We start from the raw sequence: 1,150,703 nt of genomic DNA on the forward strand, positions 1-1,150,703 counted from the left end.
AAATTTAATGAGCACTTACTGTGTGCTTAATATTGGCTACTGTTTATTTGTATTATCTCAATTTTCTGGGAAGAGGGCTTATTTATTATCTTCACTTTATGGAGGAAAAAAACTGAGGCTTAAGGGGGTAAAGTAATAAGCCCACGGTCCATTGGGACTGATGGGAGAAGCCTGGTCTGTCTGATTCTTAAGGTCCCACTTGGAACCATGTTAAATGTGGCCTTCCCTTGAGATACATGTGGCATTTGAGAGCCAGACCTATGCCATGTCGTGAATTAATTGAAATAGTCTTTAGATGTCCTCTGATGCTCTCCTCTTTCTCTCTGTACTCCAGGGTCCTAACCTCCCCTGGGACAGGCCCATTGCTTTCCTAGAGAAGCTTAGTGTAAAACACTTAACAATAAAAACAAAAAAGCTCTTTTAGGCGATCCCTTGTGGTGTAGTGGATTAAGGATTGGGCATTGTCCCCGCAGCAGCTTGGATCACTACTGTGGCGTGGGTTAGATCCCTGGCCCAGGAATTTCTACATGCCATGGGTGCGGCCAAAAAAAAAAAAAAAAAAAGGAAAAAGAAAAGCTATTTGACCTGTGCTTGTGATCCCTTGAAGTTAACATGATGTTTGCACCCAGGCTCTAATGTTACTAATCAGGTAAAGTGAACTTTTATTTTGGCTGCACTCAGGCCATGCAGAGGTTCCCAGACCAGGCATCAAACCTGCACCATAGCTGTGACCCAAGCCACAGCAGTGGCCATGCCAAATCCTGAACCGCTAGGCCACCAGGCAACTCCTACAGGGAATGTTTGATGTGTTGGGGCTGCTTTCTTAGGTTTGAACACAGGTCCTCTTATTCAATTCCAAAACGGTGTGCAGCTCTCATGTATGGTGATTAACCTTCTTGATTGCCTTAATTATGAGAGGACGACATAAGTTATAAAAAAATCTCAGGCAGGGAGTTCCCATTGTGGCGCAGTGTTTAGCGAATCCGACTGGGAACCATGAGGTTGTGGGTTCGATCCCTGGCCTTGCTCAGTGGGTTAAGGATCTGGCATTGCCGTGAGCTGTGGTGTAGGTTGCAGACGCGGCTTGGATCCCACGTTGCTGTGGCTCTGGTGTAGGCTGGCGGCTACAGCTCCTATTCGACCCCTAGCCTGGGAACCTCTGTATGCTGCAGCAGCGGCCCTAGAAAAGGCAAAAAGACAAAAAAAAAAAAAAAAAAAACCTCAGGCAGGAAAATGTATTTTTCTTAGTTTCCAGATTGACCATGATAGGGCAGCAGGAGCCTTCCTACTTAGGTGCTGGCCTTGTGTCTAAGAAAGTCATCCATAAGTTAACATTTGGTAGTCGCTTGGGGTGGATAGGTGAAAGATGACTATGAAATATGTTATTTTGGCATGAGCTCACGGGAGGCCTCAGAAAACAGGATGTGGTTGATGGTCTGCTAAACCTGCTTTGTGATGAGCTAGGTGAAACTAAGCAAGCCTCTTAACCTCTGTAGTCTCAGAACCTCGTCTGTAAAAGGTGAGGCGTGGGATTTGATGTGCTTCAAGTCTTTCTAAGCTCTAACCTTCTAGGTTTTTTTTTTTCTTTTTTAGGCTCCACACCTGAAGAGAGTAATCAAAAGTAGGGCATGCAATTTTAATCAAAGCCCCAAATTATTTCAGGACAGTGTTGTTATAATTAATATTCAAACGTTCTTAGAGATACTCAGATGAAAGCTCAAAAGGAAAGATGATCATGGCTTAGCACATTCAATGAGTAATTAATTGCAGACAGCTAACGCTCTTCCTCCCGCTGTCCTGCCCCTTCAGGGGCATAGGAGTAGGATGAGCTGTAAAAGTGACTCAGATTCTTCCTGGCACGCCTAAAACAGAGCCGAAGGAAATTTCTGATGTGATTTAGCATGCGTACTTTTCTATCCTTGTTAATTATTGTGAAATAGAATCTGCTTAGTCTCTAACAGTCCTTCTAACCTCATTTGTAATTCTGAGGGGTCTGATAACATCCTTTGTCAACAGTGTCAAATACATTTCGCAAATTTCATTTCACGGAGAAGCTCGTCGGTAGTACCCCATCTCTCTCCTGCTTCCTCGATTCTTTATTTATTGCGTCTGTATGATCTCACTTTTATGTGGATTCTAAAAAACCAGCAGCAAAAAACGGAACTCATAGAAACAGACGAGATTGGTGGTTATCGGGGGTGAGGGAAATGCATGAAGGGAGTCAAAAGGTTCTAACTTCCGGGTATAAGATAAATCAGTCCTAGAGTGGTAATGAACAGTATGGTGGCTGTACTTAATAATACTGTATTGTATATTTTAAAGTTGTAAAGAGGATAGATCTTCAAAGTTCTCATCTTTAAAAAATTGTAACTCTATGAGGTGGTGGATATTAACAAATTGTGGTCATTTACTGTGTATACATGTATCACATCATTCTGTTGTACACCTTAAACTAGGACAGTGGTATATGTTGGTTATATCTCAATAAAATCTGGGGGAAAAATTAGAGCAGATGTTGGCTTGGTCTGAAAACAAGCTTACCTAATTTTCTTTTTCCTTATGGGGATGCTGGACAATGATGATAAAAATTCACTTAGTCCCAGTGAAAGTTTAAAGTAGGGAAGCATCATCACGGTTCAATAGTCCAAAGTGGAAACTAGAATTAGAGGGGATTGGACTGGAAGAGGTCGTAGAAATTACTTGTTCATCTTTCCTTTCTTTTTACATAGGAGGGAACTAAGACCAGAGAAGGTAGGCGTTTGGTAGGGGTCACATGACAGGTTGTTAGAGCCAGAACTTGCAGAACCCCAGGATTCCTGACACCCAGGTTCATAATTCTCTTTCCTCACCATATTGCCTAGTTTTGAAGTAATTGGATGTAGAGAAGAAAAAAATGGAAAGCAGATAATTTGCAAACTCTTTAATCCTACTGAATTAGATGATTTTTGGGTGTGATTTTCCAAAACCATGAGGCTTCAAGGTCTGGTTTTGTGCACTCCCGTGTGTATAACATCTGAGTAATCTGATTATTAGTTTCAGGAGAAAAGATGTATGGAATTAATATTTTCTCCCTCATGAGAAGATAGTTGTGTTTTTGGATGGACTTAGAATCTATGTTTGATGTTGACATTAATATTAAATATAGTAATGCTTCTAATGATATATTTGTGGTGTGCGTGTGTGTGTATAAGTGAAAATAAAACCAAATGAATTATTAAGACAGGATGGAGGAGAGTCACAGCGTGAGACTGGCCAGATCAGTGTCAGGACTCTTGCATAAGCCAAGGGTGGCAGTGCCGGGTAGCAGCGCTGAGATAGATGCACTCCGGTTTTGACCTCGAGGAGCCTTTTCATGAAATGGGAAATGGCTTCCGTTATAGTCTGGTATGAACGACAGGACCACATCAAGAAGATTTCTTCTTCGTCACCATCCTTCTAACTTGGAGTGGATGGATGTGTTTTTGCAGTGGACCTGGTAGATTGGTGTCAGTCTGCACTAGCTAGAGAATACTCTATTTTTGTTCTTCAAGTCCTCCTGGGGAAATTTATAGGCAGACATTTCTCCGTCACAACCCAGGTGGTGGAGCCACTGCAAGGTAAACATAATCTCCCGGAATCTCCTCTCAAGGTAGATGGAGCCATTAGCAAAGATGGAGGGTTGAAGGAGTCAACCCTGTCTTGTATGCACGGTACCTGCCGTCACCTGGAATCCAGGGGTTCCAGATGTGTCTGACTTTCCAGTTTTACCACTCACTATCTGGATAGAAACACAGACAAGTTTGGTAACTCGTGTGAGCCTGACTTGCCCCTATGGCAGAGTTAGCATCAGGTGAAGTACCTGCATACCATACCTGTAAACCTGTCTAATAAATAACTGAGTTCGTAGAGAAGAAAGAACAGACTCTGTAGAGGATGGCCTTTCTTTTTTTTTCCCCCCGAAGTGGTATTGAAGTCTAAGGAAAGAGATTTATTGGAAAAGGGAAAATGCTAGAAAAAGTACTCAAGAACATGTGAAGGTTCACTTCTCAAGATCTGCAAAGAGTGGAGTTCCCGTCGTGGCGCAGTGGTTAACAAATCCGACTAGGAGCCATGAGGTTGCGGGTTCGGTCCCTGCCCTTGCTCAGTGGGTTAAGGATCTGGAGTTGCCGCGAGCTGTGGTGTAGGTTGCAGATGTGGCTCAGATCCCACGTTGCTGTGCCTGTGGTGTAGGCCGGTGGCTACAGCTCCGATTAGACCCCTAGCCTGGGAACCTCCATATGCCACGGGAGCGGCCCAAGAAATGGCAAACAAACAAACAGAAATGTACGAAAGTTAAGATATCTTCTAGATAACCACCACTGCTATTTTAATGACCATCTTTTCATGATTGTCTTTATATCTGATGTTCCGTATTGTGTAACTTTTTTCTCACAGTCTTTTTTCTCTCACCTTTCCTCCCAGCCATAACTGCTTTTAAAATAAAATAATACAGGGAGTGGAAACAAATCTGACTGGTATCCATGAAGACGCAGGTTCGATCCCTGGCCTCGCTCAGTGGGTTAAGGATCTGGCATTGCCGTGCGCTGTGATGTGGTTTGCAGATGCTGCTTGGATTCTACGTGGCTGTGGCTGTGGCTGTGGCGTAGGCTGGAGGCTACAGCTCCGATTGGACCCCTAGCCTGGGAACCTCCATGTGCCATGGATGTGGCCTTAAAAAGACAAATAAATACATAATACAAAAACAGGAAACCCATATTTACAACCTGCTGTGTACCATCTCTCTCTCCATGCTCATATAATCACATAGAAATATGAGGGCATAATGTATTTGGAGCTGTATTGTCTTATGAAAAATAAGAATCTTATCATCCTAGAGCTTAAAACCTCTTCTAACATGAGTGTAGAATCCTAGATTTGTATACATTTCCCTCTAATTTTTTTTTCTTTTTAAAAAAATTTTTTTGGAGTAGAGTTGATTTACAATAGTGAGTCAGTTTTGGGTGTACAGCAAAGTGAATCAGTTATACATATATCCATTCTTTTTTCCCATATAGGCCATCACAGAATATTGGGTAGATTTCCCTGTGTTATACGGTAGATCCTTGTTGCTTATTAATTTTATATATAGTAGTATGTCTACGTCAATCCCAACCTCCCATTTTTTCCCTCCCCCTAGCATTTCCCCCTTGGTAACTGTAAGTTTGGTTTCGAAATCTTTGAATCTGTTTCTGTTTTGTGTATAAGTTGTTTTGTATCATTTTTATTACTTAATTTTTATTACATTTATAGGTGTACCACAATCACCACAGCCAAATTTTATAGCATAATTTTTTTTTTTAACAGTTGCCTCACTTGAACCCAATTCAACAGCATTTTTCTTGGCCATAGATTCCAAGAGCATTCAATTTAATTTTCATGGAAACAATTCTTTTGGACCGCCTGTTTTATCAGTTTGAATAATATATAATGAAATTACTTAAGATAATAGGTCCAATTAGCCTGAATAGCTTCCTCATTCTTGGTAAACATATATAATTCAAATGGTGAGCGGAGAGTTCCCTGAGCCTGGACCGAACCCTCCAAGTTTCGGACATTCTGCTTCTACCAGTGGGTTTCACCCTGGACTGGGGGAACTTCTATTGTCCTACCATGATTGGTTTTGGCTGAAAAGATAGAGACCACACATGCTGTTCTGGTTTTCCCTCCGCCATCACTCCTGTGACATTATCAAGAGAAAAGGGAGATTCCTTTACATTTGTGGTTATGGTGAGAATGACCAAATTTATACTCTACTTACTAACTGTGCATACTTTAATACATGATGTTCTTTAAATAGTATATAATGGTCTGAGACCAGTAACCAATTTCTCTTCCCTTACATTTTAAGGATAAACCTTATTTGGTTTGTCATATGTTATAGTTCTGTTGAACCTCCTGCACATTATAATTTGCTAACAAGATGTCATCTTTCCTTGATATATGTCACTTATTGAATCAGAGTCCTTATGATTGAGGCTGAAGCTTTGGCTGTGGCAGGCGTGTCTCTTCTCTCTCTCGAAAGAGCTTGGAGCATTACTGTGATGTAGCTTCATGCTCATTTTTTTGTGGATTATCCAGTCTAGAAATTACAATTTCAAGTTCCCATTGTGGCTCAGGGGGTTAGGAACCTGACATAGGGTCTGTGAAGATGGCAGGTTCAATCCCTGGCCTTGCTCAGTGGGTTAAGGATCTGGCATTGCTGCAAGTTGTGATGTAGGTTGCATATGAACCTCGAATCTTGCATTTCTGTGGCTGTGGCCTAGGCTGGCAGCTGCAGCTCCAATTCGACCCAGAGCCTGGGAACTTCCATATGCTGCAGGCATGGCTTTAAAACAAAAAAAGAAATTACAATTAAAGTGGCAGGCCAGGGGTGCCAGTGTCTGGCACTGGGTATGAAAGAAAGTAGGCTGCTTGTTATCACAAGTCTGGCATGTCAGAAATCAATTTTGGGAGAATTAGGCTAAGTTGTGAGGGACAGGCTGGGGCACTGTCATCTCTAAGAAATCATCAGAAGGATGAATCAAAAATTCAAGTTTATTTTTTTTGGCTTATTTTTATTTATTTATTTTTTATATTTTCTAGGGCTGTACCTGAAGCATATGGAGGTTCCCAGGCTAGGGGTCTAATCAAAGCTATAGCTGCCAGCCTATGCCAGAGCCATAGCAACGTGGGACCCAAGCTGAGTCAGCGACCTACACCACGGCTCACGGCAACACCGGATCCTTAACCCACTGAGCAAAGCCAGGGATCAAACCCGCAACCTCATGGTTCCTAGTCGGATTCGTTAACCAGTGAGCCACAGCGAAAACTCCCGGAAATTCAAGTTTAGAATCCTGTGGGGGGACAGTCATGAACCCAGGCAGAGAAAACTATACAGTGAGAAGGTTAGATCTTTTTTAAATTTAATTTTTTTTTTGACCACACCTATGGCATGTGAAAGTTCGAGGACCAGGGATCTAATCTGAGCCATCGCAGTGACAATGCCAATCCTTAACCTGCTGAGTCAGCAGGAAACTCCAGAAGATCATTTTAATGAGTTCATGTGTTGGAATCTAAACATGAGGCCTCAGTAGTAGATCAAGTAGCAACAGAATAATGGCATTTGGTGCTTTTTTCATTCGGGGAACTTATGGCCTCGTAATGAATGACAGGGCATGGCAAGTTATACAGCATTGTTTAAAGAGCTTGTACTTTATACTCCTCTCACTAGTTATTCAGTGAGAGGAGTATATTCACCCATTTGATTGAAATCTTTAAAGGAGTAGAAAGCAAGAAACAGAAGTGAGAGGTGTGCGGATGTTCAGTGACTGTCCGCAGAGCTCAGCTGTTGAGTATTTATATGCTCAGTGGGGGTGAAGAGGAAGCAGCTGATGGCCGCTTGGCTCTACTCATTCTAGATGAACTGGTTTCTTCTCATTTATGATCCTGAATCATCCGTCTACAAAAGTAAGGGGAAAAAATAGATCCATTAACTCAGTACCCTGTAACAGATCATGGGGTAAATTTTTTTTTTTGTCTTTTTGCTATTTCTTGGGCTGCTCCTGTGGCATATGGAGGTTCCCAGGCTAGGGGTTGAATCGGAGCTGTAGCCACTGGCCTATGCCAGAGCCACAGCAACACGGGATCCGAGCCGCCTCTGCAACCTACACCACAACTCACGGCAACGCCGGATCGTCAACCCACTGAGCAAGGGCAGGGACCGAACCCGCAACCTCATGGTTCCTAGTCGGATTTGTTAACCACTGTGCCACAACGGGAACTCCCATGGGGTAAATATTAAAAGTACAAAAATTTCTGGCCTCCCTTAGTTTCAGTAAAATTAAGGTGATAGAAAATAGTAAATTTATTATCTCCTGCCAAATCATGAAAGTAGATGGATACTATTTTTTTTTTCACATGTAACAAAAATAACAGCTGTAAGATATACACAGAGAGAACTGCAGTAGGATTTTATTCTAATGCCGTGTACTTGCTATGCGCTGTTTGTAGGAAAGTGTCTTTGCTGTTTCAGGTATTAAGTTCTTGGTTACTTTTCCTCATAGTTACCTATTACCTTATTTTTATAAGGGAAACGTGGCAAATCTTGGGCCAATTTAAAAAGTGCTTTATTTTGAAGGATGAGAAGAATAAAAGTACCAGAATGTGTCTGGCTCATGTATTTTTAGGTCCTGCGACTATGGGATCATGTTTAAATGTAGTTGATTTTTCTGCCTATCTTATAAATACTTGAGCTTTTGATGGAGGATCTAGAATAAAGAAGCAGCTTGCCTGTAAAGTTACGGCTCCAGATTATTCTAAAGCAAACCAGAAATGTTGTGCCCTTTGAAGAAAATTTATGCGGAGCAAACGCCTTAGGGATCTGTGATTACAGGCATCTCTTACGGATCAAAGTCTGCTAGGAACCCCTCTACTGGGATATCTTTTGGAATAGGCTTATGAGCCACATTAAAACCTCTCTCACAGACAGTTCTTATGTGGTATTAGAATGTGTTTTATTGTAAAACCAGTTAACTAACTTTATAGTCACTCGTGAGCTGTAAGCTGTCCCTTGCAATTTAAGTGGTTCTGGTGGGGATGTCATTTGCAAGCAGTGCTTCTCTATTTTCTCTAATTAAGGAGCTCTTTGTGCTGTAATTTCATAATAAAAACACATGTCTTTTATAATTTTTTCCACTTATTTTTTTTACCCTCAGTTTTGTTTTCAGTTTCATCTTGGCACATTTTAAAACAGCTGGTCTCTTTAAAGTCATTGGTTTAAAAAGACTGTAGGTATGAGTACTCTATGGTGGCCCCCACCTTCAGCCCTGCAGCCATCAGAAAAAAAAAACCCAAAAAACTTCTAAATGTTCTTTGTTTCCATTTGCTTTTTTTTTTGTCTTTTGTCTTTTTTGTTGTTGTTGTTGTTGCTATTTCTTGGGCCGCTCCCGCAGCATATGGAGGTTCCCAGGCTAGGGGTCCAATCGGAGCTGTAGCCACCAGCCTACTCCAGAGCCACAGCAACGTGGGATCCGAGCCGCGTCTGCAACCTACACCACAGCTCACGGCAACGCTGGATCGTCAACCCACTGAGCAAGGGCAGGGACCGAACCCGCAACCTCATGGTTCCTAGTCGGATTCGTTAACCACTGCGCCACGACGGGAACTCCTCATTTGCTTTTTTTTTTAATTGTGGCAAAATATGCATAAGATAAAATTTTATCATTTTAACCGTTTTTACGTATACAATTCAGAGGCATTGAGTCCATTTGCTTTTTCACTGGGTAACAATTGGGATCTGGAGTCGTTCAGAAATGCACTTTTAGTAAGAATTCCAACACCACAAATGAGTTGATAAAACAAGAAAATGTGTATCTTCATTTAAAAGCTCTTCCAGGAGTTCCCGTCGTGGCGCAGTGGTTAACGAATCCGACTAGGAACCATGAGGTTGTGGGTTCGGTCCCTGCCCTTGCTCAGTGGGTGAACGATCTGGCGTTGCCGTGAGTTGTGGTGTAGGTTGCAGACGCAGCTCGGATCCTGTGTTGCTGTGCCTCTGGCGTAGGGCAGTGGCTACAGCTCCGATTGGACCCCTAGCCTGGGAACCTCCATATGCCGCGGGAGTGGCCCAAAGAAATAGCAAAAAGACAAAAAAACCCAAAAAACAAAAATAAATAAAAGCTCTTCCATTTTGATTGGCCTTCCTGAGAGGAGCATGTATCATAATTGACTATTCATTCATACATTGACTTAACCATTATTTAAGAATCTCCTGTCTGCTGGGCTTCCTAGTAAAAGACCAGAAGGAAGAAGTCCTATGCTCCAGTGATCTCAAGAAGACCTCTGTGTAGGGAGGCACAGAAGAAGACAATTGTAATGTATTGCGGAAATGCCTAGAATGGAGAAGATAGGAATGTACATAGAAACCCTAGCGGCAGGTTTGCTCAAGCTTCCCTAGCAAAGCAGGTTTTACTCTAACTTAAAGGATAAGTTTGCACTGACCTGCTGTGGAGGCCAAAGGACGGCAGGCCATTTACACTGAGGAAGCAGCAGGTACCAAGGTGTGGAGCCCGTGAGCCACCAGGGTGGTGGCTGACTAGTGTGTCTGAAAGAAGGTCCAGGTGAGGTTAGAGGGCTGATGGGGATGTCATGTTGGACCCTGATCAGCTGATATGCTGGTGTTTCCAAAGTCTTCGTTTGAGATGTTCTTAATTGGTATTTGAGCTGGGAGTGGGGGAGTGGCTTAGGGAGCCAAATCAGTTTTGGAAATACTCAGTGAAAACAGGGTTTTTTTATTTTCTGTTGTAGGACTTTTGAGAGTATCATTTTGCTATGTGAGTATTCTGGATCTTCCTAGGGTCAGAAATGGCGTGGCCTGTCTCCTACACTGACCATAGAACAACGAGCCCCTCCCTCACCCTTTGTTGGGAAATGTCGCTGCAGTCCTTGGGGACCCCTTAGAATATTCTTTAGACTGAGTCTGTTTTCACCCCACTTTCTCCATAAGGTTATGGATCCTTTATGTATTGAGCATTTCCAAACACTAGTGTCCAGAATCAGGGATCCTCAGATAGACTTAGTTATATATATATATATTTTTTTTGTCTTTTTTTGTCTTTTTGTTGTTGTTGTTGTTGCTATTTCTTGGGCCGCTCCCGCGGCATATGGAGGTTCCCAGGCTAGGGGTTGAATCAGAGCTGAAGCTGCTGGCCTACACCAGAGCCACAGCAACGCGGGATCCGAGCCGCGTCTGCAACCTACACCACAGCTCACGGCAACGCTGGATCGTTCACCCACTGAGCAAGGGCAGGGACCAAACCCGAAACCTCATGGCTCCTAGTCGGATTCGTTAACCACTGCGCCACGACGGGAACTCCCATATTTTTTAATGTGATTGAAATGTGCTTTGTGATTGTTGCGCAGACAAGGTGTATACCCATCATCCCAGAAAGTTCTCCTGTGCTCTTTTCAGATCCTGCTCCCTTATCCCCACTATTCTGACTTCTATCACCGTAGATTATTTTTGTCTGTTATTGAATTTTATTAAATGAAATACATGTATGGTTTGTGTCGGGCTTATTTGATCTCTGGCTTTTTTCTTTTTTATTAGTCAATGAATTTATTACATTTATAGTTGTACAATGATCATCACAACCCAATTTTATAGCATTTCCATCCCCAAACCTCAGCATATCCCCCCATCCCCCAACCTGTCATTTGGAAGCTGTAAGTTTTTCAAAGTCTGTGAGTCAGTTGCCTGTTCTGCAAAGAAGTTCCTTGTGTCCTTTAGATTCCACATGTAAGTGATAGCATTTGATTTTGGTGTCTCGCCATCTGACTGACTTCATTTAGCATGATAATTTCTAGGTCCCTCCATGTTTTTGCAAATGCCATTATTTCTTTCCTTTTAATAGATGAGTAATATTCCATTGCGTATGTGTACCACATCTTCATCCAATCATCTGTCGAAGGACATTTAGATTGTTTCCATGTCTGTTTTATATGGTGCTGCAATGAACATTGGAGTATGAGTGTCTTTTCTCTGGCTTTTTTCATAATACGATGCTTTTGAGATTCACCTGTATTGTTTCATGTATCAAAAGGTACTCCTTTTTTTTTTTTTTAACTGTTGATTGTATGGAAATATCATAAGTATGTCCATTTTTCTGTAAATGGGCATTTCAGGTTTTGACTGATACAATTTTTTTTTTTTTTTTGTCTTTTTCGGGCAGCATCCGCAGCACGTGGAGGTTCCCAGGCTAGGGGTCTAATTGGAGCTATAGCCGCTGGCCTACACCATGCCACAGCCACAGCAACGCCAGATCCTTAACCCACTGAGTGAGGCCAGGGATCAAACCCACAACCTCATGGTTCCTAGTCAGATTCATTTTCTGCTCACCACGACAGGAACTGAAATTAATATATTCCTAATAAATAGAAACTGACGTCTACGTCAGAATAGAACATGGTGGAGTTCCCGTCGTGGCGCAGTGGTTAACGAATCCGACTAGGAACCATGAGGTTGCGGGTTCGGTCCCTGCCCTTGCTCAGTGGGTTAGGGATCCAGCGTTGCCATGAGCTGTGGTGTAGGTTGCAGACAGGGCTCGGATCCTGCGTTGCTGTGGCTCTGGCGTAGGCCAGCAGCTTCAGCTCCGATTAGACCCCTAGCCTGGGAACCTCCATATGCCGCAGGAGCGGCTGAAGAAATGGAAAAAAAAGACAAAAAAAAAAGAAAGAAATAGAACATGGTAATCATCCTATAGTTATTAAATAAGTTGAAGTTGCAATTAAAACTTTTACACAAAGTGTACCGTTAGCCTAGCTTCATTATTGAATTCTACAAAACACTTAAGAGAAACCTACGCAAGAATTTTTTCAAACTCTTGAGACAGCAGAAAAGGATGGAAGACTCATTTTTTTGGCCATGCCCATGGCATGCAGAAGTTCCTGGGGCCAGAGATTGGACCTGAGCCACCAGTAGTGACAATACCGAATCCTTAACTCACTAAGCCACCAGAGAACTCCCCAACATTTTTTATTAGATCAGAATTACTTTGATATCAAATGCTGAAGTTATTACAAGAAATCGATAGGATAATTTCTTTGCTTTTCTTTGTAGAATGACCACCCAAACACATGTAATAATTTTCTACTGTGACTGTAATTGTACCGAATTTAGCGGCTTTAAACAGTATGGATTTCTTATCTTACAGTTCTGCAGGTTAGAAATCCGGTACAAGTCTCACTAGGTTAAAAATCAGTGTTAGGGAGTTCCCATCGTGGCGCAGTGGTCAACGAATCCGACTAGGAACCATGAGGTTGCGGGTTCAATCCCTGGTCTTGCTCAGTGGGTTAAGGATCTGGCGTTGCCGTGAGCTGTGGTGTAGGTCACAGACTTGGCTTGGATCCCGCATTGCTGTGGCTCTGGCGTAGGCTATTGGCTACAGCTCCGATTAGACCCCTAGCCTGGGAACCTCCACATGCCGAGGGTGTGGCCCTAGAAAAGGCAAAAAGACAAAATAAAAACAAAAACATCAGTGTTAGTGGCTACATTCCTTTCCAAAGCTCAGGAGGAGAAACTGTCCTTTCCTGCTTCTAGAGACTGTCAGCATTCCTTAGGGTTCGGCCCTCTTTCTTCTCCTTCAAGGCTGGCCAGCAGCAGCAGTCAAATCCTTATCCATTGCATCAATCTGACCTCCTCCTATGCTGCCTTCTTCTCCTTTTAAGGACCTTAGGACTCCTGTGGACCTACCTAGATAGTCAAAGATACTGACCCTATTTGAAAGTCAGCCAATTAGCAAGCCTAATTCCATCTGCAGCCTTTATTCTTTTGGCCATGTAATGTAACAGATTCACAGATTCCAAGGATTAGGATGTGGACCTCTTTAGGAGGAGGACATTCTTCTACCTACGACATCCTTGTCCGATTTATGACACTGGATGCAAAAGTCCTTAACAAAACTGGCAATATATGGAAAGGATAACGTTTAACAATCAAGTTGGGTTTACTCTAGACATATAACCTTGGCTTAATGTTTAAAAAAATTGTTTTAGAGTTCCCACTGTGGCACACCTGGCAGCTTCTCTGCAGGGTCAGGCCACAGCAGGTTTGGCACAGTGGGTTAAATGATCTGGCATTGCCACAGCCGTGGTATAGGTCACAGCTGCTGGCCCAGAGAACTCCATATGCCACAGGGCAGCCAAAAAAAGAAAAAAAAATCATTATAACAACTACAATAACACAAAAAAGGAGAAAAATTGTTTATATTGGATAAAACAACTCTATGATTAAAAATTTTTTTCACCCAGCAGGCTTCAAATGACTAACATGACCAAGTGTTAACAATGGGGTGGAGGCGGGGGGGACAGTAGGACCTTTGCTATATTGCTGAGAGAAGGAACAGGTAGAATGCCTTTGGAGAACTATTTGACGTTCCCAAGGTTGAAGATAGGCATGTCCGTGACCAACATTCCACTGCTGGGTATATGCTCAATTGAAACATGTTCACAAGTGAATCATGAGTCATATGTGAATGTTTATGGGCATTTTTTGTATGGGTAAAAATTGGAAACAGCCCTAACATCTATTTATAGCCGAGTGGATAAATTGTATTTGTTCATATAATGGAACATTATACAGCAATGAAAATGACTAATGGACATTTATTTGAACAATGTGGATGAGTCTTGGGAGCATAAGTTAGAAGCAAAAGAAAATGCCAGGCAATATATAGAAAACATATTGCATCTTTACATTCATACAAACTTCAGAAAAAAAGGTAAAACCGAAATAGTGTTTTAAGGCTGTGTGCTTAGGCTGAAATTCTACCAAAAACTCACAATGAATTGGTTACCATATAAGTTCAGAAAGTAGGGGGTGGTAATTGAGAAGAAAAGGGTGCAAGGTTTCTTGGGGGCTGGCAGTGTCCTATTTCTTAACTGCAGTCTTGATTACTTGAATGTTTGCATTGTGATAAACCACAGATGTAGAGATTTCTGTTTTGTATACTTCCTATTATATTTGCTTTGTCATAGGAACTGGGGTATTGAGTACACATTGTCAATTCATACTCTATGAAGTCAACTCTGAAACATTTTACTGACACCTTATTAGGGATCAGTGACATAGAAGGATGAAATTCTTCAAAGTTTGACGGACTTCCCAGTGTGGCTCAGTGGGTTAAGAACCTAACGTAGTTTCCCTGAGAATGCAGATTGGATCCCTGACATCCCTCGGTGGGTTAAAAAATCTGACGTTGCCGCAAGATGCAGCTGTAGGTCGCAGTTGTGGCTTGGATACGGTGTGGCTGTGGCTGTGGACTCAGCTGCAGCTCTGATTTGATCCTTAGCCTGGGAACTTCCATATGCTGCAGTGCAACCATAAAAAGAAAAAAAAAATGATTAACATGGTATCTTCTAGGCAGACCAATATGCCAAAAGATTGGTCAGCAAAAAAAAAAAAAAAAACAAGGGGTGATAGATGCATTAGGCTGGAGCTGTTCCCCTCAAAGGGGAGGTCTAGCTAACCATCATGGCTGGTTGGTAAGGCTCTTGGCCCCCCTGCATATCCTTTGAAGGAAAACTGCCATTTCCTATGCATCCGGCTGCTCCACTGGCTTTGCTCAAGCCTCTCCTCCCTCACTCCTTTAATCACTCTTTAGAATATTAATAGGATTATAAACTTGTCCCACTGGCATGGTCCTGCTGTCCTAAGAGCTGATCTGTCCTTTAGATTACTCTAGATCAGCAGACAGAAGACCGTTTGTTGCTGTCATTTTTTAAAGTCCTTTGAGGTGCCTTTCAGTCATCTCCATAGACTGACAGCATGGACACATGTATTAAGATGTTGAAGGGCTGCCCAGCAGAGATGGGTATCCAGCAGGGAGCCAGAATGCAAAACTGGCGTGTTAATTACAATGGGGAGAAATTGAGATTAGAAATCAAGGCCACACGTCGTCTCTGTAGAAGTGATTGTTTTTTAGAGTAGCATGGCTACAACATGGATTTGCTATCAGTGCTTTGAACTTTTAAAAATTATAATCTTAATGGATGGAAAAACAAATTTGCCATCTAAAACTTTTATAGTCGAGAATGGATTGTCCTTATAGAGTCACTCTGAGGTTTTTTGTTGGTTATAGATATTTTAAAACACTTTCCATTAGCACTGTCAGATGATAGTCTAAAATATTTCAGATTACTAAAAATCACTTGAGCCTTTAGGGAATTCAGAATTTGACTAGTGCTTTTGAGGGATTCTGCCTTGACTCTAGAGGGGCAAAAAGAAACAAATTATTATAAATGTTTAATTGTGGGTCTACTTTTGGCTCTCCCCTACCATTATTGTATCAAAATACTGCTAAAATGTAGATGTATTCAACATTGAATTTGAAATCTATATTCTCATTCACATTATTTTTTATTTTGCGAATCCCTCCATGCCGTTTTATTCTTGAGCAGTGCCAGAAAAATCCTTACATTATCAGTTTCTGGGTAATCACACATTCATTTTAGCTGTCATCTAGAGCAACATGAAATTCATTCTGTGTTCAATAAACTTTCAGGCATTTGGAGTTTTAGAAAATTTGAGCTATGAGAAACTTTAGTTTTGTCTTTCCCCAAATGGAAGAGTAATGCATTGACTTTTTTTTTTTTTAAGGGCCAAACTGTGGCATATGAATATGGAGGTTCCTTGGCTAGGGGTCAAATTGGAGCTGTAACCACTGGCCTACGCTATAGCCACAGCAACGCCAGATCCGAGCCACATCTTTGACTTAAGTCACAGCTCACGGCAATGCCAGATCCTTAACCCACTGAGCGAAGCCAGGGATCAACCTGTGTCCTTATGGATACTAGCCAGTTTTGTTTCCACTGAGCCATGACGGGAACTCCGGAAGAGTGATGCAATGAGATGATATTTTACCTAAAATCATGTTCCCAGGTGGTGGCAGCAGTTGGTATCAGAACCCCAGTCGCTACAAGAGAGGCTAGGCTGCTCTTACATTGAAGCCATTGTCACAGATGAAGGTGTTAGGCTTTAAATGTAAGGCAGACCTGCAGAATGGTTTTACTTTTCCCAGGTGTCAGCTGACATCTCGGTTGAGTATATCCAATCTTTGGATTCTTTGTCTGTAAAATGTAATATTATCTTGTATGGTAGTTGTAAGGATTAGATGAGATAATGCACATAAGTTATTTAGCTCAATGCCTGGTGTGGGATACACATTCACTAAATGTTTGCTGTTATTATGTATTCTTTTGGTTTTATTGAGATATAATTGACATATACTTTAGGGTCTACAGCATAATGGCTGCTATTATTATTTCAGAATGTTTTTGTCCTTTGGAGGACAAGTATCCCTATTTCCTTCCCTTTTTTCTATATGATATATTTTGGGATTTTTCGTACTATCCCAGTCATCTTTTCTAGATACACATTTTTCTTGAAATGTGGCATTAGAGCTTAAAATAAATAGTTTATTTAGCTCGGGGGCAGAGCATGGTGTGTGTTTCTTCAAGCTACCAGCAATGATTCTGAAGTATTTTAGAACAATGAAAAAATACAGCTGACTTGTAAAAATTCTCTATGGAATCACCTCCATTTACCAGTGTATGTTTTTCCTTTTTTTCCACTTGCATTTTTCTTCTTCTCTTCATAGTCTTCATAGAGGAAAGCAAACACATCATTCTATGGTGAAAAAAAAGGAAAGGGAAAAAAAAAAAGAGCTATATGAGCACTAATGTCCTGAGAAATGGAATAAAAAGAATCAAATAAAATTTTTAGATCTACTCATGAGTGACCATTAGCCATGATTTTGTATCTCTCTAATTTGGACAGGGTAATATCCAGATCTGTGTATCTCATTCCTTGGACACTGCCTTAGTGGCCATATTTTGTTTGATTAGTGATAAATCCTAAATATATTTTCTAATTATAGCTGTTTTAGATGAATGTGTGATATGGTTATTACATGAAAGTGGTGATTCCTTCTAAAACTTCTAGGTGAAACTTCATGTGAGGATAATGATTTTGTGTCGGTGTTAATTACACAGGATGTATGGGGTGGAGTGTAACTTCCATATCTTTCCAGTTGACTCCAGAATGTACTTTGACTTTGCCCCAGAAATTCATGATCCTCCTAATTTGATAAACTATGCACGTCATGTAAGGAGGCTGAGTGTCTCCTCAATCACTTTCTTCACTTAGGCATTGGTACTTTGTGCCCAGCCTTTCTAGGAAGCTGCATGTTCAGGGTAGAAAAGGAATTCACAGGTGGAAGGGCTGAGTCTGGACGTGATACTGGATACCATAATCCGGGTTCTTGTTCACGGCGGTTGGAGAATGAACACACAGGCAGCAAGCAGGCAAAGTATTAAAGAAAAGCAAATAGGAGTTCCCGTCGTGGTGCAGTGGTTAACGAATCCGACTAGGAACCATGAAGTTGCGGGTTCGGTCCCTGCCCTTGCTCAGTAGGTTAACGATCCGGCGTTGCCGTGAGCTGTGGTGTAGGTCGCAGAGGCAGCTCGGATCCCACGTTGCTGTGGCTCTGGTGTAGGCCGGCGGCTCCAGCTCCGATTCGACCCCTATCCTGGGAACCTCCATATGCCATGAGAGCGGCCCAAGAAATGGCAAAAAGACAAAAAAAAAAAAAAAAAAGCAAATAGCTCCCAGGACAGGCTGGGAGCGGGGAGAAGAGCCCCCCTTCTCTATTGTCCTTTAGAGTTTTTTATTCCTTAAAGATGGGGAGGAGGGAGGGGTACCAACATGGGATCCAGAAAGAGGTGGTTTTTCTCCCATTGGCCTTGTTCAATTACCTGTATCAATCCTTGTCTGATAGGGGTTTTAGGGTTGGAAATGTCCCCAGAGTTTTATGGGGTTTTTGTCCTTTTCTTTCCTTAGATGAAGTCACCCCTCTTCTCATTCCTTTTTTATCAGTCGAGGAGTGGGCTAGAGATTCGCATTTCCTACAGTAAACAAAGCCTGTGGGGAATGCGCATTTCCTAGAATAAAACAAGGCCTGTGGAGGTCTTACACCCTGGAGCCCTTAAGCCACAGATGTTAATCAATATCCATATCAAAGGAATGTAGGGGAGCCCATTATTAACCTGAGTTAATATTCTGTCTCAGAAGTAAGTCAGGGCCTCTAAGCAGCCTCGCTTGGAATACGTTTGCTCTGTAGTCCCACTGCTACGGGGTTCTATTCCCACTAGCCTGACCTTGAACTTCTTTAGGCGATGTGGATGAATATTCTTTATGCTTGTTGTGTCTTCATTCTTATTTTTAGGAGCGACACAATGGTAGTCCTTGGGACCTGGACTAATGGTTAGAGAGCAAGTTCCACGTCTGGCTACTTGACTGTGCAACATCTGCTAAGTTACCTGACCTTTCTGTTCTGTTCTTCTTTGAAACCAGGGCTGTTATACTTCTCTTAGAGGCTACCTAGCCTGGTCTTTAAAAATCTGCGCTGTGGAACAGAGTGCACAGGTGTGAGCTCCGCCAGTTTCCTCCCTTAAGAGATCTGTGTGATTTTAGGTAAATTATTTACCCTTGCATGATGGATAAGAGAGATTAGAGATACTGGTTATCTCATACTATTATGTGAAGATTAAGTACTTTACATATAATTAACTTAGAATGGTTGTGATACACAGCCCTCAAACACTAGCTATTCTTTCTAGTGGCTTGCCTCTCAGAAGAAGATGATGGCTGAGAAAGGGGCTCTGAGTACTGCAGCTCTTATTTGTTTATTTACTTATTTATTGGGTGCTCTTGTGGTATGTGGAAGTTGATGTAGCCAGGGATTGAACCCGTGCCACAGCAGCGACCCAGGGCTGCTGCAGTGACAATGCCCAATCCTTAACCCACAGCACCACAAGGGAACTCCCTGAAGCCCACTTTTTTTTTTTAATCTTATTACATTTATAGTTGTACAACGATCATCACAACCCAATTTTACAGCATTTCCATCCCAAGCCCCCAGCGCCTCCCCCCACCCCCCCATGAAGATCACTTTTATATTGGTGTCTGGTCAACTAGACTCCTCAAGTCAGCTCCTTGAGGCTGGGAGCTCAGCTGGATCTGTGCCACATGGCACCTGGTACCCTGATGGCCATGAAGAGAGGGATTTGTGGGTGTTTCTTAAAGGGACCAGAGAAAAATAGCCCACCCTCTTGTTTTCAAATATTTTTGCTAAAAGATTGAGTGTTTCAAATTTCAATGTATTTTTTTTCCTGACCCCCTGAAGTTGCTTTTATTAATGGCTCTCAATAGCACTCTCATACTCCCTTTCTCTGACTAATCATTGACACTCTGCCTGTCAAACTTATGAAGTATGTATTTGGCTCATCCCTGCTTAACTGGTGGAATATGAAGCTTCTGTGACTCTCCCCAGTGAGTTGTAGCTCTGTGCCCAAGCCCCAGCCCATCAGTATTTTCCGTAGAGTGTAAGGTTATTTGGTCAAACCATATGGTAGAGAAGAATGATGGAATAATGGAAAGAGCATGTACTGCTAATGAAGAAAAAAAAGCTGAGACAGTGGATTAACATTAAGTACCAGTGGAGAACATTAGATACCAGTTCCCTGGTGCTTGGGAAGATAACCGGTGTCACCCAAACTTGCTTTGCCAAGGATAGAGGATTGATTTGTTTCCCCTTGTCCTGGGTTCCCAAGCTGCCTTTGCTACCCAGGGAGGATTTTTGTCTTTTAGCCAGCAGGTGGCAACCAAATTAAAGCTAAAAGTTCACCTCATCATGATAACCGGTCAAAATATTGCCTCTTCATATTAATGCTCGATGGAAATGACAGGTGGATGGAATGCATTTGGCTCCGAAGTGGAGTCATTCCTCGAAAAGGCCTTTTTCATACCAGTCCCCAGATCTAGAAGAATCACTTTCTTAAGGCTGCTTTTGATCTGGGTACCAGAAACACTGCGGTCATACATCTTCTCAGAGGCCTGTCAGAGGAATCATCCAGATTTATGCAACATTGTGTGGGAAATAATGACCCTGTTCACTTGCTTTGGCAGTTTAAAAGGCAGAGCAAAGAGCAAAGTCATCAGTTGATAAAATAGCACGGTTATAAAAATTCTATTTCATTGTATATTTAATGCAGTTTTATGTGAATGTGTTTTGTTTTTTTTTTTTTGGGTTGCCCACTGTGAATTTGTGTGATTTTTTTAAACAAAGCACACCTTTGATTCAAAAGGTGTAAAAGGGTGGGATAGACCTCTTTGTAAATCCTGTCATTGCGTCATAGTTTTATTTTGTTTACCTATAAAGTGGGGGTAAAGTTGTCATCACATGTCCCGTAAGGACTGAAGTAGAAGATGGATGAAAAGCACTTAGTTTGGTGCATGGCACATGGTAAGTAATTGTAATCAATGGTACCATTTAGATGATTTATATCATTTATCACAGAATCCCTGGAGTTCCCGTCGTGGTGCAGTGGTTAACGAATCCAACTAGGAACCATGAGGTTGCGGGTTCGATCCCTGCCCTTGTTCAGTGGGTTAACGATCCGGCGTTGCCGTGAGCTGTGGTGTAGGTTGCAGATGCGGCTCGGATCCCGAGTTGCTGTGGCTCTGGCGTAGGCCGGCGACTATAGCTCCGATTCAACCCCTAGCCTGGGAACCTCTATATGCCACGGGAAGTGGCTCTAGAAAAGGCAAAAATAAATAAATAAATAATCACAAAATCCCTAAAGGTGGAAGGGATCTGACAGCCCCTGGAATCTAACTAACCCTTTCTCTGTCTGGTGCGGAAACTGAAGCACAGAAAAGGTACCTTGCATAACGTCACAGAGATCTTTAGCATTCACCTCAGTTCTGGAAACCAGCTCTCCTGAAGGCACTCTTCTTTTTAACACTGATCTCTGGGTTAGTCCTTGGCTCTGGCTGGAGATGGATGGTGGGAGTATAGCTCTGAGAATTAGTTCCTTCTTTTTTGGGGGACTGTGGGCAGGGGAGTGGGCATGGCAGATGCTGAGAAGACTGCCTTTGGAAGAGAGGTCACGGTCACAGCATTGTCACGTGATTACGTCCTTCTGATATCCTTTGAGATAAAGTCAAGTCTAAATAGTAAGAGAAGCCCCTCTTCCCAGCTTCCTCTTCCAAAGTCAGTCCCTGCTGTGCCCCTTTTCTCTCAACAGGAAGACCTCTGTCCTGGCCATTGTCCTTGGTATATATCTAGCATCCTAGCATCCTGTGATTGTCAGGAATGGCTCAGGGTCACCACCACCACCTGTGTTCCAGAAAAAAAGAGTTAGTGACACCTGCTGCTAAAGCTGCTATCCTGTGGCTCCCCTTAACGATTTGCAGTTTCCTATAAAAGGCCTTTCAAACAGTAGATGGGGTCATACATCTTCCCCCTTATTTAGCTTGCTGCTCACCTCTGTTAGCCTCTAGCATCTCTAGAGGTCAGGGGTTTTTGGACACTGTGCCTTGAATCAGTTGGTGACTGTGACCCTCATATGTGTGTAACCTGACAACTTGGGAAGTGTAATGCGTCACACAGTTAGGGAAGCTCATAGCATAACGTACCCTGGACTTGTCACATGGGGGCTGGAGGAAGCACAGAGGTCCCCACGTGCCCTGCAGCCCTTGGTTTTACAAGTCAGAAAACTCAGTAGGACTTCATTGGGCCATCACATCCCGAATGCCTGTAGCAGTTTCTCCTTCCTTTTTTAATGCCAGGCCCTGTACCTGGCAAAGATGATCCTTTGGGCATCTTAATTCTAGTTGGAAATGTTCAAAACCCAACCAAAATGGGAGTTCTTGTCATGGCTTAGCACTAACGAACCCTACTAGTATCCATGAGGATGCGGGTTTGATCCCTGGTCCTGCTCAGTGGTTTAGGATCCCACGTTGCTGTGGCTGTGGTGTAGGCCGGCAGATGCAGCTCCAGTTCATCCCCTAGCCTGGGAACCTCCATATGCCGCAGGTGTGACCCTAAAAAAAAAAAAACAGAAACAAGAAACACCAACCAAAACGTAAGTGATGGTGGTTCAGAGCTGGCAGCAAGGGGCTTAAGTACTCTCCTGGGCACTTGTACCTATTCTGTAGTGGACTTTTGACACTTCTTTTCCCATTTTCGGCTCTCTCTGACTCAGGTCTTTGTTAAGTGGATAGGGCTGAGATTGACCACATTTCCAGAAACTATTCATATGAAAAATCATACCAGGGAGTTCCTGTTGTGGCTCAGTGGTAAGGAACCCAACTGGTATACATGAGAATGTGGGTTCAATCCCCAGCCTTGCTCAGTGGGTTAAGTAAGGATCAGGCATTGCCATGAGCTGTGGTGTAGGTCATAGACCTGGCTTGGATGTGGCTGTGGCTGTGGCTGTGGTGTAGACCAGCAGCTGCAGCTCCGATTGGACTCCTAGCCTGGAAACTTCCATATGCTGCAATGCCTCCAAGTGCGGCCCTAAAAAGCAGCCCAAAAAAAAAAAAAAAATCACACGAGGACTGTAGGGGAGCAAGTAATAGAAAATCTGAAACCCTCGGGGATGTTGCAGATGTAAGTAGAAGAGAGATTTGGGTGGGTGGCATACAATTACCTTCCCAGAGATGCTCAACCCAAAGGGATTTCTGCCTCTGGTCCCTCTAGACCTGAGGAAAGGGTCCTGATTGTTGGACTGTTTCTAGGACAGATTCATGAGCAAAAATGCATAAGGGATGTTTCTGGCTCTGGAATAATTGGAAGTAGCGAAGTTAATAACATCTCTAATGTCTAGGATTTATAAAGCAAAGGTCTCCTAAAATTAGATGCTTGTAATTTATAATTAGGCTTAATTATAGTTGTTGATTAGCGATGCCAGTGGTGGTTGAACACTGTGCTGTGGGGAATTACAGACTTGGTGCTTTTTTCTTGAGGCATGTTTCCCCTGCCTTCTGATGCGCCGTAAGATAAAGACAGGCTGAGACTGTTGACCAATTAGTCAGTGCTAGCATGATAGTGATTCTGGTTTATTCAGGAAAGGGGAGGTAAAAGAACAGAATGAAAAATGATCCTTTTTCCTTCCTCTTTCAGAGCGCATAGTTGACAGTGCTTCCCACGTTCACAGTGGTAGAGGGTTGCGTTAACAATGACCAGTTCAGTAGGGGAGCTTCGTCTTACCAGAGGTTTCCAGCGTGTATCTTCTCAGCCAAAAAACTGTTCTTGCGAGGATCCACCTGATTTCTCTATTGTGCTTTTCTTGGGGTTTGTGCTGACCTCTCCACCTGCATCTGTGGGCAAGCAGGACTCTTTGGGCTTTTCCTTTGTCCTTGGCCAGATCAGTGGCTTGGACCTGGACACTTCTGCATATCCAGTCAAGAAACACTAGTGAGTGACTAAGTCCAGACATTATATTGAGAGTATAGAGATAGAATATCCTACCCTCAAGGATCATGTAATCCTGTAGAGGCCTCGTGTGTGTTATGTGAGAGAGAGAGAGGGTGTGTGTATAGGGGAGGGAGTTATCAGAAATAACTTAAGCATAACAGGATGAGAGGTAGTCTGGAGGGCCAGGCATAGTCTTTGGGAACATGTTATTGGTGAAATTATCACACGTTGAGGTGTCGTTCATACTTCAGTAATTCAGCTTTTCTTTAGACGGTCCAAGGGAGATCTAAGTTAATACTTAAGCCATCCTTGTGAGAAATAAAGGCTTTCACTTTTTAAAATGCTCCATCACCTACTTGTCTTAGTTCTGCACATTCAACTAAAATGCCCAAAAAAAGGAGTTCCCGTCATGGCTCAGTGGTTCACAAATCCAACTAGGAACCATGATGATTGCAGATTCGATCCCTGGCCTCACTCAGTGGGTTAAGGATCTGGCGTTGCCCTGAGCTGTGGTGTAGGTCGCAGACGTGGCTCGGATCCCATATTGCTGTGGCTGTGGTGTAGGCTGGATTAGACCCCTAGCCTGGGAACCTCCATGTACCACAGGTGCGGCCATAGAAAAGACGAAAAAATAAAATGAGACGCCCGAAGAAACAACCTCTGATCCCTCTTATAACGGGACAGGGTTCAGAGAGAGGAGGAAAGTAAGCAGGTGGGGCCAGTGCTTTGCTACAGAGCTGACTGTGGTCCAGGGGGCGTTTAGTTATTGGGACCAAGCATTATCTCAGTGTAAGAGTAAGTCACCTATGGAACAATCCTGTTGGGAACCTAGAATCTATATAACAAGATTCCAATGACTATATTATAAGCTAACACAAAGTCTGAGAAATATTAGTGGGTTAACTTTTCCCTTGAAAGAATCAGACTTGCTCACTGCAGAGAGTGTGTAGAATACTTGGGCGATTAAAATATGGGACCATGGTGTCTCTCTTGTCAAATGAAAATAAGGATGAGGGCATCTTGTCTGTTTAATTGAAAGGCATAATAGTGTTCAGAGGACTGTAGCTCTAGTACCGTGCTCAGCTGCTGGTGGTTTGTGCTCAGTGTTTCCTTTAATGACACAGCAATGCTCAAACTTGACACAACACAAATCCACTTGAGACGGGAGCTTCGAACTGCACCATAATATTCCTTTTGACAGACGGCCACGAACAGTATGCCATGGTAAAGAGATGATATGATTCAGTTAAAGGCAGGAGACATGGGTTCAAATGTGAGCCCTGCTGGTTCTGTCTCTTGTAAATTGCTTAATCTTTCTAACTAATCTTTGAGTTTCCTTATTTGTCAAATGGAGGCACAGAAATGAGGATTAACTGAGAAGAAGTAAAATAGCACAGAAGAGTAAATACATGCATTTTTTTTTTTTAAAGCTGGGGGAATCTAAAAAATTTGAGATTATTAGCTTTTTGTAAGTTCCTTATTTCTTCCTCATTTATTAATTTATTACCATCGGCTAACATAGTGCCTGACACTAGTAAGTGTGTGGCAAAAGTATTTGCAAAATGTGTTCATTGTGTGGCCAAGGAACACATTTTCATAGGAAAATAAACCAGTGAACTGACAATAATTGTGTCATATTTTAAGGCCAATCTAGTAACCCTCATATTAATTCAGGAAATGGATGGTTAAGAGAGAATCCCACAACTATCAAAAGATACTTAGACTTAAAAAAAGAGAAAGAAATCTTGCCATTTGCGACAACATGGATGGAATGGAGGCAGTATTATGCTTAGTGAAATAAGTTAGAGAAAGACAAATACTATATGTGATTATTTGTATGCAGAATCTAAAAAAACAAAACAAGGGCGTTCCCGTGGTGGCACAGCAGAAACCACGAGGTTGTAAGTTGTAATCACTGGCCTCGCTCAGTGGGTTAAGGGTCCGGCATTGCCATGAGCTGTGGTGTAGGTCACAGACATGGCTAGGATCTGGTGTTGCTGTGGTCGTGGTGTAGGCCAGCAGCTGTAGCTCCGATTAGACCCTTGGCCTGGGAACCTCCTTATGCCATGGGTATGGCCCTAAAAAGCAAAAAATAAGTAAATAAAATAAAAAAACCAAGCAAATATAACAAAACAGACATAAGCTCACAAATATAGAGGACGAAATAGTGGTTGCCAGAGGAGAGTGGGGATAGAGGGAGGGGTGAAATAGGTGAAGGGGATTAAGAGGAACAAACTGCTCGGTATAAAATAGATGGAGAGAGTTTCTTTTGTAGTGCAGCAGAAATGAATCTGACTAGTATCAGTGAGGACGTGGGTTCAATCCCTGGCCTTGCTAGGTGGGTTAAAGGATCCGGCATTACTGTGAGCTGCGGTGTAGGTTGCAGATGTGGCTCAAATCCCACATTGCTGTGGCTGTGGTGTGGGCCAGCAGCCACAGCCTGATTCGATTCCTACCTTGGGAACTTCCGTAGGCCATGAGTACAGCCTTAAAAAGGAAAAAAAAAAAAAAAAGATGGGGAGTTCTCTTATGGTTCATTGGGTTAAGAACTTGGTATTGTCACTCTTGTGGTTCTGATTACAGCTATGGTCCAGGTTCACACTGCATGCTGTAGGCATGGCCAAAAATTTAAAAAAAAAAAAATAGTTGAGTCACAATGATATAATGTACAGCACAGGAGATACAGGCAATGTTTTTTTTTTAATTTTTTTATTTTCCCACTGTACAGCAAGGGGGTCAGGTTATCCTTACATGTATACATTACAATTACATTTTTCCCCCAGCCTTTCTTCTGTTGCAACATGAGTATTTAGACAAAGTTCTCAATGCTATTCAGCAGGATCTCCTTGTAAATCTATTCTAAGTTGTGTCTGATAAGCCCAAGCTCCCGATCCCTCCCACTCCCTTCCCCTCCCATCAGGCAGCCACAAGTCTCTTCTCCAAGTCCATGATTTTCTTTTCTGTGGAGATGTTCATTTGTGCTGGATATTAGATTCCAGTTGTAAGTGATATCATATGGTATTTGTCTTTGTCTTTCTGGCTCATTTCACTCAGTATGAGATTCTCTAGCTCCATCCATGTTGCTGCAAATGGCATTATGTCATTCTTTTTGATGGCTGAGTAGTATTCCATTGTGAATATATACTACATCTTCCGAATCCAATCCTCTGTCGATGGACGTTTGGGTTGTTTCCATGTCCTGGCTATTGTTAATAGTGCTGCAATGAACATGCAGGTGCACGTGTCTCTTTTAAGTAGAGTTTTGTCCGGATAGATGCCCAAGAGTAGGATTGCGGGGTCATATGGAAGTTCTATGTATAGATTTCTAAGGTATCTCCAAACTGTTCTCCATAGTGGCTGTACCAGTTTACATTCCCACCAACAGTGTAGGAGGATTCCCTTTTCTCCACAGCCCCTCCAGCACTTGTTATTTGTGGATTTATTAATGATGGCCATTCTGACTGGTGTGAGGTGATATCTCATGGTAGTTTTGATTTGCATTTCTCTTATAACCAGCGATGTTGAGCATTTTTTCATGTGTTTGTTGGCCATCTGTATAGACAATGTTTTATAATAACTGGTGTATAATCTATAAAAATAGTGAATTGCTTTGCTGTATATCTGAAACAAATATAATATTGTGAGTTAACTATGCTTCCATTAGGAAAAGATAGCTAGGAATTTCCTTCTATTAATTCAAAGTTTGCTGTATCAATTTACAGGACAGGTAAGTGGCTTTGTTGTTAAGAAAGTAATGACTGTTTCCATCTGAGATCTCTCAGGCGACAATAAGTTCACTGGCTGGTATGAAACAGAAATCTGAAAGGAAGTAAGCCTCATCCTTGCCAAGTGACCCAGGGCATATCAGATGGTTTCTAGGACTTCCCTGGGGGTTCATGTGTACTCGTGGAGAACACGGAAACTTGTCCCAGCAGAGCTGGCTTAGTGACAGTGCTGAGCTGTGGGTCAACCAAGAGATGATCCCCAAAGTCCTTCCAGGAGCCCCCAAACCGAGCCAGGAATGTGACGGGTGTAGGTGGTGACATGCAAAGTCTGAAACACTCCAGGCTGGGACAGGTTCCAATTAAACCATGCCCCATTGCAGGACTTCTGTGCCATGGGCCTGAGCCTGAGTCTTCTTTTTAAAGATGACGAAGGACCCATAGATGACCAAATAAAGAAATCTACAGTAGGGTTTTTTTCATGTCGGAGATGGGAGCTTTGCATTTGAAATCAGTCAATATAACTACTTGGAGCGAAGGCACCTTTGTGTTTCCACGAGAAACTGCTGACTTGTTCCATCCCTGGAAGAGCTGACTACTCCATGCTCTGTGCTCCCTCTTAACCTTGCAGTCTTTGGTCCAGAGCACTAACTTGATGGCTTTTGTGGTTGTTAACATTGCTGTTTTCTGGTAACATGTTTAGTAACTCTTTGATAACATGGCCTTGAGCGTTGAGGCAGTGCTAAGCATATAGTAGTTAAGTGAATACGTAACTTACTGGCTGAATAAATGTGTCAGTATCATTTATTAAAGTTTGGAAATACTTGGCAGATCTTAAAGGAATCAAATTTGTGACTTTTTGGTGAAGGGAAAGAATTGGTTCTACTTGATCATTCTATTTGTGTGTTTATTCTAAGATGTATATTTGTTTCATTTGCAGTTGAACATCTCTGAAATTGTGATGCAGCTTACAGACTGGTAGTTTTCATAACATTATTGGCAGTATTTTTCTTTCCTGGTGCTTTGCAAAATAATGACTGATAGGTCTAAAAAGGGATATGTTTCTTTAGATTTGGTAAACTACAAAAATAATCTGTAGCCCATCTTAATAACGCATGTGCCGCCATATGTACAGGATAGAATTATGGGAAAATGGGAAAAGCATTTATATCAGAGGAATTTTATAGTCAATCCTGGGTCTGCCTTAAAAAAAATTCTAAACAATGACCTCACCCTGATCTTAATCTTTGAGTTTCAGTGTCCTCATCTGTACGATGAGACTATATGCATTATATGAATCTGCATATAATTAGGGATCTCCACTAAATAGATACTCCATGAGCTGGGAGTTTCTGTTGTGGCGCAGCAGAAATGAATCTGACTAGGAACCATGAGGTTGCGGGTTCAATCCCGGGCCTCACTCAGTGGGTTAAGGATCCAGCATTGCCGTGAGCTGTGGTGTAGGCTGGCAGCTGTAGCTGCAATTGGACCCCTAGCCTGGGAACCTCCATATGCTGTGGGTGCAGCCCTAAGAAGGCAAAAGACTAAATAAATAGTTAGATAGATAGATAAATATTCAATGAGCAGATTCATTGAATGCCTTTTCCTTATTTTCTTTCAATCACCTCCACCAGCTTATCAGTTGTACTTGAGAACAGCCCTGTCAGGTAAGAACATGGAACTTCCGTTTTCCTGGTTCAGAGACAGAGCCTTAGCAGCTGAAGTGGGTTGAAGGAAAGACCTCCGTAGGGCCTTTGGTTTCCCACTGTCCCCCAGGGCTCCCTTCGGGTCCATACAGGCAACTTCCACATAGGTGAGAGTTCAGCTTCTTTTTTGTTGATGAATTTCCCTAGGCCGCCTGGGTAACAGTTTTACACAGCACCTGAATAACAATATCACACACTACATCCTTTTTGGAGAGGATTTCACCTCTTGCCCTCATCCTGTAAACAAGGATGGGCCTCTATTTAAAGAAGAGGAAAAGGAAGAGGGAAAAGGATATTATATCACCTGGCCTCGCAATTTTCGAGGCAGATGTTTTCCTCATCTCATTGTTCACAGAAAATCGGTTCAAGGTGGTATCAACCAAATGTTCAAAAATACTGTGATTCATCCATAAGTTCACACTGTTCTTTTGTTGATAGGGCAAAACTATAAGGATAGATTGAAATTAAAGATCGGTCCTAAAACCTCAGGCCTTGGTACAAAACTGAAAGCAAGTTATCAGGACTGTACAATGAGAGACCAATGGGCTAATATCCAGGGGATGCTGGAGCTGCAGGCCTTAAAAATCCAGGATGGAGTCACTGGTCGTCACTGTGGTAATTGCTTTTGTATTTTCTCAGCTTGGTCTGAGAAATTTCAAGATCTTTTTTTAAGCCTCAGCATTTCTTTTTCTATTCGGTAATCACATATCTTTTTTCTTTTGTTTTAGGGCCACCCAAGGCTTATGGAAGTTCCCAGGCTAGAGGTCAAATTGGAGCTGTAGCTGCCAGCCTACACCACAGCCACATCAATGTTGGATCTGAGATGCATCTGCGACCTGCACCACAGCTCATGGCAACGCTGGATCCTTAACCCATTGAGTAAGACCAGAGATCAAACCCGCATCCTCATGTGTACTGGTCGGATTCATTTCCACTGTGCCACAACGGGAACTCCAGTAATCATGTTTTTTTAAGTAGGTTGCAAATGGATCAAATAACAAGGAAATTGACTTATTTTAGTAATAAAATGTCATCAAACCTAAATGAAAAGGAAATGAGTGCCTTCTGTTTGAAATTGCAGTTGGGTTTCTGAGTGAGCCTAGCCTGCTTCCAGACTCTACCAAGGGCTAGCTCTGTGATCTGGGGAAATGCCTGGATGCCTCCTAAAGCTTTAGTTCCTCTGTCTATAAGATGATAGATTGGGAGAAAATATTCCAAAGGGCATAGCAAGTACCTGGAACTTAAGAGTTGCTCAGAAAATTCACCTTTCCAATCTTTCTTCTTCTCTTTCTTTTTAATCCTTTTTTATTTTTATTTTTTATTTTTTTTAAGGCTTTACCTGTGGCATATGGAAGTTCCCAGGCTAGGGGTTGAATCAGAGCTTCAGCTGCTGGCCTACACCACAGCCACAGCAACATGAGATCTGAGCTAATTCTGTGACCTGCACCACAGCTCAGGGCAACACTGGATCCTTAACCCACTGAGTGAGTCCAGGGATCAAACCCACATCCTCATGGATGCTAGTTGGGTTCATACCCACTGCCACAACAGGAACTTGTGTAAATCCTTCAGTCTTAATCGAAAACTTCCATTGTTTGAAGCAGTTTGGAAGTTGAAGTGTTCTAAGCGCATGCCCACTGTGGAAGTTAAGCATCCTTGAGAAATGGGTAAGTGCTGTGACTTGTCTATGAGGCAGGAGCAAGACAGAAACCCTTTGGGCAGATAGTTCTCTTGGGGAGAGCTGGCTAGAGACCTAAAACTTGAAGTCGGAAAAAGTTTTCAACATTTTCCTCACCTAGCAGCTGTTACCTGGTATTTCATAACCACACATTTCCTGAGGCCTTCCTGCCCTGGGGACATGTCAGAGCTGTCCTCCAAACAACTTTGTTTAAACCATTCATATCTAATGTCTCGTCTCCATTCATCTAGGTTAGAAACCATAGGGTCATTTTGGACCCCTTCCATTCCCACTTACACCTGTCTGCCAGTTCCTAAAGATGCTGTTCCTGCAGGTCTGTGCACTGCCACTGCTGTCGGTGGCATGGCTTGGGAGAGAAGATGATCAGATAGGTCTGCCACTGTGTCATCTTACATCACCCCCCAAACCAACAAACTCTGCTGTCATGACCTAGGGCATCTCTCGTCTCCATCATTTTCCTCCTATCCATGCTATTTACAGCTACCATAATGTTCTTTCTTATAGTATAGTTGATTTTGATGCTGACTCTGTAATCTTTGATTACTCCCCACTGCCTATGGAATGTAGACTAGCTAGTTGCAAGGCGCTGAAAGTCCTTAAACATCTGGCATGAACTTACATATTTTTACGTTTAATCTTCTATCCTGTCTCCCTTTGCCCATTTGCATTCTTCACAGCACTTTGGCTGTGAACCCACCTTGACTTTGTATAAGCAATCATCCTGAACCTGTGCCTTCGCTTCTTTGGTCCTCTCTCCTTGTGAAAAGCCAGGCACTACCCACCCTAATTCAATATCTAGTGAGTTGTTATTATTTGAACTGAGTTTAAGAGTATTTCCTTTGATTGCACAATAATGTTTAATGCAGAAAGCTTGGGGGAAAATTACATATGCACATTTTAACTTTGTCCTCTTCCTTGAAACTTTAATAGATCTTGGAGTTATTTACCTCCTGGGCATTGTTCCCTTAGCATTTGGGTTATGCTTTTCCTTTATGTCTTTGTTTATTTTTACATTTACTATTACTCAATGCTTGATATTATAAATACATACACACTTGTCCATCCTAATTGAAAATGAACTGCTGGGGGCTGGGTGGTAGCTGACTCATTAATACCTCTCTTAGTTTATCTCTTTGAAGTGAGCCAGTGGCTATGCGGTGTAACTGCATGTGTCTTTAGTGAAACCATGGGCAACTAGAGAACCTTTTTTTTTTTTTTTTTTGGAGACAGGCCTGCTAGTCTTCCTCCAGTACCCCAGCAGACCATTGCTGGTGTCTAGTATCTGCTCTTGGGACGTTTGAGAAGTCTTTGTTGGGCTCATTTGTGCCTCTAGTTCACATCGAGGTGGTAGAACGTTTGCTGTGGTCTGAAACCTTTGGAAAAGGCTGTTTAAATGTTTGCTGGTGACTATCAAGTTTCCTTCTAATATATGAATGCTTATAATGGACTCTGTGGCCGTCTCTCTTGAAAGAAATCAAGTCCTAGAGGGCTCTGTCTTTGTCACTTTATTTGTTCCAAGTGATGTATTTACTTGGTCACCACAGTTTATTTTGATGATCTTTGCAAGTAGTACTTTAAGGGGCGGACTGGCGGTAAGAGAATTCAGGTACATGTCTCATTTTTCTTACCAAAAAATGTGGCTCTGCTGTCTTGATTTGAATTCTTGATAACTTACATGTGATATCAATTTCCCAGAACATCACAGAGTATGATTTAAACACAAAGACTTGGAAGGTTATATTCACCTTCTGGAAAAAAATTTTTTAAAGCCACTTCTGTTTAAGAGGGAAAGGCAATGTGATATGTGTGTTTGGAAACTGAAAGAATAATCTACCTTTGTCACACCAAGGTACTTTCTGCTTTTCTTCTGTTGTGTCAATTTGTGATAAAAGCAGTTCTTTATGAATAGATTTAGTGTACAGTGTAAAGTATTGGATGTATATATAAAATGTATTGTGACATGCTTGGAAGGGTAATAAATGGAAGAAATTTTATTATATTTAATGTTACTTATGAATCCTTACCTGCAGGAATGTGACATATCTAATATTAAAAATAATTTCATTATTGGGAAAGAAAAAATGTATATCTTACACACTTTTAAAGAAAAATACAAACATGAAATACAGTCAGCAGGAAGACAGGTTGATGATGGAAAATAATATAATTTTCTGCTTTATGTAATGGAATTCAATTCTTTTTCACTATTTGAATTATAGAGAATCTTATAGATTTTGGGGGGGTGGGGGATGGAAGAGAAATGTTAAAGATATTATTTAGCAGGAATGATTTGCAGGAACCAGATATCAGTTCTTATAACATTTGTTTTGTCTTTTTTGTCTTTTTAGGGCCATACCTGTGGCATATGGAGGTTCCCAGGCTAGGGGTCGAATCAGAGCTGTAGCCACCGGCCTACGCCACAGCCACAGCAATGCAGGATCCGAGCCATGTCTGTGACCTACACCACAGCTCATGGCAATGCCAGATCCTTAACCTACTGAGCGAGGTCAGGGATCGAACCCTCAACCTCATGGTTCCTAGCCAGATTCATTTGTGCTGCGCCAAGACGGGAATTCCTGTAAATGACATTTTGATTGAGCCCGGGACTATGTGTTGAGGCAGTCTCTGAACTTGAGCAGTTTATACTGCAGGAAAGTCCACCTTCTGGTGGCAGCATGTGGCATTTTCCTGCACTCTTGGAGTCTGGGCTTTGTAACCATCTGCCTGATAGCTTTTGCCTAACCTTTTGTTCCTTGGCAGCTGCTCTAATAAAAGAAGTAGTTTGGAGGAGGTATGGATAAGCTTTGGATGACCTCAACCCTGTGATTTGGGTCTTTTAAAAAATTTCAGAAAGCCAAGATCCTCATGGGTATAGCTGTGCTCTTTGAGCCTTTGTTTCCAGCCAGCTAGCCAAATTATTAAATAGAATGATGATGGCAAATAACTCTTCTAGATATTTTAAGAGCGTATTTCAGGAGCACGAACAGTTTGGGGCTAGGATATTATATGAGGAGAGCTTTCTCAGAGTGAGGTATGGGGCATTTAGGTGAAAATCCTTTACAGTAATGTCTAGAGCAATGGTTCTTCATCTTTTCTGGAGGCGTATTGAGAATTCTGGAGGCATGTGAACCCTGGTTCCAAAAGAAAAATAACAAATTTTTGGATATAATTTACTTACTTCATATGACATTTATTCTTTCACAGGAATAAATTTCCAGTGAATTAAGTAAATTATAACCAGTAAAGCAAATTCATTATACCCAATCAGGTCAGTATATTGTCCCATAATTATACAGAGACAGTATTTTGATGATTCTGCAGGGCCATTAAATGTAAAATAAATCAATATTTTTTTTGGGAAACAAAAGTCTTGTCTGTAAACTGATTAATAGGACCTTTTTTTTTTTTCCCCCAGTGAAATTATGCTTTTGTAATCTACTTCAGGACAAGACTTTTTGTATTGGTATAAAACGAGTCATTGTTCATAAGCAAAATACTGCCTTTCCAGAATGTACCTGCTTCCAGATACTCTTCACTCTTCCTTACTTGATGCTTCTAAATGCCAGGTGTTTGCAACACGGGTCCCATTGTATTCAGCAGTGAAGAGAAAACCAAATGAGAGTTTAGGGTCATGGCTTTTTCTTATTGTGGCTGATGTTCAGTTTAGGCTAGTTTTGACATGAGGTGGATTTGCCGTGAAGCTAAATCAAGGTAAAATCTTGCGAAGCCCCTTTTAAAACCCAGTGTTTAAGAAATTCTAAGCTTTAGGGTCCAAAAACCTAGATCTGCCTTTGCTTGATATTTAAAAAAAAAAAAAAAATTAATGAAAAGAAAAAGGGGAGTTGGAGCCATGGTGCAGTGGTTAAGAATCCACTGTAGCAGCTCAGGTCATTGTGAAGTTGTAGGTTCTATCCCCTGGCTCAGGAACTTCCACAGGCTGCAGAAGGCGGCCATTAAAAAATTAATTTTAAAAATTAATTTAAAAAAATTAAAAATTTAAGGGGAAAAAAAAAGGGAAAGTGATGTTTAGGAGTTGTCTGGTGGCCTAGTTGTTAAAGATCCAGCATTGTCACTGCTGTGATGCAGGTTCAATCCCTCACCTAGGAACTTCCACATGTTGCAGGTATGGCCAAAAAAAAAAAAAAAAGAGAGAGAGAGAGAGAAAGAAAAGGAATGTTTGCAATCATAATGGCCAGAGGACTTTTCTTTCATTTCTATCAGTGGAAACAATTTTAGGGGAGTTCCCTTCATGGCTCAGCAGTTAATGAACCCAACTAGGATCCATGAGGATGCAGGTTCAATCCCTGGCCTCGCTCAGTGGTTTAAGGATCTGGCATTGCTGTGGCTGTGGCGTAGGCTGGCGGCTACTGCTCCAAATTGACCCCTAGCCTGGGACCCTCCACATGCTGTGGATGCAGCCCTAAAAGAGCAAACAAACAAACAATTTGAGATATGATGGCATAACGATGATGCCATTTTACCGAAGTGTGTAGACTGTGCCACACCCTGCTACTAATTTCACATAAAAAAAAGTTTCAAAGTACCAGAAAAAAAGAATGTGATTGTTCCTGACCATTGGCCTCCACAGAATTGCGCTTACATCAATATTCCATTTGGTAAAACACTTTAGATTCGCCATAGATTATTTTACCTCATTAATTATTCATGTAGGCTTTTTCATAAAAGAGTCAGTTCCAGGACGGCTGTAACCTTTATAATGTTTAAGAGCTCAGGCTCAATGGTTCTATAAACCTAGGTTGACAAGTCGTGGTTCTGCCACCTCCTAGGTGGGGTGACCTCACATTCTTTATCTCTAAAGTGGGCAGAATTCTAACACTTATCTCTGAGTTTGTGGTGACAATTACATGAGACTACATGGGCCAGGTCTAGCAAAGAGCACACACTCAAACTTTGGGTATTGTTACTGATTGGTAGTAAGCTTTTAACTATAAGGTCTTTTCCAGATGTTTGCCAAGAAGCCTAAATTAGCCTCTGGCAAGAGCAGTTAGAAATCATTCCAGGCATGGCTAGTATGTTGTTGTCCCTGGAGGAATAGTTAAGAAAATAAACTTTGGAAATGATGCAGAAATGTGTAGAGCTGTCCAGAGAGAAGGAAAAGGCTTTTTCCTTGTTGCTCCAGAGATGGAATTAGTAATAATGAAGGGAATTTCCAAGGAAGTAGGTTTAGATTCTGTGTACGGAGTAGTTTTCAGTCACAGCTCCTCAGGACAGAATGGGCTTACTGGCAAACTCCCAGAATTACTCATATGAAAGCTTGATAAAACATCAGGTAGGAAATATTAGAACACTCCCTCTTCGTTAGTTAATGCTGCTATATGAATCTAGGCTTTGTCACCTATGTAAACTGTAACTTCACCGTTGATGATTCAGTTATTCAAGTTTTTGTTATTGGTTGTGGTTTTTTTTTTTTTTTTTGTCATTTTAGGACTGCACCCGAGGCATATGGAAGTTCCCAGGCTAGGGGTCGAGTTGGAGCTGTTGCCTCTGGCCTACACTACAGCTCACAGCAACACTGGATGCTTAACCCACTGAACAAGGCCAGGGATCAAACCTGCATCCTCGTGGATGCTAGTCAGATTCATTTCCTCTGAGCCAAGACAGGAACTCCTTGTTATGTTACTGTAAATTGAGTTTAACTTTGCCAGTTGGAAGGTCGGTTTTCACATTGCCCTGTGTCCTGATACAGGCTTCCAATCATGTTAGCGAGTTTGTTTGAATATACACATTCTCCTCAGCTAATTCCATTAAAGCGACAGACACACCTCGAGGGAAAAAATGTGACAAATGATGTTGGTTCTGTTGTCGTTTGGTACCCTGCAAATACAATTCCACACTACTACGTAGGCTCCTAAATTGAAATATGAAAACCAGTTAATAAACCATTCACTAGCAATGAAGCTCAGAATTATTTTTTCCCATTATTTCTGAACGTGGTCGCCAAATTATTTGAGATTGCAATACTATATCCACCCTGTTTATAACTGACTTGTGTATATAAATGACAGCTTCCTTTTTCCTTCCTGTGTCAGATATCTAGTACATCCCATTTGAAGGGAATGAATGAAATGAATGAATAAACTGTCTCGATGTTGTTAATTACTTCGTGAGATGTTTCATAACAGGAAGGTGTTTGGCATGCAGTCAAGAGCTTGGAATATGAACCTCTTCAAGGACATTTAAAGTCGTTGCAGAAGAGAGTAAAAATAATACTTTTTTTTTTTTCCATAAAATGCCTATGAGGAAGAAGGATGTGGTATGAGGGATGGATTAGCTAACTCTAATCCATCCCTCATACCATCCATCACTTTAGGGGTAAAACAGGAATAGCCTTTCAAGAGAGTATGTTGGTGGTAAGGTTTGTTTCTGTGATGGTTACAAGAAAATTCTGAGAACTGTTTTTCATCTACTTGAGCCTTTTGTTTCGTTTTTGGCTTTTTACAGCTGCACCTGTGGGATATGGAAGTTCCCAGGCTAGGAGTCGAATCTGAGCTATAGCTGCCACAGCCATAGCAATGCAGGATCTGAGTCACATCTGCAACTTACACCACAGCTCGTGGCAACACTGGATCCTTAACCCACTGAGCGAGGCCAAGGATTGAACCCGCAACCTCATGGTTACCAGTTGGATTTGGTTCTGCTGTGCCACAATGGGAACACCTACTTGAGCCTATTTTTTGAGGCTAAGTAGACCCGGGGCACAAGCCTACCAGCTGTCTCCCTGTGACAGGCAACATTCGTAGGCCAGTAAACACAGAGCTTATTAGGAGGAAAGGAGGAGTCCAGAGGATTTCCATGTACCTGAATGCTAAATTGGCAGGATTCAAATTTTATATAACACGCTATGTAAATCAGTGTGTACCACATTTGATTTTATGCCTCACAAAAAATTAAAAAGCGTGGCTACCGTGAACCCAAATATTATTGTGTGCTAGTAAAATGTATTTCATTTTGCATGTTGTCTCTTATGATTAAACAAGTGGAGAGAGTATAATTGGGCCAAGATATTTCTGTTAAAACTGGACAAAATCTCCCATTATCATAATTTATGAGAGCTGGCAGCACTCATGGCTGTCCATAGGCCTGTATGACCCTGACAGACTGAGGATGTAGCAAAGGAAGAAGGGAAAAATAGAAAAATAAAGAAGACAAAAAGGAGATCTAGGGAAGTAAGGTAAAGGCCGGAGTGATGGAGAGGAAAACAGAGAAGAAAAGGGTTTTTAAAAGATAGAGTGTATGTATGCAGTTCCTGTCGTGGCTCAGTGGTTAACAAATCCGACTAGGAAGCATAAGGTTGCGGGTTCAATCCCTGGCCTCACTCAGTGGGTTAAAGATCTGGCGTTGCCATGAGCTGTTGTGTAGGTTGCAGTCATGGCTCGGATCCAGTGTTGCCGTGGCTAGTGGTGTAGGCCCGCAGCTGTAGCTCCAATTCCACCCCTAGCCTGGGAACTTGCATGGCCCAGGGGTGTGGCCCTAAAAAGCAAAAATAAATACATAAATAAACTTATTTATGAGGAAGATGGTATAGATCATAAAAACTGCCACCAGCAAAAACCACTTCAATTCAGGCTATTAGGCATATTAAAGAAAGTAGAATTTTTTTTTAGAAGAGAAAGGACATAGACATCTCTTATACTTTTCATAACTTTTGCACTTTATTTCCTTACCTACTGGACAAGGAACAGCATGGTGGATAAAAAGAATGGAATTTAGCCTAGAATTCTGTTTGATTCTAGCTTCTGGCACAGAACAATTGTGTTATCTTACACAAGTTACTTAATCTGCCCCTCAGCCTCACTTTCCTGCAGGCGTACAACTTCTGTGTTGTAAGGGGGGTGTGTGCATGTGAGAGAGAGATAGGGAGGGAGGGATAGAAGAAAGGAAAGGAGAGGGAGAGAAGGGTGGACAGGGGAAAAAAGAGAGAATTCAACTGAATTGAATGAGAATACATGTAAAACAGAGACAAGCCTGGCATAGAGTATGCCCTCAACAAATAGTAAGTACTTTTTTGGGGTGGGGGGTGTCTTTTTTTAAACCTCCCCCCCACCCTCCGGCCCCTGCAGCATATGGAAATTCCCAGGCCAGGGGTCCACTGATCGAGGCCAGAGGTTGAACCCACATCAGAAACTCCTTTTTTTTTTTTTTTTGGTCATTTTTGGCCCCGCTGCATATGGAGCTCAGATCAGAGCCCCAGTTGTGACCTAAGCCACAGCTGCAGCAATGCAGGATCCCCAACCCACTGTGCTGGGCAAGGGATGGACCCCACATCCCAGGGCTCCCAAGAGGCTGTAGATCCTATTGTGCCACAGCAGGAGTTTCTGAAGGGTATTTTGTTAAAAGCAGAAGGTAAGGGAGTTCGCTTTGTGCTTCAGCGGTCTATGAACCAGACCAGTATCCATGAAGGTACAGTTTGATACCTGGTCTCTTTCAGTAGGTTAAGGATCCACATCGTGGTGAGCTCTGGCTTAGATTAGACCCCTAGCCTGAGAGCTTCCATGTACTGCAGGTATGGCTCTAAAAAGCAAAGGAAAAAAACCTGAAATAACCAAAACATGGCATTGGCTTTTTTTTTTTTTTTGGATCTTTTTGTCATTTCTTGGGCTGCTCCCACAGCATATGGAGGTTCCCAGGTTAGGGGTCTAATCAGAGCTGTAGCTGCCAGCCATAGCCACAGGCACAGCAACAGCAACGCGAGATCCGAGCTGCGTCTGCAACCTACACCACAGCTCACTGCATCGCAGTCCCCTTAACCCACACAGCAAGGCCAGGGACCGAACCCGCAACCTCATGGTTCTTAGTCGGATTCGTTCACACCACTGTGCCACAGCGGGAACTCTGGCATTGGCTTTTATGTGAATGAAAATGACATTCCAGGTACCCATCATTTTTATGAGGTCATTTTTAACGCAAGAAGTAGCCTTTCTTGTTACCTGAATCGCACAGTTTTGCCTTGCAGGTTCGTTGGGTGTTGCTATGGTTCATTTTAATCCCAGCTCAAGAAAAGTCCTTATTCAAGTGTTACATGAAGGTAGCAGAAATTATCAGATGGAAACAGGAATTTAGAAGGGGAAAAAAGGCTCTGCTGTAATTCATTGTTTCCTAATCTAGACGACTCGTGCCTACAGTGATGAGAAGTGGCTGCAACCTGGCAATTTAACCAGATCATAATAACTTGGGGTCGGGGCAGCAAGGACCCCCTCCCCCCGCCCCCGCCCCCAACTGACGCACTCTGGCTGGGATTGTCCTGGGCTGGGACACTGCTCTGAGTCACCGGTCTCCCCATTGGAGAGCCAGGCGCTGGGGAGGCCCCGCCCCTCCCGTGTGAATCGCTGGCCTTGCGGGGGAGGAGCTGGCTGATGCTAATGAGCGGAGTTGTTGGGCGAGCCAGGAACTTCATTCCCCTTCTCTGTGTCAGGATCGCAGAAATTATGCCCCTTCTCTCACCATGAGCTGGCTCTCCAGTTCTCAGGGGGTTGTGCTCACTGCCTACCACCCCAGCGGCAAGGACCAGGCCGTGGGGGGCAGCCATGGCAAGGGAGGGGAGGAAGCCGCCGCGAGGTAAGCCGGAGAGCAAAACAAAACCCTCTTACCTGCTCCGGGAAGAAAGTGACAGGGAAGTTGGTGTGTAGAGAGGAGTCGACATCCGCAGGTCTCAGGTCGCAGCTAACCTCATGCAGCAGCAGTAAGACTGGGGTGGGGTTTTCTGTACTTTGCATCTCACCTAGTCTGAAACTACCCCTACCCTGACTGGTGCTAAGGATAGGATAAGAAGGAACTGGGGCAATGGCTGTCAGGCTTCTTGCTCAGCAGGTGCCTTTGCAAATGCTGGAAGATCAAATAGCTGTATTTGAAACACTTCCTATGAGTTGGAATTCTTGAATGGGCTCAAGGCCCAGCCACTGGAACTGCTGCTTGGGAAGGGTGCCAGCAGGCAAGGGGGCCGTTCAGTGTACAATCTGTTGTTGTTAGAGAGTGTATTTTTTTCTCCTTCTTAACTGAAAGAAACCAAACTTCTTAGGCAGAAAGCCCAAGACACTGGCCTGTGGCAATATGTTTGTCAGTTCTTTGGTGTATGTGGATTTTTTTGTTGGTGGGGGGAGCTTGCAGAAATGTTTTGTCAGGAAGCAGGACTCTGCTGCCACAGTGACCTGTGGTTAATGTTAAATCACTTTATAGGCAGAGAAGGCGAATGTTCTATAGACCACTGAGGTGCAGAGTGCCTTTCTCTCTGTACTTTGTTCTGTTTTTTCCAATTTTTTTTTTTCCTTCTCCTTCCTTTCCTTAATGACCTTCTCACTAGCCAAACATTTTTACCCTTGTCTTAGATATAAATTGTAAATATTGGCCTAGAAGCTTGCAAAGAGCAAATGCTCACCTAATAGGGTTGAACACTAAATTAGTTATCAGTAAGCACATTTCCTCCTTGATGTTTAATGTGATAATAAAACCTTCTTTGTTCTTCTGTGACTTATGCTTATGCATTAAGCTGGAATAATGCCTTCTTTCATTTGTTTTAAAATCCCCAGATGTGGGGGAGGGAAATACAAGTCAAAGAAATGGCTGTAATACTCTTTAGGTTCCCAGGCTGACCAGAGTGTTTTCCTCACATAGCAACCACCATATGTATTCCATTTTATTAACTCATTATCAAAGATAAAAGGGATTTGCTGCTTGTACTTTGGATGTGTTGTCATTGTATTTTCTGTCATGTTAAGTATTTTCTGTGAGAGGTCATAGAGTCTTCTCCATTTTTCTGGAGAACACTATCTGGAGAGTAATCTTTCAGCAGTAAGCAGACCGCAATGCCAGTTGCTTCCTGTCCATAGTTTGGGCTCCCCAAGACAGAACTGCCAGAATTGTGCAAACTTAGCACATTCTCCAAAGACTTTACTCTGGGATGGCCTGGGGATCCAAGCTGAATTTTAGATCTTGATTGTTTAGAGTGAAAAGAACCTAAGGGACCTTGAGTCCTGACCTCTCATTTTTTCCCTTGAGATCTCAGACTCCAGGGATTAGGCCATTGCAAGGTTGGCTGTTCTAGGGTTTTGCCTGGGGCTGCATATCAAGGTCTGGAGACTTCCGGTAATGTTTGCAGTTTTGCAGCATGTTGTGGGTGGCCTATACTTGAGTGGGTTGAAGGAACAAAAGAGAGGAACTAATCATCCTCAATCTAGGCTAGAGCAGAATCCAGAGATACCAAGGTGGCAGGCAAGGTGGCCTACTCACATAGGGAGCCCCCTTCATGGGGCTGCAGCACCAGGTCTGTTCCCAAGTGCCTCTCCCACTGGCTGCCATATTGCCTGCCCATTCTGGCCCCAAATTCCCACCACTGAATTAGAATCCTAAGCTGGAAAGCTGGGAGTCATGGTTTAAGGGCTAGCAGGAAAGGCAGGGAGGGGAGAGGAGGGGCAGTCCTTACTGGCTTTTACCCTTAAGGTTGAAATTATTTTTCAGATAAGCTTAGTGTTTCTTTGGGAGGCACCTTCTTCAGCCTGGAAGGGTTGAGATATTTCAGTTGGAATGGGAAGGGGATGGGTGGAGGGAGGAGGGGTTTGAGACTGGAATGGGGTCAGGAGTGACCCCCCTAAACGTGAGAGGGGATGTGCACAGAGCTTTGGCTCTGGCCACATTGGTCAACTGGTACCTTGAGCGTTGGAAAGCTGCTCTGAGGCGCAGTGTTGATGGAGGATATTAACTTCAAAAGGCTCTTCAAAAGTCAAAACCAAAAGAACTCTTAAAAAGAGACAAAAATTAGACTCTATGTTCCTATCAACCTATTTAGCAGTTGTTGAAGGGACCACGGAAGTCTAATTTGGCTTATTGAAAGACTTTGTCTCTTCTAAATAATATGCACTTTAAAAAACATTGTTATTTTTTGTCTTTTTTGGGGGGGCCTCATGGATTCCTAGGCTAGGGGTAGAATTGGAGCTGAAGCTGCCAGCCACAGCAACGCTGGATTCGAGCTGCATCTGTGACCTATACCATGGCTCATGGCAACACTGGATCCTCAACCCACCGAGCAAGGCCAGGGATCGAACCCAGGTCCTCATGGGTACTAGTTGGGTTGTTAACCACCGAGCCATGATGAGAACTCCAATAATATGCACTTTGATGAACTACTTAAATATTCAGGAAGATGAACTTGTGTATATGACATTTGAAAAGTATAAAGGGTTGTATATGTGATTTAGGGTATTTATAGAAAGTGTTTGATTTTTAGCTCTAAGTTACCTAGTTCTTTTTTATTGTTGTTTTGGTCTTTGAGAAAGCTGGGATAATAAGGATTTAATACTTTTGTAAGTAATCTGTTGGTCTAAAATTCCCTCCATTCCATTCAATTATCTGTTTTTATCAGGACACATTCATTGGATGCCTGATTAAGGAATTCTTCCTACTCCTGGTTAGAGCCTCTCAAATATTTACAGAATTGTTTTCAATTTTTTGTTATATTTCTTTCTGAAAACATAAGGATTTGAAGAAATATGCTAACACTAGTTGTTCTGACTGACATGGACATAGTCAAATGTTTTCAGAGGAAACCACTTTTTATGAGGAGCTATATTTATAAGACTTTGTTTACTTGTTAATTTTCAAGTGCGTTTCTTAATGTTTACTTTTGCAAAGCAGTTTTACAAAGAATACTAGTCTAGTCTTATTCTCCCTTGGCTTTCCTGTCATTAAAAAAAAAAAAAGCTATTCTGTTTGCTTTCTATTGGTTTTTGCTAATATTTGATAAAAATTAATGTCAAATGATATTTTTCTATTGGACCTTTTTTGTTTTTGTTTTTTAGTTTGGGTTTTTTTTTTTTTTATTTTGACTGTGCCTGCGGCCTCATGTAGAAGTTCCCTGGCCAGGGATCAAACCTGCACCAACAGCAGTGACAACATGGCATCCTTAACCTGCTTAGCCACCAGGGAACTCCTCTTATTGGGCCTTTTAACTCTATTTATTGTATAAGATATTTTTATGTCTCCTGCAAATAAATGTGTGGCATTTATCATGTAAGACCTTGTTGTGTCGACCCCATTTGCCATTGGTGTTGGGCAAGGAGAACCTAGAGGCACTAGGTTATGGTGACATAAACCCTGAAGCTCTGGACTTGGGGGTCAGCCTGCCTGGGTTCATATCCTGATTCTCCCACTTATCAGCCATGTGTCCTTGGAGGGATTATTTAAACTTTCTACCCATAAATTTAACTTCATATTCATTTTCACTTTTTTGTAAGTACTAAGTGGAATGATCCATGTAAAGCCCTTTAGAATAGTGCCTGGTTTGTAGCCAGGTCTCTTTCTTTCTTTCTTTTTTTTTTTTGTCTTTTTGCCATTTCTTGGGCCGCTCCCGTGGCATATGGAGGTTCCCAGGCTAGGGGTCGAATCGGAGCTGTAGCTGCCGGCCTACACCAGAGCCACAGCAACACCGGATCTGAGCCACGTCTGCAACCTACACCACAGCTCCCGGCAACACCGGATCCTTAACCCACTGAGCGAGGCCAGGAATCAAACCTGCAACCTCGTGGTTTCTAGTCGGATTCGTTAACCACTGTGCCACGACGGGAACTCCGGCAGGTCTCTTTTTTGAGAAAGACTTGATACAGAAAACACTTGATACAGAAAAGGGAAGAATACTGAGGTTTGTGGCACCTTTCACAAAGCATTTTCAAGCTTTTCACAAAAGCATTTTCATTTTCATGTTGTTCGGAAACCTGGGCATGATCCATATGCTTAACTATAAATGGAGTAACTGAAAGTTAACCATCCTGGGAAAGTTTAGGTGTTGGAAGTTTAAAAGACCTTGGCCGTGTCCTTTTGATCCAGAGCAACATTTACAATTTAAACTGAGTGAGGGCCACTTACCACAGGCCTGCCTTGGGGCTTTGATGGGCCATGCTGAGGTCTGCAAACATTGACTTTTATGGCCAGTTGGAATGTGGGTGGGTCCTCTTTTGGCAACTAGACTAATTGCTGCCTCCACGCTTCTGTCCTTCTCCTTTAAAAACTACTGCAGCCCAGTGTGCCACATGGAAGAGGGCTGTCATCCTCTGATGTCTTTCTTGATGAGGCCAGAGTTTTTTTTTACATGAATTTACAGCATTTTAAAAGACCTATGGTGAATAGAGTGCTTTTCTTCTGAATTTGTGTGTTATCTGAAACTGTATCTGTTTTGGGTGAAGGAATGGCTAGTAAAGAGCTTTTATAATGTAGTTAAGTGATGAGTGAAGCAACGGTTTTCTTTTTCTTTTTCATACCCTTGGTGTTTAAGGCATGATTCCTCATTCGAATCTTGCAGGAGTTAGTGACCAACTGCATTTCTAAGCTGTCCACATGGATAATTGTTTTCTGGATTAATCTAGTTGTCCATATTATGGCACAGGAGTGTTTTCTAAAAACGATTTTCATTACGTGTGTCCTTTAGAAGCCCTATGCGTAAATTTTCTCTTGAATTGTTCAAAGACACACCCAAGTGTTCTAACTGGGCAAGTCTTACCTTTATTTAGAGTTATGTGATATTTGCCTTTTAACTGCCTTCATCTGTGAGGCCTACAATTTTTGTGGGCCTATTTAAAGTTCTCTTCATGGCAAAAAAAAAAAAAAAAAAAAAAGAGAGATAAAAAAGGGGAGTTCCCGTCGTGGCGCAGTGGTTAACGAATCCGACTAGGAACCATGAGGTTGCGGGTTCGGTCCCTGCCCTTGCTCAGTGGGTTAACGATCCGGCGTTGCCGTGAGCTATAGTGTAGGTTGCAGACGTGGCTCGGATCCTGCGTTGCTGTGGCTCTGGCATAGGCTGGTGGCTGCAGCTCCCATTAGACCCCTAGCCTGGGAACCTCCATATGCCGCGGGAGCGGCCCAAGAAATAGCAAAAAGACAAAAAAAAAAAAGTTCTCTTCATGGAACTTATATTGGATATATGCTTGCTTGCTTGTTTCCTTCTTTCGGTCCTTCCTTCTTTCCTTCTGTCTTTCTTTCCTTTCTTTCTTTGCCACACCGACAGCATGTGGAATTTCCCAGGCCAGGGATCGAACCCGCACCACAACAGTGACCGGAGCTGCTCCAGTGACCATGCTGGCTCCTTAACCCACTGTACCACACGAGAACTCCTATGCTTTTCAATTATAAGGGTTTATAAATTTTAAGAACCCTACTCCATCAAAAAAATAATAAAGTGCTGAAAACTTTTCTTATCTTCCATGGCACCCTTATGTCTTTCACTGTCCACCCTTGTCTCTCTTTTCTAAGTGTGGCTAGTGCTTATTGGAAGGTTTCTGGTTGCTTTTCTTGTGTTTAAGTTCTTAGTACTTGGGATGTTTTTGAGAGCATTGTAGCAAAACAAACTCCACCTAAATTGATGCATTTAACAATGAATGTGATGGCTTCTGGATTGTATGGCAGTTTGGCCTCAAGAGGTTTTAATAATTGGCTGACCAGAGTGAATTACTTTTTTTTCTCTTGGTTTAAAATTCCTTGTTACCTGCGCACCTGAGTATTGTTCACTGGTTAGAAACAGAACCCAGCATCCTAGAAGCCAAGGCTGCACCTGTGGGCCTGGTACCTTTCTCGCCTACATTTTCTTGATTGGAACTCTGCTCAGAGGTCCTCTCCTTGTCACTCTAGTGATGTCCCTGTGAGAGAGAGCTTGGAACAGCAGAAGCTGGAGGCCTTCAGGCTGTTGCTAGGGTCGGGGTGGAGGGTGAGGTGGGCGAGGTTAGCAGCCTGTCTCCATGCTGGGCTTGGAGAAGAAGGTGTGCTAAGGTAGATGGGACACCGCTCCTTTCCTGAACTGTCTCCTGTAGGTGAGACACTTCTGTCCTGACCCAAACCTTGCATTTCATACAAATGCTCTGGGATGAAACAGTGTGTTGTCAGAGTTGTAGTCAGCATTGGTTTTTTTAATGATTTTGTTTACATTTGATAAGAGCAGGTAGAAACTGAAAAGTCTCCTTATTTGAGCAGCACAGAGCCGTAAAGGAAAAGTAAGTTGTTGGGGATGGCTTAGGGCAGAGGAAGCAGAAGGGGTGATACCTAGATAATTCTGAAGACACTTTCTTGTAACTTCTGTTTTTGTTGCTGTGAGCCGGCCAACTTTAGCTTTTTTTTTTTTTTTTTTCCCAAGAAGCAAGCAGAAACCCTGGAGGTCTGTGTGGCCAGTTACTACAGGTGGAGTCTTTACTGAGGTTCACTAAGTATCTGAATTTTTGTGTTGGAAAAAATTTGTGAAAACATCGCCTCCTTTACACAATAAGTAGTTGCTTTTGCAAAGGACACTTGCGTCTTTAGGGAAAAAGAGACTTATTGCAGCATCTGGGTCATAAGGAAAAGACCATGTCCCTATCTTCCCTCAGGACTGGTCACATGCCATGTTACTTAATTTTCTGAGACTGGCCTTATAATCTCATCTTTTCAAGCTTGAGCTTGGCGCTTAATGGATATCCCAGCCTCGTTGCCTTCTGTCATCTTACATCTCAGAGCAAACCCACTGGTTTCAAATTTTTGAGAGGGGGGTCAGGTTTGCCTGTGAGCTGTCCTAGGCAGCTTATGATTTGACCATTTGGGGTCTTTTTAAAGAAACAAGAAGTTCCTGTTGTGGCTTAAACAGTTAAGGATCCATCATGGTGTCCATAAGGATACAGGTTCGATCCCTGGCCTTGCTCAGTGAGTTAAGGATCTGGTGTTGCCACAACGTGCAGTGTAGGTCACAGTTGTGGCCCGGATCTGGTGTTGCCATTGCTGTAGTGTAGGCCAGCAGCTGCAGCTCCAATTCCGCCCCTAGCCTGGGAACTTTTATATGCCACAGGTGCAGCCCTAAAAAGAAAAATAAATAAAGAAGTAGATTCTGCACACGGGCAGATTCCCTTTTAGGGGGTGTGGCATCTTTGCTAAACTGTTTAGAACTTTATGTGACTCCTCATGTATGAAATGAATGTAGTAATGCTCTGTGTGCTTTGCAAGGTTTATTATACAGATCAACTGTGTAGCTTTTGAGAGTATTCAAAAAACATGCACATGAGGAATATTAATTACTAAATCCTTTGCAACACAATATCTTTCCCCTGGACATTTCACTTAACCAGAATTGTCATACTGAACTTTATGGGTTAATTTTCACTTACTTTTTTTTTTTTGTCTTTTTGCCATTTCTTGGACTGCTCCCGCGGCATATGGAGGTTCCCAGGCTAGGGGTCCAATCGGAGCTGTAGCCGCCAGCCTATGCCAGAGCCACAGCAACTTGGGATCCCAGCTGTGTCTGTGACCTACACCACCACTCATGGCAACGCTGGATCTTTAACCCACTGAGCAAGGCCAGGGATTGAACCTGCAACCTGATGGTTCCTAGTCGGATTCGTTAACCACTGAGCCACAATGGGAACTCCCGTTCACTTAGTTCTTTTTGCTGTGTATTAAAATGTAATTTTTTTGAGGATGTACGTCTTCCCTTGTCTCTCTACCTAGATTTAGTAGCCAAGTGCTTGACTAGACAGGTAATAAAAGTTTGAATGAAAGAATGAGTGAGTGGACGTGAAAGAGAATAGGGTGTAGTGATTACGCAGGCACTTTGGAACCAGATTGTCTGGGTCAGAGTCCTGGTTCTGTCATTTAATAGTTGTATGACCTTGGAGAAATTATTTAATGTCATAGAGCCTCAGTTTTTTTCTTTTCTTTCTGCAGACTGGCCATAGTAATACCTAACTCAAGAGTTATTATGAGGAGTTCCTTGGTAGCTCAGTGGGTTAAGGATCTAGCATTGTCACTGCTTTGGCACAGGTTTGATCCCTGGCCTGGAAGCTTCCACTTGCAGACATGACAAAAAAAAAAAAAAAGTGCTTGACATAGAGCACAATGATTTTCTTTGATGCAGGAGAGTCAAAAATGGTTACCTATTGGTGAATTAATTTGGAAATACTGCCAACATTTTTGAAATTGATTTATAAGTGGTGTGGCAAAAGAGTGCTTTAATTTGTGTACGGTAGAACTTCTTAATTTGAAATATAATATATGTAGAAGTTTATGATATTTGTAACAATATTTCAGATTACATTAATTTTAATAACTACTAAGAATACCAAAAATGTCTCTTAAAAAGGACTTAAGGGGAGTTCCCTGGTGGCCTAGTGGGGAGAATTTGGCACTTTCACCACTGCAGCCTGAGTTTAGTCCCTGGTCTGGGAACTGAGATTCCCGCATTAAACCCTTGTGTGCTGTGGTCAGTAAATTAATTAATTAATTTTAAAAAAGGGGGCTTAAAAGTATCAAACCCTTGTTAGACCCAGTTGACTGTTTTTAAATCAGTTTTTGTAGTTTGGATAGATATAATTTCTAAATAATTTGTAACTTTTAATAAGATGGAAAATCATCTCTTGCAGAGTCAGGAAAAGTTATTTGCTCATGTTCCTTGAAGACCAAATTGACTTTAGGTTATTTGAATACTTGTAGGTAAAAATACTAGTATATCATCATAACTAAAGTATTTGAAGACAGAATAATTTGTATACCTCCCTCCCCCCAAATATATTTGTGTACTTTCTGAACGACTGTTGATCTTAGAACCAAGAAGTGATGTTTCATGGAGCAGAGCTAAGCTGATGGTCTGATATCCACCGCCCAGATCTGGCTGGGCCTGTTCACCCACCCAATTCCTGCAGAGCCCCAACCCCTTTCCCATTTAGTGCACACTTTTGAAGACTACACTGTTGATTTTTCTCTTTATCTGTGTTATACATAATACGTTTATTTTTTAAAAAAATATTTTTTAAATGTTTTTGTCTCTTTAGGGCTGCACCCATGGCATATGGAAGTTCCCAAGCTGGAGTCAAATGGGAACTGTAGCTGCTGGCCTGCACTGCAGGCTCAGCAACACCAAATCTGAACGTCGAAGCTCAAGGCACCACCTCACTGAGCGAGGCCAGGGATCGAACCCGCGTCCTCGTGGATACTAGTCACATTCTTTACGCATGAGCCACAATGGGAACTCATTTATTTTAAATGCCTGCTATGCACTGGGCCCTAGGCTAGGAAACTGTCCCCATAGCCAGTTCTCAGATCTCTCCTGTACCTACCTGACTTTCAGGTTGCTATAAACTCCTGCTTGGGAAAGGCTCTCTAGAGCAGGCTCTTTGGCTTCCACCTCTAAGAGACTGGGGACTCTTTTGGTGGGAGTAGATGGCGCTGGAGGAAGGAAGGAGATGGTGAACTGGAGGGAAGGGGGAGGCACATGCCAGTGAGTAATGCAGAAGCTATTTTCTGTGGGGAGGGAGGGGGGAATCCCATACCTGATAATTGAATTGCTTAGAGCTGTCAGTTCTCCAGTCATGCCCTTTTCTGGATTAACTAAGTTCTTCTCAAGTAGCCGGAAAACTCAAAACACCATAGATTTGTAGCATTGTTGCTATGGGAGAGTGTGTTCTGAGCTCCCAGCAATAGGTTTCGAAATACACTTTTCAAATTTAAATAAAATCTTCAAGTCAAAGATGACTCTTCTTTGTTGCCTCTTAGGGTCTTTGTGAATTGAGTTGCAAAAGGGATGTGTTTTGGCTGCCTTTAGTTCTGTCATACTCTAGTCCAATGTACTTCTGAGGGTACCTGGGGGCTCTGTGTGCCCTACTATGTCTTTCCTCAGCTCCTAAACATGTGCCTGTCTTCCGTGAGGGAGTATGCACTTCTATAAATGGGTTATTTATTTTGAAAGATTTAGGAACGTGGAAATTGATACTATGCTCTTATGACGAGTTGAATCAAATTAAAACTGAATAATGCAGTTAAAGTGGGAAATGCTTTAACATCATGCTGCTGTAAAACTGAAACAGTAGAAAAATATTGGGATTCACGCTAACAAGAATTTTTGAAGCTTGGGTGGTTTGGCTCTAGAGATCTGGTTTATCTCTGAATGCTCAGCGTCTGTCAGATACCATCTGTATTTTGAGGAAAATAGTAGGAATTATTTATTGTCAAGCAGCGTAAAATTGAAATCCTGTCTAGAAAGAGATTTAGGTAATTCAATAAGGCATTAGAAATACATAAATGTAGAATGTCTTGAAATTTTAATTATTAAAAGAACCTAATATGTATTTTAGTAAATAACTGTGAAGGTCTTTGCTGGGTGTGAATAATAAACAGAATAAAAAAGGTGTAAGAATTTCTTCTCTGAAGGAGCTTGCAGTATAATTCAGATGGATTCTGAAACAACTTTTTCAGTATCATATTTAGAAGCCATGGCATGGTGCTGTCTCTTGAGGTATAAAACTTAAGAAGAATTGAGAGTAAGATTTGGTTTGAGTACGAAAAGGTGACTTAACAACTGCAAGTCGAAAGGAACTTTAGCTATTTATAGGTAGTCTAGAAACATGTAATTCAATCAACTTATTCTATAATTAATGTTTTGACTAGGGTTACTAAGTGTGTGTCTTTTCATTTCTCTCTAGTCCAAATAACACTGTCAAAGCTATGGCCCATCATCTGATGGAAATAATTTAGGTCAAGGTAGAAAGAAATTTGTATGATGTCTTCCCCCCCCCCCCCCCGTAAATCATTGATGGTTAATTTTTAAAATTTGTTATTGAAAATGGGGATGTGAATGCTTTAGTATTTCCAGGGTAAAATTCTTTTGGATTATGGCAGTTTTGAATCATTCTGGATTATAGTATATTTACACAGTGTCATCCGACTGGACCTCTTTAGGGAATTGTGTAAGTGTATTAATCCTTTGCTTCCTATTTTTTCAGAGGAAGCTTTCTGTCCTTTGATTTAGTAGGGGCCTGGCAGGTTGTATAAGAAATAAGTGATGTGGAGGATTGAAAAGTGCAGGCCTCAGAAACATGTGGGTTTTGTTAGAAAATGTTAGCTAGAATTTTAAAAATACTGAGTGAGGCACCCCACCCCCCCAAATCCTGTCTGGAGGTTGAATCAGACCCAGGCATCCCATCTGGTGAAAGTCAAGGTAGTGGCTCACAGTTGTCTGTTGCTGTGTCACATATACCACCCCAAACCTCGGTGACTTAACAGTGTTCTGTCTTGATTCTGGATCACAATCAGGTTCTTTCTTGGGGTCCATCAAGCAAGAGGGGCTGAGGCATGGGGGATCCTCAGAGGCTTCTTCAGGCACAGGTTTGACACCTGGACTGGTAGGTCATCTTTCTTCTTGTGCAGCTTCTCTTCATGACTAGCTTGGACTTCATCTAATCATGGCCGTGTCCAAGGAGTTGGGCTTCCTGCGTTCTTGCTGGCTGACCCCAGAGTGAGCATTCTAAGAAGTCTAGGTGGAACCTGCCAGGCTTCTTAGGGCCTAGCGTCAGAAGTTACTCAGTGCCACTTGGCTAAATTTTTTTGGCCAATTAATCATAGCCCTGCTCAAATTCAAAAGCATGGAAAAAGAGGCTTCATCTCTCGGTGAGGGAATGGCTTACCTATCTTTGTCAGGAGGTCATCTTTGGCAATGAGCTACTCAGTTATCATTCCAGTCTCTCTGTATCTGGCCCCAGCTACCTTTTCTGCTCTTAGCATCAGCTGCTCTTAGAGATCTCTGTTCCCTGGAGCTTGACTTTAAAATCCTCCACCAGTACATACGCATCCTATGTGCATGTATCCCTCTGTCTTACTTTGTTGAGTTTATGTTGGAGAAATTTTTTCTGTTCATGAGGAACATAAATGCCTTAAGCATGGGCCTAATTTGTCTTTATCCCAAGTGCTAGATGGATTCAGTACCCTATATGTAATAGGAATTCAACTGTATTTGTGCATTGATTGATTGGAAGGGTTGGGTTTTATGTTTGCAGGACAATTTACTCTAGAGCCTTTTTTTTTTTTTCTTTCCACCAAAAAATATGCTTGATTCTCAAAAATGTCTGTTCACAAGTTTCTGAATTTGAATTGGGTTTAGCCACAAGTGAATTTGAATTTGGAAAGAACAGAGTCCTGAGAAATGAGATCTTCCTTCGAAAGAACATGTTTCCTCTGTTCGATGGCAGCAGAATTGCCAAAGGCCCTTGTTTGTTTACATCCAGTGATATTGACTCTAAGGGACTCTTGGACACAGATGTAGTGTTTTGGAGTACATAATATTTTTGAAATTACATAGTACATATGGAAAACATCCCAGAGGCTGTATAAAAATTAATTGCCAGTATTCGTGTTGCTTGCTTTTTCTACTCCCAGAACATTAGTTAAATTTAGCAGTCGTCCAATAATTCTTATCATTGTGCCTTAATGTTCCCAAATAGCATCACTGTAGGATTTCCTTTATTTCTTGTCTAGAAACATTGCTGTACTCTACCAGTTACTAAGTCTTTGCCACTTGCCACACTTCCTTCAAAGCGGAGTGACTAGGAGGATACCTTCTGAATTCTGGGGCAGGAGGAAGCATTTTTTTCCTTAAAGAAGGGAGATTCTTTTTAAAGCAGTACTTGAAGATTAGAATATGTACCTTATTTAAAAGTACTTTGTATCTCCAGCTTAGAGCTTCCACTGATCTTATTTTATTTTTATTATTTTTTTTGCTTTTTTGGGCTGCACCTGCAGCATATGGAGGTTCCCAGGCTAGGGGTTGAATAGGAGCTACAGCTGCTGGCCTACACCACAGCCACTCAGGACCCAAGCCGTGTCTGCAGCCTACACCACAGCTCACGGCAGTGCCAGGTCCCTGACCCACTGAGCAAGGCCAGGGATTGAACCCGCATTCTCATGGATACTTGTTTCTGCTGTGCCATAATGGAAACTCCCTACTACATAAATTTTTACTATCTTTCTATAGCAATAATGGTAATGTTTTATTTGTCCAATCACTTAATTCCTAAGACTTTAGGGTCATTTAAGGAATAGATATACACCAATTACTCCACCCTATCATATAGATCAGAAATCATATCATCTCCATTTTGCAGGCAAAGGGAAGAGACTAATCCCTTTTGAGCTTAGTTTGAAGCCTGAAGCTTGAAAGCCAAGGCCAGGCTATGTATCAAAAGCAAACTGTTCTGATAACTTTTTACATATTTCAGTAGAGATTAATACTTTGATAATCTGCTTGAAGCAAAATTCCCTCAATAAATAAGTGAAAGGGATAGATCTGTCTCCCAAATTGTGTATAGAATATCATTACTAGATGTTCCCTTAAAAAAGAATTTTGTGGTTTAATATTTTGGTTTAAACAAAGTTTATTGAAACACACCTTGTAGCATATAATACCATAGCTATCTATTATTATGAATTTCTAAAAAAACCCCAAAAACTGGTAGCAAGAAACATATGCTAAATATTCTAAATTTATTTGACATAGGAGTCCTGCACCCTTTTTTATATAAATTTTTTATTACTCAAATGAATTTTATTACATTTACAGTTGTACACCTTTTTTTTTTTTTTTAATAGAACACTTATTACCAGTATTTTAGGGAACACAATTTATAGAATGCCAAAATACTGCCCTTTCTTTATAAGTGAAAAAATGTCAAAAATTGTGTACTTTGGACTTAGTGACACATTTTGGGCTTTTTGCTATGGTGGTAATAGTTGTTAAATAATTAACAACTCTTAAAATAATAGCTAATAATAGTAATAATAATAGTAATGATAGTAATAGTTTTAAAAAATTACCCCTTTCTTTTGTGGCCACTGTCTGTTTCATCAATACAGGTAAGATCTCCCCTTGTTGAACATGTTTCCACAGTAAGAAGTTGGTTTTTTTTTTTCTTTTTAATACTGAAGACTTAACAGAATACACATCTTTTAATGTAACATTTCTTAGCTTCTGTTTTTATAGGGAAAATTTATATATATATATATGCCGCCAAACCCAATAATGACATTTGAAACCCAAATGTGAGGGAAATAACTCAAGTTCCATTTTTAGTATGATGTGGACGTCTTGAAAAACACCCAAAGTCAGCCCAGAGGATAGACATGCCATGCCCCTGCCTAGAAACAACACTTAATCTTATGAATGATTTGCTGTTCAGTAAATGGCATTTTAAGCATTTTACATTCAACATGGTAGTTGGTTAAATATGTATTGGAGTCGTGCCGTGTGTTTTGTTTTGGAAATGAGTGGAGGGGCTTGGGTAGTCATGTTATCTGTTCTATTTTCTATTTAAAAGGATAGGACAATGGCAGTGTTTTTTTTTTTTTTTCTTCTTCTTCTCGGGTAAGGATTGCTGCCACTAAATTAGGTTATTTGAACTTATTTCACCCTCATAACAACCCAGGCAGGTAGGTGATACTCTACCCAGTTTGTACAGGGAGAAATGGAGGCATGGCCTGGGCCAGGAGCTCACTCGAGGTCCTAGAGCTAAGCGGCTGGACTGGGATTTGAACCCAGGCCGTCTGCTGTCACCACTGTGCCCTTCATAGGAATGATTGGTTTCTAACTCTTGTCAACAGAATGTGGTTTCTAGAAGTATATGCAGAGCCATTTAAATGACAGCTGAATGTTCGATTGGTAGTTCTCGTGCGTGTTTATAAGAAAACTCTGCCCTCTTTGGTATTGAAAGACGATTATGCCAATCTGGATTCTAAGCAATTCACTGGTAGTAAAATAGGCACTTTGGGAGATAACCTTTCAAACCTCGAGATATCATTTACTGCAATGAAGTAGTAAATGGCTTTGCTAAATTCTGCCCTTTGAGCAAATAATTTTGTGTGGCCTTGAGGTGTCTCCTGGGATTTTGTGGTCAGCTATTCATGTAACTGGGGCAAATTGTATCACAGAGGAAAAGGAAAACAAATATTTATGGAGAGCTCTCTATGTGTAAAGCCCTTTAAAATGGAACTTGCTTAATCTTCATAAGGGGAAGAATTATTATCCACATCTTAAGAAAGAGAAAGCTCTTCTTGTATGTGGAATCACTGGTCTCAGATGGCATAGCTTGTATGTAGATCAATTCTGACATGAACCCTGATCATTTTCATGGGCCATTATTGTTTTTCTCCCTTCAAAGCATGTATATCTGAATGACAGGGTCTTAGTTCAAAGGAATGGTGTCTTCCGCGACAGGCCCTGATCTGGATCTTTCAGAGCTGCAGTCTGGGCAGGCCATGACCGTGGTGGGGGCTGCAGGGGCCATGGGGAAGTAAAGGCTCCTGTAGATAAAGTAGGAGTTCCTGCTATGGTGCAACAGGATCAGCAGTGTTTTGAAAGCACTGGGGACCGGTTCAATCCCTAGTCTGGCACAGTGGGTTAAGGATCTGGTGTTGCCACAGCTGCAGCTTCAGTTGTGACTGCAGCTCCGATCTGATCCCTGGCTCAGGAACTCCATATGCCACGGGGCAGCCAAAAAAAAAAAAGGAGAAGAGGAAGTGCCAGGCTGGGGCCTCTTTTGTCTTGCCATCACTAGCCATTTGCAAACTGGAAACTCTCTTCAAATGCATTGATCTCCCTGCACCAGTATGACACAGAACAAGATACCCTTTTAAAATACTGCCACTATTGCCGTCATCATTGTTGTGGCAGTGGTTGTAGTTTTCTTTTTTTTCTTTTTTGATTTTTAGGGCCGCACCCGCAGCACATGGAGATTCCCAGGCTAGGGGTCGAATCGGAGCTGTAGCTGCCGGCCTATGCCAGAGCCACAGCAACGCCAGATCCTTAACCCACTGAGCGAAGCCAGGGATTGAACTCGCATCCTCGTGGATCCTAGTCGGATTTGTTAACTGCTGAGCCACAACAGGAACTCCCAGCTGTAGTTTTCTCTAAAGTCTGAATAGTCAGATTTTCCTTAGTCCTAGAAAAATAGGACAATAGGACAGCCCTGAGGCTACATTGTCCCCAGGCTATCCCCAGCGATCTAGGTGGTCTCAACACCCTTTCTTTTTTTATTTTATTTTATTTTTTATTTATTTTTTGTCTTTTGTTGTTGTTGTTGTTGCTATTTCTTGGGCCGCTCCCACGGCATATGGAGGTTCCCAGGCTAGGGGTCGAATCGGAGCTGTAGCCACCAGCCTACGCCAGAGCCACAGCAACGCTGGATCCGAGCTGCGTCTGCAACCTACACCACAGCTCACGGGCAATGCCGGATCGTTAACCCACTGAGCAAGGGCAGGTATCAAACCCGCAACCTGATGGTTCCTAGTCGGATTCGTTAACCACTGCGCCACGACGGGAACTCCCTCAACACCCTTTTTGGTGCTTGGGAACGTTCCATGGAGATCCGAGTGAACCGTTGTCCTCTTTAGCTGTGAAAATGTGGAAAGGTTGCAGTTGCTAATGAACTGCTCTTTTTCACTTAGTAAAGTCGTCCAAACACTTTAGGGGGCTGCAAGGACATTAAAGCCTTGGCCCACCACAGACCTAAGAGTCTCAAAATAAAATGACCTATTTGGTGTTTCAAAAGCGCTTTTGATTAAATTACTGAAAATATTGAAGAAGGTGGTGAGTGACGGCTGGCTGACTGGACAGCATTTACTTACAACTATCTTCTAGCCATGGATATTTTTCATAGCGGAGAGATTTTCTCAGTTGCTAACTACTAACCAAGTGATCAGCTCACCGCAGCTCTTTCTGCAGCTTCTCCACTTTCAGGCAAAGTCATTTGAGACTTGTCAGAAAGCCAAAGATTGGGGAATACCTTATTCTTGGTCCTAAACCTAGACCTATTTTATAAATAGTCCCATTTCCAGGCCAAGCTGTCCCTGTGTGACATGTTCCCACAAATGTCCCACTGCCACAAACTGCTCGTCTTCGCAAAAATAGAATCCTGTGTCTGCTCAGTGAGTTCCTGCTTTCCTAGGATGCCGTCCCTGTGCCTCTCGACCACATGGGAAAGAGAGCAAACATCACCCAAAGAGATCCTTTTGCCTCCTAAGAGTCTCTGCCTTTGTGTGATACTTGACATTATGTCCTTTCTCTGTACCCAGGCAAATGGTTTGCATGCAGCAATTTTCCAAAGTGGCCAACTCTGTAGACCCAGAGTGGGGTGGGGGTGGGGGTGGTCAGGGAGAGGGTAGGGAAATATGAACCCAGGTGAGATAGAATAATCTTGAGAAAGGGGCCTTCCCAGGCAAGCCAAGCTCTGTGGACAAACTTAACTCTTGGGGAGAAGGCAGGCAGGGAGGGAGCGTGCATTTTGAAAAGAGTCATACAGGGAGTTCCCTTTGTGGCTCAGGGTATTAAGGATCTGGCGTTGCCAGGAGAGCTGTGGTGTAGGTCTCAGATGCAGCTCAGATCTCATGTGGCTGTGGCTGCGGCATAGGCCGGCAGCTGCAGTTCTGATTCGACCCCTAGCCTGGGAACCTCCATGTGCCACAAGTGTGGCCCTAAAAAAGCCCCCCCCCCCAAAGGTGTCAAACATTTCGCAGTGTAAAAAATAATCTATGAAGAAAGAGGCCCAGGCTGCCTTGCCCTTGCCTCAGGCCAGTGGGCCCAGAGGTCTCAGTCTAGGGAAGTAGGGGGGGGTCCCTGGACTTTCAGGGTCAGGAACAGAAAAGTAAGCCTAGGCCTGGGAGAGGAGGAGAGCAGTTACTAGAGGGACAGTTGCTCCTGTCACCTCCAGAGGTGCTGGCAGGGTCAGCACTGAGGCAGCCTGGGGGCAGACCTGAGGTCACGCTTGAGAGACCTGTGGCAATCGAGGTGGCATGAAGGAGCAGTCAAGAACTCAGAAGGCCACTGTGGGCTGACCAGAAGTGGGGGCATGAGGCTGGTGGGCATAGCAGGTACCAGGCTTTTAGTGGCTGGGAGGTGTATATATAGCCGCTCAGCAGCCTTTGGGGAAACTGTAAACAGACTGTGGGTCAGAGAAGCTTCCTGCAGTTAAATGGGTGGGATATACACCAGAGACCATTGTGCCGCTGTGGGATAGTTCACATCCCCTCAGGTGTGCTTCCCGGAAAGGTAGCTAGGGAAGCACCTGTTCAGGCATCCTTTTATTTCTTAATTGATAGTATAGAATTTTTTTTTTTTTTTAAATCCTCTTCTAAAATTTTGTTTCGTGAAACCTTGGCCAGTCAGTTTTAATGCTTGGAGAGAGGTGATCTATAAATTTCTGCCTGAAATCCTAATAATCCAAGCATCTCGAAGAAGTTATCCAAAGAGCGAATTTCATGAGAAAAAAACTAGCTTCCTGGGCCCAATATTAGAGTGGACAAAATGCATTGCGGGGTAGCTAGGTCTTCGCCTGGAGATGGCTGCAGCCAAGGGTCCACCTGACTCTGTCTCCCTGCCCCGGTCCCTGTCTGCTTGCTCTCTAAGTGGAGTTCCTCCAGCTTCTAAGGGCCTATGCTAATGTGGCCTCAGTCTGTATGGTTCTTTATCAAGGAGTGGTTCTGGGATAGTCTGAGCCTATTTGTGTTGCCAGTGATTATTTCTGGGTTGTTCACTCCCTTTTCTCTCTCGTACCTACTCACGGCTTCTTCCCCCATCTCATTTTTGTTAATGAACTAAATTAAGGCTTGAATCACCTGTTAAATTGCGAGGATTTTGTGCACTGCTATAGCATGCCTTGTGCTACTCACCCAAGAACAGCTTAAACTGAGCCCCGTAGATAAATGATCAAGATGCAATGCACTTGGTACCCTGTGGGGTTTTTTTGGGTGCCACTCTCCTCTTTTTTTCAGCCACTCATGGTGTTTGTATTGAAAACATGCCGATTGCATTGAAGCGAATTTACAGTTTCAGAGATTTTAAGGAAACATCCCGATATTGTGAATCACATGAGAGTGACTTGGTCCCTCATGAGTCTTCTAAACTGTGACATACATTTTTTAAGCTCATGAACTTAAAGTGTGCAATGTTGTCCTTCTTTTTCAGAGGGACACTAAAGGCTACAAATCTACACAATGCTGTGTTACTGAGATAGATCCTCTTCCCTCTGCATGAATATTTTTTAAGTGAATATTTATACTATTTAATATTTTATGTGGATTACATCTTGGATTAAAAAGTAAATAAAGACAATATTAACTGTTTGAAAGCCTTATCTATGGATTCTAAAATTGTACTCGTGACTAATGTAAACAATCAACTGTTACTTTACTCTCTGAATTTATCATCGTTTATTATATTTGGAACATGAGTCATTTTACACTTGGAGAATTTCGTACGTTGTATATATTGACAGATGTTTTGAGCCAAGTTGGTAAAATCTACCAGTTTTGCTCAATCCACATCAGATATTTATGAGTTTTCCATTTTAAGGATAGCATTTATAGGAATATATCTGGTAAGCATGTATTTAGTTCATCAGTGATTTTACTGCCTTTTTTTTTTTTTTCTTTTTAAAGCTGCACCCGAGGCATATGGAGGTCCCAGGCTAGGGGCCAAATCAGAGCTACAGCTGCCAGCCTGCACCTACGCCAGAGCCACAGCAACACAGGATCAGAGCCTCATCTGCGACCTACACCACAGCTCACAGCATCACTTGATCCTTAACCCACTGAGTAAAGCCAGGGATCAGATCTGCAACCACATGGTTCCTAGTCAGGATTCGTTTCCACTGCACCATGACAGGAACTCGAATTTTACTGCATTTTATTTATTTATTTTTTTTGTCTTTTTGCTATTTCTTGGGCCGCTCCCGGGGCATATGGAGGTTCCCAGGCTAGGGGTTGAATCGGAGCTGTAGCCACCAGCCTACACCACAGGCACAGCAACGAGGGATCCGAGCCGCATCTGCAACCTACACCACAGCTCACGGGCAACGCTGGATCGTTAACGCACTGAGCAAGGGCAGGGACTGAACCCTCAACCTCATGGTTCCTAGTCGGATTCGTTAACCACTGCTCCACGAAAGGAACTCCGAATTTTACTGCATTTTAATGGCATGTACCACTTTAGACATTGCACATATATGAAGATAATATTAGTACTTTTTATTGATTCATTTGGTTGATTTTTACTTATAATTTACGTATAAGTTGTTTCACATGCACACATACATATGGGTTTACATGGGCAGCAAATTTGTATTGATTTTGTGACTAATAAAACATCATTAATTGGACTGTTTAGCCAAAGCAATCATGGTTTCTTGTTATTAGTGTTAGAGCCATAATTTAAATTTACATAATTATTTAAAAAAAAAAGAAATTAACTAGCCCTCTTTTAAAATTAAATGACAAGTTGACCTGAATGGTCAAACCTCTTTGTAGTGTCAGAATTCAGAATGAAAATTTGAAGGCTGGGATGCTAAGAGGGAGGTAGAGAAAGAAATTGTTTTTCCAGGGATGCTGTTTTCTCAAATCCTCAAAAAACAAAAAATTGGGAAAAATGTATTTTTCCAAGTAACGAAAGAGAGCAATGGAAAGATGTCTGTCTGTATTTTGCCTTCACATGTGCAATGACTTTTGATGCTGTGCCAGGAGGACAGCTTCATGCAGAAGAATGTGTAAGTGAGTTATCATTCCTGTATCTTTCCTGAAATTACTCTGATCAAGTTTTCAAATGCAAACCCCAGAGCTGCCCACTTCTTCCTATGGGGACACACCCTTCTTCATCTGAGGGGAGTATCACTGCCTTTCACTGTCAGGCTTTTTCCTGGTCTTTCATGCTAGAGATGGATACGTTTGTTTCTGAGCCACTGACGAGGCTTCAGAAGCCTGGCTAGGGAGCCATCATTAGGGGCAACCACTTGATTCCTCTAGAAATTTAAAATCAGCCCCCTTGGTTCTGTGTGTTTAATAAACTCCAGACAAAAAAAGAGTAGCAACAAGTACATTTTTGGAGGTGGAAGAGTTACTTGGAATCTGCTTCCTCTTGGCCTTGTGACATTGAGATCCTCAAGGAGATAGAAAATAAGAGTGTTTTATATTGGACGATAGATGCAGCCTGCTTAGAATCGGTCTACTGAATCTCCCAAAGAAGGAACTGTTGCCACTGGTAGTGTCTCTGTTTGTTTTCATTAGCCAGTGTACACGCAGCTGTCAATGGTGAGATATCTTTAAAAGCAGGAACACTCAACAGTACGATGTTAACTCTTCTCTGAAGTTTGTCAAACAGGTACCGTGTTCTTTCCAGTGCTGGGTATACTGTGCTCTTCAGAAATAAGCCCCTGTAAGGAGTTTTGAAATTTCTCCTAAGGAGGATGAGCTGTGTCGCATGTTCACAGTCACTATAGGAAGTTACAGCCACTCTACTAGAGGTTCAAATAACCAGACAAACCCATAACCCTCCTGTGGATGTTTGCGGAGGAAGGACATCTTGCATTCAATTAAGGATCAGAGAGAGTTTCAAGTTTCATCTTGTTGGAGTGGTTGGGTAGGATTGAGCTTCAGAGGAAGAAGGTGAAAGGCATGCTGAGGAGAGGGAGGTTCCGATGGGGGTCCCTTCTGTGGGGATTCAAATTTGGCTCGAGGACAGGAGACTTGAGAGAGGAGGAAGGAAAGGAAGGGGAAGGTTGAGGCCAATTCGTGGGTAAGTTGTAAAGGTCAGCCCTGACTGCGGAGTTGGGATTTCTTTCACTCAGGGTCTGCTTGTGACTTGCCCACTTTTCAGAATACCCAACTGCTCCACCATGGACCCTTGGACCCCCTGCACTGGGATAGATGGAATAGGATGGCCTCATGGTGAAAGGAGGCATCTCAGGATTGTGAGAGAGCATGGTTTCATACCTTGGACCCATTACTTACTAGTTAATGTGACCTTGGGCAAGTTGCTAAACCTCTCTGTGCTTCAGTGGACAGGTCTGAGGACTAAGTGAGGTAAACCACATAAAGCATACAGGCCCCTTGCAAATAACCAACCAACCAAACAAAAAAGATGTGGTCCCTGATGAACCTCTTATGCCATCTGAGACGGTCTCTTCCCCCAGCTATCCTGTTAGGAGTATAGCTCATAATTAGTCTGAGAATGAGTCCAGAGAGAGAGAGACAGAGTGTGATGAGACGGGAAGGTGATCAACACAGGTAAGAGGTAGGTTAGAAGAAAGTGTGATCATTTTGGATGAACTTTAACGAATTCTCTGTAAGTTCCTTTCCTGTAGTTAAGTCTGCCTTCCTAAAACAAAGGTGCATGCCTACCTCCTTCCCATATTCAGGGAAGACAAGGAAAGCAGCATCCTCAGGCCAGGCTGTTGTGGTGGGCTTTCAGTCTGAGCTTGGTGTCCTGTTGAGTCCTTCTTGGTGCCTGAGGAAAGGAAAGAGGTAATGCATGGCTTATCAGCCCCAGACAGGCAGAAAACACTTTCTTGACCCTCGGGTGGGGTGGGAGTAGGGGGTAAGATTTCATCTACAAGCTCTGTCAGTAGGTCTTCAGACCCCTGGTATTTTCAGAATTGACAATTGCAGTGTCTATCCTTTGCAGTAACGTGGATGACTGGAAGCTGTGATTGTTGACACTTTCTCTGAGACCCATGAACCAGAGTTGCAAGTCTTGAGGGTGTGGTGTGTAGAAGCCAGGCTCTAACAAGAGCAGGGATTACCTGCCCCGCCAGCTGCAGCCTGTTCTTCCTGAAGTGATGAGACTGTGTGCTTACAAAGAAGAGTTTTTTAGGGAGACAATTTAGTGAAAGTTGACATGGTAATTCCCCTGACTTGTGAAAGAAATGTGAACCTGGAAAAAGCCAGAACTGTATATAAATACTTCTGTGGTTGCATTTCTGAGAATTTTGGATGCTCTTAGCCAATATTTTGCTGGAATATCCAGGTGTTTGGCTTTCTTAGTCTCCCAAAGAGGCTGAGCTTGGAGGACATTAGCTATCTGTGAGGACCCAAGGGAATTCTGGGTAAGTCTCTGGCACTTGTCAGCTTACCTAACAAGGAACCTTTAGCCTAGCATCTTATTGGTGGAGTGCTAGGTTAGAAGCTGCTGTCATTGGTCAGTTTTGGAGGTGGGGAGGGCTTTGTAGGGCTCTGTGAGAATCAGGCATAGAATGCTCAGGGAGCCTTGTGTGAATACCTGGGAAAAGACAAGCTCACTAGGAAATGAGCATCCAGCCTGCAGAGAGCAATTGCAAATGACAGCTTGGCTGAGGAAGACAGAACCAACCACTGTAGCGTGGTTTGGCTTTAGTAGGAGTTAGTATTTTGGTTTGTGCTGGCACTTTAGTACACAAATGGATGTTCCTGCTGGGAAAAGATTCTTTAGGGAGGTGACTTGAAGACGTGCTCGAGAGTTGGGTTTTGAGAGGCTTCATTGCTCTGCAGGAGAGCTAGTTATTGTAGCTTTATGTAAAATATATATTTATTTAATTTTCCTTTAGCAGCACAGACTTTTTTTTTTTTTTTTAAAATAGTGAGTCAACTTGTTTTTGATGTTGAAAATTGTTGCCAGCGTACGGGATTGTTGAGTAAAGAAGTTTCCTTGGTTTCCCAGAGATGGGCTTGAGCAGGGAAGAGCATGCGCAGTGAGGAGGAAGACAGCTAGACCTCTCTCTTACTTTACTCCTGGGATACAGTTATTTTTGAGGAACTCTAGTATAGAGTCTCTTAATCTTTGCATGTAGGCCAGGGAAGAATAGGAGGAAGTGGGAAAGAAAAAAAGCAACATTGTATTTTTGAATGACAAAACTGTATCAAATGATCAGGCACAGGATGGACACAGTTTTGGTTGCATTCTTGAAAGGGCTGAGCTTTTTCAACATCTCACTTTACTATGAAAATTAACTAATGGCTAACCTTCCCGCAGGCCCCTGTATTGGCACTGTCTTATGAGCTGTACAGTATCCTGTAGGTGAATGTTGATTCCTCTATAAATCATGATACCATGAGGGTGGGTATCATTTTGTCTGTCTTTTTGGATGGAGGAAACTGAGGCACTTAGCAGTTTAGAAACTTGCTTGAGAGGACACACTAGGAAAGAAGAAGCACAAGAGCTGGGTGCAAAATCGTGGCCATCTGATTTCCGGCCTTGGTTCTCTTAGTGACTGCCCTGTTTCCACTGTCTGTAGACTGAGTATGAGGGAGGAATAATGGCTCTTCTCTACTGGTGAAACTGTGTGCTGGATTTGCCCAGTGTGGATTTGCCCAGTGTACTTTGGAGCTACTCATTGCACTTTTTTTTTTTCTTTTTAGGGCGCACCCGGGGCATATGGAAGTTCTTAGGCTAAGGATCGAATTGGAACTACAGCTGCCGGCCTACACCACAGCCACAGCAACGTGGGATCTGAGCCGCATCTGTGACCTACATACACCACAGCTCATGGCAACTCGGGATCCTTAACCCGCTGAGCAAGGCTGGGGATCGCACCCGCATCCTCTTGGATACTAGTCAGATTCATTTCCCCTGTGCTGCTGTGGCAACTCCACATTGCCCTTCTTTATGACAGTAGAATGTCTTATTTAATACTAGAAAAATCTCAGGGCTGATATCTTCTATACATCTAAGAAGTGCTTTTTTTTTTTTATAGATCTTAGTGAAAAATTCCTTGGGATAGTTGTTATGGGCATTCGCAGGCTTTAGGTTAAATATTAGGCTGAAATTTCTTGGCTTTCGTGATTCGCCTTGGCTGAAGTAGGACCAGTCCGTGACACACTAAATGTGGAGGTCACCAGATGGTCCACGTTCCCTTCCATGGGTGTGTGCGTGATGGTTCGGAGTTGCCCCCGTGTGCTGAGATCTCCATGTTACTGGAAGCCGGTGGATGCATGTTGGGTATGTTGTCTGTGAGTCCATGAAACTTACAAACTAACACAACATGCTAACCTGATCAGTTAGGAAATTGCAAAAATGCTCCCAGCCAGATACCATTCTCATTAGAGGAAACTTGGAAAAACAAACCAGGGTGCAAAAAAAGGAAGGTCACTTGTACTGCTACTCCAGGGGTTGCCACTCTTGAAATGTACTTTGCTTCCATTTCTTTTTTTTCCCCTCTACATGCACATTCCTAGACATACTCGCTTAAAGCCACAGTTTGGGTCGTTAATGTGTTGTTATTCTCCCAGTTATATTTTAACCAAGGTGTAGAACACAGGATGTTTCACAGATGCATTTTTGCTGGAGAAACCACAGCTCTGTAACTATTTATAGTGTTTCTTAGCTATCTCATGCATCATTTCCTCTCCTACTTCCTCGCTGTCACTAGCAGTCCTGTTGCTGTCCTGTCTGCTCTCTCCTCGTGACATCTGACTCATCGCTGACATCTCTCTCCCCAGGCCTCTTCACAGAGCCTGTTACTGAGCTGGGTTACTTTTTTTTTTCTCCCCTTCCTGAAATTTCTCAGATCTGTAGTTTATTTTTCAACCGCTGAAATCCTGATCTACGTGTCAGCTGTCTCACAATGTCAGATGTGTTTTTCTGTTTTTTTTTTTTTTTTGGCTTTTTGTCCTTTTATGGCCACACCTGCAGCATATGGGGGTTCCCAGGCTAGGGGTCTAATCGGAGCTGTAGCCGCTGGCTGTCACAGAGCCACAGCAATGTAGGATCAGAGCCTCATCTTCGACCTACACCACACACAGCACATGGCAACGCTGGTCCCTTAACCCGCTGAGCAAGGTCAGGGATCGAAGTTGTGACCTCATGGTTCCTAGTCAGACTCGTTTCCGCTGCTCCATGGTGGGAACTCCATCAGATGTGTTTTTCTAGGCCTTGAGCTTCTTCTCTTTTCAATCTACATTTTAAAAAGTAATTTTTGTAGTTCCCATGGTGGCTCAGAAATGAATCTGACTAATATCCCTGAGGACGCAGGTTCGATCCCTGGCCTTGCTCAGTGGGTTAAGGATCCAGTGTTGCTGTGAGCTGTGGTGTAGGTCACAGACGTGGCTCGGATCTGGTGTTGCTGTGGCTGTGGTGTAGGCCAGCGGCTACAGCTCCGATTCGACCCCTAGCCTGGGAACCTCCACGTGCTGCGGGTGCAGGCCTAAAAAGACACACACACAAAAAGAAAAAGTCAATTTTCTCAGGAGTGTTTTCTCAGCATTCCCATCCTTAGCAAAGGATTACTTTCTGGTTGTCAGCATTCCCATCCTTAGCAAAGGATTACTTTCTGGTTTTCTCAGCATTCCCATCCTTAGCAAAGGATTATTTTCTGGTTGTCTGCATTGGTTTCAGATTCTCGATGGCTTCCTCCTTCACCTCCGTTTCCATGCCAGACAGAGGCAAACCTTGGGCCTTTGTTCCTTTGTGGTTGGCCCTGTGAAAATTGTGAAATAAGCAGAATTTGCCATCTCCAACCTCTATTGTCCATCATATTTTTGACCCACAAGGGTTTTTTCTTTCCTCCTATTTGTCATTTGGTATTCTTCTCGCTCCTTAATTCATACCTTAGTCAGATATGAAAGAATCTGATATTGGTGGTTGATAGTTGAATGAATGTGATTGATCACCTATTATGTGACCAAGTGTCTTTAATGAAATAAAGCTAGTGCAGATAGATAATAGTTTTTCATTTATAAAAATGCCCTTAGGTGGCTCATAAAAAGTGTGCCACTCTGTTATATACTTCCCACCACACGTTCAAAAAAAATTTTTTTTTCTAGTATGTAAGTCTAGGAAAAACTACTTCAAAACATAGCAGCTAAAAAAAGGAGAAGCAGAAAGGGGAGAGATAAGGAAATAGAACAGCTAGTAAGAGATAGTAATATTATCAAGCTTATGTCCTTTGATAAAAGTGCATTATTAAGAGTATGTTTTTCTTTGATAAAATGCATCATGGTGCAAATTTTTAGAAATGTTTTTTGCAAAATTAAAAAAAAAACATTTCCTTTGTGGAGTCCCTTCTTTCTTCTCAGCTACACGTGCACATTTATTGTATCCATCTTTGAATAATAACCATCCAAGCATTGAACCAAGCATTGTTTTCTGAATATCCTTGAATATCAACATCTAGTTAATGCCAGGCATGCTGTGTACAGTCAATAAATGATTTCTGATTATATGACAGTGTTTGGGGACAGGATAATCTTCCTTTGTACTTCCAGGCTTTGCGTGTATTTTTACCCAACAGAATGAAAGAATTACCCACAGAAAGTGGCTCCCAGGTGTTCACGAGGAGGTTTCATTTGTAACCTGTGTTGGTGGCAGCTGTGGGTTGATGCCTCTTGTGCTATTACTTGGCTTTAAGACCTCATCCTTGCTTTGGGGACTGGGCTGGAAAGAGCATCTAACCTGTGACCACATGAGATATGCTTCAGCGGCCACATCAGTATTCTGGCTTGACAAAGAGGAACTGCATGGGTTGTTATGTATTCCAGAGCTGAAGCTCTCTCTTCCGTGGCCCTGGTATGCCATTATACTCACAGACACCAGTTTCATCCTTTCCTTGGCTCAGCCGAAACTGGGGATGGGAGGAGAGGGGTGGAATGACGTTTATTCAGAAAGTATGATGGGCGTTGAGGCAGTGTCTGCTTTCACATTCTGCATCTTCGGTGACCCTTTCTTTTAAACATTCTCTGATTCTGTTAATCGCAATGCATTCCATCAGCACAATTGTTGCATTATAAGTTGAAATATGTTAAAATGGTTTCTATAAGAGAATATAGGTTTTTCATCGTAGTGAAAAGAGAGTGTAAGATAGTGGAGACGCAAGAACAGATGTCTTAAGTAGCTGCCTGAAATTTCTTCTCGTGCCTACCCACGAGCTTGCTCCTCATGCTCTTGGAGAAGAAGGTGAAATTCAGTATTTTATGTCTGGACTTTCCCATAGTGCTTGCCGTACATCAGACAACACTTGACTAATATCCTGTGGATTTTAGCCTATTCTTTTTATATTTTCTGTCGTGTAACTGTATTTTAAGCCAATGCGACAAAGAAATGAATTGTTTCATTCTGTTTATAAAAGCAAAAAACATTAATAGCACAAATAAAAAAGGAAATATAATTGTAACGGCATCATGGCATATGAGGTGGTGTTTTTATTCTTGTCTGAGAGGCTAAGGGTTGAGTTTGTATACCCGTGCAGATCTGGAGTGAGAAGAAAGTAGATGGAGGAATTATGGGGTCATGTTAAATTTTCCACATCAGGATGTTTGCGATTTTAGAGGACACCCTTATGTATTAACACTATTAAGAAAACACTTCTGAGTAAGAATTGTAGCTAAGGATGACTGCTTAAGGATTCTGGAAGAGCAGAAATTCTCCACATCTGGGCCACTGGAGGATGAGGCAAGTCAGGATTCTGGTCCGTCTCCCGGTTCTACTGAAATGGTTGGTCAGGAAAACAAAGGCTTGGCTTAACCTCCATTATTGCACGTGCTGAAGTGCAGAAAGCAGAATGGCTCCTGGGTAATTTGACCGGAAATCTTGTTTCTCTGTACCACTCTTTTTTGTCCACCCAATTTTGGCCTTAGACTTCTTAGCATCTCTAGTCAAGACTGACTTTTGTAATTACGGAAAAGTGACTGTATGCAGAGTGTCCCCGGAGTGGATGGCATGCCACTCTTCCTGTTCTAGAGACTAGCAAGGTTCGAGCTCCAGAGTACCACCAGGCCAGCCCATGGCCTCGCCCAGGTTCGCCTCTGGTCCCACAGACTCGTGAGAATTAGCCCTTGTAGGGCTGCCTTACTGAACGTTTGAGGATTCTTTCTTCCTACACTCAACATAGTGAAAAATCAAGCCAGGGTTCTGAAATGGGTAAGTGAAAGTTACAGGAGCTGTTCTGTAAGCATATTTGAGATGATGACTGAGGAGGCAGAGAAGAGAAAAAAAAACCTAACATTTCTTTCAATTTGTATGATGCTTTCTAACCTCATGTAGTTAAATTCTCACCATAAACATATGAATGTAGCAGAGGCGTAAACCATCTTGCATTTAGAGACCTGAGCAGAAGCAGGTAGACTCTTCAGGTATGTTTGGCACAGATCTGTAAATGCTCTGGTTTAGTCAACTTGGCTTTTTTCCCTAATGTCCTTTTTCATTCATTGGCTTTCTAGGTAGGTGTGGTAGTGCGATAATGGCTCCCAATGATTTAAGTTCCTAATCTCTGAAATCTTTGAATGTCGCCTTATTTAACAAAGGGTCTTGGAGTTCCCGTCGTGGCTCAGTGGTTAATGAATCCGACTAGGAACCATGAGGTTGCAGGTTTGATCCCTGGCCTTGCTCAGTGGGTTAAGGATCCGGCCGTTGCCGTGAGCTGTGGTGTAGGTCGAAGACGCGGCTTGGATCCCGCGTTGCTGTGGCTCTGGTGTAGACCGGTGGCTACAGCGCCAATTCAACCCCTAGCCTAGGAACTCCATATGCCGTGGGAGCGGCCCTAGAAATGGCAAAAAGACAGGAAAAAAAAAAAAAAAGGTCTTTTGAGATGCAATTAAGTTAAGGATCTTGAGATGGGAGATTATCCTGGATTATCCAGTTGAGTCCCAACTGCAGTCACAATGTCTTTATGAAAGACAGTGGGAGGTCTTACAAACATACAAGTGTGTGCGCACACACTCACACACGCAAATACTCCCACATGGCCTGTGAAAATGGAGGCAGAAATTAGAATCCTCGAGGCCACGAGCAAGGGATCCTTGTACCCAGTAGATGCAGGAAGAGGCGAGGAATGGATGCTTTGGCAGGAGTTTGTCTCCACTGACACCTTGGCACCTATGATCCTGATTTTGAATTTCTAACCTCTAGAATTATGAGAGTAAATTGCAGTTACTTTAAGCTGCTAAGTTTGTAATAATTAGCAATGGAACTAACACAGTAGGGAAAAGAAATAAAAATGAAATGGAAGCAACTCAGCACTATACCATCAAATTCATTTTTAGAAAGCACCTCCTCTTTATTACTTATGCATAATGTAGACTTGGAATGCAAGCCTGGTCTAACTTATTTTAATCCTGATCATCAGATGAACTTTCCAAAAGCAGTTCTCTAATTGTGTCATGCTTGTTTGTCTGTATTCCCAAGATGAATATAAATTTGTGGTTCTGTTTGGCTTGTTTATAATTGTTTCCACATTGCTTGGCACGTAGTAGGTTCTTAGTAAATATTTTCCAAATGAGTACATGCTTAAGTATGAGTATCTTTCTAACCAAGGCTCCAATTTGCTTTTCCAGCCTGCTTTTCCAGCTATATTTCTCCTTCCTTCCCTCGTGTGTGTGTGTGTGTGTGTGTGCGCGCGCGCGTGCGTGTGCATTCTTGTCAGGAAAATAAAAAGTTGGGGACATATAAACAATAACTACTGGAGTTCCCGTTGTGGCGCAGTGGTCAACGAATCTGACTAGGAACCATGAGGTTTCGGGTTTGATCCCTGGCCTTGCTCAGTGGGTTAAGGATCCTGCATCGCCATGAGCTGTGGTGTGGGTCCCAGACGCGGTTTGGATCCTGTGTTGCGGTGGCGTAGGCTGGCGGCTACAGCTCCGATTAGACCCCTAGCCTGGGAACCTCTATATGCTGCATGGGCGGCCCTAAGAAGAAAGACAAAAAAAAAAAAATGATAACTACTGTTTCTCTTAGGAATAATAACTGTCCAGATGACATATGGCCTTCGGATGGACATCGTGTAATATTAATTGGAATGTTTTGCTACTGCTTTAGGAGAAAGGCAATTTAGGATAAATCAAACATTTGTTAAGGATTTTTTTTTTTTTGCCTTTTTAGGGCCACACCTGCTGCACATGGAAGTTCCCAGGCTAGGGATGGAATCGGAGCTGTAGCTGGTGGCGTACACCACAGCCATAGCAACGCAGGATCCAAGCCTCGTCTGTGAGCTACGCCATAGCTCACGGCAATACTGGATCCTTTAATTCACTGAGCATGGCCAGGAATGGAACCCACATCCTCATGGGTACTTGTCGGATTTGTTCCCGCTGAGCCACAGTGGGGACTTGCTAAGGATTTATTTTAAAATGTGCTTTAAATTGTGTTTTTGGGGTCAGTATAGAAAAAACCCCAACGTATCTTATGCTTTCAGCATTCTGCAGAAGCAATGGATAGTCACAATAATATCCGCGAGGGACTATTTTTTCAAAGATAGGATGGTTTTAAACATTTTAAAGTAAAGATTGAAACAGAAAGTTTACAGTAAAACTACTGTAGTAAGTGTAAATTAAAATTAAAGAATTCCCGGAGTTCCCGTTGTGGCTCAGTGGTTAATGAATCTGACTGAGAACCATGAGGTTGCAGGTTTGATCCCTGGCCTTGCTCAGTGGGTTAAGGATCTGGTGTTGCTGTGAGCTGTGGTGTAGGTTGCAGACGCGGCTCTGGTGTAGGCTTGGCAGCTACAGCTCTGATTCGACCCCTAGCCTGGGAACCTCCATATGCCGCGGGTGTGGCCCTAGAAAAAGGCAAAAAGACAGAAACAAAACAAAACAAAAAAATTAAAGAATTCCCTTGGTGAATTCTGAAACACTTCCCATCATCCGAAAGTAGGTTTCTGCTTGTAAATTGCTGAATTTTGTACTGAGAACAATATCCTAAGATGATCGCATGAACTAGATGATTGATTGTTTCCTCAATTTTTATAGCAAAAAATTGTAAGCACTGAGAACTGTTTTAAAACAGTTAATGTATACACATAAATCTCACATCTGGATTTAAAGTTTTAATTTAAAAAAGTTTAAAATTCCAAAGCTCAGGCTACCCTTCAGGCTAATTAAATCTCAGTCCTAGGATGGTCTGAGACATTAGCAGTTGCTTTGTCTTTTTTTTTTTTTTTTTTAAAGCTCCCAGGTGATTCCATTGTGAAGACAGGTTTGAAAACCACTGTAATAAACAATTATCACACTAAAGATAAATTATAGTCTAATACAATCCGTTTTCACAGTGTTTCCCCAGGTGCCTTTTATAGTTGTTTTTGTTTTTAAACTATGATGTATTTGGTTGCAGTGTCTCTACAAAGGCAAGATGTTTTTGCCCCCTGTACTTGTAGCATGAGGAAATTCCTGGTCCAGGGATCAAACCCATGCTGTAGCAGTGACCCGAGCCACTGCAGTGACAACCAATGCCAGACCCTTAACCTGCTGAGCTATCAGGGAACTCCTAGGACAAGAATTTTTGTCCGTTCTGTTCACTGTATCCCCAGCGCCTAGAAGAGAGACTGGGCAGAGTAGGTGACTGAGAGATATTTGTAGGTTGCATGAGCTTAATCCATGGCTCCTGAGTTTGGCTGGGCATCCATTGAGTGTATGGGGTATGACTGAGCAATGTCTTTACCTGTATGATTTTGTTTGTGAAAATGTGTTACCCTAGATTTAGAAAAAGATGAGTGGAGAACCGCACCTTCTTAGACAATGGCACATTGGGGTTCAAATATGTGCAGAGATGCCAGATGGACTTTTGTTATGTAATTTGTGTATATATCGCTCAGAGACCCAAAAGGGCCTACCCATATTGAGTCCCTGGAGTTCACTGGGGCACAAGGTGAAAAAACACCCAGCTTAAAGGCTGCCCCTCCCACAAAGTGAGCTCACATTCTTTTTTTTTTTTTCTTTTTTTTATTCTTTCCATTTCTAGGGCTGCTCCCATGGCATATGGAAGTTCCCAGGCTAGGGGTCTAATCGGAGCTATAGCCACCGGCCTACGCTAGTGTCACAGCAACGCGGGATGTGAGCCGAGTCTGCAACCTACACCACAGCTCACGGCAACGCCGGATCCTTAACCCACTGAGCAAGGGCAGGGACCGAACCCGCAACCTCATGGTTCCTAGTCGGATTCGTTAACCACTTAACCACGACAGGAACTCCCAGAAGTAACTTTTTCTTTAAACCTGAGCTTTGGCACCAGGATCCTGACAGTCTCTTAATTTGTAGTTTTAGATCTGGCCTTGTGATTTACTTATTTAGGTTCAATGATGTAAAAATTACTGGTGTTATTATTGAGATAGGGCTCTTATAAAGAGGCCCACAAAGGGATCCCTATCCCTTCTGTCATGTGAAATTGCACCCAAAGGATGGCCGTCTAAACCCCAGACACCAATTCCAACAGCACATTGATTTCGTACTTCCTGGCTTCCGGCACTATGAAAAATAAATTTGTTGAATAAGATAAATAAATGAATAAAAAATAGTAAAAATAAAAATTAATGGTGTTACTGTCTCTGAATAACCTGTTTCCTTTTTTTTTGGGGGGGGGAATATATAAAGCAACTCTTCATCTGTTTTCAGATAAATCCCCGATTCTTAGATAATTTTAAAGGATAGTACTTTTACCTCGTAATTACAGATTCTTGTATATAGAGGACCTCGGGCATCATTTGATGTCTTTCTTTTACCCATGAGGAGATGGAGGTCAAGAGAGGTAAATCGGGAGTTCCTGTCGTGGCGCAGTGGTTAACGAATCCGACTAGGAACCATGAGGTTGCGGGTTCGGTCCCTGCCCTTGCTCAGTGGGTTAAGGATCCGGCGTTGCCGTGAGCTGTGGTGTAGGTTGCAGACGCGGCTCGGATCCCGCATTGCTGTGGCTCTGGCGTAGGCCGGTGGCTACAGCTCCGATTCAACCCCTAGCCTGGGAACCTCCATATGCCGCGGGAGCGGCCCAAGAAATAGCAACAACAACAACAACAACAACAAAAAAAAGACAAAAGAGACAAAAAAAAAAGGTAAATCAGCAGATAGCTAGTGATGGACACCATAGACGGATGTTTAATGGCTGTTGAGGGTTTCTCATATCCAGCTGCTGGGGGAAGGAACAGAGCCTGGAATTGCTGATGAACTTTGCTAAGTGCCTGCTGGGTACATTTTATTTTCCAGGCATTTGAAAGAGTATTATTGCAACCATCTAATATGGAAGTGTGGTATTTATATATGGAGGGGTGGGATGTTTTCATTCTGCCTTCACGAGGGACGGAGCAAGGCGTGTCTTTCAGCCTGAGCTCTCACTGTGGAGATGCTAAGGATATGAGAGCTCATAAACCATGCAATGTGCCTGTATGCACACCCCTTCCTAAGCAGTCAGTGGTTGATTTGGTGGTTTCATACACTTGTGAAAATTCAATAATTAATACCTTAACCTGTATTTAGTGGCTTAGTGATGTAAGTTCTAGTGTTGGTACTTGACCTGTTACCCCTTAAGTAGCTCTTGGGGGTGACTTAACTTTTATGGGTGGTCAGAAAGCAAGAGTACCCGTCCTTAGCACTTGCACCTGTAAGAAGACATTGCATTTGCCAGAGATGTGTTACTTTCCTGTCTACTGCTGGAACACTGGCCAGCTGGGCTGGGTCAGAAATGAGAAAGCTTGGCCACATCTGCTCTCCCCACCCTCTCCCACTTTTCTCACCATCTGCAGCCTCTTCTGGAACAGAGCCAGAAAAGAATCAGATTTGAGCGCTTGCTATCCGAGGTCAAGTGCCTGACCCTGACCCGTGATACTGACCAGGGTTTTGATGCTTTTCCACAGAAGAGCTGCCATTGCAAACAGTTCCTGGCCACTTATTGGTCAGTCCTTCCATGGGGTACAGTTGCTCCTCCTGTTGCGGGCAAGCACAGGCAGAGTGGGGTGGAGTAGGGTGATGTGAGGTGGCTATTGGTGGACGTTGGCATGAGAGTTGGTCTGGAACTGAAAGCTATTTGATTGGCAGCACAGGTGGGCAAGGGCCGGAGGGAAGGGAATGGACTATGTGTTGTCCAAGCAGTAAGGGGTGGGGAGAAGCAATTAAGTCTCTGTTTCTTATTCTTTCTGAAATACTTTCTCCTATCTCTCATGGCTTAGAACCAAGGCTGTTTCCTTGGTTATAGATTCATTTATGAGAAGTAGGACAAAGGGCAATGGCTGTGCTGTAAGATCTGCTCCAGAGAGAAATGCCAGTCTTTTTAGATGTCTGTGGAAGTACTTGTATGGATTTTCTAGACCAGACACTGGAATGCCCATGCTGCTCAAGCAGCCATTCTCATTGTAGGTAAGGAAAAATGAGTTGCAGGGGTATTGGATGGTTAGTGTCAAGCTGCACTAACTTGCATGTTGCCACTCAGCTGCTGCTTTTTTTTTTTTTGCCTTTTTACCTTTTCTTGAGCCGCTCCCTTGGCATATGGAGGTTCCCAGGCTAGGTGTCCAATCGGGGCTGTAGCCGCCAGCCTACACCAGAGCCACAGCAACACAGGATCCAAGCCACGTCTGCGACCTACACCACAGCTCCTGGCAAGGCCAGATCTTTAACCCACTGAGCAAGGCCAGGGATCGCAGGGATCGAACCCGCAACCTCATGGTTCCTGGTTGGATTCGTTAACCACTGCACCACGACGGGAACTCCCCACTCAGCTTCTTAATGAGAGGTTGTCAAGAGCAGGGTTTAGCCACCTGAGTGAGCTGAAGGTATCCAAATCCAGCTCTCCTACTTGTGGTGTAACCTTTCAAGTTACTTCATCCCTCCGTCCCTCTGTTTCTCAACTGACCAATCAGTAGAGAAGGTTGTGGTGAGGAGTAGATGCAAAAACACCTGTGCACATGTTTGAGTTCCTGGCCGATGGTGATGGCTCAGTAAGTGTGTTATTGGTATCATGGTTATTGTTGTTCCTTCTAGGCTATTTTACTCTCTGAATAGCAATTTTGTCAACATTGTAAAAATGAAAAGTAGAAGTGACACCTTATGAAAATAAAACTAAGGGACTATTTATAGATTCAGTTGGTCACACGTAATATGCGATAAGCTGATGTAAACAAAAGGGATTCATCAGTGAGCTTTTCAACAGTGCTTGTGTCGAGGGCCAACTATGCGCGCACGCGCTCGCGCGCGCGCACACACACACACATACATATATACATACACTTAAGAAGAAAAGATCTTCGTTTAGGTGTGTTACAGAAACATGTCACTGTATTTTTTGTCATTTCCTAGAACCATACAAATTTCTAACTTAAAGGTACTATGTTCACATTCTCTACTCCCGTGATTGTCAAGGAAGGAAGTAGGCCAGAGAGATGAGTGCCATATTCAAGATGACATAGTTGGCAACAGGCAGGCAGTCTCTGGCCTCTCTCCTTTAAGCTGTAGACATGTGTTACAGATCTTCATGTGTATTGCCTGCCTAGCTACCATCTCACACTAGTTTGCTTCAATATCGGATGGTCGTAATAACGAGAATTTTACTGAACAGTTTTCATGTAGATGAAAGCAGCTAATTGAATTTTTTAGACAGTATGTAAAATACTCCCATAAGGTGTATTTCCTTAATGATAGAGTAAAAGCTTGAGGCAGAGTTGGGGAGAAGCTAAAAACAGATCAGTGACTAAACCCTTTTTAGGAAGACGTGTGTGTGTGTGTGTGTGTGTGTGTGTGTGTGTGTGTGTGAGAGAGAGAGAGAGAGAGAGAGAGAGAGAGAGAGAAAGAGAGAGACAGAGAGAGCGAGAGAGAATTACTCTACTCTTTGGGTCTGTAGATGAAGAAAATGAAATCTGAGTCAGTATCTTTGAAACCTTTCCCTGTTTTGTCATTCAGTTCAGTGGCTTTGGAAGAATATCTCCTTTCCTTTTCCACATTTTGATTGTGTTTAAATAGAGTATAAAATAACTTCAAAGGAGAGAAGTTCTTCAAAGGATAGAAACACCAGATTTTCAAGGCTGGTGACGTGCATACGGTACAGTAATGTACACCCACAGGTGCGGAGTGAGTTGGTATCTGGATTTTGACTGGGGTCTTCTCTTCGGGTACCATTAAAAAGTAAGAGTCAATGATAACATTAGAGTCAGCTGATGGCGCCTTAATGTAAAAGAAGCAAAGAGTAAAAATAAGTTCTTAAAAAAATGGAAGTAAGCTAATCTGGTCACTTAAAACACTTACTAGCCAAATGTGGATTTTCTGCCTAAATGTTTGAGGACTGAGAAATTGCAAAGAGACAGACAGCATGAGCTTGAAGAGTGTGTGAATCATTGCTGACTAATTAACAATAGTTAGGCACGCAAGGCACGCTTGAGAAATTTGAAAAATGATTTCAGATTAAATATTGTGATTTTTAGTTACTCTATCCTTTCTATATAGTTATAAAATAGAAATGAAAGTCACTTGTAAAATAAACCTGCTTTGAAACTGAAATGCTATAAAACTTAAAAAGCTTCAGTTAAGGTGTTTATAAGGTGGCTCTTTTTAAGACATTTTGGCATGGCTGTGTTGTCCTGAAAAGCAAACTGAAGATGGTTATTGACTGAAAAAAACTGAAATGAACAAGGGAAATAGGAACTGGATATTTGCATTAATTTTCCATGTAGTATAAAAATATGTTGCAAATAAAACATTTGCATTTTTAAGTACTGAATGAGGGACAATATGAAGCATAGTAGAATTCTCCCTCTAGCATGTATCCAAAAGCATGTTTTTTAAGAAAAGCCTTTTTTTCTGAAAGGTATATATGAATATTATCAAATTGCTCACTGGGCAGGACAGGATAGCCCTGAATTGTACGTAACCAGTTTTATGACCAGAGATTGTTTCTTTGCTTGTGTGAATCTCAATTCCTTCACCTGTAAAATGATTTGGTTAGGTGATCCAAAGATTTCTTTTATTTCTGCAAATCTGTCATTATCGATACTTTGAGCGTTCGGAGATCAGCGTGGGCCAAGAGAGTGTGAAAGCTTTGCTGAGGATATTTGCAGGAACCAGATTTGGGAGGAGAGCTAAAACTTGGTACTTCAGAAAGAGAGCATTCCCCGTGGACGTTCAGCACGAGCAGAGACATTATAGCAAGGGACACCTTCAGAACTTGTTGCCTGATTATTATAAAAGCAGAGCCATTTACCCTCTAGGTGAATTGAATCAGGAATTGACTCAGCAGATTCGAAGCAGCCATTGAAAGACATTTTGAAGCATCTAGACAGAGCGATGTTGAAGAGAATTATATTGTAGCTGATGAATATGAAGTAACACAGGTCCTCTTAGTCACGGATGGATACACGCACCCTCCAGTGCAGTAAGGATTAAAGAAAAAGCTGACGGTGGTGCATTAAACCAAGACCTAACACACCTAGGGGTGATGCCGAGGGAGCTGTGTTGAAAGTTCTGAGAGGATGAGATGTGGGAAGGGCGGACCTGCCATGGTGGCTGGTTGGGAACCGGAAGGTCCCAAAGATGGTAAAGAGGTTGGTTTCGGTCCAAGACGCGCAGGGCGGCCGGGCGACTGAGTGTGTTCTTTGTGATGTGAGTTAATAAGGCTCCAGCTGTGACCATGGTAATGAGACTTGATGGGCCGTGGGGACAAATTGGCATCCAGGATTAGGGAAGAATGCAAGAGGTGTGGGGACAGAGTGACACAGATGTCTCAATTCTGAGGGCAGGGGTGAAAAATCTGAGCCAGGAGGAGGAGGGAAGGGAGGGGAGGGTGTGCCCACACAGTGCTTGCAGGTCTTGTTTCTGAAACCAGCTGTGTCATGGGCAGTTACCTGCTGGGAGTGTAATCACTTAACCTCTCAGGGCCCCTGTGTTCTCCAAGGCAACACGAGGGGGCACAGTTAGTTGAACTGGATCAGTACTTTGCGGTGGGGGCAGCATTGCCCTCTAGAGGGCGTTTCGGAAATGGGTGGGGGTGGTTTATGTTGGCTCATCGTTTGCGGGGGAGGTTCCAGTTGTGTTAGACATCCTACAATTTCTGGACGGTCCTGCCAAACAAAGAATTATCTGGTGTCCTTCATGCCTTTAGAATGACCCGGTTGGCATTCCTGAAGAATGGCGTATAGAAAAGTCTCATCTCTGCTTATCTTAACTCAAGGTTTTAATTCCGTGTTCCACCTGTCCCTGCCTTCTTTTCTGATCTTGTTTTTTCTCCAAATCTAAACCCACTCATCATAAGTAGCAATAAACAGTTGGCCACCTCCTTTTTTTTTTTTTTTTCTGTCTTTTTGCCATTTCTTGGGCCGCTTCCGCGGCACATGGAGGTTCCCAGGCTAGGGATCTAATCAGAGCTGTAGCTGCCAACCTACGCCAGAGCCACAGCAATGCGGGATCGGAGCCGCATCTGCGACCTACACCACAGATCACGGCAACGCCAGGTCCTTAACCCACTGAGCAAGGCAGGGATCAAACCCGCAACCTCTTGGTTCCTAGTTGGATTCATTAACCACCGAGCCACAACGGGAACTCCAACAGTTGACCACCTCCTATATCCTTTCATGTCTGAGCATTAATGCACTTATTGAAATACGTAATTTTAAAAATTATTTTCCTTTATTTCAATATTGTAAAGCTCAGAGGCATACACCCATGTCTTCATTAAAATCGTGTGGAGATAAATGTGAGAATTTCGCATCGGTATGGTAAAGGTGGAGATGATAAAACATGTATTATGTTAAGGGAAGACTGTTACAGTCAGACATGGCTTCACTAGTCATTCCCCGAGGGTTCCGACTCCTGCTATCTCTAAAATCCTACAGCTCCATTCGAAGAGGCAGATTTTCTTTACTGAGAAGTGTGTTAAACACTGACAGCTGGGAATCGGGTATAAATCAGCCGCTTCTTGTGCATCCAGGAAGACTTGAAAAGGTTGGGGTTTTTCTGGAGGGAAGGGACCTGATGGGTGCGGGGTATAGGGTTGGGGTGTGCAGGGCTGATGCGGGCAGCTGGGATGAAGGGGAGAAGGTTGTGTTGGTTCAGCAGTCGGCAGAGGGCACTAAAAAGGAGGAATCTGGACTTCACACTCATTTTTTTTTAGCTGCATCTGGCTGATCCTTCTTTTGATGGGAAGGAGATGGTGTAACAGGTTTTTCAAATTAGCCTACCAACCAATGTGTCCCATTCTTCTGGAAGAACATTTTGCTTTTAAATGATGACATGGGTGCCATCATTCATCCTTAGTGTGAGGGGCTTCTACCAGAATGCAAGAAAAGAGTTACCCCATGATAGTAGGCTTCACTGCTGCCACTTCCGTTTTTAATTGGAGACTCTATCTTCTGCTTGTAAGTGTGTATAATATATTAAAGATATTTAAAATATTAAAACTGCATGATTATAGACACCTACCATATGAGAAAGTGTGGTAGATGTCTATTCAACCATATGTTGAAATAATGAGACATCCCTTAAAATGTAATGTAGGATTTTTTTTAGGTTGACTCCTTTTTTTTTTTAGGTTGGCTTTAGACCAGAGAAAGTTTGAACTTGACATCCAACATTAATGCTAACTATGGGTACAAATGGAATTCTGAGGGGATAGTTTGGAGTCAGATTTCAGGGGGTTTTGAATAAAAATTTTCATTGGTTCAGTCTAGAAAAAGTTGCTTTATTATAGGGAGTTCCCATCATGGCTCAGCTGGTTAAGCCCAACATAGTGTCTGTGAAGATGTGGATTCAATCCCTGGCCTCGCTCAGTGGGTTAAGGATCGAGCATTGCTAAGAGCTGTGATATAGGTCTCAGGTGCAGCTCTGATCCCGAGTTGCTATGGTGTAGGCCGGCAGCTGCAGCTCTGATTTGACCCCTAGCCCAGGAACTTCCATATGCCACAGGTGTGGTCCTGAAAAGGAAAAAAAAAAAAAAAAGTCGCTTATTGTAAATATTATTGCTTGGGGGGAAAAGTTAGACAAAGTTTGAAAGGATAGGTAGATAGATGGATAAATAGATTGGTGTAAAATTAAGTGAAAAAAGAATTTTTTTTTTTTTTTTTGGTTTTCTAGGGCCACACTTGTGGCATATGGAAGTTCCCAGGCTAGGGGTGGAATCCTAGCTGCAGCTGCTGGGGCAGTGCCACAGCCACAGCAGTGTGGGATCTGAGCCCTGTCTGCAACTTACACCACAGCTCAAGGCAATGCCCTATCCTTAACCCACTGCGTGAGGCCAGGGATCGAAGCCTCGTCCTCATGGATACTACTAGTTGGATTGTTTCTGCTGCGCCACAGTGGGAACTCTGGAAACATCTGTTAATGTAACCACTCTCCGTGGTGTGTGATGGAGATTGAGGCACTAAAATTATGGCGAGATGTTGAATGCATTTAACATAACTTGCATTAAATTTGTTCACTCTAGAGTATTTAGTTCATATTGAAAAGCGCAGATAAAAAAAGCCCAATAAATTGTCTATAAAACCAGTGCCTGAAGATAGTTACGTTACCATTTAGGTGCATTATTTTAGTTGTTTCTTTTCTTTTTTTTTTCTTGTCTTTTTGCTATTTCTTGGGCCGCTCCCGCGGCATATGGAGGTTCCCAGGCTAGGGGTCCAATCGGAGCTGTAGCCACCGGCCTACGCCAGAGCCACAGCAACGCGGGATCCGAGCCACGTCTGCAACCTACACCACAGCTCACGGCAACGCCGGATCGTTAACCCACTGAGCAAGGGCAGGGACCGAACCCGCAACCTCATGGTTCCTAGTCAGATTCATTAACCACTGCGCCACGACGGGAACTCCAGTTGTTTCTTTTCTATTGCTCTTTAAAAAGTGCCTGTTAAGCAGGAATCATGAAGCCCTGTGGATGGAGCACTGAATTCCCAGAGGAGAGGAGGCTGGGACCTTGTTCCCCAGGAGCCCCACAGCTCGTACTGCAGCCCCTCCTGTGATTGCTTTATTTCTCTGGACTTGAGACCCTTGTGTTATTGTTGTTTTGAAAAATGATCCTCACGTATTGAGTGTCTGCTGTGTAGTGTTCACTCTGTATGTAAATTATTTCCAGTGCTCCAAATAGCCCTGGCAGGTAGGTATTATCTCATTTTACAGATAAGGAAAGTGATGTCCAAAGAGGTGCTTTGGCCGAGGCTCTGTGAGCAGTGAGGGACAGGGTTTTGGACTCCATAGCCTGCACTTGTCCCCACAAGGCTGAGATCTCAGGACAGGGATCCCATCAGAATGGAGGATGGCATCATTTGGTCAAGGTGGGCTTGGCAGACCAGTACTGCTGGGTGGGTTGGGTCCTTGATGAGAGAAGTGGGACAGGAGCTTGAGGTCAGATGGAGAGAAGAGCTGGGGCAGAACTCAGAGGGTCTTAAAGGGCCTAGGGACTGAATGAACCAGGCTGCTCCCTGTCCTGACTGATTTTTTTTTTTAATTATTTATTATTATTTTTTTCCCACTGTCCAGCAAGGGGGTCAGGTTATCCTTACATGTATACATTACAATTACATTTTTCCCCCAGCCTTTCTTCTGTTGCAACATGAGTATCTAGACAAAGTTCTCAATGCTATTCAGCAGGATCTCCTTGTAAATCTATTCTAAGTTGTGTCTGATAAGCCCAAGCTCCCGATCCCTCCCACTCCCTCTCCCTCCCATCAGGCCGCCACAAGTCTCTTCTCCAAGTCCATGATTTTCTTTTCTGTGGAGATGTTCATTTGTGCTGGATATTAGATTCCAGTTATAAGTGATATCATATGGTATTTGTCTTTGTCTTTCTGGCTCATTTCACTCAGTATGAGATTCTCTAGCTCCATCCATGTTGCTGCAAATGGCATTATGTCATTCTTTTTGATGGCTGAGTAGTATTCCATTGTGTATATATACCACCTCTTCCGAATCCAGTCCTCTGTCGATGGACATTTGGGTTGTTTCCATGTCTTGGCTATTGTGAATAGTGCTGCAATGAACATGCGGGTGCATGTGTCTCTTTTAAGTAGAGTTTTGTCCGGATAGATGCCCAAGAGTGGGATTGCGGGGTCATATGGAAGTTCTATGTATAGATTTCTAAGGTATCTCCAAACTGTTCTCCATAGTGGCTGTACCGGTTTACATTCCCACCAACAGTGTAGTGTCCTGACTGATTTTATGGTTTATAAGACTTAAGTGAGAATTTGGAGATGATGAGACCTGTTGAATTCGCAGAATGATTTTGGATATTTATGGGTGAATATTTGGATAAACTGGGTGGGGGCTAAAGGGTTAAAGATGCTGCTGCACTTATACGGCACCTGTGTTCCCCACTGCAGCAATAACCTTCTTCAACAAAAGTTGTTCTGAAATAAATGATGGCGGAAGGAGTTCCCACTGTGACCCAATGGGATCGGTGGTGTCTCTGCAGCGCCAGGACCCAGGTTCAATCCCCAGCCCAGCACAGTGGGTTGCCGCAGCTGCAGCGTAGGTTGCAATTGTGACTCGGATCTGATCCCTGACCTGGGAACTCCATATGCCATGGGGTAGCCCCAAAAGGAGAATAAATGAATGAATGAATAAATGCTGAAAGCAGTGGGTGGACATCATGTCCTGGTTTGGGAAGCATGATTCTGTTTCTGGTAGAAGACTTTGAATGAGGGAAGATGATTATGAGCAAGACTAAATGTACTTGTTGCATAGTGATAATTCCAAAAGGAAGGAAGGTAATGACAAGGGAACTTCAGATATCTGTGGTATCTGTAAGTTGCAGACTTGCTCCAATTCCCAGCCTTTGAAGTACATTGGAGAAGAGGGATAGGCTCTGTTTGAGCCTCTGTCCTCGTATTTTGTTTTTACTTCTTTTTGATAGATGTGCACATCCATCCATCTTGAAGTAAAGGGATACCACTGATGCTTTCGCGTGCTTTTCCATTGTTCTATTGTCTCACCACCTTCCTTGCCCTTCTTGTTTCCAGGTCTTTCACACACACATATTTCTGAATGCCTGCTAACCCTCCTCCTCCTGGCCAGGAGCCCAGGCACTCATTATCCCGCTCCTCACCTTGGCCTGGAGCCTACCGGGAACCACAGAGGTTCTTGTTGGTTTCTCTTTGCCCTTCTCATGTGTATTGTCTTCTGCTTGGCAGAGCTGCCAGGGAATAATACCCTGTACCGTGCTAGGCACTCTGGGTCTCAATAAATGTTTTCTAAAGGAGTTCATTACTCCTTGGGAGAAGAGAACCCTCCATGGGAGGACTTCCTCTTTAGGTATCTGTGGATCAAATATATACATGAGTTCCCTTGTGGTGAAGCAGGTTAAGGATCTGGTTTTGTCTTTGCAGTGGCTCAGGTGCACTGTGGCACAGGTTTGATCCCTAGCCTGGAAACTTCCACATGCAGCCAGGAGGACCAAAAAAAAAAAAACACAACCTTTTACTTTTCTGTAGACCTCGTTGATGCCTGGTTCAATATTTTAGTCTTTTTTTTTTGTCTTTTCTAGGGCCGCACCCACGGCATATGGAGATTCCCAGGCTAGGGGGTCTAATCGAAGCTGCAGCCGCTGGCCTTCACCACAGCCACAGCCACGCCAGATCTGAGCTGTGTCTGCGACCTACACCATAGCTCACGCAACGAAGGATCCTTAACCCACTCATCGAGGCCAGGGATTGAACCTGCAAGCTCATGCATGGTTCCTAGTCGGATTCGTTAACCACTGAGCCACCATGGGAACTCCTCACTGTTTTAGTCTTACAATGATTTTAAATTTAAAAGTGCTCCATGCAGAAAGCATTTGTTAAAGACATAGGGAACTTTTGACTTTTGGGTCAAAGAGGGGGTATAGTTCAATTCTCTTTGTCCCTGAACAGCATTAAGTGATGTCACAGCTCTGAAAATGTCACCATGATTTTTGAAAACCTTAAGCAATAGTGCCCACAGATGGGGATGTTATTCTATGGGGATGAGAAAAAAACCCAAAACCTGCTTTTTTTTTTTTTTCTTGGTAAAATTGGAGTAATGTGGGATTCCCCACTTTTCAGAGTAGGAAGATAGTGGTTTTTTTTCTATTTTTTTAAATCTCCTAAATGATTTTATACAATGGTTTTAATTTGTAAGCACCTCAATATTTTGTGAGATGTGTTGACACTGGTTTCTTTCCCCATTCTGTGTGGGGATTTTGAGTCTATTTTTCTTGACAAAGGAATATTTGCAGATGAATTAGGTGTTTAATCCTGAATTTAAAAACTCTGCTTCATCGCAGATTTAAAGGAAAAAGTGGTAGGTGTTGGCAAAGAAGAGAACACAGACTTCTAACAGGTGTGGGAGAAAAGGATGGTGTTCCCTGTCAACAAGGAATTATAACCTCATTTGTGGGTTGAGATACACAGACATGAAATGATTAGTGAACCAGGCAGTGTTATTTATGACCATATAGGCACTGGTTTTTAATCTCTACCCTGTGTATTCTCCAAAGGATTTGTGTCTATTTGTATAGGAGTCTGTATAGTCAGGGTGTAAATCAATTTATAATGAGGTGCCTGGTAAGAGAATTAGCGGGAGAAGGGAGGAAGCAGGCACTGCCTGGAGCAGGGAGCCTCCAGGATGGGGCTGATGCCTGGAGAGGGCAGGGGCCTTCCTGGGGAGGGAAGAATCTTGAGCAAAAAGCAGATGCTCCCAAGGGTATATATACATATAACATGAGTTTGGATTGTGCAGGTCCACTTATATGTGGATTTTTTTTTTCTTTAATATGTGGATTTTTTTCAGTAGTAAATGCTCCCTGATCTGCAGTGAGTTGAACATGAAGAAACAGAACTGTGGATGTGGAGAAAGTGCAGATATGGAGGGCCGATGAGAAGTGAGACACAGATTTTTGATTGCATAGCGGGTCCAAGGGTCGGCACCCCCAATCCCTGCAATTCAGGGATTAACTATAGTGTAATAGTGGCGTGGCTGGACACCTGTCATTCTTTGGGCTGCCTGGCATCTGAGCTTCTGTCTGGGTTGGGGAATTCCCTACTTTCTAAGCTTTCTGGAAGGCAGAGCTCTCCTCTCACTGAAAAGTTGAGCAATAAACTAGTACTCCATGCCTCGGTGCTGTGAACTGCAGTGTCCCAGGGCCAATCCACACCATGACTGGGGGCATAATTCCTGGCCGTTGGGCATTCTGGGAGCCCCCACCGGGTGTCTTTTCATAAAATTCTCTTCTACCTAGAGTTCATGTCTAATTCACAGTCAGAAGCCCTAATAGAAACACACACACACACATCCTTGGGCACTTGCCTTTGTGCCAGGAGAGTTCATGTGTTTTATGGACATTCAAGTCTTACCACAGCTCTGGGAGGAGATACTCTTGATCCCCAATTTACAGCTGAGAAACTTGAGACTCAGAGAGGTTGAGTAACTTGGCGAAAGTTGCACAGGCAACAGGCAGAGAGCTGGGAGGTGGTCCAGGCTTTTCAGACACAGAGACTGATTTTAACCTCTGTGCTCTTCCTCCTGCCCTCTGAAGAGAGCAGATCACAACCTTTCATTTCAATACTTTGTCATGAAAGGATTTTCCTCCAGAGTTGAGGAAGGATTTGGGTCTCTTACCTGAGTATCAAAAGTGGGATTTTTTTGAAAAAAAAATTTTTTATTAGAGTTGATTTACAGTGTGCTGTCAATTTCTGCTGTATGTACAGCAAAGTGACCCAGTTGTACATATATATACATTCTTTTTTTTCACATCCTCCTCCATCATGTTCCATCGCGAGTGATTAGATAGAGTTTGACAGGTGCAGATTGTCATGGTCAGAACATGGAATGAGAGGTGAGGTTTTCTCACCCTTGATCTGCTTTGCTTGGCGATGTTTCGTACTGATAGCAAGCTGGGCAGAAGCTCTTGAAGTCCACACATGTTTGGAGAAGGAAGATGGAGAGGAAAGAAGCTAATCACAAAGGCTCTGTCAGGAGTTCTGCTTGTCACATCATTGAGTTTTTACAACTCCTGGGTCTTTTGCCTGGAACAGCCTATACCCAAATATCTGCATGGCTAAACCTCCCTTGTCCCCCACTTCTTGCAGGTTTCTGTTCAGAGGTCTTAGAGAGATCTTCTCCTCCCATCTCTCATAATCTGCCCTCCTCTCCCTCATCCTCTTAACCCATTGAATTTATTCCATGTTTACATATTTCACCCAACAGATTATACATATTTTAATTTTCTGTCTCCTAACCACTAGAACATAAACTTCATGAGCACAGGTCTTTCTTTTGCTCACCGCCTCATCCTCAGTGCTTAGACGGTACCTGATACATGGTAGGTGCTCAATAAATCATTTTGAGGAAGTGAATGAATATGAGGAAACTGAGGCTCTGTGTTATATAACTTGTCTAAAATCTCCTGGAAAATGAGGGAACCAGGTATCAAATTCTAGTCTATGTGACTCCTAACGTTCTTCTTGTTCCCCCTTTGCTAATGACCCTCTGTCTGGGAAAATGCCTGTATTTGTGCATGATTGAGGAAAGAGCTCTTAAGATTTTTCAGTAGCAAAAAAATTCTTCAGTAGCCGGCCAGCTTTCCTGTTTTACAAATGAGGAAATGACCATGATCCATTGAGAATAGGTGACATGATCAAAGTAATTCCACTATTTCCTGATGGAGAAAGGACCAGCATCAAGAGACTCAATCTCCCAGTTCCTTCCTATCCACATCCTTCTGCATTCACTTTCTTCTTGATAAGGTTCGGTTTATTTTTTTATTTTAGTTTTTTTTAAATTTTTAATTTTTTTTTGTCTTTTTGCTATTTCTTGGGCCGCTCCCGCGGCATATGGAGGTTCCCAGGCTAGAGGTCGAATCGGAGCTGTAGCCACTAGCCTACGTCAGAGCCACAGCAACGTGGGATCCGAGCCGCGTCTGCAACCTACACCACAGCTCACGGCAACGCCGGATCCTTAACCACTGAGCAAGGGCGGGGACCGAACCCGCAACCTCATGGTTCCTAGTCGGATTCGTTAACCACTGCGCCACAACGGGAACTCCAGGTTCGGTTTATTTGATCCAGAATTCAGTTATCAGTCGCTGGTGATGGGTGTGAAACAATGGGTCGTTATTTTAATGCTGTAACGTTAGTGCAATAAAGCGGAGACCTCAGACCAGATGCCCAGGGACCAGCCGGTAGCATAAATCAAGTTGGATCGGTGGGAACCATGGCAAACTGGACGTATATCCCCTGTTCAGACGGGCAGGCACCTGCTGCCAGCCCAGAGAAACATGTTACCAGAAAAAAAGGTGGTAAACCTATCTTAGAATGTTTCAAACACCCTGCTGGCCAAACAAAACATTTCTGCCAGCCAGATCTAGCCAGCAGGCTCCCAGTTTGTGACTGCTGTAGTTTTAGTGTTAATAGCTCTTTTCTTTCCAAAGGAGTAAGTTTCAATAAGTGGGGCTTTGTGGGAGATTCTGTGAAGTGGTATCACTGGGGTTCATTGTTCTTTAGACTAGCCAAAGGATCAGTGGGTTGGGCTGTCAAAGTTCACAGAGGGAAAATAATTATCAACAGAGGAGTATTTATTGCCTGTCTTTATTACCCTGGTGATAAAGTTGAAGAGTAAAGTGTTTTATCTGTCATAATACCATCTGTGCTAATGGAAGGTCCTTGGTTATGCTGTTTACTGAGAATCAGGAAGTCTTCCTAGCGCTTTGGCACCGCTGTGGACTAGTACCTGCATGTCATTGGGCAAATACCTAGCTTTCTACTCTGCTGCGTTCATGTTTGAATAATTAAGGGCTGGACTTAAAGCCTCGGAAACAAAGGACGCACAGGACCCCCTGCAGGACTTGAACCCAGTGCTTTATCTTTGCCTCTAGAACAAACAGACAAACAGTGGCAAACCCAGGGTTGTCCCAGAGAAAGAGACAAGAGACGGGGACTGGATGGTTTGTATTTATCACTGATGTCTTTAAGCACATTGATAACAGAAGGGGATTTGCTGTGAAGCTCAGACAGGTTGAGAATGATGCGACTTAGTGACCTCTAGGGTCATTCCAGCTCTTAAACTCTATCATAGCTTGAACTACCCTTTCTGGGGACAGGTGTCAAAGGCTTCTACCCTGTAGAGCACATGGCCCAAGTTGCAGTCTGGCCTTCCTGGTCATTTGATTTACTTCTCTATGCCTCAGTTTCCCCATCCTTAAAATGGGGATAATAACGGCGACTACCCCAGAGGCTTGCTGTTGTGATCATGTTGCTGGCAAATCTTCAAATGCACCTTTTATTCTTATAATGGAGCAACTAGATAATGAAAATCAAATTTAATTAACATTTACATTTCAAATACAGCAGGAGAATTTCCCCCTTCTCCCAGCAGATTTAGGGCTTTTAAATTTCTTGGTAGGAAATGAGATGTGTTTGAATTAAAAGTTGGGACGGTTATTTGAACCTTGATGTGAGAGTGATGTGGGTGTGGGCTCTTGGAATTTGACTGGTACCAGCTGATTACAGCGCAGAGGTAAAAGGATCTTGGAGGAGCTGTAGGTCCTGCTGTAAACTAAAGAGCTAACTTTTGGATGCATGGCTGGGTAGCGGTCAGGGAACCCTTGCACGGTGAAACAGAAAGAAGCCTTGTGCACGTGGATTTGGTATCCATCCCAAGGGAGACCATCTATGCAGTTTGGCAGTGAAGGAAGGAGTTTTTTAGAGGAGAAGATGTGTTAGTCACTTTCATGTGCTAACGTGGCGGGCCTCTGCACTGGGAGAACAAAGACCCCTCTCCAGATCCATATTGGAGCATAATTTAAGGCAAGAGGGTGATAATAGACAAACTGCCTCCACTTCAAAAGGAGGGCTGTGGGATTACACTGAGTATTTGCTCCAAGGAGCCAAGAAGCAGGCGTTGTGCCCTGATGGCCCTTCGTAATCTGGTCCACTCTGGCTCCTGAAAGAGCAGCCTGTGCTCATCTGCTGCTCTTTGATCTTCTGCCATATTTATATTCATGTGCACTGTCCCCCACATAAAAGCACAGCTTGCTCTTCCCAGCTTTGCTTCTGTGACCTGCAGTCAAGCCAAATTTTACAAAGCCTCTCCTGTAGGGCTTTTACATGGAATGGTAATTATGCAGACAGGTTTTGAATCCTTTGGCAACTAGCGGGAAGCATTCAGAGGGCCTTCCGCCTTGGGCAGCAGCAGCCTCACGGGGCCTGAGAGGGACTCTCTTGGTTGCAGGCCTGGGCCTGCTGATCCTGTACGTGGCCACACACACCAGGCAGCGACGTCAGTGTCGCCTGGGAAACAGAGGACACAGAAGACGGCTGGGTGGTGGACTTGACACTAGCTCTAAACAGCTGTTGGATGCTGAACAAAACTTCAGAAAAGTTGTTTGCTGGGTGAGCTTGTGGGTTGCGGCGGTTGGGATGGGCCCAGGGTGGGGAATGTTACAGGCTTCATCCTGTTGCTAGGGAGTGTTTGGAGGCATCGGAGGAACCTCACCTTCCTGCGCAGCCAGTCTCAGCTGGACATCTCCCTAGCAGAGAGCATCTCATTGCCAAGCCCCCTCATTTTTCAGCTGAGGAGACTGGCCCATAGAGGGGACAGAGAGGCCCTGCCTGGTGCAAAGCCAGCCTAGCATCCAGGCCTTCTGATTCTCTCCCAGGTTCTGGTCACCTCTATCCCAGCAAGCAGTGGCCCTGTGGTTCGCTTCCAGGGAATTCTGCCTCCACACACATCAGATTTGTTTTCAACAAACGAATTTATTGTTCGGCATCTTAAGGAACATTCATGTTTATGTTAATCATAAACAGAAGTTCTTTGTGGCTTTAATGTGGATTCAGCTTTGTGGTTCTCCATTGTTATTAAAGCTTTTGCTTCCTTTTTCTCTTCCTCTTCTTCTTCTTGAAGGTTTGGTTTTTATTTAATGTACTTAATAAGAGAGAACCACTGTTTACCTTTATGATGATTATTTTATTTCCAAACAGACACCCTCCTTACCACACAGACAGTTTTATCTTGTTTAAAGGTCTTTGTTTTCTGGGTGTAATCTCTCTTTGACTCTCATCCTTTTAATTCTGGGATTAGCCTCCCTCCTAGTCCCTCATAGTCTTTCAGGAGCTCCTAATCTAGATTTTCAAATACTTCCAGCCCGGTTCTCTAATTTGAATGTGCATAGGAATTGCCTGAGAATCCCAGAAAAATGCAAATTGGGCTTTTCAAGGTCTGGGGTGGGGTCGGAGTTTCTGCCTTTCTGACAAGCTTGATGCCAGTGTTGCTAGTCCCAGGAATTTTTTTTTTTTTTTGCTTTTTAGGGCTGCACTCGCAGCATATGGAAGTTCCCAAGCTAAGGGTGGAATCGGAGCTACAACTGCAGGCCTACACTACAGCCACAGCAACAGGGAATCCAAGCCGTGTCTGTGACCTACATCGCAGCTCATAGCAACGCCAGATCGCTGATCCACTGAGCAAGGTCAGGGATCGAACCTACATCCTCATGGATGCTAGTCGGATTCGTTTCTGCTGAGCCACTGTGAGAACTCCTCCAGGGACCCACTTTATACACCAAGGGTCTCCTTGATTAAGGCATGGAGGTAGAGACAATGAGTCTTATATAAGGTGGGTGTGAACTATAGGTGTACAGTGTCACCCAAGGGTCGCTAATATATTTTATATTTAGCAGGTCCAAACTGACCTCATCACAGTTTCTGCCAAACCTGCGCTTTGTTCTGTATTCCCTGTCCCAGGTAGTGATGGCCACCTGCTTGCCTGTCCAGGAACAAACTGTGGCATCATCTTGGTTTCCTCTGTATCTTCCATTTACTTTAACTGGACGTCAAGGTCACTTGAGCCTACTTGAGCAAAGCTTCTCGACTTTGTCCTTCACTTCTGTTTCTATCAATACTTGCTGGATTCATTCCTTATCATCTCTTGTGCTAGGACATCATAGCTCCAGGCCGTTTCCGTATTTATTCCTCTTAAAAGGATGTTTTTTTTTCTTTTTCTTTTTTTTTTGTCTTTTTGCCATTTCTTGGGCCTCTCCCGTGGCATATGGAGGTTCCCAGGCTAGGGGTCGAATCAAAGCTGTAGCCACCGGCCTACGCCAGACCCACAGCAACGAGGGATCTGAGCCGAGTCTGTGACCCACACCACAGCTCACGGCAACGCCGGACCCTTAACCCACTGAGCAAGGGCAGGGACTGAACCCGCAACCTCATGGTTCCTAGTTGGATTCGTTAACCACTGCGCCACGACGGGAACTCCAAGGATGTTTCTTAAACACTCATTGGGAGTGACATTTGCTTGTTGTAAGACCTTCCCCTGTCACAGTCCAAGGTTTCCATATGACAAGCAAGGTCCAGCACACTTGCCTGTAGCCTTTATTCCCCCAAAGCCTGACACTGTTCTCCCTGCCCCCCCCCCCCCCCACTGGTTGCACCTCCCTGAAAGTCAGTGGCCTTGGTCTGTATCAATCCACTCATAGTTCCCCAAACTCAACGGTGTATCTTTGTTTCTGTGTCTTTGCTCTTATGGTTGCCACGGCCTTGAATGCCTTTCTCCTCATGTTCTACCTGACAGAATCCTACTCAGCCTTCAAGTTCTAGTTCGTATCACTCTTCGATGAAGTGGTGACCAAATCTCCTTCTTTGTGCTGGTGACATTTCTGATCTGTGTTCGGTAGCAGTTGCCACTTGCAATATTATTTGAAGCTCATCGCACAGATTTTTGTTGCCTACCAAGTTTTGTGCCCACTTTGTCTGAAGTACTCTTGCATTCATCGTTTTGCTTGGTGGGGAATAAAGTAGCTTTTCCCTAAATGTTGGCTGAGTCACTGAAAAGGCAAATGTTCTATAGATGAACAGTTTTACATGTTGGAAGTAGGGGATTCCATCATTTGTCCATATTGGGCTATCTGAGGAGGACCTGCCTACTGCCCCATCCATGCTGCAAGCTGTGCTGTCAGTACAGGAGCCCCCAGCCATGGATGGAGCACTTGAAATGTGGCTGGTCCAAACTGAGTTGTGGTACAAGCATAGGTTACAGGGTGTTTATATTGATTACATGTTGCAAGGAGCATAGTTTGGGTGTATCGGGTTAAAGGGTGCCATTAAAATTAATTGTACCTGTTTCTTTTTGCTTTTTCAATTCTGCCACTAGAAAATTTTGAATGACTGTTGGGGTTTGTCAATTAGACAGCGCTGTTGTAAAATAACAATATACGTCACATTCAGAACAACTCAGGAAGATTTCCTGCCACTCCCTCAATTGTACTTTTTAATATTCTATCGAGCGTTTAATGTTTAGGGTTAAGATTTCAATTATGAGTTACTGTTTTAAAAATAAAATCATTTATATGAAAATGCTACCATTGTTCAGTGTCTGAGCTTTAGTATCTTTTGAGATGATTCTTTTGATTCTTTCCGAGCTGCCAAACTAAATCTCAGGAACTTTACCGTATGTCACCTGTGTTAATAAAAACTCAGACTATTTTATGTATTTATGTATGTATATATTTACTATGATCTATGGAGTGATAAAAAAGGGAAAATGAGAACATTTTCCTTGTAATCCATGTCTTTAACCTTACTGCCTGCATAGTTTCTCGGTGCTTATGCTACCATCATTAAAACTTTCTGCTTAATTAATTTTTCTACGTTGAAAGCTTAAGATTCTATAAAAGTTTTTTTTTAAGGTCGAGATGCGTAAGACACTTAGAAAAATTTCTTGTAGTCATAAAATCCTTTTCCAGTAAATTCTTAAATGGAACTCCAAATAACTAATAAATCAAAGTAAAGCTTCTATTATTGAGGGGGTAGGTGGGGGAACCCAGAAAGGCCCCTTTCTTTAAAAAATGCATCACAAGGAGTTCCCCCACCATGGCTCGGTGGAAACAAATCTAATATCCATGAAGGATGCAGGTTCGATCCCTGGCCTCGCTCAGTGGGTTAAGGATCTGGCATTGCTGTGAGCTGTGGTGTAGGTTGCAGATGTGGCTCAAATCTGGCATTGCTGTAGCCGTGGTATAGGCCGGCTACAGCTCCGAATTGACCCCTGGCCTGGGAACCATATGCCATGGATGCAGTCCTAAAAAGACAAAAATAAAACTCTCTTGTCAACTTCCGTTAAAAAAAAAAATGCACCACTTAGGCAAAGTGACTGGCTAAATTAAGACTTTATATGTGAAAAATCAGTGTGAACAGATTCGAGTTACATAATTTTTAGAATTGGAAGCAACTCGAGGTATTATTACAGGGTGAGTTTTCTGTTATGCTCACACCGGGAACAGTAGAGCTGGAGATAAGCCAGCCTCTTCTGTCCTCCAATAGAATCTTCTTTTCTGTACCATCCAGTGATAATTACCTAAGAAGTGCTCTTTCTTGGGACATTAATATGGCCGAACAATGATGACAGTACCTGAGGTGGGGGTGAGAACCTGTTGGAGATAAATGAGGGCATATGTACCATGATTCAAGGAGCAGTAACCCCAAGTAAGGATGAGGTGAATGCCTCAGAGGTAGCCAATAAATGTCAGTCTCTCTTCCTTCTGTACTCACTCCATCGCTTCTTGCAATTCACTGATTAGGGTTTAAAATGGCACAATGAATTATGCAAAAGCTGTTTCTGCAGGAGGGGCTGTCTTGCAGCCTAATGCAGCACAGATGGAAAGATCCTCTTTTAATCATTGTTCTCACAACACTTGGAAGCTTTTTGAGGAATAAGCACTCAGAAGTGGAAGTGAATGGCCTTCAACAGTAAATGAATTCCTTCTGCAGAGAGGAACCGAAATGTATTTATGATGCAGATGGTTGCCCTGTGTTTGAATGCTCATCCTTGTCTTCAGAGATTCATGCTTAGAAGCAAAATGTCTCTTGAAATACTTGGGTTTTAGATGGTTCCGCTGGAGAAATTACTTCTGCCCAGACTGGCCCGACATGTATTATTATTATTTTTCTTGAGGAAAGGCGACGAGTATTTAAATGTCAGCTCACTCTGTTCATGAAAATATGCAAATTCCCTCTCTTTTTCTGATCCTTAGTTACTACTGAAGAGACCGAATTCGTTAGCATCCCCTTACTTTTATTAGCATAATATTAATGCAAATCATTAGCAAAGCTTTTTAAAAAAGAAAGCAGAACCGTCCAAGAAGAGCAATTCAGAGCAGTGTTTACTTCCTCCGTGAGGAAGAAGAAACATTTAGGATTAGGTTTCCAACTGGTATCTGTGCCAAGGACCACCCACCTGGGCCCAAGCAGGTATACCTTGGAGGTTTCATTTGCAGGGCAAGAACCAATCTGAAAAAGGCCCCTGAAGGGAAAATTTCAAAATAAGGTGATATGCAGCTACCTGTATCATGATTCAGATGCCATTAAGGATGTGTACTGTAGAGTGTATTTCTAAAACACTGCTTTTTAATATATAGGAGGAAAAAGGAAGTGAATGTTATTTGTTGGCCAATTCAAGGTATAATAAGGGACTGACTGAAAACTATGCCCAGCAAAAGGGTTAGTATAAAGAGGACACTGATTAATTCTTTATTTGCTTGGAGGAAATGGGCTTAAATTAGAGGGAAGTAAAGTTGAATGCAATAGCAGGAAGACATTGTTGGCTCTGGGGAGTGCTTTATTAAAATCAGAATGAGGTACAGCAAGAGCCTAGAATCACCCTTCTTAGCTCCTCTTACTGTGCTACAAACATTTCTTACACTTTCTGGCCTCCGTGTCTGCCTCTGTTTAACTGGAATGAGCATGGTAGCACCTGCTGTCTGTGCCAGGCATTTGCACAGAGCTGATGCAGCCCCAAATTGTTGTTTTCTTACGTGTTTTATCTCCTCTATTATCCCGTACCCTTTCGGGGATTGGAGGTGAGGCCCTGTGCTGCTTTGGACATCAACATGTATATTACGTTGCAATTAATGAGGAGCCAGTATTTGTTGAATGAATGTATGAATCACAGCTTAGTTATCTGTTTTTTATTACCAAGCAAGACCCAAGCTCTGTAGCAACAATCCACCGAAGCACTGAAGTGTTGACTGTGTTTCGGTTCCACTGTTCTTTCTAGGGTCCCCTTCATCACTAAAGATGGAAAATATGCTTTATTATATGGATTAATTTCATCACAATGATTTTTTTTAAAAACAAAATTGAGGAGTTCCCATTGTGGCTCGGTGAGTTAAGAACCTAACCTAATGTCTGTGAGGCGGGGGGTTCCATCCCTGGCCTCCATCAGTGGGTTAAGGACCTGAGTTGCTGCAAGCTATGGTGTAGGTTGCAGATGCAGCATCCAAGCTGGTGTTGCTGGGGCTGTGGCATCGGCTTGCAGTGGTAGCTCCAATTTGATGCCTAACCCAGGAATATCCATATGCCACAGGTGCTGCTCTAAAAAGAAAAATAAATAAAATTTAAATATAAAAAATTGACATTCCTGTAATGTTAGATAGGTTGGTTGCATTTGCTTAGAGTCACAAGTATTTCTAAAAACAGCTGTGGAGTTCCCGTCGTGGCTCAGTGGTTAACGAATCCGACTAGGAACCATGAGGTTGCGGGTTCGGTCCCTGCCCTTGCTCAGTGGGTTAACGATCTGGCGTTGCCATGAGCTGTGGTGTAGGTTGCAGACGCGGCTCGGATCCCGCATTGCTGTGGCTCTGGCATAGGCCTGTGGCTACAGCTCCGATTGGACCCCTAGCCTGGGAACCTCCATATGCCGCGGGAGCGGCCCAAGAAATAGCAAAAAATAAAATAAAAAAATAATAAAATAAAAAAAGTTCTATTAAAAATAATAAAAAATAAAAACAGCTGTGTTAGGAGTTCCTGCTGTCATGCAGCGGGTTAAGGATTTGGCGTTTGTCTCTGAAGTGGCTTGGGTTGGGAACTTCCATATGCTGTAGGTGTGGTTAAAAAAGAGCAAAAAAAAAAAAAAAACCTATGTATTTTAGTTTATCGAAGCAGCTTCAGGAAAGAACTGAAGTCCTTTATGAGGTGGGAACTCTTAGTAGTTGGCTTTCAAATACCTGAGTTGAAAAAGACAAAGAACAGGAAAATGTTTGTAAGTCTTGCATCTTCCCTATAGAGTGTCTGACAACCTAGGTCTTTCTGAAGGTTTATTACTTGGACAAAATAGTAAAGGAAGTTCATCTTCGATCCTTCCTGGCTACCAGGCCCTTGATGCTCTGCACAGATACCACCTTCTGCTCTGGGGACCCATGTCCTCTTAATCCTTTCAGCTACTCCTTTTAGAACTTAGTTCTGGTCTCCAGAGGCTCTGTTCTCCAATCTGTGGTCCATTGGCTAATCTCGTTTGCAGTGTTAGCCTCCTAAGACCACAGTTCATTCTTCCACCTCTCTTTCCTGGCAGGGTGGGACATGGGTAGCAGATCTGACGGGGATGTGAATTCCAGGAGCCTTGGCCCGGTGCAGAAAGCAGTGTTCAGGAAGGTCACCTTTGGTTAAGAAAGAGATTATCACTGTCTGCATGGTTTCTTTGTAGGGACTGGGTGGAAAGGAGAATCCATATATGGGAGAGCAGAAGAGAGCAAGAGGAAAGGCAGTGGAAGACTGGAGGTAGACATCCTCGAGCTGGACCTTGATTTAACATCAGCCTTTTACCTAGAGTGCCAGCAGCCTAGGCCGGGGGGTGGGGGGGGGAGTCTCTCAAGGACATTGGCTTCTTGGGAACTTCCTAACCAATTTCAGACTCCCCCCATGGAGTGGTATTTTGGAACCAGATGCTAAGTGGGAATATTGCTGCCCCATGTAAGTAACAGGTCAATGAGCTAGAGATTCAGAGGTTTCTTCTTTCTTTCCTTCTTTTTTGTCTTTTTGCCTTTTCTAGGGCCGCTTCCTTGGCCCATGGACGTTCCCAGGCTAGGGGTCCAATCGGAGCTGTAGCCGCCGGCCTACGCCAGAGCCATAGCAACGTGGGATCCCAGCTTCCTCTGCGACCTACACCACCACTCATGGCAATGCCGGATCTTTAACGCACTGAGCAAGGCCAGGGCTCGAACCCTCAACCTCATGGTTCCTAGTCGGATTCGTTAACCACTGAGCCACGATGGGAACTCCTCAGAGGCTTCTTAAGAGAACCAGGATGGAAATCAAACTAGGACAGGATGAGGAGTTCCCGGTGTGGCTCAGTGGGTTAAGAACCCCACAAATAGCCATGAGGATGTGGGTTCCATCCCTGGCCTTGCTCCATGGGGGATCTGACATTGCCACAAGCTGCAGTGTAGGTCGCAAACGTGGCTTAGATTCGACCCCTAGCCCAGGAATTTCCATAGGCTGCAAGTGCAGCCCTCGAAAGAAAAGAATAGAAAAGAAAAGAAAACAAACATAAACTCGGACAGGCTTATAAACTTCCAGTTTGGGGGATTTAATCCTCCCAGAATACGATTTACCTGTGGGTGGCATTTAGCAGAGCTCAGTATGTCGGTGACTGTGCTAGATGGTGTGGGAATGCTAAGGAGTAGCATTAGTTGTTTTCTTACCAATATTTTTTCTTTACCTTCTGCTTTTCTTCCCTGCATCCCCTGCAGCTTCCTGTAATTCCTTCCCCTAAAACCCTTGCCCCGCTCACTGGCCCCTGAGCTCTGTTCCTGTCCTCTGAACAGAGCTCGGTGGCTTTTGCTGAGAACACTTGTTTTTGTGGGATTTTTGTTTTATTTCAATTTTCCCTTCTAAGGTTAAACTTGAAATCTGCCCCCCCCCATCAATATTTTACCCATTGGAAATTGCCTTTCGTTTCCCGTGTTTTATTTTATAATTCATGTATCTTTGAGACAACTTGCATCCACACCTGTCTTGTATTGGTCAGCTCAGAAAAAAGCAGTCTTGGATAATCTCATTTTAAATGAGAAAAATTAGCCAGTAGCATTCACATCGTCTCCTTTGTGACTGACTTCCACATTTAGTGGAAACTGTTACAGATAAATCGTTTCCAAATTTGGGTAAATTATTTGAAAAGCTGGAAGTTATTCCCCCTCCCCCCCAGTCCCCTCAGGAGAGCTGACTTATGGCACCTGGCTTAGAAAACTACTTCCTGGCCTTCAGTATTTATCAGTGGAGCATTATAGTATTTGAAGGTCATTTGGAGCTATCCATAAAATTACACACTGCAGCCTAAGTGAAGCAGCTTTCTTTTTTCCTACCCAGGTATTTGCCACACTGTTGCTGCTATTTTAAATTGTTCTATTATTACTATTCACCAGGATTACATTGAAATGATGTAGAAGTGTGTATATCCTCTCTCTTTTTATTGTATGATATAAACACAGACATCCTTTCAGTTTTAGCATTTTCTTCTAGTGTCTGTCTATAGTATTCTTTTTTTTTGTCTTTTTGCCTTTTCTAGGGCCTCTCCCATGGCATATGGAGGTTCCCAGGCTAGTGGTTGAATCAGAGCTGTAGCCGCCGGCCTACACCACAGCCACTGCAACTCGGGATCTAAGCCACGTCTGCAACCTACACCACAGCTCCCGGCAACGCCAGATCCTTAACCCACTGAGCGAGGCCAGGGATTGAACCTTTGTCCACATGGATACTAGTCAGATTCGTTTTCAGCTGAGCCATGACGGGAACTCCAAGCATTTCCCTACCTTATTGTAACAATCTCAATGAACCAAAAAGAGATTAAGAATAATGTCTGCATCTCTTCCACAGTATGTGCCCATGTGTGTAGCTTGAGTTATTATCAAAAGTTTTTTTTTTAATCTGACTTTTCCTTGTGCCCACATTTTTATTAGCATAGGAAAATTGATGTTAATATGTATATAAAAGTCTTACAGAAGGGCAGGAGGTTGGCCCATAGAAATAAATAAAACCAGTGCTATATTCAACACTATTCCAATATGAAGTTTAAAAATATTAAGACTCATGGGTTCATGTTACATCAACAGATATTTTGTTAGTACCTCTGTGATGGCGGGCATCATGAATCTATAGCTACCTATTTTATGGGTTGGATGAGGATATTAGAAAATTGTAGCGTGTCGATCTAAAGTCAGTCAGCACCCAGAATGAGATTCCTGGCAGCTGTTAAACATCTACTCTGAATCCTCGATCCTCACTTATACTGTGAAGTCTTGTATGTGAAAGAATTGTGCATTGGTCAAAGTTTATCTGTTTGTGTTCATGTATTTTTAAGGCATGTTGGCGAACTGCAATGATGAGATTCTAAGCTAATAGAAGGCATGATAGGGGGCTTTTGAATGACAAGTTCAAGAATATTAGAGAAAACAGAAGACTTTGGGTCCTCATTAGTGAATCCTCTTCTTCATTTCACCCCAGAAAATGTGTTGAAAACTTGATGGATTTCTCAGGAAGAAAAGGGCACAGCTGAGACAAAAAAGACAAAACTTGGATTTGTTAAAAGCAATAAAATAAATGGGTAAAAGGTTGGTGACAATTTTGGATGCTAACAACTACCTTTGAAACCGCATGACTGTTGTGAAACAAGAACCAGGCATTAGATAATTGTCATGAGAAGCCAGACTCCCTCTCAGGAAAGAACAGCCTCCATTAGGAAGGAGCGAGTGGGCTTCCGGCAGATCCAGGAGGACTGTGCAGTCCAGGGAAGAGAGGGATCCCCGCAGGGGCTGTGGAGGTAGCCTCAAATCATTGATCCGATTCTATGGAAATGATTGAATGGAGGGTGAAGTGGGGGTGAGTGGGTCGTTGGCAGTTAGACAGGAAGTGAAATTCTTTGTGAGGAAGGACAGGTGAACCTCAGCAGGGCCTCAAGCGTGTCAGGGACAAGGCTGAAGCAGAAGTCATGACCCAGAGGCCCATGTGGGAGAGTTGTCTGGGTCACTGGTTCAGTGAGGAACTGGAAAATTCCACTCATACCTAGTGTTAGTGTCACTTAGAATCTGTCTCACGACAGGGCTTGAGTGGGTTGCCTGGACAGACATCTCCGATAAGGTGCCCAACATACAGTGGGCGTTCAACAAATATTTAGAAATTTGGTTCAGAGATTAAGTTGACAGGATGGAACCAGAGAATGTGGGCTTAACAAACCGTGTGCCGGAGCTTGTTTGTGACTTACTGTTATGACCATCTGATGTGACATTGGCTCCTTCTTTTGTATGTTTCTATTCCCTCATAAGGACGCCTACTTTCAAACTGAACACCCAAGAGTTACCAAAGCATAAAACAATTACCTTTTAGGGTTTCCTAATGACTGATTTCTTTATTATCTACTTTTCATGTCCCTATTTTATTCCTTTGTAGTTTTGTGCAATTAAATAAGAAACACCTTAGAAATTAAAAAGATATTATTTTAGAGGCAGCAGTAATTTCGTAATTAATAACTGAATAATTCACCAGAATCTGCTATGGCAAACAAATTGCTAAACCCAGGTACACCCAGATTGAGAGAGAGAGAGAGAGAAATAAAAAAAAATAAAACAAAACAATCCTACAATTTCTCACCCCAAGGAACATACAGTATAGGGGTAGAGACGTGAGTGTGAGTGCCACAGTGCAGGATGTGGTCAGGGCTGTGGGGTGACTGAAGAAGCGAGGAAATGTCTTTATTCCAGTCCCCCTATGGAGAAAGGGACCAGGATACAAAATAGAGTAATGACAACTGGGAAGCAGATCCAGCTGGAGCACCTGTGCTCACAATGCCAAGTAGCTGCTGGTGTTGAATCTCCAGGTGGCTGTCTGACTCATCAGGACAAGAAGAGGCAGGCCTTCTGGCCAAGAGATGGGTCAGGTGCCTCCAAGTGCTGGGGACAAATCCTAGTGACAGAGGATTGAATGGAGTGCTTGTGCAAACTCCATTGGATAGGCTCTGAACCAGTCATCCAAGATCTTGGTATTTTATGTCAAAGCCCACTGTACATCTTTTTACCCTTGTCTTGGAAAATATTTTTGACCTTTAAGATCCCTGGCTCCCCTTTGGCTCCCCTTGGTTGAGTCATCTCTCGGACTGAGGAAGAATAACTACCTTCTGAGGGAGGTTGGGGAAGCTCAGAGACCAAAGAGGATCTCACTTCTACTCAGAACCAGGGCTCAAAAATAGGAAAGACCTGTGTCTGATGGCCCATGTTAGCTCGTAATTTCCCCCTTTATGCACCCTATGTCTGAACCTAAAGGGAAGTTCATTTTCCAGACTCACCTTGGCTGCCTCATGACTCTCGCACCTGCCTTTCTGTCCTGTGCCTTTTCACCTTTCTTTTCTACTCTACCTGGTGGTGGTCGATGCCTGTACCCTATTCGTTTAGTGGTAGTTACATGCGAATGTGCCACAGTTTTCTATAAAAGTGATAAAGCCAAGTTTTCAAAGCTCTCTCAACAGTGTCACTAATGGGCTTCGCCTCTCAGTTTTGCCTGGGCCATGTTGTGTAAATAGAGCGTCATCAGTTCATTTGCTCATTGTTTGGCCGCCTGTCAAAACTGGGTGGACACTGACCCTGAAGACTACGCCAATGTGGTGTACAGATGTTAGGTGACTGTGATTTTTTTAAAAGAAAAAGAAAACTGAAAGAAATAATAAGTAAATTTTATTTTGCCCTCCCCACCATGAAAAGGGCAAAATATACAAAGAGTAAAAGTAAGTTTACCTGAAATGTGAAAATTAACATATTTTGAAAACGATAGTGATTGGGTTGGATAGGAGATGGGAGGAATCCTTTCCCTGGACTCGAAGGCCGCCTGGGCGTGAGAGCAGGCCAGTGTGGTATGGCTCTCCAATCAACTTCGTACCGCCTTTGGTCACTGTCAGTGTTCTTTCTTCTGGTGGCAGAGCTACTCCTAATAATTACTGCTTTCAGGGAAACAATAGTAGGCATTCAGTTCCTGGGGAAAAATGACTTGGGTCATTCACAGGCTGCAGCTTTTCATAGTCAATTCAAATTCAGTGTAGACTGATGGACAAGGCCATTACAGGGTATTAAGAGCTTCACCATCTCACTAGGGCAGTGATTACTTCTTTAATATCACTGACAAGAGGAGAAAATCTACACATCAGAAACACCCCCTCCCCACATCCTAGAGATAATATAGATGGAGGAGCAGAGTGAATTTTTAAAACATTTAAAAACATTTAAACTTCTTGAAAACAAAGCTTTTTTTTTTTCTTTTTTTCTTTTTATGGATATATCTGAAGTCATGCCCCAGCATGGCAAACCATGTTTGAGAAAATGCACTGGAAAAGATTTCTTTTTTTTTTTTTTTTTGTCTTTTTGCTATTTCCCTGGGCCGCTTCTGCGGCATGTGGAGGTTCCCAGGCTAGGGGTCTAATGGGAGCTGTAGCCACCGGCCTACGCCAGAGCCACAGCAATGCAGGATCCGAGCTGCGTCTGCAACCTACACCACAGCTGAAGGCAACGCCGGATGGTCAACCCACTGAGCAAGGGCAGGGACCGAACCCGCAACCTCATGGTTCCTAGTCGGATTCGTTAACCACTGCGCCACGACGGGAACTCCTGGAAAAGATTTCTCATGCATTTTAAAGAGGTATGCTTTGATTGCTAAATGTATTTTTCTCTGGATAAGTGCAGTGGTCATTTAAAAACGTTAATTGTAGACTGTGTCACAAGATCTCTTTGGGTTGTGCTATGTGCCAGTACAAGCTCACAAAGACTGGAGCATTGGACGTGAAAAAAGTAAATTCTGCCCTTTCTAGTCAATTTGGTATAATAAAATGGCCACTGAAGAAGAAACGAGGATACTGATCTTGGTTCCACCATCACTTTGTTGAGATTTTGAAGAAGATTGACCCCTGGGGTCTCTTTACCTCATCTAGAAAGTGAATGGGGTGGGCTTAAATCTCCAAGCTCCCATACCATTCTAAAAGTGACACTTCAATAAATATGGCTTCATCTAAAATATACTTGGTCATTATAGTTGATGATAAGTCATGATGTTAAGTCATAAATAACAACTTTTTTTGGTGCATTAAAAACCAAACCAAACCAAAATAACTTTATTTTCCTACATATCTCAATCCAGTCACTTCTTTTCCTATAGTGGAAATAAAAGTAGAATAAGGAGCATGAAAGAAAGGATACCTCTTTTAGAATCTTGTTTAAAAAAAAAATAAAAAAAACAACACTTAACCAAGCCCTAGCATCAAAGGACTTCAAGAAAGCAGACTTTGGGCCACAAAGATGCCTCTGCAAGGGCCAGAACTAGGAAAGACTGGACATGAAGTGTAGCAACATGACTCTTGATGGGGTGGGATACAAAAAGTAGAGGTTGGATCAGATAGTTGAATATGGATTCAAGGAAACATCCCAGTCCCAAATCAGGGCCTCAAGGTGGTTGTAGGAAGAGGTACAGATGACAGAGAAGCTTAAAGAAAATATACTTTTTCAAATACATTGGCCGAAAGAGGAAGCTTAGAGAGACTTTCTGCCCACCATACATGGTGGATAAAAGCAAGTGATGGAAGACATTGGCAAGGCAGGGTTTTTAAATGATGCTTTTATTCTTTGTCATTGTAGTCAGAATTGCATATGGATGTATCACTGGAGTAAGTCCCAGTTTGGATGAAAAGCTGTAAAACTAAACTGAAAAGAAGTAGGTCAAGAGTCACTAGGAGAGCATGTCTGTTTCTTTCAGTAAGGCTTTCTGGAGGGTTGCCCATGGAATTGCAGAGTGTTTTTTCAGATCCATTAGGTGTTTTTGAGAAATCCTGGAGCAGCAGTTATCAAAGTGTGGTTGTGGAACACCTGAGGCTCTCAGGGGTCTAGGAGCCCAGAACTATTTTCATAATCACACCAAGACGTTACTGGTCTTTTTCATTCTCATTCTCTCCTGAGAGTACAGCAGAGTCTCCCAGAAACTACGTGACTTAACATTACTGCAAAAGAGCAAATGTAGAGGCAAATGTGAGGATCTAGATGTCTTCTGTTAATAGATATTAAAGACAGTTTCAAAAATGTAAAACAATGCTATTTACCTCACTATTTTTGGGGGGGGGGATGGAAAATACAGGCCCTCTCCCTCCAAAAAAAGTTAAAATGTTTCTTCTTCTTATTAAGATGTTTCTTCTTATTAATTAGTGTTTAATTTTTTCAGCTTTAATATCTAATAGTGTGCACATCAGTGGCTATCATCAATCGCCGAAGTTCTCTGGCAGCCCTTGATTTTTTTTTTTTTTGAAAATGTTTAGTATGGGAGTTCCCGTCATGGTGCAGTGGTTAACGAATCCAACTAGGAACCATGAGGTTGTGGGTTTGATCCCTGCCCTTGCTCAGTGGGTTAAGGATCCAGCATTGCTGTGAACTGTGGTGTAGGTCGCAGACATGGTGCGGATCCCGCGTTGCTGTGGCTCTGGCATAGGCCAGTGGCTACAGCTCCGATTTGACCCCTAGCCTGGGACCCTCCATATGCTGCAGGAGCGGCCCAAGAAATGGCAAAAAGACAAAAAAAAAAAAAAAAAAGAATGGCTGTCCCTAGAGGTTAGGTCATTTCTCTGAACCTTAGAAGAGGGCAAAGGTGACCTTATTAAACTAGGGGAGTGGCAGTTATCTGTAGTTGGCAGTTATGGAGATGTTTGCTGCCGTCTTGGTTACCTCCCAGGCACTTCAGTAGGAATTCTCATTTGATAACTCACAGCAAACAAAGCAGTCAAGGCTATCAGCATTCCTTCCATTTCATAGATAGGAAAAAGTTAGAATCAGAGGAGTGATTTTCCAAGGACCATGGAGCTGGAATCATTTGGTACTTAGGGCTCCTAGTCCCACATGCTTCCCTGACACTTGGCTCACTGCCTTGGTGCTGGGGTGAATCGTTAGTGGAGTTCTTCCAGTGGTGGACCGCAGTCAGCATGGTGCTCGGGAAGCTCCACCTCCTTGTGAAGGGCCGCTTGTGTCAGATCAGTTTAATGTTCCCTGGGACACAATAAATAACAGCCATCACCAATATGCTCAACGTCATCATTACATTTTTTTTTTTTTTTCGGATGCTAGAGATAGATTTATTCAGATGGGATGCTTGTTGAGATGTAAGTGGGCAGGCAAGGAGGCTCTTTCCATCAGTACATTTGAAATTCACTGGCCAGGTGGAAGAACTACTACAGAAATAGAGGACAAAATAGACCTGGGGAAAACAAAGAGAACAGAGCGCCCCCCCCCCCTTTTTTTTTTCAACACGCCATAAGGACAATGCCAGTGAGATAACACACCATGAAGGTCCTTGTGGGTCTTAGGTTGAATATTTGCTGGCAGTGTTAGTACCCATGGGGAAAAAAAGCCCAAGGGCAAAAAGTGGAGAGAGCATGACCTGTGCAGCCAACGGGGAAGGAACTCATCTTAGAGCGCAGTGTCTGGTGCTGTGGTTAGAGTTGTAAAAAGCAAGAAGTGGGAGAGCTTTTGAAGACTGGTCATAGGATGTTTAGCACATAGGGTTCTGGATGGGGAGGGAGGAAGAACAAACATTAGAACCCTCACTTGCCAGAAAGTCAGTCATTGGCCGTTGCCCGTGGTACACACTGTGTGTTTCTTTGATTTCAGCACCATATGTTGGCTGGGATCTTTTGGAAATAAGAGACTATTTCTTCTCTGCACTTCATTATGTCTAGCAGATGTTGCTTTTATGTTTTTGAACCCAATTTGCAGAATGAACATGGTGTCATAAAACATGCTCCTAAAAACAGAAGCGAGGAAGCTGGCACACTGGCCTCTTACCAGGACAGTGTTAAGAAGTGCCAGACTTTTAACCACAGCCTATCTGGCCTGCAAAAGTGAGGATATTCTACAAAGACAAGCAGTGGCATGACATGTTTTTATTAATGTGAACTGTAATTAAAAAATGTGCAGTCACATTTTTAGAGAAAATACAGACTATGTGGCAGCTGTCTGAGGAGGGGACTCTTCACCGAATGGTTGCCTCCTTCCTACACTCCATCCCCTAATATTTAAAAAGAAATTGTTTTCTTGCAACATTTGCCAGTAATCAAAAAAAAAAAACAAACTTCCTTTCCATGACTCCGTATCTGCAGGTTATTACAGCAAGCCTATTCAGTTTTTAAATCTTATTAAAGTCAAAATATTGAGTGGATTCTTCAGCACCCAGCGATTAGATTTTCGTTTTATGCGTGTTTTGAAAGCAGGGTTTGATATAGAAGGTATATTTACGTAACAGTGCTATTGCTCAATGCCCTTGCATTTTTCTGCCCAGGCTATCTTAATGGAAATTTACTGGAAAATTCTTGCCAGAATAAACACAATTCCTTCAGGAGTGAAAGTCTTAATGTACTTTTCGTTCAACGGCACCTCTTTCCTGTGAACAGATAAACCAAATTATTTGGCATTAGTCATTACATTTAACACATACCACAGTTCTCATCATGCTCTCCCATGGGGTAAGGAGAATAGAAAATAGGCATAAGGAAGACAATCTTACTTTATAATGAGAGGTAACAAAAGCAAGGATAGGGCATCTGTATCGTTGACATGAAATCAACCAAAAATGAATCTGGCAGATACTCTATAAATTAGCTTTAGCTATCCTGGTAAAGCAGGATTAAGGGATATGAGCAGATGATCAGTTGAGCTACTCCTGATCAGAGAAATTTAAAAAATACTATCATTTACTTTTCATTTTTAAGAGAGAGAGCTTTCTCATTCACATTTTAACGTGAGAATCAGGAGTGTGAATCCTAAACTGAGAACACTGATGTATCCTGGCCAGTGGGTGGAAGAAGGGGACCAGGCCAAGAATGTGAACACTTGGGACTGGGAGGGAGGAAGTGTCTCTTGAATTAAGGGGTGGAAGAGGCAAAGGATGGGCAGTAGAGACCAGAGGAAAAAATTCACACACCATGTCTAGACTTCCTCCTGTTGGCCTCATCTTATCATCCACCCATCACCATCCCAGGGTTACTCCTGGAGGGAGATTATAGGGATTGTTCATTCATTCATGCAACCAGCATTAATAAATGTGTAATCAAGGCAGAGAGAACCATCTTTCAAGGGATAAAACTGGCCCTTTAGCATATTACAGTTAAGTAGTCAGTTATGTTGCATTTATTTGCAGCAGTGAGGATTAAATTATTTGACTTTTTCTAAGAAGTCAGTTGGAATTAAACTGCTGGGTAGGTTTGATCAGAGTTGAGTGACCTTCTTCCTTATGTAGTATTGAATCCTATTTTAAATTGTTATGGGAAAGGTCAGTTTAAATGTGAAAATGTTCACAGCTATGAAAATTTTGTTTGTTGCATTTTTTATTTTAAGTATGTGGAGTAAGTAAAACCAATCTAGCAAAGTATTACTTCCTAGTGTCCCCTTGGGAGATAAAAAAGCGGTTTGAAATTAGAATAACAAAACACTAGTTCACCAATTATTGTCCTCAAATGATATTTCTAAAAAATTATTGAATACAAAGGGGAAGAACCATAACTGAAAAATTTCCTTCTTTAAGTAATAAGGCTCCCTCCCATCGTAATATCAATAGGAATAAAATAATTCAATATTTCTATTTTATATGGTTTTTATTATTAGGTCTTTTAATTCAGTTTTAATAGAAGGTAGGCTATGGCTTATAAAGAAAAAGTATAGTTAACTTGAAATCATGAAGATACATTTATTCTTTTTTCACAGGTTATATTTAGCTAAATTTAAGAGGTAATTCCTAACTATTCAGAATTTCCAATTAATACATTTTTACCACATTTTAAAATATATACATATATAAGTAAAGATTGAAAATTACTTTCTAAAATAGAATGTAACAGCAAATTTAATATATCATCCTTCTACTTATGTTTCAGTTCCAAAAAATGAAATGAAAATTCAAATGGTTCCTCACTCATTGATTGCAGATATTTTCTATATAAGGTTTGGCTGAGTTTAGTAGATAGGTATCAGTGATAAATTTGAAATAGTATGTAAAATTCAATCACAGTTTTACTGACCTTTAATCAAGATTTAACCTTTTGCTTTCTGTGAACAAATTTTCAGGTTTAAAGGAGCCTTGGAGTACCCGTTGTGGCTCAGCAGGTTAAGAGCCCAACTAGTATTCATGAGAATGTCGGTTCAATCCCTGGCCTCACTCAGTCAGTTAAGGGTCCGGCATTGCTGCAAGATGTGGTGTAGGTCGCAGGTGTGGCCCAGACCTGGCATTGCTGCGGCTGTGGTGTAGGTTGGAAGCTGCAGCTCCTTCTGATTCAACCCCTGGACCACTGGCCTGGAAACTTCCATATGCCACAGGTGTGGCCCTTAAAAAAAAAAAAGCGAGCCTGAAAAATGACATGAAATGGAAAAATGCTTTATGCCATTACTCTTTGTTCTTTGCCATACTTTTCTGTAGGGAATAATATTGTTCATTCTACAAGCATATTATAATCAATAGCATCTCAAGATAAACAGTTTCAAAATACACATCTCTTTGGTTTTGTTAAGGAGAACTTAAGGAGTTTCTGAATTTCGCAGCTCCGTACTATGATATTTTAAAAATTGTGCTACTTCCTCATGTGCTAAAATGAATTGTGTTTTCTTTTGAATTTACAGTCGCAGATATGGCCAGTACACTATGAACCAGGAAACCACCAAAGTTACCGAAAGGCCTCCATTTGATCGATCGAGTTCCCAGGATTCTTTGGATGAACTCTCTATGGAAGACTATTGGATTGAACTAGAAAATATCAAGAAATCTAGTGAGAACAGACAAGATCAAGAGGTGGTGATTGTCAAAGAGCCTGATGGTAATAATGAAATTAATAAAACTTGATTTTTTGGCAAATGTATTGATGGGAAATGGCTATATGGAAAGCAAGAGGAGGGGGAGAAAATTAAAAATAGGAAGACCGGCAAAAGACGATGATGGTGGTTGCTTTTCATCTTGAAAATGATTTAATTGTGGCAGATTTATGGATGCAACTGCCAAATATAAGTGACATAAGTAAACTGACTTAGTTTTGGGTATGGCTGGAATCTTGTTGGATAAGCCTCCCGTATCATAGACTCTTAGGGTTAGACTTGGTCTTTGAAATCATCTAACCTCTCTAAATTCCTTCTGCAGTATCCTAGCCACATGGTCATTTGGCCTCTAGTGAGTGTAGATGCTGATGATGCTAGTGTTTTTCCATTGGTCAATCGGCTTGTGCTCTTTGTGTGCTCTTTATTTTGTTGATTTATAACCTGTTTGACTCTACCTCTGACACATTTGCTGTAGATCTGCCTTTTGGAAAAGCAGAACAAGCCTATTTCGTTTTGTCATGATAGCCTTTCAAATGCTTGAGAATAGTTATTTATTTTGTTGCTAGCCAAGTCACTTTTTTTCTAGAGGGAAGAAGAGTCACATGACCAATCCTCATTGTTGGTTTGCTGACCCGTCCTATCTTATTTTTGAAAGTATTATATTCCAGATGGGCTGCACTGCCAAGGTTTAAGGAGTATACATTTGGACACTGGAAGATGGCATTAGCATGGTTAGCCTCCATATTTACTTCTTTCTTGTATTTTTTAATCCATATTTTTCAAATTTATTTAATTGAATAATTGCTCTTATGCAAGGGTAACAATATATTTTCTTTATATATATGTTTTTTAAATAATTTTTTTTAATAGTTATTTCTCCAATGCAGTTTTTTTCCTACTGTAAAGCATGATGACCCCGTGATACATACATGTATCTTTTTGCGTTTGGTTCATAATTTCTCTCAAGTCTCTTTTCAGCCACATTTCTCCCAGTCTCTATTACTATACTTGATATTCTGGAAGAAAAACGTAAAACAACTTTTCTTCCTCCCTTAAATTTCATACTTTTTTTGGTTAATCTCTTAAATTCAAGTAGACCCTAGGTTTCTTGATACCCAACTCTGGCATCTATTTTATTAGCTTGCTTTCTATGCCTTGTGCCATCCATAAGTTTGGAAGTATGTCTTTGGTGTATAAGTTGATATAAATGCCAAAAAGGTAAGAGCCACAGTCAGTGCTTCAGGACTCACCAGTAGTGATCTCTTTTTCAACAGGAGACCTCTTTGTGTGTATTTTTTTTAATTGAAGTATAGTTGATTTATAATGTTGTGTTAATTTCTACTGTACAAAAAGCAATTCAGTTATACATACATATATTATGTATATTATATATATATATACACACATATTCTTTTTTTTTTAAATAACCTTTTCCATTATGGTTTATCATAGGACATTAAATATAATCCTCTTTGCTATACAATAGGACCATGTTTATAAACAGGCGATGTAATGACACTAAATGACTTAGCATCAAGTTGTTGAGTACCGAAATGTGCATAAATATTGTCCTTTGCTGTAACATTGCTTGGGGGGGGAAAAAGAAGCAACCAATAATACTTTAAAATGAAAAGTTGGAGATTTTTCATAATTTAACATTTCTTCGGTTTGTAAAAGAAAATTATAACCAGATCATTATTTTATTTGGATTCTCTTTCATTTTACTCTCATTCTTTCTCACTTGACCAATCCGGTGTGGTCTTGTTTGTGATAATTAATAGTATTCCTCAACTTTTCTGTCTTAGTGTTTTAAGATGGAAGCAAAATACCAGAGGCCTACCGAGTAAGGAGAAAACATTCTGCAGAAGAGAGCAGTCAAGGCTGATACATGGGCATATGTTACATTAGCCTTTTCATAATTCTCCAAGATTAAAATGGATTCATAGGTTATTATTCATGATGTGATAGTCAAGCATTGGGAATGTTCCTTCAAACCCATGTCTTCTCTTTGACTTTAAGTTGTTTGAATTTTACCTCTGCTTTTTAATGGAACAAGTGACTCTATATTGTAATCTTGTTTAGTTCTCTTATCATGACAATATCAGCTTTTTTTCTGGCCATTTGGTTTTGTACACTTAGGCTGAGTTGGACCTTAACAGCGTTAATAATAATGGCTGACATTTTAAGTCAGTAAACAGGTTTTGTTGCCTGGCATGCAGAGCGTCCAGCACTGCCTTATGTTACTTGAAGCCGGTTTTATTAATATTTGATTTCTGCCTTCATGGAATTTATATAGTGGAGAAGAATGGACAGCCAAACCAGTCAGTACCGCATCATGCAATATAGGCTATAAGAGAGCTCTGCACAGTTCTTTCCACGTAGCATTCTCACATTTGGTTATGAGGCAGCCAGGGCAGCTGTGCTTCACTTTACAGACAAGGAAACACAGTCAGCTTGAGGCTAAGTGACTTAGTCAAGGTGAGGTGGCCATCATGGTGCAGAAATGGGGTAAAGGGTTTTTGTGTCCCAAGTTCTTGGTCTTTCACTTGTGTAAGCTTTGAGCTTGGAGTGAACCTATAATCTTTTTCCATAATCTTTAGTAGACCTTACACAACATTTGCGTTACTGTTTATTTCCTTTCAGTGCTTTGAATTGATTTAGTTGCTTAGTTTCCTATAATAAGCTTTTTTTAAAAAAAAAAAAAACCTGAAAATAGTGTGCTTTCTAAAAAGTTGTAAAAAAAAATGAATCTGATGTGCTGACTAGGGGGATTAAAAAATTAATTTGAAATTGATGAATTTCTGAGGTCCAGATGCTCTTTACTTCTTTGCCACACTCCCTGTCAGCTACAGTTAGCAGAGAAAATAAGTCTTTCCATCAATTAGGGTTGGACTCTCGGGTAGGGCTGAATTTAAGCCAGGAAACTGGGCTTTAATGGCTATCCCCAGCATCGACTTCCTTCTATAACTTGATGGAAGTTATCTTTTCATTGCTTGCTCATCTCTGGGAAGGGAACAGTATTATCTTTCTCTAGTTAATCTGCAGGGAAGTTATAGAGGTTAATCACATGTGAAGTCATTTAAAAATTTTAATTGAGTATATATGAAATGGATCTAAAATTTGATATCTTTATGGTTGGCGTTTATGGCAGTTGTCCAAGTTTCAGATAATGATTCTTAGCCTTGTGGTTTGGTTGTGATAGAAGAGCTTCTGTAAGAGTTTTTAAACAGCTTAAAAAGGCTAAAAATTCTCATCTTTTGTCATTCAAATCCCATCTTTGTCTGCCTTCTTAGAGGGAGAATTGGAAGAAGAGTGGCTCAAGGAGGCGGGTTTGTCCAATCTCTTCGGAGAGGCTGCTGGAGATCCCCAAGAAAGCATGGTCTTTTTATCCACACTGACCCGGACCCAGGCAGCAGCCGTTCAGAAACGGGTAGAGACTGTCTCCCAGACCTTGAGGAAAAAAAACAAACAGTACCAGGTTCCTGACGTCAGAGACATATTTGCTCAACAGAGGGAATCCAAAGAAAAAGAGGTAGGTTTTCTTTATGAATAAAGCAAAGGAATAATTGCTTAGACTCAGTTGGACCCAGGACTGATCCAATTTAATTTGAATCCTTAAAAACATAATGAGCACTTATATGCAAGGCACTAAAGCTCCATGCTGTCAGTGATCAAGAGAGATTGGATCCCTGTCCTTCTGGAAGTTAGAGTCATGGGACAGAAATTAAGCATGTTAAAATTCTCTGTGACAAACCCTGTGTTAGGTGTCCGTGGTACCAACCCCCCAGGCCCTCTGACAGCTGATTGTTTCTTACAGAAAAGTCAGTCAGATGGAGGGAATTCTTCCTTCTCTAGTAACACTCGTAGGAAAATTTGCTTTTTTCTAGATTCACGTGGGGATGAATGGATGGGAGTAACTGCAGCTGGATTACAAAACAGGAACTCTGACACATGAAATAACTTCCCCCTTTTGTCGAGCTCTTAGCACAGTGCCTAGCATGTAGAAGAGTTGAGTAGATATTTGCCAAGATGATGAATTTATTAGTTGGACGCTCTTGAAAACCAGTGAGCAACTCTGGGACCGATGGCCACTGAGGAAAGCCTGGTCCAAGTAAGAGACCTCTATGGTCCGGCCAGTTGGTAGGTGATTTATTGCTTGTCCATGAAGACCTAAAGAGTTTGCATGAAATTTATTATCATTTGCTCCTTTGTCAAGAAAGTCTTGGAAGGTCCCATTGTGGCTTGGCAGTAACGAGCCCGACTAGTATCCATGACGATGTGGGTTCTATCCCTGGCCTTGTTTCTCGGGTTAAAGATCCAGCATTGCCTTGAGCTGTGGTGTATGTCACAGACATAGCTTGGGTCCCACATTGCTGTGGCTGTGGCATAGGCCAGCAGCTGTTGCTTCAATTCAGCCCCTGGCCAGAGAACTTCCATAGGCCGCAGGTGTGGCCCTAAAAAAAAAAAAAAAAAAAAAAAGTTGATTTACAGACTGGACTGTTCTCAGATGACTCTTGGAATAGCTCTGGCCTAGAAGGCCTAGAAGTTGAGGGCTTGGAATGAGAACAAACAGAAGGAATCTTGAATGATGATTGCAGTGATCTTAATAGCAATCATACTTCTTGCCACTATGACCAAACTCTTACTGTGTTGACTACCTTGCCATGCTTTATCTCATTTCATCCTTATCATTGTCTTGTGACTGAGGTTTTATCTTTTCCATTCTACAGCGGAGGTAGACTCCAAGAAACTTGCTCAATGGTCCTGTAGATAGTAGACCCAAATTTGTCTGACTTTAAATGCATGCTTTTAACCACTATGCATCCTGCTCTATGCAGGTTTCCATATATGATTGTGGTATTAAATAATGTCAGTGAATATATAAGGTTGTATTTATAAATAAAGGGTAACAAATTATATGATTCTTTTTTTAAAATGAGGGAATAAAAAAGCTTATATTTAAGGTATCTTTCTGTCATGTAGAGGGGTTTTTTTTTTTGCTTTTTGTAGACATTTCAGTCTTCCAAGAAATCCTTTATGGCTTCAGATTGCTACTCTATTTGCATGGTCAATTGTAGATTCAAACCCAGTCCATTTGACAGGTGTCTTGGGGGTCATTGCATTGCTTCAGGCAGGTCTCTTGCTGCTGTGAGGCAGTTAGGCACTTGCTTACTACCCAGTGGTTATTTGGGACGTCCACTGGGGTTGAAGGACTGCACTTGGTTTCCAGCTGTAGAAAAAGGAATAGCAAGGAAATAGACTATTATGCCATCTCCTTCCCTGAGGGAGTTAAGAGGAAGCACAAAGGGGGAGGGGGCAGAGAGCTAAGCCTCAGCAAACTATATACTGTGGGATTCCTGCCAGGCTCCAAGAGGATGTTGCTGCTCAATGCTAGAAGCAACATTGTTCAGCACATTCCTGGTAAGTTCTAAATACTGTGGTTTGAGTCCAAACTGATTGGTGGATTATATCATCTGATGGAGTCAATAAGAGAGAAATAGCACAAGTAACTTAAAAATAATGGTAACTTGCTTGTGCTGCATGCCTTTTATTGAAACACTGCCACCTATTAGAAATATGTCCCTCATCCTTAAAGCAAACATGGGCCAGCCATCTTGACTTGCAGTTCTTCTGTTCTCAAAGAAGAACAATAGGCACTTCCATATCCCCGGGTTCTGCACCTCTCCTCTGCCATTTTTTTTTTTTTTTTTTTTTGGTTAGGGACTGGAGCATCCTGCAGGTTTGGTGTCCTCAAGGGCAGGGTGTTGGGGGCAGGAGTTGTCCTGGAACCAATCTCGCACAGATCCTGAGAGATGACTGTCCATATCCAGCTCTTCCATTTTAAATGGAATCAACATAATACAGAAGCAATACCTCTGCACTGTCATCTTCAGTTGCTTAGGAAAACAATTCCAACCACAGGCTCCAAAATACGTGTTCACATGTAGGATCTGAATTACTCGCTGTATTCACTGTGCCATGGAGGGCTAGCCTTCTGCAGCCTCATGGGCAGAGTGAAGAAGATGGTATTGCTTTGCCTTGGGGGGTGGTTTGAAGAAGTGCCACGACTCTTCTTACCAGTTCCATGATTGGTAGTACCAGTTCCCATGATATACTGTCCTGGCTACGTCTAATCTCTTAAGTAGAGCACCTCTAGGGACCTGCCCCAGTGCTTTGCTAGGCTCTTCTTAGACGGCAGGTAGAGAAGTGGGGAGTCCTTCTCTGATAACACTGGAGTTGAAGTATGTGGTGAGGGGGCTACAAAGACTACCTTATTTTTTTGTAGCGATGAAAATCCAAGAGAATGAGTATATTATTTTTATTTGTTTATTTGATTACTACTATAATTAACTCTTCCATCCCCTTAAAAAATTATGATTTTTTTTTGAGTGTGGACATAACATTTAAGATCAACTCTCAACAATTCTCAAGTATATAATACAGTAAAATAACAGTGTTAATTGTCAGTTATAATCACCATCCTGTGCATTAGATCCTCAGACCTTATTTCTTTTATAGAAATAAGAGAAACTTATGGAGTTTGCACCCTTTGTCCAAAACTCTGGGAGTTTGTACCCTTTGTCCAAAACTCTTGTTTCACTCACCCCACCCCCACCCCCACCCCAGTTCCGGGCAAGCATCAGAGAATGAGTATTTTAAAAAGAATTCATTTAGGAGTTCCTGTTGTGGCTCAGCGGTAACAAACTCGACTGGTACCCACAAGGATGGGGGTTCAATCTCTGGCCTTGCTCGGTGGATTAAGTAAGGATCTGCTGTTTCCGTGAGCTGTGGTTTAAGTCACAGATTCAGCTTGGATCCTGAGTTGTTGTGGCTGTGGCATAGCCTGGCAGCTGCAGCTCCCATTTGACCCCTGGCCTGGGAAATTCCACTTGCTGCAGGTGTGGCCCTACAAAGCGAAACAAATGAAAAACATCATTCATTCAGACAGACCTCTGCGTGATTGATCTAGACTCCTCTTCCTGATCTCTGAAGTCCTCCTGAAGCTTACTTGGAAAAGAGGAAGTAGGGCTTGAACATGCTTAGGGCGGGGGGTGCCAGCTGCGTTTCACTGTGTCCATTAACTCTTGGAGGGCTGCATTCTTCTGGTGTCACTGCCCCAATCCCTGGAAAAAGGACTTCCTCTGACTATCTAAGCTCTTATTACCTGCTTGGTAATTTAGTTTTAAATTATCTCTCATTTATTACTGGTGTGTTTTGTTAAATTTTTTGAAGAATCTACCTTATTCCATGCATGTCAATTTGTAATTGTATTTTATAACAGTGTTGTTGAGATATCATTCCCCTACTATCCACTTCACCCGTTTGTAGTTGACAGTTCAGTGGTTTTTAGTGCAGTCACAGATGTGTGACCATCGCCACGATCCATGCCTATGAGCAGTCCTTCCTCTATTCCCTTACCTCTAGGCAACCTCTGTTCTACTTTCTGCTTCTGTGACTTGCCTCTTCTGAAGATTTCGTAGAAATGGAATCACACAGCATGTGGCCTTTGTTACTGGTTCCTTTCACCCCGTAGTATCAGGTTTTCAAGGCTCATCCATGTTGTAGCATGTATCTGTGCTTCATTTCATTGCTGAATAATATTCCACTGTGTGTAGAGCTCACATTTTGCTTATCTACCCATCAGTTAACGGATAACTTGCAGAGGTGTTGTCTTTTCCCTTCCAATAACCATGGTGGTTTTGAGGACAGAACACTGTTGATGCTGCTCATTTCCCCCCAAGGCTTAATATTGTGTCTTAAAGTGGTGGGGGATGATGATTGTTGAATGATTGCTTGTTGATGATAACCTTAGCCCCCCTCCCCTTTTTTTTCCTGTGATTGTTAGCATTCTAAGTATGTATCTTGTGCTCTAAAGGTTAGTAATAGAGTTATTTACAGTACTATTTCTCTGGTTGTGAGTTGGAGATGACTAAATGGCCCATTTTCTATCTTTAGGCTCCAGATGGCACTGAATCACAATCAGTCAGAACAGATGAAAACAAATACCCAGGGAAAGATGGTGAGTTGGACCTGTTCTCTTGTATTTTCTCATTTATTAGTGTAACAAACAGATAAGGCTTTTGAAAACATTCATCTTCAATTCTAGCAAGCAAATTCTATTAAAAAAATGCATAGAAAGTACCCAAGTAAATAATTACATGAGACGGTGCATCTAGTAGGCCTTTGATTTTTTTTTTGTCTTTTGTCTTTGTTGTTGTTGTTGCTATTTCTTGGGCCGCTCCCGCGGCATATGGAGGTTCCAGGCTAGGGGTTGAATCGGAGCTGTAGCCACCGGCCTACGCCAGAGCCACAGCAACGCGGGATCCGAGCCTCGTCTGCAATCTACACCACAGCTCACGGCAATGCCGGATCGTTAACCCACTGAGCAAGGGCAGGGACCGAACCTGCAACCTCATGGTTCCTAGTCAGATTCGTTAACCACTGCGCCACGACGGGAACTCCTGATTTTTTTTTTTTTTTTTTTTAAATACTTGTCCGTATCTGGTCTAACATCTCTGTACATAGACAGTTTCCTGAGTGTGTACCCTGTGCCAAGTCCTGTGCAGAGACATTTCCCTAATTTAATATAGTCAAGAGCGCCATGCAGTCCCATTTTACAGATGAGAGAACTACCTGAGGTTTAGAGAGGTGAAGTCACCTTCTCAAGTTACCACAAATCATACAGCTAATAAGGGGCGGGGAGGGGGCGGGGGGAGGCAGTGAATTTGGAACATTCTCAAATTATTAAGTTCTTAGTTCATAAATACATTTCAGAAAGTGTAGGAAAGCGTTTATAAAAAGTTAAGATTTGGGGGGGGGGGCAATTGATTAGAACTCTCCTTTCTATTCTTTTTTTCCGTATCTGTTATTTCAGAAGTGGATTTGAAATTCAAGGCATGGATGGGAATAGATACTAAGACATTACTAGTACTTATCACAAAAGAATTGATAACTATTTCGTGGATTTCGAAAAAGGAGAAATCTAAATTAAGGTCCTAGACTTAAAATTTAAAAACTTAATCCTGGAGTTCCTACCATGGCACAGTAGGTTAAGAATCTGACTCTAGCTGCTCAGGTCACTGTGGAGGTACGGGTTCAATCCCTGGCCGGATGCAGAGGGCTAAATGATCCAGTGCTGCTACAGCGGTAGTGTAGTTCGCAGCTGTGGCTTGGATTCAGTCCCTGTCCCAGGAACTTCCATATGCCGTAGGTATAGCCATAAAATAAAATATTTAATCCTTAATGTGTTGTTACTTAAAACAAAGGTAGGCTGGGGCTGCCTGAATCCTGCTTGGGGACTTGGCCTTTTCTTTTGTTTATGTTCTTAAGACCTGGCACCAGCAGTGTTCATGGCATTATTAGTGTTGTATTTGGATTGGAAGTAGCAGAAGGAGGAGTGTTAGGTAGATTGTGGAGGCCTGGAAAGTGTTCCCAACCTTCCTGTAAAAATCAGAGGTCAGTCGGGGAGTTCCCGTCGTGGCTCAGTGGTTAATGAATCCATGAGGTTGCGGGTTCGATCCCTGGCCTTGCTCAGTGGTTTAAGGATTCGGCGTTGCCGTGAGCTATGGTGTAGGTTGCAGACAAGGCTCGGATCCCGTGTTGCTGTGGCTCTGGTGTAGGCTGATGGCTACAGCTCCTATTAGACCCCTAGCCTGGGCACCTCCATATGTCACGGGAGCGGCCTAAGAAATGGCAAAAAGACAAAAAAATAAAAATAAAAAATAAAATAAAATAAATAAAAAATCAGAGGTCAGTCCAAAATTACTATATATGGGACATTTTGCATCTCAGCGCATCCGATATCTCTATTTTCCCTTCCATACTTTTCTCAGAACCTCTCCTGCACGCGTCTTAAAATATATTCACATACACGTATATGTATGTATATAAGTGTGTGCATGTGTCTATAGAGCAACACAAGTGTGTCTATTTATAAAAGCACTTGCTTTTCACTATTTTGTGGAGGTTTTTTTTTTAGTTGCATGTTTTCTATCAGAATGAAATGACTGGGTGTTTCTCCCAGTCTCTGTGCCAGCCCACGCTGAAGTGGCACGCAGACTGGAAGAGCCAGAGCTGGCTGGCTAGAGAGCTGGGTCCTCAAGAGAGACAGATGCACCTTTTGTGCCAATGTCAGTGTGCCTTGGGCTTGGGGGAGAGCAACTGGCAGTTGCTGAATGAGGACGGAGGAGGAAAACATTGTCCTTTCTTAGTGCTTTCCTCCTGTGCCAGAGATGGTGATGTGGGCTATACAAACACAAGTTCTGGAAGACAAGTTCATCATAGGCGTCTTTTTCCAACCTAGCTTGCGGCAGCGGAGTGGAATGTGACACAGTCGCTGCCTGATCTACATCTGCTTTGGCTGGAATGCTGTGAAATGGGCAGAGAGCCCCCAGTCAGAATAATAAAGAGTCTGCATAGCACCATCCAAGTCCCTGAGTATTTACTGCTGCACCTGTTCTGGGCAATGCCACGTACTTTCGCTAGCCAGTGAATTACCCAGTGTTAGGCAAACATGGAAAGATTCTGAATGAAATGCACGGAAAATATTGTGTGGAGCTCTTTCTGCTTGCAATCTGAAAGTGTGAGCAATGTGGTCTATTTTAAATATTTTTTTCCTATACTGGGGCTTTTATGTACATTCCAAGTTACTAATCCTAAATGAAAAATAATAAAATTTTAATATTGTGAGGGCTGTTGCCTTTCAAATTAATTTACTGCTGGCTTCATCAAATTAGACAACTCTATGTATATGAAAGGCCACTGTTTAATACATACATTTAGAAATATTAGTAATGGCGAAATAACTTTTAAAACTTTTGTATTGTAGGTATTTTCTTTTTGAGCTCCATGGAGGAAGGAAAATTATCCTTTAAAATAAAGATACGGTTTATTTTGGCCAATGGAAAAACTTTAAGGAGTTACGTAAAATATTTTTAACTCAGTGCTCTCACCCACTTCAAAAACCAGGGGGAAAATAAATTAAAATATATTACTACACTTTAGGATTTAAGAGCCAAAAGATTTATCTCAGCTTTCTCTGTTAACGTTTCTCTTTGAGAGTAGTAATTGATGCATAGCTACTTCTGTTCGCCAATTAACCATCTATTTCTTTTAGCGGTGCCCCTCTGTCACTCCTGAAACTGTTGTTCCTACTGTCTGCCTTAACTTGAGTTATCAATTGATCCCTCAGCCTTTTCTGTACTATGTTTTCATTTTTACCGTGTTTTAGAGGAAATTCATATGCTTTAAATGTATTCTAACTTAATTGGAATTTTTCTCCTCAGTTTTGAATTCGGCACAGAACATTGGTTTCCTGTGGTGTAACCGTGACACGGGGTGTTAAGGAGAAAAGGGGGTGGTTTTAACATTCTTGTCTATCAACACTCTGCTTCTGGAAAGGTAGCTTCTAATTTAAGAAAATGGCTAATCATTTTTTTCCTCTTAGAATGGTTTCCTGGGAAACCAACATACATATTCACAGTAAAACGTAAAATATTGTAAACCAGTGGGAAAATAAAACTGAAATTGTGCTTTGACATTTAATGTTTTAAAAACGAATTGGAGCAAGGTCTAGTTATGCCGATTTTTAAAAAAGTTACCACAGGCTGTTGGAGAAGCGTGGTGTGGCCTAGATGGCAGCAGATAAATACAGTCAAAGGTTTTACGTTTATTCTTACTTCTGGAATTGATATAGGTCAGTTTTTACTTACTTTCTTACCTGTGAGATGTGATGGGGCCCGCGATGTAATTTGCAAGGCCCAGTGCAAACCGAAAATGTAGGGCTTCTTGTTCCAATTTCACGATGGCCACAGCAGAGCAGTAAACCCAGCATGGGGGGCCCGCTAAGCACTACATTGGTCCTCTGCCCACGAAGCCCACCCTGTTTCCTGAATTGGAGTCAAAAAGACTAGATTTAGGTTTATTCTTATTTTCACTTGAGTCAAACAATTTTATTTTGTTTTTGAGTTAACTGACTATAAATATATAAAATATATAGAAGATTAAATATAGTTTCTGACGGCATCAGACTTTTAATAATATACGTAAGTACATGACATATTTATTAAATTTTAAAATTAACTTTACCTTCCATCCCCTTGTTCTGTTAGTATATCAGCATTTGAATGCAGTATGTAACTCTATGTAATCCAGAGCTACTCACCATGAATTAAAGGTCTGCAATGAGGAAATAATAGCAATCTTATCATTGATTCCAGGTTTTTTTTTTTTTTTCCTAATGTAAGTTGTATTAAAACCAAAAACTTATCAAAGAATCTAATTTATAAGTATTTCCTTCCAAGCTTAAAGCTGATATTTTCAAATGTTAATTTTTTTTCCTGAAGGATTAAGAACAAACCAACCAAAAAAAAAAAAAAGTTAAATTTATGAACTGTTGATGTAAGTATCTGGAACTTATTTGACTTAGATTTATAGTTTTAGGCACTGTTATAATTTTTTTAATAATCTGGTGCCAAACCTATTGGTTTTCTGTGCCAGGTACGTCTAGACTTGACTCCCACAGTGGACATTTTTTGGTGCTAACTTTGGTTTTGGAATTTTTGCTATGATAGGTAGATAACATTCCAGAAAGAACATGCAGGGAGTGGCAGAAGTCTTTTTCAGGAATCTGTTCCACTGTGAGGAAATTAAATGGTGTATCATAGTTCTAAGAGAGAGTAAAATTAACCTCCTTCTCTTCTCTTTTTTTGCTTTTATTTTTATTTTTATTTTTTGCTTTTAATCTCCTGGTATAAAATCAACAATTAAGTCTCCTAGATTTTTGTGTAGTTTTTCATTCAGATTTTGAGATCATCTAGCAATGTTTTGGAACTGGACATAGTCTAAAAATTGTGACCTCAGAGAAAGATCCCATAATTCAAGACTGACTTTCTAGTCACCACCCTCCCTCCTCTACCTCCCTTGCACCATTGGTAGGATTCCTTAACTATCCTTTTTACCATTAAAATAACTTAATTATTGCCCATAGTAAATCGTACTTTTCCTAAAGGTTTACCTAGTTGATGCATTAGAAGTTAAAAAAAAAAAAGAAAAAGAAATAACCAAAGCACATGTATTGAGTCTTGAGTCTTTTGTGTTTTTCCCAGGCCAGGCATCTAACCTAATTGTTGGTGAAAAGGAACTGTTCCCCGTGGGGCCTGAGGAGGCTCCTGCTTCTGAAACAGACATCAATCTGGAGGTGTCCTTTGCAGAGCAAGCTGTCAATCAGAAAGAAAACTCCAAGGAGAAGACCCAGAGGGGCAAAGGCGATGATGCCCCGTTACCTGTACGTAGTGCACTACTCAGATGTCATGAAACATCAGAGTAGATTTTTTCATCAGCTTTTTAGTTTGAAAATCTCAGACCCTTGGAAAAGTTGAAAGAAGAGAATCGCAAAACTTCATGTAGATCCATTCAACAGGCAACACTGCACAACCTTTACTTTCTGTCTTTCTACATCTGTCTGTGGGTAGGTTGTGCTATGGATGTACACTCACTTTTTTTTTTTTTTTGAAGCTTAAATAACCACATCTAAAACAAAACAGTTATAATGCTTAAGAAATTGAACGTGAAAACAATAATGATACTTCAGTGTGTGATCATATTAACATTTTCCCGGTTATCACAATATCGTCTTTTATAGCTTCTCTCTCACTCCCACTTGGGAGTCAAACAAAGGTCATGTGTTACATTTGATGTCCTGTCTTTTTGGCTTCGTGAATCTAGATCAGGTCCCCTTGTTTTGATTTAATTTTTTTTTGAAGAGTCCAAATCATATTTCTGATTTTGTCTGTTCTTGATGACTGGATTCAAGGTAAACACTTTTGGTCAGACTACTGCCTAGATGATGTTTATGTCCCCATTGCATCATCAAAAGAGAGGCTTGACGTCAGACAGCTCCTTTATAGGGGATGAAAGTATGCCTGCTTGGTTAAGGAGATAGTCACCAGATTTCCTACTGTAAAGATACCTTTTCCTGTGTACACTGAATAGTAATTGAGACCCTCGAGACTGTGTGAATATCCTATTTGTCAGCAGTAAACTCTCGCCCAGTGGTTTCACCGTGCAGTTTTATTCCTTGTCTGAAACAATGATTAAACCTAGTGTTTGAGAAATGGTAATTTTCTCATTCTGTTTTTCTTTCCATATTGATTGGCTGGCAGTCTTCTATGATAATTGCTTTCGCTCTCTTTTTCTGTTTTTGAATAGCGCTGTGGACTGATGGCTTCCTTTTTTCTTTGGGTGTTTTATAAATCATTGTCATTTTTCTTTGACGTTTAAATTTACTCACATTTGATGAAAGGGAGCCCTTCAAGCTGGTTCCTATGCCATTTTAACATATCCTTATTCTTTTACTTATTTGCTTTCTGGTGCAAGATGTTCCAGGCGCACCGTGTACTTTTCTCCCCTCAGACCAGGAAGAATCCATTTCTTCAAAAAGCTCGTATTTTTTTCAGTAGCGGATTGTGTTTGCAAACTGACCTCTCTGTCCTGAGTATTCTCATTGCTACTGAAAGTCTTATTTTTTTAAAAAAATCCACTTATTTATTTGATAGGATCTCACACATGCCAAAGCTAAAAAGCATAGCATAATGAACCTCCTAATACTCATCACCTAGCCCCAACACTCATTAACCTATGCTCACCTTGATATGAGATCTCAGTTCCCCGACCAGGGCCTCGAACTCACGTCGCAGTGGTGAAGGTGCCCAGTTCTAACCACTAGACCACCAGGGGAACTCCTCCTACCTTCTTGATTTTATTCATGTTGTGCCCACACTTAAATGACCTTCCCATTTCTACCCCTCTGTTCTTGTTTACCAAGGAAGCCTGAATCTATTCTTTGGGGTCTAGGTCAGTATCTAGTGTTACCATGAGATCTTTTCCTCTTGGTGAACTTACGTTAGCTAAAATTTATGAAATCATTCTTTAAACTATTAAGATGCCATGCTTTGATAATTATTGTCACTGTGTTTATTTATGCACATATGCATCTGCTCACCTATACAACCATTTATCTGTGTATCTTCTAGAAGGCATGGACATACTGTAAGCTTTCTACATGTCATCAGCCTGGCTGGTGAAGTAAACATTTCTACTCATTACTCTGAGGGGGGAGTCTAAGCAGATAAAACCATAAATTCCATCTCTCCTCCATACTCTCTTGCTTCTGTAAATAAGCACTAGGCTTTATATAATACATTGTTCTGTGTTGACCTCATTTTATGTTCATTTCCTATGGCATTGAGCTGTCTTTGTTAATTTTCTATGATCTCGCACAGTAGATTCAAATTTCTCCTTTTACATTTGGAGATCACATAACCTTTAATGTGTATTAGTTTGAAAATTTAGCTACTACTTACTGTATTTTGTGTACCCAAGATGTCTTAGAAAGTATGAGCTAGGTAACCGTGATTCCTCTTTTCATACAAAGAAACAGTTGGAGAGATTACATGGCATGCTAGGGCTTGGCTTCAGTGACTAAGCTTTTGAAGCCAGAATTTTTTCTGGAAGATGCATGTTGACGCTACTTGATGTGCCCTGAAGGTATATGTGCATCTAATTCAGGTGCAAGTTTACGTGTCTTTGTATTGGCGCTACTGACGACTTCTTCAGGATAACTTGGGATATTATATAGAGAAGATTCTAGTTTGTTGAGTCTATCATATGCAATAGAAATTTAATAGCATTCCTTTGCCTTGTCTTGGGAGACTAAGACCATGAAAGGTTTTATTTAGGAATTCTTCTGTAGCTTGAGATGATAACTATGGTAAAGCCTGTATTCTAGGTGCATGCCTTCATTTTAGTTCTTAGGTCTTTGTTCAGTGCCTTTTGGATTCTTACTGAGTTATGTTTAATTCAAATAAATTCATGTTTTATAGCAACGTAGCTTGTCTGTAACAATGCTCTGTGTACGCATACTCCAGAAATTTACATGGAGGCCCATGTCGAGACTTTCCTAGAGAATGGAACATCTCTGGTGGAAGCAGAAGGACAATAAAAGAAATGTTAGTTTAGGATAGAGTGAGGAGACTAAAAACCCGAGGCAGACACCCTTTTCTGTACAATACAAAAATAAGTGTGTAGGATCATGATCCTGAATTGCCCTGGAAAAGTTAAATGATGGTTACTGCTCTCTCTTTTAAAAAATCAAGAAAATTTCAAAACTGTACATGTGGAAGTTTTCCTCAAACCTCACTTATCTAGAAAAGTATTCGTTCTCTAGAATGACAATGAATGAAACACAGTCATAAAATCATGTTTTACACATGGGAAAATCTTAGATAGGAAATGAATTTGCTAGCAGATGATAAGAAGTCATCTGTGGAAATTGACCAGGGAAGAGTAGGTCTCCTGCTTTCTAAGCTGAAGCTAGAGTGACTTGATCAGTGAAAAAGTCAAGTCCATCATTACCGATTAAAGTATCTAAAGGGCCCCTCATATTTCAAGGTCTACACAAGAGGGTACAGCTCGGGAGAGCTACCTGATTAATTTATGGTAACACTTAGGAACCAGTGACCTGATATTTTTTAAAAAAATTTATTTCAGTCCTTTTCCTAAGCACATTTACCGAAAAGGTAAAGAGCTTTTCTCTTGCTAAAATTGCACTGCCATCTCTTAGCCAACGGATGGAACCATCCAGTCTATTAACTAAACAAAAACGACATGAAGCTTCATAAATATTTAAAGCCGCTGCTATGAATTAAACATTGGGATAAAGAACTAACTCCTTTCATTAGGCACAATGTTAAATAAATAAATAAAGCTCATGACATATTGCTGGGTAAATCAAATGTTTGAACTAATAATATTTCAGGTTTCTTTAAACATTTACTTCAGGTAATGCCTTAAATAATTATATTACGTGGATTTGGCTTATTAGACCAAAGGCAACTGATTTTAATGAAACCTTTAGGATTTTTTTTTTTTTTTTAAATAAGTGGTTGGTAAATAGGATTGGTTCAGCCCTTCAGAAAACAAAGCAATTAGCAGAATTCTGGGGCAGGGCATGAAGAAAATATGAAGAGTTTTATGTGATTTTAAAAGTGAAGCTCACTGCAAACCAAAGGAGGTTGGAGGAGCATCAGCCAGGGGTCTAGCACCTCACTGAGCTTGATTCTGGGTGTGGTATGTGTCTTCATTTACTGGGACAGGGCACCTGCAGTGTCTCAGGGCTGTGCTACAGTAGGATATAGAGGTGATGAACACACTTCCTGCGGAGTTCCCGTTGTGACTTAGCAGGTTACGAACCTTGCTAATATCCATGAAGACATGGGTTTGATCCCTGGTCCTGCTCAGTGCGTTAAGGGTCTGGCGTTGCCGTGAGCTGCGGTGTAGGTTGCAGACACAGCTCAGATCCGGCATTGCTGTGGCTGTGTCTATGGTGTAGCCTGGTAGCTGTAGCTCTGATTCAGCCCCTAGCCTGGGAACTTCCATAGGCCACCGATACGGCCCTTAAAAAAAAACAAAAAAAAACTCGGTTCCTGTCCTTGGGGGGTTCACAGCCTCACATCAATACTGATCAACCTAGATTCCTCCCTGCCCGCTTCAGGGGACAAGGAACATGGAGCAGAACAGAATGGTTACTGAATTGAGGACTTAGAAGATCTGAATTTGCATTCTTATGTCATTGTCCACGTGGGCATATTTTGTCTCCTAATGAGCCTCAGTCTCCCCACCTAGAATATGCTGTAATAGTTATCCTGTTGGGATTTTTGCAAAATAGAATGAGAGACATTTATCAAAGATGATACTACCATTTTTGTCTTACCCTTGCAGTAATATTTAAGAGAAAAGGAAAACCACGGTGTATGGTTCCACATTGTCAACCCTTAATGCACTGTACCGCTAACACTGGAAATTATCCTGGAAATTCACATGAGCTGCGTTAACAATGCTATCTATTGCTGTTCTTTTAATGTTCTCATAGGGAAAAATGTGTTACAGAAAGTTAAGAAAGATCTCATTTCTCCTATAGGAGACTCTCTTGAGACTGTAGCAAGTTCTATAGAAGAAGATTCTGTGGGAACTGTAGAAGATCCTCTCTTGGAGTTGAGTTTGCTTGAAAGGAATTTGCTGCTCAGTTGCCAAAAGTTGAAGGTTTTAGGTAATGTTCTAGGACAGTGATTTGCAAACATTTTGGTCTTATAACCCCTTAAGGCACTGAAAAATCATTGAGGACCTCAAAAAAAAGCTTTCCTGTTAACAGTCAGGAAGGGTGTTGGTGTCGAAGGAAATAACTACCACAGCTTCTAGTGCATTGATGGAACCTCAGATGCATGACTTTCTGGCCAAGAATCTGTGATTTCATATTGTTGGAGCATTCGCTGTCTCCCTGGGGATTGCAGCTCTCTGTGTTTGCGCTGACTGAACCCATAAGGAAGGCATACACAGCTTTCTGCAGAAGCCATGATTCCCTGGAAGATTTTGAGATGATGGAGAAGGCTGATACAAAGTGATTTTGGGGAGTTCCCGTCGTGGCTCAGTGGTTAACGAATCCGACTAGGAACCATGAGGTTGCGGGTTCGATCCCTGACCTTGCTCAGTGGGTTAAGGATCTGGCGTTGCCGTGAGCTGTGATGTAGGTCCCAGACGAGGCTCGGATCCCATGACGCTGTGGCTCTGGTGTAGGCCAGCAGCTACAGCTCTGATTAGACCCCTAGCCTGGGAACCTTCGTGTGCTGTGGGTGCAGCCCAAGAAATGGCAAAAAGACAAAACAAACAAACAAAAAAGACAACGTGATTTTGGAATGTAAAGAATTTCTTTGGATTGAGTTCTGTGAAAGTTTGTCACCGACCTGTGTTCTCGAGCTATGACACGTGAATAAGTAGACCAAGGAATAGTTTCTCTTGATAAATAATTAAAATACTGTGGGTATGTGTGTGCACACGCACATGTAGGGGGCTTTTCTTTGTGTTATATCTATGGATGTTTACCATGTTAGAATGGAGAAATTTAAAGCTATTTCTTAATCCATTTAAAATAATACTGTTTGGATGAACGTAAATAACATCTTAATGAAAATTAGCCCTATTCTCTAAAACAAATTGTTTAGAAGCATGCCATGGTTTTTACATTTTCGCAACTCTAATGTCTGACTTCAATCGATGTTAGTTGGAGTCTCATATCTACTTCTGCATTCCGTCTGTTGGCAGTGCCACACATCTAGTGAAACTCTGGAAACTCCACTGTACTTCATAAGAGAATGAGAGTGGAAAAGGCAAATAATGTCTTAGTATTAATTGAAAAGAGGTTTGGGTACCTCTCTGTTTCCCTGGACCACACTTTGAGGACTGCTATTTTAAGACATGTCTTTTGTAATAGTTTTTAGATGGAGTTCCTGTTATGGCTCAGTGGTTAACGAATCCAACTAGGAACCATGAGGTTGCAGGTTCGATCCCTGGCCTTGCTCAGTGGGTTAAGCATCTGGCGTTGCCATGAGCTGTGGTGTAGGTTGCAGGTGCGGCTCAGATCCCGCATTGCTGTGGCTCTGGCGTAGGCTGGTGGCTACAGCTCCGATTAGACCCCTAGCCTGGGAACCTCCATATGCCACGGGAGCGGCCCTAGAAAAGGCAAAAAAAAAAAAAGAAATAGTTTTTAGACCATGAAGTGTTAATGATTCGGTGCAAAGGTGAGCAAAATAAAAGGAATAAAAGGGAATCAGTTGAAAATTCTTGGCTATTAAAGTAGAAAATCAAGGGCAAACTCAAAGGGTATGTCCTTGATCATAAAATTTGTATCAAACTGTTGGAGAATGATACTTGTTTTTGTAATTGGTAACTACAATGGAACTGTCTGTCATTTGTAGTAAAAACGGTAGAGAAATCCATGTTCTTATTTTGTTTTTTTTTTTCTCCTTATTTTAATATATTTAATATTGAAAGAGGTCAAATAGGTAGAAGGTAGTTTATTGAGAAAGGCACAAAACAACAAAAAAGGCAAGCCATTGTTTGCCTATGGTAATATTATATCTAAGCTTGTTTGTTTATTCGGTGGTGAAAGTAATAATAGTAGCAGTAGTAGCACATGAAGTGCTTAGGAAGTGCCACACATTTAAACCTCACAATAGGAGTTCCTGCTGTGGCGCGAAGGGATCAGCAGTGTCTTGGGAGCCCTGGGGTACAGATTTGATCCCAGGCCCAAACCCACCGTTGCCACAACTGCGGCTTGGATCTGATCCCTGGCCTGGGACTATATGCCGTGTGGGCCAAAAATAAATAAGCCTCACAACAGCCCCTGCATTAGGTGGCCTTCTCCTTCCCTCTCACATCCCTTTAACTCTCCCTCGTCTCCTCCTCCCCCCTTTTATAGAAAGAATGGTTCAAGAATTGCCAGAAGTCACACACAGCTAGGGAGGCATCGTGCTCTTAGTCTCCCCTCCGCTTGTCCCCTCTCCCCAGTGCTGTACAGCCCTCTGGACCTGCCTTATTTGGATTTTTATGGCAATATTATTATATCGATAATAAAATACATTATTTTATTATAATAAAAGTATTATATTGATATTAAATATTATCAACATAAATTTATCAATATATAAAATTATAAAATATTTTATAAAATATATTGATAATAAAATATCATGTATTATCAGATACATATTATATACTATTATGTATATAATGCACATATGTATGTGACAATTAATAGTAATATAGATAAAGGGTACCTGACCCATTCTGAGCTCTCAGTAGGGGTTACTTCTCTCTTCCCATCTCCTCCCCTCTTCCTCCTCCTCCTCGTCCTGAAGATTTGTGTTGACTTTGAATCTTTCTTGGCTCTTAAAGGCCAGCTAACTTGAGGCTTTTTTCCACTTCAGTTTTACTGTCTCTTTTGTCCACTCGGCCCTGGTGTTCCTACTCCTCATACATGGTCTGGCTTCATCGCCTGTCACACTTCACGTATTGATTTCCTGCAGGGTTGAAATCATCATCAGGGCAGGATTGCTCTTCATCCTGACTGGAGAAATGCTTTCATAGCTTCCCCTGAGACCACTCAGTATAACTTCTTGCAATTTTGTCTTCTTTCATTTAAAAAAAGGCATCAGATACTGTAAGCCTTTAATACATTCATGCTGTTTATTTTAGAGTTTCAGGTTGCCAAAAGACAAGACAGGCACCACCAGGATTGGTGACCTGGCACCCCAGGACATGAAGAAAGTTTGCCATTTGGCCCTAATTGAGCTGACTGCCCTCTATGATGTGTTGGGTGTTGAGCTGAAACAACAGAAAGCTGTGAAAATCAAAACAAAAGGTAATTTTGAAATGAAAAACAGTGGAATTTACTCCTAAAGTAGTAAGAATGAGCTTGGCTTCTTAGAGGTATTTTTATGTGTCTGTGTGTTGGGGGGTGCCGGGGGGTGAGAAACACCCGCGAAATAAACCAACACTCGTGTACATCTAAATTGCAGATTCTAGAACATTCCCTTCAAAATTTTTGCAACTTAATAAGTATGTACTGTCTCCTAGATTATAGAAAATAAAGCATAATCAAATATTTAATTACCATAGAAGGAATTTTTTTTTTTTATAGGGCTGCACTGGCAGGATATAGGCATTTCTAGGCCAGGGGTTGAATTGGAGGAGCTACAGAAATGCCAGATCCGAGCCTTGTCTGCGACCTACACTGCAGCTCATGACAAGGTCCTTTCCTTAACTCACTGAGCCACAACAGGAACTCCCTACCATGGAAAGAAATTCTTTTATTTTATTTTTTTAATTTAATTTAATTTTATTTATTTTTTGTCTTTTTGCCATTTCTTGGGCTGCTCTCTCGGCATATGGAGGTTCCCAGGCTAGGCATCGAATCAGAGCCATAGCCACCGGCCTACACCAGAGCCACAGCAACTCGGGATCCGAGCCGCGTCTGTGACCTACACCACAGCTCACGGCAACGCTGGATTCCTAACCCACTAAGCAAGGCCAGGGATCGAACCTACAACCTCGTGGTTCCTAGTCGGATTTGTTAACCACTGAGCCACGACGGGAACTCCATGGAAAGAAATTCTGAGTCAAGTATTCTTAACTCAAATGCCCTCTCCTTTGAAAACTATATTTAAAAGCAATATTTGGTCCATATACTTATTTATTTCCAAAATTGGATCTTGAAAAATGACTTTAAGATGGTTGATCCTAATCAATACTTTAGCTTATCTATCTGATGGCAAATGTGGAGGACAGTTATAGTCTGTCCCTTTGTTCATTTATATTCTCCTTTAATTATTTTGAAAAAAATATTCTTCCCTCTATTAAGAAAATAATGAAATTGTGGCACATATTACTAAATTGTGCTTCCCGTGGGTATGTGTAGTTTTCTTCCCTTTGCAAGCAGTTTGTTTTACCCTTTATAAAGATCCACTTTATTTTTTATAATATAGTAGAGAATAGACACTTCCTCAGTTTTTGTTTTTCTAAGATTTTATTTGTCTGCAAATCCAGCTAATTTTCTATTGACAAAGCTTTATGGTTTAGGAATCTCTGACACCTCATTTAACTTTAAAGGTATCTCTTAAAGAGAAACCAAGAATGAGGATTTTTTAGTTGCTATGGTAACGTTAGCAAAGACAAGTATTCACCTGATTTAAGTTTAGAGGCAATTTCTCTGTAGGATTGAAGTGTACCTTCCCTTCAGGTCCTCTCTCCCATGCTGGGCCCCAGAAGACCTCATTCTGTGTTCCTTCCCTTTGAGTTGAGTATTTTAGCTTAAGACTTGGGATGGTGAATTTCTGAGTCAAACGATTCTTCTGGTTTTCCACAAGTCCATTGTGGATAATGAAGACTTCAGATGCTTTTTCAGAAGCTCATCCCAAAGTCTTCTCCAAATACAAAATAATTAGCTGTGACTCAGTGCTCAAGACTTTCTAAGTGGCTTAAAAAGGTCTTTTATTTATTTATTTTTTTAGAAAGTTTTTTTTAAAGAGCCCTTTATGTTTTAAAATTGTACCATAGCAGAGAGAGAAACATTAAGCCAGTCTCATTAAAAGTATCACTATTAATATAATAGACTTTCTTCCATCTTTTTTATATTTTGTATCTTATCTAAGATATGTATCTTATATACTAAGCTTTTGACATTCTCGAAGATTACATCTTTCTTGATTCCTAAACTAAAAGTTATTTGCTGGGTTACTGGCATCTTCCTGAATGTCATCTCTATCGAGGGTCACAGTTTCTGAGGTCTGTTTTCATATCACAAGATAACCCCCTTTCCATGTTCACAAATGACTTCTGTCTCCCCTCATGTGTGTTACACTTCCGTGCTCTCTTCACTCAGTGACGGGCATGGCATGGTGTAGGGGGTGCTGGGTGGAAGCTATGCTTACCCCAGACAGGAGGCATATGATTTTAATTTAGAAAAATGTGAATTACCTATCATTTCATCTAGAGTTATTCCCAAATATATAAAACTACAAATTTTAAATCCACAAAGTATCTACTATACGTTCTAAAGAAAAACATTGGTAGAACAAGCTCATAATGCCAGCTAATTTCTCAAAAAGCAAGTATCTGTATTTTGCTGTATTGTAGAATGTGGAACATCAAGTGTGGAAGAGAGGAGTGATATTTACTTTAAGCCAGAACTTTTTTTTTTTTTTTCCCTGGTCTTTTTAGGGCTGTACCTGGGGCATATGGAGGTTCAGCCTACGCCACAGCCACAGCAACGTAGGATCCAAGCCACATCTGCGACCTAACCACAGCTCACAGCAACTCCAGGTCCTTAACCCCCTGAGTGAGGCCAGGGATTGAACCTGGGTCCTCATGGATACTAGTCAGATTCGTAAGCAAGAACTTTTAATTTGATTACATTTAGTATTTTATTGCATGTGTTGTGCACTCCCCTAGCATTCTGTTTCTCTAATGTAACAGTTTATACTTTTCTAATTATTTTGGTGATTATTTGTAATCATTTAGTTCGTGTCTTTCCTTGCTAGATGGCTCTGTAAATAAGGGCCAGAATTTCCCAGCTAGGTTGTGTATTCCTAGTGGCTAGGCAGTGTCACTTACTTAGGTGCTCAATAAATCATTGTCTGATTCAATGACAGCATTAAGAATCTGATGCCTTAACAGTGTTGCATTACTATTTTATGGGTTGATGAAAGTGAAGACATTTTATTTTTTTGTTGCAGATTCTGGCCTTTTTTGTGTTCCATTGACGGTATTGTTAGAACAAGATCAGAAGAAAGTACCAGGAACTCGAATCCCTTTGATATTTCAAAAAGTAAGTTGGCCTGAATAGGTCAATATGGAGAGAACATACCTGAGCTAAGAGTGTGTCTTGTTTGCTTTTTTGTTTTTGTTTTTGTTTTTTTTGCATTCATACGATTATAATATAGTTTTCCAATTGATATGCTTTTTTATTTTATACTTTGATTTTTCTATTCAGGAAGGAAATTTCTTTCAAGGGCTCGTAATTTTTATTTCATGGTGATGCTTTCAGTGTTATTACTTGTAACTGTGATTACCTGGCATCATTTTCCTGTCTCATATTAGCTGGCTTTATATAATTGAGATTTCAGTTCTATAATACACGGGAGTGGGGACTGCTTATAAATTTCTAGGGAATTGAGTCCTTATGAATATTTCATGCCTGTATGTATTTCCCAAGCTTTCCTATTTACAGTGAGGATGTCCAATTTAATTTACTAGTGCCTACTTCGAAAGTAGGCAAAGAAAACCATAAAGGAGAATTAGAAAATGATTGCTAAACTGTGAAGTCACTTGTGTAGTCAACACTCAATTATTCATAAGAGGGTTATCTATGACAATATAAAAATCTCAGTCTAACCTCTGGGCCATCGTTGTTCAGAAACAGATGACGTTTGATAAGAGATAGGGAATGCCCATGACGAAGGCGGGTCAAGTCAGTCCCAGGCTATCCAAGATGCAGATTTTTGAGACAGTCTGGGCATGTCACAATTTCTGAAAATTCTATGGTGGCAAGAGTGGCAGTGGAAACTTTCACATTCGTTTGGCTCAGCAAACTCATTCAGTACTCAAGCTTAATCTTCTTGGCACTAATTCTTCCATTATTCCAAACCAGTCATTTACTGTCTTACCTACTAAGCTCTGATTTCTTCATTCCTCATAGTCACCACTGCATCCAAATCTTTGTCTCACTGTTTCTCCTGATGGACTTGGGTCAACACAGCTTGTCCTCCTCATCAGCCTCTGCCAGTCAGTGCCTGCAGAACCTGTATCTGTGTGGATAGTTGTCCACTGTGATGGACAGAGAGATGCTAACAAATGTAGGCCAAATATTCAAGTGTTTTGTTTTGTCTTGTTTTTGTTTTTGCTTTGTGGGGCCTCACCTGTGGCATATGGAAGTTCCCAGGCTAGGAAGTGAATTGGAGCTGCAGCTGCCAGCTCTGCCACAGCAACGCCAGATCCAAGCCACACCTGTGACCTATACAGCAGCTCACTGGATCCTCAACCAACTGAGCGGGGCCAGGGATCAAACCCGCATTCTCCTGTATACTAGTCGGAATCCTTACCGCTGAGCCATCACAGGAACTTCTCAAATATTCATGTTTTTTAAATGGCAGTGAAAGCCATGAGTTACTTACACAGATGGACAAGGGCAAGGATCTCAGCAGGATCCTTTCCATGTGTATCTGGGTTCTCCAGAGATACAGAACTATTAGGAGATTTAATCCCTTTCTATCCATCTACCTGTCTGTCTATCAAGAGACTTATTAAGATTCAGCTTATGGGATTATGGATGGGGTTGGACACGTCTGAATTACTACATAGAGCAGGTCAGCAGGCTGGAAACATGGGCGGTGGTTAATGTTTCAGTGTCAAGTCCATAATCTGCAGAGGAAACTACGGCAGGGTTTCTCTGTTGCAGTCTTGAGGCAGAATTGCTTCTTCTGTGGGGAACCTCAGTCTTTGCTTTAACAGACTTCAACTGACGAGCTGAGGCCTACCCACATTATGGGAAGTAGTTTGCTTTACTCACCGTCTGCTGATGGAATGTTCATCTCATCTAAAAAACACCTTCACAGCAACACCTAGACTGGTGTCTGACCGAACAACTGGCCACCAGAGCCCAGCTAGGTTGGCATGTCAGATTCACCCTCATATCAGCCAAGAGTAAGCTTTGGTTCCCACACAAGTCAGTGTTACATCCTGATCAGGCCCAGGGTTACGTCCAGCCCCTTGTCAGTTTCTCTTGAAATTGTTTTCGTATTTACTTAGTTATTTTACATTTTTGGTCTCTTTGACATTCTGGAGACTCAGACTGCCTACCAGTTTGAAATCACTGGATAAGAGCCTTAAAGTTTTTTAAGGCTCATATAAAAAATAAAAAAGGTATATAAAGAGTTTTGTATTAGATAACACACATCTGTTTGCCTTTCCTCTAGATTATAAACCCCAAAAAAAAAAAAAATCACAGTGGTCTGTCATAAAAAATACTTTTTGATTTACCAGCTGATGACTCAATTAGATATTCCCTCAATTTCGTAGAAAGGGAAGAATTGAAAACCACTGATGTGCAAAAATTTTTACTATCAATCTTTAGGGGATTATGTTTTCTCAGTTATTGAGAAATATACTGCAAAAGGGCTTTAACAAAGCTTATCTAATATCTGTAAATTGTATCTGTTTTTTTCCCCCACCTACAGGCACATCATTTAAATGATATTCTCAGAAAGGGTTGGAGAAATAGCAGTACTCTTTTTTTTTTTTTTTTTTTTTCCCACTGTACAGCAAGGGGGTCAGGTTATCCTTACATGTATACATTACAATTACATTTTCCCCCCACTCATTCTTCTGTTGCAACATGAGTATCTAGACAAAGTTCTCAATACTATTCAGCAGGATCTCCTTGTAAATCTATTCTAAGTTGTGTCTGATAAGCCCAAGCTCCCGATCCCTCCCACTCCCTCCCCCTCCCATCAGGCAGCCACAAGTCTCTTCTCCAAGTCCATGATTTTCTTTTCTGTGGAGATGTTCATTTGTGCTGGATATTAGATTCCAGTTATAAGTGATATCATATGGTATTTGTCTTTGTCTTTCTGGCTCATTTCACTCAGTATGAGATTCTCTAGCTCCATCCATGTTGCTGCAAATGGCATTATGTCATTCTTTTTTATGGCTGAGTAGTATTCCATTGTGTATATATACCACCTCTTCCGAATCCAGTCCTCTGTCAATGGACATTTGGGTTGTTTCCATGTCTTGGCTATTGTGAATAGTGCTGCAATGAACATGTGGGTGCACGTGTCTCTTTTAAGTAGAGTTTTGTCCGAATAGATGCCCAAGAGTGGGATAATAGCAGTACTCTTAATTTTTATCTATGGCAAAATTCTGAAAAATTAGCAAATCCTGTTTTCATTATCAAACTAATCAGCCAAATCAAAGACACTTTTATCCCAAATGTTTAGCTTCATATTCAATTGTTTAATTCATAAATTCATATAAGTATATAATATCTATTTTGGAAAAAGTTAGGAACATCACTGTTAAATTATACAATGTGTCTTGTAAGATAAGTTCCCAAAAGTAGCATGATTAAAATATATAGAAAGACAAATAAAATAAAAAAAAATATATAGAACACTGTAGTTATTCTCCATTTTTAGGTCTTGAAAATAAAAGAAAGCTGTATTTATTATTTATATTTTAACAATGGCAATACAATGTGGTAGCTAAAAATATGTTATTTGCAAAGTGAGGAATATGAGGAAACACATGACATTCCTTCAGACAATATATTGAATGCTAGTATTCAGCATTAGAGAATAATAAAAAGAATTCAACCAGCTATAATGGAAAAAATAAAAATCATTTAAAAAAAGAATTCAAATATAAGAATGCAGAAATTACTTTCAGTTATTTAGAAATCATCAATTTTTCCTGTTACTTAATACAAGCAAAAAATTCAAATACTGCTAAAAACTAATTTGGTCCAGCTACTAGCATACAATTTTATTTTTTATTATTAGAAAACTTTAGGAGTTCCTGCCATGGCGCAGTAGGATCCATGGCATCTTGAGGGACCTGGGATGCAGGTTTGATCCCTGGCCCATATGGTGGGTTAAGGATCTGATGTTGCAACAGCCAAGGCTTAGGTGGCAACTGCGGCTGGGAGCTGATCCCTGGCCCGGGAACTCCATAAGCCATGGGGCTGCCAAAAAAGAAAAAAAAAATGAAAGAAAACTTTAAACATTTTTTTATAAGATTAAACAAAACGAAAATTGCTTGTACACTGAATAAATGTTGCATGGTATTACTTGATAAATTTGGTTTAAAATACGTTATTGAATAACGTTCATCTAATCTATAAGAAAACATGTAAAGATTTTTTTTTTTCTGTGGGTTTTTGTCCAGTGTAACTTGAAAAATGTCTTGGAAATCATTCCACTTGAATTTTTTAAAATCATGTACTGCTTTAGTCAAAGATGCTTTTCTTTTCAGTTAATACTAAATCCTCAGCAGAATTTTGAGGCTGCTCTTTGCTTGATTCTTCTTACCTGAATGCCTCAAGATCAGTGCACTATTTGGCCATAATCCAAGAATAGAAGAGGTGGGGTCATTAAAGAAAAATTGCCCTCTCTGCCAGTGTGTATGTGGTACAGTATATCTGATTTCAGAACATCTAGATAAAGGTCAAAAGACTTCATTTATGATCCCATGCTTTCTTAACAGACACTTTTATGAGCAAGGAAAAAATAGTAAGCTTTATGTTGTTCATAGAGCCTTGGTAAATCATTAAAGGAGGTTACCCTGAAAAAAAAAAAAAAAATTTACATTCTTTTGGAACCCGGGAAGAGTTTTTTGCCTCAGGGTTCACAGAGACTGTTATAGTAAGTTTGGGGCCCAGTGAAGAGTAGGTCTGTCTTTCAGAAGCCTATTTTGAAAGGGGGGTGTGTGGATGGCTCATAAATGCCTTGTATTTAAACTGAGGACAAGGAAATTGATTTCCTTAATATAGCAAAGTAACCCCCTAAAAAGCCTTTTGTGTACAGCCCCAGGAATCCATATTCCAAGTTGAAAGTCTCTGCCAAGAAACCATCCACTTCTTTTATTGTCTTAGCTTCCAACATTATAACATTGTAATTTCTCCAACTGCCTATTCTTGGGGATTTCTCCCTATTTAGGCAGACACACACGCACACACACACATACACTTTGTTATTTTAATTCCCTATTTAGACAGACAGACAGACAGACACACACACACACACACACACTTTGTTATTTTAATGGCCTTCCGGAGATAGATCTATGTGTGTTCATTGGGCATTGGGTAAGACTTAGAAGCCCTATACAAGAACAGTTTTTTATTTTTTTAATTTTTATGTTTTTATTTTTTTTGTCTTTTTGCCATTTCTTGGGCCGCACCTGCAGCATGTGGAGGTTCCCAGGCTAGGGACCGAATCGGAGCTGTAGCCACCGGCCTACGCCAGAGCCACAGCAATGCAGGATCCGAGCCAAGTCTGCGACCTACACCACAGCTCACGGCAACTCCAGATCCTTAACCCACTGAGCAAGGCCAGGGATTGAACCCGCAACCTCATGGTTCCTAGTCGGACTCGCTAACCACTGAGCCATGACTGGAACTCCCAAGAACAGTTTTTTAAATTTAAGTTTGCCACCAAATGTTTAAAAGCCTAAACAGGAATATTTGCAAGCAGTTTTTTTTTTTTTTCTTCTTCATATCATAAATAATTCGTTCTTTGAACGAACTCAAAATGAGATGGAAATATGCAAATACTAGATTTTCATAAGATGTACTTGATCACAGAATGTATGTTTTTGGAAAAGCAGAGGAAATGCATGGTCTTGGTTGCTTTTAAAACAGTGTGCATGGGTCCATCTCTGTTTGGAATATTGCAGCTATTGTGTGAAATTATACCTTTTTTTAATTTTTTTTTTACTTTTTTTTACTTTTTTATTTTGAAATTATCCAGTTTTGTTATAAAAGACCTTTTCCTAAATTACAGCTGAAGTTTTGGGGTGTATTGGTTTAAAGGATGTATAGTGGTGGTGCAAGAACATTCAAAACTTCATAAAATTGTTTACGTGTCACTGTAATCAGTTTTCGTTTATCTACATGTGAACCAGATGTTAACTTTGGGATTGTACCTGTTAAGAACAGCAAAATAGAATGTTCTTCTTCTGTTTATACACAGCTGATTTCTCGAATTGAAGAGGGAGGTTTGGAAACCGAAGGCCTCTTAAGAATACCTGGTGCTGCGGTGAGAATCAAGGTAGGTTCTTGGTTCTCCTCATTGAAACTTTATGATTCAATTTCTCTACTGTGCAGATGTTAAATAGGGACAAAAGTAAATAAGCAAAAAGGCAAGAGTAGTTTTGTCCTTCTGATGAAAGCAAAGAGAACATGATGAGTCAAAATATTAAGGGGGGGGGTTAGTGACAGATTTAGCAGCATGGGTAGCAGCAAGTGAGGTTTTTGGAGGGGTTTGTTTAATATTTATTTATTTAGTCTTTTTAGGGCTGCACGCACGGCATATGGAGGTTCCGAGGCTAGGGGTCCAACCAGAGCTGTAGCCACAGGCGTACTCCACAGCCACAGCAATGCGGGATCCAAGCCAGGTCTTCTGTCCTACACCACAGCTCACGGCAACACCGGATCCTTGACCCACTGAGCGAGGCCAAGGATCAAACCCGTGTCCTCATGGTTGCTCATCAGGTTCCTTAACCGATGAGCCACGACAGGACCGCCTGTTCAATTTTTAAAGGCAGGATGATAAACTCCGTCAGATGAGCAGAGTAGACTTGAGGTTAGTCCCCATGCATTACTCGTCTCTGAGCTGGCAAAAGGAGACTGTCTCAGCCACTCTCCTGACTGGCAGAGTTCTTGGCTCACTGGGTCCAAGGGTATTCCCAGTGAGTCTGGCTTGGGAAGGAGGCAAGGGGACTCCCCAACTTCCCAGTTGGACAGCTCCCAACCCCCCCGCTGTGTATCCTTCCTCCGCTCCCCAGCCTCTGCTCTGGGGAATGATGCATGGTAAAAAAAGAGAATCCCCCTCCAGATGATGCATAACTCATATGCCTCCCCAGGGATTTGCATGTTACAGGGCCTCATTCTTGGAACTGTAGCTCTATGTGGAAATTTTATCTAGGAAAAAATTTTGCTTTAGCAGTCATTAGCAACCTCCTCTGCCCTCTGCTCCCAATTCAGCTCTAACTCTTAAGTAGGTACCACACGTTGCTCCCCACATCCAATGTTGTGTCTTCCTGAGTTTGTAAATCCAAGAGAGAATAGGATGGGGGAAGAGAGATTCCCTGGTTATTTCCTTCAGACCTGTTCTGTATGAGATCTTTAGTGCTGGGTCTGGTAGTAATGACTCTTGGTGTTTGTACGCTGTCCTCACCTGTGGCTGTGGCACTGCCAGGATTGAAATTACTTACTATTCATAGATTCCACGCTTTGCATCACCTGCTTATTTTGATAAGCTTCCTCAATTTAGGACGCTAGTTCCAACCTACTTGGCTCTTTCTACACAGTAATCTCAGTTTAATCAGATTCGGGTAACCTGTTATATACCCTGCTCACAAATTGCATTCAGCCTGTGTCCCCTGGATGAGCCGTCTGGTGCACAGAGGTCCCCAAAACTGCCTTGTTGGCTCTTATTAAGTTTGTTACGTTGCCACTGTCTCACTTTGACTTGCTGACACCTAAGCCAGTGTCACCACCAGTCATCAGGGACATGGTGTGTGGGGGTGGGGAGTTAGGTGCTGCTGAGTAGCACATGCTCTTGCAGAGAAAGGGTCCCTCAGACACATGAAACGTGACTTCATGATAACCCATCTCAGCAAGAATCTTGTCACTCAGGTCACGAGGCACAGCTCGTACTAGCGGGATGTGGTGGCCCCCCCACAGGAGTCGTAGACATGACTTGAGTACACAGCGTGGAGCTACTGCACATTTTAGCTTGACCCACTAGCTCGCAGAGGGCTGAGTTTAACTATATGTAATGTCTTCGAAGGTCAATTAAGTGGATTTAGCTGGCTCAACTCTTCAGCACAGCCTGTTGTCACAAACCGAATTATGCAGCAGCTGGTCCGTTATCAATAATTTAAAGATAATATGCCAAGTGTGGAGTTGTCTGTCTTCTCCCCTGCCCCACCACATTTCCTGGCCTCTTCTCTCTCCCTCTCCCCTTCCTTTCCTCATCTTTCCCTCTCCTTCCCTGTTTCCCTTTCTTCCTCTTCTTCAAGCCTTCTCTCCTTCCCTCCTCTCTCCCCTTTCCCTCCCCCTCACTTCTTTCCTCTTTCTCTCCTTTCACCTTTCTTTCCCTCACCCCCCATTTCTAGGTTCCCCTTCATGTATTTCACCCATTACAACAACAATTGGAATTCGAGGATGGAATTGTGTTGGGAAGAGAAAGCATGGTAGGACTCAGCATCGTGGCTCAGTAGTTTCCATGAGGAGGCAGGTTTGATCCCTGGCCTCGCTCAGTGAGTTAAGGATCCAGTGTTGCCATGAGCTGTGGTGTAGGTCAGTGGCTACAGCTCCGATTCGACCCTTAGCCTGGGAACCTCCATATGTTGCAGATGCAGCCCAAAAGAGAGAGAGAGACACACACACACAAAAAGGCATAATAAATTCACCTTATAGGAATAGCAAAGAACGTTCCTTGGGGAGAACAGTTTCAAATAATAGAAGAAAGTGACAGAACATTGGAAGGATTTCTAACATGATAGGATTTATGCCACAGTGAAAAAGTGTGTAGCAAATAGTAATTATGAAATTAAATTGATTTATTATTAATAATCTGTCTGGCAAATTTTGTAGAGTCCTTGAGGTAAATGAACTAGGTATTTCTAATTCCACAAGGATTCCAACTGTTTTTTGCAGCTGGCAGCAGGATGGCTGTGTCACTGACGGCCTGTGCACTTAAGACAGGTATATTGATATATTTTTGTGCCTCATTTGCTGTGGGATTTGGTTTGCCATTTCCCAGTGGTGACTAATCATACATGGCCTTCTGCTTAGCTCCAGGGATTGATTATGTATTTTGTTAGGTAATGTATATCGGAACATAATTTAAAACATAGGCTTTTTTTTTTTTTTTTCTTTTTTTAAGGGCTCCACCTGCAGCATATGGAAGCTCCCAGGCTAGGGGTCAAATTAGAGCTGCAGCTGCCAACCACAGCCATGCCAGATCTGGGCTGCATCTGTGACCTGTATACCACAGCTTGTGGCAACACCGGATCCTTAAACCCACTGTGTGAGACCATGAGTCAAACCCATGTCTTCATGGATACTAGTTGGGTTCTTAACCTACTGAGCCACATGGGAAGTCCCAAAACATATACTTGTTTTTTAATGATTTTTTTAAAGTTAGTGACAAATTATAGTGTCTAAGTAAAGCCCCCAAATGTAAAGGTTATTTTAACCATTTTTAAAAAAAATTTTCCCCTGGCTTTAATAACTCTGAGCTTAGGGTGACCTTATAGCTCATAGTCAGAACCATTTTTTGTTTCCACTTTTAAAAATTTTGTTGACGTGTAGTTGAGTTACAATGTTGTGATAGCTCCTGCTGTACAACAAAGCAATTCAGTTAAACACATACACATATCCATCCCTTTTCAAGTGCCTTTTCCATATAGGTTATCGCAGAATATTGGGGAGCGTTCCCTTTATATTTTAATCGATCTTTTCACTCAACCTTTACTGCTTAAGGTGTGTTGCATGTCCAGGAGAATGTCAGGTTTTGGAATCTTTTGGCCTTTGGTATCATCTTCTTTGGTGAAGTCCTCTGGGGATGGTGGGGGGGTATTTTTCTGAGTAAGGGAGAAAGTATTGGCCTCTGGTACTTCTGGATGTCTTTTCAAAAGAGTAGAATCTCATCAAGTGGAAAGTGTATCAGTCACAGCAGGAAAAAAAAATGCACTTACTGGGAGCTCACCTCCCTGCCCACCCCCACCCCCCTTCTGCCTTTCAGAATCTTTGCCAAGAACTAGAAGCAAAGTTTTATGAAGGGACTTTTAATTGGGAAAGTGTCAAGCAGCATGATGCCGCCAGCCTGCTGAAGCTCTTCATCCGGGAGCTGCCGCAGCCACTGCTCAGTGTAGAATACCTCAAAGCCTTTCAGGCTGTCCAGAGTGAGTGCCATCCCTCTTTGAAGCAGTCCTTGTGCCGGTGCCATCCATGTTAATTGTTTTAATGTCATTTTGTGTCACGAAGAATATAACCAGATGCATGTGGATAGACCTCCTGACTCACGGATGTCGGCGAGTGCTCAAATGTCACGTGATGTTTTCTTTTTTCCTTTATAGATACACACCTCTGAGTAAATAGATAGTAGTGGGTTCTCTTTGGGTACAAATGAACTGCATGCCCTTTAAGCAATGCAATAGATGTATTCTCATGTTAAATGAACCTGGAAACGTCACATTTCTTTTTAATAGAGTGAATCATACAAATATAAGTTCTCCCATACAGTTGGCTTGCCAAATGTTAAAAACAACACTTCCTGGAGAGTCTGTGGATTAACAGTTATTGCAAAAGCCCAAGGAGAAGTGGCAAAGTCTGTGATTATTTCTTGAAAAATTAACTTCTGATATTGTCGTGCAGAAACATAGAACAAATCAACAACAATGCTGTCTCATTGGCGGGGGACAGCACATTTCCTAAGTCTCACCATATTGTGGTCTTGGGCAGGCTCCAAATCAGTGTCTCCATGAGTTCTCCATTCCTTTCCAGTGAACATGGAGATCTTTTGAGGTTCATGTACTGGCATAGTTACCTCTTTGAGTCCTAGAGACCCTCAGAAAAGGAAAAACGTTGTCACCACATTCTAGTGACCAAACTGGACTTTATTATTTTTAATTTTATTTTTGCCTTTTAGGGCTGCACCCCTGGTGTATATGGAGGTTCCCAGGCTAGGTCTAATCGAAGCCACAGCCATAGCAACACAGGATCCTTAACCTACTGAGTGAGGCCAGGGATCGAACCGCAACCTCATGGTCACTAGTCGGATTTGTTTCCACTGCGCCACAATGAGAACTCCCAAAATGTACTTTAAATGCCAAATTGAGACCCTTTTGAGAGTAAAAGGGAAGAGCTGTGAATGATTATGCTGCGCTGTAGTGTCAACCAGAACTGTTCCAGGCTCTCCTTTTTTTTTTTTTTTAATAATTGACATACAATATTAGTATCAACTGTACAGTGTAATGATTCATTATTTGTACATATTGCAAAAAAATCATCATAATAATGTCTACTTAATATGTCACTACGCATAATTACAGAAAATTTTTTTATGAGAATTTTTTGTTTCTACTCTTAAACACTTACAAATAGGCAATACAATATTATTAACCCTAGTTGCCATGCTGTGCATTATTTCCCCAGGACTACTGATTTTGTCACTGGACATTTGTACCTTTTGAGTCCCCTCACCCATCTCCTCCTACCCCCAACCACCAGTCGCCAGTACCTGTGATAGTTCAGAGAGTTCCGCCAGTCTATTGTCTGTATCTATGAGCTGTTTTTTTTTTTTTTTTTTTTTAGATTCCACATATAAGTGAGATCATAGGGCTCATAGGTTATTTGTCTTTCTCTGTCTTAACCTTACATAGCATAATGCACTCAAGCTTCATCCATGTTGTTGAAAATGGCAAGATTTTCTTTTTTTCTTTTTGTCTTTTTAGGGCCGTACCTGCAGCATATGGAGGTTCCCAGTATAGGGGTCCAATCGGGGCCATAGCTGCCAGCCTCAACCACAGCCACAGCAACATGGTATCCGAGCCTCTTGTGCAGCCTACACCACAGCTCACGGCAACACTGGATCCTTAACCCACCGAGCAAGGCCAGGGATTAAACCTGCGTCCTTGTGGATGCTAGTCAGATTCATTAACCACTGAGCCACGATGGGAACTCCTAGATTTTCTTTTCTTTTTTTTTTTTTTTGTCCTTTTCTAGGCCATACCAACGGCACATGGAGGTTCCCAGGCTAGGGGTCTAGTCAGAGCTGTTGCCACCAGCCTACACCACAGCCACAGCAATGCCAGATCTGAGCCTCCTCTGCAACCTACACCACAGCTCATGGCAACGCCGGATCCTTAACCTGCTGAGCGAGGCTAGGGATTGAACCTGCAACCTTATGGTTTCTAGTTCGATTCGTTAACCACTGAGCCACGACAGGAACTCCCAGATTTTCATTTTTTTTTTTATAATAGCTGAATTTTATTCCATTATACACCAGGCTGTTCTTAAATCATGTCACATGGAGATGTTTCCCTTGGGTTATCTCCTATCATAACATTGCTGCAGAAATTGTAGGAGAGACATGACCGAAATTGTCTGTGTAAAGTACTTTTTCATGGTTAGGTTGTGCTACTTAACATACATACATACATATATATGTATTCCTTGGATATAGATTAAAAGACCAAGTTTATCCCTGTAAAACAAATGCCGGAAAGATTCCACATATCCATGAGTATTACTTGATGGGGTAGGGACCAATGAAAATGATCATAATGTCCTTCTTCAGCTTTTCATTGCAGATTGCTTTTCCCATTCATTCCAGAAACACTTATTGAACACCTGCTGTGTGTTCCAGGCTCTGTTTTACACATTCCTGTTGGAACTGGTGACCTCTCACATGTACACCATGTCATATGTTCACTCGCCATTAAAAGAAACAAACTTCACTGTTACAGATGCACCCTGACACTGCATCTTAGAAGGTCCAATCTTCTGTGTCTTTTCATGGAGAAGTAATGATCATGCAGAAGTTAAGATTATTTCCAAAGCACTCTTGTGTGTCTGCAAACATAAGGCCCCCCCATCATACGATCACAGTTGGTAGTAGGCATTCTGAGAGACAAAGCTCTCCAGCAACAGCTGCTTCTCCTGATCTCCCCCCAACACACTCTCAACAAGGCTTGCAGCTCAGTCATTCTGTCTTAGATTTCGCAGTGATGTTTATGCCAAATAACTTTTTTTTTTCTTTAACAAAACGAGAAAGAAAGTAAAAAGAAGTATTTGGTAAAGACGAGTGTTCAGATTTATTTAATCTGTCTGCAGATCTTCCAACCAAGAAGCAGCAGCTACAGGCCTTGAACCTTCTTGTCATCCTCCTGCCTGATGCAAACAGAGACACACTCAAGGTCAGCTGGATTCATTTATGTTAAATGTCCCTTGGAACTAAGCAGAGTAATTTTTCATTATTTGTTATGAAACAAAATGATGGTATTGTGGAAATATTAGTAGTTGTTTATAAAGAAAAGACCTGTTTTTAAGGAATGATGGTGAAAGTCTTTAACTCTTTATTAATTTATTAACTAGTCATGTTAATAGTATCATGGGGGGGTTGGTTTGTTTCTTTGGATATTTTTCAACTATAACATTTCTTTCTACCAAAATGGGTGATTGAGATTCATTCAGTTGTTAACAGAAGCATGGGTGCTTTTTGGTTTTTCCTTTCTTTCTATTTTTCTGCATTTTCCAAATTTTATTTAGTGAGCATGTATTAGGAAGGTAAAATATATATATATATATATTCAAATATAAAATCCTGGGAATTCCCATTGTGGCGCAGCAGAAATGAATCCGACTAGGGACCATGAGGTTGCAAGTTCCATCCCTAACCTTGCTCAGTGGGTTAAGGATCCACCATTGCTGTGAGCTGTGGTGTAGGTTGCAGACACGGCTCGGATCCTGTGTGGCTGTGGCGTAGGCCGGCAGCTGTAGCTCTGATTGAACCCCTAGCCTGGGAACCTCCATATGCTACAGGTGTGGCCCTAAAAAGCAAAAAACAAACAAACAAAAAACAAAAACACGAAAAAAAAAAAAATCCTGAGGCTCATCAAATATAACCCACTGTTGCCCATAGATGTTAGATTTTTTTTGTAGTTCCAAGCAGTAGAGTTTGAAATAAGTCACAGTGATAATTTTGAAGCATTTGATTAGTTAGCCAAAAGATAGACTAACTCAAATAAATTTTAGTTATTTCTCAAAGGGCCTACCCTGAATTTCTGATTTACATTCTCATTTCAAAGTGATTTGGTCTAATATTCACATGATTTAATGCTGCTGCTTGTATGTGTTGCCAAGGACTTTCATAATAATCAGTGGATTATTCCACATTGATTTTTCCTTAATGGCAAAAATTATAGAGTAGTTGGAAAAGGTTTGATTATAAACTTTTATGAAAGAAAAAAGAAAACTTTAAAAATACAATTTTTGGGAGGTCCTGCTGTGACACAGCAGGTTAAGGATCTGTTCTTGTCTCTGTGGCGGTGTGAGTTCAATGTCTGGCCCATAGCAGTGGGTTAAAGATCTGGCCCTGCCAAAGCTGGGGAGTGGGTCACAGCTGTGGCTCAGATTCGACCCCTGGCCTGAGAACTTCCATAGGCCATGGATGTGGCCGAAAAAGAAAAGAAAAAAAAAAAAGTAACTTTTGGCCATGCCCACAGCCTGTGAAAGTTCCCAGGCCAGGGATTGAAGCTGCATTCTCAAGCTGTTCTTGCAGTAATGATGGATCCTTAACCCACTGGGCCACAAGAGAACTCCTAGAAATATAACTTAGGGTATTTACCTTATGTTTTACTGTTGCCTTAAAAAAATTATTTTCCATACTGGTAAAGGTGAAACCCTTACCCATTTACCCCCTGTAGTTCTTTCTATTTAAAATGAAAAAATAAAAAAATCATTTGTCAAAAAAACAAAACCACCAGTTGGTAAATCTAGGAAATTTTTCTTCTGTACCTTATTAAGATTCCTTGAACTGAAACTAAATGAGTGAATTCCATGCCCATGCAATGAATGTTAATACTCAACTTTTCTGGATGAAGCAGTTGATGAGAACGGCTGGAGCGAAAACACTGCGTCGTGACAGGAGAACTTGCAGCGTTACTCCCATTACTAAGCCAGAAAATAATCTTTTGCTTCACTGATTGTCAAATGAGTAACTGAAAAGGCGGATTCAGTTTGATTCGCTTTGGTTTTGGAGACAGAGACCAACTCCAGAAAGGTTGCATAAAAACCTTGTGTGACCAGGGCTACTGTGTATGGGTGTGTAGAATGTGGCTAAGATAGGGACATGTGGTCCAGGGACTGATTTCTGGTCCATTCTCTGCCTGTTAGCCTTGTCTTTGACACAGGACATCCATGACCCAGAAAGAGGAATTTAATTTTTTTTTTTCCTTATTCACCTAAAGGTGCCCATCAGTATGATAACCCAGGCTAATAGAACTAATAAAACAATAATGTTTTAATCATCTATCTAAATGATCAGACCTGAGAGTGCCCATTGTGGCTAAGTGGATTATGAACCTCATCAGTGTCCTTGAGGGTGCCAATTTGATCCCTGGTCTCACTCAGTAGGTTAAGGATCTGACATTGCCGTGAGCTGTGGCTAGGCCAGCGGCAGGTGCAGGCCTAAAAAGCATTTAAAAAAAAAAAAAAAAAATCAGACCTAGGTTCCAGTTACCAGCACCTCATAGGCCCCTTTGCTTTCCTGCTGTGCTGCTGAAAACCCTTAGGTGTAAAATCCTAGTTTGTTAATGAATTCTACGAACAGTAAGGTGATTGAAAATAAGTCTAAATAGCTGTGAAAGTCACCACAATGACATGAAATAAATTTAGTAAGTTTAGATCAGCCAAAAAGAAAAAAAAATAAGGAATGGTCATTATAAGGTGGAACTTGAAAGACACATGATTTACTTTCTGCATTCAAATGTGTTCTGATAGTTGTGGGAGGGACTGCTAATCCCAATATGGTTACTGATGGGTGAGTTTGGTCTTCAATTCATTCTTGGATTTGCCTTTCAAGTCCCAAGCATATTCTTCTTCTTTTTTTTTAATCTGTTTAAAATTATATTTCTTGGAGTTCCCGTCGTGGCGCAGTGGTTAACGAATCCGACTAGGAACCATGAGGTTGCCGGTTCAATCCCTGGCCTTGCTCAGTGGGTTAAGGATCCGGTGTTGCCGTGAGCTGTGGTGTAGGTCGCAGACAAGGCTTGGATCTGGCGTTGCTGTGGCTCTGGCGTAGGCCCGTGGCTATGGCTCTGATTCGACCCCTAGCCTGGGAACCTCCATATGCCGTGGGAAGCGGCCCTAGGAAAGGCAAGAAAAAAAAATTATATTTCTTAAAAATTTTAAGTGATTTTAATTTCAGCATGTAAGGTTCCTGGGAGCACAGTCATATAAATAAGGTGGAAAATACTTTTTGGGGGGTAAAATATTGGAAAAATGCACACAAGTAATTTTCCTAATTTACTTAAGCTTTAGTAGCTTAATCAGCCAGCTCTGATGAAGGTTTCAAACAAGGTTTTTAATAATAGAAACATTGAAGCAAGTATACCATAGGTACAAGAGAATAAGCCATTTAAATTTAGTTCTCTAAAGGAGAAGGGAAACTTCATCACAAAGTAATTTCAGGAAGTTGAATGCAGACTTGCTCCATTTTTCCTGTCCTGGTGCCACTCCTTCAGTGGCCGTTTGGAGGGACAGGATCATGTGCATGTCTTGTGTAGACTATTTTTACAGCACATCTAACGAAGGGTTTGGAGGGACCGTGTGAAACACTGTGTCCCAGTTTAAATCTAAAGCAACAGGTGTCTTTGGGCAGGTTACTTGACCAGGAGTTTTTTCTTTTTTTAACACCTTGGATTATTGTGCATCTGGACCAGTGATCATACCTACCTTTGGCTTAGACTGTCTGTCTGTTTGTTTATTTATATATTTTAGGGCTGCACCCTTGGCACATGGAGGTTCCCAGGCCAGGGGTCCTATCAGAGCTATAGCCTCCGGCCTACACCACAGCCACACCAACACCAGATCTGGACCGCATCTACAACGTGCACCACAACTCACAGCAACGCCAGATCCTTAACACACTGAGCGAGGCCAGGGATCAAACCTGTGTGTTCATGGATGCTAGTGAGATTCGTTTCAACTGAGCCACGATGAGAACTCCCTGACTTAGTCTTTAACAAAGACTGATGTGAAGATATCAATGGCGAATCTATGTTAATATATATTGGCACGTGTTTAGCATTTTTGTGGTTTTAGGAAGTTCATTGTATACATTGTCTTGCTTCATCCCAGCAGGGTTGGGAGGTTAGTTTTCCCATTTTGTGAATTAGAAGGCTTTAAAGAGCAGGGATGCCAAAAGGTTTACCTCAAGATCACACCTGAGCTGTGGTGTGGGTCACAGACATGGCTTGGATCCCGGGTTGCTGTGGCTGTGGCATAGGCTGGCAGGTACAGCTCCGACTGGACCCCTAGCCTGTGTACCTCCATATGCCCTGGGTGCAGCCCGGAAAAAGAAAAAAAAAAGAAAAAAAAAGAAAAGGCAAAAAATACACATGGCTAATAAGTAACTGTGCTGGGACTGGGTTTTCAGAGAGTAGGTCCAGTGATACTAATATAACAATGGACTGATGATAGATACTTTTTCAAAAGGACTGTCCTTGATAAAGAGACGATACATCTGAAGATGAAGTTCTTTCAGCAGGGGCTAGGCTAACATTTTATTAGTTTCATATCCATACACACACATACCCAATCTAATACTCTGATAGTAGTATTTTGAATAACTTTATTGAATCATGCATACCACATTTAAGTGGTTTATTACCTAATCTCTGTAATTTATGCTTGTAAAGAAAGAGATACACTAGTCTGTGAATAATTATTCTGGTCTCTGGAACAAAATTAAATATTTTTTTCCAAACCTTACCAATTAATCTTTTGTCCTCATTTGAGGAGGTATTTTTTCTATATAACCTTATGCTTGGATTACAGTTTAACTTGCTGAGCACTGTACAGGAAATTAGATACATAAATCTCATTGTTAGATATTAAGGCTTCAGTTTGTTTCAAATTTGGGAGTCTGTGTGTCAGCTAAACTTGATTCAAGGTCAACCTGTTAGCACTGAAAGGAATCTTTCCCCCTGAAATCCTGTGAGAGATTTTTTTTTTCTTTTGTTTTTCCATTTTGTTGTAGTTTATTTGACCTTTTTCAAGTAGGGATTTTAGGCTCATTGTGAACACATGCTTCTTTTAATAGTTAAGAGCTCAGAAACAAAGCCAGGTGGACATGCACTTAAATTCCCTCTCCACCATTTGCTCACTGTCTAACCTCTGGTTAGTTACATGCCTTCTCTTAGATTTTGTTTTCTCATCTTTGAGATGGGGGTCCTTCCAGCATCTCCCTCCATTCAGGATTAAGTGAGATGATCTCTGCAATATGCTGAAAACAGTGGTTTGCCCATAGAAAGCATGGAATACCTGTGCAGTTATTGTTGTTACTCCTTTAGACCAAAGTTGATTCAAGAAAAGAGGAAAAAGAAGTTCACGTTGTGGCTCATTGGGTTTCGAACATGGCTAGTATCCATGAGGATGCAGGTTTGATCCCGGCCTCAATTGGTGGGTTAAGGATCCAGCGTTGCTGTAAGTGTGGTGTAGGTCGCAGATGCTGCCCGGATCCTGCGTTGGCTGTGGCTGCAGTGTAGGTCTGCAGCTGCAGCTCCAATTGGACCCCTAGCCTGGGAACTTTCATGTGCCATGGATGTGGCCCTAAAAGCTAAAAAGGGGAAAAAAAAAAAAAAAAGGCTAAAGAAGAGCATAAAGCGTTATGCGCCTGTGGCTTTTGTGGAAGGAGGCTCAGAGCAGCAGAGATGGGAAGTGGGTGTCATCAAACTGAGCATAAACTAGCCTGCTCTGATGAAAATTTTCTTTTCATTCATTCACTTAAAAACAAAAACAACAAAACAAACAAAAAAAACATGAACAACTCTTCTCTCTTTGTCTCTATTTATTTCCCCTCCTCCCTATCATAGTCCCTGTTCTTTTTTGGATTTCTTGTCAGCCAGCTCTTGAATCCCTTAGACCACATGCAACTGAAATTGAATGAGCCAGGAGTTCCTGTCGTGGTGTGGCAGAAACAAATCCAACTAGGAACCATGAGGTTACAGGTTCCATCCCTGGCCTCGTTCAGTGGGTTAAGGATCCGGTGTTGCCGTGAGCTGTGGTGTAGGTCACAGACAAGGCTCAGATCTGGCGTTGCTGTGGCTCTGGTGTAGGCCGGCAGCTACAATTCTGATTAGACCCCTAACCTGGGAACCTCCATGTGCCGCAGGTGCGGCCCTAGAAGGACAAAAGGCAGAAAGAAAGAAATTGAGCCTTTTCAAGGGATTTTAAAGAAAAAAAATTCTGAAGCTAAAAGTACAGAATTTCCTGAAGCAAGTGAATGATGGTTTCATATTTTAAACTATTTTTCAGAGCTCCGTGGCTCCAGTAGGCAGGTGACACTTCTTCATTCCCATCCCCATCAACCCAATGCATGTCCTCTGGCTTCCCTCCCCAGGGCCACAGTCTTTAGCAGAAACACAGCACCACCTCAGGGAATGTTCACCCACGGGGCAGCTTTGAGGATGAGGCCCACGAGATGGGGTGCGCCAACTGTGGTTAGGCATATCTTATTTTTTGAAATAAATAAAAGTCCCATGTGCTACCTCGCTTTAATCTCGTATCTTCTTGTACAACACACATTTTCAAAAAGTCATTTCTGTTTCAGGCTCTGCTTGAATTTCTCCAAAGAGTCGTCGACAATAGAGAGAAAAATAAGATGACAATCATGAATGTAGCCATGGTCATGGCCCCGAATCTCTTCATGTCCCACACATTGGGTTTGAAGTCCAGTGAGCAGCGAGAATTTGCAATGGCAGCTGGGATCGCTAATATCATGCACTTATTGATTAGGTATCAAAAACTTCTATGGACAGTAAGTAAATATTTTTCAAGCTCTGTGAATAAGTGAGGACATCTAGGTTCTGAAGTTGTCTTATTATTATAGTCTCTATAAAAAATTAACCTGTAATAGAAGTGATTTCAAGTGCGATTTCAGAAAAAAAATGTCTACTTTTTATTTTGTTTTTTTTTGCCTTTTCTAGGGCCGCACCTGCAGCATGTGGAGGTTCCCAGGCTTAGGGGTCCAATCGGAGCTGTAGGTGCCAGCCTACGCCAGAGCCACAGCAACATGGGATCCAAGCTTCATCTCGCAACCTACACCACAGCTCACGGCAACACCAGATCCTTAACCCACTGAGCAAGGCCAGGGATCGAACCTGCAACCTCATCGTTCCTAGTTGGATTCGTTAACCACTGAGCCACAACGGGGACTCCACATCTACTTTTTAAATCTCAGTTTTTAAATGCCAACATCTCACGATTTCAGTTTGATACATTCTGCAATATTTTATTTTTGCTAATGGAATTTCTGAGGGTCCTTTTTCCGCTGGATTATTGGTAGGTCCCTGTCAGCGCTTGATTATTGGTGAGTTTTCCTTTCTCTTTTGATAGGAGAGGCTAGCTGGTGGGTAGAAGGGGTCTGTAGGTTTAGCAGAGGCTAGCTTCTGAGGTGGTGGCCCCTAAAGCCAGCCACCTCAGGCAGTCTCCAGTCTTGGCAGAGAAGATGGCCGCCATGCCCTTGAACTTCACCAAGCTTCTCTTTGGCCCTTACACAGTGAGTGGTAAATTGCATCACCTGCAGGCTCTATACACGTGGTGAATGAGTGACACGATGCATTTTTCCCCCACAGATTTCAGGAATGACGTAGCCTTATCTGATAGACAAAGCCATTACTTCTCTCCAAACAGAAGAACTAAAAAAGATAATTATTTCCATCGTTTAAAAAGGGTGCCACTTCTTTTTCCTCTTCAAACTTGGTTTCGTTTCTCCCTAGATTCCCAAGTTTATTGTCAACCAAGTGAGGAAACAAAACACCGAAAATCACAGAAAAGATAAAAAAGCCATGAAGAAGTTGCTGAAGAAGATGGCTTATGACCGAGAAAAGTATGAAAAGCCAGATAAGAGCGTAAATGACGTAAGGACAACTTGAAGATACATGTATTTATACAGATGGCAGTATTGTTTTTAATATTAACAAACACAACCCGGAGTTTGAGGTGTTTTTGTAGGATGACTTTTATGCACTTACTAGGACCATTTATACTTTACTGGTTCTGTTTCTATGTCAAAAGCATCAATAATGGTAACTGTGCTTCTGCTAGTACTAGTGATCAGTCCTGAGAGTTGCAAGAGTCTTGGTGACTCAGCGTGTGAGCCTAGATAAGGAAGAAAGGAAAGTAACAAGATGGAAATGCCTCAACACACACCTGCACATACACACACAGTTGCCCAGGAAATGTATGGTGTTCAGTGAGTGAAGAGTCCCTTGTGACCTTTTTTTTCCTTCACTGTTTCTCATCTGTAAAATGGGGCGAAATCATTAACTCAGATAAACAAATAGGTGATTATTGGTGGTGGGCCTCCTAAGACTTCAGGAAGTCCTTCAAGGCTCTTCATCAGATCCTAAGAATGTGGAGTTATGTGGGAATACATCACATTAAAATGTTTCAAAAAAGGAATATCTAAATATTAATATTCATAAACTTCTGCAAGAGTATATTAAGAACCAGGTTTAAAATAGTGAATATACGTGAAAACACATTTAAAAGCAGCGAGTTATCAAAGCTCTAACTTAAGATCATGAAATGAAAGGGTTTCTATTGTTCTGTTTATGGTGAAGACACCCCTCCACCTCCAGCCTCACCATTGAAGTTTCTTAGTTACATGCTGACATCTTGTGGAATAACGTGGAAATGCAATTATCAGCCTTTGTCTGAATTTTCTGCTTTGGCCTACTTAGGGATCCAGTAATCAATCACACACAAAAATTTTCTCTTTTCTTTATTTATAGTCCTCACTCTTACAAAATAGCATTTGCTTGGCATTAGACTTTTTTTTTTCAATTTTCAGTTGTCTTTAAAGACGAAAATTTAATAAGTGGAAATTGTACATAGTGTTTATATTTTTTGAGAAATGGTATTGGTTAGAAAGGAATTTTGAGGTCTTATTTTTATTTGACTTAGAATGTTCTGTTACCTCTAACATCATTGTGAATATGTGAACATCTTGTTCTGTAGCCCTGCTTATTCACATTAACTTAGGTAACATTATAGCCTTGTCTTTTTTTTTTTTTTTTTAAGAGCTGCACCTGCCACATATGGAAGTTCCCAGGTCAGTGGTCGAATCAGAGATACAGTTGGTGGCCTATGCCACAGCCACAGTGATGCCAGTTCCAAGACTCATCTGTGACCTAAACTGCAGCTCGTGGCAACACCGGATACTTAACCCACAAAGCAAGGCCAGAGATCCAACCGGCATCCTCATGGATTCTAGTTGGGTTCATTTCCACTGAGCCACAATGGGAATTCTTCTAGCCTTGTCTTTTTAATAAGACAGTTATAATGTGATACTCTGAGGAACAGTATGTGTCTCAGAAAACAAAAGTTGTGCTGTACCTTTTTGATAATAAATCCTTAGAAAAAATGAAAATGTTACTTAGGGACACGGAATGTTTAAATAATTTTGTCATTTATAGAAAAACAGCATTAACTTGAGTTTCTTTAGTTTTAGTTTAGTTTCTGCTTTGGGTTACATAGAGGAGGGCTGGTTTGAGAATTATGTCTGTACTAGTTAGAAGCTGTATTGTTATTTTAAGGGTTGGGATTTATTTTAAGTTACTCGATTTATCTGTGCCTGTGGCATATGGTAGTTCCTGGGCCGGGGATAGAACCTACGCCACAGCAGTGACCCAAGCCGCTGCAGTGATCATACTGGATCCTTAAGCCACTGTGCCACCAGGGAACTCCCAAGGCTTGGAATTTAAACCTGGATCCAACTCTCGGTTTCATTAGCTGTCACTTACTCTGCTTCGTGCTTTTCTCTTCTGAGAAAGAAACATAGCGATTCTTCTGACCAACTGCTGCTAAGTGCCTCCTTGATGCCAAGGAGGTCTTCAGAGGGAGATGGGGCTGGTGCGCCCCCTCTCCCCTTTCCACCCAGGGAGCACGAGTGATGTAGGAGGGTTGAGCTCACAGGTGCTGGAGGAGTGTGATTGGAGCCTGACCGGGTGTCCCTGGTCACACAACAGGAAGTGGGCATCAGAGAGGCTTCACTGGAGAGCAGAGCCGAGATGTGAAAACCACAAAGGTGTTAGGCGGGCAGCACATTGAGAAGAAATGTCTCACTGCGGGAGGGAGCTTTCCCGTGGAGTGGTAGCCCATAGGTGAGCCTGGCCCTATGGCAGTCATTTGGCCTGTCGTTTTGGTGCTAGAATTTTTTTCAAGTTACTGTCATTTATTTTATGCCCAGGAAACAGTGACAGAGCAAGAAGGTAGAAGATAATGGCAAATATTATGGTTATGTGGTGAGTGAGTCACTCATCAGGTTTCTACATAGACTTCCAGCAGGGGCCAGAATTTTAACAGGAAAAGATTTCACAGAAAAGTCTGGACCTCCATCCTAACTTGACAGCTTGGAGGTGGGAGCCGCCTTGTGTCCTCTCCCACAGGGATAATGATTTCCTGTAGGGGTAACAATTGCCTGGATCCGAGTAGCGGCTGTTCCCTTTGGAGGGAACACAGCCATCTACATTGTGATAAGCTACCCCCTTCCCCATTCCGTCTTGCTGGTTTGTGTTTCGTGACTCTCCCTCCAAGTCATTGGAATGAAACTACAGAGTGTAAAACTGCCTGGGGAGTTCCTGTCCTGGCTCAGCAGAAACGAATCTGACTAGGATCCATGGTCTCGCTCCCTGGCCTCGCTCAGTGGGTTAAGGATCTGGTGTTGCCGTGAGCTGTGGTGTGGGTTGCAGGTGGGGCTCAGATTTGGCGTGGCTGTGGCTGTGGTGGAGGCCAGCGGCTACAGCTCCATTTCAACCCCTAGCCTAGGAACCTCCATGTGCCGTAGGTGCGGCCCTAAAAAGATAAAATAACAACAACAACAATAAAGACGGCCTGGGATGTTTTTTTTGTTAAACAGCTTTTGGAGGTGTGCCTGTCATGTGCTTGGCACTGTTCTAGGCACTTGAAATACATTATATGAACCAAATAGATAAAGATTGATGCTCTTGTGCTGCTTAATGTCTGAAAATAAGGGAAATGTAAGTAAGTACATAGCATGTTAGTATGGGGTAAATGTGCTAAAAATCATAAAAATAGCTGAGTAGCAAAAGGTAGATTGGGAGAGGGAGCCTCTTGCCATGTTAAGTTGGGTGGTCTGGGTAGCATGCACCTGAGCTACCATGTGCAAGAGAGCAGGGAAAGAGCCGGGCCTGTATCTTAGGAAGCACATGCCAGGCAGAGGAATAGTCTACACAAAAGCCTTAAGGCCAGAACTGGCCTGGGGTGTTTGAGGACTAGCAAGAAGTGACTGTGGTAGTTCCCGATGTGGCTAAGCGGTAATGAACTTGACTAGTATCCAAAGGTCGTAGATGGGCTCGGATCCAGTGTCGCTGAGGCTGTGGTGCAGGCCTGCAGCTGTATCTCCAAGTTGACCCCTAGCCCAGGAACTTCCATATCCCGCAGGTGCAGCCCTAAAAAAAATAAAATAAAAATAAAGAAGTGGTTGTGACTGGCGGGGACATAGTATGAAATGATGTCAGAGGGACCAGATGATGCAGGGCCTTGTAGGCCATTGTTGGAAATCTGGATCTGCCCCGGATGAAACAGGATCACTGTAGGGTTTTGAACAAATACTTGAAAATCTATATTTTAAAATGATCCCTTGGACTGTTGTGGATTGAAAACAAACTCTAGTCTAGGAAAGCAAGGATAGAAAAGGGGGGCCATTTAAGAGATTCATGTCATTATCCAAGTGACAGCCAAGAGTATTAACCCTGGAAATGAAGTGGTGAGATCCTGGATACTTTTTTTTTTTTGTCTTTTTGTCATTTCTTGGGCCGCTCCCACGGCATATGGAGATTCTCAGGCTAGGGGTCGAATCAGAACTGTAGCCTCCGGCTTACATCAGAGCCACAGCAACGCGGGATCCGAGCCGCATCTGTAACCTACACCACAGCTCATGGCGGATCGTTAACCCACTGAGCAAGGCCAGGGATCGAACCCGCAACCTCATGGTTCCTAGTCGGATTCATTAACCACTGAGCCACGACGGGAACTCCATTCCTGGATACTTTTTGAGGTGGGAGCCATTGTGATTATTTGATGTTAAAATGATATGAGTGGTAATGGGAAGAAAGGAGTCGAGAATGACTGAAAGGGTTTTGGTGTGGGAAACTGCAAGGATGGAACTGACACCTGGGTAGAGAAGATCACAATGTCAACTTGGGGCCTGTGAGTGTGAGATGTGTCCTGGATATCGAAGTGGGGATGACGGAGGGTGTTTGGAGGGAAAATTAGGTCCTTCTGGCCAGTGAGGTTGCATGGAGGGACAGAAGGAAGGCAGAAATGGGGCTCAGGGGGTGGGGGAGCCAGGCTTCTGTTCTATATATGGCAGGGAACTGCTGAAATTCGTGACTCCAGGAGTTACATGATTATATTTGCATTTTAGAACAGTTATTGTGATGGCAGGTGAAGGAAAATTGGAGGAGTATGAGAGGAGGTTAAGTAGGAGATGCTGGCTAATTTCATTGTTAGTGGCAGTATGTATATTGCTAGAATCCCTCTGGAGAGCGGTTGGCATCTGGCAAAGGCCTGAAAAGCATGCTATTCAATTGGACTCAAAAATTCTTTCAAAGGGCATGATGAGATAAGCATGCATATAGTTATTCATAAGTTCATTGTCTTTTTCTTTATACTGGCCTAAATCAGAAATGATCCAGGAGTTCCCATTGTGGCTCAGTGGGTTAAGGACCCGGCATTGCCGCAAGCTGTCGTGTAGTTTGCAGCTGCAGCTCTGATTCAACTCGATCCCTAGCCCTGGAACTTCCATATGCCACAGGTGCTGCTCTAAAACGAAAAGAAAAAGGAAAGAATCCAGAAGGATAGAGGTGATTAGTTGAATATGTTGTGGCATATCTTTGTAATGAAATAGCATGAAAATAGACAAGTATATGTATTGACATTGGAAGACATCTGTAATATGCTGAAGAGAGAAGTTACAAATCAGTGAATAGTATTGCTATATTTGTATGGAATACTAATTGTCACTATTTTGAAGGTTTACCAAAGGTCAGATATGCTGCTGAATATCTTCATAGCATCTTATTTAATATCTGTAATAGTTTACCTAAAGTTTATTATTAAGGGTCTTAGATATCAGGAAAATGAGGATCAGAAATCTTAGATAAGATTATCTGGATAGGAAGTGGTGGAGCTGGAGTTTGAAACGAAATCTGTATGACTTTAAATTCAGGTCTCTTTTCCATTATCCTCCCTTTCCCATAGAGCACAGAAAACCTCTGAGAAGGATAAATATGTATATATAATCTCCCCTATATATATCCCCAAATCCTGAGCTTATGTGTAGTAATACGATGAATATATATTACTGCCAATATAAGATATGTTTAATACACAGCTTTTATAAAGTCTTGGACTAACTGAGGCCCAGCAGTGGGAGTGGAAAGAAGTGTGAAACCAGAGAGAGTGAGCCTCACGGCCAGTGAGATGGGGAAGCTGAACAGATGTGAGGAATGTGGGAGAAGGAGGAATCTAGGATGACTCCCTCATTTTACTTTGGGTGCCTTTATCGTCAAGATAAAACATCCAACAGAAGGAACAGACTTCAGTGAGGGAGTCCGTTTTTAGCATTTGGGGTTGACCCGCCTGCATAAAAGTTGGCTGCATGGGCCTGAAACCCAGGGGGCGGCCAGGGCTGGGGACATGCGTTGGGGATCGGCACAGAGATGGTAGTTGCAGCCAGAGTGGTTCCCATTACACAAGTGGATATATGGGATAAGACAACAAAAAGGCAGAAATACCAATATTTATGTAGTGGGCCATGGAAGAGGAGCTGGTAGAAGACACCGAGAAATAATAGGAAGTAAATGAAAGTTGAAGATTATAGTGTCTTAGGCACCCCACCACCATCCCCTGCCCCAGAGTAAAGCAGTGGATCTTGGTCAAGTGTACAGAAAGGTCAAGGTTAGCACTGCATGAAGAGGTCCATTAGATTTTGCATTTGAAAGGTTAGCTGTGACTTTCTCTAAAGCCTTGTCAGTGTCTATTGATGGAAGAAACCATGATTGCCAGGGGTCGAAAAGTGAGAGACGAGATTATAGATCATGAAAATTCATCAAGGTAATATTTTTAAAGCCCTCTGTGTGGTATTAACACCAACTGTATATAATCAGGCATTCGTGTTATGAAGATATGCTTGACCGGGTCAATTATGGTTTGAACCAGGTAGTAAGGGACACACTCAATCTGCTTAATAACACCAATGTTTATAATGACTGTAGCATATTAATTGTTTGGTACAAATGTGAAGTTCTTAAGTACTAATGAGACTTATCTCTTAATTATAGCAGGAGGAAACACTTGGTGAAAAATAACATACTTACAGACCATTTAAAAATAACCATTTAGCCTTCACCGTGTAGTTGGAATTGATCATACACACACACACACACACACACACACACACACAATACATATATCACATACTACACCAAATACTAGAAGTCATGTTCCTTGATATAGCCCTAGTTTTGCCATGAACCAGATAGTAATGGCAAGTCATTTTCTCTCTGTGTGTCTCAGCTTCTTCTATAAAGGGAGTCCAAGACCAGATTAATGGTGTTTAACCAGAAGTAGGCAATAGGGGCCTCTATAGTATTATTTTTTCTTTTTGTCTTTCTAGGGTCACACCCGCAGCATACGGAGGTTCTCAGGCTAAGAGTCCAATCAGAGCTGTAGCTGCTGGCCTATGCCAGAGCCACAGCAACGCCAGATCCGAGCCACATCTGTGACCTACACCACAGCTCACAGCAACACTGGATCCTTAACCCACTGAGCAAGGCCAGGGATCAAACCCACAGCCTCATGGTTCCTAGTTGGATTTGTTTCCTCTGTGCCACAATGGGAACTCCTCTACAGAATTATTTTTGAAAAAAGAAAAAGTAAAAACAATTCACTCCTTAGACCCACTGAATCAGAATCTCTCAGAGCAAGACCTGGGTATGTGTATTATAAAAACTGTTAGGGTAAATTTTCCCCTATTTGGTGTATATGTGTTTGCACATATACTTACTTTTATTATGGACTTTTTCTAACATACTCAAAAATAGAATAGTATATGAACCCCTATCACCAACAATCGGACACATTTTTTTGATTTTGTTCCATCTTGTCCCCCACGCCTTTTCTTTGTTTTAGTCTTTTTAAGGAAGTTGCAGACCTTTCATCATTTCACCCATAATTACCTCAGATTGCATCTCTGCTTAACAGGGATCCAGGGCAGCTTTGATGAGCATCTGTTATGAATTGCTGGCTCATGGCAGGTTTCAAGTCCAGTGTGGACTTCATTCTGTGTGATTTTTCTTCTGTCATTTGAGCTTACATCTGAAAGCAAAGGGAAGCGTTCCATTTATGAGAAAGCAGGGGCACAGAGCGGGGCTCTGGGAGAGTCTGAAGTTAAGCTGAGCTGTTCACCACACCTGCTCTCACTGTAGAGGAACAAATGTTCTCTCTCCTAAGGTTAACTTCAGCCTCAGTGTTATCGCGGAATGATCTGCTGGTCGCACCTTAACTAGTTCTGGAGGAGCTTGAGCTTTAGAGAGCTTACCTGACTTACTAAGAGTTGCAAAATGATCTGGTCACATTTTAAGGTTAGGATGTTGGACGTGGAAAAGAAATCTGTTTCTCTCATCTTCTGACATTCTTCTCTAGAAGCATTGCAGAGTTGACAGCCGTGCTGAGGAGACTTTGGGTCGCTTGTGGCTGGGGTTGTATGTCTTTGGCCACAGCTCTGTTGAGAGTTCCATCTCTGGTTTCAGTTAACAGCTGTGACCCAGAGCACTGTTGCGGGTATTATTTCAAGCATCTTCTTTAGGTCTGAAAACAGTGTCTGGATCTGCTTGGGGAAAATCAAATTACAACATCAAGTACAAAATCTTGTTTCTTTTTCAGACATTCCCTTTTTTTTTTTTGTCTTAAAAATATTAAAAGAGAAAAATATCAGAATTTATTTCATTGTAAATTAAATGCTTATCAACTATGAAAGTTATTTCAGGCCTTCTTTAAGATTCTCTGAATCTGTGAGTTGGAAAAAGTTTAAGCATTTGGATAACAAGGGCCCAGTTATAATCAGAAATAGACAGTTCAAGATAGCAGAGAGTGATTGCTGTATCTCCACTTACAGTCAGACTACAGTGATGAATATGCCATTTTCGTTAAGATACCCTGCTAAAATGTCCTTGTTAATTTTCTAAAATATGTATTATATCTGGCCTTTATTTGAGAAAACCATATTTCCAATTTTCCCTTTTGAAGATAAAAGTTTTTTTAAGTAGAATTAAAAATGTCAGCTTCCCATTTAAAGCAGCTTTTTTCTTTTTCTTTCTTTTTAGGGCCACACCTGTGGCATGTGTAAGTTCCCAGGGTAGGGGTCGAATCAGATCTGCAGCTGCTGGCCTATACCTCAGCAATGCAAGATCTGAGCTGCATGTGTGACCTATACCACAGCTGATGGCAATGCTAGATCCTTTAACCCACTGAGCGAAGCCAGGGATCGAACTCGCATCTTCATGGATACTAGATGGGTACTTAACCCGCAGAAACACAACAGGAAGTTCTTAAATTTTTTTTTTTTTTGCCTTTTTGCCTTTTTCTGGGGCCACTCCCTCGGCATATGGAGGTTCCCAGGCTAGGGGTCTAATCGGAGCTGCAGCCACCAGCCTACACCAGAGCCACAGCAACGCAGGATCCAAGCCACATCTGTGACCTACACCACAGCTCATGGCAACGCCGGATCCTTAACCCACTGAGCAAGACCAAGGATTGAACCCGCAACCTCATGGTTCCTAGTCGGATTCGCTAACCACTGAGCCACGACGCGAACTCCCAAATTAGCTTTTGATTTAAAAAAAAAAAAAATTGTCTCTTCTAAAGGTCTGACATTAAATTTCTACTCTTGAGAGTGCAAAAACATGAGCAACACAGTGTTTATACCTTTTGAAAAAATACTGAAATTATTTTACCAAATATTAAGAAATCAAATCACATTAAATTACTTTAGTTCAATGTGTAAAACATGTGAGGACCATATGAGATCATTTTCTCTATTTTAATAATCTGCATGCATAAGCAATTAACATTTTCCAAGTTGTAAAATCTTTGTGACTAATTTTTCATGGCATAGTAGTCAGATACTGCTCTTCTCCAGTCTTGCTTGTACATCATAAAACTTCAGCTCCCAAGCACACCAAAAACAAACAAACAAACAAAAATTAAAAAGTAAGGGACAGAGTCAACAACTGTTAAAAAAAATGTGAAATAGGCTACAAAGATTATACTACTCACACAGTTATTATTATGGCTCAAGTTAAGAACAGACGTTTTGGCTTAATGATCAGTCATGTTGTGTCTATTCAAATCTTGGCAGCTCAGTGTAATTAGTGTACTAATAACTTTAGAATTGGATACAGCAAGATTCCGGGGCTCAGTAGTAGTTGTCATACACTATTTAAATGAGAGCTTTGACATCATTCATTGTTCATCACCGTTAGTAAACCTCATCTGGCCACTCATGTCAAGATATCCAGGGAATACCTTCCAGAAACAGCTTTTAAACTCTTATCTTTTTTTTTTTTTTTTTTTTTTGGTCTATTGAGGGCCTCACTCGTGGCATATGGAGTTTCCCAGGCTAGGGGTCTAATCGGAGCTAGCTGCCAGCCTACACCACAGCCACAGCAATGTCAGATCCTTAACCCACTGAGCAAGGCCAGGGATTGAACCCGAAACCTCGGGTTCCTAGTTGGATTCGTTTCTGCTGTGCCACAATGGGAACTCCTTAAACTCTTTAACCATTGCATTTGCCAAACTCATTTCTTCTCCAACAGGAAGGAGCAGGATAGATTCAAATCAAGTCAGACTCCAAATCTTTTTATTTTTTATTTTTATTTTTTTTGGCCGCACCCATGTCATGTGGAAATTTCCAGGCCAGGGATCAAACGTGCACAACAGCAGTGACCTGAGCCGCTATAGTGACAACACCAGATCCTTAACCTACTGTGCCACAAGGGAACTCCAGACTTTCATTTTATTGTTGTGAGAATTTGGATGGGATTATATTACCCCAGAAATAAATACTCTTGAGAAACTGTTCTCTCTCTCTCTCTCTCTCTCTCTCTCTCTCTCACACACACACACACACACACACACACACACACACACACTCATGCTTACATACTCTGAAGGAAAGGGCGTGGGCAATATTTAATTTCAAAACCATAAGGGGCATGTACTCATGGCACTCCCCATATACTGACAAAAGCCAAAATACAGCCATGTTCTGACATTTCACATACACATTAGAGCTCTCAAGTGCCCTCCAAAGCTGGTTCCCTTCCAAACCGACTCTCAGAGAGACACTGGATTCCTTCATCAGATGTGGTGCTGTTGGGTACAGCCCTTGACGCCACCCTGACCTCAGTGCTGTGTTTTACAAGGAAGCATGGCTGTACTCTCCAAATCATGATCTCTGAACTCTTTTAGAAAGTGTGGCCCATGGTCATCTTATCAGATGTCTTTAGCTGTTCCTGAGATGCTGTGGGGGAAAACTGGCTGCATCCCCAGCAGGTGCACGCTACTGTTGGTTACTCTCTGCAGGATGAGGTGACTGAATTATCCCTTTGGCATCTTCAATCCCTTTCTTCTGGTCTCTTTCCATTCCTATCTTTTCTTAGGAGCAAGGGAAATGCAGTGTACCATGTGCTAAATAGAGGCCTTCCTTCCTCCTTCCCTCCCTCCCTCCCTCCCTCTGTCCCTTCCTTTCTTCTTTCCTTCCTTCTCCTCCCTCTCTCTCTCCTTCCTTCATTCCTTCTTTCTTTCTTAAACGACTGCACTTGTAGCATATAGAAGTTCCCAGGTCAGAGATTGAATCCAAGCTGTGGCAATGCTGGTTCCTTTAACCCACTATGCTGGCCGGGCAATCCAACCTACGTCTCTGCAGTGACCCAAGCCACCCTCTGCAGTGACCCAAGCTGCTGCAGTTGTGTTTCTTTGCTATTTTAGGGCCGCACCCATGGCATTTGGAGGTTCCCAGGCTAAGGGCTGAATCGGAGCTGTAGCCGCTGGCCTATATACCACAGCCACAGCAATGCAGGATCCAAGCTGCATCTGCAGCCTACACCCCAGCTCAAGGCAACACCGGATCCTTAACCCAGTGGGCAAGGCCAGGGATCAAACCTGCATCCTCCTAGATCCTAGTCAAGTTTGTTAACCACTGGGCCATGAAGGGAACTCTTGCAGTTGGATTCTTAACCCACTGTGCCACAGTGGGAACTCTGGCAGCTTGTTTCTTTTAGACAGTATTCCTAAGAATGCTTTTTGCAATTAAAGAAAATACTCCTTGGTATAGTTCTTTTTTTTTTTTTTCTGTTACTAACATAGCATTTTTAGGGAGAAATATTTTTTTGAGTGACTCATTTAATCAGTAAGCATTGATAGATGGCTATAGACATAACTCAGATATGTGCCATGTAACTAGAATACAGATGTCATATATTAGGATCCCCATCCTAAAAAATTCAGTGGAAAGGGGACATTCCTTTTGACTCTGTAGTGTCAAAACCTTCCCATGGAGTGTTTCATGGGGTTTTTGAGGTATTTGAGCTGGGCCTTGAAAAACGGATAGATAGCAGGGGATATTTCAGAAGGAGAGGAGAACGTATGTAAAGAGAGGGAAGCCTGAGTGTTTGTAGCAAATTTTGACTGTCCTCTTTTATTCAAACCATGGACTGTGCCGCAAGGAATAGTTAGTTGGGGGAGAAAGGCAGGGAGCTGAGGGAGGTTGCCGTATTCCTGAATTCTCTATGGCAATTTAATTTTTCTGGATTATTTTGCTTCTCTATAACTCATTTATTGTGGAGCTTCTGTTTATAATACCTTAATGATATTTTCACTTTAAATGTCAGCATAGGCTTGCCTGCCCTCTTTGGTGTTTTAGGGTTAGATAAGGTATAATTATGGAAACAGTTTTTGTCACCATGACTTTCACGAAAGCAAGCTTCTATGTACAGGTATTTGGCACTATGACTTGAGCAGAATTTTTTAACTTTTAAATAGGCATAAAGAAGATTTCAGTCTGCCAATCTTTAACCTGCTGTTCCCTCCGTAATATAATAATGATAAGAGACTAACAGAATCCGAATACCCATATTTGTTTCCCTGAAAGGACAAGGTGAATTGCATTTTATGAACACAGATGCAGTGCTTCAAATGTTGCTATTAGTTTTCACTGCAGCATTCCAGTTGTCAGGTTACAGTTTTTCACCTCTTAATGAAGAAATAGTTGAGGCCAGGCCAGCAGACAGAATGGCCACAGCAGGGTATAAGCTAGAGATGAACCCCAACGGAGAAGTGCATGTGACATCGTCCCTGAGTAATATGATACTTAATTGGCTGAATAACTGCTTTGGAAAAAGGTAACAACACGACCACATGAAAGGCCCCATCCATTGTAAGAAGTAGCTCGTTTTTCGAAACGTTGCAAATGAAAATCAAATCTAGCGTAGAATCAAGGAAAAAGGCAAATTCGACCTGTAAGCTGGAGGTGAGGTAGAGGTCAGAGAGTTGATAAGGTATCAAGCCAAAACATGCCCAGAAATTGTAAATCCACAAACCAAGCCAAGGGTCCAGGCTGACTGGGGGAGATAGAGCAGGAGTTGAGGGGTCTGGGCACAGGTTGAGACCCCCACTTCCTTCAGGGGTTGAGAAGTCAGGCTGGGCTGCTGGGAATGAAACCTCTCACCAGGCAGGTTGGCGAGGGGGCAATCCCACATGCTTTGCCTTTGTCTGGGCTTGAGGAGGGCTTCCCTGAGGGGTCAGCTGAGGATGCAGGCTGTCCCTGCAGGTGGAACAGGTGTTTGCAGCCCTTGGGGAAAGAAGCCACTGTCTTACCCAGTCCTGTGCTCCCTTGACAATGCCATGCAGTATCACTTTGTTTCTTTGCTATTCCCACGCTACCTCTCACATGTTACTGAGAAGCCATCTCTTATCTTTTGAGGGCACCTATGTTTTTATGCAGCCTGATCTAAAACCATATTATTTTTGTTAAACATCAAAAAGAATCACATTAATTCCACCTGTGGAATATTCACACTTTGTTTTAAAAAGAAGGCCATGTACATTGAAAAATGACATTGTTAGCACAAAAATAATATTGGGTGACAAAGGACTTGTGTCTTATTCATTTGCTAGGTCAATGGCACAATGCTTTGTACTCAGTAGATGCTTAGTAGATTTTGGTTGAATTAAACAGTATTTTTGGTGTTTAAAGCATTATATTGAAGCATGTTGTGCATGTTGTTCATCAGTTTGTTCAAGACATAGGGTTATAAATAAAAAATTAGTATTTATTTTAGCAGAACCATTAGGGCTTAATTAAACCTAATATTTCGAATGCCATAGCTGATATTTTGCTATGACAGTCCTCAAAATCTTTCTTTGATAGCCTCCCAAATACATAAAATGTCCTTAACATCTGTGGGCAAAGGATTTAAAATGGGTCATCCCAAGTTCAAAGTGTGTGGTCACAGAGTAAGCTCATCAGCCATGTGAGGAGCAGATACCATGCAGATATAGTAGAGTATACTAACTTTTTTCTGTTTTTTGTGAAATTTTGTGACTACGCAGGGAGACCTTAAAAATGCATACATTGCAAAGCACACCAAGTAACTTCTTTCTGATTCAATTTCATAAATTGCTACGTGAAGAAGCACCCTCTAGTAGATAACACTCAGAAATCAGCACTTAATACGGCAGTAATGGTTATTGCTGTCATTCTTTACATCTTTAAAAATAATTAAGCATTGCTGCACAGGCTTTATAAAGTTCCCCTATCACCATTAAGAGGATATTTGAGGTTTGATGTAATTTAGCAAATTACATTATACAGTAGTTAAGGTTTTTATGTAGTGAAGTAAAATGCGTGGTAGTTAAGGACACTTACCATATAATGCATTGTACAGAGTTACATGTTCCAGCTGCTGCCAGCTTTGTTCCAGTGTCATTATTGCTTTGCAGGCTGACGTTCCTCAGGGAGTGATTCGAGTGCAAGCTCCCCATCTTTCGAAAGTTTCCATGGCAATACAGCTAACTGAAGAACTCAAAGCCAGTGATGTACTTGCCAGGTTTCTCAGCCAAGAAAGGTAGAGGCCTGTTTTGTTTTAATTATTTCATGGCATAACTCACTTGCATTTTCCCCCCTTCCCCTCCTCTCCTCCCTCCCTCCCCCCACCGCCGCCCCCCCCCCCTTTTCTTTTTTTAAACTATGGGTGGTGTGAAGGACATAAAAATTTTGCCTTCCCAGCAGAAAAGAAAAGCAGACCTAGCAATTAGACTATCAGAATGGGTTGAGTTCCCTGGGTGTAGTTTGTGTTCAGGTGGAGCCTGTCTTAAGCAGGATGTCTGTCGGAGCATTCCTTCACTGTGCCTGCAGTGGGCCCTGCACGTGAGGCCACTCTATCTTCTTTCCAGAATATGTTGATTGGAGGTGAATTACTGTGTGGAGGGTGTCAGGAAAATCGAGCATTAGAATTCAGAGGGACAAAAAAAAAAACAACAAAAAACAAAGATACAGTGTCTTCTGTGAAATAGAAAGAATACAAAGAAAAGCTTAAATTTTCAAAGAGGAGGACTCAAGAAATGGAGAGAGGACAGCTGGTCCCTGGAGCTTTGAAGTCACAAGGACAAAGCGCACCATCCACAATAGGGGAGATCAGCCTGCCTTCTGCTGTGGGGCTGCTGGGACAGGCGTGGTCCTTTAAAAGCTGTTGCTATCCCTTCAGTATGTTTCTGAGACATTTGACAGTATCTTTTCTTGCCTTTCAGAGGTTCAAACAGGGTATGGGTATATCAGTGTTTGCTTTCTTATTTTTAGTTAAAATTGTATTTTAATGCCCCCCCCCGTTTCTACTCCCCAAAAGAAACAAATCTAACTTTTTTTTTTTTTAAAGATAGAGACATCAGGGATGGTGGCACCTTAGCTTCTTAATACTCTGTTTTCGTCTCCCATAGAATTGAATCTCATTCTGACATTCACCATTTCTGCCAGAACTTCTCCAATGTTAATACCGAACCACATGTAGTTAATATGTCTCTGCTCTGAGGCCCTCTGCTAGATGTTGGAAGGGGTATAAAAAAGATTTTAAAGTCTCTTCCCTTGGGGTTTGGAAATTGGGAAAAGAGATGAGCCCGTGGAGTTAACAGATGGTGATGAAATAGACACTTAGTGGTAATTCTGGGCTTTGAATAAGCCGCTGTGCTCTGAAGGAAGTACCTTGATTACTTCTGTGTGTTTTTTGTTTGTTTGTTTTTGTCTTTTTTGTCTTTTAGGGCTGCACCGGCAACATATGGAGGTTCCCCAGCTAGAGGTCAAATTGATGCCGTAGCCACTGGCTTACACCAGAGCCACAGCAACACGGGATCTGAGCCACGTCTGCAACCTACACCATAGCTCATGGCAATGCCAGATCCTTAACCCACTGAGTGAGGCCAGGGATCAAACCCGAATCCTCATGGATGGTAGTCAGATTCGTTAACCACTGAGCCACAACGGGAACTCCCCGATTACTTCTGTTTTACTGATAAGAAGACTGAGACTTTGCAAGGGCATGCATTTCATAGCTGGTGGAGGGAGCTGACTTCTTCATCTGTGGTTTCCATCTCCAAAGAAAATCCTTTAACCCCTCTGCATACCAGCTAGAGGGTCCTGGGGGCCCAGCAGGGGGCTGGGGGCCATTGGAGCAGAGTGAGGGTAGATAGGCTGGGCTGCTTGGAATTTGGGGGGGATTTAGTCCTGGGAGCAATCAGAGTTTCTTGGGTGTCTGGTCCTGAAAAGGCATCTCCTCTTGAGCAGTCAGTCCACTTCCTCTCTACTTCCTGCTGTGACCAAGTAGATCCCTTGCCAGTTCTTCCCACTGCGGATGGCCTCCCATTCTCTCCCAGAGTGTGTATCCGAAGATCCGGCCAGACTTCAGATCTTAGCAGCTCTTCTAATAAGCTAGACGTGGGTTCGTTTCCACTATTTACCTGCAGGACCCAAGCACTTTCTGAACTTTCGTGTTCCTCTACTTGCCAGTAATACAAGGTGTGACCATGAATTTGTATGATATGTTCCATGGTGACTTTAATATTCAGGGTAGAATGAGATAATTCTGAGAAGGCCTATTCTTAGAAGAAAGCACAGTTTTGTGAGGGTTGCCCTTTGTATATTTGGATTTTCTGCTTTTGCTTTTATTAAGCATTTGCTACTTCCTAAAGTGGACTCCCTTATTCTACCTCCTCTCTTCTCCCCATCCTGCTCCTCCCAGAGGAAAGTCTGGTAAACTTCTCTGTTCATCTGCCTTTTCTCCCCTGAGTCCTCAGCCCGTTCCCTTATGCTTGAGAAGAGTGGGAGCAGATGATCCCACAATACCAGCTTTTCCTGTTTCATCTTAGGCTAGTTTTTAGAATCTCTGTTAATCTCAAGTTCCTTATTGTAGACGTGGACCTTACCTTATAGCCTGGTGATAATTAATTGGGAAAATGACCATGAAACTCACGGGACTATCTGTCTGGGCCATCTAATAAGTGAAATTCTCAATACATGTTTATATATATATATATATATATCTTCCACATTATCCCCTCCTTCTCCCATTTGCATTCCACTTATAAAGTGGGAAACCCTACTTTCCCCCATCCTTTTCCTCCCCTGCTTTCTTTACCAAAGCCAAGAACACACGAGTGATATATAATACATATACAATAGGTGACACTGTCATTCCCCAGTCTAAGATAATGGCTGCTGCCTTTTCTTTAATTAGGGATAGTTGATTCGTATTAAGTGGAAGCTTGTGTATACCAGGAAATTCAGTGCAGGTTTCTTTTTGTTTCTTTTTTTTTTTAAACAAGAGAACAAGTCCACTTTTTAAAATTTACTTTTCAATAAGTTGAAATCCTTGAAGGGTACAGCATCGCATGGATTCTGTGTCTAATGGCCTTGGCAGGAAGGTTGCTTTGGAGTTTGGCATGAACCGTGCCACTGTGGCCATGAGCAGGAGTTACCTTTCCCCAGATCACCCTGGTTTTGTTAGGTTTTCTCCGGGAGTCACTGTGTTATTCTTTGCTTTGTACACATAAGCCCATCTCTTGCCTAGATAAAATTCAGTTTCATCTCGGGCATAAACACCTTCAATTTGAAGAAGAGCTGTGTGCTCCCTCTGGTTCCAGAGACCTCACTTAGAACCAGCAAAAATGGCCTTAGACCACGACCTTCCAGACATGCTGGTTGTTTGTGAAGTCCTGTTCCCAGCAGGCCTCCGCAGGCTCCAAGATGGCTGGAAGAGCTCAGGTTTCTTTAAAGTGGAATAAGAACATAGATACTGGCGAAGCAATCTGAGAGCAATATATGACTGGATTTTTTGTCCCCTGGTCTCCCAAAACCATCCATTTGGTTTTCATAGAGTGACTCTTTCAATGGTCATAGTTTTATAGGGTCAGGTACTGTTTTAAAAATGAAAATAGACTTATTATTTAATTTCACAAATAAGCATACACCAGTCTGGGGACGGAGTGGGTGGTCTCTTGGTCCGGATGCAGCCCAGCAGGGCGGATCTTAAGTGCGAGGACACCCACAGCCCTGAGTGTTCAGTGTGCCACTGACAGAGGGGATGGGGTCGGGTAACCAGATGAGCCCTTATGTGGTGGGTTAGGAAAGGCTCTCCTGTTTCACATTTTTCTAATGGTCTGAAATTCAAAATTCTGACCTGGTTTTCTCTTCTCACTTCCAGAATCTGTGTTCTCAGGGTCTTCTATCAGTGGTTCACAAACCGTTCTGTGTACCAGACTTCATTGGACAGCATTTAAAAAGCAGATTCTTGGGCTTGATCTAGATGTTCTAAATCAGAGTTTGTAGAGCTCTGGATCTGATGTTTAGCAGATTTCCCAGGTGGTTTGTATACAGGGATTTTTGTAAACCCCTGTGTTTTATCAATTTTTTATCCTTTAAAGCCAATGTTCTGGAGAGTTTATTCTTTGAAGAGTATAAACCTGTACATGGATCCTATTTATCAAGTCTTCATCATGAGGGTTTGCTTCTATCTTGAGTGTATGTCTCTCCCGTGTTTGGACAGTCACCACAGGGAGGCTCGTGAACCACGTCCTATTCTTTATACTGTTAGAGCTGTCAGTGCAGCAAACCCGTGACAAATACCTGTTGCATAAATGCAGCGTGAAAACTAAGGTGAAAAAGTTTCTTCTTATAGTTTTATGAGGACCATTTTGGCCCCTATGCAATGTAGGTGACCATATTAATAATTTTATTGGTAGCTAAAATGTTGTGATTTTCTTTTTAACTTTACAAATTTAGATACTGGTTTTATTTCACCTTCAGATATTTGATTCCATTTGTTTACTTTAATTTACAGGTGTGACATTTTTATTACCTATTCAGCACATTTAACAGATGGGGAAATACAAATGTGTAGATAATTATAGTATGTCTAAGTTATGAATTTCCCATACAAGCTACAATTCCCCAAGCACATTAAAGTGATTTACTTGCAAGCTGTCTGATGATACAACTAATCTGTTCATTTTGTCCCTAGTAGTGGGGTTGCCCAGACTCTCAAGAATGGGGAAGTTTCTTTGTATGAAATTGGAGGAAATATCGGTAAGCATATTTTATCTTTGTATTCCATACACTGATTTGACATTGCCAGTGGTTACTATTTTTATCTTTGGTAGAGAAAGGTAAACTAGAAGTAAAATAGAGCGTGCTGTAGGACGTTCCCATTGTGGCTCAGCAATTTACGAACCTGACTAGTAACCATAAAAATGTGGGTTCGATCCCTGGCCTCACTTGGTGGGTTAAGGATCAGATCTTGCCATGAACTGTGGTGTAGGTTGAAGACGCGGCTCAGATCTGGTGTTGCTGTGGCTGTGGCATAGGCTGGCGGCTGCAGCTCTGATTTGACCACCTAACCTGGGAGCTTCCATATGCTGCAGGTGTCTCCCGAAAAAGCAAAATACATATAAATATGGCATGCTGTAGATAGTTGATAAATACTGTGGATTTTTTTTTTTTTTTTTTTTGGTGGTCTGTTCTGGCTGTCTTAGAGCTCCTTCTGTAGAAATGCCCACCTATGTGGAATCTGAGCTGAAGTCAAGTTCCCTAAAATAGAAATAACTTCTAAAATAGTTAATTAGGTTTTTAAAAATTTTCTTTTTTGCATGCTAGTGTTGCATCTTAATAAAGGAAGTAATTGAGTTTATTTGAGACCAAGATGACACTTTTATTATGGTACACTACTAGATATTTTTAGTGAAAGCAGAAGTTATTTTTTGCTGTTATTGATTGCCTACTGAATAATATACATATGCGTACATAAACGTATTGGTAACTTATGAAATTGAAATAGGATAAATGGATTAGACGGTGTCTCATATTCTATTTGCCTACTTGTAATTAGCAACGGGCCATACTCAACTCCTTATTAAAATTTAAACCAAACCTTTTCTCTTTTTTTGACCCTTAAAATGGTAACAGTGAAGTTGTCAACAAATAACTGAAACGGTATTGAGTTCGAAATAGTAATTGAAAATATTTTAAGGTTAAGTTTTGCAGAATTTTTTTTCTAGGACTTAAAAATGTCAGTAAATATTGGGAGTTGAATACAAGTGTGTGAAGTCTCCTTCTGAAAACTTTAATAAACCACAACTCCATTAGAAATCTGCATTGTTATCTCTATTAATAAAGGTCAAGGACTATACATGTGATTTTGCATTTTGCTATTAGATATTGGAAATTAAGCATGGTTCCTTTTTTAGGACAATTCAAACTGTTGCTTGCCACTGTTAGTAAAGGTGAGTAAGCTTTTAAGGAACCATTTAAAAGCCCATCACAGAAAGTATTTTCAGCTTCCTAAATTAATCTGAAACCTGACTACTCAGTTGACTTTTCCAATATTTGGCCAAGTCTTTTAATATTATGGGAGACAGGAAGAAAAAAAAAAAAAGAACTATTTGGAAGTGTAAGACTTCAGAGTTAAACTTGGTCTTGAATTTAAAATTGCATCCCTATCTCCCCACTGGGTTAAACTGATGCAACATCTCTTTAACAGGAGAACGCTGCCTTGATGACGACACTTATATGAAGGACTTATATCAGCTGAACCCAAATGCTGAGTGGGTTATAAAGTCCAAACCATCACAGAAGACTTAAATTGCAGATAACCACAAGGACTTCCATAGGAATACTTGCTGGGTCAAGAGTGTAAAAAAAGAAACGGCAGGACTCTTATTTTTCAAATGTACCCAACTATTGAATAGGGACACACTGAAGCCTTAAGAAGTTATAGATTTGTGCTGCTGCCAGTTATGTTAATTATTAAGATTATTATTAGAAAACAAATGTCTCTGGCGTGAGAAGGAAGAGGCTTAATTATTAAGCTTGTAGGCTATTTTCATATACTCTGTGAAATGTGTCCAGATGTGACACCAGGTTTGTATATGAAAATACACGGTCTCCCCTCTCACTTTTTTTTCTTTGAAAGTGATATATACAGTAATACATGCTTTTTCACCTTTCTCTTCTCCTGACATCTGCCTTCCCCCAGTGAGGTTGGCTTTGCAACCGAAAAGGTAACAAGTACCAGGTATGGCAAGTTGTGAAGACAGTTCATCTTCCAGGAGACCGAATTCAGCAGTGTTCCCATCACTGTCGAATGTGAACATTCATCTCTCTGAATCATTTGTTCAAACAATAGCATCCCACTTCTTCCTGCTGTATCACATGAAGTGATTTGCATTTTTTTTCAGTCCACCTGACATATGTGCACAGAACTGTATCCACTATCAAGAAAATAGAACTGTCAGAAACTGCCAATTATTACCGCACCATTTAAGACTTAGATACTCAGAATAAATAAGATAGTTCCACCTGGAATAACTGGATTATGGATAAGAAGAGAGCAAAAGCCAAATCACTTCATGCCTGCGGTAGCCTTCTGACTGAAATGTGAAACATTGTAGCTGGCTTTAGCTATTGTCATAGTAGCAGTATAAACACGCATAAGAGTATGATCCAGTAATTGTCGAGAATGTGTCCAACTGAAATAGAGGGATTTTTTTTTTTTTAAACTCATAAATAAGTCAGTAGGAAGCGTTATTCTTCTGGGTATGACACAGTCCTACAAACAAGCTTTTGTTTGTGTACTTCTTTAAATAACCAGAGCGCATTTATTAAAGTGCTATGGAGAGGACTATTCCCAGAGATTTTAAGGCGCAAACCATATTGCAACAAGAGATGAGCCCCCGTGCTGTAAATAAGAGGAAGGAAGTGAGAGAGAAATGTTCAATATTTTATGAGTTTAGAGTGTAGTAAATAAAAGGTGATGTAAATGAATGTTCCACAAACTGTGTTCATGATACTTTGAGTAGGACCTTAGGAAAAACTGCGCATTCTCAGAAGCTCTTGATGTCACTCTAATTAGGAGGGAAAAATGCTGCTAATGAGAACAGTCGCAAATTTCTCGCATATAATTACAAGAGCAGCCTGTGGATATGATCACTGAAGTAACTTTGTGGTGATTTGTGCCATTGCTTTTTATTTAAAATTTTTTTATAATTAAATGCATTAAAAAAAAAACTACCTTCTCTTGGAATCATTACTTTTCATCCTCTCCACTCACAAATGGGATAATAGACAATTTTTGTTTTTCTTGAAAGCCACTCTGTCACTGCTCCTGCTGCTCCTGTGTCAGTTTTAAAGTGGGAAGACGTGGGAGATAGAAATTTGTTTCCTTCCTTAGTTTTTTGCTTATGCAAATTTCTAATCTTTGGTTTTCCAGACACACTATATTCTATTTATGATTTGGACAGCATACATGAATTTCTCAGTAACATGTTTTATTAATGTTTTCATTTAATGAAAATAATTAACAATATAGAAGCAGAAATCAAGTGCTTAATACATTTTAGAGATGCCCAACTTAAATAAGATGAGTGAATATGATAACGTAGATAAGTGTCTTCCGAAAGCACCTGTCACTAACTTCACTTTGTTTACTACTTTCAGCAACGAGTGGGGGAGGGTACAAGAGGTTTTTGATGAAGAAAAAGTACCAGATCTCAGTAAATAAATGTGAAAACGCCATTTTATTTTGAGTTCTTCTTGGAAGTTATGGCCCATGTTCATTGACAATGAACAATATTGCATTTAAATAACCAAGAAAGTTTTCTGTCTATACGTCTAAGGAGAAATTTATTATTTTTTTAAATTATTTTTTTTTTTTGTCTTTTTAGGGCCACACCCCTGGCATGTGGAGGTTCCCAGGCCAGAGGTCGAATCAGAGCTGTAGCCGGCAGGCCCACACCACAGCCCCAACAATGCTGGATCCGAGCTGTGCTTATGACAATGCCAGATCCTTAACCCAAAATGAATTAATAAGTGAGCAAGGCCGGGGATCGAACCCACGCCTCATGGATGCTAGTCGGGTTCGTTAACCACTGATCCACGACAGGAACTCCATAAGGAGAAACTTAGTAGTGTAGATCCTCAAATATAAACAGTCTGGCATTTTTCCAAGTGCTTTTTCTATGATTTTTTTTTTTCCCTAGTGAATTTTAAATCTTAGGGTAAATTAGTTTTTATTTATTTGTATGTGAGGTAAAGTAAAAATAATACATATATTTTCTTTGCATCTCAAACATCCTAATTCCTAAAAAAAAAAAAAAGCTGGTATTTATAGAAAACTGGTTGCTCTGTTAATATTTTGGAAATGCCTTCTCTTTTCTGAAGGGGATTATTGTGATCCTTTATAGTTACGCAGTATTTCCTTACTGCTGCTATAGAATTCAGTGTAAACTCCTTGCTAGCACTCTTTAGGAAAAGTCTGTTCATTTTACTCACTTTGTGAGATTTTTTTTTTTATGACTGTCTTTTCCCACTTTTCAAGTTAGACTGGATTGTACTTTCAACCTCATTGTCTTGATTTCTCATCTATTGATCAGTAGGTGGCACTATTGGTCAGGAATTCCTTTGCAGCTAAACTGGGACGTTTTGAAAGTGAATCTTCTGAGTTCATAGCATGTGGTTAGGACTCAGTGTCATGCATCCGTAAGACAGGTAAGAGCATCTTGGATCTCCCACTTGGATCACTGTGAAAATTGTAAATAATAATTAATTTCAGAGTTTCTGTGTTGAGTCTATTAGTCTGGTTTTTTTTATCCTTAACTTGTTGAGTGAAGAGGGAGGAGGTTTTTCTGAGCCACGAAATGTTTTGGCAATGTCTATTTCAAGCAGAACATCCACAATAAGAGAAGACAGTGGACCAGGAAATTAAAAAGAGGGATGTCTGAGAGTATAAAAAGACCTCTATCCTTAGTGTATATGTGTTTTGTTTCTATATTCAACAAATATTTGCTGGGTACCTGCATGTATGTAGCAGACATTGTCTACCCTTGGGTACATCAGTGAGCAAAAGAGCTCTGCTCTCACTGAGCTTACACTCTAATGGAGAGAGACAAGTGAATAATCAACATGAAGTAATAAGTATAGTCAGCCTTCCATATCCAGAGGTCCATGGAATAAAAATATTTGAAAGACAATCTAGAAAGTTCCAAAAAGCATAACTTGAATTTGCTATGCTCTGGCAACTATTTACATAGCCTTTACATTGTATTAACAGTTACTTACCTAGCATTTACATTGCAGCGGGTATTATAAGGAATCTAGAGATGATTTAAAGCATATGGGGGGAGTTCCCACTGTGGCACAGTGGGTTAAGAACCTGACTGCAGCCACTCGGGTCGGTAGAGTGGCGTGGGGTTAAAGGATCAAGTGTTGGCGGCAGCTGTGGTGTAGGTTGCAGCTGCAGTTCATATCCAATCCCTAGATTGAGAACGTCCATGTGATGCAGGTGCAGCCATTAACAATAAAAATAAAAAGTGTATGGGAGGATGTGCATAGGTTATATGCAAAAACCGTACCATTTTTTCCCATATTTTAAAGGTTTACTAAAGTTTAGTTGACTTACAATGTTGTGGTAATTTATGCTGTGCAACAAAGTGATTCAGTTGTACATATACATATATTCATTCTTTTTCAGGTTCTTTTCCCGTGTAGATTCTCACTGAATATTGGGTAGAGTTCCCTGTGCTCTATAGCAGGTCCTTGTTGGCCAGTCATTCCGTGTGCCACAGTGAATACTGCACCATGTTACACAGGGCATCCATGGATTTTGATACCTGCTAGGGTCCTGGGGGAACCAATCCTCCAATGATACCAAAGGATGGCTGTAAGTAAAATTATATAGTATGTTGAAAGGATGTAAGCACAATGGAGACAGAAAAAAAGATGAGCAGGGTAAGTGTGACAAATAATGGAGGCATAGACTCAATCCAATAGTAAGCAGGGGCCTTGTTGAATATCTAAATCTGAGCAAAGGCTTGAAGGATGTGGATATCTGAAAGAAGAACCTTCCCGATAGGGAAAAAACAGAACAAAAGGGCCAAGGCAGAAACCTGTCTGCTTCCCAAGGTGAGCAAGGGTAGCGTCACGGCCAGAGTGCATTGAGAACCCGTGAAAGTCATGGATGAGGTCAGAGAGGTAACATGGGGGTAAGGCATGGAAACAAGACCATGGAGGGCCTTGTATGAGGGGAGCCATAATTTATTCAAATCAAAACATTTCTGAGAATTAAACAAGACACTGTTGATAAAGGCAATAGCTGTGGAGTGCTAAGTGTCAGATTCTGGATATAGTTTTGAAGGTAGAGCCTATAGGGTTTCTAGTATGAGAGAAAGAGAATGCATTTTTAATCGAAAAGAACCATAAGATTTTTTTACCTGAGAAATTGGAAGGATGGAGTTTCCAACAATAGAAATAGGGAAAGTGAGGGTACATCAGATGTTCTGAAGGTAGAGGGACTCAGGGCTTTGTTGTGGGTGCGTTGGATTTCAGGTGCCTATTGGACATCCAAGTGGCAATGTCAGATAGGCAGTTATCTGTGCAGAAGGTGAGGAGAGAAGTCTGGGCTAGAGTTCTTGGCTTGTAAATGGACTTGAACCAAGAGCTTGCATGAAGTCATCAAGGGAATGAGTATACACGTAGAAGAAAAATATCACCAAGAGCTGAGCCTTGGAGATGCCCAACATTAGAGGTGAGAAAAAGAAGGAAACAGGAAAAAGATGGAAGGGAAGTGACCACTGAGATAACCAAGAGATGTGATAGGCTAGCCGGATGAGCTGAAGACTAGGAATTGATTCCTGGATTTATCTATGTGGAGGTCATTGTTGACCTTGCTGTGAAGTCTAGGTAAAGTGGCAGGTAGGAAAGGTTATTTAAAGTGGGGCTGAGACAGAGCGGAAGAATCAAAGGCTCTATGAGTATGGACCACTCTTACAAGGAGTCTGCTACACAAGGAAACAAATGAGATACTAGCAAGCAGAAGAAGAGGTAGGAGGTGGTTGTAGTGTAGAGAGGGCCTCAAATGCTGGGCCAAATGGTTTGTGGAATTTTATGCAGTTAAATAATATTAGAGGTGACATGAGTATGGGAGCTAGCCTACCTGAGTTATAATGTGACCTAAGTAAGACAAGCATGCCCCATTTTCTACTTTGCGTCGTAAAAATAAAAGGGATGTTTACTTCTGAGACGCTTACTAGAATAAGTTAGTCCATATAAAAGGACTGAGCAGTGTATCTGTCTGATAGTAAGTATTCAATAAACTTAGATTTTTATTAGTGGTATTATGGTCAATATCATGATGAGTTGTCAATCTCATTCAGGGTATGGGTTCCAACACCATAAAAATTCTCCACCTGGAAATCCATGGCAGTAACTGTTCCTCAGGGTCAATGGGATGCAGTAAAGGGCAAAGAATCCTAGAATATCTTTTCCCTACTTCAAGCAAGGTAAGCTCAATTTTAAATATGATTTGTTTCACTTAAGCTGAGCAAACTGGCCTCAGGGACAGAGTTCTCTCCTGCATCTCAGACCAGGAGACCCAGGAAGAAAACAAGCTCTTACCTAGTTTATTTTCCATACTTGATACTGTTTTCACTCCTGGGTGCTCCCAGGCATCTGCAGTTGGTGTTCTGCTCCTGCAGACAGAGGTCCCACTTTATTGTGTTGTTTTTTTCTGGGTCTGTGATCTCAAATTCATACTTAATAAATATAGCAATAAGAATTTCCCTTCCGGAGTTCCCGTCGTGGTGCAGTGGAAAAAAATCTGACTAGGAGCCATGAGGTTTCGGGTTCGATCCCTGCCCTCGCTCAGTGGGTTAAGGATCTGGTGTAGCTGTGAGCTGTGGTGTAGGTCGCAGACACAGCTCGGATCTGCTGCGGCTGTGGCATAAGCCAGCAGCTGTAGCTCCAATTAGACCCCTAGCTGGGGAATCTCCATATGTTGCAGGTGTGGCCCTAAAAAGCAAAAAAAAAAAAAAAAAAAAATTTCCTTCCATTCCAACTGGCCTCTTATCTTAGAATCCAGATGTGGCATCTGGGTGTGAGTGTGTGTGTGTGTTTTCTTCACTTCTTGCTAAAAATATTGCATGGGGTAACTTGGCTCTGCTATGGAACATTGGAACTCCTCCTCCATATAATCATTTATTTTTTCCATATAATCATTTCTTAAGCACCCTAAGATGCCTTTGAAAGGTTCTATGAATTATTTTCATGTGTGTCTGTATACTATATAACAGAAGCAGATTGGTTGCAACTAAAGCCAACAGGCAATGGATTTGTCACAAGCAAGCTTTTTATCTTGAGATTTCAAGTCTTGATTTCTCAACGAAAGGAGCTCAGATAAGCTTCAGAGGTAGCAACCCCATTCTCTGCTGTCTTTACTCCTCTTTTGATGTTTGCCCCTCGTTGCACGGAGGTGGCTCAGTTCTGTCTCTTGTTGCATCTCCTGTAACCTTTACAAAATGATGGCTTTCATGTAATCTCTGCCTTAAATCACCTTCCCCTCCAGCCAGGGCCAAAGTGAACAAGGAGTTTCCCAGGGAGGGAAGTTCACAGAGAGTGGCCCAATTCTGAACAATGAGTTAAATTTTTCATTCTTGTACCGGACAGTAGGCTTGCTACCGATTTTTTTTTTTTTTAAAAGGAAGTGATTTAATCATTACGTATACCTTTTAAATGCTCATCTCAATGGGAGAAATCTTGGAGCATCTTAGCTTTGGTTGCTCATATCACTTAGTTTGTATTCAGCAATTCCGCTGAGAACCACAAGAATTCACTGTTAAGAGATTGTGCATCACTTTGGTCCAAGAATCTTGAAACACAGTCTAGGAACATGCCTTTATGTTAAGGAGAGGAAAGGAATTCACATTCTTTATTGTTAAGAAATTAGTAGGCATTACTAGATAATGCCTTAAAGCTTTACAGTGAGTTCATTAGAAGATGTTATGATAAGGAATACTTTAAAGCTTTAGAAAGAAACGTGGCTATCTGTTTCTTCCTGTTTGTTCTCCTCTCTTTTCCTTTCTAAACATTTTAGTGTTTGTTTTTGCTATGTCATGGTTTATATTGTGGAGATGTGAAAATCAGTCGTATGGTATGATGCATTTTCACAGGAGTTTATGTTTAAATTTGTGAGTAGCATTGATACAGGCTGGTGATAGGGAATGTATTCTCAGCATTTGGATCAGACTTGAGGGAGACAGAAGTGGGTGCAACTAATCATATATTTTTTTTGAGGGAGACAGAAGTGGGTGCAACAAACCATATGTTTTATTTGTGGATAAAATATGCTGGGAGCACAGAGAAAGGGCACCTTTAACTGGGTCATTGTTAATGGAGGTGGTGGCATTTAAGCTGGGAGCCCAGTTAGGGTGCCATAGACTAGACCAGACCTGAACGGATGAGATTCAGAATTAGGTCTATGTCAATGAAAAGTGAAAATGGGTTATGTTGATGTTGCACAGTTGGAGTCAGGAGGACTTGATGATTCCATGGGATGGGGAAGAGAGAGGTGTAAAGACCCTTAGGAGGAGGTGATTGTGATTTGCATTGCGTCCTAGAACAAGGGAAGTACTGGTTTGGGATGAAGGCATTGGGGCAGTGAGAGAGGTGTGTACTATGAGTGTGGAAGGGAGAGGAAATGAGGATATGTTAAGGTGTATGAAGAGCATAAACAGTTGGAAATGAGACATCTTTTAGGTACCACGTCTTTACGAGCTGCCTCGAGGTTAAAGCCATGGGAAGGTACAGCCCCAAGGGTGTAGGGCTGAAAGACGGCTAAGAACAACTTTGTGGTGTATCTTCCTCCACTTAAAGGATCATGAAGGAGGAGATGCCTTTGAAGGAGCCGTTCAAGCCACAGTAGTAGTGTCAGAAGAGGGAAATCCTTGACGTGAAGGAAGACGACGGGTCTAGCAAAGAGGAGATGACCAACAATTGTCAAATAATTGAGAGGAGGAGTAAACCAGATGAAGATGGAGTAGAGCTGAAGATTGGAGCTGACGTTTACAAGTTCAAGGCTGAACTGCCCGAGAGCAGGTGGTTTTGAGGTGATAAAAGCAGAAACCGATTACAGTAAGTCAAGATGTAAATAGGACTTGGAAGCTATGAATTTATTTTGGATTGTGGATGGGAGGAGGAAAAGGAAGACGTTTTATCAACTTTTTTTTCTTTAATATTTTGCAGAGGGGAAACTTGATCGTAAAATAGTTTTCACACGTAATTTTCTGGTATCTGATAGTTTCTGTATGTCTATATTTAGCCAGTTCAAGAGCTTCTTGGTCCCTGTTATCTAAAATATTACTCAAAGTAATAACTTTTGAAGAAATTTGTGCTAAAGGTTAAAAAAAAAAATTGCTTTAGGGCTCTTGGCCGTCCTTGAGAGTATAATTGATTTACAATGTGGTGTTAGTTTCTGCTATATAGCACAGTGTTTCAGTTATACATATACATTAGGGTTTCACAGAATATTGAGTTCCCTGTGGTATACAGCAGGCCCCTGTTGACCATCCAATCCATATGCAATAGGGTGCATATACCAATTCCAAACTTTCTATTTTTATTTCTTTATTTAATCCCACATGCTGGTGGCATGTGGACGTTCCTGGGCCAGGGACGGAACTCATGCCACAACCGCACCTTGAGCTGCTGCAGTGACAACGTGGGATCCTTAACCCACCTGTGCCACAAGGGAACTCCAAAGTGTCGTTGCTCTGCCCAGTACAATCTATAGCAAAACCTGAGGCATATATATTAGATAAATGGGCAAATACAATGCTGTGTAAGACAAGATTGAGGACCAACGTTTTGAGTTTTGTTTCCAAATTCTGATTATTGAGAGGTAAATAGCATGCATTGAAGCTCTCCGTAATTCTCTTCAAGTTTTCTTCATTTACAAACACTCTGACATGTTTACAAATTTTGTATGACCTTGCATATTTTAAACTAAAATTCCAAAAATTTCATCATAAATTTAAAGAATGGCCAAGGACAAACTGATAGTTCAAGATATTTCAAGTGGAATTTTAATACCGTAGTGAGTTGAAACCCTCTTATCTGTTTTAAAAAGTGCATGAAAGCTCTACATTAATGAATGGGGAGCAGGTTATATAGAGGTGGGGTGAGGAGTGGGCGACATTCCTTCTCTAGCAGGGAGTGAGCAGCCCAGGCTGGTCAAGGTGGGGGAAGCGGCATTACAATGAGACGTGGCCGGAGGCTTTGGGGTTTAATTCCTTGGAAGGGACTTGAAGCCTGTAACATTCTCCCCTCTTTTTCTCGAGGGCCAAGTCTTTGGCCCCTTTGAATACCCTCCTCATGTCTAAATATTTGTGGCATCTGGGAATCCAGATTATAAGGGAAAAGGGCCGAGGGCCACTCTAGCTGCTTCCTGGCGTTGTAGGGCTCTGGGTTCCCTCTGCCTGCTCTCTGTCAGGGCATTCCTGAAGAGGGAGGAGGTGTGGCTCCTTGGGGGGGCTTGTTCCAATATTGTCCTGATGTTGACTGATCAGTATCTCCATCAAATTATCAACACCATACCTAAAAGAGTAATATTTGTATCACCTATTTCCCCAGTGAGGAATCTTCTCCACCAGGTCAGTTGAGCGGCTGGGCCAGGATTCACAGTGACAGCAAAGCACATATCACTTATAGTTGCCAAAATGTTTCCAACCTGATCCAGGAGATAAAACCAAATGCTCTGGGGATGGGAGAGAGGGATTTATTGCATCACTTGGAAGGATAAGGAAGAGTCCTTATAAGATGGGTCAGTGGCAAGGCAAAGCTTGTCTTGCTCAGTACCTTTGGGCCCTGTAGCTCTGAAAATGAGTGAGCATTCATGACTACTTGCCATTCTGTGACTGTATGCATGAGGCTTAGCTGATAGGTCAACTGGAGTTAAATCAACAACATAGTTGTGATATTGTGATTTATGGTAAGAAATGCACATTTGGTCTTCATTCCATTTCTAGCACAGAGCTCCTAAAAACCTTGTAATGTCTTATTGCTGAGAGCCCTAAAGGTGTCTCTTGTTCTGTAAATGAGGTGACTTGGAAAGCAGCTGGTTGCCAGGGGAACCAATGACGTGATTAGAGGTTTGGGACTTTCAATCCCACCCCCAACCTCCAGGGAGGGAGGGGCTGAAGATTCAGTTATTTTATTTTTTTATTTTTAATTTTTTTGTCTTTTCAGTGCCGCCCTTGCAGTATATGGAGGTTCCCAAGCTAGGGGTCTAATCGGAGCTATAGCTTCAGGCCTACACCAGAGCCACAGCAACGCCAGAACTGAGCTGTGTCTGCGACCTAACACCACAGCTGATGGCAATGCCAGATCCTTAACCCGCTGAGCAAGGCCAAGGACCGAACCTGCAACCTCATGGTTCCTCGTCGGATTTGTTTCTGCTGTGCCATGATGGGAACTCCCTGAAGATTCAGTTTAATCACCAATGGCCAACCATTTTGTCAATCAAGCCCATTATCCTCCATAAAAAGCCAAAAGGCGGGATTTGGAAAGCTTCCGGGTTGATGAACCAGAAAGCTTTCCTGTGCCACTATGCCAGGTCCCGAACAATGTAGGGACAGAAGCTCCTTTGTTCAGGATCTCACCCTATGTGTCACTTCATCTGGCTGTTGGTTCGTATTATTTAATATCCTTTGTAATAGACAGGTAATCTAGCCAGTAAAATGCTTTCATGGTTTTCCTCTACAGGTTAATCAACCTGAAGGAGAGGATCTTGAGAACCTCTGATTCATGGCCAGTCGGTCAAAAGCAAGGGGAACAATCTGGACTTGGCTCTTGGCATCTGAAGTAGAGGTGAGTGGCTGTCTTGTAGGACTGAGCCCTTCAGTGTGGGATCTGATGCTGTCTCCTGGTAGGTAGTGTCAGAAGTAGGTTGAGTCGTAGGACACCCAGCGGGTGTTGGAGAACTGCATAGTGATATTGGAAAGCCAGCACATTGGAAGTGCAGTCAGAATAAGGATACTGATGATCTTTTTAAGACAATGACACTATGACTTCAAAACATCACAGTACCGGGTTTCTACAAGACATATGCAAATATCCACGCACGATCCCTGGTGAGGAACAACTGTACACCAGAGTCTGAAAATCCCCATCTTGATGTCCTCTTGTAAACTTTACCCTTTTAACAAACCATAGTGAAATGTACATTTTTTTTTTTTTCTTTTTAGGGCTACACCCCAGGCATATGGAAATTCCCAGGCTAGGGGTCAAGTTGGAGCTACAGCTGCTGGCCTACGACACAGCCACAGCAACGTGGGATCCAAGTTGCCTCTGGGACCTACACCACAGCTCATGGCAATGCTGGATCCTCAACCCACTGAGTTAGGCCAGGGATCGAACTCACATCCTCATGGATACTAGTTGGATTTGTTTCCGCTGAGCCACAACAGGAACTCCCTGAAATGTTATTTAAAATCTGTGAGTCTGGGCGTGAATTCTGAGCAGTCTCCAAACCTAGTCCCTGAAAGTTGTGCTTGATTTCTTTTCTGACAGGTAGGTCTATAGAAAAAGGCCATTCTACCCTCAGGAAAATCTTAAGAAAACCCAGAGGAAGGGTGTGGAAGAAATGGCAAACTGTCTAATGACGTTGCATCTTGGGCACAGAGGATAAAGAGAGGAGAAAGGCAGGCAGGACACACTTGAGGTGTGTTTGTGACTTGCTATATCTAACTGGACCAAAGGTGGACACTTGAGTTACGATGGACAGTTTTCCTGGAAATTAAGCATTTAGATGGAGCAATCCCTTGTTAGTCTCCACACCCAGTTGGGATTACGCTTGGGACACTCCGAATTTCCTTATTGCATCATTGGAGCTGAGCAGAGAATGGGAAGTATATCATCCGTAGGCAGTGGGGAGCCGTGGAAATAGTTTTTGAGAATGACACATAATCAATCATCTTAGCTGCCAGGGACATCTAATACTTCATAGTTCTGAAAATTGCTAAAATCACCATATGAAAGCCATTCCAAGGACCTGCGCTAAAGTACTTGACTGAGATGGAATCTCAGTACTTTTTTTCCTGTCCAACACCGCCTGAGTTCACAGGACATCCAGAGGGAAGAGTGACAGCCAGGGGACGCGTCTGTTTCCTTCCCTTCTGAAAAGGCTCAGTCATTTAAACACATCTTCATTTTCTCATTCTGAACCTAGACTCACCTCTTGGCTTTCGGAAAAGTACCTTTTTTCTTTCTTGACCACATGCAACTTAGAAACTCTGGCAGGCCAAACCCATCAGAAAGCCTGGCAAGAGGAGCTGTCTTCATCTTGAAAGTATCTGAGATTGTCTTCAGAATTTTATTTGTTGATAACAGAAGTCTTGCTATTTTTTATTTTTATTTATTTATTTGTCATTTTGTCTTTTCAGGGCCACACCTGCGGCATACGGAGGTTTCCAGGCTAGGGGTCTAATCGGAGCTATAGCTGCAGGCCTACGCCACAGGCACAGCAATGCCAGATCCAAACTGCGTCAGCGACCTACACCACAGCTCACGGCAACACTGGATCCTTATCCTCCTGAGGGAGGCCAGGGATCGAACCCTCAACTTCATGGTTCCTAGAGGGAAGTGTTTCTGCTGCGCCACAACGGGAACTCCAGGTGTCTTTTTAAGTGCTTCTTTTTCATACTCTGACAGTGCCCTCTGGAGAAGGCTGCAAACAGCTTCTTACCACCTTTCACGTAAAGGGGGTTAATGTGCCAATGCTTTCGCAGCGAAGGTAGCTGCAGCCTGCAGAGTATAGCCAGTGTGTTCATTTATTCTCCTGCTCCTTGTCTGCTTCTTGATTCCTGGTGAGAGTGAGCCTGGCACTCCGTGAGATGAGCTTCTCCTGGCGCAGCGTGGATGTCATTTTCTCTCCTCTTGGCTCCTGCCTGCTCTTAGCCTGCTCATTGCTCACACACTTCAGTCCTAGCTCCAGTAAAGATGCCTTGGTATTGATGCTGCCTTCCCTGAGTTGCTGTTTCCTTCTTTCCACACTGGCCTGTTTCTTGCATCCCTCACCTTTCAGGACCCTGTTTGCAATTGCTTGAGAGGTATTGGACTGATAAACATTTAAGAAAAAAAGCCTGCAATGATGAATAACATGAATGCTAACAGTAACAACCTTTTGAATACCTAATTTGTGCCATACACTGTTAGCATTTTGTAAATGTTTTCAGGTTAAATTCTGACTCATGTATGAGGTATTGCTATAATTATCTCAATTTTCAGAAAGAGGAGCTGAGACTCAGAGTTTAAATGACTTTCCTAATGGTAAATCTAGTAACAGAAGCAGGACTTGAACCCACTTGTCCTGCCCAAGCCTCTGCTTTTATAAGCCATGCTCTTAAAACCCATTGCTTGTTGGCACAAAGAAAAGCATTTCCGAGGACCCTCAAAATTGTTCATTTTCATAATATTTAGCCTTTGGCAGCAAAATTTCCAGTGGTGATTTTGTTTCTCCTTGTTTTATTGTTATTGAAATCTGGGATCCAAGTTCTAAGTTCATGGGAAGTATCCACAGACATGTTTTCTTTACCTAATCACGTAGTGCAGAGGCCAGCTTCTTATCCCAGTGTGATTATGTCAGTGTTTTGTTGGTTTTTAAATACCTTGCGTTCGATGTAATCGAAATCTTATTTCCTATTAAGCAGCATTTCTGTAGTTTTGTGTTAGGACTGGGTAGCTAAAAACCTGATTCCAGAGTTATGACGCCAGTAACCAGCATGGTTTATATGCTCCACACGGAGCATGTTCATTGCGTTATTCCAATAGCAAGGGGAGGCTGATGACACCTGGATCTTCACTTTGCAGAGAAGAAACTAAGCCTCAACAGCAAGCCACTGTCGCCTAGACTGCATCATCTTCCCCACTCATCTTTTCACATATCCTCTTGCTCTGCCATTTCTCCCCCCACACATTATTGCAAGAGTGGTATGTTTTAAAATCTGATCAGGCCAGTTCTCTAAGTGGTTTTGGGTTCTCCTTAGTCAAGTCGGAAATCCTTAATGTGGCCTGGGAGAATTTCCATGTTTCATCCCTGACCAGGTTCTCAACCTCATGTCTTCTTGCCTTTTTGCCCAAAACTGCTGTGACCCAATTCATCTCCAGTATGTGCCTATTTAAATAGAAAGCTGTATGTCTGTCTCCCAAGTTACTGAATAAAGCTTGATCTCAGAGTTCCCGTTGTAGTCCAGCAGAAACGAATCCAACTAGGAATCATGAGGTTGCGGATTCGATCCCTGGCCTCACTCAGTGGGTTAAGGATCCAACGTTGCCGTGAGCTGTGGTGTAGGTCACAGACGTGGCTTGGATCTGGCTTTGCTGTGGCTATGGCGCAGGCTGGCAGCTGTAGCTCCGATGAGATCCCTAGCCTGGGAACCTCCATATGCTGCAGGTGCGGCCCTGAAAAGCAAACAAACAAACAAACAAACCTAAAAACAAACATTATAAGTTAAAAAAAAAAAAAGGCTTGATTTCCTGTTGGCTTTCCCTTATTATGCCTGGCATACTGGCCAATAGAGTAGTTTCATTCATGTCTCTTCTGCGGTTGCCTAGTGATGCTGTGCTTCCCCTGCTCAACCCACAAAACTGTCTTCCACATGAGCTGGGCTGACTTACGGCCTGTGGAAGATGTTCACATCCTAATCTGCAGGACCTGTGAGTGTTAGCTTACATAGCAAGAAGGACTTTGCTGATGTGATTAAATTAAGGATCTTGAGATGGGAAGAGTTGAGTTGGCCTGATGCAATCACAAGGGTTGTTATGAGAGGAGGCAGGAGACTGAAGCAAGTTGTAGAACATGTGACAACCAACAGAAACAAGAATTTGGAGTAATGAGAGGAAGGGGCTCTGAGCCAAGAAAAGTAGGCAACCTCTACAAGCCGAAAAAGGCAAGGAAACAGATTCTCCCTGAAGGCTTCCAGAAAGAATAACCCCTGCTGATGCTTTGACTTTAGATTTCTGACTTCCAGAACTATTGTAGAATAAATGGGTGCTTTCTTGTGCTACTAAGTGTGTGGTAATTTGTCAAAGTAGCCATAGAAAACCACACAACCCAACCTTCGCAATTCTGTGTAACTAAGAGACTGAAATTATTCATTCAATGCCAGGCACTCTAGGTTATTGCCCTCACAGTCTTTGTATTCTAATAGGAGGAGGTGGAAAATAAGCAATAAGTACCATGCTGAAGTGATAAGTACTGTGTATTTAGAGGGGGGAAAAAGGAGGAGAGTTGCAATTTTAAATACGATGGTCAACGTGGTCCCTACTGAGAGCATGGATAATGTGGAGTTACTTAGGGAAGAGTGTTCCCCAGGCAGAAAGACAAACTAGTACAAAGATGGTGAGATGGAATGCACCTGGCATGTTCCTGGACTGATAAAAAAGCCAGTGTGGTTGAGGTGAACTAGAGCCAGAGGAGATGAGTAGGATGGCGAGGTCTGAGAGCTAATAGTGGAGCCAGTTCCTCTAAGGCTTGTCTTTGAATAATATGGGTTAATCTTGGAAGGTTTTGAACAGAGCCATAAGACACACTGTTGTAGGCCTTTATTTTATTTTGTTTTTGTTTTTTTGTCTTTTTGCCTTTTCTAGGGCCACTTCCCGAGGCATATGGAGGTTCCCAGGCTAGGGGTCCAATCAGAGCTATAGCCGTCGGCCTATACCACAGCCACAGCAATGCCAGATCTGAGCCGCATTTGTGACTTACATCACGGCTCATGGCAACACCGGATCCTTAACCCACTGAGCAAGGCCAGGGATTGAACCTGCAACCTCATCGTTCTTGGTTGGATTCGTTAACCACTGAGCCACGACGGGAACTCCAGTTGAAGGCTTTTAAAGGATCACTCTATGGTTGTTTTGAAAATAAATTCAGGAGTTCCCTCTGTGGTGCAACAGGATTGGTGGCATCTCTGGAGTGCTGGGACGCAGGTTCGATCCCTAACCCAGCGCAGTGGGTTAAGGATCTGGTGTTGGCGAAATTGTGGCTTAGGTTGCAACTGTAGCATGCATCTGACCGCTGGCCTGAGAACTGCATATGCCATGGGATGCCCAAAAAAGAAAAAAAGAAAAAAAAATTAATTTAGAGTGAGGGGGAGGAGGAGGGTAACAGGAATGAAAGTACATTAGTGAGAAGGCTGTTGCAGTAGCCTAGGCAAGACATATTATTGGCTCATACCAGTATGGTGGCTGTGGAACTGATAAGAAATGGTCAGATTCCGGATGTATTTTGAAAGCTGAGGTCAATGAGATTTCCTGACATAATGGATGTGGGAATGCAACTATGAGGTTTTCGGTCCAGTCAAAGGAATAGTTTATAACAAGGATGAGGAGGAGGAGTTCTCGTCGCAATGCAGCAGAAACGAATGCAAGAACCCTGAGGTTTCAGGTTCAATTCCTGGCCTTGCTCAGTGGGTTAAGGATCCAGCCTTGCCGTGAGCTGTGGTGTAGCTCACAGATGTGGCTCGGATCTGGCATTGCTGAGGCTGTGGCATAGGCCAGCAGGCAGCTGTGGCATGTCCTGCCTCCATCTCCTATGACTCTCTTTTGCTTCATCACTTAAAATGTCATCAGAGTTCTATGGTGCAGCAAGTTAAGGATCTGGCATTGTCACTGCAGTAGCTTCGGTCACTGCGGTGATGCAGGTTTGAACCCCTAGCCTGGGAAACTCCATATACCGCAAAGGCAGCCCTAAAAAAAAAAAAAAAAAAAAAAAGGGAAGGGGAAAACTCTTAGGTACAGCAGGATCGAGGGCAAAGATCCGGAGTTCAGTTTGGGGCCTGTTAATGTTGAGTCATGTTAGTCATCTAAGTGGAGGCGATAAGTGGCAGTTGGATCCTAAAATCTCCCCATCATGAGAGGTCTGGGCTGGAGATATTTGTCTGGGAGTTGACAACATGTAGATGACATTTTTTTTTTTAATTTTAAAAATTTATGTATTTTTTGTCTGTGCCTGCAACATGTGAGAGTTCCCCAGCTGGGGTTCAAACCTGCATCACTGCAGTGACCCGAGCTACTGCAGTGACAATGCCAGATCCTTAACCTGCTGCGCCACAGGAGAACGCTGTTGACATTTTAAGCGATGAAGTGAAAGAGAGTCATAGGAGATGGAGACAGGATAAGGGGGATATGCAGAGGCTTCTCTATGGAGAATAGAGTCTAAAAAATGAGGGGCGATTGGAGTTCTCTTGTGGTGCAGTGGGTTAAGGATCTGGCTTTGTCAGTGCAGTGGCTTGGGTGTGATCCCTGGCCCTGGGAAATTCTGCATGCTGCAGGCACGATCAAAAATTAAAATAAAAATTAAAGAGGGGGTGACTGGTAAGTGTGAATTAGACATGATTCAGATTGCAACATGTGTAGGAAAAAAGTATATATATCATCTTAGAAAATTAGTTGTCTGTTTTTACATAGAGGGAGCTAATAACTCTATGTGAAAGAAACGCATTTTACATAGAATCTTTTGGTCCTTCTGGTTAACTCTAACGAAATGCAATATAAAGGTCCACTGAAGTTGCAGCATTTGCATTTCTTTTATTATGCTTACAGCAGTGATATAATTTTCCAGAGTCTCATAAATCCCAGCTCGTTGTAATTGAAGATACCAATTCCTTAAGAAATGAAAAGTCAGTACGGCAACTTGAAACAGGATACTTTTATGGTCTGGGGAATGGCATTACTAAGTGTGCATTTTCTACGCTCCCTCCTCATCTGTCAGGTTGTGCTACTCTGCTCTTGTGCTAGTATTGGACGAGAGCACCATGTATTTGGCATTTTATATTTTATGAAAAAGTTTTCATATATACTCTCATTTATTCCTCACAGCAATCTCAGGAGGAAGATAACTCTCATTTATAGATGAGGAAACTTTGGCTCAAAGAGGCAAAGCAATTGATCCAAGGTCAGTAAGCACATTTGGACTTGACTCAAACTTAGAACCACCAGTTCTTTTCCAACTTCATTAGGATACATGAGAATCTTTAAAAAAATTTTTTTAATCAGTTCAAGGTAAGAAAGAGGGTAAAGGACATTTTCTGTGCTTGTTAAGAATGGGTTCCATTAAAAAGCTATCAACTTATCTCTTAACATTTTTTAAAGTTTGTACCATGTGAAGTCCTCAAGGAGAATTAAAACGCTACTATGTTAAAATGTATACATGTAAATGTAGCTTTTAATATAATGTAAATGCTGTACAGTGGAAAAAATAAATAAAAATAAATAAATACATTTAGAACTTTCTAGGAAAATACATTTAGAACTTTCTAGGAAAAAAAAAAAGCTAATATGTTAAGAATTCTTGGACACATTTTTTGAGTGTTGCTGAGGAGATATAATAGTACCAGAAGTGGGTGGTACCATTATTAATATAAATAAGTTGGCATGAGCATAGGTTTCCAATTTGATTTTTTGCTGCCATGAATGAGGAGTTTGACTTTATGAGGAACAAGTGTGGGACTAATTTAGAGTACTGGAAAAAAAAAGGGGGGGGGATCTTTAAGGAGCAACAGGACAGATAAAGCTAGATGGCTGGGAAGCCAGGATGTGGAAAACACTGAAGGAGGACTCCAGAAAGAGATGGAGATATGGAAATGATATTTATTTAGTCTTTTTGCCATTTCTTGGGCCGCTCCCATGGCATATGGAGGTTCCCAGGCTAGGGGTCCAATCGGAGCTGTAGCCACTGGCCTACACCAGAGCCACAACAACGCAGGATCCGAGCCCTGTCTGCAACTTACACCATAGCTCATGGCAACGCCGGATCCCTAACCCACTGAGCAAGGCCAGGGATGGAACCCGCAACCTCATGGTTTCTAGTCGGATTCGTTAACCACTGCGCCATGACGGGAACTCCAATTTATTTATTTTTTAACATTTATTTTTTAAAATTACTTAATGAATTTTATTACATTTATAGGTGTACAGCAATCATCACAACCAAATTTTACAGCATTTGCTGTCCAAACCCTCAGTGCATCTCCGCACCCCAAAACCTGTCTCATTTGGAAACCATAAGTTTTTCTTTTTTCTTTTTCTTTTCTTTCCTTTTTTTTTTTTTTTTTTTGTCCTTTTGCCATTTCCTGGGTGGCTCCCGTGGCACATGGAGGTTCCCAGGCTACGGGTCCAATCGGAGCTGCAGCTGCCAGCCTACGCCACAGCCACAGCAACGCAGGATCCGAGCCGCATCTGTGACCCACACCACAGCTCATGGCAACGCCTGATTGTCAACCCACTGAGCAAGGCCAGGGATTGAACCTGCAACCTCATGGTTCCCAGTCGGATTCGTTAATCACTGTGCCACGACGGGAACGCCCAAGTCTGTGAGTCAGTATTGGTTCTGCAAAGAAGTTCATTGTGTCCTTTTTTTAGATTCCACATGTAAGTTATAGCATTTGATGTTGGTGTCTCATTGTCTGACCGACTTCACTTAGCATGATAATTTCTAGGTCCCTCCATGTTACTGCAAATGCTGTTATTCCTTTCCTTTGAATGGATGAGTAATATTCCATTGCATATATGTACCATATCTTCTTCAGCCATTCCTCTGTTGATGGACATTTAGGTTGTTTCCATGTCTGGGTTATTGCAAATAGTGCTGCAGTGAATATTGGAGTACATGTATCTTTTTGAGTCATGGTTTTCTCTGGGTAGATGCCCAGGAGTGGGATTGCTGGATCAAATGGTAGTTCTATTTTTAGTTTTCTGAGGAATCTCCATACTGTTTTCCACAGTGGTTGCACCAATTTACATTCCCACCAGCAGTGTAATAGGGTTCCTTTTTCTTCACACCCTCTCCAGCACTTATTGTTTGTAGATGTTTTGATGATGGGCATTCTGGCTGGTGTAAGGTGGTACCTCATCATGGTTTTGATTTGCATTTCTCTAATAATCAGGGATGTTGAGCATCTTTCATGTGTTTTTTGGCCATGTGTATGTCTTCTCTGGAGAAGTGTCTGTTTAGATCTTCTGCCCATTTTTTGATGGGGTTGTTTGTTTTTTTGGTATTGAGCTGTAGGAGGTGTTTATAAATTTTGGAGTAGAAATGATGTTTATTAATAAGGTACACATACAAGTGGAGATGAAAAAATAAATCTCAAATGACAGCATCTGAGTTTATTTAGTTAGATGCTTCCATGTGAAAGAAACAAAATGTCAGAGAGTTTGGTGATGGCGTGAATTGGGAATAACCATTAAAGAGAACAATTTGAGGAATTCCTGTTGTGGCTCTTCGGAAACGAATCTGACTAGCATCCATGAGGACACAGGTTTGATTCCTGGCCTCACTCAGTGGGTTAAGGATCCTGCATGGCTGTGGCTATGGTGTAGGCCAGCAGCTACAGTTCTGATTCGACCCCTGGCTTGGGAACCTCCATATGCCGTGGGTGTGGCCCTAGAAAGACAAAAGGCAAAAATAAATAAAGAGAAGAATTTGACAGAAATGGCTGGTAGAGAGGGAATGTGCAGAAACTCAGCATTAAGATTGAGTGTTGTCTGCTTCCCTCCCTGTTCCCACCCCTCACATGTATAGAGTTATGAGCAAGGTATACATGTTTTTGGTGGATATCATCGGTTTAGTATAATCAGTATGCCCAACCTAAATAAAGTAGGATATTCCTGAAACAATTAAGAGGGCACTTCATAGCACTTACAGTCACCAAGGAGCCTACACCGATTTTGCTATTTTCCTAGGTGTATCCATGACTGAAAATAATGGAAAATTGCTCTTTCCTTTAAGTTACTCTGGAAGATAGTGGAAGAAGATAATGGTAGCAATCAAAATTTTCCTAAATATTTGTTCTATTATGAGAAATAGGAAGTCAAATCTCAAGAAGCTTTAGATCTATTAATTTGGGAGAACACTGACACAGAAATCAGAAGACAGCTTACTCTCGATTATTAGCTTGATGATGTTGACCAAGTTGTTGTCTTACTATTTTTTTTTTTAATCTGTAAAATGAGGCTAATAAGCCTATGTCAGTGAGTCAACCCATTCCAAAAACATCCCTTGGACAACCACTGTGTGCCAGGTCCTGTGCTAGCTTTGGGGGATGCAAAGCAGTCTCCAGGATTGAATGAATGATAGGATTGTTGTCAAGAGTAAGTAGGATTAATGAGATGCATGTAACAACACTGTGCACATTATAAGCCACTATATAAATATAAGAAACTATTATTTGTGTCAGTGAGTCTTCATTAAGCAATAAATGTGTTGTATTATGTATAGAACATAATGCTGAACCATTATGGGGGACCTTTGTTTCTAATTTTTCTTCCTGTTAAGTGTTTATATTTCTAAGCATAACTTTATTGAAAACAAAGACACTCTAAGAAGTAATTAGAGTTTCACACCCACGCCATGGCCTTTTATTCAGTAGTTTTCTCTCTTTTTCTATTATTTTGAAAATACCCAAGCTGAAGCCGAGAAACTTCCAGGAGAAAGTGCCAGGCAAGCCTCACAGCTACCACTTAACACAATGGCAGAAATTTTCACATGCAAAATGCAACTCTCGGTGTATTTTGAAGTAGAACAAATAAAAATTTTTGATGGGTTGGATACGAAGTGTGAGAGGTAAAAGATTCAAGAGTGGGTTCCAAAGATTCTGGCTTGAGAATGTGAAAGGATATATTTGCCATCATTTACGATGGGCAAAACTTCAGGGAGAGAAGATTGGAAATAGAGTAGTAGAGATGATATGTTTCACTTAGGTACAGTTATACTTGAGATGTCTTCCAAGAACTAATGTTCATTAGGTGGTTAAGTGACTGAACTTCAGGAGAGAGGTCTGTACACTTGAGCGTCCTCAGCATCAGCATCTTTGTCTGAGTATGAATTTAAAAGCTATGAGAGCCTTGGGATTGGCATATGCACGCTATTGTATTTGGAATGGATGGTCAGTGGGGACCTGCACGGGAAACTCTACTCAATATTCTGTGATAACCTATATGAGAAAAGAATCTGAAAAAGACTGGATGTGTGTGTATGAATAACTGAACCCTTTGTTGTACAGCAGAAATGAACACAGCATTTTAAATCAACCATACTTCAATAACACTTTAAAAAATGAAAAAAGTAAATAAAAGAGATGATAGCCCAAGGAGACCCAGAACACTCTAGCTTTTAAGAAATCAAGAAAAAGAAGAAAATGAAACCGGGAGGTAGGAGGGAAACCCAGAGGGTGATGTCCAAAGCCAAGTGAAAAGGTGTATGGGTAGGAGGGACCCACAACTGTTACCACTCTATCAGATGCAGCCTATCAAGTGTGGTTAACATGTAAGAGGAAGACTGACTGTTGGTCATTGAATTTAGCACCATGCATATCATTGGTGATCTTGGTGAGAGTGGATTTGATAGGCTAGCAGGGGAAAAGTAGGGTTGAAGAGAGTTCGGGGAGGAGAATTGGAGAAAATATGTGAAAACCCTTGCAGAGAGTTTTGTTTGTAAAGAAGAGCAGAAGTGCGGGGTAGTAGCTGATAGAAGTGGGGTCGAGGGAATGTTGTTTTTCTTTTGTATTTTAAACGTGGGAGACATAACAGAAATGATCCAGTAAAGGGGAAATTGATGTTGCTGGTAAGGGGAGACATATTCTCCATCCATGAGATGAGACGTGCTAAAAGTAAACAAGCCAATTAGACCGGGGTGGCCTTGGTCGCTTATGGAAGCAAACCGACTCCTAAGCCAGCGTCTACTCGTGTGAATGCTTCAAGGTTAAGCGGAACAACCAATTATAAACAGCCAACTGGGCTTTCCCATATAATGCAACTGTGTAAGCTATAGCCAATCAAATCATTTTCTTGTTTTGCTTCCTTGTCTTCTCCATGATCCTGTCAGGCGTGCTCCTAATGACTTCCAGTTTGGTGCTGCCTGAGTGGAGTCCATGTTCTGCTCAAATGAATGTCTAAAAAATCTTAACGTGCCTCAGTGTATCTTTAACAGAAGGAATGGGATGGAGTTCACAAAATGAGGAGCAGGCTTTTGAGAGGTTCGTGGTTGTGTATATGGTAGAAAAACAGGTGTTTCTCTGCAGTACTAGGAGGGACACCAGGGGATGGGTGCAGAAGCTGGAAACGATAGGTAGTGGTGGTGGGAATCTAGGAAGGTCTCTTCTGGATGCGTCCACTTTCTCAGTGAGGCAGGAATCAAGGAAATCAATTGAGAATGAGGATAATGAGGATAGGGAAGAAATCTTGGGGTTTAAGAAGTGAGTAGGTGTGAAAACGTGATTCACTGGAGTAGCGAGTAAATGGACTAGGAAAATGCAATGTGATCATGAGGCCCTATCAAGAGCCGGTCTCTGGTAAGATGACCAGCTGTTCCAGTGTGCCCTGGTCTCAGGGGATTTCTGGGACCTGGATTTCAATGCTAGAACTGGGGTAGTCCAGTCCTGGGCAAACCAGGATGGTTGGTCACACTAGTTCTTAGTCGTGAATGGAAAGAAGCTGATGTGGTGGTTTGTTTTTCTGCAGCCATCAACAGCTGGGTGACTGCAGGGTTAAATTAGGAAGAGAGAGAGAGACTAAGATTTCAACTATTCCATTGGTTTTTGCCAAAGAATACATCAAACAATATAATCCACCAATCGCACCACCAGATATACACCCAAAAGAATAGAAAGGAGAGTCTTGAAGAGATATTTGTGCATCTGTGTTCATAGTGGCATTATTCACCATAGCCAAAAGGCGGAAGCAACCCAAGTGTCCTTGGGCAGGTAAGTGGATTAAGAAAGTGTGGTACATACGTGCAATGGAATATTACTCAGCCCTAAAAAGGAAGGAAATTCTGACACATGCCACAGCATTGATGAGGACATTAAGTGAAATAAGCTAATCACAAAAGACAAGGCATTCCTGCTATGGCTCAGCAGGTTAAGAATCTGACTAGTATCTGAGAATGTGGGTTTGATCCCTGGCTTTACTCAGTGGGTTAAGGATCCAGCATTGCCACAAGCTGCAGAGTAGTTTGCAGATGCGGCTCAGATCTGGCATTGCTGTGGCTGTGGCATAGGTCTGAAGCTGCAGCTCCAATTTGACCCCTTGCCTGGGAAACTTCATTATACTGCAAGCGCATCTCTCTAAAAAAAGGAAAAAAATGAAAAAGGCAAATAAGATATGATTCTGCTTGTATGAGGTGGAATCTACAAGAGTCAAAGAATGCTAGAATAGTCAAATTTATAGAGACAAAGTAGAATGCTGTTTGCCAGGGGCTGGCCAAAGGAGGAGATGGGAAATAATTATTCACTAGGTACAGATACTAGGTCAGCTAAACCTGAGAACTGGGAAGTTGTGACAGGAGTGAGTAGATTTTTGAGAAAGCAGGAATAGAAACAAGCAGGCCTCAGGAGGGAAGTGCACCTTTGATCAGAGGCTGTGGTCTTGGTGTGGGTGTGCGGCTCTATGCTTCCGTGCTGGGGAAAAGGTCTGACTGAGAGGACAGGGGAACGGCTGCTTCTCGAAACTCTTCTTGGAAAGGGGGAAGGTTTAGATGAGCTAACTGAACAACTGTGTCCAAAGGGTCTTGTGGAAATGGAGTTTTGGGTGCAAAAAACAGGATGATTAACACCCATTCATTGGGAATTTGAGTCTAAAGAAGATGGTCCCCAGGGCCAAGAAGTAGGGGAATAACCAGTCTGAATTTTGTAAAGTGCATCTACAGGAGGAACCAGAGCAGAGCCATCTCTCTTTACCTTTCTCAGCTAACAGCTGCTTCCCGTTTTGTTCGCCGGTCTCAGGTAATAGCAGCGCCTCCTTCTAGGTCCCGGCCAAAATCCGAGTAATTTCCTTCTTGTCCCTTTTTGCCTTCAGTTGCCATCATCCCATCAGGGAGACTCTCACAGTCCCCTGTGACTCCAGGGGCACTTGTGTGTGTTCCGTAGAAACCACATACTTGGGAATTGTGTCAGGTGGGATTCTTGCACTCGGGGCCCCTGGGCAGGCAAGGCTACGGTGAGGTGCCTGAGGTGACCTGAAGGAGGGATCAAGAAGAAGATGACAGGCATATAAACGAAGCCTGTGTTTCCAAGCCCTGCCGAGGCTGAGCCTCAGCACAATGTCTATACGGACTTCAGGAGCTGGATTTTATGCCTTACTCTTAGGAAATGAATGCATTTCAGGTATACGAATGTAGCGCTGCTCCGGGTACAGCGTGCTTATGGAATAGAATCTGGCCCAGCATTTCCGCTATTCGCTAAGAATCCATTATTTCTTTCATATTTGATGCTCAGATTTTAATTTTTCAGAAGAATCGCTCTTTTTTAGCTGAGATTAAAGTTAACCTCCACCAGAGGAAATTGGAGCCTGTTTCTGTTGGGGCCATGAGGTGAAAGGTAAGTAGGAAAATCAGATCAAAGATTTAACTGATGCCGATTTCAGATCCTCCGACTTTAATGTCTAGTTTATCTGTAGGCTACTACACTAGACTAGAGTCTTACTGTGCATTTCTTTTATTTATAGTCATCACGGGAAGTCAATTTGTCACTACTCGTGTCATGCACTGGAAAATTATATAATGAACACTGATTTTCTGGGTTCCCTGGTGGAGATGGATTATGGTGTCAAAATGAGGCCACTGTGGCTGTAATACTGTCCAGCGCAATTCAGAAATTCCTGATTGACCTTCACATGATGAACACATTTTTGCTGCTTCTCAGCATGGTTTTCTGGGACTTTCACTAACTTGGCAATTTGCAATATTGATCAAGTCAGAGTTCTGTTGGAGTATCTGCAACAAAATATCAACTTGTGAATTTTTTAAAGGTCAAGGTACAGCTTTTACCACAGTATATTTTATGTAGAAATTACAGTGATTCTTCTTACACCCTCCCTCCCCCTTAGATGTGTCTAAGATAGGCAGAGATTTGGAGAAACTTAAGTTTAGAGGATTTAAGCCAGTGATCACCACATGCAAAGAACGGTCAGTGAGGGCAAAAGGGTATTGAGAGCGGGAGATGGTTGGGGGCAGAAAAGTCAAGGATGAAGCAGCTCTTCTTTATGAAAACACTGAGGGAGTTCCCGTCGTGGCGCAGTGGTTAACGAATCCGACTAGGAACCATGAGGTTGCGGGTTCGGTCCCTGCCCTTGCTCAGTGGGTTAACGATCCGGCGTTGCCGTGAGCTGTGGTGTAGGTTGCAGACTCGGCTCGGATCCCGCGTTGCTGTGGCTCTGGCGTAGGCCGGTGGCTACAGCTCCGATTCGACCCCTATCCTGGGAACCTCCATATGCCGCGGGAGCGGCCCAAGAAATAGCAACAACAACAACAAAAAGACAAAAAGACAAAAAAAAAAGAAAGAAAGAAAACACTGAGGACTTTTCTCTCTTCCTTCCCACTTCGGGGTTGTGTCAGAGATTGGTCCAGCAGGAGACAGAAAACACACCAAAAAATTGAATAGAGAAATTTTAACATAAAGGGGCTGCTCATTACCAGGGGCTTTGGGTAATGAGGCACTGGCTGATTCAAGCCACAAGAATGCTAACAAATGCAAGAGTAAGAGTTCCTGTCGTGGCGCAGTGGAAATGAATCTGACTAGCATCCATGAGGACACAGGTTTGATCCCTGGCCTTGCTCAGTGGGTTAAAGATCTGGCATTGCTGTGAGCTGTGGTGTAGGTCAGACACAGCTCAGATCTGGCTTGCTGTGGCTGTAGTGTAGGCTGGTGGCCACAGCTCTGATTTGACCCCTAACCTGGGAACCTCCATGTGTTGAGGGTGCAGCCCTAAAAAGAAAAACAAAAACAAATGCAAGAATAGCAGATACAGGAGAAGTCATCCCCCCTGGTGCTGAGGTTGGGATACCCCAGAGGAAGGTCATATCTCCCCATAGTGGAGATGCTGACTTTTCCAGAGAGGGCACCATCCTGAGTCACAGGTTATGCAAAGCTGGCTGGAAATCTCCCCTCTGGAGTGCTGGGGGAAGCTGTCCTTATTGAGATGCTGGGCCTCAGAACTCTGCAGGCTGTGGGGGACCTGGGATGCTCCTAATGGGGAGATGTTATGCCTACCAACACTTTATGGAAAAGTGCTGAACAGTGGCCCTCCCCTGAGACTCCTGGCGGTGGGGGGATGGTGTGCTGAGAAGCCAGCCTTACAGACTAATGGCTGAGACACACCGTCATGGACACCGAGCTGTGACTTCTGAAGGGAGTATGCTGGGGAAGCTGCTGCAGATAGGGGACACTTGCTACTGGCCTCTGGGCATTGCTGAAAGAAAAGCATATGCTGCAGGAGTCCAACAAGCTAAACACAGTGGACCAGGCAGAGAAACCTCTCTCTCTTCCAGCATGCCTCTCCCGACAGGGTCGAATGGCAATGGAGAAAAGATCTGCAAAATCCAGCTCTGCTGTTGCAGAGCATGGATGGAAAAGTGCATTTGGAGCCGAGAAGTAATAAATCGATAACTCACACTACGCTCTGGGTATCTCCCCACCACCTCTCGTTCCCTGAATGAGGGTGACCCCGTGCTCTTTGCTTTCTGGGGAAATTCTATTTAAACTAAAACATTTGCTACAAGGTGCCCTCTTATGTGCTTAAAGCCTACTAGGAGATTCAAGTCTCTTAATGAAGAAAAGACTTAGTGCGCAGCATAACATGCCTTGCACATAAAACAATTCCAGCTCTGTGCCAGGTGTCATTACTTTGGACAAGCCCTCACAACAATACCTAGAGATTGATCTGAGGCTCTGGTAGAGAACAGCAAGAAAGCAATTTAGAAAAGCAATAATAAAATGGATGGTGGCAGCCAAAGTCTATTCACAGGGAATTACCTTAAATATATTTGCCATTTTAGTTTTCTGGAGTGTTTCCTTTGTAATTACATGGAGGTCTCTAAGGAACTCTAGTTTCTTTATCAGCTCCTTCAAATTACATCTGTAGAAGACAAGGCAAATTGTTATTTAGGTCAGCATGGTTTTCGTATTTATTTTCTGCATATATTTCTTAACAACATGAAGGAAAAGGCACTTAGTCTTTACTCAGAAAAGCTGAATTGTAGTTTTTTTTTAATAGGATTCTAGGCAATTGAAATCAAATCAGAACCTATACTTCATTGACTTGAGGGAAGAGATTACTTTGGCAGATTTGGTGGATTTGCTGGTTGGTTATTTTCTAGGCTAAAGCTTCCCTCTGTTTGCGCCCTGTTCCTACACACTCGCAGACCCACAGGACAGGTCTACAGTACAGCGCTAGTAGCAACTGCCCTGATAAGAATGCCAAGACAGAGCTCAGCATTGCATAGTTCAGTGCCCAGAAAGGACAGCAGGGAGGCAGGCAGAGCTGGAGCTGACAGCTCCCCAGGAGTTGGGGTTGTCTGGTCTACCCACAATGACTGACTTGTCCACCCTCCTAGTTTTCACTACTGCTGAAGAGGATGAAGAAGATAATCCAGAATGAAGGCAGAAGCAGCAATTTCCTCTTTGTCTAGAAGGGAGTTTGGCAAGCATCTTTCAAACATGAAATAGGACCCAAAAGGGAGTTGTTCAAAATAATCAGCACATAGCAATGGACAAATTAGCACCTAAAAGCATGGTAAGTTTTATGCTGTATATATATATATATTATATATATATAATATATATAATAACATAATATTATTATATATTATATATATAATATTATATATATATATATATATATATATATAATAACAGCAACAAAAAAGCAGCAAGATGTAGGCAGCCAAAAAAAAAAAAAAAGAATCATGAGAATCATGGTGGTTTTGGAGTTCCCTGGTGGCTCAGCAGGTTAAGGATCCAGGAATTGTCACTGTTGTGGCTTGGGTTGCTGCTCTGGCACAGGCTCAGTCCCTGGGCCCAGAATTTTTGTGTGCTGTGGGTGCAGCCAAAAAAATAATAAAATGTTTAAAAAAGAATCAGATCCAGACAGTTTATAATAGTATAATTTTTCTGGATTTTGTGATGTTTGTGGTCCTGTCAGCATTTTTTAATCTGTAATGATTTTGCATTCTAAATATTCACTTTATTAAGAGACAGTGTAGATTAAACACCACCAGGAAACTTAAACAGATTTTCCTTATATAAGTGAATGAATATAAAATGAAAATAAAATGAAAGCTTGGGAGGGGGGAGGTTTTGGAGACATGGAAGGGACAGTAACGAGAGTGAAAATAACCGAAAGAGAAATTTGGTAGGTTTTATAGCCATTTTTCTTTAGGGCAATTTTATAAAGGGTAATACAATGGAATTTAGATACACACACAGGAAACGAAGTTTTGAGAAAAAAAGTCACTGAATAAAAAAATCAAGTCTTTAGCACCTATTTAGCTCTGCTCTAGGGATATAATTCATTTAATAGATACTGTTGTCTCAGATATCCAACTAGATGACGGTATCTCTCAAGAGCTTTTGAGAGATGAGTAATCTGATACTTTCTCTCTTATCACATCTTATTTTGCTGGGAATTAAGGGTGCTAAATTTTTTTTTTTTCTTTTTAGGGTTGTGCCTGCATCATATGGAAATTCCCTGGCTAGGAGTTGAATCAGAGCTGCCTCTGCCTGCCTACACCACAGCCACAGCAACACCAGATCTGACCCTTGTCTGTAACCTATAATGCAGCTCATGACAATGCCAGATGGTTAACCCACTGATAGAGGCCAGGGATAGAACCCAAATCTTCATGGATACTAGTTTGTTTCTTAACCTGCTAGGCCGCAACAGGAACTCCTAAGGCACTGATTTTTAAAAGCTCATTGTATGCAGGACTTTTATAATAATTCTTATTACTATTATTATTTGGCATGAAATGACAGGACTGCTTCAGGGACTAATAATAACTGAATTGCTTTGAAGATTGCTGAGTACAAACATTCCCGGGCTGGTAGTGACCAAGGCTCATTGCTATTGGACAGTTGTACCATAAACCACTGTAGTATTTATGTTCCCCTAGACTCAAGCCTGAAACAGGCAGAATTTTCTGCCTTAGGAAAGTCCTCTCTCTGATCTTCAACTCTTCTACAATAGGTTGCTTTCCCTAGCTACCTCTAATATTTGTTGTTTTGCTGAAGTCCTGCTGTGCTATCATTACATGTGCCATGAAACTTGATCACTTAGCAGAGTTGGTTATAGCATCCTCAGTACCAGGAGAGGATGCAGAATCAGAAATGTGTTGAATCAGCTTCTCCTACTACACAAGCTTCTCCCCCAAAGGGAGTTAGGCTCAATGGGAGCCTGTAATAATGCAGGCCACCAGGGTACTGCTTCATAAATTACTATTTCTTCATGGTAAACTTTCTCTTTGGTTGCAATTTCCGGGGCTGCTAGTGGGGACTGCATGCACTATCCAAAAAAGAGAGAAAGTGGGGCAATGATAGGGAAATAATAGAAGCAGGATCCAGAGCTTGAAATAGTTTTAGGACAGCATTGCTGGCTATAAAACATTGTCTACTGAGTGGAGTAATGTTAGATCTTTTATCCATCCATCCATCTGTTCACCCAGATGGCAGAATAGATAATCTAAAAAAACCCCTTGGACATTATAGAGGGAAAGTTGTAAGATTAAATGTAATTAAAAGATATATATATATATATAGAGAGAGAGAGAGAGAGAGATAGTGTGTATATATATATATATATAAGTAAGCTCTAAATTTAGATGTAAAAATTAATCATTCGGTTACAGGATGGAGTATCCCACTTTGAGCAATTGTGTGCATGTATAAATAGCAGGTGATCAAAAACTCAACATCACTCCAGTAACTGTGTGATCATGTAAACGGAATTAGAATCTCTATCTCAGTGGTTTAAAAGTCATGTTTTCCTTGATGACATTTGATTTACGTCAGGCCATTTGGTTCTGAAAACCACATTTAAGAGGACCATTGAATCCTCAAGCTGAAATTGGTCAGGAAGCTGTGGGAATGTGATATTGGAAGCTCCTGGTGGCCATCTTTCCAGTTTATGGAGTTCTTTTATGCAATATGACAGACTAAAGCTGGTAAATATAGAGATAGATATGGTTAGCCAGTATTTATTTTTCTTTAATTTTTATTTTTTGTCTTTTTAGGACCGCACCCAGGACATATGGAGGTTCCCAGGCTAGGGGTTGAATCCGAGCTGCATCTGCAACCTACACCACAGGCTCGCAGCAACTTCAGATCCTTAACCCATTGAGTGAGGCCGGGGATTGAACCCTCAACCTCATGGTTCAGAGTTGGAGTCATTTCCTCTGCGCCACAACGGGAACTCCCCAAAAGAAACCTTTTTAAAGAAACCTTTTAAATTTGTCAAGCTAGACAACAACAGACCAAAATATCTTCCTGTTCCTTCAGCTGAAAAAGATAGGTAATTATGGTCATAAAAGAATATGCAACCAAAAATGAAGGAAAAAATATATTATGGAGGTATTCTAGCAGTTAATATCCAAATCATATTTTTCTAGAGTTTGTTTGCAGTATTTCTTTTGTTTCCATTTATAATTTGTGTGATTTTTTTTTTATTCAAAAGAAATATTCAAGTGGAGCTGAAGCCACTGGCCTATGCTACAGTCCCAGCAACCGAGGATCTAAGCTGCATCTGCAACCTACACCACAGCTCACTGCATCGCAGCATCCTTAACCCACTGAGCAAGGCCAGGGATCAAACCTGTGTCCTCATGGATGCTAGTTGGGTTTGCTAACTGCTGAGCCATGACGGGCACTCCTCATGTCTAATTTTATATTCATACTTTGTATTCGTTTTTTAAAAAGACTTCCAGACTGTGTAAATTGCAGGTCCTGTAAACCTGGATCAGTCTGTGGAAGTATGAAAGATAGGTTGAGCTGTGGAAGATAAAACGAGAAATTCTAATTCAAATTAAGTAGGATTCAAATGGAGAGCATAGGAAAATTTGGAAGAGGCACTATATAAAGAGATGTGTTAGACAGGAGTTCCCTTACAGCTCAGTATGTTAAGGATCTGGAGTTGTCACTGCCATGGCTCTGGTTACAGCTATGGCACAGGTTCGATCCCTGGCCTGGGAACTTCCACATGTCTCAGGTGTGGCCATAAAAAAAAAAAGTTTCCTCAAATTGCAAGAAAAGTCGTCTTATATTAAAAAGTACATTAGGAGTTCCCGTCGTGGCGCAGTGGTTAACGAATCCTACTAGGAACCATGAGGTTGCGGGTTCGGTCCCTGCCCTTGCTCAGTGGGTTAACGATCCGGCGTTGCCCGTGAGCTGTGGTGTAGGTTGCAGACGCGGCTTGGATCCCGAGTTGCTGTGGCTCTGGCGTAGGCCGGTGGCTACAGCTCCGATTCGGCCCCTAGCATGGGAACCTCCATATGCTGCGGGAGCAGCCCAAGAAATAGCAACAACAACAACAACAACAACAAAAGACAAAAAAAAAAAAGTACATTAAATTCTGAACAAGTACGTCATGTGTTGTAGTGAAACTATAGAACAGTCTTAAAAACTATCAGAACAGCAAGAAAACTTACAAAGATGCCAGTCAGAATTAAAAAGACTTCCCATCAGTGATAATTGATTAAGGAGGACAATGAAATTGTATCTTCAAAGTGCTGAGGAAAATGATAACCTAGAATTCTATACCCCAAACTATCATCCATTATTGAGATGCAAACAAATGCATTTCTAGACATTTAAAACTTGAGGTTACGTTCACTGAGCTACTTAAATACTATTCATCAGCAAGAAAAACAAAAGAATCCAGAAGCAAGAAGTGAAAGCAACAAAGAAAGGGTAAACAAAAAAATTTTTAAACTGAAATATTTATTAAAAAACAAACAAACAAAAAACAACCCAAACAACAACAGAAAGACAGTAACAACCAATTTTGGGAAGTTTAAAAGCAAAGTGGAAATAAACCACTTTGCAAAAGAACCTATAAAGATGGAAATGAAGATGAAACATTCCAAGTTCTTTTAGACTTTTGTAAATCAAATTTAGACTTTGATTGTCTATTAACCTTAGAATTAACCTTAAATTTAAAAAAACTAAAATAAATTAGAAAATATAATTGAAAAACCAGTAGGAAATAAAAGAATTATTTATTCAACAGAATTCAGGAGGAAAAGATGTAAAATCAAAAACTGTGGGTCAGATCAGCAGAAGGCATTTTTTCTTTTTTAATTTACAAATGAGGCTTATTTAATTTACAAATAAATGATTTATCTAAAGGACATCTAAGTGGTGGAAACCAGATTCTGATCTTCTGCCTTATAGGTAGATTGCATTTCTTTCTCACTAAGGCTATATTGTGTCTCCTTCACTTCTGAGAATGCTCTCTGTAATATCTCTGACACATGGGTTATATTTGAATGGTTCCAACTGCTTCTTCAAAAGATTCTGTAATTTTTCCTCTTTATTTCTGCAAAAATACCTTAGTCCATGCCACCACTGTCTTTTTTGCTGGAATTGCTGCAGGATCTCCCTGCTTGACTCCCATGCCCCTCCAATTCTGTCCCAAGAGCTACAAACGAAATTCAATCATAGTGGTGGTACCATCTTACATTCCCACCAACAGTGCAGAAGGGTTCCCTTTTCTCCACACCCCCTCCAGCATTTGTTATTTGTGGACTTACTAATGATGGCCATTCTGATTGGTGTGAGGTGGTATCTCGTAGTAGTTTTGATTTGCATTTCTCTAATAATCAGGGATGTTGAGCATTTTTTCACGTGCTTATTGGCCATCTATATATTTTCCTTGGAGAAATGTCGATTCAGGTCTTTTGCCCATTTTTCAATTGGGTTGTTGGCTTTTTTGCTGTCGAGTTGTATAAATTGTATGTATATTTTAGAGATTAAGCCCTTGTCAGTTGCATCATTTGCAACTATTTCCTCCCATTCTGTAAGTTGTCTTTTTGTTTTCTTTTTAGTTTCTTTTGCTGTGCAAAAGCTTGTCAGTTTGATGAGGTCCCACTGGTTTATTTTTGCTTTTATTTCTGTTGCTTTGGGGTGCTGACCTGAGAAAACATTTATAAGGCTGATATCAGAGAATGTTTTGCCTATGTTCTCCTCCGGGAGTTCAGTGGTGTCTTGTCTTAATTTAAGTCTTTCAGCCATTTTGAATTTATTTTGGTGCATGGTGTGAGGGTGTGTTCTAGTTTAATTGATTTGCATGCAGCTGTCCAGGTTTCCCAGCAATACTTGCTGAAAAGACTGTCTTTTTCCCATTTTATGTTCTTGCCTCTTTTGTCAAAGATTAATTGACCAATAGATGTCTGGGTTTATTTGTGGGTTCTCTATTCTGTTCCATTAGTCTGTATGTCTGTTTTGGTATCAGTACCACACTGTTTTGATTACTGTGGCTTTGTAATATTGCCTGAAGTGTGGGAGAGTTATGCCTCCTGCTTAATTTTTGTTCCTCAGAATTGCTTTGGCAATTCTAGGTCTTTTGTGGTTCCATATAAATTTTTGGAGGTACCTTAGAAATCTATACATAGAACTACCACATGATCCAGCAATCCCACTCTTGGACAAAACTTTCTTTAAAAACGACACATGCACCTGCATGTTCGTTGCAGCACTATTCACGATAGCCGAGACATGGAAACAACCCAAATGTTCACTGACAGATGATTGGATTAGGAAGATGTGGTATATATACTCAATGGACTGCTACTCAGCCATAAAAAAGAACAAAATAATGCCATTTGCAGCAACATGGATGGAACTAGAGACTCTCATGATGAGTGACTCTCATGATGAGTGAAGTAAGTCAGAAAGAGAAAGACATGCCATATAATAGCACATATCTGGAATCTAATATATGGCACAAATGAAACTTTCCACAGAAAAGAAAATCATGGACTTAGAGAATAGACTTGTCGTTGCCAGGGGGGAGAAGGAAGGAGAGGGAGTGGGATGGATTGGGAGCTAGGCAGTTAATAGATGCAGACTGTAGCCTCTGGAATGGATTAGCAATGAGATCCTGCTGTGTAGCACTGGGACCTATGTCTAGTCACTTATGATGGAGCATGATAATGTGAGAAAAAAGAGTGTATATATGTATGTGTGACTGGGTCACCTTGCTATGCAGTAGAAAATTGACAGAATACTATAAACCAGCTGTAATGGAAAAAAAAATCGTCATAAAAAAAAAAGACCAGTCCCCCCCAAAAATTTTTTAAAAATTAAAAAAAAAAAATTCAATCAGACCCTATGTTTAAGTCTTTCAGCAACTTCTTGTTGTTAAATTGATACCCAATTTCATCTGTAACACTTTTTTTTCTTTTTTTCTTTTTGGTCTTTTTACCTTTTCTAGGGCCGCACCCACAGCATATAGAGGTTCCCAGGCTAAGAGTCTAATCAGAGCTGTAGCTGCCAACCTACGCCACAGCAACGCCAGATCCGAGCCACGTCTGCCACCTACACCACAGCTCACAGCAACACTGGATGCTTAATCCACTGAGCGAGGGCCAGGGATCAAACCCACAACCTCACGGTTCCTAGTTGGATTCATTAACCACTGAGCCACAATGGGAACTCCATCCTTATTTTACTTAATTATGTCCCCAAAGCACAAGATTAGTGACTCTGGCAATGCAGATTTACTAAAGCGGTAATGTGCTTCCTTTAGGTAAATAGGTGACATGTCAGCTTAATAAGGAAAGAAAAAAAAATCATATGCTGAAGTTGCTAAACTCTATAGAAAGAATGATTCCTCTATCCATGAAATGGTGATGAAGGTAAAAAATTTGGGTGGAAAAAGAATGGCAAACTTTTTATTTTCAATAGCCATGTCTATTGATCTTAACCTGGTATTCACCAAGATTTTTTTTTTTTTTTTTTGGCCGCTCCCATGGCATGTAGAACTTCCCTGGCCATGGACTGAACCCAAGCCACTGCAGTGACAACACCAGATCCTTAAGCCACTGTGCCACAAGAGAACTCTAAGATGTTTTAAATGAAAAAGTAACAGAGTAGAAAGGCAGAGAAAAGGGGAGAGATCAGAGTAAGAGAAAAGGGTTGAAGAGGCATTTACTAATTTTTCACACTATGAATATTACTACCTCATTTTAGAATTTATTGAAAAATCACTTCTGAGAATCAGTGTTTCATCTAGGAAACATAAACAGAGATCATTGCATGAGTTTTACAATTTTTATTCCATTTGACGGGGAAAACAATCTACTTTAGTTCAGTAGAGATGACTCTGGGTTCAGTGACCACTTGTATTTGTTCATAAAGTGTTTGCTGATAATGAGAACGAGGTCACTGGATTGCTATTCATTCCTGAGAGATGTTTTTATTTTGTATCGGTCTTATTGCTATGAGGAAAAGTAGCTTTATTAATCTTCCAGAAATATATTAGATTGAGTCAGTTATAGACCTTCCATTAAGAAAATTAGATTTTTTAAAAAATATTTGCAGCATGTGGACTGCAATAAACACAAACCAAGCATTTTGAGTAAACCTTTAAATTATGGTGCAATTTAGATTGATTTATTAGGCAGATGAGGTTTTTAGAAGCAGGGGGAGACAGAAGGATTTTAAAAACTCATTATCATTTAATCAATGACTAAACATTTTTTGGTTGTGATAAAACTTTCATTTTGAAACTTAGTTTAGAAATTATTTATCATCTGTCTTTTTGTAAGTATTCTATGAGACACCATATAATTCTTACAGTCTCTTTGGGAATACCAAAAAGGCTGTAGTTTCAATATGCCAGTTAATTTTTTTTCAATATTTGTTCCTGTTACATATTTTATCGAAATATGATACTTTCAATCATCAGATCACTTTCCGTAGGTCTAGGTTTCAGATCTCCCTATTTGGATTAATTTTCCTTCTCTGGAAATCTCTTAAGGCTAAGTTCAAGTCTGTGATATGATTTACAATAAGAAATATATATTTGGTCTTTGTCCATTTCTGGCACAGAGCTCCTTAAACCTTTGGAATTTCCCAAGCTGTGAGAACAATAAAAGTGTCTTTTATTGTGTTAAAGAAGTGACTTTTGGAAAGCACCTTGGTTTGGTGGCTGATTGCCTGGAAAAACAAGGAGATGATTAGAGGGTTGAAGCTTTCAGTCCCACCTACCAGCCTGGCCTCCCACCTCCAGGGTGGGGGGAAGCAATGAGGTGGGGTCAGTGGGCAATGGCCTTGATTTAATCAGTCATGACTATGTAATGAAGCCTCTTTAGAAACCTAAAATGTTGGAGTTCAGAGGGCTTCCAGGTTGGTGAACACTTGGGGAGAATGACGCAATCAGAAAGCATGGAAACTTCAAAGCTCTTACCCCATCCATACCTTGCCCTGTGCATCTCTTCCATTTGTCTGTTCCTGAGTTTTATTATAACAAACTGGTAATCCAGTAAGTAAAATATTTCCCTGAGTTCTGTGAGTTGCTCTAGCAAATTAATTGAACCCAAGGAGGAGATGGTTGGAACCATTCAGTCACAGTGACACCTGGACTTGTACTTGGCATTTGAAGGGGATAGTCTTGCCCAACTGAGCCTTTAACCTGTGGATCTGACACTACCTCTGGGTAGAGAGAGTTAAGTTAAATTGTAGGACATCCAGCTGGTGTCTGAGATTTGGTTGATGTTACGGGGAAAACCACCCCCAACAGGAACTGGGTGTTAAGTCAAAGTTGGTGATCAGAAGGTGATCAGAGTCAAAATTCCACCAGCGACTCAAAGCCTCCCCTTGAGGCCCCACAGAACCCCTACCGCCCTGAATTTCTATGCTAAATTTAGCAGTGACTTTTTCTTCTTTTATCTTGCTGCTATGCTGTGTGGAACAGTTCTGTGAATTTCTATGTGGTCAGTCTCCCTTTTCTTTGGGATCAAGTCTACCTCTCGGCCACTGGAGGGGGTTATACACAGCTGTATTTGTCCTACCTGATCTTCCCATGGCCGTACGGATTTGATCATAAAAGGTCAACATTGGGTTCATGCTCAGCCAATCATGCTTTCTGTTTAGGGAGTTTAGAATTTGGATCAAGAGCAGCTGGTCCCTCCCTGTGAGGTCCTTGAAAATGACTTTTGTAATCAGAAGCTGTCTATTTACAGGCAGAGTATCCCATCTGGAGAGAGGGAAGAAGGAAACAGTGACACAGTGGGAAGCAGAGATAGAGGCAAAATCGCTGCTGGGGAACCTGCTGGTTTTCAGTCCTTGATGGCACATGCTTCTGAGGGGTTAGGCTTCTGTTATTTCCTTGTATTCCACAGAAACTCCTGATACTCTCATTATATACATGCTTGTGTTCCTTGGCTGGTTTGATGATTTCACTTACACACTAAGGAAACCTGGATAAGATATATGCTTCTCATTCTCAACAGTGCCTGTATATTTTACGAGTTCACAGTATTTGTGGAAAGAAAGCACAGGAATAATCGCTTTTACCTCCCCTCTCAGTGAGAACACCTCCAGGCTCTCAATTACTACTTTCCAACTTAAACTTAATTCTGCAAGTCCCATTTTTAAAAAAGAATATAAGTGTAAGAAAAATAATAATCTAGGACTTTACTTTCAGAAAGCATTAAACCTAATAAGAATATTTTCCATTTAAGATGGACTTTTCCAGGACTTCCTGGCTGGGTGACTTTGGGCAATCCACGTAATTATTTTAAACCTCTCTCTTTTCATATCTAAAATGGGGGGTGATGACAGCTCTGCCATGAAAGGCTGTTCAGAGGATTAACTTGGAGGTTGAGTATGTTGTGCCTAGCACAGAGATGCTGTTGGCACATCTTCTAGAACTGAATCTTAGAAGTGAGAGAAAGTTCTGATAATTGGCTTTAATAGTAGAAAACTATCGTGCTACCCACAGTTGAAAAGACCAGAGTTATGACAGCCTTCAGATGAAGTTTTACACACTGAGGATATGATTGCTCTGCTCTGCTTTTTGCACCATCAGCCTCATCCTCGGATTCCATCCTCTGGTCCTTTGGCAGATCTGGGCTCTCCCCACTTAGTAGCAAATTGCATGCAACAGTCCCAACTGCCAGCCGTATGCTCACTATGCCTTAGCTCAGGAGGGAGGCGGATATTTTCAAATGGACCTAACAGAAAACTCATTGATGCTCGTTGGAGTTCTTATCATCCCTGTCAAGCAGGCACTAGAATGGATGGGGTTCATTGATGAATCAACCAGCACCTGTTTCTTCAATAGGGAAAGTGGGAAGGGTAGGTTCCCATAAGTAAGGGGGATAGATTTGAGGCAGATGTCTTCTACAACTCAATAAATTCAATAAAGGTATCTTTCTTTTACCTTTAGAAGGATGTAAAAACCCCTATACAAAAGGTATTGTCCCCAATCTTTTATTATCTATGAGCTCTTACAATTGTTGTATGACTTTTATGTCTCACTTCAGTTTTTAGAAGGGGTTCCTAAGAAATATTTTACTCTTAAGATATTTTATTCTTAATTGAAAGATTGATCTGAACAACTTCGTCTTTTTGTTTGGCCTTCCCCTGCCCCCTTTTGATTGCAGCTCTACTTTTCAGTCTTTTAAGGAAATGGGCTTTTTGCAATGTTTTAATTCAAAAAAGCAGCTCCTTTCATTTCAGTGTGCTGGGTCCTAATGTCTTCGGTTCCTGTTGGATTCCTGTTCAGTTATTCCTTCCAGAGATTTGTTCTCCCATGACTCTTCCTTTTTATTACCACATCTTTTCAGAGATGAACTTCTGGACATAACTGGCTCTCTTGGAATCTGGTAAAGTCGAAGCAATCACATCTGGGAAGCCATTTATTAAGCTATACTTTCTAATGTAATATTCTAATGTAGCTTAGGAATTCAATTTAATAGTAGACATTATGTTGGTTTAAACCAATATTTGGACTAGTACATAATTTTTACAAATTTGTTATTCTAATATCTCTGAAAAAAATCTATCTCCTTTTTTCCCATTTTATTTTCCCATTTTATTGTTTCTAGTAATCTCTACTTCAAAAATTTAAACTTAGAGCCTACAGAAATACATTTTACATGTACTTTACATTATGACCTAGCACACACACACACATATACATTTTACGAAACAATTCTTAGCTGTACAATGTGACTTGATATTGTTTGTTCTGTTCTGTTCTATTCCATTCCACTATATCCCATTCTACTTTATTATATAAGTTGTTCCTTTATAATTCCATAATTGTGACTTCATGATCCACTGATGTGTGTCAACAATGTAACTTGAAAAATTATTGTTAAGGCAGTACTACCTCATGAGTTTTCCAACCCCAGGGTTTTATGATTTTATTCAAAATAATTTTGTCTTCATAAAGACAAAATAGCAAATATTTCTATTTCCACTTAAAAGGGTACCACCCAAAATAAAATAATTACTAAATTTTTTTTGGTAATAACTACAGAGTTGAGAGCCCCCTGGAGCATATCAAGTGACAGTACATGCCAGTTAATGAAAGCCAGATAAAAAATAGCTCTGTTGTTTCGTGTTGGGCTGCATCCCAAAGGACTACAGGGCCTGTACTTGCCCAGCTTCAAGACCTAAGAGCGAGCCAGGAGTTAGTGAGAGAGACCTCCTGGTTTAATAGATAGGGGAGCTTATGCATCTGAACCACGATCCTGGAGCAACACCCTACTGTGTGTGGTGGAGTGTGGGCAGGACATGGTGGTAGTCTTTGCCCCCTGGGCTAAGGGGAGATTGCCAGTTATAGGCAGAATGACATCAGGTGGGCTCATTAGTTACTAGGGAAACCAGCAGAGCAGCACAGCTCTCACCTGACCCTTTGATAAGAACAGTCCGTAGCTGGGGCCTCGGGCAATTATGTAGGTCAGTCAGGTGAGTAGGGTGTAGGTGAAGCAGATACTGGTTGAGCGGGGGATGTACAGAGAGCAGGAGAATAGCCATCCTGAGTGGCCTGACCATAGAGTTTACCCAGAGCAATGCTGGGTACCTTGATGTTTTGACTATTATGAAGTTAATTTCTGCAAATTTGCCTCACTCGATGCATAATTTATATTCATCTAATAAAAATGTTTATATTATTATTAGAAACCAATTTATAAGTGAAAATGTTATTAAATTATATCTCATTTACTTTTTATTTATTGGGACTAAACTATTCACAATAACAATGTATTATTTTTGAGATGTGCCAGCATGAAGTAGTGTAAAATTTCCTCTCATCATAGGGAAATGAAAAAATATAAAACAATTGATATTTTAAAGCACAAAAATATAAGAATTACAATAACCAGATCATAGTTTTAATCCATTTTGATGCCATAACACCTTACTAAAATTTCATATTATTAGTGTACATTCTGTACACTGAGACAAAAGGAATTTTTCAATAAGTTTGCTTTTATATATTTATTATCTTATTATATTTACTAATTTGTTTTATTTTAAAATTCCACATACAAGTTATATAGTATTCATCTTTCTCTGACTTATTTCACTAAGCATAATACCCTACAAGTCCATCTATATTGTTGCAAATGGCAAAATTTCATTCTTTGTGGCTGAGTAATATTCCATTGTATAAATATACACACTACATTTTCTTTATCCATTCATCTCTTGATGGACACATAAGTTGCTTCCATATCTTGGCTATTGTAAATAATGCTGCTATAAACATTGGGGTGCATATTTCTTCAAATTAGTTTTTTTTTTTTTTTTCAGATATATGTCCAGGATGGAATTGCTAGGTTATATAGTAATTTTTTTTTTTTTTTTTTTTGGCCATGCCTGTAGCATGTGGAAATTCCCAGGCCAGGGATTGAACCTGTGCCAGAGTTTAATCAGAGCCATAGTAGTGAAAATGCCAGGTCCTTAACTTACTGAGCCATGAAGGAACCCTTATGGTAGTTCTCTTTTAGTTTTCTGAGAAACCTCCATACTGTTTTCCACAGTGGCTGCAACAATATACATTCCCACCAACAATGTGTGAGGGTTTCCTTTACTCCACATCCTTGCCAATGTTTGTATTTGTGGGTTTTGGTCTTTTTAGTGTCATACCCTTGGCATATGGAAGTTCTCAGGCTAGGGGTCAAATCAGAGCTACAGCTTCCAGCCTACACCACAGCCACAGCAACCCTGGATCAGAGCGACATCTGCAACCTACCCCACAGCTCACAGTAACACCAACCAAATCCTTAACCTGCTGAGCAAAGCCAGGGATCCAACTTAAGTCCTCATGGATCCTAGTTGGGTTCATTGCTGCTGAGCCACATCAGGAACACCTAGTTGTTTTTGTTTGTTTGTTTTTTTAATGCTGGCCATTCTGACAGATGTGAGAGGATATCTCATGGTTTTAATTTATATTTCTCTGATGATTTAATGATGTTGAGTATCTTTTCATGTATCTGTTGGCCATCTCTATGTCTTCATTGGAAAAATGTCCATTTGGATTGTGCATTTTTAATTGGCTTGTTTTTGTTATTGAGTTGTATGTGTTATTTATATGTTATAGATATTAACCCCTTATTGGTCATGTCATTTGCAAATATTTTCTCCCATTCAGTGGGTTGTCTTCTTGTTTTGTTGATAGTTTCCATTGCTATGCAGGAGCTTTTAAGTTTAATTGGCTTCTATTTGTTTATTTTTACTTTTATTTCCTTTGTTTAGGAGATACATTGTTATGACTATGTCAGAGCATTTCACATGTTTTCTTCTAGGAGTTTTATGGCTTTAGTTTTTACATTTAGGTCTTTAATCCACTTTGATTTCATTTTTGTGTATCATGTTAGAGAATGTTCTGATTTCATTCTTTCACATGTAACTGTCCAGTTTTCTCAGCAACAGTTATTGAAGACAGACTGTCTTTTTTTCATTGTGTATTCCTCCTTTGTCATAGATTAATTGCCCATATAAGTGTGGGTTTGTTTTTGGGCTCTCTATTCTGTTCCATTTGATCTATGTGTCCGTTTTTGTGTCAGTATCATACTGTTTTGACTACTATAGTTCTCAAGAACAGTCTGAAGCCTGGGAGCATGACACCTCCAGCTCTGTTCTTTCTTAAGATTGTTTTGGCTATTTGGGATCTTTTGTGTTTCTATACAAATTTTTAAAATATTTGTTCTTGTTCTGGGAAAAATGCCACCGATATTTTGATAGGGATTGTAGATTATGCTTTTACTTATATATTTGGAGTGAGCATCACATTTAAAATGAGGAAAGTCTCAACCTCTCTATTTTCCTCTTCCCCTTTCTCCCTTCCATTCTCCCTCCCTTCGTCCACCTCCATCTGTTTATATAGCAAAAGTTTAGCTGGCTTATCCTACATCTCTTGGAAGAACCCATGAACCATAATTTACTTATTAAATAAAATCCTTGATGGTTCTAACACTGGAATATACTCTATAGAGTTGCCAAAGCAAAATACAACTCAATGAGCTATGGTCACCTCAAATTTGTAGCACCTATTTGTTGAGTTTTGATTAGGGGCTCATACTCAATGTTGTGGTTGTTTCCTGTTCATCATGTCTTTGTTATGTGGGCTATCTTTCTATGTCAGCAGTGAACAGTCTCCAGTGCTGATAGTTCAGTTCTAGGGATGATTGCCCATCTCTCTGAAGGGCCCATGTGGGAACTTCTGGTGAGTTTTGTGTAATTTGCAGAGCTTGCATTTTAAGCCAGCCAATCCATAGCATACTCTCCAAATCTGGTGAAAGTCTATTCAGATATTTCTTTTGCGATATTTAACAGTCAATATCTTTGTTTTGTTTAAAATAACAAGCTCAATTAGAAAAGAGTATACAAATAAATTATATAAAATGATCTTAAATAATTTTTTTTTGTCTTTTTGCCTTTTCTAGGGCTGCTCCCGCGGCATATGGAGGTTCCCAGGCTAGGGGTCTAATTGGAGCTGTAGCCGCAAAATGATCTTAAATAATATTCTGATCTAAATTTTTTTACTTAAAATCATTGTTTTGCCTTGGGAATTAAAAGTAACAAAATAATTAAAAATTGTCCATTTTATTATGATTGTTATTTTTGAAGAGTTCAAATGAGTAAAACACTATTTTTCTGATGTATAATTACTATGTAGCTATTCCTAACCTTCCCAAGTATGTATAAAACAACCTCCTCTATATAAGTATGTTTTGAATATTCTTTTATTTTCAGTCTCAATTTTGTCTGTTTATTTACATTAGTGATAATATTCACTGTTCAAAATAATCATTTCTCTGATGTTCATGTAAATCTTCAGGGAACCTGAAATGTACTGATGCTTTAGATACGCATGTATGTATGCATGTATGTTTGCAGAAGGGCTCTGGGATAGCTTGTTAGGACTGCCATAGCCAAGTGCCACAGACTAGGTGGCTTAAATGACATATTATTTTTCTCACAATCCTAGAGGCCAAAAGTCTGAGTTCAAGATGTTGGGAGTGTTGGTTTTTCCTAGAAGCCTCTTTCCTTGGCTTTTAGATGACTGTCTTTCCTCTGGGCTTCATGTGGTCTCTTCTCTATTCCTGCCTGTGTCCTTATCTCTTCTTTTTTTTTGTCTTTTTTTTTTTTGTCTTTTTGCCATTTCTTGGGCCGCTCTCATGGCATATGGAGGTTCCCAGGCTAGGGGTCGAATCAGAGCTGTAGCTGCTGGCCTACACCAGAGCCACAGCAATGCGGGATCTGAGCTGCATCTGCAATCTACACCACAGCTCACGGCAACGCCGGATCCTTAACCTACTGAGCAAGGCCAGGGATCAAACCCGCAACCTCATGGTTCCTAGTCGGATTCCTTAACTACTAAGCCACTACAGGAACTCCTATCTCTTCTTTTCATAAGGATGTCAGTCATGTCAGCTTGTGGCCCACCCACCATTTGACTTCATTTTACCTTAATTCCCTCTTGAAAGGACTAATCTGCAAAAACTCATGTTTTAGGTACCAGGGATTAGAACTTCAACACATGAATTTTGAAGGGAGATAATTCATGCCACACCATTTGCACTTCAGTAGGGGGCAAATGGCATGTTCCCTTAGATAACAGGAAAAAAATGCTTCCATTACATCCCTGTGGGTCTGAGGTATCTACTAATCTCAGTCCAGCAAATGAGTACAGTATATATGTTGCTATCTTTCTCTTGACACAGATGAAAAAGTTTAAGACCAGATAAGAAAAGTTGCAATAAGTCATATCTTTTGCAAGTGGTAGCAGAAAAGAAGACTATATTCTGTACTTGTGAAGATTGGCTATACACAATTTTGTTTTCACATAAATGGTAGATACCACTTTTATACATAAAATAATTCAGTAAATAACTCAAGGGATTTTCAATTTGTCAAAGTAGTCTTTTTCTCTGTTATTAAGCAGAAAATCTAGAAGAGTTCTGTAGTTGGAGACAAAAGGCTGAATCAAAGAAGGGAGAAATAGTTGTTATGATTTTTAAAACCACTAATTGAAGCTTTAAGTGTCCTCCAGTGTTCGGGTGATTTGGGGCTGACGTCTGCTCTGTTCCTTATTTTCCTTTGCCGGCAGTGTTCACCATGGCAACTTAAATAAAACCCCCCTCACAAATGTTTTTCTTCTGAAGTGCAAAGCACCTTCTTAAAGAAGGCTGACAACCTGGTAGGAATGGTGTTTGCAAAATACCAGATGAAAAATAGTTTGCTTTCCTCATGGTTGCTGTAGGTGGCCAGGAAGTGAGGAAGTTCTTAAGGGGATAAAGGTGGGTGAAGGAAACATTTTGTCCTGTTTGGGAATAAAAATTAATTTATTTGGGGGGTAGAAAATTAGTTTTTTTTGTTGTTGTGGTTTGTTTGTTTTTTGCTGCATCTGTGGCATGTGCAACTTCTGGCCAGGGATCAAACCTAGGCCACAGCGGCAACACAGGCTGCTGCAGTGACAGTGCTGGATCCTCAACCTGCTGTGCCGCAAGAGAACTCCTGAAAATTATATTAGAGAAAATTTCCCCTTTCATAACATTGCCTTATTTCTCATCTCAGAATCTGGACAAGCTTTGCCATACAAATTCATGAGCCACTTTGGAATGTGGATTTTGTACAGGACAAATTTAGCTAGTACATGATTCTGCGAAAGCTGGTTGAGTACAGATCAATTTTCATGGGACTACTTTGGGAAACAACTCATATGGGACTTTGAGCACACATCAGATCTCTCTGGATGCTCCCCAGTCCTTCTCCATAGAATAGGGAGGCAGTAGAAGCCTAGCAAATCTCAGCCTTTGAATCACATCAGAATCAAGTGAAGATGTTTAGAAAATTCCAATGCTAGGGCCTTGACTCAGAGATTATAATTTAAGGGCTAGGTGATATTGAGATGGAAGATTTTTTTTTTTTCAAGTACCCAAGGCAATTTTATTTTTAAAAAATTTTATTATAGTTGATTTACAATGTTCTGTCAATTTCTGCCCTACAGAAAGTGACCCCGTTATACATATATATATATATATTTTTTCTCATATCTTCCTTCATGTTCCATCACAAGTGACTGAATATAGTTCCCTGTGCTATGCAGCAGGACCTCATTGCTTATCCATTCCAAATGCAATAGTTTGCATATACTAACCCAAACTTCCCAGTCCATTCCACTCCCTCCTCCTCCCCCTCAGCAACCACAATTTGTTCTCTATGTCCATGAGGTTGTTTCTGTTTTGTGGATAGGTTCATTTGTATCATATTTTAGATTCCAGATATGTGATATCATATAATATTTGTCTTTCTCTTTCTGACTTCACTTAGTATGAGAATCTCTAGTTCCATCCATGTTGCTGCAAATGGCATTATTTTGTTCTTTTTTATGGCTGGGTAGTATTCCATTGTATATCCACATCTTCTTAATCCATTCATCTGTCAATGGACATTTAAGTTGTTTCCATGTCTTGGCTATTGTGAACAGTGCTGCAGTGAACATGTGGGTGCGTGTGTCTTTTTCAAGGCAAGTTTTGTCCAGATATATGCCCAAGAGTGGGATTGCCGGATCATATGGTAGTTCTATGTACAGTTTTCTGAGGGACCTCCATACTGTTTTCCATAGTTGTGGTACCAATTTGCATTCCCACCAATGGTGTAGGAGGGTTCCTTTCTCTCCACACCCTCTCAAACATTTGTTATTTGTAGACTTATTAATGATAGCCATTCTGACCTGTGTCAGGTGGTATATCACTGCAGTTTTGATTTGGATTTCTCCAATAATTAGTGATATTGAGCACTTTTTCATGTGCCTGTTGGCCATCTGTATGTCTTCTTTGGAGAAATGTCCTTTAGGTCTTATGCCCATTTTTCAATTTGATTGTTTGGGTTGTTTTTTTTTTTTTTTTTTTTTTTTGCTGTTATTTATAAGTTATAAAGTACATAAGTTGTTTGTGTATTTTGGAGATTAAACCCTTATCGGTTGCATCATTTGCAACTATTTTCTCCCATTCCATAAGTTGTCTTTTTTTTTCTTTTTTTTTTTTTATGGTTTCCTTCACTTGCAAAAGCTTGTAAGTTTGATTAGTTCCCATTGGTCTATTTTTGTTTTTATTTCTATTGCTTTGGGAGACTGACCTAAGAAAACATTGTATGGTTGATGTCAGTGTGTTTTGCCTGATTTTCTTCTAGTTTTATGATGTCTTATGTTTAAGCCTTCAAGCTATTTTGAGTTTATTTTTGTGCATGGTGTGAGGGTGTGTTCTAGTTTCATTGATTTCCATGCAGCTGTCCAGCTTTCCCAGAATCACTTGCTGAAGAGACTGTCTTTTTCCCATTTTATATTCTTGCCTCCTTTGTTGAAGATTAATTGACTATAGGTGGCTGTGTTTATTTCTGGGTTCTCTATTCGGTTCCATTGGTCCGTATTGCTATTTTTGTACCAGTATCACACTGTCTTGATTACTGTATCTTTGTAATAGTGTCTGAAGTCTGAGAGTTATGCCTCCTGCTTGTTTTTTTTTTTTCCCCCTCAGGACTGCTTTGGCAATTCTGGGTTTTCTATGGTTCCATATGAATTTCTGGTTTGTTTGTTCTGTGAAAAATTTCATGGGTAATTTGATAGAGATTGCATTAAATCTGTACATTGCTTTGGGTAGTACGGCCATTTTAATGGTATTAATTCTTCCAATCCAGGAGCATGGAATGTCTTTCCATTTTTTGAATCCTCTTTAATTTCCTTGATTGATGTTTTATAGTTTTCAGCATGTAAATCTTTCACCTCCTTAGGTTTATTTCTAGGTGTTTAATTTTGGGGGGCGCAGTTTTAAAGGTATTGTATTTTTATATTCCTTTTCTGATATTTCATTGTTAGTATGCAGAAATGCAACCAATTTCTGAATGTTAATCTTGTATCCTGCTACTTTGCCGAATTTGTTGATGAGTTCGAGTAGTTTTTGTGTGGAGTCCTTAGGGTTTTTTATATATGGTATTATGTCATCTGTATGTAGTGACAATTTTACCTCTTCTCTTCCAATTTGGATACCTTTTAATTCTTTTGTTTTTCTGATTGCTGTGACTAGGACTTCCAATACGATGTTGAATAAAAGTGGTATGAGTGGGCATCCTTGTCTTGTTCCAGATTTTAGTGGGAAGGCATTAAGTTTTTCTCCATTGAGTATTATATTGGTTGTGGCTTTGTCATAAATGGCTTTATGTTAAGGTATGTTTCTTCTATACCCACTTTGTTTTTATTGTGAATGCATGTTGGATTTTGTCAAATGCTTTTTCTGCATCTACTGAGATGATCTGTAGTTTTTGACCTTTTTTTTTTGTTAGTGTGGTGTATGATGTTGGTTGATTTGCATATGTTGAACCGTCCTTGTGAACTTGGGATGAATCCCTCTTGGTCACGGTGTATGATCTTTTTTATATTTTGTTGGATTTGGTTGGCTAAAATTTTGTTGAGTATTTTTGTGTCTCTATTCCTCAAAGATATTGGCCTATAATTTTTCTTTTTTGGTAGTATCTTTGGTTTTGGTATTAGGCTGATGGTGGCTTCATGGAATGTCTTTAGGGGTGTTCCTCCTTCTTAAATCTTTTGGAAAAGTATAGGAAGGATGGGCGAAACCCAAGGCAATTTTAATGTCTAGTTAGGGCCAGGAATCACTATATTTATTGATCTTAAAGAGTCCTTCCCACTCTACTGTTCTAAGTCTCTTAGCTATAAGGTGACTTCAGCAGATCCTGACTCTGATAGAAGTGCCAAAGCCAATTAAGGATGTTTGCTTTCAAATTCATGTATCTTTTTTTTTTCCTCCCCCAAGATCCAGGAAGGAAAGTCATTTAGTCTAGCATCTTTATTCCTGTTTATCAACTCATTATCCACAATAAGCCCAAAAGTCATGTCAGTGATCAGTGAAGAGGTAATAGTTTCACTTTCAAAACACATTGGTTTTCAAAGAATTTTATTGCTTAAAAGTTGGTCAAAAGGCATTAATTTGAGTCAATATTATTATTTTTTTATGTGTGTGAGAATGGCCAAGACAAAGTTAACAGAAGATTCTCAAATGACTCCACAACTCTTTGTTGGCATAGTGGATAACTTTTCTTTTTACAGCAGTGGTCTTCAATTCTGACGGCACTTCAGGATTGCTTGGGAAGGCTTCGCTTTGTAGAAATCCTCCTGCTCAGGCTCTCAGAATCGCTGGACCAGGTACCAATTTTTTGAAAGCTTACCAGGTAATACCAAAATGGAGCCAGCCTGAGGATCACTTGCTCTAGAATGAAGTTGTGTGGACAAATTGTGTCAACTAACTAGCCAGTGATGAAATGCTGAAGTGTGTTAGCCATCTCTCTGATTAGAAACGGCACCTCTCTTTTCTCTGTGGATAACATTGTCAGAGCTGATTATTCTTCTTTTGCTAAAATTACCACTGTGAGAAAAATCTGTTCTTTTAAATGTTCAGCCTTATTAGACCACAACTATTTCTATTGAAGCTGGCAAATGAAACGTTTCCTTCTTAAGTTGATGAATAAAATCCAGGCCTGGGTTCTCAAGAACCCTTTGAAGATGATTGAAATCGTGGGTAAGAGGAGGACAAAATGCAGAATTTTTTTTTAGGAAATGAACTTTTTAGGTTAAATTGCAATCAAAAGGCCTCAAGGATGTGTGCCTTTTAAGTTTTTTGTTTTTTCTTGATAAGTAAAAAATGCATTTCAGCATGATTCCTCTCTGATTGATTGTATAGATTGTGATCATCACTGGAAACTTAAGGAGCCCAGAGCCTCAATACTGTAGTAGCAAATATCTGCTTAATTGTCATTCTGGAGCTTGGTTTTGGTGTTTCCCCAAAGCCTATAAATCATTATCAAACAAGAAAATCAAGTAATTAAGCTCTCTAGCCTGAATCTGATCTATACTCTCTACCTTCAGCATAAAAAGGTACTCATTCATATGACTAGTTAAACTCTCTAATAATGAACCTGGATCAGGGAAATGATTTGCTAATGCTTTCACAAATATAGGGAGTAAGGGAGCTGATTTTCTCCCAATCACATATGCCAAATCCACTCTTGTTTTTAGTGGCCTGGATAGAAAGCCAAAGCTGACATACATGGAAAAAGGATGATAAAAGAAGTATTAATAGGAGTTAGTAAAAAAAAAATGTTGCCTTCACAAATTACATCTGAACTCTTCTTGAGATGACTCCAGGGCACTGTTGTAAATTCAACAGTTTATGATCAAGTTGCCTTTTATCCTTAAAATCAGACAAAACAATTATTTAGAATGCAATAATAGGTTTAATATTCATGGACTTGAGAAAGAACGTGAATTAAATTCAGTCTGGGATCTGAATTAGCACCATCAAAATATGGAAAGAATTCAATATACATGCACAAATTAACTTTCATAACATACATAGGTAAAATATATTTTGTTTACTTGATATGTTTGTTTTAAAGGACCTTCTTGGAGCTGAACTTATTTTTATTAGTTGGCTGGGCATGATACTGGTTGAACGCCCCTTAGTTCCAGGGCCTTGGCAAAATTCACCTCCAGTGGCTTGCCTGTGCCTTTGGTGAGCCTCAGGAATCGAATGCAACCTCGGAAACGAATGTTGGTTGTCAGGCCAAACTGGTTGAGGCCATCTGAAAAAACAAGCAGAGGGCTCAGTTTTGAAACATAGCTACTATGTTAACACCACGTTTCAAAGTCAGCTGTTAGCTTAAGATGCAATTGGAAGGCTATTTTATGTATAGTTAGTGATTTTGTTCTTAGCTTTACTAAGTTAAACTCGTAGAGAAACATCAGCATTTTTATAGTTATGTATTATGAAATAGGGTGATATCACAATTATGCATGTGAAGACATCAAAGAATTTGGTTTGGAAGGAACAAGTTTACAGTTGTGACTTAAAAGTATTAAATTTTAGGAGTTCCTGCTGTGGTGCAACGGGTTAAGGATCTGGCATTGTTACAGCTGTGGCATGGGTTGCAGCTGCAGCTTGGATTCAGTCTCCGGCCCAGGAACTTTCATATGCTGTGGGTATGGCCAAAAAAAAGTATTAATTTTATTAAATGAACCAAAGTAAATGATAAAGTGCTTTAAGTACTGAATTAGGATGCCTTTCTTTTTTTTTTCTTTTTTTGCTTTTTAGCGCCATAACTGCAGCATAGGGAAGTTCCGAGGCTAGGGTCGAATCAGAGCTACAGCTGCCAGCCTAGGCCACATCCACAGCAAAATGGGATCTGAGCCGTGCCTGTGACCTACACCACAGCTCATGGCAATGCTGGATCCCCAACCCACTGAGCAAGGCCAGGGATGGAACCCACATCCTTGTGGATATTAGTTGGATTCGTTTCCACTGTGCCACATTGGGAACTCCTTTTATTGCTTTCTTATACTGTGAAAACAAATCCTAAAAGGTTAAGGTGGCTGTGAACTCACACAAAATCTTTCTCTTATTAAAGAGAGTCCCTTTTTTTAGCCAGCCTGCTAGGTGCTAATTAGGATCCCATGACATAGGTTGTGAATGGTACATTATTTCCTTCATGATACCTTGGAGTTCATCCTGACTGAGGCAAAGGTAGGTATTTTCAAAACTCAGAAGCAACTTGGAAAGAGGAGCTCAGAATTGGTCCCCATGACTTCTGTGTTTTCCTCCATCAACCACTGCTGAATATACATTGTGCTTGTTTTGTGAAGGAGAGGTGCTCTATATAAATGGGGACAAAAGTTTCTTTTGCCAAAATACTGAAAACCATTCCAGGAGTCTGTGTTATTACATTTTATTAAGAGGCACTTGGCTTATTTCTCATCAAGTTGGGTACTCTTGTTTATGGGCACTTTAGGTAACTCTCTGTGGTTTACATGCTATATTTAACGTGCTAGAGAGGGATTTTTGAATGCAGATTTATTGCTTGGGTTTCTTTGTAATATAAATATAAACCCTATAATAGCCTAAGGGGGAAATTAGTTATGTTTAACCCAATGATTTCCAGAACTTGAGGAAATAAGTCCCATAACATTTTATGATTCCTTCAGTATATTAATTTAAAAAAAAAAAACACAGAAAGAACAATTCTGGCCTGATTCCTGTTAAATGCCTCATATCTTTTATAAGTCAAATTCATTTCCTCCAGCCTGCATCTCCTCACGTATGAAATTTTGGAGGCTATCATGAAACATTCGGTCCCATGTGGTTTATATAAGTAAAATGCTCATTTTATACACTGGAAATGTCAGCTAAGGTGTTAGTTATTGGAGTCGATTCTAAAGCTAGGAAGCAAGTATACTTAGGCACACATTCTTGGATGTATTTATAGAACATAAATGTGTTCAAACCCACTCACACAACAGAGCAAGGAAATTCTTGCTGGGGTAAGCGACACTGACCTGGGAACCCTCCAACAAACACGGGGTCATTTGTATCTGCTGATGTCGATGCTGGGTTTGGGCTCTGGGCTTCCACCTGGTTCCCATCCACTGTCAGCTCAACGCGGTGTTTGATCTTTTTGGCCACGACTTTATGCCACTTCCCGTCACACAAATGCCCTGGGATCCCAGTGTCGTAGACAGCAGTGAACCGGCCGGCGCCATTGTCCACATGAAACATGAGCTAGAAAGTAGGGAATGGAACAACCACAGATGGTTTCATTAGAAGGGTACCGTGGGAGTTCACGTCGTAAAAATCATCAGGTGTCTAGGAAAGACACTGGCTGGAATAGTTTGAGATGAACATAAGCACGGCATGGTAAAATTTAAAAACCAAAAACGACAGAAATTAAAATACAAATTTAATGACCAGGCATCACAAATTATGCTCTTTGCTTTTAGACATTGTTGGGAACCATAGGCAAGATGTGTGAGGCTGATAATAAATAACTCTGCTTTCAGGAAAGGTGAAATACAGTTTGAGGCCAGGTGACCAAAAAAGGATGTAGTATATACACAGGGAAAATCCTACCACAGGTCTTTTTAGTGTGGGGTTCTTAGGAAGCTAGTTTACAAATTCATTTTAAAGGATGATTTTTTTTTTTAATCAAGCTTTTGATGTTTTCATTATATATATATTTCTTCCCTTCATGGAATCTATTTTATATACATGAGTGAGAGCTGCATAAATTATGTTGGGGGACACACTTCCTGTCACAGGTACCAAAGACTTTGAACCAGGAGGCCAGTTTAATTCTTAACAAAGGAGAACTTAGATTGAGAGTTCTTGTCTAAATGAGAAAAATCTGTTTTTAGTAATGTGGCAGGGTCCCTGAAACTTGAGATGATAGCATTCTTTTGAAGCTGATGGAGAAAAGAAACATATTGAAACATTAAAAGCAGTCAATCTGGCAAAACATTTGACAAGGCAAAAGAAAAGAAATGGGGGTTTATAAAAGATCAGAAGTGCAAGCAAATAGGTGGAAAGGTTGTAAACTATACAGTGATGTAAATATTGGTTATGATTTTACAATATTGGGTGGAGTTTGCAGTAATGGGATTTTGCATATAAAAAGAACTTGGTGAGAAATCCATATGCATTGTGATGGAACCTGATATCCTGACAAGTTGGTAGGAACCCTGGTGATAAGCAAGTGAAGAAGTGAAACTTACTCCAACAAGGCGCAGTGTTTTGAAAATCCGGCAAAATCTATAAACTGTTGCCTATTTGTTCCCCCTTTTTGTTTCTGTGCTCTTGGATCTTTTTGCTTGACTGCCTTTGAGGATGGGTGGAAGACTGAGAGGACAGAAGCAAGAGGCAAAGGAAAGCATATTTTAGGGGAATATGTGGTTTTTCTTCTTGGGAGGCAACATGTGAACAGAAACGTGAACAGAGCTGAAGTGTGAATCCTACTGAATAGCCACACAGGACACTTGTGAAATTTCTTGCTTTGCCTTCCTCTTTCTACCTGTCCCCTGTAGCTCAAAGTACATATAAACTGGTCATCTCACTGCAGGTTGCTGGTCAAAGGCAGGCAGAGACTAAAGAGATTTAGAATTAGATTATCCATTGTGAGCAAACGGACACAGTACTTTATTCTACTACTATAACTTTATAATAAAGGTGTTCTATTGTGAAATGGTATATGGATGCTTTTAAATCAAAATTGAGAAACCAATATGTCAGCTAGCCATCTTGGCCTCTGAGAGGTGCTTTATAAGAAGCAGAGACTGATTTTAGACAATTCAAGCCCTCTCTTTTTTCCCTCTACTGGAACCGATCGCTTCACAGACTGTGTATTCATAAAGAGGAGAATAAGAGTGTAGTTTTGGCAACACAGTAAGGGCTTCAGATGTAAAGTTACTTAGTCCATTATAAGTCAATACAGTTGGCTTCCTGCAGAACTGGCACATTTAAAGTTTACGCTGGTCTATGGAATAAGTGTGCTGAAACACACAAGAATTGAGGTAATCCAGAAGATAGGATGATACAATCTAGCATTCTCCCGACAAAGAATAGAGCAAGGCTTCCAAATAGAGCTTTCTACATGTAAACAACAATATTATGAAGAGATCAGAAATAATCAGACATCACATGCTCACCTTTTCATCAATCATTTCAATACCCATTCCATCCATTTTTTGACTGATGATTCCCAGAAGAACTCCAGTGGTTCTAGTTGTGCGGAATTCAAATTCTACAAGCAGGTCCAATCCCACTTTGAACCCATCAACTGTACAATGAAGATTTAAAAAAAACAGAATTTTGGAATTGTTAAATTTGTACAGTGCATTGGTTTTTACTAGCTTTCAATTCATGTGCTAGACAATTATAAGTTCCAGACTTTCATAAGACCTATGCTTCCACCACTGTATCATATAACAAACTTTACAGTTATTGCTTATTTTCTTGGGTGCCTGCCTTCGTAGAATATCAGTTCTTTGAGGGCAAGGTCTTTGCGTATCTTGCTTACCATTTTATTCGTGTGCTTACCAAAGTTTCTGGCACATAACAGAAGTTTAATATATATGGAATAGATGAAGGAATGAATACACACTAAGATTGGCTCAGAGAATCTCACAGCCAGGTATGGTTGTTAGAAGTCTTGCTGTTAGACAAGGTAAAGCATTTCAATGATTATTCAGTAAAATTTTATTGGGGCAGTCTAAATGGTACCACAATGATCTAAAAGAGCTCAAATATCCCCATTTTATTTATAGAGAAAGGAAATGCAAATGCAATTTTGAAGCATATTCTAAGACACTGACTTTTCTAGTTTCTTAAGTCTTTATAATAAATTTTCCATATTTAAGTCACTGGTTTACTTAATCTTTTTTTTTTTTGCTTTTTTTGCTTTTTAGGGCCGCACCCATGGCATATGGATGTTACCAGGCTGGGGTCCAGTCAAAGCTACAGCTGCCAGCCTATGCCACAGCCACAGCCACACAAGATCTGAGCTGCATCTACAACCTACCCCACAGGTCACAGCAACACCAGATCCTTAACCCCCTGAGCGAGGCCAGGGACTGAACCCATGTCCTCATGGATACTAGTCAGGTTCATTTCTGCTGAGCCACGATCGGAACTCCTCTCTGACAGTGTATCTTTTTTTTGGTCTTTTGTCTTTTTAGGGCTGCACCTGCAGCATGTGGAAGTTCCCAGGCTAGGGGTCTAATCGGAGCTGTTGTCGCCGGCCTACACCACAGCCACAGCAACGCCAGATCTGAGCTGCGTCTGTGACCTACGCCACAGCTCATGGCAATGCCAGATGCTTAACCCACTGAGCGAGGCAAGGTATCAAACCTGCATCCTCATGGATGCTAGTCAGGTTCATTTCCACTGAGCCACAATGGGAACTCCACGATAGTGTATTCTTGAAGGAAGAAATGACATCCTGTTCAGTTCTGGTTCCCATGTTAATGTCTACATACTAAGTGCTTGTTAATTTTTTTTGTAACAAATGTTTGTTCCTATGGTAACCACTAGACTGAATCTATCTTGAAGTATGTTAACATCATACTTTTTGTTATTCTGTACTGGTTATTTCATATTTTCCTTTCCAAATTGCACACTCACTGTCAGTGATGAGACCAGCACTGGAAATGTTCACTGGACTGGGGGAAGATACTTAAAGAAAGGCAGAAAAAGGGGGCCAATCATCATCACCACCAATAAGAAATGGGCACCAGTATGTGTGCAGTGTGTATGTGTGTGAGGAGAGAACATGAAATGGAGCTTTGCAAGGAACTGAAGAGAGGGAGGAAGAAAAATTCTCTCTCATCTCCAGAAAGGGAGACAGGGAAAACTGGAACATAGATACATTACATAATATAAACATATGAACCTTTTTGCAGAATTACATTTATTTTGCTATTACTGATAGCAATTCTAGCAATCGAAGAAACTCTCCAAATAGCCTTTAGCTTTATTTCTTCTATTCTTATCAGAATCAGATGCATTAATCATTAAAAGGCATTTTTATTCCTTCTCTAAGTTTTTATTTCTGATTTAAATAAAAGATACTAATTTAGGAGCCCAGGGACTTTTATTTTCCTATACAACCAAGACGTCCATATTTGGACTTACTTAATATTTTATAGGAAGGATATGGAAGCACCTCACCTGCTTTGGCAAAACCTGTTCCATCAAAATACGTCCCTTTCTGAGCATGTGCAAAACACGTTCCAACATGGTAGCTGGAGGTTGGCCGTTCAAGATCAGCAGGGGCTTCCGTCATCTGAAAATTCCTGATGCAGCCATCAATGCTATAGGTCACCTAAATAGTCATGTCAGAAGAAACACACATCAGATTTCAACAGAAGTTTGCCTTTTTGTAGATCTCGATCATTTGTAGGGTGTTCTAATCATCAGCCCATTGTCCTATGGCATCTCCAAGACTGCCTGGGTCAGCACGATCGCCCCAGGCTTCAGCACAAGCTTACAGAGAATCCTGTGTTGTGCTGCCCTTTGTTTTTCTTTTTTCTTTCTTTTTTTTTTTTTTGGCCACGTCTGCAGCATGTGGAAATTCCCTGGCCAGAGATCAAACCCACACCATGGCACTGGCCCAAGCTGCTGTGGTGACAATGCCAGATCCTTAACCTGTTGTACCATAAGAGCACTCCTGTGTTGTGTTTCTTAAGTCGAATGTATCTAGCCTGGAATATGACTGTTTTGATATTCTAAATACTGCACACTATGTCTTTAGTGGGACCACTGGATTGAAAGAGTTATGGGTCCCTATGAATATTGTAACTTTTTTTTTGTCTTTTTGGAGCCACACCCACGGCATATGGAGGTTCCCAGGCTAGGGTCGAATCAGAGCTGTAGCTGCCAGCCTATGCCACAGCCACGGCCACGCGGGATCTGAGCCACGTCTGTGACCTATGCCACAGCTCATAGCAAGCTGGGTCCTTAACCCACTGAGCAAGGCTAGGGATCAAACCTGCATCCTCATGGATACTAGTCGGGTTCATTAACTGCTGAGCCATGAGGGGAACTCCTGATACTGTAACTTTTAATTAGTCTCATGTTTCTATTTCATGTTTCTATTAATAGTTTATTAACCTTACTATATACACTTTTTTTCATAATCTATGTTCAAATTTTACTTGAAAAGATAATTAGGTTTGGTTCAGTGCTTCTTCCTTATGAAAATCTAATGAAACCAGTGGACACGTTCCTAAGAAAATGCACATACAGAAAACCTGAAAGTTTGCTTTGCATGAAACGGTCAAAGTTTAGGGACTTTGGAAATAAACCAATCATACTCTGCTTCATCATATTTCATCTGGTTTAAGGGACCCAAGTTAAACACTCCTGCCCCTCTCAGTTCAGAGATTCTCATTTTGATTGATCTAGATGGGTGGCATAACCAATAGCTATGAAAGGAAAGTAATGCTGATATCGGCAAGAGGAGCCAAATACCGAGAATTATAACCATAGTGAACACCTGCCATTGATGAAGAACAACGCTGCACCATCATGTTCGAATCTGAGCAGAGAAATGGGACACACCTGTGGGTAGCACATTTTCTAAAACCACTAATCCCTGTGTTTAACCCTTCTTAAGAATGCTTTCCAAAGCAAACCAGGACATGTGGTCTGACCAAAAATTATTGGGTGAATAATGATTTAGCAAATTTGTGAGGACCTTAAATTCTGAATCCAGTGTTGGACAGCTGTACTCTAGACACTGCATCTCTCACTATTTGCTAAATCTCTAGTCCTGAAACAACAGCATCAATACCATCATTATCATCTTCCTTGTTGTCTAGAGCTTGCTGTATACTTGGTACACTTCCAAGCATTTTAAATATATTACCTCATTTAATCTTTCCAGCAACCTTGTTTGCTTGGTGTTATTATTATCCCCCCCCCCTTTTTTTTACACAAAAGAGAGAACTTTGTCAAAGAAAAATTAAGTAACTTGCTCAAGATCACACAGCTAGTGAACAGTTCAGGAGGTATTCAAACCAAGGTGTACACTCAGTTTTGTAACCTTGCCTCTCAGAGTCAAATCTGTTTAGAAAAATTTTCATTTCTCAAAAAAGATGATTTCCTATTCATCTATACTTGGTCATGGGTCAAAGGTGACCTAATAATTCACTATATACATACATGACTCAGGCAGCTATTTAGGCCACAAAGAAACAAGTAAAATGCTTACTGGACCAATTCTTCGGGTGGTGTAGTTAATGGGTAGACCGCCAACATAAAGCATTCCCACCACATCCAGAATATCGGCTTTCTTGGGACTGATGGTTCTGTTGGAGGCACCATCTACATCAAGAATTCCTTCTTGCTTAATTCGCATAATCTTAATCTACCAAAAGAAGAGGACTCATTAATACCAATCATAGATAAATTTGAAATCCACCGTATATGATATAACAACTTTAAGGATATTCCTTCAGAAAAAGTGAAATAACTTACTAAGCACCTAATATGTGCTAAACCCATAATATAAGTGAAAATAAACCTATTTACTGAATATCTCCAAGTCTGTCTTTTGTATTGGTACCATCGCCTAAAGAGCATGAAATCTTCCTGGGCGAGTTTTAGGTTGAAGACTCTTCTATAGTTGCCAAGTGCGCATGTGTCAAGAGGTACGTTTGTTGTAAGGAGACTTGCAGATTGAGAGCCCTGTCGTGAACTAAGTGGGCTGCAAAATTCATGTCCAATTTAAAAAGTGCATTAGTTTGATTGAGCAAAGCCTGGCCTCCCCAGCACAGTTTCAGATATGGCACATCCCTACGCTGAATAGGCACTTCTGCAGCATTGAAGGAAGGGCAGTGCATCCAGGCTGCACTGCTGTTTCTTCTGCAGCTGATTAGTACAAAGTCAGGGAGAAAGATGGAGAACTGACTGGTGCTGAAATGACAGCGGTGGAATAAATTATCCTCTGGGGCACAGACAAATAACGGGTGTGAAGAGAACTTGAGCATAAAATCCTTGAGCCTGAATTTAGGAAAAGGAGCATGTAAGCCTGTGAAATGCTGGAGTACAATAATGGTTTAAAAATGAACCTACATCAGGATTAGAGTAATTTAAAGCCTTATTTTACACTTATCTATTCTGGTTTCAGAAACAATTTTTTAAAAAACCTTCAAGGATAAAATCCTTCTTTAATCTGGCTAGAGTATTTAAACTATCTTTCTTAATCCCAGCCTCATTGTGGCCCAACAATATGTCTTTTTCTCAAGTGTCATATTTATTATTCTATTAGGCAGAGATGAGAATAAACCTTAATATGAGCTCCTTCATAAAGACTTGTATTTGCTAGTCATAAGCTCCCTGGAAAATTTCTTTTTTTTTCCAGATAACAAATTGGTTGACTTGGCGGTTTTTATTACATTTTTTTCAGGTTCCTTGGCTCTCTGTACAATACAAGCCCAAGTATGTTAATATATCAGAATTCAATATCTAATAATATCTTACTCAAAAAAATTAAGCATTTAATTGGTCTACCTAGGGAAGCTTGCCTTAATAGGCTACCACAGGTGCAGAGACAAATTCTGAGTTTTCATTTTAATCAGGCAGTATATTATCTACTTGCAGGCATGCCAAAGAGGACAGTAAGCTGGCAAATGAGCCTTCTGTGCCCATAATAGTACCAGCTTCTGGGTATAAGGCCAACGTTTTAAAAGTTGTTCCAAATGACTGTGGGTGGAAATGACACCCTAGAGGCCTGTAAACACGACGTAGCAGATTCCCAGACTCTTGGCATGCTCAGGCTAGTGGGCTAGTGTCGGGTAGGACTGGGGATGGAGAACCTTTGAGCCCATTTTAGTGTTGCCAGCTTTTAAGTCTGTCAAATATTACTTCATAAAGGAGAGGTCATTTTAGCATCTCAAAAGGAGGAAAATACACTCTCAGAAGAAATACAATTCTTTTAAGTTGAATACATAGCGCTTTACAATGAACATGCTCCACTGTCTCATCATCATCATCATAATACTCAGAGTATTGAAAATGACTTGAATGGCCTGGCCCTAGTTTGTGGACAGATGTTGGGGAACCACAGCTGTAGAGCAATGTTAGAATCTTGTAGTACCGTGCTGAGGCACGTAAATGGTCAAATATAAACCTGCCCAGGTCTGATCACATTTTACTAGGTACACGGCACTTGCTTTATTTCTAGCCTTGGCCACATTCCAGCAGCACCAGAGTCAGTGTTGGCACTGGCAAAACAGTACAGGTGCCAGGGAGATGCCAATGGCTGCCACCCAGTAACGTCCTCGTAGAGTATTGCCGACATCCTGGAGACTATTACCTTGTGCCACTGGCCATCGTTGATTTTGGTGGGGATCATGGTGTTGGTGTCACCACTTCCTAAGTCATAACTGAAGTAGGGCAATCCATTTCTCAGCTGAACTGTGGCAAAATCAGCATGATTGATCCGAGCCATGTAAAACAGCAAGCCTGATTCAGCTTCGGTTCGCACTTCAAATTCAATGGTGAGACTGTGAGATAAAAGCATGCAAACTAAAACAGAAGAAGACGAGTGTTCTTATGCTAACACAGAGTGTCATCTGATCATGGATGCTGTTTCATAAAGGACAGCAAAACATTTTCCCAGAGGAGGACTTTCCAGGTCTGCTGATTTCCTAAACTGGGCTTCTCAGGCTCAGACAAATATAATTCTGTTCTCTACTGTACTCAGTGAATTTTTTAAAAAAGTTCACATTTATTAATGAATGTACTTTATTTAAAAAAATTTTTTTTTTGTCTTTTGTAGTTTTAGGGCCACACTCTCAGCAAGTGGAGGTTCCCAGGCTAGGGGTTGAATGGGAGCTACAGCTGCCAGCCTACACCGCAGCCACAGCAACACAGGATCTGAGCCACGTCTGCAACCTACACCACAGCTCATGGCAACACCGGATCCTTAACCCACTGAGTGAGGCCCGGGATTGAACCTGCGTCCTCATGGATGCTAGTCAGGTTCGTTGACCACTGAGCCACGACGTGAACTTCAACGAATGTAGTTTATTCAACGTGAATAAATACAAATACTTAGGACTCCACTTATTGGTTCTTATCTGATAACTCGGAACAATACATACCGGTTTTTAACTTTGGTGTCATCAAATGCAATTGCGATGTGACTGTTTCTCGAAAGCCCAAACTGTTTGCTCCCTATCAGGAGAGCTGGTTCTGTTTCTGCAGCACAAGGACCCTGTAACATACCAAGGAGAGAAGAGAAGAGGTTACAGACTCCATTCTTTAAAAATGTAATGCTGCTGCCTAATAGTTGCTTATATTTTAGTTTAATGTTCTCATATAATCTTAAGTTCCTTAGAAATAAAACCTGTCTCTTATTCATCTCTATTCACCTACATAGTAGGTACTTACTATTCAGTGCTCAGTGAATGTGAATCTGTTTTCTTACCGCACCCTTGAATTGCCAAAGCAATGTGCTCAAAAATATTCACTGATTAATTCATGTTTCATTATCCCTGAAGGAAAACCATTGTTTATATTTCTGAGAAAACTGGAATTTTCTTCTCAGTTTTACTTCACTCATGAAGAGTTATATTCTTAGAAGATTGAACAGGGAAAATGACAAGCTTGACACTGAGTTCTAAGAGTAGAAAAATGTGTTCCTTCTTGCCCTCCCCACTTCTCTCTCCCACTGTAGTACCTTTTCTTGAAAATTACTGGTGCTAGAAGGTTTCTGTGAACTTAGACTTTCAAGCTGGTGTATCTCAACTTGCAAGTCAGCCCATTCAGGCCCTCAGCCTGTTGCTAGGCAACCCAGCACACTTTTTAATATAACCCACCATTCACCATTTCAACAGCCACCATTCAAAGATCAACTTCCTAGGGTGCTTACAAGGAGAGCTCAGTGCAAGGCTAGCTTCAGAGGCATGCTACCTGAGCTTGATGCTCTGCTGTCACCATCCTGAAAGTCTTAACAATTCTTAAACAAGGTGCCCTGCATTTTCACTTGGCTCAGGGCCCGGCAAATGACAGAGCCAGTCCTGGCCGCGTGAACCTTCTTTGGCTACTGGAATCCTCAGCTCAATAGATAATCAAGGCTCTTCAAATGACCAAAGCCACAATTCCTTTCTCTGTTCTCTATTTTCACAAAATAGCTCCATGTACAGGCTGCTGAAGAGTCTTTTGGAACAAGAAGTACAGGAGAACATAAAAAAACAAACACTGCATGCTCTTAACTACACCACCGTTTTGAAAGATCTATAGTTAATTGCTCTGGATGGGCCTCTGCCCCAGTGCACACTGACTCAGCAGAGATTCTCAAAGAGCCCAAGGCAGGCTTTTGATGCAGCACGTTCTTCCCAAATAGTGCACCTTGGAGATGACTCATCAGTGCACAGGAGATTTTTACTTGATGAGGAAAAGCCATGCCCTCTTTTCTCTTGAGCTTGGTCAAATGGAGCACTCTGCCACAGCAGGTAAAAGGCTTTAACTCTTTGGAAATGCTTTAAAATTAGTCTTTATGGAAGTATTTCCCTTCTTGCTACCCCAGGCGATGGTCAGTTACAAAGAGCAGGCTGTGGCTGGAATTCACACAGCTCTGCAAAAACCCAGTGGGTAGAACAGGGATATGCTCTTTGTTCACCCAGATGAATAGGCCTCTCTTGGAGTCAACATGTGGCACCTTTCTTATTACACTGCCTGCGAAAAGAGCCCAAGTGGAAGGGCCTTGGTAGCTTAATGTCTCAGCCTGCAATGATGCTATTAGTAGAATTGGGATTCTTTATCAACCTCCCACAATATTTCCCGTAGAGAGAACCATCACCACAAACATACGTCATCTGCAGTCTTCCTCAGAAATCTTGACGAGAGCCCACCTACTGGGAGGCCATCAGGGGCTGAATTTAGCGAAAACACCTCTAAACACTCAGCTCTGAAAACTGAGGGACTGAAAAGGTCAGTGGAGGTGGAGCTATTAGGGAACTCAAATGGGTTGCCTAAAAGGAAACCACCAGCGGGTTATTTCCATGTTATCCCTACCTTGGTCTAGGGCTACATACAGATGTTAATATGAAATAACTTTTCTGATACAGTTTTTTAAATTATTGAAGCAGCTATTGTAAAGATTAGGTAGCAGTTCTTTGTTACGGAGAGCTTTTTTTTTTTTTTTTTTTTTTTTTTTTTTGTGGCTGTGCCCATGGTTCATGGAAGTTCCCGGGCCAGGGATCAAACCCAGGCCACATCAGTGACCTGAGCTGCTGCAGTGGTAATGCTGGCCCTTAACCCAAGGGAACTCCATGGAGAGTGTTTGTTTTTGTATGTTCTGGGCGTCGTGGCCTGAACTCCATGCTAACCTTGCCTGTTGGCAGGCTGGACAGGGCCAGATGATTTCCTGGTGGTCTTAAGCAGAGCACCTCTGCTACATGTTATCAGATTTTCCAGATGAAAAAGGCCCTGCTTACATTATTTCAGAAAAACCTTTGACTTTGTAAGGATCCTGTTAAGAAGCACTGCATAGCACACCCACTTGAAATCTAGGAAGAAGAGTGTTTCCTGGAAAGGCTCCTGCTTCACTTTTGCAACAGGTAAATTTGACAGGTCAGTGGAAACAGTGGCGAATAAAACAGTATTCTCAGATTGACCAGTGCGATAGACAAGAGTGAGAACAATGCATCATTCTATTAGGTAACCTCAAAGTACAACGCTGTTATCTAAGTTCATTGTTCATTATTCTTTAAGGACCTCGGAGTTGATGATGTTTCCTATCATCAATCTGCAATAGGATAAATATTATAGATACTGCTTAAATAAAATGTCCATCACCTTCCTTTATAAAATTGGCAGTCATGGGGGGTGGGATGGACTGGGAGTCTGGGATCAGCATGTGTGCCCTGTGGTATATGGAATGACTGGTCAATGGGGACCTGCTGTATACTGTATTGGGAACTCTACCCAATTACCCAATAGTCTGTGATGGTCTATATGTGAAGAGAACCTGAAAAAGAATGGATGTGAGTATATGAGTAAGTGAATCACTTTGTTATATAGCAGAAATTATCACAACATTGTAAATCAACCATACTTCAATAAAACTTTAAAAAGTGAAAAAAAAAAATGGAAGAGGACTGAGAAGTGCCAAGGTAAGAGGATTTTATGTGTATCTACTTTAGGATTTAAATGGGAAAATTCTCCAACAATCTAATCTGGCAATGTTTTTGGTGCAAGCCTAGATCACTCCTCTCACTGTTAAAGGGAGTCTGCTTTGCATCACTTTCCTGGGGGCAAGTCTGAAACCAGGCCTGACATTGCTTGCAAATTTGGCTCTGGGGCCTCCTGTTCCTTCTCTCTCACACCCTGTAGAGCAGGGAGCTGCTCACCCTGCCACTCAAGCATCTTTTTTTTTTCCCCTTCTAATAGCATTTTAAAGAGGGAACATGTGAGATGGAATAGAAAGTGTCCTGAGATTTACGCAAGAACAAAATGATCTTATTATTAAGGACATTTCCAACCCTACTTCCCATCAAAATCTAAGCTAAGAGGAAAGGTTTTCTAATGCGATAATTTAAAGGAAGCTTTAAAGAATGGTCGTTGAGAGGTGATTCTTTCTCCTCCAAGCCAGTGTGAGCTTGAGGGGAGGTGTCATCTTTATGGACGTGATATTTGGCCTGTGTTATTTTGGCAACACTGATCTCTGAAACGTGGTAAAACAACAGTAATACAAATACTGGGGGCTCATCAATCTCAGCACGTTACAATCCTGCCACCTTGTGGGAACTCTTTAAAGTACACCTGGGGGAAAATATGAAAGGACAGGATGTGCTTGCTTCTTATTTGTCTCTGCTTGGCAGGTGGTATGATGTATGCAGAGAATACTTGGGGGGGGGAGTCTAAATGTGATGGTGCGCCTGTTGGTGAGAGCAGGGATGTGGCTGGAGAGGATTCTGAGGGAGGCCACGCTTCCCACGGCCACGTTTAGGCAAGTGGACAGCACTGCAGATTAGTAATGGAGCTTAACATTTTCACCCTCATGCTGTCCCTCAGTTAAGTTCAGATCTGCATAAAGCAGTGGTCATTTCCCACTGCTGGTTGTTGGCTGACATTTGCATGTGAGTTATTGGATTCAGGATGGCATATGACTGGTGGATAAGCATCCCTTGACGTTAGATTGGTGCAGAGTAGAGACTTAAATTGCACTGATCAAAACTGGTATCTTTTTTCTTAAAAGCATCAGATGACGAAAGATATAAAAATTGCATCACATAGGAGTTCCCGTCGTGGCGCAGTGGTTAACGAATCTGACTAGGAACCATGAGGTTGCGGGTTCGATCCCTGCCCTCGCTCAGTGGGTTAAGGATCTGGTGTTGCCGTGAGCTGTGGTGTGGGTCGCAGACGCGGCTCAGATCCCGCGTTGCTGTGGCTCTGGTGTAGGCTGGCAGCTGTAGCTCCGATTGGACCCCTAGCCTGGAAACCTCCATATGCCGAGGGAGCGGCCCTAGAAAAGGCAAAAAGACAAAAAAAATTGCATCACTGGAATATAATCAGCAAAAATACTAATTTATGATGCTGTACACCTGAAAATAATATAATATTGGAAATCAACTCTACTTCAATTAAAAATTTTTTAAAAATCGCATCATTTTCTTCCTTCCTGTGTCAATAATCCTCTAACAAATGTGGGCTAAAATGATTATCTGTGAAGTTAGGTGCTTCTTTTTTCTTTTGGCTATGCCCACAGTATGCATAAGTTCCTGGATCAGAGATCAAACCTGTGCCACAGCAGTGACGATGCCAGGTCCTTAACCCACTGAGCCACCAGGGAACTCCCAGGTGCTTCTTTGTGATGCTCTACTTTCGGGATGAATACTAAGTGGAAGGTACTTTTTATGGCACTGATTTTAATGTTCTGAAGTATAAAACCCCTATTCAAGCTGTTTACTGAGCAAGTGAGTTATGTCAACTCTTTGCAATAAGCTCTTTTGGTAAGTAGTGGGCATTTACACTGCTAACGCCTGAAGAGTGATTCTTTGCAGTATGGAAAATGTATGTCCCCCCTTTAAATACACCTCAGTAGCCAATCGATTTATCCTTTGGCTAGATCGTACTTAGCTTTTAAAGCCATAGCATTAAAGCTGCTGGAGAAATAGCTTTCTTTTGCTCCACTACTATTTTTTTTCTCTGCTCACTTCTTTCCCCTTAATACTCCAAAAGTCTTGAACAGCACAAGGACTCTTCATGGCTATTTATTTGGCCATTAGTGTTCACATTTTAAACTTTGAAATTCAAAGTTCAACTTTCCAATAAACTTCAAGTCAAAAAAATGCAGCCAGCCCATTGTACCCAAATCCACACAGGTCATGCTGGTTGTAAAGGTTTAGTATACATGCCATATATATGTGCAGAGAACTTGCCACGCTTTGACAACTTTCTGTAATATTAGAAGTCCACACTCTATTCTTAATTGCTACCATCCTCCATGAGAAATCTCCACAATTATAATACGTAGAGATGTTTTATCCAGCTCTAAATGGGCTGAAGAAAGAGAGACGTATAAAGACAGACTACCATACTATCAAATGAGATGATATGCATAAAATATGTTCTCTGCTCTATGATGTTGTGGCATGTGTTAATAATAGGATTGACATAATCCATTTCATAGGGCAGGGCTTTCTCAAGATACTCTTAAATTGCCCTGGAGTGGAGTCAGCGCCGTCCCCAGGATGTGAGTTGCTAACAGGGAGGAGTATGACTGTGTCAAGAAGAAAACAAAGGGAACCCAAAATAAGCGAGGGTTCCTGTCAACCGTGCTGGAACTAATAGGGACACAGAGACAGGCAGTTCCACTTTAGAAACTAACATGTAGTAATTCTTAACTCAATTCTTAGCATTCTGAATTCTGATTTTAAAAAAGAAAACAGTGAGACTTGAAAATGATGGGAGACTTGAGGTAACCATAGCATGCTGGAGTTTGTTTAAAAATGGAATACTCCCCCGCCCCCACCCCCTTTCCTAGCACTTGCTCTCAACCTAAAATCGTGAAAGGTTAAACTAACCTTAGAAGAATGCTGGCATGTTACTGTGAGACAGGCATGGTGTTAGGTGCTTTGCAGATAATTTATAATTTTTTTTTTTTGTCTTTTTAGGGCTGCACCTGTGGCATATGGAAGTTCCTGGGCTGGGGCTTGAATCAGAGCCACAGCTGCTGGCTGACGCCACAGCCACAGCAATGCAGGATCTGAGCTGCATCTGCGATCTACACCACCGCTCATGGCCATGCCAATCCTTAACCCACTGAGCAAGTCCAGGGATGGAACCCATGTCCTCATGGGTACTAGGTGGGTTTGTTACCACTGAGCCATGACAGGAACTTCCAGATAATGTATAACTTATTCCATGACAATCCTCTTAGGTAGATATTATGCTCCTTGTTTTTCAGTGGATTCCTACATATAGAGAGGACAAGAAAGTTATTCAGTGACTCTTGAGTTGATAGAATAAAGGTAGGTGGGTGACGGCAGGATGGGCAGGTGGACCTGGATCATAGATCACTTGGATTAAAGCCCCACTTTGCTTCCTCAGTGACTCTCAAGGTGAAGAGTTGAGAGGGGCTCACTCACCATGTCCTTTTTCCCCAGTGGAGAAATCAGCTATATAACTGGATGTTGCGGAGGAATAAAGGTTGAAAACCACTGCATGTTATTTATCTTTTTACTAAGTTATGAAGATACAAGACATTTAAGCATATTTTTTGAAATGATGAAAATCATCTCTGGTCCCTATACATCTGCTGTTAGCATATGATGTCTTTCTTGGAAAGGTTTTTCTTAACATGTTTTTCTAGCTGTTGATATAGACAATGATTATGCAGTATATGTGTTTTTATATCCTGTTTTACTCACTTAACATAATGTCACAAGTATGTCATCATCATTTTATACGGCTTTGATGGCAAGATTTTTAGATACAATCACAGTATGGTGGCATATTAAAATTTGCATTTTATGGACCTGTTTTCACACTTCTAGGTACCACTAACCATTTCGCTTGGATGCATTTTAACACTGTCCCCTGTCAGGCTTCTAATTTCAGTCTTGGAATCCAGCAGGTTGTGTCTGCAGCCCACACTTGCTATTAATCCTGACTGACCTCCACACACATTTGTCACTCTGTTATTTATGTTAGGGTTTACTTTCTCAAACATGTCTCTCAGTTTCTCTGTCGTCCTCTTTCTCGCCCTCTCTCTGGCTAGCCATGATGATATCATATGCATCTTTCCATTTAGTAGACTCTTAATAAACTATTTATTATTATCAAGTAAGACGTCAAACCTCTAAGTAGCCTTTAGAAAGCCAACTCTTCTCTCCACACACAAAAAATGAAAATAAGAGAAAGAAATCAAACTAAAAGAGGAGATATGTATGGTCCCAGGATCTGAAACTCCAAAAACACAGTATGACCCCAAAGAGATGGAAAATTCTAAAAATATATAATTTGGATCATCTAGTTATAAGTATTTACAATGTGCAAGGGAAGGGGAAATAGCAGTTAGAATTTAGGTATCTGTTTTAGTGTCCACTAATGTGTGTAACTTCAGGCCAGTCTGTAAGTTCTAGGGCTTTCTTTTCTCATGGGGAAATTAAGACTCAGAATCTTCAAGGTATCATATAGTTCTAATGTTCTGCACATCCTTCTATACCAACTCATAGGACTGCTACTTAACCTCTCTTTTGCTTTTGTCTTGTCTACTAAGTGGAATGCTACTTTTGGGGGAAAAATCAAAACATACACTACTGTGAGAAAATGAAAGTGGAATTAGAACAGAAAGTTACAAGAAAACTTAAATGAGTTAAAAATCTCCAGTCTAGATGGGAAAGTGTTTTGTTTTCAGAAAAAGTGAAGAAAAAAAAAGTGATCTCCAGAAACCACAGAAAGATACGATTGAGAGCTCTTTTAAAACAAAGTTTGTTTTAGAAACACAACTTAAAAAAGAAAGGTGATCCCCGGGGAGTATCAGGGTTCCCCCTCCAATAAACCATAGCATTTGGACAAGGACTGGCCAAGGGACCTGAGTCAAGAGGCTCTCAAGTGACAGAAATGCCCTCAAGGTTTTTATTGACTGAATAGGATGCCTACTGATGAACTAATGATGTGATCCAATTGTTTAAAACACTAAAAATTCTTAGGAAGGTTAGTAGAATATGATGACAGACCAGTGGAAGGAGGGACTCTGCTGTTCCCCGAACTGGGCATTCCATTTTGAGTTGTATGGTCTATTCTAGGTGCCACCTTTTGAAAGGGATATTTGGAATGTAAGAATGTTATCAATGGAACTATGGGAATTAGAAATTAAGAATTAAGATGAATGCTTGAGATAATGGAATATTTTGCCTGGGGAAGGGAACACTTAGATATTTTCAAATGCTTAAAGAGATGTTAGAGAAGATATAAACGTCATATGTTTGGCTATAGAAACAATCATTACATGGAGGCTACAGGATGCAGTTTTATTTCATTATAACCAGTGGCTTTCTGAGCCTGCCTCATTCTAACACTGGAAAACCCTTGCCAATGGAATGGTCAAACCAAGGCTGCAAGTCCACGTCAAGTATCATATAAAGAGATTCATGTATTAAGATGGCAACTGGACCAGATAATCGCTAGGGCTTCTGCTAATTATAATTTATAATTCTAAGTTAGTTGTTAAGAATTTAGGATCTACTTTCCTATAGAATCCAAATAGCCATTTGGATCCAAGGTCTAAGAAGTTAATTTTTTTTTTAGGGCTGTACTCAGGCATATGGAGGTTCCCAGGCTAGGGGTCTAATCAGAGCTGTAGCTGCCAGCCTATGCCACAGGCACAGCAATGCAGGATCTGAGCCTACATTACAGCTCATGGCAACGCCGGGTCCTTGACCTGCTGAGTGAGGCCAGGCATGGAACCCTCAACCTCATGGTTCCTAGTCAGATTCATTTCCGCTATGTCATGATGGGAACTCCTAAAAAGTTACTCTAACCCACAAAGTTTTAAAGTCTTCAATTGAAGAAACTCACTTGGAGTTCCTTGGTGGCTCAGGGGGCTAAGGGATTCGGTGTTGTCACTGTTATGGCTCTGGTTACTGCTATAGTATGGGTTCAAAGCCTGGCCTGGAAACTTCCTCATGCTTCAGGTGCAGCCAAAAGAAAGAAAGAAAACACTTTCTTGAGTCTAGGGAACAGATATGAAGGATAAAAGTCCAGGGAACAGCATATGAGGGAGAAGGGAGGAAGAATCATTAACCTTCCCTTTGCACCTGGAAGTTCCCAGGCTAGGGGTTGAATTGAAGCTGCAGCTGCAGTATGCCATAGTCACAGCAACACCAGATCTGAGCCCCATCTGTGACCTGCTTTAGGCAATGCCAGATGCTTAACCCACTGAGTGAGGCCAGGGGTTGAATCTGCATCCTCATGGATACTGTGTTGGGTTCTTAACCCACTGAGCCACAGTGGGAACTCCTAACTTTCCCTTTACTGAGGGACATCAAGCATAAGGCCCGTTGTGATGTATTAAGGAAACATCTGAAAATCCATGTGGCAGATCTCAGTAATGTCTTAGGAGAAAATCAACTCGAACAGATCCCCACAGGACTGATGGCCTTTCCTTAGGTTGTGTGATCATAGGTATTTTCTTCCATGATCACAATATTTCCAAGTATATAAATAAGCACATATAAAACAATGAAGAGCTGTGGGAAGCCAACGAAATACATGAGCACCATCCAGCAGAGTACTGGATACACACTTGCTCCTTGGTAAATGCAGGGATTCCTCACAATATCTATGTGTGTGCACTTCTTACAATTTTCAAAGAACTACCACATACATTATCTCATTTGATTCTTCCTCTATGTGGAGGAAAGTATGCTTGGAATAAATGGCCAGTTTTCCTAAATGATGATTATTTGGCTTCTCATCTCATAAATATCTCTAGTGACAAGGAGCACACGGCTCTGCAGAACAACCAATTCCATCATGAAAACTAAGGCAGAGAACCAAATGTCCAAGAGTTTTCAAAATCGGCACTCAAGACAACATGTTCCACCCGTCCACTGGCCTGTATAAATCTGGTCCATGTGCTGTCAAGGGCATAGGGAGATTTTTGGTGGTGAGAATATAAATTGGCATAACCTTTGGAAAACGCAATGCAGATCTACATGTTGAGAACCTCAGGTATATTCTTTTTTTGGCTGCATGATTACCCACTTAAGACTCTATTTTTTTTGTGTGTGTGTGTCTTTTTTTGCCTTTTCTAGGGCCACTCCCGAGGCATGTGGAAGTTCCCAGGCTAGGGGTTGAATCGGAGCTATAGCTGCCGGCCTGCGCCAGAGCCACAGCAATGCGGGATCCGAGCCGCATCTCCCGACCTACACCACAGCTCATGGCAATGCCGGATCCTTAACCCACTGAGCAAGGGCAGGGATCGAACCTGCAACCTCATGGTTCCTAGTCGGATTTGTTAACCACTGCACCACGATGAGAACTCCAAGAATCTAATTTAAAATCATCAAAAACAATGATGTACAGAGGTGCTCATCAGAATTAGCTTCTAAAGGCGAAAAACTGGAAACACTCCAAATGGTCCTCAGTGAGGAAGACACAGAATACATTGTAAAGACAAAGTGCTGCAGTGATAAAGATTCAGATTGTATACTCAGACCTACTGGATCAAAATTCCTATCCTGCCATTTGCTGACTGTGTTGGGTGTATTCCTTAGGCTGTCTAATTCTCATTAACTCAGCTAAAGGTAGGATGACAGTACATAGGTATATATTTTGCACAGCTGCTAGGAAAACTACATATAATATTGAATGGAAATTGTTAAAAAGCAGTCATTATGATCATTACTATATAGTAATTATGCCATTTATTAAATGCTTAGAAAATATTAGGCATCTAACAAACAATTTATGTATATAGTTAACCGAGGTATAATTGACTTAAAATATCGTGTTAGTTTCAGGTACAGCACAGCGATTCATATACACATCTGTATCTGTATCTATTCTTTTTCAGATCCTTTTCCCTTATAGATTATTACATATTTTTTTTGTCTTTTTTTGTCTTTTCAGGGCTGCACCTGCAGTATATGGAGGTTCACTGGCTAGGGGTCTAATCAGAGCTGTAGCTGCCGGCCTACACCAGAGCCACAGCAACGCCAGATCCGAGCCTTGTCTGTGACCTACACCACAGCTCAGGGCAACACCAGATCCTTAACCCACGGAGCAGCCAGGGATCAAATCTGCAACCTCATGGTTCCTAGTCGGATTCATTTCTGCTGCTCCACGACAGGAACTCTTATTCTGAAATATTGAGTATCGTTCCCTGTGCTATACAGTAAGTCCTTGTTGGCTATCTTTTTTATATGTAGTAGTGCCTATATGTTAATTCTAACCTCTTAATTTATCCCTCCTTCAAAAGTTACTTTAAAAAAAATCCTCATAATGACTCTTTGACATATACATTATTAGTATATTCACTGCACAGATGAGGAAACTGAGGGGAAGAGATTAGCTAAGTAGCTTTCTCATTCGTACAGATGGTAGGTTAGAGTGCTGGGATTTGAACACAGCAGTCTCACTCTGGAAATCAGAGTCTAATCAAGGATATACTATCTCCCGTGTTATGAAATACTTTGTGTTTCTCCCTCACACGCACACATAGATGTAATCAGATTAGATGCACATATTTTCATGATGTTTAGAAACGGTTTTAATTATGTATTACCAGTTTTTAAAAACAGAATACTAAATTGTAGACATGATATGAGGTCTACTGAAAATAGACATGGTTGCCTCTCTGTGGTGCTATTATAGGTGGATTTTACTCTTGACTCTGTAGACACTTCTGTGCTGACTTTTCACCTAAAAACACATGCCATTTTATACACAGGAAAATGAAAGGAGAACAGACATGTAAATAAAAGTAATCCAAGGAAGCTGTAAAGAGAATAGGTTTTCCTAGACAGGTGACCCTTCCTCTGATTATAGCAGTAGATTATGCTAGATATCCTGAGTAACCTTCCTTCTGAAAACGATGATGAAAAACACAGGATTAAAACTAGAAAGCAGTGGAGTTCCCACGTGGCTCAGTGCATTAAGGATCGAGCACTGTCACTGCAGAGGCTGGGGTTGCTGCCATGGTGTGGGTTCGATCCCTGGCCCAAGAACTTCCACATGCCTCTGATGTGACCAAAGGAAAAAGAAAAAACCAGAAAGCAATAGGATATATCACTTACATGTGCCAGGACTGGGGTGGGTGGTACAGGGAAGGCTGGGGTGGGACCTGGCTCTGGCTGGACAATTGTTTCAGCTGGAACTACTCCATCTTCATCCTCAGGGGGTTTCTGATGGGCACAGCGACCGATGTCTGCATTTTTGAAGGACACGGGCTGTGCAAAGTCCATAGGGCTAAGGGAATAGAATGAAAATGAAATATTTTCTCTTATTCTTATTTTCACTGCCCTGTTTCCTTATGATCACATCAAATCTGCCCCTTCCCCTTTTAAAGATCATCAGTGCAATTAAAAATATCTAATTTAAAGATCCCCATTGTTTCCTCCCCCCATGGTTTTGGATCATGTATATGCAACAGTGATCCTCACAGCAAAAAAAAAAAAAAAAAAAAGGCAACAAAAAGATTCACTTACACAGAGTTTATAACAAGGTTCCAGATACAGCCTTCAAAAGAAGGAATATTTCTGAGTGGGGGAGGTTGGAATTCAGGTGGGGCTCCTCCAATGAAAAGCTTTTTAACTTCTATCGCCTGTTCTACTGTCAGATTTTGCATATGCCTTCTGTCTTCATCGACTTGAACAGTAAAGATGCTGATAAAACATTTAAAATAAACAAGTGAAAAACACAAAGTCCAAAACCACCAGAAGTCAAACTCTTTCCTGCCATCCCTCACCCCTCCTTCCTGTAGCTCTAAGGAAGCCAAATTTCACGTTAAGTCAACAATATTGTTTCCCAGGATCTTGTCCCTCTGCCTCGCTCGTTAACGCTCCCTGAGAGGTTACTGAAACAAGGCAACAGTGTAGCTGCAACATTAGGCTTGGTGTTGACAATGGTGGCCTTACACCAGAGCCTGAAGAGCGAAGGCTTCTGGACTGGGTAGTAGTGTCTAATCATATGAGCTCAGTGGGTTTAGCACAGCATGGGGCTACGTTTTGTCTGGCTCTTTATTTCTTGGTTTGTGCGAGCTATTATCTTCTTGCTAGGGGACAAACTGTACTCCTGAGAGCTTAGATTGCAGGAATCAACAGCAAACACTTACAGGACGTTTTAGAAAGAATGTAGCTGCTGGCTTGAATAGAAGAGGCAGGCCAGGACACTAAGCTAATTGTTCTTTGCAATGATTTTCCTGGGTGGCTGTTTCATTAATTTCCCTAATTTGCTTATGAGAGATAACACATGACTAATTGAGAACCTCATGCTACCTATTCACTCTGTAGATCCTGGGGCAAAGAATCAGGAGACAAAGAATTCCGATGATGAAAATGACCAAAGGCATTTTCTCTTTTGTTCTAGAAGCACTAAACTTTGGTCCCAATAGTCAGCATGGGGCTTAGTCAGAAGTGTTAGTCAACAGCCCCAGGATCATGAATGGATTACTGAAAACTTATTTCCCATCTGGGGAGAAAACCCAAGAACTTAGGTGGAAACGTGTTCTAAAAAAATGGCCTTTTATTTGATTTTATAAAGAAGGAAAACCACATGTAGAATTAGAAATAATAAACCAGGGCAAAGATGCTCTGAAATGGCACCGAACAAATGCCCCACTTTGGGACAATTTTAATGTAAGAGAGTGGAACAAAAAATAAGTATTGTTGTGACTCAACGTTATTGAGGAAGTATAGAGGGAGCAGGTTGGATTTAGTGTCAAAGGCAAAATAAGGGAAATAATATATTAATTTTCTTGCCAAACTCTGGAAGATTGTATTGGTACAATTCAGGAGTTCAATTTCATTACTAAGAATTTTGATGGTTTTATAAAACTTTTAGAAAACCACTCCTGGATATGAGTGACTCACTGAGAAGTACCCATCACACTTCTTCTTCTTCTTTTTTTTTCTTTTGCTTAAAGTAACTGAGGCCAGAGCAGATGGGCTCCATGATAGATATTTGCAACTAGCCTCTTATTTACACTTCCTGGGCAGGAGATGGATGGGCTTCAGGACATTTACCACCAGCCACCTATCTATACTTCAAGATAGAAATAACTACAGGCATAAGGCAAATAACTGGTACTCGTCTTCTGTGAACTGTTAAACAGTGGTAATGACACGATCAAAAGAGGGGCTGAGTTCCTGTCATGGCTCAGTGGAAACAAACCTGACCAGTATTCATGAGGATGCAGGTTGGATCCCTGGTCTTGCTCGGTGGGTTAAGGATCCGGTGTTGCCTTGAGCTGTAGTTTAGGTCACAGATGCGGCTCGGATCTGGTGTTGCTGTGGCTGTGGTGTAGGCCAGCAGCTGCAGCTCTGACTGGACCCCTAGCCCGGGAACCTCCATATGCCATGGGTGTGGTCCTAAAAAGACCAAAAAAAAAAAAAAAGAACAAAGAGGTCACATACTCTGCATCCTCAGGGTCAGGGAGACACCAACTACATAGGTGCAGAGAGACTCCTCTGGGTCAGAAAGGGAGGAGGCTCCAGGCCATAATAAGTCTAGATAACCTTCCCACCAGGCTTTGCTTTGGAATCCGACTTGGCCAAAAGATGCACATGCAGATCAGGGGAGGGCCCTGGGTCTGGTCAAGTGCAAAAGATAAAACAAGATAATTGGCTAGAGGAGATAAAGACCCAGAAGAACCCTCCTATATAAATGGTTTAAATCACCTCTCTGGGTGCTCCACCCTCAGTCCTTTGGGGGTGTATCTCTGCTTCATTTCTGTCTTAGATAAATGGACTAATTCTCTATGAGCTCTCCCACACGTTGTACTGTGTTTCTAATAAACTTTATTCTATTTTTACAGTTTTTGCCTCCTCGAAACATTCTTGCTTTCAACAGGGAGCAAGAATCAGGGCAATTCGGTGTTCAACCTCTAGCTAGTCTAGTGGCTAGGATTCCTGGTTTTCATCCAGGCTGTCCAGGTTCAATTCCTGGGCAGAGAATTAAGATTTCACTTTAAGCTGTCACCCACTGCTGTCTATCCAAAATCATGACCTCTTACTAATATGATATAGCAGGGTTCCTAAGGGTTTTAATGAAAGGTACAAGCCACTATTAAAGATTGTCCAGGCAGAGAAAATCTCTGGTTTTGATTAGAACTTTTAAAGATCCAGAGGCCCTCCTCTTTCTGATATAGACTCTCTAGTCTGGTTCTGCCCCAAGGTCCAAAACAATGGTCCTTTCCTACTAGTTCACACAGTGGAGATAAGAATGAATGCGAGTTTTCAGAAGGAACAGGGTGGAATTAAGTACTAGTTTGGAAGTTTACTAGCTGTGTGACCTTGGGGCAGTTATTTAATCTTGTTCAGTCTCATTTTACTCATTTGTAAAATGAGGATTAAAAACACCTACTTTGAACCACGGAAGATATTCACTAAGGCATTGCGCTGAGGCTGTATTTCTTAATAAGGGCATTGCTAGAAGACTAGAGCTGAATCCAGCTTGTATTTTATATCCTAGGAGCATCAAACCTAGGTCATTTACCTAGTTCTTTGTAAAGGGGATATTACCTACGTGTCCTATGTGATTCTGGTGTGTTTCTTTTTTTTTTTTAAAGTATTTATTAAAAAACTCTTACTGAGCTTTATGAGAATCACTACATTACTATTGGTATTGTGATAGGTTACCTGTATTTCCTTAAACTTTCGATAGTTGATTCTTTGAGTTTTACAATTAAATATTTTATTAATTACATTCTAATTCTTATTTGCATGGAATATTGATCTAAGATTTTATTTCAAACCACCACCAAATAAACCACATATGTAGTAAAAAAATTAAGAAAAGTGCCTTGATATTTACAATTTACATGAGAAACAACAATCTGAAAATTTCTGAATATATTTTGGATGATAAGAAAGAATTATTTGGATTGCAGAGTCCAAATCATGATCCCATTCTGGAAATTTCAAATTAGTCCTCAAATATCTAATCCAACTTTGTGGTCTTTGGCTTCATTTTGTACCTGTTTGAAGAATGCTTTTCCAGAGGAGAACACCTACTTGTATAGGTTTCTAGTCCAGCTCTTAGGGTTTAATGTTTTTGTTCAGAATTTGTTTTGTTTAGAATTCCTGGCCACTTAGGTGGACTCCAGGAAGAGGATCACAGGGCAGAACAGTTATAAGGCAGAGGTCACTGGAGTGCCAGGGAATTATCTACCAAAATGAAGGAAGTAAAATTTTTGTGCAGAGGAAGGGGTAGAAAAGGAGAGAGAATGAAGGAAGAGTGGTAAAGAGAGGCAGAGGGCGAGAGAAAAAGGCAAGAGTAATATTGAAAAGTCTGCCTCTCAATTAGGTAAAAATCTATTGATTTTATGAGGTGATACCAAAATTATCATTTTATCCAGGATTTTAAGAAATGACAATTGACATTAATAGTTTAAATAGGGTTGTAAGAAAGCAAATATTTTCACGTTAATAAGAGTGTCATAATCAAGATGAAGTAATACAAATCTTTGAGGTCACAAAAAGGGAAAGAATAAATAGCTGGCAAGCACAGATGGAGATGTTAAAGTCAGGTATATCCGGGTTTAAATCCCCTCTCTGTTATATATTAGCTATGTGATTTGGGGCAATTTAGTTAATACTTCCTCATCTGTGATGAAAGGATTTGAATACAGATCTCACATACATTTAGAACAACTCAAGGACATGATCTTTGTTGAGTATTTGAAACACAGCATGCCATGGAATTGATAAGAAACATTTGGGTGGATTCCTAGGGTCATTAATGATCTCTGGTTCATCAGTTAATTGAAGCTCTTGCTTAAAGGATAGGTGATGACTGTATTTTGACCTTACAGGGTTGAATGAGGCGTTAAGGTAGCAAATCAGTTCTTGCTTTGCCACAGAGTGCAGTGACAACACACTAATATGTCCAATACATTATCCTTTAATTAACAGCAAGTGGCAGAACTGTTTGTTTATATGGCCAATTAACTGAATGACCAGTTTTCAGTGATGTACTATATACACTGAGCTTAATCAAATAAAGGTTGGATTGATGGCCAACAGCTGTGAAGTTGGCATAATAAAATTCCCTTCTTGAAGAGACACCTGTTAAAAGGACACCTTAGCATAACATCATAATGCACCTGGGAATGTCCAAATCTTTTCTCTACAAAGAAACATACTTTGGATGATTTTTCAGTTGGCCATATTTCTCAAATCTGCATTTGCTTAACACAATTATTTAAAGTTTAAAGACTTTAAAAGTCTTTGCTATAAGGAGAAGGACAAAAATTTGGCAAAGGATCTGACCTCTAGTCTAGAAGACATGTAAACAAGTATTCTAGAGCATTCCCTAAGACGCAAATACAAAAATTCAGTTTGAACTTCTCTTCAGAGACCATGACTGCAATATGTGCCTACAAGATTAGTAAAAGTTCTTAGTTTGTCCAAATATTGATCCCTTATTTGTCTTAATCATAGTTTCTAAACATCTCAGTTAATAGGTGCCCTGCAAAAATGCTTAGTATCAGTTCAGTCCACAACCTAATGCTCCACACACACACAAAAAGAACCAAGGAAAGCTCCATGGCTTACTTAGAAGACAAGACATTCTCATTACTTATTTAAACAATTATGCACACAAGAGGATGATTAGAAAATCGAGGTCTTTAAGTACAGAATTGCATCTGCTGACTTGAACTTTTGCTACACATTCATACTCTTGTTGTATTTAAAAGTATTCTCTGTGTCTTGAGATCTCATCAAATTTGATTTCCAGCTCTCTTCTATGCCTTCAGTCTAATAAATGGATTGCTGGTTGGGAGGTCTGAAGTCTCCGGGCTTCCGTTTTCTTTTTCTCTAATTGTTCTTCTAATCTAATTACTTCTCTGAGTTGTCATACAACATTTTGATGATAAATACAAAGGACTTCCCCAATAAAGTCAGTATACAGTACTGTGGCCTTCTGAAGAAATGAGAAATCAAGCTTACAACACTAATAGACAATTCCTGGACTCAGGGCTGTGAAGCAAGTGCTCTGGTGGATGGGCAGAGAGGCAGCCTCCCAGCTCGGATGGCAAGATAGGGATCTTCTCTCCCTTCTCTCCCCCAGTCTGTACCCTCCCGAAGCCCTGCACACCTTGGCGGGGGCCAGGGATGAGGCATGCACAGAACAGTGCTCCGTAGGCTCTGCAGCTGCTTCCACACGCTGCATCTGTGACAGATTTCTAAGCAGCTGCCATAACTGCTTTGGAACCTGAATGCAACAGCAACTGCCAGGGGCTGCTGGCTCCCGCAGGGCTAGTCTGTGCATCTCGCTATTGCATCCTTTATTCGAGAAAGAGTAGTTGAGAGGTACAGAGAGAGATGTGTCTTATCTAGAGCTTCAGAACCAGCATTTGGTTTTTCCAAAGGCGGTGAAGAGACCCGCCCAGCATAAAAACGTTAAGAATCAAACCGGCAAGGGTCAAGGTAAATGAGGTTCCTGGAGTATGAAACACAAAGACGATGAAATTAAACCACTTGATAGTTTTGCAATGCACCCTATGTTCATGCACACAAAGGTCCGGTGAACGACCAAGGCGAGCAAAGGAGCTGGTGTTAGTTAGGACAGTACAGTCAGTCGCTAGAACTATTGTTACCCTCGAGTTCTCTCCACATGAACAGAATGTTCTCTCCCGTCATGAAACAGACTTGGCTCTGGTTTGACGACAATTTTCCTCATTGTTCGTGCCCCTGTGGAGAGATGTACTTCCAGACGGCCCTTGTTCAGGAATATCACGTAATAGGCCTGCAAGAGCAAATGGTTACTGAAGATTAAAGAGGGGTCTCATCTATGACTTAGCTTAGTTCCCAGACAAGAACTGCGGATTCATCCATTCTGAGATCTTACCTGAGAAGCTAAGACTCAATATTTTCTGAAATAGAGCATTTAAAGCAGCTGGAAATGGCTTTTTAATCATTTACCATTTTTGCTTGTTAGATGATGTGGAAAGTGGATACAATAATTTAGCAGTCTCTGGGAAGCAGATTTGTGATGCTGAAAGTAACAGCTGTGCTTGCATTGGGCTTCTAACTCACAAAAGCCATCAGGAAACGAAGGGTGTCAATAAAATCCCTCTCCCTTATTTTCAAAAGTGGATAGTGTGCTTCTGGAAATCAGGTCTGATTCCCAATTTCATAGCATTTTTTTTTTTTTTTTTTTTGGCCATGTCTGTGGCATGTGGAAGTTTCCTGGCCAGGGGTCCAACCCACACCACAGCAGCGACCCAAAGCCACAGCAGTGATAGCATTGGATCCTTAGCCTGCTGTGCCACATGAGAACTCCTCGTGGCATTTTCAGTGTTTAGATTTCAATTTGTTCTCTTGGCTGGTGGGATAATTTTGCTATCACTAACATGTAACTTGTCTCCCACATTTAGAAGGAAGGAAGACAATTTTTCATCCACAAACACAACTGCTTTCCTCTGGCCACTGTTACTATAGCAACCAGTATGCTCTTGAGATCAGATTATGAACCCCAGGGAGCCTGAAAGCAGTCCCTGATACCATGCATGCTTCCTCTCTTGGGGAGCATGGGGGCACCTGCTACAAGATGGTCACTTGGTCCTCCAGGAGTCACCTGAGGTGGCCGAGATGGCTTCAATCAAATGTCATAATGTTTCCAATAATTGACACAATCATCTATGCAGCTGTGTGTCCAACATAAAATGGCCAGAGGATCTGGATTACTGCTCGCCAACCATCCAAGGGGTAACTGCCAACTACTCACTCAGTTAAAATTTTTTTAACTGATTGATGCCTCAAATCCCTTTAGCAAAACATAATCACAAAACACCACAACTGGTAGCTTTGAAAAATAAAGTATGTCGACTCAACCAGTATTGAATTTATAAGACATGAACTAATTAACATTGGTTCCTCTCTCAGGTAGCACTGACTATGAGATTTTAAAAACCTGAAGAGTATTATCATTAAAATGTTAAAACATTAGCATGTTATTTATAATTTACTTTGTACTATAGTACTTAATATTTTCTCATTTTATTTTCATGGGAACATGTTTTATTTTAAGAACTATCCTGAAAGTTGATGATTCAAGTCTATTTATTTAGTTGTGATGAGGACAAATATGAAACTGATAGGTGGTGCTTAATTATTTGACTGTGACCTAGGAAACAAATATCCTTTAGTGGAAACACATTTCATAATGTGTGACCTGGTCCTCTTATAATTATCTTATCACTTACAACAATGAGAAAAAAACTTTATTTTTTAGTATTAAAAGATAACAGATTTAAAAGAATATATTTTATATTTATTCAATGCTTATTATGTGCAGTAATAATGGAGCTAAAATACCATTTTCCCTCTAACCTTCAAAACATACTTTTTGGTTTTTTTTCTTCCCAAAGAACTTCTTTTCTTCTCTAAGGTCAAAGGTTATCCTTTTACATTTTCTTCTAGATATTCATATTCCTGAGATAATGCAAGTTGCTCATGGTTATACATCTTTGCATTTTATTTGCCAATACAGTTGACTTAGAATAACATGGGCCACTAACCCTTCTTCCAGTTGGAAATTCGAGTATAATTATAGTGGCCTTCCCTATATGCAGCTTCTCCATACTGGATGGTGCATCCTCAGTTTCAACCAACCTCAGATCATGTAGCTCTGTCATATTTACTGCTGAATAAAACCTGACTGTAAGTGGACCTGTGCAGTTCAAACACATGTTGTTCAAGGGTCAATTGTATTTGTTTAGCCTTTATTTCTTGGCAGGAGAATAATATTATTAGATAACATTATCAATTACTAAATTATAAATGCTAACAGTGACTTTAAAAAACACAATCATAAATAACACAACCTGATTTACAAAGATGCATACATATTTATAAAGGACATACTAATAAAGCACTCTATGCTTTGGCCATGGCAGACCAGGTAGGTAATGCCTAAGAACTCTTTCACTGAGGAAAACTAAATGAAGTGGAAGAATGAGTATCTTTAAAAAGGTGACTGGAAGTATTGGAGGAATATCAATACAGTAAAGACCCATGATGCCTAGATCTGGACAACTAAGAGAGAGCTTTTAACAGAATCCAATGGCTGGGGGTATGAAAATTGAAGTTCACAACCCTACAAAGCAGACACTGTGTAGGTTTGATCTTAATGTCATTTTACTGTCACGGTTGTCCATGCTTGTATAAGTTGTGCTCTATTTGCCTGCTCCTGCCCAAGTCCATTTTCCGCCTTCTCTGAGTCCAGAGAGGTGGAGCAGGCTAGGCTCCAACAGACTGTACCACCCTCGCTAGTGAAAGGGGGAAACTGACCCTAAGGGAATCTAAATTTAAATTTAGGGGACCCCAGCTGGTTATCTACAGATCTGGCTAGGAAACTGGACTTAGAGATAAGAGAAAATTAGTACAATTTGAATATATTTTAAGTTTTCTCTATATATGCAAAACACATACGAAATATGGATGTAAACACAAGTGTGTCTGCACCTAGAACCGACCAACAGGAAAATCCCAGTGGAGATAATTGTTCCAAGATGATAATGGAAATAAATGATACAAATGAAAAAAAAATAATAACAATTTATGAGCCCTAAATGCCTCACCTGAGTCTCTTTATAAAATAACTGTTTGATATGAGCATTAGGGAAAACGCATTATTAACCAGGTGTGAGGGTACCTGTCCAGTCTGCCTTCGTTTTCTCCTAGGTGGTGCCGGTGTCCCTCCACTTCCCAAGAGAATGATCCCGGACTCATTCTTGGTGCTGAAGGACAGGTTGATTTCTGTTCCTACATCAATCGGCACAGGGGACAGCTCCACAAAACCAGGCTTGGGGAAGCTAACTGTGTAAACGTTCTTTGGGTAAAAGGAAAGAAAGCATTTGAAATAAAAAGTTAAATTAATTTGTCCATCTTGCTCATCCTTCTCAATGCACACCATGTCCCTATGAAATATGCTGTCATTTTAGAATGCATGACAACCCACAGTTACATGGAGAGCTGAAGAGCAACTGAGGAAATACTCTTTCCGGCTGTAAACTTGAATTTTCTGAGCAGTTTGGGTTAAGATAAAAATTCTGGCCTCTGCTTTTATTCTAGAACTTTTGATTTAAAATACAAAACATTATCATTAAGAGAGAACATTTTCTTTTGGTTTAAATCTCTCTTGCTAAGTCTCCCTTGAAAACACTCTCATTAATCCCTTGAGTGCCCTGTAATTGGTTGTGTTTTAGAGCTGAGTATGAGCCTGGTCTCTGTGTTTATGCTTCCTCAGATATGAGCCCAAGGTAAAGAGGTTCAGTGCTATCAAATGTATACATACATCCTGGAGGAATGCTTAAAAAAATCAGACAGAATCTAAATCTTAAAAATAAATACATCACATATTTCATAGCCCAGCTTTCTTCTCAAGATGAAAATAGTATCCTTGTCCTGGCTGATAACAGAATTAAAACAGTAACATTTTAGATGGTAACACAGTGCAAAAGGGAGAAAATCAAAATCACCCCCCCCCGCCCCGAAGCTGTGTAGAGGCACATGGCTTTTTACAATCTATTCATTCATGAAGGAATGCATTCATTCACTCATTTTATCTTTTACAACCTTGCCCTCTTCCTCTTTTCTCCCCTCTGTTATTTAAACTGAAGCACCGCAGGAATATGCATTTGTAATTTTTTCTCACTGCAAATGTGGGGAATATCTCTCTGTCCGTAAACACAGATCTCATCCTCACTTTTAATGGCAAGAGGTCATCCCATTGTATGAATGTGCTAGGATTTATTTAAGCAAGCTTATGTAGCTGGGCACTGAGAGTGCTTGAAGCACTCATTTTAATTACGTCCTGGATTGCTGGAGTGAAAACTAGGAGTCCTTTAATGCAGGACATTTCCTCCCCATGATGGTGTTTCAGGTCCAGTTAAAGGACATGGTGTTGTAAAAGGTATAAACTGTTTTCAATTCCAATTTTCAAACCATAGAGTTTTAGATAGTTCAAATCTAACTACTGCACAGGCTCTTCAGTACTGATCAAATGTAGAAATTTATGCTTTATATTTCGGTTGCAAATAATTCCTGGTTTTTGAAAAGTGCTCTTACAGAATCATCGTTTCCATGTATATAGGCCATTCATTTTCTAGAAAATTTTCCTCATGTATGTCTTTTGCATGTGGATGAGAATTAGGCTTTGGAAGATTAAAACTCTCGGTAACCATAAAAAAGAATGAAATAATGCTCTTTGCAGCAAATAATGCCATTTGCATCTCTGGATGGACCCAGAGATTATCACACTGAGTGAAGCAAGACAAAGACAAATATCATATGAGAACACTAACGTGAGGAATCTAATAAATTATACAAAAGAACTTATTCACAAAATAGAAACAGACACGAAGATTGTGAAACCAAACTAAGGTTACCAAAGGGGAAATGCTGGGAGGAGGGATGGACTGGGAGGTTGGGATTGGCATAGATACAATATCAATAGTTAACAAGGATCCACCATATAATAGCTCAGGGAAATTGATTCCATACTCTGTGATAGCCTATATGTAGAAAGAATCTGAAAAAGAATGACATATATGTTGATGTATGGCTGATGCACTTTGCTATACACCTGAAACAAACACAACATTATAAGTCACCTATACGCCAATAAAATTTATTAAAAGTAAAAATTAAAATAGTAAAAAAAAAAAACCTCAGTAAAACTTTAAGAGGTCAGAATAGATTTTTAGTGATCTATTTCTGTATATACTTCTTCTTTATTCCCAAGCTTCTCAGGGTGGATGTGTATGGCTAATTCCAAGTTGCAAACTGTAAATAGGCCTGATGAAGATGCTGAAAGTTCTGTTCCAACCTTTAAGCCTCTTGGCTCACTGGCGATTTAATTTTTCTTTTTCTCCAAATCTCTTCATTTCCCATTGCAATGCTTTAAAATAATTTTAACTGGAGGAAGCAGCTAAAATGAATAGTGTCATATCAGGGTAATTAAAAATTTGTAACTTTGATATATTTAATATTTTCTTTTTTCAACAAACTCATTGCTTTAAGAATTCCTCTGAAACTTTTATTCATATTTGCTGATGACTGTTGGCTCTTGATTCTAGATATTATAAGACAGCAGAGCTGTGACCTGTGCTTCTCTCTCCTATGGATCGGCCTCTCTGGAAAGTCAGTGCAGAACAGTCAAGTGGAATCAGGGGGCGGCTGTGCTGCTTTGGCAACAAAGAAAAGATCCTGTAGAGACCTGATAACAGGGGACTCCGCAGTCCTGTCAAAGCCAGGTCTTTATGGATGGTTTCTGCTATGTGCCATTTTCAAATACATGGAGGTTTGACTTCTAAGCTGTGGCCAAGATGCTATGAACCAACGATTATGATGTAAACTAATACTTGCTATTTGTGTGAACCTAACATATTCCAGAAAAAAAATTAAGGGCTGATAATAAAGCTATATAAAATACATGAAGATAACATAAACCTGAAATAGATGACAAAAAATGAGGGAAAGAGAAAAGTAAGTGTTGGAAAGGAAGAGAGAATCATAAAAAAGATTAAAAATACATGCTAGGAAGTGCTGTAGGGGTGGGCAAATGGTTCATAATTTTAGGTCTTTAGAATACCATTTTCCCAAGTTTAGTTGATCCTGGTAATTTATAAAAGTACTTCAATCTTGCGTCATCATTTCTGCATAGCTAAGATGAGGGTCCATAGGAATTTAAAATGTATTCACAAGGATGGGCCCCTGTAAGAGATTCAAACTAAGGAAGTGAAATCCGAAGTGAATTCGTTTAGGAAAGCATTAAGAAGAGACCAACCTCCAGCGAACATCCTTTGGTAACTCCCACATAATCAGGGCTGCTAAGTATATTATATGGAGTTCTTGAAATTTCAATATCTTTGAGGCAGCCAGAATATTTCTTCAAATTTACTTCTGGCCTGTTGAAAAGTTAAATGGAAAACAAAAGAAACATCATTAGGGCAATGGCAGGATAGTGTCTGAGACTACGGAATGCAGGCTGTATGGAGCAAGCAGATACAGAGGCAGGCCTATGTCTCTCCAACTGTGTACACGTGCACACATGTACCCAGCAAACTATGCTTCCATTATCTATAGGTTAGGTAAGTTGATATTAGCACCATCCTGCAGGAGGAGTTTTTATGTAGTTCTTCTTTTAAAAAATAATCTCACCTATTGCATTTAAAAACAAGGTCCAGGAATTAACTGACTTCTTATTAAATGTTCCATATGCATAATAAAATGTATTTCATTTTTTTCCAACCAAAGAGCAGACACTTGTATAGGAAAGCATAATCAAACTACCTATCAAAACAGTTAAATAAAATCTTGATGAAAATTGGAAAAAAATCTAGAAACATTTATTTCAAAAAGATAACATTTCTGTCACTAAGACTTTTTTTTGGGTGGGGGGGAAGTTGCTGAAGAAAAAGATAATGCCATATTTTTCTTTAAAGATTTTAAGTAAAACAAAACCTGAGAAATATTCTTTTGGATTACACAGCCTAAAAAAAGATACTTTAAATTTACAGATTGACTCCAAAGCCCTTATTCTGTATTGGAGCAGTAACAAAATAAAGCAACCCAAACCAAATGATGTACATTTAATTTTTCTAACAAGGTCAAAAATGGCTTCTATAACCAAATGACACTTTACTCTTTGTCCATTACTTCTTAAAAAGGGATAAACCTGCTAGCATACAGTAGGTGCTCAATAAATAAGCTAGCAGGATGTTAATGGTGATGACATCTCTTTCACTTTCTGTGAAGATGGAAATATTTTTTCTTCACTGTCCAAATCAGTAGTTACTAGCCATAGGTGGGTATCGGTACTTGAAAAGTAGCTTGTGCAAGTGAGAAACTGAATTTTTATTGTTATTTAATTTTCTTTAAATTAAAATTCAATAGCCACCGTGGCTAGTTAAATAGCCACGGTGGCTACCATACTGAATAGTGCAGGTCAACAGCAATAGAAAAAGTAAGACTTAATTTTTTTGGTATTAATAAGCGTCACTAAAAACTGTCCAATCAACACCAAGATATAATACTTATTTGCATAATGATTCTCCTCACTGTCCCACGATGGCAGGATTCCCTTTTTTGTCGTAATAAAAACCATAGGGCATGAGGACAAACAGGTAGGAAAGAAAAGTAAGACCTTGCTAATGTGTATCAGGTGATTTATGTCATGCTGTGGATTTGTTCTGCTTTTCTCTTTCTGGGACCGCTTTATTTCCTTTGATCATTACCACTTGTTCCCAAGGTCTCCCCCTTCTGTTTAGTCAGCTGGTTATTACCAAAAACATGCCAACTGGAGGGTGAGAATCTTGCTTATATTTATCATGTATAACATGAAGGAAATGGATGAACTTCATTCTCACTGTTCATTTGAGTCCATGTTTTCATTTAGAGGAAGACTGGTTTATCACAAGTTTTTCAGAGGTCTTATCGCTAAAATAAATCACTCCTACAAGTTATACAGTTCACTGTTTCAGGGAAATACAAAGAATCATTTCAAAACAATGATTTAGCAAGCTCGACATTATGAGAATCACAGGGGATAAGTAATCACATGTGGTGATCAGACTCCTAATGGTAACCACAGGCTGTTTCCTCTGTTTGCCTCAGAGGCAAAATCACAAAGCTACCCAGTGTCATTCCAGAGTTTTATTAGCATGTATTTTCACTGAAAGCCTAGACTTTGCTCTAAAAATTTCTTGGATCAGTTCAGCTTCATCATCTCCTTTCCGCAAATCGGGCACAGTCAGGTTCTGAACTACCAAAGCACTAGGCTATAGCTCTAGCCAGAGCATACCAATCTTGAATATCCCTAGGTTTGACCAGCCACTTACAGAGACCTGGCCTGCTGCTTACAACTTTCAGGCTAATGCCGCCTGTTTGCAAATAAGAATTAAAATGCTCCTGAGAAGCTAGGATGCCTGTCTACAAACTTCCTCATCATTAATGCAAACACTTGGTTTACCTATAGTATTTCGAGAGATTCCTTTTATCTGGCTCCACAGCTACATTCTAAACAAAAACAGCAATAAGGAAGCAGCTTTGCCAAGAGGTGCAAGGGCTGTGTAAACATTTGCATACTTGCAGGCTTGCAAAAAGCAACCAGGCAGTAATAAGCATTTGGGAGCACAGCAGACAGTATGGTACCAGAGATATCAAAGTCTGAGGTTCAACCCAACAGACCGTCTGGACTAGATCTGTGCCCATAAACCTGACCAGCTGCCCTTAGCATGTGTGCTCCTGCATGTGCGCACCAGGGGGCACTGTGCGTGGGCAGAGCAAATATGTCATCATGGTTGGTGAAACAAGTCAAAGAGCAGCCTAGTTGACGGTGGGCAAGCAGCAGCATTTTTGTAAGCAAAGGGAAGTATGCGAACTATCTCAGAATGCATTGCTTGCTCATGAAATGTACTATGAATAAAGCTGCATAGGTGTCACTTTGCTTCTGCATCACTGCTTTATCTAAGAAGCCACATTTATCCAACACGTGCACTTGAAGAAGGCATGCATAAATTTAAATTTTACCTTGCTTTCATACTAGGTTAAAGGGAAGAGAAAAAAAATGATTTACTTACAATTATGTTTTCATTTAGTAAACAATAAACTTTAATCATAAATCTTAAAAAAAGCATTTCACAGAGATCTATAAAGGAAAGGAATACAAAATACCAACAGAAAACAGACATAGACCCTTGATTGCAGTAAAAATAGAATCCAATGGTGACCATCTCCCACACTATACCCTTGGAAAATGTTATTTTAAAATTGAATTTAAAATAGTCATATTTATCAATCTTATGAATGGGAAAGTGCATAAATGTCGCTCCTCTGTGGTATTCATGAATAGCTAAGGAGAGCTTATTGCATCTTTGAACTTAATTTGAACTTAATATATATAAAAATAATTCACATTCACCACATCTCTTGTATTTTATCATATTAAGATCCTGTCTGCGGGCAAAAGTACAGCTAACTAAGAATGCATCATGGCTCCTTGATTAGTCACAAATATATGTCTAAAGATTGTTTTGAAATAATATGCCTTGCCATAGAAATACTATAATTATGAAATGCTGTACTGTGAAAGTAAAAATATACTGGTGATAAAGACTCATTAGGTATGCAGTCTACAAACTAATGTATAACCCCATCTCAATGAAGTTAACATATACACATTTGTAGATAATTCCTAAAAATCGCTTTATGGTAATCAAAACCACATCATCAAGAGAATAAATGAAACTACCTTTAGACAGATTTATTTTGGCCACATTTAATTTACTCATAGAGAACTTAATGACCTTGCAAAGTACATCTTAGACTTGAACGGCTTGCTGGATACCTAATATTTAAATAGTGCCTGGAACACAGTTAATGCTCCTCAAACACCTGCTGAATGAATCAACAGATTTTGGCGTAATAATTATGTCACTATTCAAACACATCTGACCTGCAAGGATTTTTCTGACCACTTTAAATCTATATTCCTAACCCAAATACATTATCATGTAGACAAACGCAGAGACACTTTATCTGCACCGTGAAGGGGTATCGACTTATACCCTTCATAGACTGGTAATTAGACAAGTGCCTGGCTTATGAGTTTAGGTACAGAGGGAAGAGCAAACCTCAGTCTGCATACTAGCTACCATAAAATAAGAGTGAAGTTCGACTGCTCATGCGAGAAATAGGAAAATAACTGACCACCACATTTTTCAGTTTTTCTGAGAGCCCTCTAATTATAAGGTGTCTTTCTAGAGTAGAAATAACTCGATAGGACGTCTGTAACCATCAAAAGCTAACAAACTAACAGACAAACAAAAAAATTAAAAGCATGGTGGTCTGTATTTATAGCAAACTCTTATGGCTTAGCAAAATCAATTTCATCCCATTCTAATTAGCTTCAATTAACATTTATTGAGCACCAAATACTCCATAACTTTCATTTGTTTTAAACTGCTTTACAACCAGTAGTAAATTATTGGAATACCACGTGAAATATTTTCTGACACTTTTTAGTTATTTGTATTTATTTTTGGAACTAACTAATCTATGAGCTACATATCTCTCTTCATCCTACTATCTAAAAAACATACATGAAATTAAAAAAAATATTAACAGGGGCACAAGGATAACGAATATCCCTTTAACATCCGGCATATGGGAAAGTTCCAATATACCATCATCACATTTGTGTTTAGCCATAAAACAGGGTATCCTGATACACTGACTAATTTTCAGAACACTAAGGAGTATCAGTGTGCCTTTATCCCCAGTGAATGTGCAAGGAGAATGGCAATTATAAGATCCACATTCAACTCTAGTTTCCACCTTTAATAACTTTGATAATTCTTTTCATCTGGTGACTATAAGGGAAACACTGATTCCTATACATCTCTTCAACAAAGATATCAAATCAATCTTTGGTGTTTAAAGCCTGGTGTTCGTCTAACACCATGATTTTTTTGATTAGGCTTTTCTGCAACCTGTGGCATTCTTGTTATAATTATCTTCAAAACTCCAGGGAGCAGACTGGCCATTTAATTAAAACGTAATCCTTAGGTTTAAATATATACTAAATTACCTCAAGTTCCTCAGAGTTGGCAGACCACCAAAGTATATCTTATCATCTGCTTTCAAGTCAAGACCGAAGTTATTTCCAGGAGATGTAGTTGCTATGGTCTCCTCTTGGTTAGTATCTATGTCGACAATGGATATGTTGGCTGTCAATCAAAGAAAGAGAAAGTTAAACATTTTATTTGAGCAGTATCCACCAATATCTATATCATCACTGTTACTTAATAACCAATGTAATTTAATTCTCAAATTAACATTGACTTTCTCAAGCACTTGTACTATATACGACTATTTAATAATTGCAGAAACAACATCAATGAAATACATTGTTAAACTATCTGCAAAGGAAGCATGAAAATTATAGTCTGAACACCAGCGAAGACAAACCAATCAAGTTAAAAGAAAGATTAGATCGAGAGCAGAGAACCAATTGACATAGTTTTCCATAATATAGATAAGAATTAGAAAAGAAAGACAACTAATGTTGATAACTATTGAATTAGAAATTAGATTATTAATTAGAAATATACAGAACATGTGGTTCCTTCTGTAAATTTCAGTATCCACAGAAGTCCTGGGATTTAGGCTCATGCACAAAGTGATGCAGGTGAAATGGTTGCACATGGAAGTGGAGAGAATGAGAATGTTTGGTTCTGCAAGATGATGGGATCCACATCCATTGTAAATTTTAGACGGGGGATGCTGAGTGTTTTAAGAGAGGAAGGTACAATCTTCATGCCTTACTGCTTTCCCCTTGGGTCTCTAAAGGTATTTCTAATGTTCTAAGGATAAGAATCCAGAAATAGAAAGGTAAAAGGAAAGAAGAGAGGCTCTTTGTTTAACCTGCTTTGTTCAGAGCAAATGGGAACCCTTTATCTCATTGATTTTACCCTCTTCATTCTTAAGAGTCAAGCTAGGCTCTTTCTGAATTATGTGCTTTCTCACCATAATATTTGCCTGAGCCCAGCCTTTAACTACTTCATATATTTTGGACCTTTGATGCATATTGAGGCATCGGTTCATTAACATGACAAATTTGACCTCTAAATCTTTGCCTGATATAGGATCTGAATTAGCAAGGGTCTAAAAATGGTCACTTTAACCAATGTAATATAAGGGCATTTTTAAATGTTTATTCTTTGGAGCACTAGTTTCCTGGATGTTCCTGAGTCAAATAAATATAACACTGGGTTAAGCAAAATTAAACATATATATTAATTTCATGGCTGCTCAAATCTTTCAACATGCTACTATGTAATGTATTGCTCCAGAAGAGGGACCTAGAGCAAAAAGTACTCCCCAAGTTTGTTTGACCTTGGAATATTACTATTTTCTCTCAAGTCATTATCTTTTGAAAAACAAAGAGAAATATCAAACTTGAAAATTCCATTGTGATCTGCAGTCCTTCCATTCCAAAAGGAAGTGTCTTTAATAACACCAAACATAATTGCCTTATAAAAAAATGACCAAAGTAAAACACCCAAACCTATTAACACCTCAAATCCTCAAAGCAGAATTTTGTAAAAATCAACAGCCAAAAACACCTCAAAAATACTCAATTAAGAAATATCCAGCAAGTTAAGATTTAAAATTTAATTACTTTCTAGCACATATTAATATTGCATACACCCATCTTTTTGGCCAGATTGGTGGGTAAAATTAAAAAAAATTATAAAACTGTTTTAAAAACTTCTTCATACATATTCCTTTTTATCTGATCAGCAAAGTTACCATATGAGGCTGTTGACTGGAACATGAAAATAGCCTTTCTTCTACAGAACTGGTGTGTATTTTAATGGTGTCTGTGAAAATGAGATTCTATCACAGGCAAGCCAGTGACTGAAGGTAGTTTTCCTCCTTATCCTTGAGTGAATATATGCATTCTTAGAAATCATTCTAAGAAAAACTGATTAAAGAGCAGGAAGGCAATTGAACTGAAACTCACTGGCCCTTGGGGGAGAGACATAGAATAACATATTTTCTACTGATTTAAAGGGAGGGCTGTACCCTGTCCTTCATGAGGGATAGCAATGAAGGGACTTCTGCTATAGAATGCTAACACTTGCTTTTCTTTCTTTCTTTCTTTCTTTCTTTCTTTCTTCCTTTCTTCCTTTCTTCCTTTCTTCCTTTCTTCCTTTCTTCCTTCTTCCTTCCTTCCTTCCTTCCTTCCTTCCTTCCTTCCTTCCTTCCTTCCTTCCTTCCTTCCTTCCTTCCTTCCTTCCTTTCTTTTGTCTTTCTGCCATCTCTTGGGCTGCTCTTGCGGCATATGGAGGTTCCCAGGCTAGGGGTTGAATCAGAGCTGTAGCTACCGGCCTACGCCAGAGCCACAGCAAATCAGGATCTGAGCCACGTCTGCGACCTACACCACAGCTCACGGCAATGCCAGATCCTTAACCCACTGAGCAAGAGCAGGGATTGAACACGCAACCTCATGGTTCCTAGTCGGATTCGTTAACCACTGCGCCACGACGGGAACTCCTGCTAACACTTGCTTTTATGTCTTGTCCTATTTCTACCTCTTACAGAAGAGCTACTAACATAACATTTTAGAGTTGATGAGTTCAGACACCATTTATGGGTAAGCAGGGAAATAAGAGACACAGAATAGGGGCTTAACCATTACTTTATAATCAATGCTGAGTTGCTATAAAGGAGTTGCTTTTACTTTGGTAATTCTTTTCTTTTAGTCCACTGAACCCTAAGTGATCATCTTGTGTCCATATCAATGCATTTAGGGGGAGAGGGCACACTCCCTTCTATTAGTGACCGTAGTTGTACTAACTCTTAGGGAAATGGGGATGCTGAAGGAGTGTATTTGAATTTCAAGGGATGGTGCTCTTACAAATCAGAGAATAACTCATGTAAAACAATGAATCTGGTATCTGAGAAGGAGCAATGGCCTTACTTGAATTCCTATCCCATGACTCCATGGATTCTGATCTTGCTGAAATCCAGTGACCTCCCTATAACCAAACCAGAGGTCCTTCCTAGTTCACATCTTTGCAGTATTAGGGGTTAAAATTTCCTTCTTTCTAGAATTTCCCTCTTTTGGCTTCCATAATGCCAACTTCTTCTTCTTCAGCTTCTCTTGCCTTTCCAACCTCATTCCCGCTCTCCTTCCCTGGGGAACTATTTCTTTGCACATTTGTGAAATGTTGACGTTCCTCAAAGTCCTTTCATTTGGCCACGTTTCAGGCTTCAGCTATCTGGGTAACCTCAAGTTTACATCCACTTACTAGACATATTGATATATTGACAATTCAGAAAAATATATACTTCATGACCTGATTTTTGCCTAAAAATCCATATTCAACAGGTAAGTCACTACACACTTTCCCAGTTGATATTCCAAATTAAAATGGTCATTTTTTTAATTCCCACATATGTATTATCTATTTTATTTCATGGCACTATGAACCCCCACCAATCTCCTAAATTTGAGAGTCACCTTTTCTCCTTACCCTTCCACATCTTATCAATCAACAGCCTAAGTTCATCTCCTAAATAACTCTAATCTCTGTTCTATTAAAAAAAAAAACCCCTGTTTTATCAAAGTAAAATTGACATAGTATAATTTTTCATGTTTCAGATGTATGATTTTGCAAGTTTTGAGATCTCTATACATCCTGAAACTATCACAATCAAGAAAATGAACATATCCATCAGCCCAAAAGTTTCCTTGTGCCTCTTTTTCGTGCTTCCTTCTTGCCCCTCCCTACAAAACCTAATCCACAAATATTCTCTATCTGCTTTCTGTGACTGTATGTTACTTTGTATTTTCTATATAACTTTATGTAAATGTACTTTTTTGTATGCCTTGTTTTACTGAGAAAAATGATTTTGTCATGAATCCATTTTGTGTGCATATTAATAGTTCATTATTATTATTTTTTGGTTGTACCCACAGCATATTGAAGATCCTAGACCAGGGACTGAATATGAGCCAATAGTGAGGGCTCCTATTTTTACTGCTAAATAGTATTCCATTGTGTGGAACAATCTGTATATCCGTTCACCTGTTGACAGAAGTTTGAGGGTTTTTTTTGTAATTATTTAAAAATTATTTGAGTATCACAAATAAAGGTATTATTAATCTTCTGGTGCAAGTCTCTATGGATATGTGTTTTCATGTGTCTTGGGTGAATACATAGGAGACATATGCTGGTTTATATGACAGGTCTATATTTAACCTTTTAAGAAACTGCCTACCTGTTTTCCAATGTGGCTGTACCATTTTATATCCTCGTCAGCAGTGTATAAGGGTTCCACTTGCCCCACTTCCTTGCTGGCCCTGGGTATGTTCAGCCTTTTTAACTTTAGATATTTTAGTCACTGTATAGTAGTATCACACTGTGGATTCATTTTGCACTGTGTCAAATCCCACTGAAACTCTTACTTCAAGCCATCATTCATCTTCTGCCTGAACAATTACCATACCTAATTGGTCACTCTGCCTCCAGTTTAATTTTGTGAAATCTACCTTTCTTATTTCTCTTTTCTCTGATTATTTTCTTCCAATTCCCTTTGTGGGGTCTTCCTTTGTTATACTGCTTCAATACTGCTGTTTGTTTTGCATCATCTTCTTTTAGATATTACTGTTTGGTTTTTCCTCATCCTTATTCAGCGACAACTCTTTAAAGCATGATGATGATCTGTAACTATCCATTTCTCCCATTAGAACTCTAATTCTTCCACTCATCCTCAGGTACACAGAACTAACTGCCTGTCACTTACACAGCTTCTCTAGGTTTCTAAAGATACTAAGAGTAGGGAGTTCCCACCATGGCACAGTGGGTTAAGAATGCAACTGTATATGTGTGAGTGGGTCACTTTGCTGTACAGGAGAAATGGACAGAACACTGTAAACCAACAATAATGGAAAAAATAAAAATCATTATTAAAAAAAAGATTAAAAAAAGAATCCAACTACAGTAACTCTGGTTGCTGTGGAGGCAAGGGTTCCATCTCCAGCCCAGCATGGTGGGTTGAAAGATCTGGAGTTGCCACAGCTTTGGTCTAGATAACAGCTGTGTCTCAGATTCAATCCCTGGCCTACAAACTTCCATATGCCTTGGGTATGGCTATTAAAAAAAAAAAAAAAAGGGAAGAAGAAGATACTAAGAGTACCTTTCATACAATATGTCCAAAATAGAACTCAGCATCTTTTCTAAAAAAGCTATGCTTTTTCCTGTATCCAATAGCTTCAAAAATGGCACTGACATATTCTTTGTTATTTTAAGAAAAAAAAAAAGGAAAAATTTTTGATTTCCTTTTAAAAAAACCAACTTAGTCTCCACATTGAGTATATCATAAAGTTCCTCAACTTAAAAATGCTTAATATTGGAGTCCCATTTATGGCTCAGTGGAAACGAATCCGACTAGGTTACGGGTTTGATCCCTGGCCTCGCTCAGTGGGTTAAGGATCCAGCATTGCTGTGAGCTGTGGTGTAGGTTGCGGATGAGGCTCAGATTCTGTGTTGCTGTGGCTCTGGCATAGGCCGGCAGCTAGAGCTCTGTTTAGACACCTAGCCTGGGAACCTCCATATGCTGTGGGTGTGGCCCTATAAAGACAAAAGACAAAAAATAAAATAAAATAAAATAAAATAAAATGCTTAATATCTTTCAACTCCATTCTTTCCTATCCATTCTCATATTTTCATTCTCCTAGCTCTTTCTGTGGCTTTCCTGAAGAGTGCAGTAGCATCTGAAATTGTCACCAATCTACCCTCCAGGGGGTTGCTAGAGAAACTTTACTAGAACACAATCTGATGGTGTCACACTCTTGATTAAAACGCTTAGCAGTTCCCTATAGCTTTCAGGAAGAGTTGAAACCGATTAGTTTAGCTCATAATGCCCTTTATTAATGGCTGTTATCTCTCTAGCCTCATCTGATAATTTTCTGCCAACATTCATCCTGGTAGCCTAGAGATTTTGCTGTAGTTACCAAAACATTTCCCAAAGTGTGTTCAGCAAAATGCTAGTGTGTCGTGGAAACATTACTGTGATCAAAGAAGTTTGGGAAATGTTGGATCAAACAGAGTTAAATATTCTTTTTAACGACTGTGCAGAGCCTCTAATAGGCAAATGTGCCCGTGCCTCTCTTACTTGGAAACAATGCATACAGGCAGCAGTATTCCAATTTATTATACAAATGCAAAACCAAGGAGTTACTCGGAGGCTGCCATGGAAAAGCAGTTGGAAAACCATGTAGGATGCTCTTTTATGCTCCCTGAGGCCTCAAAGATTTCACACAACATTGATACCTCTGAATTGCCCAAAGGTGATTTTCATCTACAGAACTCCTCAACTTGTACCTCAGGGTACTCCCCTGGGAGCTGACCTCTGGGTTTGACTTCAAAGCATCTCTGTTTTGAGATTCCTAGCCTGCTATACAAATCTCTACACGGCAATTAGCTTTCCACTCTCAAACCACTGATTGACTTACCTATCTCCCCCTTTAAACTACAAGGACTTATCATAGACTTCATTTAATCCTTGCATAGTACTTGCTATGTGCTTGACAGATATTTGTTAAATGCAGGAATGAAGGATGGTGCAAAGTTATACTTTCATTTCCATGGAATGTCACACTGGCATGTTCAAAATGAATTAGGTGTAATTATATAAAATAAGTATCAAAGTTTCATTTGCAGATACTGATAATACCATAGTACAGAGAATTAGGAGAATTATACTAAGATAACAGTAGCAGAATAGGCTTGGATTTCAGTCTTGGTGGTGAGATTTTATGTATATATGTTTGTGATCACATGTAAGTCTGAGACTAAATTTTCTTTTCTCTAAACCAGAACAAAATATCTGCTTACATGAGCAAATGAAATAATGTTTGTGAAAATGTTCTGAAATATCCTGGAACCACAAAAATGTTACATTGTTATCAATCAATTATTAACTGCACACACATAAATTTTTGGCATTTTCAAAAAGCACAGAAGAACTGGTAGCTGTGTACTATCATCTACAAATTCTACCTCCAAACGAAACACTGTGGCAAAATGGGAAGGAAAGGAAAACATACAACCTTTTCAAATCTACTACAGGATATAATTTTACAAGTTGTAAGACAGTTTTATGCTTTCAAATTAAGCTCTCAGTTTCAAAAGAAAATGACAGAGAACCATTTGGCTCTTCAATCAGTCATGTCTAACCTAAACCACCTATAACATAAGCCAAAGAAGTGACTGTATCAATTTTTCACAGGATTCATGAGTACCTAAAATGACGGACAGGGTCTTCCTCATGATTAGGTACATGGGAGCTTTGGATAGCATGACTGGGGCTCAGAGTGCATTATTACTGTAGAAACTCACCTTGTTTTTGAATTCTTGACAAGGTGAATGATTTCCATTTCCCATCATTATGGTTTTGATTGCTGACAACGGAAGCCATTCCTGAACCCAGATCATAGCTGACTTTTATGTGCCCATCAGTGAGCTCTACACTCATGAAATCTTTCTATGAAATATAATAAAAATATACCAGTGATTAGATACACAGAGAAATATGTGGGTATTCCCTCTCTTTGTGGGGTTTCGAATAGGGCTTTATGGCAAAACTACTGAATGTGTTGATGTGTAATTGAAACCCATTTTTGGAAATAGAATTGGTGTTACTCTTTTGTGAATGTTTATGGGTGTGATATTATGGTGTAAGTGGTCACAACCAAATCACTAGGTTGTATCCTTTTTAAGATAGGAGTAAAAAGTGGGTTTTTTGAAAACATATTAAGCCGACTAAAAAGTATGTTCCCTGAAAGAATTTACTAAGAAACACCGACCTGGAAAAAACAATGAGAATATTTAGAAACACTCTTTGACTTAGATCTCTAGAAGACTAAGGAAGTAGTTTTGCTGCTCCATGTTCCCACACTAGGGAACTCTTTAGCAGGTGCTTCTCTTAAAGAATTAAAAAGGAGTTATACTGAAAATAAGTAATTATTAAGTTGTAACTGTAATTAAAGTTACTGATGAAAATATATAAACACCATGTATTACCCACTCTTGGCTATTACACAGCCATCCCAGACTCCTTTGAACAATAATAAGTCAACAAAAAGTGATCACTGTATTGGAACCCTACCAAAAAAGAAGCAAAGACATTTTTAATCACGAAAGATCAGCATATTTTTACCAGGTCTCGTGTAGCAAGGTACATCAGGAGAGCACTTGAAGAAAATGTCCTGAACTTGAACATGACAGTGGAGATGTTTGGGAACCAGCGAATGGGGCGGCTGACCAGTGCATAGCCTTCTCCATCAAACTGAATAGTCCCCTCGCTATCTTCTACCTGAGGACTGAAAAGAGACATTTCATATGAAGCAGGCAATGTCTGTTTGGTCCATCAGTATTCAACACTAAGAACTGTTTTCTGGATTGTAAGCTGTTGTAAGGCAGAAACCATCCCATATATATTTTCTATCCTTACCCTTCTCTCCAACTCCATGGCAACCATCAGACCAAATAACCACCACCTCTCACTTGGACTTCATTAGGTGTTCAAAACTAGATCACTGATGTTTTAAATGTTTTTGATGAAGTGCTTGTGGTTATATTGGTGTTTAAGTGGTATGAACCGGTGGGGTTTTGGAATGGGTTGAGAATGCATTATTACATTTCCCAAATACATAATAACATAATAGAGAATAGGAGTTGGATGAAATGGGTGAAGGTGATCAAAAGGTACTAACTTAGAATTGTAGGAAAAAAAATAATGGAATATAGGTCCCTATTCTCTGAACTCTTCCTATCCAGTAGGTTTTTTCGGGCAGATTAGATTCAGACAGTAAGGATTCCTCTCTTTGTATGTTTGTTGATCTGTCTTCTTCACCAAAATGTAGGCTCTATGAAACCAAGTAAAGATTATGGGCCAGGCATTATGCCAGGCACACACTCAGCATCTAGTGTAGTACTGAGTTCATAGCAGAATCTGGTAAATATTTGTAGAATGAAGGGGATCTTACTAAAGCAAATTGTCTCACAAAGAATATATATTCAATCAATATTGGTTGAATAATTAATGAATATCTAAGTCTTGTAAATAAAACATTTAGAAAGATTTCTTTTTTCTCTTTTCTTTTTTTTGCTTTTTAGGGCCATACCTGTGGCATATGGAGGTTTCCAGGCTAGAAACTGGAGCTACAGCTGTAGGCCTATGCCACAGCCATAGCAACCTGAGATCTGAGCATCATCTGTGACCTAAACCTCAGCTCGTGGCAATGCCAGATCCCTGACCCACTGAGTGAGGCCAGGGATGGAACCTGTAATCTCATGGTTACTAGTTGGATTTGTTTACGCTGTGCCACAACTCCAGAAAGATTTCTTTTTCAAATGCAAATCTGTCATCTATCTATCTTATCTAACTGATGTCAACAGATTAAGTCTCAATTGTGGAGACATTTTTAAAGTTTAAATATCTGCATATTAATGTGTGTTTGAATCTTTGAAATTGGAGTGTGCCTTAGCTCAAGGGTAGAGAAGGGACATTGAGAAATATTACAGTAAAATAAAATAACAAGAGCCTAGAATATTATTTGCATTAAATCTTGGCTAATGAGAAAAAAAAATAGTGTGTAAATATTAAACGGCTTGTGGAGGAAGAAGTGTTACATGTTTTAGACAAGCTGGCTTTCTGTTTCTGAAAAAGAAATAAAACTCTGAAAATGAAAGGAAGGGAAAGAGTCTTATTTGTGTCTTTCACAGTCAGGTCTTTGTAATTTTAAGTTATAGCTAAATAGGTATAAGGTCAGATGAAGTCCTACTTTTTTATAAAGTTAACTTAAAATATGTTTTTGTCAATATTCATGAAAAGGGCTAACCAAAAGTTTGAAAAACTAAATTAGCCTATTAACAATATAGGTGGTAGTGAATAAATCAATTATTATTTGGCCTTCCTTCATCATTAAAACAAATACATTAATTTCTGTAGCATTACATTTGAGATAAGAAAATATATAGAATCTATTAAGAAGAAGTTCTGTGAGGTTCTGAAATACTAGGATTTTGCATTACACCTGCCATCCTGCCAATAACAATTCCAGAAAGAGTGGGTGGGAGGGGGGAGGAGTCGTGGTTGACAGTTTCCTGAATGCTTTGGCCCAATGCATTGTTACTTATAACTTGAAAATAAAAAAAATACAGCTCCACTAAATAATGTTCAGATAAGCACTGGAATAAAAAATAAGTCACATTTCACTTTTCTTGTACAAAAACTCTGCAATGTTAACATGCTGATGTTATGATCTTACTCTATTAATTTTCTTGACACATAATGGAAAAAAAGCAGAGTAGATGGCAGGTACCCTGGAATTGGATGTGGAATCTCACAAGTCACTTAACACTTCAAGTTTCAGTGTCTCCACTCCGAGATGAAAGGGTTAGGTCACTGAATGTTTTCTGAGGCCTATTCCAAGTCTATTCCTCTAGTAGATTCTTCTATTCAAGCAACAGGCACATGTGCAAGCAAGAATTTTGTATAAAAACAGCAAAATATACAGATAAAGATAAGCCTACTTCATTTAATTCATTAGCCAAAAGCCAATCTGGCTTCAAATTGGTGACATTGAAGTGGGGGGAAAAATGGATCTTTCCAGGTAAAGTATGTAGTATTTCAACACCTAACATTATACTAGAATTTTCCTATTCATTTTTGAATTTATTTTCCCAGGAAGAGTGTCTATTCTTTTATAATGAATAAATGCTAAGCTTCCTAATTTGTCTTTTGTGTTTCTCTTTTGAACCTTGATTTCTGGTTAAGTTAGTAGGGATTAATTATGCTGTTTGGAGTAGCCACGCTCTTCCATGTACAATTTGTTAACCTTGGAACTAGATGTACGTTAGAGATTAATATATTAATATTTCATCATTGTTTCAGTGTTCAGCTAAATACATTTTACCTGTAGCAGTTTTTCTTTCTTATTTTAATCTTAATGTGATTTTCACAAGTTTAAGAGAAATAAGGTACACTTCTTTTTTATAGCCCTGACAGATAACCCCTTCTAAAACATTACAAAAATTATATGCTTTCTGCTGACTAATGACTAAATGCAAATTTCTCAAACTGACATTTCGGGATCTTCTACAAAGTGTTATAAGTCTGTCTTGTGGCCTTGTCTCCTTCATCTCCCCCATATAGTCATTTCTGCTTTAAAAATGGAACCGTTAGTCTTATGCTAAAATGTAATATATGTTCTTCTATAAAGAAAACAAACGCACATAGGGAGCTCCAAAAAAATTATTCCTAAAAATACCAGGGCTTATGGAAGAATAGGGCTAGGGAAGGCCGCTCAAAACTTGTGGAACTTTGTAATCAGAACACTCAAAAAACAGTAACAATCTTTTTTTTTTTTGTCTTTTTAGGGCTGTGCCTGAGGTATATGGAAGTTCCCAGGCTAGGGGTCATATTGGAGCTGCAGCTGCTGGCCTATGCCATAGCCATAGCACCACCAGATCCGAAGCATATCTGCGACCTACACTGTAGCTCATGGCAATGTGGGATCCTCAACCCACTGAGCAGGGCCAGGGATTGAACCTGCATCCTCATGGATACTAGTCGGGTTTGTTACCACTGAGCCACAAGGGGAAACTCCCAATAGTAACTATTTTGATCAAAATATTAGTATAATTCAAACAGGTATGTTGAGAATTTTTAAAATAAGGAATTATTTTAGTAAATGTAGAACTTTAGCTTAAAAGGATTACCTGAAGGTAGGCAAGGAGCGTAAGGAAGGGTTGACAGTACTGAGTGACAGATGTGGTAAAAATGCACAATGATGGCAAAGGACCTGGCAATGAACACTTCTAAGAAGGCTTGGCCAAACCAAGGGCAAGTTTGTGGCTGAATGGACATAGCAGGCTGTCTCCTGGACCCAGTACTCTTGAGCTTGGTGTCTTCAGTTGCACTGGTTTACTTTGCATTCAGCTGCCTTTACTTGGTGATGCAAAACACTAATGTTCTGGGAAGAAGTGTGTATGGACCAATGAGACCTCTGCACCCTACTGACGTCATTCTCCCCTTCGCCAACCCTGAGTGAATTCACATTTATGAAGCACGTGTTATAGTTCAACAGACCTTGTGTAATAACAGATGCTCTGGCTTTCCAGCCTTCCTACCTGTGTTCTCACTAGTCCCTGGGACTAGAATGTTCCCCTTCTATCTGCTATGTCTCCCTCCTCTTTCAGACCCTTACTCCATGTCAAGGCCCACCTTTAAGTTACCTCCTCCATGAAGCAGATCCTGTGAATACAATTAGCATACTCTGAGTGTAACTTTTTAAGAGGATTTTTATTATTCCTTGCATTTTGACTATTTTAGTATCTGTCTTTTCTTCCTTTCTGGCTATAAGTTTCTTGATGGCTAGGATTGGGCTGTATTCATCTTCGTATCAGGAAGTGTGAATCTCTGTAACCTGAAAAATGCTATAGAAATTTATATATGCACACACACACACACACACATATATATACAAACGTAGGTGAATATGTATATAAATTTCTATATATTAAATGTGAATTCATATAATCTTATACACTAAAGGCATGAGATCTTTGCAGCATTGATAATTAGCAATGCTAGTCGTAACACATAGTATGAACTGCTGAGAGGATATTTAAATGCTTTAGCTGTTTAGTTGATAATAAGCTTATGAAAATCTTAGTTATAAATTTACCAAAAAAAAAAAACTTTAAGGAAAAGCTGCTGTTGATTTGTGAGTAGCTGAATACTAATATGGACGTCATTGTACTGAAAGAATTCTATGGACACCATTCTGTATTAGATTCTATTGAAAATTATTGAGGCGTTCCCATTGTGGCTCAGCAGAAATGAATGCGACTAGTATCCATGAGGATGCGGGTTCGATCCCTGGCCTCGCTCAGTGGGCTGAGGATCTGGTGTTGTAGTGAGCTGTGGTGTAGGTCAGAGACCTGGATTGTATCCCACATTGTTATGGCTGTGGTACAGGCCAGCAGCTGCAGTTACGATTTGACCCCTAGTCTGGGATCTTCCATATGCTATGGGTGCATCCTTAAAAAAAATAAAAAATATTGACAAAACCACTTGAAATTCTGAATGGATCAGGCTTTCAGACTGTCCTCAGTGCCATGCTGACAGGTCTATGATGATTTAAAAAGTAGAAAGTTGGAAGTTAAAACTGCTGGAGAAAGAATATTTTGGGCTACTTTAAGAAATGTTGAGAAGTAAGTGTAACGTATACTCTGCTACATTAATGGGGAATTTAGGTCCAGCAGTGTACATGTACCCTTCATATTGGAAACAAAAAATATAAACACCATAGTGCTTAATGATTTTAGAGTTGCTATGTGTGTGTATCAAGCTCCCAGGTATTTAATTTAAATTTTATTGCTTCAATTTAATGTAATTGAAATTGTTGTAGGTTCAGTTGATCAGTGAGCTTTAAGTTTTTATGCCGAGAAATCCTCTTCTTGTACCTAATTGTTTTATATCATCTATTCAGATAGATGATAGCATATCTAATATTCTATTCTATATATGTATTCTCTATAAATGCTTTATATGCTTGTTAAATATTTTTGAGTTCCTGCATTCTAACTTCTAACTTCTAATTAATGATGTTTACTGGGGAACTTTCTCCTGGCCTACCTTGGCCTCTACTTCTCCTTCTCTAGTTAATCAGAATCTTTAGGTCCCATGGGTTTCCACTTGAAACCCTTACAGGATGCAATGTGTCATCTGAAGAATACGGTAGGCGATAAAACCTGCCATACCTTCTACATTTGGCTGTAAACATCAGCAGAGTGAATACCAGTTCTGAGAGGCTTGAAGCTCTATCAGGTTAGGGGGAGTTTTCTTTAAGTAAAAATAAATTATGACTACAGAATAACCACAGACCCACAACACCTCTGGGACATAAAGGTAAGTTGGAGTGGAAAGAGACAGTAGTCTTAACTGATTGGGAATAAAATATCTTAGCTTTGAAAGTTTTACAATAACATATGACCACATCAAAGTACTGCTAGGGTCCTTCCTGGGGCCTTGGAAACTGCCTGCACAAATGTGGGAGGGGACTCGAAGTTTCTTCGCTCCCTGGGGAATCCACTTCTGAACACAATCATTTCAAACTTTTTACACATCATCCACATGATAACAGAACACTGCACAATAAAATCAGAGGTTTAGTGAGGTACAGGCCAGACAGACCCTGGCAGAGTCATCATCGCAACTAACCTGACAGTACATCCTTTGCAATCACCTTCTACTTCTCGGAAGTTCCACAACCCTATAGGTTTGCTGTCAAAGTACGTTTCTCCCATACAGCCAGTGAATGTAATCACACGCACAGCATCAGCCTTCTACAGAGAGAAACATATTTATTACAATTTAGGATTTCACTAAAAAAATCTTAAGAGTACCCATGAGAGTTATGAGCAGCAGAATCTGGAGTAGACATTATCCACACTTTGCAAAAATCTTGGTTGTGTCCATATCCATCTTTTAACCATATTACATCCTCACAGATCCTGGTTATTCTGGTGCTATACCAGTTTATCACTATTAGTAAATAAACACTCCCGAACTTCTGACTTTAGGTGAGCTGCTTATTCTCTTTTATATTCTATTTTTTGGGCTGTAACATGGGACTATTAGGAGAATTAACTAAGAACTTATTTTTGGTACCACATTCAGTGCTTGGCACAGAGAAGGTGTTAAATAAATATTAGTGCTCCTACACCTGGAAGAAGATTTCTTTCCAGAGATTATGAGAAAGGTTACACAGTAACTGCACAAAAAGGAAGAAAAACTGGCACGTGGATTGCCCTATATGATATGACAGAACCCAATTTTTCATCTCCTTTTCTACCAAGCAGGTGTCCACTGCAGGAGAAGGATGAGATGGAGTAAGTTTCTAAGAGAAGGGACCATGCTGTTGTAGTCTGCTGGTGTATACAGCACAAAGCCTGATGTTTAATAGGGGCATGCTAGACATTTGTTGAATGACAACCTTGGTGTCATTCTCACAGGGGAAAGTCTTAAGCTGAATAGATAGCATAGCCAAGCAGGAAGGGAATGATCCAATCCACTCTAGTGAATCTTGTGGTCATTTTTTTTTTGTCTTTTTGCCTTTTTCTAGGGCCGCTCCCACGGCATATGGAGGTTCCCAGGCTAGGGGTCGAATCGCAGCTGTAGCCACCGGCCTATGTCAGAGCCACAGCAATGCAGGATCTGAGCCGCGTCTGTGACCTACACCACAGCTCACGGCAACGCTGGATCCTTAACCCACTGAGCAAGGGCAGGGATGGAACCTGCAACCTCATGGTTCCTAGTTGGATTCGCTAACCACTGTGCCACGGCAGGAACCCCATCTTGTGGTCATTTAAACAACTGTTTCTTTTGACATATTACCGCTGTAGAACTTTAGAAACACTTTGCCAAAGCAACTCCACATTTACCTGAATGATCTGGAAGAAAAAAAGTGAATTGATATGTTTGGCTTTTCAAACAAATAGAAGAAAATGGGTACTACGTAGGTCAAAATTTGTAGTTATGATTTTAGGTTAAACTCAACACGTACATCTTCCTATGGCTACGATCAAGTGGGGCACTGATATGGAGAGCGAACGCTGTCAGATGGTGATATTTACAAGCCAGCAATAGTCCTTGGAATTCTGTCATTCGTGGAAGCTGCTCTTAATTTTCCAGAGGTTGATTATCTTACTTGTGGATTCTACTTGCTTTTTGCTTTTCCTTCTTGCATCATAAAAATGATTCTTGGGGTATTTTCCTCTGCCTTTTCATTAGCATGTGCTTTAGCTATTTGTTTTCAGTTTTTGGTTCATAGTCTGGTGTGTCAGGAGCCTTGAAACTCTTGGCCAAAATGATTAAGACTTTCTACAGATTTCATCTGCCTGTTTTTGGTTTTTATTTCTCCCTAAGACTAACATAAAAAAGTTTCTTTATGCCTAATGACATCTGAATAACAATAAGATTTAAGGTGCAATTGAAGGTGTGACTGCTGTATCTTAGGCATTTGTTTTAAATTTTATGCACATCTTCTCATGATTCATTGTGGTCCTAAAGCATGGTGATTATGAGTAGAGATTCCTGAGCCTGGTTATAAGTGTTCAAATTCCAGTTCCAAACACTAATTGCTGTGTGATCTTGATTAATTAACTTCTCTCTTACTTAGACTCTTTAACTATAAAAGGAGGAGGATACTAGCTATCTTTTGGGGCTGTTATGAAAATTAAGTGTTAATTCATGTAAATTATTTGGAATGTTACTTACCACATAGTTAAGGGCTCTATGTTATAAAAGTTTATTATTATATCCCACACTATGCAAGCAAGGTAGAAATTTTTATGTCTCTTTTCTGGTTTAGAAGACCGAAGCCCAAGGGGTTAAGTGAGTTGCCCAAGCTCATATTTTAGTAAGAGACAGAGCAAGAATTCAACCTGGATTTAATTTCAAAATTTATGTGTTTTTTTTTTTTAATTACTCAGTGCTACCCCTATATTTATCTTTCTGAGGAGGAGTTAAATTTGGTACTATGACTATATATTACCATGTACCATATATATTTATATGCAGCTCTAAGAAATGAGGATGACTTTAGTGTGTAGTTGTGGAATCCATTCCAATACTTTAGAGTCACATCTCATACACAAAGCAAATAAAACAAGCTCCCTTTATATGAAGGTTGAGTTCTCATAAATTTGGGGTCACCGTGGCTTTTCACATTTTCTGACTAATCTCATCGCAGAATGATTCTGACAAGCCCAGGATTATCCATTATATTTGGTTGTGCTCTCACATCTCACCCAAAGGTCTTTTTCCACCACCTAATTCCATTTAATCAACACGAACTTCTTTAAAATGCAGGCACTTGGCAATTTGAAATGCACAAGGACCTGTCACGAAGCAATTATGAATATTAAGTGCGTTGCTCGATAAGAATGAGAAGAGCAACTTGAAAACTTTAAAAATCTGATCATGATTTGGAGGCTTATGGCTCCTGTGATATTTCCCAAAGTATTCACAAATCTTTTAATTAGATATAAGTTTGAACTTTATAGCACTTCATATCAATAAATCATAAAGTGATTCAAAAATTAGGTATCTTTAAAAAACATTTCACTCTTGAGGCAACTAAAGTAAGAATATTGAAAAATTGATGGCACAGATTAGGGCAAAAAAAACCAAAACAAACAAACAAACAAGTGTTTACGTAAATACATATAGGTTTAAAAGGATTGTGTTTCCAGATTGGATATTCAAGGAAGAAAATTCTTACTCAAAATACATTGGTGTTTTCATAAAAACAAATTAAGTAAAAAGTAGCCAAGTTTTTGCAATGCTTTATTATGCCTGTTCCCAAAGTAATCATGCCAAGGATTATGCTCAGAGATGAAATAAACAGGATCAGGGAGAACACATTACCTTCAATTTTCCAGTCAAGCCACCCACAAAGAGCATTGCATTTGCGTCCACATCTAGAATAGTGTACCCCGGAGGTGATGCTGAATGGTATGTACTAGGCACCATACTGGCTTTGGGTCCATCCAGAGCTCTCACAGAAATAGTTCCATTTCTCCCAGTTCTTCCAGGGTACATATTGAAATGAAATGGAAGAAAATACAGAAAATGAAATGTGTATCCTATTTCTGATCACTTCAGATTGAAAAGGTCTAAGATGCAGACACTTGTTTTGGAATATTTAACTGATAGCTGGGTATTTAGCTTCAAACATTCCATATTCAATTAAGTTGCAAATCAAAACCTATTTTTTGATCTTTGCTGTGTGTTTACTGTCAGATTTAACCAGGACCAGAGGGCAATATACCCTGATTCTGAGTGTGTCCATTGATAGGAAATGACATAGCAGCAATTAGCTGATGGAATTGCTTTTGGTTAAATGGAAAGTCTTTTTCCTCTTGCTTTTACAAAACAATTTGCTATTTACTCACATGGACTATTTAACCAAGTTTGTATTACTTCATTTAGCATTTTATCTAATTTAATTCAGCAAGTGAACTCCAAATAAGTCACCCTTCTGCATTATAAGCTGCATAATTTCTCCTAAAATCCCTTATTGTATCTTGGATCCAAATTTGCTGAAGTAGTCTTCCTGGAATTATGCATCATTTATTGTTTGGCATACCATCTTAATGTGTAGAGTGTAACATCCACGCTTCAAAGTTGTGTATGCAAATTGTATAGAAGAAGTTCAGGTTTAGATTCAATTAATAGAATTCTGAAAGCTATTATTATTGTATTTCATTTTCTTTTTTTTAAGTGATTCGTTCCTATGAGTTGTTAAGTATGAAAATCTGATCGCTCTTCTGAGAAAAGCAGTCATAACAAAACCTTAATGTCCTATTTCTCTCCCTGCCGTCTCACTTTGGTAATCTTTTTATCTTTGAGGGTACAATACTAACTGAAATACATGGAAACCATAGAATGAATTTATCAAGTAAGGTTTCTCCTTTATCAGAATACATATCTTCTCATAAAAACTGTACTTTATAAATGTAAGTATTCTTAAACCCACTACATTACTTAATCCCTCTCCTACCATCACACATGCAGGCACATTTGATTTGTTGTACTCTCTCTCACACACACACTTTTACTGAAGATCTTACAAATGGAATGGAAGATATTTCTTCTCATTAAGTTTCTTTTAGATTTTTCTTATGAAAATATTAAACATATACAAACAGAATGAAACTATGAATCCATCACCTAGATTCAACAATCACCTGATCTTCAAGTCTTCTTTACCCATCTCTGATGACCTTCCTCTCTAGCCCTTGGTCTTTAACAAAACCTCTCAACTGCTGGCTGCTTTGGGTTTAGCAGGCAGTTGAGAATTAGAAAAAGAAGAAGAGAAAATAAGAGGAAAGTATTGAGGACAAGTCTGGGTTCTATAAGTAAACTATACACTATTAGAAGTTAATTGAATTAAACTTCAAAGGTAGAATTAGTCAATTTCCTCTTCCTTCCCATTTTTAGTAGTATAGACATATTATATTTTGCATATTATATATTCATGCCAGCATTTAGACACTGCTTCTGCCTTTAGCCAAGGTTGCTGTGTAGACTAAAAGAGAAGCTCTGCTCCAAAGGCAGGCACCAGCGGCACCTCTGGATTGTCCTGAATAAGGGTGAGTCTCAGTACTTCTTCTGTAAACAGAAAACAACTTAACCTCAAAGTTCCATTGGGATGACTAGATGAGTGGGCCAAAATGGACTAGTCATTCTGTTCAGTACCTTGAAGGTTTGTCAGTTCCTAACAGGTCCTCCAAAGACACCATTCATATACATTTATATTTATATGTAATATATGAAATATATATATATCTACATAGCTACCTTCTTGAAACAGAAATAAAAATTTCCTTATAAATTAGGAAACTACTTCAAAATTCTGCCAATTATCTTAAATTGCTATTGAGTTAGTTACCTTGATGCCTCAATACGGTACCAATATGAATCATCAATAGTCAAATCTGGATACTCTACACGTCCAACTCCGGATCCAACATCCCAAAGGAAGCTGACTTTGCCTTTGCGCATTTCTATAGCCAGAAAGTCAATCTAGAGCAGAGAAACACACGAACAATAGATATCAGACATAAAGCACCCTGAAAAGGAGGTCAGCAGTCTTTTCAATGGATGCCATCTACGGATATGTGAAATAATTAGAATTCATGATAAAAATTCCAAAATAATATGATCTATTATTGTCTATGATTAAATAATACTTTATTATTGTATCTTTAAGACAACACAAAATGTCCATACTGCTGAAGCAAATGTTGTAATTCACCCAATCTATTATTGTCTATGATTAAATAATACTTTATTATTGTATCTTTAAGACAACACAAAATGTCCATACTGCTGAAGCAAATGTTGTAATTCACCCAATTCAAGTCAGGTCTAACATTGAGACAGAAGCCTTTTCTCACACTGATGCTTGTGGTGGAGAGAAAAGCAAATATTTGGGTTCCGAATTCATTGTTTTCATGAAGAGCACTGATGTTTTTCAGAGGCCAGGTATGATTTTTCACCCAAGGTGACCCAGAATTTCTCCTCTGAATTCCAAGTATTGATTTATGTGATGAGTGGTCTGTTGAAAATCTTATTCATTTTGGAAGGTCTCCATGTATACAAAGTCAAATGGGTCAAATGAAAGGAATTAGAACTTTTGGGCTGAGCTCTTCTAGATATAATTCCTGCTACTTCAGTTTGAGTCATAAATTCAGCATGACTCAGAAGAGTTTTTATTGGTAAGAAATTAGTACACAATTTGCCATTTCATTTCACATGAAAGTTCACTGTAATTTCTTAGAGAAAATTTTTTTTTTCTAAAAGTTTTATTCCTATTAATCTTTCTTAAATAACTGGATCTGAAAATATAATTCAAAATAAACACTTGTATACTCACAAATGAAAGCAGAGGTGCCTAAATACTCTAATAAATTTTCATTTCATTTGCCTTCTAACTTAATTTGACATTTCAGAAAGTTGTGAGGTAAAATTCTGAGGTTTGCACCTCTGAAAGGCTACCTTGCCTATTTTGAGACCATGTTATTGGCTTCCATACATTTTTCACACTACCAGGATTAATCTTTGTCTATCCACATACACAGTAGGCCCAAGAAAAGCTCAACGTTAGACTTACAAATTTGGCACTTCCAAGATAAAAAAGGAGGTTGTCAGCAACAGCCGTCTTTACGTTGACAATGATATTATTGTAGCTTCCTTTCTTGATTTCTGGCTTGTATGTTCGAATGCAGTCACCCCCAGAAGACACAGATACTTTGATCTTTAAGAAAAATAAGGTACAAAGAGCCAAGACTAAATCTCTCAGAAAGTTTGAAGTAGCTCCCAAACAACCGTGAAGCCATCATCATCTCTTTCTTTGAAGTTATTTTTCCATCATCAAATAGTATCATTAAGTGTTCATATGCAGACATCATTATACTCAATAATGAGAGCACAGAAGAGTAGCCTTCCACCAGCATGTTGACAATGAGCTGTTCACAGTCCCACGTCTTGTTAGCACGCTACTATTTTTCGAAGCATGTAACTAACAAACTCTTACCTCATTCTCAAAAGGTGATTTTACATTAAGATAATTGTATAGATCTTCATTCAGGTTGTTAATGAAATTTTACAATATGCATTTCAGCAATTTTGGTATCACTTAAGGTAGGAAACCATTTTTCTTTTCATTTTCAAGAGGAATTTACCTACCCTCTCATGTTCTTCCAGTTGAAAGAGGCCAACTAGATTTTGTTCTAGGTGTTCTAACGAAAAGAATATTAATCACACCACTCAGAACATACATTTCAGAATAAATTATACCTTTTTATTAAGTTGCCAGGAAATGGAACAGAAATAATTTCCAGTGGCTATCATTACTAATGTATTTAACAGCTCCTTTTTCTCTTGACGAGTACTTTAAAAATTACTATAAATTGCTAAGAAAGGAATTACTATGTGAATAGAGCTGACACTGTTCATATCAATTTTTACTTACATTTACAGAGCCTTTCCTCAATTGCAAATAGCACTAGTTGATGATTTCATTTAATTTTCTTTAGTTCCTGTGAACCATCAAAGGGGAACTTTCAGGACAGCAATGTAGTTGCTTGGACTCAAAGAGAATCTGTCCATTTCTTTCTTTCTTTTCTTCCTTTTTTTTTTCTTTTGTCTTTTTGCCATTTCTTGGGCCACTCCTGCAGCATAGCACTCCTAGGCTAGGGGTCGAATCGGAGCTGTAGCCACCGGCCTACGTCAGAGCCACAGCAACACGGGATCCGAGCCGCGTCTGCAACCTACACCACAGCTCATGGCAACGCCGGATCCTTAACCCACTGAGCAAGGGCAGGGATGGAACCTGCAACCTCATGGTTCCTAGTTGGATTCGCTAACCACTGAGCCACAACGGGAACTCCGAGAATCTGTCCATTTCTCAGTGTTAGTGTGTTCACAGTAGGAGGCAGAGACAGGGGAAGATTAAAAAAACCTTCTCTTTCCTACTGATTCAAATATCTGGCTTCAGGAAGCCTCTTGGCCCTCACTAGGGGTGAACTTCCGTTTTCGCATTCCTTGTAGGCACTTTTCACACTTGGAAGAAAGCCAATTGGTATTACTGTTCTCCCCGTAATATCTGGAATATTCAGGTCACCCAAACTGTTGGTAACCAGTCGATAGCTACTAATCTCTCCATTTAAATACCTTATGTTTTGTATTCCAATTATAGGTATGTCTTTTATCTATCTTAAAAAACAGTAAATCAGAGCATAGTATTTATAAGTTTCTCTGGATGAAATCTCTGGCATATATATATTTCATAAGAGCAGAAAGATTTTTTGAAACAGACATCCTCTTAAGATATTTGTTTCCATCGATTATTGTTATTTCTAATGTGATCCTTTAGTTAAGACTTATAAGCAAAAAAAATCACTAACAAGTAGGTTTCTCACACATTATTTACCAATTCATCATCATGAACTCAATTAAACATTACTGAGGATCCCATTATGATATCTATTGCATTATTTCATCCAGTTAACTAGGTCATTCATTTAAAAAGAATATCACCTACTCAATTTCAGAGTCAATAAACCAAAAGGAATCTACTTTAAAATAAATGTCTTTAATTTCTTGGTCATATTGAGTATGTATTAGGGCCACATCCAGACACTCATGCCAGATTACAAATATATTTCTACATCAGGCATATGTAAGCTTCAATTAGTACAAAACCCATTTGAAAAAAAATTGGCTGCCTACATATTTCTAACATCTTAAAAAAAAAGGCACTTTGTTGTAACTTTCATTTCCAAAAGTAATTGAAAATTTCCTTAAAAGGCATGAGCAATGGTTGATTTTTTCCAGGCATCACTTAAAAAATTTTTTTATTAAAGTATAGTTGATTTACAATGTTGTGCCAATTTCTGCTGTAAGGCAAAGAGACTCAATTATATATATATATACACACACACACACATTTTATATAAATGCATGTATTTTCTTTTTAATATTCTTTTCCATCATGGTCTATCCCAGGAGATTGGATATAATTCCCTGTGCTATACAGTAGGATCTTGTTATCTGTACTTTCTAAATGTAACAGTTTGCATCTACTAACCCCAAATCCCCAGTCTATCCCTCTCCCTCCCCCTCCCCTTTGGCAACCACGAGTCTGTTCTCTATGTCTGTGGGTCTCTTTGTATTTTATAGATAGGTTCATTTGTGCCAAATTTTAGAGTCCATGTATAAGTGATGTCATATGGTATTTGTCTTTCTCTTTCTGACTAACTTCACTTGGTATGACAATTTCTAGCTGCATCCATGTTGCTGTGAATGACATTGTTTAGTTCCTTTTTAGGGCTAGGTAGTATTCCATTGTATATATCAAACATTACTTTTATATCTTTCTTTCATTTTGTATTTTGAGACAGACTTTATATATCTCCATGTCAGAATTTTATCTTTCTTCCTAGGGGGTTGGGGTGGGATGGATGAACACTCATAATTGATGTATATATATGGGCATATTTCTAGATTTCTTTATAATAAAGAAATAATAAAAGTTTCTATATTTCCCCACTTGATAACTAAGTCAGAAAATGTGGTTAAGTGTATGACTTCACCAGAGAATAGTGACTATTATTGTTTCTTCAAACTTAACATGGCAAAACACAGGAGTGATGCACCAATCTCTTCCTCCTGCTTGCCACTGCAACTGCTATAGTTGGGTCTCTTATTTAATTTGCTGCCTTCTTCCAGACTCATATTCAAACAGCACCACTGCGATTATATTACATTTCATGTTCAAGAACTTTCAGTTTCTCTTAGCCAATGAGGTTTATCTCAGGTACAACTGTGGCTGAAAGAAACTGCTTAACTTATCATTCAAGACATGAGAAGATCTGGCCTCTACTTACTTTTCTAGTTTAATGTTCGCTTTAACAATTGTCTTGGCAACCTAGACTGTTCTGTCATGAAATGATGCTGAAACTTCCTCTTCTCTCTGCTTTGGCTCAAGTCATTTTTCCCTTTCCTCAGAATATTCTCCTTCCTCACCCTCTCTTCTCATGTCCAGCACTATCCCACTCCAGGGCCTGGCTCAAATCCTTCACTTCAGGAAATCTTCCTGCCCCTATGAGAGGTGATCTTTCCTTCCAGAACTTAACAGCACTTCCTAGCACCCATGTAATGTAGCTTACATTCTTCATCTTCACTAATCTCTCTGTCATTTTTTTTAGGCTTCTCTTCAATTGGTCATGGGTTTCTTTCCAAGATTCACTCTGAACTTAAGGTCGTAACCTTCTTTAGAGGTAGCCAGAAAAGAACATACAGGGAAAAGAATATAGTGTCACTTGGGGGCATCATATTCTTGGCCATTTACTAAAAAAAAAATAGGTTGATAGATTAAGAAAGGTTATTTCTGCTCATTTTAGCTTCACAGATATTTAAAAATGGAATTTTTTAGAACTACCATAGGATCTAGCAATTCCACCCCTGAGTATATATCTGAAGAAAATGAAAACATTAATTTGAAAAGATACATGCACCCCAATGTTCATAGAGACATTATTTATAACAGCCAAGATATGTAAGCAACCTAAGCATAAAGAAGATCTAGTATATATGTTGGTGGAATGTCACTCAGCAATAAAAAGTTGAAGTTCTGCCATTTGCAACATCCTGGATGAACCTAGAGAATATTATGCTTAGTGAAATAAATCATACAAAGACAGATATTTTATGTTATCACTTACATGTGGAATCTAAAAACTAAAACAAATGAGTATATATAACAGATGCATACAACAAAAATAGAAAACAAACCAGTGGTTACCAGTGGGGAAGGAAAGAGAGAAGGACAAAGCAGGGGTAAGGGATTAAAAGATACAAACTCCTACATATAAAATAGATAAACTACAATAATACAGAAGAGGCAAATACAGCCATTATTTTGTAATAACTTTAAAACATTTTTAAACTTTTTCTTTCTTTTTTTTTTTTTTTTTGCCAACTTGCAGCATACAGAGCTCCTGGGCCAGGGATCATATCAGAGTCACAGTTGTGACCTCTTCCACAGCTGTGGCAATGCTGGAGGTTGAACCTGCATCCTAGGGCTCCACTGCACCAGGCTGGGGATTGATCCTGCATCCCAGCACTCCAGATTAGACTCAGCTGATACCATTGTGTCATAGCAGGAAGCCTTATAATAACTTTAAATGGAGTATAATCTACATAAATCTTGAATTACATTGTTGTAGGAGTTCCTTGGTGGTGTAGTAGGTTTTTGGTATGGCCAAAAAATGTTTTACACTTGAAACTAATATAATATTGTAAATCAACTATATTTCAATAAAAATAAAAAAATAAAAAATTTTAAATGGAATTTTGAGATGGAAGGCTTGAGTATCTAAAAAGATCTGAGTTTAAATCTGATGACTTGAAAACTATTCTTTTTTCTTTCTTTCTTTCTTTTTTGTCTTTTTTGTCTTTTTAGGGCCACACCTGGGAGGTTCCCAGGCTAGTGATCTAATCGGAGCTACAGTTGTCTGCCTACACCACTACCATAGCAATGCCAGATCTGAGCCGGTGCAACACTGGATCCTTAACCCAATGAGCAAGGCCAGGGATCAAATCTGCAACCTCATGGTTCCTAGTCAGATTCATTTCCACTAAGCCATGAGGGAACTCCAAAAACTATTATTTTTTCCACTCTATTTCTAAAACAATCATAAGATGACTTCGCTAGGCTAAAGTTTCATGTTGGCAATTACACAAATCTGTCCTGGTTCATTAAGATTCTACCTTCTTGAAAGTTCTGGCTCTATCTTTACAGTCTTCTCACTGGGTTAATATAATAAAGAGTAAGATTTCGAGACAAGTGAAGTGTTTCCTATTATTATTCCAAAAAAAATTGTAGAAACTGTAACCAAGATAACTCTTGGTTGCTTATACTCAGACAAAAGAATATATAGAGAATAATGGTTCCTCTTTGCCATTATGCCATACGACCTTGTTCATTCATTGCTTCTACAACCCCACTGGTTCACCTTTTTGGCTTTCATCAAGAACAAGACACATGCCTTTTTAGTATACAAAGTATACTAAAGTATACTATGTATACAAAGTAAGATTTCCAGTCTTGCAATTTGTATTAACTCTATTCAAACAATAATAGAACTTTAATTTCTAAAATAATATGTAATGATTATTCTTCTCAACAAACTTCTAACCTTCCATCCCACACTTCCTTCCACCTCAAAATAGCCTCGAATTAAAGGAAAAGAACCAGAGATCCTTCAACAGGATACACTGGGGCAGGTATTCCCTCTGGGAATAATACCTCAAGTTAACAACCATCTACTGATACTGCAAACAGAAAGCGCTTACGGAATTGGCTTGTTTCCGGGCTTGGTTTATCAATTCTTTTATCTCAGAGATGTTTTTCTTCAGGTTATCCTCAAGTTCCTTAATGGGTTTCAGCTTATCTATTAGTCGATCAGCTTCTTGTTCTAGATTTTTCACAGTGGCACCTGCATCTGCAACTGTATAGAACAAGATTAGCACGTATCACACATACAGACACACACACTGACATGCACGCATGTGCACACACAACAGACATGTACACACAGTAATGAAAATAGCAGTATGCTTTACTAAATAATTGAAAGGATTTTATCTTATCCCCAAGACAAAAGCAAGGCCATGACAGCTGAAGCAGTTCGTGATGGCGAATGGAAATATTTCAGTTGGGACTCAAGCAGGCCAGAGAAGGAGATGTTAGAGAAAGAGTGCCAGCATTTTGGCTTTGTGATTAAGGTAGAAATAAGCAGTGGAGACAGAGAACACGATGAACTTAATTCAATGCTAATTTCTGGCTTTAGCCAAAAAGCTAACCATTCTAGAATAGAATTTTTGCCATGAAATCAAAGAATTGGAAATGTCACCTAGTCTAAGGTAGAATCGTATTTGAATCAGGGTTCTCACACAAAATTGGTTTTCTTTTTCTCACTGACTTTCTCTGTACATCTTAAAGAGAAAAGCTATCCAAATGTCTCCCGAAAAGCAGTTCAATGTTGAACAACCCTTAGACTGAAGGCCTATGTTATACTTTAATTAAATCTTTCCTGCTGCATTTTATTTTCATTTTGATGAATAGTTGATTCTCCTGCTCTGCATATTGGTTTGAACCATATTAAACTGTCATTTTTTGCAGCTAAAATTTAAAGAATGTTGAATATTGACAATTTAAAAAGGGGTTTAATCCTAGAACAACTGAAGGTTTTCCAGCATTTGCTTTTCATAGGAAGGCAAATGACACATGGAAAATCAATTACACTGTTCTCTAGGATGATGGCAGTCTTATCCAAACCAGGTCATTTATTATCTGATTGAGCATGTGTTGTTCTGTTTTCTGTCATTGTGACCCAGATGAAAAAGTGAAACTGCTTAAGGTCCAAGGCTATCGGCCCCAGGGAACTACAAATGATCTGAGATTTCATCCTCAGGAAAGAATCAAAAGTACTTTAACAGAAGTATGTTATTTTATAACTAGATTTTAAAGTAGTTTGAACTCATGCTCATCCATATGAGTTATGTTGTTAGTGATGTTTAAAACGAACATAGGTCTATTATGAACTTCACCTGATAGAGTTGCTAAATCAATAACTGATTATTCTCTCCTGAAATGCAGGTTATTTGGGCGAAAGCTCTTGTTATATTATTGTATGGATATTCAACATAAATGCAGTTACCCCTTCATTTTGTACCCTTTAAATAAACAATTTGTCCATTTTCTCCCTTCTTTTAATTTCCCAATGTTACTCTGATATATTACAAGTGAGAAGTGAGAAAAAGTGACTGCATTTTTGATTCACGAGAACGAATAAAAGCGTTATGCAGGACTACTTAGGCTTACATAAGTAACGGATGCTTTCCTTCTAATGCTGCAAGAAATTTGCATCAAATGTTTTAAAACGGAACCTGGTGGTCCTCCCTCCCTTGCTTTTTAATTCCCCTCTATCTTCTGGAACAAGTCATATGGAAATCATCTTGAAAATTTGAAAAATAAATCACCTGTGATATTGTCTTGTGCTCTCTTGTGGGGCAGTTTTTGAAACGTCTCACTTTCTTCCACAATTTTTTGTATAGATTTTTAAATCAATTCTGAAGATAGATTTTGATAACAATGTTTTATGAGAAAATTATCTATTTCTTTTAGGCTTTAAAATTTATTAGCCTAGAGTTTTGCTAAGTCCTATCTAATGTGCTAAATTTCCTCCCTTATGTAGTTATATCTCCTTCAGAACTTTGTCTATTTGTGCTTTCTTTCTTTCTTTTTCTTCTTCTTCTTTTTTTTTTTTTGGACTGTGCCTGTGGCACGTGGAAGTTCCCTGGCCAGGGACTAAACTCGAGGCACAGCAGTGACAATGTTGGATCCTTAACTGCTAGGCCATTAGGGAACTCTCTGGGCTTTATTTTTCTTGAATAAGCCTGTCAACCATCTAACATTTTTTGTCTTTATATTTTAAAATATCCATTTCTTGCATTTATCACATTTATTATTTTCTGTCTTCTAATTCATTAACTTGTTCCCATTTTTTTTTCTTTTAGCTAACTTTATTTTGTCTAACTTACAGAACTGATTACCTTATTTATTTGATTTTTAGTAATGCAACTGTACTCATTTTCCGCTAAGGACAACCTTGGTCATATTTCTCAGGTTTTTATATGTTGGATTTTATTATTATCATTTTCTATTTTGTGGTTTTATTTTTTACCTGAAATTTAAACTATGAGATATTAAGAGAGAATATTTTTATATCCTAGTGATTGCTCATTTGTCAGGATCTAATTTTATTAATTTTATTTTATGATTCCCCAAATATAATTATCTTGAAGCTGAGAATAATTACTTGAAAGGAGGGGGAATTAAGCTTCAGGGAGGAAAAGCAACAACAACAGTGTAGATTTAATCTATTTTAATCCTGCTAGAAAGAAGTCACTTGGACTTCGTTGTCTGCATTTGTGTTATCAGAAGCATCATAATTTAGTTCAATCTGTGGAAGAATTCAATTTTCTACCTTTATGTGGATAGCATAGATATTTCACTAATTTTTCAAACACAATTGAAATATTTATGCCAAATACATTCACATACTAACTTTTTGTAAGGGAAGATTCCTTTTATATAGCTTGCATTAATATTATGACACTGGAAAGAATAGCTAGCCAATGTTTAATGCAATTCTAAAACATGGAAACATGCAAAGCTGAAGCTTTTTGCAATAGGCAAACAAGCACAAAAATTACTAAAAGGTATGCAAATGAACATATACATACTGATTTCTGCAGGTAATTTCATATGGAAGTAAAACAAAAAGACAAAGTTCATAAGAAAATATTTTTATAGATATTATGAAGTAGCAAGTAGCAACTATCAAAAAAACTTGTCACAAGTACTAATTATAAATTTACCCCATTTTTTTTTGATCTTTTTGCCTTTTCTGGGGCTGCTCCCTGCAGCATATGGAGGTTCCCAGGCTAGGGGTCTAATCGGAGCTGCAGCTGCCAGCCTATGTCAGAGCCACAGCAAGGTGGGATCTGAGCCGCATCTGCGACCTACACCACAGCCCAACGGCAATGTCAGATCCTTAACCCAATGAGCAAGGCCAGGGATCGACCCCACAACCTTATGGTTCCTAGTTGGACTTGTTAGCCACTGAGCCACAACGGGAACTCCAAATTCACCCCATTTTTAAGTCAAGCTAGTGTTATCAGGTAAAAAGTCCACGAAAAATGTCATTTAGCAGGCAACTGTTCATATGAAAAGGAGTTTTATTATAATCATCTAATAAGATAGAAACAGCCCTAGTTTAATCAGTGTTTATAGCTACTATTTCTTTTGAGAGATAATATAATGATAAAGTGAGGTAAATATTATAAAAAGGCCATTATCAGTTGAGAATCAATCTGAAAATGAATGAAAGGATATCTTAAGTTATAAAGCAAAAGTAAAGTAAAAGGGAGAGTGACATTTACTTTAAAACTTATTTTCATTCACTTTTTGGAAGGAAATATTGTGATTTTTGCATGCCTCTGAACCAGTTATTCTCATGTTACCTATGAACTACAGGGGGAAGCAAACTCTGGGCTGACATAAGAAAAAATTCAAAAACTAACCTCTCTTTTTCTTCCCTAAAGAAATGGCAAGGAGGGAAATCCTTCTTCCTAGCTGTGACATGCATGTTAGAGGTTTGTGTACTCTTCCTTAATCATGAAAGAGTCATGCTATCATATCTATTATTTCATCACATCATTAGCCTTTCTTTGATTTGAGGCGGGTGCTAAAAAAATCAGGCACCACGTCCTTGTCAAACAGCATCTGGATTATATAGCATATAGTGTCAATAACTATGTTTTTGTTCCCAATAAATTATTCTATATAAAGAGGCTTCATTTTTTGAGAGTGACAAGTGCCAAAAATTCAAGCAGCTCCTTTGGTGAAATCACAAACTAAGATATTGTCTCACTTCATATAGCAGAAAAAAATATTACAATCATAATGTTTACTAACTATACTTAATCATTTATCATTATATTCAGTTCTCTCACACTTAGTAAATCTTTATCAACTCAATATAGTTTAATGCAATGTCCTAAAGATCTGAAGAAATATTTTTCTTGATAAACTAGATAAATGCCTCAATATCCTGAAAATGTTAACTAACTAGAATCTAAATAATAAAATATCAATATTTTCTAATTTGAATGCATTTCAGGTTGGTACCATTTTAATATCCTGCACTAACAGGCCTGCTATTAATTGTGCTCCCTGATCTCTACGTTCCAGGTAATTTCACCATCTCTGAGTATATAACTCCCCAAGTACAACTGTATTTTCAATTACACTGAAGGATTACAAAGTATTTAGCATCCTTATATCAAATACCCTGCAGCTTTTGAGAATTCCTAGTTTCCTCTCAATTGGATGAGATCTGAATGAGATAAGCAGAGCTGGGAATCTTGGATTCTGGCTTGGAGCTGCAGGCACTTAATTCCTGAGGCTAGTCTGTGAAAGGAAGAGGGCAAACTAGAGGGCCCCTTCCTATTCTAACAGTTATGACTCTAGGATATTTTTATAGTGTGCAGAAATAAATGACATAATCAAAGTGAAAAAGGTCATCTTACTGTTCTTCGAAGGATCTTTTATCACGGCATTTGTTTTGGCTACGCTGTCTGCCAGTTGATTGTAATTTTTCTTCAGGCCATCAAGGTTCTGGTGGAGATCTTTAATCTGTGCCAGTACATCTTTAGCTGTGTCATTGGCTTGTCTTGCTTTGTCTTTAACGGCTTGCAGTTTAGCAGCTGTGTCTGTCGGCAGAGGATAGTATGAGAAACAAAACAAAGAGTCTGGAGTCAGTGGCTTAATCCATGCTTGTCAAAGCGAGGCTGTGCCTGGCTGACCTCAGGGACACAGGCACAAAGGGAAAGGCTGAACTTTGTCTCACTCGGTTACGGAAAATAAAGTACATCTTTAGCTAAATTAAATTTTCTCGGACCTTTGCTATGAATACCTGATTAGCTCTTAAAATAGCAAAGTGGTTATTCTAAATGTTCATTGTATCAGGGTATCTTGTGCTTTGCTGCTGATCATATGAAAGAGAGAAATTTATCCACAGGAATCACACAACTTGATCAAAAGTAGGTTTAAGATTTAATCTGCACTTCTGGGGGTGGGAGGATAGGGGTGGAGAATGAATGTATTTCAACTTTAGGATAGTGAGACTTTTTCAGGTACGTTAGACCATGTGTTTGTGTATTTATATTTGTTTTCATCATTGGAAATTGTCTATCCTTACTACTAAAGAGGTGACAGGAAAATATGGACAGTTACTTAGGTTTTTTTAACATTTAAAAAATAGGAGTTCCCGTCGTGGCGCAGTGGTTAACGAATCCGACTAAGAACCATGAGGTTGCGGGTTCGGTCCCTGCCCTTGCTCAGTGGGTTAATGATCCGGCGTTGCCGTGAGCTGTGGTGTAGGTTGTAGACGCGGCTCGGATCCTACGTTGCTGTGGCTCTGGCGTAGGCCAGTGGCTACAGCTCCGATTTGACCCCTAGCCTGGGAAACTCCATATGCCGCGGGAGCGGCCCAAAGAAATAGAAAAAAAAAAAAATTTAAAAAATAAACATACATTAAGATTTTAATATTTCCTGTTTTGTACAGATGTATGCATATATTTAGTTGACCATAATTTCTATAAAATACGTATATTATATATATATATGCTTTTATATTTGTGTGTATGTGTGTGTGTGTGTGTATATATATATGCCTACTAGTAAGTGTCGATTAGTAGTTAAGACCCCAGCCTCTGAAGTTAAACTGGGTGGTTCGCATCTCATATATGCCTCTTTTAACAATGGCCTTCAATATCCTGTGTCTAAGTCTGTTCCCTGTAAAGTGAAGATAATGATGCTATTCTCCTTGTAGGATTAGTGTGAGGATTACATACGCTTAACAATAGCAAATTGAAGCGGCACTCAATAAATGTGAGCAACCCTTGTTATTGCTATATCATGCTATAAAAAATATAAAAATAGTATCCCTAAAAGAATGGTGCTTTCAGAAACAAAGACTCAATATTAACTCCAAGAACTTGTAATAAGTAGAAAGATATTATGGACATGGTTCAAATTTTATTATCTCAGTGTTTTGAAAGCCGAAACATTTAAGAAACTGAACTTTGCCAAGAAAGATGTTCTGAAAGGCAGTTGGCTCTCACCTGTTACTACAGGTACTGTAATAAACTGTAATTTTGTGGTAGTGCATCAGTGTTTTAGAGACTACTGTCTGTATGATTTTATCCTTTCCCATCAATATAAGATTTCCTGGGCTGAAACATGGAAGAACAATAGAATAATAAGATGGCTACATTTTCCTTTTGTTGTAAGATATTCCTTTGGATGTCAGCTAAAGTAACAAATGATAGGAAATAACACAGTGTAAAGTATGATTTAGTTTCTTATTCTCACAAAGGAGTCATAAGAAAACCAGTATCTAATAGCCTGACAACAGTATAAACGCGGTGTTAGAAAAAACAGCAGAAGTTAGAACATTCTGTAAAAGTTCATATCAACTAGCACAGTTTGCAGTACCCTGCATGCTTACCATTTGGAATGGCTGATAACTTTTCCAAAGTGTCATTCAAAGCTCTCAGGAGATCCCTGTTTCTGTCACTGGCATTTTCTAATCTGGTTGTCAAGCCATTCAGATGGTCATTGTTTTCTGTGAATAGAAAACATGAAAGATGAAACAGTTTTAATCACCTCTGAGTTTATTATACCTGGATATACAATTTCAAGTTAATGAATTAATTTATTTTCAGCTGCACCTGCAGCATATGGGAGTTCTTGGGCCAGGGACCCAATCTGAGCCAGAACTGTTATCTATGCCACAGCTGCAGCAATGCCAGATCCTTAGCCTACTGTACTGGGCCGGAGATTGAACTGGTACCCTCCACAGAGACAAGCCAGATCATTAACCCACAGTGTCATAGTGGAAACTCCTCAGGTTAATTTAATATAAAGTTAATTAAATGAAAAAAACCTGATTTTATTGATATAATTTACTGGAACCTTCCATAAATATATTTCAATCAGAATATAAAATATGTGTTTATACAACCATTTGACACTTCAGTGTGTTCAACAATTACATTTTCTTCGTGATATCTGATCTTTATTTGACTTAATTTGATGGTTTTCTATGGAAAAAAAAGTTGAGAGAATTAGTCTTTTGTCTTTTGTTGTTGTTGTTGTTGTTGTTGCTATTTCTTGGGCCGCTCCCGCGGCATGAGGAGGTTCCCAGGCTAGGGGTTGAATCGGAGCTGTAGCCACCGGCCTACGCCAGAGCCACAGCAACACGGGATCCGAGCCGCGTCTGCAACCTACACCACAGCTCACGGCAACGCCGGATCGTTAACCCACTGAGCAAGGGCAGGGACCGAACCCGCCACCTCATGGTTCCTAGTCGGATTCGTTAACCACTGCGCCACGACGGGAACTCCAGAATTAGTCTTTTATTGCATTTGTAATGATGCCCTCTTGCCATCATTCCCATGAATGTCACATTTAAAAAAGTTTATTATCAAGATGGATCATTGAATTAATTTTTAAAAATCTCAGATATAATTGTTAAGTAGACTCTTCCAACTTTAGTAAACATCACTTATTAATTAATATTTATTAAACAAATAAAAATCAAAGAAATGGAAAGACAACTTCTAGCACATATCCGATAAACTGCCTTTTTTATAGAGAAGATAATATTTTACAAATTGCTGCAAGCAGGCTGTATATATCTTTTTTCCTTGCTACTTTAGCATGCTTTCTTTAACATTAAAATATATCATTACTAGCAATAATGTAATATCACTAGTGCAAATTTTAGAGCTTCTTTCCAGGAATGTTTACCATTGTCCACTTTAGGTAAGTCTGTACTGTAATAGTAGCCAAGCATTTTAGAATTTGGGTATAATGATATAAAGGGTAGAAGTTATTAAATCTTTTATGGGAAAGAAAATAGGGATCCAACAGCTGACATAAGAATGTAAGTTTAGAAATCTTGCTTAAATATGGATCAAACTGTAAATTTATCTCAAGACTGAATCTGTCTTCATTTATTAGTGAACAATGGAAATAAAAACATGAAAGATACAAAATTCTATGCTTCCTCAATACTTTCTATCTCTCCTAACTAGATAAAGTAGATGATTTCTTGAAGGTATTTAAAATAGTTTATTATGTTATAATATTCCCTTGGGAAATTCATGCTAATTGTTTAAATTCGCACCACCGAAATGCAAAATTTCAATAAAAGGCAGAATCTCCAAGTGAGGAGCACTGAGAAAGGGCTGGGAAAGAAGGGGTGCTCTCCTGGTCTGGGCTGGCCAACACTTAGTGACAGTAATGACAGGCAGTCACTACATATGCCACCTTTAGTGCTTTAATCCTCACAGTAACTTTTATAATGTATGTACTGTTACCACCTCCATTTAATGTATGAGGAAATGGAGGCTCAGAGAATTTAAGTAAGCTTCTTAAGGTTGCATGATTAGCAAATGACAGACTTGGGATTCCAATCCACACAGTCTAATTCCAGAAGTTATGCTCTTTAATTATTGCATTCGATGAGGGGATTGGTAGTCAAAGCGGCGATTAGCAGAACATTAGTAATGTTCTTCCCAACCCATTTACTCTATCCTTCCCCCTCTTTTCTGCCTCCCTTTTATTTTCTCCTTTGTTATCTTAAAAACATTGGAAGATACTGAGAAAAAGAATGTGTATATATATATGTATATATCTATATATGTATGACTGGGTCACTTTGCTGTATAGCAGAAATTGGTACAACACTACACATCAACTATACTTAAATCAAAAAAAATTGATCATAGTTAAAAAAACTTATGTGCCTCATAAGCTATATATATATATATATATGTATGTATGTATGTATGTATGTATGTATATATATATGTATATATAATCAAACCAGAATAATTTGTAGAGGATTAGTAATGTCTACCTGTAAAATGACAGGCAAATGTGTGCAGTGCTCCATATTTTTAAGGATAACCGGCAAGATATAAGAATATGTGGTTCAGGAGTTATATTGTGATGAAGCAAGTTAAGGATTTGGCTTTTTCACTGCAGCAGCTTGGGGTTGCTGCTGTGGCTGGCCTTTGATCCCTGGCCAAGGAACTTCCATGCACTGTGCCCATGTCTCACTGCCACTCCCCAAAAAAGAATAGGTGGTTCACAATACAATAAATAAAACAATGACCAAATGGAATAAAGTACCCAATAATTATAAAAATTTAAGAACTGTAAAGCAAAGGAACTGTGAGATATAATTTCTCACCTATCAGAGTGGAAGAAGTTAGACGTTTGATAATACCAAGTGTTTGCAAGAGTTGTGGAAGAAATACAATGGAATGCAATTTTTTAAAGAACAATTCAATATATTTATTACAATTTTAAATAGACGTGTATTTGGCCCAACTAGTCCACTGACAGAAATTTACCCTATGGATATACTTGTAAAAGTATATCAACTTATCTTTTAGAATATTCATTAGATTTTTAAAAAATTTTTGGTCTTTTTTTAGGGCCACACCTACAGAATATGGAGGTTCCCAGGCTAGGAGTCTAATCAGAGCTGTAGCCGCTGGCCTATACCACAGCCACAGCAACGCAGGATCAGAGCTGCGTCTGCGACCTACACCACAGCTCACAACAACCCTGGATCTGTAACCCACTCAGCAAGGCCAGGGATTGAACCTGCAACCTCATGGTTTCTAGTTGGATTCATTAACCACTGAGCCATGATGGAAACTCCAGAATATGCATTAGATTTTTATTTGTAATAGCAAAAAAAGAAAAATAGCAAAATGCTTAGTAATAGAGACTGTTTATATTAATATAACACATACAATGTTATCTAGGTATTCTTTAAAAAGACGAGCAAGTACAGATCTGAAAGAAAAAAAAGACCTTTAAGACCTCTCCATGGAAACATGCAAGGCACAGCATATATATGCTGACACACATACAAAAATTGGGGGCAGGGTGGGGTCTAGCAGTGGGTGGGGGCGGAAGAACATTCCAGAGAACCTTGGCAGTATTTTCAGCAGATAAAAACTAGGAATGGAACAAGTAAGGAAGTTGATGGCATGAAGCAGGTATATACTAAAATCGTTTATCTTATACCTGGTTGTGCTGGTTAAATTGACTTGTCTGTGCAAATATTTCTGCTTTTTTATTTGAAACAGTTACAAAAGCAACTTGAATTGGAGGAGTCTGTTATTTGCCAATAACAAGGCCCTTGTTTTCATCACTTTCCTGGTACCCAGAGTAGGCAGACCAGGGGAGCCTGCGTCTCACAGAATAGAGCCAGAACAGCCTTGATGTGATTGTGTGTTCACCCCTTACAGAAGGAGTGAATCTGGCTTCTTGGAGGAAGCGAATAAGCTCAGGGCAGTTTGGGGAAAAATCCTCAACTTTATTGGCCTTCATCTGGGAAGAACAGCAAAGGGAAGGGAAGATAGATGGAAGATTCTTAACTATCAGTGTTCTGGATGTGAAAAAGAGTCCTGAACATATTAATTAATGATCTACTCCATGTGATATCAGGTTTTATAGACAGATGAATTACACCAGAGTTATACTGAAGTAATATAAGCACATAATATTGTTACAGGCATCTGCTTTTAGGTTCCAAGCCAAAGGCCAAATATTGAAAAACAAAGCATAAAATATTCCAGCAAAGTATGCCTCTAAAACATCAGTATGTCCATTTCAGTCACTAAGATATTATTATTTTCAATTCTAGTTCTTCAAAATATACTTTCCAAGTAATTAGATTTTCTCCTCTGTCAATCACATTTCATCTTTCAATACTTCCGTTATTTTCACGGCACTAACACAAAATCTTTGACTAGGTTATTGAAAGAACTCTTTCTGAAATAAAGACAGTCTGATTATGACTGGGATATCTATATGAATTCCCTGAGACTAAAGGTTCTTCTTTTGATATTAACTTAGAAGTCTTCATCAATTAAGAAAATGGAATAGTACAAATTTCATTTCTTAGTTTCTTGATTGGATTTGATTTTTTAAATAATGCAACATTCAAAATGTCTGGCAAGCAAGATATTCATGTACAGTAAAAAAAAAAACCCCAAAACCCATTGATTTAAAGGGCATCACTTGTTTTATGCTATTTTATGAATTCTGATAGCAAATTCTGGCTGAACAATCAGGCCAACTATCTAGAAAAAAGATTGATCTGAAGAACATTGTTCCTGCCGTTCCTCAAGTTTCAAGGCAGTAATTTTGTTCCTCTGCTTTCTGTACGAAAAAATAAAGATGGAGGTATTTTGAGCCTGTTCTGATTTCTTTGTTTCAGCTCTTTGACTCTGTTTTCTTCTTAATTTATCCTTCCTTACACTCTATTTTTTTTCTGAAGTAGTTCTTGGAACTTCTCAAACTGCTTCAACTTTGTTGTCAGTCTAATTCTTTAGATGAAAAGAAGTTGTGCACAGAAAAGAATAAAAATTTGAAATGGAAAATTAACAAAATGATAGCCACGAAACCTATAAAAATAAGCACTCCTAGGCTGGTTTAAATGAAAAGACATGTGAGGCAGAAATATCTATAATCAAAAGGTAAGGGAGAATACACGTGGTCCAATTTCAACTGTAACATGGCCAAAGGAACAGAATTATTGGTAGTTAAAAAAAAAATTCAGGAGTCTCCTGGTGGCCTATAAGTTAAGGACTCGGTATTGTCACTGTCATGGCTTGGCTTACTGCTATGGTTCAATGAAATCATTATAGGACTTCAAGCTGGAAAATGTGGGTTCAAATATCATTTCTATCCATTTTAACATGTGTGAAATGAAGCCAGCAACTTCCTTCATATGACTGATATGAGAAATCAATTGAAAAATGTATGAGAAGGTATAGGATTTATTACAGGCCATTAGGTAAATGGTAAAATAATTCCCAATGGTTTGATAATTCACTTTGGTTTGATAATTTGCCCTGGTATGCTTGTCAGTTTTCAATAACGTTATTTATGATTCACCTTTTTCTTTGTTTTTTTGTTTTTGTCTTTTTGCCTTTTCTAGGGCCACTCCTGCGGCATATGGAGGTTCCCAGGCTAGGGGTCTAATCGGAGCTGTAGCCACTGGCCTACACCACAGCCACAGCAATGCGAGATCCTCAACCCACTGAGCAAGGCCAGGGATCGAACCCGCAACCTCATGGTTCCTAGCCGGATTCGTTAACCACTGAGCCATGACGGGAACTCCCCTTTTTCTTTATTTAAACCGCATTGTCCAGAACCTAAATTTATTTTCTTTTTATATTTTCTTAATACAAGCATATGGCCCCCATTTTCAACTAAGTATAGGAATGATGTTTTATAGACTTTAATGGGAATGTTTTATTTTTTAAAATGATTTTTATTTTTTCCATTATAGTTGACTGACAGTGTTCTGTCAACTTCTACTATACAGCAAAGTGACCCAGTCATATATATATATTTTTTTCTCACATTATCCTCCATCATCTTCCATCACGAGTGACTAGATATAGTTCCCTGTGCCATACAGCAGGATCTCATTGCTTATTCATTCCAAATGTAATAGTTTGCATCTATTAACCCCAAACTCCCAGTCCATCCCACTCCATGACTATTCATACTCATCTAGTTAAGTTCCTCAAATGCAATTTTTAAATTTCTTATTAATATCAACAGGGAACAAATATCTTGAAGAATCTTTCATTCACAAGAGTGAAGTCTGTAGAACTATTTTTAATTTTGAAGTGATCTAGTTAAATAGAATCTACATCAAATTGTCATCTAGATAACATTCTGCAAAGAAAATTTTCATGACCACATTTGTCTTATCATGAACTACCTGTACTTAATGTCACTTCCGATTTGCTCCTTTACCAAAAAAAATGGAGAAATACCCTCTTTTTAAGATTTCTTTGTAAAAAAATGTTACAACACTACGAATATGCTTCATCTTTTACTCTAGAGGCTCCTTCTGATTTAGAGAACAGATGAATCTCTGCATAACTTCTGTCTGTAATTCTGAAGCAGAAAGTTTGGAATATGCAAGGGCTCTGTATGAGGTCATGTGGAAACCTTGGTTTTTATCCTCCCCCCCCTCTTTTTTTTTTTTCCTTTTTACAGCCATACCTGTGGCATACAGAAGTTCCTGGGCTAGGGGTTGAATCTGAGGCAATGCTGGATACTTAACCCACTGAGCAAGGCCAGGAATTGAACCTGTGTCCTCATGGTGCTAGTCAGATTCATTAACCACTGAGCTATGACAGGAACTCCCAAAATTATTTTTTATCAACGGAATGGATTTTGTCTTTCAAATGCCTACCTACAGGAAGGCTGATTCTGGCAAATGGTAGTATGCAAATTCAAAAGGAGTGTATTTTTAATAATATAAAAATTCTTTAGACAAAATTTAACTCCTGTATCATACTTTGGTCTAAGATCATTGTAATATTCCTATTTTTTCTAATCTGAAATAATATCATAGACTTTTAATAGGTTAGTAATTGTAAGCGTATTTATTACATTCATGATCACAAAACTTGACTTCTGGAAGATTTCAGTATTGAAGAAAAGTATGGATTAATTTGATTAAAATTGATGTTTGGGATAATTCTGGCACTGTTCTGTGTGTTGGATAGCATCATATGTCATACAAGTCCCTGATTCCATATTCTTTGGTTTAGGAACAGATTTTTTTTTTTTTTTTGGCTGTGCATGTGGAAGTTCCTGGGCCAGGAATTGAACCAGCACCACTGCATTAACAGAACCACAGCAGTGTTAGCACTGGATCCTCAACCCACTGAACCACAAGGGAACTCCTGGGAAAAGATCTTTTTATTTTATTTCAGTGTCACCCATTTTACAGAAATGTTATCTATTTGTTCCTAAGAAAATAAATAATTTCGCTTATGTTGGACAAAGATGAAAAGTAGGGATAAGTTAAGAAATAAATAAAACTGAAAAGTTACCGTACATAAAATAAGGTATAAGACTGTAAAACCTTGCTATTTTCAGACTTCTAATATGCCATCCTCTGCCTCACTCCTTGCCCTGTACACATTCTATGAGGATCTCAGCTAGTTGTTTTATTAAGAAAATCTCTTGTCAATCTGCAAAGTCGTATTAATTTACCTGGTGGCATTAGTATATCTTCTAACTCTTTTGATCATCTATTTGTACCAAGCCCTAAAATCCATCAACAAAACGATTTTTATCTCCGTGCACATTTAGTCAATTCAATGTAAACACACACGAGGGCAAATTTACTTTTAACAAATGTATGTTCAAAAATTAAAAAGCAAAACAAATTGCTTCTGGCAAGTTCAGACCCCTTGAAGGCAAGGACAGCATAAAAATGGCAGGGAACAGCACTAAGTCATTCAAGACTAAAACTCATGAACTAACTGGATTGTACTGAATCGAACCAAGTAACAAATTAGAAATATGGAAGGTACACTGGCCTCACCATTTTTATTCCTTCTAACTCCAGGCACCATAGAGAGAAATGACTAAATCTCTATTTTAATAGCTGCTGTCAAGCATTTTGCTCTGTAGGGCCTATTTCAGCAGTTCCTGGTGGTAATATATGGCATTTCCCTGATTAACAGCCATTTTATAACTTCTGTAATTGGCCACAAATCAGGGGAATGTCATAATGTAGCAAGAAAACATTCCCATCTCCGTCAGAGCCTTGGCTTGGATTTCTAGAGGAATTATTACTTGAGTAGTTTGTGGGTTTTCATTACTTTAAATAATGTACTACCTGAAGTACAAAAAAAGACATTTAAACTAATGAATATTTTTGTCACCTAACCTTTTCTACCTTGCCTGTCCTGAGATTTCTTTGTCCTTTGGAAAAAATTTTCTAAAACTGGAGTTATTTTTTCATTTTTATAACACCAGTGTGTATGTGGGGAGATAAAGACAAAGGCAGAGCTGGGAGTAGGGTGAGGTGATTCAGGCATTCACCTAAGGTGTGCAATTTGAAGCAACGGCCAAAAAAAAAAAAAAAAAAATCTCAGTAATCAAGACAAACACATTTTAATGCAGTATTTAAAAAAAAAAATCAAAATTAGGAGTTTCCGTTGTGGCTTAGCAGAAATGAACCTGACTAATATCCATGAGCTTGCAGGTTCTATCCCTGTCCCTGGTCAGTGGGTTAGGATCTGGTTTTACCCTGAGCTATGGGTCACAGACAGGACTTGGATTCCATGTTGCTATGGCTGTGGTGTAGGCTGGCGGCTACAGCTCTGATTTGATTTCTAGCCTGGGAACTTCCATATGCTGCAGGGGAAGCCCTAAAAGGCAAAAGAAAAAAAAAAGAAAAGAAAAGTTGATATAAAAGATCAATGATGAGCAAAATATCAAAATTTTAAATAAAAACAAGGTCTACTTCTACACCTGCAAGCTCACCTCACTCACCTTCTCCTGATCCCAGCTCTGTGCAAGGGTTTTGGAGAGGAAGGAGTGACAGCAAATAATAAGATTAACTCAACATATCCAAAAGGAAAACAGGTTTCAACTCTATAATTACTCTTCAGGCTGTATAATAAGTGCAGTCTCCTGCACAGGAAGATATCTATATCTATATCTATATCTATGGCCATATTTCACCCGTGATATATAATCCAAAGCTTCCTACTATCCAAGTACCATCTATAATGGAGAGAGAATGTGTAATTCTACATCAGTCACTACTGGAGACCAAGGACTATTTGTTGAAAGCATGAGAAATAGAAATGATGATAAAACCTCTTCTTCTAAGGTTTGTAAAGACCAATACCATTCTTTTGTTTAAAAGATATGCTTAGGAGTTCCCATCATGGTGCAGTGGAAACAAATCCGACTAGGAAGCATGAAGTTGCAGGTCCGATCCCTGGCCTCGCTCAGTGGGTTAAGGATCCAGTGTTACCGTGGGCTGTGGTGTAGGTCGAAGATGCGGCTCAGATCTGGCATGGCTGTGGCATAGGCTGGCAGCTGTAGCTCTGATTGGACCTCAAGCCTGGGAACCTCCATATGCCATGGGGGTGGCCCTAAAAAGACAAAAGACAAAAATAAAAATAAAAAAAAATAAAAAACTTGCTTATTTCCTAAGTTGAAGTAGTCACTCTGATATACATGAGAAATACAAAGTTAAGGAAAAGACCCCGTGGTTGTCCTCAAGAAGACGGCAGCTGAGTCTGCGGCTGCAGTGCTTTGACAAGCCTATGAGATAGGGATCCCCAGAGAAGAGGCATGTAACTCAGAAGGGGTGCGGGGTTTCCTGGAGAAGATAACATTTGAGCTAAGCCTTGAAGGTCTGGTAGAAGGTAATTGGATGAAAAGAAAGAGAGATGGTGGGGAATTCCAAAGAGAAGAAATAACACTGTGAAACATGGAAGACTGGAATGTTTTCAGAGAACGTGAATATTTCAGAAAGGCTTTGGAGCTGGAGGCAAACCAGAAAATGGTGAGGAATCAGAATGAAGGTAGAAACAGGAGGCAACTAAATGAGAAACAAGAGATAATTGAATGAAATAATAAACTCGATAGCTTAGGTAGAGTGCAGTCACACTGACTAACACATTTTTAACACAAAGCCCATAATATATCAGGGTAGATATTTGACCCTTGAATTAGGAATAAAATGCATAAAAAGGTAATTAAAAGGTGTGAAAACTTTTCAAGACCTGTACCTCACTAAATTGAAAATTTCTCAAGGACATTTATACAACATCTGCCTGATTCATTCCTTTGTGACTATAATTTCTAAAGTCAAAAAAAGGTAAGGTGTGGTGCTCTATAACACTTATCATACTTTAATAAAAGTTACTATACTTTAGATACACGTGAAATGATGCTACAGAAATTAGGTTTAAAAATTATGCAGCTTTATGGAGTTCTCATCGTGGCGCAGCAGAAATGAATCAGACTAGGAACCATGAGGATGCGGGTTAGATCCCTAGCCTTACTCAGTGTGTTAAGGATCTGGCGTTGCTACCAGCTGTGGTGTAGGTTGCAGATACGGCTCGGATCTGGCATTACTGCAGCTGTGGTGTAGGCCTGTAGCTGTAGCTCCAATTAGACCCCTAGCCTGGGAACCTCCATATGCTGTGGGTGTGGCCTTAAAAAGACAAAAGACAAAAAAAAAATTATGCAGCTTTACCCAGTGCAAAATGAGATGCGATGACAAAAAACCCTAAAACTGGTGATAGTTTACTTGCACTAAATCCAGATAATAAAAATAATAACAGTCATGCTCCAACAGTTATACTTTTCCAATGAGATAAAATGTCCAATTACAACTGCAATTAACCCAAAAATAATAACAGAGAGAGGTCACACTAACCTTTTACATCATTTGCTAACTTCTTGGCTTCATTAAGGATCCCAAAGCTTTTCTGAAGTGAGCCTTTGGCACCTTCCTTTAATGAACCCTGAGGACCTGTTGACTGTGGACAGAAAAAGAAGTGTCACATATCTAAATCCAAATAATTATGGAATAGAGATATCTAGCAGGCAATTGGTATACAGAGTTTACCTTCAAAAAAGCATTCGGGGCTATGTATAGAGAATTATAAATTATCAGCACACATTCATGATTAATGTCAGGAGACTGTTTATTGGGAAATGAGAAGAAGGCCCGGATCAGAACCCTTAGGAATCCCAACATCTAGAGGCAAGTAGAGAAAGTGGAGCTCTCAAGGTGACTGAGATTAGAGAGGATAAAGAGAAAAATAGGAGAATATGATATTATGGAAATCAGGAGACAGGGAATTGTCTAAGAGTAAGACGACTGGCAATGTTGCAAGGTCATAACTGTCCAGTACTACCAAATGCAGTAGAATATTCAAGGAAATTAAGAACTAAACATATCATAGACTTTTTCCCTAAGCAAATCTCACTTGAGTTGTGGGGTAAGTGGGGGAATGTTTCCTGCCCCCTAGGCAGTGAAATGAGAAAGGACGCTGCTCCTTTTCTGAATGCATCTCAAAGTACTAGGGCAAAACAAAATCATCTAAATGACCACTTCTGAGTCATAATCATCTCTGAGAAAAGATTTATTTGTTGAGGATTGGATTAAAAGAGGGGACACAAAGATAATAGTATGGTATGGAAAAGCATCATTTAAACTGAATGATTAGTTAACTATATTAATAGTGTTTGCTCCCCAGGAATCATTACATAATACATTAAAACCAAAAGATAAATCAAATAGGATATTACCTGTAAATTTTAAATTGAAAAGTAATTCAGGGTACAAGAAGAGCTACAGAATGTTAAATACTTACTGTTGAAGTTATAAATCTGACTCAGGTTAGCCCAAACATAATATTCTTCAACTCCACTTCCAGTGCCTTAACATTTTTTTTTTTTTTACCACTCATATTATTTGAACAGTAAACTAGAGAGATTACAGAACTTGCCACTGTTATGGTAAGATTTATTTTAAGGTGTTATTCCAACAGCTTTCGCTAAATAATCTATTGCTCACAGATTGATTACACAACACTATGATATCTACAAAAAGACATAGTGGCAACATCTACATAAGCAAAAAGAGACCTAGTGCATTTATATCCGGCATTTGCAAAGAGAGTTCTCTGATAACCCTGGCAACTTATTCTATGGAAAATGGACACTCTCTTAACCTGAGAACACAGAAATTCTCAGTCCCACAGTTTCTGTGGAGAATTAGATACAGTAACATCACATAAGTGTCATCTATTTTGAAAAAAAAAAAAGGTAATAAGAGTGTCAATACAAATGACACAAATCAAATACACCTTACTCAAAAAAATAAGCCTCCATTACCCACTCAGGTTCTATATTTGTTCCAAATTTACATGCCATTCGTACTCCCTTGGTTACAGGCTTCTGCATCACAACAGATTAGAGAAAGGAAATTATAAAGAAAGAAGGATGAAGATTCTCTAAATAGGCACATGAAAATAGCAGACGTGACAGCTGACAATCTGTCTGACAAGGAGGAAAGAAAAAACCAGTAAGGAGAGTGAAGAGTTTTTAAAGCTCAGAAATCCAAATTGATTTGGATAAGGATGAAGTAGGTTTCAGCAGATGTCAATATTATTGTAGCAAAATAACTAATGTGATAACGATGATCTTAAGCCATCAAGATAACACAGGCCGTTCATAATACTAAATGCAATCAGACAAATAAGAAAGCAAGCAAGCACACATGGAAGCAAGCTTTCCCCATAGCCTTCAGGTGTGAATTTCTTTGTACAAAAACATAATCTGATGAGCATCAAACAACCAATGTTTAAAGGCTAATCTTGGATATACCAAGTGAGGCTTGGGGGTAAAAGAGGAAGATAGAGTTGACTTGCTGTGCATTAAGAAAATTAATGAAATGAGGTGAGAGAGAAAAGGAGGAGAAGGGCCAGATAACATGGAAGGAAGCTAGACTCTGAGCTATGGAAATTGTGGAGGGTCTAGGAACAGGGACGAGAATATTCTCTTTTTTTTCCTATTTTTTTTACACTTTTCAACAGTTTGAGGTGTAAATAAACTTTACATATTTAAAATTTACAATTTGATAGGTTTTGACATTTATACACCATGTCACACAATTAAGGTAGAGAATATACTCATCATTTCTTTTCAACCGCGCTCTTCCACTCCTCTGTCTTCCCCCATTGCCACACAAACACTGATCTGTTTTCCATCATTACTAGTTTGCATTTTATAGAATTTTATATAAAAATAAAATAATCCAGTATGTACTTTTTTTCTTTTGGTCTAGCTTCTCTCATTCAGAGTAATTATTTTGACATTTATCCACGTTGTGTGGGTATCAACATGTGATCCCTTTTTTATTTATGTGCATAGGCCCCAATCTATTTATTCATTTACCTCTTGATGGACATTTAGATTATTTCCAGCTTTGGCTATTTTAAATAGAGTTGCTATGAACATTTGCGTTCAATCTTTGCAGACACATAAGCTTCATTTCTCTTGGAGTGAACATCTATAAATGGAGTGGCTAGATTATGTGGTGGATGTGTTTACGTTTTAAGAAACTATCAGAGGTCCTGCTGTGGCTTAATGGTAACAAACCCAACTAGTATCCGTGAGGATGCGGGATCAATCCCTGGCCCTAGTCAGTGGGTTAAGGATCCGGGACTGCCGTGAGCTGCTTTATAGGTTACAGACGCAGCTCAGATCTGGCATTGCTATGGCTGTGGCATAAGCTGTCAGCTGCAGCTCAGATTTGAACCCTCCCTGGGAACCTCCATATTCCAAAAAGATGAAAAAAAAAAACAACCCTAAAAAACAACTATCAACATGTTTTCCAAATTATCAATACTGTTTTAAATTCCCATCAGCAGTGTGTGAGAGTTATATTTGCCTACATGCTTGTCTATACTTGATACAGTCTGTCTTTTAAACATTCGAAGAGGTGTGTACATTATTTTGGCTTTAATTTGCATTTTTCTTGTGACTTATAGTGTTGAGCATCTTTTCATGAGCTTATTTACCATCTTCTTTGTCTAAGTGTCTGTTCAAATCTTTGTTCCAATGTTTTACTGGGTTATTTGTTCTTACTGGGTTTTGAAAGATATTGATGCACAATATGAATATAAATCCTTCATTACACATGTAATTTACAAAGATATTATTTTAGTAAGTCTGTAGCTTGTTTTAATAAATGGTTGGATCTGATTTATTATAACTGTCAAGAAGTTTTGCATCTGTGTTCAGGAGGGACATTGGTCTATAATTTTCTCTTTTTTGTAATACCTTTGTCTGGTTTGTGTCCTTCTAATACTGGTCTCATGGAATGATGTGGGACATATTTTCTCCTCTTCCATTCTTGGAAGAATTTATTATTTCTTCCTTAAATGTTTGGTGGAATTCACCAGTGATGTCATTTGCAACTGAATTGTGTGTGTGCATATATGAAGGTTTTTAAATACAAATGTAATCCTTTAATGAATATAAGGCTATTCAAATTATTTATGAGTGAGTTTTGTAGTTTGTGATTTTCAAAGAATTTGCCTCTTTCATTCAAAATGCTGAATTTTTGGCATCAAGTTGCTCATAATTTTCTCTTATTATCCTTTACTGTTTATGGAAGTTGTGACGTCACCTCTTTCATTCCTGATGTTGGATACGGGTGACCTTCCTGAATTTTTCTGATGAGTCTGATTGGATGTTTATCAGCATAATGATCTTCCATTGGACCTTTGCATCCAGCAACATGCTGAATCCTGGCTGAAGTCCATCTGCTGATAAACTTTCCGGCTACTAATTTCCTATCTTGTATTTATGAATATCGCCTGCCTTTTGCTTCCAGGAATACTGTCTTTCCTGTTTTTTCAGGAAGCCAATGATTTCTTCCTGGATTCTTAGTCAACCACTCCTTGCTCAGATACAAGAAGATGGGTGGTATATATGGGGGTGTAGGGGATATAGTAGCAAGAAGGTAAGAAAAGACAGGAGGCAGAGAATTTTGATGTGTGGATGGGAGAACAAGTATTTTGGTTGCAAAGGACAGTAGATTTTATGAAAGGTAGTGTGAAGAAGTAAGGCTGTTGGTTGGTTGGAGTCAGTTTCTGGCAAGTTTGAATGTCAGACTAAGGAAACTAGACAATAAGCAATATGGAGACGCTGACAGTTTCATCAGAATCTTAGTCCAGGATGATGCAGAGCAGCTGTGAGAGGAAAAGGAGATATCAGTTGGCTATTGTAGTAGTATAAGCCAGAGAAAAGAGAGCTGTAAGTTTAGGCAGGGGTATTGGAAATGAGAAGTCTGGGTTCAAGAGATGTGAAGGAGTAAGACAGGTTTCAATGTTTCAAGAAGCACTCCAAAATACTAAAGTAAAAAGCTGATGGCATAAAATTGTCGTCTATAAGCAGTATACCAACAATCCAGGTTTAAAAGACAAGTCTCATATGATAACAGAATGGAAAATACTAACATGTTATGGATGAACAGAACTGTTTCAATTCACTGGAATTTGGAGAGTTACTTTCCCACCATTGCTTAGTAAGTCACTGAAGCACATCAACAATATCAGGACAGGTGATAAAGCAGCATTTTCCAAGCTAATTATACTTCATACATATTTATAAGCATCGCATCTGAGTTTCTGAGCTGTGTCTACAGCATATGTGAAATATAAATGAGCTTCTTAGAAATGCAAGATACTTTGTTTCTTGTGTTTTAGAGATTGAATTTTTATAAATAATAAGTAATCTCTGTGTTTATATATACACATGTGCATGTATGTATATATAAATTATAGAAAACTTTTTATTACATCACACAAAATAGGATCTTTATTACATGTATATTGCTGTATGTTTTATTCATTAATAATCATTTATAGAAAATGTGAGATAATTTAAAACATCATTAGAGAAGGAAAGCTACACGAAAACATAAAAATGATAGTCTATAAAGATTTAACAGAGGCTTGGCACCTAACTGGCTTTTAATACATGTTAGTTTTCTTCTTCCTACTATTTGTTAAATATTCATAGTGACTTATTAAGGCACCATGGCATTAATTAATAGATGAATGAATTGACAGATTTGCCCAATAAAAGTTTTTAGCTATCTCGAGCACCAGAATAAGCTCTGATTATTCAAAGATAGAAAGACTCTACCTTCTCTAACAGAACTTCAGTGGAGTGGAGAGACAAACCAAAAAAACCCTTTAAAAAAAAAAAACCCTTAAAAGAAAGTGATTACTTCCATAGTGGAGCATGGAAATATCTAGGTGTTCTATTGTCAGAGGAAATTCTCTTAGGGGAAGGAGATGTGAAGATGAGACCTGAAGTTAAATTTATCAGGATGATAAACCTGAACTGCATTGATTTATTTTTTAAATAAGTAAATTTAAAAGTTATTGTTTATATTACTTTATATATTATAGTTTTATTACTTTTCTAAATGTTCAGCTAACATTTTCTATTTCTTCTAAATTTTCTGAACTTACTGAAAAAGTTGGTGCTAAGGAGAGAAGCAGAATATTTTTTTTCTAAAGAAAGTACAAGCTGAAAATTCATCAGCATGTTTTATGACCTATTCCATTACTTCCTCTTTATGAAAGACTTTATTTTAGAAGACAAGTCTTAAGTCCAACACCTTAACCACTCGACCATTCTGGCACTGGGAATTATGTCTAGTCACTTGTGATGGAGCATGAGAATGTGAGAAAAAAGAATGTACACATGTATGTATAACTGGGTCACCATGCTGTAAAGCAGAAAATTGACAGAACACTGTAAACCAGCTATAATGGAAAAAAAAATAAAAATCATTATACAAATAAAAAATAAAAATAAAAATGTAATGCTTCCAGATATTTAAAAAAAAAAAAAAAGAAGACAAGTCCTGCACATTTCCAAAATGGATAGTGTGTCAAGATGGCATGTGACTTAGATGATTTTAAATTAAAAATCTTGTTAATCAAAAAAAAAAAAAACCCTTCAAACTGTGCAGGGATATATGTAAGGGCTGCAGTATGTTTATGTAAAATATATATCAGAAGAAATTTATATTTGGTATGTTAGACGTTAAAAATCAGGGAGAAATTTCTTACTATAATAAAATAAACTCTAGAAGAAATGGTGGAATCTAGTCCTATGTTCATTTTACAAGATATAACTTTTGAGAATATTGAAAAATGTTCAAGCGATTTTAATTGATATGTTAAGCTATAAATAGTCATGTAAAACTGACCCACTTGTACCAAAACTATTTGTACAGGTGAGATAAAAATATTATAAAAGTGAATATTTGCGGTTTGTGAGACTACATATATTTTATATTTTTTCCCTTTTGTTTGTTTGTATTTCCTGTATTTCTATAATGGACACGAGCTGCTTTTGTAATAATTAAAGAGATTATACACAACTTTAAAAAAGGAAATCACCGTGTATTGATTTTAAAGATGTTTTAATATAATCCATCTTTAAAAAATTTAGTATCTACAGGATACTAAAATGAAATTGTGAATAAAAAAATGATTGTGGAAACAACCCAAAGAAATGTCTTTGATCAGAAATGTGGTGAAAGTCTGTATTTCCTGGCACTGTATAATGTCCCCAGATGAAACAGGGGTTGCATGACTCTCTGGAGGACTGAAAGCAACTGAGCAGACAAAGGAGACCAAGGGATGAAATAGAAAATCTCCAGAATTACTCAAGAGGATTTAGCATTCATGACTGCGAATTTTCAGCTTGATGAGAACACCAAGAAAGACAATGGAGAGTGGATTTTAAAGTAAATAACTAATTGAGAATAGGTATCACCAATCACAACATGAGAGCCATTGCTCTGGTACCTCTGGGTGTCACTGGTTTGCTGCCACAAGGCAGGGACTGGACAAGCTGTTGAAGGGAGGATGTAAGGGTACCACAAGGGGTCTTGATTTTGGGTAAAGATAAGGGAGAAACATCTACGATTTAGGGACTATTCTCAGAGGGCTTATGGTTTCCTTTCCATTTAATGTTCAGAATCAAACTCAACATGGAAATTTCACTTCTTGATTATGCTTATTCTTATGTTTATTTTTATATTTATTCCTATAGGAGAAATTCCAAATACCAAGTCTGAGAGCATTGCTGTCTTGAATAAAATTAGTTTAAATGTATATTGCATTATAGCATCATCCCAAAGCATTTCTGTGTTGCTGACTGATGAAACAAATTCTTTGATTTAATTTTTAACATGCTATGCCCTGTTTTTTTTTCTTTTCTTTCTCTCTTTCTTTCAGGGCCACACCCATGGAAATATGGAAGTTCTCAGGCTAGGGGTCAAATTGGAGCTATAGCTGCTGACCTATGCCACAGCCACAGCAACATGGAATCTGAGCTGTGTCTAAACTACAGCTCACAGCCACGTTGGATCCTTAACCCACTGAATGAGGTCAGGGATGGAACCTAGATCCTCATGGATACTAGTTGGGTTCATGTAGCTGAGCCACAATGGGAACTCCTGCTTTGAATTTTTAAATACATCAAATGCTGTCATAACATAGAAGTTTGTTTCACTGCTTCCAATAGGTTTTTTAAAATTATTGACTCAAACAAGTGTATCATGTGCAAAGAAAATCACTGAAGTCACTGACTTTTTCATATTTGCTCTTGTGTGAATCACTCAGTTCTTAGATAAGTAGCTGAACTGCTGATGGAGGGAAAACACTGCTTACCAGTTTTATCAACAGATTCAATTGTCATACATATTATGGATTTTTCTATTTTTCCATTAATACTACCCTGGTATAAAATTTAAATTCTGATGATTATAGATATTAAAATAAGTCAAAATTACTGTTTGAATGACTTCTAAGTAATGGTTGACAGAATAAAATACAAGGTATGTGCAAGTTAAAGTTTAAAACTTGACTGACACTATATTTTATTGGGCCTTTTGAATGCAATGTGTATTCTGCTAATATTTGCACAGTCATTTATGTAGGAAATAAAAACTCAAAAATGACCTTGCACGTATTCTTTATGTATTTTGGTTCATCCAATTACACAAAGCAAATATTAAATGAGACATACTGAAGAGAAGATATGATCACATTTCTAAATAAATACTATTAGAAACACCTTAATGTTTAATCATACTATAGCACGATTCACAGAGTTTAACTATATGTCTTATTGACCAATAGCAGTGGTGTCAAAAGAGTCCGGCTACATAAGGACTCAAAAACGAATACAAAAGAAGAAATTATTAGCAATAATACTACTAATGTTAAAATAAATAATAGTAAAGAAAATAGTAATAATGTGGAAAGGAAAAAATTACAATAAAGGAAAAGAATAAATTATGTAGGTAAGTATTTTTATTAGCATGACAACTAAAAACTTAAATGATTATTGCTGGTTTGAGGACAAGCTGAATTCTACTTACCATTATTCCTACGTATTTCATAATGCTATTATAAAATTAAGTATAATAAATATGTAGTTTAAAAAAGATTTTAAAAAACTTGAAGAAAAAACTGAAAATGTGGATATGCTTAACACCTCATACCAACAAAGAGTTCCAAAACACTGACTGTAAGAGCCATAACCACATCAAAGAAGGGTAAGAAATTACTTTAAGTAACTGGGAACTGAGTACTAAACCAGATAAAAAATTAAGTTCTAAGTTTGGGGGATGGAATTTACTGCAGAGATTAAGCCAAGCAAGGGATCAGAAGAAATTGCACAGTGTTTCTTAAACAAAATGAAAATACAGCCCACAGAGTTGGAGGAAATATTTGCAAATGAAGCAACTGAAAAGGGGGTTAATCTCCAAAATACACAAACACCTCCTACAGCTCAATACAGAAAAAACAAACAACACAATAAAAAAACCGGCAGAAGATCTAAACAGACATTTCTCCAAAGAAGACATACAGATAGACCAAAAATCACATGAAGAGATGCTCACCATCGCTAATGATTAGAGAAAGGCAAATCAAAACTACAATGAGGTACCATCTCACATCGCTCAGAATGGCCATCATGAACAAATATACAATAATAAATGCTGGAGAGGAGTGGAGAAAAGGGAACCCTCCTTCACTGTTGGTGGGAATGTAAATTGGTACAACCACTATGGAAAACACTATGGAAAGAACTGCCATATGATCCAACAATCTCATTCCTGGTCATATATCCTTTAACCCACTGCACATGGCCAGGAACTGAACCTGTGCCTCTGCAGTGACCTGAGCCACTGCAGTTGGATTCTTAACCCGCTGTGCCACAGTGGGAACTCCTGTATTTCTTCATTTTATAACTGTTTTTTATTTATTCTTTTTAACATTTCAATAATTTTAAACATTTTTATATTTGCTTTCAGATTTTAGAATAACTTCAAGGTCATGTTACATACTTTACTTGCCTGCCCTCTTTCCTAGTATTTGTTTATTTTATTTTTTGTCTTTTTATGTAAGTTTCCAGGCTAGTGGTTGAATTGGAGCTGCACCTTGCAGCAACGCTGGACCCTTAACCCACTGAGTCACAATGGGAACTCCTTTCCTAAAGTTCATAGTGATATAAGTAGGTACTTTTCTGTATCCTTCCAGATGCTCTGAGGGTTGCAAGAGCCAAGGCCAGTTCCCCAACTCACCTCCATTAAATCTTTAGCTTGTAGTTTGGACTTTAACAGATAGGCTTGTGGTTTTAGCAACTTATGAGAGACATTTTTCACAGCTGGAGGCGAGAAAAGAAACAAAGCTCCTTGGCATGGCCCTGGGCTAGAAGGAGTTTTCATTGATGGAAGCAATTGTTTTGGTCTCATGGTTTTATATATTTTCAGTTAGTTAAGAAAAACCCCTTCTTTTGTAGTTTTAGGATGGTGTCTGTGACATCTTCTCTCCCTGCCTGGGCTTTAAAATCCCAGTCCCTAGACTGATGAGCTATATTTAGGGTTAGGGGTTAGGGGTTAGGGGTTAGCCTAGGTTACAGCCTATATTTATGTTATAAATTATATATGACTATATTTATGTTATAAATTCATTGAGTCGCAAAGGTACTGGCTCTAGAGTGTGCCATTCTCTTTTACCCTCATTTTATTTTTAGATTTCCTTTTGCTTCTTCTTATAAAATAAAGTATGTGTTAAATTTTGGGAGTTAGAATTTATTTAGCATTTCTGTGAATTTCTAACATCAGGATAGATATGAATTAATTCAGGCTACCATGTTGTCATGGCTTCCTGACTTTTTCTTTCTAGAATCCTTATTTTCTATCAGGGTTTTTATTCCCACTGATTTGTCACATAAGAGTAAATTTTTAAAAATCCAATTTATTCCATAGACTCTTGACCCTAAAGCAAGAAAAATCTCCTTTTGAAGTTTTCATGGATTTTTACTCTCCTCATATTAAGGAATCAACTGTGGGAAGTCATTTACAACAGTAGTTCATGTATTTATTAAGATCAGGCATCTAAGGCCTTAAGCTTAATTTTAGGTATATTTTCCTTCTGTATAATATCATTTTTTTTCTAGACTTTCCTCCCATCTCTTTAGTTCATCTAAAGCCTACATATTACTAACACAACACTGCCCTTTACCAACTATCCCATTAGTATTGTTTCTATGAGAACAGGTATTATTTACAAACTGTCCTCATTTTGTTCTGTATTTTATATTATTTTTCCCCTAGATGTGCCTAGGAAAAATCATGCCTAAGATATGTAGATTCATGGCCCCCAGAAATAATGGGTAATTGTAGTTAGGGACAAAAACTGAATTTGGAGAATCAAGAGGAAGGCCATACTGGAGTTGAAAGCCTACATAAATTCTTCTCAGTTTCTACTGCTGATTCTTAGTGAAGATTAGACTAAACACGCAGACTGAGACTAATTGAGAAAGAAGATCCTAGAGAGAGAGAGAGAGAGAGAGAGCGCACGCGCGAGCGTGCGTGCGCAAAAGAGAGAGAGAGGGGGAAAGTTTCAGACAATAACCATGACTGTGGTATAAAGAAGAGGGTACAGAAGCAAAGGAAAACTTCAGGTGCCATGGGAAGTGAAAAAGTGATTCTTTTTTATTTAATATAAGGTACCTAGGGGAAGGTGAGGACTGCCTAGGTTTTCTACGCTGAAATATATATCACAGAACACATTCCATTCACTTCCCAAAAGGGAAAGAGAGAGAGGAAGCAAAGAAAGAAAGGAGGCAACATTTCAGAATAGGGGGAGATTGTGTGATTCCTGCTGTGTGATGAGTCCTCATGGTCTTAAAGAACCAGAAGTACAGAATCCACTCTACATTACCTTTCTTTTCTTTGGTTGGTGTTTGCTATTTGGATATATTAGTTCCAGGTGCACAGGGTCCAAGAACATCTCAGTGAAAAAGGGCAGAGGATCTTATCTCCCAGTTCCACTGAAGCTGTGCCTATAAAAGGCCCAGCAGCATGTGACATCTATTTTTTAATCTACCTCTAATATCTGACCCGGGTGATAACATAGGTTTCAAGTTCACCTGTGATCTGGGAAAATTTTTTAAAGGTTTAACTTTCTGCTGTTTTAGAGTCTGAGGACTTTTTATAGCATTAAAACAATTATGATTAGGAAAAAAAACCCTACTAGATCTTCACATTCTATTTTCTAAACAGTGACATCTTCCCTTTCTCCTTTTCCTTGTACCTACCAACGAAGGTACTAAATGAGATGCTATCTTGGAGATTATGTGTAGGGAAAACAATCTTTTATACCAATAATTCCATAATAGTATTTTTCCCACCCACGACTAACAGAAAATAGTGTTTTTTTTTCCATAATGTCTGCACTTCTAAAATTATATTTCCTTTTGATATTTAAATAAATTTTATGTGTAAGATAAGAGGCTGTTACTCTTTATGCAGGAACTATACTTCAAAATTTAATTGTTTATAAGCTCTACCTACTTATTATTTAATTAAAATAAAGGATCAAGTTTCTTCTCACTGATATTTTCCTTCCAATTCCATTGTTGATTTATGTGTGCATTATAAATAGGTAGACTTAAGCAGATTTTAAAAACTGAAGTGGCTTTCAAAATGCTGTCAATTATGCTTTGAGATTATTCTACTATTCATTTGTTTCTTCTCCTATGGTATTTTCAATGCTTTTTTTTCTTCTCATATTATCTCAAGTCCATTTTCTTCACAGTAGTAATTGGTTGTTTTATTGCTTGTCTAACATGTCTTTTATCTCCTCGTATAAATTCCTGCTTTGTTTCTTTGTCCTTTGTTTCTAATTCATTGAAAACATTCTTCCTTCTTTGTAGGACCAGACTCAAACAACTCTTTCATACATAAATAATAAACTTAATCTTACTGCTCTGTGTTTTATCTATAGCTCCAGCAATAATACCAGCTCTTACAATTATGGAATGCTAGTACTATCTAGGTAATTGCTCAACTTAATGGCAAATATATTTCGTTTCCAGTACAATAGAACTATATTATAATGACTTATTAAAATTAAAGCTTTATTTATTCTGTTCATGAAACACAGTCCAACAAACTTTCTGGCCAAATCAATCTCCTGTGTTTTGCTGGTAGCCATTTAATAAATTCGTGATTCTCTTTAGCATTTATTTTGTAATTTTTCAAACATTTAATTATTTTTACATGGTTTATAGAAAGTGAGAAGGGAAAACAACAAAGGAACATGCTGTAATGCATTAAAACTTGTTCTAGTTTTATGTTTGAGGTTGACTAGTCTATCATGTATAAGCGTCATTATTGAAGAAAAGGGAATATTTCATGTTGGCATGAGAACAAGAGTCTCCTAAGTGTTAAGTGATGGTATTAAATTTTGGTGAAAATAACTGGCTCTCTTACAAAGAACGTTAGAAGTTTATAAAAATGAAGCAATGACAATAGTGAGATTTTTAGTGGTACAAAATAAATAGGCATGAAAAATGTCAGTTGGAATGATATTCATCCATTGTCAGGAGTGCCTTCTATTTGTCAGGCACTGTGCTAGATGTTGCAGATGGTCATCAAATAAAACATAAGTCAGATAAAACTGGTAAACTTAAAGATTAGGATCTTCAAGTAGATTTAAAAATGGTTCATTTTGAAAAGATAACCGAACATAGGGAAGTTTCTGTAATAACCGGGTCATGATTTTGAATAAGAAATAAACAGAACATATGGTATTATTAAAGCTCATTCCAGAGATACCAAAACAATAGTATTTGCTGATGGAATATGATGTTTTCACTATCATCATAAAAAATCCCTCTAAGAGTGTGGCAAATATCTCTAAAATCCCTGAGACCCAAGAAAGTATTTGAGCTCGGTACTAAAGCAAAGATAAGAAATATTCATCTGTTTATTTCTCCAATGTCCACTATTCATGCATATTCACAGTCAAATATTCAATCAAGTTTTTTTTTCTCCTAAAATTCTGATGTATTTGGGAGATTCCATGTGGAGCCAAAGGCATAAATGAATGTTCTAAATATTTTAACTCACCATGTGCTTCCTATGAAATGAAATTTGACCTAAAATGGTATTACCGACATTTATCATATAACTTGTTTACAAAATGTTGCTCTCTATATAAAGGATAAAGATTTGAAGATACTCAGATAATGTGCTACACTTAGAATCCCCAAACTCGAAAATATTAATTGCAAATTTATTTTGAACAGTGATAGCAGCTAAAAGTAGCTCTGAAGAGGTAAACATTCCAATTGATAAAAATAGTATAAATAGTTTAGAAGTATATGATCTGGTAGGTTTTGTAAAATGTGCATCTTATAATCAAAACTTTACATAGAATTAATTTATATGTGTCTATAAGCAATGGTGTTAACTTCCAAGGCACTTATTTACTGAAGACATTTGTCCAAATAGTGATAAATTTCCCTGTTTCAAGTCTTAAGTTTGACTGTTTTTCCTTTGTGAGTTGGTGACACAAATCTTTTTGGTATAATTTAAATTGTGATAATTTAAAGACCCTTATCAATAGTGAGTGGTAAGTAGTGGGTGCTGAGAAAAGAGTTCTGCTATGATTACTGCACAATGAAATTTTATTTTGGATAAAATTTAGGACCCTGACTCAAGAGTATATATATGTAGATCTGGGTCATTTTGCTATACAGCAGGAATTGGCACATTTCAAATCAACTATGCTTTAATTAAAAAAAAAAAAAAGTAGGAGTTCCCGTCATGGCGCAGTGGTTAACAAATCCAACTACGAACCATGAGGTTGCGGGTTCAGTCCCTGCCCTTGCTCAGTGGGTTAATGATCTGGCATTGCCGTGAGCTGTGGTGTAGGTTACAGACGCGGCTCGGATCCCGCGTTGCTGTGGCTCTGGCGTAGGCCGGTGGCTACAGCTCCGATTCAACCCCTAGCCTGGGAACCTCCATATGCCGCAGGAGCGGCCCAAGAAATAGCAACAACAACAACAACAACAACAAAAAGACAAAAGACAAAAAAAAAGTAAAAACCAAAACATTTAAAAGGAACCTTTGAAAATAAGCCAAAACAAATATTCTAATTTATTAGAATTTTCCAGAGCTTATTTAAACTAGCGAAATTTAATTTTAGGTACTTATTCAAACAGATTGACTTCCATTCTCAGTATATAACACTATTTGTTTCTTACCAGTTCTGTGGCTTCATGTGCAAGAACTTTGGCTTCTTTGGCAGTTTTCTCAGCTTCATCAATATAGTCCTTAATATTGCTGTAAGCTTTGAAGGCTGCAGTGGCATTGAAGGAGATGTTTTTAGCCTCCTCAAGTATTCTGTTGGGATTAACCAAAAAAGAAGATCAGAGCAGTTGGTACTCAAATGAGGAACATCTCACAACAAATATGGCTTCTACATGATTTACGGCCAATATAATTATGATAATTCCAAATCATAGTGTGATATCTATTAAATGTACTATGTTGTAGTTTTCAGGGTTTTTAAAAAATTCTCTTTTTTTGGCCATGCCTGTGGCATGTGTAAGTTCCCTGGCCAGGGGTCAAACTTGCCCCACAGCAGTGACAATGCCAGATCCTTAACCTGCTGTGCCCCGGTAGAACTTCTATTGTAGTTTTCAGTTTAAATTCATAATCTTAAATCACCGAGCTATGAAACACTACCAACATATTTTTAAGTACCCATAGCATCCTCCAGAAGTTTCTGCAACCATGAGCACCATGCAAATACGAGCAGTGAGTTGACTGTTTACATGACTGTGAAACATGGTACAAGTTTCAGAGCACTTGTTCTACATTATTAGAATGAACTTCACAAAATCTCTTTGGAATAGGCGCATTTCTCAGATGAGGACAAATGAATCTCAGATGGTTATTTAGCTCGTCTCAGATCATATGACGACATGTCGCCGTTGAAGGCCTTGGGGCCTGCATCTGCTGACTTCTAGTTTACTGCTCTGTATACAACTTTTCATGCTAAATTAGCAACATGTTAAAAAGGCTGTAAAACTGGTACAAAATGAATTGTGTATGAGTTTTTCTCAAGGTCTTTAAACATTAATATTTCCCTTTGTATCAAGACTATTAAGTAATTGAAACAGAACGTTACACACAGAGTTTAGTAAATACAGATTTACTTAGGAAAATCCTTCTTGGGGCTAAAACACCTATATTGTTCTGAAAATCCCCAACTTGTATGGGACACACACCAGTTACACATGGAAACTGTTTACTAGTCAAATGCACCTCACCCCTTTGACCCTCCCTTATCGACCATATAAGAGCCCCCACTATGGTGAGCTGTTATTTCACAGGGCAAATGTAGTGTCTCCCTGGAGTTTGAAAGAGAAAAATAAAAAGACTTAAAGGCTACAGATGGAGCCACATTTTCAAAAGCCACCCTTTTAACAATAAATAGTTTTGATTTCATTAAAAATATAAAACTGAAATTTGGAGCAGAATGTGTGTTTATACATTATTATTTAAAATGCTAATAAGGCAACTGCTGTGCTCTCTAATAAAGAACAGAAAATATTTTTTCTAAGTGTAGCCTAAGGCAATGTTCACTCCCCACCATGCCATATTTGAATCCACTTTTAACTCAGACTTTTGATGCCTCTCCAGTAGAGCTTTGCCCAGACCCTTCTAATTAGGCTCTTCGGCAGAAAGGCCATGTAGCTCGTATGTTCATAATTATAAAAATCAAGATTTGAAAGCAATTCTCTACCATTTCTGTTAGTCAAAACTTTTGGACAAGTGTCAAGACACACAGACATTTTCAACAACAAACGACATACCCGTCAAGTACAGCAGATGAATCATTTAACTGAGCTGCATGGCTCTCAGCCTGGGACACCTTCTCAGCAAGCTTCCTGTCCTTTATTTCTTGGGAGAGGTCATCTATTTTATCTTGCAGATCCTCAGACATGGTTGGCAATTTAGTTTGAATGTCTTCCACGTACTGATATGCAGAGAAAAGAAAGTATTTTTGAGTAAGTGAATCTAAGCCTCCTCTCATTCCCTAATTTCTCTTAGAGATATAATTACACGTGCTTAGGTTTTTATGAAACTTCAAATTTACTAACCTAGCAAAAAAATTGTAGAGAATAAAAGCTGTTACTTAATGAAGAGTTTAGGAAACATCGGAAGCTAATTTATACCAAGAAAAACCTAACTATCTTTTTAAAAAATGCTACTTTGTAGGTATGAATGCATAAACGAGTCATTAGGATGTGTCAGACCATTTGTGTTTCCATTCCCATGTAAGACCATATATCAGTATCCACTGCATCAGACAGTACGTTAAAAGTCTATTTGTAGTTTTTCATTTCTCTTTTAGCTAGTGGTATATGAATATTGAAGCAGATTGTAAATGCTGCCCTAAGAACAAGAAATGCCCTTCGTCAATATGAAGAAAAAAATATATAGGATTTCCTGTCGTGGCTCAGCAGAAACGAATCTGACTAGTATCCATGAGGACGTAGGTTCAATCCCTGGCCTCACTGAGTCAGTTAAGGATCTGGTGTTGTCATGAGCTGGAGTGTAGGTCATAGACACAGCCCAGATCCTGCATTGCTGTGGCTGTGTTGTAGGCTGATGGCTACAGCTCTGATTTAGCCTTAGCCTGTGAACCTCAAAATGCCATGGGTGTGGCCTTAAAAAGCAAAACAAACAAATAAACAAACACTCCAAAAAACAAGTTGGTGTGATGTGTGAGTACTCGCACCAGATATTCATGTCTCCTCAGAGAATACTGTGAAGTTTTAATTGTTACCAATAGGTGGGTATGGTCACAAGAGAATAATGCAGACAGTTTTATGCTTACAAGAAAAAGAATAGTATTGGCTTATAATACTGAGATTTCTCACTGGTTCCCATCTATGAGAACCTGTGTCACTATTACCTTTTTTTCTTTTTTTTGTCTTTTTAGCTATTTCTTGGGCCACTCCCGCGGCATATGGAGGTTCCCAGGCTAGGGGTTGAATCGGAGCTGTAGCCACAGGCCTACACCAGAGCCACAGCACCGCAGGATCCGAGCCGCGTCTGCAACCTACACCACAGCTCACGGCAACGCCAGATCGTTAACCCACTGAGCAAGGGCAGGGACCGAACCCGCAACCTCATGGTTCCTAGTCGGGATTTGTTAACCACTGCGCCACGACGGGAACTCTGTCACTATTACCTTTTAACTAAAGGTTTTATCAAATACTCACGTCTATGACAGAGTTGATTTCATCTGCAAGACGGTTGGCTTCCTCAAGTATGTCGTTGCCTTCTTTTAAAGTGTTTTCAGTTTGTCGTTTGCTGCTCTCGATTGCCTCTTTCTTTTGCTGTAGAATGAACATCAAGATACCTTTTGGAGAAACATCAAGATACCCTTTGGAGAAAACTTTATCCAGCCCTGTCCTGAGCTGTCTGAGTAGGGCTTTGCAAACAAGATACATCACATTGACCATGAGACCAGATGAGAATGATATAAACTATGCAGTCAGCCCTCCAAGAGTTAGTTTATTTAAATACCTCTACAGGTACTTTTTTTCCCCTCCTATTGTGAGAAAGTCATGCAAGAGAAGAAAAGTCATGTGATGGAAGTTGAGCAATTAAAAAACATTTTTTTAAAGCAAGACAGACATCCATTTTTAATTGACATGTAAGTGCTGAATATGTTTTCCTCAACATGTGGTAGTACACCAAATCACATTGGAACTAGACATTAAAATCCAGACTCTATGTCCAAATGAATATTTTGTGAGCATAAATGTAAGCAGATTTATTCTCTGAGAGTTCTGTAAAATTTGGAAGAAGTAGGATTTTAAAGGGAACTCAAGGAAAGTACTTTACAAAGAAAAAAAAAAAGAGAGAGAGAATATCACATGGAAGAATAAACTTAATGGACTATTCCATAAAAGAGAACAGACCTCTAATTTTTCTTTGAAAATGATAGCTTGTCTCAAAACCACGTAAAACTCATTCCGAGTCTAGAAGAGTAAAATCAACGAGAAAGAAATAGCACTATTTCTCCATTTGGAGCATAATTTTGCGTTTTTTCAACTTCTGACTCCTTCTAATCACCCTTTTTACCTGTGAATTCAACTGCATCATTTACAATTTTAAGCCTCTGCTGTTTATGCTTTTTATGTAAATAATAATGCTGGTTTATATAGTCATTTAGATCTCACGATGTGCCAGGTAGTTTATAAATCTTTCTCATTTAATTCTACACTAACTCTATGGGTCCTGTGTTTATCACCTTTCAAATGACTAGAAAATGGAACAAGCTAAGTGATTTCCCCCAGGTCACAGAGTACAATGTAAACACTTGAATCCAAGTCTACCTAATGATGAGCTTGGGTCTTGAACTTTAAAAGCACTGACTCTCCAACTGTGGAAATCACATTTCTTACTTGCACTGGGCTAATTCCACATTCTATTTTCCCTGTCTCCTCACCAACCACTTCAATTTGCTGCCAGTTCACACATCTTGTTCTTGCCTCTGAGCCTTTGCAGTTGCAGTTCCCTCCAGCCCTACGCCCTTCCCCAGTTCCTCATTTTGTTTTCTCCTCACTTAGCCTCACATGAAAGGCTCAGTTCCTTATACTCAAAATATGGCCCATGGGCCGGCAGCATTGGCGTCACCTGGAAGCTTGTAAGACATGCACTAACTCAGTGCCTCTTTTTTTTTTTTGTAACCTACTAACTCAGAATCTGCATTTAACAAGAACCTCAAGTGGTTGATGTATACAGTCAAATATGAGGAAAATTGTCTTAGAACAAAATCTGGCACACAGTAAACACTATAGAATTGTTAATTATTATATTTATTTTCTTTACCATAGCATTCATTTGTCTGAATTATATTTTATACACTGGCCATAAACTGCAGAAATTCCATAAGCTGCAGAAATTCAGATAATACTATTTTTGGGAGGTAGAGCTTGAACCACCTTGATGGCTTTTTCTAAAAAGTTGCTAAAAGCACAGGTTATTTTATGAAAATCAGTGACACCAATTCATCACAAGATGCATACTTAGGGAGGAGAGAAAATGTATAACCCTTGAATGGTACCTTGCTGATGAAGAATACTATTGAATTCATCGTGCAATATACTGAGAACATGTCACTTATTATGTATATTAGCCCATGCTCCAGACTTTATGGCCATATTATATACTTATTTATTGCTTTAGTGACTATTTTCTCACTATAACATAAATTCCATAAAAACTGTCTTTGTATCACTCTACCTCCAGTATCTAGAAGAGTTTCCTCAATAAAATCTTGAATAAATAAACGAAATTAGATTCTATCCCTGGGATTTCCACTATTGACTCTTAGCTCATTCAACTACTCCATCCCTGGCTAATTAGAAGAAATTTCATTTTCTTCTCATGGACAACAAATAGTAGCAGTAGTCCTGATGTTCCTGATTACAAGTCATATCTTATTTCCCAAGGGCCTAACATTCTTTTACATAACTGTCGATTTTAGCCCTTAGCTTTTGTTTGAACTGATTTAAAGTTTACGGACATTCAAGTATCTTTTTTTCAACATGGCTTGCTTGTGTTTGTGAATCAAGGTAACTTAAAATGCTGTTATCAATTAGAGGGAGAATATTCCTGTATATTAGGTGAAGAGCTACATTCATTTTGGAATCTTTATAAAAGCTCTATTTGAGTCCCTTTAGGGAACCAATTGTCATGCAAAGATCAAAATGTATTTTTTTATTATAGGGAAGCAGAAACGATACAGGGATTAAGGATATTTCGGTGGTGGCAAATTTCAGACTAGACACTGATGAAATCTAGCTTTGAACCAAAGAAAGATGAAGATGTGGTGCTCCTAAATATAGATAAAAAATATTTATATAACACTTATTTGTGCATGCTTTATGGTACTTTATTCATTGAAAAAAAACCCAAACATGTCTGTTCTTTGTGCCAGACACTGTTCTTGGCCCTGGGGATAGAGCAGGCAAGAGACATGTTTTCATGGCTTGTCTGGAGGGAAAGTGAATGAGTAAATTAACGGAATATATATATAAATTTTTTTTTGGTCTTTTTTTTTGTCTTTTGAGGGCCACGGCATATAGAGGTTCCTAGGCTAGGGGTCCAATTGGAGTTGTAGCCGCTGGCCTATGCCAGAGCCACTGCAACATGGGATCTGAGGCACGTCTGTGTACCACGCTCATGGCAATGCCAGGTCCTTAACTCAGGGAGTGAGGCCAGAGATAGAACCTGCATCCTCATGGATGCTAGTCAGGTTCACTAACCACTGAGCCACGATAGGAACTCCATATATTTTTAAGTAATAATGAGTGCTAAAAAAAATAAATAGAGGGATAGAGAAGGATGTAGGATATAAAACACTCAAGACAGGAAAGGCTTGACAAACAAAAAGGGGGCTCACATATAGAGAGAATTATTTTCCAAGTGTATATCACTAGCATAATTGTTGGCAGTGATTCTCTCTGGACATCAAAGTTGTTATAGTTCTAATTTTAACTTCTTTTTTTTTTTTTGTCTTTTTGCTATTTCTTTGGGCCACTCCTGCGGCATATGGAGGTTCCCAGGCTAGGGGTCTAATCGGAGCTGTAGCCACCGGCCTACACCAGAGCCACAGCAACATGGGATCCGAGCCGCATCTGCAATCTACACCACACCTCATGGCAACGCCGGATCGTTAACCCACTGAGCAAGGGCAGGGACCGAACCCGCAACCTCATGGTTCCTAGTCGGATTCGTTAACCACTGCGCCACGACGGGAACTCCCTAATTTTAACTTCTAATTTGATGTTACTTCATTCCAGAGCTTTGTAAATTTAATCTCCCACCCCCTCTTTTTCTTTTGGTGGGGAGGCTGTTGGGGGTGGACTAAGGACTTCCAAAAGCTATCTTCCTGTCTATCTTTTAGCAACTCATTGCTTATTTTCATCAAAATCCTTCCTTTTCAAGGTTATAATGGTAAGTTTGAGGACAGACAGTTCAATACACATTCCTTTGCTTAACTGAATTGTTCATCTTCTCTTTGCCCCTTGGCCCAGAGTTCCCTCTGCCTTCTTCCATCACTGGAAATGCCCTTCTAACCCTGTCTCTTTCTAGAAGGGTGCATTCAAAGCTTTCTATGATCTGGCTCCAAAGGCCATTTTCAGAGCCATTTTATGCTTCAGACTTTTATGTAGCTTATGAATGAGTGTTATTGCTCTAGTTGACATTTCCTAAGATCACACTTTCAGAGCTCTATGTTTCTGCTCATGCTGCTCCATCATTTCTGTCATTTTCTCTGATGCCATCACTTTGGTGTTTGATTCTTCCAGCCCATATTAATCACAGTATTATATACAGTGAAAGGTTAAAATGCCTGAATTTTCAGGAAATTATAAGTTCTTTGAGGCCAGGAATTATTCCTATTCAACGTCACTCTGGTTACCAATAGCACCTTAATGGTAGGTGTCTAACATATATTTGCGTATTATTCCTGCCTGCTTTCTTAGCTTTACATCACACTATTTTCCAACATAAAACCAATCCTTGAGTTTATATGAATCATTCACAAAGTCCCCCAATAATTACATTATGATCTATGAGTCCAACATTTCAATTGCTTCTAATAGCTTCCGGATATAACCACATTTCTCAGCTTAGTCTCAGAATGTGGTTCTCTTACAACTCAAGGTCTGGACTCGCTCTGTTTTTTATTGGCTTTCTATCCCCTCACTTGTCCACCGGCAGTCTTTATTCCAAACCTATTAAATCACTGAATATTCTCCAAAATGTCTTACCTTTTTCTCCCCCTCTATTTCCATTTTTTTTTCTTCTTTCCCTATTTCTGAAATGTTCTTCCTTTTCTACTTTGACTAATTAAAGCTTAACTTTCAGGACTTAGCACACGTGTCAGGTCCTCTATGAAGCCCTTCCTAAATCCAGGGGTGAGTTCAATGCTCTTCTTTTGTTTACCTCCATGAAAACTACTACAGTGGACAGACTGGTTTACCTGTGTGGACCTCCCACTAAATACAAGTCACTATGAATCATTAGAGATGGTGTTTCATTCTTTCTATCAGTGGTGTTCAAACTTAAGGCTCCATCTGAAACATGGGTGGGATTTTAAAAACACAGGTTGCTGGGCCCCACTCCCAGTTTTTGAATTCATAAGTTTGGGTTGGAACCTGATGATTTGCATTTTTAAAGAGTTTTTAAGTGATGCTAATGATGCTATTCCAAGGACCACACCATGAGGGCCGGTGTCCCATAATACTCAGTTTTCGTGTTTAGTTTAGCTTATTTCCTGATTTTAGTAGGGGCTTGATACATGCTTTTAATAATAAAAATTACATTCTTACTTCCTTAAAATAAAAAAAATTGTGTTACGTTTTAATTTTATCACCTTCTTTGCAGGCACAGGAGAAATCACTTAGTTAAAACACAATGGATACAATGTATCAGTTCTTCTTAAACCTATAAGTACATCTGATTAATACAGGGAGGTTTTAGAAAATGGACCCTGGACCACACCAGCTAACAGACTTTGGGTGGGAGCCCAGGGGAGCCATCTGTTTAGCAAACTCTCCAGGTGATTCTTTATCGGCCAGTCGAGCATCAACCTTGGCAATCAACCTTAATCAGTGTTGGCAATCGACCTTAAATAAACTGTGCTGTACTCATGTTAATCCAGTCAGTATATCTATTTACTCTAGTAAGTGTTAAACAAATCTTTAGTGAAGCATGGCATAGAAAATGAAAATATAAAAAAGGACCACTTAAACTTCAATACTGACTCCTAAACTCCAGGCATCTCTGGAGTTACCCAAGAATGATGGCTCTTGGTTTTAAACATCACTAAAAAGAAGGAATAGCTAAAGGCACCATTTACTGTGCCGCTATAACTCTTCTTGAAATACTTCCCAAATACTTATTATACTTTCCACACAGGTAATTTTAATTTCTTAAACTGTTGCCATAAAAGGGAGCCGTGCACTTCTGGGTAAGTTATATCACTGGTGTGTCACCAAGCAAGATGGATCATGCGGGAGACTGTGATATGGTGGCATCCCGGCATCCTGCCTAACGAGATGGTACTTTGTCTTTAATATTGCCAGCATGTCAGTAGACTCCAAAGTGGTTAAGATTAGATATATCAGTGAGTCTCCTCAATCTTCTATCAAAATGACAAGGCTAAGCCCCAGGAGAGAGACCTGGAAAAATAATTCTTTTAAAAAATTAATTCATCCTCCTACTGCTTAATCCAAAGGAAAATGGAAAGAAATGAATGGATAAAAAAATCCAGGTCCTTTGTATGCAACTGTCATTCCACATTTTTGAGAGCATAATACAGGCCAGAGAATGTTCAGTTACGGTTGAAGGTAGAATTATATGTTAGAAGAGATAAAGGTCTGCTGCTGTTTTCAGATCTTCAGGGTCAAACACTTTGAAAAGAGCAAAGAGGTAAGTTTGTTTCCTGGGAAAAAAAGTTTTTTTTTTTTTTTTAAGTGCCAAGTACAGGTTTGTGCTGAATTCATTCTTAGGAAAAGTGATCGGTTTGCCATGCTAAATATTAGGAAAGAGATGAGAGACTGAGAGATGGGGGCAGGGGGAGGGGTGGAGGGAGAGGGATTGAGAGAGAGAGGGAAGGGGGAGAGAGAGGACAGGGGAGGGAGAGGAAGGAATAGGGAGGGGAGGAAGGGAGGTAGGGGAGGGACCAAGGCATGTGTTTTAGTCCTAGCTTCATGCATGCTCTAAAAAAGGCAGAAGCTGCCTATCATTTCTTGAGAAGTATCTCTTGTCTCAGGAGAAGCGACGAAAACTACCTCAGATTTGACCTATTCATGTTAGTTCCCCGTAAAATATCATTTTCATAGAACACATTGCGAAGAAAAAGAGAACCAAAATGTCCCCCAGCTCCAGTCTCTCAGTGAGCTTTTTCTTCTGTGCCTGGATTCCATTAGAGAATCCTTGGCGCTTAGGTGATTTATGGTAGCTGGATGTCTAAAACCATGGTTTGTGGATTAGGTTGGGTGGACTGTAAAATCAAATAATATTAGTATTTGAAGAAACCCTAGATATGCTCTAGTATAATGCACTCATTGTATCATTGGGAGTCTAATGCTTTGAGACTTTGATTTGCACAAGCTTATAATTCTAGTTAGGTGGCACAGTTGTCGTTAAGACCAAGGATCCCTGAGTCCAGTAAAGATCTTTCCTCTGTACCACACTGTCCTTAAAAATCTTAGTTTAAGTTGTCTAAATCTTATTTGATTATATGGGCAATGATCATTAGTTACAAAACAAAAAGAAGAATCATTCCTTGTTCTACTTCTTAGAAGTCTCCTTTCAGAGTTGTCATACTTGACCTCATAAATGTGCATCACTTTGACTTACTTGGTCAGGGTCAACTCCCCTCCTTCCCCAACATGCTCCCAGATTCAGATGAAAGAGCTTCTAAGACTCACCTCCAAAGCAGTCATGTTTTTCTGGTTTTCTGCAGATAAGAGATTAGCTTCTCTGATTTTATCTGTGGCTTCTCTCAACAGGTCCCAAGCATCATCAACCTTGTTTTGGTAGTCTGCCAATTTCTCCTGAAGATCCTTCTCCATTGCTTCATTCTTCCCCCGGGACTCTCCAAACAGCTTCTTTACTTTCTTCAGAAGGCCTTCTGCAGCTCTAAAGGAACCCCAGCCCAATAACATATAATAAACCCTGTCACTGCCTTAGGATTTATTGGTATTAAACAATGTTACAAAGAGATGCTTACATTAAAAGCATGAAAAAACAAGATAGTATTTAAAGTGGATTGTGTGCTAATCCAACTTGAAAACTGACAGCTGAAAAGTGGCAAGACCATTTATAACTAAACTTTAAGCACAAAAAAATCCACACTTTAAAAATTTGTTAGTAATATAACATTTTCATTTGGAAAGGACCGCATGTGATTCTCATAATCTGCCTGATGGAATGAGTTTTGTGATTTACTTCATACACCAAAAACAAAAGCTACCTGATTTACCAGAATGAGACATTTTTTTTTCCTGTTACTTTGAATATAAACGATGAATACCGATGTGTTTGGTTAGAAACTGACATAGGAACTCCATTTTATTAACATGGTAGTATAATATAATTTCGATCTTTTTTTTTTCTTCCTGTGGATGGAGTATTCTGGAAGTTTTCTGGATTTAACTTAATGACTTTCCTAAAGAGGTAATATCTGAGAACTTTAAGAAAGGCTAAATACTTGAAAAACTAGTTCTCAAAATAACAGGCATCATAATCTTCTGAAGCACTTGTCAAAACAGATTGCTTGGCCTTGTCCACAAAATTTCTGATTCAGTAGGTCTAGGGTAGGGTTTTGATAATCTGTAGTTCTAACAAGTTCTCAGAAGTTGCTGATGATGCTGGTTTAGTAAATAGTATTTAAATATTAATACCATCACTTTGAAGTCAGCTGACTGTTAATGTAAAAATGTAATTTTTTTGTTGAGTGTATGGTTACAGGAATTCACTGGCTTTAGTAAAATCACTATCATTATCCCCATCCTTAAATTTCCAACCTTTCTTCCACAGTATTGGGCATGTATTTTTGACAATTCTTTTATTCAGCACTTCTTAAGATGACAAAATATGTAGGTTGGTTTGGCTGGCTAAATACCTAACTTTATTTACACAGATATTTTTATTAAAACAAGAACAATGGCTGGTTTTAAAGTCCTTAATACAGGAGAGTAATAAGGCAGGGCCATACTAATTGCAGAAGGGACAGCACCAAAAGAAGATCATTTACTTGATTATTTACATGTAGGTATAAACATGCCTTTGATCCATTTTAGAGGAAGTTAAATTACAACTAAAAGAAAAATAAACAGGTAAATAGCAAAGAAAATATCTCCTACCAAAACTTGTGACGGATAATTTAGAAAACTCTAAACAACAATTTGGAAAGTTCCTTTCATCAAACGAAAGACTAATAGAGCCTCTACTCACACCAACTCATCTTCAGCAACTTCCTTTTGTGTATCTAGATTTCTCCTCCTCAGTGCTGTCATCATCTGATCAATCTCATTCTGGAGGTCTTGCAAATTTCTCTCAAAGGCCTTTTCTTGAGTTCCTAGAGTTTCATTTAGTTTTACAGCTTTTTCATTTACAGCTGCAGGGGGTAAAACAAATTTTGCAAATTAGTAAACAAAATGCCACATGCAAAAATGACACTCAGCATCTGCTCTTCTCCGACATCTCCAATAGAAATATATTTTGTCATGGGTGTTCCTGCTGGGAAACAGAAAGACAGTTCATACAGCAATCCATAACAAACAGGGAAATGTGCCATATTTCTCCATATTCTATTTCTTTTTTGGGGGGGTGGGGTGGACACAGTAATTAAATCACAGTGTTTCTACCTCAAAAGGAAGAACTAAAGAAGTGGCTCAAACCTTCTTCAGGTAAGAGGTAAAAAATGAGACATGTAGCATATTAACACTGCATTGCTGATAAGACAAAAAATATTCAATTTTTAAATCCTGAGCAGAAATACTGTCAGTGGTGAGATCTCTGAAAATGAACCTGCCCTTGTGCTTCCACACAATTCTGTGTTCATTTGCATAAAGGAATGAGGAGAGGAGCCCCATCCCATCCAGAGGAGAGGGATAAGCATTATAGATCAGGGCTCACAGGTACCTTCCAGCAATAAGAGCCTTCCTAAGGGTCTGTGTTTATTATGCACTAAATGGGGTTTCAAACTGTGCTCTTCAGAATCTTAGGATTCTCCAGGCGCTTCAGGTATTCTACAAATGATGCCTATTCTGCCAAGAATCTGTTTTGTAGGTTGGTATTCCAGGGAAGATTTCATTTGAAAAAAGAATTCTATGACCAATAAAAGTTTGAACAATTGGCAAATTGAAACATGTACACAGTTCTACCATTCATTTTAGACCAACTTTTCCTAAAGTGTGTTCTATGGAACATTCATTTAGCAAGTTAAAGAGAGATGCTTTTTTGAACTCTTTTTGTCTGCTGAACCCTTATTTCTATAATATTACCTAGGAAAATCCCCAGAATGAGGGCTCTGGGTTGGCCAAGAGACATTTTCTATTATTCAAGGCTATCTCTGCTTTTACCCTTTCCAAAAGGTACCTTTCTAATTCTTCTTTAATGATAAATGTCTTTGGCTAGAAAGTTACTACAATCAACCCATTGTTTCTGATAGCCATAGTTTAATTTACAGAACAATATGAATTAGGCATTTTAAAGAACAAATACAGCCATCCCTAGTCCTGTGGTAGAAATTATTGCTCAGGTGCTATTCCTAGAATAGCCTGGGTGTCTCTTTCTGGCTGACTGTCTAAAAGTCATACCTTGACATATGCCAAAGAACCTTGTAAGATTCCACCACTACATTAGTAAGATATCACCTGGGCCATGTCATATTTATTAAGGAACCACAGAGACCATGAACTATTGACTGGAAGACTACTTGGTCCAGGAGATTGAGACTATGCCAGAATATCACAATTAAATGTGAGGTTTCTTCTTTTAGATTTCAGGAAAGGTAGTAGGAGATTTAGCTCTACCGATGATACAGCTGCATCTTTCGGTCTGAGTGCATGCCTGTTAGTACAGTCAGTTGCAGCATGGAAGTAACCACTGACATCATTTGCATTCACATTTTTTATAAACAAAAGAGATAACCCCCACCTCCCCACCTGCCAAGGCTGTTTGTTTTCCGTTATTAAATGAATACATAAATGGGTTTTGATTAGAGATAAATTTTGAAATTTGATAAAACATAGGTCCTGGGCCTAGGTTGTATTGAAGAAGGCAGGAACGTGAGATAGAGCCTCACTATTTCTCTTGTGGTCTAATCTCAGTGCTAAACTTCTACAGAGAAGAATTTGGTGGAAAAAGAATGATAGAGTGAGAAAAAGAAAAGATGGCTGTCCCTTCTGGATTGCAACATTTCCTTTCAAGTAAAGCAATATGTAAGCCATCAGAAGAAATTATTAGGGTTACAAAAACTGCTTTAGCAAAATGATACTGTATCAAGAAAGCAAGCATTATTTTAATAGAAGAGGACTGATTGATCCATTGCTTCTCTATATTGGATTTGGAAATTTCTGAGTACTTTTTTTTTATTAATTTTTTTTCGGTTGCGCCATGGCATGCAAAATTCCCAGGCCAGGGATCAAATCTGTGCCACAGCAGTGACCTGAGCCACAGCAGTAACAATGTCAGATCCTTGACCCTTAGGCTATCAGGGAACTCCCTTGAGTACTTTTCAACTAAAGACAAATGTGTTATGTAATCTATTATGAAAGCATATACACTATCACTTCAATATGTTTTCAACAGTATTAAAAAAAATGCAACATAAAAACATATTTTATTTATTTGTTTTTTTGCATTTTACAGCCACACCTGCAGCATATGGAGATTCCCAAGCTAGGGGTCAAATCGGAGCTGTAGCTGCCAGCCTACATCTACAGCCACAGCAACGCCAGATCCGAGCCACATCTGCGACCTATGCCACAGCTCATGGCAATGCTGGATCCCCGACCCATTGAGGCCAGGGGTCGAACCCACATCCTCATGGGTACTAGTCAGATTTGTTTCTGCTTGTGCCGTAATGTAAACCCCCTAAATACATCGCTTAAATTTATTTATCTTTTCTTCCTACTTTATTTCAAGGGGAATTTAAAGTTGTTTTAAAATATCTTTAAAATAAGACAAAATCAGTTTAAAAGGAGATGGGGTAAAGATAAAAAAATAATGTAAAACAGGCAAAGCATTACTAGACAGAAAGGCATGCTGTAATGTTCACTGCGATAGCTCCTAAATCTAGTGTTAAGTGTGTTAAGTTTCCAGGTATTGGATAAAAAGGAATACTTAAGAGGTATATAGTATCTGTAACATACAAACTAAATACATTAATTCCTCAGGAGAAGCAAAGCTGTTTTTCATACTGAACCTGAGAAAAATATCCTCCAGTGGGTAAATTTACCATGAATAACAAATACTATTATGAACTGAGGAACAGGAAAGAAGGATGTCCAACATTTCTTAAGTCCTATTATATGTCAGAACATACACTAATGTTCTCTCATTAATTCTCATAGTTCATGGAATAAAATATAGTTTATTCATGATCTAATCAGGAGTCATAGCACCGTAGACTTTATAAAATTATAGTGAGATAAGAATACCTAAGATTAATAGAAGGTGATTATCTATAAAGAGGCCCTGACTTATGGAATACAGGATGAGTAAGGTACTGCATCTCTAAAAATAAAACTGAAATAGACAAATGCCAGGCTGAAGCATTCGCTTTTCCCAAGGCAATTTATTACCACTAATAAAAACTAAAACCACTGATGATTATCCACCATTATTAGAGTTTTGAGAGGAAGAAAAAGGTATATGTGTGTTGTACAACTCCAAGCTTTTGGTGGGTTTTCCTTTTAAAAAAAATCCTCTGAACATCCAAGCTTTGTAATACGTATGTATATTGAAGGGAGGATTTAGTTTAACTCTAGCATGCTCAAATTTGCATTTTCATGAAATTTTAACAGTTGAATCAATTCCATCAAAGTTCTTTTATAAAGGGCTGTGGTGGTCATTTTTGTTAGCATTTCGGCTAGTACCTGCTGGAGAGAGGTGTTCACACTGTCCTTAGGTACTGGATCACAGCTATCCCACATGGCACTCACGTGAATTAGAAAAAGGTGCACCGTCTGGACAGACACAACCAGACCACTAAACTGATGCACAATTTAGGGGATGGGAGTCACCTTTGATGATACCTAACCCTTTTCTTTGATAGACTGTGGAGCCAAGCCTGGGATATATATCATTGTCTCCTCTCTGCCCCCTGCTGGTACCTTTGTGGAGTGCACACACTGGGAGGTGGAGGGTGCAATGCAGAGAAGTAAGTAGTGCTGATAATGGAGTCTACTGAAAATGTGAATTAGCATTTATTCGTATGTATCAATCTTTGATAGACATGATGAGGATGAATTCTTAGGAAAGGCTGCTGGGTGTTGCGTGTTTGAGACTGAGATGGGAAGGAAAAGGAAAGTACCTGGAGTATTGACTAATGTCTTCAGGGATCTAGGTAGAGTGAGCCTGCTCCATCTGCACTGAGGTTATATTTTTGAGGTGGGGGTGGGGGGGGGAAGGAGGTGGACACTTTCGAGCAATAGTAATAGAAAAACCAGGGAAAGCACAGCAACTTCATCTAGCAGAGAGTAAACCACAGTGAGTTAACAACTGAGATGCTTTTGGCAGGAGTGACTTTTGTTTCAGATCCTAACATGTTTTGCCTGAGATCATGTCTCAGATTAAAACTCTACTGCTTTTTGCTGTGGAGATTCTTTGGAAGTTTCTGTCTCTTCTTGGCCAGAGATTCCTAAGAATTACCTGTCAGGATCTGCCTTGATGGTTATCTCATGTCCTGATTTATTTGTCTACATTAGAAACTAAAGTATCTAAAATGTATAATAACATTGCAGAGCAAGAAAAAAAATTTGTAAAGCAAAAGGAAAACATTTTTTCCTCCTTTCTCAACATGCATGCATGTTTATTATTTATTAAAGATGTTTAAGAACTAATGTTTTGTTTTGTTTTTTCAGAGTTAAAAAAATTTTTTTTGCATTGAGTTTCTTCATCTGGGCCTGAACCCAAAAATGGTTTCTACTTTGATTCTCAAATCAGATTGGTAGATGCCAAGAACCATCTTCTAGAGAATTGTGGACTGAATGCAGTACAGCTTCTGGTAAGGTAGCACATCCAAATCTGAAGCAACAGATGTTCATTAAAAACCAGTACCAAGTATTTAAAAGTCATTTTGAGAAATTAAAGTGCTGTTTTAATGTACCAAGTAGAATGATAAAAATTGCTTTTTAAAAATCAAAAATCTTTTAAATGGTTTTGAATACAAAACCATCACAAGAGCAGAGCTAAGTTGCCTGTTAACTAATTTAATTGTATTTGATCACAATAGCCATTTCTCAAGAATCAGAGCATTCCTAAAAGAAAGCATGCAATTTACTGCTATTCTGTACTCATAATTCCTAATTCATTGACTGTTGTCACAAATTTAACATTGTAGGTTGTAGATTCTCAGCTTATTGGACATCTTGATTCTCAGCCCTTGAATATCTTGATTAAAATACTTTTTAAAAACCCAAACCTCCAATTTAAAAATGTTACTAGTGAAATTCCAGTCCTGTGTAATCCCCTTTTTCTATTTGCCTGTTGGGAGAAGTAATGATTAATTTGTGACTTTTCTAATACCTTCTGCATCCCGGGCAAGGTCCTTAATGAATTCTCCTAAGGAGTTTGCTCTCATGTTCGTTCTCTCAGCATCCTGTCCAGTTTGCTCACCATCTGCTGTCACTTTGGTAGCCTAATGATCCAAATTCGGGAAAAGCATAATTAATAGAGATGATGAAACTATAACTAGATAAGCTTCCACCAGCTGCATTTTCTTTCAAATATTACTTTGAGCCAAAGGCAATCGATGAATTATTGATCAGATGTACTGGAAATGATGCCCCATGCTCAAGTATACAATTAAACTTTATTGCTTCTTCCATTAAATGGAAATCAGAGAGCTGTATTTGGTCTTTTTAAAACCCTCGTTATATGCAATGGCACTGAAGAAGAGATAAAGCACAATTATTTTTGAAATATCTTTAAGGTACTATTGCCAATTTTTTAAATGGATTCTTTAGTCTCCGCATGTTGCAGTTTTGTCCATATTTTATTTACGGAAAAAGTGTGGAGTGTAACAATGATCTCTTGAAAGAGGCACAAGGCAGTCTGTCTTAATAAGCTTGATCCTATAGATTTGGTTTAGATCAATACGGTAATTAAAGAAACAAAGAGGGGGAAATGCTTAGCTACTATGTAGTAAAACACTTGTTTTAGAAAACTCTAAAGATCTAGTAAAATGTTAAAGAAGAAAAAATGCTAACTTTCCCATACGACATCACCAAAAAAGACTCCAGTAATCATAGAACCCACATATTACCGTCAACAAAATAAAACAGAACCCCACAACAGCCCCATCTCCCAGAAAGTATCCTCATATAGTTTAAACCTTATTCACGTTGAAAATACCACTTGACACAGTGAAATTCATTTACTGTATTCATAGTTAAGATATACCATATTTGGTCAAATAAAAATGGCATATGTAACATGAAAAGTTTCAGATACTACAAAGGCATAGAGCACTCTGTAATGAGTTTATACTTCATTTTTCTATGTGTATGCATAGGCTAATAAGTGACTACCTTTTCTAAGAAATAAGGATAATCTAACTACAGATAATGAATCAAAGAATCACAAACTGCTTCAATATAATTTCAATAAGGTCCAAGTTGGCAGAATATTAATGTTCCACAGTCTTGTACCAAGAGTGCTTGCCTCTTAGACATGCCCAGCAAATCTACATTGTTTTATACATAAATGGATTTTAAATAGAACTGAAAATAGAACTAAAAGTCTGGCCAGCAGAGAACATGGTAGGAGGTGCTGTAGGAATTCGACTGCATTTTTTGATTTCCCAGGGGAGCAGTACGAGGTTTATTTCATGAAAATTTTCAAGGTTTGGAGTAAAAGGTAGAATACAGAGTCCAACTATTATAATCTATTTTCTCAACCTGCAGTGTAATCACAAATAAAAGAATGAAAAGATAAGAATCCAATGAAAGTTTTAAAAATTCCTCTTCATAGTTTCAGTATATATACACACAATGATTTGATTAACAATATATTAGAATGCTGTGGATTAACTCTTCCAGAACACTAATAATGGAATAATGTTCGCTTTTAGATTTGAGGCTCAGTTGGATCAAGAAACCCTTTACACATACACACCAAATGAATGTACACTCACATAATTTTTAAAACAGTGCTTTTAAATTCCTAAGGTAAACTGCTTAAGGTGTTGTCTGTCTAAACTGCTTTAGATGTCTGTCTACTCTAGGTTTCACTGTATTTGATAATATCCCTACTATCTTCATAGATCACAGAACACTCTAATAAGGCACTTGATCTATATTATGATGATCTTTCAATAACTTAAGAATTAATATACCGCTGTACAGTCTTACGACACAGAAAATATATCATTTGAACTAAAATTTATTTCTTGCTTTGTATCTTCTTTATATTACACCAAAGTAATAACTTACATAAATATTCATACCATCAAGATTTCCAAATTGCGTATGCTCAAAGCATCTAATGTTTGAAAATAAATGTATACTGATACACTCTCCACTTTAAATTCTGGATGATCAAGATGGTATTTATTGCCTTGACTTCTACTTATCTAATTCATGCAATAATGTGTAAGATACATTGTTAACAAACTCAGGACTAATTACAAGAGTACTCCAATACTAAGATGTCAAGAACTCTATATAATTATGATAAGAAGTAACTCAAAAATGTTATCACTAAGACCTTATGCAATCAGCCTCTCCGGCTTCCTTTGACTATAGGAAATATGCCAAACTCTTTCCCTCTTAGGGCCTTCTTGTATTCTGTAGTCTTTGCCTGGAATGAGCTCCTGCTCAACACTTTTAGTGCCTGGATCCTTGTCATCATCAGCTTTCCGCTTACGAAGTGTCTGTTCTTGGTATGGCCATCCCTAGGGCACCTATCTAGGTTTCTGAACTTCTTGCAGCAGAACATTTCGTTCATGGCACCATTATGATAGCATTTTAGAATTACTATTTACATGCTGGCATACCTATTTATTGGCTATCTTCCTCACTTGGACAGGAACTTGGTCTGTTTTGCTCATTACTTTATATCCAGCTTCCAGTGTGATGCTTCGCTTACAGCAAATTCTGAATGAATACCGTTAATGATCTGACTGAACAACAATTTCCTAACTAATCTTGCCAACCTTATTATGATTCTTATTGCCTACCTTTCTAGGAACACTTCCAGAAAAAGGTTTATTCATATTCTTGCTCCCTAATTCCTCTCCAATTATCCAAAATAAATCTAGCCCTCAAGATGATTCGGTTCCAACCTTGCTTTCTCTGTGAAGCCATCCCTGACTATTCCTGCAATATTCTTTCTTAGATTTTCAAGACCAAATATCATTACCGCTATTCATAACGCTTGTGGGTAATTATTTTGTTGGGTGTTTGGCCATATCTATCTCATCTCAATCCTTGGGAGAATCTCTTTTCATTCCCTCAAGTGCCAGGCATGGTGTCTGGCAAATTGTAGGAGGTCAAAGATGTTGGGTGACTGACTGATATAATGATAATCAAACAAACTATCCCTTTGAAGTTCTAAAGCCTGTTGGAGGAAAAAAAAATCTCTTTCCATATGCCTTCCCAATATCATTCGAACTGGCCATATGCCTAGGTTTTTTCTTGCCAGTGAATGTGGATGGCTGGGCATTTTTCAGCGCCTCATAGGAAGCTGCTCAAGATTTACATTGAGAGCTTACTAGGAAAACCAGGCCTGAGAGCCTCTGGTCCCAACTGCACTGTACTCTAGTCACTGGCCTCCCAGTAATTCAAAACTAGCCTGTGACTGCACACCAAATATTCTGGTGAGGGTGGGTAGAGGTAGGGGTTGGGGATGGGCAGAAATCTTTATGGCCAGCATAGTGCCTACTAAGGAAGAAGGTAGCCTTCCCTCTGCACAGACAAGAAGGGCTTCCATCCAGGAGAGGAGGGGATGTGAGGTTTCCGGCACCAAAAAGCATTGACTTATGCTACTAACCCTCTAAAAAGGTGGGCTACACCGACAGGTTCAGCTGTACCCCAGATTGATATATGTGGTTCACAGGGCAGACAATACTCTCTTGTGTTTGTAGAGATATATAAAGGGCACAATTCTTATTTTCACAGCGGTGAGGATGAAGGTATGAAGAAGTTAAGTGACTTATCTGAACTCACACATATAGGGAATTGGGAGAGAAACAAAATTTCTGTCTCACAGCTTTGTATTCTGTCTATAGCAAATTCTAACTGACGTTTGACTAACATCCAGGAGGACTAAGAAGATAACATAAAAAGTTATACATTCTGAGTGAAAGGAGGGCCATGGCTGCAGCTTTTACACTAAGTGCATAAGCTTTAGGTGTTACTAAATTAATATATTTAAAAATCCATATCCACATCTGAGCACCTTATAGATACATTTTCAAAAATCATGTCTCATTACGCAGTCATTAAGTTGAAGAGTCAGTCAAAACCACCCATGAGAGATTCCATAAAGGAAGCCAATGACAAATACACTATCATCTATGAGGAGCGGTGATTGATTGTAAAAGTAAAGTTCACAAAAATCAGTTTCACCCAGGACAGGCTGTTGATAATGTTATAGATGAATGCTAAATACTATATGATAGGAGCTATCTGTCTGATTCAGTTTGGCTTTTCTTGCATTTTCATTAAATTACCATCCCCACCCTTAGCTTACTTCTTACTATTATCTTGTCCTCTGAGCACCTGACAAATGTCTTCTCATTGATCTTAATATGTTGCATATTCTTCCTTTCATTATCTATCTTAGATCTTCCTATTTTTATATTCTCTTATCTCTTATCCCTTTGTAAATGATACCTTATACAGGACATTGCATGTATCTTTCTTGCCTTTGATTATCATTTTTTTTTATATTCAAGTTCATTCAATTAGGTATTTTTTTCCTTTTATTTTTCTTTTTTGGGTTTTTTTTTTTTTGGAGTATTTATATCCAGGCAGCATGCATTACCATTAGGCACACATTCATTTACTTCTGAACAATGTAGCTGTTACTTTCTTGCTTTAGCTCAAGCAGTTCTCACTGTGCCTCTTGATATCCGCACATAATTTTCTTGGTTGGATATCACTAGTGTCTTTCATTTTCTGCCTTCTTTATGTTAAAACTAGAAAGTCTAATGGAGCAAATCTAACTACTGAATAGACAACATTGCTTAGATGCTATCCGCCTTTGCATTTGCAGACTTATACAGTTTCCTGCTAAAATTAAATTTCAGATCTAATCATTTATACAATGTTCTCAAGGGTCATCTTCTAACACTACCAGTTCTGCATGTCTAAGTGTCAGTGAAGCACTCCTCAGGTGAGCTACTAGGACAGACAACACACAAGGAAAGAGGCAGGGAGCAGCCAACTGACCCTGAGGGATGGATGATAATAATTCAGCGTCACGTGAAGTTTCTCCCTAAATATTTCAGGTGTCAGTTTTGCAAGTTCCAAATAAAAAGATTGGTTATACATTATTTCTCTTTCTTTTAAAATAGCAGAAATTAAAAACATTTGAACATTTAAAGCTATAAATAAGGCATTGTAAAGATACACACACACACACACACACACACACACACACATATATAGTAGGCACTTAAATTATTTAAAAACTAGTTTCTTCATTTTGGAAATGTTTCATCTTCATTTAAATTTGATTTTCAATATGCAGTAAAATATAATGTAAATAAAGCTAAATTTTAATATTTTACATAGTTGTCTATTACATAGTATCCATCCCTTATAGAATATGAACATTTAAGAGATGTTTATCAAAGAAAGCAAAATACTCAACTTCATTATAATTATAAATATAAACCTGACTTTAGTGCATTTTAGAGAAATTCAAAATCAATGTTTGTTGTGGGTTTCTATACCTTTCATCTGGTTTTATGCTATTATTTATTTATTTATTTATTTTTGGTCCTTTTGTCTTTTTAGAGCCACACCCACAGAATATGGGGGTTCCCAGGCTAGGGGTCCAATTGGAATTGTAGCCACCAGCCTATGCCAGAGCCACAGCAATGCAGGATCTGAGCTGTGTCTTTGACCTACACCACAGCTCACGGCAATGCCGGATCCTTTAGCTCACTGAGTGAGGCCGGGGATCGAAGCCGCATCCTTGTGGATGCTAGTCAGGTTCATTAACCACTGAGCCATGACAGGAACTTGATATACTATTATTTAAATTATTTACAATTAATTAAACAAATATTGACTGAATATCTACTATGAGCATGATATTGGCTATACTGTGGTAAGGGGAAAAAAACTCATACTTCCTATCTTTTCGGAGCTTATAGTCTGGTGGGTAGAGATGTATTTGTTTAATGATCATGAAAATAAATTTATAATTACAAACTGAAGAGAAAGCACTGTGTTACAACACAGTTATGAGAGGCATCTCATCACACCTGTAATATCACAGAAGGCTTAAGGTAGACTTTGAATGAGCTGAGGTTTAGAAGGTGAACTGGAATGAACAGAAGTTAACAAGATGCAGGAGGAAGTGATTTACTTCAAGGCTAAAGAAAACATGCAGAAAGGCTCTGTAGTAAGATGAAGTAACCGAAGCATATTATGGCTAGAGTGCAGATGGCCACAGTCAAAGTGGGGAGAGATGTGGCCAAGGGGAGCATTTTGGTCTTTATCTGAAGAGCAATGAGAAGTCAAGGGAAAGATTTTAAGCCCTAGGATGATGACATGTTCAAATTTGGAAGAGTGAAAGTGCATTGTGGCTACACCTTGGAGAACAATCAGAAGGAAAATAAGAGCAAAAGCTGGACTAGCTACAAAGCTAATGTGGTGATCCCAAACTAATCGATTGGCTGAGAGTGGGGTAGTGAAGATGAGGTCTATACACAGAGGTGGAACTCACTGAATTTGGTAATGAGTTAAATAAGTGAGAGGATGGTGAGGAATAAAGTGGCATCGAGGAAGATTTTGAGGTTTCTGGCTTATATGTTCAATGCATGAGGGTCCAGAAAACCAGACTATGAGTTGGGAAAGGGAGAAGGCTGAGGAAGTAACGGGAATGAGATCACAAGGAGAGAGCATCACGTGTCATTCTGATCAAAATGGAGACTTTGGAGGAGGAGAGTGACCCAATCAGGTCTGTGATTTAGAAAGTTCACTCTGCCATTGGAACAATAATTGGTTGGAGTTGGAGAAAAGGCTTAGAAAAGAGGGGTCACAGGAGGCCACTGAATTGGGTTGGGGTGAAAAAGAGGGTAGAATGAAAAGCGACCCATTCACTTCTATTTGGGGATACTGGTAAATCCTGGAGGGTAAATCACCAAGAGACTCTAAAGAGAAGAGAGTATGGGTTTTAAGAGGAAGATGACAAGTTTTAATTTGAGATGTCAGGACTGAAACAGGAGAATGAAGTCTATCTTGAGAATATAGGCTTATTAATCATTAGCATATACATGACTACTAAAGTCCAAAGAGAGAGTTTACAGAGTGGAAGGAGGTGTGGGCTGAGGATAAGACCCCAAGAAAATCAACTTTTGATGGAGGGGCAGAGGAAAAGCCCGAGAATGGAAGGTCTGAGAATTAAGAGAAAAACAGAGGCAAGTATGTTAAGAAGGAAGATAGGGTCAAAAGTGGCACTTGCTACAGGAAGTTCAAGTAAAATGAAGTTTTCATTGGACTCAGAGGACAGCTTGTCATTGATTATCTTGTAGAAATAATGAGCAGGCTGGGACTGGATATCTAGGCTGTGGTGGGATGAGAAGGGAAAGCAGAACTGTCTCCCAGTCTTTCAAAAAATCTGGCTGTGAAAAAAAAGAGGGAGGTAAGGACAATAGCTATGGAGGTTATATGGAATTAATAGAAGTCAACAAGATACAGGAGGAAGTCATCCAAAAGCATCTCAGTATTTGCACACTGATTGTAAAACAGTGGAAATATGCTACATATGATGCCCATATTCAAGGAACTTATATTCCAAGGGGGAAATAAAACTATAATAAATTAAAACAAACTGAAAAAGATATATGATTATGCCATGTTTTGCTTAGATAATATTTGCATGTTAACCAAATTACATAAAATAAATGTTAAAAATGTTAGTTTGGGGAAGAAGTATTATTCCCTTTACCAAGGGCTATTAGAGAATTAAATTGCTTCATGAAAACAACAAGCACAAAATACAGAAGCAACTCAAGGAGAGAAGTGGCAGCTCTCACACCAGCTATGCAAGATGAGACTCGCCAGCTGTTTTTAAAAATATAAAGAATGCATTGGTCATAACATGACTGGTCCACTTACAAAGCAGAGCAAAGGACTGTTAAAAAGATTAGCTGTACCAGTGAAAGGATTTTCCAGAGGAAAGGGATCTGGAAGCTTTAGGCTTACAGTAGTTTTCAATCTTGCCTGACATCAGAATCATCTAGAGGCTCTTGAAAATCAGTGTTCCTACTGTGCCTCAGATCAAATTATGTCACAACCTTTGAGGGTGAGACTGGGCACCAGGTAATTCCAATGTCCTAAGTTTAAGACACTGCCTCCCATCATGTAATCATGGATAATAGATGGTCATGGCTATTGCACTTCTCTCTGGCCCAATAGCTGAATCACTTGTGGCCAAGAGATAAAGTTATTGGTGGTCTTAGCCTGATACTATTGGATAGTTATGTCATCTGGTCCTTTAGTTATGATTCCATGCATATTAATACACCTTTTGATTATCACTCAATTTGACCACCGGGAAAGAAAGATTTGATCATGTTAACCTGAATATTGAGGGTCTCCATGAAAGTTCTGTTTCTGGTGGGGACAAGGTCAATTAACAAGTGAGAATTCCTATTTCCTCCCCATTCTTACTGCATTAAGGAGATATTTGCTTCCATCAGTCTAAATTCTAGGCTTACGATGTTTCAAAATCTGAAAAATGGGTAGATAAAAATGGCATTGCAATGTGGAAAAGGGGAAAATGAGTAACTTTACAGTGGAGAGAACACTACCTCAGCCAGGGGATCAAGATCAACATCAACAGTAATAAGATACATTGATGGCACTGATGATATATGATGAGATAAAAACAATACATTATCTCTGTGTCTTTCTCACAAAATTCTGTAACTCTGTTCTAACCATGAGAAAAAACACAAGATAAACCTCAGCGGAGGGACATCCCACAAAATACATGAACTTGTCAAAACTGTCAAAATCATCAAAAACAAGGCAAGTCTGAGAAATTGTCACAGTCTAGAGGACACAGCCTAAGAAGACAAGATAATTAAATGTAATGTAGTATCCTGGAGGGATCTTGAAACAATAAAAAGACATTAAGTAAGACTGAAGAAATCTAAAGAGAGTCTTTAGTTAATAATAATAATGAAATAATATTAGCTCATTATTTGTGAGATATACATAATACTTAAATATTAACAGGGGAAATTGGATAGCAAATATATGGGAAATCTCTGTACTATCTCTGCAACAGCTTTTCTGTAAATCTAAAACTATTTTAAAATGAAGACTATTTAGGAGTTCCCGTCGTGGCTCAGTGGTTAACGAATCCAACTAGGAACTGTGAGGTTGCAGGTTCAATCCCTGGCCTTGCTCAGTGGGTTAAGGATCCGGCATCGCCGTGAGCTGTGGTGTAGGTTGCAGACGCGGTTTGGATTCCGCGTTGCTGTGGCTCTGGTATAGGCTAGCAGCTACAGCTCCGATGGGACCCCTAGCCTGGGAACCTCCATATTCCATGGGAGTGGCCCTAGAAATGCCAAAAAGACCAAAAAAAAAATTTTAAAAATAGTATTGGTATTAACTCATTGGATAATAGATTTGAGTGTAAAATGCAAATTATAAAACTCTTAAGATCACGTAGTATAAAATAGTATAAAATCTATATAACTTTGAGTATGGCAATGAGTTTTTAGGTCCAATACCAGAGCAATCTTTAAAAAAAGAACTGCTCAGCTGGGCTTCATTAAAATTAAAAACTTCTGCACTGTGACAGATATTATCAAGGGAATAATAAAGCAAATCAAAGGCTGGGGGAAAATATTTGCAAGATGAATCTAATAAAAGACTGCTATCCAAAATACATATAAAAAACAATAATAAAACCTAACTTGACTGAAAAATGAGAAAAGTCTTGTCTTAGTCCATTCCAGCTGCTATAAGAATATACCACATATTAGCTGGCTTATAAACAATAGAAATTTATTTCTCACAGTTCTGGAAATTGGGAAGTGTAAGATCACATCCTCAACAGATTTGGTGTCTGATGAAGGCTTGCTTCCAGTGTCTTTTCACTTTGTGCTTACATGGCAAGGAAGGGTCAAAGTCTCATTCTCGGGTCTCTTTAATATGGGCACTAATTCCATTCATGAGGTCTCTGCCCTCAGGACTAAATCACCTCCCCAAAGTCTGACCTCCAATGTCGTCCCCTTGGGGGTTAGGATTTCAACACGAGACTTTGGAAAGGACACAAGCATTCAGTACATAGCAAGACCTGAATAGATATCTTACCAAAGAAGTTACAGATGGCAAATAGGCACATAAAAAATGCCCAACATCATATGTCATCAGGGAATTGTAAATTAAAACTAGCATGAGATGCTGCTACACACTTATTAGAATGGCCAAAATTCAAAACACTGATAACACCAAATGCTGGTGAGTATGTGGATCAATATAAACTCTTATTCATTGCTGCCTGGAGTGCAAAATGGTACAGCCACTTTGGAAGATAGTTTGGTGATTTCTTACAAACTAAACATATTCTTAATATATAATCTAGCAGGAATTCCTGTCGTGGCTCAGCAGAAATGAATGTGATTAGCATCCTTGAGGATGCAGGTTTGATCCCTGGCCTCACTCAGTGGGTTAAGAATCCGGCATTGTTGTGAGCTGTGGTGTAGGTCGCAGACATGGCTTGGATCTGGCATTGCTGTGGCTGCGGCATAGGCTAGCGGCTACTGCTCTGATTTGACCCATAGCCTATGAACCTCCATGTGCCATGGGTGTGGCCCTAAAAAACCAAAAAAAAAATATGATCTAGCAATTACACTTTTTGGTTTTTATACAAAAGAATGGAAAATTTTTGTACTTGGATATTAATAGCAACTTGATTCATACTGTCAAATCTTAGAAGCAACCAAGGCATCCTTCAGGAGGTGGATGGATAAATAAACCATTATATAACCGGAAAACGGAGTATTACTCAGCACTAAAATGAAATGAGCTATCAAGCCATCAAAGGACATGGAGGAAACCTAAATGTATACGACTAAGTGAAAGAAGCTGATCTAAAGAGGTTACATACTGTATGATTCCAACTATATGATGTATGATTTGTAGAGACAGTAAAAAGATCAATTGTTGCTCTGGGTTAAGAAAGAGGAACGGGTGAATAAGCAGAGCATGGAGGGTTTTTACGGCAGTGAAACTATTTATTCTACAAGAAACTCTAAGGGTGGAGATATGTCATTAAACATTGTCAAAGTCCATAGAACGTACAACACCAAGAGCGAACCCTGAAGTGAACTACAGACTTTGAATGATAATGATTTGTCAGTATAGGTTCATCTATTGCAACAAATGCCACTCTAGTGGAGGAAGTTGATAATGGAGGAGACTATGCTTATGTTGGGGCAGAGGGCATGTGAGAACGGTCGCGATTTTCCAACCAGTGTGCTTTAAACTCCTCAAAAATAAAAAGTCCAAAGAATTTAGTATAGGAGAGTCTGCTGGAAAGATGAAAGGATGTAGGTTAAGAAATAATAAAGTTAATAACAATAATAATAATAATAAACGCTCAGATAATGCAGCTGTAATCAGCTCAATGAAGGCAACAGCAGGGTCAGTTTTAATTGTACCTCTTTCCCAGCGTCTGTTTTTCTGTTATAGAGCCTAGAACATGTTCGAACCCCAGAAGGTATTAACTGAATGAATGAATGAAATGCCATTGTTTCATGGAATTTTCCCTATTTACTCTCAATAAAGTTAAATTATTCCATTTGTATATATATCTCTCAGGTACACTACTCTATTCCATATTGCACTATATATTTACTTGCACTTGTCCCATATTAACCTCCACACACCTAAATGTTTATGTACACACACACGCACACACACTCCCCACAGTAGATTGCAAGCTTCTTAAAAGATATACTGAGCTTTATTTATATCTTTCATCTGCTAACACTTAGCGTGGGCTTTGTCTGTAGTGGACATTCATATATGCTTGCTGATTTGAGCTTCTTTTGCCATGATTCATTTAAAAGTTCTTATTTAGTTGTATTCGCATAGCAAATACAAAATGGTTAATTATTAAATTGATATGAGATAAATGTACTCATTAATCAAATGAATGTTTAACTTAATTTAGCAGGAAACTCTGTTCTGTATTTGTACATTTTGGATTGCTGATAAGAGATTCTGAAAAAGGCTTAGTATGTTATTTGTAACATCAGGGCCATTGTTTAGCATTACGTGCTCAGAATCTCATTTGATTTCCCTGTGGAAATCCTCCATAGCCAGCAGCAGCTTAGGTGGAAATGGTACTGGGCCAGCAGAAATCTGGAAACTGGATCCTTTCTAGGTCCTTGAATTTGGTGAATTTATGGCCATTGCTAATTCATTTCATTACTATGGTCTGAGGCATTTCTTCTTTTAAAAAAAATGGACTAGGTAATCTGTAAGAACCTTCCAGCTCCAATATTCTTTGTCATTTAAAGCTCTTTGGTATCAAACTGTATCCCAGGCCAGTTTTCCAGTTTATGCATTTTTCTAGCCACAAGATGGCGGACTTTATGCTGTTTTCTTCACTCTCTACCAGCAAAAGGAACCTTAACAAATTTGAAGTTTTGAAAATTTAAAACTCCCAATGCCTTAAAAAGTCTGATAAATGCAGCATGGATTTTACATTCTGAGTCTTAGAAGTGTCTTAAATGCTTTGGATTTTCATGATAAAAAAATCTTCCTCTTTTGTGGAGGAATACTGATTTACTGTTATTTCTATAAAAACGCAAAAAATCCCATGATGAGATCAAAGAGACTACAAGTATTTTCATTTGTTTTTCTGTTTCCTTACATAGTCAGAGACAGTGCTTTTGGAATGTAGAATCCACAAAAACTTTGCCAAGGAAGCTACTGGATAGAGTACTCAGAATCCACTGCCATTCTGGTATTTTTAGCTATTGTTCTTGACACTTCCCAAGTAACGTATCCCACTCTTCTTGTGCTACTGGGTTCTCAGATTTTACTTGAGACAGAAGTAGTAAATCAAAAATACGTCAATTTTATGCACCAAATTGGGATTTAGGAAGAACAAGATTTGCATTTCAGAAATTTGAAGTAATTTGCCTTAATTATAAGTAATCTATCAGCTTTAAGAAGAAGAATGGTTTTGTTAACTTACCCTGGTCAGAAGTTCATTCATTTCTGTTACCAGTGTGTTCAGATTGCCTTCTGCCAACTGAATGAGCCTCTCTGGGGCCCGCTGAGGTGAGAGCAAATGCTGAAAAAGATTTCATTTCATAGGTCTTTTAATAAATGGTCTTGCAGTGATCATGGGGTTGAATGTTTAACAGAACACATTTTTTTTCTTTACATGTGAAGAACTTAACCTTCTCACCTTCAAAGAAGAGACAAAGAAACTTTCAATTGTGCACTTATGTATAAATCACTGCGGAGAATACAGCTGGCAAATAATACAAACCACTACAGTTTATTGAGATGTTACTATGTGCCACGTCTTTTTGCTTTGTTTTTCATTTAGTTCTTACAATTATTCTATGAGATAAATGTTATTTCATTTTGTATATAGAAAACTGTGCCTTGAAGAGATTAAAAAAAATATATACAAGATCATACAGCCAGTAAGGGGTAGAGTCAAGATGAACCCTGTCTGATTAAGGCTCCTATTTTAATCAACAGAGATACAGTTTTCAGGTTATTACCTCTTCTTTTGAGGACAAGAGAGGGACTTGGCTGGGCGCTAACTAACTGGCATGGCATCAGTGTTATAGAAGCTGGCCTGGCACTCACTTAGGCCATTTTCTTATCCTATTGAAAATAATCAATCTTACAGAACACTAACATTAGACAGGGTCACTCTGTGACAGTGATGAATGAAACAAGAAATGAGACCACTCCATAATCTTGTCTCAACACAGACAAAGTCAGAGTTTCTGCACAGACCACAAAAGTACCCCAAATCCCACTTCCTGGCTAACAGAGGTGACCACTGCCTCCTTTCTAATCAATAGCTTTGGACTCCCTTTTTCTTCCTTCTAGCTAAGATTTATTAGACTACTCAATTATAGAATTATCCCCACTTCCTAGTAGTACCCAATCCAACACAAACTCCTGCTTCCTCAAAATGCTCCCCAAATTCCCTGGTGCAAGCCCAAATTCTTGAAGTGATTCCTACTGCCCTATTATTGAGGCACCCCAACATTCCTCAGGGTGTGCAGTATCCCTTGTTGCAACACGTTAACAAACTCAACTTTTTTCTATGACATGTATGTTCTTGGTGGCCTTTGGCTGGAACCTAGCGAGCAATGGCACAGTTAAAGGAACTGAACAAAGAGGGTAAATAACTTGCCGAAGGATTCAGAATATCAAAATGGGATCCCAAGCATCCAGATATTAAATGCATTAGGGAAGAAGAACACAAACACAGAATCAAGAAAGACCGGAATGGAAGGAAAATCAAGGTCATTTTGACCAATATTCAGCCATAAAGAAATAGGTGACTGAACCCCCTGCTTGGTTGATGTCCACAGACTGGAACCTCTTTCAGATGGCCCTTTGGTAAGTCCTTCATCCATTGCTTAAGTATTACTTCAAAAATTTTTACATCTTACAGAAGTATTTGCTTCTCTAGATGATAAGGATGATGATGATTTTGGTACCCCTTCCATGTGGAATAATTGGTCAGCATTTTCTTTTTTAGAACTCTTCACATTCCTGAATGCTGGGCCTACAAAGTAAACTCAAATTCCTCTGCCTGGCTTTCAAGATTGTCTTTTGTATCATCCAGCCCCGTTGAAGCCTCCAGACTTAACTTTCATTAGCAGGCCTGACTTCTAAGATCTGCTAGACAGGACTTGCTCAGCCACACCTTTGCCTCTGCTCACATGGCTCTCCTAGATTCAGAGGCAGGAGGATGTATATGTGGGCTTGGGGTCAAGGACCCTCACCCCTAGTGGACTGAGTCCTTCTCTCTCTGAGCTTTGCAAAGATAGTTTGACTCTCACAGGCCTTAAAGTTATATTTTACGGCTTCCTTTCAAATCCCAGCTCTACACCTAGGAACCATGTGACCTAGAGCCTCACATGAAACTTCTCTGTGCCTCAGTGTCCCAACCTGACTGCCTGAGAAAAATGTAGGTAATCCATGACTCCTTTCCTACTTGGAGTTTCTGTAAAATCTATGTGTGAAAATTCATGTAAGATTTTAGTCAACTGCCTAGTACAGTGATACTCATCAATAAATGTTATTTTTGCTGTCATTATGACTGGTTTCTTCTTCTGGTAAATAGAGATAATACTACTTATTTAAAGGCCATAGTCTGGATTTTAAGAATATATTCCCTGGAAGAGTGTCTGCCAGTGCCCAGTGAATAAATCTTAGATTTCTTCCTCCAGTCCTCACCAATAATTCTCTGCCTATTGAAAGTGTTTATATCCTTTAAGATCTAACACAAATTACCCTTTCATTAAGGATGCATTCCCTGGTAACTATGAGTCATAAATCTTTGTAGACTATTGCACGTCAAATTTTCATAAAGCACATGGTAATTACACATTTTTGCTAATTGATTAATTATTATTTTTTTTTTAACCACATAGACTCTAAGCCTCCTAAAGGTAATGACTACATTATGGGGATCATGAAACCCCCATACTGGGGTAATTCTGGGGTATATGAGAATTTCTCAACACATATCTGTTAAGTAGTCACTTTCCATCTTTTAATCAGGGTGAAACAACCCCAGTTTCCTTAACATTCCCTCTTTCTTCCATTAACTTCTGAAAGCTTTAACAATGTCTTAGAACAGTGTTTCTCAAATGAGTTCTCTTTGAAATACTCATTCTCTAGTACAAAATTTTCACCTTGTGCTTTCATTTTGACAGTAAACTTCAATGTTAATATAAGCATCTCTGAAACCCAGGCTGAGTACCTGAGAGACAACCCAGCCTGATCTCAGCGCCTACATTTCCATGCCTGTTTGATCATATGGCAGATTGAGCACATAAATCAGGCGAACTTGTCAAGTGATGCCAAATGTCATTTCAGGACCCCTATAAGGGGCTCTCTAGTTCAAATTGCGGGGAGGTAGGAGAATTGAGTTACTCCATGTCCTGTGCTGATGAAAAAACCCTTGTGGAAGCAATCAGTGTCATATTCTTGTTGTAAGCAGCAATTTGCTTTCTGCCAAAATCATCTGTTATTGTATATTAATGTTTTTAATTTGGATTTTATTGGATTTTTAGGCTTTTGTAAGGATTAATTTGTTTTGATTTTATAGAGCTATTAAGTACAAGGAGTTCATATCTGATTTTATGCTCGCACATATTTAAGGAACATAATAAAATTGATTTAGGCCAAACACTGGAGGTACGTGAGCCTCTTTTCCCTTAAGAGCAATTTGTAAATTATAGTTCTCAGGTCTGAAAAACACTGGTTTAGAAAGTTGTTGAATTACCTGAGTGGTTGTCTGATTTGGGACAATGGGAAGAACATGTACCCCTTGGGAAGCTCCTGTCATCTTCTCCCTGGCTCTTGCTGCTACGACTCCAACCTACCTTGAGTTCTTGAGTCATATTTTCGAGACCATACAGGATTTTATATGGAGCGGGCAGCGGACCAGTGAGGTTGATGCTGATGGCCATCTGCTCCAGGCGAGCCAAGTCACCGAGAAGAAGGCCGGTGCATTCATCTCCACAAACTGTGAAAGGGAAACAACAAAGAATATGTACTTCTGCTAAGCATCCCGGGCAGATGTTCAAAGATTCCAGCTATGAAATATTTTATAGCCTAAGTATAATTCCATGCAAGATGATGTTTCTCATCTCAGATAATTAATGCTTCCGAATGGATGCCACTTGAAAAGAGACAAAAAGAACAACAAAAGAGCAGACATGCCTGTCACCCAGAACCTGAAATATGGATGATATTAGACACCGAGGAACCAAAGAGAAGGAGTACATAGATTTTGAGGGGAAACGGGTATATTGCCTAAGTAGTAAAGGAGAGGTAAGGCATGGATTATAACATTATAAGTGTCCCACACGAGAAATCTTGAGGAAGTCTGTAAGTGGGAATAGAATATGCTTCAGAATCTAAAAATGTACACAAACGTACATTGTACATCTCTCCATTAGATTGCACTGTAGGGTGTCCCTAGCAGTTGGGTTTCCTCACGCTTCAAGTATTATAAATTCAAAAACGGTCTAACTCTTTAGCTTGACATCTCTTGGGAATAATTATTTTTTAAGTCAAAAGAATTCCTTACATAATCTGTATTTTTTACTCATGATAAAATTTGTTTACTTTCTCATTCACTTACTTACTTACGCATTTACCAACTTTTCATCTTGAGTCATTCAGCACATTATCGCCCATGATTAGATGTGGTCCCACAAATTCCTACTTTGATGATTAACCTAATCCAATCTTCTGGATAAATAATTGCCAAAAGCCAGGAAAACATTATTCTTTATGTGGCCAAGGGTGAATGTTCTATCTCTATTTTTTTTTTTAGAGCAACTATTCAAGTTTGATGGTGGTGGAAGGGTGATGGATGCTGGCAGACTTGGTGGAGAGAAAAAATGGTTTCTTCGTTATCACATTAATCTCAGAAACAGTACAATTTCTAAAATTAAAATATGTCGATTCTTTGGGAGGCTTTAAAAATACACATATTCAATTTGGATTTTTAGTTCAATTTTTTTTTTTTTTACTCTTTGCATCAGAGTAATGAGGTGTAGCTTCTCCATGCCAAGAAGCATGTTTATCTTATTGATGATATGCATGTATACAGTTATAATTTCCAGCTTCTACTCTGCAAATAGAGATATCAAAACTATACGTTAGAAGAAAACACATAACATGAAAAATATTGAGATTTAGAACAGCTTTGGATCATGCCCCAAACTGGCAAGAATTCAATTAGTTCTCTAAACAGCACTCCCCTGAATTACCTAATGGAGAGAAACCATTAACGGAAGCTTGTGAACAAGGAAAGTAGAACAGAGGGTGATTTTTTGATAGGACAGCCAGCAGTTAGAAGTGAGTTACAATATCCCTTCACAGGCATTCAACTGTCCCAGCAGGGCTTTTAATAAATCAGCTCCTTGCTGGTGATACCTGTAAGTATGGAGTGTCACCTACAGGGGGGGTGACAAGCTTGTGGTGCCTTGCAAGCTAAGTGAACCAAGAGGCTTTGGAAGTAGGAGCTGAAGTCTGAAACCAGAGCTGGATCTCTTCCTCTTCTAACCAGAATGCAAGGGAATTTGCTTTGCATGGAAACTAAGTAAAGGAAGAGAATACTGTGGTTTCATACCCTCAGTTCAGTGCAAGTGCTCGAGAAGCTTCAACAGATCTGTATACATGAAACAATTGTAGAAAACACAACCTGAAACACAATTAGGTACCAAACTGACTATGTCTAAGCACCAAAACACAGTCTGGTTCTCAAACCTGAGTGGGTTTTAGGATCACCTGAAGAGCTTAAATCACAGAAAGATAGGCCATGCCCCCAGCATTTCTGATTCAAGAGGTGACCAGATCACCTGGTTTCTGATTCTCTGACCAAGCATGTGTTTTCTAGCAAGTTCCCATCTGAATACTAATACTCTGGACTGTGCATCACACTTTGAATAACTTACTAGATCAGCAACACTGGAATCACCTGGGAGTTTACTAGAAATACATACCCTTGGGCCCTGTCCCAGATCTAGTGAATCAAAATCTGCATTTTAGAAAGATTCCCATGTGCTCTGTGTATGTTAGTGTTTGAAGAGCACATCTGCAGGTCCATGGTTTTCAATCTTTGTTACACATACGAATAGTGGGGATTCATGAAATATAGGTATCCTGGTTGTTTCCTCTACTCACCTTCAAAGAATCTGATTTGATGGGTCTGTGGCAAGGCCCAAGAAACAGAATTTTTACAAGATTCCAGCTGATGCTAACATATAGCCAGAATTTAGAACCACTGGGCCAGATGACAAACTTTAGGGATGCTCTATCTCTCTATCATCTAGTTGCTGTATATTATCAACAACTGTTACATTTCAGAGGCGCAGCAAGAGATAGTTGATACACTTTCCCAAGTTTTGCATGTATGATTTAGAATGTGATTTCAGATTAGGGATTTCAAGTTGCAAATAAAGGATAAAAACAAGTATTAATAACAATTCTTTTTTTTAATTTAGTAAGAATACAAAGGTTCTTTTTCCCTTGAAGCCAAGTCCATCACTTCTTTAAAAGCTCCATTTAACTTCCAGTGAAGATGTATTTTGGGCAGATGTTTCCAGGATGTAAGCAAGCAATGGGCTCATTTTTTCACTTTCCAGATCTTGAAAGATACTTGTTAATATGACATCTCACTATGCTTTTTAGGGTAGCACATTCTTCAGAAATACTTTGCTAGCCCTTTTCTAATTTATTTATAATTTATAACCTACCCATTTCCAAGAGGAATTGAGTCGGCTCACGGATGATAGTATGGCTAGAGGCTCCTTACTGATGGTTCCAGACATTTTCAGGGAAAAGTTTTCTCAGTATTCTCAGTTTTCACTTCATACAAGCATAAATCAGGGACTGGAATGCAGAACTAGATCTGATTTACTGTAATATACTACAGAGTAAATTGTTGAGCTAGAATGCCAGGAGGCATGATGAATACTGATTTTTCTATCATTTATTCTACCCTCTGCCCATCTGTTTTGGTTCCTCATCTTCAGTTGTCGAAATGAAAATGTATTTAATTGCTCTTTCAAGGACTCATAATTCCATTTTATGTCTCTGTGTCCAAAGGTCTATTATTATCCTATGTCTTACGGTCTCTGTATTTGCTTTTGGGGGAACAGAGTACAAGCACATTTCCATAAGTGAAAGGTAAGTTTTATAGTATGCTCCAAGTAATATACTAACATCTGTCCAAATGGGTCAGAAAGACTTATGAATATGACAGCCATGGGATTTTTTCAAAGCTTCTGTACAAGTCTAGTTCATGCAGTTATAAGATAAACACATGGGGAAATGTGCCCTTTACACAATGTTTGCTATTTTATTCTGACACGAAATATTTAGCTTATACCACAAGCTACTTTTATTTGTCCTCAAAAGTCAGAAATGTCTGGCAACAAACACTGGAAATGGGATGCAAATTAAAACCACATTTAATTCACTATGATAGGGAAGAGCTGAAGAGTGTACAGAGACAAGGAAGATTCACATTATGTAAACAATTGTTCTTTGATAAGGTGCAGAACTGCTCAGTGTAAATTAACATTTATCTTATAATCAAGACCCCCAAGGAATCTCTCTGCAAACAATTCTCCCATTCAGAATAGAGATAAGGCTATAAAATGAGATTCTGCCTGAAATGCATGGGAGCAAAAGCAAATATTTCAAGACTATGATTATATTTTACATGACTAAATGTTTTTTGGGGCTTTGCCTATGAAAGTGTCAGGATAAATTTGTGTCTAATATTAACAAATGCAGTACTAAATTCAGATCGTTATAGCTGGGCACATGTAAGGGGCAAATCATGCAGCTGATATTACAGATCTTTCTGTTAGCAATTAGTACAAAATATTACATTTCTACCAGAGTCCCCCATGCATAATAACTACTGGCTTACTGTCACAAAAAATTCACACACTGCATCCAAACCAAAGAAGCCAAAGCTGAAATGAGCGCACTGCGTATTTTTGAAAAGGCCAAACCTATTAACCAATTTTAGGTAAGATACATAAATTACCTCCTCTAAAGAAATAGAGATAAATGAATAAACACACATTTTGAACAAAAGATAAAATTTGTGTGTTATTGTGTTTTAATTTAACTCTTCTACATTAAGGCCACTGATGGGTATGGATTTTATTTCTCTCCTTCCCCTTTCCTTCTCAAGAAAAAAGTTTTAGATTAGCATTTATTTAAAGCTTAAGGCTTATTAAGATGGATTCAGTTATTCTTTATTATTTATAGATAAATAACTTCTAAAATAAAAATGTGGTTTCAGACCTATTAAAAAGGCTTTTTAAATTTTTTTATATATATATTTTTTTACACCAAGTCTTATTTATGCACTGGAGGTTCAACTTGGAAGCATGTATTAGTTTAAGTTGCCAGAACAATAATTTTTTTTTTTTTTTTTTTAAGGGCTGCACCTGAGGCACATGGAGATTCCCAGGCTAGGGGTCCAATCAGAGCTACAGCTTCCGGCCCACACTACAGCCACAGCAACATCAGATCCGAGCTGCGTCTGTGACCTATACCATGGCAATGCCAGATCCTTAACTCACTGAGTGAGGCCAGGGATTGAACCTGCAACCTCATGGTTCCTAATTGGTTTTAGTTCTGTTGCACCACGATGGGAAATCAAAAAGATTAAATATTTATCAAGAAGGGCCCCTAGAGTCTAGAGAAAGCAGGTTCCCTGAGACCAGAGACAGACCCTGAACATTAAGCCTGGGTCTTAGGAGGTATACAATAAATGTGAACTGAATGAATGAATTGAAGGTTCAGACTTCAATAATTGAAGTTTAGGAATTCGTTGAAGAGAGGTCTTAAAATGGCAGTTCATGGGCCAAATTCAGTCCACATTCGTGTCTGGTTTGGCCTGCTTTTTGTTGTATTTTGTTTTGTTAAAAAAGGTAATAAGTTTTTGGTTAAAAATGGTATATAGTGAAAAATCTCACTCTCACCTTTCTGTCTTATCTTCCTACCTGCTCCCAACTTCTCTCACTATAATCTCTCTTTTATTAGTTTGTGTGTATTCTTCTAGAGTTTCTTTAGGCAAATGATAAGAAAATAGCCAAAGATAATCTTAATTTCCCCTTTTTTACACAAAGGTAGAATATTACATATGCTACTTTTCATCTTTTTTTTTTTTTCACTGAATTTACACTTGGAGATCTTTTTATCTATTACCCTAAAGTAGTCAATTACATTCACTGCATTTCATGCCCCCAAAGGCTTTTTTTTTTTTTTTGCTTGTTAGATTTTTGAATAAAGGGAAGGACTTTCTGTAGTCTTTGGATGAGGCTTATGAATTTACTCATGTACCAATAAGTAGTTGTGACATATACATACAATATTAAATATTATATATCTAAATATATATTCCAAACAAGTTCAGTGTGGTTCAAGTATTATGTAGCTCTTCAAAATACAAATGGAAGCTTTGAAAATACCATAAATAATAATGGGACTGGGAGTTCCCTTGTGGTGCAGTGGATTAAGGATCTGGCACTGTCACCACAGTGGCTTGGGTCGCTATTGTGGTGTGGGCTGGATCCCTGGGAACTTCCATATGCCATGAGTGTGGCCAAAAAAATAACAATAATGGGATAGTAGCTCTTATACACACAATATTCACTACACTGCAGGCAATATGTTGTGTCTTGCCATCATTATCTCATCTAACGTTCACTGAAATTCTGTGAAATAAGTACTACTAATACCCTAATTTCAAAGATGAAAAATATAGTTACATTTGCAGTATTTATCAGTCTATAAATAATGTGTTTGAAGGACTTAAAGAGAAAAAATAAGGTGATCATAAAAGGAGTTTTCAGAGACTTTGAGCCTAGACTTACAAAAAAACAGGAATTTAACCAAACTTAACTATCTTAAGAGAAGCTGAAGTACTGCACAAAACATCATGCTTTGAAAAAAAATAAAAGGTCAATTAATAACCATGATGATACTAATGGCTAGAATTTATTGAATAGCTATTAGGCTTAGACCCTTCACCTAATGTACACAGGATTTTATTTCTATTTTATGGATAATGAAATGAGGTTTAGAAAAGGTAACTAATCTAATATCATACAACTTTTACATGGCCAACCAGGATTCAAAGCCTCTACAGGCCACTTCATGACAGCATGTTTCCTTGCATTAAGAGGTGGTCTATTTCAGGGACCCCCACAGAATAGGAGATGATTAGACCACCTCACTCATAAGCCTTCCAACTTTAAGATGATGTGATCTATTGCCCTTTAAGGTGGATAAACTTTCTGGATCTGACAGAGTGAAAACTCTAATTGAGTAGGGTTTTCTCTTAAAATAAAGCCTGACTGTAAATAAAAGAAATAGTCATCAGCCTCTTCTATGTGACTATTCAACAGCACGACTCCTTAATCTAATAATGGAAAGGCTTTCTCAATATGATGTACAAATCACTGATACTGGTGGCCAGTAGGAAAATTAGCTAAAGAATCAGAATGATAGTTGCTGTTCTACAATGTTTTAACCTGGATCTAGGTCAAGAAGGTTGGCAGCAAGAAACTCAAAGCATTTTTCACTAACAAAATAAATGTGAAAAAGGTTCAGAGATGGTGAACAGACATTCCTTTTATAGTTACTCTGGTGCCTGGATTTGAATAACATACCCCAGTTTAGAGTTGTAGAAAACTATAGTAGATGTATTGGCCTTTGAATCGGAACTAGTACTTGGGGATTAAATGGAAGCAGGGAGAGGACGACATTTAAGAAGCTAAGATGAGGATTCCTGTTGTGGCTCAGCAGGTTAAGAAACTGACTTAGTATGTGTGAGGATGCAGGTTTGATTGCTGGCCTTGCTCAGTGGGTTAAGGATCTGGCATTGCTTCAAGCTGCAGTGTAGGTTGCAGGCGATCCGGTATTGCCATGGCTATGGAGCAAGCCTTAGCTGAAGCTCTGATTTGACCTCTAGCCTGGGAACTATATGTGGCCATAGAGAGAGGAAAAAAAAAAAAAAAAAAAGAGGCTAGGATGGAGGGTGATCACATGTGAAACAAATAAAACCTTTTCTCATTAAATAGCAAATGGAGATCAACAGGTGTTTTTTCATCATCTTTTATTATAGAACATCCCATTTTCCTTACAGTGATCAACCATATTCCACTATTTCATTTCTACTTTCATGTGTAGAAAACAATAACTTCCATTAGTTATCATCTTTGATTATAAAAGTACTACAGTGTTCTAGTCTAGGTCCAATAAATAAAGGCCTATGTGTTATTGTGATAAGATCCTTGGTGGACACTGGACTATTAAAAACAATAATCTAGGCTGTATCTTTGCCAATTGATATCAAGGTAGAATAACACTTCAAACCTTGGGGTTCACCAAGTGGCTGGAAAGTATGTATTTTATAGTTAGTGCCTTACCACCTTTAGCTAGGCTTACCTTGGGTTATAGCTAAAAAGCACAGCTCATGATTGCTTTTGCAACTTTAGTATGTGAAACATCATCTGAACTGTTATATTTTAAATATATTGTGACTATAAATAATCTGATATATTTCTAATATTTCATATGCAATGAATAAAAATAGAGAGCATTAATGTGATATTTATAAAATGATATTTCAGGCACTCTTTATGGAATCACATCTTGCCAACAGCTACTAATTTTAATTTCTGTTCTTTAGGAGAGTAATATATTTTACTATGCAACTCATAATCTGTTTTAAACATCATGAGTTGTTCAGTGTTAACTACTAGTCTGTAGAAAGTAGGATATGAACAAATCCAAGTTTTGTGTTTCCTAATACGAACCTTTACTATTAAATAAATAATAATTTTATTGGTCAGGCTCAAATTTCAGAAAGGCAAGTGGTTTTTCTCACTTTATAAAATTACATATAAATTATGAATGAGGGTTAAAAGAGGAGGATGGATTTACATTAACCTAACTTACTGAGATGTCCTGATTTGGGACATTCAATAAAATATCCATTCAGAACTCATCAACATGTATAAAGAAAGAACACATTGCAGAACTGTCTCCAATTATCCTTATTAGGGAAAAAAATAAAAAGGCCTTGAAGGAAATCTGATTACTCAGTAGTATGTCTTTCTATCTGCATGGAAGCCAGGAATCCACTTAACAATATCTGATGAATAGAATCTATCACAACTACCATAACATTCTAAATCTTAGAAGAGAGCACTCAATGGTTAGCAGAAGATATATATATATACACACACACACACACTATTTAAAATTTTTCATTTTGTTTTTTAAGCCCATTTACCTTTATTTTTCATTAAGGTAACATGGGCTTTAAGCACAGAAGAAGAAAATGAATAAAGAACTGAATCAATTAATATTTGATATACCAGGAAAACCATGTTTGTGTGTGTGTGTCCTGCATTAATAGTCAACATAGAGATTAAGAAATTAAGATTTGCAAGATTGTCCTGTGTTCAAATCACAACTCTGTTGAAAAGTCAGGGTGAACCTTGGAAAGGTGACTTAAATCACCTAAATTCAGTTCTTTTTTTTTTTTTTAAATCTTACTGTAGAGACAGTAATGTATGGGGATGTTTTAAGATTTCAAGAATTAGAAGAACAGCATAAATAGTGCTTATCATTTCTGACAAATGGTAGGCTCTCGATACTGGTGAACCTTTAAATAATTATCATGGTGATGAACCACATGTGGTGAAAGCAGCTTTAAGAAATGACTATGACTGAAGGCAGACATATTGGCTAAGTATGCCCAGGCACCAAGTTGGTTTGATGGGGTTGATAATGTTGGTGGGTTGAATTTGGCTATGTATGAGAGACTGGTATTTAAATATTTTCTACTAAGGGCATAGATTATTTTTGTAAATCCTTCATGATAGTAATGGGATCTCCATGTACAAAAAGCCTAGGTCCTGCAAGAAATTCACTATTTTGTATCCAATAAAACCCTAGCTTTATCACTAGCAATTGTCTGTGGCAGCTACTAGTTTCTTTTAGAAACACGGGTGGTCAAGGAAAGGTTTTTCGTGATTTCTGCATTTCCTTTGTGTTCTCTACAGCACAATTTTAAGTTCTTCCTTAAATAAAGTAAGAGCATAATCTAATTATAAAGGGAGTACATAAATTCTTTCCACCAATATGAAGCTCACCTGAGATAATGCAGTAATCATGTCTAGGTCATTTATTATGTTTTTTTTTTTTGGATATACATATCCATGATGTGGGCCTAATTAAATTGTGTTTTCTAAAGAATCGACCAAAGAGAGAAGAGTTAACTATAAATACATGCTACTAAATTATCTGAGTGTTAACTTATTTCTATCAAATATGACAAACATCTTATTTTTAACAGTAAGCCCAGATTAATAGCACTATTTTATCTCTATTCTTCTGGGAGGTAACATGGGCTCCAGGCTCAGAGAAGCTTTTCTCAGAAGACACTTCTCTTACTACACATATATTTTCTTGCCTAAACCAGGCTACTTCCACCCACTACCATCCATGGGCATTATAAAATTCAACTATAGCCACAGGTGATAAAACAGGTCCTGCAGATCAAATGTCCCAGGCGAATCCATTCTTTGGTCTCTTGCTCTAATTTAGCTTAAATATAGAGAAAGATAGAAAGAAAGGAAGAAGTAAAAATGTCACTATTTGGAGATGACATGGTATTATATACAGAACATCCTAAAGACACTGCCAAAAAACTATTAGAACTCAATAATGAATTCAGTAAAGTTGCAGGGTTCAAAATTAATATACAGGAGTCTGTTGTGTTTCTACACACTAAAAAGAAACTATCAGAAAGAGAAATTAAGGAGTTCCCGTCGTGGCGCAATGGTTAACGAATCCGACTGGGAACCATGAGGTTGAGGGTTCGGTCCCTGCCCTTGCTCAGTGGGTTAACGATCCGGCGTTGCCGTGAGCTGTGGTGTAGGTTGCAGACGCGGCTCGGATCCCGCGTTGCTGTGGCTCTGGCGTAGGCCGGTGGCTACAGCTCTGATTCGACCCCTAGCCTGGGAACCTCCATATGCCACGGGAATGGCCCAAGAAATAGCAACAACAACAACAACAACAACAACAAAAAAGACAAAAGACAAAAAAAAAAGAAAAAAAAGAAAGAGAAATTAAGAAAACAGTCCTATTTACAATTGCATCAAAAATAATAAAATACCTAGAAATGAATCTAACTAAGAAGGTAAAAGATCTACACTTGTTAAACTATAAGATGCTAATGAAAGAAATTTCAGACAACACACACAACAAAAGGAAAGAAACAACATGTTCATGGAGTTGAAGAATGAATATTGTTCAATAAATATTGTTCAAATGCCCATAACACCCAAGGCAATCTACAGATTCAACTCAATGCCAATGACATTTTTTCACAGAACTAGAACAAATAATTCTAAGGTTTGTATGGAAAAACAAAAGACACCAAAGAGCCAAAACAACCTTGAAAATGAAGAACAAAGCTGGAGATATGCTTCCTGATTTTAAACTATTCTACAAAGCTGCAATAATCAAAACAGAATAGTACTGGCATAGAAACAGATATATAGCTCAAAGGAACAAAATAAAGAACCTGGAAATGAACCCACATTTACATGGTCATTTAATCTAGGACAAAGGAGACAAAATTGTACAACTGGGAAAATATAGCCTATTCAATGAATGGTGTTGGAAAAATGGTCAGCTATATGCAAAAGAGTCAAACTGGGCTTTCTCATACCATACACACAAATAAACTTAAAGCTGATTAAAGACTTATAAAGAAGATCTGAAACCATAAAACTCCTAGAAGAAAACATAAGCAGTACACTCTTGGATGTAAGTCTTAGCAATATCTTTTTGGATTTGCCTCCTTAAACAAAAATAAATAGGACTAACCCATATTAAAAAGCATAGCAAAGGAAACTATCAACAAAACAAAAGGGCCATACACTGAATGGGAGAAAATATATGCAAATGATATATCTCATAAGGGTTTAATATCCAAAATGTACTAAGAACTCACAACTCCAAATAAATAACAATAAATAAAAACAACCAAACAACCCAACTGAAAAGAGTCAGAAAACCTGAATAGACATTCTTCCAACGGAGACATAAGATGGCCAACAGGTACATGAAAATATGCTCAAAATTACTAATCATCAAGGAAATATAAATCAAAACCATAAGGTATCATCTCACACCTGTCAGATGGCTATCATCAAAAGACAACAAATAAATGTTGGCAAAGGATTTAGAGAAAAGAGAACCCTGTTCACTGTTGGTGTTACTCTAAATTGGTGCACCCAATATAGAAAGTAATATGGAGGTTCCTCAAAAATTTAAAAGTAGAACTACCACATGATTCAGAAATTTCACTCCTGGATTTTTATCCAAAGAAATGAAAACACTAATCTGACAAGATACATGAACCCCTATGTTCACTGCAGCACTACTTATAATAGCTAAGCTATGGAGATAACTCACATGTCCACTGATAAATTAATGAATAAAGAAGATGTGCTACACACACTGGGGACAATTACTCAGCCATAAAAAGAATGAAACCTTGCCATTTGTGACAACATGGATGGACCTAGAGGGCATTATGTTAAGTGACATAAGTCATACAGCAAAAGATAAAGGCCATATGATTTCACTTATATGTGGCATCTAAAAAACAAAACAAATTAACAAACATAATAGAGTCATGGATACAGAGAAGAAAGGGGGAATGGAATGACGGAGATAGCTGAGGGAGATTAAGCACAAACTTTCAGTTACAAAATAAATGAGTTACAGGTATGAAATGTACAGTGGGGGAATAGAGTCAATACTAATAACATAAGATATGTGTACGGTGACAGAGCATAACTAGAATTGCTGTGGTGATCATTTTGTCATGCACAGAAATATTGAATCACCATGTTGTGCACCAGGAACTAACATAGTGTTGTAGATCAATTATACTTTAACAACAAATAGACCAACAAACTCACAGAAAAAGAGATCAGCTTTGTGGTTATTGGATGCAAGGGTTGGGGGTGTGGGATTTGCATGAAGGTGGTCAAAAGGTACAAACTTCTGGTAATAAGAGAAATCAAGTACTAGGGATGTAACTGATAAATATAATTAACACTGTTTTAAGTTTTATATGAAAGTTGTTAAGACAGTAAATCCCAGGAGTTCTCATCACAAAGAAAAATATTTTTTTCTTTTTTTTCATCTATGTGAGAAGATCAATGTTCATGAAACTTGTGGCAATCCATGATGTATGGAAGTCAGATCATTTTGCTGTACACCTTCAATTTATACAGTGCTGTATGTCAATTATGCCTCAATAAAACTGCAAGAAAATATTTAAAAAACAATTACTTAAAACTAAAAAAAAAGGATACTAAAAAGAGAACTGAAGATAAGACAAACTCACATATGACTTATTTTATAATCTCTTTTCAAAACTAGAAGTAGAAACTGAGTCCTGAGAAAGGCTAACATAATAGAAGCTTGGCATATTTTTCCATATCAGGAGAAACTTCAGAAAATTTTTAAAAAGTAAAGAAAAGTCTGAGGATACTCTATATAACAACCTTTTTTTTTTTTTTTTTTTTAATGGCCACTCCTATGATATATGGAAGTTCCAGGGCCAGGGGTTGAATCTGAGCTGCAGTTGTGACCTACACCACAGCTGTGGCAACACCAGATTCTTTAACCTGCTTCACAGTGTCAGGGATCACACCTGCACCTCTGCAGAGATCCCAGCTGCTGTAGTCAGATTTTTAATCCATTGCACTACAGCAGGAACTCCTGTGTAACAATTCTTACACTTAACCTAATGCAGGACAAAAAGAACACATTCCTAGAATTAAGTGGGAGTCACTCACATTTAAGAGCAGCATAAGGACAATCTAAATTGCATTTATAAAATGAAAATATTTTTATAAATATGGAAAATACTATATTTATTTATAATTATATATATTTTAGAAAAAAGTATCTAGATATTAAAAAATACCCATAATTTAACACTTTTTTTTTGTATAAGAAAAACACTATGACCTACTCCTATGGAAGACGATTAAACTTTCCTGGACATAACAACTGAACTGAATCGCATGTACAGCAGTGAGACATACACTTCCTTGTGGGACAAGTATAATGCAAATGAACATTATGAGGCTGGTGTAACTTTGTAACTGGAGGATTGGCTCTTCTGTTAATATCACATGGGATACTGGGAGATTTAAAATCCACAGATGAGACAGGGAACAACAGGAATTAAGTTTTCTTGTTATAAATTTGTTTAAGCCCATATGAAATATTGATCATCAACAGAATAAGAACTTAGAGCTATTGTTGTTGATGGGCAGAATCACAATTTCCTTTAAAAGAAATGTTCAGAAAGTGATTCCATTAACTTATCTTTCACAGATTTTAACATTATTGTCATTTTTGTGTTTCACATCAGATCTAGTCTTTTTATTTCAAATTTAGTTCTAGAAAATTAAAAATTTAATTTAAAATTCAAGGTCTGTTAGATTAGTTTTTAGGTTTGGAATATCAATATATTATCTAGTTAAATACATCCATGTTAATAATTTAGCTTGAAAATAATATTAAAAGTAGTTGGATTACATTGGAAGTCCACTTCACCTATCATTAAAATACAGCATTTTAATTGAGAAGAGTGAATATGTATATACCAATAACTGAATATAAGGTAAATGTATGTTACATATTACACTTCATCTCTCCCCTCCCATCAACCTTGACATTTATTTTTATTTTAAATGTGATATATTTTCATTAAAGATTGTTGAAATACCTGGAACAATAGTTTAAAAAACCCTATATTCCAGAGTATACCCAGTCTTTATCCTTTTGTATATCTAAAAAGCAAGCCTTAGCTTTCAAGATAACCCTTACAAAAACTAGTTAAAATGTTAGTAAGCTTTAGACATACAAGATGTTAAAACCAGAAATACTGGCATGCATAAGTACATTAAAATAGGTAAACACTGAAATAAAAGGTACTAAAATCATTTACATTTCTATTGTTAGAAAGAATTAAGACCTCAAATATAAATTCCCTCAAGGAAAAGAATAACTACCATAATATAATAGTCCTCCCTAAATTTATAAATAACCCTTTTAGATAAGAATTTATAGAAGAACCAAGAATTCTACTGAACTACTGATATTTGATGCATGTTCAGTATGGCATTACTGAATCCAGAAGCAGTTATTAAAACAGAACAAAACCAAACTGCTCTCCATTTATTGGACATGTGAGTAAAAACACATGCATTCACTGTCACCACTTCTAGGTTCTGTAGCACAAGAGAAAGTTATAAAGCAGGATATCCATGGATATATGCCAAAACTCAGAAAAGTCAGTTGTAATTCAAGCCTTACAGTGTCTGTCCAGCTGCTTACAATTCAGGATGCTAAAAAAATTTAATACACTGAGTCCTTTAATCTGGCACAAAGGCAATGTCAACTTTAGGTAAAACAGCATACTCTGAGATGGGCAAAATAAAATAAAATCTGCCTCTGGGAGCTTAGCTGTAGGCCTTCAATGAACTGACTAAATCATGCTGAGGATTTTCCCAGCTGTTCTTGGCTCAGCAGGATGGAGACAAAAACAGCAGGCAAACAGAAGAAGGTGGATAGACAGTGTCAGAGAGAATGAAGAGTAGCACTAGCAACTGCAAAAAAAGGGGGAGGGGGAAGGCAGTCTTTCTCATTGGAAATGAAACAGAAATAGAACCAAGGCCCCAGAACTCATAGCTAAGTTAGTATACGTACAAACACACTCCATGCCCTCGCGCGCATGCCAGTGTTTGCAGCCGTCACACTTCGGCCCCGTGGCTCCTGGTCGACACCTGCAGATCCCTGTGACAGGGTCACAGGGGACTGGCAGCGAGCCATGGGGGTCACACTCACATTCTTGGCAGGAGCCTCCAGGGCTACTTGGGCTGCCGGCATAGCCAGGGGCACACCTGAATTTAAACAGTGACAAAGCAAAGAAGATTAATAATAAGTCATATCTCGAAATTGTTGTTGTCGTGTGTTGGTTTGAGTGAAACAAAATTGATACCAAAAGTCAATAGATCAGAGATAGCGAACTTTGCTTATAAAGAGCCAGGCAGTAAATATTTTAGTATTTGTAGGTCAAGAGGCAAAAAACTAAACTCATGCAGTGAAAGATATTTTCAAACATTTTTGGTTGATGGAATTCAAAACATACTAAGAATCAAGTACAAATTGTTTTATAATAATAATCCATGAATAGAAAACCAATCTAATAATAAGAAGAATGAGAATCTTGTTGAGTTATCAAATTTAATGAGCTAGGGCTCAAATTCAGTGTTTGCCAGTAACAACCATTCCTACCTCGAGCTCCATACAGAATTAGGCAATGGGCCAAATTTTGTGGTCCATAGCTTGCTCACAACTGTTCTAGATCATAAACTTTCTTTCAAGTCTTCATTTTAAAATTAAAAATGAAAAAGGTTTTGTATTGAATCTTGGGCTTTCCTCAATGCACACATTTTAGAGGTCAAAATGACCAAATAATAGTTGAATTATTTGGCCAAAACAAGCAAGTGGCAATAACCAACTAAATTTTCTCTTTAATTTGGCTAGTCCTTCTTTAATATCACATCTTCCTCAAAGATGGATTTTTCATTGTGTATCCCGGGAAGTAAGGTAATATTATGCAAGAATCTGTAACATCAAACTTAAGAGATAAGGAAGGAAATCCAACTAGATAAACCCAAAATGCTATCCATCCAGTGACTCTTCTGCCCTTCTATGCAAGTATTCACCTAAATATGTACCACTGTCAGCTATTTTACTAGAAGTTTGGTAACTTTTCAAGGTGCTGGCAAAACCACACGCCCTGGTTTATCCAAGATGGTCCCAGGTTGCCTGTTGTCCTTACTTAAGTATTAAAATCACATCCTATCTCTTAGGGTATTCTGGATTGGACAATAAATATATATATAGTTCAGCCTAGATATAATCAACAATAAGAATTTTTGCATAAAAGATAAATACAGAAGAAAGTCGAGAGACAGTAGGAGGTTGAAGCCAAAAGTTGTAAACACAAGTCAAATAATCTTGAACCATCTTAAGTGGCCTAGGATTGTAGAGATTTGCAGGCTGGTTGTGAAAGCGAGTTCATCCTGTGCTTGTTAGAAAATCACAGCAAGAAGAAAATTATCTGTAACATTAGGTTTTTATACACTTACGGTTTTAATATTTTATTTCCAATGTACTATTACAAATGCTCAATAAAAGTATCATTGAAATAAGTCCACTTAAGTTGGTTTCTTAACATTTTTCGGGTGAAAGAATTCAATTCTAAGAAGGTTCAGATTGATTAAATGTTCAGAGAATTTATTATAGGAGTAACGAAGATAAAGCACGGGTAGGGATTTCTACGATATAGGGACACTTCAGACATTTCAGCAGTTTTAGACCTGAGATGATGAGTTTGGGCAGGTCATAAGGTGATTTAAATGATTTAAGAAGCTCTCAGAAGTGAAACAAATTTATTTGGAAGGTTACAATAAAAATTTAAGCAAGACCTTTGGTTTAATTTAGCTGAATAAAAGCAATTTTTCAGGGAAATATAACCTGATCATTTATGTGTTAGAGATGATGAATGTGGAGCTGTAACATTCAAGAACTGCAAAAACAATTCAAGCCATTCACATTTGATAGTGTATGACCCTGCTCATCTCTATGTTATATAAACTGTCAACTCTTATTGATTACACATTAATGGATGTTAAAAAAATAAATTTTCTGTAATCACTCTGTCTTAAGACAGTAATTGTCATTTCAGCGTACCCTTCCAGTCTTTTCTGTATACATGCTTTTATAGATAGTGGAAATGCCAATTTATAATGTAGCTATACTATCATACATTTTTTCATAAATTATAACAGATCCCCTTGGTGTCCAGGGATGCTTTTAGTTATCATCCTACTGGTGTTTACAATGGCATGAGATAAATATTAGCCTAAGTATGGATACTAAAGCATACTGGTGGACATGAAAATATATTAAAATGATGCATGTATCTCCACAACAAATGGAAATATTTTTGGATTTTGTATTGCTGCTAGTTACTTATTATTATTAATTTCTGTCAGTATGGAAATTGTGAATGTACTCATATAAATATAACAATTAATTTAATTATATTATATATGCAAATAGTGGACATTATGTTTAGAATAACTAAACACAAATTAAAAAATATATTCTACAAATATATAGAAATTATGTTGGAATTTATACAAGTTTAGTTATTTAGTTATTTTCATTACTAACATAAGCATTAGTGGTTACATTATAAGAAAATTCTTAGATTAGTGATGATAAAATTAATATCGGTTTACATTTTCAAAGAGATTCATAATTTAAGGAAGTGCTCCTAGAAGAATCCAGCAAAGGAGTGAGTGAAACAGGAACTAGAAAAAGATCTAAGCAATGGTGTGATTCCAGGGGATGATGTAGCTTGATTCCATGGAAGGCTCTGGGGCATAAATAACATCTCAAAATTTGTTCAGCTTTGGGGCAAAGGAGCTGGACATTTGTACTCCCCGACTAGTGAGTCCTTGGCTTTGGGCCACTGGAGGATGGGGTGGGGGGGTTAAATTCTCAGGCTTTTTTTGCCCCTCCTATTGGAGAGGGACATCTATGTAGGTGCTCAGGCAGGGTGTCCTCTAAACCCCTGATCTTCACCATGTCAGTGTAAGGGAGGCAGAGCATCAGCTATCCTGATGTTATATGTGAGAAAAACGCAACCCTGAAAAGTTACGGAGCTCACTTATGTCCATGGGGCTTCAAAAACTTTATACTGTTATCAATTATGCTAAAATTATCATGCATGCATAATGTTAGTAGTTAATATTAGCTGCTTTCCATTATTTTAGATTTAACACCTAAAACCTATTAAAGTGTAGTGATAAGCTTGAATATCCAAGATACTTCTCATAGAAAATATAGATTCAGTAAATAAAAATTACAATCTTCCTAGATAGTCAGTCTGGAACTGTGTTTCTTAACTTACTGTTTACATTACAGTTAGCATCCAGACACCATATTATCAGAATTAGTAAAAAAATATGGTGAGAGGAAGCATTTAAAGAATGTTGTTTGGTGTTCCCGTCATGGCACAGTGGAAATGAATCCAACTAGGAAGCATGAGGTTGCGGGTTTGATCCCTGGCCTTGGTCAGTGGGTTAAGGATCCGGTGTTGCCGTGAGCTGTGGTATAGGTCAAAGACATGGCTGGGATCTGGCGTTGCTGTGGCTGTGGTGCAAGCCTGCAGCTGTGGCTCCAATTAGACCCCTAGCCTGGGAACCTCCATATGCTGCAGGTGTGGCCCTAAAAAGCAAAAAAAAAAAAAAAAAAAAAAATGTTTGCATTTTGAAAAGGAGAACCAAGTAACACTTTAATGTTTGGGTTGTTTTAATTAAGAATGTTCAATATCATTCTATTCTGAATGATGTATATACTTGCTGATGCAGTGCCGGAGGGCTCAGAACAGTGATGTGCACACAGTTAAGTGCTAGCCAATGGTTTCCAGTGAACTAAAAGGAGAATTATATGTGGCCAGCTTTTTGGTATTGTTAGCTACTGACAAGCTCTTGGACATGTATTTGTTCTTGTAAAACATTCCCTCTGTCTCTCCCTCCTCTCGTATAATCTAATGTGTAATCTAGTCTAATATATGTGCTAAACCACAAATTAGATCACTTATGAAATAATTTGGCATCTTATAAAAGGTCTAAATATATGATGGAAGTACACAACGTCCTTTTGGATGAAGTCTAAAGATATGAAGATAGTTTTGAAAGCATATAAACTATTATGGAATAGGTAACGAATGCAGGATTTTCTACTATGACTCTGTATGATGGGATCTCCATGCATCACTGTTCTCTCCCGATCGTGACTGTTCCTACCGTTCGCAGTACTGGCCCTCATAACCCCGCGGGCAAGCTGTGCAGCGGTGATCATCCAGACCTTCCAGGACACAGGAGGGGCTGAAACTGAATCAGGAAAAAAAGAGAGTGTACAGAATTTTTTAACTGCTTTATTTTACAAATGTAAGCAATTCTATTTATTATCTAGATGACTAGAACTTTTTTTTGCTGTTAAATATGCCATATTTATAATCGTTCCTAAGTTCCTATTCAAGGGTAGGCTATCACAACTGAATACCACCCTTGATTGCCAACAAACACATATGGTTTTTTTCGATGAACTAGTAATGTGTCACACTGACCATGTTAAACCTTTGAAATCTGCATAATTACGTTAAAAGCCACGAAACTATTAAACATCCAGCAAAAGTGTCCTATTTTTCATGAATCTAAAGAAAAATATGAAGGGAATTCCTGCACATTTGTGAGGTAGTAGAATAAATATTACCAAATATCTTTCATGTAAAACAAACATGGGGCAAAGAAACTAGATAATTTTTTTTTTTTTGAAAACTCAGCCCAAACTGCCACTGGCAATTCCATGCATGAAGTGTGACTAGATGTTTCACTTAAAATAACAATGTGCCTTTTCTAATTTGCCTACGGACTTCAAACTACATTTTACTTTAAACAGAAAATCATGCAATTTAGTGTGCGGAGAGAAGAGAAAGTTTTCTGGATGAAAATGAATAAGATTTCCTCACAATTTTATCTTTTCTAATAGGTAGGGCTCATATAACATGCCCTGTTTTCACCACAACACTGGTAGGTAGACCATGCCAGTCAGGCTTGCTCCAGGATTCTTGTCACCTTTCCCTACAAAAGAAAGACTAGACGAGACTGAAAAACTGAACTCTGCAAAAAATGTAGTTTTGGGTTATTACAGACTTTTCTCAAATATAAGTAGTACTGTATTCCCACTGGATAAAATGCATGGTACACTGGAAACTTGAAAAACAAAACAAAACTCCGAATTTGTTGCAAAATGGTAATAATACAAACATCATTTGCTTTTTTGTTGGTCCACTAAACCTGTTGATGCTGGAAAAAACAATAATATATAGAGACCAGAACCACAACTCCCATTGGCCAGGTGCTATTAGGACCCAACTTTGTTTTCTAATGCATTAATTCAATAGTACGTGAATGAGGAATAAACTCTCTCTCTGCAAAATCTGTGAACGAATTGACGTACCGCTCGCAACCTCATTATCCAACAAACAAGTTTGGTTTTTTGCCTTCACAAAAATAGGTCCTCATACACATAATGGACACACTACGGCAAGCTTCTAGCTCTTCAATTTAAAGCTTGATGCTGGGTTTCTCTGCACATATACACAAACACACACACTCATATGCATACATAGGCACTTTGAAACAGATTTTTAGACATTCTTGTGAAACTACAGAGCCGACATAATTAAATTATATTCCTTGATAGTAACATATGTCTCAATTATAGTGCAGGAATGTTATCATTCCCTTTGGAGAGTTGGTATAAACTTTTTTGAGCTATGATATCATGGCAGGCAGAACCTTTTCCTTACATCATCTGTAAGAACCTACAAAGGACAAAGTAGGAATTACATTGTACTTGAAGTTAGAATTTATTCTTTCCTCTCCCAGCTCCCCCATCTCCTTTCTCAAATCTTACGTTGTTTGCAGGGCCACTCAGAAATGCTAGGGTTTTTCTCTTGGTGCCGATTTTTTCCATTATTTTATGTTTGCTCCTCCAAACTTACCTTAACAGAATTTCTAAGAGTCAGAGTCTGCTACTCTGTGTCATCCTCTGAGGAAACTAAGGAAGTGAATCGGCTTCCTGGATCCGCCCTCCCCCTCCTCTGCCACATCCCTGTTCACCGGGTGTTCGTTTCACAGTCTCCTTTGCTGGATCTAGGTCATGTCCCTGACTTCTTAACATGTTCAACCTTCAGATTTCTCTCGTCCTCTCTCCCCTAAATGATTCCATTCAATCTTAAAACCTTTAAATAGTGCATCTATCCTAACAGGTCTAAATCTGTTAGCGCTCCTGTCCTCCAAAAATCACTACTGACCTCTCTATAATTTCCCCCTCTCAGTCAATGGCCATACTTTGCTTCCATTTGCTCTGCCATAAGCCAGAGAGTCGACTCTGTGTCCTTCTTTTTCTCACATTCTACATGCATTCTATCTGCAACTGCTGCTGGTGTTACCATCATTAATTCATTGCATTGTCCTGTTCGTAGCCACCGCTTGCCCTTGGAAGATATTTAGCCTTCGGGACACATAGTTGCTCACTGGAGCTGCCCTGAGCCCAACTCCTGTCACCCTTCGCCTGTCCCCATTCACTCTGCTCCAGCTACCCTGGATCCCTGGTGTCTGCCAGGGTAGGCCGGTCTCAGGCCAGTGCACTTCCTTCTTCCTCTAGCTGGGCTACTCTTTCTCCACACACTCATGTGACTCTCCCTATTCCTGCATCCAAAGTTCTGAACAAGCCTCATTTGTTTGCGAAGGTCTTTACTGAGTGCTCTAACTAAAAGGGTACCCCATTTGCCCCAATCTTACTGAGGCTGCTTGTTTCCTCCTGGTGGCATGCTCACCATCTGATATTACATTATATATCTATCTGCATTTTTTCAGCTTTATTAAAGTATAATGGGAAAATAAAATTGTAACATATTTAAAGTGTACCTGTGATGATTTGATATATGTATCCTGTATGAAAGAATTCCTGCTATCTAGATAATTAACATATCTAGCATGTCATATACTTACCTTTTTTGTGTGAAAAACTCAGTAAGTTTCCACTATACAGGAATGCATTACCAGGAGTTCCCGTCATGGCTCAGTGGTTAGAGAATCCAACTAAGAACCATGAGGTTGCAGGTTCGATCCCTGGTCTTGCTCAGTGGGTTAAGCTCTGTTGTTGCCGTGAGCTGTGGTGTAGGTGGCAGACGTGGCTCAGAGAATCCCATGTTGCCGTGGCTCTGGCGTAGGCCAGCAGCTACAGTTCTGATTGGACCCCTAGCCTGGGAACCCTCATATGCCACAGATGCGGCTCCTAAAAGACAAAAAGACCAAAAAAAAAAAAAAAAGCTTTATCAACTATGGTCATTATGTCATATATTAGATCCTTAGATTTTTATTTGTTTTATAACTAAAAGTCTGCACCCTTTACCATTCTCTCCCAATTTCTCTCATTCTCCAGTGTACATTCTGTTCCTATGAGTTTGTTTGTTTTTAGATTCCACACATATGTGAAACTATGCAATTTTTGTCTTTCTCCGGCAAAAATGGCTGAGCACGATTGGAGATGGGCAAGAAACTCACACTTGGCCTTATTGTAGAAGAGAGGACACTGAGCCTGGAAAGGGCATCATATGGCAGAGCATTTTTAATACTCTCCTTTTGTCTGGCCTTTCCTTGGGTAGGCAGTGGAAAATCCCTGAGGGTATGTGAGCAATGCTGTATTTTTACAATGGTTAAAGTTTATGGTATTTGTTTTGCTAAGACTTGAATTAATGTGGGGGTGGGTTAGTTATCATTCACCACGCCTTATTATTTTTGATTGACTGCACTGGTTGAAGTCACTAAGGAGAGATATCTCAGTCTTCTTCATCTATATTTTAGAATCTTTTTTTTTTTTTTTGTCTTTTTTGCCATTTTCTTGGGCTGCTCCTGAGGTATATGGAGATTCCCAGGCTAGGGGTCGAATCAGAGCTATAGCCTCCAGCCTACACCAGAGCCACAGCAACGCAGGATCAGAGCCATGTCTGCAACCTACACCACAGCTCACGGCAATGCCAGATCCTTATCCCACTGAGTGAGAGGCCAGGGATCAAACCCACAACGTCATGGTTCCTAGTCAGATTCGTTAACCACTGAGCCATGACGGGAACTCCACGAATTTTTTTTTTTAAATCTCAGGAAGAAGTGCTTTTCTTCTTACTATGTATAGGTCTTTATTTTGTTAATTAATGTTCCAAACTTTAAGTAGTGACATAGGTTATGAATAGGTTAAGTAGTGAATAGATATGAAATCATTTTAGTGGGTTTTGACTATATTTAGATATCCACAAACACTCCTTTTTTTTTTTTGGTCTTTTTGCCTTTTCTAGGGCCACTCCTGTGGCATATGGAGGTTCCCAGGCTAGGGGTCTAATCCGAGCTGTAGCCACTGGCCTACGCCACATCCGCAGCAATGCCAGATCCGAGCCGCGTCTGCAACTTACACCACAGCTCACGACAACGCCAGATCCTTATCCCACTGAGTGAGAGGCCAGGGATTGAACCCGCAATCTCATGGTTCCTAGTTGGATTCATTAACCACTGAGCCACTATGGAAACTCCACAAACACATTTTTTTGTGCCCTAGCTTATAATGTAAAAAAAAAGGTTTTCTTACAGTGGCTGTGATCAATAAAATTCGAAGCCACTTAAGTTTAGTATTTTGATTCTTACACGGTCATTTGTATAAAAATGTATATTTTAATTACATAAATCATATAAAGCAAAATGAAACACATACAAAAACATTTTTAAAAATTGATCCTGCTAATCAGAGTTGTACTCTTTTCTCTCCCTTCCTAACATTTCCGAGCTGTAAGCTCATATCCTTGTAACCTCATATCCTTGTAACCTAATGTCTGCTTCCACTATGGATTCTCAAAATCCACCAGGGACCCTCATAAGTTAATCGCCACTGCATGTCCTTAGCCTCCTTTGGGAACAGCAGCATCTGATGCTCATTCACTGCTGCTTTTTCTTTCATGGTGTCAGTGACAGTGTGGCCACTGACAGCTCTTGGTTTGGCTCTTTCTTTTCTTCTGGCTTCTCTAAGGTAAGTAGTCCTAGCTTTTCTTTTTGTTATGTGCTCCCTTTGAGTACCATTATCCTGGGAAATCTTATCTATAATTCATTTATTAACATATCTCTTCCTTTGTTGGCCCTTCCAATTTTCAGATTTTCATTTCTTGTGGCCATTTGCATATTTCCATTCAGATAAGACTTTCATGTCAATTTACATTATTTGAAATATAAATTGTCTTTCTTCTGCAGCAGTTCTCTCTTGATTTCCTTGTTTCAGTTAATGGCTCCACCACTTTGAAGGTCAACTTGGCTACAAACTCCTGACTTCAACTCGTGCCTTGCCCAAAGTTGTCGTATCTAATTAGCTATCAATTTCGTAGAGCTGCATTCAACAATTTTCTCATATCCCTCTGCTTGTCTCTGTTCTCACTGCTTTTACCTACTTTCAGGTTCTAATTATCTTTTGCCTAACCTAGTGCAATAGATTTTTAATCAGTCTCTTTGCTTTTCTTATTTTCCTGCTTCAATTCATTATACTCAATTCCATCATAAAAGTCTTCCTAAAGTGTGGCTCTAATCACATTAATCTTTTTTTTTTAATAAAACTTGTACTGTTTCCTTATTACATAGAAAATTAAATAGCAATTTCCTAGACAGGTATTCAAAGATTTCTACAGTATGGTCTCCATTCTCTCATTCATTTTCATCTGTAATTATAATTTTTTTTTTGGCTTTTTAGGGTAGCACCTGCAGCATATGGAGGTTCCCAGGCTAGGAGTCGAATTGGAGCTGTAGCTGCTAGCCTACGCCATAGCCACAGCAATGCAGGATCAAAGCCACATTTGCAACCTACTACACCATACCTCATGGCAATGCTGGATCCTTAACCCAATGAGCAAGGCCAGGGATCAAACCTGTGTCCTCATGGATGCTAGTCAGATTCATTTCCACTGAGCCAGGACGGGAAATCCAATTATAAAATTCTTTTTGAACCCATGCTCCAAACTCTTACCAGTTCTTAAACATGACTCATAATTTTTGCTTTTAAGCTTTTGCTCACAAAGTTTTCTGCTATCTCTACCAGTATAAACCCTTCAATCTACCGTAAATTTAATAATTTAAATAAATTTAAAATTTATTATAAACATTACTCTTTCTTTTAATATTTTTTTTCAGTTTCTGAAATCAAGTATGGTATTTTGTGCCTCTGAATTCTCTTTATATCTAGGCTGACCTCTCTGAAGACACTCATTTTATTGTAAGCCTCTCCAAGAGATATTATGCTTCTTTTTTATATCCCCTGCAGCTTTTCTTATAGTTCACCCAAGAGGAAATTATCAATTAATTACTGAATTTTTCTAGTCCAAATGACTCACATTTTAATGAACAGTAAAGTAAATAGCATCCCCTTGTTCAAATGTGGTCATCAAATGTAGATTAGAGAAAGAAAAATGAAAATAATTTTCCTAAACCTACTAGTTGGTGCTTGAATAAAAACAATAAGACCATGCATTTTATCCTTATCACTATGGCACTTACCTAAAAATTTACATTTAAAACCCCATACAAGACTTGTCAATCTGTTCAACCAAAAAGAGGTGCTTGCAGAGGAAAAGGGAGACAATTTACATGAAAATGTTTTAAAAATGTATATAAAGCCAAAGATGAAAAATAAAAACATAGGTGGAAATATTTCTACTTGAGTTGCTCTGGGGTTCTTATATACTCAAGATGAGATGTCCAGGAATTCTAATTCTGAGCAAAATGTCCTACATTCTTTTCAAAAGCAATTCTTAGAGGAAAAAAGGTCCTATCATGTAGAGATTGAATTCTACACATCACTTAGCAGAAAGTGTAGACAGCCTTAACAAATAGGTAAGTGAAAACACCTAGAGGTTTTCATCAGTATATAAACCAATGCAGAATGTTCTGACAGCACTGAAATAAAATATTCCAGTGTTTGTTTCCCCTTTTGGCTATGTTGCCATGGCACCAAGTTTGGACTGTCTTAACAGAAAGAGGGCTGTAATTCTGGGAGATACTGACTTATTTTGGAGGATAACAATAAGTAACCCTGCTTTAACGACACTATTTCCAAATATTACCTTAATAATTCTTTATCAATCATGAATTAAATACATACAGTGAATGGAAACAGGCATGAAATTTATATAACCTGCATCAAACAACTCTTCATAGCTGAATTTATGGCAGAACTATATGCAAACACTAGATCTTTCTAAAACTTCATAAAATTATGAGCATTTGTATGTATATCACTTCTTTCATATATATATAATTATTGGTATTTACATTTTAATGAATAAGCATTATTTACTTGGGATAGAGTTTTAAAGGAAACAGGAACCAAGCGTGCTCACTTTTGTCATGTTTTCATGTTGTTAAAAAATCTATTTTAAAGTGAGATTTTTGTCTACAAAAAAAAAAAAAAAAAGCCAAATCATAGAAAGCCCGTGTGCTCCACAGATGGTGTTTCTGATTGGGAAATACGGTAATTTTTCTCCACCTTACTTGTTGCTGGAAGAAATCAGAGGGCAAGCACACTGCTGACAGTCATCTGGCAATCCCTTGACAATGCCATAGTATCCAGGAGCACACTGTTCACAGAAGTCACCGGCAGTGTGATGTTGACAATTCTGTAAACAAAGAGGGATGTTTGTTTCTAAATTAATGAGAGAATGTAACACAGCTCCCTACCTATGAGTGTGTGTGCTCCTGTGAACACATAAACACACACACACACATTATTGACAGAGAACTCAGTTCTATTTATTTTTAAAGAAGCTCTTTCATTTGGGAAACTAATACTAGGCTGTTGTGGCTATACTGACAAGAAAAGTTTCTGTTTTCTTTTCCCTACTTCAATCTCTACGTAGATTTTTCTCATACTCTAACCTAGGGAACAGACTTCACGAATTTCTAAAATTTATTATTTCACCCTGCCATTTATATTTCTTCTCTACAAAGTGTTAAAAAAATGCTAGAAATCCTGCGGTCTTGGTACATGCCCATCAGTGGGCTTTTTGAAACCAGACCAAGATAGAAAGCATAAATATTTTAAGAGGTAACAACAGCAAAAAAAAAAAAAAAAAAAAAAAGTCAGACTAGTTACCACATTAAGAATGTTCTTCATCTAATTCTTGTTAAATGTTGATCATCTTTATAGATAGAGAGGACCCAATCTGAAACCAGGAGTCTTGGGTTTCAGTCTTGGGTTATAAATAAAAAGAGGCATAATAAGAGCCAGTTGGGTAATATGCTTTAAGACATTTCCACAAGAAAATGAGAACAGTTTCAGAATATTGTGTAAACAGTTTTGAAATTAAAATAGTAGTAGTAGTGTGTATATGTTAATCCCAAACTCCTAATTTATCTCCCCAATCTCAAACAGGCATCTGATTTCACCATTGAAAGATAATTCCAGGCTCGCACATAAGACCTTTGTTGCTAAATCAAAATTTAATAATTCTAAATAATAATCAGTCTTCATGATATATGAACTTTCTGCAGCAGCTGGTATTTCTGGCCACTCTTTCTTTGAAATGTTCTCTTCCTGTGATTTCCTTAATAGTATAGTGTGTTGATTTTTTTTTTTTCCTACCTCTATGGCTACTCTTTCTTATCCTCCTTCATGGATTCTTCTTCTCCTTTCTGTTGAGTAAGACTGGTATCCTTGACTTTAGCTCTTCATCTATCTCTCTTTCCCCCTACACTTTCTACCTTGGTTATTTCAACCACAACTATAAATTTTAGCTATCATCTATGTCCCCCAAACTCTACATTTCATACATTCAGTCTAGATATCTATCTCTAATGAGTTACAGACTGACATTTCTTCCTTCCCTTTTTTTTTTTTTTTTTTTTTTTGCGTATTTAGGGTCACACATATGGAAGTTCCCAGGCTCGGGGTCTAATAGAAGCTATAGCTGCCTGCTTACAACACAGACATAGTAACACAGGATGTGAGCCACATCTGCAAACTATACCACAGTTCATGGCAGTACCAGATCCTTAACCCAATGAGCAAGGCCAGGGAACAAACCCACGTTCTTATAGATACTAGACTGGTTCATTATCATTGAGTCACAATGGGAACTCCAGACGACACTTCTCATTGCTGCTTAGATAGATCTTACTGCATCATGCATTTGAATTTGAAATGTCAACAATTAAGCTCATCTCTTTTAAAACCTGCTAGTACTCCTATATTTCCCATTTCACTTGGCATGACAAGGAAGACCTTTATAATCTGGCCCTTGCTTACCTCCACTCTACCCTTCTAGTCACTGCAAACTTTGCACACTATGCTAGAGCCACATGAGACCATCTGAAATTATCAAATTATGCAGGGCTGTCTCTTACCTCTGGGACTTTTCACATGCAAACACCTTATTCTGGAATGTTTTTCCTCCTCCTACCTGGCTAAACTTATTTATTTAGCTCTCATTTTCACTGTCACTTTCTCTGATAAACATTCCCTGATGCCCAAGACTGGGTTAAATGCTCCTTCAGCTCAACACAGTGACTGAAGTACATTGACAGTCAATGATTATTTTGAATGACTGCATAAATAATGTACGTTCTAGACATCATAGATGAAACTGGTCAGGCTTCTTAAGATTTGAAAAAAGCCAAGTTTCATTTCTAAGGAAAGGAGAATTCATTACATAAAGGAGGTGAGAAGGGAAAGATGCTTTGTCATGTTTAGATATGGATTTAAGTATCATAAGCCTCTTATTCAGCCATCCAAAGGAACCACCATATTTTAGCAATAAAACAGCCATTCCATATTTAACAGTAGCATGGTGAGAGATAATGGTTCCAAGATGAAATAATTATCTGTGATTTCCAGGCTCAAATCATTTAGCAAGGTGCCAAATGAAGTTAAGTGTTAACTGGGGAGTGTTTTAAGAGCCTACTTTACAGTTATAGAAATGAACATGTGCCCCCAAATACATGGAATCTTGAACAAAAATTGTCAGCATTTGCCTTTGTAAAAAAACCGAACTGCAAAATGAATTATTTTATGTAACCTAGTATAACATTGATAACTGAATTAAAACACAAAAATAATGCTGATCATTACTAAAAATATAGAGATTAAAAAATACAGTTTGCTAAGCCTACAACTCTGTATAATTTCTTTGCAGAGAAAGCAAATATTTTACCTGTATGGACAGTCAATCATTCACAGGGTTGCTGACATTCTAAACTTGGTTAACTGAATCAAATGTCCCCGTTAGGTCCACAAACACAAGACATAAATCATGACGCTATTTTTGAAATTTTTCGACGTCAACCTTTCATACGACTTTCCTGTCTACTTTGTAATAGTGGACATATTATTTCCCTTGTGTAGAAATTAATCTTTAGGGAAATTTTCTGTATTTCAGACGCCCAAACAGAAGTTTAATTATCTCAAGATTAAAATGTACTAGTATCTTTTAAATAGTGGATAAGAATATACAGTATTTTTTTTGTTTTGGTTTTGCACAGGGGGAAACTGGTGGTATATACTCCTTCCGCTAAATCCAATTACTATCATATTAACATTTGGTAACTTGGAACTAAGGCGAGAAATTACTTAACCTAACCTTCTTTCTTTATAGGGATGTCTCTACACATGCTTTGACATATTACTAAATACATGGATTCTTATTGCTCTTTTCATCTTGTATAACTATAAGCTATAAAGTTTTGTCCTTATACTGAGTTAAAACTTGCTTCGCTCTAATTTTCAAGTTCTGCCTCTTAGAGCTATGCAAATTGTATAATTCCCCATTCCCAGGGAAATACCACACAAAGCTAATGAGCACTGTTACTTCCTAAATATTTTTTTTTTAATTTAAAAATCTTTGTTTTTCATTCTAAACCATTAACAACCCCAGTTATTCATAATTTCTCTTGAGATATATATTATAAATCTCTACCTGTGATTTGCAAATATATTAAATGTACTTTCTTCTTTGATCTAGATCTTGTGCAAATGAATCTGCAGTCAAGTAAGAACTCCTGTTTCATAAAACTTGATATCATGTGTCACCTCCTCTGTTCTTTCCCCTAAATGCTAGAATTTAAGCATCTTGAAGGCAATGCCCACACAATCCTCATCTTTATAATCCCAGCACCCACCACAACGCCTGAACATTGGAAATACATATTAACAAATGCCTCAAAAATGAATAAGCAAGTGATTCCAATTTCAGAATCTATTTTATTAACTTCATTTTGTTAATTATGGCTCAGAGTTCCACCTGCCAGGCTCTTTTTGATTCTTAATCACCATTCAACATAGTAGGTAATACCTCCAACTCTATGTCTTTTATCTCTCTCTCTCTCTCTCTCTTTTTTTTTTGTCTTTTGTCTTTGTTGTTGTTGTTGTTGTTGTTGTTGTTGTTGTTGCTATTTCTTGGGCCGCTCCCGCGGCATATGGAGGTTCCCAGGCTAGGGGTCTAATCGGAGCTGCAGCCTCTGGCCTACGCCAGAGCCACAGCAACGCGGGATCCGAGCCGCGTCTGCAACCTACACCACAGCTCACGGCAACGCCGGATCCTTAACCCACTGAGCAAGGCCAGGGACCGAACCCGCAACCTCATGGTTCCTGGTAGGATTCGTTAACCACTGCGCCACGACGGGAACTCCCAACTCTATGTCTTTTAAATATTTGATAGACATCTTCCAAATTACTGATAAAGATTTTGAACATGACAGGGTTGAACACAAATCCTATGCCTCGTCATTGGAGCCATCTCTAGAGCTCATTCTGGTTCATGCTGTTCAGCAACTTCTACACTTGCCAAAACTGTTTAGTGATTACCATTTGGCCCATATTTTCAACCTTCTTTGTAAGAACATAAATGTAACATTGGGCCAAATGCCTATTTAAACAAACCAGAGTTTGAACCATAAATCTGACCTTTACTGGCTTATGATTTTAAAAAGTTGTTTAATTTTTCTTAGCATCAGTCTATTAACTGTAGTAGAAAAATAATCCTGTCTGTCTCATAAGCTTATTGTAAGAATAAATGAGGAAAAAATTCTACAGTGGATAGCCCTAGTTCTGGTGCATATATAAGGTTGGACACATGGTAGCTATTATAATTTTTGCTAAATTTGACATATGATGTATCTATCACACTCTCCCAAGAGTTTGAAATTATACTGGGATTCAGGGACTTAGGGTCTCAGAATTAGTTACCATTATTAATTAGTCTGATATGTTTTACTTTGAAGGAACTTACTCTGTTTCTTTTTTTTTCCTTCTTCTTTTTCTGTCTTTTTGCCTTTTCTAGGGCCACTTCCTGCAGCATATGGAGGTTCCCAGGCTAGGGATCTAATCGGAGCTGCAGCCCCTGGCCTATGCCAGCGCCATAGCAATGCCGGATCCCAGCCGAGGCTGTGACCTACACCATAGCTCTCAGCAATGCTGGATCCTTAACCCACTGAGCAAGGCCAGGGATCAAACCCGCAACCTCATAGTTCCTAGTCAGATTCGTTAACCACTGTGCCATGATGGGAACTCCTCTGTTTCTTGATAATCACTATTTATGTTTCATTGGAGATCAAAATCAATCTGTTTCTTACATCCTACTTTCCTTTATAAAACCTGGAATGACATTTTACTGCTTTCCATCCTGTGACAAATTTCATATTTTCATGATTTTGCAAATATTTTTTGTATATGGCTCTTATTCACATTGCAGATTCTTTCAGTACTCTAGGGTATAATTCACCTGGATCTTCAAAATCAAACTCATTTAATCTGCTGAAAGTATGTTTACTTTCTCTCAGTTTGCAGGTAGCATTCTGTAGGGGATTTGAAACCTGATTCTAATACTTTTGGGCCAAGGCTCTGTAGGTTACTTAAATTTTTTTTAGGATTAATTTTCAGAGTTGTAATAAAATGCTAACAATTCCTATTTTGATAAGGTGTTAGATTGATAAGATCAGGCTTATTAAAAAACCCTCAACACAGTAGATTCTAGTTTTGAGTTTATTTACTGAAAATAGGGCTAATTGCTTAACTGCAGATACGGATGATGTTACAGATAACAGGTAAGATCAATGACAGAGATCTATTTTATACTCTTCATTTTAAAACAAGAATTGTCATAGAGTGAAAATAATATTTTCACAAGCAATCTGGTCTTGAGAAAGCTATTTGCACTAGCTGAGACGTCAATATTCCCATGTGAAATATAGGAGAAATAATATTGACCATATGATGTGGTGATAATAAAATGAGAATATGTATGTGTATAAACAGATACAGATATAGATGTGTGATATATAAATTCTGAAAACTATGCCTATCTATTTATGTGATTGTGTGTGTACTGATTAGTATTCATTCACCTACCTCTTCTTCCCCTTCTGGCTTGGGGTTCAATATCAAGCAGGTTTTACTCTTCTATTTTGAAGAAAATTTTCCTTAAGGGGCAATGGTCACTGAGCTATTAGTAACAACATACCTATGTGGAGGATCTACTAACACCTACAAAGAAGCAAGAACTCTCTTGTAAGTGTCTTTACGAATTATGAAGAGAATAGTTTTATTTAACAGTTGAAATGCTTAGCCTGTGAAGTTTTCAGTAATTTTGTTTCCTTTATACCCCATATTTTTGAAGAAAGGAATAAGAAAGAAAGAAAAAAAAAGATAAGTGAGAAAATCTAGCACAGTGTTAAAGGTAAGAGTGGTTATTATATTGATTTTTTTTTTTGTCTTTTGTCCTTTTAGGGCTGCACTGTGGCATATGGAGGTTCCCAGGCTAGTGGTCTAATCCGAGCTACAACTACTGGCCTACACCACAGCCACAGCAATGCCAGTTCCGAGCCACGTTTGCAACCTACACCACAGCTCATGGCAACGCCGGATCCTTAACCCACTGAGCGAGGCCAGTGATCAAACCTGCAACCTCACGGTTCCTAGTCAGGTTCGTTTCTGCTGCACCATGATGGGAACTCCTATCACACTGATTTTTGATTAATTAATATCTGATTGGCTCTTAGACTATAAATGGTGGATAACACATATGCTAATTGTCATCTTTGTCATCATCGATCATCATAGTTGTCACTTCTACTACAGAGCTTATGTGCTAAGTAACATTCTAAGCCTTTTGTCTAGTATTTGAATACACAGGAAAACTCTATGAGTAGGTATTATTATTACCTTCATTTTATAAATGAGGAAATTAAGACCCTTGCACTAAGGTTAAATAAATTGAGAGGCTCACACAGCCCATAAGGGATGAAGTCAGGATTTGAATCTAGGCAGTCTGCCCACCATACTAAAGTAGAGGGCATTGTCCTATATAGTGGATAGGATATTAAACTGGGGAACACACTACAAATAGTAGAGAAATGAGTATGCTTCAGTTGCCTCACTTACAGCATTGGAGTAATAATAGCTATTTTTTTTTTTTTTGGCCATATTTGCAGTATGTGGAAGTTCCCAGGTCAGGGACAGAATTCATGCCATAGTTGCATTCTGCAGCACAACTGCAGCAACACCAGATCCCTAACTTGCTCTACCACAAGGAAACTTCCATAACAGTTATTTCTTATTTGCCTCATGGAGCTGTTGAAAAGATGAATAATTCGTTGCCTAAATTCAAAAGTTATAAGTTCCCTGAAGGAAAATATAAATTCAGAGCACAACAGTTTATACTAGCTGTGCATGGTCGATGCACCTATGTATTTATTTTTTACTTCATGTAGGGATATTTCAGAAAATAGATCTGTATTAAGGATTCTCAAAGAACAAAAATAGCTATAATAGCCAACTGGTCAAAGAAGACAGTATAAAGACAATACCCTAAACTTTTATCCTAAATAAAAATGAAATCAAGCTATCATTTATAAATGCTTCTAAATTATTTACGTGGAGTGACATTACTAATAAAAATCTGTGTGAAGGTTGCATAAGAAAGAAAAATGCACTTAATTCTCACTTCAGAATGTATAAGATAACAACCTCCTCTAAAATTATCTACTGACTTATATAAAGCCATCAGATTGGTGAAAAAAATGCTTCACTGAAAACAAATAATGATTATTTCAAGAATTCAAGGATGGTTAATATTTGTTGCTCATCTAAACTGATAATATCCTTCATCATACTATGTAAGGTAAAAAAGTACATATGACTATATCTTAACTGTATCTTCACCTTTACTCCACTCTTCATAAACAAACATATGGTAAACTTCCATATGCTGCCTGATTGAAAGAAGATACCTTTAAGAAGTCAGAAATAAAATTTTTCTTAACATGATAAAGAATATTTACCTTAAACTAACCACTATACTTTGTGGTGATAGACCTGAGGCATGTATATTAAAATCAGGAATAATTTACAATAGCCAAGACATGGAAACAACCCAAATGTCCACTGACAGATGAATGGATTAAGAAGATGTGGTACATATACGCAATGGAATACTACTCAGCCATGAAAAGGACAAAATAATGCCATTTGCAGCAACATGGATGCAACTAGAGATTGTCATATTAAGTGAAGTCATAAAAAGAAATACAAATACCATATAATATCACTTATATGTGGACTCTAATATACAGCACAAATAATCTATCTATAGAACAGAAACAGATGCATAGACATAGAGAACAGACTTGTGGTTACCAAGGGGTGGAGGAGGGGGAGGGAGTGGGATGGACTAGGAATTTGGGGTTAGTAGATGCAAACTATTATGTTTAGAATGGATAAGCAATGAGATATTGCTGTATAGCACAAGGAACTATATTCACTCACTTGTGCTAGAACATGACAGAAGAAAATACGAGAAAAAGAATTACATATATGTATAACTGGTCACTTACTATATAGCAGAAATTGACAGGACACTGTAAATCAACTATAAATAAAAATTTCAAAATAGGTAGCTGACTCTCCTTCTATTTAACATTTTTTGGGGAGACAATTAATGAAAAATATGAAATTATTATACTGGGTATAGCTCTAGCAAGGAAAATACAATTACTTGCAAATAATATTACTGTGAACATAAAAATAACTTAAAGAATCAACTAAGAAGCTTCTAGAAGTAAAAAAAAAAGTGGTTGAATATCAAATACATGTAAAATATCTACTTTGTCAATATGTACCAGTAATGACCTGGCAATAATTTTAATATAAGAAATGAATAGCCCATATAGATAATATTAAAAGCTGTGAGACATAAAATGTTTGAATAGAGAAGAGTATCATATTCCTGGGTCAAGGAAGGATAATTGAATGGTATAAAGATAGTAATTGTTTACAAATAGGTTTAATGCGATTCCAATCAAAATTCTAGTAGTATTTTTGGGGAAAGAGATTTAAGTAGTGAATCAAAATCTCATTTGGAAGAATATGTAAGTGCAGCAAGTTAGGAAAATTAGAAAAAGAAGAGTAGTAAAGGGTCTTACTCAACCAGATATTATAACTTACTATAAAATAAAGGTAATCAGAACTAAGCGTAGATGAATCAGAAGTAAAAAGTAAGCAGAAAATAATAGATGAACCTTTCAACATATCTTAACATAAATAAAACAAATGTGTATATATTCAGATACCCTATGTGTCCAGGAGAGAAAAGTAATATTAAAAAACAAAATTTTGCTTAATATATTTGAGGAAAAATTATCTCCCATATTATAATAAATTCTGAAAAGATTAAAAGATAAAATTAAAATTTAATCATAGCAACAATGGGAAATACTGGGAGATCTCAATATAGATACTGAAAGTTATGTGCCTGGGCCAGATCCCCAGGAGTATGAGTGCAGTTAGAGAAGGAAATTGCTCTAAGGATTGACTCCTAGGAACACCAGTGCATAGATTTCAGGTAATGAAGAGCAAACAGCAAAGACTAAGAAGCAGCAGGCATCGAGTTTGAAAATCCCCAGAATATCATGTCCAAAAAAACTGAACAGAAAGTTTTGAGAGGAAGGGGTGACTCAGAGTTGCAAATGCTCTGATAAAGCCAGTAAGATGAAGACCGAGTACTGAACACTGGTGGCTGGTGTATGTACAGGGGTGGAAGGAAAGCCTGATTTTAATGTCCAAGGGAAAACAGCAGGGGAGAAATTGTAGACAGACTATAAACTCTTCTCTCCATGAAAGCAGAGGAATGGAGTGGCAGAAGTCAAGATAGGAAGTGGAATCCAGAGAGTTTGCTTTTATTATTTATTTGTTTGTTTTGCTTTTTAAGATAGAAGAAGAACCAGAAAGTGAGATTCAGGAGGAAAGGGAGAACAGGCAGGGGCAGAATGATGTCCTTGAGTGAGACAGAGGGCTAGGATCCAGCACACACATGGAAGACTTGGTTTTTTCTAGAAATAAAAACAGTTCGTCCAAATTAATGGAAGAATCAGGTAACCGGGCACAGATGCAGGAAGGTAGGTGCTTATCTAAGATGCTGTTGATATTTACATGTTATTTCTTGACATGAACAGTGGTTTTTCCAGTTATAATTTTTAAATTACCTTAAAAATGTATAATGTGGTAAATGTGTCTTTCCCTATGTGCTTTATTTCACACAAACACACACACACACACACAAAGTTCCTTGCAGTTTAGCTGGCCTCTGCACTCAGCATATCAATATGTGTAAAGAGAAATAGGCCTTGTTCAGGAAAGGCCCATGTGAATACCTGGCATATGGAGGTTTCAGGGTCACACAGGCTGCTGTGTCCATGACACTGACACGGAACACAGGTGCCCAGAGTTGGTCCAGGGGTCCGGCCACCCGGCTTAGAACGCAGTCGATAAAATCCTGGCATGCATGCCTGAAAGAAAATGAAGCCAATTAGGGCAGCTGACTCAGAAATTTTTCTTTAGCAACACCTGGGTAGCAAAAAAAAGTTATTTCTTTCCCTCCATCAGCAGTACAGGCAACACCACTTACAAACAACAAGTGTCATTTTGATTCCTAATGTGTATTTTTGCCTGGCCCATAGAGTATACAGACAGCATCTGTGTCATCAGACTTTAGCAGAGGAAAACTGTCATTTGCAAATACCACTCTGCCTGAACAAACTTCAAGTAGTCTTCTTTTTCTTGAGAAAGAGTTTGTTTTTAAATAAAATTGTCATATGGACTAAAAAGAGAATTCTAACGTCCTTGACAACCTAAAATCTTCTACCGAGCTTGATGGGTAACTAGCAAATGTCCAATGAGAATCAGGAAAAAAAATTAAATAAATAAAAAACTGTCACGGTTGCATTATTTATATCAGTATAATTTAAAGATGATAAAAGTAAAAAATTCAAAATAATAAAAGCTCTACATGTCTTGGGAATATTAGGCCACCAATAAAATACATCTTTCCTTGATCCAGTTTTTTCATTTTGCAATAAAAATCTGAGAGCAAACAGGAAACTGCTAGCAAAGCTGACATATGCAAAATCAAGACTTCCATCTTCATTCGGGTTTATTATGTAAATGTATCAAGAAACATCTCTGGCTGTTTGGAAGAAAGCCCACAGCTCTGAAGAAAGAATGAGAAAGTCTTGTGTTCTGGGCTCAGATTTCTTAGTATGCAATGCTGCTGCATTCATCAGTCATTGTTTGATTTATGAGTAAGAGGTAGGAGTTAGTTTTTCAGATTCCACTGAAGATTATAAAGGGACGTTAGCTATGTAGAATTTTTTTCACAGCCTATCTTTCTCCCATTGATGAGAAAAGTGACTGCTGAATAAGCAGGGAAAAAAATATTGGATTAAGATCTTAATGCCTTTGCAGTCTTTTGGTACTGGAACAGGTCACCCAGAGTGGCGTATGGAAAGCGGTTCCTTAGAAAGAGAAAATGATCAATAGTGAGCACTCTCCATGTTTGTTTGGATTTGGATAATGTGAGAGTACTTCAATTAAGCACTTAAGAGTCTCTGCTTTTATCTCAGCCTATAAGCAATTCTAATGAGAGTTAATAATGTCCTGACTTTGAGTGAGCTGATAAAACCGGGAATGGTATTCAAAATATTTTGAGTCCTATTTGTCTTATGGTAGACCTAAACATATACTTTAATAAGTATTCATATTATTTCAAATCAAGGTTCATTTTGCCATTCTTGCCAAGTAAGATCTAGAAATCATGGCTGAGGAATTCATTTAAGCATAACTGAAGAAACAATCCAAGGTGTATTTTCAAATATTCTACAGTGTGACTTGTTCCAATTCCTGAGCAGGCTGACTGTGGACTGTAACTGGATTTTCTTTGCCTAAATTTCATCCTTGGATACCTATATAATTATTGTTATTTTACTGTTATATTTGCCTGATTTGTGTATGTGTGTGCTGTGTGTGTGTTTGTAAAAATCACACAAATTGAGAGTTCCTAGCTCTACTTGTTATGATAAACAAAAGTTTAAAACAGTCTTAGAAGACGAAGAATGTCACTTTGCATTGAGGAATCATGAAATTCAGCGTTATGGACGGAAGTTTGCAGGTGAGCGCCGCAGGTGAAGTTTCCTGTAATACACCCAATTTCTCTTATTATTAGGCTCTTCTCTGGAAAGAGCAGGGTAAATAGAAAAGCACTCCAGTGGGAGTACTAGACTGGGCTCCAAGTCAAGCTCAGTGTAGAAGCTTCTAGGCCTCTCTTTCTCTGTGAGTCTCAATCCTGGCTGCACAATTGTCTGAGGAGCCTTATGTGTTGATACCTGGATCTGCCTCTAGAGATTCGAATATAATTGGTGGAAAGCAAGACCAGGGTTTGTGTTCAAACTCCCAGGAGGGTGTAATCAGCAGCCAGGATTGAGAATCGCCAGTGTGCTCCTCATTATCTGCTGGGAATGTACACCTTTAAGGGGTGCACAGACTCTGGGACTGTGACACAAATGGACATGGAAGCCTTGATTTTATAAGTTAGTTTTGCCTGAGCGACACCTGGACAATCGCTTGATGTCACTGAGATGTGGCTGCCTCATCTCACAAATGAGCAGATGTATTAACTTAGTTGATTTTTGAAGTTTCTACGGTTCTAACACTCCAGTTTTATTCTGTGTCCTCAAAGACTAAATTTCTAAGAGTTAGCAAAGAAAAAGGAGGCTATTCTGCAATACAAGAATTAGAAACTTAATACATACTTTGTAAAGCAATGAGACACATTTATTCCTCTTTACCCTCCTCCTTTCCTGGATCCTTTTTAGATGCATTCTTTCCCTTAAAAATTTTTTTTGAGGATGTTTTTCAAAATCAGTTATTTTTCTTCTCAGTCAACTAGAGGAAAATTCATGAGAATGATTATGTTTGAGTTGGGAACAAAAGAGGAAAGATAATAGCTACTTTTAAAAGTTCCATCTGAAATCCCTTCTGGAACATAATAAAGAATTACAGAAAAGGAAATAAATAAAACACTGTCCTAATCTTATCCCCTTTTTTTCTAACTCAAACTTTTCCAACGTTCTTGTCCCTTGTGCTGAAATTATTCATAGCTCAATTTTCTTCCACTCTCCTTCCATCTTGAGTTTGTTTTCATGATATGGGATCCCACCAAAATGTTAGAATCAAATTGCACAAAAGTGTGGGAAGGAGGAGAGATGGAACAAGAGACAAAGAAAATAAAGAGCCAGGTGTTGCAGGTGCAGTTACACAACATCTACGCTACCCCCCTCAGAGGTTAACAATAAAAATAGATACTTTCGTTGTCAGGAAAAACACTATCTTGTATGTTTACAGGGCTTTATAAGCAGGCAATCCTGGGTTTAATTCACTATTCCACCATTTACTACATATGACTTGTATAGGTTTTAAATATTGTGGGCTGAAATTTCCTCACCTGGAACAAAAGGATGTTATATAACTTGCCAGTTGAATATTAATGCATCTAGGTGTTTTGAAACAGACATAGCTAGGTTCAAATTGCAGTTGTGTATTTTCTAGCTGTATGACATGGGAAGGTTTCCTAACTTGCCTGGCTTTCATTTTTCTCATCTACAAAGTGGGAATCAGAATACATTCAATGATATTGGTATAACTATATTAGGGAATGTACTTAGCGTTGTGCAGAATACAGCAAGCACTCAATAAATGGTGCAATTTTATGTGTCTTTTTTTTTAAAGAGTTGTTATGAGGATTAACTAAGAAGATATATATGCAGTGCTTGACCTACAATAACTCAACATGGATGCCTCTAATACAGATAATTTTTTGGATATAATTATTGAGAATACAATAAAAAAAAGGCAACAGTGATTGTTCTACATTACATTGGAAAACAAAACTACAAGGTAGTTCATTTACTCATGCCATATTCTTTAATATTAATGTATACAAAGAGTCTTTTGTCTTCCAGGTGCAACAGAAGTGGCAAGGAGCATCTTAGAAATGTGCATGTGTAAGGAAAAAAATGTCTATTCTCACTATTCTGTCTCTTGAGTTTTATGAGTTGATAAAAGGTATAAATCGAAGATAATAAAAAATATTTTGGGGGGAGGGAATGGGATAGACTGGGAGTTTGAGGTTAATAGATGCAACTATTATGTTTAGAGTGGATAAGCAATCAGGTCCTGCTGTGTAGCACAGGGAACTGTATCTAGTCACTAGTGATGGAACATGATGGAAGATAACGTGAGAAAAAGTGTGTGTATATATATATATATATATGACTGGGTCACTTTGCTGTACAGTAGAAATTGATAGAACACTATAAATAAACTATTATGGAAAAAATAAAAAATCATTAAAAAAAATTTTTGGCAGCCAATTGACAGCTTATGAGTGGTGATCCAGTACACACTAGCCATTCATCTGGGAGCCAGACGCCCTATTAAAACATAATAGAAAGGAGAAGAGGATTAAATGAGTGAAATATGACCAAGAGATTATCTGTGAATTTCTCTTTTTTCCCCCTTTCATTCCTGTGGCATATGGGAATTCCTGAGCTAGGGCTCTAATTGGAGCTGTAGCTGCAAACCTATGCCACAGCCACAGCAATGCCAGATCTAAGCCACATCTGTGATTTACGCCGCTGCTTGCGGCAATGCCAGGTCCTTAGCCCACTGAGCAAGGCCAGGGATTGAACCCACAATCCTTGCGGACACTATGTTGGGTTAACCTGCTGAGCCACAACGGGAAGTCCTACCTGTGAATTTCTTTTCTTTTGGTCATGCCTGTGGCATGTGCAAGTTCCTGGGCCAGGGATCAAACCTGAGCTACAGCAGTGGCAACACCAAATCCTTAACCACTAGGCTAACAGGGAATGCCCATCTGTGAATTTTTTATTTACATGATCTTACTGCCGAGAACCATATATTCAGGGCTAGATAGTTTTCATTTCTGCATACAACCTACCCTGAGTTTAGGCTGCAATTTAGGCAGCAATGTTAACTGAGACAATGGTGAGAAATAGCTTAGGTAAAGTGTGGTAAACTCAATGGCTCCCCCACCAACAAATGTGTTGAGAAAATTGTGTTCTTTATTTGACTTCTAAAGCTAATCTGCTTCAAATCATAATTATACATAGGCATTTCTAGAACTTACATTTTCAATGAACAGGGCTATAGAGTTTTAACACTACGGGTAATAGGTAAGGGTAAGGGTCTTCACAACTGGCTGTATTTACTGTAGTAACTAACAATTTTGTTTATTTGCAACCATATTTCTGGATAAAAAAGATGAAATGAGTAGCTTGTAAATGCAAATGTCTCTGAAATACCTTTCATTTGGTGAAAATATTGTAAAGGAATCACTTTGTGTATTCATGACCCAAAGCATATGTTACTAGAATGGGATGTATTATTTCAAACCTTCCTTAGTTCTTGCTTTGATGATTAGATTTTATGCCTGAGTAATTACACTGAGAATCAGGATGAATTATAAATAAGATGTATAATGGATTAGAGGCAATGGGTTGTGAAGGAAACCTCAGGTGCCTTATTATAAAAGATAGGTCTTTATCCCCATAAGCTCTCCACTAAAATATTACTGTAATTATTGTCTATAAATAGGAGCTTAAATGAAATTCACAGGACATAGGTGAAGCCATCAAGGCAGATAATAGTTTATATGTATTCTAGTTTTCCTTGATTTCTTCATATAGCATTTGCTTTATTTATGCTAATTTATATTTTTATATAATGATGGAAAATTACTAAAAATTAATGAGAAAGCATGTTTTAGAATATACCATTTTAAAAGTCTACTGATCATAACATGAAGAGTTTTTTTTTCAGGATTATTATTTTCAAAAAAAATTTTTTTCCCACTATACAGCATGGGGACCAAGTTACACATACATGTATACATACTTTTTCCTCCCTTTAGATATCTTGAAAAGAAAGTTACTTCAGCTGTATTTTTCTGTATTTATTTAAGATATTCTTCACTTACGACCAAAAATATTAGCAGAGTATCAACTTATTTGAATGCAGTCTAACATGATCATAACATGGAGAGTTTTGAGCATTTACAATCTGGAATGTAAGGTAGACTGCATTAAAACAAGTTGATGCTCTGCTAATATTTTTGGTCATTAGTGAAGAATATCTTAAATAAATACAGAAAAATACAGCTGAAGTAACTTTCTTTTCAAGATATCTAAAGGTCAGTACTGACTACCTTCTCAATATCTTCTATATTAAAATAATATTGCAGAATCAGAGAAGGTTAGAACTTCAAAACCCAACCTGAAATTTATAGATTGGATAACTATGCAATAACTAAGGCCTACAGCAATTAAGGGACTGACCAAGGTCACACAGTGAGTGAGATGGCAGCGCAGGCAAACTCTCCTTGATAAATAAAATTCCACCTCTTATCCAGAAAAATCTCAAGTATTTTCTTTTATCTTTAAATCTTTCATGCTCATTGGAAAGGTAGAATAGTTTGCACATGCCTCTTTCACTGTCTCATTTTTCACATTTATACTGTGTGTGCACATGTGTATTTCATCGGGTTGTGCATACATGTACAACATATATATACTTACTGGTATAGGTGCTCATGTATATATGTGTATGTAGGAATTATGATTTAATAACGAGATTGATGATTTGATTATTTTTAGATTAAAATGGACACATTCAAATACATATTTGCTGTTCAGAGCAGTCACAAAGCTGTAAAATTATTACAAGGATATTTCACAGATATTTTCAGTTATTCTTATGAAATTGTTTTTCTGAACTATGTGGAATTCATACAATGGTAACTAAGTTGACTGGCATTTCAATTTACAATGGAGCTTTTGTGTGAATGTTTTCATTTAAATTAATCATGATGATTCTACAGGTAAAAAACCCCCAAAGTCCAGCAACAAAGAGTAAATGCCCTGTTAAGTGATGGAGCTAAGGAGAATGCACTAAAACCAAACTTCTCTTTCTTTTCATCATACCATGCCTTCTCTCAAGAGATTTATATTCATTATTTTTAAGTTGTACTTCACCTGCCTCATGAGCCATACTTAATGAAACTTCTCAAATCCTGTTTATAAAAGATGTACGAAATTACAGCCATTCCTCATTAACTGCCAGTTCCAGGAGTCTCTGCAGATGCTTAGATCCGAGAGTTGATGGCTGTCTCACACCTGTGGGTTCAGCATTAGTGGATTCAATCAACCACGGATGGTATTTCTGATCTACAGTTAGTTGGAAAGCCACCGAGGGCCCACTGTATACTTACTGAAAAAAAAAATCCACATGTAAGTGGACCCAGGCAGTTCAAACCCATGTTGTTCAAGGGTCACCTGTGTTTTCAATATAGCAACATATAACTACTTATTCCATTAATAATATTATTAACGATATTAACTAACAATGACTACCCCTAGGCACTGTGATAAGTTCATTTAGTCTTCTTCATATAATTCTTGGGCTATAGGTGGGAGAGATATTAAAAATATCTAACTGGTATGAGGGGGTCACCAACCAACCTAGGAGGAAAGAATCTGTGCTGTAGGGCTAGGGCACGTCAGGGAGGCCCCTCCCAGGCCAGCCTTCAGTTGTTGCACTGGGCGAGTGTAATGGCAGTGACTCAGGAGCTTGATTTCCCAGCTGAAGTGTAAGTAGATAAGAGCTGCACAAGGTCTCAGTCTTACTATGTGATGAAATAGAGATTCAACCCCAGGCCAGTTTCTCAACAAGTCCACCTTCCCCTAGATCACACTCTTACTATTAAGACTTAATACTTGTAAAAATCAAACTGGTTCCACAAAGTAAAGTTCTCAAAAATTTACCGGTTCTGAACATAGTCAAAGGAACATCCTAGAAAGTAAAACAAAAAAAGGCAGTTTTAAAAATCTAATGACTGAATGAGAGTGGAATTGTTGAAACAAAATATGACCGAGAAGCCTGTGTTGAAGGGAAGAGTCTGACATTTAGTGCCTCGGTTTTGTCATATTCTATATAAGAGCAATCTTTCAAAACCCAGTATAATCCTATCTCATGATCACTGCAGCTTCAATGTCTTAACTGTTCAGGAAAGGTGCCAAGAAAACAGATACAATAAACAAGCCTTAAGAAAATATTCTTATTTTCTGTTTCATATTTTTACAAATCTTTTATTTTTTATCCAATATTCCCCTTGAGCTGTGATTCTTACTTCTAGGGAACAATAACATCATCCTTTCCTCATTGCATCTCACACTGTGAGTGGAAGATCAAATAAAATAGATTGAGGTTATGTGTGAAAGTAAAACTGATTGCAGTAAAGGTAGTTCAAGAGTATTTCCATTGGGTGGGTGAAGTGACCTGAGCTGAAGCAGGTCAGTTGGAGCCAGCTTACCTCACAAGACAAGCCAGAATAGCCTGGAGGACAATCACATCTTTCTATCAAATGAGCTGGAGGGGTCACTGCTGTGATGCGTCCTTGTTCAGCTACCTCCATTGAGATTTCAGAAATCCTGGAAACAGTGAGCAAATACCTTGATGGCAATACCAGTAAAGTCAGCTCACCTAGCAAACACTCCATCCTGCAGGAAGGGTCTTTTCGGGGTTTTGTCAATAATCGCACACTTGTTCTATTGTCTGAAAGCTGTCAAATTCCAGGGCCTCTGTGTGTCACATCTCATTCCTACATCTTTGCTTCCTCAAAGGGTGAGACTACACATTAGCAAAATATTCACAGAAATCATAAAGCAGCTAGGAAATTAGATGTCTGATGTCCTGTTGAGAAGTTATTAACGAAGAGTTTCCCCCCCCCACTTTTAAAATGTGAGGGGCTTCAGGTAGACATGGCCAATTAATTAGACATTTACATTCTTTCAAACAGACAATCCAAGGTCACTCTCTGTTAGAACATCTCCTGTAGTTACTAGTGAAATTGCTTTTAATTTGCAACTGGCCCCGATTTTTTGCTCTTGAATCTGAACATCCTATCAAAGGACTTTAGAAAACCATTTAAGAAACAACAATTAAGCATAATCTAGTGATACTGATCTCTTTCTGATGATAAAGAACCTCTCAAATTAGTATATTATTAACTTTATTGAATAAATCCTTCAAGTAACTTAACCCACCCTTCCTATTGGTGAAAAGGTACTGATAATTAAAAAAAAATTATTCACAGTGAAAAGGCTGAAACCCTTTTCATTAATTTGAAATTATACATTAAAAATATATGCAGTCCATAAACTCAGACCATTTCATGACTGACTAACTGGTAACATGAAATGTTCTGCAAATAAGCTTTTAAATGAGACAATGAATAGTTTTGCTTCAATAAAATTCACCTCCAATAGCTTAAGGAGCTTGAATCATAAACTTCATAACAAGCATAGGTAGGTTTTACTGACACTGAATTACGAATGCACAATCTGATTTGGCTCGCATTGTATTCTGCAGTCTGAAGACCACACTTTATGAAACACATGTTTAGTTAAAATTCGGATTTCATGCTCCCCTCCTTATAGGATGCACAGCAGTTGTGATCTCTAAACAAACAACCCCTGCTTAAAATAAAGACTCTGGGTTCACTGCTGGTGTAGGAAGGTGACTTGGTGTTTGTTGACAAGTTGTCTGTACTGGCTTCTCAAGGCATTTTTTTAACCTGAGCAGTTACTAGCATTACCTTCCCTTCTCTTGCACATGCATCCACACAACAACACTAGTGAGTATTTAAAAACTAGGGGAAACTTGAATGGTGTCAGCAACAAATATTTATGCAACACATCATTTTTTTCCCTCAGGGAATTAGGAGCTGTTTTGCCTGAATCAGGGATTTGGCCAAACTCGGGCCTCTACTTAAATGAGTCCTGAAAAACAAAGTCATTAAGTTCTTCCAAGAAATGTAAGAAAAGACAAAAGCAAAGAAAAAAGAGCATTTCAGGGTTGACCATACGTACAAAGTAAGAATCTCAAACCATGTGCATAAGAAGCTCTGCTTCTGTCTAAAGATGCAGAGTTATGTCTTGACTACTTCAGAGGAAAGACTCAAACGTATTTTTGATCTTTGTTATAATTCCACTGTTCTACAAAATCAAGTGCTGACCCACTACTCTACTTGCTTTCATTGTTTCTAGACATTCACTCTCGTTTTTACAGAGTCTAGAAAAAGCGAAGTATTTATTTACTCTAATGTTTCAGAAGATAAACTCCCAAGCCAAAGAATATCATTTAGTGAGGTATGTGAAATAAAGCAATGAGAGACTTATAGGGGAAAAAAAAGGCGACCTTACAGTGAAGAAAGGTGGAATGGTGTGAGAGAGGCAAAGAAAGTATAATGAAAAATGCATGACAACATTGTTTCTTCAGATTTGCTACCAAAGTGTTCTGTGTACCTACCAAACTTTTTTTTTTTACTGAGGCATGGAACAATTTGCAAAATAACATATTTGCACACCCGCAAAGTTACCTGCTGTCTTCTATGACATGCAAACCTGCTTTGGCTGGTCACCTGATTTATATTTGACATTCAAAAATAATTAACAATATATAGTTGACAACATATTTTGATACATGCTTTTAGAAAATCATTTTGCATAAAAGAATCTTCTGCTAGAAATGAGAACTATGAAAAAGAAATCAACGCAACACAGACTTGAAAGTGAATTTCAGTCCTTGATTTGGTCCCTACGTTTGGCACAATCAGAAGAGCAACATGGATCATCTGCAACAAAGAAAGGATTTTCTGCTACATGTTTAGTGCAAAGTAAACATTTGAAATACGGTGTTTTTATATTCACTCGCTTATCAATACAGGGTTCATAATTTTGTTTTCTTTTATTTTCCTGGCCCAATTTACTAATTTGTTATATAAGACTATTTTTAAACTTTTTTTTGGTTTTCATATTCTTATAAGACATAATGGAGAAAACCGATATGCCAGAGAAATTGAGACTGTGTATGAATTGAATTCAACTTTCAGCCTCCATGGTATGAAATTTAGCTACATCTGTGCAATTCTTCATTTTATCTAATTGGATGAGTTTTCCTTATACTTGAGGCATCTGACCATGTGTACTCATGATGCTGAAGTATCCTGGTTTTTTCATTAATTTTCTCTTTATCATTTTTATGTATATCTTTTTTTTTTTTTTGGTCTTTTTGTCTTTTAGGGCTGCACCCATGGCATATGGAGGTTTTCCAGGCTAGGGGTCCAACTGGAGGTGAAGCCACCGGCCTACGCCACAGCCATAGCAATGTGGGATCTGAGATGTGTCTGCAACCTACACCACAGTTCACCGCGACACTGGATCCTTAACCTACTGAGCAAGGCCAGTGATCGAACCCAGATCCTCATGGATTCTAGTCAGGTTAGCTAACTTCTTCTTTTTTTTTTTTTTTGTCTTTTTGCCATTTATTGGGCCGCTCTCACGGCATATGGAGGTTCCCAGGCTAGGGGTTGAATCGGAGCTGTAGCCACCGGCCTACGCCAGAGCCACAGCAACACAGGATCCGAGCCGCATCTGCAACCTACACCACAGCTCACGGCAACGCCGGATTGTTAACCCACTGAGCAAGGGCAGGGACCGAACCTGCAACCTCATGGCTCCTAGTTGGATTCGTTAACCACTGTGCCACGACGGGAACTCCAGGTTAGCTAACTTCTAAGCCACAGCAGGAATGCCTCATTTTTATATATATCTTGCTATCAATTCCTTCCCCTACCCCATGGTATACAAACATGCTTCTCTCTCAGATGAAACAATCATCCCTTGACTTTTGACACATTTCATTCCTCCCTTTCACAGTTTCATTCATGGAAAATAATAGCCTACACTCATAACAGCAGGTTCATTATGCCCCATTCATTCCTCAAAACTTTGAGACTATTTCTGCTCCAGGACGTCACTAAAACTGGTATTGCAAATGCTACCAGTGTGATCCTAAGTGTCAGTGTGAGAGTCCCATTTCAGCTGGCCTCTCTGGGTCATATGCAAACACTGCACACTCTCTCTTGTAGTATTCTCATCATTTGGCTTCCTTGATCCCACATTCATTCTTACATTCATTCTTGCTCTTCTTCTGGGTACTTTCCCATTCAATGTGATTCCCAATCTTTTCACATCATCAAACACAGGGAGAAGGACAATAGAGTGTGACACACTGGGGTGAACAGATGAGAATCCATATGGTTGGAAGAGACAGGACCAACCTGGCCCTGTCTGGTTCCCCTGAGGGTTGAAGGAGGACACTTTCTTAGCAATCTTATAACCTACGAATAGCACAACAGTGAATTCTCTGCTGTGGATTCTCATTGAAAACTCACCATGTCAAAGATCAATACAACATTTGTCTCTTTACTCTTGCTTCTGATTTTGTTTTCCTTTTTTTTGGGGGGGGGGATAGTAAATTCCACCACGTGACCTAGATGCCATCCTTGACTTTTTTCTGTCATCCTGCTCCCAATCAAATTTTGAAATCCTTGTCTGTCTTACTGATCTTAACTACAGACTCTAGAATAAGAACTTAACGGAGTTTTTTAATTATAGTTTACCTGCTTTGTCTCATGATATTTCCATAGGTAGCTTTGATGAGAATATAATGGATATCATATAGGATATCCAAGAAATCTTCACGGGTCACAGTTCTACTGACTCGAGGATCATCACCATAATATTTCCATTCTTTCTATTAACAAGAAAAGAGATCACTTTGACAAAACTGAATGTAAAACCACGGGCATCCTGGCACCCAACAACTAACAACCTTACCTCTGTCATTTCAATTTCATGCCTTGTCAACTGGCCAATCAGAGGAGCAGCCATATGCCTAATGATAATTCTCGAATGAGTTGGAGTCCCGCCTCGAATGATAACTTGAGGATTATATGTAGAGAAACCAGTCTCTTCCCGAGCCTCAAAATAGATTGCATACTTGAGTTTTGCCACCATAGGCCATCAGCTGACAAAATAAAGCAGGGAGTGGTGAGTTAGATAAATAGCCAAACAGCAGGATTCTAAAAAACACATTTTAGGAGTTCCCGTCATGGCTTGGTGGTTAATGAATCTGACTAGGAACCATAAGGTTGCGGGTTCGATTCCTGGCCTTGCTCAGTGGGTTAAGGATCTGGCGTTGCCGTGAGCTGTGGTGTAGGTTGCAGACGCGGCTCGGATTCCGTGTTGCTGTGGCTCTGGCGTAGGCCGGCGGCTACAGCTCTGATTAGACCCTGGGCCTGGGAATCTCCATATGCTGCAGAAGTGGCCCTAGAAATGGCAGAAAGACAAAAAAAAAATTTATTTTGTTCTCATGTGACTTCAAAGTTCTTGTCCTCACCTTCTTTCCTTCAAATTGTTCTGGAAGTTTCCAATAAAAAGGTTCCAAATGGAGGTCTTGTCTCACCAGCTCCATGTGTGCAATAATCTCTGGATGTTGAAAAGCGATGCCTTTGGTAGTTGTGTGCTGCAGTGCCTCATCCACCAGGGGCAGAATGGTCTGCTCAGGCTGCAGAGTCACCCTGCGTGGGATCAACATACAGTAGATGGCGGAGCTGAAGTCTGTGGGGGGCCTACTTTAAAACTGAGTTACAGACTGTAGTCTGTCTGCAGCCCCATCCCCTTCTGATGACGTGTTCTTATGAGAAGCAGAACTCGTGCACAATGAAGAGGGAGAAGAGGGGATAAACCTCTCCGACTTGTTGGCGCAGGGAAATCCACATTTATGAAAACTGGTCTTTTACACTAAAGTAGAGCTTAAAAGTAGGGACAGTTAAAAGAAAATTAAGGTATAAAGGAAGACATTTCCATGCCGAAAAAGATTCTCTAAGGCTGGTTGGAGTAAATGTGCAACAAGTTCTGGTTTTCATTTTTATTGCATGGAAACAGATCTGCCTTTCTTCTCTACTGCCCCCATTTTCCAAAAGGCATCTTCTTCCCATCCCCAAAACATAATGTTTCTCTTATAGGGTTTTCCTTTTCTCTTGGCCTCTATTTCCTTATCCACAATAATGAATGATTTTTAAGGAAGACGAGAAAAGGGATTTATTTCAACTGTCTAATGGCACATGGTCCTTTTACAAGTACCCAGTGTGCACAGGGCAAAAGGTTACTTACATGTCTTGCTGTTTCCCCCTGCCCCTTGGTGTCGGGCTAAAAGATGTCAGCGGGAATGAACATTATACAATTACACGGCTCAGCAGTTCCTTACTCACCCACGTACGGATCAGTCCTTTTGCTTCAGAGCACTGAGTAGTAACACCGAAGCAATAGCAGCTGCTGCAGCCAAGTGGATTCTTGGCGTCAAGTCCAAATTTGCCAGGCCGGCACCTGTCACAGTGGACACCTTCCACATTCACCTGAAGAAAGATGAGAGCTCCTCAGAAGTCCACGTGGTGAAGTTAGTAGAGAAATAAATTCAGGAATGAATAACGGGAGTGCACTTTTTAAAAATAAGTAAACAAAAAATAGAACAATGCTGAATATTAGACTCACATCTCAAATGGCATATGTAGTTAATCTCGTTAGCGTGTCATGGGTTTTACAAATGCTTTATTTATAATATGTACATTACTAAGGATAGTGTATATTGTTTTTTAAATTTAAGCAGCACATTTCCCTACTATTCCACTGTGAGGAATACGAAAGAGCTATGAGAATTTCAAAGTAAAAGGAAAACACTGGTTCCTAGGACAGTGGTGTGATGAAAGTTCTAAAAGACAGGCAGATTTATCTAAAAATACAGATTTATCTAATTATTACTGAATACTGTATATACACACATATAACATGTGTTAAGGCATGATGTATAATCATACTTGTAATATGCAATAAAGTAGCATCATACTTTGTGTTTTCCCCAGGACTTTTGGTACCATTTTCCTAAATTCTCAAGACTGTTTTAACAACCACTCCCCAGATTTCATCCTCCTCTTTCCTTTGTCCTTCTCTGTACAAACTTTCTTCTTTTTTTTTTTTTTGTCTTTTTGCCTTTTCTAGGGCCGCTCCTGTGGCATATGGAGGTTCCAGGCTAGGGGTTGAACTGGAGCTGTAGCCATTGGCCTACACCACAGCCACAGCAACTCGGGATCAGAGCCACGTCTGCAATCTACACCACAGTTCACGGCAAACACCGGATCCTTAACCCACTGAGCAAGGCCAGGGATCGAACCCGCAATCTCATGGTTCCTAGTCGGAGTCATTAACCACTGAGCCACGATGGGCACTGCTGCACAAACTTTTTCTTGAAAAGATACTTCTGACACAGTCTTAACTGCATTTATTCTGGGGTTGATTTTCAGAAATATCTAAGGGGAAAATGCTTCTTATCCTTTATATTGCCTCTTTTTCTACTTCATTTAACAATATTAATGAGGGCTGAAATTTGCATATAGTTACTGTTGTAATGTCAGTGTTTATACATGATGAAATTTTACTGAACTTCCACAGCAGTAAATATATTTTCAGTGGACAGTGATTGTGGATTAATTTGAGGAGAAATTTTTTTTATAAGCCTTATTATTTAGCTGTGATTTTCTCTGATGATGCTTAAGAAAACTTTTTTTCCTCTCAGACTATTCTTGTTTCAGCAAAGTGAATATGTAAAGACAAACTGAGCTTTACTGTTGAAACTGTATCATTTATACCAGCTAGAAAAAAAAAAACAAAAAAAAAACCCCACTAGGATTTGGTTGAAAGTAAGCTTTTAAAAAGTAGTGTTATTTGTATGCCAGATCAAACCTCTGTGTCTGACGATGAAGTGTTGTTTGTCTGTCTGTTTGGCTTCATGATGCAGAAATAAATAACTGAAGTTAAAACTGAGCAACAGAAACAGGAGTGGGGTTTTTCCTTACTGAACTTCCGCAGCACGTACCTTACAAGTACACTGCCCAGTCTGATCGATGCAGGAGCATCTTTTAGTCTCTAAATCACAGCTTGAGTCATCAGTCCCTGGCAGGAAGCAGTCACAGGGACTACAGTGAGGGTAGTTCCAGTGACCTCGATTGCACTCTGTACATTTTGCACCAGAGAATTTTGGACGACAGCTGCATTGGCCTGTGTTTACATTGCATTGGAAATCCAAAGAGCCTATCGAGCTGCAGTTACAAGCCTATGGAAGAGATAAAAACAGCAACGATTAACATCATTTCATGGGAAATATCTTTAAATTTTAATTCTACTGCTTCTACGCTTCCCTTAAGCAGATATTAATCATGAGTCTGTTACACGCTTTGTACTGTTCTAGTGTAGTCGCTTGGGAAACATCAGTGAACATAATGTTAAAATTGCTTCCTGCATTTACCAAAATATATGAGTGTCCAGAAACCATAAAGCTACTGAATAAGAAAGAAACTGTGTTTCCTCTGTCTTTGTGGCAAGGAGGAGTTAGGTATAGGTTTTCTTCAGACACTTCTTGTTTCAAAGACTGACATTGAGATAAAGCCATTTCATCTTATCATTTCATTTTTATAGCATTTATTGTATAGAGACATACTTTACAGTCTAATGAAGGGAGAGAAATAAATATGTTAATATAACACAAGAGAATAAGCATGATATAATAGAAGTGCAACTGCTCTGAGAACGTATGAAAAGCACCAAACCGGATGTGGGGAAGTCAGAGAGAATTTAAATAAGTGATATCCAGGATGTTTTTTAGAATTTAGTTTTGCAGATAAGCCCGATTTGAGGTGCTTTGTTGCTAACTTTCTGTATCCTTCCTGGATACACATAGGATTTTATCTTTATATATATAATTTATAGGTTTGCTAGAATTTTTAAAAGTTTGAGTCTTTTAAAAAATGAATTTAGTTGATTTACAATGTTGTGATAATTTCTGCTGTACAAAAAAGTGATTCAGTTATACATATATACACAGCCATTCTTTTTCAGATTCTTTTCCCAGATTATCACAGAACTATATTCCAACAATATTTTAAAAAGATGGAAAAAATTAATTTAGGTAGCAAGTTCTTTCAATTTGAGAACAAACTTGTTTTTTAATTCAGTGCTGTTTCGTCAAACTTGTTTCTGCTTGCTATTTCAGTTCTAATTTATCAGTTTTTTCTTTTTGGCCATGCAAAAGCCTCCAGGCCAAGGATCAAACTCATTCCAGAGTTGCAACCTGAGTCACAGCAGTGAAATGCTGGATCCTTAATCTCTCGGCCACCAGGGAACTCCACTTTTTCCGTTTTCCTCTTTCAGGATCACCTATAATTCTTAAAGTACATCATTTTTGTCTGTCTGCCAACATAATATACCATTGTCTTCTGTCATCATTTCCCCACTTGCATCTCAACTTTGTTCTCCATTTTGCCCCTCCCATTCTCCACAGTGAAAATTCTGCTGTATGTATATACCACCAACGCTTATTTTAATTACACTATTGCACTTTTAGCTTTTTAATAATTTTTTTAAATTTATTTTTTATTTTTTGTCTTTTCTAGGGCCGCCTCCCATGGCATATGGAGGTTCCCAGGCTAGGGCTCGAATCAGAGCTGTAGCCACCAGCCTACGCCAGAACCACAGCAATGCAGGATCTGAGCCACATCTGTGACCTACACCACAGCTCACGCCAACGCTGGATCCTTAACCCACTGAGCAAGGCCAGGGATCGAATCGGCAACCTCATGGTTCCTAGTCAGATTCATTAACCACTGTGCCATGACGGGAACTCCAGCTTTTTAATAATTTCTTTATTTCATTTCTGTGGCAGTCTTCAATTGCTGCTCACCCACATGTCTTTTTGTCTTTTATTCCTTAAGGCTTTCTGCTTCTGATTACAGAGCTCACAGCTCCATGCAATTTAATTAGAATTCAAGAGGATTTCTAAAACGTTATTTAAGATCTGGGAATCAATCATTGGCAGAGAGCAGTTGTGCCAATGATCACTCTGCCGCCTCCGAGCTCTGCACTCACTCCTCCTTGCCCTGCTTTGTGATACTAGAGTCTGATGCTGTGGACATTTCTCCCTGGTCAGGTAGCAGAATGTTAGGCTTAGTCAACAAAGGGTCTTGGAAAGACCTAGTAAGGCCATAGTGGTGGGAAGATACTTCTGTTTGGGTTCCGGTTCTCATTACTGTCATTGTCATTATTATTTAACTATTTAGCTTGGGAGCCCAGAGCCCCCACAGAATTCCATCTGTGCTCTCAGGCCACTCTCTCCTTTGGCAGCTTAGGTCTTAGGTCTGCTCTACCAGGGCAGGATGCTTTTAAGTAGGTCCAGCATGCCCATCTCCTCCAGCAAAGGTGGGTAGCTTCTACAGACCAGCAAATTTGGGCAAGTTTTCTCTATACTTATTAGTACTATTGCTTTGTTTTACCTCCAGCAGGCTGTGCTTTCCTATGGGAGCCACACTCTGTCTGAACCTCAGTCTTGCTGGGAGTAGGGAGCAGGGCCATGTCTTCTCCTAGTCCCTTGGTTCCTTTACTGCCCAACCTGCCCTCCCACTGAAGTAGTAGCTACTTTTTTGTACCTAATACTTTAGGATTTTTTATATCTCTCCTTTATCCTTTTCAGTAACTAGCCACCTTTTACCAGTGAACAATTCTTAATATTCTACTTACCCTGTTTAAGTAACTACTGTGGTTTCTATCTCCCAAGTGAGTACCACCTCTCGCTGTATCTGAGTTTGCCATCACACAGGGTTTGCACTTAGTCTATGACCCGCCTCTTTTTGGTGCTGTTCCATTATACCTCTTAGTTCTACAGCACCATGGCAGACTTGTATGCACAGCAACTTGCCCAATTCCCAGATCCAAGTCTGGCTGGATCTCACTTTGCATTTCTCACACTTTCATTGCTCAGCTTAATTCTTACATCCACCACTACTAGGGATATTCCTGCTTCTGCTCCTGCCAACAGGAGCTTACTTATGGGACAACTCTTTCCAGGATATTATGTACAATCACCAGCTTCCCATCTCTTATCTCTCTCCTGTCCAAACGTTGGTGAAATATTTTCCCAGTTGCTGACATTAAAATATCACCTGGCCTTCTTGTTGGTTGTCTTTATAATTAAGTATTTTTCTATGCCTCATTGCTATCTAGTAAAAGGGCCTGAGGTAGGGGATGCTACTAAAAGTTATTTTAAACCCAAAGAGTGAAAATATAATTTTTATTTCACTAAAAACATAGCCATAGTTTCCAAAGCATAGGACAAAGCACTGCCTTAATTTCAAGTAACCTTATAGAATATCAGATGTAGAATGAGAATTCAAAATAAGGATGATTGACTTATTCACTTAAATAATTTTTCCTTGACTCTTTTAAACAAAATTGGCCATAATCATAAATAGAAAATGATGATGTTATGGAAACTATAATCATGCAATAAATTTTAAAACCATCTTATGAGATATTTAACTAAATAAATGCCTTATTAACCTTATTAACTAAAATAATTGATTTTTGGCTTTAACTAAAATATGAAATGTCTGCTACCCAACTTATTATATAAGACCAAAGCCTTAATTCTTAAAGACTAGTCAACAGTACACATAGATATTGGGACCTTTCCAAATCAGGAAGTTTATTCAGGAAGTAACAGTAGAAGATAAACGAGACCATTAACCATGTGTTTAGATAGCGCTATAGCCAACATCAACCTTAAATCATAATTAGATGTAATGTTTATTTAGCAATAGAGGATTTATGCACTATTCCCCTGCTAATGAAAGATGGCAGGGTTTGTATTCTATTTCAATAAAGCTCAAATGAGTGTATGCTCACACCTTAGCACAGAGAAATTACCCATGACACAAAGAAAGGAAAGCTATAAATCTCAAAATCACTGTTCATTTAGATTTTAGTCATATAAGTTTTTTAAATAGTAGAATACATGCTCATGAATATTTGAGGGAGCGATAAATTTTTTGTAATTGTTTATAATGATGAAGTGCCTACCTATTTCAGAAATTTGGATTTTTAACTGTAGTTCAAATAATCAAAAATTTTAATCAACTTCAGTTAACAATGTTTATTCAATGATCAGTAAATGTAATGATATCAAACAAGGAATATTAAAAAAAACCTTGGTCTATATTCTATCCTGATTTTTATCCTGAACATTAGGCATCAGCTTAGCTTCAATTTCAGGAGTTTTATTAGAGTTTGGGCACATTGTGGGATTCTGTAGATAACATAGAACACTCATAAGTTATGTATGACTTACTCATGAGTCTGAGAAATGGACAGATACTTATATATCAGGTTGAAATTGCACAAATGTCAGTAGAAACTTAGAGCACTGCTCATATTCATCAAAAATCTTTGGAACTCTTGAGGAATTTTTGTTTTGTTCCCAAAAACTGTAGCTTTATGGACCTTCAAACTTAATAGTACTGTTAAGAAAAATGAGTATCCTGTCTAGTTTTTATTTAATCATGTCTAATTGAAGTTATGTATCTGAACTTCCTTGAACAATCACCGATATTCTTATTTTCCTCTAGATCAGCGTATTTTAGACCAATGTATTCAGGTATTTTATCATATGTGTAAGAACAGTTATAGTCTATGTGTGATCCTTGTATAAAAAAAGTTTACATTCTACAGAGTACTACTGAGGCAGAATACTAACTCAGGTAATCAGTGTAGGAGCATGGGCTTTGATGCATTCTTCGATACGGCCATTAACATTTGTGGCTTAAGTTCTCGGCATATAAGTCCTTTATCTCTTTGGTCAGGTGTATTCCCAGGTATTTGATTTTTTGGGGTGTAATTTTAAAAGGTATTATGTTTTTGTATTTCTTTTCTAAAATTTCATTGTTAGTACACAGAAATGTGACTGATTTCTGAATGTTAATCTTATATCCTGCTACTTTTGCTGAATTTGCTGATCAGTTCAAGTAGTTTTTGGCTTGAGTCCTTAGGGTTTTCTATATATAGTATCATGTCATCTGCATACAGTGACAGTTTCTAAACATTAATCAAGGAAAGCAATGAAGATGTAAAGAAATGGAAGACATCCCATGCTCCTGGGTTGGAAAAATTAATATTTCAAAAATGGCCATACTATCCAAAGCAATCTACACATTCAATGCAATCCCTATCAATTTACCCATGGCATTTTTCACAGAACCAGAACAAATGATCCAAAAATTCACATGGAAACACAAAAGACCCAGAATTGGCAAAGCAATTCTGATGAACAAAAACCAAGCAGGAGGCATAACTCTCCCACACTTCGGGCACTATTACAAAGCCAGAGAAATCAAGACAGTGTGGTACTGGTACCAAAACAGACACACAGACCAATAAAGCAGAACAGACCCAGAAAAAACCCAGACACCTATGGTCAATTAATCTTTGACAAAGTAGGCAAGAACATAAAATGGAAAAAAGACGGTCTTTTCAGCAGTATTGCTGGGAAACCTGGACAGCTGCATGAAAAGCAATGAAACTAGAACACACCCTCACACCATGCACCAAAATAAACTCAAAATGACTTAAAGACTTAAATATAAGACAAGACACCATTGAACTCCTAGAAGAGAACATAGTCAAAACATTCTCTGATATCAGCCTTAATAAATGTTTTCTCAGGTCAGTCTCCCAAAGCAACAGAAATAAAAGCAAAAACAAACCAATGGGACCTAATCAAACTGAAAAGCTTTTGTACAGCAAAGGAAACCAAAAAGAAAATAAAAAGACAACTTACAGAATGGGAGAAAATAGTTTCAAATGATGCAACTGACAAGGGCTTAATCTCTAAAATATACAAACCACTTATATAACTCAACAGCAAGAAAGCCAACAACCCAATTGAAAAATGGGCAAAAGACCTGAGTAGACATTTCTCCAAGGAAGATATACAGATGGCCAACAAGCACTTTTAAACAATGCTGAACATCCCTGATTGTCAGAGAAATGCAAATCAAAACTACCATGAGATACCACTTCACACCAGTCAGAATGGCCATCATTAATAAGTCCACAAAGAACAAACAATGGAGGAGGTGTGAAGAAAAGGGAACCCTCCTTTACTGTTGGTGGCAATGTAAGTTGGTACAACCACTAGGGAGAACTGTATGGAGGTACCTTAGAAAACTATACATAGAACTACCATCTGATCTAGCAATCCCACTCTTGGGCATATATCCAGACAGAACTCTCCTTAAAAAAGACACATGCACCCACATGTTCACTGAAGCACTATTCACAATAGCCAAGACATGGAAACAACCCAAATGTCCACTGACAGATGATTGGATTAGGAAGATGTGGTATATATGCACAATGGAATACTACTCAGCCATAAAAAAGAATGAAATAATGCTATTTGCAGCAACATGGATGGAACTAGAGACTGTCATCCTGAGTGAAGTAAGTCAGAAAGAGAAAGACAAATACCATATGACATCACTTATATCTGGAATCTAATATATGGCACAAAGGAATCTTTCCACAGAAAAGAAAACCATGGACTTGGAGAACAGACTTTGTTTGCCAAGGGGGAAGAGGAGGGAGTGGGAGGGACTGGGAGCTTGGGGTAAACAGATGCAGAATGCTGCCTTCAGGATGGATTAGCAGTGGGATCCTGCTGCTAGCACTGGGAACTCTGTCTAGCCAATTATGATGAACATGTAATGTGAGAAAAAAGAATGTGTACATGTAAGTGTAACTGGGTCACCATGCTGTGCAGTAGAAAAAAAATATATAAATAAAAGATAAAAAAGAAGAAAAATAAATAATTAGATCATGAAAAAAACAAAAACAAAAACAAAAACATTTGTGGCTTAGGGACTCCAGGGAATAACATCCCCACAGGCCTTGTTTACTATAGGGAATGTACCTATTCCCAGTTGGACATTAATCCCTAATCTCCTGTGACTCAGTTTATGGGAAGAAAAGGACAAAGAAACTTTCAGGACATTTCCACCCTTAAGACACTATTGGACAAGGACTGATATGGGTAATTGAACAAGGCTGATGGGAGATAAAAACCACATTTTTCTGTCTGGACCCCACATTGGTACCCTCCCCGACATTAAGAGATAAGAACCCCTCTAGAGATAAGAGATAAGAACCCCTCTAGGACAATAGAGAAAAGGGGCTCTTCTCCCTCCTCCCAGCAGTCCTGAGAGCTATCTGCTTTCCTTTAATAAAGACTTTGCTTGCTTGCTGCCTGTGTGTTCGTGGAGCTCATTCTTCGGCTGCCATTAAAGAGAACCTGGATTCTGGTATCATCTTTCCAGCATCACTACCAGGGAGTCAAATAGGCCATACTTGATCATCAGGTTCTAATATTTCTCAATCCAATGTGATGAGTTAGAATGGCTCTAAATAACATAAAAATACCCTTATTTATTGCTCTTAAATTTAATGGACAGAGTTCAGCCCTAATCTTATTTGACCTCTGTGCTGCACTAGGCACTACCTTTTAAATAGTCTCTAAGGTTTCACAGCAGTTACATGGATTATCTTCTCTCTTTTAATTTATTAAACTACAAACTAACACAAATAAAAATCAAGAAAAACTGTTTTCAGACACTGAATAATAGGAAGCAAAGGACTGTGATTTTAACAGAAGGATAACAAATGAGTCAGAACACAAAGCCAAGTATCTAGGCTGTAACCCAGAGAGGGGGAACCCAAATAAAGCCCAATAGTATAGGTGAGTTGGGAAACAGAGTAGACTTTGGAGAAGCTGAGGCAGTTAGAATTTGTGGAAGGCAAGTATAATATGTGTCAAAAAAGGAGAAAGTTATACAGAGAGACCAACTCCAAAGATATGCAGAAGGTTCCCTTGAGACTTTGGCTGAACACAGATCTGTGCATACATGAAATGAAATTCTACATGGTTGGGGAAAACAAAACAAGGGAAAACAAAACAAAAATATTGGAAAATCATAGGCTGAAAAAATTCCTAGGGCTAATATAAAGACTGCAATAATATATATTTCCAACAGATAGTAATATACTTGGTATTGTTCTCAGTGTACTTACCTCCTTAGAAGTAGGGCTAAATGATTCCTAGGTTGTCTTTTTTTCTTATTTTAGTGAAGAATTCTATTAATTGGGCCAGGAGTTGAACACAGGCCTATATTTATCCTAACTCTCAAAAATGCTTTGCAAAGTGCAATCATGTATGCAGGGGAAAGGCTTAGCCTACTCAAGACAACAGTTTTCAAGCAAGTTGACAACCACTTTGCTGGGGTTCCTTTAATGAGCTAATTACAAAGAGCTCTTAGGTGTTCTCTGCAGCCAGTCCTGGAGGAGCTCTGTTTAAGAAACACTGAATGAGTCATTAGCACCTGAAATACTATAAACACTATAGACTGTTAGAACTTATAATGAAATCAATGTATCTGCCACTTTAGACTGATCTGTAGCCTGAAGGACTTTTTCAGTTGCAAACAACAGAAAACCAACTCAAACTGGCTTAAACAGAAAGGAATGCCTGTTAGCTTTAGGCAGGACTGAATCCCTGTGCTTAAACATGTCAGCAGGAATCTGACTTTGTCCACGGCACAAAGCCACCTCTAATCTCACCCAGAGACAAAGACCCACCCACCAGAGGGATAGGAATCAGCGCCACCTACCAGTGGGAGGCACCAGTCCCTCGCATCAGGAAGCCTACAGCAAGCCCCTGTACCAACTTCAGCCACAAGAGGGGCAGACATCAGAGGTAAGAGAGGCTACAGATTTATTGTTGGCAAAAAGGACACCACACCAAAAACCTATAAAAATGAAAAGGCAGGGAACTACAACTCAGATAAGGGAACAAGAAAACCCCCTAGAAAAACAGCTAAGTGATCAGGAGATTATCAGCTTCCAGGAAAAAGACCTTATACTGATGACGCTGAAGATGATGCAAGACATTGGAAATAAACTGGAGGAAAAGATGGGTAACTTACATGAAACACTGAGCAAAGAAATACAAGATTTAAAATGTAAGCAAGCAGAGATGCAAAATACAATAACTGAAATAAAATATTCATTAGAAGCAACCAATGGCAGAATACAGGAGGCAGAAGAACGAATAAGCAAGGTGGAGGACAGACTAGTGGAAATCACTGATGTGGAACAGAAAAGAGAAAAATGATTGAAAAGAAATGAAGAGTCCCAGAGAACTCTGGGACAACATTAAATGCACCAACATCTCTATTATAGGGGTCCCAGAAAGAGAGGGAGAGAAAGGGACAGAAAAAATATTCAAAGATAATCTACAATTGATACACAAACAAATAAGAAAAATCAACTCAAATACAACACTAAAGATAGCAAAGATTTTCTCCCATTCTGTGGGTTGTCTTTTTGTGTTGTTTAGGGTTTCCTTTGTTGTGCAGAAACTCTGAAGTTTAATTAGGTCCCATTTGTTTATTTTTGTTTTTGTTGTCAATACTCTGAGAGGTGGATCTGAGAAGATGTTGCTGTCGTTTATGTCAGAGAGTGTTTGGCCTATGTTTTCCTCTAAGAATTTTATAGTGTCTGGTCTTATATCTAGGTTTTTAATCCATTTGGAGTTTATTTTTGTGTGTGGTGTTAGGGAGTGTTCTGATTTCATTCTTTTCCATGTGACTGTCCAGATTTCCCAACACCACTTATTGAACAAGCTGTCTTTTCTCCATTGTATATTCTTGCCTCCTTTGTCATAGATGAGTTGGCTGTAGGTGCGTGGGTTTAATTCTGGGCTTTCTATCCTGTTCTCTTTGCAAGTGAATCAACTGACAAGGGATTAATCTCCACAATTTATAAACAACTTCTGCAGCTCCATACCAAAAAAACAAACGACCCCATCAAAAAATGGGCAGATCTAAACAGACAGTTCTCCAAAGAAGACATAAAGATGGCCAAAAAACACATGAAAAGATGTTCAACATCACTCATTATTAGAGAGACGCAAATCAAAACCACTCTGAGGTACCACCTTACACCAGCCAAAATGGCTATCGTCAAAAAGTCTACAAACAATAAGGGCTGGAAAGGGTGTGGAGAAAAAGGAACCCTAGCACACTGTTGGTGGGAATGTAAATTGGTGCAACCACTGTGGAAAACAGTATGGAGATTCCTCAGAAAACTATACATGGAACTACCATTTGATCCAGCAATCCCACTCTTACTCTTGGGCATCTATCCAGAGAAAACCACGACTCGCAAAGACACATGTATTCCGATGTTCATTGCAGCACTATTTTCAATAGCCGAGACATGGAAACAACCTAAATGTCCATCGACAGAGGAGTGCATCCAGAAGATGTGGTACATATACACAATGGAATATTACTTAGCCATTAAAAGAGCAAAATACCAGCATTTTTTGCAACATGGATGGACCTAGAAACTATCATGCTAAGTGAAGTCAGCCATACAATGAGACACCAACATCAAATGCTTTCACTGACATGTGGAATCTAAATAAGGACAGACTGAAGTTCTTTGCAGAACAGATGCTGACTCACAGACATTGAAAAACTTATGGTCTCCGGAGGAGAGTTTGGGGGGCGGGGGGATGCGCTTGGGCTGTGGGATGGAAATCCTGTGAAATCAGATTGTTATGATCATTATACAACTACAGATGTGATAAATTCATTTGAGTAATTAAAAAAAAAGATAGTCAGCAAATCATAAGAGGAGAGAACAGAGAAGGGAAGAAAAAAGAGCAACAAAAACAAATCCAAAACAGTTAATAAAATGGCAATAAGAACATACATATCAATAATTACCTTAAATGCTAATGGACTAAATGCCCCAACCAAAAGACATAGACTGGCTGAATGGATACAAAAACAAGACCCATATATATGCTGTCTTCAAGAGACCCACTTCACTTCTAAGGACACAGGCAAACTGAAAGTGAGAGGATGGAAGAAAATATTTCATGCAAACAGGAATCATTTAGGTGAGCCTTGCTTGAAAAGGGAGCAAACACAAAGGAAGAAAAATGATTCCTAGATTAAAGGCTGCTCTGGACCTTCCTTAATAAAACTTAAAAATCAACCCTCAAATGATCCAATTGATCAGTGAGTAACTAATCTGATTACTAGAATAAAATTTGATACTCTTTAAAGGAATACAAAAAAATCTAATATGCAACAATGAAAAATGTGCAACATCTGGCAACCAAATAAAAAATCACCAGGCATGCAAAAAAGCAGGAAAATATAATTCATAAACAGGAAAAAAAAATCAACCAGTAGGCATGATCTTGAAATAAAACAAATAATGGAATTAGCAGAAAACTACCTTACCAAGGCCAATATTTATAAACATTATAAATATTTCCAATGATGAGTGAAAAATATGAATATAAGAAGAGAAATATATTAAAAAATCTGAAAGGAAACTTAATATAGAATATTTAAAATGAGAAGCAAATACTAGCAACTGGAACAGTGAATTTGAACACATAACAATAAAAACTATCAAAAATGAAGAATAAAGAAAAATGAAAAATGAAAGAATAAACAGAGTTTCAGTGAATATCAAGTAGTCCTGTTCCATAAGGAGACAATGGGGTTGAAAAAAAAATTGAAGATATAATGGTTGGAAAATTTTCAGCTTTAATGAAATCTGCAATCCCACAGACCCAATAGTCCAACTAACTCCATGAGAAATGAATAAAAGAAAACGACAGAAAGACAGCATCATTAAATTGCTGAAAAACAGGATCTAGGATTATATATCCAGAAATTAAAGCTTTGAAAAACAGAGACTTTTTCATAACAATAAAAATTGAAAGAACTGTCAGTAGGCCTGAAATACTAGAAATAATAATAATAATTAGCAACATTGTTAAATTATTAAGGATTAGTTAATGAAAGAAAGGGAATTTTATGAAATAGAAATTCAGTTGTACACAAAGGAATAAAGAGCACTAGAATAGATACTAATATAGAAATACAGCAAAGAAGTTTTCCTCCTTTTGAAAAAATAATTGACTATTAAATAAGAATCATAAGATTATACTGTAGGATATATAATATGTGGTGGGATATATAATATATGGAAGTAAAACATATGACAACAATAACATAAAAATAAGAAAAAGAATTAGAGGTTTACCCCTGTAACATTCTTATGCTAAATTTAAAGTGATATATTATTATTTTAAGGTACATTATGAAAAGTTAAAGATGTACATCCCTAGACAAAGACAAAAATATAAAACAAATATGTATATCTAATAAGTCAAGGTGAATATAAAATGTAATTAGAAAAATTGCTCAATCTAAAGTAAGGTAAAAAAGGAAGAAAAAAATGAAGGTTTTTAAGGGCAAATAGGGCAAATAAAAAGCAAATACAAAGTGTACACCTAATCCGATCAGATTGATAATTAGATCAAATGGAAATTATTTAAATATTCCAAGGGAGTAGTGTCCTGGTTCAGCAGAAACGAATCTGACTAGCATCTATGAGGGTGCAGGTTTGATCCCTGGCCTTGCTCTGTGGGTTAAGGATCCGGCATTGCTGTGAGCTGTGGTGTAGGTTGCAGACTTGGCTTGGATCTGGCATTGCTGTGGCTGTGGTGTATGTCAGCAACTATAGCTCCTATTTGACCCCTAGCCTGGGTACCTCCATATGCTCTGGGTGGGGCTCTAAAAAGACAAAAAAAAAAATCCAGTTAAAAGCCTGAAACACTAAGATTAGGGTAAACAAGAGACTTAAATAAATACTATCTAAAAGAAACATATTAAACTCCTTTTAAAAACAATAAATTACAGTGTTGAGAAATGTATACTACAACAACACCAACCAGCAGAAAGACAGAAGAGCTATAAGACTGCCATAAAAAAGTCCACTTCAGAAGAACAATATTACCCTGAATAAATAGGGACATTTCATAATGATAAAGGCATCGACTTTTCAAAAAGACAGAATAATTCTAAATGCGTATACATTTAATACCACTCACTACTCCAAAATACATGAATCAAAACCTGAGAGAAGTGAAAGAAGAAATAGATCACAGGTATATCTAAATATCCTCAGTTATTGAGAGAACATGAAAACTTAAAAATTATTAAGGATAATTGACTTTCATAGAAGATTTTATCCAACACCAGAATATACATTGTTTTCAAGGACACATGTTAATTAATCCAAATGGATATATTCAAAAGGACTAAAATCATATAAATTATATTCTCAGACCAATACAGTGTTAAAATTAGACAACAATAACAGAAAGATATCTTGAAAACTCCCAAATACCTGGAAATTAAACATTTTTCTAAATAATCAATGGATCAAAAATAAAATAAATAAGAATATTTTAAACAATGAAAATTGAGACACAGCTTATCAAAATTTGTGGGATGCAACTAAAATAGTGCCTGGAAAGAAATTTATAACATGTGGAGCTTATGTTAGTAAAAAAGAATGCCCTCAAGTCAGTGATCTAAGTTTTCACTATAGAAAACATAGAACACAAGAGAAAATTAACTTCAAAACAAGCAAAAGGAAGGAATGTTAAAATAAACTTTTTTAAAAATACTCCTCCAGGAGTTCCTGTTGTGGTGTGGTCTGAGAATCCAGCTGTGGTGTAGGTCGCAGCTGTAGCTGGGATTTGATCCCTGGCCCAGGAACTTCTGTATGCTGCAGGTGAGGCCACCAAAAAAAAAAAAAAAAAAAATCCTCCAGTTTGTTTAATATAAATTCTAATTTATTGTTTTAGGTTGTTCAGATTATTCCCATATTATTTTTTTAATGTCTATAGGACCTATAGTTATGACCCCTTCTTTATTCATGATTTTATTTGTTTCTTTTTTCTTTTATCAATATTCTTAAGAGTATTATCAACTTTATTAATCTTTCCAAAGAACCAGTTTTGGGCTTTACTGACTTTTTTCCTGGAGTATTTTTTTTTCTATTTCAATGATTATGCAAATTCTTCCAGAAATTATTTGGTGGGAATACTTCCCAATCTATTTCCTGAATCTAGTACTATCCCAAAACCAAAACTTGAAAACGACACTACAAAAATATAAACCAATATTCCTTATGAACATAAACCCAAAAATCATTAACAAAATGCTAGCAAACATAATCTAAAATAATTTTTAAAGAATAATCCTCCATATCAATCAGGTTTTATCTGAGGATTACAAAGTTGAATCAACATTTGAAAATCCATCAGTATGATTCACCACATTAACTGCTTAAGAAAAGTCATATGATCATCTCAAAAGATGCAGAGATTTATTTGACAAAATTGAGCACACATTCCTGATAAAATTTCTTAGCAAGCTAGGAACATGACAGATATCCTTAAACTGATGAATGGACATTGGACATTAAAGAAATGCAAATATATGAATTCAGTACTCAATTGAATACTTAAAATTAAAAAGACTTAGAATCTTGAATACTGGCAAGGATGTGGAGTGTTCTTGTGAAGATAAATGAAAATGTGTCTATGTGTGTGCTTTTATTTATACACTAATGAATGGTCAAAGCAAATTTATTCAGAATAGGTCCAAACTGGAAATACCTAAAATGCCCATCAAATGGTAGATATATAAACAAGTCATAACATATCATACAATGGAAAATTATTAGTTAAAAAGAACTACTGATATATGCAGCAGTATGGATAAATTACAAAAGCATTGTACTAAATAGAGGAAGTCAGATAAAAAATAATCCCCCCAAACAAACAAAAAATCCTTCAAATAATAAATGGAGTATGACTGTATTTACATGAATTTGTAGAAATGGCAAAACTATAGTAGTGGAATGAAAAAGCGTAGTTCCTAGTGCTGTCTGGAGGGTAGGAAGGGAAGATTGAAATGGAGCACAAGGAATGGTTATACATCTGTAATCACTGATCAAAACTCATCACTTTAAATAAGTTGTGTTTTATTTAATTACAGTCTCACAAAAAGCTGACAAAAACCCTGAACTGATCACCTTTCCTTTTTGAACATGCATGTCCTCCTGTAATCCTTCTAGCAGTAAATGATACCATCACCTACTCTGTTGCAAAGAAAAACCTGGCAGTCATCCCTAAGACTTCTCTTTCTTTTCCCTTAAATACATGAGTTCAATAAGCCATATCCATGTAGGAGTTCTATACTTTGCCTGCCCCCGAAACACTTGTGGATGACTTACTGGGGCCAAGAACCTGTCATTCCTCACCAATATTTCTGCAACAGCCTAGTAAGTAACTTTCTACCCTGATGCTGTATGGATTTCTCTAAATATCAGCCTGGTCATGTCACTTCCTATGGCCCACTCGGGCGGAAAAAAATGGGGATTTTTCTGAGCTAAAAGTGGTTTACATGACTCCTCAGAATCCTCTCAACTAGTTCCTGAAAACTGAAACTGAGGTATCATCTGGGGAAAATTATTATGGATTTTTGGCAAATTACTTTATTTCATTATTTCCCTTGTACTTTGCAGATATAAACTTCATTGTGTATAGGTATGAAGTTAAAGATGCTTCTGGTGTTATTTTAGAATTTTTTTGGTTCTTTTTGCTCCTTTTTTGGTATCATAGATGAAGCTGCATAAATGTGTATTTAGTTCATCATCTTTCCCACAAAGATGAAATAAAATAAAATGAAGTAAAATGCAAGATACTGATCAATAACTGCAATCACTCCATAGTGATAGTTCTATATTGCTTTGTAATATAATACTGGCTTTTGAAACGCTTGACTACAGAGCTCCACCAAAACATAAATCCTTAAAAGACATTTCAGATGAAATAAAGCAATTCACTCACCTTACAACCAGTGATAATGCTGTGGCCCCAGGTGTTAGGGGCACATTTAGAACACTTCTCTCCAATGGTATTGGGAGGACAAATGCATTGACCAGTCTTTGGGTCACAATTGTTACCCAGATGAGAACAGTCACAAGCTTCACAGATGAAAGGATAAAAAAGAAAAAAAAAGTAAAAATTTAATATAAAGTGATATTTTTTTCCGATTTGTGTTTTATTTTCCATACTGTGGTTAAAAATCCTTAAAAATGGAAACTCACCTCATTCACACTTTTTTGTTTGTTTGTTTTTGCTTTTTGCTTTTTTAGGGCCATACCCACAGCATATGGAGGTTCCCAGGCTAGGGGTCAAATCGGAGCTACAGCTGCCAGCCTATGCCACAGCCACAGCAAGGCGGGATCCGAATTCCACCTGTGACCTACACCACAGCTCACAGTAAGCTGGATCCCTGACCCACAGAGTCTCATGGATACTAGTCCATGGATACTAGTCAGATTCATTTCCACTGCACCACAAGGGGAACTCCCCACACTTTTTATATCACAGTACAGTGAGCTGAAGAGAGGTTGTTCAATAAATAGATATTGAATTGCATTTAATAATTTTAAAAAGTAAAATATTTTTAGCTTTGCAATTATGGATAAAAGAACTGCTGAATCAGATTCCCTGTTAACTGTATTATCTTATATCTATCAAGGTTATAATTTTGTTTCTATATTTATTTTTTCCAAGCATATAGATTAATATTTCCTTCCTGTTGATGACTCAGATTTGCAATAAAAACCAATAAGCTTAATAAGCTTCCTAAATTCAGTATATCATATATTTAGTTATAAATGACATTCGTAAAGATATTTTAGTTTTGAAAATATTTTAAATAGTTGATTATAGAACTATATACATATACATATGTATATATTTTTGATTTACTGTCTGCCATATTTCTTTTTAATGGATTTTTCATTTTCTTAGATATGATATGATATATAAAGATTGCAAACATCCCTGTACTTTCTTAAAGAATGCAAAAATAAGATTGGAAGAAAAAAAAAAGATTTGAGAAGATCTTTAAACCGCTCAAAACAAGGAATGTACGCCACTTCTTAGCTAAAGTTGAGTCATTTGCTGAGCATATTTTAGCGGAGCATTTCAAATCAAAGAACTGAAAGGAAAAATACCATTAAACAGATTCAAATAGAAGACTAATGTTATAAGAAACCTTTGAAAAATACATTTAGGTTATTTTCTTAGGTTCACATTTTAAGGAAGCACAATTATCATGGCTCACAGCATTCTATCCTAGCTTTGAAAAATATTTAGCACAAAACTTGACATAAACACCAAATAAATGTTAGCCTTTGTTTTTATTATTATTGTTGTAGCTAATTTTAAGCCAAAGGATTTATTTCAAATGTACCATTTATTGGGAAGAAAAATGGTTCACATTATGTTTAAATTTGTGTGCTAAAATATGTCTTGGGACATTTCAAAACATTACTTGCAACTGGAAATTCTCTAAGTAGTCCTTTAATGGAATCATAACCCTGAATAGGAAGATTTGAGTAATTAGCTAGTTTTCCCTGCCAAAAGAGAATGTTTAACACAACTGATAATACCAATAAAGAAAAATGCTAATAATAATAATAATAATAGTAAACACTTATAGAGCACATAAGTGCCAGGAATTACTCTAAATATTTTATAGCTATTAACTCAACTAATTCTTAGAAAAACTTTGTGAGGTAGATGCTATAATTTTCTTGAATTAGTATGTGAATTTTGCAGAGGGATAGTGAAACCGGGTCATTCAGCTAAGGTCACACAATTAGTTGCTGGTAGAGCCGCTAAAACAAACCTAAGCCCTTTGCTCTGTTTGAAGACCATAATGCCAGCCTGCCTATTCATGCTTTTTTTTTCCCCAGTTATGCTTCTCTGGGTTAGAATGCTATCAAGTTTGCATTTCTAAAGTGTTATCTCTATTTCATAATTTTAAATAATGTTTTTGATATTTATAATTTCTGGTAGTGGATGTGTTTGAATGTATAGCACTTTTTATCATTTCATATTAAGTGAAAATGTTAGTGAGAGTTGCATTTAAAGAACAGAGCATATTTTCAAACACAGCTCATTTTAAAGAACAGAGTATATTTTAAAATGCGGCTCTATAAATTTTTTAGTATATACAGATATTGCTTTGGAGATCATAGATTTTTAGAGGATCTATAATTATAATATTTAGACTAACTTATGGCTTAATTTATGATGAAAATGTATATCAGAAGTGGTTGGGAATATCTGAGAGGCACTGGTTTTTTTGTTTATTTTAAAAATTTTATTTGTTTATTTTTTTTGGCCATGCCTGCGACATGCAGAAGTTCCCAGGCCGGGGATGGAAACCTCACCACTGATATAAACAGAGCCATAGCAGTGACAATGCAGGATCCAGATCCTTAACCTGCTGAGCCATGGAGGAACTCCATGAAAGGTATTGCGTTTAAATAATTTTAGGAGTTTCCTGGAGGCTCTGTGGGTTAAGGATCCGGCATTGTCCCTGCTATGGCGTGGGTTCAGTCTCTGGCCCCAGAAATTCTTCCTGTCATGGTATGGCCTCCCAAAACCCCACAAGTAAATAATTTTAAGTGTTATTTTTTGCCACTTCTCACATACATTTGGTACAGTAGTAAATAATAATGCCTTAAAATCTTGTCAGGTGCTTTCATCACGGTGCTGAGAGTAGAGGAGTATCATCAATGTTGTATTGGTGAGCTTAGCAAAAAGGAGTAATAGTTAACCTAGTAATTGTTGGAATAGGGGTCAGTTCCAAATTCATGGCATACAAATCAAGACAAATGTTCAATCTTGACTTTCATCTGTACTGTGCTAATTCCTACTTTCTTTATTCTGAATCTGTAGGAGGTTTTTAGCTGGTCATATAAGAACACTGCTTGAAGGAACCATGGCTAGAAACCCTAGCTTGCATTTTCTCAGAAACTAACAAATACATAGAGCCAAGCTATTTCTTTTTCAGAACATTACAGTCTTCAAGGCACCTGGAATTGGACGAAAACATTATTTTTTTTTGTACCAGAAGCAGATATTAACTTCCCAGATCCTTGTACCAATTCTGCAGCAAGAAAAGGAAAAGTTGGACTGCATTAGCTTGGGAGTAAAGTGTAAGCTAATATAACACTGGCACCATAAAAACTGAACATCTGACTTTCAAGGTGCAGTAGCCTTTGAGTGACTGGATGAATGGAGGTCACAAATCGGAAAGGACACAGCAGAACTGGGATCTGCTGACGGATTTTTATTGAGTACTTGTAAGCACAGTTATTTATAGAGCAGTGTTTCAAACCGCAATGTATTGTATTTATTATCTCTCTCTATATATATAGATAAACATATATATGTATATATAGATTAGGATAAGTATCTTTTGTATTATATACTTTCTTGTTGTCAAAGTGCATTTCCTTTAACCTCTGGGAACCTGGTAGGACAAACTGTTAGAGACATTTAAACACCAAAATCAGATAATGAAGCACAGGGCTTAGAATCATTAAAGACCTGTGCATCCTCCTTCTTGGAAGTTGAAATAGCCGTGGGCACAGCGATCACATTTCTTTCCTGTTACTCCAGGCTGGCACCAACACTGCCCACTCTCTTCACAGTCGAAGGATTTAGATCCAAAGGAATTGCAGTTGCAGGGGATGCATCCCCTTGCTGATTGGAGGCCAAAGGTTTCAGGCTAGTATAGAAAAGGAAAGAGAAAAATTAAATTTAAATCAATTAATTCACAATGGAACAAATGTACAGTAAGATCAGGTGGGAAAAGAGGGTCCTGTGGATTATCAGAGTTCTTCAGCGATGTTATGACAACTGGGTTGTCACTTAATGTAATGGACCTTTTCTACAATGACCAAGAGAAAAGTTCAATGACTAAAATTTCATCAAATTGGCAGAATTAAGTCCTTATCACTCAGTCTGTTATATTTTCATCAGCCTTCCCCTATACTTCCCAAGATTCTAACAGCAATGTGTAAGTAAGCTAGAATATTTCTATTTAATTTTTTTGCTTCATCCTAATAATCTGAACTGATTAAGATCTTATTAATTTCTTTCATTTAGTAAAAAATGCTTTCAGTATTATTGGCCAGCAGCCTAAAGTTAAAGTAAATCTTTTTTTTCTCTAATATTTGATCTAATTTTGGTCTTATGCACATAGTTCATAAATACTTCTAATCATCACTATAGGGCTCACATTATAAACATAACCTTTAGGTTATACCTATACTGACAAAATAATTGGTTTGACTAACATCTAGTTTCCTGGGTTTCATCCTAACAATCAAAATTCATTTGTGATAACATATTTTTATAATGATTTTTATTTTTTCCATTATAGTTGGTTTACAGCGTTCTGTCAATTTTCTACTGTACAGCAAAGTGACCCAGTCTCACACACACACACACACAGACTCACACATTGTTTTTCTCACATTATCCTCCATCATGCACTAAAACACCAGATTAGGTAAATGAAGAGAAACTTTTATTCTCTGATGAGTTATTCATATGCATATCTCTTATCTGTTTCTAACAAATAACCTTCCATGGTCAAGCATTACTAGCTTTGGTGACTTTCTGGGAATATATTTTATCAGAACTAGAGTGACTACGTTAGAAAATGCTGATGGATTAAAAATCACTCCTACTAGAAAAATGAAAAGCATGTATCCTATTTAAACTATGTCAGGGTTGTCTTTAAAGTAGAAGTTTGTCACATTATTATGATATTTTAATCTTGAAAATTAGTTTCGGTAATTACTTCTTTGTAAAACTAATTCCTATTTTGAAAAATTAGACTTAATAATTACTTCTTGGTAAAATAAATCTTGGTATTTAATGTGAGCCACCCAAAGAGAGATGAACAAACCTCATCATGTATTTTTGCCACTGTTGTTAACAGTATTAAAAATAAGTCCTAGAAAATAAAATCATACTGAAAATTAGTCTTTTAAAATGACTATAGCTAAGAATAGTTTTATTTTGTAAATGTGAAATGGGTTGTTTTGATCATCATTTTAATTTTTATATTTATTGATGTCTTTACTTTTACTTCTAGTTCTAACTTAGATTTCACTATATAATTAAAGGAGAAAGTAGGCATTACTTTCAACAAATGACCTAACACTTGATTTTGAAATTAAATTCAGTTATAAGTAAAATTAAAACATATATTTTTATTCATAAAAACAATACGTTGGAGTTCCCACTGTAGTACAGTAGGTTAGGAATCCTACTGCAGCAGCTTGGGTCACTACAGAAAAGCCAGTTCAATTTCTGGCCTGGTGCAATGGGTTAAAGGATCCTTCATTGAAGCAGCTGTGGAGTGGGTTGCAGCTGTGACTGGGATTCAATCCCTGGCTCAGAAACTTCCATATGCCAAAGGTGTGGCCATTAAAAAAAAAAAAAGGTAATTCAATGTACAATTCTAAATACATGCCTAGAGAAATAATCAGAAATAGGGGAAAATAGGGAAAATGGTTAACATAAAAGCATGCCCACTCCAAAATTATTTATCAGAGTAAGTAACTGTAGAGGCACTTAATTGTTCAATGTTAGAGAAAAAGCTGAATAAGTTAAATTTTGATACATTCATATTATGAAAATATATGCAATCATTAAAATATTGTTTTGAAGCAGTTTTAATATGAATATGCTTAGCATACAGCATTAAGTAAAATTTCAAAAAGCAGAATACAAAATTTTATAAATGGTATAATTCTAATTACATGCCTGTAAAGACACACATACCGCTCATACACATACAAATAGAAACATACATACATAGAAAAAAGACTAGAAAATTATATATTAAACCAGTTTTTTTTTTTTTAAAGTGGTACTTTGCATTTGTCCTTTTTTCTTAAATTTCCTTGACTTGGAATTGAATTGTAAAGATAGTACTTCACATTCATTTTTATTTCCTAAGTTTGTTTCACTTAGCATATCTATCTATCTATCTATCTATCTATCTATCTATCTATCTATCATCTATCTCTGTATCTTTCATGGATAAATCAATACAAAGTAAATGATCTTTCAAATCATTAGTATTTAAAAAATTCCAAAGTTGTCATGTAAAGAAATATATAAGAAGTAATGTTTCTAATGTACTTTTCAAATATTTAGCCAATGCAGTTTTAAAACATAAGTTACACCAAAACAAACACTACAGAATTATACCAATAAAATTTTAATAAATTGTTGTTAAAAAATATTTCACAGCCTAGGGAAAACTCTGTAGTAAACAAATCTAAGGAACAAATATTCTTAGTCAATAATTGAGATTAATGAGGTAAAACAAATAGAAGAGAATGCCTGCCCAGTGGCATTCAGTCTCAGTGGGAAGTTTGATGAGCTTCCATAAATCCTCATTTATTATCATTGGGGTGATAATAAAATCTAGCACTTATATATTGTGCTTGCTATGTGTCAAGCATGATTTTAGAGCTCTGTACAAATACCAATTCATTTAAATTCTCAAAACAATCCTGGAAGATAGTTATTGTCATGAACTTTTTACAGAGTGGTGAAACTGAGGCATATGAAGTAAGTGGGTCACCAGCTAGCCAACTGTGGAGTCAAGCATTCCAGATCAGCCAGCCTGGCTTCAGGGCCTGAGCTCTTACCTCTCACACCTAACTGCCTCAGAGGAAAAATGGTCTTGGGACAAAACACTACTCTATACATGGTGCTGTAGGATTTGTAGGAAAAGGGCAGGAATCAGGGTTAAGTTTCTGCTAAATTTATATCTTGGGGACATATTGATCAGTTACTATCCCTTTTCTTTACTTTAAATATATGCATTTTACTTCTGAAAAACATAATCTCTTTTAAGATTTTTCCATTTAATAACATTAGTAATAATAACAGTAATAATACTGAACATGTCCTAAGAACTCTCCAGATGTGTGTCTCATGACAACCTGAAAGAGCTATGGAGGTGCCTGGACAGATCTCTTGCAAGAGAGCCTGCAAAGAGTAACTGGTTGAGAAACCCCAGCTTCCACTTTTTTTATCCACTGGAGGTGTTCACACCAGGTTGTGCTTCTCCTACTCAATGCTGTACTAGAATCTTTCTGCCCAATCCAAGATTCCTCTAATGGGCAGATTTTGCTTGGACACTCTCTACTGGCCTGGTAAAGAATTTGAGATTTGAGCAGAATTCATCCACTGAAGCTTTTCTATCTAATACTTCCTTTTCTCTTTCCTTTCACATGGTCAGACCTGCATTTCTGCAGAAGGCTGCTCCCTGGATACTATGCTTTCTCCCCCATCATCCTTCACTGGAATTTCCTACAGTCAATCTCTTGGCATTTGCTCTCGGAGGATCCAAGCCAACACAAACTCTATGAAGTAGGTCCTACGACAGATGAAGATGCTGAATTATGTAAAGAGTTAGGACACTGTGATACAGTTTACAGGAAGTGGTGGAGCTAGGATTTGACCTGAGGCAGTCTGATATCAGAACTAATGTTCTTAAAATGTGCGTACAGAGTCAAAAATAAAACCATAAATTTGTTCTTCTTTTCCTCTTCTTCTCCCTCTCCTCTTTCTCCATTTCTTTCTTCTATCCCCTACCCTTAATTCTCCCACAGGCTATGATTCTACACTGGCAAATACTCTGAACTTGGCCTTGGATCTATTCTTCCCTCCTCTCTCCCTTCCTAACTTGCTTCCTCCCAGCATTGGTTTTGTTTTGCCCTATGAGAAGAGGGATCAAACTTTTGTAGAAGACAGGATTCCTTACTGTGTGTATGTTGCACGTTTACAGTGTGAAAATGTGTTTCGTGCGTTTGTGGTATACATGAACAAAATATGATGTGGAAAGGTAACAAAATCATTAATTGCAATGAAATGTCAGTCAAATGTCAGCTCAGAAGGCTGGATTTTCTTGGGCAAGTCATTTCCTTTGCTTCCTTTCATTTGTTCATTCATTTGTTCCCTTCATTTGTTCTAGATGATACCTGAGGTTTCCTCCACTTCTAAGATGACATACAGGTTCCTATGAATACACTTGTTTGTTTTCTACATATCCATGATCAATTTCACCTTTTATGAACCTATGATTTTGAATGGACTTTAAAAAACATATTGATAGCCATTTGTAAAAGGCAAGACTTCAATCAGGAATTGCCTAGTTTTCACACTTGCAATTTGCACACTTAGCAACCATCATTTGGGCAAATGTCACCAGGGTAGGTCAGTGGCAGCACATGGAACACAGCATGCTGAGGCGCGAGCCATGCAGTGCCTCTGGGATTACCGGAGCCAGAGGCCGATAGGCCCCCCGAGGGCATCCGCTGGAGCTGCTGACACCCCACCTCTGGGGAGACCCCAGCACCCGCTGCGCTCTCTGCGGCTGCTCCTCCTGTCGGTGCACCTGCCTGCTGAGGTTGCATCGTTTCCCTACGAAGCTTGATTTGCAGACACATCTGCCTGAAATATCACACTGTGGCGTCATAGAGCCAACGGGATTGCAGCCACAGGACACACAGAATCGCTTCTCTGGGTCCCACCACATAGCAGGCTTTAAAAGCCAACAGAAAAATAAAACAAAAACAAACAAGAAGAGCACAAATATTATTCAAGAGATAGAGGGAAATGATATTTTCAAACTTTCTACAGAATGGCCAGTTGGACACCTGAGAAATGCTTGGTTCTACACAATAGCATTTATCACGCCCAAATTACATATTTATGTAAAAGAAATAGTACAAATCCTTGCACTCTCATGGAGGAACCTCAATGTTCTTGCCATACTGAAGGTGGGCAATATGTTCAGGAACTGAGAGAAACATTTTGGTTTTTGTTTCATTTTAGCAAAATGATAACTAAAAATTACTTTGATTTGCTTCTCTCCTGAAAACTTTTGTTGACTAGAATGCTCACTGGAACTTTTTAAATGAAAGAACTAGAACAAAGTGTTTGATAAAAGCAAAGGGTGTGACACATTTTTTTCCCCTGCCAAAAACATTAAAGCAAAGGAAAGAATACTTGACACACCATAGATGGGGATTACATTTGTATGTTGTTTCAGAAATGTCTGAATTATAAGAAATATTACACAAATTTGCTACCAAGGAAATACAGGTCGAAGGTCAAATGCTAGTGTACGGCAAATTTTGTTCTATTTTGAGAAAACATTTCAATGATCACAGTAATTTTACATGGAGAGTTAGATATTCCTGAACCTGTCTTTCAATATACTCAGGTGTGTGTCACTGAAAGCTGATGAAAAGTGTGAAGGAAGAAGTAATGCACTGGCCAGCTCCTACTTCTTACCTTACATTCATCACACCGCCGCCCCTGCACGTTGGGCTTGCAGTCACACTGTCCTGTCCGAGTATGGCAAACCTCGGAGAAAGAGCCATTGGCATTACAGTGACAAGCTGCAAAGAGAAGAGAGATCTGTGGTTGAGAAAACTGTTGCAATAGTCTTAATAGGTTTGTTAAATAATAACACCCCCGAGATGGTAACACTGGCCACAAAGTTTTAGAAGAGAGTATTTTCTGATTGCTAGGTGTTCTGTTAGACATTGCATCATTTGATCTTGACAACAATTCCACAAGCTCTAGAGGTGATTGAAGTAAAAAGCTATAACACCGGTCCTGGCACATCATATACTATGAAATATTAATGTCCCATTATTATTCCAATTGTGGGAATGAAGATGCTGAATTCAAAGTGGCCATAACTCAAGGCCACATGATTAGCAGGTGACAGCTGAATCCAGAAGCTCAGTGTCATGGCTTCAGGTAAAATATTATTTCCATCACTCCTCCAGCTGTTTTGCTTTATCATACATACATTGGGGTAACATTTAAAATAATATAAACTCAATATAAGTAATGCATACTGATTCTAGAGCTGAAATAATTTTGAGAAATTATCAAAATTAATAGCGCCCATGGCATAATATTAATGCCACTATTAGTGAGGAAAATTTAATTTTTTCAATTTAATAATTATTTACTATGTGCTAGCTTAGGACATGGAAACAACCCAAATGTCCATCGACAGATGATTGGATTCGGAAGAAGTGGTATATATACACAATGGAATACTACTCAGCCATAAAAAAGAATGACATAATGCCATTTGCAGCAACATGGATGGAACTAGAGAGTCTCATACTGAGTGAAATGAGCCAGAAAGACAAAGACAAATACCATATGATATCACTTATAACTGGAATCTAATATCCAGCACAAATGAACATCTCCTTAGAAAAGAAAATCATGGACTTGGAGAAGAGACTTGTGGCTGCCTGATGGGAGGGGGAGGGAGTGGGAGGGATCGGGAGCTTGGGCTTATCAGACACAACTTAGAATAGATTTACAAGGAGATCCTGCTGAATAGCATTGAGAACTTTGTCTAGATACTCTTGTTGCAACAGAGGGTATCTAGAACTTTGTCTAGATACTCTTGTTGCAACAAAGGGTGGGGAAAAAAAATGTAATGTATACATGTAAGGATAACCTGCCCCCTTGCTGTACAGTGGGAAAATAAAAAAAAAAAGATGCTCAACATCACTAATCATCAGGGAAATTGAAATTAAAATCACAATGAACTGTCATCTTGTACCTGTTAAAATGGCCACCACCAAGAAGATAAAAGAGATAACAAGTGCTAGTTAGAATGTGGTTAAAAAGGAACCCTTACACATTTTTGGTGGGAATGTAAATTGGTCCGACCACTGTGGAAAACAATATGGATATTCCTTTAAAAATTAAAAATAGAACTACCATTTCTAGTAGCAATCCCACTTCTGGATATATACTCCATATATATATATATATATACATACACACAGAAAACAATATATATATATATGTATACATACACACAGAAAACAATGTATATATATAAAACAATATTTCAAAGAGATATGCATTCTCATGTTTATTGCAGCATTATTTACAACAGCCAAGATATGGAAACAACCCAAATGCCTAGCAATGGATGAATGGATAAAAAGATATGGTGTATATACACAATGGAATACTATTCAGACATGAGAAAAGAGAGTATCTTGCCATTTGAGTGGATCTTGAACACATTATGTTAAGTGAGATGTCAGACAGAGAAAAACAAGTACTGCATGGTATCACTTATATAAGGAATCTAAAGTCAAACTCGAGAAAAAACAGAGAGTAAAATGCTGGTTAGTATGGGATGGGGGTGGGGAAAAAAATCGATGCTCTTTAAGGTTATAAACCTGCAACAAGTAGTAAATAAGCTACAGTGATCTAATGTACAGTATAATGAATATAGATTATATTGTAAAATAATTACATAATAGAATAAATAGCACTCCAATGGCAACCATATTACAATACATAAATTTATCAATGTAACCCATTGTACACCTTAAATTTATATAATGTTATATGTCAAACATATTCAATAAAATGTATATAAGATAAAAACCATTTCTCCAGTGTATTAGTATAACATTATAATTTTTAAAAATTGCTTTTGTTTTATAACTTATATACTAGTGCCAAAGATAGAAACTGTATTTGGTTTAAGTAATCTGTCATTTCTGTGTTATGAGGTTGTCTGATGTTATTCTGAAACATATAATAAATCAGTTGAAAAATTAAGTGGCTTTTTCACAAAGAGAATGGTAATTAATTATTCACTCTGTGCCCTACTAGTGCATTTTTAATGGTACACGTAATTGCATTGATACCAGAATAAAAATGTGAGGGGGCAATGACATGGGAATTTAGGCTATTCATAGATGATTTTGGTAAATTTTTTACAATATTTCATGTCTCTGAATACTCCAATTGAACACAACTTATAGACACATTATAAATAGCTACTCCATCAGCCTATGCTATTTTTCTGTCCATCTGGCTGGAAGTTCTACTTACTTTTACTGTTTTCCTAAAAACTTCTTGATTTTTCTTTCAGTAGATCAGTTTTAAGTGTCTGCTAACTTGAAACTAGTTGGGTGGCCATTGAGGAATTAGCCCCATCAGCAACTAGATATCTCTCTCGGGTAATAACCTAAGGGTGGTCATAGCTCTCATGTGAGAAGAGGTTGAAGAAACCTGTTTTAATTAAATATCCATTTCATTTTCATACTAGAATTGTTGTATATACTTCCAAATTTCTTTATGTAAGTTTCTTATATATGTATATATATGTCAATTTTAAATATCTCAATTTAGAATTTTAAATACACTTTGAGTGGGAAATACAAGATTAAATTTATTATTAAGTCATCTTAAAAATAACAAAAGCAATATAGAGTTCTTAAATGGCCTTTTTTTTTCTTTTTACAACTGCACCTGCAGTATATGGAAGTTCCAGGGCCAGGGGTTGAATCAGAGCTGCAGCTGCAGCCTACACCACAATGACGGACTGGATCTGAGTTTCGTGTGTCACATATGCTGCAGGTTATGGCAATGCCAAATCTTTAACCCAATGAGTGAGGCCAGGGATCGATCCTGCATCCTCACAGAAACAACGTTGGGTACTTAACCCACTGAGCTGCAATGGGAACTCCGTCTTAAGTGGCATTTTTATTTTATTTTATTTTTTTGGCTTTTTGCCTTTTTCTAGGGCCGCTTCCGCGGCATATGGAGATTCCCAGGCTAGGGGTCTAATAGGAGTTGTAGCCACTGGCCTACACCACAGCCACAGCAACGTGGGATCCGAGCCGCGTCTGCGACCTACACCACAGCTCACGGCAATACCGGATACCCAACCCACTGAGCAAGGTCAGGGATCAAACCTGAAACCTCATGGTTCGTAGTCGGATTCGTTAACCACTGCGCCATGACGGTCACTCCAAGTGGCATTTTTAAATGATGTATATGCCACAAACAATATATACAAATTTAAAAAGCAAAATGTGTTTCTTTGTAGCGGTGCCCTTTTCATGAACAGATCCAGAGGCAACTAAAATAATAGTTTGCTATGAATCTTCTTTTTGTAAAGGTTTGCTAACTATGCATAGAAGAACTATAATATCTATGAAAAGTTATAAAATAACTAAAATAGATAATAAAATAGATTAATGTCATTTAATGATAAAGAGCATTAAAAACATAATTATGTGTATACCACATAATAAGTGATATAAAAATTGGTGATGGTTCAAAAATATTTTTATACCATGTTTTTTTAATCTGTTCTTAAGACCTCATGCCCCAGATCCTGAATTCACCACAACAAAATAAGTGGAACTGTCTCCTCGATTTTATGGAAGGGGTTGTTGGAAGATAGAAAATGAAGGGTTCAGTGAGAAACATGGCCCTAGAATTAGTGAGCCATGGAGACTCACTACTCCCACAAGCACCTTGACAAAAGGAGCCGCCACGTGGGGACATCCAGGCCCCCTGTAGCTCACTAGATTCTCTCAGGTGCTAGATCCTTTAAAACCCACAGAAAATTATGCATCTTTCTGTACATGAGGAAAGTGAATCTCAGCAAGGTCAGATGTCTTGCCCAGGGTCACAAAGGTAGAAAGTATAGATCCTAGATGATGTGTCTGAATGGGAGAATTTCTCAAGCTATTTATGATTTGATCCAAATGCCATAAACCCACAGTGTTTAAAGGCACTTGCGAGCATGCTGGACATTTGGCTTTAAAAAAAACCCAACAATTTACCGGTGATCTGAATAGCTGCCAACTGGAGGAGAAAATGATTTGGTTTTGATTCAACAAATTGCCATTTTTAAATTTTGAAAAGCTGGTACTTAGCTTCCCAACCTGTGAGGAGAAAGACACCTTTCTTATTGAAATGGTGGGCCCCACCAGGTCTTTGGTGTTTATAGCAGAGCCAGTCACAGGCACTACATTTCCAGTAGTTTCTATAAGCTTGCAGGTCCTGAGACGCAAATGAATGATTGGAAGCGTCTTGCCTTAGATAATGAAGAAAACAGAAGTGAACTGCTGGGCTGGTATCATAACCTGCTCTGCCTACAGATGATAACAGCCGGTGAAGTTGATGCTGGCAGCATCCAGCGTGAACATGGATTAACACGGATATTCATTGCATTTGATTCTCCACAATGCGATCTCCCTTGCATAATATATTACCACTAATAGAAAGCATTTGTTAATTCTATGCAATGCTGAATTAATACAGCTGAGGAGATGAAGATGAGGGTAGGAATACAGTGACTAATATGGAGGAAGTCCTACTGTAGCTGATTTTGTGGAAGAAATAGCATTCTATGAATAGTCTTCAGGTGATGGGTAATCACTCCACAATTCGAATGCCAGTGTGTAGGACCACTGACAGAAGTTTAAACCTATTGTGAAATGCAAGAATGTCAAGTTTACCATAAAAACATAACAGATTAACAACTACCGACAGGTACAAATGAAGTAATATGGGCAGATAAATCTATTTCAAGAAAGTGATTAGAATTGAGATAATCAATAAGGATAAACAGAGCCTACACCTAATTTTCGAATTCTTCTTTCCTGCCACATACACAAATTTATTAAAAAATCTTCATTCCACCTGTAAATGGAAATACGTGTATCATTTGAAAAATAATGATACTTCGACAATGCAGCAATTTTGAAAAGATTTAATCTATTAGTACAAAGAAATATATGAGAATATTTAGACTCTGTGTATAGTCTGTGCATCTATCTTACATGTACTACACATAATTTCCTACTCTCCAACCCCTACTCAAGAACTCATCAGCTACTTTGAGGGGCAATGCATCAATTCTGTCAGGGGCATCAATAGTTCAGGACTTACGCTGACAGTTCTTTGCATCAACTGCGTCTCCAAAATATCCATCAGCACAAAGCTCACAGTACCGGCCTGTTGTACCCGGCTTACATATCAGACAGGAGCCAGACAAGCTGTCACAGCTGCCAGGGATGGAGAAGTCAAGGTTGTCATTGCATTGACATGGCTGACATGATCCTCCGGGTACAGAGGGTTGTCCAAAATAGCCTTCTGCACACCTAAGGTGAAAAATTTCATCAGTGAGTACTTGGGAGGAACCCATGACACCCTTTGGGAGGCAACGTTTATCTATTTTTTCATTCTACCCCTCTTCCAGGATATGTTTTCCCTTTAAGTGCTTTTTGTCTCAAACGCAAGGTAATTAAAAAAATGTGTTTTTTGTTACTGAAGTGTAGATACAAGATGAAATCCTGCCAGCCCCACTAGTAATTAGATTTCAGCCAGAAAAAAAAAAAAAATCTTGTCACTGGCACTGAAGACGAGACCAAAGCATAATAAGAAATCTGCTGCTGGCACTCGGGAGGAATCTAGGTCCGTGTTGGAAAGCCTTTGTAGTACAACACATCATATGTATCCACTCCAATTCGTTGTTTTCTGTACAAATATGTAAGGTTCACATTTTTTTGTTGTTGTTGTTGTTGCAGCAAGATCTTGTTATGAGGAAACAGGCTCAAAAGGAAATTCAGTAGTGAGAATTCAGAATTTATTAAACAGAATATCGAAAGATCCTCATTATTTGTGTGGGGGCTGTGAGTTTCTCTGCATTAATAATGACCTTTTATGTATTCGCATATCTGTACAGAGGCAGATTTTCACTGAAGCATCTTTACTGAGAAACAGGCATGCTGCATGTTATGGTAACCCGCCATAAGGTGATGTTTAATTGTGCCTACAACTCTTAACTAGCTCCAGTGCTTCATTTTTTCTTTTTAAAAAGGACTAAACACTATTTTACATATTATTGGAAAACCGAAAGTTCATTTATTTATGAAGCATGGGAAAGATTTTTAAAAATTATAGTATCAAATTTCCCTCTAACCATGTATTACATTTTAAAATGGTAATTAATGTTACAGATGCATAGATACACCTTCATAGGAGGCACCTATTTATATTCTACTCTGTCTTCTCTTTCAGTTACATTTGCTCATATTTCATATTAAGCTCCACTTGCCAAAGGAGGAATGAAAGAGTATATCTGAGGTCCTATGTTCAGGCTAGCTCTGTTATCTGTGCCATCTTAGCAGAATAGAAAGTCCTTTACAGCGAGGGTCAAAATTGAAGGGGAACAAACACAGTGTGGGAGAATATATTTCAATAATGCACTGTGTTTATGCTCATCCACTTATATAAGCCCCTGTGTAGAGAGAAATGTTCGCTACTATTTGAAATAGAAATCGTTTAAATCCAGTACATCATATGAGGATACTTTAATAGTATGATGATTGTGTGGAAAAGTCATTAATTTTGTAAGATACATTGGTTATTCTAAGTTGTCTAGGACATTTATAGATGCCATAATAATCTTGTATAATTAACCTTTTATCATATTTTTTTAATGAGATTATTAGTTCTAATGTTAACAAGATATTTTATAAATTGTGAAAGTCATTGTATAAATATTGCTTGGAGGAATAAATGTTACATCGTGTAAATGTTACCTGCCACCCACAAATATAATTGCTTATTAATTCTCTTTTGTAAAATACGAACTCAGATTTTAGTGCATAATATTCCCCCATAATCCTTCAGGCATGATATTCAATAAAGAAAGGTAGAAGATTCTTTTGCATTTTAACCCAAATCTTCTCACCTTATTTGGTATTCAGAGCTCACGATTACATCCACATATATTCACATCTCATTTTGCTTACCATTAAGAGAATGACTTTGCTCCACTAGAATAACGATATACAATGATCATTACCACAAACCAAAACAAAAACAAAAACAAAACCCCATTATTTTCAGTTCTCTTTCCTCAAAATAACTTATTGCCCTCAGGAGAGATGGCATTATACAAGAAGCTCTGGGAATTTTTTTAAAGAGTAGATACTAATTAATAAGTCCAAAATTCTCCCACAATAATAATTTAAAAAGCAACTCAATCCTTGAGAAAATAACTATAGTTAAATAGAATAACTGAGGAAGCATCTGTCTATTACCTTGTTGTAGGACATATAAGGAGACTTACTGAATATATATGATAAATAATTCATGTCACTTCCCTGAAAAGAAACATTCAGATTTTATTACTAGTGTGTGCGTGCGCGTGCATGCATTGCATGGGTGCATGCTTGTGTGTTTCTATACATAGAGGAGTATTCTTGGAGACTTGTCGAAATATTTCAATAGGAATTAAAAAGTAATTCTAGGGTCAGTGACTACAGTACTACTAATCATATAATCTGTATTAATGATAGTAGTGTTTTATAGTCCAATCGAGTTGAATTCATCTAAGTAAAATTGGTATAAATCACAGTTCTTCAGGCTTTCCAGCTTTCAGATTTTCACTCTACCAAAACTAATTTTAAGTTGAAATCTCAAGTCCTCTCATTTTCATACGCAAGGCAGAAGGAAGGCATTTTTAAACAGAGTTTATTGGATTTTTTGCTAGAGATTAACATCTTGACATGAGAAAGTCACTGTTCCTTTCCACGTTTGCTAACTTTTTTTCCAAATCAAATTGCAACGTTTTAAAAAGAGATCCTTGAAATGTGGATAACACACAGTTATGTAATATGGCTGTTTCTACTGGTGACTTAGGAATACTATTAAGGGAAGATATTTTAACAGCTATTTAACAGTATACACACATATATACATATACTTATATATATACTCATACATACCAACACACACATACATACATATATATGGGGGGGAACAGCAGAAGTGGAGAGAATCAATGAGAAGAAGAGATGAAACCAGTGAGACTTTTATCTCATTCTGCTCCATCATTTTTTCAACAACTTTTGGCTAAAATCGGTGGTCTACATTCTTCCTATCTATAGACTGAACACAACACTTCAATCTTTCTAAGCAAATTAGAAAAGCTCTTGCTTTTTCCCTTCCCACTCCTCCTTAAACATCTACCGAGCACTTTCACATGACACTTCTACTACAGTCCACGGAGTTGATCCTTGAACAACATGGGTTTGAACAGCACGAATCTACTCCTACACAGATTTTTTTTTTTTCCCCAATAAATACCACACTACTACATGATCCAAGGCTGGGTGAATCCATGGAGACCACACTGTGGATACAGAGGGCCAACTCTAAAGTTAGACACAGCTTTCAATTGCACAGGAGTCAGTGCCCCTAACCTCTGTGTTGTTGTAGGGTAACTTGTACTTAAAAAGGTAGCAGGGAACTATTATAGGTAAGTAAATATTTTTAAGGAAGAATAGAAAATGGCAACCAACTCAGGCTGGGATTCATCAAGGGCCCTTTAAGGATGACAGAGCTGAATTTTAAGAGTTGAGCAGAGTGAGTCTGAAACAGAGGGGTGGAAAGGCTGCAGTCTTCCAGGCAGAGGGAACAGTATTGGCAAAGGCACAGAGTCTAAATGGAAGTGGCTGTGTAATCATGCTAAATTCCTACCACCTCTCATTTGACTGAATCAGCTAAAGACTGAAGGAGTGTATCTGCTTATATGGTGCCTTTCTGCAAATTAAAAAAGGGTTCTCTCTGAGTATATGCAGAAAAATGAAAAGGCAGTGGACATGGCTGGGCACCCAAGCACAGTACAGCAGGTGTATTGGCAAGGAGAGGGCACAGTGGATTCGAGCCCCTAGTTTACCCCCTTGGCGAGTACTTTTGTGCAGTGTACAAACTGCACAAACACAGATAGCAGCTTTTTTTTTTTTTTTTTTTGGTCTTTTTAGGGCCGAACAGATGGCATATGGAGGTTTCCAGGCTAGGGGCCGAATCCGAGCTGTAGCTGCTGGTCTACACCACAGCCACAGCCACAGGATCCAAGCTGCGTCTGAGACCTACACCACAGCTCATGGCAACGCCAGATCCTCAACCCTCTGAGCAAGGCCAGGGATCAAACCTGCATCTTCATGGATGCTAGTCAGATTCGTTAACCGTTGAGCCACGATGGGAACTCCCAGATAGCAGCTTTTTGAAACCTCACTTCGAGTCACAATTTTCCTAATGGCACTACCAAGTATGTACAATGGTTTCTCTTCTCTTATTCCTATAACCCCATGCTCTGCATCCAGGAATCAAGGGCTGAAGGAGACTCAGCCATGAGTAGAAATTCTCACCAGCAAAGTGATTAGATGCCAATTATACTCAGATGAGAGTCAAGACATTTCTGAAGCAGAGAATATATAAATTGGATTTTGGAACTGAAATTTTAAAAACAAAAAGTAATTTCTCTGACACTGAATATAAACCATGTGGATAAAGTAGCAGGTGAATTTTCCAAATACTAAGAAAATGCACTCAAATATCTTCTGCATTCTCAGTGGTAACTATGAAATTAGTCTCAACTTTGATCTCTCTATCCTTATTTAGGGAGACTGAAAAATTGGCCAGCTTGGGAGGGGAGTGGGTTTAAGGGGTTTGTGCATCTCATTAAGTTACCTGTAGTCCTGTGAATCTAGGTGGGTGAACTTGCCTCAGTTAAAAATAAGTGTCTTTCTCCATAAAGTGTGATATATTGCTGAGATGACAAGCTTATTCAGAAAGTAGCTTAGTGCCCAGTAGAACAGGTGTCATCAGCATTTAGCTCACTTTTTTTTCCCCTCCAAGTTCTTTTTAATTTTCTCTTGATGCTCGGACACGCATCCTTTTTTGACCTTTGAATAATGTCTTGTTTTTCTATTTTCTCCTCTTATCTAGACAATAAAACTCTGAAATCTTAGCGAAGTGCCATGATAAATACCCCATTCCCTAACTCTTGGCTCTCTTTTAATTTTGTTTAAAATGTTCCCCAGTGAGAAGAAAGCAGTAATATCTCAAAGAATGAGTGCTTTGGCCTCAAGCAAAAATTTCTGAAAACTGTAACTAGTGTCCTATGTGTGACAGAATATCAATCCATATTTTGTCATATCTTGTGTTGCCATCCTCTTATTCATGATTTTTTCCCATTCCCTCAATTCAAACAGCAAGGCCATCTGTGCTGCATGACTGACTGAAGGAATCCATCAGGAATAAAAACAGAAACATTGGAATCTTTTGGACACTGGCTTTAATAGTCACCATTTCTATGAATGGGGCCTCTCCTCCTGCAACTCATCCCCAAACAAGAAATGGGATGGAGCTGGAAAGGCAGATGGAGGAGAAATGATGAAAGTGGAGATGTTGGCTGGTTCCAGTGTGGAAAGAAAACAACAGTTTGTGTCCTGTGCCCCCAAGAGTGGTAGGAAAGGAGTGGAGAGAGCTTAGACCTGAGAGGAAAGGTAACCACAAAGAGAGGAAAATGGAAGAGGCCGGCAGAAATGAGCTTGGATAAATTGCTCACAACAGATTGGTCCCATCCTAGGTCCATTGCTCAAAACACACACACTCTTTCTCTCTCATACACACACACATACACACACACACACACGTGCACACAACACATGCACACACACACTTTCTCTCTCTCACTCACTCAAGCCTCCTGGTACCAAGTAAGCTTGTTAGAACTTTGGTTCTAACCAAAGTTAGAGATGGGAAATGAGGAGGAGAGAAAAAAACAACTGGAAACAATCTTTTTTTTTTTAAGTTGGGATCTAATTGACATATAACACTACATAAGTTTAAAGTGTACTTGACTGAGATTATGTGTCCAAGCTCTCACAGCTCGTACATATAAAGAAATCGATCTCAAAATAGAAATTGAGATAAAAATATAAAGTTATAAGTTCCGTCCATCTGAGCTGTAGTCTTAGATGCATTCTTGTGATACTATAAAAGTAGGGGATTTATGATCACATAAGATTAGAAAATGCTGAGTTAAATAAACGGAAGAATTTTTTTTTTCCCCACTCCAGGACTGGTCAGAAGTTTTAACATGCTAATAGATGCTTTCCAAACTTACGTGATCACAAAACTCTATTCCAAGAACATCTACAGCTTGGGAAACACAGCTTCAATTTTTCAACGCTGATTTTGTGTGAGTGATGTGCATAAACTGATTACACCAATCACTCAAAGAATAGTTTTGATTGTAAGATTTTCAAAGCAACCAGTATCTCCTTGCCACTCTGACCCTTCTTCTCCCTCCCGCCCACTTCAGCCTGCACATCTCAAAAAATATTTCTCCTGATATCTTAGATTCATTTAATGGACTTTTTGGCTCACATAAATACAGAGACTTGAGAGGCTTTAAATATTCCTAGGAAAACCCTAAACCAAATTCTAGCTAGAAAAATGGAATGTCTCATTTTCTGAATAATGATAGTTGAAGATTATTTTTGACTGAAAAACTTAGAGGTAAGATATGCCATTTGAGAAGCTGCATATGCATGTCTCTGTCTTCTTTTCAATCAGATTAATAAAGATTTTAGACAGGAAATCATCCTTTCTGTCAGGTATTTCTTTCCTAGGTGAATTTTATTATTCAGATTAGAATGTTCTCCAGAACACATTCAACTCTTCTCATCCACATTCAAAATGTGAGCTGGTTGAAGGCAAGGATGGTAGGAGGCACCTGTTTATAGCTTGTGTCTAGCACATGGTAGTTGCTAAACAAATGCTTGTTAAATAAAATGTAGAATTTTAAATTGTAAGATGGTTCAAAAACTACTGTATAATGTGTATAGAAAATCCACATCATGGAGCAAAGCAGTATGAATACATCAGAGACTAAGCTCACCTAGATAAGTGGATTTAATGGTCTTGTATGACAGAGCAGCTGTCATTTTTCAGTTGCTAAAAAAAAAAGATTGCCTGTAGTGAGCCAGATGGGTTAGGCCTTTGATGTAAATCTGTCTTGGCAATGATATGTTCTGCTATTACAGTAAATAATATGTACACGCCCTCCTTAAACAACAACAACAAAAACAACAACACGATCAAAGACTTCCAGTTTCTCAATTGCAAATAAATCCTCCTTATTTCAGTTCGGTTCCTCCATTGCTAATTTATAGATGCTGCCATACTCCCAACCAGTACTTGTTGCTGCTAGGAACTGTCATTGGCACTTTGTCCACAGACTGCTAGCTGTTAGCTAAATTCTCTCTGGGTGATTGGCTCTTGCTTCATTAACTTTATCAGCCTGGATGAAATAGGGCTGATGGCTGTCAAGAGGACAGGGAAGGATAGGCAGAAATAGCCTTCTGTGGTGTTAGCCTGGGTGATGCTGAGTGAAAGCAGGTCACTGCCTCTGCCCCTCCTCCTCCTCCCCGCCCCACCTCTAGTGATGGCAGCAAAGAGACTATTTTCAGAGCTAAACCCAGAGAGATGTTGTTGTGGTTGTCAACGGTATTGTGGGAGAATTTTGTAACCATTTTCAGTGAGACTGAAATACGGAAGAACCTTGTCCTCAAAAAGATTTCAGGAGGAAAAATAATCACACAAATTGTATAAAATAATATCCATGGCTCCACTGCAAAACAACCTAGTAAATTTAACAGGAATCAAAACACTGGCTTAGAAATAATTAGATGAGGATATAAATCATGATAATAAATTACATTTGTCTCCATTTTCAAATATATTTAAGGTAAATTATGGACCGCTTGCTGAACTATGAACTATACATTTAAGCCACATTTTAGGGACAAAGAGCTAATTATGAAAAATAAATACTGCCAACTTAGACAGTAAGATAAATCTTAAAGTGCATGACTTTCCACTTGAGCAATGCTTTCTAGAAAGATTGTAGGTTAATGGTTAACCTTTAAGATTAAAACATTAATCAAACATTCGCTGAGTGAATGGAGATTTATAGAGCAATTTCTAGAGAATAAATAAACTATAAAAATAGAATACATTTTTTTTTTTGACAAGTGTGGTGAGAAACTTTATTTCACCCCACTGAGTGTGGTGGCTTTTCTGGGGTAGCGCAAAGGACAATCATGTCTGTGGTTTTACAATTCCCAAGGTGGTAATCATGTTGAAAGACCGTAGTACATGCTTACCTCTCACAGCGTGGTCCTACGTACCCGACAGGGCATTTATCACAGATCAATCCAAGACTTCGGTCCAAACGGCATGTCGGGCTAAAGCTATGTTGAGGTTATTGGGGAACAACAGGGACAAGGAAGAAGAACACACACAAAGTCATTAGCAGCAGATTTTCATTTCTCATCCTCCAATACTGCTGTGACAAAAGGGTACAGGCTGGTCATTCCTGTCTCACAGACGGAGATTATGGTCTGGCCAATCGAGGATGAAATGACATTGCTTTCTGCAGACGTGAATACAGCCCAGTGGAGAGCAGTATCTCTGTGACATGTTATTAACTGACTTTTGACTGTTCTGGGTCTGTGATCATCAGTAACAAGTGGGACTCCACAGCTACTTTTTAGGGATTCCCCAGGCTTACAAAATACTGCCTCGCATACTTTCTCTTTGGCCAAATCCTTCTGAGTTTGAAGCAACCCAAAGAAGTCAGAGATTTTGGAAAACTTAAGTCTGTGGCAGTAGTGGGGATGTGGTTCTTTCATCCAGTACCGCTGTCACGTGTGTGTGCGTGAGTGCGCGAGCGTGCACGCAAGCTGCTGCCTACGTGTACTCATAGGTACACTGTTTACATAAATGGAACCCTTGGAAAAGCTTTCTGATGAGATCAAGCATGCCTATTCTACCTAAATTTATAATAAACCCAAACAAACTACAACAACTTTGCCATTTCAAATCTTCTGGGCATGTTCCACAGTTTACCTCTCTGCACATATTTCCATTTTGGGTCTGAAGTACAGAGTTGAATGCCAAGTCTGGAACCAGCAGAGGAATTACGTACTAGCTGTAGCCTCCATGAACATGTTAGACTCTGGCCATATTTCTTTGCCATGTGAGAGATACCCTTCTTGCATGGACCCTTAGCCCAGAGTGACACAACAGCTCTCTGAAGAGCCAGCATCTGATCTGAATTCTGTGAGTTCTGCTACTCTACCATTTTAAAAGGAAATGCCCCCAATTAATCTTTCTCCCATTGTATTTCCCTAAATAGATTTATTTTCTATTATATATGACAGGACAATTCAGTAGAGGCTTGCTTGATGGCTAAATGAATTAAAGAGAGAACAACAAATTAAGCACTGCAGATCCAGAGTTCATTTTGCTCCCGACATTTGCATGACTTTGGAATACTTTCTTAACTTTTGTGTACCTCAGATCACAGGTAATATTTTTAAATAATATCCCTCCCGCTTAACTCATAGTAGTCCTGTAAAGACTTAATAATTCTTTCTTCCTGTATTAAGATTGAAGTAGAGTTTATTTACAATATTGTGTTAGTTTCAGGTGTATAGAAAAATGATACATATATACATTTCAGGTTATTTGCCATTATAGGTTATTACAAGATATTGAATAGTGTTCCCTATGTTATATAGTAAATCCTTGTTGCTTATGTATTTTATGTATCATAGTTTATCCCTCCCCTACTCCTGTCCCCTTTGAAAGCCATAGTTTGTTTTCTATGTCTGGGAGTATGTTTCGCTTCTGTATATAAATTCATTTGTATTATTTCCTAGATTCTACATATAAGTGATATCATATAGTATTGTCTTTTCTTTCTTACTTCCTTAGCATGATAGTCTGTAGTGTATGCATGTGTGTGAATACATACATATATACACACACATACACATCTTATCTTAAACCACTTGTCTTTTGATGAGTACTTGGGTTGTTTCTATGTCTTGGTTATTATAAACAGTGCTGCTGTGAACATTGAGGTGCAAGTATCTTCTTGAATTAGAGTTTTTGTCTTTTCTGGAATGGGAATGCTAGATCACATGGTAGCTCTATTTTTAGTTTTTAAAGAACCATCATATTGTTTTCCATAGTGGCTGCACCAGTTTAGATTCCCATGAACAGCATAGGAGGGTTCCCTTTTCTCTACACCCTCTCTAGCATCTATTATTTGTAGACTTTTTGATGATACCTAATTGGACTGGTGTGAGGTGATAACTCATTGTGGTTTTTGATTCACATTTCTCTAATAATTAGCAATGTTGGACATCATTTCATGTGGTTGTTGGCCATCTATATGTCTTCTTTGGAGAAATGTTTAGGTCTTCTGCTTATTTTTGATTGGATTATTTGCTTTTACAGATTTCATCATTCTTATTTTTTGATAGTAGCAAGCTATTGGAACCAAGTAGTTCTATCATTTTAAAAATTTCAATTCAGTGGAAAGTTTCAATGAATAGTCAGTGGGGAAAAGTCTGGTCTGAGGTATCTTGAGTTTACAAATCTTACTCAGATAAAAGATTCACATTAAGGGGCTCTGGTGGCTGCCAGGAGTAGCAGAACAAAGTCACACCCGGCCTGTGGTCTGTGAGAGGAGAACCATCTTTCAGGGAGCAGCTTGTGGTTTGGCCCCTGTGACCCTAACGGAGCCCACCAGGAGTGTTTTCTTGGCAGTAGTATGGCTGCACTGAAGAGAAGAGGCACATGCATAAATGGAAAGAGATGGATTTTTTTTTTCATCCTCACCTGTGATTTGCTATTGTTTTCAGACACAAAAGAGAGGCCTGCAATTTGACAAATCTTTAGAGTGCACATATGTCTTCTTTTAAAACTGGCCTTCTCTAACTACCTCATCGTCTATGGAGAAAATGACTTTAACTAGAAGCCCTAGGTTTCCCACCCATGTGGGACTACAATGATTGAAAGAAAACCATAGCGATTGTTTTTTAAATCCTAAATTAGTTTACCATACATCATGTCAAAGGTGCTTGACAAGGTTTCTGACTTTAAAACTATTTATAAAATAAGTTTCAAATTCTTAAATATACTCATGCCTCAGTTAAGGCTGACAGAGGTAAAATAAAACCCACTCACTGACAAAAATCAATGCTTTTTCAGAAAAACTAAGCAATAACAATATATCATATTTGACTAGCTCTTTGCATTTTTAGAGTGCTTTAACTAATAATTCTATCACATTTTCACAAAATCCCATGAACTGATTGGGGGAGGCATAATTTTTCTTGTCCAAAGTCATATGCTAATTTCCTGGAGAATTTTGCTCAAGATCCAAAGATTTTGATCTCCAACATGATATTCTCTTTTCCCTGTAACCAGAATTAAGTAAATTTAAACTTCTAGTAACGTAACGAGCTGACATGATGAGTCTAATTAAAAACTCATAAAATATATTTACATTTATTCTTCAATACTTTTGATTTTTCAATTTTAAATTTTTATTGGCATATAGTTGATTTACAATGTTGTGTTAGTTTCAAGTGTAAAGTGATTCAGTTATATATATATACATATACCTATTTTTTCTTAGATTCTTTTCCTATATAGGTTATTACAGAATATTGAGTAGAGTTCCCTGTGCTATTACAGTAGGTCCCTGCTGGCTATCTATTTTATATGTAGTAGTGTGTATATGTTAATCCCAAACTCCTAATTCCTCCCTCTCCCCAGGTTTCCTCTTTGGTTAAAAGCCTAAATTTGTTAACAAAATGGGTGAGTCTGTTTCTATTTTGTAAATAAGTTCATTTGTATCATTTTAAAAATTAGATTCCACATATAAGGAATATCCTATGATATTTATCTTTCTCTGTCTGACTTAACCTCATTTAGTATGATAATCATTAGGTCCATCCATGTTGCTGCAAACGGCATTATTTCATTTTTTTTTTTAGGGCCGAGTAATATTCTATTGACATACGTACTGCATTTTCTTTATCTATTCCTCTTTCGATGGACATTTAGGTTGCCTACATGTCTTGGCTATTGTATATAATGCTGTAAAGAACTCTGGGGTGCATATATCTCTTTTCCAATTATGGTTTTATCTGGATACATGCCCAGAAATGGGATCATATGGTAGTTTTATCTTCAGTTTCTTAAGGCAACTCCATATTGTATTCCATAGTAGTTGTACCAATTTACATTCACACCAACAGTGTAGAAGGTTCACTTTTCTCCACACCCTTTCCAGCATTTATTATTTGTAGACTTTTTGATGATGGCCATTCTGTGTGGTATGAGGTCTTATCTTGTACTTTTGATTTGCATTTCTCTAATAATTAGCAATGTTGAGCATCTTTTCATGTGCTTTTTTGGCCATCTGTATGTCTTCTTTGGAGAAATGTCTATTTAGGTCTTCTGCCCAGTTTTTGATTTTTTTTTTTTTATATAAAGCTACATGAACTGTTTATATACTCAATACTCTAAACAACATAAACTGAGGGTTCCTTCCCTTATGTTGTAACCAGAGTTATGCCCATGAATAAGATATTATTCAGCCACAGAAATAAAATTAGAATGAGAAATAAACATATATAACAAAAAATGTCTACAGAATTTGGAACGGCAAAGGCAGCAACTTGATACTGATTTTGGCAAATATATGAAGCTAACTGTTCTGGAACAGAAAGAGGAAACTATAAAATCTTTGTTGACTTCGAGTGATTCCAAGATTATGTCATCTACCTCTAGTTGGCTAGTTCTACACCGTTTGAAGGGATATTCTGTTTCCTGGATTATCCACTTCATGCCACAGAAGACACAAGAGATCAACGGGGGAGGAAGAGAAGCTATTGCTGGAATAAATATAAGGATCTGTATATAGAGGTAGTCTTTTTAAATGGCCGAATATAGGTTTTTAAAATGATCCATTTATAAGTAAGTATAATGTGTACATATATATGAATATGTATGGGAACATATGTGTATGTATTTATGATGTGAATATATAAATAGATACAATTAGCTTTGTTCCAGAAAGTATTTGACCCCACCTATCAAAATATGTACCTTAAATAAAATGGTGCCATGAGATTAAAGAGAAAAAAACTAAAAAGATAATATCAAGGGTATATTTAGAGTGTGGAATGCACATTGTAAAAAATGCATATATATGTATGTATGTATTGCAAATATGTTCTTTTGATATTGGCAAGTCAACATATGGCTCTGAACTTTCTCACAGCCAGTACAAGAGCAAACTGAATTGCCTCTTGGTTTCTGTGATATGAAATGAAATAAAGAATTCTTTCATCACTGGTATAAAGTTTCCATCACTAAGCATTAAACAATCAAGGCGTGTTCTTCATGCGCATGTAGAGTAGAGGAGCAGAACTCTTTTAAACTCATTGTTACCTGGAACACTGGGTAAGGAAGAGAGACCAAAAGAGGGAAGATGCTGCAAAGTGTCAGTGAGTGAGGAAGCTGGGGTAAGAGAGTGATGCTGTCCACACATAACTGCTAAAGGTGCGGAGGATTGTGAGAAAGAGGAGAAAATTGAAGGGAAAACTCATCTTCCTTCAAACTCTGCCTTGGGTCACAAGTATTTTTGAAATTCCTCCTTTGAAAAGTTTCTTTTTTCAGTTCAGTGATCCCTGTTCTACTTATTCTCAGGAGAACCATTAAGCAAACACATATTTCTTTAATTATCTCTAAATAATATGAAATCTGACTTAATATCCATAATTGGATTTTGTAATTAGAATTGTGTTATTTTCCCTGTTTATCTAAACCTGAGATTCTCCTTCTGCAAAATGCTAGGTGAAGGTTGCAGCAAACTTCAGTTGATTTTTTTTTTCCCTGAATAACTGTGAACATTCAAATCCCATCTTCTAAATAATATGATCTACTGAGTAAGCCTTTCATGCTGATAAAGTATAAAAGCAAATACTTAGCACAGTGCCACAATAAATCATAGCTATAATTTAATAACACTTAATAGATTTTGCCAATATATATTAATTTGTTTAACATTGAGGTTTATTTAGTTACTCATTACATAATTAAACTGCAGTTTTTCATCCTACTCTAGTCCCTTACATTTGAGTTAGCATAGCTGTTGCCAAATCCTAGAGTCATTTTTCAGAGTGGGCATTCGCAGTTTGTCTAACATTAAGTCTTGTTAATTTTTGTGTGTGTGTCTCTTCAATGTCTCTGTAATCCTTTCTATTTCTATAGCCCCACTGGAAGAAGCACAGAGAGGTGAATCAAATACACTGGTTCTAATACTGGTTCTGCCACAAGCAAGCGGTATGATCATGATCAAGGTATTAATTTCTTGGGAGTTTAGTTTTCCCTTCTGGTATGCGGAAATAGTAAGATACATGATAATCACCTATGTTGACATAAAACAATTTGTGGGAAAGTGCCTAAAATACTAAACATGCCCTAACATTTCTAAATAATGTTGTTGAATTGAGCACTTCCTTAGATTTACCTTTTGTCTTAGAGTATTTATATTTCTCTCTTATTAGTACTAATTTTAATGATAATATTTCAATGCGGCCCCTTAATAAGCCCAAAAGTCAGCTTTAGAATTGGGCCATTCTGGAGTTCTCGTCGTGGCTCAGTGGTTAACGAATCCGACTGGGAACCATGCATGAGGTTGTAGGTTTGGTCCCTGGCCTTGCTCAGTGGGTTAAGCATTCGGTGTTGCAGCGAGCTGTGGTGTAGATTGCAGACGAGGTTTGGATCCGTGTTGCTGTGGCTCTGGCGTAGGCCAGTGGCTACGGCTCCAATTCGATCCCTAGCCTAGGAACCTCCATATGCTGCGGGAGCAGCCCAAGAAATGGCAAAAAAAAAAAAAAGAATTGGGCTATTCTTTCAAAATTTAAAGTGTAGCATTTCTGATGCACACAGAGAATAGTATTCACAATGATATTAATAGATTGAACTTATTAGTCCACTCTCTGTCCAGTCTCTTGCCAAGAATATCTTTAATTTTACTATATGACTGATGAAAAATCTATAATGATTTCAATAGTACTGTTTATTCAAACATATCCTAAGTGTTCAATGCAGACAATCATGTGTTTCTTTATCGTATTTAATCTATAAACTCTGTGATGTCAGAAATCAGTGAACATGAAACATGTGAAATGGTTACATTTTTACTTGCTTCTCTAGAGCTCAATTTCACTACCTAGTTACTTACCATCTATACCTAAAATATACACATCACCAAGATGAGAAAGCTAAGCAAACAGGGGGCCCTGTAAATAGTTGATGAAGTGATATATATGTATAATTTAAATATTATATGCTTGTCTGTATTCATACATCACAATAATTGTATCAATCTATCTCTATCTCTTTACACATTTGATTTATTTTGCAATATTATCTAAGAAATTTGGAGCCAAAATGCTTGTGATCTATAAGATTGATGATCAGGGATTAAATAGATAAATCACTAAGGCAAAACTATCACTAAGCCTTACACTCCCAGATGAAGGTTGCAGCAACCTTTAGTTGAATTTTTTTTTTCCTAAATAACCTGTGAACATTCAAACACTGTCTTCTGGATAATATGCGACTATTCCATTTATTCCTCAGATTTTCTAACTCAAATTTTAAGAGTAGTGACTTTTTACAAACTCTTTTAAAAGGAGAGCTTCTCTAAGTCATGAAGTGTCCTATTATTCAGTGAATAAAAAAAAATTCAGGTTAATAGATGAAAATGATTTTTCTCGTCACAATTGTGCAGCTAAACTATTTTAATTTTCAAAGTTGTTTTAAGACCTAAAACCTCTGAACACAAACTTCTAGAATATTTAAACAAAGTAGGTTATCACTGTTCCCTGTTTTTACTTATAAAAATGCCACTTTTTAATTGAAATATAGTTGGTTTACAATATTGTGTTAGTTTTATGTGTATATAAAGCATAGTGATTTAGGCTTTTTTACCGACTATATTCCATTGTAAGTTATTACAAGACACTGGCTATAATTCCCTGTAAAACTGCCACATTTAAAGCTGGAATTTCAACTAGGCTATTGTAATCTATTGACAATTCTACTTCTAAGGATAAAATTATTATTATTATTTTATAGGGCCGCATCCATGGCACATGGAGGTTCCCAGGCTAGGGGTTGAATTGGAGCTATAGCTGCTGGCCCAATTCACAGCCACAGCAACGCAGGATCAGAGCCATGTCTGCAACCTACACCACAGCTCACAGCAACGCCGGATCCTTAACCCACCGAGTGAGGCCAGCGATCAAACCTGCAACCTCATGGTTCCTAGTCGGATTCCTTTCCGCTGCGCCATGATGGGAACACCCACTAAGGATAAAATTATTACTTAACAATGTAATAATTATTTAATGTAAATGAAAGCACCTTGAAATGAAAGGATCTTTAAAGATTTGGTGTAACTGACACCAAAGTCAAGTTATTAAGTTATGTTTATTTTAAAGAATCAAGATCTGCATAATATACCAAACTGGAATCCAATACTTAGGAAAATTTTCTCATTGGACATTGGGACCGCAATCCTCTTTGGCACTGAAGGATGATGTTTTAACAGTTGCTTTCTTTTTTCTTTCAGGAACACAATTAGAATCCATTTTGAAGTAGAAGCACAATAAACAGAGAAGGGTAGGTCATGAATACCCATAATTACCCAGGCAACGTTCTCTCCCTAATGGCTCTTCTCCATTTAGAGTAAAGTAGGTCCAATTTGAGGATAAATTCATAAGGTCTACATATTCACTCAATTACAGAACTCTGCTAATGTATTAGGCTAGGATCCACATGTTCTATGAATGACCAATTCTGATGGATTGAAGGCTGTGCTAATGCCATTGACATTTTGGCTGAGGAGGACTGCAATGCAAATGAGCGGCCAGATGCCATCCTTTTATTTTCTTCAGTGAAAGTTTTGTGTGAATTGAATGGTTCTGGAGAATTCCATTCAGCCACCTGAAGTGAGTAGGTTCTCCATTGCTTGATCTAACCTTTTGTAAGTATACCAGAGAGCAAGGTTTGCGTCATATTATGGCCAACACATTCATTATTTTCCAGATTTCCTTTTTGTCTTCTTCCTCTGCTCTGACACCCCCCGTTGCCAAAGGATCTTCGTTTTGTTTTGTTTTTTTTTTTTTGTCTTTTGTCTATTTGCTATTTCTTGGGCCGCTTCCGCGGCATATGGAGGTTCCCAGGCTAGGGGTCTAATCGGAGCTGTAGCCACCAGCCTACGCCAGAGCCACAGCAACGCGAGATCCGAGCCGCGTCTGCAACCTACACCACAGCTCACGGCAACGCCGGATCGTTAACCCACTGAGCAAGGGCAGGGACCGAACCCGCAACCTCATGGTTCCTAGTCGGATTCCTTAACCACTGCGCCACGATGGGAACTCCGGATCTTCGGTTTTATAACCACCCAGGCCTGTGCCCTAATTTCTGAAAATGTGCTGATTGCCAGTATACATTACTCTGTTTCCCATTTAAGCCTTTTTTGTGTGTGTGTCTTTTCTGTCTTTTTAGGGCCATACCAGCAGTATATGGAGGTTCCCAGGCTAGGGGTCTAATCGGAGCTGTAGCCACCAGCCTAAGCCAGAGCCACAGCAATGCCAGATCCGAGCTGCATCTGCCACCTACACCACAGCTCACTGCAACCCCAGATCTTAACCCACTGAGTGAGGCCAGGGATGGAACCTGCAACCTCATGGTTCCTAGTTAGATTTGTTTCTGCTGCACCACGATGGGAACTCCCCATTTAAGCCTCTTAATGTTATCACTTAAAATGCAGTGTTTTTATAATTTCATTGAATTTATTTTTTCCAAGCTATATTTAAAAAATTTTTTAATAGAGTTGATTTACAATGTTGTGTTAATTTCAGGTGTACAGTAAATGATTCAGTTATATATAAGTATATTCTTTTTTTAACATTTTCTTCTATTATAGGTTTTTATAAGATACTGAGTATAGTTCCCCCTGCTATACAGTAGGTCCTTAATGGCTGCCTATTTTATATATAGTAGTGTATATATTTTAACCCCAAATTCCTGATTTTTTAAATAGACATCCTCAGTGTAAGACTGTAGAGGAATGAAAAGCACATGGACTTTAAATATAAAATTCTGATGATACTTTAAAATTTTATGATTCTGATTATTTTAGTCTCACTATGTTCAGTCATTATTTTAAGTGCTTTGTGTATTTTAATTTATTTAATTCTCACAACAACACTATAAAAGGGTCCTATTGTCACTGCTTATGACAATAGAATTGAGGCACAGAGTTTAAGTAATTTTCCCATTGTCACACAGCACTTAAATCAAGGAATTTTACCTCCAGAACTGGCACTATAATGCTCTTTTCCCACTCAGAAACTCTTTTATTAATCTATAAAATAAGAATAATAATGCCCACTTACTGAATTGTTTTTTGAAGGTTAAATAATGCTAAATATAGTGCTTGACCCTATGCCTAGAATATAGTAGTCTGCTTTTATTAAATATTAGTTCTTTCTCTCTTATTTTCCAGTGACTAAGACAGAAAATTTTGAAGGAGGAAGGTTGCTAGGGAAGAGGATAAGGATTTCATGTGGGCTGAAGAGTAGGAAGCAAAAGTCCTATGAGGACTTTTGAAATTAATGACAGAATTATTCTCAAAATCTTGAGCTTGCAATATTCATGGACTCTAGTAACAAAAGACTATTTTCATTAGGAATATCTTGGATAAGACCTCAGAGTATGACCAACTTAATAACAGCTTCATATTAAAAAATTGTAACTGACAGATTTCATTAAAAAGCATTAAAAATTTTTGCTCTGCAAGCATTACTACAGCATTTAGAAATAGCTGGAAAGTGTATAATAAAATGTGAATTTTATTAAGCATTAAGCTTACCTTTAAGAAAATTTTTAAAAATGTATTTGATTTAAAATTATATTTATTTATAATGTTACTATTAAAAACTATTGGTTATTATTCAACATAATATATCCCATTAAAATAAAAAACATTTTTGGTTTCAGGGTCTCGCTTACATAGCTGCTCAAGGGATGACTGCCCTGAGGGAAAAGTGAATTAGAGCAGCTAAAATACAGTGTTCCTCCAAAAGGTAAAGGAAAGAGCAGACAAAATATATACTTTTAAAAGTCTGTTACAAAAGGTTATTGTTTTAGGTGAACAAATAGAAAATGTTTAAAAAAAGAAAGAAATCTGGATCACCAGAAAAATTATATAAAGTTTGCATTAAGCCTTAAGATGTAGTTTATGCAATGTAAGAGGCTAATTATCACCAATATTTCAATATTCATATAATTTATAATATAATAACTATTTCAATAGGATAAACATATATATACACATACATACATATTATATGATAATCCATGTGATAACTAAGAGGTTAAGGTCAACTAGACTGATATTTTATTTTTTTGTGGGGTTTGTGACTTGCCTAAAAGTCACAAATGAACAGCATGAGACTGGGACCCAAATGAGGAGAATTTATATGATAGCAAGAATATGTGTGTGTGTGTGTGTGTGTGTGTGTGTGTGCGTGCACGTACATTTATGTTTCTTATAATATATATCTGTTACTTGGAGTTGGTTTACAAATTCTATTTGAGTCTGTCTCTTAGATATTAAATCTCCCAAACTAGAGCTAAAATACTGAAAATTCTGCTGAATAAATAGCCTGACTTTAAATATTTTATATTTAGAAAAACATTATCTTCCCGAGAAATTCATGCATATATTTATTATGTTTTATGTGTGACAAGAGAAAGGGTAAGTTCTGTATCAAAAATGCACTTGCAGAACTAGCTTCCCAATTCATGAGAGAGGTAAGTTAGTTACTCACTTATTGGATGGGATATTGAGTGGACAGGCACATGGCTGACAGTCGTCAGAGGTTCCTTTAGTAGGATCACCATAGAAACCAGGAAGACATTTATTGCAATATGGGCCACCTGTGTGATCCTTACAGTTCTGAGGAAGAAATGCACATCAGAGTTTATTATTTTGGTCCCAAGCATCAACACATTACCAAAAATAGGTCTGCAGAGTCATTAGTCTGTTCCCCGCCAGGAAGAATAATTTTCCACACTAAATGGTCAATTTTACAGCTGGGAAATAGCATTGAAAGTTAATTTAATATCTAGCTTATAAAGTACACGCTAGTTTTAGCATATGCATACTTACAAAAAGATGACTGAAATTCATTACAAATTTTTTTCACTATACAAGTCTTATTTCCTTTTTTTCCTTCCTTTTTAAAATTTTTCTTAAGGAAATACATGTGATTGTGAGTATGTGTAAGTGTGTATAGTCACAGAGACTTAATAATATGTTTAATGGAAATTGTACCTGATTTAGGTCAAAATCAATTGTTCAGCTTAAAATTGCTAATTTAATGAGAACCATGGCTAATCATACGAATCCTGAAACTATGGCCCTCTTATATCAGAGTTTAATTTAGACCTTGGTAGGCTTTGATGATGTGGAAAATGCACTAATATATCACACAGGTGAGGGGCTTGCTTGACCCATAATTAGAAAATGGAAATATTGAAAAAAATTTAAGATCTACACCAATATATAATAAAACCACAAGGCACAATTTCCTTCAGACATTGTTTTTAAAATTGAAATGGCATTTTTCTGTCAAGTAGTATTCTTTGGAAACATGTTCTTTTAAAAAAAAATCAAAATAAAATAATTTATACCTCGATTTCTTAATGTTAATTAAAGTACATTCAGAGTTCCTTTTGTGGCTCAGTGGTAACGAACTTGCCTAGTATCCATGAGGATGCAGGTTTGATCCCTGGCCTCACTCAGTATGTTTAGGATCCAGTGTTGTCGTGAGCTGTGGTATAGGTGGCAAACACGGCTTGGATCTGATGTTGCTGAGGCTGTGGTGTAGGCTGTTGGCTACAGCTCCAATTCGAACACTACCCTGGGAACTTCCGTATGCCATGGATGTGGCCCTAAAAAGATCAATCAGTCAATAAATAAATAAAGTACATTCATCCACCTACTTTGTATTCACAAAATTCATCAAGACTGGTAAAAGTAAATGATCACAAAATCAACCAATGAAATTGTCTACAAGACTTCTAACAGCATGAGCTGATCAATTTTTATGATGTTTTGGCAACATGTAGACATAACTTCTTGAATCTCCAATTTCACAGTAAAATGTGTCTAATGCCTGTTAAATATCATACAATATGGATTATGACTGAAATATAGTTTTAATTTTACAAAGATGAAATTCTATTTTTTCTCATTTTTAGAGCTTATCAGAGCTTGGGGTTCAAAAAACCTTTAACTTCATAAATAACCAAGTATGTAGGAGAAAGAGCTAATAGCTAAAATATAAATTCATTTTAAGCATTAAGTAAAATTTATTAATCTGGATGAACAATGGGATAGCCAGCTTGATTAAATGAAAGCTCTGAATTATTATTCATTTCAGTGTATTTTTAAGAAGCTCAATTTTAATTACATTTAGCAAATAGATTTAATTAAAAACCACATAAATAAACACTTTTGAACATAGCTTGTTAAATTCCTTGTGGAGAGGAAAAGATTATTTATTGAGTAGAAGATATTAAATTAAAATTCAGTAATTTAACTCTGAACCACTTGCTTACATTCTGTAAAATGTAGGAGCTAAAGCCCATAATATATGAAGTTTTCAAACTCCAAAATTCCATGACAGTTTCATCAACTATAAGAATAGGTGATTCTTTAGTACCTGCTGATACTTGAAAATAGGTTTTCCTTTAGGGTATTTAGAATGATCTCTCAAATTTATTGAGCAACCTTCTATCAAAATAGCAAAGATGTCACCTTCACCATCAACACTTGTCTAAATAACAATATATTGGGATGGAATGTGCAAAGCATGAATCAATTTGATAAAGGCTTTCTTCTTTGATTTCCTCTTCATATTACTTCCTTTCAGATTTCGAGTTTATCTAAAGATGGCTATTACTAAAAAGGTATGTTTCTTGCAACATTCTTTGCATATTGTCATTAATAACACAATCAAAATTTATCTTCAAAGATTTAGGGGCTTTAAAAAATAAGATCATAAAACGTATCATATTTTAACCATGTTGAAAATGCCATTTCTAAAACAACTGAAAATCCTGTACAATCCAGATACCTTGCTTTCCTTTACTGATTAAAAGAAAAATAACGTGTAGAAGTTTCTTATATTTCCTAATGTCATATTTCACTTAGTCGAAATAAAATTAATTGTAAAACTCAAGTGTTTTTGCTAGTAAAACCATAAAACCATATTAGACAATACAATGGAAACCCAAACTGAAAAGGATGAAAGGTTCACTCTCATGGGTTGGTTATTTTTACAGGTGTCCTGCTACAAAACTGCTTTTCAAATGTCTGTTCACATCACTTATCGTGAGAACAATGACAAGGAACAAGTATGCAATCTTCCCATGTGGCTTTGAATGTTTCCTAGGGCACTTGGTTAGTATTTTGAGTTAAAATGACCTTTTAATGTAGATCTCCACTACAACAGAGGTCTGGATTTTGATCTGATATCAAAAAATATTTTAGTTAATTTATAATTAGGTTTCAAAGCCAAACTAGCTAAAAAGCAATTTATCTGTAAATTTCACAAATCTCCTGTTGAATGCTGGGGGAAAAAGCATGAATAATAAAAAAGAAGCTAAAATTTGAGGGTCAACTGAACAGTAAGAATGCCTTTGATGTACATTTAAATAATCTTTTCTTAAGAGATCATATTAGAATGAATATGCTCAAAATGGGACATCAGCACTTAGTTATCAATACCATTTCAGATAAAGAACATTTGAAAGTCTCCAGAAAATACTTAATTATCACCTATTTACCAGCTACAATGGAAAACTCAGAGAACACTCCAGATTCTATCTCCCTCAACAAGCTCTCTATTGTTTCCCTAAGATTCCTCCTGTTATTTGAAGTGCCCTCCTATCTCCCTGCCCAAGAAACAAAGTCAATAAACTAGATTTCATTAGTGGAAGGCCTCAGATAATCATTTATCCCTTCCCATCTTCCTCCCAAAATTATGCTGAATGAAGCTATTTTGTTATAAAACAATGGTCTTCATTCTTAAGAAATATCATAAAACCAAATGGACTAACAGCATCATTTTAGACTTAATGACTTCAACATGAAATATTACTATTGGGAACGCTGTAAGTCTGGTATTGTGATATATTTTTGCCTTCTTAGGTTTAAGTAAAGCAAATCTACATCTGTTTTGGGCTGAATATTTCCTATCACATGTTAGAAAAGTGTTTAAAGGTAACTCAATATTTTTCCCAAGGTAGATTTTAAAAGACTTATTTTATAATTAAAATTAAAATGACTTAGTCTTTCTGTTCATAACAATGCCATTTGAAAAATCTACTGGTTCACAAATTAAGGCTATCATGGCTTATACTGCAATGCAATTAAACAAAATCTTCTGTAGAGCACACAGAAAGAGCATCAATAAACCTAAATGCCAAATCACATTGAAACAAAAGCCCTGAATTTTCATTTTGGATTTTCCCCAGAAGCTTTTAAGTGGAAGAAAAAGGAGGGGAGAGAATGAGCAAGAGAAAGAGAGAACATTAAGAAACACAGATAACAGAGTCTGCCTTCAGTTCTACAGGGAAATGAGAGTATGATATCTTCCTAAATTGGCACCATTTCAAATTGTGTTTCTGCAAGACTAATGAAATGAGAAGTGTTGTTTTAAGCTTCCTGCCATGTCAGATGATATAAAACTAACATGCCCTTGAGTTAATCAGAATGGTCTATGCAGCGTAATTCTCCAGTCCAAAGGCTTCTTAGCAGGATGGAAAGTGCTTTGCCCTTTGCAGAGCTTTTTTTTCTGGTTAAAGTATAGGCTTAAATTATAGGCGGAGTAAGCAGCTCTGGGGAGTATGTGTGACATATATTTATTATTTCTTAATCTACATATGATACTTTGTATTTAGTTAAATGTTCAAAGTTTAAAATAAAAAAACATGTAGTGTGCCCTCATTTTCCAAGTGAAAAAAACTGAATTATGCCTATTACAGAGGTGATATTTTACACTTTTCATATAATGGGGATACTAATCAGTTCCTGTTACAGAAATACAGTCTATTTTCGATAGATTTATGGAAGGGATTGAAACCATATATATTCATAAAAGATATGTATTCCAGTCATTTGCTATGTTTTATTATGACAAATCTGATCCCAATTCATTTCTTAGACTAATATGAATAAAAACTTTCTAATACTTATTAGTTAGGGAGGCCACATCTAAAAGAACATTCTCGGCTTCCAACTCAGTTCAATGTAAAGATCTCTGTCAGATCACTTCTTGACGCAAGTGTTCAAGGTCCCAAAGGCAGTAATTGAATTGCAGGGCCTATTGAGCTGATTTCAGCCCTGTCAACCAGCGTCCCCAAAGGAGAAAGCACTTACCAGGCATTCTCCAGTGATATCATCACAGGATTCCGCGTGACCAAAGCACTGACAGGGTTCACAGATGCCACCAAAATCGTCCCATTAACTCGTCTGTGCCTAGGCCAACAGGCCTGAAAGGAAGGTAAGGTGTCAAGTTAGTCTCAAGGATTTTTATAAAAGCTCATTTTTTTTTGATAAAGGAAAATATTTAGGTAGCAAACTCAGCAAACGTGCTTGTCAAAGTGTTGTCATTATGAAAATATTGTTACAGAGGTATTCCTCCTGACATGGGGGCTTCATACTGACCTTAGCGTTATTTGCAGGTATGAGATTAGAGGAAGCATTAGCTGGATGTCTCCTCTGGAATAGCAAAATAGAGCAGAGATATAAAGAAGTGAAACATGACAGTCTCAAAGTAAAAAGTACAGGTGAGAAAATGGAAGGAAAAGTACTGAAAAAAGGCAGCTAACTTAAGTGAACTCTTCAGAACCTAAGACAGAACCCAATGTCACTGCATGGAATGTAGATTCTCTGGAATGTCCTCCCTTTCCCACACACAAACTGCCCTTAACCCTGTCACTTTCAGAAAACCTTTGCAGTCATTTGGAAGAAACGTAGCACTCTGCTCTTACATTTGACCACATACATGGCTGGCTTCTACACATATATAACTTACATCTCTCATTCTCAACCTCCTCCATCCTATTATGCTTTCTCAAATTTACACAAATAGTTCATGATTTACTTACCATATATTCTCTTGATATTGTATTTTATGGCATTATTCTACCAGAACTCTACTTAAATCCATCATTCCTTTTTAAGGGTGAAACACTTTATCCTATAAAAATAGAATTCTGACTAGAAAAAGGATATTTGGGTCTCAGAGTACCTGTGTGTTGGGTGCTGGCTTTCCATTCACTGTCACGTTTAAGTTTTCCCTCTGTGGGGGTCACCACAAACTGGACGGCATGCAAAATAATGGGGGCAAATATTGCTGCCCTCTGGGAGCTTATGATCTTCCTCAAATTAAAAATTAATTTTGTGGGTTATTTACTATATATCTGGATGGTTAACTACAACATAATATGGCTTTGAAAAAGATTTTTTTTTTCCCCAGTTGAAAGTGGAAACGAGAGAAACCACTGAAGTAATAAAGTATATAGAATTGTGTTGTGTATTGTTGGAAATGTTCCTTCTGCCTCAGGATATGAGGACTCTTAAATTTCAACATCGATAGCAAACACATTAAAAAAAAGATGAGCTGATACTTCATAACTGCAAGGAAAACAAAAGCAACTTTCCTCTTAAGTTGGGCAGTATAGAAAAGAAGGCGTCAGTTTTCTAACCCCTCCTAGTAATTTCTCCTCATCTCAGCCTAGACTCATTACAGGAGAGATTTTGTAATGTAATATATATTTCTAAAAACCAGTGAAGCTACATATTGAGAAAGAGGTAGAAATTAAGGGTATTGATAACAGAGACTGGATTTACTGTTTTCAGGAAAATATTCTTGGAGCTGTCATTAGTAATAATATATATGTTATGTATTACTATGTAATGAGTAATGTACTTCTCATACCACATCTTCTTTCTTCAGATTTCCCAACCCTTTACACCTTTCTCTTAGCCAGTGATTTCATCTCATTAGTCACAGACAAAACTGGAGCCATTGGAAGCCATTTTTCCACTATCAAGTCAGCAAGGATAAGTATAAATCTCCAATTGTCATTTTCCCATCTGGAATATGGGGATGCGGCATGCAGGATTCCTTATCCTCTCAAAGGAATATCATTCCACTTGTAATCTGTGTCCTATTATCTATTGTCTTCCTAATACTTCCCCTCTGAGCTGCATCAGTAATAGCTTTCCTTTCTAATTGATCATTACCACTAGCTCAAAAATATCATCTTATTATCTCCATCAAAAATTAACATAAAAAGACAAAATTAGTTCCTTAATATCCCATAACTTCCAGTTACCTACTTTTCTTTTCAGTGAGACTGCTCTAAAAATTTTTTCCTTACTTTCCCTTTCATGCTTCATTCCATCTTGTGCCATCACCACTTGATTAAAATTCTCTTGTCCATGTCACCAAATTCCAGGTTGCCACATCCAATGGATAACTCTACAATTAACATTTTATTTAACCTCTCATCAAGACATTGTTCCATTGATTCCCATGTTCCTCAAAAGCCCTCTTCTCACAACTCCCATGATATTACAGTCCCCAAGTTTCTACCCTGTTTCTTTGCTATCTCCTCTGCTTCAACGCACTTCTCATTGTTAGGAGCTCCCAGTGGCTAGTCACTTTCCTTTCTTCCCCCCAAAACCTGCTCCTAGTAGTTTTACTCAGTCTCCTATTTGATGGTTCCTTCCAAATACATATCTTTAGACCAGGCAAATATTCTGAGTTCAAGACCTACATATTCTAAGGGACATGGACAATACACTCTGTAGGCTTTTCAAACCTAGTATTTCTAAAATGGACAGTTGATTCAATATTCCCCATCCGAGCCTTTCCTCTCCCAGGTTTCCCCAGCTCAGTAAATGGTACCATATCGCTGCTCAATCTTGTCATCTGACTCACTCTTATACAATCTTTCAACTCTTCATGGCATGTCTATCAGCAAGTCATATTTGTTCTACCACTAAAATGTTATTTAGAATAAACATGTCTTTCTACATCCTCTGCCATTATCCTAACAAACCATTATCATCATTACATTCTACCACAACAGTATACAAACCATTTTCCATTCTACCATTCCTGCCATGTACAATATGTTCTACATACTGTAGTTATAATGACTTTTAAAAACATATAGTTTAGATCATGGCACTACCCAGCTTAGAGCCCTCCTTCCATTGCATTTAGAATAAAACTCTATTTGAGAGTTCTTCTCATTCTTCTATTTGAAAGTACTCTATTTGAAAGTTCTTCTCATGCAGTGCAAAGCTCTAAATGGCCTGGCTCCTCCAATCCCATCTCGTGCTACTCTCTCCCTTGCTTACTAAGTTCCAGCCACATCTGCCTTCAGCCAAGTCCCTGCAGACTCCAAACTCTTTTTCACTTTCTCATTGGCTCCTTTTACACAGCTGACACTAAACTCAGTGTAGATGCTACCACCTCAGAAGGCTTCCTGACAACCTTTTATAAAGACTCTCTCTTATCTAATCTTCCTACACATGTTCTCAGTACCTCTATTAGGGTTTCTGGTATATTTTCTTCATGGAAGTTATCACATTTATCTAAATTTCCTTTCTGATATGTTGTCTAGTCTACCATTAAAATGGAATGTCCTTGAGGGCAGAGACCATATCATCCATGTCAAGGGTCTTCATTGTCTAAAAATACAAGGTTATCAACATCTGCTAGCCAAAATCAAAGAGCACTTCCATGAAATGGTTAATATCTCCATGATAAAGAAGAGGAAACTGAGATTTGAATTGGGTACTTTTTTTTCAGTACCCAACTTTGCTTTCACTTCCTCAACTGTCCTACTTATCATCTGAAATGAATTATGATGGTACTTGAAAAGTAAGAAAATATTTGAAAGATGAACTTTGGAGAGGTCTATAAGAAGTAGAAAAGAGAAAAATATTCTTCATCAACATTGTGGCCCCAAATAAAACAAATCAGAATAATTTTTATAATGCGGTTGTATGATCTGTTTTTCACAAGCTAGAATTAAGACAGCTTAATGGTCTTTGGAGTTTACTCAGCTTTTAAGGGGTCTAAGGATATTAGTGATAACAGAACTAGAGTGCCTGGCCTCAGGAACTCAGTAAAAAAGCAAATAAAATTAGGAAAAGATAGGAACAGATAATAGTGAGTTTAGGGATAAGAAGTTTCAGTAAAGAAAAGAAGGAACTTTTATTAGAGAGTAGAAGAAATGAAGAAGCCAGGGAAATTCCAGAGTTCCAGAAGTAACTGTCTTCTGGTTCAACTAAATTCTTTTACAGATCCCAAAGTAACTTTATTTATCAAACAATTACTGTGTGAGAGGCACTGGAAGCTTTTCTTAACCCTCCTCTGACTCTTTGTGCTGATTCTTCCACACTTGTTTGCTTCTCTATTCTTATCTAATTGTTACCCCTATCTAGCAACCAATTTGAGGTTTTTCCACTCCAGGACACTGTCTGTGACATATTACTTCACTGGAATTGCTCACCTCTTTGAAAGATTATTGCACGTATGTTCTGTGTACCATTTACTGCTGCCTTAATTATATAGTGCTGTGATCCAATTTTTTATAGGTATTTGTTGTTTTCCTAAATAGATTGTTAGCTCTGTAAGAACAGGGATTATGATGTAATCTCAGTAATCCCCTCGGCATCTAGGGCAGAATTTACTGAAGATTCTCAATAAATATTTTTGAAAAAAAGAAAAGAAACAAAATGCAGAGCTAATTAAATAATTCTCATATTCAGACAATTTTATATTCAATGAGCATTTGAAATTTATATAAAAGATGATGGAGTTCCCACCATGGCACAGTGGGTTAAGAATATGACTGCAGTGGCTTGGGACCCTGCGTAGTCACAGGTTTGGTCCCAGGCTTGGTGCAGTGGGTTAAAGGATTTGGAGTTGCTGCAGCTGCAGCATAGGTCACAGATGTGGGTTGAATTCAGTTCCTGACCTGGGAACTTCCATATGCCATAGATGCAGCCTTTAAAAAAATGAATATATCTATATATCTATATATGTGTATATCTACATATCTATATATCTATATAGATATATAGAAGAGTACTGAGAATGACCAATGTGGGAATAAGTGTCAAAGCAGGAAGAGAGTCAAGGTATTTGTTATTCCAAATAATGTAGGGACTTAAGGATTCAAAGAAAGCTTTCTGATTTGAAGTAAAACCTGCTAGGCTCTTAAGAAAAGACTATGCTTCATCAAATAGGGCATGTATTTTCCATGTAAAATCAAATTTGGACTGAGAGAACTAATTCTTTCCATGATTATTTTTCTCTTCTCTATACGAATTTTGGAAAAGTGAGTACTTCTACGAATTACATTGAGTCTTATTTTTAGATAGGTGAATCTGAGCCCAGTTAAAGAACACACAGTTGTTACAAATATGACTCTAAACCCTGTGTACCCTCTAGAAGCATGCATTATTTTAAAGTACAAGAGAACTGACAAAGCAATGCCTAGGGTATTTCTGAAAATGGCATAATGGGTAGTGTGCTGAAGTGGAACATCTTGGTACACTCAAATGATTCCTTAAAGGCACCACTTTTACAGAATTTAAGCTCCTATTTATCTGCAAGCCATGCCCTCGATCAGGGAAATAGCGTTTACAATTTCTGACTAGATTTCAAGTAAAATCGATGTTCACACTACCTAAAGAAAATCCCAGAAAAGTAAACAGAAATTATTACCTTAAAATAACACACTGTGGTATTAAGTAAGAAACATTAGTTTTATTATAAACCTAGACTATTGAGACAACAATAGATATCTCAAACTTTTGGTGCTAAACAAAGATCTGTAGGAAATTTTCTAGATCAAGATATTTCTTCCATATATTTTTAAAAACTGAGTCCTTCAGATGATTGTGATTTGGTTGTGTTCTTAGGAATAAAGTAGAGAAAGAATGTAGTACATAAGATTAAAAAATGGAGGAAAATTTAAAAAAGGAAAAAGAAAAGAAATATTGCTAAACTCCTGGTTTAGTACTGAGGTGGAAATGAAGGCAAAATATATTAAAATATTTTTCTACCATTATTCATCCTATTTTCATCAACAGATTAAACAGAAAACAAACACTTATAAAACATCTGATTTTAGCGACATATTATGAGGCAAAATATCTCAAAAAAAGAAATATGATTTCAAGATGACATTAAATGAGCAATATTCTATTTGAAAGCCAGGACTTTTTGGCAGACATGGGAGTTCTTCTTTAAGTAATACACTATCATTTGTGTAATAATTGATGGAAAAAACAACTTATTTTAGACTAATTCATTGAAAGTAATGCTGAAGGAACTTAGAACGCACTGAAGCTATGTTCTTGCAAACTTACTTCACAGGAGGAGCCAGTATACCCTGATGGACACTGACAAACTTCCACAGCTGCTGCAAAGCTTCTGTCGGTAGGATAAGGGCTGGCAGATTCAAGACCAACAGAGCTTAACCTGGAGCAGAAGGAAAAACAGATGGTAAGTAAGCAAACAAGCTTTTAGGTGTTACATCTCTTTTGTTTTTTTGAGTTTTATTTTTAAAAATTACTTAATGAATTTTATTGCATTTATAGGTGTACAACAATCATCACAACCAAATTTTACAGCATTTCCATCCCAAACCCTCAGTGCATCCCCCTACCCCGCAACCTGTCTTATTTGGAAACCATACGTTTTTCAAAGCTGTGAGTCAGTATCTATTCTGCAGAAAAATTCATTGTATCCCTTTTTAGATTCCACAATGTCACATTTCTTTCGGAATAGTATAGCAAGAATGATGTAAATATAAGCAAATTATCTCTGTTGATAAAAGGGTTAAAGAATATCCAAAACTTGAAGCTCTAGCCATTCATCACATTAGGAAAAGTCAGTCCAGTTAAACATGCCCACAAACCGTACCACCATCAAATGCTAAAAAGATGAGAATATTCTTGCTCATTTTTAGTTTTCGGCTGTATCGTTTTTAACTTTTCTTTTAATTAATTAATTAATTTATTTATTTATTTGCTCTTTAGGACCACACTCACAGCATAGGGAGGTTCCAGGCTAGAGTAGAATCCGAGCTACAAGTACCAGCCCACACCACAGTTACAGCAATGCAGGATTTGAGCCACGTCTGCGACCTACATCACAGCTCATGGCAACATCAGATCCTTAACCCACTGAGTGAGGCCCGGGGTTGAAACTACAACCTCATGGTCACTAGTCGGATTCGTTTCTGCTGTGCCACAACAGGAACTTCCATTTTTTTTTTTTTTTTAAAGTTTAAAATTATATCATTGAAGGAATTTTTAAAACAAGGCATTTGTATGGCTTTGGTTTTAACATTTAAACTAGAAAAGCAGAAAAACACAATATTAATATTGTCTGAGCTTTTAAATTTAAAGAAAAGATGGAAGCAAGAAAAAAAGATGAAAGTTATTTTGATTGATTTTTCTCAGAAAGAACTCTGCATATTAGCAGGTAAAAGTGAAACTTTGTCAAATGCTCTGTTGAATTAGAACTATTTTCTTAAATTGTTTTGGGCCTAAATTTATTGTTTTCTGTATTTATAGGTATCACTTTATTGGTACTTCTGTAAATCTGGTGAGTTTAGCAGAGGGATTTGATATCATTCATTATTTCCAGGAAAAGCTAGTCTGACCAAGTTGAAAAATACTGTTATATAAGTGGTATGCATGTATGTTGTGTGTGTATTTCATTCCAAAAATTTTACAAACAGTACACATGCACAATTTAAATGAATGTTACTCTAATAAGAGTAAAGTTTTAAAAGTCAATAGACTTTTCCCCATTTTTTAATAAAAGAAAAATTTAAATATTCAACGTTAAGAACACAAACTCAGGAGTCAGATAAACCAGAGGTATCCTACCTTTGACATTTACCAGTTCCATAGCCTAGGAGAAATTACTTAACATTTCTAAGCTTCAATACTGTCATCTGTCTAATGGAGATAATGTAAGAGTCCATATATCATGAGCTTGATGAAGGGATTAAACAAAACAATGACTATAAAGTCCTTGATATAATATATAACACATACTTTGCTTATAAAACGCTAGGCATTTTATTAGCATACATTTACTGTGGAAACAGGATAAAAATGACAATAAGAAATACTGCAACAAACAAGAAATACTATTTGTATCCCCAAAACCAGATTTTTATCTATAAGAGCACAAAATTAAATGATTATAAGAGCACAAAATTAAATGATTATAAGAGCACAAAATTAAATGATTATAAGAGCACAAAATTAAATGACTGCTATTGATTTATAATGATAACTATTGTTTTTTTAAATGATCGACAGGTCTCTGTAATATATAATATGCCATTTTTTTTAACAATAAGAAAAATGAAACTGACCCTTTTTAGGGCATGCATTTTTAGCTGGTTTCTTAAGAGTGGTGGTATTTTTATTGACTGGCAATTCATGATTACTGAAGAGCTTGCCAATTTGAGAATATGTGTTGTAATCAAGCCAGAGAACAAAGTTAATGGGCTCATTAAATGTATCTTCAAAAGCGGCAACCTTTAACCAAGTTGTAAGCTTTTCAGTAACACGGCTAAAATCTTCATTGTTTTTACCCTAATTTTTCTGGTCCTAGACTCTTGATAGTACCTTGGAACATATATAAGTTCATACATAATCAAGAAGAAGTAGAAAAGGAAAATCAACTTGAAATCTTAGAAAACAGGCATTTGGGTGGGACTGCCCCAGGTGCTGAGTGCTAGCTGGCATTCTCTAGGACAAGTAAATTATCTTTATACATGAATTCATCCAACACTATTTCTTGAATGCTTTCTCTTCTGGGGGAACTGATTAGACAACCTGGCAGAAGGTCCTAAACTGGTAAGCATTAAAAATCATTCTTTTATAGGTCACATAGAGATTTTTTACAAATTTCAAATTGTCATTTTTGTCCCCACCAAGTAAATTTGTCTCTAAAGTTAAAAAAAAAAACTAGCATTTTCTAAAACTGAGGTGAAATTCATATAACATAAACTAACTGCTTTAAAATGTCATGTAGTACATTCACAAAGTTGTGATAATAACCCTGCCCTTATCAAGCAATCATTCTCTGTGCCCCAATTCCTGCCAACTACAAATGTGCTTTCTGTGGATTTATCTCCACAGAATTGATTTATCTATGGATTTATCTATTCTAGATATTTCGTACAAATGGACATGTACAATACATGAGTTTTTGTGTCTGGCTTCTGTTGGTTTTATCCATGGATTTATCTATTCTAGATATTTCATGGATTTATCTATTCTAGATATTTCGTACAAATGGACATGTACAATACATGAGTTTTTGTGTCTGGCTTCTGTTGGTTAGCATAGTGTTCCCAAGGTTCATCCATGCTGTAGCAAATATCAATATTTCATTCATTTTTTTATCACTGAGTAATATTTTATTGTTTGATATACCACACTTTCTTTGTCCATCCATTAATGGATATTTGGCTATTTCTACTTTTTGCTATTGTAAATACACTGCTATAAACATTCATGTACAAGTATTATTAAGTACCTGTTTTTAATTCTTTGGGGTATATAACTAGGGATGGAATATCTAGATTCAGCAATTCTTAACACAACATAAGGTTTGGAAGGGTTACTAAAATAAGGATAGTACTTGCTTATGTTGACATGAACTTATGAGCTCCTCCTTAAGAACAGAGACCCTGTTTTGTCATCCATATACCTAGTCTGATCACTTCAATGCATACTCAATACATTTTTGTTGGATGCATGGATCTACAGACGGAAAGACGGATAGACAGAGAATGAATAGGTGAATAGATAGATGGATAAATGGATAGATACAAGACTAATCACGGACACGAATGAATAAATAAATGGATAGGTGAATGGAAAATGTAGTTATATTACAAACAGTGAGTAACATACTCCATAACAAAAGATACATTTCAGATGAATAAAATAAGTAGAAGAAAAAAATTACTTGTTTGATCTAACAAAGAAAATAAATTGAAAACTGTTAGCATTAGGACCTGAGGCCAAAGGCCAGAACTCATCTGAATTTATTGTGGCATCTAATTGCCTGCAATTAATGGACTGTCACATGACAAACCTGTATTCCTGATAACTTTCATTTCAGAATTAGATGATTTCACGATTACTATATTAATTGATTTTCATAGAAGAGACTATTACAATTTAATAAATAACAGTCAGGTCAACTACATCTAGATATAGTCCCAGAATTTTCAATATAAAATTACGAGAAAAACATGAGAAAAGAGTACTGGAATGCTTTAAAATAGAAAAATGAGGAATTCCCCCTGTGGCGCAGAGGTAACGAACCTGACTAGTAACCATGAGGATTCGGGTTTGATCCCTGGCCTCGATCAATGGGTTAAGGATCCGGCATTGTTGTAAGCTGCCATGTAGGTCAAAGATATGGCTTGGATCTGGCATTGCTATGGCTGTGGTGTAGGCTGGCAGCCATAGCTCTGATTTGACCCCTAGCCTGCGAACGTCCATAGGCTGCAGGTGTGGCCCTAAAAAAAAAAAAAAAAAAAAAAAGAAAAAAAAGAAAAAGAAAAATGAAGTAATTGACTACTTTAAGAAACAATTTAAAATATAACAAAACAGAAACAAAAATATTTTCAGTGAATGGCCAACTTTCATTTGTCTTTTGAAACAGCAGATGTTTCTCTCCTTAATCTATGTAACCATTTTGAGCTATAGGAAATTTAACACTCAAACATCTTTCCCAGCAATATTCCACATTAGTATTCACCAAGCAGTCCCAATGCTCATTAGGTTCTGCTGTTCATTAAATGAGATTTTAATGCGTTTAACAGTTTTAAGTGTTGCTCATGAAGAAGGCTGTGGTTTATTCTTTTTTTTCTCTCCAATATGGTCATTTTCTTTTCTGGATACAGGCTGCATTCATTTAAATATATAATGCTGGTAGTAATGAAGTACTAACATTTGGAGATGTATGAACCATCAACAATTTGACAACTAAGTAAAAAAAATTTTTTTTGACTGTACCTGTGGCATGCAGAAGATCTCAGGTCAGGGATCGAACCCATGCCACAGCAGCAACCTGAGCCACAGTAGTGACAATGCTAGATCCTGAGCCACCAGGGAACTCTTTAAGTCAAACATTTTAGCTGCCTATTTTTCCTTAGCATTATGAGGGAGAAATACAGATAAGATGATGAATGAAAAGACATAATTATATAAATTAGCATTGAAAATATTGGAATCATATTAGAAATACTGTCCTGGTACTGACTTAAAGATTGTTCTTAATATTTTTGTTTTACTATATTTTCTACCAGAGTTAAATGTCAGGCTTCACAAAATAGGAAAAAAAAAATCTTTGAACAACAGGATATTTGATCTTAAAACTCTTAAATAATTATTTTTTTTCCAATTCACTTTTTTATTTTATATAGATGACCTCCATTTAAAGTCTACTTAAACAAATGTTACTTTAGGTTAGTCACCCATAGAAAGATTTGATTGCTGTTCAGGTGCTTTGTTGTATTTCATTTTTAATAAAATATAAGATGATGACTTGGAACTTCCTTTAACCTCTCTTTTAAGGAAGTTCCATACAGTAGTGGTCAATTAGTGAAGTCTGATCATTTTTTTCACTCCATTCCTAAAAGGCAACGGACTCAGTCACTGGCTCAGTCAGTATTGGAATCACTGGCAACTGGCCAGACCCAATGGGAATGAGCTAGACGTTTGCTCCCAATTTTTTTTTTTTTTGGTCTTTTTAGGACTGCACCCACGGGATATGGAGGTTCCCAGGCTAGGGGTCGAATCAGAGCTGTGGCTGCTGGCCTACACCACAGCCACAGCAATGTGGGATCCAAGCCTCGTCTGCAACCTACACTACTGCTCACAGCAATGCTGGATCCTTAACCCACCGAGTGAGGCCAAGGACCCGACCTGCGTCCTCATGGATACTAGTCAGATTTGTTTCTGCTGAGCCATGAAGGGACTCCCGTCTCTCAATATTTTCAGTCCACATCAAGTAAGGGAAATAAGTGACAGACTCTGCAACTGTTGCAGCCATTATAAAAAATATATTAAATGCTAATATGAGAATTCATCTCTTCTTCCTCAGTCCTACCAGGGTGCACTGTGCACACTTCCATTGCACTCTTCATTATACTAACACACGTTTGCTTTTCACACTGAACTTACGCCTTTTTTGAATTCAATGCTTATTTATCCATCTTTGTACTCTCTTTCCTTGGCCTAGATAATTAATAATTACTGTATACTGAGTGTCTTCTATAATGGGAACTTGAGAAATGTCTCTTTTAAATATTAACGAAACGAATGCAGTAATCACGTTTTTGTCTACATCCACAAAAGAAAAACCTGAAGTAACGTGCCTTGTCTATCTAATACTGTCAGCAAATGGTGCAGCACAGATTTAAACTCAAAATGGTTAGCTTGTTACCTGACTGCTTGAAATAGTAGGTCAGGTGGTTTATATACATCATTTTCTCACTTAGTCTTTTTTTTTTTTTTTTTTTTTTTAGGGCTGCATCTGCAGCATATGGAAGTTCCCAGGCTAGAGGTTGAATCAGAGCTACAGCTGCCGGCCTACACCACAGCAATGCGGGATCCAAGCTGTGTCTGTGACCTGCACCACAGCTCATGGCAACGCTGGATCCCTAACCCACTGAGCAGGGCCTGGGATCGAATGAACCTGCATCCTCATAGATACTAGTTGGATTCATTAACGCTGAGCCACGATGGGAATTCGAAAATACTCCTTATATATATATATTTTATGGCCATGCCTGCAGTGTATGGAAGTTCCCAGGCCAGGGATTGAAGCTGAGCTTCAGTTGTGACCTATGCTGCAGCAATGGCAGATCCTTTAAATCACTGTGCTGGGTTGGGAATCAAACCCACGCCTCCATAGCAGCCTGAGCCACTGCAGTTGGATTCTTGACCCACTGTGCCACAGTGGGAAATCCAAATTCTATGGAGTATTTTTGATACCAAAAAAAAAAAAAATTACTCTTAAAAGTCATGTGAGGGAGCTCCTAGGTGGCACAGTGGGTTAAGGATTTGGTGTTGTCTCCGCTCAAGGGCAGGTTCGACCCCTAGCCCAGGAACTTCTGCATGCTGTAGGCATGGCCAAAGGGGGAAAAAAAAAAAAAAAGTCATGTTACAACATCTTGCCTTGAAGAAATTCTGTCTTTCTTTTCAAGCAATAAAGACACATGGGTGTATAACAACAAGGGCATGATGACCTCAGTTATGCTATGGTAACCAATAACTCCAAATTCTCAGGGGCTTAACAGAAAACAAAAGTTCACTCATGTAAAATCCTCTCCAGGTCTGGGCAACTGTTAGGGCAGCTGACCTCTATGTGCTGTCAATATTTCAGACTGTTTCATCTTCTGGGAGCTAAGTAAGCTCCATAGAGTCACATACTGGTAATTCAATGCTTTTCCAGGAATTAGTGGAAAGGGATGAAGAGTAATACATCATTTTAGCTCAAATTTCATTAGCTGACCCAAGTCCTATGCATAGGGAAATGCAATATTCCAAAAGGAGGAGATTGAAAATTTGATGAAGTACTAATGCCTATTATAGAGTAGAAGAAAAAAATGTTTTTGTAAAGCCTATATCTAATAGGTATTTGAGAAAGCTGAATAGGCTTCTTGAGTTAAATATCAAGGATGCTACTAAATCTAAGGTTTGGAGGATTTAAAGGAGAAAGATGCACAGTTAGGTTACATTGATTTCTTTTATATTCTTAGAAGAATGAAAAGTTTTTCATTTTTATCTTCATCTTTTCTATGAGGACAATAAGAAGGAAATCAATTAATTTTTTGTATGGGCCTTTTAGAATTCTGGAAGAGAAGGACAGAAAGAACTGTCACAATTCTAGGAACATCAGCAGTGCTTTACCCTAGATGTCTCCAAGTCTTAATGGTACTTGAAGAAAATGGTATTCCTTGGAATAATGAAGTTCAGATAGAAATACTCTGTGCACTGATTTACAATTAGCAAAGTGCTTTGTTAGTTCTCTAATTCCATTCTCATAGTGATATTTTGAACTTGGCAAACAGTTGTCCTCCTCATTTTACAGATGAGGTGATGGAAATCCAACCAGGACAAAATTACATTTATGTTTACAACTTTTACATAGTGAAGTTGAAAACAGAAGTTAAAATCTGGACCGGCAACCCAGTTCTGCTTCCACTATTCAATTCCAGTCCCTCCACAACTGGGTGGAGCTCCCAGCAAATGGGAGAACTACCATAGAAGTAAATCCTCCTTAAATAATTCTAAACATGAATTTCTCTTGAGATAGCTTCAATTTACTTGTGCTTGCACACAAGCTGTATACCACATTGGAAGCCAACTGTGCAAGACAAGTTGAAATCAATTCAAGTGATGTTTTACAAATATAACTCAATCCACTAGCGGATCAGAGATAAATAAAATATAACAAGCTACTGACTCAGGATTCATGCTGACTTTCCACCAACCTGAAGAGGGTAGTAGTTTCAAATCTGACATGGCTTTTACTTCTTGAGCCACAGTGCCTCATGTAACGTAGGCTGCAGAAAGCGTCACCTACCTGGATTAATTTCTGTGTCAGACCCCATAGCCATGTTCGGTGAACACATCGCTCATGTATGGGAAAACCTCAGATGACTCAAATGAAACTAATGATTTTAAGCTGCATAGACACTGAAATCACCTGACATGAATCAGGGAGAAATGCCTTTGGATTAACCAGTCTGAGAAGCAAGGCTGACAAAAGTAAATAAGCCCCCCAGCCCCCTTTTGTCAATTTGCTTGTCATTTATTTTGAAAGCCAGAGGGCTCATCTCTTTGTACTCTTTAAACATCCAATTTCTATTTACTAAATGTGGAAAAACATAATTAATTCCTAAGTGCTGCTTCTCATCTTCATGGCATTTTAACCCTGCTCCTAGCAGAACTGACTATGGAAAAGAGGTACATTGTTTGGCAGTAAATCTGTTTATGAATCTGCAGTTCCCTCCTTCTGGGATGGTAATGATGATTACACTTAGTTGAAATACTATAAGCAAAAGACAAACTAGGCAGCACAAGCAAATGAAGGGGGTGGGGGAGCATCGGCAATTAATAAAAAAAAAAACTTTTTTGCAGATAAACCAGTATTAATGACACTGCTTTGTATATGGGCATGCCAAGTTGTCAGTTTTGGGTCATCTAACCTAATCTGATTTAGGACACAATTGCCATGATAACTTGTGCTATTTACTGTTAAGAGTAGAAAAGGAGAAGGGAAAAGAATGCATTCAGCCACAGTTGAAATGAAAATTTTCTCAAATACGTCATTGTTTTAAAAATGAAAAGCACAGCTGCCTACCATCAGCCTCATATGGGCATGTTTGGTTCAAGTCAGGGAGTTCTCCAAGGAAAAAAATGGAGAACAAAAAGGAACAAACTTTTGAAAATGTTCTAGGTAATGAGTATTTTACATAATTATCACATGTTATTTTCATAATGACCCCGAAAGGCAGGCACTATTATCTCCACTTTACATTCGAAGAAATCAAGTTTCTACAAAGACCAACCACTTGCCAAAGGTCACACATATATAATAAGCAACAGAGCTAATTGAATTCCTGGCCAGGTTGCCTCCAAAGCTCATACTTCCCTTTATATCATGCTGCCATTACAGTATTACAGTGTTTGACCTGTGGTGATTTAAATGAAGGTTCTTACATTTCTTATTACAGACTGTACACTATTAAGTCAGTCAGAAACTATTATACTATTAATTCATGAAAGAAATATTTTACAAACCACTTTCTGCATACAGGCACCCTGGAATTGTATCATTTTAGTTTCCCCCATCTGAGTTATCACAGACGAGACTTTATTTCCCAGTACAGCATCTCTCAGTATAGGGATCATTTTTATTGCATGTTCTGGCAGAATTATGAAAGAATCATCCATACTAAAAAAGGACTAAGACAGATTCATTCTGGGTATAAAATTTTAAAGCTTAAAAGAAACACTTTTCAGAAAAGCAGTGCTCCATTCTTATCTACTATTTATTTGAGGACAGCAAATCTTACAGAGCTTCAAAGTCACTCTGCACATGCGCATTCACCCCAACGTAAATGTGTCAACAGTGGGAAATGCAGTTCCTATGCTTACCTGAAGATGGCATCCATCCCAAGGCTGTATGTGATTTGTATGAGGACTGTCTTTAAATTCGCAAGTACTGTCATAAACTCTTTTCTACTGACTGGGAAATTTGTGCCGTGTATGGTAAATAATTCTTCTTTAAGTGTCAGCACATTAATATGTTCTTTAGAGGGTTTCAGATACACCTCATCTCGGGCTGTGCTGATTCTCAAGTTATTTCCCTAAAGGAAAAAAGAAAGGATTAGAGGGTAAAACTGTGGGGAAAAAAGCGGGGGGAGGATCGGTATTTGGTTTTTAATTGCAGGTTGGTTTCCCCGTCATTCGGTATATTTTTAGTATGTATAAAAGGCAGAGAAAGCAATTTAACTATTACCCTTAACCAGATGCTTTACAAAGTATAAGCTTCTTGGTTATGTATGACCTTGATACTAACCCCCATTAACTAAAATAATAAATACCTGGCAACTCACAGATATATGTGATTACAAATACCTCAATTTTATAGTTGTGCAAAAAATTGTGTATTTCAAATATACTATTTTATGGTGTAGGTTGTATAGGAAAATGGGGAAGAAAAGTTAGAACAGCGTGTTAAGCTATTGCTTTAAAGGACTCTTATCTGGGAGAAAAAAAAAAACAAGAAAAACCTCTGTAGTCTAATGTTCACAGTAGGATATGGCATCATTATCATTTAGCTTAACCTTTTATTTTCTTAGTTCATTTGTATTAATAATATATAACTTCTCAACATTTTACATTTAGAAAATCCCTTTTACCTCAAAGGAATTTCATGACATACTTCCAGTTTCATACACACATGTGTAATGATAATATCATCCAGTTAATTTATCACTGGAAACATTCATTTTCGGGGAAGAATTTCTTCCTTTTTTATTGATTCACATGCATGAAAGTTTCAAAACAGAAAACAAGAGCCTGGTGCTAAATCAGCACAGACCCATCTGGAATCAGACATGTACATGAGATGAATGTCTTTGAGTTGCGTGAGCTGAGGGGAGGGCATGTATTATACGAAAGGAAAAATGTGAGAAAGGGCAGAAGAGAGCCTTTAGGATAACTTTAGGATCCTAGCATTTGGGACCTGCCTATGACCCTCCAAATCCTGGAAGCAATTTCTTCTATACTTTTCTTACCTAAATTAGAAGTTTTGAAGTCAAGATTTAACTATACCTAAATAGGTAAGTTTCCTTTTTCATTTACTTCTACCTAATATAAACAAAGCAATAAACAATAAAATCTACTTGGAAGCAAGGAGAGATGGAAAAAAAAAACAACTATGTAAATCAGCCATTGGCCTAAACACTTTCTGTCTCCTTATATTCTTGGGAATATGGTCATTAAGTTTTAAATTTAAATTCCAAGTCTGCTCAAACAATCTCCTTTATCATTGGAATCCAATATAGTCAGTCTTCTAGATATGTCTCAGAATGAAACATAAGACTGGCATAACAAATTCCCAAGATATGATATTTTTCTCTAGTGGTATATAAATTAATGTCAAACCCTCCAGGTAAGGAATATCATCAGATAACATGAGTGAAAAGCAGTTAAACATAAATGATGCTCTCCATACTCTACCTCTAAGATAATCATAAGCTGGAGGATGCGTTCTGTATCATCATCTTCTTCTTCTTCGAGGTCGTATGATATGGTAAATGTTAACTCTCCTCCAGCTGCTGTGAGCTATAAGAGAGGAGATGTGTGATTATGACAGGACAGAAGATGGGCTATTACCTTATATTTTACAATCATTTTATTTTTCCAGAGGGCAGGATTGGAAAGAAGCAGAAATCATGAATGTGCAGAGTGAGAATGACAGACATTTCCTTAGGAGTAACCTTTATATGAACCTCACCCACCAACAAGTCTGACACAAATATCAGTTCAGGTATTATTTCCCGCAGTATTGCAGCCTTGCTGAACTAGGTTAAACTCCCTGGAACCAAACACAGCCCCTCCTGTCATTTTCCTAGTCCAGAGCTTGAGCATTACAATTCTCAAACAGAGAAGGATCTTTGTTAAAATTGGGAGATTACTACCCATCCCTGAGGTCACTCATTTTCTGAGGGTCTGAATGTTTTCAGCAACCATAGCGCTCCATTCCACACGCACTTTACATAGACGACAAGCTAAACGGGGAAATGCTTTGGTCAAAGAAAAAGAAAAGCACAGCGGCAAGTTTTATGTTATGATAGACTACAATTAAAACTCCTAAAGAAGATACACTTTCCCTTATGCAATCAAATAGGCTTAGTCTGAATGAATGCTGTTATCGCTTTTCATTAGAAAAATTTCTTTCCTCTCAATATGCATGCTGAGCCCCATACAACGTATGCTTGAGGTTTACATCATTTGACATTGACAGTAACCTTGTAGAAGGGATTAAAAAAAATAGGAAAGCAAGATCATTTACAGGACAGGAATCAACATTGGAGTTTGAGTGACAGATTCAATGCAAATGCTACGGTGCTTTTTAAAAAGAATTCCACCCCAGCATTGTAAATAGACATTCATAAAACAAAGCCGATGATTTGTATTCTGCCGTTTCCTCCATGCTGACAAGCAGAGACCCAGCTTCACAGCGCCTGGCTCTTTGTGGCCTCTCACGGCAGACCTGACCACAAAGCAATTCTTGGTGATGCTCTGGATGGAGGAGGAGGAACCCAGATTTCTCTCAGAGTTGTTCCATAGGGAATGGAACATAGCCCGCCATGGCTGATTAAACAGTTTTTAAATTGCAGCTCCTCAGTGTCTTCTAAGAGCTCATTACATGGAGCTCTATAAGGAACTAAAATTCAGAAAACTTTTATTCCCCTGCTTCACTGAGAGATAGCTTTACTCTAATGTCTTTTCACATATAAAACAATAAATATCTGCCTGGACTATAGCACTTGGCATTACTGTGAGTAATGAGGGGTGAATCTATGTAAAAAGTTTTTGGTTCTATTAAGACAAGCTTCCAAAATTTCACATAGCATGCTTGTTCAAAATCAGCCAGACATTTTCTCAATGACAGGAGTCTGGAAAGGCAGCAGAAAAGAGTGTTTCATATATTTGACTAAACCATTCAGAATTCCCTAAATTAATAAAAATATTTAGTAGGAGGTAGAAATTGACTTTGGGAAGGACAGTAGGACATAGATCCATAATGTAAAATTTTGAACTTCCAAATGTATTTTGATTATTTAAAATTTGAAAAACATGTTATTCTTCTGGAATATGTTTCTCTAAAAAAGAGAAACAGATCAACTTAATTTATCCTCAATGTCTTAAACAAATTTAGGAAATCTAGAATTAAAATTTATTCCCCCTTGGCCAACAAAAAGAGCCAAAGTGTGTGTAATTTGAATATCCAAGTTTTTAAGACTTAAGATGAATTAGAAAAATGTTTGATTTATTACAATATTTGATTTTTTCAATGTATTTTTCATACTGCTTATAATGAAGTCATATTGTACATAAAATAATATAATATGGGAGAGTAATGGGGATGAAGAAAGAAGGAACAAATGACTATGTAGAAAAAGAGAGGGCCTTATGTGGGTCAATGATAATATGAAACATGAACTAAGGAGTAGAATTAATTCAACCTATTCTCCTGAGGGCTTATAATAATAATAGCAATAATAATGAAAAATTGCTTCCTCAATCACATTTCACAAAACACTTTTTCCAAACTCTTTCATGCCTCTTTCATACCCCTGCGTTGGCTTCATTTGAACCAGTTTTTGAATCATCTAACAATTTTCATGAGTGAATCCATTTGATTTCCACCTAAGTTATGAAAACCCATTTAAAATAGATGCATGCTACTGTTACCAGATTTTTTTTCCCAAGCCACAAGTATTCATTTCCATAATATTAAAATCATTGTCTTTTGCATTCACCCTAAAGTGTAAGTTTATGATTACCTCTATATAACTACTTAGTCAAGTACTTAAGTAATTTTTTAAAAAGATTATTTCAGGTATCATCCTTCAATCCAGAGGTTGCACCTCCTAGGAATAATTACTTATTCTCTGTTAAATTCATTGCCTCTGTTTTTCCTTCGACTCCTCAAGCCAATCTCTTCAATAAACAATAAAACCAATAATTTCCTGGTGGTGTTTCCAGCTCATGTGTCTTCCCCAAAGAGTACATGCCATCTTATGAGTCTTGGAAATTAGTCAATTATAAGGTACCATCTTCTTTTCTGAGGAATATTGGCTTTGGGGGAAAAAGCTTTTAGAATATTCAGAGTATAAGTTGTCCACTCAAACATAGTTTTGGATGAAGAATTCTCTGTCTCTTCTCCATTTATGTCACGCTCCATATTCCAAATGCCTTCCACACCCTTGCTTCTCCACTCCGCTATAATTCTCAATACCCCAGTCTTCACTACGTCCATCAAATCAATGTGCACAGGGCTGCAAGTCCTCAATTGACTTTATTGTCACTTTTAGCTATTATCTATGGTTATTTGTTAGTTTCACTACCAAACTCTGAAATATGGGGTATTACAGTCATCTTTTTTATTTCTACCCATCCACCCTTCCTTATTTTATCTACTGCAGCCTGTCTTGCACCCTTAGTACTCCACTAAAAGTGTTTCTTGAAAGGTCATTTATAAATTCTATCGAGTAACCATTAATGGGCTTTTGTTCAATTCTATGTGACATGTAATAGTTCTTAAGATCTTGACTCCTTTGTTTTCTACTACATTAAACTTTTCGGAGACTTTGTCCCCTGGAGTATGACGGAGGTACCTCTATCTCTTTTGTAGAAACATTTATCGTTTATTCCATAATCAGTGTATGGAAGTCTCCAAGACTTTTGCTCTTTTGGTTATCTTTTCTTATTGACTTTCCATTCCTCTCCCATGGCTTGAACTACTTTCATACCTGGTTACTCAATCTGTACCTTCCATCCTGTCCTGTGCCCCTGTATTAATTTGCTCATGGTGCCATAACAAAGGACCAGTTTGTTGTGGCTTAAATCTGAGATCAAGGTATCAGCAGTTTGTTTCTTCTCATGCCTCTTCCTTAGCTTATAGATGGTCATCTTTGCCCTGTATTTTTACATGGTCTTCCTTCTGCGTTTGTCTGTGTCCTAATTTCCTCTTCTTATAAGGACAACAGTCATGGTGGAAAAGGTACCACACTAAGAACCCCATTTTAACTTAATTAATTAGAACAAAAGATCCTTTCTCCAAATACAGTCATATTCTGAGGTTCTGGGAATTAGGACTTCAACAAATGAGTTTTGGGGGAACAATTCAGCCAATGATAGTCTAGTACTGAATGACTGTTCAATAATGTGTCAAACACTCAAAAGAGCCAAAGTCAATCACATTATCTGGTCTTCCTAGGAGACAAACAATTATTTTCTCAACTTCCATGATTGGGTCATGCCAACTGTTTTGTTTCTCTGTTTTTAAAATGGAAACCATAGGTACCATACAATATTACTTTCACTTTATGATTTATATTAGATCAATGCCTCAGTCCTATTCCTTGAAATGCTTCTTGTCTAACTTTCTATTCCCATTGTTACATCGCATTCACTGGGTCCACATCAAGCATGTGAAGTCAATTCTCTGACTTCAGTCTTCTTTGGAGAAAGTTTTATCAACAATTACTTATCAGAACCTCCAGTGTTCCTGAGATCTATAACACCGTTTAAGTTTCTGTGCAGTTTCAGTACTCTCTAGGATCTATCTAGCCCCCTGTTCACAAACTCTGTGCAGAGATGCCCCAGGGCACTGCAGTAAACTCTCAAAGTCACTGTGGGATGCTGTAAATGTTTGAAGGAAATACAGCAATACTAGGTATCTGTTGGATGCCACACATATAACTAGCTCTGGAAAGTTCACAACTTTAACATTAGATAATGCTATATTCCTTTACAGAATGTTCTCAAAATTTTGAGCTATGTTTTTGTTTACTTGCGTTTTCATCCATGTCATACTTTGTTAAGCACAGTTTTCTGTGGCTGCTGTGATAAAAACCAAGTACAGTACAAAATCAATGTAACAGAAAATAAAGCCAGCAGTGTCTGATCTAATTCTAGGTTTTGAGAACCTGAATATTATCCAACAAGCAAGAGCCCATTTTTATTAATTGTAGTAATTTATGAAAAAAAATTATTATATTGTCTAAATTTATGTGCGTCATTTTTGAATGATTGCTGTGTCATTAAATTATAAATATTTATGAAGTTGTTTAGCTCTAAGTACTGTGGCATGTTTCAGTTGATCCAGGAAGCATTGTGAAAAAAACATGGAGACACTAAGAGTGCCAAAAATTGAAAAATTTTCAACCAACTCTCAAAGTAGACTCTTTTTGTATCTATCCATTCTGCTACTTAGATTTGCTTGAAGTAATTTTGCTGCTGAAATTCTCATTCCTACAGCTCTCTGACCATTTAAATGCTGCTTTTCTTTCTTTGCCACTGGACAGAAGACAAAGAACAAAAGCTCTTTTGGTGATATTTTTTAAGTCTACTGAGGAGTTACTGGTAACAACAACCAGTAAGAGAACCCAAAGATTTGAGAACAGGTAGAGTTCTGTATAAACTGACTCACTGGATAACACTGAAGAATTCTAACAATTCTTAGTAAGTTATAAGTACTGTGACATTAATAAGTCATAAGTAAGTTATAAGTACTGTGACATTAGTAAGTTATAACTACTGTGCATAACTTTAATTTTCCACAATTTTGGACTTTGTAGACTCAATTTATTATTTTACATTTGAGATTGTAATATTAGTCCATTTGGGGGACAATGTAGATTTCTGTAATTTTATGGAGCATTGCATGTACAGCCAATAGAACATTTCATTTTCTCCTGCTATTTAGGAAACTAAACTGTCATCATTCTATTGGCTAGAGAAATATGCTTTTCCACAGGTAGAAATAAGTGCACTTCCAGTTTGCTTTAGGGCGATTTTTATATTTACTGTATAGATTAGACTATATTTACCAGAGATGAAAATTAGATCCCTATTTAAAAAGAAAGTGAATTTAATGAGAATATTTCATTCCATAAGAGTCCCCAAAGACCTAGCCTTTTCCCTTATTTATCAAGCAAAATTCTCTTTAGGGAGCTTCAGATATCAAATTGCAAAGGCACTGCAAGGCAAAGGAGCAATACCCATCCATTCAGTGCTAACCCAGTCATCCCCTGATTCTCAAATTCACCCCATTATGAAAAGAGCAACACAAGTAGCTGTTTCCCATGAGTACCTGTTTTAATTCTACCTTCAGGGGAAAGAAACAGCTTGTTTGCAAGTAGCATTATAGTTACCATGCAATATATAACCTAATGTCACACATAATAGTATAGTGTTCAGGCAGCATATGCCATTAAAGATTTAATGAGGCAGGAAAGTTTTCCCTCATGAGTGGAAAAGGCTAAAGGTAATTCATAAAACTAAGCTTTACAAAAGTTACTTAGTATTAGGCTATGTTGTGTTCTAGCCTCTCTCTTGTTCTCCCCAATTCAAGAAATATGAATTCAGAGGTGAAGGATGGGTGATCTATGGAAGATAATATATCTGCAAGTAAATTTTTCTTAGAAAAATAAGCCTGGAATATTTGGTTCTCTGATGTCAGAATATCATCACTCTTACTCCATGACATGGGGTGTAAAATCTAATATTTGCTCTTTTTACCAGAGAAAGTATTTCAGGGGGAATATCCTAAAATCAAATGAGGAAAAGGCTTTGTACTATTGAGCAGGATAAATGAAACATATCTGTCAATTTCAATTTAGGATCACAAAGAGGGCAGATGATTCATCTTTCGAGATTCCTAAGCCCCAGAGCCTTAAACTCTGAAAAGGTATCCCTCCCATTTAAGTGTTTATTAATGCATCTATTCATGGAGCTCTCTTTTGTTGTTGTTGTTGTTGTTGTTGTTGTTGTTGTTGTTGTTGTTGCTATTTCTTGGGCCGCTCCTGCGGCATATGGAGGTTCCCAGGCTAGGGGTCTAATCGGAGCTGCAGCCACCGGCCTACGCCAGAGCCACAGCAACGCGGGATCCGAGCCACGTCTGCAACCTACACCACAGCTCAGGGCAACGCCAGATCGTTAACCCACTGAGCAAGGCCAGGGACCAAACCCGCAACCTCATGGTTCCTAGTTGGATTCGTTAACCACTGCGCCACGACGGGAACTCCGGAGCTCTCTTTTAAAACAGAAAAAGCATTCCACTTCAGGGTTTGCAATACTCTTCCATACATTTATAACACTGAGGTAAGCGCACGTTTCTCTACTTTCAAAGGTTGATAATTATTAGAACAGATGCAAGGGGATGTTGAATTAAAGATCAGGCAAAATTTTCATGGGAGGTCTTAAAGTTACGCCATCTTCAATGTATAGAAAATGGACCAGGAATTGTGAGTGTCAAACAGAGACAATACATTCTAGAAATACTGCTTTGGAAGGCAAGAGAGCGCTCTGTACAAAGAAGAAACTCTTAAGAAATTTTACTTTTTGCCTGCCTTATTTCTCTCTTTTCTTCCTCTCTGCTTGCTTTTCCTGCCTTTTTCCTTCCTCTAACAACCCTCCCAACTTCCCACTTCCTCCTTTTTTTTTTTTTTTTTGTTTTTCTTTCCCTTTTAGACCTGTCCACTTTCGACTTGGTAAAATAATTCTGCATTCCTTTGTATTTTGTATCATCTAAAATTCATAAAGTAGTGATGAGAATCATGAATGTGACAGGGCTAAGGACAGAGTTCTGTGGCACCCAGCAGATATTCCCTCAGTAACATGAGCTACTCGATCAATCACTATCCTTGCAGCCCAGTCCTCAAAATGCTTATAGAACTACCCAAACCTGATTCTTCCCAACTATTAACCATAATTTTCCAAATTCTCACAATCTACCTCCTAATCAATATTTATATGTAATGTTTCTTACTAATAGTGCCAAGAGATATTCATTACAGTGTTTTTATGGGCAGAGGGAAAACAAAGTAATTGTGAGTGACATATCGAAAGGAGTTGAGAAGTCAATGAGTATCCCAGATGAATTTTTGTTAAATTATTTGTTTATCCACTTGAATGATGCTGACCTGTCTTCAGCATAAGCTTTCTACCTCCTGTGTAACAAAGTAAGGTCCAGTTACCCTTTTCCATACTCAATTATGATTCAAAGCAAATAGAATGATTAGGGTTTGATCAGGTAAGAATATTTTTGGCTGTGACTAAAAACCAGACAATTGGTGGTTCTCATTTAACAAGAGTCCAAAGGTAGACAGATAAAAGTTTTAAAAAGCTACAATGAGTGGGTTAATTTTTTTTTTCCTATTTCATGTATTTTTTACAAACACCTAGATCCATTTGGGAGCATGTAAAAACATAAACATCTCATGAATAGATCTGCTAAACATTACATGGAAGATAACAAAGTGCTTAGAAGTACAATATCCCACACTTAAGTTAGTATTTAGTATTTTCTCTAAGTTCTCTAATTAGAAAACTACTTGCTACCTTGTGACAGGCATTCATTGATCAAGTATTGAGTTGAAATAGTACAGTCTCGACAGATGTGAGCAAATGGTAGCTGCCAAATTCTCCAAACTGCTTTTTTGTTATCAGGCCCAGACTCAAAAATAGGATCTCTGCAACAGCTGTTTATCTTCTGTTTACTTATTATGTTTGGATGGAAGATTCCATTAGTACTCTTGCTGTGGGTTGGATTAATTTATGAGTAAATATTCAGCACAAAAAATACATGTAGTGCATAATTAAATACTGATCTAATCAAATAAACCATAAATTATGGTTTATATATACATACATTTCTTATTGACTGAGGCTTAATTATTTTTAAATTCTCTGCCAAGAAAATAGAAAACTGCATCCTCATAATATACAACATTGAACTGATTAAAATAACAGAACCTATTTTAATCCAAGTTCCATTAAGTTAAAGAGAAACAGGCTTACTGTTTTCACATAAATGAAAAATGAATGAAAATATATATTCCTTGTGAAAAATTTGTGAGAACACTAAAAAAGAGTAAACAGCTTGCTATTTTCTATGTGAATGAGAATTTTAGTTAACCTTTGTCTTACTACTTAAGTATTTTGTCTTATAAGTGTATTCATTACTTTGGATAGTATATGGCTATTGTATAGCCTTCGTCCCTCTTACTACAAACACAGCAACAAGAGTGTAATAAAAAAGAGCTTTCATCTTGCCCATAGGCAACTCTAATGGTTTATACCTTTAACAACACTAAATATGATTGGAAGTGCTATATGTTTAAATAAGTTCAATTAATTTTAGGTTATATTATTTAAATAGAAGTTATTTTATTTAACCTATTTCCCTCAAAAGCAGAAGCCAGAACATGTCTTGAAATACTGTAGTGACTTGATACTAAATTTATCTACCACTATTCCCTCTTCTTTCTTCCCTCATTCATGAACTCTGCAGGTGATTCTTTATTACACCAGTAGAAGCTGATTATGAATTTTAGAAGAAAAGATTCCCAAATGTGCAGTGGAAGCTAAGTCAAACCCCACAGGAGAATCAACAGGCTATTAAAATGCATTCAAGTATCTTCTTCCAGAATGAACAGATAAAAAGCTGTGTTACTTGTCTATTAATATAGAAATCTAATGTAAATCACACAAAACATCAAACCCATTCTTGGAGATTTTCCTCTTGGATCCTGGTTCTGTCTTTAAATTGCTGCATGGCTCTTGGGAAAGTTATTTATACTTTCAGAATCTCAGTTAATTTTCACTAAAATGAGCTAAATTACATCTACCTCAGAATTTTGTCCTAAGGATGAAATGAGAAAATACACATTAAGTTCTTTAACTGGTGCCTAGCACATAGGATATATTCAATAAATATCATAAGTTATATTGTTTTAATATATTTTCAAAATTAAATATAGTATATACATACTATACACTAGTATAGTAGTATAGTATGTATATACTATACACTAGTATAGTGTATAGTATATACATACTATACACTAAAAATCTAATCATAACATATTTATTTCATGATTCTAAGCACACTTTAAAATCTTAGGGCTTCTGGAAGACATCACAGTGATGGTAAGATTCAGATCTTATTCACATTTTTTGTTTTCCTCTGGTACTCTGCATAAGTTATCTTACAGATAGTAGATGGTACATAAATATCTGCTGAATTTTAATCAAATTCAACACCATATATCATTTCAACATATTATAGATAGAGAAGGCATAAAAACTTGGACAACTTTGTACTACTGCATGAGATTACTTGCAGTTGTCATTAAAGTAAGTCTTCAGTGGTTTTTATTTATTTACTTTTTTAATGGTTTTAATTTTTTCTATTATAGTTGGTTTGCAGTGTTCTGTCAATTTTCTACTATACAGCAAAGTGACCCATTCAAACATATATATATACACACACACACACACACACATACACACAAACATACATTCCTTTTCTCACATTATCCTCCATCATGTTCCATCACAAGTGACTAGATAGAGTTCCCTGTGATATACAGCAGGCTCTCATTGCTTATCTACTCCAAAAGCAATAGTTTGCATCTATTAACTCCAAAGTCCCAGTCCATCCCACTCCCTCCCCCTTCCCCTCGGCAACCACAAATCTGTTCTCCAAGTCCATGATTTTCCTTTCTGTGGAAAGGTTCATTTTTGCTGTATATTAGATTCCAGACATCAGTGATATCATATGATTGGTTTTTCTATTCTTATATTTATCAGTACTAAAAACCAACCGAAGGAGATATGTCTACTTGAGCTTTTTAGTGATTTGAGCTTACCACAGGAACTTACTGTCTTACTGACTGACAAACTATAAATGCATTTGTTTTAAAATAAGGAACCTTTAGCATTGGGAAGTTTGATCTGCAGTTGAAGGGAAAATTCAGTATTCAAGAGATTTAGACATTTATGCACATAAAGCAACTCTATGCCATTACTTTTCACCGGCTTCTATACGCCAGGATAACAGTGCAATTTCCAGCACTCAGTAATACATAGTTTATAAATCTTAAGCATATTTTCAAGACATTCTGATATACTGGCATAAAATGTACTCTCTGTATTAAGATGAAACCTAGCATACAGATTAAAGGAAACAACGACCCAACTGCGATTACTGCCAGTCAGAGCACATTCTTGACATCATCATTTAAGATAGTAGTTAACACATCAGAATGCATTCAAAGAGGTATGACCAGGATGTCAATGGCTTCCAAAGCTGAGTAAAAGGTTTGGAAAGGTAATGGGGATGTTTAACCTTAAAAAGAAAATGCATTGGGAAAACAACTGTTTTCTTCAAATGTTTGAAGATCTAGTGTGAATAATAGGGAGAAAACTTGCTCTCTTTGTAATAAACAAAATGAGCCTATATAAGGAAGTTGAGGGAAGGAGTATTTTTTGATCATGTAAAAATTAACTTCTAAAATCTAGAACTGTTGACAATGTAATAAACTACTTTGAAGGGTATCCGCTGCCCTGAAGATGTAGGAATAGAGGTCCATCTGTCTGGGATGGTGGAGGAGGAATGCCTATATCGTCTGAAAGGTTGAACTAGATTTCAAATCACTGGGCAACTTGCAATTCCCACATGCTAAATTTTACAACTGATTTATTAATTATCTGGTTGATTAAATGTCAGGGTAATCCTTTGCAATTTCTATTGTAGAGCACCAGAGAAGTAATTAGCTTTATATACACTTGCTTCTACTCTGCGATTTTGGAGATAAAGAATTTATAGGAAGAGGCAACATATTTTATTAAGAAAAACCTCCTTGTAGAGACAGAATGGCATAGTGGAAAAGAGAAGTTGCACTAGAGCTAGGCTTTTGGGGGAAAACAGCAGCTCTGACACTTACAAGTTGCAGGTGACTAAAGTCAATTGCTTAATCTCTCTTTGTCTCAAATCTTCATCTGAAAATGGAGATGTTACAACAGCAAATGTCATGTAGGGTTGTTGTGAAAATTCAACTGAATAATCTAGAATAAGGCTTGACACTTGACAAGTGTTTAATAAAGGTTAGCTGCTGTCATTGTTCTCTTTTTTGTGTGGCCATTGGGTAAAACAATCGCCAAAAGGTTGTAACCACCCAGAGTAAGATTCTCTGACTACCTCATCATTGCAACCAATCACTATGATCTGGATATTTTTAAGTTTGAAGACAAAAACATCTAACACATTGTAAAGCAAGATATACATAACATAAAATTAGGACAGGTCTCAGAAATTAAGGGACACAATTAATAAGTCCTATATAATCAAGCAAACCTTTGTATGAAGCTTTAAAATTTCAATAGCACTTTTTTTGCATCATTTTTTTTACTCTCAAAAAATCTTGTAATTATAAGTATTATTATTATTGTTATTATTATTATTATATAAAGGAGGACATTGAGGCTCCAAGAAGTAAACTGTTCAAAGTCACACTGTTACATTAGTGATACTGAGATTCATCCTTGATTTATGTTTACTTTCTAAATTCAAGACTGTCTCTTCCTCCTTCTCTGTCCCCCCCTCCCCGGACAAACACACACACACACACACACACACACACACACACACACACACACTCAGTATTCATGATAGCCATAATGTAAAGATCTTATGCTCAGAATAAGACTAACCCACTCTCCAATCTTAGTCTACACATTTACTGTGTGCCTTTGGACAAATTGATTTGATTCTGTAGTATACATAGTGTTATGTCTAAAAGAGAACAAAAATACCTAGCTTGATGGGTTTTTATAAAGAATTCATGAGAGAAACTATGTAAAACCTATTTTTCATGTTCTATACCATGCATATCGAATTTATCTAAACACAGACTCATTTTCTCTTATAATTATCCTGGGAATTGAGCAAGTTCAAAATATATTTGTTAATTTGAGTCCAAGTGCTTGTGTAGAAAAGAAAACATTAGTGCCTTAAACATGAAAATATATTAACTTCATTAATAATAAGAAGAACAAGTAAAAATTTGCTGAAATACCATTTTTAACTCTTTGGATTGGGAAAGATCTGAAAGTTTGATAACATACTCTTGGTAAAGGGCTTAGGGAAATTTAGCACTTTCATATATTGGTGGTGTATGTATAAAATCTATGGGGTCAATTTGGTAATACGTAAAGTATAAATATCTCTACATTTTGACACAGTAATTTTTACTTCTGGATATTTATCCAACAGTTATACTTGCCCATGTAAGATAAAGCTAAGCATATGATTACTTATAGCAACAAAGTCTGTACTAGAAAAATATTGAAAATAGACTCATGTCCATAACAGTGACTGTTAACAGACTTTTTGTTTTTTGTCTTTTTAGGGCCATACCCACAACATATGGAGGTTTCCAGGCTAGGAGTCAAATGAGAGCTGTAGCTTCTGGCTTACACCACAGCCACAGCTATGCCATATCCAAGCTGCATCTTCGACCTACACCACAGCTCACAGCAATGCTGGATCCTTAACCCACTGAGCTAGGCCAGGGATTGAACCTACGTCTTCATGGATGCTAGCCAGATTCGTTTCCACTGAGACACAATGGGAACTCCAGACAGACATATTATTAATGATAATAGTAAAGATAGCAAAAACTCTGTAGTATGGCCTTACATATATTAACTCATGTAATCCTCAAAATAATATTCATACAGCCTTATGATATAGGCTTGTTGTTAACACTGTTACATTCATTTTAAAGATGAGAAAACTGAAGAATTGAGTAATTACATAACTTGCTCAATATTTAAAGTCAGTAGGTGGTCAAACCAGGATCTGAACCTCACAACTGAATACTAGAGAAAATATATAACTTCTTTTATGACTGTTTACAAATTTGGGTGCATTTGTTCAGCAAAATAAAATTAATCCCCAAAAATAGATATACGCACACATGCACATATACACATATGGGAGAAAAACTTTATCCATTAATGTGGACTTAATTATATTACATAATAACTAATGTGTGCTTTTATAATATGTATGTAATATTTATGTAAAATCAAAAAAATTGTATACATGCATATATGATATATACACATAAAAAGAACTACAGAAATAGGGGATATGAGTTAAACCCAAAACACACGGCTGTTACTGTTTTGACATTATTTATTCTAAATTAATTTATCACATGAAATAACTAATAGAATCTGTATCACTAGCTGGGCTATATGCGTGAGTTCAAAAATGTGTAATATAAGCACCTGCAAAAATGGCCCTAGTAACCAGGTTGAAAGTACACTTTATACAGATGAGTGGAAGAACATTTTTGCAAATGACCCAACTCACAAAGGTTTAATCTCCAAAATAAACAAATAACTCATACAATTCAACAACAACAACAAAAACAACCCAACTGAAAAATGGGCAGAAGACCTAAAAAGACATTTCTCCAAAGAAGACATACAGATGTCCAGCAGGCACATGCAAAAATACTCAACATCACTAATTATTAGAGAAATGCAAATCAAAACAACAATGAGGTACCACCTCACACCAGTTAGAGTGGCCATCATTAATAAATCAACAAACAACAAATGCTGGAGAGGATGTGGAGAAAAGGGAATCTTCTTCACTGTTGGTGGGTATGTAAATTGGTACAGCCACTATGGAAAATGGTATGGAAATAACTCAGAAAACTAAATATAGAACTACCATATGACCCAGCAATCCCATTCCTGGGCATATAGCTGGATAAAACTTTCATTGAAAAAGATGCATGCACCCGTATGTTCATCAGAGCACTATTCACAATAGCCAGGATGTGGAAGCAACCTAAATACCCATCAACAGATGAATGGATTAGGAAGATATGGTACATACACACAATGGAATACTATTCAGCCATAAAAAGAACAAAATAATGCCATTTGCAGCAATGTGGATGGAACTAGAGACCCTCATATTGAGTGAAGTAAGTCAGAAAGAGATACCATATGATATCACTTATATGTGGAGTCTAAACTATGGCACAAATGATCTATCTACAAAACAGAAAAGATAATGGACATGGAGGACAGACTTGTGTTTGCCGGGGGGAGGGGGAGGGAGTGGGATGGATTGGGAGTCTGGGGTTAGTAGGTGAAAACTGTTTCATTTGGAGTGAATGGGCAATGGGATCCTGCTGTATAGCACAGGGAACTATACATCTAATCACTTGTGATGGAACATGATGGAGGATAATGTGAGAAAAAGAATGTATATACACACACATATATAAAACTGGGTCACTGTATGGTACAGCAGAAATTGACAGAACATTGTAAATCAATTATAATAAAATTTTTTTAAAAAAGAATACTTGGAAAATATATTTAAAGGGGCTTTTCGAAGAGTGATACTGAGAAAACACAAAGAAAAGGGAGTCAGAAGACTTGAGTGTTCGCTAGCTCTGCTCAAACCAGATGTGTAACTTAAAAAATATATGTGTTGGGTTACTTTGCTGTACAACAGAACTTGACAAAACACTGTAAATCAACTATACTTTAATAAAAATTAAAATTAAAATTAAAAATATATGTTTCTAAAGTACAGAACTAAAACCAAACTCTGAATATGGAAGTGAAAAGGGCCAACGTGATGTCCGAACTCATGAGTTTTTCACAGAAGTCTGACTTCACAGATGTTTACCTGAAAGAGCTTTAAAATCATCATCTTTATTGTGCAAACTTCAACAATTTTCCCATGATTTCATTGCATGAGTTTGAGATTTCTATGAGGTAATATTTATTAGCATATTTTGGAGACTACATACAGGTACACTTTTGTTAGCTGATACTTTTGGTTCTAAAATTCTCTGACTTAAATGACAATAGAAATCTGATGTAATTAAGTGTTCCAGACCTCTTGCTTCAAGAGTGAAACTCTAATATGTAGAAGTGATTGCATTAAATATATTACACAATATGTAAATATATTACACAATTTTAGATCTGCCTTGCTCTCATCTCTTTTGGCTTTCACTCTTTAAACCAAAATATCCTTACCTGAATCTACATATTGTATCACCCATATATTAAAAGTAGGCCAAACTATGGACTCCTTAACTCAAAAGAAAAACAGACCAAAAAACCCAGGAGTCAGGGAAAAGCAATAGCCAAAATTTTCAAAATAAAGCTTAGTATTTCTTATAAGATATGAGAAAGTTTGTGATTTTTTTGCTAAGTTTCCTGATTCCCATAAACTGTTGGTACCCTTTTATTACAAAGGAAATAAAAACAGTGTTCCTTACTATTTTCTAAGAAAACAGAGTTCCTGCTATACAAAGGCAGATAGGCCCTCAGGACACTCCAAAGTTTTTGCTAAGAGTTCAAAGAGGGGCATAAAAGCAGCCCCATCAATCACAACATGAAACACACACTTTCTCACACTCTCACAGGGGTGTAAATATTTATGCAGCTTTGGACACATTTTCTCCACACACTTTCACATCAGTGAAGCAACTGTATACTTTTTTTTGGGGGGAGGGGCAACATTTATGCATTTTTTGAACTTTAGCATATTGCACTGAATTTTGTGGTATGCTCTTTATTTTATACACTATTTTGCAAGGGTTTTAACATCTCTGTTATTTCTCCTTCTCCTCAATCATAACTGAACATCCCCTCCCACGCAGACCAGCTGTTTCTCTATTTAAAGATGGCAAGTAATTTAGCATCATAAAATACCAAATTGCATCTCAAGGTCAGAGTCAAAAGCTTTTATGTCTCATTAATTTTCAGGCTCCTCATCAGTTTTTCTCATTGAGCTACCATTTATACCTTGGTACGTGGAAAAGCATGGGCCCTGTATCATCAGTTAAAACAGAAGGCTATCTCCAGCTACTAATGACTAATATAAAACATTGCCAATTAAATGTGTAGTACCTCATATACTCTGTAAATGGCAACAGCAAAACTTTATAAGCTTTCTGGTCCATTTAACAGTAACTTCTCTTCCCACTGAGGGAGAAGAAGGAAAACACCTCTTTAAGTTAATCTGTATCTTAACTACTGAGACATAAAAATACGGAACTTTATACGTCTCCTAAATCTAATCTCTTAGGCCACTCACATAATTCTTGGAAGAGATAGATTTAATTTTAAAATATTAGGTATTTCTTAAAATTCACTAGAGGTAGATAATAAAGAAAATCTATATGCACCACTGTGTGGTCTTCAGTATTCATTTATTCAGTGATAAATAAGCAGTGATAACAGGAACAATGTTCCCTCACTTTAGACTCTACGGCAGTATTTCTGAAAGTAATTGTGTATGAAGAAGTTGACGGAAAATCTTACTGACTTCATCTGTTTCCTCACCTAACAAAGGATGTTACTTGTTTTTTATCATAAAGAAAACATGGGGCCAGAGAAGATATGTGATCTGCCCAAGACCAAATTGTAAATAATGGCAGATTCTGGGTCATGGTTCCAGTTCTGTGTCATGTGTTCACAGATACTATTTGCTTAGGACAACATGTTTGCTGTTCTATTTTGCTATGCTGTTCTTAAAATATGATCACAAATTCTTTGATACACATCCCAGTGAGAATCGTTGGGTTGTCTTCTCCCTTGATTCTGGGTGGATTTGTGATGGCTGTGACAAATGGAATATTGTGTGCAACTTATGAGGTCAGGTCATAAAATTTTATTAAGTTTTTCCCTTGTTTTCTGGGTACAAATTCCACTGGAACCCTTAATTACCATGAAGGCAGTTCTACTACCCTGAGGCCACCATGCTCTGAGGAAGCCCAAACGACATACACTGGTCATGTGTGGAAAGCCTGGTTGTCTGCCTCAGGTGAGTCCAGCATTTCAGTTACTGCATTCCAGTTACTGCATTCCAGGCACTAAACATGTAGCTTAGCGAAGAAGCCTCCAGCTGTTCAGTTCACAAACAGTTTAAGTCTGCTTATCTGAGCTCTAAGATATCACTGAGCAAAAAGTAGCCATTACTGCAATACTTTGTCCAAATTCTTTATCTGCAAAATTTGTGAACATATTAAAATGGTAGTTTTACACTACTAATTTTGATGTGGCTTGTCACTCAGCAATATATAACTGGAAAACTCTTAGATATTAGTTTTCTCCCATATGGGTTAAGTACACTAATTTGATAAGAGCAGCGACTACCAGTCAAAAATTATATTGTCTATAGCTTTGCTTTTCTTAAATGATCTTGCTTTAGAGCAGTAATTCTACCATTTTTTGCATTTATTTCTACGAGCACTGAATAGCACTTTAAGTGTTAAGGAATATGCAGTGAGCATTCTTCGAACACAAGAAGAAGTTCAGGATATATCGGCGTAGTTGTAATTATAACAAAGAAAGGCTGGGAAAAACTAATGGTATATATCATTTTCTGGCTCTAAGACAACATTTGGAGCATTTCTAACTGGCAACTAATTCTAAGTAAATGTATTGATCATGTAATTTATTTATTTAAAGTTGTAAATTAAGAATCAAATAATTAAACATAAAATAAGCAAGAAATTTCCCTACTTCTCAAAACATTATCAAATCTGACAACATACTTTAAATGTATTAACAAGTTCAAAAATGAGGGATTAAAGAACAGGCAAAGTATTTTCTGCAAGGTAATTTGCATAATAAATTTTTAACAAATTAATGCCATAATAGACATTTTTAGAGTTACATTATATTTAGCTAATGAGAACTGAAGAAATGTTAATGTGTATCATAATCATCAGGCAGGCACATTCATCATTCTATTAACTTTTTTCTGTCTTATTTTATACATCTGACATTCAAGAAAATTTGATCATTTTTCTGGACCAAATAAAATCCTGTTATAATTTCAGTTATTATTAGGTAATTGAATAAGCCTATTTTTCCATATGGCTCGATGTTAATCTTGGCCCTATGTAAAAGTATGTATAAATCTAAGGATATAGCATAACGCATCATGTATTTCTATTTTGGTATAATTTATAAAATATGACTTTTTTGATATCAAGTTAGAAAGAAAGTCCTGGTAGCTTTGTCAATGGATGAAAAAAGTGATGGTAAGGAAAGTTGGCTCTTTTGGAGAGGGGCTGCTCATGTACAGCAAGTGAGGGGAGAAAGACAGAGTCCAGAAGGTCTTTGAGTCATTTTGTTAAAGTTCATTGGTCCCTCCCCATGGCATGATAAAAGCAAAATACATCAGTCCTAAACTGTGCATACTCTAGGAGCATAATAATTGAGAAGAATCCATTTTTTTTTTTAGTCCACAAACTCTACACACTGGAATACCTAATTCTTATTTTCTTCTAGTTTAACTGGTTCTAAGCTTCCCAGTCCCTGGAATTTTCTTTCTTGTCAACTGTGCTAATGTGGGCATTTAACAGTGAATACAAATGAATTAATAATTCTTATAAGGGCTGGAATTATGAAACTAGCATTTTAACATTTCAGACTTTCAACTTTTAAATTTGTATATTTATAGCTAAAGTAAAATAGAACAAGATAAAATTAACTTAAATTACTGCATTTCATTCACTCAAATATACAGGCCCACACTTTGTAGCACATGACTGAGATGAACTCAGTTGAGTCCATTGACAAATGTTTCTTTCATTTATATAGTTTCATTAAGACACAGAGTCAATGATCAGTTTTATGCCTCCTACTACATGTCTGGGTGGTTTAACACTTGAATATTTAAAACACAGTGCATGTAACTGAATTCTCTAAATAGCACAAAAGCACGTACACAATTAATAATGAGCATATTAACTCTGACTTATTCACATCAATATGGCTTAATTTTAAAAATGCAGTTTTTGATTTCTCAACTGTTCCTAAATGTATCCTCCCAAATAAACATTTTGCTGCTTTAATAACATTTACTTATTCAATTTAAACTATATTCACGTTAATGGATTTCTTTTTACATTAATAGCTCCAATACAACAGAAGTATAGAGAAGAAATACCATTATTACATTCTTTTTTCAATTTATCTTCCATTTTTGTTATGCTTTGAACATCCCAATTCTATAAGCGAAAATCACAAAAGTCAGCAAGAGGTGGCCTCTGAGGAGCATCTATATAATAACAAACAGCTGGGTTGGTAGAATTATTATGGTGAATGATTCACTTTGGAGGTTTTGACTAATAAGTATGACATTATAAATTATTTAATATGACTGGATCTTTTGACATTAATTACTTCAGGCTTTTCTAATGATAAATATAGTCTTTTTTTTTTTTTTTTTTTAACAAAATGGCCATATTTCCAAGCCTCAAAAATCTATAGGTAGAAATGAAGCCTCACTGACACTGCATCTAATAAGATAGTCCTTGGCCCCTTTAAATCTCCAAAGGGAATCAGTTCTGGTTCCTGAACAAGACACCTCTTCATGACATGGCTCTTGGTACCCACAGCAGGAAACCAGCTACTCAGGATATCAAACAGGCTCTTAGTCAGATGTGAGGAAAATGGGCTTTTCCTCTGTTCTGTTTCACCATTTGTCTTACAATGTTTTTCACAAAAATATCCTCCTTACTTTCATTCCTCTACCTTTTTCTCTATAGAAGTGAGGATTCCAACACCAGTTTCTTGCAGTCCTCCAAGAAGGTGAGACGAGAGAAGGGGACAAAGACTATGATGTCTTCTCCACTGATTTTTTTTCATCCCATTATTTCCTCCTAATTTTTTGTTTGTTTGTCTTTTTAGGGCTCCACCCGCAGTACACAGAGGTTCCCAGGCTAGGGGTCTAATCGGAGCATTAGCCGCAGGCCTACGCCAGAGCCACAGCAACACAGAATCCGAGCCATGTCTGTAACCTACACCACAGCTCATGGGCATGCTGGATCCCCAACCCAGTGAGTGAGGCCAGGGATCAAACCCCACGTCCTCATGGATGCTAGTCGGGTTCATTAACTGCTGAGCCATGACAGGAACGCCTTCCCAGTCTTTTGCACAAAATAAATCCCATCTCCTTCTGTCCAAAGACACAAGCATCCATATACATTATATAGTTTCCAGTTGCTGTCATAAAAAACTGAGCAACTGGAAGCAGCACAATATTTTTATCTCACAGATCTATAGGTGAAAATTGAAACACAGGTCTCACTGGGTTAAAACAGCTAAATCATGGTGTCAGCAGGATTGCATTTATTTCCGAAAGCTCTAGGGGAGAATCCATTTCCTTACTCATTCACAGAACCAGCAAAATTCAGTTCTTGTGGTTGCAGAACTAAGGCTCTCATTTCTTTACTGGCTGTCAGTCAATGCCCATTCTTAGCTTCTAAAGGTCACCCACATTCCTTGGCCCGTGGACTTGTCCATCTTTAAAGCCAAGCGTAATGGACAGGGTTTCTTTCATGCTTAGCGTCTCTCCTTTTTCACCACTGTCACATCACTCTGACCTCCTTTACTGCCTTCCTTTTCTACCTTTAAGTCCTTGTGTCATAGACTGGGCCCAACCAGATAATCCAAGATAATCTCCCCATCTCAAGGTCCTTAAACTTAATCACATTTGCACAGAACTTTTTGTCATACAAACTACCATTTTTATAGGTTCTGGGGATTAGGATGCAGACATATCCGAAGGAGTCATTATTCAGACTGCCACATGTATCAGTCAATGGAATTCCTAAGGGGTCACTAGTCACCAGCTCTGTAAAGAGATCCAGAATTCCAATTTGGAATAATATTGAAATAATAAAAATAAAACATGGCAGAGAGAAAGTATAGAGAAGGAAAAAGGGTCTTGCAATTATAGATTTTGTTCTAAAATACAGAATGGCTGCACAATTTTCAGGGAGCAATAGGAGTTAACAGATTAAATCATAACACCCAGAAAAGGAAGGCTTACACTGAATATTCTGACAGGTTTCTAACAACAGGACTTCAGCCCCAGCAGACACAGCTATAAAAAGAGCATATACTTTCCCAATGTATCTACTGACATTTTGCTGATTTTCAAGCAGGAAGAAGCTGAGATCGCCTTAGAATATAAATCGTGTCAAAAGTAAGAGTTAAACTCCGAAATAAATTAAGTCAAACTTAAAGTGACTTTTCCAAGCCTAGCACATATATAGACACAAATTAGGACCATATTGTACATAAACTCTGTGATGACAATATTCCGCTAAATAAGAAAATGTCTTCTTTAAATAGACAGCCATATTTTTCAGGTGATTGAGCTAAAGGGAAAGAACATTGTATACTGAGTTTCAATAAAGGAGATCTTAGTGACCACGATTATTTCTATATCATTTCTCTGCAATGTATTTGGGACTCTGTAAATGTTTATGTTGATATAGTGATGGTAACAACATACAGGCAAAGGACATCTATTCATTTGTAAGTAAATGTCACTAATATCTAATGACATGCCACTTCAGAAGCTGAACATTTTCTTTAAGCAGTTGAATCATTTTATGTTTAAGATGTACTACACAATATTTTGGAGGGCATATGTTCCATTGGCTTGCTTTTTAAAAAAAAAAAATATATGTAAGCTCTCCATGTAATCAACGGTTGTAAAAAGAAAGAGGAAGGGAGTACATGAGCAGTTTGAGGAACTCAAGAACAAAGGGATACAGTGTGTTAACGCCTGGATAAAAAGGGTGCCATCTATAGTGCTGCCTTTATAGCCTAGAACTGTTCAGTGTCAACACAGATGGATGAAAAGTGAATAGCTACACATAATACTGAAGAACATTCTTATTCCCCAGGTAATAAGCACATTTTAAAACTGTTGGCCATGTAACAGGAATACTACTACTTCAGATTACTGTGTGAAGATCAAATTAGATAATGTAGGTAAAACAACCGGCACTGTGCCATGGACACATGTGAACACAATGCATTTCAGATATACATGAGTACTCAATACATTTCATTATTACTATTATTAACATATCGATGAAATAAGGAAAATGGTTAAACAAGTGGTAAACATTCTTGTGTATATAGTAAAGCATAATTTCAAAACAATAACCTATATTTTCCTTGTTGCCATATTTTGTACTGGATATATCAAGTAGATGGTTGGCTTGGTTTTTGTATTTATGTAAGTAGTTTAATGTTATATAAACCAGCTTTGCTTCAAGGGCATGTAGAAGTCCATTTCAAAGAAGAAGAAAAGGCAATGAAGTTAAAAAATGGTTCATGATTACTTACTGTTCCTTCAACTTGAGTGAAGTGCTATTGATATTCAGTGTCTGGGGGTCAAGGATACTAAATATTTTATAATACCTTGTGTAGTCCATAAAACAAAGACTTACCTTGCCTAAACTGTAATAGTATTTAGGAGGGAAAAATGAGAAATTACTATAGTCTGAGACTTTCCCATCACCATCTTGAATTTCATGGTCAAAAACTTCAATCTCTCCCTTGCATATAATCTCAACTCCTTTGCCCTTCTCCAGTTTCATTGTACTTCCTGGGCTAAACACACCCACCCTAGGTAAATCTGATGTTCTACCTTCTTTGTACACAAAACCGTTGAGTTGGACATACCTGAAAAAACACACACCACTTTGTTGACTGACTTCACTTCAAGTCATCTCATATGGCTCCTTAATACTGCCTGGTCCATTCTCCCTCCTATGTTCTTGGTTGACATTTCATACTTTCTTCTCAAAACTCTGAAATCCTCCTCCCAAAGCCTCATGCACAACTATTTTCTATTTTTCTAAGACTATACAGGCCAACAAAAAAAACTTCAACTCTTCTCAGAAACTACTTCAATTCACCTCCAAGCTTATGTTTTTATTTTCTTCCTAGAAAGTCTATGCTTGCTTTCTCCAAATCGTTTTTTCTCATTTTCTCATAAGTCTACTCAGTCAACCTTTTGTACTCATCATTCTACTGAAAATGCACTTTCCAAGGTCACCAGTAGCACCCATGGCTAAATCCAATGACCAATTCTCCTCACTTTCCTAACCTCTAAGTGATGGAGTGCAACAAGGCTCAATTCTCAGATCTATTTCTTTTTTCTCATTTTCTTGATTATCATATCTAGTCTCCTGGCTTATGTAACATCTGTATTGAAGATTAAAACTTTTACAAAAATTTAGTCTAGGGAGTTTCTGTCATGGTGCAGTGGAAACGAATCCGACTAGGAACCATGAGGTTGCGGGTTTGATCTCTGGCCTTGCTCATTGGGTTAAAGATTTGGCATTGCTCTGAGCTGCGACAAAATTTGCAAACCCAGGTTGGATCCAGCATTGCTGTGGCTGTGGCACAGGTCCGCAGCTGCAATTCCAATTCAGCCCCTAGCCTGGGAACTTGCATATGCCATAGGTGTGGCCCTGAAAGGAAAAAATTAATTAAAAAAAAAAAAAGTTCCACAACCAATCTATCCTTTTGACTTTACCCTCAACATACAACCATAATTAAATCACTCTTTACAACCTCCACTTCTACCACTCTGGTCCAAGCCATCCTATCTACTGACTCATTGATTCCAAAGCCTCTGGTCTCCTTATTTATGTCCTTGTCCTCTTCATTCTGTTCTCAATGTCACAATCACACTGACCTTGTTAAAATGTCAGAAAATCACACTTTTGTGCTCAAAGCACTCCAATGGCATCCCATTTCATTATGAGAAAAATCCAAACACACTATAATGACAAAAAGGCCTACTACATTATCTCCATCTCCATCTCTACCTAACCTCTCATCCCATAACGAATTTTTTTTTAACATACCAGGCATATTCATTTTTTAGGGCATTTATAATTACTTTTCTATTGCCCTCTGACCCTCTTGCCCAAGATATCCATATAGTTTGCTCTGATAACATCTTCAGTTCTTCGAAAAAATAGTCTATGGAAAATTATGACACCACCTACCTTCCGTCACTCTTCCTATTCCCTCTGATACTCTTTTGTTTCCCCTTAGCATTTCTAACCACTCAACACATTGTATTTTACATACTTAGCTAATCCATTTTCTCTTTTTTAACTAGAAATAAGCTCCAGGAGGGTATTGTTTTTTTCTGCTGTATTCATCGCTCAGAGACTAGAAAGTTCCTGACAAATGAATCCATACATCCTCAAATGGTAGTTCTCAATAAAAATTATTTGAAGTATCTATTTTGAGCACTTAAAAACAAATAATGATATAATTAAGAGGGAGAGAAGAATCCTCAATAATCACCAGGAGAATCTGAGCCACAGTTGGAAAGATGTCAATTATGCAGGAAAGATAGGCTTCATCTATTCCATAAAGGGAATTATTGCACTTAGGCTGGATTTACTGTACTACTCAGTTACCTAGAGCAGGGGTCTCCAGAATTTGTTTTATAATTTTATCAATAAAAATGTTTTTTTAGAGTATATATACACATATATATTAAAGTACATATACATATATGTATACTCTACTTTTATATATTTATACATTACATAATATACTGTGATATTACTATATTGTATATTTATACAATAACAAAGATTTTAAAGTATGAGAAATAAAATAAATATTATTTTAAAATAATTACTGATATAAAACTCCTCTTACTTAGCACTGTACTGCTCTTTAGAAAGAGCAAAATAAATATGCTTTTCTATTTTTAAAAATTTTGTCTTATTATTAGTGATATTACTACACACTGAAATTTTAAAGTCTCTAGGTTCAGGTTAATACTTAGTACTAACGATTTTCACAAATTAAAAGGACACCACACTCAAAATATACACAGGTCCCATTATAAGAATTATATCATTGGCTGAGCATACTATTTATTATTTCCAATCCTCTTCATCAATTACCTTAGGTTATGGTTGAATTTGGCTAATAAATTTCCTTATGAAAACAGGCTGTACTTAAAAATTACTTAGAAAATGTGGCATCTTAATATCTTAAACAAATGATTCAAAACTCACTGAAATGTTGTGTTCAGAAGACTTTCAAAGTAGGTCAGATAATTCTATTTTTTAGTTCCAAAGTGCAGAAGAGTATTATTTGTGACTGGTAGACAAACATTAATTTGAGTGATAAAATGACAGAAACTTTCTGAATAATTGCTTTCAAAATTGTTTCTGTATAATAAAAGCTGATTTTGCAAGACAATTATTTCTTACTCAATGACCAACTTTCTGTCACATTTTATCTTGTTATTACTTTCACTTCATTTCGTGACTGAGGAAAGCTCTTACATGAAGGAATAGAAAGCATTATACATGCATCGTCAGTACTATCTTCACTGTAGTTCTTCTGAAGGGATACAGTAAACTCACATATTTATTTGATGAATCTATAGTGGTTAAAAAACTAGGTGATGAAACTCACAAAATAACTCAGCTGATAAAAATTAAGATATAACATTTCATAATATGTCAGTTAATGGACAAGTAGGGTTGTCCATTACAAATCCTCCTACCTCATAAATGCTGATTTTTCCCTCCGAACATCTTGAGCATGGATCCCCACCAAGTGAGTGGGGTAGTGTCAATCTATATATCGAGCATGAGAAAAGCCTTTGTTCTTTTTTTTTTTTTTTTTAATACTTTTTGTCTTTCTGTGTTGCACCCACAGCATATGGAGGTTCCAAGGCTAGGGGTTGAATAGGAGCTGTAGCCTCTGGCCTAAGCCACAGCCACAACAATGCCAGATCTGAGCCATGTCTGTGACCTACACCATAGCTCACAGCAACGCCGGATCCTTAACCCACTGAGCGAGGCTAGGGATCGAACCTGCGTCCTCATGGATACCAGTCAGATTGGTTTCCGCTGAGCCACAATGGGAACTCCCTTTCATATCTTTTAGATTAAATAAAATATGAATATAGAAGTCCTATTGTCCCTTCTACACACATCTCTAAATCACATACCTCCTGACTTTTTGAAGACTAATGACTTAGAGTGACTTTTTCACCCATATATTTTGACAAATATATGTGCTTTAAGCCATTACATTTAGGGCATTATCTTAACCCAAACTCAAAAGCATTAACAAATTACCAAAAATTCTTGAAGGGATATTGACAAATCTCTACTATTCACAAGTACTTTTATAACTATGTCACCATTAAAGTATATATTTTTGAAGCCTTAGATACATAAATATTTAACAATAAATGATAACTGCTATTTAATTAAAATAATTACAGTTTTAAATACATTTCTAAATTTACATACAAATGAAAATATCTTTTCATATTACTTTATTCAAGATAAAATTTTAAAAAATGAACACTAAGATGTTTTAGAAGTATAAATTCATATTTTCTTCAATTTAAATGCATTCTATATTTGGATCATCATAATTCTCTAATTTATTTTACCTATTATTACTAGATGACAATTTTATAATGGCCAGGATCTCCTCATCATAGTCAGTTTTCAAAAAGTACAGAATTATAGCATGCATTTAACAAATGTTATTTAAAAATGGAAAAAAATCATTATTTTAATTTGTACCCTATTGCTATTTTATATTGTGGAGATAGTTCACATCTAATCACATTTCCCCCTTAGAATTTAGATCCTTTAGACAATTTTTAAGAAAGGTTTTATAATTGGCACCAGTATATTGAATCTATAAAAGATACTTTAACCCACATTTATACAATTTGATTGAGTGCAGTTAATATAGTTGAATAGCTTTAGGTTTAAAGCAGCATGGAGAGAAAGGGTCACCACAAGATGAATAAAACACTGTTCCTCCCTTGAAATTTAAAGTCAAGAGGAGGGAAAACACTGTTCATAAATGATACTTTTCCATGATAAAATAAGGTATTTCAGCTGGAATTGTCATTATTATATTGCCAATAATATAATTGTGGTTTTGATACATGAAGTGTTCATTGTCATGCCATCTGTCCCCAGACCAAGGCTGTTCTTAATCTACAATAATGAATTTGGGGATACTGTTTGTCTTAATCTAGTTACACTTTACATTTCAGTGCTTTAGGCCTTGATTCATTACTCACAGTTGCTGCTCTTACATGAAACTGTGTCATGACTCCCATGGCAATGAAAATTTGATGTTTCTAATACTTGAAAAACAACAACTATGAATTCTGGTGAATTCCGGCAATGTAAGCCAAGAGCTTTTGGCACTGAGATTGTACTGATTGGCATACAAGTGACAATTACCTCCTCCTTTGTACACGTCTAAGAAGTAAAGAGAGAAAGACATGTCTCGACTTTTACTAGGTTTACAATGGAGTCTTTTAACACAAACTACTGGTTACTGGCCTAAGTTTATTTTTCTCAAGGGACTTAGAGAAACATTTTACAAAATGTGACAAGATCTCTCTATATCTGAGCTTCAGAACTATCTCTTCAAGTCATAGAGAGGCTGAACTGCCCAAGCCTATAAATAGGAAGTTGTCTTTGCCTGTGAATGACAGTCTGGAATAGATTACATCCTGGAGTCTTCAGAAACTCTGACATTTGTATAAACTTGTCTTCATTTTTTTTTCTCTGTGAAAAATATTAAAAAGGGTCTCAACTAGATCATTTAACAATCTTAAAGTAGGAAATACCTCATGTTTTATTATGAAGAGGGCATTTTAAAAAGGGAAAGATTTCAGTTTATTTGCAGCATAGGAACAGATGATCTCCATGGAAAACACAATGAAATGTCTACAAGGAGAAAGATTGTTGCGGCAAAGTAACACGTAGCTCTTTATGCTACTATGGTGGTCTTATTGAAGATAGTCCGTTGACATTCTTTCCTCTAGTTTAAAAGGAAGGCTGAATTTAACCCAAAGGAAAGTAGACAATTGCCAACAAGATTTCTAAGACTGACCAAATGATTTCATATTCACATAATTCATATAATTAACATAATTGCAAACCTAATAGGCATAAACTGACTATAGAAATCAGATGTTGGGACTTGTATATGAAAAGAAGTAATATACTGGTTTAAGATTCTAAAAATATGTATTTTGTATTCAAAACACATTATTTGTATTCATTTGCATTTTAAGAATACAATTATACAACTTATTTTCCTGCTCCAAAATCTAATTTCAAAACAATAGCCTCAGCTCATGTTTAGGTATTAGTATGTTTTTCCAATAATTATAAGCTATTCCATGTATTCCCAATAACTTTATTTTGTAATTGCGCAAAATAATGATCGTAAAGAGAATATTAAGAATGATACTTTATATTAATGTTCTTTTACTATTAAATTAATAATAAAACTTACTAATAAAATTAAATAATTTCCATTAAGAATGAAAATGGACCTCCTATATCCCTCCATGATGCAATGCTGACTAGCATTTATCATGATAAATATCTCTACTTATAATGTAGATTATGACATAAGCCCAAGAAAATGTCTTTCATATCTCAAGCATTAATTAATATCTGTTGTAACACAGCATTATTCATTACACATTCCAGAAATGCAAAAATCTACTTATTGTAAAACTACCTCAAGGCTATTCAGATAACCATGTGTCTCCATCCTCATTTCAAGGAACATCATTTTAATTATAAGGATTACTTAATATTTATATAATGTGCCAGAATATGCTCTAGGCAGCCCTAATGCATGAAAGGCATGTTTTGCCCTAAAGAATTGTCTCCTATCCTCAAATTGACATGAAAACAAAGAAAAATAGTTTTCATAAAATATAAATAATAAAGTTTCCATCTCTACGATGGTGTTTATTTCATAGAATGTAGCTGCAGGTTACTGGAGTTGTACAACTAGAGATTCCATTTCCTAGCTGATTTGTGTGTAATTTGTTTCATTTGTAAAACAGAATTTGCTTTCTGATTCATGATTTCTGTCATCTATCGAGCTCATTTTTGCTCTGCACAGTAGGGCATAGACAACTATTATTGTCCTGGTTCCTACTGAAATCAGTAGGCAGCAACTTGTTTGTAGTCACTGATTCTATTTCTTCTATATCGATCCTTTTCAAAAACCAAAGGGAAAAATAAATGAATTAGCCTCTTACCCCGAATTCTGTTAGTCAACTAAAATCTATCATATAATTTTGCATACTGACTCAAGTTAATTTTTTAGGGCAATATCAAGGGAAAACAAAGGGATAAATAATAATCTAGTTCCTATCACATACCAGAGGTTTTATATATTATTAAATGAAATAATTATGATAATTCTATGAAATACCATTTACAGTCTCCATTTTATAATTACAGTGATGAAGGATATGAAGTGAAAGAATTTCTGTAAGATCTCACAGCTAGGTTTAAAAAACAAAATCAGGGGAGTTTCCTGGAGGCCTAGCAGTTAAGGATTTAGTGTTGTCACTGCTGTAGCTTGGGTTCAATCCCTAGCCTGGGAACCTTTTCATGCTTGGGCACAGGCAAAAAAATTAATCAAAAAAAAAAAAACAAAATCAGGTCCATTTGACTTCATCATTTCTGCTATTATACCATACAGCCTTGGGAAATACACATGGGCTGGTATCATAGCATTCTCCAGAAATGCAGTATTGTGGCATGGAGTAGCAAAGTGATATCTCTAGTTATTTCTTTCTTTCTTTTCTTCTTTTCTTCACACCTGAGGAATACGGAAGTTCCCAAGCTAGGGGTCAAATTGGAGCAGCTGGCCTATGCCACAGCCACAATGCCAGATCCCACTCACATGTGCAACCTACATCACAGCTTGTGGTAACACTGGATCCTTAACCCAGTGAGCGAGGTCAGGGCTTGAACCCACATCCTCATGGTTATTAGTTGGGTTCTTAACCCACTGAGCCACAATGGGAAAAATAGTGAGAAAAAGAAAAGACTTATGATATGGGAGAGTGGTCTCAATCAGAAACTTTGATACTGGGTTATAACTGCAGCCAACATATTGTACATAACCCTTTATGAATCTATTGGGAATAAAAAAATTTAATCTGAATAATCCCTTGGGGGCCTATTCGGTCTTTTAGCTTCTGGAAGATAACACAGATGACTTTAGGTTTGGTAATGAATTTTTAGATTCAATACCCAAGGCATGAGAGAAAAATTAATAAGTTGGACTTTGTTAAAATTAAAATGATCTGCTCTGCAAACACACTGTCAAGAGAATGAGAAGACAAGTCACAGTTTGGGAGAAAGTATTTTCAAAAGACGTATTCAACAGAGACTTATCTACAAAACATACAAAGAATGTTTAAATCTCAACAATAAAAAATTCAATAGCCCAGTTTAAAAAGTGAGCAAAAATATAAACAGACCAAAAGATGAACAGCAAAGATTTTATACAGATAGCAAAACAGAAAATGAAAAGATATATCATTAGGGAATCATGAATTAAAATGAGATGCCACTACACACCTTATTAGAACACCTTATACCACAATCTGACAATACCAAACACTGGCAATAATGTGGAGCAGCAGGACCTCTCATTCATTGTTGGTATATATGCAAAATGATACAGTTACTTTGGAAAGGTACCAGAAGTTACTTAGAAAATGAAATATTCCCTTCCCATAATCTAAAGGGGTTAGAAACATAAATGCATGAAAAATTTATGTCCACAGGAAAATCTACCTGTGGATGTTCATAGCAGCTGTATTCATTTTTGTGAAAACTTGCAAGCAACCAGCTGTCCTTCTATTGGACGAATGGATAAATTACCTGTGGTATACCCAGAAAGCGAGTATTTCTCAATGCTAAAAGCACTGATCTACCAATTCATCAAAAGACATGAAGAAAACCTTAGATGCATTTTTTTGGCCGATTTTAAATCAATTTAATCACAATTTCATGTTATAATACAGAGACGCACATATCTATACACTTGTCTCCACACGTGGTACACACAGAAAGCCACTGGATACTCACTTTCCTGATGGTTTGCTCAGGAAAGAGGGGAAACAAAAGAAGCAGTTTCGGTTTTGGCTGAAGTGGTGGGAGTGACAGTGAATTGCCAAGAAGATCCCATCCATGGTTCTTGCACAGGCTGTCCAAAGGGTCACAGAATCCATCCCCTCACCCCCCAGGATAGATCACAGAGTTTGCGTTCACTATCTGCCGCTGCTTTGGAGGTGTGCTTCCTTCATCTTTGATTTAAGCTCCCCCCTTGTTTTTGGCACCCAGAGCCTGTGGAAATTTCCTGGCCAGGGATCGAACCTGTGCCACAGCAGCGATCCAAGCCACTGAATGCATCTTAATAGTTGAAAAAAATCCACCAAGAAAGCCTACAAACTTATGATTCCAACTATGTGACATTCTGCAAGACAAAACTATGGAGACAGTAAAGAAGAAATTAGCCTTTCCCACCTTTGCCACTTCTTCTAACAAAATAGAGATTATGAAAGTAACATATATATTGAAAAATATGTGCTGCCAAAGCAATGTCATGTCTGCTGAGGGGATGCAGAGCGATAGAAAGGCAGCCAGACCTAGGACATCATAATAAACATTAAAAATGCTTTAAAATGTATAAACCACTCTCGCAGAGAATGTTTTGGAATCCAGCAGACTAAACAGCACCAAGTTAAACATTTAAATTAAAAGCTACAGCTGGCCAAATATTATTGTATCTGTTTATTTTATTACCTGAAAAGGCAGCTGCATTTTAAATGAAAGCAAATTTAAACTTACTTAACTTCTTTAATTCGACAGCTTGAACCCTACATTGATGTTGCAAAACAAATGTCATGATTTTAACTTACCTTGACCATAAAGTAAATAACCTACTCTTTTTCCTGTGTTGCATAGAAAAATGGAAAGAGATCTGAAGGGCAAGTCAGAGGGTCATAACTCTTAACATCAGCCTGGCCTCCGAAGAAGCTATTGGGGTGACTTAATCTCTCGCAGTCTGAGTTTCCCCAACCCATTTCATGTACTCTCAACATGCAAAACAGATAAAGACATCCTGGTTTAAGAAGGAACACTGCTCCCTGTCTGCTACATCTACTTCCTGTCCCAGCACAGGAAGACCACACAGAACACAGTGTGAAAATCATTTAATAGAATATGGCTCAAATTATTTCCAGTTCTGAAATCTTTTGTTTCTATGTAAATATTCAAAACATCCTAACTTCCCCCTGCTCCACAGAGACCAAGACTTTTACTCAAACAATGCTGCTCAGGCTCATAAAATTTGAGAGCCAGAAAAGAATTTGGCAAACTATTTAGGTCATCTGCCTGGCTCTGAATGGACATGGCCTTAAATGATCCCGGAATTATTTTTTCAGAACTATTTAGAAAATCCAGACAGGCCCTTCTGAAGATATCCCAACCAAGTCCTTTTTCTACAGTTTGAAAAAAAATCATTTAGGATAATTCTACCTATATTTCCTCTTGTTCATTTTCTATGGAAACAGATGTAATTACTATTCACACAGAGCATCTATTTTTTCACTCAACAGGGAATTAAACTCCTAAGCAACATTAAGCAATCTCCTGGGTCCTAAAGTACAAAGGTAAACAGAATCCAGTTGCATCCAGGAACTCACAGTTTAGGGAGGAATATATGTGTGTGTTGGGTGGTGGGAAGTCTCAGGGGATGAGCACACGGAAAGGCCTAACTCCTGGGAGATGAGGTGGTCAGAAAAGTTCCTACAGAAGTTAATGCTTGAACTGCATTTTGAAGGATGATTACAAGTTAGTGACTCAGGAAAATGGTACCAGGGAATTTCAGACAAGAGGAAACAGTGAAGTAGGAAAGTTTGAGAGAGCATGGGATACATACAGGCATTTTAACAGCTGGACCACAGAGTCCCACCTACGCCCCCACTCCCAGAAGCTATAAGTCCAGAATGGTGCAAAGATTTCACTGTACCCATGTATGAGAATAAAGCATTAGAATAGGGAGGCTGGAGGTAGAAAGAAACATAAATGACTTTTTTTTCTGTAATTTAGGTAAGAAATGATGTAGGTTCAATACCGACTATTCAGTATCTTAAATCATTTTAGTTGCTTTGCGCTGACACCTCCCACCTTTTCTATGGCTAGGCTTGTGTATCATCAAGGCATCTGGATATGGACAATAGCTCAGCTGAGAAAGATTTTATTGTTTTTCAGTTGGTATCGAGTAGCCACTTCACCACACTTTGGAGAGTTATTATTTTATTGTTAGTAGTCAGCTGATTGCATGATTCTACTTGGTGTTAGAATCATAAAACTTTAAATCTGTAAGACTTTCTAATTCATCTGGTCTGATTGTTTTCAGATCATGTTTCTCTGAAACCTAGGTTTCTTTTGGGGAAAGCACAGATGAGGCTATGGAATAAAATGCAGACAGAGCTCCTGGCCTTGTCACCCAGCATAACTAGAACCAGCTCTGTCAGTCATTGTAACCAGCACTGCTCCTTGTCTTCCCTGGTAACCAGCACCACCATGTCATCCAGTGAGTGATTTTTCTTGATTTTGCGTGTTCTAATTAAGATTTTGTTGGTAAAACAGATTCTGTTGCTAAAATTATAACCTCCCCTCTAACTTCACCAATGAAAAATTCAAACACAATGAAGTGAAGGGTCTTGCTTGTGTTTGTGTTTAGCTAGTGGGTAGCAGCAGAGCTCAAACAGCAAAACTGTTAATACAAATTCAGGAAGAGCTGGAACCTCTTCTAGAATTTGAAACTGTCCCTAATCCCCAAGTCATATTCTGGTCTTACCAACTCTCCTCATTCCAGACATTAATGTCAGTGAATTTCAGACTTCCTATTAAAAAAGAAAAACAGATTCTAAGATTCATTTTCTTCCCATGTGAATGTGTTTACGTGTGTTGCTGTTTGTAACGAAACTGACATATAGATTTGAATTTACAAACTTTGTGATAGCTAAGAAAATATTATTTAGTGTTCCCTTGGACAGGCTAAATTATTACTATTGGGTAAAAACATCAACCTCTGAATTCAGCTAAAGCACGTGGGAGGATTTTTTATTTTTCTTTCAGTCTTGCATCATCTACAGATACTTCATGGATCATCGGTAATTTAAAAAAGTAAACATAAAAGAATGGCTCTCGAAATTTTATGGGTAGAGAATCACTTGGGAAGCTTGTTTAAAAATGTAGATTTCCACACTTTTCCCCCAGATCTCCTGACTGAATCCAAGATGAGGATCAGTAATAACTATTTTCAGTGAAGACCCCAGATGACTGGGATGTGTGTCTGAGTTCCACATGTGAGAGACTGTTGTAGCTCTAACTAGAATTTTTAAAGAAGGGGTTGGTTTAAATGGTTTTGCTGAATCCCTTAATCTGACTTGTCTCTTTAAAATAAAAATATTTCACCATGCTCGTCAAGGACATGGAATCAAAACCCATCTCTAAGTCTTACAGGATCAAGTTGTCATGGGTTTCATTACCAGCATAGTTTACATTTTCTTTAGCCTCAATATCTTTCACCAGGCACAAAGTTCATGCGTTTGGCACAAGAGGAAGTTATGTCTTGTTCCAAGAAACATGTATTCATCCTCCATCCTCCAAATGTCTATTAGATACTGAGATACATTAAACTGAGCTGTTGTTTGCTGTATAAAGTTTCAAGAGTTTCTGATGAAGAGCAGGATTAAGATTAGATATTAACAAAGTCAAATTATCTCTGTGTTTGTTTTGAAAGAAAAAGCAAAATCAAGCATTTTGACTTTTATTAAAAAGAAAACAATAACATCATCATTTACAACTACTAGATGTAAGAACAATTCCCCTACTTAGTTTTTTTTTTTTTTTTTTCCCCTGTGATGATAAGTGAAAATAAGCTTAAGGCAGTAAATGGCCTCAGGGACCTTCAATGGCCTGTAAAGCTTTTTGCTTGTGGGTTATTTTCAATTCCATTTCATTATAAAGGACTTATTTCAGGAACACTGGGGCTGATAATCATGTCAAACCCAGTCCCGGAAGAAAACTAGAAAAAAATGTATTTACTCAAAGATGAGACCACCTTTTGGGCAAAAAGAGAGAGCTCCTGATAGACAGTTACTTTCTAAATCAAAACACCCTAAAAAATGAAATCTATATGGGCAGATTCTTCCTTTCCTTTTCCTTTTTCCCCTTCCTTTTTCTTTTCTTCCTTCTCTCCCTTTCTTTCTTTCTCCCTCCCCCCAACTCTGCCCCAATTCCTTTCTTTCCTTTCTTTATAGATAGTCTCTCTAAAATTTCAACTGTATAATATCTGGCCTCAAAAGCGGCTCAGTGGAATTAATAATAATAGCTAATACTGAGTGCTTATTATTTATCAAACAGTATCTTAAGGGCTGGATATGTGTTACATCCTCAAAATAATGGTTGAAATGAGCATTAATATTATCCCTACTGTATACATGAGGAAAGAGTGGTACAAAAAAAAAAAGTAACTATACTATCACCCCACAGCTATTGTCTGTAAGAACTCAAGTCAATATAAGTCCCTATTCCTGTACGAAGGCTGGAAGCAAGCATAATTTCCAATCCTTATATTTAAAAATTCTGCAAACAAGCTCCAAGAAAACTTGGTTCTGGGACTGCGATCCATTTCAACTAGCTTACTTATAGACCAAGAGCATGATCTTCAACACTTCGAGATGCGTGAGGCAAATCCAAAGCTATGGTATCATAAATTCTGCTCAATTATCTGTAGTGTAATATCTGCCTTGAAATCACCCAACCCTCCCCATGGATTTTAAAGTCCATGAGTATCTTCTCCTGATCTTTCCTTTCCTTCTGAGACACTGCTAAGACTTTGTCAAGGTAGCTGATGCTTTTCCCTTACTGCAGTTAACTTCGTAAACTTAATTTTGCTTGGTTAACAAATATATTTTTCAGGAATATATTTGGGAAGTTGGCAATTGACATCTGTCTAATAATTATTAGGAATTTGAAGACTGCATTTTATTATAAACATAAGTAACCTGTTCTCTAATTCTCCTCAAACCAAAGCTATTACTATTGCAGAATGAGGAAACTGATACTAAATTTCAGTAATTACTTAAAGAATTTTTGACATTTCCTTAAAATACAAGTCCAAACATTAAAACATTTATGCTCCTGTAACTCCAAAGATCTTTAAAAAAGTTCTCTACAAATAGAAAGAAATCTCTGAATAGTTTCCCCAACTCATATCAAATATAAACTGTGGGATGTAATAGGATTAAATTAATTAAAAAAACTTAATTGTATATTACAAACATCTTTAATTTAAGAAAATATTTTTATTCTGAAGTTTTATTCAGTAGGAGACTGAGATTGGGCAATTTAAACATTGAAAACAACAACAACAAAAAAAACCCTAAAACAAAACAAAACACCCAAACAATCAAACCTGGTTATCTCAGAATGAGATAATCTTCTTCCTGATAAAGGAAACATCATATGGGAAATACTTCGGGTGTGAACACACAATGCACAAGGAGAACCTGTTTCTTTGGAAATAGCTGTAAATATATTCATCTGAGTAAAACAATCATCTGTGTCTAGTCATGCATGCTCCCTGCTCTGTGGCTGTCACCGCTGTCGATCTGAAGTTGAAAGGTAATGGCCTCATGATTCAAGGAAACTGCTGAAGTGTGTACTCAGGCTTCAGTTGAAGAGATGGGTTCATTTATCATCATAATAAGCTATTACCATCGAGAGGTCACAACTCATTGGAGAGACAGTCAGTCTAATTGGCTCAATTCCATCAGCTTTAGACGTGCCTCAAGGAGATAAGCACTCTTTCACAGGTAATTTTCAATCACCCAACAAACTACCTGTTTAATAATTCATCACATTTAAGATTGGGGGCTTATCGCATAGCTCCTTTTTCCATGTGGCAAATGTCGAATTTTAACTAATTTGAATCTCAGACCCGGGTAACAGAGGGAAAGCTTCAGAAAAAGTAAGATGAGAGACTGACTGTTTTGACTCAACTACTACTGTTGGAAGTCATGAGAAGACCTCAGAAATATAAATGTATTATGCTTCCCAATAGACCCTGTTGACAATAACAGAATTTCCTGAAACTATCTGGAAAGATACGAGTGTTATTGGAATCCTTGTGATTAACTGAGCATGACAACCAATTTTTAGCTTATAGAAAGAACTGAGGCACTTGATACTTACTAATTAAAGCACTAATCTCTATAACAAATTCTAGAATTGAAAATTAATAGTTTATAATAGATCAAAATAAAAATAAAGGCTGCCCTATTTAAGATATCTTATTTTATAGCTTTGACAATTTTATGTTCATAAGTCGGGCAGTATAGTCTCTGAGGCAAAGTCACCTCAAATCAAATGCTGGTTGTGACTATAAATAGCTAAGTTACCTTATAATTATAAACATATTCTTATCCACCACTATATTTTACACAAATGTTTGTCATATATACACTATTCTACCTTTAGGTTTAACTACTTAACTATTTGCCTTGGATCATTCTATACTAGTATATAAAAACTTCTTTCCTTATTTATATATAGTTTTATAGTGTTTGATTGATTTATAGCATTTGTATGTACCAAAATTCATTTAATCAGTCTCTCAGTGAAAGACATTTTTGTGTATATCACAGATATTTATAAATGAATATTTTGCATCTTTCATGTTTATATATACCTGTAGGAAAAAAATCCCAAGAGAGAAATATATAAGCATATGTGCATTTTTAACTCTGGCAAAGATTTCTAAATTGGTTTTCTTGGATTGCATAATAAATATCCCCACTTTTCCTTTTTAAAATTTAGTAAGAGTGTACTAGCCATTTTGCCATTTTGCATCTCTTCTAAGATAAATGACAGTTTCTCAGTGTAGTTGTATTATGTCAGTTTGCACATGTTTTCATATAACTAAAAGCTATCTGTATTTCCTTTTCTATGAACTGTCCATTCATATTAGTTGCCCATTTCTTTGTTGAAATGTTGCCCTTTCTTATTAATTTCTATAACTTTAAAAAATATTAGAGTAGCCTTTTGTTTGCTATAAATCAAAGAAAAATGAAAAATTAAGGAATTCAAAAAATAATTCATGATATGTTATTTGATTAGTGTACTAAGGCTGCCATAACAAAATACCATAAACTGAGTGTCTTAAACAAAAGAAATTCATTATCTCACAGTTCTAGATGATACAACTCCAAAAATAAGGTATTGGCAGGGTTGGCTCCTCCTAGAGCTATGAGAAAAGGATCTGTTTCAGGCTTCGTTCCTTGCCTTGTAGATGGTTGTCTTCATGTTCACATGGCATTCTCCCTTCTTATAAGGATAGCAGTCATAATAAGTTTGGGTCCACCTTAATGACTTCATTTTAACTTGCTACACTATAGCTAAGGGTATTGATGCTATTTATTATCCCTATAAAGTTTACTTCTCTAATCAGTCACTGATGGGCAGAAATCTTAAATCCCTTTACATACTAGGTCTTCAGTGAAGTAGGAATAGTTAGATACTTATCATGTCATTGCTTGGAAAGACGTGAAGCGATGCTTGTTCACTTTATTTCAGTACCTTCAAGATAAAGTGCAAAACACTGCAGGTTTCTCAAAAAGCTAGACTACTGACTTAAGTTTTTCACATTTTTTGCAAAAGTGTTGTTAAAGTCACATAATCTACTTACTTGCTAAAATTAACTCTCTGTGATTGTCCATTTTTATTTTTAATGCTATCTTGTTTTTACCACCACCAGATGCTCAATCAGAGAGCAATAACATGCAGGGGACAAAGTGTTCTTTAACAAACGTCTTTTATTGATATAAAGATTACCTCTGATATAAATTACTGCAGCATATAGCTACAGAAATTCACAAAGCAATTGACATTTATTGAACAGCTTCTGGGTGCTAAGGGCATTTTTGAGGGCTTTGCACAATTCTACAGCAGTGCTGGAACTTTCAAGTGGTAGATAATGAAAGTAAGTCTCAACTAAATTATGGGATGTGTCCAAGATTACAAAACTAATAAGGAAGAGAGATCCAGCATTTGAATCAGATCTGTGAAAGGCATAATGATCAAAACATTGAAAATAACGGACCATGTCTTCCCCTTGCATAAATAATAGCTTTCAAACACGTCTCATGAAAATGAAGAAAGAAAATAATGTATTCCTTTGTTAGTTCACAATGAGTTGTCAGCAGGATTGGTCTTCTCCGAGAGCTGTTAGAGGAGGATCTGTTCCAGGCCTCTCTCCTTGGCTTAGAGATGGCTATGTTCCTTCCACATGCATCTGTGTCTCATCCTTCCCAACATCCTGCTCTCTGCCTACTATTAACAACAACTAAACAACACATACTGGGTTATATACAAAAGCCCAGTACATAAAGAACTCTTCTGCCATGACAATCCAGAAATGGCATAATACTGCCCCACTAACCTACAACAACAATAGTCAGTGGGTCTGATCTATTCCGACTGGCAGAGGCTAGCACATTGGGGGTTCAAATACAAGGACTTGGGCTAGTACATCAGAACCAGCAAACCATTGGTTCCTTCTAGGTCTCCACTGAGCTGCACATAGGACATGGCTGTAAAGTGCTATTGAATATAGTAAAAATGTGAAGTTTTCAATTAGATTTCATTGAAACTTTTTCATATCAATGCTGGTTTTGCTTCCTTTAGTTCTAAGATGAGGAATGGGGGTGGCATGGTCTTCCTTTTTACAATTCCAATTAAAAAATTATACAGAGTACCCGAATTTCCGTTTTAACTTTGGGCATTTGTTGTTCATTCAGTAGCCATTGTGTTAAGCTCTAAGGCTAAAGAAGTGACCAGCCTGAGGTCCCGTGGTAGGTAGCAATCCATGGAGAAAGCATTATTGTTTACCTTTTTTGTTCCTCTTAATTTCTTTTTGTAGAGATGAATTTTCATCTGCTATCATATTCCTTTTACCAGAAGAACTTTCTATATTTCTTCTAAAAAAAAGTAGCTTAGCCTTTATTTCCTGAAAAGTTCTTTGTTTTACCTTCCCTTTTCAAAGATATTTTGGCCTGGTAAAAATTCTAGATTAATAATTTTTGCTGTTGTTGTCTCTTTTCCCCCCAGTACTTGAAAATATTTCTGTGCTATATTCTGGTTCCTGTGAGGTCTAACAAGAATCTCCTATCTTATCTTTGTTTTTCTGGACAGGTTGTATCTTTTCTCCTCCAGCTGCTTTTGGATTTTCTCTTTATGTCTACCACTGTTTTGATTGTTCTTGTTGTTGTTAAATAATTTGATTCTGATGAACCTTGGCATTATTTCCTTGTCATTCTGGGGTCCGTTTGCATTGACTGATGTTCTTTTGGCTATGGTTCATATGCTCCTGCTTGTTTACATGCCTGGTCATTTTTTATTTGATGACAGACATGATGGATTTTACATTGCAGGGTGCTGGATTTTGTTGTAATTAATTAAGTAGTATTGGATTTTGTTCTGCTGTGCAGTTTTTTTAATAAATTGATTTAAGGTTTGCTTTTAAGATCTGTTAAGGTAAATCTAGAGCAGCCTGTAGTTTGGGGGTAATTTAGCACCTCTACTGAAACAATATTCTCAGTACTTTAGCTGAAGTCCTCTCTGCTATGAAGATGTTTCCCCTTAGATGGTAGGAAAATATGTTATTACCAGCTCTACATTAGCTATAGGAATTGTTTCTCTTATTGCTTTTTGGTAGTTCTTCCACCAGCCTTAGGTAGGTAGTTTCCTCCCACCCAACTCAATATTCAACCAGGCTGACAGTTGTTCCCTTTGACAGCTTTCCAGATTATCTGGATTGATTCTCCTTCTCCTCTTGGTCTGTCTGTCTGTTTGTCTCTCTCTCTCTCTCTCTCTCTCCAGCTTCCTATTCCTTAATACTCTGTTCCACAAATTCTAGCTTCCTGGACCTCCCTGAGTTCCAATCTCTATCTTTCAGACAATGCTGTTTAGGCCTCCTCTCAATGCACTTCACGATGGAAACTACACCAAGACAATAATGTGGGAACTATTAAGCCTCAACTCTGTTTCTCTTTTCTCAGGGATCACAGTCCAACACTACCTGTCTAAAAACTATTGTTTCACGTTTTCTCCCAAGTTTTCTTGCTGTTTAGGAAAGGTTTATCCAGTCATGGTCTGAAGCAAAAGTTCCAAGGTATTGTCTTTGAAAATTTTTGATTGATTGATTGATTGATTGTCTTTTTGCTATTTCTTTGGGCCGCTCCTGCGGCATGTGGATGTTCCCAGGCTAGGGGTTGAATCGGAGCTGTAGCACTGGCCTACGCCAGAGCCACAGCAACGCGGGACCCGAGCCGCGTCTGCAACCTACACCACAGCTCACAGCAATGCTGGATTGTTAACCCACTGAGCAAGGGCAGGGACCGAACCCGCAACCTCATGGTTCCTAGTCGGATTCGTTAACCACTGCGCCACGACGGGAACTCCTATTTATTTATTTATTTAGGCTGCACTCCTGGCATGTAGAAGTTCCTGGGCCAGGGATCAAACCCATGTTGCAGTTACAGCCTGCACCACAGCTACAGCAATGTCGAATCCTTAATCCACTGAACCACGAGGGAACTTTCCAGAATTTATTTTTATGTATGATATGAGGTAGGCAAGCAAACATAGTTATTTTTTTTGTCTTCAGATAACCACTGGTACAAGTAGTATTTATTACATGGTCTAGCCTATGATCATTGATAGGCAATATCTATTTTGTTAAAAATCAAGTATCTCTATGTGCATGAGATATTTCTGGGCCATTTTTTAGTTCCCTTGATTTTTTTTGTTTTTGTTTTTGTTTTTGTTTTTGGGAATGCACCTGTGGCATATGGAAGTTCCCAGGTTAGGGATCAAATCGGTGCTGCAGCTGCTGGCCTGTGCCACAGCCACAGCAAAGCAGGATCTGAGACCTACACTGCAGCTTGTAGTGACGCCATATCCTTAAGCCACTGAGTGAGGCCAGGGATTGAACCTGCATCCTCATGGATGGTAGTCGGCTAACCTGCTAAGCCTCAACGGGAACTCCCATTGATGTTTTAAAATCTATTTTCACACCAATAGCACTTTATTTCAATCACTATTTCTTTTTAAAATGAGTCCTAACTCTTCATATGAGATAAGCTTTCTATTTCTTGTTTTTAAATTTTTTTTTTAAATTGTTATTTCCCCAAAACAATTTTTTTTCTACTGTACAGCATGGTAACCCAGTTACACATACAAACTTTTCTTAAAACCCCATCTGTAGCTTTCTTTTAGGATTTGCTTTGACTATTTCTGATCCTTTGCTTTTCCATATAGATTATATCCTTGGTACTTTTATTATTTATTGTTATCATAAAGAACTTTTTTTTATGCTTTTTAGGGCTACACCTGCAGGATATGGAGGTTCCCAGGGTAGGGTCAAATTGGAGTTACAGCTGCCGGCCACAGTCATAGAGACAGCAATGCCAGATCTGAGCAGTGTCTGCAACCTACACCATAGCTCATGGCAACACTGGATCTTTAACCCACTGAGTGAGGCCAGGGATCAAATCTGCAACCTCATGGTTCCTAGTTGGATTTGTTTCCTCTGTGCCATGACGGGAACTCCTGAAGAACTTATTTTTAAAGTGTTGTTTTAACTGATTTTTGCTGATGTAATGAAACAGTTGAATTTTGTATATTAATTTTGTATACAGTTCCTTTGATTCACCTATCAATAAGTTATTTTCTGAGTTCACAAATCAATCTACAAAGGAAAGTTTTATTTCTTTCTTTTCTATTTCTGTGTCTTTTATTTTTTAATCTTAACTTCACTGTCCATATCTTCTAGTACAATATTAAATAAAAGTACTCAGAACGGAAACTGTCATCTTAAATCATTCTTTTAGAATTTTATACTAAATGTTATTCATTTTTGTATAGATACTCTTCTTCTGATGAAGTGCCTTTCCAATCTTAGTTTGCGTTTTTTTAAGCATCATGAATCATTACTTAATTTTACCTATTTCTTTTGCTGCCTCCAATTGAGTTTTTTCCCTCTCCTTCAATCAGTCAATATCATCGATTACTTAAACTTATTTTCTGATATTAAACCATTGTTGAACTCCTATGATAAAAGCAACTTGGTCAATTTAGTTTTACCATTTTTATGCATTATGGATTCTGATTGTGCTTTGGTTAAGATGTTTGCATCTATTTGCATGAGTAAGTTTGAACAGGAATTTCCTTCTTCATATCTCCCTGAAATCAAGCATATTCAGCCTCATAAAATTATTTGAGTAGTCCCCATTAGTCTTCTCTAGAAAGCTTGTATTAGACTGAATATTTTTTTTAGGTTTGAAGTTTGATTGAACAAAATAAACAAACATAGAAAAAAATAGACCCGTTATCTTTACAGGAAGAATTTTTTAGCTACTGATTCAAGTGCTTTAATAGCCATAGGACTTTTCACATTTTTCCTCTTAACTCAATTTTACTAATTTTCATTATTCTAGAAATTTACTTATTTTTATGGTAAATTCATTGTGTATAAAATTTTTATGATTTTTCTTTTTTTTAGCTTTCTGAAGTATTTTTAGTTATATCCATATATACTTCTAATATTACATGTAGCTCTACCTACTTTTTTCTCTACTAATCTTGTCAGAGCTTTTGAAAACAAGTTTTTTATTTTTGCTTTAGGTTCCATTAATTTTCATTTATATAAGTTCATATCTTTATTATATTATTTGCTTTCTTATGTTTTCTTTTGGATAAGTTGCTCATGGATCTCTATTCTAAAGCTAAATGCCTTACAAGAATAAATAGAATTGAATAAAAAATGATTAACTGGAAAGTGTTGGAAACATCTAGATTCCAATTTTTGCTCTACCTATTACTAGTTGGTATACCTTGGTTTGTTAGCTGATAATTTGGTCATATATTTTAATATAGATGAAAAAAAATACACAAGTAAGTTGAACATTTTAGGTGACCTGTTTTGTGCAGAATCTGTATAACTATTACCAGTAAACTCCTACCAATGTGGCCCTAGATTATGTTAATTTTGTTTGCAACTATTTTACAAAGTCGACTCAGTTTGAAAATATTGTTTAAGTAAAATCCTTAATTTTTCCCACCAAATTGCTGTTAAACTGAATGTTCCCCTATATAGTACTTGTTTAGTTGATAAATTTTAAAAACTGATCTTTGTTTCCATTATATTTCATTATAAGGCACTGTAATGAGAATAATGCATATGAATATTAAAATGTTTTTTACACATTTACAATATCCACATTAATCTTTAAAAATTTAATTAGGAAAAATATGAAGACAGAATTATGACAACAATTAGTAAGATTGAGAGATTTTACATTGACTTTAGAGTCCCCACCTGTGGGCTAATTTTGCAAAGTAGACATTACCATAATGATGGGCAATAAATGAGTTCTTGAGTTTTGTTTGTTTTTTTGTTGTTTGTGTACTTTTATTTTTGTATTTCTTCAGTATCCATTGTGATTTCTCCTTTTCATTTCTTATTTTGTTTATTTGGGTTTTTTCTCTCCTCTTCTTGGTGAGTCTGGCCAGAGGTCTGTCAATTTTGTTTACCTTTTCAAAGAACCAACTCTAGGTCTTATCGATTTTTTCAACTGTTTTTTATTTTTTTGTCTTCTGTCCATTGTCCTTTAAGGGCTGCACCCAGGGTACATGGAGGTTCCCAGGCTAGGGGTCCAATAGGAGCTGCAGCTGCCGGCCTATACCACAGCCACAGCAATGGCAGATCCGAGCCGTGTCTGCGACCCACACCATAGCTCATGGCAATGCCTGATCCTTAAACCACTGAGCGAGGCCAGGAATCGAACTCGCAACCTCATGGTTCCTAGTCAGATTTGTTTCCACTGCGCCATGACAGGCACTCCCTCAATTGTATTTTGAATCTCTATTTTATTGATTTCCTCTCTGATCTTTATGATTTCCTTCCTTCTGCTGACTTTAGATTTTGTTTGTTCTTCTTTTTCTAATTCATTTAGGTGGTGGGTTAAGTTGTCGATTTGAGATTTTTCTTCTTTTTGAGGAAGGACTGTATTGCTATGAATTTCCCTCTAAGCACTACTTTTGCGACATCCCATAGATTTTGAATGGTTGTGTCTTCATTATCATTTGTCTCGTGGTATTTTTTAATTTCCTTCTTGATTTCCTCATTGACCCATTGGTTTTTTAGTAGCATGCTGTTTAGTCTCCATGTAGTTAGTTTTTTCTCATTTCTTTTCCTGTGGTTGATTTCTAGTCTCATGCCATTGTGGTCAGAGAGGATATTTGAAATAACTTCTATACTCTTAAATTTGTTGAGGGTAGCTTTGTGCCCAGTATGTGATCAATCTTTGAGAATGTTCCATGTGCACTTGAGAAGAAGTATATTCTGATTTTTTTGGATATAATGTCCTGAAAATGTCAATGTCCTGAAAATGTCAATTAAGTCTAACTTTTCCATTGTGTCCTTTAGGATCTCTGTTGCCTTATTGACTTTCCATCTAGAGGATCTGTCCATTGATGTGACTGGGGTGTTAAAGTCTCCCACTATTATTGTATTCCCATCAATTTCTCCTTTTATGTCTCTTACTATTTGTTGTAGGTACCTGGTGCTTCTATATTAGGGCCATGCATATTGACAATTGTAATATCCTCTTCTTGAATGGATCCTTTTAGCATTAAATAGTGTTTCTTCTTTTTCTTTCTTTATGGCTTTCATTTTAAAGTCTATTTTGTCTGATATGAGTATTGCAACTCCTGCTTTCCTGTCTTGTCCATTGGCATGAAATATCCTTTCCCATCCCCCACTTTCAATCTATATGTGTCCTTTGCCCTAAGGTGAGTCACTTGTAGACAGTAGATTGCAGATTTTTGCTCTTTTATTCAATCTGCTACTCTGTGTCTTTGATTGGAGCATTCAGTCCATTGACATTTAAGGTAATTATTGATAAATTTGTATTTATTGCCATTTTAAAGCTTGTTTTCCAGTTGATTCTATGTTTCTCCTTTGTTCCTTTTTTTTTTTTTGGTTGGATGATTTCCATTTATTTTGTGCTTGTGTACTTTTCTTTTTAGTTTTGGTGAATGTAATGTTTGGTTTTGATTTGTGGTTGACCTGTTTTTTAAGTATATTAACCCCTTCCTGTATCTGCTTGCTTTAGCCTGATAGTCATATAGGCTCAAGCACATTATTAAAAAATAATCTAGATTTTCTTACTTTCCTTCCCCACATTCTATGAAGTCCCTTTTTAACATCTTCATGTTTGTCCTTTTGCTGTTCCTTGTGTTTATCATCGCTATTATAGTAGTTTCTTTTTTCTTTTTCCCACTCTTAGATCTGTATGCTGGCACATTTAAGCGATTGATTTCCAATTGTGGTTTCCTCCATCATATTTCTTATTTCTTTTTTTATTTAGAGAAGCCTTTTCAGTATTTCTTTTAGAATGGGCATAGTATTGCTGTACTCTTTTAGCTTTTGTTTGTTGGAGAAATTATTTATTTCCCCTTCTATTTTATTTATTTTTATTACTTAATGAATTTTATTACATTTATAGGTGTACAACAATCATCACAACCAAATTTTACAGCATTTCCATCCCAAAACCTCAGTGCATCCCTCCACCTCCCAAACTGTCTCATTTGGAAACCCCAAGTTTTTCAAAGTCTGTGAGTCAGCATCTGTTCTGCAAAGAAGTTCATTGTGTCCTTTTTTTTAGATTTCAGATGAAAGTGATAGCATTTGGTGTTGGTGTCTCATTGTCTGAGTGACTTCACTTAGCACAATAATTTCTAGGTCCATCCATGTTGCTAAAAATGCCAGTATTTCTTTCCTTTTAATGGCTGAGTAATATTCCATTGTGTATATGTACCACATCTTCTGGATGCACTCCTCTGTCGATGGACATTTAGGTTGTTTCCATGTCTTGGCTATTGAAAATAGTGCTGCAATGAACATCGGAATACATGTGTCTTTGCGAGTCGTGGTTTTCTCTGGATAGATGCCCAGGAGTGGGATTGCTGGATCAAATGGTAGTTCCATGTATAGTTTTCTGAGGAATCTCCATACTGTTTTCCACAGTGGTTGCACCAATTTACATTCCCACCAACAGTGTGCTAGGGTTCCTTTTTCTCCACACCCTTTCCAGCCCTTATTGTTTGTAGACTTTTTGACGATAGCCATTTTGGCTGGTGTAAGGTGGTACCTCACTGTAGTTCTGATTTGCATTTCTGTAACAATGAGTGATGTTGAATATCTTTTCATGTGTTTTTTGACCATCCATATGTCTTCTCTGGAGAACTGTCTGTTTAGGTATTCTGCCCAGTTTTTGATGTTTTTTTTTTTTGTTTTTTTGGTATTGAACTGTAGGAGGTGTTTATAAATTTTGGACACTAATCCATTATCAGTCGATTCATTTGCAAAGATTTTCTCCCATTCTGTGAGTTGTCTTTTCATTTTGTTTAGAGTTTTCCTTTGCTGTGCAGAAACTTTTAAGTTTAATTAAGTCCTATTTGTTTATTTATTTTTATTGTCATTACTTTAAGAGGTGGATCTGAGAAGATGTTGCTGTCAGAGAATTCCCCTTCTATTTTAAATGATATTATTGCTGGATAGAGTTTTCTAGGCTGCAGATTTTTTCCCTCCAGAACTTTGAATATATCTTGCCACTCTCTTCTGGCCTGTAGTGTTTCTGTAGGAAATCAGCTGATAGCATAATGGGATAGCATTCCCTTATAGTTAATACTTTGTTTTTCTCTTGCAGCCTTTAGAATCCTCTCTTTAACTTTTGCCATTTTTATTATAATATGTCTTGGTGTTGGTCTATTTGGGTTTAGCTTATTTGGGGCCCTCTGTGCTTCCTGTATCTTGACATCAGTTTCCTTTAGATTTATAAAGTTTTCAGACATAATTTATTCAAATATATTTTAAATCCCCTTTTCTTTTTCTTCTCCTTCTGTAATTCCTATTATGTGTAGTTTGGCCCACTATATATTATCCCATAGATCTCTTATGTTTTTTCATTTGGTTTTCTGTCTGCTGTCCTGATTGGGTGATTTCCATTATTCTATCTTCCAAGCCACTAATTCGCTTGTCTACATTATTCATTGTGCTCTTTAGTGACTTTAGCTCAGTTTGTGTCCTGGCAAATGAATGTTCTAAATTTTCTATGTTCCTCCTTACATTTTCTAATTCCTTTCTAAAGGAATCTGCATTACTGTTCATATCTGCTCCTAATTCCTTGATATTCAGCCTTAATTCCTTAATTTTTTTTTTTGCTTTTTAAAATTTTAAATGATTTTAATTTTTTTTCCATTATAGCTGGTTTACAGTGTTCTGTAAATTTTATACTACAGCCAGGTGACCCAGTCAAACATACACATATACGTTCTTTTTTCTCACATTATCATACTCCATCATAAGTGACTAGATATAGTTCCCAGCATTATACAGCAGGATCTCATTGCTTATCCATTCCAAAGGCAACAGTTTGCATCTATTAACTCCAAAGTCCCAGTCTATCCCACTCCCTCCTCCTCCCTCTTGGCACCCACAAGTCTGTTCCCCATGTGCAAGATTTTCTCTTCTAGTGAAAGGCTCATTTGTGCCATATATTAAATTCCAGATATGTGATATCATATGGCATTCATTCTCTTTCTGACTTACTTCACACAGTATGAGAGTCTCTAGTTCCATCCATATTGCTGAAAATGGTATTGTTTTGTTCTTTTTTATGGCTAATATTCCGTTGTGTATATATACCACATCTTCTTAATCCATTCATCTGTCAATGGACATTTAGATTGCTTCCCTGTCTTGGCTATTGTGAATAGTGTTGCAATGAACATGAGGGTGCATGTGTCTTTTTCAAGGAAACTCTGGTCCGGATATATGCCCAAGAGTGGGATTGCTGGGTAATATAGTAGTTCTACATTTAGTTTTCTGAGGTACCTCCATACTATTTTCCATAGTGTGTTTGTTTTTTAATAAAAGTGTCCCCTCATTTATCCCCAGCAATTCATCTGGTTTATTCTTGACAATAAAAGTTTTTCTCATACTGCTTTATTATCAAATCTTTTTTATATTATCTGACTTGTAGAAAAAGTCAATCACAGTTGATTTATTCTATTTACTTTTGTGACCATGTAATTCTCCACATATATATTATTACTAATCCATTTAATCCAAGATTTAAATTGGAAAATGATAAGGATGAAGGAGAGATTATGACCTTTACTTTTGAATAATTTTGAGGAATGAGAAACAAAAATATTACAAATACAAATTAAGCTGCTAAAAGGAGAGTGGATCATGCTTATTAGTGAGTTTAAAGTTTTTCAGAATTAAATCTAACATAAATTCCAACTCAGGAGTCATTTCTGAGCAATCTAATCAAAACTACTTTGTTGCTGTTGTTAAAGATGTAGCATTAATCACAGAATAATTGCAGCACTCTGTTCATGTGACAAGGACTGCTCTGGCCTATAAATCTCAAACATCAATCTTTTTCATATCCACAGCTTTAATTTGGGATGGAGAGATAGAACTGAAAAGCCAAGCGAGCACAACAAAGAAACACCAGAGATTACTTTTAGAACCAGATGCTATTTTGTCAGCAGACTCATAATGTTCATCCTAAGGTGAACTATAGCAACTACATGAAACAATTTCAAAGCTTCTCTAAGCCAGAAATGGAAAAAGTCAGTATAATGTTGTAGAAAATAAGCGTTGCTTTATAAAGGCCAAATTACACAAGATTAATTTACTAATGCTCAGAGACAAAATTGCAAGCCTTAATGATAATGCAGGAACAGTAGACAGGCCAAGCCAGATTCTCAGGGAACTTTATAGACAGAAGAGAATTGCTTCCAGAAGCTGCACTATCTATTTTAGACCACTAGGGTAACCTTAAGTAAATGACTATTTTAATGTTCCAATAGTACTTAGTTTACTAAAGCAGTAAATTATTCTAACTCTGAAATACCCAAACTGTTTCTCAATAGCTGTAGCCTGTAGCAAACCAGCAGGACTCTGTCCTCTAGCTCTTCCCATTCCTGCCTAGTCCCATACTTAAACAAGTGCCTTAAAACCATTTTGAAAGTAAGATGCTACCTAGTAGAGCCCTGTGGATGCCTGTCCTAATTCTCTTCAAATATCTAGTATGGGGGGGGGGGAATTAACACTTGATTGTGACAATTGTGCTAAATACTCTCACATATGAGAAAAAAAATTTCAAGACTGCTACTGAGGAATTAACTCAGAATTGAGACTCTAATCCAGGAGGAACCTATAGCACCCTCTCAAAGAGACCCCATTCCCCATGCCCTCTGCCTGCCTCCTGTTTGTAGAAAAGCTGTACTTTCCCAGGCCTCCTCTTAATCACAAAAGCCTGGCTCAAGAATTCATGATAGAAAGGATGTGAACATGTAGCGACCAAAAATAGCATTTTGGTCAGGAAAACTGGTAACATTTTAAACAGGAAATCAGCCATATGACTGACAGTCATAGAATCTTTAGTTCCCCCCCAAAGTACCTAGATAACAGTAACTGATACACATTTCTTGAGCTGTTTTACAGATGCCAAAACCCCCACCAAATGGATGAAGTTAACTACTTGATGCCCATGAGCATGTAGCTCCCAGACCAAATAAAACCTGAGGAAGACACTACCCTGTTACCTCACCATCAACCAATCAGAATCGTGCACAAGCTCATCACATAACCTATGACTCCCCTCCCCCATCTCGGCTTTAAAAAGGCTTCCCTGAAAGTCTTTGAGGAGTTAAGCTCTCTTGAGCATAAGCTGCCTCATTCTCCTTGCTCAGCCCTGCAATAAACCTTTCTTGGCTCCAAACTCTGACAGTTCTGTTTGTTTGGCCTCACTGTGTGTTGTGCACACAAACAAGATCATGACATTTTTTTAAATGGGTAGTATAAAAATGTGCTTTTGCTAGGCCTTATCCACTAGCCACACAGATAACTGTATTCACTTTCTATATTCCTCATTATTCCAGAAAAGGAACTGTAGTCAATAAAAATGTTTCTTAGGATAAAAAATATTCCTTTGCTAAATTGGCTAGGGCTCCTGAATTTAATTACAGTCAGGCAGGCCTCTATGTTAGCAGAGTGTATCCCAAGTGACAGCAGTTTTATTATTTGGGGTTAGGTTCTCCAAAAAAGGGAAGATTAGCATGTGGCACCTTCATTATAACAGAATATGCACAACACATCTCCCTCCTGTTATAAGTGGACTTAGAACTAAGTAACGGAAAATATTTGAAAATGGGTTACATAAATATTTAGGAAAAGCATCTCATAAATAACTTTCTGGACTTAGGAATTAACACTAAAAAGGCGGAGGAGGGATTACATACCCACAACCTCCCGGTCATGGATGTAAATGAAATTCAGTAACTAAGCAGATGTACTAGTTTTTTGATATACTATTTCTGTCAGATCCTGGCAATGGCTCTGATTTCCACAGCAATTACTGGTACAGAATTTAGCTTCAACTATTTAAAAAAGTGGCTTTATTGGATTTACAAACAAGGCCCTACAATTTTCCGTTTCCTTAGCAAGATATTAAATCAACCAAGCTAAGAATGTCATCATGACTGTAATTTACGTGATATGACATGGCAGTTAAGATGTACAGTGGTAATTTGTGAGAGCTTGCAGTATTACTGTAGTATCAAAAATTTATATGGTTCAGTTATTAGGGCAAATTGTTTCATTCATGCTGAGATATCTGACAGTAAACCACCAAGGGCTTCCACATTACATTAAAAAAATGTCTTCCATATTCAAACAATTTGCACACCCTGTTACCATTATTTTGTTCACTGAATGGAAACTGAAGCACAGGCAAGCACAGCCTTTGATGTGAAAATGATCTGTGGGGGATATGAAGTGCTTCATTGTAGGTGGTTATAAGAAGCAGTTCAGCCAGGATAAGGGAAGTTATCTTTGGGAACCAACAACTCCGAACAGGATGTCCAAATTCTTTGCTCTGATGCTATTTCACATCCCATTTGCTTACCTTCCTTCTGTCAGTTTGATTTTCAGCCAACAGAAAGAAAACGCATATGACCAAAGAAGAAATGATGGAAAATACGGCAAGAATATGCTATTTTTTAAAAAAAAACTATCTTTAAGTAAATTTCACCACTGTAAGTAAGACCAGACCTCTGAAACATCCAATTTTGACCCATGGCTCTTCTCTAAACTCCTCAAAGCAGTTAAAAAAAATAGACAGTTTATATACGTATTTATCTTTTTGACAATTTTAAGCTACAGTCGTATGTGCTATTTTATTCTTGTCAGAGATTCAGGAAGTTCCTAAATAGAATAGGATAGAATGACTTCTCATTGGAAAGGGCTTTGATGTAAAAATTTAATTAGATTTTTATTATAGCTAGAAAGTTTTATGCAACACACACCGTCTCTTTAAAAATACACATTCACTAAAAATGTGTTTTGTTCATTTACACATTTTTCATAATGGTATTTAGAAGCCTGTGAAAGTAAGAGACGAGCCACGAGTTAAAATGTTTTCAATTAGTTAAACACTGAACTGATTTCCATTCATATGAACTAGTAAGTTTTTCTATCTCAATTCTCACACACCATTAACTATTAATATATTTTTATCTATTTAGTCACTGAAGATTTATTCAAAAGGTACATTATGTTTTTCTAGGTGAAAACTAGGCTTAAATAGCATCAATGTGCTAAAGGATTTTTCTGGGACTGTGACAATTTCAGTGTGATTAGGTAAATTAACTACTAGCTAACAAGGAAGGTATTAAGTCCCACAGAATAAGAAGGAATTCCCATTTAGAATGACTTTACCAAATTTTGTTTCCAACAAATTGTTAAGCAAAATAAAATAAAATGATAAAAGCCATGGACTCTACTTAGAGAGAGTTAATCCACAATAGGGGGGAAAACACCTGAATTTCTGAGACTGCTACATTTGTTTATCTGTGTGTGTTTTTGTGTGTGTGAAAGTGGGCTTGAAAACAAACATGTGCATTCAATCTGGCAGTTCTTTTAGGGTAGTTCTCTTTCAGAGCTCCAGGAAATACGGTGTTTACATAAGCTTCATGGAAAGCATTAAATTAGTTATGTAATAAATTTCATTTCCAATTAACATTCAAACAAGGTAGAAAAAAGTAGCGCTCTTGAATATCAGTTTTGAAATGAAATAGAAAAAGATGAGAAATATTTCAGTAAATATTCTACCATAGACAGCTCTAGAAAATCAACTATTTCAAGTAAAAATAATACAGTTTCTTCCAATAGCTGTAATTTGTTTTGCAAAATAATATCCTAGAAGCTTCATTAACTTATTTGTTCATTCAAAAATTGGACACAGCAGCTACGTAGAGTTGAGAAAGCAAAGGTGCTTTGGCCCATGGGATAACAGGGGAATGTCCAACTTAATCTGAAATCTTATTCAGGTGGTTCTGGCAATCCTTTCCTTTCTTTCTTTCTTTCTCTCTCTCTCTCTCTCTCTTTGTCTTTTTAGGGCCACACACACACATATGGATGTTCTCAGGCTAGGGGTTGAATTGGAGCTGCAACCACTGGCCTCAGCCACAGCAATGCCAGATTTGAGCCATGTCTGTGACTTACACCACAGCTCCTGGCAATGCTAGATCCTTAACTCACTGAGTGAGGCCAGGGATTGAACCTGCGTCCTCATGGATACTATTCGGGTTTGTTAACCACTGAGGCACGATGGGAACTCCCTAGTTCTGGCAATCCAATACAGTATATATTTGCTCTTATTTTCCTTCAAAGGAAGATTAAATAAAAGCCCTCTACTTATTAATCAATTAAAGCAAGAAGCAAGCACTGCCTGGACTTACCTTGTTTCCCAGGTATGGAGCTGGTGCGCTCCAAAAGTAGCTCTGGGGCAGGGCTCGTCGGGCCTCACTGCTGCTGATGCTGATCTGCTGAGGTGGATCCACGTCATCCTGCTGGGGAGCCACTCGAATGTGGCCAGAGATGTCAGTCAGATACCAGCCACTCATGTCTTGTATCTTAAAGAAAACACACAACCATCCTTACTTAGGAAAAAAAAAATCACTCCTCTTCTCTTCCATATTCCTGTATTTATTTTTTGAAATTTAAAATAACAAAAATTATAAAGTTTAGAAAAATATGAGAGTTGTGAGTATCACTTATCATGTGTACTCAGTTTTAGGTACCAATTTATTTATTTTTTCTTGATATTTCTAGGAGTTTGGACGGTACAATGTACGAATCTGTTTTTACCAGTCCAATGCATGTTTTAAAAGTTATGATTCCAAATACTTCTTAAAAAGAGGAACTCGTTCAAAACTACACATAATGTTACATAAATTATCAAATAGTTGAACTTTGAATTCTGTATTTTTCATCCCACTAGTAATTTCCAATTGCTTATGGAAACAATTATTCCAAAAGGTATTACATATATATTTGTAAAGCAGAGGCAAAAGAGACATGAAAGGTGGGTTTTTATTTAATAATTCCTTTCTTTTCCCTTATTTAACTTTCAACTTTGAGGCTGAAGGACATTTGAATCCACTAGCTCATAACACTATACCTATTCCTCCCCGTGGGGTCAGACGGGTTACAGGAGCTCCTAGCCTAGATCCTTGGCTTAGAAAAAGAAGAGGCCTTTAAGGAGGAATTAGGGAATACATGACAATTTGGTTTCCCATGTTTATACTCCAGCCATGACTAGGTACACAGCTACAATTCTACTTTAAACCATCCATCCTATCTAGTCAGGACAAAACACTGGATACGGGGGTTTGTGGCTACCAGGGGCCCACGATATGTATGTGAGCTGCTTGGTGTGGTGGGTGATGGGGAGCAGAATGGTAATGGTAATAATATGTGGATAAAATATTTAAAAAATTTTTTTCATGTAGAGGTCATTGGATTCGGCATCTCCTAATGCTATGGAATTGCTGGAACTGCCCTGGTCAAAAGAGAGATACAGGTAAAAGCTTATTGGATAGCTAAGCAACAAGATATGTATTACTTCCTTTTCTTCTCTTTCCATCATAATCCATCAGGCATCCTAAGACAGCCCAGGGAGATTCGGAGGAAGTTCTTTCCAGCAGACTTACTGAAATGCAAGTATCAGTGAACAAGGCTGAGTACTACTTCTGCTCCTCTGCTAATCATAAAACATGAGTACATTAATGGAGCAGTCTAAAGAGTGATATGAGACTTTATAAACAGGAGCAACTTAGACTAGATGTCTATTTGCTGTCGGTTCTATATAAAAATCTGCCTCAAAGCAATGTATTTAATCAAATATGTATAGATTCAAATTTAGATATGAGAGAACAACCAGAAAACTATTCATAATACTTCAGACTTGACTTAAGAGCAAAACAGGCAGAAAAAATATTGTATTGTGTTAAGGATTAGTTAGCTGATTAAAGCTGAGAGACAGGAGTGGTGTTTGGAAGACAGTTTATTAAAGTAGTGATCTTTGTAAAGCCCAACTCTCATAATATCGCTCCCCTGCTAAAAACCTTCAGTGACTCTCCAAGGATAAGAACCCAACTTCTTAGCAAACTCAACCCTATATACCACTTTCTCATTCCCTCTGTAGGTTTCTTTGTTTCTCAAGCTTGTTTCCTGTCACTCTGTACTCCTAAGAATTGCCACAGAAGCTATTTGAAATTCTCCCCACATACCATCTTCCTCTCTTATCTCTTCTAAAAGGAGATAAATCACCATCTGTGAAGGGTTGAAAAGGCAATGAGAGTGTGATGAGCAGTGGAAGTAAGAAGGAAAACATGTTTATTTTAGAGGAAGAATATCTCAGTAACTACTAAATAAGTAAAAATTTATCGCTTAAAAATAAAGGTATTTTTCTTTTTTTTTCCTTTTTTTTTTCTTTTTTGCTTTTTAGGGGCATACTCGTGGCATATGGAAGTTCCCAGGCTAGGGGTCAAATCAGAGCTACAGCTGCCAGCCTACACCACAGCTACAGCAACACGGATCTGAGTTGTGTCTACAACCTAGACCACAGCTCACAGCAATGCCAGATCCTTAACCCACTGAGCAAGGCCAGGGATCGAATCCACATCCTCATGGTTCCTAGTTGGGTTTGTTAACCACTGAGCCATGAAGGTAACTCTGAGAATAAAGGTATTTTTCAAAGGTAGTGTCCCCTTGGAACAAATTAAAGGCCCTGGCAACATCAAATTATAACTAAAGGCTCAGTAGGGAATATGTATTATGTATACAGGTGTTAAAGGAGTTTTTCTTAATGTGTATACCGTAAATACTGGTGAGTGAAATACATAATTCTTCATATCACAATCTGTTGTTTTCTCTGTTCAATCATCTGCCCCTGTGGCTAAAACACACCTAATCCCAGTCCTTCTTCACATACTAATCATGGACACTGAAAAGATGAATGTTGACTTATTCTAAGAGGTTCCATTCTACATACTGGTAGGAATAAAACCGCAAAGGCTTTGGTCAAAGAGATATAACTTGCATTTAGAAGAAAATTCCATGACTTCTTCACGATAACTTTAAGTAGAAGCTCACGACAAGAAAAATAAATGTTTTCAATTTCTTATAGGACAACAATAATAGCAAGAAGCCCCAGGGCGCCACACACAGGATTCAAAGGCTGTTGCTTACATTGCCATAGGTCCAGTAGGAGCTCTGACATCTGTTTGAAACCCCTGAACAGAAACACTCATCACAGCCTTTATGATTATCCTCTTGCAAATTGAAGAAGCCGGATTTGCAGCGACTGCAGTCTCCTCCTTCGACATTTTCCTATAAATAGAGAGGTGGGTTAGCCACAGAGGTGCCTTAAAGATGGAGCATTGTCTCAATCTATTTCTGTTTAAGGAACATGCAAGCTGTATAGTCTTCATTTTACCTCTCGACCCAATGTAAAGTATAATGATATTTTTTAAAGTCTTATCAAAAGCTTCTTAGTATGCAATATGCTATCCTAACCAGGCTGATAGAAAAGAATATGGGATTCTAATCTACTGCGGTAAAGGTTACAATTTGCTTTTCATCTCTGTCAAGAGTATGGAATAAATGTCAGGATAAATACAGCAATGAGTTAGACTTTTGGTTTACTGTTTACCGCTCTATGCTGTTGAAATACTTCCTCTTAGAACACATGACCTATGACAAAATAAAAAAAATTAAGCTAGTACATGGATGTATAATAGAATATTGATGTGGTAAAATACTTTTAACATTATATATGAAAACTACATACATCTGAAGCAAGCAGAAAAATATGAGAACTAGAGAAAATGGGGCAAATAGTCATAGTATTTCCCTGATGAGAAGCAGTAGGAAAGAAGGAAAGTTTTCTTTCATTAATTTTCATTGTTTCCCTTAACACACTGGTGTAGCCAGTTAATCATACCATAAAATTTTGGGAAAAATCATTCTCATTTGGTGACTGCTCTCCAGAATGGTTTCATTAATCCTAGGCCTGATGTACCAAAAAAAAAAAAAAAAAGTTGATAGGTGGGACTCAAGCCAGGGGAAGTTGACCATAAGATGAAAAACTGGCACAGACATAATTTCTCAGTTTAAGAATGATTAATCTTGACTAATGTCTTTTAAATGAAGGTTTCCTGCTTTCTAGGAAACAGATTCTCAGTATTCCCCACACACGAGTTTGCTCCACATTTCCCCCCTTCCCTAAATTCCCTTATTACTTCAATTCTGAAGCATTTCTCTTCCTTAGAGATCTAGCTTCTCCCCTAAGTGTGTTCTCACAGCCCTTTATACACTGCACTATTATAACCACCAAAACGTATTGCTGTGTCTTTTAAGATTATTCTCTCTAGCTACATACCATAATCAATTCTGAGGTAGAAAGCCTGTCTTACCACACGGTACCAGAAAATGGCAGGGTTCCTGATACAATATTGAGCACTAGCTTAATAAAATTTTATTAAGTTTAAATGAATCTCTTGGTGGTCATACTATTTCACACACAGTGAAGTGCCGTGCATCTAGTTGATGTTTCATAAAAGCATTTTGGATTAAACCAAGATTGGACAAAGATAAGGACAATAAATTCTGAGAACATAGGGTGAAAAACAGAAAAGGAAAGAACAATGGCATGAAAAGAATAGAGAAATTTATATTAAAAAAAATGAAGTTCTTCTTGTAACCAAGAGAATAATATACTTGAAATTAACTTTGGATTCTCAATTTTTATGACCTATTTACAATATCAACCATGTCTACATTGCTGGGAGCCTAAACAAAGGGGAGACTTTAGCCTCGTTTCATGTGTCAAACTCTAGCATTCCAGTATGTACACAAGATGAATGATTGCACTGATACTTCTACTGATTTCTAACATAACTTTCACACCTTTTGAGATGAGAGATGTCAACAAAACTAATAAAACTAATTTCAGACCTATGATGACAAATAAATCCCCCAAACCCTAAAGTTGAGAGCATCTTCAAGAGAGTACACAGGTAAGAAAGATGAAACATACCTATAATTCTAATTTAGGTTATCCTGTTGAGGACATAGTACAGCTGTCCTGTACACTGTGTTCTTATGTGCTTGGTCTAATCTACTTTCATTTACTCTAATTTGAAAGCTTGTAATACCACTTTCTGAGATTCAGACTGAGTTTAACAATTAGAAACTTTTGGACATTAGTTACATTTTCTTTAGCTACATTTAGCTACATAATATAACTTATGATTAAATAATTGCAATATTCAATTTAGTTTAATGGACTGAAGCATCACATTAGGGTAGAAATTTTTGGGACTATAAAAATGGGTGAGCTAAGGTCTCTGTCTTTAAAACCTAACATCCAGAGTTGAGTAAAGAGATACGTTTATAATCAACTATAATGCAAGGTGGATAATGAAAAGTGCATCTCTGAAATAAATTAAATTATGGTAAAAGAGGAGGAAGGGCTAGTTTCTGCTATGAAAACTTGAGGAGGCTTTATGTTAGGAGCAGAATTTAACCTAAACTTTGGAGAATGATTTAAAAATTCAACCTGTTGGAGGAGATAGAATAGAGATCTATGTTCGTAGAGATATTGGGAATAAGAATTCAAAGGATAGAAGTTTCATTCATTATTTATTAACTTGAAACACATGTATAGAATATTTATTATATGCTAGGAACTTAATTTGGACTTGGGCTCCAGTGCCCCTGACTTCACATAACAGACCTTTAACACTATCCTATCTGATTCTTGGGAACTGGTTAAGTTATTAAAAATTATTCAGCAGGAGATATGCCAACAGAACTACACTTGAGGCACTTAAGTTGGCAATAGCAGGTAACATGTCCATGAAATGTGAGACACTGGAACAAAGAAATCTTTCAACACCATATGATGCAGCGAAGTGTTAATAGGCTTGCAATACTTAAAACCTGCGCATTCTAAATTGGAAAGATTGTCCCTTCACTGCTTCCTGGGAGGTAACCTATAAACCCTTGGAATATCTTGCCTGATAATAATGTCTCTATTCCTGAAAGCAGGAGTCACACTAGACATTTTATGCTAATGATGTCATTTATGGTGTATGCCTGGTTTTTGTTTACCTGGATATCAGTTTAACCTCTGGGGGTATTGGACACTGAATGGGTAAGGTCAGTCTTGTAAGTACCCCCTATCTACTTAACTGACCCCCAGTAAATAACCTGGACACCAAGACTTGAGTGAGTTTTCCTGGTTCATAAAATCTCAAATGTGTTGTTACATATTGTTGCTGGGAGAATTAACCATTGTCTGTAAGATTCTACTGGGAGAGGATAACTGGAAGTTTGTGCTTGGTCTCTCCTGGATTCTTTCTTATGCACCTTTTGTCTTTGCTGATTTTTATTTGTATGCTTTCACTATAATAAACCTCAATTGTGAGTATAATAGTCTTCTAGAGTTCTGAGTCCTTCTAGTGAATCACTGAAAATGAGTGTGGTCTTGAGTCTCCCCAACACATCATGGTAAAGATAATAGATTGTCTACACCTACAAAAACAGGTTATCCAAGTGATAGTTTTACTTTTATTTATTTATCACGAAAGATCTTTGAGCTATAATCTTTGAGATCCTGCTACAGGTCCTCAAGCTAATTCTATATTACTTCCCCACGCTCAATTCACTTCCACCCTCTTCACGAGCAATTATGAACTCTTATAAGATTTGCATAGACCTTACATAATACTATATAGCATGTCAGCTTAAAGCCACAACTTCAAGTTTCTAGACTCTTCTAATTTTTTAGTCCTGAGTCTATACTATACTTTTTTCTTTAGTGAGTGTAGCTCCTAATTAGATTGAGCTAGGTAATTCAATCGAAAATTTCTCAATTCTGATTTTTCTCAGTTCTACTACTGTCAAACACTAAACCAAAACTAAATTATAAATATGGTGGATATAGTACCTAATTATATGTGTGTCCTTATGGACCAGTTAAAGAGCCTCTGAGGCTTGAAAGGAATACAAAGCATCAGGGAGAAAATCTTTCTAGCTTCCCGGAACTCTGCTTTCTGGACATGACTCAACACGTATAGAATGAATTAGTTATATCAGGTTCTGCTTCCATTTTAGTTTTCTAATCTCCCTTGAGAGAGTACACATCTAAGTAATTTCCTACTTGAGGTTTATGTCTCCAGAGTTTTCTTTAAAAATATATTAGTTTTAATTGGGTTGTTGGCTTTTTTGCTGTTGAGTTGTATAAGGTGCTTGTATATTTTAGAGATTAAGCCCTCTTCAGTTGCATCATTTGAAACTATTTTCTCTAAAAAAAAAAAAAAGAAAGAAATTATATTCTCCCATTCTGTATGTTGCCTTTTTGTTTACTTTTTGGTTTCCTTTGTTTTGCAAAAGCTTTTCAGTTTGATTAGGTCCCACTGGTTTATTTTTGCTTTTATTTCTGTTGCTTTGGGAGACTGACCTGAGAAACATTTGGAAGGTTGAAAAATGGGCAAAAGACCTGAATAGACCATTTTCCAAGGAAGATATACATATGGCCAATAAGCAATGAAAAAATGCTCAACATCAATGATGATTAGAGAAATACAAATCAAAACTACCATGAGATACCACTTCACACCAGTCAGAATGGCCATCATTAATAAGTCCACAAAGAACAAATGCTGGAAGGTGTGTGGAGAAAAGGGAACCCTCCTGCACTGTTGGTGGGAATGTAAGCTGGTACCACCACTATGGAGAAGAGTATGGAGGTACCTCAGAAAACCATACATGGAACTACCATATGACCCAGCAATCCCACTCTTGGGCATATATCCAGACAGAACTTTCCTAGAAAAAGACACATACACCCTCATGTTCATTGAAGCACTAATCACAATAGCCAAGACATGGAAACAATCTAAATGTCCATCGACAGATGATTGGATTAAAAAGATGTGCTACATATACACAATGGAATTACTACTCAGCCATAAAAAAGAATAAAATAATGCCATTTGAAGCAACATGGATGGAATAAGAGACTCTCACCCTGAGTGAAGTAAGTCAGAAAAAGAAAGGCAAATACCATATGATATCACTTATAACTGGAATCTAATCTACAGCACAAATGAACCTTTCCACAGAAAACAAAATCATGGATTTGGAGAATAGACTTGTGGTTGACAAGGGGGAGGGGGAGGGAGTGGGATGGATTGGGAGCTTGGGGTTAATAGATGCAAACCGTTGCCTTTGGAATGGACTAGCAATGAGATCCTGCTGTGTGGCACTGGGAACTATGTCTAGTCATTGATGATGGTGCATGATAATGTGAGAAAAAAGAATGTATACATGTATGTGTAAGTGGATCACCATGCTGTACAACAGAAAACAAATTGTATTGGGGAAATAACAATAACAAAATTAAAAATATAAAAAAGATATTAATTTTAAAACAATGGTTACCAGGGAACATTACAGTTTGATATTTAATAAATTTTAGGTATCTTAGAGTGGCACAATTCAAATGATGAATCATGGTATCCCAGGACTTTTAATGCACCTTTACAGGGACAGAGATTCCATATCTTACAGTAGTTTGCTAACATACATAATCTTGGCAGCTTGGATCTCAATTACTGTTATGAGTTCTCAGGTATATAACCGCTTTTTCAAAACTTTTCCGTGATTCATCAACTGTCATCCATGAAGCAGCCCCTGACAGTATTCCAAATTCATTTTCAGCTGAAGAATGAACCATCTGCTTTATGGGTAGGATCGCTGAGCATTTTAACTTCCTTGGCTATCAATGCCAAATTATTAATAAATGCTCTGTATATTATTTCTCACTATTCTTTTCTTCTCCTATTATTCATTCATCTGGTCATAGCTGAGCTACTACATACAAGGCATTACATGAAATACCAGAGGGATTACAGAAAATGCCCTCAAGAGAATTATAGCAAAGGAAATAAGATTGAACAAGTAAGTACAATACAAGGCAGAAGGAAGTTACTGCCCTAAGAGGGGCACATGCTCTGGATCTGACACAGGATTTATCACTGAAGATCCCCACCCCTTGAAGGAAAAAAAAAGACAGAAAAGTCACAAGGTTGAGACTAAAAGATACAGCCCAAGGTTTGCATGATAGGATTAAAAGAGGCCACTGCAGCATTGTGGTTTTTTTTTTTTTTAGGGGTGCAGGTGTGGCTAGGGGTCAGATCAGAGCTTCAGTGGCCAGCCTACGCCACAGCTGCAGCAACACAGGATCCAAGCCTCACCTTTGACCTACACCACAGCTCACAGCAAGGCTGGATCCTTAATCCACTGAGTGATGAAGCCAGGGATTGAACCAGCATCCTCATGCATACTAGTCAGTTTGTTAATGCTGAGCCACAATGGGAACTCCCAGCATTGCTCTCTTTAATCAGAATATTTATAGATATAAGAATGCTTACTAAAGATCATTTCAATTAATTAAGTGATCAAAGAGTAAACCCTAATTTTTGTTCTTTTCTTCCCATTTACATTAGTAAGGTTTCAGAGGCAGGTACCTTAATTTATAACTTGTCACCACCCAACTCAGCCTCTAAAACAGGATGTGAAAATAGTTGATCTTGAATATCTAATAATGACGGTGAGAGTCTGCAGTTTCTAGCCCCAATACTGTATTAGTCATTATGAGATTTCTCTCTTTTTAAGCTATTATAATCAGCCACTTCTTTGTACTGATGACCTTTAAAAGGAATTGTTAGCATATAATTTAAAATTTTAGAAGTTGCTTTAACTGTTTATCCAAACAAAATGAGTTCTACTTTATTCTCTTTTAGCATTTCAAATGGGTAGCTTTTGTCAATCCAGTACATTTATTTTAATATTTATTCAGAGTTCAATAGTGATTTTTTCAAATTTAATGAATACTTCTGCATCGAAGTCTATGAAATAGGTAATTCCCAGAATGTTCCAGACTTCTACTCTAGAGATTTATATTCTCTTTTATCACCTTATTTTCCTAAAAACAAATATTCTAGTTTTTTGGTTTCTAAACCATCATTCCAGTTGAATATATTAACAAAAAATAAATTAAATAAAAACTAAAAGTTAATTATTTTTCCATTGTCAAAAACTAATTTGAGTGATAAATATTTTTATTCTCTTACATATTGTGATAATAAAATGCATCACTTCAAACCACAGGTTTCCAATCTAGTTTTCACTGTCTTGTCTCTGAGAAGCCTCTTTAGTCACTTTTTGAAAATAATTATCTCCACCATGAAATTTTAATTCTGCAAATATACTGCGTGTGCTGATGCACTGTGTGAATATGTTTTCCTTATACTTAAAATGAATATATTTTTGTCCCTCGAGAAGCAATTTTCATCCCCTTAGAGAGGAATGGGTGTTTTAGACACATATTTCTGTTTAGCTGAGTTATCTAATTAGATATTTTGTGGCCTACCCTACCAAAAAATGTATAATACTGCCTTTTTTTTCCCCTTTGGTACTCTATTTTCTTAAAAACAAAGTTGAATTAGAAAAACCTGACTAGGTTCTCTTTCCTTGAAGTCAGACACTGTTGGGTTGACATCAATTTTCTTTTTGCTATAGTTTCCTCAGCACAGTTTCTCTCTAGGGAAATAGAGTCACAATAGTTTCCCTGTATTCTTTCTCATGAAGCTGCCTTCCTATAAATTAGGAACAGCTTCAGCAGTACATGCTTAACGGTAATTGTTAGCCAACTGGGAATTCTACTGACAAAGTTACCAGGAATATCTCCAGTGACGTGTAAGTTATTTTTGGTGATAATTGCTTTAGAAATTTTGCAGTCATGCTTGCTTGTTGGGGTGTTTGTAGTCAATTACAGATTTTCCTCTGTTACGACCTTTGTTCTAATGCATCCTAGAATTAAAAGAAATTAACAAAAGAAGGATAATTAAGTAATTAGCGGTATTTGTTGAGTGTTTACTCCTTAAATACAGGGTTCCAAGGCTAAATAATAAAAAGTTGGTAGGGTAGGAAGAGGAAGAGAAGAAAATAAATAAAAATTGGTTCTCACTTTTTACAATCTTAGGTTTCAATCTTAAAAAATTACTGATCAACATAATATTTTTGAACTGTAGCTGTTGCAAAAGACAAATTCTGGCATGTGTTTTTTAATACTAAAAATCTTACATCTGTAATTTATATTTGGGATCAAATACATCAATTAAATTTTTACCTTTTGTAAAAATGCCCAGGGTTTGAGCCTAATAAATTAATGAGATAATCATTTCTACACATAATGGAAAAGAGGACGGAAACCCAAACAAATAAAAATGTTAGCACACATGATAAAAATCCCACTGGGACTGGGGGCATTGTCATTGCAGCAGTTTGGGTCACTGCTGTGGTTGGTGCAGGTTCTATCAGGAACTTCAATACAATATGCTGCAGGACTGGCCAAACAAAACAAAACAAAACAACCAAAAAACCCATTGGGGAAAAAGAATGGGAACTTATCTCTACCTGTAAAAATATATATATATATATATAAACAAAAAATTCAGCCAGTACTTATGATTATATGTTATATTTGCACAAGGCTTTAATGTTACAATTATACCTATTGAGAGTTAGGCAAGAATGATTTAACATCATTTTACAAGCTTAAGAAATATGAATCAGACAGTTTAAGGAACTGTCAAAGCTTTGAACATTTTTTGTTTTCTTCTTTCCTTCTTTTTTTATAGTATTTTTCAATGATGAGGGAAATATATAGAATTGATATCATCACAGTGGTGAGATAGACATTACATGGATTGCAAAGTATAAAAAGTTCATAAAGGAAGAGAAAAAAGTGACAATGTCTATGGCAGGAGAATGATTTATATTGGGAGATCAAGGATAGCTTTGCTGAGGAGTGGAATGGAAATGAGCCTTGAAAAACACCTAGCTTAAGCATAGGGAAAAGGTCAGAGTCAGGTTTCCCCAGAAGTCTGAATAGAATCTATAAAATCCCAGAGTTAGAAAGAGCTTGGTGACTCAAGAAATGTAAGCTAGGCTGGAAGACAGTGGCTGAAGCTCAAGAACATTCTGGAGAGGTAAGCCAAGGTCAGATTACATAATTTTATGTGCCAGTCAGAGCATAATGTAAAGTGCAATTAAAAACCCAAAGCAAAACAAGATGAAAATACAGACTTTGATTTCTAGTCTTTTTAATTGACTATTTATCTTTCTATTATTATAAGACTTTGATAAAAATAAAAGCACATGTTCCTACCTAGATCAAGGTCTATTTATACTATTTATCAGAGTCTGCAATCCAACTGACAGTGAATAGATAATATGACACCAAACTTCAAAAGAGCCAATTCCTTTCTGGCATTTAATACTTAACATAAACAAATACCAAGAGTCAAATAGCATTTACATTTAATTGATGTGTCATATATTTGAGATTGGCTTGTCTCTTGTAATTTACCAGAAGAGAGAGAAATTTTAAACATTTTAATAATGCATAAAAATTAGCAAATATTTTTACGTCTTGAGTTGCACTGTTTTAATATTTTGAAATATAATGAGGATGATGTTCAATGATATCATTACCTAAACAAGGATATAACAGAAAACCTTAAGGTAATAGCAGTTGATACTGTAATAAGTTAAAAATTTCATTCACCTCTTGTTAAATCAGGAAATCCTTTTTCTCTTCTATTAGATAAATACTAAATTTGGAATTATTTTAAATAACTAGAAAAGTACCTACAATATAATTATCCATTAGCCACAACCTAGAGGCAAAAAATTATATATTTCCATGTGTGCTTCAGTTATATTTTAAAGAAACAGAACTTAAAATCACATTTGAATTTAACTTCACTTTCCATCCTATTTCTTTCTTTTTCTTCAGAGTTAACTACTCTTCTGAAATTAGTATACATAATACAACTGCATTTAAATTTTTAAAAATTACACATACATAAATGTTCATAGAATATTTTAATAGCTTTATGTAAGTGATGATAAAGGCACTTGTTTTTTTCACCTCACCTCAAACTTATCAATGTTTTTACATGTAAAAACTTATTCCCTTGAGTTGTTTCTTGTATCGAATTACATGAACATATTATTTATTTTTCTTATTTATGGATATTTAGATTTTTTCCTAATTTACATTCTAATGAGTAGGTTTATACTGAACACCTTTAATATGCTTCTTTGTACATATTATACAAATTTCTTTAGAGTAAATGTCTAGATGCTGAACTGATGGTTGACAAGTTTTTAACATCTATAATGATGCCAAATAATGACACATCAGCCTCCTAAGTTGTGATACTCATTCGTCCTAATAACAGCAGCAGTGAACATTTCCATTTTCCCAGATTTTCACCAGCACTTGATACTTGCAGCTATCTCCCCATATTAAATATTATTTTATGACCTTCAATAATCTTGTAAAAAGTTACTTCTACTTGAGAACATTTATTGCTAGGTACCACATTGTTTTGTTGCTAGTCTAAATATTTTTATTACAGTTCTTAATTGCTTATCACTCGTGTGTTACTGCTTTATATAGACTGATGCTTGTATTTTGCCATCCAGTGGAACTCTTCTGGGTCCAATATTCTTCTCAGTACATATATTACTGAGCAGTTTTTTTTCAATGAAGTTGCACAGTTGCTGGTAAACACAATAATCTGATATTTGTTTCTAGTTTTAATATTTTTCTCTTTGTCTTGGCTGGTGGACAGGGTTTCTACTATAAGCCCTGGTGGTGGGCTTTTTAATCTTCTTCAAATGGAAGATGTATAATTTTCTTTAATTCTTCATAATTCTTTACTCCATTATTTCCTGAATATCATTTCTCCCCAAATACATCTCATCTCTTTTTTGGCAACTCTTACTAAACTTATGTTAGATTTTATCGTTTTATCAGCCATGCCACTTAGCATCTCACATTTTTATTTCCTTACCTCCCTCCTATAACAACTTGTAATTCTCTCAGGTCTGTAGTTCCGATTCTCAATCTCTATTCTAATCTCGTGTTTAAACTATTCACCGAATTTGTTGTTGTTGTTTGTTTTTTCTCTTTTTAGGGCCACACCTGCAGCATATGGAGGTTCCCAGGCTAGGCGTAGCTGTAGCTGCTGGCCTACACCACAGCCACAGCAACGCCAGATCCAAGCCATGTCAGCAATCTACACCACAGCTCATGGCAATGCCAGATCCTTGACCCACTGAGTGAGGCCAGGGATTGAACCCTCAACCTCATGGTTCCTAGTCGGATTTGTTTCTGCTGCACCATGACGGGAACTCCTGAATTTTAAATTTCAGTGACCACATACATTTTTTATTTCTAGAAGTACATTATATTAACTGTTTTCCAAATATGCTTATTCTTTTAATGGAATGCCCTATACTGTGTTGTATTTTTCCTAGTCCTTATTTCTCTCTTCTATTTTTAATCATATTTCGATGATGATATATTCTACATATTTCATTTCTATGATTTATATTATAAAATTATGATTATTTATTTTTATATTTATACAACTTTTTCAGACTATTTTATTCTTTCTAGTTCTTAGTGTACAATATTCTAACTTTTGTGGCTTCTGATTTCCTTTTGTGCCACATACTGCCTTATGGTGAGCTCATTGTCAGTTAAAGCTACACTTTCTTTCCTGTAGAAATACCATTTGCCTGATTTGTTGAAGAATTCTAGCACATAAAAGGAGAATAAAACTGACACCATTTCCATGTGGCACACAGGTTGGTGGGTTTGACAGTACACTAATTTTGACCCACCTAGAACCCCAAAGGAGAGAGAATGTTTTCTAGTTGCCATTCCCAGGTTGCAGGTGAAAATTTTCTAGTGCTTTTTTATTTCACTGTCAGGAGGCATTTTAGAGTTCAGGCTTAAATGAAATCAGTTCCAATTTCCTGCAGTGGGTCCACAGCCCAATGTCAAGGCTTAGAGAAGCCATTAAAACTCCAGACTTGAACCCCCATCTTAGGACTGAGACCAGCCTCCTAACCCCCCACCTATGGCCATGGTTACAGTTTTGCTTGAGTTTATGCTTCTCTTAGATTTCCCTCTTTGTCTGACATCTAGGAAATTCCCTTCCTTTGCTGAATCTACGGGATTACAAATGTTTGCTCTGTTTATTCAGAATATTTTGGGGTATATTTCCAAACACATTTCCCATAATTGGGAAAAGCAGTGTCTGTTTTTCACAGTCCAGCATTTTACTAGAATGTTAGTCATTTACAATTTACAACAGAAATCAATTTATGCCCCCAAATTTATGACAAAATGTTTTCTGAGAAGGTTCACAAACTTCAGTAGGTAAAATATTTCTTTCTAATGAAAATTACGGAGAACAATTAGATATTACAGTGTAAAAGAATAAATGTGTAAATGTTTCCTGGTTAATACACACTTTGTAAATGAAAGCTTATACGGATATCATTTTACTTGAATTTAAGTTTTTAGTATTTTAGATTCTCAATAAAGTTTTACCTGTTAAATAATATTTTGAATTTTTTTGAATAGTCAGTAATAATAAATAATTTTGAATTTTTTAACACTCCTAGGTCACATCATGCTTTTGTCATATCATAATTCATGATTTTTAAAATTACATAGTTATCTAAAATAATATCTTACCCTAAAACATTCAGTTTATAAGCACTTTAAGCCATTCATTTAAAATATCACACAGTTGAAAGGTAACTTTTAATGATGCTAACTTTTCATTCTCTTTTATAATTTCTTTATTGCTGCATTTTGTTGTGTTTTAATTGTCTATGTAGAGCTTCCAGTCACTTTGTAGCAGGCATTTGTCTTCTTAGAATTATAACCACTCTTAGTACAATACTGAGGCAGGCAGAGAGCCTGCTGTGGCTCAAGGACTTTCCCTTGGAACTCTGCTAATGGCTACAACCTTCCTGCTCTAGCCTTTCTCACTATATTTATCAAAGAAATTGAATGGAGAGGGTCTGTCTCCCTCATGTGCCTGTTACTCTTTCTTTTCAAATACTAGGCATCTCGCTTTTATGAATAGTATGTGTATAAAAACACTCCCCCCACCCCCAGTTTTGACTTCCTATATTCTGGAAACCCAGGAGGTTTCTCTTCCATTTTAAGTTTGACTTTGCCTGTCCTTTATTTGCACAAGTAATAAAGAATGGATACTTCTGCGGAGTTCTGGAACAGGAATAAAGCACCCACAGGAAATATATCTGATAAATATTACAGAAGAGCACTAAGGGCATATAAGGATGAAGAGGGGTGGTATCCTTTAAAGAGCAATTGCCCACAGACTACTGCAGTGTTGATCTACAAATGTAAGTCTTCATTTCAGTTATTAGAATAAAAGATCCAGTTAATTTACTATATTTCAGTACATGACAACTCTTTCCCACACACTGTGGACTTTCTACCTGTTTACATAGACAGTTTTATTGTTTCAGTGGTCTGAGATAGGTACCTAAATTACCCCTGATATACCATATACTTATCATGTAACTCATAATATTTTTAGCTTCACATTTCAGACATTCTTTTCCCAATAAATATACCCCCAACATCAACACTAATATTTACTTATTTTATGTTTTAATGTCTGTGTACGTAAGCACACCCACATAACAACTGTAAGCATATAATTTATAGCTGCCTCGGTATGACTAATGAATCAATAAAGATTTTTAACAAGATTCCATCTACATTTGAGAACAAAGAAAAAAAAAAGGAAGTAACATTCATTTTTGCATCAGCATGGAACGTTAACCTTTTCAAGGCGTGTTTATTCTCTCAGCTAATGCAGCTAACATTGTCTGATCTGAACGTTTTGGAACTGATTACTACAGTTAAAGGAAATCCGTTTTATTATTTTAGACCTGTGCTTGCCCCTATGTTTCCTCTATGTGTATAAGCTGCAGGTGTATGTATCCCTTGGTGTTCACTGATGAGCTATTATCTGCGTGTGTACAACAAATAAGGCTGCATTTCTGAAAGTGCTCTTGGGAGCAAATATTGAGTGTTTAGTCAGTTCCAAGTGGGCTTCTCACATTTTTTGGTAATTAAACAGAAAGTCTGGTATTTTCAGATGTATCTGGTTTTAAACTTCAGAAGATTATTTAAAAATCTAGAATGAAACTCTTGACAGAATTATTTTCAGAATGAGACCCAAAGCTAAAGCAGATCTGAGGGGAGAGTAGTTTTAAAGGGTTGCTAGTTTTAGTGTTATATATATTCAATTAATGGACCAGATAGGTAATGGAGAAAAGTGTTTTTGTTATAAAGTAACACATCTTTTAAGTGACTGATTGTCTGTGGATTTGTAGGTCTTAAGAAAAATGGTATGAGTTTTGTTGCAGTGAACCTGGTTCTAAAGATACTTGTAGGAGTGTCACCAATAAAATAGAGTGGATATTTATAGAAGTTGTTCCAGTTGTTTAATGCCAGCAGACATAAGAGAGAAGTCACTGAAAATGATCCTTGGTCTTAACAGTGGGGCACTGCTGGAAAAAAAACAACAACAATGTACCTTGCATTTACAGGGTCCAAAACAAGGGTCCTCATTTGTGCTCCCTGCACCACTGCAGTTACAGGGTCTGCAGTCTGGGTAGCCAGTGTAGCCCCTGGCACACCGATCACAGCTCACCCCTTTGAAGCCAGGTTTGCAATGGCAGGAACCAGGTGCCAGACCTAATGGAGGATGAGACAGATATATCAGTATTTTCTAATTGACTCATAGCCCCCCTCAGACTATCCTAAGATGAGAAAAATGCCTTGGGAGTAAAAAACGCAACCTAACAATGATAATCTAAGTACCACATCACTAAGTACAACAAAGAAAAAGACTAAGGATGTTCCAGGGACTAGATATTTTAGGGAGAAAAAGAAATGGGAATAAAAAAGGAGTTTAAATTTGCTTGTTCATTTTAAATAAAGAAATGCAAAAGAAAATTGTTATTCTTGTCTTTGATTAGAAAAATAGAAAAAAATCAAATACAAGTTATTGACCTTCGAAATCTGGAAAAATACAAGAATAAATTAGTAAAATAAGGTCCACTAGAAAAAAATGAAAGGAGGGGAGAAAAAAAAATCAAGGAAATGTTAGTGTGAGAAAACATAAGGACAGAAAGAGTGCCAAATATACATACTAACCACATATGAGTTAGTCTTATTTTCTATTAAAAATATGTGCATGTAATATTCACAAGAGATACACAAAATGACTGAAATATTAAAAATAAAAGGTGGTAAATATGCATTAGGAAAATATATAGAAGAGTAAAAACAGTTGTAGTAATATTAATGAGGGCAAAGTAAAATTCAATTAAAATAGATTCAATAGAACAAGCTCTCATTTTACGCTGATAAAGTAACAATTTAACACATGATTTAAATAACTGTGCTCCAAATAAGCACCAATTATAAGTACAAAAATACATACCAATAAAGTTACAACTTAAAACCATGATTAAAATTATTATATTTATGCTCCAAATAAGCATTCATTATAAGACAACAAAAGACATTGGAAGTCAAAGAAAAATTATCCAAAAATCAGTGGCTGAAAATGACATTAACCTATCTACTTTAAATATTTACCGATGAATTAGTAAAAAGCAAGACATAAAAAAATTTGAAGTAGGAGTTCCCACTGTCACTCAGTGGAACCAAATCTGACTAGTGTCCATGAGGACGCAGGTTCCATCCCTGGCCTCACTCAGTGAGTTAAGGATCTGCTGTTGCCATGAGCTGTGGTATAGGTCACAGATGTGGCTCGGATGCTGCGTTTCTGTGGCTGTGGTGTAGGCCAGAGGCTACAGCTCTGATTAGACCCCTAGCTTGGGAACCTACATATGCTGTGGGTGCAGCGGGTGTGGCCCTAGAAAAGACAAAAAAAAATCTGGAGTAGCTAATAATGTTGAATTATATCTTATATGGCACAGAAATATTTATTGTAGCTTATCATTAATTCACAAGATGTTCAATTTCTCAAGAAGAAATTAACTAGGGCTTGTGTCTTTAACATAACCCCCTAATTTTATATTTGTAACAAATGCCACAATTGAATAGAATTAAATTATGAATATCAAACATGATGATAGAATTTTGCGCAAAACTCAGCCACTCTAAAAGTTAATAAATATTTATCCCTAATAGCTCTTGGGTTAAGCAGAAAATCAAGACTTCAACTGTAGATCAAATAATTTTCTGAATAGAATATAAGAGCAGTGAGAAAGGAACTCAGCAGTATTCATTGGACACAGAAAGACTGAAGCCAAAAGTAAACACTTAGGCTTAAATATTTCCATTATTTAAAAAATGTAAATAAATTAAAACTTAATGTAATTATTATAAAATATAAAAAACAAAATGAACACAGGAAAGAAAAGAGATTTGAAAGCTAAAATAAAGGAAGCAAAAATAGGAATCTTAGACAAAGCTAATTAAGGATATCAAAAGAGGTCAAATGATCAAAGAATTACACAGAGATATTTTAGTGCTGGTTAATTTTTACAATGTTTTCAAAGTTTGAAACTTTTACGGAAGATATAAAAAACGAAGAGTTATCTGATTCAGTTTATTAAGCTAGTGAAAACTTGATTATCAAAATCTAACAAAGATAACCCCAAATAAACGTAATACTAGTTAATATTTAAATAGCACTTATTTTATGCTAGGCATTATATTTAGCATTACGCACTACACATATGTTAATTAAATTAATATTTAAAACATCAATATGCAGTGGGGAATTGTTTCCCCCAATTTACAGATGAAGAAATTAAGACACAGAGAAATTCAGTGATTTGCCAAGGTAGCACAGCTGGCAGGTATCCGAGCCAGGAATAATTTGCCATGAATCCAGATGAGAAATCTTAAAGAAAATAAATAGCAAACTGAACCCTACAGTGCTATAAATTAAAAGGGCCTTCCATGAGGTCCTAGTATAATTTGTTTTAGTAATAAATATAGTCCTACCTCATTTTATTTCATTCCTGTTCTTCACAGATATTTTGTTTTTTACAAATAGAAGGTTTGCAGCAACCCTGCCTTGAGCTTGTGTCTTCGTGTCACATTTGGGTCATTCTCCCAATATTTCAAACTTTTTCATTGTTATTGTATTCGTTACAATACAAATCTGTGACCAGTGAGCTTTGATGTTACTATTGAAATTGCTTGAGGGCACCAGGAACTGCACCAATATAAGAGAGCAAACAATCTATAAATGTGTGTGTTCTGACTGCTTACAGACTGGCCGTTTCCCATCTCTCTCCTTCTTCTCAGGCCTCCCTGTTCTCTCAAACACAATATTGAAATTAGGTCAATTAATGACTACAGTGGCTTGAAAGTGTTCAAGTGAAAGGAAGAGTTGCCGTCTCTCACTTTAAATCAAAAGCTAGAAATCAATAAGGTTAGTAAGAAAGACATGCCAAAGACCAAAATAGATTGAAAGCTAATCTTCTCTTGCCAGTTACCCAGGTTGTGAAGGCAAAGGAAAGGTTCTTAAAGGAAATTAAAAGTGCTACTCCAGTGAACACATAAATATTAAGAAAGTGAAACAGCCTTATTGCTGATATGGAGAATATTTTATGGTTTGGAAAGAAGATCAAACCAGCCACAACATTTCCTTAAGCCAAAGCCTAATCCAGAGCTAGGCCCTAACTCTCTTCAATTCTATAAAGGCTGAGAGAGGTGAGGAAGCTGCAGAAGAAAAGTTTGAAGCTAGCAGGAATGGTTTGTGAGGCTTAAGGAAAGAAGCTATTTCTATAACATAAATGTGCCAGGTGAAGCATCAAGTGCTGATGCAGAAGCTTCAGCAAGTTATCCAGAAAATGGAACTAAGATAATTCATGAGAGTGAGAACATTAAACAGCAGATTTTAAATGCCGATGAAATGGGCTTCTATTGGGAAAAGACGCCATCTAGGACTTTTATAGTTAGAGAGGAGAAGTCAAATGCCTGGTTTCAAATCTTCAAAGGACAGGCTAACTCTCTTACTAGGAGTTAATGTAGCTGGTGACTAAGTTGAAGCCAATGTTCATTTAGGATTCCCCAAATCCCAGGGCCCTTAAGAACTATACTAAATCTACTCTATCTGTGCTTTATAAATAGATGTGCTGGATGACAGTACATCTGTTTAAAACAGTTTACTGAATATTTTAAAAGTGCTGAGATAACTGCTCAGAAAACTAGTTTCATTTCAAAACATTGTTGCTCACTGACAATACACCTGGTCACCCAAGGGCTCTGATGGAGATGTACAATGAGATTCACATTTTTCCCACACCTGCCCACACCACATCCATTCGGCAGCCCCATGGATCAAGGAGTAATTTCAACTTTCAAGTTTTATTATTAAAAAAATATATATTTCCTAAGGCTGTAGCTGCTACAGCTAGTGATTCTGCTGATAGATCTGGGCAACATCAATTAAAAACCTTTGGAAAGGAGTCACCATTCTAGAAGCCATTTAGAACATTTGTGACTCATGGGAAGGGGTCAAAATATCAACATTAACGGAAGTTTGGAAAAATACTCAACACTCACAGATGACTTTAAAGGGTTCATGTTCAAGATTTCAGTGAAGAAAGTCATTGCAGATGTGGTAGAAAAGCAAGAGAAACAAAATTAGAAGTGGAGCCTGAAGGTGGGACTGAATTACTGCAATCTCATGATAAATTTTAATGAATGAGGAGTTACCTCTTCTGAATAAGAAAGAAAATGATTCCTTGAGATGGGTTCTACTCCTGGTGAAGATACAGTGAAGATCATTGAGATCTTTGAGACAACAATGTATTTAAAATATTACATAAAGTTAGTTGATAAGACAGCCACATGGTTTGAGACGATTGACTCTAATTTTAAAAGAAGTTCTACTTTGGGTAAAATGCTATGCAGAGAAAGCATTTATGAAAGAAGAGTCAATCAATATGGCAAACTTCACTCTTGTCTTATTTTTAGAAATTGTCACAGCCACCCCAACCTTCAGCAACCACCACCCTGATCAGTCAGCAACCACTGACATCAAGGAAAGATCCTCCACCAGCGAAAAGATCACAACTTGTAAAGGCTCAGAAAATAGTTAGCATTTTTTTGTAACAAAGTACTTTTTTAATTAAGGTATTGTATTTGAGACATTATTTTACTATACACATAAAAGACTTCAGTGTAGTGTAAACATAACTTTAATATGTACTGAGTAACCAAAAAATCAGTGTGACTTGTTTTCTTTCAGTGGTCTGAAACTGAACCTACAATATCTCTGAGGTATGCCTGTACTGTTTAACATTAATACATGTAAAAGTCAAGTGGGAATTTATATGTATTTATATGCATAAGTCAAGTGGAAAAGAAATCTGATCATTTCAATAAAGGCTGGAGAAGCATTTTCCCAAATTAATATTTATTTCTGATGTTAAAATCTCCAGACCTTGAGAATAAATGCCAAAATAGTCCATGTAATAAACAATGTCTTTCTTAATGTTTGTTTCTATAAATATTATGAACTAAATGTCCAAATACCTCCTTGCTCAGAACACTTGACTATGCAGGATGAAATCAAAGATAGATAGTTAGCCTACAGAGAGATATATAGAATAGTTTGCTGGTATGAAACAGAGAAACCCCTTGGAGATCAGAAAGTATAAAAAAATTACTTTCTAAAGTAGTAAGCTGGTCCTGAAGCCATATCTTTTCTGGAGTTAATTAATTCTGATTAACTGAGTAACTAGTCTACAGCATGGAGCAAGGTTTAGGGAACTAAAGACAAATTCTAGGTACTACTCAAGTTAGGAGGACATTTCAGAGAACTTTATATAAACTCAAGACTCCTGAAAGGGTAATAAATACACATAAGTGCACACATACCCACACATATGTGCACATGCACACACACACACACACACAATCATGAAACACACAAGAAAACAAGGTCCCGATGAAGAGTTAGCAGAAAAATCAAACTGCAGAATCAAATAAATAGCAGAAAAAACTACTAACAGATGCAAGTTATAAAATAAACATTCAGTTGTCCCCTCTTATCTGTGGTTTTGCTGTCCATGGTTTCAGTTAACCTGTGGTCAACCACAGTGAAAAAATATTAAATGGAAAATTCCAGAAATAAACAATTCATTAGTTTTACATTAAGTACCATTCTGAGTAAAGTGATGAAATCTTGCACCATCCCTCTCTATCCTGCCTGGTACGTGAATCATCCCTTTGTCCAGCAAATTCCATCACATTAGTCACTTAGTAGCCATCTTTGTTATCAGGTTGACCGTCAAGGTATTGCATGCTTGTGTTCAAGTAGCCCCTGTTTTACTTAATAATGTCTCCAAAACACAAGAGTAGTGATACTGGCAATTCAGATATGCTGAAGAGAAGCTGAGAAATGCTTCCTTTAAGGGAAAAGGAGAACATTTTCAACTTAAGAAAGAAAAAATTGTATGCTAATATCGTTAAGATCTACAGTAAGAACGAATCTTCTATTCATGAAATTGTGAAGAAGGAAAAATAACGTGTGATGGTTTTGCTGTTGCACCACAAACTGCAAGTTATGACCACAGGGTATGATAAGTACTTGGTTAAGATGAAAAAGACATTCAATTTGTGCAATAATATATTCTGTGAGGGTTAAAGCACATTCATATAACTTTCATTACAGTGTACATTACAGCTGTTCTATTTTATTAGTTATTACTACTCTTGTGTCTAACTTATAAATTATCCTTTATAATAGGCATGTTTTTATAGGCAAAAATATAGAATATATAGAGTTGAGTATCATCTTCAGCTTTGGGCATCCACTGTGATCCTGAAACATATCCTCTGGGGAAAAGGAGGAAATACTCTGTTTAATATGTTTGGAGAAATAAATACTATTAAATATAAGTGAATGAAAAGAGACTATTAGAGAAATAAAATACAGTCAGAAACTTTTCTTATAAAATATACCAAAAGAAATTCAAGATGGATTAAATAACTATAAGAAGAAATCAGGTGGTCAAGATGAAAGTGATCAAAAGGTACAAACTTCTAGTTATAAGATAAATAAGTATTAGGGATGTAATGTACAACATGATAAATATAATTAACACTGCTATATGTTACATATGAAGGTTGATAAAGTAAATCCCAAGAGTTCTCATGAGAAGGAAAGGTTTTTCTTTTTTTAAAATTTTGTATCTATATGACTATGGATATTCACTAACTTACTGTGGTAATCATCTCATGACAAATGAAAGTCAAATCATTTTGCTGTACACCTTAAACAGTGTTTAATGTTAATTACATTTCAATAAAACGAGAAGAATGAAAAAAACTAAAACAATTTATCTAATGTTGGAGTAGATAAGAGTTTTAGAATTAGAAAGGCATGTAAGAAATCTAATAGAAAAATATTAATACGTATCATAATTTTAGCATTATGTCATCATTATAGCTAGAGGATTTTCTGAGTTTTTGTAGGTTATTATATAACATTTTTAAAATTCTATGTATTAAAAATTCTTTTCAATGAGACACAAAGAAAATCTAGAAATTGTTCATAACAAATATGATGTACTATTAGAACTACTACTTTTTTTTTCTTTTGTTGTGCTAATTTTTTTTAATTTTAATTTTTATTTATTTATTTTCCCACTGGACAGCAAGGGGGTCAGGTTATCCTTACATGTATACATTACAATTACATTTTTCCCCCAGCCTTTCTTCTGTTGCAGAACTATTACTTTTAAAAACTATTTTTAGTTTGTAAAAAAAAAACAAAACAAACTATCTTACACCAAAAGAAAATTAAGGAAACAAAAAATTCACACACACAAAATATTTATATTTCTCTAGTAACTGGGTTAATGCCAATGAAATACTGGAATATCATTTCCCACTATCTGGTTACTCACACTGATTAAGAAATCCAAATCATTAGATTACATCTTGGACTATTTCCTAAAAGACCCTCAGACTAAATATGAAGAGAAAAAGGTATTACAGATAAGCGTTCAGGTCTCCAACCCAATCCTACATTGAATGAAATCCATCTAATTATAATATTACAGACATTAAAATGACATCAAATTTAAAATTAGAAGAATTAATTATTGGCCTGGAACCAACAACACGTGTACAACTTTTGGAAAAGTACAGGTGAAATTGACCTTGTTAAGTGGGTTGCAAGATCAGGGGAGCATGTACAGGTGGTCTTTTTCTCAGCTTGTGCTGTATGATCTTAAGGGATGGAGTCTACATTTACTAAATCAAAAAACAGGGATTTAAACTTTTTATTTAACATGATAAAAATACCACAGAAGAAATAAATAATGAAAATGTATGAACAGTAGAGAGAGGGAAGGAGGTGATATGAAGGAAATATTTGTCTTCTAAGATGGAAAGTAAACAGGTAATATATAATGGTGATGAAAAATACTAAGAATATTTATTTAGATGTTGTTTGGAAGATAAGTTCTTCTAAAATAATAGGAGAAAAGGCTCAATGCGATTAAATTTGGAAATAAGACTAGGTGTGAATATGTTGAAGAGGACACTATTTTCCAGTTACTTTATTCCCTCTCTACTGTTAAAATTTTACTATATGTTGATTGCATAATAATTAAAAAATAACTATATTGTACAACTTATATACTATTGTACATAAACTATATTTCAGTTTAAAAAAAGAATTTAGAGCACAGAGGAAAAAAATAATTGAAAAACATTTATATACAAAGATCAGTGAAACAGTGGTTCCAATACAGAAAACTTGCGATGCATCTTAATATCTATTCAAAAGTGAGTACTATTATTTTGGAGCTAAAACCAGATTTCAGAGAAACTTTCAACAGATATGGGGAAAAATTTATCATGTAAAGTTCACACATATATCAGTAACTGTATCTATACTTAGTCACCAATGCTGCATTGTATACTTATTTTTCTACCTTTTTCTCTTTTTGTCATTTTAGGCTCAAGGGAGAAAATTAAATTACATTGAAGTAATGAAATTTAGTTGTTACCATCAAAAAAAAGGGACCATAAAATGAAAAATGACATCAATAATTCACCATTTGAGTATAAAATAATTATTTTTTAATTTTCTAAGATTTAAGACTGTAAGGCTTAAACAGATAACCCTACAATTTGGTAAAGAAAGCAAGTAAGCTAAACTGTGCCAAAGAAACATTGCCAGTGTTTTAACCTGAAGGTCTTTGGGGGAAAAGGCCTATATATTAGTCATGATTTATTTCATAATTTACTCTTAGAAATATAAACAGAGTTCTAGATACATTCCATGGACTTTTCTACTTGACTTTGGTAAGCAACTTCCCTGGAAGAAGCTCCTAGACATTTTATATCAAGGAATTATTTTGGCATTTGTTTCCTTAACATTTGGAGATCATCAGGAATTTCAATCCTTGAAGAAATTTTTAACTTAATGTCAGCCTCTTTCCCTTCAGTAACTCATGACTACTGCGCTTTATAGTTCTTTATGTATACTTCTTGCTTTCTGTATTACTGAGAACATCTCAGTTTCTGATTTCCTCTTTTCACTCTCCTCATCATAGCACACACATCCCTTAATGACACTGTCATTTCACCCTAGAAACCATAAAAGATACAAAGCAAACTAACAAATAATAAGACATCAAAAGACTACATACACAACAGACTTATAATTGCCTAGAATGTGTATATATACATATATATGTACATAGCTATGTAAATATGTATATATGTATAATTAATGCAAAACCAATGATTTAATTCTTCTTGATTTTAAGGTATAAACATGAAAATAATTTTTGAGATAAATTAAAAACTGCTTCCTATAGGGGACATTGATAGGTAAAAGAATAAATTCGTTACATGAATGAAATGGACTGCAACACGTTCTCCTGAAGATAATCACACGTAGCTTTCTTTTGCTATCCTTCCATCAGAGCAAAGGCCCTCTACTACAGCTCTCACCTCGTCGAGCACGTTTTTCATCCTTGACACACACTTCATTTAAGGAACCAACTGGATCACAGTGGCATGGCTGGCATGGTCTTGGATAATTTGGAGACACCTAACAAAAATATCAAAGTGCTTTTAATCAAGTGTAATAGAAACACTAATATTTTTCAATTTAGCAAGCCTTTAAAGATAATTTTAAGAACATATAGTAATGCTATATTGAGAAAATAAGACATTTTCTTTAATATATGTTTGCAGTTTCTAAAATCCATTACTCCAAAGTGGGTGCACAGAAGTTAAGAGGATAGTATAATAAACTCCTGTTTGTTCAGATTCAACAATTATCAAGATCCTATCATATAAGTTTCATGACATTTGATTCTTTGCTTAAGTTTTTAAAGAAAATCCCAAATAAAGAGTCATTTAATACCTACGCATTTCAATGTGCATCTCTTTCCTTTATAATCACAGTATTGTTATCATAACAAACCAAAATAACAATGTTTGCTTATATAATGATAGAATATTACAGAAATATATATTCAATAATAAAATCCTTCTTAATATTTTGTTTTATTACAACATACTTCAAAATTAGTAATTTTTCCCAAAATTTATTTTTTTAAAACTTTCACATTGATTACATGACTAATTAAATAGAAATTTATATGTGCTGCTTGAGAAAAGATAATATTAGATATTTATGTTAAAAATTTTAATTTTCTGAGGAGGCAGCATAATCTGGGGAGAAACAATGTAGGCTCTATAACCAGGAAGCCTTGAATTCATATCCCACTGTGGCCACTTACTGACTATATGGCCTCCTGCAATTTATTTACCTCCTGGTAATATGAGGATAATAATAGCAACTATAGTGATGTTATTACATTAAGAGAAATAACATATAAAATATCTCATAAGATTCTTCACATATATTAAATACTCAATACAACCAAGAGCTTTTAATGTTGGAGTAGTTTTATTAAAAAAAACCTAGGCTGAGTTAATGTACCATATTATCTACATTTATTTTCCAAATGCAGTAGGATAACAATGACAACAACAACAAAAAAACCCCACTAAATTATTTGCCTAGGAAATTCTGAAATACTGCTGAATATATATGAATATAAATGTATATATAATTTTTCCCTTAAATAGTTTTTATGTATATATATATAACTTTAATTTATAAATGAAGATTTCTTTGCTAATATAAATCAAAGTGTCATAAGTAGCGAAACATTTACATCTGACAGAATATCAGTCAATTATATCCACAGATCGATTTCAAAATCATCATTTGTTTAAGATCCATTCATTCACTTCCTATTATGAAATACGGACTGCAAAAAGCACAGATAGGTAAGGTCTTATTTCTGCCTTAAAGAAACCTACAGGAACAACAGATTTGAAAGATATTGATTAGATAGAATGTGCCAAGAGATGAAATAGACACAAGCAGAGCATTAAGGGGCAAAAGAGGAGGGAGTCATAACACAATGAAGTCAACCAATGTTTCACAGAAAAAGTGACATTTAAACTAGAGCTTGAATGTCTGAGTAGAAATTTGATAATGGAGTTGAGAGAAGGGCTTTCTAATATAGAGGAAACCACCAAGACATAAAAAAATAAAAACAAACAAAAAAACCAAAACACCTGTCCATGGGTATACAGCAATAGGTTTCTTCAGGATAAATTCTTAGCTCTTATAAATAAATATGATGTATGATTCCAATGATAAATTTAAGTAAACCAAAGACTCTTAATTTGTTATCCTTCTTTGTGGTGACTGGGAAAATTTCCCTGAATCACACTGCTGATCAGGAAGCCTTCTAACATATGAGATTCTATAAATATATCTATTAAATATCCTTATTAAAATAATATTACCAATTAGTCTTAAAAGTAAACACTGCTATATATATTATATACATATATATATGTATATATTTAACTGTTAAATATATGTATTTAGCAGATACATTTAAAATTAGAATTTAAGGCAGTAATTTTAAGGATATCATAGAGATACATTACTTAGCTATAAAATGTGCAGTGCACAAAACTTTTCTTTCTGTATCTTCATGGACTTCTACCAGAATATTAAGTACTTGAAATATTTCAATTTTTTAATACACAATATAGCATAAGTATTTTATGTGTTAAGATACCAAAATCTAGGCTCAGATTCACTTAATAACTTGTAATAAAAACTTGATTGAGTTTCCAGGAGGATGATGGCAGAGTCTCTTGTATGGGTTCAACACACCCTCAAATAACAATTATGAATTTGGAACAAAATATTAAAATCAAATATCTGAAGATGAGAGAATAATCAAAAGGAGGCAGAAATTATAAGGAGTTAAAATTTGAAAGAAAAATATACATAGATTAGATCTATGTTCATATAAAGGTAACAACAAAATCTGCATATTAACACCCTTTAATTCTTAACTGATCCCTTAATTGTACATAAGTCAGGAAACTCCAGTGGAGAAGAGAGAGTAGGTTCAAAAAAAGTATTAAGAAATAATGGCTTAAAATTTCCAAATGTGATATAAAAATCTCAATTTAAAGTTATTAGAAGCTCAGTAACCAAGAAGATGTCAAGTTATAAAACATATAAAGACACAAAAATTCTAAATGTGTATGTACCCAAACACAGTTCTTCAAAGCACGTGAGGAAATACAGACAAAAATGAAAGATAAGTCTCCACAATGATAGATTGGACAAATCCACCTGTATAGCAATTGACAACTTCAGGACAAATATTCTCCTGAAGTGCATATGCTGGTTTACCAAGAGAAACCATTGACTGAGCCAGAAAATAAATCCCCCCAAAACCTGAAATTTGGCATCAGACCAAAGATACTATGTGTAGAACTCAATTAAAAAAAAATATATATATTTTTTAGGGCTGCATCCGCTGCAATGGAGGTTTCCAGGCTAAGGGTCAAATCAGGCTGCAGCTGCTGGCCTACACAACAGCCACAGTGATGGTGGGATTCAAGCCACCTCTGCGACCTACACCAAAGCTCATGGCAAGCTGGATGGTTAACCCACTGAGCGAGGCCGGGGAATTGAACCGGCATCCTCATGGATACTAGTCATGTTTGTTACATGAGCCACAATGGGAACTCCAAAAATATAATATTTAATAAAGCCCAAATATTTGGAAATTAAACAACAGAGAACAAATTACAAGATAAATAAAAATATTTTAAATAAATGATAATGTACATAAAGCATTTCTGAACTCATGGGAACAATCTAAAGTTCTTATTAAGGGGAAATTTATATTTAACTGCTTATATTAGGAAAAAAGAAAGGTTTAAAATCAATCATCTAAGAATAAGAAACTTAAACCAAAAACAGGTTAAAGAAATAATATAACAAACATAAGAGCATAAATCAATAAATACAGAAAAAAATAAAATGCAAAAGTTTGTTTGAAACATGAAGAAGATTAATAAACTCCTAGCATGAATGATTAATAAAAAAGAGAAAAATATATAAATTAACAAATTCAGGAATTAAAGAGAAAATATCAGGATAAATGCTATACACTTCAAAGGGGTAACAAGAGAACATAAAAAAATCTTCATGCCAATTAATTTGATAACTTAGATGTAAAGAACAAACTCTTTGAAAAATGCAATATATCAAAACTAACACAAGAAAAAATAAAACCTACCCAGCTCTAAGTACAAAACTGAATGTATTATCAAAGTCTTTTTCCCACAAAGAACATTAAATGCCCAGATAGTCTTACTATGGAATTCTGGATAAGTAACAAAGCTATAATAATGTATAGCACAGGGAATTATAGCTATTATCTTATAATAATTCATATAAGAATATAATCTGCAAAGATAATGAATCATATGCTGTACACCTCTAATATAATATTGTAAATTGACTATATTTTAATTAAAAAGCAATTCCAATCCTAGACAAATTACTTCAGAAAACAGAAGAGGACGCATTTTTAAACTAATTTTTTTTGAGGCCAGTATACCCCAATACAAAAAGCTGATCTCAAACATTAAAAAAAATAAAATTACATATCAATATCCTTTAGGAGAAGATATAAAAATTCTTAAATATTAGCCAATTGAATTATCCAATATATAAATAATACTTCATAATGAAGTGGGGGTTATCCCACAAATTTGAAGTTGGTTTAATATTAAAAAAAATCAGTGAAAATTGACTATATTAACAGAATAAAGAAGAAAATCCTTAAGCATTTGACAAAATTCAATACAGCTACATGATAAAAACTCTCAGAAACATTGGAGTAGAACCCACTGACTCTGGTAACAGGCAACTGTGAAAAGCCTGCAGGTCATATCAAAGTTGGTGGCAAAATATTGTTTTCCTTTAAAACTGAGAATAAAGCAGAAATGTTTGTTCTCATCATTTTTGGTTAATATTGGCATAAAGATTGCAAAGGAAGGAATAAACTTAAATTTATATACAAGCAACATGACTGTTTATGTATATACTTCTAAACAACCTAGTTTAGAACTACTAGAACTAATAAATGAACTTAGCATAGAATGAGACACAGCATTAATATTTAAAAATCTTTCCAATAATATTAAATGATTTAAAAAGTCATTTTTACAATGCTACAAATACAATATACTGAGGATTAAATTTAACAAAAGACATACAAGATCTCTACAATGAAAACACCATTGTGAATAATTCAGTAAGATAAAAATAAGTTGAGACACACTATATTCATTGATTGGAAGACTCAATATTGTTAAAGTTAGTTCTCCCCATATTTGCTTTTAGATTCCATACCACAATCCCAGCTAATATTTCTGTCACTGACAAGTTAATTCTAAAGCTTGCATGGAAGTGTGAAGAACAAGCTTCAAAAGGAAGACTAAAATCAGTGCAGTTTCTGAATTCTAATTTTATTAAAGCTAAAGTAATCTAGATAGTGTGCCATTAGGACAAGGATTGACAAATAAATACCTGGAACAGAACTGGGCTCCAGAAATTGACCCAAATGATCAACTGATTTAATATTTAAAAAATGCCTCAAAACAATTTAAAGGAGAAAAAAAGTATTTTCCAAAAAATAGTGCTGGAACTACAGTGAACCATGTAGATATCAATCATTATTTCACACCCCACACAAATATTTTCTTGAGATGGGCCCAGCTCCCTAAAAGTGAGATTCTCATACTAAGTGAAGTGAGTCAGAAAGAGAGTTCCCTTCATGGCTCAGCACCTTGCAAATGGTGTTGCCTTGAACTGTGGTGCAGGTTTCAGACACAGCCCAGAACCTGCATTGCTGTGGCTGTGGTATAGGCAGGCAGCTACAGCTCCAATTCTACCCCTAGCCTGGGAACTTCCATATGCCACAGGGGCAGCCCTAAAAAGCAAAAATAAAAATAAAAAAATTTTAAAAAAGAAAGAGAAAGACAAACACTATATGGTATCACTTATATCTGGAATCTAATATATAGCACAAACGAACCTATCTACAGAAAAAAAACAAACTCATGGACTTGGAGAACAAACCTGTAGTTGCCAAGGGGGAGGGGAAGGGACTGGGAGGGACTGGGAGTTTGGGGTTAGTAGATGCAAACTATTGCATTTGGAGTAGATAAGCAATGAGATCCTGCTGTACAGCAAAGGGAACTATATCTAGTCACTCATGATGCAATATGATGGAGGATAATGTGAGAAAAAGAATATATATATGTTTGACTGGGTCACTTTGCTGTACAGCATAAGTTGACAGAACACTGTAAATCAACTACGATAGAAAAAAACTTAGAAAAATAAAATTATACTGCTTCTAGAATAAAAAAGAACAATTTTTTGACTTGCAGAAACTCTTCTGAAGAGAAGATATAAGAATAGCCAATAAGTACTTAAAATAAAAACCAAATCCGTGAGATCCTCTAAATTCACAATAGAAGGCCTTTTATAGCACTGATGGGAATAACTTAGTGATTGCCTAGTACCCACCTGCCACACCCACTACACCCATATCCACTAGAATGACTAATTCAAAAAGATAGTCAACACCAAATATCAGACATGATATGGGAGAAATAGAACTAACATACATTTTTGGTCAACATGTCAAACATATTACTAACTTGACAAGAAGTTGGCAGTCTCTTATAAGGTCAAACGTACACCTGCCCTATGAAATAAGTATTCTACTCCTTGATATTTATACAAGGTTAATAAACCATAACTACAAAAAGACATAATTTTGGTAGGAGCTATCCAAAAACTGGAACTAGCCTAAATATCCACCAACAGAAGAAAGAATTAAAAATTGATATACATTTATGCAAAGGACTACTCCTTAACAATTTTATTTTTAAAAAAAGAACTATTACTGTGCATGACATGGATAAACCTTAACAGAGTATACTGAGTGAAAGGAAGACCAAACATTTTACATACTTTAGGATTTCATTTTTTGGAAATTCATTAAGCGGCAAAACTAATTTATGCTCTAAAAATCAGAAGAGAGTATGCATGGTGGTGGGAATGGATTGTAATAAGGCACAACTGAACTTTCTGGGGAGATGGAAATGTTTTATATTACACCCTCAAGGATTTATATCAGTTATTATCATGAACTATGTCTAGTCACCTTTGAGAATTTGAAGTCCAATTATTTAGAGAAGCTATCAAAATTATTTCCCCCCATAATCCATCTCTATCTGAAAAAACCAAGATAACACTTCATGAAATAAAAAGCATATTTTACCCCTTTGGGTCTGAAGAAACCATCAATGCATGTCTCGCAGTTTATACCATCAGTGTTTCGTGTACAATTAATGCACACACCCCCTCCAATGTACTTTCCACGTATATTTAAACTCAGATTTCTTCTGGCAACATTTTCATCATAATAGCATTCTTCGGCTTTCCCATGACAATTGCAGGCTGCATTAAGGAAAAATAAATAAACAAACATTAATTTCAGATTTCAGATATTTAAAAATCATTTTCTGTTTTATAAGAGATTTTTATACCACATGGAAAATTATATTACATTGTGTGTGAGTACAAAATCAGTATAAAAGAATCTAGAAAATAGTATTTGGAGTTATTAGATATATTAATAAAATCACACATTTTAATGAAACTTGAAATAATTAAAACATATAAATTAAGCTGAATCCCATGAAATTGCCAAAATTTGACTGATTTTATCTTATAAAACTATTTCATATAATTTAACTTATAATTAATTTCCTATTATGATAGATTACTGAAGTATGGTACTGTATGATTAACATCCAAGTAATCTGTAATGAGTAATTATTATATGTGAATCTCTGTGTTAGATCCCATGGGTTAAAAAAAAAAAAAAAAAAAGGATGGTTGGTGTATACATTTGGCCCTTGAATGACACAGCGCCAATCCATTGTGTAGTGGAAAATCAGAGTGTAAGTTTGAAGTCAGCCCTCTCTATCCTTGGCTTCTCATCCCCCAATTTAACCACCTGCAGACTGTGTAGCACTGTTGCCTGCACTTGATACAAGACCTCTGCCTATGAGTGGACACTCACAGTTCAAACCCATGTTGTTTAAGAGTCAAATATTATTCCTTTCTTTTACTATTGACCATAACTAAAACTAAGGGTTGTGTCTTATATGCCACATTCTAAGTGTTTTATATTACCACTGATTTTAATTCTCAAACAGATTTACGACCTAAGGACTATATTAATGCCTTTTCATATATTAGGAAACTGAGGCAAAGAGAAGTACAGTAACTTGCAAAAGCTAACCAAATCAATATCTTAAGCTAAACTCTGAGGTCAAGCTCCAGAGGCTGCAGGGCTAACCACTACCATAACCCTTTCAGGTTACCTCATGAGAGCGAAAAGATGCATAATAAGTGCCAAGTAATTGGGACAAATGAGAGCTGATTTGCTCAGCAGGTGGGATCACACTGTTTTGTGCCAGGCTTGGATTTGGGTGTCCTCTTCACGACTTGGTAGTCATGAGAAGTAAAGATCTCCTTAATTTCACTAAAGCTCCGTTTCCATATGAAACATGGAGTGGTCAATAGTAATTACCAGACTGGCATATTTAAAGGCATGGAGTGAGAAAATGCATGTAAAATCATTCACATAATGCCGTATAAATAAGTTTTCAATTGATTTTTATTTCTGCACTTCCTCTATTCTTCATCCTCTTTGTTTTCCTAGCCCCCTGTCTCCTCCTTTTGTTCTTTTCTCACATCGCAATAGAGGAGTTCAGAGAAGTGAAGCATCACATCCTCAGAAAGAACCGGGTAAGATCTTGAAAAATGGGTAGAATTCATTTTAGAATGGGAACTAGGGAAAAGATATATAATGCAGTGTCCTCCCTCAGATGTTGAGTTTCTTAGGTATCCTTGCCTTGATTTCCACATACATATGTATGTGCCTGCATGAGCACAGGTGTGTGCCTGTACACAGCTCAATCTTCTTTTTTACATTCTGCAAGGGGGGACATTTATATACTGTTTAAACTATTTCTTTTTACTAACAGTAATTAGCATAGCTCTTTCTCTATTACTACAATGTGTCTCCTAAGACTACATTGGGTACTTCTTGGATGGAAGGAGGTGTTTATCAGGTCCCTATTTTTTTTATCAGGTCCCTATTAATGGGCAGTTACACTGTTTACAGATGGCTCCTCTATAAATAACATGGAGTAGACACCAGGAGGATGATGGAGGTAGGGGTAGGAGGGGGCGTTCTGATGTTGCACTGCATCCCTTTCGCTAGCTGAGTTACTTTGAGAAGAAAATTCAAGACCTGGTGTCATTTTAGTACTTAAATCCTGGGTGGTTGTGAGAATGTGAATTGTCTAGCACAACACCTGGAAATGGAACATAGTCTACCCCATAAATATCAGTAACAGTAGTATTAGCACCTGGGTACCAAGGACACGAATCATAATAGTTCCCATACAGCTATCTGAGTACATCTATGGAGTAAATTCCTGCCAGTAAAATTTCTAGTCAAGAGGCATGGGAAATTTTAACCAACTTGAAAAATTTCAACCCCAAAATGCTATGCCAATTACCTCCCCTCCAACAGATATGATAAAAAACTGTTCCCCCACAGCCTCACTGACACTGTATATCATCAACCTTTCAATTCAGTTCTGGTCATAGTAAGCAACATTGTTGAGTGAATGAATGAATGCCTTAGTAAGTTCTAAAAAAAGCATTTTCACTGTTTTAATTGATACTACCTTAATCATAAATGAGTGTGATACCTTTTTATATGGTCACAAGTCATACTATTTTCTGAGAAATGCTTGTTTTGATCTTGGCTCATTTGCAACAGGTTTTAAATTTTTTTTTTCTTATTGCTATGGAAGATCCAATATAGCATGAATGAAAAATATTGCCTGCCATAGCAGTAAACAAAAGATGCTGCAGCCATCAAGCCATCATATAACAGCTGCTCTATGGTGAGCCCTGAGAGAACTCAGGATAGAAGTAATATCCACCGCTGCACTCACCCCCTTCCCATTCCTCCATGATGAACCCTGAGGAGACTCAGGATGAGAGAACACGGGCCCATATGGCTGAAGTACATACCAAAGAATGATTTCAGGGAGCTCAGACTCTTGCATCTTCCCATATATAGAAAAGTGCTAAATTTTAACTTGAGCTATCTGATTTTCTTTAATTACCAGGTCTTTTAAACTACCCAGTCTTAACTTGAGCTATCTGGTTTGCTTTGATTACCAGGTCTTTAAAACTACTTAGTCTTTCCTTGCAAAAACTTCTACATATCATGGCTCCCCCCTTGCCTCTTCAGAGCAGTCCCTCAGAAGTATCTGAGATGCTGTGTCCCAGCCTTAAGTCCTCAGTTTTGTCCACCACATAAAACATAACTCTCAACTTTTTAATTGTACATTTTTTTCAGTCAACAATAGCAAGGATATTATCTCTTTGTCTTGTTGGTTGCAAATAGCTACCTCAGTCTGTTGGCTTTTGATTTAGGGTATAGTATTCTTTCCATATTAATGGAGAGTTTTCAGATTTATTCTAGGGATCTTATCGTCACAAATACAAATCACGAGGCATTATAAACAGTTTTATATCTTTAGGACAATGTACAAGAATTCTTAAAAATCCTGTTGTAAAAATATATTGCAATGGATTTCCCGTCGTGGCGCAGTGGTTAACAAATCCGACTAGGAACCATGAGGTTGCGGGTTCAATCACTGGCCTTGCTCAGTGGGTTAAGGATCTGGCGTTGCCAAGAGCTGTGGTGTAGGTTGCAGACGTGGCTCGGATCCCGAGTTGCTGTGGCTCTGGTATAGGCTGGTGGCTACAGCTCAGATTAGACCACTAGCCTGGGAACCTCCATATGCCATGGGAGCGGCAAGAAATGGCAAAAAGACCAAATATATATATATATAGAGAGAGAGCAAGACGTAGTCAAGATTTCTGCTACCAGTATAACTAGAAGGAAATACAGTGGAATGCAAAATCTACTCTCACATTATTTGGAACTAGCATCGCAGACAGTACTTATAACTGCTAGCTAATACAGGTAAACATCGCTGCTTGAGGAGCAGCCCTTTTCACACTCCCTGTTTGAGGACCCTCTGCCTATAGCCCTGACTGCTGTTCAAAGGTCCTGGGCCTGCAAGTCCATCTGCAGCCTCAGAGGACATGGAGAGTACCTACTCACAGAGTCATTTTTACTCTGTCATCAGCAGTTTGCTATTTCACAGAATGTTGAAGACATGATAGAAGCTGTCGTTAACGCAGGCTTAGCAATGGAATACATATATGTTGCACTTCAGAGCTATAACTTGCCTCGGATTAAGTCAGATTGGCAAAATTCCAAATTAAATTCAAATGAATTAGAAGGCAATTATTCATTTTATAGAAGAATTTGTCATATTACAGGATTTTTCTGAATATTAAGGTGATTAGAACACCCTTCAACTTGGAAAATGAAATTTTCATATGCCAAAACACAATATTTATACAAGGTTTTATGGTTAAGACCCTTATCTTTAATTTGTGGATTTTTTCAATTATTTTTTTAATTTGGAAATACAAACTCCCACCCCTCACACAAAGAAAGATAAAACTGTTTCACAATTCTTCTATTTATAAATATATATAGTAGCCAGTGGAAATCTCCTTTTGTGTGGCTTTGTCCATTCCTGTCACTAATGAGTTTGATCTATCCATTATGTTTCCTTGTTTAAACATATATGCACAAGTGGAGAGTGGTAAAGAATTTTGCAGAGCCATTTAATGCTCCATCATTGTAACTGTGTGACAGAATGTCAGAGGCCATAGGAAGAATCCCTGTGCTACTCAAATGTTACTCCTACTTGTGACTGCTGATATCCCACAAGCAGAAGAGAAATGAATTAAATTCAAGGAAGTTTAAGAAGAAATATGCATGGGGTCATGTAACTTAAATTCACTCTTAGGAAAGAATGTCTGCTCTTATGGGGAGAAGCTATGGACATCCTGAGGGATGGTCAGGAATAAGGTTGGGAAAGATGAAAAAAGCAAAGGCTGGGCATCTGATACCCCCCTTACAACCGTGGGTAGTGGTGGCCCATTCCTCTAGAAATGTCTCAGTAACAGCAGGTGTTTTCTATTCCAAAGTATCTTCACAAGCATGCAGACACAAACCAAAAAGCAAAAGAGGTTAAGAGGAGAAAATAAAGAGACTCAAAACATCGAAAGCATATGCAGAATCTTAAACTGACGAGACGTGTATTTTATGGTTGGCAAATATTTTATGAGTAAAGTCAGTTATGATTCAGTAATTTTAAGGACTTATCATGCCTGACACATGACATGTAATATATTTTATTCAATAAATATAAAAAAAGTTGGTATTAGTTTAAAATGCTAGCCAAGCCTGTTTGGGAGGGCATATATACCTACCGATCTAAAAAAAAAAATGTGATTAGGATTGATTCACTATAATACTAATATTTGAATTCAATTGAATTGGGCTTTCTGGCTAGTTCAGATTTATTGTTCAGGACAAGTTTGCTTTTATATCTCATCTTGGCCTGAGCGGATCTCCAGATACACAAGTTCCTCTAGCATCCCTGCCACCATGTTGGGACAGTTGGCGATATTAGACTACAAAGTCATCTGCTACCTTTCTCAGGTATTTCCCTTCAGAAGAAACTGGACATATGGGTTGTCTTCAAAAGTGATAATATTAAAGTACAAATGAGTACATGTTGGCACATGTTTGCATAGCCAGTTGTTTTTATTATTTTTCATTACTGGCTTTTTTTCTTGGTTGTCACTGTCCAATAATTACTATAGCATAGTTTATGTTAATGATTGTCACTGATGCCATTTTTTTCATTTTATAATGATATTTTTTTTCATTATAACTGGTTTATAGTGTACTATCAACTTTCTACTGTAGAGCAAGGTGACCCAGTTACACATACATGTATACATTCTTTTTTCTCACATTATCATGCTCCATCATAAGTGACCAGATATAGCTCCCAGTGCTATACAGCAGGATCTCATTGCTTATTCATTCCAAAGGCAATAGTTTGCATCTATTAATCCCAAATTCCCAATCCATCTCACTCCCTCCCCCTCCCCCTTGGCAACCAGAAGTCTGTTCTCCATGTCTATGATTTTCTCTTCTGTGGAAAAGTTCATTTGTGCCAAATATTAGATTCCAGATATAAGTGATATCAAATGGTATTTGTCTTTCTCTTTCCGACTTACTTCACTCAGTATGAGAGTCTCTAGTTCCACCCATGTTGCTGCAAATGGCATTATTTCATTCTTTTTATGGTTGAGTAGTATTCCATTGTGTATATATACCACATCTTCCTAATCCAATCATCTGTCAATGGATATTTGGGTTGTTTCCATGTCTTGGCTATTGTGAATAGTGCTGCAATGAACATGAGGGTCCATGTGTCTTTTTCAAGGAGAGTTCTGTCTGGATACATGCCCAAGAGTGGGATTGCTGGGTCATATGGTAGTTCCATGTATAGTTTTCTAAGGTACCTCCATACTGTTCTCCATAGTGGTTATACCGGCTTCCATTCCCACCAACAATGCAGGAGGGTTCCCTCTTCTCCACACCCCCTCCAGCATTTGTTCTTTGTGGACTTATTAATGATGGCCATTCTGACTGGTGTGAGGTGGTATCTCATGGTAGTTTTGATTTGCATTTCTCTGATAACCAGTGATGGTGAGCATTTTTTCATGTGCTTGTTGGCCACCTGAGGCCATTTAACCACACATTTAAAATATTAATGCTTATTATTCAAGTAAATCCCCTTTTTTCCCTAACTTGATTTCTTGCCTTCCCTCTAACTTTCACTCTCCTATTCTTCCCAGCTACTGCCTCCAAACACTACCCTTTAGTAAATACAACTAAAGAATAAGGGTCCTTTTTTTTCCCAGATAATAAACTGACTCAACCTATAGGGTCTGATTTCTCCCTTCTGCCTTTTCTCCCATTTATTAGATGATGGGTGGTATTCAAAAGCTATTTACTAGGGGAGGAACTACAAAGGGAATAGACAGAAGGATCTTGAGCTATACTGGTTTCACAACTATTTCATAAACATGTATGTTTAGAAAGTTAATCTCTATATCTGATAGGTTTTTTCTGGATGTTTGTTCACATTTCTATATTTCTATTATACTATAAGCTGCAGATTGGCCCTGATGACCATAAGTGTATTTTATGCTTTTATGTATTTCTCATAATCGTCACCCAGGTGTAAATTCATGGGTTATGGCAAATATTTGTTGAATAAAAAAAAAAAAGGCTTAAACATTCTAAAACAGGAGTGTAAAAGAGCTTACCAGTGACTGCCTTGGATAAAATGTATGCACTGGAAATTTGTGCACACCTAGAATGAGCACATGTTTATATCAACTGTGTCCCTGGAAAGGAAAAATTACGAATGTTGTTTGCCTCTCAGGAACATACCTTCACATTCAGTTTTGGTCAGGAAAGTGCCTGCTCGCCAAGGTTTCTGATGGAATCCAGGACAGCACTGATCACAGCTATCACCACACGTGTTATGCTCGCATTCACAGCGGGATTTCTAGGGAAAAAACAAAAAATGGGGGGAGCATCCTTTCAGCATTCTTTGGAACCATAAGTGAGGAGCTTTTCCTGAATAATAGAATGGAGAGAAGAAAAAAACACTGGGACTATATTCCCAAATGCAAAACTCTTGTTAGTCTGGGAAGGAAAAGGTGCCAGCCTTGGGAGCGGGTATATTTGATCAACACAGTTTAGGGAGGGAGGTCTGGGCTGGTTCTGGAATTACTGAGCTCAAAAGTAGAAAAGAGCAGAGTCCCACTTAGGAGTGGTCTTGAAGACTGAAATCCTTTCTCTGATTCCCGAGATCCACAGATTTTCTGGGTTGGATTAATCCATTGTAAGGCTTTCCTCCAAGTACTATTAACATCTGCTGCAGGAATTGGTGAGAGAGTAGATTCCTAGGCATGGAGGGCCACGGATATAGCAGAAATCTAATACCCCAAGCCCAAAATCTCCTGTCTGTGTATGTTTAAAGTACAGTCTTATTTTATTGCATGGAACTGGCCCTCCAAGGCTGCCCTGCGGGCTTTCAAAGCTTGGGAAATACTGCTTATCAGTACTCACGATAAATAGTGCCCACACCCTGCAGAGAGCAGCACCAAAACCTTGCCCAGAAAAAAAAGCCAGGGTTTTGAATCTTCTCTAGGAGGGAACTCTATGATGCATTAGTCAGAAAACTAGTTTTGAGAAAAATACCATTTGTATCAGTTTTCACAGGAAAAAAAAATATTTACGTAGGTAGCTATATTCACTGTTCTTACTACTCAATATATTTCTTCCATATGTTATACAGTACATGATTTTTGTGTTTCACCAGTTTGTTTATGACTGAGAAAAACAGATGCTCATCCATCTTCTTTTTTTCAGTTACGTTCACTTAATACAATGTCATTAATGAAAAATTCAACCCCAAACCATTCCAGTGTTTTCAACACTCTCTTGAATACTCTCTTCCACTGTACTCCTTACTGCCCCTGTCCTACCTCAGCTTCCTGTTCCATGGTCATTTATATTTACTCATGCACATTTTTCATTTGTTTGCATTAATTTTCTGATGAAAATTCTTAAAAGAAAGGGTTAGGTCGATTGATAGCAGGCATTCTCTAAAGCTAAATCATAAAGCAGGCTGTCATAGCTAGAGAGGTTTCAAAATAGATAGACCGGTTTGGAGCCTTTTTGGAAAAAACTAATCTGTTTTCTGATACTGTGATGCCTGCCTTCAAAGTCTATCATCCTAACTGCCAGCTCTATTTCACCCGGCATGGCTTTCTGTTACACCATCTAAGTGGGGACCTGACACCCATTCACAGCGCCCCTGCCAGCAAAGTTTCTCATGAAGCATTTTACAGTTCAGAGCTTCATTTTCCCCACGCATCCTATAAATATACATACATTTGTCACTGGATCAAGTGGACAAGCCCTGGCATGACCATAGCAGATGCACATCCCTCCAACTGAAATATCCTTGATGGAGTAGTAATACTGCAAAAAGCAATCCAGAGAGAAATCCTGTTAAGAAGACTGCAAGGTGAAAGTAACAAAGGGAACATTCAGTTAAGAACTTGGCTTTCTGTTTGTATCCTTAGTTTGAAGCACAAGTAAGTCCTCACATTGCAACCATAGCCTCAAAGACAAAATGCCTCTAATTTACGTTTGGTGGGCATTTTAGAATTTTCTTTCTTGTGGACAGCCCAGAGTCCATACTGGAGTACTTATTATTGAGAGCAAATTGTTATGAGGTGGGAGGAGCAAGGATGATGATTCTTCATAAAAGTTGAAATAAAAGAAAACGTCTTTTATTGTCATTATAGGAATTCAGTGATTTATATGCAGACTGTTTTACTTGACGGATTTGAAAGGAATCAACAAATTTAGGGGAAATCACGCTCATAACAACACACTTCTTAACCATATCAAGAAGGAAATGAAAAGTAATTACCTACACGTTTGATTTAATGTAATGTAAGGAGTAAACTAGATGTGTGGAACACTTTTTTTTCATTATTATGTTAAACTGGGCATGCAATGACTTTCCTATCTGAGTTAATGTAGAACTATGTTTCTAATTACTTTCATCTATCCAGCTATTTTTAAAAGATTATTAATAATTATAGAACTGGGCTATTTTTAAATTTTAATTAATTTGTATAGAACATTTATAGTTGTTAAGAGCACCTCACATTATCTTATGGAATCTCAGTGGTAGATAATTCTCTTATTCCAATTACTTACATTAAAAAACTCCCACACATTTAGTGAGAATAAGTATGTAGACACAGATCTAAGTTCCCTGGCTAAGAGTTCCCTTTTTCCATCTACTTCTTTTAAAATTTTTTTTCTTTTTGTTTGTGTTTATTGTTTCCATATAACATCCTTTATAATATTTGTATTACTTTATCCTATGTGGTATACTTTGATCTTATACTAATGTAACTTGGTAGGAAGTTTAGTGAACATAAAAGTTTGCTACTTGCCAACTTCATAACCTAATAAGGCAGATACAAATACAGAGAGCTGCTCAGAATGCTGATACAGTAGTTTTGTAAATGTTTTTAAAATTGAGGTTTGTTTTAAATATAAATGTATAATGCTTCATTTTTTGAGTCATGAAGAGGAGCTAAAGTTCAATATCCTATTTTTATGTTTATATTTATATGCAGTGTTTACTGAACTTGAGTCCTTTTAAAAACCATATTTATATGTTGAATTTACTGCACTATTTTAAAGGTTTATTTACAATGAAGTTATAAATAATAGATGTGCACCCCAACCGCCTCTCTGCCTCTAAAAAAGATGATAAAAGGAACATATTTATTTCCATTGATTTTTTCTTTGATAGATATACTGTCAGCAAAGATTAAATTTCACTTCAAAATTATTCCATAGTATATATTTTTTAAGTCATGCAAAAATTAAAAATAAAAGTGATTTTTTTAAATCAGTGGGAGATCTAAACCTTGCTGTTAAATAATGATTAGTTTTGCATAACACAATTTACAATATACTGAAATGCAGTACAAAGTAAAATTATTTCAGGTTTGGAAAATACAGGGCACGAAAATGTGTTGCATGGGATGTAAAACTTTAAAAGTTTTTCTGTAATGATGGAGAAGTGAGGTGTGGGTAATGAGAAGAGAAAATGTGAGGGGTACTTAGGAGTTGTGAAAAGCACTGCCCTTCAATATTCAGCCTGCAGGTTCAGCAATTCGCAACTGGTGACAATAGTCTAACCTCAGTATGGTCATTCTGGAATGGTGTTTTGTCTCATAATCTATTTCTCCCTACAATCCTCTTTTGACCTCCATGTCTAGTCATATAGCAGATATTCTGTTAGCATGTATTTGCTTTATGAATTTCCAGCTGAACTGACCTACTTGGTAGTAATGTTCTGGTTGTGTAGCAGCCTATAAGGGAGATGACATAAAACAGTGAATCTAGCAAGGCATGGATGGCAGGAAGCACAGCTAACACTCACAGCAAACTGGGCTCATCATCCATGTCATAATCTCTCAAATCCCCATTTAACATTGGAAAACAACGCTCTGCTAGCTCTTGGTTTCAGTGATCTGTTGAAAGGCGCTATAACCTTTTTTCTGATATAAAATTCATAAGGGTAAATAAAATAGTACAGAGAATCATCTTTTTCCTACCGCAGAGCTTTTTTGGACAATGTCTTCTGATTCGTTAATGAAGCACACAGCAATTATTTGATTAGACAAAATGGTCCACAGACCAGTAACATGAATATCACCTGGGAACTTGTTAGAACTGTGGTTTCTCAGCGCTGCTTTAGACCTACTGACTTGGAACCTGCATTTTCACAACATTACCAGCTGATTCTGTGCACATTAAAGTTTAAGATATATCAGGATGTGATGTGATATGCCTCGTGTGTGTGTGTGCGCGCACTCTTGATAGAAAATGTGTTTCTTAGTGTGAATTGCAACCAAATATGTTCCAAAGCCCATGCACTCCCTGGAGGAATCTCCTAAAGTCAATTATAGTAGTACAGATCAAAGTGTGGAAAAACTCATTTAGTCCTCAAAAATAAGATTACAGGCGTTCCTGCTATGGCACAATGGGATCAGTGGTGCCTTGGGAATGCTGGGATGCAGGTTCATCCCCGGCCTGGCACAGTGGGTTAGGGATCTGGCATTGCTTCGTCTGTGGCTTACATCCCAGTTGCAGCTCAGATCTGATCCCTGGCCTGGAAACTCCATATGCCGCAGGGTGGCCAAAGAAAACAATAATAATAATAATATTACAAAGCAGGTATTTGTATCTTGATTGTGCCAAAAGGGAAATGAAAGTTTAGAAGTATTAGAAAGTTTGATAAGTGTTACACAGCTAATAAGTGGTAGAGCTTGGACTTAAGCAAAGGAAGGTCTGTGGAATTTTAAAGTCACTGAAGAGTATTTTTAAAAATTATTTACAGACAATTAAAACAAAAGGTGCATTATCACTCCCAGGCTCCAAGATAATGCACCATAACTTACTCTTCGCGTAACAATGGGGTCAATTTCTCTTGGATCTTTGTGAGCAAACATCATCAAATCGGCATTCAAGGTGCGGATTCTCTGAAATCTCAGGCGAATATAGCGAGCAGAAGTAAATTCTAGCAGTTCAGGAGAAGGGTCATCAGCACTGGGTCGCCCATTGATCAAAGAGATGTGAATCTACAGAATATGGGAGATAATTTAACAATTAAGGTTACCAACAGTTAAATATGTGGTTTTGTTGGATTTTTATTAGAAAAACAGAGTTAAGCTCCCCTTCTCCCAGTTAGTCAGGCAGATACAGTCTCATATTTACTTACTGGAATGCAGTGAAGTAATTGAGGAATTTTATGAATGTTTTGACACATGAACACCCAATTCATTAATTTGTATTTTAGGTGCTCTCTATATACTGCGATTACTCATATCTCTCTGTACCAAGGCATTGCATCTACTTGGACCTTCCTGGGGTTTCCACAAATTCTTAAATAGGTCATTATTTTTTTCTGAAAATTATCACTCCTTGAAATTATATACTTTGGTATACAGGTAAAAATCAGAAAACTTAGTTTAAAAAAGTTAGAAAATATCAGACAAAAACAAGACCATTAGGAACTTAATTTCATTTTTATTCTGAACTTGCAAGTATCTAATTATATAACCTTAAAATATAGAAAGCAAAAATTGACACATTATAAGAAAAACTGCACAAACCTCCAATTACAATGGGAAATTTCAATAAGTTGTGGGGTTTTTTGTTTGTTTTTAGTCATTGATAGATCAAGAAGGCAAAACTTTATCAATGAAATGATACATCCTATGAAAAATACCCTCTGAAAATACATTAATACCTGGATAGAATGATACATTTTCCAGCAAAATAATTTAGCATAATTGACACCAGAAGAAATCAAATCAAATCTAATCATACCATTTTTCATGAAAAAATGGACAAATGGTCAAGGAGCTCCCCTTCCAAAGTACATGAAGCTTACATGCTCTCACAGGGATTTCATGAGGGCAGAGAATTCTAAATCATTTGCTAAAATAAGAAGTACTTCCATCACAGATAAAGGAATTATTTTTCTAATGCAAAAACAACCCCTATGAGTCAACAATAAAAAATACCAACAACATAAACAAAAACAGAAAAAAGCTGTAAGGGGACAATTCAAACAGAGGGAAACAGAAATGGCTGTTAAACTTTTAATAAGACAGTGAACATCATTCATACGAGATCTGTTCATTAAAACCACTCTAAAAAACTCTTCCATATTTTCAAGTTGTCAGAGCCCCAAAATATTAATAATACTCCCCAATGTCAAGACTGAAGGGCTACAGGAATTCTCATACACTTACAGGTGTGAGCATAAAATGGCACAGACCCTTACAGAGGTGAATTTAGCAATAACCACCCAAATTGCAAATTTTTACTTAGAAATTGCTCTTTTTGGAAATTATCCTACAGATGTTATATGCATCATTAGTCAGCAGATAATTAATGATATATAAAAATACATATAATTTCTATGGCATTTTTTGGCTATAGCAAAAGAATGGAAACAATCTAATATCCATCAGTGGTTAAATAAATTGTACATCTATATGGTGAATTATGTGTACTATAAATAAGAACGAGGAAACTCTCAATATACTGATAGGAAGAAGTACTTTCACTTTTTTGTACTTTGTAAATGCTTCATTACCTATGCAATAAATCAAATCAAATCAACATTGTTAAAGAAATTGAAACTGAGTGGTAGGTTTTGGACGAAAACATACACACACAGCATGTGGACACAGACACAGGAGGCTAAAAGAGACAGGAATGCAAGAAGAAAGGAGTCCTGTGCTGGACCCAAAGCTATTCAGGAACACGACAGTCTGAAAGTGCACTGGGAACTGTGACTAGAGATCACCCGCTGGAATTTTCATCCTCTTTTGCAAGATGATAGATCATGTGTGTTAATTATATTTTTTGACAGGAGAGGCAATATGTGTTTCCATTCCTAATATCCTGCATTTAGATAATCCCCGAGAGCATTTTACAAACTGACTGCCAATAAACTACTGAGTCGCTAGAGGAATAAATACAGCAAACTCTGAGATGAGAAACTAATTCTGATGTCACAAAGAATAGACTTAAAATGCCTCATGATAAAAATATGAAATGTCTCAGCTAATTGAGTCTACCTTGGATACTTAGTCAAGAATAAATTTACTTAATCAACATTTGAGGATGACAAAATGCAAGGTCTCCTAAATACTGAATCTCAAAATACAAAATATTCTCCTTCTAAAAGAAAATTCTAAAAGGGTCAAGTAGATCTTGTATATTCTCCTCAGTTCTGGCATCTAGTATGTGAGACAAAAATGTGTTTAAAATCAAATTGTCTCATTTAACATCAATTAAATGTTAAAGAAGGAATAAACAGATGCATAAAGCAATTAAAATGAGTTCCCCTTAGACATTAATTTTGGCACCCAAAAAATCACCAGCACCTTTGAATTCATGCTTAAATTTCTGTCTTTCAAGTTCTTCCTTGACTGCTCCTAAAAAATGCTATATGAAAGGAGGAAATCAGTACATGTCTAGGATTAAGTTTTCTGAAAATTACTAAGGTTTATTTGGCATTGATACTATGGTGGACTGTATTTGTGCTGTACATGGAATAAGTAAGCGCCTCATTTATACATACGGGAACTTTACAAAAAACAGTGCACATGTTCTCATTTAGGTTAATAAACCATATGATAACTACAGAAAAGATTCAGCAAAAGAACACTTCTCCTCACAGCTTTGGTATTTTCAACAAGCTACTCCGCCAAGAGCTCTTGTGAGTATAGTCAGTCCCAAGCTGTTTCTGAGATATAAAACCAGACAGCTGTTTGGCCATGTTGTGTGCAGCTTACTGCCATCATTTTTTTTTCTTTTTACACTTTTCTTTTCTTAACTCTTTCAAAATAAATCATAATACTGGACACGATATTACCACTGGCGTTTCGCCGTGTAATTCCATGTCCACTGGATAGTTTAGCATACGTCCTGATTTCCTATGGGGTGACAACTAGAGGGTGTCTGTCTTTAAAAAGATGAAAAGCATCAGTCCTCAAGACTACCACCGTATTGCTGCAAGGCCGTGGGAAGTCTGTGGCACTCTAGCATCTTCTGAAATAATTTCCACTACAGACATGTTGGTGGATATATGCTCACGCTGTCAAAGGAATTCATACCAACTGAAAATATCAGCCTGATTGAAAACTGTTTTTCTTTTTAGATTTTAAAATTACACTCTTCTTTGAAATCAGTTTTTACAGATAGAGGAAAAACCCATTAGAGATCTATTTTTATGACCAAATGACTAAATCAATATTACATTCCACTTATCCAAATAAGTATGCTATGTAAACTGGCTTCCCTTTGCAGATGGATAAGAAGTTCATGCCTTTATGGCATTTTTACTTTCATTATTACAATATAATTTAAAGATGGTTTATGCAGCAACTAGTAAGTTTCTAGTATGGATGATGGTCCCTTATTATGTTTTTCTATTTCTATAACTACATCTGCTTTACGTTACTGCAAGAGCTATGTTCCTAATATCCTCCCCAAGTTTGTTGAGTGAATGGATGTGGTAGAAATGAAGGCTACTCAAGGATCAATATAATAAGGATAAGAAAACTTGAAATGAGTAGTGGAATGGATGGAATTAACCTGAGGTGCTCTGAGAACATTTTAAAATCCCCTTTGATACATCAATTTCTAAGGGTGCCAATGAAGTTGGTACAATGGTTTGAAAGTAAGGTGACCCCAGGAAATACAACAATAATTTCTCATGTGTAGGATGAGATTAGCTACCTATAGGTGTGGTCAAAGAATGTGTAATGTGTATATAAATGAGTGGGTGAGACTTATGAGAACCTCTTAAATCTAATCATGATTAATATGATATTAGTTTAGAGAGGGAGAATAAAGTCACAATGGTAACTTTGAAAAATGAACCCAACCGCTTGTATGTTATGTTACTCGGGGCATGGAAAAGAAAGAACGCATATGTTTGGAGAAAGGAGGTGAAACGTATGAAGCTTAGGAAAAGGTGACAGTGCAACAATTTGCCACTGTGTTTCTAGCACAGAGTAAACAAAGGTTCTGACTCTGGCTCTGGGGGGTTAACAGGAATTCCAAGTGGTCAATGTTCAGTCTCTGTCATACTTGATCTACTAGCAGCATTTGAAACTACGGATTTCTCCACTTATATTCAGGAGAGTACACTGTCTTTGCTTTCCTCCAACTGCTCCAGCTACATCTTGTCAATTCCCCTCACTAACTACCTTCTCTCCTCCCTAACTTTCTAATATTGCAGTACCACAGTGCCCAGTCCTTGCCTTATCATATTTACTGGATCAGTTCTATCCATACTTAATGACACTACCAGAGTTCACAGATTTAAATATACTACACTAATGCCTCCCACACTTATCTCTCTAAACTTGCTCTCTCCTCTGAAGATTGGGATGCAGAATTCAACTGCCTCTTTGATCTATTTATGTGGCTTTCTAACAGGTATCTCAAACTTGAGTGCCTGCTCTTCATCACCAGTGTCTTCAATCCCACTAAATAATTCTATCCTTTCAACGATCTAGGAACAACAACTTGGAGTCATGCTTGCCTGCTGTAGTTTTCCTTCTTTCTACACCCAGTTTGTCTGCAAATCTTGTTGGCTTTACCTTCATAATATATCCAGCATCCAAACACTTCTCACCACCTCCATTAAAACCATCTCCGTGCAAGATTTCATCATCTTGTATCCAGGCACTAAAATAATGATCTCAACAGGTCTTCCTGCTCCAATTCTTAGAGTCTATTTGCAACAAAAAGCTCTTTCATTTGTTTGTTTGTTTTCCATTTTTTAAAAGTTTTTAGTAAATGTTTCCATAAATTTAATCTCTGTATTCCTTTTAAAAATCACAAACTTAATAGTAATAATTTAAAATACTTAGACCAAACAAAGCCAACTCTTACTCATGCTGCAAGTTGGTCAATGTTTCCTATACTTTGCCAGATAATCTTCAATAATGTCTGCAAAGAAAGAGATTCCTCTTCGATAGGTTATGTGTAAGAGGTAAAACCTGTCACCTTTATGAAAATACTGTAAACCATAGCAAAAGAAACCCATTCCCATCTCAAGTCCCATGCCACAATCACGTTCATCATTAGCAAATTGCATGAAAGTCATTATTTCTTGAATAAGAGCAAAAGCTTTTCTTCTCTCCTCATCATTTGGGACCTCAACAATGGCTTGCAATTTTTTTTTGAGGTTAGCAGCTGTTTTGGGGAACTACATAAATATTCCTCATAAAATACAACTCTGGTCTCATCATGCTTTTCTGTAAAACCTTCCAATGCTTCCCTATTTCATTACCAATACAAACCAAAATTTTTACAATGAACTGTCAGATCCTATACTATCTGCAATGCCACCTCCCCACTGCTACCCTCTAATATTTCCAATGGAGAAAACAATGGCTTTTTGGAGCTCTTTTCTTACTTTTTCCCTCTTCCACCCTGCTGCAGCCAGGCTGCCATCTTTGTTCAAGCATACCAGGTAGGCTTTCACCTCAGGTTTTTAAATTTGGAGTCCCTTGCTGGAATGTTATTTTCCCAGATATTGCAATGCTCACTTTTTCATTTCATTCAAAACTTGCTCAGATGAGATCTTCGCAATAATTCCTTCCATGACTCTCTAATACAGTGTAATTTTTTTTGCCCACAGTACTTTTCTACTAACATACCATAAATATGATTTACCTCTTTACCTTGCTGATTATCTCTCTCCACTCTCTAGAACAAAAGTCCCAAGAGTTCAGGAATTTGTATTTTGTTAACTGATAAAATTCCCAGATAGGCTAATACCTAAATAAAACTGAGTGTTAGGTAAAGATTTTTAAATAAAGAAACTTATGTAAATTCTAAATAGCAAATTCAACTAGCTTCCAACCTGAAAATCAATTTCACTGAATAATTAACCAGATATTTCTGTTATTATATGTTTAAATCTTTGAGTATGGTTTTTCCACAGAATGAAATTAAAGACAGTAATCATCAATATCATTTTCTACCCAAGCATTTTGAGTTAAGTTGATTTAGAGAAAATCAGGAATTAACAGCTTTGAGTCAAGATTTCCTTACATCTAGGTCTACTACATTTGTTAATATTAGTCAAACATTAGTTAACTTTATTCTCTATTACACAAAGCTTCATTTTGACAGGGTATTTTCAGCTGAGGACATATTCTGACTATTTCATAGTCCAACCCATAAATGATATGCTATTATCTGTAGAAGAGTCCATGAGAACACAATAGCATATATTTAAATTATAAAGTAGACTCCTTAAACCCTATGTACATGTAATAACTATCGATAAGGTTAATTAAAAATTACAGAGTATCTTGCTTCTAAAAGAAAAGATTTTACTAAATGTATTATCATCTTTATGGATTGTCATTAGTTTTATTTTCTATAACTGAACAGTTATTGAAAAATAACCTTTCTTACCTTATCAGACCAATAACCTTTCTTTCTTATCACTGCAGTTGTTAAAAACTTTCCAAATTAATGCAATATTTTTAAAGTTTTAAAAATATGAAAATACATGAATATATGAAAATTAATGCACGGATAATAAAAATATACTGGATAAATAAAAACTCATGTCATTTATAATATAAGTTAATAAAATATTTAAACATTTCAGAGTAGCTATTTCCCTATCTTTAGGTTCTTAATGAGGAAATGCGGTATTATTAAATGAATCTTTTCCAGTCCATTATTTCCAGTTATATCAGGCACAGTTTATTAAAGTCTTCTTTCTCTTTTGGCTCATATTTTGTTATTTCCTCCAACTAATGTCTTTAATTTTCATGATTACTTTTATTAATTCTAATACTGCTCATTTTCACAGCCAGAAAATGAAATACTCTGAAGGCTTGAAACACATGTGGACAAAGCTTTGCAGACAAAGCTTCATTTCTGGTCCTACCTCTGCATACTTCAATATTTCTCATCCATTCATTTAGTCAGTCACTCATTCATTCAAAAGTATTTACTGAATGCTTATTACATTCTAGGTCACTGAAGCATTTTCACTCCCCCTCTTGTGTTATGATCTAACTCACCTTTGGGACTTTCGTCAAAGACCTTTTATGTCTCTTTACTGCTCCTATTAGCACAACATACTTTATACATCTTCAAAGTTTCAGTGAAAATGTCAGTTCTGCCCTTCCATGAATACAGCCTGTCTTGGAGCTCTTCCTATGAATTCTCTGAGTCTACTATTATCATTGCCTGTTTACTTGTTTGTGTCTGCTACCAGACTGTAAACTCAGGGGTAATATGAACTTTGTCTTATTTACAATATGGTCTTAGTGATTAACATAGTGAGTAGCACACAGTAGATTCAATAATTATTTGTTGAATGGATAAATCAACATCAGTGTCCAAATATTTTAGACTGTAATAGAATTTCCAATGAATTAATTTTCTTCACTCAAACATTCACAATTTTTGTATTGTATGTATGGTTTACATTTTGACTTTGTATCTATTTCGCCTATATTTTTAATTTCATTATTGGATGTACATCAATAATTTTTGCATAAATTGTATTTGTCATAATTCAATAAATCTCATTAGAGGGGTAATAATTCAAATACCTAAAAATATTATATGAGAATTTCTGTAGCCCCAACATTTGTATAAATCATCAAGAAATTGTTTAACTAATTAGTAGAGCCATTTTTGAAGATAAAAATAACACAATATACTTGTATATCCTAAAGTGTTTCAATATTCCTACTTCCCACAAATGGAAAGATTTTCCTTTCATGCAGAGTGCAGTGTACTGAATTATTTTGGGAGGTCTCTAATAGACATCACACTATCATTAGAAGTTTGCAAGCCAAACCAAAACAGCTACTATTCTTCCATGACTACTGTGTTGCTGGAAAAGTTATATACGTTTTTATTTTTTTTGCTCTTTAGGGCCACACCCACGGCATATGGAGGTTCCCAGGCTAGGAGTCTAATCAGAGCTACAGCTTCCATCCTAGGCCACAGCAACATGAGATCCAAGATCTAAGCCACATCTGTGACCCACACCACAGCTCAGGCAATGTCAGATCCTTAACCCACTGAGCAAGGCCAGGGATCCAGCCCGCAACCTCATGGTTCCTAGTTGGATTTGTTTCTGTTGCACCACAATGGGAACTCCTAATATTTTAATATGTAAAATGTTGAAGACTGTGTGACATTAATTTCCTTAACTAACCTCTTCCAAGAATATAAGAAAATGTTGGCTTAACGAACTATTTAACAAATATGACTATATTACTGACAAGCCTATCCTAAGCTTAGTCTTAACAGGTCTTTTGCAGCTCCTATAAAACTATTTTCCTTTTGACATCTAATTGGTTTCAATTGCCCCTGAAACTTAAATGCTTTCTTCCTGTTCCTTAGAATTATCGAATTTGTTTTTCCTGGATGAAAGCTTTTCCTTCCATGAAATACTTACATAGATTCATTACTGTCAAAGCAATGATCATCAATAAACTACAGTAGATAAGAAAATCAATTTTCTTTGATGAGTATTTGTCATCTTACGTTTTTATTTTTCTTCTTTCTTAATGAAACTATTTAATATATTGTGCTCCAAAAGTTGTGTAGCTTCTCTCTTGGTCAAAGAAGAGTACCTCCTTCTCCCTCTGTCTCTGTCTCTCTCTCTATCTCTCTGTATCAGAGTTACTCAGAGTTATTTATTTTTTGTACCAAACCAAGATTTCATGTGGCGGTGCCTTCTAACAACTATGGAATTAACACACAGAAGGACTGAGTGTCTTGGAAAGATCAAAAACAGAAGCAAAGCCTCAGCCGCTTTAGTACTTCCAATTTTCTCAAAGTTTCAAAATTGGTATGGTCCTTCTTTTCAAAAAGCTTCTGGTGGTCTTTCTGCCTTCTACAAGTCAAAGCAATCCAGCAAAGTATTTAATTCTAAGCCCTTTGAGTTTAGGTTAGTTTCATCTGAAACCTGTCCAGATGGGTGACATGTAATCCATCATAACTGAATGGAAGATCCCACTGGTCATGATGTATTAAAGACATAGGGACAACTAAGTCCCTGAAATTTTCAAAAAGGGGAAATAATTAAATGTAAATATCACTCCCTTTTTTTATCTAAAAGGATATTGACACACATGAGCTCATTTTGTATCTATTTTAACATTTATAATTATTTTCAAATAGTAATTTTCAAAAGTATTCCAAGTTGGAAATTTTTCATTTATATTTTTCTTTCTCCAGTTAAAGTATATAATCTTTGCATGGATAAAGAAGAGTTATCAAAATAGGTTTTCTCCTTCTCTTTTGGGAGTGCTTCTTTTAATTTTTATCAAATGCAGATGTTATTACTAAATCTTCATGCTGTTGAGCAAAGACTATATAGGGATACAGACATCATCTGAAATTCACAGCAAGGAAAGAATCCTAAAGGAGTAGTTTCAGAGCAGACCATGAGGGGAAACTCTCCAGAATAAGAATTCATTCACTATCCTCAAAAATTTGCTCCAAATTTTGTTTTGGATGTGCCTTAACCAGAGACAGACTAAGAGAATAAATCATGAGTCATCTGTTCCAACCTCACAGCTATTTTTAAAATTTTTTTTGCAATACACAAGAGTTTACACATAAAAACAATTGTGGTTATGATTGCATACTTACTGAATACTAGACACTCTTGCATATAATCTGTATGTACTAACCCATATAGTATTACCTCATTTAATGCTTACAACAACCTCATGAGATTGGTTGTTTATTATTACCTACATTTTTAAGAAGAAAAAACAGACACAAATTTTAACAAGTATGGCTAAGTTCATATAGCTAAACTGTATTCTAATTCTAGTCCGACTTCATTGGCTGAGGTCCTCAGGTCACCATTACAATAGGCATTTGCTGAATGAATAATAGTGGTCATCTAGGCACTATTTTGAGACTTCTAGCAACATTAAGCTCACCACGGGTGAGACAATCTTCTCTATGCCCTATCTCCATTATTTATTTGCTTTATTTGAAATACTGTCTGTGACGGCCACTGGTATTGTAACTTCATTTTCTCTTTATAATCCTGCTCTTGCTCCTCTGGAATTATCTAGCTTGTTCACCTTCCCCCGTTCTTGACTTTTTTCTTCATGAATTTGGATCAGGTTTATCCTACTAGTTTACCCGTTCTAGACTTCTTTGGGTAAACTGTTTACTACGCCCTAAGTCACCATTGAGGAACTACTACCAGGTCATATGGTGTCCAGGCCTCCTGCAAAAGGTGTAGGAATGAAGTATATTAAAGCACAGAGGATCGATAAGCCAAGGAGTAGTCCCAGACCTGATTACTATCTTGGTATTGATCCATATCAGTAGAGATCCTCCTGGTAAATAGAAGCAAAGTTCTACATTACCCAAAATCAGAACCAGAACCCGTCTAAGGCTAAAGCATCAATTGTTCAGAAAAGAGCCAATCCAGTAACATCACAGTAAATGAAACTGATAATTGGCACAACATTGTAAATCAACTATACCTTAATTAAAAATTTAAAAATAAATGAAACTGGTTAGGACAGGTTTCTTACTTAAGCATTTTAGTAAGTAAAAAGCACACACTAGCACACAAAAAATTAATTTGCACTTTATGGCAAATTCTAATAAGTAGAAAGTCCTAAAATCTCAAGTTATAAGGAGAAGTGAACAATAATAGGTTAATACCAAAAATAAATGTCCATGCAACTAATATGCTCTTCTTTAGTATGGAGAGCTATTAATGAAAATTCCAAATTTAAAAAAAGTAACAAGAGTACAATGACCTACATTGGTAGGACAGAACAATCAGTACACTTGAAAGCCATATAATAACAGCACAAAGGGTAACTTAAGCAACATTTTCCTGTTTTGTTTTCAGTCCCTGTGTGGGAACACTTGTTTAAAATCAAAATAAAATTTTGGAGCAAGAGGTTTAGATACCGTGCCAGATCCTGTGTCATTAGATTGGAACAAAACCTACATGCGTACTTGAAAGAGAAATGCAATCTCTCTTTCATTCTCATTCTTTGACTCAAGGGTTCCTTAGAAAGAAATGTATATGTGGGTGTGTGTGTGCCTGCATGTGTCTGTGTGTTGCAAATATATAAATGAAAGCTATGAAAATACATGAATTTGATTTTTCCTAGTTATACAGAATGGCATTTTTGGGGTGGCCACTGGCAACCTCAACTAATTTAATGTTCAGAAAGGATCAATATCAGATGTCAGAGACTTTAAATGATGGAGACATACTTAGAGATGGGTTTGAACATAGCACAAGGTCCTCAAGATTGAGCATGCCCCCTAGGTTATCCATATTTCTAATCATCCCTAACCTATGTGTATACAAATTAGAGTTCCGAGCTGGTTGCCCACACCCTCCATCCTCTGACAGGTGCCTACCCACTGCCTATTCCCACCAATATAAAGACAGACACATTCTCTGAATGTTTCCTTCTTCTGCCATCTTTCCTCTTTTTTTATTACTTTTACATTATTAACTTTGTAATGTATCCTTCATTATCTTTGTTTATTCTCCACTCATCTCTTACATTTTTTATTCCTGTGGTGTTTCATTTTATTTTGTCTTTAGAGTCAAATTGTACATCTATAGTTGATCAACTTTCTATCTTTTCAAGTTAAATCATGTGTTCTATTACTTTAAACCTAGCCTAACTTGGTAAGGAGAACCTACAGGTTTTACCTCTCCAATCCTAATACTTCTCATTGCACAAAGAATAAAAAACAGCAAAATAAATTGGGGTTTTTTTATAGAACAAAATTTCATAATTCCATAACTGAGGCAATTTTTTACTCATTGGGCCTATAAATCTGACTATTAATGAGTCTGTGTGTAAGACTACAAAGATGTTTGTGCATATTTGCTTTTAAAATTTGGACTAATACCATTCTTGGTGTTCTGTATAATTGTGTGTGTGGATGTGTAGTGTGTGTGTTGAAACAGTTAATCACAGTTCAAGACCATATATTTTGAAGCAGACTGCTTGGTTCAAAGTCTTGCTCTGCCACTCACTACTTGTGTAAATTTAGGCAATTGACTTAACCCTCTGTGCCTCAGTTTCCTCAATAAAAGGCAAATGATAATAATAATACCTACCTATTATGCTGTTTGCTAGATTAGAAACATAATTCATGCAACCTGAATATAAAATGCCTGGCGCACAGGAAAAACAATTGTTAATTGTTGTTACTCTCCAAAGAGGTAGAAAAATAACACAAATGGTTGTGTGTCTCTCTGCTAGGCAGGATGTGCCTCCTCCTTTACAGTAGTTACCTGTCACCAACCTGGACAGCTTCAGACAACGGCAGCAGTAGTGACAAAGTCCCCACCCACAATGGAGACATGACTCTGAAAATGCCAAGGATGTTGAACTTCAGCGGGAGACCATGCATCAAGAAGAAAGAGTAAAACATCTGCCTATATTTTGCCTCCTTGTTCATATACAGTTTCACAAAAGCAGTTCTGAAAAAGAAAGATCAGAGGACTTTCTCGCTCAAACCCCCTCCACCTCCATGCTGGGACTGTTGCTTTGATGATGGCCTGTTTTCCCATCTCCTGACATGACGGCCTTTGGGGCTGAGGACAGAGTAGGGGACCAAGTGCCAACACAAGGGCAGCCAAAGAGGAGGCAATACAATTACCAACATTTAGAAAGTGTTTTGTGAGAAGAGAAAGATGAAAAGGAAAAGGATGCATCCTTGGAAATCTTGTCTTCATGCTTAAAATTTCATTGGAATCACTAGGTTTGGAACACAGCCTTGGGATATGCACAGGTGGCTAGATACCATTCAAAAATATCAAGATTTTAAGGAAATGTTTCATTGAAGAGGTTCAGTGTCAATTTTACATGTTTTACTGAATAATAACAACAACAAATATGATCCATGTCAACAGTAGCCTAAGTTCAGGTTCCTACCATTATTCAGTACAGAACTGAGTCATAATCATTTATTTACTAAGTTTGTAAGACATTGGCTCTGTGCACCCCTGACATCTGTCCACCACCAACAGATCTCTAGTCCCTTCAAAGAAACAGACTGCACCAAGGGACCTCTCCTCCCACACAACCAGAAGATGAAGTTTTCTGTAGATTCACTGAGTACACAGTGTTCTTGTTCCTTTGCTGGACTCACACTAATAACTGACCACAGGAAGCTGCAGGGCCGTGCCCTCTAAGAAGCTCATGTTGTTGGTTAGCTGGCGGGGGTGGGAGGTATGCTGAAATTCAGGGCCTCATTTTCTGCAGGAAGCCATGCAGAATAGCGAATATTCAGAAACATTAAAACTTGAGAAAAATGACTAAACAGCTGATTCAAGGTCATTGATCATTATTGCAAGTTGTCTAAAGTGGATTTTGTTTTGCAACCTTTTTTTTTTCTTTCCTCTGACAAACACAGCGTGAATGAAAGGTAAAGGGAATAAAACATTTAATCAATCATCTAGGGGCCAGGGCTGAATTGCTTTCTGTTACACATTTGCTGCCAAGTTCACAGAATCAGGTTTGTTTTCAATTATTTGTAATATGCTTTCCCAGAAGAATTTATAATAGGCTGCTTAGGCACTGTTCCCTTTTCTATTAATGACAAAAATACAACTGTTCCTCCTTAGCAAAAAAGAAAAGGAGTTAAACTAGGAAAATTGTTATGAACATCGCTATTGGGCTTAAGAATTTTTTGGTTTGTTTGTTTTCTTTTCTAAACTGGCTCCAATGAGAAATGGCAACCAGGCTGTTTCATTTCTTCTTTCCCCATACTATGTTTATTTTCAAAATAAAAGGCTAACATTAATTTCTTTTTTGAGATAGTTTATAATATCTATAAAATACTAAAAATAAGCATATGTCATGATTATCTATGTCACTTTTGTAGTTCTAACAGCTGGGAACTTGGTTCTGTAAGTCTGGTGAATACTCACTGACCAGAATGCGATGTTTCCAGTCTCTCCATTTCCAAAATTACCTTTTCTCTTTCATCTTAAGACTCTCTTGTATCTTTTCTCTAGGCCTCTCATATCTTACCTCTATCAGCATCCCTGCCATCTTTGGTATCTCTAAATCTGATAAGGTGCTTATGAAAGACACAGACTGGTCAATAAGAGATGCCCTGGCAGTCTTTTGAGAGACAATGAAGAATCTCTGAAATCCTAATTACAGGCATCCCCAATGGGCTGATCACCTGTGTGGGAGGACAAAGCACAGACTTTTCCTGTCCCAAGCATCTCACTCCATAGTATAGGGCCAGAGATGACAATGACCATTCTCCAAAGCCCACCCTTACTCACAATGAACTACAGTATATCCCTAGAGGGCTGGTTTTGAAAAATCTCTGGCCTCTTACTGGCATTAGCACCGACTGGGGTTTCTTAGTAGGTTTGTCTGAAAATCTGATCGATATTCATTCCCTTCTTTCCTGATAATCTGCCTTCTTTTCTAATTCTTTCTTCTTGATCACAATTAAGTTCTTTTACTGGTTTATCTCATGACTTTCTCATCCTCCAGTTAATTTGCTTGAGTACTTGCTCTTAACTGCTTCTTAACAGCTCTACTGCTGCTTCTTTAAAATTCCTTTACCGGGCTCAAAAGTATGTTATGTTTTAAATAAAAGTTAACTTATTCTCAATTCTGATTTACCACCTTGTTTTGTGCTTGAATCTCTTCCTTTACAGCTGTAGATCCCTATTTCATCCAGTGGTATATTTAGGAAATGCTAGCACTGACAAGGAAAAAGGAAAATTCTCTTATAAATATCATCATCAATTTATACAATCTCTATAGAAGTACACATATATTATTAGCAATACTATTTCTTCTTCAAATGAGATGCAATATGTATGTAGGTCAACAAAGTAGTGAACAATTTCAAAATAAACATTCCAGAATCTATACATCCAAAGGAATGCTGCCTTTCACAATAATTATTTTGAAATGTTGTCATTATAACAATAGTGCCTTTCCTTTTATAATTTTAGTACTCCTTGTGTTCTTCTTTATTCCTGAAGTTTTTCTTTTAGTAGGAGGGAGACTATTTCAAAAACAAAGGTTATTAGGAAAAAGAAAAAATAAGTCACAAAAATTAAAGTTCAGGGTAGAGGAGTTCCCGTGCACTGCAGCTCAGTGGAAACAAATCTGAGTAGCATCTATGAGGATGCAGGTTCAATCCCTGGCCTCCCTCAGTGGGTTAAGGATCTGGCATTGCCGTGAGCTGCAGTGTAGGTCGCAGATGAGGCTTGGATCTGAGGTGGTTGTAGCTGTGGCGTGGGCCAGTGGCTACAGCTCCTATTCGATCCCTGCCTAGGAACCTCCATATGCCGTGGGTATGGTCCTAAAAAGACATACATACATACATAAAATAAAGGTCAGGGTAGAAATGAAAAATTCAAATTGGAAATAGAAAAAGGTATAGCTAGAAAGCCTTTCCGTGTTTTTCCTCCATTGCCTAGAATTCCAGGGCTTCTTACAGCTTTAGTATTTCTAAAGAATTAGCAATAGAGAGCTGTTGGGTAATATTAAACATTTAACAAACTGACAACCAAAGATAGTTTCCTTGAGAAATCTTCTCACTCATCAAATCAAATCCTGGTAGCCCAATGAAGACAAATATTCATTTATGATGGAAAGGATTTTACTATGTCAACATCACTTACAAAAAAAGGCTTAGAGTGGAGTTCCCATTGTGGCTCGGTGGTAATGAACCCAACTAGTATTCATGAGGTTGCAGGTTTGATCTCTGGCCTCACTCAGTGGGGTAAGGATCTGGTGTTGCCATGAGGTGTGCTGTGGGTTGCAGATGCTACTCAGATTCTGCGTTGCTGGGGCTGTGGTGTAGGCTGGCGGCTATAGCTGTGATTCAACCCCTAGCCTGGGAACTTCCAGATGCCATCAGTGTAGCCCTAAAAAGACAAAAAAAAAAAATTAAAACAAAAAAAGCTGACAAAAATATGCATTATGCTTGAAACTTAAATATAATTTATAATTCTTCCTGCTATTGTTTTCAGTCAGTAATATCATTAAAACACAACGGGTTAAATTAATTTCAGTGTGCTATCATTTTAGTGTAAATTATCATATTTATAAAATAACATACCCCATCTTCACACATCATTGAATTGTTTATGTTAATATTTTTTTCCTCCTTAAATTTTGGAAGCCAAAGAACAATTATGGGTCATCAAAATGTCCTTCCAGCTTGTGGAGTAGGTTGTGTTTGTATTTCAATGAACATCTGCTTGACAAATTGAAATGCTAATTATGATTTATCATTTCCGTGACATCAAATATCCAGATAGTAATAAACACTGATGACTAACTATATTTTTCAGTTTCACCCAGATGTTTGGCATCATCATACAAGACACCACCTTAGCTTTACAAAAAAAAATTTTTTTTTTTGAATTCTGGCACCTTATAGTGAAGGGGAAATGAATAGCAATGATGCAGCGGGTGCTTCAGTTTTTTTTCTTCAATATGTAAAATTTGACTTGCAAGGCTTTGAAAATACAGAAATGAAATTGTACTTAAAAATAAATGCCTTTCAAAGTTTTACCCTGCAGCCAAAAGCCAGAATCAAAAATTAATAAATAATCTATACCATGAAATTTTTTCAAAGCAAGTCTCTAAATTCAGTTTATCCTTCTGATCTTAATGTACCACTGTGATATATCTTTGAATATGTGGTATTTAAGATCTGATATAATGATTTCTTATGTGGATCTTGAAGGACGTAAAACACTAAACAACAGTTTATTTGCTTTTATTCAGTGTCTAGCAAAACTTGGGCTTTTCCACATCTTCCCTGGAAAACCTTCATCAAGTTCTCCTTTATGGGCCTGGAGCACCTTCCCCTGACACTGTTTTTAATAACAAATAACATTTTAGATTTCTTAGGAATCAAACAAAATTAGAAAATAGTCCATTGCTTATTATATAAATCACACCAAGGTCTGAGTACACATTTCCCAAAAGATTATCTTCACATCCTGCAACAAAGAGAATATGTAATACATGCAATGTTCTTGTGAGAAATCTTTCTGTCCAAAATGGTGTGTTTGCTCTTTGATTTTGCTCGTTCTACCTCATCTTTCTGACCTCTAAAGGTGGAAGTGCCTCAGGGCTCAGTTCTAGGGCTGTTTCTCTTCTTGGCCTTCATGTACTTCCTGAGTGATCTCATGCAGTCTTATGACCTTCAATTCTCAAATTCATACATTTCAGGAGTATTTCTCACCTGCAGTCTAGAGCATTATATACTACATATTCAACCTTACCATAATATCTAACAGACATTTCAAGTTTTGCATGCCCAAAGTGAACTCCTGTTCCTCCCCCTCAAAACTTGCTATAACAATCTTCCCTGACTCACTTAATTGCAACTCAATCTCCAGCTACACATGCCCCAAACTGTAGACTCATCCTTTACTCATCTTGTTCTCTCATACCTCATGGAAAATACATCAGCAAACCCTCTTGGCAAATCCAACTGGTCAGTAAATCCTACTGGCACTACTTTAAAAATATATCTTCTGTACAGATAATTCTCACCACCTCTACTGCTGCCACCATGCTCTATGCCACTACCGTTTATCCTCTGAAGTAGAGCCAAAGTCTCCTATCTGGTCTTCTGCTTCCGCCCTCCCCGCCCTGTGCTCTAACATGGACCTACCATGGCTGCAGAGAGGGGGAGAAGGACAGGATGGGAATGACTGTTGATGTGCATAGGGTTTCTTTTGGGGGTGTTGAAAATGTTCTAGAATTAGATTGTGATGATGGTTGCACAACTCTGTGAAGACACTAAATACAATTGAAATGTACACTTTGAATTTTTGAATTTTGTGGTATGTGAATTATATCTTACTAAAACTGTCAAAAAAACTATGAATGATCTAAGATTTTAGATTATATCTTATCTGTAAGATAACAAGAAAGAACGAAACAGTTTCCTAGATGCTGGCAGAGCCTATGAGACTCCAAGTACAGGGAAAAGGGTCTTTATCACTCGTTAGATAGGAGGCAGCATGAGCATCAGAGCATCAGCGTATCTGACTCCAGTCCCTGAGCCTCACTTTGCCACACAGGGAGATACAGTGAGGACCAGCTGATACCTTAACTCCAGGAGTTGTGTTACAGATGAAGAACCCTGAGTGTAAGGAACTGACATCTTTTACTTAGGGGGTGGGTGGGAGATACCATCTATAACTTCCAAAGCTGTAAGCAAACCTGCCCTTGGTTTCATGGGAAGACACAATCACTTCTTTTCAAGGCTGTTCACACTATAAATAACCTTGGAAAGACAGTCTGGAACAAAGATATTAATACTTCTGGTTTCAACATTTATAACCATATTATCAAGGTGCGACATCTGAATTTGGGTGTAAGCTTTTGAATCTTGACTATTAGCCAAAATGCAACTATTATTTCTCCAAAGTACCATATGAATTAGACAGTCTTAAGTTGTAATCATTTAAAAATAGGCATTTACATGCTGATTTTATCATTTATCTCATTTAATTCTCAGTATTAGGAAGGAATTACTATGTTCCTCATTTTTGAAGATGAGGAAATAGGCTCAGAAAAGTAAAAAAAAAAAAAAGTTGCCTAAGAACAAACAAGTTGGAAGTGATAGAGCTGGGACAGTCTGGTAATAAAAGTGTGTGGTGGGGCTGTGTGGGTGAGCTGGACCATGGCCACCCAGGCAGGATGCACCCACCACAGACAATTGCTCTGCACAACTCCTGTCCCTCAAACACAGAGACTGTTCAATCCCGACCAAAACACAAGTTACAAATGTTCACATAAGCACCACTGGGGAAAAACCAGGTTTTAAACTTCAAACATAATCCTACTTTCCCATGTTCCGTCTGGTGCTATTGGGCCTCCCAAAGATTTCCAACGGCAAGAAGCAAAGAATAGCATGGAGGCATTCTGAGTCCCATTTCCTTGAATCTTCACTTTGGACCACAGGTTTTAATAAGGCTGTGTTTGCCATAATGAGCACATTTTCCTACTGAAGCTCCCCACAATGAAGTCCAATTGCTTAGCGGAAACACAGAAGTCTGTACTGTTGCTCTCCCTGGAAGGAACACTTGACGAACAGGGAAACAATTCTGATGTAAATTTTTTTTCAAAAACCACATTATAAATGTTTATTATACAAATGTGATCAGGAAAAAAATCAATTTCCTTCAATATTCTGTTATAAGCTATCAGTTATAAGCTATCAGTTGATATGATGAAAATATTACATAGAGTTAAGCCTAAAGTTTTCAGAAGACATTTAGCTACAGTAAGTTGAAATTAATTAGTTTAAGGAACTTATAAACTCTAAGTTTTAAGGAAAGACTAAAACAACATTAAATGATCTTTTTTCACATACTGTTAAGAGTTAACCATAATTTTGTAATAAACATAATAATTAGTAATAATCATAAACTTGATTTTTTTGTGTGTTGGTTTAAGCAGTGAAGCAGCAAATAAGATACCTTTCCTTTATCTCAGCTGAAGCGGTTACCTCAGAAATATTTGAGATTTTAGAACTTATAAATCTTTAATAGTTCAATGCATCAGAAAATTGACTCTGCTTAATTTTAATTATAATTTCAAAATATATTATTTACAATTTGCTGCTGCCTTCTAATTTCTTTGATCCACAGCTTTTTCTGTAGTTTTCGGAGGCTCCAGATGTAATTTTCTTAAAACCCATCTATAATGGTTTTTAGTAGGTATAATTTAAAGCTTTACTAACAAGATAGTTTTATTTTTCTAACGCACACAATTTCCATTTTGGAGGTTATTTGTTAACATTTCCTTCCAAGACTTTCAGCTCTTACTCCAGGTGTCATGAGGTTTTGCCAGTTCTAATGTGTAAAGTTCAGGGAGATCTTTGGAAGAGCAGACACACCATTGAAAACACACAGAAGCTAATGACTAGATGGGGCTACAATGAAAGGCTTTATTCTACAGTAATAACTCATACTAAATTAAAATATTCAAAGTTCGTAAAAAAATGCATGGCAAAAAACAACATCAAGGAGGTTTGTAATAAAAATTGCAAGTATATTTTCAGAAAACTCTGAGGTCTTCAAAAAATAGTAAATATTTTTGTTAAATTGGCAAATCTCCCAATTTAACAGCCTGGTAGACAAACTTCTCAAAATGGAACAAGCATAGTGAAGAGGTTGAGTCATTTGTTTTTATAAGTATTTTGTAAGTAATTATTTCTGAAATCCCAGGCCCACCATCAGTGAGGGACCATGGGGTGGGAGGCTTTCATTTTGCACTCAACAAGGCCCTCTAGACCAATATGTATTCCTACCCACTAGTACCATACCACACAGTTTGTGCAATTTCACTTCAGATACTGTTAATCATTTCAGCATTCAAAAGTCTCCTTGAAAAGTCCAGCTAAAGGAGCATACTGATTCATGTGGCTTAAAAATGTTCTTGCAATTCAGAAGCTATTTTTTATTAAAGGCAATAAGGAAGTGGCGTGAGAAGACATTAGGTACATTTGGATTCTTCTAGCTTTCCATTCTACATGTCCCTATATATTTTGCCTTTGTTCTAAGTCATAGCAAATCCACAAGCCAAAGAATGCGTACATTCTTGAGGATACTAATTTCCTTGAAGAAGATTTCTCAACCAATTAGAAAAGACATGCCAAAAAGCCTTAGAAAGATCACTTGATGGAGGATAAATAAACCTTTAACAAAATAGCACTGGAGACAAAAATGAAGCCATCAGTGGATAAAGGTCTGACTTCTCATGTCACATAAATCATATCTGAAATCCAGATGTTTTACGATATACTCATCATTATCTTTTCATAAACACTGTAAGACTATTTTACTTTTCTGGAATTTTTGAATCTGAAATCCCACAAAATTTTTATTTAGAAAATAATTATACATCTTTATTCAGTATGATCCTCATAAAATATTAAGTTCAAAAATGTATTAATCTAATCATATCAATTTTTATGTGTGACGGTATTTCATGGAACAAAGCTTACTATTTTATTTCATTTGAGTTTAACTTTTCCTTTTTCTTTTGGATGATAAACTTCTAAAACTTTACAAATGGTAATCCATTTATGGATTTTCACTAATTGAGTTCATAAATCCCAAAATACTTAAAATTCAATTTTCAGTTTTACATGACTGTGTCAGTGATGACTCTTACAGAAACTCTTGAGAATAGAGAAAGAGAAAGGAAGAGAATGGAATTTTGGATATTTAAATAATTTCTTTTGATTTTTTTTGTCTTTTTTTTTGGTCTTTTTTTTTGCTATTTCTTGGGCCGCTCCCGCGGCATATGGAGGTTCCCAGGCTAGGGGTCTAATCGGAGCTGTAGCCGCCGGCCTACGCCAGAGCCACAGCAACGCGGGATCCGAGCCGCGTCTACAACCTACACCACGGCTCACGGCAACGCCGGATCGTTAACCCACTGAGCAAGGGCAGGGACCGAAGCCGCAACCTCATGGTTCCTAGTCGGATTTGTTAACCACTGCGCCACTACGGGAACTCCCTTTTTTTTGAATGCACCAAAATATATATCTGAGAAACTCAGGCTGGAGCATGCTAAAACCTGCTCTGACAACTTGAAAAATATTCTTGACATATTTGATTTTCCTAAGGACCTAGAAGCTTCTGGTTATAAACAGCACTTCTCTATGACATTAGTATACAAGTGTTAGATATTATATTTTAAGGTTTCTTAAGTTGGTCATAGCACAGCTATAATAAGAGGTGGTATAAGTGATATATAACTTTCCATTAATTAAAACAATATAAACGTTTGTATTCATTAGAAATTTCTTTTTACTGGTTATTCATTCAATCCTGCACTAGGGCATATCAAAATAAAAATGTGTACATATCCTTTGATGAGTCATTCACCTTACCAGATTTACTGACAGAAATACTCATGGTTGAACATAGACATATTTGTACAAGATGTCCATTAAAACATTGTCTATAATAATGAAAAGTTAAAAATAACTTAAGCATCACTGAGCATAGAATTAATGAACTATAGAATACCTACTCTTCAATGAAGTACTACATCACAATTAAAATTAAAAAACAATGCAAATCTACCAATGTGGAAATGGAAAAAAGTGTCAACAACACCATAAGTGAAAAAGCAAATCATAAGTACCATGTATAAGATAATTTCTCTTGTAGAAAATGCAGTACTACATTTTATACTTTTACATGTTTTCATATACACATTACAAATGATATCAAGAAGGATACAAATGAAAATGTTAATAGTTGTTAGCAGAGGAAAGAACAGGGGAAGAACTGAGGACTCCCTCCATATGTAACTTTATGGAACTCTGTACCATTTATTTTTAAATTGTTTTTTTTTTTAATATGAAAACAAATTTTGAAGTAAGGTATAAAACTTTTTGCCCCCTTAAGAAATTTTTAAGGGATTTAAGGGACTGGGTTCCTTACTTTTAAGCACTACCCATAAGGAGCCCATTAGCACAACTTCTGGTGCTGGCTTTACTTCTTCCATTCTTAGGGGTAGTAGTTCAATAACATACTTTTCACAGTTTTCGGAAGTTTCTCATTGGCTTTCAATTCTTACAGTGATTCTGACTCTATATAGTCTTCGCATATGTTCCAGTCTATTAAAGTTTCCTCAAAGACAGAATCAAAGTAGTTAAGAACAGATTTATAGAAGATGAAGTTCCAGCTTTAAATGGCATGAAATTGGTCTATGGATAAGCTGCTTGTCTTTTTAATTGAACTAAAATAACTTGGTACAGCTTGTACATTAATTGGATGCATGCCTTTCACCTATGGCGAGTATGTTTGAATGCTGTGCACTTGTAGACTGCTTTAGAATCCACAAAGGTACACACATACAGTATTTTATTTGATATCACAGCAAAGCTGGAGAATGGAGCGAACAGGAATCTTTAATTTACAGCTAAGAAAATTGAGCTTCTGAGAAGCCACATCAAAGGCCCCCCAAAAAGTAAAGACTTAGAGATTACAGAGACCATAAATGGTAGAATTGGAAATTAAACTCTATTTTTCATTTTTACTTCAAATCCAATGCACTGCCCACTAGAACACAACCACTTTCATGAGATGAGCACTCATTCTGAGCCTGAGGCTGTACAGTAGGTTGATCCATTCATTTGGCTATTTCAGGGTACATTTCTTACTTTCTTAATCTCAGTCTGCTGATGACAATGCAATTCACCTCATAATAAGATACTGGGCAAGGAGTCACACTGATGCTCTTTCATGATTAAGGCAAGAAAAGTTTAGTTAATACTCCTGTTATCATTGATCATGTCAATATTCCTTCTACATTATAATGAAAGAGTATAAAGTATCCATTCTGTTGAGTTCACATGCTAATACTAATTCATAGGTAGGCTGAGGTTAAGTTCAGGACTGTGGCTGGGCACATAAACTAAAACATCATCCTGGGTTCAAATCCTGGCTCTGCCATTTATTAGCTGTACAACCTTGGACAAGGTAATACTGCCCATCAATTTCTTCATTCGTAAAATAAGAGCAATGATAATGTCCATGGCATGGGTATGAGGTTACTGTAGAAGTTCAATGAGTTAAGAGATGGAAAGCACTTAGATTGGTATCTGGCATATGTCATGTAATCAATAAATGCTAGCTATTCCCACTAAAAACATATGTTGGAGAAAATATATTGGTTCTAGCCAAAGGCCACCTAACAATGCATTACTGTGTGGCAGTGGGTTGGCTCTCTATTCGGCTAGGAGTACATTCTTTATGTTAACTACAGAGAAGACTACCCAGCAACAAAGAACACTGATGCCTAAGTCTCTGACAATAATTCAACCTGTAGATTTTCCCCTGGATTTGACACTTGAGAATGACATCAAAATGGACACATTACCCAACCATGCCCAGAACTCCTTCCCATATTAAGTTAGACTGTCAGAAAGTTATGAGATTGAATCATATTATCTTAATTCTTCAGAAACACATATATCATTACTGAGTGAAAATTTTAAGTTTATATCCTTAACTTTATTATGTGATAGACATAATCAAGCAATAGTACTGGTTATGTTTGAAGATCTTGCACTTTCTGCTATCTGGAGTCTTGACATAAGGCTTGCAATAAAATGTTCTCTGGGAATTCTTTGCCAAAAAAATGTTTGTCTTGAAAATTTGGAACTCCTCTTTTGTCAGACGAGGAAACTGTATAATTTAACATTTTCTCTTTTTTTTTGCCCTAATTGTCTGAAAATTCTGAATTAAGAGTTCAACTGCAATAACTAACTCATTCCAAAAGAACAGTAAACATGCACTTTAATTTTGTTTTCAGTTAAATTTTATCCTTTTTGTCACTTTAAATTTGTGTTTTGTTGTATAAACCACCTTGACACTTTCATTGGAATAAACAGAGGTATAAAAAGGGACATCTCAGAGTCCCCATCATGGCTCCGCAGTAACAAATCCAAGTAGTATCCAGGAGGACATGGATTTGATCTCTGGCCTCACTCAGTAGGTTAAAGGATCTGGCACTGCTGTGAGCTGTGGTGTAGGTCTCCCACACTGCTGTGGCTGCGGTTTAGGCCAGCAGCTACAGCTCTGATTTGACCCCCTAGCCTGGAAACTTCCATGTGCTGTCAGTGTGGCCCTAAAAGGACAAGACAAAAAAAGGGGTGGTATATCTTTAAAAACAACAGTAATGCATTAATTTATTTTATCATCTCCTCATTCATTTTCTCATCCAGCATTATCTGGTATTATTCAGCATCAATTTTAGCAAAAATTGCTAAATAACTGGGGGAAAATGAAAAATTAGTCTGTAAACCCACAGCAGAACAGCCTGAGAAGAACATACGTATATAAGAAAATTACTGGGGTTTTGAAATCAATGTGTAAAATCCATGCTATATATTTCTCTGAACCTCTGACTCATTCTCCTTTGAAAGCTGCCTTTTAATCTGTGAATGTAAAACAAAACTGCTAATTTTTTTTGAGATCAAAAAAATCTTACAACTAAATGAGTGAAAAAGGCGTTATGTTAATTGCCTTGGTTCTATACATATTCCAACAATGCTCAAGAGATATTTGAATTCCTCAGAGCTGTGTTCAAAACCTTCAGTATATTCTTTTGACTAAAGAAGTCATTCGATATTATAAAAGTTTATCTTTGAAGGTGAATAATTGGGGGGATGAATAAATGTCATTTAGGGTCAAGAGTGATTAATGTCATCCATATAAAAACAATAGACTTCAAGAAGAGTTTCAAAACATTTTGAACAACACCCTACTCATGATAATGATGTAGGACTCTTTATACCTCACACCACAATAGCTTGGACTTATTTTATTTTAGTGCGTGAATTCCAAAGCATTGCTTAAAAATTCAAGTTACTTTGCAAGCGTACATCATAGCCTGTGCTATGGAATCTCAGAAAGGACGTGTTCTCTCATTTTCTCAATGTTCTTAGCCTAATTCTTCCTTTTCTTTGCACTCAAAGAGCAACTTTTGAAAAGATTCAGTTACAGCTCTCAAAAACCTTGTACAAATTGCCAAACTGCTGATCATATACACAAAAGTCCTGGGAGGTAAGAAAAAGAAGAAATCTGGAATTTTCTTGTGGCCTACTGGGTTATGGATCCAGTGTCATCACTGCTGTGGTTTGGATTCAATCCCTGCCCTGGGAAGTTCTTCATGCCATGGGGAGCAGCCAAAACATAAATAAGTGAAAATTTTAAAGAAAGGTAATTAAAAATAAAGGAAAAGAAGAAATTCTAAGTTTCAGTCTCTCATACACAGAAATAAATGATAACAACAGTTCCATTTATTGAGTCCCCACCTCGAGCCAGATAACTTATATAAATCGTCTCATTTAATATGACCAACATTAGAAGACACGTATTTATACCTGTCCATTTTGAGATAAGAACACTGGATTTCAAAGAGTTGCTCAAGGTTCTACAGCTCTTGGCTGCCAGACCAAGATTCCAAACCAGGGCTAATTTCAAAGCTCATGCGCTCAAGACCACCACCTGTTACCACTCAAAATTCCTCCTTCTGTACGGATCCCAACCATTTCTGCCATGGGAAAATCTGGGAGGAGAGAAAGTCAACTGGCAGGACGTTGTATTAAACACACTTTGTGTTTCCTCAGGAATTTTAGAGGCTGTTACACTCACTTAACCATGCCTTTTTGAAATGAATAAACAGCAGCTGGGAAAACACGCTTCTTACAGAAGTATTCTATACACATCAGACAAGTAGAAAAAAAGAAACTCAATTCCAGATGTTAACATAAAATTATCCAGATGTTACAAAATGATCATCCAGAACATACCAGAGGCGCGCGCACAAACGCGCGCGCGCACACACACACACACACGCACACACACACCAAAGTGGAAATTAATTTCAAAAGAGAAATCAAAGTAGAGACACCAATTTGGTTTCTGCTAAGTTACAGAAGACTGGTTATTTCTCTGCTCTTTGGAATTTATTTATTTATTTATTTATTTATTTATTTATTTATTTATCTATTGCTTTTTAGGGTCGCTCCTGCAGCACATGGAAGTTCCCAGGCTAGGGGTCGAATCAGAGGTATAGCTGCCAGCCTACACCACAGCCACAGCAACACAGGACCCAAGGCGCATGTGTGGACTACGCCACAGCTCACAGCAATTCCAGATCCCCGACTCACTGAGCGAGACCAGGAATCGAACCCATATGCCCATAGACACCAGTCGGATTCATTTCTGCTGCATCACAATGGGAACTCCAGAAATTACTCTCTTAAATGATGGAATAGGGTTGCAAAAAAGTTGCCCGACTTGAGTAAATAATGCATAGTCTTCAAGATAACATTTTGGGGTTTCTGTAGCATTTTGCTTATGTGTTGTTTTTGGATTGAAAACATATAGCTCTCTTAGGTAACCCCAAGAGATGTTTACAGAAAATAAAAACTCTCATATAAATATATTTTATCTATTAATATTCTTATATGGATGCATCAAAATGAATCCAGAATAACTGATTATCTTTTCGTCCTTGATTTTCCTGGGAGTTTGGCATAGTTTAGCATAGAAATGAATGACACATGCAAATACCACAAAATTCTAAGGTGTTACCTTCCTGTCACAATTATGAAAGCTCCCTGGTTCACTAGTCAAGACAGTCGAACAAGGTAATAAGTCAAATCCCCCTTTTACTCCCAGGTAAGAACGATATAATTTGGCTGTAGGCATGGCAGACCCTACACATATGTCTAGATGATGCAAACTGTGTAGTGGGAAAATGCTAAAAGGAGTAAGTCATATTTCCCCTCCCTCACAGAACTCAATAGCTTTTAGCAATGCCTGAGAAACAGCAGCATCTTTCAACTAATTAATGATCCACAAAAAGACAGTGGGAAAATATTTTATGGTAAATGATCAAATATAAAATACAGAGATACTTTTTAAAAGCAAATACAGAAAATGTCTCTTACTTCATCTTCATTCCTGTTATATGATTTAAAAACAAACTGATGAGCAAATGATATTTGTATTCCTATCACTAGAAGCATCCCTTTGTAGTTTTCCTTTAGGGAATTGTAGAACCAGTAACCATATCACTGGGAACTAACAAGAATTTCATTGAGTTTTGAGTCTTTGGTTGTTCTTTAACCTTCGTCTTCTAATAGGATGACTTGTTTACTTCTGTTTCTGCAGCTGTGAGTTCTGGACAGAGTCGTAGTGACGTTATTTTTCAAAATAACTCCACATCCTCATTCCAGGCCAGACTATCAGAGTATTGTTTGGTTTGGCATATATTTTACTGATTGCTCTTGACCTAATTATTTTAGATCTTTTCAACCTTGATTTGCTTTATACTTTATAAGTCCCCTCTTTTTTAAATGTATGAATATCCTATTTGTCATTATTTGATATGCTTCTAATTTTAGAGTCTAATGTGTCTGGAGATACTGTTTCTTTTATTATTTTATTTTTTATTTTTTCTCTTTTTGCTATTTCTTGGGCCGCTCCATCGGCATATGGAGGTTCCCAGGCTAGGGGTTGAATCGGAGCTGTAGCCACAGGCCTACGCCAGAGCCACAGCAATGAGGGATCCGAGCCGAGTCTGCAACCTACACCACAGCTCACGGCAACACTGGATCGTTAACCCACTGAGCAAGGGCAGGGACCGAACCTGCAACCTCATGGTTCCTAGTCGGATTCGTTAACCACTGCGCCATGACGGGAACTCCTCTTTTATTATTTTAAAACAAATCTTAGTATATTCCAAGTTGATATCAGTTTTTCTCCACATTCTGCCTTGTTTCTAATTTGGTAAAAATCTCATTTGGCTGAAAAGTCACCTGTGCTATCTCAGAGACGAAAGTTAGGTGCCAACTTAGGTGTGCTGTGTCAGAGTTTCATCTATCATAAGATGGTCCCAAACCAACTCTCCCCTCAGGCCTGATGTGGGGCCTTAACCAGGGCAGGGCTGAGGGTGACTGACATCCTGGGCTCCCTCCCTCGAGTGCCTTGAAGACACAAGTGAGCCTTGGCAAATTTCAGCAGAGAGGCTCTGCAGGTAAGAAGATGGACATATACACATTATTTGCCCAGGACACCATTTTCCCTCACTTTGCTGTTACCCTAATAATTTGCCTTCCTGAGAACACTATTTGCAACCCTCTGTCCAAGTTTAGACACTCTTTTATTTTATATTGGAGTATAGTTGATCTACAGTGCGCTGTTTATTTCAGGTTTACAGCAAAGGGATTCAGTTCTAATATATACATATATCTATTCTTTTTCAGATTCTTTCTTTTTCAGATTAATATATATATACACTACTATATATAAAATAATCAACAAGGGCCTACTGGGTAGCACAGGAAACTCTGTTCAACATTCTGTAATAACTTACATGGGAAAAGAATCTGAAAAAGAATAGATATACATATACTCTTCATGTGGTCACAGAGAGATGTTTTTGGCCTATATTTAACATTATCCATGTTGGTAGTTCAGGAAACATCAGATATCTGATAGAATCAACTAGTAGAGATTATGTCATAGCACCCAGACAACACAATATAAATGTTGATATAACAGGTTATATTGGTCCCTCAGTATCCACAGGGCATTGGTTCCAGGATGCCACCCCTTCAAATACCAAAACTCAAAGACGCTCAAGTCTCCTATATAAAAGTGCATAGTATAGTCAGAATCCACAAATATGGAGGGCCAATCATAGCACTTTGCTTTTGGCTTTTCTCCCTACAGTTCTATCAGTTCTTTCTATCAGCTTTCTGATGTTTTCAGCCAACCATTGTGTCAAGAAAAATGTGGATACTCTCCTTAGCATGGAACCCTCTATGTTCTTCTAACCAGACTGCTTCATCTGTGACAGTAAGTTAGAGGTTAAACAGTACTGCATGCTTGTTTCAGGGAATTATTAAAAATATACCTCCCAATGGAAATACTGATCAGAACCCTCAGGGGGAAAAAACAAATGATTAAAGCATTGCAACTCTAGTAAAAGGTCCCTGATGCTAAAAAGTGAACACCACATCACATGAGCTTTATTGAAAATGAATTATAAAACAGGAAACATTTTATAAACTAAAGCAAAATGTCAAATGCTTTCATTTCTTAAGCTGATAAACATCCTTATTATTTTTATTTTAACAAGTATTTAGCCAAAATTATTATACATGGAAAGAGTTCTGCTCTCCTAAAATCTGTTTCTGTGGTATGTTTTTGTAAGGCAGGTGTTTGGTTTTTTCCTGAGTGTAAGCTTAAAATTGAATTTTCTCATTCTGAAATTGTTTTATAGCTCAGTACAGACAGCCTCTCTACTCAATTTATTCAGATATTCAGTAGCTAAAATAATCGTGGTGAGTCAAAGCAATTGCTATGAGCACAATCTGTCTCCCATCACTCCCTCCCACATTTTCTGTGGCGCCATTCTGTCCCCTCGACAGATCACTGCCATTCATTCTCTCTCTCCTCTCTCTACAGCCAAGACGTCTCTGTGCTATGTGTGACTTTACCACCTTGTCTAAGACTCTAAGATATTTTCCTTGATTCACTTAATCTTTTATCTTACCACCACCTCCCACCAAATATAATGTAATTTATCCCCTGAACCTAAGAGAGTGTTTGCAACAGAGATGGTAATCATTATTTGTTATTGGAAAAAAAACCAGCTAAATGTTGAGGACTACTTACTGGCTACATAAACCCATGAAATTTATTCATAATATCAAATCTTTTGGTGGCTGAACTGAAACTGTATCTTAGCCGTATTTTTTATGTCCTATCTTTTTGGGTAATGCATTTGCTTAGTAGAGATTAATGTGTGAGCTGCTCTACTGAAGCTAATTCAACACTGAAGTTTATCTTGTTATAAGATAAATGGATGCAACATAACAAACTCAGAGAAGAAAGAACAAAATGTTTTTCATCCACTGATAAAAAAAGAAATGTAGAGATAATAACAAAAGAAAAATTAAATTATTAGTATGATTCTTTTCCTTCAAAACAATAAAGAGTTTTCCTCCGTTAATGTAACCTTTAAGAATTTTCACCAATAATCTTGCAATAAGGTAGCTAGTTCATACTGAAGGGAATAGTGGGTAATTGCTATAAGATGGATGCCAGGTTTGAAAATATCTGAAGTGCCTCTAAGGTGACAGTTGTCACTCCTGATACAACTAAATCCCATGATTATGCTGCACTTACAAGGACAAAGGAATGTGTTTGTGTAGAAACACAGATATACACACCCCACCCATGCTTTACATTCTCTGAGCCAAAATGACTCAGTTCCCAAATGTATTCCTAGTAACCAATATACCTTCAACTCCCATGTGGTTCCCATGCCTGATTATTCATATGAAAGTGCTATCTGCTACTCTCCCCTCCACAAAAATTAAGAAAAAAATGTAGCGCAGTTCATTTTAGCTTAATATTCACCATATTACTAACACAGTAATAAAAGCCCTTCACAAAATACCTAGTCTAAGTTATTATACATATAAATTATTGTTTCAGTAAAGGGACTTGATTTCCTTTTAATGGTTTTGCTAAAATAATGTGTACAAGTGAGGTTATGCTGAGGACACTTTAAATTTCTGCAAATATTTCTAGTCATGCTTTGGCTTATATTAGTTAAAACCATATGAAACTGCATATTTATCATCTAAAAACAGTCAAATATTGGCAATTTCATACAGCTCACCTAATAGTATGCTGGGTTTTAGAAGGCACTTATCTGCTGAAGAAGAAAATAAATAATTCTTATTATTGAATGAACCTGAAGAACAAATTTACACAAGGGGAATATAATTTTCTAACTTGTAATCTTGCCAGGGTTGACATTCTCCTTTGCAAAATGAGTATCATAGGATTTTTGCTACCCATGATTAGAATTTAAATTGTATGTCTTACGTGATTCCCAGGTAGCAGAATTCAGCAGTTACTCATTTACGTCTTTCCAATGAAAATATTTGGCCACAGTCAGACTGCCACAGCGCAAAACAGTACATATCCTCAGGCAAGAAGGCTTTGCAGTAGATTTTTCTCCAGTTTTCATTTCATAGCAGGGGATCAGGTAAAGCAGCCCCTGATAACTTTTTAAGTTTACTTGTGAAGTGTAATCATAACTATTCCACTCCTGGGTTACTTGTCTCAAGGACTTCTCACGATAGCTCTAGTATTGAAATAGTTTCCTTAAGGATGAGAAGCTTGTTTTAATTGTTTCAAGATCCTCTGTTATATTTTGAAGTATACTTCTGTGATAAATATAATAGTACATTATTTTTCCTATGTGAGATGGATTAACCGAGACACCCTCAGGTTTTTCCCGTTAGAGATGGTGGATGGCATCTACATAACACACACTCTCACATGGCCCTTGTGACCAATGACAACACACATTTAGGAGATGGCTGATTGGACCTAAGGGTTTAGTTTATGACGTGGAAAGATTATGAGACTTGCCATCTGAAAATTTGAACTGGATCTGGACTAGAGATTTATGTTGAACATTTACCATTATAGGGCCATGAACAAGTTATTTAACCTCCATCAACAAAATGAGAATGATAAATATTTTGACTTCAAGTGCCTCCAAGGCTTTGGTAAAGATCAGATGGAAGAGTACATGACAAATGCTTTGGGTTTTTTTGTTGTTGTTTGTTTATTTATTTAATAGTTATTTCCCCAACACAATTTTTTTTCTACTGTACAGCATGGTGACCCAGTTACACGTACATGTATACATTGTTTTTTTCTCACATTATCATGCTCTATCATAAGTGACCAGACGTAGTTCCCAGTGCTACACAGAAGGATCTCATTGCCAATCCATTCCAAAGGCTGTAGTCTGCATCTATTAACCCCAAGCATCCCATCCATCCCACTCCCTCCCCCTCCCCCTTGGCAACCACAAGTCTCTTCTCCAAATCCATGTTTTTCGTTTCTGTGGAAAGGTTCACTTGTGCCTTATATTAGATTCCAGACATAAGTGATATCATATGGTATTGTCTCTTTCTTTCTGACTTACTTCACTCAGGATGACAGTCTCTAGTTCCATCCATGTTGCTGCAAATGGCATTATTTTGTTCTTTTTTATGGCCGAGTAGTATTCCATTGTGTATATATACCACATCTTCCTAATCCAATCATCTGTCGATGGACATTTGGGTTGTTTCCATGTCTTGGCTATTGTGAATAGAGCTGCAATGAACATGTGTATGTGTATTTTTCAAGGAAAGATTTGTCCAGATGTATGCCCAAGAGTGGGATTGCTGGGTCATATGGTAGTTCCATGTATAGTTTTCTGAGGTACCTCCATGCTGTTCTCCACAGCATTCCCACCAACAGTGCAGGAGGGTTCCCTTTTCTACACACCCTCTCCAGCATTTGTTCTTTGTGGACTTATTAATGAGCCATTCTGACTGGTGTGAGGTAGTATGTCGTGGTAGTTTTTTTTGACAAATGCTTTGTAATTGATGAAGCACCATACCCAAAAGGGTCATTGCCAACACTGCTGATAACAACAGTACCACAAATCTTCTTTCTTTGCATGGAATTTACATTTTAACTGAAAAACCCGGTCCCTACTTTGGGAAGGTAAAAAAAATGATGACATCATTAAGTCTAATATGAACTGTCAGTCCATCATGGAATGTTTGCTCAGGACCTCAGATTTGATTTTAAAAGCCACAAGATGAGTTTCAATGGCCTAAAATGCTTCTTATAATGTCCAGTGCATTTAATAGTTCTTTTTTCCTCTTTCTGTGCACAACAAATACTATTCCTACTTCATAATTTTGTAATTTCAACATGATTTAGAATTGAGACTCAAAAAACTGACAACACTTTATCATCCCCAGTTCAGAGAACTTTAACCCATAACCCTGCATTTCCTTAACCAACTTAACAGAAGCTAATTCTTCTGTTCTATTTCAATGAATCTTGGAAGATCCTATTCTATACAACACTGAGATAACCAGGTCTTAAAAATTGGTGTGTTCTTAAAAACTGGTGTTACCTTCTCAAAATTCCAATCTTGTTCGGTTTCTCTGGACTTCATGATTTTTAGACAATACTGGATTAATTTTACAAGGTTTTTCTGATGTTTTCTAGACACCATATTATTGAGAAGATTCTATAACCTGACCAACAGAAAGGAGAATACAATCTTATGAATTTTTTCTTCCATTTTCTTTCAAAGGCATGTTTTTAAAATATAATACAGATGCCTTACATGAATTATGGACTTGTGTGTATAATTCTAAAATATCTCAAATGCTCTTGAATATTCCAAGTAGAACTGAAACATGCTGAGTTGTTGTTTGTTCATGTTTTGGTTTTTTGTTTGTTTTTGAGGAAGCCATGTAAACCTCTCCATAATGAGGTATTTTCACATTGTTGCTCCAGGTACTAACTAGCCGTGTTGGTCAATGCCAGAATTATTTTAGAGGAAGGAAGTCTGAAACCCTAAATAATTATTTCCTTAAATCTCTACTCATAACCAACACAAATTTGTGGCACAGTGCTGCTTCTCTATAAGGCAGCAACTCAAGAGTAATTGAGAAAGGCTGGTTCCTCATCACCATTCCTGCATTTCCATACACACTGACACGTGCAGTCATGACATACCCTTAACGAAATCACATCAAAGAAGGATCTCAGAAACAGTTTTTTTATACAGCATTGGGGTTTGTTTCTTCATTCTCTAGTATTTGCAATTCTAAGGATCACCATAATGTCAGGTGATGAAAAGAGGGAAAATATATTCTGTCTGTATATATAAAATTCTGTCACATAGGAAATCAAAATAAAATCAAAGCTCTATACACAGTTTACAGAAGAAAAAGGTGTCTTCAAGAAGTAATGATGGTTTCTCCAGGGAATTTTATACAAGCCTGCCATGTTTCATAAGCAGAATCAAAGTGAATCTAAGTTCCAACTGAGTTGCAGTCCACAAGAGTGGGGAGGGTTGTGGTAAGAAGGAGAGGAAATTATACATAGGTAACTTAATGGTCTCTGAATGAGAAAACTGAAACAAAAATTACCATGGTAACCATGAATATTTCGTTAGCAGTCTAGTGACGATCCAAAGAAATTAAAAGGAATAATCCCACTCACAGAAAGGGGAGAATGTCAAGTAACAGAAAAACATTTATTACCATTCTAAATCTAGGAGCCCTAGAGCAGTGCCATCTATACAGCCCCATCGTGTCAATGTAATCATTGTGAGTCTCCTCTTCCAGTTTCTCCTTCAACCATCTATAACTCCATTACAGTTCAAAGTTTATTTACTCAGACTCACCACAGTTTCAGTCCACCAAAACCAATCATGCCTCCTGACAGAAAAATATTAGTCTCTCTCTCCAGGTAGAAGGCATTAGAATGTCTGATATTCTTTCCCCAAATAACTAATAATCTGTTCTCCAGGATTTGGGAGTTGGAAATATCTGAACAATAAACCAAAAGGAGAGGCATCAAAGTCACCAGGAGTGGAGTTCCTGTCGTGGCGCAGTGGTTAACGAATCCGACTAGGAACCATGGGGTTGCGGGTTCGGTCCCTGCCCTTGCTCAGTGGGTTAACGATCTGGCGTTGCCGTGAGCTGTGGTGTAGGTTGCAGACGCGGCTTGGATCCCGCGTTGCTGTGGCTCTGGCGTAGGCCAGTGGCTACAGCTCCGATTAGACCCCTAGCCTGGGAACCTCCATATGCCGCAGGAGCGGCCCAAAGAAATAGCAAAAAGACAAAAAACAAAAAACAAAAAACAAAGTCACCAGGAGTACTTGCTTATCATAAACATAGAGCTTCCTGAGCCCTTCCTGAATCTACTGAATTAAAAACCTTGGTCCAAGACCTGAATAGACATTTATCCAAGGAGGATATACAGATGGCCAACAAGCATGTGAAAAAATGCTCAACATCACTGGTTATCAGACAATGCAAATCAAAACGACCATGAGACACCAGCTCACACCAGTCAGAATGGCTCATTAATAAGTCCACAAAGAACAAATGCTGGAGAGGGTGTGTAGAAAAGGGAACCCTCCTGCACTGTTGGTGGGAATGCTGTGGAGAACAGCATGGAGGTACCTCAGAAAACTATACATGGAACTACCATATGACCCAGCAATCCCACTCTTGGGCATACATCTGGACAAATCTTTCCTTGAAAAATACACATACACATGTTCATTGCAGCTCTATTCACAATAGCCAAGACATGGAAACAACCCAAATGTCCATCGACAGATGATTGGATTAGGAAGATGTGGTATATATACACAATGGAATACTACTCGGCCATAAAAAAGAACAAAATAATGCCATTTGCAGCAACATGGATGGAACTAGAGACTGTCATCCTGAGTGAAGTAAGTCAGAAAGAAAGAGACAATACCATATGATATCACTTATGTCTGGAATCTAATATAAGGCACAAGTGAACCTTTCCACAGAAACGAAAAACATGGATTTGGAGAAGAGACTTGTGGTTGCCAAGGGGGAGGGGGAGGGAGTGGGATGGATGGGATGCTTGGGGTTAATAGATGCAGACTACAGCCTTTGGAATGGATTAGCAATGAGATCCTTCTGTGTAGCACTGGGAACTACGTCTGGTCACTTATGATGGAGCATGATAATGTGAGAAAAAAACAATGTATACATGTACGTGTAACTGGGTCACCATGCTGAACAGTAGAAAATTGACGGAACACTCTAAACCAGCTAAAATGGAAAAAAAATCATTATATATATATATGTCCCCAGTGATGAACAATTTAAGCTGAATTTGGGAGGAACCACTGCTGCAATCAAGGTTCTCAGAGGTGCCTTCAACTGGTGGTTCTTGTTAGCAGTTCTCAATGGCAAAAAAAAAGTAAGTGCTTTTAATAGAGGCTGCACTGGGACTGATAGTAGCCTTGGATGGAGATGGCTTCCTGTGGCACTGCTGGAGAGTTATGTCCACTCAGCTGTACCCACCAAAGTTTTTCTGGCTGGCCTCAAAGTGATGGAGGCCTCCTGCAGTCTGTTACTTCACACCCTACAACTCCTATTCTGGTGCTCAGGATCATTTTCTCAAAGCAAGGCCAAGCAGGATTCCAAGCAGGATTGGCATTAATGACACCAAACTGCTTTTCTAAAAAGGCTTTTGTTTAAAGTCTCCAGTTCACGGCCTGGATAACAGCATACTGGGTCACATTATTACCATTCCATTGCTCTCTATTATTTTTTCCTTTGCCAGGCTCTGAGACTTGATCATCTCATAGCTCAGTAAATTCTTCTTTTTCTTTTGGGTGCAAGCCCAGGATGCTAGCCCATAAGACCACTCTTTCTTAATGTATTTAAACCTAGTTATCTAGGGGACTGTGTTTATGCCCTACCTTACCCTTCTGATGAACCTACACCATTAACATTTGTTGCTCTCCTGCAGGCAACATGGGGAGGAAGGCAGGGAATGGGCTAAGCCAGAGGGTGAGAGACAAAAGATGGGAAAGGCTGGTGCAACAAATAAAACTGAAGAAATGAGCAGAAATGATGCTATTAAGACTTAAAGGACCAGAAAGAAAGTCTAAATGGTTTACAATGATAAAATGTACAGAGGGCAGTATTAAAGATTTGGATATAGATGTCAAAGTCCAGAGCTGTGATATCCTTTAATAGATCGATGAGGAATTTACCTAAGGTATCTTTCAGCTCTAAAGTGATGACTGTTGTACACCTATAAATGTAATAAAATTCATTAATAAAAAAAAGAAAAAAGTGATGTATTTTTCACCTGAAATATGATGTTTTAAAATGTTTTACTTTTTGGCAAATGTCTCCAAAATTCTACAGATAAGTGACAAGGAAATAAACTTTAGACTCAATATATTTGATGTGAGTCACAGAAGACTATTTTCTATTAATGCTGTATACCTATAACATAAACATTGCTTAAGTGGTATGTTACAATTGGGACACATTCATTTCATAATGCTTTATTTCATAGTGAGTCTTAAAAATACTCTACTCCTATTTATCTTATTCTTTGACTTAAATTTATATTTAAAGGACATTGTGAAGATCCAGAAGCAAAGGATCATTTAAAGCTTAGTCAAAAATACACATTTCAAATCGTGGTGAATAGACACTGTTATCTAAAATAAAACTGTACCTAGAATACAGTAAGACTTATAAACCAATAAAAAAATAAACAGGAAATGTGCAGATAAAAATAAATATGAGTGATACAATGAGAAAGTTGTTTCACCTCTGTGGTATTCTTCCTCCCGAACCCAGAAGCAAATCTAATCAAGAGAAAACAACAGACAATCTCAAAATGAGTAATATTCCACAAAAATCTGACCAGTAGTCTTAAAAGTGATCAAGGCCAAGGAAAACAAGGGAAGATTAAGAAATTGTCATGGATTAGAGGAAACTAAGGAAACACAATGACGCAATAAATGCAGTGTAGTATTCCGAGTTGGGTCCCAGAAGAGAAAAAAAGAAAAAAAAAAGACGTTAACGATAACATGAATGAAATCTGAGTGAATGTGTGGTTTAGGTAATAGGATATCATTGTTAATTTCATAGTTTGACAAGTGAATGGTGGTTATGTAAGAAGTTATCCTTGGGGGAGGGGGGTACTGGGTAAAAGGGATGTGGGGATTCTCTGTCCTTTTCTTACAATTTTCTTGTAAATTTCAAATTATTCCAAAATAAAAAAGATTTTAAGCAGTATACATAAGACAATGCTTCTGTTTATAGTAAATTATATAATTGTTTCCAACACTGCTAATGATATGAACCAAATCACTGGACAAAATGTACAAAAACACTTATGTAAAGCCATATAACAGCTATGAAGAAGGTAAAGAATCAACTTCTCAATATTAAGAAGAGAGACATCTACAGAGGTAATTAGTGTATTGTGACAGCTTTTGTCCTGTGGGCACTTCCCTGTTCAGAAGACATGCTTTGGAGAGCCTTGCTGTACTAGGAGGACAAAAGCAGGATTCCAGGACTTGTATGGGCGAGACTTTGGTAAATTCCATACACTTTGGTTTGGACTCCAAAGACAGGAAGCCTTGGATGAGGATAAACTAGAATTAACACAGCTGTCATGGGAGTGTAGCACAGTTTAGAACCAAAAGTTGTATTAAGATTATCCATATTGTCATTGCCTGGCAGAAGCATCAGAAAATCCTCACAAGGTGAAGATAATTTCTTAGACCTAAATTATTTCTACATGCACATTTTTCAAACACAACTTCTGATATACAAAATTAATTAGGAATATGAGGACATAAGAAAGCATAAGAAAGAATCAACAGATGAAACAGAAATAAAATATATTGACAAAGGTCACTTATTAGAATTATAAAATAAGGATGCTGAAATAATTTTTACTTTATGCTGAAGGAGATAAAGTAGAATGCTGAAAATTTTATTTTAAATTTTACTATTAAAAATTCAACAGATAAGTAAAATTGCAATATAAAACCAGATATTAAACTATTTTAAATGAACCAAAGAGAAATGCTAGAACTGAAAAATACTGTAAATGAAATTACAACTCCTATAAATGGTTTCAACAGCAGATTTTATAGAGCTGAAGGGAGACATCATGAACTGGAAGTAAGCAAGAAGAAAATATCTAGAATGAAGAACATAATGCTGAAACTATGAGTATAAACAAAAGAGAATGTAAGATACATAGTGTATATAGAGAGAAATTCTAAATTATTTTACATTGTATTTATAAAGGAAAGAGAATGGGAAAGGAGCAATATTTGGAAAGTTAATGGCTGAGTTATTTCTGAAACTGATGAAATACATCACCCAAATAAATATCAATCTAGAAAATAAAATCTATCACTAAGAAAACTTTGTGCAATAATAGAAAGTTCTCATCTGTGCAATCCAATGGGTAGCTTCTAGTCACATGTGGCTATTGAGAACTTGAACTGTGGCTATGCAACTGAGAATCTGAATTTTCATTTAATTTGAATTAATTAAAATTTAAATTAAATAACCATATATGTCTAATGAAGATTGTATTGGGAAATGCATATATGGAGCATCATAGTAAAACTACTGAAACACAAGATAAAAACCTTTACAGACATAAAAGATACTACAAAGGACAATTATTAAACAGTTACCTTTTCTATGTAAAAAATGGAAACCTGAAGATAATAAAATGTGCCAAAAGAAAACAAGGACAAACCTACAATTCTATCCCCAATAAAAATAACTTTCAACCTTGGAGGGTGAAAGTCTAACTAGTTTAACTCAGAGAGCATACTAGAGATGAATTTGCATATTGGCTTTGAAACTTTGAGATACTAAGAAAGTTTTCTTTCTATTTCCCTGTATTCTGAGAATTCATCTTCTCAGTATGGCTCCTTTGGCTCACCCGGAGGGACTAACCATTCTATGTACAGACTTCTATTGTGGCGTTTATACTATCATTTTGCATTTACTAGCTTGTTTTTTTTTCCTTGAATACCACCTTTCTGGGAAGTTTTGAACAAAGCGCCTAATAATTAGGGATGGCACTCAAAAATGAATCACTTTTAAAACTGAAGGTAATGATAGTAAGATTTGTTTCACAGTCACTTATCTAGGAAATACTGGAGTCAAGCATCCAAAAATTTAAAATATTCCCACATGTTAAATTGCAGGCAATATCCCAATTTTTACTTCTTTAGAACTGAAAGATGCCTTAGGATAATTTATATATTAAACTAATTCACGTATTAAAGAAATTCAACTTCAGAGATTAAGTGACCTGCTCAATGTTCCACAAAAAAACTAGAGCCAGAAGCAGAGCTCAGTTTTCTAATCTCATTTATATTCTTCTAAGTCAAAACATATCAGAAGTAGGAAGCTTTCTACTCTAGTGGATCCATAATATCTATGTCTCCTCTAAACCATTTTTGAGTTTAGCAATCACATAAAAAAAAATCAATTTCCTGTCTTTACGAGAGTATGAAGGAAACATTAATTTAGGAGTCAGGGGACCTGGATTCTTATCTCAGCTTTGGTACCAGTTGATCTGGGAGTTTTGGGAGAATATCACCTGCCTTCTCTGGACCTGTTCACTCCAAAAAGTAACATGTTACACAGAGTGACATATAACATGAAGTAGGTATTACAGGAAAGATCTGAATTTAATTCATATTCTTAAGTTTTGAAATTCTACTTCAAGTATCTTGAACTACTTTCTGTTCCTCACCTTATCTACTTTCCAGTGAGAAAGAAATAGACTTAAAGAAGCATGTCATAGAGAAAGTTGTTTTAAAAGTCACCATCAATAACTAGTCTTTAGTGAATGTATAAAACATTAAAACATTAGCCAATTAAACAAACACAAACAGTGTCTCTGTTTGTTCCAAGCTGATGAGTTGACATGGTTTACAGGATGGAGAACTGCCATCAATACAGAGAGAGCATACTTTGGGGACATGCATATAACTTGTATGTTATATATGTATCTGGGTACATTTTATGTTGTTCAAAAATTTCTGAATTGGACCATTTTTAAGGTAAAGAACAGCTTTATAAATATTAGATAATTATTACTTCTGAGTAAACACTGGATCCAGGAGAAAAAATACAAATTCAATTTAAATATATTCTCCTGCACTTCTTCCCAACTCCTATATCCTCAGGCCAATCTGGCCAGGAATTGAACGCCTCTGGGCACCAAGCAGGTTGAACAGCTGTTTGACTCACTGCTTTTGACTCCTTGTTGTTTGGCAGATTGAGATCTCTGCTGAGAGCACCATTTGGGTGTTGTGGGGTTTTTTTTGTTTGTTTGTTTGTTTTTGGTTTTTTGTCCAAAACTGATATTTTTGAACATGAAATGGAGATGTAGTGAAGCACCAGGACACATTTATAAAATAATAATGCCAAAAGAGTGTGATAGATTTATGTCAAAAATCTAACTTTACCCTGGAAGTTTAAAGAGATAACCCTAGACTGGCTGAGGTCAGCATGATAGAGTATGAATATGGATTTTTCTGAAAATGTGAATATAAAAATGATACTAACTTCAGGTGTGTAAGCTAGTGAGGAGAGACTAATAGATACGAGAATAAACAGAGATGTATATAAGCAGGTAGGACAAAAAGGGCTGGGCCATATATTCTGATGGGAGACAGATTAGGGGGATATAAGCAGAGAAGCCAAGAGAAGCCAGAGAAGCCAAGAGAAGCCAGAGAAGCCAGAGAAGCCAAATCACTAAGTCGAGGTTTAGGTATTTGAGAGGAGACAACAGTAATGACAATGACTACTGCTACTACTACAAACAACAACCATCTCAATAGTTGTTATTATTATTACTATGATAACAGCAGCAACAAATATAGTTAATGCTGACAGAGCAATAGCATATATGTCTGTCAGCACTGTTCTAACACTTTAAATATAATAATTCATTTAATCTTCTTGACAATAATGAAAAATAAGAACTATTATCATTGTTTCTAGTTTATGAGAGATGAAACTGAAACGCAGAGATTTTAAGTTACCGACTCAAGATCACACAGGTGGTAAGGGTGAAGTCATGGTTTGAATCAGTGGCTGAAAAGGAATGAATGAATCTAAAATCTTAACCACAAGATAAAAGGTGCTGAAGAAGTTGAACACCTTTGACTTAAGCCTATAATTAAGCATGTAGTAAGCAAAACCTGAGCTATGGAAAGAAACCCCGTTGCGGCCCTATGTGGTAACAGCCGTGAAACATACAAGACTGACAAAAATTCCCTTTTCTTCAAGTTCTTCGTGTGAATTATATTTCTTTCCAAATTTACCTCCTTCTTCTCTAACTTCAGCCCAGAATACACAGAGTTCTAAAGCTTCTTTTAAAATCGCAACCCTCCTCCAATAATTAGCAAACCTCATTGTCAGAAAGTCTCTTTATGTGTAAAGTTAATCAGGACTTTCCAACTTAAGCCCATTTCCTCGTCTTTGATCTTTATTGGAGATGGGAAATACACACTAGATGAAGGCAGTAAAAATTCTAATCACCTTCAATTTTTCCTTTTTATTTAATAACTCATTTAAATGTACTTCTGCTAAATCCAATTTTAAAATCTCCCTGACATTAATTACTGACACAGTCAAGTCTTTCTGACAGGCCTATTTTGCCATCTTTAATGTACTTAGAGGCAGTTTTCTCATCTTACCTCTCCATTTTCTAAGGGGTGTATCTTGGAATAAAAAGAAGTGCAGATGACCTCATCGTCTTTGGCATATGATGGTGGTCCAGTGCGGGGATAAATGTTGTAGAGGGTCAGGCATTCTGTGTCCGTCACAGCATGATACTGCCAGGGTTTGTAATCAACATCATCCAGTGAGCGTTCCAGAATCCAGTTTCCAGGCCGAGGGGAGTTAGCTGCTTTCACAATCACATACGCAATCTGGAACACCTGGGGAAGAGTGACAACAACATGTAACTGAATTCCAAGCATTCTCTCTATTAGCCACCAAATATAAGGCCTAAGGCTACAATGGATTTTACTTCAGATTTTACTCCATAACTCTATCATATTTTCTGAAATGATTTTTTTCATTACATATTCATATTGAATACCTTTTTGCTAAGGTAAGAGGTTCTATTTTGACACCCGTGCCTTTAAAAGAAACAGATTAGGAGTTCCCGTCGTGGCGCAGTGGTTAACGAATCCGACTAGGAACCATGAGGTTGAGGGTTCGGTCCCTGCCCTTGCTCAGTGGGTTAACGATCCGGCATTGCCGTGAGCTGTGGTGTAGGTTGCAGACGCGGCTCGGATCCCGCGTTGCTGTGGCTCTGGTGTAGGCTGGCAGCTACAGCTCCGATTAGACCCCTAGCCTGGGAACCTCCATATGCCGTGGGAGCGGCCCAAGAAATAGCAACAACAACAACAACAACAACAACAAAATAAAAAAATAATTAAAATAAATAAATAAATAAAAGAAACAGATTAATATTGGATTCTAGTTGTCTAACAACTCATTGACATCCTTTCACCTAATTTTGGAAGATCCATTATAATCACAATCACCTAAAGCATTTATTGTATATCAACTTACTCACTGGAGATTACAACATATGACTTGAAAATTCCAAGTGTGGTTAGTGCTTGATAGTTTAGAAAACACTATATCACCTAATCCTCAGACAAGTAACATTTAGATGGCATTACTGTGGTCAGAAAAAACAAAAAACAAAAAACCACTTTGCTGGCACCGTTCTGTATCCAAACTGTGTTCCTAGCATTTATGCGACCTTGGCAGATTATCAACTCCTAGCTCCCTTTTTTGCAAATTAAAGTCAATAATAACTACATTAAGTTCACTACTGAGAGACAATTTAGATTAAATAAAATAATATATGCAAAGTACCTAGAAAAGGACTTAGCTGTAAATAATGAATGTCAATTCCTCCACATCCCCAAACAGAAAATAATGGAGAAGAAATTCTATTACAAGCAGACAACTGTTTGAAACTAGAGCATATTAAATGAAGGCTTTCTGTACCTTCTGTATAAGAGGTAAACACATGTTAAAAAAAAAAGAGAAAAAAAGAAAGGCATCAAGTTACTATAAGTCAAGAGAGTGACAATTGAAAGGAATACGGCACTCTTCTATTTTCTATTTCAAATCTACATAATATTTGAAGACTTAAAAAAACAAAGATTCTGGATGTTTTGTAATAGTCCATATTTACATCTTTACCAATCTGAAAAATCCAAAAGAATAATGCACAAACATCACTAAATGAAATTTATATGCAACGTACATACAAGCTAGTTTAAGTTGTAATCCCACCCTCTATGAATCGACAATATATTGTAATAATGAGACATATGAAAAGTACATGAATAGTAAAGCAATGTTATATGTTCTTGTTTAGTAAATTCAATGAGATACAAAGAGCTCATCAGCCCTGAGCTCTGGGTGACTGGGGTCACTGACAGGACACGACTCGAGGACAAACCCACTAAAATGTGATTAAAGGGTCTGTTTAGATGGGAGCCTGAAAAGAATGTTCTGAAAATAAACCTTATCTGCTTCATAGTTTTGACATGAGAACTTTAGGAATACATGTACAGTGTCCATGGAAAACACTAAAGGACTGAATTTAAAAATATGAAAAGTTAGTATATAAAAAGTAAGACAGGTGGCACTGAGGCTGGTCTTTTGAGATCTTTACTAGAAAGTGAGCTCTTCTATCTGTGTGCACTGAGGAGAAAAGCATGAGCCATCAAATGATTGAAAGGAGGGTGGTATTTGCCTCTTAGGCACAGTTGCAGAAATACTAGTAGTTAAAATACTAGCTATAATACTTCTGTACATGGTAAAGCACTGCTGCCCAAACCTCCCAGATGCTGCCCCTCTCCTGAGACCATCTGATTAACCCTAGAATGGCAAGGAACAGCCAAGACATCTACTCCAATTCAACTAGGTTCTGACTAGTCTATTTTATTGTCACTCCAGGTGGGAAATATGAATTCATATTTACAAAGGTACATAGATAAGTGTAATTATAGATAGACATACATATATACTTATGTGCATGTAACTACTGGAATCTACTTGGACATTTTGAGAAAGGGGTTATATGAATATATAAAAGCTGTTACCTCTGGGGTTTGGGAATAAGGAATCAAGGAGAGAAGAAGAAGAGCTTTTAAATTTCATCCGATATCCTTATATTAATTGCATTAACATAAGCGTCTTTGTTTGTTCGTTTGTCTTTTTGTGTTTTCTAGGCCGCACGTGCAGCATATGGAGGTTTCCAGGCTAGGGGTTGAATTGGAGCTGTAGCCGCTGGCCTATGCCACAGCCATAGCAATACCAAATCTGAGCCACATCTGCAACCTACACCACAGCTCATGGCAACGTGGGATTCTTAACCTACTGAGCAAGGCCAGGGATCGAACCTGCAACCTCATGGTTCCTAATCGGATTCGTTAACCACTGAGCCACAACGGGAATTCCAAGGGTCTTACTTTTTAATAAAATTTTAATTAATGGCCATGGCATATGGAAGTTCCTGGGCCAGGAATTGAAAGAGAGCCGCAGCAGTGCCTGAGTCACAGCAGTGACAACACTGAGTCCTAGGCCACCAGGGAAATCCCTAATAAAATTATTTTTAAAATAAATAAAAGTTGTAAAAAATAAATCTATTTTGTTGTCAAAGAAAGGACAGGAGTAGCAGTAAGATGGAATATATGCTATCATAATCTTAAATATCTGCTATTTCTGCATTTTTAGGTGTTATTCAAAAGGAATTATTTATCCTAAACACTCCATATTCAATAATGTACAACTAAAACATTATTTACAAAAGAATTCAATAAGGACATACCTATTGATCAATCCAATAGAACACACAGAGTTATTTCTATGAAAAATCTGACACACCCTGGTCTCAATTTCTGGTAATTCTAAATTATTGGTGACAAAAATCTGAAAATTATAAAGAATACGAATAACTAAATTATGAATTCCTAATCAGGGAAGATGCTATAATCCTTATTATAATTCTTTTGAAACAGTGTGCATTCAGTAGTTATTAGTTTTAATTGAGTAACCAAAATCATTGCAACATGCTTCTATGTTACTTATGCTAACATTGCAGAAATAACACTGCTTTTTTGGTTTGTTAGAGCCTGTAATTCCAGCCAACTAGCATATTTTGTCACTTACAGGAGCCAAGACATACATTGTTTGCATGTTCATCACATTATATCTCTATGAGCTGGAAAAAAAATTTTAATTCTTTATCCTCTGTTATTCAATGTTTCTTTTCCAAAGTCAAAACCATGGAAGAGAAATGAATACAAAATACTGTGTACTCTTTGGAAAAAAGAATCTATATACATCTTTTAAATTAGCGAATTTCTGTCTAGAAAAAAATGCAGAGATTTCTTTTAGTAAAAAACCAAAAAGAAATAATAAAGCACAATTAGAGATCATAGGTACAAATAAGAAAAATAAAGATACACTGGTATATGGATAAAGAACTCTGTTGAGAAACAGCTCAATGAGCAAATATAGGAAAAGGCCAAATTCTCTTGGAGCTACAACGGTGGATATGTGACTTAGGAACTTCTGTGTTGGCTCAGGAAGAATGGATGAAATCCATGAAAAGAAATTATACTAGAAACTACACAGATTCTTTCTATAATTCAATATAATAGCCAGCATAAAGTGACATGAAAAAGCAGTCACTGCCTTTGAGAATATTAGAGTTACCCCATTTCAAAACAATATTCTTCTTTCATTTATTTTCTAAGGATTCTTTCATATCTCATGCAAAATTAATTAAATTAGTTGGCATGTAGTATTTTCAATAAACTTTTTAAAAATGTGGTAGACAGCATTATTGAAAAAACACAATGAAGAGAAGTATTCTTTGAAGGCATCAGAAAAAGACTGAAAAGTCTAACAGTGATTTTCTAAGTACTCCAAAATTCTAATGACTGGAATAAAATAATTCTCTAATGTACCTATGCTACTTTTATTAACTCTGTTTGCAGCATAAAGAGTCTTCAAAATCATTAGTTATGAAGTCTTATTTCCAGATGAATAAAAACCTCAATCTGTATGAGGTGCAACAAGGAAAGTAGACACCTCATTATAACTACAAAAATGCTGTGATGGCTAAGCTTCTATGTACCTTAGATATCAATGCACAATACCCAATTATTTTTTGTTGTCATAGGGCACTTTTAGAAACCTGGTGGCTGAAAAAATTTCAAAATAACTTTTGAAACAATACCAAATGTTTGATATTTTACTGTAACAAGAGAATTACTTCATATTCCATTTGTACATCATCTAATAAAGTATCATGTAATCTAATCATACATCACTGATGTAGCATTAGCTGTTCCTAGAGTATTGAAAAACTGATCTCATTAAGGATGGAAATGAAGAACAGTCTTTCTGAAAAATCCTTTAATCCCAAAGTAAGAAGTAACATACAATGACCATCATATACATATGATCCTTTCTCATCTTTTTCTCATCATAAGAGGAGACCTCGCAGCCTGAAGTGAATAGCCTAGGAGATTTAGCCACTTAAGACACTGCCCTACGGCAAGATACATTAGCTCACTCATAACCACTGGGGATCAGTCTGATTTCTAGCACAGGTATTGCTGGGTCTGGAATTTTTTAAAATATTCTTGGCTATGACTCACAGGAATCTACTTTATCCCAATTCCTTTGTCCTCACAAGAATCACAGATCTAGGAAAATGCTATCAGAGAGCACTGTGTTTTGGAGATTTTACTGATACTTTTGAGTGTCACTGGCATAGTTAAGAGACCTAGGCCAAAGTATGATACCTTAATGATGCAATAAGGACCCAGGACCTCAGGTTCCTACAGGCTGATCCCTCAGGAAAGCCATAAAATGATTAATGAAGGCCACTTTCTATGGAAAATGATACTTCATCTGTCTCATAAAACTTGACTTGAATTATCTCTTCTATTTCTTGCTTCCTAATCTGTCAAAAAAACCAACATATGGCCATCAGATTTCTGCCCAATGATGAGCTCTGCCTCCCATTGCTATCTGTCTGTGACCTTCCTATAGCAAACAGTTGTCCACATAACAAAGTTGCTTAATTGTGAAGTCTTTGCAATATTCTATTATTATGGATTTAAACACTTCCTCAAACTGTGATTCCATCTCTAATATATTTGAAAACTCATCTGTATTCTTAGTTCTAACATCTAACAGTAAGTTTGTCAAATTCTATTATTTATTTACATAGGTATATTGGGTTTCAGAAAGCAACGACAGATAATATCAAAACCAGAAAGGATCCTCAGAATCATGAGTTTTAAGTTCAGTACCCATTAGAATAATCTGAGAAGCCTTATAGAAATGTGTACATGTCTCTGTGTTTGAGTTGGTGGATGGAGTTCATCTGATTATCTGGTCTTTCCCCTGAGACCTAAAAAGGGAATAAATAAGTAAACAAGAAATGAATAGAGGATGAGGAGAGTTAAGCATTTTTGTGGAAGGTCCATGAGAGTTGGCTGATGAGGAAGAGCAGAAGTCATGGCCTAAAGGATTCAGAGTGGTTGCTGCCTTGGGAGAAGTCCAGCAGAACCTCAAAAGGCAGAGCTGACCAGAAGCAGGGGTGGTAAGTGGGGCAGAATGTAGGAAATTCATCAAAAGTCTGAATTTAATAGAGGATTCACTCCAAGACCCCGCTCACCAAACCACATGTAACCAAATTCTTACTCCCCAGCAAAAAATTTCTGAGTGATCACAGAGAACAAGTGGTTCACTATAATGTTAAAAACTATCTGAAGAGATCATTATTCAGATTTTCATAAACTATTATTGGACCTAAGTTTAAATCAAGTTCCAACAACAAAATGATGCTTTAAACTTGAAAAGATAACCTATAAGTAACTCCAATTATTACTTTCTGGATGAGTTTTATGGCCCTTGCAAATTTATACTTACTTCAATAAATGCAAAATAATGTGGTACAGAGTCAAGAAGGGCAGCCCCTTGCCTTCCTGTGCTATTTTTTTCAGCAAAATTCATTTACAATACCTTTAAAAACTGAAATGATTTGTAATTGTCACTCAGTTATAATGTGCAGCCCATTTTTTCCCGACCCCTCTTCTCAAGTGTATACCACAATTGCTGAGGTATTTATTTACCTGCAATTAATGAGTTGCAGGTAAATAAATGTAACATTTCACTTCAGTGTAAGTGTCTCCCATGTCGCCAGAGGAACAAAAACACTCTGTCCTCAATTAAAGTAGATTTTTTTATACTCACATTAAACTCATATAAAGTTTATGCATTTGAAAATGAATTATTCTACCACTCCAGGATTTCGAAGAAATAATAAACTAACTGGATGACTAATGACAATCCTTTGAAGATAAAATGTTCAATTATTTGTTGAAATTGTTTTTTTAAAAGGGTTTTAATCAATGCCTAACTACTCATGGGAAAGTGTTTGAAGGACTGCTCTTCCTCACTGAGCAAGAAAGAAAATTTCAATTTCTCATTCTGAAAAATAACAAGAGAAACTTTTCAGCTCTAAGTTAATACATAAAGTAAAGCAATTTAAGGGTTTTTTTTGTTAAAAATATTAGGTATATGTTTCCCTCTAGAGCTAGACAAGTTGATTATAAACCTGATTTGGAAAAATTAAAAAGCAGAAATAGCCAAGAGAACTTGAGATGGAAGAGTAATGAATGCAGGGATATATTAAATTAAAAAAATCAAGGTGGAGAATATTCAGTTACACAGGATGCTGTTTGCTAGTAAGAGGGCCTTTTTTGAAATGATGGATCAGTAGCCACTAATCGTCATCAGTGGGGCCACTAAAGGCCCCAAAGAGAGACACTTGGATATTTTCTGCAATGTGACAGAAGGACACAGCACCAGCTCTAAAGTAATCATGCCAAAAAAGTGAACCCATATCTAAGTCTCTACACGTAACTATCACTTTACAGAAAATAAGGTAGCAGAGGAGCATGAAAACAGCATCACAGGGCTACCATTAGCAAAATCCAGAATGTGAGAACTTTTACTAGACAAACAATATGGTTTCTTCAAAAAGTAAATTGTAAGAAAATAACAAATGATGAGGTTATAGATTAAGAGCTCTTAAGAGATATATCAAATAAACGCAGTCTGTGACTTCAGGTGCATCCTGATTCAATCAACTGTTTAAAAAAATTTGGAGGCAAATGTGATGAATTTTAATATTGACCGAATATTTGTTAGTGTTAAAGAAGTAGTAGTAAAAGTATTAATTTTTCAGTGTGACAATGTTGTTTTTACAAAAGAGACGTAGCCTTCAGAGATACATACTGAATTATTTATAGAGGAAGTAATAAGTATGGAATTTGCTTCCAAATAATCTGGTGGGTGGGCTGGAGTATGGATAAATGTAGAATTGAAACAAGAAGGGCCATGAGTTAATTCTTACAGGTGGGTATTGGGTACATCTAGGTGTATGGCATTCTTCTCTATACTTTTGTGCATATTGGGAAATTTTCATAGAATAAAAAAAAAGAGTACGAATATACCTCATTTTAATAAATAAATGATTCTCTTTTACATAATAATTTTACCACTATTGGTAATTCAGTGCTTGCTCTTGAAAAGCAAATATTGAATGCATTTTCTATATTATCTTGATAAATGGTTTAACTGTTTCATACGGCAACTACATTGCATTGTAAGCTCAAGAGATTTATCTTAATTCTTTAAAATTAATTATCAACTCTAAGGGGCACTGCTGGCCCAGAAAGTATCAAAATTTTAGTCCAGCCTTAAGAAGACTAGAAACAAATAAATGGAACCGAAATTGCAATGAGTAAGGTCCTCTCTCAGCTTATTAACGCATATGGTATCCCATGCTTCATTAAGTTGCTATCATTTTTAACAATGTTAGCTGCAGGGTAAAAACTCAGACAAGCATTTTCTTTCACTTTAGTACTGCCCTTGACATCTATTCTCTCCTCACATATTTCTCTCTTATCTGAAACAATCTACGATTTCAAAAGATTGACCTGCCTCCTGTGAACAAGCCATTGGCACAGCATGGCTTTCACACCAGCTACTGGTAAAAGAGCAGGTAGGCTGAGTCCCCCATAGAACATGACAGTCCTTTCAATGAAGCCATCACAGGACACAATATTGGTGTGAATCACAGACAATCAGCAATGTGACAGTTTAAAGCTTGCCTTCTAAAAATTATTCACCCTGGAGAAATTCCCGGCTTTGCCTTTGTTTTTGTGCTTCTATAGTTACCATGGTAAGAAGAACCTATGCCTTCTCCAATTTATGACATTGTAGACATGAATGAATCACTCTAGTTCAAAGCATTTGGGGAATAATAGCAAAGATTTGTAGTGATGAGAAGAGTTAGAAATATAATGTTAACAGTGTAGAATAATAAATCAAAGACAGATAAAACTTTCTGATCTTGGTTCATGAATTCTTTCAACAGATCAGAGTCACTTAACACTTATTCAGTTTTAGCAATTACAAATGAAGGAGTATCAGCTATTTTCATGCTTATACACCGTCCCACTTCCTTGCCCTTCTCTAGGGATGGTGAGTCTTAAAGAGTAGTCTGTACCCTCCTTTGTTTATTACCTTCACACTTCTTCTTTATTTAACCTCCACCCCCAAGCCCATGAACCACTCATCACCCTACCTGGATCACTTTCAGAAGAGTTATCAGCAACCTAGTTGGAAAATTTGAAAATTCATCTTTTTTTCCCCCTCCACCCTCATATTCTTTGAAGTCTCTACAGCTTTCGACTGTACTGTTCTCCCAACTAAAACTCTCTTTATCTTTGGAAAAATGATATTTAAGTATAATTTAGGGATTTTTTTAAAAAAGAAAAACATGTTTCCCTAAAACAGCTTTTTGCCTAAAACAGAAACTAAAAGGAGAGAAGAGAGTGAAGATAAAAGCAGTACTCAGAAGAAAGCACCCTGTAGGGTGTCCTGCTGTGGTTCTTTTCAATTCGAGTTTAACAAAAGCATGTCCCAATGCCCTACCTCCTTATCATCTTTTTTGGGGAATGGAGTATTTTATTTAGTGCCTTGTTTTTTGCCAGGCATTTCAGCATGCAGAAGTTTGCTTCTGCTAACAAGAACTCCACAAGATAGGTAGTGTTGGCTTTTAAGGCCTCTTCAAGGAGATAGAACTCAAAGCCACTGGCCAGGACAAGAATGACCAGACCCTTGTCAACACCCCACCCATCTCATTGTAATGTCCCCTCCCCCACCTTTAGCAAGCTGTCCTATTCCTTCCTGCCTCCTACTAGGAAAGGTATGTGGCCCACTCCTCACTCCACCCCTATAGGGTGCGACGCAACCAGCGAGTGTATCTGAAAACCCCATCTTTCCCCAACCAATCAGCAGGTCAAGACCTCTCCTCTTTCCCTGGGTTATAAAACCAGACATGACCGCACACCCATGGTCACCACTCCCTGATCATCAGGAAGTCATCCCACTTCACTAGCACTGTCTCTTATCTCAATAAACTCTTCTTTTCACCCTGGTATGAGTCCAGAAATTCTTCTGACCTGAGTGTACAAACAACAACAGGTAGGAACTGATTAGAAATTGAAATGAGAGAGTTACTTTCATTTGTGAGGTAAAATAAATAATGGCCCCTCGAAGATGTCTATATATTAATCCTTGGAATCTTTGAATATATTACCTTATCTGCCAAAGGGGACTTTGCAGATATGCTTTAGTTAAAGACCTTCTGGGTCATATGAGTGGGCCCAATATAATCACAAGGATCCTTTAAAATAGAAGAGAAAAGCAAAAGAGGAGGTAAGAATGAAGAAACATGAGAAGGACTCAACCCATTTCTGGTTTTGAAGATGGAGGAAGGGGCCATAGGCCAAGGAAAGCTGCAATCTATGGAAGCTGGAAAAATCAAGGCAGTGAATTTCCCTCCAGAACCTTCAGAAGGGAATGTAACTTTGCCCACCTGGATTTGGGCCAGTGAGACTCATATCAGACTTCTAACTTATTAAATGTAAGATAATATATTTGTGTTGTCTTAAGCCACTAAATTTGTGGTAATTAGTATGGCAGCAATGGGAAATCAATATACTTGGTAACTTGTTTCATATCACATGACTAGTAAATTATGGAGTTTATAGACACAGTTTCGTCTAAGTTTGCTTTTTGCATAATATCTTCCATTCGTGTCTATGAATAGTTCAAATAATCCCTCTATACAGATATTTTCCACATCTCAATTTCTAACCTAAACACATTCTCATGTTCCATTTATATTTCAAACTAACAACTGAACATCTTTTATGATAATTTAATTTTGGTTTGTAAAAAATTAATTTTGCCCTTGTTTTACCACCAAAACTAAGTTATAAGCTACTAGCAGTAGAAACTGTAGAATGCGTTATACATGTCTTTTAATGCCTTACACATACTAGACTCTCAATTTTTAAAAATTCAATGGAATAAGTGATCAAAAATAGAATGCCACTTCTAAAACAATTTAAGTAACTTCAGGAGTGATTTCTATAAGTACCTAAAGGATGAACCTAACTAATCACCATTCAACATTAATAAGTACAGTTGATGCATTCCTCATCATTCCCAACTTCCCTGGGAACCACCAAGATAATAATCTTAAATATGTCTCAATCACATGTTCTCCCTCTGAAATGAAAATCTGCAAATGAGAGAATTCTGCCAAGGTTTGTCAAGCTGGCCTTTACTCCAAATTTTAAAGAGGTGATTTCACTTGCCAGTGAAGTGTGAAGAGTGTAAATGAAATGAAAAATGAGAAAACTGCAGAGCCTGATGTCATTATGGCTAAGATTTAAAAATAAGGATAGGATATGATACTCATATAACTATACAGACATTTTCTAAAAACTGAGTGCCAAAAGTTATGACAGATATATCTGAAAGGATATCATTTCAAGAGGACATGAGAGAAAGTTCTTACAAAAATCACCCTGCAAATTCTTCACTTTTTGTATTCTGCCTAGACTTCTCCTGATTTTTTATGAGTTAGAAATGCACCAAATCATCATAGAACTTTGGTGATGTCAAGTCAGAAATGATCTATGAAGTGCTGAGCTTGGTTTCTGAAGCTCTAAAAGGATCCATAGTACAGATAGTACTTAGGGAATTTTACTGTCTTTTCTATGCTACCTTCACAAACAAGCATTTCCCTCTGTCGGCAAGTTTGACTGCTCATGAATTTTCCAAAGCCCTCCATGCAGGACTAATTAATTGGATGCACCAAAGTAAAAAGCTCTTAAAAACAACAACAAAACAAAACAAAACAAAAAACACCCTTACCCTTAGAGGAAAAATCAAGGCTAATCAAATTAGGACTCGGCATAGGAGGTGGGGAAAAAAGCTTAAAAAGTGACATAGAATAATTTTCTAACACTGTAATTTGTCCAATTAAGCAGGTTGTGAATGTCACAAAGTCACAGTTATAGTTGTCCTGAAAAAGAGCAAATGATTTTGGACATTTTCTGTAGTACTAAATGTCCTGCTGTGAACATTCTATCAGCCCTGAACATGATTAATTTATATAAAAGCCTTCACTAGAACCTACGCACATTTTCATTTCAAGTATGACAAAATGTCATTGTATTCTGATTCTGAAATTGCTATCCGATAGAATATGCAATCATGATGTCTAGAAATAAATTGTAAAGGACAATACATCTCTGGGAAACAGAAGTTGTATTTTACCAATATAGAATCAAACTATCCCATTTACAATACTCAAGGCATAAAACAGAATCCATAGGGCTTCATGAACAGTTTGATTGACTATAATTACTCAACATCAAATGATAAAGCTGCAAAATCATCAAGAGTAAGATGTGACACTATAAATCGAATACATCTAAACAGCAGATAATGGATGACAGCAAAACATCCATACAATTTTACCATAAGTATAGATAGAGAGGTGGTTGTGAAACTATAAACAACACTTTAATGAAATTCTTCATTACTAAGCCAAGATTCTGTTAAACCTAAACATACTACGGATTATTGCAAAATAACTGCAGCTATTAGCAAAGCATTATAAGAGGTATGAAGGGTGAAGGCTTACTTTTTTCTTATTCCAGGCTTCATGTCTGCAGTGAGTATAAAGTATTACAAATAGTGACCATAAACAGCAGGTAGTAAATAGAGTCACTTATTAAAAGCACACTTTATAATACTTTGTGTGAAGGAGACTCTTTTTCCATTGTTTGCCTTTTCAGCATAATACACTATCAAGTATCATCACAGATAGAATTCAAGAATAGTCATGTGGCTATTGTCATTTTTGAGTCTAATCCTTTTTGTGTCTAGGACATTTTAAAATTATAATATAAACCAAAAGAAGGTCATAATTTGAATTGTAGATATTCTTGACATGAACAACTTTTTAGACATGCATCAAATGCTTAAAGTACACAACACACTGGAATAACTTTAGATCAATTTTTGCAGACTACACATAAATGAAATTATTTAAATATGAACAGAATAAATTTAAATGTCTATATTCTCAGTAATCTATTTAGGGAGGTTTAAAAGAATATATTCAAATAGGGATGGGATGACTCCTTGATTAAGAAGTATGGGAAAGACATTTATACCTGCAATTAAATTTGCTTGGGCTAGTATTCCTCTCACTTTTCTCTCCCATGACTCCTGTTATAGATTCTAAAATTCTATACTTTCATACATATTTTTTAGGGCTCACACAATAATACATTAATTAGTTCATTGACTCATTTATCCTACAAATATTATGAAGCAACACATCATTTACTGTGGCAGCCCTTAATTTAAGTGTTGAAATAAGGCAGTGAAGATTAACAAAGTTGCTCTCTCAGGGGGATTATATTCTAGAAAAACAGGCAACACTCCAGTAGTCTGCTGGAGCCAGCTTGCACTGGTTTTCAAAAGCCCGTTTTGGCAAGGATGTGGAAAAAGGGAACCCTTGTACTCTGTTGGTAGAAATGTATATCGGAGCAGCCACTAAGAAAAACAATATGGAGGTTCCCCAAAATACTAAACATAGATCTAGCATATGATCTAGCGATTCCACTTCTGGGCATATGTCCAAAGGAAGTAAAAACAGAATATCAAAGATATATGTGCACTCCCATGTTTATTGCAGAATTATTCACAAAAACCAAGATATGGAAACAATCTAGGTGTCAATGGACAAATGCATAAGGAAGAGGTGATATATATAAACAATAGAATATTATTATCAAGCAGCAATAAATCTCAATAATTAGATAATTTTTTAAATTTATGCTACCATCGCATTATTCACAATCCCTTTTCTTCATTTTGTATTCATTACAATAGCAAACCAAGACAAAACAAAGCAAAGACAGCCAAAACTCAAATGCCTACTGGCAGGTTAATTACAAGGATACAAGGAGTGAGGGCTAAGCTAGACTTTACTCCCATTCAGATGTATACTGATAAATCTAACTTTCTTTGTGTCTGTCTCTCAGTTAAAAGTTTTAAAGTAGATCTAGTTCTTGTTGTTGTTGTTGTTGTTGTTTTGCCAACTTGATAAGCAAGGTTCTTTCCTTTTTAAGGTTATCTAAAAGCTGTAACAACTTAGGTCCTATGGCTCAACTAGGAAAAGTATTGTTATTGCTTATAGCTAATATTTAATGAGTGCATAATATGGGTTATACACTGCTGTAGCACACTAGTCATATTATGGTTTATAATCCTCACAACTTTAGTTTTTAAAAAAATATTTTTTAGGGTCACACCTGCAACGTATGGAAGTTCCCAGGCTAGGAGTCAAATCAGAGCTATAGCTGCTGGCCTACGCCACAGCAACACAAGATATGAGCCACACTTGTGACCTACACCACAGCTCACGACAACACCAGATCCTTAACCCACTGAGTGAGGCCAAGGATCAAACCCGTAACCTCACGTATACTAGTTGAGTTCATAACTCGCTAAGGCACAATGAGAACTCCTCTCCTCACAACTTTATAATGGAAATAATTATTATTTTTATTGTCCAGATGGAAAAAATGAGGCACAGAAGTGTTATGAAACTTTCCCAAGTGGCAAGAGCCCATTTAACATCATACCACATCTATCAACCAGCAACCCCACTTGAATGTCTAATGAAGCGTCAGTTATTTTATACATTAAAACAGAGGTCTTGATGATTTTCTTCCTCCAAATATGCAACTTCTCAGCAATAGCACCACTCTTAACCCAGATGTTCAGGCAAATAAATTAACACAAACAAAACCCTTGGGATTGTTTCTTGATTATTCTTTTCCCTTCCTACCCCTTACCCAAGTTCTAAGAACTTGACCTTCAAAATATATCCTGAATTTGACCCCTTCTTATTTGTACCACTACGCCCCTAATCTAAGCTACCATCATCTTTCACCAAAGCCACTAGAATAACCCCCTGACTATTCTCTCTGCTTTCTCATCCCCTCTTCATAACCTACTCACCAACAGTAACCATTGCAATCTTTTAAAAGTATATTTTTGGGAGTTCCCATAGTGGCTCAGCAGTAACAAACCCAACTAGTATCCATGAGGATGCAAGTTCAATCCTGGCCTTGTTCAATGGGTTAAGGATCCAGTGTTGCCATGAGCTGTGATGTAGGTCGCAGATGCAACTCGGATGTGGCATTCCTTTGGCTGTGGTGTAGGACAGCAGCTGTGGCTCCAGTTTGCCCCCTAGCCTGGGAATTTCCATAGGCATATTACAGTTTATAATACCATCTACTTTAAGTATGCTCTCAAAACAGAAACCCCACATTATGTAATCAATAGATACAAGTGTTTATTGTTGAAACTGAACTCTTTCAAAAACTTGAAAATAAACACCTACTAGAGAAGTAATAGATTATCTCCTAACTTTTTGGGGTATTTAAAAGACAGACTACTGGAAAAATTGTGTTACGTCTAAGAGGATGGATTAGCAATTTATGTTATTCCTGAGCAAGGAATAATTTATATAATCTTATTATAAAGTAGTAATATAATTAGAAAATAATGTCATAGCAACACAAAGAAGAAAACTCAGAGACAGGAAGATTCATCAAAGCTATCAGTTTATTCAACAGTGATTTATTAGTCATCTATTTATATGTCAGTCACCCATATCCACAAATGATACTAATGTAACAAAAACTTGTAAAGGAATTACCAAGAACTTCTATATATTTCTACATTTAAATAGTATCCTATGCAATTATGGCTTTTAATCCAATCATCCAGCATAAATTTATTTCAAGTATAAAATATTATTTTGTTGATGGTATCACCATATTCTTAGAAATATTTTGATTGAGATACATGATTTTTAAAACCCCAGCTATTTAACACAGGTTCAAGTTTATAATAAATCATTGTCTCCTAGAAAGTTATTTTAGTACTTTAACATTCATTTTCCATACTTGATGATATAAAATAGCATGTGACTTTTTGTTTTAAAAAATTATACTTATTTTCTGTATCTTCAGAAATGCTTATTTTAGTAAATTTAGGGTATGGAATTCTATTTAATGTCTATAAGCACTAAGAATTTTACAAGGTATGTTGATATGTAAATATTCAGACAGGCTTTCATTGTGATTACTGGAGAGAAGTTTAAAAGCCCTTCCTTAGGAAATCAATGAACAACACTAAAAATAAAGAAATAAGGATTTAAACCTCTGGAAATCATTTTAACCAAATCGGATCAGTGATAATCTTTCTCAAATCCTCTGGCATAGTGTTTAGTCTATTACAATTGTAACTACTCAAAGAACTTTCTTATAAAGGCCCACAAATCCTACATGATTCCTTAAAAGAAAAGTACTTAAATTGAGCAATGAGTAGCACTTAATATTCCAATAACTGCCTTCAAAGCACTTTGAAAAGACCAAGAACACAGACATATATTTAAATAGCCAACTCAATATTCCAAGTTATACGTATATGTATGTGTTAGAGGTCAATAATATTTTTGGTAAATTTTAAATTTAACTTAGATTTTCCCTTTTTTTTTTTTTTTTTGGTCTTATTAGGGCCACACCCACGGCATCTGGTGGTTGCCAGGCTAGGGGTCAAATTGGAGCTGCAGCTGCTGGCCTACACCACAGCCATAGCAATGTGGGATCCAAGCTGCATCTGCAACCTACACCACAGCAACACTGGATCCTTAACCCACTGAGCAAGGCCAGGCATCAAACCTGCTTCCTCATGGATACTAGTCAAGTTTGCTAACCACTGAGTCATGATGGGAACTCCGAGTTTTACAATTCAATACTCTTTTATATTAATCTATTCTTGGTTTTTGTGAGATTATCACAATTACTGGCATATACACATGCCATTATACATGCAAATGCATAGCGTATACAGAGAAATCCTCATGATCTTTACTCTAAGATTCACGTAAGGAATTAAGTTGCTTGAATGCCTGTTAGGAGTATTGAGGGCAGGATCTGAAATCAGAGAGAACTGGGTTTGGACTCTGGCTTTACTGCTTACCAGCTACAAAATTTTGGTCAAGTTACTAACTCTTTCTGATACAAACTGTTCTCATCTATAATAGTATATTTCCTATAGACTTGAAAAAAACTCCGTAAGATGATTCACGTAAAACATTTTGCCCTATGTCTGAGACAAAAATAGGTTTTCAAAAAATAGCAGTAATGACTCCCTAGACATAAAAGAGCCTCTGCTATATGTCTAAATATAAGCACTCTCTCTATATTTATATTATACAAACCATAATTTAAACAAATAAACTATGATAAACCAAACAGTTGATCTCTATCCTAACTCACAGTTATCAGAGGTCTCTTGATGACACATTTCAGTGAGCTGAGCAAAACTGTCCAAGATTTAACTTCCTTTCATATATAATTCTTTTATGTGTCATGTTTCAAGATTCTCAAATTTCACATGGGCATTCTTTACTGCTATTCCTTCCAAGAGCATATGGTCTAAAAGTTATTTTATATCTCTCTGAATGACTTATCCCAAGTTATTTCAAGAAAGATTTTAAAAATTATAAAATAAAATCTGAACCATTACTAGTTCACACTCATTAGTATGGCAAGTATCAAAAAATAGATAAAATAATAAGTGTTGGCAAGGGTAAAGAAAATGGGAAACTTCATGCACTGTTGGTAGGAATGCAAAATGGTATAGCTGCTATGGAAAACTGTAACGGTTTCTCAAAAAGTTAAAAACAGAATTAGCATATGATCTAGCAATTTCACTTCCAGGTATATCTCTTAGAAGAAACAAAAGCAAGGTTCAAAAAAAGACATTTGTACATCAATGTTATATAAGCATTATTAGCAACAGTCAAAAGATGGAAACAATCAAAGCGTCCATGGATGGATGAATGGACAAACAAAATGTTGGATATACATACAATGGAATATTATTTAGCCTTAAAAAGGATGGATATTCTGACATGCTACAACATTGAGGGACCTCAAGGACATTATGCTATATGAATAAACCAGTCATAAAAATATAAATATTATATAATTCCACTTATATGATGTACATAGAGTAGTCAAACCCATGGAGATAGAAAGTAGAACAGTAGTTGCCAGGGGCTGAGAGGAGACGAGTATGGGGAGTTACTATTTAATGTGTATAGTTTTTGAAGTATATTCCAAGAGCAGTGGAAAATACCCTTTTAGTTTCTTACTCCATTCTTGATTTTTCTATTTATTTTATAAACACGGCTATTCTCCCAGAATCTTTAATTAAATATTCTCAATATTGATGGATGGAAAAGCTTATCATTTCAAATGAATTAATTGAGGGAAGTGGCAATGAGGATAATGATGAAGCAAACATGGAAGTTGTATTTAAATGTTATTACTGAGAGAATGACAAATTCCAGTCCACTATGCAAGATTTTATCACAAGGATAGTAAACACTATGGAGGCAGATAGCTAAATTAGGTATTTACTCTGTATTTGGAAGATTACTCATCTGTGCTTCCCAACTTGGCTTGTTAAATTAATATAATCATAATGACCCAATGCAGAAAGACAACTGCTCATTAGGGTTTAGGGCTGATTTCCTTGGTTGTACAGATTATGATGCTGATTTTTCTTTTAGTTGAGTTCATTGTTTCAGCTAATTTGAGATTAAACCACCATGACCTTCCAACAGGAAACTTGGCTGAAAAGCCACATTAAAATATTTGCGAAAACAAACAAAACTGAAGTATTTTGACAGGAAATGTACTACTTTTTAATATTTAGACACAACTTAGCTAATAAGTAAAGGATGTTATACTCTATTTTTTTCTGTACTGTTTTATTAGCTGTTACCTTAGAAAACTGCACAATCAATATTTGCTTGTTTAAATAAACAAACTGAACACCGTTAGGTGGTGTTGTGGGGAAAGCTTCCAAATTAAATCTCAGCATTTGGAGCCATTCACCTTTTATTAAAGTTTCTCTTAAAAAACATTGTCACTCACTGAAATTTAATATGGCACTCTTTTTTTATATTCTGATATTTCCAATACCTGAGTGGTTTAACTTGCCCTCTTAGCAGTTTCATTGCCACAGTTGATCATTCCCTCTTTCTTAATATATTTTGTCTTGGCTTCTCTGACTTCACCTTTCTCCCTTCCCTGCTTCACTCACCCTAAATTTGAAGTGCCTAGGATCCAATTTTAGGACCTCCTTTTAACTCTATGCTTTCTTTTCTAGGTGATCTTAACAGTGCCTTAGTGTTAAATACCACCTCTTTGCAGTGATATTCAAAATGCTATCACTAGATCTAGTCTCTCTCCTAAACTCCAGACTCATAAATCAACTGTGACTCTAATGTTTCCACCTGTATGGTTAATATGGTTTTCAAACATAACATGTTAAAACTGAGCTCTCGTTTACCACCTAGTATCCTTATCCTGCTCCACCTTGAGTCTATAACTACCTCAATAAAATAAATTTCTTCAGGTTAAAATCCTAGGTATGAGTCAACATCTCTTCGTCACTCTCTGTACCCATTCCACCATAAAATCGCATTATATCAATCTCCATAGTAAATCCCAACCTCCCACTTCTGTCCATCTCTTCCTACCACCATAGTCCAAGTTATCATCATCTATTGGCTAGAATAGGCAATGGTTTCCTAACTACCACCTAGTTTTCACTCTTGTTTCACTACACTCTCCATTTAGCAGGTAGAATAGTTTTTTGTTGTTGTTGTTGTTGTTTTTTGGCTGTGCCCACAGCATGCCAGGGATTAAACACAGACTGCGGGAGTGACCAGAGCTGCAGCAGTGCCAACACTGGATCCTTAACCCACTGCACCATAAGAGAACTTTGCTTTTAACAAAATAAACAAAATCATATTACTCCTTTCTTAAATCCTACTGTAGGTATCTCATTACACTCAGAATTAAATCTAACTCCTTATTACTGACTACACCCTCCAGGAACAACTGTAAGTAGACTTGGATGTCCCATGGACATCATCTCATATAACCTTCGTTCTTGATCATACAATGATCCAACTACAGTGACTTTATTGTCATTCCTAAGCCTACCAAGTTTATTCCTACCTGATACGAACTTTAATTGGCCTTTTAACTGGCACTTTCTATTATTCAATTCTCAGCTCAAAAATCACTTTCTTAAAAGTGCATACATATAACATACAGAGTAGCTTTTGTTTTTTCTGTAACACTTTCACTACTCTAAATTATTTACTTAATTTTCCATGTCACTTTTCTCTCCCCAGCAACCATTCCTATCTCTGCAATTAGAATATAAAATCTTGGAAAACAAGGACTTCGGTTTCCTTCATGGCCAGACTTTCAGGCTTAGAACAGTGTCTATCAAGTAGTAGTTACTCAACAAATATTTTTCAAATGTATTACTGTTAAATGATTTTCTTTAAGGATCATTCAAGGAAGATACCACAGGAGGCATGTGTTTCCTACTTAGGATTGCACCTACTTTGATTATGATTGTTTAGAAGACAACTTCATGCACCTCAGATTTTTAGGATGATACAGACTATAAACACGCTTTCTTACTTTCTTCATAACCCATCAAAATATCCCAATAATAAGTATATTTTAATACTGAGGCAATAATTGAAATTGTTCCTTATATTCACAAAAACCCTGAAATATTCCTATCAGATAATATTCACTGACTTTTTAACTATAAATAAAACAAATAAATATTTATTTTTTATTTTATTTTTTTCTCTACAGGGCCACAGCATATGGAAGTTCCCAGGCTAGGGGTCAAATTAGAGCTGTGGCTGCTGGCCTCCACCATAGCCACAGCATCACCAGATCCTTAACCCACTGAGCAAGGCCCCACATCCTCATAGATACTAGTCATGTTCGTTACTGCTGAACCACAATAAGAACTCCCACATATTTTCTTTCAAAGAGAACTGTAAACACTGAATAAAATACTAAAACCAGCTGTTGAAGACATCAGAGAGTAATCAGAGCAGCCAATTTGATTTAAAAGATACAAATCAGGATGCACTGGCTATTTTCCTCAGGGTATTCACTGATTTGCTGAGAGGTGAATAGAGGCTCATACAGAAAGCTGCATCCTAGAGCTTGCATCAGTCTCACAGGATGAGAGGATGAACCTTGGAATTCAGGGCTATGAAGTCAGCTAGGACACAAAGGGCATGAGCCATAGAGAAATGAGCCATACATTCTGCTCAGTTTTTGCCTTCAAGAGATTTGCCAAATTAAGTGGTGAGGGATCCAGGAGATACACACCATGCAAAAATCAACAAATAAGATGTGAAGAGCTAAGGAGATCTCTAGTTAATCTCACAGAGCTGAGAAGACAAAATTTAAAGTTCAGAGTCTACCAAGAAAGAAGGAAAAAGCTTTCAATTAGGAGCCCCAAAGGCCTACCCCAGAAATAAGGGCAAACCAGAAACAGCCATCAGAATCCCTGATCAAATCACAAAAATCTAAAAAGCATTTGAATCAAGGCAATCTAGCCCTACTTTAACTCTTGCCAGAGTGAAAATAAACTCATTTAAGAGAATCTTTTATAAATTTTCAGACACAATTATTTATTGTATTATTTAATTTTCAAAAATCTACCAAGTTTTCCACAAATCAGTAAACTAAGAAGGGGGAAAAAATAGGAAGGAGATTCACAAATGATTCTAGTTAATTATCAGACATGTAACTAAAAATAACTGTGATGAAAGTGTTCCGGATGACCTTACGAAGAATTGATCTGGAAAGAATTTTTTTAAAGTATCAAATAGAAATTCTAGAACTGAAACACAGACATAATGAAATTAAGAGTCCAGTAATTATGTTTAATAGAATATTAGCTCTAATGGAAATATTAAGACCCTATTGAAAAAATAGGTCACCAGATAGTACATAGAATAAAGAAGGCGGAGTTCCCGTCGTGACGCAGTGGTTAACGAATCCGACTAGGAACCATGAGGCTGCAGGTTCGGTCCCTGCCCTTGCTCAGTGGGTTAACGATCCGGCGTTGCCATGAGCTGTGGTGTAGGTTGCAGACGCGGCTCGGATCCCGAGTTGCTGTGGCTCTGGCGTAGGCCGGTGGCTACAGCTCCAATTGGACCCCTAGCCTGGGAATCTCCATATGCCGCGGAAGCGGCCCAAGAAATAGCAAAAAGACAAAAAAAAAAAAAAAAAAAGAATAAAGAAGGCTTGTGAGAGAGAAAAAAAAGAGGAGGAAAATAAAGTATAGAATACATAATGGACGTAATGAAAAAGCTAAAGTATGTGTAACTGGAGTCCCAGAAATAGAAAAACGTAGACAATAACAACATTTGAGGAAATATCGGCTGGGAATTTTCCAAAACTGGTGCAATACAACAATCCAGAGAATCCAACAAATATTTAAACTAATCAAATCACACTTAGACACACTGTAGTAATCCTTGAACACTAAAGACTAAATAAATAAATAAATAAATAAAATCTTTAAAGGAAAAATAGACATCTTACTTTAAAGGAGAGGCAGTAAGAATTCTCACTAACTGCACCACAGAAATTATAACAGCCAGACAGTAATGATATAAAATCATTAAAGTAGTGAAAGAAAATAACTTCCAAATTAGAATTTTATTCCTAATGAAGTATATAAACCAAAATTAAGGAAAAATAATCTCAGAAAAAAAGAATTTATCAGCAGCTAGCTGTTATTAAAAAAAAAGACAGAAGGGAAATGAATTCATATATAAGTACACTAACAAAATAATAAACAAAGAGCAACAAAAAAAGTTAAACGTGTTTAAAATTAAATGAATACAAATGGCATTATTTGGTTCTTTTTGATGGCTGAGTAGTATTCCATTGTGTATATATACCACATCTTCCTAATCCAATCATCTGTCAGTGGACATTTGGGTTGATTCCATGTCTTGGCTATTGTGAATAGTGCTGCAATGAACATGAGGGTGCATGTGTCTTTTTCAAGGAAAGTTCTGTCTGGATATATGCCCAAGAGTGGGACTGCTGGGTCATACGATAGTTTTCTAAGGTACCTCCATACTGTTCTCCATAGTGGTTATACCAGCATACATTCTCACCAACAGTGCAGGAGGGTTCCTTTTTCTCCACACCCCCTTCATTGTTTGTTCTTTGTGGACTTATTAATGATGGCCATTCTACTGGTGTGTGAGCTGATATCTCATGGTAATTTGATTTGCATTTCTCTAATTATCACGGATGCTGAGCATTTTCTCATGTGCTTGTTGGCCATCTGTATGTCTTCCTTGGAGAAATGTCTACTCAGGTCTTTTTCCCATTTTTCAATTGGGTTGTTGGCTTTTTGCTGTTGAGTTGTATAAGTGGTTTGTATATTTTAGAGATTAAGCCCTTGTCAGTTGCATCATTTGAAACTATTTTCTCCCATTCTGTAAGTTGTCTTTTTATTTTCTTTTGGTTTCCTTTGCTGTGTGAAAGCTTGTCAGTTTGATTAGGTCCCATTGGTTTATTTTTGCTTTTATTTCTGTTGCTTTGGGAGACTGACCTGAGAAAACATCTGTAAGGTTGATGTCAGACAATGTTTTGCCTATGTTCTCTTCCAGGAGTTTGATGGAAGAGAACATAGGCAAAATATAAGTTTGTCTTATATTTAAGTCTTTCAGCCATTTGAGTTTATGTTGGTGCATGGTGTGAGGGTGTGTTCTAGTTTCATTGATTTGCATGCTGCTGTCCAGGTTTCCCAGCAATACTTGCCGAGAAGACTGTCTTTTTCCCATTTTATGTTCTTGCCTCCTTTGTCAAAGATTAATTGACCTAAGGTGTCTGGGTTTACTTCTGGGTTCTCTATTCTGTTCTATTGGTCTGTCTCTGTTTTGGTGCCAGTACCACACTGTCTTGATGACTGTGGCTTTATAATATTGCCTGAAGTCTGGGAGAGTTATGCCTCCTGCTTGGTTTTTGTTCTTCAGAATGGCTTTGGCAATTCTGAGTCTTTGTGGTTCCATATAGATTTTTGGATTGTTTGCTCTAGTTCTGTGAGAAATGTCATGGGTAATTTGATAGGGATTGCATTGAATGTGTAGATTGCTTTGGGTAGTATGGCCATTTTTACAATATTAATTTTTCCAACCCAGGAGCATAGAATATCTTTCCATTTCTTCACATCTTCTTTAATTTCCTTGATTAATGTTTTATAGTTCTTGACATATAAGTCCTTTACCTCCTGGGTCAGGTATATTCCCACATATTTGATTTTTTGGGATGCAATTTTAAAAGGTATTATATTTTGTATTCCTTTTCTAATATTTCATTTTTAGCCTACAGAAATGCAACTGATTTCTGAATGTTAATCTTATATCCTGCTATTATGCTGAATTTGTTGATCAGTTCAAATAGTTTTTGGATTGAGTCCTTAGGGTTTTCTATATATAGTATCATGTCATCTGCATATAGTGACAGTTTTACCTCTTCTCTTCGTCTTTGGATGCCTTTTATTTCTTTTGTTTGTGTGATTGCTATGGCTAGGAGCATGGATGGAACCAGAGACTCTCATACTGAGTGAATTAAGTCAGAAAGAGAAAGAGAAATACCATATAATATCACTTGTATCTGGAATATAATATATGGCACAAATGAACCTTTCCACAGAAAAGGAAATCATGGACTTGGAGAATGGACTTATGGATGCCAAGGGGGAGGGGGAGGAGTGGGATGGATGGGGAGCTTGGGGTTAATAGATGCAGACTATTGCCTTTGGAATGGATTAGCAATGAGACCATTGCTATGTAGCACTGGGAACTAGGTCTAGTCACTTATGATGGAGCATGATAATGTGAGAAAAAAGAATGTATACATGCATATGTAACTGGGTCACCATGCTGTACAGCAGAAAAAAAATGTACTGGGAAATAACAATTGATTGCAATTAAATTTTTTTTAAAGAAAGTAAAAATAAAAAATAAAGAAAATTAAATGAATACAGACTGTCTATGATGGTAACAATTAGCTTTTATGGAGCTTAATATATACATAAAATTAAATACACCAGAACTAGAAGTCAAAATTTGACTGGGGTCAGGGAGAGTAGGGGGTGCAATGAAGAGTATGGAGTTAAAATGTTATAATGTTTTTTGCCTCATCCAGGAGTGATGAAACTGCCAATTTATAGCAAGCTCTGAAATCAAGGATGCATGATATATATATATATATATATGTGTGTGTGTGTGTGTGTATGTTAATTAATACAAGTAATATTTGTGTGACTGCACAGAACACAAGTTAATGAAAAGAGAAATTGAATAATTAAATGAGGAAAATCTTTAATATGCAAAATAACTAAGGTGAGAGAAAAAATATTACAAAAAATAAGACAAATAGAAAACAAAAGGGAATTTGGCACTTTGAATCCAAATATCAATAGTAATATTAATCAAATAATTAAATATCCAACTTAAAGACAATGACTGGCAGACTGCGTAAATAATTAAACTACATATGGCTTACAAAAGATACTCCTTAAATATAAAGACCAAAATAAATTGAAAAAGCTATCTTATGTAAACACTAACAAAAAAGAAGCTAGTGAAGCTACCAAAGTAAACCTATGGATAAGAACTATTGCTAGCAATAGTATTAAAAAGAAGGGCTAATACAGCTCAAATCCTAAATGTCTATGCCCCTAATAAAATGGTCTCAATATATAAACAAAAACTTACATAACTCATTAATGTATTTATAAAATTACAGCCAAAGGCTACAGAAGCTATATTCTTCCAAGTACACAAATATCACTGACCAACTGTTGGATGAAAATAAGTCTTAAAAATTGAATTTCAAAGAACTGAAATTGTACTGATCACAGTGAAATAAAGTGAGAAAAAAATTAAGAAAAACACAGGAGAAAAAACTCAATAGTTTGGAAATGAAGTATTTCACTTCCAAATAACCCATGTATTACAGGAAATCATAATGAAGTAAGAAAATGCTTTTTTACAGAGGCACCTGGGGCACAGGGAAGTTTCCAGGCCAGGAGTTGAAGTGGAGATGCAGCTGGGGTCTATATCACAGCCAAGGCAACACTGGATCTGAGCTGTATCCGTGACCTATGCCACAGCTTAGGGCAATGCCAGATCCTTAACCAACTGAGCCAGGCCAGGGATCAAAACCCACAGCCTCAGAGACAACATCAGGTCCTTAACCCACTCAGCCACAACAAGAACACCACAAAAATACTTTGAAATAAAGAATAATGAAAAATGCAAAATTTCGAATTTATAACATGCATCTAAATTCATGTGTAGAGGCAAATATGTGCCCTTAAATAAATATATCTGGAGAAAATAAAGGCTGAAATATTAATAATTTAAGTATCCATTCAAGAAGAAAAAAAGTAAAAATTCCAAAAAAAAATTAGAAAGTAAAAAAAGAGATATAAAAGTAGAACTCAATGCAGCGTAGTAAACTAACACCAAAGAAAATCAACTAAGCTAAATATTGACTATTCAAAAAATAATAAAATTATAAAAAGATATTAAAAGTATCAAAGCCAAAAAATAAATAAAAGCTTGCACAAACAATATTTAGGGAGTTCCTTTTCTATGTATGTGTGTGTATCTAACATTCTTATTTATAACATCTTTTTAAAAATAAACATTGTCACACTAGTTAAAACATCAAAATTCAACTATATCCTGTGTATAATAAATATATCTACAATGGAAGGTGGCAGAAAACTTGAAATTAATAAAGATAGAAAAAATAAACACACAAGTGATAATAAAATAAAGCTTATATAAATAAAATAACATCAGAAAGAAAAGGCATTTAAGAGCATACTAGTAATGAATAAGATTAAATTTTTTTTTTGTCTTTTTAGGGGCCACGCCCAAAGGCATATGGAAGTTCCCAGGCTAGGGGTCAAATCGGAGCAGTAGCTGCAGGCTTACACCACAGCCACAGCATGGCAGAATCCAAGCCACATCTGCAACCTACACCACAGCTCACAGCAACACCACATCCTTTAACCCACTGAGCTAGGCCAGGGATTGAACCTGTGCCCTCATGGATACTAGTCAGGTTCATTACTGCTAAGCCACAACAGGAACCCTAGATTACTTTTTAATGATTAAAAAAATTCAAGTAATTTGAGTAAATAATAAAATAGTATAGAAGGTGTTATAAAAAGAGTTTCAATGCCCAAGTGACACTTTTTAGGCTTTATATAAATATTAATTTTAATGAAATACTGAATATACACTGAATCAATATTTTTAAGTTACATGATAAGTACAACTTGTAGATAACCTTCAAATATTCCAGTAATTGAGTTATTAAGTGAGATTCTGCTTTTTTATATCACTTTCATTACAACTCTCCCCATTTGTTCAACATTGTTGTCAGTGTAGATGGCCAGAAACTATTACTATCAACTACTGTGCAGCAGTGTGCTCAGCTATTCCCTATATTACATCACATAATCCTTATAACAATCTTCTGTGAAAGGAAATGGTGCTTTTAACTCCATTTTATATATGATCAAATTGAGGAGTATAAGAGCAGAACAATTTACCAAAGGTATATAAACTCATAAATGATATATCAGGAAATGGAAGTTGGGCAAAACTGTATTTTCTCCTTAGTCACATTCTTATCTTTCTCGCCATTGCTGTATTTTTAAGACTCAGGGTCATATTGAAAACATGTATTATTTACAAATTAAAACATATATGTTTTCTCATAACATATAGTCAACTTCTTGGAAGAAATTCTAACATAAATGTGCATATAAGTATAAAGTATGATTTATATATATAATATATAACATGATTATATATATAATATATATTATATATAATGAGTAATTTATAATTTATATATATATGAGTAAAAAATGGGAGAATATGTAATACTCCATGAACATGAGAAAATATAGTTGTATTTCATGTGTGGAAGTCATTAGAAAGTTGTGAAAAATTGCCCACATTTAGTCTATTTTAGGCAGTCTTGTTTGGACTTTCCATAACAAAACTAGTATGATTTTAAATTTTTTATAGATCTTTTTCACAGATATTTAACAGATCTCTTATTTATGTATTACTATTTCTATTTTAAATAAACAATGCCCTAATTTGTTCCCTAGTTTTAAAAATCATTTTCCAGATCAGTCATCTTGACACTATTTGGAATAGGATCTGCATCTCCAAAATGCTAACATTTTCATGATGTTTCTGGAGTCCTGTTTATCAGCAATTTTTATCAATATATATAATATTCTTTGTCTAGACTTTTGTTTAAATAGCATTCTGGTGGCACTCCCCCCCCCTTTTTTTTGTGCTGCAAAGAACATACGGGTTCATGTATCTTTTTTTTTAATTGTACAGTTGCATTCTTTAATTATAATTATCATAAATTCTTTGATGGAGAGGAAATCAGTCAGATGTAAGAAGACTTCAGCATTTCAAGAATGATGTCAAATGACCCCCTTCATGGTGGATTATGCACTTATTTACTATGAGGTATATTTCTTCTCCAGAGAGTTCTTATTTGTGCATCAATTGTAGATTTTTGGTTTGCAGTTACTCTGAAGTTTTGATATGAGTCTATATGTATATGGGATTGTTTTAAGTTGTTGTTCTCTAATTGCAAGTTCATCTCCAGTGTCCTGCATTTGTACCCACCTCTTCTCATGATTTCTGATTTTGGTGGTATAATTGCACATGGATGATTTCATATCTTTACTGTATATATACCTTTACAGGTGAGCCTTGTCATTTGTGGTATTTTTGTTTCCTGTTGCTGTCTTGTCTTTTCTGCCTAGAAAAGTTCCTTTAGTATTTGTCGTAAGGCTGGTTTAGCGTTGTTGAATTCTCTCAACTTTTGCTTATCTGTGAAGGTTTTGCTTTCTCCTTCAAATCTGAATGAGAGCCTTGCTGGGTAGAGTCATCTTGGTTAGAGAATTTTTCCCTTTCATCACGTTAAGTATATCATGCCACTCCCTTCTGGCCTGCAGAGTTTCTGCTGAAAAATCTGCGGATAACCTTATCGGGGTTCCCTTGTATGTTATTTGTTTCTTTTCCCTAGCTGCTTTCAAGATTTTCTCTTTGTCTTTAATTTTGGTCAGTTTGATTAATATGTGTCTTGGTGTATATTCCTCCTTGGGTTTATTTTATATGGTACTCATTGTGCTTCCTGTATTTGAATGAGTGGTTCCTTTCCCATGAGAGGGAAGTTTTCGGCTATTATCTCTTGCAATATTTTTTCTGTCCCCTTCTCTCTCTCTTCTCCTTCTGGCACCCCTATAATACGGATGTTGGTGTGTTAACGTTGTCCCAGAGTTCTCTGAGACTCTCTTGGTTTGTTTTCAATCTTTTTTCTCTTTTCTGTTCTGCATCCATAATTTCTTCTAGTCTGTCCTCCACCTCGCTTATTCGTTCTTCTGCCTCCTGTCCTCTGCTGTTAGCTGCTTCCAGTGAATTCTTTGCTTTAGTTGTTGTATTTTGCATCTCTTCTTGTTTCAGTTTCATATCTTGTATCTCTTTGCTCAGTGTTTCCTGTAAGTTATCCCTCTTTGCCTCCAATTTCCAATGTCTTGCATCATCTTCAGCATCAACAGTCTAAAGTTTTTTTCCTGGAGGCTGAGAATCTCCTGATCACTTAGCTGATATTCTGGGGTTCTTCCTTTCTCCCTCATTTGAGTTATAGTTCTCTGTCTTTTCATTTTTGTAGGTTTTTGGTGTGGTGACCTTTTTACAGATAATAGAGTTGCAGTCTCTCTTACTTCTGGTGTCTGCCCCCCTTGTGGCTGAAGTCAGTATGGGGGCTTGCTGTAGGCTTCCTGATGGGAGGGGCTGATGCCTGCCCACTGGTAGGTGGAGTTGATTCTAATCCCTCTGGTGGGTCACTTTTCCCCTTTTATACATCTGCTTTTTCTTTTTTTTTTTTCTAGTGGGAGAAAAAAAAAGCAGATGTATACTTTTCCCCTTTTATACATCTGCTTTTTTTCCCCGCACTAGAAAATAAAAAGATACCAGTTAAGAAATTACAGTCCTAGACTTCCCTGTTACAAAAGAAGAGTTAAATTGATTGTAATCTGCTTTTCCCAAGTAAAGCTATAAATGTGGTAGAGCCACACAGAGAGTGAAGTTTAGAATATGTTTAGTAAAATGATTAGTGAAAAAATTTACTTCATGCTATTTAACCTGAGACTTAAAGAAAAATCATAAATTCAAAAATGCAAGGCATATTTTTTTCACAAGAAACACAGTAAGACTGGTTCTTCCTTTAATTTTCAGCTTTAATATGATTCTTACACTATGAATTGATGTTTCACATTGTTTACTCATTCATTCACTTATTAATTTAAGATAAATTTATAGAGTGTCTCACATGCTGGGTACTATATTCTAAGTGTTTAGAATGTGGTAATTCAAAAAAACAAGAGAGAAATTTCTGTGCTGTCATGAAAACTACATTTTAAAAGGCAATATAAACATGATCTGATATAAATATAGACGGTCTCTGACATTACAGTTTATTTCAGATTTTGAATTTGGATCTTTTCCAGGCTAGCATTACTGATATGATGCTTTCTTGTGATGCTGAGCAGTGGCAGTGAGCTGAGCTCCCAGACAACAAACAGATCAGGAGGGTAAACAACTGATACACTTATAACCACCTTGTATCCACGCATCATTCTGTTTTTCACCTTCAGTACAGTATTCAATAAATTACTGTGAGAGAGTCAACACTGTATTATAAAGGAGGTTTTGTGTTAGATGCTTTTGCTTAAGCAAAGGCTAATGTAAGCCTTTTGTGGATGTTGAAGGTAGGCTAAGCTGAGCTATGAGGTTTGGTAAGTTAGGTGTGTAGAATACATTTTTTACTTATAATATTTTCAATTTATGATGGATTTACTGAGATGTAATCCCATCACAGGTTGAGGAAGATCTGTAGTAAAATATGTATACATGGTAAGTTAGATAGCCATGTATTTTGTGGAGAAAAATAAAGCGTGAAAGTAGGTTACCAAGCTGGGAGGGCTTGGCAATTTTAAATAGGACTGCCAAGGAGGTCCTTGCTAAGAACACGACACTTGACTAAAAATATGAAGAAAATGGGAAATAGAGTCTAAGGAAATTGGGGAAAATAATTCCAGACAGAAGAAACAGCAAGTACAAAGGCCCTGAGGCAGTAACAGCAAGTACAAAGGACTTCAAGACTCAGTGAAGCAGCCAGTGGGGCATCTGAAGTGGGGAGATGATGCCAGAGGTGAAAGTAGGTAAGGTAAAGACCCTGTCAGGCCTTGTGGGTAATTGTGCTTTTCCCAGGGAGGGCCATTAGAGCATTTTAGTGAAAGGAGTGATCTGATCTGATTTGTACTAATGAGATCAGCGTGAGTGCAGTATTTGAAGTATTCTGAAGGGGAGACAGTCGGAATTAATGTTCTACTCAATAGAGACACTAAAGCTGGTTGTCACCTTTACTAGTGTTTAAAAGGTCAGCACAAATTCTTTTAGAGAGAGGAGACATTTTCTAATGAACCACAGATACTTCTTGTGACACTGAATCAATGATCTTAAAGGAAAAAACTCTAAAGCAGGTAAAAGCTGTGAATTTAATTATATACTGCTATACTAAACAAGACAGGTCATGCAGGACATTTTGAACATGGAGATTATAATCTCCTCTATAGTCAGTTTTATGTTCATCAATTTAGCAGTGACCAAATAATACCAAGGAAAAATTCAGTGATTTGAAAAGTAGTCATGCGCAAAAAAAGCATTTGACAAAGTCCAACATCCATTCTTGATCAAGACCCTCGCCAAAGTGGGTATAGAGGGAACATTCCTGAATATAATCAAAGCCATTTATGATAAACCCACAGCAAATATAATCCTCAATGGGGAAAAAACGGAAAGCCTTCTCACTCAAATCTGGAATAAGACAGGGATGCCCACTCACCACTGCTCTTCAACATAGTTTTGGAAGTCCTAGCCACAGCAATTAAACAAACCAAAGAAATCAAAGGCATCCATATAGGAAGAGAAGAGATCAAACTGTCACTGTATGCAGATGACATGATACTATACATAGAAAACCCTAAGGACTCAACCCCAAAACTACTTGAACTGATTCATAAATTCAGCAAAGTAGCAGGATATAAGATTAACATTCAGAAGTCAGTTGCATTTCTGTATACCAGCAATGAAATCTTAGAAAAGGAATACAAAAATATGATACCTTTTAAAATTGCACCTCACAAAATCAAATACCTCGGAATACACCTGACCAAGGAGGTAAAGGACCTGTATGCTGAGAACTATAAAACTTTAATCAAAGAAATTAAAGAAGATGTAAAGAAAGGGAAAGATATTCCATGTTCCTGGATTGGGAAAATCAATATTGTAAAAATGGCCATACTACCCAAAGCAATCTACAGATTCAATGCAATCCCTATCAGATTACCCAGGACATTTTTCACAGAACTAGAGCAAACAATCCAAACATTTATATGGAACCACAAAAGACCCAGAATCGCCAAAGCAATCCTGAGAAACAAAAACCAAGCAGGAGGCATCACTCTCCCAGACTTCAAGAAATACTACAAAGCCACAGTCATCAAAACAGTGTGGTACTGGTACCAAAACAGACAGACAGACCAATGGAACAGAATAGAGAACCCGGAAATAAACCCTGACACCTATGGTCAATTAATCTTTGACAAGGGAGGCAAGAACATCAAATGGGAAAAAGAAAGTCTATTCAGCAAGCATTGCTGGGAAACCTGGACAGCTGCATGCAAAGCAATGAAACTAGAACACACCCTCACACCATGCACAAAAATAAACTCCAAGTGGCTGAAAGACTTAAATATACGACAGGACACCATCAAACTCCTAGAAGAAAACAGAGGCAAAACACTCTCTGACATCAACATCATGAATATTTTCTCAGGTCAGTCTCCCAAAGCAATCAAAATTAGAGCAAAAATAAACCCATGGGACCTCATCAAACTGAAAAGGTTTTGCACAGCAAAGAAAACCCAAAGAAAACAAAAAGACAACTTACAGAATGGGAGAAAACAGTTTCAAATGATGCAACCAACAAGGGCTTAACCTCTAGAATATATAAACACTTTATACAACCCAACAGCAAAAAAACCAATCAATCAATGGAAAAATGGGCAAAAGACCTGAATAGACATTTCTCCAAAGAAGATATACAGATGGCCAACAAACACATGAAAAAATGCTCAACATCGCTGATTATAAGTGAAATGCAAATCAAAACTACCATGAGATACCACCTCACACCAGTCAGAATGGCCATCATTAATAAATCCACAAAGAACATATGCTGGAGGGGCTGTGGAGAAAAGGGAACCCTCCTGCACTGTTGGTGGGAATGTCAACTGGTACAGCCACTATGGAGAACAGTTTGGAGATACCTTAGAAAGCTATACATAGAACTTCCATATGACCCCACAATCCCACTCTTGGGCATCTATTCGGACAAAACTCTACTTAAAAGAGACACGTGCACCCGCATGTTCATTGCAGCACTATTCACAATAGCCAGGACATGGAAACAACCTAAATGTCCATCGACAGATGATTGGATTCGGAAGAAGTGGTATATATACACAATGGAATACTACTCAGCCATAAAAAAGAATGACATAATGCCATTTGCAGCAACATGGATGGAGCTAGAGAATCTCATACTGAGTGAAATGAGCCAGAAAGACAAAGACAAATACCATATGATATCACTTATAACTGGAATCTAATATCCAGCACAAATGAACATCTCCTCAGAAAAGAAAATCATGGCCTTGGAGAAAAGACTTGTGGCTGCCTGATGGGAGGGGGAGGGAGTGGGAGGGATTGGGAGCTTGGACCTATCAAACACAACTTAGAATAGATTTACAAGGAGATCCTGCTGAATAGCATTGAGAACTTTGTCTAGCTACTCATGTTGCAACAGAACAAAGGGTGGGGGAAAAAAATGTAATTGTAATGTATACATGTAAGGATAACCTGACCCCCTTGCTGTACAGTGGGAAAATTAAAAAAAAAAAAAAAAGAAAAGTAGCTATGGACCATTCTTTCACCAAATCTGCTGAGTTCCTGCTAGATGCTGAGTGCCATGATAGATAGAAACAGTCTGAGCACTCTGCCTTCAAGAACTCACGGTCCAGTGGGACTACAGGGGAATAAACATTTAATCACTGTGCCATGGGCTAAATCCTTCATAGAGAGACCTGAATCCAGGAGGAAACTCTTATATCAAGCAGACTGTGTTGAACAGAACCATATTCAATCAGGGCTATTTAAATCTTCCATGGCTTTTAGTATGTCACATTTGTGTCTCGTTCCTTATTTAGACAATGAGATATTAAATGTATTAATATCACTTATACTCCCTTCTGCCTGTTGAATAATTGATAATTAATTGTATCTATCTCACTTTTTTCTTTTTTTCCTTTTTTTGTCTTTATGCCATTTCTTGGGCCGCTCCAGCGGCATATGGAGGTTCCCAGGCTAGGGGTCGAATCGGAGCTATAGCTGCCAGCCCATACCACAGCCACAGCAACGGGGATCCAAGCCGCATCTGCGACCTACACCATAGTTCACGGCAATGCGACATCATTAACCCACTGAGCAAGGGCAGGGATCGAACCTGCAACCTCACGGTTCCTAGTTGGATTCGTTAACCACTGTGCCACGATGGGAACTCCAACTTTTTTCATTTTTTAATAGGTAGAGCTCACAGTGCTCTCTAAGCTATAGGACAACAGACCCCTTTACTAAGAATGAGTAAGAAGAGCGTGAGAGAAGAATATGAGATAAAGAATAACAAGCTTCGTTCCAAATTAAAAATTTGATCACTCATTATGTTTAAACAAAATAAAATTGAATATATGAAAAAAGTGAATACCTGGATATAAATCAATGTATTTCAAGTTTTATTACTATATAGGCGATTAATCATTACATTAACAGTTCAAAAAAATGGTTCTATGCTAGTCACACAGATTCCAAAACTACAGTAAATATTTCTTAGAAATATTAATTAAACCTCCTCCAAAATATAACTCTTATTCAAAATTGTTAACATATCTCACTTAGATACGTCTCTATAAATCAAAGAATAAAATATTTAGGTCAAGAATATGTGGAACTGGATTTCTGTAGGTGTAAGACAATATTTTATGATAAATGCATTGTTAGTTTGGGGGATAAGCTAGGAAGAAAAGGGAATTATGTACTGAGATAAAGAAGATTTCTACACATGAGTATGAAGTCATTCCATGGCATATCTGGATAATCCAGGAATGAAGACGAATGTAATATATGATATTGAAAGGTCTATTAAAAAGCTCCCAGGGAAGTTCCCCTGTAGCACAGGTCACAACTATAGCATGGGTTCGATCCCTGGCCCAGGAACTTACATCTCACAGGCAGGGCAAAAAAACAGCTGCCCTTCTATATTTTATCCCCCTTACCAATCAACTTTCTTTCTAAACAAATAAAAGGACAGGCCTGAGAAAATGGCCAGATTAAAAGCAGTCATATATTGTGATCAGATATCATAACATATATTGTGGTGAAAATCTGGTTGGAAAGGGACTAAAATGGAATAGTTTGGATATCCTATTAATCTTCAATTCCCTATTATTTTTTTTAATTGATGAATATTTTTCTTTATCATCATACTGGGTTTTTGCATACACAGTGCTGGAACAGCTAAGATTCTCTTTGAGTTTACACTGATACCAGGACCTTACAACAGATATAATTACCAGATCGAATCTACTTGTTATATTGTTATTATTGTTATTTTAATTTCTTGCCGAGATATTATAATATTTATTTTGCTAATCTAGAACCTAGGGCACAGCATGATTAAATTATTTGCTCCAGATATGCTGTGAGTAAATAGCAGAATTGGGAAAAGTTAATAATCCCTCAGTAATAAAACCTAAAAACAATCTATTTATAAAATAAGTACCTACTTTCTTCTCAATATTGGTTATATATTTCTAGCACTTATTGTGAATGTTAAAATGTCAAAGAAATTTCCCAGTGTATCCGTAATGATTCAATCAAAGACATCCAATGGTGACTGTTTGTTTAAAGTAGTAATTTATTAAAAGCATTTCACAGACAAGCCAAGTATATATGAACAATAGAAAACTGGCACTTGTTGAAATTCATGCATCTCAAAAAGGAGAACTAATAAATGGTCAAATCTCTTGCTGAATCAATGACAAACAAATGTTCAGTGATATTTACCTATTCATTATAAAACTGCTGCCCTTGCTTCCCAGTTAAATAATAGCTCATATTTTGATGAATAACCTATTAATCCTTCATGCTGTAGGTGAGAAAAACTGAAGTTATGCCCTTTTGGCTACATGCTAGAGTGTAGTAGAAATGAGGGGTGTAGTCATTGTTTTATGACAAAACAGATGTTGGCTCTATCTCCCACAGAAGCTGGGAGATGACAGCATGGTACTTCTTGGACCTAAACAATGTATGGACTCCTTGAAATTACATTACCAAAAATTCTCCCTAGGCTAGGTCCTCAGATCCCAGTTTAGGAAATACTGGCAGAGATTTGGGGTGTGGATTCAGATTACCCTGGATGAAATCCTAGCCCTGCCTGTAATGAACTTTATCAAGAAGGCCAAGTCCCTTAACTTTTCTAAGTTTCAACCTTCTTCAACTCTTAAAAAGAGGTAATAGAGGGAGTTCCCGTCATGGCTCAGTGGTTGGCGAATCCGACTAGGAACCATGGGGTTGCGGGTTTGATCCCTGGACTTGCTCAGTGGGTTGAGGATCCAGAGTTGCTATGAGCTGTGGTGTAGGTTGCAGACGCAGCTTGGATCCCCCATTGCTGTGGCTGTGGTGTAGGCCTGAGGCTACAGCTCCGATTCGACCCCTGGCCTAGGAACCTCCATGTGCCGTGAGAGAAGCCCAAGAAATAGCAAAAAGACAAAAAAAAAAAAAAAAAAAAGAAAAGAAAGAAAGAGGTAATAGATAAAATACTAGCTACTTTGTAGGCTAATCGTGAACAGTAAATAATGTAATAAGAATGTCCAGGAGTTCCCGTCGTGGCACAGTGGTTAACAAATCTGACTAGGAACCATGAGGTTGTGGGTTCAGTCCCTGCCCTTGCTCAGTGGGTTAAGGATCCGGCATTGCGTGAGCTGTGGTGTAGGTTGCAGACGCGGCTTGGATCCCGAGTTGCTGTGGCTCTGGCATAGGTCGGTGGCTACAGCTCTGATTCGACCCCTAGCCTGGGAACCTCCATATGCCGCAGGAGCGGCCCAGAGAAATAGCAAAAAAGACAAAAAAAAAAAAAAGAATGTCCACATTTTCTCTGTTGCCAATGCACTGTAACATGCCTTCCAACAGCTTTGATCCTTAACTGAATAGGTTCTTAGAACCTGTTCCAGTTTGTTACTCCAAAGCCCGAGGTCAAATAGGACGTCAAAAGCCCTTTCTGGTCTGTGGAATTCCCTTATAAATTCTGATTACAAAACCTGCTTACTTTTTACATCGTTAAATCACCGATTAAATTACGATCTTGAGTCAAGTAGAAATATGGATTTATTTTATTTTATATGTTATGCTCCTCTTCTCTTGAACATTCGGTGAGGTGATTTACAGGAGGTAAGAGAGGGTTGAAGTGAGTAATGCCATGGGTGGGTGCCATCCTGGGATATGGAAACACAGGCGGATACATTTCTGTACACACTTCCGCTAGGTGTGTTTCAGACTTTGGAGACAAAGTAAACTGGCCTTATAAACAGATTCCTACCACTTGTTATGAAGACTGAATTACATGGAGTTCCCGTCGTGGCGCAGTGGTTAACGAATCTGACTAGGAACCATGAGGTTGCGGTTCGGTCCCTGCCCTTGCTCAGTGGTAAGGATCCGGCGTTGCCGTGAGCTGTGGTGTAGGTTGCAGACGAGGCTCGGATACAGCATTGCTGTGGCTCTGGCGTAGGCCGGTGGCTGCAGCTCCGATTCAACCCCTAGCCTGGGAACCTCCATATGCCGCGGGAGCAGCCCAATATTTCTAGCGAGGAAAAAAAAAAAAAAGACAAGACTGAACTACAAAAGATGTCTTGAGTATTCACTCACCTTAAGGCCATTAAACTAAAGGAGAAGAGGAGAAAATAGGAAAGCAAATCCACACAACTCCTGAGAAACCATGTGGGAGTGGATGAGTGGGAATGCAAAACAAATGGGAAATTATACATGGTTTCATTGAAAAAGGGGTTTTCAGGTGGACTCTTTGACCTGTGAAATTAATGATAGGGATGCTGAATAAAAATGATTTTTTTTTTGTCTTTTTGCCTTTTCTAGGGCTGCTTCCCGCAGCACATGAAGGTTCCAAGCTAGGGGTCGAATCGGAGCTGTAATGCGGGATCCGAGCCATGTCTGCGACCTACACCACAGCTCATGGCAACGCCGGATCCTTAACCCACTGAGCAAGGCCAGGGATCGAACCCGCAACCTCATGGTTCCTAGTCGGATTCAATAACCACTGCGCCACGATGGGAACTCCTGAATAAAAATGATTTAATAAAAACTCGTGATTGTATCATCCAGTTGTAAATTAAATGGGAAAAATTCTGTTGTTAGGTAACAAGTACAGGCATACATACCTTAAGATATTGCAGATTCAATTCCAGACCATTACAATAAAATGAATATCACAATTAAAGTAAGTCACATGAATTCTTTGTTTTCCCATTGCATATAAAAGTTATGTTTATATTATACTGTAGACTATTAAGTACGCAATAACATTGTACCTAACAAATGTACATACCTTACTTTTTAAAATACTTTATAGCTAAAAAATGCTAAACATCATTTGAGCCTTCAGTGAGTCATAACCTTTTACTGGTAGAAGGTCTTGCCTCGAAATTGATGGCTGCTGACTGATCAGAGTGGTGGTTGCTGAAGTTTTGGGTGGCTGTGGCAGTTTTTAAAAATAGGTAAACAATGACGTTTGCTGCATTGATTTACTCTTCCTTTCACAAACAAGTTCTCTGTAGCATGCAATGCTGTTCAGCAGCACTTTACCCACAGTAGAATGTCTTTCAAAACTGGGGTCAATGCTTTCAAACCTTGCAGCTGTTTTATCCACTAAGTTTATGTAATTATTCTAAAGACTTTGTTGTCATTTCAATAATCTTTACAGCATTGTCATGAGGAGTGACATCTCAAGAAACCACTTTCCTTGCTCATCCATAAGAAGCAACTCCCCATCTGTTAATCATGAAATTGCATCAATTTAGTCACAATTTCAAGCTCCACTTCTCATTCTATTTCTCTTGCTATTTCTACCTCATCTGTATTAACTTCCTCCAATGAAATCTTGAATCCCTACAAGTCATCCATGAGAGCTGGAATTAACTTCTTTCAAACTCTGGTTAACATTTATATTTTGACCTCTTCCCATGAATCTAGAATGTTCTTAGTGACATGCAGAATGGTGAATCCCTTCCAGAAGGTTTTCAGTTTAATTTTGCCCAGGTCCATCAGAAGAATCATTATCAAAGTTAACTGTAGCACTAAAAAGTGCACTTCTTAAATAATAGCAATTAAAATGTGAAATTACTCCTTAATCTACAGGCTGTAGAATGGATGTTGTGCTAGAAGGCATTAAAACAACACAAGTCTCCTTGTACATCTCCACCCGAGCTCCTGGGTAACCAACCAGGTGCATTTTCAATGACTAGTAATATTTTGAAAGGAATTGTTCTTTTATTCTGAGTGAGAGTTCTCAACAGTGGGCTTAAAATATTTAGTAAACCATGTTGTAAACAGATGTACTGTCACCCTAGCTTTGTTGTTCCATTTATAAATCACAGGAAGATTTAGCATTAATTCTTAAAGGCAATAGGATTTTTGGAATGATAAACGGGCATTTGCTTCAAGTTAATGTCACCAGCTGCCTCAAGTCCTTAGCTCAAGAGAGTCAGCCTGTCTTTTGAAGATCTGAAACCAGGCAATGACTCCTCTCACTATGTAAGTCCTACAGGTATCTTCTTCTAATAGACAGTTTCATCTACTGGAAATCTGTTGTTTGGTGAATGATCTTAAGTAGATCTTCTGGATAATATGCTGTAGCTTCTACACCAGCACTTGTTGCTTCACCTGGCTCTTTCACGTTATGAAGGCAACCTCTTTCCTTAAACCTCATGAACCAATCTCTGCTGGCTTCAGCCTTTTCTTCTGTAGCTTCTTTACCTCTCTCAGCCTTTGTAGAATTGAAAAGACTTAGGGCCACTAATAAGGTTCTGCCTAATGAGAAGGGTCTGGTTTGAACTTCTATCCAGATCACTGAAACTTTTACCATGTCAGCAATAATGCTATTCTGATTTCTCTTCATTTGTGTGTTCACTGGACTGGCACTTTTAGTTTCCTTCAAGAACTTTTCCTTTGCATTCACAACTTGACTAACTGGTACAAGAGACCTAGCTGTTGGCCTGTCTCTGCTTTTGACATGCCTTCCTCACTAAGCTTAATTATTTCTAGCTTTTTATTTAGATTGAGAGACATGTAATTCCTCCTTTCAATTGAACACTTAGAGGCTACTGTAGAGTTAGTAATTGTAGGCTTAGTAATTTCAATGTTGTGTGTGTGCCTCAGGGAATAGGAAGGCCCAAGGAAAGGAAGAGATGAGGGCATGACCAGTTGGTGAGCAATCAAAACACATGCAATAGTTACTAAGTTCACCTTCTTATATGGGCCTGGTTTGTGGACCACAAAATAAGTATGATAGAGTAACACCAAATCTCACAATCACAGGTCACCATAACAAATACAACAATAATGAAAAAGTTTGGAGAATTATGAAAATGTGACAGAGACATGAAGTGAGCAAATGCAGTTGGAAAAAATTGTGCCAACAGACTTGTTGCCACAAACCTTCAATTTGCAAAAACACATTATCTTCAAAGCACAATAAAGCAAAGCACAATAAAATGGGGTCTGCCTATAAATACTATGGTGGTTAGGCTCAAAGAGTATATAAGCGATTTGTACAAATTATAGTAACAACTGAGTCTCTTGCTCCATGTGTGATCTAAACAAATAGATGGACAGTAAAGCAGAGCAATTAACCATCACTATTTATTGATCCCCCACCCCAGGAAATGACCAAGGCAATAGACAGCAGACTTACTCCTGATTGAGAAGGCCTACTTGCAATGACCACATGAAGGGTGATAACTGCTGTGACTGACAAAGGACCAATTTGTCTCTATCGTGAAAGGGATGAAGTCTATTTTGAGGCTAAAATTTTCAGGGAATTCATACACAAGACTTCATTGACCTAAAGCATAATTGATCAACTTAGTAGTTTGCTCGCACATCCCTTATTGTGCTCCAAGACTTCCTGAGAAATACTATTAATTCAAGGCTGCCATTCAGTTGCTAGTACCGGTAGAAATAAATCCATGCCAGTCAGCAATTTAGCTATAGCACTGAGTCCCTGCTCCTACCCTGTTTCTAAGGTCCTGAGGAGTTTCAAATGGGTGGAAAGAGTATCTATTGTTAGACCCCCAACCAATTCTTTGCAATTGCAGAATCTGTGCCAGAGCCTGCCTAGGGTAGATCATACTCCCACTGATAATGACAATCAGCATCCATTAGGGAAATGCCTGGTGCCTCTCTGACCTCCTGTGAATTTGACTAACCTCCACTGGCTGGTGCTTTCCTCCACTCTGACCACTCTTGGAAGCATGATCTCTACAGCATACAGTATCCATCATTAACTATTTTAACTATTCCCTCTTCTCTAACCCCAGACTCCTTTGCTGTTCCATCTCTACTGGGCCAGGGAGCAGTGGCTGGGAGTCTTTTCTATGTTTATTCTAGAGAGTGAGAGGGGAACAGACTGAGATAAAGAAGTCATCTAAGTTCAATATTTCTGGTCTTAGCCTTCAGTCAATTAAATAAACTTTTCTATGCAGAATAACAATAAAATACATGAACATTTTTCTGGATTCTATCCTATTTGCAAACCTAAATAATTCGGGATGATGATGATTCTTGATTAATAACATCAACCTGACCTGAATATTGCGAACAAAGAGAAGAAAGAAATTAAGTGTAGAAGGCATCTAGGCCTATGGAACACAAACTAACAACCTCCAACATCAATTTTATACAACTGCAAGGCCTGGTACCTCACTTAGTGGCCCAAGTTTAATTTAATAATCAACTGTCACAGCTTGCTCAACTCCCAGTAATGAGAGGCATTTTACTCAAGGGCCTTGTTATCCAAGACCCTTTTAGTACACACACAATGAACAGACTGGCAGCACTGTCCTATTTTAAAAGTTAAAAATGGCGCTATTATATGTCTTTACATAAAATTTCATTTATCAATATTTTTATCATTAACTCTCATTAGATGAACCAGAGTCAGCTCCTAACTCAGTTCTAAACCCTTCATGTGAATTCATTTTAGTTGTGCTTCAGAAAATAAATGTCAAATATTTTAAAATAACAAAATACTAAATGCATGGGTTCCTTTGTTCACTGTACCAAGAAAATAATGGAAGGCAATAAGAAAGAGTACACTTTCAATCCCAAACTGCTAACTACACAAATAGCCAATCCGAGATACAATTTCAAAGTGGAAAATGACAATAAATAAATAAATAAAAAGAGGCACTATACCTGCTGCAAATCCAGTGTAATTGTCACATAATGGTATTCGATTCCATTCTTAATACTGGGACTCTGCCACCAAGTGTTTTTTCCATCAATAGCATTTGTAATCGGGTGTCTCTCTATTGAATCAGCAGCAGCATGTGAAAGGAGAAAAGATCATATGAAGAATTTTGACTTTTTTGTAAAAGTAAAAAGTAAAACTAACTTAAATCCATCACCATGTGAATGCCACACATTAATATAAAGAGAGCAATCCATATCGTAACAGAATTTGTTTAACGTTGACTTTCTCACAGCATTCTGCAAGACAGTGTGAAATGGTTAGATACTTAGACTAAAAGAGAAGAAGCTATTCAGCACTCTGGTCATCAGCTAAAATTGGCAACTTTAAAGATAACTACAGAAATTAAGTATGAAGAAATAATATTGAAATCTAATTGATATGTCAGTCATTCAAAGAAGCAAAAACCCTACTGTTTGAGGCAGCTCTAGTATGCCATCAACTTTATGAATAGAAACATAAAATCTTCAATTGTGGTTGAAAGGTACTTGAAGATTCGCTCTTCTGACACATTCATTATTACTAAGACTTGGGCAATTCAGTATGTATCTGGTTTTAATATAAAATGCTGTCAAATCCATCCTATGAGGTTTTTTGCAGTCCATTCTTGAACTTGTCGACTTTCTACTTAAACTACTATTTAGAAATATAATGACAGATATTCCAAATCTCCCATCCAGCATTTGCCCATCCCCATAATCATTAACTCAGTGGAGATGTCTGGACAACAATGGCAAGTAAAGAGAGGATGGCACGTGAAACTCCATCCTACCAAAAAAAACAGGGCTCTCCCCTTGCCTTTGCTCCAGAGAGTAGGGAACAGGACCTATTGTGAAATCAAAAGGCAGATTAGAGACAGAAAAGAGGGGGTGTGGACAATTACTGTCACCTCCCCCCATAGTCCTCTCTTACAGTTCCTTCCTTCTTACAATCCTCAAAACTCATGGATTCCTCATCTCCTCCAACTTAGTTCTAAGCATCTCACAACAACCATTACCTCTGGAATGCCAAAACACTCTCTCTTTTTGCTCCACGGTCACTGGTTCTTATCTGCAACCTGTGCTTCTCATTTCCCAAGGAACATAAATTCTGTTCTTCCTCTAATCTGGCCCAGGTCATGCCTAGGTGAGGACGGCAGGAGTGGAGGCTATGGGAGATGTTCCTATTTCTATTCCCAGGGCTGCAGTAGTTCTTAACTTGCTATCATCTCACTTGGAAGTCAGCCTATTTGCCCACAGAAATGTAAATAAAGTGGAGGCTTGTTCCCTGCTACTCTCCTGTTCATTACAGATTAAGGATGCTGTGGAGTGTCAGTTGTGAGAACTTTTGTAACATTAATTCATTGGGAAGATGTTTCAAGTGAATGTCCTAATGGTTCTAATACCCTTTTTTTGTAAACTGAAGGAATATTTCAAATAATGAACAAGCCATATCACTATGAGGAACAATCTTGGTCTTTCCATTTGTGTACATAAGGCAGTAGTCGAGCTGATGTTTTAACGAGAAGAGTAATGAAAGAGCATATGATTTGCACCATGAGATGCTGGAGTCCAAGGAACTGGACAACTTGGGTCCACTATTGGTAACTGACCATGAGTAAGTCACTTAAACTTTGTCCCTCCTGAAGTAAGGACAATAAAACTCTTCTGTGGGAACAGATTGGTTCCCAGATTCTTAACTTTCATAAAAAGTAAAAAAGTGGGAGTTCCCGTCGTGGCGCAGTGGTTAACGAATCCGACTAGGAACCATGAGGTGGCAGGTTCGGTCCCTGCCCTTGCTCAGTGGGTTAACGATCCGACGTTGCCGTGAGCTGTGGTGTAGGTTGCAGACGCGGCTCGGATCCCGAGTTGCTGTGGCTCTGGCGTAGGCCGGTGGCTGCAGCTCCGATTAGACCCCTAGCCTGGGAACCTCCATATGCCGCGGGAGCGGCCCAAGAAATAGCAACAACAACAACAACAACAACAACAACAAAAAAAAGTCAAAAAGTGTGTGTGACAGAGATTTGTGGACTTGATATAGGAGTTCTAGCCCTTTATTTCTCCAAGTAACAGGAGCATCCAGTCTACTCTTGCTACCATTTAATATATCATCACTATTGTTTCATAAAATGGGGGATATTTAAAAACAATAAAAGTTTTAAAAACCACAATTCTTTAAAAGGCATTCATTTTATTTTCATAAAAAATTTGGAATTTATATTCTCATTTTCTCATTTTGCCATGGACCAGTAAAAATATCTTGGATGAGTATCTTAGATGGGAAGTCTCCACTCAGAGGGTTACCATAGGAACATTGCAACTATTAATATTCTAACTATTATTATGTATATATATGTAATTATACATCTATTCAAAATGTGCAGGGCTCTGGGTCTTTATTGGATACAAGCTACATTTAATAAAAATTAAAAAAATAAAAACCAGAGGTCTCATTGTGGCGCAGTGGTTAACGAATCCGACTAGGAACCATGAGGTTGCGGGTTCAATCCCTGGCCTTGCTCAGTGGGTTAAGGATCCGGTGTTGCCGTGAGCTGTGGTGTGGGTCGCAGACACGGCTTGGATCCTGCATTGCTGTGGCTCTGGTGTAGGCCGGCAGCTACAGCTCCGATTAGACCCCTAGCCTGGGAACCTCCACATGCCGGGGGGAGCGGCCCAGGAAATGGCAAAAAGACAAAAAAATTAAGATAAAATAAAATAAAATAAAAATAAAAATAAAAACCAAGCAAAAAGAAGTCCTTGATGCAACAGGAGTCAGAGAATAAAATAATCTTCAAAAAAATTTATAAAAATTGAAAATTCATTACATTTACCATTTTTAAATTGTGAACATTTTTATTACATATTAATTTCTTAATAAAGTAAGCTGCTATAATCTGCTTAACTGAAAACATAAAAGCTTATATATTTGAGTTACTTATGGTAACATGAGTATACAGGACAGAACAAAAGTTATTTTTATTGGTAAATTATTTAATTGAACTGAACAGCTGGATGATCTTTGTTTGTACCAAGTCTTATCACATTAGTAGTCCACTGAGATGAGGCATGTTATCTCATTGATGAAAAGTAAAATTGCTGAATAAATTTAATAACTAGCACTAGTTAACTTGTTCTACCGAAGCTAAGGAAATTGTTAGGCCTTTATAATAACAACAAATACCAGAAGCATAACTAATATCAAATAAATGCCCTCGGTGGTATGAGTGGGTGCTGAAATTGGTGCACTGGGAATCAGAATCATAAATGAAATATTACTGGCATGGCTTCTGAAGAAAAATAAATATCACAGCAAACATTCCTTAAACAGCCTCCTCAATCTTCTTTACAGACCGTGGGTTCAATATGTGACAGAAAAACTTACACACAACCACATTTCCAAATCACACTCGTGGTTCATAGGTAATTGGGAGAGGAGCTATCTAATTGGAAATTTTGCTATCTGCCACCTCAGGTCAAATTGATATGAGAATTAGTCATGAAGAGGAAGACTGGGAGATGACTCAACAATTAACCATAATCCCCATTATGAAAGTTTAATCATAATTAATTTGCAAATACTGATTAATTGTTGGCACATTTCCCTTATTTAAAAAGATACAGAAACTTACAACATCGTCAACAGGGATAGCAGTCAAGTCAATTCAAAGGCTAACTGCATCTGAAAATTGGCACGGAAATCACTGAAGAAGTAAACCTTTCAAACTGCTATTTTAATTGGAAATCACAATCTATTAACGGTCAGGAAATTCAAGTTTCCTTTTCTTCGTATGATAATTATGGACAGACCTTTCCAGATTTATTCCAGCTGTTCACTGAATCTGTGGAATTTTATTATCTGTTGCTCTACCTTTTACTAAAATATATCCATGTGGATTATTGCTAGATTTTTTTATTCTTATGGAATGTTATTCTTTCTGAATTTCTAGTTCTAAAATAGGATTTGGAAATGTAATGAAGCTGCTGATTTAAAATTACATTACTACACAGAGTCAATCTAGGATTTACAAAAGCAAATCTTAAAAACTTACCACAAGTAAATAAAATGGGAAATACAAAACATAACTTATATGTGTCTTGCTTTACTAAAATAACCTATTCACTTTTTTTGTCTCAATGTGCAAATATAGGATGAGATTGCCTAAATATAAATGTCTTCTTTTGAGACTCAAGAGACCTGAATATGCAGCTCTGAAGAGGGGAGTGACAATGGCTCTAGGACTTAATTTGGTGAATACAGCTCATCCGTCTTCCCACCATGAGGGTCCACCCAATTGTTTTCTATATGAATCTTTGCACTTTCCTTCCATCCTGTCTCTCCATACACATTTTCTTCTTTCTCTCCTTTCCTAGAATGCTTTTCCCTCTATCTCAGATAATTCGTACTTTGGAGCTCATCTACGTCTGATCACCCCCTTGGAATTTTCTTTTGCTATCTCAGTTCCCATTGATGTTTTCCTTCTTAAAAATTCCACTTCAGGAGTTCCCGTTGTGGCGCAGTGGTTAACGAATCCGACTAGGAACCATGAGGTTGAGGGTTCAGTCCCTGCCCTTGCTCAGTGGGTTAACGATCCGGCGTTGCCATGAACTGTGGTATAGGTTGCAGATGCGGCTCGGATCCCTCATTGCTGTGGCTCTGGCGTAGGCCGGTGGCTGCAGCTCCGATTAGACCCCTAGCCTGGGAACCTCCATATGCCGCGGGAGCGGCCCAAGAAATAGCAACAACAACAACAACAACAAAAAAGACAAAAAAAAAATTCCACTTCACTGATAACATGCACCCTAAGGTATAGCCTTGAATTTATTGTTTTGATTATTTAATTGTCTTCTATATCCAAGTCTAAATTTACCTAACATTGTACTTGTGGCTCAGTGGTAACAAACCCAGCTAGTATCCATGAGAATGCAGGTTGGATCCCTGGCCCTCTCACTCAGTGGGTTAAGGACCTGGTGTTGCCATGAACTGTGGTGTAGGTTGCAGACACAGCTTGGATCCCACACTGAAGTGGCTATGTTGTAGGCTGCCAGCTAGAGCTCTGATTTGACCCCTAGCCTGGGAATTTCCAAATGCTGCAGGTACAGCCCTAAAAAGCAAAAAAAAAAAAAAAATTTACTTATAGACAGAAACTATGTTTATATTCATACATATAATCATACATATATACACATAAATATGTACACACACACACACAAACACAGCTATACATGATTTTACATAATCTCTCTCTGGCTGGCCCATCCTAAACACACATTACACAGTCCCAACCACCCCCAATCATTCCCTTCCAATCATTCCATGCCTCCAGCCTTTCTCACATTTTAATTTTTATGGCCGCACCAGTGGCATATGGAAGTTCCTAGGCTGGGGGTTGCAGAACTGCAGCTGCCAGCCTATAGCACAGCCATAGCAATGCTGGATCTGAGCCACATCTGTGACCTATACCACAGCTTGTGGCAATACTGGATCCTTAACCCACTGAGTGAGGCCAAGGATCAAACCATCGTTCTTATGGACACTACACTGGGTTCTTAACCTGCTGAACCATATATTTTTTACAAAATCATCAAGGCCACCAACACTTGCACCAAGGGCAATTTCCCCCATTAGGCTGCTGCTTCTGCCCTAGCCAAGTTCGTAGTCCATTAATCAATTTGTTTTCTGGCCTTTACTCTTTAAATTTTCTTGCTTTAATATTTCCCCAGGGCTCTGACAGAACTTTTGCCCTTATCAGTCTATAGAAGAATAGCAAACAGACAAGGCATGTTCCAATATTTTCCACTCATATTCATAACAATCTACACCACTGGGGGGAAAAAAAACCAATTATTTAAAAGGCAAGGAAGGTTTCTGACACTTGACATCTTTGGTTTCTTGACACTTTTTTTTTTTTTTTAACATTTTGTGATATGCAAGGCCAGCAATTTTATTCACAAAAATCCCAGTTTTCTAAACATTAATATTTTTGGCATCTCTAAATTGTATGTAGGGAAGGACTATGCATTCTTTCCTTTAACAAGCTAGAGAATCAACAGTGCCTCCTAACTTTCTTTCGAGGTTAAAAAATGTACGTTGTGAGAGAAAACTTTGTTTTATAAGCAGTGCAACTTTAAACAAAAGAAGAAAAACTATGAAAATTTTAAAGTAATTGTGAAATGTTATCTCTTTTATAACTCACCTCATTGACATCATGTATTCACTTTATTAATCTCCCCAATATTTGATGATTTCCCAATGTATAGATATAAATCAACTTCCATCTCTAGAATTATCTCACATCATTCTCCCCTTCTCCATATAAATTATTTACTCATTAAACCTAATTACTTAGAGTTCTCTGATTATATTATACTGTTTCATACCTTCAAGATCTATGCATGATTTTTTAATATAATACCTTCCCCCTTTTTTATCTTACTCACCCTTATTTTCTCAACATGTGGACTGTTTTTTCCCAGGAATTTCTAGATGTTCCCTTAGCATTTGATTTAATTTTCTGTTTTCTTCTCAGAGTCCTTTAAATCGGGTGATTGAACATTCTGCTCCAATACAATGGACTGCTAGTAGCCAGTGTTCAAATGCTTGCTGAGTAAATACATAAATGAGTCTGAGTTATCAGTGTTGCTCCTAGAGGCCACCCAGGAGGGCTTGGTATGATATCTCTCCTTTTTTTTATTTTTTATTTTTTTGCTTTTTTGGGCTGCCCCGGTGGCATATGGAGGTTGCCAGGCTAGGGGTCAAATCGGAGCTGTAGCTGCTGCCTGCACCACAGCCACAGCAACGCCAGATCTGAGCCACATCTGTGACCTGCACCACAGCTCACAGCAATGCTAGATCCTAACCCACTAAGTGAGGCCAGGGATCGAACCTGCATCCTCATGGATGCTAGTCAGGTTCATGTCCACTGAGCCACCATGGGAACTCCCAGACACCTCTCATTTAAACATCCTTCTTGTGTGTTTAAGAACCATCCCTACCCTCTGCCTTCTGACATTTCAGTTGCAGCCATTCCTAACTACTTCGACTTTCCAAAGCAAGTAACATTTTCTGTCTTATTCTGATCCTCCTTCCTGGCATTCCTTCTTTTCTTCCCCCTGTATCCTCTTTATCTGCTCAGTTCCTATTTGTCCTTGGATATCACTTCTGGTAAGCCTTCCTCTGCACCAGGACTAAATCTGTGACCCTCCTCTTTCTCCCTGACGCCCCTATGTTCATGCTTTCTTGGTACCTACCACCCTATGCAGCAACAATCTGCTTTTTGCTATTTCTCTTATTTGGAGCAAGGGACCACGTCTCATTCCTGCTGGACCCCCAGCACAATACCTGGCACCTAAGTGGCCACTGAATGACTACAGCCTGAATTAATAACCACATCCTCAGACATTCTTCTGCAGCTAGTGAACTTAATGACTGCCACAAGTCTTCAACTAGAAAACCCTCCTCAAGCACCATACCCACTACACGTAAGAAATGCCAATAATGTTCATCAAATGACAGAGAGGGGCTGCAAAGCTCATGGTGGAAGAAAGCTTCTAGAAGTGTCGGCGAGTACAAACCCTTTGACTTTAATGTACTTTGGCCTCAACACCTCTCAATTATAGATCCTACTTAGGGCATACAAATTGACATGAAAATACATACGGTATGGATTGCTGCTATTTTGATTGCAGATTCGACATTGAGGGTTCCTCACGGGTTGCCCAGGGACGTGCTCCACCAACTTGCAATACATTTCGGGTCCTTTTTCTCCACATGTTGCGTTTGTGGTGATGAGAGCATTGGAAGCAAGATTTAAAACAGCAGGGAACAAACCTGAAAAAGAGGGACAAATGAAGATGTGTGGGATGATTCTGCTGCATTTTAAAATGAAAGAAAGATAGGATGTTTTCCAGAGCATTAGATTAAATGAAAATGAAGTTATCAATGATAAATATCTCACTTAACAAAGTACACCACATAAATAGCCTGCATTATCAAATGAGTATTTCCTTTTTGTTTTAATTTTTGGGTTAAATACATACTCTAAAGCTAGCTTTTTAATTTTTAACTTCTAATACTTAATTAGAAGGTCCTATCTCTAACACATTTTTAAAAAATTTTCTGTTCATGTTATTGGCACAAGTCTTACTGGATCTTCCATCCTGCATTTCAGCTATTTTATATCTAGTAGTAAATGATAATAATATGAAAGGATTTTGCACAAGTATGCATCCATGTTTTTCATGGTCATTTTAATGCTCCAATAAGCACTTAGCTGAAATGGTTTTTGTAACTCCTTTATAGCCAGACTGGAGGAAATAGAAAATCATAAACGATTTTCAAAAACCAGTATTTACTGCTGTATTATACAGCAGTATCTTACCAGAAACAAGTAATTACAGTAGTTCATGATCGCATGCCAGAAATTACTTTTAAGATAAAATAGAACTGTTTGGTTTGCTTATATACAATCTCAGAAGTCCATTTCAGGGGAGGGTGGGGAGGCCTTGCATCTCATAGAAGAAACAAACTCAAGCTCTTTACTTTCTATAACTGTCAGTTCTGTTTCATATATGTCTGGTATTTGTATTTCATTGACCTCTTTTCAATGACAATATAGCAAAATCATTTATCAGAAGTCACTTTTAACTGAAAAACTCATACTGGAGAAAGTGCATTTGGGATTATAGATCATTTGACTCAATTTATTAAGGAACATGCTAATCGGCTAGGTAGTCTCTGTTCCATATACATCATGTAGGTTCACATCAATTCAGTCTTTGACACAAAGTCCTTTACTGGCTATCTTGTCCTGATATTTATTGAAGATTCATAGAGTTTTAAGTTTATAAGTGATTTCTGCCTTATCGTCAAAACAAAGGACATGCTGGGTACAGATTAAGCAGTCAATATATTTGTAAAAATTAATGAACTGTAAATACTGGCCTTATAAATGTTCCTTTGCATCATCTCAAAAATAACAATAATAATAATATCCAGCATTATTGAATGTTTACAACATGTCAGACACTATTTTGTCAGGGACTATTCAGACACTCTTTATTTGCATGGACTAATTCACTATGCATGACACCTATATTCACTACAAACTACTATTACTCCTATTTTCTTAAGATGTTCAGTAACTTGCCCATGATTGTAGCTACCACATCGCAGAGCTGTGACTTCAGCCCAAGCAATCTGACTCCAGAGTCTATGCTCTTAATTACTGCACTGCATGCTTCTACAAATGTCCTATGAAACCTACATAAATCTAGTGCTAATCGGTGGCCCTGGTTAACCTTAGACTTGCATTTCTTTAAAAGAAGCAATAGGACAAATAAAAAATAATTTTCAATACATTGAATCTCTATTGAAATTGCTCTAAAAAAATGTTAAAGGGGTAACTGAATGCATAAGACCAGGCAGTACTTCATTTCTCCCCTCAGTCATGCTCAGGGCCTCCCAAAAAGCTGCCTCCAAACAATCCTCTCTCTTCCCCCGCTCCCCACACTCACCAGTCTCTAAAATCCCTCTGATTCTGCTGTCCCAAACCAGCACCCCCCCACCACAGTAGCTCTTTTCTCCAAGGAATAGTTACCAGAGATTTCCAATTTTTCTTATTTTCCATGAGTTCAGAACTTACATTTTACTTAACTGAAGTCACTATCTCATTCTTTCTTTCTCTTAAATTCATCTCACCCTCATCCACGCTCTGACCTTCATTCAATGTGACATTCTGTCAACGTGATATGAGGTCAGCTAATATGATTACTGGTCAAAAATATTAGCCATTCATAAAACTGTTATTTGTTTCATAAGTAAATGTAGAGTGTTTTATAAAAGGTTTAAGTACTGTAACAAAAGTTGTTATCTTTTTCTTTTTTCTTTTTACCTGTGTATGTAAGTCTTATTGGAAAGTATTTCAGTTTTGTGAAATTTGCCAGGTTACATATTTTATTTTATTTTTCTTGTCTTTCTCTAGGGTCGTTCCCACAGCATATGGAGATTCCCAGGCTAGGGGTCTAATCAGAGCCGTAGGCACCGGCCTGCACCAGAGCCACAGCAATGCGGTTTCTGAGCCGCGTCTGCAACTTATACCACAGCTCACGGCAATGCCGGATCCTTAACCCACTGAGCAAGGCCAGGGATCAAACCCAAAACCTCATGGTTCCTAGTCGGATTCGTTAACCACTGCGCCACGACAGGAACTCCAGGTTACACATTTTAAAATAATTTGATCATCCCCAGATCGTTATCTATATATTTGGAAATTTTAATCTTAAAATTGTTAAGTTAAGTGATACATGATTAAGTAAGGTCTGTCTATATCTTTCTCTCTGTCATTCATCACTATTTTGCATTTAGCTGTGCAATTGTTATTTCATCAAATATATGTTGAGTACATACTATGCTAGATACCATAAAAGATTTGGGAATGAAAATACTATTATGAAGGGCTTATTGTGGGAAATGATCTTGAGCTGAATCTTGGAGGAGAAATAGAAATGTATTTAACATAGAAAATGAAAAAGAAAAAAGCAAACATACCAGGAAGAGGAAAGAGCATATGAATATAGACTTTATTCTGAAAGCTTATGTGGATGCTGAGTGACTGACAGAGGACTGAATTTGTAACTGTTCTAATCCATCAGATTATGTGATTGTATATATAGCTATGTATATGGATATAGATATAGTTTACATATAGTTGATACACAGAGCATACATAATTATACATATATATCAACAAAATCATTGCCTATTTGTCATTGTTAGTAATACGTTTTAGTGGGTTTTTTCTCAAGTCTTTAAAATCATAATTTATAGGAGTTCCTGTCATGGCGCAGTGGTTAACGAATCCGACTAGGAACCATGAGGTTACGGGTTTGGTCCCTGCCCTTGCTCAGTGGGGTAAGGATCTGGCGTTGCCGTGAGCTGTGGTGTAGGTGGCAGACGCGGCTCGGATCCCACGTTGCTGTGGCTCTGGCGTAGGCAGGTGGCTACAGCTCCGATTAGACCCCTAGCCTGGGAACCTCCATATGCCGCGGGAGCAGCCCAAGAAACAGCAAAAAGACAAAAAAAAAATCATAATTTATAGTATAAAAACTAGGTAGTAAGAAAGAAGAGATAGGCTGAAAATCCTTTTCTGAAGAGGGCAAAAAGCTGCATGATATGTTTGTATATTTGGGAGGTGAATCCCTTGTTGGTGACTTCACTTGCAAAGACTTCTTCCCATTCTCTGGTTTGTCTTTTAGGTTTTGGGTTGTTGTATTTTTTTTTTTTTATGGTTTCCTTTGCTGTGCAAAAGCTTTTAAGTGTAATTAGGTCCCCTTTGTTTATTTCTGTTTTTGTTTCCATTACTCTGGGAGGTGAATCAAAAAAGATATTGCTGCAATTTATGTGAAAGAATGTTCTGCCTATGTTTTCCTCTAGGAGTTCTATAGTATCTGGCCTTATGTTTAGGTCTTTATTCCACTTTGAGTTTATTTTTATATATGGTGTTAGAGAATGTTCTAATTTCATTCTTTTACATGTAGCTTCTACTTTTCCCAGCACCACTTATTGAAGAGACTATCTTTTCTCCATTGTATATTTTCACCTTCTTTGTCATAGATTAGTTGACCATAGGCGCATGGGTTTATCTCTGTGATTGCTATTCTGTTCCCCTGATGCAGCTTCATAGCAAACAAACAAGCCCAAAACAACCCAATCTAAAATGGGCAGAAGATATAAATAGACATTTCTCCAAAAAATACAGACAGATGGACAGGAAGCACGTGAAAAGATGCTCAACATCGCTAATTATTAGAGAAATGCAAATCAAAATTGCAATAAGGCATCACTTCACACCAATCAGAACAACCACTATCAAAATTCTACAAACCAAAAAAGGCAGGACAGTGTTTGGAAAAGAGGGAACCCTTTTACAAACCACTGGTGGGTTTGTAAATTGGTACTATGGAAAACAGTACTGAGGCTCCTTGGAAAACTAAATATAGAACTACCTTAAGATCCAGCAATCCTACTCCTGAGCGTATATCCAGAGAAAACCATAATTTGAAAAGATACATGCACCCCAATGTTCACTGAAACACTACTTATAATAGCTAAGTCATGGAAACAACGTAAATGTCCATCAACAGATGAAGGGATTAAGAAGATGTGGTACGTATATACAATGTAATACTACTCAGCCATAAAAAAGAACAAAATAATGCCATTTGCAGCAACATGGATGCAACTAGAGATTATCATACTAAGTAAAGTCAGAAAGAGAAAGACAAATGTCATGTAATATCCCTTATATGTGGAATCTAATAAAAATAATACAAAAGAACTTGTTTATAAAACAGAAATAAATGCAAAGATTACAAAATCAAATATATGGTTACCAACAGGGAAATAGTGGGGGGACGGATAAATTGAGAGGATGGGATTAACACATACACACTATTGTATATAAAACAGACAACTAACAAGGACCAATAGGACAGGGACATTTACTCAATAGTTGTAATAACACTATATTGGAAAAAAAATGGATGTATGTACATATATAACTGATTCTCTTTGCTGTATACCTGAAACTAATATAACACTGTAAGTCAACTCTAATAAAATTTAAAAGAAAAAAAGAGAGCAAACACCTTATTACTGGACAGGATGACGTTAAACCCTTTCTAGCCTCTTCAAACCAATCCATCTTACTTAAACAAAAGCCATCTCAGCCGGGAGCCAATGTCTCTAAAACTGCCCCAGAACACTGTCAGTTTTACTCTGTGGTCTTTGTCTCTCTAACCTCTGACTAATCTTTACCTTGACCCTGACTTTAGGTTCTGTTTTGTGGATATTGGTAAGACTTCACAAGCCCTGCTTTGGTCCAGCCCTGTGGGACCTAACTGGAATTGGTTCGGCCTGAACTTTCTTAGATCTGAGGAATCACGGGAGGGAGCTAAAAGGGGGAGATGGCTGATGAAAATTATTCTCTTGTATAATGTACATTCCAAAGTAGAGAACTAGGTTACATCCCAAATTCCCCACAGAATTAAATGAAGAAAATGTAAGCAAAATGACGTGGCTATAAAAGGAATACAGATGTGGAAATAACATTGATTCAGAAGCTATTTCATATTCATTAAATAATGATTTAATCCCTCAGTAAGCCCACTGTGTAAATTTTATTAGCCCTATTTTACAAATGAAAATGCAGCTCAAAGAAGACAAACAATATGCACAGAATTATGAATTAGTAAGATCATTAACTAAGATTTGAATTCGGCCCTTTAACTCATAAGGCTAATTCTCATTAGGGCATGAAGAAAAGCTATAACCTTGTCCTCAGCAGAGCTCAATTTACATATTTAATAAAATAAATAGCTTACTCAGTCACAACCCTTTGTTATTTCATAGAATTTTCCAATCATAAACTAAACATGTTAATAAAATTTACATTTATTATCTTTCAGTTCTTTCCATTGATTTGTTTCTGCTACACTTAGTAATCATATACTCAAAATTAACCTTTTCATAATTTGCTTTTTTTTTTTTTTTTTTTTTGCTTTTTAGGGTTGCATCCATGGCATATGGAGGTTCCCAGCCCAGGGGTCAAACCAGAGCTGTAGCTGCTGGCCTACACCACAGCCACAGCAATGTCAAATCCAAGACGTGTCTGCAACCTACACCACAGTTCACGGCAACACCAGATCACATCTCCATAATTTAATTGCCTTCCTCTGTGATCAGGAAACAGTTGCCTTTTGAAATTTTATTAGCTATTTTGTTATTTTAAAAATCAGTAAAATGTATTGGTCAGAGAAGGTCCCCAATTAGTTGCTAACAACCAATTTGAAGAGTCAATCAATATCTGAGCTTTTATTGAATCTTCAGAGGTTATATTATAGATTGCAGCCCATTTTCATAGCAAGTTAAATGTATTAGACTGTATCTATTTATTCCCATTCAAAAGCAACAGAGCAATATTTACTGCTATATTTAATATGGGCTGCTTGGTTAAGATTACATAAACATTGTGTTAATGAACTACAAATGGATGGTGAACCTTTATAGAGTATTGACTTACAGCCCTCTTTATGTAATGCTAATGACATAAAAGCCAGTCATACCCATATAATTAGGACTGATTTTTTCCGAATATTATCTAGACTAAGTAAATTTAGTTGGATTTGTGGCTTAAAGAATAAAGTCTAAAAAATAATAATATTTATTCTCTGTATACTATATACTTAATTAGAGACTAGAATTTATATACTATATAGAGAAGAATATATTCTGTCAGTATAAACATTAGTAAATAGTCTAGGAAAAGACTAAGTTTACATCATGTGAAAAACAAATTTTGCTACAATATGGAAAACATTTAGAAACTCACCAAATTTTCACTTTTTTTATTTGATTCTTCTTAGATTCTATTTGCTTTCTCAAATACTGTGATATATTCATACAATTTTGCATGATTTTGATGATCTGCCTTAAAATCTAACATTTTGGTTTCAAAAGGCAGAAATAGCTTTAAAACCTGCATATGGAGGTTGTACTTTTTAGTATTTGTGGAGTAGTTCTTATTAAATCAAACTACTCACAGATAATAGTCATGAGTGATAAACAGAATACAGTTTTTAAATCTCAAATACTTAAAGACATTGAAGAACAACCAAAAACATGTAAACTAGGAGAGATGTGATGCTTAGAAGATGGAAGATACTGGCTGTGTCTCAGACAGCATCCTACATAGTGGCTAAAACTCAAATAGAAACCCACCTGTCACTGTCCTTTTTTATATAGACATAACCTTACTATCTTTAAGAATCAGAAAACAACTAAGAACAATCACAACTGCTATGAAGTGAGGAAGAAATACTACAAAAAAGAAAACCACAGAAAGGGACCCTCAAAACACGTGTATAAACTCTTTCCAAACCTCTCACTAATATCAGATGTTGATACGTCCTAGGCAGACTGAGAATAACCCAGACGAGACTAAAAGACCAAAATAGGGATCGCAGTTGCTGCATTCCACAGGAAAGCTAAGACGTCGGAGTTTAAGTCCAGATAAGTTAACCAATATAACACAAAAACAAAGGATAACTGCTCTTCAGAAAAACATAACAGAACTCTGAGTTTTCTACAGGAGATTGTTCACAACACCTACAATTCAATTAAAAAAAAATAGACATACAAGGAAACAATAAAACGGTACCCATACTTAATAGAAAAGCTGTGAATTCAAACCAAGACTGATATCAATCAGATATTAGAATACACAAATATTTTTAATTAGCTTTCACAACTGTGATCAAAGACATACACACAAATGCCTACAATAGAAAATGAACAGGAAATCTCAGAAGAGAAATTGAAACTACCAAAAATATCAAATATAAATTCTACAACTGAAAAATACAATATCTGGAATTTTTAAAATCATTACAAGAGATCAGTAAAAAAATGAAGATGACAGAATCGAATGTAAGCAAACTTTAACATAATCTGATAGACTTCTTAACCCAAGTTCTTTAAATACATATTAATGCTTTTAAAAAATTATGTTGCTGGGTGGGCGGGGAGTGTGTTACAATGTATGTTGATGTAATACAGACAACAATTAGAACAAGAAATGGTAGAGGGAACACAGTAAATGGACCCATACATTTGTAAGGTTCTTGCATTTTACATTAAGTGGCACATTACTAAAAAAAGACTAACGCCACCAAATATTTAAAAGTTTTAGGGTACAACTGGAACTCTGCTCCATTGCTGTTATGCGTGTGAATTAGAACAACTGCTTTAGAAAATAGGAATTTTAAATAAATTTAAACCTAGACCTTCCTCATGACCCCAAAGTCCCACTCTTAAGAAAATCCAAGAGATATCACAGTATATGTCCATGAAAAGGCCTATACAATAATGTCCACAGAAGTTTTTATCATTATAGCCAAACACAGAAACAACTGAGGTTCCCATTAATGGGAGAATTGATACAGAAACTGTGGTATATTCATACAACAGAATGCTATTCAGCATGAAAATGAAACAAACTACTGATACATGATACAATGTGATGAATCCCAAAAGTACTGTGCCAAGTAAAAGAAGCTTTATACAAGAGTGCAAATTTTGTTATTCATTTATATGACTGTTTAGAAGAGGGGAAACATAAACAATTGTGAAAATGAAACAGAATAAAAAATGATTAACTTTAGGGGTACTGGCTGGGAAGAGGCATAAAGGAAATCTCTGGGGTGATAGTAATATTCCTGATATAAGTTTGTATTGTGTAAGTGTATATGTTTGTTAAAACTCACTGAATGCTACAGTGAATCACTGTTACTTGTGCATTTCACTGTGTGTAAATTTTATCTGAACAAAGAAAGTAGACCAATATTGTAGTTTATGATATTCATGGTACAGTGCTTAGGCACAAAGTTTACAGGAGATCAAAACAGCAGAGGGACGGATACTTATGTATAGCTGGAAAGAAGTATAATGAAGTAAATACAGAGAGATACTAATTTTATTTAATTATTTTCTTCTTTCAGCCACACCCCTGGCATATGGAAGTTCCTGGGCCAGGGATAGAATCCAAGCTGCAGTTGCAACCTACACTACAGCTGCAGCAATGCCGATCCTTAACCTTCTACACCACAGCAGGAACTCTTAAGAGATTATAATTCTAGAATCCAGATGTTAGGTATATGGGTGTTCATTGTATGATTCTTACAACTTTTCTATATGGGCAAACTTTGTCTTAAGTTTGGCAAAGTATCTATAGAAATTACATGTATAGGCATAAGGGTTTATCTGTATATATAACCATATGTATATATACACATGTACATAGGTATACATACAATTTATGCCATTCTTTGGCTTTTATACATTATTAATACCAATGACAATAAAATTTTAATATGACATTTCTTAAATGTGGAAAAGCTAGTTGGATACTACAAAGGGTAACTGTCTTCAATCTTGTTCAGAATCAAAAGAACCGAGCAAAAGAAAGCAAAGATTAGCAAAACAGCTGAAAGTCTATACAAGACACCCGCTGGCCAGCAATCAGCAGGTGACTTTATTTTCCTTTCCAGTTTTTCCAGCTTTTATTTCACAAAATGAATAAATCTGACTTAGCATCATATTTAATACATAAGTATTGTCTTTTGAAGAACTACAAGTCAGAAATGCGCATCAGTAAGTGATCTGCTGTGTGGCAAAATTCAGTTCCTTCGGATTTAAGCAGTGTTTCTCTAGGTGATGAACTAGAAGATTGCTATCCAGAAGGCAAAAGAAGCCCACTTTGAATCTGAATTTTACAAATGAGAAAAACATTTCCCAGAACCTAAATGGCAAATGAGGTTTTCAAATATGATTACTGTAATCCCAAATAAATTAGAATTAATTTTATCATTAAAGATCCAGACTCACTCCCCTTCCTGCTCTAAATGAAAAATCCTTTTCACCTCCTACATCATTCCTGAGTTTTATATCGTCTAGTTCTCCTTTTCCCTCTGCATGCATGCTCACAGGGCAACTTCCATAATAGTTTTACAAGTCCTACAATTTATTTTCAGATTTTTACATTTTAAGAAACCTCAACCTTCCCTCAACCTTCTTGTTGTAACTGAGGTCTTGATTTCCTCTGACAGTAACACTTCCTGAAGATTCCCCAGTGAATTGCTAGAATCACAGGGAGAGGAAAAATAGCCTCCATCTGGCTTTTAAATGCTATTTACAAATTACTTCCTCTCATTGTCACTCATACTTTTTAAAAATCCAAAGCACCCAACCCTTCCGAGTGCTAATCTCCATTATTGTCTGACTTCATAAAGACCATCTACAAAAATATTGGTAATTGATTCACAGCAATCTCTCTTCTCCAAATCTCTGCCATTGGTTTTTTTGGTTTTTTTTTTTTTTTTTTGTCTTTTTGCCATTTCTTGGGGCGCTCTTGCGGCATATGGAGATTCCCAGGCCAGGGGTCTAATTGGAGCTGTAGCCACCTGCCTAGGCCAGAGCCACAGCAACTCGGGATCCAAGCAGCGTCTGCAACCTACACCACAGCTCACGGCAACGCCGGATCGTCAACCCACTGAGCAAGACCAGGGATAGAACCTGCAACCTCATGGTTCCTAGTCGGATTCGTTAACCACTGGGCCATGACGGGAACTCCCACATCTCTGCCATTCTTATCAAACAGATGAACATCCACCAGCATTAATGAAATGATATTCCACAGAAAACAGAAAATGTTAAAAGGTACTTTGAGGACAAATATATCTTACTTCTCACCATTCTAAGATTTGCTTCCAAGTAATTTGTTTGTCTCCAGCTTAATGTTATCTATCATCTATCTATCTACACGTTCATATAAAAGGATCCTACCCAAACTCACACCTACTGCAACAGCACCCTACAATCTCCTCCGTTATAACTCTACTTTCATTCATCTTCCAAACTCTTGGGGAAATTATCTTCCTAAAAATTAAGTCTGATCACATCACTTTCTTGTTTTTTTTAAAGTTTAACCTAAATTTATTTATTATTTATTTTTATTTATTTATTTATTTTATTTCCCCACTGTACAGCAAGGGGATCAAGTTATCCTTGCGTGTATACATTACAATTACATTTTTTTCCCCACCCTTTGTTCTGTTGCCACATGAGTATCTACACAAAGTTCTCAATGCTACTCACCAGGATCTCCTTGTACTTTCTTGTTTAAAACCTCTGTAAGCTGCCTGTTGCCTGTAACGCAGCAGCTACACTTCTTGGTAATCTGAACATTTATAATCAGGCCCATAACTAGCTTTCTACACTCATTTTCTATCCCCTTTCATGCCTTCCTACACATTCAGTATGCTGACATCTTACTGTTTACAAATACACCAGGTGCTTTGAAAATTCTTGTCATGACATGATCTTGGCCTTCTACATAGAACACTTTCCTTTTCTGCTTACCTGGTTATCTACTCAAATATCTATATATTTGAGCCAGCTCAAATAGCCAAATATCAAAGTGTTTCCTGACTTTGCAACACAGAATTTATTTCCTTCTTGCTGTCTACATAGTACTTAGTTTACATTTTATTATAATATCTTTTATAGTGGATTTCTATTCTATAACATTATTGAGAACAGGGATAACACTAGCTAGTATATAATAGCACTCAAATTTAAACTTATTGAATGAGAATAAATACATGCACTCATATAATCATTCTGGAGAGAAATCTGGCCAAAAAAAAAAAAAATCCACTAAACTAATCATACCCTTGATTTACAGGAAATACAGAACTCTGGTCCCCTAGCTCAGTGAAATAATTCAAAGAAATCCAAGCCATTTTAGAAATGCAGTAGATCTTTGTCATTGCTTGGCTGTCCTCCACTCACCTTCATGTCTGTTTCTGGGTAATTGGTACTGTATTTAGTACAGAGGACATGTAGTACCCTGACTTCCTACCAGGGAAATGAATGTCAGGGAGATCTTTCTTTTCCCCTCCTTTTACCAGTTTGGGCAATTTGTGCACATGACTTTGGCCTAGGGCTCTAACTCTGGAGCGCTTGAAGTACGGAACTGGGGAGAAAAAGAAAGATCATGATAGTGATAGAGATAACAGCATCAGTACAAAGGGGAGAAGTGGTGACAGGCTTGTCTGCAAAGAGACCCTGTCTAGACTTTTCAGGCAGTGAAACACAGGAATGGCCTGGATGTCTGTAATCTCCTAAGCCTGGTTTTCAAACCTTTCCAACAATTGTGCAAGTTCTATGATCTATATCAAATACATTTATGCTTAAGTTAAACAGCTTTGGTAATTTCTGTTGCTTGCAATCAAGAAGCTGAAGGAGTACGAAAACATTACGTCTACACATCCCCCCAACACCAACATACATGCACGCACGCTCATACAAAGGAAGATCAAGAGAAAACAACTTTATTAAAAGTGACAAAATGGATATATACAGTTGCTTCATTTAAACACCTTTAGGATGAATTGGGAAGGAACAATAGTAGTGACAATAATCACAACTCTTGACACAAAGACCTAAGGCTTATTAAATGTTCATGTTCAAACCTGGCCACAATGTCACTTTAAAAATTGTTTCATGGTAGAAGTTTCCTTCTGGGTTGCTTTGTTTGTTTGTTTCCATCATGTTCTTTGTTTTGATTACCTATAACTGTGTGAAGTTTGGTAAATCACCATTTTAAAATGACAGTGATCTAATTCATATCCTCAAAGAAAATCTTCCTAATGTAGTCTGCCCAAAAGAATTCCTAAATATATTTTCTTGTTTTCATCAGTTTAAATATTGAACACTGTAGAGTGGCTGTCTTCATTGCCTGTGCCTAGCATATTATAGTACTTTTTCATTAACATTCAGATATATTGATAAACATGTTTATATATCAGTACATGTATTTTAATTTCTCAATGTTTCTAGTTAACGTCTATAGTCCAGCTTGCAAAGACCATCATTAATTAATAACAGACAGTACTTGGAGACTTGCTATGAGAGAGTCATCCAATCAATGAATTCTCTTCAATATATTCAACTTTTAACTAATTTTTTTAAAATCACATAGGTTTTTACAATACAATACACATTTCTTCCTCTCTCTCCCTTTCTGTCATCCTACTCTTGGTAGCTAGTATTTCTTTGGCTTGCTCATGCCAAGTGTCTCTCTTCTCTCAAAAGAATAAGAGGAAACTGTCTGTTTGAATGTTTCTAACTTTCCATTTCAGTCTCTAGGTCTACCGAGCATTTTAAAAAATTTTTCATGCAGGCAAACAGAGCTGTTTGCAAGTCATTCAGCATTTGAAAGACAAAAGAGAAGCTGCCAATTTACAATGTTCTAAGATGTGTCAGGGAAGGAAAAGAGATACTTGTCTGAAATCCTGAGCTATGTGGGTGTGTAGGAACACACTGGTATAAAACAAAAATGGGACAAAACAAAATGTTGCCGAAGAGAATGACTTCCAGCTGTGCACTGCAGGAAGTAACTTAATGCTCTTGATCCATGATGCAGATGAAGAGTTTTATAGAACTAGAAAATCAGTCCAATTTGAACTAATAGCCATCCAGACACAACAATGTGTGTAAATTGGAAAAAAATAATGCTGAATCCAGTAGTTCAGAAGAGGAAAAAAAAAAAAAGACCCAAAACAAAAACCCACAAAAAAAGGAAGGCACATATTCTAGTCCTAACAGGCCTTTCAAATTTGTCTTGTACTTTTACTTAGTTCTTCCCTTTTAAACTTCTCAAATAAAAGGATATTTTTACAGGCTTAAGGGTTGCTTTGGTCTCCTTTCTTCTTTTTTTAATCAGAAAAAGTAGTACATGTTCTACTGAGTACCTGTTTTAAATTCTTTACTTTGCTCATTCTAAACAGACTTGAAGATGAAAATTTAAGTATTTTTATTATCACTAAACCCAAAATAAACCAGGTGTAAACACACATACTCCAATGGGTCTTAAGCAAGTTTTACATGTAGAATATCCACTCTATGTACAGATATTCTGACTAAGGACTACAAGGGGCCATGATGAACTCAAACGCCATTTTTAGCCATTTGATGCAGCCACACACTATAGGATTTTATTACATTCTTGACAAAGGATATCATTGATCTTCTTAAGACAGAATTACAACATGAATTTATTATAACCTAAAACAGGATACACAAGAAAAAGTCTGCCATTCTGACACGGATTTCTAGTAAGAACACGAACAGACCAGGAAGGACATGACAGTACACTTCTGTGACAATGACTCAAAGTAAGGCATTTATACTCAAAGTTCCTCAAACGCCTCCAAACATATTTATATATTTTTAAACCAACTCTACCATCTGCTAAGTAAATAGAAGTTGACCACACAATCTGATGAACAAAGCCTTTTTGAAACCAAAAGTAAGTAAATAATTCAAATTTAGCAAAATGCTATCTCTAGGGCTAAATTAAATAGATTATTTATCTAACTTCAAATCTGTCTCCTCAAAATACACGTATCCACTGCTCCACTTTCAACATTTGTTGAGGACCTGGTGGACACTGTCCTGGTCACAAATTTTCCATTCCCTTCAAGTTGCATGGAAATATTACCCACCATTCATTTAAAATTAGAATCTACAAACTGCTTTGTTTTAGTAGGTTTTTTTTTTTTTTTCCCCTCATGTTCCGCTTGGAGAACAATTCTGAATCATCCTAAAGGTTTTCAAAATCATATGATAAAAAAACTAATTATTATAGCAGGGGCACTTATTTAGAATGGTCTAGCATAAGGGTACCCAAAATACCCATCGAGGGGGTGGCAGCTAGGGAGAAAGAGACTGTTTCCCAGCTTATTCCAACCTCACTTCATCAATATCAGCAGAGCATATGTTCAGTATCTGCTCTCTTCTGCCTGGCTTCCAAAAGCAAGTCTATAAACTAGATGTCTCTTTGGCAGGTCTAACTGAAAATTCAAAATAAGAAGTATAAAAGGCAAAGGAGAGGAAATGTAAAATACTTTTAAGTCACTGAAAACTAAATTTAGAGCCTTGAATTGGCAATTACCCCACAGCAGAGGTGTTTGTGATATAGAAAACAAATTAAAAAATTCTGTGTCTGTATCTGCTGTTAACAATCCAATGTATAAAAATACAATAAATCTATAAATTAATTGCTAAATAATTATAAAACAAAAATATCAGAAGGGACTCATGTCAGCTTTAATGCATATAATGGCAGCAGGAAAAACACTGTTCCCCATGGACCCCAGTCTTTAAGGACTATTGAAAATTTCTTATTTCTAATGATGAAACATAGTTTTAAAAATACTGTTCTATGTTGTGTGTCCTCTGGTTTAAAAGCCTAGTCTACAGTAAAAAGAAAAGTCACATTCATTGACTTTGCTCTTTTTCATCTGTTTTTTTTTTTTTTTTTTTTCAGTATTAGAGTTCCTCAGGGCTTGATCCTAGATTCCTTTTTTTATTATTATTATTTTCTTATTTCTCCAATACATTTTTTTTCTACTGTATAGCATTGTGACCCAGTTACACATACATGTATACATTGTTTTTTCTCACATTATCATGCTCCATCATCAATGACTAGACAGAGTTCCCAGTGCTACACAGCAGGATCTCATTGCTAATCCATTCCAAAAGCAATAGTTTGCATCTATTAACCCCAAGCTCCCAATCCATCCCAGTTCTTCCCCCTTGGCAACCACAAGTCTGTTCTCCAAGTCCATGATTGCCTTTTTTGTGGAAAGGTTCATTTGTGCCTTATATTAGATTCCAGATATAAGTGATATCATATGGTATTTGTCTTTCTCTTTCTGACTTCATTCAGTATGAGAGTCACTAGTTCTACCTATGTTGCTGTAAATGGCATTATTTCATTCTCATCCCTAAATAACCTCCAAATAATCCCTAATAATCTCATCTACTTCTAAATAATTTACATACCATGTGCATAGTCAACTATTCCCAAGTTCCATCTCCAGGGCCAGATGTTTTTCTGAAGTTTCAGTTCTAATTATCTATTGACACCTCCACTTAGATATCTCACAAGCATCTCAAATTTAAGCTATCCAAGGCAAAACTCATGATTTCTAGTGCTTGAGCACCATCACCATCCCCACACTAACACCTGAATTAGCTATTTCCAGGTTCTCTCTAAAACAACAAATTTTATTTTACCCAGCCAGTGTCTTATACAGAAGCTAGGAGTTAATCTTGACGCATTCCTTCACAAATACTCTTCTAACTCCAAAATCAATATCAGATCCATATGCTTCACCCGGCAGCACTGTGAACACTTGAGGCTCAATTCATGAGCATTTTTAACACCTGGACTTCTGCATTATCCTATGCCTTCCTTCAACTCATTTTTAACAAAACAGACTTTCTTAAGACGCAAATCTGATCAAGTCACTCTTAAAATCTTTATTTTCAAGGAAATATAATTGCACCTAGGTTAAAATTCAAAATTATTATCCTATTTTACAATATTCTCTCATCAACTGCCTTTAACCAGTTGCCTTCCCTTTCCTTGAGATTTTGCCTAAAATCCCTGCTTTTATACTCTGAAAACTATAAGACACTGATGAAAGAAATCAAAGATGACACAAATAGATGGAAAGATATACCATGCTTGTGGATTGGAAGAGTCAATATTATCAAAATGACTATACTACCCAAGGCAATCTACAGAGTCAATGCAATCCCTATCAAATTACCAAGGACATTTTTCACAGAACTCAAACAAAATATTTTAAAGTTTGTTTGGAAGCACAAAAGAATAGCCAAAGACATCCTCAAAAAGAAAAAATGGAGCTGGAGGAATCAGGCTCCCACACTTCAGACTATACTACAAAGCAACAATCATCAAAACCAAATGGTACTGGCACAAAGACAGACATATAGATCAGTGGAACAGGATAGAAAGCCCAGAATTCAACCCACACACCTACAGCCAACTGATCTATGACAAAGGAGGCAAGAATATACAATGGAGAAAAGACAGTCTCTTCAATAAGTGGTATTGGGAAAACTGGACAGCCACATGGAAAAGAATGAAATTAGAACACTCCCTAACACCATACACAAAAATAAACTCAACATGGATGAAAGACCTAGATATAAGACCAGATACTATAAAACTGTTAGAGGAAAACATAGGCCCAACACTCTCTGACATAAACGACAGCAACATCTTCTCAGATCCACCTCTTAGAGTCATGACAGTAAAAACAAAAATAAACAAATGGGACCTAATCAAACTTCAAAGTTTCTGTACAGCTAAGGAAACCCTAAACAAAACAAAAAGACAACTCACAGAATGAGAGAAAATCTTTGCAAATGAATTGACTGACAAGGGATTAATCTCCAAAATTTACAAACACACCTTCTGCAGCTCCATACCAAAAAAACAAACAACCCCATCAAAAAATCGGCAGAAGATCTAAACAGACAGTTCTCCAAAGAAGACATATGGGTGGCCAAAAAAACACACGAAAAGATGTTCAACATCATTCATTATTAGAGAGATGCAAATCAAAACCACTCTGAGGTACCATGTTATACCAGCCAGAATGGCCATCATCCAAAAGTCTACAAACTATAAGTACTAGAGAGGGTGTGGAGAGAAAGGAACCCTATTACACTGTTGGTGGTATTGTAAATTGGTGCAACCACTGTGGAAAGCAGTATGGAGATTCCTCAGAAAACTATACATGGAATTACCATTTGATCCAGCAATCCCACTCCTGGGCTTCTATCCAGAAAAAACCATGACTTGCAAAGACACGTACTCCGATGTTCATTGCAGCACTATTTGCAATAGCCAAGTCATGGAGATAGCCTAAATGTCCATCGAAAGAGGAGTGGATCCAGAAGATGTGGTACATACACACAATGGAATATTACTCAGCCCTTAAAAGGAATGAAATAATGGCATTCTTAGCAACATGGATGGACCTAGAAATTATCATGCTAAGTAATGTCAGCCATACAATGAGACACCAACATCAAATTCTTTCACTGACATGTGGAATCTGAAAAAAGGACAGACCGAATTTCTTTGCAGAACAGATACTGACTCACAGACATTGAAAAACTTATGGTCTCTGCAGGAGACAGTTTGGGGGGAGGGGGGATGTGCTTGGGTTGTGGGATGGAAATCCTGTGAAATTGGATTGTGATGATCATTATACAACTACAGATGTGATAAATTCATTTGAGTAATAAAAATAAAAAATAAAATTTAAAAAAATTTCCTCCACTCGTCATACCTTTCTTTTACAAATCTTTCTTCCCTATTTGCTCTGAGATCTTTTTAACACTTTTTAAATTTTTTATTACATTTTTATTAAAGTATAGTTGATTTACATTGTTGTGTCAATTTCTGCTGTAGAGCAGTGACCCAGTCATTATTCATTTATATATACATAAACGAATTATACACACACACACCCCTCCCTCCCTCCCTCCCTTTTTTGCTTTTTAGGGCCACAAAGGTGGCATATGGAAGTTCCTGGGCCAGGGGTTGAATCAGAGCTGCGGCTGTTGACCTATGCCACCACCAAAGGAACGCAGGATCCAAGCCACATCTGCGACCTACACCACAGCTCACAGCAACACCAGATTCCTAACCCACTGTGAGAAGCCAGGGATCCAACCTGCATCCTCATGGATACTAGTTGGGTTCATAACCCATTGGGCCACAACAGGAACTCCTATACATTCTTTTTCTCATACTATCTTCCATCATGTTCTATCCCAAGAGATTGGATATAGTTTTCTGTGCTGTACTGTTGGACCTCGATGCTTATCCATTCTAAATATAATAGTTTGCATCTACCAACCCCAAACTCATAGTCCATCCCACTCCCCTACCCTGGCCCTTGGCAACTACAAGTCTGTTTCTGTTCTGTAGACAGGTTCATTTGTGCCATATTTTAGATTCTACATATAAGTGATATCATATGGCCCTAACCCTTTTTAAACAGTGCTCCATTATAATCCCAGATTCTGCCTTACATTTCCCATGTAAGTGGAAATTTTATGCAATGATTATTTATCCAAAGTATATCTCCCTTGTTGGAACAGAAGTTCTGTAATGGAAGAAACCATGTTTGTTGTGTTTACTTTGTTCCACTGTATTCTCAGAGCCTGGCCAGGACTGGACATACAAAGGTGCTCAAAAATATTTTCCAAGGAAAAATTCATCTTAGAATTTAGGGCATTCTGAAGAACTATTCTTCTATTCTGAAGAACTGGAAAACTTCCTTTGTCAAAACATAAAAAATGAAACATGAAAAAGCAAAACACAATAAAAACAAGATACAACCCCCACCATATACATTTCTTTTATGGTTTCAGTGACTTGACAACATAGATAATGTTAGTCTCAAGGGCTAAAAGCATTATTTTCTTAAAGATTATTGTGTTAATTCTCTTCCTAAACCTAAATTCCTGATCCCTGGTTAGTTTCTTATCTTCTGTCTTAAAAAATAAACGAAACTGTCTTCTGTGTTTTCTGTGAGCCACTTTAAACTCTCTTGAATTAGGTTGGTTTGGTTGATAAATCAGATGTTAGATTATTGATTGATGCATTTCTCAATGCCTCAGTTCATACCATTCTCCTTCCAAAGCTCCCTTTAAAAAAAGAAGGAAGGATCTCATTGCTAATCCATTCCAAAAGCAATAGTTTGCACCTATTAACCCCAAGCTCCCAATCCATCCCACTCCCTCCTCCTCCCCCTCGGCAACCACAAGTCCCTTCTCCAAGTCCATGATTTTCTTTTCTGTGAAAAGTTTCATTTGTGCATTATACTAGATTCCGGATATAAGTGATATAATATGGTATTTGTCTTTCTCTTTCTGACTTACTTCACTCAGTATGAGAGTCTCTAGTTCCATCCATGTTGCTGCAAATGGCATTATTTTGTTCCTTTTTATGGCTGAGTAGTATTCTAGTCACTTATGATGGAGCATGATAATGTGAGAAAAAAAGAATGTACTCATGTATGTGTTATTGGGTCACCGTGCTGTACAGTAGAAAAAAAAAATTGTATTGGGGAAGTAACAATAAAAAAATTTTTTTTAAAAAAAGGAAGGGGGATAAGGAGGGAGGGGAGGAGAGAAGGGGAAGGAGGGAAGAAGGGAGAGAGGGAGGAAAGAAAGAAGGGAAGGAGGGATGGAGGAAAGGAGAAAAGAAAAAGAAAAACTTTTGTAAGGTATAAGAATATAAATGTATGGTTCTAATAAATCCAATGTTAAAAGCTATGCTTACCTCTGGGCCTTTATGTTGCACTATCCCTTTCAAATTGTACCAGGTCATAGCCTCATCCATAGGGTGAAGAATTAGAATGAAAATTGCATGAAAAACTACTTCACAGCTGACTCAAGCATCTAATTTTGTTTTATGCTTTAAAAGCAAATTCTATGCAGCTTCAGTATATCTATGGAAATACTTGTTTTATAGACAAATTTTTTTCAAAGTGAGATTTGACAGTGTTTATAGCAAAAACACTTTGTTCTCCAGCAGCTGTTTGAACACACACATAAATATGCAAGAAAACTCACAAATATTCTGTTTGCTCTTGTAAATACTTGAAGTGAAAAATCAGCATTTTACAGTCACTTAGCATAGTGTTGCTAATAATACTTTTCATTTACCAAGCACATATAAAATCTCAGATACAGGGAGGTTTTTGCCAGAATTCTGCTTTTGCCTTTTAACCAACATCCTATGACCACTAAACTCTAAGTTCATTGAAGGCAGAGACCAAAATTCATTAATATTTTTATTCTCAGACACTAGTTACTGACATCAAATAGATGCTCATTTTACATTCATAACATTAATGAACCTCATTAATGAATGAGGTTCTGTGAATTTAGTTACATAAGTTCTAAGCTCTTATTAAAAATTCTGCATGTAGCAAGTATATTTGTTCTAGTTTGTTCGAAAACAAAAACAAAACCATAAATACGAGTTTTCTTTGTCACATGGCATGTACTGTTAATGTGTGAGTAATGCAACTTGTTGATCATAATAAAAGTGTGGCACTAAATTTTACAAAATATTTTTATATATATCTTTTAAGTCTTAAAATTATAAGACAGATGGTAGGCATTATTCTCTCAATTACATATATACATATGTACATATATATGTAATAGAACATCAGTAATAACAGACATCTTCCTAAATATAGAATTTGTGTTTTTCAAATCCAATCCCAGTTTTTCAGCTATATAATAACATATTCACTGAATTCTTCCAACTGTCTAGGCACTCAGCTAGGCAGCTAATTGATACAAGAATGAACGACAGAGGCAACTCTCCCACCCTCACCTTCAAACCAGAGCAAAAGAATTCATTGATAGGATTTTTGCATGAATTTTATTACAAAAGTGTTCATCTTGGAAACAACAGATGACGGACTGGAGGTAGGGGATAACAACAGGCAGCAAGGAGAGAATGCCAAAGACACTCAAAGTCAGTCTGGCCAGAGGTCAAGCCCAGAAAGTGGCTTACGGAAAATGTGGATACAAGCCCAGAGGAACCAGATTCAGCTAATCTTCACCTTAAGTAGCTAGGCTAGGACTTGGAATTTAGGTTTGGAGATGAAGAAATTAAAGACATGGATCATAAAGAAGGGATCTGATTCTGAGTCAGCTGCTTTCAAAGGGAAAAACTGTAATCTAGGCTACAGCCAGGGGTAGCATTGCCCGCAAGCAGATATGAATCAATGGCTAAAGGCAAAAAGGCTCTAAAATTAGTTACCTTAGAGATCTGTGGAAAATGTGACCATCCCATTCCTAAAAATCCACCTACGATTTTAACAAAGTGACAATTTCTGAAAAAGTACTGTCAAAATGTGACCCCAAATAGCTTACTAATGCAGGCCAAAAATATTTTCAAAAATTTCTCTTGGTCTTATGGAATCTTCCTCCTAGTTTTTTTCAAGATTTGGAAGCATGTCTCTTTTCTCCAATTATTAGCAGGCCTTAAGAAAACAACTTATCACCACCAACTTTATGTTCTTTAATAACTTCAGTCACCTTTAAATGTTCTAATTTTCTTTAGAGTTCCCCCAGAATAAAGACCATTGCAAGTATTTCAAAGAACTTCAAGAAGTGTTTTGCCACCACTGGAATCAATGAGTTTAGGACACAGAGAAAAGAGGACTGTGACTCTTTATAACTTGAAATGGTTACTCGTTGTCCACACCGTAACTTGCTCATTTCTTAATTTTGCTGGGCCGTCAAGTTGACAAGGGACATTAATGGAGTCTAGGATACACAGTATTGGTCATGAAAGAGAACGTCCTTATCAGGATCTGGGGACGATGCATCTTTGGTGTGTCATTTCTACTATGATATCGAAAATGAGACATGCTTGTCTGCAAGATAGTACAGAAGTTGTCTGTGTAACTGTTCTCTAATTAAATGTTCCTAATCAGACTCCTTTTTCAAGAGTATCACTCTACCAAAATTCCAGCCACTTCTGAATTTTTATATGCCACCACACATGATACACTCTTATTTATACTCTCTAGTATTTTAATTGCATGGTAGTTAGAGCTCTTCATTGCTGATGTATAATGAGCTCTCAGATCACTATGGTATCACGAGCTATTTTTTCTCCACACTTGCACACAGAGTAATTTCTTCATCATCTTGTTTTAGCGGCATGAGATTTTTGCTTCCAAAGTAAAATGCTCTTCAGTTTTATACGTGAAACTTATGATTTGTGTCTGCCTTTTTCTATAACTTTTTATTCTCTCCTTGTATCTTAAGCAATTTTTAATCTGTTCTTGCACTACTGATTAATAATATATGACATCATCTAAATTATATCTAGATAATCTATCCTGAATTATTTTGGAAGTGAAATATATATGTGGTGGATTCATTCATGTCAAGACAGCCTAAGGTTGGTCATTTTGTCTTACTGATTTTGAATCTCATGACTGCCACCAAATGGGTTTATGGCTAGAAGTTACTGGCCAGGATTACCTATTCTAAAAAGTTATTATTTTATTCATAATATTAAAATAATAATAATAAAGATCTGATAATACTAAGAGGTTAAACTCAGACACACACAGAAGAGTAAATTTAAGGACAGTGTTGATTCCTTTAGGCTCCAAAGTTTAATCAAAATTCAAGAAGGTCAACTTATTGAATGAAATGTAATCAGTATATAGATTTATTCACTAATAAAAATGTAAACATTAATTGGTCCCAAGCATATTGAAACAAGAGGCTTTTTGTTTCTGTTTTTCTTTTTTAGGGCTGTACCTGTGGCATATGGAAGGGAATTTTCCAGACTAGGGGTCAAATCGGAGCTGCAGTTGCTGGCCTGTACCACAGCACAACAATGCAGGATCCAAGCCTCATCTGTGACCTACATCACAGCTCACAAAAATGCTAGATCCTTAACCCACTGAGCAAGGCCAGGGATCTAACCCATGTCCTTATGGACACTAGCCGGGTTTGCTACTGCTAAGCCATGGATGGGAACACTGAAAAAAGAGATTTAGACAACATTTGCAGAATACTGTATATTTGCTTGGCTACAACAAGCATGCCCAGTAAAATGCTATTCTTTAGAGATATATATATTTTGTCTATCCTGTCAGTAATGAAGCAGACCTATAAATCATGCTTATGAAACTGATAGTTGGATTTAGGGCCTTACGATTTCTAGACATTCATAATAGAATTTGTTTATTGTCTCCCTTTCTCTAAACTAAACTGAAATCTTGTTTAATCATATAGCTGCTTAATGTAATACCAGACCCAAAAAAGCATTCAAAAATATTTGATAAATAAATCAATTAATACATGAATTCAGCATAAAAGTCTGGTTTCCAATACAAATTAGATAAATTTACACTGTAGAGAGAAGGACAAATAGTTTAATTTAAAATATAATTGTGTGTCCATATTCACATTGTTCTGGAGTCATCTGAGACAAATCCTTTTCTTTTATCTTCTAATCATCAGGTCTTATCTTTCTTTTTCAAAACAGACTTTAAATTTACATCATCCTTCATCAGTACTGATGCAGCCTAAAACCCATTTTTGATAAAAGCAGAGATTATAATAATGTGTTACATTCCTGTGCATTATTGTCAAAATACGCTACACAGAAGTCCACTTTCTTCCTGTTCTTGTTCCATTCCAGGTCCTATAATAACTCTTACTTTACTCTCAGATTACATACAAATGTTTCACATAGATATTTCAAGTATTCCATAACAATTCTAGTTCACCTTCCTTACCTAAATTATTCTAAACTTATCTCCTATTATTCTCAATTAAAATTCCATGCTCTAATCAAATAATTCCTTTATCTTACTCTAAAAACATTACCACATTACCCACCTCACTTGGGTTAATTTCCCTACATGAATTATTCTCCATGGGTCTAAATTTAATATTTCCTTGAAAATCTTGATAAAAATTTTATCCATCCTCTTCCAATATTTTGGATAAAAAATTAATCTTTACTATATAATTTATCATTGGATACAAATGTTATTTATTTTATTCTTTTGATGTCAATGTACTTATGAGATTAGAAAAAAAAGTTACATACTTGTTTTGAGTCTCCAGAATGCCTAGCATATCAGTAAGTGCATAGTTAGGGCTCAAAAGTTCTTATCAAACTCTCATTCACTTACAGTACATAGACATACTTGGACACATGTGTGACTGCATGTACGTCCATGTATTACAACCTATCAGATGTTGGGTGAAAATTTATACAAATAAACAGGTTACTACATATGGATTCTAACATATTCATTCATTACTCAGAAAATATTTATGGAGTGCTTGCTGTATCCAAGACAAGGTCAGCCTTGAGCTAAGTCACTGTGGAGAAGTTCATTTCTGAAACTCCCTCAGTGTCTTGCTAGAGTGTTACAGACAACTAAAACAAACTCAATCAATAAGAAGATAAAATCTCTGTTTTCAAAGAGCTTATTTATTTTGCACAGCTATTTATAAGGCATTCTCTTTAATATAGGAGTTATACTTAAGCAAAAGATGTATACTGACTTTTTTTTTTAAATGTTGAATACTGGTTTTATGTTCTCTTAGAGTCAAAACTACCTGCAACTTTCTGCTTTGAAAAATGTTCAACTTCAGCTATGGCTGAATAGAGAAAGTAGAGCCTGAGCAGATGGCTGTCAAAACACCAATGGCTACATACATGGCTGAGAACTTGCACACAAAAATATGCAACTTGGTACACTGCAGGCTTCTTCCATGTAAATGCCAAGGGACATCTGGCTTGAAAACTCTGCAAAATCAATTTGATACTATTCTATATTTGCTCTTTCCTCCACGAATATTAATATCAGCATCTGCTAGAATCCCTGACAGGAAAGGCTGTGTCCCTAGAACCATTTCAAACCTAGTGTTTCACTTTCCAACATCAGAAAACAGCTGGAAGCTGAAATCTGTCTTACATGAAGCATATTGCTTACATAGATGGAGTTACTTGGGAAACAATTCTTATATCTGGAAGAAGTGATGCATGCTTACTCACAAAGTACATATATACTAATTGCTTCCAAACAGTTTTATTCTTAGAGTTCCCTTCTAAATTTGTCACCACTACATTCATCTTTGCTGTTAGGTTCAATTTTAGTACACATGTATGCAACTGTCTTAATGCAAAATATTTTGGCACTGGGCTACTTGCAACGTGATAATACATTTGTTTTAGTGAAAAAGTTATATAACTTAGAGAAATCAATATTCTACAAATTCAGTTGCATCAGTATGAATGTATTTAATTATCATAGATATCTTTTATGTCTAGTCCAAGTACCTATTTCATTCTACATGATAGAAAGATAATTGATACTATGATTTCAGTTTCATGCAACCTTTCATTCTAGTCCATATTATATTAAGTAAAAACCACAAACACATTTTAGATCAAACAGCCTAGAGAAAGGGAGAATAAGTGAAGAGCATTTTACTAATGAGATAAATTAATATTCAAACTAAAACACAAATTCCAGTTGATGGCTAAGTTTGACACACACAAATAATTAGACAGCTGGTCAACTTTTACATGTGTAAGTGTGTACGCAGGTATGTGCACAGCAAATACATCTACTACTGAATCTACATTGCCTGGCAAGCGTAGCAAGATAGGAAAATGATTTTGAGATGAAAAAGAGCAAGTACTTTGTTCCACTAAAAACAAATCACTGTAAATTTTCTTGTGGCTCCATAATGTAGTCAGAATGTTTCAAATGTAATTTCCTTAAATGAGCAAAAGCTTCCATGGGTATACTGTACCCAGCATCCATCCTGACCACAGAGCTCACATCACTGCTGTTCAGTGGCTAGGAAATTTCCCATTTCCCATTTAAAATGCATGAATTTGCACATCATATGGAAAGAAGCAAAAATGGCTTCCTTGATTTAAATTTTTTCAATTTAATTTTAATTCTGATATGGCTCATCTCTTTTCTCCATGGACCCCTCTTCTTAGGTATGATTTCTCCTTGACCTACTAACAAAGCTACTGATGAAAAGAGTAATCATAGCTATATTAAAGCAAAATGTGATATGTCCATCCTTATAAAAGAGCAATAACTGTTGTCAGATTGCCAGTTTAAAAAAAAATCTTTAATAAAACAAAATTCATGATTTAAGCTTTTCATTTTTTAAAATAGTAGCACTGTCTGAATATATTCTTTTCTTTTAATGTAAAGACAATGTATATTAATATTTGCACTTTTCTCAGAAATTTATATGTTACGGCTAACCAGCTAACCGGGGTGGGGGGGAGACTTTTTTTTGTACCTGAAAGTAAAAGGTCTAATTTATGCAAAAACAGCAGAAGTGTACATTTCATTCAATTTTTCACAGTTTATAATACCAAGATTCTCTCTTTTCCCAGTAACTCAAAGTAAATTACACACCTCAACAGATTCACTCATATATGGACATTTACTATGTGTAATTTTTGTCATTGCAAAGTCATTTTCTATACACTGTGAACCCCAAAACCATTTAGCACTAAATTAATTTTTAAACTTTATTTTTTAAGTTAAAGGCAGTATTTATTATGGTGCTTAACTTTTATTTTGACTGACTTTAAGCACTCTTATGCCTCATCAAAAAATGGAAAGATATTTGGATATATCATTAATATCATGACATAACATGAATTTGGTTAGACAAGACTCCAGCTATACAGTAACTGGGTTGAATAGGTTCCTTGGGCACTATATGTCCCCTAGAAATTAGAAAATAACTTTATTATGCCTCCTAAATTTTTTCACATGATTTCACTCATTTATCTCATGTACTCTCTGTATAACAAATGTAGATTCAACATTGAACTGTATTTAAATTCTATATGAAATGTGTGGATAAGCCTGCTTTTAATACAGTCAATGTTCACAAATGCAAGGAAGAGATAGATAATTTCTCCCAGACTGTTGCAAAAGGAGCTGCTGAATGATGCTTCCAGTTTCAGTGACTAGTTCTTACCCATACCCACTACTCATTTGGTCATTATCGTTTGTCTTTGGAGAAGTGAGACTGCATTCATTCAATCTATCTATTCACCAAAAAAATTATCTACTAGGTATTTATAACAAGTAGTATAGTATGGTGTGAATGACAAAGGCAAGATAATATTGGTATGGAATTGTACCTAACGAGCTAACAAAGAATGACTTATAAGTGAATAAGCAAAATCAAATATATAATAAACATTGATATGCTGTATGATAAAAGTTAAAAGGGAGGGAGATGAGAGGGGTGGGCTTAATGGGGTTGACAAGACTAGGGAAAAGATAGCTAATGGTAGTGCTGTCCTAGCAGTGCAGGTGGAATACAACCACGTCTGAAGGGTACTGACAATGGGGTACTGAGAAAAGAATAAAATTCGAGTGATATCAAGAAGGTAAAATCAATGATATTGATAATTTCTTAAATGGGGGGATAAAAGATAAGGAGGACTCAAAGACGATCCCCAAGTTTCTTTGCTGACACCCTGGTACAGGATATAGAAAGAACACATGTTGAAGGTCTAGACCTGAGAGTCTCCGATATATACTTGAGATGGATGCCAAGGAAAAGGTACCAGATACAGAGAGAAACTCCGTGGAACTAAAAAAAAATATGGAATGCAAAAGAACATGTTTATGGAAGGATTACACAGAGGAACCTAGAGTGGTTAAAGAAAGTAGGCAATGGAAGAGAGTCCTCAAAGAAAGACAGAGTGCTCAGACATGCTAAATGCCACAAAGAATTCAGGGAAGATAAAAAAACATCTTCACTGGATTCAGAAATCAAGTGCTTACTGGTGAATTTAATGAGAACGGCTTTATAGAAAGAGGGAAATAATGTTGATTGTCATCAGTCAAAGAGCCAATAAAATGAGAAGGCAGATGCGGATACAGATGCAGAGGGCAGTGTATACATTTTTTAATGTTTTTATCTTAAAGGAGGGGAAATAATAAAGCACATGAATGATGAAGGGAAAGAAATATTTACCCCCCCAAACCAAGTGTGTGTATATATTGGGGGATAATGGGGTGTGTGTGTGTGTTTGGGTTTTGTTTTGTTTTGTTTTTGGACCATATCTGAGGATGCAGAAGATTGCAGACCAGGAATTGAACCTGAGTAACACTAGCGACAAGACCAAGTCCTTAACCACCAGGCGGTATATTAAAAGTATAAACTAAGAGATAAGACAAAAATGGATAGGGTAGGATCTGATTATGGGGAATATTCAAATGCAAGGTGTCAGTCAATACTGGCATGTAGATGCAAAGAGTGTTCCCAAATACCTAAAGATGCACTTCATCATTTTAAAAATGCTGTTACCTTTAAATATAAGAAGTACTTGAAGCATCTTGAAGTTAGTAATTCTATTTGTTTTGCTATAGTTCTACCTCCTTCAAAGAAGTCCTCCTTGAATACAAAGTTGGCTAGGTTCTTTCTAGTTATCAAATCTTTTTTTTTTAATTATTGAAAGGAAAAATCTAGAGCTGTGAGTTATGCCAAGGAAAGCTTTTGCATTATGACGATTTTATGTGGGTACTCCTCATGTATCTATCGATTTTGTTCACATTTAATGGAATCTAAAACATGCTGACATTGTATGACAAAGGACTATTTTTGCCAAACTTTTTTGGCTTAAAGTGATTAAAGCACAATTTCTTAAGCGCCAAGAAAATTTTGCCACTGAGAATGAATTTATAACATGCATGGCACTGAGCACTCCATTTGAGGGTAAATGATAGTTTTGTGTTGTGATTAATACACAAGAAGAGATTGTCAATGGGCAAAATTTCTTCATGCATAAGCAAAAATGTAGAATAAGCAAAAAATGTGCAGCATTATAACACTCCTTTTAGGTAAAACAAAATAGAATCTCAGCCATAAAAACCTCAAAAACCTATCATGTTTTAAAGCCTCCTCAAGATTATTTTCTTTTATTTTGTTGGCCTTGCCAAGTTTTATTTATGTGCTGAAAATCAACAAGCCAAGAAGCAAATATCCAGAACAAACAAAACAACCACAACAGCAAAACTACTTAGGTTCTACCACCCAGAAATTTCTTGCAGGAGATTTTTATACCATGGCTGATTTTTTTTACTGCTGTTTAAAGCATAAGGGAACTCTCCAATGGATGAAATTTCCTAGAACCTTGAAGTTCATAAAGCTGCCTGACAGGCCTTATGGCCTATTTTTGGTCCATGGCCTACTTAAAGTCACACTCTAGAGGAGTCTTTTTCTTTTGGAAACAGAGGTAAGTAGCATCCCAAATAAGTCCTCATCTTTTTGTAAAACCTGCAGTCCCTAAAGAAATGACATATATTTAAGTGGAGGAACACAGCAAGCTTTTCTGGCTTTCTTCCCTTTGGCTATTTACGAGTCTCTTGTTTCCTTATCAGGGCAGGACACACTTCCAATTACAAAAAAGTCACTTACAGTTTCCTCCTGGGATAATAACACCTTTTCTTGCCTGAGCTATTCAAGGGGATGCTCAGGGCATTCTTTCTCCCACCTTTTCTCTCTAAAACTGCTGCTAATTCTTATGGCTGCAGAACTGCACTATATATGTGTATTTGTCTACGTGTGTGTGTGTGTGTAGTAAATGGAAGAAAAATAACAAAATAACAGGAGAGAGTGTCTTAGCACCTGAACATGTTTATTTCCAGAATTATGTGCACTTTCCATATAATTTTAAGAAATAAGCTATGTTACATAAAGTATACATCTAATTCTACCTGTTTATAATATACCTTAAATCAATGAAAATCTAATTTTAGCATCTAATTGGCCTAACATTACTTTAACTTTTGTATACAGAAAAGTCAACACAGAAGAGCAGTCAATTCACAGATGAAATATTTTGGGATAAATAAGCAATATAATGGGTTAAACAACCCAATATTTTGCTCACTGCATGAGATACTGTAATTTGTCCACCAGGGCTCCACATAATAAAGTGAACTGTAATTCAAAAGCTGGGCTTTTTCTCAAACACTAAGATTTAAGCCAACTCTAACTTTAAAATAAAGTTCCAATACAACTCTTGATTCACTGAAATGTGAATCTAAAAAAGAGAAACTTCAAAGAGTTACTGGGGAATTAAAGTTACAAAGTTTTCTTGGAGGAATCAGTTAGGTAAAATAATAGTTATTCATAATATATGATTTTTATTAAGAGGCATAAATTGGCAAAAGTAATGGAAAATTTTCTTTACAGGTAAGCACTTTTACTTGCGGCCAAAAACAGCTGTGGCCCCAAATACTTGTAGCTACTTCTCCTCCAGGGAAAAGAACAGAGGCTATCTCTCTGGAGAAATTATATGGTCCCAGAGGAAAAAGTGAAATTCTTGCATTTGACACTGCCCCAGCAGAACAGCTGATTCCCCAGTGAATCACACTGTGTTCTGCTCTCACACCTAGGACCCTCAAGCCTCTCAATCAGCTCCTCAAGCATGTCATCTTAGGACTTCACGGGAAAATATTATTAACATATAAAGATTTGCAGTTTTTCAGTAAGGAGTATCTCATAGCAAAGATAAATTAAGATTAAACGGGAAAAAAACACTGGCAGACAGAAGATGATAAAATTACAAATAATAATATTTTTTTAAAAAGAAAGAAACCTCTAGTTGATATTCTTAGATTCCAGAAGAGAAAAAGAATAGAGTGATATGAAAAAGGAATATTACAATTATTTTTAAAATAAAGTTCCAATACAACTTTTGAAGACAGAGTTGAAGATATTGCCTACAAAAGAGAAACAAAATAAAAAAAGATTAAAATAGAAGGGCTTCAAAAGATGACATAAATTATCAACATGAAAAGGCCCAATTTGAAGAAAAGGAGCTTCAAAAAGACAGAATGGAGAAACTACATGACATATTTATATATTTTTTAAAACATAAATACCCAAACTTGAGAAAAAATTATATATAATAATTTAAGCTTAAAAGGACTCAGAAATTTTATTGCCTGTGCAACATTTCTTAATAAACTACTTGAGGATGTGCTCTGGCAAAATGAGAAAATAAATCAAGAAAGAGGAAGGTGTGAATTGGTAGACAAGGTGGATTCCATGCAGGAAAACACCACAGTAAACCTAAGGGACAATGAGTCCAAGTTCAGGCAAAGCACAGACGACTTTGGGCAAAGACATTTAAAGAAAAGTGGAACTATTTAGGAAAAACTAATGCATTCAAATATTTTTGAGAGGAGAAACAATATAATAGCAGATAGTACAGTAGTACAAGAAAAATTAGAAACCTAAGAAACATAAACACATAAAAAATAACTCTTAAGACAGGGCATGTGAACATGGAATTACAGGTATTTTAATATTGGACCATGATTACATCCTGAAATATATAATATGGATATAAAGTTGTGATGTAATTATATTAGAAGGAAAGACAAGAAAGATGGTGTGCAGGAAAGATAAATTGTGATTTATAAAAACAGAGTCAACTGACAGTACATAACATTGACAAACTGAAATACATGAATAAGTCTATTAAAAAATATAAGAAGAAATAGCCAAAGAATGTTAACATTAGACACGTAAGAAGAACATAACTGGGGACTGGGGAGGGGTGGACAAATGTGCCTTGTTTTATCCCAAGCTTGTTAATACTTTTTAACTTTTTTGTACTTGTATTTTTATCTTAAAATAATTCAAATTTTTTTTTTTTCTTTTTAGGGCCACATCCGTGATAAATGGAAGTTCCTGGGCTAGAGATCGAATCAGAGCTGCAGCTGCTGGCCTACACCACAGCAATGTGGGACCCGAGCTGCATCTACAACCTACACCACAGATCACAGCAATGCCAGATCCTTAACCCACTGAGCAAGGCCAGGGATCCAACCCGCACCATGGATACCAGCTGGGTTCTTAACCAGCCAAGCCACAACAGAACTCCTCAAATTTTTTTTTTTTGTCTTTTTAGGGCGGCACTGACAGCACATGGAGGTTCCCAGGCTAGGGGTCCAATCAGAGCAGTAGCCTCCAGTTTATGCCAGAGCCATAGCAACGTGGGATCAGAGCCTATACCACAGCTCATGGCAACTCCAGATCTTTAACCCGCTGAGCCAGGCTAGGGATGGAACCCGTGTCCTCATGGATGCTAGCAGGGTTAACCGCTGAGCCATGATGGGAACTCCTGGAAATCTTATAATAATAAATCTCATCAATATTTTCCTTTGACTTATATATCACTTTAACCTATCCTATCCATTTTCTTTTAACTTTAGAGCCTAGTAACTGTTTCTTATTTTTCTCATGTATACAAGTTTGCCTTCAGGTTAATTTTCTGACACTCTTAACGCTGTTAGAGTTCCTGCATATGCTTCTTAAAGCGGCATAAAAGATTATCATATTCTTTCTTTTAATAGGTCCTTTTCTAAAATACTTAATTTTTGTTTCCTAAAAGAAAATCTCTTATTCAGTGTGACACTAGTATTTCACAATCAATTCTAACCTGAAACAGCCAAACCATTTACAACATCCACAACACATTCATTCTTGTCCCAAGGCAACTAGATTTGACAAAGAAGTATTCTCAATCTGTGTTTTTCCATGCAAAGTGGACAGCAAAATCCCTTTAAGTTTTTCAAATCATGTAATGGAAAAAGATGTCATCAGGAACAGAATTCCTGGTTTCAGGATATTAGGTATGTCAGCGCATACTTTGAGAGCTATAAGATCTAAAGTAAGATAACTGTTTGCTTTTACCCTCCCCTGATGTTAACTTTCAAATATCTTGGATGATAACCATCAAAGGATGGCACTTTTCTTCAAAAATGGTCGATTTTCTCTTTAAGAGGATAAATGAAATAATGGTTTTCAGGAAAGCCCTTCATCAATTTTAAGGCTGAAAGAAAAAATCCTAGTTTAAATTAACTTGGTGTGGAAATATTGGTATCATATGTATTATCAACCATAGCACTAAGTGCCTGGCATATGGCACATGCCTAGGAAATGGCAGCTTAGTATAACCTTTATCAACCTCTCAGAGAGTACATCCCAAGGGATTATGAAAAGTAGGTTTGTTTTTTTTTGTCTTTTGTCTTTTTGGGGGCGGTGGGCCACACCCACAGCATATGGAGGTTCCCAGGCTAGAGGTCCAGTGGGAGGTGCAGCTGCCAGCTGCCAGCCTACACCACAGCCACAGCAATGCAGGATCCGATCCATATCTGTGATCTACACCACAACTCACAGCAACACCGTATCCTCAACCCACTAAGTAAGGCCAGGGATCGAACCCACATCCTTATGGATACTAGTTGGATTTGTTAACCACTGAGCCAGGACGAGAACTCCAAAGTAGGGTTTTTTTGTTTTGTTTTTTTGCTATTATTTCTTTGGGCCGCTTCCGCGGCACATGGAGGTTCCCAGGCTAGGGGTTGAATAGGAGCTGTAGCCACCGGCCTACGCCAGAGCCACAGCAACGCGGGATCTGAGCCGCGTCTGCAACCTACACCACAGCTCAAGGCAACGCCGGATCGTTAACCCACTGAGCAAGGGCAGGGACCGAACCCGCAACCTCATGGTTCCTAGTCGGATTCGTTAACCACTGCGCCACAACGGGAACTCCCAAAGTAGGGTTTTTTAAAGTAGTATATTATACATTTGAATAATAAAGTTTTGCTAGACTTTGTTATAAAGTTTGGCTCCCAGATGCCAGACATGTTTACCCAGACCTTCGACATTTCCTAGTGCACTTTTTGAGCAGTAGGTAATTAATCCATAGATTCACATATGTACTCACTTGCTAAAATAATACTCTAAATAAAAATGTACAAAATTTTCTAACTGGAATGCTATAATAGAAACATTCATTATATAAAAACCATACTGCCTCACATGAAGTAGGAGCAAAATAAAATGTTTTAAATTACAATTGAAGTGAATTGTTAAACTCAATGAAAATCAAGATAAATGCAATAGACTTTGAGTTACGAAACCTTTAAAATAGTGTTAACTCGTGTCAACTTTGCTTACAGTTAAAATACTTGAAGATTGTTCTAGAAAAAAAGTTTTCATTTTAATTTTTTGAGTGGCTAGATAAAATGTAACTAAACTTAGTTTTGTTTTGTGATTCATCAGAGCATTTAAAGGGAGCCATTGAATTGCTTATTTAGCGTATTTTAACATATATAACACACTACATACATGACCCGTTCATAATTGAATTATCTCTAGGGAAGAGGAGATGGAGTAATTTTTTATATTCTGGGATTTTTTTATACTTTTTAAAAAGCATTTTTATTGTTGTTTTTTGTTTTTTCTTTTTTACGGTCACACCTACAACATACAGAAGTTCCTGGGCTAGGGGTCAAATCCGGCTGCAGCTGTAAGCTTATACCACAACCACAGCAGTGCTGGATCTGGGCCACATCTGCAACCTAGACTGCAGCTTTTGGCAATGCCGGATCCTTAACTCACTGAGTGAACCCAGGGATCAAATCTGCATCCTCACAGACAGTATGTCAGGTTCTTAATCCACTGAGCCACAACGGGAACCCCTTTAAAAAGCATGTTTAAAACTGGTATATGCTACATGCCAAAATATTACAAATGCTATGCGTTTTATATATTTATATATAATACATGTATAAAAGCCTACAAATATATTTGTGTAATTTAAATATATTATCAAAAATTAAAATCTTAATGTTTTATAGTAATATTATCAATGTATTATCATAAGTAAAAACCTATGCAACCATTATCCAGGTCAAGAGAGAATATCTCCCATGAATCTGCATGCGCCATCCCTATCTTCAGCCCCCTTAAAGATAATTACTACCCTGATTTCTAACATAATCGTTCAGTTGTATCCATTTTTGAATGCTGTGTAAAGAGAATCACACAGTAAATGCCCTTTATGTTTAATTTCTTTCACTCAAGATAATGTTCAAGGATTATACCTGTGCTGTCAGATACAGGTTCATTTTTACCGCTTTATGTAAGTATTCCTCACGTCTATACCAAAAATATTTATCCATGCTAACACTGATGTCATTACTTATTTCCAGTTTTAGATATTATTAATAGTGCTGATATAAGCATTTTTGGATCTGTGTTTGGTGCACACATTTCTCATGAGTGCATACCTACAAGTTGAACCCCAGGTCAATGACTATGCATTTATTAACTTTGGTAGATAATGACAAAGAGATTTCCAAAGTGTTTTATTTTATATATTCCTTTCTAAAATGTTTTTATGTCTAATTTTAATCTTAGAGAATTTTTTGGCTCTATTCCGTATTCAGATAAAGGTTCTTGGTCTATTACGCATAATAATTTAAAATTTTATTTGGTTTTTATTGTTACCCATTGTCATAGATGATTCCTTAAACTGTTCTTTCAGCTAGACAGGAGTTTCCATGGAATTCTGCATTAAAGTCACAAGGGGCAAAAGAAAATACTTCTGTCAAATATTGTATTCTATGCAGATGACAGGACCCGGTTCTTCTAAACAAACTGAAAGGAAACCTCCTGCTGACTGAAACCCAGACAAGAGTGGTGGTTTTTCTCAGTTGGACGCAAGCTTATGGATTGTACATCACAGTTCCCATTGTCTTCAATACAAATTTCCACTACAGTCAAAAGCTAGAATGCAAAACACAAACGGCAATTTAAAAAAACTCACAACTGGAAAATAAGCAAACTCAAGATGCACAAACAACGTGCAAGTTAAAAAGCTGTACTTTTGTCCATCGTTTCCGTTTCCTCGTGTAGACTACATAAAGAGAGATCTTTTAGTTAGGAACAATGAGGAATAGAATACCTATTTAAAGGAAAACCTCCCTTTGACAGTCATACCAAAGATATGGTCAATAAAAATAATTAGCAAAGATGATCCAGTTCATATTACATATTTAAAATGTCTAGTGCTTTTCATGGTGAAATACCTGTGAATGTTATCTTTCAAAAATATCTTTATAATCCATAATACACATTATCTGTAGGGAGATGCAAGAGTGGTTGAGAAGCTGTATATTTGCTTTTCCTCAGGACCCATAAGTAAGGTCCCCCTTTTCTGGTTCTCATTTGTCACCAGTGCTTCTCAGATAAAACACATGACTCTGATGATTTTATAGCAAAAATAACAATGATCCTCATCAGCCTAAACTTTTATATGTGATTTTAAGGGAAGAGGGAAAATGCTGAAGATTTGATATGATTAATTTAATTAAAATAATTCTCCTTAATATCTTTTCTTGATTTGTGTCACCAAATAAGATTACATAGTTTTTAGCCTCTAAATTGATATCCATTATATAGCATGTTTACATTTTTTATGACAAATGATCTATATTGAATTCAATTTCAGAGAAAAGTGTTCTCAGCTATTTTGCAAAGTATTAATTAGTTACCTTGGGGTATACTCTATTTAATTTTGCACTTGACGAGTTTCTTGAGTTATATTTCAAAGCACTAAGATTTGGTCATTTTCCCTGACAGAATATAATACCTGATATACTCATGCTTGGTTAGAGTCTGATGACAACACGGAACGCTTATTATTTCATGATCCTTATGTCCTTACTTTTTCATACTTATGGCTCCCTGCTCTATTAGCTAGATTTTTATATTCCTTGTTTTCAAGATAGGAGGTTAAATAATCCCACCACAAACAAACTTTCAGAAGTATGTACAGGAGGAATGGTATTTTCCTCTGCTTTGTACTCAGGAAACATAACTTTAGAGAATCTTAGTAACAAGAAGGAGTCATCTGAAGGCTGCTTTTATACAGATTCTTCTGATGCAGATGTGGGTGACAGAACAATGAAAAACTTAAAAGGTGGATGATTAAATGCAGCATCTAGTACTCAATAAGGTGAAACAATAAATATTTCTGCAAGAATGAATAACAAACCATAAGATGTAGAGCCTAGAACCAGACTTGCCAAGGGAAGTAGTGAAAGTGAAAGAGGGGGTACATCCAGTTCTAGGTTTTACAAGGTGGTCCAGACTAATGTAAAAAGTACACAGGATCCAGATGTAAGATAACTGGAAAAGGCACAGAGGAGGTATCCATATCTTCTTGCTCTTCAAGTGTACTAGACAACACTCTCTCCTGCCTTATTTTCCAGTGTTGGTCTTGCTTCATATCTCTTCAAGAAATTAGAACCAATGAGACAGAGCCCCTCTCATGCTCACATGACTAATACATCAATCTACCAGCATTTGCCCACACTCTCTACTTTTCCTCCTCTTACTATACACACTCATCTTATTACAGACCAAGCTTTCCACATGTGGTCTATAAAGTTTGTATTACAACTTCTCCCACTTTCTCAAGGACTTTGCTCTATTTTGATGTCTAAAAAGCATCTCAAATTCAGTATGGCTAAAGCAGAATTTATTCCCTGGACTTCCCACCCAAAAAATCTAGTTCTCCTCTCAATCCATTCCAGCACTTTTAATGATATCACCATCTACATAATTGCTCAAGACCAAAATCTAGGATCTCCCTTGATTCTCTTTCCTAACTAAACTTTCTCCTTTTTTCTCTCATCACCCACATCCAATTCAGCAGTAAGTACCATTGATGGTATCTGCCAAAATATCCCATACACATCTTCTTTTCCCTATTCCCATGAAATTCACCCTATAAAAGCAACCACCACACTAGGGTTCCAATAACCTCCAAGCTTGACTCCCTGCTTCATATATTGCATTCCAATAATAAATTCTCCATTTGATAGCCAAAGAAATCTTTCTAAAATGTATTCGAGGTAATATACATCCCTACAATCTATTTAAAGTAAAATGCAAATATCTCTCTCGGCTTACAAAGCCCTACCTGATCTGGGCCTGTCACCCCTCTGACATTTCTTTCTAGAATAGGGACATTTTATTTCTATAATCCATACTTTTATGCTCCAGTCACACCAGTGTTCTTTTGGTTCCTACAACTCTGGGCTATTTTATTAGGTCTTCCCTGACCAGTTCAGTAACTAATTTGATCATTTGTTATATTATTCTATTAAAAATTTTTAATTAAAATATCAATCATACAAAAAGGTTGAAAGACTAGTGATATTTGCCCATATTTGCTTTATCTTTAAAAGTGAGTTTCAAACCATAGTCTGACGGTGAGAGATATTAAGGAGAGATGGAATCTGTAATACAACTATGTTGAAAGAGAAAGGGACATTATAATAGCACTTTCTTATTTAAGGTAAACATTTATATCTTATGTACAAATGGTACATGTGTCACTGATTCTAAGTAAATCTTTTAAAATCTGTATCCCATAGACAAAAACATAATTAGTGAGGGCCAAGTATAGCAGGTTTGAAAATGATTTCATTTTCACTGTGTCTTATTTCACTTAATAAGCTAAAATACTTATTAACATTGTCAATGGAACATTTATTTAGTCTTTATGAACCATCACCTTGATGAACCAAAAAAGCAATGCAGTATTACTCTTGTCCTTCAGTAAGGAAGTATTATTTGCATAGTATCTTCCCACCTAGACAAAAACCCATTATCTCTAATGAAATTGCAATAACATTGAAAGACATGTAAAAACAACTTGCTATTTCCAGTGAATAGTCAACAAAAAGGAAGTATTCCAAAAACAAACAGTCTTCTTAAAGTAAGTGTGCATTTTATCCATAGGATAATGGATTACTCTTTTTTCATAAATAATTATAAAAAGTTTAATAATTTTAATTCATAATTACAACAGTTTTAAAGAAACAAATCAAGGTGATAATAGTACTAGAGTCTGGGGTTATTTGCAAATAAACAGTTCTCAAGAAATTAACAGTGTATAGTGTTATCACTGTATTTAAATCAGAGCTATAACTATAGTAATAGTGAAGTTATAAAAATTGGTAAATTTATTATCTACATCCTGTTTAAGAATGAAAAATATAGATAAAGAAATTTTAAATGTCCCTGCTGAGAAATAATAAAAACATATCTCCTAAGTGTTGTGGGTGGCTGAGTTTTGCACTACAATATCATCTTTGCTTTGCAGAAAGACAAGGTACAGTATGGAATTGCGTGAAATGACTAAAATTAATCTTGAAAGTTTACAGTTGAGTCTTGGGTAGGAGGAAGCAAAGAGAGAATTTAGGCAATAGCCCAGGAGTCTAGTGCCATATTTGCCCTCTTCTAATTGTTTTTCTGTATTCGACTTTAAACCTACTCATTTTTACAATTTTTGTATGAAACCAGGTAAAATGTATGAAAAAAGAATGATTAAAAAGCCCTAGTGCATTTAAAATTCTATCCACTCATTATGTCCCTCTGTTTACCTCTTAGAATGAATTACCAGGCACGCATAAAAAAACTACCTAGTATTAAAAAGGAAACAGATTTGTTGAGAAAGCTCTCCTTCTGACCCTGAAAGTCCTGAAGAAAACACCACTGGGAGAAACAGGTGCTCTCGGAACAGATTTCAAGAGTCATTTCTGCGAAGACCTTTTCTTGGCTGTCTTGATGACACACTACTGCCATGTTGATGCTTGGAAAGACTCAGAAATGGAGGAGCCACCTGCATACAGAGTAAGAGCAAGGGCTCTCCATTAGGTGGAGCCTAACCTAATTACATAAATGCTTGAAAAGATGTAAAAGACAAGTCACGGCAATTTCATACATGTGCACATTCATGGGGGAAGGGCGCTCAAGGCTTCCAAGCAGAACAGTCAGCAGAAACCTTTTCTCCATTGAGGAGCTGGTGTAGCATTTAACCAAAAGAGCAGGGACCTGATTTTATAAATGACTGCTGACTGCCAGGATTGCCACCAGAAGGATGTATGTCCTTAATTTCAGTTCCTACTGAGAAGATGGTGCTGTATGCCTTGCCTCAGTAGCTGAAGGCTTTATTAATGAAGGATGAAAAGAAAAAGGAGGGGTAAGAAACACACCAAGTGGGTCTGCAAAGTAAAATGAACAAGATGGGCGATTCTCCACATAGATAAAGAGGATTATGAATACATCTGCTTTCCTCACAAATACAATTTGAACATGAAAAAATGAACGTGAATTTTTGGCATGTGGATATACATATGTGCATAGATAAAGACATTAATATAGGAAAAAATTTATTAAATAAAAAGTCATATAACACTTGCTTTGGCTCTAGACTATTCACCTCCCTGATAGAACTCCTAAAAACATCTTCTGAAATTTTTGAGACTTTACCTTAGGGAAAACACATTACTTAGACAGCCAGGAATGGGAGTTCCATGGTGGCCTAGCAGGTTGAGAAACCAGCATTGCCTGGGAGTTCCTATTGTGGCGCAGTGGAAACGAATCTGACTAGGAACCATGAGGTTGCGGGTTTGATCCCTGGCCTCGCTCAGTGGGTTAAGGATCCGGCATTGTCATCAGCTGTGGTATAGGTCGCAGATGTGGCTCAGATCTGGCATTGCTGTGGCTCTGGCACAGGCCGGTGGCTACAGCTCTGATTAGACCCCTAGCCTGGAATCCCCATATGCCGCGGGTGCAGCCCGAAAAAAAGACAAAAAAAAAAAAAAGAAGAATCCAGCATTGCCACTGCTGTGCCTCAGGTTCAGTCCCTGTCCTGGGAATATATGCATGCAGCAGGTGCAGCCTAAGAGACTCCAAAACAAAACGAAAAATGAAAACAAAAAAGCTAGACAACCAGAAATGATGGATTGTATAAAATATATATTGCTATGAAAAATAATAAAGTAAAAAACTATATTTCTCTCCTTCCTATTCACCCGTGAAAGTTTCTCCCTATTTTGCCTTAATGTGAAATAGCATAATATACCAGGAAGGAAGAAGTCAATTCTGCATTACGACCTTAGATTCACTTTTCCCTATTCAAAATAGGAGAAAGATAAGTTGAATTTAAATAGATCATGAAAGTTTTTAAATCCCTTCTCTCTTGAGGAGAGAATTTTCTAGATTAGTGAAAATTGATTTCCTCAAATCCACCATGCATGTGAGCATCTGCCATATGAAATTCTAATTATCAGAGCTGTATCCTCCATTTCACTTGAACAAAAGAGAAAAAAATTAAAGGAATATTGTAACTTTCCCATCTTTTCAGGCTTGTTTGGAAGGGAGGCTTGCAATGTTGCTCTATTTCTGGGAGAAAATTGTCCTGGCTTGAGTGCATGCATGGTCACTACCCAGACTTAGAAGATAAAACTTGGTCCCAAGATATATAACAGGCTCATTCGGGTTCACCACTTAGAATTAACATCTTCGATTACAAAAAAGAAGATTTTTAAATCTTTTAAACAAACCCGTTCAGTAATCAGTTTAAATCTGATTTATTATTGTTGCCACACTGTTCCTGACACAGAAACCTACAATAATCCCCAACAGCTGCTGGCCAACAGGTGCTGCGGCATAACACTCAAACACTGAGCCATAAGCTAGAATCAATTTTGTCTCCTTCACTGTTCCAATCAAGCAAGCAGAACAACTGCATCGCTTTTAATCTTACCTTTAATACCCTTCAAAAACAGAGGTGGGAAACAGGACCCCATCACATCATCAAGAAAGCACACTCCCTGTCATGATAATTATTCTCCAGAGCTGTGCGTTTTATGAGTTACATACGAAACTTACAGGAAAGGTCATCTTCTGAAATCGGAACACAGCTGGAAGGCAGTAAGAATCACATTGTATATGTAAAAAACTCACTCAGGGCCTGAGATATCATATTCAAGGGTTTCAATTTTAAGAAGTGCTCATTTGCAATCTGTGAACATATACCAAGGCAATTTAAACTATTTTGTCCTCTGGCCTTCAATCTACATTCATATCTTTTCCTTCTAACGGCTTCTACCTTTTTGAAAAATGGACATTTGAGAAGCCACAAAAGGTCAAATATTTAATTAACGACTTTACGCTTTTCAAAAAAAAAATTATTTCTTTATTTTTCTAAAGAATCATTCTGATGTCTATTTCCAGCCCAGATTTTTGGATTAAGGACATTGCGATTTTTTAAAAATAACTATCTCAATTAGAAGAAATTGTAGAATATTTGTCAAAATGTGGAGGTTTTAGAAAAACTAATCACAATACAGTTTTTAAAGAATCTGAGCCCTAACCTTGACTCTACTGAGTTTTTGTCATGCTTAGTAAGACTTGTGACTCAATTTTACTATCTAATATACAGGAATAACACAAACATGGTTCATCTTCTGCAGCTATACACTTAAAAACTAAAGTGAACTGAAGTTTGTAAAATCAATTTATGAGCTTTGAATATTTTAGGGAAAAAAAGTCTGTATTTTAAGAAACCTCAAAGAAAGAAAGAAAGAAAGAAACCTCAAGTTGAATCCTTTGGTCAAGTGAAGAATTCTTTTACACCTGTATTAAAATAAATTCCATTTTTAGTGTTAAAAAATTCTCACCCATGGAGTTCCCGTCGTGGCACAGTGGTTAACGAATCCGACTAGGAACCATGAGGTTGCGGGTTCGGTCCCTGCCCTTGCTTAGTGGGTTAACGATCCGGCGTTGCCATGAGCTGTGGTGTAGGTTGCAGGTGCGGCTCAGATCCCGCGTTGCTGTGGCTCTGGCGTAGGTTGGTGGCTACAGCTCAGATTCAACCCCTAGCCTGGGAACCTCCAAATGCCACGGGAGCGGCCCAAGAAATAGCAAAAAAAGACAAAAAAAAATCTCACCCATAATTCCAAAGTGCTTGGAAGCAAAAAAGAGAAAGTGCTTAGTATTTAGAAGATTGTGGTCTGGGTGGGGAAGATAGCTAACTTATTTTTATATTGGCTCAAGCATTTCATAGGCAATTTTTACACTAAATGAGTCTATTTGACTAAAGAATTAACATCTATACTCTCCCAAGGGAGATGATCATTTCCTCATCACCACTAAGTGAGATTTTAATGGCATGATGTCTTTCTCAATGAAAGGTATTTGGTAGAGATAGTAGTATATATGATAGTAATGAAGATATCTCTTGTAGGAAAGTATTTGTTTTACAGCTGAAGTGCTAAAATCAGCCATTTCTATCTAGGTATTTGGGTTATGCATGCCAAAAGAAAAATCACAGACCACACTGCAGGAGGCACACTATACCCTGGGTACAACATGTATCTGTGGCCCCTACAATGTTTTCCAGAAGATTAAGTCGATACTGCGTGAATCATTTGGAAAATTCCTACAAGTGATTCTATCCAAAAAGTAATCTCTTCCTGCCAAAGTTCCTGGCAAGATACAGATCTTGACTTTATCACCATTTAGGGAATATTTTTAAAGGTGGGAAAAGATTAGATATCCTTCAATGTAGATTTTTGTCAACATTCCTTAACTTGTGGAAATAGTAAATATTTTGCATCTTGGTTTCATAAAAAGCAAGATGTTAGTAGAACAACTGCTTTCATAGGAGACTCTATAAAGTACTAATTAAGGATACATCTTTGGATTCTTGTAGAACTCGGATCACATACCAGCAAACCTTTCAGTTCTCATTGATATAACAAGACTAATAATATTTCCACTTTCTCAGGGTGATGATGAAATTGGATAATAGAAGCAAATTACCCAACAGTGATAGAACTATTTCTTATGTGGCTTCGTATTATTAATTTTCAGTACTGGAAGAAAATGAACATCTCTTATCTTTCCTAACTTTGATTTTTTTCTTAGAGTTGAGCAGCCTCATATTACCTTATATCCCAAAGGAGTAATCTTAAGATCAAAAAGATGGACAGCTACACTTACGTCAGTGAATTCATGCAGGGTTTCTGTAAGCTTTGGCACAAAGATTAATACCAGCCTCTGAGGCAGCATCAGTGTCCCATTGTGCAGTTAATGATACCATGTGCAAGCACAAAATAAGCATGTTGTCACTATCTTCCATGATTTCTGTTCTGAACCATCCTGTGTTGTGTACATTTTTTTTTCTTTTCTTTTCTTTTCTTTTCTTTCAAATTGTACAGCTACTAAAATGGTGAGGGAAGTTTCTTGAGGATGTATTTCATTAGGTTTAAAACTGCCCATAAACCTGACAATTCGTGTCAGTGTCGCTGCTGGGAAGCCAATAAAGCCAGCGCACCATAGCAGGTTGCACAAAATGCCAGCAGCATCTCCATCATCTGATGAATCAACTATACCCCAAAGACAAACTAATCAACCCAGACCATTTTACTGACAATACACTTGTGTTCCCGTATTTCAGAAAGGCAATTTAGGTATACTTGATGTGTAGTAGCTCTTAGGGAAAAAATGGCAGCCTAAACATGGAGAAAGCTAGCTGTTAATATTTCTGACTTATTCCTCCATCAGAGAAGCACAGGCCAAAGAGATTCCTTTTACTAAATCTCCGCTAGTGAAGAGAATGTTAGACTCGTTACTCGAGTATGATTTACATATACATGGCAACTCTTTGGTAATCCTGTTTGAACCCACATATCTTAATCAAATTGCATGGATCATACATTTCCTTTGGGGGGGAAAAAGATATATTTTAAATAGATTCCAATTCCACAGAGAAATTTCTTTTTGAGAGCAATTTAGTATGGTTGGACGAATATCATCTAGAGTCCCCAATGCACATAACATTAAGAACCTACTGTGTCCCAGGCATACTCTCCATTTGCTCTACGTGGTGCTCAGGGGACATACAGATGACAGACGTAGTCCCTGTTTTTCAGAAGCTCACTCCACAGTGTTGGAAACAGCAACAGTGGTGCCAAGAGTTGCTTAGGATCCCTCATACTTTGCCTTTCCCCAATAATCTCTCTGATCTTCTCTAAAATCATCTCAAATAAATACAATCTAAGCAAAACTTTGCTCTGCCAATGCATCCAAGAAACAAATCTCCTTGGCCCCCTTCCACCACATTGCTTCCCCTAAGCCCCTCTGTGGAGCTACTTAAGCCTATAATGGGAAACAGACAATCTTTCAGTAGCAATATCATGTGATAAATGATATAAATACAAAGACCTCTGTAGCACAGAGTGGTGACTGTTAAGCAATTAGGACATCAGGAGATAATGTCATAAAACTCTTAAGAGGTAAGGACATGTTACTCAGGCAAATAATGGGAAATTTAGGAGAGGAGAAGCAGAAGGGGCAGCCTTTGAGAAAGTACAATAACGGCAAAGAGCTCTGCAGGACAAAATGGTAGTATGTCAATGGAAGGAGTGTCAAAGATTAGGTTGGACTGATGAACAGGGACCAGAGGGTAAAGAGGATGTCTACCTTATTAAAAGTTTCAACATGAATTTTGCATTAGAGACCATGGCATCTCTAGGAGAATATTAAGCAAAAGAAAGACAGGACAGAAGGAGAAGGTGGCAGATGACTAACTTAAGAGGCTGTTCAGAAATCAAAGGAAGAAATATTTAGATTCTGAATGAAGGTACTAGCTGTAGGACTGAAGCAGCAGATGGCTTGTAGAAAGATGTCAGAGGCAATACCCACAGTACTTGGTGGCTGAATGGATGGAAACTGTAAAAAAGGGGCTCCATGGTGTGGCTTGTGGTCTGGGCAATGGGTGAAGGGGGCTATGCACTGAGGTCAGGAATATCAAGGAAGAAATGAGAGGTCGCTCTACCTAGTGCCCAGTCTCTAAGATCAAGACAAGCATATTTAAGTCAGCAAAATGAAATAAGATCATCACCTATTTCTTCCTAAAAGAAATTGGTTAACATAAGTAGTAAAAGGACACAAAGCAGCTATCAAAAGCACTTTAAAATTTCATATTAAAATTCTACAAAAAGTGTTAAGCCAAGAACAACACAATTTTCTATATATGGTAATAACTACAAATAACATGTCTCTGGGTCGCAGTAATTGAAGACCACTTCTTAAATACTCTACAAGTTGGTTCTTACCTAACCCGTATTTGCTGCCAACATTATACATTTAATTATATACTGATTTAATATTGATATAACTTTTATGATAAATGCTTAACATTAGACTTTGTCATCAGAAACAATGACGGGCACTTTTAATCTTACAGATTTCTTTTCACTGAAAACTAAGGATAATTATATCACACTTACATATCTTTTCTTTAAAATGCAATAAATCTCAGATAGTTCTGAAGAAAAAGCATAAGAATAGGGAACACTTGAAAATATTTTCTCTCAACAAAAAATACAAATACTGAAATAATTAGATAAGTAAATATATAAGGAAGCAGAAATACAAAGTTGTATATATATACAATTATATATAATACATTCTTTCTCTCGAGGCATCTTTGGATTAATCTATAAAGCTTTAGAATAATTGAAAAAGTATTCTAGAATGAAACTATTCTAACTATTCCTTCAACAGCAATTTAATAGTCTCTATATATTTAGCATAGTAGCTGGAATTTAATTAAAATTGTACAATTACTATTAAATTACTGGAAATATTTTAAAGTAATGAGAAATCAACAAGTTATCAATTATTCAAAAAATTTGGTAAAATACTAGTATTAAAATGCTTTAAAAAGCAAGTTTTGGAGTTTCCGTCATGGCTCAGTGGTTAATGAATCCAACTAGGAACCATGAGGTTGAGGGTTCAATGCCTGACCTTGCTCAATGGGTTAACGATCTGGCGTTGCCGTGAACTGTGGTGTAGGTCGCAGACATGGCTCGGATCTCGTGTTGCTGTGGCTGTGGCGTAGGCTGGGGGCTACAGCTCTGATTAGACCCCTAGCCTGGGAACCTCCACATGCCCCAGGTGCGGCCCTAGAAAAGAAAAAAAAAAAATCAAGTTTTCTTTATATTATTATATAAAGCACAATAAATAATGTTAGTAAATCATTTTTTTTAATTCCAAGGATGAGATATTTGAGTGGGCTAAGAATGGAGCAATCATTATCTGTTTCTCCTCCTACAAGATAAAGTTTGTGAGATGTGTATCTTTAAAAATTAATGAAAAAGGAAGAAAACAAAGACAGAAGGAAGGAGGGGTGGAGAGAAAAATGAGAGAATTTAAACCCGCTGCCTTATACAAACCTAACCTCATGGCCAACATAAACAGTGCAAATAAATTTAAGGAAAGAAACTTGAGTGTTTTTACACAAAAGGACAGTAAAATAACCTATAGAAGTTTTTATCCAAAATAAATACACATTAAAGTAGAATTTTCTTTCCAGTATATTTTTTCTTTCCAAAATAAATTTCTGAAAACTAAGCAGATGTTTTATAAAAGTTTTGAATGTTATGAAGAATTTGATAATTCCATAAGGTTGTACTTGAAAATTTGGATCAAATAAACTGAAACCAGAATGAAATTGTGTCAACAAGCTCTAACTATAAATATGTCTAGAAATGTGTCTAGTGAGAAATGTGTTAAATTCTAGTTAACAGAATATTATGAAGCATCAAAAAGAAATTAATATACTATACTATAATAATATACTATAATTTGATAATTAGAATGTCAAAATACAAACATATAATAGCATATAAGAAAAAGAATCAGAAACAAAGCTAGAAAATAAGAAAAGTACTTTGTTTTTAATTTGCAAATCAAAATCAAAGTAAGAAAAACAAGAAACTTGAGTTTACAATTTAGCCAATTAATTTAAGTCAAATTGTATTTACTGAGAAGACAACATTTAGGCCCTGATGATTCCAACAGTTCACAAAACAAACATGGTCCTTGCTCTCATAGAAAAACATCAAAAACATCTTTTTTTTTCTTTTTTGGTCTTTTGTCTTTTTAGGGCCACACCCGCAGCATATGGAAGTTCCCAGGCTAGGGGTTGAATCAGAGGTGTAGCTGCTGGCCTACACCACAGCCACAGCAATGCTGGATCCTTAACCCACTGAGCAAGGCCAGGAATTTAACCCATGTCCTCATGGATACTAAGTGGCTTCGTTAACCACTGAGCCATGACTAGGGAACTCCCAGAAAAACATCTTTGCTAAATTGTTCAGAAATGCATATAGGTATAAGTCAGTGAGTACTGAGACATGATTTTATTAAACAAAAATGACCACAATCATCATGCCTCTGATTTGGAAATTTATTTTTCTAGGTCTTTCAAGATCTAGCAGTAGGTTACATGCCCACCTTGCTGCTTTTGGCTGCTACTACCAAATAAGTTTTCACTTTCCCTCCAAAAATCTCAGTTTACTGAAGCTTTTATCATCAAGCCACACCACTTAATACATGCCCCTCTGCTTTCATAAAACCATCATTCAGGTAAAGACATGGTTTCTGGTTCACTGTCCTCCCTGCCTCTCCTTGTGTAACTGCAAAATCTACACATGTGACTTACCTAGTTTTCAGGTCCTTGACTTCCTCATCAGCCTCTTTTTACTCCTCTCCATCCCAGGTACCCACTCTCAATGGCTCCCCCTTCAGCCCGGCATTCACCACACCACTCATCCTTTCAGCTCACTCAATCTCATACCCCATTACAAGTCATGGTCCATTCTCTTCCCTCCCATCATTCCCTCCTCCCTGGCTTCATGATTCCATGATCCATCACCATCATTAACATCCTCAATTCCATTTCTCTTCTAAGAAATCTGCTTCCTTCATTCACTTAAAACTCATTGGAAAATCTGAAATCTTATCACAGGTATGATCTCTTCAGGAGTCAGCTTGTGTTTATAGTTTCAAATTTAACTCATATTCTTCTTCCCCTCCCTTACTTTATCCTAGCACACTGGCGATTTCTTGAATCCATCAACCCCTTTCTTACTATTATGCTATTTTTCATCATTCTGCCTTATGAGCTTATTAGCTCCTCTACTCTTGACCTGACAGCTCTTTCTCATCTTTCTTGTCTCAGGTGCAATGTCACCTCCACACATAGTCTCTGATCATTTCATCTAAAATAACCTGACACAGGAATTCCTCTGTGGCACAGTGAGTTAAGTAAGGATCCAGAGTTGTCGCTGCAGCAACTTGGGTCGCTGCTGTGACACAGATTTGATCCCTGGCCCAGGAACTTCCACATGCCTCAGGCAGGGCCAAAAAATAAATAAATAAATAACCTTTCACAATGACTCTATTGCATTGCTTTGCTTATTTCCCTCGTAGCACTTATCATATACATAATTACAGTGTTGAACTACTTACTGCTTATCACCTGTATTAGATTTGTAAGCTCATCTGTTTTGTTCACTTTTATACTATATATATTAGCAAATACTAAATTCATACACAAATTAATAGAATAAAAGGGAAGTAAGAGAAAAGTAAGGTTTGAATATATACCTATTAAAAATCTAAAAACAGTAAAAAAAAAAAAAAAAAGGAGGGGGAATTGGATGAAGGCTATCGAAGGTACTAAAAACTTCCAGTTACAAGAAAAGTAAGTAGGAGGAATGTTCTGTACAAAATGATAAATATAATTAACACTGTGTATGCTAAATATAAAAGTTAAGAAAATAAATCCTAATAGTTTTCATCACACACGCATATTTTTTCTATTTAATTTTGTATCTAAAATGAGATGATGGATGTTCACTACACTTGTTATTATCATTTCATGATGTATGTAAGTCAAATTATTAAGCAGCACACAAACTTACTGCTGTATTTCAATTAAATATCAATAAAACTGGAAGAAAATAAATAAATAAATAAATTTAGAAAGAAAGAATAAAGAAAAATAGTAAGGAAAAAAGTTTGATATGTATTCAACCATCTACACCAAAACAACACAAATCAGTGTATACCAAGTCTACTAAATTTGTTTTTATTTTGTTTGATATGAATAAGAGAAACTAGGCTATTTAAGTGTTTTTATGTAAAAACTGGTCATAATTGAGATGAAAATTCACTAATTAAAAGAGAAAATAACAGGCATTCCTGTTGTGGCTCAGTGGTTAACGAATCTGGCTAGGAACCATGAGGTTGCAGGTTTCATTCCTGGCCCTGCTCAGTGGGTTAAGGATCCAGTGTTGCCATGAGCTGTGGTGTGGGTCACAGATGCAGCTTGGATCCCGTGTTGCTCTGGCTGTGGTGTAGGCTGGTGGCTACAGCTCCAGTTAGACCCCTAGCCTGGGAACCTCCATGTGCCGTGGGAGCGGTCCTAGAAAAGGCAAAAAGACAAAAAACTTTATTCATAAATTTGGCCCATTTAGTTAGTCAGAAACTGACTAAAAAAATAACATATGCCCCAAATCCTAGGAGTCTTCCTTCAAAAAAATTCCTTGGTATTCCTTGCTCCTCTCATCTGTCCTTCTAAGTTACAGGTTGTCATCATACCACAAAGATTCCTAATCTATCCTTTTGATTTGGACCCTCTATTTCCAGCAGTTTCAGCTATCACAATCTATTAAACACCAGTCCTTAAAGCTCTTTTGTCATAAATATCTAATTTTCTGGTTTGTAGCATTGACATAGCATTAACTCTTAAAATCAGATTCACAAAACCACTTCCAGGTCTCAAGAATAATGCTACCACTTTAAATGATGCTACCAGTTTATTAAATGCCATAGAGTATTGTTCAAATAGCCCAAGTTGATTAATCTTTAATTCAAATATCCACCATTTGGACCTTTAATGTCTCAATGAATTTAAACATTCTATTAATTTTTCTTCTCTGTGTAAAAATCATAGTAATCAAATCATATGCGCACACACACACACACACGCCACATGCACACACATACACACATATTGTAAAGTTTAAACTTTTAAAAAACATATCAGTTCTGCATCAAAAAGGTTACATGTTTTCATTCATGTAGCCAGAACAGTCAACCATAACAATGTGTATATTAAGGCTATGTTAATTTTCCAAAGAAGAGGAGCAAGGATGCAAGAAAGGGTGTCATGTATATACTGAGACGCTCATACAAAGAGAATAAAAATGTACAACTAGCCTGTAACGATGTGCCTAATACACTCTCAATACAATATGTACAAAATCTAACATTTATAGGTAAATTTGAGTGTAAGCTCCCCAACCCCTTTTGAGTTGCCTAGCAACATGAAGGCACCCAAGAACCAGTGTGAAGAAAACGTTACTGAAATTTGTGAGGAGTAATTGTTCATTCATTGTTAAGTCACAACCTAAATTCTTGCTGGATAGTTTTACAGTTTCTGCTGCTCAGTAATGTTTTCACATAGAAAGGAGTATGCTTTTTCATTTTCTTCTCAGCTTTGCAGTCAGGATGTTTTTGGCATGATCGATATATGTGCATAAAAATATGGTTGTTTTCATTTAAAATAATCTATGGCACTCACTGCTGGGGTTAAATGATTTCATTCACAGAAAGATTTTGCAGTGTATCTCAGGGATGTTTCTCATTAACAGATAGAAAAAATAAATAGTACCAATGATGAATCTGGCATATGAAACCCAAAATATTTTTACTTAAAAGATTCTGCTACCTTAAAGGAAATTTACATCCTCCATTTGGAGAGCCCTGTGCATAACTGAGTTGGACCTGACTTTGATACTCTCCCAACTTTAGTTATAATTTTTTCTCCACAGCAAGTAACTGCAAAAAAATTGTCCATAAGATGACCCACAGCAAGTAACTGCAACAAAATTGTCCATAAGAAGTGAAGGCAAAAAGGACAAAGCCATGTGGAAACACTAAAATATTCACGGCATAAAATAAATACATAGTTGGTGTCTTTATACCCTAACCAGCTAGTCAGCAATTATACTGACTAAACTATACTAAACATAAATGCAATTGGGTACTATGGAATATACCATTTCATTTAAATATAAATGACAGCATGATGTGTGTGTGTGTGTGTGTGTCTATAGCTCTCTTAAAATGTCAAGTCCTGGGTCCAATATCCAGATAAATTAAGTTGCAAAAAATAAAAATAAAAAAGATTTTTATCAAGATGATAATTATTTGAATGCCTTGAAGTTGCAAACTGTTTCTAATTTGCAAAATTTCTCATTTAGTAGAAGGCTACATTGCAACTATTGAAATATGACCAAACAATAGAAGTCTTTAACTTCAGTAGAACCATAACATACTTAAGGGATATATCGTGAGACTGTAAATGTTCAAATATATAAAAACTGTAAGTGACTAGTACCTGAACTTTTTAGGTCCAACTTCCTGATATGAAAGAAAAAATTTTACTACTTTTTAAGAGTTATAAGGTGCCCCTTAATTGACAACCACACTGCGATGTTGGTAGTAGGTGGTCAGCTGAGCTCATTTGCTGGCTGCCAATGACAGAAATTCAAAGACTTGTAATTATAAAAGATAAATCTATAAATGCCAAGACTCTATCACTGCATTAAAATTTTAAACAACTGTTCTATACTATATGTCATAATATAAAAAGGGTTAAATAATTCACAATAAAATGTGCTCTGGCCATAAAACACAGTGGTAAATCTATGCTGTGCTTTAAATGTCTCTTAAGGTGGACATAAGAGAAAATTACTAGACCATGAATCCATTTCTCAATACTCAAATTGGGTGTAATTCTAGGACTCTGCATTCACTGGATGTTAAACACATGTACAGATGTCCAGAGTACATAGGATATACTTAGGAAAATTAAAGCTCAAATGGTCAGTTTGCTCAAATATTTCACCTTTTAATTAGACATGTAATTCCAATATCATTTTATTATGTCCTAAAATAGATTTTATAGCCAACCATAAGGTTTCCCCGAAGGGTTCTTAAAGAAGTTAGCAACTATCACAGCCTTTTGCATTCTAACAAAAGAGGAAGAGTTTTCTTTAATCATGCTTTTTCCTTCAGTATTTAATACCAGAAGCATATTTATCTTTTTCAATTTATTATGAATTCTAAAATCAATCTTTATGCAATGATATCAACATGACTGTATTTTACTTTGAAAAATTTGTAAAGCAGATATGAAGATGCTTTTGCTTCCCTAATAGAGTATAGCATTTTCATCCATTTACTTTTTGGGAGGCACTAATTTTACCAGAAAACAGCAATAGTGTTTCATGTTTCAGGACAGCAGAAGTAAAAAGGACTGTGTCAACAGATACAAATTTCTGTTTGTAAACCAGTCATCATTGTTAGAAAGAAAAAGTAGAAGGAAGCTTCCCAGCAGGATGCCGTTCCCACGAAAAAATAAACAAAAATCACACAAAGGTGATTTCTTCCTTGTATGGGAGAGATTGTATAATACCCCAAATCCCAAGAATTTCCTCTGTGAATCCAAATTCAACCTAAATGATCATCTCAATGTTCATATTCGTTTAAACCAACTGAATTACAATCTTCTACCCAACATCAATGAAGTGACAAATGTCCCCTTTATAGTGATTAAAAACATTTTCAATACCTATACTCTTAGCTCTGTACAGTAGTTCCTTCGACCTTTAAATACAGGAACCTATGCTGACTAAAATATCCTCTTTATGCATATGTGTGTGTGTGTGTGTGTGTGTGTGTGTACAATATTGTGGGAGTTATGTACTGACAGGTTGTTACTTACAGCTCAATTAAAAACATTTTTAGCTTGTTTTTTTAGGTAACACACATATACTTCAGATTCAAGCTTTCAGCAATGAACTCTCTAAGGCAAAATAAATAAGACTGAAAGTGGCCTCCTTGAAAACAACAAAAATATGAATTAATCTTTTACCATGTACTTGGCTTAAGGCAAACTGATACATATTTAATCATCTCACCACAAAGAAGTCCACTTCTTCCCAGACTCAAAACTCTATAGGGTGTTACTACCTCTAGCTGTGGACCCAGAGCTTCCATTAGCAGGATCTATTACAATAGGCAGTTGAAGTGCAGACAACTTATTAGGAGCTCAGGCAACCAGCCAGGATCTAAATGCATATTCACAGTTGAAGATGTATGTTTCCTTCGTTAGATACACATTTCTGAGATGTTTCACATGCATCCCATTTATTGTTTTATTCCTGTAAGTTACAATAATATGGTGCCCCATTAACCTCTAAAAAATCAATAATTAAAATAAGTGCCCCCTTCAGGAAACCAATAGGAAATACAAAAGAGAATAACAAGGTATCTAAAACAGCAAAGGCCCAGGAGGAGCTGAAAAACAAACAAAAAAACCTATGTATTGTATGCTGTGGAAGCCTAAGAAACACTCATCTGAAACAAAGCTATATAAGATATCCTGGCTGGAACTAGAACTTTGAGTTTGGTAATGTTTTAGCATTGGCCATAATAAATAGAAATCATTTTTAACTAATAAGTATTTCTAACTACTCCTAGTCCTATTTAGCAAATTATTTAGAATACTGACTTTTATATCAACAAAGCTTGATGTGAAGTGAAAAATAGTAAGTTAAAGTTTATAAGCTCTCACTACATGCCAGATTCCTGCATGCATTAGCAGTAATCCTCAGGAAAGCTCCAGGAAGCAGGGATTTAATAGAGAACCTGAGGCATGAGAGGGAAGTGTCTTGCTTTCCAGTAGTCCAGCTAGAAAAGGTACATCGAGAATTTCAACACACATTCAAAATTCTGTGGCTTAGATAGTTTGTGCAGGCTATTTGAGTGCTATTTTGTAAACTGATATTTTATAAACTGAGCATACACAAAGACTGCATGATTTTATTCACTCAAAAGAAACTACAGTTCACAAGATTCTTCTCTGCATTACTCCATACTCATAACTTATATTTATTTTTATAGCTTTTAAATTTCAAGAACAAATGTTTCACATGTATATTCTTTTTTTAGTTGACCTTATGAAATGCATTTATAGGACTGAGGTCATGATAAAACTTTAGAAATTAAGATTCATAGCAGAAATTGCAGACCAATTGAAAGATGATATCACAAGTTTGCATCAGGGTTCCTTTCTTTCTTTCTTCTTTTTTTGAACAAAATGCTTATTTTTAATTGAGTGCCCACAATATACTATGCACTATTCTAAGCACTTCACGTTTTTTTCAAGTTTTATTGAAATATAGTTGATTTACGATGTTCTGATAATTTCTTTGATACAACAAAGTGATTCAGTTATACACATTTTGTTCTTCACTACAATTCAATTGTTAGAACTTTAAAGGATGGAGTCATTTTTTAAAAAAATATATATAAAGTATCAATGAAAATGTTTAACTAAAAATTACAGAATTCTAGAAGCCAGGCTAAAATATAGTCATAACATCTTCTAGATAATCATTATTTTCAAGCAAACTACATCCATACATCACCACTGCCTTTTTAGGGCTGCACCCATGGCATATGGAGGTTACCAGGCTAGGCATTGCATCAGAGCCGTGGCCGCTGGTCTACACCAAAGCCACAGCAATGCCAGATCCAAGCAGCATCTGTGACCTACACCACAGCTCATGGCAGCACCAGATCCTTAACCCACTGAGCAAGGCCATGGATCGAATGTGCATCCTCATGGATACTAATCAGATTTGTTTCCAATGAGCCATGATGGGAACTCTCCCATTGCCATTCCTTATAAAATGTTTTTGTGACGACAATACTTTCTGTTCTAGAAACTCAATACATATTACTTTATAGAATAATTTGTCTTCTTTTTCATTTAATTGTCTAGGAAAGGATAATCTCATTTTTATTCAGTATCCTATTAATTTGAATTGAATCTAATAGACTTGTTAGATGAACAATTTTAGCCTGAAGAAATTTCTGAGTTTTTTAAATCAAATGCTTTGGTTTTAATTTGGCTCATCTCAGATGAAACTTAATCTCCATTAACACAGAAAATAAATGTGGAGAACCAAATTTCTTTCGGTCCTGTGATTTCAAAGACTTAAAAAATAATTTCTAATTTAGTCTAAATTTTGAGAACTTGTAAGAATACCAATAATCATTTAACTGTCCAGGCAATGCTTACACTGTATTGGGCCCCCAGCCTCTTGAGCCCTTCTGGTGCCTGTGGTAGCATAAATGCTCTGTGTTGTTCCAGTCTTAGGCTGGCTTAGCAGGTATTTAGTAACTAAAACTCCTTTAGTAAAACATGTGTTCATACCTAATTTTATCTGATATGTTTTATTTTTTAATTGAAAAGTACACTTGATGGAGAAAATAAAATGTTATTTGCCCAGAATCACATATTCATAGCCTGTGCATTGATTTGGCATTAGCAAGCCTATTTTGTTAACATCAACAGGGCATTTAATTTTTTCCACTAAAATTGCACAGCTCATGCCTCCTCTTAAAACTCCTCCTCTTGTCCTTCAGCGGTGCATCTGCTAAATAGACTGATTTCAAGTGCTGATTATCAGATCAAATGTTCAACAGCACTGATCCAAATTAAAAACAAAGTAAATAGACAAAATAAAACCAAATTCGGACTTTAGCTGACAAATGCGTCTCTGGTTTTCCTTAAAAAAAATACACTGACACAATTTGAAAAGGGCATTTCCAATTCAAGTTGGTGACATTTTTCTCTGAAAGAAGAGGGTAAATGAATATGAATGTACGAATTTAGATCAGTATTCAACTTAATCGAGTACTCTGGTTAAGCTAACTTACTTCATTTCCTTCACAGTGGCAAGAAACCATTTAAGAGTCATTCATTCATTCAAAAAACATTAAGTGATCAGTTTATGCCAAGCACTAATCTAAGCCCTGGGAATTATAAATTGTTAAAATGTGAGTAGTCAGTGACCAGCATTGAGAGCAGCATGCTCTTTTTCTTTTCTACAACTTCAAACTGAACCCCACCAGGGAGCTAAACTCTAAGGGGATATTTATCACAATTGCAGGCTGACTTACCCCCCAGGTACTGTAAAGAAGTTAGCTGACCACCCACCAGGAGGGTGATGTTTTCAATGGTCTTTTTTTCAATTTAGGAGGGAAGATTCTTCCATTAAACACGGGGAACACCTATAACATTAAACCACTTCACAGATTGCCTACAGGGCTATAGCCTCTTTTTACCCCTAAGGAGGGTGACTTCTGAGCATGAAAGTTGGGTGCTATGAAGCAGTTGTATCAGGACATGAAATATAAACTGGCATGGTCCTGGGCAAACAAGGAGGTACTGTCATACAACTTCTAAGGCACTGAACTGGGGGATGATTTGTTGAACTGAACCTTTCCATCCCCCAAACACACACACACACACACACACACTCATGCATGCGCACTTGCAGACTGTCAACTTCAACAACTGATTCAACCGTACCAGCTATATGAACTTAGGCACTTAGTAAGTTTTCCTTATCCCAGTTAACTTAGCTGTCCCATGGGATTAATAACAGCCTCTACACTACAGTGTTCTGATAATTATACTTATCTAATTTTTAACTCAGGAAAAGTGCTTAGAATGCAAGTTTTGAATGTGATATATATTTTTTATTATTTTAACTATTGCTCACAGGACTTTGGCCTGTGCAGGTGACACCAGAGATTATCGTAACATCTTGAGTAGCAGTAATGCTAAAATCATTGGTCAGTAATAGATATCCCCTTACCTGTTTTCATCAAAAGACTTTTGGACATTTCCAAATAGTTAAAAAAATCTCTATTGCTTTACATTTTTAAAACTATATGCTGAGCAAATACTATGCTAAGGGATTCTGTCACATAGTCCATAATATCACCTCATTCAATCTTCACCACAGTTCTATAGAACAAAGGAAAAAAAAGTTAACTAACCTAAGACAAAAAATGTAGTCATTGGAGTTCCCGTCGTGGCTCAGTGGTTAACGAATCCTGACTAGGAACCATGAGGTTGTGGGTTCAATCCCTGGCCTTGCTCAGTGGGTTAAGGATCCCGCGTTGCCGTGAGCTGTGGTGTAGGTTGCAGATGCGGCTCGGATCCCGCGTTGCTGTGGCTCTGGCGTAGGCCGGTGGCTACAGCTCCGATTGGACCCCTAGCCTGGGAACCTCCATATGCCTCAAGAGTGGCCCAAGAAATGGCAAAAAGATCAAAAAGACAAAAAAAAAAAAAGTAGTCATTGACAGGCCCGGAACTGAACTTGAGTCTTTTAATTTCAAGTTCAGGACTGATTCTTTCAAACTGAGTTTTCCCTTTTTCCTCTTTCCAACCATCAGACATACCATCAGAAAATTTGGAACATAAAGTTCAGACACATGATTTTTTGAGAGAATTTGCAGGGAAAAGACACTATCATATACTAATTTTGAGATTAGAAATGGTCCTACCCACATAAAGAGGAATTTCATAATATCTAATTAAGTAATATCCAAATTTACCCTTTGATTGACTAATCACACATTTAGGAATCTATCCTAAATATATACTTAACGAACATAAAAGACATACACAAAATTGTTTTCAGTCTACCCGTAGTAGTAAAAGATTGGAAAAAACATCCTTGAGTGAACTATTTGTATAAACTATATTGCTATATTCCAAAAAAAATGAAAAAATAATCCAAAACTAAAAGGGGGGGGGCATTTCCGTTGCGGCCAGGAACCCAACTAGTTCAATGAGGACACTGGTTCAATCCCTGGCCTCTCTCAGTGGGTTAAGGACCCAGCACTGGTAGGTCACAGATGCGACTTGGATCTGGCATCGCTGTGGCTGTGGCACAGGCCAGTAGCTACAACTCCAATTTGACCCCTAGCCTGGGAACTTCCACATGCCACAGGTGTAGCCCTAAAACAACGACAAAAAAAAAAAAAGGTTATACATCAGTAGGGAATAAACAGGATACACAGACCAAGATGGAGTCAATTTTCCCTGAATATACTTTTATTTCATAGATTTAACCTTGGAACTAGGAAAAAGTTTTATATTATTATAAGACAAACAAAAATTTTAGAAATTGTAATGTTTTAATGCAAAAAAATCACATAAAACAAATGAAGCTGTGATTAGAGCTGGTAGCTTAACCATAGGAAAAAAACTTTCAAGTGAGTGTTTTTTTTTAAAGTAATTTGACTGCACATACTTAGTGGGATGTTTCAGAAATACAAGATAACAACTAGGAAATCTTTTAAAATAATTTCTGTAACTATGTTATATATGATAATATTGGTAGTATTCTGAAACTATATATACAGACAAAAGAGATAGAATAACAGAGCAAATAAGTTCCCAGAAATAAAAACTTTCAGTAGTTAAGAGATACACTATAAAATATAAAAAAGTTAAACATAGCCCCATAATCTCAAATGGACATCCTGGCATGAAGTCATGATGTAATCTCACCATCAAAATTATATATTTTCTACATGGTCCACTGCAAGACCTAAAAACTACTAACATATTGACAAGGAATTGCCCTACAGGCCTAGACATGGTCTCTAAATATCATTTCCCACAAGGACCAGAGTTCCTCCAAGAAGTGACTATTTCTAAGAATAGGACAGGAAACAAGCAAGACAATCCTGCAACATCTCCATATACCAGAAAGCATAGGAAAAAAGCAAAGAAAATCGACCTGAAAAGATTAAAATGCCAAATTGAAGATACTCCCACCATACAAAGATGGGACAATTGGAGCAATGATAAAACTGAAATGAAACACATCAAATTTGTTCAAAATACATGAGTTCAAAAAGATCCAGAAAACAAACTGGCTACCATTCAAAGGTATTAGTGAACCAAATGACTTTTCCAAAAACTTGAAAATAAAGGGAAAACAGCAAGTATTTGATCGGTTTTCCTGTATGAACTCCACCAGGAGGTTAAAAAAAAAAAGTTGATGATGGAATGCTTTTCTTTATGTAAGTATTCCAGCAAATATGTTAAAAAGAAATGTTAGCTTATTACTATTTGATGATATGAAGTAATTACTGTTTACTTTTCAGCATATGATGGTTTGGGATTATGTTTTTAAAAATAATCCTGTCTGTTAGAGATGCATTCTTACATATTTGTATATTACAGATTATAGGATATGATACCCAGGATTTGCCTCAAAAAATCCGGTGAGAAAAGCAGGTAAATCAGTAGGGTTTCAGATTAAAAAGAAAAAACAAAAAACTTTGATATTTTCCATAATAAAAAAATTAAATAATGGAGGATTAATACCAGATTCTTAAGTAGACTCCACAGTTAAGTTTTACTTTGTCAGCCATTTTGATGACATTTCTATATCTTGAGAGTCAAAATTTCTTATTAAAGGAAAGTCAATCCCCTTCCCAAAGTCATCCCGATGTTTTTGTCTTTGTCTATGCCTCGCTTTCTAATAAAATATCTACTCTTGCCCCAATATCAAAAGACAAGAATTTTGCCATAAGCACTGAATAGTTTAAAATTGCATGGTGGTTTGAAGTGTTCAGGCTAGTAACAGCAATGTAAGTCTTGACTAATCCACATTTTAAAACAGTGCCCTTCAAAAGAGCCCAGGAAGCTATCAGTTTCTCCTCAATCTGCACAAGCAACCATCTGACCCACTTTTCTTCAGAGAGACCCATTCCACATTCACAACCACGCACACTATGGACATAAATCTGAAAAGAATGAGGCAGGCTATGAACAAGAGTTTTTTAAAAGCTGTACTTACAAGAAACTATGATTTATATCAAATGAATAAAAAGTGATACAGTCTCTGAATGCATAATAAAAATCATGTATTTCAGACTTACTAATTTACTTGTAGAAGATCTGCACAGAAGAACAAGAAAGTGGATAGCTTCTAGTAAACTTTGAAATATACACGAATCTTTATTTTATTTTCCATCCTGATCCAAGGCACTCAAGTGATTCCCAAGGTGCATATAGGCAACTTAAGATACCTTATTTATTATATAAATACAGGCCAGGTTCTCCTCCAGGAAAACTAAAAAAACTGAGTAAAATGTAACTAAGCCATGTCTGTTGCCATCTAAAATGACTATCAAGATTAAATTATAAATACAAATAAAAATCATGATAAAAAATAAGACCAAAGGATTAAATTACAGAGAAATCCAGACGGAAAGCAGTAAAATTCTTGAGAAATGTCTCTTTCCCATTGCAAAAACTTAAAATTTTCATCTCTACAAAGAAACTTTGTTTCTTTCATAGAAAAATACTTTTCATTTATGAGAAATTTGTAATTTGATCCTGCAGAAATCTGCAAGACACAGCTCTTTTTCTTTAGAGATGTCTAGAAAGTTGAAAAGTGGCCATATTTTGAACAGAGAAAATGACAAGTTCAGAGAAAAGGGAAGTAGCAGAGGCAATTCATATCCAGATTCTTGTTTCTAGTAACCTTGACCTTTAAGTACATGTGAATGGGTACTTTGAGAGGTAAGTTTCAAACATCTGCCAGGAATGAGGTGGCATTAGTCAAATTGGTCATACATACTGACTACAACACAAAAGAAAATGAGCAGCCGATGAACAGAAAAAGATCATGAGATCTGAATTGTCCCAGCATCACAGCAGGAAACAAAATAAAATAAAAGATGTGGTGGTTGAACCATATCTAGGGCACGAAGAAATAAGGAACTGAAATATAGGAAAGGAAAAGGTGGAAACTGCAAGAATATCTACACTCAACAAAATATAGGGGGTCATGCATGTGTGTATTACATGCATTTACTGCACATTTTTCTATATTAGCACTGGATATAAAATGGTAAACATAGGACAATGTTTAAATAGGGTCTGATTACCTTTTCAGTTTAATGAAGGACAATAACAGTCAGCGGTACATATTAAATAAACATCATAATAAATATTTGGATTATGTGCATAAAATACTTACCTATGTACTACCCAGTCCAAGTCCCTGAAATTCAATTTCCTAAATAAATGGCAAGTGCGGTCATTTCCCTCCACTCCCTCTTTCCCTCCACTCCCTCTACTCATTTTAGACCACAGACATTTCTTGTCTGGTTGACTGCCATATTTTTCTAATACGTTTCCCTTTTTGCTGCAAATCACCTCCTTCCTACTGCATGGACCTCCAAAGCATCCTTCTAAGCTTGTTTTTTAATAAACCAGTTCTGAAGCTGTTGCTCTTCTAGTTAGAGTCTGTCAATCAATTTCTATCACCAGATGATAAAAATCCAAGCTTTTTAGCATAGTGTTCTTCCATCTTCCTCTCCATCCTCTCCTTCTTCCGCTCTTTCACAATAAAGTGGTTACTGACCACACTGCCTGCCTACGCATGCTCAAATACTCCCACTTCCTCAAGTCTATGGATATTCACTTTTTCGTCCTCTGGGGAAAGACATGAATTTATAGGAAATTCAGAATCAGCCACATCTGACTGGCCAATGGGAAAAAGCTCAGTCCATTATTAATCAACAAGGTAAATGAAAACAACAGTGATAAACCATTTTTGCTTATAAAATTGACAAAATTAAAATTTATGTAACATTCTACCTGTTATATTTTCACTCAATATTATGCTTCTGAGAGCTGTACATAAAAATGAAATAAAACTGCAAGAAGTCAGAGTTCCCGTCGCGGCGCAGTGGTTAACGAATCCGACTAGGAACCATGAGGTTGCGGGTTCGGTCCCTGCCCTTGCTCAGTGGGTTAACGATCCGGTGTTGCCATGAGCTGTGGTGTAGGTTGCAGACGCGGCTTGGATCCCGCGTTGCTGTGGCTCTGGCGTAGGCCGGTGGCTACAGCTCCTATTCAACCCCTAGCCTGGGAACCTCCATATGCCGCGGGAGAGGCCCAAGAAATAGCAACAACAACAACAACAACAACAACAACAAAAAACTGCAAGAAGTTATCTTACAGAAGGTACAAAACCATTTTATGAATTAGAAAAATATAAATCAATTACACTTCAATTAAAAATTTAAAAATAAAATAAAAAGTAGAAAATGTCTATGAAATAATCTTCCTAAAAATTCACCTACGATGGCACTGACATGGGTTCACATGAAACACTTCAGCTTATTGGAAGTAAGCTATTCCAGGCTCCAGTGTAACCTCTTCTACATATGCATCTGCAGCACCCGGACATGGTGTCTGCTTTGTGTAAAAGCATATTGCTAGTGTCCTGAACAGTACTTAGCACATAGTGGGCCTTCAATAAAAATTGTTGAGGGAGACTGATATTCAGAGATCTTAAGTATATCACTCAAATAGCAGTCATCGAAGCAAAAATTCCCACCCAGGATCTACCTCTAAATTCATGCTTTCCATGTTCAGTCATATATAATATAATTTATTTAATGTACCCTTCTTACCATTTTTAGCAAGCCAAATCATAGGGCGCATTAAGCAATACTCAAACTCTGATTAAAATGTTGTGTAATATTCAATACATATAATTTGATATAACTTTATAAAACATAAAAACACCAACACTAAGCTCACTATTTTGACATCACTGAGTTGTGTGTGCATTACTCCAAAATTCCATTCCTCTACTTGCATTCCAAAAATAACTGATACATTATTCCTTTTCCCTCTTAAATAATATCTTCACATATGTAGCAATCCCTAAATAAATTAAAAAGTTGTGTGTAGCTTAGATCTGATTCTGATTTCATCTCCATCAAAGAATTTATGACAATTATAATTAAATAATGCAAACTGTACAATTAAATAATACAGTTCTACAATTGTATTATTAATAACCATTTCTCTCCATGGTACAATGTAAGGTCTATAATGTCTTGTTTAATCACATCACCTAGAATGGTGTAATGCCTATATTGAAGAATCAATAAGATGTAACAAATTGTGAAGACATATTTATATAGTTACACTGATTTTTAACCAATTTATGCATTTTATGTTTTACTTATTTTCAGAGGGTGTATTATTTTTGTTATTCTTACCAGTTAAGTTATTCTTTTTATTATGCTATATAAAAAATTTAATGGTATATAAGGCTTTCTTCTTTATAAATTTTAGTTGCATAATATACATAATTTTAATATAATGCTAATTTTTAAAGAAAAATTGCAATGTAATAGATAATACTAAATAGTAAAGATGAAAGCCATACAAAATGGGATAAAGCATAGAATAAATTTCCTGTTTGTCTCAGCATATTTTCCATTCCACTTCTCCAGAGGGAGTCACTTAATCTGTTTCTTAAGATCATGATATAATAATCTGTGTGAATGTAATTGTGTTTAAATATATGTATTTTATTCTGTAAAAAAAAATCTGTGTGTAAAATTTATAGTACATAATTTAGATATTATTATATAATTACCTAGATATTATTAGGTATTACATAGATCTCATAATATGTAATTTTCTTCAACTTGCTTTTTTCACTCAACATTGTTTCTGTGATTCATCTAACATATTCCAGCAGCTGTAGATCACTCATTTTCACAACTATATAATATTCTATTATGTGACTATGCCATAATTAATTTATCTTTTGGTCAATATTTTGTTCTCTGATTTTTTCTATTATTATTTTAATTGCTGTTGTCATTTATACAATTTTTGAACATATCTTCCTGGACTCATATACAAGTTTCTCTAGGTTTTGTTCTAGGAGTAAAATTCCTGGGATATAAGTTCATTTTCAGATTTACAAAATAATTGATTTTCAAACTAGATGTTCCAATTATATGCTCCCTGGAGCCATATATATTTATCACTTTACTTCCTTGCCAACAATTGATATTATCAGAATTTTGAATTTTTAAGTGTAATACAAATAAACTGTATCAGTATAATCTTAAAAAATTGGAAAAATAGGAGTTCCCGTCGTGGCGCAGTGATTAACGAATCCCGACTAGGAACCATGAGGTTGCAGGTTCGGTCCCTGCCCTTGCTCAGTGGGTTGACAATCCGGCGTTGCCGTGAGCTGTGGTGTAGGTTGCGGACGCGGCTTGGATCCTGCATTGCTGTGGCTCTGGCGTGGGCCGGTGGCTGCAGCTCTGATTCGACCCCTAGCCTGGGAACCTACATATGCCGCGGGAGCGGCCCAAGAAATGGCAAAAAGACAAAAAAAAAAAAACCCAAAAAATTGGAAAAATATAATTGTACAATATTGGCTATATATACATATTATGTGTGTAAAAGTTTTCTTTTTTCTTTTTTTATGGCCACATCTGCAGCATATGGAAGTCCCTGGGCCAGGGACTGAATCTTTCCAGGGACTGAATCTTTCCAGGGACTGAATCCAAGCTGCAGCTGACCTACATTTCAGCTGTGACCTATACCACAGCTAAGGCAACACCGGATCCTTTAACCCACTGTGCTGGACTGGGGATCGAACCCGCACCTCCTCAGCAACCAGAGTTTCCTCAGTTGGATTCTTAACTCACTGCACCACAGTGGAAACTTCGGTGTAAAAGTATTATTTATTTATTTATTTATTCTAATTACTTAATGAATTTTTATTACATTTATAGGTATAAAAGTATTTTTATCGGAAAATAGCTACAAACTCATGATGGTGTTTCCCTGTAAGAGAGGAAAGGGAAGAATAAGATTTAGGATAGAGATAGAGGTTAGTTGTAGTTTATTTCTTTGGTAAGAAAACATGATCTATCAAATTTTGTTACTTCTAAGAGATAGGAATATGGGCATTTTATCATTTTTTTCCATTTGTTTTAATTTTATCAATATAAAAAAATGAATAAACAAAGAAAGCACAGTTAACATACTAACGGAGCAAGGCAGTGAAGGTGACAAGCAAGTAAAACAATAATTCTGATGCTATGTTAAAGGGCTAGACTATACTATGAAAGAAGAGGGTGGCTGCCTAATTGCCCAAGAAATATAGGTTGGTTTCCAGAAGGAGTCACTACCCATGAAGAGAGGAGTAGATGTTAAGGGACTGGGAGCTGCATGGGGGCTTATTTCTGTGTTGAAAGCACTAAGAACAGCATTTACAAAGGAAAGTCGGCAAGAGAGAACAGGATACTTTGAAAAAATTGTAAGTCATTTCTAGTGCCTTGGATTCAGGTGGTGTGTAGACAGGCAATGAGAATTGAGGCTAGAAAGGCAGACAAGGGTGAGATCCTGAAAGGAAGTATATCCAGCTCTCAGGAGTTTGAACTCTATATTAATAGATGGGGAGCCACCAAAGACTTTTAATCAGGGGTAATGATAGTACCAGGTGTAGATTATAGAAAGATCACTGTAGGGAGATTGATGATGACCTGCATATACAGCAGAGAGAGAGGAATCGAGACAGATTTAAGGACTGAAAACTACAGGACTAACTTAAGTCACGTGAAGGGGGGCGGGGGCAGAAAGAACGAGTAGATGAAGCCAGGTTTCTGGCTTAGCCATCTGGACCAATAGGCTGTTCTTTACCAAACAGGGAAATATGAGAAAGAAAATATAGATCGTTTTGGGGAAAGCAACGATCCCATTTGTAACTGGAAGAGTAAGAACTAAGACCTTCTGAATACTACCTTTTGTCCAAACCTGCATCTGTTCAATGGTTAGTATCACAGATTTATTTTCATACTATTAGTATTGGCCCAAAGAAACCTTAAGATACACACATTAAATCAAATCTATTTTGTTGTTGTTGAAAGTACTCAAGGAATAAGAAAAATTTAAATATCTACCCCAATTTTCTAAAAAAGGCATATTGTTGACAAAGTATTTGTGGAGAGAATATTAGAATAACAATCATGATATTTCAGCTGGTAAAAATATTTTTGTATTAAAGTTCCATTATCTCTGGCACCATGGAAAAATAAGCCTATTTATTTATAGACATGAAATTCTTTTAACAGCTTGATAAACATCAGTTTCCTAAATGTGACCCATTATTCTATGAGAAATGTCATTAAAAAAATGGACTTTTTTTTTTTTTTTGGTCACAAAGAAATTTAAGCGCCAAAGAGAACCTCTTTAATCAATATGAAAATCTAGAATCTGGCATGTTACTCATATCTGTGAAGTACTGTCATTTCAAGTGGTCTGTAGTGCAAGAAGTCCAGGTATCCACAGGATAACCAGTAAAGTATGCAATACTTTAAAAATGCAATAAATGTTACTGTGTGTGACACCAATCTAGAAAACTAAGTTTTTCCCTTGTGCCATTCTAATACATGATATCAGCAATGACTGCTGACATCAATTCATAAAATGTTTCTCCTAATAGCAGATAGACTTTGATGGTCTTGTACCATAACAGCAATGACAACCTACATTTATTGGGACCAGACATGACTCTTACTTGATACTCTTCCTATCATTGCATCATCATATGAGTTACATCGATAGTTTTTGCAAGCCATGACTGATGTACTCTCTCCTCTATGGTCTCAACATGTTTGCTTCTAGTGAGTTCCATAACCAGGAAGAAACCCCCACAGTTCCAAATGGGTCCTCTACATATCTACACATAAACACTTAGACCTTTCAACTATCTCTGTCAAGATTATCCGTGTAGTAGAAAAAGTAGTGCCCTCTAAACATCTCATCTGCTCTTCCACATCACTCAGATACTTTGCATTAGTTGAGGCCATGTGATGGGCTCTGCCCAATGACCTACAGGTATAAGTGGTACCTGTCACCCTGGCCAAGAAAGCAAGTAGCGGCATGGGACCCTCTAGATGTCCTTATATCAGAAATAGTGCCCAGCAACTCTCCATACAGTGGAGCTCCCCATTAGTTTCAGTCCTAATGCGACTATATTGAGCAGAGCTCCTCTTTTGACATCCCTAGTAATCTAAGATGGACAAGTAATGAGAGAGAGAGAGAAACCCCTATTACATCAAGCCACCAAAGTCAGGGTTTGTTTATTATAGCAGAATAACCTTGACTAGCACGAACCAATAGAGTACCCCCCCCACCCAAGATTAAATGTGTACCATCTCAACTGTCTCCCTTGTAATCATGGGGAAAAGGTGAATTTTTAAAAAATATCCTCAGCTCCTTCTAAATAGTATCTGGTTAAAGAGAGACTTTCAAGCTATAATTTTCAATAGTGATTTTACATCAACTTCAAGGACAATATTAGGTAGAACTCCAATTTTTGAAGACTCTCATGACAAGAAAGGGTATATTATCTTGCATGGTCGGTCATCAATATCTTCATCCACTTAACAGATATTTTTTGAGCCCCCTATTGTGCCAGACACTGTTCTAAGACACTCAATGGAGGGAACTGAGCAAAATCAATCACAGTACCCACTCTTAGGTTGTTCCTTATCAAGTTGAAGAGATAAGCATTAATAAATAATTATACAAGCAAATATAAAAACTGTGTGTGATAGTCTTCAATGTTGTTTGCCAAATATTTTCAGCTTTCCATTTTCTGGGCACATGGATGGTAAAGCTATACATTCTGGCCCATTATGGGTCAGACATTACATTAAAAGCTATACATTATGGGGCCACTTGACTAATTCTGGCCAATGAGTTGTGAGAAAAAAAATGAGCCACTTCTGGGCCAAACATCCAACTGCTCCAAAGCTATCTCTTTCCTTCCATCATGGCCACCAGCAAAACTGAGAGGATGACTGCTCCATTAGTGACTAAGATCAGTAGAGCTCTGTGCTGACTATGGTGAACTTACACTGTGAATAAAAAATTAAAATATAATTTAAAAAAATGTTTGCTTACAGCCACTGCTTTTTTTTTTGCTTTTTTTTTTTTTGCAGCATAAACTAGCCCATCCTGAGTGAGAACTATCTTCTCTAAATTGTGCCCAGGGCCATAATTCCAAAGTATTTTAAATACGTTATGTAATTTTGACAAGAATTTATAAGCTGGTCACTACAGCATAAAAAAGTTTTATAAAGTTACTCTAAGTTAGTGCCGTGATTATAAGGGGAAGTCAAATCCACTTTTTAAAGTCCTTTTAGCTTTCCCAGATTTCATCTGAACACTTTTATGACAGGACATCATTCTCTATAGCATGAGCACTAAACTCAAAACTTTTCAAGTAGAGAGTCTGTTGTCTGTGGAGACCACAGGTGCTGTATATCAGACAAGCTGGAGCAGAGCCTTGTAACACAGTTTGTTCTTGCAAGAGGCAAGTTAATGCATGCTTTGAACAAGTTCACCTCCCAAATGATTTTTGCTTTTCAAGAAACCTTTTTAACATTTTCACAGCACTCATTCCCTCCAGTAATCGAGTTTCTGGCATTTTATTTTCTGTTATGCTCTTTCTCTTGGCAGATGAACCAGGCTGCTGCTTTCTTCCTGTGACATGAGTTCAAAGGGAAAAATCAAAGGAGTTCAATTTGTTTTTTCTTAACCTAATTTTCAACATATAAAGTATATTGATGCTTGCTCACTACGCACTGTTAACGTCTCCCAAAATATTCCTGTGCCAGTTCTAATGGAGGAAATTGGAAATAAGGCAATAACTTTAGGGTTTTACCTAACTAGGGAGGATGCAAGATCTTGCCATTGAATCGTTTTTGTAAATAAAGTTTTATTGAAACCCAGCCACGCCCACTCACACCCATGTTGTCTGTGGCTGCTTATCCCTTACAACAGCAGAGTTGAAAAGTGACAATATGTTTACTATCTGTCCCTAAACAAAGTAAGTTTGTCTATCCCTGACCTAAATGGTCAGCATTATTTAATTAGGATAATGTACCAAATCTTTAACATAACTTTTAAAAAAGCCTTGCATAATCTGGCCCCTTTCTCAATTCAAACTCTCTTCCCCTCACCTTTGTGCCCCAGACACAGTGACATTTTTAGAACTCCAAGGGGAGGGCTCGAGGATCTCTCCAGAGCACACCAGGAGAGAGACTATGTTTATGTGAATTTCTCACCCTCTAAACACTTTCCCCAAACCATTGCCCAAATCTGCCCACCTGGCTCCTACTCATAATCCAAAGGTCACTTTCTCAGGGAACTGCTTACTAGGTGCTACCTGTCTCGAAAATCACATTCTTCAGTGACACACTCTCGAGAACCCTGCTCCTTATGCTACCTCATGTTGTATTATACCCCTGTTAGCCTGATTCTTTGATTACAGTCTGCATCCGCCTTCGGCTGCAAAGGTCTTTAAAGAAAGTCTGTCTTTTTGTTCGGTGTCTGTGCTTAAGACATGGAGTAGGTGCTCAGAAAAAAAAAAAAAAGTTGAAAGAATAACTGGATTCGTGGGATACACAGACTTAATATTTGAAGTTTTGAGTATTCACAAGCAGTTCCAATAATTTGTTACAGACATTCATTGGTAGTTCCCCTCAGGCTCTGCTTCGAATCTCAAAATTGTTTGGTTAATGTGTAAGTTTATTAGCTAGTCAGTGAAGCTGGGAGACACCCAAGATACTTATTTTATCACAGTCTTGTGTCTCCATTCTCATCTTCTCTCATTGAGTAAATCAGGAAATATTTTTTTTAATGGCTTCTTTTTAAAAAACCAGTTCCCCTTAACACAAAGTCAACTGACAGTGCTGAAGTTTCTTAACTAGAACATTTGGGATTAATGTAAAAGTAAACCATGGATTCTACAGTATTTTCAATCTAGAAAGGGAATGAATCAAACATTCTCTGAGGCAAACAAGAAAAGAAAATTAAAGTCTTAAAGTTGTTTCAATACATTTTCTTCTATAAAACTATTTATGAAAATGGTGGTAAAATTAGAGAGAGACTGAAAATAAAGTAATTTTGTGAAGTGAGAACATATTCAGAAAATACTTGTCTCAACAGAAACCAAATGCAGGTGAAATGTAAAGTAGATATAATCATTCCTCTGAAGCAAGAGAGGCTGAAAGCAGCACTGAAACTAATGAGCCAGCATTTATAGTAAGTAAAAGTTCACATAGTTTAAGAATTTCTCTTTCTCTTTCAAAAAGAAACATTAAGAAGAGAGGCTGAAAGGTAATCACATAGCTATATGAAGTTCTTTCTAACCAAAGGTGATCTACAGAAAGGGGTTATGGGCCAGAGTACAGGCCAGAAAATGCATTTATCACAGGTAGCACTGGAATAAGACACATCTGTGAACAGATCCAAAGAGAATACAGCCAGATACAAATTATGTCTTCTATTGGCTGCACAGAGCAGCTTTACTTCATCATCCCAGGAATCCCAGTTTGGGGTTATAAGAATAAAAACTTATATCCATATATTGCCATTGAGTCACAAGGCTACTACACAAATCAGTTTCATAAATGCTATGTTTGAAGAATATCTTGCAACACAACCATGAACCTTAACATCTCAGACTTTCTTGGGATTCACATGTACTAGGAGGACATTACAGTTTTGAAGGTTCCAAGATACATTCCTCACAAGTTTCAACAGCATTCACATCATACACTATTCATTGTGATACACTACTATAACATAGTCTGAAATATGGCAAAATTCATTTCTTTTGTTATTGATGTTTCTTTTAAATAGAAAAATCAAAATGTAGAGTGCACCCTCAAGCAAAGCATCTTCCTCTCTCATGTTGATCTTTTCCAGTGTTCCTATTACTCCTTTTCATCCTACAAACCTACACTGGGTGACATCTTCCATTCCCTTGGGTTCTCATGATTATTATTATTTTTTTTTATTTATTTTTTTGTCTTTGTATGGCCGCTCCCACAGCATATGGAGATTCCCAGGCTAGGGGTCTAATGACTATTTATATGCTGTAATTTCCCAAATCATTATGACCAGCTTGAGTTCTCCCTTAAGCTTTGACTCTTTTCAACTGGTACTTAGATACTTGCATGCGAGTATCTATCAGGCACTGGAAATAAAATGGGGAAAAAATCCAAATGGAAATTCTGGTTTCCTCCTGAAATCTTTCTTTTAATCAACTTAGACAACTGAGGGTCATGCCTAACCCCTTTTTCTTCCTCACACTCTACACCTACATCTAATCAGTTATCAGTTCTGAGTCAAACTACAAAAAAAAAAAAAAAAAGTCTGCCCATCCACTCATGTCTGTCCATCTCCATTGCCACTGTCATAGTTCAGGTCATTATAACTAACCCCTTCAATTACTTTAACAGCCTCTTAATGAATTTCCCTGTCCTGACCCCTCTGATTCATTTTCCTCATAGATATCCCAGGGGTTTTCTGAAACTCTTTATCAAGACTCACAACGTGTTTCATGATCAGATTCTTCCGTATCAACCTTCCCTCTCTCCACTTCTTCCCTCTGATGCCTGCTTCCTCTTTCTTCTCCATCATTGTCCCCACACTTAAATTCCAAGCATTCCAAACTTCTCTCAGATCTTTTTTCTTTTTCAATGATTTTTATTTTTTCCATTGTAGTTGGTTTACAGTGTTCTGTCAATTTTCTACTGTACAGCAAAATGACCTAGTCAAACATACATATATACATTCTTTTTCTCAGTTCTTGGAAAGTCTTACACTTTCTCATCTAGGGCCGTCCTCACAGGCTAAAGTGCTAAATGATTTGCCTGAAACAGTCATCCCTAACCTCCCATCCCAAACCCCATTTCAAATTCTATTTACCTGAACTTCTCCTGCTCATCCTTAATAATCTCAGATTAGCTGCTAATTCCTCTGGGAAATCCTCTCTAGCTCTTCTAAAAATCTATTAATTTTCTGTCATATATTTCTACAGCATCTTGTTTAACTTACTGCTGTACTTTGCTCACCATATGTTATTTACTTTAAAAATTATTTCTCAATAGATTGTGTCACAAAGCAGATACAATTCCTATTTGATTAATTTTGACATTCAAAGTTAATAGAAAAAAACTTAGTCCATAAGAGTGACTTGATAAATATATATTGTGTAAGTGGATAGATAGATAGATGGATGGATAGAAATATGAATAAATGAATCAGTGAATTCAAGCGTTCATTTCCAAAAGCTGTTGATTCTGCAAATGTTTTTCTGAAAATCAATGACAGCCTAGGACAACATTTCTCAAACCTTTCTAAGGCATTATTAATACTATTGGCAGAAGAGTCTGAATTAGTACCACAGGAAATGTGGGGGGTTATCTGAAAACTACATGTGAACTTTCAACTACATTCCATAAATGTTTGAATATATTTTAACACAAAACTGTTTTTCTTACCCCACGTCTCATCAAAATCTTTATTTTGGCTACACCCACAACATGTGGAAGTTCTGGGGCCTGGGACTAAACCCACATCACAGCAGCAACCCAAGCTGCAACAGTGACAATGCCAGATCCTTAACCAGCTGAGCCACTAGGGAACTCCACATCAAAATCTTTAAGAAAAATTTATATTCCACAAGATAGTAGTACCATGTTCATTCCATAGTTTTGGTTATCTCCTGGCATATTGCTACATACCCCAAGAGGTATGAATATTTGAGCTTAAGGTCCTATCTACCTAAAGAACTGATTTTTACACAAATCATGAAGGTATGTCTTTTGGTGAAAATTGTGTATTAGCAAATAAAAGCAGATAATCTGTGATTTCAAGAACAATTTCCATAAAATGTGGGGATATTTTTTGTCCCATTATGGTCTTTTCAACACTGAAGTGTATGCTTGATAAAGCCACTAGAGGGTTACCAGGTTAACTGGGCATAAATGGATCACCTTGAGCTACAGGAAAGGCAAGCCAGCAGACATACTGTGCACAGCATGCTAGTGGCAGATGATTTACCTTGGTTGGGCTAGCTGATGTTTGATATATTTAGGCCTTTTAAATGGTGCACTAGGTCAGTTTTAATGTGCAAATTTAAAAGGAAAATGCATTTACTCGAAATGTGAGTCTGCATGTATGCTAGAAGGCAGTTCCCAGGACTGTTTATGGAAGGGAGCACCAGCTATAAACACTGTCACCACAAAAGAAGAACTCCATTCATTCCTGTGGTGGCTGGCCATTTGTAGTGAGTCATCTTATTTATTCGTGGGACAGGTAAAGCAATAGGTTAACTCTATACTTAAATGGTCCTTTGTCTCACTGACTCTTTCCTCTTTTCCTACAATTTGAACTTCCTTCTGTGAGTCAGAAAAAGAAGTTTCTATTCTTCCTCCACCTACTCCTCTACCCTCCCTCCTTCAACTTCAAATTCCCTTGAAGGTAGTTTCCTGTGGCCTAGCAGTTATGGACTCAGCACTGTCATTGCTGTGGTTCAGGTTCAATCCCTAGCCTGGGAACTTCTGCATGCCCCAAGTGCAGACAAAAAAAAAATCCCATGAGAAAACCCAGTAAACCCTTAAAATTAATACTCTCTACAGACAAACTAAATCTTCAGTGATTTAGCTGGAGAAGCATATAATGAAGAGGAATCTTTAAAAATCATGCCATAAATGCTGTTACGGTTTCAATATCAATATTTTTAATTATCAATATTTTTTCAATGTGTTCTGAATAAAAAGGTACAAAATAATATATTTCAAATTAAGCTTCCTCTATTTTTTAAATAGCTTCCTTATTATATTTGATTCAAGAATTTTAAAGTGATGCTGGCAGAAAAAAATTATAAAAATGTCAAACTCTATTATTATCAATGTCCTTCTCTGTATGGCTGTGTCTTTGAGCCAAAGCCAGAGGTAGGAGTACTGCACAGTAAAGAAATCATGATTCCTGCTCTCAAATGAGCTCTAATGTCCCAGGCTCATTAGCACCTGAGCCAAGCTATTAAGAGGTCTGTAACTTCTTACAAGGACTTTGATTTAGGATTGCCCCACATAAAAATGACTTCAGCTATTAGGGCAGCAGTTGTTGAATAACTAGTCTTCATTTTTTTTTCCACTGCAGTACAGTAACTTACTAGTAACTTTTAAATTGATAAGCAAATGGATCACATTGCAAGTATTCTTTTCTATGTATTTTCAGCTCTTACACTCAATTGACATTTTTCATTGCAACAATAAAATATTAACACTAAATTGAAATACCAATATTATAACTAAAACAATGCCAACACTTTACATAGAATATTGGAAAGCCATACAGACACAGAGATCATCTGGTATCAGATCTAGTCTCAAGGTATTACCAAAAGCATTTCATCATTAATATATTTTCCTTTGCAATATACTTTATGGATGCTCTAACGTATCAATAAACCATACCTTCTAATATCATTTTTCTAATTCAGTATAAATATTTACTTTTCAATGAGGAGGTGAGGAAGGTGCCTTTCAACACAAAATTTAAGAAGGCAGATGCAAATGTGTCCAAGGTGTTTCATTTGCCTCATCCTGGTCCCAAGTCTTTGCCAGTATCTCCCCCCAAAAGAATCAACGCTGATCCCAAATACTTGTGTTGAAAGAATAAAGTTTAACTCACTTGAAGTAATAAATTCCACTCACTGAACATATACTATGCACCAGATACTTCTGAATATTTCACATGGATTACTTCATTTAATACAACAAGCATAAGGCAGACACAATTATTCACATCTTACAGTTGAAATTTGAGGTTCAGAATGGTTCAGTAACTCATACAAAGCCATTTAGACAGCAAGGGACAAAGCCAGGGTCTAAGACCAGGCATACCTGACTTGATAGAAATCAAGTGCTCCTAATCAATAAACTGTCCTATCTGTAAGGAAAAGAAGAATATAGATCTTTCACAAAGTAAGCTTTTTTAAAACAGGGTCACGTATTCAAAATGTATAAACAATGCTCAACATCCCTGATTATTAGAGAAATGCAAATCAAAACTACCATGAGATATCACCTCACCCTGGTCAGAATGGCCATCATTAATAAGTCCACAAAGAACAAATGCTGGAAGGTGTGTGGAGAAAAGGGAACCTTCCTGCACTGTTGGTGGGAATGTAAACTGGTACCACCACTATGGAGAGCAGTACGGAGGTACCTTAGAAAACTATACATAGAACTATCATATGACACAGCAACCCCACTCTTGGGCACATATCCAGACAAAACTTTCCTTGAAAAAGACACATGCACCCGCGTGTTTATTGCAGCTCTATTCACAATAGCCAAGACATGGAATCAACACAAATGTCCATCAACAGATGATTGGATTAGGAAGATGTGGTATATATACACAATGGAATACTACTCAGCCATAAAAAAGAACAAAATAATGCCATTTGCAGCAACATGGATGGAACTAGAGACTCTAATGATGAGTGAAGTCAGTCAAAAAAAGAAAGACAAATACCATATGATATCACATATCTGGAATCTAATATACATCACAAATGAAACTTTCCACAAAAAAGAAAATCATGGACTTGCAGAATAGGCTTGTGGTTGCCAAGCACGAGGGAGTGAGATAGATTGGGAGCTTGGGTTAATAGATGCAAACTATTGCTTTGGGAATGGATTAGCAAAGAGATCCTGCTGTGTAGCACTGAGAACTATGTCTAGTCACTTATAAAGGAGCATGATAATGTGAGAAAATAGAAAGTGTGAATACATTACTATACAATCCATAGTAGTTAAATCCAAATATGCAGAGAACCCAACTATATGTTAAACATGGATTTTGATTGTTCAGAGGTCAGTGACCCTAACCCTGCTGACCCATTTTTCAATTATCAACTATAGCACTTATTTATTGAAAAAAGCACATATTAGTGGACCCATGCAGTTCAAACCCATATTGTTCAAAAGTCAACTGTTTACTTTTTTTTGGTCTTTTTGTCTACTTAGGGCTGCACCCATGGCATATGGAGGTTCCTAGTTTAGGAGTCAAATTGGAGCTGTAGCTGCAGGCCTATGCCACAGCAACACAGGATCCATAACCCACTGATCAAGTCTAGGGATCGAACCCACATCCTCATGGATACTAGTTGAGTTTGTTAACCACTGAGCCACGATGGGAACTCTAACTATACACTTTCTTGAAGGCAGGTAACTACTTCATTTAAACTACAACACCAAGCACATAAAAATGTATTAATAATTGCCTGCTAAAATAATGTTTTGAGGAGTTCTCCTGTATTGCAGTGGGTTAAGGATCCAGCATTGTCACTGCAGTATCTACAGTCACTGCTGGTACATGGGGTTTGATCCCTGGCCTGGGAACTTCCACATGCCACTGGTGTGGCCAAAAAAATAATAATAATGTGTTGAGTTTTAAGTTCTCAATACAGGTATCATATTAAATTATAAATACAGGAAACAAAATGCTTTAAAATGATTTCTCCACGTAAGAAAGTTAAGTATTTTTTCCTTTTCACAGTGCCTTTTCAGTGCCGGGCAAAGGAAGGCAAAGAAGATGGGCTCTTGCTAACTGCCAAAGCCATGGATACCCAAACTCTCCTGAGTCAGTAGAAAAGCTGCTCAGAGCAGGAAAAGGGGATACAACTGCCCGGAAATGAGAGGAGTAGTTTGAACTCCTTTTTTTAACCTTCCTACACAGTCACTAAAAAAAACAGCCCTTCAGCAAGTGAATCCAGCTTCACGGGACATGCAAAAGATTAACACCTCTCACCAGAGACACATTTAACTACCAGTGTTCATAGTTGTAGGCTACAGTCACTCCAAATTACAGCTTAATTCATTTCATTAAAAGACAGCTAGTATAAACAAACCAATGGGGAATGATCAACTCAGTGATGATAATTCTATCACTAAATGTAAAACACATTTTAAGAAAAAGTATTCTAATAAGAGAAACAAATTTCCAACAACTGAATTTTCTATTATAAAATGCAAGTTTAGAAGTTCCCATTGTGGCTCAGCAGAAATGAACCCAACTAGTATCCATGAGGATACAGGTTCAATCCCTGGCCTTGCTCAGTGGGTTAAGGATCCAGCATTGCCATGAGCTGTGGTATAGGTTGCAAACACAGCGTCCGACCGGGTGTTGCTGTGGCTATGATGCAGGCCAGCAGCTGCAGCTCTGATTTGACCCCCAGACTGGGAATTTCCATATACCTGTGGCTGCAGCCCTAAAAAGAAAAATAAAAGTGAAAAAAATGCAAGTTTGTTTGTTGATGTTCAGGAATAAATCTTAGAAAAAAGTTGTTTGAGAAATTTTTAAATTTTCTTAAAGTGTGTTTATATCTTGTGAACCCTTGAATCTTATCCAATTTCAGTTATAAGCTCCAAATAAGCCATCTTCTTTAGTATACCCACAGGGGGCTGGTAAAATCAAGTGCAGCTACAAAAACTCACAGACGCTTAACACTGATAGGTCATGTAACTTAGAAAAGAACTATTTAAAGTGACAGTATATTTGGAGGATCTTCACACTTTAATTTCAATCATTATGATTTGTATTTGGACTCCATAATATTTTAGCCAAGCAGACTTTTGTTTGTTTTTGCCATGCCCGTGTCATGTGGAAGTTCCTGGGGCAGGGATCAAACCTGGCACCAGAGCAGTGACAATGCTGGATCCTTAACCTGCTATGCAAGAGAACTCTCTCCAACAGTATTTTTTTTTTAAATACCTTGTAACATAATAAAAGTTGGCATTAGTTTGCATTCTTCCTTTTTCTTTGCTTTTTTTTTTTTTTTTTTTTTTTTGCTTTTTAGGTCCACACTGCAGCATATGGAGTATGGAGGTTCTCAGGGCAGTGGTCCAAATGGAGCTACACCTGCTGGCCTACATCACAGCAACATTAGAGCCGAGCCATGTCTGTGACCTACACCACAGCTCACGGCAAAGCCAGATCCTTAACCCACTGAGTAAGGCCACGGACTAAACCCCTAACCTCATGGTTCCTAGTTGAATTCATTTCCGTTGCACCACAACAGGAACTCCTAGTTTGCATTCTTTAAAGAATTTATTATTAAACAAAACAATGAGGCTAAAATATGGCATGAGGTTAGAGTACTTCAATTTTCATAAGAATTAAACTTGGTAATTAGCAAGCATAATGATAATAGTGATTTGAAGCTTATAACTAACACATTTTAATTTTTTTACTTTTAATTTTTATTTCCCAATACATTATTTTTTTCTACTGTACTTACACATTTTTTATTTGTTTTCTGTTTGTTTTTTTATTGTTTGTTATTATTATTTAATAGTTATTTTCCCAGTACAATTTCTTTTTCTACTGTACAGCATGGTGACCCAGTTACACATACATGTATACAGTGTGTGTATTTACACATTTTAAAGAAAATGACAGACTTTTCCCCTAAAAGTCAGATTTTATTTCAGTCAAGTTATTTAATTCTAAAATAAAAATTGTTTCCACTCATTTCTACCCAGATTCTAGTTGTTTATTATGTTTTCTGGACCTCAGAATAACTGAAACATCAGCTATAATTTTATTTGGTGCTGATCTTTACCCAGCCTTAGATCTGAGCCTGTGTGAAAATACCAATATGATGCCTCCCACTTACACAGCATTTTAATTTTCCTTGTTCTATATAAAGAGTTAACATTGTTATTATGGCTTCTGTATGTAGAATATGAATTTGCTTTAAAATAAAAATATTAACCCAAGTATTGAAAACTACACAAGAAGTTGTAACATAATAACTAAAATATATGTTCAAAGAACTGGGAATTCATGTGAACTGCCTTTAGAAACTGGAGTATTGGTGATAAGCTAAGATTTCAAAACTGCACAAATGTAATTATTTAAGTGCTACTGCATCTTTGGAGACTAAAGTTAAAAAAAAAAAAAAAAAGTTTCCCTCCGTCATCTTCCCTGTAGTTGCATTAACCCTATTCCAGTGGCTTAGGTGTGAGTCAGAACTAACAGATGTAATTGCTCCCAAAAGTTATCTGCTCAGCAGTCCTGGCCTATAACATGACAGCAACTGAGGAAGAAGCCCTAGTAGTCTCCTTCAGAGTCTGGGAATTATAGAACTTGGTAAAGTCTCCTGTGGAATCTCTGACTAGAAGTATTGCTTGCTTCCAACTCTTGTCTCCTTACAATCTGTTTTCCAGAAAGTAGGCAGAGTAAAAGAGTACTAAACAAGCACAATTTCAAAATCATCAACTGGTTTCCCATACTCTTATAATAAGACTCAAACTAAGTCCCATCATTTAAAAGACTCACCAAGATCAATCTAGGCCCTCAAGCCTTCTGATTTTATCTCCTACCCTTCCTCTCACTCACAGTATTGTGGCCTTTACAGATTTATTTATGTTCTTTAAACATAAGGAGTTCATCCCACATGAGACATTCATTCACATCTGAGGATCTCTGCATTCTCTGTCCACCTAGGACCACCTGCATCTGAGACCTTTCAGAGCTATAACTCCTTCAACTGAGCTTCAGCTAACACACTGCTTCCTTTAACAAAGCCTTTCCTCACTCCCCAAGGTGACTCCCACACCATGAACTATCACAACACCTATTTCATTTTCTTCTCACTCTTTATCATTATATAAAAGTATTTTGTTGATTTACCTGTGCCCTTGCTCTTTGGCTTTTTCCCTGGTCCCCATCCATTCAAAAATGAAAACATCACAATAACCAAAGACACAAAGTTCAGACTCAAATGTGCATCATCCACTGAGCTGTAAAATCTTTGCTTTCCTATGTAGAGAATGGGGTCTTCTTCCTGGAAACTCATGCAAACCTTGAACTCCTGATGGGCAGAGGGTTCTTCTACTCTCTCGTGCAGGGATAGTTTTTAAATGTCTAAAAAATATACTCATCAGGTATTGCTCACTACAGATTCTGGTGGCCCCCTCAGTACAACATCAGATAAGCATCACATGTAATGAAGAGTGGTCAGGAGTGTGTCTCCAAATTTGACATCTAATAGGTGGATATTCATGCAAAGCACATGAGGTCAATCTAACAGTGCCCACATGGATATATTGCCCAATTAATATTTAATAAAAATCAATATTGACTGTTCTTTGTGTTATTCTTTGGTACCTTTAAAGATATTTGTTTCTTTTCCTTTTAAAATGATTTAATTAATATTTCTTTTTTTATTAATGTCTGATTTGGTATGTTTTGAGGCAGAGTAGAGAGATTCAATCTATATGTTCATCAGCAGTCAGTCAGACAAACCCTACGGCACACAGATGGTAACAAAAGCTTCCTGATGATGCTTTATGTCTCAGTGTAAAAGATCCTAGCCCGGAAAGCTCTGTAGCAGCAAGAAGGCATTGAGATTGGTCACTCCTGGACACCTCCCAGGTCTGTATTCCCAATGATCTTATGTAAGTAAGTTTGTTTTTAACAATCTGCATAAAATTTGTGAGCACCTGTGAGCATTTTCCCACCTACCCTTAAGTTAGTCGTTGAAATCTGGACCTTCAACTAGTTGTGCAATGAGGAAGGATTTTGCCCTTGAAATGTGTTTTATGCAATACTTCTACAAGGAAATTTAATTAATCAACTCTAGATTCAAAACAAAAGGACAGTTTTCCTGTGTACTTTCATTATCCTCAGCACCTTATTTGCTGAGCTGATCTTTGCTCTTTTGAAAGTATGGAATTAACCATTTGATAAAGAAAAGCTCATTTCTCAGCACATTGACCTACTTTTTCCTTAATTTACCTCATTTTGAAATGTGAATGAAAAGGTACTTTTTATGAATATTTAGCATTGAGACAACAATTGAATCATTAATCAAAATAATAAGGATTTTTCAATCTATTCAGCTAAATGTGGCCTTTAAATACAATGCCTTTCTTAACAAGAGCTGGCACATTCTCTGAGGCCTTGCCTGAGAAAAATCCCTTGAGTTCAAATTAGTTTTATTTTCTTTTCAGTCTTTGTTCTTATGTATTGTTTTAGTTTATTTGAGTTGAAAGGCCTGTGTGTTAATCAGGAATAACAGAAAAGACTTCTAGATGTTGTCCACAGAAGACAACATTACAGAGAAGCCTTGTATTTCCTAAAAATAATTTAACTCAGATATTCAGTTGCTCTTAAACAAGTATCTAACATCTAAATTTATACAACTGATCCTTGGATAACATGAGGGTTAGAAGCATAGAGGCGCTGATCCCTGCACAGTCAAAAATCCACCTACTGCTGTCTCTGCCTCAAAAACAAAGGAATTGATAAATGACTCCCCAGGGCCGGAAGCTGAAGAACAGAATTAGGACTCAAACCCTAGTTCTGTTGATTCCATGTATTGTGATCTCTAATCCAACACAAATTTTACCCTTAAAGACCCTGAAAACAAACATACAGACACTGTATTCATTGGGAAAAAAAAAAAAATCCACATGATAGTGAATCCATGCAGTTCAAGCCCATGTTGTTCAAGGGTCAACCACACTAATATAAAGACAGCCATGTTTTAAAATTCATGATCAGTTTCTTAGACCATAGACCATTATTTAGCAAAAAGAAAAAAAAAATTGCATTTCAGATACCAGATTGAACCCAATGTGAAGTCTTAATAATTAAAAATATTTTTTGATTAAAAAAAACTGGTTCTGATCTATTACTATTTAAATATCATACAAGGTTATTCAAATAAATGTTCTATTCCTTATAAGCTTATCTATGGATTTCAATCATTCTTATTGACAATTAATATTATCTTAAGAAATGTTTTAGAACAGTCAGCCTGGCTTATATATCTAATCTTCCTAAGAGCAAGCTATAATTCAACAGAAATGAAGAACTATGGGCCTGGAAGTATAGGCCTCTGTAGATTATTTTAATGTATTGCCTGTACACTTAAGGGAAAACTAGAATAAAAGGTGAATTTAAATATATTCAAATATTGCTTTACAGAGGGAGAATAATATTGGGAGACAAAGATTCATTTTTAAGATTATAAAACAAATGTAACTGAGGAAATATTTTTAAACTGTTTAAACACAATTTTAAATACCATAAATGATAATACCATTGCTATTGTTTATTTGTTTTGCAATCACTCAGAAACCTATATACTCAAAATTGCTTCTCATTTCCTTTAGTGAACTAAGTCCCTCTGAGCCAAAAGAAGAATGAAAGATTCAAGTAAATAAGAAACAAGATAGGAGTAAAATAAAAATTGAAAAATCCCAGTTTTCTTTCACAGTGTTATCTATTTCAAATAATTAAATAGTTTGGTTGATGACCACATAAATAAATCCGATTATATCCTCAGGCTAATTTTCCTCTAAATATAACATAACAGAGTTTTTATTTTTCAAAGCACAAACTAATATTTAAAGAGTTTTATCAAACTGGCACAAGAGAAAAATAAAATAATACTGGCACAGCCATCCTTACACCCAGTTGTCTAACAGAGCAAAATATTTCACTCAGAACAGGTATCATTTCCCTGCTTTATTTAGTCTCCTAATATATGGTCAGCCTGGCACTTCTAAAAAAATATAAACTCTTTCTTCCAATTGTTATTTACAAAAAATATATATACTTGGATTAAGAGTAAGAAATTTTTGAAAGTATATTTTCTTCATGATATAAAGGATCTTGACAACATACTATTCACTGCAGTTGCTTGTGCTATCGGTGAACTTCATTTTATGACCCTCTCATATAAATTGTTCATGAGGGGGCCTCCTCTTACAGACTCTTGAAACAAGAATGTATCCTGTACATTTATGTTACAGGTTTATTATGATAGATTGTTCTTGCCACAGAACTGGAAACTACCAAGCCAGTTTATAAAATGTTAATAAAAAGAGTGCTCACAGTAAAGCAGACTCCTTTACGGAGCAACCCAAGCCTACCCGACATATATTCAATTTCCCAAATAAAATCAGAAATGTCCCTGTACATGAGCAGTGTGTGTGTAATAAGAGCAAACATTCTTTGATTTTCATTTTTCTTATTAAACTTAAATGAAGATGACTTTGATGAAGTAGCATGTTTTTTCAATTTCAGGTGAAACATCTGTGAAACACTGAAGGTTGTATTTTTCAACATAATTGAAGGAGACGTAAGATTTCACCTACAAAGTATTGTCTGAATGCCAATGTTCATCTACCCAGATTCAAACCTGTTCTTTTAATATTTGTTTCAGGGCACTGACATTTGAAAGTAGAGTTTCTAAACTTTGTAGAAATTCTGTCTATGGTGAATGAAATTGGAGCCAAATATGATGGGAGCTTTGCACTCTGCAGTCCCCGTCCTATAAAATTATGCCAACATTCACTGTGGGAGAGGTGAATTGTATTTGACAACATATTCCCAGGCATTGTGTAATGAACCCTCAAACTTCAATTAGAACCTATCAGAAAGAAAAACAAACACAATTTCACTCAAATGCTGCCTTCATAAGAAAAACAAGTCAGTTGGAAAATACAGCAAGTTCAACATCATTGGCTACTCATCAAGCATTCCTTTCCCATGTCAGGTGTGGCATAAATGCATAGTCTTCTAGAAATAAGAGCAGTTACTCGCTCCCACTTTAAAAATACAGAGCATTCAGCTCACTTGGTACTCTTTTTACCAACAGCAATTCTATACTACAGTCCTTAATGATTGCTTTTTCCCACTACTAACACCAAACATTTTTTTCTAAGTGTATTGAATGGCCCTGTTTATGAAGAGCGATCAGCATGTGCAAAGCTCAAAAGGAAAAACACAACCTTCCGGGATACTACATGCAGAGCATATAAAACATTGACATGTTGGTTTAAATTAACCTAGAAGAAGAATGTTGAACCCAAATGTTGAAGGTTGAACCCAAATGGGTAATTTCTTCAGGGATCTCGATTCAGACTATTTAGTGTTTCATACAGATAACATTTCAATAAATGTTTTGTCAGCTAAAATGAAATGGCATGCCTGTGTTTAACCTCTCTTCTTGCCAGTGTTTATTAGTAATTTCCAGGATTCTGACCATGGGAAAAGCATACATGAAAGGACCAAAGTGATGAGTCTAGTTAGCTTATAAGCTGGGATAATACCACTGCCTTTGCTAATGCATTAAACAGATGAATAGAGTGTTTGCTTGTTTTGAGGTTTCGCTGAGGTTCTTTTGATGAAAGTTTTCCTTTGATGTAATATTTTAAGATTTTTGAGCAGTAAACAAAGCACTCAGCGGAAAATATTCAGTGAATTTTGTAAAACATGGGGTCTAAAGACAGCCATATGTGAAAGATCTCAGTTATATGAGACACTGTTTTAATGACATTTTCGTAATTGGAAGTGGTAGCTGCCTACTGGATAAGAAATAAGACTGTTTAAATATAGTCCATAATCACCCCATAATTTTCTACATACTTTTTTACAGTAGTCATATGATATTATTTATTTATATATTTGTCAATGATGTGCACCAACATTTTCGCCCCTGGAACATATCTTAATATCATATCTTAATATCAAAGAAAAGAAAAGCAAAAACACAGAAAGGGAGGGAGACCAGAAAGAAGGGAGCTTTAAAGATCATCTAGCCCTACAGTTATCTGTCATCACACATCAGACACTAAATACATCAGTTGGTGAAAAAACTATAGCAGACAAAAGGCCGTCAATCTCTCAGGCCAATATTCTTCCCTCAAAAGAAACATGTATTTTTTTTCCAAACAAAACAATAACAATTATAAGATAGCAAAGATACTAAAATAATTAGCAAAATCTCTCATCATTGGTTTGCTTAATTCAGCAAAAGGAAAAATATGGGTATTTGTTAATTGTCCTTTCATTAGTAAGAGATGTAGATGACAAACTTTCTCTTTGCCATTTCAGAAGATTCTGTTGGCAAATAAAAGAAAAATAGAGCCACTGAATTTGAAATAATTTTAATTGATTCTACCTGTGCCATTGACCAAATAAATAGATACATAATTATTTTAATTCTGGATACAGTTTGAATTTACAGACCTCTCTAAGACCCAGAGGTCCACATGTATGATGAAGCCTTGGGCTAAATCACTCAGGGCGCTTTGTCTTTACAAACACAGGCTAAAGAGAAATTTTACTTTATAGTTTAATAATTAAAAATCACTAATATCTAACAAAACTTTTAATGTAGTTATACTAAATTTTCATTGTCCTTGTCTCTATGGAGATGAAGAATAACTCATTAGCATCCTGTTCACCAATAGTCATGCAACTGAAAAATCTATAAAGTCACCATATACTTCTCTGCATTACTGCAATGCACATAGAATTTAAAAACAATTTAGTACTATTTGTATATAATTGATTCAGAACATAGGGCTCAGAATCACAGATTCTCAAAAATAAGAAACAGCATATTCTGTTTGTGCTTCACAGTAAAATACTCATACTGGGGAGTGTGGGTAAAGATGGCCACAAGCATAAATATTTAAATCCTACTTAACCCACAAAATCTTCTAAAGTCAGAATAAAGTAAAAAAAAAAAAAAGATATACAGCCACTAGATAACTAGACACACACTAACAGCAGAAGAGAAATTCATAGAGGATAGAAAGTTGAGTGAAATTAAGTGGATTGAGTGAGTGGTCCTAACCCAGAGCAGAGAAGGCTGGGGTGAGGGTGTGTCTGGGGGGTATGGGAGGAGAGTTCGGGAGGGAGCACAGCAAGAAGGATAGTTTAAGCTGCTGATCCCAGGAAAGTCTCTGAAACGTAAGGCATCAAATAATTTATAAGCCAAGAGTGAAAACTAAGGCTGCAAAATTTTTCTTTATAAACGGGTTAAGGGAGTTGTGGCAAAACAGATTAAGGATCTGGTCCCTGGCCTGGGAACTTCCATATGTCATGCGCTCAGCAAAAAACAAAAACAAACAAACAAACAAAAAAAAACAAAAAAAAAGCCACAACAAATTAGGTCACTAACTGCCCTCACCAATTCCCTAAAGTCTAGCTACCACCCCACTGCTGGCCTGACAAGTGAAAGGAGGTTTACTCCCCAGAGAAATTTAAAGTCTCCATTCTCCACTTAGTAGAGGATAAGAGAGAGGGCAGGGTTCCATACTGAAAACAGAAAAGCAAAAATCTACACATTGAATAGTGACATTGTTACCCTTCTAAGCCTTAGCCCTTATTCCATTCTCAATATGAATTCTAGCAGGCAAAAGATTAAAAAATAATAGTTCAGAAAAAAAAAGCCTACAGATAAGGAATTTTAGAGTCTCCCAATTAAATGACTTGATCATACTCTAATCAGCTAGCAAGATATTCTATCACCCATAGATCTAAAAATTTAGTGTCTCAAGTGTGACTGGACAGCCACAATTCCCCAGACATTTTATATCTACCACGAAAGACAAAAAACAAAACAGAGAAGTGTAAAGGAATTCAGAGGAAACAAAGACAAAGATAAGACAAAAACTTTAAAAACTTGTCAACACACTCAAAGAACTAGGAAAATATATGGCATGCATGAAACAAGAACAGCATAATATATTACTTTTTAAAAGGGCAAAGTACAATTAAGTTATAAAAAATAAAACTACAGGAACAAAAATAATGTTGTAAGATAAAGGTGAGAAGTCTCTCAAATGATAAAAAACAAAATAAAAGAAATCAAAATATTAGAAAAAAGATTAAAAAAATTAGAGGTTCAATCCAATATTCAACTAAGAAGAAACACATAAGATAAATAATTAATATTAATAATTAATTCCATGAATGAAAGGTTTGAGCTTCTCGTGTCAAAAACTCATAGCACAAGGTATATCACCATCAAACTGCAGAACAGTGGGATCCACAAATAATCTTAAGACTTATCAAGACACAGAATGAGGAAAATTGGCAAATTCTCAACTTCAACATGGAAAACCAGAAAATTTATCACTCAACAAACATTCTTTTAATTCCTTATATGTGCCAGACGTGTTTCCAGGTATTTTTGAATACATCTGGTTGCTTATACATGTGTGTGTGTGTGTGTGTGTGTGTGTGTATAAAACTTAGTTAACATAAACAAAAACTCATTCTCTCTTGGAATCAACATTTTTTCAGGGGGTAAAGAATACCATGAGGGTACTGACAGAGGCAGGCAATAAATTTTACCTATTAATAAACTATACAGTATTTTTCCATATAATAAGGACAGAAGAACAAATATTAAAACTTATTTAGGAAAGCCAAGAATGCCAGAGGGTGGAGACAGCTACAAAACTAATGAGATAAGAAGGGTACTTTTTGAGAATGGCACATTTTTGCAGTTTTCAAAAAGAGAAGGGAATTAGCCACGCAGATATCTTCGGGAGACGTGTTCTAGGCAAAGGAATGGTCAGTGCACAGGAACTGAACTAGAAATACGTTTGTGTGCTCCAGCGTAGTGATGACACCAGTGGGGTTGGATGACATGAATGAGGAGATGGAAGCCATGAGGTTATAATTTTAAAATTCTGAGAAGAAATGTTTTCCAACCTTGAATTCTACAACCAGTTGATATTTGAAAGAAGGGAGAAATTGACATCTTTAGACATGGAAGTTATATAAACATTTACTTTTCATTCACTCTTTCGAAGAAAACTACTGGAGAGTGTTATCCACAAAAATGTGAGAGTCAAGTGCTCCAGGATCTTTGTTTCAGAAGAGAAAATTCAACTAGCAGATTTTCAAGTATGATTCAGTATATTGAGAGGGGGGTTACAATTCTGTCAAACAGTATGGTTTAGAATTAGGGATGTGTCTACAGTTAACTGAAAATATAAAAAGAAAACAAGACAATTATTACTGCTAGGAAAAATCATACAAGAAAGGAAAGCTAGGCAAAGTGCCCCACAGAGCTCAGCTGTAATATTCAAATTGTTTTAATTTTTTTTCCTTTTTTTATAATGATCTTTACTTTTTCCATTATAGCTGGTTTATAGTACTCTATTTTCTATTGTACAATAAGGTGACCCAGTCACACATACATGTATATATTCTTTTTTCTCATATTATCAAGCTCCATCATAAGTAACTAGATATAGTTCCCAGTGCTATACAGTAGGATCTCATCGCTTATCCATTCCAAAGGCAATAGTTTGCATCTACTAACCCCAAATTCCCAATCCATCCCACTCCCGTTCCCTCCCCCTTGGCAACCACAAGTCTGTTCACTGTTTTAATGATGATTTTTAAATATATGTTGGAGAATATAGGGAGAAGTATGTGTACAGGTTGCCCGAGAGAGTTCAGTTTTTGTCTTTTATAATAAGAAAGGAAAATGTAATCTCTAAAAATTTAAAAATCAAGACATAGCTGTTTAAATGTATTATTTAAAAATCTGGAAGTAAATGCTTGATGAAACAGTTAAGATAGATCGATCAGTCATGCCCCTTGAGCAGAGAGGGGATAGAGAAACTGCAACTTTTTGTTGAGCTTTCCAGTATTATTTTTTACTTTAACTGGTATTGTTTGGATAAAATTAAACTGAATGAAAACACGTATAACCTCTTTGAAAATGCATCTTAAACCTGCTCAGGCAAGAGGCAGGTCATGACTAAACTTAGAGCGCATCAATATTATCTGCTATTTCCAGGTTATAAAATGATGAAAAGGGTGAAGGTACAGAATAAACATAAATACTACAATAATTAGTCCAAATCATTCATGATCACATCCTTCAAATTATAACTGGTTCCCTTAAGGAGAGGAAGATGGATGTGATGGGCTTTGACTGCACATGTAATATTTTATTTCTCATTTCTCAACAATGTAATAAACACATGGTACCCAGGAGTCAGCTAAAACATTCTTCTGTCTTCAAACATTAATGTATAAAAAAGTGAAAATGTATTAAACATAAAAATGGTGATTTTAAGAATTTTACTTTGAGAAGTCCAGAGACTTTAATAGCCGTATTTGTAAGTCATAGGAAAATGTGTGCTACAGATCAAAAAGACCAGCTACCAAAAAATTAAAACCAGAATATATAAATAGCCATAATGATTAGGAAACACTGCTATGACAATAAGCATTGATTTTTTTTTCAAAATAATTAGGTATTTTTAAAGTTTGGAGTAAGATGAACTATTTATATAAAAACATAAGAAAATAATCTAAAAGCAGAATTTATCTGAAGCTTATTGACAAATATGTAACAATGAGGAAAACTGGCAGTTAAACTTTGGAGATTTGTTGATAAATTGTTTAGGTGTTACAAAGATTTTTTGTAAGTCATTTAGTAATTTTATTAAGATTCACTTGATAATCTTGGAACAAAAGTAACATTCAGATAATAAAAGAAGGTAAATGAGAGATTGAAAGCCATGAAGAAAGAAATGTATACAAAGCATGGTAGGTATAAGGGATCACAATATGTAAAAGGCATATTTGCAAACAGAAATATAACGTATGCTCAATGCTTGCAGACATAAATTTTGATTGGTGAGATTACTTATCTCTGCCTTTATGAATTTCCCAAGCTTTAATGAGTATGCAATATTTTGTAATCAGGAAAAGGAAGAGATGGCAATTTTTTAAAAGTAATAAATGGATTAGAGGTAGGAAACAGAGAAAGGATAACAAGAACCAACTCAAGACAAACTGCATGGGCTAAAAGGATTTTCAAGCAAAACCTCAAAATTTGCAGATGACACAACTCTTGATAGCCAAGTACATAGAGATAAATACATCTCAGGCAAAACTATCAGTAAAATAGCAGAAAGTTGGCATGAAGTAGTACTCTCTGGGAAAAATACTCCAAACTATACTTAATGAAAATTGAGCTCTCAGGGACCTCCTCCACACTGTGTCAACTACTCCTCTAAGATAACAGATCTGGGAGTTCCCATCGTGGCTCATCAGAAATGAATCTGACTAGCAAACATCCAGGCGTAGGTTCAACCCCTGACTTCGCTTAGTGGGTTAAGGATCCAGCATTGCCGTGAGCTGTGGTGTAGGTCACTGACCCAGCTCGGATCACCGTTGCTGTGGCTGTGGTGTAGGCCAGCGGCTATAACTCCAATCTGACCCCTAGCCTGGGAACCTCCATGTGCCTCAGGTGCAGCCCTAAAAAGACTAAAAATAAAAATAAAAAAATAACAGATCTGAGGAACTGAGATGGCCAATAAGATCAATAAAACCTTGGGCATTCTTGAGAAGGATATTACAAACAAAAGGAAAAATATTAGTCTACATTTGTTACCAAGAACAGTGTCCCTCACATATCCATAAGTAACCACAACTTTGAAAGGACATTGACCTAATGGAAGGTCCAGAAAAAGACAAAAGCAATTACTGCAATCCAGGAGCTGCTATAGAACAGATTTTGAAAGATATTACATACATTTGAGATCTACAGAATGACATAAACACAAAATACACAACAGTATATCAAATCCCAAATGAGAACGGGTTAATTCATTTTACTTTGCTTTGCAGGTACTGAGTTTCTTTTTATAAAGTGAAGGTTCGTGGCAACCCCACTTGAAGCAAGTCTATTGGCACCATTTTTCCAACATTGTTTACACACTTTGTGTTTTGTGTCACGTATTGGCAATGCTTGTAATATTTCAAAATTTTTCATTATTGTTTTATGTGTTATGATGATCTGTCATCACTTAAGGCCCAGGTAATGGTTAGAGTTTTTTAGCAATAAAGTATTTTTAATTAAGGTATATACATTTACTTTTTTAAACATAATGCTATCACACATAGTAGACTACAGTATAGTGTATATATAACTTTCACATACACTGAGAAACAGAAAAATGTATGTAACATAATTTATTGTGATATTCACTTTATTGCAGTGGTCTAGAACTGAACTCATAATATCTCCTTGGTAACCTGAAATAACCCATAAATTGTGCAGTAAGTAAATTTACGGCAAAGAGGAATTCCAAGTATAAACCTATAAAATATAATGGTTTATAAACTGACACTGACTAAAAATAAGAATAGCCTCAAGTGGTTGCCAATAAGGGAGGGGGGTACAAAATGGGTGAAGGGAGTCCAAAAATACAAGCGTATAGTTATAAATAAGTCCTGGGAATGTAATGCTCAGCATGGTGACTGTAGTTAACAATAATATACTGAATTTTTGAAAGTTGCTAAGAGACTCTACTAAGGTCCTCGTCATATAAGAAAAAAAAATTCTAACTATGTATGGTAATGTATGTTATCTAGACTTATTGTGGGTGATCACTGCACAATATATACAAATATCAGGAGTTCCCTTGTGGCACAGTGGATTAAAGATCCAGCATTGTCCTGGAGAGGGTGTGGAGAAAGGTGAGAATGTAAATTGGTACAACCACTACGGAAAACTGCATGGAGGTACCTCAGAAAACTACATATAGAACTACCGTATGACCCAGAAATCCAGACAAAACTTTCCTTGAAAGAGACACGTGCACCCGTAGGTTCATTGCAGCACTATTCACAATAGCCAAGACAAGGAAACAACCTAATGTCCAACCAGAGATGAGTGGATTAAGACGTGGTACATATACACAATGGAGTACTCAACCATAAAAAGAACACAATAATGCCATTTGCAGCAACATGGATGGAACTAGAGACTCTCATGATGAGTGAAGTAAGTCAGAAAGAGAAAGACAAATACCATATCACATATCTGGAATCTAATATACAGCACAAATGAACCTTTCCACAGAAAAGAAAATCATGGGCATGGAGAACAGTCTTGTGGTTGCTAAGGGGGAGGGGGAGGAAGTGGGATGGACTGGGAATTTGGGGTTAATAGATGCAAGCTATTGCCTTTGGAATGGATAAGTGATGAGATCCTACTGTATAGCACTGGGAACTATATCTAGTCACTCATGGAGCATGATAATGTGAGAAAAAAGAATATATATGCAATTGGGTCACCTTGCTGTACAGTACAAAGCTGACAGAACACTAAACCAGCTATAATGGAAAAAATAAAAATCATTTTAACAAAATAAAAATTAAATTAAAAAAATAGATCCCGTATTGTCACTGCTGTGGTGTGCGTTTGATTCCTGGCCTGGGGACTTCCACATGCTGCAGGCATGGCCAAAAACTAAAAATTCTTTAAACAAAATAAATATAAATAAAAAATAAAAAAACAAATATCATTATATTATAAACCTGAAACTAACAATGTTGTTTGTCAATTATACCTCAGTGGAAAATATTATGGCTTAATATAGAAAAAACAGCCTTGAGAATAGTACTAGAGTCCAAATACTCTTACATCCAACCAGCAATTAGTGTGGTGCTTTGCACATAATAAACACTCATAATAAATAACTCAAAAACTTGAATGAATATTTGAAAAAATATTCCTAATTTTATGAGACTGACACCATACAGGCAAATAATTTGTCTTCCTGGAAAAGTCTTTTGGTGTCACAGGCAAAAAGAGAAGAGTGGCCTAAGGAATTGTGGCTCCATCAAAATTTTATCATGTTCTAAATGGGCTAAAAATAGAACTGAAAATGTAACCTTTAACTTATAGAGGAACTGCAGTTGATAGTTCCATACAGTGTGGCTTACAGAGCATTTTAGTTTGAATTTCTCTTCACTCCACACAGAGTTACAGATAAAATCCATCCACGCCACCATGCAGTTTCAGTGTTCCCGATGTTTTAACAAAGTCCTTTGTGATCTTCTGAAACAGTATTACTTGAGAAGTGAACATGAATTCGTATCATATGACAAAAAAATAGAAGCAGTAAATAATAATATCAGAACAGGCTGTGATATCTTTATAGACAGAGAATAACAGTAAAAATCTACTTTAAAAAAAAAAGAAATAATTGCCAGGTGAAGGACACATATACTTTTCAATTCTATGCCATCTAAAATGTCATGTAATTTAATTTATTATATATTAATTGCTCTTTATTTTCTTTCACTAAATAAACTTTTCACCTATCCACCCTCTTTGAGCAACACAGATCAGTACATATAAGGTATATAAAAATTATTGGCACTGTGTTCCAACTTTACTCTCAGCTTCATAAGTATCAAAAATTTACTAGCAATCCACAAAGAGAATAACTATGGAAAGTCACATTATCTCAGTCCTTTGCAACCTTTTTTTTTTTTTTCCAACAATTTCCCTTAAAGTAAAGAAGAAAAAATTGGATATACCCTGGGGTCTGTTGGTATAACACCAATTTAACAGCCACAATTCTGAGGGTTTTTTTTTTTTTTTTTTGAAGAGTCAGACTGGATCTTTTAAAACTTCAAATAAATTTTGATATACTCTATGTTTTCTTTAGATAGAAACATTGTTGGCCCAACAATAAAACTGATGGCCCAGAAAGGCATGCCATATTCACGTGTTCATGTTGTGGCTTTATGAATTTTCATGGCATGTTACTGTTCCATGTGTATCTTTTATTGCCCTCCACATTGCAAATAGTATGAATTTTTTTCTATAAATAGCAGTGTTTATGATAATATAAGAATTATTGGCATAGAAATTCATATGTTTTGTTCAACTAAGCCTTTATTTTTCTTTTTGGCCCCAAGTATCTTTTTTGAATTTTTTACACACTAGAAAATATTTAGATATATTGATCAACCATACTACCTACTCTCATTTGAGAAAGAGAAGCATTTTAAATGTTTTTGAAATGATTAATTAATGGTTCTACTAATGTTCAACCTTTGTATGGGTAACTCTATTTTTGCTCCTCAAATCTGACAAAACTTGCAAAGATATAAATACAATAGGCAGATGATAGTTTTACTTGTTTTGATAAAAAACCAAATTGAGAAAGCCAGACTTCATCCAAATGCTCATGGTTGGCATAATAAAAGTAATACAAGGATGAAACTATTGAGTGTGCTTTTTTCTATTTATTTTTAAAATGGTAAAGAATAAAATGGTAAATTTTTAAATAGTAAAAATAATTCCCATTTTTCGGTGTTTCCACATATTTTCACCTTTTGTTTTCAAATTGTAATAAAGCTACAGATTTTCTTCCCATCTTACTCCCTGTGGTCATATAAGGCTGATGGTTAAGGACCCAGATCTAATACTTTTTTATATGTGCCCAAATCCTGGCTCTGCCACTTACTAGCTGTGTGTCCTCACTAAGGTTATTTAACCTCTATCTCTGTGACTTTTATCTGTAAAACAGAAATAGCAAAAGTTCCTACAGCAGTTAATGAGAAAATTAATAAACGATCTGTAAACACAAGATTTATTACTACCTTAAATAGAACAATCTCACTATCAGATTGAACTTTTTCTAAAGACAGGAGCTTCTATTATTGAGGGGAAAAAAACTTGTGTGACGCTTTTTAATATTTTTTGTGTACTGCATTTTTAATACAGCCTTGGAAGAAATAAAGAAAACAAAATCAAAATACACTCAATTTTACCAATTTGGAATTTTTTTAGTTCTACTGATGCATAATTGACAAATAAAAGTGACATATATTTAAAATGTACAACTCAGTGTTTTGATACAGGTACACTGTGAAATGGTCACTGGGGAAGACCTGGTTAAGGTGGGATCTCTGTGTTATTTCTTACAACTGCATTTGAGTGTACAAGTAAAATTTTCAATTAAAAAAAAAGAAATATATATATACTTGGATATTCTCACTACACTCCTGCACTCCTATCAGGAAAGGAACTGAGATATATATTAGAAACATAATGCAGTGTGGACATTGGGATTCTATAAGGTCTTTCAAGAAATAATTACATCTTATTGGAGTTCCCATTGTGGCTCAGTGGTTAATGAATCCAACTAGGAACCGTGAGGTTGTGGGTTCGATCCCTGGCCTCGCTCAGTTGATTAAGGATCCAGTGTTGCCGTGAGCTGTGGTGTAGGTGGCAGACGTGGCTCGGATCTGGCATTGCTGTGGCTGTGGCGTAGGCCGGTGGCTGCAGCTCTGATTAGACCCCTAGCTTGGGAATCTCCACATGCCGCAGGTGTGGCCTCAGAAAAGACAAAATAACAACAACAAAGAGAAGAATCATTACATCTTATTGAAGTATAAACACATCTAAATTAAGTTCCTCCTCTGATCCTATAATATGAATGATTAAACAGCTATTACCTGATGATTTTTCCATCTAAACCCCACATTTCAGTGGTTGACAGCAGATGCCCTGAAATTAGCATAGCTTGAGTTAGAACATGGACCTCACCAATTATGGGCTCTGTGACCTCATGCAAGGTCCTTTCAGAGACCTTCCTCTGAACCCCAGGCCCGCTGGCCGGCCCACCCCTGCATTTCCCCAGCGATCTGTGATCAGCTCTAGCAGCACTCAGGATCACACTCCCAATTCCCTGTTCTCCTTCTTCCCATCTACCCCACTAGGATTATGCTTCATTTACTGTTCTACTAAATAATTTCATTATTTATTATTTCCTTGTGATTCTAACTCTTACTACTTTCCTTGCTCACATCTGTGTCTTATAGGTTATCTAGTTCATAAATCATAATCGTCTTCAGATACACTGAAGACTGCATATCAGTGCTGCTGAAATTTATATTCCTGTGGAAGATACTCAGAAAGATAAAGAAAATTAAGTTGGAATACTCACAGACTCATCTCACACAATCTAGTGTTTGATGGTAGAATACTTCTCTGCTTTAAACCAAAGGATTGCTTTAAAAAACCCTTAAATAGATCCCCTTCTATGATTTTGCAATTTTCTTCATTCAAATGTGTTATATCTGGCTATGTACTTGAAAACTAGAGACATTCGCTATGGCATAGATTTATCCTACATGACAGGTCACCCCTGAGAGTAAAAATTAAATCAAGGAATTAGTAACATAACCCCCCCTTCATAAAAACAACTGCATGTGCTTAAGAAATAATATATAAAATCAAATATGATGACTGTTAGCAATCTTTTGCTGATACAGATATTCCTTTAAAAGAGCTATAAAAACTAGAATCTTCTTTCACGCAGACACAAAAAATTTCCAGAGCTTGCAATTTCTTCCTGAAATAATATAGTATAAAAAACACACCCTAATTTAAATATTCATGTCTTCACTTTATTTAACGGTATGCTACTGTAACTACAGATATTATATTTTAATGCTCCATGATGTTTCTTCCTGTTTTACAACAGCTAAAATAAGAGCCACCTTCAAGAATAATATTATAAATCATCATTATGAGGTTCATATTTTCTTTCTTTGAAAAATGTGTTCTGTTCCTAAAAATGACAACACACTGACACTCAAAATAAACATCTTCCTGAACATGCATACTACATTTTTAAAAACTAGAAAATAATTCACTGGTCTAGGAGACCTCAGAATTCAAATCTACCTTGAAACAATCTTGATCTAACAGTTCTATAGAACTAAGCAGAAGGAGTGAAACATGAAATTTAGCACAATAATAACAAAACCTGCAGGACATAATTTGGTCCCTGAACTTTTGGAAGGTCAAGAAAAATCAGCTGGAATTCAACATTTAAAGGATAATAAAATATACCTAGAATAATGCAAATGTACTTTAAGGGTTTGTCATTTTGACTAGAAACTTCTGAGAAAGGAGCTTCTTTTAAAATGGTCCTCAGAAAAGGGTAGGAACAAGTTCATCTCCTTTAAACAGCACATATAAAATTATCCTTTTATCATTTTGGCAAAGAAAAAACATTCAGCAAAATTATCACAGTACATCAATAAGTTAACATCATATTCTTTTTCTCTCTTTTTCTTCCCCTCTCACACACACAACAGTGCATATACATACACCGACACACATACACACACACCATAGGCATATGCATTCATTTACACAAGCATACATACTAAGACAGATTTGTTGTGGGCTTTTTTTTTAACAAGGGTCCTATCTGGAAGTTGGGAAATGGACCACATAGGTTGTCAATTAGGTTAGAATCCAGGAGGCATTAAATATTAAAGGATATTCCAATATTTTTAAAAGCGTTTTTTAAAGATTAGGTATACTAAAGAAATCTGCTCTATGTAAAAGCTAGTTTCTACATGAGAAGAAAATATTACAGGGCCTCCTCTGTACTCTCTAGAAAAAATAGCAAAAGTTGTCAAGAGAGGCTAAGTTTTTATTTCTATCACTTGCAACTGAAGACGAACACAAAAAAAATAACACATCTCATATAATTCTAGCAATAAAGAACCTAGGACAGTACATAGAAGATATCTGACAAAGTTAATAACTATTATTACTATTTTAAAATGTAACAGGGTTATCCTTTTTCTTTTACAAAGGATGTGCCCAGATTCTGCATTATAAAACTCAATACCTGTAAACATCTTCCAAACACAGGATACATATCTAATCAAAGCTTGATGAGTAAATGAATGGCTTACATTTGGAAAAGCTATCTATAACGTTTTATTTTCGTGCCAGATAGCAATTAATTTAACAAGCCATAGAAGGTGAACACCATTAACTAATATTAAATGTCCATGATATAGAGGAAAATATATATCATTATTGTCCTTTTTTTCTTGGTTAAAAGGTATACCTCTCAACCTTCTTAAATAGCTTAAAGTTTGGATCTAATGAGGCATATTTATCAAATGTTAACAGAATTATCAATAGGAAAATCTCAAATTTCAACAACTTGAGAATTAAAACTAGGCCATGTCAAAACCGGATGTTTTAGACTTCCTGTCGTGGCTCAGCGGAAATGAAGCTGACTAGTATCCATGAGGATGCAGATTGGATCCCTGGCCCTGCTCAGCAGTTTAAGGACCCAACGTTGCCGTGAACTCTGGAGTAGTTTGCAGATGAGGCTCAGATCCCTCATTGCTGTGGCTGTGGTGCAGACTAGAAGCTATAGCTCCAATTGACCCCTAGACGGGGAACCTCCTTATGCCGCAGGTGCAGCCCTAAAAAGACCAAAAAAAAAAAAAAAGAAACCTAGATATCTGGTAAATACAAAAAAAGGAAGAAATAAAATTATTCAAACATTTACATTCTGTTATCATTGAATCCTTTTTTAAATTAATATAGACTAAATGAATAGAAGTTATATGTATGGAAGATAAAATGTTCACTGTTTGAGTACTGGGTTATTGATTTGTGGTATTTTTTTAATCTTGGTGTATTTGGTTTCTATTGCTGTATATATAATAAATTGCTGTAAACTTCGTGACTTAAAGTAACGTGCATTTATTACCACATGATTTCTGTGGGACATGAGTAGGCATTGCTCATTTGGGTCTCTGCTCAGAGTCTCACAAGGCTGCACTCCAGGTGTTGGCCCATCTGTGGTTTCTCACTGATGATCAACTAGGGGCTGCTCTCAGTGGCCTCCCAAAGTTCTTTGCCATGTGAGCCTCCTGCAACCTGGCTATTTGCTTCTTCAAGGCCTGCATAGGAATCTCCCTGACCTCCAGATGTACTTTTTTTTTTTTTTTTTGCTTTTTAGGGCCACACTCATGACATATGGAGGTTCCCAGGCTACATTACAGCCACAGCAACATGGGATCCAAGCCACATCTGCGACCTTCACAACAGCTCATGGATCCTTAACCCACTGAGCGAGGCCAGGGATTGAACCTGTGTCCTCATGGATGCTAGTCAAATTCATTATGCTGAGCCATGATGGGAACTCCCAGATGTACTTTTAAGAGCTCACCTGATCGGGTCAGGCCCCCTTAAGATAACCCTCCTTTGATTAATTAAGTTTAATTAAGATTAAGGACCTGAATTATATCTGAAATTCCCCTAATTTGATATCAAGTATAACTTAATCATGAAATTGATATTCCATCACATCCACAGGTCCCACTCACACTCAAGCGGAAGTAACTATACAGAATGTGCAACCTCAGAGTTTGGAAATTTGGTGTCCATTTTACAATCTGTCCACCACACAAAGTCCTCAGACATTCAGACCGGTTACCTTTAAAAATAACACAAAAATTATCAATTCAAAATATTTAACCTACATACCACTATTGAAATTGACACTCAACTTTACATTTCTTTTGTGGGAAATGAGTTGGGATTTGAGTTCAAGATTGTAACAATTCTTTTTGGTAGCATGCCTATCCCAGGTTACTGGCACCTGGATGTTATGACAGAAACAGAAAAAAATAAGAATAGCAGCTGTTCTTCCCTTGCTGCTGAATTAGTGTGACATGGACGAAATGAACTAGCAGGCAAGCTGACTGGTCAGTCTGATGGCAGGGATGCTGATTAAACTCCAGAAGTGAGAAGCTTACTGTAACAGATGTATCTGACATAAAATTTTTCACAGATCTAGGTATTTAAAACTCAAACAGATGGTCCTAGAAGAAAAAGGTACAGATACATCTATTAAAATGCATTTTAATAAAAAATGTTTAAGCAAATGAGACTTCTTACTGATGTTCCCTCAAATATTTGAGGGCAACTAGTGTACCTATTCTGAGCCTACTCTGGCATTTTATAAATATTTGCTATCACCCCAGGCATTACTCAAATGGACCTTTATTCTTATATCCACTCTTCTCAAAAAGTGAACTGAACTGCTTTCCTATGTGCCTTTGAGATATGGCATCTGAAATTTGTCTTCCAGATTTAATTTAGCAAAGATATATCGGAGCTATCATTTTTCTTATTTTAAATCACTAGTGTACAAAATCTGAGTTGCATGTAAGGGTTCTGGTAAACATGCAAATTTCTGGATCCAAATCCAGAGATGATTATTTCATTTAATCTGGGTAGGGTCCTTCAAATGTGCATTTTCAATACCCTTGGTAATAAGGACTCAGGTGAGACATAAGCTACTGTTTGAGAAAACTTATCTCTTAAAATCATACATGATTCCATTAGCTATTCAACAGGACTGAAACCTAATGAACTTCCTATTCACTAAATCCCCTGATTACACATATGAGTTTCAGTGCAGTATGAAACTACCAAGTTTAGGGAACATCATAAGGGCTTTGACAGAGTACCATAAAAGTACATCATAATAGGTGTGATACTCTAACCTTTGAAGATATTTCAAGAACTTCATTTCATCAGACATATATGTGCCTAATGAATTTGCTACCATAAATACATTTTATAAGTGGTCTCTATAAATTGTAAATAGGGAGTTCAGTTCTGGCTCAGCGGAAACGAATCTGATTAGCATCCACGAGGATGCAGGTTTGATCCCTGGCCTTAGTAGATTTAAGGATTCGGCATTGCCGTGAGCTGTGGTGTATGTAGGTCGCAGGTGTGGCTTGGATCTGACATTGCTGTGGCTGTGGTGTAGGCCAGCGGCTACAGTTCTGATTTGACCCCTAGCCTGTAACCTCCATATGCCACTAGTGCAGCCCTAAAAAGACAAAAAAAAAAATCATGATTAAAGTCAGTGGTTCTTTCTTCACATGGTGGCACCTAAGCAAAGAGCCTCTCGTTTGACATACAGGTAGAATGTTTCTCTTCCTCTTCTTTATAGCATGTAACTGCACTCTTTGTTTTCTTCTACATTATTCTTGAGGAGTTTTTGGTGATTTCTTTTTAATATTATTCCTACTAATTTTCTCTGATAAGTGAGTGAGCGGAAAAAAATGTATGGGAGTTTCTGCTGTGGTGCAACGGAATCAGCTGCATCTCTGCAGTGCCAGGATACAGGTTGGATGCCCAGCCCAGCACTGTGAGTTAGAGGATCTGGCACTGCCACAGCTACAGCATAGGTCACAACTGCAGCTGGGATCTGATCCCTGGTTTGTGAAATCCATAAGCCCTGACGAGGGCAAAAAAGGAAAAAAATTCATGAAACTCTCGTTTCCTGATGATATGAAAAATATAATACGTACAAACCCACAATGAAAACAATAGTTATTTCCAAAAAGTAGAAATTGCTCAAAACATATTCTCTGATCAGGCAAAATAAAAACTATATGCCTTAAAAAATAAAGTTTGTGTTTTAAAATATATATGTTAGAGTGTGCAGAAATGCATACCAAATAGAGCCCTACAGAGCAAATATGAGGGCAGCATGCACAAATGGCACTCTTCCTCCTCAAGTGTACAATGCAGTAAGTACAGTGGCCACAAGGTCTCTATAAAAGTCTTACAGCTAACCTTGCAGTTAGCCCTGCCACCCCAAGTGGGTTCCCTCGGGTAAGTACTTGGGCTTAATTGCAACCAAAGCAGTTACCAGTGGAACTGATAATTGTTCAGTGTGCTCCATAATACACAGTTAAAAAAATATAAGTGATTTTTTTTAATGTTATCCAGGAGTTCTCTTGTGGTGAAGCTGGTTAAGGATCCAACCTGCTGTGGCTCAGGTTCAATTTCTGGCCTGAGGAATTTGCACAGGCTGCAGGTGCAGCCAAAATAAAAATTAAAACAAGACAAATGTTATCAAATAAGACTATGTATTAACAATATCATTAGGACATATCTTCATTAACTAGGCTCTTTTTTTAATTCTATAAAAGAGCAACTAGGAGGCTTATTCTACAGAACCCAATTTTTTTATTCCACATAAGTATCAACTAGAAGAAATCTGCCATTCTTCATATATATAACTGAAAAAAAAAGTTTCAATCTCCATGACAACAGTGTTCAGACACACACAAAAACTTTCAGAATCCATTTACATGAGTCAATTCCTAGTTTAAAATTAAAATAAAAAGGATAATAATTTATTCAATGTTTTTGGCTGCTGTCCATCTTATTACTTTTTCTCTTAAACTGAGCTGGAAAAAAAGGATTTCTTTAGTCTTCAGAGACATTTCAATAAACAGTAACTTCAATAACAATAGAACAAACATTTTTAAATGATATTACAGACAAATGTTATTTTAAAAGTACTTGAGTGAAAAACTTTTGATAAAGTTTTTTTTTCAACTTTCTCCTAAAAGAACTCAATAAAAATTGAAGGAGAAAAATAATAGATGGAATGGGTGAATAGCCACAAAAGTTATGGCTGTGAACAAAGCTTAATGTCCAAAACAGAACTTGAATAAGTAGAGCTGTGAAAATAAGTCAAGGGAAGGTCACACTATTTGTGCTTCAGTTACTTGGTTTGCTCTTAATCATATATCTTGGAATTGTTTTCTGAGCTTGTTTTAATGAGATTGTTTTTTAACTGCTCTTTTGTGGCGGAGAACTTTAAACACAGCTAAATTTGGTCAGTGTTCTCTAGGGATGCTCTTTTCAAGCTAAGATTAACGGAGGCCAACAATGTCCCTCTTTATTTTCTACCTCTGAGCTTCTCAGTGACAGAAGTATATTTAGGTTATGTGATGACCCCAGCTTCATGGGGTATTTGAAAAATCACCATCAGGAGATTACAGCACAATGGGAACAGAGCAGAAAATTATCATCCACCACATTAGAATATGTTTGTGTTGAATGGTGTATCTTGTTAATGAAACTCATTATCATGTTTCTCACTTATATATTTATCATCTGATTAATTTTTTTAGTTCTGGGCACATCTGTTTGGTCAGCATGTCATTTACTTTGTCTCCAGATCTAGAAAACTATATTTTAAAATTCTCTTTAAATGAATATAAGAGACTCAAAGAATTAGCAAAATGTAAAGTCAAAGTTTACAGTTGAGACCCAAACTAAATGAGAATGCACAGAATATTCACAAAAAAGCATGACTAATTTATTTGATGTATTGATTTGTTCATTTAAAAATAAACTTCTTCCTTAGTCCAGAACCGCCTTTTGAAGGCTTTCAGATTTAATCTCCTAATATAAACTTTGTGTACTTTAGTTTTCAAGAGCTCACAATAAATCTCTCCCACCTCATTCCACTTTCCTCGATTTCCCTAGCACCTAATATTATATGGCTGGTAACCAGTAGACATTGTCATATTTATGGAAGGTCTGAGAGAAATTCATTCCATCTAAATTGCTCTTCCTGACTTTGAAGGTTTTCCGTTTACTTGCTCCACTCCGAGCCTTATTTTCCATCATCGCCCAAAGAAAAACTTCTGCTCAGGCAACTTATCCTAAAAGCCCCATGCTTATTCCATGTCATTGCTCTTGACTTGTTTCTTTGGAATATATGGTTTTGTACCCCCTATTAATACAGCATATCTCTCATTAAGACTTAAAATAATATTCTGTATATCTAATTTACTCCGTGTTGCCTTGGCTTACAGATCATATATCAGAATATAGCACTCCTAGGGGTAGCCATGGATTTAAACAAAACATTCACCACAAAAATGGGATATAGTCTTTATTCATGCATGAATGCATTATCTGTTTATTCTCTCATTCAATATTGATTCATTCCAACAAATATTTATTGGGTGTCTATCAGTGCCAAACAATGTGCTAATAAGCATTAGAGAGAGAGATGGTAAGGACAGTAGAAATAGTCCTTTCCCTTTTAAAGCTTACAACAGAGGAAGAAGGTACACTAATCAACTCATTCAAAAAGTCAACAATTATAATTCATGAGGAGGGCTAAAGAGGAAATGCATAAGGAAGTAATAGTGCCCCTAATAAGTAAATGTGATATACTTGGGCAGTAGGATGCAATCTAAGGAGACTTCTCCAAGGAAGTGGTATTTGAACTGAAGTTTGAAAAATGAGTAGGCTAGAGGGGTGATTTTCTAAAGCAGTAGAAAGGCTCAGAGATAAGAACTTTTGGAACCAGTGGACAGAACAGAACATATTTAAGAAATCAAGAGAGTCCAATATGAATAAACATAACTTGAAAAATAATGGCAAAACCCACAAAAGGCAAGAATGGTGGAGTCTTTTTTGGTGTTTCTTATAGGAATAGTGGTAGATCACTACAACTATAAAATAGGGGAGTGATAAAACATTTCAAGCTACCATGAAGAGAAAAGACTGAAGCGGGCAAGAGTGTGGGAGAAATCTTTTTAGATGGCAAAAATGGGGGCTTGCTCAGAGAGAACCAGGAAGGACAATGTAGAGATACTTGTTTCTCAGAGGAGGTGTGCCTGAGTTAATTATTTTATGAGAAGTAGGAGTTGGTCAATAACATAATGGAGAGATGGGTATTTTAGTCTCTTCTCAAGCAGATTGATCATCTCTTCCTTGTTGACCCTCCTGTTTCTCTCTGCTTTTGACTTTGACCCTCCACTTTGCACACTGCTTACCTACCTATAACCATGATACCTATCTGCTCTTTCATCTCTGGGTGGACTTCTTGGATACTGAAATCTTCTTTGCTGCCTCCCTCTAAAATAATTACGCATTTAATCTTTTCTTATTCATATGTTTAATTTGTGTACTGTTTATCAGATACTCTTATAATGAGATGAATTACAAGCAGTTGTAACTCATAAAACTCAAAGTCAAATGAAGAAGAGGATGCTATAAATAGGTCCATGCTTACATTCAATACCTATTTATTGAATAGGTACCATGCACCAGGTATAAGGATTCAGAAGTGAAACAAGAAAATGCCCAATTCTGATTTTGCAGTGCTTTCTTCCCATGAGGAAGATAAATTATAACAGATTATGGTAAGGGCTACTACACAGAGTCAGGAACAAAAAAAAGAAAACTGTTAATATCAAGATGATAGAACATCTTTGTTGAGTCTTAAAAGATGAAATAGTTTCCCCAGCATATGTGTGGAGGAAGGCCTTTCTAGACTGGGTACTGAGCATGTGAAGAATCTGAGTGGGAACTGAGGAGAAATTAAAAGCTGCAGAACCTTTGGGGGTTTTTTGAAAAATAACTCTGGTCTTAGGGTTGTGTGGAAGACTGCTCAAAATAAGAAAAAGTTAGCAGCAGGAAGATGAGTTCAAACTACCAGGAGCAAAGACTGAGGTCTGGACTATAAAGATGTAACAAGCTGTACAGATGGAGAGAAAGGAGTGGGGTCATTCTCAAGTTCCTGGATCAGGCACCAGGGGACATTAACTGTGACTGTAAGACCACCTGACATGGAATGCATTTGGGAGTCTAGATGGTAAAATTCTATCCTTTTTGGCTGGCTCTTATTCTTTTGCTTACCTGTTAAGCGGCATTCTCAGGAACTTCCATTTTCTTTCCTTGTGATACATAAAAAAGCACCAACAGATGTTTACAAATAAATAAATAAAAACAAGCAAAACACAAATATGTAGGAGAAGAAATACTTCGGAAAAGGACACATCCTGCTGAGTTTGAGTGGTAAACTTTAATATCCGGTGCCTTAATCCTTTCTTATTTCCATGAAATCCAGGCACTAAACGCATACTCATCATGGAAGCAGATGTGGTAGTGAAATGCTCAGCTTCCCGTGCTGGATGAAAAAAAATCTATGTTTGCATACCATCTCCTCCATATGCTAACTGGCTTAACCTCTCCAAGGGTTTCTTCGCTGAAAACATGGGACAACAAAATTTCTTCATGAGACTGTGGTGAAGAGCAAATGAAATAATCCATGTAAACTGCCTTGCACTGTGAGGGCTTCATAAAATATGAGTTATAAAAATAATAATAAATACTACATACGACACACTGTTCTAACTACTTTCTTCCTACTATTCCACTTTTTTCTTACAGTTCAGTGAAAGAGGCATTCATATTATTGTGATGATGATGACAATCATCCCATTTTTGCAGATAAGGGAATTGAGGCACAGAGTTCTAGTGAGTGGCCTAAAGTCATACAGCTTGCAAGTGCTGAACCTGTAATTAGAACACAGGCAGCCCTTGGCTTTGAAGTCAGAAATTTTAATGCCAGGAGATCCTGAGGTTCCCACAAGGTTCTAGGAGATCCTTGCCTGATCCTACAAGCTTTCCCCAAGAGCTCATCTTCTTGAGCTCTGGCTTCCACAAAGGAGTTCTCTCCTATACCATTTATGCACCACATTGATTTCTCCCTTTTCTTAGTTCTTTCCACATATAGGCTACACAGTACAATTTAGAACTTAATCTTTACTTTTATATTTCTCTGTAATGTATGTGAGCCGAGTCTTGAACAAAAGCCCTTGAGGCAGGGATTATATCCCACACTAGGTATTCTTTCTAGTAACAGCTTAAGGCCCAAGTATCAATAAGCTCTCAGTAAATACTTGTTGAGTGATTGATTCTCAGGCTCCAAGGCATCACTAATAGAAGAAAAAACAACTCGAAAAATTTGCATAAGGCCTGGTCACTCTTACTAAAGATTTCACATTAGCAAAAGTATAGTCAATGACACAGAACTTCTCCTATGAGAATATTGCTAAAGGGTCCACGGGAAAGAGGGAAAGCTCTTGTAATTTATGATGAAGAATGACATAATCTTATTCTTTCGTCTACTACTGTGAAGATTACTTTTACAGTAAAACATAGAGGCATGTTTAAGTATGATTCTGTAGAAGAAAATTATTTAATTTTTTTTCCTTTTAATAACCACACTTAGGGCAATGTAGAAGAATATTCATTGGCTTTGGTCCTTACATTACACAGAAAAGAATAGTTGGTGCATTTAAAGCAGTCTGAGAAAAAAATATAGTGAACAGTTGCTATTTTTTTAAAACCAAGTAATATATCTAAAATGAATAAGAACAGATTTTACAGTAACAGTCCAAGTGTACTATTTAGAAAGTAAGAGCCTAAAGATAACAGTTTTCTAACTTTTATTTGTTTAAGTTATTTAAAAGCTGGAGTCACAAAGAAATGCTTGAAAGTCAAAAAAAGTCAGATAGAAGAGTAAAAGTCAAAGTGGATCTTAGAAATACATATAATTCTTAAGAAGATCATTTGAAAGAAAATGACTACTATGGAAATTACATTTTTTTTAACTTAAGAAATATTCACTGCAGCACTTCTCATTATTGTTTTCAATACCATACGGTTTCTAAAGAACAAAGTGGCAGTTTTAAAATAAAATGTAACCTTAATTTCATTCATTCATTTCTTCAGCTTTAAGACATTCACTAGGCATCATGAAAGAATGCGAAATAACATGGAAGTAAAAAAGATCATTCCCTGCCTGAAAATAACTAGAAATCTACTCACCATGGTAAGTACAAAGTGTGATAGCTATAATGGAGATTCAAAGTCCTTAAGCAAGAGTCCAGAAAAGCCCTCATAGAAATGATGGCATTTGAATTGTTACTTAAGAATAGGCACCAATTGGACAGCACTAGAGGGGATGGCATCCTAGATCAGAGGAACGGAAACACAAATGAGGCAGAAAATGTTCGGTGTGTATGCACGTAGGAAAGCAGCAGGGAAGCTGAGATACATAGGGAAGATAACAGGAAAAACTAAAAGATTTTAGTAAGGAATTTATAATAACTAAATATGTTTTGGAAAAATTTGAAGATGATAGAGAATAATTGGAGGGGGAAGAGATTTTGAGTTGAGAAATCAGTTAAGGAATCCTCCCACTTAAGACAGCAGGATGTTGTAGAACCAAAAATTCCAAAATCTCAGTGGATTAAACTAAGGAAGACTTATTTCTTGCTCCTACTCCATGTGATTTGGGGCCAATAAGGGGCATTGTGCCATATCTTCAAGCAACCATCTGGAAGACCATTTGTCTCTATAGCATGGTGAACTGTGCACTGGATTTTAAAGGACTCAGTCTACAAGGAACATGCCATTGTGATTACATTTCATTGATTATGGCTATGCCTAACTTCAGGGGCCTGGCAAGTACAATCTTAGTATGAACCGAGAAGAAGAATGGGAAATATCTATGAACATCGCAAGAATATTCAAGAATATCCATGAATATTGCAAGTGCTTGAAATAGTTCAGATAAAGGGTAAAAAAGATGTAAGCAATGGAAATGGAAAGAAGTAGGAGAGTAAAAGCAATACTCTAGACATAGAATCAAGGCCTTGCTAATTAAAATAATATAGGAGGAAAGGAAAAAAAATCTAGTATGACTTTAAGGGCTTATACCTAGAAGACTAACAGCATCCTTAGCAGAAATTAGGAAATCAGACAAGAGTTGAATTTGGGGGTGGGGAGGGGTATAGAGGATGCAGAACTTCAAGGAGAGAATGCTTAGTTGTTAAGTTTAGACTCTGTTAAGTTATAAGTCCTGCCATGTATATGGAAATAAGGATTTTATAGAGTCATTGACACAGAAGCAATGTTTAAATCTATAGGCTCAGATGAGACTACCAATTCTGTATCATTAGATTGACCTTACACATTCTTGAGCCAATACTGTCTTTGAATTCCTGAACAAAATAAACTACCAATGACAAAAATAATTTAGATGAGAATTGCATTTGTTCTGGAAGAAGGTACACTACTGTCCTAGGTATTAAAATCAGTGATGGTTATGAATTTCATATCCTTCAGGAGTCTTCTGTTAATGAAATCTCACAGTTTTTATATCTCATTCCTAGAAGGTCACCATGTAAATAAAAGTGAAGACTGCTAATCTCCAGTGGGATAATTAATAGGCACATATTTAAAGATGATCCTCCACGTGGCATTGTAACAGTTTTGCAATTTTTAGAAAAAGAGCTTTGCTTTTCCTTTGCCTTAGCATGTACAGATATGAGCTTTTTGTAAAGAAATAATGATGCAAATCCTTTATAAATAATTTCATGCAAATTTCCTGAACTTTTGCTCACAGAAACATTTTACTTGTCTATGCAGGTAAATATGCAGTGGTCCATTACTAGTCAACACACATTCAATTATTCTCACAGTGAGGTTAAATACATAAAATGAAACACTCTGGGGAGGATTTTTTCAAATTGATTTTTACAATCCTTGAGTTGATATTTAAATCAATTTAGTAGGTCAAAACTAGTATTAAAAATAAAGACATTGGGAGTTCCCATCATGGCTCAGTGGTAATGAACCCAACTGGTACCCACGAGGACAGGGGTCCAATCCCCGGCCTTATTCATTGGGTTAAGTATCCAGAGTTGCCATGAGCTGCAGTGTAGGTCACAGATGGTACTCAGATACCATGTGGCTGTGGTGTAGACAGGCAGCTGCAGCTCCAATTAGACACCTAGGCTGGGAACTTCCATACACTGCCGGAGAGCCATCAAAAGACAAAAAAAGAAAAAAAATTTAATTAAAGATATAGAGTTAAAATATTGGAATGCACTGAATTTAATAAGTTTAAATATTGCCTGGAAAAAATGTGGACATTTTCATTGTGTGCATGTGTCTTTGTGTGTCTGTGTGCATGTGTTAGACAGAGAAAACTGGTCAGAATTTAAATCTATTTCTTACCAAGAAAAGTGTTTGAAGACCACTGCTCTGGAGGAATGAGGAGAGAGGAGGAAGACTGGTGTGTTAACCAGGAAATGCTTTAGCCATTTTATTAGTTACAGGAATACCAGCTATGGATCCTACTTTAATAGCCACAAAATATTCTCGGTCCCTTAAAATCCACCAGGTCTTTGTGTTCTGCTGCTTTCAACTTCACCATTTTCTGCTTGGTTGATGATTTATACCCCAAACTATACCCTAGAGAATGAATGTATTCAAACTGGATGTCAGCCTTAATCAGATTCAGCATATATGTACTTAATTCTCCATTTCATCTTTGTTAGCAGAGCTTAAGTGCACTGGGATTTGTTTCACAATCTTACCAATAATACTACAGCACTGAATCTGATGAATACTAAAACACCTTATCAACTCTGAATGTCATTACTATAATAAATATTTCTAATTGGCAGAAGTGGTCTTTATCCACTTCAAAGGAGGGAGGGACTAAGAAGATCAGATTTCCTTAATTTATCTCAGAAAAGGATTACCAATTTTTAAAGTGGGTATATATATTCAAAATATGATATTTATTAATTAAGACACAATATTAGTATTAAGTAAGGATTAGATATGGAGTATCTCACTGTTATTCAGGATCTCCCTATGTTGAAAAAAGAAACAAGACTGACACTATCTGGGGAGTCTATTAAAGCATTTGAGCTTTGAAACTTTGCTTTCCAATTCTTCATCTTGGATTCACCCCAAATATTCAGAACAAATAAGATTAATATTGACGTATAAAATATCTGCAATCTCTGAGAATTATAAATTTGGGGCATGATATTTCAAGTTCTCATCCTTGAAACTGTGAACTGTTCATATCTAAAGATGAGAGACTTAGAGGAGGACAATATTTGTACTCCACCCACTAATGCTACCACCACCAAAAGGTTTTTTCAAAGAAATTCAGAACAGACTCAAAGCTAAGGCTATGCGAAGAGCTGTGAAAAGATGTGATTTCTCTTTGAGGCCTAACATTTCAGTCATACCCCTAGATAGACAGACAGATGGATAGCAAGATTAGATAGATAGATAAATAGACAGACAAGACATAACCTTCAGTGGAAAAGGGAATTTTGGAGAAGAAATATGGAAATGGTAAAAAGAGTGGTAGAAATCCTGGGTCTGGTAGACCATGAAAAAGTCCATCAGAGTGGCTCATTAGTAAAGGACTAATAGGGAATCTCAGTTGAAAGAAATTAAGACCACAAAGAATGTGGCAGAGAAAGGAATAAGACGCCACTTCAGTTTCTACTCAGGAATTTCCCTCTCCCATCTCTCATAATAGGACCTAAACATTGTTGGCCATGCAGAACAAGACGTGCAATCAGATAGTATTCATGTGAAAAACAAAACTAATCATAGAATAAGCCATATATTGCTACATGAGAAGATGTGATGATGTAAAGGCACAAGAAAAATACCTCAGAAATGAAGAATAAAGACAGTAGTCTTCTCTGGGTAAAGCATCGGGAGTGAGGGTGTTACATTTGAATTTTTCTAATTGTGGTAAAATACACATAACATAAGACTTGCCTTCTTGACCACTTTGAAATGTACAGTTCAGTATTATTACTATGTGAATTCATACTGCTCTACAATCATCACTAGCATCCATCACCAAACCCTTTTTAGCTTGAAAAACTAACACTCTGTACACATGAAATAATAATTCTTCCCTTCTCCCTGGCCACCACAATTCTATTTTCTGTCTCTATGAATTTGACTACTTTAAGGTATCCTAAGTGGAACCACACATTTTGTTTATCCTTTCATGTGTACTCAGACACTTGGGTTGCTTCTACCTTTTATCTATTACGAACATTACTACAAATATATAGGTATATATATATACCTTGAGATCCTGCTTTTAATTCTTTTGGATATATACTGACAAGTGGAATTGCTGGATCACATGGTAGTTCAATTTTTAACTTTTTGAGAAACTGCCACTCTGTTTTCCACAGTGACTGCACCATTTTATATTCCCATCAACCATGTATAAGGGTCCTAATTTCGCCACATCCTCACCAACACTTACTTTTTGGTTTCTTGGAAGGTAGCCATTCTACTGCGTGTGAGGCTACACTTAAACTTTTTACGACCAAAATATATTCCTATATTATTTTCTCAAACATGTATCTTTTTTTCTGCTGAGAGACGTAAGCACGTGTATTCTTTAAAAGGCTTTTCAATGTTGTTTTTCACTAAATAATTTTCTTCCCTTTAAAAGATGTAATCTTGGAAAGAATAATTACAACCAGCTTGATGTGAAGGGGTTGTTTGGCTTATAGTGGAATCAGATAAAGCATCTACATGCTGGTTAATAACCCATCTACATGAGCTGCACCTATAACTCTAGGGAGAATTAGGGCTAGCCTAGCCACTTGTGCACTGAACTCTACAAATATCTAACACAGGAGTGTTAATTTTTTTATGAGTCTAAGAAAAATGTTGGGTAAAGCTCTGGTGGGTCATACAGGGGGTATTTTTTTCTTCGGGTGTATTACTGAATTTTGATTACTGATCACACAATAGATAGACAAAATAATTCAAGTAAAAGGTCAGGACGTTTCTTTTACTCTAAAATCTTTAGAGGATGCCTCTTCCTTCCCCTCCTCCATTCTTTTGTCCCTTTTCCTTCATTTTTATTTTTCTTCCCATCTCCTCCTCCTCCATCACAATCATTTCAAACATGCTACACTGAGCATTAATGAATGTTTAAATAAGGAATGATTTTGGATGGAGAAGAAGTTTTTTTTTACAATTGCTAGTTCTGGCATGAACAAATACAAAACTGAGAAATGGAATGTGTGTGATAGCTGTATATATGTGAAAAGAAGCTTTTAAAAGACTATTACTAGGATAAAAATTGAAACTAAAATTGGGGAGTAGCTGGAATCTTTGAAAAGAGAGTGTGATTTTCATAGATTTTGAAGCCTATTTTCTTTTGCCATTATAATTTAGCAGAGAGAGAGTGGGTCTCACCAAATACTCCTGTGACCCCTATACTTTTCAGCACCCTTGCAGACAGGAAGGCCATATGACTATTTCTTGATAATAAAATGTAGATCAGAGAAATGTGTGTGACTTCCTAGCTGAAGCACTTGTCTCATCCTCTGGCCTTGCAACCACGGAAGCCAACTGCTGAGTTGGAGACAGCACAAAAGGAGGAGCATAGGGACCCCGAGTCGCTGTATGGGCCTGTCTCTGACTTTGTGTGATGGAACTAAACCTCTGTAATGTTCAGCTACTGAGACTTCAGAGTTTATGCACTTCTACAGCCTGGCCAAGCACTGATCAGTCTACTACTGTAGATGGGTCATTGCGGAACTGTGTTATTAAAAGAATGAGCAGTGGGATTAAGAGTGATAAGAAATCACAACACAGAATTTAAATCTGCTCATTCTGCCATTTCTATTTCCATCTTTTCTGTATCAAATATATTGGATATAGTTTTTTGTCCTTTTACAATTGCTGTATTAGTTTCCTAATGCCATCATAATAAATTACCACAAACTGGGTGACTTAACAAGAATAGAAATTTGGTCTTTTGTAGCTCTGGAGACTAGAAACCTGAAATCAAGATGGAAGAATCTATTCCGTGGCTCTTTCCTAGCTACCGGTGGTGGCAGCAATCCTTGGTGTTGCTTGGCTTGGAGATGCATCATTCCAATCTCTACCTCCATCCTCACATGACCTCCCTGTATCTTTGTCTCTCATCCTCTTATAAAGACACCAGTCACATAAGATTAGGGCCCATATTAACCCAGTATGATCTCATCTCAATTTATTACATCTGAAAAGCTCCTATTGCCAGATAAAGTCACACATTCATAGGTGCCAGAGGTTAAAACTTCAACATACCTTTTTTGAGGACACAATTCAACCCACAATAATACCCTGCAAACAACGACTTACAACAAGAGCTTACAAACAGCTTCCCACTTTTGCCTTCTGGAAGTGAATGCCATCAATTGGATTTAAACAGCCCTTGCTTTCAGGCACCATTTCCGAAATTGTTTTGTTTTTAACATAACTCTTACCAACTTTGAAAAGGAGAGATTATTGTAGTCCAATACTTCTTCAAACTCAAACATAATTACTTTGAAAATTATGTTACTATACATGAAGTTGTAATAAGTTTGCACACTGCAGGTAAAATGCAATGGGGTTTCAGGCTTTTTCAGTGCCCCTGCTAAGATAAGTGGGAGCAGCAGAGCAAAGACAGGATCAGAAGATCAGAAGCAGAATGTAGGTGTCCATCCAAATTGTCAGTTCTAAGGCTCTCAGTTTCTATTCTTTTCTATTTTTCTTTTCTTTATACTCAAGACTTGGTCCTCTTCTGGTCTCCCTTTCTCTTCTTCTCCCTTATTACAGTGTATATTCTCTCAACATCTCTCTCATAACATAAAAATTCAGGAGCAGATGTCAAACAGCAAAAGTCACCCTAAAATTGTTTTTGTCTCATAAATGTAGTCAACACAGATAAATATATTTTTAGTAAAATCAATGAAACAATAACCACTCCTTAAGCCCAAGGAATAGAGTAGTGAGTAAACTGAGGGCACTGTCTTGCCAGAATTAACACTCTGAAAGGAAGCACAGAAATTAGATTCAAACCTGGTGAAATGGGAAGAGGATTTGACTGGGGTTGTACAGAGCAAATATGAGTCAGAAAACCAGGGAATTCAAGCTGGTCTAGAGATCAAGAGGTTCTTCTGGCAGGAAGTATATAAATGCAATCCTGACAAACTGGCATGAATTAGGCTAACAGCGGGGTATTGCAGGCAACGACACCATCATGGGCCCAAATTCAGAACTGAGAGAGAGAGTACATGACACGGTCTATAAATCCAAAGGAGTTCAGGGTGGCTATAGCTCCGATTATAATTCAAAGTGGTGAGAGATGAGGCTGGAGAGAAAAGCAGAGGCCAGATCATGGAGTACCTTATAAAAACAGTGATCATATAATTCATCATCCAAACTAGGCCATTTGTGAGACTAAAAGGGGGTACCATTAATAATTAGCCCGGGGCAGGAGGAAAAGCCAGGGCTGTCAGAGACTAGCTGGGACGTATGGCTACATGACTTATAAGCCACATTAATGGAGCTTGGATTTTATACTAAGGTCAATCAGATGTCATTACAGAATTTTACACAGAGGAGTGGTTCAATACTGTTGTATTTTATAAAGCTTACTCTAGTTGAAGCCTAACAAACAAATGGGAGAGGACAAAATGAGAAGCAGGAGGATCCATTAAAACACAACTGGGATGACTTTTAGTTGTGAGATGATGGTGGCCTGAATCATTGCAATGATTGGGAGCCTATAAGGAAATTGATCGAGTCAAAGTAGGGTAACCACATGAAATCGTTGCCATTCACCATTTTTAACGTACAAAAGTGGCATTTTCATAAGGGTCAACTAATAGATCTGCAGGAAATAGGATAAAGCGAATTTCTTTGGTGAGTGTATTTTAGACAGATTAACAATTTGAAACACTATTGTGCTCTGTTTTTCCTTCCATGTGACCAATACTGGCTGGACCTTAGACTATAAGGGCATCCTTTTACTGGGAGGAGTCAGATATTGGGGGCAAGAGAAGGAAAAGAGCAACAAAAAGATCTCAAATCCGCAGTTTCTGAATCTAAAAAGTTAGAATTCAGGGGAGAGTCAGTGGGGTATATGAAAGCAAATGAGATCTTCTCTCCAATGAACAAGTTCCCCCACAATCCACCAGCACCATCCCCCAACTTAGACCAACCCCTAGGCCACTGAGGACAAAAGAGTTGGCAGAAGTGAGAAAAGTAAAATACATGGAGGTCCCCCATCAACTTTAGGAATCAAGAGGACAGACCCTAATGTCATATTACCTGGTTCGGCTGTTTAAATACCACCTGCGGTGAGCTATTTAACCTTATACCCTAAGTGTCTCACCTACAAAATGAGGACAGTATTGTGTATATCATTATATTTTTTGAGAATTAAATGAGTTAATATATTTCCAGCACTTCTAATAGTATGTGGCAAATTTTAGTCACTATGTAGTTGTTACATGATTACAGCAGTAATAGTAGTATGAATATTATTATCGAGTGACTAATATCAACTGTACATTAATGTTTTAAACACAGAACACTCAAAATTGCTACCTCTAGATATTGGGATAACAGCTGCTTGTATATGGCTCATGCACAGATAGGCACAAGCAAGGAACCAATCTAAACAATCCCCATGACTGGTCCATGGTTCTCAAAGATGTTGGTAGAAGAAAACCGCCAACTTTCTTGTGGACTCATCACTGAGGAAACGGAGTGGAGATAGTTCATGTGCTAGAGATCACAAGAGTACAGTGCAAAGTGACCAGCTTAGGAGGAAACCACAGGCCAGATAGTATTAATTGTTGAAGCTAAGACTGAAGTTACTGTGAGAAAACTGATTCTGTATTAGGAGGGATTCTTGATCTCCACTAACTGAAGTAATTACAGTATACTATCTATACTGATACATTTAATTAGGATCAAGAATGCACATCTCTGTATCCTGACACATGATGCTACATATGCTTTCCCAACCCCACATCTAGATCTTTCCAAAGAAAGATCAAGAGGCTGATCCTTGCAATGACTTAGTTTTAAATTTAAAAGTGACCCTAAAGGTACTGGATTGAATTGAAATTACCTGAAACCTTAAATTGCTTACCTAGACACCCTGGAAGCTTAGAGTCACAATTCAAGTTTTATACTAGAAATACATAAAATTTACACGTTTTGCACAACACTGTGAATATTATTCCTGCTATATGGAAATGTTGGGTGTAGGGGAGGGAATGAAAAGTAAAGACAGGAAGACCACAAGGTTTCTAGTTGGACAATGGTTTGGGTGACAGTGCTTTTATTAACTCCAATCTCTCTTTGGGTAATTCAGTATTATGTAGATTTTTATGATAAAAACATATTAAATTTTCAAACCCAACCACTACTGGAATGCAAATATACGCACAGTCATTCTAGCAAGTTTCCTTAGATGCTGAAGTGTATGTTTCCAGTATTTCTAAAATCAAATACAGAATTCCTACTTCACTAAAGTGAATTATAAGTTTAGAAAACTTATAGTAATGTACCAGTTTATTTGGTAAACATCATCAAGTTGAAGGAATTACTTTTGTTCCCAACCTTTCATTCAAAGAAAATAACAAAAACTAACTTTTCTGTCATGCTGACTCATACTACTCTATCAAAATGAGGTTAAATGAAAGGGAATAAAGAGGACAAAAAGGAGATATTAAGATAAAAAAGAAAGGAAAGCAGATATTGGGATACAGAATAAAATAAAAATAAATGTAAGGAAATGAAATAACATTCCCCGTTTTACACATTCAGAAAAGGGGTTGTAGTGGAATTAAAATTCCATGGGGAAGAACAAATATGGACATCAAGTTCTTCTCATTTTCCTCACTTCCAGAATGAAATACAAGAATAGATAAATCCTGAAGTGAGCAAGGGAAGACTCTTTCTCCAATGAAGCTAACAGGCCTTCCATAAAGCTAATAAAATTTAATTTCGCTTTTGTGGCATGGAGAAGGAGTAAAGATGAAAGCAAAATAAGAAATTAAAATGAATTTTAAATTGATAATATAGAATAAAATCTTAAATAGTTAAGAAAAATAAGAAATTATACCTCTCTATATATAATTACAATTCTTCAAAACTTTTAATTTCTAGTTTGAAATAACAGAAAAATTTCTCTTTTGCTTATCATGTCTATTTGTAATGAAGAAGTAATAAGCAAATATTATTTTTAGCCTCAGGCTGCCTTTTTTTTTTTTTTTTAAGGGAGCTTCAATTTCAGGTACTACTGCATTGCAGAAGGGGAAGAGCAAGAAGAGGCAATGAGACACCAGACAATAAAGGGAATAGAAAGAAATCCAACATGAGAACATGAATTAGGAGAGCTGAGTCAAAGAAGGGGAAGTAGTAAACAAATGTACAGATAACCGCCAGGGGAGGGACAGTCAACACTTCTCGCCTATCTTAAAACAAATGTTTAAAGTTCTACTTCCCACATCTCTGCCTCTTAAGATCCACTCTTGCCATCTGTACATTAACTTCCCCAAATCATTTCTATTAAAAAGAGAGAAAAGATCCAGCTCAAAGACCAATGGGCTTCCAGTTTTACTTGACCATTCAGTGGAAAAGAAGTTGGGTAGGATGGGTTTGGATCACCTCTAGCCCTAAGTCATGGGCTGACCTTCCAGCCACTGCTGACAGGACACAACAGCTTCTCTGAGCTGTGGGATGCCTCCTAGACTTCTCAGTGTCCACACTATTGAGGAAACCCCATCCTATTAGGAATGGAACTTGGAGTTGTGTGCAACCAAATTCTAACCTAAAAAGCTGTCATTGAATAAAGACAAAGAAATCACAAGGGGAGGAAGAAAAGAAATGCCAGTTATTTTACTGAAATGTGATCAGAGTGGTGAGATTTGTTTTTCAGGTGACAGTACCCAATCGCCATGCCCAATTATAAGAGCACTACACACACTCCATTTCACAAGCAGTCCCATAGCTAGTGAGGTGTTCACATATCAGAACTCAGTGATTCAAATAACTAATTCAGTCACTAAAATTGATATCTACACTTTGTGTTCTCTCTGATCACTGCATTTATTCTGGAATGCCCCAAGACTCAATGAATGGAAAATGAATTAATAGATTAGAAGTCTTTCAAAAATTTGCCAAGGACTTTGAAATTTTTGGTTTCCATCCCCATATCCATCAGCCAAGCAAAATTTTTGGTTAGCTAGCCATTATTCTACCCAGTGAGGACCATAAAGGCATGACTTCTTAATTTGCTGTAAGAAGCAGGACTATCATCACCTAGGGAGATGGATGGTGACAAACCAGCAGCAAAAAAAAAAAAAAAAAAAAAAAGGCACAGCAGTTAGATAATAATAAAAAAACAGCAGTCTAAAGGTAGATAATCAAGTTATCAGGTACATATGCAATTAAATGTTTTAATTTCAACAAAATTTTATTGAGACACTTGAAAACAATAGTGACATTAATTATATTATACATCTTATTTTAGAAATTAAGAACAGGGAAGTTATCTCTCATCACACATACTTGATGGATTATGGCCAAATGATTGAGCTGACATTATTCTCCCTCAAATATCAATTATAGTTTTCACTACAAATACCCAAATAAAGACTTGTGTTTTATATCGTGGCCTCAGAAGTCCATTTCTTAAACTACAAATAACTGGCAGACTATCCACTTGCATAAACATCATTCCAAATTGTGATACAATTCTTGTCAGACAATGCATTTCACACTGTTTAAGTAATGCTCCCATCGAGTGGAGTTACATAAGACACTGCCAAGTTTACCTGCAGAGAAACATACTTCAATAGTTCTCACACAGTATGAAGGCATTTATCATTATTTAAATACAGAAGAAAAGAAAAGGCTCCAATGTTTCTGACATTATAACTGGCTTGTGGTAAACTGCTGTTAAGCAGTGTTCAGTGGGCTGTACTTATCCCACACAATTGGAAGAGATCTCTCATGCTGTTCCGCAAACTCCTAAGGGGAATCAGAAATGCTCTGGGTAAAATGCCTTCCTTAGCTCTCACCCTGTGCCCCCATAACTCTTCAAAGTCAACCACAGACTAATCTGAAAAAGAGATTAGCAATTAAAAAGGGGAAATATTTATGTGCATATATATATATGTATATGTCAGATTTTTTAAAAGAAAATTGCTGTTTTCCTATTATCCTTTCTCTCTTGTTCACATTACTGTGTATGCAGAATGTTTACAAAATGTTTTGACAGAGGCAAACATAGGTTGATTTTTAGCCCTTGGACAAATATTGAATGTATAGCAATGGCACTCAGGCAAAGTTCCATGTGAAGCAAAGTATTTCAAATTAGAACAACTACCTCTCATCTCACCCTTATCTCTCCGACCTACTAGGATATAGCAACAAACTACTCCAAGTACAGCTATTCCCAAATGGATCTAGTCCCTTGCTGTCAAGTGCTATTATTACTCAAAATCAGTAATGTACATTAAGTATAGAAATGCTAGGGGGAAAATGTTCTTATCGCTTTTAGTAAAATTTCAAATATTCAAAAGTACCATATATTATGAATAGCCTATTAAATTTAGAAATTCAGGAATATCCTATCAAATTTCAGAACACATTTTAGATATTATACATTAAAGCATATGTAGGTTCAATCATAATGAATTCAAGAATGACCAATCCATGTTCAAGTATCAGTCTGTTTTAGGCAATATTGCTGTCTTCACCTTAAGGCTCTAGTAAAAGAATTATCTCTTCTAAATGAAGGTGTCCACAAAAGCCAGCTCTGTTATCCAGCTGGGTAGAACATCTTTAAAACTAAAACAAATAAAGGAAAACAAAAATAAAGCAAATTTTTCTTCTGAAGTGAGGACAGCTGTTTCAAAATCAGACATGTTTGAGACTGGGCTGGGATGTACAGGGAACAGAAGCTATGATGAATGGAAGCAAGTATTACATACATGTGGAGGATTATACAGCTCAGTTATAAAGGTCACATCTTATCACTTTGTCACTAACTTCATATTTGTTTGCTAATTTCAACATTCACTTTTCTAATAAACATGCATATATTTTCTAAAGTGCAAAATCAAATGCACCTAAAGATGATTTAAACAGCATTTATCTCCCTCTTTACAACAAGCCAATAAGCACAAACCATTGGTTTAAAGTATTTAACATAACATCCTCCAAATATGTGGCTTTTGGGAGATGTTACAGTTAAAAACTGAAACAAACCTTGAGATACATAGAGCTGTTTTCTTTTTTTAAATAAAAATCAAATCTCTATTTTTCCATAACTATTAAGGATGGAAATTATTTTGGCTAACAATCCTGAGAAAAGAAAAAATGAGGAAGTTAGCTTTCCTCTTTTAATTTTGTTTCTCTTCCATTTTCTCATAGTCCCCTTTTAACATTTTTCTAATTTTGGTCTAGGTTTGCCATATATTCATACCCACAGCAAAAGAAGACAGATGCATTTAATGGCACCCATACTCTCAAAGGATACACTTAATTTTGGCTGTGATGTTAAAAACATATATAGTCTACATAACAGATAAATTTTCCCTTTTCTTGCACACAAGCTTAGATTATAAACTCATTTAATTTAGATTAACTATGCACTGAGGTAATTCCACTACATAAAAATACATTTATGCCTAGCATGTTCTGACTGCATTTTAGTATTAATAAGCATGTCTAATCTGCTCTAAGAGCTTCACTCTGATTGCTTTATTACTGCAGCTTTAAAATACACTGTAGACAATGACCACAAATCAGTTTCTAGAGGTAGAAGTATATTAACTTTAGTTCCTAAGTTGCAATAACCTACTAGTACACAATTTTTATTTTACTTTATCTTTTTGTTAAAGTATATTTGATTTATAGTATTGTGCCAATTTTTGCTGTACAACATATTACCCGGTCATATATACATATATATATATTCTTTTTCTCATAATTTCTCCCATCATGTTCTATCACAAGTGATTGGATATAGTTCCCTGTGCTAAATAATAGAACCTCATTAACCACCCATTCTAATTGTAATAGTTTGCATCTACCCACCCCCAAACTCCCCAGTCCATCCCACACACTTCCCACTCCCCCATGGCAACAAATCTTTTCTTTATGTCTGTGAGTCTGTTTCTGTTTTATATGTAAGTTCATTTGTGCCATATTTTAGACACCACATATAACTGATATCATATGGTACTTTTTCTCTTTCTGACTTACTTTACTTAGTATGATAATTTCTAGTTGCATCCATGTTGCTGCAAATGCCATTATTTCATTTTGTTTTATCGCTGAGCAGGACTCCATTGAATACATGTACCACATCTTAATCCATTCATCTGTCAATGGACATTCATGTTGTTTCACAACAGCCAAGACATTTTATTTTATGACCATGCCCACAACATTTGGAAGTTCTTGGGCCAGGGACTGACTCTGAGCCATAGCTGTGACCTATGCTGCAGCTGCACAAATGCTGGATCCTTAACTCGCTGCAGTGGGCTGGAAATCAAACTTGCACCTCCATAGCAACCCAAGCTACTGTAGTCACATTCTTAATCCACTGCGCCGCAGCGAGAACTCCAACATAATTTAAAAGAAATTTTATATTAAAACACCCCTAGTTAATAAGAAGTGAAAAATCAAATTATTAAAGTCATCAAAACAACTAGGACAAAGAGATAGCTTAAGTTCCCAGGGATGTTTATTCAATGTGAAAAGAAACCTGATCTTTTTTCATAAGAAAGTGTCATTTAAAGAAAAAGTACAGCAGTCAAATAAGCCATTATAATAACTGTTAAATAAACAACAATGTGTCTTTTTCTTTGGCTAAAGTAATCAAATTTGAAAAGTTACTAAAAATATAAAATTTGAAAGGTAAAAAAAGTCTCCAGTCACTTAGAAATGCTAACATGCTAATGCAGTGATGACCTTTCTCACACCTTCTAGACTTCATCTAAGCTATTGACTGGTCTCTGCACTTCATTTCAATAATGCACAAGGAGACCTCACCTTTAGTTTCCATAACCTCTTTGAGTGCGTACATTTTCCAAATTTAATTTTGAGCTTCCCTTTCTCTCATCAAAAATTAACCTCTTTCCTTAGGAATAATAAACCTAAACTTCAACCTTTGTTCTCAGTCCATCAATTCCGTCTAACTTACCTGCCATAACCGATCCTTCCCTCTCCTCAACTGCTCTTTTCTTGATCTGCCCATTAAAATTCTTCTCTTCTGAAGGAAAATACCATATGATATCACTTGTATCTGGACTCTAATATACGGCACAAATGAACCTTTCCACAGAAAAGAAAATCATGGACTTGGAGAATAGTCCTGTGGTTGCCAAGGGGGAGCAGGAGGGAGCTTGTGGTTAATAGATGCAAACTATTGCCTTTGGAATGGATTAGTAATGAGATCCTGCTGTGTAGCACTGGGAACCATGTCTAGTCACTTAGACAAGGGAGCATGATAATGTGAGAAACAAGAATGTGTACATTGTATGTGTAACTGAGACACCATGCTATACAGTAGGAAAAAAAATTGTATTGGGGAAATAACAATTAAAAAAAAATTCTTCTCTTCTGTTAGGCTCAGTCAAATTCCATCTTCTCTGTGAAATGGTCTCTACTCCTACGAGACAGAAATCTGTCTGCCTCCCTAAGAATTTTAAAACATTTTAAATAAATTCATTAAACCCTTTCCACACCTGCATTAATTTCATTGTATATATACATTTATTTTTTTCTCTACTCATACAAGTCTTGCAGGAAAAAAAACTGTGTCTCGTACATCTTTGTATGTATAGTATAGAAAACCTCTTCTTATATACATATTCAAGACACTCTTGTTGAATGAATAATTGGGATTTTTCTTTTCCCATTAATATTATTAATATTGCTTTACCCAATACTGTAGGATATATAAAACAATTAGATTAGATGACCAAATAATGTACATTATTTATTATTATTATTATCATTATTGGCCACACCTGCAGCATGTGAAAGGTCCCAGGCCAGAGACTAAACACACACCACTGCAGTGAAGCAAGCCCCTGCAGTGACAGCACTGGATCCTTAACCTGCTAAGCCACCAGGGAACTCCACCAATAACTTACTTCAAAGGTTGAACAAAGCAGGAGTTCCCATCATGGCTCAGTGGTTAACAAACCCAACTAGGATCTGTGAGGATGCAGGTTCGATCCCTGGCCTTGCTCAGTGGGTTAAGGATCAGGTGTTGTCATGATCTGTGGTGTAGGTCATAGACATGGCTCGGATCCCACGTTGCTGTGGTGTAGGTTGGCAGCTATAGCTCAGATTTGACCCCTAGCCTGGGAACTTCCATACACTGCAGGTGTGGCCCTAAAAAAAGCAAAAGACAAAAAAAAAACTTGAACAAAGCATATTTATTCTGCTTTGTATGCCTATTTAGAATTTGAAGAACTCTTATATTTACCAGAAAGCCTCTTAAATAATAAAGTCTTCCCATATAGAACAAGCTTTTTATCCTTACTTTTTTTAAATTTTTTCTAGTAAAAAGAGAAAGGAAAAGAGAGAAAAATGATCAATTATGATATCAGCCCTTATCCCAAAATTTAGCTTACCAAACATTATGGCGCTAGAAGTAAGTGAACATCACTAGATTACAATCATGTCTTTGTTTTGGAAAAATAAAATGATACAACTACTTTGGAAAACAAGTTTCCCATTTCTTATAAAATGTAATGTATATTTACCATGCAACCCAGGAATTCCATTCCTAGATAAATATGAGAAATGAAAACATATGTCCATAAAAAGACCTGTACATGACTAGTATACAGTAAATTCATTCATAATAGCTAAAAACTGAAAACTGTCTAAAAGTCATTAATAGTGGTGGTTTTGTGGTTCCTTTTTTCTTTCTTTTTTTTTTTTTTTTGGCTGCACCAGCAGCATATGAAAGCTCCTAGGCCAGGGATCAAACCCACGCCACAGCAGCAACCCGAACTGCTGCAGTGACAATGTGCCACAAGAGAACTCCAACAGGTGTTACATTTAAAATTGAGATATATTCATATATTGGAAATTCTTAGCAGTTAATAGGAACAAAATATTGATGAACACAAAAATATGGATGGCTTTCATAGACATTAGGCTGAACAAAAGGAGGCAGACACAAAAAAGTACATAAAATTGGTGATTCATATAAAGGAAATTCTAGAACAGATGAAACTAACCAGATAAGAAGTTGGGGGTGTAGAAGGAGACTGCAAAAGGCAAGGAGGGTCTTTCTTGGAAAGTGGACTGTTCTACTTCTTGACTGGGGTGATAGTTACATGGGTGTATCTATTTGTCAATCATCATCTAAAGGTAACCTTATTTGAGAATTTTACTTTGTATGCAAATTATACTTCAAAAAAGTTGTTTAAAAAAGAGGTGGTGTCTTTATGACATACAATATTTTACAATCCATATGAGCCTCATTTGCTCAGCCTCATACTCTAGAATGGAAACAATAATACAAATCCTCAGCGATCTCAAGAACTGTAGAAACAGGTGAATGAAATACCTTGCACGTAATTGATAAAACAGAAAAACAGTTAAAGCTTGTGAAAGCTAAATGGATATAAGAGTTTTAAACTCAACATAGAACCTATATTTTCCAAAGAAATCTCATTATACACAACAACATAAATGGATGTCATGTAGATAATTATTAAAATACATATCATAAAACAACATTGTTTTAAGTGCGAGACATCATCTCGGCCAGAGTTCTAAATAATCGTTACCATGAATAAAAGTTGCTTTATCTGGCTTAATAGTTATACTACAGGAAAACATAACCCAGAATATAATGCACACTATAGAGAATTTTTGGAAATTATCTGATTTCTAGAACTTTATATACCATTCAGAGAGTACCTGCCAACCAATTTCTAACAAACAGTATAAAATAGTTATTATTTCACTTAGTTCATTAATTCCTTCATCAATTAAAATTTGCATATAAACAAAAGAAAAACACATCTTGGGAAAGAGACATTATTCTCTTAACTCCCACACATACACAAGAAGGCTAATCTTAAACAGCTGTCTTTTTCTTTAACTAAATTAACAATGCTCATTACATTCTGGCTTCCAGATGCAGAACAACATATTTCATCTTAATATGCCTAGTTTCTGACCTGGCAATAATGCTAAGCAGAAAATCTGGCCTCCAGATACTCTTATCTTGGGAGATAGAGACAAAGAAACACAGTTCTCTAAATTACTCTATTGAGGAATTAAAAATGCTCATTGAAACTGTTGTCAAGGGCACCTCTATTCCAAACCTATTATTGTAAGTTACAAACAGGATGCCCCCAAACCAAGTTGAAAAACTAAGGCTGTGACTGACATAATGTTGAAATATAAAGCTGTCTCCTGAGGTAGTTACTAACTCTGTGACCCCTCTCTCCCCGCAAAAAGAACAGCAAGTACAAAAGGAAGAGGAGGTATGGTAAGGTTTAAGAACAGACATAGCAGGTAATCTGGACCTGGATGAATTTAAAATCTTCTTCCCATCAAACTGGACTGAGTACAGGTGTCCAAGTCACTGGTCATCTCTGAGTCCCAGGCCCTTGAGAAAATAGTTCTAGAATTAACAGCTCTGGGACTACTCTAGGGCAATTTCCCCTTTGGGTCTGGCACTCTAAGTGCCCCTCTGAGCCAAAAAAAGGGGGTTATCTGCAGCTGAATGTCTATATCTGAGATTTTCTAGGGTGAAAGGTGAGATCTCAACACCAGCCTTCTTAAAACCAATGCATTGTCTTTGCCCAAACCATTTGTTCATTTGTCCTTCAGCCCAGCCCCCTGCTTCCCTGTCCTCCACAGCAACAGCTCTGCCATCAAATCCGAGAAACATGTATCCAGATAAAAGACTCTATTCTCACTAGGCTTTCCTCCCTGGACTTAAAACAAAAGAATTATTTTAATTTCACTCTTTAAAAGAGAAAGGCATTCTCAGCACTATGTAAAATAATTAATTTTCTATGATAGCTTTCATAGTAAAGTAGAGAATAAAAGAAAGTTATAAGAGAAAGCTACAATTGCAGCTTAAGATCCACAAAGGCTTTATAAAGACTTACTGTGAGAGAAACCTCACATAAATATATTTCTAATCCATAAATTTTATCTTTTTATCCAAGAGTTGCAAACACACTGAGAAATATTTTCAAATGATTTCAGGAAGAAAAAAGCCACCATGAAATCAAGCAATAGAGTTTAACAGAATTCTTCTACACAACAACTATGTAAATCAATAGTGGTTTCTTTGAAACAGAATTGAAAGCACACATAATACATTTTAATGCAGAGTATACAAAGACACTAAGATCTGTAATTCTACTAAATGTCAACGATACTGTAACTCACTTATTGTGGAGTCAGATATAATGAAATTCCATTTATAGTGAAGTAGAATGGAAGTTTAAAGTTACATCAACGGAATGAAATTCACAGAATATGTAATTCCAGTAATGGTGAATGTCTTATTGGAGAGAAATCTTAGTGAAATGATGATTTCACTATATGTCTCCAATATCTCTCAAAGAAGATATTCATAACAACATTAGATTTTAACATCAATACTTTACTCAAATGAATTATAATAAATTCCATTTATAAATTCCCTAATATATGAAACCATACACAAATCTACCAAGACAGACAGAAAATACATGTGTACTAATACAAACTAATACAGTATATATATATATTCTAAATTGTATTTGGTCATATTTATGAATAGAATGCAAAAAATGAATTAAACACTTCAAATAAGTAAAGGAAGGAGTAAGAATTATCTTAAACACACAGATAAAATAAATGGATGCCTCTCTCTGAACATGAGAAGCCATCATTTGCTGACCAAATCAAAAAAGTCTGCTATATAATATAGAGTTAATTTTCAAAAATCTTGACTGTACCCTCTCTTAATATTATCACTATGCTACAATTTTCACATTAGCTTTTTCCTTTAAAAAATTGCTACTTTCCATTTTAGAAGAATTTATGTAGAACTGATATGCCTGGCTGGGATTTAGAAAATCTGGGGTTCTATTTCTATCCATTCTTATCAGGCCAAAAGCCATTCATTTCAAGTATTAACACACACACACACACCTTACTCCAACTGTAGGAATACACTGCCATATACAACACAATGCTCAATAGCTTGTGTAGAGGCATAGAAGTGGTGGGAAAACAATAAAACTTCCTAAACACCAGATGCTACATAAATGTAAAGCATATGATAGCAGCACAATGGAAAAGGAGGCTGTAATTAAGACCATCAGAAAGGTGGTTTTATCTCTTCATGGAAATCATAAGTATGGTATACAGCTACTTAAATTTAGAAATTTATAGATCTGTTCTATCTGAAAGTTATACTAACTAATCACTGAACAGAAATTTAGAACTGTTTAATATTAATTCCCAGTTGTGCCAAAATATTTAACTAGAAAGAAATTTGCTAGTTTGCTAATAATTCTATTGGTGACTGCAGAATTTCTTCATTATTTGATTTACACTGTCTTTTCAATCCCTTGACTGTTTCTTTACCTATGAATAATACATACAAAAACAAAAAAAATTAGAGTGGTATGCCACTTTTCTATTCCCTTTAAATAAATTCTCTATTGAAAATGTCGCCATGGTCTGGTGAGTTCACATAAAATTCAATCACTAGTACTTCAATTGGCATTAAAAAGAAGAAAACACATCTAATTTGAACACAAATCCCTACCCTCCCAAACTCTCAGCTCCTAAACACATACATCAAGCAAGGAAATTAAGAAAAATTCAAATACGCATTATGATGAATACTTTTACATTATACATAATGATACGTGGAGCTAAAATGCAGAAGTAATCAGACATAGGTGAAGTCATCCCTGAGGACCTTAACTCCATTTGAAAAGTAGAAGAGAATGTAGGATGTTCAAAAGCTAGGTGTGCTGAGGAAAAGGAAGGTTTCTTGATGGTTCAAAGAGCTTTGTAAAGGCACAGAGAGTAAGACATCTTTTTTGTAAAAAAAAAAAGGGGGGGGGTGAAAACAAATTAATTTGGAATAAGTAAAGAGAGATCTTTTCCAAGTGATAAGCATGGAAAGTGTGGAAGAGTTAGGAAGGAAACTCTCAAGGTAGAGAGTTCTGGATATTAGTGTCTATGTACACTTAAAATGGTAACTGGTAGCCTCTTAGAAGCATCATTTACATTTAAATATTTAATTGTTTTAAATATGTTTTAGCATTCGACGATCTTACATCTTTTATGTCTTGGTAAATTCTATCCTTGGTTCCTTTTTCCGTACTTAAATAAAAATTTTAACTTCCTACTCCTGATTGTATCATATGCTTAACGGTCTCCGTATTTTTTCAATACCTATAGGTTTGTGTTCTTTCCTAAAAGCTCCCTTTTTCTATTAATCCATCATTCAGTATTTATGGTCACTGCTCTATGTGTCAGGCCCTGTGCTATGGATTATGAGTAAAGTAGAAGCAAAACAAAATCAGTTCTTTCTGGCCTTACATTAAAGTTTGACTTTTAAATAAGGCAAATACAGATATCATGTATCTTCAATCGCAAATTTCTCTTATAAATTCTAAGTATGTCACCACTCTGACTGTTAATAACTCCGTGAAAGAGACCACATTTAAGAAGACAGCACATGCATTATTTGACATACTGTGAAGTTCTGATGAATATTTTCTAAAAGCTTTTTTTTTTTCTGAAATAAAAAGGACTTCAGTGGTACCTAAAAAGAAACAAAGAAAAAATGGAAATAGATGCCAATCAAGTCACCCTATGTGACTTATTTATCTCTTATCCCTAGAATTTGTATCTTAAATGGACATTTTAATCTTACATAGTGTATTTCTCATCCAAAAAGGTCTCACATATAGAAAAGTTCTAAGCCAAGAAATATTCATTCCTCATCCAAAGCTTAGAACCCGCTCAGCTCACTGAATATCCTTAGGAAAAAAATATGCATCGACAGTACAATAAAGTATTTTAGGAGTTCCCACTGTGGTTCAGTGGGTGAAGGACCCTACATTGTCTCTGAGGATGAGGGTTCGATCTCTGGCCTGGCTCAGTGGGTTGAAGATCTGGCATTGCTGCAAGCTGCCGCAGAGGTCGCAGGCATGGCTTGAATCCAGTGCTGCCATGGCTGTGGCACAGGCCTCAAAAGCTCTGGTTCAACCCCTAGCTTGAGAACTTCCATATACTGCAGGTATGGCCTTAAAATAAAAGTATTCTAAAATATTTTATTTATCACCTAAGTGGTATTCATAACAATACCTTATATCTATGCTTCAGTATTTTTATCACTACATATAAAAATATTCATTCAGAATATGAGAGCATTAGGAAAAAGAGTGTATGTACAAAAATTTTTAAAGGCAACTCTTTCTCTTGTTTAAAAAATGGTTTCATTCATTGTACAATTTTTTATTATGTGCTTGCCATATACCAGACTAGAGACAAGAAAGTAGTAAATAAAAATAAAAGTCAAAATGTCCTATCACTGTGAAACCTACCTTTATTAATCTCTAACCATTACAAAGTGGAAGATCTTCGAGGAGGAACTAGTTAATTGCATGCCCGTCTAACTTTCTGAAATAGTAATAGCTCTTGAAGTTTGTATAAGATTAGATTGGTCTTTCAACTTTTTACATTACTGAAAATCACAACAGAAAGACTCATTACATATATGAATCATTTTGACTTAATCTATGGAATTATGATCAGAAGAGCCTGAACATGGTCATCTATAAATAAAAATAAATAAATAAATAAAAAGAGTATAGATCTCCTAGAATCTGGAAAATGGCCTGAGAAGGCAATGTTTTGTCCAAAGGAATTAATGTCTACAGTTAAAATTTCAGATTCTAGGGCGTTCTCTTGTGGTGCGGCAGGTTAGGGATCCAGCATTGTCACTGCAGCAGCTGGGTCACTGCCGTGTCAAGGATTCTGATCCCTGTCCTGGGAACTTACAGATGTCCTAGGCACAGCCAAAAAGAAAAATTCAGATTCTAGATTGATAAGAAACTTTAGGGTAGTGTTGCTTTCTCAGCACACATTAGGTAGTACATTTCAGGAAGTCGGTGGACAAAATCAGTCCCTTAGAAATGGAGCGAAAAAATATTTATACAAGTTTGAGGAAGACAATAGAGAGAAATGAGTAAGTATTTTGAGGAATTTTTAAACCCATCATTGTCTATGTATAAAGTATATCTATAGATATTTGTGAAACCAATAATATAAGATATACATTTTAAATATTTCCTTTACATACCAATTAACTTCTGTGTTACTGGGAGGTATGTGGCAAAAAAGAAAGAATAGAATGAGGATGTGCCTTGGTTTTCAATACAGAATAACTAAATATGCTAAGAGTCACTGGGTGAAAAAAAAAAAGAAACACAGTGAAGAAAAACTTCATAAAACAACAATGCCTTTGGCCAAAACTATCACTTATTATAATATTGAGTAGTATCATTAAAAATACTATTTGGGAGTTCCCGTCGTGGCTCAGTGGTTAACGAATCCGACTAGGACCCATGAGGTTGCAGGTTCGATCTCTGGCCTTGCTCAGTGGGTTAAGGATCCAGCATTGCCATGAGCTGTGGTGTAGGTTACAGTGGCTCAGATCCACTGCGTAGGCCAGCAGCGACAGCTCCGATTAGACCCCTAGCCTGGGAACCTCCATGTGCCATGGGAGCAGTGCTAGAAAAGGCAAAAAGACCAAAAAGACCAAATAAACATAATAATAATAATAATATTTGTATGGCATATTTTACTTAACCCTTATAACAATCCCATGAAATGGATTTGAATATTGTTCTCATTTTTCAGATGGAAATTGAGTTTCAGAATAGTTAAATGACTAATCTGTTGTTTAAGGTCACAACTTTAGGAAGAACTGGAGACAAAATTTATACCCTAGAGTTTTAATTACAAATCCAGTGATATTTTTTCCAGTTTACCAGAAGGAAAAATTGAATAGATGTACATTACATGTTAAGCATGATTAAAACTTTCTGAATATGAAAAAAGCCTATGGGAAGTGTTCCCTCAGATTTTTTTTTCAAAATTTGATGTTCCCAAGTTTAGAAAAGCAGGGTCCCCTAGAGATCTGCTGAGGTTAACAATTTGGGGAAAATTTTACTAATTTATCATTAGCTATAACATACAGGTAGACATACTAAAAATTCTCTCTATTCAATCTGGTATTAAATAATATATTCGAAGACTATTATTTCACTTTAGTGAATAGAATCCAAATAAAGGGGGTCTATATTGAGGCTTTTCTAAAATCCAGTCAGAATTTCCACTGAAGACCAAACTGAAAGTAATTCCCATTGTGTGTCAAACATGCTGAATTGTCATTTCTTCCCAAGTACATGTTAATGAGGACAGGTGCTTCAGAGGCTGAAAATAACTAATTTTTATGAAGCACTTACTATGTGCCATATATTTTTCTAATATATTACATACATTAAAAGTTTTTTTAAAGTAGTTATCAATCCCTAATAAATTCATGTCCAAAATAAAAAATTCCTTTAAAAAGTTTATTATACCATATTTGAAATATAAATAATCACAAAATATTGCTAAAATTTCATTCTGTTGTCTGTTTAAATCACTTCTCAGAGTTCTCTTGTGGTTCAGCTGCCTAAGGATCTGATGTCGTCACTTCAGCAGATTGCTGTGGCGCAGGTTTGATCCCTGGCCCAGGAACGTCCACATGCCACAGGTGTAGCAAAAAAATAAATCACTTCTCACATTAAGCTACTAACATAAGTATTAGCTAATTATAGACCTTTTGTTTCTTTCTATCTCTGTTGCTGACTTGTGTGACCTGATAGAATTCCTCACTTGCTCTGCAGTGACATAAAAATAGTTCACCATATATAATCTCTTAGGGTCCACTCAGAAAAGTGTTTTGCTCTTCTTAAGCAAAAAGGATGTCATATGCACTGTATCATTTTTGACCTTTGTGATCAAATAATAAAGAATAAACTAGCTAATATTTACTAATTAGCTGTCAAGGATTTTCACATATATTATCTATTTTAATTCCATCTTATTAATAAGAATTTAAACTCTGATGCTTCAGGGTTTTGCTCTCAGTAAGAAAAATGGTAACATGGCTGTAAATCCAATTCTTTCCATTTCTCGAGTCTACACTTTTTCTGCTATTCAAAGTATCTCCAAAGTAGAGAAATGCGCATGGAAATTGAACACCTAAAAAAGCATATGTGTGCTACAAAGCAACAGTAAACAAAATCATATGGTATTGTCACAAAAACAGATATACAGATCAGTAGAACAGGGTAGAAAGCCTAGAATAAACCCATGCATCTATAGTGAATTAATCTATGACAAACGAGACAAGAATATGCAATGGAGAAAAGACAGTCTCTTCAACAAGTGATGCTCAGAAAAGAGGACAGCTACATGTAAAATAATTAAATTAGAACACTCTCTAGGAGTTCCCATCATGGCGCAGTGGTTAACGAATCTGACTAGGAACCATGAGGTTGCGGGTTGGATCCCTGGCCTTGCTCAGTGGGTTACTGATCCGGCGTTGCCGTGAGCTCTGGTGTAGGTTGCAGACGCGGCTCGGATCCTGCGTTGCTGTGGCTCTGGTGTAGGCTGGCAGCTACAGCTCCGATTCGGCCCCTAGCCTGGGAACCTCCATATGCCACAGGGGCGGCCCAAGAAATGGCAAAAAGACAAAAAAAAAAAAAAAGAAAGAAAACACTCTCTAACACCATATACAAAAATAAACTCAAAATAGATTAAAAACCTAAATGTAAGAACCAGATGCTATAAAATTCCTAGAGAAACATAAGCTGGCCTCTGACATAAATCGCAAGCAATATATTTTTGGCTCTGTCTCCCAGAGTAATGGAAATAAAAACAAAAATAAACAAATGGGACCTAATTAAACTTAAAAGGTTTTTTGTTTGTTTGTTTGTTTGTTTTTTGAGGGCTACATCTGAAGCATATGGAAGTTCCCAGGCCAGGTGCTGAATCAAAGCTGCAGCTGCTGGCCTACACCACAGCCACAGCAACACCAGATCCAAGCCACATCTGCAGCCTACACCACAGCTCAGAGCAACACCGGATTCTTAATCCACTGAGTGGGACCGGGGATCAAAGTCACAACCTCATGGATACTAGTCGGATTTATTACTGATGAGCCGCAATGGGAACTCCAAACTTAAAAGTTTTTACACAGCAAAGGAAATAAAACAAAAAGCAATCTACAGAATGGGAGAAAATATCTGCAAGTGATGACTGACAAGAGATTAATTTCCAAATTAAACAAACAGTTCATATGGCGTTGTATCAAACAACCCAATAAAAAATAAGCAGAAGATCTACATAGATATTTCTCCAAAGAAGACAGAGAGATGGTCGATGGGCACATAAAAAGATGTTTCAATATTGCTAATTATGAGAGAAACACAAATCAAAACTACATTGAGGTACCACCTCACACTGGTCAGAAGTCCATCACTAAAAAATCTACAAATAATAAATTCTGGAGAGAGTGTAGAGAAAAAGGAACCCTCCTACACTGTCGGTGGGAATATAAATTGGTGCAGCCACTATAGAGAACAGTATGGAGGTTCCTTAAGAAATTAAAAATAGAGCTCCCATATGATCCTGCAATCCTACTCCTTAGCATATATTCAGAGAAACCATAATCCCAAAGGATACATGCATCCCAATATTCATAAAAGCACTATCTACAATAGCCAACACAGGGAAGCAACCTAAGTATTCACCAACAGATGAATGGATAAAGAAGATGTGGTATATGTACACAATGGAATATTATTCAGCCATAAAAAAGAATGAAGTAATACCATTTGCACCAACATGGAAGGACCCAGAGATTATCATACTAAGTGAAGTAAGTTGGATAAGACAAGTACTGTGTAATATCACATATGTGGAAACTAAAAAAAAAAAATGATATAAATCAACTTTTTTGCAAAACAGAAATAGACTCACAGGCATAGAAAACAAACTTACGGTTACCAAAGTAGATAGCAGGGTGGAGGAGAAGGTAAATTAGGAGTTTGGGATTAACATATACACACTATTACATATAACATAGGTAAACAATAAGGGCCTATATATATATATATATGTACATATATACACACACACACATATATATATAAAACTGAATTACTTTGCTTTACAAGTGAAACTAACATGACACTGTAAATTGATAAAAACCATACTTTGATTTATAAAAAGTTTTAAAAGAATAGAGGAAATAAAAACATCAAAAACGAAGTATATGTTAATAAGAGTGTGTGTATGCTTTCTAGGGCTATACATGCAGCATATGGAATTTCCCAGGCCAGGGGTTGAATCCTAGCTGTAGCCACCGGCCCACACCACAGCCACAGCAATGCTGAATCCAAGCCACATCTGCGACCTACACAGCTCACTAACGCTGAATGCTTAACCCCTGAATGAGGCCAGAGATTGAACCTGCATCCTCATGGATACTAGTTGGGTTCATTACCACTGAGCCACAACGGGAACTCCTAAGAGTATTTTTTTAAAACTAAGCTATGCCGTTTGGAATAGCTAAATACTACAACACAAAGTCCAATTAAAATTGAATCCATTCATTTGTTTTCAAGTATGTGAGCAATACCTTCATAACAACCTCAGCTGAGCTTATCACTATGTATATCACTGTGCTGGAGAAAAAAAAAAAAAAAATACTGCTTTAAGCCAGAGACACCAAAATGGTTTTCAGACTGAATTCATTTTTTCTTGAGGCATTCTGAAGATTTACATTTATTGAAGCCCCTAACAGATACTCCATGTTTCATATTCATTGTTTTGTATACTCCTCACAACAAACCAAAGAGATGAAGTAGCTACCTGAAATGACAACTGCATTACTTTGAGCTCTCCTTCATGCTTTTGGCCTCATTCAGTAATTGAAAAACACATAGCAGGCAATAAGCCAGAAAATTGGGGTAGGGTGGTCGCGATACAGACTTTGGTAGAAACACATTTTATGGGGCAAACTCTCCTGACCTTGTTTCCCATTTAGAATAGGACCTTACATGTCACAAGCAACTTAAAAAGGATTATGACTTAGGGTTTTAAAAGTACAATTATTAGACTGAAAATATAATGATCCCATTTACAGTTTATTCTGTGACCAATAATTATTTATCGAGGCAACGAGAGTTTCTGCAAATTCAATATTCTGGCAATTTTTATGTTCCCTTATTCTATATTTTTGTTTATAAAAACTGAAATCTAATGATTTAAAAAAAAAACAAATCAAATAGCAATATACAAAATATACTACTTAGGAACTGTAAGAGAGTTAAATTATAAATGGTCCAAATGTACACATACACATTCTCTCAAAATCTATGAGTCTTGCCACATTTTCTGTCTTAACTGAGAAGTTCAACTTCAAATAGAACTCTTCAAATCTTTTTATGAAGATACCGGTGTCCTGTACATTTTTCAGGTGGAATTTGAAGTTAACTCTGCTCTGATTCTTAGGTGTATCTGTTTGACTCTTGCTCTTTTCATTAACAGACATATATAGCAACTATTTTTTAAAGAATCTATTATAAAATAAATATCATTACGTCTCTAGACTGCTGAAGTAATTTCTATAAGGTGACTTCCAAAAAGCCAATAATCAATTAGCACTTTCATAGAGTCTAGCACGCTGTAATCCAAATCCTAAGAATTTAGACTAAGATTTGATGAACACAAACTTATGGATACTTTTGAGTAATATGTTTATTTCTGCATAGTTTTAAGTAGTGTGTGTGTGTTTAAATGAAAATGAGTTTTGGCGATCCCATTGTGGCTCAGGGGAAACAAATCTGACTAGCATCCATGAGAATGCGGGTTCGATCCCTGGCCTCACTAAATGGGTCAGGGATCTGGCATTGCCATGAGCTGTGGTGTTGCTCACAGACACGGCCTGCATCTGGTGTGGCTGTGGCTGTGGCTTAGGTCGGCAGCTGTAGCTCCAATTTGATCCCTAGCCTAGAAACTTCTATAAGCTGTGGGTGCAGCCCTAAAAAGCTAAAAAAAAAAAAAAAGAAAGAAAGAAAATGAGTTTTAAAGACTATGTCTTGTATATACTTGTTCTTCCATACTTCCTAGTGCATCTCCCATTTCAAATTAGACTACTCACATAATGAAGAAATGAAAATAAGTTTTTTTTCAAGATACTTTATAAAAGATAAGGAAGGCTCTAAAACCCCAAAACAGATGACAATTTAGGATCCATAAAAATCAGGGGCAGGAACATATTCTAACCTCTGATTCTGAAACTAGCATTGGAATGTGTGTTTGTCCTTGACAAATTTCTAGACATCTATTTGCCTATAAAATGAGGATAATTATTTTAACCTACTAAAATTTTTCACTATGGTTAAGTGAATGTGTTAACACTCACAATGCAATAGATACTATTAAACTAATCTAAAGCATCTGGCACTGAAGATGCAATTAAATGAAGAGCCTTGGGAAAGCACACAGCCTGGTGGTCAATCAAGAGGACCATACAAGGGAGAGACATCGTTAACATTGCACCAGGTGCCTTTCCCAAGTGCCAGGCACAAAATAGCTCTTCAGGTGTTCATCATTCAGAACTGCATAGATTAACTTGCTATTTGTGCTAGATTAGGCCTGTTAGAGAAAACCAGTGCTGAGTAATAAACCACGAATAGTCTCCTCTATGATCATTTTCTATACATCACGTGCCCAAATAGGATGAAGTTCCCATATTAAAATCCACAATCTAGATAACTGCAGAAACACTATTTTATAATTCATATTGTACTTCATGGCAAGCAACCCTTTAGCTTCAAATCACAGTGTTAAGTTTAGATTATGTCTCATAACTATCTTTAGCAATTATCAGTGGTTTTTTAGAAGTAGAAAGAGTTAAGTGAAGTTTATCGTTCATACTTTCTAAGAAGGTATATTTGTTAGAATCATCTATTTGAAAAACCACAGTGTTTTCACAATCAGGATACTAAAGAAAAAATGGGAGGGAGGAAGGAAGGGAAAGAAAAAGGAAGGAAGGAGAGAAAGAGGGAGGGAGAGAAGAGGGGAGGCGGGCGGCGGAGGGGCGGGGGGGGAGGAAGGAAAAAAGGGAGGAAGAATGGGAGCGAAACTATGCAATTTTCTTCACTTAAGTTTGTTCTACTTTAGGCCAAAACTGCATTACTTTATTCCGAAGATTACTGCAAGACTTACACAGATCCTTAAAGAAGTTCTAAAAATCAAAACAAAGCATAGAATAAGTTTCTGATTGTAAAAATAGGTACCATTTCAAAGTCCATTTCATAAAAGAAGTCATTAGAGCAATACACCACTGAGTCATTTTCAACAATAGTATCTAAACTTTAGCTCTGATATTAAAATGAATATCAAAAGGAGACCTCCAAGGTAAACACATAATCCATGTGGGATTGTGAATAACTTATTTCTGTCTTAACATGCACATTAGTTAAAAACACTCTGAGAAACCTACAGCATATTTCTAAGAACAATGGGCCAAAATAAAAGGATATGTAGAAATACCATGCCCTTCAGTGGTTTTGAGGTATTGATATTCTTTTAATTGTGGAATGGAACTGAGATGCCAAAAGCAAAAAAAAAAAAAAAAAAGAAAGAAAGAAAAAAAAGAAAAAGAAAAAAATTTTACAAAAATGCATCTGAGCTTCCCAATGGTACAATTGTTGAGATGGAATACTCTGAAATGGAGTCATTTAAAAATGTTCTGTGCATGAATGGTTTGGGGCAGGAGACAAATTTAAAATAACCCTACATTTGTACTACTGTTCTAGTCCAATGGATTACAGCCTATTTGGTATGAAAAATATTAATTAGTATTTCATTCATTCATTTAATTCTGCTCAAAAGTCTTCAATGTCACCCATCTCATTTGGACTAAAAAGCAAAAATCTTTACAATTATCTAGCCCCCCATTACTTCCTGACCCTTCTAAATTGTGCCTTAGACCTTTACAAGCCTGTTTGCTGTGTCAAGAGTACGCTTCCATCTAAGGTCTGTACCAGTCACTCCTATATCACCTTCAAGTGTTCATTCAAGTGTGACCTTCTCAATGAGGTCAACATTTATCCCTGTTTAAAAATAGGAATCGACCTTCACTCCTAAAACAACTGACTCCTCTTATCCTGCTGTATTTGTCCAGGAATCCATCACTACTACATTCTACGCAATGTCAGGTAGTCATTATATTATGTATTCGTTACATACTCATCATATTTCTGTCCCCTCACCTAGAATATAAACTCCATAAGAGCAAGGATTTTTTTTTTTTTTTTGGAGAGGAGGGGGGTCTCTTTTACTCACTGAACACATTCAGTTATTAACCACATTCTAATACACATAAGCCCTACCCCACCAATTTCCTGCTCAAATTTTGTCCTTGGAACAGTCTCACCGATGGGTACAGCCCAGAATTCGCCTTCTTTCTGTGTGCCTGGTATACACTGAGACTGGCATGAGTCTGGAGAAGCATGTGCCAATCTAATGTTATTTTGCTCTAACTTCTACCCTGTTCTCTCATTCATTGCAACTAGGCTTTTGCCTTCATTCCTGCTTAGCCCATTTCCAAGCTGTGACTCTACACAAATCCTAAACCCCAGTCTTCCAGATTAGAGCCTAAACAATCTGACCACTGACAATATTTTCTTCCTGATCTTTTCCACAGGTGTCCAGGGGCTAAATAAGGACTTACTACAAAATGGACAGATACCTGGAGTCACCATTATTATTTTTTTAATTACCCTCTTGGAAACTCTTCCAGCCATGGACCATCCACATGATAGAATCCTACTGGATAGCTAACACTGACTGGACTCAAGTGTGCATTCAGTACATCCTTTGGACTCTGTGGTTAGACACCTGGCCACCCCACTACTCTTGTTACATACAAGCTAGGTTGAATGTAGTTTTGCCTATTCTGGACCCAGTAGGCCCCGATTCCTCATCGTGGCCCAGAATTGTGGTCCCATAATTCCAAAGCAGATTGTGAAAGAAATGAGACCCCATATAAAGATTAAGTGAATTTCTTTTTATAGCTCACTGCTAAATCTATTTTGGATTAAAAGAGAGAACAATGATTCAGTCTCAGAGGTCCATGTCGAAAAGTCTAGCACATTAGTCACTATCAGTGAATAATCAGTGTTTATTAAATGTGTGAATAGTAAAATATGATCTGCTTTAGATAAATGGGGATAGATAAATACAGGGATGTGAAACCTACCAAAATGTCAACTTTTTGAGTGGCAGCTCTTGCAATATAGTTGAAAGGTATAAAAAGTTCACATTCTACTTCTTAAGAAAGCCTTCTTATTTAACTAAATCTCTCAAAATACAAACTCATGTTTTTTGACAGCAATCATATCTGAATCGAATTCTTAGGATATCTATTTGAGTTTTTAAATAATTATATCTAAAGAAGGTAAAAACTATAGTTTTTGCAGTAAGGTAACATTTATCCCATCTTTAAGGAGCTAGAGTAACTTTATTAAGTGAATTAAGAATTGGCAGAGTTACACACAATTCTTTTACAACACCTAGCAACACTTGATAACGTTTCAGCTCATCGTAGAATGAAATCATAGAATAGAAAATTGGGGGAAATAAGATATAGCAGCAATTTCTATTTACTGATATGTGAGATTTTAAAAACATAAAATGTCATTTTTTAAAATTCTAACACATCTACAATAGTCAATGTTGAATATGTTCTTATTCTCAGACATAAATTTTATCTGTTATGAATCATTTTTACTAAACTAGTAGGCTAGTATGTAATGAACTAGCCAAGTTACATACACAGCAAAAGAAAATACCAAAAAAAAAAAAAAATCAATTCCAAGTTTATAGCCACAATAAATTCTCTGAAAAGTTCTCAGGTAATTTATAAAGTGTTCTCACATTTTATAGCACAGGATGTTTGAGAACTGTGCAATTGATGGTGGAAATTCCATATTAAATTTTTAAGTATTCTTGTCAAACATGAGTGAGGATTTTCTCAAACATGTTTTTATTTTAAATCCCAGAAGACATCTAAAAACACATTTCCACTCATTTAAGGTTTTCTTAACTTTTTTAAAAGAACTTGTAAGTTCAGATACAAGTATGTGTTCTAAAAACAACAGAATGTAATACTAGAATCTTGAACTTGGAAAAAGATTGGAGACTTGATGGTCTTAACTTCCTCTCCACAGAGCCATTCCATCCTAAATCATCTCTGACAAGCTACACATCTGATCACCGCATGGACATTTCCAGAAGCTAAGTGCTCCAACACAACCCAGTTATTTCTAAACAGGTCAGAATAGGGAAGGGTTGGGAGGGAGGGAGGTTTCCTCCCATTGTGTTTAACTCAAACCTTCCTCTTTGTCACTCTTCTACGGTTTCAAGTTCAGACTTTAAAAAGAATATTTTAGTTTATCTTCCAAATAGAAACCCTTCCAAAAATGTGAGGCTATCTCACAATTTCCTAAGTCATTCTTTCTCCAAATTAAGTCTTACTTGGAATAATCCTCCTCTGAAAAATCCTTTCAGACTATTTTGCTCTCCTTCCTCTGAATTTATATCCATTTGTCAGTGAAGCACCCAAATAAGTGTACTAAACAAACAAGTCTGTCTCTAAGGTTTTGTATGTGTGTGTGTAAGTTTTATAAAAGTGAGTTAACTTTTCTGTCACCATATCATACTATATATTCATGTTGAACTTACTACAGTTCAGACTGCCTTTCTCATCTGTCTTTGTACTCATTCCTGTACATATAAAGGACACATTTCCAGAAGAGGCCAAAATGAAATTATTTAACATCTGGATACAAATAATAAAACCATTTCCATGTAGTTTCTTTTCAGGGACCAGACTATAAAGACCTTTAAAATTCCTAAGCCTGTTATTCACCAGCTCAGCCACCTGAATCAATTTCAGACTACCTGCAGTTGTGATGAGCTTAAATTTTATGTTTTCCATCAAGCCATTACCAAGACAAATGAACAAAAGGAAACCTCTGTCAGAGACCTGGAGACTTCCTTCTGGATTGACCTTGATCCACTATGCAATGATCTTTAGAAACTATTTTCTATCAGTTGCAATGTGTCTACTATTACATTTTCATTTCCACATGTTATTCACACAAATATCAATACAGGAAATAGGAAAAATATTTTATCTACTGCCTTGCTGAAATGCAGAACCACTGTGACTACATCATTTTCCCATTTTGTTAATCTTAAATTTAGTTAAGGAATTTCTTTGGAATATCATTCTTGCTGAGTCAATGCTATTCATACTACAACTTAGTATGTTCTAGAAATTACACATGATTTCACAGAAGAAATTTTTTTTAAATCTGATTTTCTTAGTTACAACATCTAAAAATGTTTGCTTCATGTCAACATTTTTAACAAATTGGCGCCATAGTATAAGGGAAAACAGAACTCATTCTAAAAAATTAATCCTTGGCCAGAAGGTCAGTGTCAGTATAATTGAAAAGAGAAAACTGATGACAGCCAAGAAAACACCTCTTCAATCAAACTCATATTCAAGGATCTTCACTAAGAGCTTTCTTTAGCAGAACAGTATTGAAAAGGAAATATCATCTCAAAAATTAAAAGAAATCTTGGTACTATGAAAAGGAAACTTTAGCATAAAGTTCCTTTATCAAGTTCCCTTTCGCACAAAGCAATATTAGAAGTACTCTTGTTAAAAATTGTTTTTATCAGTAGCATGAATTTAAGTCACAGCCACTTGAAGAGTCGGACTTTAAATTTGTCCAACAATAATAAACAATGGCTGAAGGTGAAGTGAGCTCATGTATATATGGCATTTTGAAATGATAAAGCACCATACAAATTTAAGGTATTATGAATATATTTTTTGCTTTTTAGGGCCACATCCACAGCATATGCAAGTTCCCAGGCCAGAGGTCAAATCAGAACTACAACTGCCGGCCTACACCACAGTCACAGCAAAGTGAGATCCAAGCTACATCTGTGACCTACACCACAGTTCACGGCAACACCGGATCCTTAACCCACTGAGCAAGGCCAGGGATCGAACCTGCATCCTCATGGATCCTAGCTGGGTTGGTTAAACACTGAGCCATGAAGGGGACTCTTGAAATATATTTTATATAGACTTTTAATATCAACAGGTTTTAACCATTTATCCTTGAACCAGTCTCTAAATATATGGCAAAAAGTCTATAAAATCACAATATATTCTAGAATGCAGACTACAGGATATTGACTCAATGTTATCATTTCTTTGCATATAATTCTTTGCTGTGTATAATGTTCAAGGGATCCAAGGTGTATAGTAAGACTCTAAAGTGTTATCCTTATTTTGCATAGAATTCCTTGTTGGGTATAATGTTCACAGGATTTCTTAACAGAATGGCTGTATAAATTCTCTCTTCTGAATTCACTTCATCTCGTGCCTGGACCACAGACATCAGAGTTCATTTCACTTCAAATAAAATTGGGGCGGGTAGAGGGGAAGGGAGAGAGAATAAGAGAAAATGGGGAGGGAGAGCACATTAGGGAAACTTCAGAAACCCCCTTGATTCCTATTCTGCATGCTTTGAGCTTTCCCAATGCTTTGCCTGCTCCAAGTGAAAAGAGTTGGTAATCCCCGTCTCTTGACTCCCAGCTTCCTCACAGTATTAAAGTAGGGGGATTGTTAAAACATATAAAACTGAGCAAACACTTAAAAGTAGTACTTTTCAAAATCTGCAGCCATAGATATTCTCAAAATCACTATCTCATCACGTCTATTAATTAAGCCACATTGACCCCATTTTACTTCTCAAAGAAGGAAAAGCAAAAATAGAAGAAAAAAAGCAATATGGTGAACTTTAGGTCACTTTTATTCTAAGAACTTTAATCATGGGGTTATTATTATAGCAAGGAGCCTAGCATATTTTTTCCTATTTCTTTTAAAATAAAATAGTAAGCCAGAAATGCTAGAAGATAAGCGAAAAAAACAAGCAGAACGGTTAGACACAACTTTATTTCAGCTAACTAAAACAGGGATCAGTATAGTTCAAAATTTTGGCAGTTTCAGCCTCATCAAAACTTTGAAAAGCCACTTATTTCCAGTTTTATACTCTTTAGGTAAATATTTCAATATTTGAAACCAAACCTTAAATATTTCTTATTTTTACTTTGATACATTTTTTCTGACTTACAAAAAAGTTTGCAGAAATATTATAAATTATTTTTAAACGTTGCACATGTGCTTCTTTTAAATTCATGATCATAAGTAACTCTTCAAAGTGTCCCAAGAGTTTCAGAAATGATATGCATATAAACGTTACGGTGCTCTGATGAGAATAATTTGAGTTACATTAAATACAACTGTTTTCCAAAGTTCCATAAAGTTTCTCTGTGGCCTTAATTAAAACACAGATGATATAGAGGTCTCATCTGTAATTAAGCAAGGAGAGCCATTTCACTACAGTATGATAGAATTCCTAAGAAAGAATTTGGATTCAAAAAAGTTTGGAGGCAGCATGGCTAAGAAAGAAAAAACCCACATACCTAACGCCTTTACAAAACCTGTTCAAGAGTTAGAAACAAAGTCCCTTGAAAACAAACCAACCAACCAACCCATTATCAGCTGCCCTCCATAAAGTTCCAAGATGAACCACAGTTTGGGCAGCTTTCTCTGCAGGGATGGAATCTAACGTGGACAGCTTTTTTGGGGGGTTGGGGGGGGGGAATGGTTAAAAGTTTGCCTGTTGGAGAGATTTTGAAAATCAATTTGCAGAATATATAGCGCTACCAAGTCCTCTCCGAAACGAACGAAAGATGAAAAATGCTCGGTGTTCTTTGGAGAGAGGTAGGCAGGTCCCTCCTACTCGGTGAACTCAGAGTTGAAAGTGAACTTAGCCTCCCTCACCCCACAGCGCGCTCCCCAAGCGCAAAGCGAGAAAACGGTCTTGGGCCAGCAACTGTGGAGAGACTTGTGCGAGGCCCCGACCCCGGCAAAGGATGTATCTGCAGCCCGTGCCTCGACTGTACCTCTTTGCTGATGCGCGGGTGGCTGCCGCCGCAGCTCTTGCTGCTGCTGCGGGCTCTGCGTCCCGCCGCCCCCGAAGCCCCCGCTGAGCAGCAGGACCAGGAGGACCCTGGCGGCTCCTGGCATCGCGGTGGCCCCAGCGGATCCACTTCTCAGGAACCAGGGGAGTCGCGGCCGCTCTGCCCCCTGGCCCAGACTTGTGAGCTGAGTGAGCCGCAGCAGCTGGGTAGAAGGAGGAGACAACCCCCCACCGGCTTTGGCTGGGCTGTCGCTGGGCGGTGGGGGGGAGAAAGAGGACACTCCCCCTTCTCGGGCCCTCGCCCCACAGACGTCCCGGCCCAGGCCCTTAAAGGGTCCACGGTGAAAAAGGCCTTTCCTATAGCGGTCTTTACCTCAGAGAAGGGGTTGGCTTGATCTGTTAGCTGAACTTCTTTTAAATTAAAGCAGGAGTTGATTGCAAGCACTGTTTGATCTGCAAAATCCCTCCACATGGAAAGCATTATTTGTGGGAAATCTGCATAACTAGGATCTTACGGAAGCTGCGAAGATGGACCTCCTAAGAAAGGCCTGGCAAAGCTGCCTGAAAGCACCATATCCAGGTGATCCACGTTGGTGATGAGACTATCCCAAAGGCCCAGATGACTGGGAAGTTACCAGGAAGCAGAAGGTGGTCTCTGGGATGCGGCAATCAGGCCAGGGGACTTGCTACTTGGTAGGCAGCTGGCAAGGAAGCAAAGGGAGGACAAAATAAAACAATTGTCTTTTATAAAGTGCAATGTTTATGACCAATATAAAGGTTAAAATTAAGGTTTTCCTTCAGTCAGGAGACATTTATTTAATGAGGATAAAAAGACTTTTCATTTGTTTCCCTTCAGAATCAAAATTTTTTCTCTTCCAGCCCCCATTTCTTCCCTTTAACGCAAGAGAATTTCTTGTTTTCCTGCCACCCCATGTTCAGATTACAGTTCCTTACTAGCTTTTTTTTTTTTTTTTTTTTTGACTGTTTGTTTATGTCTGTGGTTCCCATAAGGCTTGGAACAACTTCTTCTTACTGGGTTTTTATTAGATGTGTCTGGATGTCTTTTGGTATATTCAGCAATTAGGGGTACGTCTGGCATCGATGTATAGTGAGGTCATAGTGCGAGTTGTCCCACAATGGGCAGAACAGTCCCACACTGTGAATTGTCCCCCATGCAGGTCTGAAAAGGACACTGAATGTTTATGTAGGTAAAAACCCTTACCTTATATTTGGAGCCTAATGTAAGTGTATTTTGCACACAAGCAATTTTTTTTTTCACATGATCTTTATTTTCCTGGATGTATCTACTATACAAATTGAGGAGAGACTATATCAGAGTTTTTTAGTTTTACCAAAATTTGTTTAACCATTTCAGAAAATCATATAACTGATAACAATTTTAGCTGATGGTATTGACTCCAGGACAGTATCAAAACCCATCTGTTACATTGATGGTGACTCTGGGAATAGGTTCAGGCTTCTGTTTCATTTTGCCTGCTAAGGTAGTTTTAAATACATAAAATTTAAATGTACATTCTGTGAAAATGGCCTTTGTCAAATATACTTAATATAGTGCATGGTATACTCAGTCTGTGGCTTGACTTTTCAATTTCTGGACTACTAATGGGGGACATGACTGCTGGCTGAACCACTAACTAGAGCTGGGCAATTGGAGGCTCCTTGCCCCATTCCCTATCCTTGGAGAGTTCTTTGTATCTGGCTTTCCTCCCCTAGAAGATGCCTCAAGGACACACCCTTGACGTAGTAATGCGTTATTGAGGTCATCTGGATGGTATTTGCGACTGAAGCCAGCTGAGACCCCCCCTGTAAACTTTTAGAATTCTGGCGGATGGGTAGAGATGTATGTGTCTTGCAGCCACACAAGACAAACCTCCCATGTACGTTTCCTCGCCTGTTAAATCTGCATCTATTAATCCCAAGTGGTTTGCCTCTTTCTTTGGTCTCTCCTTGTCCTACATGTAAAGGGGCCAGATGGGGAGGCAGCTACTGTTTTAGCAGAATGGAAGTGCTTAATTCTGATTAAATTCAGTTTATTAAGATTTTTCATTTATGCTTAACAGTTTTTGTGTCTCATTTCAGAAATTTTTGCTTATTCCAAATTTGTGAATATTATCTTTGTTTTTTCCTAGAGATTTTATAGTCTTGGATTTATCATTTATTGGTTTATTGGTGTTTGCTGTGAAGAAAGGCCTTGGGCAAGGACTTTTTTTTTTTTAATGCAGATATCCATTAATTTTAGGACTGTTGAGGAAATTATTATTTTCCCATCTGATTACCTTGGCCTTTTTTTCAAAAGTCAAAGGACAATATGTGGGTCTATTTTTGGACTCTCTTTTCATATATTCAAATACATATATTTGATGTTTTATGACATTATCACAGTTTTTATTACTATAGCTTTATAGTAATCTCAAAGTTAAATAATGTAAACCCTATCATTTTGTTGTACAAATAGAACTCTTCCATCCATTCCAGTTCCTTTGCATTTCCATACAATTATTAAAGTCAGCTTTTCAATTTTTACCTGCCAAAAATAATGTAGTAGGAAGTTTGATTGTGAATCTATAGATAAATTTGGGAGGAAAATGATATTTTAGCAATACTGTGCCTTCTAATCCATGAATATAGCATTCTTTCATTTATTTACATCTTCAATATTATAAACAGTGCTTTGTAATTTTCAATTTATATGTCATCAACATACTTCCTAAAATTTATGTTTCATGTTTTTGGATGCTATCATAAATAGAATTTTTAATTTAATTTTTCATGCAAATAGTAATATAAGTGATTTTGGTTATATACATTGAATCCAGCAAAACTGTTAAAATCACTTCAAGTAGCTTGCTTATATGTAGATGCCTTAGTAAATACACCTCATGTATAGGATCATGCCATCTACAAATAAAGTAAATTTTACTTCTTCCTTTTCAATCTATATGTCTTTGATATGTTTCCTTGCCATATTGCACTGGCTGTGACCTCCAATAAAAAGTTGAACAGAGTGGTAAGACTGGACTTTGCCTTATTTCTGATCAGTGAGGAAAGGAGTCATTTATTCACCGGTATGGAGATAGTTGTAGGTTTTCAATAGGTGCTTATTATGAAGTTGAGGAAGTTCCCTTCTTCTGCTGAAAGCTTTTTGTGATAAAGTAGTATTGAATTTGGACAATGCATTTTTTGTATCTATTTAAATAAAAATAATTTGTTCTCTATTTGTTAAGTTATAGTAACTAGTTTTTCAATGTTAATCAAACTCACAGTCTTGGCATAAACCCCAGTTTGTCATGATAGTTTATTATATGTTGCTGGTTTCAATTTACTAATATTTGATTATTTTTATGTCTATGTTCATGAGGGATATTAGTCTGTAATAATTTTTCTTGTAACATTTTTATATGGTTTTAGTATGCTGGCCTTATATAATTAATGGGAATATGTTCCTTCCTGAATTAATTTGTGTAGCATTTGTACAATTTCTTCCCTGAGTGTTTTATAAAACTTACTAGTGGCATAAAGTGGTTCTTAATATTTCTTTATATCCTTTTAATGTCTTTAGCATCTGTAGTAAATGACAATTTCCCCCTATATTGGTAGTTTGTGTCTCCTCTATTTTTATATCAGCCTTTATTGTAGAGGTTTGTCAATTCTATTCATTCTTTCAAAAAAATCAATCTTTTTTTGATTCATTGAGTTAATCTAATGGTTGTCTATTTGCTGTTTCTCTGGTTTCCTCCTGTATCTCCAAAATTTCCTTCCTTCTACTTATATTAGGTTTACTTCGCTCATCATTTTCTTCCTTAGGGCTGCACCCACAGCATATGTAAGTTCCCAGGCTAGGGACTGAATCAGAGCTACAGCTGCCAGACCACACCTCAGCCACAGCAAACGTCAGATCTGAGCCACATCTGCAAACTACACCACAGCTCACAGCAATGCTGGATCCTTAACCCACTGAGAGAGGCCAGGTATTGAACCTGCAACCTCATGGTTACTAGTCAGGTTCCTTTCCACTGAGCCACTACAGGAATTCCCACTCTTATTTTTAGCTTCTTATGGTGGAAGCTTAGATTATTGAATACAGACCTTCTTATATGACTTACATTACTATTATATTATTACTTTAATTTAATTTAATTTATTTAAAGCTCTGAATTTTTCTCTAAGCAGAGCTTTAGCTGCAACTAAGTCTAAAATTTTTTAAAAAATTAAAATTTTTAAAAATCTTTTTAAAAATTTCATTTGTGATTTCTTCTTTGACATGTTATTTTAACCCTCCTGCACTGTTGGTGGGAATGTAAGCTGGTACAACCACTATGGAGAACAGTATGGGGGTACCTTAGAAAACTATACATAGAACTACCATATGACCCACCAATCCTATTCTTGGGCATATATCTGGACAAAACTTTCCTTGAAAAAGACACATGCACCCGCATGTTCATTGCAGCACTGTTCACAATAGCCAAGACATGGAAACAACCCAAATGTCCATTGACAGATGATTGGATTAGGAAGATTTGGTATTTTATACATATGTATATACACACACACAATGGAATACTACTCAGCCATTAAAAAAACAAACTAATGTGATTTGCAGCAACATGGATGGAATAAGAGACTCTCATACTGATGAAGTAAGTCAGAAAGAGAAAGACAAATACCATTTGATATCACTTATATCTGGAATCTAATATACAGCACAATTGAACCTTTCCACAAAAAAGATAATCATGGACTTGGAGAACAGACTTGTGGTTGCCAAGGGGGAGGGGGAGGGAGTGGGACGGATGGGTTGCTTGAGGTTAATAGTTATAGACTATTGCCTTTGAAATGGATTAGCAATGAGATCCTGCTGTATAGCACTGGGAACTATGTCTGGTCACTTATGATGGAGCATGATAATGTGAGAAGAAAGAATATATACATATATGTGTAACTGGGTCACCATGCTGTACAGTAGAAAATTGACAGGACACTAAAAACCAGCTGTAACGGAAAAAAATAAAAGTCATTGTATATAAAAACAATAAAGTGTGTTGTTGCTATGGTCTCAAAGCCCGTAACTCCTTAAGATTCATAAATCAAAGTCCTAATGCCTAATATGATATTATTAGGAGGTGAGATCTTTGGGAAATGATTAGGTCATGAAGATAAAGCTTTATGAATAGGATTAGTATTTTTATTTTTAAAAAAGACCTGAAGTCTCCTTTGCCCCCTTTCACCCTGTGAGAACACAGCAAAAGATCAGGAAGCAGGTCCTCACCAGACACCAAGAGCGCTGACCCCTTCCTTGATCTTACATTTCTCAGTCTCCAAAGTTGTGAGAAATAAATGTCTGTTCTTTATAAGATGGCTGGTCTTTGATATTTTTGTTATAGCAGCTGAAATGGATTAAAATACTTGTTAGTATCCAATTATCGAGGTCTTTCTAGATACTTTATTGTCATTAATTTTAACTTTTAGTCTCCTATGGTTAGAGAATATATTTAAATAATTTAAACATACTGAGATTTGTTCTTTTTTTTTTTTTTTTGTCTTTTTGCTATTTCTTGGGTCGCTCCCACGGCATATGGAGGTTCCCAGGCTAGGGGTCGAATCAGAGCTGTCGCCGCCAGCCTACACCAGAGCCACAGCAACGCAGGATCCGAGCCGCGTCTGCAACCTACACCACAGCTCACGGCAACGCCGGATCGTTAACCCACTGAGCAAGGGCAGGGACTGAACCCGCAACCTCATGGTTCCTAGTCGGATTCGTTAACCACTGCGCCACGACGGGAACTCCTGAGATTTGTTCTTTACTCTAGCACATGGTCTAAGTGAATGTTCCATATTCAGTTAAAAACAATGACATTCTCCTGCTCTGAGGTGGAGAGTTCCATAAGGTAAATTAAGTTAAATTGGTTGATACTGTTGTTATGTTTCATACTCTTTCATTTGCTATTTCTCTGTTCTATCAATTACTAATGGATAAATATTGAGGAGATCCTTTGTGGCACAGTGGGTTAAGGATCTGGTGTTATTGTTATGGTGTGGGTTTGACTTCTGGCCTGGGAAATTCCACGTGAGGTGGGTGTGGCCAAAAATGAGAGATAAATATTGAAATCTCCCATTGTGATTATTGATATTTCTATTTTACCTTTCCAATCTTATAGTAGTTATCTATTGCTTTATAACAAATTTTTCCACATTTATAAGGATAAAATAGGAAACACATTATCTCAAAGCTATTGTGGATCAGGAATTCAGAACTGTTTATTTGGGTGGTTTTCTTCACTTAAGTGAGTTTATCATGGGGTTGCAGTCAAGACATTAGTGAGGGCTGTAGTCACCAGTGGGCTATAATGGGGCTGAAGGATCCACTTCTAAAATGGTTGTTGACAGGAGGCTCCAGCTTTTTGCCACGTCCATGACACAATTGGCTTGAGCATGTGGTCTGAGAGAGAGAAAGGAAAGAGGAGTCTACAATGCCATTTATGACCTAGTCTCACATAATATCTCTTCTGTCAAATTTATCCCTTAGAAGCAGGATAATAAGTACAGCTCACACTCAAAGAATGGGCAATTATCTTCCACGTTTTGAAGGAAGAGTATTAAAATTTTTGTGGGTATATTTTTAAATGACTACAATCCTGTAAGATTTTGCTTTGTGTAATACAAAGCTCTATTATTAGTGTATACATACTAATATTGGTATGTCTTCTTCAAAATCTAATCTTTTATCACTAGGAAATGTCTCCTCTCTATTGATATTTTTCTGCTAAAATCCATTTTCTTATTATTCATCTATCTCCTAGATTTTCAAGGTATAGAGTTTATCTTTTATAGTCAATATATAATTGAATCTTGATTTTTTTTCCATCTTACAGATAACTGTTTGTCTTCTTACTGGAGTGTTTATATCTATACTGTATAATACAGTAACCATTAGCCACATGGAGCTGTTTAAGCGTTAATAAATTAAAATCGAATCAAATAAAAAATTCAGGTCTTCAGTCATCCTAGCCATAGTGTGGACAATATAGACTATATGTGGATAAAGAATAGTTCTTTTATAACTGAAAGTGTTATCACACAGTTCTTATTTAGACAATTTATACTTAATATAATTATTGATGTCATTAGGTTAAATGTTAAATATACCAGCTTTTTTCTTTTTTCATCTTTTGGGGCCACATTCACAGCATATGTAGCTTCCTAGGCTAGGGTGGAATCGGAGCCATAGCTGCCAGCCTATGCCACAGCCATAGCAACTCCAGATCCAGAACCCATCTGCAACCAACACCACAGCTCACGGCAATGCCGGATCCTTTAACCCATTGAGTGAGGCCAGGGATCGAACCTACATCCTCATGGATGCTAGTCAGATTCGTTGCTGAGCCACAATAGGAACTCCCTATACCAACTTTTTATATATTTTCTATCTGTTCTTTGTTTTTCTTTCTTCTGCTGCTGCTTTCTTTTTGAATAATTATTTTTTAGTATTCTATTTTTATGTGCATTACTGTACATATATTATGATTAATACATACAAACAAATTTCTTATACATAGTTTTAAATAACATGTATATATTGTGCATATATATGCATACATATATATGACATACCTTATGCAAATTTAGCTATTTCATTATCTTCTAGATTGCATAATTTCCGATGACAAGTCTACAGTTATCTTTGTTTCACTTCATTCAAGCTGACTTTAAGATTGTTATGTAATTCTTGGTTTGGTAAATTTTTTTATTATGTGCCTTAATATGGATTTCTTTGATGTTATATTAGGGATCACTGAGCTTCTTGGAACTGTGAGCTTAGAGTTTTCTTAAAATTTAGGAAAATTTAAGTCATTTCTTCTATAATCTCTTCTGTTCCTCCCTCCACATATCTGAGGTCAGTTTTATTCTATTCATTTTTTTATTGTTTTCTTTTTGTGTTTCAGTTTGGTTACTTTCTGTTGTTTTATCTATCTTTCTGTGGACTGCTATAACAAATTATCATTGACTTGGTGGCTTATAAACAACAGAAATTTATTTCTCAGAGTTCTACAGTCTAGGAAGTCCAAGATCACGAAGTTCCCGTTGTGGCTCAGTGGTAACAAATCCCACTAGTACCCATTAGGATGCAGTTCTATCCCTGGCCTTCTTCAGTGAGTTAAGGATCTGGTGTTGCTGAGAGCTGTGGTGTAGGTCGTAGACACAGCTCAGATCTGGCATTGCTGTGGCTGTCGCATAGGCCGGCAGCTGGAGACTTGTAGCCTGGGAACTTCCATATGCCGCAGATACAGCCTTAAAAAGAAAAATAATTTTAAAAATAAAGTCCAAGATCAAGAAGCTGGCAGATTCACTGTCTAGTGAGTTTACTTCCTGGTTCACTTACTACATAGCAGATGGGAAAAGGAGCTCCCTGGGGTCTCTCATAAGAACACTAATCCCACTCATGAGGTCCCTACCCTTATGACCTAATCACCTCCCAAAGGCACCACCTCCAAATACCATCACATTAGGGATTAGATTTTATTAAATTAATTTTGGAAGGACATAAATACTCAGTCTATAGCACTATGAGTATTTATCTTTTCTTCTGCAACATCTAATCTTCTTTCAAGTACATCCAGTAAATTTTTTGTTTCATATTGTGTTTTTTTTCAGAAAACAAATTATGTTCGTTTTAATTTTCTGCTTTATTTTTTCTATTCTTCTTGTGTTAAATTTAACTTAACTCTTTGAAAATATTTACAATGGATTTTTTTTCCCACTGTACAGCAAGGGGATCAAGTTATCCTTACATGTATACATTACAATTACATTTTTCCCCCAGCCTTTCTTCTGTTGCAACATGAGTATCTACACAAAGTTCTCAATGCTACTCAGCAGGATCTCCTTGTAAATCTATTCTAAGTTGTGTCTGATAGCCCAAGCTCCCGATCCCTCCCACACCCTCCCCCTCCCATCAGGCAGCCACAAGTCTTTTCTCCAAGGCCATGATTTTCTTTTCTGAGGAGATGTTCATTTGTGCTGGATATTAGATTCCAGTTATAAGTGATATCATATGGTATTTGTCTTTGTCTTTCTGGCTCATTTCACTCAGTATGAGATTCTCTAGTTCCATCCATGTTGCTGCAAATGGCATTATGTCATTCTTTTTTATGGCTGAGTAGTATTCCATTGTGTATATATACCACTTCTTCCGAATCCAGTCCTCTGTGGATGGACATTTGGGTTGTTTCCATGTCCTGGCTATTGTGAATAGTGCTGCAATGAACATGCGGGTGCATGTGTCTCTTTAAGGAGAGTTTTGTCCGGATAGATGCCCAAGAGTGGGATTGCGGGGTCATATGGAAGTTCTATGTATAGATTTCTAAGGTATCTCCAAACTGTTCTCCATAGTGGCTGTACCAGTTTACATTCCCACCAACAGTGTAGGAGGGTTCCCTTTTCTCCACAGCCCCTCCAGCATATGTTCTTTGTGGATTTATTAATGATGGCCATTCTGACTGGCGTGAGGTGATATCTCATGGTAGTTTGATTCGCATTTCTCTTATAACCTGCGATGTTGAGCATTTTTTCATGTGTTTGTTGGCCATCTGTATATCTTCTTTGGAGAAATGTCTATTCAGGTCTTTTGCCCATTTTTCCATTGATTGATTGGCTTTTTTGCTGATTGGGTTGTATGAGTTGTTTATATATTCTAGAGATTAAGCCCTTGTCGGTTGCATCATTTGAAACTGTTTTCTCCCATTCTGTAAGTTGTCTTTTTGTTTTCTTTTGGGTTTCTTTGCTGTGCAAAAGCTTTTCAGTTTGATGAGGTCCCATGGGTTTATTTTTGCTCTATTTCTATTGCTTTGGGAGACTGACCTGAGAAAATATTCATGAGGTTGATGTCAGAGAGTGTTTTGCCTATGTTTTCTTCTAGGAGTTTGATGGTATCCTGTTGTATATTTAAGTCTTTCAGCCATTTTGAGTTTATTTTGTGCATGGTGTGAGGGTGTGTTCTAGTTTCATTGCTTTGCATGCAGCTGTCCAGGTTTCCCAGCAATGCTTGCTGAATAGACTTTCTTTTTCCCATTTGATGTTCTTGCCTCCCTTGTCAAAGTTTAGTTGACCATAGGTGTCAGGGTTTATTTCCGGGTTCTCTATTCTGTTGCATTGGTCTGTCTGTCTGTTTTGATACCAGTACCACACTGTTTTGATGACTGTGGCTTTGTAGTATTTCTTGAAGTCTGGGAGAGTGATGCCTCCTGCTTGGTTTTTGTTTCTCAGGATTGCTTTAGCGATTCTGGGTCTTTTGTGGTTCCATATAAATGTTTGAATTGTTTGTTCTAGTTCTGTGAAAAATGTCCTGGGTAATTTGATAGGGATTGCATTGAATCTGTAGATTGCTTTGGGGTAGGATGGCCATTTTTACAATATTGATTTTCCCAATCCAGGAACATAGAATATCTTTCCATTTCTTACATCTTCTTTGATTTCTTTGATTAAAGTTTTATAGTTCTCGGCATATAGGTCCTTTACCTCCTTGGTCAGGTGTATTCCGAAGTATTACAATGGATGTTTTGAAGTTCTTATCTGTATATTCAAACATCTCGGTCATTTCTGGTTCCATTTCTACTAACATATTTTTTCCTGATCGTGAATCATACATTGTTGCTTCTTTGTGTGTCTAGTTATTCTGGACTGATTGTTAAAGTGATGAACAAATTTTATGTTGTTGAGTGTCCACACTTTGATTTCTCCCTTTGAACAATGATATTTTTTGTTTTGTTTTGTGCATGAATTGCTTCTCAACCTTTTGGCTTAGATTAAGTGTTTTGTGGATTAGCATGATCCTTTCAGTGCTAAGATTTTTTTAAGGTACAAATGCAAGAGTCTTCTAGTGTAGCTCTCCTATTGATGCGTGACTCTTCAAAAGTCTGCCCTGGATTATAGAATTGCTAAATGATGTCTCTTCACTGTGGCTGTCCGAAAATGACATGTCTCTCATATCTCTCATTTCTGTATGTTCAACTTCAATTCCCTTGTAATTCTTTGCCTGGTTTTATAGAGTTTCAACTTTTGCTGGAAAAGTTTGATATTTACTCAAAAATATAAGGGGAACTGCAAATAGATTCTTGAAGCATTATCCTCAAAACATCCTCCTCCGGTACCCTGCTTCACAAATTTAAGTTGCCTCCCCAAACTCTGATCTCCATCTCTGCAATTCCAGGGGACTGCTCTGCTTTGCTTGGGTTTTCTCTGCCCGCACTATGGTTCATAAACTGTCACTGACAGAAAACTGGTTCAATCACTGGCACGATCTGGTGTGTTTCTTTTTTCTTGGGACATATGGATTTGTACTGCCTATTATCTAGAGTCTTAAAATAGCATGTTTATATTTTCCCCAGTTGTTCATATTATTTTCATGCTTGTTTATATATAGAAAATTCAGTATCTATGAGTCCTTCATGGCTGGCAGTGAAAGTTTCAAAGTTACACTTTTTAAATAATTTTTTTAAAAAGACTAGATATAAGTAATGAAAATTCATTCTAAGGATTTCAGAAATGTAAAGAGCAGAATGATTTTGAGGATCATAACCTGTGACTATTCTATTATTCTTTATATTAATAATATGACCTTTGAAATGGCTCTCAGTATTTGAATTTTTCATGAGTCCCCTTGTGGCTCAGTGGGTTAAGGATATGCCATTGTCACTGCTGTGGCATAGGTTTGATCCCTGGCCCAGGAACTTCCACATGTCATGCATGTGGCCAAAAAAGAAAAAAAAAACCCTATATTTAATAGCTCCTCATAAGCTGTACTATAAGAAAAATATGAGAAGATCAAGAATAGGAAAAATAATTATGGTTAACCCAATTAATATTTCTTACAAACATACCAAATTATGACAGATTATTTATTGAATTTACCAATACTATAAATAATGGGGAACTCATAGCACTATTTATTAATAAGCTACAGACATTTATCAAAATACATTCTCAAGTAATTATTCACAAACTATTGGAGTGACAATAAATGTGGGAGCATTTTATCCTACAAGGGATCATTTAAGGTCAGAAAATTAAAGAGTTGGTTTACATAGCAGGAAAAATTTTTTTAAAGGAGTGTTTTATCTATATACAGTTGTCCCTTGAACAACAACTAGTTTGAACTGTGGGTTCAATTTTACATAGGATTTTTCTTAATAGTAAATACCGTAGTACTACATGATTCATGGTTGTTGAATCTGAGGAAGCAAAACTGCAGATATGGAGGAACCATGAATATAGAAGGCCAAGTATAAATTAAAAATTTTCAATTTAAGTTATTCTTTTAAATCACAGTGGGTTTTCAACCGGGTAGATGTTGACAGCCCTAGTCTCCATGCTGTTCAGGAATCCACTGTAATTTAAAAGAATAACTTAAAATGAAAAATCTATAAGTGAAAACAGCACAGATATGAAAGGAACAAAGTATAATTCAAGATAAAATTGTTAAAACACTAAAAAGAGTAAAACTTAGAAATGCTGTTTTATAGTTGACTTAGGAGTAACAGATTAAACCACATCATTAAACTATATGGGAATAAATTTAGTAAAACAAAAATCCCCAATACAATATTAAAAGCTATTAAAAATGAATTACATGGTCAATACATGATTTTATTGTCAAGTATCTATGGTTGTTAAATTATTTCTGTTTAAAGAGGAAGAGATATTAAATTTTAAGTTTTCAGTAATCATTGCACACACATAATCTATAGAAGTGAGAATAAGAGAAATCAACCCCACAGGCTAATCACAAAATACAATTATTTTATGTGTAATGTCTATAGCTCTACCTAGAAAAAAAATATTGTTTAACTGTTAAGATTCTAAATATAGAAAAAAGATTAACAATTGAAATAGAAAACAGAAAAATAAAAGAAATATATGGAAAATAGAAAAAATAGAACTTTATGAATAAAATTAAATCAAAACATCTATGAAGAAAGAATAAATATAATCAAGACAAAGTCATGGGTTTTTTTACTCTAAAACTCTATAAAGAATCAGTTATTTTAAATTCATAATTTAAGACTAAATATGAATTTTAAGATTTTGACCTAGTGTTGTACATTCAGTTCTACTTAAGACCTCACTTAAAGTAGATTAAAAGTCGTTCTAGTTTTAGTGTTTTGAAAAACCTCTCTACTGTTTTCCACACTGGCTATGCAAACTTACATTCCCACCAACAGTGCACAAGGGCTCTCTTTCTCCATATCCTTACCATTTGTTATTGGTGGTCTTTTTGATGACAGTCATTCTGATAGGTGTGAGGTGATATCTCACAGTGGTTTTTATTTTCATTTCCCTGAGAATTAGCTATGTTGAACAGGTATCTCAGCCTACTGGTGATGTGCATTACCTCTTTGAAAAACATGTGTGTTTAGTTATTCTACCCATTTCTTAGATGAGGAAACTGATGTCTATCTCATGCTTATGAAGATAATGAAAGTTTTTACACTGGGAAGTAACATGATCAAATCTCTGTTTGTGATAAATAATTCCATCAGTGTAGAAGCTTGTTTAGAACAGATGAGTAAGGAAAAGTGGAAGGAAATGACCCTAACAGAGTAATGTATTCTTCATTCATTCATTTATTTATTCTTGCAACAACTCTTTATAAGAGTACCTGCTATGTGCTACATATTTGAAAACAAGATAGTCAAGGCCCTACTGTCATAGCCTTACATCCAGTGAAGAAACAAATACAAAGTTTTAAATGTCATTACAAATTGTTATGACACTATGAAGGAAATAAACAGAGTGATAGAACTGTAAATGTAAGGTGAAGTTTCCTTAAATAGGGTGTCAGGAAAGCCTCTCTGAGGAGGCGACACTTAAGCTGAGATCTGACAGAGCACAGGACTCCAATGAATGCAAGGTCACTGGAGAAGAGAAATTATTTTGGAGATGTTTGAGAGAGTGCATTAACAAGACTTGCTAACCAACCGGATATAGGGATTTAAGGATTATTCTAAGTTTCAGGTTGGAGCAACTGGCTGTCTGGCAGTGTTAATAACTGAGATAGGAAATACAGGAAGACGGCCAGGTATGAGTTAGAAATGTTGAGGTAATTACCACTGGAGATGTCCAGTTGGTTATTTTAGTTCTTCTGATCACATTTCATAGTCATCCTATGAACAGACGACACAGTCAAGGGATGAGATTTCTCTATTAAGTTGAGGAATGGGTATTAAGGGAATAATTAGAAGACATAGCTATCCTAGAAACAAATGTGAGAGTACAAAATGTGAGAATACGTTCATTTGCACTAAATGCTCCACTAGAAAACAGACTCTGAAGGAAACATATTGCTGCTAACATTTTATTGGGAAGTATAATGCCAGGGGAAGCATGAACACTGGGAAAATGGAGTAGAGCTACTCTTCCTTTAAAAGAAGGGAGAAGAGAGAAAAAGTTATCTATTCACTCCCATCCCACTTTGATCAAAGTTCATCTTTTAGGAATCGGCCCTTCACACTTCTGAGCTTCACATGTTGTGGTGCTTAGAAAAATGGAAAGCTGCTGCCTATGTCTCAAAAATCAGTGGCAACATGGAATATAGAAACGGGAGGCAAGAGGGAAGTCATACCCAGACAGTAAAGGGGGATCAGCAGCAGGCACAGTGGGGATGTCGATCGAAAGCAGGAGCAGCTGTCATAGCAGTGACCTGGCTCCAGGCCATGGGATACAGCAAGCCGCTACTATAGGCAGAAAGCACAACATGAGCACAGACCTGGGGTGGTGTATAAACTGAAGCCAATACACAATGAAGACGATGAGGGACAGAGGAAGGAGTAGAAAATGTGGTAAGAGAAAAGTCCAAGGTGATAGGGTCAGATCATTTAAGCCTTTTTACAGACATTTGTTTCACCCAGAGTGAAAAGGGCAGCTATTCCTATATTTCATTTTTAAAAGATGTCTCCAGTTGCTGTGTTGAAAATAGCCTGTCAGTTGGCTGGCTACTGCAGAAACCCAGAACTTGTAATGGTGACTTGAACCGGAGGAGTAGCTGGGGTGGAGAGAAATGATAGATTCTGGACACATTTTAAAGGCAGAACACACTGAATTTCCTTGCTTCACTCTTTTTATAAAATCAAATTTCCAGTGGATAAGAAAGCTAACTTTCAAGACTATTAAAAGTGAAATCATAAAGCATTAAAAAGAAATACAGTTAAAGATAGGGAAGATTTAACATTCCAAAATTCAAAATCCACAAACAGTATCTACATTAAAATAAATGAACAGATATCAGAGAAGAAGAAAATATGTGTAACATATAAGAGATATAAATTTAGTAAGTAGCATATATAAAATACCCTTATAAATTCAACAAAAAATGGCAAACAATTCAACAAAAAAGTGCACAAAGAATATACAGAGGATATTCACAAAAAGGAAATGTAAATGGCAACATATATGCAAAAAGACATTCAACCTTGTAAATTAGTAGGAAAACACAAATTAAAACAACAATGAAATGCCAATTTTCATTTATCCCAATGGCAAAAGAAATAAACTGAAACATTCAAAGATTGGACAAAAATCATATTATGTCCACGGATGTGTCTAACTGACCAATACATTGAAAAGCATAAATTGAAAAAATATATTAAAATGTAAAATGTTTATCCTCTCAACCCAACAAGTCTGCTCGATATATATCCTAGAGAAATAATCTCATATCATTATAAAAGGGTATGCAGAGTTCCCATCGTGGTGCAGTGGAAACGAATCCGACTAGGAGCCATGAGGTTGCGGGTTCGATCTGTGGCCTCCATCAGTGGGTTAAGGATCTGGTGTTGCCATGAGCTGAGGTGTAGGTCGCAGACGCAGCTTGGATCTGGCATTGCTGTGGCTGTGGTGTAGGCTGGCAGCTACAGCTCCGATTGGACCCCTAGCCTGGGAATCTCCATATGCCGCGGGTGCAGCCCTAAAAAATAAAATAAAATAAAAAATAAAAACAGTATGCAAGATTTTCATTGTATTATTGAAAAATCAGAAGTTTCTCAATTTTCCACCAACAGAGGGCTAGATAAACCAGTGAGGCACACATAGCAGGTAAAAAAAAAAAAAAAAAAAAAAGTATATCCACAAGTCCTGACATGAAAAGACATCCATATAAAATTTACCAAAGAAGATGTTGTGTGAACACATAATATGCGTGTGGCAGAAGGGTATGATGACTATCTGAATAGAAGTTTTCTGATTCCCCACAGTTGCAAGGTTAGATAGAGAAAAATGAAGTGATTATTAAGTATTTAAAACATTAGAATAGCATATTTTAACAGCTCAATTTTAAAATTAGTTCCTGGGAATACACCTGACCAAAGAGGTGAAATATGTATATGCTGAGAACTATAAAACATTAATCAAGGAAATTAAAGAAGATGTAAAGAAAGGGCAAGATATTCCTTGCTCCTGGGTTGGAAAAATTAATATTGTAAAAATGGCCATACTACCCAGAGCAATCTACACATTCAGTGCAATCCCTATCAATTTACACGTGGCATTTTTCACAGAACTAGAACAAACAATCCAAAAATCTATATGGAACCACAAAAGACCCAGGATTGCCAAAGCAATTCGGAGGAACAAAAACCAAGCAGGAGGCATCTCTCTCCCAGGCTTCAGGCAATATTACAAAGCCACAGTCATCAAGGACAGTGTGGTACTGGTATCAAAACAGACAGACAGACCAATGGAACAGAATAGAGACCCCAGGAAAAAACCCAGACACCTTAGGTCAATTAATAATTGACAAGGGAGGCAAGAATATAAAGTGGGAAAAAGACAGTCTTCTCGGCAAGTATTGCTGGGAAACCTGGACAGCTGCATGCACACCAATGAAACTAGAACACACCCTCATACCACACACCAAAATAAACTCAAAATGGCTGAAAGCCTTAAATATAAGACAAGACACCATCAAACTCCTGGAAGAGAACACAGGCAAAACAGTCTCTGACATCAACCTTACAAATGTTTTCTCAGGTCAGTCTCCCAAAGCAACAGAAATAAAAGCAAAAATAAACCAATGGGACCTCATCAAACTGACAAGCTTTTGCACAACAAGGGAACCATAAATTCTACAAACTTACCCCCAAAAAATCATTTGAAAGTTTATTTATTTACATTTCATTTGAAAGTTTATTTATTTACATTTCCTATATTTGTATTTAATTTTGTTATGAATTTTTAATTTAAATTCTGTTTTAGTCTTTCTGATTGAAGGTGGCAAACACTGACAAAAAAGAATTTAAAACTTACTATTTAAATTTTCAAAACTAAATACATGTAAAGAAATCTAAATAAACTTTTAAATGATGCATTTTGTAAGTTTGTAATACTTTGATATTGCTAAGGCTTAAAACTGTGTGTGTATATATGTATGTGTTTGTATACATATATCCTAGACATATAAAAGATAAAATCAAATTCTTCTAATAGGCATTAAAAAAAGAAAAAAGCAAGACATCAGAAATAGAGATACAGACCATGATTCTTGAAAAAAGAATCAGATATTAAGTATACCAGTTCCTCTCAAAATTAATCAATACCAGAGTTCCTGCTGTGGCTCAGCAGAAACAAATAAGAGTAGTATCCATGAGGACACAGGTTCAATCCCTGGCCTTGCTCAATGGGTTAAGGATCTGGTGTTGCCATGAACTGTGGTGTAGGTCTCAGTCACAGCTTGACTCTGGCATTGCTGTGGCTGTGGTGTAGGCTGGCAGCTGCAGCTCCAAATCGACCCCCAGTCTGGAAACCTCCATATGCCGCAGGTGTGGCCCTAAAAAGACAACAAAAAAAGTTAATCAATACCAATTAAAATTCTAGAATTATTTATAACATCTAACAAGGTGACTCATTAAAGAAAAAAATATTCTGATACATGTTAGAGATGGTAAGTAAGACTTTGTCAAGAGGGAATATTTGAATGTGGGGTTTGCAACAGGGTAAAGAGATCAGGCTTAACTCCAGATACAAGAAAAATAAGTAGATTTATAGGCAACAAAGAGGTCGAGTTGGGAGGGATGAGAGTCAGTGGTAAAAAAAAAAAAATTCAGGAGTTCCCGTCGTGGCGCAGTGGTTAACAAATCCGACTAGGAACCATGAGGTTGCGGGTTCGGTCCCTGCCCTTGCTCAGTGGGCTAACGATCCGGCGTTGCCGTGAGCTGTGGTGTAGGTTGCAGACGCGGCTCGGATCCTGCATTGCTGTGGCTCTGGCGTAGGCCGGTGGCTACAGCTCCGATTCAACCCCTAGCCTGGGAACCTCCATATGCCATAGGAGCGGCCCAAGAAATAGCAACAACAACAACAACAACAATAACAACAACAACAACAAAAAGACAAAAAAAAAATTCATTCCCAAGAGCAAGGGTAGGGAGATTCTGCTAAACAGACTTAACAGGATTCTTGCGGAAGACAGGTCAGGGCAATGAGATAGGGAGGGCGGGGAGTGCTGGGGGATGAGTGCTTTGATCAGACATCAAGAGTAGGGTTAGCAGAATTCTTGCTAAAACTAGACTCTACAAGAATGGTGTCTGAAGCCCAAGCTCCAGGCCTAGTCCAGAAGATGGCTTAGAAGAGCCTGACAACAGTTTGATTAAGGAGAGTGTCTTTGTTACCCTAAAGTTCTTTTGGGGGGAAAAAAATTGGCTACAGTTAGCCAAAACAAAATTTTGATTAAAAAAAAATAAAAGATTGCAAGTCTCGGTTCTGGCACTGAAGTTACCAGAGTCATCTACACCCCACCAGCATCTTGGACCTTAGCCAACATCCAGTGCACCTTCATTGCCATCGGGTAGGGTGCACTGCCGCCTGGTAGGCAAGATCAGCAAGGTCTTCGAACAAGAGGGATTCTGTATGGTGGCCATGACATTCCTTTGGCTCTCTGAAGAATACCAGGAGCAGCAATATATTGACCTGAAAGACTGCTCATTCTTCCCAAGGATGGAGAAGTACGTGAACTCAAGCCCAATTGTGGCCATAGTCTGTGAGGGCCTGGATGTGGTGAAGTCAGAGATCCTGATGCTTGGAAGACAATCCAGCAGATTCTAAGCTGGGCACCATTCTCAGGACTTCTCCATTCAAGTTGGCAGGAATATCATTTGTGGTAGTGATTCTGTAAAAAGTCCTGAAAAAAGAAACCAGCCTTTGGTTTAAGCTGGAAGAATTGGTTGACTACGTCTTGTGCTTATGACTGGATTCATGAAAAAGAGGTTGACAAAGCAGCAGTCTCCTTGGGCACCACTGGATGTATTCCTGGATACAACTCTTCTGACTTGGATGCAGTAGGACTAATAATTCTTTTCTAAAGCATGTTTGCCAATAAAAACTTTAGAATTTTTTTTTTTTGGAGATACCTTAGAAATCTATACGTAGAACTTCCATATGACCCCGCAATCCCACTCTTGGGCATCTATCCGGACAAAACTCTCCTTAAAAGAGACACATGCACCCGCATGTTCATTGCAGCCCTATTCACAATAGCCAGGATATGGAAACAACCCAAATGTCCATCGACAGAGGATTGGATTCGGAAGAAGTGGTATATATACACAATGGAATACTACTCAGCCATAAAAAAGAATGACATAATGCCATTTGCAGCAACATGGATGGAGCTAGAGAATCTCATACTGAGTGAAATGAGCCAGAAAGACAAAGACAAATACCATATGATATCACTTATAACTGGAATCTAATATCCAGCACAAATGAACATCTCCACAGGAAAGAAAATCATGGACTTGGAAAACAGACTTGTGGCTGCCTGATGGGAGAGGGAGGGTGTGGGAGGGATCGGGAGCTTGGGCTTATCAGACACAACTTAGAATAGATTTACAAGGAGATCCTGCTGAGTAGCATTGAGAACTTTGTGTAGATACTCATGTTGCAACAGAACAAAGGGTGGGAGAAAAAAAATGTAATGTATACATGTAAGGATAACTTGATCCCCTTGCTGTACAGTGGGAAAATAAAATAAAATAAAATGATGAAAAACTTTAGAAATTAGAGAAAAAAATTTAAAAAGGCAGAACCAGGGAAGACATTAACACTTCAGCAACAGGGAAATAGATAAATTTAAGCATTTATATTTAGATTTATAAATATTTATGAAGATGAATTACTTAGGAAAGGATGGCACCGTGACCACTATCAATTGAGAAAAAAATGAAATTAGGTTTGGTTATGACTGCATAACTTACATAAAAATAAACACAATATGGATTCAAATTCTAATAATACAAAGGCACTTCAAAAGTGTAAATGAAAATATCAAAGGATTTGAAAGTTCTTCTTAAAGAAATCACAAAGCTCAGAACTGCAAGAGAAAAATTAGTTGAATTGACCTCATAAAAATGTTAAGATTTTCATGTGAAAAGAAACCACATGAAAAGTTAAATTATAGGTGAAAGACTATGAGAAAACTTTTTCAAAATATTTATGGGCACCTGGTTTATGTACATTGATTTTTAAAATGTTTCTATGAAGTACTAACAAAAAAGCAAACCACCTTATATAAAAGTAGGCAAAGAATGTCAACAAATAATTCATAACAACAAAGACTGAATCTTTTTAGAAAGATACAAAAACTGTTCAACTAGTTACCTCAGAAGTGAAAACAATAAAATTTGTTTCCGCTCTGATAGGTGAAATAAGTTGATCAAAAAATTAAAGATTATTCCACCTATTGCTAGTGAAAATAACAGGAAAACCGACTTTCTCATACTCCATGGACATAAATTCTTATGCTTTTGATGAACATTTTGACAGAATCCACATATTTGAAACATACATTGCCTATGACCCAATTACTCCACTTGTGAAAACATATGTTTCATAAAGAGTCTGTTTTACCTCAGCATGTGTTTCTCTAATGTGAATTACTCATACTTAATTCATAAGCAAGAAAGTAGATGCAAAAACACAGAAGCTGTGTAGATTTTTACATTATTTTTTTTCCCTAGGCAAAGGATGCAGAGAAAGCAAGAGTGGAAATACAACCTTAAGCAGCAAAAGAAAAGGCCCACGGCTGGGCTGCTGCAGTGGTATCAGGACTCCATTCAGCTTTATTTTAGAAAATTAAAAAATCAAAAATCAGTGATTGTCATATGCACACTATTGTATATATGGAATGGATGGTCAACAGGGACCTGCTGTATAGCACAGCGAACTCTATCAATAGTCTGTGGTAACCTACATGGGAAAAGAATCTGAAAAGAATGGATATGTGTAAATGTATAACTGAATCACTTTGTCATACAGCAGAAATTTTCACACCATTATAAATCAACTATACTTCAATAAAACTTAAAAATGGAAGAAAAAAACAGTGTGTGAGCTCAGGGCTCTACTACAATGGTTCACTTTCATCTTGGGCAGTTTGTGCTGCCACCTTCATGGCATCCACCCAACTTACAGCTCCACTTCATCTGTCCTCTTTCAGCACCACCAGGCCTTCTTTTATCAGCCTTTTCATTTGGTGATTTTGTACATTTTTAATCTCCATTATGACAACCCCCAGGCACACAAAGCTCTCTTGCCCAAATCTCTCCCAAGTATCAATTTGGTTTTGTGGTGATCTAATTTTATGGGCACAGGTATTGAGTGATCTGCCACAACTCTAGTTTATGTCCTAATATTTTAATTGCACTATTTTGAAGAACATGAGGTTTTGGAGGACTCATACATAGCATTAGGAAGAAAGCCTATACTTGCACAAGTGAGCAATGAAAATATGGGTACAAGAATGATCACGGCAGGAGTGACTGCAATGGTACATAATCAGAAACGCAAAGTCTGTTCATAGACAATGGTTAGATAAATTATGATCTATCTTTTCTACACATTCCCATGCCATTATCAAAAGGAGACATGGAAATTTCACCAATACGCTGTTAAAAAGTCACTAAGCAATATGTATTTTTACATTAAAATCGGGAATATAAAACTGTATATATAGGTACCAAATTGTTCTCAATGGTTACAAATAAGGATGCAAATGTTATTAATGGGGACTTTTCAAGTTTTAGTCAATATGTTTCTATACAATTTAAAGCTTTTAAAAAACAACATGCATAAATTCATGGATCATTTTTGTACAGATTTTAATAGCCTACTTTAAATTAAAACACCGAAAATCTACCTGAAAATTTTCAACTCTTAGAAGAAAGGAGAATAGAAAAAGAAAAAAAGATTAAAAAGACAAATAGCATTTATTGTTAAATTTCAAATGTTTATTATCTCAAAAATCATAAGTAAAATAAAAATATAAGCATAAATTTGAAAAATATATGCAACAGAAATAACTGATCCAGGTCATTATCTTCATTAACTTAGGAGTACATCAAAAAATATGTGTAATTTTCTGAAAACAAAGATACCCAGCTCCACCCCTAGACATTCCAATTCAATCCAGCAAAGAGGAATAGGAAAGTTGGCCAGAATAACGTGGTGCTGTAGAGCCATACGTCCATAGCAGTGTGCAAAGAGGGATGGATGGTTAGGGTTTGAAGGCAAGCAATGTTCTCATCACCTAATTCAGAATCAATTAAAAGATAGGCAAAGAGGTCAAACAGAAGAGTAATGGAAAATCAGTATAACATGATAGCACTCTTGGAGAACATAGTTTAACTGCGGAGTCACAAGTTCACAAGTCCCAACCCAGAGTTAGATACTTATCGGCCTACTCACAGCTAACTCTGGGAAGCTACAAGCACCCCCACAGAGCCCACTCAAATTAAACTTTTGTTATGGGGCTGAGAACTTGAGCAGGCAGATGAACACCAAACACAGAAGGACTAAACATCACATGCCAATTCCTATCCCGCAATTTATCAATCAGATAATTCAGTCCGCATCCCATGGAGAAAAGAGAGTGAGGAGATAGAGAAGCTGTCAATCCACATCCCTCACAGAAGAACAGGAAGGCAAGTGAAAGGAAGGCCCACTCCTTCTTACAAAGAAGACCAGAAGAGAAACTGGAGATTTAGGTGTATACTTAGGGGAGCTCTACCACGGAAGAGATGATAAATTTCAAAGAATAATTAATTCATAGTTATTAACACAAATTGTAAAGCAGTTTATAATATTTTAACTATACTATAAAGCAGTTTCTACTGTTTTAAATAATAGTATAATATAAATTTATATTTATAAAATTTAAATATACTATTTTAAATATAAATGTAAATATAAATATATAAATATAGATTTCTAAATATGTAAAGTTTATATTTATAATATTTTAAATATAATATTTTAAATGTAATATTTTAAAGTATACTATAAAGCAGTTTCTACTATTTTAGAGTATAGTTGTTCCTTTCGGATTTTTTAATGTAACTTCCACAGCAGATAAGCCTAAAGCCCTTATATGAATAATAAAATGCATCATTAACCTTGACTTAGAGTTTTAAGAATATAGAATGATCCCTGAATCAGCACTCCTCTGAGGAGAAAAATAGGATTGAAATTTATATCTTAATGTCAAACAATGTTTTTTAGGATCAAATGTCCCACCAACCTATTTTGCCTCACATAATATCACAGCTTAACTGAGAGCAAAATACTTCCATGAGCTACATGAAGGCAAAAATTATAAAAAGGAATGTATAAAGAATCACAAAGTACTTATAGTTCATTATAACTAATGTAGTACTACAGAAATTTTCAACTGAAAGTACACTTTTGATTTAACAAAAGAGGTATTCAGAAAGAAAGCAATATGACAGACACTTAATTTGAAGTTAGTGAGCAAAATGCCCTTACAAAATTCAAACACCCTTGTTAATGTCCAGACACACAGTCTGTAAACAGAGTTATTTGGAATGCCTACAAGTGATACTCAGGAAAAAGGGTCAATTTTAACGTCTTTTTTAAATTTTATTTATTTATTTATTTATTTATTTATTTATTATTTATTTATTTATTTTATTTATTTATTTTGGTCTTTTTTTCTAGGGCTGTACCCATGGCTTTTGCTAGTTCCCAGGCTAGGGGTCAAAACAGAGCTGCAGCTGCTGGCCTACACCACAGCCATAGCAACGCTGGATCTGAGCCACATCTGCAACCTACACTGCAGTTCATGGCAACGTGGGATCCTTAACCCACTGAGCAAGGCCAGGGATCAAACACGCATCCTCATGGATACTAGTCGGGTTCATTACCACTGAGCCATAACAGGAACTTTCTTCTTACTTAATCTTTTTTGCCTCTTCCACACTAGAGAAATAACCAACTTACAACTAAAATTCTTTTCTCCTTGCACATTTTTGATGCAGGCCTACAGTGATGTGTCAAGACCTCTTGGTTGTATTTGTGTTAAGTGCTGCAAAAGATAATCACTGACTCTACCAAGGTGGGGATTACACACACTGTGTTCAACTCAGGCTTGTTTTGACCAATAAAATGGAACATATGATATTTGTCATTCTGGGTGCTGCACTATACTTCTCTCCCACTCTGTCATGAGAACTAGCAATGCTTCAGATAAGCCTGTACCACCGGCCTGGGTCTTAGAGTAAAATGTAGCATAAGTGAAATACAAACATTTGCTGTTAAAAGACCTTGAGAGTTTAGAATTAGAACATACCTATCCCTACAAACACCAAAAATTATCCAGGAGAAAAGAGAAAAAAAGCTTTCAGTATACTTTCCTCTTCTAGATTAAAAGTAAATAAAAATCACTCATTTTAAAATTCATCTTTAAGTGCTTGAATTGACTGATTAAAATAGAAAAATGATCATTTGGTCTAATAATTTATAGACTTAATCCCTTACCATCTTTATTTCTATAAAAACTGGTAAATTCTTACTAAATGCAGAAATGTATTTTAGTCCTGCTATTTAAAAAAATTGTCATCTGATAACTGACCTGGAATGAATGGCCATATATTAAAGAAAACAAAATAATAGCAATTTTCCCCATTAGGAGAAAAACGCATTATTCTCTAATTCCTGAATCAAAAAATTTTCTATGTATTTTTATTGTGAATAAGTATACTTTAAATTAATACGAGAATGAATAATAATAGTGCTTTTAGGAAACTATGTAATTTTCAAGTGAAAAACACTAATCTTAACACCTTCTTGGAAAAGAAGGTTATAGCGTACTAAGGAGAGCTTGATGTTTTCAATTAAAATAACACTGTTGAAAAGTGTCTACCACCTTTATTTGAATAGTCCTCTGTTGCAAAAGAAAAGCTGCCAAATGTGTCTAGAATTGATTAATAAGGAGAATAATTGCTTCCTACTAATTTTAATCTTTTTACAGCTTTGCCTCTCATGGGATAAACATGAGGACTATGTGGCTTTATCATCAAATATGATTCTAACCGTTCCCTTGCCAGCAGCCAATGAGGTGCAAACACAAATTAAACTAGATTGAGGATTATATTGCTTGGCTGTTTGAAAATTTATATTACTGCAAAGCATGTAGGCAAAGAGTAGCAGATGGGCAGCACTGAGCAAAATTTTCTTTCTGGATATTGCCCATCTGTTTTCCTTTTTTGCAGTTCTACCTCAAACTATTCTTTTTTTCTCTCTTTTTTAATGTTTTAATAAATTAGTTACTCAAATTTTCAGTGGTCAAACAGGTAACAGAGTTGACTATTTCAACATAATCAATAATAGTAATTACCAATTTATTTTATATCTTACTAGATTCCAGTCACTCTCCTAAAGCTTTTAAATTCTTACCATTTTTCATAGCCACTAAATAGATACATTTATTTTCTCCATTTTACCGATGAGGAAATTGAAGGAGTTCAAGACAATTACACAGTTCACATTGCTAGGGAATGGTAGAATAGGGGCCCAGTGCTGATTTAAAATATCAAGCCTTAGGAGTTCCCGTTGTGGCTCAGTGGTTAACAAATCCAACTAGGAACCATGAGGTTGTGGGTTCGATCCCTGGCCTTGCTCAGTGGGTTAAGGATATGGCATTGCCGTGAGCTGTGGTGTAGGTTGCAGACATGGCTCGGATCCTGTGTTGCTGTGGCTCTGGCGTAGGCCAGTGCCTGCAGCTCTGATTGACCCCTAGCCTGGGAACCTCTATATGCCTCGGGAGCGGTCCTAGAAAAGGCAAAAGACAAAAAAATAAAATAAAATAAAATATCAACCCTTAGAAGAAAATGTTTTACCTCTGAAGTTTAATATACTGCCTATTATTAACATTGAAATAGTGTATGTATAATCCAACTGAAAATACATTGTATTTAATTTCTCTCAAATTCATCAAATAATAAAAACAAAATATTTCACATATTTCAAAAAAAAATTGGTAGGATGCTGTTAAGTGGCAAGATTTTAAGTACCAAGCCATTGAACATCAGGTTTGGAATGGACACAAAACATCATTTTATTTAGTGCTTCTCAAAAGTCTTTATGCAACAGAACTCGATTTTAAAATAAAATCTAAGATGAAAATTGAACATGGAGAACCAGTAAAGCTAATATAACACCTAGAACCAGATCAAAGTGCCTCAATACAATTAGGAGTGGAGGAGAAGGGGTTGGGATGGCAGGGAAGAGGAACGAGACTTGGAGCCCAGCCCTCCCAGCAATTCTCTATCCTTGTCCTTCTCTCCCCCTTGCACTGGTCCTTAGTCCTCCTTTTTGGACCTCTGATGCATCATGTGTTCCTGAATAAAACTAATGAAACTCTCTAATCATGATATCTGCCTAATAAGAAGATAATGTTTATTTTGCAGGCCTCGGTTTAAATAGAACTCAATTTACAAATAATCTCAAAATGTAATCACCTACCTTTACCCACTGTCTCTGTCCTCAGAAGCCAATCTGTGCCACCAAGGATTCTCCAAAAAATCTTAAGCTTCTTCAAGTGATCTATATATTTAGAAAGGCAGAAAAGAAGATCCTATAGAAAGCAGAAGAGCTTTGCTGAACCAGTCTTGGGAGCAGACTTATAAGCAGGGCAGCCTATCAACACAGTGTTTCATCAACCTGAAATGAAAGTCTTCCTACATTTGCATGAAAATACAATAGTATAAATATTAGTGCAAATTTTCTTGCCTTTTCTTTTAGGCCCAAACCTGCAGCATACGAAGCTTCCCAGGCTAGGGGTCCAATTGGAGCTGCAGCTGCAGGCCTGCACCACAGCCAATTCATGTCTGCAACCTACACCACAGCTCATGGAAATGCCAGATCCTTTAACCCACTGGCAAGCCCAGGGATCAAACCTGCACCCTCATGGATACTAGCTGGATTCTCAACTTGCTGAGTCTCAACAGGAACTCCCTATTTTTTTTTTTTTTTTTTTTGAACAGCAGCACCTGCAGTATATGGACGTTCCCAGGCTAGGGCTTGAATCAGAGCTGCATCTGAAGTCTATGCCACAGCTATAGCAACACCAGATCGGAGCAGCATTTGCAACCTACTCAGCAGTTTGCAACAACACCGATCCTTAACCCACTGAGTGAGGCCAGGGATCAAACCTGCATCCTCACAGAGATATCAAGTCTTTAACCTGCTGATCCTCAAAAGAAACTCCCAAATTAATTTTTTAAATGTAGGTAAGTTTGGGACATGGATCTCTTTAGATCATGTAGTAAGGCTAGGTCAATGCTACCCTTTGATAGCTTGGTTAGTAAATTCAGATAAGGTAAAAAAGTAGAAGTACAAAAGGATCAATAAGCACAATGGGGAAATTTGTTTTGTTTTGTTTTTAAGACCTAAAGGCAAGAGAAGGCTCTACTTTCTTCTACTGCATTTCATGGCTGTCTTTTCACAGGACCTAAAATCTATATTGTACTCTCATCCTGTGCCTACTCTATTGGTGAACCCAACATACATAAATATGTGGGGAGAATAAATTAGACTTTGTGGGCTGGCCTAGTAACCAATCTGATTAAGAATATAATACATTTTTAACCAGAAAAAATCCAAAGCACAAAACACCAACTTGTAAAGGAACTGTTAGAAATAAATCTCAGCTCTTGGGAGTTCCTGTCATGGCTCAGTGGTTAACGAATCCGACTAGGAACAATGAGGTTGTGGGTTTGATCCCTTGCCTTGCTCACTGGGTTAAGGATTCAGGGTTGCCATGAGCTGTGGTGTAGGTTGCAGATGCGGCTCAGATCCTGCATTGCTGTGGCTCTGGTGAAGGCTGGCAGCTACAGCTCCAATTAGACCCCTAGCCTGGGAATCTTCATATGCTGTGGGACTGGCCTTAGAAATGGCAGAAAGACAAAAAAAAAATCTCTGTTCTTATACTGGCGTTATCTTTGTCTGTGCACACATACCCACACCTCCCCCCACACACACAGTGACTGTGATTAATCAAGCTCTCAAATCTAAAGAACAGTTAGGACAATGAAATAATTCTTAGCATGTACACTTGTAGTCTTGTCCCTCATCTATGATCATTCTCTTGCACGTGTTCTATTACAATGCAGCCTGAAGGGACCTGGAAAATCTGGACATTCCACAAAACAGCATATGTCATGTTTTCCTATATATCAGTGACATCATCCTAAAGAGGCCACATTCCAGTAACTACATTAGAAGCCCTGATAACATAAATGAGCTCCCAAAGAGAAGAAATGAACTACAAAAATTCCATGGTCTACTACCTTAGTAGAATTTGGAGTATATGCCCATGAAAGGACAGGGCAAATCACTGTATCTTACACCTCCTCCACCACTAAAAAGGAAGCATGGTGCTGGGTGGGTTTCCTGAAGTTCTTCAAGTCTTTGATGATGGTATTGATTTTCCCTGGGAGAAGGTATTGGTTTCAAGTTATTAACACTAGGAATGAAAGATCCAGGGTATAAAGATCCCTACCATAGTAACCTATATTCCATAATCAGATGGGTAATTAGGAGGTGTTGCTAGTACTAAATGTATGTATTCCAATCATACACTCAAGATCCATTTAAATAAATATGTGATGATGTGGTAGAGTTTATTGGTTGATAATTTAACATCCATTTCCCATTCATCCTTGCTAACATCCTCACTTTAATTCAGGGGAGCAATGTGTCCAGCCCAAATGAATGCATCATGACAAACCTTCCCTGTCTTTTCTATACTTACTTATTGTAAGGCTAGGCACATATAACACAATTCTAGAAATGATCTTTTAGCAGAATGTATCAGATTGATGTTATTTCCTAGAAAATCACTTGCTTTATAAAAGAGGAAATAGGCAACTGATTCAACATTTTTTCCTTACTTTTACCTTGCCTCGAACATGAATATAGAGGAAGGAATTGCAGGAGCTGTCCTGTCCCCCTTGGACACGAGAGAATGGCAAAGGGAAATAGAGCCATATCCTCTGACACCACAAAACTGTTCAGCTCATCAACAGCGACTACCTCCACACCCCTTGGGATAGGTGCAACATGAATGCTTGTTTATTTAAACCACACTACTTAAATTTTCTATTATTTGCACATTTACATAATGAATATAGATGCATTTATCTAAGCCTAATGGGAGTTGTATATGCATCACTTTAATGATAAAGCTGACATAAACAATATGTAATTGAAAGAGAAAAGTTGTATTCCAATAAAATTGTATTCATAAACACAGTTGAGGAGATTTTGTCCCTAAGCCACTTCTAATCTAACCCTCAAAAAACCCCTACAAATTTTAAAATATTTTGTTGTAGTTCTGTGAAGAATGTCATTGGTAATTTGATAGGGACTGCACCAAATCTGTAGATTGCCTAGGGCAGTATGGTCATTTTGACAATACTGATTCTTCCAATCTAAGAACATGGTATACCTTTCCATCTGTTTTGGTCATTTTGATTTTTTTTCATCAGCATCTTATAGTTTGCAGAGTACAGGTCTTTTGTCTCTTTAGGTAGATTTATTCCAAGGTATCTTATTCTTTTGGATGTGATGATAAATGGAATTGTTTCCATAATTTCTCTTTTTGATCTTTCATTGTTAGTATATAGAAATGCAATAGATTTCTGTGTATTTATCCTGCAATTTTACCAGATCCATTGATGAGCACTAACAATTTCCTGGTATTATCTTTAGGATTTTCATTTCTTTCTTTCTTTCTTCTTTTTTTTTTGTCTTTTTGCATTTTCTAGGGCTGCACCTGCAGCATATGAAGGTTCCTAGGCTAGGATCTAATTGGAGCTGTAGCCACTGGCCTACGACAGAGCCACAGCAATGCGGGATCCAAGCCACATCTACGACCTACACCACAGCTCATGGCAACACCAGATCCTTAACCCACTGATCGAGGCCAGGGATCAAACCCACAACCTCATGGTTCCTGGTTGGATGTGATAGCCACTGAGCCACGACAGGAACTCCAGGATTTTCTATGTATAGTATCATGTCATCTGAAAACAGTGACAGTTTTACTTATTCTTTTCCAATTGGGATTTCTTTTATTTTTTTTACTTCTCAGACTGCCATGACTAGGATTTCCAAAATTATGTTGAATAACAGCTGTGAGAATGGACATCTTTGTCTTGATCCTGATCTTAGCAGAAATGCTTTCAGCTTTTCACTGTTGAGAATGATGTTAGCTGTGGGTTTGTTACATATGGATTTTATTATGTTAAGGTAGGTTCCCTCTGTGCCCATTTTCTGGAGAATTTTTTTTTATCAGAAATGGGTTTTGAAAGTTTGTATGGAAACACAAAAGACCCTAAATAGCCAAAGCAATATTAAAAAATAAAAATGGAACTGGAGGAGTCAAGGTCCCTGGCTTTAGACTCTCTTACAAAGCTACGATAATCAAAACAGTATCATACTGGCACAAAAACAGAAATGTAGACCAGTGGAAAAGGATAGAAAGCCCAGAAATAAACCCAAGCATTTATGGTCAACTAATCCATGATAAAGGAGGCAAGAACCTAGAATGGAAGAAAGACAGCCTCTTCAATAAGTGGTTCTGGGAAAACTGGACAGCTACATGTAAAAGAAAGAAATCAGAACATTCTCTGAGTTCCTGCTGTGGTGCAGAGGGTTAAGAATCTGACTACATCAGCTCAGGTCACTGCAGATGTGCAGGTTTGATCTCCAGCCCAGCAAAGTGGGTTAGAGGATCCAGGGTTGCTGCAGCAGAAGACTTGGACATAAACACCTGCAATATCTTGTTTGATCCACCTCCTGGAATAATGAAAATAAAAAGTAAACAAACAGGATCTAATTAAACTCAAAAGATTTTGCACAGCAAAGGAAACAATAAACAAAATGAAAACACAACCCATGGAATGGGAGAAAATCTTTGCAAATGAAGCAACAAAAAAGGGATTAATCTCCAAAATATACAAACATCTCATGGAGATTTATATCAAAAAAATTTAAAAAATGAATTTAAAAAATGGGCAGAAGACCTAAATAGACATTTATCCAAAAAAGGCAGATAGATTGCAAAAAAAATACATAAGAAGATGCTCAATATCAATAATTATTAGAGAAATGCAAGTCAAAACTATAATGGGGTATATCATTTCACACCAGTCAGAGTGGCCATCATCAAAGGGACTACAAACAATAAATGCTGGAGAGGGAATGGAGTAAAGAGAACCCTCATACACTATTGGTGGGAATGTAAAGTGGTGCAACCACTATGGAAAACAGTATGAAGGAACCTTAAAAAACTAAATATAGAACTACCATATAATATAGAAATCCCACTCCTGGGCATCTATCTGGAGAAAACCATAATTCAAAAAGATACATGCACCTGCAATGTTCACTGCAGCACTATATACAATAGGCAAGATAGGGAAGCAACTTCGATGTCCATCGACAAGGAATTCCCATTGTGGTGCAGTGGAAATGAATCGGACTAGTATCCATGAGGATGCGGGTTCAATTGTTGGCTTCACTCAGTGAATTAAGGATTCAGCATTGCTGTGAGCTGTGGTATGGGACTCGGCTGGGATCCTGCATTGTTGTGGCTGTGGTGTAGGCTGGCAGCTGCAGCTCCAATTGGACCCCTAGCCTGGGAACTTCCATATGCTGCAGGTATAGCCCTAAAAAGCAAAAAAAAAAAAGTCCATTGACAGACAAATGGATAAAGATGTACATATATACAATGAAGTACTATTTAGCCATAAAAAAAGAATGAAATAGAGAAAAGGATTAAGATGGCGGAATAGAAGGACTGGAGCTCATCTTCTCTCCTAAAAACAACAAAATTCACAACTAAAGACTGAGCAATCTCCACCCAAATGGACCGAAAACCTTAAAAAAGATACCCTACTCCAGAAGAAAAAAGAGGAGGCCACATCAAGAGGTAGGAGGGGCAATTTTGCGATATAAACAATCCCATACCTCCCAGGTGGGAAGCTCCATGGACTGAAAACTAACTGGTACACAGAGACTCACCTACAGGAATGAGAGTTCTGAGATTAGCATACGGAGTAAATTAAGTCAGACAGACAAAGACAAATATCAAATGATATCAGTTATATGTAAAATCTAATCTAAAATGAAACAAAAGAAACTATAGAACAGAAATAAACTCAGAGATTTCAAAACCAATTTTATGGTTACCACAGGTAAAGCAAATTTGGGAGGTGGGAATAACATATACTACTGTATAAAATAGATGATTAAGTAGTACCTACTGTATAGCACAGGAAAACCTTTTCAATAGTTGTAATAATGGCCATACTACCCAAAGCAATCTACACATTCAATGCAATCCCTATCAATTTACCCATGGCATTTTTCACAGAACTAGAACAAACAATCCAAAACTTTATATGGAATCACAAAAGACCCAGAATTGCCAAAGCAATCCTGAGGAACAAAAACCTAGCAGAAGGCATAACTCTCCCACACTTCAGGCAATATGGCAAAGCCACAGTCATCAAGACAGTGTGGTACTGGTACCAAATCAGACAGACAGACCAATGGAACAGAATAGAGACCTCAGGAAAAAACCCAGACACCTATGGTTAAATAATCTTCGACAAATGAGGCAAGAATATAAAATGGGAAAAAGGCAGTCTTTTCAACAACTGGTGCTGGAAAACTGGAGAGCTGCACATATATCAGTGAAACTGGAACACACCCTCACACTGTGCACAAAAATAAACTCAAAATGGCTTAAAGACATAAACATAAGATAAGACACCATCAAACTCCTAGAAGAAAACAGAGGCAAAACATTCTCTGACATCAACCTTACAAATGTTTTCTTAGATCAGTCTCCCAAGGCAACAGAAATAAAAACAAAAATAAACCCATGGGACCTCATCGAACTGATAAGCTTTTGCACAGCAAAGGGAACCATTAAAAAAAAAAAAAAGACAACTTATAGAATGGGAGAAAATAGTTTCAACAATGCAACTGACAAAGGCTTAATCTCTAAAATATACTAACAACTTAACACAACTCAACAGCAAAAAAGCCAACAACCCAATTGAAAAAATGGGCGAAAGACCTGAATAGACATTTCTCCAAAGAAGATATACAGATGGCCAACAAGCAAATGAAAAAATGCTCAATATCCCTGATTATCAGAGAAATGCAAATCAAAATTACCATGAGATACCACCTCACACTAGTCGGAATGGCCATCATTAATAAGTCCACAAAGAACAAATCCTGGAGGGGATGTGGGGAAAAGGGAACCCCCTTGCACTGTTGATGGGAATGTAAGCTGGTACAACCACAATGGAGAACAGTATGGAGGGACCTCAGAAAACTATATATATAGAACTACCATATGACAAAGCAATCTCACTCTTGGGCATATATCCAGACAAAACTTTCCTTGAAAAAGACACATGCACCCACATGTTCATTGCAGCACTATTCACAGCAGCCGAGACATGGGAACAATCTAAATGTCCATTGAAAGATGAATGGATTAAGAAGATGCAGTATATATACACAATGGAATACTCCTAACCCATAAAAAAAAAAACACAAAATAATGCCATTTGCAGCAACATGGATGGAACTGGAGACTGTCATCCTGAGTGAAGTAAGTCAGAAAGAGAAAGACAAATACCATATGATATCACATATCTGGAATCTAATATACAGCACAAATTAACCTTTCCACAAAAAAAGAAAATCATGGACATGGAGAACAGACTGGTGGTTGCCAAGGGGGAGGGGAAGGGAGTGGGATGGACTGGGAATTTGGGGTTAATAGATGCAAACTATTGTCTTTGGAATGGATAAGTAATGAGATCCTGCTGTATAGCACTGGGAGCTATATCCAGTCACTTATGATGGAGCATGATAATGTGAGAAAAAAGAAGGTATACATGTATGTGTGACTGGGTTACTTGGCTATAGGGTAGAAAATTGACAGAACACTGTAAACCAGCTACAATGAAAAAAATGAAAATCATTAAAAATAGTTGTAGGAGTTCCCGTCATGGCGCAGTGGTTAACGAATCCGACTAGGAACCATGAGGTTGCGCGTTCAGTCCCTGCCCTTGCTCAGTGGGTTAACGATCCGGCGTTGCCATGAACTGTGGTGTAGGTTGCAGATGCGGCTCGGATCCCTCATTGCTGTGGCTCTGGTGTAGTCTGGTGGCTACTGCTCCGATTAGACCCCTAGCCTGGGAATCTCCATATGCCGCAGGAGTGGCCCAAGAAATGGCAAAAAAAAAGACAATAAAATAAAAATAAAAACAAATAAAAATAGTTGTAATACACACATGGGAAAAAATAATGGCTATATTTACATGTGTGACTAATTCACTTTACTGTACACCTGAAACTAATACAACACTGTACATCAACTATATTCTAATAAAATTAAATTTTAAATATCCTACATATGTTCAGATTTTTACTCATATAACTTTGCAAGTTCTTACAACTCTTTTTGTGTTTGAGTGTATATGTGTGTGTGTGTATGCACCTATCTTTGTAAGATTGACTTTGTAATTGTACCCCTAAAGCATGCTGAGATCTAACTTTTCTGACTGATTGAGAGATGAGTAAACTATTGGGATAGGGCTTGAGTAGAACTGGCTTCCCTCTTGCCAATCCCTCCTTCCTCTCTTATGTGAAACAAGCAAGAGAGGGCAGCCTCATCAAAACAGGGGAGTTGTGGCTTTCTGGCAGCAAAAGTGACTCTGAAAGCATTGGAGCCCCAAGCTTCTCTGAATTTTCCAAATATCTCAATTCCAATTTCCTGGACACCTTTTTTCTTTCTCAAAAAACACTCTAAAACTTTTGTCCAAGAAAGTCAGTGAGGGAATGAATTTATCCAATATAATTCAGCAAAACACAGCTTCAAACTTATGTTTAGTTTTCAGTATATTAGTTCTGTGCAACAAAAAATAAGAGTTTCTTTTTTCTTTTAACACAAGCATAAAGATTATCTTATTTACAGTCTATGCCTTAAGCCAAGAATTTTGAAATCTGAGTAGACCATTTTCTTGTTTTAAGATATCCATGTATTTAGAAAAAAAAAAAATCTCTCATACTCATTGAATTGCCTTTATACTTCACTGTTGCAGCCACTGGTCCCTCACAGCCTTGCTTTGAATTATTATATTATAGTGGGACGACCCCAGGGGATAATATAATTAGTGGCTCAGGTACCATATGCCACTAGCAACCAAAATTCTACCCTTTAATTTTTGCTAGAATTTTTCTGCCTTTAGGCCAGTTAACAAATCTCAGACTTCTCAACATGCATAAGGTCAGGTGCCCTTTTCTCACTCCACCACCTTTTCCCTTAAGCTTGTTGATTGCAAATATTTCTGGTTCTAATGTATGTTAGTTAGGGATCTTCACTGAAAGCAACAAACTGACACTGGATGATTCAAGATAAAAGAATTTTTTGAAAGAAATGTCAAGGGGGCTGGAGAACCAGACTCAGAGGCCGCACAACCAGAGAAGCATCCAAATCATACCCTAGAAACTGGCCACTTCTTGTGCCACTATCGTCACTTCTGAATGTTTAAAGCCACAGGAAACACTTCTAACAATTCTGGAAGTCACGGTCAGAACCCCTGCCATTGCCTTGGAAGGTGGTTGTTGCTGCTACAGTTGTATCAGTCTTCTGTATATATTCCTTTGCATCATCTCATAATTTAAAATGTTGGCTACATGCATTTGGTTTCAAAGCCTAGGTGGAAAGGAGGCTAGACATGCAAGTATCATCAATACTTGCCCTTTAAGCTTCTATATAACACAGTTGACTCTCTCTCTTCCCAAGAGTTTTTAGGTGAAAAATTCCCTGTATACAGGAAGATGGTCTGTATGATAGACAAACAAGCAGAAAGGCAAATATTCAATGTACATTGTTAACATATACCAAGTTCTCATCATTGTCAGGCACTGTTAAGACCTTTCGATCTTTTAATTTATTTAGTTCTTACATTACTCCATTTTCCTCTTTTTTGGAGAGTAAACTAAAATACGGTGAGTTTAGATAGTTTCTCTGAAGTCACAACTAATAAGCAACAGAAAAAAAATTCTCTTTCAGGTCTGCCAGATGCTAAACCCACCCTCTTACCTGTTATGGACATTGTTTATAATTGCATGATTATAAACCTTCTCACAAGGTCCAAAGTCTATAGTAATTTTGACATATAATATTGCCTATTTTTTGGAAAAAAACTGATAAAGTGCTAAAGAAATGTCATATGAAGGAAGAAGAATATAAGACTGTGATTGAATTTAAACCTGACTCATTAGATTAAGGCCTCTTGCCATAGGCTTAAAATTTCTTAGGATTGTGAAATTGGGTCAGAAGACTCTAGTTACAAAATTACACTTTACTTTAGAATATACTGTAAACCTCTGAGCAGACCTCAGCAGACATTTTTTTCTGCTTTGGGACAGTGACTCAATATTCTGCTTTCTCGATAACGTCAGCAGAGATAATAAAGAAAGTGATATCACCAGAGTACTTTTCTCTTTACTGGACAACAAAATAGCAAAATAGTAGATTCTGACATTGATAGCAGTTATATGTTTTGGAGGAAGGCTTACTTTCACAACTTATTTTTAACATAATTTTTTTGTTTATAAGTATTATTATATTTTAGGTTGATGGTGTTGTTTTCATGCATTTTGAGGTAGCTTGGTCAAAATATTAAAAAGACTGACATAAAGTTACAGATTTGTATTATTTGTCAGAGATAACAGTCTCAATTCTGCTCAATATAGGACATGAAACATATTAGGTGCTCTATAGTTGTTTATTGACTGAAGAGTGCCAATACTTTGACTCAGCATTAATTATCTAACTATACTACTTTTATCAGGTTTTCCAGGAGTCTTTCCCACTCTATTTGAGTCTAAAGTTTTCTCACCCCTTATCTTAACAGTTAATTTCCCCTTATGGTTTATTAAAATAAGAAAGAACATTTAGTATGAACTCTCAACATTCTGCTCCATTTCCATGTCCCTTTTTCTTTTCTTGTTCTTCTTCCATCTCCTCTTCCCTTCCTCCTCCTTCTCCTCTTCCTCCCCCATTTCATTTTATAGAATAGGAAACTGAGGCACAGTACAGATAAGCAACTTATCCAAGGTCAGGCTGCCAAGGTAGAGCTAGAATTTAAACCCAGGTGGTCGGACAGCTTGGCCAAGACTTTTTGCAACTTCGCAGTTAATTCTAACTTTTCTGGGAATGATTTGAAAGAGAAATAATAGACAGAAACCCAACAGCAACGGAACCCTCTAAGAGGCAATACCAAACGACCAGACAAAAGATGATGACATTTCCTGACTAGGAAAACACAATTTGGGATGAATAGTTGAGACAGGTTTTGAGGTTTAAAAAATGTAGAACTTGATGAACAACTAAATGAAAGGGTAGAGGGTAGAGTTAAGGACAATTCCAAACTTCTTAACTGGATATCCATGTTAGTGGTGCTACTGAGATAGGGGATTTGAAAGAATGTTTGCATCCATAAAAAAAAAAAAAAAATGAGGTCATTTAATTAATCCATGCATCGTACCAACAAGAGTAAGCAGGATCCCGGTTTCCAGAAATGGAAAGGTGAGAAGTAGATTGGTGGTGATGGTGATGATGCTGAGTGAATCTACTGAAAGTGATCTTTACTCTTTCTTCCCTCATGTTTAAACCACTTCTAGAACAAAGTTAATGGAAGCATTGATTGTGGGAGAAGAAAAATTGCGGAACCTAGAGAAGCAGTGCAATGCTGACTGACAGCCAACTTAATACTCTAGAAAAATCATTAAAGATGTATATGTCTTTTAGCAATTCCATAGCAAACAAGATCTATTTTATTTCAACTTCTGTTGTTCCATACAAGTTCTTGGTTGAATCCATGAAACTAACATTTCTTTTTGTTGTTGTTCTGATCACTTAGGATTATGTCTGCTTTTTATTTTTCTTTTTTGTATTAAAGAACAATTGATTTACAATGCTGTGCCAATTTCTGCTACACAGTAGAGTGGCCAGTCATAAATACACACACACACACACACACAAATTATTTTTATATTATTTTTCATCATGGTCTGTCCCAGGAGACTGGATACAGTTCCCTGTGCTATGCAGTAGGACCTTGTTGTTTATCCATTGTAAATGTAATAGTCTACATCTACTAATCCCAAACTCCCAGTTCATCCTACTCCCATCCCCACCCTCTCCCCCTTGACAACCGCAAGTCTGTTCTGTCTGTGAGTCTGTGAAACTAACATTTCTATTACAAGCAGAACAAGGAATATACTGAAAGGCTATTCTATAGCCTTTCATATACTTAAAATTTGCACTACTAAAAACCTTATCTTATTAATACTTCAAATATCACTGGATTATGATTCCTTCTGTCTATGAAAAATACTCAATATCCCCACCCAGTTGCCGCCTCTTGTTGTTTATCTCATATATGCTCTCAAATAATTTTCTGGGCTTAGTCCAACATTTCCCTGCCACTTGCTGTCTGTCAAGGCACACTGAGCAGGCTCCTTCACACTGCTGGGGCTGTCTGTGCCCTTCATGAAAGTATTATTTACTGCTTATAAAGCTATATAGCCACTAGAGAATAAAATGATACTGAATTTCCTTCAGTCTTCACTGTGTCTGCATCATGCTGTGCTGCTTTAAAAAAAAAAATGAGCAAGTAGAATATGCCTCTCTTGACACATTTTAAACCAAAGTACTGAACTGCTCTTCCAGAGCCTCTCTTGGTTCATGGAGTATTTCATAAAAAGAGTCCATAGGTCTATCTCTGCATGTCTTCACACTCCCATCCCAACCAAGAACAAACCACCTCCAAGTCTTGTCTCCTTCATGTAAATACACTCATGAATGGTCTGACTGAGCAGTAACTCCTTTAACTTATAGTACACAATTCCTTGACTATTGGATAGTTGGCTGAGCCTGATTTTCTGGAAGATTTTAAGAAACATGAGAATCATATCTTTCTCGAAAATTTTAAGCATGTTTGGCCTGAAGATACCACTGTTGAGGTATACTCTTCTAGAACTCTTTTGTATGCTAAATAATGTTTCCAATATCCCAATCCTTCTAATTTGTACAAACCCATGTTTATTTGTTCATGTAGTTGTTACATGTGGTTTATACCATATTTTTAAAACCTGAAGAATTTTGGCTCTAAAACCTTAAAAGGTCTGGAGAAAATTCTCATATTTTATTCATTTTAACTGTAAAGAAAATTGCCTTTTTCAGTCTCTAGAGAACTTAAAGTATCTGTCAACTTTTAATGCAAACCATCCTGAGCTTCTATTGCAATATTCCCCTAGTGTTCTCAAGCTCATTCTAACCAGAGTTTTGTCTCAACTCATCTGGAGTGATTTACTAAAACCAAAAAGACAGAAAAAGAATGTTAACTCTTCTTTCCCTCTTCAGACACAATTGTGTTCTGAAAGTCAATCTGAAAGAAGGCAGCGTGGTTATTGCTGGCATCAGAGAAATGGGAGAGAGAAAACCATCTATAACTTTGATGTATACTACATTCTAGCACTTTTAAATCATTCATTATTAGACAGATCTATAAATGCAATATTCATGCATCCAGATGAAACAGTATCTGAAGTGCATCATGGAATGACATGACAAGTATATTCCAGAGTCCATCAAGAGCAAGTTACCAGGAGATGTATTTTCAAAACAAGTGTTCAGTTCCCATATCTGACAATGCTCTTGGTTGGGACACATTACCCAATACACACAAGCACAATCATTTAAGACTCTTGGATCTCCAAATCCATAAACTTCAATATAATCTGCATAGAAAAATAAATAAAACCTCTGGGAACTGAGTTTCTGTTTAAAAGAAAAAAATTAAGGGATTAGTGTAATATCTGTAGATATGTTCTTCACATGTGTATTTATTTATGTAATTTAAGATGTATAGTTATATTTACAAATTCCCAAGATTAGTTTTCATGATTTTTTTCTTTTTGCTGACTTTGACAAAAGTGCTTGTAGTGGATTTTCTAGTCACCTAGTTAGCATCTATTAGCTTCTTTCTCCTTTGCAAAGGCATTATTAATTTCAGTTTGAGTATCTACCATTTCACCATGCAGCCCATGTGTTCTGGGGAAAGTTTAACTTGATAGTTGAATGCTAAGCCAATCAACACATTTCCATTTTCTTGCATAGTAATTGGTTCAGATTTATGTGATCTTTGCCAATCCAACCAGAAAATTAATTTTAAAAAGTAAATTTTAGGACCCTGGCTTAGAACTGTGAGAAATAAACACTCCTATTTCTGGAGTATGTGTGTTTATAAAGACTGGAACTGCTGGAGCTGTTGTTAAAATGAGGAAACCTCTAAGATGAACTTGACAATGGAAGGGAGAGTAGAAAACAAAATAGGAGTCTTTAAAGATACTTTAAGTTGCCGAATCAAATTCAACTTGGCGTACCTCCAGATTTATATATTTATGAAAGCCAATAAGTCCTCTTTAATATTTAAGCCACATTCACTGGAAATTTTTTGGTTATGTGAAACATAAAAAAATGCAAAGATACAGTAGAGTACAGCATAGCATAGTGTAGTATAGACATGACAAGGTTTATTAGTAATGGAAATAAATTTCTGATCTCTAGAAATTTCCTTCCTTGGAGGCTCTACTTTTAAAATATGACATTAGGCAAAAATAACTCTAGTCCTCTGCCATTTTTACGTGATTAAAAAATAAAATATCAGTTACTCTAATTACTCACCTTCCATTTTTAAACTATTTCTGCAAATGGAAACAGTAATAATGTCTTTTAAATTTATATTAGAGTTGTTGAAAGCCCACATGATTTTTGCTTTACCTTGGAGATTAAATATACCACCTGCTTCAGTAATGATGGAAAGAGCAGATGGAGATGTTAATAAGTTAAAATACCTTAGAATTTGACTCGAGGCAACTTGCAACATTTAGGATTTTATTCCCCCAAATCTCATTCAATTTATTAAATTATTGTGTGGTGTCATAAAGAGATGAGCTTCTTAATATTAAAATCTTATTTTTCAAAAAGTCATCAATAATAAATTAGTTACAAAAGTCTTTAAAATATTGAATTTACTATCATTGTTAGGAATATCATACATTAAATCATGTAACCATGTCATATTTTAAAGTATTAGATTGTTATATATTGTATCATGATTGACAATTTTAAATTATGTAAATATCAACAGGTTTGATACTTATAAACACCTAAATCTTACAATTATTTAGATATTTTCAATGTTTATAATTCAAGCTGCTTGGATTAACAACAATAATTTTAATTTTTAAATTGTTGAGTAATCTGCAATACATTCTCATGAATTACTCATAATAATTCTTGGAGGTTATTATTCCTTATAAAAATAAAGAAATTAAGATTTATAGAAGTTCAATAACTTGGTCAAGGTAGACAGCTAGCAAATAGAGAGCCAAGCCTCCAATCCATGAAATCTAACTTCAAGCCTATGGGATTCATCACTGTATGATTCTTTCCAGGATATCAGAACTTTTCCAACTTAAAATTTAGCAAAATAGGAGTTCCCGTCGTGGCACAGTGGTTAACGAATCCAACTAGCAACCATGAGGTTGCGGGTTCTACCCCTGGCCTTCTCAGTGGGTTACGGTTCCGGCATTGCCGTGAGCTGTGGTGTAGGTTGCAGACGCGGCTCGGATCCCTTGTTGCTGTGGCTCTGGCATAAGCCAGTGGCTATGGCTCCGATTCAACCCCTCGCCTGGGAACCTCCATATGCCACAGGAGCAGCCCAAGAAACGGCAAAAAGACAAAAGAAAAAAAATAATTAGCAAAATAGTATTTTTAAAATTACTACAAATACATGAGAGACAGATGACAAACAAGCAATTAAAGAACAGAATTAAAACTAGCAATTAAAAAAGATAATTATTTCCAGTAGTGAGATATATTTTGTGCAAATGATACATCAAGGAAATAATGAGTTACAAAGTTTATATAGATTTACAAAGATTAAATTTACAGATATTTGTCCAAGATTAAGTTTTAGAAACTATTTAAAATATGGATTTTCCTGTTAGTCTATGCCAAGATGGGAGTAAATTGATCAGATGATAGATTTATTATTTATAAGTATTCCAATTATTTTGATAAATGATGTAAAAATATTTTTAAAACTATTTAGAGTTTTTGCTGCTTTTTGTTAATAAATATTTGGTGATTTCCTATCATTCTACTAGGACTCATCTACTTTATCACTTAATACATTTGTGCTCACAAAATGTCCTAAAAATACTATCCAATTATGTTGAGTCCAAGTACCACCCAGCTACCTTAGCAGTTTCTGAAATTGTACAACTCTTTCCAAAGATAGAAAGATTTTGTTATCCTGGGAATACTGCCAAAACCTTATTGTTAAAGCCTTTTCAAAGAAATAGATTCCAATAGAGCATATCCACTGCACAGATTGCAAAAAATATCTTACATTAGTGATGGAATTACCAAGACACTGAATACAAGCTCAGAAAAAAAAAAATAAGGCTACCATTAAATAAATTAGTCAATTGATCAAGATTGATTTTTTTATAAAATATAAGTTTGTGACCCCCAGTGATCTTTCTCCTTACCTGAGCTTCCACTTTTGGTAAATTACATAGCTCACAATTTTCTACTATTCTTATAAGTAGAAATGGCTATAAGTATGACTTATGATTTTTTGTTTATGTCACTTAGCCTTCTCCATAATTTGATTTTAATTGCAAAACACAAAATTTATTTCGTAACAACAGTGTTTGACATACCAGTATTTTTGTTTATAAATAATATGTCAGAATGGCAGTGCTAACTATAATCTTGGGCCCTCTACTGCCTCTGTGCTGATGACTTGCTATTATTGGACTTTTCCTCTCCCCATCTATTCTTCTCTTTCTCTGCTAATCCCAGTAGACCGTATCATTCAATTTCCCTCAACTCAAATTCTACTTCCCATAGGATTTGGAAAAAGGAAAGGACCATCAAAATAGAGAGCAGGAGAGAAATGGAGATGTCTTATTCTAACTACATCTTAACTTCTTTAATTTGGGCCACATTTCTGTCAGTAGCTTCCCCTCTTCCCCACCCATCTATTGCTCCCACTTTCCTTCATGATTTCTCTTCTTCCTGGGTTCCAGTACCAGGAATTCTTTATTTGGACCCTTCAAACTTAGTGATGGTAATGGCTAGGCTCTGAGAATCTCAATATACCTTGTTTTTTTCCCTCAACCTTGCCAATCCTGGGCTAAGTACTTCTTTTTAGAAGAACCATCTTTTTAGTCATTTGGGGTGAAATTTTTCCTAATAGGACCATTTGGTCACCAAACAGCTCTCCCCAGTATTGCTGTGGATAGCCTGATTTCCCTCTGCTGTTGGACTTTCACTTTTTAATTGCCTCCTAGATCATAAGCTCCATGGAGATACAGATTTGTCCCTCTTGCTCACTGCTATATTTTAAGCTCTCAGACAGTAGCCTAACACAAAGCAAGTGTCCAATAATGTTTGTTGAAAAATAGATGGAATTTTGCTGCTAAAGATGAAGGATTAAAGTGTTTGTTATTATGAGTTAAAGTGTCCTCATTTTACCACTTCCATCAAGAAAATCTGAATTATATTTAGTTCAATACTAGAATGTGATAATTTATGTTTGAGTTATAAACCAGTAGTTCAACCTGACTATAGATTAAATGGACTTTCTCAGTTTGTCTAGGAAACTAATCCTCAACCAAAATACTGTTTCTTAAAGACTATGCATCATAATTTGCCAACAGAAATTTATAAACAAACCTTTAGAAATAACCTTCAAAACTGAAGGCAAAATGCACTTTCTTTATTCCTTTTGTTCCTACTGTAATCCTGGAGGTGTAGCTTCATAATATTTGGTTACAAAGGGACTAATTGTTAGGAAAAGAAAAGATGATTTAGACACAAACTCAGGGGGAACAATTTTAAAGTTTTATCCTCAAAGGTATATTGTCTTGAAACAACTGTGAGTACCTTTTATGTGATGAAATGCACCTACCCCAAATTCATATTTTGAATTCCCAATCCCCAGTACCTCAGAATGTAACCATACTAGGGCATAGGCCTTCAAAAAGGCAGTATCATTGAAATAAGGCTGAATGGGTGGTAACCTAATCCAATATGACTGCTGTCATTATAAGAAGAGAAAGATACCAGGAATGTTCAGGTATTGAGAAAAAGCATGTGAGGACACAGTTAGGAAAAAGACATCTACGAGCCTAGGAAAGAGGTCTCACAAGAAACCAACCCTCCCAGAACCTTAATCTTGGACTTCCAGGCTCCAGAACTGAGGGAAATAATTTTTTGTTGTGTAAGCTGTGGTATTTTGTTATGACAGCCCTAGCAAACTAAGTATGTCAATCTACTACGTATAAGATCTTCAAGACTACCTTGCTTCTCTGATTAAATAAAATGGCTTTAGGTTGGATCCATCACATTTTATTTTAAGTCAAATTGTCTTAATTTGTTAGATAAAATACCAATTCTCCCTGGGGAAAAAATATGCGAGTGATGTAAAAGTAACGTGGAAACATGAAATGGCAAGTAGCAGCTAAACACTGACAATTATTTTTGCAATATAAAGTGAACTTACACACTCTTTCAGAAGCGTCCCCTCCAGTAAAGAAAATGTAGCTTCACTACTTTTTTATTCCCAGATTTTACCACATAGTAATTACTCAAACTTTTATAGAATGGTTGAACTTATAACCAAATAAATTCATATTGTATTTAATTAGAGGTTCATTAAGTTGGTTCCTGGGTCATCAGCTTCAATGTCACCTTAGAAAGGCACAGAAGAATCAGAAACTCTGGGGCTCTGTACTCTGAGTTTTAAAGGTCTTCAAGTGATTCTAATGCAGCCTAAAACTTGAAAACCACAGCTTGTCATCACATAAATCCAAGTATCTCAACAATAAATGGATGATTTTTAAAATGTGGGGGGGGGGAGTATTGCTTATCTCATAAACAAATTGAATTATTTCTTTCAGATATTATTTTAATAATAATTGGTGTTTCCTGAAATGGAAAGTGTTTTATTAATTATTTGTATTCCAAATCTTGCAATACTGCAATTAGGAACCCATTAATATAATATTATATATTGACAATATATTAACAAATTATAACTTTAAAACCTATAGTTTTCTGAGGTAATTCCATACTGTTTTCCATGGTGATTGTACTAATTTACATTCCCACTAGCAGTGTAGGAGAGTTCCCTTTTCTCCACATCCTCTCCAGCATTTGTTATTTGCAGACTTACTAAACATGGCCATTCTGACAGGTGTGAGGTAGTGCCGCATTGTACTTTTGATTTGCATTTCTCTAATAATTAGTGATGTTGAGCCTTTTTTCATGTGTCTGTTGGCCATCCATATGTCTTCTTGGGAGAAATGTCTATTCAGGTCTTCTGCCCATTTTTCAATTGGACTGTTTGGTTTTTTGCTGTTGAGTTGTATGAGTTACCTGCATATTTTGGAGTTTAAGCCCTGTCGGTTGCATCGTTTGAAACTATTTTCTCCCATTCTATAGATTGTCTTTTCATTCTGTTTATGGTTTCCTTTGCTGTGTAAAAGGTTTTAAGTTAAATTAGGTCCCAGTGTTTATTTTTGTTTTTATTTCTATTGCCTTGGGAAACTGACCTAAGAAAACATATGACTGATGTCAGAGAATGTTTTGCCTGTGTTCTCTTCTAGAGGATTTATGCTGTCATGTCTTATGTTTAAGTTTTTAAGCCATTTTTTGTTTATTTTTATGCATGATGTGAGGGTGTGTTCTAGTTTCATTGATTTACATGCGGTCCAGTTTTCCCAGCACCACTTGCTGAAGAGACTATCTTTTTTCCACTTTATATTCTTGCCTCCTTTGTCGAAAGATTAACTGACCATTGGTGTCTGGATTCATTTCTAGGCTTTCTATTGTGTTCCACTGATCCATATGTCTGTTTTTTGTACAAATATGGCACTGTTTTGATTACTGTTATCTTTGTAATATTGTCTGAAGTCTGGGAGATTTATGTCTTCTGCTTTGTTTTTTTCCCCTCAGGATTATATTGGCAATTCTGGGTCTTTTATGGTTCTATATACATTTTTGAATTATTTGTTCTCATTCTATAACATATTTTTTTAACTTAAGGGACATTCAATCAAATGCAATGTTAAGATTGCAATTCAAATAAACCAATTATAAAAGGCATTTGGAAACTGTCAGGTAAGAATGAACATGGACTGTGTGTTAAACTGAGTTTATTTTGCTAAGTATAACAATGGTATTGTGATGAGGTTTAAAAATTCTTAGAGTTCCCACCATGAGGCAGTGGGTTAAGAATCTGACTGCAGCAGCTTGGATCACTGCAGAGGTTCAGGTCCAAGCCCTGACCGAGCACAGCTGGTTAAATATCCTGCATTACCACAGGTCTGGCGTAGGTCACAGTTGTGGTTTGGATTCAGTCCCTGGCCTGGGAACTTCCATATGCCACAGGTGTGGAAATATAATAAAAAATAAAAATAAATAATAGAAATTCTTACCTAATAGAGATATATAGTGAAGTTATTGTGGATGAAAATTAATATGTTACATTGGCTTTGCTTTAAAATGCACAAAGAAAAAAGACAGAAGGTATTAATGAAATAATAGCAGCAGAATATTGGTAGTAATTAAAGCTGGGTCTATGGGATTCTATTATACCATCCATTATAATTTTATTGATTTTTAGAAATTCCTTAATAAATGGTTGCTTAAAGATGAAAAACTGCTAGAGGCTCTTAAAATGAAAGAAATTTAACCTAACTTGATAGGAAATGAAACTCCTAGAGGAGGTATATCAGCACCTCCTCCCACAACTCACATCCACTGGACCCACCTTTTTATTGCAGCTACTGTTGCAGCTACCAGCTGTGCAGAGGTTGACACCTGCATCTTTCTTCAGCTGGTCCTCATCTCTCTCACTTCCTGGCAAGAGGATGATTCTCTGCTATCCCACAACTGTGTTGTCAGTAGGAATCCATTTAGCCATTCTGATACACTGGCAGATCTGGCAATGTAAGGGAGTTAACACCCCAAGGGAAACCTTTGACCACTGAGAGAATGCGGCTGATGAAAGTTATTCCTCTTTTCCATTCCTCCAGGAGACAATTGTGCAGGGTTTGGATCAGCCTCTTCAACCGGTCTTTAGTGGAACTTAGCCCCAGTATCTCTCTATGATCATCGTAACCACCCTTGGCTTATCTGTTTCACCCTGTCTGCTGCCCCATCCTTGTTCCCTGGAATGATTTTGCAAAATAAGCTGTCTGGACATCAACTCTTATCTCAACATCTGATTTGCGGGGAATTTAAGAAAGTAAAGGGGAAATTAAATTATAAACTATGGCAAACTTTTAAGCATTAAACAAGCCAGTAAAAATACTATCAGTTGAGTGAGTGCCCAGGGAAGTCATCTCCGAGATAAAGGGCTTTGTTGAGCTATAATGTCTATAAAAGATAAAAGCTGAAGGAAGCAGAGTCTTGCAGAGAAAGACTTGAGATTACATGAGTGAAAATCTGACACTTAGGAAAAGAAAAGGAAGCTATAATGAAAACTGGGCAAGGAGATTTTCTAACAGTGACATAGGTCTAACAAAAATCTCAGCCAACCACTAAGGACCACTGGAGCAAAGACTGTCTCATAGTAGAGTTCTGTATGTATTGAACAGATGTGTCAGACCAACACCTAAAGTAGGCTCAGTCATTATTATGGGCTGGCTGGGAATAGCATGGACTTGAATTAAAGGCTGGGACAGAGACACTATAGCTATAGATTATCTCTATAGAGACACTCCCAGCTATAGATTATCAGCTCACTGTACTAATTGCAGTTCAACAAGTAGTTTTTTAGAGGGAGATTCAAACAGCCCACATCCATGGCTCCCACAGGTACATTTTGGGAACAAAAAAATTAATTCATATATTTGATTACCCCTCTTTATTGTAACCTTGGTGAAAAAGACTACATGAAGCTGATGTTAAAATGCAGTAATCATTGAGAAATACAGCACACACTGTTAGTGCTGAAATCAGTGAAGAAAATCTCACCAACTCTGTGATCTTGCAGAACAGTCTGTGCTAGTGGTCAGAGAAGAGCAAAGCTGTGAGTACTGGTGAGAAAAATTAAGTTTAAATTAATGTTCTCAAAGTAGACATGATGGACATGCACTCATAGTCCTACAGGAGCTTCTCAATGGTGGTAGAAAAAGATTACAAGGACTCTGAGAGAATAGGAATTTGAAAACACAAGTATATGATCCAGCAGAATGAGGGGACTCCTGCAGCAATACTAGGTGAGGACTTAGAGATTGATGCCTCTGCTACTCTTGCTCTAGACTTAGCTTGTGCTTAAGGCTGGTGTCCAATTCCTGAGGACAGACTAAAAAATGCAAAGAAAGTAACAATTAATTATCAGCACCTATGTGTTCTCACAGACTGTGATCCTCATTTCAAAAAGTCTTTTCTGGCCTCTTTCAATCCATAAATGAGAAGGCCATTAGAAAGGTGATTGCATATTCTTAAAAAGGATCAATCCATAACTATTGAAGAGTTTACAGTTACAAAACACTGTGTAAGTGCACCACAAAAATAGTCTAAACTTAACCTCACTTCATCATATTTGCCATTGCAAAAAACCAACAATATGTCTATATGTCTATCATACCCGATCTTTTTCCTTATAGTTATGACTTACTTTATTATATTTTATCAACTTTAAATAGCACTTTTAAAACATACAACTGCATACTGGTCACTCTTAAATTGATCTCACCTGTATGTCCAAATAATCTTTCTAATATTAACAATTTCTAACCCTCTTCAGTTTTAAGAATCAGTTGAAAGGTACTGAGGGAGCATAGCTGAGGCATTAGACCTGAAGCACTGAGGCTATGCCCATGGGAAAGGCTTCATTTGCTCACAGCTCTCCATGGTTTTTGAGAGACTTTTTTTTTCTGGCTTTGAGAAAGCTTATAACTGGAGAAGAGGACCCTTAGGCAATTTCTCTTGGGAATAACAATCACAGATATTCTTAGAGAAAAATGACTGTCTCTCCTTCCCTGTCACAACTCAGGGAGAAAACTTTTGTTATGGTCAGAAGTACAAACGCAGCTCTGTCTGAAGAACAAATGCAGAAAATACATCATCTTGCCTTTTCTAATACTCTCAGTTACTCATTAGAAAAATACTACCATAATTAATTAAACTGCCAATTAATTGTGCATATGGTTCCCATTTTTCATTCAGAGTAACTTAGAAAATTATGCATTCATCAAGCTCTATAATAAGGATATTCAGAGGGATAACAATTTTATATCAACAGTCCAATTTACTATGCTGATTTTTTGTGCAATATTGATATCGTTCATAAATGTACCAATGTTCTTGCTTATTTTAAACTTTATAAAGCATAAAAAGAAAAGCTCAACCAAGCTTTATTCCATTTTGTATTTATATAAAAACAAAGTCCTTAGGTATCTGATAACCAGTTGACTAATCCTGAGACACTGGAGATAAAGTCTATACTTAGTCATTATATTTATATATAACAGAGCTAAATACAGCAGCTATTTATGGTTACTGCTTCACCAATTCTGAGAATAAATTTGTTATGTCATGCGTGCATGGTGTAACTGTTCCATTTTTGTTGGGTTCAATAATATACCTAGAACATTCCAGCGATTAGGAGGCTGCCATATCACGTTACCTCGTGATGAGCAACGTCTCTTATTCGGTGATATGCAACAAATTCTTTCCATGCTTACCTCATGTCATTTTATAATCATAAAGATCCCATAGATGCAGAGCTAAGCAAATCTTTGATAGCAGAAGGAAAACTGCAGAATGACAAAAGGAAGCACATAAAGATGTCTGACAGGAAAGGGACGCGCAAGAGGCACTCCCAACACTGAATATTCTACTAACCACTCCTTGTTATGAAAGATCCAAGCGTCTGCAGTGTCCAGAGATTCAAGAATTCTTCCTCCACCCACATGTAACCCAAGTCAGCAAGCACAAGCGTTTAATGAACACCTGCCATGTTCTTAGTTTGGAATTTTGTACTATGTGGGATTCATATACACATAAAGGTCTGATGGGCAAAGATCTTCCGATTTATTTGTGATGTCATAGCTAACACAATGGGTCTAGTGAGGAGTACTCACCTAAAACAATAGTAGATTAGGAGTTCCCGTCATGGCTCAGCAGTAAGGAATCTGACTAGTATCCATGAGGACTCAAGTTCGGATCCCTAACTTCACTCAGTGGTTTAAGAATCCGGTGTTGCAGTGAGCTGTGGTGTAGGTCACAGACACAGCTCAGATCTGGCATTGCTGTGGCTGTGGGGTAGGCCGACAGTTGCAACTCCTATCCAACCCCTAGCCTGGGAGCATCCACATGTCACACATGTGGCCCTAAAAAAAATAAATAAATAAAACAATAGTAGATTGAAGCCAAACAAACTCAGCAGGGCTGGGGGTGTCTTCATGGACTAGGTAGAGCCTGTGATGGGGCTTAATGGTTGGCCAAGATTTTGTGAAACTAAAGGAAAAACATTTTCAAGCATAGGAAATAAACACACAGGGTTGGGTTGATGTTAGGTATCCTGATAGAGATAATCCTCAGATTTCTAATGGAGTTGATTAACATGGCTGTTAAAATGTGGATAAGCATTTTAGATACAGGAAAAAGAGAAATAAAAATTCTCTATGCAAAGGAAAATAAAAAGTTCAAACACTAAATGAAAGGTTTACTGACACAGAGCAGTGAGACACAAATAAATACTCATGATGGTAGGAGTACTCAATGATATAGAACAGGAGAGACAAAAGCAAGTAATATTTACACACAATTTCTATGCCCCAGCAATGTGCTAAGTGTCTTATTTAAACTACAACTAAATTAAGTATCAATATCTTTACTGCAGAGTCCTCCAGATATTTCTGATGGTATCCCATGGTATTATCCTTACATTTCACAAGCAACCAAGATTGGATTATAACTTTGCACATGATTCCCGTTAATGACTAGGTGATAATGGAAGAGAATTCTTAAAGTAAGTAATTTATAATACAGAGTAACCCAAGCCCGAGGAGCTATTTGCCCTGGCCTGCCTCCGCATGTCCACTGGCAATTCAGATCTCACCCCAAAAAACTCTCCTGGCACCTCCAAGTCTCAGAAATTTCTCTGCCGTGATTGAGGTACCCATTCATACCCTGTCTAATCAGATTTTAAAAACCACTGATACACATTTCCTTCAGGAAGAAAATTTCTTTCTCTTCCATTATCTCATTTTTCTCCATCTTCCATTTTTCTCCATGTTTATTTTGCTTCCACTATATCTACAGACATACATATCAAATCTTCAATATCCTCTACATTTCTGATCCATCTTGCTGCCTACCTCCCCAGGCTCTTCAGACTTTAGAGACTCCATCTCTTCCTACAAGGTTAGTAGCCACTACTGGTTGTTGACCAATCAAGGGCTTCTGTGCCATTGGGCATATTGGTATGTAGTATTCCTGTCTTTTCTAAAGAATCATCATCTCCATTGCGAAATTTAGCCTAATATCTTAAGGCATATTAAGTTTTTTTTCTCGTAAAAATTTTTGAGTATTCTATGCCAATCTCTATTCTAGGAACTGGAGATACAGTGTTGAACAAAACAAGTAAGGTCTCTGCTCTACTAAAGTGAACATCCATTCTGAGAATTTAAGGCATTAGAGTTCTTTCATCAGTAGTTCGTGTATGTACCAAGCACAGTTCTCCAGACTATATGTCGCTGTGCTTTTTTGTTTCCATCTGTCTTTTTCATTATATTATAAGCAACTTAACAGCAAGTACCTTGACTGTCACCTGAGGGTGCCTAGCTCCTGGAACATAGTTTTGCTATTCAACACCCAAGGGCAGCACTGTCATCAATGTTGGTCGAATCATGCTTAATAAATTGACATTTTCACATATCAAAAGACTCTTTACAGTTTTTTATTATAATTAATTACAATAGCATCTTTTAAAAAAATAGCTCGTTATTTTCCAAATTTGGATGACAAGTATCTGCCAAAGCCAACACAAAAAAGTTGATTACTTTTTTTTTAAGAGTACATTTCCTCTAAAAATACTCCAAAATTGCATAAATATCATAAACTTTTTGCTAAATGATTTTGTTATTTATTGATTAATTTCAATTCTTCCCTTCTTCTCAAGTATTTTTCTTCACAAATACATTGAGTTGTTGTTGTTGGTTGGAGGGGAGGATGTGGGTGGTGTTTTTTCCCTTTTGCTATTGTTTTTCTTAGTGTCTAACATATCTCTCCTCCATCTCTGGAAACTGGAGAATAACTGAGAAAGAACAAAGAACATCAGTAATCCTAAAACATATTCATTCTTTATCTCTTTTTTTTTTTATTTTTCACTCTAAGTCAGCAGTTTCTGTTTATCTCTCCTCTAGAGTTTGGATCTTTAGGCTTTGCAAACTTCTGTTTCTTAGTTTATACACTCTAACTTTGAAAGAAAAAAAATGACTTTTATTTATCCAATTGTATCTCCACCAATTTTCTATATCTGAAGCTGTCACCTTCAGCTGCTGAGTCAAAAATGTTCTGCAGGGATGATAGCAGCTTCTGCTCCTCACCCTTTCTCTCCCACAGGTTCGGGTCAAATGTATTGTGCAAAATATAGAGAGAGATTTCAGGACATTATTTTTGGGGGACAACATGACTGATGTCACCTTGTATTCTTTCTCACAACTTACAATCCTTACAATATACGTTTATTATTTTTATACTCTAATATATGGTTTTGATATAATTTCTCAACTAAAAACAAGTACTTTCTAACACCCCTTTTAACTTTCTAAAGCCTCAATAATGAGTCTGTATCTCCTTCTCAGATATCATCCTTTCATTGTTTAGACATCTCCCTGTACCTTCTAACTTCCCAGAGTTGCTTCTATTGTATTTAATCCAAACTACCAAACATCTAGTATTAGAGTCATCTTGTACTACACAAAATGCAGTCAAAATGCAGCTATCCTGGGTTAAATTCTCCAATTATTAGGCTAGGTAACTATTTGAACTAATAATTTGCATTCAAGATTCCATTTGTAATTTTCACTGATAGAATTTTGGCGAATCAATCACACTTGTCACTATCATATATATGGTTGTCTCCACTGCACGCTAGTTTCAAATTTCATTTTTACTTTAAAGTAGCTTCACTTCATTTATTTACCTTGCACAGCAATACTGTATTTCTTTACATACATAAATATAATTTATTGTCCTTTCCTTTACCCAGTTAAGTATTTCTGTGCTTTTTCTCCTCCATGTAAACTGAATGATCGGAGACTTTCCTAATTTTTTATTTTACAATATTACAGGGATGTCAATCCTCTCAACAACCATATTAAGGAATTATAGGGAAAGCAGTTGTCTTGCCATGTTACATAGGGAGAAGCTGAGCTGCAAATAAAAGTGTGCATTTTTTTATACAAGTAAATCAGTCATTGGTCTGGGAAAGGAGCCCAGGGAATTTGCTTCCTATGTTAGGAAAGCAGTAAATAGACTAATTTTTATTTTCATTTAAGACAAAATCATAGGACTAGAAGAGACTAGTTTCAGTTATAGCCTAGGCAGAATTCTATCAAAACTATGCCAGAAGAACAGTGACTGTCAAAAATATTTATAGAAAAATTCTTATTAATATGATTCCATGATTTTTTTTGAAATGTTAGAATCAGATAACTATAATTTTGTGTCTCAAATAAGAAGCCAGACTAACCAAGAGAACTGGCAGGGAGTTTTTTTTTTTTGGAAGAGAACAATAGTCGACATCACTGTGATATTCATAAACACTTTCTTTGAGTGTGTTCTGCGGGTCCGAAGCTATTTTGGTCTTAAGCTGTCATTTATTTATTAATTCAGTCAATAATTATTTAGTGATATTACATGCTATCCACGATTAAAAACAAACAAGCAAACAAAAAACTAGCTGTTCTTTCCTCGTACAGCTCACAAGCTTTTAGAGATTGTTTACAGCTTGTAAACTCTTAGTAGAGAACATACAAAGGTGAATAAGAACACATGGTCAGGGCAACTCCCTAAGACTTCAGAGTTCAGTGAGGCTTTCTAAAGAAGGAGTATCTTTTTTTTTTTGTTTTTTCTTTTCTGGCTGCACTCATAGTATATGTAAGTTCCCAGGCCAGGGATCAAATTGAAGTTGCAGTTGTGACCTATGCCAAAGCTGCAGCAATGCTGGATCCTTAACCACTGTGCTCAAACCTGGGCCTCTGCAGAGACAACCCCAGATCCTTAGCCTGTTGCACTACAGTGTGAACCCCAGGAGGCAGTATCTTAAAATGAGGCTTGAAGGGTGAAAAAAGAGATGACCTAGTCAAATAAGAGGTAGAGTGGTTAAAGAATATTGTAGATACAACATACACAAAGCCACAGATAAAAGACAGCATGGCATAGTAGATGATTCGTAAGAAGTTCAATATGAATAGAGTGCAAGAATGGGAAGTGACAGAGACAGGGCCAATAACATCCCAAGGTCAGTATGGAAAATAAAATAGAGCAAGAGTTGACAAACTTTCTGGTTTTTCACCATTACATTTGCTGTTAATTACAGTGGTTTCCTAGATATCCTCTAGCAGGTTGGGAAAATTTCCTTGTATTCTTGTTTTGAGAGAGTTTGTTTAAAATCATGAATCACTGTTGAATTTAGTCAAAAGATTTTTTTTCATCTATTGAGGTGATCATAGTTTTTGCTCCTTTCTTTCTGTTAATGCATTGAAATTACATTGACTGACCTCAAATGTTAAACCAACCTTGTATTCAAGAAATCAACTGCGGAGTTCCTGTTGTGGCGCAGTGGTTAACGAATCCGACTAGGAACCATGAGGTTGCGGGTTCAATCCCTGGCCTTGATCAGTGAGTTAACGATCTGGCGTTGCAGTGAGCTGAGGTGTAGGTCACAGACACGGCTCGGATCCTGCGTTGCTGTGGCTCTGGCGTAGGCTGGCAGCTACAGCTCCGATTAGACCCCTAGCCTGGGAACCTCCATATGCCGCGGGAGCGGCCCAAGAAATAGCAAAAAGACAAAAAAAAAAAAAAAGAAATCAACTGCACTTGGTCAATATATATATTACTTTTGTTATACATAACATATTGTTGCATATGATTGTTATATGCTTATATATATGTTATATACATGTTATATATGTTTTATTGTTATATATGATTGTTATATGATATATAATATATTGTTGCATTGCTAGGGATGCTGAAACAAAGTACATGACTAAGTGGTTTAAACAATGGAAATTTATTGTCTCACAGTTCTGGAAGTGAGAACTTAGCAACACTTAAGTGGTAAAGTCTTTTTTTTTTTTTTCCCCTGAGAGGCAGTCATTTCTCATTTGTTTCACCTTTCAGCTTCTGCTTTCCTTTTGGTTCTCTGGAGTCTTGCTTATCATATGCACAGATTAGGAATCATCTAAATAGTTGAAGGAAATACGTGCGCAGATTTTAGGGGCAGACCTTCTTCTCCTTGGCTGCTTCTTTCTGAGATTTTTTTCCCCCAATTTCCATCTGCTCCTGTTTTTTTCAACTTCTGTCTTTTCAGTTCAAAAAGACTGCAAATTTTATTTAAACTCCATTAATCTGTTTCTCAGGAAGGTGAAAAGTGTCTTCAAGGGTAAAACGCCAACTAAATAAGAATATCATCTTATTTACATTTTCTCTTTAAAAGATTGTGTGCCATGTACTTCCTGATGCCTGTGATTGCCTTTAATGTCATTAAATAATTTTTTAACCCAGAGGTATAATAGTTATCAACAGGAGGAAAAGTTTGATAAAAGCTGCTCACAATTACTGAAATGAGAACTCTGGATTCAGTGATCTGTTGATTAAAAAAAGTTTTAAAATACAATCCCCTTCATTATTTCTGGATATTAATTTATTTATTATAATATAAATTTAACACTTATTTACATTTAATTTAAGTTTGATTCATGAAGTTTTAAATTTAAAATATAAGCAAAAAGCATTTCTAAAAATAGCATTCAACACTATTAGTCAAGCTCAGATAATATTCCTTATTTTTCAACATAATCCCATAATTTTAACATAACACAATTTAACAAATTTTAACATAATACTATAACAGAACATAATTTCTTAATTCTTAACACCATATAAAGCATAATTTAAAATTCTCACTCTATGTCTTCATTATCATCAGCATCTCTTGTTTCCCTTCCTTGTTTTGTGCAGATAACACAGTAACATCCTTACATTAGCCATAACTTGTTGTAATTACAAAAGGTCCAAAAATCATTCTGAATATAGAAACATAAAAGACTAGAAATCAACTCTGGAAAAAAGATGAAAGTAAAAGGAAGGTGGAAAGTGTCCTCAAGGGTAAAAAGCCAACTAAATTGCTACTGAGCTAAATTCTATTCCCCAAAATAGAGAAACTTAACTAGTGACTACTACTCTTCTTTTCCTTTCCTCCATTTTCTCAGTACTTTCAACTACTAAACAGACTTATCTCAGACCCTCAATAAGTAAGACGTAGTTGACCACAAACTTAAGAAAAATGTCTAGGGAAATACATTTAATATATAGGGCAATTAAATGTATAAATGATTAGTTATAAACTGTTAAATTTTCAGCATTTATTTTTACTCTAATTGGGGAGACACAAAATTACAGAAATCTACTTTTACTTGCACAATACTGAGAATGAGGTTCAACACTGCATTCCCATAAATATTTTTCAAAAATTAATAATACGTTGCCACATTGTGCTGTGTTTGAGAGATGCAAAAAGAGCTACAAAATATATCGTCACTCTATACTCATTCTCCCTCCCCAAATCTCTCATGCCTATGCCTGCCTCTGTGTTCTCATTGCTGAGTCTCTAATATATATTTTGTAACATTTGCTAAAATACAGCAACTTCCTATAAGACAGAGCATGATGGTGGAAAGAACATGATCTTTGAGGGCAGAGAGACTTAGATTCAAATCATCATTTTAACACTCATGAAATAACACGTTTTTGAGAAAGTTACTTCAACTTTTTGGGCTTAATTTCATCATTTGTAACATAGGGGCATTTACACCTACATCGAAGTATTTTTGCAGTGAATAAATGAGAAAACAGTTGTGTAAATCTCCTGGGGAATTATCAAGGCTAAGTCTTTAGTTCCTATCTTCCACTTGTATTAAAAAATTGGATGTAAATATATCTTATAAACTGTACTAACTTTAATCCTGTTTTGAATTCAAGTATGTTGCAGCAGTATATTGTGTATTAATAAAGTATATAGTAAAATAATAGCTTAAATAAAAATTATAGAAACATCTTAAATTTGCTTTAACATACAATATACCTCAAAAACCTGGATCAGCTTTCCGTTTCTTTTCTCAAGTAGTCTAGTTCCACTGCTTGACTTTCAAAGTCACCAAAAGTTGTTCACATCATTCCTATCCAGTCATTTCCCAATTACTCCTTGAGGTCTACTGTAATTTCTAAATCTTCTCTGGACAATTTGGACAAGTATGAACTTCCTCGGCCTTTGATCGCACTTCTAGGACTTCTAGCCTCCAGAACAATGTGACCTTACATTCTGTTGTTTGAGCCACTCAGTCTGTGGTACTTTGTTAAAGAACCTTGGCAAATGAATATGTCTCATTTTTGAATCTTTGCTAATGTTCCCATAAAAAAGAATGGAACCCTCAAAATCAAAAATTGTGGAAAATCTCTACATCAACATTAGGTGCCACGTTATCCTTACGAACCTTTAAATACAAATAGGTGATGATGCACATCTAAAGAACAAGACCCAAACAGTCTTGTGCAGGAGGAAGCAGAGGAAAGGCACAAGGGCTTTTTAGAGCCGTAAGAGCCAGAGAGTCCCCAAATCATCGAGCTCTGAAAAGCTTGGGAAGCAAATATGGGACTAGTAACTGATTTAGGAAAGGACGTGACAGGTTCCAATTTGTGAGTACAATGTAGGAAAACATGGTAAGATCATATGGTGTTGTCTGAGCCCTCTGAACTTTATTTAAAAAACAAATAAGACAATCAAAGCTCCTTCTAAAAGCTGCTGGGGAGTAGAATGGGAAATCAGGGATGAGCAAAGAAATAAAAGGCTCATCTAATCTTGGACAGGGGGGAAAAAGCCATAGACCTCAAAGAGGACAAAGACATATTTTTCTTCAACACTTCCCTAAACTAACAGACAGGGAAGTCTAGAACCATGAAGCTAGAAAATATAATCTTACCCACTTTCCTCTTGCAAGAATATGATAAAAGTAATTTTGAGTATGAGCAATGAGAAGGATTTCAGTCAAATCACAGATAAATTATAACAAACTGAAATTAAGAAGAAAATTTATGGCCCTACAGACAATGAATATGCACTAGAAAGATATCAGGTCCCTCAAAACAGTTATCAAGCATTAAAAATTGGTGAAAAGAAGTTAAGAAATTACAAACTATAAATTAGTAGCTTAAATAAAAATTATACAACTCATAAATGTGATGACCTGACAAAGTATGATTTGAAAAGATTGCTGACAAAACTTTTATAAGAAAACTTATAAAGAATTCAAAATAAAAGAAAAAAATTGGAGTTCCTGTCATGGCTCAGTGGTTAAAGAAAAAAAATCACTTTATAAATGAAGCCTAAACTAGAAGGGACACACACATACAAGCATGAATAATGGCTTAAGAGAAAGAAAAGATGGAAAGGAGTTAATGTTTAAAAATAAAATAGGACGATAAAGAGGATTCAAAAGAAAATGATAACAATTACTGGAAGAGGAGTTCCCGTCATGGCTTGGTGGTTAACGAATCCAACTAGGAACCATGAGGTTGTGGGTTCGATCCCTGGCCTTGCTCAGTGGGTTAAGGATCTGGCATTGCCGTGAGCTGTGGTGTAGGTTGCACACGCGGCTCGGATCCCACGTTGCTGTGGCTCTGGCGTAGGCCGGTGGCTACAGCTCCGATTGGATCCCTAGCCTGGGAACCTCCATATGCCCTGGGAGTGGCCCTAGAAAAGACAAAAAAGACAAAAAAAAATTACTGGAAGATAGGCAAGATCCAACATATGAAAACCATGACCATAAAACAAAACAAATACTAAAAACTCAATTCAAAGATACTTTCTCAAAAAAAAGAAAGGTTGAAAGTTTATATTTTAAGGCACACTGTATAATGTGGATAAATGGTCCAGAAAAGGAAACTGTCATATTTAGGAAAACAACTGAATTTTGAGAAAAAGGAAAAAAAGAGTAGGGGATGTTTGAGTATTTAGGCAAAAAACATCAAGATATGTAAACGGGAGAGAAAATTAGATTGTTGTTAGGCATTTTAACAGCAGTACTTATGCCAGAAGACAATTGAAGAAACAGACTTAAGAAACACAATATAAGAAAATGTAAGCCAATAATTTTTATATTCAGGCAAACTGCCATACATACATTTAAGCATACTATATCTACAAGCTGAAAAGCATCCAACTATGAGGAAAATCAAGAACCCAGAGAATACTGTTTCCATGAGCACTTCTAAGGGAATAAGTTGTAGGCAACCTAAGTAAATTGGGAGCTATTGGCATGATATCTGGAAGAAGCTTTATGTATATATTTATCTTCAGAACTAAAACTAAATGATGGTTATAAAGAAAATGGTACAGTCACAAAAACTATACTCTCTAAGAGTATAGATACACTACAATTATTTTACACTAAGTATAAGGAAGAAGAACCGATACTAACTGAGGTACTCCAACTGATGGCATCCCCAAATAATCTGAACCTATTTCTAAGCTTCTACATATAAATGCCAATCTATAGATAGAGAAACAAGTTAAATGGTACAACAGGAAGAAATGCGCCAAAGCCAGAATTCCTCAGAACACCTGACCCAGATTCTTCAAGTCAACGGCATGAAAAACTAAAGAGAGGACCATTCAACATTAGAAATAACCAAAAAACAGGAGTTCCCGTTGTGGCTCAGTAGTAATGAATCCGACTAGTATCCATGAGGATGCGGGTTTGATCCCTGCCCTCACTCAATGGGTTAAGGATCTGGTGTTTCCGTGAGCTGTGGTGTACGTCACAGATGCAGCTTGGATCTGATGTTGCTGTGGCTGTGGTATAGGCTGGCAGGTATAGCTCCAATTTGACCCTAAGCCTGGGAACTGCCATATGCTGTGGCTGCAGCCCTAAAAAGCCGAAGGAAGGAAGGAAGCAAGGAAGGAAGGAAGGAAGGAAGGAAGGAAGAAAAAAAAAGGAAGAGGAAAAAGAACCAACAAAAAACATAATAACCAAACACACTGAAAGTGCTTGCTTGGATCCTAACTCAAACCAACTGCATAAAGTTATTTTTAGATAATTGGGGACATTTGAATAAGAACTAGATATTAGATCATAATAAAAATACAATTGTATAAGATCTGATAATGGCACTGTGGTTATGTAAGAAAATGCCTCCCCTTTTTTGAGATGCACATTGATTATTTAGAGGTTGAAATGATATGAATTCTGGGATTTTCTTTGAAATACTTTAGTAAAAATAATTGGAGGATAGATGGGATAAGTTTGTAAAAAAAATATTGATGGTTGGATGATGATTAATTTTTCACAACAAAAATTTTTTAAAAAAAGAAAAATAGCACCCAAAAGATATCCACATCAAATCCCTGGAACCTGTAAACATTACCTCACTTGGGGGAAAAAAATATATTCGCAGATGTAATTATAGACCTCAAGATGAGATCATCCTGGATGACATGAGTGTACCCTAATGATAAGAACCTTATAAGAGGCGCACAGGGGAAAACAGACAGAAGAGCAAGGAGGATTGTGGCCATGGATGCAGACATTGGTGTGATGCAGCCAAAGTCTGCCAAGGAATGCCAACTGCCACCAGAAGCTGGAAAATCAAGGAGTGAAATCTTCCCTAGAGTCTCTGGAGGGAGTCTGGCCCTGCTGACAGTTTTAGTTTGGACTTCTGGCCTCCAGAACTTTTTGCTGTTTGAAACCACTACATTTGTGGTCATTTGTTATGCTAGCCCTATGAAACAAATACACCAAATTCATCAGTACACACAGTATAGTGGTGGAAACTCAGCAGGGCCTAAAGATGGGAAATTACTCTATGTCTCATTGCCTCTGCATGGCCCAGCAAACATTTGCCTTTCCATCTCCATGTGAACTGCCTTCTCCACTTTAAAGTCCCAAACCACTACCCCCAACATCTTCTTTTGTCTTTAGATAAGAAAGGTATTTAAAAGTGAGGATTTTGGCCTTTTTGGTGAGTTGTTCAGTTTTCCCAGGTCTCTCCTATGTATATGTGGTATTAAATTTTGTTTGATTTTCTCCTATTAATCTGTATTATCCTAATTTAATTCTTAGACCAGCCAAAAGAACCTGAAAGGGTAGAGGAAAATTTCTTCCTCCCTAAAAGGAAGCACATCACTTGTTTGACCTATTGAGGTTCCAAAGGCAACACGTTTGTCACTGAGTAATACTGATCTGGATACCATGATATACTGCTATCTTTGACTAGAGCTGGAACAGATATAAAATGAGTTTGCACATGGTGTAAGAAGACTTCTATTTAGACTTTATTAAAGTTAGTGGATCCTGTATTAAAGTATCTATTCACAGATAGATAGTGAGGTAGATAACAACTGTGAGGGATTTATGGAAAGCCCCAGTAGATGAATCACAGTGCAGACAGATGGGGTGATGAAGCAGGGTCATGCCATCAGCAAAGTAGAACTTTTAGAAAAACAGCTGCTGGTGGGCTCCTGGGTCCTGGTAAAGATGAAACACTTGACAGTGGAACACCAAGTGGTCACACATATGAATCTGCCTACCATGTGTTGTGTTCTATTAGGTCCCTAAGACAGGCAGACCCAGCAGCCATCCATAATACGATGGAAGTGGTACGTTTAGGATGAAGCTCAAACAAAACTAAAGCACATTAATGAATAAAACACTTAAGCAGGCATCCCAAAATTCTGTATCACCTACCATGCTTCCACCAGTGCCACTCCCTCAACTTACACCTATGGTCATAATAGAGAAGGAAAGACCAATACAAACAAATGAAGAGATAAGAAAAGGCCTGAGCTTGGTTTTAAAATGGTTGAGATGCTCTGTCACTGTATTTATAGATGATGTGATGCAATACTGGAATTTCCTTGAAAATAATCAGGAGCGGATCACATAGAGTAATGAAGATTTGTCACCAATTGATAACTGTTAAAATTGCATGATGATTACATAGAAATTTATGATACGAGTCCTTCTCATTTTTATATATTTGACATTTTCCATAATAAACATTTTTGAAGTAGAAGTAAATTAAAGGTGATCATACAGAATGTATTTATATGTATGACTGTGTCACTTTGCTGTACAATAGAAATTGACAGAACATTGTAAATCAACTATACTTTAAGGTAAGAGGTTTTTAAAAAGTCGATTACAGGTGTGACAGGAAAATAAGGAAGTTCTTGAAAAAATTACACAATATTAAATCTTCAACATGAAATATAACTTCTTGGAATGATATTCCACATTTTTCTGTCACCAAGCCAATTAGCCTACCAAAAAATTTATAGTGATGAATAGCAGTGGATTGGAATGTTGTGGTATTCAAAGGATTATTTTCTATGTAAGGAGTCATTTTGTGCCTATCAAATTAGCAAGATGCCAAATGCTGAACTAAACTGTAAAATGAATAATGTCTTTATCTTCAAAATCAAAAGCTTACAATATATTTATTGTCCTGTTACTACAAAATGTTGTTTGCAATCCAGCTTCTTCTGCATTTTAGTAGAGAAAGTCTCTTAATTATGCAGTCACATAAGTATAATCATAGCATTTTAAAACTCAAGAAAGTTGAAAGATCATTTACTCTAACACTTGCATTTTACAAATGAAGAAAGAGGATCTTTTGAAGTTCCTGAAATATTACTAACTGAGCTGAGACCCAATCCCAGAACTTCAGCCCCCCAACCTAATGCTTCTTCCACAACTAAACCTGAAAACATGATATGTTTACATATATATATATATACATATATATAATGTCCCTGTCAAAAAAATCCATTCTCATTGCTGATAATGCAAACTTTCCAATGAATACTGAAGAAAGCTCTTTCACACATCTTTGTAATAACTCCATCTCTTCTGCTATGCTCATAGACAAATGACTGCCTTAAAGGAGACTTTGTAACCTGCTATTGTTAACCTTGATTAATCTTGGGAATCAGTTAATCGTCATTCTTCAAGATCTGTCATGGTACCGGATATATAACAGGCAGTTAATAAGTTTTTACTAGAGAAAAAAGGATGAGTCAGATCTACACGTCAATGATTGCAAAGCTTCATCTGATAGCAAATGATTGCCACTTTTTGTCAATGAGATGATGGAGGTGACGTGATATATTTTTAAATATACATTTAAATAGGTTTTAAGGCACTGTTGTTGGTGTGGATTTTTTCTTTGTTTGGTTGTTTTGTGAAATGAAATAAAACTCACTTCCAATAGTCCAAGTTGGTATAAGCAGTATGTAAAGTGTTCCTTGATTTATGTAAGGCTCATAAAAACCCAATATACAATTTTACTTAAGTAAGGAAGAAAAATTGATATAACCTAACAATGTATTAAAGTTTTATAGTTCATAATTAGAATACATGCTAAAACCCCATCACTATTTCTCCAAATAATTAAAAACTCTTTTAAGAGAGAAAAAATATTTTAAGCATCAAAGAAATTTTTAAAAACCTGATTAAATTCATTTTCATTCCTGAAACAATCTCTAAAACAATTTTTAAATGCAATATTAATTATTATAAAGAAATTCTTATCTGTTATATTTTATTTGTTAGGGGAATTCATTTTTTACTCCCATGCACAGAATCTCTAATAATGTAGGAAAGTTCTCTGAGTATGAGCACCTCCATGTGAATCCAATAGAAAAATTTTACTGCTCTGGAGAAATGAGTTACAGCAAATTAAATAGCTGATTCTTGTGTCTATGAGGGCGTCTTAGTGCACCCTTGTGGTCATGTAATAAGTTACAAATGCAATCTTAAAACTTTCAGAGCATAAAGCCAGACATAAAAGAAGAAACTCTGAGTCATCTGTTTGGTACTTTCAGAAAGCACCAGCCATTGTCCTACCTGATTGGAGGGAAGGGAAAAAAAAGGTTTAGTGCGAGTTTTATTTTTTGAAGAGGAGAGACAAGATAAATAATTTGAATAAGAAGGCTTAGGACAAGTTTGTAAGAGAGGCCTCTGAAAATGATGTCAACACTGAACAAATATCAGTGCAGTCATTTACTGCAATTTGTTTCTTAAACTTCCGTGTTCTGTCATGTGATAAAATGGTATTTGAGCTTCCTAGTTTCTTTGAATTGGTCAAATCTAGTCACAACTCTTGCCAATTTGGTTTTTTTAGCTGAACACAAGAAATAACTTGTTCTGGGCAGAAATGGATCTTTTGTTCACATCAACTGATACCAAGTGAGGCACAACAGAGTATTTACCTTTTTTTAAAAAATTAGGCAAAAAGCACTGTGTATACCCTTGAAAATACAATAACAAAAATATTTTCAGGTTGGATAGGAAATTTGAGATTTCTGAGAAAATTTTCAAAAAAGGTATTAATAATACTTTTCTATGCATATGTATATCACAGTAAATAGAATTTGTTTGGGATACACAAGTTTATATGATAGCAAAATACAATCTAAAACATTTCTATTTTTCCTGATAACCTTTAGGAAACTTGTGGTTAACGCAGATAATTTTATATTAAAGAGAAGCTCATGAAAAGGTAAACCAGACATATATACAGAATATCTATATCAACAATGTCTGTGATTATCAAAAATTTGTAAACAGTCAAAAGTATACTGTCAGGCAAATAGATGATTAAATTATTATATATTAATAAAAAGCAATAATGTCAAACAATGAATGAATAAATGTTACATAGAGCAATACTAATGAATGTAAGCAATTTAAATTTGAATGGGAAAAATAAATACAAAAAGTTAAAATACTGCATAACATTTTTATAAAATTAAAAAATTCAAACAAAATAATCTGTTAAGGACTTAGCAATGACTAAGACATATTTTTTAAAGCAACATAATGTCCATATATAACCCATGAAAATAGTTACTAGAAGGTGGTAAGACTCAGATTGGAGGCAGAAACAGCAAAAACCAGATGTTTAGATGTCCTATTTACTGAACTGGGTGTTAGGTTAATTGGTATTGCTCACAAACTAAACTAGTATGTAAACAAAAACTATTACATTTAGACTGGATGAGCAATGAAATTTTACTGGATAGCATAGGAACTATGTCTGATCTCTTGGGCTATAACATAATGGAAGATAACATGAGTAAAAGAATGTGTGTGTGTGAGTATGTATGTGTGTGTGTGTAAAAATATATATGTATGTATGACTGTGTCACTTTGCTATACAGCAGAAATTGGTATAACATTGTAAATCAACTATATTTTAAAAAATTAATAAGATATTCAAGAGTCACTGATGAGAGTGTGTGGTCTAAGATAAATACTAGTCCAAATCTGTGCCCCTGGGATACAAAAACAGAAACAGTACAATACAAAGGAAGACAAGTATTAATTAATATATCTGTTTCTACAAAATTCAAAAAACAATAGGAATATAATATAGTTAGGCATTATAAACATTCTAAAATTTTGTGGTTCATCTCTGAATCAACAATTCACTTTCTAGTGATCTATTCACACATGGGTGCATCAGGGCAGAGGCCACATGTCTGTTGTTGATCCTTATGTATCCTCAAAATCAAGCACAGTGCTTTGCACACAACTCTACTTAATAAATATTTTATGACAAATGGATATATGACTCAAATATTAACCTAGTCTATATTTGAGAAGGCCCCCCAAATTAAAAGCAGAGAAAAATAATTATTTTCCCAAAAACATCATTGTACATATACTCGAAAGTCATTTAAATTAAAAATACCTTTGAAATACATTCCAAAGTACATGACTAAAACATTGTATTTTTTATGAGAATATTCTCTTAAGGATCTTTATCTAAAGTATAGAAATAAAATTTTGCCCTGTATTTTAATCCTTTATTAATTTAAATTTGTAATGCCATAGTTTCTTTCTAGTTAAATAATTTCTGCTGGTGGCTTGTAATAAGACTAGGAATTCTGCCCACCAGCAGTCAAGACAAATAGCCTTTGCCTCATTAGAGAATCTGGTGTGTTATGAGAAAAAGCCAAGGCAAGAAGAACCTGGAACATGAGATAGGCCACAAATACTGCAAAAGATTTCCAGAAGATGCCAGCTGGCCTGGAGAAGAAGTAGAACGGCCTTTCCTGGAATGAAATTGAATGATTATGCCAACCTAGAATTGGGTGAAATATGGCACTAAACAGAGAGCCCTGGAGAAAGGCCAGACAACTCAGTGGGAAAGATGAGAAAAGGGAGCAGGTGGATAAACCCCCATGGCAAACTCAAATGTTGAAAACAGCCATACTCAAAATGATTCAGCAGAAATGGAAAGATTTGGGGAATAAAAACATGAGTAACTTAATTTTATTTAGAATTAATTTAATTTTAAAAACGAAATGTCACAAACATACAGGGTTAGTCTTTATTTTCATCATATCCTCTCCATAGCAACTTCAAATAACAATATGCTAAAGGAAATATTATTACATGCCTGTTATGTGCTGGGTACTTGAGTTAAACTAGAGAAAGTATACTTTAAATGAAGAAATGAAAAGTGAGCAGGGTATAGCTAGGAGAAGGGGGCTATCTTATATCTTGTATCTCTGAAGAACTCCAAGTTAAGTGTGGCTGGACTACAGGGTATAAAAGAAAGACCTGGAAGATACTGAATTGAAAGGATTAAGGCCAGATTTAGATAGAAGGCCTCTAAGCTTTTATTAGATTTTATTTTTTTCATGCTAAATGCTATGAAAAGTCATGAAATGTTTTAGCAGAGTTCTTGCTCAACTATATATTTTGGAAAATTACTCTGGTTTCAGCAAAAGAAATTTATTAAAAGAGTCAAAATAAAGGGAGGGAATGATACAGGAAACATTAAAGATGTCCAGGTGAAATAGAATAGTGGGTCTTACACATCTGGCCAAGAAGTATGAGTAGCAGGGATAGAATTTATCTTCCTACTTGATAAATCAAAACAATTGAGGAAAGGAAAGAAAATATATTAAACAACATTTTTAATATATCACATGTAGGACAGTGATTCTTGATACATGAGTCTCAAAGTGGTAAGTTCTACTACCGTGCCAGCTTACTGCCTTAAAAAAATTTCCAGGTTTTCTGCATAGAGGAGTTACACCAGAGGAGACTTAACAGACTCCTAGGGTAGAAAAAACAAGGCTGAAAATCCAGAAAGACCAAGGTGACAACAGCCAAAGAAAGAGTATCAGTGAGAATACGGTTTCACAGAGATTTAACACCAGAGAACTGTGGAGGGTTCCTCTCTAGTATACAGACAAGTACTCATTGCTGCATTAATATGAGGAGATCACTCAAGGCTGAGGAAAGATATACCTAAAATAAATAAAGGGAGAAGTACCTAGAGCTCACCCCAAATTAGAAATACTGCCTGTTCCCACCAGCCAGACTGGAAAAACCTCATAGTTCATGCTGCATTATAGAGTACTCACAAGGGTCTCAACTCAGTAATAAAGTAAAATTAGGCTTAAATTAAACAGTCCACTTGTCCCAAAAATCAAAATTTAAAAACAGGACCAGAATGAATCAAACAATTTCCAAATAATTTAATTGCATTGAGAATAAAGATCAAGAATATTTCTAGAAATAACAAAGGTACATAAAATCAAAGAAGTAAAATTTACATTTCCTGTCATTCAATAAAAAAGCCAACAAGTACCCAAAGAAGCAGGAAATTATGTTAGGAGAAAACAAATCAATTGTAATTGAGCCAGAGCTGAAACAGATGTTATGATGAGCAGACAGAACCTAAAAACATGTTCACCATTACAATTGTTTTTATATATTTGAAAGCTAGAAAAATTGAGCATGTTAAGTAGAGACATAGAAAAAGAGTCATAGAGATCAGACATCATGTCAAGTGTAGTTTAACCCAGGTATCCAAGGATGGTTCAATATCTGCAAATCAAACAATATTAAACACCACATTCACATACTGAAGAATAAAAATCATACCATCATCTCAATAGATGCAGAAAAAGCTTTTGACAAAATTCAATATCCATTTATGATAAAAATTCTCAACAAAGTGGGAATAGATAGAATATTCAACATAATAAAGACCTATTTGATAAATCTCATAGCTAACATCATACTCAATACTGAAAAGCTGAAAGATCAGGAACAAGACAAGGATGCCCACTCTTACTACTTCTTTGAACATAGTATTGGAACTCTTAGCCAGAGCAATTATATTAGAAAAAAGAATAAAGGGAATCCAAATCAGAAAGAAAGAAATAAAACTGTCAGTTTGGAGATGACATACTATGCAGAAAATCATTAAGACATTATTAAAAAAAAAATACTACAACTCATCAATGAATTTGGTAAATTGCAGGATACAAAATTAACATGCAGAAATCTGTTGCACTTCTATATACTAATAATGAAAAAGAAATTAAGGAAACATTCCATTTACCATCATGTGAAAAATAATAAAATACCTAGGAATAAACCTACTTATGAAGGTAAAAGACCTATACTCAGAAGAACTATAAGACAATGACGAAAGAAATTCAAGACGACACTGAAAGATATATCATGTTCATGTATCGGAAGAATTAATACTGTTAAAATGATCATACAACCAAAGACAATCTACAAATACAATGCAATCCCTATCAAAACACCAACGGCATTTTTCACAAAACTAGAACAAATAACTCCAAAATTTGTATGGAAACACAAAAGACTCTCAATAGTCAACACAATATTGAGAAAGAAGAACAAAGATGGAGATACCATGCTCTTTGGTTTCAAACAATATCACAAGGCTACACTAATCAAAACAGCATGGTACCGTCACAAAGACAGACACCGAGATCAATGGAATAGAACAGAACCCAGAAATGAACCCACACTTATACGGGCAATTAATCTGTGACAAAGGAGGCAAGAACATACAATGGGGAAAAACAGCCTTTTCAATAAATGGTGTGGGGAAAACTGAACAGCCACATGCAAAAGAATTAAACTAGACTAATCTCTCATACTCTCACACCAAGCACAAAGATAAATTCAAAACAGATTACAAACAAATGTAAGACCTTAAATCCTAAAATTTCTAGAAGAAAATATAGGCAAAACTTTCTCTGACATTGTTCTTAGTAAATTTTTTTTGGGGGGTGGGGTATAGATATGTCTCCTTGGGCAAGAGAAAAAAAAGCAGGAGTTCCTGCCATGGTGCAGTGAGTTACTGATCCAGCTTGTCTCTGTGGAGGTGCAGTTGGACCCCCAGCCTGGTGCAATCAGTTAAAGATCTGTTGTTGCTGCAGCTGTGGCATAGGTCAACAGGCCACAGCTCCAGCTTGAATTCAATCCCTGGCCTGGGAACTTCCATATGCTGTGGGGGTAGCTGAAAAAGAAAAACAAAAAACAAACAAAACAAAAGCAAAAATAAACAGGACAACATCAAACCAAGAGGATTTTGCATAGTGAAGGGAACTATCACCAAAACAAAATACTACCTACTGAGTGAGAGAAAACACTTGCAAACAATATACATGAAAAGGGGTTAATATCCAAAGTATACAAGGAGCTCATACACCTTAACATCAAAAAAGCAAACAAACTGATTTAAAAATGGGCAGAGGATCTGAACAGAAATTTTTCCAAAGAAGACATACAGACGTTCAACAAGCACATGAAAAAAAAATGCTCAAAATAATCATCAGGGAAATGCAAATCTAAACCACAATGAGGAGTTCCCATCTTGGCGCAGCAGAAGTGTGTCTGACTGGGAACCATGAGGTTGCCGGTTCGATCCCTGGCCTTGCTCAGTGGATTGAGGATTTGACTGTTGCTGTGGGCTGTGGTGTGGGTCACGGACGCCGCTCGGATCTGGCGTTGCTGTGGCTCTGGCGTGGGCCAGCGGCAACAGCTCCAATTGGACCCCTAGCCTGGGAACCTCCATATGCCATGGGTGCAGCCCTAAAAAATACAAAAAAAAAATGCAATGAGATATCACCTCACTCCTATCAGCTTATCCATAAGATTTCAAATAATAAGTGTTAGCCAGGAAGCAAAGAAAAAAGAATCTTCATGTACTGTTGGTGGGAATTTAAGTTGGTACAGCCACTATGATAAATAGTGTAGATATTCCTCAAAAAAATTAAAGCTCAAACTACTATAGGATTCAGCAATTACACCCCTGCATATTTATCCAAAGAAAGTAAAACACTAATTAGAAAGATATATACACTCTTACATTCACTGAAGCATTATTTACAATAATTGAGATAGGGAGCAATCCAAGTATCCATCAAAAGATGAATGAATACGTGTGTCTTTTCAAGTCATGGTTTTCTCTGGATAGATGCCCAGGAGTGGGATTGCTGGATCAAATGGTAGTTCTATGTTTAGTTCTCTGAGAAATCTCCATACTGTTTTCCACAGTGGTTGCACCAATTTACAATCCCACCAACAGCGTAGTAGGGTTCCTTTTCTCCACACCCTCTCCAGCACTTATTGTTTGTAGACTTTCTGATGATGGTCATTCTGGCTGGTGTAAGGTGGTACCTCATAGAGGTTTTGTTTTGCATTTCTCTAATAATGAATGATGTTGAACATCTTTTCATGTGTTCATTCATTTTGGTCATACATATGTCTTCTTTGGAGATTTGTCTGTTCAGATCTTCTGCCATTTTTTGATGGGGTTGTTTGTTTTTTGGTATTGAGTAGTAGGAGGTGTTTATAAATTTTAGAGAGAAATCCCTTGTCAGTCGATTCATTTGCAAATATTTTCTCCCTCTCTCTGGGTTGTCTTTGTCTTTCATTTAGGGTTTCCTTTGCTGTGCAAAAACTTTTAAGTGTTTATTTTTGTTTTCACTGTCATTGCTCTAGAAGGTGGATCTGAGAAGATATTGCTGTGGTTTATGTTCAGGGAGTGTTTTATCTATTTCATCTTGAGGGAGTTTTGTGGTTTACAGTATTTGGTCGAGTTGTAATTTTCCACTATCTATAGCCTGGTTTGGATAATATAATTTGTAAGATGCCACCACTGACAGAAGCTGGAAGATGGGTATATGGACTCTCTCTGTACTATTTTTGCAACTTCTAGTGAGTATATAATTTAAAAAATGAAAAAGGTTGAATAAAAAAGTATATATTTTTAATAATTATTAACAATTTATTAAATTGTACAAATTAATTCAACTATATATTATTGAGAGAAATTCTTCTATGTGATTCTTAGTTTGTTTTTATTTCTTTGATTGCAAACCTTTCTGGTTTGAAATGGCAAAAAATAAAAATAACAAAATAGCACCCAATCTTTCCCATCCTTAAATTATTTAGGAGGAAAAAAAACTCACGGAGCTCCTGTCATGGCACAGTGGTTAACGAATCCGACTAGGAACCATGAGGTTGCGGGTTTGATCCCCGGCCTTGTTCAGTGGGTTAAGGATCCAGCGTTGCCATAAGCATGGTATAGGTTGCAGAAGCAGCTCGGATCTGGCGTTGCTGTGGCTCTGGCGTAGGCTTGGCAGTTATAGCTCCGATTAGACCCTTAGCCTGAGAACCTTCATATGCTGCAGGAGTGGCCCTAGAAAAGGCAAAAAAGACTAAATAATTAATTAATTAAAAAAAACTCTCAATACTGCTGTCTGTACTCACTTCTTGTACACAGTATGCCATATAATTGTGATAAATATGCTCTTTCAGATTGAAAGAAATATTTTTGGATATGCTGGTATTATTTCAGTTGATAGAGATTTATTTTAATTATTATCAGTATTCCCAAGCCTTAACAAAACTAGAATTTTTTAAAATGGAGAAATATTTAATTATGAGTCATCAACCTCTCTTCTACCTGCCTAAGCAGGAAATAAGCTTCCTTCAACTTGTTCTCTAGGTTTTTCTCTTTTTTTTATGGAAATGCTCAAGAATGTTTCAATTATGCTTAAAAATCAGTATGTCAGCTGTAGTCATCACATCACATTTATACTTATTTTTAGCTCTCCTTTAGGGTTCCTATAAGTTCACACTCTCCAATTGCAGAAGCCCTTGAAAATGAGTGGCTGCTTCTAGCCCTGAAAACTCCAGTGCCCCATGCTGTTGGACCCTAAAAGACTAGAAGGATGCTCTATGCAATGCAGATGTGGGAAGAATAACCTTTCACTATTTGGGCTATACTTTGCCTGTGAGCATAAACCCTGCTCTGCAGGGACCCTAAATGCACAGCATTTACACACAGTTCCATTAAATTTGGTCATAATCTCTTGCCCACACACCACAATGTTCTTTCAAAGGGATGGAAGAAATGAGATCTCTATACAGCCCCTGTTGTTGAGTTTAATTTCCTATTAAAGGGCAATAGACTCAAAAATTAAAAAAAAAAAAAAAGAAGAAGAAGTTTATCTTCATGCTCTCTAAAAAACACATCCAAAGTAAAATTATTTCCTCTTTTTCTAATTAGGAAACAAGGAGATTTCACATATGTGGATACCAATATTCATAACATGTAGAATAGGGGAAATTGTAGGCAGCATCTTTGTATCATCTTAGCTAATCAAAAATTTCTTTTTCAAAAGGATACATGAGAAGAAAGAAAATGTGAACAGTGACAAGCCAGTCCTCTTGAACCCTGAAATACAGTAGTAAGTCTAATAGAAAATCAGACAAACTTGCCTCTTACTGTTTTTTTAGTTTTTTTATTGAAATATAGTTGATTTATAATGTTATTTCTGCTGTGAATCAAAATGATTCAATTATACATACATGTATATCTGTATATATATAATCTTATTTGTATTCCTTTCCATTATGGTTAATCATAGGATATTGAATATAGTTCCCTGGGCTATACAGTAGGACCTTGTTGTTGACCATCCTATATATAATAGTATGTATCTGCTAACTCTGAACTCCCACTACATCCCTTCCCTTACGCCCCCTGCCCCTTGGCAACCACAAGTCTGTTCTCTATGTCTGTGAGTCTGTTTCTGTTCTATAGACGAGTTTGTGTTATATTTTAGATTCCACATATAAGTGATATCATTTGGTATTTGTCTTTCTGACTTACTTCATTTAGTATGATAATCTCTAGATCCATCCATATTGCTATAAATAGCATTATTTCATTCATTTTATGGCTGAGACTTATGTCTTTGTACACACGTATGAAATCTTCTTTATCCATTCATCTGTTGATGGACATTTAGGTTATTTCTATGTCTTGACTCTTGTGAATAGTGCTGCTATGAACATAGGGGCACATGTATCTTTTTCAGTGAAAGTTTTGTCTGGATATATGTCCAGGAGTGGGATTGCTGGATCATATGGTAGTTCTACATTTACTTTTTTGAGCAAACTTCATAATGTTTTCCATTGCAGCTGCACCAATTTACATTCCCACCAACGGTGTAAGAGGCTTCCCTTTTCTCCACACCCTCTTCAGCATTTGTTATTTGTAGACTTTTTAATGATGGCCATTTTGACCAGAATGAGGTGATACCTCACTATAGCTTTGATTTGCACTGGATAAGCAATGCTGAGCATCTTTTAATATGCCTGTTAGCATGGCTCTTATTCTTTTATCAGAAGTGAGTGTTTTGAACATAAGACATAACCATTATGATGAGTTAGCAACATTGCCTCTCCATCCAGTATTTATGAAATTAAAGACTCCCTCTCAGTATGTCTGACATTCAAATGCCATAAGAGAAAGTCTGGAATTGTTCATTTAATCACCTATTATCCCTGTTTGGCAGAACTCATCATGCAACTGATTATCCGTCCTTGGATCAGGTATTTACCCCTGATTCAATCGGTCATGGGAAGACTTTTTAGAGAGCACTCTCAGATGTGCCAAGTTCCCAGAACATAATAAATTCTTCTTTTTCAACTGAGATTTTGGTAGCATGTGATATATTCCAAGTCTCAAGTGTCTTAAATGAGTATGTTCAGACTGTTAAGCCCATCCATTGCTGGCCTAAGCTTCAGAGCCAAAAAAACTGAGGTTCCACACGGTGAGTGCCTCTTACCTACACATATAGGACTGATATTTATGTCTTATCATGTGAATATTTATTAAATGAAATAATTTAATTTGTGTCTCGATTTGTTTGTTTTTAAATTGAAATCCTAATCCCTAATGTGATAATGTTAGGAGGTAGACCTTTGAGGAGTAATTAGTTCATGAGGGTAGAGCCCTTACAAATGTGATTAGTGAGTGCCCTTATAAAGAAAGAAATGGAAGTTTGCTTCCTCACTCTGTTCTCTCCATCAAGTAAAGATACAAAAAGTAGACAGCCATGTATAAGCCAGGAAGTGGGCCCTGACCAACATAGGCTCTGCTACCACCTTGATCTTGGACTCCTAGCATTCAGAACTGTGAGAAATAAATGTTTTCGTTTAAGCTGCTCAGTCTGTAGTATTTTGTTAGAGCAACCCAAATTAAGACATCAGCTCACACATGACCAGCATTTGCGAGCTAACCAATGAATAATAAATGCATTATTAGTAAGAAGCTACCAGTAGGTACTATATTTTTTAAATGATACCAAAGTTAAATCATAATCATAGATCTTTTGGGAGCACTTTATCAAATACTTTTCAAAGCACTTGACATACTAATTCATTCAATCCTCACAAGAAACTTATGAGGCACTTATTATTATTATCCCCACCTTAATAGATAATGAAACTGAGAAACAAAGATATTAAATAATTGGCCCAAGGTCACACAGCTGGCAAATGGCAGAGTCAGAATATGCTCTTGAGTTTCCTGACCACAGACCTTGAGTTCTTAACCAATGCACTAAATTACCTTTCAAATAAACTTGGGAATCATTATGCCAAGTAGATTTCTTCAATAGGACATATGAGAGAAACTATTACGTTTAAATGCACTGAATCTACAAGATAAGATATAGTTTATACTTATTATACTGCATTTATTAGACCATAAAACCCTTTGTGTTTTCATTAATCATCTCACAGGATATTCTGGGATCTTGCTTTAGGACATGCTGCTCAAGGTATGAAAATTCATTCCATAAAAATCAGTCTCATTATTCCTTTACGATCAATTCCCATTTATTAAATTCCTGAAATTTGAAAGTGGAGAAATTTTATGCATGTCACCAGCATTATGCCTTTATAATGTCTTTCACATGAAGAATACATAAGTGAGTTGACACAGAGACCAGTAAGAAGGAAATTCCAGGAAGCTAACCTTAGAGGTTTACTTGGTTATTCTCTTGTTTGTTTCAGAGACAAAGATTCTATGGTTTGATACAGAGTTTTCCAAGATCACTGGGACTGAAATGAGTTTTACCAACACCAAAAAGAACATAGGCAAGAGTCGCAATATCTGTATCTCAGAAGACAAAGATAATAAGGCTGGGGTCTGGGAGGGAGAAGGAGAGAGTAAAGTCCCTTCAGAGTGACATTCAAATATGAGAGTAAATTAAAAATTCTCAAGAAATAAATAACCAATGTACCAGACTGTCAGTAACTGTCTAATCTAGGGCAATGAGATACCTACTCGGTTCTTCCTGCCAATGTTGTGAGTTCATGAAAACAGTACCAACTTACTGTAATGAAGTAGTTCTTGGATGGATGTGTAAATTTGTAAATTTGATCTCTGTTACATGTAATCTTCAGTTAGAATTTGTCACAATAAATCAGAGTTTCTTGCAGCTACCTTTAAAGAGGGCAGTGGAAAACCAGGGGGCACGGTGCTTCTGTGTTCTCAGACGTTCTGGAATGGCACTCCTGAGTCCCACTTCAATTGAGGAAGCACCGGTGATATGAGAGTAAAGAAGGAAGTGAATGATTAAGCCAAGATAAAGGTAAAGAGACCGTGTGAGTAACGTGGCAGGCGAAGCAATCATACTCGTTTGAACTCCTGAGGCACAGAGGAGGCAGGGTTTCAGAACACGATCTGTGTGTTTGTTTATCTTTAGTCACCTTTTCATGAACTCTCTTGTTCCCCTGAGAACTGCTTTCTCTCAACCACTTAACCAGGTAAAGTTTTTGTTTTCTCAGTTTTAACGGAAGCTCAAGGGAAAAGAGAAAATTCAGAGGGACAAACTATAGACCTTTTTTCTCATTGACTGAAATTGTGGAAACATTTGTGACAACTTTTTTCAGTTCTTAGGCTTGCTAGGTTGTTTGCTTGGTATAAAATATAAAAGCACAAGAAAGCAACATTTTTAAAGCTGGAAAATATTGATACTTGGCTAACAAAATTCATAATATTGGCATGGTTATCATTGATGTTATAAAATTTATAGATCATATATCTATTAATTAACAGAATGTGTACTAAATATCTCTATTATAACTTTTAATATTCATATAAAAATTAATTTGATTTTTATCAATAACTGACTTCACTAAAGTTAGAGAAAGTCTAACACTGCCTTATTCCCTCAATAAATAGCAAAGTGTTGCATTGCAAATACTAAGCTCAATAAATGTTCATAGATTGAATAAATTAATGAATAACCAAAGGTAAATTCCTTTGGAGTCAAATGAACAATTTTTTTTTCTTTTGTCTTTTTAGGGCCCTGCCTGTTGCATATGAAAGTTCCCAGGCTGGGGGTTGAATTGGAGCTACATCTGCTGGCCTATTCCACAACCCACCAATGCCAGATTCGAGCTGCATCTGCAACTTACACCCCAGCTCACAGCAATGATGGATCCATAACCCACTGAGTGAGGCTAGGGATAGAACCCGTGTCCTCATGGGTGTTAGTCAGGTTCATTACCTCAGAGCCACAACAAAAACTCCCAAATGAACAATTTTTCTTCTTTGACATATGTCTCCTGCCTTTACATAGTTTTAATATTTATGTTTCTTTCTGTAAACTTAATTTTAACTGTAGCTTTCATACATGAATTTCTCATATCTCTCTATAATATTACATTCAGTTTCAAAAGTTCATACCTTTATTGGAATTCTGTTATTTATTTAGTTCAGTTCAATATTGTTCATAAGTTACTCAATCTTAAATAATATATAACTTTACTGCTATAAGACTGAATCAAATCAAGTCCTCAAAACCTTATATAGATTGTTCATCTTAAACCCTTAGATTACATTTAACATTTGTAAATTTAAAATTATTAACATAACTTTGAGTTTGTACAAGTTTTTTATACTAATAGCTCAGATATATCAATTCATCCATTCATCTACAACATAGCATAGAGAAAACAAAACTATTTAACAAGGAAGGAATTCTTCAGACTAATTTTTTTCTTGTCCTTCATCAAATTTAAACACTACTAAACAACTAAATTCAGAATAGGGAGTTTCCATCATGGCTCAGCAGAAACGAATCTGATGAGCATCCATGAGGACGCAGGTTCAATCCTCAGCCTTGCTCAGTGGGTTAAGGATCCAGCGTTGCCATGACCTGTGGTGTAGCTCATAGATGTGGCTTGGATCCTGCATTGCTGTGGCTGTGGCATAGGCCAGTGGCTACAGCTCTGATTCCACACCTAGAATGGGAACCTCCATATGCCGCAGGAGGCATTTAAAAAAAAAAAAAAGAAGAATATATAGTTTACCAAAATATGGTTGTCATATTTTTAATAAAAGAAGAAAAATTCTATGGATTAATTATATATTTAAAAAATATACAAAATCTTATATTCCTATTTTCATCATAACATATCATACATAATCAATTATAAGAAAAGAAAGATCATTAGAGAGTATTTATAAGACTCTAAAATGTATTTTCAACTTCCTATTATTGAATTATTAGATACTTAAGTATTTTAATCAAACATATGAATGGAAGAGAATATCAGGTCCAGAAAGAAATGTAAGTACAATTAAGAATTAACTTCATAATAAAGTTGCTATTTCAAATTAATTAATAAAATGTTAAACAGTGCTTTGAGAACTCATTTTCTAATTAGAAATTAAAGAAGTTAGGAGTTCCCATCGTGGCTCAGCAGTTAACGAACCCAACTAGCATCCACAAGAACACAGGTTCAATCTCTGGCCTCACTCAGTGAGTTAAGGATCTGGCATTGCTGTGAGCTGTGGTGTAGGTCACAGACGCAGCTCAGATCCCGCATTGCTATGGATGTGGCGTAGGTCATTGGCTATAGCTCCGAATGGACCCTTGGCCTGGAAACCTCCATATGCTCCAGGTGTGACCCTAAAAAGATAAAAGACAGAAGAAAAGAAATTAAATAAGTTAAATTATGTATTTCATAACATGAAATGATTTTTAGGGGTTCTGCTCCTGACCAAGGTAGAGTAACAAATAGCCAACTAGCTCTTTCACCATTAACAATGAGAAAACTGAATAAAAATATATGAAACAACTGAGTGAGAAGAAACAAGTCAGTGAGACCTATATTGCCCTGGGTTTCTGTCTGGAAGCACGGTCCAGATCTAAGTTCATGGAGAAGATTCCAGAGAAAACACAATTATTTCATTGAATGAAAGAGTAAAAAGTTGGATTGAGGGACATTTAGGTAGCTGGAAGTCACAGGGTAGTATTCTGCAGACGAGGGAGCTATACAGAAAAAAGAGCTCCAGAAATATGTATAGTGATATCATTATTCTGAATATGTGACATTTGTATATCAGAAACTTTAAAACATTATTGGACAAAGTTTTTAAAGCATTTAAAGAAATGGAGAGATATACCATGTTCAAAAAATCATAGACTTCAAGTTAAGATAATTCTGCATAAATGAAACAGAGCTCTAATGCAGTTCCAACAAGACAAGCAGACTTTTGTGATAATTGATAAATTGATTCTAAAATTATATAGAAATACAAAAGGTTAAGAATAGTTTTTAAAAAGAACAAAGTTGGAGAACATGTATTACTTGACTTCAAGAGTCAGTATAAGGCTATAGAAATCAAGATAATTTGTCTGGTGTAGAGATCAAGCTACAATCAAAGGAACAAAACAGACTGACACATGTGTGGTTAATTGATTTCTGACAAAATAATTTAATGGAAAAAAATTAGTCTTCTCAATAAATGGTGCTAGAACAACTGATATAAATATGGAAAAACATAAACCTCCAGTCTTACCTTATAGCTTTCAAAAATTTTAGCTCAAAGTGGATTATAGATGTAAACATAAGACCTAAAAAATGTAACATTTCTATTTTTAAAATGTAGAACAAAATCTTTACAATTCTAGAGCAGGGGAAGATGAAGAAGAGAGCAATTCATCATCCATTTTAAAAAATTGGTATACTGGATTTAATTAAAATTCAAAACTTCTTTTCTTTAAAAGACACTATTAAGAGAATAGAAAAAGCAATCCAGAATTCCCATCGTGGTGCAGTGGAAACAAATCCGACTAGTATCCATGAGGATGTGGGTTCGATTCCTGGCCTCGCTCAATGGGTCAGGGATCCAGCGTTGCTGTGAGCTATGGAGCTGCGGCTTGAATCCTGCATTGCTGTGACTGTGGCAAAGGCTGGCAGTTGTAGCCTTCGACCCCTAGCCTGGGAACTTCCACATGTTGTGAGTGCATCCCTAAGAAGTAGAAAAAAAAAAAAAAAAGCAATACAAAAAAAAAAGTAAGCAATTAAATACCGAATTCAGTATTTTAAAAAATTTTAGAGCCACATCTGCAGCATTTGGAAATTCCCAGGCCAGAAATTGAATCTGAGCCACAGCTGTGACCTACGCCACAGATACAGCAACACTGGATCCTTTAACCCACTTGGCTGGGCTGAGGATTGGACCCATGCCTCCACAGTGACCTGAACCACTGCAGTCAGAATCTTAACACAATGCACCACAGTGAGAACTCCAAAAGAAGACATATTAAGAAACATGAAAAAAAGCTCAATGTGCTTAGTGATCAGGTAAATGAAAATTGTAATCACAATGTTACCATTATGCTGTAGACTGAATTTTTGGGTCCCTCAAAATTTTATGTTGAAGTCTAATTCTAAATGATATGGTATTTGGGGATGGGGCCTTTAGGGAGTGACTGGGTTATAAGAGTGAAGCTTCACGTCTCTTTTATAAGGGATTTGTGCCCTTATAAAAGAGACCCAAGAGAGTGTTCTTATTTATTTATTTATATATTCTCTCTGTATTATGTGCAGCAAGAACACAGTCATCTATGAGCCAGGAAGCAAGCAGGCCCTAACCAGACACGGTCTGCTAGCTCCTTGTTCTTGGACTCTCTATCCTATAGAGCTACGAGAAGTACATGTTTACTCAGTCTACACAGTATTTTAGTTACAGCAGCTTGAATTAAGACAAAATATATACTCATTATCATGACTAAAGTAAAGAAGGCTAGTATTGTAAAATGGGGAGCTCCTGGAACTCTGATACATTGGTGGCGGGAATTTTAAATGATTTAACCACTTTGGGAAACTTTTTGGCAGTTTTATATAAAGGTGGACACATTCCATACTAATAATACTAATCATAGCTATTTACCCAGTTGAAATGGAAATGTGTTCACATAAAGACTTGTATGTGAAGATTCTTAGCAGTTTCACTCAAAGAGCTAAAAACTGGAAGAACACATAAAAGTATACCCAGGAGATAAACATATACACAAGTTTTGGTATAGTCATATAATGGAATACCACTCAACAACGAAATAATGAACCACTGATAGATATTAAAAAATATTTAGCAAGACAATTGTATACTAGCAAAAGATTCAAACAAGAGCTCATTGTGTATGACTTCATGTAGGACAAATCTTATTTAGAGTGACAGAAAGCATCCCGTAGCTGCCTGTGGCAGGATAAAGAGAATTTGTGTTTAAAAGGGAGGGACTGATTTAAAAAAATCAAAACTTGGAAATAGGCAAATGTATGACTGCATGTCCTTTCAATGTCATGCTAGATCGTTTTCTAGCAGGTTTATCTAACAAGAATTAGCTAGGGGCATGTACATGTGATTGTAACATTTTGCAACCCTGTAAGGGTAGGTGTTGGTGAGTACAAAACTGACAGTGATGCATATAATTCTGTTTCTATAGCAATGTAGATTAATTTTGTCCTGTAGAGATGCAAATGACTTTTATGCCATAGAAAACCTTACATATCCTATAAGGCACTGAAATTTTTGTATGCAATTTAGAAATCTTAATCTAGCATTCTTTCTTTCCATGGCTATAAATAATTCTATCTACCTGTAAGGTTTTTTTCTAATCAGCTTTACCATTTTATTGATTCCATCAGTAATGAGTTAAATATATATTTGATACATATCATTTTTAAAAAAATATGAGTTAAATATTCCTGTGGGTTAAAATATTCAGATTACTACCTCATCCCTGCTGCTCATAACTATAAATGTACCTTCCTTGTCTCTGATCCTATTTAAGCACTGACACTTAGCTTCTGTCACTCTGGATCCCATCATCCCTAATACAATCAGGGAATGTATCTCACTGGCAGCATCTCCTGTGGACATCAGTAGCATACAGAAGACAGTCACCACTGGGCTTTTTAAGGACATGGTGTTCAATACTTCAGTTAGGTGAAGATCTTTTAGGTCTCCTTAGAATATATTAACAAAATAGGGAATATGCAGGCCGTACATGAGAACTATTCCATTTTGTCCTCCTTGGTTTTATTCTCTTAAAAGGCCTCCCACATCTATCCCTTGGGCATCTGAAACATATATTATAAAAATTCTGCAATTTTTTGGTATATGCACTATTTCCTCCCTGCTCAGACTTTGTACCTGCCACTCTGAAGCATGCTGATAAATAACTATAGTCATGAGTCCAGTGGCACCAAGGGTACTTGAGGAACATGGTAATCTGAATAATGGCCCACCAATGTTGTCCACATTATAATCCCCAGAATTTATGCATATGCCTTACATGGCAAAAGATTTCTCAAATGTGATTAAATTAAGGGTGTTAAAATGACTATTGTGAATTATTCCAGTGAGTCCAATGAAGGTTCCTTAAAAGTAGAAGAGGGAGAGAGAAGGGGAGGCCAGCACGATGGGCTAAGAGAAGGCCAGAAACTGAAGTTGTTTACTGAAATTCTATTTTTTTCTCTATTAGAAGCACTTAAAGTAACTAGTAAAAAGAATAAAAAATGAAGAACTAGAAGAATAAGAAAAGTGGAGAAAATTTGTGATAACTATGGAAAAGAGAAGAAATAATTGATTAGGAATCTATATAAAGAAATTTTAGAAAATAGGGTGTAATTATGATTAAAATGTTAATTTATGACTATTTACTCAGACAGTGTTCAGCTGCCTACATATAGGTGCAATGAGGAAGCCAACTGGATTAATATAGGCTTAGTATGTCAGGCATTGGCCAACTCACTTCCAAACTTTTCCTGTTGGAGGGAAAATTCTCATTCTATATAGTTTGGTAGGATTTACTGCCTCACCTTCCACTACAAAAATAAATGAAGATGAAATAACTTCTTATTCCCCACTCTTAAGACCAGGATATTAAAAGTTTGAATCAGATTCAGTCTAAACATATTCTCCCACCTGAGACTTGAAAAACTGTATATTTCAGAAATGAGTTTAAAATAAAAATTCAAAAATAAATGAAAATGAAATAACTTCTTATTCCCCACTCTTAAGACCAGGATATTAAAAGTTTGAATCAGATTCAGTCTAAACATATTCTCCCACCTGAGACTTGAAAAACTGTATATTTCAGAAATGAGTTTAAAATAAAAATTCAAAAAAAGTAGGAAACATTCCTACTTTTTGGAGACTGGCAATTTTTTTTTTTTTCTCATTTTCTTAGGAAAAGTGGAGGATTTGATTGAAATATCTGATATTCTAACATTATTCTTTCAGGCTAAAAAGACAGATGCCATAGGCGGCCAGCATGTAGGATATTAAAAAGAATACACAAAACGTATGTCATTACCAGAATATTTGCATACTTATGCAATCTATTTTTTATTGTATTTTTAATTACCACATTCTTTTTAAACATATAATTTCCTCTAGTAATTATCCTAGATTTTATGAAATACAGATATAAATATCAAAAAGCATATATTGAGAAAAAAATCAGTCTATTACAGAAATTTGAAGAATTATTTTTATATATTTTTAAAAATTTTTCTACTAAATATCTTTTTTTTGCCTTTTGTTGTTGTTATTACTGTTGTTGTTGTTGCTATTTCTTGGGCCGCTCCCGCAGCATATGGAGGTTCCCAGGCTAGGGGTTGAATCTGAGCTGTAGCCACCCGCCTACGCCAGAGTCACAGCAACGCGGGATCCGCGCCACGTCTGCAACCTACACCACAGCTCACGGCAATGCAGGTCGTTAACTCACTGAGCAAGGGCAGGGACCGAACCCGCAAATTCATGGTTCCTAGTCGGATTCGTTAACCACTGCGCCACGACGGGAACTCCCTAAATATCTTTTTCTTATCATACTTTTTATCCATTTTTATGTCAGTATGAGAAGTATCAGTACACTAAATGGTCCTAGAGTTCTCTTTTTACTCTTATGATCAAAAAAGCAACAAATCACCCTTGTCATATGCTGCACGTGCAGCCCTAAAAAGAAAAAAAAAAAAAGCAACAAATCCTTTCCTGCTAATTATAAAGGAAAATTAAATTGATTTAATTTTTAGCATTTAAACATTTAGTACTGACTTAAAATCCAACCATGGCAGGGGAACTTCTCTATTTCCTTTATATCAGCAAACAGATGATGAAATCAGGGACTTTGTGGTAAGATTGACAATCCCTTAAACTCGTGGGTTTTTTCCGGCCACTCCCACTCCCTAAAGCCACTTAAGTAGTCATTGTTTCTGCCTGTCAAACAAGATAGTTGTTAGCCTCTGAATATTTCCCTAATAATTCCACCAATCATTTTTATCTCTGCTGCCAACCTGAGCTTTCATTAACAAGTGTGAAAAAATGTTCACAAAGTAACATAAAGAGATACTGGACCAATTCAGCCTTTTTGAGGAGTTTTATACATATATAGTGAGAACTGTTACACTCCTAGGAAAGACTCTGGAAACCACTACATATCTAATCCTTTGCCCTCTCAATAAAACAGTAATGTCTATTTTTCCAGGTTTTCAGTCTAAAATCATGGCATCATCTTAGCTCTTTTTCTTTTCACATCCCACATACAAACATGAGCAAAGCCTGCTGCTGCTACCTTTGAAATGGATTGTGATTTTCACCGCTCCATAGATCCTACATCAGGCCAAGCATCATCATTTACCTGTATTATTCTAATAGCTTCCCAATGTATCTGCCTGCTTCTACTTTAGCTCCACTATAGTCTATTCTTTACATCACATACATAGAATTTTTTAAAAATAAGCTATATTATGCCCTTCCTCAAGTCAAAACCCTCTAGCATATGACCAGTTTGTAGAGAAAGATTCCAAAGTCCTTTTAGAGGCCCACAAAACTCTGCATGACCTGGTTCCTGACAAAATTGCAGACTTCATCGCTCACTCTGCTGTCAGGGTGCTCCAGCTACACCACTTCTTTGTAATTCCACAAACATACAAAGCAAGCTTCTCCCTTGGCCTGAGTTGTTCTTTCCTCAGATATTGCCCTTGGCTCGCTCCTTCAATATATATCTGTGCTGAAGTATTATTGAATCAGGGAGGCATTTTCTGACTAGCTAAAATAGCACCCCTATGAATTTCTATGTCCCTTTATTTTTCATATCAGCATGCATCACCAAACACACACACATATATATACACATATATGTATGTAGACATGTGTACATGTATGTATGTAGAGATACACACATACATATGTGTAAAAATACAAAGTCTCTACCATCCAGACTATAAGACTATAAATTACAAGCATACTATAAATTGCATGAGAGCAAAGCGTATTTTATTCATTGCTCTGTGCCTATGACCCAGGGTAAGGTCTGACACGTAGTAGGCACCTGATGAATTTTTTTAATAAATGAATGAATCTCTACTGAAAGAATATAATCAGGATAAGAGTTTATACACATACATACTTTAAAAAGACCAAGACGTAACAGAAAATAATATCTTTCAAAGCTTAGGCATTAAATTGAAGGACATGAATGATTTTATGGTGAGTATGTGAATAAAAGAGGATGAATTATTTTGATCTAACTAGTTTCTGAATTTATGCTCCTGAAGATCCACCCAAGAAGCAGTTAACTTTTGCAGGGGCTGATAGATCCCAACTATATAATCAGGCCTCTTTTTATCTATTTGCTCCTTATACCAGAAAAGGAATATGCCCCATCATTTTCTGCTGTCCCCTAAGATTATTCTCCTAGTTATACTACTGTCTGAACTTATGAAATTGGTGAAACCACAGTACGGAAATGAAAATCAGATTGGCTGAATGAGTTAATCAAACTTAGTCTTTAAGGCAAGAGCTCTGACATTTTTCATCCTTGATTAAAGGTTCTAACAATATATTCCAAAACCTAAAATAATAAAAGAAGACAAAATCTGCTTAAAGACTGGTGAAACTGTGTTGATATCTTCAAGTTTGTCAGGAATCATCAAACTAATAGTAATCCATGCAATTCATATTTGAGTGTGTTTGTGCCAGAGACTCTCTGTTTCACAACAGTTAAGGGAAATCAGTTTAAAAAAGGGGGGAGGGCAAAGAATCCGTGTTCATTTGTGAATTAAATTAATAAATCATTACTGACACTGAGATAAGTTTAAGAGGGGTGCACTAAAATGTACACCATTGAAATGAACATTGCATTTGAGAATGGGAGACATAGTTTCTATTTCTAACTTCTCACCTAATTTTCCGGACAATGCTGCACACAACTGATCCTCGACTGCCTTGTTTAAAAAAAAAAAAAAAAAAAAAAAAACTGTATTAGACACAAGGTTTTTTTGTGTGGGGGAGTATCAGAATTATTTTGAGGACTTCATCAAAACACACATGCCCTTCTGCAGTCTCCCAGTCTCCCACCAAGATGCTGAACTTCCACCCTTTTGGGAACCACACCAGTTTATTACCTATATGAGTTGGTTGTTTCCAACAAGTGTGTTGAGCAGGGAAAAATGGTTGAAGACCACAAGAAAACAGTCCCTTCCAGCTCTAAAATCCGATTTGTTGTAGAGAAATAAACTACAGATAAGTCTTTTGAATGTACAAAGTAATTAAGAAAATATTTTTATCCCATAAGAGTTTCTTTAAAAATTGTCCAAAGTTGGTAGCGATCTTCCTGGTTTGTACCCTCCAATTACAAGTATTTCCTTATATTCAATGTAAGGATATTCATTTATATTCATTGTTTCTGCTATAATTTTTAAAACTCTATTATTCCATAACAATAAAATATATGCTTAAGATAATAATAAAATTCTTATTTTACTTGAAACCATTTCACAAATCCTTTTTCTATCTCCTCTTCTAATAATAATATTCTCTGGAAAAATCAACTTTAAATCTAAATTTTAAAAAATTTTTATTATTACAGTTAGTTTACAGTGTTCTGTCAGTTTCTGCTATATAGCAAAGTGACCCGGTTATACATATGTATACATTTAAATCTAAATTTATAAATAAAAAGTGCTCATTAGTTCCAAATGTAAAAGTTCATCTAGTTAGATCAATACTTTAGGTAGCAATTGACTTTTTAAAAAATTCCAGTTATATTCTATTTTATATCCCGATTTACTGCTGAATTTAATCATGGAAAGTTGTGATATTCAGTAGGTAGGTGATGTGGAGAGAAAAAAAACACTGGCAGTATGGGTAATTTTGTCAGTTTAATAATTGATTTCAATATTTTGTATGAATTTTCACCAAAATTTAGAAACCAAGACTGCAGGTGATCATTTGAATTTTCTTTAAGTTCCAAGAAAATTCTTGAAAATATTTTTAAGCAACAACACCAAAAACAAATTTTCAATTATAGTTAAGACCAGGTAGCAACCACAAAGTCTATACACTAATGATACCAACATTTTGGAAGTGCTCTAACACAGGGATAAGGAGCAGCCAAATTACTGGGCTGTTTTGAAGACAACAAAAAGCTTCTTTCTTGCTTCCTGGAAATACCTTTGTCTTTGGTTTGAAATTTCCATTAATAGGATCACTTATGTTTGATTATGACAGGCACATGAAAAGACCACTACTTATCTTGGGCACATGTTGTATGAGGTGAAAATTGGGGAACTGACATGCTCTTACTCACTTAAAAACACAGCTTAGTTTTGTCACTTTGCTAATGGTCATCTTGAAAAACAGGAAGAAGAATGCTGATAAAATTGTCCTCATGAGGGAAGTGAAATTCAGAGAGAAGATCTTAGGTACAGAATACAGTGCAATGAAGCTAAACCAGGAAAATGTTTACCAGTGGGGCTCTGGGCATTCATCTGAGTTTTAATGTAATTAGGGTTGCCAGATAAAATACAAAACTTTCAGAGCTGAGTGCTGGAGGAAGGACTAAGATCTTTATTTTATTTTATTTTTTGCACCCACGGCATGTGGAGGTTTCCAGGCCAAGGATGGAACCCACCCCACAGAAGCAACTCAAGCCACCACACTGACACCACTAGATCATTTCTTTTCTTTTCTTCTTTTTTTTTTTTTTTTTGGCTTTTGTCTTTGTCTTTTTAGAGCCCACCCACAGCATATGGAAGTTCCTAGGCTAGGGATTGAATTGGAGCTGCAGCTGCTGGCCTACACCACAGCCACAGCAATGCTGGATCCAAGTCACATCTGTGACCTACACCACAGCTCATGGCAATGCCGGATCCTTAACCCATTGAGCAAGGCCAGGGATTGAACCCACGTCCTCATGGATCCTAGTTGGGTTTGTTAACCACTGAACCATGAGGGGAACTCCCGACACCACTGGATCTTTAACCTGCTGAGCCAGAAGAGGACAAAATCAAAGCAATGTGCAATTGGGACCTATTTATATTTAAAATTTATTCCTTGTTTATCTAAAATTCAAATTTACCTGGATGATTTTATGTTGCTTTTATTATTATCATTATTATTAAGTCTAGCAACTATGCTATGAAGGCAAACAACTTTGGGTAAGTTGTTTGAGAAAAGGACTAGTGTCTATTGTCTTCTTGTCTTTGAATTTATTCTTATCTGCAGCTACAACTAAAGGGAAAAAAATCTTTAAAATTTACCTTGTTCACAGAAATGTTTTTACTGTCAAAATGCATCCACATTATTATACTCTTTGTACATCAACTCCTCCGTTGAGTGAATAGCTTGTGCAACATATTACACCAGGTATGCACTATGATATAAAGAATGTAAAAAAAAAAAAAAACTGTATTTACTGAATTTACACTCTTTTGTACAGCGAAAACAAGCATGCAAACTAGCAATGATACAGCATGGAACAAATTATAAATGTATAAAAAGGGAAATGAAAAGCACTGGAGGGTTTCAGAAGTAGAAAATAGTATTTCCAGATTATTTGAGTGAAAGGTGAAAAGCTACATGAAGGTTTAAGAAGTGACTAATGCTTCCTGTCTAGATATTGTCCAATCACAGAACACCTAGAAATGCTGGATGAAATATAGAAAACAAGTTTTTATAAGCATAATTTACCTCACTTGAAGTAAGGAAATTCCCAATGGCTGCTAAAAGAGTGAGAGAAGAAAGGAAAAAAAAAGAGACAAAGCACTGACAACCTACCTGGTATGCTAAAACCACAGGATGATTCTTCATGAAATAACTTACTGATTTTAATAAACGAGTGGTTTGGATATTAAAGCATAGATGTAAGAGACAAGATCTTGGACCTAACTATAAGCTGGACCCATATGGGTAAAAAGGTTCAGTAGGAAAACAACTGGTCTATCAGTAAACATAAAGGATAGGGATTATTCTGTATCTCCAAAAACATAATGCACAATAAAAGATAGTTGAAAGAATTTCTGCTTCTGAGTAGGAGGTAGAAAAATGCAAAAAATATATACTTTTCATGGTAGCCAAAAGAAAAAATGACAATTAACAAGCCTATACCTAATATTCTATGGGTATATCAAAGGTTGTGAATTCATGGAAGACTTGAGAGGCTAAACACCAGCAAGAAATAAATTACTCATAGAAGAGTAGTGAGAAAAGACAGCTTCCATGCCTGGGGCATGTGTCTTCTCTGGGCATAAGTGGGCAGTAAGTGGGTCTGTCATAGATAGAAAGACTTTGCAGAAATGAAAAGAAACCAGCTCAGCTTTTTAAAACAGTGTACAATGGCAGAGAGGACCAAAATCTGGAAGAGCCCTAGATGTAAAAAACAAATCAATGTGCTTGACAACTTCTCCCACAACTCCCTGAATTTTGGTGAACAGTGGCAGTGGAAGAAGAATATGAAACAGAATTCATGCAATTTTATGCCTTCTAGGGTTCAAGGTTTCCAGAGCCCTGATGAAAATGAATCCTCAGAGCCATACCTGACAAGGACACTAAAAGCAAAGAAAATTAGAGAATGATATCTATCATGAATATAGATGCAAAAATCCTTAACAAAAGATAAGCAAACCAAATCCATGAATATATAAAAATATAATATATCTTGACTGGAGTTTAACACAGAGATACAAAGTTGGTTTAATATCATCTGTCAAAGTAATCCACTATATTAACAAAATAAGTCATATAATCATTTCAGTAGATGCAGGAAAAAAAACATTTGAAAAAATTTAACGCCCACTCGTGACAGAAATCCATAGCAACTAAGTTTAGAAGGCATTTAGAGGGATACCTACAATAAATCTATAACTAAGTAAAAGAGCAAATCCTTTCACTTAATATATAAAATAAGACAAAGATGTTCTCAACATTTTTACCTAAAATTTTACTGGAGGTTTTCAGAGATACAGTAAGGTGAGAAAAAGACATTTTTTAAAATAATAAAGATATGAAAGTGAGAGGTAAAACTGCTTATACACAGATTTCATGATTTTATATATATATATATGTTTAAATAATCTATAAAACAAATGACTAGGAATAATAAATGAGTTTAGCAAGGTGGTAGAATACAAAGCAGATATAAAAATAATCAGTTCTATTTCTCTATATTAGCAAAAAGCAATTATGAAAGGAATCTTTAAAATACCATTTATGTAAGCATTAAAGAACACAAAATACTTGGGAAAATGTTTATGGTAAAATACACCTGTGATATATAATGAAACTACAAAGTCATCCAAGAAAAATTAAGGAAAACAAACAGAGGGATATTCTATGTTTATGGAGGAGACTGGTTTTGTGAGAGGCTTTTTCATTTCTTTCTCCAGTTCTGGTGAGGAATGAGATTCTACTCCCTCTCTCACTTCCTTTAGTACTGCTGTAGGCTATAAAGCTGCTTAGCTATAGTTTAGATATTAAAAAATATTTTACACATGATTGTTGCCCTCAAGTAATTTATAATATTCTCAAAATACCAAAATTTCCTTGATTTTATCAATGAACTGTACACGTTAATTTTTCCCATGTTGGCCCTATAAATACCTCTAGGTAGGTCTTCATCTACTTTGTCTACTAAAAAAAAACTCCATTGTGGACCTAGGGATTATGATACTAAGTGAAGTAAATCAGAAAAAGAAAGACAAATTCCATATAATACCACTTACATGTGGAATCTAAAGTATGACACTAATATGACATAAATGAACTCATTTATGAAACAGAAACAGACTCACAAGCATAGAAAATAAATGTATGGTCACCAAAGGGGAAAGGAGGTGTGGAGAGGGATAAATTAGTAGTTGGCATTAGCAGATATAAATTACTATATATAAAATCTATAAATAATAAGGTCCTACTGTGTAGCACAGGGAACTAGATTCAATATCCTGTAATCCACCATAATGGAAAATAATATGAAAAAGGATATATATGTATAGTATAGTATAGATAGATAGATAGATAGATAAGATAGAAATAGAGAGATCTGAATCACTTTGCTGTAAATGAGATATTAACATTGTAAATCAATTATACTTCAATTTTTTAATTAAATTAAATTTCAAAAATTAAAAATACCACTGAGAATTTAAAAAATAAAATAAAAATAAAAGTACTGGGAATTCCTGTCGTGGAGCAGCGGAGGTGAATCCAACTAGGAACCATGAGGTTGTGGGTTCAATCCCTGGCCTCGCTCAGTGGGTTAAGGATCCGGTGTTGCCCTGAGCTGTGGTATAGTTCACAGATGTGGCTTTGGCTCTGATGTAGGCTGACAGCTATAGCTCCAATTGGACCCATAGCCTGGGAATCTCCATATGCCACAGGTGTGGCCCTAAAAAGACAAAAAAAAAAAAATCTTTTTTTTTTTAAAATTCTGCCTTTAACAAGAGAAAAATCAATAGGTTTGACTACAGTCTTAATGATTCCTATAAAGCTAAAATCAATTCATTTACTTCCAAGTTAAAAAAAATGCAACAACTATAATCAGAAATAAATCAAGGGCAAAATGAACTACAGTAAAAATTTAATATGTATTTGATCAGCTCTAATTAGCATTTAATATGATGTTTAAAACTTTTTAATGGTGTCTTTATTGTGTCATACTGGAAGGTACCTTTTGAACAGGAACTCAACTAGAGTGAATGAACTCAGGGCTTTATAGACACAATATTTCAGCACTAATTTAATAAGGATATTGAAATTGGGTAACTGGTGAGAGGTTTTCATTAAATCTAAATGGGTCCTACAAACTAATAGAAGGCATAAGCTCAGTATATAAGACTGAGTAGTTTCTAAACAGCCATCCCATTTGATTCTTGACATGCAAATAAATATATATGGATGAACGTAATTGTTTTAAATGGTGCTATTTGTAAATTTAAATATAAAAAGTAGTGCTTCCACATTGAATGGTTCATCAAAATGTTCTCCAATTAATTGGGCTTGATACTGCAGAATGTATCCAGTATATGCACATAGCATGTGAGTTTGAATTATACTATCAAAATAGTCATCTCTGTCCTCCTAAGGTATGGGTTTGGGTCACAAATGAGAAGACCATAATTACTGCTTGTTTCTTCCACTGTTAAAGAATGAGTGATTTTGAGAAATTAAGCATTTCAGCACAACATCTTCAATTATACACATTTTTGTTTTATACTATCCCCTGTTTAAGAGTAGCTAGTTATGAAAGGCTAACTTCAGGACTCTAATGTTAATGCAGGTAGAATGAAAGGAGGATTTACACAAGATTCACATATAAAAGATTCTCACCAATACCATCCTTTTAACTAATTTAATTAATTTAATTAATTGTTCACAGGCTAAAATTTACAAATTTTCCTCTCAAGTAAAATGTATGTATTTAAACATATATCTCACATAATAGGGGGATAACATGATAGTCTTCAACTTTTGCTTATCATTTTAGTGACACATGCTCCTAGATAAGTGATTTAATGGAAAGTTTTTACAAAATGGCACAAAATACATGGCGTTTTCATCTCCACGTTATAGATACCTCATTAAGTCTATTTAAATGTGAATAGGGATAAAAAGCTATTGTGATTAGAGGTAAGCTTTGTTTACGAATTTTAAACCATTAAGATTATTCATTCAAAAAGGCTTCTGTCTGGAGTTCCCGTCGTGGCGCAGTGGTTAACGAATCCTACTAGGAACCATGAGGTTGCAGGTTTGGTCCCTGCCCTTGCTCAGTGGGTTAAAGATCCAGCGTTGCCGTGAGCTGTGGTGTACGTTGCAGACGTGGCTTGGATCCCGTGTTGCTGTGGCTCTGGCGTAGGCTGGTGGCTACAGCTCCGATTCGACCCATAGCCTGGGAACCTCCACATGCCTCAGGAGCTGCCCAAGAAATAGCAAAAAAGACCAAAAAAAAGGCTTCTGTGATAGAGCGGGTTAACTGTACCAAAAAAAATTCTAATCCTCTTCATTAATGTAAGAGTTCCTATGGAAAACCTACCCATCCAGACTGCAATTATTTGCCACCTTAAGGCAGTGACACCAATGAAATATGAGTCAAAGTAATGTCACTTCAGGCTGAGAAATGGCCCTGCTTTATTTACACTCTCTTTTCTTGTTTACCAACTAAATTTAAAGGACTTCTAGGTCCTAAGGGATGGTGGAAACACAGATGGAAGGAGCCTGAGGTACTGAGTCAATTGATACAAGGCAAATTATCAACCAAGAGCATCTATACTGGATATTACTTGAGCAGAACATAATCCTGTCATATAAACCAAATTTTTGTTTTGTGAAGAATGGTTCAATCAATGTCATACACCACATTAATAAAAGAAAAGTTAAAAACCACATGATCATCTCAATAGATGCAGAAAAAGCATTTGACAAAGTCCAACATCCCCTCTTGATAAAAACTCTTAACCAAGGTGGGTATAGAGGGAACATTCCTTAACATTATCAAAGCCATTTATGACAAACCCACAGCAAATATAATACTCAATGGAGAAAAGCTTAAAGCCTTCCTGCTACAAAATCTGGAACAAAACAAGGATGCCCACTCTCACCACTGTTATTCCACATACTACTGGAAGTCCCCGCCACAGCAATCAGACAAACAAAAGAAATTAAAGGCAGCCAAAGACGAAAAGAAGAGGTAAAACTGTCACTGTATGCAGATGACATGACACCTACCATATACAGAAAACCCTAAGGACTCCACACAAAAACTACTTGAACTGATCAACAAATTCAGCAAAGTAGCAGGATGTAAGATTAACATTCAGAAATCAGTCGCGCTTCTGTATACTAACAATGAAATACTGGAAAAGGAAGACGGAAATACAACACCTTTTAAAATTGCACCCCAAAAAATCAAATACCTGGGAATACACCCAACCAAGGAAGTAAAGGACTTACATGCCAAGAACTATAAAACATTAGTCAAGGAAATTAAAGAAGATGTAAAGAAAGGGCAAGATATTCCTTGCTCCTGGGTTGGAAAAATTAATATTGTAAAAATGGCCATACTACCTAGAGCAATCTACACATTCAGTGCAATCCCTATCAATTTACACGTGGCATTTTCCACAGAACTAGAACAAACAATCCAAACATTTCTATGGAACCACAAAAGACCCAGGATTGCCAAAGCGGTCCTGAGGAACAAAAACCAAGCAGGAGGCATCTCTCTCCCAGACTTCAGGCAATATTACAAAGCCACAGTCATCAAGACAGTGTGGTACTGGTACCAAAACAGACAGACAGACCAACGGAACAGAATAGAGAATCCAGAAATAAACCCAGACACCTTTGGTCAATTAACCTTTGACAAAGGAAGCAAGAACATAAAATGGGAAAAAGACAGTCTTCTCGGCAAGTATTGCTGGGAAACCTGGACAGTTGCATGCACATCAATGAAACTGGAGCACACTCTCACACCATGCACCAAAATAAACTCAAAATGGCCGAAAGACTTAAATATAAGACAAGACACCATCAAACTCCTGGAAGAGAACACAGGCAAAACATTCTCTGACATCAACCTTACAAATGTTTTCTCAGGTCAGTCTCCCAAAGCAACAGAAATAAAAGCAAAAATAAACCAATGGGACCTAATCAAACTGACAAGCTTTTGCACAGCAAAGAAAACCCAAAAGAAAACAAAAAGACAACTTACAGAATGGGAGAAAATAGTTTCAAATGATGCAACTGACAAGGGCTTAATCTCTAAAACATATAAACCACTTATACCACATCAACAGCAAAAAAGCCAACAACCCAATGGATAAAGGGGCAAAAGACCTGAATAGACATTTCTCCAAAGAATATGTACAGATGGCCAACAACCACATGAAAAAATGCTCAACATCACTGATTATCAGAGAAATGCAAATCAAAACTACCATGAGATACCAGCTCACACCAGTCAGAATGGCCATCATTAATAAGTCCACAAATAACATATGCTGGAGGGGGTGTGGAGAAAAGGGAACCCTCCTGTACTGTTGGTGGGAATGTAAGCTGGTACAACCACTATGGAGAACAGTATGGAGGTACCTTAGAAAACTATACACAGAACTACTATCTGATCTAGCAATCCCACTCTTGGGCATATATCTGAACGAAACTCTACTTAAAAAAGACACATGCCCCTGCATGTTCATTGCAGCACTATTCACAATAGCCAAGACATGGAATCAACACAAATGTCCACTGATAGATGATTGAATTAGGAAGATGTGGTATATATACACAATGCAATACCACTCAGCCATAAAAAAGAATGCCATTTGCAGCAACATGGATGGAACTAGAGACTCATACTGAGTGAAGTAAGTCAGAAAGAGAAAGACAAATACCATATGATATCACATATCTGGAATCTAATATTTGGCACAAAGGAAACTTTCCACAGAAAAGAAAATCATGGACTTGGAGAACAGACTTGTGGTTGCCAAGGGGAAGGGGAGGGACTGGGAGGGACTGGGAGCTTAGGGTAAATAGAGGCAGAATGTAGCCTTCGGGATGGATTAGCAATGGGATCCTGCTGTGTAGCACTGGGAACTCTATCTAGTCACTTATGATGGAACACATTATGTGAGAAAAAAGAGTGTATACATGAATTGTAACTGGGTCACCATGCTGTACAGTAGAAAAAATATATATATAAATAAATGATTGAAAATTTTTGTTTTGTGTGTTTTTGTTAATTTTATAGCACCTAGTATTATCTTAATTAATACAGATATTAGTAATTTGAAGTAGGATAGCTCCTTTAAGTAATACCTTGCAGTGTGGCATTGGCTTAGAGATTAGGCAGTAGATGGTGAAGAAACTGGCATTAGAAATGGAAAAGAAATGGAAAAGATAAAATAAACTATACTTTAATAAAAATATTTTTTTAATTAAAAAGAAATGGAAAAGATGGATGACTATTATACAATGGCAAATAGTTGGTAACATTATCAGCATCAATATATTGAAAGTCACCTAGCTGTAGCTCTAGGGAAAGAGGTTAGAAAAGTCAGAATGTTAATAGTATAAATTGGTTATATTTTGCATTGTCATATATTTTAATTCTTTACATATTTTAAGCACTATAAATCATTACTATTATTGTTTTTTATGAACATCTAGGTTTAGACTTACCCATATATTTATCTGACCTCCTGAATTTCCATATTTCTATCTGAAATTATGTTACTTCTGCCTGAGGAATTCTTTATGTATTCTCTTCATACAGATATGCTACTGATGACTTATTTTTTGTTTGTCTGAAAATGTCATTAATTATTTTGTCTACATTTTTGGAGGGTTGCTTTGATATAAAATTAATGCAGGCATGTCTTTTCCAGTATTTTAAAGATATCATTCTAAAAAATAATCATAAAAGTAAAAATAAAGATATCATTCTATCAATATTTGGCTTATATAATTTCCACTGAAATAATTAGCTGTCAAGCTATGAAGATAAAGTATCTTTTTCAATTTTGTAGCTTTTAAGATTTTCTCTTTGTTTCTCAAAGTATTACTGTGATATGCTTGGGTATGATTTATTTGAATGTATTCTGCTAAAAATTTTCCAGCACAGTCTTCTAGTCATGCTACTGAGTCTTTCATTGATTTTAATAATTCTTGATCATTATTTACTCAAATATTGACTCTGCTACATTTTCCCTCTCCTTCTAGAACTCTAGAGCATATCCATGTGTTCCATATATCTCTGATATTTTTTCTCTTTTGAGGATTCAAACTGGATATTTTCCACTGAATCCAGTTTTGTGTTGTTTCTAATTTTATAGGGTTCTTAATTTTAGCCCTAAAATATCAAAGTTTTTTTTCTTATTTCTAATTCTATAGCAACATTTTTTTCTTTTTTTTTTTTTCTTTTCTTGCTTTTTAGGGCTGCACCCATGGCATATGGAAGTTCCCAGGCAAGGAGTTGAATTGGAGCTACAGCTGCCAGCTTGCACCACAGCCACAACAACACAGGATCCGAGCAGCATCTGAAACCTACCCGACAGCTCATGGCTATGCCGGATCCTTAACCCACTGAGCAAGGCCAGGGATCAAACCTTCATCCTCATGGCAACTAGCCGGGCTTGTTCCTGCTGGGCCACAATGGGGACTCCTATAGTAACATTTCCTGATTTTTAATCTTTTCACCCATTGTTTTTGCTTGAACATATTAATTACAGTGATGCTAATGTACCTGTGGACTCTTGTTACTCGATTACCTGTGAGTTTGCTTCTATTGTCTATTTTTTCTCTTTATTTCTGATCCTATGTTTCTATCTCATAACATGCCCAGTGTTAATGAAATAGCACAAATTTGTGTAAAAAAAATTATAACTCTGGATAATACTGATTTCCTCTGAAGAGGGGTTTTTGTTTTTTTTTTTTTTAATTCTCTTTGCCTAGCAGTTTTGCTAAGACTCCTCTGATTTTTACTGATTCTTAATGTGAGCCCCTCACTGTTTTCATCCAAGATCCAGGTGCGTTCTCTAGGGCTTTTTCAAATGGTGGATCTTGAACACTATTCTTACATAAGAGAGGTAACAGTAGGCCAGGTCATGTACAGACTTTCATGTCATATTTAACCAATTGAAATTGATATAAACAAAACAAAGAACCCTAAATGCATGAAATAAAATTGAAAACTTAAATATTTTTGGTGAGGATTATTTTTTTCCTCCACTTCTGTGTTCATTTTAAGGCCATGTTGTCCATAAAGAGTGCCCACTAAATTAATTTCCAATGAAAAGAATGGTAGTTTTGCCAGAAGAAACAAGCTTATCAGTACCCAAATGGAAGAAAGTTTGAAACTTTCAACACAACACACATTTTTCAACTATCAGGCCCAGGCTCAAACTGATATAAAAGATACTCAGGGAGTTCCCATCATGGCACAGAGGAAACAAATCCGACTAGGAGCCATAAGGTTGCAAGTTTGATCCCTGGCCTCGCTCAGTGGGTTAAGGATCTGGCTGTGAGCTGTGGTGTAGGTCGCAGATGCAGCTCAGATCCCACGTTGTTGTGGCTCTGGGGTAGAGCAGTACTACAGCTCCCATTAGACCCCTAGCTTGGGAACCTCCATATGCCACAGGTATGGCCATAAAAAGAAAAAAAAAAAGATGTTTAGAACATTCAAATTTCTATCCAGGAAGATGACTGGACTATACTGCCATAGTATATTCACTCTCTATTCTGTATTCACTTTAACCATTTTTATCTGTCTTCTTCATTACACATCACTTCTTACAACCTAAAAATTTTCAATATATCTTCATGTCAGTAGAAGGCAATAAACTAGTTATGACATAATTTTCAATTGTTTGGAAAGAAAATAAGCTGCTACAAAAGAGATTAGAGTAAAAGACTGAAAAAGAAAATACTAGGTACCTTCTTATAATTGGGAGTCAAAGATCTAGGGAGCAACTATATATGAAGTTGAATGATTTTGACAACAATGTTAAATAGGTTGGAGATACTTAATTTGTTTTTCAGTTTCTGACAAGAACTGGCATTTAGAGAAAAGGAGGAAGATGTAAGATACATCTGAAAGTATTTCAGAATGTCAGCCTCCTCATTTCAAATAACTTGACAATAAAAGAAAAGAAATAAAGTTATTATTAAAGAAGGTAAATTTAAAAAGATAAAATATGTGTGATATACGTATATCATTTTTCTTAACTATGGTTCCTATTTTGAAAAGAAATTTTAAAATTAAAATTTAGAATGAATTACAGTATTTTTATAGATATGTTTTGTTCAGGGCACTGAAAGATGATGCAACACAGGACAGATCACCTTAAAAATTAATCCATATATGATCTGTGAAATCCATCTCTAATCATTCATCACTCCCACTAAAGAAATGATGTTTTTGTGTGTGAGTATAGGACAGACTTTCAGGTTTTTTTTCATGGTAAAGAAAAGTAATAAATTATATCTAGAAGTGTTACAAAGCAATAATAGAATCTTTCTAATACATATTTCCAGCCTATGAAAATAAATAGAATACTTTTAAAAAGCACAATAATGTAAGCTTAAAGCTCTGACTTCAAAATATATCTAGAATTCTACATGCAAAACCTAGAGTCCAGATCGCCATCATTTTTCATCTGTTTTATTTTAATACCCTCCCAACTATTCTTTCTTCTTTTTCCTTTGCTCACATATATTTATTTTCAGCACAGCAACCAGAGAGATCCTTGAGATATGTGATTCTACTGCTCTCACTTCTAACATTCATTTCAGTCACTCAGTTCCTGACTCCTAGCCCCCTTGCTATCTTCCATCACCCCAGAAACACTTCTTCTCAAAGACTCTAGTAGTTTCCTCTCCTCATCATATCTACAACTCACTCCCTTCTCTTTCAGGTTTTTGCCCAAATATAAAGCTTCCAAATGGGGCTTACCCTGCCTCCAGCATGTTCTTAATACTCCTAATCTGCCCAACCTCCTCTGCTTTCTTTTCCATTGTGCACTTTTCTTCCTTGCTGGAAAGTGAGCAGTAATCTTGGCCGTTTTACTCACAAATATATTCCAAATGCTTAGAATCATGCCTGCCACTTAGTGTTTAGTGAACACTTCATTAATGAATGAATAAAAAGTTCAGCTTCAACTTGAAAACATTATCAAAAATATTTTCTGAAAAAGAATATTAAAACTGTCCAATATTATCCCCCCAAAATCAAGAGTCATCATAGAGCATGTTATAGCTGTTTCTTTTGGATTCCAAGCTTGTTGCACCACTTAATTCCCATTCACACAAGTGATCCTGCTTTGCCTAAAATTGTTCCATAAGAAATCACAATAGCAACAAAAAGAAAGTTACAATTAAGTTGAGTTTGTTTTGGTAAATAAATAGGAAGGAGGCAAAGTTGAAAAATAGTGTTTTATTTACTGACAAAATGGGAGTGTTCTAATGGACACATTATCACATTGTGTATGTTTAGTGCTTATGTTTATTATTTTAAAAGAACCATAGTCCTCTTAGTCCTCTGATTCTTTTCTAAATTTCCTTATGAGATTCCTAAAGTTCTAATATGACATGATATGGTATAAAAGTACTGAATATATTTAATAAACTAGTTATTGAAAAGAAAAAGGAAAAGGTCCAGAAAGTTAGTTTGTGGAACTGCCAAAAATAGTTCTAAGTAAGCGTATTCCTTACTGTTAAAATACTACTTTTAGATAAAATAATAGCATAATATTTATATATAAAATAGGATAAAAACAGCAGCATTTATATTTTCTGGAAGAAAACACTTACAGAATTCCAATCAGAAAAAAAATCATAATGACAACATGTTTAATTGTATTCTTATGCCCCCAAATCATAATGTAATAACAAACATATATATGAAGATTCAATCTACTCGATTGACTCAACAGAGTAAGTTAGTCCTGCTATAAAGATATTGACCGACGTCCCCTGCATCCTGAATGCTACCAACTATTATCCAAATGCCCTTACATTTCTGCTTAAAGAGCTCATGCTGGAGAAAATGTTCAGCCAGAATACATACCTACCTTGCTTAAAGTCAAAAAGAAAAAAAAAAAGTTGTGGCAGGTAGGAAAGGTGAATGAAAATACTGGCTACATATCTTTTTAAACCTCAGAGAATTAACACCAGAGAAAAATCCTCTGAATGCACTGAACATGGGAAAGTTCACAGTTTAAACATCAGGGACCTCAGGCAGGAAAAGGACCACACATATTGTGAACATGAACAAGTATTCAGGTAGAGAACATTCTTGATTTGTCATGGGAGAGGTTATAGTTATTTGCTAATAAGTATTTATTTACTTTTTTCCTAATCGACCTTTCCATGCTGGCAGGGATTCTCATCCGTTTTATTTACTCTAATATCACCAGGACAAAGCACACAGCCCGGTACACAAAAATACTGAAGGAGTTCAGAACATGCCATCACAAAATATGCTACTTTAGCATATTAATTACTTTGAGCTGAAGGCACTGAAAAACAGCTGATGCAGGAAGGGGTCTCTAACCTCTCCCTTTCTACCGAGCAAGTCATAACATTTCCCATAAGTAAGGTATGCTCCTTGCACCAAGGAGACGAGAACATTCTTATCACCAGCAATAAGGAGTCAACAACAAAATGGATATATACAAATGAATCTGTTAAAATATCCCTTTTCTTCCATTAGTTTCCCTCTCATATTTCTTAGTCATTGTACCACTTTCCCACTTGCCCATTGCCCAAGACTTCATCTTGTCACATCCCACAATTACTCTTTATTTTAAAACATACACATGTTTTTTGAATTAATGGCTTGAGTTTTTGTTTTTCTTTTAAAAACTCTCATGTACATGTAAAAATATTAAATAAAATTTGTATGTTTTTCTCCTGTTAATCTTTTTCTTTAATTGTTATTTCTCCAACACAATTTTTTTTCCTACTGTACAGCATGGTGACCCATTTACACATACATGTATACATTCTATTTTCTCACATTATCATGCGCCATCATAAGTGACTAGACATAGTCCCCAGTGCTACACAGCAGGATAACATTGCTAATACATTTCAAAGGCAATAGTTTGCATCCATCAACTCTGAGCTCCCAATCCACCTCACTCCTTCCCCCTGCCCCCAGCAACAACAAGTCTATTCTCTAGGTCCATGATTTTCTTTTCCATGCATAGGTTCATTTGTGCCATATATTAGATTCCAGATATAAGTGGTAGACAAATGATAATGAAGACACAACCACTCAAAATCTATGGGATGCTGCAAAAGCAGTGTTCAGAGGGAAATTCATAGCAATACAGGCTTTCCTCAAAAAGAAGAAAAATCTCAAATCTACAACTTAAACCAACACTTAAATGAACTGGAAAAAGAAGAACAGACAAAATGCAAAGTCAGCAGAAGGAAGGAAATCATAAAGATCAAAGAGGAAATCAATAAAATAGAGGTTCAAAGAACAACTGAAGAAATCCATAAAACCAAGAGCTGGTTCTCTGAAAAGGAAAACAAAATTGGCAAACCTCTGGCTAGACTCACCAAGAAGAGGAGAGAAAAAACCCAAATAAACAACATAAGAAATGAAAAAGAAGTCACAGCAGATACTACAGAAATACAAAAAAATGTGAGAGAATACTATGAACAATTGTATGCCAACAAATTTGACAACCTAGAATAACGGGACAACTTTCTAGAGACTTACAGCCTGCCAAAATTGAATCAAGAAGAAATAAATCAAATGAACAGATTGATCACTAGAAATGAAATTTAATATGTCATAAAAACACTACAAATAAAAGTCCAGGACCAGATGGCTTCACAGGTGAATTCTACCAAATGTACAAAGAGGAACTTATAGCCATCCTCCTTAAACTTTTTCAAAAAGTTGAAGAAGAAGGAACACTCCCAAAGACATTCTATGATGCCATGATTACCCTAATTCCAAAACAAGACAAAGATATCACCAAAAAAGAAAACTATCGGCCAATATCTTTGATGAATATAGATGCAAAAATTCTCAACAAAATTTTAGCCAACTGAATTCAACAACATATCAGAAAGATCATACACCACGACCAGGTGGGATTCATTCCAGGTTCACTAGGATGGTTCAACATATGCAAATCAATCAATGTCATACACCACATTAATAAAAGAAAAGTTAAAGACTACATGATCATCTCAATAGATGCAGAAAAAGCATTTGACAAAGTCCAACATCCCCTCTTGATAAAAACTCTTAACCAAGGTGGGTATAGAGGGAACATTCCTTAACATTATCAAAGCCATTTATGACAAACCCACAGCAAATATAATACTCAATGGAGAAAAGCTTAAAGCCTTCCTGCTACAAAATCTGGAACAAAACAAGGATGCCCACTCTCACCACTGTTATTCCACATACTACTGGAAGTCCCCGCCACAGCAATCAGACAAACAAAAGAAATTAAAGGCAGCCAAAGACGAAAAGAAGAGGTAAAACTGTCACTGTATGCAGATGACATGACACCTACCATATACAGAAAACCCTAAGGACTCCACACAAAAACTACTTGAACTGATCAACAAATTCAGCAAAGTAGCAGGATGTAAGATTAACATTCAGAAATCAGTCGCGCTTCTGTATACTAACAATGAAATACTGGAAAAGGAAGACGGAAATACAACACCTTTTAAAATTGCACCCCAAAAAATCAAATACCTGGGAATACACCCAACCAAGGAAGTAAAGGACTTACATGCCAAGAACTATAAAACATTAGTCAAGGAAATTAAAGAAGATGTAAAGAAAGGGCAAGATATTCCTTGCTCCTGGGTTGGAAAAATTAATATTGTAAAAATGGCCATACTACCCAGAGCAATCTACACATTCAGTGCAATCCCTATCAATTTACACGTGGCATTTTCCACAGAACTAGAACAAACAATCCAAACATTTCTATGGAACCACAAAAGACCCAGGATTGCCAAAGCGATCCTGAGGAACAAAAACCAAGCAGGAGGCATCTCTCTCCCAGACTTCAGGCAATATTACAAAGCCACAGTCATCAAGACAGTGTGGTACTGGTACCAAAACAGACAGACAGACCAACGGAACAGAATAGAGAATCCAGAAATAAACCCAGACACCTTTGGTCAATTAACCTTTGACAAAGGAAGCAAGAACATAAAATGGGAAAAAGGCAGTCTTTTCAGCAAGTATTGCTGGGAAACCTGGACAGTTGCATGCACATCAATGAAACTGGAGCACACTCTCACACCATGCACCAAAATAAACTCAAAATGGCCGAAAGACTTAAATATAAGACAAGACACCATCAAACTCCTGGAAGAGAACACAGGCAAAACATTCTCTGACATTAACATTAGAACTGTTAATCTATATATTTGATTTTTAGCCATAGCCACAGAACCTAAGAGGACAGAAAGAAATTTTTCTCTCCTAGAGTAGTCAGTGAATTTTTTTAGTGGATATGCTTCCACTAGTAGATCTATATGCTTACCAAGTTTCAGCTGAATTTCCAAAACTGTTTATGACAGTTGTACTTGTTACTACAATTATGTGATTAAATTAAATATTATGCAAATTGATGAAATATGTTTGATGATGGGTTTGCAGCATAAACTAAGTTAAACACTATGAAAGTTTCCATAATTATGAGACACTAACATATATTCTCTGTTGTATGAAGTATAGACAAGAAAACTGTTAAAAGTTGATAGGAGACAAAACTAGAAGGAATTTGTACTCAAATTTTTTTTTTTTTTTTTGGTCAGGGCGTGGACTCTCATTCTAAGTTTAAGGAAACAAAAATCAGAAATTACAGAGTGCATGATGGATATGTTTATATAAGAAGGAAAAAGTAGAACTTCTCTCAGCAGATCCATCAAAGTAAAGGCCTTGGATCTCCATCAGCAGATTTGCAAATGAATAAAAATTCACGTTTTAAAATTAAAGTGGAATGTTGAAATACATATCTTTTTTTTCTGATATTCAACTTAAAACAGCTATTTCAGCTAGCTTTCCACCTAATACTAGTCCTGAATTGAGTGGGAGGGATATTGTTGTATAATGTATAGAACATGTAACCTAATACATACTTTGAAAAGTTTTTTTCTGTAATTACTTCATGTCGTTGATGAAAGTAACCAAGTTTTACCAATTGTATTAAAAGAGCATACAAATACTATAGTTTTAATTCATGCTCTATCTGGGGCAAACTACTCCTCTGTCTTTGGAAACTATAGCTTTGATGAAAACATCGTTTATGTAAATAACTGTTCCAAGCAATCCAAGTTTCCAAGAAAACATGCTTCAAATTCTTTAGAATATACAAGTGAAAACCTCTAAGTGAGGGACAATATCTGAAACAATAAGCCAATTCAAAAATATAAAGAAACAACAAATGGCAAAGTGACTCCAGTGCCTCTGCTCAAAAGCCGTGAAAATCATTCTCTTTGCTTTACAGATTTTACTCTCCAGTATCATAGCTGCCTATTGTCAACTGGGGAAAGATTAAAAATAAATTGGGTTTAAATGCTCTTGGATTTACATGGTGATACTCATTCAACTAGCTGATTGTTGAAATTAAATTGCCTTGCAGAGTAGTTTGTGACAGTTTTTAGCCATCCTTCTATAGCTTAAATCAATGTGACTACTGTGATGAAAAAAAAACAGAAACAGAGAGGAAAAAACAGGAAACTAGAAAGCTCCTACTACTTGTAATACTACAAGTTAGTTATGTATCCAGATACATTTACAAAGATTTGTCATTTGACCCATTAAATAATTATTGTATCACTATTCCAAAAGAAGAGGAGGAGAAAGAGAAGAAATAGTAGTGCTATAAAATATAACTGCCTCTGACCCAATAAACCAAGCTTTCAACCATACAACCTACTATTCTCCTCTTTTAAACTCTTAAGTCAAGCAAACAGATCTAGTTTTAAATCCCCCAAACACACTATTCAATTACTCCTTTGCTGGTACAAAATGAACCAATTTATAGAATCTGTTTGGGAAGAGAAAGTTAAAGTCTTTTCCTATGCCTGCTCCAAACTGCAGCACCCATGTTACAAATGACGTGAATCTACACGTTTTTTCCAGCAGCTTATAATATTTTGAAAGAAAAACAAAAAAGATCTAAAGGAAGAATCATGTCAAAGAAACCTGAGCTGGAGAGTAGTTCAAGAGGTAAAAACATTTTATTCAAGACTATTGCAATAAGGGAAAGAGACCTCAGTATAAAACCAGTCTCAATTCCAGATACAACAAAGGAAAAATGGAATTTATAACAAACGAGCTCACGGCAAGAGGTGGGGTGGCATGAGTGGAAAATTACTAAGCAGAAACACAAGGGTCATCTAAGCGAAGATTCTAGGTAAATTGACATAACAGAATTCTTGATGAGGGTAGGCCAGGATGATCAGATAATACATGGGAGATAGTGAGAAAGGAATGACCCGATCAGAAATAAGCAGTGATCAGACATTCATATTAGGAGTTTCTGGCTAAAACAACTTAACAGGGTTCTTGCTAAAATTTGAACAATGAAAAGAAAAAACACAAAAGTCCAAAAATCAAGGCCTCTTTGGACAGGATTCAGAGGAATCTGACTGAAGTCTGGTTAAAAAGAGGCTCTGTCAGACCTAGGAGTAGGCAAGGGAGAATTTTTATAAATGGCACTGGTAGAACTTTGCACCTTTTACAAAAATAAGGGTATTTTTCTTATGGAGTAGGGAAACAGTCAGCACATAGAAAACACAGGCTTGAGTATAAAGGGCAAACTAAGACATTCAGAAAAGAGAGCCAAATGTGGTATCTGCTGTGAGATCAAACAGGAATGAACACTGGTCAGAATACATAGACAAGAGCATTGGAATCTGAGTTTGAAATCCCACTGAAGCAAACCCAGAAAAAAAAGAGCTAACATATAAGTAATTTCCTTGGGAAATGGTCCCGATAAAAACCTATAAAAGAGTGGAGAGAAAAGGAAGGAAGGCAGTCAAAAACAGATGTAAATCAAGCTACTACTCTGGACAACTGGAACTAAATCCACACAGGAATTTTGGTAGATGATGTAAGACACGCTTGAGAGTTATTCCAAATGAGGAGCAGGAACCTGTGATGGTTATACACCATATCAAACCTAATTTTCTTGGACTGTTTCTAAAGGCGTTGATACTCCAGTACTTTCAGTTTGTACTCTTTTTAGGTCAAGCAAAATAATGCAGCCATAAAGTGCCCACATCAAGTCTTAGAAGAGAGGCAAAGATTTCTTTTTCAGTAGCCTGATACTAAACAAATTTAAAAGTAGCTTAGGGAGTTCCCGTCGTGGCGCAGTGGTTAACGAATCCGACTAGGAACCATGAGGTTGAGGGTTCGGTCCCTGCCCTTGCTCAGTGGGTTAACGATCCGGCGTTGCCGTGAGCTGTGGTGTAGGTTGCAGACACGGCTCGGATCCCGCATTGCTGTGGCTCTGGCGTAGGCCGGTGGCTACAGCTCCGATTCAACCCCTGGCCTGGGAACCTCCATATGCCGCGGGAGCAGCCCAAGAAATAGCAACAACAACAACAACAATAACAACAACAACAAAAAAGACCAAAAAAAATTAAATAAATAAATAAATAAAATAAATAAAAGTAGCTTAGGAGTTGCCATCATGGCTCAGCAGTTAACGAACCTGACTAGTATGCATGAGGATGGAGGTTCCATCCCTGGCCTCACTCAGTGGGTTAAGGATCTGGTGTTGCTGAAAGGTATGGTATGGATCACAGACATGGCTCAGATCCAGTGTTGCTGTGGCTATGGTATAGGCTGGTGGCTACAGCTCAAATTTGATCCCTAGCCTAGGAACCTCCATATGCTGTGGGTGAGGGCCTAAGAAAATAATAAAAATAAAGGAGTTCCCATTGTGGCGCAGTGGAAACAAATCTGACTAGGAACTATGCGGTTGTGAGTTTGTTCCCTGGCCTCACTCAGTGGGTTAAGGATCTGGCACTGCTGTGACCTGTGGTGTAGGTCACAGATGCGGCTTGGATCCAGCATTGCTGTGGCTGTAGTGTAGGCCAGCAGCTGTAGCTCCAATTGGAACCCTAGCCTGGGAACCTCCATATGCCACAGTTGCGGCCCTAAAAAAGACAAAAGACAAAAAAATAATTAATTAATTTAAAAAATAAATAAAATTTTAAAATAGTAGCTTAAAAAATAAGTAGCTAACTTTCAAAAATTATCACAATACAAAGAAGATAAAATATGTGTCGGAAAAAAAAAGCATGATGAAATGGTAAGCATTAAGATGAATAAAAAGATACACAGTTCAAAATAGTAGAAAGGGTACACACATTGATAAACTTTCCTGATTCATGGTAATGACCAAAAAAAAATAGAAAAACTAAAATGACATAGCCAAGCTCAGATTCACAACACATATCTTCATTGACCAGAAATGGAATGTAAATGCAAAACAATGTGAGAGCTTGATGTTTCAGCACCACAAAATAGACAAAAACCTACAACCTTGTGACAGGATACTGAACCAAAGTGATCACTAGCTTTGTGAAAAGATCTGATATTCCCAAAATCAGCACTGGGTAAGGAACTGTTAATTGTCATTATCTGACCTGGTTCTGAAATAGATGATCAAGGGCCAGCTAGAAGCAAGTGCAATATACTGGGGGTGGGGGCAGGGGCAGTGTGACGAACTGTGACAAAGCAAAAGAAAAAGAGGGGGAGAAGAAGGGAGGGAGGGAGGGGAAGAGAGAAAGAAAGAGAGACAGTGAAAATTGTACACATAAAGAAATTTAATGTTAAGAGAAAGCCAAGAAGTCAATAATTAAAATATAAATTCATTTCGATTAAAGTTTATTATTAAAAACTGAAGAAGTTCCCATTGTGTGTCAGTGGTAAGAAACCTAACTAGTATCCATGAGGTTGGGGGTTCAATCCCTGGCCTCACTCAGTGACTTAAATATCTGGTGCTGCTATGAGCTGCAGCATAGGTCACAGATGTGGCTCGGATCTGGCATTGCTGTGGTGTATGCCAGCAGTGGCAGCTCTGATATGACCCCTAGCCTGGGAATATATATATGCCATGGGTGTGACCCTAAAAAAGCAAAAAAAAAAAAAAAATGGAGGCAAGGGTTTAAAAATAGATATGTTGAATACTTTTAAGGGGAAAGTAAGACACTTCCCTTTAAAATTACAAATTTTGCAATCTTTAAAAAATAAACCTCTTGCACAGGTAATGGGCAGTGAGGCACCTCATGTGTGGGTTACAGGTGGTGGAGGCAAACCACCACAGCCATCTCAAAATCCAGAGGTGGGCATGACCTGCCACCACTAGGGGTCTGTGAACAGGCACCACCTGTGACCCCAGTCACAGGAACAGAGGTCAGCACAGAGGAGGGCACTGTAACTCAGTGCCACCTGTTGTTGCTCTCACTCCCCTAGGAACACACACGCCATACTGTTGCCACTGCCAAACACTCTGGGTGCCACCTACACCTGCCTGAAGGTCACTGCCACTTCCCAGCGCCCTGCAACCAGGACTAGTCTGTGCCAACTCCCTGCAGGTCCTCACCACTGTCAAGGGCTCAGCAACCAGGCATTGGCTACTAGCTCTGTCCATTGCCTCAATCTCCCTGGAAGCATGCACAGGCCAAACACCAGAATGGGGATAATGGCCTGCATACACTGAGGAAAGAGGAAGGAGACAGCAAGCATCTAACCAAAAGCAGCCCTCAAGACAAAAAAAAAGTAAGCCCTCACAAAATACTCAGGGGCACTCTTGCATACAAATAGCCCTCCAAGATTACAGTAGTTGCTTTTCCTAAACTCACAGAATAAGGAAAATATAAGCAAAATCAAGAAGCTCAGGAACCATTCTCAGTTAAAAGAACAGGAGAATTCCCCTGAAGGTGCAAACAATGAAACAGACCTCTGCAGTCTAACAGACACTGAGTTCAAAAAAGAGACAGTAAAAATGCTGAAGGAATTAAGAGTGGATATGAACTGTAATGCAGATTACTTTAGAAAAGGAACTAGAAAACACAAGGAAGAGTCAAGAAGAATTAGAAAATTCATTTTAAGAGATGCAAGCTGAGTTGATGGCACAGAAGAGCAGAATGAATAATGCAGAGGAACAAATAAGTGACTTAGAAGATAGAATAATGCGGAGGAATGAATTGGTGACTTGGAAGATAGAATAATGGAAGTTACCCCATCAGAAGAGCAGACAAAAAAAAATGAAAGCAATATAAGAGATCTATGGGATAATATAAAGGCATAATAGGGATTCCAGAAGGAGAAGAAAAAGAAAAAGGGATTGAAAGTATATTTTAAGAAATTATGGCTGAAAACTTTGCAAGTCTAAAGGAAACAGATATCAAAATATAGGAAGCACAGAGGGCCGTAAACAAATTGAACCCACACAAACCAAAACCAAGATGTATTTTAATAAAAAATGCAAAAGTTAAAGATAAAGAAAGGATTCTAAATGCATCAAGAGAAAAACAAAGAATTATAAGGGAACCCCCATAAGGCTATCAGCTAATATCTATACAGAAACACTATCAGCCAGAAGAGAGTGACAAGATATATTCAAAGTCCTAAAAGGGAAAAATTTGCAGCCTAGAATACTCTACCCAGCAAGAATATCATTTAAAATAGCAGAAATAAAGAATTTCTCCAACAAACAAAAACTGAAAGAGTACAGCAATACTAAACCCATTATAAAAGAAACACTGAAAGAGCTCCTCTAAATAAAAAAGTAAGAAAAAATAGGATGGAAGAAATCACAATTGGAAAGTAATCACTTAAATAAGCCAGTATACAGATCTAAAAGGAAAAAACAACAACTACTGTAGAAAGTGATGATAAACACAAGAAACAGAAAAAGGATAAACAAGAAGATATTAAAAAAGGACATAAAAATCATGAAATGTGGGGAAAGAAATGAAGAAACTCTATCCTCTATTTTTTCAAACAATGTGCTTGAACCTATATGACTATCAGGCTAGAGCAAGCAGATGTAGGAAGAGGTTAACATACTTGAAAAACAGGGAAACCACAAATCAAAAACAAACAATACATTCACAAAAAACTAAAAAGAAGAGGACACAAGAATAAAATAAAAGCAAATCATCCAACCAAAAAAAAAAACTAGAGGAACAAAAGAGAAAGAATAAACTGGAAAACAAGGTTTAAGATGGCAATGAATACATATTTACAAAGAATCACCTTAAATGTCAATGGACAAAAGAAATAGAGTGGCAGACTGGATTAAAAAACAAGAGCCTACAACATGCTGCCTACAAGAGATTCACCTTAGGGCAAAAGACACATACAAATTGAAAGTAAGGGGATGGGAAAAGAGATTTCATGCCAATGGAAAAGACAGGAAAGCAGGAGTCACGGTATGCATGTCAGACAAAACAGACCTTAAAATGAAGGAAATAAAGACAAACAAGAACACTATCTAATGATAAAAGGATCCATTCACGAAGAGGACATTACATTCATCAATATATATGCCCCTAACATAGGAGCACCCAAAAACATACAACAAATAGTAAGAGACAGAAAGGAGAAATTGATGGGAACACAAGAATAGTCGGAGACTTAACACCCACTCACATCAATGGACAGATATGCAAATCAACCAATGTCATACACCACAAAAGAAAACTCAAAAACCACATGATGGGAGTTCCCATCATGGCACAGAGGAAATGAATCTGACTAGGAACCATGAGGTTGCGCTTTCAATCCCTCACCTTGCTGAGGATCCGGTGTTGCCATGAGCTGTGGTTCAGGTCGTAGACATGGCTCAGATCTGGCATTGCTGTGGCTGTGGTATAGGCTGGCAGCTATAGCTCTGATTGGACCCCGAGCCAGGGAACCTCCATATGCCGTGGCTGTGGCTCTAAAAAGACAAAAGGCGAAAAAAAAAAAAAAACCACAAGATCATCTCAATAGATGCAGAAAAAGCATTTGACAAAATCCAAGATCGACTCATGAAAAACTCTTACCAATGTGGATATAGAGGGAACATAACTTAACATAATCAAAGCCATTTATGACAAACCCTCAGCAAATACAATACTCAATGGAGAAAAGCTGAAAGCCTTCCCACTAAAATCTGGAACAAGACAAGGATGTCCACTGTCACCACTCTTTATTCAACATAGTTTTGGAAGTCCTAGCTATAGCAATAAAACAAACAAAATAAATAAAACATTTCCAAATTAGAATAGAAGAGGTAAAACCGTCACTCTATGCAGATGACATGATACTATATATAGAAAACCCTAAGGACTTCACACAAAAACTACTCAAAATCATCAACAAATTCAGTAAAGTAGCAAGATACAAGATTAACAGTCAGAAATCAATTGCATTTCTGTATACCAACAATGAAATATTAGAAAATGAATAATAATGCAATACCTTTAAAAATCACACCCAAAAGAATTGAACACCTAGGAATAAACCCGACCAAGGAGGTGAAAGACTTATATGCTGAGATCTATAAAACATTAATCAAGGAAATTAAAGAAGATGTAAAGAAATGGAAAGATATTTCATGCTCCTGGGTTGGAAAAATTAATATCATTAAAATGGCCATAGTACTCAAATCAATCTACAGATTTAATGCAATCCCTATAAAATTACCCATGACATTTCTCACAGAACTAGAACAAACATTCCAAAAATTTCTATGCAACCATAAGATACCCAGAATTGCAAAATCAATCTTAAAGAACAAAAACCAGGCAGGAGGCATAACTCTCCCAGACTTCAGACAATATTACAAAGCTTCAGAAATCAAGATGGTATGGTACTGGTACAAAAACAGACATACAGAGCAATGGAACACAACAGAAAACCCAGAAACAAACCAGACACCTATATTAATTAATCTTTGACAAAGGAGGCATGAATATAAAAAGGGAAAAAGGCAGTCTCTTCAGCAGGTGGTGCTGGGAAAACTGGACAGCTGCATGTAAATAAATGAAGCTAGAATACAACCTCACACCATGCACAATAATAAACTCAAAATGGCTTAAAGACTTAAACATAAGACAAGACAAAATTCCTGGAAGAGAACATAAGCAAAACATACTCTAACATCAGCCATAAAAATCTATTCTTAGGTCAGTCTCCCAAAACAATAGAAATAAAAACAAAAATAAACCAATGGGACCTAATCAAACTTATAAGCTTTTGCAGAGCAAAGGAAACCATAAAAAAAAAAAAAAAAAAAAAAAAAACGACAACCTGTGGAATGGGAGAAAAAAGTTGCAAACGATGCAACTGACAAGGGCTTAATCTCCAAAATATACAAACAGGTATGACTCAATAGCAAAAAAACAAACAACCCAATTGAAAAATGGGCAGAAGACCTGAATAGACATTTCTCCAAAGAAGACATATGATGGCCAACAGGCACATAAAAAAATGCTCAGCATCACTGATTATTAGTGAAATGCAAATAAAAACTACAATAAGGTACCACCTCACACCAGTCAGAATGGCTGTCATTGAAAATCTACAAATAACAAATGCTGGAGAGAGTGTGGAGAAAAGGGAACCCTTCTACACTGTTGGTGGGACTAAATTGATATAACCACTATGAAAACAGTATGGAGGTACCATAGGAAACTAAATATAGATCTAGCAATCCCACTCCTAGGCATATATCCAGACAACACTTTAATTGAAAAAGATACATACACCCCTTTGTTCACTGCAGCACTATTCATAACAGCCAAGACATGGAAATAACCTAAATGTCTATCAACAGATTAGGAAGATGTGGTACATATACAAAATGGAATACTACTTAGCCATAAAAAAGAACAAAATAATGCCATTTGCAGCAATATGGATGGAACTAGAGACTCTCATACTAAGTGAAGTAAGTCAGAAAAAGAAAGACAAAAACCACATGATATCACTTAACCTGGAATCTAATATATGGCACAAACGAAACTATCTATAGAACAGAAACAAATTCATGGACTTGGAGAACAGATTCATGGTTGCCAAGGGGTAGGGGGAAGGGAGTGGGATGAACTGGGAGTCTGATAGATGCAAACTATTGCATTTGGAATGGATAAGCAATGAGATCCTGCTGTATAGCACAGGGTACTATATCCAGTCAGTGTGATGGAACATGATGGAAGATAATGTGAGAAAAAGAATGTATATATATGTATAACTGGGTCACTTTGCTGTACAGCAGAAATCGACAGAACACTATAAACCAACTATAATGAAAAAAGAAAAATTAATAAACTAAGAATATATAAAAGAGCATTTAAATATAGTATAAATGAAAATAATGTTATTAAAATAAAATGCAATACACATCATTAACATAGAAATGGAAACAAATACAGACTGGCTAGGAAAATGAGCACAAGGAAGGAACTCATCCAAAATATAGTTCAAAGAAGGAAGAATAAATATGAAAAAGCAGTGAAGAAATATAGAGGATGGATTGAAAGGCTTAAACACTTGTCCCTTAGGGAGACTGAGAAATATGTAACATTTGATAAGATAACTACTTGAGAATTCTCCAGAACTGAAGAAAAGCATGAGCTCTCAGATCAAAAGCACATTCTGATTTGTTGGTAACTTCCATACATAGACACAGTGCACTGATACTGTACAGCACCAGGTATAAAGTAACACTCTTGAAAACTACCAGAACAAGAACAAATTACTTATAATGACAGTTAGTCAGGAGAGATACTTCTCATCTGCAACAATGCCATTTCAAAATTCCATAGAATAACAATATCCAAGGACAAATAGAAGGAAAAAAAAAAGACAACTGCCAAGATAGAATTTATACTTAACCACACTATTATTCAAGAGTGTGAACAAAATAAAGATGTTCCAACAAAAAAATCTAAGATCATTTACTAACAAGCCATTCTCCAAAAGAAAACTGAACCATGTATCTTATCAAAAGGAAAATAAGGAGTTCCCGCTGTGGTGAATCCGACTAGAAACAATGAGGTTGTAGGTTCCATCCCTGGCCTCCCTCAGTGGGTTAAGGATCTGGCATTGACATGAGCTGTGGTGTCGGTCGCACATGTAGCTCAGATCCTACGTTGCTGTGTGGTGTAGTCTGGCACTTGTAGCTCCGATTTGACCCCTAGACTAGGAAGCTCCATATGCCTCTAGTGTGGCCCTAAAAAGCAAAAAGAAAAAAAAAAAAGAATAATACTCTAGTAAATCAACTAACGATATTTCAAAAATAATAACTGTCTCTTAAAGTAAGAAATTAAAATTCTTAGCTAAAATAAAATGAGGAAATTTCAGGCATTGTCCAATGAGCAAATTGTGCTAAGATCTTTATTGTTGCTATGTTTGAGAAACAGAAATTTTAAAAATTACAGATTTGAGTTATTATAATTATTTATGTTAATTTAGGATTAAACAAAACACTATTTAGCTGCCAAATCCATACAGAAAAAAAAATTTTTTTAGACAAATATATGTATTCCACTTACAAGTTTCATGCCTCAAACAAAACCACACAGCAAGTTTGAAAATAAAGAGGTTAAAAAGATATGGTATACAATAGTAACAGATACAAGGGTGCTGAAGAAATATTGATAATATAAGGAAAAATAGAATTTCAAACAAAAAAACATTAATAGGTATAAAGATTGCCATATGGTCATAAAAGAAATAATCTTCCAAGAAAAAAAAATAATCATGAACTTGTATGCACTTAATAATACAGGCCTGTACTGTAAAATGCAAAAATCTGCCTGAATTGTAAGTAGAAAATTTTAAATCCACAAACATGGTAATGATTTTTAACAAAATTCTATCAGAAATAGAACAAGCAAATAACATATAAGAAAAATTCTAATAGAAGATTTAGATAGAGCTATTTAGGATATTTATTAAATACATGGAAGAGGGCACTCAATTAATTTTCCTCAAATTAATTCTTCTTTTCTCCCTTTAAATTAGAATTCTCTCTCCTTTTTGAGTATAGGAGAGTTAATAGTTTTTGATATAAAACTCAATAATAGTTCAAAAACTGAACTAATTACAATTAAGGAAATTGATTTTGTGAGTATGTATTTATTTATTTTTCACCCAAAGAGGTAATTTCCATAACAAATCAAGGAAGAGATCTCAATCATACATAAAATATTCCCAAGATAGAATACACTCTAACTTATTTTATGAGCCTAGTGTAGTCGATACCAAGATTAGACAAAGACAGTTAGAAAAAAGGAAATTAGATATCAACATCTTTTATAAGCATATTTGCAAAACTTCTAATATTAGTAAGGCATAGAAGTATCTTACACATATAGGCACTCATATAGACACACACACACATGCACACACAAACATCTAGTTTGGTTTTACCATAAGGATAACTGAATATTAATGTAAGATACCATTGTCTCATATCAAAAGAATAAACCCATATGACAAACTCAGTAGATAAATATATTTGACCAAATTTAGCACTCATATTTAAAAAAAAAAAACCTACAAAAATAGAATTAGAAGGGAATCACTATGTGCTGGAAAAGGACATTTTTTAAAAATTATATAAAATATAATAGACATTGACACTGAAGTCAGAAGGAGAACAAGTAGGCCAATATCATTATCCTATTGAACATCATACTAGTGACTTTAGCCAATTCAAAAAGACAAGAAAATTAGTTATAAGAATACAAATGGATAAGATAAAACTAGTCATGTTTTCAAAAATGCAGTTGTTTAGAAAATCAAAGAAATCTAGACTCATAGTGTTAGAAATAATAAGAGGCATTGCGAAAATATGGTATCAGTAATCCTCCACTATAACATATAATAGAAAATGAGGTACAATTTGCAATATCAACAAAAAGTAATTTATAGTTCCTATGCAACTCCAAACAAAAGCCTGACAGTACTTCATGCAACTCGATTTTATATTCCTAAAATTCATATGGAAAACCAATGATTCTACCAATAAAAAAATAAATTTTTGACTAAGTAGTGATACTGGCCTACCATTGTTTTTATTTTAAAAAACTATAATAATTATACCAATTATGTTCTCAATTATAAACAAATAGAGAATAGTCATCCTAACATTAGATTTCCACACATATGGAAAAGATATGCAACAGAATTAATGCAAATCAGTGGAGAATGATTAAAAAATACAATACGGAATTTTTCCAAGTGGTTGTCCATCAAGATATGTTGAGAGTATCCTTCTCTGTTTATTAGATCAAAAAAGTTAATGTGCTTTATCTTTACTATTTATTTTGTCTCCTTAAAATATCACTTCCTATTTTAAAATATTCCACTAAGGTAGTATATTTGTTCATCTGTCATCTAAATATTTTCATTTTATAGCAAATTTAGTACCTTTTTCATATTGCGTTTTGCTTAAAGTCTATGTTGTCTGAAAATACAGTTTTCTTTGATTTAGTTTTTTTGGAAGGGCTTTTTCCATTTGTTTAGTTTTGTGTCTTTATAATATTAAACCTATCCCATATAAGCTGCAGATAGTTTAATTTTTATTCTAATTTGATAATTTGTATTAACTAGAAATTTAGCTCAGTCATTTATATTTATTGTAATTATGGCTGTGTTTAGATTTACTTGTATCACCTTCTTAGGTGTTTTCATTGTTGACCTATACATCTTTTCTGTATCTTTTTTGCTTTTATAAATTTCTGGGCTTCTTTTGGATTAGAGTCTTATTTTCCTCATTATGGTCTCCTGTTAGATTGAGTATTGGTGTGGGTATGAAAAAGTTTTAATGTGAATATGAAATAGTTATCTGTGCCTTTTGTATTTGCTCATTTCTTCCTTAATTCATCTGTTCACCAGTGTTATTCACTATGTGAATCTGAGTAGAATGCATAGTCATTCAGAATTGCTTTTTACTTTGTTTACTCAGTTGATGAATCTGAGCAAAGTTTGCTATGTCAAGAAGCAAGCTTATAAAATAACAAAAGCTAAATGTCTTAGAGTATTTTGCCCAGACAATTGCACTGTTCTTTAACTACTGATTAAAATGAAGTCAAATGAGTCAAATAGAATTTAATAGCATTATATCCTTATACATTTTGGCAAAAGATTTGATCTGATTGTTGAAGATTTAAGAATTTTCTAAGATGGCAAATAATAATGGCTGAATGATGGACATTTATTCACCAATATCTAACCAACCACTTGGAGATATGCAAACTGCAGAGACATAAATATCCGCAATTCTCTGCATACATGACCAGTGCTAAATGTTGAAATCAAAGGAAAAGACAATAATATAATAGATAAGATATTAGAATATCATGTTGAATATATACTATCATGTCTATTACATTTTTTCTTCCTGCTGCTGATGATAAGCAATAATTAAAGAATTTATTATAAGCCATGTCTTTTCCATGAATCACTTTCATTTACTTCTCTAGTGTGAATTTTTTTAAATTAAGATATAGTTGATTTATAGCTATACATTACAGCTATATGAAATTGTGCCAATTTCTGCTGTAGAGCATAGTGACCAGTCATACATATATATGTATTCTTTTTTTTCATACTGTCTTCCAAGAGACTGAAAAAAGAAGGAATGAAAAAAGACCTAAAATAACAAATCCACAACAACTAAGAAAATAGCAATAAGTATACACTTATCCATAATTTCACTGAATGTAAATGGATTAAATGCTGTTACCAAAAGACACAGACTGCTGAATGGATCCAAAAACAAGATCCACATATATGCAGTTTACAAGAGATCCACCTCAGACCTAAGGACACATACAGACTGAAAGTGAGGGGATGGAAGAAGGTATTATACGCAAATAGAAATAAAAGGAAAGCTGTAGTATCAATACTCACATTAGACAAAACAGACTTTAAAATAAGTAAGGTCATAACATATTAGGCAACTGCTAACAGCCATGAAAGGAGAAATCAGCAGTAATACAATAACAATGAATAACTTTAACACCCCACTTACATCTATGGACATATCATCCAGACAGAAAATAAACAAGGAAATACAGGCATTAAATGACACCCTAGACCAGATAGACCTTACTGACAGTTATAGAACATTCCATCCAAAGCAGCAGAATATACATTCTTCTCAAATGCACATGGAACATTCTCCAGGATAAATCATATCTTGGGCCACAGATCAAACCTTTGTTAAAATTTTAAAAATTGAAATTATTTCAAGCATTTTCTCCTACCACAGTGCTATGAGATTAGAAATCAACTATGAGGGGAAAAAAAAAAAAAACAGCATGAAACATAAACTCCTGGAAGCTAAACAATATGCTACTAAACAACCAATGGATCACTGACGAAATCAAAGAGGAAATCAAATGACAATGAAGACACGACAATCCAGAACCTACAGGACACAGCAAAAGAAGTTCTGAGAGGGAAGTTTATAGCAGCACAATCTTATCTCAGGAAACAGGACAAATCTCAAATAACCTAACATTACACCTAAAACATCTAGGAAAAAAAAACAAAGACAGAAATTAGTAGAAGGAAAGAAATCATAAAGTTCAGAGAGGAAATCAATGAAATAGAGACAAAGAAAGTAGAGACAAGCAATGAAACCAAAACTTGGTTCTTTGAAAAGATTAACCTTTAGCCAGACTCATCAAGAAAAAAGTGAGAGGGTTCAAATTAATAAAATTAGAAATGAACTCAAAATGGCTTAAAGACTTAAACATAATACAAGACACCATAAAATTCCTAGAAAAGAACATAGGCAAAACATTCTCTGACATCAACAATAAAAATCTTTTTAGTTCAGTCTCCCAACACAATAGAAATACAAACAAAAATAAACCAATGGGACCTAATCAACTTAAAAGCTTTTCCACAGTAAAGGAAACCATAAAAAAAAAAAAGACAACCTATGGAATGGGAGAAAATTCTTTCAAATGATGCAACCAACAAGGGCTTAATCTCCAAAATATACAAACAACACATACAACTCAATAGCAAAAAAACAAACAATCCAATTGAAAAATGGGCAGAAGACCTGAGCAGACATTTCTCCAAAGACATATGGATGGCCAAAAGGCACATGAAAAAATGCTCAACATAGCTAATTACTAGAGAAATGCAAATCAAAACTACAATGAGGTACCACCTCACACAGGTCAGAATGGCCATCATTAACAAGCCAACAAATAACAAATGCTGAGGAGGGTGTGCAGAAAAGGGAATCCTCCTGCACTGTTGGTGGTAATGTAAATTGGTACAACCACTATGGAAAACAGTATAGAGGTACCTCAGAAAACTAAATATAGAACTACCATATGATCCAGAAATCCCACTCCTGGGCATATATCCAGACAAAACATTCATTGTAAAAGATACATGCACCCCTTTGTTCTTTGCAGCACTATTCATAATATCGAAGACATGTCTATTAAAATGTTCTTTGACAGATGAATGGATTAGGAAGATGTGGTAATATATACAAAATGGAATACTGCTCAGCCATTAAAAAAGAACAAAATAATGCCATTTGAAGCAACATGGATGGAACTAGAGACTCTCATACTAAGTGAAATAAGTCAGAAAGAGAAAGACAAACACCATATGTCTTAAATCTAATATATGGCACAAAATAACCTATCTACAGAAAAGAAACAAACTCATGGACATAGAGAACAGACTTGTGGTTGCCGAGAGGGTAGGGGAAAGGATGGAATGGACTGGGAGTTGGGGGTTTGTAGATGCAAACCATTGCATTTGGAGTAGATAAGCAATGAGATTCTGTTGTATAGCACAGGGAATGATATCTGATCACTTGTGATGGAACATGATAGAGGATAATGTGAAAAAATGAATATATATATATATATATGGGTCACTTTGCCGTATAGCAGAAATTGATAGAACATTGTAAATAAACTATAATAAAATTTTTTAAAGAAATTAAAAAGGAGGAGTTCCCATCATGGTACAGTGTAAATGAATCCAACTGGGAACCATAAGATTGCGGGTTTGATCCTTGGCCTCACTCAGTGGGTTGGGGATCCAGTGTTGCCATGAGCAGTGGTGTAAGTTGCAGAAGCAGCTCAGATCTGGTGTTGCTATGGCTCTGGCCTAGGTCTGATTGGACCTCTGGCCTGGGAATCTCCATGTGCCACAGGTGCAGCCGTGACAAGACAAAAGACAAAAAAAAGAAAAAGAAATTAAAAAGGAGAATTTACAATTGACACCATGGAAATACAAAGGATCATAAGAGACTACTATAAGCCAATAAAATGGACAAGCTAGTAGAAATGGACAGATTCTTACAAAGGTAAAATCTACCAAGACTGAACCAGAAAGAAAGAGAAAATATGGATAGACTAATCACAAGTACTTAAATTGAATATGAGATTTAAAAACTCCCAAGAAACAGAATTCCAGACCTGATCGCTTCACAGGCAAATTCTATCTAACATTCAGAGAAGAGTTAACACCTATTCTTCTGAAATGCTTCCAAAAAATTGCAGAGGAAGGAACATTTCCAAACTCATTCTATGAGTTCACCATCACCCTCATACCAAAACCAGACAAAGATACCACAAAAAGAAAAGAAAAAGTTCATATCACTGATGAACATAGGTGCAAAAATCCTCAACAAAATATTAGCTAACCAAATCCAATTAAATGTTAAAAGGATCATACACCATGATCAAGTGGGATTTATCCTAGGGATGCAAGGATTCTTCAATATCCACAAATCATTTATTTCTCAAAGAGCCAATGGGATAGATACCTCCATTTTATAGGGAAGGATTTCCCCAACCTACAGCATAGCATTTTACTTAGTTAAAAAAAAATTACTAATTTTTAGAAATCATGATAGATATAATTATGTTCTTTGTGATTAAGTTATAAGAAGAAAATATTTTTTGTCTAATGTAAATCAGATCATTTTACTCATTTTTCCTAACCTCCTGCCCTTTCATCTAGAGAAAAAGAGAGAAAGAGGGAAAGCCATCCAGTTCATATCCCCTTAAAGGCACACATTAGGCTATCTAAAATCATTGACTCTGAAATTAAGCCAGTAAAAAAATTATCATGAGAACAGCAGCATAAAAGAAAAGAAAATTGAGTTATACCTACCATTCAAGAGGGGACACTTTCCTAATGTTTTTTGAAAAATTGGAAGTGTACAACAGTATAAAGAAGAAAATACCAATCATAAAAAGTCCCATCTATTCAGGATAACCACTATTAACATTTTGGAATATATATCCTTTCAATAACATGAGTATATTCATGCTTCTTAGGTTTTACACAAAATTGGTTATGTATTGCTTTGCAACCTGATTTTTTCACTTATTAAAAATATTACAACATTTTCCCTTGATGATACTTAACTTTACTCATTAATCACATGGTAATTATATTTCAGCCACTTCTTGTTGAACAGAGATTATTACTACTATTTGTAATAGCCATTCTTGGACATAAATCTGTGGGGATGCTAAGTACCTTTCTTTAGAATGAATTACTAGAAGTAGAATTTTTAGCTGAACAGATGTACTTTTTTGCCTTTGATATCTGGATCTTTTTCACTGGTCTCCCTCCAAGTAAATACAAATGTGGCTATTGCAGTGTAATAATACAAATTAGGAAGGAGTTTGGTGCTTTTCTGCTTTACCCTCCTAACTATACCTCCTATAATTGCTGGGCTAGAGCGGTAGAGGGAAATATCACAGTTTTGTAGCCTCCTGGTGTTTGCCCTCTAATCGTGCAGCCCTGCTCTTTTCCATTGCCCCTCACACTGAACCCAGCCCTGCCCTTTTCTGTACTTCAAAATATTGGTGTTTTTTTCCCTTGTCAGCCAACAAGAATGCTCTCCCCTTTCAAGACTTTGATCTTTCACAAGTACTGTGCCCTTGACAACACAGTTCTTTCCTTTCAAATCACCAGCATTTTTCACAGATAACAAAGGCAGGATTGGGCATGGACAGATTTCTGATTTAGTGGATGGTCAAGCATGCCCCCATGCATGGACCCTAGGCATAGACTAGCTGAGCTTCTTCCCAGTTCCTTGGAGGTGGGAGAGTTTGTATGATCAGAGAATGGTGACCGCTAGGGGGAAGTATTGCCTAAAACCACAAGTTAAGCCTGAAAATCATAGCTGACCCAGACTAAGCACCGCCCTCTGGAAGTGGTGTCGCTAGAATGTCCATGTATTCGGGTATCTACTTCTCCGCACGTTTGCCAACACCGTTATTTTTTCTTTTTCTGTTTTTTAAACTAATTTGAAATGCAACATGGTATCTTACGCTATTTTAACTTGGATTTCTTTGATTACTAGTAAGGTTGGACATTTTAAAAATTCCTATTTTTAATAAATGAAATGTACATTTTAGAAAACACATTCATACCGCGTAAAAAATCCACAAAAAAAGTACAATTTGTCATAATTTCATCTTCAGAGAAAACCATTTTATGTACATGCTACCAGAATTTCTCCTATGCAAATATATATATACACAGAGATAAATTTTTTATGCCCAAACACAGACCTACCTCATTATTTTTATTAGCTACAGAAGACTTTACACAAAGAATACTATAACTTATTCAGCCAGTGCTATACTGATGAACTTTTAGCTTGCTTCTAATTTTTCCTATCACTCACAGTGCTATACTGAATATCATTTTGCATAAACCTCAATGCATCTGTGTACACTTTTCTATAAGATAAATTACTGGAAGTATAATTACTGAGGTAGAGACTTTGAACACTGTTTGACAGAATGAAATTACATGAGGTCAGAGATTTTTATCTATTGTGTTTTTAACCCCAGTGCCTAAAGCAGTGATTGGCACATTCATAAGCACTAAATGAATACTTTTGAGTGAATATAGGAAAATATTTTGCCCAATTCTCCAAAGTTTTTCACCAATTTATCCAACTATTTAAAAACCTGTTTTGTTACATAGTTGCTATATTAGAGGTTACTGCATTGTCTGATCATCACCAGTCTAAAGAGTGAAAAGATTAATATCTCACTTTTTTGCATCTACTTAACATGAAAATGAGCTTTATTTATTTATTGCCATTAGTATTATCCTAGTAATTGTCTACCTAGTGTCTGTTTCACTTTTTGTTAAATTATTCTGTTTTTATTTTAATATTTGTGCTTGTGTCTTTTATACATTAAAAAATTTATCCCAAAGTATTGTCTACATTAATTTTGTTTAAATTTCCATATAGTTAGGAGTTCCCTTTGTGGCTCAGCATGATAAGAGCTTGATACTGTCTCTGGGAGGAAGCAGATTCAATCCCCAGCCTTGCTCAGTGGGTTAAGGATCTGGCATTACCACAAACTGTGGCACAGCCCTCAAGTGCAGCTGTGATCCTATCCCTAGTCACAGGTACAGCCATAAAAATAAAAAAATTTTTTTCATGTAGTCAAATTTGAAAGAAAAATCTTTACAGGACTTCCCAGTGTTGTCGCTTGGGTGGCTGCCGTGGTGAGAATTCAATCCCTGGCTCCAGAACTTCTACATGCCACGGGTGTGGCCAAAAAAAAAGATCTTTGCTATTCAAAGATTATAAAAAATATATACTCTTCTATACCTTCTTCTGAATTATTTTCTCCACACTTAAATCTTTAACATATCTCAACTTTTATTGTTAGTGGCAAGCAGGAACTACTTTTTTCATAAGTTTTTTTGACCATTTTAATATCTTCCCTTACTTATTTCTCTTAAGTTGTACATATTGTTCCTATTGATTGAAAGGAATATTTATGTATCGGTAGTTTTGTTAGTCAGGACTCTTCAGGTGTTAATGACAGAAAGACAAGGGAGAATATAAAGGAGAAAATGTCTAAGGACATTAAAGGAATTTATTTTGAGGATGACTAAATTTCAGAAACCCAAATAATATCACCAGAGCTGAGTATATTTTGTATTCTCTCACATTAATGTCCTCATTCTCTTTTATATCTGAGAGTTTCCTCCATAGGATGTGGTGAGGAAGAAAAGCATTGCCACTGTCCATTCCAGATTTACATTATCCCAAATATACAATCTCAGAGCAAAGACAAAGACTTAGTGCCTCCACCTCTACTCAATCCACAAACACTACCATATCCTCACTCTAGTTAGAAGAGACTCTCACATCTTCTTGCCTTTGGACGTGTAAAAACCTGTGAGGGTCCCTGCAGCTGAGAGGAGAGGAGTGCTGTAAGTGGCCAGGCTAGGTCAGAAGCCCACCCCTCTGATCAGGGGATTCAGGGACTGAAAGCACCAAGACCCCTGTCAAAGTGGAGTGACAGCAGTTTTCCTATGGAAGGGAAGCAGTATGAAGCTCACTCAAAAAAAAAAAAAAAAAAGTATTGAGTATCAAAAAAAGTATTCACCAATTCTGCAATGCATTTTTTTTTCAGTTCATAGAATTTTTTTCCTTTCATCTTTATCTTGATTTATACTGTCTTTGGAAATAACATTTCAAGTTTATGCAGTAAATTTATCCATTTTCTTTATAATTATTTTTTATATATTTACAAATGTATAAACTAATTAATGAGTGATGTCCTAGGCCAAAGTAAGAAATATAAACTCATCTCCTGAACTGCTTAATTATGAGATGGAATATAGTCAAACTTTCAGGCAGAATGGTATTTAGGGTTTGGAGTAGGTACATCGATAGTACCTAGGCTTACTCCTGCAAATAGCTCAAAGTGTTTTTTATTTTCTCATGAGTTGAAAGAGGCATGAAGAAAACCCCAATAGGAATGGGAAAGACTGCTGGAATGGAACAATTGGCTCTTGAGAAAAGGTGTAGTGGAGTAGTTTTTAGACATTTATTTGGAGTAGAACTTCAAAGTGTAATATTTATACAAGAAAACTTGTTAGATGTAGAGGAGATACTCAGATTTAAGAGAAGGGCTGGAGAAAGAAGAGGGTATTTGAAGAGCCTAGTGAACCTCTCCTGAAGTTTCAAGTGCCACAAACAGAATGAGAATCACCAGAATCACAAAATGTGCACAGAGCTTGGGAATAGAAAGACCTTGATAGACTGAATGCACAACATTGTGAATGTATTTAATGCCACTGAATTTTACATTTAACAATGATAAATGGTAATTTTTGTTATATATTTTTTCTACTACAATAACAAAAAAGTAGACTCTGCCATTTCCTAGATAGGTGACACTGGGCAAGGATCTTAGTTACGTGGAGTTTTAGTTCTTTTACAGCACATTGGCACAAACAAGTCAGAACTTGGTTAATAGGATATTAAAATTGAACTCTTTATCTCAATTTTCTGCCAAAGCCCTTAGGCCACATATCAAAGTCTGGTGCAAGGTCACCAATGAGGTTTGCAGAAAAATGGTGAGAGGAACTGATTTTATGGGTCTTCCAACTCCCACCCACATTGAGTGTATAAAATAGTTGGAAAAACTGGGTAGAGAATTGCTGCAGAGTTCATGTGCTAAGCTTCTCCCTTAGGAATAGAGGCTCGTTTGTCCTCACGTCAAAACCAAAGAGGAGGCCTTTGAAGCAACCATTTAAAGAGCGACAAGAGGAGTTCCCGTTGTGGCACAGCGGAAACAAATCCGACTAGGAACCATGAGGTTGCCGGTTCGATCCCTGGCCTCGCTCAGTGGGTTAAGGATCTGATGTTGCCATGAGCTGTGGTGTAGGTCACAGATGCGGCTTGGATCTGGCATTGCTGTGGCTCTGGCGTAGGCCGGTGGCTACAGCTCTGATTGGACCCCTAGCCTGGGAACTTCCACATGCCATAGGTGTGGTGGCCCTAAAAGGACAAAAGACAAAAAATAAAAATAAAAAATAAAGAGAGACAAGAACTTTCCCTCAAGAGGAAACTATTTTATTTATAAAAAATAAAAATGCATTAGGGAAATTAAAAAAAAAAAAAAGAGGAAACTACTGGAATGAGGCTCTCAGCAATGTGAGCTGGAAGGAGAGGAGTCTGTGAGGAACCCAAAAAAGTGCCTTATGAGAAATAAATAGTTTGAAACAACATCAAGTCCCAGGAAGCTAAATGCCAGCTCATGAAAACACAAGTCAAGACAGAATTTTCCTGCTCATTTCCTCTTTTCTGTCCACGAGCTAGCTCCAAGGCCACAGGAGAGAGGAAGGATTTACTCAGAGAAACAGGAAAAAGGAAAATCTAAGGACAGACAGAAACCAATATAAATATGGGCATGTCAATGCTCTCTACAGCCTCATCAGTCTTTTAGAGTTTCTAAATCCAAAAAGTACTGAGTGTGAATGAAAATTTTGTGGCAAATAAAACTGGCAGATTTCATGACCTGATTGATAAAGACTAAACATGAGCAACACTTGGGGATGCAGTGACAGAGATGCCTCAGTGGACTTCTAGATTGCAAGAGGATGCTTGCGCAGTCCCAAAATCGAGTTTCAGTCAACTCTGAAAATGAAGTGAGGAAAATTTAATTCCCTATACCAAACTCAATTTTCCAAAGGATTATTTTAACCTTTCAAGTACAACATACAGACTGCCATCTAGAAATTGACACAGAACAGCTACCTTGGTCCAGGAGTGGGGCAGACCTCACCACTTCCTTTCGCTTTTGGGAAATTCAGTTTTGGCTTGCTTTCTCTCCTTTGCTCTCTCCTAATCGCCTACTACCTGCCGCATCTGCCTAAGAGAGCACCTTGGTACAGCCCAGCCCAATCTCCATCTTACTAGTACTGAGCAACATCATAGTCTCATATCGAAAAATACGGCAAAGAGTCCTTTAAAAATTGAGTTCATTGCCTTACAACCATTTTTTCAGTTTCTCATATATCTCACAATATGATACATGTTGGGCATGCTACAAAAAATAAGATATTGTCTCAGCTTCAGTGAATTTGTAGACTGGGTACAAGAACAGGAAACTAAAGACATAATTATGCGGTAATGAGAAAATTATAATAAAATATATATACACATTGCTTGTAGGAGCACCAAGAAAGGAAAAAAAAATTGTTCTTCTGAATTTAGGAAAACCTACATACAGAAAAAAAAAATAGCTAAAGGACAAATTAAATGTAATTGAATCCCCATTTAACCATTCCTTGTCTTCCTGTTCAGCACACTGGAACATCACTGTGAACAAGCAGCAGGAGTGCTTCACCTGGTTATCGCCATGGAAACTGCTGGCCCTGCTAACCACTTGAAAGAGATTTGTCCCTTCCAAGTTGACATGGCTCCCTTTGTAGGGAAAATTTAGCATATTGTGTGAGGCTCACTGTTCCCAAATAGCTGCCTTACTAATCCCATTGGTGTCCAAAATGCCACTATTATAATCACTCCTTTGAAATTGCAACACTATCTTCAGATGGCTACAGAAAATCATATACTGTTACCTAATGTTGAAATGTCTCTTTGGGTGTTTCTTCATGTGTGCTGTGTAAACGATATACACTTGTGTGGTCAGCTGGCAAACTGAGCATAGCCTAGAGCTTGGAAACATAATTTCTGCAGTCAGGAGCCTCAGTTCAAAGCCTATCTCTGGCATTCTGTATAAACCATTGTGCCTCAATTTCTTCATCTACAAAATAAAGATGTTACAAAGGCATAATGCCTTGCACACAATAAGTATTTTATAACTAAGAAAATTGTCTTTATTATCTGGGAACCCATTTGAAACAAGCAAAAAGAAAGAAGAGGCCAGATGTTAGAGTTTCTAAAGGAAAGAAAAACAATTAAACTATTGAACAAAATTGTTTTGGAAGAACATTCTTTGGGATTCTGAGTGATATCTTTTAGTGCCATGTTACATTTGAAATATTCCAGAGCAATACATGCTTCCTAATAAAACTGTAAAACTTATCTTCAAAGTTGAACTGAGGAGTAAATCTTGAGCTTGTGATTGCTACTCTGCAAATTCTTTGCATTATTATAAGTAGAAATATGCTTTCCAAAAAAAACACACATGCACAAACACACATCACAAAGTGAACATTATGTGGTTCAGCACATACTTTTATCTACAATTTCATTTTCAGATAATTTTTGTAAATCCATAGTTATATGCTTAATTATTAATTACCTAGGTCTTCCCATTTCATTTTATGAAGATATTTGTACTGTTTTATTTAGCAACATCATTATCATATCTGTAAGTAAATTATTAGGTAAAAAACTCATTTTAGAATTTCATGGATTTTAGTCATACCGTATATATTATACCCTATCATGCTTATTGTCTTAAGAGCCCTGCTTCAAACCAACTGAGTTAATTTTTATTCTAAAAATATTTTTTGCCCAAAAAAGCTCAACATTCCCTCATTCATAAAGCTCTGTTATGCGTTTGGTCCTTACAACAGAGCAAGTACAAAACACAAAATTACTAACACTCTTAGCACCAAAAATCTTTTGCCTTCATTTACAAGGTTGCTTACTTTCTTCTGAGATTAATCGACTGTCAGTGGGTTCTGGGCAGTGACTAAAACTTTAAAATAAGGAAGGGTGACCCCTAGTGTTGGCCTTTAGAAACCAAATTCATGTAAAATCACAAAACTCCAAAATGTGGGGAAGAATTCAGCTAAAACAAATCCAAATATCTAATTTACTTGCTATAATTGTCTATAGCATAAATCATTATTATTTAAGATATTATTAAGATGCTTAAAGAAAATCTTTCAAATGACAACACACTTCCTCCTACATAAAATCTCTTTCACTCTCAGCAAGCGTACAAATCAAAAAAGAATAAAATAAGAGGAAAATGCAGGAGATTCGCTTGAATGAGCAAAAAGAAAACTTGCCAAGGGAAAAGCAAAGCCTAATCATTAACTCTACATTGCACTGTCGATGACAAATCATACTTAAGCCACAACAATAGACTTTTGTGAAGTATTTAGTAAGGAAGTCCATTTGCTTCCTTACCAGTTTTTACATAGAAAGGTTCACCTTCAATATACTCAGAGTCACCAGTCCTGCAGAAAAAGGAAAGAGTTCAACTTAAACACCTGTCACTTGTGGCAAAATAAAATGAGAGGTCAAAGTGACTTATTGCATCCTTTGAACTCATTATCATTCAACAAGAGAGAATTTGGCAAAGAAGACATGCTGGGGCAGGAAAACCTCATATGTGAAGGGGGGTTCTTCATAAAGAAAAATATATAGTATGCAGGAAAGTCCTGCAGTTCTTTCTGATTAAGTTTTATCGCCACTATTTACTAAGGTTCTTGACTGGAGCTGGCTTGACACCAGCAGAGAGCTAAGCAAATATTAGACATATAATGCTCTCCTTTTGAGTTTCAGATGCCAAAATGACATAAGAGTTGCCTAGGCAAAGTTTGTGCTGACAGCACTGCTCCCTCCTTTACTCATATGCCCTCAGCAAGGAAACGTACAGAATGAATGGAGGAAATAAGGAATAAGAAGGAAACTAATTGTGATGATGAAATTGTCAATTTAATATTGGAAGAAGAACTTAAAAGGACAATAGAACCTCTGCTATTAGCAATAACTGCTGACACATCACCCATCATTCATGCAACACATTTGGTTCTTGGGTTATGGATCCATTTTCATGTTTTGTTCTAATGAGTCTATGAAAAGAGAACCACTTACTTGGTGTGACCTCCACAACTAGGATCTTCACCTTTCCAAGTGCAAGTTCTACCAGCAAGCAATGTCTATTAGTCACTTAAAACTTCCAAGCCTTCCTGAAGTCTCTAAATTTTGTTCAAAGTGGACTTTCCTTTTAATTTTTCTCATATACACTCTAATTTTACCTTTTAGGTCCCCTTCACTTTATCAAGAAAGATATGGAGTTCCCGTCGTGGTTCAGTGGTTAAGGAACCTGAGAACATGAGAACATGGGTTTGATCCCTGGTCTCGCTCAGTGGGTTAAGGATCTGGCATTGCCGTGAGCTGTGGAGCTCAGATTCAGCGTTGCTGTGGCTCTGGCGTAGGACAGTGGCTACAGCTCCGATTCGACCCCTAGCCTGGGAACCTCCATATGCTGCCAGTGCAGCCCTAAAAACACCAATAAATAAATAAATAAATAAATGGTTCCTAGTAAACGTTATCTAACTTATAACTATAAATTATTTAGAGCATGTATTCTAAGTTATTTAAAATAATGCTTTGAATTATATTAACAAACAAGATTTACGAAGATGATTTAGTACTAAAAGTTTTACTTTATTCCTTTTATGTTTCTGATTTCAAACATTTAGAAGAAAGTAAAGTACACTTTTTAAATCTACATTTTCAGTATTTTTGTAAAAAGAATTTATGCAAACAGGTGGCCGCAAGTTACTGTTGTCATTATACCCCTGCAATCAAGGACTTTCAATTACAAGCAAAATGTCTCATAAAAATTTTTCATTTACTTAGCAAGAAGGTAATCCTTAATAGGTGCATACCTCATTTTATTTGGTATGACTGATTTACCTTCCTCCTGATACTCATTCTAGCAGAGTCTTAGCTCTCCCTGGGAAATTTTGTTTCTTGTAAAAACTCCATCAATTCCTTCCAATGACTAATTTCATAAGACACTGAAATGGTTTCTGTGGAATTCAGCTTTCAAAAATGAGCAGAGTCCTAGGAAAGAGCTTATGCATACATTTTGCTTTCTTTATATATAACTCCTACAAGTAAGCAGAGAAGCATCCCAAGAAATGTTGGGAAAGCAATCTTTTCTTGTCAAATAATAGTACAAAATAATGCCCTATTCAAGCACATGCGCGCGCGTGCACGCACGCATACACACACTCCCAAACTCAAATGCATTCTGGAAGTTAAATAGTAAATACCATGCTTTGGGGAGGTGGTACTCAAAGAAAAAGCATGAGAGTGACATATTAACAGAACACATCTTCTTGGAGATGGAGAATCAACTTTATTAAACATTTGGTGGAATAAATGATTCATTCTATTTCATATCTGAAATCACAATTTTATATTAAGATAAACCTATTATGAAATGGAATTCAGTAAGACTCAAATTTAAAATTTTAGAGATGAAACATGGGGTTTCAAAGAAATTTAGTATTTGCTGGGGTGCTTTAAGCTATTTTCTCAAGTGCTTTAGGTTTATAGAGACTTTATTTTTCTGTCTGGAATATTTCTATCTAAAGGCTTGTGGTCAAATTTTCCATTCAAATTTAGATTCTCTCCTGGAAGAAATAACATATAAAGCTATTAAAGGGAAAGTGTGTGTTTAGCATATCCATGTGAAAATCAAGGGTAGCTGATTGTACAGAAAAAATAAGTAATAGATTATAGATACTTACATATACACATAAATACATGGATAGATAGTAGAGATAGATAGATACACAGATACATAGATACATAGAAGAGAGAGAGAGCAATTTGACAGAGGGTGAGGTCCTTATTTAAGGGCTGAATGGGGAGTAGGGACAGGTATGAGGAAAAATGAGGGAAGAATGTCCATACACTGCTTCTGGGTGGGATCAGATTAGAAATTATGACCAGATGACAGAGAAACAAAAGGAAAGACACAAATGTGGGAACATTCTAAGAATAAATGACTGACATCAAAGTATTGTGAAAGTCTTTTTTTACCATCTATATCCTTGAAACAAGGAGACCTTTGACATTAAAACTCAGACTACATCTTCTTCTTGCAATACAGACTTTTAATACAATACAGACATTTAATAAATAATTTAGACATATATGTAATATGTCATAAAACTGGGATGAAAATATGGTTTTGGTTTTTTTGTTGTTTTCTGTTAGGGCCTCACCGGTGGCATATGCAGGCATATGGAGGTTCCAAGGCTAGGGGTCAAATTGGAGCTGTAGCCACTGGCCTATGCCACAGCCACAGCAATGCTGGATCCGAGCCATGCCTGTGACCTACACCACAGCTCATGGCAACCCCGGATCCTTAACCTACTGAGTGAAGCCAGGGATCAAATCTGTACCCTCATGGATGCTAGTCAGATTCATTTCTGCTGAGCCACGATGGGAACTCCAAAAATGTGTATTTTTGACCTACCAAAAGTTTCCATACCAGTTGGATTAAGGGCAGAGAATGGACTGAATTAACAAGATTACATTAAATGAGATCAATGTAAGGTCTTGTACCAGGTCTAAACATTTGGCTGCAAAAGCAGGAGTGTGATTTAGATGAAATGAGAGTGAATATGGTTTCTAACACAAATCTGTCCCCATTTACTAAATGGAGAAGAGGCTATAAGGAAAGAATTTTTTTGAGCCTGATTGTGCCCCATCAGTCTATGTCTCTGACTGAAATTCCAAACTGAGCAACATGTCTATCCAATAGCCACTGTCAACCTTATGATTTTTCTGAAGACTTGACTTTTATTTTAGTTATTTAAAAAATGCATTCTTTTTAAAAGAAAAAAAAAAGTTACAGAACTGTATGCAGTAAGTAGTAAAGCATCACCAGTACCTCAAAACTAAACATTTGAATGCACATCCTTTGAGACATTTTCTTCTCTATATCCAATTATGTGGAAATGTACAAATTTGGATTTTTAGCAAAATGAAATCATACTAGTTTTTCAACTTGCTTTATTCCCTTCCTACTATCCCCACAAACCAATAAATATTTACCTCATTGCTAGAAAGAACTTGCACATTTCTCATCTAGTTATATAATACCATATTAGCCCCTTCCCAAAATAATGTAGCAAAAAACACTCCCACCAATCATGACTGAGTATATCTCCTATTTCTTTGATTAATCAAGATGAAATTTAGAATCATGATTTTGTTAAAAATTTTATTTGAATTACATGCAATTTACAGAATAATTTAAGGACAATTGCTACCATTCCAGGCTGTATCTTCTTATCTAAGAACATCTATATGTTGGTATTTCTTCAGTCAGCAATTCTCAACAAAAGTAAGTGGTATGCATGTCTTGGATTGGAAGAGTCAATATTATCAAAATGACTATACTACCCAAGGCAATCTACAGATTCAATGCAATCCCTATTGAATTACCAAGGACATTTATCACAGAACTCGAACAAAATAGTTTAAAGTTTGTTTGGAAGCACAAAAGACCCAGAATAGCTAAAAACATCCTCAAAAAGAAAAATAGAGCTGGAGGAATCAGGCTCCCACACTTCAGACTATACTACAAAGCAACATTCATCAAAACCAAATGGTACCGGCACAAAGACAGACATATAGATCAGTGAAACAGGATAGAAAGCCCAGAATTCAACCCACACACCTACAGCCAACTCATCTATGACAAAGGAGGCAAGAATATACAATGGAGAAAAGACAATTTGTTCAATAAGTGGTGCTGGGAAAACTGGACAGCCACATGGAAAAGAATGAAATTAGAACACTCTCTAACACCATACTCAAAAATAAACTCCAAATGGATTAAAGACCTAGATATAAGACCAGACACTATAAAACTCTTAGAGGAAAAGTTAGGCCAAACACTCTCTGACATAAACGACAGCAACATCTTCTCAGATCCACCTCTTAGAGTAATGACAATAAAAACAAAAATAAACAAATGGGACCTAATGAAACTTAAAAGTTTCTGCACAGCAAAGGAAACCCAAAACAAAACAAAAAGATAACCCAGAGAATGGGAGAACATCTTTGTAAGTGAATCAACTGACAAGGGATTCATCTCCAAAATTTATAAATACCTTCTGCAGCTCAATACCAAAACAAACAAACAACCACATCAAAAAGTGGGCAGAAGACCTAAATAGAGAATTCTCCAAAGAAGACATACAGATGGCCAAAAAACACATGAAAATATGGTCAACATCACTCATTATTAGAGAAATGCAAATCAAAACCACTCTGAGGTACCACCTTACACCAGCCAGAATTGCCATCATCAAAAAGTCTACAAATAATAAGCGCTAGAGAGGGTGTGGAGGAAAAGGAACCCTGTTACACTGTTGGTGGGATTGTAAATTGGTGCAACCACTGTGGAAAACAGTATGGAGAGTCCTCAGAAAGCTAAAAATAGAACTACCATTTGATCCAACAATCCCACTCCTAGGCATATATCCAGAGAAAACCATGATTCAAAAAGACACATGTACTCCAGTGTTCATTGCATCACTATTTTCAATAGCCAAGACATGGAAATAACCTAAACGTCCATCGACAGAGGAGTGGATCCAGAATATGTGGTACATATACACAATGGAATATTACTCAGCCATTAAAAGGAATGAAATAATGGCATTCTTAGCAACATGGATGGACCTAGAAATTATGCTAAGTGAAGTCGGTCAGACAATGAGATACTCACAGACTGAAAAACTTATGGTTTCCAAAGGAGACAGGTTGAGGGGTGGGGGGATGCATTAGGGGTTTGGGATGGAAATGCTAAAAATTGGGTTGTGATGATCATTGTACAACTATAAATGTAATAAATTCATTGAGTAATATATAAAAAAAAAAATAAGTAGTATTTTTTTTTCTTGGTCCCATTATACCAGTAGTTTCTCTAATGCTTAAGTATGGTTGTAGTCCTAGAATAACTTTGATTTTTTTTAATCATATTTTATGAGTGAGATTTGACATGTTTGTGTGTGTGTTTGTATGTAATGAGTCCTTTCTGTGACAGATTTTTCTGGCAGTATAATGCTACTATAAATATAGTAATTTTTACCTTGTCTTGTTTTGGGAAACAGCTTTTAAAAACCTAAAAAATCTTCCACAAGTTAGAAGAATTTGTTCATAAAATCATCTATTCCTACTACCTTCCTTAGGTACCAGTTTCTTATAGATGATAGATTGTTGCTCTGTTCAGGTTTCTTACTTTATATGAGTAGAATTTAGCAATTTATATTTTCTCAGAGATAAATTCAAATAATCAAGTTTTTCACAGTCATTTTTTCAAATACTTATTTAAAATATTCTAATATTTCCCTCCATATTGTTAATTAGAGATCATTTCTTCATTATCAACAATAACTGCTATTTCAGATTCATAATGAATTCCAAGCACTGTATTTATTTAATCCTTACAACAACTTTTGAGATAGTTACCATGTCTTTTCCCACTCTTCAGATGGAGAAATTGAGGAATAAATCAGTGTTACTTATCCGATGTCATATACAAAGTAGCCTATCAAGGGTTCAAACTCAAAACCTGTACACCATAAAAATCTGGGAATTGTTAGGTTCTTCTGGTTGCAAAATGAACTTATTTTTGTGAAAGGAAGAAGCTCTCACCAGGCTGTTGCAGCAAGGGTTTCAGGGTGGGTCTTTTCTTTAAAACAAAAATCATCAAACATTTTGCTTATGTATCTCCATAAGAATTGTTTGATATAATCAACATACAACATTTTATATGTTTAAGGTATACAGCATATGGATTCAATATATGAAAAGAAATTTTAAGTTTAAAATTAAATTTTTGTATTATAAATTTAAGTAGTTGCAAAAAGATAATTGTACATTGTAAATATATGACTTTAAAAATGAAAGTGCTCTATGACTTTAAAAGGTAAAGAGTGGACTCAAATACCATAGTGTTTTGACACCCACCATAATCAATATTTTTAAAACTTTAATAAGTCAAAATTTTATATCATTCCTTGTTTCCTCTGTTTCCTTTTTTTGTTTCACCTGACCCCATAAAATTTTATACTAGGGTGACACATATTTATGCTTGAGCATTTTTTATTTATTATCTTTTAATATTTTCTTCATGAAAATTATGCCTATAAATTTAATGTTTAATTTCCTTTGATTATAAGTTTTCAAGTGTTAAATTTCTTGACTGAATTATTATTATTTTTTGTTTTTGTTTTTGGCCATACACATGACATATGGAAGTTCCCTGGCCAGGGATCAAACCTGAACCAAAGCAGTGAAAATGATGAATCCTGAACTGCTAGACCACCAGGAATGTACGGACTAAATTATTATTACAATTACTAGCTGTTATCTTTTAATCTAAACAAGTTTATAAATTTTGACAGTTATAAATCATAAAATGCAAACTTTAATTAAAAATGAATTTCTTAGTGAAATGGATGGGATTAAAGATTTTCTGTGGTTTATTTTACTTTTTGTTATTATTTCATATATTTATTGATGAATGTTAATACTGCTTGAATGAGATAGGGCTCAACATTCCTATTACCCTTATTTTCATTTTCATAGATATAAATGCTGACATCAAAAAAAAAAAAAAACTGGTCCTAAAAGGAGTTTTGATATAGCAATGTTACTGGATTCTTTGGGGGTATTTTTGTTTGTTTGTTTTTTCTTTTTTTGTTGTTTCTTCATTTTTTTAAATTTTTTTTATTACTCAAATGAATTTATCACATCTGTAGTTGTATAATGATCATAACAATCCAATTTCACAGGATTCTTTGAACTCATTCTTGGTGACATGACAAAAATTACTTAAGTGATATTTCTTTAAAAATTATTTTTAATGATTAACCAATAGCAATTCTATTAAGTTCTCTTTAAATTTTATTTAATTCAATGATAAGAAATCTCCTAATGTGAAAGAGGATTTGTTACCCAATTATTACTTTCACTTCTTCAATACCAACATCAATATTTTTAAATGTTCTTTTCTTCGGCTCTCTGGTGTTTTGTACATACTGGTGCAATTCACCACTGTAATATTCAAGGAGCCTAAGTGAGATGAATGTCTTTTTTTGGTAAAGGAAAATAGAGCCACTGTGAAAACAAAGATCCGAAAACCATAATTAGAGACATATGGACAATAAAATTGAGAAAATTGATTCCCTTAATCTATCCATGAGTACAAGTAACTTCTGGAGAGGCTGCACATATGTGCAGATGCACAGTGAAGCCCAGTTGAAAACCACTTCTCTATGCTCTAACCACTCTGGGTCTCTTGTTTCTCACAATTTCTAATATCAAAGTTCCAGGAAGAAAAAAACTTAAAAATGGTCCAGCCTGTGTGAGTTCTCCAGCTCGCTCAAGAAATGATGACTCCTGAGGAGTTCCCATCATGGCTCAGCAGAAACAAATCTGACTAGTATTCATGAGGACATGGGTTTGATCCCTGGCCTCGCTCAGTAGGTTAAGGATCTGGCACTGCTGGGAGCTGTGCATAGGTCGCAGACACGGCTCAGATCTGGCATTGCTGTGGCTGTGGTATAGGCTAGTGGTTACAGCTCTGATTCAACCCCTGGCCTGGGAACATCCATATGCCATGGGTGCGGCCCTGAAAAGATGGAAAAAAATAAAATGATGACTCTTGGGAGAGAATCACATATTGCAGATGAGGATACTGAGATTCAGTCATTAAGAAAGGCCAATCCCAGAAAAGGTGAAATTCCAAGCTGTATTACCCTCACAAAAGTTACCTACAAGTCTTAATGTGTCTTCTCTTTTTTTCTTCTTTAAACTTGCCAATTGTCTTTTTCAACTTGTCTTTTCGAAGAACCAGTTCTTAGTCTTATTTTATTTATATTTAATTCCTGCTTATAGCTTTCTTCATCCTTTCCATCTATATTATTTTACCTTATTTTATTTATTTATTTATTTATTTTTGGCCCAGCATGATGCAGCAGCTTGATATGCAGATCCCAGACCAGGGACTGAAGCCTGGCCACAGCAATTGAAGCCCAAGTCCTAACCACTAGACCACAAGGGAACTCCCTACCTTATTTTTGTAGCTAAATGTTTAGTTTCTTTACTTTCAACATTATAAATAGATGCTTTTACTGTTATGAATTTCTCCCCAGTATCAGTTTACCTATATCCTTTAAGTTTTAATGTGTAGTAATGTCATCAATTTCTAAGTAACCTATTTCAGTTGATTTGCAATGTCAAGACACATTTAAGAGAGTGTTTGCACAGCTTCCTTTTTCCTAGGACCTCCAAATATATTCCCGGCTTGTTCTGTTCTTGCTTATTGTCAAATCTCAATGGAGTATCTCTAATAGTCATTTTTAAATATAAGCAGTTTGTGGCATCCTCTGTTCAAAACCCTGCAATAGATGTTCACCAAGTTTTGAATAAATTCCAACCTCCCGACCATGGCTTAGATCACTTCCTTGTTTGGCCCTACACCACAGCACCCTCACCTGCTATGATCTCATCCTCACTCTCCCAGTCTGCCTACACTGGCCAGCCTGCTTTTCCTGGAACACAACAAGCTTGTTGCCACATGAAGGACTTTGTGACTGCTGCTTATTTTGCACAGAATTTTATTTCCCCAGATCTTCACTGGGATATGTTCAGTCACTTCATTAAGATTTCTGCTTGAATGTGACCTCCTTAGGGACAGCTTCATCACTCCCTGCATTATTTGTATTAAAAGGGGAGGGGGACGGGATGAGGGAAGGAGATACAGGTATCTATACAAAGATATATAGGACGAGGGAAATAGGGAGCTGCCAAGGGACAGAGATTGTATATGTCCCATGGTAACTTCCAAATCTTATACTACATCATCTTGGTTTTGTTTTGTTTTGTTTGTTTTTAGGGCCACACTTGCAGCATATAGAAGTTCCCAACTAGGGGTCGAATCAGAGTTGCAGTTTCCGGCTCACACCGCAGCTACAGCAACATGGGATCCAAGCAACAGCTCACAATGGCAACTGCAGATCCTTAACCTACTGAGTGGGGCCAGGGATCAGACCTGTGTCCTCATGGATACTAGTCGAGTTTGTTACCCCTGAGCCATGACAGGAACTCCCTCCATCATCTATTTTTAAAGGCTGTGTAATGACATTAAGAGAGGGAGAAGATTAATGAGAATAAGAGGAAAAATTGATAAGGAAAGCATTTGCTGGGTCATGGAATTCCTGTAGATTTATGTAAGGTGATGAGAAGAAGGCATGACAGGAGACTAAAACAGCATATGTGAAAGCATAGAAGGTGAGAGGAAAATGAGGAACATGTTACTGAATATTTTATGCAAATTTGTATCTTCAGGGCCTAGTTTACTAGAGACAAAAAAATATACCTATCTCGGTAGGGCAGTGGAAGCTTGTTAAGGAATAATGTAAAATAATATTGCCTAGGAAGAGTAGGAACAGATGGAGGCTTTTAAAATTCAAGGGAGAAGGTTAGCTTTGTTGTGAAAGCTAAAAGAAAGCCATTGAAGGATCTTGAATAAGGGAATGGTATGGTCAACTGAGTGTTTATGGAGGATTATTCTACATCATTGTAATGAAAGGATTAATAGAGCTAAAACCTGGAAGCAAGGTCTCCACATAGACGATATATATAGTTATTCTCAAAGGAGACTGGGGTCTGATTAGGAGAGTGGCTTCAGGTTTCAGAGGAAAGTAATAGGATAAGAGTTATTGTTTTTTAAGTGTCTGTATATAAGAAAAGGAGAAGTGATATCAAACTAAATTCAATCCACAAACAACCACAGGATTTTTATATATAAGTCACTCTGTTATTCATGTCTGTTCATGTAATTCATGTTTGTTCATGTAATAAACAAAATGCAAGGACATACAAAATCTCACTCTCCTGTTCAAGTGTTTGATTTTAATCATTGTTTATATTTTACCATGAACCTTACTATTTCTGAACATTCTCACAGAAAAATTTCTCATCACATCCCACAAACACTCACCTGAATTAAAATCCATCCCATTGTATAGCAGAGATAATAAAAGTACTATGCGTTTAGGTGTTTATGACCCAGTCATAGCACAAAGGGGCACAAAACTGGGAAGTGAATCTTCAAACTCCAGGTTCTGCATATTTTCACAATATTATGCCTTAGGAGGTATGCTTTAGCTAGTAATTTTTGAGCACTTACTATTACAAGGTCATTAATATTATATGTTATTATTATTAGCACTGTTTACCACTATGGAAGAATAAAGCTTCAGAAATGTTGTTAAGTGACTTGTAACAAACCATCCAGCTTGTAACTGACAGCACAAGGATCAGAGTACAGGTCTGTCTAACCCATGAACCTGAGCTCTGGTAACCCCAGTACTCAGCAGCATCAGGGATGGGAGCAAAAAAAGTGCCACAGGAACAGAGTTGTGAGAAAGTTCCTAGGAACTTTGGAATCAGGTGAAAGAGTTATCATTTGAGTGGACTTTTGAAGTATGGGTTGACAGGTAACGGAGATGACTGCTGTGATATTGTGATATAATAAGAAATATACATTTGGTCTTCATCCTCAGTTCCTGATACAAAGCTTCTAAAGTCCTTGAAACTTCTTGAGGGATAGGGATGAGAAGTATCTTTGGTTTTTCATAATAAGCCCCTTTCAACTGTATCTGAGTTTATATCAAGAAGGTGATTCTGGATGGGCCTTTAAATAGTTTCAGGATTGGCCCTGATTGCCAGAGGACTCAACCATGTTATTAGAGGGTTGGGACTTTCAGTCCCACTCCCTAATCTCCCTTTGCGGAGGGGTGAGGGGGGCTGGGGGTTGTTTTAATAGTCACCAGTGGGTTGCAGTTCCCTTGTGGCTAAGCAGGTTAAAGATCCAGTGTTGTTACCATAGTGGCTCAAGCTACTGCTGTGGCCTGAGCTCGATCCCTGGCCCAGGAACTTCCACATGCACCGAGTATAGCAAAACAAAACAAAACAAAACAAAACATGACTTAATCAATCACAACCTACATAATGGAACCTTCAGAAAAACCTTAAACAAAACTGTTCGGAAAGCTTCACCACTGGTGAATGAATGCATTCTTGTGTTGAAAAAGCGGTGCACATCAAACCCCATGGGGACAGAAGCTCCTTTATTCAGTACCCTTCCAGACCTTGTCCCATGCTCTTCATCTAGCTGTTCATTTGTATCTTTTATAATATCCTTTATAATAAATTGTAATAGCAAGTGCAGTTTTTCCGAGTTCTGTGGGTCATTGTCGCAAAGTAAGGAGGAGGTCATGAGAACTTCTGATTTGTAGCCAAATTGGGCAGCAGTATGGATAACCTGAGGACCTACTACATGGTATCGATATCTGAAATGGGGACTGTCTTGTGGGACTGAGCCCTGAATCTCTGTCTCCAGGAAGTTAGTGTCGGACTGAATTAAGTTGTAGGTAACCCAATTGATGCCCATAAAGAACTAGGAAGTTTCTTGGTGTGAAAAACCCACATATTTGAAGCCAAAAGCGCTGCGGGTGGAAACAGATCATTGTAGCCCCCGAGAGATGATAATCCAGGTGAATCCCATTGGAAATCTCTACTGTTTAAAATCAAGCTTATTTCAAGCTTTTGAGCTAAATTACCTGGCTCGTAGTTGTATTATTAACCTCAGTAGGAAAGTTAGGAGGAAGCACTGGATAGAACAGGAAAAAAATGATAAATTTAATCCTGAATATGTTACTGCAGTATATTGAATGCCTAAGTACAATGAATGTCCAGTTGACTTTTGGAAAGTGGCCAGATAGTTGAAAACTGAAAAAGATGAATTTAGGACTCTATAAAATGAGTATAATATCTACCTCACAGGTTCATATTGAAGATTAAATATAACTATACAAACAAAAACTCTTTTAAAGTGGGAAATCTTTGGTTTTTTAATAATTTTTCACAGAAGAGAGAGATGCAGTTATGGGGGAGATGAGATCTCTGAGGTGTATTATTTAATAGAAAGAATAACAGAGGAGTGAAAAGAAATATTTGAGAAAGTTTGCGCATTTAACAGATAGGAAGAGAAGAAGAATTTGAGAACTACAGAGCAATGTCATGCGCTTTCCCAGAAGCCAAGGAAACACAATTTTAATGAGTAAAATACATTAAAGAACTGAATAGATCGAGAGTGAATAAATGGCTATTAAAGCTGACAATGAGTAGATCTTGGGAGGGTAACCCCAAAAGAATGAGAGAGAAGAAAAGAACAATTAAGTGAATTTAGGGTCACATGGATAGACATGAAAGAGATAGTGAAGATGTTTAGTAATGAAGGGAAAGTAGGAAAGAGGACAGTAGCCGGAAGAACATATGTGGGAACAAATGTGAACGTTAAGCAAGATGTGAGATTCTAGACTGGAAAAGAATATCTATGAGAATACGGCTTTTGAAACAGGAAGAACTGGGTCAAGGACATAAGACAGTTGGGTTTTATAATATAATCATCTCTTTTTCTAAAATTGAAGGTAATCACAAATTGACAGGCTGAAAAGGAAGGAAAGTGCCCTGAATCTTTCCAAATAAATAGGAAGAATAATCGTTTGATGAGGAATAAGGATGGAACTTGAGGAAGAAGTGAATACAGAACTGGAAAGATAAGGACGAGAAGATACTTTTTTGAATACTTTGTTAGAGACCAGTAAGAGATTTTTAAAAAAGTCAATGATATGGGTTTAGCTAAAATTGTCATGAAATTGTAGTGAGCCAGAACTAAATAATTTGTTTGTGTTTTTTTCCTATAGAGCTGTATAGCCAGGGATAATAATCAGATTCCACAGGCAAAGCAAAAATCCCAGTAAATCAGAAAATCGAGTGCTTAGACCTATTTCTTTTTCCTACAAAAAAATGCATTGAAGTTAGAATCTTTGTTTCTACACTTCAGCTTCATTATGGGACAAACAAACCAGTTTAGGCATCATTCTTGGTCCTATTCCTTTAGTATTACTACAGTGAAAAAATTATTTCCAAAATTTCTAAACAATAATATTACAAGTGAAAAATTTTAAATATCATTGATAAGTCATTAATTGTGCTAAAGAAGTTTATATTTAACTGAAGACAATGTTTAATAAGCAGGCTAAGAAATTAGTTATGGCATTGTCATATTCGCAGTTCCATAGCTAGAAAACTGACAATACTTGTCACTATATTTCAAGTTAAAACATAAGTTAATATAGATATTTCTAGTAAGAAATTTTAAGGAGAGATTATAGCACAGTGGTTTTGAACTGTTTAGTATGTTTTCAAAACTATGTAAAATTTGTATAAAATGTTAGGCAAAACAAAAGGACAATACATTCAAATTTATGTTTTAAAATTTTCTTAGAATAAAAATTTCTACAACTGATACACATACACACATACACATGCCTTGAGCTTGCAAAACTGAAATGTAAGGACACTGGCATTCTAAAATTCTCAGAATGGAACCATTTCTTGTTCATGGCAGAAAAAAAAATTTGGTGAGGAAAAAAAAGGAGAGAAAAAAACAAAGGAATGAGAAGGGAGAGGAAAAAAGAATAAAAGAGAAAGGGAAAAATGAATGAAGGGAAAACCAAACATTAAAAAATTATAGTCTAACAATTACAAATGAAATAAAAAAAATAATAAAAAATTCTAGTCTATGCAACTAGAGGTTATCACACTAAGTGAAAAATACCATATGACAACATTTATATGTGGAATCTAAAATGTGACACAAATAAACCTATCTATGAAAAAGAAACAGACTCACAGACATAGAGAACAGACTTGTGGTTGCTAAGGGGTAGAAGGGAGGGAGTGAGATGGACTGGGACTTTGGGGTTAGCAGATGCACACTATTACATTTAGAATGGACAGACAGCAGGGACCTACTGTTAAGCACAGGGAACTATATTCAATCTCCTGGGATAGACTGTTATGGAAAATAACATAAAAAAAGAATGTATATACATGTATGACTAAGTCACTTTGCTATACAGCAGAAATAAACACAAACTTGTAAATCTACTACAGTTTAATAAAAATAAACAAAAATTACAGTCTAAATAAAGGTATAACCCTTGTCAAATATACATTAAGTTCAGTACTGGTCATAACACTTCTCTCACCTCTAACTTCTTTATTTTTCTTCCAATTGTAGTTGGTTACTAAGTGGTTCACTAATATTCTCACATTTTCCAGTAGAGCCAGAGGGGGTAAATGCTTAGAGTATAACTAATTATCCTACAGATATAGGCTTTTGGGTTAACACACACTATTAAAAAAAAAAACAGTTTGTTTATATAGCATAAATATTAACTTCAAGGGTCTCTTAAATCAGACATAGTTCTAAAGTTTGAAGCTTTGTAAAACACCAGTTTAGAACATTACCCTATTTCAATTCTTACACTTATTTCACATATAACAAGTAGGGAAACATTTCCTAAAGCAAAAAGAGGGAGAGAAGGAAGGAAGGAGGAGGGAAGCAAAAAAAAAAAAGAAAAAAACAGGCCATTACATTGGATTTTAAGTTGCAGAATGTAATTGAAGCTCTATGTAGAAAATATTAACTATAAGTCCAATATTTCTTTTTAATCTCAGCAAAATCATATATTCTAATTTAATAGCTTCTAGATAACTAGCTTATTAGCAAATGATACAAAAGTATAAAGCTTCAGGCATACCCCCAAGCCTTCTCAAATGATACTTTCCTTTGAGATGGCTATTAACTCTGACCCAGATGTAGTTTTTAATACAAATAAATGAATCACCTCCTGCCATTTCCAGCTTTTTAAAAAATAATAAATTAATCCTGCACCCAGAAATGACAATGGAGTTTGTTTTTATTAAAACGAGCTTACTTCTTGATTATGAAGTCTAATTGCCTTCAAGCTGCTGATATATGTTTTTAATCATATCAGCATTAAAATTTAAACAGGATATTTTCTTTAGTGTTTTATTTTATTTTTATATCTTTTCATGCATATAAGGTTTGGGGGATGGTTGTTAGTAATTTAATAGCTTTAAACTCGTGGATAAGCAGCCATGATTTACAAAGACTGCAAAATGCAGGAATTCACTTGCAACAACTAGTGCTAAGGAAAACATATTTGTAAATACAAAATTCTTCCCCTTAAGATTTTATTTCTCTTATTGTTTCTTTCTCTCTTACTTTCTTTTTCTTTTTTCCCTTCTATATGGACGATTTCCATATCTCTTGGCCAAACATTTGTCCTTCTCCACATTCACGTTATTGGACTATTGTTAACTTATCCTCTCACAGGGCTCAGTTGCCAATTGGCAAAATTACACTGGTATAACTATGAGCTAAAATAAAGGGTGGGCATAAGAATGAGGATCTTAGAAGATGCTGACACTGGGTATAACGTACCATTACTCAAATGAGACCCCAGTGTTATCACTATGTTGTGGTTGGATCATGATTTAATACTCAGCATCTTCTTGTTAATAGTAACTTGCTGACAAATACAATTTCACCTGTTTGTGAGCAAGAATTACATGTGCTTTTAAAAAATTATTTATACATATTTATTAATTTATACATATATCTGTAGATTAATTTTATCTTAAAGTTATACTATACATTCATACACGACCTTATTTCAAAGATCACTTAAAATAAGCATGATATTTTAAGTGCTGATTCCCTGCATGTTCAAACATTCAAATTTATATCCAAGTCCAGTTCGGTTTTGAAGTCCACTCATTTTTATAACAGGATAAAAACTTATGACTGTCTAAAATATACTAGGAACCCTAGAAGAAATTCATCTTGTCCAATGAGTTTGCAAACTGGGATGTAATTTCCAGTTATGCCCCCAAAATTTCTGTCTTCCATAAAAGGGAAGTCAAGCATGTGTTGAGCTACACATTCTTTCTGTCCAGTGTAAAGACTTTCATACTACAGCCCTGACCCAAAGAAAGAGATTTAAAGGAAAGGTCATTAACACCCTTCACCCCTTCTTTCAAATGCCAGTGGACCTGGATGTCATCCTGAGTACCCAGCTGTCTTCTCCATTTACTTCAGTTACATGTGAAGAAGTACTTAATACTTTGACATTTCAGTGACAGCTGGTTTCCTCCCCAAGCCTTCATTGTGCTTAAATGTACTTCCACATAAAGTAGGTTTATCCCCCTGCCCCATTATGCTTAGAAAATGGGCCAGATCAGTAACACCAAGAGGCGAACCATGATACTCATTCTCTCTCACTTGTTCAACTGAAGGTAGGTGAGTGGGAGGTAGAGGTGATTGTTTTTGTTGAAATACAAAAACATTTATGTTATTTTAGGTATAATTTATAGCCTAAAAGTAATAATATGTATAAGGAAAGGATTATAAAAAAATTTTGAAAGAAGGAAAGATGACTGCTCAAATGCTAAAATTTTAAAAACTTAAAAAATGACAATAGAAAATACTGGTCAATATAAATTTACTTTTTTCTTCATATTATATCTTTCTAAAAAGAGGACTCTTTCTGAAGTTCCACAACAAATTTACTTCCCTGAAAGTAAAGAGAAGCAAGTTATTAAGTTCCAATCAATACATCTTATTATTTTATAAGCTGTGCCCTGGGAAGTTTATTAAAATCCACACAACTTGGCACTCAGACCTAAGAATAATTTTTAAAAATTAAGTCAAATTAGTTACTCTATGTCAAGCTGACCAAAAATTAGATTTCATTGGTTTAATGTTTTGTTAATAATTGAATTTATTATAAACACACATACATACATTTAAGGTTTTCATCTTGATAAACCACACAAAGCAAAATTGATAAAATAATATTAAAGAATTTATAAGAATAATAAAAGCAACAACTGTTGAAATAGACAAAGGATCCAAACAGACAGTTTTCTTAGAAGATATACAAACGGCCAATAAGTTATTTGACATCATCAGGGAAATGCAAATCAAAAATCACAAGGAGATATCACTTTATTTTCACTAGGATAGCCATAATCAAAAGGAGAGATAAGGCAAGTTCTGGCAAGGATGTATAGAAATTAGAACCTCATATACCACTGGTGGGAATGTAAAGTGACACAACCTCTTTAGAAAACAACATGGCCAATTCCTCAAATAATTATTCATAGAGTTACCATGTGATCCAAAAATTCCACTTCCATGCATATACCCAAGAAAAGTGAAATTTATATCCACTTAAAACCTTGTATAGGAATGTTCATAGTAGTAGTATTTATAATAGCCAAAGGATAGAAACAACCTACATCTCCTTCAACTGATGAATAGATAAATAAAATGAGGTATACCACATAACAGTATCATTCAACATTAAAAGGCAATGGCAAAACTTAAAGCTAATACAACATTGTAAATCAACTATATCTCAATAAAATTCTTTACAAAAAGTAATGACATACTGATACATGCCACAACTTGGAATAGCTTTGAAAACATTATGCTAAGTCAAAGACTTCAGTCATAAAAGACCACATTTGAATGATTCCAAATATGTGAAATGTCCAGAAAAGGCAAATCTATATAAAGACAGAAGTTAAGTTAGCTGTTGTCTAGGGTTAGGGTGATAGGAGGGTGGTTGGGAGGAAAGGGAGAATGATTGTACATAGGTATGGAATTTCTTTTGGAGATCACAAAAATATTCTAAAATTGATTGTACCAATAGTTGTATAACTCTGTAAATAGATTAAAACCATTGAATTGCATACATTAAGTTGCTGAATTGTAAGGTATGTGAATTATTACCCATGACATTTTTCACAGAACTAGAATAAATAATCCTAAATTTTATACGGAATCATAAAAGACCCAGAATTGCCAAAGCATTCCTAAGGAAAAAGAACAAAGCTGGAGGCAGACTTCAGACAATACTACAAAGCTACAGTAATCAAAATGGCATGATATTGGGACAAAAACAGACATATGGATTATTGGAACAGAATAAAGAGCCTGGAAATAGGCTACCTACACTGAATTAATCTGGGGCAAAGGAGGCAAGAATACACAATGGAAAAAAAGATAGGCTCTTCAGCAAGTAGTATTTGGAAAGTTGGACTGCTACATGTAAATCAATGAAGTTAGAACATACCCCATACACAAAGATACTCAAAATGGCTTAAAGACTTGAATATAAGAGATGACTATCTAAAACTCCTACAAGAGAACATAGGCAAAATATTCTCTTACATAAGTCATACCAATATTTTCTTAGGTCAATCTCCCAACACGCTAGAAATAAAAAAAAAAATAAACAAATGATACTTTTTTTTCTTCTTGTCTTTTTGTCTTTTCTAGGGCCGCACCTGCAGCATATGGAGGTTCCCAGGCTAGGGGTTTAACTGGAGCTGTAGTCGCCAGCCTACGCCAGAGCCACAGCAACACCAGATCCGAGCTACATCTGCAACCTACACCACAGCTTACCGCAATGCCGGATCCTTAACCCACTGAGCGAGGCCAGGGATCAAACCCACAACCTCATAGTTCCTATTCAGATTCGTTAACCACTGAGCCACGATGGAAACTCCTAAACAAATGATACTTAATCAAACTTACAAGTTTTTGTACAGCAAAGGAAACCACCAACAAAATGAACAGACATTCTACAGACTGGGAGAAAATATTTGCAAAAGATGCAACTTACAAGGACTTAATTTCCAAAATATATTAACAACTTACACAATCAACAAACAAAAACAAATAACTCAATAAAAAATAAGCAAAATATCCAAATAGACATTTCTCCAAAGAAAACACATAGATGGCCAACAAGAACATGAAAAGATGCTCAATATAACTAATTATTAGAGAAATGCAAATCAAAACTATAGTTTTTCAAGGAACCTCCATACTGTTCTCCATACTAGCTGTACCATTTTACATTCTCACCCACAGTACAGGAGGAGGGTTCCTTTTTTTCCACTCCCTCACTGGCATTTGTTATTTGTAGATTTTTAAATGATGGACCCTCTGACTGGTGTGAGGTGGTAGCAATTAATTATAAAATCATATACCCTTTCAATATGTTTATTAAATAAATGTTTCTGGTCTTGTCAATGTCTCATAGTACTATCAGATATGGATAACAGAGAGGTATGAGAATTGCATATAAATAAGGCTGGTAACAAAAATTATTAGAAAAATAGCAGTTGAGAATAACATATCACTTAATTTACACAGAAAAGGATCTGGCTTGGTAAGTTATACTAATTAAATAACAGTGTCATCCAGCACCCTTATTAGTATCAATTTGATGAACAATTCCTCTCCTTCCAAAAAGAAATCCAAAAGAGAAATATGTCTGGTTACTTATGATGGAGCATGATAATGTGTGAAAAAAGAATGTATACATGTACATGTAACTGGGTCACCATGCTGTACAGCAGAAAATTGACCGAACACTGTAAACCAGTTATGATGAAAAAAAATAAAAATCATTATAAAAAAAAGACAGGCAAACACCAAATGAAAAAAAATGTGTGTCAATCATACAGACTTTTAAAAAATTGTCTTATTTGCTATACAGGTTTTCTTTTTAATAAATAACACAGGAAAATAATTTAAAAAAAAAGAAATCCAAAAGATAACTTTTAGAACAACTAAAAGTCAGCCTTGAAGTTGTCTTCTTACTCTGCTAAATAAATAAGAATTCAAGCTTTCGTCTGTTCAATAAATTCAATGGACATTAGGCTTTAATAGAAATGCAATAGTAGAAATTAAAAAGTAACAGCTTCGCCATCCCTTGTTCCAATAAAATTCAATGGACAATTTAGGCTTTAACTTAGAGATTATTTGCAATAGTAGAAATCTGGAAATGATAGTAACATTGCTTCCCTCCATTTATAAGTGTGACTTCAAACCATTATCCATTTCTAATGAAGTACTACGGGACATGGAACAAGACCAGAAACAGACATTTATTTAATAAACATATTGAAAAGATATACAATTTTATAATTAATTGCTATAAAATTCCTCTAGTCTATGTCTCAGAATTCAGGTCTGCATGAGGACACATTATTTAGTTTATTTAATTATTTTGGGAGTTCCCGTGTGGCACAGTGGAAATGAATCTGACTAGGAACCATGAGGTTGCAGGTTCAATCCCTGGCGTTGCTCAGTGGGTTTAAGGATCCAGCATTGCCGTGAGCTGTTGTGTAGGTCGCAGACATAGCTCAGATCTGGCGATGCTGTGGCTCTGGCGTAGGCTGGCAGCTACAGCTCTGATTAGACCCCTAGCCTGGGAACTTCCGTATGCTGCAATTTTGGCCCAAAAAAGGACAAAAAGGATAAAAAAAAAAAAGATTAATTATTTTAAATATTCAATACATCTTTCACTGTTCTTATTAAATAGAGTAATGATGTTTGGATTTCCTTCATACAGCAAAAAGCAGTTTTACAATTTATGATTAAGTAAATCCAACTTAATAAGCAAAAACACAAAGGACTTATATTTTTAGTTCTTAGGAGATACTAAGTAAAGTGACCAATGTCACAATTTATTTCATACTGTATACAATTTACTACAATATGAAGGAATTCATAAAGGACTCTATTAAATGCATATCAATGTTTTACATTAAATCTGCGAATTATTTTAGAGATTAAAGTAATTTGAAGGAAAAAGTTGACATTTTCACCCTGAGTAGTGTCAACTCTTATTAAATTATATTGAATCACCCATCAACATAAGCTTGGGCATACCTGCCCTTTAGTAACATACAGTTTTTCTACCAGTAATGTTTTATGCAAAGCAGACTTTGAAACAGTCTGAGAAGTACTTGGCAAAAAAAAAAAAAAAAAAACTAATTTCTTATCACTATAAGTAAAACTAAACCTGATTTGAAGTCATATTTCTGAGATGTCGACTCGCAAAGATCTTTAGAGTTAAGTATAATGTGACAACTAAAAAGATATTAAAATTAAATTTTAGTAAAAAGTTACAAGCATCTATAGAAATTTTAGTACATATTAACAAGGAACGGTAGTTTTCAGATGTCTATGAATTTATTTAAATAACAACCTTTTTCCTTAAGAAATAATATAGCCTTTTTATTTTTATGCATTATGTACAATAAAAGAAAGAAGCACTGTGCAGTGATGTGGTTGAAAGGTTATTATTACTCCAATGACAGAAACAAAAGTATATTATCACTTGGATGATGTCAATGAAAGGGTATCATTACTTTTTCTGAGGAGAACATTCTGGTAAGTAAACACACAAGTACAGTATTTATTACATTTTATTCCACACGTGTCTTGAAGGAAATCAGAAAGAAATGCAATTAGTTTGCGATATTGGGAGAAAAATCTTTGGTTTCATTTGTTCCACAAAAGTCTCTGAATCAATTAATGTTTTTATCAACTTTCCCTTCACATCCTAGCATTCTATTTTGCCATCCACTCTACATTTGTCACACATATCTATCTCAAAGTTACCTTGCTAGAGAGAATAAAAATGAAAATCCAAATTCTAAAAGAAAGTTCTTAAAACTTTCATGGTTACATCTAACCACAGTTATGTATATTAAACATAATCATGCCTATTGCATCCTTATAAACCTCTGAAAATAAGCATGTTTGTGTTAAGAAATGTCACTGTAAAATGCAAATAAATGTTTTCAAAATATTAGATTATTGTAAACTAAAATTAAGTGAGTTTCTATTCAAATGACTTAGTTCCTTAGAAATCAGTGCTTGTTGTTTTTTGCATTTGTCCAAGTATACTGTCAGGTGTAGAGATTCTCGAACAGCAATAATGATGCGTAGGTGCAAGAGATCATGCCTAAAGGAATATAATTCAAAAGCAGAATTATTTTTGCATAAAAGAGGTAACAGGTGAATCATAATACATGTGAGCACTAATGTTTTTCCCATCAAACATTTCTCTCCAAATCTATATAGTACCAAGACACCCCCCAAAAAATAGATAAAAAAACTACAAAATCCAAAGCATATGCATGTCTTATCCCTATTGTCAGTCTACTATCTGGAATAAAATATACAGTCTCTAAATAGACAAAGCTTTCACCATGAAAGTCAAGGAAGATCCAGATGGCTAAGTGACATTTTCCAGTGGCCTACTGCAGTTGTCATTACCTAAGTGTCTCTGTAACTAATGGTTGGGAAGAATACATACTTCACCTTGCAATCTCGGAGACTGTTTGATTAAGCTATCAATGGGTGCAACAATCAGAATAATCACCTTTGGACATCTCTCTGACTTGTGTGGATATGGGAGAAAAGATGCTCAGATATTTGGTAGAAAAGTGAGTTATCATATCCATTTCAGAAAGCAATCCAGCAACATCTATCAAAGTAAAAAGTAAATATACCCTTTGAGCCAAAGCTATAGAAATAAAGGTACCAGTACTTAGAATATATATGTAGGATATGAGTGTGGCTGTTTTACTGGTAGCTGTGAAGGGAAAAAAATAAACCTAGAAATAAACTGAATACTCAACAATAGGGAAATAAATACCATGACTGCATTATTTTTAGTCATTAAAAATAATGAATTAGAAACAATGGAAGAATTTCCATGAGGTAATGTTGAGTGAGAAAATCAAGGTACTAAAAGGTGCAGAGTTAATTTCATTTTAATAAAGTCAAAAGACCAAATAAAATCTCCACATATGCACATGCTTATGGACACATATATTTCTATATCCATGGCTTTAAAAGACACCATTAAGAAAAGGAAAAGACATAGGCAGAGAGAAAATATATACAAGTTATATCTGATAAAAGTCTGTATTCAGAATATAAGAGAATTCTTACAATTCAATACGAAATCTATTTAAATAAAGGATATGTGGAGCTCCCTGGTAATTTAATTGGTTAAGGATACGACACTGTCACTGCTGTAGCTCCAGTCACTGCTGTGATGTGGGTTCAATCCCTGGCCCCAAGACTTCTGCATGCCACTGGTGTGGCCAAAAAAATGTTTTAAATAAATAAATAAATAAAGGATATGCAAGTGTCTAATGAACTCTCCAAAAAGATGTCCAACATAAGTAACCATTAGGAAAATGGATATTAAACTACAATGTGATACCACCATATATCTACTATAGTGGCTATAATCCAAACAGCTAACGATGTCAGGTATTGGTAAGAATGTGGAATAATCAGGACCCTCTTACATTGCTGGTAGCAACATACAATGGAACAGACACTTTAGGAAAGTGGTAGTTTGATAGTTTCTTAAAAGTTAAGACAAAAGTTAAACATATACTAACCATATAACCCAGAAATTCTAGGCTTAGGTATCTACCCAAGAGAAATTAAAACATACATTTACATAAATATTTGTGGGCAAAAAAGCATTATTTATATTCTTTTGTTTAGAACAATTCATAACAGGTAAAACTAGAAACAACCCAATGTCCATCAACTAGTGGAAAGATAAACAAAATGTGATATATTCCAACATGAAATACTGCTCAGCAATTAAAGAAAGAAAGTACTAATACATGAACATGGATAAAACTCAAAAACATATGAGTAATGAAGCTAGATACAAAAGAATGCATATTGAATGATTATAGTTATATGAAATTTCTAGAAAGGGCAACATTACAGAGATAGAAAAAGGAGGATGATTTTTCTGGAACTAGGGCAGGAGCAGGGATTAACTGTGAAAGAGCACAAGGAAATTTTTTTGGTAACTGAACCTTATAAAACCAGATTGTGGTAATGGTTTGCACAATTATATTAATTTACTAAGCCTCACTGAACTGTATATTTTAAGTGAGTGAATTTTATGGCGTGTAAATTATACCTCAATAAAGCTGCTACATAGAAGATACATAAGTTACTGGGGAAGGTGTTTGGTGATGCTAGTAAACTGAGGGAAAGAAGGGTTGGGAGAGCAACTCAGAAAAAGCCTGGAGATGAGCAATTTCAAACATAAGGTGTTAATATAACAACAATTTCTCAAATACTTCTCTGAGTGCATCAAATACAAGATGAGAATTTTCTGTTGCTTTCAACTTTTAAAAATAACTACGTGAATAACAAACATTTTAATAATGAGGAACACATCATCCAGGTTGAAAATGTTAGTATTTTTTAAATCTGTAAGTAAAATAGACATTGGCCTGATAGTAACTTTGCTGTACAACCATTATTATAATCCCTTGGGGGAAAATCTCAGTAGTAACGTAAAGGGAATGCCAACCCTGTTAATGGAAAAAATAATAAAGATCCTCCTAGGTTGGCCCTCAGAAGACTATTTTCTGATGGGAAGGACTCATTGGATCACAACAGCCACCCTCATTTTGTTCACACTTTGCTTTTCTTACAGATTACTGCTGTCATCACCATGCTAGCCAAGGAGGATCTTTCTTTTATCAGGTTGGATAAATAGCCCATTCCTTAATTTCCCAAGGCACATAGTCGAACCCAGAAGATTTTTTAAAAGTCCTTGAAGGCAGGGACCATATCTTATTCATTTGCGTATTTCTAGAATTGTTGATGATGACTGGCAAGTATACTGCCCAGTGAGTATACTCAACAGCACTTCTCAAGCCTAGCTCTATTGACCTTGAGGTCAGACTATTCTTTGCTGTGTCTACATTACAGGATGTTCAGCATCATCCCACTAGATGCCAGTAGCACTTCCCAAGTTGTAACAACCAAAAATCAAAAATGTCTTCAGACATTGCAAAATATCCCCCAGGGGTGAGAGAAGGAGTTAGAAAAGGGGGGGACTGCCCCCATTTGAGAACCACTGTTGTACAATACCACTCCTCCCTTTTTCCCTAACAAATATAAAGTCACCCCTAAGATGCTAACTTCACAGATATTTTGTCTTTCCAAAACCATACATCTCACTTTACTCAGCCACTATAATAATAACTTTTAATCTTTTAAAGAGAACCTATTACTTTCCATCATGAATTGAATTTGCTTAAATTCTTCTATTAGATGTAATTGCCATGAGAATGAGAACGTTTCTGTATTTCCCAATATACCTGCTGATTTCTCTATTGTAGATTATAGTATATATTCAACACATATTTTTAAAGAAATGATTTTGTTCTTTCCATATGCATAATTGCTATAATATATCCATACTTTCTCTTTGCATTAAGTAAAGGGCTTTAGAGAAAAGTCAATCTTAGAGAATCTAACATGGCAAATTTCTTTTGTTAATAAGGAACTAGAGGAGTTCCCATCATGGCACAGTGGTTAACAAATCCGAATAGGAACCATGAGGTTGCGGGTTCGATCCCTGGCCTTGCTCAGTGGGTTAAGGATCCGGCGTTGCCGTGAGCTGTGGTGTAGGTTGCAGACGCGGCTCGGATCCCACATTGCTGTGGCTCTGGTGTAGGCCAGTGGCTACGGCTCCAATTAGACCCCTAGCCTGGGACCCTCCATATGCCACAGGAGTGGCCCTAGAAAAGGCAAAAAGACAAAAATAAATAAATAAATAATAAATAAATAAATAAATAATAAGGAACTGGGAGCAATACTTGCTCACTCCCTGGGATGTGAAAGAGGCTTATGACCATGAGGAAAGTAAAATTCAAAAAACAAGCTATCAATAATTTCACAGCCTAAACACTGATTCAAAATAGTATTTCACATCCTCTTTATAAATGTTATGTTTTAAATTCATAATTAATATAGGGATCCAAATTAAACATTTAAAAAGAAATTGAGGAGACCAAATGCATGGTTTTCATTGGTTGATATTTACCATAAAAATTTACACTTAATAATGAGGCCTATAAAATTGTTTTCATCTTCAAAGTGCTTTAAGATATTAATTATTGCAAGACATATGCAATAAATAATTAAGTGTTATTATGTCTCTCTTTATTGATGGGAAAATGAAACAAAGTTGTTTTAAGAACTATCTCCAACTTATTTAGGTCAGCTACAGCGTTAAAGATCTAATTCCTTTCAGCACACCTTTTTTTTTCACCCTAAAACCTGATTTAAGAATGGTTTTTACAAAATATATTTTATGAGGTTTAGTAACAGAAACTTCAAATAATTTCCAATATCAGGGATATAAATAATAAACTCTCCTCTTCCACTAAACATAAAATCAAATTTCAATTTTCAGTATTCCAGTTTGAACTATAACACTTTAAAAAGTGATAAGTGATTTCTAGAAATTACATTTCCATTCCTTAAGCATCATTATTAGTAACTGGATGAACATTTTCTTCAAGAAAATATGTAATCTTTTAAAAAGTCTAGCTCCAAAAGAAATAAAGCCCAAAACATAGTTTGATGATATTCCAGGATTTATATACCTAGCACTTCCTTTGGGAAATAAATGACATGAAATTTACTATGTTCTGTCACATTTTATAATGCATTTGGAAATAAACTCTTAAAAAAGTTTTGCATACTTCATATTTCTGTCCATTTTATGTTTGTGAACTTGAAGTTTCAGATAAATTATAGGATATGGCCAGAGATTTAGGAAAACAAATTGTTTGTCTTCTTAATTCTGAGAGTTTGGATGTCTTTGTATTTGCACCATTTACTCATAACACAGATATTCAAAACAATGTGTACACCTGCTATGAAATACAAATGGATCTTTTCCTTTAGATTGTTGACCATTTCTGTACCTCTTTTCCCAAGTGGTCACTTAAGAAGCAACTTCTCATTAAACACCCAATTCTACAATAACACCTTGTCTTCTGCTGTGTAGTATTTACTTCTACATAATAGGTCAACCTACAACAATTTCACTTCTTAAGAAAATACGAAAAACTTACCAGTTTTAAAATTGTATCAATTAGCTGCTTAGTAGTTTAGGGTTACAATGCAGGAGCTTTTTAAAATGGAAAGAAGCCAAGAGGGTGGATGATGAGAGAAAATGTCTGTCTGCTTGACATTTTATATAAAAATTGTCCAGGAAGGTGAAGAGAGGGAGAGACATGACAGGGAAGTCTGAGGAGTTTCTCAAGTAGCAGAGAGGAAGAGGTTTTAGGAGCAATCATCACCAATGCTACCATTTCTTCACTAGTGGAAGGACTTAACTATCATGGAAGTCTTGAACTCTGGAAGGAGAGAGACATGGTGAACCCCCCACTTCAGCATGCTGTCCTGAAACAGCTTTTTTCTTACGTACACATTTTTAGGCATCTACATGCTTGCCACCACTATGACATTAATCAGAATGTGTGAGTGAGTGAAATCAAGAGTAGAATGAGAAAATACCCCTGAGAGGAGACAGAAAGAAACCAATGCAAACATTTCCCCCTAAAGTCACACAGAATATGCCAATATACAAAAAACTCATAGTCAGAAATATTTTGTTTGCTCCTTTGTTTTCTTGCAAAGGTCTCCAGTGATTGAATAAAAATTTGATAAAATGTGACTTAAGAGCTATACTAAATTAAATCCTAGATAGGATATTGCTGTCTTTATTAAAGTACAAACATGTTATTTCGGAGAGATGGAAGCAAAAAGGGAGGGATGGAATGATGAGTAGACATAAGAAAAAGGGACGGGAAGAAAATGTTTGCTCACTACCTACCTATAAGATGCACCTATTAACTGTTTTTATATGCATCATATTTCATTCTCACAGTATGCCTATAATATATGTATTTACTAATTTTTATAAATAAAAAATAATGTTCAAAGCTGTTAAGTAATCTGCTCAAGATTACTCAAGTAATACGAGTACTAATTTTCAACCAGATCTCACTCTGAAGAACATTTTGTACTTCACAGTCCCATACCATTGACTCATCTGTACTAGTGAACACTTAAAAATCTAAAATCTTAGAGCACTGGAACCATCAAAGAGAAAAGACCAGTCAAGAAAACAGGGCAAGAAAGAAGTTCTAGAAGAAACTTGAGCCCTCTCCCAAAACTATTTAAAATAAAGGAAACTGTATATATCAGGAGTTTGTAAAAGAAGCCTGCAACCACCATATCTATGAAATGCAGCTTCATGAAAAGCAAAAATCATTAAAGTAAAACAAAACAACAAACTTGTGATCAATTCATCAGCAACTCATAATTAATCAAAATTCCTGAAGAGCACAACAGTCCAACATGTGATATTTATTTATTTATTTATTTATTTTTTGGCCAAAATACTATATAATACAATCCTTTCAAAGGACTAACGAAAATATGCTGAGAAAGAAAGACAGAAAAGAGAAAGAGAGGGAGAAAAAAGAGAAATCATCATAACACTGATTTGTTTCTGGATAGCTCTGCCAAAAATTAATGCAATGCCATTAATCTTACCATGTATTTATCACCATAAGACAGTTTTCAATTCATTCAGTGCCACTCATTACTCAGCCACACAATGACAGTGCCAATTAAAATTAATTTTCCCATATTTCTTCAGGTGCTTTTTAATGGTTTATTAAATTCTAGAAACTACATATTGCGTCTACTGTCTTCGACTCTCAAAGTTTGTAATTTGACGTGAAGCTATCAATCTTAACATAATTTATCCTTTATAAGACTGTGTAACATTGTTCATTGATTCCAGTGCCCTCTAAATTTTCCAAGATGCTAATATATAGAACAGCTTATAGGAAAAACAGGTTTACCAAAATCACTTAAATTTTTTTTTATCTTCAGATACTCCTTTTATTTTACCTTCCAAAGTATCTTTATATTTCACATAAGTATAAAGACCTAAAAATAGAGCACTTTCTGATTTCTTGAATGGTTATTTTCTAAAGATACTGGTTCCTTAAACATCTATGAAGTCAGAGAGGTTACTTATCTTACAGAAAGGAAAATAACAGACAGGTCTAAGTTTTTTTCTTGCTAAAATAGATTATAATTTTGAGCATTTTGAGAAAGACAAAAAGTCAGAGGTTACATCTTCTATAGATTTTTTTGTGTGTATGATTCTACTATCATGAAACTCTGATGACTATTTGGAAAGAATCAGAAATATAAAGCATCAAATCTAGGTTCAGTGTACCCTGGGTTTATTTGTGTTAAATATTGGTATCCCTTGATATACTATTTCAGATTTGGACCAGCTGAATGAAATAGAAAACAATAATGAATAGCAGCTTGAACAAAATGGTAGTATAATTTTCTCTCATGTAAAATAATTTTGGGGGAAAGCAGTCAGAGCTTTTCAGAAACCAAGAAAAAATTCTTCTATCTTTCCACTGTACCATCCGAGTACATGTTTTCAATTCCAAAGGTCAACTCATGGTTCAAAAGACAGGAAAGAAAGACAAAGAGTATACCCTCTTTTTAAAGAAGAGTTTGCATAAATCTCATATAACACTTCCACTTATGTCAATGGAAAGAAGTTAGTCCCATGATCATACCCAAATACAAGAAAGGAAGTAGTCTTTAAGCTGGGCAAAATAAGAGTTTTGTCACCAAAGGAGAAAAATGGACATTAGGGGGCAATTAAAAGTCCATGCCAGGAGTTCCCATTGTGGCGCAGTGGTTAACAAATCTGACTAGGAACCATGAGGTTGCAGGTTCGATCCCTGGCCTTGTTCACTGGGTTAAGGATCCGGCATTGCCGTGAGCTGTGGTGTAGGCCGCAGATGTGGCTCAGATCCTGCGTTGCTATGGCTCTGGCATAGGCCGGTGGCTACAGCTCCAATTGGATCCCTGGCCTGGGAACCTCCATATGCCGCGGGAGTGGCCCTAGAAAAGGCAAAAAGACAGACAGACAGACACACACATACACACAAGTCCATGCCACAACAGTGCTTAATCTTTGTTTTTAAAAGCATTTAAAAGCATTTTTAAAAGCATTTTTTAAATATCTTTTCTTTTTCTTTTTTTTTTTTTTTTTTGGTTTTTAGAGCTACACTGGCAGCATATGGAAGTTGCCAGGCTAGGGTTTCAATCAGAGCTGCAGCCCCCAGCTACACCCAAGCCACAGAAACTCAGGATCCAAGCCACATCTTCGACCTACACCACAGCTCACGGAAATGCCATATCCTCAACCCACTGAGCAGGGACCCACATTTTCATGGATAATTGTTGGGTTTGTTACCACTAAGCCACAAGGGGAACTCCTCTTTAAATAATTTTTTAATCATTTGCTATATCTTTCTTTCTTTGGGTAATGGTTTATCAATCAACCCTATATAATTGTAATTGTGTTCAAAATTATATTTATTACTCAGTCCTGTCTCCTGAGTCCCTAATACTTACTGTCATCTCTACTTGATTTTCCACAGTGTGGCAGACATAATGCTATGGACTCAACAAACCCATTCTATTTTAGGGGTTGGGGGGCACTGCACACAAAAAGACTACATATACCGGCCTTCCTTACTATCAAACTAAAACCCCTATGACCAAATTCAGGCCAGTGGAACACTGGAAGAAGTGATATATTTTTAAAAGATCCCATTTGATAGTTCACACTTTCTCCTATATCTGAGACAGGAAGTGATGAACTCCAAGAGGGCAGAGCTACAGAACTGAAGGGTAAGAGTCGTTGCTTAAAGATCAGCAATCCAGGCAAGACCACTACAGAAACCGCTATCAGACTTTCTGTTAAAATTATGAGATTTTCAAGGTTATATGTTCCATAAAGCATTAATTACACTGATTAATATAAACAGATATCAATAATTTAAGAGTTCACTATATTTTCTAGTGAGTCAAATATATTTCATACCAGATTAGTTTTAAAAAACGGATAACTCATGTTCAGAATTACAGGTTTTCTTGATAACAATGAGACATTAAAATCCAATGCGAATCAAATTATGAAAGAGAAATTACACTAACAATGTAAAGGAGAAAAATCACAATCAATTAGGGCAAATTCTAGGGACTTTTCAAGTCTAATGGTGCTAATGATTTTGATTAGCATTCCGTCCCTGCTATGTACATCTGCTATCTCTACTCCTAGACAATAGTCCTGTGATCAGAATTATTGTCTAATCTCTGTTTCAGCACAAACACAGAGCATCCTACCTTTTATGGAATTAGTGTTCAATGATAATGATGATAACATTGATGAAGATAACAGTGATAATCATAGTATTGATAGAGTTGAAGTAAAAATGTACATTGGTTTCATTTATCATTATATTATCAAATATATGATAAACAATAATTTCAAATAATAAGTTTGGAGTTGGAATAGTTAAAGCTATTTTCCCTTCATTTAATTCTTCCCATTCCAGTGTAAAATTTCTAATAGTGCTAAAGTCAGCTTTCCCTTCTTTTCCTTAATGTTTCATTGCCTCATCTCTTGTATATGTACCAAGTTTAATCATAAAATCGCTTTCACAAAAACTTTCACTTTTAAGCTTTCTTCTAAATTTGTATTTGTGGAAATGAATCAACACATTTAAATCTTCATTTCACTAAAACAAAGTATCCTCCCTGAAATCCAAATCTCAACACTTGCACCTCACTTTTTTCCCTAATGACATGTAAAGAATTGGTCTTCCAATGTCTTGACACCTGAAAGAAGTCACAAGAAGGATCCCCTATCCAAATGAAGAATTAGAGTAAAAAAGAAATACAGTTGAGATACAGTCCTATGTTTAGTTTTTGAACACTTAAACATGAATTGCAATACACATAAAGTGTTTTCGGTAAAAAGTACAAGGGTAGAGTCATTTTCATTTTGTGTAATATGTGCAGAAATAATGGTGATATTTATTCTAGTTGTTTGAGTAGAGGTCATATGAAATTCACATGGAAAACGTATGACAAAGGGAATAAAGAGAAAGTTTTGCAAACATAATGGGACCCCTTTTAAAGTAGCTTTAGGAAAACTTCGGTAAAAATTTGTACTATTAACTATGTCAAGAAAGACAAAAGAGAAGAAAAAAAAAGGATAGACAAAAATTTTTTTTTAAGTAGTGCAGAACAGAGACAGAAAAAAGTGAACTATAACAGAGAACACAAAATAATACAGGTTTATTCTACTCTATTTTCTTCCAATTTTCCCTGAAAAGAAAAATGGATATGAAAACAGAAAAGAGACAGGGTTATCCCAGGTGGGAAACCGCTAGGAAACAAGCAGGTGGAGTACAAGGACAATATCAACTATGTAAGAAGATTGTTACAAGTACAATGGAGAAAACAACCTGACTTATTTGGTAACAGACAATGTCCCCACACACAAAATAAAGGATTTTAAAAATGCTTCATGTTTAAAAAGAAATACAGTAGGATAGTAGGAATTGAAAGGCCTCAAACGCCTTCTCTGTGAGTGTCTACCTTTGAGTTCATTTTCATGTCCTCGCCCCCGGTCTCCAGCTTGAGCTCCCACCTTACAAAGAGTACTTGGCGCAAGGCAAACAGTAATTAAATGTCTTAGGAAATGTTCGTGAGTTCAAAGTCTTTCTAGAGAGGGGTAAAGAAGCTTTCCTTATATGTTAGAAACTGCACTGAACTGATGTCACACTTATGTACTTGATGTTCATACCTTTGATGAAAACCCTTCTCTACTTGGGAGATATCTTCAAACTTTTCAAGACTACAACCTGGTAAAGGACACAAATAGGGCAGTGGAGAAAAAGACAATAACCAGAAAACAAATTAATTCAGCCAAATCTTCCCTAGCAATTAATGGATTGACAGATGTCAATGCCAAATCACCCTTATATCCATAGACAAGTATTTCTTCTCAGGAGATGTGCTGCTGCTAACATAAACACATTAAAGAACCAATTTAGGTGTTCATAACATAATGGCTTTTGACCTGCTGAGAGTGATGTGTAGGACATGAAATAAATATCACATCTGGCAATTCTATTGAAAGAACCTACCAATTCTATATATGTCTTTAAAAACCTCAACTTTCAGAGCACTTACTGATCAGACATGAAGGAAGATAACAGGAAGCTATAGAATTTTTTTCTTCCTGGAATAGATTATAATTTTAAGTGACTTAAGAAACAGCAAGTAGGCCATGAGCTGCCTCTTCTATTGATTTGTTATGCTCTTATTGTCAGGTACCTCTGATGACTACCTGGAAGAGTTCAGAAACAGGCAGTATCCAGTCTGGTTTCAGCCTGCCATGGAGTTAGGTTAAAGTAGGCATAAGACCTACAGAATTTAATTGTTAAATTTAGAACAATGTGTGGATAACAGAAAACTATGAAAATATGAGGAAAACCACGAAGGAGTGGATAATATTGAAGGGTGTATTTTTAAAGGGAAGAAGGAGCAAAATATAAACCAACAAGGACCCCAGACATAGGGCATAGGGGCTCTCAACCTATCTGTCTCACAGAGAAGTCATAATCATCCACTGGAGGGATGAACTTGCTGTTCAAAAGGACAGGGGAAAGTTAGGGAAGGGAGGGAAGGGGACAAATTTATCCTTAAAGAAACAATCAGAACTTAAAAGGGGAATATTCCCAGTGACTTGTGCCTCTGTGAAATTCGGAACTGAATCAGGACTTCCACTTTTCGTCCCACCTTGTGTCTTCTCCCCTCTGATTTTTTTTCTGAAGTCACTGCAACCTGTTTCTAAATCTCATGTTCTCCTGACTGCCCTCAAAAAATCAAAAAATGCCTACTAGATGATGTTTTTGTGAAATACCTACAGCAAAAACAACAAATGCCTTTATAACTTACCATAATTAATTTTGTAAACAATCTTGTTCTGCAAAGGCTGGCCCTGGACTCAGTGCTTTTAACTATTATCCTATAACACTATATGACTTAAATCTGTATAATGTGCTTTATTTTTCTAGGCTCTTTTATTTATGTTAATTTGCTCTGTGAGATAAGATAAATAGAACTTCTCCTGGCTTTTGAAGATGAAGAAAATTTAGCATCAAAGGGTCACACAGCTAAATTTTTTAAGTATACAACATACCTCACAGTTCCCAGAGAAAATACGGAAGTTAAATTCTCTGCCCTGTACTTACCCCTGCATCCAGCTGTGCATTTCTACTACACATTTAACCCAGTTTGTAAATAAATATTAGTGATACACTTTAGTAACTTACCATCCAAGAATGAGCTCCAAAAGTCTTTTTTGTTTATCATCATAACTCTTGCACAAAGCCTGATCCCTGGAACATTAGAGATGGTCAATATATACTTGTTGCAGGAATGGTGGATGGTTTCCTTTACATCAAATGCTACCTGATCTTTGTCCCTTCATTTAATTATACTTCAACTATATCTCTGGCAGCTCTTTGTTACACTTGGTTATCTCCACATGAATATATCTATTTCTTTCTACCAGACTGTAGATTCTTAGTTACCTATGACCCTCAAGACCTAGTACAGGTTCTGTCCTGCAGTGGTACCCAGTAAATGGTTGAAAAAATTAAACTTTTCTCTATGTAGTCTAGGAAGTTTACAAGAACGATTTTTAAGGTGCTATTTAGAGACAAGCCACACAAACAGTAAGCCCTTGATGAATTTCAGGACAAACAACATATTCCAAGTGAGTGAATAATTCTCTCTTGATCTAGAGCTGTTACACATATTATAGAAGCCATGATTGCTGCCTCTCAATCCATGTGAGATCACCTTCTTCCTTTAAGACATTCTTCTTAAGTATCAGAGAGCAAGTAAAGTAAAAATTGAACACTCAGGCTGGCCATTTGAACTTTGACATTTCTTGCTAATATGTTAATATTTCAGTAATTGCTCTCAGGTGGGGACTCAATTCCCTAAAACAGGTGGCAGTTTTTTACAGGTTCTGTTTCTTGTTTTTACATGGGCATCATGCCCTTACCCTGGCATGTGAGAAATGCCAATGGTAAAAAAATTTTAACCTAACATTCTACACAAGTAGAAGCTGCACTTTGTGAAACTAGAAAACTGAACATTTCTAAAAGATTTCCTCCACACTTCATACGTCAAAGGTAGAAGTGACATTTTCAGTTCTTGCTTCTCAATCAGGAATAAAGTTCTCCCAATTTAAGAAGGGGAAAACAGCAGTAATTCAGAGACATTTTAAAGGTCAGTAATATATGACATAGAACTGAAGTCTGTGAAGAAAATCACTACTTTGAAAGGATAAAACTATCTACTCAACCTTCAAATACACTAATTAAAGTGATATCTTCCAAAGAAAAAATGTTAAGTCAGATACTTCGCAAAATAACAGCCTAGTTTCACTGAAATTCAATTTCATACAACCAAGAGATTCTTAAATGTCACTCAGATCCCTACTCAGATGATAACCACTGTGACATACATAGAGACAGTTTATTGATCATATGTTTGAAATCTCTGCATTTCCTTACTCCCAATCTTTATTTAAGGGTTAAATTTTGTCTCACTTCTAAGTCTTTTTAAGGGACAGCTGATGGTCATCCACTTCCTTAAATTCCCTATAGAACTGCATATATTTTCATATCTGAAAAACAGCTTCCTAGTCTATCACTGGTTCTTGATCACTTGCTTTTGGTCTGTTTTTACTCTTAGTAATCATAAATATAAGAAAAGTGTCTTAACTCTAAACTATTAAAGCCTTAGTTTAAAACCTGCCTGTGGATTTGTTGAATGTTGTTTTATTTTGCTTATTATTTCTCAATTTATTTATCACCTCAGCTTTGTTCTAATGATGCCTAAGATTTGGTTTCACTACAGACATAAAAATTAAAATTTATAAATATGTCTAACATGAAAGCAAAACTCTCTCCAATCTGCTTTAGCTCCTAGATGCAATGCCAGCCTGAACAACAAGCTCGAGTTGAACCTCTGGAAACACAGAGTGGGTGTCTTAAGTTAGCTCAAGCCACTATAACAAGATATCATAAGCTAGGTGGTTTATAAATGACAAGAATATATTCTTATAGTTCTGAAGACTGAAAGTCCAAGGTGAGGGTGCCAGCATGATTGAGTTCTGTTGAGAGCCCTCTCCTGGGTTGCACACTCTCAATTTCTTGTATCGTCACATGGTGGAGACAAAAAGGGAAAGCAAGCTCTCTTGGGACCCTAACAAGGGCATTCATCCCAGTGATAACAGCTCCACCCTCATGACCTCATCTAATCTAAATATCTCCCCAAATTCCCACCTCCTTATACATCATTTTTGGAGGTGGGGTTTTAACACATGAATTTGAGGGGATACAACATGAAGTCATAATATGAAATAACTGCTGTATCATGTAGAAAGCCAAAGGGGAATAGAATATACTAGTCCAAAACATGTCACTTGGCATAGGATTATTTTGAGCTAAAAACATCTGAGAAGCAGCAGATACAGGAAGAAGTCCCCCCCTTTTTCCCAAAGGCAGAGCATCAACTTCCACTTATAAATGTATTCCTCTCTCCAGGAAGAGGAAAACAATTTCATCTGCATAACAAACTACACTTAATAACCCTTATCTACAATACACTTCCTAGTTATCTTTCCACAGTTTACTGCCTCTAGTAGCCCAACCATCCTTTTCTTCTGTCTAGTCATTTCTCTGCAATTTATGACCCTTTGTTAAATTGGTATGTATATGCTTCCTTGTGTTTTCACTTTTTTCTGAGAGGTCTGAGTACATATGAAGACATTAACATCAATAAAGAACATATGCCTTTTTCCTATTCTTCTATCTTTTGTCAATTTAATTTGCAGTTCCCCAAACTTTGATCCCAAGAGGTAGAGGAAAAGTTTTTCCATCTCAGCAATGCTTTTGGCTACAACAAAGAGAAAAGCCACTAAAACAATGGCTTCAGGAGTTCCCGTTGTGGCGAAGCAGAAACAAATCCAACTAAGAACCATGAGGTTGCGGGTTTAATCCCTGGCCTTGCTCAGTGGGTTAAGGATCCAGCGTTGCCATGAGCTGTGGTGTAGCTTGCAGACGTGGCTCGGATCCCGCATTGCTGTGGCTGTGGCGTAGGCCGGTGGCTACAGATCCAATTCGACCCCTAGCCTGGGAACCTCCATATGCTGCGGGTGTGGCCCTAAAAAGACAAAAAAGACTGAAAAAAAAAATAGCTTCAGTAAAGATATCATATAGGAGTTCACAGCTATAGTGGGGTTACTTGGTTAGTTGGTTAATCAGTCCATCATACTTTGAAGAACTTAGATTCTTCCTATTTCCATCACCAGAAGGTAGACTTATTTCCTTAGGCTTGTCTTTTCCTAATAGCAAGATGGCTGCAGTAGCTTCAAACATTATATTCTCATACAGCAATATTCAAAAGCCAGAATGAAGAGAGGATATATTCTTTTCTTCATACACATAAATAAGAATGACTAAAACTGTCCCAGAAGCAGTGCAACTGACTTCCCTTCACATCTCACTTGCCAAAATTCTGTCACATGCCCACGTCAAAATGAATCACTTGGCAGGGTGTATGGAATTACCATAATTGGCTTGGACTAATCAAGCCTCACCCCTGGAGGTGGGGAGAAAGCCAAACTATCCTGATGCTCAACATCCCTGGGCAGAACATGAACAAAATCAGTGAATATAGGTCCCTAACCAACACTGTCTGTCATGGTTCCTGATGCTGTCTCTTTGTTAGGCTCATGTATTTCTTCCTCTTTTACTTGTATTATATATTTAAAATACTGGCTTACTTGTTTTAATTCTCACAACCCCAAGTTTGTAGCACCAGCTGAAAGAGCTCCCACTAGACTACTTTGTGGCATGTCTTATAAATAGCCTAACACTCAGTTCACAAAAGAAGCACTTACCAGCACATTAAGAAATGCAATTGTCCATTAACTTTCCTAATCTTTGAAGATCAGCCACATAATTCACTCAAGATACCTGGGGGGCAGGAAGTAGCCACAACATCACTCAGCAGATTCTATTACTTTAATTCCTCAGACTCAAAGATCACAATGTTTGCTGTTACTTAATAAACTCCTCAAGAGTAAGACTGACATCTCCTACAGTGAGGTGTTATGGGCAATTAATAAGGCTTTATTGGATAAATTAATAAATCAGTTATTCTTTTTGTGACTCTCTTCTACAGACTGACAAGATAAAGACTGCCTTTTGGAAGCTCATTAAACCTCCTCATTCTATTAATGGTCTGACTCTCCTTCACCCTGGAGAATCTAGATTCATCCTGCAAAATGATCATTTGTTGTACATTAGTGCATACTATCTTATTTCACAACACTTCACAGATTTGTGTTATCACTTGACACAAATGTATGTTTGAGGATTATAAGGACATCATTATTTCTTCTCATATTACAGGGTTTGAAGGACTCCACTTCAGAGGGCTCTAACACATGCTAGCAGGCAAGGCCTTTCATGAGTTGGCCTTTGCCCATTCCAGGGTCTGTCATGCCTTTTGACGATACCATTAATATTCTACCATTCAGTTTAAAATTTCCTTAGCATTCTCTACTTTACACCTCTTCAGTGCACTTGCCTGTAGTTTCCTATGCCTGAATTGCACTTGGTCTAGCTCTGGGATTTTTCTTGAGATTCACTCTTTGGGCATAGCTTGCTAAATAACCTCAAGCAGAATTAGAAATTCTTTTTCTAAGCTCCTTTAACCATGTTTTATTATAACGTTGTTTTGGTTTGTTTTGACTTCTAGCATGCTTGTTTCCCTCTTTGGATGGTGAATTTCTTGAAGACAAGTTCTGCCTTTTATTCTTTTTTTAAAAATTCCCATTGTCTTTTACAATACCTTGAGTATACAAAGAATATTCTATAAAATACAGAAAGTATATTCTATCAAATATTTGCTAAATTAAAATCTCTAATTTCACATAAATCTAAAACAAGCAAAGAAAATTTCTAATATTATTATGGGGGCTGGTGTCCTGTGTGACTTGTAGTAACTTACTGTCAATCCTTTCTCAGTGCTTAGTAAGCCTTTTTTAAAGAAATACTCTTAAGGGAAATGTATTTTTCAGACATATCTCACTATTACAAACATGAATGAAAATAACCATATATTGAAGACTTTTTGTTTTGTAAGATGTTTAGTACCCAGTCAATTTAATGCTGCTCTCTAGACAGCCAAAGCACTTCAGAATTTTTTCCAATTATTTTTCCTTTTTTTTTCTTTTCTTATCAGGTAACTGAGGAACATTCATATAAATAAAGCATAAGATGATTTTGAAATAGTTAATGTAAATACTCTTCAATTACTTTATTATTTAGTTCAAATGGAATATTAATGACAATTAATATTGCATCTTCCAAACTCCAAGGAAAAAATTTCATGTCTACTGCTTTGCTGCAAAAATTTAGAAATACCTCCTCTATTTGCAGCAGTTTCCACTTTCAAAACTAGCACTTTGTGATGCTGTAAATGTCCCATTCACTAAGGATTTCTATATCATCCCCTAGAATATAAACACTTCAGGAGCAGTAACATTGCTTGTTCAATGATGTATGTCAAATCCCTAGAACAGTGCCTGGCTCACAGGATAAGCACTCAGTCATTTTTTGCTAGGTTTATAGCTCCTATATCTGTGCACATATAGTTAAAAAGACATTTAGCTTTTTCTTATTATTTTTTCTCATTCTAATTTCTTCTTTTTCCTGCTCATATTAAACCTTACATTTATATATGCTATATAAAAAAAAAACTAATACCAACTTTATCTCTTTTCACTTCTCAGTCTATTTTATACACCACAATCAATTTCAACCTTCAAAAACATTTGAGGACCCCATTCTACCAATAACATCTTAATCAGAATCCAAAGACTTCTATCATTTGGCCAACTTAATTCAGCTCTCAGCAACTTGGCTGCCTAACTCATCATTTCTGAACAAATTTATATTTTCCTGTCTTATATCATCATTTGTATTCTTAACCTCTCATAGAATGTCCTCCCTTTACCTGTGTATGTCGCTGCCCATAAGCATCTTACACAATTTTTAGGTACGAAGTTATCTTACTTCCTCCAAAAAGCATCCCTGATTATCCTAACAGATCCCCAACAATGAGAGCAATTATGGTTTCAAAGTTTAACAAGAAACTAATGGAATGTATGAATGTTTTCTTCAAAGAACTGTGAATATACACATCTGCTCAATATCCACCTAAGGCGTCAAAAATGCCTTTGGTATTTTTGTATCTTCATGGTGTTGACATTTTTCTCTCCAACTAAATTATATATCCGTGGAGAGTATGGACCAAATAATAAACATTTATACCTTCTTATATAGGTGCCACAGTATATGACTCAGAGCTTAAAATTTTTTCCATGCCCCTCGGCCTCCACCTTCACCGGGCTCTCCTTCCTCAATGCTTTCACCCATGGGCCCTTGTCTCTTTTTTCATTTTTTATTTTTTTTTTTTTGAAATTTTTATTTTTTTTACAGAATAAAATACGTACATTTAAACACAATTATATTCACACAGATTATTACATCATGGATCTTAAGAAACAGATTAAGTGACTCCCTCTGGAGAAGTGGAATGGAAAATGTGCTGAGACAAATAGGAAATTTTTTCTATATTTTATCCCATTTTGTATGGCTTTCATCCTTACTATTTAGTATCATCTATTACATTTCAATTTTTCTTTAAAAATTAGCATTATATTAAAATTGTGTATATTATGCAACTAAAATTTATAAAGAAGAAAGCCTTATATACCATTAAATTTTTTATATAGCATAACAAAAAGAATAACTTAACTGGTAAGAATAACAAAAATAATACACCCTCTGAAAATAAGTAAAACATAAAATGCATAAATTGGTTAAAAATCAGTGTAACTATATAAATATGTCTTCACAATTTGTCACATCTTATTGATTCTTCAATATAGGCATTACACCATTCTAGGTGATGTGATTAAACAAGACATTATAGACCTTACATTGTACCATGGAGAGAAATGGTTATTAATAATACAATTGTAGAACTGTATTATTTAATTGTACAGTTGCATTATTTAATTATAATTGTCATAAATTCTTTGATGGAGACGAAATCAGAATTAGATGTAAGAAGACTTCAGCATTCCAAGAACAATGTCAAATGACCCCCTTCATGGTGGATTATGCCCTTATTTACTATGAGATACATTTCTTCTCCAGAGATTCCTTGTTTGTGTATCAATTATAGATTTTTGGTTTGCAGTTATTCTGAAGTTTTGATATGAGTCTATGTGTATATGAGATTGTTTTAAGTTGTTGTTCTCTTAATTGCAAGTTCATCTCCAGTGTCCTGCATTTGTACCCACCTCTTCTCATGATTTCAGGTTTTGGTGGCATAATTGTGCGCGGATGATTTTTGTATCTTTACATATATATACCTTTACTGGTGAGCCTTGTCATTTGTGGAATTTTTGCTTCCTGTTGCTGTCTTTTCTTTTCTGCCTAGAGAATTTCCTTTAGTATTTGTTTTAAAGCTGGTTTAGTGTTGCTGAATTCTCTCAACTCTTGCTTATCTGTGAAGGTTTTGCTTTCTCCTTCAAATCTGAATGAGAGCCTTGCTGGGTAGAATAATCTTGGCTGGAGGTTTTTTCCTTTCATCGCGTTATATACTTACCGTGATATATACTTAACGTTATATACTTAACGTGACATATCATGCCACTCCCTTCTGGCCTGCAGAGTTTCTGCTGAAAAATCTGTGGATAACCTTATTGGGGTTCCCTTGTATGTTACTTGTTTCTTTTCCCTAGCTGCTTTCAAGATTTTCTCTTTGTCTTTAATTTTGGTCAGTTTGATTAATATGTGTCTTGGTATGTTCCTCCTTGGGTTTATTTTATATGGTACTCGTTGTGCTTCCTGGATTTGAGTGAGTGGTTCCTTTCCCATGTTAGGGAAGTTTTTGGCTATTATCTCTTGGAATATTTTTCCTGTCCCCTTCTCTCTCTTCTCCTTCTGGCACCCCTATAATATGGATGTTGGTGTGTTTAACATTGTCCCAGAGTTCTCTGAGATTCTCTTCATTTGTTTTCAATTTTTTTCTCTTTTCTGTTCTGCATCCATAATTTCCACTAATCTGTCCTCCACCGTGCTTATTTGTTTTTCTGCCTCCTGTATTCTGCTGTTAGCTGCCTCTAGTGAGTTTTTTATTTCAGTTACTGTATTTTGCATCTCTTCTTGTTTCAGTTTTGTATCTTGTATCTCTTTGGTCAGTGTTTCCTGTAAGTTATCCATCTTTGCCTCCAGTTTATTTCCAATGTCTTGCATCATCTTCAGCATCAACAGTCTAAAGTCTTTTTCCTGGAGGCTAAGAATCTCCTCATTGCTTAGCTGATTTTCTGGGGTTTTTCCTTTCTCCCTTATCTGAGTTATAGTTCTCTGTCTTTTCATTTTTATAGGTTTTTGGTGTGGTGAACTTTTTACAGAAAATAGAGTTGTAGCCTCTCTTACTTCTGGTGTCTGCCCTCCTTGTGGCTGAGGTCAGTATGGGGGCTTGCTGTAGGCTTGCCAATGGGAGGGGCTGATGCCTGCCCACTGGTAGGTGGAGCTGATTCTAACCCCTCTGGTGGGTGGGGCTTAGTCTCTGGATGGGATTAGAGGCAGCTGTGTGCCTGAGGGGTCTTTAGGTAGCCTGTTTACTGAGGGGTGGGGCTGTGATCCCACCTGGATTGTTGTTTGCCCTGGGGCTTCTCAGTGCTGACTGACAGGCGGGGCCAGGTTTTCCCAAAATGGCCACCTCCAGAGAAAGGCAGCTGCTGAATATTCCCGAAAGCTTTGCCTTCAACATTCTTCCCTCACAACAAGCCACATTCACTCCTGTTTTCCCAGGATGTCCTCCAAGAACTGCAATCAGGTTTGACCCAGATTCCTATGGAGACCTCGCTCTGCCCTGGGACCCAGTGCACGTGAAAGTTCGTGTGCACCTTTTAAGCACGGGGTCTCCATTTCCCCCAGTCCTGTGGAGCTCCCACGCATAAGCCCCACTGGCCTTCAATGCCAGATGCTCCAGGGGCTCTTTCTCCCAGTGCCAGACCCCCATACGTGAGAGTTTGATGTGGGGCTCAGAACTCTCACTCCAGGTGAGTCTCTGTGAACCAGTTAGTTTTCAGTCCATGGAGCTTCCCACCCAGGAGGTATGGGGTTGTTTATATCATGAAATCGCCCCTCCTACCTCTTGATGTGGCCTCCTCTTTTTCTTCTTTAGTAGGGTATCTTTTTTAAGGTTTCTGGTCCATTTGGGTGGAAATTGCTCAGTCTTTAGTTGTGAATTTTGTTGTTTTTAGGAGAGAAGATGAGCTCCAGTCCTTCTATTCCACCATCTTAATCCTGTGTCAGACCTTAAAATTTTTTAAAACTTAAAAAAATCTGAAGTTTAAGTCTATCTTATAAACAATTTCAATAGAACTAACGACAACTAAGCTTGTATAAATTTTCTACTCATGCTACTTACTGCACATTACTTACGCCAAGTGCTCATAACTATACTTTAAAAAATCTCCAAAATCATTTAATACCGTTCCAATTTGAAAAATTCCAAAAATATAATTTTTTGATTATATAGGAAGAAAAAGAACAATTTTCTAAAGAATCTTTGTTGTTCTATATCTTCACATTGTCCTATAGTTTCTGCTTCAAAATTAGCCATTATATACATATATTTTATAATGTAGTACATATCAAAACATGAAATATATATGTTATATGTAATTATCAAATATATACATATATAAAACAAAAACAAATGGACACCTCTCTTAGGTCAAAATAGTAACCAAACGTTTAAGTGCCAAAGTGCAAAAATGTGATGGAGGGCCAGAGAAGACAATCAAAGACAAAGAAAAGATCTCCAGGAAGGAGAAAAATAATTTCACGTCTTTGTTTCATAGTACCATGCAGGGAAAATATATTTTGCAATCCCTAAATGGAGTTATTCTATGTTATGAAACACGCCTCTCCAGAAGAAACGAAAACCCTTTCTGTATTATAACTTGTTTCTACAATCTTATCTCTGCTATTAAAAATATGAAATACTGTAGCTTTTTAATATATAACATTCAATTTGTAGAGAATTCTTACAATCAAAGATAAAGCCAATTTCATATTAGGATTCTTCTGCAAGAACTTATTTGTTTCACTTAGATTCTCCAGAGGAAATAAACACATTTCAAATATACAAAGTACCATTCATCATTTTGTTAAAAGTATAAAAAATCCACTAGGGGAAAATGTGGGTGGGGGAAGAACAAGAGCAATATGTGACTCTGGAATACAAAATTAGTTTGGACAAATTATTAGAAAACACACTGTAAAGAATAATCCTTTGCTCTCCATAGAGAGAACAAAGTGACACAGAGAGAAATCCACATTTTTTCCATCCAATAAAACTCTCTCCCTAGAATAACTGAAAATATAAATCAACACTTCAATAGGACAATTATTCATGCCTTAATCTGCATCATTCCCCAGCTTCTGCAAAATATCTTCACATTTTTAGGACTCTCCAAATGGAGTCAAAGATGGAATGAGATTTTCAAATATCATATAGTCCCAGGTGCTGCCCACAAAAAAACTATGCAAATCACAAAAACCAGATATTCACTAATGAGCCACACAGGTGTAACAAACAGTCTCTGAACCAGCTCTAAAATCCTTTCAGCTTTTGTGTTTGGCCTGTTTGTTTAGTCTGTGGACCCATGTGGACTGTGTGGTATGATATTTTTATTAGAAGCCCCAAGGTTTCTAGCCCTGAGGATTATTAAGTCCCCTGGAAAGAGAAGTCTGATCCAAATTTTGCTAACTCAGGACTGGATTTGGGAGCCTCAACAGCTCTTGTTCCTTCAAGTAAGATTTTGAAATCTTAGATTCTTTTAATATTTATATGATTGAGCTTATGATACATCCAGGCTAACTTGGCATGCCTAGGCAAGAACTGGATTGTCCTCGTAAAATTAGAGGAAATAAATTCTAGATCTACTCCTTCCTTTACAAATCACAGGACACACTTCTAGTTCAAACTCTACCTATATTTGCCTTTTTTTCCTATGATGGTAGTATTTACAATTTCTATTATGAGTTATCCCTGAATACAGCCTTTATTTGATTTTTTTAAATATACTTATCTTAATAGCATAAATAAATAAAATGTTTTTTTTAATTTTTTCTTTTTATGGCCACACCTGTGGTATATGGAAGTTCATGGGCTAGGAGTCAAATCAGAGCTGCAGCTGCAGCTGCAGGCCTATGCCACAACACAGCAACACCAGATCTCGGCCTCACCTGAAACCTACTCCATAGCTTGTGACAACCTCAGATTCTTAACCCACTGAGCAAGGCCAGGGATTGAACCTGCATCCTCACAGAGACAACATAGGGTTCTTAATCCATTGAGCCACAATGGCAACTCAATAAAATATATTTTAGCAATGATTTACATTAGCCAGTCATGAGTCTAACATTTTACAAGTATTATTTCAGTTAACCTTCATTATGATTTTGAGGTCTGTAGTATTATTTTTCCCATTTTAAAGGTAAGAATGCCAGGGAGTTCCCATCGTGGCTCGGTGGTTAATGAATCCAACTAGGAACTATGAGGTACAGGTTTGATCCCTGGCCTTGCTCAGTGGGTTAAGGATCTGGCATTGCCATTAGCTGTGGTATAGGTCACAGACACAGTTCGGATCTGATGTTGCTGTGGCTCTGGCATAGGCTGGCAGCTACAGCTCTGATCAGACCTCTTGCCTGGGAACCTCCATATGCTTCAGGTGCGACCCTAGAGAAGATAAAAAGACAAAAAAAAAAAAAAAGTAAGAATGCCAGGACACCAAGAGGTTAATTAATTTGCCCAGAACTGCATAATTTGTAAGCAGTGAAGCTGAGATTGAATTCAGCCATCTGACCCCAAAGTGCATGCTTTTAATCACTAGGTTCTCTGAAATATTCTCTTCCAACACCATTCTGAGTGTACAGTTGAAACATTCCTTCCTCAAGAAAAAAAGGGAAGGAAAAAACACCAAGCCAATCAATTAAAATTAATACTCTTAACAGGGGTCCCCTCATTTTGGCCAACTCCACCATGGTCCAGTTTATGCTCACCAAAGAGGAGAAAGGGATTTACTTCCTGTTATAATGAATTTGTCTTCTTTGTCATTGCTTCTGCTTTCCTTCTCTTTATGCACCTTTCTCTCACAAGGGCCTGCTAAAAGGCCATGTGGAACTGTAATTCCTTTGTAACTTCCTTACCTGAATCATCATCTAATAGAACCTCCCTCTGCTAGCTGGAACATGACCTGCTACATTGCCTACAAGATTCCTTCTACATAACTGGAGTCTTGGACTTGGTCCCAAATAGCCAATTTTGCCCTGATACAGGCATTGCTCACTTATGATATCATCCCTCCAAAAAGTATGGCTTTTTCCTTCTTCAAGTATTGCTCAAGATTAATCTTAATAGTACTTTTCATCTAAAAATATTTGCATTTGTTTGTGTGGCAACATATTTGTCTTTATATTAACACTTTTATATTCACTCAGTAAGCTCTCAATATACATTTGTGGAAGTAAAAGAAGTTGGAATAACCAATGGAATGGGGGAAGGGAAAGAGCAAAAATAGAAAATGATAGGAAAATTTACTCACTTAAGGTACTGCTTTAAAGAATAACCTTAAAGCAAATTTCTTGTGCCCTTATCTTTTTAATATAAACTTTGACTTCCAAAAGACAATTATAACAATTAACATTTTAATTATATCTGTGGCCTAACTGACCAACAAATATAAACTAGGGTAATACATGTACCATCAGCTCCGCCCATAAAAACTTTATCTAAAAACCGTGAATTCCATTTTTAAAGCCCAATTTTTTAAGTAATCCTTTTTTTTTTATCACTTCTAGAAATGTTACTCCAGGGGGAAAATGAGACCCAAAAAGATAAATGTTAGCAATTAAAGTAGAATCTTCTATCTTATGCTAGATGGTACATTTATAAAGCCACATAGAAAAATATGAATCATCTTTATGACAATTGTTAGAAGAATCATTAGTACTAGTCTTGCATTAAGTAAGGAAATAAATTGCTTTGCTCAAAATTTAATCCAACTATTCCTTTACATATTTGCTGAAGTGAACAACACTTTACATGTTAGAAGGGAGGCTAAGGACACTAAATTCTTTGAAGTAAACGATATGCTTTACTGTTACAAAACAGCTAAGGGTTGAGAGTATAATTATACTATATGCAATATAGAGGCTTACTTCATTGTTTTGATTGACCTGACTTATCAGAACTATCAAATAGGAGTTCCCCTGAGGCACAGTGGATTAAGGATCTGGCATTGTTGTCACTGTAGCAGCTTGGGTTGCTGCTTTGGTGTGTGTTCAATCTCTGACCCAGAAACTTCTACATGCTGCAGGCATGGCCAAAAAAAAAAGAAAAAAGTAAAACCATCAAAAAATACTTCATATGGACATGCAATCCCAGGCATGTGAATCCCATTTCATAACCCATTATAGTAGCAATTTTGAATAGCATAAATAAGAGAGTAGAAATTTTTTTTCTTTTTTCTTCTTTTTTTTTTATGGCCACACCCATGGCATATGGAGGTTCCCAGGCTAGGGGTCTAATCAGAGCTACAGCTGCCAACCTATACCACAGCAACACGAGATCCGAGCTGCATATGTGGCCTATAGCAAAACTCATGGCAATGCTGGATCCTTAATTCACTGAGCGAGGCCAGGGATTGAACCTGCAACCTCATGGTTCCTAGTCAGATTCGTTTCTGCTGCACCACGATGGGAACTCTGAGAGTAGAATTTTTTAAAGACACCTTATATAGCAATAACAATAACAATTTTCACAGTAAGAGTTCCTACTTTTCAAAACCCATGACATCTTTACAACTTTCAACAGTACAGTAAATAAACTTTTGATAAGTTTCTTATTCACATATTTTCTCCTTTTCTCTTTAAAAGCCTATTGGATATTTATCTAATAGTTTACCTTATGTCTGCTTTTTGAAGAAGAGTAAAGGAAACAAAACATAAGCCAGTTCTTTGTGCTCTTGAATAACTGCAAAATACTGATAAAGGAGACCTATATTCATTTAAAAAAAAAAAAAAAACAGTTTTGGGGAGTTCCCATTGTGACACCAGTGGAAACGAATCCGATTAGGAATACTGAGGTTGTGGATTCAATCCCTGGCCTCGCTCAGTGGGTTGAGAATTGGGCATTGCCATGAGCCGTGATGTAGGTTGCAGATGTAGCTCAGATCCTTCATTGCTATGGCTGTGGCGTAGGCCGGCAGCTGTGGCTCCAGTTGGACGCCAAGCCTGGGAACCTCCATGTGCCAAGGGTGCAGCCCTGAGAAGCAAAAAAATAAAAAAAATTAAAATTAAAAAACAGTTTGGGTGGGCTTGAATAGAATTAATTCATCAGCCTTATGGACCCACCAGCAACATATATCACTATCATTTCTGTATAATTAGCTCCACTGCATCTTTGAGACTGCCTCCACACTATCATCTTTAAATCTGTTCACAAAAATCCATCAATTCATGCATTGCTAGCTCTCCATGCCTATACAATACTTGCTAGCTCTCCATGCCTATACAATAATTCTTTATCATGGCAATAATACTCTTAATAATTTGACCTTAGATGAGTTCTAAACCTTTTATCCTACTTCTCTACCATTCTTTTCCTTACCCAACTCTATGGGTCTCAACTGTTTAGCCTTCTCTTAATTTACTACTCTCTTTCCTACCATTTTTTTCTGTGGGAGTGTTCTTGACTGCCTCACAAACTCTTAGGTTATCTCTCAAGGCCCTGGAAAAATGTTACTTCCTTTGTGAAATTTTTATCTTCTATCCAAGGAAGACGGGTTGCTTTCGCCTCTGTTTTCCAAACAGATATTTATTCATATTTATTATAGCATGCATTAAATTAGGTCATGAATATTTTATTACATCAGAGGAATTGTGGTATATTGACAACAGCTTGCTATTCAGAGTCAGCCTAAGTTACCTCACTGGGTTTACATTAGATGATGTAGGTAAGTACTCAGCCCAATATATGTGTTTTATTAAGTGAACAAGTGATAAAAACTTTCAGTTCTCTCTATATAAGGTGATAACATAATGATATACTTCAAATATATAAAATATTTTACTTGTAAATGAAATGAAAATAAAGCAAGCACAAGAATGATTATGTCTTGGTTTATTTACATGTTCAATGTTAATTTCTATAAAATAGGAATTCCATATTCCATACATTGACAATGATGTCACAGAATTTAAAAGTATAATATGTCATGCCTAATGGCTGTAAAACAGTTTAAGTGCTAATAATGACTCTTTCATTGGTGATCTCAAGTCTCTTTTAAAACATATTTTTGTTCAGATTTTATATTTTTAATTTTGAATCCAGTCTTTTTCAAAATCTATGATATTGAATAAAAGGCAGGATAAGCTATAAAACTAATAAAATATGTACTTAGCTGGAGGAATTCTTGTTTTTTCAAGGAGAAACCTCCACAAGTGGCACTTTAAAATGAGCAATAAAAGGAGTATAAAGAGAGGGATAAAACATAGGATATGAAAATCAACCCCCCACATCTTCTACCACTAGGATGAATAAATCACTGAACCTAAATTAAGACTAAGACAAGAAAATCTAAAATAAGTCATGACCCTACAATAAGTGGATTGAAGGGTTACAGGCAGAGATTACTACTAATTTAAACATTCAATATTTTTGGCCTCACAGATCCAGATTGTACTATAGTTTTTATGCAAATTCTTTGAATGTATTTTTTCTGAACAGTTTGGGAAGTTTCTACTATAGAAAATTGGGGGAGTAAATCTAACTTGCATATGCAGGATAAATACATTTTTCCATAAATAATATTTGAATCGGGGATACATTATTAAAGCAACGTCACTTGAAATAAATATCAGAAAGCAGATTTTGGGTTTTGCAACAATTTTACACTGACTGAAAAGCTACAGAGATTGGATCATAATCACTGAGACCCTGGGTAGAGCAGATGGATCATTATCTTAGCACACAGGCTAGACCAGCAGAAGTCAAGTATCTTTCTGCCCATGGAGCTTTACAGACCTTGTTAAGTAAGCAAATTTTCTGTATAATTTATAATTAAATGTCCTAATAAATAGCATTATAAACAGGGATAAAATACATGTGCACCTATATGTTTATATTCTCTACTTACATTTCAAATTTATGCCTTGTAAATCATTTAGAGAAAAACTATATTATAATTCCAGATGGCTCCTTAATTTTATCATGAAATTTATTTCAAAATCTTCAAACATTTGATATTGGCAACGATATATGTGATTGATTAAAATTGATGTTTATAGCAGGTGGCCAAATTACACAAATCTGCTTTGCCGTGAAGCTGTATTAAAAATACCGCTTGTAAAACTAATCTGCCATTTTAAGGAAACAGTTCAAGCCAATCCAGTAGCTGTGCTTTTTTAAAAATCTGACCATGCCCTACCAATATGCTAATACCCATCTGGGACATAATCCACTAAAATAACCTAAAGATGCCAAATGAAATGATGACCAGACTCTTTCATTTGATGAACCCAAAATAGGCTGAAAATATCCCTAAGACCTTATTTTTCTCACCTGCTTTAAGTTTTATATTGTGTTGGAAACCTGTGAGGAAAATGTTGTGCGGAGCACAGAAATATCTAAGTCCTCTTACACTAGGATCTGTTATCTACTTGAGTAAGACTGGTGAATGTTTCCCAATATGCCATCTGTCTACTCTAGTTTATAGAACACAGCACTATTTACAAAGATTTTATCTAGGGGGTACTAAATTAGTATCACCCTGCAGATGATAATGATCAGAAAATAACTGACTCACATTGACCATCTTATGTTTGAGAACAGTGTTGATGGGGATAGTGTAGTGACAGGACTAGAGATCAAGTTATGTCATCTACAATTGACAAGTAGTATGCTGACATCAGCTGGGCCATGAGCATAACCAAACCGACCTTTTTTTTTTTAGAACTCATTATTAAAAATAAAATCAAAATGAAACATATCAAAAGAACTAAATAAAATAGTTTTATTTTAAAAGTCATATATATATGACTTCATGGAAATACTTATAAAATCTGAATTCCTATCAGAAATTCTGATTGCTCAGAAACAGAAGAAATGGGTGACCTGTTTTAGAAAACATTTCTTAGCTTAAATAAATTGAATTTTTAAAAAAAGAAAAAAGTCTAATGAATTAATTTTTAAGCTTTCAAAATTTCATCTCATGAAATTTTTAAAAACCTAGTTAATAAGTGTGTGTGCATAATATTTATATATATCATTTTGGTGTATATATTTACATATATATATTTAGATCACATTTTGGTTTTATCACCCTAGCAGTAGTTGATATTGTCACAACATTGCTGGTATAATTTAAAGTCTTTAAAGTCAGAGAAAAAAAGTTCTATTAGGTTTGGAAAGACTAATTGATTACAGTTCACAGGATATTGAACAACCAAATTTATATCCAACTACAAAATGTTTTGAAGTTTCTTTATCATTTATTTGACTAACTCTCTCTAATGCCTTTGGGCAACTTCACATAAATTTAAATATGCACAATGTTAAGTAGAAGCTTCTGTTTAAAGCTGAAAAGTTGTTTCAGTTCCCATCCACTTAAGAATTTTCAACTTTGCTCTATCAAAGGAACTCTAACATTTCTGGTCACAAAGTGGGAAACAAATTATACTCATGATATCTCTGTGGTACCTACAGGATGAAGAGTCAAATCCTCCACTAGGTGTTTAAGTTTTTTTTTCATTCATTCATTCGCTCAACATTTATTGAGTATAAGTGCATCTGCTACTAAGCAAAACTATCTAGATATGTCCAATTTTATGACTCCTATTTTATTTTACATTTGATTTATAAACACACACACATACACATGGCATTCAATTGGACAGACCTGGCTACTCTTCTCTCAAATACACTCTATTCATTACCATGATTATTGTTTTCCACATACTGTTTCAGACAAGGTTGACACTAAGCCAAAACACAGATTCAGAATCCTTATCAGTAAGAAGACTGCAAGTCTCTAAGGGTAGAGACTTGCTTTGTTAAATTCTAAAATTACCCTCTCAACAATTATTATTTCTCAATAATTACTCACTGGAAGAAGAAATACCTGTAATGCATAGAATTATAAGAAGCTAACTTAAAAGGTTGTATGGGTATCTTTAAATAAGCTCTACATATTAACCATGGAATTACTAAATAAAAGTATCTTGATGGTTTTCAACAATATAATATGCCTTTAAAATCCAATTTAAGTAACTGCTCTGAAAATTACAAAATCCATAGATTTTCACTGTCAGTGTTCATGAAATTATTGTTCAATGAAAAGAGTCAAATATTATTTCAGGCACATTTTAAAAATTCTATATTTGCTTAACGCTATGAGTAATTACATAATCCAGAATTTCTAGTTTTAAGCCAAATCATTTCTCTTTGCTTCTAAAAGTAAAATCTCTCCAATACCCCAGCATAGTGAGTAACATCTATTAGTCTGGGGAGGGTACATTTCCATGTGTACTAGGTTCGGTTAAACATTCACTATTCTCTTTGGCAAATGATCAAGAGATTCCTGTAGCTGCACACAGGATATCACATTTTGAAACCCAGAAATGGCAGCCATACATTGGAATGACATTTATTCTTCCAAAGCAAATCACCTTCTGCCTTCATGCAACCCAGCCTTACAGAGCACATACTAGACAGTGCTCCTGAACTGTCTCTTAACCTGTTTGCTTGTGTCTAATTTCTGTGCCTTGCAAGTAGAGAGTGCCAACAGAGATCTGTACTCCTTAAAGGTGAAATCAGGAGAGATTAAATGGGGTTTAAGAATGAAGCAAGAGGAGTTCCCGTCGTGGCGCAGTGGTTAACGAATCCGACTAGGAACCATGAGGTTGCGGGTTCGGTCCCTGCCCCTGCTCAGTGGGTTAAGGATCCGGCGTTGCCGTGAGCTGTGGTGTAGGTTGCAGATGCGGCTCGGATCCCGCGTTGCTGTGGCTCTGGCATGGGCCGGTGGCTACGGCTCCGATTAGACCCCTAGCCTGGGAATCTCCATATGCCATGGGAGTGGCCCAAAGAAATAGCAAAAAGACAAAAAAAAATAATAAGAAGAAGAATGAAGCAAGAGACTTAAAATGAAACCCTTCGAAAGGCCTATTTCTTTCCCTTTGTTCTTTTATTAAAACAGTAAACCATGGAGTTCCTGCTGTGGCTCAGCAGGTTAAGTATCCGACTAGTATCCATGAGGATACAGGTTTGATGCCAGGCCTCACTCAGTGGATTAAAATTCCAGCATTGCCGTGAGCTATGGTGTAGGTCACAGATGCAGCTCAGATCTGGTGGCAATGCTGTGGCTGTGGCTGTGGCTGGCAACTGCAGCTCCAATTTGACTCCTAACTCCAGGAACTTGCATATGCCACGGGTGCTGTAGCCCTAAAAAAAAAAAAAAGAAAGAAAAAGAAAAAAAAGTAACCCATAGAAGTTGTGGAGCAAGACAAAGAGGGAAAAGAAAAGGGCGTAGTTGCCTCCACCTTAGCCCTTTCTCCTAATGGCTACTACAGGTTCTTACTTGACCCAGACACCCTGAAGGCAAACTTATACAAAGTTATACAGATATTATGACAAAGTCTCTTACATCATCCAACTGCAAATAGAAAATTTCATACAAAAAATACTCCAGAGGGAATATGGGATAGGCACGGGTGGGTTCCTGTGTGGACTGGAGGAAAAACAGTACAGTTGCAAAAGATAACCCATGCAGATTTCGGCTTAAATACACTAGCGGCACTTCCCTCACATTTCAGGAGTCATTCTGCCTTTCCAAATCACCGCCAGTAACTAAACTACAATCAAGATGTGTAAGAAGTCAGGATGGCAGTTGCCTTTGGTGAGGAAGGAGGTACAGAGTGACAGCCAGAGAGTCTAGGATGCTGGTCATGTTGTGTTTCTTGATTTGGGTGTTTGTTATACTGGCATGATCACTTCGTGGGAATTCACCAAGCTCTACAGCTTTATGATTTGTGTAATTTACGTGATACATATTTTTTAAGTTTTCTAAAATTAATAAAATACAATCCACTACTAAGCTAAAACCCCAGTACTTTTCCTACTGTCAACTGACTTCAAGTCCTCTCAACTTGACATTTTATCTGCCAGTGCAGAAATGGCCTAAGAAGAAAAAAAATGTGCAACAACTTGAAAATTAATAAATAAAATATAAATTTTTCTTTTTACTTTTACAGAAATGGCCTTCATGCTAGGTCCTAAAAAGAAAAAAAATGTGCAACAACTTGAAAATTAATAAAGAAAATATGAATTTTTCTGTCCTAGTATTACAAATGATGTATATCATCTAATATAATAATTAATACTAAAGTTATGAATCTATTTACTTTTCTTTAAACCACCAGAATAGTATTATAATATTCCAGCATCTCATAAAACATTTCCTTCCAGGGAAAGAACTGAACTTTGAGTATCATAGACCATGACTTTTCAGTGAGGGTAGTTTTTTCTCTTATCCACTTCTTTGAAGTTTAGCAAGAATTAGTGATTAGCATCCATAGTCCTCTATAACACTAGCCCTGCTAGGTGGAAAGAAGACGGTTATACAGCAATTCTGCAATTTTTACATTAGGATTCCTGTTGGGCAGCCTAGAAACTAGAAGTGTCATTTTGTTCTTTCTCTCTGCAGCTTCCTGGGCTCTACTAAAGAATACTGTTAGTGATCTCTCTTTAAAAATACTAGTTTTCCACTGCTATTCACCACAAAAGAAATTCTAGTTTAAGGTAAGTCTGCCGCATTCCCTAACAAAGGAGGAAAGTATTCATTACAATGCTATCAGTGTAAAAGAGATGACCCACAGCAGCCATTTGCGTAGCGCGGCTGTTTGGCTGGCCACTCGTGCCTGCCTTCACTGTCCTCTTTTCAGGTGGTAAAGCAAGACAGAAAGGAATTGGATTCTGCGTAGAATTCTTAGCATCTGAAATACAGAAGTACCCAAGCCCTCTATGGACGTGGAAGTAAAACACATTTTATTACCCAGGACCATATTAGTTACGAGTAACAGAAAGAGGCAAGTCATGGTGTCTTATGGGAAATAAAAGACGTAAGGTAATCCATCACCTTAAGAAACTGAACACTTAAAAGGCATGAGATCCTCAAACTCTATCAATAATGACTTGTTCTCTTTGCTTCTCCTCAGGTCTGCTTGTTTCTGCCTGGGCTTCATTTAGTCAAGCTTATCCCAAGGAGTAGCAAAACAGCTGCTAGGAGCTTCTGGCTATATTTTCTATCTTCAGCAACTACAGAAAGAGCTCCTATTTTTCAATAGTTCAACCCTATGATTGCTCCATAAAGTGTGGTTCCCACCCACCCCACGCCGCAAATCATTCTCTATAGGTCCAGGAATTAAATACACTCTTATCTAGTCCTGGATCACAGCTATGTCAGGATTTAGATAGGTGGTCATCTCTTTCATAATGCAAGCCCTAAAAATGGGTGCAGGATAGTTTTCTAAGGGGGGGAAAAACAAAGTAAAAGAGAAAGTTAATAGGTTAATAGGTTCTAGGTGAGCAAAAGAAGTAGCTATCAGGGGAGTATTTTTTAAAATGTCAACTCCCTAAGGACAGTGGGGAAAAAACACAGTATGTCAATTTACAAATTAAGTAATCTCAGCTACGTTCAATGTCGTGTGCCAGTCTAAATTAATGTTCCTAATTCACTCCGTCTCTGACAAAGACAATAGTTCGCCTCTCTAAGAAGCCTCCTCTGAAGACAAAGTCCCATCTCTCCCTCTTATTTTAGCAACTACCTACTCAAGCCCTTTTGTACTCAGCCCAAATCTCTCATCCAACTTTATTCTACTATCATTTTAAATATCTTCCTTCATTATTTCTTCTAAACCTTATCTAAAGTCAAAAGTACTATGTAGAATACAAAAGAAAAGACATGATCTGCATATACAAGTTTACACTTTAGGTAAAATTAAAGAAGGAAATCTATATAATATATATAGAAATATATATAATACATATATATATCATTCCAAAAGAATAAACTCATTTTCTTCCTCCCAGGGGTCTATTAGTTAAAGCACTAGAATGACATGAAAATAACATAGGCTGTTGACATTCTGTGCTGGTACTATATTGGGAAAAGAAAAAGCCTAATCTTTGAAAAGCATATCTAAAAATAGACTGCCAATTAGAGGCTTTCCACAAAGCTTATAAAGGAAAGACTGTGAGCTCTCCTTCACAAAAGATGTCTAAGAGCCAAAGGAGTAATGTTTTGGACATTATTGGGCCTGGAGTCAGGAAAATAGACTCTCTATTAGCCTTCCCAACCTGATTCAGGGACAAATAACTCAATGATGGGATAATCTACAAACCACTTGTTAGATGAGGCACTCAAAAACAGGCTAAGTAAAAAACATAAAGACAAATCACAGGGTAAAATCTTGGACTGTTAGAGTAAGGAGTCTTTTATCCAATTTTTCCTGAATTCTTGTTATTTTACTAGTTGTCATATGGTAGACTCTCTTTGAGAAAAAAAAAATAACTTTCAGTATCAAGTATTGTGAAAACAAAATGCCCCATAAAATCTGTATGATGGTATCCTTATTTCTTTAGGGATCTGAAAATTCCAAGCTTTCAGATTTTTGTGTGGTTTTCTAACATAAATGTCTCCCCTTTAAGACTGTTTCATGAAGATCTACACTTTCTTTTTCCTCTTGAACATTATAATGTTTATATTCCTTCTGGCAAATTTCTCAATTTCCACTTTTACTTACACATTTTATAAAATAATTTTTAGCTTCATTCTTGGCTAATTTTCTCTTGCTCAGATGGTTGTTGGATTTGAATTTTCTTTTTCTTAGATTTCTTTCTCCTTTCATTCAAAAGGGCTCAGTAAAAATCCCCAGCCCAGCAAATGTCATCAGAAGATTTAAAGTATTTAATTCTTTTACTATTAGCTAATATTGTAATTTCCTACTTCATCTGCTTGGGTCTCTTTGTAAGCTTTGTTCAAATTATATTGCCACTAAAATTTACAATATAAAAACCACTATATGTATGCATCAGTGCTCTCATAAGGCCATAATACTTCCTCTACGTTATCTCTTACAAGCAGTGTTGTGATGATTATTCACTTGATTTCACAGCTGTTCTGTAAGTACGGGGATACACTGTGTCCAACTTGTTCATGATGGAATACTGAGCTTCAGGCACAGTTCCCAATATACAGTAGTATATACTCAATAAAGACAGTTTTCCTTGAAGAAATTAATAAATGAACGAATGCATTAACATGTGATTTGGGTGCTTGGCACACAGTAGAATCCCCATCATTTGTTTGGGAAATGAATATAAAATAATGTTTTTGATATATCGAACCCATGTTCAGTTACCAGTATGTAACACAAATATAGTGGATGATATATGGGAATAACAGCAAGGTACTTCATCAAGATCTTTAAAATAAGAGAAACAAATTGTCAACTGAGAGTAACCATAGGTCAACACATAACTGATTCAAGTGATGAAGTGAAAACAATAAGAGAATAACTCCAAAGTTTGCCAGTTTTGACAGTAATCTTATTGAAGGTATTATTAAATTTTTTTAAAATGGTCCATTATAAGTGAGGATAGTTAGGGATATAATCCTAGAAAAAGAAGTGTCTCAGAGAAAAATACTGGGAATGCTCACCTAGATATTGTTTAGGAAGAAAATGATGGTCTGAAGATGTGACTGGTCCAATCCTAGTGGATATATTCCTATTGTGTAGATCCCTATTGTGACTCCTTTCCATGTAAGTTACCAAATCTCTGGTCCCATACTAGAATAGAGTGTCTAGAAAGCCCAAGATGGGTATAAGGATTGAGCTGCAGTTTTTGAGAACAAAACAGGTCATTTGAGAGGAAACATTTCAGGGAACAGTTGAAAAATGTTAAATCAGACATCTGATTGAACTATCCATGTAGAGGGATTAAGCAAAAAGGAAAAACTACAAAAAGAGGAATAGGATAGAAAGAATAGGGCCAGAGGAGAGAAAACAGGTTGAAAAAGAAATTCACGTAGAGAGTTGAAAAGAGAGGATTGAGAGGAAAACCCTTAGCTGGAGAAGCCACTTTTTTTTTTGTCTTTTTGCTATTTCTTTGGCCACTCCCGCGGCATATGGAGGTTCCCAGGCTAGGGGTTGAATCGGAGCTGTAGCTGCCAGCCTACACCAGAGCCACAGCAACGCGGGATCCAAGCCGCATCTGCAACCTACACCACAGCTCACGGCAACGCCGGATCGTTAACCCACTGAGCAAGGGCAGGGACCGAACCCGCAACCTCATCGTTCCCAGTCGGATTCGTTAACCACTGCGCCATGACGGGAACTCCAGAAGCCACTTTTCAAATGATGTCTGTAGCCTCAGATGGAAGGGAAAGAACAATTAGAAGGTAGCCATCAGAGCTTCACAGACAAATTCTACAAAACATTCAAAGAGGAACTTATACCCATCCTCTTTAAACTTTTTCAAAAGGTTGAAGAAGAAGGAACACTCCCAAAGACATTCTATGATGCCATGATTACCCTAATTCCAAAACAAGGCAAAGATACCACCAAAAAAGAAAACTATCGGCCAATATCTTTGATGAATATAGATGCAAAAATTCTCAACAAAATTTTAGCCAACCGAATCCAACAACATATCAGAAAGATCATACACCACGACCAGGTGGGATTCATCCCAGGTTCACTAGGATGGTTCAACATATGCAAATCAATCAATGTCATACACCACATTAACAAAAGAAAAGTCAAAAACCACATGATCAGCTCAATAGATGCAGAAAAGCATTTGACAAAGTCCAACAGCCCTTCATGATCAAAACTCTTACCAAAGCGGGTATAGAGGGAAAATACCTTAACATAATCAAAGCCATTTATGACAAACCCACAGCAAATATAATACTCAGTGGAGAAAAGCTTAAAGCCTTCCCACTAAAATCTGGAACAAGACAGGGATGCCCACTCTCACCACTGCTCTTCAACATAGTATTGGAAGTCCTAGCCACAGCAATCAGACAAACAAAAGAAATTAAAGGCAGCCAAATAGGAAGAGAAGAGGTAAAACTGTCACTATATGCAGATGACAAGATACTATATATATAATACCCTAAGGACTCCACACAAAAACTACTTGAACTGATCAACAAATTCAGCAAAGTAGCAGGATATAAGGTTAACATTCAGAAATCAGTCGCATTTCTGTATACTAACAATGAAATACTAGAAAAGGAAGACGGAAATACAACACCTTTCAAAATTGCACCCCAAAAAATCAAATGCCTTGGAATACACCCAACCAAGGAGGTAAAGGACTTATATGCCAAGAACTATAAAATATTAATCAAGGAAATTAAAGCAAATAAAGAAAGTGAAAGATATTCCATGCTCCTGGGTTGGAAAAATTAATATCGTGAAATTGGTCATACTACCCAAAGCAGTCTACAGATTCAATGCAATCCCTATCAAATTGCCCATGACATTTTTCACAGAACTAGAACAAACAATCCAAACATTTATATGGAACCACAAAAGACCTAGAATTGCTTTGACAATTCTGAGGAACAAAAACCAAGCAGGAGGCATAACTCTCCCAGACTTCAAGCAATATTACAAAGCCACAGTCATCAAGACAGTGTGGTTCTGGTATCAAACCAGACAGACCAATGGAATAGAATAGAGAATCCAGAAATAAACCTAGACACCTATGGTCAATTAATCTTCAACAATGGAGGCAAGAACATAAAATGGGAAAAAGGCAGTCTTTTCAGCAAGTATTGCTGAGAAACCTGGACAGCTGCATGCAAAGCAATGAAACTGGAGCACACCCTCACACCATGCACCAGTATAAACTCAAAATGGCCGAAAGACTTAAATATAAGACAAGACACCATCAAACTCCTGGAAGAGAACATAGGCAAAACAGTCTCTGATATAAACCTTACAAATGTTTTCTTGGGTCAGTCTCCCAAAGCAACAGAAATAAAAGCAAAAATAAATCAGTGGGACCTCATCAAACTGAAAAGCTTTTGCACAGCAAAGAAAACCAAAAAGAAAACAAAAAGACAACTTACAGAATGGGAGAAAATAGTTTCAAATGACACAACTGACAAGGATTTAATCTCTAAAATATATAAACCACTTATACAACTCAACAGCAAAAAAGCCAACAACCCAATGGAAAAATGGGCAAAAGACCTGAATAGACATTTCTCCAAAGAAGATGTACAGATGGCCAACAACCACATGAAAAAATGCTCAACATCACTGATTATTAGAGAAGTGCAAATCAAAACTACCACGAGATACCACCTCACAACAGTCAGAATGGCCATCATTAATAAGTCTACAAATAACAAACAATGGAGGGGGTGTGGAGAAAAGGGAACCCTCCTGCACTGTTGGTGGGAATGTAAGCTGGTACAACCACTACAGAGAACAGTATGGAGGTACCTTAGAAATCTATACATGGAACTACCATATGACAAAGCAATCCCACTCTTGGGCATATATCCAGACAAAACTTTCCTTGAAAAAGACACATGCACCCACATGTTCATTGAAGCACTATTCACAATAGCCAAGACATGGAAACAACCCAAATGTCCATCAACAGATGATTGGATTAGAAGGATGTGGTATATATATACAATGGAATATTTATTAGGCCATAAAAAGAACAAAATAATGCCATTTGCAGCAACATGGATGGAACTAGAGACTCATACTGAGTGAAGTAAGTCAGAAAGAGAAAGACAAATACCATATGATGTCACTTATATCTGGAATATAATATAGGGCACAAATGAACCTTTCCACAGAAAAGAAAATCATGGATTTGGAGAACAGATTTGTGGTTGCCAAGGGGAAGGGGAGAGAGTGGGGTGGATTGGGAGCTTGAGGTTAATGGATGTAAACTATTACCTTTGGAATGGATTAGCAATGAGATCCTGCTGTGTAGCACTGGGAACTCTGTCTAGTCATAGTTTATGATGGAGCATGATAATGTAAGAAAATAGAATGTGTACATGTATGTGTAACTGGGTCACAATGCTGTACAGTAGGAAAAAACTGTATTGGGGAAATAATTTTAAAAATTAAATTAGGAGTTCCCGTCGTGGTGCAGTGGTTAACGAATCTGACTAGGAACCATGAGGTTGCGGGTTTGGTCCCTGCCCTTGCTCAGTGGGTTAACGATCCGGCATTGCCGTGAGCTGTGGTGTAGGTTGCAGACGCGGCTCAGATCCCGCGTTGCTGTGGCTCTGGCTAGGCCGGTGGCTACGGCTCGGATTAGACCCCTAGCCTGGGAACCTCCATATGCCGCAGGAGCGGCCCAAGAAATAGCAAAAAGACCAAAAAGAAAAAGAAAAAAAAATTAAATTAAATTTTTTTAAAAGTATAAAAAAAATAGGTAGCGATCCCATGCTTTCCGGAATCTTCAACAATAGTTTAATCAGATGTAGCCAGGAGGAATCTAATTTTAGACACATGTCCTGTGTGGTTTTCTGTGTGTTTCAAGGTCAGTTCACTGCTTGACACTGACCTTCTCTTGATGTGTGATGAATCAGACATCCCTGCCTAAAATGCTTCAGCATGGACCTGATACGGTGATGAATGCACTAACGGAAATGCTACCCTCAATAACCAGAACATCATTCTCTGATATCAAATTTCTGTGTCACCTTATTTTCACCATAAAATAAAATGGAGTCTAATTTTTGAAGCTGGCAATGATGGTTGGATTGTTAACATGCCAGGTATTTACTGAAAATTGACTATGCAATTAACCTTCTCAATATCCTTTTTGCATCATCTCTGCTTCTTTCTTCCCTCCTCCAACTTAACATTCATCAGTGGTCTGCCTGAAACATAGAAAGCGTTAAGAGTAGCAAATATTAACATCAGTGAGGGACTGATGGCTACACATCTTATTGCTCTGTTCCTATTCCTGAAGTAGTTTCTCCTCCCATTAAAACTTTTGCTAAGCACTGGCTGCAGATGTCACCATGCTTCCACATAGGAAGCACTGAAAAAAACGTTGGATGTATTGTAATGTCTCCATTCCCATCTAAAAATTTTGACACAAAGTTCTGACATTATGAACACAGTGAAAGAGACAAAGTTTATCTTACTAGAAAGGGAAGGATATGACAGAAAAAGGAGTGCATTCAATTGCTACACTGATATTCTTTCCCAATCTAAAACAGATGAATTGGAAATAGCCAAATGTGAAGTAAAAAAATCAGGATCCAGAGTATTTTCTGCCACTGGATTAGATATTTCTTAAACGTTGGTTAGGTGATCCAGACATGAGGGCTCAGTTGATAAATAAGTTAGGCTGCAAGTGGGAATTTTCCTTTTTGGTTTCTCTCACCTTGGAAAATAGAAGCTAAATTACAGTGTTCAAAGAGTATATTTTCATTCTAAATTAAAATGATTCAAAGATAACTTTAGTAAATAGAACCCAACAGAACTCTCTGATTTCTTAATATTGTCTCCCAAAGAAAGATAAAGTAGATAAATAGTAATTAGAATAATGCTGCTATACACATTCCTTTGGCTGAATTATGAGAAAATAAGCCAATAGGAATTATTACCCTTCCCACGTACACATAAAATTCACCCCAATTCCTCTATACCCTTCTTTGATATAATGGTATTGGAGAAAGGACATCAGTCATCAAGAGAGGTTGCATTGAGAAGCAATAGCAAAAGAAGTTCCTTTTAAAAGAGCGGAGCCCTGATTATATAACAGGACGATAACAAGTGGTGGTTCATCCATTCTCTTCCTGGACACTTGAAAACCTAGCCTTCCTCCTCCTGGGTAAGGAATCATAGCAACCTACAAGACTGAACCAAGATCCAGAAGGAGCCTTTAACATTAGAGCAAGTGAAATTAAATTATCTAGATACTCAACCAGGAGGATGAATTCCTGGGAAAGGGTAAGAAAGGGAAAGTAGGCACCCAATAAGCACTATTTTTGCTTTTTTATAACTTGTGTAAGGAATGTTTAATTTGATTGAAGCTTGTAGTTGGGCTACAGAAATTTTAATTAAGTTTTCACAAATTAGTTAATGGCGGAGTTCCCATTGTGGCTCATTGGTTAACGAATCCGACTAGGAACCATGAGGATGCGGCTTCGATCCCTGGCCTTGCTCAGTGGGTTAAGGATCTAGCGTTGCCCTGAGCTGTGGTGTAGGTCACAGATGCGGCTCAGATCTTGCGTTGCTGTGGCTGAGGTGTAGGCTGGCAGCTCTAGCTCGGATTAGACCCCTAGCCTGGGAACTTCCATGTACCATGAGTGCGGCCCTAAAAAGCCAAAAAAAAAAAAAATAGCATGTAAGCTTCTTGCTTTAGAAACTTGAAGTCTTCAAATAAAACATGCAAAAAAGAGAAATAACAAAATAGTGTTTCCAGTAATTACCTTATGAAAGATAAATAGAAAATTCTTATTTGTACAAACGATACATGAGAAAGAAGGCATAAAGCTAAAACATAACAGGCACCTTATCTTTCCTCCAAAAATACACTTTTACTCCCTTCCTCTGATAAGAAAAAAGCCTTATGAGAAATATTATGTTCATCTAGATGAACGTTGTTTAAATGTTACTCATACAATACAGGTCTTTCATGTAAATGATTTTTTGGAAATGTGATAAAAATTTTCTTTTAGGAAATTTAACTTAGCTCTGCTTTAAAAAATGCTGTCTGAAAGTAGTATCCAATCTCAAAATTCAAGAGAATTACTTATTACTGGTTTGATACACACACAAAAAAAAAAAAAACCCTCAATTTCAGTTTCAGCTCGGGTTATAATACAAAGAAATTTCACTACAATCTTTTAATTTAAGATCATTTTTGCAACACATCAGCTTAAATAAATCCTATCTCTACAATCAATCTCCTTAGCTTGTTTGTTTCTTCTGCTCTATTAATGCCTTTTAATGGAGACAGACATTTAATCAATAATAGGGACTTCAATCAAAACCTTTAAAATAACTGAAAAAAAATTAATGCATGTATTTGCTTTACTTGATCATTTCAATCCATTTTTTTAATGGCTAGTCTTTTCTACTACATTTACTTTTTCATTTCAATCAGCTTCAATATAAATATGGATATTGGGTCATTTATATCACTTTAAAAAATATAAAAGCTACACAGGCACTTATACTAGTTTCTTTACACTAGTAGAAAAGCCATTCAATAAATCTGTGAGTTAACGTTATCTCCATTTTACATATAGCGCTACTGAGACTAATAAATTATTTTGCCCAATCTATATCCAAGTCTCTCTGATTTCAAAGTATTGCTACTGTGTTTGAGATTCTAAAACAAAACAATAAGAAATGTGAATGCTTTTAAAATGTAAGAGTCATTACTAATCTTAATAATTTAAAATAATCGTTAAAATTTCACTTGTCTTAAAAACTGCATCCCCGTAGAGGTGTCATCTCAACTTGCTGTGTCTTTCTTCCTTAGCAATCCTCCCCACTTTTCTCATCTCTTAGTGCCTTTCTTTTCATAATGATTTATACTTTGCTTCACCTTCTGTAATGCTATATTTTCAAAAACTCATGTTTATCCATTCCAATTTGTCCTTTCCACTTGAACATCCTTCATCCACAGATGCCAGATTTCTTCATACTATAATTTATATACATCTTCACTTGGTTAGACTTGACCCTACTTGTCACGACAGCCTTTAAATACATTTTTTAAGAGGCCACAGATAATATTCATGGTACAGTGCTCTGTCACCAAGATAAAACAGTTATAGTTCAGAACTTCTTTAAGTCTGGTGTTTGCAGTTTATGTTGGTGCAGCACTGGGTACACAGAACCGAAAATCAATAGGAAGTTAATGGAAAGCAAATACCATAGGGAGAATCAGGCACTATACTTAACATACTTATAGAACAAAAGAGAAAACATTTCAAGCAAATAAATAAAAATAAGTTTGGAAAGTTGGGGGAGGGAATGGATGGCTTGTTTTCTGTGATGTTTATCTTTAGGGAATCTATAACTTGGCCTTAGGTTCAGTATGTTTTCACTTTCGCATCCTATAAAAATGTCTGGAACACCTTGAGGGACACACCCAGATTAAAATGATCACCAAGGTGTGCTAGGAGGGTCATGTATCTTCTTTCTCTCTGAGTTCTAAGAAATGAATTCTCAAAGGCTTGAGTATCTCTCAAACGATAAAGGTAATGAACAGGCAAAATAGAAAAAGCCAAGTTCAAAGTTGCTCCAGCCACTGATACTTAGGGAGATAGCCTATTCCTATTGACCAAAATGCTGCCCACTAGAAAATTAAGAACTGAGTTCTAACAGAAAATTCAATTGATAATGATAACATGAATTATTTATAATCATTTCCTGAGCACTTCATTTGTGTTTCATATGTGTGTGGCTTGGTGTTACATGTCTCAATCATTCATTCAATGATTTATGAAAGAGGAGGTTGCAGAGCATGGTGGTTGAGACCATAGGCTCTGCAGTCAGAGCCTGAGTCAAAACTTGCCTCTGCCTTCTTCCATAAAAGTCGAATTTATAAAGTTGTAAGAGGAAAAAAAAGTATACAAAGTACTTAGCCAACTACTCTGTGCACAGTATGTGGACAATAATGTAATCTAATGTTCTTACTTTTACCTGATGGCATATATTAAGGTTCCTGTTACCACTGTAACAAATAACCACAAATTTAGTGACTGAAATCATGCAAATTTACTAAAGTTCTGGAGGTCAGAAGTTCGAAATGGGTCTCAGTACCCTAAAATCAAGGTGTCAGCAGGGCAGCATTATATCTGAGGCTCTAGGGGAGAGTTTGTGTTCTTGCCTTTGCCAGCTTCTAGAGACTGCCTCCATTCCTTGGTCCATGGCCCTTTTTCATCTTCTTAACCAGTAATAGTCTAGAAAGTTTCTTACATCGTCACTCTGATTCTTATTGTTCTGCCTTCCTGTTCCACATATAAGAAGTCTTGGTGGTTCCTTTGTACCAACCTCTCAAATTCGGGATAATTTCCTTATTCTAAAGTCAGTTGATTAGTAGCCTTAATTCTATCTGCAACCTCTTTCCCCCTTGCCATGAAATTATGCCAACTTAATTTATTCACCAATTTGATGGTTAGCAGGTGAATATCATTGTAAGGGCAGACTATTCTTCTGCTTACCACATACTGAAGAGTTAAACAATATTATTTAATTTACTAACTATAAAAATTCTTAAAAGTTGGGCATAATAGGAAAAGATTGATATTTACAAGATCCTTTTCAAAATAACCCAGTGATGTCAGATAACAATAAAGTCAAACAGTATATGTATGTTCATTAAACTAAATATATTTTACTGTTATTTTTACAAATAAAAAAATTTCTGTGACAAGTAATCAAAACTACTTGTAAACTACAGAAATGCAGAAATATGTGGTGGTAGATGAATATTCACTAGAAAATTCAATTTTTTATAAATTTAATAACAAATGATATATGTTATTTATGAACAAAAATTTTTGATTAACCTTTAAGATTAAACCCTTGTGCTAGAAAATAAGGAGAGATACAAAAGGTACAAAAGAACTATGCCTCTTGGAATTTTCTAACTGATCTGTAAGAGAAGATACTCATTTCTCAAACCAGGAAGTAGCATGTGAGCCAGATTATGTTTAAGTACATTAAGTCATTCAGAACTACTTCCAGAGAGAGATCAACATGGGCTAGAATTTTCCGGGACAAGAAGGATTTCTGAGCAGATACCTAACAGTTTCTGACCCATTTTTTTCTCTTAAAGCTGATAAATATTATGCATTCATTTCTCTTGCCCAATCCTGACTCTGAAATACAATTTTAAGTCTTCATTGATCCCCTGAAGCCTATGCACAAAATCCAAAGGTATCCACAGCCTTGGTTAAAAACCTCGGTTCTCAGAGGAATCTCCAGATGCAGAGAAGAGTGTAGCAGTAAGTTGGAGTACGGAAAAGCCCATCAAGAACCGAACGGACCATCTGAACTACGGGCAGAGTCACCAAAAATTGAGACGCGTGGGTGGGGGCTGGGCACCGAGACCTCGCCTCCAAAGGTTAGTCACCGAACGGGCTGGGGGGGGCGGGGTAGAGCGGAAACTGCTTGGGAGGTCTAGAAACCATTTGACGGGGCAGAGACTGCCTGGGAGACTAGAAAACAAAGCTGTTGCAGAGAAAGGGAGCAATACTCTGGGGGGGGGGGGCGGAGTGGAAAGCCGCATCAGAGGGAATCTGGGAGAAGAGCCTGGTCTGCGCCCATGCTGGGGAGGGGAGAGAAGAAGGGGTGGGTCCCCATAGAATACCCCCCGCGCCACAGCAAGCTTACAGGCCTGCTAGCTAGCTGAAAGCTGTGCTTCCCAGTGCATCCCCTCCCCCCACCCCCACCACCCCCTACGCTCTCGCCCAACCTGGGGCTGCCTGCCATCCAGGAGGGCTGGCCTCAACAACTGCCTGAAGCCTACCACCGCAGGGGCTGTCCCTGCACAGGCCTGCTTGCCCTTTGGAGGGGCTACACTTCCACAGAGCAGCACCAAACACCACCAGCCCCTGAGGAAAGGCCTGCAGCCCAGAAAAGCTAGAACAAGCCTAGCCAGGCCGTGAATAGATCTGCCTAATTCTCAGACGGTTCTAATTCTCTGCCTAATTTCTGAGTCAGCTGCCCCAGGGAGGAGCCTCTTGGGTTTCCAATGGCCCTGCTACCCGTCCAAGCCCCCAGGGGGTGCCCCACTCCTGCGGAATAGCTGCTCAGCACCACCAGGCCCCTAGAAGAGCCCCTGCAGCCCAGAAAAGCTGCAACAAGCTTGGCAAGACTGTGAAAAGATCCGCCTACATTCTCAGGCCAGCCTTCTGAGTTGGGCTGCCCTAGGGAAGAGCCTCTCAGGTCCTCAGTGACCCAGATAGCTGCTACAGCCCCCAGGGGGTGCTGCTCTCCTGAGGAACAGCTGCCCAACACCGCCAACCCCCTGCAAGAACCCCACAGCCTAAAAACACCAGAGCAAGCTCTGCATGACCAAGTGAAATCTGCTACCATCGTGGTGTGGACCTCCCAGGCCTGTCTGCCCTCAGGAAGTCCTCCTTTGCTTCAAAGAAACACTGTTAGCTCCATCAACACTCCAGAAAAGCCACACTGCCTCAAAAAAGATTGACCAACAACGCCAGCCCTCAGGAAATATTCCACAGCAGTGACAAGGCAAACACTGCCCGATAACGGAGCGTACAACTCCCTCAGGAGAAAGAAAACAACAAGCAAGATGAAGAAGCTGAGAAACCACCCCCAGTCAAACCAACAGGAGAACTCACCTAAAACAGTCAATAATGAAACAGATCTCGGCAGTCTGACAGACCTGGAGTTCAAAAGATAAATAGTGAAAATACTGAAGGAATTAAGAGAAGATATGAACAGTAATGCAGACTCCCTCAGAAAGGAACTAGAAAATATAAGGAGGAGCCAAGAAAAACTAGAACATTCATTTGCAGAGATGCAAACTGAACTAAGGGCAGTAAAAACCAGAATGAATAATGCAGAAGAATGAATCAGTGATACGGAAGATAGAATAATGGAAATCACTCAATCCGGTCAACAGACAGAAAACCGAATCAAAAAACTGGAAAGCAATATAAGAGACCTATGGGATAATATAAAGCGGGCCAATCTACGCCTAATAGGAATTCCAGAAGGAGTAGAAAAAGATAAGGGGATGGAAAATATATTTGAAGAAATTATCGATGGAAACTTCCCAAATCTAAAGGATGCTGGGTTCAAGATACAAGAAGCACAGAGGGCCGCAAACAAACTGAACCCAAACAGACCCACACCAAGACACATCATAATAAAAATGGCAAAAGGTAGTGATAAAGAGAGGATCCTAAAGGCAGCAAGAGAAAAACAGAAGCTACCTACAAGGGAACCCCCATAAGAATATCAGCTGATTTCTCTACAGAAACACTACAGGCCAGGAGGGAATGGCAAGAGATATTTAAAGTGCTAAAAGGAAAAAATATGCAACCTAGAATACTATATCCAGCAAGAATATCATTTAAAATAGAAGGGGAAATAAAAATTTTTTCCAACAAACAAAAACTTAAAGAATACATCAACACAAAACCCAGGTTAAAGGAAATATTGAAAGGGCTTCTCTAAACCAAAAAGAAAGGAAGGAAAGGGAAGAAAAAAGAAAAGAAAAAAAAAGAAGAAGAGGAAAGAACTAGGGACTGAGGAAACCGCAATCAGAGAGCAGTCACTCAAATAAGCCAGCATACAGATTTAATCATGAACATGCTTCAAACAAAATAAAATTAAAAAGAAAAAAATAAAAAAGAGTCATCAAAACCATAAATGTGGGCAAGGGATGTTAGGAAATAAATAAACCTTTTTGTTTGTTTGTATGTTTCTCTTCTTAATTTTAATATAGTAATGAAGTGTTTGAACTTACAGGACCATCAGGCTAAAACACACAATTATAGGAAGGGGTTAGCATACTTAAAAAACAGGGCAACCACAAGCCAAAACCAAATATGGCATTCGCAAAAAATGAAGAAAAAAAAATACACTCAAGCACATAATAACAGGAGACCATCCAACCAAAAAAAAAAAAGGAAAAAAAAGAAAGGAAGAATGGAGAACCATAGAATCAACTGGAACACGAGGTTCAAATGGCAATAAATAATCATCTATCAATTATCACCTTAAATGTCAATGGACTGAATGCCCCAATCGAAAGACACAGAGTAGCTGAGTGGATAAAAAGGCAAAAACCTTCAATATGCTGCCTACAAGAAACTCACCTTAGGACAAAAGATACATATAGATTGAAAGTGAAAGGGTGGGGAAAAATATTTCACGCCAATAGACATGACAGAAAAGCAGGAGTCGCAACGCTCATATCAGACAAAATAGACTTTAAAACAAAAGACATAAAGAAAGACAAAGAAGGACACTACTTAATGATTAAGGGATCCATCCAAGGAGAGGATGTTACTATCGTCAACATATATGCCCCAAATACAGGAGCACCCAGATACATACAACAAATATTAACAGGCATAAAGGGAGATATTGATGAGAATATAATCATAGTAGGAGACCTTAATACCCCCCTCACATCAATGGACACATCCTCTAGACAGAAAACCAATAAAGCAACCGAGATCCTAAAGGAAACAATAGAAAAGTTAGACTTCATTGATATCTTCAGGACACTACATCCAAAAAAAGCACAATACACATTCTTCTCAAATGTTCATGGAACATTCTCAAGAATCGACCACATATTGGGACACAAAGCGAATCTCAATAAATTTAGGAGCATAGAAATTATCTCAAGTATCTTCTCTGACCACAATGCCATGAAATTAGAAACCAACCATGGGAAAAGGAAAGAGAAAAAACCTACTACATGGAGACTAAACAACATGCTACTAAAAAACCAATGGGGCAATGACGAAACCAAGAAGAAAATTAAAAACTACCTTGAAACAAATGATAATGAAGACACAACCTCTCAAAACCTATGGGATGCGGCGAAAGCAGTGCTCAGAGGGAAATTTATAGCAATACAGGCCTTTCTCAAAAAAGAAGAAAGATCCCAAATTGACAACTTAACCCTCCACCTAAATGAATTAGAAAAAGAAGAACAAAAAAGGCCTAAAGTCAGCAGAAGGAAGGAAATTATAAAGATCAAAGAAGAAATCAATAAAATAGAGACTCAAAAAACAATAGAGAAAATTAATAAAACCAAGAGCTGGTTCTTTGAAAAGGTGAACAAAATTGACAAACCCCTGGCCAGACTCACTAAAAAGAGGAGAGAAAGAACCCAAATAACCAAAATTAGAAATGAAAAAGGAGAAATCACAATGGATACAGCAGAAATACAAAAAACCATAAGAGAATACTATGAACAACTATATGGCAACAAGTTTGACAATCTGGAAGAAATGGACAATTTTCTAGAATCTTACAGCCCGCCAAAACTGAATCAAGTAGAAACAGACCAACTGAACAGACCGATCACTAGAAATGAAATTGAACAGGTCCTAAAATCACTCCCTACAAATAAAAGTCCAGGACCAGATGGCTTCACAGGTGAATTCTATAAAACATATAAAGAGGAACTGGTGCCCATCCTCCTTAAACTCTTTCAAAAGGTTGAAGAAGAAGGAAAACTCCCAAAGACATTCTATGATGCCACCATCACCCTAATTCCAAAACCAGACAGAGATACCACCAAAAAAGAAAACTATCGCCCAATATCATTGATGAATATAGATGCAAAAATCCTCAACAAAATCTTAGCCAACCGAATCCAACAACATACCAAAAAAATTATACACCATGACCAGGTGGGGTTCATCCCAGGTTCACAAGGATGGTTCAACATACGCAAATCAATCAGCATCATACACCACATTAACAAAAGAAAAGTCAAAAATCATATGATCATCTCAATAGACGCAGAAAAAGCATTTGACAAAGTCCAACATCCATTCATGATCAAGACCCTCGCCAAAGTGGGTATAGAGGGAACATTCCTGAATATAATCAAAGCCATTTATGAGAAACCCACAGCAAATATAATCCTCAATGGGGAAAAACTGAAAGCCTTCTCACGCAAATCTGGAACAAGACAGGGATGCCCACTCTCACCACTGCTCTTCAACATAGTTTTGGAAGTCCTAGCCACAGCAATTAGACAAACAAAAGAAATCAAAGGCCTCCATATAGGAAGAGAAGAGATCAAACTGTCACTGTATGCAGATGACATGATACTATACATAGAGAACCCTAAGGACTCAACCCCAAAACTACTTGAACTGATTCATAAATTCAGCAAAGTAGCAGGATATAAGATTAACATTCAGAAGTCAGTTGCATTTCTGTATACCAGCAAGGAAATCCCAGAAAAGGAATACAAAAATACGATACCTTTTAAAATTGCACCTCACAAAATCAAATACCTCGGAATACACCTGACCAAGGAGGTAAAGGACCTATATGCCGAGAACTATAAAACTTTAATCAAAGAAATCAAAGAAGATGTAAAGAAATGGAAAGATATTCCATGTTCCTGGATTGGGAAAATCAATATTGTAAAAATGGCCATCCTACCCAAAGCAATCTACAGATTCAATGCAATCCCTATCAAATTACCCAGGACATTTTTCACAGAACTAGAACAAACAATCCAAACATTTATATGGAACCACAAAAGACCCAGAATCGCCAAAGCAATCCTGAGAAACAAAAACCAAGCAGGAGGCATAACTCTCCCAGACTTCAAGAAATACTACAAAGCCACAGTCATCAAAACAGTGTGGTACTGCTATCAAAACAGACAGACAGACCAATGCAACAGAATAGAGAACCCGGAAATAAACCCTGACACCTATGGTCAATTAATCTTTGACAAGGGAGGCAAGAACATAAAACGGGAAAAAGAAAGTCTATTCAGCAAGCATTGCTAGGAAACCTGGACAGCTGCATGCAAAGCAATGAAACTAGAACACACCCTCACACCATGCACACAAATAAACTCAAAATGGCTGAAAGACTTAAATATACGACAGGACACCATCAAACTCCTAGAAGAAAACAGAGGCAAAACACTCTCTGACATCAACCTCATGAATATTTTCTCAGGTCCATCTCCCAAACCAATAGAAATTAGAGCAAAAATAAACCCATGGGACCTCATCAAACTGAAAAGCTTTTGCACAGCAAAGAAAACCCAAAAGAAAACAAAAAGACAACTTACAGAATGGGAGAAAACAGTTTCAAATGATGCAACCAACAAGGGCTTAATCTCTAGAATATATAAACAACTCATACAACCCAACAGCAAAAAAGCCAATCAATCAATGGAAAAATGGGCAAAAGACCTGAATAGACATTTCTCCAAAGAAGATGTACAGATGGCCAACAAACACATGAAAAAATGCTCAACATCGCAGGTTATAAGAGAAATGCGAATCAAAACTACCATGAGATATCACCTCACACCAGTCAGAATGGCCATCATTAATAAATCCACAAAGAACATATGCTGGAGGGGCTGTGGAGAAAAGGGAACCCTCCTGCACTGTTGGTGGGAATGTAAACTGGTACAGCCACTATGGAGAACAGTTTGGAGATACCTTAGAAATCTACACATAGAACTTCCATATGACCCCGCAATCCCACTCTTGGGCATCTATCCAGACAAAACTCTACTTAAAAGAGACACGTGCACCTGCATGTTCATTGCAGCACTATTCACAATAGCCAGGACATGGAAACAACCCAAATGTCCATCCACAGATGATTGGATTCGAAAGATGTGGTATATATACACAATGGAATACTACTCAGCCATAAAAGAGAATGACATAATGCCATTTGCAGCAACATGGATGGAGCTAGAGAATCTCATACTGAGTGAAATGAGCCAGAAAGACAAAGACAAATACCATATGATATCACTTATAACTGGAATCTAATATCCAGCACAAATGAACATCTCCACAGAAAAGAAAATCATGGACTTGGAGAAAAGACTTGTGGCTGCCTGATGGGAGTGGGAGGGAGTGGGAGGGATCGGGAGCTTGGGCTTATCAGACACAACTTAGAATAGATTTACAAGGAGATCCTGCTGAATAGCATTGAGAACTTTGTCTAGAGACTCATGTTGCAACAGAAGAAAGGGTGGGGGAAAGAATGTAATTGTAAGGTATACATGTAAGGATAACCTGACCCCCTTGCTGTACAGTGGCAAAATAAAAAAAAATAAAAAAAAAAAAAAGCTCGGTTCTGTTAGAGAATTTGATGTGATTAGACCAGTAAGGAAAATAATAGCTTTTTAAGGACAAGGAAGCAGCCAAAAATGACTGAGCATTTATTTCCTATACAATCTGGCACATAATTCATGCTTAAAATATGGTTAGTTCTTCTACCTTCTTTCTCCTCTTACTGACTGAAGGTCTGGAGAAAAGTCTAAGCAATGTAAGTTGGGTAACAGAAAGAAAACAAGTCTTATTGAACAAGTGTAAGGAAATAAGTATAACCAGTATTAAGTGTACTTGATAGTTAAAGCCTTGCCACTTAGAAAGATAGATTTCTTTTTTCTTTTCTTTTCTTTTTTCTTACTCAATGAATTTATCATATCTATAGTTGTACAATGATCATCACAATCCAATTTTACAGGATTTCTTAGGTAGGATAATTCTTTGCATTCACTGCATCCCTCTGACAAAGCTAGACAATGTGTATTATTCTCTGCATTTTAAGTCGCAAGAATAACACTTATTTCAAGAAGAAAATTAATGTCAAAGGCATAAAAAAGAACTCAGAAGTTTGCACCCATACACTTTTATGTTTCTGCCACTTTTTTATTATAAGTAATTATAAGCTGATGTTTTTTAAAAATCCATAGGCCTACTAGAACAAGTCTGCCACTTTAACATCTGGCTTAGAAAACATATACAAAAAACACTTTACTTCAGTTCCCCAAAAAGTAATTTCATATCATCCAGATTTGGTCAAGTTCCTTCTCTTAGTGGTTCTCTTGAATAGCACTCATCACAGTAACAGGGAAGTAAATAAATGTGTAATTAATTACTTACACACACCGTCTCCACAGAAAATGAGCTTCTCAAAGAAAGGGATATGTCTGCCTTGGTGCTTTATGCTTCTATAGCTGCCCAATGGAAAAATTAATGCAAAACCAAATTCCTTACCCTTGAGATTTATCCTACATTAGGTCTATATGTTTTATGCCATTTTTCTAAATGTTACTTCCACCTTTCTCCTATCACCCTTCCATTTTGCTTCTGTCCCATCTCCAGCTTCAGAGTACTGGACTCAAACTTCCCTCACAGAATTTTTTAAACCTGGCTCAAGTCTAATCTTCCTCTTTAAAATTATAGAATCTGATACAAATCTGCATTACCAGGCTTTGACCTGACCTTAGTACCTGTCTTTTGCAAACCGCCTTCATCTGCTGCCCAGGAGATGGTATACTGCTTGTGTAGTTTAGGGTAGATGTTGAAAAACACATCTGACAGTTTATAGTAAAATGTTATAATAAAAAAAAAGTTGAGGGAGTTCCCGTCGTGGCGCAGTGGTTAACGAATCCGACTAGGAACCATGAGGTTGTGGGTTCGATCCCTGCCCTTGCTCAGTGGGTTAACAAACTGGCATTGCCGTGAGCTGTAGTGTAGGTTGCAGACGCGGCTCGGATCCTGCGTTGCTGTGGCTCTGGCGTAGGCCGGTGGCTACAGCTCCAATTCGACCCCTAGCCTGGGAACCTCCATATGCTGTTGGAGCGGCCCAAGAAATAGCAAAAAAAGACAAAAAAAAAGTTGAATATATTATTAGTTGGCACTCCTGCTTTATAAGCATTATAAACTAAATTTAGCTGGATTAAGCAAGAGAGAGAGAATTTATTGTAGGGATATAGGTACATTTCATTAGTGCCTAAAAAAAGGAATGTAGGCTGGCTTTAGAGAAACATTGGAACTAGGAAAGTGAAAGACATCAAAACTCTGAACTTTCCCTTTCTCCTCCTCTCCCCTCTGCTTCTTGCTTCTTGCTGAATACTAATTTCATCTCTTCACCTCTCTCTGAAGGTTACAGATGTACAATCAACAAAGAAGCCTACCCTATAGCATCCTAAAATTGCATCTTATTCATTCAAGTGGCTCCTCTCATTTTCAGTTTATATTTTAGAGCCCAGATTTAAAATCCCATGAAAAGGAGTCACCGCCATGCTGCAGTGGGTTAAGACTCTAACTATAGCAGCTTAGGTTGCTGTGAAGGCATAGGTTCAATCCCCAGCTGGGCACAGTGGGTTAAAGGATCCAGCATAGGTCAAAGCTGCAGCTCAGGTTCTATCCCTGGCCTAGGAACTTCCATGTGCCATAGGTGCAGCCATTTAAAAAAAAAAAAAAAAAAACCCAGGAAAATTATATTAATTAGACCATCTTGATTCACATGGCCATTCTGTTACCATAATCTATCATCAAAGAGAAAGAAGCAGATTTTCCCAACATATCTTAGCCAGGTGATGGAGTGGAAGCAGTCAGGAAGGAAGGGACTAGCTTCATTAAAATGAGGGATATATGTGAGATGAGACAGCACTCCAAAACATCGGCAAATATAAAATAAATATTCACCCATCTAGCAGAAAATAGGACTTAATGATTATTAAGTTTCTGGATTAGAGTTCATTCATGTGTACTGAAGTGGCAGAAGGAACCATAAATGTAAAGATTAGTGGTTTTTTACCATGTAATAATTTAAATTTTCTATGCAATGAAATATAACTAAAATAAAAAGGGCATAAATATAACTAAAATAAAATAAAATATAACTAGAGAAAAAACTAGAAAATATTAACAAATAAATGCTAACTCCCTTAAATCTGGATTCTAAAGGAGTACATACAAATATGATAGAAGACAGTAAGGAAAGGGAAAGATTCAGGCGTTTTCAGAGGATCTCACTTCCCTCAAGCCTTTGGCTGATTTCTGACCATTGCATATCTGTGGGGAAACTCTTCGAGGATAGAAAAAGAACAACCAAAAAGAATTTGAGGAGAAAATTCACAAAATTCCCAGAGGGCCAGGAATAGTTTTCCACCCACAATCCAGAGTGGAAAGTAGGGCACTGCGTAGAATATGCATAATGGTTTTTCCTCAGCAGTGTGGCCAAAGTAGCCACTCTGATCCCCCCCCCAAAAAAAAGGTCAGCTTGCATCCTGAAAGAGCCAATCTGTTTCCAAGTAACTTAACTGTATCCCAACACAAAGCTCAAAAACATTTATAGTAATACAAAAATATCAAGCCCACAAGGTGAAATCCAGAAAACCAGTCCTCCAAACATAAAAAAGCAAGAAAGTGAGACTCAAAATGAGTAGAAAAATAAATCAATCAAAAATGACCCAATATGATGAAGATGGCAGAATTTGTAAATGAGGACATTGAAACAGTTATTACAACTGTATCCATGTGTTCAAGTATCTGAAGGAAAAACTGAGAATTTTAAATAGAGACATGATTGTAGGGAAAAGACCTATGTCAAACAAACTAGATTGTTTAAGCCTCACCCCTTACTTTATTTTTTTTTGTCTTTTTTTGTTGTTGTTGTTGTTGCTATTTCTTGGGCCGCTCCCGCAGCATATGGAGGTTCCCAGGCCAGGGGTTGAATCGGAGCTGTAGCCACCGGCCTACGCCAGAGCCACAGCAACGCGGGATCCGAGCCGCGTCTGCAACCTACACCACAGCTCACCGCAACGCCGGATCGTTAACCCACTGAGCAAGGGCAGGGACCGAACCCGCAACCTCATGGTTCCTAGTCGGATTCGTTAACCTCTGCGCCACGACGGGAACTCCTCACCCCTTACTTTAAATCATACATGAAAATTAACTTGAAACAGACCATAGCCCTAAGTGTAAAAGTTAAAAACAATAAAACTTCTAGAATAAAACATATGAGAAAACTGTTGTGACCTGGGTGTACTATTTTTACTGTTTGGGGTACTATATTTTGGTAGAACATAAAAAGCATGAACATTAAAAAAGTGATTCTTAATTCATCACAATTTAAAATGCTGAGAGATATTTACAAAAATAAAAAGGGAAAACAGATTAGGAGAAAACCCAATTCACATATCTGACAGAGGACTTGCTTCAGAATATATAAAGACATCTTACAACTCAATAAAAAGAAAAATAATAAAATTGTAAATGGGCGAACTGTTTGAACTGAGGCTATATCTGTGTGTGTGTGTGTGTATTGCCAAGGAACATTTGAAACAGTAATAATCAACCGGAAAGTACAAATTAAAACCAGTAAATTGCCATGGGAAATAGTCAAAATTTAAAAGTCTGATAAAATGAAAACAAAGTACTGGCAAGAAAGTAAGGCAAGGAAAACTCTCATATATTGCTGGGAGGAATGGAAAATTCTATAACCACTGGAAAACATGTTAAGAGTTTCTTATAAGGTGAAATATGCACTTAATATTGAACCATTAATTTCATTCCTAAGTATTTACCCATGAGAATTAATAGCATGTGTTTAGAGAAAGACTTGTACATGAACCTCCATCATGGTGATGGGTAAACAAATTGCGGTATATTCTCATAATGAATACTGTGAAACAGAATGAACCACTGAAACACGCAGTAACATTAATGGACCTCGAAAAATTACACAGTAGTGTAATGTCAAACCACTATATTTTAAACCTGAAACTAATATAATATTTTATGCCAACTGTATTTCAATTAACAAAAAGAAAAATATAAAGACAGTTAAATGCAGCCAGACATGAAAAACTATCTACTGTATGATTCTATTTACATGAAATTCCAGAATAGGCAAAACTAATGTATAGGAAATCAGTGTTCATCTAGGAGGGAGGTAATCAGAGGTTTTGACTGCAAAGAGGCACAAGAGTACATTTTAGAAGAAAGAAATGTTCTATATTTGCAGTTTTGTGGAGGTTTCAGTGTACATAATGCCAAAATTCATCAAATTAACCAGAAATGAATGCATTTGTATATATAAATTAATGCATTCAATTGTTCACTTCTTAAAAGAGTTAGCAGACATATACCAAGGAAAACGGATAACAGTTTCCCCTTGCTCAGGGTTTTGAAAGAGACAAAATAAAAAGATTGGTAACAAGATCTGAATAAGAAGTGGTAAACTTCCCACAACAAGTAAGAGCTTGAAACTATTTGTAAGTGCTCACAAACAGGCATCAACTGCAGAGAATCACCCCAATAATAAAGTGGAGAAAATAATTCTTTCTGTGGATATTAGTCACCCTCTTGCCCCAGAAACTCCAGCTTGACCAATGGGCTCATGAACAAAGTATACAAGGCATCAGGGATAGAAGCTATGCATGGGTTAAAAGACGTGGTTGTCGAATCTTCAATAAGAATAATTCTGGAGTTCCCACTGTGGCACAATGGGAGCAGGGGAGTCTTAGGAGCCCTGGGACACAGGTTTTTGATCCCTGGCCTGGCACAAAGGGTTAAGAATCTGGCGTTGCCACAGCTGCAGCTTAGGTCACAAGTGCAGCTTGGAGCTGATCCCAAGCCTGGGAACTGCATATGCCATGGGGAGCCAAAATGGGGGGCGGGGAGAATAATTCTGACTACCATTATTGCTAAATACCTAACATACCATCAGCTGAGTCTGATGCTGATCCCCTTTTGCGGCACCATACCCAAGGGGATCAGCTGGTCAGGATGATCACAGAGGAGGAAGCAACCTGTCATGAGAATAAACACAATACGTAGGGATATGCCTTTCCTGTCTGCACTGTTTTTGTAAGCACCACTACCCAGAGGCTAATGGAATTCCTGATTTTCTATCACAACACCCACAAAACATTTCTTCTGGCCAAAGAACACATTTACAGTAAAAAAAAAAAAAAATGAGGAAAAGGTTCATACCTATGGAATTTATTGGTTTTATGATGTCCATTTTTAATAGGAAATGGAGGAAAAGTAGTTCACTACATGACTATGAACTCAAAGCTTTAGTCAAAGGAGTGAACTTTTTGGTTCTTGTGCTCGAGGCAGGCTAATCCTTCACAGGCATATCTCTCACTCAGATTTCAGTTAATCTCAGCAAATTTATTACAGGTGAGCTCGTATTACAATGTATAATATACTATATTTGTTATAACAATAGAGTTGGAATATTTTTTAAATTATGCCATCATTTTATATCATTGAAAATATGGCATTTATTATCAGAAGGCATCAAATGATGAATGAGTTAGTGCTCAAGGAAAACAAATTCCGGTTTTCTGGTCCAAGAAACATTTCATGCCAATGACTAAAATTTGGGGTTTTGTTTCAAAATTAATCATAAAACTATGCTGATTTGGAAGATTTATTCATGCAACAGTTAAGTTAATCTGAACAAAGACTCACTTCTAAGTATTAAGGTTCAAAATGAAAACCCTCTGTGTTTGTGATTTTACATTTAGCTTAAAAAAGATTATTCACTCAATATAAAATACTTGTGGTTGTCAAAAGAAATATTACGGTCAATTAATGCTGCTGGTAAGAACATTTAAATATTTCATTGTTACAGAGAATGCATCATTCAAATCACTGAATATTTATTCGCTTTGCATGTGTTAAGAACAAGGCTAAATTAAAGAAGTTATTCATTAAATATCTATTTAGCCTATAAGAACTAAATGAAGCTTTTCCAACTAAAAATAATCTTGGTCTCTTGCTAAATTTTTAGCATGCTAGCAAATGACACACTGATATTTGAAGAGCTAGACAGCTATGATGAACCCAATGTGCTTTTGGCACAGAGTCAAACAACATTCTATCAAGCGACACTGCTGTCTACTATATAATATGACACCTAAACCTATCAGTAACATCATATTCAGCTTCCAGATAAGTCTCACTGTTGACATGTTCCTCTTAGCATCAAGTGACAAGAGAAGGTGTCCAGTAAAAAGTTCTGAACTCCAGGCACTCCAGAGGCATAACAACCAAATCTACATTCAACTAAGCATTTTGGTCAACAGATAAAAATGTAACAAGTGACAACCAATTGTGGAAGAAGTGGATTCTAAGGCAAGTGCACAGAAGGAAGAATACCGGAGATGGTTCCAGGACATGTTACCATCCAATCTGAAACAATGTATGAATAGGACAAGAGCCAGAAAATGATAATACCAGAGCAGCTATAGCTGTCGGAGATGGAGCAGAGCAAATGTAAGTTTGAGAAAGACTAAATAAAGTTACAATTTGAAAATGATCTTCAAGGAAGCAGCATTTTCAAAAGGGCAGAAACTCGTAAAGAAAGGATAAGAGCTAATTATTTTTAGGCAATATTATTTGGTCCTCTAACAATGTAATTTTATTTATGAGAAAATAGCGATAATAATTTCCATTTGTTGACACCTATAGGATGGCAGGCATTGTATCAGGCACTTTATTTCTTTATTTTATTTAATTCTGGTGACACTTCAAAATAGTCATTATTATCTTCCTTTTCTAAATGAGGAAAGTAAGGTTCAGAAGCTAAACAACAGGATTTCCCGTTGTGGCGCATCGGAAACGAATCCACCTAGGAACCATGAGACTGAGGGTTCGATCCCTGACCTCGCTCAGTGGGTTAAGGATCCAGCATTGCCGTGAGCTGTGGTATAGGTTGCAGAAGCAGCTTAGATCTGGTGTTGCTGTGGCTCTGGCATAGGCCAGCTGCTGCAGCTCCAATTAGACCCCTAGCCTCTGGGAACCTCCATATGCCGTGGGTGCAGCCCTAAAAGGACAAAAGACAAAAAAAAAAAAAAAAGAAGAAGAAGAAGCTAAACCATATGTCCAAGATCACATAGCTGTAGCAAATAATAGGGCCAGCATTTGATCCCAAATTCACATGGCTCAAAGCCCAAGCTTCTTTCCTATTCAAAAATTTGTGAATCCTATATTTATCAATGTTATAAACATATATAAATATACATATGGAGAATGTGAATATATACATTCTTAGTATATCAATTCATACACGTATCAGGATATTTGTGCTAGGTGCTGAAAGGGGAAAAAGGCTATATTTACCATTTCTCTGTTCAACCTATTCATTACTTTGAAAGACTGAAAAAGCATAAAATCATGGGGAAAAAATGGAAATCTTTAAGAGAGAAATGATTGTTAGTACTGGTTAAGAATATAGAAAATAATTTTAGTCAATTTTGTGGGATTTTCATAGTATTGAAAACAATCTCCTTAAAGAAGGTTAAATATTAAATAAAGCTTTTATAAGACATAGACATAAGGAGACTTTTATAAGGATTCTTTTATAGGAAAAAGCACCAGAATTCAGTGAAATTTTTAATATCTCAGAGAAAATTCAAAAATTCTGTTATGTTATTTGCTATAAAATAAGCAGCTTTGGGGGTGTTGCAGAGGGTAGATTAGGAGGATGTAGAAACTGGCCAAAATGATTCAGAAACTGGAGGTTGATTTCCAAAACAAAGAGCTAAAAAATATACCCCTGCATTAAACAAAGAAAGTTTTGGGGATTGTACTCTATTGTTACATTTTTTTCCTCAAGTTTGAAAATAAGATTAGAGTCCTCCTCAGTTTATTGACAGATGATTCAGTCATATACTACCTCTTCATATAATTACCTGAGGTAGCTCTGTTTAGCTGTCTTCAGCTATTTTTAAAAATTACCTTCTTTACTTTGACTCAACCTGTAGGAAGTTCAGAATATCTAGGATGTGTTTCCCTGGTAGCTTAAAAGAAAAATCAGGTGAATCAAAGCATCTCCAGGCTTAGGTGATGTTAAGAGCAAACCAAGACCTTTTTCTAATTGGCTGTGCAAATTTCAACAACTCAATAGCTTTGTTGATGTCTCCTTTTTCTCCACTGTAAAGTAAGAGAATCAGACTGCATGACATCTATACATTTATCAGCTCTTAATTCTACAGTTTTTATATTAAGTTGTTAACTGTGGCTGACTCCAAAGAGTGGACATCCATGGGAAAGTTTGCCTTTATTATGGCTCTTGTTTTTTCTTTTTCAGAAATATACAGCACTTTTGTAAACAAATATTGATATAGATTTTTTAATTCATAATTTTGCGATAACTGGCATAACAGAATTCTATTATCTTTCTATCCACTAAGTGTCTTCTAGAAATAATCCTCTATAAACACATTTGAAATACTTAGCAGAGTATCCTCTCCTTTCTCCTTTTACACTCAGAGGGGATTGATTTCACTGGTCCTTTCAGAAAATAAATACCCCATTCTTTTCAATCTCTTCTTTCTTTCCTGACTTTATTTTACATACTCCAACAAGTGACTTGACTGGGCCCCTCACACTATCTGACCAAACTCAGTGTGACTTGAACACTGAAAAGAAAACCTTTGCATTTCCCTTTTGATCGTTTTAAGGGTATGTCAGTCTTTGAATATCCCTCTCTTGTTCTAGCAAGAATAAGTCTGGTCTCTACTGCCAGGTTGTTATCAAATTTCTCTTACTTTTGTGATAAGAGTTTGGGATTTCAACTGACAGAGGGAGGGCTCCCTGAGACTGGAGCTACAGCTGGATTCCCTGAATTATCTTCATCTGTCCCACATCTTTGCGTATCAGTGGAGCTAAGGCCTGACAGCTAGATTATAATGTTGCCTTTGTGTAACATGAAAAACTTTTCCTTGGTCTGTCAAATGTAAATGTACTAGATCTGGCATCCACAAGGTAGTTTTGAGAAAAGAATGCCTTACAATGGATCTACCCCTTTAGTTTTGAAGCAGCGGTTGCTTTTGCTTTTTCTTTATTTCTTTTTTTTTTTTTTAACAAGTAATTTAAGCCATTTCTTTAAAAAAGAACTATTCTTCAGGTCCAGAAAAATGAGTTAGGCAATTTTCCTTCTGTTGGTTTCCTTGTTGATAAAATAGCATAGATCCTATTTACCCAGCCATGCAATTTCAAAGGATAATCCAGGACTTAGATTAAAAAACAAACAAACAAACAAAAAACCCACAGAGCATCTGATGCCAGTTCTCATCCAGTATTGTAACTAAAACAACTTCATCCCTTCCAGGTCGTTAAATTTAATATTTCAACTAAAAGAGAGATTGGGGCCCTCAGAAAAGAGACCTTTTGCCTCTTATTCTCCCGTTCTTTAATGCTCCAGTTCTCTTACAATAGCAAATGTAATTGCTGCCACTGGAGTGCTAGACATTTCCCACCACTGCCTACCTGCTTTTCAAATTTTACCTTTCACCATATTAAAAGCACATTTAGAATCACTTCTTTCCCCAAAAAACTGCAAAGAGAATGTACTTCTGTGCAGGAATTATTTTAGTTAATGTATTGTTTTCTTGGGTTGCAGTAAGAAATTATCACAAATTTAATGGCTGAAAACAATAGGAATGTGCCCCCTCACACTCAGAGTGCCAGCAGAATTTTCTCCCTCCAGGCTCTAGGGGAGCATCCTTCCTTGCCTCTGGCTTCTTCTGGTGGCTCCAAGCATTTTCTTGGCTTGTGGCTACATCACTCCAATTTTTGCTCTGTTCACATTACCTTCTCTTCTACTGTGTGGAGTCTCCCTTTAGCTCTTTCCCATAAGGACACTTATGATAGTATTTGAGCCCAGGAGACAAGCCATGCTAATGCCCTCAAGTCCTTCATTTAGTCACATCTGCAAAGACCTTTTCTTCCAAATAGAGTAACATACAAAATTTAAGACATTAGGATGTGATAATATTTCAACAATGATCTGCCACAGAAGGTCTGGGCCATAAGTAATTTCACTTCTTGGATCCTTAGAAGAAACATTTACAATTTATCTTGTTAAAGAGTTGATATCAATTATCTCAGTGATATCAACCTACACTGTCCTTTTAACTTTCCTTATCAACCTTGCATATTTGTCCCAAGAGAGGCACTTGTCCCTAAACTGTCCCTACCTCAGAATGATTTCCCTTCCTCTTTCAAATGTCTTCTCTACTTTGTATCTATTCTCTGGAAAATAATGTTTATTCTTTTTGTTTTCTTTCCTTTTTAGGCTGTGCCTGTGGCATATGGAAGTTCCCAAATCAGAGCTACAGTGGCCGGCCTATGCCACACCCATAGCAACATGACATCCGAACCACATCTGCAACCTCCGCTGCAAGCTTGCAGCAACACCGGATCCTTAACTCACTGAGCAAGGCCAGGGATCGAACCTGCATCCTATGGATAGTCAGATTCTTAACCCACTGAGCCACAACAGGAGCTCCTGTTTATTCTTTTGATTAATAAAGTATTTATTATATTAAACTCTACCTTTATTTCCCCTTGTATTCCATCTTTTATCACTTATTTCTCGAGTCCCCATAATGCTCCAGGGTCTCTCAGAGCCACTGACTTTTAATCCCAAAGTCCCTTACTCTTAATTTACCCAGGATACCTAAAGACTTTTATGAAAACATTCTTGTAGACTATCTCACCAGTAAAATCTTCACACTAGGCAGGCAGGTGCACAGAGCAGTATAGTCAAGCCTCTGAGGATTGTTAGATATCCCCAACTAACATCCCAACATTTCAAGCACTTTTTGATACACTCAATATACCCTCAGAAGTTCTAACAGAGTACTTTCAGGAAAGCACGATGCCTGCCAACACGTCAGTGAATAACTAAAGGCAGAAAGGAACAGTTTACCATTTCAACCTGAAGATCCTTCACCAAAGGGAGGTTCCACAATCAACTGCCTGCCATAGGGAGTGGTTTCTTAAGAGAGAGAAAACTAAGTACTCGAAGTCCAGAAGAAAATAACTCTAACCTGGAGATCCAAAAGTCAGCCCAATGAATTACCATATGAGCAGGAGATCCCACTGACAAAGTCATTGGCCAGGGAACCAGGTGAAAGGAATCTTCCTGTAGAGAAACCAGGAATTACAGTGTTAAAAAAGTTTCTAAGCTTGTTTTTCTAATTATACACTCAGCGTAAACTTTTGGAAATTCTGGAGAGTGCAGAATACATTTTAAAAGACTCACTAAAATTATTCATAATTCCCATCACCCAGAAAAAAACATATTAATGTTTTTCTATATTTCCTCTAAGTTTTTTTACTGCCTACATTTTTTGCTTATTGTAATATTAAAGTTATTTTATATATATTATTTTGCATTCTATTTTGTTTTTTGCTTAAGACTGCACAGAGATCATTTTCCAATTTATGAGTATTATTTGCAAACATGATTCCAATGAGTGCCTAACATCCTACCATGTAACTTTACCTCAGTCTTTTATTATTAGACATTTGTTTCAGATTCTATGCTATACAAATAATGTCGTAGCAAATATCTTAGTGAATAATTATTTATATGGATCTCTGATTATAACTATAGTCTAAGTACCTAGATGTAGAAGTACTGGATTAAGAAAATTAACACTTCTAAGACTTCTGACACATAGTAAATAAAACCACATATAAATAACTTAGTATATGTAAATATATAAATAATTTAGTATAGTCCCTGACATATAGAAAGTACTGATTAAGGAGTTGCTCTTGTGGCTCAGCAGGTTAAGAACCCAACAAGTATCCACAAGGATCTGAGTTCGATCCCTGGCCATGCTCAGTGGGTTAAGGATCGGGTGTTGCCACAAGTTGCAGCACAGGTCACAGATGAGGCTCAGATCCTGTATTGCTGTGGCTGTGGTGTAGGCCAGCAGCTGCAGCTCCGTTTCGACCCCTAGCCTGGGAATTTCCATATGCCACAGGGGTAGCCCTAAAAAGAAAAAAAAATTATTTTAATTTAAAAAAAAATTGTACTAGTTTATATTCCCAGACATCTCCCTTTAACTACAATTTTGTTAGAAAAACATCTGAATCTCCTTTTTTTTTTTTTTTGGTCTTTTTTCTATTTCTTGGGCCACTCCCACAGCATATGGAGGGTCCCAGGCTAGGGGTTGAATCGGAGCTGTAGCTGCCAGTCTAAGCCAGAGCCACAGCAACGCGGGATCCGAGCCACGTCTGCAACCTACACCACAGCTCACAGCAACGCCGGATCGTTAACCCACTGAGCAAGGCCAGGGACTGAACCCACAACCTCATGGTTCCTAGTCGGATTCGTTAACCACTGTGCCACGACGGGAACTCCTGAATCTCCTTTGAAGTTTGAGAGTGGATCCCAAGTTCTGGTCACCCACCAACACAACTGCCTACCCCAAGGTTCTATCCTGGTTCAGTTGTGGTACTTGTTATTTCTCAATCTCTCTAAACTGAAGATTCAGAAATGTTCCAATGCTCATGCAACCTCTCTCTAAACCACATCCACTAAGGCCATGCTATAGGCAGTTTACATTTTTTGAAATTTGGGAATAAGGCAGCCATTCCTACTTGGAAAATTAACCTTGGAATCACTTATGGGTGAACACATAGCACATATATTCACATCCAAATGAGAAGTGTTCTACATGGTTTGGCATCTTTCAATGAATAACTTTCTACTTTCTCCAAGCCTTATCCACTGAGAAACTACCAAGGTTAATTTTCTATTTCAAAAAGCACTCAGCATATTGTTACTGTGAACACTTGCTTCTCTCTCTCCTATTTTGAAAGGCACTTTTGGTTTAATACACAGAGTTGTGTTATAGTTGCCTTGCACTTGAACATTGGGATAATTTATAAAGGCTTCTTATAAGTGTGTGCCATGCAATCTGAAAGGGCTGACCTTTCATCACTCTTAAAGTTGGGAAGAAATTACCCCATTAAAAGGCAATATCATATTCCTTATTCAGCTGTCATACAGTTCAATGTGAAATGTATTTTAAGCCTAAGCATATATTCTATCCAAGTATGATAGAATATACTTGGTATCATACTTCATACTATTGTAATAGTTCAATGTGTTTTGTATAATTCCATAAACTTCCACCCTAACATTTTTTAATAATAGTAAAGATTCAGTTGTACTGCAAGAAAAATCATGTCTTCTCACTTAAATGTTCATCATGAATTTCTATCTGCTTTATTACTAAGTCTATATAACGGCCATTATCCAAGTCTCTCAGCACCATTATTCCGTGAATTTTACTGTATAACATTGTGAGCTATACACATTACATCTATTAGAATAGTTATTTCAATTCTGAGGCCAGGAATGGGGTTTCTGCCCATAAGCATGTAACTCTCTGCAACTCTAGTTATGAGTTCATTATCAGAATGATATTTTAGATTGTAAACAACTGAAACACTGCAAATGGTAAGATAGATTAGATAAACACAAATACTAACCTATGATTCCAACAACATAGTCTTAAAACTTTGTTTAGGTAAAAAACATATCTTACTCATCATTATAGTAAGTGCTTATCACATATTGATTGTTTTTGTAAAAGGAAGGGAAAGAGAGAAGGAGGTTAAGGAAAGGGTCAGGAAGGAAGAAGGGAGGAGAGAAAGCAGGTCAGGAGAGAGGGAGATTGAAGTCACCCACTGCATGAAACAACTTACTGGTTTTGAGTCTCCTACTCACAAGCTGTCCTTAAACTTCAGAGCTATAATTATCTGTGCTGTTAGGACCATTATCATACTTGACCTTGACTTAGTCACCTGGCTTTGATTTCTTTTATTGTTGATTTTGGCTTTGTAATACAACCTGACTAGTTGTTTTTCTGGACTGTGATCTCCAGGCCCAATTACTACCCTAGTCTACTGTTCAAATAGATTATTTTTTTTTGTTCTGGGATCATCTCTCTGCACCAATGGTTTGGTTTGAAATTTTCTAAACTGGAATTTGGTTAAGTTTGCCATTTAAGCAGGAAGAAACAAATTATCTTGTGCTGAATGTTAACCTCACAAAAATTTCAACTGATCCAATTACTCCAAGAGTTGCTTGGAATTCAAAATTTTTTTAATGTTAGTCACCTTTGTCGTTTTTTTAATTTTTTTTAATTATAGTTGATTTATAATGTTCTGTCAATTTCTGCTGTATAGCAAAGTGTTCCAGTCATACATATATGTACTTCTCACATTGTCCTCCATCATGTTTCAAAACAAGTGACTAGATATAGTTCCCTGTGCTATAGAGCAGGATCTCATTGCTTATCCACTCCAAATGCAATAGTTTACATCTACTAACCCCAAACTCCCAGTCCATCCCACCCCATCTCCCCTTTGGCAACCCATAGCCTGTTCTCCAAGTCCCTGAGTTTGTTTCTTTTCTATAGATAGGTTCATTTGTGCCGGATGTTAGATTATAGAGATGTGCTATCATATGGTATTTGTCTTTCTGACTTACTTCACTTAGTATGAGAGTCTGTAGTTCAATCCATGTTGCTGAAATGGCATAATTTTGTTCTTTTTATGGCTGAGTAGTATTCCTTTGTGTATATGTTCCACATCCTTAATCCATTCATCTGTCAATGGACATTTAGGTTGTTTCCATGTCTTGACTACTGTAAATAGTGCTGCAATGAACAAAGGGGTGCATGAACCTTTTTGAATGAAAGCTTTGTCCAAGTATATGCCCAGGTGTTAGATTTCTGGATCATACAGTAATTTCATATTCAGTTTTCTGAGGTACCTCCATACTGTACCAATTTACATTCCCACCAACAGTACAGGAGGATTCTGTTTTCTCCACACCTTCTCCAGGATTTGCTATTTTGTTGACTTGTTAATGATGACCATTCTGACCTGTGTGAGGTGGTACACAGGTCCACAGGTCCATTTTTGTCTGAGAAATGTTTTGATTTGCATTTCTCTAATAATTAGTAATGTTGAGCATTCTTTTCATGTGTGTGTGGACCATCTGTATATATTCTTTGGAGAAACATCTATTCAGGTCTTCTGCCCATTTTTAGAATTCTATTTTTAACTACTATGAAATTAGAAATATATTTATGACTGTGTGGTAATGGCTAAAGAACTAAAAAAAGTATCCTTATAAACAATTTGGGAAGGACTTTTAGATCTGCACAAATAATTAGAATGAAAGTAACGCAACATGAAGGACCATCACATGCAAACAAACTTTCTGGTTTTCCCTCTCTCTCTCTCTCTCTCTCTCTCTCTCTCACACACACACACACACACACACACAAATACACACCAACAAACAAGTATTTGAGTGTTGTTGTTGTTGTTTTTTCAAAACGTAGGTGGTCCATCTTTGATCATGGTGGAACGGATATAATCTTATATCTTCACATCTGAACTCTAATATTTGTAAATGCATGATATCAGGGTATCAATTTTTAATAAAAAATATTTTTGTAAAGAAATGCACTTTATAGTTATAATTAATTTATAATTTGCTTTCAAAAGTATAAAGTTAAATTATTTTAAAAGTTTATAAATGTATTTTGTTTATTCAAATAAAAATAAATTAATGTTAAGGACAGCATCATTTTTACCATGCATATTTACCAGTTTTTCAAATTTACCCTCTTACTGACTTATTTTTAAACTTTTTTACTCACATTTTTTATTTCCTAAAAGCTATGATACAGATCATTAGAGAAAATCCCAAGTTTTCCCATATCTTTAAGAGCATATAAAATCAGGGAACTTGAGGATCAAAATACTGCTTTCTGGAATTTCATCTTCTTTGATTTTGAAATTCCATACAAATAAATTCTCATGTTCTTCAATTTTTTTTTTTTTTTGTCTTTTTAGGGCCACACCTGCAGTATATGGAGGTTCCCAGGCCAGGAGTCCAATCAGAGCTGCAGCTGCCAGCCTATACCACAGCCACAGCCACGTGGGATCTGAGCCTCATCTGCAACCTACACTGCAGCTCATAGCAATGCCGGATCCTAACCCACTGAGCGAGGTCAGGATTCGAACCTGCGTCCTCATGGATGCTAGTCAGGTTCGTTAACCACTGAGCCACGATAGGAACTCCATATTCTTCAAACTTAACATAATCAATTAATTACTTTTAACTTGGCATGAATTTTACTTGTGAATTTTGGAAGCGACAGTTAATTAGTAATCAAAAAGATAGAAACCCTAGTCTGAATGTTTTGGGTTATATTTAATCGATGTCTGGATCCTTAGAGAAGCAGAAGGGTCTAAGGGTCCCTAAAAAGTCTTCAGGAACACTTGGCATAGCAACAACCATCAGACAAGTATAAGGGCATATTAACATAACAGAGTAAATCAACTATACTTTGATTAATTTTTTTTTCTACTTTTTAGGACCATACCCATGGCATATGCAAGTTCCCAGGCTAGGAGTCGAATCAGAGCTACAGCTGCTGGCCTACACCACCAACCACAGCAATGCAGGATCCAAACTGCATCTGTGACCTACACCACAGCTCACAGCGACACCAGATTTGCCAACTCACTGAGGCCAGGGATAAAACCTGCATCCTCATGGATAATAGTAGGATTCGTTTCTGCTGCACCATAATGGGAACTCCCAACTAAAATTTTTTTTAAGTTTAAGGGCAAAGAAAGCAGCATAAGTTATGTGAGGATAAGCACATAAACTTAGGTAACATTTAAAAATAGTCAAATTTATTTTCTTCTGTGCCATTCTGCTACAAATCTTTCACTTTAATCCAGTAAAAATATGCAAGAAGAACCTTACAAAAGATCATGCTAAAGTTATGAGTTACTAAGAAGCAGGACTGGAATAGCCAAGAGACATCTGGAACCCCAAACTGATGGAGATAAAGGTCCTAAGATGGGATCCAAAGTGGAGCTGGAAGTATACAGAAGCCAAGGATTAAAGATGAACTAAACAGGTTACTGAAAGTGCAACAATAAGATGATCTTGAAATTGTAACAACTCAGGCTTCTATAAGTAAACTCCTAAACATTTCCTTCTCTGGCCAGATGGGGACATAATCATTCTAGGACCCTGCAGCAGAAAGCAAGTGAAGAAAGATAAAAATATAATAAACAAGCTATTATGAGTAAAAACCACAGTAGAGAGCTAGTCCCCACATGGATTGATATAATGCTTCCAATTGTAAGTCATTGGTATGGTGATGACAAAAATCTTTTTCACCAGAGTGTCCTGTCTTGTTCTAAGTCCTTTAGTGTTTACTTGCTTTTCCTCTCTGTAATTTTGATTTAAAATAAAATATTTAAACCTAAACTATCCATCTGTCTGTCTATCTGATATTGTACTAAGGAGATAGAGAACACAAAGCTAAAAAAGAAACTCTGTCCCTTCAAGGAGCTTACAAAATCATCTGGCAAATGAACCAACTGAACAAATTAAGTGTAACAATATGAAGAGTGGACTATTGAGTGAAATCAGAGGAAGGAGAAATCACATTCAGTTTAAAAGATTCAGAACAGGCTTCATCAAATAGTGACACTCAAGGAAGAACCTGAAAACGATTAAGTAGAGCTGGGGGAAGGGTAATTGGCTAGCAAATATGCAGTCAATGAAAAGTTTTGAACAAGAGTGGTAGGCACTGGAAGTCAGAAAGATGTCGCATACTGTAGCCTGGATTGGACAAGAAGGAGTTCAGGAAGCGCCTCAACATCTTCAGTAGCAATTTTATTCATTCCAAAGGGAGACTTTGATTCTCTTTTTAATACTGTTTAATTTGTCCTAGCTACTCTCACAAATTTAAAACTGGTAATAAACTTTATGGAGTAATTAGCCATTTCTATGACATTTCACAAGATCATTGAAATCTGAACAATGACTATTCCTGGTTGGTAACTTTTTTGGCTGTCATTTGGTTGATAACCTTCCTAAAGAAGTATGTCTCTTTTATAAAGCACGTTTGTATAGTTCTTAAAAATTTATCTACATCTGGAAAGATAGAAATTATGCTATAGACATAAACATCAGGACTTGAAATTCTCCATAACAGACTGTAATCTCATATATTCTCATGATTTCCCACCATGCCCTGAAAATCTGTGTGTCCAGGTGTATGTAATCCAAGTGCATACATGGATATACACACTGATTTTCAAAGGTGACAAACTGGATACACATTGCTACATTATTGAAATATTTTGGTAAAAAACTAAAATTCTAATTTGTCTCTACACTTAAATGTTTTAAAACGAACTGGAATCATAAAGAAAATGTCTGCTTCCAGATATAGCTACAAGGGGGTTTCTGGAAAGTTTTTGTGCCTCTGACCTTCACCTAAAGCCTTGCCTCTCTGACTCTGAAGAGACAGATGCTCTTCTGACCCTCACAAACTGGATTAGAGGACATCTCAGCTATGGGGATGTTCTGAAGGCCAAGTGCTCCAGCCAGCTCTGCTACATTTATTTTTCCAGAGAATAGAAATTCTCTTCATCAGTCTTGTTTTTGCCTCTTGTGTGAACAGTTCATGGAAACAAGAACACATCTACATATCCACTAAGAACGTGACCTAGGAAGTGTTACAATTTCTGGAAGTTTCCTTTTTAATTGTATAAATGTTCCATTTATTGAAAAATGTTTGCGTAACATTTTGTTATTACCTTATTGTGGTAATCGTGTCACCATATGAGTGTGTGTCGATTTAACTTCTCTGAAAATTGTAACTGTCTACATTGTGGGTTCTATATATCCAGGAAACATAATTCACACAATCCTGTTTCAGGGAATGTGTAGCCTCTGGAAATATTCCAGCCTTTTCCAAGCCAAAATGCTGCCATTTTTCACCTGTTCTCTCATAATATTTCATCATTGGCACCAGGCTCAGGGCTTTCTTTGCTCTCCTGTACTGCCCAAGGCTATTTTGAGCTTCTGTAATCATTCCACTTGGACTTAAAAGTTGGTCAGTTGTTTACAACTATACATTTAAGTAATGCAATTAAGTATTTGTATTTCCCTCTTCTCTCTTGTCTTATCACCAAATTTAAACTTGATGTACAATATATTTCCCAGGAACATGGAGTGCTGATTATAAAGATACACGCAGATTTTCAGCTGCCTGGAGGCCCAGTGTGCTTACCCCCTAGCTTGTCAAGGGTCAACTTTATATGCAATGAATATTATTCAGTAAAACAAAAACATAAATAAAAATCCCTGCCATTTGCAACAACATGGGTGGAATTTAAGAGCATTAGGCTAACTGAAATAAGACAGAGAAGGACAAATAGTATATGATGTCACTTACACATGGAATCTTAAAAAAAAAAACACCTTGGATTTCCCTCATGGCACAGTGGGTTAAGGATCCTGCCTTATCACTCCACAGCCATTCTGGTCACTGCCCCAGACACTGCCAAAAAAAAATAAAATAAAATAAAATAAAACTCATAGAAACAGAGAGCAAATTGGTGGCTGCTGGGGTTGAAAAGGGTGGGGGAAATGAAAGTGAAGATGGTCTAAAGGAAAAATTTCCAGCCATAACTGAATGCGTTCTGGGAATGTAATGTATAGCATGGTGACAGTAGTTAATAATACTGTACTGTGTACCTGAAAGTTACTCAGAGAGTATCTTAAAAGTTCCCGCCACACACACAAAAAAAAGATAACTATATGAGGTGATGGATGTGTTAACTAACCTTATTGTGGTAATCATGTCACCATATGTGTGTGTGTGTATCAATTTATCACATTTTGTAACTTAAACTTATACAATGTTATATATCAATTATATCTCAATAAAGTGAAAGAAAAGTTTCACATTTATAATGTCAACATTATAAGTTTAGAACTATTAAGTCTAGTCTAGAAAATAAGGTTCAGAATTACTATTTAAACTAATAAAAGAAATACAAATAACATCATGAAAAGAAATAAATAGAATATGAGAAGCCAACTTTGTCCTTTTGATTAAATGGACTTATAAAATCAACAACTGTCTGAATTAATAAGGATGTTGAAACAGCAAATATAATTCCTCCCCTCTATATTTTTTTAAACCAAATGACCAAAAGGTCTTATAACATTTGGAAAATAAGGAAATATTCTTATGGTATTGGAGTGGCTTTTGCTTTATTTCATTTGGTTTTATCCTTTTGCTTAACAAAAATCTTTAAAATGGCACCTGAATTTTCACAAATGAGACAATGGCCATACCTGACTTTTTAACTTTTAAATTGATTGACCTCTTGTAGGTCTGCATCTTACTTGACCTTCCGGACACTTTTGACGTGGTGGCTATTTCTTTCACCTTGAAATGATTTCCTCCATAATCTTCCAAGATTGTGCTATGTCTTAGATTTATTCTATGGTACTCTTTCTCAGCCTCCCTTAATTTTCATCTTCCTTCTTTCCCTGTAAATACAGGTTTTTTTCCCAAAGTTTCTTCATTTGTACTCTTCTGATTCTCATTAACCCTCTGTCCTAAAGCATCTTAGCCAACCCTGTGATTTCAACTACCATCTGTTCAGCAATGAGTTTCAAATCTATATTTGTCTCTCAGATCTCTCTCCTGAGCTCCAACCCATATATCCATATGTCTATAATACATCATCCATCTCTAAGTCAACAGATCCCCAATTGAACTCACCATTTTTCCTCCCAGTTTTCAATATCCTTTCCTTCAAAACACTCTGATGTGGATCACCATCTAACTATTAGGCTGAGCCAGAAACTGAGTGATCAACTTTAACCATTCTATTGTTTCCACTGCCATTTAATCTTTCATCCTGTCCTGTCCTCCTTAATATCTCTTAAACTGGAGTTCCCACTGTGGCTCGGCAGGCTAAGGACTCAATGTTGTCTCTGTAAGGATGCGCATTCAACCCCTGGCCCTGCTCAGTCAGTTAAGGATATAGTGTTGCTATAAGCTGAGGCATAGGTCACAGATGTGGCTTGGATCTGGTGTTGCTGTGTCTGTGGTGTAGGCCTGCAACTGGAGCTGCAATTTGACAGCTAGCCAGGGAACATCCACATGCTTCAGGGGCAGCCATAAAAAGAAAAAATTTAAAAAATTTTTTAAAAGTAAGTTAAAATATCTCTTAAACCAATCACATCCTCTCAATGACTACCTCTGCCACCTAAGCTAAGGCATTCATCACTTCCTTCTTGCCTCCTAATAGATCTCCCAAGTTCATCCTGAATCTTTTCTATCCACATTTCATAATGATCCTAAAGCTGTTATTCTTAACTGAGTGACTAGAAGAAAACGGCATAATCCCATCTAAATTTAGGGAAAGACTAGGGTGGAAAAAAAGAGACTTCTTTAAATAAATAAATTATGTTACTGATAAATTAATTTGGAAAAATCTTACTGGAAAGTAATAATTTTTATTTTGGACTTTAAAAATGTTTAAAGAGCACTGGGAACTACATCTAGTCACTTATGATAGAGCATGATAATGTGAGAAAAATGAAAGTATAGGTGTATGTGTGACTGGGTCACCTTGCTGTACAGTAGAAAATTGACAGAACACTGTAAACCAGCTATAATGGAAAAAAATAAAAATCATTAAGTAAAAAAATAATAAAAATGTTTAAAGGAGGTCATATTATTTCTATGTATATTGAAAGACATCATGTATTTTTAAAAGAAAGAAAGGAAAAAACTATACTGTATGAGATTATTTAGTGGGTCCACATTATCCTTAGAGTAAAGAGCTATTTATTTAGCATGTTTTATAAGGTTCTCAGTGATCTGGCTCATATTTAGCTCACCCAGCTTCCCATCAATGATCACTAAACATAAATAGTATACAGAACTACAAGTGATAAAGGGCTATTTGAAGCCTTAATGTATTTTTACATGCTATTGTCTCTATTTGGAATGCTTAGCCTACAGGCATGCAGATATACCCATGCAGGCATGCACTCACACACACTTCTTTCTGGCTGGTATCGTCTTTTCCTTCAAGAAACCCATCAAATATAACTGCCTTTAGAAAATTTTCTTTGACAACAAAATTAATTATTTCTAGTATAATAAAATGCCTCTAACTCTCTGCTCTAATCTTTTTTTTTTTTTTTGTCTTTTTGCCTTTTTAGGGCCACACCTGCGGCATATGGAGGTTCCCAGGCTAGAGGTCTAATCAGAGCTGTAGCTGCCGGCCCACGCCACAGCCACAGCAATGGGGGATCCAAGCCGCCATCTGCGACCTACACCACAGCTCTCGGAAACCCTGGATCCTTAACCACTGAGCGAGGCCAGGGATTGAACCCACAACCTCATGGATGCTAGTTGGGTGTGTTAACCACTGAGCCACGATGGGAACTCCATCTCATTATTAAACATTGCATGAATTGCTTTATTATATTACTCATCATTCTGGAATGAAATGCTTGCTTTCTTTACCTGTATTCCCTACTAGACAGTAAGCCTCATGACAACGAAGATTACATTTTTCATCCCTATATCCCTAATATTTAATCTCCTCTTGAATAGATGTTCTCTGAAACTATTGAGGCTTTTTTTTAACATTTTAGTAAATAAGAGGAAGTATAAAACACTTTAATACAGATTTGTTTTGAATATTTTATATTTGAAATTCTTTAGCTCATAATGTACCATCTTCATCATATTCAGAGGAAAACAATTAATTGACTTACCCCATTTTACAGATCATATAACAGGGACACTGAAATCTAAAGTACTCAATGAAAATCATTAAAAACAAACTGAAACATAAAAATCCATTTTTTTTAAGTCTGTAAAAGTAAAAGCCAGTCAGTTAAATAAATTAAGCTTAGTTCATTTGGTGATTTTCTTTTAAATTGGCTTTAAAACTCAAATTTATAAGCCTATTAACAAAAGAAGACAAACTGCTTCTAATAGACAGAACAAAAAGAAATTTGGTGAGTGCAACTAGCCTGAATAAATTATATTGCAAATCATTTGGGGGGAAAAAACAGCCCCTTTAAGGAAGATAAACTTGCTATTATAAGCTAAAACGGTCCTTTAATGTCTTCATTATGTGTATTAATTATTATATAACCAACTAGTTAGGTCATCTTGGATTTGTTCCTACTGAACATACAATTAAGAGTTACCATAAAATTTGAAGAATTACAATAATGATGTATTCATGATCACCCTGAAAATATGTGTAAAATATTTGACTCCCTGTCAAAGTTGTTAATCATCTCATGCTAAAGAATTGCACAGGGAGTTGAAGAAATGAAAATAGCTTTTGTTTACAGCTCATCTGGCTTGTTACACAATTACAGTATACATTGTGAGTAATCAGACTACAGGGTAAGATAAGAGCTTTGCTGCCACCAATACAGTCAGAGAAGAGTCCCCTCCAGGTCTCACAACGCTCCATGGCCATGGACAACACCTGGGGATTCAGGCCACTGGTACCCAGAAGGCTATAAGTCAGGGCACAAAGCATAGGATCTTTAGTGTATTATGCAAGGTCAACTCTATTGACTTTTTGTGATACCCCTGAATTTACCTCTAACTCTCTAATTACGAACTAGAATCATTTATTCTTCCATTCATTCATTTATTCTTTCACACACAGACACAAAAATCTATCAAGTTCTCACCTTGCACAGGCTCTGCGCAATCTGTCCAGTACATGGAGGATTCAAGATGAGGAAAATGAGTAAGGTTTCCTGCCTTTGTGGATTTTATAGGATTTTTTGAGTAAGCAGGCATTATTCACTTAAATATATATAATTCTGACGAAGTGTAATATGGGGAAAATATACAGGATAATGAAGATATCTTATGAGGAAGTGAGAGATGGCTATCCTTTAACTCCTGCTTACTCCCGTGCTCAGAAACTGTCTCGTAGCTGTCTACCGATCAAAGCCTCATTTCTCGAATATCTCCATGGCTCCAGGTACAGAGATGTTTGAAAAATATTTTCAAGTGAAAGGGACATTCTTCATATGTACCTAAATATTTTTAAAATATTTTAAATGATGTCATAAGCTTATTGTCCATTTTGTAAATGTAGAAAAGAGATCTTTTGGCCAGTGAAAAGGAAGGCTATTTCAAATGCTGAGGCTTTGATAGAATTGTCCAAAATTTACAGTGAATATGAAAATTCAGTTGAGACTCCTTTCCATTAGAGTCAGACTGGAGAGAAAAAGAAGAATAGTTTGAAAAATCTCATGGTTATCTTGAAGGATAATAATATAGTTATCTTGTGGGAGGCAATTACTGTGCACTAAAAATGGCCTGTGCCAAGGTAAGATTCAGTCATACTGGGATGGTATTTAAAGCATCAGAAACTGTAAACCAACATCCACTGTTAAAACACTTGAGCCGGACTGGTTTTGCATGTGGAAGAAATTCTGTAAAAATACTAATCTGACAATTGTTAGTTCCACATATTTAGAGTTAGTGTTACATAAACCATCAACCACAGACAGGCTGAAGAGTGGGGGAAATATTCTGGGGAACCTATCTTATCAGTCTGCCCCACATCAATTTTGTTCAATAAGGGAGCTGACAAAGTCAAGGGCACAGTAAGGAGAGCTGACAGGGTTTACAAATCTCTCAGGTTAGCATTTTACTGCTTTGGTACAGATGCATCCTTGGCTATAGGATCCCCTGTTCACTAACGTCTTTCCTAGCACCAAGGAATGATATTATTACTGAGGACAAGGTCAATAACATGTTCTAATCTAGGACACGAAGAATTTCCCTGGGGAACCAAGATATGATATAACTTATAGTCAACAGGGCTCTTCCCAACTTTGTGAAGATTTTAGATTTGACAATTCCACATCATGGAAGAGTGGAAAAGGCAAAGAACAGCAGAGCAGTCCTTAGCCAAAAAGACCTTGGAGGTCAGGCCTCCCCTCTCAGAGCCACAAGTTCTTTATGTACTTATCATGCCTGCCTCTTCCCCACCTGTCTAACCTACTTGATTTTGTGCCAGTTCAAGTCTTTCAGATCAAAACACCTGCTTACTCCCTCCCCAGGACCTTGATCTAGGCTAAACACAGCATCTCAGCCCCAGGCAACAGGGTAAGACAGCTCTTTTGCCAGAACTGGGACATCACTGGCTAGCCTAGTGCTCTCTCCTAGCTCCTGCAGCTTCCCATCCACCTGAAGCTGTCAAAGCCAGGGGCATAGCTAGTTCTACCTTTGCAAACCATTAACACATTCATAGTCACTGTCTTTTATAGAACCTTATCCTGGGCATTCATACTTTATACTTGCGTGGATCAACCCAAATTTTCTCTTGTACTTCCAGGCCTGTTCTTCTTTCTGACAAGGCTATTTTTCAGCTGCATCCTACCATACTGCATCATGATTATTTATTTATATTTGCCAACACCAGGGGAAGGTTTTCTACCTGAACCCCATGGAGTAGCTATTTAGGTATTCCAAAAGTTTTAATTACCCGTGTCCATCCTGTCTAAAACACTGTTACTACAATAGCATCATTTATTTGCCCAAAGAGTTTGGAGACTCTTACCTTGATCACCATATGTCAGTTAGCAGTAATTGTTGTTTGGAGATAACAATGATAAGACATACAGTATATTTAGCAGACAGAGCTTACTAAACCACATTCAAAATTGAAAAGTACGATACTATCCAGCCTAAAGTGTTACTTCCCTGCATGAGTGGCTATTTGCAATGCTGATTTACAGTGTGGCAAATATGAAAAGGAATGATATACAGCAGTAGAGATGCTAAAAGAATTGCCATGCAGGCACTGTTCTCAAGTACTACCTACCATAAATTCGCACAAGATAAAGTGAATATCAGAGGAAGCAATGAACCATTTTCTTTACACTTCTTCCATTCTGCTAGAACTCTAAAATTAAAGCAGGAAAAGTAAAAAGAGTTTCTACTTTGAAATCAGAGTAGACTAGCACCAAAGAAGAGATCCATGATTGGTTCCAACTCTGGATGGACTTATGTGACCTTGAGCATGACTGAAACATAAAAATCTCAGGTTTTCCATTTTAATTTTTATTTTTTAAGGAATAAATATTTTCTCTGTTAATGTGAGGATACTATAAGATAAAATTGTCATGTGTCACTAAAAGTGATATATATGTGTGTGATGTAAGTATACAATTTGACACACAATATATAAAGAATATATATGAAATAATATCATGAAAGAAACATAAGAGGTGGGATCAAGATGGCAGAGGAGTAAGACGTGGCATTCAACTTCTCCCACGAACACATAAGAAAAAATTTACATGTAGAGCAGTTCACACAGAACATCTACTGAACCCTGGTAGGAGACCTTAAACCTCCAAAAAGGGCAAGAAATCCTTCACATACCCAAGTGGAACAAAAGGGAAAAAAAAAAGAGAGAGAAAAGGGATCATGACAGGACTAGTACTCCTGAGAGGGAGCTGTGAAAGAGGAAAGGAACCCACACCCTAACTAGGAAGCCACCTGACAGGGAGATCAGCCAAGACAAAGGGACCTCAAAGCCTCAGAGAAAAGTGCAGCAGCTGGAATGAGGAGGGCAAAGCAGAGAGAGAGCCACAAAGATTATCAGTACCACTGTCACCCAGACACCGCAGCCCAAGATGCTTGGGGAGTGGGGGGCGCTGGGCACCGAGACTCAGGCCCAGGAGGTCAGTTCCAAGGAGACAACTATGGTTGACTGTGTGGAGACAGCCTGAAGGACTAGAGAGTGGTGTGCCAGAGGCTGGGGAGTGGAGTGACACAGCCAAGGGGACCTGGGAGGAAGTCTGGCCTGCAGGAGAAGCAAGGAGCCATTGTTGGGGATGGCAAGAGAAGGAGAGATAGACTGCCTTAGGACTATCTTTCTCTGTGCACACACAAACTCTCAGAGGGTGAGATGCCTCAGATACAGGCTATGGGTGGCCAGGCACCTCCTGCGTGGACTATGGGTGAAGGGTTGCCTCTTGTGCAGGCTACAGATGGCCTAGTACCTCTGGCATAGGCTAAGGGCAGTGGGGCACCTCCTGTGTGGACTAAGTGCAATGCAGTACTTCCTGCATGCTTTACAGGCAGTGAGGGCAAACCATGGCAGTCATCTCAGACCCCAGAGGTGGGCATGGCCCGCCACCACTAGGGGTCCATGAACAGGTACCACCTGAGTCCCCAGTCACCTCGAACACTGGTAGAAAGGAGGGCACCGCCCATTGTGGCTCTCACTCCCCTGCTGCTGCCATTGCCAAACACTCTGGGTGCCACCTACACCTGCCTGAGTATCACTGCCATTTCCCAGGACCCTGCAACTAGGGGCAGTCTGCACAAACTTCCAGTGGGTCCCTGCCATTGTCAAGGGCCCAGCAACTAGGAACTGGCTACTAGCCCTGCCCACTGCCTCCATCTCCCTCGAAGAACAAGCAAAATAAAATATTTAGCCCTAAAAATAAACAGTAAGATCTAACAAAATACCCAGGAGCACTCACACATGTAAATAACCTCCCAAAACCACAACAGTTGTTTTCCCTAAACTCAAAGAATAAGAAAAATATAAGCAAAATGAAGACGCTCAGGAACCACTCCCAGTTAAAAGAACAGTAGAATTCCCCTAAAGGAGCAAACAATGAAACAGACTTCTTCAGTCTAACAGATACCTGGTTCAAAAAGGAGATAGTGAAACTACTGAAGGAATTAGGGCGAATACGAAGGAATGAAGAGCAGATATAAACAGAAATGCCAATTCCTTTAGAAGGAACTAGAAAATATAAGAAGGAGCCAAGAAAAATTAGAAAATTTATTTGCAGAGATGCAAGCTGAGTTAAAGGCACTGAAGAGCAGAACGAATAATGCAAAGGAACAAATTAGTGACTTGGAAGACAGAATAAGGGAAACCACCCAGACAGGACATCAGACAGAAAACCAAATGAAAAACATGAAAGCAATATAAGAGGTCTATGAGATAATTCAAAGTGGGCCAATCTACACATAATAGAGATTCCAGAAGGAGAAGAAAAAGAAAAGGAGATTGAAAATATATTTGAAGAAATTATAGGAAATCTAAAAGAAATAAATATCAAGACACAGGAAACTCAGAGGATCTCCGACAAGTTGAACCCAAACAGGCCCACACTAAGACATATATAATAAAAATGGCAAAAGTTAAAGACAAAGAGAAAATTCTACAGGCAGCAAGAGAAAAACAAGGCATTAATTATAAGGGAACCCCCAAAAGGCTATTAGCTGATTTCTCTACAGAAACACTACAGGCCAGAAGCAAGTGGCAAGATATATTCAACATTCTAAAAGGGGAAAATTTGCAGCCTATAATATTCTACCCAGCAGGAATAACATTTAAAATAGAAGGAAAAATAAAGAATTTCTCCAATGAACAAAAAAAGGAACCCACACCTAAACTAAAAGAGTATAGCAATACTAAACCCATTCTAAAAGAAATACTGAAATGGCTCTAAATAAAAAAGTAATAAGAAATAGAATGGAGGAAATAAAAATTGGAAAGTAATCACTAAAATAAGCCAGTATACAGATCTAAAAGAAAAGGGGAAAAAAATACCTATTATAAAAATGACAATAAACACAAGGAACAGCAAAAAGGATAAACATGAAGATGTTAAAAAAGGATATCGGGAAATTCTCACTGTGGCTCAATGCTAATGAGCCTGACTACTATCCATGAAGATGAGGGTTTCATCCCTGGCCTTGCTCAGTGGGTTAAGGATCTGACATTGCTGTGACCTGTGGTGTAGGTCACAGACACAGCTTGGATCCTGAGTTGCTGGGGCTGTGGTATAAGCCAATAGCTGTAGCTCCAATTCAACACCTAGCCAGGGAATTTCCATATGCCACACCGTGGCCGTTGCAAAAAAAAAAAAAAAAAAAAAGAATAAGGAAAGTAAGAAACTCTAGACTTTTTTCTTTTTCATTTAAATGCACTGGAGCCTACAGGACTACCAGGCTAAACCAAGCTCATAAAGGAAGGGGTTAACATACTTGAAAAAACAGGACAAACACAAATCAAAACCAAACACTACTTCCACAAAAACTAAAAAGAACAGGACACAAGCATAAAATTAAAGGAAATCATCCACCAAAAAATAAAAGGAAGAGATGAGAAAACACAGAATCAGCTGGAAAAAAAGGCTTTAAATGGAAATAAATATACATCCATCAATAATCACCTTAAATGTCAATGGACTGAATGCTCCAATAAAAAGACATAGAGTGGCAACCTTACACCAGCCAGAATGGCCATCATCAGAAAGTCTACAAACAATAAGTGCTGGAGAGGGTGTGGAGAAAAGGGAACCCTAGTACACTGTTGGTGGGATTGTACATTGGTGCAACCACTGTGGAAAACAGTATGCAGATTCCTCAGAAAACTAAACATAGAACTACCATTTGATCCAGCAATCCCACCGGATTTCTGGATTTCCCAGAGAAAACCATGACTCACAAAGACACATGTACTCCTATGTCCATTGCAGCTCTATTTGCAAAGCCAAGACAGGGAAACGACCTAAATGTCCATCGACAGAGGAGTGGATCAAGAAGATGTGGTATATATACACAATGGAATATTACTCAGCCATTAAAAGGAATGAAATACCAGCATTTTTAGCAACATGGATGCACCTAGAAATTATCATGCTAAGTGAAGTCAACCATACAATGAGACACCAACATCAAATGCTTTCACTGACATGTGGAATCTGAAAAAAGGACACAATGAACTTCTTTGCAGAACAGATGCTGACTCACAGACATTGAAAAACTTATGGTCTCCAGAGGAGACAGTTTGGGGGGTAGGGGATGTGCTTGGGCTGTGGGATGGAAATCCTGTGAAATTAGATTGTTATGATCATTATACAACTACAGATGTGATAAATTTATTTAAGTATTAAAAAATTTTAAAAAAGACATAGAGTGGCAGACTGGATTAAAAACAAAAGGCTACAACATGCTGCCTACAGGAGACTCACTTTAGGGCAAAGGACATATATAGATGGAAAGTGTGGGGACGGAAAAAGATATTTCATGCGAATGGAAAAGACAGGAAAGCAGGAGTTGCAATACTCATATCAGACAAATTAGACTTCAGAACAAAGGCCATAAAAAAAGAAAAAGAAGGACAGTATCTAATGATAAAAGAATCAATTCAAGAAAAGGATATTACACTCATCAATATATGTGCCCCTAATATAGGAGCACCTGGATACATACTAAAAGTATCAATAGATATAAAAGGAGAAATTGAGGGAAATACAACAATGGTAGGAGACTTTAACACCCCACTCACACCAATGGACAGATCCTCAAGACAGAAAATCAATAAGGCAACAGAGACCCTAAATGACACAATAGAAAAGTTAGACCTAATTGACATATTCAAGACACTACATCCAAAAAAATCAGAATATACATTTTTTTCAAATGCACATGGAACATTCTCAAGGACTGACCACATACTGGGACACAAAACTAACCTCAACAAATTTAAGAGTACAGAAATTATTTCAAGTATCTTCTCTGACCACAATGGCATGAAACTAGAAATCAACCACAGGAAAAGAAATGTGAAAAAACTAAATACATGGAGACTAAATAACATGCTGCTGAAAAACCAGTGGGTCAATGAGGAAATCAAAAAGGAAATTAAAAAAATACCTCGAGACAAATGAAAATGAAGACACAACCATTCAAAAATCTATGGGATGCTGAAAAAGCAGTGCTCAGAGGGAAATTCATAACAATACAGGCCTTCTTCAAAAAAGAAGAAAAATCTCAAATCAACAACTTAACCCTCAACTTCAAAGATTAGAAAAAGAAGAACAAACAAAACCTGAAGTCAGCAGAAGGAAGGAAATCATAAAGATCAGAGAGGAAACCAATAAAATAGACATTCAAAAGAACAATAGAAAAAACAAATCAATAAAACCAAGAGCTGGTTCTTTGAAAAGGTCAACAAAATTGACAAACTTCTGGCCAGATTTACCAAGAAGAGGAAAGAAGGAACTCAAATAAATAACATAAGAAATGAAAAAGGAGAAATCTCAACAGATACTGCAGAAATACAAAAAAAAAATGAGAATACTATGAAAAATTATGTGTCAACAAATTTGACAACCTAGAAGAAATGGACAACTTTCTAGAGACATACAACCCACCAACACTGAATCAAGAAGAAAGAGATCAACTGAACAGACCAATAACTAGAAATGAAATTGAATATGTAATAAAAACACTCTGTACAAACAAAAGTCCAAGACCAGATGGTTTCACAGGCGAACTGTACCAAACATACAAAGAACTTATACCCATCCTTCTTAAAATTTTCCAAAAGGTTGAAGAAGAAGGAATACTCCCAAAGACATTCTATGAAGCCAACATCACCCTAATACCAAAACCAGACAAAGATATTAGCAAAAAACAAAACCATATGCCAATAACTTAAATGAATATAGATGCAAAAATTCTCAACAAAATTTTAGCCAACCTAATCTAACAACATATAAAAAAGATCATGCACCACAACCAAGGAGGATTCATCCCTAGTTCACAAGTATAGTTCAACATATGCAAATCAATCAATGTCATACACCACATTAACAAAAGAATAGTCGAGACCACATGATCATCTCCATAGATGCAGAAAAAGCATTTGACAAAATCCAACATCCATTCATGATAAAAACCTTTCCCAATTGGGCATATAGGGTACATACCTCAACATAATAAAAGCCATTTATGACAAACCTACAGCCAATATAACACTCAACAGAGAAAAGGTAAAAGCCTTCCCACTAAAATCTGGAACAAGACAAGGATGCCCGCTTTCACCACTTTTATTCAACATAGTATTTTAAGTCCTAGCTACAGCAATAAAACAAACAAAATAAATAAAACATTTCCAAATGGAAAAGAAGAGGTAAAACTGTGACTCTATGCAGATGACATACTATATACAGAAAACCCTAAGGACTTCACACAAAAACTACTTGAACATATCAACAAATTCAGCAAAGTAGCAGGATATAAGATTAACATTCAGAAATCAGTTGCATTTCTATATTCTAACAACAAAATACTAAGAGAAGGAATATAAAAATGCAACACCCTTTAAAATTGCACCCCTAAAAATTAAATACCTAGGAAGAAACCTGACCAAGGAGGTGAAAGACTTATATACTGAGAACTATAAAACATTAATCAAGGAAATTAAAGAGGATACAAAGAAATGGAGAGATATTCCATGCTCCTGGACTGGAAGAATTAATATCATTAAAATAGCCATACTACCCAAAGCAATGTACAGATTTAATGCAATCCCTATCAAATTACCCATGACATTTTTCACAGAACTAGAACAAACAATCCAAAAACTTATATGGAACCATAAGATACCTAGAATTGCAAAAGCAATTCTGAGAACAAAAACCAGGCAGGAGGCATAACTCTCACAGACCTCAGACGATATTACAAAGCCACCTTCATCAAGACAGTGTGGTATTGGTATAAAAACAGACAGACAGACCAATGGAACAGAATAGAAAACCCAGAAATAAACCCAGACACCTACGGTCAATTAATCTTCAACAAAGGAGGCAAAATGTAAAATGGCAAAAAGACAGTATCTTCAGCAAGTGGTGCTGGGAAAACTGGACAGCTGCATATAAATCAATGAAGCTAGAACACACTTTCACACCATGCACAAGAATAAACTCGAAATGGCTTAAAGACAAACATAAGACAAGACACCATCAAACTCCTGGAAGAGAACATAGGCAAAAAATTCTCTGACACCAACTGTACAAATGTTTTCTTAGGTCAGTATCCCACAGCAACAGAAATAAAAACAAAAATAAACCAATGGGACCTAATCAAACCTATAAGCTTTTGCACAACAAAGGAAACCGTAAAAAAAAAAACAAAGACTACATATGGAATGGGAGAAAATAGTTGCAAATGATGCAACTTACAAGGGCTTAATCTCCAAAATATACAAACAACTCATACAACTCAAAAGCAAAAAAAAAAAAATTTGAAAAAATTGAAAAAATGGGTAGAAGACCTAAATAGACAATTCTCAAAAGAAGATATACAAATGGCCAACAGGCACATGAAAAATTATTAACATCACTAATAATTAGAGAAATTCAAATCAAAACTACAATGAGGTACACTTCACACAGGCCAGAATGGCCATCATTAATAAGTCAATAAATGGAGTTCCCATCGTGGAGCCACGGAAATGAATCCGACTAGGAACCATGAGGTTTCAGGTTTGATCCCTGGCCTCACACAGTGGGTTAAGGACCCAGCGTTGCCATGAGCTGTGGTGTAGGTTGCAGACGCGGCTTGGATCTGGCATTGCTATGGCTGTGGCTATGGCCAGCAGCTACAACTCCAACTGGACCCCTAGCCTGGGAACGTCATATGCCACGGGTGTGGCCCTCAAAGAGACAAGAAGACAAAAAAAAAAAGCCAACAAATAACAAATGCTGGAGAGGGTGTGGAGAAAACGGAATCCTCTTGCACTCTTGGTGGGAATGTAAACTGGTACAACCACGGTGGAAAACAGTGTGGAGTTAACTCAGAAAACTAAATATAAAACTACCATATGACCCAGCAATCCAACTCCTGGGCATATGCCTGGACAAAGCTTTCATTCAAAAAGTTACATGCACTCCTATGTTCATTGCAACATTATTCACAGAAGCCAAGACATGGAAACAACAAAAATGTCCATTGACAAATGAGTGGATTAAGAGATATGGTACATATACACAATGGAACACTACACAGCAGTTAAAAAAAAAAAAAAAAGAACAAAATAATGCCATTTCAGCAACATGGATGGAACTAGAGACACTCATACTAAGTGAAGTAAGTCAGAAAGACAAATACTGTATGATATCACATATCTGGAATCTAATATATGGCACATATGAACTTATCTATAGAAAAGAAACAAACTCAAGGACATGGAGAACACACTTGTGGTTACCAAAGAGGAAGTGGGTTGGGATGGACTGGGATTTGGGGGTTAGTAGATGCAAACTACTGCATTTGGAATGGATAAGCAATGAGATCCTGCTGTATAAACTATATTTAGTCACTTGTGATGGAACATGATGGAGGATAATTTGAGAAAAAGAATATATATATATATATATATATATTACACACATATGTAAAATGGGTCACTTTGTTGTATAGCAGAACTTGACAGGACATTGTAAATCAACTATACTAAAAAAATAAAAATAAAATAAAATAAAACCTACTGATGGGAGTTCCCACTGTAGTAAAGTGGGTTAAAAATCCCACTGCAGCAGTTCAGATTGCAGCTGAGGTGCAGGTTTGAACCCAACTGGGACAGTGGGTTTAAGGATCTGGCACGACCATAGCTGTGGCATAGGTCACAGTTGAAGCTCAGATTCAATCCCTGGCCTGAAAATTTTCATGCGCTGAGGGTATGGCCATAAAAAATAAAAATTAAAAAAACCTATTGAGTAAGATGTCGATGAACACTGATGCTTGTTTTTATCCTAAAATTTTTATCATAAAGATATGAATAATGCTAACATTGAATTTATTTAGTAGAATTTATTTAAGTTCCCAGGCAATAACAAAAAGAAACTATCATTCTTTTTTGGCTATTCTCACAGCATATGGAAATTCCCAGGTAGGGATCGAACCAGTGATACAGCTGTGACTCGAGCCACTTCGTGACAACACTGGATTATCAACCTGCTGCACCACAAGAAAACTGAAAGAAACCATCATATTCTTATAGCAATATTTCAAGCAAATCTGAGAAATTTTAAGATACTTTGTAACTAAAAAGAAATAGTAGATAGAACATTACAGTTAAAAGCACCACCAATGAAATTAAAAATTACTTAAGGCTTTCTTCAATATCAGTGAAACTTGGCACATAAAAGGACTATTTTAGGAGTAACTTACTTGGAAAAGTCCTACGAATACTATATGCCTAATATGTACCAGTCAAAATGTTAGAAGTGGGGGATATATTAGTTTAAAAGATAGGTAAGTTCCTACCTTCTTGGAGCTTCCGGTAGGAAATACACAAATTAAACAGATAATTACAGGCATTCCTGCTGCGGTACAGTGGGTTAAGAATCCAACTCTAGTGGCTCAGGTCGCTGCTGAGGTGTGGGTTTGATCCCTAGCCCGGCACAGTTGGTTAAAGGATCCAGCCTCTCCACAGATGGGGTTTGGATTCGATCCCTGACCCAGAACTTTCATATGCCATGAATATGGTTATTAAAAAAAAAGATAATTACAAGAGTTGAATAAATAATTATAAGGGTACAAAGTGCTACAAACCAAGTGGTTGAAATACATATATGATTTCTACTCAGAAAATTAACTTTTAATTAGATAAAGAGTGTTAATGATAAGAACTATGAGTCACTTGAGATTACTGATTCATGAGATGAGAATTATACCATTAAGGGAAAATAAAGATCAGTATTAGTGAGTAAGAATGGGCAGTAATGCAGAAACCTTTTCAATTCAGGCAGCATTTGAGCCTCTTTTCAGCAAGACTTGTAAAGTTTCAGAAGTACATTGAAAAAGTCTGTTGTCATTTGTATCCCCAGATTTATGTTATTATGAATTCCTAAAATTTTGTAATTGCAAGGTAGAATGATAATGTGCAAAAACAGAATTGTGTACATGTATGTGTAACTGGGTCACCATGCTGTACAGTAGGAAAAAAAATTGTATTGGGGAAATAACTATTAAAAAATAATAATAACAAAAAAAGAAACATTTCTTTGACACTGAAATTTACACATAGAGTCAGTTTTCATTAGTTGATCATATTTATTTGAAATTGACAAATTTGATGCAATTGCACCCATGAAAGCAATAGGATTATTTTTTCCTAACAGTAAACAGTTTTTATATTCTAATTAACAAAGGAATGAAATAAAAATTCACATAAATTTTCAAGATTATAAAAAGAATCTTCAAAGGAACTACCTTCCCAGACACTCCCCAAATACATGCTTACATACACAACTTCCATTGGGGACATAATTTTACTCTCCTCTGACTTTAAGAAACTATAATAGAAAGTTTGGGGGGCAGAACTTTGCAGCTTATTTTCTAGCTTTGCAACTAAGTGGCTTTTTTACTTTAAACGAATTACTTAAAATTTTTGAGTCTCCATACCTTGTGAGATTGCAACTGTGACATGCTAACTCCTTCCTAACATAGAAGAGGTTAAGTTGCCTAGTTTTTTTCCCAGCCTCCACCCTTCCCACTTTGTTAAGTTGCCTAGTTCCCATCAGTTAAGTTGCCTAGTTTTTTTCCCAACCTCCATCCTTCCCACTTTGCTAAAACCAAGCAAGAGAAAGGAAAACGAAAGGAGAGAGCAGAGAAAACTTGCCTCACTTTCCAACGGAGCCAGAATCAGAATAAAAGATGCCTTCCAAGCATAAGGAGAAATTAGTGAAAACAAATTTGCATTTTAGATATTAAGTAACGAGTGAGTGCAGAATCTCTGCCCCTGTTACAGTGAAAAATACAGAGTAGGTGCTTAATAACTATTAAGTTAATGGAAATATAATGAAAAGAATGACTAAAACTGAATGCTTGAACTGAAGGAGTAAATAAATGAACAGAGTTACATCTATCTCAAAGGGTCTGCGCACCTCCACAGAAATATTTTCTTGGTGCTATTTCCTGTTAGATCAGTGGTCCTCAATCCCGGCTACATAAGAGAATCACCTGGGAAACGCAAAATCCCTATACCTGGACTAATTGCATCTGAATCTTGGGGGAGGGGAGAGGTAGTAGTTTTTGATGTTACCAGCTGATTCCAATGTAGAGTCAAAGTTCATCTCTTCTGTACTAGTCCATGTCTCATATTATATATATTTACTTGACGACAAAGATCACTGTTCTTTTTTCACCTATCTCTCAGCGACTTTTAACTCATCTCTTAGTGGCCCCAATCTCTCAGTGACCATTTTTCTAACCCATCTCTCAGTGGCTTTGAAGTTTCTTCTTATACCTTAAAATTTTATACGAATTTTTAAAGTCATAGTCAGTTAATTACTCTATTTTTGTCCTAGCTTTTATTAACAGATAAAGATTAAATGATATAACCCTCATTGAATCTTGGTCCTTCTAGTAACTAAGCCAGATGGAGAATGGTTTCTGATAATAAAGACTTTACATAGATTTGAAATGGATTACAATTCTACAATTCTAGCTGAGCAAGAGAATTACCTGGGGAGTAAACTTTCGCTCTCTTCATCTCTATCCTTCCATCTCAAAAACTCGCCCCCCTCCCCATACCAACTGAAACAGAACCTCTGCAATTGAGACTCAGGCATCAGAATGTTTTTCAAACCTAGGAAAACTGTGCAAAGGAGAAATTTGTTCATACTCCTATATATAGAAGGCCACCTGCTATAACCTTCCACACCATTGGCTCCAGGAGTCAATGAAGAAGACAAAGCCCAGTAATGAGACCCTCACATACATATTCTGCTAGTTTCTTCCAAGAGGGAAAAATCCAAGCCCTCAAACCATCACTACTATTCTGAAGCAAGGTCAGGCCAGTATGTTGCCTATGCCTTGGTCTGGTCTGCAAAAAACAAGTGTAGCCTCGTCGTAGAATACCCTTCGTAAGCCCAAATTTCCCATGTAATTCCACATTTTTGGGGCCTGATATTCTGATGGAGTGAAGCTGTCCATTATTGGGACTTTTTTTGCATTTATAATTAAGGCTATCAATGGTTAAGTATCATCTATTTCTTCTAGAAAGCATAAGACTAGTAGAATATTAATTTGTATAGTGTATTACTGTCATCATATCTTGGACATTTGCTTTTACTTTTACAGTCTGTTATTTCTTATTAGTTTTTAATTTCTTTGTTCTCGATACCACCTTTCTCCACCTCCCCTCTTTATCACATTTATGCAACCTTTATACTTCCAAGAAAATCATATTAAAAATGTAATAGCTATTCTATTATATATTATATGCATAAATATACACAGATTTTTCATTTACTATTTCAAACCCCCAAAATCTCATTATATACACTTTTCTGTTTCTTTTCATTTTCACCAAATAATACTTCATGAAAATTCTACAAAGCACCTTGATATAGCTTTTATTCCTTTTTAATAGCTGCAAAATTATTCATTATATGCAGTTATGATAATTTAACCATTATAATGAACATTCAGTTTCCTCCCATTTTTTGCTTAATTAAACATCCTAATATATTCATACTTGTATACTGATGCTTTTACCTCTATGGTTTAATTATTCAGGATGGGACTGATAGATCAAAGGACATATATGATATTTTTCCTTATTACAATAGCCGTCCTAACCAAAAAAAGCCATAATTCATACATCTACTAGCAATTTTTGAAGATTCTCTTTTCTTTATACCACTTCTAGCAGTAAGAAGATAACAGTCTTTTTTATTTTGGCCAATATAATCAGGCTATAATGATATCTCATTGTTAATTTGCATTTCCCTGCCTCTTAGTGTATTTGATCATTTCATTTTTTGTTGACCTTTTAGATTTGTTGTCCCATGAATTGCTCATTCATGTCCTTTGTCCATTTTTTCATTTGTAAACATACATCAATGATTTTTTTTTAGAGATTTTTTAGCATTTCATTATTTAGAAAATTAACGTCATCTGTGTTTTGGTAAATGAACTTTTGATTTTGATGTATTTTTTTCTGGCTTTTTTAAAAGTTTTGTTAGAAATTCATGGTTAATTTTGAGAATGCTATTATCATCTATTGTTATAAAGATGTATTTATTATATTTAAATTTGTTTTACAATAAATCATGCATCATATTCTGTTGGCAGATTTACTAATAATGAATCATTATTCATTTCTAAAATAAAACCTTAATCATATTATATTAATTCTTTGATAAATTGCAAGTTTCTTTTTCTAATATTGAATTCTTTTTTTGTCTCATATATAGTTAAAATGTCAGGTTGATCAAGAATATTTTCTGGACTTAAGGAATACAAAATGCAGTATCTATGGTCATATACATATATATATACACACACATATACTTGTTTGTATGTGTGTTGTATATGGAAAGAGTTTTCTTCAAGACAACCTTTTTTCCCCCACCAGACCTATTCAAAATTGAAAGTTCATTATAAATATAAATTCTACTAGATTTTTAATTTATTTTCCAATAGATTTTAATTTATATGTTGAGTTGCTGTGTTTGGTACACAAGTTTATAATCAGCGTACCTTTTTCATAAATGGTCATTTTATTATGACATAATGTCTTTCTCCTGATTAGCCTCATTATCTTTAAATATCAGATTCTCTAATATTTATAATGCCACTCCTGCTATATTTTTTTAAATTTGCCTCATATCTCTCTGCTCACCTCTTTGCTATGAGGATGTTTCCTGTAATGTAGCATAGTACATAGCTGTGCTTCTTTTACTTCAATTTGATGATCTCTTTTTTGGTAAAGGGAAATTTGTACCAATTAACATTTAATGTAATGACAGATATAATATTTTATTCCTTATGTTAGGTCAGTTCTGCCATAGCAGGACTTTTTTTTAAAACAGGAATTTGTTTCAACATGAAAGACATATTAAAGAACAATTTGGACATAAAGTGAATTTTATGTTTGCTTATAATCATTTTATAAACATTCTCAAAAATCCCAAGACAGCATACTGTACGTCATAATTAATACACAAAACACACCACACCCACACCTGAGACATATGCTGGCTACCTCAGTCCACAGCAGGTGTTATCCTACATGGCTCTGTCTTCCTATTCTTTTGAACTGATGAAATTTTCCACATTAAAAAACACTCTTTTAACATCTCAAAGATGTCTAAGAATCCAGGTCTAAAAAGCCATAAGGAGCTCATGTAAAAGACAAGCTTTAAGGTTTTGGGGGGTTTTTTGTTTGTTTGTCTTTAGGGTTGCACACATGGCATATGGAGGTTCCCAGGCTAGGGGTCGAATCAGATTTGCAGCTACTGGCCTACACCACAGCCACAGCAACGTGGAATTCAAACCTCCTCAGCAAGCTATACTATAGCTCACAGCAATGCAGGATCCTTAACCCACTGAGCAAGGCCAGGGATCGAACTTTCATCCTCATGGATACTAGTCGGGTTCGTTACCACTAAATCACAGCAGAATTCAAAAAGCTTTAAGTATTGAGGAGAATCTTGAAGTAAATTGTTCTGGAAAAAAACAAGGGAATATGTGTATCCCCCAAGCACAAACGAATCCACATTGTGGCCCATCAGAGATAATTCAGCAAAAAAATAATGTCTCTGCCTGAAATGACTTCAAATGCTGTAAAAGGCAGTAAGAACAAAGTCTAAAGAAATATTAAAGATAGTTCCCCTGGTGGCAGCAGGTTAAGGATCTGGTGTTGTCACTGCTGTGGCTCAGCTTGCTGCTGTAGTATGGGTTCAAGCCCTAGCCCAGGAAATTCTGTACACAATAGGCACAGCCAAAAAAATAAAATAAAATTACAAAAAATTTTGTGGAACTTCACAAACTTCCATTTAAAAAAGTAACTGAAGAAGGCAGCTATGCATTGTATCAAATTCTAAATATTACTGAAAAAAGTATCTATTATAAACGTGTTGAAGGACCGACATCGGACTGCAAATTTTGATAACCATCCTTCCACCACTTCACAAAAATTCACGAGCTGCACCCCTGCCACCTCCAACTTTCACAAACAAACTACAGTCTTTTTGAGGGTAATTTGCCATATTTATGGTCATATGTATTTTTTAACAACTTATATATAAAACCATCCATCCCATTTTTATTAGGTTCCAATCTTTTTATTCATATGTCACTGACAAAGTTTTTGAGTGTTTTACTCCTCATCCACTTTTCCCATAAACCTTGTGGTAATTTTTTTTAATTGCATGATTTTGCAAAAGATGGTCACTTTTAAGAATTAACAAGCTCATGGACGTGGAAAATAGACTTGTGGTTTCCTGGGGGAGGGGGAGGGATTGGGATGGATCGGGAGCTTGGGGTTAATGGATGCAAACTGTTGCTTTTGGAATGGATTAGCAATGAGATCCTGCTGTGTAGCGCTGAGAACTATGTCTAGTTACTTATGACGGAGCATGATACTAGAAGAAAAAAGAATGTATTCATGTATGTGTAACTGGGTCACCATGCTATACAGTAGAAAAACAATTGTATTGGGAAAATTACAATAAAACAAAAATAATTAACATGTTGAGTTATAAAACTAATTGCATTTTACATTTTCTTTTCTTTTTTCTCTTTTCCTTATTTTCATTGTTTAGATTCATTTCATTATTTACTCATTAATTAGTATGTTCTATATACTCCTACTTTTAATACTTACATTAATGAGACTCTTAATTAGATACATATCTTTCTTATCCCTCTAATATTATTAAAAATCAGATGGCAAGTCTTCCCTGAACAAAGACGGTCTTATTCCATCCTACTTCCTTTCCCATCTTTACTTCCCTTACTCAGAAGCACCCCCCCCACACACACACACACACATAACATACACAAACGAACTTAGTTTTTCCCTTTTGTAGATGCCCCCAAATAAAACTATTTACACGCTTTTACTTTTCTTCTCCTTTATCCACTGTAAACTCTTAGGTTTTGCTCAAATAATGTACTTTTGGTTGTAAGCTAAAATTCAGTCCTCATATATGCTTTCAGTTTCAAGACTCTATAAGTAACACTATATTAACAGTCCAAATCAGTAGGATATTATTATCCACATAGATTTAATTACATGTCTCCATATCCTCTTCTCCCCTCCTCTATTGCATGGTCTCTCTTCTATTTCACTTGTGGTTTGAATATATTGTTTTCTCAGTTATTTTCTTCTAAAGCAGCATATACTCCATGGTTTGTATAATCAATACCCAAATACCTTTCCTGGAGTTCCCGCTGTGGCACAGTGGGTTAATGACCCAGCATTGTCCCTACAGCAGCACACAGGTTCATCCCTCAACCCAGCACAATGAGTTAAAGATTCAGTGTTGACGCAGTGGCAGTGTAGGTTGCGGCTGTGGCTGGGATTCAGTCCCTGGCCCAGGAACTTCCATATGTCACAGGTGCAGCAGAAAATGGAAAAAAAAAATCTTTCCTACACCCGGAAATATGAATATTTTTATGGGTACATTACAATTCCTGGCTCAAAGTCTTTCTCGCTTCAAGATGTTATTCCACTCTCTTCTATATTGCTGTTTACAATTGAGAAGTCAACTGACAGATTCTCTTTCCTTTGTAAGAATATTTTTCTTTTACTTTTTTTTTAGATAAAAGCTTATGAGGATCTTTTAAAAAACATTTTACCATGAAATCCTTAGATGCATGTATTTTCTCATCAATTCTACTTGAATATCATTCAGTTTTCCTGGGTCTCTCTTCATCTCGGGTAAGTATTCTACTAATGGTTTAATCATTTCTTTATCTGTTCTTTTTTCTCCTTCTGGAATTCCATTTCTTCATATATTGTTACCTTCCAAATGTCTTATGATTTCCATAAATACTATTTTTATAATCGATACACTGAGATATTTCTTTCCTTTAATTTTTCAAGCCACTAATTTTCGGGTCACTATATTCCTTAATGTGTATTTAAGGCATAACAGATAAACCTAGTTGCTTAAACAATTGCAATGTATTTCCTGATCACATAAAGTGTAAGTGGTAAAAGTTAGGGGGAGTCTGCTCTGCTCAATAAACCCAGTTTGATGGAAACTTGTTATCTTCAACACAGAGCTTCCCAGGTCACCTTAGGCATCTCCAGCCAGCCAGCAAATAAGGAGAGAATGGAAGGTCACCTTTAGAAGTTTGTCAGTTCTGGAGTCGGTACACATTACTTGTACTCATATTGCATTAGCAAGAGCTCAATAGCACAGACATTTGTTAATGCAAAAGAGGCTGGGGAATGTAATCTACTGATATGCCTGGAATAAAGAAGGGCCAGGTTTTATAAAACGAATAACAGTCTCTACCACCTTATCAAAGACCGTCACTCCTTTAGTTCTTCTGGTAAATTCCTTGGTCAGAAAAATCATATTATTTTTTTCTTGGGGTGTGAGGAGGAAGAGATAGATTTTATTTTTGTTTGTTTCTTTGCTTTAGCTTCAAAAAGGCTTCTTGAGAAGTACTCTTTGAGAACTCTATATTTCAGTTCAAATTATTATCTAATCCAGGAGTTCAGTTCTGTTTGGCATGTGTTTTATTTGTTCTGACCCATCTTCCTTTTGTTACTTGGCTTTTTTAGATGTTTTGGTTTATTTCATTTTTCTTGCTCAGTAACCCTCAAGGCTGGTTGTAGAGTATCAAAGTGATGAAAGTGACACATATATTAGAGGCCTCTTTGATGGCCCACCAGCAGTATAGAAGTTCTTGCTAAAGCACATGTCATTCTCTCCCAGACTTGAGTAGACAGAAGACATCTGAGGATGGTCCAATTCTCTTTCCTCTATTAAAAAAAAAAAAAAAAAAAAAAGTCGGAGTTCCCATCGTGGCGCAGGGGAAACGAATCCGACTAAGAGACATGAGGTTGCAGGTTCAATCCCTGGCCTCGCTCAGTGAGTTAAGGATCTGGTGTTACCGTGAGCTGTGGTGTAGGTAGCAGACATGGCTTGGATCTGGCATTGCTGTGGCTTTGGCATAGCCTGGAGGCTACAACTCGGATTAGACCCCTAGCCTGGGAACCTGCATATGCCGCGGGCACAGCCCTAAAAAAGCAAAAATTAAAAAAAAGTCATTTCCCCTTTGGAAACGAATGAAAACCAGGCCCACAAACATACTGATCTTGCACTGAGTTTTCACTAATCTCTAAGGGCCAACCTCCCTGTAGATCCCGGAGTTATGAGCAACCTCTCCCAAGGCTCCCTTAGTGGTCCTGGGCACTTGCCTCACCAGAGCGAGAGAAATGAAGGTTTCCTTTACACCCAGCCATTACAGGGGTCCTAGAAGCCATGTGACTCAGGAAAGACAATTTGGATGAAGTAGGTAGGTAGTGGAAAAGAAGAACACCCTATTTAGGTCACCAACTTTCTAGAATCTCCTGTTTCTAAATTTTGCAAATCAACTTGAGGAGACGTTTTTTTTCCCTAGCAGCAAAGATTCAATGTTCCTCTTTTAAACTCTGCTTGCTGCTATGTTATTTAATGAAGAAAATATGAACAAAATGCAAAAATCTAAGATTCTATGATATTTTAAAAGAAATACAGTTAGACCCATGCCAAAATATATATAGTAACATAAACTCAATTACCTATGAATCAAGATCCTATTATAAGTATCTTGGTAAATAGCTCTGATTCCATTGTAATTTTGTGTGTGTGTGTGTGTGTGTGTGTGTGTGTCCCTTTGCCATTTCTTGGGCCGCTCCCGCAGCACATGGAGGTTCCCAGGCTAGGGGTCAAATTGGAGCTGTAGCCGCCAGCCTACACCAGAGCCACAGCAACGCGGGATCTGAGCCATGTCTGCAACCTACACCACAGCTCACAGCAACACCGGATCCTTAACCCACTGAGCAAGGCCAGGGATCGAACCTGCAACCTCATGGTTCCTAGTCGGATTCGTTAGCCACTGAGCCATGACAGGAACTCCCCATTGTAATTATTATTAATGCTATAAACAGAACTGTGCACTTTTTTTTCATTCTTTAAATATTGTATATAGATTAACCAAACTTCTAAACTTTAGCTTTTACCATCAACATTTTAAAACAGACAAATTTCAGACTAAAATGTTGAGTTTATAAATTTTAAATAATAATCAATTCAAGTTTATAAGATTTTTTTCTGAAAATGAAATATAAAATAGGTTCTACATAACAGTAATTTCATGTGTTCTTATATTGGATTTTTGTAACCAGTACTTCTTAGATCTATTTGTACTATTTTCTAGAATAATCCTGAATAATAAAGGTATTTTCTGTTTTCTAGGATTTTAACACTCACTCATTATAATTAAAATGGCTTGAAAATATCTTATTTGCCCTGGAATGAAGAAAAAACTTAGAAAGAACTAAAAGAGCTATTATTTTGACTTGAACAACAATTACCCTTTTGCTCCCTTCAAAACTCTTTCTTACATCCAATCTAGGGTTTGGGAATTTGGAAAAAAGAAGAGACAGGTAATGAAAAGAATTATACAAAACCACATCTTTTTGCCACCACTTCTAAAGGCCAAGTGACTATTGTATTATTATTCAATAAAGTTGTAATTTCTAACAATGATGCCAAATTTTATAACAGTCAGGCCATTTGTTTTTCCCAGGAAGCTTGCCATAATAGAATTACCTTTCAAACTGCATACTGTTATTAGTCAATAGCATTAAAACATTCCTACTGTGAACATTAATTTGCACAAAATACCACTGCACTTGCTACTGATGAAAATACAAATAACAAATTACATATTTTAAAACTACATTTGAATTTGAAAATATGTCCAGTATCGCTCATTATCCAAAACAGAAGGAACTGGCTGTGGTAACTGGATAAAAATATGATTGCTTACATCTGATATGTTTTACATTAAGAGAATTTCATGTACAAAAAAAAATCTAGTTAGTTACAATTATGAGGACTGTTTTTGGTAAGCCATTCTTTTCATTTCTCCTTTGAGGAAAAAGTCAATATGGTAAATCGTGGCTCTTCCATAAAATATAGGGTATACGATTAGTAAAACAATACTTAATTTGTGCCAGATACTGGTAACATTGATAGAGACTAAGTCTACAGGACTGGCAGTGGAACAACAGACATATATCCATCAATTATTAGACTTTATTATGATAAGTTATAAAGGGGCTAAAGGAGTTCCTGTTGTGGCACAGCAGAAATGAATCTGACTAGTGTCTGGGAGGAGGTGGGTTCAATCTATGGCCTCGCTCAGTAGGGCAGGGATCTGGCATTGCTTACTGTGGTCACAGACGCAGCTCGGATCCCAAGTTGCTGTGCCTGTGGCGTAGGCTGGCAGCTATAGCTCTGATTCAACCCCTAGCCCGGGAACTTCCATGTACCGCAGATGTGGCCCTTAAAATAAAAAAGTAAAGGGGCTAAAAAAGACCTACAAAAACAAGTCAAACACAAGTAACAAAATGGCAATAAGAACATGCATATCAATAATTACCTTAAATGTAAATAGATTAAATGCTCAAACCAAAAGACATAGCCTGGATAAATGGATACACAAATAAGGCTAATATATATGTTGTATAAGAGACCTACTTTAGATCTAGAGACACATACAGACTGAAAGTGAGGGGATGGAAAAAGGTATTCCATGAAAATGGAAATCAAAAGAAAGCTAAAGTAGCTCATAGCAGACAAAATAGACTTTAAATTAAGACTGTTACAAGAGACAAAGAGAATACTATACAGTGATCAAGGGATCAATCCAAGAAGATCTAAGAATTGTAAATGTACACGCACCCAAAATGGGAGCACCTCAATATATAAGGCAAATGTTTACAGACATAAAAGGAGAAGTTGACAGTAACACAAGAAAAATGAGGGAATTTAATACCCCCTTACATCAATGGACAGATCATTCAAACAGAAAATCAACAAGGAAATACAAGACTTTAATGATACATTACACCAGTTGGACTTAATTGATATTTATAGAGCATTACATCGGAAAGCAACAGAATACACATTCTTCTCAAGTGCACATGGAACATTCTCCAGAATAGATAACATGCTGGGCCACAAAGCAAGTCTTGGAAAATCTAAAAAAACAGAAATATTATTTATAACACTATGGGATTAGAAATTGACTACAAGAAAAAAAAGTGCAAAAAAACCAAACATGTGGAGATTGACAATATACTATTAAACAACCAATGGATCACGGAAGAAATCAAAGTGGAAATCAAAAAATACCTAGAGACAAATGAAAACAAAAAGATGATCCAAAACCTATGGGACATTGCGAAAGCAGTTCTATGAGGGATAGTGATACAAGCTTTTTTTGTACGATAAAAGCTTACCTTTTAGTGATATAAGCTTACCTCAGGAAAAGAAGAAAAATTTCAAATAAACAACTTAACCTTATCCTAAAGCAACTAGAGAAAGAAAAACAAACAAAACCCAAAGTTAGTAGAAGGAAAGACACCATAAAGATCAAAGCAGAAGTAAATTAAATAAAGACTGAGAAAACACTTAAAAAGATCAATGAAACTAAAGTCTGGTTCTTTGAAAAGATAAACAAAACTGATAAACCTTTAGCCAGACTCATCAAGAAAAAAAGGGGGGGGCGGCGGGAGGAGTAGAGAGGCCAAATCAAGAAAATTAGAAATGAAAAAGGAGACGCTACAATGGACAGCACAGAAATACAAAGGACTATAAGGAACTACTATAGGCAACCATATGTCAATAAAATGAACAACCTAGAAGAAATGGACAAATTTTTAGAAAGGTGCAATCTTCCAAGACTGAACCAGGAAGAAGTAGAAAATATAACCAGACCAATCACAAGTACTGAAATTGAATCTTTGACTAAAAAACTCCCAACGAACAAAAATCCAAGACCAGATGGCTTCACAAGTGAATGCTATCAAACACTTAGAGAAAAGTTAACACCCTTCCTTCTGAAGGAATACTCCCAAACTCATGTTATGGGGTCCTATCACCCAGATGCCAAAACTAGACAGATACCACAAAAAAGAACAGTACAGGCCAATATCAGTGATGAACACTGATGCAAAAATCCTCAACAAAATACTACCAAATCCAATAATACATTAAAAGGATCATACACCATGATCAAGTGGGATTTATCCCAGGAATGCAAGGATTTTTCAGTATCTTCAATCAATCAGTGTGATATAGCACATCAACAAATTGAAGAATAAAAACCATATGATCATCTCAATAGATGTGGAAAAAGATCCTGATAAAATTCAACATTCATTTGTGATAAACAAACAAAGAAAAACCTCTCCAGAAAGCGGGCATAGAAGGAACCTACCTCAAGTATAATAAAAGCCATATATGAAAATCCCACAGCTAATATCATGTTCAAGAGTGAAAAGCTGAAAGCATTTCCCCTAAGATCAGAAATAAGACAAGTAAGTATGTCCACTCTTGCCACTTTTATTCAACTTAGTTTTGGAAGTCCTAGCTGTGGCAAGGACTAGGCCAGAAAAGAAAAAGAAATAAAAATAATCCAAGTTATTAAAGTAAATTTGTCATTATTTACAGATGACTCTATGCTACACATAGAAAATCCTAAAGATGCTCCCAGAAAAATACTAGAGGTCATCCATTAATTCAGGGAAGTTGCAGTATACAAAATTAATTCACAGAAATATCTTGCATTTTATAATCTAACAATGAAAAATCAGAACGAGAAATTAAGGAAACAATCCCATTTACAATCACATCAAAAAGAATAAAATACCTAGGAATAAACTCACTTAAGGAGGCAAAAGGAGGTATTCTGAAAATTATAAAGATGCTGATGAAAGAAATCAAAGTTGATACAAACAGATGGAAAGACATACCATGTTCCTAGATTGGAAGAATCAGTATACTTTCAAAATGACTATACTACCCAAGGCCATCTACAGATTCATCACAATTTTTATCAAACTACCAAGGGCCATTTTCACAGAATTAGAACAAAAAATTTTTTTAATTTGTATGGAAACAACAAGACCCCAAATAGACAAGCAATCTTGAGAAAGAAAACTAGAACTGGAGGAATCAGGGGGGAAATGCAGGAAAAGAAATATATTTGGCAATGCATAGGATCAATTAATGAAACTAAATTTAAACTTTTTGAGCCATAGGATATGGGACACTCACTTCAAGTCTAGGAAGTCTTAAAATTCCCATTATATGTGATTACAGTTTTGCTCAATCATAGTGCAATGCATCATCGAGGAGCCAGGGTGCTCATCACTTTGGGGGGCTGGTAAGCTGCACCTGGAAGCCCACCTGATATATCCAGAGAAGAAGCACACCTGCATTCCTATTAAAAATCCCACCCAGTTGTCTAGTACTGTGAGACCTTCAGCAAAGAACCTCCAACAAACACAACAGTTTGTAGATGAAGGCACGGCACTTCCTTGTCTGCTGCGCTGAGGATACTTACAAGGTTGAGGTGTCAGCCCTCCAGGAGCTCAAGAAGCACGCCTTTATCTCACCGTGAAATAAGAATGGGACCCAAGCGAGACCTGAAAGATTCCATGTTCCGGGCCCACCAACACCTCCCCACCAGTCTCCCCTACATCACCAGGGGCATTCAGTACCTCGAGATCAGGACAGCATGGTGGCCAGACTCCAGTGGGCCATCAAGCAGGGGCGCTGAGTGAGAACATTTGGTTCCTGCACTTCGACTTGACTTCCGTGATAAGACGCTGCCATCTGGAGTGTCCCCACACCCAGCGCTGCCTCTACAAAACACCGCCGCACTGACAGCAGCTCCAAACTGCATGGCCCATCTCCCTGTGGAGATCTTGTGTCCGCGACGAGGTGGTGGTGGCATCCTGAACAGGAAGCAGGGCAAACTTCTTAGAGGAGGTCCCACTGGCTGGCACCACCACCTTCAAGACAAAAAAGGCCCAGAAACGAGTCTTTTGGCTTCACTGCCAACCTGAGATCCACACGGGCAGCCAGACCTCCTCTCGTGCGTGTCTAAATCCTGGCACACCCTGGGCGCAGACCCCTTCCCTCACACCAGGTACCCAACCCAGCCAACTCCTGGCCAGAGCTGCACAGGCATAAAGGCCTGAAGGAAGACAGCCCAGCCACAGGCAACTTCCAGCACAGACTAAAAGTGGCTTTGCAGCCCCTCCGCTGGGGCGGGACTTACTGCCTCCAGCCAGCGTTCCACAGCAGCCACGAGACCTCGCAGCCTCTCCCCGCGATATCGCGAGACTACCCAGACCCGCGTTGCCCCGCCTACCGGGCTTCTGCCGCCCACTGCGCGCGGGTCGGTTGTTGTGAAGACGTGATATAAACTCTTTCCATACCTATTTTGAGATATCAGAGGCAGCAAAAATGCCCTCGCAGCAGGTACTTATTTGGCTGGTGGAGGTGGTGTAGATGAGACAACCAACAATTTTTTTTTTCATTTCTTCAGAGGGAAACTCAAATGTCCTCCCCCCCCAAAAAATTTTTTTTTCTAAATAAGTACATTGAGAGGTTTATTTGGCTACCTTTGTGGGGCAGGAAGGGGGGTGCTGGCAAGAATCAGGTTCCATCCATTGTTCCAGTTTTTTCACTCCATTTGCAGTATCTCCTACTCGAACTTCTTACTCATTGGTCAATAAATACTTTTTTTATTCTGTAATGAAAAGGCACCCCTCCCGTAAAATACCTCATCTAGCAAGCACTTCATTAGGCAAAAGACTTTAAAAAAAAAAAAAAAGGTAAGTAAAGGGAAAAAAAGGGCTTCCTCTGCCTATCGTAATTTTCTATCCATTCACAATGATGAAACTGCTTTCATTAACGTATGCCGTGAGTGACCTTTGATTGACCAAACTAGTAAATTCTTTTCACCCAGCCTGCCAGGAGTCTTTGGGAACGTGACGTTGTTTGACCACACCCATCTAATTAACACTGTCTGCCACATTGAGTGTGATGATGATGATGCTCTCTCTTGCCTTGTAAATACGATCCTCTGCTGCCGCTGCCGTTCCAACATATACCAAATTGTGATGGTTGAAGCTGTCATTCAAAATGTTCTGGAAAATGCTAAGAAATGTATCACAGATAAGAAACTCTCTTTCCAGAATGGTGCTGTGCAATCATAACCTTTGGACCAAGGCAGATTAGCTACTCTCCATCTGTGGGGACCTCAGCAATTATGGTATGTTCAGCATCACTCTCTCTCTGTTCAAGTCATGGAACCTCTCCTTTCCTCCTGAGGACTGCCTGTCTCTGGAGTTTGTGGTTGTGTAGGTAATCAAAGGGCCAAATCTGTCTCATCACATTGTAGGATTGGGCATGTGTGTTAGTTTGTGAGGGCTGGCAAGACAAAGTACCAAAGACTGGGTGGCTTAAACAATAGAAATTTATTTTCTCACATTCCTGAAGGCTAGAAATCCAAGATCAAGGTGTCGATAGGGTTGATTTCTTCTGAGACCTCATCCTTTGGCTTGTAGATGTCCATCTTCTCCCTGTACCTTTACATGATCTCCCCCTCTGTACACATCTGTGTCTTAATTTCCTCTTCTTGTAAGAGCATCAGTCATATTGGATTAGGGCCCACCCTAATGACCTCATTGGAATTTAATTACATCCTTAAGAACATATTCCAAAAAATGCAGTCACATTCTGAGTTACAAGGAGTTAGAACTTCAATATATAAATTTGTGGGGGAACACAACTTGGCCCATAACAGGATGAAACAAAGCTGGCTGATCAATATATCCCATGCCCCCAAATACAGAGGTTGGCCCCATTTGGGGATATTTTCAAGCAATGTTAAGTAATGTCTTTTTGAGGATTGATAAGAATGTGGGGAAAAGAAGGTTATATCCTACTTTCTGAGCTCCCTAGTTCCAAGAATGATATAGCTTTGGAGCTCACCCATAAGCTTACAAAGTTTCTTTTTTCAGCCATGTAGAAAAAAACCTGTCAAGAATCAACATGAGGAAAATAGACATGAGAGATGGAGAGGAGAGAAAATTCAGATATTATTTGACCACACATATCCGTGTCTAAACTAGGGAGCTTCTGTAAGTTTTACTTGAGGCCATATGCTTTTCTTTTACTAACTAGTTTGGATTGGAAATTTTTCACTTGCAATTGAAAAAAAGCCTAACAAACTATACAATGAGAAAATAGGTACATTTGTCAGAGTAAGTTAAGCAGACTGACTAATGTTACATTGCTGTATCAATCTTTCATAGGTTACCAAACATTGTCAACAGTCAGTGCCCCTATTGAAACAAATCTAAGATGTGTTGCAAATCAGGTGATCACTGCTCTCAGTAATTTTTCCCTATATGGAAATCCTTGGGGAAGAGAACCATGGCAAGTCCCTGGTGATAACTTAAGAAGAGCTTAAATTCCTCAACCAACTTTTTTACTGGACTCTGCCAGCATACCCATTAATATGCAATACAAAAAGAGCATGAACAAACAATTCACAAAAAAGAAATTTCTCAACCTTTTCTGCAATATAAATGCAAAATAAGGCAAGGTGTCATTTTTCCACTAAGAAACTGTGAAAATGTAGAGCAATCCTAGTGCTGATCATGAAGTATTTTCTAGCTCTCTTCTTTTTTTTGTACATGGGTAGATATGTATTTCCTGGGCACCTTATGCCTGACTGAAGCAATATGATTAGTTACAGCTAATAGGGGTGTGAACATAAGTGCTGGTTTTCACTCCTAGTTTAGAATATTCCATTCCATCGAAGAATCCTCCAAATCTCTCCTGGGTAGGATTCCCCCAGAACAGACTGTCCAGCCTGCAAAAGATATGTAGTTTGAGCAATACAAAGTTGTTCTAAGTCACTGAGGTTTGGAAGTTGCTTTTTACTATAGATAATGTGGCCTGTCCTGACTGAAATAAGATGTAAAACATGATAACACCCTATTTTGACAAGGTGGATTAACATTGCACACTTACATATCATTAGTGATAGGTAAAATTGTCTTAAGTATACTTTGGCAGGATTTCCTATGAGATCATTAATTTTTAAGTTTTTCTTCTGGTAATATATCCTAACATAAAAAGGAAAAAGAAAAAAAGAAGTATTAGCACTGATACCAGAAGTTTTATTTTCTAGGAAATTCAGAGCCAAACTTGTTTTAATAATGTTCCAGTGTATTATACGTTAGAAGTGCCTACTCTGAGGTCAAACCCTTTGTTAGAGAAACAGAACCAATAGGACATATATAGGTATTTATTTAGAAAGGTATTATACATTTAATACAGGAATTGGCTTATGTGTTTTTAGAGGCTGAGAAATACAATCTGCTGTCTGCAAGTGGAGAAGCAGGAAAACTGGGATAATTCAGTCCGAAGCCTTGAGAACCTTGGGGGTGATGCTGTAACTGCAAGTTCAAGTGCAAAGCTGGAGAAGAAGCACAGAAGATGGGTATCGCAGCTCAAGCAGAGAGAGGGAATTCACCCTTCCTCCACCTTTTTGTTCTGTTTAGGCTCTCAACAGACTGAATGATAGCCACACACATTGGTGAGAATGATCTTCTTTACTCAGTTTACTGATTCAGCAAAGGCTTTCTTCCAGAGACACCCTCCCAGTCACACCCAGACATAACTTCTTACTAGCTTTTAGGGCAGCTGTTATCCAGTTGAGCTGACACATCAGATCTTCCCCTTGTAAGCTAATTTTTAAAGAAATAAAAGTCCATACTTATTCCTCTACAATTTCTGCTGAATCCTGGCAGTAGCATCTCACTCAGACACCCCCAGTTTTCAATTTCCTCAGCGGCTCTGGCCTGGGCATCTTTGCTGTTGTTGTTGTTGTTTGTTTTGTTTTGTTTTTGTTTTATTACTGGAGTGCTTGTCTTCTCTCATTCACATTTACAAGTGTAAAGAGTTAGATGATTATACAAGATGATCAGGGCATGCACCTCTTAGCAGTTTGTTTCTTAAATCAGTCTCTTTTTTTATGTAGATCTCTCACCATTTATAGGCTTTTGACTAATTTCTTTTTCATTTTCTTGATCTCTCAGTTTCTCTCCTTCTTTCTCTCTCCCTCTCTCTCTCTCTCTCTCCCTCTCTGTCCCTCAGTCCTGGCCATTTGTTTTATTTTTTCTTCAAACCATACTCTTTACATCTCTGAGGTAAGCCCATGAAGTCAGTGAGTTCCTTATGTTCCAAAGGTACCTTCACCACCCTAGAATGGATAATCTCACTACAACAATAACAAACCCTAGCCAAAATTTAACCTTCCGTCTGGCTTATACTTAATATGGTTCAATTTGTCTCCCTTTGAAGTCTCAACTTACTCGTTCTTTTTTTTAATGGCCAAACCCACCGCATAGGGAAGTTCCTGGGCCAGGGATTGAATCAGAACCTCAGCTGTGGCAATGCCAGACTCTTTAACCCAAGAATTCAGGGATCCAGTGAGGCTGGGGATCAAACCCTTACCTCCAGAGAGGCCAGAGCTGCTACATTTGGATTCTTAACCCACTGTGCCACAGCAGGAACTCCTCGATTTACACATTTTTTGAGCATATTCCCTAAGGACACAGATCTCTTCATGCTTATTATCAAGCAGCAATAGCTTTGTCACCTCCTAACCCATCCAACAATTCACTGAAGAGTTTATGCTTCTCTTCCCTTCTCAAATTCTGCTCCAATTTTCTATAACCATTTAGTGTAGCTGCCCAGTCTTCAAGGGGTGGTTCATTACTTGCTCCTCCTGTAAGAATGTTTGGAAGTGAAAAGTAAGTAAATGGATTCCAACACCATTCCTTCCTGAAGGCTTGGCCTTGAGACAGGTGACATTAAGTCTACTTAAACTTTTAGTTGTCCACCTTCATCACAGATCTAATCCAAATCAGAATGGGGATCATCATTCTCCTACAAAAAAAGTGAGGAGTTTTACAATCTACAATTTGAGACATCCCAAACTTTCCAAGAAAAAATTTGACAATGGGAATGGGCATAAAGGGAGAGATGATGAGAAGCAGATGGGAAGGAGGTGAGAGAGAAAGAGATGTGGGGAGGGAGGAGAGAGGGGAAAGAAAGGGAGAGACAGAGAGAGGGAGGAAGGAGAGAAAGAGAATGAATAAATGACTCCACAAGAGGCAAATATATGGCTTAATGATTAAGTCAATGAACGCTGAAGACCAACTGCTTGGGCTTATGGCTCAGTTCAGACACTTAAGAGGTATGTGACCATGGGGAAGTTCTTCCATGCCTTAGTTTCTTCACCTGTCAAATGAAGTAAAGGCTATACCTACCTCATATGAAAATTTATAGAATCAAATTTGCTAATACATGTACAGCTTCGCATGTGTTTAAGCAAGTGTTATATAAATATCTACTTTTATCAGTCAAGTGTAAGACTTCCATCTGGGATCCAAAGTATAAGCAAGAAATAAAGACCTACCTGCCTCTGTGAAGATCCAGTGACTGTGCACAGCATGGGAAACAGTCTGTTCCCTTTTTCACTCCCATGCTTGCTTCTCCTGCTTGGACCTCGGTTTGGATAATTACAGCCAGCTCTGACCATAGAACTAGGCAGATTGCTCCAATGAGCTGTGCTGGGATGGCTGGGATGTACACCGTAGTTCCCATGTGATTTTATTTAAGCCTGATATTCCCCAGTTTAGGCCTAATTTCCCATCTAGGAGATGCTGATAATCTGCCTTCCTGTGATAAAGCTAAGTGAGAAAACTGCAGTTCTCAAATGTAATTTTTTCTACATGGATTATCTTGCTTAGTTTTTACATTGAAACAATCAGAAAAAAAGAAAGAAAGAAAACAAACAAACCAAAAACCCTCAGCAAAGACCTTTTTATTCCCCTCCAATTCACTGTGATACAGGTTGATAGAGCACACTAACCCTGAGGAGAATCCTTTCTGAAATGTGAGAGTGCGGGTGTTTTGCTCACTTCCTACATGGGCTCTTCCAGAAACTACAACATCGTGCAGTAACTGGGAGCTGGAAAACCACAGGTAATGTTTACTGCGTGTGTTTATTAAGAGGTGTTAACGAGTAATTGCCTGGCATCACCCACTTAAACCCATCTCAGATGGTGTTTTTACCCCGAGTCTGAGGAATGTTTCCTTGGCATAGATTTTAAATAGCTTTTAAACAGAATATGGTTCTATAGGCGATGCCAAATCTGTGGCTTCATCCAGTGCAATTCAGATGGCAGACAGGATGTGGTTCCGCAGTTACGGGGGTTGCAGTGAGTCAGCTAGAGAGACAAATGTTTCCATGGTGACCTTCCCCATTCATTTGATGTAAGGCCTTCTTACACTCCTGCAGATTAATGACATGGCATTAACACTGATAATCATAATGAAGAGAGCCATCTGAGAGGGGGGCAACCCAACCCTGACATTTGTGAGGAAATAGGATGGAGGAATTTAGCCAAGGTGTAGAGGAAGAAAATATTGAACTCCAGGGAAAGAAAATCCATTTCTTTTTCTCTTTTATAGAATAGTTTTCCTGCCAAAATAGACCCTGCTGCTGACAGACGTCTATAGTCTCCCCTCTGGGAATTCTCTTAATACTACAACAAAGTGGGGGTGGAAATAAATAACTCAAAGAAGTGATTCTCGAAAGGTCAAAAGAACCAGGATGAGAGAATATGGAAGGGACACAGGCTTAAACTCTGCTCAGGCATCCTGTTTTGTTTGTTTGTTTAAATACTTTAAAATGTTCCTTAGGAAATCCTTTTAGGAAAGTCTTTTTCCTAAAAGACTTACCTTTTTCTATAGCTTCATGGCTAAAACTCGTGTTCCTTTGAGGGAAAAAGTGCTTTTCACATGGCTAATAGCAGCACTTTATTTCTGCGTACAGAGACATGGGGCATTGTTCACACCGAGAACATGAAACATTAGGAGTCTACCCTCTAACTCAGATGCCAGCCTGGGTAAAATTATAGACACAAAGAGAGATTATGTTTTCCCTGAGCAGGATGCAGATTTTCACGGGCTCCCAGAGGATCAGGCCTTGAGATTTAGTTAGTTGTTTGCATGGTTATCTCTTTTATTAGATTTCAAGATTCCACAGAGCAGAAACTGCATCCTATTCATGTTTGGCATTGTCAGCTCCACTCCCAATGCACATGTACGCAAATACACACAAGTACATGTGCATACACAAACATAAATCTAGCATCGGTCTTACACACCACACACATCCCCACATATCTATTACGGGAGTGAATTTGATCAGCACCATAAAACCTCCGGTGAGGCAATTAAGCACTTGGTATGTGAAGTTTTAGAACTCCGTAGAGCCAAATTATAACAGTTTTTAAAACTATGTAGGGCTGTTTTGCTTTTTAAATGTTTAGACAACTTGGATTTGACACAAATACAATAATGCCTGAGAGGCAGTAAATGAAAAACATGTGTGAAAAATATCAGGAGGCTCTCAAGGCAGCTGGACTATTCAGATTGATTGAGTAGTGTCTGCAGATTGCTGATGGCTGGACCTACTGTGGCATTTATTAATCCATCAAATATTTATTGAGAACCTACTTTAATAGCTATTTGTTCTGGGCGAAATGCTATCCTAAGTGCTTTATGCATATAAACTTATTTAATCTCCCCTACGAGGTAAACACTGGTATTAAAATACCTATTTTTCAAACAAGGGAGCTGAAATACAAGTAATTGAAGTTACTTGCCTAAATCCACACAGATTGCAGAGGTGGAGTCATAAATAGAACCAAGCAGCCTGGTTCCCAATCAGGAGCTCTTAGCTCTACGTGATACTGCCGACCCCTGGGTTGGGAACCCAGAATGAAGCCTTAATCAAGAGGTATGTTCATTTTCCTTGTTTTCATAAGGCTTATAGTTTTGAAGAGGAAACATGCTGAAAAACGACCAATTGTAATCGCAAGTGGCAAGTGCTGCATGACAGCCAAGCAAGAACTCTAGGGACAGGGGCGACCTAAGGATTAGAAGACTTCGCACAATGAGGAAAAGATAGAAATAGCAAACAAAGTGAATGCCATTTCTGTACTGACCTTGTTTCCTGATGGTCTTTGGTGATGAAATATGAAGGGTGAGTCAGAGATGGTGTCTATTCAAGAGGGAGTCTTCCAAGTGATTCCTAAGGTCAGCAGAGGAACTTTGAGAGACATTCCTCAGGCAGGTGTGTCACAGGACAGAAAGATAGCATCTGACTATACAGGAAGTGTCAGGCCAGGTGAAATGTGTTAACAGAGACTGTTGGGAGGGACAGTATTTCAATAAAGCTACAGGTACAAATGTGGGCATTCCAGAGAACAGCTCAGCAATACTGAGAAGCTCTGCTGGCTTAGAGAAAATGCCACAGATGTGAAAAACTTTGGGGAGCCAGGAACCTGCTAGAGAAAGCCCCTCTAAAAGTCAATCTAAATCCTGACAATCATTACACATTTTTATTCACCACCATAGTGGTACATATCGTCCACTTGCTATTTACTAAGCTTTATGCTAATACGAGGGTGAAAGTATTATTGTTGTTGTTGTTGTTGTTATCCTGATCAAAGTTATGACATACTCGAGCTGAGGGCTTGACCTGTGATCATCACACAAGTTATCTGTCACTTAAGGCTGCTGTTTGCCACTCTTTTTGACTATAAAGGTTGACAGTCGATTCTATGGGGACATACTGGAAAAAATGCAATTTTTTTTCTCCCTTCAAAGTTTTTATGAATTTTAATCAAATATTGGTTGATTAGCTTCCTTCATACAACACTAATTATAGCCAAATATGTAGAAGCAGGGCAAAGTGGAGGGCAGAAGTCCTAAAAGTGGGGAGAAACATATTCTAAAATATCAGGGAAGAGAATACACAAAGAATCAAGAGGACACACATAAATATTAGAAGTCAGAGCAAGTCAAGAGTTTTAGAGGCCACAGCAAACAGCTTCTAGAAGATCAGCGGAAATAGAAGGGGTCGAAGCAAAAAATGTGTGACCAAAAAGGCAAGCCATCTGAAAAATGCCAGGAGAGTCAAAGAAATGTAGAGATAAGGCAAGACTTGTTGGACCTGAAGCCAGGACGACAGGCCTCTGAGCCCAGGCAACCTGCTCGCCTGCCCCTGCTTCTTGCATTGCCTCCCATCCCGCTGAGAATGAACCACATTTGGGGAGAGCAGAGAGTGAATCTGTGAGCAGGAGGCAGGAGCTGTAGCTGAGTTCGTTTAAGTGATTAGCAGTCTTTCTGTGTTTCTCACATCCACCCCACGTGGCCAAAGGGTTTTAGATTAAAATACCATTTATTTTAAAGAAATCATTCTTGGAGTTCCCGTGGTGGCGCAGTGGTTAACGAATCCGACTAGAAACCATGAGGTTGCGGGTTTGGTCCCTGCCCTTGCTCAGTGGGTTAAGGATCCGGCGTTGCCGTGAGCTGTGGTGTAGGTTGCAGACGCGGCTGGGATCCCGCGTTGCTGTGGCTCTGGCGTAGGCCGGCAGCTACAGCTCTGATTGGACCCCTAGCCTGGGAACCTCCATATGCCGTGGGAGTGGCCCAAGAAATAGCAAAAAGACAAAAAACAAAAAATAAAACAAAACAAAAAAAATAAAATTAAAAAAAAAGAAATCATTCTTAAAATCTTCTGGGAGAAGAGCAGTCTTATTTGGGAACCACAAAATTTTAATGCTTTCTAGGACCTTGCTTCTGCAACTTTGCAACTGCCCTGTACCTTGCTTTCTGCATCCTCTGCTAACTATCACCACTTCCAGGCTCTTCAAACAGACAAAGATGTGGCATATTTGGGCGTCATTTGAAGTATGTATTGCTCCTGACATCCATGCTGAAAGGCACATTATGCATGCCCTTAATTGTACCCTTATAATTTTTTTTTCTTTAGAGCTGCAGGTGCGGCATATGGAAGTTCTCAGGCTAGAGGTCGAATCAGAACTTCAGCTGCCGGCCTACACCACAGCCACAGCTGCACCAGATCTGAGCTTTGTCTGCGAACTACACCAGCAGCTCATGGCAACACCGGATCCTTACCCCACTGAGTGAGGCCAGGGGTCGAACCTGCATCCTCATAGATACTAGTTGGGTTCATTTCTGCAGAGCCACCATGGGAACTCCTGTGACCTTACATTTGATTACAGTTACCTTATAGGATATTTGTTCATCTTTTGTGCATTACTGCTAAATATTGGGAGGTGAGATTTGAATATATGGCAATGCTTAAATATAATTTCAATATCTAGATATATTATGTAACTGTACTACTCCTTTTTAAAAATATAAGTTCATCATAAGGTTGTTGGACTCAAATAATGTACTTTTTTGAAAACCTATACCTAAATGAGTTTCAAGGAGAGTCTTCAAAAGCTAACCAGTTCACTAATATTGTGGACCAGGAAGTAACTTTCTGATTTTAACAATAGAAAGTATTTTTATGACCTGCCATACCTTGGGTGGTACTTTGGGGAATTATGAAGCAAGAATTTCCTTCCCTGTTTGCGAACCTCTGGATGCAAGTTACTGCCCTTGGTCTTGGTGCTTCTGGCTGGCTTATTAAGGATGTGAGGTACTGTCTTTTGTCCTTTCGGCTTCTGTCACTGTCTTCACTTTCCTGTCCTTTTTTGTGGTATCTACTTGGTTCTGGAATCTCTTTCTGGTTGCTTTTTCTCCCTTGTACAAAATGTTGTCTTGTCTTTTCAGCATTTCAAAAGGTTTCCCCAGTGACTTGAATTTGAAGGAAGCTGCAGGGTCGTAGCTCAGTGGAAAGCTTAGAATGACAGTGAAATCCCTAAACAGAGACTACTCTTTCTGAACAGGGAAACCTAAAAATAAAAGCTGTCTGCAGCTGGGACTGTGTGCCAAGACAACTATCACTGAAATGCAGAGGAAATCGCAAGCATAAATAAAAAACAACCTTGCAAGAAAGGACTAAGGTGTTAAATTGGTGCCAAGATGGAAACCTAGAAAAGGCCAACTTCATAGTAGGTGGTTTATCACCCTCAGATAGTTTAATGTGGTGGAAGTTTGATTCTATCACATACTTACAAGAAATGTCAGCCCCAAGAACACAAGGGTATAGCAAAGAGGCGCTAAGTCAACCTGACTTCTCTAAAACAACTGCAGGGTTCCAGGTTCACGAGGTACTGATTTCTGTTTTTCGTCCTTCTACACAAGGAGTCCTGATGATTTTATTGATGTGCTTTTCCACCAGCGTGCTTCTCTGGAATGGTAGTTCTGTTGAATCATCTGTCCCAATTCCAGGTCTCCCCTGCACCAACTCCATTCTTGTCTGGGCCACACTTGCACATCATCCCAGTTTGGGGCTCCTGTAATTTGACTCTAACTGCTCTTTCAGTGCATTTTGACCTCCAGTTTTTCAACCCTTCCCTCTTAATCCTGAATGTCATCCTTGCATAATTTCACTTCCTTTTCTCTTGGAAAACTTTGAACTATCCTATGCCCCGTGGTTATCCCTTGTTTGAACCCATTGGTCAAATGCCTGTGCCAAGGCTATGATAACATTTGAGGAAAAAGGAACATACAAATGTGCAGCAGTGCTACTAAAAATGTTATGTTCATTGTTTTAGCTGGACCATCCATGCTGCTTGGCAATCCAATGTGTTCCTTTTTCACCTCCCTCAGCTATGAGCCACAGATAGGATTTTAAATCTTCACAGAGTTTACAATCCTCTTTATTCTGTATGTCCCATTTTTTTCTTAGCCTATGATTTGTTGGGAAAAATTGGAGTTCTCTATAGCACGCAAGACTACAAATTGTTCAATATACATCGCATATCACATAGTTTCTACCAGCATAGATGAAAAAGCACTCCTAGTGCTTTTTATTTGATCCTTCACTTGTCTGGCTTTCCTTCAGATTATAAAATCATGCTTTTTTCTCTTAATTTTGCAGGGGAAAAAAAAGTCGCAAACCTTTGTTCCTTCTCTAGCTACCCTTCTTGCATTCTCCTTCCTTTTATTGTTAAGAGTGGCCTTCAGTTATCTTTAGTTACTCATTCACTTCCCCATATTCACTTACTTTAAATATAATTCTTTTACCATCATCATTAAATTAACACATGTACCTATTTTTTTGGGTTTTTTTTTGCTTTTTGCCATTTCTTGGGCCGCTCCCACGGCATATGGAGGTTCCCAGGCTAAGGGTCAAATCAGAGCTGTAACTGCCGACCTATGCCAGAGCCACAGCAACTCGGGATCCGAGCCGAGTCTGCAACCTACACCACAGCTCACGGCAACACCAGATCATTAACCCACTGAGCAAGGGCAGGGACCAAACCCGCAATCTCATGGTTTCTAGTCGGATTCATTAACCACTGTGCCATGACGGGAATTCCTTTTTTTTGTTGTTTGTTTTTTGGGGGGTTTTTTTGTTGTTGAGAAAAAAATATTTTATATTTACTGATAATTTACCATTTCTAGAATTTTTTATTCCTTTGCATACACATAGGTCTCCACCTGGGATCACTTACCTTCAGCTTAAGAACTTTGATATTTCTTATAGTTAAAATCCACTGCCAATTCTTCCAGCTTTTGTTTCTCTAAAAAAGTTTGCAACAAAAGAGAAAATAAACAGTTGGGACTACATCACACTAAAAAGCCTCCTCAACAAAATGAAAAGGTGACCTACTGAATGGGAGGAAATAATTGCAAATCATATATCTGTTAAGGAGTTAATATCCAAAATATGTAAAGAACTCATTTAACTCAATAGCAAAACACAATCAGATTAAAGAATGGGCAGACTATCTGAATATACTTTTTTTTTCAAAGAAGACGTACACATTGCCAATAGGTACATGAAAAAATATTCAACATCACTAATCATCAAAGAAATGCAAATCAAAACCAAAATGAGATATCCCTTTGCACCTGTTAGAATGGCTGATATCAAAAGAAAAAAAAAAAAAAGGAGTTCCCGTCGTGGCGTAGTGGTTAACGAATCCGACTAGGAACCATGAGGTTGCGGCTTCGGTCCCTGCCCTTGCTCAGTGGGTTAACGGTCCGGCGTTGCCGTGAGCTGTGGTGTAGGTTGCAGACGCGGCTCGGATCCCGCGTTGCTGTGGCTCTGGCGTAGGCCGGTGGCTACAGCTCCGATTCGACCCCTAGCCTGGGAACCTCCATATGCCGCGGGAGCGGCCCAAGAAATAGCAACAACAACAACACAACAACAAAAAGACAAAAAAAAAGGAAATAACAAGTGTTAGCAAGGTTGCAAGGAAAGGGAAATCCTTGTACACTATTGGTGGAAATATAAATTGGTTTAGGCACTGTGGAGAACAATTTGGATATTCCTCAAAAATTTTAAAATAGAACTACTATATCATCTAGCAATTCCACTTCTGAGTATTTATTCAAAGAAAACAAAAACACGAACTTGTTTGTGCACCTTTATGTTCATTGCAACATTTTTCACAAAAGCCAAGACATGGAAATAAACCTAATTGTCCATTAGTGCATTAATAAAGAAAACATGGTATATACATTCCATGGAATATTATTCAGCCGTAAAAAAGAATGAAGTCTTGCCAGTTGCAACAATGTGTAAGGACCTTATGATAAGTGAAATAAGTCAGAAAGACAAATACCATATGGTCTCACTTTTATATGGAAAAAAAAGACAAAACTGAGCTCATAAATATAGAGAACAGATTGGTGGATGCCAGAAACTGGGGAGGGGAGGTTGTGTGAAATGAGTGAAGAGGATCAAAATGTACAAACTGCTATTTATAAAATAAATAGGTACTGGGGGTGTAATGCACAGTGTGGTGACTACAGTTAGTAATACTGTATTGCATATTTGAAAGGATACTGAGAGATTAAATCTTAAAAGTTCTCATTACAGTAACAAAATTTATAACTATGTGTGGTGATAGATGTTAACTAGACTTATTGTGCTGATCATTTTGTAACATATGCAAATATTGAATTATCACATCGTGCACCTGAAACTAATATAAGTCAATTATACCTCGAAATTTTTAAATAAATAATCATCTAAATAAATAAATAACTTAGAGTATTTGCCTTTTTTGCAAAATATTTTGTTGGATATAAAATTCTTTTAGCATTTTTTGGAGTTCCCTGGTGGCTCAGCTGGTTAAGGATCTGGCATTTCCACTGCTATGGCTCTGGTTACTGCTGTGGAGCAGGTTTGATCCCTGGCTTGGGAACTTTTCTTGTTTCATTACTTTCTTTCTCACATGTTTTTGAAAAGAAGTCATTGTCATGTGCCTTTTTTTGCCTCTGACAGGTAGGGATTAATTAATTTGTTAAGGAATAACAGTGCTCTGCTTATCTGTTGGTCAATGTCAGAAAATATTGTTTCATATATTTGTTGCAGTTTTCTAATGTCCTATACCAGCTGCTCCCTTGTGGATTATCAGAATTTGCCATCTCATTTCACAAATTGTTAGTTATAAATAAATTAGTTCTTCCTATTAAAAGACTTGTTTTCTGTTTCTCTCATCTGTTTGTTCCTGTCTTTTCTTGCTTGCTTTCTTTTAGATTAACTTTATTTCTTCCTTTGAATTCCTCTGCTGGCTTTTTAAATGTACATCTTTGCATTATTTTTAGCAGATGTTTATGAGATTACAGCATGTATTATTAATTTACCATAATCTACTTAGAGAACATTTTAAATTAAATGCAAGAACTTTGCAAAATAAGAGTCCAATTTATCCACTCCTGTCCTTTTTGTTGTTGTTGTCATATAAATTATCTCTACAAATATAGAATTTATAGTTTTGGTTTTCATCACATGACTTTTACAGAAACTAATTGACTATAACCGTGTATTTACCCACATATTTACCAAGCATAGATGAAAGAGATGCAAGTTAAGAATGTGCTTGCGGAGTTCCCGTCGTGGCGCAGTGGTTAACGAATCCGACTAGAAACCATGAGGTTGCGGGTTCGATCCCTGCCCTTGCTCAGTGGGTTAAGGATCCGGCGTTGCCGTGAGCTGTGGTGTAGGTTGCAGACGCGGCTCGGATCCTGCGTTGCTGTGGCTCTGGTGTAGGCTGGCAGCTACAGCTCCGATTCGACCCCTAGCCTGGGAACCTCCATATGCCTCGGGAGCGGCCCAAGAAATGGCAAAAAGACAAAAAAAAAAAAAAAAGAATGTGCTTGCGTCTCCATATTCTCACAATTCTATAGTCCACCCTTCTTGTCATTCCGTGAAGGAAAGCAACTTTTCTCCCTCTCTTTCATACTTCTGTTTTTGTTCCACCATAGTGGGGACCTTGTTAGCCAGAAGAAAAGCTAGATTCTGAAATATTTTATCTCTGTTTCTTCTAGTGTCTCGTGCATTCTCCCTAAAAGAAAAAAAAATATGTATCATATTATTTTTCTTGCTTAACTTTGCTGACTCTTCCCCTAACCCGTATTTTGCTATTTGAAATCCATACTCTCTGTCTTGGTGTCAACCATTAAGTGGAACTCACTCTTGCGCCTTGTTTCTCATTCTGCTTTAGCCAGGCTGAGTTAGTTGTTTCCTGAATTCACCCTGCCATTTCCCAGCCTGTGTTTTTCCTCTGGTTTTCCTCTAATTCCCTGTTTGGAGGGAGAGCACCTTTACCCATTGGCCTTCTAGAAAAACACCTTTGAACATTCAGGTCATGCATCATCTGCCCCCATAAGGCTTCTCTTTCTCCTCTCCTCTCCCAGATGGTAAGAACCATACCTGCATATCCTACTGCCTTTGCTCTCTTAACATTTAAATCCAGTTGTCTCTTCACCTGGCCTTTATAAGCATTTTTAGATTATGGAACACATGTCTTTCCTCTCTGTTTCTAGCACAGTGTTGCTGAATAAACAAATAGCTAATTGACCGAACATATGAAGAAAGGAATATGTTTGAATGTTTTAAGTTGTAGGTATTTTAAATGTGGTCAGTGTTCTAATAAGCAAAAAAATATCTTAAACTGAAGAAGTTAAATTGAGCTTAAAATATAATTATGTGACAAAGAGTTAAAAATTGGCCAAAAAAATTCTAAGATTTTGAAATATAAATTGGATCCCCATGTACAAATTTTTCCATTTCTTCCTTGAGAAATATATACTGGCATGCAATCTGTAGCTGTTTGGCGTAGGATGCTCACAGACATCTGACCAAGCATAAGAGAGTTCAAGAAAATGAATATCTTCCCTGGAAGGGCAAAATGCAAATGCAAATGTGCTTGATCATTTCAGGAACTGGTAGAGGAATGGCTTTAAACTTCTAAAATATTTAAGTCCAAGGCAGAAAAAAAATAGTCTCTTAAAAATCAGTGTTTAAATGATGAACAATTTTGGCCAATTAAAGTTTAGTCTAATTGTTATGGTGATTTTGGAAAAGAATGAAGCTAATGAGTTTCTGAATGTCAACTGCAATTTTTGAGTACTTTTAATTTGCAATCCCTTTATTTAATGGAGACAGCATTAAAGACTCAGTCTGAATGTATTCAAACTGGATTTTAGTTTTTACAGCTGTACTTCAGCATAGGAATTATATTTTACTATAATATCCCCTCAGTTTTTGGAAGTAAAGTCTTAGATATCTCCTTTAGGAGTGTCAAATCATACACTCTGTCAGATTCCAAAAATAACTTTCCTCAATGTTATACAGGATAAGAATCTGGCCTGATATACTAATCCTCTGATCTAGAGGAAAATAGTTGACAGATTGCTTGACCTAGCAAATCATTCATATAACTCTGCTGGGAGCAATGGCCCTGCCATTTTTTTTAAATATAAATTTTTGATTCCTATCAATTTTCACTGAAGGAAACTTGAAGAAAAATGCCCAAGGATTTTTGAATTCACTGTAGTTTAAATGTCTATTTCAAGTGGATAGAAAGCAATCCTGTCTTTCCTACTTTTGCAGAGGCAATTGGGGAAAATAATAAGAATGATGATTTGTCTTTTCCTTCCTGCATTAGCCATTAATTACAATAAATGTAAAAATGCAGCCCAGCCACCTACACATTTTAATCTGCTGCAGCCTAGTCATTTACTGAAGATCAATAGTTAGAAACCCTCGTAAACTATGTGCATACATAAATAATTGGTGCTTTCCCTCATACTTTAGAATTTTGCTTTTCATTTCCTAGTATTGATGTCTACAGAGAAAGGAATGAAATGACACTACAAAACCTAATGCACCAATCACGAGTCCAATTTGACATGGGAGAGAATTAATGAGCTGATTTTTCTCATTTTTCTGCCTGTATTTTCCCCTTTTGGTTTTTTAGCACCAAGGTAATATTTGATATTAGAAAAAAAAATGCACCAAAATAAAAACATGAAAAGCAAAAAAAAGGCATCAAACCAAGTGTGACTTTCTGTGTCTGCATTTCAGATTCATGCTGCCAATTATTTCAGCCCTAGAAACTCAGAGACACAAGGAATACCTACTCCCACAAATACATTATTTTCTCTTTAGTTGTCAGGGTAGCAGGCAACACAAAAACAAACACGAAAAATATGTATTTGCAATGTTTTTATATTCAGTCAATGGTTTACTAATCCAACATTCACTAAATCAAACTATTGTAAAAAAATGTTTCCTCTGTGGTCTCTCTCTCTCTCCCTCTCTTCCTCTTGTAATTGAAAGACTCTAATGAGAAGTACCACTAGTCCTAAGGCTTTTAGTTGGCATACGTATGACTTATTTAAAAGTTTTGACCTTTCCCTGACTAACTCAGGAGCACTGATCTTTGAAATAAAGTTTACTCACGATAAACACATATATACAAATGAGGAATTCAGTACAATGTCTTGAGCTCTAGATGGCATTAAGTTTAACAAGGGATATGTAGGTAATGGCCCATGTTATCTACAGATCTGGCGTTTTATATTTCTAAAAGCTGCCATTAGTGGGTTATTTCCTCACCAAGTCTCTAAAATATAAGCTTTTATTTTCAAACTTTAGGATTTTCTTTTTTAATTAAAAAAAAACAACTTTCTGTTGAAGTCAAGGTTTTTATACAATTTGAAAGAATACTTAGAATTTGGAAATTGACTTTAAAATTTGAGAAATGTTTGTCCATTTATAGGTCCCCTGAAAATCCATTTGCCATTCAAGATGTTTATTCATCAAGGGTTTAGGAGCACTTCATTACACAATGCCAAAAGTTCATGTGCATGATTGACGGCTGTTTCTGGATTTTTTTTTCCCCTTTTTTATTTTTTTTATTTTAAGTCCAGTTGATATTGGTGACAAGTAAAAGACTGCCAATTTAGTGAAGGGAAAAATATTTTAAAAATAAAGAAGTTGAATTCCCATCGTGGCGCAGTGGTTAACGAATCCGACTAGGAACCATGAGGTTGCGGGTTAGGCCCCTGCCCTTGCTCAGTGGGTTAACGATCCGGCGTTGCCGTGAGCTGTGGTGTAGGTTGCAGACGCGGCTCGGATCCCGCGTTGCTGTGGCTCTGGCGTAGGCCGGTGGCTACAGCTCCGATTCGACCCCTAGCCTGGGAACCTCCATATGCCGTGGGAGTGGCCCAATAAATAGCAAAAAGACCAAAAATAAATAAATAAATAAAATAAATAAAAATAAAGAAGTTAGTATCTATTCATATTTCTTCAGGGGTTTTTATAGACTATTTAAAGGAGTCACAAATTTGGATGTCTAGAAACTGGCCCATTGAACTGATTTGTGCAGCTGTGTTCTTTTTTTTTTTTTTAACATGAGGATCTTTCCAAATCCTTTAATTCTGAAGAGTATCTTATTTCTTCTGTAGGATCCTATGACTTAATCCAATGATTTAGCAGACACTAAACAAATGTTACTGGAACTTAATTGAGACTGTGGCCTGGGACTTTTTCATTGTACAAAGTATAAAGTCTGATGTTTTAAATTATACATGTAAATGCCTCACCACTTACTGTGAGTCACTAGTGAGAGAAATAGATTGTAGATTTAAGAGATCAAAACATAGGGCATCAACAAAGCTGTTCAAAGTTCCCCCATTAACAAATTTATTAATTGATCATTTTTGTAACTCAATTTAATTGCTATTCCCTTTGTTATAGATTGAGAAGTGAATTACACACACACACACATACACACACACACACACACACAGACTGGTCTGGTGTTCTACTTTAAGAGATATGCATAAGTGATTGTTTTAAAATGATAAATCGTCTATCCTGCCCTTATACGAAGCGTACCCAGCCATTGCTCAGTGACAAAAGCTGCTCTCCATGGGATACAGCTTTGTATGTAGACCTCTAGTCTAACAGTTATAATGATGCTTTTTATCATAATCATAAAGCATTTAATTGCACAGAGCAATTTAGGAAACAGAGTCTAGGTCAAGACAGATTGTAATCTGAGACAGAATTAACGCCAAGGTAGAAAATGTACAGGGTAGGCAAACAACAAAATAATTAGCCATGAATAATTACAAAGATAAAACTTAGCAGTGTCACTGAATTTTTGATCAGGGTAAGTGTATTTTAGACAATTTACCTCTGATTGCTAAATGCTTTAAAGGGTCATCAGGTGCTATTATGTCTTCACTGAGCTTTCATGACTCCAGAAATCTTACTCTCTGAGCACTTTATCACTGGATAAGGGAATAATGTGAGGTGGGGAATATAGTGAAAAAGAAGTATGTTCAAAGAGTCAATTCTGTGTAACATCTTGTAAGCCAATTGTTTTCACTTCACTTAACATGTACTCAGCTAATTACTAAAGCCCTCCCTCCTCCTTACAATGAGGGATGATGATAACTATCAAGCATTTTAAGAAAAATTGATTAAAAATATAAGAATAAAAATATTTTGGAGAAGGATAAATAGGACAAAGAAATATATATTCAATAATAATGACAATAATAACAAGCAGCTTTTGTTATTAAATCTTCCTAATGTGATGTTTTGACTCCTACCAATAAATCTCTACTTCAAGACGAGAAGGGTAGGAGTTTCCTGGTGGGTCAGCAGATTAAGGATCTGACATTGTCATTATTGTGACTCAGGTCACTGCTGTGACTTGGGTTTGATCCTTGACCCAGGAACTTCAATAATAATAATAATAATAATATGGGCATTTTCAAATTATCCTCAAAAAAACAAAATGAGAACATTTGGGCATCTTCAAGTTTTTGTATATTACAATAATTTGTTAGCAAAAAGAAGAAATTAAGGAGAAATGCATTTTTTTTTCTTGAAATGTTTTCTGGTATGGGGTAATATGTTTTATTTTTAATTTTTTAATTTTTAAATTATAGTTGACAATGTTCTGTCAATTACTGCTGTACAGCAAAGTGACCCAGCTATACATATATTTACATTCTTTTTCTCATATTATCCTCTATCATGTTCTTTTTTTTTTTTTTTTTTTTGTCTTTTTGCTATTTCTTTGGGCCGCTCCCGTGGCATATGGAGGTTCCCAGGCTAGGGGTCGAATCGGAGCTGTAGCTGCCGGCCTACGCCAGAGCCACAGCAACGCGGGATCCGAGCCGCTTCTGCAACCTACCTCTATCATGTTCTATCACAAGTGTGGGCTAATATATTTTGTTTCTAAAACCTGCAATGTTAGAGTCAAAAAAATACATCAATGGATAAACCAGTAAATATTTTAAAGGCTATCACTTCCTGATGGATTTAAAGTCCTCTTTAAATTCAGGGTTTTTGTGCTTGCTAACAAGGAAACAAAATAATTATGTTATAAAGCAAAAAGTGGAGTTCCCACTGTGACACAGCAGAAACTAATCCAACTAGTAACCATGAGGTTGTGGGTTTGATCCCTGACCTCGCTCACTGGGTTAAGGATCCAGCAGTGCGGTGAGCTGTGGTGTAGGTCTCAGATGCAACTTGGATCCTGTGTTGCTATGGCTGTGGTGTAGGCTGGCAGCTATAGCTCCGATTGGACCCCTAGCCTGGGAACCTCCATTTACCACAGGTATGGCCCTAAAAAGCAAAAAAAAAAAAAGTTTGCCCTGAAATAAGGGTTATAATAGGTTTAAGTTGCTGAATTATGATCAAATCACACTCAGTTCTACTTTAATGGAACATACATGTTTTTAAAAATCGCCACACTATGCAAAAGAATGCAATTAAAACCGTGGACATTGGAGCATAATACTCCAAATATCGGTCAATGGAACATTAAAAAAAAAGAAAAAGTTAAAAAAATAATGAAAATGAGAGCATAGTTTTCCACTTGTCAGATGGATAACACATACACAAATACTATAACAAATATGTCATTTTACTTTGAAAAAGACCTGAAGTTTTTATGTGGAAGGGTTGCAGTTTGTGAGTCATTGTGAAGTATGGAAGGAAGGTTTTCTGAGTCAATAGGAAGTGAAACAACAGATGTGGATGAAAGTTGAACTATAGATTGTCCTTGTAAGGTATGAATATGTACATATTTTGCACTCCTACAAGGCCCAACTTAGCAGCATACAGTTTCCTGCGTTCACCTAATTTTTCTGGCATATGAAACAGTGAATAAACAAATGCAATATTTTTGTTATGCTGAATTTCTTTCAATCTTTTCTATCAGTCACATTGGAACAAATTCATATTTTTGAAAAAACAATCATTATAACAGGACTGATTGTACAGTGTTGGTTGAATTCAAAATTTTATTGGTATATACTGGAATATAACAAGAACATAATTTATCTAGGGCTCAATTGTCTGGTACACCCCAGTCTCAAATAGCAATTACATGAAAGTAAATGATCCTATCAAGTACACATGGAAACCACAGGTTACCGACAGTTGAAGGAATTATTAGACCAGACCAGTGGTTCTCAAACTCTAACATGATCAGAATCAATACAGTGTTTGCTAAAACTCAGATTTGCCCCACTCCCAGAGTTTTGATTTAAACATTTGGCTTTCTAAAGCTTCCCCAGAGATGCTGATGCTACTGGCCCAAAGGCCATGCTTTGGGAACCACGGGGTTAAACCATACTGACTACTGCTGAAAGCAGTTGACAATACTATGTCTTGGTACTTAGATGGAAGAGAAAATCTATTTTCATTGTGGTTACCACTAAGAATGTGACTTTCTCATCTAAAAGATTCCAGTAACCTTTCTCTTTCTTGCTCCACTATTGGTGGAAAAAACAAACAATAAAAAGTATAAAGGTGAATTTAGATTTGACTACCACCGAACAAGTATTTGTCATTCTCCATTGTCTAGAAACCATGCATTCATTGTACAATTGGCCTCCCTCAGGGATAAGCCTTAAGATAAATCAGGTTAAACTCATGCCTCCTGGGCATCCATGGTTGATTTACTCAAAGAAAAATTTAGAACTTCAGCAGTTTGGGAAGCAATGTTTTCTTTTCTGCAAACCTGAATTAAGAAACAGGTCACTCCAGAAACTGCTGGCAGCCTTTTTATAACCATAAGGCAAGACAGACTGAGGGCAAAGCTGAAGCTGCGGGAGACCAGAGCCAAGAGAATAACAGAAAAATAGGGCTGGATTCCTCACTGAACAGAACCTGAAGCCCAAACTACCTCTAAAATTCTCAGTTATGTGAGTGGATTAACCACTTTTAATTTTTAAGCCAGTTGGAGTTAACTTTCTTATTACATTAACCAAGAATAAAACAAACAAATTAAGAGGGGAAAAAAAAGAAACTCCTACCTAAATAAGTAAAACGAATAGATAACAAAGGCAAGAAAAGCCAGTGAGTAAATCAAGCAATGAGCATATTAAAAGGATACAAGTTTCCATAAAAATCTACTGATGAACATTCTACTTAAAGTGACCTTTGGCTGTTTATACATCCAAGGACCAAAATCTTACTAGTAAGGATTTGGAGGAAAAAAATTGAATTCCAGGTCATATAGCTGGAGAAATCCCACCAAAAATCAAAGGAAACAAAGAACCTAGAAGGATTAAATATACAAGTTCTTTCTAAGGCTGCCCTAGCAAACTCAGATTACCTATCCAGCTGATGAATGTAGTCCCCATTCAGGAGTCCAGTTAGCCACTCTTAAATTATTTTGGTCAACTTCATGAAGTCTCAAGGAAAAGAATCTTTCTAACCTATTGTCACATACAGATATCTCAACCAAGTAGATTCCATTGATTATTATAGGGTTTTTAGTAAAAAGTGAGCAAACCCAGTCAGGCAGTCTTACTCTCAATCAACTTACAAAACTTCACCTTAATCAAATTTACTTCTGCCTCAAATATGTTCCATTTTTACCAGCAGAAAATGAACCCTCCCCCCAAAAAAGAAAAAAAACAGAGCCATGAAAAATAAGAGATTTCCAGATCAAAGAAAAATGCATTTACTTTGCCAGTTTGCCTGTCGGAAGAGAAATTCTTTAACTTTCATTTGGTCTAAGGACAAATTAAGCCCAGTAAACAAAATAGTAAACAGAAAGAACATTCATTTAGGAGAAAATCTGTAGCAATCCTACCTCTGCTATTCATTTTGGACAAGCTATTTTACCTTCTTGAATCCCAGAGCTCTCATCTATAAAATGGGGACAACATGTGATTTATAGAAGGAGTTTTCTGGTGTGAAAATTAAGATAACATGTGGCACGTACTTCAAAGTCCCTGAGAGACACTAGTGCCTAATATGTGATTATTATTTCCTGTCTTCCTTTACCCTAGATACTGTTGGGATAGCCTTGAACAACAAAACATAAAGTAGCTACAGTGTCCCAGGTTGTTAAGGCCATTCATGGAGAAGGACAATCTGAGTCCCGTTCATCATAGGAGCCTTGAGGGCACAGCAGTATTGGAGGGGTTGTCATTTTGAGGGTCCTCTCAACAGATTCGGGCAACAGGAATCTACTGGCACAGGAAACTATAACAATATCCAGGGCAACATTCAGGTATATACAAGAAGGGTAACAACTAGTTCTATAGAAACCAGATATACAGTGTGTTTCCTATTAACAAAGAGGCAGAAGCTTTTTATGTGCCACTTAACCAGCAGCATTCACATTTGTCAGCGGGACACAAACCTAAGGACTGAGTGTGTCCATAGAAAGTAAGTCATCAAACAATGAAGCTGCAGGAAAATTATTTGGCATTTTAGGACTCATTTATAAACATGGTCTCCTAGAATACTTCTACAGAGCTGGCGAAATTGGGGTCCAATGTACACCTGCTTGCCAAACAGTAATAATCTCAAACTGCTGAGGTTAAGAAGAAAAAGGATACCTTAACAGCTTTAACATATACCAATCCTGCTGATTTTTATTTTAAAACGTCCACTATTGGAAATCCCATCCATCAAAAATAATGTACATTTCTAGCTCTATGTTTACCAGGTGTGTGTTAATGGATAGGTAGCTGGAATTCTGTTTTGTTTTTCTGGTTGTTTTAACCTTATTTTGGCACCTACAATGTAATTTTTTAAAAAGCCTTGTCTGAATAATACTTTCGCCTAAGGAAATTGTAGAATATCCTCTGAAAAACAAAATGTGGAGTGTAGTTGTTTTGTTATTTTGCTGCCTGCCACTGTCACCTCATTATTCAAATGATATACCTCAGTGTTATTCAGAATATGTGATGTTATAAGAAAATTTAATTTCATGGGATATTAATTCATAAAGCATTCAAAATTTTCTATCGTATTTATCATGAATTTTTAAGACTGCCAAAAAGAATATAGAGAGATTAAAGAAAATATTTGTTTAGCATACAGAGATGACTTTTTCAGTGAACATGGTTGATTCCCAATTCCCCCATTATCAGCTAGTTGACCTTGGAGAGGTAAAGTAACAATTTCACACCATCAGGTATGAAAATTAGAGAGGGGTCAGTAAGTACCACATACAGGATTGTGAAGAACAAACTAAATAGTGAATATAAAAATATTTTATAAATTAAAAAGTAGCTTTGGAATATTTAATTGCGCTGCATTCAAGCAACTCAGCTATTCATACCTATATGACCTTGAAAAATAATTGATTTTGTTACACCCCAAGTTCTGCATCTATACAATTGCAAAAAAAGTAATAATACCTAGCTACCTATCTGATCTGTAAAATCTGAATGAAATTATCTTCTCTAAAAGAGCATTGTCAACTCTAAAATGTTATAAAATTTTAAATGAATAGGTATTCTTGTCCCGATTACTCTAACATGAATTCTTAAAACAGTGACACTTCTGTCAAAAATATCAGATTATAAACTCCATGAAGTTAACAATTTTGTTTTGTTCCCTGATATATCTTGAACTCCTAGAACAGGTGCTCCATGAATACTTGTTCAGTAAATATATAGAAAAATATATTGAAGTTTCTATGTTAATACTGACAGGTTGGGGAAAAGAGATATTATGATTTGTGTCCTATTAAGAAATCAATTGGCAATGAGAATGAAGAATTTTCTGGAAGTTAAGGAAATTATTTGAGAGTGGACTCTACTTTTATTCCATGATTTACATTGGGAAAGAATAATCATATTACATTCCTCTTGGGGCCAAGTAATACATTGGTTTTCTTCCACACACGTGAGAATGAAAAAAAAAAAATCAATGAAAATAAACTAGAAGCAGGCATTCAGCAATCTAGGCATCTTTGCAAGAAAAAAAAAAAGTGATATACCTCTTGACATTGATATCCATTTGTCCCTATATTCTATATTTCTATCTGCATATACACCTAAAGTTGATTCAAGTAATTACTGATCATGACAGTGACTCTGAATTCTCAAAGAAATAATGTCACATTCACTGTTGTCCTTTCTAATATAGAGAAGTATGTAATATGTTTCATAAATATATCCCACAAAAAAGATCATTGCTTTTTAAAGTTGTGGTATTTACTTCTTTCCTCCAAACCTTTTAATTAATCATGAGTTATGTGAAATGCAGACAATTCAAAGAATAAATATGACCCATACTATAAAGGAGTTTATAATTCAATGAAAGATAAAAAGGAATTTAACCTCTTTTTTATTTAAATTACTTTATTCAATCTACTTTCCTAGACTACCAATAATTATAGATCAGTTTTATTTTCTATAAAATTAAAAACAGCTGTGTCATATTATTATGCATCTGGGTTGATATTTTGCATTTTCCTTTCTGGGTAGCTTTGCTGTTGACTACTAGTTTTTTTGCTTGTTTCTCTGTATTTTCTTTGTGTGTGTGAATGTGATACAGTGAGTTTCCTCAGTCCCTGTCTCACTGTAGCAAAGCATTGGAACAGCAGACATTTTTACAAATGTATTAAAGCGAAAGTACATTTTCAGAGAGGGAGAGGGGACTCACATGTGCACATGTTAAAAAGAGGCCCCAACTCACTCTGCAATAGTCTTTATACCCCACAATGTGGACCTGAGTGGAGACCAATTTGGTCTTCTGATTGGTCTTGGACAGGATACCTCATTTGCATGGGGAACAGGTTATATAGAGGTGGGGTGAGGAATGGGACATTCCTTCTCTAGCAGGGACTGAGCAGCCCAGGCTGGTCAAAGTAGGGGAAGGGCATTACAGTGAGACATGGCCAGAGGTTTTGGGGTTTAATCTCCTTGAAGGGGACTTGAAGTCTGTAACAAATGTATTAGGGTACTATAATGTTATCCTGTATTATTTTCTAGCAGGTTCCAATGTATATTTCTATCCGAATATTCATCCGCAGTCCATTATAATTATTAATTTACTAGTCTGTCTCCCCAACAACTATAGTCTGAGTTTATTAGAGTATAGATTATTATTTGACTTTGTTTCTCTAACATGTAGCACAGTACCTGGGATATTATATACACTAAGTAAATGTAGCAGGAAGGAGGAACGGAAGAGAGGAAGAGAAAGAGGAAGGAGATAAACATTCATGTAAATACATGTCACGGTTTACTCTAAATGCTAACATGATCTGAACCTGGAGAAGTTTCAATAGAAGTTAAAGTTTTACTATTGATACCAAATTATGCTGGAGATTTAAGAGCATACAGAAACAAAGAAACAGGGCAATAGGTTATAAATTTTGAATCAGGAATTAGATCATGTCTATCTACATGCCCTAGTTAACCTCATATATTCTTTACGCCACACAAAGTCACAGCCTACTGAGCTGGACAGAGTCTACTCTTGCAATACAAGTCACCTTGAGCCAGGAGATGTTCAGGTTTCCATAACCAGATTAAAGCTGAACATTGGGTTGTTACCTCGATGACACAAGCAGGAGGCAGAGGAAGCACTTAATCATCCTCTCTTTATGTTTATTTTTTTGCCTAAACTACCTAGATAATTGGCTTACCTTTCCATTCTGCCTAGAAGGTGGAGAGCTGGCAGAGCTGCGAGAGGAAATTTGCTGAATCTTAACTATTGGTGCCAGTTTCTTCATTCTTACTCGCCCCTGCACTCTAAATAAACAATAAAACAACTAGAAACTCATTGAGAAAGATTCTGCCAAAATTACTTGCCTCCTGCTTCCAGACCTGAGAAACAAACTCAGAAGAGATGTGAACGAAAACAAAAGCACAAATAAAAATCTAGTCTGGTGCAGTCCTATAAAGCAGGTTTTACTGGTAGGGCCACAGTCTCGCTACTACGTGCTAGTGAATGTTCCGCCCCAAGGTCATGCCCCCAGAGATCTGGGATGGCTTTCCGCCACCATCCTGTCCACTGAGGGCATTTTTCACTGGTATCTGTTAGGGCAGCTAGAAAGATACTATTTTACCAAAATAAACTTTTTTTTTAAAAGTTATGATTGCACCTGCAATACAGCCCAGCATGTGGTGTGTCAGTTTTGTTGTACATTATTTTCCTATTACTATTCCAGGAAAGATCTCTATCAGTGACTGCCTGCAGAGTAGAGAAAAATCCAAAATGCAGCATTATAACTTACAGCCCAGAGGACACAAAAAGAAAAGAAAAAACCAGCAACCACAATATCCTCCTTTCCCTAAAGAAAGAGAAAGATTTACTTGATTTTTGAGCAGCTTGTGTCAATATGCAAGAATATTTTTGAGTCTACAAGAAAAGTGCTACATCCAAGCAAATTTAAAATGTACTTAAAATGTGGATGGATGTTGCCAAGTTTTATGCCCCAAAATGTGTTACCTATATGACTTTACCACTCTTCCTCAAACCACATGCAATCCATCCTCTATATTGGCTTGTGTGCAAACCTAGGAGGCTGTATTTTTCCCTATATTTTTTCTCTGTCCCATCCTAAAGATTTAGCTTAACTAGTCCCTACTCAGAGATACCTTTCTTCCCTGCTGGGTTTCTTATGTGTTTTCTTCATTGATTTTTTTACAAATCGTAACTGCTTAACCTATTTCTGTGCTTGCATCTCTTTCCTTCAGTAGAATTTGCATTCCCACTGGACAAGTGCCTTCTCTGTTTTATGGATCATTGCATTCACAACACCTAGCTCTCCGCTTGACATATATTAAATACTCAGATATTCTGTTGAATGAATTGTGCAATTTGGGGTTAAATAACCATAACTAATTTATTGGTTTCGCTATTTATATACAGCATAATCTTGAGAGCTAATTACCTCCCTAAATATCTTTCAGTTTCTTTCCTTTGTAAAATGATAATTATAACCATATGGAGACGTTGTTAGCTAAGTGAAATATTATGAGTGAAAAACACCATGTCTAACAAAAAAGAAGTCAAAACAGTTATCAGTTTTTGCCTGGACTAGAAAGAGGGACAGGTAGATATAAGAATGAATATATCCAACCAGGTACTCACTGGGAATTGTATATGCACTCACAGCAGACAGAGGCAAGTTGAGTTGTTCATTGGCAGTTTCTTGGAAGCAAAAACACCTCCATCTACTCAACCACAGTTTGATTAAAAGGTGCACACATGCCTCTACAGGAAAGTAATTGGTAAGGATACGTCATCCTTAAGACATTCAAGGGATAGGATTTTCATGAATTATTTCTATTCAACTCCTTCTGGATCCTCTGGTGTCTTCTATCTGTAACTTGCCCCCTAGAAGGAACCAACTGTGAAGCAATTATGAGACGGATAGGATTTCAGAACTTTATGCTCAATGCCATCCTACCATCACTGCCCATCACTACATAGCCAAAGAAAAAGTTTGGAGAAAAAACCTAAAGCAGAATATTGAGTCAATCTATTGTCTTTATGAAGGAAGCTAAGGAAATCTGTTGGAATCTCGCGTTTGACTTGTAACTTTAGAGATAAGATTCACCCAACTGGAAAATACAGAGAATTTGGAGTTCCTGCTGTGGCTCAGCGGTAACGAACCCAACTAGGATCCAAGAGGACAAGGGTTTGATCCCTGGTCTCTCTCAGTGGATTAAGCATCCAGTGTTGCCGTGATCTATGGTGTAGCTCGCAGATGTGGCTTGGATCCCAAGTTGCTATGCCTGTAGCATAGGCCAGCAGCAGCAGCTCTGATTTGATCCCTAGCCTGGGAACTTCCATATGCAGTGAGTGTGGCCCTAAAAAGACAAAAAAAGAAAGAAAGAAAGAAAGAAAGAAAAAGAAAAAGAAAAAAGACAAAAAAAAAGAAAGTATAGAGAATGTAAGAAAAACCTAAAACTTTCTACTTTGATATGTATTTGTATGGAAATTATCCCCATAAAAGTAAGTTAGGAATCTTTTGGTAATGAATTCTAGTATAAACCATATAAGTGAAATTAAAAATATCAAAAAGATTAATATGGTATTAACTTTAAAAATGTGTGCACATTATCTTTTGGTAGCTTACATAAAGTTAGAAACATTTTTAATTTTTACTTTGAAAATTTTTAAAACTAGCCCATTTTTGGTGAATTGTCTAGTTAATTTGCTTAATTTTCTGCTATTGCTTTGCAAAGCCTTTAACGAAGTATATTACACAAGCTCTATTTCATACTCTAGTCACAAGTCTGCAAGAAGAAGTTCTTTATAAAACTATAGTAAGTGACATAGCAAGCTCAATATTTCCACAAACAGTGGCTCTTTAGATGTGCCTGCATATCCAAAGTATTTAGAGGTGGATATTTGTGGTGGGTGGTGTTTGTATGATGTTTTGGTTTTTTTTTTTTGTTTGTTTGTTTGTTTTGGATAGAGAAATTCAGTTAGCCTCAAAGAAGTTTCAGTTTATTGTCCAAGGAGTCAACTTCCTATTTCTAATACAGTGAGTCTCAGTCTTATGATATCCAACACTCTTTAAATTGTAATTATTTTGTTACACTCTTTTTTATGATCCTGAAATAAAATTATAGATAATGTAACCCACTAATAGACACAATTTCAAAAAGAGAAGAAAGGAAAGAAGAAAGGATGTTCTAACAATAAAATTAGAGAGTCATAAAAAGAAAGGAATTTGTATTTCAGTGTGTAAGGACTTGGGCACAAGTACATCAGAAGACATATTGAAATTGTCAGGTGCTTACACCTGTGTGAAATGAATAAGATATGATTTTGATAAGCAGAGTGAGATGAACTCATTTTGTATAACTATAAGAAAATGAAAGGGGAAATTGGCATGGATGATAAAACAAAATCTGGTTTTACAAAAAAATTCTGTAGTAGGCAGAATTATGTCTCCATCTCATTCCAAGATTCCACATATCCCCTGAAACACATGAATATATATTAAATTATGTGACAAAACAAAATGAAGATGGAGGAGTTCCCATTGTGGCTCAGTGGGTTAAGAACCCAACTAGTATCCATGAGGATGCAGGTTCAATCCCTGGCTTTACACAGTGGGTTAAGGATCTGGCATTGCTACAAGCTGCAGTGTAGGTCGCAGATGTGTCTCAGATCTGGCGTTGATGTGGCTATGGTGTAGGCTGGCAGATGCACCTCCAATTTGACCCCTAGCCTGGGAACTTCCATGTGCCACAGGTGCAGCTCTAAACAGGAAGAAAGGGAGGAAAGAAGGAAGGAAGGAAAATGGAATACAGATTTTGCTAATAGGGCGATTATCCAGGCGATTGTCCAGATAACCTGAGGGCCACTAAGAGAAGGTCAAAGTCAGAAGAGATCTGGAGACATTAACAAGGTCAGAGTAATGTGATGTGAGAAGGATACGACTCACCTGTGCTAGCTGTGAACATAGAGGAGTGAAGGAATGCTGGCAAGCCTTTGGAAGCTGCAATAAGTAATCAAGTGATTCACCCCTACCACTTCCAGAAAATAACACTGTCCTGTCAAAAACTTGATTTTAGCCCAGTGAGAACCGTGTCAGACGTCTAACTTATAGAACCATAAGATAAGAAATTTTTGCTGTTTCAAGACACTGGGTTTGTGGTAATTTGTTACAGCATCAATAGAAAGCTAGTACCATAATAAGACAATTTTACTTACATGATAAAAAGGAGGGACATTGCCTTAATTGAAATAAGGATGATGCCAAGACAAATCACAAAAGCCTTCATAAGGGAGGAGAAAAGGGGGATATGTGATGCCCTCACAAAGGACCTGTGCTTTATAAATGTGGAATAAAAATAATTCCTTTCTTTACAGCATAGAGAGACAGAGATATATCATCAGAAAGCACATCTCATTTCCCAATGGACTACCACCTGTCAAGGCACATATTAGGCATTGGTACTCAAAACTTGAAATATACTCCATTATTGGTTTGGGGAAATAAAGGATGAAATGAGAAGAGATAAGCAAACCAACTTTATAAAACAAGAGTCTATAGAGAAGTGGTACAACTATTCTCTCAGGAGAGTATCAAACTGTGAAAAACAACTCAAAATTGTATCAATAATTTTCTTGTGCTTTTCTGTAATAAAATTAGTGAGAAATCTATTCTTACTAACAGATGACAGAATAAATGTAAAATATATAGGTTGGAAATATTATGGACTAAACTGTGTTCCCTCAAACAATTTTTTTTTTTGATGTGTAGGTTTATAGCTTTCATCAAATTTGGAAAAATTTTGGCTATTATTTCTTTAAATATTTTTTCTGCCTCTCTCCCTTTAGAGACTCCAAATACATAGACATTAGCCCACTTGAAATCGTCCCAGAGCTAAATGACGCAACATTTATTTTCACGTCTTTTATCTGCTTGTTTCATTTTGGATAATTTCTATTGCTGTATCTGTAAATTCAATAATCTTTTATTTTACTATAGTGCTTAGTCTCCTATTAATATTGTTTAGTATGTTTTTCATCCCTGACATCATAGTTTTCATCCTTAGAAATTCTATTTCTTTCTCTGTTGTGTCCTACAATTTTCTTACTAACATGCTCAATCTTTCCTGTAGCTACTTTAAATATAGAATAGAATTATAAGTATTTTAATGTCATTGTGTGCAAATTATAACATTTTTGTCAGCTCTTATAGATTAATTTTGATTGACTGATTTTTCTTTTTGTGATCGTTTGGGGTTTTTTTCCACTCTTTTTATGTCTAGAAAGATTTTATTAGACATCAGGCAATATGGATTTCGCCTTGTTAGGTTCTTGCTATTTTGAATTCTAAAAGTATTTTGAGCTTTTTCTGATGTAAAATGATTTGATCCTTTGGAGTCCTGCTTTTAAGATTTTTATCCAAGACTAGAGTCATGTGTAGTTTAGTTAAATATTCCCAGTGCTTGGAATTCCCTTCGTGGTGTAGCAGAAACGAATCTGACTAGTATCTATGAAGATTCAGGTTCGATCCCTGCCTTCCATCAGTGAGTTGGGGATCCAGCATTGCCATGAGCTGTGGTGCAGGTTACAGTTGTGACTCGGATCCCCCTTGCTATGGCTGTGGTGTAGGCTGACCTCTGTAGCTCTGATTCAACACCCAGCCTGGGAACTTCCATATGCTGCAGGTGCGGCCGTAAAAAATATAAATGAATAACTAACTAAATAAATATTTATAAATAAATAAATACTCTCAGTGCCACGAGTAGACCCTACTACCTAGAGCCCTGTGAATTGTATAGTTTTTCCAGTGTGATTGATAAGTACAATCACATCCTATGTGAGTGCTGGTCCTGTTTCCTTTACATTTTGCGTATTCTTTTTCTCCTCAATTACTATTGAGGTAATTTTCACACATGCATGCACTGATCAGTACTTTGCTAACTATAAGAAGGTGATTTTCTGTAGTTGCTGCAGATGTCCAAAATTGTATTTTTGGGGGGCTATCTCCTCTTTGGTACTCTAGCTGCCAAGTGAACCTTAACTACATTCTTCTTGGAGTCTTAGCTCAACTTCCTCAAATCAGGAAGTCCACTGACCTCCCCCTGAGTTTGCTCGCTGTGTGATCTGGACATTCTCTCAAGGCTGGCACAGAGGACTCACCTCATTTGTTTCATATCTGCCAGAGATCATTGTCCTTAATTATTTGTAGCCAAAGTCTTTTTTTCCCCCACTTTTTTCGGCCACACCCACAGCATATGGAAGTTCCCAGGCCTAAGCCACAGCTTGTGGCAACTCAGGATCCTTAACCCACTGAGCGAGGGCAGGGATTGAACCTACATCCTCACAGACACTATGTGGGGTTCTTAACCCCCTGAGCCACAATGGGAACTCTTGTAGCCAATGTCTTGAAAACTGTTTTTTCCTACATGTGTCCAGATTTTTAGTTGTTTCAGACTGAGGGGTAAATCTTGTTTCTCTTGTTCTTTCAATGTGCTATAGTCAACGTGCCTTTTAAACTAGGTATATACATACATACATATATATGTATATATATGTGGATTTTTCTGTTTAATTTTTAAATTGGAGTTTGAAATAATGACTCTAATCTATTTACATTCATCATTATTCTTCATGTAGTTGCATATATTTCACCAACCTTATTTTTGTTTACTGTTTCCTTTTAATGCTTCCTATCTTAAAAACAAATAAACTAGGAGTTCCCACTGTGGTTTAAGAATCCAACAAGTATCCTTGAGGATATGGGTTAGATCCCTGCCCTCGCTCAGTGGTTTAAGGATTCAACGTTGGCCCAAGCTGCAGCTTAGGTCACAGTTGCCTCTTGGAATCGGTATTGCTGTGGCTATGGTGTATAGGCCAGGAGCTTCAGCCCTAATTCTTTCTACCCCTTGTCTGGGAACTATTAAGACAAGAAATTAGCAAACACTTAAATTTTTTTTTATCTTTTAGGGCCACACCCATGGCATATGGAGGTTCCCAGGCTAGGGGTCATATCAGACTGTAGCTGCCGGTCTACGCTAGAGCCACAACAACGCAGGATCTGAGCCAAATCTGCAACCTACACCACAGGTCATGGCAATGCCAGATCCTTAACCCACTGAGGCCAGGGATTGAACCCAAGTCCTCATGGATGCTAGTCAGGTTCGTTAACCACTGAGCCATGACAGGAACTCCAGCAAATACTTAAATTCATTAATTCTCCTCCACATCATGTACTTTTTTCTAGAATTTTAATTCTGGATTATTGTGGCTGTATGTCCTCATTTTATTTGGTCTTAAACAAATGATTACAATAAGAACAAACTTCACCAAGCCATTCAATCAACTTTAAATGAGATATCTTTTATAGCATGTCTTAAATTTTTCTCTTATCCTACTTTATCTAAAACTGTTGTCTCTGTGAGTCATTGCATGACAATTCTCTTGTGGATTTCAATGCCTGAGATTTTTTTTTTTTTTTAATCCTGGCATATTTGAAGAGAGTTTGGCTTGAAAATCCTATATTTTAAGTTAATTTCCTTCTGTATTTGTAAAATACTCCTTCATTATCTTCTTATGTATATTTGTTGAAACATCTGATATCAGCCTGATTTTAGAATCTTTGTTAGTGTTTTGCTCAGGAAATTTTTATGTATGTGTATGGTATGAATTTGGCTACCCACACATTTTTATTTATTCATTTATTTTGTCTTTTATTTCTCAACCATCTTCTCTAATTTTAAATTCACAATCTGCTTCTATGGATATCTGTAATCCAGAAATTTGTTTTGTAATGGCTCCTCAAATATCCTCTTATATTGTTCTTCGAACTTAATAAAGACTAGTTTCCAAGCTTTCCTGCCAGTAGAACTTTTAAAATTCCCAAAGCCAGGTCCCACTTCATAGCAATTAAAACAGCATTTCCAGTAGTGGGAGCCAGTTATCTGTATTTTTTTTTTTTTTAAACATCTCCAGGTGACTCCAACATGCAGCAAAATTTGAGAACCACTGTTTTAGAAGTATTAGCCATGCTGTCACGTAATGTGTATTTCCTAATGTGTCAGCTCAATGAGTCAGAGGGTCAGCTGAGGGGGTTTGATGACTTCTAAGATAAAGGTCTCCGAGAAATAGAAAAAAAATCACTCCTTAACCCCAAAACATCTCAGGTCAGTGCTTCACCTTTGACCACCCGTGGCAGAATCAGCATTAGAGGGAAATATTCCATAGTTTATAATTCATTTATGCTAAACTATATAGAAAACCACATCACAATCACCCGACCACACCCTGCACCAATAAAATCTAAGGCTCTTGGAGTTCCTGTTGTGGCTGAGCAGTAATGAACCCAAGAGGATGTGGGTTTGATACCTGGCCTCTCGCAGTGGGTTAAGGATCCAGTGTTGTTGTGAGCTGTGGTGTAGGTTGCAGACATGGCTCAGATATGGTGTTGCTATGGCTGTGGTGTAGGCTGGCAGCTGCAACTCTGATTTGACCCCTAGCCTGAGAACTTCCATATGCCACACTAAAAAGACAAAAAAGACAAAAAAAAAATCTGAAATTCTTAAGGGTGAGGCCCAGACACTATTTCTTAAATTTCCATAGATAATTCTATTGTGTGGCTAAAATCGAGTATCTTTCTCCCAAGAATTTGGAGAATGAGGGGTGGAGATACAACTGCCTGAGGTCAAACTGTCTCCACCTATTTTTCTTAGCTCCTCAGAAGGTAAGAAGTGTTTTATTGCTCAACATTTGCTCTTGAGGGTACTGAGACTAGAGTTCTGGGCAGAGATATGGAGCAGGTGTTAATTATACCAAGAAAATGGGGGACAAAGGAGCAAGATGAAAACTCCAGCTATTCTCTTTCTCATCCTCTAACTGCTAATATTGGGCTACATCCTATCCTAGACTAAAACACACATACACACCCACACACACACCCCAGCCAGTTGTTGAGAGAACAACAGAGGATGGTACCCCAGGCTTCCCTCACAATGTCATACATTTTCCTGTTCTGGTTGCTGAAGGTTGAAAATAAAGGAGAATTCTAGCAGTTGGGCTAGTTTCATATCTTTGTTAAAATTAGAATCAAAATCAGTTCATATTAAAACTATTCCAGAAATTTAAATAAAATCAAAGCTTTGTACATAATGAAAAACAGGGTTAGGCTCTGGGATCTGATGAAGTTTTGAACACCATGTTGGCAAACGAATGTCGTGCAAGATTTCTTGCTATGTAATTCTTTGTTATGTAGAACTACCCTGCATATTGCGGGACATCCATCATCCATGGCTCCTGCCTTTCCCTCCGAATAATAATACATCGTGCCAAAATGTGAAAGGTCTTGCAAGCTCTGATAAATTTGAACCTTATCCTAAAAGTCATTGGAATATGTTAAAGGGTTTTTTTAAGAAAGGAAAATACAAGGTTTAATTTAACAATAGTCATGCAGACCAGGCTGTCAGTTCCTTAAGGTAGGCACCACCCTGATATCACCATGGAATCACCAGAGTTTGGTCAAGAGCATGGCAAACAATAGACAATAAATAGACGGATGGAGAAAGAGACAAAAGAGATATAGGGACAGAGAGAGTAGAAAATGGGAGGCAGGGGGAAAAATGTAATTGTAATGTATACATGTAAGGATAACCTGACCCCCTTGCTGTACAGTGGGAAAATTAAAAAAAATTATAAAAAAAAAAGAAAGAAAATGGGAGGCAGAAAGACCAGTTAAGAAGGCTGCTATAATTATTAATTATTAAAGAAGTACCAATCTAAAGTAATAATAGTGGAATAATTAGAACCGAATAGGTGGGAAATATTTAGAAGAAATAATCAATAAGGCCTGTGAAATTGTGTGATATGGTAGCCAGAACAAGAATTTTGTAGCGCAGATAATCCCTGATTTAGGTAATACTCCTAAATATTATTTCTAATATCAGAGAAAGCACAGTCATGTGAGAAGTCCAAAGATAAAGCTATTAAATTGTTAATTTCTGTAAGAAAAAACACATCTCAGGTATATAATTTTTCTTATCGTGTAGCATCATGCTCGGGTATATAATAAAAATTCAATACCTGTTGAATTTGTATAAATAAGCAAGGCTTCATGTTATTCACATAGTCAAGCTGCTCAAATCCCTATCACTATTATAGCTTCCACTGTAGGTCTTTCACATGTTAGCTGTAATTGAATGAGCAGGATTTGGTGAACATGTATGACTGTTTTTGAATTGTTTTTTCAATTGTACACTTTATAGTTGTGGATTTTTGCCAGTTCTTTTCGGACTAACCATGTTTAAAAAGCACTTACTCCATACATCCTTAAGTATCAAAACCAGTGATATGCATGTTTAAAGGAAAGTTTAGTGTGTGGCAAATGAGTTCGAAGGTCTTAGGATAAGGGATATACTTTGCTAATGTAGAAGTGAATTGAACAAATTCAGCAGTTTATGGGAGAATAAAATCATTTGGAATGTGGGGGATTAAGTGGATTTGGGGGAAAAAAAGCAAAAGGGCAAGAAAAATTAAATAAAGAAATCATAGGAATGAGTGAAAAAAAGAGGAAGCCCCTGACAACCATTCTATAATCCACTCTACTTTTCTCTGTATCATGTGCTCAACTTTAGCCCTCTGTGTTCTGGTTGTCAGGGGCTTCCTCTTTTTTGCACTCATTCCTATGATTTCTTTTTATTTAATTTGCTTGGAAAAGAGTGAGGAAGCAGGGGTAAAGAACTTTGAACCTCTTATGAAAGGTTATAAAAAAAGGGGTTTAGAGAGGAAAATAAACATGGAAAATATTTATTGCAGCATTATTCACACGATATTATGTATAAGAAATGGAAACAACCTAAGTATCAGTCAGCCAAATGAATAAATGGATAAAGAAGTGGTATATATATGAAATGGAATATTATTCAGCCATGAGAAAGAAGGACTGCTACTATTTGCAACAACATGGATGTATATTGAGGGCACTGTGCTAAATGAAATAACACAGAGAAAAATACTATATGATATCACTTACATGTGATGAGGAATCTAAAAAAGCTGAATTCACAGAAACAGAGTAGAATGGTGATTACTAGGGCCTGGTGTGGGGAGGGGGGATTGGGGAGCTGTTGGTCAAAGGGTAAAAAAACAAAAGCATGGAGTTCCCGTCGTGGCGCAGTGGTTAACGAATCCGACTAGGAACCATGAGGTTTCGGGTTCGGTCCCTGCCCTCGCTCAGTGGGTTAATGATCCGGCGTTGCCCGTGAGCTGTGGTGTAGGTTGCAGACGCGGCTCGGATCCCGAGTTGCTGTGGCTCTGGCGTAGGCCGGTGGCTACAGCTCCGATTCAACCCCTAGCCTGGGAACCTCCATATGCCGCGGGAGCGGCCCAAGAAATAGCAACAACAACAACAACAAATATAAATAAATAAATAAATAAATTTGCTAAAAAAAAAAAAAGCAAAAGAAACCCCACAGAATATAGTGAGAACACAAGTAACCAACATGTCAGTGAAATTAAAGTCACTGTGAAAGTTATTGAGTGAAGCAACAGAATTGACAGTTGTACTACTGAGATGATAACGGAACTCAGAGAAAAATCTTTTCAAAACAGAAGTCAAACTATGGTAAAATCCAAAAGGAAAACACAAGTATTTTTAACAAGTTTTTTATATCACATTTCCATGTAGCAAATTTGCTTAATATATCTGAGCACAGAATAAACAAAAGGCTTTCAATGGTGTTGGAGAAAAAGTATACCTGGGAGGATATTGAACAGGGCAACCTACCTGTGCTCTCAAATCTAATGTACAGAAACGAAATTGTCGCATCATGTAAGAGTTAAATATTGAGTAGTCAGGGAATTATGGCAAAGTTTTAGACACTGGAAAAGTCGGAGCACTTGTGGTTGGCAAGATTTTCAAAAGGACCAGGCAGTTTGTCCTCAGCTCCTCCCAAGTGTTCATCTTCCTTCCTTTTGAATCTAACTCCCAGGTCCTTTGCCTTCTAAAGGCACTTATCTCTTTTCCCCTGGGCCGGCCCCTGGATAAGCATGGATAATTGCCATCAGCATGTTTGTTGATAATAGATTAATGTGTTTTGCATTTAAACAAAAAACACTTGTACAACTCCTTTCAGACAAGTAGACAAGGCATACACCATTGGGTGTTTCAAAAAATGACAGGAGGAGTCAGAGACTGCTGATCTCCTCTGGGCCCTTAGATGCATACCTTCCTTTTTTTTTTTTTTTTCCCCTGCATGTATTCTATAAAGAAATAGACGTGTGCCATGTTCTCCAAAAGAATATTTTATGTCCCCATAGTCTAGAGGTAATTAAGGAAATTTGAATTAAACCTAATATGTATCGTCCTTCATCTCCACCCTTATGTTCATGGAATTATAAATAATGGGGAGAGTTTTGACATGATGGATGGCATTCTAGACAATACAAAGGAGAAAAAAAAGACTACAAAGGAGAAATAAGGTAGCAGAGATTAATGTGGGTGTTGAAAATGTACATTTTCCAAGCTAAAGCACTTCGGAAACAGTGACTTTGAAGGCTAAGATAACAAAGTAGAAAATGGAAAACAAATGGACAAAGGGGAAAACAACATAGATGGTAAAAAAGCAAATAGAGCAGAACAACATTATGATCCTGTTTATTCTTTTTATTAATTTACATATGGCAGATCTTGATAAATTGTAAAATGTTCTTTCACTCCATTCTCTTCTTACACACTTGGTTCTTTTTATCCATTCCCAGCAGCCAACGAGTTTGTTCTCACCATAAGGGTAATTGAGTGTGAATATAGTTTGAGCAGAGAAGGCTTTCTGGAGAAAGGTGTTGTATTGTGTGTGTACTGTCTTACACACACACACAATGCATAGACATAATATAATATCTTATATCAAGTATCGTGAAAATGATTAAAGAATTTTATAAATAGGAGTTCCTGTTGTGGTGCGGCAGAAGCGAATCTGACTAGGAACCATGAGGTTGGGAGTTCAATCCCTGGCCTCACTCAGTGAGTTAAGGATCCCACGTGGCTGTGAGCTGTGGTGTAGGTTGCAGACCCGGCTCGGATCTGGCGTTGCTGTGGCTGTGGTGTAGGCTGGCAGCTGTGACTCCAATTTGACACCTAGCCTGGGAATCTCCATTTACCATGGGTGCAGCCCTCAAAAGCAAAAAAAAAAAAAAAAAAAAATTTATAAACACTAAGAATCATAGAAGTTTCTATTAAAAATATCTAAAGAGAAAGAACACAGAGAACCTACCAGTCCTGAGGTTATTGGACAAGCATGTAGAACACTAATTCAAGAATAGTGTTGTGATTTCAAAATAGTGTTCTTCTCCTCATGATCCTGACAAATCTATTATAAACCTCTCCAATCACATCAAAAACAAGCTGCGTTTGCATAGTTATTTGTAGTTGTTTTGAATCAGATTATCATTTTATAAAGATTTGTAAAGTTATAATCCTATGTATTATTCTAAAATATCACCCTTGAATGCAATTTAGGTTATTTTTTTCCTATCTCTAATATTGTTTCAAGCTTTCTTGTTTTTCCAGGGCACTGTCTGTTTCTAATTCTTCCTTTCTCCTGCTTCCTTTTCAATGTCTATTTCCTCTCATTGATGTAATGTACCATCTTTTAATTATTTTGTGTCCAGTCCATCTGTTAAAGTTCTGTTTCTTCTGTTCTCTCATTCTAATAAATTATAAACCTCTCCAGATCATCTATGTTTTACTCTCTCAGTATTAGGGAATTCCTAGTATTTGCAAATAATATTGCAAGCTGATGCTAGATTGTATTAAGTAAGGCCAAAATACAGAAAGGCAAGGGCCAGGGAAAGAGGCCAACAGAGTAATAAGTTAACCAGATCGGTGCTAAGACTCTAAACCCTAAAGTTATTTGAAGTCTGCTTTATATTTGATAATTTTCTACTTTGATAATTGTTCAAAAAATGTTTTTAAAAGAGAACATCAGCTGTGTTAAGTAGTTGATATAGTGATGGTACACATACTATGCTTTCCCTTTTCAGAATTTAAGTATCCAAAGACCATCAGAATGTGTCCTGTTATTGTCATCTAGCTTACTGACTTCATCAGTTAAGTGTAGATAACTGTCCTCTTATAACTGTGCACAAAAGCAGTGTATGATTTGTTATCTTTCTTGCAAACTGTTCTCTCAGCATTGCCTGCATTTCCCAGCCAAATCCTGTGGTATGTTGGGCTTCACAGGCCCTAATAAATAATAAAATCTCCTTGATTAGGAGTTATCTCACTTGGCTGGAGGATACTGTATTAGTTTCCCAGGGATTCTATAAGAAAGTACCACAGTCTATGGCTTTAAGACCCTAGCAATGTATTGTCTCACAGTTCTGAAGACTAAAAGTCTGAAATCAAGATGTCAGCAAGGCCATACTCTCTCTCTGAAAACTTTAGCAGAGGATTCTTCCTTGCCTCTTTCCAGATTCTGGTGGTAGCTAGCAATCCTTGCCGTTTCCTGGCTTGTGGCAGAATAGCTCCAACCTCTGCCTGTCTTCACGTGGCCTTCTTACTGTACGTGTCTCTGTGTTTCGTCTTATGAGGACCCCAGGCATTGGATCAGGGTCCACTTTAATCCGGTATGACCTCATCTTCACTTGACTACGTATGCAAAGATCCATTTTCCTAGTATGGTCACATTCAGAGGAACCAGGTTTAAGAGGTCAGCATATGTTCTGTGTTGACAAAATTCAATCAGCAACAGAAACCTTTCCATTTCTTTTTTTCATTTGAAATTACACCTAATATGATGTTATATATATACCGGAGATGTTTAATTCATGTTATTTGATTTTGATTTCTATACATATAACACTTTTCACTATTAGTTATATTGCTAGTAATTGTCATAAGAAGAAAACTGTCAATGAGAAAGGATTTTCTGCTTTCATCTGTAAAAAAACAGGTTGAAATACAAGTTTTAGTAATGATATGCTACTCAATACTTTATATGTAGCTCAAATAACATTTTCAATTTTATTTTATTTTATTTATTTATTTATTTATTTATTTTGTCTTTTTGCCATTTCTTGGGCCACTCTCGAGGCATATGGAGATACCCAGGCTAGGGGTCGAATCAGAGCTGTAGCCGCTGGCCTACGCCAGAGCCACAGCAATGCAGGATCCGAGCTGCGTCTGCGACCCACACCACAGCTCACGGCAATGCCGGATTTTTTAACCCACTAAGCAAGGCCAGGGATCGAACCTGCAACCTCATAGTTCCTAGTTGGATTCGCTAACCACTGAGCCACGATGGAAACTCCTTGATTTTATTTTTAATAAACATTTTTAGAAATAAAAAATCCATATAAAAGTAAATTGAACTGTGCTAAAATATCCAGGAGTAAGAAGAGAGAACTATTGTATGAAATAAAACTAAGACTACTTTAAACAAAGTAATGTAACTCAGGCTGTGCTTGAATGGAGAGCAGATGTAAGATCTGAATATTCAATAAGTACTGAGCAGAAAGAGTAAACCTCTATTTTTTGTTTATTTCAGTTAATTATACTAATTAAAATTAGAACTTGCACCATTAAAATTACCTGCAGCTGTATGGTTCTTGCTGCTATTGTTGGTGTACACTGAAAATACTCCAACAGAGGGCACCAAGAATTGCTTGTGATCAACACACCCACACAGTCTTGTCACTTTGGAAAGATTGCAGACAGCATAACTAATAAAGTTATTGTGCTCTTGTGAAAGAATAATAGCATGTTTGAAGAGAGTGTATTAACCCTGTTGTAAAGTATTGATTGCACTCTGTATTAAAGGAAATGAAAGAACAAAGATAAAGTGTTTTTAATTCTTACCCTGTTTGCTCTTGCTTGTTTTATTCTGTTTCAATTTACACCTATATTCAAGAACACTTAAAATGTATCACCCGGCCTCAAAGGCAGTTTTATTTTTCCTACACACTTTTGTAACAATTTGATGCTTTAAAGAACAGATGTATAATTTAACTTAGAAAGTGATGAATAAGAAATATTGTCCAATCTCAAATAACTGTGAACTCAATTTGCTATGTTTACTATTCTAAAAAAAAAGAAAAAAGGGGGAAGAAGAAGGATTGGGAGGGAGGAGACAAAGAGAGACAGAGATTGGTTATTTTGTTTTGCTTTTTTGTTGTTACCTTCCATTTCTGTTTACAGGATAATAGCAACAGGTTATATTCTGGTTATAATCTCCTAGAGAGTATAATAATAGGCAAACAATATTTCTGAAGTTCAAAGTTTGAAATTAGAAATTGTTAATGTTATGCTGATCCTCCTTGAAGACTATTAATGCTAATAATGTGTTTGAAAATAATGGTTATTCATCCAAACTAGTAACCCTGTACATAAGAAACAAGCTCTTTAGAAGAATGATAAAGTGTAAGATACAGAAATAATGAAAATTATTTGAATATTGGGTTTTTCTGCTATTGTTGGAAACAGGAAAGGAAATTCCTAAAATTTTAGCTTTAGAGTACAGAATTTATATTTACAACACTGATGGTACTCCTTTGTTATGTTATTTACATAAAACATGATATGCATGAAAATAAGTAATATTTACATATTGATTGCCTTTCTATTCATTGTGGTGTAACAAGTCTTCAGAATATAGCTCATGAGTATTGATGTATAAAAATAGATTGGATTCCAAATAAATTTTTTAACTGTTCCAAGTTTAAAATTTGAAATAGTTTGCAAACAAAAAAATCCTGACAAGATGAAACTCCCTAGTTTTGAGTGGTGGTTGATGGACATTTCATGCATTATTTATTAGACATAAACCAATATTTAAAAATCAGATAAAACTCTTTTATTGCTAATGAACACCATTTGGAATCATCCTTGTTTGGTGATCTAGAAAGTATGAAATCAGTCACCTTCTTTGAACTACTTCTTTTAAGAGCAGAGTTCCTATAATTGCATTCCCATCTCTCTTTCTCTCTCTCTTTCTTTTTGAGATGTATCTGTAAAGACATTTGGCATCTCATCAGCAAAAACAGCAGCTGGAGAAAGGCCTTCCTACGTGCTCTGTCAAGGGAATTGCAAGTTTAGGTAGGGTTTTAATAGACATCAAGGATTTACTGACATAAACATAGATTACATGCTTTCATTCTATTATTTGTGCCTTTCTCTTTTAATGGAAATGAAAACAATTATAGAGCAAGAAAGATAAAGCTCTCCTTTGAGAGTACTATATTATATTCCACGAAGAGGTATAAACTGACAAATACATGCATAAGGTAGGTGTTTACACATCAGATGACACTAGTTAAACTTAATTTCTATTTTCAAATTTTGTGGAAAACATCTGTGAAAATCAACCCAAGTCAACACATCAATAATATTCTATATAGGTGAAGGGAGTTTTTATTATTATTATTTTTATTCCATGTCACAGGTTTTCCGGAATTGCTTGTGATTATCTGGCATTTTTATGCTTCTAATGTTGTTGATAAATTGTTTCTTTCATTAATTTCCCACAATTTGGACTTAAAAAAATACAAAGTAGACAAAATTCCCTGAATCTAGCCCCGAAGATTTCCTTCATAATGTGCTGGCATTTCTTCAATATGCAAACCCCCATCCTACATGCTGTGGTCCTACATCAATCAGAAAATGTTCAACAAATTGAGAATCAAATCCAAATCTAAAGAGGAAAGGGGGAGTTCCCGTCGTGGCGCAGTGGTCAACGAATCCTACTAGGAACCATGAGGTTGTGGGTTCGATCCCTGCCCTTGCTCAGTGGGTTAAAGGATCCGGCATTGCCGTGAGCTGTGGTGTAGGCTGCAGACGCGGTGGCTTGGATCCCACGTTGCTGTGGCTCTGGTGTAGGCTGGTGGCTACAGCTCTGATTCAACCCCTAACCTGGGAAACTCCATATGCCGCAGGAGCAGCCCAAGAAATGGCAAAAAGACAACAAAATAAATAAAAAATAAAAAATAAAATAAAAAAATAAAGAGGAAAGGGGAATTATAAAAATATACTTAATAGGGCTGTGTTGAATATATGGGATGCAGTCCTTATAAAACAGTCAATTTATTCTGTTTGACTGATACTTAATTGAAGAACCATAGAAATATAGAGATGGAGGTGGCCTCATCTGTCAAATTGAACATTCATTTTAAAGTAATGTTTTTAATTTTAAAATTAAATCATACTTCTTGTGGTAATTTCAGGAAACAGATTTCATTTAAGCATCATCAGTTGAACTCTGGCATTTATTTCTACTCCCTCTATAAATGAAAGTAACAGAATGTAATGCTAATAAAAGAATAAACCTGCAAGGACAAGGAGAACTAGAGAGAGGACAACAGCAAAACAGAGATCTGAACAAATTTTTGCAAATGAAAAGCAGCTGGAAAATAATTAAATTGACAGAGGTAATGAAGATGCAATCTAAGAACTGCAAAGGAGAATTTGGAAAATTAGGTAGCAGATTTACCCCCTCAGAATCCTGCAAAGACTTGGGACAGACAGAGGTGTGTCTTAGGGCCCATGGACCCTCAGATGAGTCCCCCACTTCAGCAGAAGGCCTGAGGTTTAATCAGGGATTAAAGTGAAAGACCAAATGCCAAATACAGACATACCTCATTTTAATGGACTTTGCATTCTTGTATTTCATAGATAGTGAGTTTTTTACAAATCGAAAGTTTATGGCCACCCTGTGTCAAAGCAACTTTATAGGTGCCATCTTTCCAACAGCATTTACTCACGTCATGTCTCTGCACACATTTTGGTAATTCTCACAATATTTTAAACTTTCATTATTATAACATTTGTTACAGTGGTCAGCAATCTTTGATGTCATTATCGTAATTGGTTCTGGGGTGCCACCAACTTCACCCATATATGACAGCAAGCTTAATTGACAAATGTGTCTGTCCAGACTGCTCCCACAACCAGCTGTCCCCCACCTCTCGCCCTCTCTTCAAGTTTCCCTACTGCCTGAGACACAATACTGAAATTAGTTGAATGTTCAAGTGAAAGGAAGAGTCACCTGACTCTCATTTTAAGTCAAAGTTAGAAATGATTAAGCTTACTGAGGAAAGTATGTCAAAAGCCAAGATATGCTGAAAGCTCGGCATCTTGGGCTAAACAATTAGCCATGCTGTGAATGCAAAGGAAAAGTTCTTGAAGGAAATTAGATGTGCTACTCCAGTGAACACATGAATGATGAGAAAGTGAAACAGGCTTATTGCTAATATGAGAACGTTTTAGTGGTCTGGACAGAAGATCCAACCAGCCACAACATTACCTTAGACCAAAATGTAATCCACAGCAAGTCCCTACTCTCTTCAATGCTATAAAGATTGACGGAGGTGAGGAAGCTGCAGAAGAAAGGTGAGAAACTTGATGCCGTTGATTCATGAGGTTTAAGGAAAGAAGCCCTTTCCATAACATAAAAGTGCCAGGTGAAGCAGCAAGTGCTAATGTAGATGCTACAGCCAGTTACTCAGAAAGATCTAGCTAAGATAATTAATGGAGGTGGCTAAGCTAAACAACAGATCTTCACTATAGATGAAACAACCTTCTATTGGAAAAAGACGCCAATCAGGTCTTTCATAGCTAGAGAGGAGAAGTCAAAGTCTGGCTTGAAACTTCAAAGGACAGGTTGATTCCCTTGTTAGGGGGTTGATGAAATTGTTGACTTTAATTTTGAGCCAATGCTCATTTATGATTTCAAAAGTCCTGGAACCTTAAGAATTATACTCAATCTACTCTACCTGTGCTCTGTAAATGGAACAACAAAGCCTGGATGACAGCACATCTGTTGACAACAGTTTTCTGAATATTTTAAGCCTACTATTTCTAGTGCTCAGAAAAAAAAAATCTTTCAAAATATTACTGTTCATTGACGATGTACCTGGTCACCCAAGATTTCAGCTAGAGATGTAAAGGGAGAGTCATGCTGTATTCATAACTGCTAAGACAACATCTATTTTGCAGCCCATGGATCAAGGAATAATTTCAACTTCAAATCTTATTCTTTAAGAAATATATTTCATAAGGCTCTAACCACCAAAAATAGTGATTTCTCTGATGGACTTGGGCAAGGTAAATAGAAATTTTTCTAGGAAGGATTCACCATTCTAGCTAGCATTAAGAACATTTGTGATTCATGGGACGAGGTCAAAATATCAACATGAACAGATGTTGGACGAAGTTGATTCTAACCCTTACTTATGGATGACTTGGAGCAGTTCAAGATTTAGTACAGGAAGTATCTGCAGAAGAGGTAGAAATAGCAAGAAAACTGAACTAGAAGTGGAGCCTGAAAATGTGACATAATTGCTGCGATCACATGATAAAACTTTAACAAATGAGGAGTTGCTTCTTATGGATAAGTAAAGAAAATGTTATCTCCTGGTGAAGATGCTGTGACAATTGTTAAAATGATAACAAAAGGGAGTTCCCGTCGTGGCGCAGTGGTTAACGAATCTGACTAGGAACCATGAGGTTGCAGGTTCGATCCCTGCCCTTGCTCAGTGGGTTAAAGGATCCGGCATTGCCGTGAGCTGTGGTGTAGGTTGCAGACGCGGCGGTTCGGATCCCACGTTGCTGTGGCTCTGGCGTAGGCCGGTGGCTACAGCTCCGATTAGACCCCTAGCCTGGGAACCTCCATATGCCTCGGGAGCGGCCCAAGAAATGGCAAAAAGACAAAAAAAAAAATGATAACAAAGTATTCAGAATACTCCATAAATGTAGTTGATAAAGTAGTGGTAGGGTTTGAGAGGACTGACTCCAGTGTTAAAAGAAGTTCTTCTGTGGGTAAAAGGCTATCAAACACCACTGGTTTATTGTTATTTAGATGATTAATAGTTTGGTATTAAAATTTGCCCATCTTTTTTTAATGGCTATTTTAAAAAAGGAAAAATGTTCCACATCAAGTCCACCAAATGTAACAATAGTTCATTCCTTTTTATTAAGAAGTTTTTATGGAATAGATACAGTTTTTTTTTTTTCGTCTTTTTAGGGCCTCACTTGTGGCATATGGAGTTTCCCAGACTAGGGGTCAAATAGGAACTGTAGCTGCCAACCTATGCCACAGCCACAGCAACACAGGATCTGAGCGGCATCTGCGACCTACACCACAACTCACAGCATCACTGGATCCTTAACCCACTGAGAGAGGCCAGGTCCTCATGGATGCTAGTCGGGATTGTTAACCACTGAGCCACGACGGGAACTCCCCGGATATACTTTTGAGAGACAGTCAACTATTGAGAGACATTTTAGCTGTTTCCAATTTGAGGCTATTACAAGTAAAAATGCTAAACGATCACATATAAATTTTTGTGTGCACATCAATTTTCATTTCTCTGCATAAGTTCTCAGGAGTACAAGTGCTGGAATGTATGGAAAATATATGTCATTTTTAAAGAAGCTGTCAAACTATTTTCCAGATTGGTGATACCATTTTATAGTCCCAACAGCAAGTATAAAAGAGTTTCTCTACATCCTCACTAGCATTTGGTATTGTGATTATTTTTTTTAATTTTAGTTTTTTTTTTTTTTTTTTGTCTCTTTGTCTTTTTAGGACTGCACCTGCAGCATATGGAGGTTTCCCAGGCTAGGGGCCAAATCGGAGCTGTAGCTCCGCCGCAGCGGAGCAATGCAGGATCCGAGGTGTATCTTCCACCTACACCGCAGCTCATGGCAATACTGGATCCTTAATCCACTGAGTTAGGCCAGGGGTCCACTGAGCCATGACAGGAACTCCTTAGCTATTCTAATATATGTGAAGTGATATCATATCATGGTCTTAATTTGTATTTCTCTAATGGCTTGTGATGCTCATCATATTTTCGTGTGCTCCTTCTCTGCCTGAATATCCTCTGCATTTGTTTTGAAATGTCTCTTCATTTGTTTTCTGGTTGAAATATTTTGTTTTAGGTTTTGTTTTGTTTTCTACTGTTGAGTTATAAGAATTCCTAAATATTCAAAATATGAGTCCTTTGATGAGGTACACAAATTATTTTCTCTCAACCTGTAACTTGCCTTTTATCATCTTTACAGGCTCTTTTGAAGAGTAAACTTTCTTAATATTGATGAAAGCACATTCATTGAATGTCTTTTCCTCTAGAGATTATGTTTTTAGGGGGGTGGGTTACATGTACGGCTCTTCACTAATCTGTAAGTCCCAAAGATTTTATCCTATATAATCTTTGAAACATTTCAGTTTTATCTTTTACACTTAAATCCGTGATCCATTTTAAGGGTCATAGTAAGGTGTAAGGAGCAACGTTTTGATGAAGATTATTAATTTTTTTTGCTTTTGAGGGCTGTACCAAAGGCATACGGAGGTTCCCAGGGTAGGGGTCCAATCAGAGCTACAGCTGCGGGCCCATGCCACAGCCATAGCAATGCAGGATCCGAGCCATCTCTGTGACCTACACCACAGCTCATAGCAATGCTGGATCCTTGACCCGCTGAGCGAGGCCAGGGATCAAACCTGCAACCTCATGTTTCCTTGTCAGATTCGTTTCCACTGCACCACTGCAGGAACTCCTGATGAAGGATTTTTTGCTGGTGGTTATCCTACTGCTTTAGCACTGTTTGTTAATAAGACTTTCCTTCCTCCCTTGAATTGCTTTTGCATCTCTGTAAAAAAAATCAGTTGGCCATGCTTGTTTACAGATATGTAAGTGTCTTTTTTTCTATTCTATTGATGTATGGGTCTACCCCTGAACCAACACCAAACAGTCTTCATTTCTGTAGTTATGTATGCCTAGAAAACAAGTAATTTTTCCTGACTTATTCTTCTTTTTCAAAATTCTTCCACTTGTTTTAGTCTCTCTGCCTTCCCATATAAATTTAGAAAAAAAAATCCTAAAAGCAAATATTGCTGAAATTTTTCCTAACTTATTAGGAAATTAGTAATTTTTCCTAACTTATTCTTCTTTTGCAAAACTCTTCCACTTGTTTTAGTCTCTCTGCCTTCCCATATAAATTTAGGAAAAAAAATCCTAAAAGCAAATATTGCTGAAATTTTTAAAAGAATTACATTATACTTAAATATCAATTTTGGGAAAAATTGACATCTATACTATGTTGAAACTTCCATCCATGAAAATATTACATCTTCCCAGTAACTTGGAAATTTTAAAATGTCTTTCTTCGTCATTTTATAATTTTCAGAATACAAATCCTGGACGTGTTTTGTTAGGGTTACATCTAATTTTTTGAATGATTGTAAATGGTATTATGTTTTTAACTTCAGTCGTCAGGTATTCATTGTTAGACTATAAAAATGCAATTGATTTTGTGTCATGATCTTGTATCTTGTGACTTTGCTGAACTCAATTATAAGTTCTAGGAGAGTTTTTTTTTATAAACTTCTTAGGATTTTTTAAGGTAGAAAATCATGGTATCTACAAATAGAGATTATTTTGTTTCTTCGTGTTTTATCTGAATGTCTTTTATTTTATTTTATTTTATTTCTTGACTTACTGTATCAGACTTTCCAGAACTGTGTTGAATAGCAGTGGTGAGAGTGGACTTACTTGCTTTGTTCTTGATTTTAGGAGAAATACACCCAGCCTTTAACCACTAAGTGTGATGTTTATTGGAGGCTTTCTGTAGATGTTCTTTATCAATCTGAGAAGTTCCCCTCTATTCCGAGTATTCAGAAGATATGTTGATTTGTATTTTTCTTCTTTTGTACCATTTTGTTTTGGTTTTAATACCAGGGAAGTATTAGCTTTATAAAATGGGTTAGAAAGTAATCCTGTTTCATGGAAGAGATTATATAGAATTAGCATTAACTCTTCATCAAATGTTTGGTGGAATTCTGCAGTGAAATGTTTGGAGTCTGAATATTTTGGGGGTGGTTTTCTTTTTTTTTTTCTTTTTTCTTTTTTTTGTCTCTTTAGGGCCGCACTTGGGGCATATGGAAGTTCCCAGCCTAGAGGTCAAATCAGAGCTGCAGCTGCCGACCTTCACCATAGCCATACAGCAACACCAGATTTGAGCCACGTCTTTGACCTATGCCACATCTCATGGCAACACCAGATCCTTAACCCACTGAGCAAGGCCAGGGATCAAACCTACATCCTCATGGGTACTAGTTGGCTTCATTACTGCTGAGCCACAACAGGAACTCCTGGGGGGAGGATTTTTAATTATAAATTAATTATAAATTCAATTTCCTTAATATTTATAAGGCTGCTCAAATTATGTTTCATGGGAGTTCCCATCGTGGTGCAGTGGTTAACGAATCCGACTAGGAACCATGAGGTTGCGGGTTCGGTCCCTGCCCTTGCTCAGTGGGTTAACGATCCGGCGTTGCCGTGAGCTGTGGTGTAGGTTGCAGACACGGCTCGGATCCCGCGTTGCTGTGGCTCTGGTGCAGGCCGGCGGCTACAGCTCCAATTAGACCCCTAGCCTGGGAACCTCCATATGCCGCAGGAGCGGCCCAAGAAATAGCTAAAAAGACAAAAAAAAAAATTATGTTTCATATTGAATTGAGTTAGTTTGTGCTTTTTTTGAGGAAATGGGTCATTTCAGATAAAGCTGCCAAGTTTTTGAGCTTAAATTTGTTTGTAGTATTCCTTTACTATCACTGTAATGACTGCAGTATATGTAGTGATAGCTCTTGTTTCATTACTGATGTTGGTAATTTGTGCCTTTTTGTTGCTGTTAGTTTTGATCAAATATATTGATCTTTTCAAAGGACTAGTTTATTTCTTTATTTTTTCTGCTGTTTTTATTTTCAATTTATATATTTCTGTTTTTTACATTATTATTTATTTTTTATTATTTCTTTCTTTTTGGTTTCTTTGGTTTTATTTTTCTTGTTTTTCTAGGTTATGTTGGGAGTTTAGATTATTGATTTGAGACTTTCTCTTTTCTTTCTTTTCTTTTTTGCCTTTTTAGGGCTGCACCCACAGCATATGGATGTTCCCAGGCTAGGGATCAAATTGGAGCTGTAGCCACCAGCCTATGCCAGAGGCACAGCAACGCTGGATCCAAGCCGTGCCTGCAACCTATATCACAGCTCATGGCAACCCCGGATCCTTAACCCACTGAGCAAGGCCAGGGGTCGAACCCGCAACCTCATGCTTCCTAGTTGGATTCGTTTCTGCTGCACCATGACAGGAACTCCAAGACTTTCTCTTTTCTAACGTAAGCATTTAGTGCAATAAATTACCCTCTCAGTGTTGCTTTACCTATGTCCCATATATATTTTTTCATTTTCATTCATTTTAATGTATTTATTTTCCTTGAGACTTCTTCTTTGACACATAAATTATTTTAGAAGCATGTTGTTTAGTTTCCAAGTTATTGGAGGTTTTCTCTTATCATTTTTGTTAGTAATTTCTAGTTTGATTCCATTGTCATCAGAGAACATACTCTCTATAATTTCAGTTCCTTTAATTTACTGAGCTTTGTTTTATGCCCTAGGCTATGATCTTTCTTGATATATGTTCTTTTGCACTTGTAAGTATTCTGCTGTTTGGGGGTAGAATGTTCAATCTCAATTGGATCTCAATGGTTTTTCGTGTTGCTGAGATCTTCTAAATCCTGTCATGTTTTTCTATCAATTTTTAATAGAGGGTAGTTGACTTCTTAATATACTCATGGATATATTATGGATATATATAATTCTCCTTTCAGTTCTTCCAGTTTTTACCTCACACAATTTACAGCTCATTGTTCAGTAAATACACATTTGGTATTACTTTGTCTTCCTGGTGTTTTGACCCTTTAATTGTTATATAATGGCCTTCTCCATCTCTGGCAATTTTCTTTGCTCTGAAGACTACTTTATCTGATATTAAAACTGCCATTCCCGCTTTCTTTTAATTAAGATGTGTCTTTTTCTGTCCTTTTCCTGTTTTTTGTTTGTTTGTTTGTTTGTTTGTTTATTTTGGGGGTTTTTTTTGTCTTTTGATTTTTGAGGGCTGCACCCTTGGCATATGGAGGTTCCCAGGCTAGGGGTTGATTCAAAGCCACAGCTGCCAGCTCTCGCCACAGCCACAGACACCTGGGATCCAGGCTGCATCTGCGACCTATACCATAGCTCATGGCAACACCAGATCCTTAACCCACTGAGCTAGGCCAGGGATTGAACCTGTGTCCTCATGGATACTAGTAAGGTTGGTTAACAACTGAGCTACGACAGGAACTCTTGTCCTTTTCCTTTTAACCTATCTATGTTGTTATACTTGAAGTGAGTTTCTTGTTTTTAGTAGATGGTTTTTAGTAAATGGTTAGGCCACGTCTTTTTAATCTACTCTGTCAATATCTATCTTTTCATTGTATTTGTATAATTTACATGTGGTACAGTCAATATGTTAGAATTTAAGTGTGCCATTTTTAAAATTTTCTGTTTATTTTCTTTCTTTTTCACTTATGTTGTCTTTTTCTTGCTTTCCTGAAAGTTACTTGGATATTTTTTAAAATTCTATTTTGATTTATCTACAAAGAGCCTCCTGACTTACAATGCTTCAACCTAATGATTTTTTAACCTAATACAGTATTATGAAAGCTATATGCATCAAGTAGTAACTATACTTGAGTTTTGAGTTTTGACCTTTTCCTGGGCTAGCAATAAAAAAGTATGATACTTTCTTATGATACATGGCAGAGGCAGGGAGCCACATCTCTCAACCAACCACAAAGGTGAACAACAGGATATACCTACAACCATTCTGTATGCACACAACCACTCTGTTTTTTACTTCCAGTATAGCAGTCAGTAAATTACATAAGATATTCAAGACTTTATTATAAAGCAGGCTTTGCACAAGGTGATTTTTTTTCCAACTACAGGTTAATGTATGTTCTGAGCAAATTTAAGTTAGACTAGGTTAAGCTATCCTGTTCAGTAGGTTTGTATACTAAATACAATTTCAACTTATAAAGGGTTTATGGAGATACAACCTCATCATAAACGGTGGAAGTTCTGTATAGTATTTTTAAGTCTCTGTCTTTGTATGGATTTCTTAGTGGCTGTGTTATTTATCACATTATATGTACCTAACATATCACAATCTACTGGTGTTGATAATTTACTAGATCAAGTGAAATGTGGAAACCGTAACTCCCTTAAAATCCTTCACCCAATTATAATGTCTTAAATGTTTCCTCTACATATGTTCAGAACTACATCATACAGTGTTATAATTATTGCTTCAACTGTCAAATACAGTTTGAAAACTCAGAAAGAAAAGGAAAAAATGATTGTAAGTAAACATATATTTATCTTTCCATTTTTTTCCTTTCTAATATTTCACGATTCATTCTTTTATTATTTCTTTCCTGTTAGGAAACTTCCTTTAGCCATTATTCGAGGGTTGGTCTACTGACCACAGATTCTCTTAGTTTTTCTTCATCTGAAAATTTTCCTGAATCCCATTTTATTTTTAAAGGATATATTTGCTAAATATAGACTTCTAGGTTGACAGAGCTTTTATTTAGCCACTTGAAAATATTGTGCTACATTCTTGTGGTCTTCTTGGTTTCCGAGGAGACAACTATTGGCACTTGAATTGTTTTCTGCCTTTAAGTAACGTGTCATTTCTCCTTCTCTGCTTTAAACAGTTTTTCTTCGTCTTTAGTTTTCAAAAGTTTGAAAACTTTTCAAACTTAGTGCAAATTTCTTTGGGTTTGTCCTATTCATATTTTATTCCCCTTCTTGAATCACTCTATATTTACCTGAAAAAATTTAATTTGTAGTTCAAAACTTAACCAGAAAGGAAATTCTAGTCCTAAATAACTTCACTGGTGAATTCTACCAAACATTTATTAAAGACATAATACAAGGAGTTCCTGTTGTGGCTCAGTGGGTTAAGGATCCAAAGCTGTCTCTGTGAAGATGCAGTTTTGATCCCTGGCCTTGCTCAGTGAGCTAAGGATGCAGCATTGCCATAAGCTGCATCATAAGCCATAGATGCGGCTCAGATCTGGAGTAGCTATGGTTGTGGTGTAGGCCTCAGCTGTAGCTCTAATTTGACCCCTGGCCCAGGAACTTCCATATGCTGCCAATGGGACCATAAAAAGAAGAAAAAGGGGGAAAAAAATGCAATACCAAGTCTTCACAAAATGATTCAGAAAACTAAAGAGGAAGAACAACTTCCCATGTCATTCTATGATGCTAGCACTATTGTGCTAACACCAAAAACAGACAAATATTTATAATGGACATAGTTGAAATAATTCTTAAAGTTTTAGCAAAACTGAAATCAATAAGATGTAAGTCAAGCAATAGAAATCACCATGTTAACAAACTAAAAAAGAAAAACTCTGTGAACATCTCAATAAATGCAGAAAAAACATTTGACAAATTCAACATTCACTCCTGATAAAAACTCTCAGCTACCTAGGAATAGAAGGAAAAATCTTCAGCCCAATAAGAGCCACAGTCTACAATTAACCTGCATCTACTTAAGGTTGCAACATGGATAGGTTTCAAAATCCTTAGACAGGGTGAAATAAGTCAATCAAAAAAGAAGTACACACTGTATTATTCCATTTATATAAAACCATAGAAGATGCAAACTAACCTATAGTGACAGAAGGCAGATTAGTGGTTGTCCCAGGACACGATGGGAGAGAAGTCTCAGAGGAGTAGAAGAAATGGGTCACAGAAAATCTTGTAGAAACTTTGGGGGAGGCACAAAAAGGAAAAAAGGAAGAAAGGAAGGGGAAGAATTAACATAGGCAAATATATATATATATATATTTTTTTACATAATAACAACTTCAGTAATCCCATATATAGAAGATATAACATATTTTATCATCAAAGAAAGGAAGTATAAATACTCTGGGTACATATAAAGTATGGTACTGAATGGGACAGAAATGAACTGAAGCAGTAAACAGTTACAGAGCAAGGTGGCAGAGCACCAAGGGCTCTGTCAAAAACTTTGAAAACAGCTGGATTACAGGAGATAATCATAGGACCCTTAGCAGTTAGTATACAGTGCCAGGCATCACTTTTTAAGATCAATTGATAAAATGAAACTCCTACATTTAAAGTTACCTAGAATTTAGGATTGTATTTCCCACCATGATATGGAATCATATCTTTTTGTCTGTTTGATTTTCAGAAGAACAGCCATGTGTAACCCCCATTGTCCTCCTCGTTCACTAATAGAAATAATTTAAATCCTGCTTTTAACAGCTCATCATGAGGCTCTGGATTATTAATGCCTCATCGGTTTCTAAACACAGCTTATCTTTAATGTAATCCAAGTTTATTGAAACTTAAAAAAATAAATAAATAAAAAAGAAAGACGGAGTTCCCACTGTGGTGCAGGATCTGCAGCACCAGGACACAGCTTCTATCCCCAGCCCTGGCGTGGTGTGTTAAAGGATCCAGCCTTGTTGCAGCTGCTGGTTGGATCTTATCCTTACCCTAGGAACTCCATATGCTGAAAGGCAGCCAAAAAAAAGAAGGAAAATTGAGAGCAAGAGCAACCCCAAAGGACATCCATGTCTACAGTCTTGTTGAAATGCATGGGGCAAGATGTGTATCAAAATTAAGAACTTTTAGAATATTAGAACAGGGATATGGTACATGCACTATACATCACATACATCCACTGTGGGGTCTATGGAAGCCCTGAAATCAAAGACTTGGCTATTTTTGCAGGGAAATGTGTTAACATCCATAAGGGTTTAAAGTAGAGATCAGAAATAACCTCATGTTCAGCTAGGTTTTGCCATCGTATGCGTTTCAAAACATTTTTTGGTACTCGGATTATTTTGGATTTCAGATTTGCAGATAAAGCATTATGAATCTGTAACTTCAACATGTTGAGAAGAAGAAAACCATGGCATCAAACTGAAGAAGATAGCCTTAAATATGAAAAATAAAATCTATGCACACATTTAAACAGATTCCCATTAACTTTCAAAATGCTGATAATATGGATACATGGCTGGTAGTTTTCAAGTATCATATTTTAATTTAATTTTTCTGGAGTTTTCACAATATAGTCATGTATTTCTCAAAAGTGTGGCTATGGACCATGAAACCAATGTTATTTTTAGAGGAAAAAATTTAAGAATTTTGAGTGCTAGTGTGGTAGACAGAACCATAAAAATTATATCATCTTTAATATAGCATTCTTAAGATATACTTTTATACTTATTTATATTAAGTTCAAAATAGTAAATTGTATTCCTATTACAGTGAAACCTCATTGTCTTATCATCAGGGTCTGTGTAGAACAACCTTACAGATAAGATTATCACACTGAAATCTTTCAGGTCTAAAATGCAGTGCATTGAGATTGAGGGCCCACTGACTTCTGTTTTAGCTGAAACTTTAGCATGTGGAAGTTCCAGGGTCAGAGAGCAAACCTGAGCCACAGCAGTGATCGCCGTCACAGCAGTGACAATGCCAGATCCTTAACTGCTAGGCCACTAGAGAACTCCCTCATCTGAAAATTTTTTTTTTTCTTTTTAGGGCCACACCTAAGGCCTTGGCTAGGGGTCAAATTGGAGCTGCAGCTGCCAGCCTATGTCACAGCCACAGCAAAACCTGATCTGAACTGCATCTGTGACCTACACTGCAGCTTGCAGCAACATTGGATCCTTAACCCACCAAATGAGGCCAGCGATCAAACCTGCATCCTCATGGACACTATATCTTAACCCACTGAGCCACAATGGGAACTCCTCATCTGAAACTTTTTAATGTAGAAAATAAGAAAGCAGGGAAGGAAGGAGGGAGGGAAGGAAGGAAGGAAGGAGTCAAACTGTTGGAGTTCACTGGTGGCTTAGTAGGTTAAGATCTGACGTTATCCCTGCTGTGCTGCAGGTTCAGTCCCTTGCCTGGGAACTTCCACATGCCACAGGCGTGGCCAAAAAAAAGTGTATTTCATGCTGGTGAGTAATGTATTAGACATTTCATGTTGATAGGAATCATTAGCTCAAGCTTCCTGCTTAAAATAAAATGTGCATTTGATTTCAGCATAGTTTTCATATGTAATATTATTTTTTAGAAACATGATTTTTATTCAGATTAGGTTGGGCTTTGATAAATTGAAAAGAAATTCAAGAAATTCTGAGTGCACAAAATAGCCTGAGCGTTTATAAAGTGTATACCATAAAATGTTACATCCCCATTCCGACTCCTAAGCAAATATGAACTCTAATGTCTTTGTGTGAATGATCTCCTAAGCCTTTCTCTTCATCTTGTTAACATTTTCGCCTTTGGAGTTCCCGTCGTGGTGCAGCAGAAACGAATAGACTAGGAACCATGAGGTTGTGGGTTTGATCCCTGGCCTTGCTCAGAGGGTCAAGGATCCAGCATTGCTGAGAACTGTGGTGTAGGTTGCAGACACGGCTTGGATCTGACGTTGCTGTGGCTCTGGCGTAGGCCGGCAGCTACAGCTCTGATTAGACCCCTAGCCTGGGAACCTCCATACACTGCAGGCGCGGCCCTAAAAAGACAAAAAAAAAAAAACAAACCAGTATTTCCTCCTTCAAGTTTCAAAATGTTTACCCATTAGAAAGAAACGAAATTATTATTAATTTCAAAATATAGTAGACAAACAACTTCACCTTAAACATGATTACTCAAGCATAGTTGAAGTTAGATAAAGGAAGAAAAGGATAAATATTAATACAACAACAAAACTTCTCTGTTCCGGGTCCCGTGTGAAGTCATTTCACATACATTGCTATAATTTAACCTTCATCACCACACCTTCAGATACTTACTATTGTATATTTTACAGATAAATTCAAGAGATTTACCCAGGTCACAGTTACGAACAGTTTCTCTCTCTCTGGATTGGTAGCCTTTTCTTCATTCTGCAAAGATTAAACCTATAGCACTGTGTAAATATTTACCTTAATAGAATTCTCAACTTACTTCTCCCACTAAAACATCATAGTATACAGATTCTCCCCCAAAACTTTCTGGCAACAAGCCTATTTGCCCACTTCAGAGCAACACAAAGTGGAGTATAAGAAATTGAATCAGGAGCTCAAATACTTAATTGGTCCTATTATCCCCACATATCTAACCTACTAGTTGTTTTTAGCTTCAAATATTCCCTTATCTGCAGTCTGGGGCTCTCGATGCCTTTCATATTTATGTCTCTCTATTAGACTGGGGCATTTTAAAACTGAATGAAATTAGGAGTACTTCAAAAGCAGCATCTCTGAAATATTATTATGCCCTATCGCAAACTACATTACTGTCTCTTTGTCCAGAATGTTCAGACAACTTCAAATAGTGCCCAGATGTTTTGAGACATTTGATTAGCAGGAGTTATTCCTCTGAAACTGTGAGGGATTTATTTTGAGATGTGTGCTGTTACCCTGACTGCTGCTATAAAGCTGTGGGTTGTTCTTTCCTTTTTGCCATAGGAATACTTTATAATTTCAGTAAGATTCTCTCTGCTGGAAATAATGTACTTTAATGTAGATTTCCTGCAGCAATCCACAAATACTTCTCTGTGGGATTTTACGTTTCAACCAATTCAATGTACTCATATCACTTTTAAATTCATTTTTACTTACATTTTTATAATGTTCACCCTGACTAGTAATTTCAGCCTTACCGCAGATATTTTTTTGTCACGTTCTTTCTAAATCTTAAAGCCCTGGAACTCTGAACCACAAGGCAGAAAGTTCTTTTTTTTTTTTTCCCCCCTTGATCTCCATTCTAATATGAAATGACAAGTCTTAGGTCATAAAATATTAAATTAAAATGAAAAATTTCCTCAATGTTAACATGATTAGGTTAGACTAAAAAATAAAAGAGTCTGGCTTTTGCTAAGTTTCATTACAGTCTGGTGAGGTAGAGTAACTTTCTTATTTGGGTACAGCCTACATATGTATTTTTTCCTGACCCCTGGACTGGTTCTTTTGGTTTAAGCTTTTTAATTCCAATTCCAATTTCAATAAACTTTATTGGCATGGCAAGGAATGCAAGCATGGTTAGAATCCATAAATTATGTTTGTGACTTTAGGGCAGCAGGTTTCACAGAGGAAATGGGATTTTTTTTTTTTCTTGCATCTTCATTTTCCATTAAGTAAGGGAAATGGAAGAGAATATTTCAGTCCTAGTGAGACAGAGCAGAAGAAGGTAAAAAAAAATGGAATTCTCAGTGGGTGTGCTTTTTGCAATGAGCCATGAGCTAGAAGCAAACATTGTCTTTAAAGAAAAAAATAAATACCAATTTAGTCCTTTTACTAAAATAAAATGTGTGTATAGGAGAATATGATGATTCTTTGGGACTTGAAGTTTAATTCAACTTTGTGGATCCTTTTCTAAGAAAAGAAATTAAAATTAAATGTTAATTCGATTCAGAAGTGAATATTTAAAGTAATAAAAAGAGATCACAATAAACTGTATATTTTTTAAAGCTGACAAATAAACATCACAACATTCAAGAAAACCCTAACATTTTTATTAATTAACTGCACTCCATACTTGTATAATTCTTTATGTGACGATTTCTGTATTTTCTGTAAATGGAATGAAAAGGTAATTCACCCTGTCTCTGAGCTTTGTAGAACAAATGCGTTTTAAATTAATGTTAGCTTAGAAAGCTTTGTTTCAGCCTCACAACTTGTGGTTGATATTGTCCTACTAAGATATTCCTACCTTGAGATGCATAAGATAGGCGACTTTAAAAATAGACACACGCAATGTTTGTAGTGCTGCTTTATGTGTGTGCCCTACAATCATGCCACAAAGTTCTATAAATTCCCTTTTGCATAGTTCTCATCAAAAAGAGAAAAATGTACGGTTGGTGCATTTACATTTGTACATGCAGCATTATTTAGTATATTTCCAACAGACAAGGATTTCTGTTTTGAGTAGTCCCTCTCCCCTTACTTTCAAATGTTCAATGTTTAGAAATATTATCTCAGACTAGCTTCTGGCTCCATAAATTTTAAAACTTTTTTCTCCTCTACCACATATATATATATATACACATACTCTAGTATCAAGTACTGTAGAGCCAGTGCATATACAATTTCTGCTTTTCTATCTTCGTATCATGACCCTGGGGGAATCAGCACAGGATATCCACGGAAGCCACTTCCACACCAGGAAAATCAGGCTTAACTATACATGAAAGACATTGCAAACCACAAAAATGTATTCCAGTAAACCAGGATTTCTCAACCTGGCTCTATGGACATTTTGGTCTCAATATATCTTTGTTGGTGGGAGGGAGGGGCATTTTTTGAATTCCAGGTGTTTGGCAGCCTCTCTAGCCTCTATATGCCAGTAACATTCCTACCTCTCACCCCAGTTGTGACACCCAAAAATACCTCCAGACATTGCTGAATATCACTTGATGGGCAAAATTGCCCCTAGCTAAAAATCAATGCATTAGACAATCAACTATGTTCCCAACTCTTCTAGCAAATGCATACCAAAAAAACTCCACCACTACTCTAATACCTCTAAGTAAGGCAAAACATGGCACAGGGAAAGCTGAAGAGGAAAGAGGCAAAATCTTAACCAATGCATGTGCAATGTCTTTTTTTTTTTTTTCAAAATTTGGAAAAAAAATATGATTATATCAACACCTTGATCGGGATGACCCATGGTTTTGGAAGGATGCAATGCAAGGGTCTTCTAGATTAGGCTTCAGCAAGACACATTAGTTTCCGTTTGTACTTGAAACTAGGAAGACAATAATAACTTTTGGTATTTTCATGCTCTGTTATTCAAAGTTTCCTTAAACTTGGATAAAATATTCATAGTAGGCAGTAGTTGTTGAAATTGTACTGAATAAGGAATTCCTCATTCATTATTGCTCACCTTGGTCTTTAGGGTGAAGAATGTGGCTGAAGGACTGTTAGTGAAAAACATATGTGTGGTGTACAAAAAAGAATAAAGAACTAAGCATTAAATTAAATATGTTTCTTTCCTGTGGTGTGTTGTTTTTCAAGCATAGTTGGCAATAAAGCCATTTTTCAGGGAACACTGCTGTTATCTCACTGGACACTAGTATCATTGGGAAAAGCATTTGATGAGTGCTGGCTGGTGTTGTGGTACGAAGATGGTATTTGGCGCAAGGCAGTTTTGGGTTCGAATCTTGACTCAGCTCTTTACTAGCAATATTGCCTTTATAAAGTCAATTAACCTCTCCAATCCTCTGAAATCTTATCTACAAAACTGAGATCAAAATATCTGCCCTACTGTATTAACATGAGCTTTAATGATAGCACACAGAAAGTACCTTTGTAAAGTGCCTGACACATGGTAAATCGCACCTCCTATTAATGTTTGTGTGTTCTTTGAAAGGACACGAAGGAAGCATTAATTTGAAATCACAGGGAAGACATTTGTATGAAGTTGTAATTCTATCAACTTTTTTTTTTTTCCCGGCCACACCTTCATCAAGCAGAAATTCCCTAGGTCAGGGATCAAACCCATGCCACAGCTGTAACCAGAGCCGCAACAGTGACAATACCAGATCCTTAACCTGCTGAGCCATGAAGGAGTTTCTAGTTTTTACCTAATGTAGGATGACTGATGCTCTAGGAGGATGAAATCTGCCTGGATTTGTTGAACGTCATGAAACACTCAAGAGTTATTTGTGTAAAAATCTCTCAGTTCTAGGAGAAGCAAATATCAGCTTTTTCTACTAGAGAATGATTCACTATTAATTTAAGATGGTCTCACATGAAATAAAAGTATTCTTAGTAAGGTTATATACCAAGTACGACCTTGGTTGTATCTAAGTTTTATAGGTAGGAATTGTGATATTTTACAGTTTCCTTCATTCTAATTTTTCTGTAATGAACATTTATTGTTTTTGTAATTAGGAAAAAAAAGTTATAAAATTTAAAATAGTAAACCCTGAGTTCTTTGGCGTTCTTCTCTCAAATTTGAATTCTACCTCATCTCCCCCACCCAAAATGTCTTACATTATTCCTGGCTGCTGGAAATCTCTATTCTGGCCTTCACCCCCAAACTCCCCATTTCAATGTGTTTAGGATTCCAGTTTTTTTTCCCTCCCCTAGTTCTGGTTAACACCAACCTCAAATCTGTGATCCTTTTTCCGAAGCCTGTACCCAGTTCCCAAGGCGGCATTGGTGGGTCTTCTATACATTTATCATTTATTAAAATTGTGATATGGAGTTCCCCTCGTGGTGCAGCAGAAACAAATCCGACTAGGAACCATGAGGTTGCGGGTTCGATCCGTGGACTTGCTCAGTGTTAAGGATCCAGTGTTGTGAGCTGTGATGTAGATTGCAGATGCGGCTAGGATCCTCTGTTGCTGTGGCTCTGTGGTAGGTTAGTGGCTACAGCTCCAACTGGACCCCTAGTCTGGGAACCTCCGTATGCCCTGGGTGCGGCCCTAAAAAGACAAAAGACAAAAGACAAAAAAAAAAAAAAAGAAAAAAAAAGTGTGATATGGCATAAGAGTCAGACATGTCTTCTCCATTTTTGTAACAATGTAACCTGGAATAGGATGCTAAATAAATAGTGCCTAAATGAGCAAATTAACCTCCTGAAGGTACCTACTAGACCGCTAGATCTTTAGAGGAAAACAATTCAAATTGAGTTATAAATGACTGATAGATCTTCTGCTTTACTCTCACAGGAACATCTGAATGTTTGATAAGACTCTTAAAAGGATGGCATTTTAGACAAAGTGACTCTGGAGAGGGCTTCTAAATTCATAACACATAGGCAACCACATTGTCCTGGTGTGTAGCCTGGTCTGTACTTGAAGTACACAGCAACCAGAATAGTCTGGTACAAAGAAACTAGTGAGGCAAAACACTGAGAAATCCTAGGAAGGCATTGGGAAGTTGGAGGAAGAAAAGAGAAAACATAGCTCAAACAACGAGTATTATAGATCCTAAAGCAGAAATAAGCAAGCAGGAACCTAGGATCATTGATCCTCACAGAGATTTGGCCACCAAACAGCTTTTTCACTATGATAAATTAAATATAGCCTCTTCTATGGTTGACATCAGAATAAATTTCCCCCTCCAGTTTCACATTTCAGTAGCAGAAATTGACAACCCAGATCCCAAGCTGTCCACATTAAAAGTGAGAGAAACAGGGGGGAAAAATGTAATTGTAATGTATACATGTAAGGATAACCTGACCCCCTTGCTGTACAGTGGGAAAATAAAAAAATTATATAAAAAAAAATAAAAGTGAAAGAAACAGATGGGAGGGGAGTGAGCAGAGTGAAGATATGTCTCACCCATCCTTGCCAGAACAGGACAGAAATTAATTGCCTTGCTATCTGTGTTTTCACAGCAGGTTATTTGTACCTCAATTATACCTTTCATTTTTGCCTTTACCCCTAATTCTTTTTTTGCAAGTCATCCTCCATGTCTCTGTACTCACCATTAGACGGTAACTTAAGCTCTTGGAGGTATGGGACCCTCTGCATTATTTCCTTGCCCATCATTGTCCAGTAGAGAGCATTAAATATAGGAAGAAAGGAGAACAAAGGAGGGAGGGGAAAATGGAGAAATTGCCCTATTAGGAAGGTGTTTCTTAGCATGAAGTAGCATATGGAGTGGGTAGTGGGGTGAGGGTTGCTGGGGAGTAGAGGTAATGAATGAGCTGAAGATGGAAAACGAAGGGTGAAGAGAAAGAAAAAGGAGATGGGGATGATAGACCAATTGTAACACCTACTTTCAAATGCACTTGCATTTTCTGTGATTACTGCTGAGAGTTTTGCAGAGTCTGGTGTTTCAATTTGTATTGAAGTAGTTAGGGCAAACTTTTCCATTTATTCCACTGCTAAATAATTAATCTACCCCTGGGCTCCTTAGTAAACTGATCAGCAGCCATATTACTACCAGGCAAAATAGATCTGTGATGGGTCTTGTCACTTGCCAACTCAGGTGTAATTTTTCTTCATTGAGAAGTCATACCTTTGGATCACATACTTTCTTTTTAATGTAGGAGTAGGTTGCAGTAATTTAAAAGCATTTCTAATGTCTGACCTAGCCTCCTCAAACATGTCCATTTGCTAAGATTTATGGATTCTGCACCAAGATTTATTTTTCCTGACACATTTGTTAAGAATTTGAAAGACCTAGTAGGTCATCCTAATCTCTTTCTCTCACCAAAATCCAAGGATAACTGGCAGAAGAGGAGATAGAAACTCATAAACTAGTAGAAATCTGTGACTTAAGAGATTAATAAACTCAGATTACATTTTAACCAATAGCCTTTTACAATGTAGGTACCATTCCTGGCCTCATTTCACCCTGACAAGTGGTAATTAGCACATGCTTGAGGATATACTATAAAATCTTGGATAAGGCAGCCTAACTATCTGTGACTTGTCATTTTTCATCTAAAAAGATTTCAAAAGCAGGAAAATAGAACCACTTGACCTGTTCTGTGAATCTGCAAAACTTAAGTACCCATTCTTCTGGAGTAGTTTCGCTTCTTTACTGGGAGACTTAGCACTGGTTTATGGAAATGAAACAAATACCTTAAAATATAAATAAGTGTATCAAGATGAGAGGAAAACCAGGATAGAATGGTAAAATAAGACCACTGGGAACTGAGTATAACAATGTAGATCAATAAGTCATTCATAACTGCTAATACTGACCACAAATTTAGCTGTTTCACAACAGCCAAAGTAAAAAAGGAAATGCAGATAGTTACACAAGTATTCATAAAGCACAAATAGATATGATTTTGAAGAAAAAAAATTTTCTTATCTATTAATCATTCAATCTTTTTTTATACGGTGTCAAAATTTTATCTTTTGGTAACATTATTACCAGAAAAAAAAATTGAACCCAGTCTTGGTTTCAAAACCAAAATTGTCTCATTTTAATGATATTTTTGAGATTTACAATATCAATTATAATATGGCAATTATTTCTTGGCCATATTTATGTTTTACTTATCATCCATCTTCCTCTGCTAGCATATAAACACAGGGCAGAGATTTTTGCCTACTTCGTACCTTGTTGCATGAGCCGTATCAGATTAGTACCCAGCACTGTGTGGCACACAGTGAATATTTATTAAATAAATGAAGAAAAAAAATCAAGTTGTGTGGGACAGGCTAACAGGAGAGATATCTTAGTCATACCACTCTAATCAAGGGTGTATGACCAGGAACTGGATCCCATGCTATCAACCTGATTGAAATTTGTTCACTGAAGTATTTTACAGTGGAAAGACAACATTCTGAATATGAACTAAACACTTAGCTTTCCCTTCTTGAAGCTATCTAGAAAGTGGAGGGGAAACCTCAAAGATTCATGTCTAAGATGAATTAAACAGCCTTAAACTGTTTTAGGGTGCAATCTCTTTACCCAGGCTGCCTTGGATTTAGAACCACGGCTCTCAATGCTGCAGTAGGAACTGAGTTTTGAGTATCATATGATGAGTTGTAAACATAAGTCCTCAATATCTCTGGGCGTAAATAAGGGATGCTGACAGCTATTTGTTATGCACAAAAAAATTCAATTAGCAGGAAGAACAAAAAAGAAATAAATTAATGTCTGCATTCTTAATATTGTAACTATAAACAAAAATATTAGAAAAGAAATAAAGGAAAAAATGGGCTTCAATATCTTGCATCAGAGTAATACTTTTAAACTCTAATGGCCACTGGAATTAAGATTTTCTTACTCTGTTCTATTGTTCTTAAACCGTCTCTCCAGGGATTTGTTCTTTCATTATCTCAGAATTCCATACCTTTTCTTTCTAGGCTATAAAGTCATGACCTTGAAATGTCCTTTCATCCATCCATCCATCCATCCATTCATTCCTCAACTATCATTAATTGAACAACTGTGACAGTAGCTATTTTATGGGTTGAGATATAATGATAAACAATACACAGTCCTTGATTTGCAGGAAATTAGAGTGACAACCTATGCACCAATGAAACAAAAATTTGATTTCTAAGGAGACAGTTATCCCCCAAATTAATGATCAACTGAGTCACATAAAAAAGATTCAAACACGTGGATATGATGACAAGGGCTGCAGGTCCTGTAGAAAATAGAGGAAATATAGTCTCAACCCTTTCAATAGCTTATAATCTATAGAAGACAATACAGTGATAGTTGCCACAGGAAATATGCCAAATGTAAATGACAATTAATCTTGAAGATAGCTATGTTATTTCCTAAATTATGTGTTCTTCCACCTACATAGTCTAGTTATACCAAACTAGAATGTGATTGCTAGCATTTGTAGTAAAGGATTTGTAACAGAAGCTCAAAAACTGTATTCATTGCAAATACAGAAAATTACATATACATTTAAAAAATTTTGTAAGTTTTTTTTTATCGCAAATGAAACTTTCTGTGATAATTCACTATTTTTGACCATTCAAAATTAGTGGATTTTTTTTTTATTTTGGAGGAAAGTTTATTTTCTTTCTTCCAATTTGATTGAATACAATTGATATACAGCACTGTATAAATTTAAGGTGTACAGCATAATAATTTGACTTATATACACCATGAAATGATTACCACAATGAGTTTCGTGAACATCCATCATCTCATATAGATACAAATAAAAGAGAAGGAAAAAAAAATACTTTTCCTTGTGATGAGAACTCTTAGGATATACTCTCTCAACATTTTTCATATATAACACAGAGAGGTGTTAATTATATTGATCATGTTGTACATTACATCCCTGGTACTTGGTTATTTTCTATCTGGACGTTTGTACCCTTTGACCACCTGCCCCCCCACCCCACCCTCTGGTAACCACAAATCTGATCTTTTTTTCTTTGAGTTTGTTTATTTGAAGTATAATTGACTCACAATACTATGTTAGTTCCTGGTGCACAATATAGTGTGATTTGATATTTCTGTACATTTCAAAATGATCGCCAAGATAAGTCTAGCTACCATTTGTCAGTATACAGAGATATTACATTATTATTGACTATAGTCCCCACACTCTACATTTCATCTCATGACTCATTTATTCTGTAACTGCAAGTTTGTACCTCTTAATTTCCCTCACCTATATCACTCCTCCCATATCCCGCTCCCTGCTGGCAACCAGTTGTCTCTTCTCCGTAGCTAGGAGTCTATTTCTGTTTTGTTATGTTTATTTATTTGTTGTTGTTGTTTTTTTTTGGATGCTACATGTAAATAAAATCACATAGTACTTGACTTATTCTGTCTGACTTATTTAGCATAATATCCGCTGGGTCTATCCATGTTGTCAAAAATGGCAAGATCTCATTCTTTTTATGGCTGAATATTACTCCATTGTGTATACACCATATCTTCTTCATCCATCCATCTATCATTCAGCTTCCATATCTTGGCTATTGTAAATAATGCTACAGTGAACATAGGGGTGCATATATCTTTTCAAATTAGAGTTTTTGTTTTCTTTGGGAAAATACTCAAAAGTGGAATTGATGGATTGAATGGTAGTTCTGTTTTTACTTTTCTTTGAAGGACCTCCATACTCTTTTCTATAGTGGCACCAATTTATATTTTCACCAACAATGTACAAAGGTTCACTTTCCTCCATATCCCCATTGATATTTGTTGTTTTTTGTCTTTTTAATAATAGCCAGTCTGACAAGTATGAGGTGATATCTCACTGCCGTCAGAATGGGTGTTTTGGGAGTTCCCGTTGTGGCGCAGTGGTTAATGAATCCGACTAGGAACCGTGAGGTTGCAGGTTTGATCACTGGCCTTGCTCAGTGGGTTAAGGATCCGGTGTTGCCATGAGCTGTGGTTTAGGGCGCAGACGTGGCTCGGATCTGGTGTTGGTGTTGCTGTGGCTCTGGCGTAGGCCGGGGGCTACAGCTCCAATTCGACCCCTCGCCTGGGAACCTCCATATGCCGTGGGAAGCGGTCCTAGAAAAGGCAAAAAGACGACAAAAAAGGGGGGGTATTTTGAAATAGCATATAGTGAGTTCCCATTGTGGCTCAGTGTGTTAAAAACCCGACTAGTATCCATGAGGATGCAGATATGATCCTTGGCCTTGCTCAGTGGGTTAAGGATTCTGTGTTGCCATGAGCTGTGGTATAGGTTGCAGACACAACTTGGATCTGATATTGCTGTGGCTGTGGCATAGGCTGGCAGCTGCTGCTCCAATTCCACCCCTAGCCTGGGAACTTCCATATGCCACTGGTGTGGCCCTTTAAAAAAAGCAAACAAAAAAACATATTTCTTAACAATGTAGACTGTGGAGTCAGAGGCTTGGATTTGTGCTTTAGCTCACTACTTACTTAAGCATATTGTATAATCTAAGAGCATCAGTTTTCTTATTTTTCATTTGAATTTGTAAAGTGTTTATTATAGCTTTAAGGATTAAATGAGATAGGCCATATGTATTAACTTCCTGTTGCTTCTGTAACAAATTGTCACAAATTTAGCAGCAAAAATGGTATAAAGTTATTATCTTACAATTCTGGAGGTCAGAAGTCTGAAATACATTTTGCTGGGTTAAAATCAAAGAGTCCGTAGGGCTGAATTCCATACATAGGCTTTGGGGGAAAATCCATTCACTTGACTTTCCCAGTTTCTAGTAGCCACATGTATTCTTTGGCTCCTAGGCCCCTTCTCTGACTTCAAAGCTGGCAGTATAACATTTTCTCTCTTCTCATCTCTGCTTCCATCCTTTCATCTTTTCTATCTTAATCTATTGCTTCTTTCTTATAGGGACCCTATGGATTATATTGAGCACATCCAGATATTCCAGGATAATATTGCCACCTCAAGATCTTTAACTTAATCACATTTGTAATGTCTCTTTTGCCATGCAAAAGAATATATTCACATATTCATAGGTTCCAGTGCTTTTTGGAGGGAGAGGGTTATTATTCTGCTTACCACCCCACCTAAAGTGCTGCCTTTTTTTTTTTTCTGTTTGTTTTGCTTTGGTTTTTTTGGCCATGCCCATGGTATGTAAAAATTCCTGGGCTAGGATTGAACCCACACCACAGTGACAACCCAGATCCTTAACCCTCTGTGCCATAAGAGAACGTCTCACCTAAAGTGTTTTTTAAAATTAACTAATTCATTATTTATGTACATTCCCATTGTCCTCCAAGCATCTCTAAAATTTATATAAATTAAATGGCCCTTTTACATTATGCAGAAACTGAAACAAAACTAGGTTTTGACCAATTCAGACTCTGATTCTTTTCCCAGACTATCGTAATTTGTCATCCTGTGATTTTCTGCTGAGATTAGTAGACCATTAATTTATATCAGCTGTGGTTGTCAAAAATAAAGAGCTAATTGACTATTTTGTTAAGGCCCCAAAGAAATGACATGTGATTTTAATACACTACTCTAATTGTATGGCTATTTCTTTTCTTTCCTCCCTCCCTCCCTCTTTTTCTCCCTCCCTCCCTCCATCCCTCCCTTCCTCACTCCCTCCCTTCCTTCCTCCCTCCCTCCCTTCCTTCCTTCTTCCTTCCTTTCTTGTCTTTCTTCTAATGGCATATGGAAGTTCCTGGGCCAGGGATTAAATCTGAGCTGGAGCTGTGACGTACACCACATCTTCAGCAATGCTGGATCCTTCAACACACTGCACTGGGCCAGGGATAGAATCCACACCTCTGCAGTGACCCAAGCCACTGCAGTCAGATTCTTAACCCACTGCACCACAGTGGGAACTCTAGTATGGCTATTACTTAATGATCTCTTCTATGAGTTTATTTAGTTTAGGCAGTTGTGAAGCTGTAAAATGTATAAATGGATGTTATAACACATCTATATTTTCTATGTCTTTCAACAAGTCTTCTCAGGTGATTTGAAAACATTCAGCAATGAAATGAGAACTTATTTCCAGGATAGACAGGCATTGCCATCAATGAGAGACACATTTTGGTCAGTTATTAAGAGCAAACTACTTCACAGAAAGCCTGTTCAAGGAAGTTCAAGCTCAAAAGAAGTCGTTTACATCTCATGCCTTTTTATCCTCTGCCAGTCACAGCCATCACTATCTTCGAGATATAGCTCAAGATTGGTCATCCCCTAAGATTTTCCCTCCATCTGCACTTCACCAAGGTCTAGTACTTTGCTTTCTATTCCTTCACATTTGAATATATTCTATACCACACACATATGTTTTGTTGTCTCTTATTTTTTTGTCTGCTAATCTCAAATGTAAACTGCTAATTCTCCTGTATCCCCCATAGAGTAACTAGCACTGTGTTGTACACTTAATAAATGCTTGCAAATGACAAAATGAATTATTTGCTTTGGCTAAAGAGGACTTGAGCGCTGAAATGAGCCCCTATGTTTGTGGGTAGGTTTTAGTGGCTCATTTTCTTGTCAGACTTCCCCTGGTTATGAATGCAGTGGCAGCACCAACAGTGTAAAGGGAGGATTTTATTGGAGAACATTTGGAGGATTAGAAAAATCTCCAGAGCTTTGGAAGCACCACATTTTGTGTTCAGAATTCTATTTCATTCTGTCTCAAGACCAGAATAAGCAGAGAAGAAAGATGGCAAGATCCACAGGGTTCCATATGTGAAGCCAGCCCTCCCCAGAAGTAAGTGGGAGGAAGGAAGGCACATGATCATTAGAGAATTTCTCATTCAGCTGTGTTAATTCTCCTCAGGCTGCAACTTTGCATATGAGCTCTTAACCCTGCAAAATGTATTATTGAATACATGATGTATTTAATTAGTTTTAACAGTTATCCTCTTTCCTGGGTTTTACTAAAATAACAAACCAACCAACAAAAAATACCTCAGGATAATTTGTCCATTCAGACCAAAAGAATTCAAACAGGATTCAGTGGAATGTTATATAGCTAGTACCCTCTGTATCTTTTTCCTATAATGAGTCAGGGGGTGGGGCATGTAAATTACTTACTAGCATCAAGGGTGAATACAGCATCATATACAGTCCCAGAGGGAAAGTATTTTATCAAACACATACTAGATACCATGAGACCCAAAATTTTTCCCCTCAGAGTTCAAAATTTTATTAACATCATTAGACTACTATTTTTGAAAATGGAGAGAGCCTCTGAAGTCAGAATATACCAGTTCTGGAAGCAACTGTCACTGTCCTGTCCCTCCACCTCAATCCAATTCACACTTTTATGATTGGCTTCCTTTTTGACCCATGCTTGTTAATTATATCCAGCTGTAGGCAAATCGCTCTTCCAAATTGGCAACACTGAGCTCTCAAGCTGCTTGATTTTTTTTTTTTTCTTCCCTGGGAAAAAACCTTTGGAGCATGCATTATCTTGACTAGTGTTTTCAGAGCTAATCCTCAGTTATGGATATTTTAAAGGGTTCAAGGGATTCACAAAACAACTCTCAGCTTGAGTATAGTGCATTTCTCTTCATTTGATCCAAAATCACCGAAGAACATACAGAGAGGAGAATTTCCTTAGAGACCTAGACACATGGCCATCACAATTCCATTTGTTTCTGGATGCTCTGGTATCAACATCTAAGTAGTAATTGGCCTGGTCCCAGCACTACTCCTGGGATCAGTGGGCTTTGCCCTACAGTCTCCAGCACTCATCCAGAACAATAGCTTTCAAAGGCATAGCAGACTTTTTTTTTTTTTTTTTTTTTTCTGTTCAAGGGCTTTATTGTCAGAAATCCCCTGCCTCTCCCTTCCTGGAGGACTCTACTGACAACATACATACCCCTATGAGTAAGGACTTCCTTACTATGACTGTAAGGAAGTGCTTTCAGTTTTTTTGTTTTTTGTTTTTTGTTTTCCTTTCAAAGAGAAAATAGAAGCTCATTTCCATCCCCCAGCCCAAGAGGCTCTATCTGATGAATTGGAATTGAGAATCTTGACAACTAATTCAAATGGAGGTTTTTAGAAATGAGAATTAGGTACATAGGTATTGGGCATGGGGGGAAAATAAAATTCAGAATCATAAGATGCAGGGCAGACTGACAGCTCTGCTATTGACCAGCATCCAACTATGGCCAAATATTTGAATCCCTTTAAATTTTGTTTTTTGTTTTTATCAGTTAAGTGAAATTAATAATGCTACCTGCCCTGCCTACTTCACAGTTAGAGTGAGGATAGAATGAGATCGTGAGAGTGAATAGGCATTACAAACTGCAAAGCATAATATAAGTTGTTATTAACAAGCTGAGAGTATTATCTGATTGCTTATAAATATATGCTGTGGGTCACTGGGTAAATAAAACCTTGCTGGTGCTGGGTACAGGCTTGTACATAGTGGAATAAAAAAAAGAACATTTACTCAGCAATTATTATCATCCAGGCCCTTTCTTATCTATGCTTGTTTAGAACTATATGAGAACGTATATTTCAATAGGCTATATTCCATTTAGTCCTCTGAAAAATTTGATTAGCCTTATTTTCATATGAAAGAAATTGAGACACAGAGATATTGAATGCTGCTTATAGTAGTGCTTCCTAAATTCTGTTTTCTGGAAACCTAATCCTGAAAACTGTTTCTCTTAGAATTCGAGAGTCCAAAACCTTGAGAAACAATGCATTCTTTTCTTCCCACCAACAGATTGATTTTGCACAATACCTTAATGGTAACCATGGATAAGTTCTGCAGCAAAGAAGCCAGTTAGAGGAACCTATTTAATTTTGCTCGATCCAGAATTCTCCAAGTTTACTTAATCTAGAGACCCTATTTTCCAAATATACTTACTTACTCCATTTTGATAGAACTGGGATTCTACAGAAAACTTTTTGGCAATGGCAAATCTAAATTCACGACTCAAGTTACTATGTGGTAAATCTGCAATCAGAGTGTAAACCTGTCCTCTTTAAAACGATGTACTGTAACCATCTCCCCAAAACCGTAGGAAAATAGGGAAGGGCAGTTAGCTATAAAATTTTATTATTCTACATTTACTACTTATTATATCAATATATGATTTATGGTTTTTTTCCCAGTCTTTTTTTCTCAGTTATAATTATGGTATATGTTGGCTTTGCAGTTCAATTATTTTATTGTAGTGAAACATGTATAACATAAAATTACCACTTGAACCATTTTTAAGTATAGAGTTCCATGGCATTATGTACATTTATGTTGTTGTGCAGCCATCACCACCATCCATCTCCAGAACTTTTTCATCGTCCCAAACTGAAACCCTGTACTGTCTTCTGATTTTTTCCACCCAACATTTTATCAGAAACATTTTTCCACATTGCAACTTACTTTTGTTTATATTTATTTAATTTTTGTCTTTTGTCTATTTAAGGCTGCACCTTCAGCATATGGATGCTCCCAGGCTAGAGGTAGAATTGGAGCTGTAGCTGCCAGCCTATGCCACAGCCACAGCAACTTGGTATCTGAGCGGGGTCTGTGACCTACACCACAGCTCATGGCAACACTGCCGGATCCTTAACCCACTGAGCAAGGCCAGGGATGGAACCTGCATCCTCTCGGATACCGGTCGGGTTCGTTAACCACTGAGCGTCAAGAACTCCTCAACTTACTCTTTTTTAATATCGTCATTTCTCATAGCTATGAGATATTCAATCCAGATAATGCTCATAAATCTGCCTGTGACAGGATTTTTCCATTATTTTCAGTTTTCTCTTTTGTAATCATTTGATAAGTATTTTTCTGTCCATAACACTTTCCATATTTTGGATTATTTCCTTAGAATAGCTAGTAGATTAAAGAATGGGAAGATTTTTAGCAATTTTTTACATGTTGACAATTTTTTTTCCTGTTATAGATAATTTACACTTCTCTTATTTGATTGATACATTCGTCCGTTCTTTCAAAGAAGCAAAGACTCAGTAGAGTCCTAATATTTGCCAAGCGCTATGTGGAAGACACACATATTCTTTACTCAGATGATTTCAGTATACTCTGGCCAACATTTGTGACAACTAAGGACAAAAGCACTGATTTACTTGTCCAAAAGTTTTATTGCATTTCTTTGATTTTTCGTGAGAAGGCATCCTTGCTAATTTGTTGATTCTTTTTGAGAATTTCCTTGTCTCTCTTTGTTTCCCCTTCCCCACCTATCCAAATATGTGCTGTTGGGCAAATTATTTAATCTCTAACTTTGTTTTCCTATTTGTCAAAGGGGAGTAGTAATTGTACCAATGCTGTGGGATTGTTGTCTACACTCAAGGAGACTTTGAGTATCTTAATGTCTCAATGAGACATATCTTAAGCCAGCGCCTAGCACATTGCAAGTACTTAGTAAACATTACCTGTTGTTGTTATTATTTCCCAGATGGAGAAAGTGAAATGAATCTTCTGTCAGTGGATCCAAGGAATGAGCAAACTAGAATTCTGTGCACTTTGCCCTGGCACTGTGTGTCAATTTTTAAACAAGCTTTCTGTGTGTTTAAACAAATTTACCAAGTAAAGAACTTCCTCCATCTCTCAGGAATAGAAGGACAGATTATTTAGTATATGAATGGGGGAAGGGAGTTGTTTTTCCTGCGACCTATTGCTGTTTTACATAGATCTGCTAAATTGTTAAACGGAAAATGTCCTTAAGTGGTTTTTTTTTTTTTTCTTTTTCCCAGGATTTAGGAATATTCCTTAATCAAAGGAATAGGAACAGTGATGTGTAAAAGTTAAGGTTAATAACCAAAAAATTCTGCACTGTAACCTTAGGAAGAATGAACTTAATGCTGAATTGAATTGACAAGTGTTGGACTCGTCAGTGTGCAGAAGAGCTAGCTATAAGACTCTCAGTTATGTTGAGTCAAGCCTCTATGCTTATTAAATTTTTTTTAAAATGTTTTCCTTGCTGAATATATATGCACACACACACACTATATATATATATATATATATATATACAGTTCTAAAATAAATCTGGTCATTAATATCACTTGCTTAATCTGAATATAGGAATATGTGCCTTGATAAATTGTGTGAATGTTAGATATAATTGAATGTCACATTGTCTTGATTTACAAAAACTAAAAGCTGAGGAACTGACAGATGTCAGTCAAGAGATTCCATTGTTTCTAGGTATTGTATATATGATGTCAAAATTCTGAATAAAATTTATGTTGATTCAATTGTGACCACATCTATTTTATAAAAATGATTAAAATATGCACTATACAGTCTTTTCACAGAAGCAAGTAAGTGTGGCATATGGGGAAACCTCTTCAAGCTGCTGAAGAAGTAGCAAACTGTAAAATACTTTACTGTCACAATATAGCATTATTTTCATCCGGATGAAATCATTCGTTGCTGTTTTCTTTGTGGGGGTAAAGTTCTTTTGTTAAATACCTAGATCTTAAAAAGCTCTCGGATATTAAAAACAAAACAAAAAACCTTTCCTATTCCAGCCGACGCATGTGAGAAGCAAAGATTATACGTCCTGATGCAGTTCTTAGGTTCTTCCGGAGGGAAGAAGTGGAAAGAGGCCGGAAGGTTTCAGAGCAGCAAGCAAAGTCAGTGAAGCAGAAAGTAAATCCAAATATTCGGCAAATGACAAATC

The 1,150,703-nt window shown here is 37.2% G+C and overlaps 2 protein-coding genes and 2 pseudogenes across 4 annotated transcripts; 2 read left to right on the plus strand and 2 right to left on the minus strand.

The window, feature by feature from the left end:
• Nucleotides 1–40,309: 40,309 nt before the first annotated feature.
• On the plus strand, nt 40,310–176,106 carry ARHGAP18 (Rho GTPase activating protein 18). 3 transcript variants are annotated; one of them, XM_047758934.1, is made up of 15 exons: nt 40,310–40,513; nt 109,560–109,753; nt 113,042–113,280; nt 117,705–117,768; nt 122,855–123,033; nt 130,836–131,001; nt 133,874–133,965; nt 139,886–139,963; nt 143,669–143,828; nt 146,761–146,843; nt 153,260–153,466; nt 154,428–154,568; nt 168,739–168,863; nt 173,304–173,368; nt 174,819–176,106. In XM_047758934.1, the coding sequence occupies exons 1-15, from the start codon at nt 40,401–40,403 to the stop codon at nt 174,917–174,919; spliced, it is 2,007 nt and encodes a 668-aa protein (XP_047614890.1). In that variant the 5' UTR covers nt 40,310–40,400; the 3' UTR covers nt 174,920–176,106. The 3 variants fall into 3 exon arrangements, with proteins under 3 accessions (XP_047614890.1, XP_047614899.1, XP_047614909.1); XM_047758943.1 differs by having other exon boundaries at nt 173,307–173,368; XM_047758953.1 differs by lacking the exon at nt 40,310–40,513 and adding an exon at nt 103,542–103,560.
• On the minus strand, nt 171,640–171,980 carry LOC125121433 (60S ribosomal protein L35a-like; annotated as a pseudogene).
• A 49,564-nt stretch (nt 176,107–225,670) lies between the features above and the next one.
• On the minus strand, nt 225,671–820,183 carry LAMA2 (laminin subunit alpha 2). Its single transcript, XM_047758965.1, is given in 67 exon segments — nt 225,671–226,038; nt 227,786–228,008; nt 229,928–230,058; nt 231,948–232,101; nt 233,992–234,147; nt 236,098–236,287; nt 236,888–237,000; nt 249,035–249,206; nt 249,446–249,622; nt 255,559–255,707; nt 258,618–258,794; nt 261,753–261,873; nt 264,497–264,508; nt 266,556–266,694; nt 273,880–274,024; nt 274,700–274,862; nt 280,772–280,896; nt 283,982–284,141; nt 286,008–286,141; nt 287,232–287,375; nt 292,979–293,133; nt 295,934–295,939; nt 297,782–297,964; nt 299,764–299,880; nt 310,567–310,669; nt 325,302–325,440; nt 326,919–327,082; nt 328,335–328,451; nt 335,568–335,778; nt 337,096–337,258; nt 342,397–342,508; nt 355,273–355,371; nt 358,667–358,809; nt 373,641–373,834; nt 377,819–377,905; nt 385,160–385,284; nt 395,306–395,440; nt 403,375–403,492; nt 407,527–407,660; nt 407,744–407,914; nt 407,916–407,933; nt 408,306–408,485; nt 409,180–409,323; nt 410,838–411,074; nt 426,633–426,769; nt 430,200–430,380; nt 435,984–436,090; nt 441,441–441,652; nt 449,519–449,605; nt 461,132–461,259; nt 465,751–465,827; nt 465,830–465,863; nt 471,775–471,886; nt 481,621–481,832; nt 483,211–483,315; nt 537,234–537,407; nt 540,028–540,168; nt 554,358–554,518; nt 563,792–563,891; nt 570,541–570,719; nt 577,756–577,873; nt 579,268–579,357; nt 582,372–582,551; nt 625,209–625,451; nt 667,736–667,848; nt 675,426–675,596; nt 819,893–820,183. Coding segments are annotated over 67 exon segments (9,384 nt in total). The 5' UTR covers nt 820,017–820,183; the 3' UTR covers nt 225,671–225,880.
• A 254-nt stretch (nt 820,184–820,437) lies between these two features.
• LOC125120622 (putative nucleoside diphosphate kinase) lies at nt 820,438–839,273 on the plus strand (annotated as a pseudogene).
• Nucleotides 839,274–1,150,703: the final 311,430 nt, after the last annotated feature.

Source organism: Phacochoerus africanus, chromosome 2 (genome assembly GCF_016906955.1).
Source record: "Phacochoerus africanus isolate WHEZ1 chromosome 2, ROS_Pafr_v1, whole genome shotgun sequence".
Classification (NCBI taxonomy): Eukaryota; Metazoa; Chordata; class Mammalia; order Artiodactyla; family Suidae; genus Phacochoerus; species Phacochoerus africanus.

Coding starts and splice junctions, on each gene's coding strand:
- ARHGAP18 (XM_047758934.1), top strand. CDS start 40,401: ATGAGCTGGCTCTCCAGTTCTCAGGGGGTTGTGCTCACTGCCTACCAC. Junction 123,034..130,835: donor GCGATGATGCCCCGTTACCT/GTACGTAGTGCA, acceptor TGTTTATTTTAG/AGTTTCAGGTTGCCAAAAGA. Junction 168,864..173,303: donor AGGTTTCTCAGCCAAGAAAG/GTAGAGGCCTGT, acceptor TTTTGTCCCTAG/TAGTGGGGTTGCCCAGACTC.